The sequence below is a fragment of the Lissotriton helveticus genome, chromosome 1_1, assembly GCF_964261635.1.
Source record: "Lissotriton helveticus chromosome 1_1, aLisHel1.1, whole genome shotgun sequence".
Lineage (NCBI taxonomy): Eukaryota > Metazoa > Chordata > Amphibia > Caudata > Salamandridae > Lissotriton > Lissotriton helveticus.
The window spans coordinates 146,751,057-147,904,489 of record NC_136057.1 but is presented as its reverse complement, the minus strand read 5'-3'; the positions used below and the strand labels follow the sequence as shown (position 1 = coordinate 147,904,489).

Sequence of the window (1,153,433 nt, the reverse complement as noted above, 5' to 3'; positions counted from 1 at the left end):
TGTCCCACTTTCAGGCAATCTGGGACGGTTCCGGTTTTTAGGGAGCTGTTAATGATCCTGCACCAAAGTGGGGCTAGGGAGAGTTTCAGTTTTTTGACTAGACGAGCAGGAAGGGGGTCATGGGCATGAGATGAAAGTTTCGCGGTGAAGATAAGTATGACTATTTCCTCTTCTAGAATGGGATGGAAGAGTGACCATGGTTTAGTATTGGGAGGTGGAGCGCAACCAAGCATCCCCCCCAAGCTTCTATGGGGTCGGGGAGAGCAGATGATGACCAGTGAGCGCTCAATCTTGGAGACCTTGTCCTTGAAGAAGTTAGCGAAGTTGTTACAACGTTCTTTGGAGGCCTGTCCAAGCGAGGAGTCCGGTTTGGAAGTTTGTTGTTTAATAATACTGAAGAGCTCCTTGGGTCTGTTTATGCGTTGTCGAGAGCAGATCTGAAATACATGGATTTCTTGTTCTTAATATGGTTGTTGTACTTCTTTCGGATGGATCTCAGTTTGTCTCGGTGGGAGATAGTAGGCCCACTTCTCCATTGTCTTTCTGCAGCTCTTAATTGTCTCCTTTCTTCATTAGTGTCCGAGTCGAACCAGGATCTGGACGGAATGGTTCGGTTTTTTCTTTGTTTCAATGGTGCTAGATGGTCAAGGAGGTTTAGCATATTGATGTTATAGGCTGAGGTAAGATCGGTTGTGGATACATTTTTATCCTTTGGGAGGAGCGACTTTAGCCTATCTTCCATGACTTCCAGGGTAATCTGGGAGAAATTTCTCAACCATTTGGGGGATCCTGCACAGGAGGCAGGGATAGGGCTCTTTGGTTAATGTGGAATAAGATCATGTGGTGATCTGACCAGTCCACTGGAAGGATGTTGTCGATTGTAATTGTGTCTTGTTGAGCAATGATGGCATCCAGGGTTGCTCCTTTGTTATGAGTTTCTTCAGAGCAATGTTGGAAAAGGTTATTGTCACAAAGGAGAGTATTAAGCAATTGGATTAGGGCGTTATTGGATTCATTCCAACGTAGGTTGAGATCCCCCAAAATTATGTGGTTAATGTCTTTGAGTGCGCAATGGGCAATCAGGTCAGAGAGGTGTTCCCCAAAAATAGTGTTGTTGCCGGGGGGGTGGTAGAGAAGGTGACCTACTAAAGGGCTGTTGTCCTTAAGCTTAACAGAGACCGATAAGCACTCAAAGGAGCTATATTCGCAAGGGTCCATTACAGTGATGTCAATATCCTCTTTATGGATGATGGCTATCCCTCCACCGCGTTGATCTATTCTGTCTTTATTGATGAGTTTGAAACACGGGGGCACTAACATGTCAAAGCAAGGTGGGGAACATTCCTTTAGCCAAGTCTCCGTGATGAACGCAATGTCTAAGTCCTGAGAGAGGATGGCTTCGGCAAGTTCCGTTGCATGCTTGTCGGCAGATCTACAGTTAATGAGCATGCAGTTGGTAGGAATATTGTGATTGGTCGGCTGCTTTTCTAAAGGGTCCCTTGGTATGAAGGTTAGGGCGGGTGGAGGTCTGGTAAGCGTCACAGGTGTGATATCTCTTCCGAAGCCCGTGATCACTTGAATCTTGGCGTTGGTGGCAATTAGGGGATGGGAACCATAGGTGGAGGCTAGTTCCATAGCTTCTTCATCTGACATTGCTGCAGCAGATCTGAGAGGTCTAATAAATTGGGTCTCCACATCTTTACTAGTGTATGTCTGATCTTCAGATGCGCGTGCTAAGGTTCTTGAGGGAGAAAGAAGTGGGATCCCCGCGTCAGTTCTGGGGGGCCTAGGTGGTCGTTTCTCAGGTGTATGTAAGTTTCCAGAACAGACATTGAGAGTAGGAGTGTTATTCGAATCAGCGGCCCTGTGTTGGACATGTCGGGGCTTACGGGTCTTATCAAGATTAGAAAGGATGTCATCCAGACCACTGCATATCATTTCAAGCTGACTCTCTAGTAGGGACAATCGGTGAGTCATATTTTCCAGGGCTGGTGATGAGCAGTTATGGGTGGGGGCATCTCGAGGGAAGGGGGGCCAGATCCCCATTGGGGGTTTAGTGCTGGGAAGGTCAGCTGGGCTGTTGGTATGAGAAGCCCTCGGTCGGGGGTTCGGTCTTGAGCTCTTCCTCTGTAGGTCGGTTGAGGTGATGCAGCGGTCTGTAGACCGGGCTCTAGGGAGGGTGTTATGCTGTTGGCGCGGGTAAGATTGCTGGGGCGGTGGAGCTTGGCCTTCTCTGGTAGGATGCTGGGGGTCAGTGGGCTGATCTCGTGGGATGCTAGAGTGATGACGAGGAGGATAAGATAGCGGGGGGAGCGGGCGTTGGTCTTCTTTAGAGACCTGAAGGTGTGGTTCACAGGGACAGCGAGTTGAGGGGGGTTTCTGAGGGGGGGACTGGGGTGTCTCGTCTGGAGGGGGAGGAAGATATTTCCAACTCCTGCAGGGGGAGGTAGCTCGGGGCATTAGGATGGGGTGGATAAGGACGTCGTGGCTGTAGGTGTGCTGAGCAAAGGGTGGGGAAGAGGGAGTCGAAGGCCTCTAGGTTCTCATTATTGGCCTGTACCAAAATTGTGCCATTTGAGTCAATGGTTACTGAGGTATTCCCTTTTCTATTAGCCTGGTTAGGTAGGGAGGTTGTCAATTTGCAGCTGTGTGAGGTGTCCACGTTTTGGATATGTGCAGTTGTCTTCTCAATACGGAGTTCCAGCTTTCTGGACTATCTGTGTGGAAGATGAGGTCCATCTTAAACTGTCCTTTGGAGGAGCAGTGGTATGTGTCGGCAAATAGAGTTTCTGGGTGTTGTCTGATTATATTGTGCTTGTGGTTTCTTCTCGCTTTAGGAGAGAGGTGAGGGGGGAAGCTAATCACGAAGGCGTTCACGCAGTGAGGTTTCATGTGGGGTAAGGTAGGAGATACGACGGAGGGTGACGTGCCTGGTGGCATTGTTGCGGGCTGATGGGGGAGGGTAAGCTGAGCAAGGGGACAATAGGTCTAGCCTAGGAAAGGGGGGCCGTGATTGAGGAGGTACCGAGTAGACAGGTGTAAGGTTGTAGGTGTTGTGAAGGGGTAGTGGAGGGACAGGGCGTAGGCTGAGGTATGAGAGTGGATATTACAGGAGGGTGAGGGCGTTGTGCATATGATTGATACCTTAGAGCTTTCCTTAAGATGTTAACCTCAATGTGGTAGGTGGAGGGTAGACCTTATTGATTACCATCAATAAACCATCACTACCATCAATAAGCTCCTGTTGTTTCAGCGTCTTAGGAGGCAACCATCTCATGGCCAGTCGTTTTCCATCAGTCTAGGCCTAGCTCCATAGTGTTCTTGAATTAATAGGCCGGGGGAGCCCGCCGTGGACAGCAGGTAGGGGGAGCCTTTCTTCAGCCCGCACCACAGTCTGGCAATGCTGGGGGGCAGTCACTCCATCTTCCCTATGTCACTTTCTGTCTAGAGTGGCGGACATCTTGAGGTCAGGCACCGTTAATCAGGCAATTTCTACTCACTGGAATGATGAATTTGGCCCTGAGGGGCCCATCCTGTCCGAAGGAGGGGGGGCTTGTCTAAACTCGTTTCGTGCATCAGTCAGGTGCAGGCAGCTTCTACGATCTATTCTTCGGATGGTGTATGTCCTGGGCGGCGGCCATCTTAGGGCCAGGCGTCTCCAGATCGGTGTATTCCCCGGTTGTAGCGGTGAGGGGAGAGGCTCGGTCCCACCATGGAGCGCGGGGGTGGGGGGGGGGGCCTTACCCCTGTGTGTTAAGACTTCTGTTGTGGAAGGGGGCAGCCGCACCGATCTTCGGCGGCCGCAGAGGACACGACATGAGATCGCTCGTCTCCGGTGGGGGCCCCGGGAGTCTCTCCACTCCGGTCTTCACTGCTGCCAGGGCTCTTCCACGGCAGAGCGGCTATCGGACGAACAGTATGCACAAGTTGAGTCCCACCGGTGGCGCGAGATCAGCCCGACCAGCCTAGGTGACACAGAAGCAGCTTCTTGTTCCCTGGCGAGCCAGAAGATCAGATGTGCAGCCCAGCACCAGCGCGGTAAGTCGGGACCGGGGGGTTAGATGTACTGCGACGAGGTGAAACGGGGAGGACGGGCTGGGTGGGATTTACACAAAAGTGATCCCAAACCCGAGAGCCCGTTTTCCCGATGCTACCTCTGCGGCCATCTTGCTAACTGAAGTGTGTTGAAGAGGGTACCTCAAGGGTGGACAAAAAATGTGGTAAAAAAAATTATACTTCACACTTTAAAAGATGTGATGGATGAGGTAGTGGACAAAGATCAATTTGTGTTGAATATTAAGAGCGATGCAGAAGAGATTAAAAAGAAACCCATCTGCAATACGCCGATTGGTTGGGGTCCCTGTACAAATGTATGTGGATTCTGGTTCTCCTTACTCCATTGGGCGCGAGGCGGTGTGGAATTCAAAATTCCTAAAGAGATTAGGGAATAAGTTACTTGCACCAGACATCACGCCTGAAGGGTACTCAGGTGAAAAAATAGATTTGATAGGTGTTAGATCTTTGATTTTCAGATTCAAGAACAGAGAGTCTGTTGGGAAGTTATGGATGGCTAAATAGGGTCCTTCTGTTTTAGGATGGAGAGATCAAGGTGAGTTAAACATTATTCTTAATCCCAATAGTTCAGATCCTGTTTTAGTTATAGATGATGGCGGATCTGTGAATACTGAAATGTTGAATGCGTTTGCTAAAGTTTTCAGTAGAAAGGTTTGAGTTTTTAAAGGATTTGAGCACTGCATAATTGTGAAGACAGATGCTCATCCTAAAATTCACAGAGCAAGGGACATTCCCATACTAATCCGAAATGAAGTGGAAAAAGAATTGGATAAATTACTGAGTGAAGACATCATTGAACCTATTGAATCCTCAGAATGATTTCTCCCGTCATGGTAGCCAGATGTTCCAATGGGAAACTTCGGTTATGTATTGACGTGCGTCATTTAAATAGCAACATAGTGGTAGATGAATTCCTGCTTCCAGAAATCTCAGAGATGCTGATGCTTACTAAAGATGCCGGAGTGGTTTTTCACGATAGACTTCTCCGCAGCATACCACCAGATTTTGTTGAATGAGGAGAACAAACAGTATACTGCTTTCATCACTCCTGTGGCCTGTTTTCAATATGAAAGGATGCATTTTGGCTTCGTATCTGCGGTGGTTATCTTTCAGAGACTGATGTATCAGTTATTTGGTAAACACTTTAAGGTGAGATGCTTCCAGGATGATATCTTGGTTTTTGGTACAGACAAACCTTAACATGACAGGTTTTGGGTGTTTTAGAAGAGAAAGGTTTGACGGTGGAGCACTCTAAATGTGAATTCGGAGTGCAATCAGTGATATATTTGGGTCATGTTTTATGTGGCAAGGGTGTTGCCACCAAACCACAGTTAGTTGATGCGATTAAAAATGCTCAGCATCCAGTCAACAAGGATGAAGTATGATCCTTTTTAAGCTTGGTAGAATTCTATGGCAAGTTTATTGAAGTATTTTCAATTAAATTATATAATATTAGACAACTGCTGATAGACAAAGTAAAGATTTATTGGTCTGATCCTTGCAGGAAGGAATTTGAAAGCATCAAGAATGCCTTAGTGCATGCACCCGTTCTGAGTTGTTTTGGTGTTAATGGTATGAGTGTGGTCACCGTAGATGCAAGCAGCAAAGGTTAATGAACATGGCAAAGAATGCATTATTGCTTATGCAGCTAGAGCAATATCTGCAGCTGAGGAAAAATTCATTGAGAAAGAGACTCCAGCCTGTGTTTGGGCTGAGGAGAACTTTCATAGTTTTATTTGGGCAAGAGAATTCAGAGCTAGGAGTGATAGGAAACCCTTAGTCAACTTGCTCACTACTGAACTCCTTTACAAGGCTTTGGCTAGAATTGCAAGGATTTTGATGCGTCTTTAAGACTTTATCTATAAAGTAGTCTATGTACCTGAGAAAAGCAAAGTTTTGGCGGATTTACTTTCCCGCATGCCTTTAGACTTGCAAGAATGTAAGGAGAATAAATGAGATACACTGCAAATTGCTTTAATCCATGATGAAGGTACCTCTTGTGTGGAAAGACGAATATTTAAAGGATGAGGATTGGCAATCACTCCTTGCATGCGTGGTTCATGGTTGGCCTGATAAATACAAGTGTCATTGAAGTTGAAACAATTTTAGGAGATAAAACATGAGTTATCTAAAAATTAAGGTAGCATTTTTAGAGGGGTAAGAGCCATTCCTCCAGCATCTTTAAGAGAACTCATTATGAAGATGAGCCATGAGGATCCATGTGGAATAGTCAAAACCAAGCAAAGAGTTAAAAGATGGTTTTGGTGTGTCGTGTAGTTCCTCTAAATCCATTTAGAATCTGCACGTTTAGACAACATAAACTGTGGGATTGGTGTCTAGACTGATTCCAGAGACCCCCACCGGATATGTTTGCTTGTATAACATCTAGCTCATTGTGCCACTATATACTCCTCTTACCAAGGAGAGAATAGTTCCTAGCGACTATCGAACATGACAACTCTGTGCCGTCAGGGATCGTGCTCACTTTGTCTTGGAGAGATACACAGAATAGACGGTGGGGACGTTTTCAATAAGTATTTATTCAGCCAGTGTCATTCTAGTGTAAAATAGATGTGCTGACACAACCATAAGACAGGATCAGATATAAATGATTATAAGCACAGAGTAAATGAATGGTAGATTTCTACCATAGTGCTAAAACAATGAATGGATGTAAGCATATAAATACAGGAAAGTAATAATGCATACTCTTATGATGCAACGCTAACTAGATGTATCTAAGTGTACCTAGCATGTATGTGGGTGTAGAGCCAAGAATCCCCCTAGGAAAGAGCGAACCCCATTATTACCTGGTGTGAGAGAATGAAGGACCCCACCCCGTCTTGGTCTCGAGATGGACAACCCGCAAGGGATGTCAGACCACTGCGTGCTGGAGTGTCTTCGTGCAGGAACCTCAGCGTCTCGCGTCAGTGAGTCAGCATGGAAGTCTTTCTCCTCTGCTTACCCCGGCAAACATGGAGGGCCCGATTCACAGAATGAACTTAAGACTCAATCCTTAACTTACTACTATTTTGGTATTCACAGAATGCCCTTACTACTTTTGGCATTCACAGAATGAACTTACTACTTTTGGTATTCACAGAAGTTAGGATTTTGTCTTAAGTTTGTCTTAAGACAGACTTAAGACAGACTTAAGACAAAATCCTAACTTCTGTGAATACCAAAAGTAGTAAGTTCATTCTGTGAATGCCAAAAGTAGTCAGTGCATTCTGTGAATACCAAAAGAGTAGTAAGTTTAGGATTGAGTCTTAAGTTTATTCTGTGAATCTGGCCCGTTGTGTATATATACCCAAAAGGTACCCTGAGGGGATTCTACCTTGCTGTGTCATGTTGGTCGATGATGACGGAAGGGATGACCCTTATGCATTGTTATTATGCAAAAGATGGTAATTGTGCTGTGATTCTGAAAATCCTAATGCAAAATTAATTAGGCTTGTTTTCGGGGAAAACCACATGACATTTATGCAGTGCTTAACTAGGTAAAAGGTCAGTACCAAAAGCCGTTATGTAGTATAATGGAACGGTAAATGTAGGTGAAGGGTCAGGTGACTACTCAAGCCTATTTTGGGGTACTCTACGAAACATAACAGGTGGCCAGGCATGGATGTGGATGTGGAAAGAAATGTAGGGGATTGTGTGGTGTGTGCCAATTTTGATAATTCTTTGAGGACTTTAAAAACCCCTTCGACGTTCATGACGAGCTCAGCTCGTCATGGAGTTGCCATTGATTTCAATGGAAATTACATGACAAGGATGGAAAAGGCCTTAGCATCCAAGTGGTTAAGGCTGCCTGATATGTGTGAACCAATTATTCCAGAAGGGCCGTGACACACAGTGGCCATAGATATTATGGGTCCCATTGGTACTCCACCTAAGTACATCATTTCTATTATCAATGTGTTTTCCATGTGGCCAGTCATTAAGGGGGTGGATACAATGAATTCTGGCATGGCGTTAAAGTTTATTGACAGAGTTTTCATGGCATATGAATTACCAGTTCAGATTATAAGCGACAGTGGTGTACAATTTATGTCCAAATTGGCCAAGAATTATTTTGAGTGGTTTGAGGTGAAACATAGAACCACATCGTTCTATAATACCAGCGGAAATGGAATGCTCACAAGATTTAACAGAGTTTTGAAAAATCCCATTTAAATTGCTGTTGTGAAAGGTGAAGAGTGGGAATTACAGGTTTATAAAACCGTTTGGATATATAGAACTAATATATAGGAAACTTTGGAAATGTCTCCTTTTGAGATTACGAGTGGACAGAGAGCTTAAAATAAGTGCAATCCTGAATGGTTAATGAAAAGTGCTGGCATAGACATTTCCATGGAAAAGGTTAGGAAAAGCATCCTGGAAAAAACATTTACAGTATAAACAAGCTTTTGATTGTAAGAAGGGATCAATGAATGTAGATATCAGAGTAGGCATGTGGGTGAAAGTTAAAAAACCATGGATGTTCAGGAAAGGTGAAAGTCAATATTCGGAACCTTTCTGGGTGACTAAGTTGTTACGCAATGCTGTTCTTTTGAGTGATGGCAAGGTTTGGAACCTTAGAAGAATTGCCATCCTCAAAGGTAACTGAGATTTGATGAGAAGGATTCCGAAATGTTGGATGAAGAGTCTTTATTTGTTCCTGTTTCCATTCATCAAGATGTGAGAAGAGATATTGAGGAAGTGGTGGATGATCGTAATGGTAGTTCTGTGTTGTGTGGTAGCTGTGAGTTGATATATATGCAAGGTAGGGAGGATTCAGTCGAGAAGAATGGCTCAGAAGAGGAACCGGCGGTAGAAGATCTTGGTGAAGACATCAACTCAGCTGTAGGTGGAGTGCGCGGAACAAAAGAGTGAGTGTTAATCCCAAGTGGATGGCAGATTTTGTGTGCAACATAATTGAGTAGTATTTAAACTTATTGTACATTTTCCTATTCTATTTTTCTTGTATACATGTATACTTTATTGTTTTTAGTTTTGTTAATTTCACGAGGGAAGATAGGTTACGTTCATGGTTACATTGAACATAGATTGTTTATCTTTGAACCTGTATTCAGGCTCTTCTCAGCGCATGCATCCTTGGTTCCAAAACCTCGCTCTGGAGTTTTGTAGGCAGTTGCTGACTGGAGGTGACCCTGTCAAGACGTTCCTGTATGCTGTGCTGGTGTTTCAACTAATAAAGTTATACCCAACTAATGTGGAGTTCGCAACATTACAACCTGTTTCCACCACAAAAAGGAACAAGCATTTGCAATGCAATAGGTCTCGCATTTACAAGAGTTTGAACTATTGCCATTGCAAATGACGATGCCTTTTATTTATGTTTTGGTTTTTAAAACATAAATAAAAGGTCTTTACTTTTACAATGCCAATAGCTTAAACTTGCATAAATGCGAGATCTATTGCATTACAAATGCTTGTTTTTAACTGCAGCGGATGCAATGCATTATAGGGCCTTTCAAAGCCCTTCGCCTCGGTGCCACTGCACCGGCTGCACACTGACAGCTACTCTGTTGGATTCACATTCGGAAGTTAGAGACCGCAGCACACAGTGTTCACTATACAATACGAAAGGCCTCTTGGCGCTGCTAGCCGCGGTTTCGAAAGACAAATAATTGAAAGTTTTGTAAAAAAAAAAAAAAGTAGTTTTGAGAAGGTGAAAATGTCTGTAGCTTCATAAATATCCATATGAACATGTCACTATATGTGAAACTAGACAGCTAGGGGTGCCGGTCTGTATCGTAGACAGCTTCTATGCAAGTGGTGAATCTACTTATACAATGTTGGCTAGAATTCAGAGACATTCTACATAGAGGTTCTCCATATAAGGCAGTTATCAAATGTACATCAATCTTTGATCAAAAACACATAATTTCATTATTGCTTAAAAGGTTTACCAATACAACATTGCTCTTTTCTTAGGGTTCACTTTGGGACTTCTACACCTGTCTGTATTTCTGTGCTTTGCAAGCGGACATTGCACAGTTGTGGACGGGGTCGGTCTAGTTCTGTGACTGGTGTTATCATTCGGGTGTGCATTCCTTTGTGAAAGTGGTGAGTTGTGCCCCCTGGTCTACACTGCTTCCCTTTCTGGTTGGTCGCTCTGTTACATCTATCCTGTGTTGTAAAGTTTAGGTCACGGATGTATGTCATTACGACGCAGTGTTTACACTGCGCTACCATTACAACGCAGTAATCACAACGCAAGTTGTTACAACGACTTGCGTTGGGGAGCGCTGGATTGTGGGTTATTTTAATTTTCTATTCCAACTCCAGCCAATGTAACAGTAGGGAAGGTGTTGGAATAGAAAATTAAACTATTCCTTGAGCAAGAGCGCCATCCAGCGCAAGTCGAAGTAATGACTTGCATTGTGATGGCTGCGTCGTAAAGGCCCCGCTGTGTAAACACTGCGTTGTAAAGGATGTTTCCCCCCTAAACTGGGTATCTAACCCTGGACAACATATTCAAGGGCAGTCCCAACCACTTGATGGCTCAGCCAGTGCACTTGTATTTCTTCTAAATGGACTAGCGCCTAAAAGCAATAAAGTTTGGATTATGCACTAATATAAGTAAAATAAACTCATTCACTGGACACTGTAAGCTGCCCGTAAGGGGTTATCATGCAAGTGAAGGAATTAAGATAAGACCGGAAAGGTCCCAGGCCTGCAGGAAGCACAGAAAATAAACTAATGCTTGTCTAGCTGTGAGTGGGCCTGGGGGGCAGAGGCATTCTTGGGGAGGCCTGCTTTGCCTACGTGTTCTAATGTCACCTTAGCCCTATCCTTCATCGTGATTTCCTAACACTTTTTTTAATAATTCTCCCACACTAGACAGCAATTTCTGGGTGATAACTGCCTTTTTGTTTCCAGCCTCATCCTATTGCGCACAGATGAATGAAGGGTTGATTAACTCAGCCAAATTCGAATCTGTGATTCGGGGTTGTGGAAAGATCTCTGCCGGCGGCGCATGACCCACTGAGCAATGCATGCTAAGCTATGCACACGATCTGCAACAATGCGCCTGCGAAAGATTTCGTTTAGAGGCTGCATTTAAAGTCCTCATCCAGTATTGAAGCATTCTTCCTAGCCGCATCCACAGCTGGTAGCGCAGCGCACGAGTCATACTCATAGGTGCCGCCAAAATCTTTGTGACGATTTTCTTCGGCTCAACAAGAATTATTGCAGCTTCTAACATACTGACGTTCAATGAGGCACTGTGGGAAGGTAGGGTAGCACTACAATAGAGGTGTTTATGAATTTTCTGTGGGTCCAACCTCACCTTCTAAAAACATTACTAAGCAGATCTGGGCTACGGCCCCATCCCATTCTGTGTAAAAACAATAGGTCTTAAACTGTAGGCACTACTTCATGGGGAGCCACGTGAGCGTTTTCCTTAGGCCTATGCTCCATTGCTGATTTAGCAAAGTGAATTTCCAGGTAGAAAAGAGTTCAAAGGAAGAGATGAAATATTGTTCTTTCTTAATCTGTTTAACCAGCAGTTGTAATTATTCTCAAACACCTGCCAACCTTGCTCTGGCAGAGACACTGTGATGCTGCCCCTCAACTCTACACTAGGATAGGAATGTAGTTTTCTTACTAGAGGTAAGTAGTGACATCACAACTAGGCTTTAGAAAGGGAATGGGATACAGATTTATCAAGTATTGGGGTATCTTTCATAGATTCACATGCCTGAATCATTCCCCGTCGCCGAGGCGGGAGTCCCATGGTAAATACAAAAGTAGTGCCAAAGGTAAATAACAGTAGCAGGCCCCAAAGAAAAAGGCTTGAGGCCTAGATCTTAGTAGCCTATCTACATCATTATGCTAAAAGAACCAAAAAATTGGTCCTAACCAATCAGCTATCAGCACCCTCTAGAACACTCTCAGCAGAGCCAGTTCTCCTCAGATTTTCACCACACGTCACGTGGAAGGGGGTGTCCCTGAATGGCACTCAGTTTTTTCTTCATGATGTCTGACAAGAAGGCCTTGTTCAAGCCCTGCAGAACCTGCGACAAGAAGAGAGTCCATGTTGACGACCAACATAAGGACTGCATCTACTGCCTCTACTCTAAACAGGAGGCAAAATTTGCCGCACCTTCCCTCCTAAAACACTCAGGGATAGGGAGGCAAGAGTTCTTTTGTGGTTTAAATCTCCTTCGGCTGCAGATGATGATAAACTTCCAGCAAGAGAGCTAGATCACAGGACAGTTCTTCAAGTGAGGGGAGCAAACATCTTAACTCCTCCCACTCTACTTCTGGCCCTTCACAGAGGTCTCCCTTAACCTCCTCTGGCTCTGTGCAGTCTCCTCAGACTTCTGCTCTCAAGGACTCTAAGAAACCATCTACTAAAACAGTGAGTAAAAGCCTCTCAAAATCTCTGGCTTTCCCTCCATCGTCGACGATTTCTGTCACTTCTTCTGCTCCTTCGTCGATGGAGACTATCTCTACTACATCTATCACATCTCCTATACTGTCGACGAAGATTACTATCTTGTCAAATAAGACCGTCGTCGAAGAATCGTTGACGAAGGCTACATCGATGAAGTCATCAGAAGCATATGTCAACTAAAGTACCGTCGACGAAGCCTCCACCGTCACCGAGAGATGTATCGTCGATGAAGACGCAGTTGCCTACTACACCATCGATGACTCTCCCATCGACGACTGTCCCGTCGACGACTGTCTCGTCGACAAAGATCCCAAGTCCATCGACGATGAACCCATCGACGTCAAGCCCGTCGACGATGATCCCGTCGACGACGACCCTGTCGACGATGATCCCGTCGACGACGACCCTGTCGATGACACTAGCAAAGAGCCGGTCGATAAGAAGTCCATCGACGGAGAGCCCGTCGATGACCAAAACATCAACAGTGGTTTTACCTGTTCCATCTAAGGCTTTGTTTGTGGTTCCATCTCATTCAAAGCCTGTTCCTTCTAGGAGCTTTCAACTCAAAACATTTTAAAGACATGAGTATTGCAATATTTCACCTCTTACTCCGTCGCATCTCCTGGAAACATATGCGCAGGAAGTGGATGCTGATTATGACGATGAGGAAGAAGAAGGACCATTTGGTATAGCTCATCATCCTTCTGAGCTGCACATCAAATGTCAAGATGAGGAGGAGGAGGAGGAGGATTACAACAAACAATATTATCAAGAGGACTTTGTCGTCGTGCATCATACAGTATATCATAGGCAAGCTTGTCAGTCTGAGACCAGCCATCTGCCTCCAAATCTTATTCAGGACTTGCAAGCCATGCTTGCAGATTATGGACAGCGGTTTACCTCACAGCAGGTTATTCCACAAACCCCACCTCCTCCTGTGACGGTTCCGGATCCTTTACCTCTACCTGAGGCTCCGGTCCCAACGCCTTAATTTACAGAACCTCCTCAGGAACAACAGCCCCCAGACCCTCATCAGGGTCAAGACACATCCTCTGATGAGGAAGTTGAAGAAGGTGAATTGCCAGAGAACCCTCATGTTGATCCTTGGGATTCTTACATTATCCCTATGCCTTCCCCACCGACTCCTCTGCCATCTGATTCTCTACCAGAGGATATAGGAGGATTTCACAATCTCATGCAGCGAGCTGCTGCTAGATTTCAACTACAGGTCACTGTTGAACAAACAGAATGTTTCCGTCACGATTTTAAAGAGGAATCCAGAAAAATTACCAGGGCCGTTCCTATAATTGATTATATATGGAATGGACGTATCAAGGTCATGAAAACTCCTGCATCTGTGCCTGCAGTGCTTCCACGTACAGATAATAAGTATCGTGCTCCGGCCAATAGTCCATCCTGTCTCATTGGACACCCTCGGCCAGATTCCGTCATCTCCCAGGCTGCCCAACAAAGATCTAAGAACCCGGCAACACCCATTACTACACCGCCGGATAAGGATGGGCGCCGTCTTGATCTGATTGGGAAGAAGTTTTCATCTATGGCAGCTGCTTCCATCAGGGCAGCTAACTTGCTAGCGATCATAGGGCGTTATGACCGCCAAATGTGGTCACACATGGCTGGGCTCATTGACCTCATTCCTGAGGACAGAAGACAGGAAGCACAGAAAATCTTCCTAGAGGGACAACGTATGGTATCTGAAACAATAGACATTGTTTTTTTTGTTTTGTTTTTTTTTAAATTTTTGTTTATTGGCATTTCAAAGAGAAAAAAAACAAGATTACAATCAGTTTACAAAGACATAAAAATCAGTTTCAGCAGAATAGCACTAATACATTTCGACATGTGCGCAATAATTACCTCAACATCAATGTCTGCATTACGGCAACTACTACCTTTCCCCACGTGACGCATCTCTACTGCTATAGCATCACCATGACATGTAATCGGAAACCAGCCTAGTGTCTCACCTGCGTAGGATAATTGTTGCAGATAAAGGTTGACATAAAACGCACACTGTCAGTATGGAGGAATAATCAAAGTGGGACACAAATGCTATCTCCCCAAAGTGGACTATGGTGTATGTGCCGTCTCCAGGTCCGACCCTGTGTCTCCAGTGTCTCTGTCATCCGCCACAGATCTCCTCTCCATATATAGTGACCAGTAATTCTTTGGCCTGTTACGGGGGGGGGGGGCAAGAGCTCGCTGTATAGCCCCGTCTGTGTACAGCAGTACAACATATCTCGAGACCATCTAGACAACGTCGGAGTTGGGCCTCTCATCCACATGAGCGCTACGCAGCGCTTGGCCACTTAAAAAGCTTTGTCCACCAATCTGCGGTTATCAGGCGCAATATCCTTCGAGTACCCCAGCAACGCTAGCAGTCGAGAGGTGGATAGCGATAAATCAGTGACCCTGTTCACCTCAGCAAACACCTCACGCCAGACTCCGCGATCCGAGGGCAAAGCCAGGCTAGGTGTAAAAAATCCGCCATTGGCGCCGAGCACCTTTCACAATGAGGAGACTCCCGCAAACCGTATCTGCACAGACGCTCAGGGGAATAGTATACCCTATTGAGAAATTTAAAATGCAATAGCCGATGTCGGCCATTAAGGGATATCCTCTTGATGGTGGCGCAACAATATCTCCATTTATCTTCGGGGAGATTGGTCTCCAAATCTGCCTGCCACGCCAATCTGGGCTTGGCATAATGCGTTGTCTTTTCTGCCAGTGTGTCATGATAAAGTAGCGATATTAGACGTGCCGAAAATGTAGCAGTAACTACATAGTCGTATAACGACACCGTAGGGGGCTTAGACATGTCCTCGCCCAGTAAATCTATGAGAGCAAGTCTCACCCTGTGGAACTGAAAGCGAGCCAGGGGGGAGCACCTGGTCCGTCCCCTGTGTCAACCTCATCCTATTGGCGAGCTGTGCCGTTAAGGAACAGATCCCCTATTGTACGTAAATACAGTTTAGTAAAGGCCAACAGAACCCCACGATCTCTGCATGGGCCCAGCCACGAACATCACTCCAACTTGGCCTCTAGGGCATACAGCAGCAAGCAGGCCTGTGCATCCATAAGGTGGTGCCAGGCGTGTGTAACAGCATTTAGCAAATCCAATAGACCCGTTCGTCTGTCTCGGGGACGGGCCAGTAATGCCGGCAACAGTGTGGGGTCGGCCACTATCTGTTCAATACGTATGTGCGGAGCGGTGATCGGGCCGTGCATCCAGCCATAAGCGCGAGCGCCCTGGGCGGCACGGTAATATAACTCCAGATCAGGAGCCTGCAGGTCCCCGTTCTCGTAGGGACGGATGAGGATATCCCAAGCTACTCTAGGTTGCTTACCGGCCCAAACCAGCCGCAGTACTAATGAATGTAGTTAGATAATACCATCGAAATATTACTGAACAAAAATAAAAAACGGGGGAGCACAACCATTTTCAGCAAAGATTTACGGCCCATGAGGGAGAGGGGGAGGCCAATCCATTTTTCTACATAGTCCTTCAGTTTGGAGACAGCCACACCATAATTTTCCCTAAGAACCACCTCCGCGTCCGTGTGAAGTCGAATACCTAGGTAGCGAACTGAGTCTGTGGTCCATTGAATGGGGTAGTCTGATTCAACTCTGGACGTGGCCGGTGTGAGCAGGAACATCTTGCCCCAGTTGACATGGATACCAGAGAGGGAGCTGAACAGAACCACCTATCTCAGTACTCTCGAGAGATTAGTCTCAGGGTCACACATGTAGAGCAAGGTGTCGTCCACATACGTGGACACTATCAAGTTATAAGCGGGAAAACGGATACCGCGATGCCCATGATACTCCCGCAATGCGCAGGTGAGGGGTTCTGCGACTGGGGCATACAGCAAGGGAGAGAGGGGACAGCCCTCTCTGGTGCCGCGTCCTATGGAGAAGGGTTCAGTTGTCAGTGCTCCTAGGCGAACCCTAGCCGTAGGAGATGCATAAAGCGTATTTAGTAACTGAAAAAAGAGTTCTCCAACTCCCATATGCCACAATACCGCACCGAGGAATGGCCATTCGACTGAATCGAACGCCTTTTCCATATCCCGAAAGACCGCCACTGCCGGAACTTCATGTCTGGTGTGTTGAAAAGCTGCGAATACCGTGCGCAAATTGTAGGTCAACGTACGGTTAGGGACGAGCCCCGCCTGTTCTTGGGCTACAAGTGTTGGAATTAAGGGGCTGATACTAAGTATGGGCAAAATTTGCATAATTTGCAGTCCACGAATTCGTGCGAAATTGCAAAAAAAGTCCGCGAGTTCGCAAATTTTCCTGCGAACTCGCGGATTTTTGTGCCATTTGCACAAATATGTGACCACCTATGCCTGTAACTTTGCCAGCGTGCCAAAAGGTGCCGAGGTCCCTTGAGTGGCCATAATAGTGGGGACCGGCGGGAAGACGTTTCATACCGCTAGTGTGTGGTGGACGGGCCAAACGGGCGGGGCTTCTATGCACGTTCACATGCATCTTGTTTATAAAGGGTCAGAGACCGAGCAGAGCAGCAGATGAGGAGAAAGCAGCCTCCTGGTCACAGGAGCTACACGGGGATGGCGCTCGGGAAACTCATGGATGAAAAAATACGTTTGGCACAGGAGCCCAGAATCCTTCAGATGTCCAAGATAGCTCTGCTGCGTGTGTTGGTACAAAGCCATTCTGATCCTGCTCAGTGGATTTAGGCGCATGCAGCTGCTGCTGCTGGACAATGTCCCATCTCATACTAAACTGCCCTATACAGGCATATGCTGGCGCAAGGCAGTAGGGTGCAGTGGCATGCGGGTGCTCCACGCCTGGTACATGCGCATACCGGTGCAAGAGGGGGCACGTGTTTATTGGTGCTGTGTAGCAAGTTATGACTTTACATTTTAACTGCACCAGATGGTGGTACCATCTACACGGATCAGGAGCATCCAGGCACCAGACGTCATGATGCAAGAGCATAATGGTGCTGTGCGGTATGGGTATATATGTACTGGGGGCAGGGGGGTACTTAGCACAATGTGTGCTCACACCCAGAGGGCTCCCAGGCAATTGAGCACGAATTATTTTCACACTGAGAGGGCTCCGGGGCAGTTCAGCAGCACGGGGGCTCACACCCACTGGGCCCCGGGGCAGTTCAGTAGCGCGTGGGCTCACAACCCCTGGGCAGCTCAGCAGCGAGGGGCTCACACCCACAGGGCTCCCGGGCAGTTTAGCAGCGCCACCCTCTGGTTCATCACTGCCACCCTCTGGTTCATCACTGCCCCCCTCTGGTTCACCACTGCCACCCTCTGGGTCATCACTGCCACCCTCTGGTTCACCACTGCCACCCTCTGGTTCACCACTATCACCCTCTGGTTCATCACTGCCACCCTCTGGTTCATCACAGCACCCTCTGGTTCACCACTGCCACCCTCTGGTTCATCACTGTCACCCTCTGGTTCATCACTGCTACCCTCTGGTTCATCACAGCACCCTCTGGTTCACCACTGTCACCCTCTGGTTCATCATTGCCACCCTCCGGTTCATCACTGTCACCCTCTGGTTCATCACTGTCACTCTCTGGTTAATCACTGCCACCCTCTGGTTCATCAGTCAGCCTCTGGTTCATCACTGCCCCCCTCTGGTTCATCACAGCAGCCTCTGGTTCACCACTACCACCGTCTGGTTCATCGCTGCCACCCTCTGGTTCATCACTGCCACCCTCTGGTTTGCCACTGCCACCCTCTGGATCATCACTGCCACCCTCTGGTTCATCACTGCCACCCTCTGGTTCACCACTGCCACCCTCTGGATCATCACTGTCACCCTCTGGTTCATCACTGCCACCCTCTGGTTCATCACAGCACCCTCTGGTTCACCAGTGCCACCATCTGGTTCATCACTGCCACCCTCTGGTTCACCACTGCCACCCTCTGGTTGATCACTGCCATCCTCTGGTTCATCACAGCACCCTCTGGTTCACCACTGCCACCCTCTGGTTCATCACTGCCACCCTCTGGTTCATTACAGCTCCCTCTGGTTCACCACTGCCACCCTCTGGTTCATCACTGCCACCCTCTGGTTCATCAGTCAGCCTCTGGTTCATCACTGCCCCCCTCTGGTTCATCACAGCAGCCTCTGGTTCACCACTGCCACCGTCTGGTTCATCGCTGCCACCCTCTGGTTCATCACTGCCACCCTCTGGTTTGCCACTGCCACCCTCTGGATCATCACTGCCACCCTCTGGTTCATCACTGCCACCCTCTGGTTCACCACTGCCACCCTCTGGATCATCACTGTCACCCTCTGGTTCATCACTGCCACCCTCTGGTTCATCACAGCACCCTCTGGTTCACCAGTGCCACCATCTGGTTCATCACTGCCACCCTCTGGTTCATCACTGCCACCCTCTGGTTCACCACTGCCACCCTCTGGTTGATCACTGCCATCCTCTGGTTCATCACAGCACCCTCTGGTTCACCACTGCCACCCTCTGGTTCATCACTGCCACCCTCTGGTTCATCACAGCTCCCTCTGGTTCACCACTGCCACCCTCTGGTTCATCACTGCCACCCTCTGGTTCTCCACTGCCACCCTCTGGTTCACCACTGCCACCCTTTGGTTCATCACTGCCACCCTCTGGTTCATCACAGCAACATCTGGTCCACCCCTGCCACCCTCTGGTTCATCACTGCCACCCTCTGGTTCATCACTGCCACCCTCTGGATCACCACTGCCACCCTCTCGTTCACCACTGCCACCCTCTGGTTCATCACAGCACCCTCTGGTTCACCACTGCCACCCTCCGGTGCACCACCGCCACCCTCTGGTTTACCCCTGCCACCATCTGGTTTCACCACTGTCACCCTCTGGTTCACCACTGTCACCCACTGGTTCACCACTGTCACCCACTGGTTTATCACTGCCACCCTCTGGTTCACCACTGCCACCCTCTGGTTCATCACAGCACCCTCTGGTTCACCACTGCCACCCTCTGGTTCACCCCTGCCACCATCTGGTTCATCACTGCCACCATCTGGTTCATCACTGCCACCCTCTGGTTCACCACTGCCACCCTCTGGTTCATCACTGCCACCCTCTGGTTCATCACTGTCACCCTCTGGTTCACCACTGCCACCCTCTGGTTCACCACTGCCACCCTCTGGTTCATCACTGTCTCCCTCTGGTTCATCACTGCCACCCTATGGTTCATCGCAGCCCCCTCTGGTTCACCACTGCCACCCTCTGGTTCACCACTGACACGCTCTGGTTCACCACTGCCCCTCTGGTTCATCATTCCACCCTCCGGTTCACCACTGCCACCCTCTGGTTCATCACTGCCATCCTCTGGTTCATCACAGCACCCTCTGGTTCACCACTACCACCCTCTGGTTCATAACCGCCACCCTCTGGTTCATCACTGCCACCCTCTGGTTCATCACAGCTCCCTCTGGTTCACCACTGCCACCCTCTGGTTCATCACTGCCACCCTCTGGTTCTCCCCTGCCACCCTCTGGTTCACCACTGCCACCCTTTGGTTCATCACTGCCACCCTCTGGTTCATCACAGCACCCTCTGGTTCACCCCTGCCACCCTCTGGTTCATCACTGCCACCCTCTGGTTCATCACTGCCACCCTCTGGATCACCACTGCCACCCTTTGGTTCACCACTGCCACCCTCTGGTTCATCACAGCACCCTCTGGTTCACCACTGCCACCCTCTGGTACATCACTACCACCCTCTGGTTTACCCCTGCCACCATCTGGTTCATCACAGCACCCTCTGGTTCACCACTGTCACCCTCTGGTTCACCACTGTCACCCACTGGTTTATCACTGCCACCCTCTGGCTCATCACTGCCACACTCTGGTTCACCATTGCCACCTTCAGGCTCATACCTGCCACCCTCTGGTTCATCACTGCCACCCTCTGGTTCATCACTGCCACCCTCTGGCTTGCACTGTCACCCTCTGGTTCATCACTGTCACCCTCTGGTTCATCACTGCCACCCTCTGGTTCATCACAGCACCCTCTGGTTCACCACTGCCACTGTCTGGTTCACCACTGCCAACCTCTGGTTCATCACAGCACCCTCTGGTTCACCTCTGCCGCCCTCTGGTTCACCCCTGCCACCATCTGGTTCATCACTGCCACCCTCTGGTTCATCACTGCCACCCTCTGGTTCACCACTGCCACCCTCTGGTTCATCGCTGCCACCCTCTGATTCATCACTGCCACCCTCTGGTTCACCACTGCCACCCTCTGGTTCATCACTGTCTCCCTCTGGTTCATCACTGCCACCCTCTGGTTCATCGCAGCCCCCTCTGGTTCACCACTGCCACCCTCTGGTTCACCACTGACACGCTCTGGTTCACCACTGCCCCTCTGGTTCATCATTCCACCCTCTGGTTCACCATTGCAACCCTCTGGTTCATCACTGCCACCCTCTGGTTCATCACTGCCACCCTCTGGTTCATCACTGCCACCCTCTGGTTCATCACAGCACCCTCTGGTTCACCACTGCCACCCTCTGGTTCATCACTGCCACCCTCTGGTTTACCCCTGCCACCATATGGTTCATCACAGCACCCTCTGGTTCAGCACTGTCACCCTCTGGTTCACCACTGTCACCCACTGGTTTATCACTGCCACCCTCTGGTTCATCACTGCCACCCACTGGTTCACCACTGCCACCTTCTGGTTTATCCCTGCCACCCTCTGGTTCATCACTGCCACCCTCTGGTTCATCACTGCCACCCTCTGGTTTGCCACTGCCACCCTCTGGTTCATCACTGTCACCCTCTGGTTCATCACTGCCACCCTCTGGTTCATCACAGCACCCTCTGGTTCACCACTGCCACCGTCTGGTTCACCACTGCCACCCTCTGGTTCATCACAGCACCCTCTGGTTCACCCCTGCCACCATCTGGTTCATCACTGCCACCCTCTGGTTCACCACTGCCACCCTCTGGTTCATCACTGCCACCCTCTGGTTCATCACTGCCACCCTCTGGTTCATCGCTGCCACCCTCTGATTCATCACTGCCACCCTCTGGTTCACCACTGCCACCCTCTGGTTCATCACTGTCTCCCTCTGGTTCATCACTGCCACCCTCTGGTTCATCGCAGCCCCCTCTGGTTCACCACTGCCACCCTCTGGTTCACCACTGACACGCTCTGGTTCACCACTGCCCCTCTGGTTCATCATTCCACCCTCTGGTTCACCATTGCAACCCTCTGGTTCATCACTGCCATCCTCTGGTTCATCACTGCCACCCTCTGGTTCATCACTGCCACCCTCTGGTTCATCACTGCCACCCTCTGGTTCATCACAGCACCCTCTGGTTCACCACTGCCACCCTCTGGTTCATCACTGCCACCCTCTGGTTTACCCCTGCCACCATATGGTTCATCACAGCACCCTCTGGTTCAGCACTGTCACCCTCTGGTTCACCACTGTCACCCACTGGTTTATCACTGCCACCCTCTGGTTCATCACTGCCACCCACTGGTTCACCACTGCCACCTTCTGGTTTATCCCTGCCACCCTCTGGTTCATCACTGCCACCCTCTGGTTCATCACTGCCACCCTCTGGTTTGCCACTGCCACCCTCTGGTTCATCACTGTCACCCTCTGGTTCATCACTGCCACCCTCTGGTTCATCACAGCACCCTCTGGTTCACCACTGCCACCGTCTGGTTCACCACTGCCACCCTCTGGTTCATCACAGCACCCTCTGGTTCACCCCTGCCACCATCTGGTTCATCACTGCCACCCTCTGGTTCACCACTGCCACCCTCTGGTTCATCACTGCCACCCTCTGGTTCATCACTGCCACCCTCTGGTTAATCACTGCCACCCGCTGGTTCACCACTGCCACCTTCTGGTTCATCCCTGCCACCCTCTGGTTCATCACTGCCACCCTCTGGTTCATCACTGCCACCCTCTGGTTTGCCACCGCCGCCATCTGGTTCATCACTGTCACCCTCTGGTTCACCACTGCCACCCTCTGGTTCATCACTGCCACCCTTTGTTTCACCACTGCCACCCTCTGGTTCATCACTGTCACCCTCTGGTTCATCATTGCCACCCTCTGGTTCATCACAGCCCCCTCTGGTTCATCACTGCCACCCTCTGGTTCACCACTGACACGCTCTGGTTCACCACTGCCCCTCTGGTTCATCATTCCACCCTCTGGTTCACCACTGCCACCCTCTGGTTCATCACTGCCACCCTCTGGTTCATTACTGCCACCCTCTGGTTCATCACTGCCACCCTCTGGTTCACCACTGCCACCCTCTGTTTCATCAGTCAGCCTCTGGTTCATCACTGCCACCCTCTGGTTCATCACAGCCCCCTCTGGTTCATCACTGCCACACTCTGGTTCACCACTGACACGCTCTGGTTCACCACTGCCCCTCTGGTTCATCATTCCAACCTCTGGTTCACCACTGCCACCCTCTGGTTCATCACTGCCACCCTCTGGTTCATCACTGCCACCCTCTGGTTCATCACAGCCCCCTCTGGTTCATCACTGCCACCCTCTGGTTCACCACTGACACGTTCTGGTTCACCACTGCCCCTCTGGTTCATCATTCCACCCTCTGGTTCACCACTGCCACCCTCTGGTTCATCACTGCCACCCTCTGGTTCATCACTGCCACCCTCTGGTTTGCCACTGCCACCCTCTGGTTCATCACTGCCCCCTCTGGTTCACCACTGCCACCCTCTGGTTCATCACTGCCACCCTCTGGTTCACCACTGCTACCCTCTGGTTCATCACTGTCACCCTCTGGTTCACCACTGCCACCATCTGGTTCACCACTGCCACCCTCTGGTTCATCACAGCACCCTCTGGTTCACCCCTGCCACCATCTGGTTTGCCACTGCCACCCTCTGGTTCATCACTGCCACCCTCTGGTTCACCACTGCCACCCTCTGGTTCATCACTGTCGCCCTCTGGTTCACCACTGCCACCCTCTGGTTCATCACTGCCACCCTTTGGTTCACCACTGTCACCCTCTGGTTCATCACTGTCACCCTCTGGTTCATCACTGCCACCCTCTGGTTCATCACAGCCCCCTCTGGTTCATCACTGCCACCCTCTGGTTCACCACTGACACGCTCTGGTTCACCACTGCCCCTCTGGTTCATCATTCCACCCTCTGGTTCACCACTGCCACCCTCTGGTTCATCACTGCCACCCTCTGGTTCATCACTGCCACCCTCTGGTTCATCACTGCCACCCTCTGGTTCATCACAGTACCCTCTGGTTCACAACTACACCTTCTGGTTCATCACAGCACCCTCTGGTTCACCACTGTAGATTATGGGGAGAAAGCACACCTGCCCAGCCTCAACGGGGGGCTGGTTAATGTGTTACTGAATTTGAGCTTCAAGTCCGGCACCTGCTTCCTTATCTGTAAGTGCTTCCTGTTGTGGTTTAATTTTTGTGACAGCCTGGAGAATTGTGCCATACTTGTAGCTATTCTCTGACCCTGCTTCGAGGGTCAGAGCAGGGTCAGAGAATAGTTGCAAGTAGGCAACAACTCTGGAGGCGCCGCTCAGGAAGCACTTACAGAGTTACAACAGGTGCCCAAGTTGAAGTTAATTTCTTTGTAACTATTTTGTAAATGGTTACAAAGAAATTAGCTTCAACTTGGCCACCTGCTGTAACCCTGTAAGTGCTTCATGTACTTTAGTTTTTGAAAATCCGCCCCGCATGCGATTTCTCTGATTTTTCTGCAATTTCGCGAGATTTGCGGACCGCGAAATTGCGGAAAATCCGCAAATTCCACGGACGGAACGGATTTTAAGCCCGTGCTTAGCTGATACGATTAGCGATAATCTTTGCGAAGATCTTTGCATCAACGTTGAGGAGCGACAGCGGGCGGTAAGAAGCACAGTCCTCGGGAGGCTTCCCTGGCTTCAATAAGGTCACAATAATTGCTTCCCGCATCGTGGGAGGCATTTCTCCACTTTCCGCCATCTGTTCGACAAGCATCAATAACTTAGGGATCAGTAACTCCGAAAACACTTTGTAAAAAGAGGCTGGAAACCCGTCACTGCCTGGGGCGCTACCTAGCTTCATGGATGACAATGCCCAGACAATCTCTTCCCTTTCAAACGGCCTCACAAGGAACTCCCGGTGCATGTTCGTTAGCCAAGGAAGTTGGATATACATAAGATAAAAAGAGGAGTATCCCCTTGAGGTTCGTTACAACCTCTGTTTTATAAGGTGCATAGATTATACCCCAGATTTGGGACAACCTTTGTCCTTAGAAGACCCCTCACTCACCAACCTAGTTGGTGACATGCTTCATCATCGGGGTCCCACCCAGACAGCCGAGTTCCATCTGGGTGTGCTGCGACACCTGACTACAGTGGAGCTGGTTTTGTAGTTTTTTATATGTGCAATTAGACTTAAAACAAGTGTGGTTAAAAGTTGGCCAATGCTACTTACTCAAGGTTATTTATTCTGGAGTGATTGGGCAACGTTAAAATAAAGTATGGGATGCCCGTGCCTGATTAGGTAGGCTTTTGGTGTCAATAAAGTTGTGTATTAAGATGAAAACTTTTTTTAAATGGTCTACATGTTTCAACCTATGTGTTATTATGAGGTTTTCGTCAGGACCATAGTGCAGTACACACGCTAAGGTGTACCCATCCCTAGATTTTGTGGTGTATAAATCACAAACTTGTGATTTAATAAAAAATAAAAAAAAAGTGTTCTTCTCCTTGAATCCAGGACAATCGACGACAACACACTCCTTGTCAGTTTCGATATAGAAAGTTTGTATACAAGCATCCCCCAAGATGACACACTAAAAATCCTGGAGACAGCACTGAATAAGGAAGAATGGACACACAGGACACCGAGGAGCCTTATCTTGGAATGTGCCAGATTGGCCCTAAAAAAGAATTATTTTGAGTTCGAAAACACCATATATCTTCAAACTGGGGTGACCTCGATGGGCATTCCTTTTGCCCCCAGTATTGCTGGATTATACGTCTTTGATTTTGAGGAGAGACACATCCTCAACGACCAGAATCCTTTCGGACCCCAGATTTTATTTTGGAAACGTTATATTGATGACGTGTTAACAATATGGCAAGGATCTGAAACTACTCTCATCTCTTGCTTTGAATGGATCAATACACGAGATGCCAACTTAAAATTCACATACACCAAAGATCCGACAATAATGGTGTTCCTGGACCTCATCATCACAAAGGAAGAGGGACGTCTGATCACGAAAACACACTACAAACCAACTGTAAAAAATAATCTACTAAGATTCGAAAGCTTTCATCCCAGACATCTGAGGGAAAATCTCCTGTACGGACAATACCTTAGGATCCGTCGCAACTGTAGTAAAACCAGTGACTACAGGGAACAAGCTAAAGAACTCACAGCGAAACTACAAACAAAAGGATATCCAAACAATATCCTCAACAAATGCCAAAAACGGGCCTGTAACCAACCTCGAGAAGCATTACTAGAGGATGTAATAAAAGACGATGCCAATATTCCACTCACCTGTGTTGCAACGTACAATACAGCATCCAATTATGTAACGAAATCAATTAACAAACACAGGCAAACGCTGAATACTGGGAACCTGAAATGGGAAAAACCTATTTTCTCCTTCAAAAGAGCGAGGAGTATAAAAGACAACGTAGTTAGTACTAGACCCAAACAAACAAACAATAAAACAACAACAGTCTTGAATGCGTGGGGTCTGCCTAATATCACAGGCCATTACAGTTGTGGACACTGTAGCGTATGTCCCCTCACAGAGAATACAAAGGTCTTGTCCCTCCAACCAGGAAAAACATGGACAATCCGTGCCCACACTAACTGTAACAGCAAAAATGTTTGGTACCTAATCACATGCCCTTGCAATCTTTGATACATTGGGATGACGACTAGAGCAATCAAACAACGTATCTGTGAACATAGGAGCACAATAAGATGTAAGAAATCCATGACAAAACTCACAGAACATTATCTTACATTAAACCATGCCACAAATGACGTGCAATGGACAATTATAGAGCAAATCAGTGCAGGCGAAAGACTACAACAAAGATTGTTCGAAAAAGAACAACGATGAATATACAGACTTTCCACGCACAAAAATGGGCTCAACGACAATATTCCGTGGAGCTCTGTTCTCTCCAAATAGCATTCCGTGGTATCATTTGACCTTCCCCAAATAGGATTTCAACCCTAAAATGCCCTTCTCTTGGCATTCTGTGCCAGATGAACAACACTGTCGAATCCAGTACCCATAGGCCTGGTTGCCTATAATAATCGCTAAGAGTTAGTGGAACTTGGGGGGGCGCTAGAGGGCGCACAAGCAGAATGGCTGCTTAGGCTAGTAGCTCCCGCGCCTTGGCAAGCTATCCTTCAATTATCCTTCGCCACAGGGCGACGACTCGCCATATCAACCCGTCAAATGATATAGGACGGAGACATCTGCACTCGTCCCAAGTTTGGACCCGCTGTGAGGAGCAGAGCCGAAGTTATCGCCGGCTCTAAAATCACCGGGAATCGATCTGGAGCCCGAGAGTGGACGGCCCCGGCGCCCTACGCGACACCGAGGTCAGCCACGAGGAACTAGGCCACGATTTCGGACGGCCGCTCGGAACTGAGACGGATCCTGCGTGGGGGCCTGCTTCTGGGGGTGCAGTGCAGATACCCCGTTAGCTGCACTGGCCTTCCCCCCCTCCTGCTGTTGCGGATTCCCGGAGCCTGACCTGCAGGTGAGCTGCCTATCCCGCCCGGAGGGGCGCCGGGTGGTGGGGCGCTCCCCCGAGCGACTGGCGAAACCAACAACGTGCCGGACCTCTCGGCAGGGACTGACCCGGTCTTGCGGCGGTGATCGTACCTTGGACTCCTGGAGCGGGAGGGACTGCTGCGCTCGGCTGGACGGGGAGACGCCTAGACCTCGCCCGCTATACCGCATGGGCTGCTGAGCGATTGGGCTCTCTCTGGCCCCATCTAGAGCGAGGCTGGGCTCCTCGAACTGACTGTCCTCCCTGTTTGCTCACTGGAGAGTTGCGCAAGTGGCCCCTGCTCACCGCCGTATACCGGCGTTCTTCATCCTGAACAGAGTCCTTCCCTGTCCTGGGTGCCGGCGGCCTGCATACCGGATATTGGCCTGCTGCAGGGACCCGCTAGGTTCACAGGGGAGCCGAAGCTGACTCGTCGCTGCCCCCCCTGGGTGTGGTGCCCCATCACCGTTGGCATACCTGGGAGCTCGGGGGCCGCCTGGACACTGTGCCCTTCCCCTGACGACTGCTGCCTCACACCGTCACTGCTTTTCCCAGAGGCTGCCACGTTGACAGCTGCCAGTGCGTGTCCGGCTCGCTCACTGCCACAATATCTGCTTGCTTGACCGCTGTCCGCACAACGCCGGCGCAGTACGCGGCAACTGGACGTTGGGGTCCGCCGCCACAATGGGGCGTCTGGATAACCGCCAAGCGAAGCTGAGTTTTGATGGCGCCAAAAAAGGCGCGAAGACGATGCCTGCGGGCCCTGGACCCAGTGAGGCAACCTTGAAGGCCGTTGCACCCCCCACAGCGGACCTGGACCTACACAGCCTGTTTCAGGAGATGAGACAGGGGTTTGCTACGGTTGTCGAAAAGGTCGACGGCGTCACTGCACGACTGGACGCCCTGGTCCATAAGGTGGATCGACACGAGGAGCGACTTACGGCCACGGAGCAACGAGTCTCTGATAACGAAGATACCGCCGCGACTCACACGACGCAGCTAGCTCGGATGGATAATCTGCTCAGAATCATAGCGGCTAAAAACGAGGACTTGGAAGCCCGCAGCCGCCGGAACAACATACGCGTTACGAATGTGCCGGAATCTACAGACACTGGGCAGGATGGAACTCTATAGCGAAAAGCTGCTTAAGGGATCTATCGGTAAAGACGCTTTTTCTCCTCAATTCATTGTTGAGCGTGCACATCGTTCCTTAGCACCTGTGCCCAAACCCGGATTGCCGCCTAGACCCATCATTGCCAAATTATTGAACTATCGCGATAGTGACACTGCATTGAGGGCGGCCCGAACTCAACAGACTCTGCATTACAATGGTATCACGTTTTCCATATACCCAGACTTCACCCCGCTGGTGCAGGAAGAACGACGCAAATTTCTCCCAGTAAAGAAGAAGCTGCGGGAAGCCCAAGTGGACTATGCTCTCCTATACCCGGCGAAGCTGCGGATCACATATCAGGGTAAACAACGCTTCTTCACGAATCCGCAGAAGGTGGAGGATTTCCTGAAATCGCTCCGGAGAGCACGCAGGGAGGAACGTGATGCTGCAGCGGAACTAGCGGACGAGGGCCCGCCGCCGGCACCGGACGATCAATGAATGCCTATGCCGACTGCGTGGGGTGCCTCTCCTACATTGGTTGAATATCACCCATCGCACTGAATGCGGACACTGAGATGTCTACCAGCGCTGAATCTGCACGGACTCGACATGCCTGTGGTAACGTAAACCAAGGACCACTCTCTTGGCCCTAGGCTCCACCGAGGGCGGTACAGACTGGGGCTATGGACCGAGAGGTGGCTGTGCGTGCTCTATGCCTTACCCCTACAGGGTGTTCCCCTTAAGACTACTACTGTTCTTGATGTTGTTGCATGGGTCAGAAGGGGTGGGGTGTGGGAAGTTGGGAGGGGATCATTGGCTACTGGCATGATTGGGATGCCGGGGTGGGAGGGGGATTGGGTTGTTCTAAAAAGAGGATATTATTACTTGGAATATGTATGCAGATTTTACGAAGGTATGTGCACCTATGTTGGTGGGGTGGTGCAGGACCTAACTCATTGACTTGGCTGGCACTGTCATTTCTGCTGTTGACCTCCTCATGGCTGCTATGAATACTAACTCACAATTGACTTGCTTGTCATGGAATGTTCGTGGTCTGAACAATGCTAGGAAATGTCGCAGTGTCATTGCCTATCTTGATAGACATCATGTACAGGTGGCCATGTTGCAGGAAACCCATCTGCCGCCACGTGCTAGGACTACCTTTGTGAGCAAATGGGCTCGGGACCGCATTTTTTCCTCATACTCCACGTATGCGAGGGGGGTGGCTATCCTTATAGCCCGCACTGTACCGTTTCACAGATATGGGGAGCTGGTTGATGGGGAGGGACGCTATGCATTGCTGTGGGGGAGGCTGGGCCGAGACACATTCACATTTGTTGTCGCATATGCGCCGAATGTGGACACACCTGCTTTTTTCACCTCTCTATAGGGCAAGATCATTGCCGTGGACTCGCGTCACGCCCTTTGGGGAGGTGATTTCAATCTAGCGTTGGTACCTCACTTAGATAGGGCAGACGGAGTATGGAGGGGGTGCTTGCAGAGGGCAACCTGCTAGATGCCTGGAGACACATGCACCCATTCGGGAGGGAAGGCACACACTTTACCTCTCACACGGGCACATGGGCACGGTTGGACTATTTTCTAGTCACTAAAGAGGTCGCCACAGAGTTGGTAGGGGTGGAACACTTGCCGAGGACATACTCGGATCATAGTCCCGTCATGCTTCACCTCCGCATACCTGGGTGGGATAGCCTGAGGCCACACTGCAGACTCCGCCCTGACATCTTGTTGGATACTGTGTTTCGAACAGAACTAGGGGAAGAGATAGCTGCTTTTTTCCCCCAGAAATAAGGGATCGGTGGACTCGGTTGAACACATATGGGAGGCTTTCAAGGTAACCGTCAGGGGCTATTGCATCTCCAAGAGCAGTGGGGTTTTGCGTGACATCCTTCGTACTATTAGCACACTGGAGAAGGAACTGGGTGCTCTAGAACGTCGCATGGTGGATGAGTCTGGCTCTGACCTACAAGCTGCTTTCAGGGAGACACTGTCCAGATATGAGGAAGAAGCTACTAGGGAAACCAAGTTCCGGGGTAAGCACTGGCAAGCCCGAAAATACTGCGAGGGGGATAGGCCTGGGAAGGTGCTCGCCGCGCTCACGCAAACTCCCAGGGACCGCAATGTCATATTTGAACTCACTGATATACACGGTACCACATTTAGGAACTCAGATGAGATTCTTACCTCATTCACAGCACACTATCACTCGCTTTACACCTCCAACACGAGGTCCGAAACATCATATGCGGATTACCTAAAAGATGTAGCCCTATGCTGGCTCAGCGATGGGGATAGGGAATTCCTGGCGGCACCTTTCGAGCTCGACTAGATCCGCGATGCCATCATGTCCCTTCAGAATGGTAAAGCCCCGGGCCTGGATGGCATTCCTGCCGAGTTTTATAAAACTTACATTGATATCATGGCTCCTGTCCTACGCGAGGTCTACTCGGAATCCCTTAGCGATGGCGTCCTACCTGGCTCCATGCGTGAAGTGGTCATGACTTCTCTCCTAAAACCTAACAAAGATCCCTGCTCCTGCGACTCTTACCGCCCACTCTCCCTCCTAAACTGCGATGTAAAAATACTTGCTAAGGTTCTGGCTACCCGGCTCTCACTGCTGATGACTAAAATCGTGCTGTCCGATCAATCTGGATTCGTGGCTGGCCGGTCTACTTCACACAACCTCCGTACCCTGTTCTCTCTCCTGCGCACGGTTCATCCCGACATACCTGTTGCTGCCGTTTTTCTTGATGCGACCAAGGCCTTCGACTCAGTTGAATGGCCTTACCTGTTCTCTGTACTAGCTAGCATGGGTTTCCCGCCCTTGTTTATATCTTGGGTTCGTCTGCTTTATACTCGGCCCACGGCAAGAGTTTTGGTCAACAATTGCCTATCGCAACCTATAGACATCACCAGAGGCACGCGTCAGGGCTGCCCACTCTCTCCCTTATTGTTTTCCATAGCAGTTGAACCTCTTGCCTGCCGCCTGCGCCAGCTACATCGGGACGGGGCGGTACAGTGCCTACAGCGACAAATAGATGTGTCCCTTTATGCAGACGATATTACACTCTATGTTAAGCACCCCGAGACTCACCTCAATCCCCTACTTAGGGAGTTCATTGTCTTCGGCGGGATGTCAGGTGTACATATCAATTGGTCCAAGTCCCAACTCTTCCCTTTGACGGATGCGGTGGATGACTTTCCCCTTGACTATCCATTGGAGTGGTGCCGGACGGACCTCCGATACCTGGGGATCCGTATATCCCGGGATAGGGAGGAAACACTGCGATCCAATTATGGAGTGGCAATCACCAAACTGACTGCCTCTGTGGATCGCTGGATCACCCTACCGCTTTCCATGGCCGGAAGGGCGTCCCTTATCAAAATGGTTATTCTTCCCCGATTTCTTTATTTATTTCTTAACATTCCCTATTTCCCAGGCGCCTTTTTCTTTAAGACCCTGAAGATGGAGCTGCGCAGGCTTTTCTGGGGAGGCAAGAGCCCACGGGTCCAATGGTCCACGCTTACCCTACCCTACGACAAAGGTGGCTTCGACGTCCCTGACTTCGAGGAGTATTATCAGTGCGCACAGGCACATTTCGCCTACCACTGGATGGCTCCTACGCCTTTTATGCCACATATTGCGGTGGAAGATTGGATAGTGCATCCCCTTCCGCTAAGTGGATTACTTCACTGTCCGGAATCTTCCATCTCCACGCCGAATACTTCGGTCTCGTGCACAATGGATGCATGGCGCCGTATAGCTAAAAGCTTGTCATGTCACCTGCCCTACTCACCAAGGCTGCCGCTTACATATCATCCTAATCTCACCCTACTTTGGGAGCAGGGATTCCGTAACCTCTGTGCGAGGATACATATTTCCTGCTGGGGTGACTTGTTTGTTAACGGTCAGTTTAAAACGGCAGACCTTTTCTTTGCGGCACACGACCACACCCCTCTAGAGCTTTTTTATTACATACGCTTGCGCGCGGGGATGAGAGACATCCTACCCAACTTCTCTGACGAGCCTGAGGTCCTACCTCCGCTTCATTTCCTATTATGCTCACAGGATGGGACTCATCTGGTCTCCGGCCTTTACCGCCAACTCCGGGGTGCGACCCCGATACCGGAATCTAGTGATCGGTCACGTTGGGCCACTGAGCTGGCCACTGACATCACTGACGACCAATGGCTGTACTGCTGTGCGCTCACCTCCCGCATATCTGCCAGTAGCAGATTGAAAATTATGCATTACAAATTTCTACAGCGGCTGTACTATACGCCGGTGAGAAAACATAGATTGGGCCTGGCGGAGGATGACTGTTGCGTGCGCTGCCGTGCCGAACATGCGGATATGCTGCATTTGGCGTGGGAGTGCCCGCAGGTGGCGCTTTACTGGCGGCAGGTGATGGGTGCCCTCGAGGGCATGTCGAGAGCCACTGTGCCCGTGGACCCCTTGGTGATGCTTCTTGGATATACTCTGCAGATCCCTAGCTCCTGCCGAAAATTCGTTGATACTGCGCTCCTTTTGGCCAAGAGGCACGTAGCCTGTCGGTGGGGCCGAGGAAGGGCGCCTAAATTTAAGGACTGGCTAGCGGACTTGACCTATTGACAGGACCAATATACCACATTCGCCGAACTATTACCCACATCCAGTCGGCCCAGAGACATATGGGGCCCCCTGGTGTGTTATCTTCTAACACGTTCCGATGATGCAGACACACCTGCCGAAAGCCCTGTTGTAATTTAAGGCCATGCCTTATAGCCCTGACGCAGGCCATTAATCCTGGTTCTTCTTTCACATCTCATTGTAGACAGTGCTAGTCGAGGCCTGTTGTCCTTGGAGCCGGGATGAGTCGGCCCACCTCCCGGGCCTCACATAGTCCCCGACGCTGAGAGCCCTGCTCCTGATGATGGCTGTCACCCCCCCCCCGCCCCATGTTTTGACCGAGATCCCCTACACCACAATTGACACGTCCTCACATTTCATCACTATCGCATCACATCACATTTCATGCCACCGCGCACATCACTATCGACGGCCTTGATGGTTGACTGTTGAGGGTGCTGTGATGCGGCTACTGGGGCCTGCACGGCGCTACCTATCTGGGTTGCCTTACCGACTCGATACCTTTCTTTTCTCCACGAATTGCCTCTTGGGTTTTTTTTTTTTTTTTCGCAGTTAGGGAAGTTCTCTTTTACTTTTTTCTCACTGTTATGGTTCTGAATGTCACCTTTAAAAACGTTGTTCTGCTGCTGCTCATCCTTCAAGTGCCCCGCAACACCGGCTGTGTTATCTCTCTTGATCACAAATGTGCTACGCCACCGGGCCTCAGGGATACCGGTTACAAGGCTGTGTTATAATTGCTGCAATACGCTGCCGGCCTCCGGGTTGTGGGCGCGGGAAGCTGTGTACTTTTTTCTCGTCATGTGTAATAAAGCAGTGTTGAACTCAAAAAAATTAAAATAAAAGAGTTAGTGGAACTACATACAGGTCTTTTTCTAATAGTATGAATCAAATGATAATGAAGATTGACTCTGTATGTATGCACGTATTAGTCGGGCAACTAACATCCCTTTCTGAGAAGAACTCCATCATAGTAGTTATTAAAAACACAACTTGCCAATGTCCTCTCAGTGACGTGTTTTTGCAACCGTAACATTCCTAATATGAAACTTGCACCACTACTCAGAGGTACTATTCCTCTGAGTATGCAAGAATAGGTGCCTTATTATATACTACTTTGTGGCTTTTACAGCAACCCGATAAAGTTGCATGAAGTAAAAATTTAAAAACCGTGAGGCGGGTCCGATCGCGCCATGATGCGCCTGGACTCAAACAGTGGTTTCCTCAGCAACCGCCCCACGTGATTTCACCATGCCCCCCGCAAAACCCGGAAGTCTTTGACTTCCTTCATTACCCCGATGCGAACGATCAGTCCGCACCCACGGGGCTTCTATCTGGATGTAACTACAGGTTCCCTGCCAAGGAGATTTTGACCACAAGCAAGTGCACACACGCCGACCCACCTGACGGACCGGCCATACTTTAGCACCATTACGGGCACCATTACGGGTACTCCACACAGATACTCCGGTGCTCCCTACTTGTGAAATCTCCTACTTCCACCTCTCACTTCTCGTAGATCGTGGATCCTTCCCACGGCAGTCCCAGAGAAGCCCATGAAGCCCGAAATTTGAGCGCTTCGTGTAAGAACAATATCCATTTCACGCTGCGTTGTATGTGTACCTTTGTCGAGTAATTCGTGGGCTCTGTATGTCTGTTCGTAATGTGTGCTATGTTTTAATAGGGTTTTAACTTTAACTATTTCTTTCTGGCGTGACGTGTGGATTGACAATTCCCCCCGCCAAAACATCCTCTCTCCTCCCTCCTGTATTTAAGCGCTTGGACACCCACATTCCTACCAACCATGTCTCAAAACAACGATGTTTGTTTGGATATATACAGTTCACAACCACTAATGCAATTCTTTTTTTTTAAAAAGCACGGTTGACTGTGAAAACTATGAGTTATACAAAGAACAGCACGTTTGCCTGTGGATAGTTATGACCCATGGTTTATACTGTGTGAACTTTTCCGTGAGATGGAATACGTCATGTGAAATTTTGCTATGAGGTGCAGCAGAACCAATTTATGTACTCCATATTGGCTTCCCCCAATTCGTTTTTCTTTCCCACTGTTTTTTCACAGGTTTTTGTCCTTGAATCAAGGAGAAGAACACTTTTTTTTTTCTTTATTAAATCACAAGTTTGTGATTTATACACCACGAAATCTAGGGATCGGTACACCTTAGCGTGTGTACACCACCCAGTTTTCTGCACTCTGGTCCTGACGAAAACCTCATAATAACACATAGGTTGAAACATGTAGACCATTTTAACATTTTTTTCATCTTAATACACGACTTTATTGACACCAAAAGCCTACCTAATCAGGCAAGTGCGTCCCATACTTTATTTTAACGTTGCCCAATCACTCCAGAATAAATAACCTTGAGTGAGTAGCATTGGCCAACTTTTAACCACACTTGTTTTAAGTCTAATTGGACACATAAAAAACTACAAAACCAGCTCCACTGTAGTCAGGTGTCGCAGCACACCCAGATGGCACTCGGCTGTCTGGGTGGGACCCCGATGATGAGGCATGTCACCAACTAGGTTGGTGAGTGAGGGGTCTTCTAAGGACAAAGGTTGTCCCAAATCTGGGGTATAATCTATGCACCTTATAAAACAGAGGTTGTAACAAACCTCAAGGGGATACTCCTCCTTTTGTTGTGTTATATCTAGGTCAGGGGACTAGGAGTTCCTTCCACACCTACAAGGTGAAATACCCTTTCTCTCTCCTTTGTTGATTTATATACATAAGATAATCCATGATACGTTCCTCCGACACCGGCCCTCTAGAAGCGTAGAGAGTGGCATAATAGGCTCGAAAACGATCCGCAACTTGAGCGTCAGTTAACTCAACTCCTGTGAGTGGCGAGCGCATAGCGGGAATGGGCATGGTTTGCCGGCGTTGCTTAGCCATTCTAGCTAATACTGAACCTGGGTGCTCCCCTTCCCCATATGATAGGGCAATGGCGTACTTCCCGAGATGTTTAACCTCAGCGTCCGCCTCTTCGTGATATTCCCTGAGCGTCTGCACCAGTTCCTGCGTCAGATCCTTGCCCCGATTCTGTATTAGGCGCACCTCGATACTCTTCAACCTATTCTCTAGTAGCGTCAAACGATCCCGGATAGATCTGAGGACTCCTGCATGTTTAGAAATAATAACACCACACATATACGCTTTAAAGGACTCCCATACCGTAAAGAAGGAGTCCACCGTGCCCTCATTCCTAATAAAAAAGTCTTCTATAGCAGTAGCTAGTTCTTCGCGAAAAGCATCCAGTAACGCGTAAGGAGGCAGTCGCCAAGAGAAAGGGGGGGGGGCGACGCGCCAGGGCGCGCAAAGTAATCAGTACCGGGGAATGGTCAGAGTAAGTGCGCGGAAGGGTCGCGCATACCCACACACTGGAGAGGAGATGCGAGGACAGGAGCCAATAATCAATGCGAGTGTGTATGTCATATTGTGAGGAGTAGTGTGTGTACCCACCTTGTGTCGGGTGTTTAGTCCTCCAAACATCCTGCAGGCTCAATCGGGTCATCTCCGCGTCAAGAACACGAGATGCAGCCGAGGGGCATCTGCAAGGTCCGTCTGAGCGATCTAATGTTGGTTGTAATGTCAAATTGAACTCACCTCCTCACAGAACATGTCCCTCCCCCAAATCCCTGATCTTTTTGGCAAGTGTCACATAGAACGAGGGGCAGTCAAAGTTAGGGCCATATGCATTGATCACATGAAATGTCATCCCCTTCCCGGCACATCTAGTAATGGCATATCGTCCTTCCGTGTCTGTGTCAATCGGCGTGAATATCAAAGAGGATCGCGGGTTCACCCATGTTACCACCCCTCTGGCTCTTGAAGTAAAGCCGGCCGCGTGTACACAACCATGAAGACCTCTGTAACGTAGTGTCGAGCTGTCCGGTCTAAGATGGGTTTCTTGCAATAACGCTATGTCTACCGCATGGCGTGAGAGGTATTGAAGTATGCGTCTAACTTTTCTGTGGTCATTTAAACCTCTGACATTCCAGGTCATAAGTGTGAGAGTGTCCTTGTCCCGTGATTGTTGCGTCAGGGGAGAAGAAGCAGTGTATGTAGGGGATGCGTCACTGCTTCGTGAGTGTAGAGTCATTGCAGAGGTACCGTACCATGGCTCCAGCTAGAGTATCCTCAGTTGACAATAAGCAACGAGCACATCTGCCAACTGTCATGCCATCAGGAGTTACTAACTCAGTGTTGAGTAATATGCATTCTGCCATACGCTGAAACAACAACAAATAAATCAGAAGCCAAACTCCCTCCCACAAAAACATTAAGCATGAAAAAACATCGTACTGCATTCCAACCCCCACCCACGCTTTCCCTACCCCAACTAGGCCGCGCCCCCTCCTTTTCCCCCTCTACCTCCCTCCCCCCCTCCATTGACCCTCAGCCGCCCCCCCCACTCCCCCTGCCCCCATCCCCAGCTCCCAGAACTATATGAATAAAGCAAAGCAATACATAACAAAAACAAGTCCCCCAGTAGGGAGAGTAGGGTAAAGAAATGTGGTTCACACTCTGTCGCCACAGTGCCTCGCCCCCCTGCCTCCACATGGAAGAAGGTAGCTTAATGTCAATTCCACTATCCATACTGGGCCGTGGACCCTAGCAAAGCCCGTAACAGTCTCTAAACAACGGATAGTCACAACGTGTAAATTGATACTTGTATAGCGCACTACTCACCCTCAAGGTTAATATTATTATGTGTTTTTTTGTGTTAACCAGACACTGTTCATGTACAGGGCAAGAGTCTTCTAGAGGGGGCCTTGCAATAATGCTCAATGTAAATGTAAAATGTAAATTGATACTTGTATAGCGCACTACTCACCCGCAAGGGTCTCAAGGCGCTTGTACGAATACCGCTGTGGAACCCATCCTGGCTTTCCCTGTGAGGTGTCCACTCCTGGGCACCCCCAAGGTGGAGGCCAGGCATCCTTAGCGTTGTGGGGGCCGTTGTGGAGATTAAGCAAGCTATTGCCCAGAGTTGCAGAGTGGGATTCCATGATTGGAATAGGCACCGAGGCGAGAAATATCAGGTCCGTGGAGTTTTTAAGCCCAAGACCCGCCGAGGCGGGGAATTGAACCCTGGTCCCGGGCTAGACCTCTGCATCAGGGTCTGCCGCTCTAACCATTGAGCCACACTTCTTCAACGTGTCTTACCAGCCCTCCAGGACATCCCCCACCTGGGTCGTTCACACACATAAAGGCAGCGTACCTGTCCGGAGGCTACTCAGAAAGTAATCGCAGAAGCATCAATACTGCGCACATTCCAATAGGACAAAATTCTGCAAATACTCAGGTCTAATAAAAGCAGGGATCCCCAGATCATACGAGGCACTGGCAGGGAAGCACCTCGTCATAGTGTCACCATGCAGAGTACAGCTGCGCCCCATCAGGACCAGCAGCAGCGTCAGCGAGCAAGTCCAACAGACATTAGGGGCCTTCCTCAACCAACAGCCACCAGTGACAATTCCAAACAATCCTGCAGTGGAGCAGGCCCCAAAAAACAGGCACCTCACCAGATAGTCGGCAGCGGACTCATTCCAGCACGTCCCATGGCCTTCCGGCCTCCTCCTCCGTTTCGTCATCTCGCAGTGGTCGTTGGTTATTATCCTAATGCCAGTTCCACATGGCCTTCTGCAGCGCCTTCGGATCTGTAAAAATAGTAGAGCGACCCTGTCTGTTGACCCTTAATTTGGGGGGTTAAAGCAATGCATAGTCTATGCCAAGTTCGCGTAGTTGACGCTTCATGGGTACAAACTGGCGTCTAGCCTCCTGCACCCGGGCTGTAAAATCAGGGAAAAGGGATAGCGTGCTGCCCTCGTAGTGCAGCGGCTGCTTCTCTCTTGCCAGTCTCAAAGCGGTGTCTCGGTCCCTGTAATTGAGAAGTTTGGCCACTATATGCCGCGGCGGGGCTCCTGGCTTGGGTCTCGGACCAAGGGTGCGATGGGCACGTTCTATCACGAACATGTTTGAGAAGGCAGTGTCACCCAACAGCTTTTTCAGTAGCGACTCGACAAAGAGCTCCATATTGCCCGTTTGGGTATTCTCTGGAAGGCCCGTGATGCGTATGTTGCATCTGCGTGACCGCGCCTCCAAATCTTCAGCCTTGTCTTGCAGCAGCTGAATCACTTTGATCAACTGCTTGTGATCCGAGTCCAGTGTCGTCTGTGACTCCTCCGCCTCCACTATTCTGCGTTCCGCCATATCCAAGCGCTTCGCATGCTTATCCAACCGCTCCGCCATCCGGTCAATGTGGTATGTGATAGCGTCCATTTTGGCGCCTAGGGAGGTGAGGCCACCCTGCAGGTTCTTTTCCATCGCCAAGAGGATGCTGCGAATATCTGGCTCCGTCGAATCGCCATCACCCGAACCTCCCGCTCCATCGCTCGTGTCGCAAGATGGCGGATCTGGGGCCTTAGTCTTCCTGCTCTGCTCAAAGTTGAGTTTGGGCTGCGAGCGGTCAGGGAGACCCTTGGCGTCCTAGTAGGGCGGTGCCTCAAAGTGTAGAGCGTACCAGCACCCCCAATAGTCCCACAACGCAAAAACTTGGCCAAACAGTGGTTAAACTGGTCTCTTAAGACCGTGCGCCAAGAAGAATGGTGGTAGGTAGGATACGTTCAGGCTCCTAAATGTGTCCCTGTCACCCCAGGAGGCTGGCGCGCAAGCCAGCCAAGCAATAGACAAGGGAGGTAGGTCCCAGCACACTTCTATAGGGACGCAATAAGCGGGGCAGGCCACAAACAGGACTCCACAGGGCGCATGCAAAGCTGACAGTCAGAGATCTAAATCAGCCTGGAGGTGGGGGTTTCACAGTAGGGAGGCCTCAAGGACAATGAGACGCTCAAGGCAGTATAGGGAGACCACCACCGTGTCGCCTTCTCCCTCAACCGGACTCACCGCAGCCTCATGGTAGTCCGCATCGCTCGCTGTCCCGGCTGCCCACCGCCAGCCAGCCGCTGGCGCTACAGCCTGCCCCCAACACCTCCACCCAGCACGGTGGCAGGGGCCCCTCCACAGCGGAAAGCAGCAGGCAGTGTAGCGGGCGCTGCCGGGGATCCGCAGTTGTGATCTCGGTGAAAGGCCTGCAGGCCCAGCAGGAGCCCGGTGCTCGCGTGAATCCACTCCCCCGCCTCGGGTCACCAGCACCGGGTGGTTTCCTCCGGCGGGGCACGCACCCTCCAGTCTCCGCCGGGGCTCCGAGGCAGCAGCCCACCTCACCGCCGCCGCAATCAGGGCACACTCTTCAGCCGTCCTGCCCGCTCTCCAGGCGGGGGTACGCCACGCACGGGTCGCGCGCCTGCTCCGGCCCAGTACAGGTTGCGCTGCCTCACGGGTCGGCTCTCTGCGGGCCAGGGAGGATAAAGGCACTTCAAGGTGTCAGCGGCGCCTGTAACTCGTGTCGAGTGTTCCTCCTCTGCTGCGGAGCTTATGGCTGGCTCTGCGGGACCAAAAGTGCACCGCTACCCTCAGGATAATTGCAAGGATCGTTGTCGTGGCGGAGGAGCCGATGGCTTAGGCGGCCATCTTTGTCGCAGGCTAGCTCCGTCCCCCCACTGGACATTGTTAATACGAATTTCAGACAACTAGCTGGGGCGGCAGTACTCAGACGCCAGGGTTGGCTTAAAGCCACCACTTTCAGACCGGAAGTCCAGACAAAAATATTGGACATGGCCTACGATGGAGAATCGTTGTTCGGAAAACACATCGATGAAGCCCTCCAGACAATAAAAATCGATACGGATACTGCAAGATCCTTGGGCTCGTTGCAATACAAACATGGAACCTTCAGAGGCGCTAGGGGGCGTGGTTTTTCCTCTAGAGGAAGATACCAAACCCAGCAGAACAGACAATACCAGCCCCAATATTGACAGAATTACCAATCTTCATCCCGGCAATCCAATACGGCAGTTTTTTCTCACCAGAGAGGTCGGAAACGATTGCAAAATCAAGGGCGAGACGCTAACAGAAAACAGTGATCTCCGCACGGCGCCAATCACACCTCTTCCCATTCCTGTGGGCATGGAAATTTCAACATTTGTGGACAAGTGGCGAGAAATTACCTCTAATCAATGGGTTCTAGACCTGGTGAACAACGGACATACCCTAGAATTTGTCACCAAGCCACCTACCACTCCACCCAAGGGACACACTCCCCCTCGTCTTCACTTATTATTCAAGGAAGCTTTAACAATACTCCTCAAGAATGCTATAGAGAAGGTCCCAGCACATCCTGATTGCACCCCGGTGGCCAAGTCAGTACTGGTTCCAAGAACTGCTGTTACTATCCCAGGACCAGCCGATCCGTCTTCTTCCAACACCCACAATGTTGTCGAGGAACAAGGGGCAGGTGGTTCACCCGGACCCTCAGTCTCTAAATTTACAGGCATGGCTCCTGATTTCCTAGAATTCAAGGACCTTGACATCCCTCAGGACTGTTGTGACATCTTAACTAAATCACGAGCTCAGAGCACAAGACTTACCGTCTAAAATGGAAGAGGTTTTGCTTTTGGTGTAAAGCAAACAAGGTTCACCCGATAGAAGCTCCTGCGGAACAAACTCTCCCTTATTTGCTACATCTGGCTAGGTCTGGACTCTGACTTTTTCATCAGTTGAAGTCCATTTACCCGCACTTTCCAGATTCAGAAAAGGTGCTAAGCTTCCCTCTTTATGTTCATCCTCATTAATCAAACAATTCATGAGAGGTCTTTTCTGAGCATTTCCTCCAGTGCGGCCTTCTCCACTTGAGTGGGAACTTAACACTGTCCTCACACAGTTAATGAAATATCCATTCGAGCCCATCCACAAGGCCGAGCTCAGGTTTCTCACATGGAAATTTGCTTTACTTCTAGCTCTAACATGTGCTAGAAGAGCAGGCTTTAACTATAAAGGAACCATTTTTTCACTTCTCTCAGGATTATGTGACCCTCCGGACTAATCCTACATTCATACCTAAAGTGCCGTTGCAGTTTCACCTCAATAAACCGGTGAGATTACGGACTTTCTTTCCAAATCCGTCTACACCAGCAGGAAGAACTTTACATTCTCTTAACATCAAAAGATGTTTAAAGTTCTATCTACAAAGAATAAAAAACTTTAGGAAATCTGTCCAGTTGTTTGTGGCTTACGGACAAGCTACTCTGGGAACTGCAGTCACAAAAGCCACATTTGCCAGATGGATAGCATCTACAATCCATTTCTATCATGACAAGACTAACAGGCTATTGCTAAGGAAAGTCAAAGCCCACTCCACAAGAACTGTGGCAGCATCTACAGCGTTGTTTGCTGGAGTGACTCTAGAAAATATCTGTCGTGCTGCGACATGGAAAAATGTCCATACTTTCACGAGACATTACTGCCTTCAATCTACATATCAAGAGTTTGCGGCAGTTGGACAGGATGTCATGCACCATCTTTTTCTTTGAGACCAGTTTTCAGCTACCTTTTGGTCTTTTAAATACTATCTATGATTGTCATTGTTCATGATACACACATATTTCCGCGATTATAACATGTTCATTGTATATAATATGTGCATAATGCTTACAGATCCATAGAGTGATATTACTATGCATGCTTCTTTTCCTATTTATAGGTCATGTTTTTAACTTTGAAGGTTTGGTTTATTATACCTTTTTTTAACAATTTCTGGATGCAATTGAGAGTTTATCAGCACACGTCTCCCACCATCCGCAACTGACTGTATACTTGGTATACTGCTTGCTACTCTGATTCAGGCATGCGAATCTATGAAAGATACCACAACACTGGTTAAGAAAAAAGTTACTTACCTGTAACTACAGTTATCCAGTATTGGTATCTTTCATAGATTCACATGAACCCACCTTCTTCCCCGGAGAGTCAGTTCTCTATGTTTTGGGATACTTATTTCCCCTTGTGCTAACGAAAATATGAGAACTGGCTCTGCTGTTCTAGAGAGTGCTGATAGCTGATTGGTTGGGACCAATTTTTTGGTTCTTTTAGCATAATGATGTAGATAGGCTACTAAAATCTAGGGCTCAGGCCTTTTTCTTTGGGGTCTCCTAATGTTATTTACCTTTGGCACTCCTTTTGTATTTACCGTGGGATTCCCGCCTCGGCAACGGGGAATGATTCAGGCATGTGACTCTATGAAAGACAATACTGGACAACTGTAGTTACAGGTAAGTAACATGTTTTCTTCTATGTCCTGTATGTGGAACTCACAATCAGGGTCCATATTAGCAAAAGAGAACTTACTGTACACACTGTATATTCTCTTTCAGAGACTGATGTATCAGTTATTTGGTAAACACTTTAAGGTGAGATGCTTCCAGGATGATATCTTGGTTTTTAGTACAGACAAACCTTAACATGACAGGTTTTGGGTGTTTTAGAAGAGAAAGATTTGACGGTGGAGCACTCTAAATGTGAATTCTGAGTGTAATCAATGACATATTTGGGTCATGTTTTATGTGGCGAGGGAGTTGCCACCAAACCACAGTTAGTTGATGCGATTAAAAAGGCTCGGCATCCAGTCAACAAGGATAAAGTATGATCCTTTTTAAGCTTGGTAGAATTCTATGGCAAGTTTGTTGAAGGATTTTCAATTACATTATATAATATTAGACAACTGCGGATAGACAAAGTAAAGATTTATTGGTCTGGTCCTTGCAGGAAGGAATTTGAAAGCATCAAGAATGCCTTAGTGCATGCACCCGTTCTGAGTTGTTTTGGTGTTAATGGTATGAGTGTGGTCACCGTAGATGCAAGCAGCAAAGGTTAATGAACATGGCAAAGAATGCATTATTGCTTGTGCAGCTAGAGCAATATCTGCAGCTGAGGAAAAATTCATTGTGAAAGAGACTCCAGCCTGTGTTTGGGCTGAGGAGAACTTTCATAGTTTTATTTGGGGAAGAGAATGCAGAGCTAGGAGTGATAGCAAACCCTTAGTCAAATTGCTCATTACTGAACTCCTTTACAAGGCTTTGGCTAGAATTGCAAGAATGTTGATGCGTCTTTAAGACTTTATCTATAAAGTAGTCTATGTACCTGAGAAAAGCAAAGTTTTGGCGGATTTACTTTCCCGCATGCCTTTAGACTTGCAAGAATGTAAGGAGAATAAATGGGATACATTGCACATTGCTTTAATCCATGATGAAGGTACCTCTTGTGTGGAAAGACGAATATTTAAAGGATGAGGATTGGCAATCACTCCTTGCATGCGTGGTTCGTTGTTGGTCTGAGAAATATAAGTGTCATTGAAGTTGAAACAATTTTAGGAGATAAAACATGAGTTATCTAAAAATCAAGGTACCATTTTTAGAGGGGTAAGAGCCATTCCTCCAGCATCTTTAAGAGATTTAATTATGAAGATGAGTCATGAGGATCATTGTGGAATAGTCAAAACCAAGCAAAGAGTTAAAAGATGGTTTTGGTGTGTCGTGTAGTTCCTATAAATCCATATAGGATCTGCATGTTTAGACAACATAAACTGTGGGATTGGTGTCTAGACTGATTCCAGAGACCCCCACCAGATATGTTTGCTTGTATACCATCTAGCGCATTGTGCCACTATATACTCCTCTTACCAAGGAGAGAATAGTTCCTAGCGACTATCGAACATGACAACTCTGTACCGTCAGGGATCGTGCTCACTTTGTCTTGGAGAGATACACAGAATAGACGGTGGGGACGTTTTCAATAAGTATTTATTCAGCCAGTGTCATTCTAGTGTAAAATAGATGTGCTGAAACAACCATAAGACAGGATCAGATATAAATGATTATAAGCACAAACAGAGTAAATGAATGGTAGATTTCTACCATAGTGCTAAAACAATGAATGGATGTAAGCATATAAATACAGGAAAGTAATAATGCATACTCCTATGATGCAACGCTAACTAGATGTATCTAAGTGTACCTAGCATGTATGTGGGTGTAGAGCCAAGAATCCCCCTAGGAAAGGGCAAACCCCATTATTACCTAGTGTGAGAGAATAAAGGACCCCGTCTTGGTCTCAAGATGGACAACCCGCAAGGGATTTCAGACCACTGCGTGCTGGAGTGTCTTCATGCAGGAACCTCAGCTTCTCGCGTCAGTGAGTCAGCATGTAAGTCTTTCTCCTCTGCTTACCCCGGCAAACATGTTGTGTATATATACCCAAAAGGTACCCTCAGGGGATTCTACCTTGCTGTGTCATGTTGGTCGATGATGACGGAAGGGATGACCCTTATGAATTGTTATTATGCAAAAGATGGTAATTATGCTGTGATTCTGAAAATCCTAATGCAAAATTAATTAGGCTAGTTTTCGGGGAAAACCACATGACATTTATGCAGTGCTTAACTAGGTAAAAGGTCAGTACCAAAAGCCGTTATGTAGTATAATGGAACGGTAAATGTAGGTGAAGGGTCAGGTGACTACTCAAGCCTATATTGGGGTACTCTACGAAACATAACAGGTGGCCAGGCATGGATGTGGATGTGGATGTGGAAAGAAATTTAGGGGATTGTGTGGTGTGTGCCAATTTTGATAATTCTTTGAGGACTTTAAGGCCTGATATGTGTGAACCAATTATTCCAGAAGGGCCGTGGCACACAGCGGGCATAGATATTATGGGTCCCATTGGTACTCCCCCTAACTACATAATTTCTATTATCAATGTGTTTTCCATGTGGCCAGTCACTAAGGGGGTGGAGACAATGAATTCTGGCATGGCGTTAAAGTTTATTGACAGAGTTTTCATGGCATATGAATTTCCAGTTAAGATTATAAGCGACAGTGGTGTACAATTTATGTCCAAATTGGCCAAGAATTATTTTGAGTGGTTTGGGGTGAATCATAGAACCACATCGTTCTATAATACCAGCGGAAATGGAATGCTCGCGAGATTTAACAGAGTTTTGAAAAATGCCATTTAAATTGCTGTTGTGAAAGGTGAAGAGTGGGAATTACAGGTTTATAAAACCATTTGGATATATAGAACTAATATACATGAAACTTTGGAAATGTCTCCTTTTGAGATTACGAGGGGACAGAGAGCTTAAAATAAGTGCAATCCTGAATGGTTAATGAAAAGTGCTGGCATAGATATTTCTATGGAAAAGGTTAGGAAAAGCATCCTGGAAAAACATTTACAGTATAAAAAAGCTTTCGATTGTAAGAAGGGTTCAGTGAATGTAGATATCAGAGTGGGCATGTGGGTGAAAGTTAAAAAACCATGGATGTTCTGGAAAGGTGAAAGTCAATATTCTGAACATTTCTTGGTGACTAAGTTGTTACGCAATGCTGTTCTTTTGAGTGATGGCAAGGTTTGGAACCTTAGAAGAATTGCCATCCTCAAAGGTAACTGAGATTTGATGAGAAAGATTCCGAAATGTTAGATGAAGAGTCTATATTTGTTCCTATTTCCATTCATCAAGATGTGAGAAGAGATGATGAGGAAGTGGTGGATGATCGTAATGGTAGTTCTATGTTGTGTGGTAGCTGTGAGTTGATATATATGGAAGGTAGGGAGGATTCAGTTGAGAAGAATGGTTCAGAAGAGGAACCGGTGATGGAAGATATTGGTGAAGACATCAACTCAGCTGTAGGTGGAGTGCGCGGAACAAAAGAGTGAAGGCCTGATTCACAGAATGAACTTAAGACTAAATCCTAAATTTACTGCTATTTGGTATTCACAGAATGCACTTACTACTTTTGGGATTCACAGAGTGAACTTACTACTTTCGGGATTCACAGAATGAACTTACTACTTTCGGGATTCACAGAATAGATTTAAGACTACTAACTTTACGTCCGCACTAGGGCCGGAAATTCCGGCCCAGAGGCGGAGTTTCTGGCCCGGAGGTGGGGTTTTAGGCCCGAAAGCAGAGCTTGCGGCCCGGAGGCAGTGCTTGCGGCTTGGAGGCAGAGCTTCCGGCTCGGAGGTGGGGATTTAGCCATGGCTGAAATCTCCACCTCTGGCCCGCAAGCTCCGCCTCTGGGCCGGAAACTCTGCCTCCGGGCTGGAATTTCCGGGCCAGGTGCGGACGTAAAGTTAGTAGTCTTAAATCTATTCTGTGAATACCGAAAGTAGTAAGTTCATTCTGTGAATCCTGAAAGTAGTAAGTTCTCTCTGTGAATCCCGAAAGTAGTAAGTGTATTCTGTGAATAACAAATAGGAGTAAGTTTAGGATTTAGTCTTAAATTTCTTCTGTGAATCGGGCCCTGAGTGTTAAGCCCAAGTGGATGGCAGATTTTGTGTTCAACATAATTGAGTAGTATTTAAACTTATTGCACATTTTCCTATTCTATTTTTCTTGTATACGTGTATACTTTATTGTTTTTAGTTTTGTTAATTTCACGAGGGAAGATAGGTTACGTTCATGGTTACATTGAACATAGATTGTTTATCTTTGAACCTGTATTCAGGCTCTTCTCAGCGCATGCATCCTTGGTTCCAAAACCTCGCTCTGGAGTTTTGTAGGCAGTTGCTGACTGGAGGTGACCCTGTCAAGACGTTCCTGTATGCTGTGCTGGTGTTTCAACTAATAAAGTTATACCCAACTAATGTGGAGTTCGCAACATTACAACCTGTTTCCACCACAAAAAGGAACAAGCATTTGCAATGCAATAGGTCTCGCATTTACAAGAGTTTGAACTATTGCCATTGCAAATGACGATGCCTTTTATTTATGTTTTGGTTTTTAAAACATAAATAAAAGGTCTTTACTTTTACAATGCCAATAGCTTAAACTTGCGTAAATGCGAGAACTATTGCATTACAAATGCTTTTTTTAACTGCAGCGGATGCAATGCATCATAGGGCCTTTCAAAGCCCTTCGCCTCGGTGCCACTGCACCGGCTGCACACTGACATCTACACTGTTGGATTCACATTCGGAAGTTAGAGACCCCAGCACACAGTGTTCACTATACAATACGAAAGGCCTCTTGGCGCTGCTAGCCGCGGTTTCGGAAGACAAATAATTGAAAGTATTGTACAAAAAAAAAGTAGTTTTGAGAAGGTGAAAATGTCTGTAGCTTCATAAATATCCATATGAACATGTCACTATATGTGAAACTAGACAGCTAGGGGTGCCGGTCTGTATCGTAGACTGCTTCTAAGCAAGTGGTGAATCTACTTATACAATGTTGGCTAGAATTCAGAGACATTCTACATAGAGGTTCTCCATATAAGGCAGTTATCAAATGTACATCAATCTTTGATCACAAACACATAATCTCATTATTGCTTAAAAGATTTTCTAACACAACATTGATGTTTTCTTAGGGTTCACTTTGGGACTTCTACACCTGTCTGTATTTCTGTGCTTTGCAAGCGGACATTGCACAGTTGTGGACGGGGTCGGTCTAGTTCTGTGACTGGTGTTATCATTCGGGTGTGCATTCCTTTGTTAAAGTGGTGAGTTGTGCCCCCTGGTCTACACTGCTTCCCTTTCTGGTTGGTCGCTCTGTTACGTCTATCCTGTGTTGTAAAGTTTAGGTCAAAGTGTAATTTATCCTGATGCTATTATGCCTTGAATGGTACCTTTCTTTTCAACTGACTTACCTCAGTACCCTAAACTGGGTATCTAACCCTGGACAACGTATTCAAGGGCAGTCCAAACCACTTGATGGCGCAGCCAGTGCCGTTGTATTTCTTCTCAATGCCTTAGTGCCTAAAAGCAATAAAGTTTGGATTATGCACTAATATAAGTAAAATAAACTCATTCACTGGACACTGTAAGCTGCCCGTAAGGGGTTATCATGCAAGTGAAGGAATTAAGATAAGACCGGAAAGGTCCCAGGCCTGCAGGAAGCACAGAAAATAAACTAATGCTTGTCTAGCTGTGAGTGGGCCTGGGGGGCAGAGGCATTCTTGGGGAGGCCTGCTTTGCCTACGTGTTCTAATGTCACCTTAGCCCTATCCTTCATCGTGATTTCCTAACACTTTTTTTTAATAATTCTCCCACACTAGACAGCAATTTCTGGGTGATAACTGCCTTTTTGTGGCCAGCCTCATCCTATTGCCCTCAGATGGATAAAGGGTTGATTAACACCAAATTCGAATCTGTGATTCGGGGTTGTGGAAAGATCTCTGCCGGCGGCGCATGACCCGCTGAGCAATGCATGCTAAGCTATGCACACGATCTGCAACAATGCGCCTGCAGGAGATTGCATTTAAAGTCCTCATCCAGTATTAAAGCATTCTTCCTAGCCGCATCCACAGCTGGTAGCGCAGCGCACGAGTCATACTCATAGGTGCCGCCAAAATCTTTGTGACGATTTTCTTCGGCTCAACAAGAATTATTGCAGCTTCTAACATACTGACGTTCAATGAGGCACTGTGGGAAGGTAGGGTAGCACTACAATAGAGGTGTTTATGAATTTTCTGTGCGTCCAACCTCACCTGGTCCCTCGATTCTGAACATCCTCTAAGGGTGATGCCTTCTAAAAACATTACTAAGCAGATCTGGGCTACGGCCCCATCCCATTCTGTGTAAAAACAAAAGGTCTTAAACTCTAGGCACTACATCATGGGGAGCCACGTGAGCGTTTTCCTTAGGCCTATGCTCCATTGCTGGTTTAGCAAAGTGAATTTCCAGGTAGAAAAGAGTTCAAAGGAAGAGATGAAATATTGTTCTTTCTTAATCTGTTTAACCAGCAGTTGTAATTATTCTCAAATTCTTGCCAACCATGCTCTGGCAGAGACCCCTCAAGTCTACACTAGGATAGGAATGTATGGCCATATTATCAAGCAAGGCGATACATTATCGCCGCTTTTAACAGGAGGAAACTGCCGCTAAAACTGCGATAATGGGCTTGATAATATGCCCTTGTGAATTCCCATAGAAGCCCATGTTAACACCACAACATGGGCTTCTATGGGAATTCTCAAGGGCATATTATCAAGCCCATTATCGCCGCTTTAGCGGCAGTTTCCTGCCAATAAAAGCGGCGATAATATTTCACCCTTGCTTGATAATATGGCCCGTAGTTTTCTTACTAGAGGTAAGTAGTGACATCACAACTAGGCTTTAGAAAGGGAATGGGATACAGATGTATCCAGTATTGGGGTATCTTTCATAGATTCACATGCCTGAATCATTCCCCGTCAAATGTCGGAATTTGTAAAGCGCACAGCTACCTCCACCGGAGGTGTCCCGGCGCTGTCCGTATACCGCTTAGGAACCCTTCCTGGCTTTCCTGGGAAATGTCCACTCCTGGGCACCCCCCAGGTGCAGCCAGGCATCCCAGTGCTTTTGGGGCCGTTGTGGAGACTAAGCAAGCTATTGCCCAGAGTTGCAGCGTGGGACCCATGATCAGACTGAGGCGAGAATATCCAGTCAGGGGAATTAATGAGCCGGAGACCCGCCGAGGCGGGAATCGAACCCTGGTCCCTGGCCAGAGCTCTGCATCAAGGTCTGCCTGCTCTAAACATTGAGCCACACTTCTCCACGAAGCGGGAGTAGCACAGTAAATACAAAAGTAGTGCCAAAGGTAAATAACAGTAGTAGGCCCCAAAGAAAAAGGCCTGAGGCCTAGATCTTAGTAGCCTATCTACATCATTATGCTAAAAGAACCAAAAAAATAGTCCCAACCAATCAGCTATCAGCACCCTCCAGAAAGCTCTCAGCAGAGCCAGTTCTCGGCAGATTTTCACTGCACGTCGTGTGGAAAGGAGTGTCCCTGAGTGGCACTCAGTTTTCTCTTCATGATGTCTGACAAGAAGGCCTTGTTCAAGCCGTGCAGAACCTACGACAAGAAGAGAGTCCATGTAGACGACCAACATAAGGACTGCATCTACTGCCTCTACCTGAAACATGAGTCAAAAGATTGCAAAACTTGCCATGCCTTCCCTCCTAAAACACTCAGGGATAGGGAGGCAAGAGTCCTGTTGTGGCTTAAATCTTCTTCGGCTGAAGATGATGATAGAGCCTCAACTTCCAGCAAGAGAGCTAGATCACAAGACAGTTCTTCAAGTGAGGGGAGAAAACATCTTAAATCCTCCCACTCTACTCAGGGCCCTTCTCAGAGGTCTCCCTTAACCTCCTCTGGGTCTGCACAGTCACCTCAGACTTCTGCTCTCAAGGACTCTAAGAAACCGTCTATTAAAACAGTGAGTAAATGTCTCGCAAAATCTCTGGCTTTCCCTCCTTCGTCGACGATTTCTGTCACTTCTTCTGCTCCTTCGTTGACAGAGACCATCTCTACTACATCTATCACATCTCCTATACTGTCGACGAGGATTATTATCTTGTCAAAAAAGACCGTCATCGAAGAATCATTCACGAAGGCTTCATCGACGAAGTCATCATCGAAGCACACGTCGACAAAAGTACCGTCGACGAGGCCTCCACCGTCGACGAGAGCTGTATTGTCGACAAAGACGCAGTTGCCTACTACACCGTCGATGACTGTCCCATCGACGACTGTCCCGTCGACGTCTGTCCCGTCGACGTTGAGCCTGACGACGATGAACACGTCGACGTTGAATCCGTCGACGATGATCCCGTCAACGACGACCCCGTCGACGATGATCCCGTCGATGACGAGTCCTTCGACGACACTAGCAAAGAGCCGTCGACAAGAAGTCCATCAACGGAGAGCCCGTCGATGACCAAAACATCAACAGTGGTTTTACCTGTTCCATCTAAGGCTTTGGTTGTGGTTCCATCTCATTTAACGCCTGTTCCTTCTAGGAGCTTTCAACTCATTTCAAAGACATGAGTATTGCAATATTTCACCTCCTACTCTGTCGCATCTCCTGAAAACATATGCGCAGGAAGAGGATGATGATTATAATGATGAGGAAGAAGAAGGACCATATGGTATAGCTCACCATCCTTCTGAGCTGCACATCAAATGTGAAGATGAGGAGAAGGAGGAGTAGTATTACAACAAACAATATTATCAAGAGGACATTGTCGTCCCGCATCATACAGTATATCATAGGCAAGCTCGTCAGTCTGAGACCAGCCATCTGCCTCCAAATCTAATTCAGGACTTGTAAGCCATGCTTGCTGATTATAGACAGCGGTTTCCCTCACAGCATGTTATCCCACAAACCCCACCTCCTCCTGTGACGGTTCCGGATCCTTTGCCTCCACCTGAGGCTCCGGTCCCAACGCCTCAATTTGCAGAACCTCCTCAGGAACAACAGCCCCGAGACCCTCATCAGGGTCAAGACACATCCTCTGATGAGGAAGTTGAAGAAGGTGAATTGCCAGAGAACTCTCATGTTGATCCTTGGTATTCTTACATTATCCCTATGCCTTCACCACCGACTCCTCTGCCATCTGATTCACCACCAGAGGATATAGGAGTATTTCACAATCTCATGCAGCGAGCTGCTGCTAAATTTAAACTACCGGTCACTGTTGAATAAACAGAATGTTTCCTTCACGATTTTAAAGAGGAATCCAGAAAAATTACCAGATCCATTCCTAGAATTGATTATATATGGAACAAAGGTATCAAGATCATGAAAACTCTTGCATCTGTGCCTGCAGTGCTTCCACGGATAGATAAGAAGTATCGTGCTCTAGCCAATAGTCCATCCTATCTCACTGGACACCCTTCGCCAGATTCCGTCATCTCCCACGCTGCCCAACAAAGATCTAGGAACCCGGCAACACCCATTACTATACGATCTGATTGGGAAGTAGTTTTCAACTATGGCAGCTGCTTCCATCAGGGCAGCTAACTCCCTAGCGATCATAGGGTGTTATGACCGCCAAATGTGGTCACATATGGCTTTGCTCATTGACCTCATTCCTGAGGAAAGAAGACAGGAAGCACGGAAAATCTTACTAGAGGGAGAACGTGTGGCATCTGAAACAATAGATTGCGCAGTGGACATTGTTAATTCGAATTTCAGACAAGTAGCTGGGGCGGCAGTATCAGACACCAGGGTTGGCTTAAAGCCACCACTTTGAGACCGGAAGTCCAGACAAAAATATTGGACATGGCCTATGATGACGAATCGTTATTCAGAGAACACATCGATGAAGCCCTCCAGGCAATAAAAACCGATACGGATACTGCAAGATCCTTGGGCTCGTTGTAATACAAACGTGGAACCTTCAGAGGCGCTAGGGGACGTGTTTTTTCCTCTAGAGGAGGATACCAAACCCAGCAAAACAGACAATACCAGCCCCAATATTGACAGAATTACCAATCTTCATACCAGCAATCCAATACGGCTGGTTTCTCTCGCCAGGGAGGTCGGAAACGATTGCAAAATCAAGGGCGAGACGCTAACAGAAAACTGTGATCTCCGCAGGGCACCAATCAAACACCTTCCCATTCCTGTATACGCGGACATTTAAAAATTTGTGGACTAGTGCCGAGAACTTACCTCCAATCAATGGGTTCTAGACCTGGTAAACAACGGACATACCCTAGAATTTGTCACCAAGCCACCTACCACTCCGCCCAAGGGACCCTCTCCCCCTCGTCTTCACTTATTATTCAAGGAAGCTTTAACAATGCTCCTCAAGAATGCTATAGAGAAGGTCCCAGCACATCAGAACTGGACAGGTTTCTATTCCCGTTTTTTTCTGATCAAAAAGAAATCAGGGGAATGGCGGCGGATCCTAGACATTCACAACCTGAACAGATTTCCTCAAAAAACAAGGATTTTGCATGGTCACACTTCCAGAGATCCTAGGTTGCCTAAACGAGGGAGATTTTATGGCTTCTCTGGAAATGGAAGACGCTTACTTTCACATCCCAATCCATCCTAAACATCGCAAATATCTCCGCTTCACTGTGGCTGGCGCCAATTATCAGTTCAAAGTGCTCCCGTTTGGACTAAAATCAGCTCCAAGGACCTTCACAAAGTGCCTAGCTCCTGTAGCAGCACCATTAAGATCTGGGGGAATCCAGGTATTCCCGTATTTGGACGATTGGTTAATCAAAGGTCCTTCGAAGCAAGCAGTCAAGATTGCCACTGCAACGTCTCTTCATCTTTTCAACTCTCTGGGACTAACTGTGAACAAAAGCAAATCCCAGTTACGTCCAATGCAAGTCCTTCCATTTCATGGAGCCCTTCTGGACACAGTCCAGTGCAAGGCATTCTTATCTCACGAACGACAGGTTCGTCTTCAAAAGCTAGCAATTCTGATTTCAAGAAGAAAGTCAGTTTCTGTTTGCATGTTCGCTTCGCTCCTGGGGATGTGCTTTTCGGCAATAAATCTCATCCCGCTGGCACGACTCAGAATGAGACCTTTACAGGAATACCTGCACCTTCAGTGGCAGCAAGCCGTGTGTTCCTTCAACGACAACATAAAGTCACACCACGCATGGTAAACGCTCTACATTGGGGGTCACAGATAGCCAATCTAGCAGAAGGACTCACTTTCATACAGGATGTCCCAGATTTTGTTCTGACAACAGATGCCTCCATGGAAGGAGGGGGAAGTCATCTCCAGGATTTACAGATGCAAGGCAAGTGGTCTCAAGAGTACAGACAACAACATATCAACAGCCTGGAATTAGGAGCGATTTTTCTGTCCCTGCAAGCTTTCCTTCCAAGGATTGCGGGTTCCTACTGGTTCGAACCGACAATACCACCAGCATGTTTTACGTGAACAAGCAAGGAGGGACAAGATCGGCAACTTTGTCAAAAGAGGCTCAAGAATTGTGGGAATGTGTTACACTTCACAACATAACCCGCAAAGCAGAACATGTCAGAGGCCTCCACAATACCCTGGCAGACACGCTCAGCAGGTTCCTATCAGACTGTCACGAGTGCGAGCTAGAGCACACTCAAGTGAACAGAGTGTTCCAAACTTGGGGCAAGCCGACATTGGATTTGTTTGCAATGAAGCACAACAAGAAATGACGATATTACGCCAGCAGATATCCTCAACAGGGATTTATTTATTCATTTTTGAGATTTATAAAGCGCTGAAATACCCGAGGGTGTCTCGGCGCTAAAGGGATCAAGGGGGAAAGCCCTGTCCATGCGATGGTCAGGGATTTGTGCTTACGCTTTTCCCCCAATACCTCTGATCCCGAGGGTGTTACACAAGATGAAATCGGAGGGCTGCCGTCTCATCCTGATTGCACCCCGGTGGCCATGTCAGTACTGGTTCCAAGAACTGCTGTTACTATCCCAGGACCAGCCGATCTGTCTTTTGTGGATGTATTCTCTTACATTTAGCTACTTAAAGCCTCATTCCCCACTCCCTTAATAAGCCAAAGCCCTTTTGTTCTGCACTGAATCTATATTACAGCACATAAGCTTATGTCAATGATATTACAACGTGGAGATTGGACTCATCTGACCCCAATACATCCCAGAGGCCAGGCTCACTTCAGATAAATAATATCACAAGGATCCAGCCCACCTCCTCTTTACTGGATCAAAGAGAACGGTTTACCACATCTTAGCTACAGTCACATACTACTGGAAAACTATGATGGCAATGTTGTCCTGCAAAAGTATTGCGGCTAAAATATCGACTGCCAAGATATCAGGTAACAAACTAACTTTAGGCTTACTATATTTAACTCATTCATGTAACTTGATGATATATGTATCTTATACTTACCGTCATGATATTTTGGTTCACACTATTTAGCAATGATATTTTTGTAGGACGACCTTTTTGTCCTCGACTTTCAGACATATAGCACAGAGGTGGGCTGCTAAATAATATGTTAGTACAAATATCAAAGCCACCAGCCGCCTCTACTGTCTTGCAGCCTTGAGGCCTAAGGTGCTTCAGGGGCTGTTGCAAACAGGGAAAGTTCCTCCATTACAGTGGAGACCATGGATTGAGCTCAGCTTTACTGCAGCATGTACCCAGCTGTTAGAGTATATTTATCTCACTATCGTCCTTTGTATTACTACACACAAATTCGACTCACTTGTGCTCCATCACAGCCGAATGATCTGAATCATTTCACCTATGAAAGAAATTCATGTGTAGATGAATATAGCGCTGCTTACCACCAGTGAGGGCCTCCAGACGCTGTCCACGGGGCGATTAAGTGATATACCCAGAATCACAGGATGCTTTGTCGACGCCAAGACTCAAACCCGGACCCCCACCTTCCGATTCGGTAGCTCTGGCTGCTGAGTGCCCTAAACTTTATTGCAGGGCCAAAACCTTTATGCACCTCATGCTCTGAGGGTGCTGCTCAAGGCAAAAAACAAACAAATTAAAACAAAAAATCAACGAGAAATGCCTAACCCTGAGGGCTTGCACATATATCGATCAAGATAGGTCTATGTTAGCCGGAAACGATTTCTGGTGCAGTTAATATGTGACCCGCGAGTTATTTATGCAGGTTTACCTATGGTACTAAACTTGTCATCTGAAAATGCTTAACGCGGTACACTTTCACCGTGGGTGGGTTATGGGAGTGCACATCATCTCGAAATGTACCCATCACCCGGAAATGATTTATGAAGGGGCACCCAGGACCTGGCTATGGTTTGAGGGTGTTCCTATGTGACTGTGGAGGTGGTTTAAGGCAGCACACCTGGGACATGGAAATGATTTACTGTTGAAAAACTGTTTCCTCAAAGTAATTAGGGTTATCACATCTGCAAACACCATGAGATGGGTAGACTCGTAGGGCCCGATTCACAGAATGAACTTAAGACTCAATCCTAAACTTACTACTATTTTGGTATTCACAGAATGCACTTACTACTTTTGGTATTCACAGAATGAACTTACTACTTTTGGTATTCACAAAAGTTAGGATTTTGTCTTAAGTTTGTCTTAAGACAAACTTAAGACAGAAGACAGACTTAAGACAAACTTAAGACAGACTTAAGACAGACTTAAGTTAGGATTTTGTTGTCAGGTTAGTCACCAAGTTTCCACGGGAGCGAAGACTGATCGGAACAGTAAGCCAAGCAAAGGCTACGTTCTGCCGTGCCTCTTTTCACTGTTAAGGGAGCGTCTGAAAAGTACTAGCTGTTTGGTCTTAGGGACCTGGGTAAAAGACCACAGCTCAGCAACCTCGCATGTCAATGTGATTAATTCCTAACATTTGTCTTAAGTCTGTCTTAAGTCTGTGTTAAGTTTGTCTTAAGTCTGTCCTACGTCTGTCTTAAGTCTGTCTTAAGTTTGTCTTAAGACAAACTTAGGACAAAATCCTAACTTCTGTGAATACCAAAAGTAGTAAGTTCATTCTGTGAATGCCAAAAAGTAGTAAGTACATTCTGTGAATACCAAAATAGTAGTAAGTTTAGGATTGAGTCTTAAATTCATTCTGTGAATCGGGCCCGTACACCTTAAAATTAGTTATGGTAGTATTTTTGTGTAATGTAAACTTAGATTCGTGTGGTGGAGCTATGAACAGAAATTGGAATGGAAGGGACACCTTTGACTTAGAAACAATACAGTGACAGAGAGAAAGTGAAGGTTAGCAAACCTGCGAACCTTACACGTTAAAGGATTAAAGGATTTTCCATCTGAAAATGCAAAGGTTCGTCATCTGTAAATGCATACCGTCATACAAACATTTTCTGAAATTTGAACACAGTGTGTCTTTACTTCTAAACCTCACACTTGGAGACAAAAGAGTTTGAGGGTGAAGACCAGATGACTCTATGTCAGTGGACCACATGGAGCCCATCTTAAATTTAATTTTATGAAACACAGCTTTTTAGGTTTTTTAGATAAACCGATTCAATTTAAGAGAATAGAAAGATCTCTGCCGGCGGCGCATGACCCTCTGAGCAATCCATGTTAAGCTATGCACACCATCTGCATACAATGCGCCTGCGGGGGATTTTGTTTCGAGGCTGCATTTAAAGTCCTCATCCAGGGGCAGATTTACAAGCCCCTTGCCCACTTTTGCGTCACTTTTAACATGGGAAAAGTGACGCAAAAGTGGTGCAAGGGGCTTGTAAATAAGCCCCACAGTATTTAAGCATTCATCCTAGCCGCATCCGCAGCCGTTAGCGCATCCACACACGAGTCATAGGTGCTGCCAAAATCTTTGTGACGATTTTCTTCGGCTCAACAAGAATTATTGCAGCCTCTAACATACTGAATGTGCCCTGGGGCCACTACAACAGCACTGTGTGCTCTAGCGATAAGAAGGTTTGCAGTAGAACCAGGACATTAAAGTAAGAGTCCATGCTTCTTCATACACGGACACTGTTTGATCCAGGGTAAATTAGATATCTTGATACAGCAGGCGGAACCGAACACTTATTGTGTCCAGACTGAACAGGTGCACGATCAAGTCTGAAAAGTGAGCAAACCCATCGCCAAAGAAACAAGCTCCTTGTCTGTTAGCTGGCAATGGCGGTCGCTTGTTTGTATTAAACACCTGAAAGTCCAGAAGAGAGGCATCTTACTACAACAAGACTTTGCCTGATGCAATTTTATAGGGATAAAAGCTTAAACGCTTGTACTTTTTTGAACAGCACTTTTCCCATTTTTTTAAAAACTACATTTTGCTATACTTAAGGCTATTTTCTCAGTTTCCTCTAGGTGAATTCACAAACCCTGGGTACCTTCAGAATCCCCTATATGTGGGAATAAATTATGCACATCTGGCCTGGATACCTTTTGGGGAAACAGTTATGAAGACTTAAGTGTGAGGTGCCAAAGATATCAAGAAAAGGAGTCAGCACTTTAGGGGGGAATCCTCAGCAGGTAAGGGGTTAAAGGCATGGCCTAGCCCACTATACATCTCTCCGTTGGTAACACTAGAACACACTACCCTCTCCAAACCGTGCTCTCACACATGCATACACTTACTCACCCACACATAGCAAAACGACTATGACACATCTCTTCACACAGAGACATCCTCTTCAGATTTCATAAACACCAGTCAGTCATGGAAGCCACACATGCAACTTCTCCAGTCCCCAATGAGCTCTGCATACCTGCAGAATCCTGTTTTTAGGAGATTCAGTCTGCTCGCCATTCCCTTGTCTCCAACATTCACTTATGAAATCATATTTCACATATTTCACTTAGGTCTTTTTTTTTGTTTCTTGTCGAAATGTACAAAACTGTTTTCTGCATTCTCGTCTCATTCAAGATAAGCGCGCCTTGAAGATAGTCTCCCATCGCCTTAGAATCTCAGAAGGAATCAGTCCCACTGTGACAGGTGGAGTCATCCTATATGTGTACACTTCACAACTACCTTTACTGCCAGCTCACCATCTTGTGGCATGACTACACTCCTCGTGTGTGTTCACCTAAATCTCTCCACACCCCACTGCTCTGTGTCCATAGATCCGATCCGGTGCCATTGTGCCTAAGATAATCCCCATCTCACTTGAGATGAATTGCACATCGTTGTTTGTCAAAGAGCATCAGGGGTCCTTTCACTAACAAAACATTATTCAGTAAAATCAATAATTGTCTGTGTTTTATCTCATGTGTCATCAAAGCCACTTACATTAATTAATGTAATAATAATCATTTTATTCAGTAGTCATTCATCCAAAAAGTTCATACATACATAAACAGTATTTTAGAATCCGTATTATTCTTCCCATAAAATACATTCAGACACAAAGATGGAGCATTCTAGCTGTCTCCAGTCTCACATCGGCACCTAACACACAGATTAAGTCATTTCTTCTAGTTGCTTTGTAGAACCCGAGATCTCCACATTGCCCTGACCTGTGCAGTCCACCACAAAGTGCTAATTGCTAGATGTATGCATTGTACAAGCCATACATACATGTACTTTAATAAAAGTCTTTCTGCATCAGTCCACACATTCACAGTTTTCACACCACAGGCACAACAAGGTATCTGCTCTGGCACCAGCATCCCAGATCACAGTGTCTTAATCCATCACTGTACCTGTATCCTCGACCCCACCGGTTCTGGCAACTTGTCTCCAGCAGTGGACCCCGGGTGTGTTTATAAATGCCGCTCAAGCTGGGAAGAGGTTTGTTCAAATATTTGAATTTGTCACAACAATATTAATATTTGAATTTGTCACAATAATATTCATAGGATTGCTCGGTAAATACTTTCTTAATGTACATTTGCTGTATTCTCCAACCTTGTTGACTTTACTGTAAAGCATGACAAGTCCTCTGAGCAAGTGTCATCTCAGGTGAGCAATGAGTAGTAAACAAAATAAGCAAGACATTCTCCAGCTTTTCCTCTACACCCAAACTGTAATCACAACCTAATTTAAGATGCCTGGTGATATCCAATCTGTGTTCTCTATGTTTTAGGACTAAGATATGTAGGGCGAGAGATGTTACCATTCTCCTAATTAACTGAGAGCCTGATGTAGGTGCATATGGTTGGCTTTCAAAGGCTTTTCAGTTGCTTGTGTGTAGCATAAAATATTAGGTGCATGCAGTATTTCAACCCAGAGTTTTCTAACTTTTTTGCAATTATCTTGAAATCCTGGATTGTATTCCTACATACCAATTGATACATTTCAAAGGTTGGCCACCTTGTCTGCCTGTCACAGGACAATTCCAGGAAAACTTGCATGCAAGGGTGATCTTCATTTCAGGCAAAACTTTCAGGAGAATAGGTCCAGATGCAGGGTCCAATAACGTTTGATAAAAGTTTGAAATTGGAATTGTCTTAGCTTGTGCTCCAGCTGAGACCACTTCTGTTTCTAGTTCAAGAAAATGTATTTGGTTAAAGTCTGCTTGGACTAAACTCAAAGGCAGGAAGCAGTAGAGTGTGGTGTTTATCTTACTAGGAGGAATTCCTGAACAATTAATGAACTTTAGAACACCCATCACTGAAAAAGATTCTAACTTATGGCACACAGCTCTTTCCAATAGCAGGTCTGACATGTTTGAACACATCATTGGAGAAACACTGTGTTTATGTGACATGCTACTTCTATGACACAGAATGCACTCTTCCACACCCTTTCCTTTGCTGTGTTGTTTATACTATACTAACAATAATTTCCTCTGATATCTTGCTTCTTTTTTGATTTTTAGATCCCTTGTGTGCAAGAGAAATCAGTTTATTCTGCCCTCCTTCAAGTAGAATATTCCTATCACCTCCCATTATCTCTGCTTGCCTAATGGACTTCCATCCGCCAAATTTAGAAATGCCCACTAGCCCAGTGATGTTGGACCCGGCATAGTTTGGCGTGTTTTCCCTGTCTTTTTGCTTTCTGACCTCCCGGTTTTGACTCTGTTTTTGCTGGTTTACTGGATCTGTGCACTTTCTCACTGCTGTTCAGTGTTAAGGTGCAAGTGCACCTATTGAAAACTGTATTATTGATTGGTGTTTCCCTGATTGGCATATTTGATTTACTGGTAAGTCCCTAGTAAAGTGCACTGAGAGTTCCAGGGCCTATAAATCAATTGTTTCTAGTAGGCCTGCAGCACTGATTGTGCAACCCACACAAGCAGCCTTTCAAAGGGTTCTCAGACCTGCCACTGCAGTGTCTGAGAGCTGTTTTTACTGCCATGTCGACTTGGCAAGTGCACCCACTTCCTAACCTACCTACTTAAGGTAGGCCCAAAATACCCCTCTGGGAAGCGTGCATTGTATATAAAAGGTAAGACATGTCCTGCTGTGTGTGACATGTCCTGATAGTGAACTACAGTGTTGTCATGATTCACGCACCGGTAACGCTGACCTCTTTCTTCCGATCTCCTGACGAGTTCTAGGGCCCTAGAACTACACTTCCCATCATGCCCGGGACGTAAGTTACGTGGTACACAAACCGCGTACAAACAGGAAATAATGAGTATCGCACTGAAGCCGGCGCTGCCGATTATTCCTGCCGAAGATCCCTGCTGAGCGGTGAGTCTACAGAATCGGGGTAAGTGCTCCGAATGACTAGCACTGACTCCTACGTACCCCGTCTTGGGTTGGGTACACTGGTCTTGGCCCGGCTGGAGAAAACGCATTGCGAGCGTTTTTCTTCATGTTTGCTTATCCTGCTTGCCTGATTTTGATTATTGCTCCCGAGGACGGGAGAGCCTCTGTTGTGTTGTTTGGTACGGTACTGGCGTTCTGTTAACTGGTATCTGCCATCTACCAGTTCCGTATTCAAGAATCTTGTTGGACCAAAACAGAATCTTGGGTGGTTTGTACGAGACATTAGTGGTTCAGTACTTTGTTGCTTTCTGGTTTGGGGCCCAAGCTAGGATCAGCCTTTTCCACCGGATTCCGAGAAGTATTGTTCAGCCATTTAGTAGCTGAAAGTATTCCCGGAGAGAAGGACTTTGCCGGGGTGCAGATACGTTAAGAGGAATTAACCGAATCTGTTGTCCCTACCTGCTTTCTTTCTCCGCAACCTTTTCATTTTGTCTCTGGCACAGAAGAGAGATTAACAGGGGATTATCTCGGGATTGACAGACCAAAGAACAATACATGATACGTGTTGGTATGTTAATAAGCTACTTATCTAATGTTATATTGCCACAGCTTCAGTGTTTCCAATATGTCCTTTGTCTCTTTCCAGTTGGCCTAAATCCCTGGTATCTCCTTAATCTCTTCTTGCACTTGAGGCTACCGTATTTTCCTTTTCAGGTAGGAATGTGTTCATACTGTTGCTAAAAGGTTGGTCTACATGCAATCTCTTAATGTGTTTACTTAGTATACTTATTGTTATTGCAGGTCTCCCACCCCGCTGTCCCCTTCCTTTCCCTCCCTCGCTTGACTATCCTGGTGGTCTGTATATTCAAACTCCAGACACCGGGGACGTCGAGAGGTGGAACCCTTTATCATCAGCACAATCCCGAAGACATCGGAAGACCAAGCCTGACAGAATAATTGGTCCACGATTTCTTTTTCTTTTTGGTTGTGCTGGGATACACACATGGCTACCCTTGATGATGTCATGGCAGCCCTGGCATTGGTACAAACAGAGTTGGCTGCATCTAGACAAGAAGTAGCCAACTCGAGAGCAGAAACTGCACAACTTCAAGCCCTCGTAGACAGGTTACAGGGGAATCCCTTTAGTGCAAGTGGGAGCCAGGCCCCTCCAGCCTCAGTGGTCATTGAAATGCCTGTTCAAATTCCCTTGGCTCCTCCGGAGCGCTTTTCTGGGGACAACAAGAAAGTGCAGGTTTTCATGACTCAGGTGTTGCTTCACTTCATGTGCAAACCTAAAATGTTTTCCACCAACCAAGCCAGGGTAGCATTCGTGATCTCTTACCTAGGGGGTGATGCTGCGCAGTGGGCAGTACCTATAGTGAAGCGTGAGGATCCGCTGCTTTATGATTGGGATGAATTCCGTAGAGAATTCGAGAAGACATTTGATAGACGAGCAGAAACGTTTTCTGCTGACCGAGACCTCCTGGAATTGAAGCGAGGCACTTCTGATTTGTTAACGTATCTCAACCACTACCGTCGGTTGGTAGCGGAAACAGACTGGCCTGAGTCCAAGCAATCGGCTGTTTTTTATCAGGGGCTTAACGACGAGTTAGAGGACATTTTAGCCCACATCGATCCGCAACCCGTACATGTACTGCACTCATAGAACTCACCCTGCGTCTTGACCATAGGATGAGAGAGAGAAAAGGAGACCACAAGAAAAAAGAACGTCCATTGCGACCCTATGAACAAGGGTTGTGCCTTTATTGCGGAAAAAAGGGGCACTATCTACGTGATTGTCCGGTAAAGCCAAAAACCGGAAGACTCAGACCTGGACAAACCGCGGCTGGAATCACCGAGAAGGGGGCGGAAAACTCCAAAGCTTGAAGGTGGAAGAAGGGGAACCCTCGAGCATTAACATCATCCCTTCGTTGACTGCGGGTAACGCACAGGAAAGTAACCACGTGTTTCTCACTATGACTGTGGTTATAAATGCAGAAGAGAAAGACATAAGCGCTATGGTGGATTCGGGAGCCACAGGATGTTTTATGGACTACGATGTGGCACAACGGTTGGGAGCGCTCCTCGTAACCAAGAGCATACCTGAAATGGTGTATGCGGTGGATGGGAAGGAGCTGGAAGCTGGACCCATTAGGTATCACACTCCTGGTTATGTTCTTACATATGATGATTATCATCAAGAGACCATGTCCCTTAACATCATCAGAGCCCCCCAGTATGGCGTTATCTTGGGCCTTCCATGGCTACAGAAACACGAACCATCAATACATTGGTCCTCCAAATCCGTGCCGTTCGACTCCGACTATTGCATAACTCATTGTACACTGAAGTCGGGCAACCCCTCAAGAGAACTAGCTTCCTTAAAACATATTGCCACCGCAGCTGAGAAGGATGTGGTTCTACCTACTGTTTACCAAGCCTATGAAGAGGTCTTTAGTGACACCCAGGCCGAGGTCCTCCCACCACACAGGGAATACGACTGTAGGATCGATCTTCTCCCTGGAGCTGTGGTTCCTAGCGGAAGAATATATGCCCTCACTCTACCTGAAAATGAACTTCTCCGTAGCTATTTGGATAAATATCTGGTGGGAGGGCTCATACGGCCTTCAAGATCCCCTGCTGCATCCCCTCTGTTTTTTATTCCGAAGGCGAACGGGGAGAAAAGGTGCTGCATCGATTATAGAGCTCTCAATTCCATAACGGTGAGGAATCAGTATCCGTTACCATTGATCCCTGTTTTACTGGAACAAGTGAGACAGGCCAAAATCTACACCAAACTTGACTTGAGGGGAGCTTATCACCTCATTCGTATTAAACAGGGGGACGAATGGACGACGGCATTCAAGACGCTGTATGGGCTCTACGAATACCTAGTGATGCCCTTTGGGCTTTGTAACGCCCCGGCGGCGTTCCAATTCTTCTTGAACGAAGTATTGAGGGAACATCTGGACCGATACGTTGTTGTCTACATAGACGACATTCTGATCTACTCTGACACTACTGAGGAACACGTGGAACACGTGAAAAGAACTCTACACGCATTGCAGGAAAACCATCTATATTGTAAAATCACCAAGTGTGAGTTCCACGTCACTACGGTGGAGTTCTTGGGAGTAATGCTTACTCCATCCGGTCAAGTCATGGCCGAAAGGAAAGTCCAAGCAGTGAAAGACTGGCCTCGCCCGGAAAATGTCAAGGATATACAGAGCCTGTTAGGCTTCACCATTTTTTATCGGCGATTCATCCGGGGGTTTTCCGAGATGGTGTCGCCGTTAACCCGTCTTACCAGGAAGAACACTCCTTTTGTGTGGAACGAAAACACCCAAGACGCTTTTAACCAGTTGAAGATTGCGTTTTCTTCTGCACCCGTCCTCACACATGCCAACCCAGACTTGCCCTTTTTGGTGGAGGCTGACGCATCCGAAGTTGCGTTGGGAGCTGTTCTGTTCCAGAGAAACGAAACTACCGGACAGCTGCACCCCATAGCGTTCATGTCCAGGAAACTGAAACCTGCTGAGATGAATTATACGATAGCAGAGAAGGAGCTCCTGGCTATCCGGGACGCCTTCTTGGAATGGAGGCAATGGCTCATGGGTGCACACCATCAAGTGACTGTTTACACAGATCATCGCAATCTGCAGTTCATGCGAGCCGCTCGTCACCTTACTCCCCGGCAAATACGTTGGATGCTATTTTTTGAAGAATATCACTTCACGTTAACCTACAGGCTGGGGGTGAACAACAAGAAGGCGGATGCATTAACACGTCAGGAAAACCCAGTGATGCACACCATAACACCAGAGAGGGCCATTATAGAACCCTCTAAGGTTCTGTGTACGACGCATACCGAAGATTTCCTGTTGAACGTTAAAACCGGGGTACAGACCTGTGCATGGAGGACATGGCTCAGACACCATAAAGAGTGGAAGTTGAAACAAGGCATACCCATGAAAGGGCCACAAGTATTGATCCCTACTGCAGCATTACGAAAGATCGTTTTTTCATGGTGCCATGACTCTCCTTGTGCTGGACATGCTGGATATGCCAAGATGTTGGAGAAGGCTTTGCGACAGTTCTGGTGGCCTTCAATACATCCTGATCTGCAACGGTGGGGGAAAGAATGTGCAAGATGCGCCCTGATGAAATCTGATAGACAACAACCTCAAGGATTGTTACACCCTATGCCCACTCCTGAATTGCCTTGGGAAAGGTTCTCTGTGGATTTCATAGTAGGCCTCCTTAAAGATCAGGGTAAAACGGCCATTGTAGTAGTCATTGATTACCTCACCAAAATGGGGCATTTCATTGCCTGTAACCGGGTTCCCACAGCAGGACAGTTGGCACACATCCTTTTGGTACGTGTTGTGAGACTACATGGACTCCCCAGGGTTATAGTTTCTGACAGGGGGGGGCGCAATTTACAGCTCGTTTTTGGAGGACCTGGTGTACAGAATTACAGATCCCCTCATCCCTCTCTACCAGTTTCCACCCCCAAACCGACGGTCAAACAGAGAGGCTGAACCAAACGCTCAAACAATTCTTGCGTTGTTAGGTTCACGATAACACCGAGGCCTGGGTGGATTGGTTGTGGGTGGCAGAGATCGCATACAACAGCACACAACATTCCTCCACGCTTCACACCCCCTTTTTTAGTTCCTACGGCCACCATCCTAGGTTCAACCCTCTGTTGCTTCCAAGTACCAACGCTAGGCTACCGGACGTCAGGGACAGATTGTTGCGTGTCTGCAAGATACTACTTGCCACACGTTCGTATCTTATACGTGCCAAGAGTAGGTATAAGAATCAGGCGGACAGACGTCGTAGGCCTTGCCCTCTGTACAAAAAAGGGGATCGGGTGTGGTTATCCACCAAACACATAAAGTTCAAGAAACACAGTGTATTCAACCCTAGGTTTATTGGTCCGTATCGTGTGGTAAAGCACATCAACCCTGTGGCAGTGAAACTGTGCTTACCGGCACATTTCAGGATTCACCCTGTTTCCCGGGTCTCTCCTGTCCTGTCCTCTCCTGTCACACTGTCCGGTACGGCGTGCCCCTTTGCCTGTTTGGGTGCTCCAGGACCGTGAGTACGAGGTCCAGGGGGTGCTGGATTCTAAGCTGCTGAGGGGACGGGTGCATTATCTGATTTCCTGGAAAGGGTACGGACCAGAGGAGAACTCTTGGGAGCCTGCTGGGGTGGTCCATTCTCCTAGATTGGTGGAGAAGTTTCACTGTTTGTGTCCGGATAAACCGGGTGCTGGTCAGCGTCCCTCGTGAAGGGTTATGTACTGTCATGATTCACGCACCGGTAACGCTGACCTCTTTCTTCCGATCTCCTGACGAGTTCTATGGCCCTAGAACTACACTTCCCATCATGCCCGGGACGTAAGTTACGTGGTACGCAAACCGCGTACAAACAGGAAATAAAGAGTATCGCACTGAAGCCGGCGCTGCAGATTATTCCTGCCGAAGATCCCTGGTGAGCGGTGAGTCTACAGAAACGGGGTAAGTCCTCCGAATGACTAGCACTGACTCCTACGTACCCCGTCTTGGGTTGGGTACACTGGTCTTGGCCCGGCTGGAGAAAACGCATTGTTTGCGTTTTTCTTCGTGTTTGCTTATCCTGCTTGCCTGATTTTGATTATTGCTCCTGAGGACGGGAGACCCTCTGTTGTGTTGTTTGGTACGGTACTGGCGTTCTGTTAACTGGTATCTGCCATCTACCAGTTCCGTATTCAAGAACCTTGTTGGACCAAAACAGAATCTTGGGTGGTTTGTACGAGACATTAGTGGTTCAGTACTCTGTTGATTTCTGGTTTGGGGTCCAAGCTAGGATCAGCCTTTTCCACCGGATTCTGAGAAGTATTGTTCAGCCATTTAGTAGCTGAAAGTATTCCCGGAGAGAAGGACTTTGCTGGGGTGCAGATACGTTAAAAGGAATTAACCGAATCTGTTGTCCCTACCTGCTTTCTTTCTCCGCAACCTTTTCATTTTGTCTCTGTCACAGAAGAGAGATAAACAGGGGATTATCTCGAGATTGACAGACCAAAGAACAGTACATGATACGTGTTGGTATGTTAATAAGCTACTTGTCTAATGTTATATTGCCACATCTTCAGTGTTTCTAATATGTCCTTTGTCTCTTTCCAATTGGCCTAAATCCCTGGTATCTCCTTAATCTCTTCTTGCACTTGAGGCTACCGTATTTTCCTTTTCAGGTAGGAATGTGTTCATACTGTTGCTAAAAGGTAAAGGAAAGAAACTCAGTTGGTCTACATGCAATCTCTTAATGTGTATAATTAGTATACTTATTGTTATTGCAGATCTCCCTCCCCGCTGTCCCCTTCCTTTCCCTCCCTCGCTTGACTATTCTGGTGGTCTGTATATTCAAACTCCAGACACCGGGGACGTCGAGAGGTGGAACCCTTTATCATCAGCACAATCCCAAAGACATCGGAAGACCAAGCCTGACAAGTGTAATTCATTTTTCAATGTTGAAAGGCTATCTGTCCCATGGGATAGAACGGGGAATACCTGGTAACACTTTACAAGTATATCATCCCATTGTGACAAGATGAAGAAATGGGGTTTAGTATGCCTGTACTCAGAATGTAGAAACGCAACTTTTAGTAAAGATGATTTTTATATTCTGAGTTTGAAAATACCACTTTTAGAAAGTGGGTATTATTCTTGCATAGCCATCCTGTGTGCCTCTGCTGGGTTGTGGATTGACTGTCTGGCTTTGGAGTGACAGGGGCAGGGGATGCGCATTCTCTTCAGACAGCCACTGGAGTGGTTGTGGTGTGTCCTGCCTTTCCAGGATGGGTCATTTAGAGTGGTGGGGAGACATTTCCTTGCACCTGAATGGGCGTGGCCATGGAGCTGGGGAGCTGGGCCAGAGAGGGCGTGGCCATGGAGCTGGGGAGCTGGGCCAGAGAGGACCAAACTGGTATGGGCTGGGCGCAGACACTCTCTGCTTCAGAAAACAAAGAGGAATGCAATATACATATTGGGACCCAGACCCCAGAATTTTAGAACTTGCTGGAATCAAGGAATCTTCCATGAAGAAGAGCTTGAAGAGCTGCCAGGAAGAGTTCTGTGCCTTTGCTGTTTTGTTGCTTTGTTGGATTGGCCTGCAGTTGCTGCTTCTGCCTTGGGCAGCAAAAGGACTGGACTGAACTTTCTCCACTTGAAATAGTGCTGCCTCCTGTTCACAAAGTCTCAGGGACAGCAAAGACTTCACTGACCTCTGGGTACCGCCACTGGAATTGTGGGTTTTTATTGCCACTGAGGGGGAAAGCAGCTGCAACCGCCACCGCTGCTGGTACCGTGTCCTGAAGGCACTGCAGAGGGCACCGCTGCACTTTGCACCACAATTCTGGTCTCACCAAGGATGATGAACTGACCGCTGCCACCACCAAGCTGCTGCTGTGGGCAGAACTCCGCACCGCTTCACTTCACTCCGCCGCGCTGGTCTCACCAACAATGTTGCTGCTCGCTGACCTTACACCTGTGACTGCATCATAGTTTGGGGTTACCGCTCGTAAGTCACACAACAAACCAACCCGTCCCAGACAGCAGTGCTGGCCGACCAACACAAGCTCCCATGAACCAGCTTTGTCGCTTGCACCATGACTTGTCACCACTGCAACAAGCATCACCTCACTCCGCACCGCAGCCCTGGTCACATCCGATGCCACTGGATGTCCGTCACCGAGCCATTGCCTGCGCTGCAACTTGAGGGCAGCGCACGCTGCACCACTACCCTACGCTTCACATCGCGACCGCAATGTTTGCCACTACACGCCTGCACTGACGCAGTCGGTTTGAACCAAAAGGTACTGTTTACGAGTCTTCTGACTCTAATGCCATCCAGCATGGACGCGGTCAGCCGCAACTGGTTGATTCTGTTGTTTTCAGCTCCGCAGTAGCACCGGACAGAGCTACCTGCCTTTTAGCAACTGCATTTTAAAGTCATACTTGCAAAGTGCCTATTTTTGATTACTGTATGTTGTTCTTTTTAGGTTTTTGTCTTCTTTGCACAGATAAATATATATTTTTTCTAAAACTGCTGTGGTGTCCTTTTGTAGTGTTTTCACTGTGTTACTGTTGGTTATGTACAAATGCTTTACACACTGCCACTAAAATAAGCCTGACTGCTCGTGCCAAGTTACCAAGTAGGTGATCAGGGGTTATTTTTGGAGTGTATCCTCCTTATCCTGACTAGACTATTTGGACAAAGGTGCAAACCATTGCCAACTACAGACCCCCATTTCTAACACGTGGTGATCTCTGTATCATGATAGCAAACACTGTCATGGCTGATCCTGTCAAGGTACAAAACATTTGGCGGATGACCATCATTGGTTTTGAGGGACGTCCACCAAACTTCAATTAAATTTTTGCTTTTCAAAACCAAAATAACAGAGCAGAAGTTTGCTATTAAAAACAAAAAAACAAATGAACCCCACACTCAGAAAAGTTTTCCCCTTGGTGTGGGGTCCTATGTATGACTTTTAATGCATAATACAAAAATATAAATATGCTTTGATTTTTTCTTTTTTTTATTTATATTGTAAATTATTTCAAATCATTTTATTTCAATTACCATTATTTCCTACGGGGTTTACATTTAAGTCCCTTCCTGCATTATATTCTACTGAGAGGTGTTGTAAAACCAGTGGTTGACTGTGTGTGGTGTTAAACTTACTACAGTTTTTTTTATTAGTAATTTACACTTGTAAGTTAGGCACCTCCGAACATGGGTTGAGAAATGAAACTCTACACTTTTGAGTAACTTTACACTCAAATTTTGTGAATAGCCAAAAGTAGTAAAGTTACTGAAATGTGTAAAAGTAAATTTCCATGTTTAAATTACTCACAAGTGTAACTTACCTTTGTAGCCCCTAGTCTAGACTTGACACAAGCTGTCTTTAAAAATCCCAGAGCCTGAGAGAGAAACTATAGCTGATGATGGCTTTACCGGTTGTTAAAGGCCATGTACCTGAAATTTTAGGCTGAAACCCTATAACCAAAATAATAGGCCAGAGACGCAGGCGCTGGCCTATAACAAGGAGAGGGTCTTTGACAACCGGTAATACCCGAGGCAGAAGGCTTATAAGGCTAATAGACATTCCCTCACTAAGGGTAGAATGTTCTAAATTAAAAAGAGAGCATTGAATGGTAGTCTTCAAGGCTTGTACCAGCCATTATAAGCCCAAAGCTATTTCATTGTCTTCAGTGGAGCTCTCAACATTCCAATGTTCAAATAAGTGTTTTGTCCTTGTTGTAATTGTCAATGGTCCAATGTCACTTTGTACAGGCCTTGTTGTGGAGCACGCAGAACTAGAGAAGTTGCTCTGCCTTAAGTGGCTTTGTGGAACCTTTTTTGCATCATGGTTGCTGGGCTATCGAAGGGAATTACATGCAATGTGTTGATGGATATCCATTGTTACTTGTTGTAGTTATAAAGAAATCTTCAGTATTTGGGCTATTGCACAGAGGTACTATGTGCTATATGATTGTGTGTGTAATTCACCTAGACAGTTCAAATATCTTTGTCTTTGTATTCTAGGAGAGTCTCATCTCCATGCTGGCTTTGTCAGGCACTAACCAGGAGGTATTTTAAATTATGATGAAATGAAGACAGGGAGGCCTGTAGGTCTTCCTGATGGATTTGTGCATGTAAATAATGTTTTTTGTGGAAAAGGGCAGGGTGCCATGCCCGTATTTGCTCATCATGAATGCTTTTTTATTGGTGAGAGGGAAATATGAAGTGTCACATGATAGCAGTGAACCAATGAGTAGCCTTGGAGAGGTCTCATGACTGAATTGCTATAGGATTCTGATTGTCTCTACAACGTATCTCAGTAGAGACCAAATGACATGCTCCTGAGGAGCCCAATTCCCCCATCGACCCTGATGCAATCATGTTGATGTCAGTAGTGTGCTCCCCACTCCCACAGACATAGGTATATGCATTGGGGACAGCACAACGCCATTCATGAGCGCGGTGGCCCTTACGTATTGCCCTTGCTAGATGCCCCAAGGACAGTTGTTCTTTGCGTCGTGCCCTGGGGGGTGATATCCCTGGGCAGTGGCAGATCTTGCTGAGCGAACCCAGCCATGCCTTCACCCCATTAAAAATAAATTAATAAAGCTTCACAGACTTCACAGACTTCGGTGGGTGGCCTTCCCTGGGAGAATATTACAAAATTCTGGCAGAGCACAACGCCCTTGGTTCCCCTTCCACTTTCCCTGGGAGACTGAGTGTCTTGTTTTCCCATCCCCGGATGGGTCAATTGTCTGAAGAAAAATTGTGTTTTGCTCCTGTTGGCAAGCTCTATCTGCTAGGAGCATTTTGGCTTGGACTCCTGGCATCTAAATAGTACTTTTGTTGAGCAGCTTGGTTTGCTGCTCCCTTGCCAGACCAGAGTTCTGTCTGGGCTCTTGAAGCTCTTTTCCTGCATGGGGGGCTTTTTCACAGCCCCTCCTCGGCAAGTAAGCCAAACATTCTCCAATCATCACTCCTTGGGTCCCACGGCCTCCAGACTACTTAAAGGGCAACTGTGGGTCAGCAGAGTCCAGGGATAGCTGGTTGATCCCTTCCAACCAAAACTTTAAAGGGGAACCCTGTTATGTTCCCTAACCTAGACCCATGTAGCAAAATGACCTTTTACCTACGTTTGTCATACCTTGCTCTGCATAACGGTTCTGGCACTGACCGTTTACCCAGTTATGTGCTGAATAAATGTCGATTGGTCTCCCTGAAACTAGCCTCATTTGTTATGCCTGAGGATTCTTTGTAAAATCCCCTGAACATGACGTACCTAACAGGATTAACATACTTTGTAGAAAAGTCATCGCTATCTTTCATCCTAGGGAGACCAGGCTACTTTGCATAATTACAATTATTGATTTAGGCTCATTTGCATAACCATACTCACAACATATTGATTATGGTGGAGCCCCTGAGGCTACCATTTTGGTATAAAAGAACCACACCTTCACTAGTTAGTTGGAGGAGATGCTTCCACGTTGACTCAAGACACTGCGGTCATGGCATACCAAAGCTTCAACACGCAGAGTTCTGACAACCCTTGCAGGAGTCCAACTTGTGACCAAGACAGGGTCCTTCGTTCTCTTCCATCAGATAATGGGTTTGGCTTTTTCCTAGGGGATTCTTTGCCTTACGAAGAAAAACCAAAGGTGGTGATGGACGGAGCGTTGACAATACAAACACTCACCCCCAGTCAACTGATCTGGGTTTAATCCATCACCGTTCTTTAGCTCACTCCGCCACCCCAGTACAGACATGGCCACATGCAAATCAGTCTGACCCTGTGCCTCATGGGAACAGTCCAGCCCGAACTGCCAAGCCATATCTTCCCTGGACCGGAATCAAGCTTCCCAAGACCAGTTTCTGGCATTACAGCCGTCTTCAGCCGGGCTTGCTTGACTCCAGTGGCAAAGTGAGCAAGGGACTCAAGTCTGAGCATACCCTGCCAACTTAGGGCGAACAAAGAAAAACCAAAGGTGGTGATGGACGGAGCGTTGACAATACAAACACTCACCCCCAGTCAACTGATCTGGGTTTAATCCATCACCGTTCTTTAGCTCACTCCGCCACCCCAGTTCAGACATGGCCATATGCAAATCAGTCTGACCATGTGCCTCATGGGAACAGTGCAGCCCGAACTGCCAACCCATGTCTTCCCTGGACCGGAATCAAGCTTCCCAGGACCGGTTTCTGGCATTACAGACGTCTTCAGCTGGGCTTGCTTGAATCCAGTGGCAAAGTGAGCAAGGGACTCACGTCTGAGCATACCCTGCCAACTTAGGGCGAACAAAGAAAAACCAAAGGTGGTGATGGACGGAGCGTTGGCAGTACAAACACTCACCCCCAGTCAACTGATCTGGGTTTAATCCATCACCGTTCTTTAGCTCACTCCGCCACCCCAGTTCAAACATGGCCATATGCAAATCAGTCTGACCCTGTGCCTCATGGGAACAGTCCAGCCCGAACTGCCAAGCCATGTCTTCCCTGGACCGGAATCAAGCTTCCCAGGACCAGTTTCTGGCATTAGAGCCGTCTTCAGACGGGCTTGCTTGACTCCAGTGGCAAAGTGAGCAAGGGACTCACGTCTGAGCATACCCTGCCAACTTAGGGCGAACAAAGAAAAACCAAAGGGGGTGATGGACGGAGCGTTGACAGTACAAACACTCACCCCCAGTCAACTGATCTGGGTTTAATCCATCACCGTTCTTTAGCTCACTCTGCCACCCCAGTTCAGACATGTTCGGGCTGGACTATTCCCATGAGGCACATGGTCAGACTGATTTGCATATGGCCATGTCTGAACTGGGGTGGCAGAGTGGGCTAAAGAATGCTGATGGATTAAACCCAGACCAGTTGACTGGGGGTGAGTGCTTGTATTGTCAACGCTCCGTCCATCATTTCCTTTGGTTTTTCTTTGTTCGCCATAAGTTGGCAGGGTATGCTCAGACGTGAGTCCCTTGCTCACTTTGCCACTGGATTCAAGCAAGCCGGGCTGAAGAAGGCTGAAATGCCAGAAACCGGTCCTCGGTAGCTTGTTTCGGTCCACGGAAGGCTTGGCTTGGCAGTTCGGGCTGTACTGTTCCCATGAGGCACAGGATCAGACTGATTTTCATATGCCCATGTCTGAACTGGGGTGGCAGAGTGGGCTAAAGAATGGTGATGGATTAAACCCAGATCAGTTGACTGGGGGTGAGTGCTTGTATTGTCAACGCTCCGTCCATCATTTCCTTTTGTTTTTCTTTGTTCGCCATAAGTTGGCAGGGTATGCTCAGACGTGAGTCCCTTGCTCACTTTGCCACTGGATTCACGCAAGCCGGGCTGAAGAAGGCTGAAATGCCAGAAACCGGTCCTCGGTAGCTTGTCTCCGGTCCAGGGAAGGCATGGCTTGGCAGTTCGGGCTGGACTGTTCCCATGAGGCACAGGGTCAGACTGATTTTCATATGGCCATGTCTGAACTGGGGTGGCAGAGTGAGCTAAAGAATGGTGATGGATTAAACCCAGATCAGTTGACTGGGGGTGAGTGCTTGTATTGTCAACGCTCCGTCCATCATTTCCTTTGGTTTTTTTTTGTTCGCCATAAGTTGGCAGGGTATGCTCAGACGTGAGTCCCTTGCTCACTTTGCCACTGGATTCAAGCAAGCCGGGCTGAAGAAGGCTGAAATGCCAGAAACCGGTCCTCGGTAGCTTGTTTCCGGTCCAGGGAAGGCATGGCTTGGCAGTTCGGGCTGGAATGTTCCCATGAGGCACAGGGTCAGACTGATTTGCATATGGCCATGTCTGAACTGGGGTGGCAGAGTGGGCTAAAGAATGGTGATGAATTAAACCCAGATCAGTTGACTGGGGGTGAGTGCTTGTATTGTCAGTCAACGCTCCGTCCATCATTTCCTTTGGTTTTTCTTTGTTCGCCATAAGTTGGCAGGGTATGCTCAGACGTGAATCCCTTGCTCACTTTGTCACTGGATTCAAGCAAGCCGGGCTGAAGAAGGCTGAAATGCCAGAAACCGGTCCTTGGTAGCTTGTTTACGGTCCAGGGAAGGCATGGCTTGGCAGTTCAGGCTGGACTGTTCCCCTGAGGCACAGGCTCAGACTGATTTGCATATGGCCATGTCTGAACTGGGGTGGCAGAGTGGGCTAAAGAATGGTGATGGATTAATCCCAGATCAGTTGACTGGGGGTGAGTGCTTGTAATGTCAACGCTCCGTCCATCATTTCCTTTGGTTTTCCTTGATTCTTTGCCTTTCACCCACACACATGCTAGGTACACTTTTGTACACTTAGGTAGGGTTTGCATCGTTGGAGTACGCTTGATTATTGTCATGTTTATATGCCTGCATATGTTCACTGTTTTAGCACCATGGTAGAATTCCACCTTCTATTTACTCTGTTGGTGCTTGTAATCTCTTACGTAAGCATCTGTCTATTGATTGTTGCAGCAAATATGTTTTATACTATAATGACGCTGGTTCAATAAATGCTTATTAAAAACGTCCCCAGCGTTTGTTCTGTGTATCTCTCTGAAGACTTAATGAGCATGGTTGACCGAGCGAAAAGTACTGTACTGTTTCCACGATTCCTGGAGGGTCAAGGGTGGTCATGTTCGATGGTTGCCAGAAACTATTCACTCATTGGTAAGGTTAGAGGGTTATAGTGGCACTGTCAGCTAGCATGTCTATAGACCGACATATCCTGCGAGGGTGTCTGGAATCAGTCTTGACACCAATCCCTTAGTTTATGTTGTCCAACAAATGCACAGACTCTATATATATTTTAGGAACTACACTTCAACCCCACTAGTTTTGGTTCTAGAGATCTGGACATCCTTCTTTGTTTCTGTGGGGTTGGGCTTGCTCAGTCAAGGTGCACTTTCCTCAGCAAAGGTACACAGTAAAGGAAGAAAGCACCTGGAAACAGGTCTCCACCCTCATGAAGTCTGATGTTTTATAAGTGCAACACTCTCTAACATAAAGACTTTCCCAGATGTCTAATTGGGGTAAAACACAAGCAGCTAATATTGGTAAAACACATGTGACTAATAAATATGCACAAGTGAAACGCAAGGGAGCAAAACTTAAGCAGATAATAATAATGGAACATTCATAAGCGAAATGCAAAGAAGCAAAACCTAGGCAAATAATAAATGTATTGGAGAATACCTGTATGTTCATAAATATATAGGGCCCGATTCACAGAATGAACTTAAGACTCAATCTTAAACTTACTACTATTTTGGTATTCACAGAATGCACTTACTACTTTTAGCATTCACAGAATGAACTTACTACTTTTGGTATTCACAGAAGTTAGGATTCTGTCTTAAGTCTGTCTTAAGTCTGTCTTAAGTTTGTCTTAAGACAAACTCAAGACAAAATCCTAACTTCTGTGAATACCAAAAGTAGTAAGTTCATTCTGTGAATGCCAAAAGTAGTAAGTGCTAATCCTCTCCCTCACCAGAGATCCCGCCACCGCCAGAACCAGCCTACACGAAGGGATGAAAGACGTCGCCGAGTGGATGAAGAACAGCCGCCTGAAACTGAACTCGGACAAGATGGAAGTCCTCATCCTGGGACCATCGCCCTCCGCCTGGGACAACTCATGGTGGCCCCCTGCCCTGGGCACCACCCCAAGGCAACAGACCACGCACGCAACCTGGGCTTCATCCTGGACTACTCCCTCTCGATGACCAGACAAGTCAACGCAGTCTCCTCATCATGCTTCAACACCCTACGCATGCTCCGCAAGATCTTCCGATGGATCCTGACTGAAACCAGGAAGACTGTCACCCAGGCACTCGTCACCAGCCGACTGGACTACGGAAACACCCTCTACGCCGGAACCACAGCCAAGCTACAGAAAAGACTCCAACGCATCCAGAACGCCTCCGCCCGACTCATCCTGGACATCCCCCGTCGCAGCCACATCTCCGGCCACCTGAGGGACCTGCACTAGCTCCCCGTCAGCAAGAGGATCACGTTCAGGCTCCTCACCCACGCACACAGGTCTCTCCACGACCTGGGCCCCAAGTACCTCAACGACCGCCTGACCTTCTACACGCCCACCCTCCAGCTACATTCTACAAGCCTCGCCCTCGCCACCGTACCACGCATCCGAAGAGCCACCGCCGGAGGAAGATCCTTCTCCTACCTGGCGGCCAAGACATGGAAATCCCTCCCCATCCACCTTCGGCTGACCCAGGACCATCTCGCCTTCAGGAGACAACTCAAGACCTGGCTGTTCGAGCAGTAGCGGACCCCTTCCCCCAAGCGCCTTGAGACCCTTCCGGGTGAGTAGCGCGCTATACAAATGTTATGATTGATTGATTGATTGATTAAGTGTATTCTGTGAATACCAAAATAGTAGTAAGTTTAGGATTGAGTCTTAAGTTTATTCTGTGAATCGGGCCCATAGTTAAGAACAGCAATACTTCACAGGCTGGTCACCCAGCACAGAGCCAATAACAAATGTAGAAATAACTATATAGCTATACATATATCTCAATATCAATGATCTGAGAAAATACCTCACCGGCCGCAATATCTTCATCTTAGCCCACACAAGACCGGGTAATCCCAAATTACAGTACCTGGGGTCAAGCTCTAGACTCCAGTTTTTTTTATATTCTCAATGCACGAGAAGACACCCTCTACGTCAAGGAAACTTACTGGTGCTGTCCAAGCTCCTGCAAGCATTCCAATGCAAAGGATTCCTCATGCATTCCCATTGTGCTCCCACACTACATGTTCCAGCCCCTTATCTTAGTGAATCCTGTGAAAGTGAACACAAATAACCTGAATAATCATGAGTAACCTGGGGGCCTGTGATGGAGCAGGGGAAGCAACAAAATTTTTTGTACTCCTTGGAAGTTAATGACCCCATAACTTTAATGACACTAACTGTTTGAACGCATGTATGAATCAACAAATGCACTTTTATTAAACAGTACATTTGGGCAACTTGCTGGAATGCAATTCTAATTTATTTACAAATGTAAAGCAAATAACATTAGAAATGTGATGTGCATAGTCTTTTGTCGGATAACCAACATTTTTCACACAGTTTTGGCATTTTTCTGGCCTATTTTTGCTATATTTAGTGCTTACAACCTCCTTCCAGTTAATGGTAAAAATGAGTATGAAAGCAATAATGGATCTTGGAAAGCTATACATTTTAGAAAAGTAGACAAAATTCTCAAATTCAGAAAGGGGTCATTTGTCTAAATCTATTAAGGTTTCTTTATAGAAACTAACAGTTAAATTAAGGAAAAATTGAAAAATATTTGAAAAACCAGCCTTTTGTGTCAACGTTTTCACCTGTAACTTCTTGTAATTATGACTGCTCTTTGAAATCAATATACCGTTACATCCGCTGGACCTTCCTGGTTGTGGGGATATTTAGAACTTGTAGGTTTACCAAGAACCCGACGAACACAGAGTCAAAAACTGTGCAGCAACTTGCAATGGTATTTTATTATGTAGCGGGTATAGTGCAATTATTCTTGGAAAATGTATACATGGAAAAATCGGTATGAAAGACACCTATGTATTTCTGAAATGGGTACAAATTATAGAGTTTAGAAACAGTACATAGGTGCACATTTTCAAAATTGGGAGTACTCATACTAGCATGAGAATTATTGGTCATTTTTCAAAATGACCTCTTTTTTACACAATGTCTTTAATTTAGAAGGGAGAACTGCATGAAATGAGGTAATAACAGTTGATTTACAAATCTGAATTACCCTAAGTCTCCCGATAAAAACGGTCTCTCACTTGTGTGGCTCGGCCTTGTGCCCGCGAGAGGAAACGGCGCAAAATACAACGTGGTCACACCTCAATCTCGCAGTGAAAAATTACCCTTTTTTAGCAGATTGCATAGCTGTAGTTTTTGTACCCTAGCTTTGCCGGCACCTAAGGAAACCTAGCACATCTATACATTTTTGAAAAGTAGACACCCTGGGGAATCCAGGATGGGGTAACTGGACTGCCTCCCATCAGGTTCTGTTACCCAGAATCCCTTGCAAACCTAAAAAAATGTCCAGAAAAACACAGTTTTCCTACATTTCTGTGGTGGAAAGTTCTGGAATCTGCGTGGATCCACAAATTTCCACCCATCCTGCGTTTCTCAAAGTCTTATGAGAAAAATGGTACCTCACTTGTGTGGGTTGGCCTACTCCCTGCAACAGAAAATGGCACAAAACGCAACGTGGTCACACCTCAATTTCGCAGTGAAAAATGACCCTTTTTTGGCAAAGTGCCTAGCTGTAGTTTTTTAACCCTAGCTCTACCGGCACCTAGGGAAACCTAGCAAACCTAAACATTTTTGAAAACTAGACACTCAGAAAAATCCAGAATGGGGTGACTTGACTGCCTCCCACCAGGTTATGTTACCCAAAATCCCTTGCAAACCTAAATAATTGACAAAAAACACCTTTTCTCCACATTTCTGTGGTGGAAAGTTCTGGAGTCTGCGTGGATTCACAAATTTCCTTCTACCCTACATTCCCCAAAGTCTTCTGAGGAAAATGGTGCCCCACTTGTGTGGATCGGCCTAGTGCCTGCAACAGGAAACGGCGCAAAACGCAACGTGTTCACACCTCAATTTCGCAGTGAAAAATTACCCTTTTTTGGCAAAGTGCCTAGCTTTAGTTTTTTAACCCTAGCTCTGCATGCACCTAGGGAAACCTAGCAAACCTATACTTTTTTGAAAGGTAGACACCCAGGGGAATCTAGGATGGGGTGACTTGGCTGCCTCCCTCCAGGTTCTGTTACCCAGAAACCCTTGCAAACCTAAAAAATGGACTAAAAAAACAAATTTTCAACACATGTCTGTGGTGGAAAGTTCTGGAATCTGTGTGGATCCACAAATTTCCTTCCACCCTGCGTTCCCCAAAGTTTTCTGAGAAAAATGGTGCCCCACTTGTGTGGGTCGGCCTAGTGCCTGCAACAGGAAACGGCGCAAAACGCAACGTGGTTACACCTCAATTTCACAGTGAAAAATTACCCTTTTTTGGCAAAGTGCCTAGCTTTAGTTTTTTAACCCTAGCTCTGCCAGCACCTAGGAAAACCTACCAAACCCACACATTTCTAGAAAGTAGACACCCCGGGGCTTCCAAGGAGGTATGGCTTGCGTTGATCTCCCAATGTCCCCTTACCCAGAATCCCTTGCAAACCTCAATTTCAGCTACAAAAATTCATTTTTCACACATTTTTGTGTGGGAAAGTGTGGCATCACCGGGCTCACACAAATTTCCTACCACCCAGCATTTCCCCAAGTCTCCCGATAAAAATGGTGCCTCACTTGTGTGGGACTGCGGTGGTGGGTGAGCAAAAAAACAATGGATATATGCCCAGATCTCTGTACTGGGGTGAATGTATGACATTGCTCTGCATTCTGTCCATCAACTGTTGTTTTTGCATTTGACACCCCGAGTGGGACGGGTATGCTCAGACGTAATTTGCATATGGCCATGTCTGAACTGGGGTGGTGTGGTGAGCATAAAAACGATGGATATATGCCCAGAACTCTGTACTGGGGTGAATGTATGACATTGCTCTGCATTCTGTCCATCAACTGTTGTTTTTGCATTTGTCACCCCGAGTGGGACGGGTATGCTCAGATGTGAGTACCGTGCTCTCCACGCCACTGGAGTCAATCTATCCTGGCTAAAGACGGCCAATAGCCAAAAACCGGTCCTAGGATGCTTGATTCCGGTCCAGGGAAAACATGGCTTGGCAGTTCGGGCTGGACTGTTCCCATGAGGCACAGGGTGAAGGCTGATTTGCATATGGTCATGTCTGAACTGGGGTGGTGTGGTGAGCAATAAAACGATGGATATATGCCCAGATCTCTGTACTGGGGTGAATGTATGACATTGCTCTGCATTCTGTCCATCAACTGTTGTTTTTGCATTTGTCACCCCGAGTGGGACGGGTATGCTCAGACGTGAGACCTGTGCTCTCCACGCCACTGGAGTCAAGCTATCCTGGCTGAAGACGGCTGATAGCCAGAAACCGGTCCTAGGATGCTCGATTCCGGCCCAGGGAAAACATGGCTTGGCAGTTCGGGCTGGACTATTCCCATGAGGCACAGGGTCAAGGCTGATTTGCATATGGCCATGTCTCAACTGGGGTGGCGTGGTGAGCAAAAAAACGATGGATATATGCCCAGATCTCTGTACTGGGGTGAATGTATGACATTGCTCTGCATTCTGTCCATCAACTGTTGTTTTTGCATTTGTCACCCCGAGTGGGACGGGTATGCTCAGACGTGAGTCCCGTGCCCTCCACGCCACTGGAGTCAAGCTATCCTGGCTGAAGACTGCTGATAGCCAGAAACCGGTCCTAGGATGCTTGATTCCGGTCCAGGGAAAACATGGCTTGGCAGTTCGGGCTGGACTGTTCCCATGAGGCACAGGGTGAAGGCTGATTTGCATATGGCCATGTCTGAACTGGGGTGGTGTGGTGAGCAAAAAAACAATGGATATATGCCAAGATCTCTGTACTGGGGTGAATGTATGACATTGCTCTGCATTCTGTCCATCAACTGTTGTTTTTGCATTTGTCACTTGTGTGGGAGGCGCAAGTACCCGCGACAGGCAAGGGCCCAAAACGAAGTGTGGTGACATCAAAATAGCCTATCTCAAAACCACCTGCTTTTGCAAGGGGGTCACCTGGGTTTTTGGACGCATGCTCAACAGGCATCAAGGGAAACCTACCAAACCCACACATTTCTGAAAAGTAGACATCCGGGGGCTTCCAAGAAGGTATGGCTTGCGTGGATCCTCCAACGTCCCCTTACCCAGAATCCCTTGCAAACCTCCATTTTAGCTGAAAAAATCAGTTTTTTCCACACATTTTAGTGTGGGAAAGGGTGGCATCACTGGTCTCACACAAATTTCCTACCACCCAGCGTTCCCCCAGGTCTCCTGATAAAAATGGTGCCTCACTTGTGTGGGAGGCGCAAGTACCCGTGACAGGCAAGGGCCCAAAACGAATTGCGGCAACATCAAAATAGCCTATCTCAAAACCACCTACTTTTGCAAGGGATCACCTGGGTTTTTGGCCGCGCGCTCGACGGGCATCTAGGGAAACCTACCAAACTCACACATTTCTGAAAAGTAGACACCCGGGGGCTTCCAAGGAGGTATGGCTTGCGTGGATCCCCCAACGTCCCCTTACCCAGAATCCCTTGCAAACCTCAATTTTACTTGAAAAAATCAGTTTTTTCACACATTTTTGTGTGTGGGAAAAGTGTGGCATCACCGGACTCACACAAATTTCCTACCACCCAGCGTTCCCCCAGGTCTCCTGATAAAAATGGTGCCTCACTTGTGTGGGAGGCGCTAGTACCCGCGACAGGCAAGGGCCCAAACGAATTGCGGCGATATCAAAATAGCCTATTTCAAAACCACCTGCTTTTGCAAGGGGGTCACCTGGGTTTTTGGCCGCATGCTCGACGGGCATCTAGGGAAACCTACAAAACCCAGATGCCTCTTGTCTCACTATACCAACGGGAAGTCTTGCAGCCCCAGGCTGCAGCCCTGATGCCTCTTGTCTCTCTATACCAACGGGAAGTCTAGCAGCCCCAGGCTGCAGCCCAGATGCCTCTTGCCGCACTATCGGCACAGCAATGTCCTCCTCTAACACAGGCACTTCATCCACACCAAAAGTAGCTTCATCAGCGCTCAGAGTATCTTCATCATCAGATGATGCCATGTGGAGAGAAAACTCACTACCTGAATTTTCCCCTCCCACCTCTGCCTCAGAACCGAAGTCAGTCTCTGGACCATGGTCAGAGGAAGAATCAAAAAGCATTCCAACAACTTGCTGAGCAGTAATCCGGCGGCTACCCATTATCCTTACTAAGAAAGGAGACTGCACAAACAAGTCAACAACCAACACTGTGCAAACTAAGTAAAAAATGGTGTGCCTTTATCACAAAGATCTACATATTGAAAAACTATACAATTCACTTACAAGGGTCAGCTACACTCACCAGCACCTACTCTGCAAAGACACAGCAAATAGTAAACGCTATCCCACTAGAAAGAAGAAAAAAAACATAAATCTACAGAAAACAAAATACACATCAAGCACATATGCAAAACATTTTTTTACACTCACAAAAAACAGAAACCAAACATACTGGTATTATTACACACTTTTCAAAAAAACACATTTACATTGAAATTGTACAAAAAAGTTCTCTTACCAAACACATGCAACTACACAAACAGCAGAACCACTAGTAACGAAACCGCAACCTGCAACAGTCTAAAGAGCAAAATCCTTGAACTAGAAAAAAAAAGGGGGAAATAAAACATTACATTTCACAAGAAATAAAAACAATACACATTATAACAGGCTATGCCACAGGCTATGTCACTACACAAATGGGGGCAGAAAGGGCTGAATACACATAAACAAATATATGTCCCCTGGAAGCAAGCACATTATTTATTTTTACATCCCTGGCACTAGTGGGCTTTTCTGTTCCCCCCCCCGGCCAGAATTGCCAAAAATATAGGTAATCTATCCCCAAGTGGGGGCAGAAAAGTCTAACAAATTAATTAGGCCCATAAGGAAGTGATCCTTGCCCAAGGTGTCGTATTCAAATTTAGAACACTCCCTGGTGTTGTCTGCCCTCCCCTGGGGGCAGAAAGGCCAAATTAAAAAAACGATCTGCCAAAGGGGCAGAGTATATATTTTTTTAAATGTGGGCCCAAGGAAGCGACGCTTTGGATTTTACTAAAAACCTTTCCCTGGTTCTAGTGGGCTTTTCTGACCACACCCCTCCCCCCGGGCCGGAAACACCAGAAAAATCAGTCTGTCTGTCCCCAGGGGGGGCAGAATATAATGTTTTTTTTAATTTGGCCCCCAGGAAATGACCCTTGCCCAAGGGGTCGCTTCCATTTAAAAAAAAAAAAGAGTTCCCTGGTATCTAGTGGGGTTTTCTGCCCCCCTGGGGGCAGAAAGGCCCCATTAAAAAAACGATCTGCCCCCAGAGGGGTCAAAATATATATATTTTTTAATTTTTAAATGTGGGCCCAAGGAAGCAACTTTGCCCAAGGGGTCGCTTCCGATTTTACTAAAAACAAATTCCCTGGCTCTAGTGGGCTTTTCTACTCCCCCCCCCCCCCGGGTCCGGAATCGGCCTAAAATGGCCGATCTGTCCCCAGGGGTGGCAGAAAAGTCTGAAAATAAATTTGCCCCCTTAGGAAGCGACCCTTGCCCAAGGGGTCGCTTCCTGTGCACAATTTAAAACAAAAAAAACTAGTGGGGCATTCCTGGTGCACGATCGCGATGCTGTGCGCGATCGTGCACCAGGAATGCCCTGCATTGGGACATCAGGGGAGAGGAAACACTGTTTCCTCCCCCCCGATGCCTCAAGGCCCCCACAAAATGCCCCCCCCGCCCCACCGGAGGCCCAAACTCACCTCCTCCTCCGTGGACGTGCTTCCTGATGATATCGGTGCGCGCTGTGTATGCTGACGTCCTCAGGAAGCGTGGGGGGTCTGGGGGTGGCAGCGGAAACTCTTCCGCTGCCATCCCTGTTTCAATGCCCACGATCGATGCCCCAGTAGGGGAGCGGCTCCGTCATTAGCACAGCCCAACCAATGCTGATGACGGAACCGCTCCGTCATCAGCATCGAAGGGGTTAAGGGAAGAATCCAAAAGGTTCCAAAATGGAGGAGTCCATTAAGATGAATTATCTAAAACGAATGGAAAAAAAGTAAGTGAAAATAAAGAAGTACTTTAAAATATAATAACAAGGCACATATTAAATATAATAACGAGGCATAGCATAGCATAAAAAACAACAATCAGAATGATAAAATCACAATCAATACTATGCAAAGAAAAAATCGTCCAAGGGAGAGACGGGAGGGATAATGTTAGCCTCCTTGTGTTTAATGAAATCCAGATTCTCTGGTCATGTTAATAGGAGAATGGCAATTTCATTACAACACCGGAGGCTACATTATGCATGTTGGTAGCCGTGAAGGACAACATCAGACATGTGCTCGATAGGTTTACAGTAATGTCGAGCAAATGTGGATGCGATGGACGAATCTGCAGCTTTGAGAGTATCGTCCAATTTAGCACCAGACCAGAAGGATTTACTGGCCATAGCGCATCTAATAAAGTGTGCTTGAAATTTTGATAAGTTAACACCAGCTAGGTTCATAGCACACTTAACCCATCTTGCAATAGAAGAAGAAGAAATGGGCTTGAAAGCTTGAACAAAAGAAATAAGTAGTTGGTTAGCGCCAGGAGAGCGAAGGTCTTTCATTCTATTATCGTATTCTTGCATACAGTTCAAAACATAAAGCTTTTTACACATATCAAAGCGAGGATAGAAAATAAAATCTGACATAGTATTGGTTCTTCTAACAATTTCGAATTTAACACCAAACATATCATAAGAGCTTTAAGAAATATCAAGACATTTGATATCAGAAACTTTGGATTGAGAATAGTATAATTTACTATTCTAACACCAGTCCCCTTGGACACTAGGGAAGGTGTTGGAATAGTAAATATACTATTCTTAATCCTCTAGCGCCCTCCAGCGCAAGTCGTGGTTACGACTTGCGTTGTAACGGACGCGTTGTGAAAGCATTGCGGAGTAAAATCCGCGTTGTAAAGGATGTTCCCCGGAATTATCCAGCCAGGAAATAAGATCAAGAATAGATTTAACATCCCATATGGACTGGTATTTAGGCCTAGGTGGTCTCTTAAGTCTAATGCTTTTCATGACTGTACAAATAATAACATTTTTTCCTACCGTCTTACCGTTGACAAGGGAGTGACCGGCAGAGATCGCTGATCTATAACAATTAATAGATCTATAAGAAAGCCCATTATCAAATTGTTCAACAAGAAAATTAACTATATGTATGACAGGAGTCTCCACGGGATCCAAGTCCCTCTCCAGACACCGACAAAGCCATTTTCTTCAAATGTTGTTGTACCTATATTGTGTTCCTGGTGCCCATGATTCTCAGAGGAGAGTTGCAGCTGATGACGAAAGGCCAGACAATTCATTGGATCTCCTGACACTTTCCAAGCAAGAGGGTTCAAATTTCCTGAAAGAATTAGATGGTGATCTTCCCCGTCTGCGTTTGTAACCAGGCCTTGGACCACAGGAATTCAAAAGGGGATTTGGCCGGCCAGTTCCAGAGCTGTTGGGAACCAGGCTTGGGAAGGCCAAAATGGAGTTTTCAGAACCAGTGAGGATTGGTCTTGTCTGACTTTCTGAAGAAATCTCTGGATCATTGCGAAGGGGGGAAAGGCGTAACCCCAAAGGTCTGACCAGGATTGGTGGAAGGCGTTCACTGCAAGAGTGCCCGGATCCGGCATCCAGCTGAAGTATTTCTCTAACTGGAAGGTGAAAGCGCCCGGATCCGGCATCTAGCTGAAGTATTTCTCTAACTGGAAGGTTAATCTGCTGGCAAAAAAATCCACATCTTGAATTGAAAGGAAATTTAGGGTGTTGACAACAAGAGGATCGAGTTTCCAATAGCTGAAATCTAAAAGAAATCTTGAGTTCCAATCTGCAGAAACATTTGACTTTCCCGGAAGATACTCCGCTTTCAGGGAGATCTTGTGTTCCAGGCAAAACATCCAAAGCTTTTTGGCTAAATTGGAGAGGTCTGCTGATTTTGTACCGCCAAGGCGATTGATGTAAGAGATGGCAGAGATGTTGTCCATCTTGAGGATAACAGATCTCCCTTGAAGAGAGTGTCTGAAGCTCGTTAGAGCGCGTAGAGGCCTGCTGTGAGTTCTAGATAGTTTAAATGATAAGAAGTGTTCTGGTTGAGAAAACGTGCGCCCCAACCATGAAGACTCGCATCCGATTCCAGAACGAATTCTGGAGTAGAGCCAAAGATTGCTCTCCCATTCCAGGCGTCCAAATTCTCCAGCCACCAGGATAGTTCTGACCTCGCTTTGTGATCTAAAGTTACGAAATCTCCGTACCAAAGGCCAGATCTGAGGGCTTTCCCTTTTATCCTCTGAAGAGCTTGGTAATTGAGAGGACCAGGGAAAATGGCTTGAATAGAGGAAGAGAGTAGGCCTAAGATTCTGGCTAACTCTCTCAGGGCAAGAGAATCTTGTTTTAAGACAAATCTTATCTCCTTTCGAATTTTTGAAATTTTCTTCAGGGGAAGTAAAAGAAGACATTTTGAGGTGTCTACGGTAAAGCCAAGGAATTCCAGGGATCTGGAGGGGTAAGGATAGATTTCTCGCGATTTATAATAAAGCCTAGACTTTCTATGAGGTCCATTGAGGTCTTCAGATCCAACAAGATCTGTGAATGATGTTGAGACATAATGATGATGTCGTTGAGGTATACGATTAGGCGAATACCTCTTTCTCCCAGAAAAATATTATGGGTAGTGAGCTTGTCACTAAGATCGCACTGATCAAAGAAGAGGCGTCTTTTAGAGGACATAACCTCTTTAAGAGTGTCTATCATAACAGGCCTCATCTCCTTCTGAATAAAATTTTTAAAAGATTCTTTAGGAATATTGGGGGAGCTTTGAGCAGCGTCATCAGAATCAAAATCTGACATGACTGTTGAAGAGGAAAGTAATAATATACCCAGAAGAGGATTAAATAATTTTGAAGGGCTGAAAAAATGGAGATTAGTTTGGTAAAAAAAAGTGCCTAGCCTAAAAAAAAAGAGTATAAGGGCTGTTATATGATAGGTTGAGGTAAATAGATAATTTTTTCTCCTTGTTTTGAAATTTTTTTTATGTAGTGACAACATTTCCTAAAATCAATTAGTGTGTGGCAAAAACGAAGAGATCGGTAAAATTACAGCGTCAGTCAGAGCTGAGTAACTGACTCGAGAGCTTGAGAAGCTGAAGCTGTGTTCAAAGTGCTACCCTTATCAAAAGGAAACAGTATTCTTGTAAGTTTGAATAAACTATCTCTTATGTTTAGGGAAACGGACAATGGTAATGTGTTTTATGTTGTAAATAATCTATTTAGTTCAACAGGCAAGTTCAGAAATAGTGCCGATAATTTTTGTAAAGGAGGGGTCAGCAGAAGCAGGAGTAGAGCTGATGTCAACAAGAACTGTGCTGGTATTGGCCAGTTGTGGAAGAACAAAGAGCTTTCTGATTGGTGTGTTAGTGTGAGACGCGCTGGAATAGGTCAGTGTGAGAGTGACATAGAGCGTTCTGATTCTTAGTGACATCTTTATTGATGTCTTATGTCCAACCTTACGTCAAACCCAGGCACCTTTCAGGTATAAATATACCAACGTTGCCTTAAGCAAACACACGGTGGTGATTCTGGAGCAGCTATCTACTTCCGAGAGCCCAGCTGATGCGAGAGCCCACGGACGCTGCCCCTCCCTTTTGACGCGCTGAGAAAGACGCTGTCTTTTCTCCTGCCGAGAAAATCCAGCTCCGGCGTTTCCAGCCTACCCTTGCGGGTGACTGGGATATCGAGTCCTGAGAGAGAGATACCAGACCTCCTGCCTTTTATTACCCAGGTACTGAGCTGACTAAACCCTTACAGAGAATTCTTGAGTCAGATTCTTGGCAAAACAAACTTAACTTAAACTGCTACTTACTTACTCCTTCCCACGTATTAGGCTTAGGTCAGGTACACCAGGGTAGACGTATTTAGAAGCACCAGTTGAGTACGATTAGTCAATGTATATATGTATGTATATATTTTATCTATTTTAAAGTATCATATGGCTAAGAAAACATATCAATGCTTTTACAGTATTATTTTATAATCCTGATTTTACTGTACGCATTTACTTTACTATAAGTATTGCAATTGTAGCAATTCATTTCTCTTGCATGAGGAAGGAGACTGCTCAATAAAGAATACCTTTTATTGAAAACGCCCGTCTCTCTTTTCTCTGCAATCTGGTGAAACTAAGTACGCACCTTTGACTGAGTGAAATAGCTGTCTTTTGTTTTCACACGACTCTAGAGATATACTCTTAATCAGGGAGAGCACAGTTGTCATGTTGTACGGTTGTCAGAAGCTAATCCCTTCTTGTCTATCCAGGGAGGTTAAACTCCTCCTCGCTTATTCGAGAAAGTTTCTAGTGACCTCTAAGCTAGCTAGCAAAAACTTAAGTCTAATATAGTCAGTATACCCATTGCCACTGCAGGATTCCTTGTGTGCGGACGGCCTTCGTTGTGTTTCTGGCCCTCAGCGCCCTTCATCTGTGCCGTCTTTATACTGAGCCTGCACCCGCAACCTCTCAAAAATGCTAGCTCTATCGTTTTATGCTTAAACAAGCTATTAACCTCCCCGCACTGGTCCAAATAGAACAATGGTACTAACTAGAGGAAGTAAATCCAAGGTATTAGGGGACGGGGGCAAACAATTAGGACCCATGTATGATTTTATTACCAAGGCTAACTTATTTATTGATCAAAGTATCACATTGATGGAAGGTAGGGGGTGTCCTTGGACCTAGAACACGCTAAGAGATCTTCCATGGGTCATCTAGCGAATGCAAGATCCCTGTAATACACAGTAATCTTGGGGAAGGGATTCTCTGTGAGGGTAGGCGTAGTCTACCAAACAATGTGGATTTGTCGGTCTCCCAGCTGTCAGTCTCCCAGATAAGCTCCGATATAGAAAGGACCCCAGAGCTTCCTCCCCAAATTACACCGGATGACATAAGGCAAGCAAGAGGGAGGAGGGAGGGTGCCATAAGCAAAAGAAAAAATGAGCAGAAAAGTTCCAACACTATAGAGACCGGAGATATGGCTAGCATGATAGAGAACGCACTTCTCAGTTCGGATCAGATACCAGTCATTGCGACCATAAACCACTCTGTACATGACTCTTCCAATCTTATCAGCCTAGAATCCCCCATCCCTATACCCTGTAGTAACGAAACGACTGCTAGTAATAACTCACAGCTTCTAAGTAACATCAAGGACATATTGAAATCTTTACTTGAGCCAGTAGAAGCAAGACTGGTGCACATAGAGAACCAGTTATCCAACCTTGCGAAATACATAAAACCAATGCAAGTCCGGGGAGAACAAAAAACGGGGGGAAATAAAGCCAAAAAACAGACTCTTCCCAGTCACCCAGCTCCACAAAATAAGGTACCCTTATTGCCAAATTTAACACCTAAACCAACAGCTCCCGAAATAACAAATAACAACAGAGCAGCGAAACTCCCCACTAATGCTGTCATAACTCTCTCACAGGGCAATTCACCTGTAGTATAAGTACCGGCGCCCAAAACACCGGCACCTAAGACATTGGCACCCAAAAAATCGGTGCCAAAAACTATGGCGCCTAAAACCCCGGCAACTAAAACTCCGGCTTGTAAAACCCAAGCTCAAAAAAACCTGGCCCCAGTATCAAACAGAGGTGGCCCGAGAGGACCTCCTGAAGGTAGACTCCCTGTTGAGATGCCACCGGAAGCATCTCCCTTTTTGGTAGTAATGGCAGGGGTCCCGGAGTTGGAGGATTATAACACAGAACCTACGTGGTCATTGCAAAACAAGGCCCAACATTGGCTAAATACCAATCACCCTATTCCATCAACCTGGCCTTCCAGGATTTTGATGGTACGTAGGACTACCAGGGTGGGAAATGGTAGAAAAACAATTCGGGGAGATTGCATTGTCATTACATTCGAAGACCCCCGAGTAGTAGATTATATTTGCTCTTGGGAGTACTCGACTGTAAATGGAGGTATAAGCACTAAACCACTTTCCTTTTTTTATCCAGCAAGGCAATGCAATGGTCCCTTTAACGATCACGAAACTCCCTGGGAAATAACAGCCCCCCGGCTTTTTGAACATGGCAACACAAGACAAACTGTGCCCCCTTATCACCATGACTATGATAGCTCCTGGCACACAGTAGGATCACGCTATAGGAGAGGGGGTTGGGACGATTGGGGTCCATATATGCAGAGAACGACACATAGAGAGCCGCCTCGCTGGGACACCTGGTTTAACATTCCGACGAGGAACAGATTTAGTGGCCTCGAAATGGTCGATTGACCATTAACGGTGACTGAATCAAGTAATTCCATCTCACCTCAAGTAACCCCAAAAATAAATACACCGTCCCCAGCAAACGAAAAAGAAGCGGTCAATACTGTACAACCGCCTGTACCCATCCTCTTTTGGAATGTGGCGGGTCTCCGCCCTAAAATTGAGGACGGGACGGCTTTGTACTTTTTGGAACAGGGGAAAATTATCTGTCTACAGGAGACCTGGTCCACAACGGAACTCCACCTTCTAGGTTATAAAACTTATTCTATTCCAGCTCTGACCTGCAACGCAGGCAGATCAAAGGGAGGGTTGACTACCTATATCGCAAATACTGCAAATCATCTAAAAGTAACGACAGTTGGGTCAGACCCAAATTTTCAAATACTCTCCCTGGCCTTTAAGAACAAGGATCTCATTCTTCTAATTAATCTTTATAATAATCTAGAAGAGGGACAATTTTTGACCCTTCTTTCTAACATTGAGGAGAAAATAATCCAGTTTCACCAATCTAGGACAGGAAAAGGGGCAACCCATCTTCTCTGGGGAGGGGATTTTAACTTGCACTCATGCTCACACGTTGCGAAAAATCAATGTGGGATAGTCGACGAACATGACGTCCCATTAATGCATTTTGTCCATACTAAGGTGGGGATTGCCATGAACAACATGCTATCGGATTTAGATCTCGTAATAGCCAACAGGTCAAGCCCAGTTACAAACTTCTTGCAACCAACTTATCTGGGAAGGGGGTGCCAGATGACAGTTGATTACATTCTTTTGTCGTCTGGACTGGCACATGCGGCTAGATCATTCGAGGTCCTGGATAACACTTTAAGTGATCATTCCGCCCTGAGGCTGGATCTCCACTTGTACAAGTCCAAACCCCGAATGACAATTATAGAAAAAACCCTCGCCCAGAACAAACTGGAGATAGGCAAACAAAATGGATACACACTAAAATGGGAGAAGCTAAATCCGGCTGAAATTACCGGTAAACTGGTAAAAGCGGCCTACCCAAACATAATTAAATGTTTGGATTTGCAAGAAACGGATGAGGCTGTTATAAATAATTTCATCCAAATACTGGAGAAAATTAAGGGACTTCTCACAGCAAATCCCAGAAGCTGGAAAACAACCACCAAAGGATGGTTTAACCAGAGCTGTACAGTGGCCCTAACCAATTTAAAATTGGCTCTAAAAAAACACCTAGAGACTCGGTTCAGATTCAAATCTGTAGACAACAATATGGAAGGGCACGTAAATTAAGAATACAAGAATTAAAACAGAAGCTATGGGATGATCTCCACACTAGTGCTCTCTATAAAAACAGCGAGGTATTCTGGCGAACAGTCAGGTCCCCTTATCTAACAGACGATAATAGTCCCAAGATAGACGTGGCCATAGGAGAAGACATATGGGTGTCTCACTTTTCAAAAATCTTCCGAAATATAGTAACATCAGGAGGGACAGAAAACACACTTCCAATGGTTGAGTACCCAATATCCCTGCAGTTTAACATCTCCGAGGTATTAGTTGCACTAGAAGCAAGCAAAAATGGGAAAGCGCCGGGCCCAGATGGGGTCCCCGTGGATCTCTTTAAATATAATTTAGATCTCTGGGCCCCCATTCTCACTAGAGTATGTAGCGCAGCAGCAAAAGTGGGACTGATAGAATCTTGGACCAATTCTATCATGGTCCCAATCTTCAAGAAGGGGGATCGCCAGGATGTTACATGCTATCGCCCCATCTCACTGCTGGACTCGCTGGGCAAAGTCGTGGGCAGGGTAGTCCTCGAGCGACTCCAGCAGTGGGCTGAGGAGAAAGGCATTATCTCCGATCTCCAGTTTGGATTTCGAGAGGGATTTGGTACGGTGGAGCAGGCCCTCAATCTTAGTTTGATAGTGGGCAAATACACCCAAGCAAAGAAGGACATGGTCTATATGGTGTATGTAGACCTGTCCCCTGCTTTTGATTGTGTCTCGCACGCTAAACTCTGGATAGTTCTGAGACAAATGGGAGTGGACCCTCCGCTCTTAGACTTCCTGAGAGAACTATATTCTAAAGCCTCTGCGAGGGTGCGTTTTGGCGAAAAGGGGGAGTTGACAGCATCGTTTGGTGTGGAACGTGGAGTCAGGCAGGGGTGTGTCCTGGCCCCCTTCCTATTCTCATTGTATACCAACGGCCTCGAGGAAGAGATGTTGAGGGGGGCCCAGGACCTGCCACAGGTAAAAAAGCGCCTGATTCCCGCTCTGCTCTATGCAGACGATGCTGCCATACTAGCGCGCACTCCGTGCGAACTACAGAAGTCACTGAATAGGTACAAGGACTATATGGGCGAGCTGGACCTACATGTGAACGTCAAAAAAACGTTTGTCATGGTAGCAGGCAGTGGGAAAAAACATGTGAAGAGCATCTATCTCAAAGATCAAAAACTTGAGGTAACTGCCCAGTATCCGTACCTAGGTATCATGATTGATAAAAAGCTGAACTGGAGGCCTGCAGTAGAGGCAAGATGTCATCTTTTTAAAAGAGCTACAGCGGCACTGATGAGCTTCTCTTAGAGACTGGGGAGAAGGGCCCCAGTAGAGCTATTAAAATTCTATAGTGCAAAGTGTCAGGCGATTGCACTATATGGGGCGGGCGTCTGGGGTCATGTAAATGCTAGCCCCCTTCAAGTGGCAGAAAATTCCTTCTTTAGATTTCTCCTAGCAACACCGAAATGCACTTCTATCTATGCTTCTCATTTGGAACTTGGTGTCCCCTATATAGAAGATCTCATAAAGATTCAGCCACTATTGCTTTGGCGGCGCATCTGGACCTCTGATATAAACTCACTGACACAGACAATTGTAGCAGATACAATGACTCTTGATCACACTATAAAAATAACATGGCTTCGGTACATCAGAAATTTCCTTAGAGACCTAGGCCTGGAGAAGTACTACATCCAACCCGAAGGCATTATTGATCTACCAAAGAGAGTGCTGAAACAATTGGCACTGAGCCATCTAGAGTCTCTGAGGCTGACCTCTGAGTCTACAAAACCCTCGGTCCTCCACGCTAATATGATCCAGGCTACATACTTTGTCCAGCCCTATCTAACATTGCAGATTAGTACCTATGAAAGGATGTTACTGACAAGATTCAGGCTAGACTTCTTTTTCAGACTAGTAGCCTTCAATGATGGAAACAGGTGGGATGTAACTCTCCCTGCCTGCCCTTGTGATGAGGAATCAAAACAGACTAACCTACACACAATACTGTTTTGCAAATTCCACCTTCCGCATCGGAAAATTTGGCTAATACCTTTGTTAAGGCATTGGGGACTCAGACAATGTCGTCCTGCAATGCTCCGTCTCCAACTGCTAGAATCTGAATCCGTTTGATTTCATGTCCTGAATTTTTTAAAATGCATTATGAAGCATAGGAAAAATCTGTAAAATGTATCTTGGATGTGGTTTTAGATGATGTAATGAAACAACACGATCCTTCATTCTGAATGTATTAACTTGGTTTTGTTTGAATTTTAGTCTGTAACACGTTTACCTTTTTATTTCTTAAAACATGAAATTGTATTATCAAAATGTTGCTTTTATGGTTTTCCTATGTGCAAAGCCGAATAAAGAAAATTTATATATTATATAGTCAGTAGAGACCTAGTTAACCTCAGTCCTACGTCTACACTGCTGAATATATTATTCCAATGCGCAGAGCCTATTGGGACTATAGGAACTACACTACATGGCGCCCAACGTTTCGTAAGGCGATAAATCTAACGCAAGACGTTAGAGTAACTCAGTCGTGCTTTTTCACACAGACCCTTTTTCCCGTAAATACTCCAAAAGACGTCTGGAGTGGGTAAAAGGTTAAAAATCCGCCGGAACTTAGTAGGAAGAGATTTCTATGTATAGTTTTTGGTTTATTCAACGTTGAAGGATACAGTGTTCCAAAATATTGTGCACCTAATCTTTGTTTCCTTGACCCTTGATCTGCAACAAAAACCTTTCTGCCAGTAAAATGGGGGAAAGTGAAGAAGAAAGGGAGGCAGCTAGAATAGCAGCTCGACTCCTAGAGGATGACAATAGTCTCCTGCAGACCGACCCGAATGCTATACTCATTCCGGTCAACATAAGAAAAACTATAACTCTCAAACTTATAGAAAATGGACTGACATCGAGAGGTGGTACAGTCATATTCGTAATTGAGGCACATGAATATCGGCAGACAGAGGTATTCTATTCATGGATAAACTTTCCAGCAGCAAACGCTGTCACACATGAATTCCACTATTACAAAATAGAGGAACCTCCGGATGAGTACACCCCTTTCGAGGAGGTGGAAATCCCATTAAAATACCAAGAGCACCTGCTCTGGTTTAAAGGCGCCCTAAAACATAATAATCACATCACCAGGCTCGGTCCACTAGGTAGACCAGGAGCAACGTGGCCGGTTCTAGCCAGCTACACACCACATCCAGACATTGATAAAATGTCAAGCGAAGAACTCTTAGTTAAAATAAAAGAATTAACAAAGGCATATAGAGAGTTGGTTCAATTGGCCACGGAGGATATAAATTTCCTCCAGAAATTGAAAGAAACAGATATAGCAAAACAACCATTTGAACTTGCCAGAATCAAAATCCTATGAATAACTAGGAAGAGATAGTTTGGGTGGGAAACCAGTAAAACCCCAACAAACTGAAAATCCTGAAAAGATATTTATTAAAAATAATCTAAACACTCCAAAAAAGAGCTGGGATGGAAATAAACAAATGAACTCCCAAAGAAAAAAGATTCCAGTCCAGAGGAAGGTCTCCTCGGCGGAGAGAAAGATCTCCGGACCAAGGACACAAGTCTCCCCAGAGGGAGCCCTCTGAGAAAAGATACAACCTTAGAAATAGGGATAATTTGAAGAAACCTGATAGATATCAAGATATTGATACACGTCCATCTCGATCTTTTCAGACTTCCTCGCAGAAATCGGAAAGAAGAGGACGGTCAGAACACAGGGAAGAGCACGTCAAGTCCAAAGACAAGGAACCTGCTCATAAAAGTAAAAAATTACAATTTCCAAAAAAGAAGGTAGCCAGCATTAAAGTAATCAAACATGCCGAGGATACTGAGGACACAGCTGAAAAACGGAGAGTGGGCTCAGACAATGCTAGACAGCGCAGCAGAAGTGAGCATAGCTCGCAAGATTCTGATGAATCATCTGGAGACAGTGGACACGAATGAATGCATTCAGGTGGAAACTGCAGATACCAGAGTTAGCAAACATCATAAAATATACAAAATAACATTACGTATAGAGGGAGATAAGACTAGGAAAATAAGGGGTCTATTTTGGGATAACCTTTCCAAAGGCTATGACATCCTTTTAGCTGAAAAAGACTGGCCACCAGAGTTTGTCAGGGAGTGCCCTCATGGCAAAGAAATTATTATGCCTGCCTTCTCAAATCACATTCCAATTCATAAAAAATATACACTTGCAAGAAAGTGGGCAGTAGCCCAATCTCCTGCATTATATAAAAATCATGTAGGATGGGATGAGGACTCTCTTCCTCACAAAATCCAATTAAAATGTCAACCAACTGCGCAAAGGCAGTACCCAACTAAGCAAGAAGCTAAAAAACAGGTCAGGGAGATCTTAGATCAACTTGAATACCAGGGGGTGATTGAAACTTGCACCTGACAAATGAACAATCCTTTGTTTCCTGTCTCCAAGCCAGACGATTCATATCGACTAGTTTTGGATTACAGACACCTTAACTCATGTTGCAAGACCTTTGCAGTACAAAACTCACACAGTGCAGCACTAATGAATAACATCGTGCGCAAAAAATACAAAACAACATTAGACATCTCTAATGGATTCTTTTGTCAAAACATTGCACCTGAAAGCAGGTATTTGACCGCTTTCTCAATAATGGGCTCGCAGAAAAAATGTTGTCGACTCCCACAGTGGTTCAAGAACAGCCCAGGATTATTCTCAGCAAGAGTAACAGAGTTACTACAAATATATGATGATGAGGCATTATCTTATGTCGATGACATCTATCTAACAGATGATGACTTAGATACTCACTTGAAAAGAGTGAACACCATAATACTTGGGTTCGCAGCAGAGGGTTACAAATTCAACTTTAAAAAGTCACGAATTGCCCATCTAACAGTCCTGTTTTTAGGATATGAATTATCAAGTGAAGGCAAAAGCCTGGCAGACAATTTCTTAGAGAAATGCGCTGTAATCCAAGCACCAAAAACGCTGAAAAACTTACAATCAATTCTAGGTTTCCTGAATTTCGGAAGAACTTACATTCTAAATTATGCAGTGAGGATTAAACCTCTCTACGAACTAATAAAACCAGATTTTAAACCAATCAATTGGACTCAAAAACACACAGAAATTTTGAGATCATTGCAAAGAGACATGTTAACAAAAACAAAATTGCAAACTCGCGATAATACACACAACCTTGTAATCCGAGTCATCCCAGGAAGATGCGGATTTACGTACCTAACCTGTAATGAGGGAGAAACGGTACCAATAGCATACAAATCACACTTGTACTCACAAGCTGAAAAAACATTCAGTCTCGCGAAAATTGTTGTAAATGCGGTTCAAACAGCTGTAGCAAAAGAAAGAGCCCAGGCCCAAGGCAGAAGGATTACTGTTTTAACAGCAGAATCAGCCTTCGAGGCATTAACAAGCCCATGTAATTTAACTACCGTGGCATTAGATCCAAAATGGATACAATGGGAAAATTCTCTTTCTACAGACAAAGTGAAATACTATTTTGACCCGGAAATGAAAAAATTGAAATATCTAACATATGAAAAAGAATATCCTCTGCCTAACGACATTCTGCCCATACAACTTTACGCCTGCGTAATATACACAAACAGTTATGCAGAACCCTCAGTTTGGGGAAAACAAGCCTATAACGCTTCGTGCGAGGTTGTTAAATGCCGGTGGCGCGGAGGTAAATTGATGCCACTGGTAACAATATCACAATCTGTAAAAGACAATTCAGGTCAACAAACTGAATTAATAGCTTTAAAAATGGCGCTCGACATTGCAGATCGCGAATTCCCAACACTAATAGTGTGCAATTCGCATTCCTGCGTCAAATCATACAATAATGACTTGCAGAAATGGGTTCAAAACGGTTATAAAGATGACACAGGTGCCACAATCAAGCAAAAATCGCTTATGGAACAAATAGTTCTTTTACAGCAAGAACTACAAAAGACTCACGTGATACATACACTGAGTCATCAGCGTGATGGCGTTCACGCTGCAGGGAATTCATTGGCTGAGACAGCCACAGCGGAAGCAACTAATCCGGCTTCCGTAGCCACAAAAAAGCGTTCAGAAAAATACATAGACGGGGAAACCATGCTGGCGGTAAAAACGTCTTCAAAAGGCGACTGTGCAGCATTACCCATGAACTATCCACTCAATTATACATACATAATCGATGCAAACTCCGTTCCTTTTGCTCGAATCCCTGGAGTGGGGGATAGAGTGATTCCAAACACGAACAGGAGAATCTTCTTAATACAAGAAGCACATATGGGATTAGGTCTAAGGCATCAGATGATCAAAGAATCTCTGACAGAATTACAATCAGAATACTGGTGGCCGGGAATGAGCGTGGATAATCACAAATTTGCAAAAAATTGTGAAAACTGCAACAGAGATCGCAGTGGCGAACCGGCCGAAGTATTGCCAGGACCCTTCTTTTAGATAGTATAAGACTATCAATACGAAATACCCAGAAAAAATGCGTCCCATTAATATTATTTAAGACTAGATTCACTTAAAATGTAGACCCCCAGCTCTCGGCTGACGCCAGAACTGTTCTAAAAGATTTGCGAGTCTATATCGGCACATACGCAATTGGCATGCTACATTCTGACCAGGGTCCCGCTTTTAGCTTTCGAGCTTATAAGTGGGCCATGACCAGCATGGGCATTGCGTTGCGGTAATCTTGTCACTTCCTTCCTGAGGGAAACGGGATTGTGGAAAGAAAAAACCGAGACATAAAGCAATCTATAACGGCAAAGGTATTAGGTTCGGGGGATGGGTGGGTCAAACATTTAACAAGTGTCCAACGTAGTCTTAACAATCTGCCAAGAAATTCTCTAAAAGGTTTCAGTCCGTACGAACTATTGTTCGGGACTAGAATGCATATCCAGGACCTTGATAGTCAGACTTCAGTGGTAGAAGGAAAATTCTTTGATATCAAAGATCGTTTGGCTATTTTACAGGACTTAAATGAAACAAGAAAAGACCTGAGCAACATAAAGTTAAAACAGCAGCCAACAACCACTGAAGAGAAACCACCTGTCCCAGCAAGGCCTGTCTGGATTCCAAAGATTAGGGATCTGGTCAGAGAGAAAATCGCGGTGAAGAAGTAATTTGGGCCTTCTTACAGAAAAACAGTACTTGTCTTAGCTGTCAACGGAACAAGATCAGTTGTACTACCGCCCCTTGCTGGTAAAAAGGAGAACCGAGCGGTATCCATCGACCTGGTAAAACCACAATCATGTGGCCAATAATAAGTAGTAGGCCAAGTGGACTCCCAAGAAATAGCAGAACGCCAAAGTTTGCTACAATACAAGAGGTTCAAACTGAGAGACTAATCACATTTGATAAACCTGCAGTGAATCAACAAGGACTATGCAATAAAGCCATGGAACTTATGCCTCTTAAAACTCAAATTGCAACAGCTCGTCAAGAAACACCTGTCTACAACAATGTAGCCTCAGACTATGCTAATGAAACAAAGAAAATTGCAAAAGCAAATGAAAATCCGGAAGCAATTCCAACAATTGTCAGAACTGCATCAGGCTACTTCATCAATTTCAATGACTTTTCTGAGGATCCAAGCGAACCTGAAGAACAGCCAACTACAAAGACTTTTAAAGACAAAGCAAAAGAACTCTTTCATCAACTCAAAGAAACCTATCTGATTTCTCCATGGATTGAATTTTGGTTTGTACTAGGTGTACCTTTCCTCCTGCTTTGGCTCATCATGGTACTGTGCTTGGGACATTTCATTGAGGGAAAATATAGTACAATGGACACAGCAAGTCAGAACATCAACCTGGTCCTAAAGCCACACAAGTCATCCCACATCGAGAAAAGAGAACTATCATCAGTAAATTTCACAGCAAATCCAATAGCCGGTGGGGTAGCTTGGGACAAAACAGATTACGAAATGTATGGCCCGGTCGAGCTCTTGAAGTATCCACATCAATTCAAGGTTTCATTAAGTGACTTTGTAAAACCGAGCACATTCTCTGATGATTGGGACTTTGAAAGTATTAATGATATGATGTCAGATTTGGTTATGTCAGCAAAATTTACAGAACATGATTATTTACAGGGTTCATCAAATTATGAACAGATGTACCAATACAATCACTATGCTAACCATTATTTGCATAAATCTGCTCAACCTAGAAATGTTTTTAATTATAATCAATGGGAACATTGTGCAACTCCACCAAAAGGCAGTTCAAAAACATTTTATGACAAATTCCCATACTTCTCAGGGTTTAACACAAGTGATGCAGAAACATTTTATTTCAAACTGTTAAATAGGACAGGAATGAAAACCATGCTGACAAACACTAAATTAATCTATTCAGAAACATTTTTTGAAAAAATGAATACATTTGGTTTTGATTTTTGGAAAAATAACATTGAAACAAAAACCATCTGGGGTACCAGAGATTGGCAGTTCCAAGGTATAGAATCATTATTTAGGGCCTGTATGATCCCAGAACAAATTATATTCTTGAATGACACAATTCAACAGACAACCTGTCTTGGCCTAGCCAAAATTAAAGACTTAAACAAACCGTCTATTCCAAAGCCAACACCTGACAGTAATAGCACTACAGATGTTGAGATAGACGTATCCCATATTCTTAACCAAAACAGAACACATCCTGATTGGAAAAAATGGTTGATCTGGCCCAAGGACACAAATCACTGTCAAGATAGATTCCTGAACAAAATACAGGGGTTCAAATTGACCAGGCCAGACCCTAGATACTCCCAGAGACAACATCCAGGGATAGTTACAACATACAGTGTAGGAAAACTCTGCCTCGAATGGCTACAGACATCCACACTGGCAGACATTAAGCAACACTTGACTTTACTTAAAGAAGGTGCTGATTTGCGTGATTTCATAATGGGACCACGCAAACAGCGTCAAAAACGTTTCATAGCGGCCAGTATATATGCGGCATACAACGAAGCTTGGAAAGAAACACAAATTGAAACAGCAGAAAAAATACGAGAAATTGACCGTATTAATTTGGAAAAATCACTTTCTGTTGTGGACAATGGGTTAATGACTCTGTCTTCCAGAATATATTCACTGGACAGTATTGTATCATCTGCAATTGATATAATAGAACAGGACTTAGTAATGTTACAACACGGTCAGTCCCAATTACGTTCTATTGTACAACTTGGCTGGACGTTACAAAATCTGCGCTCAGGCTACGTGCCCTGGCGTTTAATCAACACAACGTCATTATTCTCTATCTTTAACCTTACTGATACACAAATCAGCTTGGCACAAAAAGGAGCGGCATATACAATTCTGAGCATTGAAAAACTTGAGAGATTACCATTGACAATGTCAGAACGACCTGTCAATGAATGGATAATACACGGAATCATAACTATTCCAATAACAACTTTCTCATTTAAATACTGCCAAGAGTATATACGATCAGGCCAGTATGAAAGGTTGGGTACAGAATACATTAAGTCATCATGGAAATTACCTTACACACACACATGTTATAGTGAAAAAGGACAGAATGTATTTCTTAGTGGTGATTATTGTAAAAGGTCACTAAGTGGTATACTTCTGTGTCAGGGTATAAACCTACATGGGGCCTGTGAGGGGACTTCAAATAACTTTTCATGCCACCAGCATGGCACACCTGCAACTCGAAAAGAGCCATTCTTTAGACGGCTTTCAAACGGGAGCTACATTCTAATAGTGGACCACAGATGTTGTGGCTTGGTGCCAGGAAAAGCTTATCTAGTTAGCGTTTCTTCCATGGTCACTTGCTGTATGCAAGTATTGTTTCCAAACAGCACTCCGGACAGGGAGGCAAAAATGTGGCCCATTTTGAATATCTCTTCTAATCGAATTGATACTTTAAGCAGAATGAAGTCTGTCCTTTTGCAGACAACTGTGCCCTTGACATCATCAAAAGAAACGTATGATCTGCAAGTCGCAAGGACAACGGCAGAGATACATAGCCTTTTATCAGCAAATTGCCCCCTACATTTCGCAGAATTTTTTAGCCAAATCCTAAATATGTCCGATACTGGCGGTATCCCACGTATATTTAAGACAATTTTTTCGGGACTGTTAACACCCTTCACAACAGTTCTGGGCATTTTTCCTAATTTTGTCCATTCTGTCTTTGGTGGCCTACCACTCCTGTTGGGACTCGTAGCAGGCATTTTATTTTTGATTCTCCTGCTTCGTTATGGCAAGCCAAAACGCAGACAAGACTCCTGCAACGATGGAAGAAACGATCCTAGCTATACGCTATCGGGACCGCATAACTAAAGTCCTTGGATTAGCCCGGCTAAGAGATCTGAATATGACCTGGTTTCTTTCATTCAGACCCATCTGGCAGAATTGTATCTTACCTGTGTTAAGATGTATGCTGTGCGGAGAAGAGTGCGTGTTAAACGTCTGTCTCACACTACAATCAGAAGTACCATTGGATACAGATACTTTGCTAAGTCCTGTAACGGCTCATGCATCGTGTTGTCCCCAGCGGTTACCTATCCTGATGACGGCATTCGTGGAAACTTCTCCACTGCGATTAAAGGGTAGTGAAGTGCAAGATGAGAGCAGCATCAACCAGGTACGACCTTCTGTGAGCAATGCTGATCAATACATCGATGATAGCAATCATTCTCACGACTGCATAGTTGCGGCATTTTCCAACTTGGTCGAACTTTCACCTGAAGCGGTAAACTGCTTATTTGAAAGTCTGTCTTAAATGATGTTCTCCCCTGAACAGAAAGAATAACTTTAAAGCAAACAAGCACACAGCGTTCCATGAACTCTGAATTCGGCCTTCAGCTTTGAAAAACAAAAGCTACTGAAAATATTTGGAACTATTTTTTCTTCTTCCCCTGAAAAACGATTTTTTTTTTCCTGATTCCAAAATATTTACTTTTTTATGGCACTTGTACTCTGCTTAAAGTAGAACTATTCTTAGAGAACAGAGCTTCTATTTTTAGGAACTCTAGAGACAAATATATTACCTCAGCCTCTAGCATATTTACAAATGACTGTATTTATATGTGATGGAATGGTCTCGCACCTTTTTTCTGTATTAAGAGCCATTTCATGTGTAAATTTCGCAAATCCTTCATGCCGATATATATATATATATGCATCCTTTTTAATGAATGATTACACTGCTTGAAACGCGTACAGTACCTATAATCATTTTCATGTATTTCGCACACACCATTTCAAATGCAAAAAATGTATTTTGGGGTGGGTTGGTATACACGTGCACCTTTTATGTTTACTATTGCTTAAGTTTTTAGTAATGATGGACATTAATTTGTGGATTGGGTGTAGTGTGTTATCTCGGGAACCTGAATCGATATTCCTATTTTATGCCCTTGTCCGGCTATAATCAATAATATCCATACAACGGCATAATAATCATATCCATAATTCAGTCGTAGCACATGCTGTCACATTAAGCAAGGCTACTTCTCTGGCCCCCTAGTAAGCACACCGAGTTCTCTAAACAAAACCAAGCCTCCAGCAACCTGGGAAATCCCCCTTGCTATTGTTTTGATTTCGTCCTAGAACTCCAGTAAAGCACTGTAAGAATGGCCAGTTCTTAGTGACATCTTTATTGACATCTTATGTCCAACCTTACGTCAAACCCAGGCACCTTTCAGGTATAAATATACCAACGTTGCCTTAAGCAAACACACTGTGGTGATTCTGGAGCAGCTATCTACTTCCGAGAGCCCAGCTGATGCGAGAGCCCACAGACGCTGCCCCTCCCTTTTGACACGCTGAAAAAGACGCTGTCTTTTCTCCTGCCGAGAAAATCCAGCTCCGGCGTTTCCAGCCTACCCTTGCGGGTGACTGGGATATCGAGTCCTGAGAGAGAGATACCAGACCTCCTGCCTTCTATTACCCAGGTACTGAGCTGACTAAACCCTACAGAGAATTCTTGAGTCAGATTCTTGGCAACACAAACTTAACCTAAACTGCTACTTACTTACTCCTTCCCACGTATTAGGCTTAGGTCAGGTACACCGGGGTAGACGTATTTAGAAGCACCAGTTGAGTACGATTAGTCAATGTATCTATGTATGTATATATTTTATCTATTTTAAAGTATCATATGGCTAAGAAACCATATCAATGCTTTTACAGTATCATTTTATAATCCTGCTTTTACTGTACGCACTTTACTTTACTATAAGTATTGCAATTGTAGCAATTCATTTCTCTTGCAGGAGGAAGGAGACTGCTCAATAAATAATACCTTTTATTGAAAACGCCTGTCTCTCTTTTCTCTGCAATCTGGTGAAACTAAGTACGCACCTTTGACTGAGTGAAATAGCTGTCTTTTGTTTTCACACGACTCTAGAGATATACTCTTAATCAGGGAGAGCAAAGTTGTCATGTTGTACGGTTGTCAGAAGCTAATCCCTTCTTGTCTATCCAGGGAGGTTAAACTCCTCCTCGCTTATTCAAGAAAGTTTCTAGTGACCGCTGAGCTAGCTGGCAAAAACTTAAGTCTAATATAGTCAGTAGAGACCTAGTTAACCTCAGTCCTACGTCTACACTGCTGAATATATTATTCCAATGCGCAGAGCCTATTGGGACTATAGGAACTACACTACAGTTGGTGTGAGACGCGCTGGGATAGGTCAGAATTGTTGAACAGTAGAAAGAACCGATTGGAGGAGAAGTGTGTGAATTTGCTTCGGCACAGGATTTGAATTTTTTTTATTGTCTACGGGTGCTCGTGGAAGACAATTTCGATGGACTGGAATCTAGAGAATGCTAAAGTGAATCTGGTATTTTACTGACCTCTGCTGGTCGTTTTCTATCAAAAAAGTTAAATAGAGGCAGTTGCAAGAAAAATTTAAAAAAAAGAAAGTTCCTCAGCAGAACGTAATTCTGGTATTTTACTAACCTCTGCTGGTTGTTTTCTATCAACGGTACAGAAGGGGCTGGTGATGGACCGAGCATCCGAACCAATCAAACACTCACACCCAGTCAAAAGATCTGGGTTTGACCCATCACCGTTCTTTAGCCCACTCTGCCACCCCAGTTCAGACATGGCTATATGCAAATCAGTCTGACCCTGTGCCTCATGGGAACAGTCCAGCCCGAACTGCCAAGCCATGCCTTCCCTGGACCGGAAACAAGCTTCCGAGGACCGGTTTCTGGCATTACAGCCGTCTTCAGCCCGGCTTGCTTGAATCCAGTGACAAAGTGAGCAAGGAACTCATGTCTGAGCATACCAGGCCACACTTATGGTGGCCAAAAGCGGTACAAAAGGGGGTAATGATGGACAGAGCATCCGAACCAATCAAACACTCACACCCAGTCAAAAGATCTGGGTTTGACCCTTCACAGTTTTTTAGCCCATTCTGCCACCCCAGTTCAGACATGGCTATATGCAAATCAGTCTGACCCTGGGCCTCATGGGAACAGTCCAGCCCGAACTGCCAAGCCATGCCTTCCGTGGACCGGAAACAAGCTTCCGAGGACCGGTTTCTGGCATTACAGCCGTCTTCAGCCCGGCTTGCTTGAATCCATGTGGCAGTGAGCAAGGGACTCACGTCTGAGCATACCCGGCCACACTTATGGTGGCCAAAAGCGGTACAAAAGGGGGTGGTGATGGACGGAGCATCCGAACCAATCAAACACTCACACCCAGTCAAAAAATCTGGGTTTGACCCATCACCGTTCTTTAGCCCACTCTGCCACCCCAGTTCAGACATGGCTATATGCAAATCAGTCTGACCCTGTGCCTCATGGGAACAGTCCAGCCCGAACTGCCAAGCCATGCCTTCCCTGGACCGGATACAAGCTTCCGAGGACCGGTTTCTGGCATTACAGCCGTCTTCAGCACGGCTGCTTGAATCCAGTGGCAAAGTGAGCAAGGAACTCATGTCTGAGCATACCCTGCCACACTTATGGTGGCCAAAAGCGGTACAAAAGGGGGTGGTGATGGACGGAGCATCCGAACCAATCAAACACTCACACCACTCACATCAACTTCCACCTGGAGAACAACAACGATCGCAACACCACCACCCTGCTTGACAACCTCGCCAACCTCGGACTCAAGCAGCTGGTGACCACCCCCACCCACCTCGCCGGACACACACTCGACGCTGTCTTCTCATCCAGCAAGGACATCGTCTTCAGCCACGCCACCGGACTCCAATGGACGGACCACAGCTGCGTCCACTTCACTTTCAGAAGATCCACGATCCACCACCACCAGCAACAAGAAACTGGAACAAGATCACAGCAGACCAGCTCGCAGCTTCCCTGAGCCAGCACCCTCCCGCCAGCTCAGCGAACCCCAGCCAGGCCGCCGACAACCTCACAAAGTGGATCAGCAACTGCGCAGACGACCTCGCCCCACTGAGGACCCTGCCTAGCAGACCCAGCAGCACGAAGGCCCCATGGTTCACCGACGAACTCAAGAGCTCCAAGAAGAACTGCCGAGCCCTCGAGAAAGCCTGGAGAAGGGAGCCAACACCGGACAACATGACCACCCTCAAGCTCGCCACCCGGAAGCACCATCAACTGATCCGCGCCACCAAGAAAACAGCATTCAAGGACCGGCTGGACAACAACGCACACGACTACAAGGAACTTTTCAATATCGTGAAAGAGCTCTCCAACCCCAACGCCGGAAACAACAACATCACCCCGTCGCAAGACCTCTGCAACTCCCTCGCCTCCTACTTCCACAACAAGATCGCGGACATACACAACAGCTTCAGCCCACAAACAACGCTCCCAACGACCGCACCAACGCCCCCCACCACCACCCTCAGCGCCTGGACCCAGATCAACACAGAAGACACCATCTGCACGATGAACTCGATCCACTCCGGATCCCCGACCGACCCGTGCCCCCACCACGTCTTCAACAAGGCCGACGCTGTCATCGCACCCCACCTGCGGGACATCATCAACTCCTCCTTCGACACCGCCACCTTCCCGGAGAGCTGGAAGCACGCCGAACTCAGCGCTCTACTAAAGAAACCAACAGCGGACCCCACCGAACTCAAGAATTACTGCTCCATCTCGCTCCTCCCGTTCCCAGCCAAAGTCATCGAGAAGACCGTCAACAAGCAGCTGGCCGCCTTCCTCGAGACGAATGGATCCCTCGACCCCTCACAGTCTGGCTTCCGAGCCAACCACAGCACCGAGACCGCCCTCATCGCTGCCACCGATGACATCCGAGCCATGCTGGACAACGGTGAAACAGCGGCCCTCATCCTCCTAGACCTCTCCGCGGCGTTCAACACTGTCTGCCACCGCACCCTAGTGCAGCGCCTCAGCAACATCGGAATCCAGGAGAAGGCACTGGAGTGGATCATCTCCTTCCTCGCTGGAAGGACACAGAGAGTCCGCCTACCACCGTTCAAATCTGCAGACACGGAAGTCATCTGCGGCGTTCCTCAGGGCTCCTCGCTCAGCCCCACCCTCTTCAACATCTACATGAGCCCCCTTGCGGCCATCGCACGCCAACACAACCTCAACATCATCTCCTACGCCGACGACACCCAGCTGATCCTCTCCCTGACCAACGACCCCGCCGTCGCCAGAACCAACCTCCACGAAGGGATGAAAGACGTAGCCGAGTGGATGACGACTAGCCGCCTGAAACTGAACTCAGACAAGACGGAAGTCCTCATCCTGGGCTCCTCGCCCTACACCTGGGACGACTCCTGGTGGCCCCCCGCCCTGGGCACCGCACCCAAACCGACAGACCACGCACGCAACCTGGGCTTCATCCAGGACTCCTCCCTCTCCATGACCAGACAAGTCAACGCCGTCTCCGCGTCCTGTTTTAACATCCTGCGCATGCTACGGAAGATCTTCCGGTGGATCCCCACCGAGACCAGGATGACGGTCACCCAGGCCCTCGTCACCAGCCGACTGGACTACGGCAACGCCCTCTACGCCGGAACCACCGCCAAGCTCCAGAAGAGACTCCAGCGGATCCAGAACGCCTCGGCCAGACTCATCCTCGACATCCCCCGGAGCAGCCACATCTCCGGACATCTGAGAGACCTGCACTGGCTCCCCGTCAACAAGAGAGTCACCTTCCGTCTCCTCACCCACGCACACAAAGCTCTACACGACCAAGGCCCGAGCTACCTCAACAACCGCCTCAACTTCTACGCTCCCAAACGCCACCTCCGATCAACCAACCACGCCCTCGCCGCCGTCCCCCGCATCCGAAGAGCGACAACAGGAGGAAGGTCCTTCTCCTACCTGGCCGCCAAGACCTGGAACACCCTCCCGACTGACCTTTGTCTGACCCAAGACCACCTCTCCTTCAGGAAGAAACTCAAGACCTGGCTGTTCGAGCAGTAGCGGCACCCCCCCCCCCCAAGCGCCTTGAGACCCTCCGGGTAAGTAGTGCGCTCTATAAATGCCTTGATTGATTGATTGATTGATTGATTGATTGACCCTGTCAAAAGATCTGGGTTTGACCCATCACTGTTCTTTAGCCCACTCTGCCACCCCAGTTTAGACATGGCTATATGCAAATCGGTGATGGATTAAACCCAGATAATATTTTGACTGAGTGTGAGTGTTTGATTGATTCAGATGCTCCGTCCATCACCACCCCCTTTTGTACCGCTTTTGGCCGCCATAAGTGTGGCAGGGTATGCTCAGACGTGAGTCCCTTGCTCACTTTGCCACTGGATTCAAGCAAGCCGGGCTGAAGATGGCTGGAATGCCAGAAGCCGGTCCTCGGAAGCTTGTTTCCGGTCCAGGGAAGGCATGGCTTGGCAGTTCGGGCTGGACTGTTCCCATGAGGCACAGGGTCAGACTGATTTGCATATAGCAATGTCTGAACTGGGGTGGCAGAGTGGGCTAAAGAACGGTGATGGATTAAACCCAGATCTTTTGACTGTGTGTGAGTGTTTGATTGATTCAGATGCTCCGTCCATCACCACCCCCTTTTGTACCGCTTTTGGCCACCATAAGTGTGGCAGGGTATCCTCAGACGTGAGTCACTTGCTCACTTTGCCACTGGATTCAAGCAAGCCGGGCTGAAGACGGCTGGAATGCCAGAAACCGGTCCTCGGAAGCTTGTTTCCAGTCCATGGAAGGCATGGCTTGGCAGTTCGGGCTGGACTGTTCCCATGAGGCACAGGGTCAGACTGATTTGCATATAGCCATGTCTGAACTGGGGTGGCAGAGTGGGATAAAGAACGGTGATGGTTTAAACCCAGATCTTTTAACTGGGTGTGAGTGTTTGATTAATTCAGATGCTCCATCCATCACCACCGCCTTTTGTACCGCTTTTGGCCGCCATAAGTGTGGCAGGGTATGCTCAGACGTGAGTCCCTTGCTCACTTTGCCACTGGATTCAAGTAAGCCGGGCTGAAGACGGCTGGAATGCCAGAAACCGGTCCTCGGAAGCGTGTTTCCGGTCCAGGGAAGGCATGGCTTGGCAGTTCGGGCTGGACTGTTCCCACAAGGCACAGGGTCAGACTGATTTGCCAATAGCCATGTCTGAACTGGGTTGGCAGAGTGGCTAAAGAACGGTGATGGATTAAACCCAGATATTTTGACTGGGTGTGAGTGTTAGATTGATTCAGATGCTCCGTCCATCACCACCCCCTTTTGTACCGCTTTTGGCCGCCATAAGTGTGGCAGGGTATGCTCAGACGTGAGTCCCTTGCTCACTTTGCCACTGGATTCAAGCAAGCCGGGCTGAAACAGCTGGAATGCCAGAAACCGGTCTTCGGAAGTTGTTTCCGTTCCAGGGAAGGCATGGCTTGGCAGTTCGGGTTGGACTGTTCCCATGAGGCACAGGGTCAGACTGATTTGCATATAGCCATTTCTGAACTGGGGTGGCAGAGTGGGCAAAAGAACGCTGATGGATTAAACCCAGATCTTTTGACTGGGTGTGAGTGTTTCATTGATTCAGATGCTCCGTCCATCACCACCCCCTTTTGTACTGCTTTTGGCCGCCATAAATGTGGCAGGGTATGCTCAGATGTTAGTCCCTTGCTCACTTTGCCACTGGATTCAAGCAAGCCGGGCTGAAGATGGCTGGAATGCCAGAAACCGGTCCTCGGAAGCTTGTTTCCAGTCCAGGGAAGGCATGGCTTGGCAGTTTGGGCTGGACTGTTCCCATGAGGCACAGGGTCAGACTAATTTGCATATAGCCCTGTCTGAACTGGGGTGGCAGAGTGGGCTAAAGAACGGTGATGGATTAAACTCAGATATTTTGTCTGGGTGTGAGTGTTTGATTGATTCAGATGCTCCGTCCATCACCACCCCCTTTCGTACCGCTTTTGGCCGCCATAAGTGTGGCAGGGTATGCTCAGACGTGAGTCCCTTGCTCACTTTGCCACTGGATTCAAGCAAGCCGGGCTGAAGACGGCTGGAATGCCAGAAACCGGTCCTCGGAAGCTTGTTTCCGGTCCAGGGAAGGCATGGCTTGCCTGTTCGGGCTGGACTGTTCCCATGAGGCACAGGGTCAGACTGATTTGCATATAGCCATGTCTGAACTGGGGTGGCAGAGTGGGCTAAAGAACGGTGATGGATTAAACCCAGATCTTTTGACTGGGTGTGAGTGTTTGATTGATTCAGATGCCTCGTCCATCACCACCCCCTTTTGTACCTCTTTTGGCCGCCATAAGTGTGGCAGGGTATGCTCAGACGTGAGTCCCTTGCTCACTTTGCCACTGGATTCAAGCAAGCCAGGCTAAACACGGCTGGAATGCCAGAAACCGGTCCTCGGAAGCTTGTTTCCGGTCCAGGGAAGGCATGGCTTGGCAGTTCGGGCTGGACTGTTCCCATAAGGCACAAGGTCATACTGATTTGCACATAGCCATGTCTGAACTGGGGTGGCAGAGTGGGCTAAAGAACGGTGATGGATTAAACCCAGATCTTTTGACTGGGTGTGAGTGTTTGATTGATTCACATGCTCCGTCCATCACCACCCCCTTTTGTATCGCTTTTGCCCGCCATAAGTGTGGCAGGGTATGCTCAGACGTGAGTCCCTTGCTCACTTTGCCACTGGATTCAAGCAAGCCGGGCTGAAGACGGCTGGAATGCCAGAAACCGGTCCTCGGAAGTTGTTTCCGGTCCAGGGAAGGCATGGCTTGGCAGTTCGGGATGGACTGTTCCCATGAGGAACAGGGTCAGACTGATTTGCATATAGCCATGTCTGAACTGGGGTGGCAGAGTGGTCTAAAGAACGGTGATGGATTAAACCCAGAACTTTTGACTGGGTGTGAGTGTTTGATTGATTCAGATGCTCCGTTCATCACCACCCCCTTTTGTACCGCTTTTGGCCGCCATAAGTGTGGCAGGGTATGCTCAGACGTGAGTCCCTTGCTCACTTTGCCACTGGATTCAAGCAAGCCGGGCTGAACACGGCTGGAATGCCAGAAACCGGTCCTCGGAAGCTTGTTTCCGGTCCAGGGAAGGCCTGGCTTGGCAGTTCGGGCTGGACTGTTCCCATAAGGCACAAGGTCAGACTGATTTGCATATAGCCATGTCTGAACTGGGGTGGCAGAGTGGGCTAAAGAATAGTGATGGATTAAACCCAGATATTTTGACTGGGTGTGAGTGTTTGATTGATTCAGATGCACCGTCCATCACCACCCCCTTTTGTACCGCTTTTGGCCGCCATAAGTGTGCCAGGGTATGCTCAGATGTTAGTCCCTTGCTCACTTTGCCACTGGATTCAAGCAAGCCGGGCTGAAGATGGCTGGAATGCCAGAAACCGGTCCTCGGAAGCTTGTTTCCGGTCCAGGGAAGGCATGGCTTGGCAGTTCGGGCTGGACTGTTCCCATGAGGCACAGGGTCAGACTAATTTGCATATAGCCATGTCTGAACTGGGGTGGCAGAGTGGGCTAAAGAACGGTGATGGATTAAACCCAGATCTTTTGACTGGGTGTGAGTGTTTGATAGATTCAGATGCTCCGTCCATCACCACCCCCTTTTGTACCGCTTTTGGCCGCCATAAGTGTGGCAGGGTATGCTCAGACGTGAGTCCCTTGCTCACTTTGCCACTGGATTCAAGCAAGCCGGGCTGAACACGGCTGGAATTCCAGAAACGGGTCCTCGGAAGCTTGTTTCCAGTCCAGGGAAGGCATGGCTTGGCAGTTCGGGCTGGACTGTTCCCATAAGGCACAAGGTCAGACTGATTTGCATATAGCCATGTCTGAACTGGGGTGGCAGAGTGGGCTAAAGAATGGTGATGGATTAAACCCAGATCTTTTGACTGGGTGTGAGTGTTTGATTAATTCACATGCTCCGTCCATCACCACCCCCTTTTGTACCACTTTTGCCCGCCATAAGTGTGGCAGGGTATGCTCAGACGTGAGTCCCTTGCTCACTTTGCCACTGGATTCAAGCAAGCCGGGCTGAAGACGGCTGGAATGCCAGAAACCGGTCCTCGGAAGTTGTTTCCGGTCCAGGGAAGGCATGGCTTGGCAGTTCCGGTTGGACTGTTCCCATGAGGCACAGGGTCAGACTGATTTGCATATAGCCATGTCTGAACTGGGGTGGCAGAGTGGGCTAAAGAACGGTGATGGATTAAACCCAGATCTTTTGACTGGGTGTGAGTGTTTGATTGATTCAGATGCTCCGTCCATCACCACCCCCTTTTGTACCGCTTTTGGCCGCCATAAGTGTGGCAGGGTATGCTCAGACGTTAGTCCCTTGCTCACTTTGCCACTGGATTCAAGCAAGCCGGGCTGAAGATGGCTGGAATGCCAGAAACCGGTCCTCGGAAGCTTGTTTCCGGTCCAGGGAAGGCATGGCTTGGCAGTTCGGGCTGGACTGTTCCCATGAGGCACAGGGTCAGACTAATTTGCATATAGCCATGTCTGAACTAGGGTGGCAGAGTGGGCTAAAGAACGGTGATGGATTAAACCCAGATCTTTTGACTGGGTGTGAGTGTTTGATTGATTCAGATGCTCCGTCCATCACCACCCCCTTTTGTACCGCTTTTGCCCGCCATAAGTGTGGCAGGGTATGCTCAGACGTGAGTCCCTTGCTCACTTTGCCACTGGATTCAAGCAAGCCGGGCTGAAGACGGCTGGAATGCCAGAAACCGGTCCTCGGAAGTTGTTTCCGGTCCAGGGAAGGCATGGTTTGACAGTTCCGGTTGGACTGTTCCCATGAGGCACAGGGTCAGACTGATTTGCATATAGCTATGTCTGAACTGGGGTGGCAGAGTGGGCTAAAGAACGGTGATGGATTAAACCCAGATCTTTTGACTGGGTGTGAGTGTTTGATTGATTCAGATGCTCCGTCCATCACCACCCCCTTTTGTACCGCTTTTGGCCGCCATAAGTGTGGCAGGGTATGCTCAGACGTTAGTCCCTTGCTCACAAGGGCTTGGCGTTACAGTGGTTGGAATCCTTCCTTACAGGTAGGACCCAAAGGATACAACTGGGGGACGAAATATCTGAGGTAGGGGTTTTAGAGTGTGGAGTACCGCAGGGGTCGGCCCTGTCTCCACTTCTATTTAACCTATACCTGCAACCACTGATCGCTGCGCTGGCTGCGATGGACTGTAAAGTCTTCAACTATGCGGACGATACGCAGTTGCTGCTAAGTATAAATGACACCACGGCTGCACAACTCCAATCCCAGAACATCTTGAGGTTCACGGTACGATGGATGACTGATAACCTTTTAAAAGTCAATCCCGACAAAACTGAGATCCTGGTTATACCATCCACCCTCTCACCTTGGAGTGACCTCTACTGGCCCATGGAGTTGGGCCCGGCCCCAAAACCAAGCCTGGTTGTAAAAAGCTTGGGGATTCGGCTGGATGCTGACCTATCGATGGCGCCTCAGATCGCGTCGGTAGTAGGCAGCTGTACTAATATCATCCGGCAACTGCGGAAGTTATCCCCTATCCTTTCAGAGCCCATGATGCGTTCAATAGTAACTGCCACTATCATTTCCAGAATCGATTATGGGAATGCCCTCTATCTTGGCCTACCGAAAACCCTTACTAATAGGCTTCAGGTTCTGATGAATGATGCTGCCCGATTGATCTTTAGACTCCCTAGGAGGTCTAGAGCCACTCCTCTACTACAAAACCTACATTGGCTTCCAATTAAAGAGAGAGTGGAATTTAAGAGTCTGTGTACAGCCCATAAGGCCATCTATGGTAAGGCTCCGGCCTATATCAAGGAGCGTCTACAACTATACTGCCCGACGAGATCACTTCGGTCCTCGGACTTGCAATTGTTGAGTTGCTCTCGGTACAGGCTAGTGACGAAGGGAGGCAGAGCCTTCTCGGTATTGGTTCCCCAGCTATGGAACAATTTGCCTGGAGGGCTACGTGAGGAAGGAAACCTCCTAAAATTTCGAAAGAGTCTGAAAACGCTACTGTTCAGGAGAAGCCTGAGCATGGCTTAATCCAATGCGATCTTTTGTTCTGACCCTGTTATGTTATTGTCCTGTACCATCTTTCCGGGCGCTTAGAGACCTGCAGGTGATTAGGCGCGGTATAAAATTAAAATAACAATAACAATAACTTTGCCACTGGATTCAAGCAAGCCGGGCTGAAGATGGCTGGAATGCCAGAAACCGGTCCTCGGAAGCTTGTTTACGGTCCAGGGAAGGCATGGCTTGGCAGTTCGGGCTGGACTGTTCCCATGAGGCACAGGGTCAGACTAATTTGCATATAGCCATGTCTGAACTGGGGTGGCAGAGTGGGCTAAAGAACGGTGATGGATTAAACCCAGATCTTTTAACTGGGTGTGAGTGTTTGATTGATTCAGATGCTCCGTCCATCACCACCCCCTTTTGTACTGCTTTTGGCCGCCATAAGTGTGGCAGGGTATGCTCAGACGTGAGTCCCTTGCTCACTTTGCCACTGGATTCAAGCAAGCCGGGCTGAAGACGGCTGGAATGCCAGAAACCGGTCCTCGGAAGCTTGTTTCCAGTCCAGGGAAGGCATGGCTTGGCTGTTCGGGCCGGACTGTTCCCATGAGGCACAGGGTAAGACTGATTTGCATATAGCCATGTCTGAACTGGGGTGGCAGAGTGGGCTAAAGAATGGTGATGGATTAAACCCAGATTTTTTGACTGGGTGTGAGTGTTTGATTGATTCAGATACTCCGTCCATCACCACCCCCTTTTGTACCGCTTTTGGCCGCCATAAGTGTGGCAGGGTATGCTCAGACGTGAGTCCCTTGCTCACTTTGCCACTGGATTCAAGCAAGCCGGGCTGAACACGGCTGGAATGCCAGAAACGGGTCCTCTGAAGCTTGTTTAAAGTCCAGGGAAGGCATGGCTTGGCAGTTCGGGCTGGACTGTTCCCATAAGGCACAAGGTCAGACTGATTTGCATATAGCCATGTCTGAACTGGGGTGGCAGAGTGGGCTAAAGAACGGTGATAGATTAAACCCAGATCTTTTCACTGGGTGTGAGTGTTTGATTGATTCACATGCTCCGTCCATCACCACCCCCTTTTGTACCGCTTTTGCCCGCCATAAGTGTGGCAGGGTATGCTCAGACGTGAGTCCCTTGCTCACTTTGCCACTGGATTCAAGCAAGCCGGGCTGAAGACGGCTGGAATGCCAGAAACCGGTCCTCGGAAGTTGTTTCCGGTCCTGGGAAGGCATGGCTTGGCAGTTTGGGTTGGACTGTTCCCATGAGGCACCGGGTCAGACTGATTTGCATATAGCCATGTCTGAACTGGGGTGGCAGAGTGGGCTAAAGAACGGTGATGGATTAAACCCAGATCTTTTTTCTGGGTGTGAGTGTTTGATTGATTCAGATGCTCCGTCCATCACCACCCCCTTTTGTACCACTTTTGGCCGCCATAAGTGTGGCAGGGTATGCTCAGACGTGAGTCCCTTGCTCACTTTGCCACTGGATTCAAGCAAGCCGGGCTGAAGATGGCTGGAATGCCAGAAACCGGTCCTCGGAAGCTTGTTTCCGGTCCAGGGAAGGCATGGCTTGGCTGTTCGGGCTGGACTGTTCCCATGAGGCACAGGGTCAGACTGATTTGCATATAGCCATGTCTGAACTGGGGTGGCAGAGTGGGCTAAAGAACGGTGATGGATTAAACCCAGATCTTTTGACTGGGTGTGAGTGTGTGATTGATTCAGATGCTCCGTCCATCACCACCCCCTTTTGTACTGCTTTTGGCTGCCATAAGTGTGGCAGGGTATGCTCAGACGTGAGTCCCTTGCTCACTTTGCCACTGGATTCAAGCAAGCCGGGCTGAAGACGGCTGGAAGGCCTGAAACCGGTCCTCGGAAGCTTGTTTCCGGTCCAGGGAAGGCATGGCTTGGCAGTTCGGGCTGGACTGTTCCCATGAGGCACAGGGTCAGACTGATTTGCATATAGCCATGTCTGAACTGGGGTGGCAGAGTGGGCTAAAGAACGGTGATGGATTAAACCCAGATCTTTTGACTGGGTGTGAGTGTTTGATTGATTCAGATGCTCCCTCCATCACCACCCCCTTTCGTACCGCTTTTGGCCGCCATAAGTGTGGCAGGGTATGCTCAGACGTGAGTCCCTTGCTCACTTTGCGACTGGATTCAAGCAAGCCGGGCTGAAGACGGCTGGAATGCCAGAAACCGGTCCTCGGAAGCTTGTTTCCGGTCCAGCGAAGGCATGGCCTGGCAGTTCGGGCTGGGCTTTTCCTATGAGGCACAGGGTCAAACTGATTTGCATTTAGCCATGTCTGAACTGGGGTGGCAGAGTGGGCTATAGAATGGTGATGGATTAAACCCAGATCTTTTGACTGGGTGTAAGTGTTTGATTCAGATGCTCCGTCCATCACCACCCCCTTTTGTACCGCTTTTGGCCACCATAAGTGTGGCAGGGTATGCTCAGACGTGAGTCCCTTGCTCACTTTGCCACTGGATTCAAGCAAGCCGGGCTGAACACGGCTAGAATGCCAGAAACCGGTCCTCGGAAGCTTGTTTCCTGTCCAGGGAAGGCATGGCCTGGCAGTTCGGGCTGGACTGTTCCCATGAGGCACAAGGTCAGACTGATTTGCATATAGCCATGTCTGAACTGGGGTGGTAGAGTGGGCTAAAGAACGGTGATGGATTAAACCCAGATCTTTTGACTGGGTGTGAGTGTTTGATTGATTCAGATGCTCCGTCCATCACCACCCCCTTTTGTACCGCTTTGGCCACCATAAGTTTGGCAGGGTATGCTCAGACGTGAGTCCCTTGCTCACTTTGCCACTGGATTGAAGCAAGCCGGGCTGAAGACGGCTGGAATGCCAGAAACCAGTCCTCGGAAGCTTGTTTCCGGTCCAGGGAAGGCATGGCTTGGCAGTTCGGGCTGTACTGTTCCCATGAGGCACAGGGTTAGACTGATTTGCATATAGCCATGTCTGAACTGGGGTGGCAGAGTGGGCTAAAGAACGGTGATGGATTAAACCCAGATCTTTTGACTGGGTGTGAGTGTTTGATTGATTCAGATGCTCCGTCCATCACCATCCCCTTTTGTACCGCTTTTGGCCGCCATAAGTGTGGCAGGGTATGGTCAGACGTGAGTCCCTTGCTCACTTTGCCACTGGATTCAAGCAAGCCGGGCTGAAGACGGCTGGAATGCCAGAAACCGGTCCTCAGAAGCTTGTTTCCGGTTCAGGGAAGGCATGGCTTGGCAGTTCGGGCTGGACTGTTCCCATGAGGCACAGGGTCAGACTGATTTGCATATAGCCATGTCTGAACTGGGGTGGCAGAGTGGGCTAAAGAACGGTGATGGATTAAACCCAGATCGTTTGACTCTGTGTGAGTGTTTGATTGATTCAGATGCTCCGTCCATCACCACCCCCTTTTGTACCGCTTTTGGCCGCCATAAGTGTGGCAGGGTATGCTCAGACGTGAGTCCCTTGCTCACTTTGCCACTGGATTCAAGCAAGCCGGGCTGAAGACGGCTGGAATGCAGAAACCGGTCCTCAGAAGCTTGTTTCCCGTCCAGGGAAGGCATGGCTTGGCAATTCGGGCTGGACTGTTCCCATGAGGCACAGGGTCAGACTGATTTGCATATAGCCATGTCTGAACTGGGGTGGCAGAGTGGGCTAAAGAACGGTGATGGATTAAACCCAGATCTTTTGACTGGGTGTGAGTGTTTGATTGATTCAGATGCTCCGTCCATCACCACCCCCTTTTGTACCGCTTTTGGCCGCCATAAGTGTGGCAGGGTATGCTCAGACGTTAGTCCCTTGCTCACTTTGCCACTGGATTCAAGCAAGCCGGGCTGAAGATGGCTGGAATGCCAGAAACCGGTCCTCGGAAGCTTGTTTCTGGTCCAGGGAATGCATAGCTTGGCAGTTTGGGCTGGACTGTTCCCATGAGGCACAGGGTCAGACTAATTTGCATATAGCCATGTCTGAACTGGGGTGGCAGAGTGGGCTAAAGAACGGTGATGGATTAAACCCAGATCTTTTGACTGGGTGTGAGTGTTTGATTGATTCAGATGCTCCGTCCATCACCACCCCCTTTTGTACCGCTTTTGCCCGCCATAAGTGTGGCAGGGTATGCTCAGACGTGAGTCCCTTGCTCACTTTGCCACTGGATTCAAGCAAGCCGGGCTGAAGACGGCTGGAATGCCAGAAACCGGTCCTCGGAAGTTGTTTCCGGTCCAGGGAAGGCATGGTTTGACAGTTCCGGTTGGACTGTTCCCATGAGGCACAGGGTCAGACTGATTTGCATATAGCCATGTCTGAACTGGGGTGGCAGAGTGGGCTAAAGAACGGTGATGGATTAAACCCAGATCTTTTGACTGGGTGTGAGTGTTTGATTGATTCAGATGCTCCGTCCATCACCACCCCCTTTTGTACCGCTTTTGGCCGCCATAAGTGTGGCAGGGTATGCTCAGACGTTAGTCCCTTGCTCACTTTGCCACTGGATTCAAGCAAGCCGGGCTGAAGATGGCTGGAATGCCAGAAACCGGTCCTCGGAAGCTTGTTTACGGTCCAGGGAAGGCATGGCTTGGCAGTTCGGGCTGGACTGTTCCCATGAGGCACAGGGTCAGACTAATTTGCATATAGCCATGTCTGAACTGGGGTGGCAGAGTGGGCTAAAGAAGGGTGATGGATTAAACCCAGATCTTTTAACTGGGTGTGAGTGTTTGATTGATTCAGATGCTCCGTCCATCACCACCCCCTTTTGTACCGCTTTTGGCCGCCATAAGTGTGGCAGGGTATGCTCAGACGTGAGTCCCTTGCTCACTTTGCCACTGGATTCAAGCAAGCCGGGCTGAAGACGGCTGGAATGCCAGAAACCGGTCCTCGGAAGCTTGTTTCCAGTCCAGGGAAGGCATGGCTTGGCTGTTCGGGCCGGACTGTTCCCATGAGGCACAGGGTCAGACTGATTTGCATATAGCCATGTCTGAACTGGGGTGGCAGAGTGGGCTAAAGAATGGTGATGGATTAAACCCAGATTTTTTGACTGGGTGTGAGTGTTTGATTGATTCAGATGCTCCGTCCATCACCACCCCCTTTTGTACCGCTTTTGGCCGCCATAAGTGTGGCAGGGTATGCTCAGACGTGAGTCCCTTGCTCACTTTGCCACTGGATTCAAGCAAGCCGGGCTGAACACGGCTGGAATGCCAGAAACGAGTCCTCTGAAGCTTGTTTCCAGTCCAGGGAAGGCATGGCTTGGCAGTTCGGGCTGGACTGTTCCCATAAGGCACAAGGTCAGACTGATTTGCATATAGCCATGTCTGAACTGGGGTGGCAGAGTGGGCTAAAGAACGGTGATAGATTAAACCCAGATCTTTTGTCTGGGTGTGAGTGTTTGATTGATTCAGATGCTCCGTCCATCACCACCCCCTTTTGTACCACTTTTGGCCGCCATAAGTGTGGCAGGGTATGCTCAGACGTGAGTCCCTTGCTCACTTTGCCACTGGATTCAAGCAAGCCGGGCTGAAGATGGCTGGAATGCCAGAAACCGGTCCTCGGAAGCTTGTTTCCGGTCCAGGGAAGGCATGGCTTGGCTGTTCGGGCTGGACTGTTCCCATGAGGCACAGGGTCAGACTGATTTGCATATAGCCATGTCTGAACTGGGGTGGCAGAGTGGGCTAAAGAACGGTGATGGATTAAACCCAGATCTTTTGACTGGGTGTGAGTGTGTGATTGATTCAGATGCTCCTTCCATTACCACCCCCTTTTGTACTGCTTTTGGCTGCCATAAGTGTGGCAGGGTATGCTCAGACGTGAGTCCCTTGCTCACTTTGCCACTGGATTCAAGCAAGCCGGGCTGAAGACGGCTGGAATGCCTGAAACCGGTCCTCGGAAGCTTGTTTCCGGTCCAGGGAAGGCATGGCTTGGCAGTTCGGGCTGGACTGTTCCCATGAGGCACAGGGTCAGACTGATTTGCATATAGCCATGTCTGAACTGGGGTGGCAGAGTGGGCTAAAGAACGGTGATGGATTAAACCCAGATCTTTTGACTGGGTGTGAGTGTTTGATTGATTCAGATGCTCCCTCCATCACCACCCCCACCCCCTTTCGTACCGCTTTTGGCCGCCATAAGTGTGGCAGGGTATGCTCAGACGTGAGTCCCTTGCTCACTTTGCCACTGGATTCAAGCAAGCCGGGCTGAAGACGGCTGGAATGCCAGAAACCGGTCCTCGGAAGCTTGTTTCCGGTCCAGCGAAGGCATGGCCTGGCAGTTCGGGCTGGGCTTTTCCTGTGAGGCACAGGGTCAGACTGATTTGCATATAGCCATGTCTGAACTGGGGTGGCAGAGTGGGCTATAGAATGGTGATGGATTTAACCCAGATCTTTTGACTGGGTTTAAGTGTTTGATTCAGATGCTCCGTCCATCACCACCCCCTTTTGTACCGCTTTTGGCCACCATAAGTGTGGCAGGGTATGCTCAGACGTGAGTCCCTTGCTCACTTTGCCACTGGATTCAAGCAAGCCGGGCTGAACACGGCTAGAATGCCAGAAACCGGTCCTCGGAAGCTTGTTTCCTGTCCAGGGAAGGCATGGCTTGGCAGTTCGGGCTGGACTGTTCCCATGAGGCACAAGGTCAGACTGATTTGCATATAGCCATGTCTGAACTGGGGTGGTAGAGTGGGCTAAAGAACGGTGATGGATTAAACCCAGATCTTTTGACTGGGTGTGAGTGTTTGATTGATTCAGATGCTCCGTCCATCACCACCCCCTTTTGTACCGCTTTGGCCACCATAAGTTTGGCAGGGTATGCTCAGACGTGAGTCCCTTGCTCACTTTGCCACTGGATTGAAGCAAGCCGGGCTGAAGACGGCTGGAATGCCAGAAACCAGTCCTCGGAAGCTTGTTTCCGGTCCAGGGAAGGCATGGCTTGGCAGTTCGGGCTGGACTGTTCCCATGAGGCACAGGGTTAGACTGATTTGCATATAGCCATGTCTGAACTGGGGTGGCAGAGTGGGCTAAAGAACGGTGATGGATTAAACCCAGATCTTTTGACTGGGTGTGAGTGTTTGATTGATTCAGATGCTCCGTCCATCACCATCCCCTTTTGTACCGCTTTTGGCCGCCATAAGTGTGGCAGGGTATGGTCAGACGTGAGTCCCTTGCTCACTTTGCCACTGGATTCAAGCAAGCCGGGCTGAAGACGGCTGGAATGCCAGAAACCGGTCCTCAGAAGCTTGTTTCCGGTTCAGGGAAGGCATGGCTTGGCAGTTCGGGCTGGACTGTTCCCATGAGGCACAGGGTCAGACTGATTTGCATATAGCCATGTCTGAACTGGGGTGGCAGAGTGGGCTAAAGAACGGTGATGGATTAAACCCAGATCTTTTGACTCTGTGTGAGTGTTTGATTGATTCAGATGCTCCGTCCATCACCACCCCCTTTTGTACCGCTTTTGGCCGCCATAAGTGTGGCAGGGTATGCTCAGACGTGAGTCCCTTGCTCACTTAGCCACTGGATTCAAGCAAGCCGGGCTGAAGACGGCTGGAATGCAGAAACCGGTCCTCAGAAGCTTGTTTCCGGTCCAGGGAAGGCATGGCCTGGCAGTTCGGGCTGGGCTTTTCCTATGAGGCACAGGGTCAGACTGATTTGCATATAGCCATGTCTGAACTGGGGTGGCAGAGTGGGCTATAGAATGGTGATGGATTAAACCCAGATCTTTTTACTGGGTGTAAGTGTTTGATTCAGATGCTCCGTCCATCACCACCCCCTTTTGTACCGCTTTTGGCCACCATAAGTGTGGCAGGGTATGCTCAGACGTGAGTCCCTTGCTCACTTTGCTACTGGATTCAAGCAAGCCGGGCTGAACACGGCTAGAATGCCAGAAACCGGTCCTCGGAATCTTGTTTCCTGTCCAGGGAAGGCATGGCTTGGCAGTTCGGGCTGGACTGTTCCCATGAGGCACAAGGTCAGACTGATTTGCATATAGCCATGTCTGAACTGGGGTGGTAGAGTGGGCTAAAGAACGGTGATGGATTAAACCCAGATCTTTTGACTGGGTGTGAGTGTTTGATTGATTCAGATGCTCCGTCCATCACCACCCCCTTTTGTACCGCTTTGGCCACCATAAGTTTGGCAGGGTATGCTCAGACGTGAGTCCCTTGCTCACTTTGCCACTGGATTGAAGCAAGCCGGGCTGAAGACGGCTGGAATGCCAGAAACCAGTCCTCGGAAGCTTGTTTCCGGTCCAGGGAAGGCATGGCTTGGCAGTTCGGGCTGGACTGTTCCCATGAGGCACAGGGTTAGACTGATTTGCATATAGCCATGTCTGAACTGGGGTGGCAGAGTGGGCTAAAGAACGGTGATGGATTAAACCCAGATCTTTTGACTGGGTGTGAGTGTTTGATTGATTCAGATGCTCCGTCCATCACCATCCCCTTTTGTACCGCTTTTGGCCGCCATAAGTGTGGCAGGGTATGGTCAGACGTGAGTCCCTTGCTCACTTTGCCACTGGATTCAAGCAAGCCGGGCTGAAGACGGCTGGAATGCCAGAAACCGGTCCTCAGAAGCTTGTTTCCGGTTCAGGGAAGGCATGGCTTGGCAGTTCGGGCTGGACTGTTCCCATGAGGCACAGGGTCAGACTGATTTGCATATAGCCATGTCTGAACTTGGGTGGCAGAGTGGGCTAAAGAACGGTGATGGATTAAACCCAGATCTTTTGACTCTGTGTGAGTGTTTGATTGATTCAGATGCTCCGTCCATCACCACCCCCTTTTGTACCGCTTTTGGCCGCCATAAGTGTGGCAGGGTATGCTCAGACGTGAGTTCCTTGCTCACTTTGCCACTGGATTCAAGCAAGCCGGGCTGAAGACGGCTGGAATGCAGAAACCGGTCCTCAGAAGCTTGTTTCCGGTCCAGGGAAGGCATGGCTTGGCAGTTCGGGCTGGACTGTTCCCATGAGGCACAGGGTCAGACTGATTTGCATATAGCCATGTCTGAACTGGGGTGGCAGAGTGGGCTAAAGAACGGTGATGGAATAAACCCAGATCTTTTGACTCTGTGTGAGTGTTTGATTGATTCAGATGCTCCGTCCATCACCACCCCCTTTTGTACCGCTTTTGGCCGCCATAAGTGTGGCAGGGTATGCTCAGACGTGAGTCCCTTGCTCACTTTGCCACTGGATCCAAGCAAGCCGGGCTGAAGACGGCTGGGATGCCCGAAACCTGTCCTCGGAAGCTTGTTTCCAGTCCAGGGAAGGCATGGCTTGGCAGTTTGGGCTGGACTGATCCCATGAGGCACAGGGTCAGACTGATTTGCATATAGCCATGTCTGAACTGGGGTGGCAGAGTGGGCTGAAGAACGGTGATGGATTAAACCCAGATCTTTTGACTGGGTGTGAGTGTTTGATTGATTCAGATGCTCCGTCCATCACCATCCCCTTTTGTACCGCTTTTGGCCGCCATAAGTGTGGCAGGGTATGGTCAGACGTGAGTCCCTTGCTCACTTTGCCACTGGATTCAAGCAAGCCGGCTGAAGATTGCTGGAATGCCAGAAACCGGTCCTCGGAAGCTTGTTTCCGGTCCAGGGAAGGCATGGCTTGGCAGTTCGGGCTGGACTGTTCCCATGAGGCACAGGGTCAGACTCATTTGCATATAGCCATGTCTGAACTGGGGTGGCAGAGTGGGCTAAAGAACGGTGATGGATTAAACCCAGATCTTTTGACTGGGTGTGAGTGTTTGATTGATTCAGATGCTCCGTCCATCACCACCCCCTTTTGTACCGCTTTTGGCCGCCATAAGTGTGGCAGGGTATGCTCAGACGTGAGTCCCTTGCTCACTTTGCCACTGGATTGAAGCAAGCCGGGCTGAAGACGGCTGGAATGCAGAAACCGGTCCTCAGAAGCTTGTTTCCGGTCCAGGGAAGGCATGCCCTGGCAGTTCGGGCTGGGCTTTTCCTATGAGGCACAGGGTCAGACTGATTTGCATATAGCCATGTCTGAACTGGGGTGGCAGAGTGGGCTATAGAATGGTGATGGATTAAACCCAGATCTTTTGACTGGGTGTAAGTGTTTGATTCAGATGCTCCGTCCATCACCACCCCCTTTTGTACCGCTTTTGGCCACCATAAGTGTGGCAGGGTATGCTCAGACGTGAGTCCCTTGCTCACTTTGCCACTGGATTCAAGCAAGCCGGGCTGAACACGGCTAGAATGCCAGAAACCGGTCCTCGGAAGCTTGTTTCCTGTCCAGGGAAGGCATGGCTTGGCAGTTCGGGCTGGACTGTTCCCATGAGGCACAAGGTCAGACTGATTTGCATATAGCCATGTCTGAACTGGGGTGGTAGAGTGGGCTAAAGAACGGTGATGGATTAAACCCAGATCTTTTGACTGGGTGTGAGTGTTTGATTGATTCAGATGCTCCGTCCATCACCACCCCCTTTTGTACCGCTTTGGCCACCATAAGTTTGGCAGGGTATGCTCAGACGTGAGTCCCTTGCTCACTTTGCCACTGGATTGAAGCAAGCCGGGCTGAAGACGGCTGGAATGCCAGAAACCAGTCCTCGGAAGCTTGTTTCCGGTCCAGGGAAGGCATGGCTTGGCAGTTCGGGCTGGACTGTTCCCATGAGGCACAGGGTTAGACTGATTTGCATATAGCCATGTCTGAACTGGGGTGGCAGAGTGGGCTAAAGAACGGTGATGGATTAAACCCAGATCTTTTGACTGGGTGTGAGTGTTTGATTGATTCAGATGCTCCATCCATCACCATCCCCTTTTGTACCGCTTTTGGCCGCCATAAGTGTGGCAGGGTATGGTCAGACGTGAGTCCCTTGCTCACTTTGCCACTGGATTCAAGCAAGCCGGGCTGAAGACGGCTGGAATGCCAGAAACCGGTCCTCAGAAGCTTGTTTCCGGTTCAGGGAAGGCATGGCTTGGCAGTTCGGGCTGGACTGTTCCCATGAGGCACAGGGTCAGACTGATTTGCATATAGCCATGTCTGAACTGGGGTGGCAGAGTGGGCTAAAGAACGGTGATGGAATAAACCCAGATCTTTTGACTCTGTGTGAGTGTTTGATTGATTCAGATGCTCCGTCCATCACCACCCCCTTTTGTACCGCTTTTGGCCGCCATAAGTGTGGCAGGGTATGCTCAGACGTGAGTACCTTGCTCACTTTGCCACTGGATTCAAGCAAGCCGGGCTGAAGACGGCTGGAATGCAGAAACCGGTCCTCAGAAGCTTGTTTCCGGTCCAGGGAAGGCATGGCTTGGCAGTTCGGGCTGGACTGTTCCCATGAGGCACAGGGTTAGACTGATTTGCATATAGCCATGTCTGAACTGGGGTGGCAGAGTGGGCTAAAGAACGGTGATGGATTAAACCCAGATCTTTTGACTGGGTGTGAGTGTTTGATTGATTCAGATGCTCCATCCATCACCATCCCCTTTTGTACCGCTTTTGGCCGCCATAAGTGTGGCAGGGTATGGTCAGACGTGAGTCCCTTGCTCACTTTGCCACTGGATTCAAGCAAGCCGGGCTGAAGACGGCTGGAATGCCAGAAACCGGTCCTCAGAAGCTTGTTTCCAGTCCAGGGAAGGCATGGCTTGGCAGTTTGGGCTTGACTGTTCCCATGAGGCACAGGGTCAGACTGATTTGCATATAGACATGTCTGAACTGGGGTGGCAGAGTGGGCTGAAGAACGGTGATGGATTAAACCCAGATCTTTTGACTGGGTGTGAGTGTTTGATTGATTCAGATGCTCCGTCCATCACCACCCCCTTTTGGACCGCTTTTGGCCGCCATAAGTGTGGCAGGGAATGCTCAGACGTGAGTCCCTTGCTCACTTTGCCACTGGATTCAAGCAAGCCGGGCTGTAGACGGCTGGAATGCCAGAAACCTGTCTTCGGAAGCTTGTTTCCAGTCCAGGGAAGGCATGGCTTGGCAGTTCGGGCTGGACTGTTCCCATGAGGCACAGGGTCAGACTGATTTGCATATAGCCATGTCTGAACTGGGGTGGTAGAGTGGGCTAAAGAACGGTGATGGATTAAACCCAGATCTTTTGACTGGGTGTGAGTGTTTGATTGATTCAGATGCTCCGTCCATCACCACCCCCTTTTGTACCGCTTTGGCCACCATAAGTTTGGCAGGGTATGCTCAGACGTGAGTCCCTTGCTCACTTTGCCACTGGATTGAAGCAAGCCGGGCTGAAGACGGCTGGAATGCCAGAAACCAGTCCTCGGAAGCTTGTTTCCGGTCCAGGGAAGGCATGGCTTGGCAGTTCGGGCTGGACTGTTCCCATGAGGCACAGGGTTAGACTGATTTGCATATAGCCATGTCTGAACTGGGGTGGCAGAGTGGGCTAAAGAACGGTGATGGATTAAACCCAGATCTTTTGACTGGGTGTGAGTGTTTGATTGATTCAGATGCTCGGTCCATCACCATCCCCTTTTGTACCGCTTTTGGCCGCCATAAGTGTGGCAGAATATGGTCAGACGTGAGTCCCTTGCTCACTTTGCCACTGGATTCAAGCAAGCCGGGCTGAAGACGGCTGGAATGCCAGAAACCGGTCCTCAGAAGCTTGTTTCCGGTCCAGGGAAGGCCTGGCTTGGCAGTTCGGGCTGGACTGTTCCCATAAGGCACAAGGTCAGACTGATTTGCATATAGCCATGTCTGAACTGGGGTGGCAGAGTGGGCTAAAGAACGGTGATGGATTAAACCCAGATCTTTTGACTGGGTGTGAGTGTTTGATTGATTCAGATGCTCCGTCCATCACCACCCCCTTTTGTACCGCTTTTGGCCGCCATAAGTGTGGCAGGGTATGCTCAGACGTGAGTCCCTTGCTCACTTTGCCACTGGATTCAAGCAAGCCGGGCTGAAGACGGCTGGAATGCTGAAACCGGTCCTCAGAAGCTTGTTTCCGGTCCAGGGAAGGCATGGCCTGGCAGTTCGGGCTGGGCTTTTCCTATGAGGCACAGGGTCAGACTGATTTGCATATAGCCATGTCTGAACTGGGGTGGCAGAGTTGGCTATAGAATGGTGATGGATTAAACCCAGATCTTTTGACTGGGTGTAAGTGTTTGATTCAGATGCTCCGTCCATCACCACCCCCTTTTGTACCGCTTTTGGCCACCATAAGTGTGGCAGGGTATGCTCAGACGTGAGTCCCTTGCTCACTTTGCCACTGGATTCAAGCAAGCCGGGCTGAACACGGCTAGAATGCCAGAAACCGGTCCTCGGAAGCTTGTTTCCTGTCCAGGGAAGGCATGGCTTGGCAGTTCGGGCTGGACTGTTCCCATGAGGCACAAGGTCAGACTGATTTGCATATAGCCATGTCTGAACTGGGGTGGTAGAGTGGGCTAAAGAACGGTGATGGATTAAACCCAGATCTTTTGACTGGGTGTGAGTGTTTGATTGATTCAGATGCTCCGTCCATCACCACCCCCTTTTGTACCGCTTTGGCCACCATAAATTTGGCAGGGTATGCTCAGACGTGAGTCCCTTGCTCACTTTGCCACTGGATTGAAGCAAGCCGGGCTGAAGACGGCTGGAATGCCAGAAACCAGTCCTCGGAAGCTTGTTTCCGGTCCAGGGAAGGCATGGCTTGGCAGTTCGGGCTGGACTGTTCCCATGAGGCACAGGGTTAGACTGATTTGCATATAGCCATGTCTGAACTGGGGTGGCAGAGTGGGCTAAAGAACGGTGATGGATTAAACCCAGATCTTTTGACTGGGTGTGAGTGTTTGATTGATTCAGATGCTCCATCCATCACCATCCCCTTTTGTACCGCTTTTGGCCGCCATAAGTGTGGCAGGGTATGGTCAGACGTGAGTCCCTTGCTCACTTTGCCACTGGATTCAAGCAAGCCGGGCTGAAGACGGCTGGAATGCCAGAAACCGGTCCTCAGAAGCTTGTTTCCGGTTCAGGGAAGGCATGGCTTGGCAGTTCGGGCTGGACTGTTCCCATGAGGCACAGGGTCAGACTGATTTGCATATAGCCATGTCTGAACTGGGGTGGCAGAGTGGGCTAAAGAACGGTGATGGATTAAACCCAGATCTTTTGACTCTGTGTGAGTGTTTGATTGATTCAGATGCTCCGTCCATCACCACCCCCTTTTGTACCGCTTTTGGCCGCCATAAGTGTGGCAGGGTATGCTCAGACGTGAGTACCTTGCTCACTTTGCCACTGGATTCAAGCAAGCCGGGCTGAAGACGGCTGGAATGCAGAAACCGGTCCTCAGAAGCTTGTTTCCGGTCCAGGGAAGGCATGGCTTGGCAGTTCGGGCTGGACTGTTCCCATGAGGCACAGGGTCAGACTGATTTGCATATAGCCATGTCTGAACTGGGGTGGCAGAGTGGGCTAAAGAACGGTGATGGAATAAACCCAGATCTTTTGACTCTGTGTGAGTGTTTGATTGATTCAGATGCTCCGTCCATCACCACCCCCTTTTGTACCGCTTTTGGCCGCCATAAGTGTGGCAGGGTATGCTCAGACGTGAGTCCCTTGCTCACTTTGCCACTGGATCCAAGCAAGCCGGGCTGAAGACGGCTGGGATGCCCGAAACCTGTCCTCGGAAGCTTGTTTCCAGTCCAGGGAAGGCATGGCTTGGCAGTTTGGGCTGGACTGTTCCCATGAGGCACAGGGTCAGACTGATTTGCATATAGACATGTCTGAACTGGGGTGGCAGAGTGGGCTGAAGAACGGTGATGGATTAAACCCAGATCTTTTGACTGGGTGTGAGTGTTTGATTGATTCAGATGCTCCGTCCATCACCACCCCCTTTTGGACCGCTTTTGGCCGCCATAAGTGTGGCAGGGTATGCTCAGACGTGAGTCCCTTGCTCACTTTGCCACTGGATTCAAGCAAGCCAGGCTGTAGACGGCTGGAATGCCAGAAACCTGTCTTCGGAAGCTTGTTTCCAGTCCAGGGAAGGCATGGCTTGGCAGTTCGGGCTGGACTGTTCCCATGAGGCACAGGGTCAGACTGATTTGCATATAGCCATGTCTGAACTGGGGTGGTAGAGTGGGCTAAAGAACGGTGATGGATTAAACCCAGATCTTTTGACTGGGTGTGAGTGTTTGATTGATTCAGATGCTCCGTCCATCACCACCCCCTTTTGTACCGCTTTGGCCACCATAAGTTTGGCAGGGTATGCTCAGACGTGAGTCCCTTGCTCACTTTGCCACTGGATTGAAGCAAGCCGGGCTGAAGACGGCTGGAATGCCAGAAACCAGTCCTCGGAAGCTTGTTTCCGGTCCAGGGAAGGCATGGCTTGGCAGTTCGGGCTGGACTGTTCCCATGAGGCACAGGGTTAGACTGATTTGCATATAGCCATGTCTGAACTGGGGTGGCAGAGTGGGCTAAAGAACGGTGATGGATTAAACCCAGATCTTTTGACTGGGTGTGAGTGTTTGATTGATTCAGATGCTCCGTCCATCACCATCCCCTTTTGTACCGCTTTTGGCCGCCATAAGTGTGGCAGAGTATGGTCAGACGTGAGTCCCTTGCTCACTTTGCCACTGGATTCAAGCAAGCCGGGCTGAAGACGGCTGGAATGCCAGAAACCGGTCCTCAGAAGCTTGTTTCCGGTCCAGGGAAGGCCTGGCTTGGCAGTTCGGGCTGGACTGTTCCCAAAAGGCACAAGGTCAGACTGATTTGCATATAGCCATGTCTGAACTGGGGTGGCAGAGTGGGCTAAAGAACGGTGATGGATTAAACCCAGATCTTTTGACTGGGTGTGAGTGTTTGATTGATTCAGATGCTCCGTCCATCACCACCCCCTTTTGTACCGCTTTTGGCCGCCATAAGTGTGGCAGGGTATGCTCAGACGTGAGTCCCTTGCTCACTTTGCCACTGGATTCAAGCAAGCCGGGCTGAAGACGGCTGGAATGCAGAAACCGGTCCTCAGAAGCTTGTTTCCGGTCCAGGGAAGGCATGGCCTGGCAGTTCGGGCTGGGCTTTTCCTATGAGGCACAGGGTCAGACTGATTTGCATATAGCCATGTCTGAACTGGGGTGGCAGAGTTGGCTATAGAATGGTGATGGATTAAACCCAGATCTTTTGACTGGGTGTAAGTGTTTGATTCAGATGCTCCGTCCATCACCACCCCCTTTTGTACCGCTTTTGGCCACCATAAGTGTGGCAGGGTATGCTCAGACGTGAGTCCCTTGCTCACTTTGCCACTGGATTCAAGCAAGCCGGGCTGAACACGGCTAGAATGCCAGAAACCGGTCCTCGGAAGCTTGTTTCCTGTCCAGGGAAGGCATGGCTTGGCAGTTCGGGCTGGACTGTTCCCATGAGGCACAAGGTCAGACTGATTTGCATATAGCCATGTCTGAACTGGGGTGGTAGAGTGGGCTAAAGAACGGTGATGGATTAAACCCAGATCTTTTGACTGGGTGTGAGTGTTTGATTGATTCAGATGCTCCGTCCATCACCACCCCCTTTTGTACCGCTTTGGCCACCATAAATTTGGCAGGGTATGCTCAGACGTGAGTCCCTTGCTCACTTTGCCACTGGATTGAAGCAAGCCGGGCTGAAGACGGCTGGAATGCCAGAAACCAGTCCTCGGAAGCTTGTTTCCGGTCCAGGGAAGGCATGGCTTGGCAGTTCGGGCTGGACTGTTCCCATGAGGCACAGGGTTAGACTGATTTGCATATAGCCATGTCTGAACTGGGGTGGCAGAGTGGGCTAAAGAACGGTGATGGATTAAACCCAGATCTTTTGACTGGGTGTGAGTGTTTGATTGATTCAGATGCTCCATCCATCACCATCCCCTTTTGTACCGCTTTTGGCCGCCATAAGTGTGGCAGGGTATGGTCAGACGTGAGTCCCTTGCTCACTTTGCCACTGGATTCAAGCAAGCCGGGCTGAAGACGGCTGGAATGCCAGAAACCGGTCCTCAGAAGCTTGTTTCCGGTTCAGGGAAGGCATGGCTTGGCAGTTCGGGCTGGACTGTTCCCATGAGGCACAGGGTCAGACTGATTTGCATATAGCCATGTCTGAACTGGGGTGGCAGAGTGGGCTAAAGAACGGTGATGGATTAAACCCAGATCTTTTGACTCTGTGTGAGTGTTTGATTGATTCAGATGCTCCGTCCATCACCACCCCCTTTTGTACCGCTTTTGGCCGCCATAAGTGTGGCAGGGTATGCTCAGACGTGAGTACCTTGCTCACTTTGCCACTGGATTCAAGCAAGCCGGGCTGAAGACGGCTGGAATGCAGAAACCGGTCCTCAGAAGCTTGTTTTCGGTCCAGGGAAGGCATGGCTTGGCAGTTCGGGCTGGACTGTTCCCATGAGGCACAGGGTCAGACTGATTTGCATATAGCCATGTCTGAACTGGGGTGGCAGAGTGGGCTAAAGAATGGTGATGGAATAAACCCAGATCTTTTGACTCTGTGTGAGTGTATGATTGATTCAGATGCTCCGTCCATCACCACCCCCTTTTGTACCGCTTTTGGCCGCCATAAGTGTGGCAGGGTATGCTCAGACATGAGTCCCTTGCTCACTTTGCCACTGGATCCAAGCAAGCCGGGCTGAAGACGGCTGGGATGCCCGAAACCTGTCCTCGGAAGCTTGTTTCCAGTCCAGGGAAGGCATGGCTTGGAAGTTTGGGCTGGACTGTTCCCATGAGGCACAGGGTCAGACTGATTTGCATATAGCCATGTCTGAACTGGGGTGGCAGAGTGGGCTGAAGAACGGTGATGGATTAAAACCAGATCTTTTGACTGGGTGTGAGTGTTTGATTGATTCAGATGCTCCGTCCATCACCACCCCCTTTTGGACCGCTTTTGGCCGCCATAAGTGTGGCAGGGTATGCTCAGACGTGAGTCCCTTGCTCACTTTGCCACTGGATTCAAGCAAGCCGGGCTGTAGACGGCTGGAATGCTAGAAACCTGTCTTCGGAAGCTTGTTTCCAGTCCAGGGAAGGCATGGCTTGGCAGTTCGGGCTGGACTGTTCCCATGAGGCACAGGGTCAGACTGATTTGCATATAGCCATGTCTGAACTGGGGTGGTAGAGTGGGCTAAAAAACGGTGATGGATTAAACCCAGATCTTTTGACTGGGTGTGAGTGTTTGATTGATTCAGATGCTCCGTCCATCACCACCCCCTTTTGTACCGCTTTGGCCACCATAAGTTTGGCAGGGTATGCTCAGACGTGAGTCCCTTGCTCACTTTGCCACTGGATTGAAGCAAGCCGGGCTGAAGACGGCTGGAATGCCAGAAACCAGTCCTCCGAAGCTTGTTTCCGGTCCAGGGAAGGCATGGCTTGGCAGTTCGGGCTGGACTGTTCCCATGAGGCACAGGGTTAGACTGATTTGCATATAGCCATGTCTGAACTGGGGTGGCAGAGTGGGCTAAAGAACGGTGATGGATTAAACCCAGATCTTTTGACTGGGTGTGAGTGTTTGATTGATTCAGATGCTCCGTCCATCACCATCCCCTTTTGTACCGCTTTTGGTCGCCATAAGTGTGGCAGGGTATGGTCAGACGTGAGTCCCTTGCTCACTTTGCCACTGGATTCAAGCAAGCCGGGCTGAAGACGGCTGGAATGCCAGAAACCGGTCCTCAGAAGCTTGTTTCCGGTCCAGGGAAGGCCTGGCTTGGCAGTTCGGGCTGGACTGTTCCCATAAGGCACAAGGTCAGACTGATTTGCATATAGCCATGTCTGAACTGGGGTGGCAGAGTGGGCTAAAGAATGGTGATGGATTAAACCCAGATCTTTTGACTGGGTGTGAGTGTTTGATTGATTCACATGCTCCGTCCATCACCACCCCCTTTTGTACCGCTTTTGCCCGCCATAAGTGTGGCAGGGTATGCTCAGACGTGAGTCCCTTGCTCACTTTGCCACTGGATTCAAGCAAGCCGGGCTGAAGACGGCTGGAATGCCAGAAACCGGTCCTCGGAAGTTGTTTCCGGTCCAGGGAAGGCATGGCTTGGCAGTTCCGGTTGGACTGTTCCCATGAGGCACAGGTTCAGACTGATTTGCATATAGCCATGTCTGAACTGGGGTGGCAGAGTGGGCTAAAGAACGGTGATGGATTAAACCCAGATCTTTTGACTGGGTGTGAGTGTTTGATTGATTCAGATGCTCTGTCCATCACCACCCCCTTTTGTACCGCTTTTGGCCGCCATAAGTGTGCCAGGGTATGCTCAGACGTTAGTCCCTTGCTCACTATGCCACTGGATTCAAGCAAGCCGGGCTGAAGATGGCTGGAATGCCAGAAACCGGTCCTCGGAAGCTTATTTCCGGTCCAGGGAAGGCATGGCTTGGCAGTTCGAGCTGGACTGTTCCCATGAGGCACAGGGTCAGACTAATTTGCATATAGCCATGTCTGAACTGGGGTGGCAGAGTGGGCTAAAGAACGGTGATGGATTAAACCCAGATCTTTTGACTGGGTGTGAGTGTTTGATTGATTCAGATGCTCCGTCCATCACCACCCCCTTTTGTACCGCTTTTGGCCGCCATAAGTGTGGCAGGGTATGCTCAGACGTGAGTCCCTTGCTCACTTTGCCACTGGATTCAAGCAAGCCGGGCTGAAGACTGCTGGAATGCCAGAAACCGGTCCTCAGAAGCTTGTTTCCGGTCCAGGGAAGGCATGGCTTGGCAGTTCGAGCTGGACTGTTCCCATGAGGCACAGGGTCAGACTGATTTGCATATAGCCATGTCTGAACTGGGGTGGCAGAGTGGGCTAAAGAACGGTGATGGATTAAACCCAGATCTTTTGACTCTGTGTGAGTGTTTGATTGATTCATATGCTCCGTCCATCACCACCCCCTTTTGTACAGCTTTTGGCCGCCATAAGTGTGGCAGGGTATGCTCAGACGTGAGTCCCTTGCTCACTTTGCCACTGGATTCAAGCAAGCCGGGCTGAAGACGGCTGGGATGCCAGAAACCTGTCCTCGGAAGCTTGTTTCCAGTCCAGGGAAGGCATGGCTTGGCAGTTTGGGCTGGACTGTTCCCATGAGGCACAGGGTCAGATGGATTTGCATATAGCCATGTCTGAACTGGGGTGGCAGAGTGGGCTGAAGAACGGTGATGGATTAAACCCAGATCTTTTGACTGGGTGTGAGTGCTTGATTGATTCAGATGCTCCGTCCATCACCACACCCTTTTGTACCGCTTTTGGCCGCCATAAGTGTGGCAGGGTATGCTCAGACGTGAGTCCCTTGCTCACTTTGCCACTGGATTCAAGCAAGCCGGGCTGTAGACGGCTGGAATGCCAGAAACCTGTCTTCGGAAGCTTGTTTCCAGTCCAGGGAAGGCATGGCTTGGCAGTTCGGGCTGGACTGTTCCCATGAGGCACAGGGTCAGACTGATTTGCATATAGCCATGTCTGAACTGGGGTGGTAGAGTGGGCTAAAGAACGGTGATGGATTAAACCCAGATCTTTTGACTGGGTGTGAGTGTTTGATTGATTCAGATGCTCCTTCCATCACCACCCCCTTTTGTACCGCTTTGGCCACCATAAGTTTGGCAGGGTATGCTCAGACGTGAGTCCCTTGCTCACTTTGCCACTGGATTGAAGCAAGCCGGGCTGAAGACGGCTGGAATGCCAGAAACCAGTCCTCGGAAGCTTGTTTCCGGTCCAGGGAAGGCATGGCTTGGCAGTTCGGGCTGGACTGTTCCCATGAGGCACAGGGTTAGACTGATTTGCATATAGCCATGTCTGAACTGGGGTGGCAGAGTGGGCTAAAGAATGGTGATGGATTAAACCCAGATCTTTTGACTGGGTGTGAGTGTTTGATTGATTCACATGCTCCGTCCATCACCATCCCCTTTTGTACAGCTTTTGGCCGCCATAAGTGTGGCAGGGTATGGTCAGACGTGAGTCCCTTGCTCACTTTGCCACTGGATTCAAGCAAGCCAGGCTGAAGACGGCTGGAATGCCAGAAACCGGTCCTCAGAAGCTAGTTTCCGGTCCAGGGAAGGCCTGGCTTGGCAGTTCGGGCTGGACTGTTCCCATAAGGCACAAGGTCAGACTGATTTGCATATAGCCATGTCTGAACTGGGGTGGCAGAGTGGGCTAAAGAATGGTGATGGATTAAACCCAGATCTTTTGACTGGGTGTGAGTGTTTGATTGATTCACATGCTCCGTCCATTACCACCCCCTTTTGTACCGCTTTTGCCCGCCATAAGTGTGGCAGGGTATGCTCAGACGTGAGTCCCTTGCTCACTTTGCCACTGGATTCAAGCAAGCCGGGCTGAAGACGGCTGGGATGCCAGAAACCTGTCCTCGGAAGCTTGTTTCCAGTCCAGGGAAGGCATGGCTTGGCAGTTTGGGCTGGACTGTTCCCATGAGGCACAGGGTCAGACGGATTTGCATATAGCCATGTCTGAACTGGGGTGGCAGAGTGGGCTGAAGAACGGTGATGGATTAAACCCAGATCTTTTGACTGGGTGTGAGTGCTTGATTGATTCAGATGCTCCGTCCATCACCACCCCCTTTTGTACCGCTTTTGGCCGCCATAAGTGTGGCAGGGTATGCTCAGACGTGAGTCCCTTGCTCACTTTGCCACTGGATTCAAGCAAGCCAGGCTGTAGACGGCTGGAATGCCAGAAACCTGTCTTCGGAAGCTTGTTTCCAGTCCAGGGAAGGCATGGCTTGGCAGTTCGGGCTGGACTGTTCCCATGAGGCACAGGGTCAGACTGATTTGCATATAGCCATGTCTGAACTGGGGTGGTAGAGTGGGCTAAAGAACGGTGATGGATTAAACCCAGATCTTTTGACTGGGTGTGAGTGTTTGATTGATTCAGATGCTCCGTCCATCACCACCCCCTTTTGTACCGCATTGGCCACCATAAGTTTGGCAGGGTATGCTCAGACGTGAGTCCCTTGCTCACTTTGCCACTGGATTGAAGCAAGCCGGGCTGAAGACGGCTGGAATGCCAGAAACCAGTCCTTGGAAGCTTGTTTCCGGTCCAGGGAAGGCATGGCTTGGCAGTTCGGGCTGGACTGTTCCCATGAGGCACAGGGTTAGACTGATTTGCATATAGCCATGTCTGAACTGGGGTGGCAGAGTGGGCTAAAGAACGGTGATGGATTAAACCCAGATCTTTTGACTGGGTGTGAGTGTTTGATTGATTCAGATGCTCCGTCCATCCCCATCCCCTTTTGTACCGCTTTTGGCCGCCATAAGTGTGGCAGGGTATGGTCAGACGTGAGTCCCTTGCTCACTTTGCCACTGGATTCAAGCAAGCCGGGCTGAAGACGGCTGGAATGCCAGAAACCGGTCCTCAGAAGCTAGTTTCCGGTCCAGGGAAGGCCTGGCTTGGCAGTTCGGGCTGGACTGTTCCCATAAGGCACAAGGTCAGACTGATTTGCATATAGCCATGTCTGAACTGGGGTGGCAGAGTGGGCTAAAGAATGGTGATGGATTAAACCCAGATCTTTTGACTGGGTGTGAGTGTTTGATTGATTCACATGCTCCGTCCATTACCACCCCCTTTTGTACCGCTTTTGCCCGCCATAAGTATGGCAGGGTATGCTCAGACGTGAGTCCCTTGCTCACTTTGCCACTGGATTCAAGCAAGCCGGGCTGAAGACGGCTGGAATGCCAGAAACCGGTCCTCGGAAGTTGTTTCCGGTCCAGGGAAGGCATGGCTTGGCAGTTCAGGCTGGACTGTTCCCATGAGGCACAGGGTCAGACTGATTTGCATATAGCCATGTCTGAACTGGGGTGGCAGAGTGGGCTAAAGAACGGTGATGGATTAAACCCAGATCTTTTGACTGGGTGTGAGTGTTTGATTGATTCAGAAGCTCCGTCCATCACCACCCCCTTTTGTACCGCTTTTGGCCGCCATAAGTGTGCCAGGGTATGCTCAGACGTTAGTCCCTTGCTCACTTTGCCACTGGATTCAAGCAAGCCGGGCTGAAGATGGCTGGAATGCCAGAAACCGGTCCTCGGAAGCTTGTTTCCGGTCCAGGGAAGGCATGGCTTGGCAGTTCGGGCTGGACTGTTCCCATGAGGCACAGGGTCAGACTAATTTGCATATAGCCATGTCTGAACTGGGGTGGCAGAGTGGGCTAAAGAACGGTGATGGATTAAACCCAGATCTTTTGACTGGGTGTGAGTGTTTGATTGATTCAGATGCTCCGTCCATCACCATCCCCTTTTGTACCGCTTTTGGCCGCCATAAGTGTGGCAGGGTATGGTCAGACGTGAGTCCCTTGCTCACTTTGCCACTGGATTCAAGCAAGCCGGGCTGAAGACGGCTGGAATGCCAGAAACCGGTCCTCAGAAGCTAGTTTCCGGTCCAGGGAAGGCCTGGCTTGGCAGTTCGGGCTGGACTGTTCCCATAAGGCACAAGGTCAGACTGATTTGCATATAGCCATGTCTGAACTGGGGTGGCAGAGTGGGCTAAAGAATGGTGATGGATTAAACCCAGATCTTTTGACTGGGTGTGAGTGTTTGATTGATTCACATGCTCCGTCCATTACCACTCCCTTTTGTACCGATTTTGCCTGCCATAAGTGTGGCAGGGTATGCTCAGACGTGAGTCCCTTGCTCACTTTGCCACTGGATTCAAGCAAGCCGGGCTGAAGACGGCTGGAATGCCAGAAACCGGTCCTCGGAAGTTGTTTCCGGTCCAGGGAAGGCATGGCTTGGCAGTTCCGGTTGGACTGTTCCCATGAGGCACAGGGTCAGACTGATTTGCATATAGCCATGTCTGAACTGGGGTGGCAGAGTGGGCTAAAGAACGGTGATGGATTAAACCCAGATCTTTTGACTGGGTGTGAGTGTTTGATTGATTCAGAAGCTCCGTCCATCACCACCCCCTTTTGTACCGCTTTTGGCCGCCATAAGTGTGCCAGGGTATGCTCAGACGTTAGTCCCTTGCTCACTTTGCCACTGGATTCAAGCAAGCCGGGCTGAAGATGGCTGGAATGCCAGAAACCGGTCCTCGGAAGCTTGTTTCCGGTCCAGGGAAGGCATGGCTTGGCAGTTCGGGCTGGACTGTTCCCATGAGGCACAGGGTCAGACTTATTTGCATATAGCCATGTCTGAACTGGGGTGGCAGAGTGGGCTAAAGAACGGTGATGGATTAAACCCAGATCTTTTGACTGGGTGTGAGTGTTTGATTGATTCAGATGCTCCGTCCATCACCACCCCCTTTTGTACCGCTTTTGGCCGCCATAAGTGTGGCAGGGTATGCTCAGACGTTAGTCCCTTGCTCACTTTGCCACTGGATTCAAGCAAGCCGGGCTGAAGACGGCTGGAATGCCAGAAACCGGTCCTCAGAAGCTTGTTTCCGGTCCAGGGAAGGCATGGCTTGGCAGTTCGGGCTGGATTGTTCCCATGAGGCACAGGGTCAGACTGATTTGCATATAGCCATGTCTGAACTGGGGTGGCAGAGTGGGCTAAAGAACGGTGATGGATTAAACCCAGATCTTTTGACTCTGTGTGAGTGTTTGATTGATTCAGATGCTCTGTCCATCACCACCCCCTTTTGTACCGCTTTTGGCCGCCATAAGTGTGGCAGGGTATGCTCAGACGTGAGTCCCTTGCTCACTTTGCCACTGGATTCAAGCAAGCCGGGCTGTAGACGGCTGGAATGCCAGAAACCTGTCTTCGGAAGCTTGTTTCCAGTCCAGGGAAGGCATGGCTTGGCAGTTCGGGCTGGACTGTTCCCATGAGGCACAGGGTCAGACTGATTTGCATATAGCCATGTCTGAACTGGGGTGGAAGAGTGGGCTAAAGAACGGTGATGGATTAAACCCAGATCTTTTGACTGGGTGTGAGTGTTTGATTGATTCAGATGCTCCGTCCATCACCACCCCCTTTTGTACCGCATTGGCCACCATAAGTTTGGCAGGGTATGCTCAGACGTGAGTCCCTTGCTCACTTTGCCACTGGATTGAAGCAAGCCGGGCTGAAGACGGCTGGAATGCCAGAAACCAGTCCTCGGAAGCTTGTTTCCGGTCCAGGGAAGGCATGGCTTGGCAGTTCAGGCTGGACTGTTCCCATGAGGCACAGGGTTAGACTGATTTGCATATAGCCATGTCTGAACTGGGGTGGCAGAGTGGGCTAAAGAACGGTGATGGATTAAACCCAGATCTTTTTACTGGGTGTGAGTGTTTGATTGATTCAGATGCTCCGTCCATCACCATCCCCTTTTGTACCGCTTTTGGCCGCCATAAGTGTGGCAGGGTATGGTCAGACGTGAGTCCCTTGCTCACTTTGCCACTGGATTCAAGCAAGCCGGGCTGAAGACGGCTGGAATGCCAGAAACCGGTCCTCAGAAGCTAGTTTCCGGTCCAGGGAAGGCCTGGCTTGGCAGTTCGGGCTGGACTGTTCCCATAAGGCACAAGGTCAGACTGATTTGCATATAGCCATGTCTGAACTGGGGTGGCAGAGTGGGCTAAAGAATGGTGATGGATTAAACCCAGATCTTTTGACTGGGTGTGAGTGTTTGATTGATTCACATGCTCCGTCCATTACCACCCCCTTTTGTACCGATTTTGCCCGCCATAAGTGTGGCAGGGTATGCTCAGACGTGAGTCCCTTGCTCACTTTGCCACTGGATTCAAGCAAGCCGGGCTGAAGACGGCTGGAATGCCAGAAACCGGTCCTCGGAAGTTGTTTCCGGTCCAGGGAAGGCATGGCTTGGCAGTTCCGGTTGGACTGTTCCCATGAGGCACAGGGTCAGACTGATTTGCATATAGCCATGTCTGAACTGGGGTGGCAGAGTGGGCTAAAGAACGGTGATGGATTAAACCCAGATCTTTTGACTGGGTGTGAGTGTTTGATTGATTCAGAAGCTCCGTCCATCACCACCCCCTTTTGTACCGCTTTTGGCCGCCATAAGTGTGCCAGGGTATGCTCAGACGTTAGTCCCTTGCTCACTTTGCCACTGGATTCAAGCAAGCCGGGCTGAAGATGGCTGGAATGCCAGAAACCGGTCCTCGGAAGCTTGTTTCCGGTCCAGGGAAGGCATGGCTTGGCAGTTCGGGCTGGACTGTTCCCATGAGGCACAGGGTCAGACTAATTTGCATATAGCCATGTCTGAACTGGGGTGGCAGAGTGAGCTAAAGAACGGTGATGGATTAAACCCAGATCTTTTGACTGGGTGTGAGTGTTTGATTGATTCAGATGCTCCGTCCATCACCACCCCCTTTTGTACCGCTTTTGGCCGCCATAAGTGTGGCAGGGTATGCTCAGACGTTAGTCCCTTGCTCACTTTGCCACCGGATTCAAGCAAGCCGGGCTGAAGACGGCTGGAATGCCAGAAACCGGTCCTCAGAAGCTTGTTTCCGGTCCAGGGAAGGCATGGCTTGGCAGTTCGGGCTGGACTGTTCCCATGAGGCACAGGGTCAGACTGATTTGCATATAGCCATGTCTGAACTGGGGTGGCAGAGTGGGCTAAAGAACGGTGATGGATTAAACCCAGATCTTTTGACTCTGTGTGAGTGTTTGATTGATTCAGATGCTCTGTCCATCACCACCCCCTTTTGTACCGCTTTTGGCCGCCATAATTGTGGCAGGGTATGCTCAGACGTGAGTCCCTTGCTCACTTTGCCACTGGATTCAAGCAAGCCGGGCTGTAGACGGCTGGAATGCCAGAAACCTGTCTTCGGAAGCTTGTTTCCAGTCCAGGGAAGGCATGGCTTGGCAGTTCGGGCTGGACTGTTCCCATGAGGCACAGGGTCAGACTGATTTGCATATAGCCATGTCTGAACTGGGGTGGAAGAGTGGGCTAAAGAACGGTGATGGATTAAACCCAGATCTTTTGACTGGGTGTGAGTGTTTGATTGATTCAGATGCTCCGTCCATCACCACCCCCTTTTGTACCGCATTGGCCACCATAAGTTTGGCAGGGTATGCTCAGACGTGAGTCCCTTGCTCACTTTGCCACTGGATTAAAGCAAGCCGGGCTGAAGACGGCTGGAATGCCAGAAACCAGTCCTCGGAAGCTTGTTTCCGGTCCAGGGAAGGCATGGCTTGGCAGTTCAGGCTGGACTGTTCCCATGAGGCACAGGGTTAGACTGATTTGCATATAGCCATGTCTGAACTGGGGTGGCAAAGTGGGCTAAAGAACGGTGATGGATTAAACCCAGATCTTTTTACTGGGTGTGAGTGTTTGATTGATTCAGATGCTCCGTCCATCACCATCCCCTTTTGTACCGCTTTTGGCCGCCATAAGTGTGGCAGGGTATAGTCAGACGTGAGTCCCTTGCTCACTTTGCCACTGGATTCAAGCAAGCCGGGCTGAAGACGGCTGGAATGCCAGAAACCGGTCCTCAGAAGCTTGTTTCCGGTCCAGGGAAGGCCTGGCTTGGCAGTTCGGGCTGGACTGTTCCCATAAGGCACAAGGTCAGACTGATTTGCATATAGCCATGTCTGAACTGGGGTGGCAGAGTGGGCTAAAGAATGGTGATGGATTAAACCCAGATCTTTTGACTGGGTGTGAGTGTTTGATTGATTCACATGCTCCGTCCATCACCACCCCCTTTTGTACCGCTTTTGCCCGCCATAAGTGTGGCAGGGTATGCTCAGACGTGAGTCCCTGGCTCACTTTGCCACTGGATTCAAGCAAGCCGGGCTGAAGACGGCTGGAATGCCAGAAACCGGTCCTCGGAAGTTGTTTCCGGTCCAGGGAAGGCATGGCTTGGCAGTTCCGGTTGGACTGTTCCCATGAGGCACAGGGTCAGACTGATTTGCATATAGCCATGTCTGAACTGGGGTGGCAGAGTGGGCTAAAGAACGGTGATGGATTAAACCCAGATCTTTTCACTGGATGTGAGTGTTTGATTGATTCAGATGCTCCGTCCATCACCACCCCCTTTTGTACCGCTTTTGGCCGCCATAAGTGTGCCAGGGTATGCTCAGACGTTAGTCCCTTGCTCACTTTGCCACTGGATTCAAGCAAGCCGGGCTGAAGATTACTGGAATGCCAGAAACCGGTCCTCGGAAGCTTGTTTCCGGTCCAGGGAAGGCCTGGCTTGGCAGTTCGGGCTGGACTGTTCCCATAAGGCACAAGGTCAGACTGATTTGCATATAGCCATGTCTGAACTGGGGTGGCAGAGTGGGCTAAAGAATGGTGATGGATTAAACCCAGATCCTTTGACTGGGTGTGAGTGTTTGATTGATTCACATGCTCCGTCCATCACCACCCCCTTTTGTACCGCTTTTGCCCGCCATAAGTGTGGCAGGGTATGCTCAGACGTGAGTCCCTTGCTCACTTTGCCACTGGATTCAAGCAAGCCGGGCTGAAGACGGCTGGAATGCCAGAAACCGGTCCTCGGAAGTTGTTTCCGGTCCAGGGAAGGCATGGCTTGGCAGTTCCGGTTGGACTGTTCCCATGAGGCACAGGGTCAGACTGATTTGCATATAGCCATGTCTGAACTGGGGTGGCATAGTGGGCTAAAGAACGGTGATGGATTAAACCCTGATCTTTTGACTGGGTGTGAGTGTTTGATTGATTCAGATGCTCCGTCCATCACCACCCCCTTTTGTACCGCTTTTGGCCGCCATAAGTGTGCCAGGGTATGCTCAGACGTTAGTCCCTTGCTCACTTTGCCACTGGATTCAAGCAAGCCGGGCTGAAGATTGCTGGAATGCCAGAAACCGGTCCTCGGAAGCTTGTTTCCGGTCCAGGGAAGGCATGGCTTGGCAGTTCGAGCTGGACTGTTCCCATGAGGCACAGGGTCAGACTAATTTGCATATAGCCATGTCTGAACTGGGGTGGCAGAGTGGGCTAAAGAACGGTGATGGATTAAACCCAGATCTTTTGACTGGGTGTGAGTGTTTGATTGATTCAGATGCTCCGTCCATCACCACCCCCTTTTGTACCGCTTTTGGCCGCCATAAGTGTGGCAGGGTATGCTCAGACGTGAGTCCCTTGCTCACTTTGCCACTGGATTCAAGCAAGCCGGGCTGAAGACGGCTGGAATGCCAGAAACCGGTCCTCAGAAGCTTGTTTCCGGTCCAGGGAAGGCATGGCTTGGCAGTTCGGGCTGGACTGTTCCCATGAGGCACAGGGTCAGACTGATTTGCATATAGCCATGTCTGAACTGGGGTGGCAGAGTGGGCTAAAGAACGGTGATGGATTAAACCCAGATCTTTTGACTCTGTGTGAGTGTTTGATTGATTCAGATGCTCCGTCCATCACCACCCCCTTTTGTACTGCTTTTGGCCGCCATAAGTGTGGCAGGGTATGCTCAGACGTGAGTCCCTTGCTCACTTTGCCACTGGATTCAAGCAAGCCGGGCTGAAGACGGCTGGGATGCCAGAAACCTGTCCTCGGAAGCTTGTTTCCAGTCCAGGGAAGGCATGGCTTGGCAGTTTGGGCTGGACTGTTCCCATGAGGCACAGGGTCAGACTGATTTGCATATAGCCATGTCTGAACTGGGGTGGCAGAGTGGGCTGAAGAACGGTGATGGATTAAACCCAGATCTTTTGACTGGGTGTGAGTGTTTGATTGATTCAGATGCTCCGTCCATCACCACCCCCTTTTGTACCGCTTTTGGCCGCCATAAGTGTGCCAGGGTATGCTCAGACGTTAGTCCCTTGCTCACTTTGCCACTGGATTCAAGCAAGCCGGGCTGAAGATGGCTGGAATGCCAGAAACCGGTCCTCGGAAGCTTGTTTCCGGTCCAGGGAAGGCATGGCTTGGCAGTTCGGGCTGGACTGTTCCCATGAGGCACAGGGTCAGACTAATTTGCATATAGCCATGTCTGAACTGGGGTGGCAGAGTGGGCTAAAGAACGGTGATGGATTAAACCCAGATCTTTTGACTGGGTGTGAGTGTTTGATTGATTCAGATGCTCCGTCCATCACCACCCCCTTTTGTACCGCTTTTGGCCGCCATAAGTGTGGCAGGGTATGCTCAGACGTGAGTCCCTTGCTCACTTTGCCACTGGATTCAAGCAAGCCGGGCTGAAGACGGCTGGAATGCCAGAAACCGGTCCTCAGAAGCTTGTTTCCGGTCCAGGGAAGGCATGGCTTGGCAGTTCGGGCTGGACTGTTCCCATGAGGCACAGGGTCAGACTGATTTGCATATAGCCATGTCTGAACTGGGGTGGCAGAGTGGGCTAAAGAACGGTGATGGATTAAACCCAGATCTTTTGACTCTGTGTGAGTGTTTGATTGATTCAGATGCTCCGTCCATCACCACCCCCTTTTGTACCGCTTTTGGCCGCCATATGTGTGGCAGGGTATGCTCAGACGTGAGTCCCTTGCTCACTTTGCCACTGGATTCAAGCAAGCCGGGCTGAAGACGGCTGGGATGCCAGAAACCTGTCCTCGGAAGCTTGTTTCCAGTCCAGGGAAGGCATGGCTTGGCAGTTTGGGCTGGACTGTTCCCATGAGGCACAGGGTCAGACTGATTTGCATATAGCCATGTCTGAACTGGGGTGGCAGAGTGGGCTGAAGAACGGTGATGGATTAAACCCAGATCTTTTGACTGGGTGTGAGTGTTTGATTGATTCAGATGCTCCGTCCATCACCACCCCCTTTTGTACCGCTTTTGCCCGCCTTAAGTGTGGCAGGGTATGCTCAGACGTGAGTCCCTTGCTCACTTTGCCACTGGATTCAAGCAAGCCGGGCTGTAGACGGCTGGAATGCCAGAAACCTGTCTTCGGAAGCTTGTTTTCAGTCCAGGGAAGGCATGGCTTGGCAGTTCGGGCTGGACTGTTCCCATGAGGCACAGGGTCAGACTGATTTGCATATAGCCATGTCTGAACTAGGGGGGAAGAGTGGGCTAAAGAACGGTGATGGATTAAACCCAGATCTTTTGACTGGGTGTGAGTGTTTGATTGATTCAGATGCTCCGTCCATCACCACCCCCTTTTGTACCGCTTTGGCCACCATAAGTTTGGCAGGGTATGCTCAGACGTGAGTCCCTTGCTCACTTTGCCACTGGATTGAAGCACGCCGGGCTGAAGACGGCTGGAATGCCAGAAACCAGTCCTCGGAAGCTTGTTTCGGGTCCAGGGAAGGCATGGCTTGGCAGTTCGGGCTGGACTGTTCCCATGAGGCACAGGGTTAGACTGATTTGCATATAGCCATGTCTGAATTGGGGTGGCAGAGTGGGCTAAAGAACGGTGATGGATTAAACCCAGATCTTTTGACTGGGTGTGAGTGTTTGATTGATTCAGATGCTCCGTCCATCACCATCCCCTTTTGTACCGCTTTTGGCCGCCATAAGTTTGGCAGGGTATGGTCAGACGTGAGTCCCTTGCTCACTTTGCCACTGGATTCAAGCAAGCCGGGCTGAAGACGGCTGGAATGCCAGAAACCGGTCCTCAGAAGCTTGTTTCCGGTCCAGGGAAGGCCTGGCTTGGCAGTTCTTGCTGGACTGTTCCCATAAGGCACAAGGTCAGACTGATTTGCATATAGCCATGTCTGAACTGGGGTGGCAGAGTGGGCTAAAGAATGGTGATGGATTAAACCCAGATCTTTTGACTGGGTGTGAGTGTTTGATTGATTCACATGCTCCGTCCATCACCACCCCCTTTTGTACCGCTTTTGCCCGCCATAAGTGTGGCAGGGTATGCTCAGACGTGAGTCCCTTGCTCACTTTGCCACTGGATTCAAGCAAGCCGGGCTGAAGACGGCTGGAATGCCAGAAACCGGTCCTCGGAAGTTGTTTCCGGTCCAGGGAAGGCATGGCTTGGCAGTTCCGGTTGGACTGTTCCCATGAGGCACAGGGTCAGACTGATTTCCATATAGCCATGTCTGAACTGGGGTGGCAGAGTGGGCTAAAGAACGGTGATGGATTAAACCCAGATCTTTTCACTGGGTGTGAGTGTTTGATTGATTCAGATGCTCCGTCCATCACCACCCCCTTTTGTACCGCTTTTGGCCGCCATAAGTGTGCCAGGGTATGCTCAGACGTTAGTCCCTTGCTCACTTTGCCACTGGATTCAAGCAAGCCGGGCTGAAGATGGCTGGAATGCCAGAAACCGGTCCTCGGAAGCTTGTTTCCGGTCCAGGGAAGGCATGGCTTGGCAGTTCAGGCTGGACTGTTCCCATGAGGCACAGGGTCAGACTAATTTGCATATAGCCATGTCTGAACTGGGGTGGCAGAGTGGGCTAAAGAACGGTGATGGATTAAACCCAGATCTTTTGACTGGGTGCGAGTGTTTGATTGATTCAGATGCTCCGTCCATCACCACCCCCTTTTGTACCGCTTTTGGCCGCCATAAGTGTGGCAGGGTATGCTCAGACGTGACTCCCTTGCTCACTTTGCCACTGGATTCAAGCAAGCCGGGCTGAAGACGGCTGGAATGCCAGAAACCGGTCCTCGGAAGCTTGTTTCCGGTCCAGGGAAGGCATGGCTTGGCTGTTAGGCCGGACTGTTCCCATGAGGCACAGGGTCAGACTGATTTGCATATAGCCATGTCTGAACTGGGGTGGCAGAGTGGGCTAAAGAACGGTGATGGATTAAACCCAGATCTTTTGACTGGGTGTGAGTGTTTGATTGATTCAGATGCTCCGTCCATCACCACCCCCTTTTGTACCGCTTTTGGCCGCCATAAGTGTGGCAGGGTATGCTCAGACGTTAGTCCCTTGCTCACTTTGCCACTGGATTCAAGCAAGCCGGGCTGAAGATGGCTGGAATGCCAGAAACCGGTCCTCGGAAGCTTGTTTCCGGTCCAGGGAAGGCATGGCTTGGCTGTTCGGGCCGGACTGTTCCCATGAGGCACAGGGTCAGACTGATTTGCATATAGCTATGTCTGAACTGGGGTGGCAGAGTGGGCTAAAGAACGGTGATGGATTAAACCCAGATCTTTTGACTGGGTGTGAGTGTTTGATTGATTCAGATGCTCCGTCCATCACCACCCCCTTTTGTACCGCTTTTGGCCGCCATAAGTGTGGCAGGGTATGCTCAGACGTGAGTCCCTTGCTCACTTTGCCACTAGATTCAAGCAAGCCGGGCTGAACACGGCTGGAATGCCAGAAATGGGTCCTCTGAAGCTTGTTTCCAGTCCAGGGAAGGCATGGCTTGGCAGTTCGGGCTGGACTGTTCCCATAAGGCACAAGGTCAGACTGATTTGCATATAGCCATGTCTGAACTGGGGTGGCAGAGTGGGCTAAAGAACGGTGATAGATTAAACCCAGATCTTTTGACTGGGTGTGAGTGTTTGATTGATTCACATGCTCCGTCCATCACCACCCTCTTTTGTACCACTTTTGCCCGCCATAAGTGTGGCAGGGTATGCTCAGACGTGAGTCCCTTGCTCACTTTGCCACTGGATTCAAGCAAGCCGGGCTGAAGACGGCTGGAATGCCAGAAACCGGTCCTCTGAAGTTGTTTCCGGTCCTGGGAAGGTATGGCTTGGCAGTTTGGGTTGGACTGTTCCCATGAGGCACAGGGTCAGACTGATTTGCATATAGCCATGTCTGAACTGGGGTGGCAGAGTGGGCTAAAGAACGGTGATGGATTAAACCCATATCTTTTGTCTGGGTGTGAGTGTTTGATTGATTCAGATGCTCCGTCCATCACCACCCCCTTTTGTACTGCTTTTGGCTGCCATAAGTGTGGCAGGGTATGCTCAGACGTGAGTCCCTTGCTCACTTTGCCACTGGATTCAAGCAAGCCGGGCTGAAGACGGCTGGAATGCCTGAAACCGGTCTTCGGAAGCTTGTTTCCGGTCCAGGGAAGGCATGGGTTGGCAGTTCGGGCTGGACTGTTCCCATGAGGCACAGGGTCAGACTGATTTGCATATAGCCATGTCTGAACTGGGGTGGCAGAGTGGGCTAAAGAACGGTGATGGATTAAACCCAGATCTTTTGACTGGGTGTGAGTGTTTGATTGATTCAGATGCTCCCTCCATCACCACCCCCTTTCGTACCGCTTTTGGCCGCCATAAGTGTGGCAGGGTATGCTCAGACGTGAGTCCCTTGCTCACTTTGCCACTGGATTCAAGCAAGCCGGGCTGAAGACGGCTGGAATGCCAGAAACCGGTCCTCGGAAGCTTGTTTCCGGTCCAGCGAAGGCATGGCCTGGCAGTTCGGGCTGAGCTGTTCCTATGAGGCACAGGGTCAGACTGATTTGCATATAGCCATGTCTGAACTGGGGTGGCAGAGTGGGCTATAGAATGGTGATGGATTAAACCCAGATCTTTTGACTGGGTGTAAGTGTTTGATTCAGATGCTCCGTCCATCACCACCCCCTTTTGTACCGCTTTTGGCCACCATAAGTGTGGCAGGGTATGCTCAGACGTGAGTCCCTTGCTCACTTTGCCACTGGATTCAAGCAAGCCGGGCTGAACACCGCTGGAATGCCAGAAACCGGTCCTCGGAAGCTTGTTTCCTGTTCAGGGAAGGCATGGCTTGGCAGTTCGGGCTGGACTGTTCCCATGAGGCACAAGGTCAGACTGATTTGCATATAGCCATGTCTGAACTGGGGTGGTAGAGTGGGCTAAAGAACGGTGATGGATTAAACCCAGATCTTTTGACTGGGTGTGAGTGTTTGATTGATTCAGATGCTCCGTCCATCACCACCCCCTTTTGTACCGCTTTGGCCACCATAAGTTTGGCAGGATATGCTCAGACGTGAGTCCCTTGCTCACTTTGCCACTGGATTAAAGCAAGCCAGGCTGAAGACGGCTGGAATGCCAGAAACCAGTCCTCGGAAGCTTGTTTCCGGTCCAGGGAAGGCATGGCTTGGCAGTTCGGGCTGGACTGTTCCCATGAGGCACAGGGTTAGACTGATTTGCATATAGCCATGTCTGAACTGGGGTGGCAGAGTGGGCTAAAGAACGGTGATGGATTAAACCCAGATCTTTTGACTGGGTGTGAGTGTTTGATTGATTCAGATGCTCCGTCCATCACCATCCCCTTTTGTACCGCTTTTGGCCGCCATAAGTGTGGCAGGGTATGCTCAGACGTGAGTCCCTTGCTCACTTTGCCACTGGATTCAAGCAAGCCGGGCTGAAGACGGCTGGAATGCCAGAAACCGGTCCTCAGAAGCTTGTTTCCGGTCCAGGGAAGGCATGGCTTGGCAGTTCGGGCTGGACTGTTCCCATGAGGCACAGGGTCAGACTGATTTGCATATAGCATGTCTGAACTGGGGTGGCAGAGTGGGCTAAAGAACGGTGATGGATTAAACCCAGATCTTTTGACTCTGTGTGAGTGTTTGATTGATTCAGATGCTCCGTCCATCACCACCCCCTTTTGTACCGCTTTTGGCCGCCATAAGTGTGGCAGGGTATGCTCAGACGTGAGTCCCTTGCTCACTTTGCCACTGGATTCAAGCAAGCCGGGCTGAAGACGGCTGGGATGCCAGAAACCTGTCCTCGGAAGCTTGTTTCCAGTCCAGGGAAGTCATGGCTTGGCAGTTTGGGCTGGACTGTTCCTATGAGGCACAGGGTCAGACTGATTTGCATATAGCCATGTCTGAACTGGGGTGGCAGAGTGGGCTGAAGAACGGTGATGGATTAAACCCAGATCTTTTGACTGGGTGTGAGTGTTTGATTGATTCAAATGCTCCGTCCATCACCACCCCCTTTTGTACCGCTTTTGGCCGCCATAAGTGTGGCAGGGTATGCTCAGACGTGAGTCCCTTGCTCACTTTGCCACTGGATTCAAGCAAGCCGGGCTGTAGACGGCTGGAATGCCAGAAACCTGTCTTCGGAAGCTTGTTTCCAGTCCAGGGAAGGCATGGCTTGGCAGTTCGGGCTGGACTGTTCCCATGAGGCACAGGGTCAGACTGATTTGCATATAGCCATGTCTGAACTGGGGTGGCAGAGTGGGCTAAAGAACGGTGATGGATTAAACCCAGATCTTTTGACTCTGTGTGAGTGTTTGATTGATTCAGATGCTCCGTCCATCACCACCCCCTTTTGTACCGCTTTTGGCCGCCATAAGTGTGGCAGGGTATGCTCAGACGTGAGTCCATTGCTCACTTTGCCACTGGATTCAAGCAAGCCGGGCTGTAGACGGCTGGAATGCCAGAAACCTGTCTTCGGAAGCTTGTTTCCAGTCCAGGGAAGTGTGGTATATAAATAAATAATACCGGATCTAGGTTTTACTGGACATAGCAATAACAGATAGCTCAATAAATAAGAGTCAAGATTCGAGGTAGTAGGAGTTTGCAGGTTTAATACAGCATAAAGGACAGGAACAGGACAACCTGCACAGGAATAGGATGGCAGAGCCCGGCACGGGGGCAGGATTGGACTGGCGTGGCCCGGCAGCTGCCGGGGCTGGATCTGGGATGAGCGCGCTAACATTTAATAACAGTACACAAGCATATATACTAAAACAGTTGCATTACAATGAATACAGTAGGCGGAGCAGTGGGTGTGGTCAATAGCAGTCGCGAAAGATAAGGGTGAAAGTGGGTGTAACAGGAGGCGTATACATAGACATGTGATGTAGACGTAACAGAATATGTCATAAATGGGGCGGAAACATGGAGGGGGCTACCTAAGGAGCCGGGACCTCTAACCTAGTGGTGCGCGCAAACTGACAATGACGTGTTACTAGGAGAAGCTGGGGGCTATGAACTCTGTGCTAGGAGCAGAGACTGGAGTCTGGAGAGTCAGGGCGACATGTACCTAAACCCTATCTAGTATCTAATGTTTAGAGAACATGTTGATATAAACTAAGAGTCAGGAGGGGAGAGGCTAACAGACTCTAAGACTGGAGCATGCATTATTCTACATGTAGTGCGTGATGAAGAATATTAAATGACCATTAAATGCAGTATTTCTCTTACATGGAGACGTAAAGGCTAGATGATGACGGAAACTATTGATGCGATTCAGTAGCTTAGGAATGCAGAGAAGGAGGGCTGGACTGATAACTAGAATCATAACATACTCTTGGCAGACTCGTAGGCAGAGCCAGGCTGAGCCGGGCACTGTGAGGCAGGAAGTAAGTGAAGGGTCGAGGATACAGGTGGGGGCTGTATCGCTCCTCAGCGAGGGTTCAGGAGACAGAAGCTGAATCTGGTGTCCGGGCCCTTTTGAGGCCTAGAAACGGGGACTTTTCAATGAAATAACGTGTACACCGAGAAACGTGGCAACGTAGCTTTACATAGGCCTAATACTCGTAGCTTTCACGAGAACTGGAAACTGGCATACTAGAGATGGACACAACTGTAATTGCGTCTTTAATCGATCATGGGGAATACATATGCATATTAATCATACACACATAACATAAGATGGGGGACACGTAGGGACACAGAACATGGCAAAATTTACTTTTCCACATTCCCTCCTTGTCACTACGTTTCCATCAGGAAACATCAATATTCATGATACCATCTATTATTTCATACAGTATCATTTGCTTGTCTCGAATTTTCTTGGAACGGGATTTAGAACGGGACTTGGGACTAGGAATACAAGAGGTAGCACAAATGCCACAAATCGCAGGGCCACATTGTATACATAGGCAGCAACTGAATATGATCGCTACTGCAATACCTAAAAAGGACAATACTTTCCATCCCCAGGCGGAAATTATATTCCAGAACCAACCGGACCATGTCCAGGTGCCTGGATCTTGGTGTAACATATGGGCAATTTTATGGAGTCTGGTTATAGCTGAATAAACAGACGGCGCGTTATTTGGAATGAAAATGCAGCAACTAGATCCGATGACTCTACATGCCCCGCCCCTATCGGCCAGTATGACGTCAAGGACGAGACGATTCTGGAGCACGACAATTCTCATAAAGGATTGCTCTTCGGTTAAGTTACTTAGAGCAGAAGTAGTCTCAATCACTACTGCTTCAAGGGTTCTCGTTAATCTACGTATCAGTTTACTATTCACAACAGTACCCAAATAGGGGAAGACACCTTTATTGATATCTATGTATTGTTCTAGAGCAGTTTCAGTATAATCGACAATCGGGAGGTCTCTCTTGTGTCTAGTATGTACTAGGTGGGAATTCCTATGATAGTCAGGTGGGGCTAGAAAAACTGGTGGCAGTAGGAAGGCAATGTAACAGGTTCCCTCCCAATCGAGGGGCAGACGAACATATGCGGTCTGGCCACAAACAAAATAAGAATGACGTGAAGCTTTGAAAATAGATTTCCCACTGTCACTATACTTGACGATAGTAGTACAATCACTATGTCCTACATGTACGGAACCATTCTTTCGGACACATAATTCACCTTTGACTGGTAATACTGACATAGCAGGTAAGTCTGGAGTAGTATCAGACTGAACATTCAGGACCATGAAATTCGAAGAATAATTACCTAGATTATAAACTTCATTTTCTAGATCTAACCCTGTTCTGTGGGGAAGACCTTGCTTGTCTGGGAAACATGTACTGTTAAGAAAAGACATATCTGTTGAGGATGACGTTAACGTGGACCATGCTCCACACGAACCATTATGTGAAAATGGATAAGGAAAGAGTGGCAGAACTCCCTTCGGTGTCTGGAAAGGGGGGAGTCGACCACACACCCAACAATTAGTGGCATTGCTGGTCTGGTGTGAGTAATGTAACATGTGGATAAAGGAATTATTACGCATAGCAAGACGATAAGAGAGTTCATGAGGAGGTAGATCACTAAACGTGTGCTCTACTGTAGCAATAGAAGACTTATTTACATGAGAAACTGGAAAATACAAATAAAATGCATAACATGTGCAGGTAGTCATAAGGCTGAGAAACAATACGAAACTTAGAAAAACAATGCATCGGTTTGAGTTTTGACTAACTCTCTCACTATGGGGGTCTATTTTATACATGTCAGAAACCGGTCTAACCGTTTCACCTAGGGGAGGACTTAGACAATCAAACTGGCTGACTTATTTTACTAGACCTTAATTTTTTCTTATACTCCTGTTGCGGAGTTTTCTCTAACAGGGAGGGTTCAGTATCATTGTCTTTTGCGGGACAGTCCTTGAGAATAGTACTTTGGCAGTCCTTCAAATCCTCGGAAATGTTCTTAGAAACAGGCTTCAATCCATAAAATTTCTTCACATGTGACAGGTGGACCCAGCCCTTCCTGCCTTCCAGCTTGACGGCAGTACGGGTGGCCAGGAGGACCTGTCGGGGTTCCTTCCAGCGAGGCTCCAGCGGACTTGAACAATCAAAATTCCGGACAAGAACCATGCATCCGGGAACGATTTCATGCGGTGCCACCTCGGTATTGTCTGGAAATGCGGCGGCAACCTGTGAACGACAAGAGTGTAGGGCAGACATCAAGGAAGCTAGGTAATCTGTCAGCATATTACTTGAAACATCGGTAATACTTCGAGGTCTAGGTGTACCCCACATATTAGGGGGGCGGCCAAATACGACCTCATACGGGGACAGACCTGATCTGGAATGTGCGACCATGCGCATATAAAACAAAGCGACTGGCAGAGCTACTAGCCAGTCCACACCTTTCTCTTTACAAATCTTGGCAATACGGATTTTCAGGGTCTGATTATGTCTCTCTACGAGACCGGCTGCTTCAGGATGGCGTACACAATGGAACTTCCACTGGTACCCTAACAACAGGGAAATGTGTTTCATGAGCTCAGATGAGAATGGCTGGCCGTTATCAGAATATACGACTCTAGGGAGTCCATAACGGGGGAAGAATTCACGAACCAACTGTTTGGCAGTGGTCGTGGCTGTGTAATCTGGAACTGGGTATGCCTCTGTCCATCTGGACAAAGCGCATACAACTACAAGGACATACTTGAAACCTCGACATCGCTCCATCTGAATATAATCCATCTGGAGGACTTCAAAAGGGTGGTCAGGGGGCTGGAATCCACCTTGTTCCACCGGGACACTTTTACCTGGATTAAACTGGCAACATATCATACAGGTACGGACTTTCTGCTTGGCTGCAGCTCGTAAATGCTTGTTGAACCAAATGTTCTGGATACTGTCTAACATAGCTTTTTCTCCTAAATGTGCTGGACTATGTGCGGTATTGATAATGACTTGAACCATAGAGTCGGGGAGAAACCATGTGGCTCTACCCTTCGTTACCCATCCCTGATCTGTCTGGACCCCTCCTTGTTCGGACCATTTCTTGATTTCATCGGGAGTAGCATGTAACTGGATATCTATGACATCTTGAGTAGGGTCCTTAACTGTCATACAGGTAGTCGGATCTGGAATATGTGTCTGTGTCGGATTAACTGGAATGTCTGGAGTCTGTGCTGTAAGCTTGGCTGTGCGATCTGCTAGATCATTACCTTGGGAAATAGTGTCAGTAACTTTCGTATGTGCTTTGCACTTCATGATAGCAATAGATGTCGGTAAATGTATGGCATCTAACAGAGCTTGAATAAGGAGACCATGCTGAATCTTGGTTCCATGAGAAGTCATGAAACCTCTCTCCTGCCAGAGCACTCCGAAGTCGTGTACAACTCCGAATGCGTAGCGTGAATCTGTATAAACATTAACTTTCAGGTTCTTAGCGTGTATGCAGGCTTGTGTCAGAGCAACTAGCTCTGCTGCTTGAGCAGACAGGGTGTCAATACGGTGTGTTTCTATAACTTCAGTGTCAGTAGTCACTGCATACGCGGCTACTAGTTCTCCTGTACTTGTTCTCATACATGAACCATCCACATAAAGTGTCAGGTCGGGATCTGGTAATGGAATATCTGTCAGATCTTGTCTTGGCTTTGTCATAGTGTTAACTACTTCCACACAGTCGTGTGTGGCAGGATTCGAATTAACTGACGGTAATAGTGTAGCAGGATTTAGAACGTTGCAGCGTCTGATTTCTATGTGTGGCTGGAACAGTGTCAATTCATAACCTGTTAAACGTGCAATTGTCAAGTGCTGAGTCTGGGTTCGGTTTAAAAGAACTTCCACGGAGTGTGGAACTTGTACTGTCAAGGAATGTCCTAATACTATGGAATCACTTTGTCTGATAGCTAGTGCTGTGGCTGCAACTGACTTGAGGCACGCAGGCAAAGCCTGGGCTACAGGATCTAGTGTGCTCGAAAAATAAGCACAGGGCTTGTATTGTCCTGCTTGATCTTGTGTGAGAACAGATAATGCTGTACCTTCACGTTCAGTGACGAAAAGTGTAAAAGGCTTACTGTAGTTCGGTGTAGCTAGAACTGGAGCTTGGCATAAAGCTTTCTTTAACTCATTGAAACTAAGTGTATGTTCAGATGTCCAAGGGAGGACAGTCGATAGGGCTGCCTTCTGTGTCGTTAACTGTATCAGTGGTTTAGCTAGAAATGCATACTGAGGAATCCATTGTCTGCAATAAGAAGTAAGGCCGATAAAAGCACGTACCTCCTTCTGTGTCTTGGGCTGAGGAAGACTCGCTATTAACTGGATACGGTCTGGTGTCAACTGCCTACCCCACTTGGACAGTAAGTGGCCTAAGTAGATCACTTGCTGTACACAGAATTGAAGCTTCGAAGGGGACACCTTGTGCCCCATCTCGGCTAGGAAATACAAGACTGTAAGTGATGCTCGCTCGCAAGCACGTTCAGAACGGGCTGTGATCAGTAGATCATCGACATACTGGAGCAGGGCAGTGTCAGTTGGCATGTGAATATTGTCTAGTTGTCTCTTAAGCGCTTGACTGTAAATACTAGGACTTTCTGTGAAACCTTGAGGAGCTCGTGTGAACATATAGCTCCTTCCATTTAAACAAAATCCGAAAAGAAACTGGCTGTCTGGATGAATGGGGACACTGAAAAACGCGTTCTTGAGGTCTATGACTGTAAAAAATGAGGCTTCGGAATCAATGGCTGTCAATAGGGAAGAGATATCTGGGACAACTGGATACTGGGGAATAATACATTTATTAAGTTCTCGTAGGTCAATCACTAATCGATATACTGGGGGTGCATTTGGATCAGTACGTTTCATGACTGGAATGATCGGAGAATTACATACATTGGAGTCAGTTTCTACAACTACTCCTTGAGCCATGAGCTCGTCAATGATTTTGGATAAGGCTGCTACAGCCTCAGGTGGCAATCTGTACTGTCTGATTCGTGGTAACACTACACCTGGCTTGAGAGTCACACGATGGGGTGTGATTTGCATATAACCTACATCAGTTGGACCTTGCGCCCATAGATGCTGCGGAACATCAGACAATCTCGGATCAAAATCTCGTAATACATAGTGACCCTTGAAGTCACGTAGAAACAGGCGTATTCCCTCTGGGGAGCAGCAAATAACTGCACCTAATTCTTTCAGTGTTTTAATACCTAACAGATTTTCTGGACATGACTTCGTAAGTAACAGATCAGTAGTGCGGGACAATGGACCTACTTCTAGAGTAACTGGCTTAGATATCTCGTTTACAATAGGCTTTCCTGAAAATCCAAGGGAAACATTTCTAGAGCCTGAGAGCGGAGTCCCTGGAACTTCGGCGTGACTGATGGTCGTCCTACTTGCCCCTGTATCAATCAGAAACTTTCTGTCTTTCCCTAGTACTTGACTATGAACATAGGGACCTTCTTGATCTACAGGAATCTCGATGAGAGGCAAGTCTACCTCCCTCTCTAGGCTGTTTCATGAATATGGCTGATACTCTGGATACTCAGACTGTGCATACTGGTACATCTGCTGTGTAACATGCTGTGTTGCAGCAATAGGCTGCGGTGCTGGAACTGTCTGTTGTGCATTCTGTGGCTGAGAAGTCTGTGAAACTTGTTCTTGTCTAGGCGGACGTGGTCTTTCTTTAGTTTTACCAGTAGCTATATTGTGTTTCAGAACTGCACACTCGTTTATGAAATGACCTGGCTGTTTACAATAATTACAGGTCCCTTTAACGGGAACTGTAGGATGACTGGCTTGATTCGTACCCCTCTTCTGACTGTCTTGAGGAACAGATTGTGCAACTAGTACTTTCATTTTCGTGTCTTTCATACGTTTTCTTTCGTGATCTTGCTCTTCTCTGATTCTATTCTGGTGATACTGAAGCATCTGTAACATCTGGGACGGGGTACTAGCTTGCCATGTACTTTCGACTTTCAAAACTCGATTCTTAACTTGTGGACTTGAATTCTCGACTAATTTAGTAACAAAGAGATGAGGGTATGACTCACTACTTGTCTTGAGGCCACTGTTTATAATAAAACATTTTTCAAATCTAGAATAAAAATTACTAGTGTCTTCATCTTGTTTCTGTTTACAGGCTGAGATTGCATCCCAGTCTTCCTTTTTAGTTGCTAATAATCTGGGCAAAACTTGTATTAACAATTCTGGTAATTCTTTACATTTCTCTCCAAGACCGGTACCTGGTACTCGTATCTTATCTTCAGCTTCTAGAACTGCCCAATCGATCTTTTTCTCTCCCACCTCCCATTCTTTTTCCTTGAGTTTCTCGTATACCCCTGCGGGCAATAGGACCTTTAACATTTTAATTATATCTGGATACGTGTATTCTCCCATACGGAGCATGTCCTTTAATTCTCGGTGGAACCCTGCTGGATCTTTGTCGTGACAGGGAATTAATTTCTTCATCTCTAAGAGTTCCATCTTTGTAATCGGGGTGTAAACAAATACTCTTTGCATTTCACCATCTGTTGTCCTGACTGGGTGTACTTCTCGTAACGGGTTCTGTCTGTCTATGTAAAATGGTTTACTTTCTGGAGGTGAGACATGAACACAATGCGGGTTCAAAAACGTTCTATATTTGTGGCGCTGTTCTAGAATGACACTAATTAAATCGGTACCTAAACCTTTCCATCTATACTGGAGTAACTCGTTCAGGACATCGTGTAACGGACCTGGATCAGAATGTTGACCCTCATACAGAGTAATGAGGTGCTGGATCATATACATACCCACCAGTCGTTGCTCGGCTGGGGGCAGTTTCGGAAACATTTGTGCCACTATTTCATCTGGAAAAGTGGTAGAATCGGTAATCCATCGGACTGCTGATCGGACTAGTTCTTGTTCATGCATAGTACTTAACTCACTATAACCGATTCGTGATTTCAGAATATGATCGGTAGCTTGAAATACTTGTTCTAGAGAACCTTGTTCTGGTGCTGGATGAGGAAAAACTGACTTGTGTTCTAGGCGTAAATGGCGGTCTGGAAATCTAGATTTTCCTACATACGCTATTCTGGCGGGATTCTCGTCCTCTACCTCTTCAGTAGAAGAGTCATTCTCCTTCTCGCTTACTTGTGCTGCTTTACGTTGTTCATGTAACTTTATTATTTCTTTACGAATTCTCTTGTACATACTCTCTATACTACTGACGGTTCTGTGTTTACCCTCGGCTATATTATCACTCCACCTTGTCAGGATTCTCATTTCGGCCGGATCTTTGGTCGGATAATCTTGTTCCCTTATTAAACAATTAATCAGAAACTTTAATAGCATGAGCTGGATCTCAGCTTTCCTTTGAGACATGGCTTCACCAATACTTTCTGGATCATCCCCTGTACGGATGAAACGATATATTCTGTCTAGATCTTCTTTCATATCTGGTAGGGTGTCCAAATACCCGGTCACCCGTCTTACACGGATGGAATATATAACTGTACTATCATCACCTGCGACTGGATCATAGCGGCATTCAGTAAGGGCTCGTCGGATATCTGCAACGGACTTATATTTGGGCGTACGCTGTAACGCACATTCATGTAACTCGACTAACGTTAAACGTTGGTGTGGTGGCGGGGTACCAGGAGGACCTCCTCCTGCGGCCCCTAAACTGGTATCATCGACTGATACTCTTCGTGCTGGCAGAGTGGGAAATTGTAATGTAGGCTGGACCGGGGGTACCGTAGCAGGTACTCCGGTGTCTGGAGGAGCAGGATTTACATTATTTACAGGGACTGGCGGAACAGGATTTGCATATTCTGGAACCGTGTCGTCCAAGTAGGACGAAATAAAAATATCAGCTGCGGTCGGTTTGTGACGTAGCTTGGTCGGAACTAATGGTGGCGGAAAATTACTGGATGCCTCCGGGGTTGCTTTTGGCAAGCCCTCGGCAAGAAGAGGATACATACCCTTAATGAGGGCATTCCTCTGTCTGTCTGACTGTTCGGTTCTGACTCGTTCACCTATCTCGATTAATTCCCTTTCGTGGGCTCGTTCTAAGGATTCTCTACTTAATTCTGACTTTCTGATTTCTTTTTCGGTTCTTTTATGAGATTCTTTGCGCCATAACTCGATGGCATCTTTCTGTGACTGTCTGGCTTTCTTTTTCCATAATGCTTCTTCTACTCGCATGATGCACTCGGCATCCCATGTACCCGATACGGGCCATCTATACTTTTCTTCTAACTGTTTGGTATACTCTACCCATAAATCTAGATATAATATGGCACTTATGCCATGCTTCTGATACATAAAATGACCTGGACTGTCCCTAAGCGGGACAGGAACTGCTTCTTCTAGCAGACCTTTTCTGGTTTTTAACTGACGTAGTTTAGAAAATAAGGGCATGACTGAACTGTAACCTAGACACAATACGTAATTACAATACACAATGAACACGATAATTACTCCACATTCATACCACGACATTAAAATACATGAAGAACATTTAAAAATAACAGTTCGAACAGAATACATGAATTTTCTCGAGAACAGAACTGACTAGAACAGAAACTAGATGTACTGCTAAAACAGTACGAAACTCACCGGTCTCATAAAGAGACACGTCAGGACCCGCATCCACCGAAGTGGACACTTCGTTTTGGGATCTGTGTACCACCAAACCCCACGGACCAGAGACAATTAGATTGACCCTGTCTAGATACTCCCCAGCAACGGTACTCACCGGGCAGCAAGAACGGAAGGCCTCGGACTGGACTGGACTGCTTCGACGCCGGACGGATGAACTTCGGACTTCAGTTACGGGTGGGCCTCCGGATACCTCGGACCTTGGACTCTCGGCTTGGGCTCTGGTCGGGACTCGCCGCGTTCCTCCACCGCCTCGTCTGGATGCTGGACCGCCACCTCCGTCTCCTCCGTGGGCCTGAGGGATACTTGAAGCAGAAATATCTGCACGTGCACGGTATGGTTCCGTCACGGCTGCAGAGGGTCAGGGGGCCGGCGTGGCTTCACCGGCGCGTGGGGAAAGGGCAAGTCCCTATTCGGGCGCCATTATGTGGTATATAAATAAATAATACCGGATCTAGGTTTTACTGGACATAGCAATAACAGATAGCTCAATAAATAAGAGTCAAGATTCGAGGTAGTAGGAGTTTGCAGGTTTAATACAGCATAAAGGACAGGAACAGGACAACCTGCACAGGAATAGGATGGCAGAGCCCGGCACGGGGGCAGGATTGGACTGGCGTGGCCCGGCAGCTGCCGGGGCTGGATCTGGGATGAGCGCGCTAACATTTAATAACAGTACACAAGCATATATACTAAAACAGTTGCATTACAATGAATACAGTAGGCGGAGCAGTGGGTGTCGTCAATAGCAGTCGCGAAAGATAAGGGTGAAAGTGGGTGTAACAGGAGGCGTATACATAGACATGTGATGTAGACGTAACAGAATATGTCATAAATGGGGCGGAAACATGGAGGGGGCTACCTAAGGAGCCGGGACCTCTAACCTAGTGGTGCGCGCAAACTGACAATGACGTGTTACTAGGAGAAGCTGGGGGCTATGAACTCTGTGCTAGGAGCAGAGACTGGAGTCTGGAGAGTCAGGGCGACATGTACCTAAACCCTATCTAGTATCTAATGTTTAGAGAACATGTTGATATAAACTAAGAGTCAGGAGGGGAGAGGCTAACAGACTCTAAGACTGGAGCATGCATTATTCTACATGTAGTGCGTGATGAAGAATATTAAATGACCATTAAATGCAGTATTTCTCTTACATGGAGACGTAAAGGCTAGATGATGACGGAAACTATTGATGCGATTCAGTAGCTTAGGAATGCAGAGAAGGAGGGCTGGACTGATAACTAGAATCATAACATACTCTTGGCAGACTCGTAGGCAGAGCCAGGCTGAGCCGGGCACTGTGAGGCAGGAAGTAAGTGAAGGGTCGAGGATACAGGTGGGGGCTGTATCGCTCCTCAGCGAGGGTTCAGGAGACAGAAGCTGAATCTGGTGTCCGGGCCCTTTTGAGGCCTAGAAACGGGGACTTTTCAATGAAATAACGTGTACACCGAGAAACGTGGCAACGTAGCTTTACATAGGCCTAATACTCGTAGCTTTCACGAGAACTGGAAACTGGCATACTAGAGATGGACACAACTGTAATTGCGTCTTTAATCGATCATGGGGAATACATATGCATATTAATCATACACACATAACATAAGATGGGGGACACGTAGGGACACAGAACATGGCAAAATTTACTTTTCCACAGAAGGCATGGCTTGGCAGTTCGGGCTGGACTGTTCCCATGAGGCACAGGGTCAGACTGATTTGCATATAGCCATGTCTGAACTGGGGTGGAAGAGTGGGCTAAAGAACGGTGATGGATTAAACCCAGATCTTTTGACTGGGTGTGAGTGTTTGATTGATTCAGATGCTCCGTCCATCACCACCCCCTTTTGTACCGCTTTGGCCACCATAAGTTTGGCAGGGTATGCTCAGACGTGAGTCCCTTGCTCACTTTGCCACTGGATTGAAGCAAGCCGGGCTGAAGACGGCTGGAATGCCAGAAACCAGTCCTCGGAAGCTTGTTTCCGGTCCAGGGAAGGCATGGCTTGGCAGTTCGGGCTGGACTGTTCCCATGAGGCACAGGGTTAGACTGATTTGCATATAGCCATGTCTGAACTGGGGTGGCAGACTGGGCTAAAGAACGGTGATGGATTAAACCCAGATCTTTTGACTGGGTGTGAGTGTTTGATTGATTCAGATGCTCCGTCCATCACCACCCCCTTTTGTACCGCTTTTGGCCGCCATAAGTGTGCCAGGGTATGCTCAGACGTTAGTCCCTTGCTCACTTTGCCACTGGATTCAAGCAAGCCGGGCTGAAGATGGCTGGAATGCCAGAAACCGGTCCTCGGAAGCTTGTTTCCGGTCCAGGGAAGGCATGGCTTGGCAGTTCGGGCTGGACTGTTCCCATGAGGCACAGGGTCAGACTGATTTGCATATAGCCATGTCTGAACTGGGGTGGCAGAGTTGGCTGAAGAACGGTGATGGATTAAACCCAGATCTTTTGACTGGGTGTGAGTGTTTGATTGATTCAAATGCTCCGTCCATCACCACCCCCTTTTGTACCGCTTTGGCCACCATAAGTTTGGCAGGGTATGCTCAGACGTGAGTCCCTTGCTCACTTTGCCACTGGATTAAAGCAAGCCGGGCTGTAGACGGCTGGAATGCCAGAAACCAGTCCTCGGAAGCTTGTTTCCGGTCCAGGGAAGGCATGGCTTGGCAGTTCGGGCTGGACTGTTCCCATGAGGCACAGGGTTAGACTGATTTGCATATAGCCATGTCTGAACTGGGGTGGCAGAGTGGGCTAAAGAACGGTGATGGATTAAACCCAGATCTTTTGACTGGGTGTGAGTGTTTGATTGATTCAGATGCTCCGTCCATCACCATCCCCTTTTGTACCGCTTTTGGCCGCCATAAGTGTGGCAGGGTACGCTCAGACGTGAGTCCCTTGCTCACTTTGCCACTGGATTCAAGCAAGCCGGGCTGAAGACGGCTGGAATGCCAGAAACCGGTCCTCAGAAGCTTGTTTCCGGTCCAGGGAAGGCATGGCTTGGCAGTTCGGGCTGGACTGTTCCCATGAGGCACAGGGTCAGACTGATTTGCATATAGCCATGTCTGAACTGGGGTGGCAGAGTGGGCTAAAGAACGGTGATGGATTAAACCCAGATCTTTTGACTCTGTGTGAGTGTTTGATTGATTCAGATGCTCCGTCCATCACCACCCCCTTTTGTACCGCTTTTGGCCGCCATAAGTGTGGCAGGGTATGCTCAGACGTGAGTCCCTTGCTCACTTTGCCACTGGATTCAAGCAAGCCGGGCTGAAGACGGCTGGGATGCCAGAAACCTGTCCTCGGAAGCTTGTTTCCAGTCCAGGGAAGTCATGGCTTGGCAGTTTGGGCTGGACTGTTCCTATGAGGCACAGGGTCAGACTGATTTGCATATAGCCATGTCTGAACTGGGGTGGCAGAGTGGGCTGAAGAACGGTGATGGATTAAACCCAGATCTTTTGACTGGGTGTGAGTGTTTGATTGATTCAAATGCTCCGTCCATTACCACCCCCTTTTGTACCGCTTTTGGCCGCCATAAGTGTGGCAGGGTATGCTCAGACGTGAGTCCCTTGCTCACTTTGCCACTGGGTTCAAGCAAGCCGGGCTGTAGACGGCTGGAATGCCAGAAACCTGTCTTCGGAAGCTTGTTTCCAGTCCAGGGAAGGCATGGCTTGGCAGTTCGGGCTGGACTGTTCCCATGAGGCACAGGGTCAGACTGATTTGCATATAGCCATGTCTGAACTGGGGTGGCAGAGTTGGCTGAAGAACGGTGATGGATTAAACCCAGATCTTTTGACTGGGTGTGAGTGTTTGATTGATTCAAATGCTCCGTCCATCACCACCCCCTTTTGTACCGCTTTGGCCACCATAAGTTTGGCAGGGTATGCTCAGACGTGAGTCCCTTGCTCACTTTGCCACTGGATTAAAGCAAGCCGGGCTGTAGACGGCTGGAATGCCAGAAACCAGTCCTCGGAAGCTTGTTTCCGGTCCAGGGAAGGCATGGCTTGGCAGTTCGGGCTGGACTGTTCCCATGAGGCACAGGGTTAGACTGATTTGCATATAGCCATGTCTGAACTGGGGTGGCAGAGTGGGCTAAAGAACGGTGATGGATTAAACCCAGATCTTTTGACTGGGTGTGAGTGTTTGATTGATTCAGATGCTCCGTCCATCACCATCCCCTTTTGTACCGCTTTTGGCCGCCATAAGTGTGGCAGGGTACGCTCAGACGTGAGTCCCTTGCTCACTTTGCCACTGGATTCAAGCAAGCCGGGCTGAAGACGGCTGGAATGCCAGAAACCGGTCCTCAGAAGCTTGTTTCCGGTCCAGGGAAGGCATGGCTTGGCAGTTCGGGCTGGACTGTTCCCATGAGGCACAGGGTCAGACTGATTTGCATATAGCCATGTCTGAACTGGGGTGGCAGAGTGGGCTAAAGAACGGTGATGGATTAAACCCAGATCTTTTGACTCTGTGTGAGTGTTTGATTGATTCAGATGCTCCGTCCATCACCACCCCCTTTTGTACCGCTTTTGGCCGCCATAAGTGTGGCAGGGTATGCTCAGACGTGAGTCCCTTGCTCACTTTGCCACTGGATTCAAGCAAGCCGGGCTGAAGACGGCTGGGATGCCAGAAACCTGTCCTCGGAAGCTTGTTTCCAGTCCAGGGAAGTCATGGCTTGGCAGTTTGGGCTGGACTGTTCCTATGAGGCACAGGGTCAGACTGATTTGCATATAGCCATGTCTGAACTGGGGTGGCAGAGTGGGCTGAAGAACGGTGATGGATTAAACCCAGATCTTTTGACTGGGTGTGAGTGTTTGATTGATTCAAATGCTCCGTCCATTACCACCCCCTTTTGTACCGCTTTTGGCCGCCATAAGTGTGGCAGGGTATGCTCAGACGTGAGTCCCTTGCTCACTTTGCCACTGGGTTCAAGCAAGCCGGGCTGTAGACGGCTGGAATGCCAGAAACCTGTCTTCGGAAGCTTGTTTCCAGTCCAGGGAAGGCATGGCTTGGCAGTTCGGGCTGGACTGTTCCCATGAGGCACAGGGTCAGACTGATTTGCATATAGCCATGTCTGAACTGGGGTGGCAGAGTGGGCTAAAGAACGGTGATGGATTAAACCCAGATCTTTTGACTCTGTGTGAGTGTTTGATTGATTCAGATGCTCCGTCCATCACCACCCCCTTTTGTACCGCTTTTGGCCGCCATAAGTGTGGCAGGGTATGCTCAGACGTGAGTCCCTTGCTCACTTTGCCACTGGATTCAAGCAAGCCGGGCTGAAGACGGCTGGGATGCCAGAAACCTGTCCTCGGAAGCTTGTTTCCAGTCCAGGGAAGTCATGGCTTGGCAGTTTGGGCTGGACTGTTCCTATGAGGCACAGGGTCAGACTGATTTGCATATAGCCATGTCTGAACTGGGGTGGCAGAGTGGGCTGAAGAACGGTGATGGATTAAACCCAGATCTTTTGACTGGGTGTGAGTGTTTGATTGATTCAAATGCTCCGTCCATCACCACCCCCTTTTGTACCGCTTTTGGCCGCCATAAGTGTGGCAGGGTATGCTCAGACGTGAGTCCCTTGCTCACTTTGCCACTGGATTCAAGCAAGCCGGGCTGTAGACGGCTGGAATGCCAGAAACCTGTCTTCGGAAGCTTGTTTCCAGTCCAGGGAAGGCATGGCTTGGCAGTTCGGGCTGGACTGTTCCCATGAGGCACAGGGTCAGACTGATTTGCATATAGCCATGTCTGAACTGGGGTGGTAGAGTGGGCTAAAGAACGGTGATGGATTAAACCCAGATCTTTTGACTGGGTGTGAGTGTTTGATTGATTCAGATGCTCCGTCCATCACCACCCCCTTTTGTACCACTTTGGCCACCATAAGTTTGGCAGGGTATGCTCAGACGTGAGTCCCTTGCTCACTTTGCCACTGGATTGAAGCAAGCCGGGCTGAAGACGGCTGGAATGCCAGAAACCAGTCCTCGGAAGCTTGTTTCCGGTCCAGGGAAGGCATGGCTTGGCAGTTCGGGCTGGACTGTTCCCATGAGGCACAGGGTTAGACTGATTTGCATATAGCCATGTCTGAACTGGGGTGGCAGACTGGGCTAAAGAACGGTGATGGATTAAACCCAGATCTTTTGACTGGGTGTGAGTGTTTGATTGATTCAGATGCTCCGTCCATCACCACCCCCTTTTGTACCGCTTTTGGCCGCCATAAGTGTGCCAGGGTATGCTCAGACGTTAGTCCCTTGCTCACTTTGCCACTGGATTCAAGCAAGCCGGGCTGAAGATGGCTGGAATGCCAGAAACCGGTCCTCGGAAGCTTGTTTCCGGTCCAGGGAAGGCATGGCTTGGCAGTTCGGGCTGGACTGTTCCCATGAGGCACAGGGTCAGACTAATTTGCATATAGCCATGTCTGAACTGGGGTGGCAGAGTGGGCTAAAGAACGGTGATGGATTAAACCCAGATCTTTTGACTGGGTGTGAGTGTTTGATTGATTCAGATGCTCCGTCCATCACCACCCCCTTTTGTACCGCTTTTGGCCGCCATAAGTGTGGCAGGGTATGCTCAGACGTGACTCCCTTGCTCACTTTGCCACTGGATTCAAGCAAGCCGGGCTGAAGACTGCTGGAATGCCAGAAACCGGTCCTCGGAAGCTTGTTTCCGGTCCAGGGAAGGCATGGCTTGGCTGTTCGGCCGGACTGTTCCCATGAGGCACAGGGTCAGACTGATTTGCATATAGCCATGTCTGAACTGGGGTGGCAGAGTGGGCTAAAGAACGGTGATGGATTAAACCCAGATCTTTTGACTGGGTGTGAGTGTTTGATTGATTCAGATGCTCCGTCCATCACCACCCCCTTTTGTACCGCTTTTGGCCGCCATAAGTGTGGCAGGGTATGCTCAGACGTGAGTCCCTTGCTCACTTTGCCACTGGATTCAAGCAAGCCGGGCTGAACACGGCTGGAATGCCAGAAACGGGTCCTCGGAAGCTTGTTTCCAGTCCAGGGAAGGCATGGCTTGGCAGTTCGGGCTGGACTGTTCCCATAAGGCACAAGGTCAGACTGATTTGCATATAGCCATGTCTGAACTGGGGTGGCAGAGTGGGCTAAAGAATGGTGATGGATTAAACCCAGATCTTTTGACTGGGTGTGAGTGTTTGATTGATTCACATGCTCCGTCCATCACCACCCCCTTTTGTACCGCTTTTGGCCGCCATAAGTGTGCCAGGGTATGCTCAGACGTTAGTCCCTTGCTCACTTTGCCACTGGATTCAAGCAAGCCGGGCTGAAGATGGCTGGAATGCCAGAAACCGGTCCTCGGAAGCTTGTTTCCGGTCCAGGGAAGGCATGGCTTGGCAGTTCGGGCTGGACTGTTCCCATGAGGCACAGGGTCAGACTGATTTGCATATAGCCATGTCTGAACTGGGGTGGCAGAGTGGGCTGAAGAACGGTGATGGATTAAACCCAGATCTTTTGACTGGGTGTGAGTGTTTGATTGATTCAAATGCTCCGTCCATCACCACCCCCTTTTGTACCGCTTTGGCCACCATAAGTTTGGCAGGGTATGCTCAGACGTGAGTCCCTTGCTCACTTTGCCACTGGATTAAAGCAAGCCGGGCTGTAGACGGCTGGAATGCCAGAAACCAGTCCTCGGAAGCTTGTTTCCGGTCCAGGGAAGGCATGGCTTGGCAGTTCGGGCTGGACTGTTCCCATGAGGCACAGGGTTAGACTGATTTGCATATAGCCATGTCTGAACTGGGGTGGCAGAGTGGGCTAAAGAACGGTGATGGATTAAACCCAGATCTTTTGACTGGGTGTGAGTGTTTGATTGATTCAGATGCTCCGTCCATCACCATCCCCTTTTGTACCGCTTTTGGCCGCCATAAGTGTGGCAGGGTATGCTCAGACGTGAGTCCCTTGCTCACTTTGCCACTGGATTCAAGCAAGCCGGGCTGAAGACGGCTGGAATGCCAGAAACCGGTCCTCAGAAGCTTGTTTCCGGTCCAGGGAAGGCATGGCTTGGCAGTTCGGGCTGGACTGTTCCCATGAGGCACAGGGTCAGACTGATTTGCATATAGCCATGTCTGAACTGGGGTGGCAGAGTGGGCTAAAGAACGGTGATGGATTAAACCCAGATCTTTTGACTCTGTGTGAGTGTTTGATTGATTCAGATGCTCCGTCCATCACCACCCCCTTTTGTACCGCTTTTGGCCGCCATAAGTGTGGCAGGGTATGCTCAGACGTGAGTCCCTTGCTCACTTTGCCACTGGATTCAAGCAAGCCGGGCTGAAGACGGCTGGGATGCCAGAAACCTGTCCTCGGAAGCTTGTTTCCAGTCCAGGGAAGTCATGGCTTGGCAGTTTGGGCTGGACTGTTCCTATGAGGCACAGGGTCAGACTGATTTGCATATAGCCATGTCTGAACTGGGGTGGCAGAGTGGGCTGAAGAACGGTGATGGATTAAACCCAGATCTTTTGACTGGGTGTGAGTGTTTGATTGATTCAAATGCTCCGTCCATTACCACCCCCTTTTGTACCGCTTTTGGCCGCCATAAGTGTGGCAGGGTATGCTCAGACGTGAGTCCCTTGCTCACTTTGCCACTGGATTCAAGCAAGCCGGGCTGTAGACGGCTGGAATGCCAGAAACCTGTCTTCGGAAGCTTGTTTCCAGTCCAGGGAAGGCATGCCTTGGCAGTTCGGGCTGGACTGTTCCCATGAGGCACAGGGTCAGACTGATTTGCATATAGCCATGTCTGAACTGGGGTGGCAGAGTGGGCTAAAGAACGGTGATGGATTAAACCCAGATCTTTTGACTCTGTGTGAGTGTTTGATTGATTCAGATGCTCCGTCCATCACCACCCCCTTTTGTACCGCTTTTGGCCGCCATAAGTGTGGCAGGGTATGCTCAGACGTGAGTCCCTTGCTCACTTTGCCACTGGATTCAAGCAAGCCGGGCTGAAGACGGCTGGGATGCCAGAAACCTGTCCTCGGAAGCTTGTTTCCAGTCCAGGGAAGTCATGGCTTGGCAGTTTGGGCTGGACTGTTCCTATGAGGCACAGGGTCAGACTGATTTGCATATAGCCATGTCTGAACTGGGGTGGCAGAGTGGGCTGAAGAACGGTGATGGATTAAACCCAGATCTTTTGACTGGGTGTGAGTGTTTGATTGATCCAAATGCTCCGTCCATCACCACCCCCTTTTGTACCGCTTTTGGCCGCCATAAGTGTGGCAGGGTATGCTCAGACGTGAGTCCCTTGCTCACTTTGCCACTGGATTCAAGCAAGCCGGGCTGTAGACGGCTGGAATGCCAGAAACCTGTCTTCGGAAGCTTGTTTCCAGTCCAGGGAAGGCATGGCTTGGCAGTTCGGGCTGGACTGTTCCCATGAGGCACAGGGTCAGACTGATTTGCATATAGCCATGTCTGAACTGGGGTGGTAGAGTGGGCTAAAGAACGGTGATGGATTAAACCCAGATCTTTTGACTGGGTGTGAGTGTTTGATTGATTCAGATGCTCCGTCCATCACCACCCCCTTTTGTACCACTTTGGCCACCATAAGTTTGGCAGGGTATGCTCAGACGTGAGTCCCTTGCTCACTTTGCCACTGGATTGAAGCAAGCCGGGCTGAAGACGGCTGGAATGCCAGAAACCAGTCCTCGGAAGCTTGTTTCCGGTCCAGGGAAGGCATGGCTTGGCAGTTCGGGCTGGACTGTTCCCATGAGGCACAGGGTTAGACTGATTTGCATATAGCCATGTCTGAACTGGGGTGGCAGACTGGGGTAAAGAACGGTGATGGATTAAACCCAGATCTTTTGACTGGGTGTGAGTGTTTGATTGATTCAGATGCTCCGTCCATCACCACCCCCTTTTGTACCGCTTTTGGCCGCCATAAGTGTGCCAGGGTATGCTCAGACGTTAGTCCCTTGCTCACTTTGCCACTGGATTCAAGCAAGCCGGGCTGAAGATGGCTGGAATGCCAGAAACCGGTCCTCAGAAGCTTGTTTCCGGTCCAGGGAAGGCATGGCTTGGCAGTTCGGGCTGGACTGTTCCCATGAGGCACAGGGTCAGACTAATTTGCATATAGCCATGTCTGAACTGGGGTGGCAGAGTGGGCTAAAGAACGGTGATGGATTAAACCCAGATCTTTTGACTGGGTGTGAGTGTTTGATTGATTCAGATGCTCCGTCCATCACCACCCCCTTTTGTACCGCTTTTGGCCGCCATAAGTGTGGCAGGGTATGCTCAGACGTGACTCCCTTGCTCACTTTGCCACTGGATTCAAGCAAGCCGGGCTGAAGACTGCTGGAATGCCAGAAACCGGTCCTCGGAAGCTTGTTTCCGGTCCAGGGAAGGCATGGCTTGGCTGTTCGGCCGGACTGTTCCCATGAGGCACAGGGTCAGACTGATTTGCATATAGCCATGTCTGAACTGGGGTGGCAGAGTGTGCTAAAGAACGGTGATGGATTAAACCCAGATCTTTTGACTGGGTGTGAGTGTTTGATTGATTCAGATGCTCCGTCCATCACCACCCCCTTTTGTACCGCTTTTGGCCGCCATAAGTGTGGCAGGGTATGCTCAGACGTGAGTCCCTTGCTCACTTTGCCACTGGATTCAAGCAAGCCGGGCTGAACACGGCTGGAATGCCAGAAACGGGTCCTCAGAAGCTTGTTTCCAGTCCAGGGAAGGCATGGCTTGGCAGTTCGGGCTGGACTGTTCCCATAAGGCACAAGGTCAGACTGATTTGCATATAGCCATGTCTGAACTGGGGTGGTAGAGTGGGCTAAAGAATGGTGATGGATTAAACCCAGATCTTTTGACTGGGTGTGAGTGTTTGATTGATTCACATGCTCCGTCCATCACCACCCCCTTTTGTACCGCTTTTGCCCGCCATAAGTGTGGCAGGGTATGCTCAGACGTGAGTCCCTTGCTCACTTTGCCACTGGATTCAAGCAAGCCGCGCTGAAGACGGCTGGAATGCCAGAAACCGGTCCTCGGAAGTTGTTTCCGGTCCAGGGAAGGCATGGCTTGGCAGTTCCGGTTGGACTGTTCCCATGAGGCACAGGGTCAGACTGATTTGCATATAGCCATGTCTGAACTGGGGTGGCAGAGTGGGCTAAAGAACGGTGATGGATTAAACCCAGATCTTTTGACTGGGTGTGAGTGTTTGATTGATTCAGATGCTCCGTCCATCACCACCCCCTTTTGTACCGCTTTTGGCCGCCATAAGTGTGGCAGGGTATGCTCAGACGTTAGTCCCTTGCTCACTTTGCCACTGGATTCAAGCAAGCCGGGCTGAAGATGGCTGGAATGCCAGAAACCGGTCCTCGGAAGTTGTTTCCGGTCCTGGGAAGGCATGGCTTGGCAGTTTGGGTTGGACTGTTCCCATGAGGCACAGGGTCAGACTGATTTGCATATAGCCATGTCTGAACTGGGGTGGCAGAGTGGGCTAAAGAACGGTGATGGATTAAACCCAGATCTTTTGTCTGGGTGTGAGTGTTTGATTGATTCAGATGCTCCGACCATCACCACCCCCTTTTGTACCGCTTTTGGCCGCCATAAGTGTGGCAGGGTATGCTCAGACGTGAGTCCCTTGCTCACTTTGCCACTGGATTCAATCAAGCCGGGCTGAAGATGGCTGGAATGCCAGAAACCGGTCCTCGGAAGCTTGTTTCCGGTCCAGGGAAGGCATGGCTTGGCTGTTCGGGCTGGACTGTTCGCATGAGGCACAGGGTCAGACTGATTTGCATATAGCCATGTCTGAACTGGGGTGGCAGAGTGGGCTAAAGAACGGTGATGGATTAAACCCAGATCTTTTGACTGGGTGTGAGTGTTTGATTGATTCAGATGCTCCGTCCATCACCACCCCCTTTTGTACTGCTTTTGGCTGCCATAAGTGTGGCAGGGTATGCTCAGACGTGAGTCCCTTGCTCACTTTGCCACTGGTTTCAAGCAAGCCGGGCTGAAGACGGCTGGAATGCCTGAAACCGGTCTTCGGAAGCTTGTTTCCGGTCCAGGGAAGGCATGGCTTGGCAGTTCGGGCTGGACTGTTCCCATGAGGCACAGGGTCAGACTGATTTGCATATAGCCATGTCTGAACTGGGGTGGCAGAGTGGGCTAAAGAACGGTGATGGATTAAACCCAGATCTTTTGACTGGGTGTGAGTGTTTGATTGATTCAGATGTTCCCTCCATCACCACCCCCTTTCGTACCGCTTTTCGCCGCCATAAGTGTGGCAGGGTATGCTCAGACGTGAGTCCCTTGCTCACTTTGCCACTGGATTCAAGCAAGCCGGGCTGAAGACGGCTGGAATGCCAGAAACCGGTCCTCGGAAGCTTGTTTCCGGTCCAGCGAAGGCATGGCCTGGCAGTTCGGGCTGGGCTGTTCCTATGAGGCACAGGGTCAGACTGATTTGCATATAGCCATGTCTGAACTGGGGTGGAAGAGTGGGCTATAGAATGGTGATGGATTAAACCCAGATCTTTTGACTGGGTGTAAGTGTTTGATTCAGATGCTCCGTCCATCACCACCCCCTTTTGTACCGCTTTTGGCCACCATAAGTGTGGCAGGGTATGCTCAGACGTGAGTCCCTTGCTCACTTTGCCACTGGATTCAAGCAAGCCGGGCTGAACACGGCTGGAATGCCAGAAACCGGTCCTCGGAAGCTTGTTTCCTGTCCAGGGAAGGCATGGCTTGGCAGTTCGGGATGGACTGTTCCCATGAGGCACAAGGTCAGACTGATTTGCATATAGCCATGTCTGAACTGGGGTGGTAGAGTGGGCTAAAGAACGGTGATGGATTAAACCCAGATCTTTTGACTGGGTGTGAGTGTTTGATTGATTCAGATGCTCCGTCCATCACCACCCCCTTTGTACCGCTTTGGCCACCATAAGTTTGGCAGGGTATTCTCAGACGTGAGTCCCTTGCTCACTTTGCCACTGGATTAAAGCAAGCCGGGCTGAAGACGACTGGAATGCCAGAAACCAGTCCTCGGAAGCTTGTTTCCGGTCCAGGGAAGGCATGGCTTGGCAGTTCGGGCTGGACTGTTCCCATGAGGCACAGGGTTAGACTGATTTGCATATAGCCATGTCTGAACTGGGGTGGCAGAGTGGGCTAAAGAACGGTGATGGATTAAACCCAGATCTTTTGACTGGGTGTGAGTGTTTGATTGATTCAAATGCTCCGTCCATCACCACCCCCTTTTGTACCGCTTTGGCCACCATAAGTTTGGCAGGGTATGCTCAGACGTGAGTCCCTTGCTCACTTTGCCACTGGATTAAAGCAAGCCGGGCTGTAGACGGCTGGAATGCCAGAAACCAGTCCTCGGAAGCTTGTTTCCGGTCCAGGGAAGGCATGGCTTGGCAGTTCGGGCTGGACTGTTCCCATGAGGCACAGGGTTAGACTGATTTGCATATAGCCATGTCTGAACTGGGGTGGCAGAGTGGGCTAAAGAACGGTGATGGATTAAACCCAGATCTTTTGACTGGGTGTGAGTGTTTGATTGATTCAGATGCTCCGTCCATCACCATCCCCTTTTGTACCGCTTTTGGCCGCCATAAGTGTGGCAGGGTATGCTCAGACGTGAGTCCCTTGCTCACTTTGCCACTGGATTCAAGCAAGCCGGGCTGAAGACGGCTGGAATGCCAGAAACCGGTCCTCAGAAGCTTGTTTCCGGTCCAGGGAAGGCATGGCTTGGCAGTTCGGGCTGGACTGTTCCCATGAGGCACAGGGTCAGACTGATTTGCATATAGCCATGTCTGAACTGGGGTGGCAGAGTGGGCTAAAGAACGGTGATGGATTAAACCCAGATCTTTTGACTCTGTGTGAGTGTTTGATTGATTCAGATGCTCCGTCCATCACCACCCCCTTTTGTACCGCTTTTGGCCGCCATAAGTGTGGCAGGGTATGCTCAGACGTGAGTCCCTTGCTCACTTTGCCACTGGATTCAAGCAAGCCGGGCTGAAGACGGCTGGGATGCCAGAAACCTGTCCTCGGAAGCTTGTTTCCAGTCCAGGGAAGTCATGGCTTGGCAGTTTGGGCTGGACTGTTCCTATGAGGCACAGGGTCAGACTGATTTGCATATAGCCATGTCTGAACTGGGGTGGCAGAGTGGGCTGAAGAACGGTGATGGATTAAACCCAGATCTTTTGACTGGGTGTGAGTGTTTGATTGATTCAAATGCTCCGTCCATTACCACCCCCTTTTGTACCGCTTTTGGCCGCCATAAGTGTGGCAGGGTATGCTCAGACGTGAGTCCCTTGCTCACTTTGCCACTGGATTCAAGCAAGCCGGGCTGTAGACGGCTGGAATGCCAGAAACCTGTCTTCGGAAGCTTGTTTCCAGTCCAGGGAAGGCATGCCTTGGCAGTTCGGGCTGGACTGTTCCCATGAGGCACAGGGTCAGACTGATTTGCATATAGCCATGTCTGAACTGGGGTGGCAGAGTGGGCTAAAGAACGGTGATGGATTAAACCCAGATCTTTTGACTCTGTGTGAGTGTTTGATTGATTCAGATGCTCCGTCCATCACCACCCCCTTTTGTACCGCTTTTGGCCGCCATAAGTGTGGCAGGGTATGCTCAGACGTGAGTCCCTTGCTCACTTTGCCACTGGATTCAAGCAAGCCGGGCTGAAGACGGCTGGGATGCCAGAAACCTGTCCTCGGAAGCTTGTTTCCAGTCCAGGGAAGTCATGGCTTGGCAGTTTGGGCTGGACTGTTCCTATGAGGCACAGGGTCAGACTGATTTGCATATAGCCATGTCTGAACTGGGGTGGCAGAGTGGGCTGAAGAACGGTGATGGATTAAACCCAGATCTTTTGACTGGGTGTGAGTGTTTGATTGATCCAAATGCTCCGTCCATCACCACCCCCTTTTGTACCGCTTTTGGCCGCCATAAGTGTGGCAGGGTATGCTCAGACGTGAGTCCCTTGCTCACTTTGCCACTGGATTCAAGCAAGCCGGGCTGTAGACGGCTGGAATGCCAGAAACCTGTCTTCGGAAGCTTGTTTCCAGTCCAGGGAAGGCATGGCTTGGCAGTTCGGGCTGGACTGTTCCCATGAGGCACAGGGTCAGACTGATTTGCATATAGCCATGTCTGAACTGGGGTGGTAGAGTGGGCTAAAGAACGGTGATGGATTAAACCCAGATCTTTTGACTGGGTGTGAGTGTTTGATTGATTCAGATGCTCCGTCCATCACCACCCCCTTTTGTACCACTTTGGCCACCATAAGTTTGGCAGGGTATGCTCAGACGTGAGTCCCTTGCTCACTTTGCCACTGGATTGAAGCAAGCCGGGCTGAAGACGGCTGGAATGCCAGAAACCAGTCCTCGGAAGCTTGTTTCCGGTCCAGGGAAGGCATGGCTTGGCAGTTCGGGCTGGACTGTTCCCATGAGGCACAGGGTTAGACTGATTTGCATATAGCCATGTCTGAACTGGGGTGGCAGACTGGGGTAAAGAACGGTGATGGATTAAACCCAGATCTTTTGACTGGGTGTGAGTGTTTGATTGATTCAGATGCTCCGTCCATCACCACCCCCTTTTGTACCGCTTTTGGCCGCCATAAGTGTGCCAGGGTATGCTCAGACGTTAGTCCCTTGCTCACTTTGCCACTGGATTCAAGCAAGCCGGGCTGAAGATGGCTGGAATGCCAGAAACCGGTCCTCAGAAGCTTGTTTCCGGTCCAGGGAAGGCATGGCTTGGCAGTTCGGGCTGGACTGTTCCCATGAGGCACAGGGTCAGACTAATTTGCATATAGCCATGTCTGAACTGGGGTGGCAGAGTGGGCTAAAGAACGGTGATGGATTAAACCCAGATCTTTTGACTGGGTGTGAGTGTTTGATTGATTCAGATGCTCCGTCCATCACCACCCCCTTTTGTACCGCTTTTGGCCGCCATAAGTGTGGCAGGGTATGCTCAGACGTGACTCCCTTGCTCACTTTGCCACTGGATTCAAGCAAGCCGGGCTGAAGACTGCTGGAATGCCAGAAACCGGTCCTCGGAAGCTTGTTTCCGGTCCAGGGAAGGCATGGCTTGGCTGTTCGGCCGGACTGTTCCCATGAGGCACAGGGTCAGACTGATTTGCATATAGCCATGTCTGAACTGGGGTGGCAGAGTGTGCTAAAGAACGGTGATGGATTAAACCCAGATCTTTTGACTGGGTGTGAGTGTTTGATTGATTCAGATGCTCCGTCCATCACCACCCCCTTTTGTACCGCTTTTGGCCGCCATAAGTGTGGCAGGGTATGCTCAGACGTGAGTCCCTTGCTCACTTTGCCACTGGATTCAAGCAAGCCGGGCTGAACACGGCTGGAATGCCAGAAACGGGTCCTCAGAAGCTTGTTTCCAGTCCAGGGAAGGCATGGCTTGGCAGTTCGGGCTGGACTGTTCCCATAAGGCACAAGGTCAGACTGATTTGCATATAGCCATGTCTGAACTGGGGTGGCAGAGTGGGCTAAAGAATGGTGATGGATTAAACCCAGATCTTTTGACTGGGTGTGAGTGTTTGATTGATTCACATGCTCCGTCCATCACCACCCCCTTTTGTACCGCTTTTGCCCGCCATAAGTGTGGCAGGGTATGCTCAGACGTGAGTCCCTTGCTCACTTTGCCACTGGATTCAAGCAAGCCGCGCTGAAGACGGCTGGAATGCCAGAAACCGGTCCTCGGAAGTTGTTTCCGGTCCAGGGAAGGCATGGCTTGGCAGTTCCGGTTGGACTGTTCCCATGAGGCACAGGGTCAGACTGATTTGCATATAGCCATGTCTGAACTGGGGTGGCAGAGTGGGCTAAAGAACGGTGATGGATTAAACCCAGATCTTTTGACTGGGTGTGAGTGTTTGATTGATTCAGATGCTCCGTCCATCACCACCCCCTTTTGTACCGCTTTTGGCCGCCATAAGTGTGCCAGGGTATGCTCAGACGTTAGTCCCTTGCTCACTTTGCCACTGGATTCAAGCAAGCCGGGCTGAAGATGGCTGGAATGCCAGAAACCGGTCCTCAGAAGCTTGTTTCCGGTCCAGGGAAGGCATGGCTTGGCAGTTCGGGCTGGACTGTTCCCATGAGGCACAGGGTCAGACTAATTTGCATATAGCCATGTCTGAACTGGGGTGGCAGAGTGGGCTAAAGAACGGTGATGGATTAAACCCAGATCTTTTGACTGGGTGTGAGTGTTTGATTGATTCAGATGCTCCGTCCATCACCACCCCCTTTTGTACCGCTTTTGGCCGCCATAAGTGTGGCAGGGTATGCTCAGACGTGACTCCCTTGCTCACTTTGCCACTGGATTCAAGCAAGCCGGGCTGAAGACTGCTGGAATGCCAGAAACCGGTCCTCGGAAGCTTGTTTCCGGTCCAGGGAAGGCATGGCTTGGCTGTTCGGCCGGACTGTTCCCATGAGGCACAGGGTCAGACTGATTTGCATATAGCCATGTCTGAACTGGGGTGGCAGAGTGTGCTAAAGAACGGTGATGGATTAAACCCAGATCTTTTGACTGGGTGTGAGTGTTTGATTGATTCAGATGCTCCGTCCATCACCACCCCCTTTTGTACCGCTTTTGGCCGCCATAAGTGTGGCAGGGTATGCTCAGACGTGAGTCCCTTGCTCACTTTGCCACTGGATTCAAGCAAGCCGGGCTGAACACGGCTGGAATGCCAGAAACGGGTCCTCAGAAGCTTGTTTCCAGTCCAGGGAAGGCATGGCTTGGCAGTTCGGGCTGGACTGTTCCCATAAGGCACAAGGTCAGACTGATTTGCATATAGCCATGTCTGAACTGGGGTGGCAGAGTGGGCTAAAGAATGGTGATGGATTAAACCCAGATCTTTTGACTGGGTGTGAGTGTTTGATTGATTCACATGCTCCGTCCATCACCACCCCCTTTTGTACCGCTTTTGCCCGCCATAAGTGTGGCAGGGTATGCTCAGACGTGAGTCCCTTGCTCACTTTGCCACTGGATTCAAGCAAGCCGCGCTGAAGACGGCTGGAATGCCAGAAACCGGTCCTCGGAAGTTGTTTCCGGTCCAGGGAAGGCATGGCTTGGCAGTTCCGGTTGGACTGTTCCCATGAGGCACAGGGTCAGACTGATTTGCATATAGCCATGTCTGAACTGGGGTGGCAGAGTGGGCTAAAGAACGGTGATGGATTAAACCCAGATCTTTTGACTGGGTGTGAGTGTTTGATTGATTCAGATGCTCCGTCCATCACCACCCCCTTTTGTACCGCTTTTGGCCGCCATAAGTGTGGCAGGGTATGCTCAGACGTTAGTCCCTTGCTCACTTTGCCACTGGATTCAAGCAAGCCGGGCTGAAGATGGCTGGAATGCCAGAAACCGGTCCTCGGAAGTTGTTTCCGGTCCTGGGAAGGCATGGCTTGGCAGTTTGGGTTGGACTGTTCCCATGAGGCACAGGGTCAGACTGATTTGCATATAGCCATGTCTGAACTGGGGTGGCAGAGTGGGCTAAAGAACGGTGATGGATTAAACCCAGATCTTTTGTCTGGGTGTGAGTGTTTGATTGATTCAGATGCTCCGACCATCACCACCCCCTTTTGTACCGCTTTTGGCCGCCATAAGTGTGGCAGGGTATGCTCAGACGTGAGTCCCTTGCTCACTTTGCCACTGGATTCAATCAAGCCGGGCTGAAGATGGCTGGAATGCCAGAAACCGGTCCTCGGAAGCTTGTTTCCGGTCCAGGGAAGGCATGGCTTGGCTGTTCGGGCTGGACTGTTCGCATGAGGCACAGGGTCAGACTGATTTGCATATAGCCATGTCTGAACTGGGGTGGCAGAGTGGGCTAAAGAACGGTGATGGATTAAACCCAGATCTTTTGACTGGGTGTGAGTGTTTGATTGATTCAGATGCTCCGTCCATCACCACCCCCTTTTGTACTGCTTTTGGCTGCCATAAGTGTGGCAGGGTATGCTCAGACGTGAGTCCCTTGCTCACTTTGCCACTGGTTTCAAGCAAGCCGGGCTGAAGACGGCTGGAATGCCTGAAACCGGTCTTCGGAAGCTTGTTTCCGGTCCAGGGAAGGCATGGCTTGGCAGTTCGGGCTGGACTGTTCCCATGAGGCACAGGGTCAGACTGATTTGCATATAGCCATGTCTGAACTGGGGTGGCAGAGTGGGCTAAAGAACGGTGATGGATTAAACCCAGATCTTTTGACTGGGTGTGAGTGTTTGATTGATTCAGATGTTCCCTCCATCACCACCCCCTTTCGTACCGCTTTTCGCCGCCATAAGTGTGGCAGGGTATGCTCAGACGTGAGTCCCTTGCTCACTTTGCCACTGGATTCAAGCAAGCCGGGCTGAAGACGGCTGGAATGCCAGAAACCGGTCCTCGGAAGCTTGTTTCCGGTCCAGCGAAGGCATGGCCTGGCAGTTCGGGCTGGGCTGTTCCTATGAGGCACAGGGTCAGACTGATTTGCATATAGCCATGTCTGAACTGGGGTGGAAGAGTGGGCTATAGAATGGTGATGGATTAAACCCAGATCTTTTGACTGGGTGTAAGTGTTTGATTCAGATGCTCCGTCCATCACCACCCCCTTTTGTACCGCTTTTGGCCACCATAAGTGTGGCAGGGTATGCTCAGACGTGAGTCCCTTGCTCACTTTGCCACTGGATTCAAGCAAGCCGGGCTGAACACGGCTGGAATGCCAGAAACCGGTCCTCGGAAGCTTGTTTCCTGTCCAGGGAAGGCATGGCTTGGCAGTTCGGGATGGACTGTTCCCATGAGGCACAAGGTCAGACTGATTTGCATATAGCCATGTCTGAACTGGGGTGGTAGAGTGGGCTAAAGAACGGTGATGGATTAAACCCAGATCTTTTGACTGGGTGTGAGTGTTTGATTGATTCAGATGCTCCGTCCATCACCACCCCCTTTGTACCGCTTTGGCCACCATAAGTTTGGCAGGGTATTCTCAGACGTGAGTCCCTTGCTCACTTTGCCACTGGATTAAAGCAAGCCGGGCTGAAGACGACTGGAATGCCAGAAACCAGTCCTCGGAAGCTTGTTTCCGGTCCAGGGAAGGCATGGCTTGGCAGTTCGGGCTGGACTGTTCCCATGAGGCACAGGGTTAGACTGATTTGCATATAGCCATGTCTGAACTGGGGTGGCAGAGTGGGCTAAAGAACGGTGATGGATTAAACCCAGATCTTTTGACTGGGTGTGAGTGTTTGATTGATTCAGATGCTCCGTCCATCACCATCCCCTTTTGTACCGCTTTTGGCCGCCATAAGTGTGGCAGGGTATGGTCAGACGTGAGTCCCTTGCTCACTTTGCCACTGGATTCAAGCAAGCCGGGCTGAAGACGGCTGGAATGCCAGAAACCGGTCCTCAGAAGCTTGTTTCCGGTCCAGGGAAGGCATGGCTTGGCAGTTCGGGCTGGACTGTTCCCATGAGGCACAGGGTCAGACTGATTTGCATATAGCCATGTCTGAACTGGGGTGGCAGAGTGGGCTAAAGAACGGTGATGGATTAAACCCAGATCTTTTGACTCTGTGTGAGTGTTTGATTGATTCAGATGCTCCGTCCATCACCACCGCCTTTTGTACCGCTTTTGGCCACCATAAGTGTGGCAGGGTATGCTCAGACGTGAGTCCCTTGCTCACTTTGCCACTGGATTCAAGCAAGCCGGGCTGAAGACGGTTGGAATGCCAGAAACCGGTCCTCAGAAGCTTGTTTCCGGTCCAGGGAAGGCATGGCGTGGCAGTTCGGGTGGACTGTTCCCATGAGGCACAGGGTCAGACTGATTTGCATATAGCCATGTCTGAACTGGGGTGGCAGAGTGGGCTAAAGAACGGTGATGGATTAAACCCAGATCTTTTGACTCTGTGTGAGTGTTTGATTGATTCAGATGCTCCGTCCATCACCACCCCCTTTTGTACCGCTTTTGGCCGCCATAAGTGTGGCAGGGTATGCTCAGACGTGAGTCCCTTGCTCACTTTGCCACTGGATTCAAGCAAGCCGGGCTGTAGACGGCTGGAATGCCGGAAACCTGTCTTCGGAAGCTTGTTTCCAGTCCAGGGAAGGCATGGCTTGGCAGTTCGGGCTGGACTGTTCCCATGAGGCACAGGGTTAGACTGATTTGCATATAGCCATGTCTGAACTGGGGTGGTAGAGTGGGCTAAAGAACGGTGATGGATTAAACCCAGATCTTTTGACTGGGTGTGAGTGTTTGATTGATTCAGATGCTCCGTCCATCACCACCCCCTTTTGTACCGCTTTGGCCACCATAAGTTTGGCAGGGTATGCTCAGACGTGAGTCCCTTGCTCACTTTGCCACTGGATTGAAGCAAGCCGGGCTGAAGACGGCTGGAATGCCAGAAACCAGTCCTCGGAAGCTTGTTTCCGGTCCAGGGAAGGCATGGCTTGGCAGTTCGGGCTGGACTGTTCCCATGAGGCACAGGGTTAGACTGATTTGCATATAGCCATGTCTGAACTGGGGTGGCAGAGTGGGCTAAAGAACGGTGATGGATTAAACCCAGATCTTTTGACTGGGTGTGAGTGTTTGATTGATTCAGATGCTCCGTCCATCACCACCCCCTTTTGTACCGCTTTTGGCCGCCATAAGTGTGCCAGGGTATGCTCAGACGTTAGTCCCTTGCTCACTTTGCCACTGGATTCAAGCAAGCCGGGCTGAAGATGGCTGGAATGCCAGAAACCGGTCCTCGGAAGCTTGTTTCCGGTCCAGGGAAGGCATGGCTTGGCAGTTCGGGCTGGACTGTTCCCATGAGGCAAAGGGTCAGACTAATTTGCATATAGCCATGTCTGAACTGGGGTGGCAGAGTGGGCTAAAGAACGGTGATGGATTAAACCCAGATCTTTTGACTGGGTGTGAGTGTTTGAGTGATTCAGATGCTCCGTCCATCACCACCCCCTTTTGTACCGCTTTTGGCCGCCATAAGTGTGGCAGGGTATGCTCAGACGTGACTCCCTTGCTCACTTTGCCACTGGATTCAAGCAAGCCGGGCTGAAGACGGCTGGAATGCCAGAAACCGGTCCTCGGAAGCTTGTTTCCGGTCCAGGGAAGGCATGGCTTGGCTGTTCGGCCGGACTGTTCCCATGAGGCACAGGGTCAGACTGATTTGCATATAGCCATGTCTGAACTGGGTTGGCAGAGTGGGCTAAAGAACGGTGATGGATTAAACCCAGATCTTTTGACTGGGTGTGAGTGTTTGATTGATTCAGATGCTCCGTCCATCACCACCCCCTTTTGTACAGCTTTTGGCCGCCATAAGTGTGGCAGGGTATGCTCAGACGTGAGTACCTTGCTCACTTTGCCACTGGATTCAAGCAAGCCGGGCTGAACACGGCTGGAATGCCAGAAACGGGTCCTCGGAAGCTTGTTTCCAGTCCAGGGAAGGCATGGCTTGGCAGTTCGGGCTGGACTGTTCCCATGAGGCACAGGGTCAGACTGATTTGCATGTAGCCATGTCTGAACTGGGGTGGCAGAGTGGGCTAAAGAACGGTGATGGATTAAACCCAGATCTTTTGACTGGGTGTGAGTGTTTGATTGATTCAGATGCTCCGTCCATCACCACCCCCTTTTGTACCGCTTTTGGCCGCCATAAGTGTGGCAGGGTATGCTCAGACGTTAGTCCCTTGCTCACTTTGCCACTGGATTCAAGCAAGCCGGGCTGAAGACGGCTGGAATGCCAGAAACCGGTCCTCGGAAGCTTGTTTCCAGTCCAGGGAAGGCATGGCTTGGCTGTTCGGGCCGGACTGTTCCCATGAGGCACAGGGTCAGACTGATTTGCATATAGCCATGTCTGAACTGGGGTGGCAGAGTGGGCTAAAGAACGGTGATGGATTAAACCCAGATCTTTTGACTGGGTGTGAGTGTTTGATTGATTCAGATGCTCCGTCCATCACCACCCCCTTTTGTACCGCTTTTGGCCGCCATAAGTGTGGCAGGGTATGCTCAGACGTGAGTCCCTTGCTCACTTTGCCACTGGATTCAAGCAAGCCGGGCTGAACACGGCTGGAATGCCAGAAACGGGTCCTCTGAAGCTTGTTTCCAGTCCAGGGAAGGCATGGCTTGGCAATTCGGGCTGGACTGTTCCCATAAGGCACAAGGTCAGACTGATTTGCATATAGCCATGTCTGAACTGGGGTGGCAGAGTGGGCTAAAGAACGGTGATAGAATAAACCCAGATATTTTGACTGGGTGTGAGTGTTTGATTGATTCACATGCTCCGTCCATCACCACCCCCTTTTGTACCGCTTTTGCCCGCCATAAGTGTGGCAGGGTATGCTCAGACGTGAGTCCCTTGCTCACTTTGCCACTGGATTCAAGCAAGCCGGGCTGAAGACGGCTGGAATGCCAGAAACCGGTCCTCGGAAGTTGTTTCCGGTCCTGGGAAGGCATGGCTTGGCAGTTTGGGTTGGACTGTTCCCATGAGGCACAGGGTCAGACTGATTTGCATATAGCCATGTCTGAACTGGGGTGGAAGAGTGGGCTAAAGAACGGTGATGGATTAAACCCAGATCTTTTGTCTGGGTGTGAGTGTTTGATTGATTCAGATGCTCCGTCCATCACCACCCCCTTTTGTACCGCTTTTGGCCGCCATAAGTGTGGCAGGGTATGCTCAGACGTGAGTCCCTTGCTCACTTTGCCACTGGATTCAAGCAAGCCGGGCTGAATATGGCTGGAATGCCAGAAACCGGTCCTCGGAAGCTTGTTTCCGGTCCAGGGAAGGCATGGCTTGGCTGTTCGGGCTGGACTGTTCCCATGAGGCACAGGGTCAGACTGATTTGCATATAGCCATGTCTGAACTGGGGTGGCAGAGTGGGCTAAAGAACGGTGATGGATTAAACCCAGATCTTTTGACTGGGTGTGAGTGTTTGATTGATTCAGATGCTCCGTCCATCACCACCCCCTTTTGTACTGCTTTTGGCTGCCATAAGTGTGGCAGGGTATGCTCAGACGTGAGTCCCTTGCTCACTTTGCCACTGGATTCAAGCAAGCCGGGCTGAAGACGGCTGGAATGCCTGAAACCGGTCCTCGGAAGCTTGTTTCCGGTCCAGGGAAGGCATGGCTTGGCAGTTTGGGCTGGACTGTTCCCATGAGGCACAGGGTCAGACTGATTTGCATATAGCCATGTCTGAACTGGGGTGGCAGAGTGGGCTAAAGAACGGTGATGAATTAAACCCAGATCTTCTGACTGGGTGTGAGTGTTTGATTGATTCAGATGCTCCCTCCATCACCACCCCCTTTCGTACCGCTTTTGGCCGCCATAAGTGTGGCAGGGTATGCTCAGACGTGAGTCCCTTGCTCACTTTGCCACTGGATTCAAGCAAGCCGGGCTGAAGACGGCTGGAATGCCAGAAACCGGTCCTCGGAAGCTTGTTTCCGGTCCAGCGAAGGCATGGCCTGGCAGTTCGGGCTGGGCTGTTCCTATGAGGCACAGGGTCAGACTGATTTGCATATAGCCATGTCTGAACTGGGGTGGCAGAGTGGGCTATAGAATGGTGATGGATTAAACCCAGATCTTTTGACTGGGTGTAAGTGTTTGATTCAGATGCTCCGTCCTTCACCACCCCCTTTTGTACCGCTTTTGGCCACCATAAGTGTGGCAGGGTATGCTCAGACGTGAGTCCCTTGCTCACTTTGCCACTGGATTCAAGCAAGCCGGGCTGAACACGGCTGGAATGCCAGAAACCGGTCCTCGGAAGCTTGTTTCCTGTCCAGGGAAGGCATGGCTTGGCAGTTCGGGCTGGACTGTTCCCATGAGGCACAATTTCAGACTGATTTGCATATAGCCATGTCTGAACTGGGGTGGTAGAGTGGGCTAAAGAACGGTGATGGATTAAACCCAGATCTTTTGACAGGGTGTGAGTGTTTGACTGATTCAGATGCTCCGTCCATCACCACCCCCTTTTGTACCGCTTTGGCCACCATAAGTTTGGCAGGGTATGCTCAGACGTGAGTCCCTTGCTCACTTTGCCACTGGATTGAAGCAAGCCAGGCTGAAGACGGCTGGAATGCCAGAAACCAGTCCTCGGAAGCTTGTTTCCGGTCCAGGGAAGGCATGGCTTGGCAGTTCAGGCTAGACTGTTCCCATGAGGCACAGGGTTAGACTGATTTGCATATAGCCATGTCTGAACTGGGGTGGCAGAGTGGGCTAAAGAACGGTGATGGATTTAACCCAGATCTTTTGACTGGGTGTGAGTGTTTGATTGATTTAGATGCTCCGTCCATCACCATCCCCTTTTGTACAGCTTTTGGCCGCCATAAGTGTGGCAGGGTATGGTCAGACGTGAGTCCCTTGCTCACTTTGCCACTGGATTCAAGCAAGCCGGGCTGAAGACGGCTGGAATGCCAGAAACCGGTCCTCAGAAGCTTGTTTCCGGTCCAGGGAAGGCATGGCTTGGCAGTTCGGGCTGGACTGTTCCCATGAGGCACAGGGTCAGACTGATTTGCATATAGCCATGTCTGAACTGGGGTGGCAGAGTGGGCTAAAGAACGGTGATGGATTAAACCCAGATCTTTTGACTCTGTGTGAGTGTTTGATTGATTCAGATGCTCCGTCCATCACCACCCCCTTTTGTACCGCTTTTGGCCGCCATAAGTGTGGCAGGGTATGCTCAGACGTGAGTCCCTTGCTCACTTTGCCACTGGATTCAAGCAAGCCGGGCTGAAGACGGCTGGAATGCCAGAAACCGGTCCTCAGAAGCTTGTGTCCGGTCCAGGGAAGGCATGGCTTGGCAGTTCGGGCTGGACTGTTCCCATGAGGCACAGGGTCAGACTGATTTGCATGTAGCCATGTCTGAACTGGGGTGGCAGAGTGGGCTGAAGAACGGTGATGGATTAAACCCAGATCTTTTGACTCTGTGTGAGTGTTTGATTGATTCAGATGCTCCGTCCATCACCACCCCCTTTTGTACCGCTTTTGGCCGCCATAAGTGTGGCAGGGTATGCTCAGACGTGAGTCCCTTGCTCACTTTGCCACTGGATTCAAGCAAGCCGGGCTGTAGACGGCTGGAATGCCAGAAACCTGTCTTCGGAAGCTTGTTTCCAGTCCAGGGAAGGCATGGCTTGGCAGTTCGGGCTGGACTGTTCCCATGAGGCACAGGGTCAGACTGATTTGCATATAGCCATGTCTGAACTGGGGTGGCAGAGTGGGCTAAAGAACGGTGATGGATTAAACCCAGATCTTTTGACTGGGTGTGAGTTTTTGATTGATTCAGATGCTCCTTCCATCACCACCCCCTTTTGTACTGTTTTCTATCAAGACAGTTAAATAGAAGCAGGCGAACAGATAAAAAGCCCCTAAACGGAAGCAGACAATTCCTAGGGCTGATCTCTAGAGCCCACAAAGTACATACACATATAAGTATATACTAAAGTATATACAAGAGGTCTCGAATGCTTGACCTAAAAAGTGGTGAACTAGATGCAACTATAATCCTGTTACCTGGCTATTGTTATTTTAGACCCAGGATATTGTACACTGGTTTTTTTTTGTTTGTTTTTAACTTGTGCATATTTTTAATAATTTTAACAGTAATAATATGTCTGTCAGGCTCACCAGACTTGTATGTAAATTGCAGGAGTACAATTTCATTGTTAAACATATTTATGGCAACAAGAACTTTTGTACGGACTGCTTGTGATTCATGGCTCTTTATGTTGAAGACGAAGATGTCTTGCCAGATGATATGGAGTGCATAGAGTTGGTAGATGCAGTAGAGGAGTACTTAGCTGTTATGAGTGAGCAAGATTTCTTTTTTAAAAACATTTTTATTGAAAACAATATAGGACCATCGGCAATCAATAGAGACAAACATTGAGTGCAGAAAATTGATCATCACATTCGACACGTACACTGTTAAACTCGAAATCAGAAGAAAAGCTGCTATCATGTCTTCTCCCAACGCTTCTAAGGACCCAAACGCCTTGTTGAAGAAGCTCCGGCAGAAGAAGATGTGTGAGAAGTGCCAACAGGAGTATCTCAAATCCAATATTGCTCACCATTGACTGTCCCTGTGGCCCAAGGATTAAGCTAAGAAAATAGATGAGGTCCTAAGAGAGGATTTTAAGCTCCCAGACCTATTGAGCATTATTGCAAGGCCCCCTCTAAAAGACGCTTGCCCTGTACATGAACAGTGTCTGGTTAACACAAAAAACCCACATGATAATTATAACCTCGCCTAAATTAACACATTTGCATCTTAAAGTGACAAACGCATAAAGATTATTTGCTTTTTAATTTGTAATAAAAGAAAAAAACAACTACTTTTAATCTATAGGAACAAAAAATTAGATCAACCAATTTCGAGATAAAAACAGTGTGTAGCTTTAGGTGGGAAAGTTACCATGTCAGCTTGAGGGTCATTTTAACATCTCGTCGTCCTGTTTCAACACCCTGCGCATGCTCCGAAAGATCTTCTGATGGATCCCCACCGAAACCAGGAAGACGGTCACCCAGGCCCTCGTCACCAGCCGACTGGACTACAGGAACACCCTCTACGCTGGAACCACAGCCAAACTACATAAAAGACTCCAGCGCATACAGAACGCCTCTGCACGACTTATCCTGGACATCCCCCACCACAACCACATCTCCACCCACTTGAGAGACCTGCACTGGCTCCCCGTCAGCAGGAGAATCACGTTCAGACTCCTCACCCACGCACACAAGGCTCTCCATGACCTGGGCCCCAAGTACCTCAACGGCCGCCTCACGTTCTACATGCCCACCCGCCAGCGGCGATCGACCAGCCTCGCCCTCGCCAGCGTCCCACGCATTCGCAGAGCCACGGCCGGAGGAAGATCCTTCTCCTACCTGGCGGCCAAGACATGGAACTCCCTCCCCATCCACCTGCGGCTGACCCAGGACCATCTCTCCTTCAGGAAGCAAATCAAGACCTGGCTTTTCGAGCAGTACGGACCCCTCCCCCCCAGCGCCTTGAGACCCTAGCGGCTGAGTAGCGCGCTTTATAAATCTGTTGATTTGATTTGATTTGAACTGTTTAAGGATCATTACTTGCTAACAGCTGAGTACAGTGAACACCGAGCCGTGAACCTGGGGCTACATACATGTGCTGTACCACTCAGCTACATCCACCCATGAGCCTGTCAGCCGCATGAGCCATTGAAACCCATTAATACAATTGATTGCTGTGCCAATACATTTCTTCTTATACAAAACGTACTGCTTATGAATATACATATCCAAGATCTCCAGGCTGCCTTAGTGCATTTTTGGTCTTAGGCAAGCAGCGACTAGTAGCTAAATCCAATGTAAGGTTCGATGCTGATAATTCTGGATTTATTGGCTCCATACTCGTCAATGGAGGAAAACAATGAGTCATACTTGTCTGCACTGAGTATCCAAATAAACATTGAGGTCTCCTCAGGTCATTGAGACAAGCCCTATATGTTGTCATTCTTGCTGGATTGTCCACATGAACTTCAGCAAGGTTGTAGCAGGAGCAATAACTATCTTGATCGCCTCTCAAAGAACATTCTGAAGCACAAGGAAGAAAGCATCTAAGATGGACGCCACCATTGCTCATGAAATTTTCGAGGTGGTCATTTACATGTACTTTATGTTGCACTTTCAGTAATTTAAGCGGTGCAAACGCCAAGCCTCACACCAAGCGACCCCCATGCCCCCCATGCCCCCCATGCACTGCTGAATTTCTCTACAGTGGAAAACTGAAACACCTCTGAAGTTTACGCGTCTGTCCAGCATACACAGGTGAGCACAAAACGCGGCTCATGACAAAATCTTGAGATTTTCATTGTGCATTTTGTGACCTTTCCTGTCACCAACACAAGTGTGGTAACCCATTATCAGGAGAAATATAGGACCATTGGGCGAAAGGCGTTTTGTAGATCTTTGCAGACTGAAACTTTCCATCATGGAAATGTAAGTCTATTCTGTGATTTTACCAATGTTTTACATTAGCGGGGCATTCTTGGAATTAAAAAACAGATTGGTTGGTAAGTCTCCCAGTGTGCTGACCAAATCTGTTCCAAAGTACAGGAGCTACTCATATCTCTTGAACGATTTTAATTCAAAGGAAAAATGTTGATGTTTCCACAGTGCATTGTGAAGCCTTTCTTGTTCTTGGCGATGAACCCACCACATAATATGCAGGGACCATATTTATTGGGAGAAGTATGGAAATTCTGAGTGGAAAGACATTTCTATTCATTGTAGAAACCAGAATTTTCCCTCGCAAAAATTTGATTTTTGCCAAAGTGTAATCTTTGCAAGGTATTGGTATCCATTCAAGTTACATTAACCAGGACTCCCATGGATGCCTAATTTTCAGCAATGTTAAGGCTTGGTAGGTTTCCCTGGATGCCAGCTGAGCCCAAGCCCAAATATCGCAGCTATCGCTATCCAAAGAATGATTGTAATCAAAACAAAAATCTTTATGCTTGCCCAGTACCTTTTAGAGCCTTTCGTTTCTCAACCAATAGGCTCACATACGCAAGACGGGTACTATTTTTTTAGGAGACCTGTGGTAATGCTGAATGGTAAGACTTCAATCGATGCAGATACCACAACTTTTGTACACAGAAATCTGAGAATATTCTGCGGTGTATCCCAAACTTTGATGTTTGCATCACTCTCAGAGTTTGAAAACATCGTGGGATCTATGCAAACCAAACCACCCTGCACTCCTGGGCCTTTAGGTTTCAGAAATATATTTGATATCCTTGGAGGCCAGCTGACTCTGAGCCCAAAATGCTGCAGACAACCATCCTCACAAATATCTAATCATTTCCTCTTTTCACTTGACCATGGTTTTGGCCCTTTCCTATTCCTGCAGTAAGCTAGGAAATATGGTAGGATATTTATTATTGTCTGTTAAATATCTGTATATTTGCTGCCTATCCTAAGTCTCTGTGGACAACAAAAAATATTTGGGGGAAACACCTGTAGAATAAGTAACTCAAGTCATAATCCAAACACCAGTTTTGGGGTTTAATTTGATTGCTTTTTATTTTCAAAAGTCAGTTGATTAGTACCCCTAAAGTAATTCCCTCCTGACTGGTAAAGATTCATTTTGTCAGGCGCTTGTCTGCATTTGTATTTCCCTTCACAGGTTAAACCATCTTCTGACCAGAGACTCTCGGGTTGAAAGAAGTGGTTTACAGGTACGTCACTAGTTTCTTACTTCTAGAACTTCTTCCTTTAACTTTCCCTATGTTACTCACCATAGGATTTCTTTTCTCTGTCTCTTCTCTGGCCAGTCTCTCCCTTGCTCTTTGACTACTCCTAGGATACTATCTCTCCTTTTCTTTCTCTGATTCTTTCAGATATAATTTATTTTCTCTTAAATATCCTTTTCTACCAAAATATACTACAGTAGATCTTCCTTATTAGGCATGGGTTTTGATTTCTTCTCGCAAGGCTTTCATATCAATGGGCTTGGTAGTAAACTACAGATAGACACAACAAAACAGGCCTTGTAAGTGCATACTGAATTTTGCATGCAAAGTTCAATGTGATCCACGATTATTATTCTCCCATCATACAAAGCACTAATTTTACACACAAATGTTGCCCTGGTAAATACATCCACACAAAGTACAAAAAAACATCAGTGAGGAATAAAAAGTTTCTGCTTTCTGGTTCGTGTTACACTTTTCACCGGCTTCTCATTCACGAGGGCATAGACCCGTACTGGCATCTCTCAAAGAGGTCTTAGACGTCTCGCATCCCTTCTGAATCTCTGCTACCCCACCTTCATCTGCAAGGAGGGTCCTTACCAAAACTGTAGGGGTCTTTTTATGGAGGGCGCCCTGCTTGTTCCACAGGTCCTGGCACCTTCCCTGCACTATAATAAATTCTGATTAGTGCCTGTTCTGGGTGGCACAGGGCTCTTCCCACCCCCCAGTCTGTCTGTGCTGTCTCCTTCTCATACTGTCCCTCAGCCTGATGATGGCATACTAGGGAACATAATTAGTTTGAGTACATCTAAAAAACCTCCAGTGTCAATCAGTCAGTCAATAAGACCATAAATATACAATTAGAAGCATATCATTCGATTAAAAAGCAAAAACAAATCAGTATCATAAAAAGTGTAGCACATCTTCTTCATGCCTAAATAACGCATATCCTTTAAAATAAGAGGCAAATATCATCCTAAAATTGGTCAAATCGAATAATTCATACATGTGCATCAAGTCCTTCCGGTATATCACCTACAGTACTGTTGTCCTTTAATTGCACAATCTTGTATTATCCTAAGGGAACAACTTACAATATTTACTCTGTACATTTGAGGAACACTTAAACTTTATTCATACATTTTCCCATGGCACAGGCTATATCTAAATTCATCATTCCCACTAAGAGGTTAACAGCTTGCGTCCTATTCTTAACCCTGTATTTTTCAAAAATCGAGCATTGAAACTCACTTCGTATATCTAAAATCTTCATACAATCTAATAAAATATGTAAAATATCACAGGGGGAACCTAAAATGCAAGTGCATTTACCATTGGTTTCTATCATTATATTTTTAACCCCATTATTCGCATAGCAGGGGTTTATCCCAATTCGCACTTTTAACACTTCACGCCTTAAACGGTAGCTAGGTAATCTATCTACATAAGGATAATGTAGGTCGTTTTTCCAGGCCACGGTCATATGGGACACTGAGGTTTTTCGCGAGAGGTACTCCTGGTCATGTAAATGAGACATTTCAAATCCCAAACACCTAAGTTCTTTCTTATCTATTACTAAATGGAGTGAATGAGGGCATAGCTTTAATCTAAGCACTCTATACGCTTCGCTTATTGAGGCTCTTGTCTCTTTTGCCCAGGACAGCTCACTGGTGGCAATTTCACCTTTACACCACTGGGAGATTTTTTGGGCCTCACCTGACCCTAGACGCTGCCAGAAGCGTATTAGGGCCATGCAGGCTGTTATGGCCCAAGAGGTAATTCCCAGTTCAAGTCTTACTGCTTGTACCATAGATGATCTTGGCAACGAGAACAGGCTTTTTAGGATGCTTACCTCCTCTTTATCCCAACAGTTGTAGCCACTTAAATAAAGTACCTCTGCCCCATACAGGAATTGTGGAGGAACCATTGATAGGTAGGCCTTTATAACCGGCCCATCCGACATTTCTGCATATACACTGTTAAATCTTTTTAGGCCCTTCACAGAAGCCGATGCCCTCATTTTTAAACCTTCCAGGTGGGTATACTATTTCAGGTTACTCGCAAACCACATTCCCAGGTATTTATATTCTGTTACCTTCTCGAGCAGTTCTGTGCCAAGATACCAGGAGAACTTTATTTTGCTCCTACCGAAACATAGGATTTTGGTCTTCTCCATGTTCACTACTAATATTTTATTTAAACAGTATTCTTTAAACATGTTTAATTTTCTTTGACGACCTATCTCCGTCTGGTCCATAATTATCAGGTCATCTGCATATAATAAGCAGGATATATGATTTCCTCCTAGTTTCGGGCTAGCACCTCTAACCTCTCTTAATTTTAAGGGCAGGTCAGCTAAGAACAGGGAAAAAAGCAAGGGGGCAAGTATGCACCCCTGCCTCAGGCCATTACCAATCTGGATCCTCCTAGACAATCCCAGTTTTCAGTATGTAGGGCTTGGATCAGGGCCAATAAATCGCCATGTATTTCGTACCCCACCAGGGTTGACCTCAGCTGCTCCCTGCCCACAAGATTGAATGCCGCGCAGAAGTCCACAAAACAGCAGAATAAATTACCCCTCTGTTCAATCGACTTCCGTGAGATAGACCAGAGAGCAAAACATTGGTTGACTGTTGAGTGTCCTTCTTTAAACCCACCCTGTTCTGGGGGTACTGTCTGTTTATCATCTGCCCAATCCTTGAGTGGACCCAAGATTACTTTGGAGAAAACTTTTTCGCCTATGTCCAAGAGATTTATTAAGCGATAGTTTTCAGGGGAGTTAACATCGCCTTTTTGTGTATTGGTCTTACAATAGCCCCTTTCCAACTATCTGGCATAGTTCCGGTATTTAATATCCCCTGGAACATATTCGAGAAGAACTCTGCCCACCACTCTGGATTCGTTTTTATAATGACAGCAGGTAAATTATCTGGGCCGGCAGCTCGTGTTAAATTTAGCCTAGCTATTATGCTCTTAATATGACCTGGGGAGAAATGCTCTTTTACTTCTTCCCTGACTCCTGGCCAGCTATTGGGTATTATTTCCACCATCCTTGGCCATTTACCATGAATTTCCTCAAGATAAACCACCCACTTATCCTCTGGTACAGAGCACTGCAGTGTCCCTACAACTTTCCCCATACATTCTTGTATCAATTTACAAAAGCCTTTCACATTTATTTCTTCAATTGCCTCAAGTAAATTCATCCAGCATTTCTCCTTATAGGCTCTTTTTTATCTCTAATAATTGCCTTATATTTTATCCTTAATTTCTTAAGTTCAAGTAATAAGACTTCATTGTATCTGCCTCTAAGGCTTCTTTCATGTTGCCTAATGCCAGCCTTTACTTTACGGCAGTCGTCAACAAACCATGGCTTATTATTGGAATATAGTTTAGCCTTACTTACTAACTCGTGATTACCACATTTGATTTTTATCCTGAGGCATTCTACCAGTTGCCTTAATATATATTCATACCAGGATATATCCTCACCTGGTAGTAGATTTTCTAATGCAAATGTTAACTGGAGTACACTCAGTTTTTTTATATATTCTTCTGTAATCCGAGTTGTAAGTCACTTGGGGTATTCAACTTGTACTTGTAGCACTTTTTGTCTCTGCGGGACCTTGTTTACATGTAATTCTATCAGCAATGGGTAGTGGTCACTACCTTCCACCCTAAGTATTTCAAAGTGTTTAATTAAATGAAAGCTCCATGCCTGGAAAAATACATAATCTATGGGACACATTTGCTGTCCTATTTTAAAGGTGCGCTTTGCGGGCCGATCCGCTACCTTTCTTCCATTAGCACAGACCAGGTCCATAGTCCCCAGCAGCTGTCTGAGCTCCTTGACTTGGGTTGAGATATCACAACTGGGAAACTTTGCAAACTCTATGTTATAGACTCTTAACAGATCACTCTGCCAAGAGTCAATTTTGGGGGGATATAGGGGCATATGTAGGTGGGCGTTTGCAAATCGCAAACGGCATTTTGGTATGTAGGTGCCACTTAGCAAAATAAGGAATCGCAAAAATTACGATTCCTTATTTTGCTCAAGCATTTGAGGAATCACAATTTTGTGATTCCTTAAATGCTATGTAGGGGTGCCTTTAAAATTGCGATTTTGGCTTAAGGAATCGCAAAATACCACCTACTTCAAGAAGAAGGTATTTTGCGATTTCCTGTCAAAATGCATTTTTTTTAAAAATTCAAGTACATGTTCAAGTACATGTGTACATGTTCAAGCACATACCTGCCCTTAGGGCATGTATGTGCGGCACATGTACTTACAGGCACATTCCAGGGGTGCAACAGGTGTCATTTGGACACCCTGGCACCCTGGGAATTGCGATTCTCAAATTGCGATGTTGCATAGAAAATCGTAATTGGAGAATGTATCCATAGGAATGAATGGGACACTCATTCCTTAATTGTGATTCGCAATTTGCTAATCGCATTTAAGGAATTTTAGAGATTCGCAAAAATATTGCGATTTTTACCTACATTCCATTTTGCAATTCTCAAATAGCGATTCCTAAAAAATTGCTATTTGAGAATCGCAAAATGTGAATTACCTACATAAGCCCCATAGTTTGCGATTAAAATCACCCAGTATCAAAAACACATCTCTAGGATAAGTATCACATTAGTCCTCCAGGTCTTTTTTTAAACGTTCCAGGTCCTTTCCTTTCTGTATGTACACATTTACAATGCATAAACCTTCACCACCTGAGTTAATATTTAATGTCAACACTCTACTGCCTAATGGCCAATTACACTTGAGTTCAAGGGGTTCTATAACTCTAGCTATCCTTGTTGAAACCAACGTCATCTGACCACCTGATGGCCTACCTACTATATTCTTTCTTGCAGGCTTTACATGATGAGTAAAACCTTCAGTAACGGGGGTTTTGTCGCACAGCCAGGTCTCCTGTAAACAGACAATGTCGGCCTTCCTGAGGATGTTTTTAAAGCTTTCCTGTAAAAATATTCTTTTATAGCCATTAACATTCAAAAACAAAATGGATTGGCTTTGCGACTACCCTAGTTCCTAGTCAATATCGCTCAAGTACCCATCTTCCTCGCAGTCCATGTATGCCAATTCTCTATATCTGTTCCCGGCCAGGACCTCATCATCGTCCCACCCTAGGGTTTTAGGAGTTATTGTAATTTCAAGATCTTCCAGTAAGAGAAAAAGTTCCCTCCTAGGCCTCAGTTATTCCAGATCTGTATTTATCAAATTCTTCATATAAAAGTGACAGAATTGCACCAACCACATTTTATTCTCATTTTTTTCAAAAATATATATCATTTATTATCTTTATACTTTGAAGTATTAGCATTGCTTTCACAGATACGATACAAAATTCATTATTTGGAAACACCAGATGAAGCTAAATCACAAAATCCATATAGCAAAAGTAAATTATTAACACAATATATACAACAAGAAAAAGGAATCACTATTTACAACAACATTATACAAAAGACGGAAAGAATTATTTTCGTTAAAAAGGAAGAAAAAACAATTCATGTGTCCCAAAATGTACTCACCCACACAAACAACTAACACACTCATGCATACACATTCACAAAAGCTCCAATTGTGAAAAGGTAGCTGGGTACTAGTAGACAGGGAGCCCCCTGTCACTAGGACAGTCTCAACCAAATTTTTGAGACCCGCACTCTGGTAGTCGACGCGCGTTTCGGCGGCTCTAGGCCACCTTCCTCAGGACCTTTCCCCAGATGAACAGCAACCCAGTGAGACCCAAGGGGACACCGTAAGATCTTGGTGTGTGTTCAAGTCTTGATGTATATTCAAATGAGTGGCTGTATCACAGGTATAAGGGTTTTCTTTCTATTCATTCCCTCATTATCCAAACATGGGTGTCTCTCCAAGAATGCCCAATTGATAAGTACCCGATGTCACACAATTGTGTCGCTTGATCCGTGGATTTATTGAGATGGACTATAGTTAATAAGCATAATTGCTTACATGTTGTGCCAGGAAATTCCTTAATTTATAAGACAAGAGCGTGTCTTTCCGTTTCCGACCTGAATGCCCACAGTGGAGGATTCTCGCAAATGTGCACAAAGTGCACCGTCAAACAGGAACACCACGGTCAACGGCGACATCGGACCGATGAATCCTCCACTGTGGGCATTCAGGTCGGAAACGGAAAGACACGCTCTTGTCTTATAAATTAAGGAATTTCCTGGCACAACATGTAAGCAATTATGCTTATTAACTATAGTCCATCTCAATAAATCCACGGATCAAGCGACATAATTGTGTGACATCGGGTACTTATCAATTGGGCATTCTTGGAGAGACACCCATGTTTGGATAATGAGGGAATGAATAGAAAGAAAACCCTTATACCTGTGATACAGCCACTCATTTGAATATACATCAAGACTTGAACACACACCAAGATCTTACGGTGTCCCCTTGGGTCTCACTGGGTTGCTGTTCATCTGGGGAAAGGTCCTGAGGAAGGTGGCCTAGAGCCGCCGAAACGCGCGTCGACTACCAGAGTGCGGGTCTCAAAAATTTGGTTGAGACTGTCCTAGTGACAGGGGGCTCCCTGTCTACTAGTACCCAGCTACCTTTTCACAATTGGAGCTTTTGTGAATGTGTATGCATGAGTGTGTTAGTTGTTTGTGTGGGTGAGTACATTTTGGGACACATGAATTGTTTTTTCTTCCTTTTTAACGAAAATAATTCTTTCCGTCTTTTGTATAATGTTGTTGTAAATAGTGATTCCTTTTTCTTGTTGTATATATTGTGTTAATAATTTACTTTTGCTATATGGATTTTGTGATTTAGCTTCATCTGGTGTTTCCAAATAATAAATTTTGTATCGTATCTGTGAAAGCAATGCTAATACTTCAAAGTATAAAGATAATAAATGATATATATTTTTGAAAAAAATGAGAAAAAAATATGGTTGGTGCAATTCTGTCACTTTTATATGAAGAATTTGATAAATACAGATCTGGAATAACTGAGGCCTAGGAGGGAACTTTTTCTCTTACTGTTTGTTTTTCCCCTCTGTTCCCTGGCCTATACTTAACCTTTTTGAGGGGGTCCCATCATTTTCGCTTCCTTCATTTCAAGATCTTCCTTCTTTCCCCATCCCGAACTGATCATTTTTATTTGCCGTTCTCCCAACCCAGCGTGGTTCCTGAGAAATGGTTTCCCTTGTTTATCCATCAGCGCTTCCTCCCTTTTTAATATTCTAATTCCTTCACTTAGCATCTCAGCTTCTGCCTTTTCCATTGCAACTTTTATTAGTGCAGAGTGGAGTAGAACCTTTGTTAGTTCTTCCCCTGTGATGTTAACCAGGAACCCCACTTATTTTATGTCTTCTGTACTAACGTATCTTAAACTAGGACATTTTGCAAACAAAGAAAGGAGCTGGGAACGATTATGGGGATTTAGTTTCTTAACTCTTTTTCCACCTTTTCCCTGGCCTATTGGTTCTACAAAGAGCCAGGTATCTGCAGGCCTATCTAGCTGTAAATCTTGTGGGTGTCCAACTAACATCTCATCCCTTCGCTGCCTACTTACTTCTTCTCTACCTCTCATCCTGAGGCCCTTCCCAGGGTTTGGGTTACTAGGCCCTGCACCTAAGGACGTATCCATCCCCCATTCTGAAGCTACATCCTCCTTTTCACCGGAGTGTTTCCTCAAGGTATCATTGGTACTCTTTACTGAACTTTTTCCCGTTTTCCACCTAGGTTGTCTCTCAGGTCTACGGGTGGATGCTCCTGTGTCTGCAAAGCTTATCTTTTTTGTTTCCGGCACACTTCCTTATCAACTGGCCTTTGTTCTGAGGTTACCCCTTTTCCGTTCTCCTGTCACTTTACGGGTTGGCATTTAGATGGGACCTTTTTCCCCTTCCTTAGCTGAGGGGTATTTTGTTTTTTAAACCTCCTTTCCCCACATCTTTTTATAATCATAGGGCAGCGGGATATATATAGTGTTGGTTCGTCCTCCTGGGGTCTGCTCACCCTTACCACTTCTTCCCCCCTATCCGCTTTAATTTCCTCCTGGGCTTCTACTGGTCTTACTAGTGAGGGTATTAGGCTTTTAATCCGTGTCAACTCCCCAATTATGTTCTTAAACTGGTTACCTTGTGTTTTTAGAATTTCATTATTTAAGACTGAGACCTCTAAAACGCCCTGCAAGGTTTTCTGCAGCATCAGCATAACCTCAAGCATAGATACATTGGAGGAACCCGTCACCTATGCATATGGAGGCCTGATAGGTCATTTCGGGCAGCATAGGAATTTTCCAATCTTTCTTTCACATTTGGGCTAAATTCCCTCTTGGCGGAGTCTTCCTCACCCAAGGATTTCCTTGGGTTTGCTCTTTCTTCCTCCATTACCTCTACTTCTATATCCTGGATAAAAAGCGACTGAATTAACCTTGGCGAGGAAGACAGGCGTGTTTCCATTGGGATCTCAGCAATAATAAAATTAGTCTGGTTCAAAGATTCCACGCTTATAGCTGCATGGTCCTCTATAATTAGCGGGGTATCTAGCACACTCAGTTCCTTATCAGGCGTCTCCTTCGCTTGAAACTGTTTGCCTAAAAAGTCCTTAATAGATTTTGATACTGCCGATCCGCCTTTTGTGCCTGCTGTCTTTGAAGTCGTCATCACTATCTGTTGGGGTTAGTTCAATGAGGGGGTGGTCCCCTTTCCTGCTGTTTTACTTCCGGTGGGTGCCGCCATATCATTATTTACATCATTCGAACCTTTCAGTGTTTCAGTCGAGTCCTCAATCCCGGGATTTTATTTCCTGATTTCTTGAGATTTTTGGGGGCTTTACAGGGTTTAGATTTCCCTAGGGCCATTGCCTTTGCTTCCCTTAACTCCTTCCTTCCGGAGTACGTGATGTTAGAATGTTCTTCTCCTTCACTTTCTTTGGCTTCCTACAGATCTTTGGGTACACTACAGCCCCTGCTGCCGTGCACTTTGTATATTTCCCCTTATTATTAAAAAAGGGAGACATTATATTTCCCACTTACCTCTGTTTTGTGGGCCCGCACTCTCACTTCCACCACTTTTCGGTTACAACCACACTGTTCCCTTATCCAGTTCAACTCCAGGCAGTTACTCAGCCACTTCACCACCTGAGTCTTGCTGCAGTTTTAGTTTTCCACGGGGTCTTCTGTGCCTGCAATTACCCCCTCGCAACTACTTATCTTTCTGCCTCCTGAGTACAGGTCCTTATTTGCGTTCGCTCAGCTCAGCTCCTGCCGCGTGTGTTTTCCAAAGCTCCGTCCCTACATGGAAGGCCACTGCAAACAAGCTGCCACCCGCGGCTGGCGCCTCCCGTGCCTCCTGCTGCCGGGCTCGCGATTCGCGGCGCGCCTCCTGCTTTTGTAGTTCCCCTGGCGGCAATGGAAAATGCAAGTTCCGCGTCTGACACACGCCATACTCTCTGCAGCGATTGCCGAAGGCGGCTGCCGATGGTGGCGTCGTTTGCGGGGTCGAGGGGAAGCCGGAAGTCGGAGGTGGAAGTGGGAGATGCTCCGCAAGAGCGCGTCCGTAGCACAGCACAGAACAGGGTGAGAACCTCCAGTGACGTTTCAGTTCTGGGGAAATTCTTCTTTCACTGCAGTTCCTCCCAGATGGTATGTTTCAGTAGATCTTCACCACTGTGAGTCCTGAGCTTTTGTTGGACAATTTATGTGCCCATATGCATCAACAGCAATAAACTAATTCACTCAAAGTGAAACTCTAAAACTTTAAATACACTGAACCCATACCGAAACCTGCAGTTACCGGAGGCAAAAACCTCTTGTAGATTGGAACAAGCCAGGAGTAAAATCACGGAAAATTATACACAGTTTGCATGATGAAGGAAAACTAGGACATGCACTGTTATATGGTTGCTACGAATTTAGTAGGACTGTGTACTGGATCAACAAAACATCATAATATTGGGATCAAGTCTTGTTATAACATCATTAAATGTTAGTTCGGGTAGCTCACATTACTGCATTTAAACTCATAAACCTCCAGTGTAATAGATGCTGTTGGCAACAGCGAACACAACCACTCTTATTCCCAAGGAATTCATAGAAACAGATCTGTTTGTCACTTTTGCATGCCCATAGTTTCACAAAGCGATGAGGCAATAATACATTTTTAAATGTTGATTGAAAAGATCTAATTGTTGTAAGTACAACAACTGCGATAGTTAGACAGATGAGCTACATCATTGTTAAAAGCATACAAAACACAAACAATTCAACCATGTTAATTGTGTCAAATATTACTCCTATCTATCACTAATATCCCTACTCTTGCGAGAGCATGATGGGACTACCCTTCTGCCAGACCCACTTGGAATCATCTAACCCCCTTCCTTGGTGCTATGTCTCAGGTAGCTGGCTTCAGTGCATTAACAAATATACTCCGTCTCAGTGTGCAGGCCTGCACACATCTCTGTTTTCGCAGCTATCTTCCTTCTTAGGATGAATGTCGGGCCTGTAGATCTGCATCTCAGTCACAGCTCTCTGCAGCATTCATGATAACTTCGGTATGCAGTGCCTTTCACCAAATTTAAAACAGACACTGTTTGAATAATAAAATGCTGGCATTATCGCATTCTGATAGAGACACAGAAAAACATCTTTATTTAGTCTGGGAAAAAGAGATGTCTCCTACGAGCACATAATAAAGCAAGGACATTCTTACACTGCATGCTCATCTCGTACATACAGGGATTAAGCAAAACCAAAAACCTGCCTACAAATGATAGTGTCTCTTAAGAAGCTGTGTAGTGGCACCGTGAGAAACCTGTACTGCCTTCTTCCTCAGGGCTCATGCTTATGCCCAGCCCAAGACACTCTAGGCTACTGAGTCTACAATACGTACCAAACATGAGTCCCATGATCTACAGAAACACAAGCAAATACTCATAACACATACACAATGAAGTAACGCATGTGAAATGTAAACAGGGGCTGTCTTCAGGGAATGGATTGCTGTAGGGTTTTTTAAATCACTGTTGAGAAATCAGTGAATGCTCTTGCCTTTAAAGTTAAGGAAATTAATATAGGGACCCGCTTCCAAGTCAGTGTTAGGGCCAATCTCTCTTAGGGCCCTGGTGGGGTGATATGTCTAAAGGAGCTGCACACACTCACGAGATTGCCCAGGTCTACGGTGACAGCACTAATGGAGTGGGATGGAACAGCAGGGCTTATAACAGTATCAGGGGGAGAGGGTATTTCTAAAGGTTTTGGCAAAAGGGGTCTTTTTCCTTTCTGCTCCAATAGCCTTGCATTCATTTGGACCCAAATAAAACCATCTGCTTCTTTAGTCTAGTCTTTTCTGTAACTTAAAGGCAATGACATAGGTCATGAATGCCTTTTAGTGCCAGATTATTTGGACATATTGATGGACTTTGGAGTGGCAGTCAGAGTAGGTGAGTGTATCTTTTCTGATCTCTTCAGTGCATTCTAACTGGAGGGGTGTGGCTCTATCATCTTATTGCAGTAACCTTGCAACTCTCAGACTGGACATTGCTAGTCTTTTGAGTTTTTGCACTGTTGCTTCTCATTTATGCACACTTGTTTTGCACGAAAACTATTTTTCAAATTGTCTGATGCAGTCTTTATTTTTACAGTTGCACTTTAAGTTGGTTCAAGCGTTATTTTGGCCCAAGGCCATATAAGCACAAGAATAAGCAATGATACAACATGAATAATCATAGTGCAATAAATACATGGTCTAAAAGAAAATGTACCTGAAAACAAAATTAAAACTGTCTTGTGAACAGAGAATAAGGATTCAAAGTAACTACATTAAAAATGCGCTTTTTATGTGTGAACGCTCATTAATAGAATAACAGCAGATATTTAGCCATTTAAAGCACTATATTTGGCCCTTGTTATCCACATAGCCAACAAGTAGCGGGAAAGTACGAAAATCAATAGTTTACTACAGTCACTTTTTGATATCCTTAGGGCAGACATATTCTCGAATCCTCAAATTCCGGCAGACTGGTAGGATCCAACGACGCCTACTAGTTGAGTAGGTTGAGCAGAACAACATTACATGTTCTAGATACTCCTTAGAGGCCCCACAACCTAGGCACAGCTGCTCATCCGCCAGGGGGATATGACCCATTTGGTAGTGAATGAATGGAGAGGCAGGATCCCTTACTGAAATAGCAGGAATAAGCATCTTGCTTGAGGGGTTTGATCTCATTCATGAAATCTTCTCTAGTGAATGAGTCTTTAATTGAGAGGAAGGCATCAATCTGAGAGCTGTGCCGGGTATTTGAGTGTATTAAGGACTCTCGATGCTGCCAATATGCTAATTTAATATTGCTCTTAGAGACCTACCTAGCCTCTCTTGGGGCACTCCACAACGATGGTAGCCCGACTCCCCCAAAGTGGCTGTACTATGCTTAATCCAATGTGTATTACTTGAACCCACCAACCTTGCTATTTCTTCTAATCTATCTTGGTATGGGCAAAGCTCTTGAGTAGCTTAAGTCCTCCTCCAGAATAGAATGGGACGGAAATCAATTTTATCTGAAAAGGGTCTCAACCCCAAGACAAGCCAGAGTAGAAATAAAGGCGTTCTTATAGGGACACCCACTAATGTTTTCATGAATTGTTTCCCCACCAATTCTAGCGAAGAGCCTTCTAGATGGCCCCACAGTTCCGCACCATGATTGGCCATCCCCAGGGCGTGATGGTAATAGACCTGTAGTGTCGGCTACAGGTCTACATTCTTGTATCAATTTACAAAAGCCTTTCACATTTATTTCTTCAATTGCCTCAAGTAAATTCATCCAGCATTTCTCCTTATAGGCTCTTTTTTATCTCTAATAATTGCCTTATATTTTATCCTTAATTTCAAGTAATAAGACTTCATTGTATCTGCCTCTAAAGCTTCTTTCATGTTGCCTAATGCCAGCCTTTACTTTACGGTACTTGTCATCAAACCATGGCTTACTATTGGAATATAGTTTAGCCTTACTTACTAACTCGTGATTACCACATTTGATTTTTATCCTGAGGCATTCTACCAGTTGCCTTAATATATATTCATACCAGGATATATCCTCACCTGGTAGTAGATTTTCTAATGCAAATGTTAACTGGAGTACAATCAGTTTTTTTTATATATTCTTCTGTAATCCGAGTTGTAAGTCGCTTGGGGTATTCAACTTGTACTTGTAGCACTTTTTGTGTCTGCGGGACCTTGTTTACATGTAATTCTATCAGCAGTGGGTAGTGGTCACTACCTTCCACCCTAAGTATTTCAAAGTGTTTAATTAAATGAAAGCTCCATGCCTGGAAAAATACATAATCTATGGGACACATTTGCTGTCCTTTTTTAAAGGTGCGCTTTGCGGGCCGATCCGCTACCTTTCTTCCATTAGCACAGACCAGGTCCATAGATCCCAGCAGCTGTCTGAGCTCCTTGACTTGGGTTGAGATATCGCAACTGGGAAACTTTGCAAACTCTATGTTATAGACTCTTAACAGATCACTCTGCCAAGAGTCAATTTTGGGGGGATATAGGGGCATATGTAGGTAGGCGTTTGCGAATCGCAAACGGCCTTTTGGTATGTAGGTGCCACTTAGCAAAATAAGGAATCGCAAAAATTACGATTCCTTATTTTGCTCAAGCATTTGAGGAATCACAATTTTGTGATTCCTTAAATGCTATGTAGGGGTGCCTTTAAAATTGCGATTTTGGCTTAAGGAATCGCAAAATACCACCTACTTCAAGAAGAAGGTATTTTGCGATTTCCTGTCAAAATACATTTTTTTTTTAAATTCAAGTACATGTTCAAGTACATGTGTACATGTTCAAGCAAATACCTGCCCTTAGGGCATGTATGTGCGGCACATGTACTTACAGGCACATTCCAGGGGTGCATCAGGTGTCATTTGGACACCCAGGCACCCTGGGAATTGCGATTCTCAAATTGCGATGTTCCGTAGAAAATCGCAATTTGAGAATGTATCCCCATTCATTCCTATGGGCCTCTTGGCCCATAGATGAATGGGACACTCATTCCTTAATTGCGATTCGCAATTTGCTAATCGCATTTAAGGAATTTTAGAGATTCGCAAAAATATTGCGATGTTTACCTACATTCCATTTTGCAATTCTCAAATAGCGATTCCTTAAAAATTGCTATTTGAGAATCGCAAAATGTGAATTACCTACATAAGCCCCATAGTCTGCGGTGAAAATCACCCAGTATCAAAAACACATCTCTAGGATAAGTATCACATTAGTCCTCCAGGTCTTTTTTTAAACGTTCCAGGTCCTTTCCTTTCTGTATGTACACACTTACAATGCATAAACCTTCACCACCTGAGTTAATATTTAATGTCAACACTCTACTGCCTAGTGCCCAATTACATTTGAGTTCAAGGGGTTCTATAACTCTAGCTATCCTTGTTGAAACCAACGTCATCTGACCACCTGATGGCCTACCTAGTTATTCTTTCTTGCAGGCTTTACATGATGAGTAAAACCTTCAGTAACGGGGGTTTCGTCGCACAGCCAGGTCTCCTGTAAACAGACAATGTCGGCCTTCCTGAGGATGTTTTTAAAGCTTTCCTGTAAAAATATTCTTTTATAGCCATTAACATTCCAAAACAAAATGGATTGGCTTCGCGACTACCCTAGTTCCTAGTCAATATCGCTCAAGTACCCATCTTCCTCGCAGTCCATGTATGCCAATTCTCTATATCTGTTCCCGGCCAGGACATCATCATCATCTCACCCTAGGGTTTTAGGAGTTATTGTAATTTCAAGATCTCCCTTCTTTCCCCATCCCGAATTGATCATTTTTATTTGCCATTCTCCCAACCCAGCGTGGTTCCTGAGAAATGGTTTCCCTTGTTTATCCATCAGCGCTTGCTCCCTTTTTAATATTCTAATTCCTTCACTTAGCATCTCAGCTTCTGCCTTTTCCATTGCAACTTTTATTAGTGCAGAGTGGAGTAGAACCTTTGTTAGTTCTTCCCCTTTGATGTTAACCAGGAACCCCACTTATTTTATGTCTTCTGTACTAACGTATCTCAAACTAGGACCTTTTGCAAACGAAAAAAGGAGCTGGGAACAATTTAGGGGATTTCGTTTCTTAACTCTTTTTCCACCTTTTCCCTTTCCTATTGGTTCTACAAAGAGCCAGGTATCTGCAGGCCTTTCTATCTGTAAATCTTGTGGGTGTCCAACTAACATCTCATCCCTTCGCTGCCTACTTACTTCTTCTCTACCTCTCATCCTGAGGCCCTTCCCAGGGTTTGGGTTACTAGGCCCTGCACCTAAGGACGTATCCATCCCCCATTCTGAAGCTACATCCTCCTTTTCACCGGAGTGTTTCCTCAAGGTATCATTGGTACTCTTTACTGAACTTTTTCCCGTTTTCCACCTAGGTTGTCTCTCAGGTCTACGGGTGGATGCTCCTGTGTCTGCAAAGCTTATCTTTTTTGTTTCCGGCACACTTCCTTATCAACTGGCCTTTGTTCTGAGGTTACCCCTTTTCCGTTCTCCTGTCACTTTACGGGTTGGCATTTAGATGGGACCTTTTTCCCCTTCCTTAGCAGAGGGGTATTTTGTTTTTTAAACCTCCTTTCCCCACATCTTTTTATAATCATAGGGCAGCGGGATATATATAGTGTTGGTTCGTCCTCCTGGGGTCTGCTCACCCTTACCACTTCTTCCCCCCTATCCGCTTTAATTTCCTCCTGGGCTTCTACTGGTCTTACTAGTGAGGGTATTAGGCTTTTAATCCGTGTCAACTCCCCAATTATGTTCTTAAACTGGTTACCTTGTGTTTTTAGAATTTCATTATTTAAGACTGAGACCTCTAAAACGCCCTGCAAGGTTTTCTGCAGCATCAGCATAACCTCAAGCATAGATACATTGGAGGAACCCGTCACCTATGCATATGGAGGCCTGATAGGTCATTTCGGGCAGCATAGGAATTTTCCAATCTTTCTTTCACATTTGGGCTAAATTCCCTCTTGGCGGAGTCTTCCTCACCCAAGGATTTCCTTGGGTTTGCTCTTTCTTCCTCCATTACCTCTACTTCTATATCCTGGATAAAAAGCGACTGAAATAACCTTGGCGAGGAAGACAGGCGTGTTTCCATTGGGATCTCAGCAATAATAAAATTAGTCTGGTTCAAAGATTCCACGCTTATAGCTGCATGGTCCTCTATAATTAGCGGGGTATCTAGCACACTCAGTTCCTTATCAGGCGTCTCCTTCGCTTGAAACTGTTTGCCTAAAAAGTCCTTAATAGATTTTGATACTGCCGATCCGCCTTTTGTGCCTGCTGTCTTTGAAGTCGTCATCACTATCTGTTGGGGTTAGTTCAATGAGGGGGTGGTCCCCTTTCCTGCTGTTTTACTTCCGGTGGGTGCCGCCATATCATTATTTACATCATTCGAACCTTTCAGTGTTTCAGTCGAGTCCTCAATCCCGGGATTTTATTTCCTGATTTCTTGAGATTTTTGGGGGCTTTACAGGGTTTAGATTTCCCTAGGGCCATTGCCTTTGCTTCCCTTAACTCCTTCCTTCCGGAGTACGTGATGTTAGAATGTTCTTCTCCTTCACTTTCTTTGGCTTCCTACAGATCTTTGGGTACACTACAGCCCCTGCTGCCGTGCACTTTGTATATTTCCCCTTATTATTAAAAAAGGGAGACATTATATTTCCCACTTACCTCTGTTTTGTGGGCCCGCACTCTCACTTCCACCACTTTTCGGTTACAACCACACTGTTCCCTTATCCAGTTCAACTCCAGGCAGTTACTCAGCCACTTCACCACCTGAGTCTTGCTGCAGTTTTAGTTTTCCACGGGGTCTTCTGTGCCTGCAATTACCCCCTCGCAACTACTTATCTTTCTGCCTCCTGAGTACAGGTCCTTATTTGCGTTCGCTCAGCTCAGCTCCTGCCGCGTGTGTTTTCCAAAGCTCCGTCCCTACATGGAAGGCCACTGCAAACAAGCTGCCACCCGCGGCTGGCGCCTCCCGTGCCTCCTGCTGCCGGGCTCGCGATTCGCGGCGCGCCTCCTGCTTTCGTAGTTCCCCTGGCGGCAATGGAAAATGCAAGTTCCGCGTCTGACACACGCCATACTCTCTGCAGCGATTGCCGAAGGCGGCTGCCGATGGTGTCGTCGTTTGCGGGGTCGAGGCGAAGCCGGAAGTCGGTGGTGGAAGTGGGAGGAGCTCCGCAAGAGCGCGTCCGTAGCACAGCACAGAAAAGGGTGAGAACCTCCAGTGACGTTTCAGTTCTGGGGAAATTCTTCTTTCACTGCAGTTCCTCCCAGATGGTATGTTTCAGTAGATCTTCACCACTGTGAGTCCTGAGCTTTTGTTGGACAATTTATGTGCCCATATGCATCAACAGCAATAAACTAATTCACTCAAAGTGAAACTCTAAAACTTTAAATACACTGAACCCATACCGAAACCTGCAGTTACCGGAGGCAAAAACCTCTTGTAGATTGGAACAAGCCAGGAGTAAAATCACGGACAATTATACACAGTTTGCATGATGAAGGAAAACTAGGACATGCACTGTTATATGGTTGCTACGAATTTAGTAGGACTGTGTACTAGATCAACAAAACATCATAATATTGGGATCAAGTCTTGTTATAACATCATTAAATGTTAGTTCGGGTAGCTCACATTACTGCATTTAAACTCATAAACCTCCAGTGTAATAGATGCTGTTGGCAACAGCGAACACAACCACTCTTATTCCCAAGGAATTCATAGAAACAGATCTGTTTGTCACTTTTGCATGCCCAAAGTTTCACAAAGCGATGAGGCAATAATACATTTTTAAATGTTGATTGAAAAGATCTAATTGTTGTAAGTACAACAACTGCGATAGTTAGACAGATGAGCTACATCATTGTTAAAAGCATAAAAAACACAAACAATTCAACCATGTTAATTGTGTCAAATATTACTCCTATCTATCACTAATATCCCTACTCTTGCGAGAGCATGATGGGACTACCCTTCTGCCAGACCCACTTGGAATGATCTAACCCCCTTCCTTGGTGCTATGTCTCAGGTAGCCGGCTTCAGTGCATTAACAAATATACTCCGTCTCAGTGTGCAGGCCTGCACACATCTCTGTTTTCGCAGCTATCTTCCTTCTTAGGATGAATGTCGGGCCTGTAGAGCTGCATCTCAGTCACAGCTCTCTGCAGCATTCATGATAACTTCGGTATGCAGTGCCTTTCACCAAATTTAAAACAGACACTGTTTGAATAATAAAATGCTGGCATTATCGCATTCTGATAGAGACACAGAAAAACATCTTTATTTAGTCTGGGAAAAAGAGATGTTTCCTACGAGCACATAATAAAGCAAGGACATTCTTACACTGCATGCTCATCTCGTACATACAGGGATTAAGCAAAACCAAAAACCTGCCTACAAATGATAGTGTCTCTTAAGAAGCTGTGTAGTGGCACCGTGAGAAACCTGTACTGCCTTCTTCCTCAGGGCTCATGCTTATGCCCAGCCCAAGACACTCTAGGCTACTGAGTCTACAATACGTACCAAACATGAGTCCCATGATCTACAGAAACACAAGCAAATACTCATAACACATACACAATGAAGTAACGCATGTGAAATGTAAACAGGGGCTGTCTTCAGGGAATGGATTGCTGTAGGGTTTTTTAAATCACTGTTGAGAAATCAGTGAATGCTCTTGCCTTTAAAGTTAAGGAAATTAATATAGGGACCCGCTTCCAAGTCAGTGTTAGGGCCAATCTCTCTTAGGGCCCTGGTGGGGTGATATGTCTAAAGGAGCTGCACACACTCACGAGATTGCCCAGGTCTACGGTGACAGCACTAATGGAGTGGGATGGAACAGCAGGGCTTATAACAGTATCAGGGGGAGAGGGTATTTCTAAAGGTTTTGGCAAAAGGGGTCTTTTTCCTTTCTGCTCCAATAGCCTTGCATTCATTTGGACCCAAATAAAACCATCTGCTTCTTTAGTCTAGTCTTTTCTGTAACTTAAAGGCAATGACATAGGTCATGAATGCCTTTTAGTGCCAGATTATTTGGACATATTGATGGACTTTGGAGTGGCAGTCAGAGTAGGTGAGTGTATCTTTTCTGGTCTCTTCAGTGCATTCTAACTGGAGGGGTGTGGCTCTATCATCTTATTGCAGTAACCTTGCAACTCTCAGACTGGACATTGCTAGTCTTTTGAGTTTTTGCACTGTTGCTTCTCATTTATGCACACTTGTTTTGCACGAAAACTATTTTTCAAATTGTCTGATGCAGTCTTTATTTTTACAGTTGCACTTTAAGTTGGTTCAAGCGTTATTTTGGCCCAAGGCCATATAAGCACAAGAATAAGCAATGATACAACATGAATAATCATAGTGCAATAAATACATGGTCTAAAAGAAAATGTACCTGAAAACAAAATTAAAACTGTCTTGTGAACAGAGAATAAGGATTCAAAGTAACTACATTAAAAATGCGCTTTTTATGTGTGAACGCTCATTAATAGAATAACAGCAGATATTTAGCCATTTAAAGCACTATATTTGGCCCTTGTTATCCACATAGCCAACAAGTAGCGGGAAAGTACGAAAATCAATAGTTTACTACAGTCACTTTTTGATATCCTTAGGGCAGACATATTCTCGAATCCTCAAATTCCGGCAGACTGGTAGGATCCAACGACGCCTACTAGTTGAGTAGGTTGAGCAGAACAACATTACATGTTCTAGATACTCCTTAGAGGCCCCACAACCTAGGCACAGCTGCTCATCCGCCAGGGGGATATGACCCATTTGGTAGTGAATGAATGGAGAGGCAGGATCCCTTACTGAAATAGCAGGAATAAGCATCTTGCTTGAGGGGTTTGATCTCATTCATGAAATCTTCTCTAGTGAATGAGTCTTTAATTGAGAGGAAGGCATCAATCTGAGAGCTGTGCCGGGTATTTGAGTGTATTAAGGACTCTCGATGCTGCCAATATGCTAATTTAATATTGCTCTTAGAGACCTACCTAGCCTCTCTTGGGGCACTCCACAACGATGGTAGCCCGACTCCCCCAAAGTGGCTGTACTATGCTTAATCCAATGTGTATTACTTGAACCCACCAACCTTGCTATTTCTTCTAATCTATCTTGGTATGGGCAAAGCTCTTGAGTAGCTTAAGTCCTCCTCCAGAATAGAATGGGACGGAAATCAATTTTATCTGAAAAGGGTCTCAACCCCAAGACAAGCCAGAGTAGAAATGAAGGCGTTCTTATAGGGACACCCACTAATGTTTTCATGAATTGTTTCCCCACCAATTCTAGCGAAGAGCCTTCTAGATGGCCCCACAGTTCCGCACCATGATTGGCCATCCCCAGGGCGTGATGGTAATAGACCTGTAGTGTCGGCTACAGGTCTACATTCTTGTATCAATTTACAAAAGCCTTTCACATTTATTTCTTCAATTGCCTCAAGTAAATTCATCCAGCATTTCTCCTTATAGGCTCTTTTTTATCTCTAATAATTGCCTTATATTTTATCCTTAATTTCTTAAGTTCAAGTAATAAGACTTCATTGTATCTGCCTCTAAAGCTTCTTTCATGTTGCCTAATGCCAGCCTTTACTTTACGGTACTTGTCATCAAACCATGGCTTACTATTGGAATATAGTTTAGCCTTACTTACTAACTCGTGATTACCACATTTGATTTTTATCCTGAGGCATTCTACCAGTTGCCTTAATATATATTCATACCAGGATATATCCTCACCTGGTAGTAGATTTTCTAATGCAAATGTTAACTGGAGTACAATCAGTTTTTTTTATATATTCTTCTGTAATCCGAGTTGTAAGTCGCTTGGGGTATTCAACTTGTACTTGTAGCACTTTTTGTGTCTGCGGGACCTTGTTTACATGTAATTCTATCAGCAGTGGGTAGTGGTCACTACCTTCCACCCTAAGTATTTCAAAGTGTTTAATTAAATGAAAGCTCCATGCCTGGAAAAATACATAATCTATGGGACACATTTGCTGTCCTTTTTTAAAGGTGCGCTTTGCGGGCCGATCCGCTACCTTTCTTCCATTAGCACAGACCAGGTCCATAGATCCCAGCAGCTGTCTGAGCTCCTTGACTTGGGTTGAGATATCGCAACTGGGAAACTTTGCAAACTCTATGTTATAGACTCTTAACAGATCACTCTGCCAAGAGTCAATTTTGGGGGGATATAGGGGCATATGTAGGTAGGCGTTTGCGAATCGCAAACGGCCTTTTGGTATGTAGGTGCCACTTAGCAAAATAAGGAATCGCAAAAATTACGATTCCTTATTTTGCTCAAGCATTTGAGGAATCACAATTTTGTGATTCCTTAAATGCTATGTAGGGGTGCCTTTAAAATTGCGATTTTGGCTTAAGGAATCGCAAAATACCACCTACTTCAAGAAGAAGGTATTTTGCGATTTCCTGTCAAAATACATTTTTTTTTAAAATTCAAGTACATGTTCAAGTACATGTGTACATGTTCAAGCAAATACCTGCCCTTAGGGCATGTATGTGCGGCACATGTACTTACAGGCACATTCCAGGGGTGCAACAGGTGTCATTTGGACACCCAGGCACCCTGGGAATTGCGATTCTCAAATTGCGATGTTCCGTAGAAAATCGCAATTTGAGAATGTATCCCCATTCATTCCTATGGGCCTCTTGGCCCATAGATGAATGGGACACTCATTCCTTAATTGCGATTCGCAATTTGCTAATCGCATTTAAGGAATTTTAGAGATTCGCAAAAATATTGCGATGTTTACCTACATTCCATTTTGCAATTCTCAAATAGCGATTCCTTAAAAATTGCTATTTGAGAATCGCAAAATGTGAATTACCTACATAAGCCCCATAGTCTGCGGTGAAAATCACCCAGTATCAAAAACACATCTCTAGGATAAGTATCACATTAGTCCTCCAGGTCTTTTTTTAAACGTTCCAGGTCCTTTCCTTTCTGTATGTACACACTTACAATGCATAAACCTTCACCACCTGAGTTAATATTTAATGTCAACACTCTACTGCCTAGTGCCCAATTACATTTGAGTTCAAGGGGTTCTATAACTCTAGCTATCCTTGTTGAAACCAACGTCATCTGACCACCTGATGGCCTACCTAGTTATTCTTTCTTGCAGGCTTTACATGATGAGTAAAACCTTCAGTAACGGGGGTTTCGTCGCACAGCCAGGTCTCCTGTAAACAGACAATGTCGGCCTTCCTGAGGATGTTTTTAAAGCTTTCCTGTAAAAATATTCTTTTATAGCCATTAACATTCCAAAACAAAATGGATTGGCTTCGCGACTACCCTAGTTCCTAGTCAATATCGCTCAAGTACCCATCTTCCTCGCAGTCCATGTATGCCAATTCTCTATATCTGTTCCCGGCCAGAACATCATCATCATCTCACCCTAGGGTTTTAGGAGTTATTGTAATTTCAAGATCTCCCTTCTTTCCCCATCCCGAATTGATCATTTTTATTTGCCATTCTCCCAACCCAGCGTGGTTCCTGAGAAATGGTTTCCCTTGTTTATCCATCAGCGCTTGCTCCCTTTTTAATATTCTAATTCCTTCACTTAGCATCTCAGCTTCTGCCTTTTCCATTGCAACTTTTATTAGTGCAGAGTGGAGTAGAACCTTTGTTAGTTCTTCCCCTTTGATGTTAACCAGGAACCCCACTTATTTTATGTCTTCTGTACTAACGTATCTCAAACTAGGACCTTTTGCAAACGAAAAAAGGAGCTGGGAACAATTTAGGGGATTTCGTTTCTTAACTCTTTTTCCACCTTTTCCCTTTCCTATTGGTTCTACAAAGAGCCAGGTATCTGCAGGCCTTTCTAGCTGTAAATCTTGTGTGTGTCCAACTAACATCTCATCCCTTCGCTGCCTACTTCGTTCTTCTCTACCTCTCATCCTAAGGCCCTTCCCTGGGTTTGGGTTACTAGGCCCTGCACCTAAGGACGTATCCATCCCCCATTCTGAAGCTACATCCTCCTTTTCACCGGAGTGTTTCCTCAAGGTATCATTGGTACTCTTTACTGAACTTTTTCCCGTTTTCCACCTAGGTTGTCTCTCAGGTCTACGGCTGGATGCTCCTGTGTCTGCAAAGCTTATCTTTTTTGTTTCCGGCACACTACCTTATCAACTGGCCTTTGTTCTGAGGTTACCCCTTTCCCGTTCTCCTGTCACTTTACGGGTTGGCATTTAGATGGGACCTTTTTCCCCTTCCTTAGCTGAGGGGTATTTTGTTTTTTAAACCTCCTTTCCCCACATCTTTTTATAATCATAGGGCAGCGGGATATATATACTGTTGGTTCGTCCTCCTGGGGTCTGCTCACCCTTACCACTTCTTCCCCCCTATCCGCTTTAATTTCCTCCTGGGCTTTTCTACTGGTCTTACTAGTGAGGGCATTAGGCTTTTAATCCGTGTCAACTCCCCAATTATGTTCTTAAACTGGTTACCTTGTGTTTTTAGAATTTCATTATTTAAGACTGAGACCTCTAAAACGCCCTGGAAGGTTTTCTGCAGCATCAGCATAACCTCAAGCATAGATACATTGGAGGAACCCGTCACCTCTAGTCTATGCATATGGAGGCCTGATAGGTCATTTCGGGCAGCATAGGAATTTTCCAATCTTTCTTTCACATTTGGGCTAAATTCCCTCTTGGCGGAGTCTTCCTCACCCAAGGATTTCCTTGGGTTTGCTCTTTCTTCTCCATCACCTCTACTTCTATGTTCTGGATAAATAGCGACTGAAATAACCTTGGCGAGGAAGACAGGCGTGGTTCCATTGGGATCTCAGCAATAATAAAGTTAGTCTGGTTCAGAGATTCCACGCTTATAGCTGCATGGTCCTCTATAATTAGCGGGGTATCTAGCACACTCAGCTCCTTATCAGGCGTCTCCTTCGCTTTAAACTGTTTGCCTAAAAAGTCCTTAATAGATTTTGATACTGCCGATCCTCCTTTTGCGCCTGCTGTCTTTGAAGTCATCATCCATATCTGTTGGGTTGAGTTCAATGAGGTGGTGGTCCCCTTTCCTGCTGTTTTACTTCCGGTGGGTGCCGCCATATCATCATTTACATCATTCGAACCTTTCGGTGTTTCAGTCGAGTCCTCCATCCCGGGCTTTTATTTCCTGATTTCTTGAGATTTTTGGGGCTTTACAGGGTTTAGATTTCCCAAGGGCCATTGCCTTTGCTTCCCTTAACTCCTTCCTTCCGGAGTACGTGATGTTAGAATGTTCTTCTCCTTCACTTTCTTTGGCTTCCTACAGATCTTTGGGTACACTACAGCCCCTGCTGCCCGTGCACTTTGTATATTTCCCCTTATTATTAAAAAAGGGAGACATTATATTTCCCACTTACCTCTGTTTTGTGGGCCCGCACTCTCACTTCCACCACTTTTCGGTTACAACCACACTGTTCCCATATCCAGTTCAACTCCAGGCAGTTACTCGGCCACTTCACCACCTGAGTCTTGCTGCAGTTTTAGTTTTCCACGGGGTCTTCTGTGCCTGCAATTACCCCCTCGCAACTACTTATCTTTCTGCCTCCTGAGTACAGGTCCTTATTTGCCTTCGCTCAGCTCAGCTCCTGCCGCGTGTGTTTTCCAAAGCTCTGTCCCTACATGGAAGGCCACTGCAAACAAGCTGCCACCCGCGGCTGGCGCCTCCCGCGCCTCCTGCTAGCGGGCTCGCGGTTAGCGGCGCGCCTCCTGCTTCCGTAGTTCCCCTGGCGGCAATGGAAAATGCAAGTTCCGCCTCTGACACACGCCATACTCTCTGCAGCGATTGCCGAAGGCGGCTGCCGATGGTGTCGTCGTTTGCGGGGTCGAGGCGAAGCTCGAAGTCGGAGGTGGAAGTGGGAGGAGCTCGGCAAGAGCGCGTCCGTAGCACAGCACAGAAAAGGGTGAGAACCTCCAGTGACGTTTCAGTTCTGGGGAAATTCTTCTTTCACTGCAGTTCCTCCCAGATGGTATGTTTCAGTAGATCTTCACCACTGTGAGTCCTGAGCTTTTGTTGGACAATTTATGTGCCCATATGCATCAACAGCAATAAACTAATTCACTCAAAGTGAAACTCTAAAACTTTAAATACACTGAACCCATACCGAAACCTGCAGTTACCGGAGGCAAAAACCTCTTGTAGATTGGAACAAGCCAGGAGTAAAATCACGGACAATTATACACAGTTTGCATGATGAAGGAAAACTAGGACATGCACTGTTATATGGTTGCTATGAATTTAGTAGGACTGTGTACTGGATCAACAAAACATCATAATATTGGGATCAAGTCTTGTTATAACATCATTAAATGTTGGTTTGGGTAGCTCACATTACTGCATTTAAACTCATAAACCTCCAGTGTAATAGATGCTGTTGGCAACAGCGAACACAACCACTCTTATTCCCAAGGAATTCATTGAAACAGATCTGTTTGTCACTTTTGCATGCCCAAAGTTTCACAAAGCGATGAGGCAATAATACATTTTTAAATGTTGATTGAAAAGATCTAATTGTTGTAAGTACAACAACTGCGATAGTTAGACAGATGAGCTACATCATTGTTAAAAGCATAAAAAACACAAACAATTCAACCATGTTAATTGTTCCAAATATTACTCCTATCTATCACTAATATCTCTACTCTAGCGAGAGCATGATGGGACTACCCTTCTGCCAGACCCACTTGGAATGATCTAACCCCCTTCCTCGGTGCTATGTCTCAGGTAGCTGGCTTCAGTGCATTAACAAATATACTCCGTCTCAGTGTGCAGACCTGCACACTTCTCTGTTTTCGCAACTATCTTCCTTCTTAGGATGAATGTCGGGCCTGTAGAGCTGCATCTCAGTCACAGCTCTCTGCAGCATTCATGATAACTTCGGTATGCAGTGCCTTTCACCAAATTTAAAACAGACACTGTTAGAATAATAAAATGCTGGCATTATCGCATTCTGATAGAGACACAGAAAAACATCTTTATTTAGTCTGGGAAAAAGAGATGTTTCCTACGAGCACATAATAAAGCAAGGACATTCTTACACTGCATGCTCATCTCGTACATACAGGGATTGAGCAAAACCAAAAACCTGCCTACAAATGATAGTGTCTCTTAAGAAGCTGTGTAGTGGCACCGTGAGAAACCTGTACTGCCTTCTTCCTCAGGGCTCATGCTTATGCCCAGCCCAAGACCCTCTAGGCTACTGAGTCTACAATACGTACCATACATGAGTCCCATGATCTACAGAAACACAAGCAAATACTCAAAACACATACACAATGAAGTAACGCATGTGAAATGTAAACAGGGGCTGTCTTCAGGGAATGGATTGCTGTAGGGTTTTTTAAATCACTGTTGAGAAATCAGTGAATGCTCTTGCCTTTAAAGTTAGGGAAATTAATACAGGGACCCGCTTCCAAGTCAGTGTTAGGGCCAATCTCTCTTAGGGCCCTGGTGGGGTGATATGTCTAAAGGAGCTGCACACACTCACGAGATTGCCCAGGTCTACGGTGACAGCACTAATGGAGTGGGATGGAACAGCAGGGCTTATAACAGTATCAGGGGGAGAGGGTATTTCTAAAGGTTTTGGCAAAAGGGGTCTTTTTCCTTTCTGCTCCAATAGCCTTGCATTCATTTGGACCCAAATAAAACCATCTGCTTCTTTAGTCTAGTCTTTTCTGTAACTTAAAGGCAATGACATAGGTCATGAATGCCTTTTAGTGCCAGATTATTTGGACATATTGATGGACTTTGGAGTGGCAGTCAGAGTAGGTGAGTGTATCTTTTCTGGTCTCTTCAGTGCATTCTAACTGGAGGGGTGTGGCTCTATCATCTTATTGCAGTAACCTTGCAACTCTCAGACTGGACATTGCTAGTCTTTTGAGTTTTTGCACTGTTGCTTCTCATTTATGCACACTTGTTTTGCACGAAAACTATTTTTCAAATTGTCTGATGCAGTCTTTATTTTTACAGTTGCACTTTAAGTTGGTTCAAGCGTTATTTTGGCCCAAGGCCATATAAGCACAAGAATAAGCAATGATACAACATGAATAATCATAGTGCAATAAATACATGGTCTAAAAGAAAATGTACCTGAAAACAAAATTAAAACTGTCTTGTGAACAGAGAATAAGGATTCAAAGTAACTACATTAAAAATGCGCTTTTTATGTGTGAACGCTCATTAATAGAATAACAGCAGATATTTAGCCATTTAAAGCACTATATTTGGCCCTTGTTATCCACATAGCCAACAAGTAGCGGGAAAGTACGAAAATCAATAGTTTACTACAGTCACTTTTTGATATCCTTAGGGCAGACATATTCTCGAATCCTCAAATTCCGGCAGACTGGTAGGATCCAACGACGCCTACTAGTTGAGTAGGTTGAGCAGAACAACATTACATGTTCTAGATACTCCTTAGAGGCCCCACAACCTAGGCACAGCTGCTCATCCGCCAGGGGGATATGACCCATTTGGTAGTGAATGAATGGAGAGGCAGGATCCCTTACTGAAATAGCAGGAATAAGCATCTTGCTTGAGGGGTTTGATCTCATTCATGAAATCTTCTCTAGTGAATGAGTCTTTAATTGAGAGGAAGGCATCAATCTGAGAGCTGTGCCGGGTATTTGAGTGTATTAAGGACTCTCGATGCTGCCAATATGCTAATTTAATATTGCTCTTAGAGACCTACCTAGCCTCTCTTGGGGCACTCCACAACGATGGTAGCCCGACTCCCCCAAAGTGGCTGTACTATGCTTAATCCAATGTGTATTACTTGAACCCACCAACCTTGCTATTTCTTCTAATCTATCTTGGTATGGGCAAAGCTCTTGAGTAGCTTAAGTCCTCCTCCAGAATAGAATGGGACGGAAATCAATTTTATCTGAAAAGGGTCTCAACCCCAAGACAAGCCAGAGTAGAAATGAAGGCGTTCTTATAGGGACACCCACTAATGTTTTCATGAATTGTTTCCCCACCAATTCTAGCGAAGAGCCTTCTAGATGGCCCCACAGTTCCGCACCATGATTGGCCATCCCCAGGGCGTGATGGTAATAGACCTGTAGTGTCGGCTACAGGTCTACATTCTTGTATCAATTTACAAAAGCCTTTCACATTTATTTCTTTAATTGCCTCAAGTAAATTCATCCAGCATTTCTCCTTATAGGCTCTTTTTTATCTCTAATAATTGCCTTATATTTTATCCTTAATTTCTTAAGTTCAAGTAATAAGACTTCATTGTATCTGCCTCTAAAGCTTCTTTCATGTTGCCTAATGCCAGCCTTTACTTTACGGTACTTGTCATCAAACCATGGCTTACTATTGGAATATAGTTTAGCCTTACTTACTAACTCGTGATTACCACATTTGATTTTTATCCTGAGGCATTCTACCAGTTGCCTTAATATATATTCATACCAGGATATATCCTCACCTGGTAGTAGATTTTCTAATGCAAATGTTAACTGGAGTACAATCAGTTTTTTTTATATATTCTTCTGTAATCCGAGTTGTAAGTCGCTTGGGGTATTCAACTTGTACTTGTAGCACTTTTTGTGTCTGCGGGACCTTGTTTACATGTAATTCTATCAGCAGTGGGTAGTGGTCACTACCTTCCACCCTAAGTATTTCAAAGTGTTTAATTAAATGAAAGCTCCATGCCTGGAAAAATACATAATCTATGGGACACATTTGCTGTCCTTTTTTAAAGGTGCGCTTTGCGGGCCGATCCGCTACCTTTCTTCCATTAGCACAGACCAGGTCCATAGATCCCAGCAGCTGTCTGAGCTCCTTGACTTGGGTTGAGATATCGCAACTGGGAAACTTTGCAAACTCTATGTTATAGACTCTTAACAGATCACTCTGCCAAGAGTCAATTTTGGGGGGATATAGGGGCATATGTAGGTAGGCGTTTGCGAATCGCAAACGGCCTTTTGGTATGTAGGTGCCACTTAGCAAAATAAGGAATCGCAAAAATTACGATTCCTTATTTTGCTCAAGCATTTGAGGAATCACAATTTTGTGATTCCTTAAATGCTATGTAGGGGTGCCTTTAAAATTGCGATTTTGGCTTAAGGAATCGCAAAATACCACCTACTTCAAGAAGAAGGTATTTTGCGATTTCCTGTCAAAATACATTTTTTTTTTAAATTCAAGTACATGTTCAAGTACATGTGTACATGTTCAAGCAAATACCTGCCCTTAGGGCACGTATGTGCGGCACATGTACTTACAGGCACATTCCAGGGGTGCAACAGGTGTCATTTGGACACCCAGGCACCCTGGGAATTGCGATTCTCAAATTGCGATGTTCCGTAGAAAATCGCAATTTGAGAATGTATCCCCATTCATTCCTATGGGCCTCTTGGCCCATAGATGAATGGGACACTCATTCCTTAATTGCGATTCGCAATTTGCTAATCGCATTTAAGGAATTTTAGAGATTCGCAAAAATATTGCGATGTTTACCTACATTCCATTTTGCAATTCTCAAATAGCGATTCCTTAAAAATTGCTATTTGAGAATCGCAAAATGTGAATTACCTACATAAGCCCCATAGTCTGCGGTGAAACTCACCCAGTATCAAAAACACATCTCTAGGATAAGTATCACATTAGTCCTCCAGGTCTTTTTTTAAACGTTCCAGGTCCTTTCCTTTCTGTATGTACACACTTACAATGCATAAACCTTCACCACCTGAGTTAATATTTAATGTCAACACTCTACTGCCTAGTGCCCAATTACATTTGAGTTCAAGGGGTTCTATAACTCTAGCTATCCTTGTTGAAACCAACGTCATCTGACCACCTGATGGCCTACCTAGTTATTCTTTCTTGCAGGCTTTACATGATGAGTAAAACCTTCAGTAACGGGGGTTTCGTCGCACAGCCAGGTCTCCTGTAAACAGACAATGTCGGCCTTCCTGAGGATGTTTTTAAAGCTTTCCTGTAAAAATATTCTTTTATAGCCATTAACATTCCAAAACAAAATGGATTGGCTTCGCGACTACCCTAGTTCCTAGTCAATATCGCTCAAGTACCCATCTTCCTCGCAGTCCATGTATGCCAATTCTCTATATCTGTTCCCGGCCAGGACATCATCATCATCTCACCCTAGGGTTTTAGGAGTTATTGTAATTTCAAGATCTCCCTTCTTTCCCCATCCCGAATTGATCATTTTTATTTGCCATTCTCCCAACCCAGCGTGGTTCCTGAGAAATGGTTTTCCTTGTTTATCCATCAGCGCTTGCTCCCTTTTTAATATTCTAATTCCTTCACTTAGCATCTCAGCTTCTGCCTTTTCCATTGCAACTTTTATTAGTGCAGAGTGGAGTAGAACCTTTGTTAGTTCTTCCCCTTTGATGTTAACCAGGAACCCCACTTATTTTATGTCTTCTGTACTAACGTATCTCAAACTAGGACCTTTTGCAAACGAAAAAAGGAGCTGGGAACAATTTAGGGGATTTCGTTTCTTAACTCTTTTTCCACCTTTTCCCTTTCCTATTGGTTCTACAAAGAGCCAGGTATCTGCAGGCCTTTCTAGCTGTAAATCTTGTGGGTGTCCAACTAACATCTCATCCCTTCGCTGCCTACTTACTTCTTCTCTACCTCTCATCCTGAGGCCCTTCCCTGGGTTTGGGTTACTAGGCCCTGCACCTAAGGACGTATCCATCCCCCATTCTGAAGCTACATCCTCCTTTTCACCGGAGTGTTTCCTCAAGGTATCATTGGTACTCTTTACTGAACTTTTTCCCGTTTTCCACCTAGGTTGTCTCTCAGGTCTACGGGTGGATGCTCCTGTGTCTGCAAAGCTTATCTTTTTTGTTTCCGGCACACTACCTTATCAACTGGCCTTTGTTCTGAGGTTACCCCTTTCCCGTTCTCCTGTCACTTTACGGGTTGGCATTTAGATGGGACCTTTTTCCCCTTCCTTAGCTGAGGGGTATTTTGTTTTTTAAACCTCCTTTCCCCACATCTTTTTATAATCATAGGGCAGCGGGATATATATACTGTTGGTTCGTCCTCCTGGGGTCTGCTCACCCTTACCACTTCTTCCCCCCTATCCGCTTTAATTTCCTCCTGGGCTTCTACTGGTCTTACTAGTGAGGGCATTAGGCTTTTAATCCGTGTCAACTCCCCAATTATGTTCTTAAACTGGTTACCTTGTGTTTTTAGAATTTCATTATTTAAGACTGAGACCTCTAAAACGCCCTGGAAGGTTTTCTGCAGCATCAGCATAACCTCAAGCATAGATACATTGGAGGAACCCGTCACCTCTAGTCTATGCATATGGAGGCCTGATAGGTCATTTCGGGCAGCATAGGAATTTTCCAATCTTTCTTTCACATTTGGGCTAAATTCCCTCTTGGCGGAGTCTTCCTCACCCAAGGATTTCCTTGGGTTTGCTCTTTCTTCTCCATCACCTCTACTTCTATGTTCTGGATAAATAGCGACTGAAATAACCTTGGCGAGGACGACAGGCGTGGTTCCATTGGGATCTCAGCAATAATAAAGTTAGTCTGGTTCAGAGATTCCACGCTTATAGCTGCATGGTCCTCTATAATTAGCGGGGTATCTAGCACACTCAGCTCCTTATCAGGCGTCTCCTTCGCTTTAAACTGTTTGCCTAAAAAGTCCTTAATAGATTTTGATACTGCCGATCCTCCTTTTGCGCCTGCTGTCTTTGAAGTCATCATCCATATCTGTTGGGTTGAGTTCAATGAGGTGGTGGTCCCCTTTCCTGCTGTTTTACTTCCGGTGGGTGCCGCCATATCATCATTTACATCATTCGAACCTTTCGGTGTTTCAGTCGAGTCCTCCATCCCGGGCTTTTATTTCCTGATTTCTTGAGATTTTTGGGGCTTTACAGGGTTTAGATTTCCCAAGGGCCATTGCCTTTGCTTCCCTTAACTCCTTCCTTCCGGAGTACGTGATGTTAGAATGTTCTTCTCCTTCACTTTCTTTGGCTTCCTACAGATCTTTGGGTACACTACAGCCCCTGCTGCCCGTGCACTTTGTATATTTCCCCTTATTATTAAAAAAGGGAGACATTATATTTCCCACTTACCTCTGTTTTGTGGGCCCGCACTCTCACTTCCACCACTTTTCGGTTACAACCACACTGTTCCCATATCCAGTTCAACTCCAGGCAGTTACTCGGCCACTTCACCACCTGAGTCTTGCTGCAGTTTTAGTTTTCCACGGGGTCTTCTGTGCCTGCAATTACCCCCTCGCAACTACTTACCTTTCTGCCTCCTGAGTACAGGTCCTTATTTGCCTTCGCTCAGCTCAGCTCCTGCCGCGTGTGTTTTCCAAAGCTCTGTCCCTACATGGAAGGCCACTGCAAACAAGCTGCCACCCGCGGCTGGCGCCTCCCGCGCCTCCTGCTAGCGGGCTCGCGGTTAGCGGCGCGCCTCCTGCTTCCGTAGTTCCCCTGGCGGCAATGGAAAATGCAAGTTCCGCCTCTGACACACGCCATACTCTCTGCAGCGATTGCCGAAGGCGGCTGCCGATGGTGTCGTGGTTTGCGGGGTCGAGGCGAAGCTCGAAGTCGGAGGTGGAAGTGGGAGGAGCTCGGCAAGAGCGCGTCCGTAGCACAGCACAGAAAAGGGTGAGAACCTCCAGTGACGTTTCAGTTCTGGGGAAATTCTTCTTTCACTGCAGTTCCTCCCAGATGGTATGTTTCAGTAGATCTTCACCACTGTGAGTCCTGAGCTTTTGTTGGACAATTTATGTGCCCATATGCATCAACAGCAATAAACTAATTCACTCAAAGTGAAACTCTAAAACTTTAAATACACTGAACCCATACCGAAACCTGCAGTTACCGGAGGCAAAAACCTCTTGTAGATTGGAACAAGCCAGGAGTAAAATCACGGACAATTATACACAGTTTGCATGATGAAGGAAAACTAGGACATGCACTGTTATATGGTTGCTATGAATTTAGTAGGACTGTGTACTAGATCAACAAAACATCATAATATTGGGATCAAGTCTTGTTATAACATCATTAAATGTTAGTTCGGGTAGCTCACATTACTGCATTTAAACTCATAAACCTCCAGTGTAATAGATGCTGTTGGCAACAGCGAACACAACCACTCTTATTCCCAAGGAATTCATTGAAACAGATCTGTTTGTCACTTTTGCATGCCCAAAGTTTCACAAAGCGATGAGGCAATAATACATTTTTAAATGTTGATTGAAAAGATCTAATTGTTGTAAGTACAACAACTGCGATAGTTAGACAGATGAGCTACATCATTGTTAAAAGCATAAAAAACACAAACAATTCAACCATGTTAATTGTTCCAAATATTACTCCTATCTATCACTAATATCTCTACTCTAGCGAGAGCATGATGGGACTACCCTTCTGCCAGACCCACTTGGAATGATCTAACCCCCTTCCTCGGTGCTATGTCTCAGGTAGCCGGCTTCAGTGCATTAACAAATATACTCCGTCTCAGTGTGCAGACCTGCACACTTCTCTGTTTTCGCAGCTATCTTCCTTCTTAGGATGAATGTCGGGCCTGTAGAGCTGCATCTCAGTCACAGCTCACTGCAGCATTCATGATAACTTCGGTATGAAGTGCCTTTCACCAAATTTAAAACAGACACTGTTTGAATAATAAAATGCTGGCATTATCGCATTCTGATAGAGACACAGAAAAACATCTTTATTTAGTCTGGGAAAAAGAGATGTTTCCTACGAGCACATAATAAAGCAAGGACATTCTTACACTGCATGCTCATCTCGTACATACAGGGATTGAGCAAAACCAAAAACCTGCCTACAAATGATAGTGTCTCTTAAGAAGCTGTGTAGTGGCACCGTGAGAAACCTGTACTGCCTTCTTCCTCAGGGCTCATGCTTATGCCCAGCCCAAGACACTCTAGGCTACTGAGTCTACAATACGTACCATACATGAGTCCCATGATCTACAGAAACACAAGCAAATACTCAAAACACATACACAATGAAGTAACGCATGTGAAATGTAAACAGGGGCTGTCTTCAGGGAATGGATTGCTGTAGGGTTTTTTAAATCACTGTTGAGAAATCAGTGAATGCTCTTGCCTTTAAAGTTAAGGAAATTAATATAGGGACCCGCTTCCAAGTCAGTGTTAGGGCCAATCTCTCTTAGGGCCCTGGTGGGGTGATATGTCTAAAGGAGCTGCACACACTCATGAGATTGCCCAGGTCTACGGTGACAGCACTAATGGAGTGGGATGGAACAGCAGGGCTTATAACAGTATCAGGGGGAGAGGGTATTTCTAAAGGTTTTGGCAAAAGGGGTCTTTTTCCTTTCTGCTCCAATAGCCTTGCATTCATTTGGACCCAAATAAAACCATCTGCTTCTTTAGTCTAGTCTTTTCTGTAACTTAAAGGCAATGACATAGGTCATGCATGCCTTTTAGTGCCAGATTATGTGGCCATATTGATGGACTTTGGAGTGGCAGTCAGAGTAGGTGAGTGTATCTTTTCTGATCTCTTCAGTGCATTCTAACTGGAGGGGTGTGGCTCTATCATCTTATTGCAGTAACCTGGCAACTCTCAGACTGGACATTGCTAGTCTTTTGAATTTTTGCACTGTTGCTTCTCATTTATGCACCCTTGTTTTGCACGAAAACTATTTTTCAAATTGTTTGATGCAGTCTTTATTTTTACAGTTGCACTTTAAGTTGGTTCAAGCGTTATTTTGGCCCAAGGCTATAAAAGCACAAGAATAAGCAATGATACAACATGAATAATCATAGTGCAATAAATACATGGTCTAAAAGAAAATGTACCTGAAAACAATATTAAAACTGTCTTGTGAACAGAGAATAAGGATTCAAAGTAACTACATTAAAAATGCGCTTTTTATGTGTGAACGCTCATTAATAGAATAACAGCAGATATTTAGCCATTTAAAGCACTATATTTGGCCCTTGTTATCCACATAGCCAACAAGTAGCGGGAAAGTACGAAAATCAATGGTTTACTACAGTCACTTTTTGATATCCTTAGGGCAGACATATTCTCGAATCCTCAAATTCCGGCAGACTGGTAGGATCCAACGACGCCTACTAGTTGAGTAGGTTGAGCAGAACAACATTACATGTTCTAGATACTCCTTAGAGGCCCCACAACCTAGGCACAGCTGCTCATCCGCCAGGGGGATATGACCCATTTGGTAGTGAATGAATGGAGAGGCAGGATCCCTTACTGAAATAGCAGGAATAAGCATCTTGCTTGAGGGGTTTGATCTCATTCATGAAATCTTCTCTAGTGAATGAGTCTTTAATTGAGAGGAAGGCATCAATCTGAGAGCTGTGCCGGGTATTTGAGTGTATTAAGGACTCTCGATGCTGCCAATATGCTAATTTAATATTGCTCTTAGAGACCTACCTAGCCTCTCTTGGGGCACTCCACAACGATGGTAGCCCGACTCCCCCAAAGTGGCTGTACTATGCTTAATCCAATGTGTATTACTTGAACCCACCAACCTTGCTATTTCTTCTAATCTATCTTGGTATGGGCAAAGCTCTTGAGTAGCTTAAGTCCTCCTCCAGAATAGAATGGGACGGAGATCAATTTTATCTGAAAAGGGTCTCAACCCCAAGACAAGCCAGAGTAGAAATGAAGGCGTTCTTATAGGGACACCCACTAATGTTTTCATGAATTGTTTCCCCACCAATTCTAGCGAAGAGCCTTCTAGATGGCCCCACAGTTCCGCACCATGATTGGCCATCCCCAGGGCGTGATGGTAATAGACCTGTAGTGTCGGCTACAGGTCTACATTCTTGTATCAATTTACAAAAGCCTTTCACATTTATTTCTTCAATTGCCTCAAGTAAATTCATCCAGCATTTCTCCTTATAGGCTCTTTTTTATCTCTAATAATTGCCTTATATTTTATCCTTAATTTCTTAAGTTCAAGTAATAAGACTTCATTGTATCTGCCTCTAAAGCTTCTTTCATGTTGCCTAATGCCAGCCTTTACTTTACGGTACTTGTCATCAAACCATGGCTTACTATTGGAATATAGTTTAGCCTTACTTACTAACTCGTGATTACCACATTTGATTTTTATCCTGAGGCATTCTACCAGTTGCCTTAATATATATTCATACCAGGATATATCCTCACCTGGTAGTAGATTTTCTAATGCAAATGTTAACTGGAGTACAATCAGTTTTTTTTATATATTCTTCTGTAATCCGAGTTGTAAGTCGCTTGGGGTATTCAACTTGTACTTGTAGCACTTTTTGTGTCTGCGGGACCTTGTTTACATGTAATTCTATCAGCAGTGGGTAGTGGTCACTACCTTCCACCCTAAGTATTTCAAAGTGTTTAATTAAATGAAAGCTCCATGCCTGGAAAAATACATAATCTATGGGACACATTTGCTGTCCTTTTTTAAAGGTGCGCTTTGCGGGCCGATCCGCTACCTTTCTTCCATTAGCACAGACCAGGTCCATAGATCCCAGCAGCTGTCTGAGCTCCTTGACTTGGGTTGAGATATCGCAACTGGGAAACTTTGCAAACTCTATGTTATAGACTCTTAACAGATCACTCTGCCAAGAGTCAATTTTGGGGGGATATAGGGGCATATGTAGGTAGGCATTTGCGAATCGCAAACGGCCTTTTGGTATGTAGGTGCCACTTAGCAAAATAAGGAATCGCAAAAATTACGATTCCTTATTTTGCTCAAGCATTTGAGGAATCACAATTTTGTGATTCCTTAAATGCTATGTAGGGGTGCCTTTAAAATTGCGATTTTGGCTTAAGGAATCGCAAAATACCACCTACTTCAAGAAGAAGGTATTTTGCGATTTCCTGTCAAAATGCATTTTTTTTTAAAATTCAAGTACATGTTCAAGTACATGTGTACATGTTCAAGCAAATACCTGCCCTTAGGGCATGTATGTGCGGCACATGTACTTACAGGCACATTCCAGGGGTGCAACAGGTGTCATTTGGACACCCAGGCACCCTGGGAATTGCGATTCTCAAATTGCGATGTTCCGTAGAAAATCGCAATTTGAGAATGTATCCCCATTCATTCCTATGGGCCTCTTGGCCCATAGATGAATGGGACACTCATTCCTTAATTGCGATTCGCAATTTGCTAATCGCATTTAAGGAATTTTAGAGATTCGCAAAAATATTGCGATGTTTACCTACATTCCATTTTGCAATTCTCAGATAGCGATTCCTTAAAAATTGCTATTTGAGAATCGCAAAATGTGAATTACCTACATAAGCCCCATAGTCTGCGGTGAAAATCACCCAGTATCAAAAACACATCTCTAGGATAAGTATCACATTAGTCCTCCAGGTCTTTTTTTAAAAGGTTCCAGGTCCTTTCCTTTCTGTATGTACACACTTACAATGCATAAACCTTCACCACCTGAGTTAATATTTAATGTCAACACTCTACTGCCTAGTGCCCAATTACATTTGAGTTCAAGGGGTTCTATAACTCTAGCTATCCTTGTTGAAACCAACGTCATCTGACCACCTGATGGCCTACCTACTATATTCTTTCTTGCAGGCTTTACATGATGAGTAAAACCTTCAGTAACGGGGGTTTCGTCGCACAGCCAGGTCTCCTGTAAACAGACAATGTCGGCCTTCCTGAGGATGTTTTTAAATCTTTCCTGTAAAAATATTCTTTTATAGCCATTAACATTCGAAAACAAAATGGATTGGCTTCGCGACTACCCTAGTTCCTAGTCAATATCGCTCAAGTACCCATCTTCCTCGCAGTCCATGTATGCCAATTCTCTATATCTGTTCCCGGCCAGGACATCATCATCATCTCACCCTAGGGTTTTAGGAGTTATTGTAATTTCAAGATCTCCCTTCTTTCCCCATCCCGAATTGATCATTTTTATTTGCCATTCTCCCAACCCAGCGTGGTTCCTGAGAAATGGTTTCCCTTGTTTATCCATCAGCGCTTGCTCCCTTTTTAATATTCTAATTCCTTCACTTAGCATCTCAGCTTCTGCCTTTTCCATTGCAACTTTTATTAGTGCAGAGTGGAGTAGAACCTTTGTTAGTTCTTCCCCTTTGATGTTAACCAGGAACCCCACTTATTTTATGTCTTCTGTACTAACGTATCTCAAACTAGGACCTTTTGCAAACGAAAAAAGGAGCTGGGAACAATTTAGGGGATTTCGTTTCTTAACTCTGTTTCCACCTTTTCCCTTTCCTATTGGTTCTACAAAGAGCCAGGTATCTGCAGGCCTTTCTAGCTGTAAATCTTGTGGGTGTCCAACTAACATCTCATCCCTTCGCTGCCTACTTACTTCTTCTCTACCTCTCATCCTAAGGCCCTTCCCTGGGTTTGGGTTACTAGGCCCTGCACCTAAGGACGTATCCATCCCCCATTCTGAAGCTACATCCTCCTTTTCACCGGAGTGTTTCCTCAAGGTATCATTGGTACTCTTTACTGAACTTTTTCCCGTTTTCCACCTAGGTTGTCTCTCAGGTCTACGGGTGGATGCTCCTGTGTCTGCAAAGCTTATCTTTTTTGTTTCCGGCACACTACCTTATCAACTGGCCTTTGTTCTGAGGTTACCCCTTTCCCGTTCTCCTGTCACTTTACGGGTTGGCATTTAGATGGGACCTTTTTCCCCTTCCTTAGCTGAGGGGTATTTTGTTTTTTAAACCTCCTTTCCCCACATCTTTTTATAATCATAGGGCAGCGGGATATATATACTGTTGGTTCGTCCTCCTGGGGTCTGCTCACCCTTACCACTTCTTCCCCCCTATCCGCTTTAATTTCCTCCTGGGCTTCTACTGGTCTTACTAGTGAGGGCATTAGGCTTTTAATCCGTGTCAACTCCCCAATTATGTTCTTAAACTGGTTACCTTGTGTTTTTAGAATTTCATTATTTAAGACTGAGACCTCTAAAACGCCCTGGAAGGTTTTCTGCAGCATCAGCATAACCTCAAGCATAGATACATTGGAGGAACCCGTCACCTCTAGTCTATGCATATGGAGGCCTGATAGGTCATTTCGGGCAGCATAGGAATTTTCCAATCTTTCTTTCACATTTGGGCTAAATTCCCTCTTGGCGGAGTCTTCCTCACCCAAGGATTTCCTTGGGTTTGCTCTTTCTTCTCCATCACCTCTACTTCTATGTTCTGGATAAATAGCGACTGAAATAACCTTGGCGAGGAAGACAGGCGTGGTTCCATTGGGATCTCAGCAATAATAAAATTAGTCTGGTTCAGAGATTCCACGCTAATAGCTGCATGGTCCTCTATAATTAGCGGGGTATCTAGCACACTCAGCTCCTTATCAGGCGTCTCCTTCGCTTTAAACTGTTTGCCTAAAAAGTCCTTAATAGATTTTGATACTGCCGATCCTCCTTTTGCGCCTTCTGTCTTTGAAGTCATCATCCATATCTGTTGGGTTGAGTTCAATGAGGTGGTGGTCCCCTTTCCTGCTGTTTTACTTCCGGTGGGTGCCGCCATATCATCATTTACATCATTCGAACCTTTCGGTGTTTCAGTCGAGTCCTCCATCCCGGGCTTTTATTTCCTGATTTCTTGAGATTTTTGGGGCTTTACAGGGTTTAGATTTCCCAAGGGCCATTGCCTTTGCTTCCCTTAACTCCTTCCTTCCGGAGTACGTGATGTTAGAATGTTCTTCTCCTTCACTTTCTTTGGCTTCCTACAGATCTTTGGGTACACTACAGCCCCTGCTGCCCGTGCACTTTGTATATTTCCCCTTATTATTAAAAAAGGGAGACATTATATTTCCCACTTACCTCTGTTTTGTGGGCCCGCACTCTCACTTCCACCACTTTTCGGTTACAACCACACTGTTCCCTTATCCAGTTCAACTCCAGGCAGTTACTCGGCCACTTCACCACCTGAGTCTTGCTGCAGTTTTAGTTTTCCACGGGGTCTTCTGTGCCTGCAATTACCCCCTCGCAACTACTTATCTTTCTGCCTCCTGAGTACAGGTCCTTATTTGCCTTCGCTCAGCTCAGCTCCTGCCGCGTGTGTTTTCCAAAGCTCCGTCCCTACATGGAAGGCCACTGCAAACAAGCTGCCACCCGCGGCTGGCGCCTCCCGCGCCTCCTGCTAGCGGGCTCGCGGTTAGCGGCGCGCCTCCTGCTTCCGTAGTTCCCCTGGCAGCAATGGAAAATGCAAGTTCCGCCTCTGACACACGCCATACTCTCTGCAGCGATTGCCGAAGGCGGCTGCCGATGGTGTCGTCGTTTGCGGGGTCGAGGCAAAGCTCGAAGTCGGAGGTGGAAGTGGGAGGAGCTCCGCAAGAGCGCGTCCGTAGCACAGCACAGAACAGGGTGAGAACCTCCAGTGACGTTTCAGTTCTGGGGAAATTCTTCTTTCACTGCATTTCCTCCCAGATGGTATGTTTCAGTAGATCTTCACCACTGTGAGTCCTGAGCTTTTGTTGGACAATTTATGTGCCCATATGCATCAACAGCAATAAACTAATTCACTCAAAGTGAAACTCTAAAACTTTAAATACACTGAACCCATACCGAAACCTGCAGTTACCGGAGGCAAAAACCTCTTGTAGATTGGAACAAGCCAGGAGTAAAATCACGGAAAATTATACACAGTTTGCATGATGAAGGAAAACTAGGACATGCACTGTTATATGGTTGCTATGAATTTAGTAGGACTGTGTACTAGATCAACAAAACATCATAATATTGGGATCAAGTCTTGTTATAACATCATTAAATGTTAGTTCGGGTAGCTCACATTACTGCATTTAAACTCATAAACCTCCAGTGTAATAGATGCTGTTGGCAACAGCGAACACAACCACTCTTATTCCCAAGGAATTCATTGAAACAGATCTGTTTGTCACTTTTGCATGCCCAAAGTTTCACAAAGCGATGAGGCAATAATACATTTTTAAATGTTGATTGAAAAGATCTCATTGTTGTAAGTACAACAACTGCGATAGTTAGACAGATGAGCTACATCATTGTTAAAAGCATAAAAAACACAAACAATTCAACCATGTTAATTGTGTCAAATATTACTCCTATCTATCACTAATATCCCTACTCTTGCGAGAGCATGATGGGACTACCCTTCTGCCAGAACCACTTGGAATCATCTAACCCCCTTCCTTGGTGCTATGTCTCAGGTAGCCGGCTTCAGTGCATTAACAAATATACTCCGTCTCAGTGTGCAGACCTGCACACTTCTCTGTTTTCGCAGCTATCTTCCTTCTTAGGATGAATATCGGGCCTGTAGAGCTGCATCTCAGTCACAGCTCACTGCAGCATTCATGATAACTTCGGTATGAAGTGCCTTTCACCAAATTTAAAACAGACACTGTTTGAATAATAAAATGCTGGCATTATCGCATTCTGATAGAGACACAGAAAAACATCTTTATTTAGTCTGGGAAAAAGAGATGTCTCCTACGAGCACATAATAAAGCAAGGACATTCTTACACTGCATGCTCATCTCGTACATACAGGGATTAAGCAAAACCAAAAACCTGCCTACAAATGATAGTGTCTCTTAAGAAGCTGTGTAGTGGCACCGTGAGAAACCTGTACTGCCTTCTTCCTCAGGGCTCATGCTTATGCCCAGCCCAAGACACTCTAGGCTACTGAGTCTACAATACGTACCATACATGAGTCCCATGATCTACAGAAACACAAGCAAATACTCATAACACATACACAATGAAGTAACGCATGTGAAATGTAAACAGGGGCTGTCTTCAGGGAATGGATTGCTGTAGGGTTTTTTAAATCACTGTTGAGAAATCAGTGAATGCTCTTGCCTTTAAAGTTAAGGAAATTAATATAGGGACCCGCTTCCAAGTCAGTGTTAGGGCCAATCTCTCTTAGGGCCCTGGTGGGGTGATATGTCTAAAGGAGCTGCACACACTCATGAGATTGCCCAGGTCTACGGTGACAGCACTAATGGAGTGGGATGGAACAGCAGGGCTTATAACAGTATCAGGGGGAGAGGGTATTTCTAAAGGTTTTGGCAAAAGGGGTCTTTTTCCTTTCTGCTCCAATAGCCTTGCATTCATTTGGACCCAAATAAAACCATCTGCTTCTTTAGTCTAGTCTTTTCTGTAACTTAAAGGCAATGACATAGGTCATGCATGCCTTTTAGTGCCAGATTATGTGGCCATATTGATGGACTTTGGAGTGGCAGTCAGAGTAGGTGAGTGTATCTTTTCTGATCTCTTCAGTGCATTCTAACTGGAGGGGTGTGGCTCTATCATCTTATTGCAGTAACCTTGCAACTCTCAGACTGGACATTGCTAGTCTTTTGAATGTTTGCACTGTTGCTTCTCATTTATGCACACTTGTTTTGCACGAAAACTATTTTTCAAATTGTCTGATGCAGTCTTTATTTTTACAGTTGCACTTTAAGTTGGTTCAAGCGTTATTTTGGCCCAAGGCTATAAAAGCACAAGAATAAGCAATGATACAACATGAATAATCATAGTGCAATAAATACATGGTCTAAAAGAAAATGTACCTGAAAACAATATTAAAACTGTCTTGTGAACAGAGAATAAGGATTCAAAGTAACTACATTCAAAATGCGCTTTTTATGTGTGAACGCTCATTAATAGAATAACAGCAGATATTTAGCCATTTAAAGCACTATTTGGCCCTTGTTATCCACATAGCCAACAAGTAGCGGGAAAGTACGAAAATCAATGGTTTACTACAGTCCCTTTTTGATATCCTTAGGGCAGACATATTCTCCAATCCCCAAATTCCGGCAGACTGGTAGGATCCAACGACGCCTACTAGTTGAGTAGGCTGAGCAGAACAACAAAACATGTTCTAGATACTCCTAGAGGCCCCACAACCTAGGCACAACTGCTCATCCGCCAGGGGGATATGACCCATTTGGTAGTGAATGAATGGAGAGGCAGGATCCCTTACTGAAATAGCAGGAATAAGCGACTCGCTTGGGGGGTTCGATCTCATTCATGAAATCTTCTCTAGTGAATGAGTCTTTAATTGAGAGGAAGGCATCAATCTGAGAGCTGTGCCGGAAATTTGAGTGTATTAAGGACTCTCGATGCTGCAAATATGCTAATTTAATATTGCTCTTAGAGACCTGCCTAGCCTCTCTTGGGGCACTCCACAACGATGGTATCCCGACTCCCCCAAAGTGGCTGTACTATGCTTAATCCAATGTATGTATATTACTTGAACCCACCAACCTTGCTATTTCTTCTAATCTATCTTGGTATGGGCAACGCTCTGGAGTAGCTTATATCCTCCTCCAGAAGAGAATGGGACGGGAGATCAATTTTATCTGAAAAGGGTCTCAACCCGAAGTCAAGCCAGATTGGCAATGAAGGCGTTCTTATAGGGACACCCACTAATGTTTTCATGAATCGTTTCCCCACCAATTCTAGGGAAAAGACTTCTAGATTGCCCCACAGTTCCGCACCATGATTGGCCATCCCCAGGGCTTGATGGTAATAGACCTGTAGTGCCGGCTGTGCAGGTCGGAATGCAGAGTTATGGGTTAGCTTTGTAATACTTCCTGCTACTTTCGCTAGTCTTAATCTGCACTGCATAATGTGTTCCTGCCACCCATCCTCAGCTGTTAATATAATGCTCAGATAAGTAAATGTCTGCACTCTCTCCAGGGGTTTTCCTGCCAGTCGGATTTGCCCTAGATATGCGACGCAGGTTTATTACCATAAATTTGGTTTTGCCCACATTTATTTCAAGGCCCGATGCTATGCAAAAATGTTCAAGGTGGTCCAGTAATGTCTGTAGGCCCATGTGTGAGTTGGAAATGAGGAGGGTATCGTCGGCAAATATGAGGGAAGGAATCCTCATGTGTGGCAGTTGAGGGGTGTCATTATCACCCTGGTCTAGGTGCTTTATAAGGCCGTTGATGTAGAGTGAGAATAACGTGGAGGCAAGTACGTACCCCTGCCTAATCACCCTATTGACTGAAAATGGCTGTGTAAGCGGACCTGCCTACCCACCTCTGACCTCTGCGTAGTTATTGTCGTGCAGCCTCACTTTAATATATTGTAGATAATTTAGCACCCCCAGCCCGGGCAGCACCCGCCATAAAGTTGACCTAGGGGCTAAATCAAAACCGGAGCAGAGGTCCACAAATTCGATGTACAGGTGACCTCCTCCCAGGGTTGACTGTTTTCCAGATTAACATTAGGAGTCAGAAAACTTGGTCACCGTGCTTGTGGCCTTCCTAAATCCCACCTGCAATGGGGAGAAGATGTTATTATCTGTCATCCAATCCTGTAGCCTGCCAAGTATGATGCTGGAAAATACCTTTTGAGAGCTAACAAGCAGACTACTAGGTCTGTAGTTGACTGGGAGTACACAAGGTCCCTTTTTATAAATGGGGACAATTTCTGCCCCTGCCCCAGTCGGGGGCAAAGGTGCCCCTTGCAGACATGCTGTGAACAATGGTGAAAAGTAGCCTCCACAAATATCAACCCTACCCCAGAACAAGTCCCCCAGAATGTTTTTGCAATACTGGCGCTTTGTTGGGAACGATGTCCTTGATGGCGCAACACTTTTCCACCACAGATATTTCAAAAAGGCTACTGTAATTCCCAATTACATAGATTGTAGCTGACGTCCCCCCAATACTATCATCTATCTCCCCTTGACTTTCAAATGTCTGTTTTACAAGTCCGATGCTCAATGTTTTGGCTGGGTAGATGACAGTTTCACCCAGCTGTACATGCAGGTCAGAGAAGTGTGCTACCCAGTCGCTCCTTCCAATCTTAGTCGCTATAGTACAGTGCCCCTCCCTGGAACCAAAGGACATTAAGTTCTGATCTTTTTCATTGGCACCGGATAAGAGGCTCTCCCACTTTCCTCATTCCACTCTTTTTTAGCTACATTGAGAGCCTGTTTATGGGCACCCTGTGCTGCCTGAAGTAGGGTCCTGTCTTGGTTGCTTATGGCTAGGGCTAAATTATAGTTTGCCACTCTACATTGTTTGTTGTTCCAGGATGGAGGTTGATTTCTCTCTGTTGCTTGCCTGGCCTCAATATAAAACAAACTTTTTAGTTTTTCAAATGTCCCTTGGTGGATTTCCGCGATTCTCCCCAAAGATGAGCTGTGTTGCCCTGTTTGGGAGGGTTAGCAACACCACTCGCTCCATCCCATCAGCCACCACTCTATAGATCTGGCCCAAAGTGTTTTGTGATTTCTCCACATTTTTCCATTTGAAACTGCCCTTGTTAATGGAAACTCCCAATCTTCTGTCCAGCGGCACTCTAGAGCTATTGATTGAACTTTTTACATTTAATCTTAACTTGAGAGACAGGGCATTGTGGTCACTGTCCTGCTGGGGTGAAACCACCATATCCTGCAAACAGGGCCATATTTGAGATCCAGCAAAAAATAATCTATTAGGCTAATTGATGTGCTGTGATTTCAGATATGTGACCCTGCCTTGTCAGAATTGGATCTGCCATTGCAGGCTCGCAGCCCCTGGTTTAAGACAAATATGTTGATTTTCTATTGCAGTGGCCGTCCATTTGCTAATTGGCTCAATATCCAAAACTGGGATAGACCACGGTTCATCCTCATCAGTCAAAGGTCATGAGGACCCTATACTCAGTGCATCAAATTGACAATTAAAATCACCCCGTACAATTTTTCTGGCACTAGCGGGCAATGAGGCTAAATGAGCATTTAAGTGTTCCAGATTTGTTGTTATTCGCGGCAGACCTACAATAGATATTACAGAACTAAAGAGGCAGATTTACAAGGCCTTGGGCATCTCTGCAAATCAGCAGGGATGCGTCAGAAAACTTGCAAACTGCGCCACCACTGATGCGCCGTATTTACAATGCGGCGCGCCGTGGTGCACGGATAGGCAGATGCCTGTCGCATTCCTTGGCGTAAGGGTGGCGCATTGCTGGAGTCATGTCACAAGCGCGACGCGGCTCCAGCAATTCTCAGGGGCGCTCTATGCCTAACATGCTACATAACTCCATACGCCTGCTTCAAGCAGGCGCAGGGTTTTGATGCAGCATGGACGTAAAAGTGACTCCGGGAAATCTTTTAGATTTCACTGCATCACTTTTACGAGGCGTTCCTGGAATGAAACGCCCAGCCTGCGCTGGAACGCCCACATGAAAGCTAACTCAGGTTTCATGTGGAGCAGGGCTTTATAACATGATGCATCTGCCTAGATGTGTCACGTTGTAAATAAGGCGCAACTTGGCACATGGTTTACGCCTCTGCTGTGTCACAGAAGTGACGCAACGGTGGCGTAAATGTGTCGCACGGGGATTGTAAATCTGCTTTAAAGAGTTTCGCAAAGTGGAGTTGAAAGACAAACACACCTTGACCTCTCTTAACACTCCCTCTACTGCAGTCCTCACCCAGGTTGTAAGTCCCTCTGAGGGTCTTCCCTTCCCCGAAGGTGAAACAGCTGCCTTAGTAAAATTGACAAAGCCTGTGTTGTAAAGGTGTTGCAGGGACCAGGTCTCTTGAAAGAGGCAAAAATCAAACTGCTCAATAAACTCATACCTCTCAGGTGATCATGTTTTGGTGCCAAGCCTGCCACATTCAAAGAAATAAGATTAGTCTGGGTTCCTGTGGTTACCGTTAAAGTACCCCCTCGATGCTAATCTTTTGCTTTTGCATGATCTCTCGGAGTGCCATCTCTATTCTTGATGAGTTTTCTGATCCAGGGATGGTATTGCTGCCTCTCGTGGGATTTGGGCCGCATGTTCTAATAATGCTGCCAACTGTAGCAGTAGGCAGACTCTCCTTTTGGCCCAAGTGCTGTTCTCTCAAGACAGAGTATACATGTCGGCAGCCTCCCTCTCCAATTTCGGTATAAGCTTTCTTGGTATTCCTTATAAGGTCAATCCTGCTGAATTTGACTCTAGGGGCAGCGTTTTCCCTTTCAAAACCAGACAATCCTCTAGGGGTAAAAGAGACACTTACGTTCGGGTCAAGTATGAGTGAGTTGTCTTGTGGACCTTGCCCAATGGGCAAAGGTTAATCAAGGTATCGGGTGGGTATGGGATTTTGAGTGGAAAGGGACTTTTTAGGGTTTAGGGGGTATCGTTTTTTGGATGGCAAGGAAACTCAGAGGAATTTGGTTGGGTATTGGTTTTTACGTGGTAAGGGAATTTTTCGCGTTTAGGGTGATGATAGGTTTTTGGGTGATAAGGGATTTTTTAGGGTTTAGGGTGTTTATGGGTATATGGGTGATCAGGGATTTTTTAGGAATTAGGGTGGACATAGGTTTTGGGTGGCAAGGGGACCTTTAGGGTTTAGGATGGGCATGGAGGTTTGAGTGGTAATTAATCTTGTAGGGTTTTGTGTTTGTGTGGGTTTTTGATGGCAAGATTTTTTTTAGGGTGGGTATGGGTTTTTGAGTGGCAAGGGAATTTCTAGGGTTTAGGGTGAATATAGGTTTTTGAATGGTAAGGGATATTTTACGGTATAGGGTGGATATGAGTTTTTTGATGGCTATTGAATTTTTAGGGTTTAGGATGGGTGTAGGTTTTTGAGTGTTAAGTGATTTTTTAGGGTTTAGGATAGGTATAGGTTTATTGTGTGGCAGGGGTATTTTGTGTGGGATTTTTGGTGACAAGGTATTTGGTAGGTTTTACAGTTTGTATTGGTTTTTGGGTGGCAAGAGAATTTTTACGGTTCAGGGTGGGTGGGGTTTTTTGGGTGGCAAGGGAATTTCTAGGGTTTAGGGTGGGTATAGGTTTTTTCAGTGATAAGGAATTTTTAGGGTTTATGGTGGTTATGGGTTTTTGGGTTTTGAGGCTTGTCTTATGTTTTAGGCTGGGTATGGGTTTTGGGTGGCAAGGGAACATTTAGGGTTTAGGGTGGGTATGGGTTTTTGGGTGGTAATGAATCTTTGGGGTGGCAAGGAAATTTTTTAGGGTGGGTATTGATTTTCTGAATGGCAAGAGATATTTTAGGGTTTAGGGTGGGTATTTGTTTTTGGGTGGCAGTTGTATTTTTTGGGTTTAGGATGGGTGTAGGTCTTTGAGTGTTAAGGGATTTTTTTATTTTTTTTAAAAAAATTTTATTAAGAGAAACATAAATACAAATAAACAATCAAACTTCACAAGGCAAGGACATAATAATACATTGACATGGTTCCGTGTGGGCGGAGCTCAAAGGTTAGACTAATATAGTACAGTCGGATAAAATGGGGGTAGGGGCGGACAAGGAAACAAGCAACCACAATACAATAGATGACGAGTGAATGCCAATTAGGGGGACAGAGACATGTCAATGGTCACATCATGTGGGGGAGTACATATATTACCACGGTAAGCATTCCACTGGGACCAAATTCTACGCCATTTCTTGGGCCGTCCCCGGGAAAGGTACACAGTCTTCTCCCGGAACATGCACCAGTCCATGTTGTCTTTCCACGCGGACAGGGTAGGTGGTCTATGCGAACCCCAGAGCTGGGCAATGTCCCTCTTCGCAACCATATTTCCAAGGGTAGCCCATGTAATCTGAGCTGAGCTGTAGTCATTAGGCTCCCAAATATTCAACAGACAACGCCTGGCCTCGGGCAGCAGGGACACACCCGTGACACTTTTCATGACATCGTGCACTCGAGACCAGAACTTGACCACCTCCGGGCATTCCCACAATATGTGGAGAAAAGAACCAGACATCCCACAGCCACGCTTACATAACCCTTCCAAAGAAAAACCCATTCGAACCAGGCTAGGCCCAATGACATACACTCGGTGAAATATCTTTAGTTGGACGAACCGCAATCGAGCAGGAATGGCGACCTCCTTGGGAGAGGAAAGGACTTAACAGTACCCTTCGACCACAAGTCGCCCACTCTGCTAATACCGATCATATCCCATTTATCAAAGCCTTTCATTCTCCACAGATGGCCCAAGCATTCCGAATCATACAAAGGGGTGGCCTGAGTAAACCTGCCCCTCCAGCCCAAAGCCACATTTGCATCATGCCACACTCTCACAGCAATCTTGGTGGGACCGGTCAGTGCTCCGCGGAGACCACCAGAGTACAACGCTCTGCTAAAGGTCCCCCCTGGCAAAATAAATCTATCCATGGAGAATGCCGGGGCAGGGCCCGGTGCGTAGGTCGCATGGTTAATTGCACTCAGCTGAGATGCCCAATAGTAACGCCTGATGTCCGGGAGGGCTAGACCGCCATCGTACCATGGAAGAGTGAGTTTAGAAAGGGCGATACGGGCACGCCCATCCCAGACCAGTTGTCTCTGCAGGCTCTCCACTTCACAAAAATAGCCCGAAGCAATCGGGTCAAAAGAATTCTGAAGTGCATACAAAAATTGGGGCAGAGACATCATTTTGAAAAGCGCCGCTCTACCGAGGGGCGACAGTGGCAACCTACGCCAGCGAGCCACATCAAGCTTGAGCCGCTGAAGGGGGGGCAATAAATTGAGCTCATAACGCCTGGAGGGGTCCAAGGAAACATAAATCCCCAAGTACTTGAAACCAGTCTCCGTCACTTGAATCGGAAATCTACGCGGCAGTGGAGGGATATCTCCAGCCAAAACGTAGACGCAGGATTTAGCCCAATTAATAACAAGACCGGAGTTCCTACCGAAGGAAGTAAGAACATCAAAAAGCACATTAAGGGACTTTTTAGGGGAGGTGAGATATAGGAGGATGTCGTACGCATATAGCGAGACTCGATTCTCAAAATCGGGGGACCACCGGATGCCCCGCATAGAAGGTTCCCAGCGGAGCCACTCCGCCAATGGTTCGAGAGCGAGAGCAAAAAGCAAAGGGGACAGCGGATAGCCCTGTCGGGTGCCCCGTCCAAGCGCAAAAATGCAAGACACTCGTCCGTTAACGACTACCTGGGCCAGGGTACTTTCATAAAGAAGTTGCACCCAGGCTATGAAGCCCGGCCCAAACCCGAATTTCGAGAGGGCCGCCCAAAGGTAGGGCCACTCGATAGTATCGAAGGCCATGGTAGCGTCAAGAGAAGCCAAAATGGCCGGTTCAGTAAGCGTCTCAGCTCTCGCGAGAACCCCGTGGAGTCTGCGCAGATTCAAAGCTGTGTTGCGGTGCGGAAAAAAAACGGATTGATCTGGATGGATCAGGTCCCCGATCACAGCTACTAAGCGATTAGCTAGTAATTTAGCCAAAATTTTGGGCTCGGCGTTGAGCAAAGAGATTGGTCTATACGAAGTACAACGATCCCGAGGCTTACCCTCCTTGGGAATGACAACAATGGTAGCAAGTCGTTGGTCAAGGAGGAGGGAGCCAGATTCCAGGGCCTCGAGAAACATGTCTCGTAATTATGGCGCCATTTTGTCGGGTCGCAGCTTGTACAATTCAATGGGCAAACCATTGGGGCCCAGCGCCTTGCCCGAACGAAGGGAACGGATAGCCACCGCAATTTCATCGATTGTAAGCGGAGCATCCATGAGGTCTCTGTCAGCGTCAGAGAGGCAAGGCAAAGCAATATCCCGCAACAGTAAACGGGAGTCTTCCTCATCCCTGTCACAAACAGAGGAGTACACTGTCTCGAAGTGATCCGCAAAACACTGAACGATTCCAACCGGGTCAGTGACACACTCACCATCAAGCTTCTCAATCACGGGGACCACACGATTCACTCTCTCCTTCTTATCCAACCACGCTAACAATTTACCCGCCTTATCACCCACATCATACAGTCGTCCCTGCTGCTCCCTGTACATCACTTTCGCAGCATCCGTCACAAGAGCCTTGTAGTCAGTTTGTTTCAAAGCAAGGGAGTGCAACTTAGTACTGGATACGCCCAGCCGGAGATCGTCCTCCAGAACGGATATCTCAGATTCCAAGCGCGCAACCTCCACATTTGCAGCCTTTTTAGCAGCGACAATCAGGGACAAGGACTGACCACGTACAACAGTTTTAAATGCTTCCCACAACGAAACAGCAGAAGAAACAGACCCCACATTATCATCAAAATAATGCTCGATGGCTTTAACGAGGTCAGAGCGGGTCCTGGGGTTCTGAAAGTACCACGGGTTAATAGGAGCTATCCTACCCTCATCGCCCGCCCCTACTACATACCGGAGCCACAAGGGGAAGTGATCGGAAATACCCCTGGGGAGCTAACGAATTTCTCTGATGGAGGAGGACTGGACCGCCGGCATTAAGAAATAGTCCAATCTAGAAAGACTACCATGTGCCCCAGAGTGAAAGGTGTACTGCAACTGTGTAGGATGGAGCAGCCTCCAGGCGTCGACAAGCCCGAAGGTCTCCAACAAATCGCTCAACCACCTTTGCGCCCTAGGTAGATCTCTGGGAGGATGACGATCAGAGGTGCCGGAGACAACCGAATTAAGATCACCACCCAAGATCAGAAGCCCCTCAGGAAGATCCAATAGAAGTCTACACAGATCAGCATAGGTTGAAGCCTGCAGGCCCGGGGGGACATAGACTGAAAGTATGGACACGGTCTTCCCCACCCACCGACCAGTGAGTACCGCATAGCGCCCCCTGTCGTCAAGTCGCACCTCGTCAACTGTGAAAGGGAGAGAGGACCGAACAAGAATACCAGCCCCCCTAGACCCAGAAGTAAACCCCGCGTGGGCCACCAACCGATACCCGCGCCTATTCATCTCCGGACAAGCGTTGCCTATTAAATGCGTCTCTTGTAGGAAGACGATATCGGGGGAATGACGCCTAAGGAACCGCAAAACAATACTACGCTTAATCCTGTCTCCTAATCCATTGACATTCCAGGATAACAGTCTCAACTCGCCGCCCCCCATCCCGGAAAGGTAGAAAGAGCAGGACCCACATAGAACACCACGATAAGTACAAAAAAGAAAAATACGATGCCTCGTGAATTAACAAAAACACACACACACACACCCCCACCCCCCAACTTGACCATGTTACTCCCCCACCCTGCACCCCTGCGTAAGACTAATAAGCCACCCCAACTTGCAGTGTGCCTGTCGCCCCATTACTAAACTAGCTACGCAAAGAACCCAGGAGGAGGAAGAGTCCCCATTCACCCCCCGCCACCCCCAGGCTGATCTAGGCCTAACAAAGACCCAAGTCCAGACTCAGCTGATACAGCAAGAAAGTGCAGACGCTGGGATCCACAGGTGAAGTCCTCATTCAGCCACACCTCCGTCGGCTCCTCCAGGGTGCCCAGTATGTTCATTTCTCATAGGCAGGGAGTCGAGCCAGTCACTGACATTGTCAGGGCGATCAAAAAAGAAAACACGTTCCCGATATTCAATTCGAAGCTTGGTAGGGAACAACAAGGAGTACTTAAGACCCAAGTCTCGCAATCGCTTCTTAACTCCCTGAAATCCAAGTCTTTGCTTCTGGACAAGCGGCAAAAAGTCAGGATAAAAGGAGACGGAGGCATTTTCAAAGTTAACTGGGCCCTTGTCCCGTGAGGCCTGTAAAACAGCGTCCCGGTCTCTAAAATGAAACAACCTGGCAACAATGGGCCTCGGGGGGGGCACCCGGCTTAGCCTTCCCGCCGGGAACACGATGAGCGCGCTCAACCGCAAAGAACTTACTGAGTCCAGCGGGAGACAGATGGTTAGCAATCAAGTCCTCAACCAAGAGGTCGACCCCCATAGCCTCTGAATTCTCCGGGACACCAATAAGGCGCACATTGTTGCAACGGGCCCTTTTTTCGTAGTCCTCGAGACGACGAGCCAGTAGGTCATGCGAGGAACGCAGATTGCCGATCTCAGTCTGGGCCTCTGTGACATCCGCAGTAAGACTAGAAGTCTTCAGGCCCAATGACTCAACCCTTTCATTAGTCTTCGACAGATCCGCTCTAATCAGCGTAATGTCGACGGCCACAGTGTCAATCTTAGAGGCCAAGGCCTCGTATTGCTGTCCCATAGAGGCCTTCATATTGGCTATGGCTCCCATGATGTCCTGCAATGATGGGTCCGAGGACGCCGGAAAGAGGGTCTTGGGGGTATCCGAGGCACAGCCAGAAGCGCCGGGCGACCCCTTGACTTGCGAGTAGTGGTCCATGATATTAGTCTGGCTTTGGCCACCACGGAGAGGTGCCTTAGTCTTGCGTTTCTCAAGGGGCTGCCCGGTGGCCATTTTGGAAAAGGGACCCCGAAGGGGCCCTCGCGACCTGGTGAAAATGGCCGGGCGCAAAGTGTCCAGACAGTCAACAAGACCAAATCCGAGTGTTGTAGGTACGAAAGGGCCGAGTCGTGGGCAAAAAATCGGGCCAGCACCAGATGAGGATGAGACAGCATGTCCGCCGAAGGTGGTGAGAGGCTGCAACCCTGCCAATCACAACTTGCAGTGTGCCTGTCGCCCCATTACTAAACTAGCTACGCAAAGAACCCAGGAGGAGGAAGAGTCCCCATTCACCCCCCGCCACCCCCAGGCTGATCTAGGCCTAACAAAGACCCAAGTCCAGACTCAGCTGATACAGCAAGAAAGTGCAGACGCTGGGATCCACAGGTGAAGTCCTCATTCAGCCACACCTCCGTCGGCTCCTCCAGGGTGCCCAGTATGTTCATTTCTCATAGGCAGGGAGTCGAGCCAGTCACTGACATTGTCAGGGCGATCAAAAAAGAAAACACGTTCCCGATATTCAATTCGAAGCTTGGTAGGGAACAACAAGGAGTACTTAAGACCCAAGTCTCGCAATCGCTTCTTAACTCCCTGAAATCCAAGTCTTTGCTTCTGGACAAGCGGCAAAAAGTCAGGATAAAAGGAGACGGAGGCATTTTCAAAGTTAACTGGGCCCTTGTCCCGTGAGGCCTGTAAAACAGCGTCCCGGTCTCTAAAATGAAACAACCTGGCAACAATGGGCCTCGGGGGGGGGCACCCGGCTTAGCCTTCCCGCCGGGAACACGATGAGCGCGCTCAACCGCAAAGAACTTACTGAGTCCAGCGGGAGACAGATGGTTAGCAATCAAGTCCTCAACCAAGAGGTCGACCCCCATAGCCTCTGAATTCTCCGGGACACCAATAAGGCGCACATTGTTGCAACGGGCCCTTTTTTCGTAGTCCTCGAGACGACGAGCCAGTAGGTCATGCGAGGAACGCAGATTGCCGATCTCAGTCTGGGCCTCTGTGACATCCGCAGTAAGACTACAAGTCTTCAGGCCCAATGACTCAACCCTTTCATTAGTCTTCGACAGATCCGCTCTAATCAGCGTAATGTTGACGGCCACAGTGTCAATCTTAGAGGCCAAGGCCTCGTATTGCTGTCCCATAGAGGCCTTCATATTGGCTATGGCTCCCATGATGTCCTGCAATGATGGGTCCGAGGACGCCGGAAAGAGGGTCTTGGGGGTTCCGAGGCACAGCCAGAAGCGCCGGGCGACCCCTTGACTTGCGAGTAGTGGTCCATGATATTAGTCTGGCTTTGGCCACCACGGAGAGGTGCCTTAGTCTTGCGTTTCTCAAGGGGCTGCCCGGTGGCCATTTTGGAAAAGGGACCCCGAAGGGGCCCTCGCGACCTGGTGAAAATGGCCGGGCGCAAAGTGTCCAGACAGTCAACAAGACCAAATCCGAGTGTTGTAGGTACGAAAGGGCCGAGTCGTGGGCAAAAAATCGGGCCAGCACCAGATGAGGATGAGACAGCATGTCCGCCGAAGGTGGTGAGAGGCTGCAACCCTGCCAATCACAGCCGGGAGCAGAAACCGAAACCGAAAGTTAAGAGGGGTCGACCAGAAGGGGACCCTAGCAGCCGTTGTTGATCAACTACTCCATGGCCTATGCAGCAACCGAGCCCCAGGTCCGCCTCGGGGTGGGCCTCAAAAAGTGGAGACGATGCAAAAGTGGATCCCAGTGTCCAAATTCGATTTTTAAAGTGTTCGAAGATCAGCAAGGATATGCGAACAAAAGCCCGTCCTCGAAATCAGGATGTTGCCAGGATAATCGTGAGGGGCGGCGTGGGTCCGGGGAGCTCTGTGCTCACGCGACCATCTTGGATGCCCGCGAAGCTCCTCCCCGTTAAGGGATTTTTTAGGGTTTAGGGTGGGTATGTGTTTTATGAGCGGCAAGGGAAGTTTTATCTTTTAAGATGGGGTTTATGGTCTTGGGTGGGTGTGGGTTTTTGAAGGGGAAGGGCAATTTTAGGATTTAGGGTGAGCATGTGTTTTTGGGTGGCAAGGGAATTTTTAGGTTTTATGGTCGGTATGGGTTTTTAGTAACCCTGGGCATAATACTACACGGAACGTGCAAAGTTTGTACTAATTCGCACTTCGCAAATTGCTCGTAGCACAGTACCAAAACTGTGCTTAATCACGTAGCGTAGCAGCTAAATCAACAACATCCTCTGATGCTTTGAAATTTTACTTGCTTAAAAGCATATAACCAATTCACAAAAGTGAACTTTTACAATGAAAACATTAGGCAGTGAGAGAGCTGATGATTTTGGGGTCCCCTCTAACCTAGGGGGAGGACCAAGCAGATGCCTTGAACACAAAGAGCATAAACAAAAACCACATTTTGTTGAACTTCAGTGGTGGTCCCATCCTCTTAGGATCACCCCAAGCACAGTTATTGGCAAAAAAACAATCCCAACCAAAAGCTCAGCAAAGCATTATGGGACGAGATTAGCAGTGGGCAGTGAATATTATAGTATCGAATATCAAAATAATTCAACAAAGAGCTGCATTTCACCTAGTTGTTACAAGATGTCCCTCACGAGTGCCAATAACTGTGCTTGGGGTGGTCCTAAGAGGATGGGACCACCACCAAATCGTTCAATAAGATGTGCTTTTTTGTTTTCAAGGCATCTGTTTGGTACTCCCCCCTAGGTTAGGGAGGATCCCAAAACCATCACCTCTCTCACTGCTTGCTAAATTTTCAGTTTCACTTTTTTGAAAGTGCATATGCACTTTAGCATATAAAGATAGAGATACCTATTTTATCATAACTGGCATTGTGCATGATGCCATTTGCAATTATTTTTCAATTTTTTCACAGTGCAGACAAGTACACAGTGTCATCAGCTACGCTTCGCAGACTACGTGAACTTCAAAGTATACTACGTGAAGCTACGTGTAGTGCTGCCATGCAAACTACGCCCAGGGTTAGTTTTTAGGTGATATGGGATTTTTTTATGTTTTAGGGTGCGTATGGGTTTTTTGGTGGCAAGGGAATTTCTACGGTTTTGGATGGTTGTAGGTCTTTGAGTTTTAAGGGATTTTTTGGGGTTTATGGTGGGTATGTGTTTTATCGGCGGCAAGGGAATTTTTATCTTTTAAGATGGTGTGGGGTTTTTGGTGGCAAGGAATTTTGTAGGATTTACGGTGGGTATGGGGTTTATGGTCTTGGGTGGGTGTGGGTTTTTGTGGGGCAAGGGCAATTTTAGGATTTAGGGTGGGCATGTGTTTTTGGGTGGCAAGGGAATTTTTAGGGTTTAGGGTAAGGTATTTTTAGGTCGAATTGGCACTTAAAAATTGTTCGCAGGCTGCAATGGCAAGCCTGGCACATGTTTTAAGGGGCTACCTAAGCGGGTGGCACAACAAATGCTGCAGGCCCATTAGAAGCATTTAATTTACAGGCCCTGGGTACATATAGTACTACTTTACTAAGGATAGACAAGCAAAATAAATGTGCCAATTGGGTGTAAGCCAATTTTACCGTGTTTAAGGGAATGAGCGCAAGCATTTTAGCACTGGTTAGGGAAACACAGGAGATTCTCAGCCAGCTGGAACATTCTACACCAGTAAAATTTAATACAAACTTGCATTGGCATGTTTGTCTCCAAAGGAGGGACTTTTCTCTGTGAATAAACCATTATGCCTGCATCATCATTAAATATAGCTCAAGTTCAAGTTCAGCATTTGTATAGCGCACTACTCACCCAGAGGGTCTCAAGGCGCTTGAGGGAGGGTGAGAGAATTACTTATCGAATAGCCAGGTTTTCAGCTGCTTTCTGAAGGAGAGGTGGTTCTGTGTAAGGCGGAGGTGAGTGGGGAGAGAATTCCAGGTTTTGGCTTCTAAGTAGGAGAAGGACCTTCCTCCCATGGTGGATCTGTGGATGCGCGGAATTGCGGCGAGGGCTTGATTGGATGATCGAAGTTGGCGAGTGGGAGTGTAGAAGGACATTAGTGTGTTGAGGCATTCGGGTCCTATGTGGTAGAGGGCTTTGTGTGCGTGGGTGAGGAGACGGAACGTTATTCTCTTGTTGACGGGGAGCCAGTGGAGGTCTTTCAGGTGACTGGAAATGTGGGCTTGGCGGGGGATGTCCAGTATGAGTCTGGCTGAGGCGTTTTGGATGCGTTGGAGTTTTTTCTGTAGTTTGGCTGTGGTTCCGGCGTAGAGGGTATTTCCATAATCCAGTCGGCTAGTGACCAGTGCGTGGGTGACTGTCTTTCTTGTTTCGGTGGGGATCCAACGGAAGATTTTTTTAGCATGCGAAGGATGTTGAAGCATGAGGATGAGACGGCGTTGACTTGTCTGGTCATCGAGAGGGAGGAGTCCAGGATGAAGCCCAGGTTACGTGCGTGATCTGTGGGTATGGGTGCTGTACCCAGGGCCGCTGGCCACCATGAGTCGTCCCAGGCAGAGGGGGATGATCCTAGGATGAGGACTTCCGTTTTTTCCGAGTTTAGTTTTAAGCGGCTGTTCTTCATCCATTCGGCTACTTCTTTCATTCCTTCGTGTAGATTGGTTTTGGCGGTGTTTGGGTCTTTGGTGAGGGAGAGGATCAGCTGGGTGTCGTCTGCATAGGAGATGATGTTGAGGTTGTGTTGTCGTGCGATGGATGCGAGGGGGCTCATGTAAACGTTGAAGAGGGTGGGACTGAGTGAAGATCCTTGTGGTACGCCGCAGATGACTTCGGTGGCTTCTGATTTGAATGGGTGGAGGCGGACTCTCTGGGTTCTCCCGGCGAGGAACGAGATGATCCAGTCCAGAGATTTTCCCTGTATTCCGACGTTGCTGAGGCGTTGTATGAGTGTTCTATGGCAGACTGTGTCGAAGGCGGCGGAGAGGTCAAGTAGGATGAGGGCTACTGTTTCTCAGTTGTCCAGTAGCATTCGGATGTCGTCTGTAGCTGCGATGAGGGCGGTTTCGGTGCTGTGTTTGGCCCGGAAGCCGGTCTGTGAGGGGTCGAGGGAATTGTTGGATTCAAGGAAGGCGGCGAGCTGACTGTTGACGGCTTTCTCAATGACTTTGGCAGGGAATGGGAGGAGCGAGATGGGGCGGTAGTTCTTAAGTTCGGTGGGGTCTGCTGTGGGTTTCTTCAGAAGGGCGCTGAGTTCGGCATGTTTCCAGATTTCTGGGAAGGTAGCGGAGTTGAAGGAACAGTTGATGGTATCGCGGAGATGGGGTGCGATGATGGAGTCTGCTTTGTTGAAAATTTGGTGGGGACATGGGTCGGTAGGCGGTCCTGAATGGATGGAGTTCATCAGGCGGATGGTGTCTTCAGTGGTGATTGGGTTCCAGGCGCAAAGGTTGTGAGGGTGCTGTTTAGGTTCGGAAGTGGGTGGAGTGGATTGTTCTTCGGACTTGTTTTCAAAGCTGTTGTGTATGTCGGCGATTTTGTTGTGGAAGAAAGAGGATAAAGAGTCGCAGAGTTCTTGGGAGGGAGTGATGTCGTTGGTGCCGGCGGTGGGATTGGTAAATTCTTTGACGATGTTGAATAGTTCTTTGCTGTTGTGGGCGTTGTTGTCGAGTTGATCCTTGAATGCCGATTTCTTAGTGGATCGGATCAATTGGTGGTGTTTGCGAGTGGCGTCCTTGAGGGTGGTCAGGTTGTCAGTGGTTGGGTTTTTTCTCCAGGTTTTCTCGAGGGTGCGACATAACTTCTTGGATTTCTTGAGGTCATCGTTGAACCAGGGGGCCTTTTTGCTATTTTGTTTGTTCTGGTGGTTTTTCAAGGGTGCTAGTTCGTCAGCGCTGTGGGTGATCCATTGTGTGAGTTTGGTGGCAGCTTGGTTTGGGTCCGAAGGTATGGCAGGAGGGTTTTGGTTAAGCGATGTGGAAAGTTGGTCGGTGGTGATTTTATTCCAGTTTCTTCGAGGAATGGGTTGTGGGGGGTTGTGGGTCGAGGTCTTTTTGTAGCTGAAGTGAACGCAGCTGTGGTCCGTCCAATTGAGAGCTGTGGTGTGATCGAAGGAGATGTGTTTACTGGAGGTGAAGATAGGGTCGAGCGTGTGTCCGGCAAGGTGGGTGGGGGTGTCAACAAGTTGTTTGAGTCCGAGATTGGCAAGGTTGTCCAGAAGGGTGGTGGTGTTGCTGTCGTTGTTCTTTTCCAGGTGGAAGTTGAGGTCTCCCAGTAGGATGTAGTTCTCGGAGGTGAGGGCATGTGGGCTGACGAAGTCAGTGATATCTTCGTTGAATTGTGTGCGGGTTCCTGGTGGTCTGTAGATGAGGGTACCTCTAAGTGTGGTCCTGGGGTCGGTGTGGATCTGGAAGTGAAGGTGTTCAGCGGTAGCGAGGTTATCATCGGAGCTGGTCGTGATTTGGATGGTGTTCTTATGGACGATGGCGATGCCTCCTCCTGTTTGGTTGGTGCGGTCTTTACGGATGATTTTGTAAGTGTCCGGGATGGCTATGGCGATGTCGGGAGCTGATGAGGTGTTCATCCATGTTTCTGTTAGGAAGGCGACGTCCGGCAATGCAGTGTTGAGTAGGTCCCAGAGTTCAGTGGCGTGTCTGTGGACTGAGCGGGTGTTCAGTAGGATGCACTTCAGGTGGTTAGAGTCGGGGCTGTATTTGGAGTTAGTGGGTTTGGTGTGGGTCCTGGTGCAGGCGAATTTGTAGGAGTGGCAGGCGAAGGGTCCATGGGTGTGACCTGGTGTGGCTTGGTAGCAGTTAGGGAGTTGGACTGGGGTTAAGGGCTGAGAGGGTTGCGGCGTCATAGGTAGTGCGGGCGGAGTGGGAAATGCGTGGGCCAGGGAGTCTGGCGCTGGGCGCTGTCCAGGCGCGGACGGGCGCAGACGGGCTTACCTTTGGCGCACCTTCGGCGCGCATGGGGCGCGACCGCTGCGCGTTTTCGCTTCGCGCGGGAACATCTGTCATATGAGGATAGAGGAAGGGGAGGGGTGAGGGAGGAGCAGCTGGGAGGCGGGGGTTGCCTGGTGGAGGGGATGGGCTCTGAGTCACAACAACAACAAAATGGCTGCAAAAGCGAAACTACTACAGGTTGGGGCACACACAGGGTTACGCTGTGGGCAGGGGCACTGGCGCAATCAGGCTACGCAATCGTTCCGTCACCAGCATGCGGCCGCCCCGCCCCCTTAGCGCTGCGGCGGAATAGTCGCCCGCAGCGATGCGGTTAACAAGAAGCTAAAGAGACAGTTAATTTTAAATCAAACCGTGTGCACATCTAAGAAATAAAATAATGAAATAATAAATGTTTTAGGAAAAGTCCAATAAGCACTAAGCAATAAGCAGACTGCAAAGTTCACATTATAGTCAAATGCCGCTCAAATATACACATTGGCATTAGATTCTGAAAGATAAAATAAAGCGAGCACAAATGCATTTGTGGGGCATATTATCAAGGGGGTTTATCTCCGCTTTTTTGGCTTTAAAAGCCAAGAAAGCAGAGATAAAATTATCTCCCTATTACCTAGCTGTCGCTAACACCAGTTAGCGACAGCTAGTAGGAGATAGCGACCATCTTGGGCCCCACTTTGCATGTCAGTGATATTTATCACTAATGACATGCAAAGTGGGCGTGCCAAGATGTTAGCGACTGGAAACAGTCGCTAACATCGCTATCTCCTATTACCAACTTTTGGAGATATTCGCGCTAAGCGCGAATATCTCCAAAAACTAACACCTGCCCTGAGCAGTTCTTAGCCATGTTATCCAATGGGAGGTGGATAACACGGCTAAGAGCATTAGCTCGGTAATGCATGAATATCGCTGACTTTTCAGCGATATTCATGCATTGCGGCCGTTTTTTATCGCATTTGCGATAAACCTTGATAATAGCAAGGTTTATCTGCGATAATTTCTGACGATGCTTAGCGTTAAATAATTCGTTGCTAAGCATCGTTAGCGATAAATATCGCTTAACGTTGGTAATATGCCCCACAGTATTGTTTTGAATTCGGAGGTCTGGCGTTAGATATGTTAGCATTTCTTTTTTAAATATATGATGGAATATTCTGCTTAAGATTTAGCTTTTCTGAGTGAGGTGCAAACTAAACTGGGCTCAGTAAATATTTTTTCGAATTGAAAAAAAAGGATACATTCATAATATATATGTCTAATATTTGCTATTTCTGTGCTTTGCAGTCGAAGTAATTATCTGGTGGTACAGGTTTCAGAGATTTACTTTTTTATTTCAATACGATAGGAAGGAATCATGAATTTTTGTATAATGTAACATTTCCAGAACTGTACCAATTCGTAAGTGTAATTTAAATTTAACCCAGACCTATTTGAAAGTTTGCAGACTGAAGCGATATGCAATTTGCTTTAGAAAGAAATAGTCCACATAATTCACCTACCAGCTACAGTGTTTCCTGATGGTATTTTTTGATGAAGGCCTTTTGTACGAAGGAGGGGTAAGAAACATTACAGGCATCTATATTGTGTAGTAAACGGCCTCCTAACAGGTTAAGGTAAGCAAAAAAAGAACCCCAAGAGTTTCAGTTAGGAAGGCCTCAATTTCTATCATTGAACTCTAACTCCGATAATCTGCAGACTGCATCGAAAGAGTACACTACATAATTATAAAGTGACTTCAGGATGGTGCTATATTATCTTGAATTCGAAAATGATGCATTTTGCATTTTCATTGCATGGGTGAAATCAGCTGCAGATTTTGTTTGTGCACCTGACGCCCTTCTTGGCTGCTGTCAGTCCCACGCTGAACTTCCTCTCTGTTGAAAGGTGTGTTGGCAGCAGCATCCACCCCCACTCGGAGAGACTAATCAACTCCAAGGGCTTTCAGCACCCTGATCTGCAGTCCTGTGTTTTTTGGCATGCACAAGTGTGTATTTACTTGTCTGCGGCTGCCCATTCTAAAGTTCTGTCCAGAGTTTTCTCTCAGGGCAAATTCAGACATCTTCAGCTGATGCACTGCAACAAGGCATTTTCTTTCCTTGCAGCAAAACACATTGCAGCAAATTCAAAGTTGATTCAAACAGGGTGCTGCGTGACTTCATATTTTGGTGCAAAATAGTTTTATCTTTCTGCGCTTTCATGTTTATGTCACATGCACTACCTGCAAAGCAGGGGCTGTTTAAAATACACTGTTGTAAACACAGACATTATTTCAATAGGGTGCTCATAATTAGATGAATCCTAACGTCTCACATATACTTTTAAGAAATGATGAGTTCAATGCCAAAATATATATTAAAAGGGAATACTGGTTAAGGATTAAAGAGAACGACCATACTATACCACTTTCTTGGACATAGATATGCCTTTTCCTAAATATTTGTATTGTTGCCACATCCATGAGTACTGATAAGACAATGAGGTGCGTTATTTCTTAAATAGGGATTCGGTCATGTGTTGGAAATGTAAAACAACAGCATTCAATTAAATGTGCATTTCTTAACTTTTCAAAGAAAATATCTACAAAAAATAAAAGTGCAAAGTCAGTAACCTAATTTGATTAATGTGTTTCTTCTTAAAAAGAAGGTTACGTAACATTAAAAAGGACATTGCATTCAGGTATTATGTTTTCTGAAGGGTTTGCTCCTTCAAAATCTCTATCCTCTGTTGCTAGATGGGATTCAATTGTGTTTAATATGTTGTGTGTTTACGGCTGCAGTACCACCGCCTGTCTACAGGGGCAGAGCGAGCAAAAAACATAAACACACATGGTGAAACACAGGTGCCCCAATGCAATTTTTTTTTAAAGTTGTAAAAATTGGCACATATGTTTCTGAAGTCATTTCTAACCATTTAGAAGACTTTACCTTGTGGGGACTTGGGTTCAGGTCCCCACAGTGCAATGTGCAGTGCAGTGTTTAGTGACCCCACGCTCCCCCATCTCTCGCATTGCTTGCACCATAATTGGAATTAAAAGCACATCTCACCATTTCGGTGATTCCCTCGCCGCCTCACGCCCGCCTGCCATCTTGGGTGGGGGCTAGAGACGCTGACACCACGCTTTGGGGGTTAGCGGGCTAGTCTTTGCGAGTGCCTTCAGCCATACACCATAAATATCCACTAGTATGCAGGCGCGCAGCGATCGCGCGCAGCATGGCGCAGCATCGCGCCGGAGGAGCGCCAGGGGAAAGCCCGTCTGTGCCCATCCGGGCCAGGACGGGCCTAGGGGCCACAAACTCTGGTCCAACCCGTACTTATTCGCCTGACGCCCTATGGGCACTAAAGACAGACTCCATCGGCTTAGACAAAGTCACATTGGCCAACCTGCAAGCTGAAGCCCTGGCGCAGACTACAGGTATAGGATCAAAGTTTCTCCCCACATTGACTTCCCGGCAGTCACATGGCCTAAGAATAGCGACACTTAACACGCGCTCGTTGCAAAAGCATCACCTAGAGGTCTTCTCCCTATTGCTCGATAGAGAAATTGGTATTCTTGCCCTCGCAGAGACATGGCTCGGTTCCGCCTCAACGCCAGACATCTTGGCTGCCGTACCCCCAGAGTATGATGCAATTTGGCATAATCGCCCAAATGACTGCAAAGGGGGGGGGTGTGGCCTTTTTGTTTAAAAAATGTCTCGTAGTGAAACAGATTATAGCTGAAAACTGTGCCTGCGCGGAGCTGTTGGGGATTAAAGTCTCGCTTAAATCTTCATGCATAGTGATATTGGTAGTATATCGCCCGCCGCAAAGCTCATCGGATTTCAATGACATCCTTTTTGAACTTTTGACGGATTTGGCCACCAGATATAAGTCTCTTCTGGTGGTCGGCGACTTCAACTACCACTGGGACAAAGTACCCAGAGACCCTAAGGAGACTGAGTTTGAAGCCAATCTCTCGGCGCTCAACCTACAGCAGTTAGTGGTGGGCCCGACTCATGTGAAAGGCCACACATTGGACCTTGTTTGGTCCTCCTTGCCTAATGTTGAAATAACGGAGGTTAGTCCCTGCATTTGGTCGGACCACTTCTTGATAAAGTGCTGGGTTCCGGGTGACCCTGAGCGGGCTGCCCCAAATAAATCACGGAGGAAAACTCGACCTTGGAACAAGGTGGAGGCCGACTTGCTAATCGCGGCCCTGCTCTCCTCCATCCCCCCTAAAATGAGTGGTACAGATTTGGACCATGACGCTAAGATGCTAAAGACCTGGATGCTCGCCGCTCTGGATAAACTGGTCCCTGAGCAGATGGAGAGGACTAGAACTAAAGGGAAGGGAGCACCATGTTTTGACGCCTCTTTGAAAGAGAAGAAGCAAGCCCTTCGTAAGGCAAAGAGAAGGTGGAGACTTCATTACTGTCAAATAGAGGCTGAAATCTTTAAAACCCTACTTTCAAAATATAAGGCAGAGATCCTGGAGAGAAAGTCGGCTTTCTATGAGGGAAGAATTAGGGAGGCGATAAACATACAGCGAGAGACCTTTATGATACTAAAGGAACTCACACAACGAGAAGGGAAAAATTCTCCGTGCGAACAACCAGACTGTGACTCCTTTCAAACTTTCTTTCTTCGGAAGGTACAGGATATCATTTCTGACATCAAGGCATGGCCAGTCACAACCATGCCGGCCAGTCTGATCGCTCAGTTGCCTTCTACGACTTTGAACAGTTTCCCTCCCATTGACGACAAGTGCCTAGCGGAACTTGCCGGACAGATCAAGTCAGGCTCAAATATAGATCCTTGCCCCCCCAAAATTTTTAAAATGGCTTTGCCAGGCATCCAGCCCCAGGTGCCGAGTCTACTAAACAACTCACTGAAAACAGGTTATCTGCCAACTCAGATGAAAGAAGCTAGGGTCTCCCCACTTTTAAAGAAAGCAGGAACGGATACGAAAGCCTTAAAAAACTATAGGCCCATCTCGCGGTTACCATTTCTGAGCAAGATCCTAGAAAAGCACGTCCTCAGCACTTTAGCCGGTCACCTGGAGAAATACCATCTCCTTCATGCCAGGCAGGCTGGGTTTCGGCCCCAACATAGCACAGAATTAGTCATGGCCTCAGTCGCCGATGAGCTGAGAGTCAGGGCAGACAATAAACAGCCATGCGCCCTGATTCTCCTAGACTTATCGGCGGCTTTTGATACGGTCAGCCACACCATCTTGCTGGACCGTATCGCGAAGCTGGGGATCTCAGGCCAGGTGCTAAAGTGGCTGGAATCCTTCCTGTCAGGTCGAACTCAGAGAGTGCAGTTGGGAGACTAGTTGTCTGGGGATCAGTGATGTGACTTGGTGGGTGCCCCAGGGGTCGGCCCTATCCCCCCTGCTTTTCAATATCTATTTAGAACCATTGGTGGAGGAGCTCATGAGTATGAACTGCGAAATTTTCAACTACGCAGATGACACCCAGCTATTGGTCCCGCTGCATGATATCAAAGAGGCCCAGGAATCAGTGAGGAATTTGCTCAGCTTCACGGTCAACTGGATGACTAACAATCTGTTGAAAGTGAATGCTGACAAAATGGAGGTGCTGGTGATCAGCAACCGAGAGAATCCCTGGAGTGACCTGTATTGGCCCCCACAGTTAGGAGCCACCCCTTCTCCTGGTTCAGTGGTAAAAAGCCTGGGACTGAGAATCGATGCGGACCTCTCAATGGCCCCTCAAGTTTCTGCTGTGGTCGGATCTTGCATAGGTGTGTTGAGGCAATTACGAAAGCTAGACCCCATCTTATCTGCCTCCACCCTGCAATCGATCGTATCTGCCACTGTTATTTCGAGACTTGATTATGGCAACGCCTTATATCTTGGCCTGCCACAGAAGCTGTTGAAGAAGCTGCAGGTAGTACAGAACGATGCAGCTAGGCTCATCCACTCCCTGCCCAGAAACTCGCACGCAACCTCCCTGCTTCAGAAGTTGCACTGGCTTCCAGTGAAATTTCGAGTCCAGTTTAAATGTCTCTGTGTGGCCCATAAGGCACTCTTTGGGATAGCCCCAGAGTACATCAAGCAACATCTGAAGAGGTATGTTCCTGGGAGACCCTTGCGTTCAGGAACAACTTCCAATCTGTTTCAACCCAGGTTCAAACTAAAAACTAGAGGAGGCAGGGCCCTGTCTGTGCTTCTCCCGCAACTGTGGAATGAGCTCCCGGCCACTCTGAAGGAAGAATCACAGCTACTACCCTTCAGAAAAAAACTGAAAACCCATCTATTCAGAAAGGCATTGATGACAGTTTAGGCGGTGTATCAGCCGAGGGCTCTATGGGTACCAGTGTGTTATGTTTTTTTTTCTTTTTCTGTTAAGCGCTTAGAGACCGGCGGTGATAGGCGCTATATAAATATTCCATAACATAACATAACATAACATAACATAACATAACTTAACAAGTCCCCACAGCATGAGTGTGTTATCACACCCAAGTCCCCACAAGGATAGTAACACAAACCCACACACACACACATTTGTTTTAAATGTAGTGTCCTAACAATGTATACACCCAGCCCTGGGAAAAAAGTGGCCAGGGGGCACATATCCCTGAGAAAAGAGATTAAGTCACACACAGGAGAACTAGAGTGAATATTGATATCCTCTAAGATAATTGTGTTGAAATACCCTTTACTTCAACCACTACCTCAAAGGGTCATATGATACATATGGGATCAACTGATCAATTGTTTGAGGGAGCATAATATATACCCAAATTTATTTTGTGTGAATTGTTTATTTGGACATGTGTGTTTTAGTGTTATGGCTGAATAGGGACTATATATATCTATATATATATATATATATATATATATATATATATCACCACACTCCTTCTCTTTTGGAAAAGAATTCGGGCGCACTCCCTTGGAATTTCCACTCATTTCCAGCTCATGATCGTGAGCAAGACGCTTGCAGCGTCGAAACGCGTAGATCGACTGCTTTTTCATGCTTAAACGGAGTAAATAAATTAACTTGTGGACATTCCAAGGGAGTGCGCCCGAATTCTTTTCCAAAAGAGAAGGAGTGTGGTGATAAGTAACGGCGTGGTTCTGCCGTAGTTGTACGCACCCGCTGTGAGTGCCCGATGGTCGGGGACCCGAGAACCGGCGTGTGAGGATATATATATATATATATATATATATATATATATATATATATATATATATATGTCAATGTCAATGTCAAATACTCTTATATAGCGCACTTATCACCAAGAAGGTCTCAAGGCGCTTATATATATATATATATATATATATATATATATATATATATAATTGACATGTTGAAGTATTTTGTCTGAATTGTACTACATGTGTAATGTATAAATTATTTTTTGTGATTCTGTAGATGCCTTTTTAGGATAAGGGATACACACATGTATAACACCCAAAATTAAAGAATACGTTAATGAGAGGAGTGGCATGGATCCCACTCAGAAAGAGATCAGTGGCCTTGATTGACCGATGGTACGTGTAAAGGATATGTGTTTACTGAAGTAAAATACCTATGTATGGTGTAAGGGGTACTTTTACTAGGATTAAAGCAGCACAAGCATGGTGGTGGCAGCATACCGTGTAGTGAACACTAGGAATTAACAGGTCCTTTTTACCTGTGGCACAGGAGTGAGGCCTACAAGACACACTCATTAAACGTTCAGCTGCTCTCAGCTTAACTCACCTACATTGCTTTGGTGTGGTGTACTGCGCAGTGCATGTGTGGTACACATGTGCTGAGTGTATGTGTACCTGTGAGTGGTACAATACAGGGATAATTCAGCGCTGTGTTGTGCATAGCATGTATATTAAACACATGTGCTGTGTGTAAGTGAGAATGTGAAATGTACAATACATGGAAAATTCTGGGTTCTATTTTGGGAGACCTAGATCTGATTGGAGGATCATGAGGAGAGGAGGTAGCTTAATACCCCAGACAGATTTGTGGATTTAAGGATACATTTATACATGTAGATTTCCTCACATGCAAATTTATCTTTGTGAACAGGCCCCTAAATTGCTACAGTTAGCTGGATTTGTGAGAGCAACACAAGTCCAGCAAACAGAGTCTAGTGTGGATGATTGGTAGCCTCAAATGCAGCTCTGATATGCACATGCAAACACATTCATGTATTAAGAGCAAAAAAGACAAAGGGTTTGATTATGAATTTGGCCGTGTGGGAACTAGGTGGCATGCCACCGCCCGCTCCCACACAGCTAAACTCCACCGCCCTCCGTCCGCCGGATTACAACTTGTAATCCGGGCGGGTAGCGCTGCGGCGGCTGGCCCATAGCACTTCCTTTCTAAGGCCCAAAGGAGGGCTGTAAAAAGGCAGCACCGTGGAACAAATACAGCGTGTTCCAGCATGGCATGGACTGGAAATTCCATTCCGTTGCTGAAACAGGGGGAGCATGCAGACAGGGGGCACACCATGTGCCCCCTCTTGCATTCATCTCCAGCACTTGAGACAACAGGGGGCCTTTATTTCCTCACCCCACACTTTTCATGGCAGGCTTACCACCATAAAAAAATACTTGCGGTAAAGAAACTCCTAATATGCTTGGTGGTGCTGCAGGGGCACCGCCAGCATGTTGCGAGCCTCTGATCGCTGCGCCACTGCCAGGGATCATAGATTCCTGGTGGTTGTGGCAACCCTATGGTGGTCCAACCACCGTAATCGTAATATAGCGGTCGAACCACTGGTGCAGCAGTTGCTGCACAGCCACCATGGGTTTGTCGGGTCATCGGACTGCCAAACTCATAATCAGTCCATAGTGATTTGCTAGAGTCGATTGTATCACATTGTCTTTTATAATGAAACAAAAAATTGGAAAGATCAACCTTCACATTAAAAATAAACGTAAGGTTTTTGCATAATTATTGTTTTGTTGATGATTTAAATAAAGCATTTTGTAGTTTGTGTAGTGTATATGGCTTAGGCAGGGGTTCCGACATGACAGTGCACAAGTGTGACACTGGAAAGTCTGCTGAGCCCTGAGAGAAATGGCAGTGGGCACGACAAACACAGTGGCTCAGCTATTATCAAACACTCCCCTAACAAAAAGCTAGAATTATTGGCTTTCCCAGCCAGAGCTTGTTAATTAAGGATGCATGATAAGTATTTATGTGTTCACTGACATCTTTATAATCAGGGAAAGTTTCTAAACAAAGCAGCCAAAGCATACTTTGGAACATAAACCACAGACCACGTTTGATACAATGGAAATACACAACTAACTGATTGATTGAAATGATGGAATATGCAGTTCTTTACTCTGTGTACTTTCTCCCAAGGAAAGGTGGGGATGGAGTGGTTGGTTGGTGTGGGACAAGAAATGCTGTGTGTGTGCATGTGTGCTGTCTGCCTGTTTGCTGCTCTGTCTGATGTTTGCTAGTGGTAGTCTTGTGAGAATATGGCGCCCTCAAGGAATAATACTACATACCATATTCATGTCTATTAAATCTCAAATATGAGTTCCCTGGTACTGCAGGCATGTTTAAATGCTACTTGAATTCAGAGATGAAGTAGGGCACTGGATATTCCATGGTGTCAATGCCCAGAACACGACAAATACTTATCAGTTGCAGGCATGCCTTATCCCGAGTCTCGCCGACACAGGCCACACAGCAATACAGCTCTGCAAAATCAACTGCCACGTTTCCATCAAACAAAATGGTCATCCGGATCACACCACGCTCATGTAAGGCCTGCAGAGTCTTCAGGCTGGTTCTCAGAACTTGTTGGTGCAAAGGATGCACACACAAGATACCCACGAGGTGAGTGCATGGACGGGCACGACGTACTGGCATTAGGGGTGGCACACTGCAGGCCACCATAAGATTGGCCAGCATGATGTCTTCACCGTAGATCTCCAGGATCCAGTGACGGAGAAAATATCCTGCAATCCGGGGATTGATCTCAATGAGCTTCGGCCCTGTAGGCATCATCTTAAACTCTACATTAAAGACTCCATCAACCAGCCCACAACTAAGACAGCATTGGTAGGCAGCCATCACAAGCTGGGCCTCCTTGTCTGCTGGGAGAAATGTAGGCATGCAGGCAGCTGTCTCATTGAAATCGGGTACCCTGGTGGGCCCATTATCAGAGACAAATGCTCCCATAAGCTGACCATCATAGATGATGATGTCAACATCGTGTTCTGAACCAGAGACATATTCCACAAGCACCATGGCATTTCCATAGCTCAGCCCAATGCCGGGGCAGTCTCTTTCTTCTTTCATTTTGCTTGAGATGTTCTTGTAGTGCTGGTGACACTGCTCTTTATTCTCCACCATATGAACTCCTATGCCTCCGCTCCCAAATTCTAATTTCATCACACAAGGGTAGGCAACGCAGCTAGAAACCTTCTCAATATTAGTGTGACTTTTCACTTGGTAGGAAGGCAAGGCATAGGAAGCAATGGTAGTCGAGAAAGCACTGTCTTTGCAGTTAAGCAGGCTGAGGTGGGTGCGACTCTTCTTATTAGATAGGAGTATGGCTGACACTGAGTTGGAGCGGAGGCCTAGCTGCTCACATACTAAGGCAGCAAGGATAGTGCAGTCATGCCAGAAAGCGACACATCCATCCAGATGCATTTTACAGTCACGTACCATCTTCAAGATCCACTGGGCATGAGCCTCATCCTGCTTGTGGTCAGTCATGTCATAGTGAATGAAGTTGTGCACAATGCTTGCAGCAAAGTGATTTGGGTCTGATTCAATCAGGTGAATCTAGAAACAGAATAAGAGACACAATGTTATTATCTAACCCAGTGCTTAATCTAACCAGGTAGTTATTTCAACCAGCCAATTGTTTTAAGGTGCATCGGTAGGCACTACCACCCACAAAGTATCCATCCACTTACATTTACCTTCCATTGTTTCTCTCATTGAGTTATCTATCCATCTCTGCATTCGTTGACCTATCCATATAGCTTTCCATAGAACGATTGTCCCACAGATATTCCATAAATATGCCATATTGTTACCTGCCCTCTCTAACTCACCCATCTGCCTAAACCTTATTTCACCTGCAATACACAATGCAAACAATAATGCTACAACTGCAATCTGCATGGACATTACATTCCACTGAGCCTTACATTTTTGGTCCAAATAGACCCTGTATTCTAACCTTGCGTCCTCAAGTTGCTTCCGCAACCTTGGCTGATTATCAGGGGGCCAGATTCTAGCTTTGAGCAGACTGCCCTCCAATAAGCCTATTGTATCCTCCAAGATGTGTAGGCTTGAACGTTCAGCCCTTTTTTTAGCAGAAGACAAGCTTTTCAGTTTCACTCTGAGAAAGGCCTTAAACGTCCATGTATATTTTTGAATATGGGGAAAAAGCTGGTGCCCTACTAGCCTGGAGGACAGACAGGTCTTGAAATTTTATTGAAAAGTTGGTCTTAAACGATAGAGGGGACATCTCAGGGAAGCAGAGAGATATGCAGGCCTGTTTAATGTCTCTCTTTTGTAGCCTACATGGGGAAGAAATCTCTCCTGATTTGGGGTGGATTAAGTCATGGTTGAGGAAGCTACAGCTCCCCAACTTAATAGATAAGGGAAGTGAGGCTCTTGATGCTCCAATTACTAAGGAGGAGATCCATTTGAGTATATCTAAGGGTAGGAAAGGTAAAGACGTAGGTACTGATGCCTTACCAAATAAAGTATATACAGGTAGATGCATCAAGCAATTTTTGCGAGTGCAAACGGTGCGAATCACAAAATTCGGCCGTTTGCGCCCGCAAAAATGGCATTTGAGATGCATCAAGGGTTCATGCACTCGCAATTTAAGAATTCGCAATTAATTGCGAGTTCTCAAATTGCGATTGCATTTAAGGAATCGCAATTTGCGATTCCTTAAATACAATGCGTGAACCATTCCAAGATTGCGAATTCACAATCTGGGGTCGCTATTTACCGCGAATTCAAACTACGTGGTAAATAGCAAAAACTTAGAAATATGCACTTTAGTGCATTTTTGTAAGTTGTATATTACACACACACACATGTCCTTGGGACATGTGTGTGCGCAACACCAGTGAACATTACCATTTCAGGGGTGCAACAGGGTGTTCTTTGGACACCCTGGCACCCTTGAAATTGCGACACATTTGCGATTCGCTAATTGCGAATCGCAAAAAAAGGGATGACTCCCCATTAAAGGCCCATAGGAATGAATGAAAAAGCCATTCCTTATTTGGGATTAGCAATTAGCGAATCGCAAATAAGGAATCAGTAGGAATCGCAAATAACATTGCGATTCCTACATGAATCCCGTTTTGCGAGTCTTTAATAGCGAATCCTTAAAATTCGCTATTAAGGACTCGCAAAACATAACTTTGATGCATCTGGGTGAATAGTCTTCTAATTGAGGAACTGATGTAATTCCTGGAAGCTCTGTTTAACTCTATATTTAATTTATAGGTATGGTGGCCAGGTCCTAAATCTTGCAAAGAGGCCTCCATAGTTCTCATTTTGAAACCTTCGAAAGACCCTACTAGGGCAGACTCTTAAACGGCAAATCTCTCTGCTTAATGCGGGTGATAAGATCTTTATTAGTATTTTAGCAGGGAAAATGGCTAAGCTCGCTCCTCAGCTCATCCACTTACATCAGAAGGGCTTTATTCCTAAAAGATATATACAAGAACAGACACAACAGTTAATTGGCATGATTGCTCTTGCCATAGAACGGTCTGCCCCTTTGGCCATATTAGTGTAAGATACCGTCAAGGCATTTGACAGTGTATGCTGGGTCATCCTCTGGGAGGTATTGAGTTCAGTGGGATTCAGCCCTAAATTTATTAGCACACTTAAGCCGATCTACGCGGGAGCTTTGGCCAGGATCTTTTTTAATGGCTTATAATCCCCTAGTTTTAAGATAATAAGAGAGACACAACAGGGTTGCCCTTTATCTCCTCTTCTTTTTGATATTTATATAGAGCCTCTCACCCAACAGCTGATATTGGATGCCTTAGTTGTCCCATTCAGTTCCTCACCATATAGCTGTAAAGTCGCACTTTAAGCCAATGACTTATTAATCTATATGGCTGACCCCTTAACTTCAATCCCGAGAGTGGAACAACTCTTGGCGGAATTTGGCTCTTTTTCAGGTTTTTTGGTTAATACAGCCAAAACTGAGGTTATGTGTTGAAATATTGCGAATTGGGAGGGGAAAGTAAGTTCTAAGTTTAGATATCTGTGTCAGTGGCGGCTGGTCCATAGGGGCAGCTGGGCAGCGCCCCACTAAGCAATAACAAAGAGAAACTGCTCACTGAATCGGGCAAGAATGCAAGCAGACTATCGTCTGTTTACATTTCCGACCTGTGCTGGCAGCAGCTTCACAAGTGAAAGTGCGCATGAGTCAACAGACGCACAGCGCACGCAGGTGAGAGCAGCAGGAGTCCAGAACTGGACTCCGACTGCGCATCTGCGAGAAGGGCGCTTTCGTTTTTCAGCTCCCCACTCCATTGCCATTACATTAAGTATGCTGCGCATGCCTAGTGTAGTGGTGGAGTCTGAGGATAGGAACCTGCTCGGGCGGTGACGTAGGGTCGCCCTATGCCCTGTCCCATGCCAGGATACAGCCGAGTAGCCGCCCCCATTCTTCTGATTTGCCAGTCCACTTCAAAGAAAAGAGCGGGGAGAAGTTAATTCCACCGACATCTTGTGGGTGACGATACGCGGGACCGGAGCGGGAGATGCCTTGTAAGTTTATGTATTTGTTTTTATGTAATCATTCAATGAAACGCCTTCCCTATCCCCCCCCCCACCTTCCCCAACCGCCTAGGTCATCCAGTTAGACGTCACTTTGAAATCTGGTACTTGTAGTTTAAGTTTTGTAGCAAGACCTCCCTCCTGCACCACAGAGCAGCTGAACGCCCGGCACTGCCTTCCAAGAAACCCTCGAATGTGGCAGCGGCACGTCGGCTCTGAGTCTGAAGGAGGGAAGATAGTAAGGGATGCCGAGGTGAGGGCGTGTGGCAGGAGCAAAGAGAGAGAGTGTGTGTACGAGCAACACGGCCAATCATTATGCAATCATTATGCACAATGCTCCAGCTGACACCAGGCATTCTCTCTTATTATCTCCCGGTCTGCGAAATTGAGCTATCTGTCCTCGTACTTTGTGCTTGAAATGTAAAGAATAGGTAAGGAGTTCCAGCCTCACTGGAATATACCATTGTTGAACGGACTGCCCAGCGAAACATAGCCTAATCTAAACCGGCGGCAACGCAGATCTCTACTGGCTACATTAGACAGGGAGGGTGTGGGGGCTAATGAAAAGAGCGGAGTTGTGGACTAGAGAGCGCAAAATAATCAAAGCATTTAAAATTATTAAAAAATAAAGTACTTTAAAGAAACGCTGTGCCTTATAGTCCATAAACATGGCGTATTATCATACCATTGTCTAACCAGTTTATCAATCGTACTAATGCCTCATTTTACAGTGATAGAGGCATTTCATGTGCTGTAAATTGGCAAAGCTTCAAATCGCTCCTAATTGATGTGAACATTATTTCAGCAGGATACTCGTGTTAGCCTTTTTAGTGTCCAAAAGTTGTAAGTATGCTACGCCAAGTTTCGGAAAAAAACCCTAGGGGTGAACATATTTCACTGGTGCATGTGCGCCAATCCACGAATACGGTCTCAGACAGACTGCAGATTTCAAGAGCAGCATGAAAAATACATTCTTGCGATAAGTTGGAAGAGGAGGAGGGAGATAGACTGAGGAGGGCAGAGGCTTGAGGGTGGAGAGGGGAGAGACTGAGAGGGTGCGGGGCCTCGGAGGAGGAAGAGAGAGAGAGGCTGAGACTTGAAGATGGAGAGAGAGAGAGACTGGAGGGAGAGTGGAGCAGGCGCGGTGCGTCCATTGGGGCGAATTAATGAATGATGGATGGATGGATGCAAGATGGATGCAGGATGGATGGATGGATGGATGCATGAATGAATGATGTATGGATGCAGGGTGGGTGGATGGATGGGTGGATGGATGGATGGGTGGATGCATGAATGAATGATGGATGCAGGATGGATGGGTGGATGCCTGAATGAATGATGTATGGATGCAGGATGGGTGGGTGGGTGGGTGGATGGATGGGTGGATGCATGAATGAATGATGGATGCAGGATGGATGAATGCATGAATGAATGATGGATGCAGGATGGATGCAGGATGGGTGGATGGATGGGTGGATGCATGAATGAATGATGGATGCAGGATGGATGGGTGGATGCATGAATGAATGATGGATGGATGCAGGATGGATGCATGAATGAATGATGGATGCAGGATGGATGGATGGATGGGTGGATGCATGAATGAATGATGGATGCAGGATGGATGCAGAATGGATGGGTGGATGGATGGGTGGATGCATGAATGAATGATGTATGGATGCAGGATGGGTGGGTGGGTGGATGGATGGGTGGATGCATGAATGATGTATGGATGGATGCAAGGTGGTTTGGGCTCGCTCGCTGCGCTCGCTCGCTGTGGTGCAATATGCAAATTAGTTTACGCCCCACCACTTTCAAATGTCACCAGCCGCCCCTGATCTGTGTATCACAGTAGTAAGCAATATAGAAAGAATACCACATCTTAATCTGTCAAGGGTTACTAAAGAGACTTAATGCCTATTAAGTAGGTGGAAACATCTCCCGTTGACAACCTATGGATGAGTCAATCTGATAAAAATGGTTATCCTTCATAAACTAACCTATCTTTTTAATGCTATTCCACTTGGGTTTCCCCGTCAGGGTATTGATAAAATTCAGAGGAAGGTGGCGAGTTTTATTTGGACCCATAATGGAGCTAGACTATCCTGGAACAAACTTGGGCACAAGCTGAATAAAGAGGATTGGCTCTTCCTGATTTAAACTGGCATTGTGTTGCTTTTCCATTTAAAAATATCCCGATGTTTCTGGTAAAAGCAAATGGTTCCACTTGGGGAAACTTTTGGGGTAGATGGTAAGGCACCGGAGTGTGGAGGGCTTTCTATATAAATTTGGTGCTCCCAGGCTCTTTAAGAAGGTTCGATTAAAGGTACTGAGATCTGCCTTGGATATCTGGTATAGAGTTAGGAGGAGGTGGGGCATTGGATACTATTCATATTTTGCTCCAATTTGGGACTCCCCAGAACACCAGAATGTTTAAAGGATGCTTTAAGTCTTCCAATCAGAAGGGGGGGGGTTACAACTTGGTCTGATTTGGTATCATCGGAAGGAAGGAGTGCACCCTTGGGAAGTATTGAATGCTAAAACCAGCAATTAGTTGTCTAGATTTAAGTTTATCCATCTATCCTGCTGGTTTGTGGCATCAAAAAAGGAGATTTGGGGTTATTATGATTTGGTGCTGTCTCTCAAGGACATCAGGCTTAAGAATAAAGAGGTAGCAAGGTGGTATGAGGTATTCTTGGTGGCAGAGGAGGAAACGTTGTCATGTCCTTGTACAGGAATTTATATAGCACAAATCACCGAGCGGTTTCTAAGCGCTTGCTTAGGGAACCCGTCCTGGTATTCCTCTGTGAGATAACCCCGGCAGGGTATCCGCAAGGTGAAAGCCAGGCATCCCGCCACGAGAGGCCGCTGCGGAGATTAAGCAAGCTATTGCCCAGAGTCGCAGAGTGTGAACCCATGAATCGAGTAGGCACCGGAGCGAGAATTGTCGAGTCCATGGACATTTTAGGACTCAAGACCCCGCCGAGCCGGGAATTGAACCCTGGTCCCGGGCTGACCTCTGCTTCCAGGTCTGCCTCCTCTAACCAGTGAGCCACACTTCTCCTTATGTTGTATGGAGAAGGACTCTTTCAGAGGAGGTCAAGTCAGCTTGGTATAGTTCATTCAAGACTTTGTACTCAACTCTTCGACCTGCTAACTTGAAGCGAAACCACTTTTTCACAACTAATCATCTCTATTGGACTCCGCACAAAATATCCAAGATTGCCCCTCAACCTCACCCTAAGTGTGTGAAGTGTGGCTGCTTAGGAGCCAATGATGACCATATTTTCATTGAATACCCGTGTCTGAGACATTTCGGGGACGGTATAGAATTAGCACTAAAAGGTATCATCGATCGGGAGATTAAATTTAATGCAACACTTATCCTCCTAGGAAATGATGGTGCGATAACTTTACTGTTGAGGCGGTCCCACAGAAGGTTGCTCTTTTATTTGATTCTTATCGCCTGCAGGGAAATTTGCTTGAAATGGAGAGATCCCATGCCCCCGACAGCGGAAGACTAAGTCAGGATCGGCTGCCTTGATCAGAGAACAGCTAAGAGTCCTGACCTGTCTATATGTTCGGACTTTCAAATTTGGTGTGGCTCCTTTGGTGTTGGCTACCCGTCCTTCTGATTACACCGATTCACTGGCAAGGTGAGGGTCCAGGTGGAAACGAACCAGGGCGATTGCAGTGACTGCTCGGCGGATAGTTAGACGATGCAGTTTTTCTTGCTTTACAGACGCTCTTTGGTGATGTGAGAGAAACAAGTAAAAAAAAGAATAATGCTTCAACAGCATCCATGCATCCATACATTCTACACCTGATTTCTATCAACACATCCATCAACCTACCAATCCATTCATCTACAGGTCTTCTAATTCAGTAACACTCCCATTCAAGGCAGGCCTCCACTCTATTTCCTTATTACTATTGTGGAGTCCAATCACAATATACCCATCTTGATATCTTTAAACTAGCTGTGGATTGAAGCAAGACGTATTCTGAAACTGTTCCGCATTATTCGCAAAGTTCTTCACACAAAGTCCACGATCTATCTCTCAGAATTGGTCATTTCTGGAGGTCAATTTCTCCTTCGTGGCTCCAAAACCTTCTACTCAAACTTTCCTCTTGCCAGAGAAAAATAACCCTCAAGTGTATTCAGGGTGTGCTCCCAGTGACAGCCCTCACTAACAAAGGGTGGGGTGGTGGGTGTAAGGAGTGAGGGGGGTTGTGTGAGTAAGGGCACGATGAGGGGGGACAGACAGGTTAAGAATAATAATTCAAAAACACTTACCTGACGCCGCCGGCTGTCTCTTCTGTCGTGTCGCTCCTGCTGGCCTCTTCTGGGTCCCAGCAGCCCCTAAGACAGACTCCCAGCCTATCCCTGTGCTGCAGAACAGCACAGGGATTGGCCTGAGTGAGCAGCAAAGACACTCTACTCAGGTCATGGAATCCATGGGATTTCTCCATCCCGGCTGCTGAATGCAGCCGGGCTGGAGAAACCTAAGTGTGCATGTGTGTTTTGGTCAGCCTGATACGGCCAGCCAAACACACATGTGCACTTAGGGAGTGCACAAGCACTTCTCCTACACCCTCCAATGCCACGCTCATCCATGCACAAGCTGGCTCAGAGCCAGCAAATAAAAAATAAAACAATGCTGGAGCATCGTTTTATTTTTCGTTTGCTGGCTCTGCATCAGGCAGTGGGGTAATGCTCCTATGTCATTGCAGAGGAGCCGCCACTGTGTGTTCTTGTGTTGTGGGGGGACATTCTCCCACCAATTAAATCAAACACTTCTTTTAAGGTCTTCAGAGGGGATATGAAAACTTGGCTTCTCCAACAATTCCTCCTAGATGGCCCCATCATCTACACATTACAGTTCACTTTCAGAAAAACCTTAGAAGCTTATCTGGACATTCTCTACTGTAGTACGCACTAGGGGTGGGTGTAGTTGGCGGAGTAATACTATGCAGAATTCCACAAAGCTGAACAAAAACTCAGTGAATTCAGATTAGTAACTTCAATATGGGACTCACAATGAATATAACAGAAACCTCATATACCTTTGATAAAATAACAAGTGTTTCTGTCTTTACATGCTAAAATGTATATAGTCATTTAACAAACGTGAAAATGACAATTTAGCAAGCAGTGATAGAGGTGATGATTTCGGGATCCTTCCTAACCTAGGAAGAGAACCAAGTAGATGCCTTGAAAACAAAGAGCACATCTTGCTGAATGATTCAGTGGTGGTCCAATCCTCTTAGGACCACCCCAAGCACAGTTATGGGCAAAAATACAATCCCAACCAAAGGCCCTACAAAGCATTATGGGATTAGATTAGCAGTGGGACGTGAATATTATAGTATCCAATATCAAAATAATTCTACAAAGAGCTGCACTTCAACTAGTCGTTACTAGGTGTCCCTCAAAAGTCAAATGCAAAAGCATTGAAATTATTACATCAAGCTGCAGTTCCACTAGCCGTTAGTAGGTGTCTCTCACAAGTCAAATGCAGAAGCATTGAAACCCTTTCATGAAGCTGCAGTTCCACTAGTCGTTACTAGGTGTCCCTAATGAGCACAATGGAAAAGCATTGATCTACAGCTTGATATAATAATTTCCAAATTTCATTTTTGTGAATTGGTTATGTGCGTTTTAGCATGTAAAGTTGCTTTTTCAAAGCATTTGTGGGTACAGTTAAGTAGCTGATTCTGCTACGTGGAGGAACAGAGTACATGCGTAGTTAACAAAACTCCTGTAGCAGAGTGGAGTTCATTACCCAGGGTTAGTACTCACCCATTACTTGGGTTTTATTTAAAAACAATGCAAGCATATTCCACCTTTCACTTATTTCGTGATGCTTCCTCCTTAAAGATTTTGTCATAATATGTGCATGTTTCTTTATTGGTTGTAGGCTCTTCTCTCTTTGGGTCCCCAGGGCTCCTTCCTGAGCCTAACCTTTTTAATATTTACATGGCCCCTCTCGCTAAGATAGCCTTCCTTTTTAGCTGCTAAGATTCTGCCCTACACTCCAGTGAGACTCCTTAGCTCCAGTGACAAAGCTCTCCTTACAGTCCCCAGGTTTAAGAAGGCTAGGACTGGCTGTAGATCTTTCTCGTTCATTGCCCCTCATCCTTGGAATAACTTGCCCACACAACTTTGTCTCTGTGAAAACCCTTTTCTTTTTAGGAAGGCACTTAAGACTCATTTATTCTAGTCAACCCCAACCTGTTTTATGGGGGACTTGGGCGACCATAAAACCACAAAGATCTACCAAACGTTAGTGACGAATCTTTCCACGACTTTAGATCCCCCCCAGGATAAATGGCAGACAGACTTGAGTCCTTTAGACAGCCATGACTGGATAGAGGCCTTGGAGTCCCCGAGGGCTGCTGCAATTGCATCCCATCTTAGGCTAATCCAATTTAGGTATTTACACCGCACTTATTTCACTAGATATAGACTGTGGAGGGCAGGGCTGATGGACTTCCCTATGTGCCTACGATGTGGTAGCGAGGAAGGTACATTACTGCATACAATTCGGAGGTGTGATGCGCTGGGCCGGTTTTGGAGGGGTGTTACTCGCTGCTTATTTGAAGTGTTAGGTTGGGTCCTACCTCTCTCTCCCAGGCTCGTTCTTCTGCACATCACAGATGAAATTGGGGTAACATCTTTAAAATACATGTACTGTCCTTGGGTCTTACCCTAGGTAAAAGGGATATTGCAAGGGCATGGAAGGATCCGGCTAAACCTAAACTGAGTGCTTGGAAGAAAGGTTTCAACTGGTGTATGGTTCAGGGGCAGCCCATCTTTAAAGCGCGAGGGTGCCCTCAGAAACGCTTTAAAATATGGAAACGATGGGCGGATTTTAGGGGCCTCTCATTAGAACCGCCTCCTCCACAACCTGCGGAAGTTGAAACCATATAGAGAGACAGCACAGGGCAGTGACGTTGTTCAATTAGGTATGATGTACATAAATAGGCTTGATGGGCATGACCTGGTTTTGTTCTGTGGTATGCGACACAGCTGTTAAAAATGTTTGGTACTGTTGTTTACAGGCCCGAATGGTTTACTTTCTTGTTCTACAATGCTATATAATAGTCACCTGCCTAGAAATCAGTATATTGACAACTGTATGTTTTCATTACTTTGTAATGCTTGCAATTACTATATCTGCTGATTCAATAAAATGAGTTTTGAAGAAAAAAATAATAATAACATAACATAACATTCCTGATTTATTTCGATTCACATACTTGACCATTTTATTGAAGGCCGTACATCAATGTACATCATGTGTTTTATTTATCTACCGTACTGTGTACATAAGCTCTTTATCTTTGGTTGTTACTTTTGTCTACTCTGTACGGTAACACTCTAAAGCCTCTTGGGATCAAGACAGTGCTAAATAAAACCCTCTAACAATAAATAAATAAATAAACAATATTCCTACTAACCATCCCCATCCAATTATTCTGCTGCGCTGCAAAACACATGCCAGCTGACAGAAAAATCCTTTGCTGACGCCATGCTCACAGTTTATTTATTATTGACAAAATTAAACAATGTTTAATATAAAAACTAAAAATTGCTGAATCTTAAAAGTTGTTTAAGCTTATTTATTCATATGCTTTCCATGGGTCTCGAGGATCATATTCACTTCAATTGAATTTAAGGCATATTGTCCCTTTATACAGGAGATATGTCCCCATTTATTTCAAACCAGTAGAAAACAGAAATTCAGAAACCTAATCATATGAGTTCATTGTGAGGCGTGTAACATTTTAAATCACTCATAACATTTCATAGCAAGCATCAGAAAGGACTATATATATATATATGTAGGAAAGTAGGATCTGCTTTCATCGTCACCCATACTTTTTGCTAGTGTCATTCTGTTTTCTGACTTGTCTGACTGGGATCCTGCTAATCAGGACCCCAGTCACTGTGATCTCTCCCTAAATTGGAGTTTGGTAAGTACGTTGGTACCTTCCCAATAGGCTACTGGTGTACACTCCTAAGTTCCTACTATATGGTACTAAGGTGCCCAGGGCATAGGTACACCAGGGGCTCCCGTGGGCTACAGCATGTATTATGCCACCCATGAGAGACCACTCAAACTGTGAATACAGGCCTGCCATTGCAACCCATGTGAGCTGGTGCTAGCACCACGCACAACAGATATACGTTTCCTTATATCTGAGGTCACTGTACTTAAAACTTAAAAGTCACCCCTAAGGTAGGCACTTCAATCCTAAAGCCAGAGTGTTTAGTTATAAGTGTGAGGTGCCCTGCATGAGCAGGACACCCCCTACAAACCTAGCAGTCAATTGTCTCGGTGTGGTATTTGCGGTCAGCCATATTTGAGATATAGTGGACATCAAGTCAATTAGGAGATGGCTAACTATTTATTGGCTGCACTGAAACTGGTCATGTTTGGTATCAAACATGTTGAAATCTTATCCCTACACTGATTCCAGTGTTGTATATAGGATTCCATGTACTGGGGGCTCCCCTGTACCAACCTTTCAGGGTCGAACAGCAAGCTAGTTCTGCTGCCGACCACAGACACGGTTCTGCCATCCTGCTGCGGAGCCAGGCTCAAGAAGGAGAAGGCAGAACAATAGGTTTCCTGTCACAGGGATGTGTGACCACCTCCCAGACATGATTTAGTGTATTGGGTTGGGGTGGGGGTACTTGCCAGCTTAACCAGACTGCTATGAAGGGCACATTTGGTGCCCTCCTTGCATACTCCAGTTGGAACCAGTTCAGATGCCATTAGCTCCCACTCTGGCGTGAAACTGGACAAAGGACATTGGAGTACCTCCCCTCTGTCCAGTCCCTCCTCTGGGAGGGACCCCTGAAGCGTCCCAACCCTTTCCTTTAGGTGCTTAAGGGCTTACCTGTGGGTGGCTCTTCAGATTCATCATGGGACAAGATTCAAATCTGAAACCACTTCATCTTCAACCATCTGGGCACTTTGAACATCTCTGGATTTCTCTTTGGGAACCAAGACTGAATCTGTAAGACTCTTACTACTCCTGGTCTTGTCGTCCTGCCAGTCTTCTGTGTCATTTGTGCCTGTGCTCCATAAAGGTTCTTCTCCAGGTCTGTGCACATCCAAGACACCTGTAGAAATCTCCAGTGGAGTGAAGGAGTCACTCCCCTGCATCTGCAGGCACCACAACTAAGCTTCCTGGTCTGCTGCTCCTGATGTCCCACGGACTCAAAGAGGCTCAGCAACAGAGGTTGTGGTTCTGCAACTCCCTCGAGGCCTGCACGGTCTTCTTACCGAGTTTGAGGCCAGTATCCCTCATCCGAACGACTGGAACATCACCCCTGCACACTTCCGCGCACCTCCGCAACTTGCTGTTGTCAAGGCTTATTGCCTCTCTTCTCCAGAAATGTTTGTACTCCAAGAAGCTCTAGCTCATAGCATCTCTTGGTACCATCCTGCTGCTGAGCCAGGCTCAAGAAGGGGAAGGCCCTGGTCCTCCTGGACCTCAGCGCGGCATTTGACACTGTAGCACATGTCACTCTGCTGCAGTGTCTGAAAGAAGGTGGGATTTCAGGTGCCGGCCTGAAATGGATTCAGTCATTCCTGGTAGACAGGAGGTTTCAGGTCCGGCTGGGGGACTGTTACTCTAGAGACATTAACTTGGGTCAGGGCGTACCTCAGGGTTCGTCCCTGAGTCCTACGTTATTTAATCTATATGTCTCCCCAGTGGCAGCCATAGTTGAGGCCCATGGGCTGCGCATAGTGTCCTATGCCGATGACAGGCAGCTGGTCATCTCCCTATCGTGCGCGCCCGGTCTTGCTGCTGACAGGTTCAGAGCATGCATGCAGGAGCTGGCATCCTGGATGTCGACCAACTGCCTGAGGCTGAATGGCAGCAAAACAGAGGTGCTCGTGGTGGGTGGGGGGCCCGTCGGTGTGGTCATCGGCATGGTGGCCGTCCTGTCTGGGGTCGATTCCTACTCCATGTCAGGAAGCCAAAAACCTGGGCATCAGGCTCGATGCGGAGCTAACATTTGCGCCACAGATTAGTCGCGTGGTGGGGGCATGCTTTGGCGTTCTGAAAGGCCTGCGGAAGACTCTCGAGCTTCTCCCCACGGAGGCCCGTAAGACGCTGGTGCATGCCTTGGTCACTGCAAGGTTGGATTATGGCAATCTTCTTTACTTGGGTGCCACGGGAAAGAGCCTTGATCGCCTTCAGGTGCTACAAAACGCAGCGGCTCACTTGGTCCTGAGGCTACCCAAAAGATCTGCCTCCAAGTCAGCGTTGCAGGCACTCCATTGGCTTCCAGTCAGGAGCAGAATTGAGTTTAAGGCTCTATGCACGTGCCACCTTATTATATGCGGCAAGGCACCGAAGCCATTACAGAACCTCATTACTCCCTATGAGCCTGCCCGAACCTTGAGATCTTCGGGCTCGGGGTTACTAAAAATTCCTAAAGTAAAAAAGGCACGTACGGGGGGAAGGTCCTTCCGGTTTCTAGCAGCGAGAAGCTGGAACAGGCTCCCGCTAGAACTCCACCTTGAATCATCAGAGTCCAGATTCAGGGGGAAACTCAAAACTCATCTGTTTATCCATTAGTCTAGCTGTCGAGCTCCGTTTCTTTGTTGTGACCCTATCACTCCCACTCACCATAGCGCCTGGACACGCCGGTGTGCGTAACCAGGCGCTTTATAAACCTCCCTATTATTATTATTATTATTTAGGCAGGACAATAGGTTTCCTGTCACAGGGATATGTGACCACCTCCCAGACAGGGTTTAGTGTATTGGGTTGGGGTGGGGGTACTTGCTAGCTTCACCAGACTGCTATGAAGGGCACATTTGGTGCCCTCCTTGCATACTCCAGTTGGAACCAGTTCAGGGAGCCATTAGCTCCCACTCTGGCGTGAAACTGGACAAAGGACATTGGAGTACCTCCCCTCTGTCCAGTCCCTCCTCTGGGAGGGACCCCTGAAGCGTCCCAACCCTTTCCTTTAGGTGCTTAAGGGCTTACCTGTGGGTGGCTCCTCAGATTCATCATGGGACAAGATTCAAATCTGAAACCACTTCATCTTCAACCATCTGGGCAATTTGAACATCTCTGGATGTCTCTTTGGGAATCAAGATTGAATCTGTAAGACGCCTACTACTCCTGGTCTTGTTGTCCTGCCAGTCTTCTGTGTCATTTGTGCCTGTGCTCCATAAAGGTTCTTCTCCAGGCCTGTGCACATCCAAGACACCTGTAGAAATCTCCAGTGGAGTGAAGGAGTCACTCCCCTGCATCTGCAGGCACCAAAACTAAGCTGACTGGTCTGCTGCTCCTGATGTCCCACGGACTCAAAGAGGCTCAGCAACAGAGGTTGTGGTTCTGCAACTCCCTCGAGGCCTGCACGGTCTTCTTACCGAGTTTGAGGCCAGTATCCCTCAGCCGAACGACTGGAACAGCACCCCTGCGCACTTCCGCACACCTCCGCAACTTGCTGTTGTCAAGGCTTATTGACTCTCTTCTCCAGAAATGTTTGTACTCCAAGAAGCTATAGCTCATAGCATCTCTTGGTACCAAGATCTTCATAATCACTGCATTCTCTGTACTGTGGGTCTGCATCATTGGTTAGCTGCTCGAGGTCCTCTTGCGACTCCTCTGCCCCTGGCCCGTGGGTCCTCTTAACGGTATTCTTTGGCTCCAGTGGGCTCCCCTGCTTGCTTGGGGCCTGCTCCGACTCTGCTGCACTTGGTGAGTCCCTTGGACCTTGCTGGTCCAGACACTGCACCTTCTTTGCTTAACTCATCTGTTTCTGCTGCCAAGGCTTGTTGGTGCTCCTGATGGACATCGACCTCCTGGTTCTTGACTTCTGACGTGGGACAGCTTGTGAATGGCTCCGGGTCATCCACAGCATTGCCTGGTCCTCACAGCTGTTGCGACATTCATCTCCGTTCATCGTTGGTCATTCTAATATATATATATATATATATATATATATATATATATATATATATATATATATATATATATAGTAGGACCAAAGTTACCATAGGAAAAGGGTTTTTTTGTTTGCCAATACCATTGGCACTGCTTGACGAATCTTCACGAAATTTCCACAAAACTTCCTTTTTTTTGGTTCAGCTGCTGTGTTGAAAGTTTCGAGGTGATTTGTCAAGTGGGGGCTGAGAGAAAAAGGGGGTCCCAAAACACGTTTTCCCCATGTTATGTCAATGGGGATTTTATATTCTTTTAACACCACTACAGCCCAAACCACTGAAGGTGAAGGAAGGAGAGGCACTATTTTTTTTTAAACTTTATTTTGCATTTGTACTGCAGAATTATACATTTGTTTGCATGAATCAAGTCATCAACTCATAACAGTTTTCTCCATTAACATTTAGGGAATATACCAGCGAGTTCTCCATTGTCTGAGTGAGGCAGTGTCAGTTACAGTCCATTGTATAAATAACGATCACTTTCCCGGCTCCCCCGCCAACACATCCTCCCACTGCAGTACAATTGTACCACCCGGGTTCCAGACCCAAACATTTGAACATCTTATACAACGCTAAATACGGAAAGCAGCTAGTACAGCTTGTTCTGGCGGTACACATGGAGTAATGTCGATACCTTCTTCCTTCCCCTAGCATCCCTGCACAAACCATTCTAGGTATGTTTTACCAGCATATCTTATTCTCATGGACTATGCTCGTGGACCGTTGACAGCTGCGGCGGGTCGCAAATGTGTCCCCGGGATTCATTCCATTTCTCCCAAACTTTAGACCAATTCTTGGGACATCCCCTGTGTGTATAGACCGCCCTTTCGGCCACCATCGCTACATCCATGTCGTTTTCCCACTGTGTCTGTGTGGGCACTGTTCCGGAACCCCAGTTTTTCGCAATGTTCCTCTTTGCGATGGCTAATCCGAGCGTAGCCCAGGTTTGGAGTCCCAGGCTAAGGTCTGTGGGGGGCCAAATATTTAAAAGACACCACCCGTGGTCTAGTTGGACATCTGCCTCACCCTCCAGTGCTATTTCCGCCAGCCTGTGTTCCCAGTATGTTTGTATTCTAGGGCATTCCCATATGGTGTGAAAGAATGTTCCCGCCATCCCACAGCCTCTTAGAGCGGGTCCGGTGCCCGTCCCAGCTTTTGGAGTAGGGTGCGTGAGTAGTATACTCGATGTAGCACTTTTAAGTTGTATTAATTTCAGCTGTGATGGGATAGCCGTCTCTCTAGCCGATGCCAGTACATCCATCTACCCTGTGTCGTCTATGTCCCCCAGCTCCACCTCCCACTTACTGCGTAAAACAACCATAGGGTCTGCGAGATTGTTGACAAGTTTACGATATGTTTGTGAGATAGCTTTTTTGTCCAAATGGTCAGTAAGTAGTCTGTCTTCAAGGGGGGACGAGTCAGCTAGCTTAGTACCTGTTGGGATTGCACTCTGGAGCGAGTGTCAGACTTGATGTATCTATATAGTTCCGTGTCTGCCATCCCATATTTCTCTTGTATGGCAGCAAATGATAGGACCTCTTCCTTAATCCACAGGTCTCCTATTTTTGTTATACCGATGAGGTCCCATTGCCTGAAGCCCTTGGTGTTAGCCATAGTACCTAGGCGGCTTGTTTCCCAAAGGGGGGTAGCCAACGTGAGCACTCCCTCCCAGCCCTGGGCCCTCTGTGCCATATGCCAAATTTTGATTGTGTGTTCTGTTGGGCCTGTAAGTGTATGTCGTTTTTTGTTCATATAAAGGGCCTTCATCAAGTGTTCCACGGGAAGTGTACTTCTATCCAGTCTATATGCAGGGTCGTGGTGTGGGGCGTGCAACCATTGATTAACAACCATCAGTTGCGCCGCCCAGTAATAAAGTTTAACATTCGGTAAGGCTATGCCTCCGTCGTACCAGCTGCGCACCAGTTTGGCCTGGGCAATCCGGGCTGGTTTTCCATCCCACATCAAGGAGGACACTTCCGCGTCAATAGCCCTGAAATAGGAAAGAGGGACCAGGAACGGGGTATTGTGGAGCGCATAGAGGAATCTGGGGAGTGCGAGCATTTTGAAAAGAGCGGCCCTTCCCAAGAGCGTCAGCGGGAGAGCTCTCCAATGTATGACATCTGATTTGAGTCTCTGGAGGGGTTTCGTTAGATTTTCCTCTATGAATACGGAGTGTCCTGGGGTGACATAGATGCCCAAGTATTTGAACCCTCTAGTCAGTGTTTGTAATGTGCAGTTGGGGGGGTAGTGTCGGTAGTTGGCCTCGTAATACATACAGTAGTGATTTTGCCCAGTTAATGGTGTACCCCGAGACCTCCCCATATGCAGCGAGGACGTCCATTAGTGCCTGTAAGGACTCCGTGGGGGACATCAAATAGATCAATACGTCATCGGCATAGAGTGATATGCGGTCTTCCCAGCCCTGCTCCCATGTAATTCCGCGGATGCGTGGTTAGTTCCGAATTTTGGTCGCCAATGGTTCTAATATGAGTGCGAAAAGGAGCGGGGACAACGGGCACCCTTGTCGTGTACTGCGCCCCAGTGCGAACTCCCCTGAAATATGCCCATTAGCCACAACTTGGGACAGAGGTGCCGTGTATAATAACTTGATCCAGCCGCATAATTTAGGGCCGAACCCCATCTTTTGAAGTACAGCATATAGGAAAGGCCATTCAACCAGGTCAAATGCCCTTGTGGCATCTAAGGAAAGAATGGCCGCGTCTTCCCGCAGCTGTTGAATGCGGTGCAGTACCCCATTAAGGCGTCTTAAATTGAGAGAGGTATTGCGCCCAGGCATAAAGCCTGACGGGAAACATCACTTACAACGCAACTTTTACCACGCAATGCTTTTACATCGCAACTTTTACAACGCAAACCATTACAACGCATTGCGCTGGGGGGCGCTCTAGGATAGGGAATAGATTTAATTTACTATCCAACACCTTCCCTACTATCCACGGGGACTGGAGTTGGAATAGTAAATTAAACTATTCACTATCCAGCACCCCAAAGCGCTATGCGTTGTAAAGGCATGCGTTGTAAAACTTGCGATGTAAAAGCATGCGTGGTAAAAGCATGCGTTGTAATGTCATACATCCAGCCTGACTGGTCTGGGTGGACTAGGGTTGTGAGATGCGGTTGTAGCCGGAGTGCTAGTAATTTTGCTAAAATTTTGGCCTCTGCATTTATTAACGATATTGGACGGTAGGAGGATGTCTGTTCCGGAGGTTTTCCAGGTTTGTGGATGGCCACGATAGTCGCCAGTCTCTGATCTCCAGGGAGTGTACCGTGTGACAGGCACTCACTGTACATGGAAAGGAGATGAGGGGTAACTCTTTGCGAGAGTCTTTTATAGAGTTCTATCGGGAGGCCATTTGGCCCCAACGCCTTGCCAGTGTGGAGTGCCGCCAGCGCCTTTCCTACCTCTTCCAGTGCTATATCTTCTTCTAGTGCTTGCGTATCTTCTGGTGAGAGTGTGGTCAGTGGTATGTTATTTAAAAATCCCCTGCAATCCTCATCGGTCATCGTGCCCCGTGGGGTATATATCTTTTCATAGTGGGTGGCCAGTTCTTCTACTATGAGCCGGGGGTCAGTGGTTGTTGAGCCTTCTGCTAGAGTGAGTTGGGCTATCCATCTGTCTGCTTTTTCCCTCGGTTCTAACCACGCGAGCATTCTTCCCGTTTTATCTCCTAGTTCGAATATACTCTGTGTACAGTGTCAATATATCTAGTTTTTGCCATGTCCTCTGCGTATGCTTTGTATTCTTGGGACGCCATTGCTAGGGTGTGGGTGGTTACCGCGGTCGGGTCCAATGCATGTGCCGTTTCGGCTCTCTGCACCGCTACCTCCAATAGATCAAGGTTTTCTCTTTGCTCCCTTTTATGCCTAGTGATCGTGGCTTTGTACGCCTCCCAGAGGATGGAGGGTGAACTAACTGATGTCAGGTTCTCCGCAAAATAGAGGTCGGTGGCGGTTGCTAATGCTTTCGCTATTTTGTGATTTTTGAAATAACCTGGATAAATAGGTTAGAGTCTCTGTCTTCTGGGGAGGTGGGTCGTATAAGTGAGCTGGACCGGAGAGTGATCCGAGATCCCTCTCGGTAGGTGTTCTATCGATGTCACTTTTTCGGGGGGGGCCGCCAATGTTAGCATGTAGTCTATGCGGGAAAGACTGTTGTGTGCACCAGAGTGGAACGTGTATTGGAGCTCTGTGGGGTGCTTAAGTCTCCATATGTCCGTTAGTCCCATCGCATCTAGAAATTCTTTTAAAGGCCTGATTAGGTCTAGTAGGGTCTTGGGGAGGATTGCGATCGACGGAGGCGTCTATTACCGTATTAAAATCCCCTCCTATAATGAGTTCCCCCTCTGGGAGACCGAGCAGGAATTTACCGAGGTCTCTGAATGCACTCTGGTGCAATGCCGGGGGAATGTATACCAACAGTATGTTATAATTGAGCCCCTCCCATTGACAGGCAATGGCCGCGAAGCGTCCCTGGTCATCCGTACAAGTGTCTTTTATTATCAGTGGGTAGCTTTTGTGTATTAGTATACAATCCCCGCGTGACCCCGAGGAGAACTCTGCATGCACGACCATTTTAAAGCCCCAACGATTCAGCGCTTTGCAGGCTGATCCCATCAAGTGCGTCTCCTGGAGTATAGATACCACCGGGTCCCTCCGTTTTAGGTACTGCAGGACCAGTCCTCTTTTTTTTTTGTGCCCTAGTCCATTTACGTTCCAAGAGATGATTTTCAGGGGGGGAGACGCTATCGTGACCGGTTGGGAACCGTGTTCCGCCACTCAGTTATTCGCCATCGAGTATGAATGTACTGTGTGAATATATAATGTTGTACCTGCACTGCAACGACAATGATATCAATTATCAATTATCTCCCCACCCCCCATTAAAGTTAGTCCGTCCTGCGCGGACTGCAATGATTGACTCCAGTGAGGAATAGGTCAGTCCCTTGGTGTCCTCACAGGCTGGATAGAGACCTTCAAGTCAGTTCCTGTCAGAGGTCCTCTGGTGATCGTTGGGTGCTTTCATCTGGTGCCACTCGGGGTGCTCCTCTGTTTTTCGGACCTCTTGCCGGTCGCCAGCCCTCCAGCCATTCCCTCCCCTCTTCTGGGGATTCGAAGAACCAAGCCTTTCCCTCTGATTCAACTCTGAGCCGCGCTGGGAAGATCATGGAGTATTTGAGTTCTCTTTTCCGTAGCTCCTGCTTGACTTCCACATAGTTCTGTCGTTGTTGTGCCACCGCTGCTGTATAGTCTGGATAGAAGGCGACTTCAGAGTTGTCGATCCGGATCGGAGGGGTTATTCGTGCCGCTTGCAAGATGGCGTCCCGGTCGTGGAAATTGAAAATGCGCGCCAAGATGGGCCGAGGCGGTTTCCCTGGTCGCGCCTTCCCTCCAGGTACTCGGTGGGCCCGTTCCACTGAGAAATATTTCGATAAGCCGCGTGGCTTCAGTTGGTTTTGTATGAGGTCTTCTACGAAGAGGACGAGGGCCGGGTCCCCTGCCGTCTCCGGTACACCAACCAAGCGTACATTGTTGCGTCTGGATCTGCCTTCCTGGTCGTCCAGCTTCGCTTTAAGCATTGTGTTGTCTTGTTCCAATTTGTGCAGTCTGTTCTGGAGATCCACTGTACCCGCCAAAAGTTCCGCTGTCGTTTTCTCCACTTCCCCCAGGCGGTCTGTCACCTTAGCGAGATCTGCACGCATGAAGGAGATATCAGTAGATATTGTGCCCATCCAGGTCTGCATTACTTGCAGCGTCGCCATGACATCTTTCAAAGTGATTTCCCCAGGGTCTCCCCGGGGGGTGTTGACTGTGTGGAAGATTGCGATGTCGCCCCTTTCGCTGCGTCACCCCCCTCTTTATGATAGGCATATTTGTCCAATCTTGGGGCCTGTGAGTGACCCTTCAATCCTCTACCACTCATGATGGTCCTTCCGCGGGGCCAAAGCCTGGTGTCAACTTGTGTCCTCTCTGGGCGCTCCCCGCTGGGCACCACTGGTTGCTTATGATTGTCCCTCGTCCCCGCTGGGCCGGGGGGGTGCCGTGGGGAGGTTGTGGGTGCGCGCCCCCGGGATCCCATATTCACTGTTCGCGCACCAGTATGGCACTGAGCCCCTGTGTCAGCACTCGCTTTTTGCCCTTCTGGAGGGGGGCCCCGTAGAGTGTTTGGTTGAACCCGGTACCCAGAAGACCGGTCACAGTCCACTGCCCTCCGCCCACGTTATATTAGGGGTTACCTTCAGTCCCCTGATGCCACAGTTAATGCCCTGGAGATATTTGCCTCAGTGACAGGATGCTCCGTCGTGCCGTACCAGTAGTCGTGTCGCCGTGGGTCTCGCTCTTGGCCGCGTCTTAATCCGGGCCCAGTGGGCGTTTGAGTGGCAAGTCCGGGCCTGCCCTGGATCGGCCGCAGATCATTTCTCGCTGCCTGCGGCGTTAATGGGGGCCCAACCAGTGCAGATGGTCCGTGGGCAAGGTCCCGCTGTTTGCCTTGTCTTGATGCGGGCAGCGAGGGCAAGCCTATCAATAGTGGTGCGGCTCCCGGGTCCCGGAGCTACTCGAGTCCCCGGCTTCGGCTGAACGAGTAGGCCGCTGAACTCTGCACGGCGTATCTCCGGCCAAGGTGGGTCGCGGAGAACGCTGGTCAGTGCCGCTTGGTCCGGACGTGTTCCGGTAAGAGAATATGCGCAGGAAGTGCTTCTAATGGGCAGGATTATCTGGATGCGGTCAGGGAGGGCGAGCCCAACAACAGTGGTGCGGGCTTTCGGGTCCTGGAGCTACTCAAGTCCCCGGCTTCGGCTGGACGAGCAGGCCGCAGAATTGTTCACGGCGTATCTCCGCCTGAGGTGGGTCGCGGAGAACGCCGGTCAGTGCTGCTTGGTCCGGACATTTTCCGGTGAGAGAATATGTGCAGTAAGCGCTTAAAATGGGCAGGATAACTGGTCGAATTTTGGCGTGGGATCTCGAGGGCCTCGGAGCTCACCTAAGCTGCGGCCATCTTGCCCAGTCGCAAGCCACGCCCCCAGGAGAGGCACTATTAACGAAGAAGCTGGTGGTCCTGAAATTGAAAGAGTCGGGCTGTGTTACTCAAGGGGTGGACTTTGTTTGTGAAGGAGATAGGTTGTGTTGACACCCCTACAGGGTGATGTTTCTGTCAGTGAAGGAGAGTGCACTTCTCATTGAATTAAGTGTGGCTTGGTTATTGAAGTGTGGTCTCTGTCACTGGAGGACAAGGGCCTGACGGAAATAGGTGACCGGTATGTCACTGGAGATGGGTGATTGCTTCGGTAACTGGATAAGGTGTTTGGCCTCTGTTGGATGGCAAGTTGTGATTCCTGCTGGAATGCTGAGAGCCCGTGCATAGCAAAAGAAACAGTAAGATAATTCTGGTGGTTAAGAATTTGGCCAGCGAGAGCTTTGTTTTCTCTAGTCACAGTTATGCCTCATTATAAAATAGCTCAGATGGTCAATGTGACTGCTGTAAAGCATCACTTGCTAACCTTCCCGGGAAAAAATATTGACACATTTTCACGTTTGAAGATTCTGTAAAGGCTTGGACATGATAGTTAAATAAATCTTTAAATAAAATTATCACCCTGTATTTTCAGCATGGCTTTTTGTCTTTGTTTATTCTAATTATCAGTCAGGTATCCTTAAGGCAGCTCTAGAACACATTTTAAAGTGCGTTCATGTTATAGTTATGGTTTAAAGTATGTACTGAAGAGGGGAAAATACTAGCTTTTGGCGATTTTGGTACCTTTTCCATTGACTGAGCCCATAAATTACTGGTAATGCTGAAGCAAATCCACAGGTGGAAACTCTATGTGTAACATGCAGATCCTAGATTTGTATTGTATACAGATCGCTCAGTGGTTTACTGCATTTTGTCACATAGATCCTATAGTCACTAGCAGTTAATACGTTAAACTCCTTTTAACATAACAGTGAACATAGAACGGGCTTCAAGGAGCTGCATACAAACTGAAAGGCATAGCTTTAGATCCCCCCCCCCCTCAACGTTTGTTATTTCAACATTGCTAAAAAGGGCTCATTTGGATAATAATAAAGTCTTATCAGCACAAGCAACCACTGCATTATGTTGTAAATCCCGGCTTTGAGTTTCTTCAGATCAAGTACTCTTACATTAATGCCTACCAGTATGGATGATATGTAGGCTTTCCTATTTTCAGTTTCTATTTTTGGTAAATTCTGGTGGGGGGTTTCAGTGTTTTCAAGTCATTTCAATACCTTAAAAAAAAGTTGTTATCAGTTGCTACACATTTTCACGGCAATAAAAACAACAGAAAAAGTATATGGAATGTTTTGGTTTTATTATTACTTGCTTTCTGCACTGATAGAACATGGTATATAGACAGTGTACGTATAGTGTATATGAGGTCCAAATAGATTTTTGCAAATTAAACTTATTGTAGTACACCATACAATACTTCTTCAGTGAGTCTTTGGTCATGTGCGCTCGGTCTTTCCTTCCCATGTAAACTTCTGTGAAAAGGTCCTCTCAACATTGGCACTTGAGACGGGCAATGCCAAACAGCCAGTACTCAATTTTTTAACTCTGGCCACTGACATAGCTTACCATGCCAATACTAGTGCACTTGAAGATTGTGATTCTCAGGGCAGGTTCTGCAACATTTGCATTGAGTCGGGCGCGTATCACTGAAATTACAAACAATATCATTCCAATCTTTGTTGAACTTGGAAAGAACCTTTTTTGCAAAGCATTCCAAGTGACACTGCGTTCCAAGTTTTCCAAAAGTCTAGTGTCATGTTTTCACCACTATCCCAGATGCTTGGTGATAACGCTCTTTATACATATACCTGTCACTATACCTTGCTTTGAATGTTTAAAGCCTGAGGTGTTGGTAATTCCCCTACTATCAATACTGACCACCTAGAAACTGTGGGCTGATATGTTAAGGGATTTTATCTATTCTCTGTGGGTAAATGTGATGACACATATTAGGAAAGATTCTTATGAAACCAGCCATTGTGCCTATCAGTGAAAGAATCAAATGCAGCCAAAATATCAAATATGATTTTGATATTTCCTGATTCTTTACAGTCTATAATATATTTAAACAAGACCTAAAACATGCTTCTAAACCCTGCATCTTTAGACCAAAAAAAACACAAAACTGAAAAAAAACAAAAGGAAGAAGAAACAATATTTTAGCAGCATCCCTAAACAACAAAACTCAAGCAGAATAATGTTAGCCCAGTCTTTCTTAATGCTAGCTTGTATAACAAAGTTACATTGTATTGGCCCCTTCAGGAACAACAAAAATGACAATTTCACTCTCTTTTTCCTTTATTTGAAAGGCATTTAGTTTGTAATTAGGCAGGTGTTTTTTCAGTGTTTATATGTTTTCACTGGTGAGGGCTATTTCTCTTTCAGTGGGGTTTTATCAGTTATTATAGGTTTAAACCTAAAACCCCACAGCCTAATGATATGTGACACCTACACTTCGCAGAACATGATTGCCTTATGTAAAAATCCCATGTATACTGTTTTACACGCTTGTATGTCTCATTGTTTCTGTATAACATGTTTGTGTGCTGAACAGCACTCCGACACCATACATTAGAATTAATACTCCATAAAAGAAATTGAATACAAAACTAAATTAGTAAGTGGTATTTATATAATTAGCCTTATTATTCATACCAACATACATCCGACATTCATACAGTGTATGCATATCTCATACAGGTGATGAACAAAGTCACAAAAGTGCCTCCAAATCATAGTGTTGATTAAGAGCTAATGAAGTGATACCAAGCTGAGTGTCTTTATTTCCCTCCATGACATAGATATCTTGTTGTTAGGCTCCAGATAGCCCTCAGCCAGGACGGGACTCCACAAACAGGTTGTCTGAAGGCCCCTTAACTGAGGACCTTGTTTTGGGCCCAGATCGAAATGAGAATAGGAAACCTACTACAAGTTGCTTCTCTGAAAGTAAATAGTTCCTAGAATATACTATAATTTAGCCATATGTTGCATGAAAGTAAAACAACAGAAGCGTAACATCTAGAAAAACAAGCATTTACAATGCAATGGTCTCGGCATTATTAAAGGTAGAGCTATTGGCATTGCTCATGACAATTTGTTTTTTTTAAAATCATAAATAAATAGCATTGTCATTTACATTGCCAATAGCTTAATCGTTAAATAAATGGCATTGTCATTTACAATTCCAATAGCTTAATCGCTCGCATATGCATGACCTATTGCATTTACACCCACACAGAGCCACACACACACACAGAGCCACCCACACACACACAGAGCCCCACACACAGAGCCACCCACACACACAGAGCCACCTACAAAGAGCCACCCTCACACAGAGAGAGCCACCCACACATAGAGCCACCTACAAAAAAAGCTATCCACACAGAGCCCCCCACACACAGAGCCCCCCCCCCCACACACACAGCCCCACACACACACACAGAGCCCCACACACATACACAGAGCCCCACACACAGCCCCACCCCCACACAGCCCCACCCACACACACACACACAGAGCCCCACACACACACACGGAGCTCCACACACAGTGCCACAAACACAGAGCCACACACACACATAGCCAGACACACACAGACAGAGCCACACACACACAGACAGAGCCACACACACAGAGCCACACAGACCGAGCCACACAGACAGAGCGGAGTAAAATACAACAGTCTGTCTTCTGTGGTGAAAGACTGCAAATCGCAAATGAGCCCACCAGGAGCTCCTGGCAGTTGATATGTAAAGACAGTTCTTCCTGGGACCAACGACCACCTGTGGAGATCTGTCCGCAATGGGTTCCCCAACCCCAACGGCTGGCATCCGACTCGATCACTACTTCACACCAAAAATGGCCTCCATGTGATCCAACCACCACATCTCCAACCTTGCTTCCTCTGAGAGGAGAATCTTTTCTGCAGAACCCAGGCCTTTCCGGAGATGCTGAATTCTAAGTCTCTGAAGCACCCGATACTGAAGGGGACTTGGAACAATTACTTGTACCGAAGCGGACAGTAGACCCATCACTCAGGCTACTCATCTCAACGATACAGTCTGCCTGTTCAGAATGAATCTCAACTCTATCTTGATCGATCTGACTTTCTGTGCTGGAAGGAGTAACTGGCATTGAAGGGAATCGATCTGGAATCCTATAAACTCTATCGATTGTGTGGGTGTCAGGATTGATTTCTGTGAGTTCAGAATGAACCCCAAGCTCTGCAGGAGCTTGATCGACCATTCGAGATGGGTTACCATTAATGTTCCCTCTAATTTTATTCCTCTGTGTGCGGTAGCGTAAGGTCTATGTGCCCTGCAACCAAGGCTATGTGGGCCAGTAACCAGACCGCGCATGTGAGTGCTGCGCCAAATATCACTCCAAACGTTTGGTTAAAAAAGTGAAAAGACGGTGCATTTCCTCACATACAGATCCACATGAACGGTGTTAAAGCAGGTTTGAAACTGCCCCACATAGCAATTTGAAACCTTGGCAGCTATGTTGCTGCATTTCTTTTCTTAATAGAGCTGGGCTGCGGGATGATTGTGTGTATTTGTTGAAGTTTTCATGTTAATTTCAACTCATGATGGGTGCTGCGATTAACATGAATACTTTAACAAATGTAGGAAAAATAAAATCATAATAAAGTTGTTATTATAATTTTACTGTTTGCAGTTTCAGGGCTGGATTAGGGTAGGGCCACATCAGGCTTTCGACTAACGCATTTTAATGCTAGTGTCTGCATCACAACATTAAAATGCATTAGTCACGATTTCTAGCGCCCCTCTGACAATACTGCAATTGATGCACTCTGCCAATGAGGCAGCACCAGCACGCTAAAATTGTCTAACATATATGAGCATGCAAATACACCTTCAAATTTAAAATGCTATGCGTCAGAGATAGAATATTCATGAACAGTGCTGAGCAGGCAGGCCAGAATTTAACAGATCAATTAGGCGTGCACAAATCAGCCTTCCTGTGAGTCTATTCTGGGGGTATCAGCCATCACGTGGGTGATCCATGGAGCGGGTTTTGCAGCTACTTTCACACAATCACACCGCCCTTTTGGTGACCAGAAGCGCACACATGCTTCGAAGATTGGACACACCAGGAGGGTGGTAGCTTTGTTTTACCTTCCCGCCCCCCCAGCAGAGGAATCACATTACCTGAGCTTCTTGCGCAGGATGTTGTGGTTTTACAGCCTGCTGGGCCCATTCCCTCCTAAGCCCCTGCATCAGCCTGGACAGAGATTGTTGGCAAAACAGGCAACTTCTCAGCCCCTGCCATGCCCTCTGAACATGTGTACTTTCATGAACTGGAGGCACAGTATTGGTCTTGTCACTTGATTCAGGGACTTGATTGTCATCAGAGCGGCACACAAGTGTTTAAGTGCGACCGGCAGAAGTAGGAGGCGTTTTTAAAAACCAGCTTATAATACATATTTTCAGACGAATCACTCACAGAACATCAACGTCGAAAATATCGACGTCAAAGATATCGGAGGTGGAATATCCACATCAAATTACATCAAATCTACATTAGGGTAAGTACAAAAATATTGAAAAAAAATATTGTTATAAAAAATATTGTTTTTTTAATGTTTAAAACTAATATCAAATTAAATAAATAATACATACAATTAAAATAAACATAGTTAAAAATATATTTAAAATTATAAGTAATACATATAATGTAAAACATTTAACATATATATCAAATATAATGTATATACTTACTTGATAATATTTACAATTAATTACTCTAATAACTTATACATTAGATTTTTTTTATAAATTATAAATACATATATACACCAACAACAATATTTTAAATAAAATTATCAAAACGATATATAACAAATTTTAAAAAGTAATTTTTTTTATGTTGTAAATAAATTAGAAACTACATTAACTAAAACAATAAATATTGGATAGCGTAGGGATACAAATTACTATTCCAACTCTAGAGGGTGCAACAGTAGGGAAAGTTTTGGTTAGTGTAGGGGTTACAATTAGTATTCCAACTCCAGATGGTGCAATAGTAGGGAAAGTGTAGTATGGTTTATGGGCCCTTTTTGCATGCATGTTAAATTAGCATGGCTTATTAGAATTTTAAACACCATTTTACCTTTTGCTGCTTTTTGCACACAACACTGCTTAGTTGTTTTTGCAAAGTTAGCTTTCACAAAGGTCTATACATGAGAAAAGGTTTGTTTTTCGACATCTCTAGACATACATCATGCCCCCAGTCTGTCTATTGAGTGCTGAGCCGTAAAGGTTATCATAACATGTGAGCCTGTTTATCGGTGTGTCCGTGTAACACATTCTAGACACAACATTTTGGCAGCTGCAGCCCGAGTAGGATTCTGGCACCTTTATCATAGCACACTTGCCATAATTTCACACACTTGGAAGATTCTAGGGATGCAGAGAGACTTGCTGATCCAGATGTAATTTACACTTACTGAGCGGACAGGTAATGGGGTCCCCCAAAACAAGCTCAAGAGACCTTCTATAGTTTTATAATACATAGTTCCTATATAGGGAGGGTGTTAAAACTAGGCGCTATTTCACCTATTTGCACTATTATTGTAATATGATTCCTCCTTTTGTATTTTATGGAGTTGTAACCATGCTGACCATATTATTTTTAATCATTTGTCTGCTTATCTTGACTAAAACAATGAGCATGAGATCACGTCAATAAAATAAATAGTTTAACCTTACCGTGTATCTTTTATACTCCTGTTGTGAACTGGTATGAGAGTATAACAAAAAAGTGTTCTCACTTCCCACTATTCCTGAGATGGTCCTAAGTCGCATGTTCTAGGTTGTGTAATCATTGGTTACTTTGCTACAGGACGAAGAGCTAATGTGACACTGATGCTAGCTGGTTGGCGTTTTCTAGGTACTAAGGTGAGTTTCTGGTACACCACAATTCACTAATGACCTAGGTCTCTGTGCACAGTTCTGTGTATGAGTAGAAATCCTTGCAACAAAGGTGTTAGATAGCGTAGGGGTAAAAATTACTATTCCTACTCCAGAGGGTGCAACAGTAGGGAAAGTGTTGGATAGCGTAGGGATTAAGATTACTATTGCAACTCCAGAGGGTGCAACAGTAGGGAAAGTGTTGGATAGCTTAGGGGTAAAAATTACTATTGCAACTCCAGAGGGTGCAACAATAGGGAAAGTGTTGGATACCGTAGGGGTTAAAATTACTATTCCAACTCCAGAGAGTGCAACAGTATGGAAAGTGTTGGATAGCGTAGGGGTAAAACTTACTATTCCTACTACAAAGGGTGCAACAGTAGTGAAAGTGTTGGACAGAGTAGGGGTAAAAATTACTATTCCAACTCCTGAGGGTGCAACAGTAGAGAAAGTGTGGATAGCATAGGGGTCAAAACAACTAGCTAATAATTAAAATAGTATTTAAAAAAAGTATACCAGTTTAATTATTTAATTACAACAAATTAATTAACAATACCAATAACTAATTATTTAGAAATAAATACCAATTAATAATGATTTAACAATTAAAATAAATACAATTAAATAATAACTATTAAAAATGTCTTTACAAATTATAAAGATAAAAAAAGACAAAAATGAAATACAAAAAAAACAATATTTATTTAAAAACATTTAGCAATTAATACTTGATTAACAATAAATTATTGATAAATACCAAAAAATTATAAAACATAAAATGTATTTGCCAATTAATAATTAATAAACAATTATTAAAACATTTTTTGTTGTAAAAATGTATTACCAACTAATAATTGATTAACAACAATTTAATCATCAATACTCAACACTAAAAAAATATTTACTTTATTACAATTAAATTAGATACCACCCGCCAGCACAACCTGAACATCATCTCCTACGCCGACGACACCCGCACCAAGGACCAGCACACCGTCAAAACCAACCTCCACTAGGGAATGAGGCCGTCGCCGAGTGGATGAAGACCAGCCGTCTGAAGCTGAACTCGGACAAAACGGAGGTCCTCATCCTCGGCCCCACACCCTCTGCCTGGGACAACTCCTGGTGGCCGACCTCACTGGGAACAGCACCGACACCTACGGACCATGCACGCAACCTAGGATTCATCCTCAACTCCTCCCTCTCCATGTCGAAGCAGGTCAACACCATCTCCTCCTCCTGCTACAACACCCTCCGTTGCTCCGCAGAATCTAGAAGTGGACCTCGTCCGATACCAGAAGAACAGTGACCCAAGCCCTCATCAGCAGTAGGAGGCTGGATTACGGCAACTCTCTCTAGGCAGGAATCCCGACCAAACACCTACGACGACTGGAATGGATCCAAAACGCCTCCACCCGTCTGATCCTCAACATCCCTTGATGCAGCCACATCACCCCCCACCTGAAAGACCTACACTGGCTCCCCGTCAACAAGAGGATCACCTTCAAGCTCCTCACCCACGCACACAAAGCACTATACAACAACGGACCAGCCTACCTGAACAGCAGACTCACCTTCTACACCCCCAACCGCCAGCTCCACTCCGCCAACCTCGCCCTCGCCGCCGTCCCCTGCATCCAACGAACAACCTCAGGTGACAGATCCTTCTCCTTCCTCGCTGCCAAGACCTGGAACACCCTCCCTACCCACCTGCAACAGACTTAAGACCTGCTCACCTTCAGAAGACTCCTCAAGACCTGGCTCTTCGAGCAGTAGCAGCACCCCATCCCCTCAGCGCCTTGAGACCCTCACGGGTAAGTAGTGCGCTTTACTAATGATATGATATATGATATGATACCCTATTACCCTATAACCTCACAACACACTTCAATAATAAATTAATACCCTTAATATAATTACAGATTAATCAATTAATAAAAATGAATTACCAATTAATAACAATTAATTACCAATTAATAATTAACATACAAATATTTATCAGAAGCAATAAATACAATTTACATATTTACTTGATTACAATTAAATTACTTCTTACCCTATTCCCCTATAAACCCACAACTCGCTACAGAACTAAAACGCAAAATGTATTAACAAATATTTAATAATTCCTAAAAAATATTTTATTAATTTACTATAATTAAATTACTTTCTACCCTATTCCCCTATAAACCCACAACCCGCTACGGTACTACAACGCATAATTTACATGAATAAATTATTACTAACTTAAAAAATTGAATACATTTATTTTAAAACGAGTACAATAATTAACAAAAATTATAAAAATAAACGTATAAAATAAAATACATAACACTTACACTAATATAGATATTAGTAACATCCATATTTTTGCTATCGATATTATTAACCTCGATATTAACAAAAACGATATTTCTTACCTTCAGGTCGATATTCTGGTCGTCGTTATTCTTGATTTTGATATTATGTCCCTCCGAAATTTTGGACTCGATATTATTGCCTGGCGAAATAAAAAACTCAATATTTAGACTGTTTACCTTTCAGACATTCTGTTTGTATGATCTGGTTTTAAAGCAATAATCGCTTAATAAAGTAGTAAAGAAATGAGAATCATAATCGGAGCCTCCGGTCCTGACATAAAATGTATTCCCTTGTGTTATACTGCCGCACCCCACTGTGTTCTATAAAACAACTAGAGCGCTAACAGTGTAACTTATGACAAAAGTATGGCACACCTGAAGCCATGTTGATTGAATCTAACTGGTAAAACTTAAAGCATTTTATTTAGAAAGGAATAAAATGAGGGGGTTCAGTTTGTCATAGAAATTATAGTTAGTGCTGTAGAAAGAAAAATGTTGACACATTTTAAGTGAGTCCTTAAATATCTTCCTCTTCCATTTCATTAAAAGACCATTGAGGGCAGAAGGAGGAGGCAGTGGCAGTACAACCATACATGCCCACAGACCCGATCAGGCAGGAGGACGCCTGATGTTTTTAAGGCCAAAAGGTCTCTATTTTATCTGCCTGCTGCCTAAAAGATCCTCTTTTTCAATGTAAATCAATGGGGAAAATCAATTCCTCAGGTTTTTTTCAAAACCTCCCTCTTACCAAGTTCAAAATGTTGGCAGGAAAAGCCCTGATAGCAGCCCACTGAGCTCGGAGAGTAGAAACAGACAAACGCTTCTCGAACCCATCCCAAAGGAACTGGAGAACATCCGGCAGGGGCAACATCGGAGAGGACCGTAACGGAGACGGAGGGAAGGGGAAGAACCACGGACCCCGAACAGCCAACAGCATCAGCATGGGAAACCAAGACCTGCGGGGCCAGAAAGGCACCACCACCAGCACCTCCCGATCCTCCAGCAACAGCCGGGACAGGAAGCGAGAGATCAGAACCAGAGGAGGAAAGGCGTACAGCAGGCGGGGAGGCCAAGGAAGGGACAGGGCATCCACTCCCCAAGACCCCTCCTGAGGAACCCAGGAGAAGAAACGGGGAAGCTGCGCATTGTGCCGGGAAGCAAAGAGGTCCAGAAAGGGAAGACCAAACCTCACGCACACCAGACGAAAGGCCACCGGAGTCAAGGCCAACTCCAGGGAGGCAGGAAAAAAACGACTGAGGGCATCCGCCACCCCATTGTCCACCCCCCAGACATGTACAGCCACCAGGGACAACAAATGGCACTCCGCCCAGCAAAACACTGGGGACACCACCGCGTTCAGGGACCGAGAACGGATACCGCCCTGGTGATTCAAGTATGCCACCGTTACCGAGTTGTCCGACTGAACCAACACATGCTGGCCCACCAGAAGGAGCCGAAGCCCCCGGACAGCCCGACACACAGCAGACAACTCCCGCCAGTTCGAAGACCGACGACTCTCCAGAAGGGACCACCGACCCTGAAGGCACTCCGACCCCAAAGTCGCCCCCCAGCCCAGAGCGCTGGCGTCCGTCATAAGGACCACCGGAGGAGGAGACTGCAGAGGCAAGCCCTTGTCCAGATTGGACGACAGAGACCACCAACGCAGGGCAGGAAGGATCGTCAGGGACACAGGAACCAAAAGGGACAAGTCCCCCGACAAGGGATCCCATCGAGTCAGCAGGTAGGACCACAGAGGACGAAGATGGAAACGCGTCCAAGGCACCGTGAACACCGTGGCCTCCATCAGGCCCAGAAGGCGCAACCAAAGACGGACCTGGAAGGACCGACCCACCAGAAACCGACGCGCCAGGGAACACAGGGTCACAGCACGATCCACCGGCAGGAACACCCGATTCAAATCCGTGCGGAAACGGGCCCCGATGAAATGCAAGTCCTGAGACGAGGGAAGCCGGCATTTGGGGAGATTCAACAGGAACCCATGGTCCCGCAAGGCCGCACACACCAAACTCTGATCCATCAACAACTGCTCCGCGGAGGGAGCATGCAGGAGCCAGTCATCCAGATACGGATAAACCATCATCCCCTGGAGGTGCAAGAAAGCCACCAAGGGAGCCACCACCTTGGTAAACACCCTGGGAGCCGGCCTCAGGCCGAAAGGAAGAACAACAAACTGGTAATGGACCCCCAGAAGACAAAAGCGAAGGAAGGGACTGGAGAGAGGATGGACAGGCACCTGATAATAGGCAACCTGAATGTCCAGAGTGCACATGTAATGACCCTGGAGAACCAGGGGAATCACCCTCTGAAGAGTCTCCATCTTGAATGGAATCCGCATGACAAACTTGTTCAGGGCCTTGAGATCCAGAACAAGACGAAACCCTCCAGTCACCTTGGGCACCAGAAAAATGATGGAGTAAAACCCCCGACCCAGCTCTCTCGGAGGAACCACCTGAACAGCCCCCTTGTCCAACAGAGACTGAACACCCAGAGACAGTTCCGCATGTCTGGACGGGCAGGACGGCCAAGGAGTCGGACGGACCCCCGAGTCCGGAGGCAGGCTGGAGAACTCCACACGGTACCCCAAACGGATCACGTCCAGGACCCATAAGTCTGAACAGGAGGACATCCAGGCCGGAAGAAACAACCGAAGCTGACCACCTACCAAGGATCCGACCTCGGACCCCAGATAGTCAGGAACGAGGCTTTGCAGGAGGGGACTTCGCCTTCTTGTCCCGACCTCGACCAGGCTGAAAACGACCACGACCCCTGGAAAACTGCCTGTGAGAAGAGGGGCGAAAGAAAGGCTTTGGCTTAGAAAACGCCGGAGCAGCCGAGGGCAGCTTGAAAGAGGAGGAATGTTTCTTCTCCTTGAAAAGCCGATGAAGCTTGCCCTCCAACTCAGCACCAAACAACATGGAACCCTGAAAGGGCAACCTCAGCGCAGGCGACTTCTGGGCCGAATCAGTCTTCCAGTCTTTGAGGACCACGTTCCGACGAGCAGCAATACAAGCACCCCCCGACAGAGCAGAGGTACCTACCACGTCGAAGGACACGTCAGAGAGAACCACCACCTGACGCTCAATGTGAGCCAGAACGTCAGAACAGTCAGTGGCATTATCCATGGAACCATACAAAGTCTTCAAGTCAGAAAGCAAAGACTGTGCCACATAAGTCCCGTAAATGCCAGCCCGCAGCGCCAGATGGGAACCAGAATACACTTTACGAAGGGACGCATCCACCCTCTTATCCACAGGATCACGTACAACCGCATCCTCGGCCAAAGAGGTGCGCCCCACCAGACTCGCCACAAATGAATCCACAGGAACAGAGTCCGGCAAATCCTTAGCCATATCCTGAAGAGGATACAGCTTGGCCATGAAGCGAGGAAGCAGGATGCGATCCGGATCCTTCCACTCCCGATCCAAAACCTCCTTCACACACGGATGAACAGGCATCACCACCGGTGCAGAGTACTGGAACTGGCGAAGCAAGGAACCCCCAGAAGTACCAGGGACATCATCCGCAGGGAACCCCATATTAGCCTTAACATGGCTCAACAAGTCCGGCAACATATCCTTATCGACATATTTGCCTTTAACAGGATCAGCGTTCAAACCCCCCTCCTCTGAGTCAGAAGCAGGAGAAGGAGAAGAAGAAGACGGAGGCGGAACACATCTGGACCGCAACTTGGACCTGGCCGAGGATCCCTTGGAACCGGGACCCCCCATCTCCAAAAGAGTCTCCTTAATAAGAGCTTTCAATCTGGCATCACCACCCCTGGAACGATGCCTAGAACGGGCAGGAGAAGGAGAAGAGGACGAAGAGTTACCACCTGTAACGTCGGTCTTGCATGCAGCCTGCCCTTTTCTGGAGATAAACAATAGATTTTCTGCATTATCTGGGTTAGAGGAGTGTGATTGACTAGGTAATACTAGGTCAGATAACATAGAGCTTGTTGCTCAGAAGCAGTCTTCATTTGAGGTAGCCGAGGTGAGGCAAATGGTATCAGCTATTACATTTTTGTCCTGGAATATTGCAGGGTTGGCCAACAAATTCCAGGACCCACTATGGTTGAACTTTGTGAAGCAATTCCAGGTGATCAACCTGCAAGAGACATGGTTGGTAGTCTGTGATCTATTCCTGGAGGGTTATAAGGCCTTCTATGTCCCAACCATTCCTACGACCAGTGGAAGACCCAAGGGTGGCTTAGTCACATATATCTCCCTGGTCATTGACTGTCATATTCAGGTTGTTCCATCTTCTTGCCCGGGTATATTTGCATTAATGGTATAAAAAGGGAGACACTAGATGGGGTCTATTTAATTTAATTTTTACAATTCTGTACCTTATTCTCCTGGTGCCTGTAATATCACCTCTTTGGGGTCAGTTATAAGCAAGTCTTTTGACCCGTTTTTATATGACCTCATGGTATTCGGGGATTTTAATATCCATCCTTGGGACAACCCAATGGTATCTTGTACTTCTGAAATGCAGTGCCCACGCATGAAGGGGTTATACTTTGAACATCTTGTGCAGGGAGAACTGTTAAACAATCTGTTAAATGAATTTGACATAACAACCCTGATGTCCCTAACTGCCCTGCACACCATTTTTCCTGTCCTCACTTTTAAAGAGAGAGGTAGAGGGTCTTTTATTGATTTTATTCTAACTTCCTCTTCTTTTCAATCAGCATTTTGTTCTTTTAAAATTGTGGAAAGTATATTTAGTGATCATAACCCCCTTTGCGTTTCCATGAGGGGGGTATATGGTCAGCACGAAGTAGAGATATAGTATCGAGGGGTACCCTTAGACCTTCGGATGGAAGACGTCTGAAATGGACCCAGATTTCCTCAGATAAAGTCTATCAGGCAGTTAGAGAATCCTGTGCCCATGAGCTAGCACAGTGTACCGCGGTTGGTTCCTCCCCAGGCGAGGTTTTCAGTGCCAATGAATCTCTGGTCCACAAAGTCGGGGAACTTTTAAGCATCCGTCCAGGCAGGACAGTCAGTCCTAAGCCCAGATGGTTTCACGCGTCCTGTTCTCGGGCAGCGAAAAACCTAAGGAAAGCCCTGGCCGCTAAACCTAGAAATCAAACTCAGGTGTGTACTTACCGGAAAGAATATACATTATCCCTGGCTAGACGAAAGGGTGTACTCAAAAAGGAGGTTTGGTGGGAGTTGATAGATTCAAGTACCCACAGTAATAGCTCCAGGTTCTGGAGTATCGTTAACAGCCCTCTTTTTGATCAGCAAATCGGGGAGGCCTAGATGCACATATAACAGAGGAGAAATGGGTGTTGCATTTTAAATCAATGTTTGCAAGCCCAATGGACCACCCCTGTCCCTGTAAAGAAACTCGGGATTCAAATGCCCCAGTTATAATTTTTGATTAAGGTGAGGTGCAGATGGGCATCCCAGGACTCTCTACCAACAAAGCACGGGGCCCAGATGGCATACCCCCGGATTTGTACTAGCCTGACCCTTCCTTCTGAGCTCTTGTGCTTGTGGCTGTGTTTAACCCAGCCGCAAGGAACGGTTGTCCCCAGTCCTGGGCCACTTCTACTTTAGTTCCTGTCTTCAAAAGGGTGATAGGAATAGCACTCACTGCTATAGACCCATCTCCCTTCTTGACTCCGTGGTCAAGGTTATAGGTTTTATTCTCCTGGAGAGACTATCTACTTGGGCTGAGGAGCATAAGGTTCTGTCGGATATCCAGTTTGGATTCCGACAAGGGAGGTCAACAGTTGCCCAGTGCCTCAACCTTTCTATGTTATTGAGTAAATACACAGTTGCCCGCCCCAGCACTGTTTACCTTGCCTTGACGGACTCTTCAGCTTTTGATTGTGTCAACAGGGTCAAACTGTGGTAGTCCATGAGGGCAATGGGAACAATAGTGTTGTTAACTTCTTGGAGGACCTGCATAGGTCCACAATGGCAAATGTTAGGTTTTCTAAGGATTTTGGGGTTACCAGGGATCTAGAGATTAAGAGGGGAGTTCGTCAAGGCTGTATTTTGGCCCCTTTTTTACATTTGTATATCATTGATCTGGACAGTGCACCTAGAGCCACCGAGTAGACTTCCCATATGTAGGGAGGCGCGGCGTCCTAGTTTTACTTTATGCTGACGATGCCGTTCTTTTATCCAGGACCGCATTAGGATTGCAATCTTTACTAAATGCATTCTCCAAATTTATGACGGTTCGTAATCTGGCAGTAAATAACACTAAATCTTGTATAATGCAAGTGGGGCTGCGACCTACAAAGAGTTATCAATTTAGCATTGGCCCTGCAAGACTACCTTGCACAAATGTATTTTCTTATTTTGGGGTACTATTGGATGACCAGCTAAATTGGGGGCTGCTTATTGTGAAGAAAAAGGGGGACCTGTCTCGGGTAAAAGCTGCAATTTTTAGCTCTGCTTCCAAAGTAGGGGGGAAACCTATTGGAGCCATGTTAAGAGTTTATCATTCCAAAAAGTGGCTGTAGCTAGCTACCTGTGAATCCCCTTCAGGTGATTGAGAATAAATTCCTGAAGCGGTTGTTGTGTGTTCCGTATGGTTTATCCAATTTAGCGGCCCATGAGGAGCTGGGAGTCCCCTTTCTAAGCGACACTCTGGCTCTTGGCCCTCTTGTGTTTTGAGTGAAGTTTTGGATGAACGAGGAGTTAACTTTAAACCATTTGATCTTACGGGAGTGTATGTCTCTTGATAAGGCAATGTAAATTCCTTGATGCAGTAACATTAGAAGTTTGGAAGGATTAGGACGAGCTGATTTATTTTTTAAACCTGAAACTATTGTTAAGAAAAATGTGGAATCAATTAGTTTAGCTTTTTTAACCCTTAAGAAAATGCAAAGGGATAAACAGGAGGTGCAGAAACCAAGTGTTAGAAAGATTTAATGCTTAAAACAACCCCGCTAACGGAGCCCTACCTGTTAGGGTCCTTATCTATACATGAGAGGTTTTTATTAGCAAGGTTTTGGATGAATCTTTTGCACATCCTGTTAGCAAGGCCTAAGGGTTGCAGTAGTGGACAAGTGCTTGCATCCTGTGGCTGCGACCGCCAGTCTCCACAGGATTTGCTGCACTTTGGGGCCGATTAGGATCGCGGTGAATCCGCATCCTCCGGGCCGGCGGAAGCCACCATCGGCCCGGAGGATGCGGAATCACCGCTACGGAGGCTCCGAAGACCCACCGCCAGATTAGGATGGCTGGTGGGTCAGGAAGACCGTCTGCCGCTTTTCCGCCGCGGTCGCATTCCGACCGCGGCGGAAAAGCTCTGATATGGTGGCGGCGTCTGTCAGACACCGCCAGCCATATTAGGATGGGGCAGAAGACATGCTTTTCCGCTACGGCTTTTCCGCCGTGGAAAGGAATGTGGTCTTTCATTTTTGGGGGCTCGTTGCGAGCCCCCAGGGTGGTGGGGGGTGCACATGGGGGGTACCTATGGTACCCCCTGCATATGCATGCACAAAGCGGCAGGCACCGCGCGGTGCCTGCCGCTCTCAGTCTCGCCCTGCCCTTTTCTATTTGCAGTTGTTGAAAGAGAATTGTCTATATTTTATTGTGGGATACTTGAAATCTATTGTAAAAATCAGGGTTTGTTTGGACGCGTAGTTAGTGCCAGGATAATTAGGTTCTTGACAAATTGTGAAGTTTTAGCCCACATCATAAGGACACATATGTAGAGGGAGAAATGTCCTACTCGGCACGTTGTACTTTATAACTGCATGTTAAGTTTTATACGTATTGTATGTGATCTTTTTTCTTAACCTGTGCCTTTTATATACTTGGCTCTATACATTAAATTGTGGGGGTTCCACTACTGGATTGTTATTTTACATCTATCTTTTTATTGTAACTGGGTTTTATGTCTCTGTATGTTTGGATTTTATGGCTTTCTTCTATGAATCCGAACAAAGTTTATTTGATTTGATTTGCACCTGGGAGCTAGTAACTTTTCATTTGCACTCAGCACCAGATAAGTTAAGTGCTGAATTCTTTTGATAAATTCAAAAGTGCATCTGTATTATACTTTCCCTGCTTACTGTGATCCTGATTTTCTGGCAGGGAACTCACAGTCCCCCAACCACTGTCCAAGAATGTGCTACCAGAATTGGCCCAGATCTAACCTGGCGCCACTAAGGGCCTCTCCTAACTCTGCTGGTAGGCTCATTACAGGATCTGAAAGAAACAATCACATCATTCCTCATTTGGCTCCAATATGAGGCAGGGATTCATTTGAAAATTGTCTGCATGACCCATAAAGCCCTACAATTCCACGCTACAAAATATCTTGCACACAAATTGGAGCAATCGGTGGCAGTGGAGCATCTAGTGGCACTAGTTCCCTATTGTTAAAACCACTGAACTTCTATAAAAAGAAACATATAACCAAGCCTTCTCAGGTATTGCCCTGAGAATCTGGAACGCCGTACTCCCTGAACCCCTCAACTGCTTCATTCAAGAAAGAAGTTAAAGTGATACTGATGAACACATTTCTGCTGTAGAACTCATGAACTATACTGCAGGACATGATTTGTCTCTTTGTCTGCACGGGTATTTAGATAAAATATTGAGTTGGAAATGTCGACATACACAAATATCGAGTTGTAAATATCGTAACACAGAAATTTCGACAGCAAGAATATCATGGTAAAGAATATCAAATTTAAAGGTAAGAAATATTGTTGTAAAAAATATAGAAGTCTTTATTATCGTTTGCAAAAATATAGTTTAAAACATCAATTTTTTAAATCACTGTTATGTATTTTTGTATATATTTTAAATGTATGTGATGTATTTTTTGTATAAGTATTGAGTGTTTTTTAATATATGTGTTACATTTGTAGTAGTTATCAATTTTATTTGAATAAATTTAGCTTTTTTTTAGTTCCGTAGCGGGTTGTAGGTTTATAGGAGAATAGAGTTAGAAGTATTTTAATTATAATAAATTAATGATTCTTTTTTTATTATTATTTATTTAATTGAGATTTTATAGTGTTAATTGTGTTTTTTTTGGTACAATTTATGTGTGGGTTGTGGGGTTTAAAGTGGTATTAGGTGGGAAGTAATTTATTTTTAATTAGTTATTCATTGGTTGTTAATTAATATTAATTAATTAACTGGTAATTAATTATGGTAAATGTGTAGTTTGTTTAGGTGTGGGATGTGCGGTTTATAGGGGTAAAGTGTGGGAAGTAATTTTAATTGATCATTAATGTTGGTAATTGTTTAATTATATTTTTGGGGAGTGGGTTTTGGGGTTATAAAGGTAAAAGGTGGGAAGTTTTAATTAATTATTAATTAGTTATTAATTAATATTTATTAAATATTTGAAAACTAAATATGGAAATTGTGTATTTAATTTTAGGTGTGGGTTGTGGGGTTATAGGGGTAAAGGGTGGAAAGTAATTTATTTTTAATTACCTAATAATTAGTTGATAATTAATATGAATTAATTGATAATTAATTAGGGTAATTGTGTATTTTGGGTTTTTGTGCAAGGGTTTTGCTTTTTTATAGGTAAAGGATGGGGAGTAATTTCATTTTACTTACTTAATATTTAGCTGCTCAATGCTACTAGTTTTTTAATTGAAAAACAATTTTAATTATGCAATTAATTTTTTTACAGTTTAATTTTAGGTGTGGGTTGTGTGGATTCTAGGGGTAAAGGGTGGGAAGTTAATTAATTTTTATGTGTTTTATTTTGTTTTTTAATTGAAAGATAATTATGTTTATTATGGAAGTACATTTGTTTTAAATATAAATTTGGGTTGTGGATTGTTTGGTGTTATAGGGTAGAAAGTAAATAAACTACATTTATGCAATAATGAATGTTTTTGTCCATAAATAATTTCCCTGGTACTCTCCCTCATTCCCCCTTCGCCTGGCTAAATCACTACCATCGGGGGGAGCGCCCAGGGGAGTGTTGCCTACAGCCCCCTCTGGTTACTTCAGGCCTTTGACCGCCTGTTGTGTACTGCCCCCTCTCCCCTCCCTCTGCCCCGTATTCTTGGGGTGTGGCTCCGGTGGGCGGGCCTAGGGGTTCATGGAGGACCGGCACACTCTTGGGGGCGCTAAACTGGCACTGAACTGGCCCATTGAGCTGCCTGGAGTAACGTGTCAAGTGTAACAACCTGCTAGGGGCTTGCAGTACCCCCTCACTGGCTGTGGCCCCCTGCGCACATCTGGACTGCATGAGACTGGTGGGGAAAGTGCCATTGACAATTGCAGGCGTTTTCATCGGCCTCCATAGTGGTGACTGCCGGCCTGCCAGGACCTTTGGACCGCGCTAGCCCCATTCACCGCAATAGGCCGCCCCAGAGCCAAGGGGATGGACACTTGTGCTCCTGAAAGCCAGCAGATCAACGACTCTTTCCTGCCTCGCAACCGCCCGCTGGCGACCTGCCCTCTGACCTGGAGACTACCCCGGACAAGCTGGACCTTATTCTAAGGGAGGTGCGCGGCTCGCAGCAGGCCATTGAGGCCATTGAGAAAAAGCTTGGGTCTCTGACATCTGGGCTCACCCTCCTAAAAGCTGATCATGACAAACTTGCTGCAGTGGTTAAAGAAAACAAACTTACCCTGTCGGAGATGGCGCCACAGCACAAAAAACATGGTGCACAGATTGCGCTGTTCCAAAAACAGGTTGTGGGTCTACAGATGAGGGCGGACGATGCGGAAGGACGCGCTCGGTGCAAAAACATCTGCGTCATAGGATTGCCGGAAGGTTGCGAGGGGTATAACGCTACCGGATTTATGGAGAGGTGGTTCAGGGAGCATGTGGCTCCAGAGGGCTTTTTGGATCTCTCTGCGTGGAAAGAGCGCACAGGGTGCCGACGGGGAGGCCAGTGGTGGGGACCCGCCCTCGGCCCCTCATTGTCAGGGTGCTAAACTTCAGAGACCGGGACGTCCTTCTGCAAAAGGCTAGAGAGCTTTGCCATATACAATATGAGAACCAGCGGATTTCCCTATACTCGGACTACACCGCCCTGGTCCAGCGCCAACTTTCCAACTACTAAGACGTGAAGGCCAAGCTCAGGACAACTGAAGGTGGTCCATGATCATAAGACACAATTCTTTGAGTCTCCGGATGAAGTGTCAGAATGGATTGAAATTATGTTGCCCCCTGGCGGATCTGGGCCTTCCTCACGGCCGGCCCCTGGCTCTTCGAGGCCATGGCGAGTACGCAAATCACAACGCCTCCGGATGGGGCTGGCGGCTAATCCTTGGACTCCCGCTCCATAGAAACCTTTGCGGGACCAAGCAGAGGTACTTGAAGCAGCCATCCAGTTCAGGGATAAAGACCATCCAATCCTGTCGGACTCCTCTGATGAGGCATCGCACCACTTGGACTCAGGATCCAGTATTAATTTGTTCAGTAACATTACACACCAGACTGTGATGGGTACTTGGGGGGATGGTGACTCCCCTACTCTGTGGTGGTGAGATAACTGTTGACCCGGCCACTACTGTCTTGTACCTGGCTGCAGGATGCCATACCTCTTCTACCGGAATGGCGACATGTGAAGGTAACAGCGGTCCGGGCTACGTGAAGCTTGTGACGCTTTAGCTCAGCTGACCTGGCTATAGTTATGTACCCATGGCGAAAGCAACATGCACAATGTTTTTAGTTTGCACCGTTGTGCATTGGGTTTGGGTCAGCAAGGTTCCGGTAGCTGGCCCGAGTATTGTAGGCGGGAGTTCTGTCACTTTTAGATTCTGGCCCACCACTTGCGCTTGCCAATATACGGCTGCTCCCACTGCGCTGCGCAGGCAATACATGGTTACACAACTGAGCTCTCAATGCAGGGTAGCCTCAACGTGATCACCTAGAATGTCAGGGGACTGGGGTCGGTCCAAAAACGGCACAAGCGGAGGCATTATGCTTCTGGGCGGAGGGATGGAATTTGGGTGATGTGTGGTGTTCAAAAAACCCCAGCAGTAGGGAATATTCATTCTTTTCCCATCCGCACCAACTTCATACCCACATAGATAGGATCCTCTGCTCCAACTACATCGCAACTCAGATGACACATGCAACATATTTAGGTAAAACTCTTTCTGACCATAACCCACTGGAAGTTTCTCTTAGCTGGGGTAGGATCCCAACTCCAGTTCCTACCTGGAAACTATGGCCCCTGATGCTTGAAGACCGAGTGTTCCGGGAGGCACTGGTGACTGGCATAGATAATTACTTCGTGGAGAACGCTGGTACCGCACCCACAACCCAGGTGGAGTGGGATGCATTCAAGACGGAGCTATGGGGGTTTTGCTATCAGTACCACGACAGGAGCACAGCAGGAAATACATAATAACTTGAAAGAGGTAAAAAATTCACTTAATAGTCTCGAACAGGCTGCAGCGACCGATCCCATGAAGGGAACGCTTCTACAAGACTCCCGAATACGACATGAAGGGTTGTTAGACACGCTTAGACACAAAGATTATACGGCTTATATGCACGCAAAAGACACAGATGAGGACACACCAGGCCCGCTATTAGCATGCATACTCAGTGATGATCCCCCACATTCCCCGATTCACAGGATTATCACTAGCGATGGGTCTGTAATAAACACGCACAGGACATTAATGAGGCCTTCTGTGACTACTATCAGGCCCTATACCGGGCAACCCCCCATCATTGATGGAAGAGGCGCTAGACGCCTTTTTGGCTGAGGTACAGATCCCACAATTGGATAAACTGGCACAGGACGCTCTCTCTGGCCCTATTACAAAGACCGAAATTAGGGCAGCCATCAGGGTCCTGCGCCGTTATAAGGCCCCAGGATTAGATGGCCTCCCGGATGAATTCTTTGCCACTTTCTCAGACACTCTGGTGCCACACCTAAGGAGCTTGTATAAAGCTGCGCTGTCCTCAGGGTCCCTTCCCCACTCTACTAGACAGGCTCTAGTGGTATCTATTCCCAAACCAGGACGCCCGTCGACAGACTTGTCCGGATATAGACCACTGTCCTTACTCACCACCGAGTATAAAATACTGAGTAAGGTACTAGCTAGCTGCCTGCTCCCATATGTGCCAAAGCTCATACACCCGGATCAGTGCGGGTTTGTGCCAGCACGGTGCACCTCACTCAATATCAGGAGACTGTATCATGTCATGGCAGCCACCCCAGAGGAGAGGGCTAACGCTGAATGTGTCACCCTAGATCTGAGACAGGCATTTGACACGCTCCGATGGGATTACATGTTCTGAGCGCTAGAATGCTTTGGAATCCTCCGGGACTACCTGAAGTGGGTGAGACTTTTATATACGTACCCCACAGCGCGGGCCCGTACGGGACGGCACATCTCAAAGGAACATACGGTGGGTAAGGATACCTGCCATGGATGCCCCTTGTCCCCCCTGCTCTTTGTCCTAGCTCTGGTGCCTTTGGCCCTGAGGGTGTTTCTGTCGTTGATGCCACGAGGGATCCACCTGGGAAAGACGACTCATATAATTTCCACATATGTGGATGACATTATTCTGTATGCTGACGACCTCACCTCTCTTGCACCTATCCCGAGCATTTTTTAATCTTTTACGCGGCTGTCAGGCCTTGCAATCAATGACCGGAGACGGTCCAGTTCGGCCCCCACTCCCTGACTGTTGCAGCGCATACATTTAGGTATTTAGGTTTACAGATTTATCGATCGGCACCCAACCTCATTGAGGGTAATCTGTTCCCAGGTCATTTTCTGGTCCTCCTTACCACTCTCGGTGATGGGCCGAGTAGCGATTTCGAAAATGGTAGTCCTACCCAGGCTTTTATATTTTTTTACTAATGTATCGGTCGTGATCCCGACCTCGATGCTCAACTCCCTGAACACCACTCTTTCTGTTTTGATCTGGGGTACTGGCCACCGCAGAGTAGGGCTGACCAAGTTACAACTAGATACTGATAAGGGCGGGTTGGGGGGCCCAGATTTTCGAGCATACTGTTCTGCGAGCCAACTGCAAGGGCTGTCTTACTGGCTGTCCATGCGTAACTTATAGGAAATTGACTATTCTTCTGCTGATGTAGACCAAGGGCGGCTCCACACACTGCTGCTTCCGCAGGCTAGGATCCTGGCGAATGCCCCATAGCTCTTGCACACTGCAGTCACTTATTGGAAAATGCAACTCACTACATGCGCAGCTGCCTTCCCTATTCCGACACTACACCACTTCTCGGGATCCCTACCCCAACTGGTCTGCTTACTAAATGATGATTGCTTCCCTGGGCGGAGGGTGGAGTGACTATGGTGGGTGACTTCTTTGATGATGGCATGCTGATGGATCTTGGCAATTTTGCGCGGCACCGGGGTGACATGAGACACTGTACCTCTTACATGCTGCACTTGTACAGTATGTGAAGAAGCATTGGGCCCGACACAGGAAGGAACCATCACACCATGAAATGGTCTTTATGACCTACCTGATGGGAGACGGCCGTCACCTTACTAAATGGCTTTATAAGGACATTACTACCCACACTAGAACCCCACTAACTGACCTACGCAACAAATGGTCCGCAGCTCTGTGGATGGAACTGACAGACATGGACTGGGACGGAGGCTTGGCGTACCCCTAGGAAAATTCCACGGAACGCCACGTTTAAATTCATCCACTATATGGTTTTACACAGAGCGTATTCTACCCCGCACTGCCTGCAGCGGATGTTTCTGACTACACAACACTGCTGACCTAGATGCAAACTGGAGGATGCTGACTTGCGACTCATGCTGTGGCAGTGCCCTGTTCTTACCCCTTATTGGCAGAGGTACTGTCCTTGCTCACAGCTGCGGTTAAGATCCCAGTCCCAGGCACGCCTGCAGTTTGACTCTTAGGATTGATAAGACGCCCTAAAGCGCAGAAAGTACAACTTTGCTTTGTAGACTTTGTTGCTCCTGGCTAAACGCTCCATCACTATGTGATGGAAATCAACTACGCCCCCCCAGCTTTACGGATGGCATGAGGAAGTGGTGAGATGGGGTGAGATGGGGTGGGGCGGAGAGGGCTGCCATTCGCAGGAAGGAAGCCCGGGGACTGCGCAAAAGAGTTATCTCTTTAGATTGGGACATTAACCTAGAAGCATTCAAGGCCGCGGCCCCGCAACATGTGTCAATGGCTCGGTCGTAACACTTGTAGCATCACCGAGCCCCTGCTTTCTAGTTTCTATGTTTAAGGATTTCCACTGCTCGCGACTCCTGTGCTATAGGGCGCACACATACCCTTTAACTGCTTATGTACAGCCGGATGCGCTATAGATGGTTGGTGCCAGAGGAAGTTGGGGGAGGGAGGGATGGTTGGGATAGTTGCATTCCTAAAAATGTACACTTACTGTTGATGATAATGTTTGTACACTATGCGTTGATCTCAAAGTACTACAAAATGGTGTCTAACTGCTATATGTTGCAATTGAAGGGTTAAAAACTGGAAAAATCTAATAAAATCTGTAAAAAAAACTGCAACTGACAAATCAATAAAATTGTTTATGAAAAACAAAAGATGACATTATTTAAAATGTGATCACAGACATGATTGTCTACTCACCCATCAGCAATAATCCTTGTGATGTCATCTGCTGTAATCTCAATGTATAATAGTTTGCCCCTCCTCCCCGATCTTCTTTAGAATGTTGGTATGTTCTATCTTTTGATAGTTGACTGGAGCTTGACTTAGAATGTTGACAAGGCTCAGCTGAGGCAGACTGCTATGGACATGTGGAGTAGTGGAGACGTGTAATAAAAGCCTTTCAAAGAACCTACTTTTCAAACCTTCTTACTAACAACACTGGCGACGACTGGCTTCTAAAAAGGGGCCTGAACCGTCTCCTCTCCTTATGGTTCTCCACAACTGAAGTCTACTTGAGTTTTCCTCCATCCTCTTCAATGAACCCTGAGAAGTTATGTGCTGGTACTGACATTACTTGTTTACTCCTCTCCGAGCTAAGCCCTCTGAAGCACTCTTTCTTGTGTATTTCTCACATCGAGTACGGATCTTTGCTGTCTATATAGTCTGGTGCAGCACTATTCTGTGACTGAGGGAGTCCCCTATGAAGCAAAGACTCTTTATTTTGGTGTTGCTGTGCGGAGAGCCTTGTCTTTGTGGTGTGGTGCATATATTTTTCTGCCACGACTCAAGTCCTCGCTGTGAGTTATTCACTGGTCTTCGCTTCCCTCTCTAGCCTCACAGAGACTCTCTTCTCCGTCTTGATTGTCACATGCCACACCTTGCCTGTGGCGTCGGCTGCTGCTTAGAGAGCATGACGAAGTGCCTAGGTCATCCCGCTATCACACATGGCTCTCCTCAACGTTTTGACACGGCGAGCCACGCCTTATTCTACCGTTGACTGCTGATCTTCCTCGAGGCTTCCTGACTTCCTGAGCAATGTAGCTTCGTACACACACCCCTCTCCCAGACTCAGCCTCTCTGTCCTGGCATGCCGGACCTATGACCTGACGGCTTCCGGCATTGCGCCACTTATCCCCGGTGATGCGCTCACCTTCCTAGGACACAAAGGGGTTTCTTTCCTAAAGCCAATAAGGAGGAACATTAACAGAGATTCTGGAGTGCGTTTCCTTATCTACGGTGATGCGCACACCATACAGAAGGTACCTTTCATCAATTGGTAAGTCAATTATTATTCTATTATTATTATTCCATGTACAAATTGAAAGAGTTGGAGCTTCTGTATGCTACTTATTTCTCGGTGATGCACACACCTTCCTGGAGTAATTAAAGATTTTTATGGAAAGAAAATAATAGATATATATGTAATTTGTTCTCCATTTACAAGTTCTTGCCATACATTTGCAACTTAAGTCCAACTGTGTCTGGGTTTTGTTTTTACTATATATACCTTTAAATGTGATGTCTTACCATCTTATTGCAGCAACTGCTGTATGTCATATTTAACAATTTTAATATATATGTACCTTCAAATGGAAATCTTACTTTCGTGTTGCACCTACTGCTTTATCTTATGTGCTTTACACTTACTCTTACCAATGGCAGCTTCAAGTCTGTCTCAACATTCCATTCTTGAATGAAATAGGGGAACCAAATGTCCCATGGAAGGAATGGAGTAACGTTTTTTAATCTTATTTAACTGCTATAGGTGGGGAAAAATTCTCTCCTGTCAGGAAGCAACATGTTTCACTCCACAGTTTGGGAATGCACTGCAAAAAAATGTATGAATCTCTTCCTGAACCTGACAGAGATGACGAAGATGACGGGGATGAGCAAGATGTTTACAAAAACACCTTCACGAAACTTGAAAAGCATTTTGGTGAAAAAATCAATATAGTTCTGGAACGACATACGTTTTTCTGCCAGACACAAGGTAAAGATGAAAGTATCACAAATTACGTAGCTGCTCCTAGAGGTTTGAGTAGCTAGTGCAATTTTGGGGATTTAAATGATTTCCTCATTAGGAACCAAATTGTATGCTTTACAAACAATCTCAGAATTCAAGAAAAACTTCTGCAGAAGCAACCTGATCTACATGAAGCATTAAAAATAGCTAGATCAATTGAACATACCGCCTTTTTTTAAAAAGAAATCCGATCCAGTACTTCTTCTGAACAAGTATCAAAAGTTTATAGTGACACTGTGGATGTGTGATGTGTACAAAATTAAGCATTTGAGTAACCAAAAAATCAAAGCTGAGGGAGAGATTAGCAAATTTAGGTATTACCGATGTGGTAGCTTTAATCATTTAGCCAACTCACCTGATTGGCAAGCAAGGACAGCCACCTGCAAGAAATGCAACAAGAGAGGACACTTTGCAAGGGTATGCAGAGACACAGAGAAAACTGATAAATGAGGAGATGACAAAAATTTGATGAAAATTTCCAAACAGTAAAAGAAATAGTTTTGCAGGTGAATGAAGGTGAGATGATTGGTTCTATCAATTACCTTGAATGTGACATTCTTCTTGATGGGAATCCTATAAAGGTTTTTGCAGGTTCCTGTTCTCCATTTACCTTCAGAAATGTACTAACTTCAACAAGTTGGCAACTGTAAATAAAGTGGTGTTACAAGTTCCTGACTATGCCCCCAGCAGATACAACAAAGACCCTATTCCCCTTGAGGGTATGTTCACTTCCCGCATAACATTAAAAAATGGTCTACAGTGGGAAAAGGGTATGTGGTTAAACAGGGATCAAATGTACTTGTTCTGCAACAGCAGAAAGAACTTGGGATAGAGCTGGACCCTAATAACCCTGAACAAGTCTTAGTGGTTAACCATCTCCTCAATGGTGAGTGGGTTAGCGAGGAATTCCCAGAAATCTTGAGTGACAAGCTAGGGTTATTAAAGGATTTTCAACACAAGATAAAATTAAGAATGGGATCCACAACTTCTGTATGTAAAAGCAGACCTATACCACACCTCATGAAAGGTCCCTTGGAAAAAGAGCTTAATAGATTGGAGACTCTAGGTATTATTCAGCCCATAGAGAGCTAAGAAAGGTTGGTCCCCATTGTTATCGATAAGAAGAACCAAAATAATGAAATTAGGATATGTGTGGACTTACGTAACCTCAATAAGTGCATCTGGGTGGAAAGACACCCCTTACCCCGGATTCATGAAATGCTAAGCACTATGGGGGAAGCCGCATGCTTTTCTGTCTTAGACATCTCTAATGCGTACTACCAGGTTGAGTTACATCCCGAATCCAGGTGGTTAACGGCACTTACTACTCCCATGGGCACTTATATGTACTGCAGGTTGCCATTTGGGTTGGCGTCGGTTGCTGCTATCTTTCAAAAAATTATGCAGCACCTTTTAATGGGTACCTCCAAAACCCTCTGTTTCCAGGATGCCGTTGTGGTATATGGATCCAATAAAGAGGAACATGATAAATATCTCAGAATTGTCTTTAACAAACTCAGAGAAGCGGGCCTCACACTTAAAAAAGACAAGTGCCAAATAGGTGTAGATGTTGTTGAATACCTAGGACACACCATTTCCAAAGATGGCTTTAAGCCCAAATTATGTTTACTACAGGCAGTTAAAAAGTGCTCCAAGTAAGGAGGATGAGTTAAGGTCTTTTTTAGATTTATCGGAGTTCATGGCAAAATATGTTAAAGATTTTGCTGAGCTTCCCTATATCCTATCCTAAAAGATTTGATGAAGAGCCATGTTCACTTTAAATCGTTATAGAACCATCAAAAGTGTTTTGAGGAATTGAAACTCGCCATTTTGCCAGCCCCTTATTTAGGTAACTTTGACCAGAACAGGAAAACTAATCTTGTAACAGATGACAGCAACAAAGGTCTTGGGGCACTCTTTCCCAGTTTATTGATGGTAAAGAAAGAATTGTAGTGTTCACTTCCAGAGTCCTTAGCAAATCAGAGGCCGACTACTTGGTTGTAGAAAGAGGCTTTGGCATGTTTTTGGGCTGTCAACCATTTTAAATGTTATCTGTTTGGCATTCAATTGGATATCCGCACTGACCACAAACTCCTGACTTACATGTTCTCACCTAAAAGTTCCTACAACAGCACTCCATGGATTGCTATAAGGATTCTAGGGTATGAAAGTTTCTGCTACAAACTTGAATATGTCCCGGGCAAGCAGAATAAAGCAGCTGACTTTTTATCCAGAGTGTCATTTGACATAGCGGAGGAATTTGATATTGCATCATTTCCTATGCTGGTTGACAATTCCTACTCTATAGCCAATGATGAATGGATGTTGGCCAGCTCTAATGACACTAATTTAGCTATACTCAAGTCATATGCTCTACTCGGTTGGCCCAATTACAAGAGTGCGTTTGATGATGACATAAAAGGTTTTTGGGACGTTCATAACGAAATCAATGAGTGGAACGACTTGGTTCTACGAAATGATAAGATCATACCTCTCATGAGCCTTCAAGACAAGATTATAGACTTAGCCCATGAAGCCCATCTGGGCAGAAGTCTCACCAAAGCTCGTGTGAGAGAATTTGATTGGTTTCCAAACATGGATTCACAAACTGAATCCAAGGTAAAGGACTGCAGTTTTTGCTCCAACAGTGATTAGTCCAAAATAGTTTACAATGCCCCGTTATCCCCGGTAATTGTTCCAGAAAAACCGTGGGGAAAAACTAGCTCTAGATATAATTGGTCCAATTAATCGTTGGGGGGGGAGGGGGTAACAAAATGATTTGCATTCGTTTTAGTCAACTATCATTCCAGTTGAGTAGTCACCAAAATGGTCCACCATGTGACCACTGTTTCACTTATTGCTTTTCTCAAGGATGTTTTCTCTTCGGAAGGCATACCTGCCACTCTGGTGACAGACAATGGAGTGCAATTGACTTCACATACCATGTCTGAATTTCTGTCACATCTCAACATCAAAAACTTCAGGTCATCTCCATATTGTCCAAGGGCCAATGGCCTAGTAGAGAGGATCAATCGCATAATCAAGGAATGTATCCAGTTAGCCAGTATCAATCAATTAAAGGTGGAAGATGCCTTAAAGACATGTTATGGGCATACCATACTATTCCTAACTGTGCCACAGAAATTTCACCTTTTTCTGCTTTAAAGCACAGGAAACCTAGCAGCAAGCTATTTCCTTGTTGGTTGGGAGGAGGTGTCAAATCGGAACACAACCCTACTGTGTGCATCAAATCAGGTATAAGAAGTATTATGATGTAAAACAGGGTGCAAAGCATCAAGTATTGAAAGCTGGTGACTGGATAAGAGTCAAAAAGCTAGTTAACAGAGAAGGTATGGATTCTAAGTATTTTGAACCTATGCGCATTTCCATTGTAAAAAGAATGTTGTTATAATGGAAAATGGTCAATGTTGGAGCATAGATAAACTTGTGAAATCATTGACTCTGCAAAATCCTTGGGAGTCACCATAGACAAACACCTGAACATGCAGGTGCATATTACTATTGCCACTAAGGGAGCTAGTTACCAGTTGAGTATACTAAGGAAACTTAAACCCTTCCTCCCTCAGACCAACTTAAAAATGGCAGTACAAGCCCTTGTGCTTCCAAGACTAGACTATGGATGCACCACTCTATGCGGTCTCCCCAAATACAAGATGGCCCTGTTGAGGGCATCACTTAATGCTGCGGCCAGACTGGTATCAGGAACTAAAAGAAATAACCACATTTCTCCGACCTTGAAAGCTCTGAACTGGCTGCCCTACAAGGTAAGAATCCACCTAAAGATCGCTTGCATGACCCATAATGCACTGTATAGCAATACCCCCAGTTACTTAGCTTTAAAGCTAGAGCGATTGGGAGGATGCAGACAATTGCGAAGTGTGAGTTCACTACTACTGAAACCAAAATCCTTCCATAAAAAGAGAACGGGTTGCAGAGCATTCTCAGGGATTGCACTGAAGATTTACCCCCTTCAAAAAATAAGTAAAAATGCTTCTAATGAACAAATTCACATCCTAAGACTTTAACTCTATGTTGACATCTAGTCACCTATGTGATCCACATATTACTGCCTACCTCCTTTGTATTGAAAGCGATTATCGAATGTATGTTTACTACTACAATCACTTAATATTTGATAACTGCGTATTATGAAGCGTACTGATTCCCTCATGGATCATTCTTTGTTGACTACTAGTCACCTATGCTATTCATGTACTATTATCGACCTCCTTTGTACTGAATGGCGAATACCGAATGTATGTATACTACCTCAACCATCTAAGGTTAAATAATTGTATATTGTAAAGTGCTCCGGTACCCTCGTGGGTCAGGTTTGCGCTATATTAAACTTTATAAATACATAAATAAATAAATGTTAATAATGTGTCCTCAGGTGTTAACTTCTCTAGTTCCAGTGGAAATAGCACCCCACGGATGTATTTTTTCAATTTTCTTCCTTAGTTACATCTATTTACTATTACCCTGACTTCATACGTTCTCTCTCTCTCTCTCTCTCTCACTTTATCTCTTTTTGCTTTTTTTCAACCTCTTCTCTTTTGCCTTATTTTCTACTCACACGTATCTATTGTATACTTCAACCCTCGTTTCCTAAAAAACATTTGGAGGGAAGATGTGCTGTAATCTAAATATATAATAGTTTGCCCCTCCTACCCTATCTTCTTTAGAATGTTGGTATGCTCTATCTTCTGACAGTTGCCTGGAGGTTACCTTAGAATGTTGACCAGACTCAGCTGAGGCAGCCTGCTAAGGACATGTGGAGTAATGGAGACATGTAATAAAAGCCTTTCAAAGAACCTACTTTTCACACGTTCTTAAATACAACAGCATCCAGTTGTAGTGAGTCTCAATTTACATCCTACCTCATGAATAGCCTTTAAATAGGTTGGATTGCTACGCACTACATTTTTGATTTTTTTTAAACCAACCCATTAGTACTTTGGCCAGTTTGCAAAATTCCTTTTTAGGTCTCGCCAACGAGACCTATTGTTGTTGATTTGCCTCCCAAGGGAGACAGTCCGGTGCACGAGCCGCTTAGGGTCTGTGGACGCACTTCGCACGCACACAGGCACGCACACACACACATACACACACAGACAGATGCACACACACACACACGCGCACACACACACGCACACACACAGACACACATACACACACACCGCCGCCGCCCCCCCACGTGCACACACACACACACACACAAACACACAGACGCACACAAACACATACACCGACGCCCCAGGCCCCCCCCACAACTAAGCCCCACTTACCGCATCAGCGGCCTCAGCCACCACTCCTGACTTCTGCTACCACCGCTGGGCTCTCCCTCAGGCGTGGGAGCCCCGCGTCACCACTGCTCCTGGGCCATCCACTCCGTGGGCGCTGGCTTCTCGCAGAAGATGGAAGTCCCGCCCCACGTGCAGGCTCATGGCTTGTTAAACTTGAGCTCCACTTCTTGCGTCCCAATTCACAATCAACAGTCGGCGGCGACAGGGTTTGACCGATGTGTTCTTGCTCAAAGGCAGCGTAAGCGGCGTCAAAGCTTTTTCATGAAGGCAGGAGGATATGTATCCTTATTGTAGCCCTGTTATTTGTACTGTAGCTAGTGGCTAGCCACTAATGTGTGTGTATTAACAAAAGAATCTGCGTTCGTTTTTGAGGAAAGATTATTGTAGGTAGCGTCGATTGATAAAAAACGGTAAGCACAGCCGCACCTTTCCGTGGGCTTCACCTGGGATCATGTTTTTCTTGTTTAAATCCTTTCTTGTACACTTTTATTCATGCTGAAGCCTTTACTGAAAGAAGTGTGCATTTTCATATCTTCCACACCATACGCCTCTAACGATCTGATCCTCTGGCGTTGTTTTCAGGGCGCCCTTCTTATGTTCATAATGTGTAACTGTGAGGTTGGGATAAACGTAGCTGAGCCAGTCATTTGTTTAGTACAGACACACTGGACAGGGTGCGGCGGGTCATGGGACCTGTGATGAACGCGGAAGGAAGGTTGAGGAGAGCTAACCTGTGATGTAGCTGCAAGCGATCTTAAGTCATACTTGCCACCTTCTCTTAGCTTTTTAACCAACAGTTATGTATTCTGGGACTAGAAGTTTAATATTTAGCATTGTAAGCATTGGCTCAAAAATTCAAACATGCTAAGGGATACTGGCTAAAAAACCATGACTGCCTGAAAGTGGCGAAAATTGGTGAATATTTATGCATTTTCTTGTTTTTCTAGCGGGGGTGTTTGTATATGCACGGGGCGGGGGATCTGTGCAGGGATCTGTATGACTTGTCGAGTTTTATATAGTGCAAATTTGATCCAGAGGCATCAGAGCACTCCTGTCGGTGCCCAGATTTCGTGGTGCCTACACGCACAACGGCGTCGAGTTTTTATGTAGCAGCGGATGTTTATTTATGCACCAGGTGATGTTTGACGTATATGTGCAGTCATTTCTCGGTGCCCAGATTTGTGGGTACCTGTAGAGGGTCTCATGTTTTTATTTACCACCTGTTGTGTATTTATACACGCGGTGATGTTAAGTGCATCATGTGTGCAGTGATTTGTCGGGGTGCACTATTTGTGGTGGGTACGTGTAAAAGGTGTCGCATTTTTATGTGGCTTTGGACATTTATGCACGTGGGGGTGTTTGGCGTTTCTGTGCAGTTATCTGTCAGTGGTCAGATTTCGCTGTGTAAATAGTGCCCTGTTTTATCTAGTACTAGTTTTCATATTGAGGTGAATGAAACTTAAAATAGTGCGAGACAAAAGATTTAAAAAGCCATTTTTTTTAATGAAAGCAGTTCTGCACGCCGGATTGACACTAGGCATAATTTACCATCACGGATAATGTAAATACAACCTGGAGCCTTCCCAGATTCTCATTGGGCAGCCGTGGTTGTTCTCATGACATGTATAACAACAAAGGAGTGGCTACTATTTTCTTGTGAAACACGAGGGAGTCAGTGTCAATACCAAGAAAACAGAAAAGAAGAAAGAAACTGTTGGGTGTGTACCAAAGTGCAAAAAAACCAAAACATTTAAAAAAAAAAAAAACCTCAGTCACCCACCTAGTGAGTGACATGCTTCATCATCGGGTTCCACCGGGCAGGCCGAATGCCAACCCGGTGTGCTGAATCACCCGCAATTGTAGTGGAGCTGGTTATTTGTGTGTCAGAGAAGTGAATTGGTGACAAAAAGTGATGTTTAAAAAAGGGCAAACTTTAGCCAAAAATATTTTAATCTAGGCAAAGTGAGCACTTATTAAAACCAGTAATAGACAATAACATTTGGCTTTTAATTTGAGCCAATGGTATCCAATTAGTGTTTAGAAGGTCGACATGTTATGTTTCTGCTCGATGTAGCCAATTAGGCTGAGCTTTCATCAGAACCAGTATCAGTAGTGCAAAGAAATGCCACTGGGCGGTGTACACGCGCTAAGGCGTACCCTGACCACAGTGATCTGTGTGAAATTTTTTTTTTAAAACTCACAATTTTTAATCCGGACTTCCCTGGTATTTCCAGGTGTCCGAACGTGAAAACACTTTCGGCCTCACTTATGGTAACGGTGGCGGGGCTATCTTCACGTCAGAGAAAATTCACTCCAGACGACTCCCCGCATGAGACCTGCCTTGATTGCCTACACCGCCCCAATAGAGTGTTCTCGTGACATCCCATCTCCCTTCGGAGGTTCTCGACACATTTATGGTTCCTCCTGTTGACATCTGGCCTGGTCTGGGCCCTGCACTTGCATCAGGTTTGCTGCCTGGCCATGATTCTAAGTCGTGGCTGGTATTCCTGGGCCAAGACCACTTAATCCGAATTAGAAAATGAGTAAAAGTTTCTATTTTCCCCTTTGAAACATACATTTATAATAGCGAATAGAAGAAGAAATTACAATTTTTAACAACTTTCTAACCTATCCCTACCTGATGATAAAAGCAAATTAAGTGAGAATTGGAATGTTCAGAGGAGTTGACATTCTTTTAATTCCAGTGTTGGGTCTGGACTAACTAGAATCTCAAAACCAGTCCATGCAGAAAATTATTTTCTGTGATAAAGTGAGCCATGCAGTGAGTTAACATCTGGCTGTGCAGACTTGGATGAGTGCGCCTAGAGGCTGGGCTTGTCACAAGCGGCGCTGGAGTGTAGTAACTGAGGCCAGCTTCTCCCCAGGGTAGGGCGAGGCCAGATGGACGTGGGCAGTGCAGGGCACGGCAGTGCCGAACTCGACACTTCTAAGCCCATTTCTAAAATGTTCGTAGTCATAACTTTACAGGTTGTAAACACTAGTATACAGGCTAGTGCAGGTGTAGAGCCTTAAGGAGTAATGGCATAGGGTGCTTTGGGAGTCACGTGAGGCTGGGCACACTGAACACAACTGCATAGGATGTAAAGACTGCATTTACAGCAGGACACAACCCTGTCGCCTCCAGCCTGGCCGCCTCATGCAGGATGCCTGCATGTGCAACCAGCGGACTGGGTTTGTTGGCCTCCTGAGGGCACCAGAAAGAGCTTTTGCGAATTGTCAGTGGCAGGCAGCACGTGTGGTGAGTGTGGCTGCAGCAGTGCACTTGCCCTTCTCACTTGTTAGTGGAGGGGTGGTCTTGCCCCGCTGCCTGTAGATACACTGACCCGGGCCTGTCTTCCATCGGGCACACCGGGTCTTTGCTGTGTCTCAGTGGGTGTTTGTGTCTGCAGGGCTGAGCTTGGTCTCACTGTGGTAGCTTCAAGGTGTAGTATTTGTGACTCGGAATTGCCCCACCCTCTGGGGGCCTCTATGCACCCTAAGTTCTGTGCATGTGGGGGGAAGGGGTTCACCACGTTCTGCATTGGGCCCTGTCTCTGTACGTTATGTCATTGGGTGTTGGGTCCCCAGAGGTGTTGTGTATTATTTGATGTGTGCTAGTCGTCTATTCTTCCATTAGTTAAATGCCATTTCGTTAAACAGCACTGAAACCTGTCCATACTTCCAAAAATAAATAATTGGAACGGGAAAGTCGTGTATTCTTCCATTAGTTAAATGCCATTTCGTTAAACAGCACTGAAACCTGTCCATACTTCCAAAAATAAATAATTGGAACGGGCATGGTCGTAGTTTGGGAGGCTACTTATCACACAATTGCTCCACATATGGCCTCTACATCCGGGTTATCATCACACAGGCGTCCAGCTACTATGGGGTTATAAGGGGGTGATCTGTGTTGCTCATCGGGTGAGTGAGTGCGCCTTCCCTGCCTGACAGATGTTGCACAGCCCGCAGGTAGACTCACGAGAGGGGTTGTTGCTCCCTTCGGCGTGTTACTGCTTTTGGTTTGGAGTAACTTTACTGAACTCTCCTAGAGAATATTTCTACAAAACTTTCAGATCGGTGAAATTAAAAAACACAATGCACAAACTGAATAAAACATGATTATATGTATCTCAAACCACTCAATTTGTTCTTTCACCACATGCCGCAGATCAACTCTTGACCCGTCTATTCCCTTGCATCCATAATCCCCCACCCCAGTTATTAATCAATCATTCATTCATTTATTCATTCTTCTACCCACACCCCAAAATCCAGTCATCCGCTCTGCATCTATTCTCACATCTGCCATTCACTCATTCATCACAGCTATTTGGCATGTCAAAAGATTTTAGCAAAGAAAATAATACCCAAATGAGGCTTTATTTATCATTGACTGGGGCATTATATTCTTGTTTCCTTTTTTCCTTTGTAACACCATTACGCTGCATCCTGTAACCAGTGCACCTTAGCACTGGGATATGTTGCGTTTATATCTTTTCAGTAGTTAATATTACTTACAACTTACTATAGCGTTGCCGGGTAAGTGCCCCGAGGACTGCGAGAGAGAGAAGGGTGACAGTGTATCAAGCTTCTCCTGGTTTCAGTGCTTTGCATGTCTGAATTTTAGATGGGAAGAGAGTGTGCCAAGTTTTGCTTGCTTAAGATTGATGATGGACTTCGTTTGACCATCCCCCGCACTCACCTTGTTGGGAGTGCGGGGATGGTCTCTCTCTACACCCCCCTCTCTACACCCTCTCTCTCTACACCCCTCTCTCTCTACACCCCTCTCTCTACACCCCTTTCTTTCTATACCCCTCTCGCTCTACACCCCTCACTCTACACCCCTCTCCCTGCCCCCCTCTCTCTACAACCCTCTCTCTCTACACCCCTCTCTCTACACCCCTCTCTCTACACCCCTCTCTCTACACCCCTCTCTCTACACCCCTCTCTCTCTGCACTCCTCTCTCTCTTCACCCCTATCTCTGCACCCCTCTCTCTGCACCCCTCTCTCTGCACCCCTCTCTCTGCACCCCTCTCTCTACACCCCTCTCTCTGCACCCCTCTCTCTGCACCCCTTCTCTCTACACCCCTTCTCTCTACACCTCTCTCTCTCTACACCCCTCTCTCTAAAACCCTTTCTCTATACACCCCTCTCGCTCTCTACACCCCACTCTCTACACCCCGCTCTCTACACCCCGCTCTCTACACCCCTTTCTCTCTACACCCGTCTCTCTCTACACCCCTCTCTCTACAACCCTTTCTCTCTATACCCCTCTCGCTCTACACCCCTCACTCTACACCCCTCTCCCTGCCCCCCTCTCTCTACAACCCTCTCTCTCTACACCCCGCTCTCTACACCCCCCTCTCTACACCCTCTCTCTCTACACCCCTCTCTCTCTACACCCCTCTCTCTACACCCCTTTCTCTCTATACCCCTCTCGCTCTACACCCCTCACTCTACACCCCTCTCCCTGCCCCCCTCTCTCTACAACCCTCTCTCTCTACACCCCTCTCTCTACACCCCTCTCTCTACACCCCTCTCTCTACACCCCTCTCTCTACACCCCTCTCTCTCTGCACTCCTCTCTCTCTTCACCCCTCTCTCTGCACCCCTCTCTCTGCACCCCTCTCTCTGCACCCCTCTCTCTGCACCCCTCTCTCTACACCCCTCTCTCTTCACCCCTCTCTCTGCACCCCTCTCTCTACACCCCTCTCTCTACACCCCTTCTCTCTACACCTCTCTCTCTCTACACCCCTCTCTCTAAAACCCTTTCTCTATACACCCCTCTCTCTCTCTACACCCCGCTCTCTACACCCCGCTCTCTACACCCCTCTCTCTACACCCCTTTCTCTCTACACCCGTCTCTCTCTACACCCCTATCTCTACACCCCTCTCTCTGCCCCCTCTCTCTACACCCCCTTCTCTCTACACCCCTCTATCTACACCCCTCTCTCTCTGCACCCCTCTCTCTACACCCCTCTCTCTGCCCCCCTCTCTCTACACCCCCTTCTCTCCACACCCCTCTCTCTCTCCCTCTCTCTCTACACCCCTCTGGCTCAACACCCCTCTCTCTACACCCCTCTCTCTGCCCCCTCTCTCTACACCCCCTTCTCTCTACACTCCTTTCTCTCTACACCCATCTCTCTCTACACCCATCTCTCTCTACACCCCTCTCTCTACACCCCTCTCTCTCTACACCCCTCTCTCTGCACTCCTCTCTCTGCACCCCTCTCTCTGCACCCCTATCTATGTACCCTCTCTCTGCACCCCTCTCTCTGCACCCCTCTCTCTGCACCCCTCTCTCTGCACCCCTCTCTGCACCCCTCTCTCTGCACCCCTCTCTCTGCACCCCTCTCTCTCAGCACCCCTCTCTCTCAGCACCCCTCTCTGCACCCCACTCTCTCTGCACACCACTCTCTCAACACCCCTCTCTCTCTACACCCCTCTCTCGCTACACCCCTCTCTCTCTATCGCCCTCACTCTATCTATCTATCTCCCTCACTCTGTCTATCTATCTGTCTATCTATCTATCTATCTATCTATCGCCCTCTATCTATCTATCGCCCTCACTCAATCTATTGCCCTCTATCTATCTATCGCCCTCACTCAATCTATCACCCTCAATCTATCGCCCTCTATCTATCGCCCTCACTCAATCTATCGCCCTCTATCTATCTATCGCCCTCTATATATCTATCGCCCTCTATCTATCTATAGCCCTCTATCTATCTATCGCCTTCTATCTATCCCCTCTATCTATCTATCGCCCTCACTCTATCTATCGCCCTCACTCTATCTATCTATCTCCCTCACTCTATCCATCGCCCAGTTCGGGGTATATAAAAACTTTATAAATAAATTAAATATCTATCTAGCGCCCTCACTCTATCTATCTATCGCCCTCACTCTATCTGTCTATCTATCGCGCTCACTCTATCTGTCTATCTATCGCCCTCACTCTATCTATCACCCTCACTCTATCTATCGCCCTCACTCTATCGCCCTCTATCTATCTAGCTATCTATCTATCTATCGCCCTCAACCTATCTATCTGTCTATCTATCTATCGCCCTCACTCTATCTATCACCCTCACTCTATCACCCTCACTCTATCCATCGCCCAGTTCGCGCTATATAAAACTTTATAAATAAATAAAATATCTATCGCCCACACTCACTCTATCACCCTCCCTCACTCTATCGCTCCCCCTCTATCTATCCCCCTCCCTCTATTGCCCTACCTCCCTTTATCTATAGCCCTCCCTCTATCTATCTATCGCACTCACTCTATCTATCGCATCACCACAGCATCACTCAGCACCACCACAGCATCACTCAGGGGCACCGCAACATCACTATGCGCTACCACAGCATCACTGAACGCCACAGCATCATTCGTTGCCACCACAACATTACTCAGCGCCACCACAGCATCAATCTGTGCAACCATTTAACAACTGGTTCAAATATGTTCTCTCAATGTTTCAAGCTGTATTACAAATGTCACAAAAAGATGTTAATATTTCACTTCTGTTCTTGGATTTTCGCCACAATAAAATACACTGAACATAATCTTCACAAAAGTTATTTAAAAAAGTTTAAGCTATTGCCATTATAAATTACAATAACTTTTAAGTATTAATTATTTAAAAAGCCATTGTTATTTGTAATATAAATACATCTAAGTCACGTAAATACAACACATATTTATTTATTATTTATTATTATTATTATTTAAAACATTTATAGAGCGCGGCTGACACCTTGCAGGTTTCCTGGCGCTGGTGAAAACTCTTAAACTGAGGAGACTGAAGGCGAGAAGCAAGTGAAATTAGGATTTAAGGGAATAACCAGGTTTTGATGCGTTTCCTAAAGGGGAGGAGTTGTGAGATTTGGCGGATTTCAGGAGGCAGACTGTTCCACAATTTAGCCGCTGCGACTCTGAAGGATCTACCCCCCGTCCTGACTTTGTTGTATCTAGGTACAATTACCAAACAGGCAGAGGCTGAGCGAAGGGTTCTGGCAGGGGTGTACCAGGTAAACATGGCCTGCAGAGGTTTGGGCCCAGCTCCGTGCAGTGCTTTAAAGACGAGGCAGAGAGTCTTGAAAGCCACTCGTTGCTTAAGTGGGAGCCAGTGTAACTCGGCTAAGGCCGCAGTGGCTGAGGACCTCCTGGTCCAGCCAAGAACTAGCTTGGCTGCGGCCGACTGAACTCTTTGGAGACGATCCAGTAGAACAGCTGGGGACTCAAGTAACAACGTGTTACAATAGTCCAGGCGACTAAGAATAGTACACCTGACTATCAGCTCCCGTGCTTGTGCAGGGAGGAGTGGCATAATTTTGCGCAGGGAGCGCAGAAGAGCCGAGCAGGTACCCACAGTTTTTGCGACCTGGGTTTCTGTGCTCAACCTATTGTTCAGCGTGGCCCCTAGGTTGCGGACCGACGTGACTGGCAGAGGTTTATCTGGTGTTTCCAGAGGCCAAAAATCGCTGGGGAACTGGCGTGATATTCGGCTTCCCGCACAATACAAAACCTCCGTTTTAGAGGAATTGAATTGCAGGGAATTTTTATGTAACCACCCAGCCGTCTCCCTTAGGCAGTCATGAAATGCTGCAAGGGGGGTAGAGTCTTCTCCTTCCCAAGAGAGGATGAGCTGGGTGTTGTCCGCATAGTTGATCGTTTTTAACCTGTAGGCCTTTATTAACGTGATCAGGGGTTTAAGGTACACGTTAAAAAGGATGGGGCTGATGGATGAACCCTGGGGGACCCCGTGGGAAACAGAGGCAAAGGTGGATTGAAAAGGGGGGAGAGACACATCCTGCCTCCTGTCCCGTAGGTAAGAATGGAACCATAACAGGGCTGTGCCGTCCACCCCAGCCTCACAGAGTCTCTCCAACAGGATCCCATGGTTAACCGTATCAAATGCGGCAGACAGGTCCAGCAGGATCAAGGCTACTGCCTGGCCCCTGTCTGCCCGCATACGAAGGTCCTCCATGGCTGTCAGGACAGCTGTTTCGGTCCCATGGGCTGGGCGAAAGCCAAATTGGAAGTCATCCAGGATCTGATTTTGCTCCAAATGAGCGGAAAGACAGGCGCTTACCCAACGTTCGGCAATCTTTGCCGGGAATGGCAAGAGGGAGATAGGCCGATAGTTAGACAAACATTCGGGGTTCAAGGAAGGTTTTTTTCAATAGCGGGGTGATTAGAGCCTGCTTCCAAGGGGTTGGCACAAATCCGCAATGCAAGGATTGATTGCAGATCCTACGCAGGGTGTCAAAGAGGTCGGTACCAAAACTTTTCCAAATTTTTGGAGGCAGCGGGTCAAGAGGGGAGCCCGAGGTGATCCCGAGCGCCAGTCTTTCAAATTCAGTTTCTGGGATGGGGGGGAACTTTCGCAGCTTTTCCATAGGGGGGTGACCTAAGTGCACCGAGACCGAGTCAATGGTACCGGCCCCTGATTTGTTGGAACCGCATGATGGAGGGGAGGAATTCAGGTTGTGAATAATGGTTTCAATTTTATTTTTAAAAAATAACGCAAGGTTGTCACAGAGTGCTTGTGTGGGTAGAGTAGTTTTTAAGGCACATTCAGGGTGGGTGAGGTTTTTGAGAATCTGAAAAATGCTTTTTGAGCTGTTAGTGGCATTGCTGATAGTGGCACAGAAGTAGTTGGCTTTACTTTGAGCAATAGCGGTTTTATATGCCTGGAGATGGTTTTTCCAGAGTGCTTTATTAGTGTCGGAGTAGCCTTGCCTCCATTTCCTCTCTGATTGTCTGCAGGCTAGTTTGAGGGTTTTCAGAGAGTCGTTAAACCAGGGGGCTGGGGCTCTGCTCTTTGCTTTGCATTTCTTCTGTGGTGCGAGGGAGTCCGTGGTAGAGGAAATTATTGAACAGAAGGCCTTAAAATTGTCCTCCACCGAGTTAATTGGGGAGAAACTGTTTTCCACATTAAATACAGAGCCCGCCGGTCTTAGTTTATCCAGGGCTTTCCAATCTCTGTACAGAAAATCGGAGGTGGTGCTACGTGGAGGCCTTCTAGCTCTGTCACAAGTAATGTGAAATTTAATAAGTGCATGGTCGGTCCAGCACATGGGCAGGATGTCGCTCAAGTGTACTAACTGAGGGGAGGCAAAGATTAAATCCAATTGGTGCCCAGCTGTGTGGGTGGGTTTGTTAACCAATTGTGAAAGTCCTGCGCCATCCCAGGAAAGTACTAGGTTGTGTAATGCACTGTCCAGGCTACCATTGGGCCAGAGATTAAAATCTCCTAGAATAATCAGCTTGTTGTGGGAAGTGGCCATATTGGTGAAGGTGGTGAGTAGCGATTGTTGCTGAGGGGCATTGAAGGCTCCCGGGGGGCGGTAACAGATAATGGCCGTGACGGTAGCTCCATATTGCATTACAAATGCTATAGGTGTCACATTTGCGAAAGCTAAAACTTTTGGCATTGTAAATGACAAAGCTATTAATTTCGCTATTTTCAAAACCAACACATAAATACAAAAGTTGTCATTTACAATACCAATAGCTCAAACATTCCTAATGCGAGACCGATTGCATTGCAAAAGCTTGTTATTTGTGAAATGTTAATGCGCATATTGCAACCAGTTTTTGCAAATGGAAATGTCATGCATTAGGCCCCATATTATTAGTTCTTTTATGTGTGGTTCCTTCTTGTATGCTTTCCAGTCTTTACTAACTGAGGGATTTCATCATCAATGTTTTGGTGTAAAGTAGTTGTGTTGCTTCCTTTTCACTCAGTAGTAGGCAGCCAGGTAATTCTATGTCTACTCTGTATTCATCTCCAAACCAAGCAGCCACCTACTGGATTTGTGCTGCCTGATAACATGCTTCAGTATCTGGTACCCATTGCCATCTTCTTTATACATGCATATCACTGTTTCAATTTTTACTCTGAATCTCTTTTTCCTTCCAGATTAAGGGGCCGATTAGGATAGCGGACGGACTTGCGTCCGTCCGCCACCCCAGAGGTGGAGGGACCGTCCGCAGGGGCAGCGGCGGTCCCTCCGTGCAAATTAGGATGTGACCGCCACCCTGGCGGTCACAACCTGGATATTTAACATTGCGGCGGGTGCTGCTTCAAGCAGCACCCGCCGCAATGTTAAAAGTGCATGTGTAACATTTACATGCACAAAGCGGCAGGCACCGCGCGGTGCCTGCCGCTTTGTGCATGTAAATACTAGGGGGTACCATAGGTACCCCCCATGTGCACCCCCCACCCGCCTACACCCTGGGGGCCCGCAACGGGCCCCCACAATCAAAAGTACACATGCTTTTCCACGGCGGAAAAACCGCCGCGGAAAAGCATGTTTACAAATGCTTCCTAATTTGGCTGGCGGTGTCTGATAGACACTGCCAGCCAAATGAGAGCTTTTCCGCCGCGGTTGTAAGCCGACCGCGGCGGAAAAGCAGCGGACAGAAACCAAGACCCACCAGCCATCGTAATGCGGCGGTGGGTCTTTGGTGACTCTGCAGAGGATTTTCCGCCTCCTCCGGGCCGGAGGTGGCTTCCGCCGGCCCGGAGGAGGCGGAAAATCCTCTATCATAATGAGGCCCTTAGTGTTTTCTTGGTTCTGGGAACATGAAGCACTGAAATACATACAGACATCTTGACAGCACTATCATTTTAATGATCACAATTCTACCTGCTATTGACAGTGGGAGTGACACCCTAACATATATTGAATTATTAAAGCCAACATCTTTGTTCATTCCTGCCACCTATTTTCTGAATGCGTCACCATAGAGCCCAAGCATCTGTTCTTGTTAAGGCTTCTCTTGGGAGCCCCATGGGTGTTCCCAGTGGAAAATGTACAGACTTTTTGTTTACTTATGTGCAATCCCAACTGCTAACCAAAGTGTTTTAAGATTTCCTTGACGAATGTCACAGGCAGCGTCCTCAGACAAAACCATAGGGCGACTGCATATAGCAATACTGTTACCCTGCTATTTCTTACATCAATTCCCCAATCTTTTAATGAGTATCTTAAATGGAGCGGCCATGGTTTTACTGCTAACACAAACAATAACGTCGTAAGCTGTCACCCCGGTCTGAAACCCCTTTCCAATTCTCATTCCTCAAAAATGATGTCATTAGTCTAGTCCCTCCACATTCTTCTAATTTTATGATGATAAAGTCCTCGCTTCCTGTTGATCATCAGATCCTTACTCTATTTTGTAGTCTGAGGTCCAGGTAGGACATTGCCACCTTCTCTGCATCCTTCTAAACTGCAGGTTATTTGTGGTAGCCTGTATCTCCATCGGAATAACCCTGGACGGCAACTTGAACATGCGGGACCACATCAATTTGATGGCTAAATCTGCCAGATTCCACCTGAGCTATCTAAGGAAACTGAAACCCTTCCTTGACACTCCCGATTTGAAAGTGGATGTTTAGGCATTATTCATCTCAAGACTGGAATATGGCTGCTCTACCCTCTCGGGTTTATCCACGATCTTGCTGGCACCTTTAAAAGCCTGCATCAACGCAGACAGAAGGCTTCTAACAGGCTCAAGGGAGTACAACCATATTTTACCAGATTTGAAAGCGCTGAACTGGCTCCCTCTACAGGCCAGAATTGAGCTCAAAATGGCATGTATCACACACAAGGGGTTATACACAAACTCCCCTGCATATCTTGCCCAGAAACTTGTGCTATTGGGAGGGACTAGAAACTCACGGTCCTCCAGAGACCTCTTGCTCCAACCTACATGTTTTAGGAAAAAGAAAACTTACAACCGGGCCTTCTCTGGAGCAGCCCCAAGAATATGGAACTCACTCCTGCCCGGCAACAAGAATCCCGACACTGGCGCGCTTAAAAAAATGCCAAAACCTTCCTAATGGGCAAATTCCTTGCCTAAACTATGCCTGCTATTATTATTATTATTATTTAAATTTTTTATAAAGCGCGTAGTCACCCGTAGGTATCCCAGCGCTCAGATCCATGCACCTGCGGGTCAGAGGGGGCAAGAGGGGGGGGGGGAGGTCAGAATTAAGGGAAGAGATGGGTTTTCAACCACTTCCTGAATCGTAAATAATTTGATTTTGTTCTCAGGTCGCGGGGAAGTGCGTTCCAGAGGCGTGCGGTGTGGACCGAGAAGCGCCTTCCACCCGAACGTGCCTTCTTGACTCTGGGGATAATAATAAGCTATCTCATCCAGAGATGAAATCTTGCCCAAAGTCCTTGCTATGCATCCCCAGGAGTGCACTGGTGCTTTCCTCCCGGCTCCTCTGGGCTTCCCACCATTGACTTTGAACCCTTGTTTCCCTGTGAACTGTAAATTTAATTGTTACTTCGTCCCCTTTTTTTCTCCTTTGTTCCCAGCCCCCCAAACCCCCTCGCCAAGTCCTTGTATACTGCTGCCAATTCCTGTAAAGCACTCTAATACCCTAACAGTTCAAGTTTGCTTTCTATAAAACTCAAAAATAAATAAATAAAGCTTTGCCGGGAATTAATTCAATAGTTTGGTAGTCTGGATGGAGAATGATACACCAGCAACAATTTCCTACTTCTGTGGCACAACAAGTTATAGGGCAAATCTGTACTGCAGCGTCCTTTTCTGACAGTATTTCTTGAGTTTCATCTGTACAAATATTGGTATTTTTCTGTTTATTGCATTGTGCATTATGTACAGTAGTTTGAAGATAGATCGTCGCAGGCAGTAATTGCAGAGTCGGGAGAGTGGCTGAGATGTGGCTGCAGAGTTAATTTGCTGCTGCAGTTTTAATTCTTTGGATTAGTCACATTGGATGTTGATACTCCATGGTATAGTCCATTGGAATAGTCTGGAAAGGTGAGGTGGCTGCCTGGACTTTCTTCAGGAATTGAAAATGAAGGCAGATGCTTCAGAGTCTCCTCGGTTTGTGGAATATGGATTTGGTTGATTCTTTGACGTGTGGGATCATGGGGCACCTGCCTTAATGGGTTGTTGTCTTTCCATTACCCTATTTTATGATTTCTGTTTTTGAGGTGACTGTCCATAATGTATTGGTCAGTGGCTAATTTGGACCATTGGTTGCTGTCAGTTGTCTTATTTTGAAGGATGAAGGTAGTTTGGTTTACCCAGTTTGAAGATCAGCATAGTTGTAGCATGTGTCGGTGAAAGAACGGAAGACAACTCCTGTCTCAATGCCGGATTGTACGGAGAACAGGAGCTAAAGAGGATATATGACCTATCTTCTAGGAGTCAATCCAGTAACTATATTTCCTTTGAAAACCTTCTCATTTAAGGCCTGATTTGGTGGACAGATTACTCTGTCACAAATGTGATGAATGTCACATCTACTTTATTAAAAGTGCAATAGGGTATAATGCACTTGTAAAAAGGCAGGCGGGATAGCCGTCATGTTTGTGACAGAGTAACCCATCTGAAGAACTCTACATCAGACCTAAAGTCTGCTCAGTAACACTTCATGGTGTACTGTCTTAAATACTGCTGATAGGTCTCAGAGCATGAGTACTGACGCTCACTCTCTATCCACTAGAGATTTCAGACAGTCCCAAATGAGGACCAGGGCTGATTGAATGCCTTTTCCCCTCCAGAAGTTTATGTGGCTTATTATCCCCCACTTCTGTTACAGAGGAAGGTGTAGGACGTCAGAAACAACCTGCGTCTGTAGCATTAGCTCAGGAAGGACCAATCATTGACCATTTCAGCTATGAGTGACAGCAAAATGGGTCACCTGCTTTTGCAAAGTCTCCATTTACACAATCCTTTATACTTCACTTACAAAATTGTAAACAAGTGTTCTTTAGACTGTACATTCCATATTTACAGATGAAGGTTGTAGGCGATGAAAACCTATTGTGCGATTCTCATAGAAAACTCACAGGGATTTAAAGTTAGCATGTTAATACGCACAACCTGGCCTTCTCTTTACATTTAAGGATGATATAACTGATCCTGTCCCAACTCCCCTGTTACCCTTAGTTTGGCACAGGCCCAGGTAGAAGCGCATGCTAATCACTGAAGGTTTAATCAGTTTTAAGCCTTCAGTGATTCCCTGCTCTTTCATCTCATTGAAAAGCTAGACAGATGCATGGATGCTCCATTGGTCTTGCCACGTCTCTCCATACAGCTCTCATAGTGATGTGTGCAGTCTCCTTGTTGTATCTAAGTGGGCTTCTTACCACGGGTCTGGTTAAGTCTAGCTAGCAACAACTGCGACTATTGTCATTACTTTGTAAAACGAGGATTCAGTGGAGTATTTCTCTCTCACCACATGCTAGTGGTGGCTGCTTAGGTGTAAATGTTTGCCTTGGGTGCCTCAATGCATGAGGTATAGGCGGAGACTCGTTTACATTTCAAAACTACAGTAAAATATCACATAATTGCACTCTCATTGCACTGAGATTATCAACTCCTGTGACATTCTAGTCTAGCTCTGCACTACCACCCTGTGCACATACTGCCACTCAACACTACCAGCCCATCACCAGCATAATACTACCCAAAACTACTGCACTACTTCCGCTTGGCCTACTCACCCCACCCCCAACAGCACCACTCCACCACTTCACTACCATTTCCAGTCACTAAGAAAATACTTCACACATCAGCACTCAGCACCCTTACACACACCACTGCTCTACCACTATGCTGCCACCTGTAAGTACCCCACTAACACACACCTCCATCATCACATTATCACTGCCACTTCACAATACCACACATTCACCTCAGTACCACTCTACTCCCAAAGCACTGCACTACCACCTCATACCACAGAATGACCATAGCACACAACCATAAGATCATACACAGGATGTCATAGTTCACCTAAGAACATCTGACCACAACAACCATCACAGGCGCCAATATCTCTACAGCACCAGCTACCAACACAACCATGAAATTACTAATCCCACCACTGACCTACGTCACAACCCCATGAGTTTACTCATCTCCACAGCACTACCACACTCTGTATTACAACCTAATAAAATCACAGCACTATCTCCATCATCACACTAACAAATGCCACCAACATGCTACTACTTCCAACCCCTGCACGTCAATTCCTATCAAGGCACTATGGCCTAACAGCACTAAGTTATCAATACTCATCCACCAACTGCATCCACCAAGACTGTGCTACCATACTTCATCGGCGCTTTATCAAGTTGTAACAGCAAATATCCTCTACCACTAAATTAGTTTAGTAATCGAGTGGTAAATACAACGAACGACATATGAAGATTTAAAAAGAAGAGTTCAGAAATCTCACTTTGATCCCATAATCTCTGGCTGACTCCCAGATGTACTTCTTGCTGATGCCTGCGGCTCCTATGACGAGCACCTCCTTCCCCTCCATGATGTAGCACTGAGACCTCTTCACCATGGTCTGGATCAGCAAACTGGAAGCTGACTCCGCCCCTGCACATGCTGCTGACACATTGAGGCAGTTCATTGTGTCGAACACCCCACAGGACCTCAGACAGAGGTGGGAGTTCACCCCTAAGGCAACAGGGGTAATGGCCTGGTCCACACAAGTCAATACAAAGTCAACACCTAGGAGAGAAGGAACACACACACAGGTTAGAAGCAAGAACTTCAGCCAGATATTCCTAAATCTGAATTGTGCTCTATCCTGGAACAAGTAAAAAGAGTGGAATCCTATTTAATATTGTAAAGTACTTTTAAAAACCAGGGACCCTATTACATATCAGGTGCCCATTCACCTTCTGTGCTACAACTCACCTTTAATTGCGTTATGCCTGATGGTGAGAAGGAAAGTGCACCCAGTTACAAAAAATGCTCTGTTCCCGGTGCAGGTGCAAACTCTACCCTAGAGAGTGAACATCGCTTTAGAGAAAGATAAACTTGTTTAAACCTTTAGTCCTCCTTTTACTGCATTTGGTGACTGAGCTTCAGTTTCAAGAGGGATCGGTGTTGGATTGCCGACACTTGAACTCATGTCTGTAGTACAACACCTGTTCTACGGTGTGATCCACGTTAGGGAAGAGATTCCACCAGTATCTGCGACCCCGTCTGTAATATGACAGAGCCTCACACGCCCATAAAGAATATGGCTCCGACCCTCCAATAAGGATGCAGGTCTAGTAATGTAGACAAGTAGATAAGTGGATGGTTCCAAAGATGTAGATGTATTATGTTTCAATTCCAAATCAAGTAGATAGTAGATAGTTTGATAAGATGGTAAAAGAGTAGCCCCACCAGGAGCGTCTTCTTATATGCTCAGCCATCCATCTCCAACTGACTCTCTCTTAGATCATCAAGCACACCAACATTTCATGACGGAAACATACAATCTGCTTACATACAGGTTGAGCAATAGAAAAGGTGGGAATGAAAGGAAGAAGAAGCAATACACTATACTACAGTAAGCAACGCAAATACGAACTCTAAGTAAAATCACACAAGAAAGGTGGTAAAATGTAAGTTCTTTTTAGAAAGGGACGTACAAATCTGACTTCGAATTTGTTTTTCTGATTCATGTAGTTTAGGTAGAAATTGTAGGGCTATGGGTGTGCAACCTTTTATTAGATTAGCTCCTCCTATCACTCTTCAAAGCCCTACACCTCACAGACCTTCCCTCACTGGTCATTGGCATCTCCCTCCCAAGGTGAAGCTCCCTACCCAGTGTATGAGGGCAGTGTACTTCTGGCTGTGCTCTTTGTTGATGCCTGGCTATCTGCTCCCAAGTCCTTTCCAAACCAGTGCAATGGAGAGGGATTGAGCATACCCTAACCTTGAATCTAGTGCTTACACTGCCCCTCACTGAGGGCCTCATTTATGAAACGTGACGCATCGCTGGGTGAAAACATCGATGCTTCACTTTTCATTGTGCCCTCCTTGCGACATTCTGGATGCGTCATATTTACAGTATGACACATCATGTCGCAAGGAGTTACAGATACCTCACTATTTCTGACGTATCTGTCGGCGCAAAAATTACGCTTTGCTGGAGTGTATCACGAAAGTGACGCAACTTCAGCAATGGGTCATTACTCATGGGCAAGTCCCATGTGAAATGTGCCTGCGTCAGTCTTACGCCTGTCTTAAGGCAGGCGTAAGATATTGATGCATTTGCGTCCTAGAAGTGGCGCAGTGAAATCTCATAGATTTCACTGCATCACTTCTACGTGGCTTACTTGTGTCAGAACGCCCACCCTGCATACATTATACCTGGGGCAGGTATAATGTGGCGCAGGTGTTTACAAATTGATGTATCTACCTAGATGCGTCACTTTGTAAATATGACACAACATGGCTCGTTTATTACCCTGCTGGTTCTCACAAAAAGTGACGCACCGGCGGCGCAAAAGTGACGCAAGGGCTCATAAATAAGCCCCTATGAACGTAGGCATAATGGTCTTCTACCATTCGTTCACAAAGTCATGTGACACAGTGACGATGTTATGCATTAATAGTGGTACAAGACCGTACAGACTGAGGAAGAGCAGGGTATCAAAGCACAATGAGAAAATAATCAATTACTCATATAGTGGGTGTGGAGGATTGTGTCCTACTCAGGCCTCTTGCTTGTGAGTTCACTGTTGACATGAGGTATTTGTTTTATTTTACCCTAGTTGATTTTAATTCCACATAGATTGTCTGTGGTTTTGTACATAACTCTTGGTTTCCTCAGCAAACTGGCAAATGCTCTGCTATTGAACATCTACTTAGACAGCATTCTTGAAAATCATTCTCCATGACATTTGGAGGCTGAATTGTTGAGATCCTTTTTTGAAACAAAATACAGATCTTTCACCACCCCTCATGACAAACAGGTACAGCTTTCTTGACATCATGATTCCTTTTTCCCTAAATATTTTACCGTATCAATATTATAACATACTCAAAAAAGCCAGGCACATTTTCTGAATTGGCAGCGCATTCTCTTTGGGAAACTACAGATTACTTGGTTATTGAATGTAGAGAGCAAAAAGCAGTCTTACTGATGATGTGAGAGTTGTCTTCTAAACCACATTCAGGTGTTAACCTGTGAATGTGTAAATGTACTGATCAATGTAACCTTTACTGAGATTATGACGACTTATTGAGAAACTACGTTATTCCTTCTTGAATGTGTTTTCTCGCTGACTTAGTTGATTTGACATTTTGCTCTGTATTGAATATAATGCTTAACAGTTGTGATCCCAGTGGGTGCTGTGATTCCATGGCTGTGACTATCTTCTTTTGTACTCGTTGGGATATTACGTGTGAAGCTGTACTCTTGCACTGTACGTTTTTCTGTTAGTGGCGGCTCCTCTGCTATGGCGGAGGAGCGTCGCCCCCCGGCTAGACCCAAAACCTGAAAAATAAAATGATAATAAAACAGGTTTATTATTGTTTTATTTTCCAAGTTCTAGTCTAGGGCCATTTTGGGGGAAGTCATAGAGGGGAGTGGTGGGCACTGCTATTAGTGCGCATGTTGGTTTAGCCGGCCGGCTCAGGCCGGCCAAACAGACATGCACACTGAGCTGTCTCCAACCCATCTCAATTGCTGGGTTGGAGACAGCAAAGCGCAGACTCCCAGTCTCTCAATGAGCAGAAATTCACAGCGCTCGGGTCAATCCTGACACTGCTTTCAAACATGAGAGCAGCTTCAGGATTCACCGCAGGGGAGCCTGTGCTGCAGAGAGGAACTCAAGCAGAAGAGCGGCGGTCCTGCATCAACTAAGTTTTATTTTAATTTTTTTTGTCCATTGTCCCGCTCCTCCCTTTCCGCCACACCACTCCACCCACACAGCAGATGCTTCTGTTTATTTTCAGAAACTAATAAAACACAGTTTTAAAAAAAAGAATACATGTGAATGTGTTTCTGCCGATCTGTTAAATTGTGGTTGCTGTGGGGGGTTCTTTCATGTTGTTTACTCTCCTTTCCTAAAAACAGGGCCATTGTCTTTGAACTCATTTTAAATCCATTGTTGGTAACAGTGACTAATGGGAAGCCTTCTCTCACCAAAACACCTGTCAAGACACCAATGACAACTTAGGTGTCAGGCTCTGCAACCAATCTCATGTCTCCCCATTAGATGAAGGAGTCACCCAAGACTACAAAATGCCACTTTATACGGTCCTAAATGTCTCCAGTCAGTTTAGTCCAAACTCTTTCTGGTACTTACATTAGAGAAGGTGTCACTCACTGCACCAGCCTGCAAGGGGATCTCTAATCCTCCTTAATTGTGCAGACAGGTTGCTGCCTGCACAGTGGAACACGGAGTGGATGCTTAAAAGCCGCACGGTTTTTCACTAGAATGCGTAACCCAGGGTGTTGGACCTGGTCTTCTCCTAAGCCTGCCTCTATATTGGTCGGCGTCAATTTATTTTATTACTATCTTCTTTTTGTTCCGTAATTCTATATTTTCGTGGCATTTTAGCAACATGGAAGGTAAAGCTGGTCCAATTAATATTAATAAGCATTAACAGGCAGTATCATCTCTGCCAGTTAAATAAAAAAAATTAGATTCTGCAGAACCTTCATTGGCCACTCTATTGAAACAACAGCAAGCTGTTCATTCTAACATATAATATTGTCGCAGAATTCGTAATGATATGGCAGTTTCATCTTTGAAGGTTTCTGATATGGCTATTGAAGCATTACTTTCAGCCATCAGATGTTCTAAAGATATTCAAGTTATTACTATTAACAATCTACCAATTAAAACTTCTGCATATGTAAACAATGTTGTTTTATATATAGGTAATCTGGAGTCCTCTACTCACTCTCTTCAATACCTATTCCCAGGCGTCAGGATACACATCACATTTAAAGAAAACAAACATTTGTTTTTCCTTTACATTTCCTCTGCACCCTGGATATGCTCACATATTTGATGTTATTTGGCAAACAGAGAAATTAAATATTTATGTATTCGATTCTCACACTCTATTTCATTGAATGTTATACAACATTAAAGATACATTTAATAAATGATCTTCTTTACATCTCTCATGGTGGGGAAAAATTGAGTTTGCCAAAATCTTTTATTTTTTTTATCTATGATTCAAATTCAGTTACCTCTTCAGTTTTATAAAAACAAATAGATTAAGCTTCAAAAAATCACAAATGGCAACAGTTGATGGTGGTTTTGGCTTACCATATTTTCTTAAATATCACAAAGCTTTCATTTTAAAATAAGTTTCTCTATGGTTCAGACTAATGGAATCAAATATTTCACCCACATTGCTTTTTATTGAACACGGATTAGTTTAGCCCTTCCCTTTACCTGCAATATTATCCATGGTAAAATCCTCTGCCATTCTCAAATCTACCAAATTAATTGGGCATAATTTTAATACATTGTTTTAAGCTCCGATTTCAAATACCTTGAAAATAGCTTTATGGTATAATCTCTAAATAATGTTCAATCATACCATCAACATCTGGTATTCCTGGATCTCAGCAGGTACTTTTTATTCAAATGACATATGTCATAATGATACCTTTTTAGGTTTTCTCAATTGCAACACACATTTTCTTTGCTGGCAAATGATATTAATAAATATGAAATGTTATGCAGTTCTGTTCTTAATGATTTTCCTAACACATTGCCTGCTACAATCCTATCTGTTTCAGAAATTTGATTTATTTTTGAGAAGGGTTAACAAATACCCTGAGGCATCTTGACGCTAAGTAACAAGTTAGAAAATACCACATTTCAAAGACCACAGATACTATTTACTAAAAAGCAATGTTTTTAAAGTCTTCTTGAAACACAGAAGAGAATAAGCAGTTTTAGTTTCCAACGAAGCAAGTTCGAGTTCCGAGTGGCACAAACTACAAAGCTCTTGCCATCCCAGGAGGAGAGTTTATGCGATGGCATTATCAGATTTCAGACCGAACTGGACCGAAGAGTCCTTTTAGGAACATAACGTCTGAGTTTGTCTCTTAGAAAAAGGGGACCTAGTCCCTGAAGCACCTTATATGTGATACAAAGCACTTTAAACAATATCCTCTTGTGGACGGGAAGCTAGTGTATAGACTTACTAAGGCTTGAGCAGCAGAATGGCATCCTGGGATATTCATCAGCATCCTTGTTGCTGAGTTTTGAAGAATCTGAAGGTTTTTCAGAGGATCCTTTGGCAGGTTTAGATATAGTCCATTACAATAGTCCACTCTGGGCATTTCAAGGTCCAGAACAACTGTTTTCATCAGATTAGAAGGAAGGAGGAAACTAAGCTATTTTCCTAATCAAATGAAGCAAAAAAAGGGGTGGAAATAACCTTATTTATTTGATCCCTATAAGTGAGCCTCACATCGATCGGTACGCTCAGATTTTTCACCTTTTTTACTGGCACTGGAAGCAGGCCTAATTCATCTGGGCCCCCTGAGGAGTTCCAGAAGGAGATGTTATTTCCAAATAAGATGATCTCTGTTTTAGAGGAGTTCAACTTGAGTCAGTTGTTATCCATCCATAAGCCAACCTCCCTCATACAATGATGGAATATATCACTCAGAACCGGCCCTTTCCTAGAAATGGAGACAACAATCTGGGTGTCATCAGCATATGATACTAGCGACAATCCAAAAGATTTCACCTGGGCCACTAATTGTGTTTTATAAATATTGAAGAGGGTTATACTTAACAATGAGCCCTGGGAAACACCACACAGCAAAGGGAAAGATTGGGAAGTAAATTCCCCCAGGGCCACCGTTTGAACTCTCTCCGTCAAGAAGGATGTCAGTAGAGACAGAGCCATACTACCGAATCCGGGGCCTTCCAATCGGTCAATAAGCAGATCATGGTTGACCGTGTTGAAGGCCCAGTCAAATCGTGTAAAATGAGGGCAGCATTGTAAACTGCATCCACTGTAGCCCTGATCATCTCAGTGGCCACAATAAGGGCTGATTCCGTAGCATATCCTTTATGGAACCCAATTTGGGAATCATCAAACAGAAGATTATTATCCAAAAAAGCTGATACTGGATATTTAATTTTCTTCTCAATCAGGTAAGCTGGAAACGGCAGCCTAGAAATTGGTCTGCAGCTGTTCGAATCTAGGATGCTCAGGTTGGATTTATTAAAAAATGGAGGATTGATACAGATTTTCAAACGTTAGGGAAACTGTCACATCTAAACATGGCATTACAGATATTTGTCAGTTGAGAGGCCACTAAATTGGGGCTGAGCTGCAAACTTTTGGGTGGGCAAGGATCCAAAGGGGAGCTATATTTGGTGGTGAGGACAAGCTGTTTGACGTGATCCTCAGAAAAGGGTCTGAATTTAAAAAAAAAATGCATTCAAGTGTTGGCACATTTTGCACCCACTACATCCAAGCTTTACAAATAATTTAATAATTCACAGGCTGACAGAATACCTTTTCTTAGTAAGTTTTGGAATAATAAATTGTCCAAACATATTTCTCTGGTTGCATGAAGAAAAACATGACTGTTAAACATTTCTGGTTGACTTCATGTTGCATTATATCAAACAAACTCCTTTATCCTATTTAACCCTTTGTGTGCGTCGGACGGCCAGGAGCCATCTGAAACCAATGTTTGACTTCATATTATATTATATAAAACAAACTCCTTTATCCTATTTCACCCTTTGTGTGCATTGGACAGCCAGGAGCCATCCGACGCCACAGTGCTCATGGAAGTAGGACGGCTCCCGGCCGTCCTCGCATATGGCACAGGAAACCCTCTGGTGCAAGCACCCGAGGGATTTCCTTTCACCCCAAATAGCCTCAGGAGCTGGGGAAGCTCGTTCTCGAGGCTGTTTGGACTCTTTCACTGAAATGACGATCGGCGCGCATGTTGCGTTGACATCATTTCACTGAAACAGAAACTCAGTTTCAGTTTCACTGCCTCGGTGCTGTGGGGGCTATATCAGCCCCTGAGCATAGAGGCAGACGGCAGAGTTATCATTGGAAAGGGGAGAACATCCCCTTTCCAATGGTACCCCTCTCTAGTGTATCCCTTCTTGGGGATCACCTCAGGAGGGCGATCCCCAAGCAGGGATCTACCCACTAGTCACCATGGAGGGGGGAGCAGCCCCTCAGGAGGCACATGGTTCCAATAACCCATGATTTGACCTGGGGTTTGGGGGGCAGAAAGCACACTAGGCACAGGGGATTTTTATTTGTCTATAGGGGTGGGGCTGCTCAAAATGGGCATGCCAATGCCCCCCCCAAAAAATTACACTGTTTTTCTGTCCCCCTGGGAGGCAGATGGGGCTTACAGCCTCCGAGCACACTAGGCACCAGGGATGTATATCGGGGCTGCCCAAAATGGGCATGCCAATTCTCCCACCACCCAAAAAATCCACAGTCGACCTGCCACTATAAACCAAGGAGAGTTTGTGAATGTGTGTGAACTTAGATTTGGCTGACGTTCTGCGTGTACTGATCTCTGATTGGCATTTTGCTGGCAGTGTGTGTGGATTTGCACTTGGTGAATGGTGTATGTGGACTCGCGCTTGATGACTGTGTGTGTAGATTGCCACTTGCCAGGTGGTGTGCATGGAGTGCTGATTGGCTGGCGGTGTACATGGACTGGCACTTGGCTGACTGTGTGCATGAATGGTGCTTGGCTGGTGGTGTGCGGGGGTGGCACTTAGTTGGCAGAGTGCGTGGGTGGCGCTTGGCTGGCAGTGTGAGTGGATGGTGTTTGGCTGACTGTGTGCATGGATGGCGCTTGGCTGGATGTGTACGTGGATAGCGCTTGGCTAGCGTGTGCATGGATGGCACTTGGCTGGTGTTGTGCGTAGATGGTGGTGTGCATGAACTGACTCTTTGCTGGCGGTGTGGTTGGCATGGATCCCTAAGCGTTTTCTTGCCTAGAATCCCCCGCAAACCTTCAATTTCCTTACAAAGTTACATTTTCCGCACATTTCTGTGTTGTTAAGTTGTAGGATCACCGCATAGGCACAAATTTCCTAGCACCCAGCGTTCCCCATGGTATCCCGAGAAAAAGAATTCCTCACATTTATGGGTGCCCAAAGTATCGTCAGACTAAAAACGTATAAACAAACTGCCCTTTTGGACCTGCTTTGGGCCCACCTCAATCTCTACATGTTTTTGGCCCTTCCATGTCATAGGCACAAGCCCATCCACACAAGTACGGTGTCATTTTTATCAGGCGACTGAGGGGAATGCTGAGTAGTAGGACATTTGTACTGTGCAGTTATCCCTCAACTTTTCCACTCAGATATTACAGGAAAATGTGACTTTTTAGATGAATTTGAGGTTTGCAGCAGATTCTGGGAAGGAAAGTGTTGAGGGATCAACGCAAGCCACACCTCCCTGAACTCCCCTGAGTGTCTAGTTTTCAGAAATATCTGGGTTTTTAAGTTTCCCTAAATGTCTGCAAGCATGGGACAAAAAACACAGGTGCCCACTCATCTATCATAAAACAACCTGTTTTTTCAAGGGGGGTCATCTGCGTTTTTGTTCCCGGGCTCAGTGACCATCTGGGAAAACCTAGCAAACCTAGACATTTCTGAAAACTAGACACCTAGGGGAGTCCAGAAAGGTGCAGCTTGCATGGATCTCCCATCATTTTCCTACCCAGAATCCCTTGCAAACCTCAAATTTCCTCCCACTCAGTGTTTTCCCAGGTCTCCTGATAAAAATTGTTCCTCACTTTTGTGGGTAGGCCAAATGGCCCAAAATGTACTGTGGAGACTTCAAAATAATCGTATGCAAAACTACCTGGTTTTGCGATGGAGTCACCTCCGTTTCTGGTCCCAGGCTCAGCGGCTATCTAGGAAAACCCCACAAACCCAGACATTGCTAAAAACTAAACGCCAAGGGGATTCCAGGGTGGTGCTGCTTGTGTGGATCTTCCCAAAATCCCCTGCAAACCTCAAATTTAGCTATACACATCACGTTTTCCTCACTTTTCTGCGAGGGAAATTTAAAGGACAATCGGGCTGACACAAATTTTCTTCCACCCAGCATTCCCCTAGGTCTCCCGATAAAAATGGTACCTCCCTTGTGTGGGTTGGCCAAGCACCCACAACAGGGAAGGGCCCAATACATATTGTAGGGACATCATAATTATCTATCTCAAAACAACCTGGTTTTGCAGGGGTGTCTCCTGCGTTTTTTGTCCCGGGCTTGGCGGCCATCTAGGAAAACCTACCAAATCCAGATAGTTCTGAAAACTAGACACCTTGGGGAGTCCATGGAGGTTTGGTCAGCATAGACCCCCCAGAATCTCCTGCAAACCTCAAATTTATCTAAAAAAAATCAAATTGTTCTGACATTTCTGTGTGGGAATAACGCACAGGCACAACTTTCCTACCACCCAGCATTCCCCTCAGTCTGCCGAGTAAAATTATACCTTACTTGTGTGGGCCTGGGACCAAAACCGCAGGTGACTCCCTCACAAAACGATGTAGTTTTGCGATCGATAATTTTGAAATCTCCACAGTACATTTTGGGGTGTTTTCTGTAATGGGCACTATGCCTACCCACACAAGTGAGGTACATTTTCATTGGAAGACCTGGGGGAACGCTAGGTGGTGAACAATTTGTGGTGTCCCAGTGATCCTACAACTTTCCTCCACAGAGAAGTGAGGAAAACATCATTTTTTAGCTAAATTTGAGGTTTGCAGCAGATTCTGGGTAGCAACATGTTGGGAGATCCACGCAAGCCGTACCTCCCTGGACTCACCTAGGTATCTATTTTTCAGAAATGTTTTGGATTTGGTAGGTTTCCCAATATGGCCGCTCAGTCCAGGATCGAAAACGCAGGTGACTCCCTTGCAAAACCAGTTAGTTTTGCGATCGATAATTTTGAAGTCTCCACAGTACGTTTTGGGGTATTTCCGGTCACGGGCACTAGGCCTACAAACAAACGTGAGGTACTATTTTTATTTGGAGACTTGGGGGAATGCTGGGTGGTTGAAAGTTGTTGGCTCCACACAGATTCCAGGACTTTCCATCACAGAAAAGTGAGAAAAATGTTTTTTTTTTTACAAAGTTTGAGGTTTGCTAGGGATTCTGGGTAACAGAACCATGTCACCCCATCCTGGATTCCCCTGGGTGTTTAGTTTAAACAAATGTATAGGTTTGGTAAGTTTCTTCAGGTGCCGGCTGAGGGACGATCCAAAATCCATAGCTTGGCACATTGCAAAAAATGGTCAGTTTTCACTGGAAAAATGTGAAAAATGTGATGGCCCACGTTGCGTTTTGGGCCGTTTCCTGTCACGGGCACTTGGCCTACCCACACAAGTGAGGTACCGTTTTTATTGGGAGACTTTGGGAAATGCTGGGTGGGTAGAACTTTGTGTCTTCCCGCAGATTCCACAACTTTCCAACACAACTTTCCAACACAAAGTTTGAAGTTTGCAAGGAATTTTAGGTAACAGAACTTGATGAGAGCCACTCAAGTCACCCCATCCTGGATTCCACTGGGTGTCTAGCTTTAAAAAATGTGTAGGTTTGCTAGGTTTCCCTAGATGCCGGCTAAGCGAGGGTTCAAAATCCATAGCTAGGCACATTGCGAAAAAAGGGTATTTTTTCACTGGAAATATTTGATGTGCCCACGTTGTGTTTTGGGCCATTTCCTGTTGCAGGCGCTAGGCCTACCCACACAAGTGAGGGACCATTTTTATCAGGAGATTTGGGGGACTGCTCTGTGGGTGGGCGTTTATGGCTCCTCACAATTTTTAGAACTTTCCTTCACGAAAATGTGCTTTTTTTTTTACAAAGTTTAAGGTTTGCAAGCGATTCTAGCTAACACACCCTAGTTAGAGCCACACAAATCACCCCATCCTGGATCCCGAGGATGTCTAGTTTTAAAAAATGTCAGGTTTTATAGGTTCCCCCATGTGCCAGATGAGCGAGGGTCTAAAATCCACAGCTAGGCACATTGTGAAAAAAGGTTAGTTTTCACTAGAAACATGTGATATGTCCATGTTGCGTTTAGGGCCATTTCCTGTTGCAGACACTAGGCCTTCCCACACAAGTGAGGCACCATTTTATTGGGAAGAATAAAAGCTTTAGGTTTAAATCAACCACACCTCACAACCTGGACCATGTTGGTGAGTAAGGAATGGCAAAGACTAGGGGCTTCCTATCTGATGAAGAGGTTGTACCAGGCACGTGGGTGAGATGGTTTCAAAGTCTGCTGACAGATTCTGCAGCACCAAGACAGCCACCCCACCCTGATCCACCTGGCACCTGTACTAACTGTGGCGGTCACCAGTGCCGTTCTGTGCTATGGCTTCTTCTGGAAGCCGTTCTGTGAAGGGTCCAGTATATCGCATGGCACAATGAGCTTCACCAATTCCTGATTAAGGTATTTCTCCAGGATGTTGGCCAGTGTAGGCAGAAGTAAGATAGAACAAACGTTTTTCATATCATCCAGATCAGTGTTCGGCTTTTTTTTGAAGATGGATTACAGTAGCCTCCTTCCATGTTTGGGAGAAAGTCTTAGAATCAATGGCATGACTGAGTACATGCTGTAGAGTTTTGGTAAGGCAATCAGGTGCCAGCTGCAGAATTGTAGGTGGACAGCGGTCCACTGGGGACCCTGGTTTCAGGCTCATGAGACGCGCCTTGGCTTTCTGCTCAGAGATGGGAGGAAAAACTTAGAGCTTGGAGGGCTCAGTGGAAATGGCTTATGAATCCATCAGCAAACTGGGTTCAACAGAAGGGAGGAATTCAGGGTATATCTTAAGAATTCCGTCTCTGAAGTGGGTGGCCACTCTATCGCAAAAATCTTGTGAGGGCTCTATAAAGACGGGATAAGAAGGCTGATACAAGTGTTTAACAACTCTAAAGAGTTCTTTAGAGGATTTTCTTGCCCCTCTAATATTGTCGGTGAAATATGTGGATTTAGCATGGTCGATAGCTCATTTATATTGAAGATTAAGAACTCTATGGCTTATTTTATCAGTAGGGGCGCAATTCAGTTTCCATTTCTGTTCTTGTCTCCGACAAGTTTGCTGCAGCTTTTTTAGATTGTCAGTAAACCAGGGCCCAGAAGTCTTCAATCTCGTGCGACACCTTCTTGTCAGAGGGGCAACAATGTCAAGGAAGACTGCTATCCAGTTTTGAAATCCCTCAGCCGAGAGATCACTCAGCTGAGCGGTATGGCTTCATTAAATGTCAGCACAGGAGAATTTAAAAAGATAACATCTAAAGTGTGCCCCGCAGAGTGAGTGGGGGCTTTCACCTCATGAATAAAACCAAAATTCTTCATATATTCTATTAAGGATGAGGAGTTCTTGTTGGATAGATCTTCTAAAGGAAAGCTGAAATCGCCAAGTGCAGCAAATTCTGATGGACTAGTAGGGCTTCTAGCTCTTGAAGCCAGGCTTAAAGAAAATCAGTTCCGGGCCTAAGCAAAATGAGTATTGCAGACCCATGTTGAGTAAATGCTTCAAGAGTGTTTGCTTGTCCGCCACTTCTGAAACCAAGAGGATCTTGCTAAGATATAGTATAGCAGGGGGAATAGCGGCTACCAAATGAGGGCATGAGGGCTCCGAAGCCCCGGTTTCCATAAAAGCAGGCAGTCAAGATGGCGGGAAGTAATGAGCTCACAAATTTCAATACTGTGTTTCCACAAAGAGCGTGCATTAAGTATGCACAGCTAATTTGGGGATAGATGATATGTTTACTATCCCTCTCTTTGGTGCCTGCCCCACAACAGGGCTGAGTAGGGATACCTACAGGTAGGTTAAATCTAAAGTTACAGCTGGGGCAGCTCGACATTATGTCCTGAATTCAGTCAGCCCTCATGCATTTAATAACCTTCTTTTGGGGCAGAACGGCATGAGCTGTATCCAAGAATAAAACACTAAAGCAATTTTGAGATAATCTGAGTGGGAACTGACAGTATCCCCGGCCTCTGGTATCATCCAGGCACTGAGGGGCACAGACAAGCATCTGCTGTGCGTCCACAGTGGCATGTGTCCTAAATAATTTAGGATGGCCAGGAAACTAGCCCGCCAACCTCGCAAGATGGCGCCCAGAACGGAGCAGCCAAGTGTGGAAAGCAGAGGGCCCTTTCCTTGCAATCAGTCGAAGGCTGCGGTGGACCAAAGGGCAAAGCAAACAGCAAGAAAAGCAGAACAACAAAAAGGTAAGGCCACCCCCCAACCCAAGCCCCTTCAATAAAATGCAGCGCTAGTTAAAATGGATAACTTACGCCCCACAGTACACTGCTTATGACCTCACATATTGCATCACTCATCACATGGTCAGTGACATCACTGGTGACATCACTGATGACATCTCAAATTACATCACTGCGATCACATTATCCAGTGATTACGAGTGTTTTCTAAAGGTTTTTGTGTGTTCAGCGTATATACTACGGTACCACAAAAGTTACATTAGTGTACTTTGTGTACTACTAATGAGTGATTCCATTTTTAGGTCGGGCCTGATGCAGCGTGCCAGCTCTGCTCTGGCGATGATGTGTTGTAGTTCAGTGCGGGAGATAAGCCCCGCCCACTCCCCCACCCATATTTTTCGTTTTGCTTGTGTCTTTGTCCTTCATAAATGCTGTCTTCTGATTCCTAAATAAGCTAGTTAGTCCCTTCTTAGTACGGCCATGTTGCTGGCCTCTTTACTTAGTTGTTACACAGTATGTGTACTATTTTATTTATTGAGATTCTCCTGTATTAGGAATGACAAAGTGCTTTGCTTACATTCAGTGGACCTCGCCCTCTTTCACTTTCAAAGCAGCCGGGACAATGGCGACCACTTCGTTGCAAATAGCATTGCAAATATTTTCTCAGATTGGAAACTTGTTGTTTTTCATCTCCTTTGTGCTCTCTCTCGCTCAGTGCTACGCCCCCATGGTTCTGGTGCTGATAGCGGGCCTGACTCGTCGGTTCGGTCCCAAGGATCTCAGTTCAGGCACTGGGGGGAAGATTTATGAGGCACTTGCGCCACGTTTACGCCGCTGTTGCGTCACGCAAGGCGGCGTAAACGTGGCGCATCCCTACGAACGATTTACAACGTGACGCATCTAGGCAGATGCGTCACGTTGTAAAGCCCTGCGCCGCTTGTGGGCGTTCCGGCGCAGGGTGGGCGTTCCGGGGCAGGTGCGCCTCGCAAAAGTGGCTGAGTGAAATCTATAAGATTTCACTCAGTCACTTTCAGGCCAATGCTGCGTCAAAAGCCTGCGCCTGCTTGAAGCAGGCGTAGGTCTTGACGCAACATTGTGGAGATGGGGCACCCCCCGAGCCTTGCTGGAGCTGCGTCGCGCTTGCGACGCAACACCAGCAATGCGTCACTTTTACGGCACAGATGCGTCACGCATCTGTGCCGTTTTTGCCCCATGGTGCGCCGCATCATAAATGCGGCGCACCAAGGGTGGCGGAGTTGTGGCGCACTGTGGCGCATGTTAACTGGCGCATCCCTGGGGATGCGCCAGTTAACATAAATCTGCCCCTGGGTGTCGAAGACCATGGACCCTCCCAGCGCCGCAGAATGCGGGACAGTTGGATCTTTCCGCACCCTTGAATCCTCCTCACCCTTGATAATCAAAATAAATATATTCTTTGGAATGTTGAGAGCGGAGCTGCCTTACCCATCATTCAGCGCGTAACCCCTATCTCCAGGTGCCAGACAGCTTCCGCAGTGCAGAGTTCCTGTCTGTCCAATTGCTGTTAAGTAACAGTTTCAAATAAAGCATGTCCTACTTTTGTGGGCCTTTAGAAACATGCCTTGAAAATCAGCTTACTTAATTTTAGGAAATACATTTAGATTATTTTCAATTTAACAGCTATTGCAAGAATAATTAATCGTATTAACATATCAGAGCGCTGTTTAATGGCAACATTCCTCGTGCTGTGTGTGTGAAATGTCACTTTCCTGGCAGTCAAGTGTGTTTAGAGTGTGCTATTACAGGTATTGGGAGTATGTGCAGCGAGGGCCAAAACACGCCAACAGCTGCTTCCCTTACACTGAGCAGAGCCCGCTAAAGGCAATATATCACTCAACATTTTCACAATGACACCAGCTAATAATCTTATTAAGAAGAGGAGTCCTGTGTGGGATTTACTTCTTGGATAAGTTAATAACAACTACCACTGTAGGCCCCTAGCAACAAGTGCCTCCCGCACCCTTGGATAATTCCGGGAAACCAGTGGATCACCCCGATCAGGCCTTAGATTTCCCGAAGAGTCGGATCCGACAGGCGGGTGGGATCAGTGAGCCTTGATGGTGCTGCAGCTGCCATAGCGTGAGATGGAGAAGTCTCAGCATGTTAGGGTGAGGGTCCGACCCCATGCCCCAGAGCTACCATTATCATCATTTACCTCTAGCTCAGAGGTCTTCAAACTTTTGGGTGCTTAGACCCCACCGTCAACATTTTCAGTTGTAAGGAACCCCTCCTGACAAACATTTCTACACCTGTAGGCAGGGCTACGGCAGGTGAGGACCAAATTAGATGACAGGCTTGACTAAATTGTGTTGGAAGAAAATTTAAATAATGTTATGTGATGCCGTGTTTTTTGGGATAGAATTGCTTCATTATTTTGACATTTTTTGTACATGGTAACAGTGAGGAAAGATTTCACCCCATCAGTACCAGTTTATAACCAAAATACAGCAATTAACATCAGAAAGATGTCTAGTCAACCGGAATACCTGCTGCCACATTAGAAGCTCACCTGGCCGGGAGCAGCAGTGGTTCCTTCAAACCCTGGCGGTCTTGTGCAGAGTTAAGCAATTTACCCATGCTGCTTTACTCTCACCTCTCCCTTCCATTCCTCTCTCCTCTCATCTCCCAATCCTGAATCCCTCTCTCATTTTTTCAGGCTTGTTTTTTGCACCCTTTTTTACAACTTCTGAACTCTCCCCATTCAACTTCTCACTTCATCCTTAATCACCTCTTGCCATTTTGTTATTTCACTGCCCTCATCTCTTACAGTCTCTCGCATTTATCTCATGGCCTCTCTGTCCCCGTCACCTCCCGTGCCCATCTGCACTTCTCATTCACCTCAAGTCTCTCCATTCAAATTGTTGTCTGTTTGTATCTTACACCTCTCCAGTCCCCCATTCATCTCTCCTTTGTTCTTCCACACCTTCATTAACGAATGTCCCTCTCCCCTGTTACCTCCAAACCAGTGCTTCATTTGAGCAGATGGTTTCCGGTGCTCCGCACTGGCACTTGATTGTGCACACTGGCACCATGACCGTCTGCCACATGGTGGATCTGTCTGTGTAATTTAGAGATGAGCAGAACAGCTGTTTATTAATTCAATATACATTAAAAACGATTAACTCCTAACATCCATGCCATTCTTATAGCTTTGAGGGCTTGAAATAGTCACACCTGTACAAGTGTTATGGTTGGTAGTTGCATAGGTATTGTCTTTGGCCGCACAGGTGAGGTCCCTGGCACATCAATCAATCAATCAATCATGCCATTTGTATAGCGCCTACTCACCCGGGAGGGTCTCAAGGCGCTTGGGGAAGGGGTAAGCTACTGCTCGAACAGCCAGGTCTTGAGTTGTTTCCTGAAGGCGAGATGGTCCTGGGTCAGCCGAAGGTGGATGGGGAGGGAGTTCCATGTCTTGGCAGCCAGGTAAGAGAAGGATCTTCCTCCGGCGGTGGCTCTTCGGATGCGTGGTACGGCTGCGAGGGCGAGGCTGGTGGACCGTAGCTGGCGGGTGGGCGTGTAGAAGGTCAGGCGGTCGTTGAGGTACTTGGGGCCCAGGTCGTGGAGAGACTTGTGTGCGTGGGTGAGGAGCTGGAACGTGATCCTCTTGTCGACGGGGAGCCATTGCAGGTTCCTCAGGTGGCTGGAGATGTGGCTGCGTCGGGGGACATCCAGGATGAGTCGGGCGGAGGCGTTCTGGATGCGCTGGAGTCTTTTCTGTAGCGTGGCTGTGGTTCCGGCGTAGAGGGCGTTTCCGTAGTCCAGTCGGCTGGTGACGAGTGCTTGGGCGACAGTCTTCCTGGTCTCGGTCGGGATCCAGCGGAAGATCTTGCGAAGCATACGCAGGGTGTTGAAGCACGATGAGGAGACGGCGTTGACTTGTCTGGTCATCGAGAGGGAGGAGTCCAGGGTGAAGCCCAGGTTGCGTGCGTGGTCGGTTGGCTTGGGTGTGGTGCCCAGGGCTGGGGGCCACCAGGAGTCGTCCCAGGCGGAGGGCGGAGATCCCAGGATGAGGACTTCCGTCTTGTCCGAGTTCAGTTTCAGACGGCTGTCCTTCATCCACTCGGCGACGTCTTTCATCCCTTCGTGTAGGCAGGTTCTGGCGGTGTCGGGGTCTCTGGTGAGGGAGAGGATCAGCTGGGTGTCGTCGGTGTAAGAGATGATGTTGAGGTTGTGCTGGCGTGCGATGGCTGCAAGAGGTCTCATGTAGACATTGAAGAGGGTGGGGCTGAGTGAGGATCCTTGCGGGACGCCGCAGATGACTTCGGTGGCCTCGGAGCGAAACGGGAGGAGGCGGACTCTTTGTGTTCTTCCGGCGAGGAACGAGAGGATCCACTCCAGTGCCTTCTCTTGGATACCGATGTTGCTGAGGCGCTGGACTAGGGTGCGGTGGCAGACAGTGTCGAACGCAGCGGAGAGGTCCAGGAGGATGAGGGCCACTGTTTCCCCCTTGTCGAGCAGGGTCCGGATGTCGTCGGTGGCTGCGATGAGGGCGGTCTCGGTGCTGTGGTTGGCTCTAAAGCCGGACTGCGAGGGGTCGAGGGATCCGTTCGTCTCGAAGAAGGCGGTCAGCTGTCTGTTGACGATGTTCTCGATGACTTTAGCAGGAAAAGGGAGGAGCGAGATGGGGCGGAAGTTTTTGAGGTCGGTGGGGTCCGCTGTAGGTTTCTTCAGGAGGGCGCTGAGCTCGGCGTGCTTCCAGCTCTCCGGGAAGGTGGCGGTGTTGAAGGAGGTGTTGATGATGTTCCGGAGTTGGGGTGCGATGGTGGAGTCGGCCTTGTTGAAGACGTGGTGTGGGCAGGGGTTGGTCGGTGATCCGGAGTGGATGGTGTTCATCGTGCGGGCTGTGTCTTCGGTGGTCACCGTGGTCCAGGTGCAAAGGGTGGCGGTGGGGGGCGTTGGTTCGACGGTTGGGTGCGTGGGTGGTGCGCCGAAGCTGTTGTGGATGTCGGCGATCTTGCGGTGGAAGAACGAGGTGAGGGAGTCGCAGAGGTCTTGTGACGGAGTGATGTCGTTGGTGCCAGCGCTGGGGTTGGAGAACTCCTTGACGATGCTGAAGAGTTCCTTGCTGTCGTGGGTATTGTTGTCCAGTCGTTCCTTCAGGGATTTCTTCTTGGTGGTGCGGATGAGCTGGTGGTGCTTGCGGGTGGCTTGTTTGAGGGCGGTCATGTTGTCAGTGGTCCGGTCGAGGAGCCAGGCTTTCTCGAGGGTGCGGCAGGTCTTCTTGGAGTCCTTGAGTTCGTCGGTGAACCAGGATGCCTTCTTGCTTCTGGGTCTGCTGGGAGGGTTCTTCAGTGGTGGGAGGTCGTCGGCGCAGGCGGTCAGCCCCTGCGTGAAGTTCCGGGCTGCTTCGTTGGGGTCCGTTGCGCTGGCGGGTGGGTTCTGGCTGAGGGAGGTGGTGAGCTGCTCGGTAGTGATCTTACTCCAGCTTCTGTGGGGAATCTGAAGCGGGTGGTGGTGGGTCGTGGTTCTTCTGAAGCTGAAGTGGACGCAGCTGTGGTCGGTCCAGTGGAGTCCGGTGGAGTGGCTGAAGGTGATGTGCTTGCTGGATGAGAAGACGGGATCAAGCGTGTGGCCGGCGTAGTGGGTGGGGGTGTTGACCAGTTGCTTGAGTCCGAGGTTGGCGAGGTTTTCCAGCAGGGCGGTGGTGTTGCGGTCCTTGTTGTTCTCCAGGTGAAAGTTGAGGTCTCCAAGGAGGATGTAGTCAGCGGAGTGGAGGGCGTGCGGGCTGATGAAGTCTGTGATGTCTTCGCTGAATTTTGTGCGTGGTCCCGGGGGTCTGTAGACGAGGGTGCCTCTGAGGGTCGTCTTTGGGTCGGTGTGAATCTGGAAGTGGAGATGTTCGGCTGCGGCGAAGGAGTCGTTGGCGTCGGTCGTGATGCGGATGGTGTCCTTGTGGACAATGGCGATGCCTCCTCCGGTCTGGTTGACGCGGTCCCTCCTGATGATCTTGTACCCGTCCGGGATGGCGATGGCGATGTCGGGTGCAGAGGAGGCGTTCATCCAGGTTTCCATGAGGAAGGCGACGTCCGGTGATGTAGCGTCGAGGAGGTTCCAGAGTTCCACGGCGTGTCTGTGGACGGAGCGGGTGTTGAGCAGGATGCACTTGAGGTGGTTGCTGCTGGTGCTTGGCTTGGCGGGTGCGGGGGAGGGTCGGAGGCAGGTGAACTTGCAGGTACAGCAGGTGAAGGGTCCATGGGTGCGTCTGGGGGTGGCTCTGTAGCAGGCGTGGGTCCGGCCGGCATTGAGTGCCTTGAGAGTGGCGGCGTCGTAGGTCAGTCGTGTGGGCTGGCATCGTCGGGGGCCAGGGGTCCTGGCACTGGGCGCAGTCCAGGCGCGGACGGGCGCAGACGGGCTTACCTTTGGCGCTCAATCGGTGCTCCCGCTGCGCGCTTCCGCTGCGCGGTCGCTCTGGGGGCATCATAAGTAAGGAGCTGGGAGGCGGGTCAGCTGGGTGGCGGGAGCGGGGCGGCGAATGGGCTGGTGGTGGGCGGGGACGCAGGGAGGCAGCGGCGGGAAATCTGTGCAGGCAGGCGGGCGGCTCAGCGGCGGCTGGGTCGCTCGGGGTCAGCTACAGGCAGGAATCGGCGTCAGGAGCAGGAGGGGTGACCCGGCCTTGTTACAGGCACAGTGGTCCTCATCCTCATCCTCATCCTCACTCTCTCATTCACCTGAGGCGGAAGCCGGGTGTGGGCGAGTTGAAAACTATCGCGCTGACTACTAGCTGTTTTAAACATTTGTACAACCTTTTTAATCGTGTATTGTTCGGATAAAATGTATGTATTTTAAAAGCTGACTACTAGCTTTGTTTTTTCTCTGCGGCTGGCATTTGCACATTGCACTTTCTATTTCCTTTAGGCACCTGAGGCGTAAAGCCGGGTGACCCTAGGCCCCTCAATACTTATTTTTCTTACCTTTCCTATCCTTGTTTGTGCCGCGCTGCTCTGCCTGAAGTGCTTCTACCCTCCCAGCCGGTACATCGAGGTGCTGGGGGATACTTGTCAGGCGCGCATTTCGGTGACGGCCATCTTGGGGGTAGGTAGGCTCAGGGCGGCAGTCTAGTGGTGCTGACTCGCACCGGACGGCCAGCGACGCCTTTAAACTAGGAGCACTCCTCTCCGCGCAGCGGACGCGCGCTGCTGAGGCACCTAAGGAGCGCCAAAGGAAAGCCCGTCTGCGCCCGTCAGCGTCCCGGAGGCGCACGAGTGCAAGGCAGGTGGGCTCTTAGACACTGGGATGCCCAGGTATACCCATGGTGAGATTCTTGCTCTCAAAGACTTCAGAACCAACTGCTGTAAGGTCTTTCCCACACCTCCCAAGGGTAACAGATGCTGCCCAGAGTGTGGATGGTTACCTTACCTGGCAATAGAGGCATCTCACTCCCCAAACTCCCCTCCACCAAAAGTAATTGTCTGCTACTTAACACTAGATCCCTGGGAAAGCATGCCCTGGATGTACACGACTTACTTTGCGACAAATCCCCCACATGTCTTTTCCTGACTGAAACAAGGCTCGGAGATAGCTCTGGTCCAGACATTGCCACCGCGATTCCCGCCAGTCATGTGATCTACAGGAAAGATAGAGTTAGTGGGCGGGGGGGGGGGCTGGGTCGCGATGGTGGTTGATAAGCGAACGGATTGTTCTATTATACCCACAGATGACATTCAGGGCTGGGAAACCCTGGGCTTCTTGCTTACCCTGACACCCAATCAATCATGTACAGGGCTTTTGGTATACAGACCCCCTGGCCCCTTGGGTCTCTTCTTTGAAGAACTCCACTCGGTTATCTCCACGCTCTGTCTTAGGTCCAATCACTGTCTACTACTAGGAGACTTCAATATCCATATGGCTATAGAAGATGCTACAGATAGCATTAAGCTGTTGGAAATCACCTCCTCTCTCTGCCTTATCCGTATCTTTCGGCTGCCACTCATTGTAAAGGTCACACACTTGACCAGGTATTCTCCACGACTCCGATTGAATTATCTTCCCTCGAACCAGTCCTTTGGTCCGACCATTATTTAGTGGACTTTCAGATTTCACACTCCAAGAAAGCGCCGCCCAGTGGGCCTGCCCACCTAGCGCAGGGTTTTAGGGCCTTTCACAGGGTTTCCTCCGAAATGCTGGCGCAGGCCTTATGTACTCACCCTTGCCAGATGACAGGAATCCTCGAGACTGATCTGGAGCTTCTCCAGTCCTGGCTCACCCAACAATTAGATGAACTTGCTCCTATCCAAGTCCCTAAGACCAATCAGTCTAGAGCGTCTGCGCCTTGGTTTTCTTCTGCGTTGGCGGAGAAACGGCGGCAATGCAAAACAGCTGAAAGAGCATGGCGTACAGAAACCTATAGAGCTCTGCTGAGGGTCTATCACCAGGACATTAACGCTGGTAAGAAGTCATACTATGCCTCAAGAATTGAAGCTGCCTCCAACTCTTGTAAAGAGATTTTTAGAATAGTCAAGGATTTCACCTCCCCCTCCTGGTGTACCCCCAGAAATACTCACTCTGAGCTTTGGATCGCTGAGCTAGCCAACTTCTTTGCGAATAAAAGCCAGCTTATTCTAGCCTCCTTCGCTGCATCTGCCGCTCCGGCTATCAGCGATTTGCCTGTGTCTCCTCTCTCTCCTAACCAGATGAGCCCCTCTCTTAGGGTTTTTCCACCTATTACTCACCAAGTCTCCTTTAATTTACTGTCCAATCTTAAATCTGGCTCCCCCCTAGATCCCTGCCCGGCAAAATTGATTGCACAAGTGGCACATGTGCTCAACCCCCTAATTAACCCTGTGCTTAACCTCTCCTTGAGCACAGGAACGGTCCCTCTGCGGTGGAAACAAGCCCTGATATTACCTCTTTTAAAAAAAAAATCTCAATCCTAAAGTACACACAAATTACAGACCTATTTCGCTTCTGCCCGCCCTAGCGAAAGTAGTTGAGAAGCATGTGCATCTCACTCTGGCCAATTTTCTTGAATCCAACAATATCCTGCATCCATCACAGTCCGGGTTTCGATCCAATATGAGCACCGAGACTGCGCTACTTGAAGTCACTGAGGTCATAAGAGAAACTCTGGACGCTGGGGGAAGAGCCATGTTGGTGATGCTTGATCTATCGGCGGCCTTCGACACCGTCCCCCACGACCGTCTCCTTCTTAGACTCTGGGAGATCGGTTTAAGGGGGTCGGTGTTCGGTTGTTTTAAATCTTTCCTTGCCGATCGCCAACAAACGGTCTGGGCTCCCCCTTTCTCTGCCATGATACCGCCTTTGGAAGTGGGAGTACCTCAGGGCTCTATATTAAGCCCCACGCTTTTTAACATCTATATGTCCCCGCTGGCGGCTCTGGCAGAGACCTTCGGAGCTCAGATCGTGTCGTACGCTGATGATACTCAGCTTCTTTTCACGTGCGACAAAGGCACCGACTTCAATGGTAAGAACATCAGAGATTGCCTTGAGGCAGTTTTCGGCTGGTTTCAGTTGAACTGCCTCAAGTGCAACTCTGCCAAGTCGGAAATACTTTTTTTTTGGCGGCCCCCCTGATCCCAGTTGGTAGGCCTGGTGGCCTTCCGCCATGTTCCCTCCGGCGAGTGATTCGGTCGTCGCCAAAAATCTCGGGATTCATATTGATAATTGCCTTTCGTTCAAACCCCAGATATCAGGCTTGGTGGGCAAATGTTATGCTATCTTAAAGATGCTTCGGAAATTTTTGCCCCTTCTCTCAGTTGACCATAGAAGAGTTACGGTACAGGCATTGATTGGTGCTCGCCTAGACTATGCTAATGTACTTTACCTGGGACTCCCTGACTTCCTCCTATCTCGCCTCCAAGTTGTTCAAAACTCGGCAGCACGTGCCATCTTTTGTCTGACTAGGAGGGCCTGTGCCAGTGCTCTTCTCACCACTCTTCACTGGCTTCCGATAAAAAAACGGATCATCTTTAAAACAATGACGTTGGCTTTCAAGGCATTGCACGGCCTGGGAGCCTTCTATCTCCGGAAACGGGTAAACTTTTACCTGCCTTCCAGATCACTCAGATCGGCCTCCCTGGCCTTGGCCTTGGTTCCTACTACAAGGCGGGCCAGGTGTGGCGGTCGCTCTTTTAAACTCCTCGCTCCTCAGATATGGAATACTCTTCCTGTGTCCTACAGAACCACGGGTAGTCTGCTCACTTTCAGGAAGTGTTTAAAGACCTGGTTGTTCACCCAATAAAGTTATCCGGCCCTCCCACACCGCTGTCTAGTGATGGATCTTAAGCGCCGGGACACTCTTCGGAGTAGCCGAGCGCTATAGAAAACCCCCCACATAACATAACATAACATAACATGTTTTATTACAAACTAATCACTGCTCAGCACCCACCCTAGTACTCCCTCTCTTCCACTATCGCTGCTGTCCCTCACCCGTGTCGCATCAAATTACTTTTTAGGTCACAGATCATCTCTCAGCTATCTTCTCACAGTTTGACAGTAGCCCTCCTCTGTGCCCTCAACTTTCCCTCACACTCACTTCTTGTGTGTCCGCACTTCCCTTCGGCACTTCACATTTCTCCTCATCCCTGACCTCTTCAATCAAATTCTCTCACTCCCTTGCTGTCCTTTCTCATCCTCTCATCTCTCCTCACCGAACATATGGGTTGGACCCGTATGCTTCTGCTTATTGTTCCTTAATTCAGGAAGGCACACATTGTCTGTCTTGCTGTATTGATGCAGGCCACACAGTTATGGAATGTGCACCCTTCTTTGCTTCACTCCACCAATAATCTATTATCCTTTAGGAAGATATACAAACCTGGCTCTGGGCTTTGTAGGTCACCCCATTTGGCTGGTTCTCCTTCCCCTTCTGTGTGTTTCTCATTTGCCTTTAGGCAGCAGATGGTTATTAGCCCCAGGGTACCTTTTGGTAACAGTAGCACACTCAGTTCTGTGATCTGCATAGTACATGTTCTTTGTAACAGTCACATTAACCCCCTGCACTCTATTGATGACAAGAGTGCCCATGTGAGTGCACAGTGAGCGATGCAACAGTGTGAGAATAGGGAAAGAGGAGTGACTGCAGGGTGAGGGAGGTGACCATATGAATTTGGGTGCGGATGTAAATGCAGAGTGGGACGAATGAATGCATGGTTAATGATGGGCTTGTTTGAGTGAGTTGCATATTGAACAGTGAGGGGGCAGGTGAATGAGGTGTCACATGAGTGCAGGATGAGTGCAGATGAGTAGTGTGACTGCAGGGTGAGGTACAGGGTGAACAACACAAGTGCATTGTGAGTACAGAGTGATCACTGTGAGTGCAGGGTGAGAGGGTGAATGATGTAAGTACATGGTGATCAGTGTGAGTGCATTGTGATAGCTGTGATTGCAGGGTGAGCGTGAAAGTGAAGTGCAAGAATGAGAAGTGAGTTCTCTGAATGCAGGGTGCATTCCCAGACACTTGAAGTAACTCAGCATATTATTGACGGGGGCGTAAGGTTTAAGATATAAGTTAAACTATTGCTATTATGACATTAATCAGGGATCGAAGGTGGAGGAAATAAATAATGATCCTGCAACACACTTCCAGTCCTATGGTTACGTTTACCTGCTCATTATTTTGATGCCCCAGATGGTACAAAAATAAGCAGTCACCTAAAGCTGTATACTTCAGCACTCATCTGTGCGTACTTGGAACAGCAAATATAAATAGAAAGCACTTTTAATTGTGTTCTAGGGCTGCCTCAATGATCCATGACTGATAAATAAAGGGAACAAAGACAGAAAAGTCACATTACGAATGAATGCATATGATTTTATTTACAATCCTATTTAGTTTCAAGAGTAGGCCTTTGCAGGCTCTTTAAACATCAAATGGCTGGTATTTTTCTTCTGGCAACCCTACTTTATATTTATTTTCATGAAATGCATTCTCACACTACTGCAGTAAATATAAAATACAAATGTAAGAAATGGGCATAGTGTGGGCCTAGGGGGTACTGGAACTAGAAAAAAAACTAAGCCTCAGGAACCAGTTTACAAAAGGTATGTAAATATGAAAATGGTCTTTAACGACCTGTGAAAAAGCCAGGCGTGCCAGGCTGTGCTGGAGATAAGACTGCATACACAGCCCAGCGGAGCCCACAGCAGCTCGAGCTGAGACACACTACGGGGGAGGAGGGGGACTGAATTCCTTGTAGTCCTATGGGCCTGGGCAGAAGTGTGACCTAGAATGCCTACCCCTTTCCATCACTCCACTGCCCCCCTGGGGGTCGTTCCCCACACTTTGAAGACTCCTGCTATAGCTGAACAAAGACCCCCACCAAAGAATCATCCCCTTCTACCTCCCCCCATTGCATGCACGTGCCCCCTCCCTTAGCCCCCATCACGCATCACTTCCACTCTTGATATCTGCGGCTGCCCGAGGCCACCAGGAGGGCGGGCCTCTTAGTCCCAGAGGTCTTCCCCCGCCCCCAGCCTATGGTCCTCCACTCCTCCCCCGGGCAGGGGGAGCCTAGTAGGCTGTGACGCGCGTCCGGGGCGGCAGGCAAGGCGAGGGGGTATATATCTCCCCCTCGCCATTTTAGTTGCCTCTTTGCCGCTCCGGACGCGCGTGTCGTGCATCGGGACACTCTTTTGTCCTCGTCCTTTCTGGCCTAGGTGGTCTTGCCGAGGAGCTGCCGCGATTGTAAGACGTCGGGTCCCTGGTCTGTCTCGTGTACGTGGTGAGTGGCGGGGCATCTCCAGCTTCCTCCCGTCGTCCGCCATACCTTGGGGACATGGGGGGAGCGGCCCGGTATTGTACGGTCTTTGTGGTTGAATGTGGGCCGAGTTTCGCTACATTGGCAATGGGGGCAGTTGGGTGCCCGGCCTGATCTCCGGTGCTGTGGATCAATAGAGAATGTTTTGGCAGAGGGAACGGAGCGGTTTGGAAGGGGCACTAGTGGCCTGGGCGGTTGCAGCAAGACTGGCAGATTAAAATTGTTGAAATGGCCTATACGACGGTAGTGGCGGAGCGCGCACTTCCGGTGTTCGCTAGTTTGAAATATAGAGGTGTGTTTCGGCGTCCATTCCGTGATTTCGAGCGGATCGCTTGTTCACATGGGGTCAAGTAAGGCTAGTTCTGGAGCTGCTACCGTTGCTTACGTAATCTTGATACTTGCAGTCGGGAGAAGTTAGAGAATACAGCACACTGTGTGGTATGTATGCGACCTAGTGCCTGACCAGAGATAGTATTTACGGATGAACGTTGTCGAGGCACCCGGCTGTTATTATGTAATATATGATATGTTTACAGCGGATCAGTGGGTATTGCTCTTGCTTTTCAGTATTGCCCGCTTTGCACACAGCTCAAAAAACGGACCTCTGAGGCTTGCATCGCCACGTGAAAATTTTGGAAGGGACGATTGGGCGAGTGGGGTGTAGAGTACCTGTAGAGGCCTTTTCTACGTCCTAGAGCAGTGACCATCCGGGCGCTTTCAGCCAGTGCCGCGAAAGGGATGCCCACATTTATAATTGTATGTGGTAAGCATTGGCATTTTTCCACATTGCCACAAGTGTTTTAATTTTATGCTTGTGTCCCCATATCGAGCACGGTATGTGGACTCAGCACGTGAGCCTCTTGTCAACAGGCTTTGAATGTGAATAACTGTGCATGGGATTAGGAGTGCATTGAAGCAAATGCTCTTTTGCCACAAAACGGGTGTCTTATTCAATTTTAACAAGTGGCAATGCATTTTCAGCAGGATGGATAAGCCTATTCCGTGCGCAATTGTGTTGATGGGGCCCGTATTTACAAAGGGTGTATATTATCATTGGGCCTTGGTATTTCGACGCCCAATCGTGTGACTCATTCATTTTAACACGTGGCATTACATATTTTGGCGCGAGGGGTAAGCCTATTATGTGCGCGAATTTGTTGATTGTGACCGTATTTACAAATGGTGTGTAGTATTATTGGGCCATAGTGCCTCGAGGCCCAATCGTGTGACTTAATATATTTTAACACATGGCATGGCATTTTCATCGCGATGGGTAGGCCTATTCCGTGCGCAATTAAGTTGATGGTGTCCGTATTTACAAAGGCTGTATAATATCATTGGGCCATAGTATCTCTAGGCCCAATCGAGTGACTGGTTCATTTTAACACGTGAAAAAACACACTCTATTGCAGGGCTAGAGGGATGTTTAAAGACCAAGCCTAAGTATTATCCCCCATAGGAAACAACTAATCAACAACAAACTTAGGGGTCTAGTTAGGAATCCAAGAGTGATCCTGTACTCATAGCTTTGTCAGTAATACAAGGGTACAATGATAGTAAAACTAACGAACCAGATCACAAGATGTGAAGAACCAGTAAACGTAAGTCACCCCTGGTTGAGGATTCCCATCAAAGGTCTTGTATGAATCAATATTATCATTTGGTAATCCTTATCGGGTATTGTGTCTCTTGATCATTGAGACCAGCATACCCAGATAGCCAGTTCGGGGTAGCGAACCACAATCACTCGGTACTACCACATGATGTTGATGTGATGGGAAGTGCAGTGCAAATAAAGATAAGTGGTGATCTAAAAAAAGGATAGGGAGCTTAACCAGGAATAATTTTAATAAATGTTAGCCCCTTCCCTATTAAAAACAAGAACAGTGTAGTATCGTCATCGCAGTCCACACAAATAGCTGCGAGGAGACCAACATGTTTCAGCCACCATAGGTTAACTCCTCAGGCTTTCGTCAGGGTCTCTGTTCTATAAATATACTACTGCTTATAAGTGAATAAGGTGTGAAAAAATTATACAAAAAAACACACAAGTGAAAACCAGTAAAGGATATAGTGTTCCTTCAACTGTATCAACTCCTCTCTTCGGCACCTGGTTGGATAAATACCAGAGTGTCCGGGGAGTGGACCTCACCTCTTCCTGGACCTGGCTCAGGATATGTGAGACCCCGCTCTGTCCGTCGTTGTCTCAGGCAGTGACTGAGTCAGGGGGAGATCACCACTTATCTTTATTTGCACTGCACTTCCCATCACATCAACATCATGTGGTAGTACCGAGTGATTGTGGGTCGCTACCCCGAACTGGCTATCTGGGTATGCTGGTCTCAATGATCAAGAGACACAATACCCGATAAGGATTACCAAATGATAATATTGATTCATACAAGACCTTTGATGGGAATCCTCAACCAGGGGTGACTTACGTTTACTGGTTCTTCACATCTTGTGATCTGGTTCGTTAGTTTTACTATCATTGTACCCTTGTATTACTGACAAAGCTACTATGAGTACAGGATCACTCTTGGATTCCTAACTAGACCCCTAAGTTTGTTGTTGATTAGTCATTTTAACACGTGGCATTGCTCAGTTCAGCGCGATCGGTAAGCCCATTACGTGCGCAAATTTGTTGATTGTGTCCGTATTTACAAATGGTGTATAGTATCATTGGGCCATATTACCTCGAGGCCCAATCGAGTGACGTATTCATGTTTACACGTGGCATTGCATTTTCAGCGCGATGGGTTAGCCAACTCCGTGCGCAATTTTGTTGATGGTGTCCGTATTCACAAATGGTTTATAGTATCATTGGGCCATAGTATCTCGAGGCCCAATCGAGTGACTTGTTTCATTTTAACACGGGGCACCGCATATTTCAGCGGGATGGGTAAGCCATTACGTGTGCACATTTGTTGATTGTGTCCGTATCTTCAAATGGTGTATAGTATCATGGGGCCATAGTAGCTCGAGGCCCAATCGAGTGATTTATTCATTTTACACGTGGCATTGCATATTCCAGCGCGAAGGGTAAGCCGATCACGTGCGCAATTTGGTTACTGGCGTCCTTATTTAACTATGGTGAGGAGTATCATTAGGCCATAGTATCTCGAGGCCCGTGGCGTGGTATTGATTGGGCAACTACGCAATCACTTTCAGGTCCTCGGGCAGATCTGTGTTGAGGTGCGTTCTGCGTCGAAGATTGATCCCTTGCTATCTCAGCAGGTCTGCTGAGACTATGCGCTAGACATCAAGACAGGAACAATCCTTGTAGCTACAATTATTCAATGATATGCGTTTACGTGTAGGGAGGGGTGTATTGCTAAGTGATGATTGCTTACGGCTCAGATCTGTAAGGAATAACAGATGTTGCGATTGTAAAAAATTTATCACTTGTCCGGTTTCACGAGGGCGAAGTTATGTAGAATGAGTTATAGCTCTACATAAAAATTTTAGGTTGCCTCGGTTACCGTAATGCAGGGTTCATCTGCGCAGTTACATGTCGCATGGACAGGAGTCCGTAATGCGAGGTTCAACTGCGCATTTACAGGTTCGTTGGACACGGGTTCTTTCCAGTTGTGGCGTTCCACATCGACTGGCAGTTTACACTGTGGCACTTCGTGGGCGATGTGCGTCCTTGGCGTCTGTCCCTCCTTGCATTCGAGACACAAGGCCTGCTTGCACAGGCGTTGCCTGGCGTTGGTTCAGTCTAATTGCAGTTGCTGGGTGAGTGCGGGAAGCGAGACATTGCCTGTGGACCCCCCCCCTTTCGGGTCGGTTTTAGGCCACACGGTACCCGCGATATCACAACGTGAGGCCACCTCCCACGCTGAAATATAGGCTGTCCTACTTGGGAGTTCTTTGCATGGCCAGTTTCTTTATTTCCATGCTATTTCATTGCGCCGACTGACACAGAGGTTTCAGAGCGCTTCACGACGGGTACAGTAATGACACACGTGGAGGGGAAATAAGTGAAGTGAGCAAGTTACAAAGCAAACCCTAAATGACACGCGGCAACGTGACAGTAGATAGCGTCCGAGTATCAAGAGAGAGCAAACGTACATTGCAGAGGGTATAGTGAGACGTGTACAGGTTACAAAAGCGTACACTGTTCATGTAGTGGTATAATACGGGCTAGGGCGCTCAACCTGGGGACCTGGGTCGAGTCTACGTAGAGGTCGCGATACATGTGTGCCCGGTGTTAAATTTTCCTTTCCTCGGGCCCATGGAGCTGGCAGGATCACATGAATCATTGTGGGACTGGATGCGGCAACCCCTGTTTGTAATTAGGGGACTCACCTTTAGGGAAGCTGTGAATCTATGTCTCAGCTTTCCTTTTCAGTTCGCTAGGTGTTCATGGGTAGGGATACTCATTTGCATGCCTTGCCCCATTCATTTGGGGGTTGAGTTCTCGCGGGTCGTGTAGTGGTTTCTTGCTGCTAGGCCGCGTCTCTGGCACGGATTTCTGGCCTAACCACTGCATAGCATGGAGTGCAGGCGTGGTAACTTAGGGGGCGGCTGGAATAGGTTTTTTTTTTCTTTTTTCTTTTTTTTTTCATAAACTTTATTTTTGGCATTTTCAGGTACATTACAGTGTAAAAAAGGCATGTACATTCACACAGGTACAATCCACAGAGCATGTAGATATCAGTTGATCCATATCCTAGAACGATTGGAAAGAAAAAACAACCATCTGAAGAATAGCAATTAGTCAGCAGTATATGCAATAGTCGCTCATAATATATTCCAGCGTTACATAGTAAGCACTAAATGCTCCCAGTGGGGACTTAACAGCAGTGAACAGATCTGAGGAGTGATGTCTGTTGGATTCCCCCCCAGGTCACACGCCCCAGTATAACAGCGAGAACAGCATCTGTCTCTGCGGTATGCAGTTGTATTTGCCTGGGGAAAAGGTATTACGGGGGCACAAGCAATCAATAAGACTCACAAGGTCAAATCCTACCTACTCCTCAGCTCACCAGTGGAAAGTTTCAAGTTGTTGTCGCAACCAAGGCATCATCATGCACCTGAGCTAAGTAGCACTGCAGTGGGGCCCATATGTCCCTGGGCCGCGAGGCAGGCGGTAGTAGTTCAGAATATACATGAAGTTTTTCCTGGCAATATGTAAGATCGTGAAGCCAATTCTTGAACTTAGGTGCCCTGCCTCCGCCCCATCGACAGGCCACTCTGCGTTTGGCCATCAAGAGGGCTAGGGCAATGAATTTGCGGTACGTGGCCTGCAGGGGCTCCACATATCCCAACAAAGCTAATACAGGGGAGGGGTCCAGTTCAACATGAATCATTTCAGATAAGACTGCGAATACTTGATCCCAGTACTGCCGTACCTCCCCCCATGCTAAATGCAGAAAATCAGCCCCTGGGGCATTGCATCTGTCACAGGTGTCAGTAGTACGAAGTTGGAATCTATGCATTCTAACCGGAGTGTAGTATAGTCGGTGTATGTATTTATAATGGAGAATCCTAAACCTGCTGCTGGCAGAAATGCGCTCCGTCTGCAGGAGACAGAATCCCCATTGTTCGTCTGTTAGCGGAGTGTCTAGTTCTTGATCCCATCTCAGCCTAGCAGCCAAGGTCGGGTATTCTATATGTGCGTGTACCGATCTATAGAGCATAGACACAAGTTTAAAAGGGGCATCATTTTGCAATAAGAGTTGTAGTGGAGGAAGTGTCGGGGGCTCATTTGGGAAGTCAGGCGTGAGTGCTTTTAGACCTTGACGCAGTCTGATATATAGGAAGACATCTAGCGGGGTCGGTTGAATGCTTCCATAGAGATGATCCATAGATCGGAACTCGCCATTATGATACAGGTCCCCCCATGTTGTGACGTGTATTTTAGATAGCAATTTGCGAAAACCCAGTTCCTGTAACAGGGGCAAGTTTGGGTGGTAAACCAAAAGGTAGCAGAGGTGCATAGAGCATCGCCGCCTCCATCCTAGCAGCAAGGCGAGACCATGCTGTGACTGTGCTCATTACGGTCGTAGGTGTCTTATCTCTACCTGGTACAAGGGCATAGAGTGTTCCTTCTATGGGAATAGGATGGGCCAGCCAATGTTCCACAGCTAGTTGGGGCATATAACGAGGTTGGTGTATCCAGAAATAGGCATAATGGGCTTGAGCTGCTTGGTAATACAATTCGAAATCTGGTACGCCAAACCCACCCTGAGCATAGGGCCTAATCAAGGTTTCTCACTTCAGGCGGGGCGACTTCCCTCCCCACACAAGCCTAATGAGTTCTGTCCGAAGTTGCTGGAAGAAATATCTGCCAGGGTAGAATGGGATATTCAAAAAGAGGTACAATAATTGGGGGAGAATCACCATTTTAATTAAGGACGTCCTACCGGCCAAAGAAAGGGGCAACGTAATCCATCTTGTTATGTTATCAGTGATGCGCATCATAGCTGTGCCATAGTTGGCTCTAAGTAATTCGTCCCTATTCTTCTCGACGCTGATGCCCAGATATTTAAAGTCTCCTTCGCACCAAGCTATAGGGTAGTCCAGCCCGAACTTAACCGTGGACGCCGTGAGTGGGAATATGCATGACTTACCCCAATTAATTTGAATACCGGAGAGTCTACCGAATCTTACAAACTCTCTGAGGATAGGGTTTAAATTGTCGCACGGATTACGTACATACAAAGTAATATCGTCTGCATACATGGATATCAGCAGCTGACGCTGAAAACAACGCAGGCCCTTGTCTTTGTGATGTTGTCGCAATTTTGCAGCTAGAGGCTCTGTCGCCATGGCAAAAAGAAGCGGCGACAGAGGGCATCCTTGTCTAGTGCCCCTGGTAACCGGGAATTCCGAAGAGAGCCTGCCATTAATAAGAACTCTAGCTACTGGTCGTTCATACAGGAGCTGGATCCAGGAGATAAATATCGCCGGAAAACCCATCCTTTCAAGCACACGGAATACATAGTCCCATTCCAGGGAATCGAAGGCCTTAGTGGCGTCAAGAAATATGGCAGCCATAGGCAGGTCTTCATGGACCGAATCAAGGACAGAAAAAAAAGTACGCAAATTATGCGAAGTGGCTCTGCCAGGAACAAAACCACATTGGTCAGGCAAGATTAGGGCTGGGAGCAAAAGGCTGATGCGAGTCGCTATTAGTTTTGCAAGAATCTTCACATCACAGTTCAGAAGGGAGAGGGGTCGATAAGAGTCACATTTAGTTGACGCCTTCCCAGGTTTGAGCAGTGACGTGATAAGCGCCACATGCATGGAAGGCGGCAAGTGGCCAACCTCAAGAGCGTCCTCGTATACCTCCTTCAATACAGGGGCCATAAAGTCTATGTAAGTCTTGTAAAACTCTATCGGGATACCGTCCAGTCCCGTAGCTTTCCCGGACTGCATGCTCATGATAGCATCTCGTACTTCATCCACCTCGAAAGGGGCACTTAAAAATGCTCTTTGTGCATCACTAAGCCACCCAAGGGATACGTCAGCCAGATATTCTTGCAAGCATAGGCTACCAGCTCTAGTGGAGGTATATAACGAGCTATAATGCTCTACAAAAATATTGAGGATCAGAGCAGTGTCCAAATACACTTCTCCGGTAGGGTCCTCGAGTTCCAGTATTATATTAGGTGTTTTAGCCAATTTCATCGTCGCAGCCAAGGCTTTACCTGGCCTCTCGCCCTCTCCATAGCGTCTAGCAGCCCAGTACTTGCCTCTAAATGTTGTTTCTCTGGCAGCTTTGTCGGTATATTCAGAGACCTTTTCACGGATAGCCAAGAGGGTAGTATTGTCAGCGTCCCTGGCCAAGGACGCCTCGAGGCGTGTAAGATCTGCCTCCAGCGACCTCAATCGTGTCAAAATGCTCCTTAAAACTCCGGAGCCCTTGGCAATGCATAGTCCTCGCAAAGTTACTTTAAACGAGTCCCAAATGGTCTCAACGTCAGCGACCGAGTTTTTATTTCTCTGAAAAAACTCAAGACATTCACAGCGTAATTCTTCCTGGAACACCGCGTCAAGCAGCATCGTAGGCTGCATCCGCCATGCCGTAGTGTGGGGGCTTAGATCAGCTGAACGTAATGTGAGTTTGGCAGGCGAGTGGTCAGAGTACGTCCTGGGGAGGTGTAGTGCCTTAGTAAGTGAAGTAGAGAGCTGCGGGGTTAAAAATATATAGTCAAGTCGCGCCCAAGAGCGTGCCTGTGCTGTGAAGTGTGTACCTTCCCTGGAGCCAGCATGTAAATGCCTCCAAGCGTCCACAAAACGATAGTCAGTGAGCACCGATCGTAGTGTCTCCCTTGCTTTAGTGTAATGGTGCGGAGAAGGAAGAGACCTATCTACCGTAGGGTCTAAAGTAGTGTTAAAGTCGCCGCCCCAAATAATGTGTTGAGGGCCTGTCCCCACTACTGTTGCCCAAAGCTCTGTGCAAAAGTGTGGATCATCAATGTTTGGGCCATAGCAGCAGACCAGAGTCACAGCAATGTGTCCCAACCTGCCCCACATTATACAATATCGCCCCTGGCTATCCACCTTCACACCAATCATGGCAAAGGGCGTACCTCTTCTCACAAGTATCGCCGTGCCCCTAGCATAGGTAGAGTAGGATGAGAACACCGTGTGTACTGCCCATCTGGAAGCAAACGTGTGGGATGTTTGTGCCCTGAGGTGGGTTTCCTGGAGAAGGTCGATGTGCACTGAATGGCGATCTAAGTATGATAGTATTTGACGCCGCTTCCTAGGGTCTCCCAATCCCCGCACATTCCACGTTAAAACATTCAAATCAGCGTCACCCATGGAGAGACAATGGTTCAACAGTTGGCAATCGAGGCGCTAGGAGCCAATGGATCAGCAGTGCAGGTCGTGAATAAAAATATATACCAATAGAGGCCTGTGGAACAATGCCTGTGCGTACACAATGCCCTGCGGGAGAACAGTCCCGCCGATAATCTGCATAACATCTTGTCAGAATTAAATGCAAGAACACTTTTAAAGTTTGGTCAGATAACAACATACCCCAACTTGAAAACCCTCCACCCCACCCGCTCCACCCAGAGAATGCCATCAGCATGCTAAAGTCAACCATGTCAAGCAGTTGAATATAAACAACACGGAGGCTATAGAATTGCCCCTCGTTCCCATTGATCCCCACCTCCCCCACCTCCCACTGAAGCAACCCAAACTTGCCAGAAATCTCATCCCACCCACCACCCACCACCCACACCAATGAGTAACCATCCCAACAGCTGCAAGGCAGCGAACACATTCCAGGGGGTACTCCCTACGGGGGTCATCAAGGGAGGCACAGAGCCACTCCCCACAACCGCGCCCTGCGTCCTATACGGCCCGGGGCTGGCGCGGTTAAGGAGGGGGGTGGTGCCTGAATCATAGTACCACCAGCATACCAACGCCCACCCACTGTGCACCAGGTCGATGGCAGTGTAAATTGTAACATTAAGCAGTTCACCAGGCCGAGGATGGCAGTGGCGTATCAGCAAGGCACCAAGGCTATCAAATCCGTCTATTATCCATCAGCATGTAGCGATTGGGCATCCTCCTGCGGCATACTTTCAGCACCCCTGCGATTGGAGCGCGCATGGCGCAGAGTTTTCAGAAAGTCGGTCACTTGTTGTGGATTCGTAAAAAAATGTTGCTTGGCCTGGTGAGTAACTCGTAGCTTGGCTGGGTAAAGCAATGCATAATCAATTTGCAGGTCTCGTAGCTTCCGTTTTACATCAAGAAACTTGCGACGTTGTTCTTGCACCACAGGCGTGAAATCTGGGTAGATAGAGAAGTTGACCCCTTCATATGATAAGGTGCGGTTGGTGCGTGCCGCCTTCAGTGCTGTATCCCGATCTCGGTAGTTGAGAAGGCGCGCAATAATTGGCCGAGGAGGAGCTCCAGGTTGGGGCTGCGGGCCCAATGAACGATGCGCTCTTTCTACAATAAATTGCTTGGAGAATGCGTCAGTCCCCACAGCCGCCAGAAGCAACCTCTCCACGTACTCCTCCATGCGTCCCGTGTTGGTGGACTCCGGCATGCCCACCACGCGAATGTTATTGCGACGGCTTCGGGCTTCCAATTCTTCATTCTTAGCCGCATTAACTCTAAGGACATTGTCCATTCTAGAGAGTTGCGCCGTGTGAGAGGCTGTGGTGTCATCAGTAGTGGAGATACGCCTCTCCGCTTCCGTGATGCGCTCTTCATGAATATCTATTTTCTGCGCGATGGCGTCCATCCTAGAAGAGATCCGGTCTACTTTATCCACTATGGTGGCAAACCCTTGGCGCATTTCCTGCATCAGTTGTTGCATATCTGCTGGTGTCGAAACGGAACCCGCACCAGGTGACGGAGCGCCGTGAAGCTCTCCCGAATCCGACGTAGTTTTCAGTCCTTTCTTGGGGGCTGTAGAGTCGAAGGATAACTTCGATTGTCTGTTATCTGGCTTTCCCATGGTTGTTGTAGTACAATTACTTCTGGTAGCGGTGACAGATAAGCACGTCCTAACACAGCTCCAAGCAACAGGGTCTCTGTTCAAGCAATGTGAAGGGGAGCTGCAGGCCAGATACAGTCAACGCCTCAGCAGAGAGAGGGGAAGCCGCATACACACACGTAGGAAGGCTCCGATACTGACAGCTATATGAGGTGCAAAACGATAGCAGAAGTCAGAAGAAACCAGTGGAACCAAAGGAACGTTGTGTTTCGGAGAAGCAGGCAGTCCTGGGGTCCCCAGTAGGGCAGCGCAGGCTCCGGAGGATGGGCAGGGCAAACCCGGCGGGCATTCGCAGTAGCCGTGTATCATGCACAGAAGTATGAGGGGCATGCAGAGCGCGCACCTCAGGCCATGGGGGAAAGCCTCCAGCAGTCAGTTCCACGTTCAATAATAGGGACTAGGTCCAAATCGCCGTCAATATAGCAAAAACGAGTGAGCACTGGTAAAGAGCACCAGGTCCCAGGCGAGTTGCTCCTGGCTGCTAGGTCAGGCTTGATATGTCGGTCCGGCGCGCAGCTTAATGAGGACGTGGAGGGTCCAGGGATGGGACCCACTCGGCCCGCAGCAAAGTAGGAGGATCAGCCCAGGTCGTCTACACCAGTAAAAGTCAGCAGATAATCAGCATGCAAAGGGGCCAGGCAAGGGCCTTTTCAGGGACAGGATGTGGTAGTTACGACCCCTCTGCCAATAGTACGGGGGCGCACAATCAGCCCCCTCTCCTTACCGCCCAGGTGTGTAGCAGCGGTCCGTCTCCGATGCACATACGGCAGCCGCCATCTCGAGGAGAAGCTCCCGCCGGCAGGGCCGAGATCGCGGGCAGGCGAGACAGGCCGATCCTGAAGAATTCATCAGATGTTGCCCAACATTGCGCGAATTCAGTAGGTGGGGGGGGGGAGGGGCGGGCGGGGGCCCTCCCGCCGACAGGCCGCCGATCCTCAGACAGAGAGCAGCCCCCTATGAGCTAACGGTCAGCTGCCCCTCCCCCACAGATATGGCGCCCACTGTCCACAGCGCTCACCAGCAGGCAGAGCGGACTCCCAGCCCGTCATCAAGCGCCTCCAGCAATAAAAGTATGGCACAGGGCCGGCCAGGAGTCAAATCAAGTCGCTGGGCCAGGGGGCGATACATAGAAAGGCCCACCGCCGCTCGCCGTCTGGTGGGGCCCACACGCCTCGTTGGCAGCCGCGGCCTCTCGTAATCACAGGGTCCGGGCAGCTCAAGTCGACACGCTCCAGCCCCGCTCCCGGCGCAGTCTCACCACAGCCGTAACTTCAAGCCGGTGCCTCCGAGCGCCGTCAAAGTTTCACCGAGTCTGCTCCACAATATTCATCACAAGGTGCTAGCAGTGGGGAGAAGCTCGGCGCTGGTGAAAAGAGGATCAATGAAGGATTAAGCAGTCAGGCGGCAGGAGCCTCACTACAGAGCGGCCATTCTGCTCGTGCGCCCTCTAGCGCCCCGCGGCTGGAATAGGGTTTCCTTGTCTTGCATCGCATTCACATGCTGTGAGGTTGGTCAATTCAATTAAGTTGGGCTGAGTTTGCGCGGTTTAATTATGGTTTCCTGTCTTAAGATCGCGTCACATGTATGCTATCGGTCAAATCGGTTAGTTTGCGCGGCTTCGCGCTGCTTAATTATGCTTGCTTCGCAGGATCGCGTCACGCTGTGATTGCGGTCATGTCAGTTATCTGTGCTGAGTTTTGCGCTGCTTTATCAGATATTGTCGCGGGATCGAGTTCTCATGCTGTGACTTCGGTCACCCCCCTACCTTGCATGTGCCTTTGATTGATAATGAATTCTGCGCATACGCGCTCCTTCTTCTGGGCCGAGCTCGCACTTCCGACGCGGGGGCTAGAACCAGGTTTCGAGCCTAGGGTCGCGTCCAATTAGGTGATCCTGGACTAAGCGCGTTCACATGCATGGGTTTTTGGGCAAATAAGTTCGTTTGTGCTGAGTGGCGCTGCTGTAATAGTGGTCTTTGGCCAAATCACGTACCTTGCAGGTACCTGAATTGGTATAGAATTACTGCTCATTTTAGCGCTCGTTATTTCTGGGCCGAGCGCGCGCTCCCGGCGTGTGCTAGGACATGGTTTCGGGCCCAAGGGTCGCGGCCAATTAGATGATTCCGGACAGAGCGCGTAACGCGCATGTGCCGGAAGGTATAATGTATAACCTGAGCACCTGTCCCTTCGAACAGAGTGCACCGCTGTTTACTTTGGCTCTGTCATAACACAGGGTTGGTCCTTCCTTGCCCATGTAAATAGTGGCATGTGACAGAGTGCAGCGCTTATCCTGGGCCACGCATCCACGTGCTACCGGGCAGGCACTCATTAAGGGCTACACCCTTAATTGCAATTTCCTGGGTAAAGACCTGTCCTTGCAAACGCCTTCTCGGAGCCATGTCTGTAGAAGAGCGCTTGAAGATTACACGTTACATCTAGAGGCAAGCACATAGTTCCCACCTTCACTGAGTAGGGGGAGAGCACAAAAGGTTCAAACACGAGCTGTCCGAGCTAGGTGCCTGACTCCCGTTTAACCATAGGAAATGGTATTAGCATGGTCATGAATCCATTCACCAAGGGGCCAAAAATACAGGCTGGTATTGAACACATACATGTCGAAGGGATGCCGGTTCTGGCATCGTTCGCCTATCCAACACAACATTCACCTGCGAGTCAGATTCTACCCAATTGTTCCATAGGAAAGTGTTTAAAATTGCTTCTGCTTCACCTACCTCCTCACCTGTCACAATTCTGAGCCCCAGGCATGCCGTCTGGTGCGGCCCTGTTGTATGGCATTAATTCCCATTCTCACATGACGCAAGCCCCCGAGGGATGAATGGGTGTCATGTGAGTCAGCTCACAGCTAGTCGAAGGTCACCCTCCTGGGCCTTGTCGGCAGCCAGTGCTCCTCATGCCCATTAAGCGCAGACTTGACCCGGAGGTGGCTCTTGCATAGTACCAGAAGTAAACACGATCCTAGAGGATGATACTGCATCAAATGGCGGACTCGCTAACCACATGAACACTTGGGTAAGACACTTCCAGGGTCAGGGAGAATAGAACCTGTATAATATATAGGCCTTCTGCTAATAACGGAGAGGGCTGCAATTGTAATTGTAAGTGCCCTTATAGGAGGGGAACTGGAAGTTCAGTCGGGAGGCCCGGGATGAGGTAGGTTCCTGGGTAGAGTGGTAAGGGGTGGAGTTAGGAGGTGATACCAAATGAAACACACCAAAGGGCTTTGCTCATTATCTGGCTTAAGCATCTCTATTTGGACGCAGCGGCAAGTCATGATACTACGCCACCCCCTGCCAGTTCAGGACACTGCTAGTATTATTCTTCTGCCTCACCTTTCTGGTGCATCAGCGGCCACGCAGCCAAGTATACCTCACGGGGCGCTGCCCATACTCAATGGTGGCCATGTTCACACAATGCACAGAATGTAGTGCGGTGTCCGTCATATGGGCCTACCCCGAGGTAGCGGAGTGGACAGCTGATAACTGGTCGCTTTAGTTCGGATATATCCACCCGCGCTTTAGCCAGGCAGCAGGCGGGGGGAGTTAGTTGCATCTAACAAGTGTATTGAGCACAGACAGTGGGGTCACAAGTGCTTGAGCCAATGGCGTCAGGGTCCGTTGACCCTGACATTCCCTCTTCCGTACCCTGGAAAAGGGCACACAGAGCAGTATGCTCTTTACTCTGGGCCTGATGTACCAGGGAGCCGTTCTGCAATGGCGGGAGTCGAGCTGATCACACTGCAGTTTTGTGGGGCAACCTCCCTCTGACATGCACTAAGGGTAGTGATGCATACAAGCGGCTAATTACCCCAGGCACATATTCCAGCAGGCGACGCCTTACATCCTCCTATTGGAGGCAGTACAGCGTCACGTGCAGTGTGTAGTTTGTGTATATAAGCTATTGGAATTGCCTTTTCAGCTATTGTGGCACTCTTCAATTGCTGTGCAAAAATTCTCCTGGGCACCTCAACTTATACAAGGTACAGATTTGCTGTCTGGGCTCACTCCTGTGGCGCTCAAGGGGGAGGGGCCCACACTATTTTCCCCACTTAGTTTTCGGGGGTTCTCACTGATCTATCTGGTGACCCAACCCTCCTTTCCCCAATGTGAGAAGTTGGCCTGATGATGATGTCTCCAACTCTCGGGGCACCTTGTAGCAGTCAAAGCAATCCCTTAGGGTGGTGGTTGTATGTCAACCTTATAGTCAAGCTATCCTATTGGTAGCATGGACTAAACAGCCTCGAGGCCAACTCATGAGGGCATTGTGAAGCCAGTGTCCTACCACTGCAATCCTGTGACATCACATGTGGGGACTTCACACTTAGTTATCTATTATAAAATATATGTAATTTTCACTAGAATGATCCCCTGTACTCTTTGAGTATGGAAGCTCAAGCGTTTAATCAGTAGTACTTTTTACTGATTATTCGGGGGACCGCGTTACGGCAGTAGTTGAAACTTACCGGGGTGTAGTCTGCTGACGCTTTGTGTAGGTGTGGGTTGGGTCTCAGTGGAGTGTGCTGGATCTCCTATTGTACAGATTACAGGAAGCACTATCAGCAATGGTGGCCCCTCCTCAGCGCTTGGTCCTTCACCGGGGGGTTTGACCCCATGTACCTGGGACGGTCTACTCCAATGCTGTAAAGGGCATACAGACCCGGGGGGTATCTGCAGATTAGTGACAGAGGGTCTTTGGTTCGTCAGGCATGTGTTGATTCAGGACAGGATCAGGTCACTTTGAAGTGGAAGGGGTCCAACTCTCTCCTGTCGGTTTGACTTGTTCCTATTGACTGACGAGAAGCTCTGCAGAGCAAGGGTTGCAGGTTTCCCTCAGTAGCAAAGTGGTGGGGGGCCCGGGCGGCGACGGTGGCCGCCGGCCAGGCTGTGGCGGAGTTACAGGGAGATCCGGAAACAGAGAGGTGCAACATTGTACTTCAGCGGGCACACAGGGGTGCCAGAGCCTAACCTCGAACCTCATGGGAGGTCCGGGAACCCGTGTCGGCACCCCAGTAGTCCTTCGGGCGGTTGTAGGCCTGTGCAACCGGGGGTTTGCCTAGATACGCCCCGCAAGGGGCGTGAGTAGAGTGATTACCATAATGGCGCAGCAGATGGGTGGTTCGCCACTGTGCTGCTTGGCTCGTCAGGCGGGCAGGTGGCGAGAATGCGGCCTGCCCTTGGATCGTCCGTAAGATAACCCACCGTGATTACATAACGTTGTATGTAATAAACCTGCAGCAACTTTTTCCCAATCTAACACTGGTGTCTGTGTGTTATTTACAGGATGTTGGGTATGTTGGGGGCGGGGGTTGTGTTGACCTGATGGGACTATGCGGTTGCCCGAGGCCACCCGGTGGCCATCAGGAGGGCGGGCCTCTTAGTCCCAGAGGTCTTCCCCTGCCCCCAGCCTGTGGTCCTCCACTCCTCCCCCGGGCAGGGGGAGCCTAGTAGGCTGTGACGCGCATCCGGGGCGGCAGGCAAGGCGAGGGGGTATATATCTCCCCCTCACCATTTTAGTTGCCTCTTTGCCGCTCCGGACGCGCGTGTCGTGCATCGGGACACTCTTTTCCCTCCCTACCTCTTACCCTGAGTGTCTGCTTGGGTGGGTGGGCACCTGGGGGAGCTTTGATGTGTTCTTTTTCGTTGCAGGCAGAGTTACAGGGCGATCCGGAAACAGAGAGGTGCAACATTGTACTTCAGCGGGCACACGGGGTGCCAGAGCCTAACCTCGAACCTCATGGGAGGTCTGGGAACCCGTGTCGGCACCCCATTAGTCCTTCGGGCGGTTGTGGGCCTGTGCAACCAGAGGTTTGCCTAGATACGCCCCGCAAGGGGCGTGAGTAGAGTGATTACCATAATGGAGCAGCAGATGGGTGGTTCGCCACTGTGCTGCTTGGCTCGTCAGGTGGGCAGGTGACGAGAATGCGGCCTGCCCTTGGATCGTCCGTAAGATAACCCACCGTGATTACATAACGTTGTATGTAATAAACCTGCAGCAACCTTTTCCCAATCTAACACTGGTGTCTGTGTGTTATTTACGGGATGTTGGGTATGTTGGGGGCGGGGGGTTCTGTTGACCTGATGGGACTATGCAATGGAGGTTTCTCCTATTTACCCATCAATTCCTCGCCTCTTTACTGCGAGTGGACCCCATGAAGAGCCTATGACCGTGCATCATGTCATAGAAACTCCCCCCACGCCATACATCACAGGCGCTGGAGCTGTGTTCATACTGTGGGCTGAGATGTCATGATTTCTTACACCTCGAATAGTAACCTGGTAATTTCTGCTCTCAGAAATCCTAAACACGAGGGTGCTTGGGCACCCTTTGCTGGAGCTCCTCCTTTTAGCAAAGATTAAAGGAGAGTTCTGCAGTCGTTGGTGTCTGTGGTTTGAAGGGGGCGGCCTGTGTGTTGTAAGGCAGGGGTGGGTCGTACAGTGGGGTGAAAGGAACAGGAGCAGCGGGCCCGTGGGAGTAGAAATTTTACCAGCAGCTGGAAATGATTACATGCAGTGCTTTAAGGGGAGCTCCTGGGGTCGAGGAGCTGTATGCATTGGTTAGGTTGTTGGTCTTCCTCCATGTACTCACTAACGCTATTTTCCCCGGACTGGCCTTTCCTGTGACTTCCTGATGCATTCTGGGTGCTGTAGGCTTGGTTTACTTACATTGATTTTTCAACAACTATACTTCCTGTAGGAATGAACTGGAAGTAAAAGGCACGCACCAGACGCAGGGGTCTGTGATGAACATGGCGTGAGTTAGGTGGTCATCCAAGGTGAGGGGCTGTGATGGTACCAGGTGGGTGTAAAGTGGGTTGGCAATCTGCAGATTATGTCGGTGAAGATTATTAAGAGAGCTGCTCTTGTAGGAGAACCAAAGGAAGCTGTTTTTTCTTTGCCATTCCTTATTAAATGGGTTGTTCTTGTGGATGAACATTACTGATACAGGTAGAGTGAAGTTAATTTTATAATGTGTTCTGGTTGTACTGTATAGGTGCATTGTTTTCATCTGGGAACGCTCAACAGGGGAGCAGCTCCTTCGGTTGAATTCCATTGATGCAAGCGTTCCTAAAGACAGGATACATTGAGTGAACTGTTCTAGTAGGGTGCAAGTTGTTAAGGCAGATTTAAAGCTCATTTACAGAAGCATGCTTTTGGCTGTATCATATTGGTGCCGGTTATCTTATAGGGAAAGCTAATTTAAAACGGCTAATATTTTTGTTTATCTATATTCATGCAGGTTTTCGTAAGGATAAAACTTAAAAAGTAAGATCTTTTTGTGGGTGAACCCCACTGATGCTTTTTTAGGTAGAGCCTGAGCCACACATTCGCTGCTCTGAGAGGCATACTGTGTTCAGGTATAGACTTGAAGCTCTGTCCACTCTCCGCCCATATATTTCATTGGCATGTATCACTGTCCACTGTAAACTGTGTCTGTTCATTAGTAAATAGCATAGTAGTCCCTCCTTAGTACAGCCTTAGCTCATTTTGTAACCTCCCATGGCGACACCCCCTGTTAAGTCTGCTGTTAATCAGTAGGCTTTAATTACCGCTTTTGAGCACTATTTTCTCAAATAGCTTCGTTCTGCCTGCTCTTACACGCTCTCTTCTAACTCTTTTACATTTTATTTACAGCACAAACAAAAGCCCTTTTATTTATCTGTTTTAAAAACACATAAATAAAAGTCATTGTCATTTACAATGCCAATAGCTCAAACTCTCATAAATGCGAGGCCTATTGTACTTTAAATGCTTTTTTAACATAGTTTATGTGAGCCGCTGTGTGACTGTATATATCAGTGTGTGAGAAGGTGCTTGAGTAACTGTACAGGGGTGTGATTGGGTGTGCGAGTGGCTGTGTGAGTAGCTGTGTGGGTGACTTAGTGGCTGTGTGAGTGGCTGCATTGGTGAGAGAGTGGGTGTGTCTGTATGGGTGGATGAGTGAGTGGCTTAGTGAGTGGTTGTATAGGTTGGGCAGTGGGTGTGTCACTAACTGTATCGGTGAGTGCTTGGATAACAGAATGGCTATGAGTGAGGGACTGGGTGTTTAAGTGGCTGTATGGGTGAGTGGCTATTTGAGTGAGTTTCTGGTTAAGTAAGTTGGTGTGTGAGCGACTGTATGAAAGAGTGAATAAATGTGGGACTGGCCGTACAGATGTGTGAATGGGTATGTAAGTGGTTGTGTGGGTGTGTGAGAGAATGTGTGGTTGGTTGTTTGGGTGAGTGAGTGGTTATGTTGAGAGGCTGTATTGTTGAGTGAGTGGGTGTATGAGTGGTTGTATAGGTGAATAACCGGGTGTGTCAGTAGCTGTATGGATGAGTGTGTGGCTGTATGAGTGAGCGGCTGGTTGTAGACCAGGCTCTATGAGTGAGGGAGTAGGTGTGTGGCCCTATGGATAAGTGAGTGGTTGTGTAAGTACTTGTGTGGGTCTGTGAATGGCTATGTGAGTGGTTTTGTGGGTATGTGAGTGAGTGTATACGAGGTTATAGGAGGGTGTGAGTGACTCTATAGATGATGTCATCAGTGATGCCATCAGTGGTGTGATTTGAGATGTCATCAGTGATGTAATATGTGAGGTCATTAGCAGTGCATTGTAGGACGTAAGTTATAGTTAGGCCAGGTAACTATAACTGCTGAATTTCACTGGTTTTGTATGAGTGAAATCTGAGCATAACTATGACGTCCTTGTAACCTTTCGTTTTTGTCAATCAGTCAACCAATCCGGGTTTGTAAAGCATGGCTACTCACGCGTGTGGGTCTCTAGTCACTGTGGATGGGGGCACAGCTGATCAGATTAAGTGCTGAGTTAATTCGAAGAGCCAGGTCTTGAGGTCCTTCCTGAATTGCGTCAGCACGGTGGTTTCCTGAGGCGGATTGGCAGGGTGTTTCATGTCTTAGCAGTGAGGTAGGAGAAGGACATTCCTAGTGTTCTGGTCTTGTGGATTCGTGGGACGGTAGCCAGGGAAACTGGGCAGAGCCGATGTGTCTGTTGGGTACGTGGAATGTGAGGTGATGATTGAGGCATTGTGAAGGGCCTTGTGTGCATGGGTGAGGAGTTTGAAGGTTATTCTTCTGTCAACTGGAAGCCAGTGGAGGTCGCAGAGGTGTTGAGTGATGTGGCTGCAACGGGGGTGTTGAGGATTAGTCTTGCTGTGGCATTCGGGACATTCTGAAGTCTTCGGAGGAGTTTCTGGGTGACACCGGCGTAGACTGCATTACCGTAATCGAGTTTGCTGCTGATGAGGGCATGGGTGACCGTCTTCCTGGATTCGATGGGGATCCATCTGAAGGTATTTCAAAGCAGGCAGAGTGTGTTGAAGCAAGCTGGGGAGACGGTGTATATCTGGCAGTGCATTGTGAGCGAGGAGTCCAGTACAAGGCTGAGGTTTTGTGCGTGCTTCATGGGGGGAGGGGACTTCCTAGAGCAGGGGGGCCAAGAAGTCATTCTAAGCGGAGGGGGAGGCTCCCAGGATGTGGACTACTGCCTTGTCCAAGTTGAGCTTTAGGCAGCTGTCCGTCATCCAAGTGGCAACAGCTTTCATTCCTTCGTGGAAGTTGTTCCTGGCAACAGTGGGTTCTTTGGTGAGGGAGAGGATCAGCTGGGTGTCATCGGTGTAGGAGACGCTGTTGATCCTGCCGATGGCTGCGAGGGGGGCCGATGTATACGTTAATGAGGGTGGGGCTGAGGAAGCAGCCCTGGGGTACTCCGCAGCTGATCTCTGTCAGTTTCAAGAGGTATGGAGGGAGTCTAATCTGTTGTGTTCTCCCAGTGAGGAAGGAGCGGATCTTGTTGAGGGCCTTGTCTCGGATACCAGCATCGTGAAGTCTTGTGGCTAGGGTATGGTGAGAGATGGTGTCAAAGGCCGTCGAGAGGTCCAGTAGCACAAGGGCCTGGTCGAGGAGGGAGCAGATGTTGTTGTTGGCGGTGAGGAGGGCGGTCTTGGTGCTGTGATTGCTTTGGAATCCAGATTGGGAGATGTCCAGGATGTGGATAGTGTTGATAAAGTTGGCGAGCTGGAAGTTGATGGCTTTGTTCGATTGCCTTTGGCTGGTAAGGAAAGTAGGGATATGAGGTCTTGACGTACTTCGCACCGCTGAGTGTTTCTTCAGGAGGGGGTTGATCTCTGCGTGTTTCCAGTCATTAGGGAAAGTGGCGGTCTTGAGGGAGCAGTTGATGGTTTGGCATAGTTTGGATGCAATGGAAGAGGAGCCTCTATGTAAGATGTGGTATGTGCGGGGGTCTGAAGGTGCTCCGGAGTGGATGCTTTCCATGATCTTTATGGTGTCGTCCGTGGTGAGTGGGAACCAGCTGTGCAGTCGGTCGGGAAGGGTTTGGCGTCCGGTGTGGTGGTTGCTGACCTGGTGGAGTGGTTCTGTCATAGATAGTCTTGATCTTATGGTAGAAGAAGGTGTCAAGTCTGTTGCAGAGGTCTTTGGAGGGTGAGACGTCTGTGGCCTCGCTGTTGGTTTTGGCAAACTCCTTGAGGATGCTGAAGAGTCATTTGTGTGCGTTGTTTCTTGTAGTTTTGATGAGGTGGTGGTGTGCAGTGGTGGCTGCTTTGAAGGTGGTGTGGGCTTCCTGGGTTTTTTCTTTGTCTTCTTGAGCCGTCTACAGGTGCATCTGGACTTTTGAAGAGCGGCGGTGAACCAACTTGCTTTCTTGATGTGTTGTTTGCCAGTGTCTTTCTTGAGGGGGGCAAGGGTGTTGCACAGTTTGTAATACATTGTTGGAGGTTGTGTGCTGTGGTGTTGATGTCTGAGGATGTCAGTGGTGATGTGTTGTTGAGGAAGGTGGTGAGTTGACCTTCTGTGACTCTGTCCCAGCTTCTGTGGGGTAAAGGTTGGGCGTGCTGGTGTGCGGTGGGTTTGCTGAAAGAGAAGTGGGAGCAGTGGGTGTCAGTCCAGAGGAGTTTGGCGGTGTGACTGTAGGAGATGCTGTTTCCTGCAGCGTATATGGGTCGATCGTGTGTCCTGCTAAGTGCGTGGGAGAGGTGACTAGCTGTTTTAGTCATATATTGGTGATGTTTTCAAGGAGGGAGGAGGTGTAGGGATTATTTTGGTTGTCCATGTGGAAGTTGAGATCTCTGAGAAGGATGTAGTCGGTGGATGCGAGGGCCTGGGGTGCGATGAGGTCGACGATGGCATCAGTGAATGAGGTGCTGGACCGGGTGGTCTGTAGATGTGGGTGCCATGGAGGTGGTTTTCAGGTTGGTCTAGATCTGGAAGTGGAGGTCTTCCATGTGGGTCATTGATTTGTCTGGCTGGCTGGTTAAGCGGAGGGAGCTCTTGTGGACGATGGCGATGCCTCCTCCTTGCGGATGATCTTGTAGCCTTTGGGGATGGTGGTGGCGATGTCTGCGCTGAGCTAGAGTTCATCCAGGTTTCCGTCGAGAAGGCAATGGCGAGTGTGGCGGCAATGAGGAGGTCCCAGATCTCAGTGGCGTGTTTGTGGAGCGCTCTTACATTGAGGAGGATGCACTTGAGAGGGTTGGTTGCGATGGGAGTTAGTAGGTTGTGTGAGGGAGCCTGGGTATGGAGGTGGGTGAAGGTGAGGTGGTAGTGAAGGCAGGACAGCGGGCTGTGGGTGTTGGTCAACATAAAGAGCTGGTAGCTGTTGTTACATCTGGGGTTGAGATCATGGAGGATGCTGGTGTCATAGCTGTGGAGGGATGGAGGACCAAGGTCCCTGACGCTAGGCACGGAAGGTTCGTGAACAGGAGCAGGCAGGCTTGACTTTGGCTGGCATTAAGATGTGTGAGGGGGAGGGCTGGTCAGCTGGGAGGTGAGAAGCAGGGTGTGGGAAAAACGAGATGCTGGATGCAAAAGGGAAGGGGCCACAGGGGTCAACAGCAGTGGGAAAACGGAGGGCAAGAAAAAGAAGCAACAAGAGTAATGAAGCAAAAGTAAAAAACTGAGAAAATGGCAAGAGAAAAAAGGCATAAAGAGTAGGAGGAAAGGAAAAGAGAGAGCAAAGAAAAGACATAGGCAGCAGAGGGACAGGGGGTAGAAGAGCAGAATGTACTACTGGACCACCAGGGAAGAGGTGCAGGCAGGAGCCTGTGGGTGGAGGAGGACCTTGAACACCAGACCCCTGAAGGGTCAGAGCAAACTCAGGGGGGCAGCTACTTAGTGGTGGAGCTGAGCGGGGAGGAGCAGGGACACTGACGAGGTCAGTGGGCTTGTCAATGAATTTCCATTTTTTTTAAATCTATTCCCTAACTATAAGATCTCTGTAACCTTTGTTTTATTCAGTGAATTTCTACATTTTTTTAGATGCTTTTTCATAACTATAATATTCCTGTAACCTTTGGTTTTTTTAAGTGATTTTGTAAGGTGTTTTTAATTAATTTCCTAATTGTAACCACAAACCTTTGACACTGAGTGTGTGAGTGCATGGGTGTCTCAGTGGGTGTATGAGTATCTGAGTAGGTTTGTAAGTAGGTGTGAAAGTGTATGAGTTGGGGTGTAAGTGGGTATATGAGTGTCTGACCGGGTGTGTGAGTGGGTGTAGGAGTCTCTTAGAGGGTTTGTGAGTGAGAGCATGAGACTCTTGAGTAGATCTGTGAGTCGGTGAGAGAGTATGATTGATTCTGTGAGTGTGTGCATGAGTCTCTGACTTTGTCTGTGATTGGGTGTATGTGTCTGAGTTTATCTGAGAGTGGGTGCATGAGTGCCTAAGTGGGTTCTGCTTGTTTGCTGTAGGCTCCCGCGGGTCCGTCTGGGAGCCCTAGCGGGCCGGTGGCTCCAGCCCCGGCGCCGTCGGGTGCTTCGGCCCTGGCGGCGTCGGGTGCTTCAGCCCTGGCGCCTTTGTCGACTCCGGTCCCGACGCTGCAGGGACCCACAGGATCCAGGCCTGGATCCGAGTCGTCGCCAGTCGACCTTACGACTCCTCCACTGGCGCAGACCCCGAGGGTGTTGCCCCAGGCTCCGTCCCCGGATGGAGTCGTCCCCAGTCCCAGCCCCAGCCCGGTTCTGGCGTCGGAGCGGCACCGCCCGGCGCCATCTCCGGCGTCGGTGGGTGAGCAATTCACCTACGACCCGGCTCCATAATTTTTCCCTGACTATCAGGAGATGGATGACGAGGAGGACTGGGAGGGGTCTGAGGACCCTCTGACACTGCAGTGCCAGTTGAGCCAGGACTGGGCAGACGAGCTAGGGGAGGCCAGTGGTCTGGACACTTCGCCCGACACTAGATTCATCTCTCCTCCCTCCGTGGCTTCGGAGGAGGGGGCTGCTTACAGCGTGGTGTTGAACAGGGCGGCCAAAGCCATGGCTCTTGAGCTCCCTGTCGCGGCTGTGAGGACTAACCTCCTTACTGAGGTGCTCAAACTGCAGGCAAGCTCCTCGGAGCCTCTACTGCCGTTCAACGAAGCCCTCACCGATGTTCTATTGGGCACCTGGTCCAAGCCCTCCACAGGCCTCCCTGTGGATCGGAACGTGGCCCGATGCCACCGCCCGGCTCCGGGCGATCTTAGCTTCCTGTCCGTTCACCCCACCCCCGAGAACCTGGTGATCCAGGCCTCTAGGTCCCAAACCGCATTCCTGACCGCTCCTCCGGATCGGGAATCCAAAAGGTACGATCAGTTTGGGAAGAAACTGTTCTCCTCTCTGAGTTTGGGGCTGCAGCCTGTCAACACCGCCTGCCTTTTGAGCCATTATACCCACTCTCTGTGGGATATGGTTGTGGAGGTGCTGCCACAGTGCCCGGAGGAGGCCCGGGCTCGGCTCGCCCAAGCCCTGGCGGAAGGGCGCGATGCAGCACGCTATTCAATCAGGTGTGGACTTGACACCACGGACTCGCTGGGTAGGGCGATTGCAATGATGGTGGCTGTTCGCCGCCATGCCTGGCTAAGATCTGCCAACTTTTTGGGGGATGTCCAGGCTACCCTCATGGACATGCCCTTCGATGGCCGTTGCCTCTTTGGCAACAAAGCGGATAGTGCGCTGGTACGTTTCAAGGATTCCAGGGCTACGGCCAAATCCTTGGGCCTAGGCCAACACCAGCAAACCTCCGCTTTTTGCCCCTTTCGTGGCCAAGGAAGGGGCGCCCCCACACGTCTAGCCAGCCACAGGCCGCAGGCCCAGTCTCAACGCAGTCGTGGACGTGGTTACCACCATGGCGGTACCGGGGACAACGGCAGGGTCAGTCCACACCCGCCTCCGCAGCATCTGCATCTAAGCCTTCCTAGTCCGGAATATCAGGCCCATTCGACGCCAGAGGGGAGCAGGTTCCGCCATCACCTCCCCCACTGGCGTACCATCACTTCGGACAGGTGGGTGGTTCAAATCGTCCTACATGCATGGATATTGAGCGGCGACAGTTGAGGCCATTTGACTTGCCTCCTGAAGTCTGTGATGTGATTCTGACAGCCAGGTGTCCCTTCACAAAAACGGTATGCGCCTGCAGGTGAAACAAATTTGTGGCATGGTGCACAGCAAAGGCTGTGGATCCGCACTCTCTGCCCCCCTTTCAGAGGTTCTCCTCTTCCTTCTGTCTCTTACCCAGCAGGGCTCTGCTCTGGGCACTCTCAAGGGCTACCTCGCGGCCATTTCAGCCTTCTTAAGGCTTTCTGATCAGTCCTTTCTTTTCAAGTCCCCTGTTGTAAATAGATTCTTGAAAGGCATCACACACATGTTTCCTCCTGTTCCCTTTGTGATGCCTCAGTGGGACTTGAATCTTGTTCTAACATATCTGATGTTCCCTCCCTTTGAGCCACTTCATAACTGTCCTCTTCATCTTCTGACTCTTAAAACATCATTCCTGGTTGCCATCACCTCTGCCAGGAGAGTGAGTGAGCTCCAGGCTCTGTCTTCAAAACCTCCTCTCCTCTCTGTCCATCCGGACAAAGTTGTTCTGAGGATTCGTCCTTCTTTCCTGCCCAAGGTAGTCCCAGCCTTTCACATTGGGCAGTCCATCACCTTGCCCACTTTCTTTACGCCTCCGCATCCTTCGAAGGAGGAAGAGAGGCTCCACCGTCTGGACCCAAAATGTGTGCTCTCCTTTTACCTGGATCGCACACGCCAGTTCCGGGTTTCCTGCCCAAGGTAGTCACAACCTTTCACATCGGGCAGTCCATCACCTTGCCCACCTTCTTTCCGCCTCTGCATCCTTCGAAGGAGGAAGAGAGGCTCCAATGTCTGGACCCAAAACGTGCGCTCTCAGTCTACCTGGAACGCACACACCAGTTCCGGGTGGACGACCAGCTCTTTATTGGTCACGTGGGCGCTAGGAAGGGACGGGCGGTGCACAAGCGGACCATCTCTTGGTGGGTCGTCTTGTGCATCAAGGTTTTGCAAAAAAGGAGCCTCCTGTTGGGCTGCACGCCCATTCCACTCGGGCCACGGCGGCTACTACTGCCCTGGGTCGGGGAGTCCCCTTGCAGGACATCTGTCAGGCAGCTATGTGGGCCTCGATGCACACGTTTGCTGGACACTACTGCCTGGACAGCCAAGTCTGGAGAGATGGCTTTTTCGGCCGTTCTGTTCTCTAGGACTTTCTGGTGTGATCTTGGTTCACAGACCCACCGCCGGTGTTGGTATTGCTGGGGTATCTATTCTAAGGTAAGGAATCTAACACTAACGTGTTTCTTTCAGATGCACAAGTTACTTACCTTCGGTAACAATATATCTGTAAGAAACATTAGTTAGTGTTAGATTCCTTACCGCCCCACCCATCCTCCCCATTCTGCAAACTGATATCTAGGTTTAAGGACATCCCCTTTTAGGGCCCTAGTTTCATGGCACCAGTGTCGGTTTCTATCATGGCTCTGCGTTACTGGTGCAGAAAGCTATGTACAGAACTGACGTCAGCGCGTGAGGGTGGAGTCTAAGTACTCCGACGATGTCATCCCGGCGATCACGACACCGATGACGGACGCGGAGCCGCAGACGACGCCTAGCGACGCGCAGGGGTACTGCTGACGAAAACTTTCCGGATCCAGTCTGACGTCTGGGGATATTCTAAGGTAAGGAATTTAACACTAACTAATGTTTCTTACAGATATATTGTTACAGAAGTTAAGTAACTTGTGCATTTGGGCCTGTCGCCCCATCTCATCTGCCCTAAGCTATGACATTGGATATCTGTACTTCAGAATATTGTAAATTGTTGACCACTTGTCATGGTGCTTCTTGATTTATTAAAGGTCATAACTGTTTTATGCACTTGGTTGAGCATTGTTAATCCCTTTAATTCTGTAGATGCTATAAACTCTGCTGAGGTTTCTAATATCAATTGCATTATTGAGGTTTGGGCCTTGGTCTGCGAATAGTTCGATGTTTCCTGCGCCACTGTTTTTTCCTCCGTGTTGTTGAGAAGGTGATGGTTATATGGTGTATCCATGCAGTCTCCGTGACGCAGGTTGTATTTATGACTTTTGAAGATCTTACAAGCGAATTGAATTGTTCCCAAAAGCCCCTTGCATTTGATCGTTTAGCGTTATGTAGAAGTTTGGCCCAAAAGTTATCCAGTTTCGATCTGTTGTCCACCCAATTTAGTTTTTTTGTATTGCTTTTTGAGTAATTGTATATGTGCCCATGTCATTTTGGTGAATGTGGTCCTCTTGTGGATCTGATCCTACATTTTTTCCTCAAGTTACTGGCTGTTCTGCTCAGGTTACTGCTTTGGTCGTCCTTCGTACTTTGGTGCGAGTTTGATAATGGGGCCTTCTGTAATAAGTTTGTTAAGAAGGTGACCCAGGATTCTACCACCAAACCTTTCTGAAATTCATATGTTGTTATCATTTCCTTGGCCCTTGATGCAATTTGGGGAAGTGTACTACTTGACCATCTTAAGCGTTTTAGATTTGTCGATGTTATTGACCCTATCTCTGTTGGTGCTATCATAAGCCTTGGAAAGGAAGTTAAGAATCCAAGACATTGGCATGAATCGTCACTATCGGTGGTATAAATGATCGAAAACTATTTTGTTTGGGTGAGCAGCGCAGGGAGACAATTGTGTAATCTATAGTTGAACGTGGGTTGGGACCGTGATACGTACAAGCCGGAGGTCTATCCTGTGCGGCTCTGCTGTTTTTTTGTTTTTTTTAACATTATTAGCGTTTTGTGAAACATAAAGCAGAGCACTGAGTTCAAATGTGTGATACATATGGTACAATCTTAACATAGCAGTTATGGCATTATCCTCAAGGCACAATAGTTCAAGATTTGTGCGGCTCTGCTGTTTAGTACTCTCGTCCCAAGGTTTTCAAGATCTGTCACTAGCTTCTGCACCCCTTGGTCAGATCGTTTAAACGTTGAGTGGGTTTGAGTTTGCTCTGACCAGACTACATTTGCTGCAATTATGTTATTGTCTTCCTTCAGGGTGTATACCAGATTTGAGTTAAAATCGCCCGTTAATATTATTTGCCACGTTAGATGTTCGAACCGAAGTTCTGCTATAGTTGCAATCAGTAATTTAAATAGAGCTTTTTTAGTCTCATGTTATTCTCATGTTTCAGGTATACATTTACGTTAATAAGAATGATAGTGCTTACTACTTTATTAGGACCTAAATCTATTTTTATTATTTGCATGTCCGTTGTTGTAGAGGGCAGTTGGGCTGATGTAATGTTTAGTGTTGTGGAAATATATACGACAAGGCCGCCCTTTGGTCCGCGCCGTGCCGCTTGGCTCTTACGGCTTTTTACGTGATGAAGAATGCGCCTTGGAAAACGTACAGGGGCTATTAGCCATGATTATGCTTTGCACCTGCTAGGTTCCATGACAAGATGTTAATTGGTGGGAGCTTGGATATAGTAGATGTTATTACGGGTCATTCTCTTCGATTGTCGGGCCTTAATCTGCCATGTTCTCTGTGAATTGAATCTTGTATGTTCAGAGTTGATGCCTTATCTACCTCGTTGCCTCTCGCACTATGTAGTACTGAATAAACAGGCTTATTACTGGGATGATTGAGCTTAGTGTTGAGTGAGGGTAGCAGAGGAGTGGGGTAACATTGCGTTATAGGTTTAGACAGAGATATAACCCAGCTATCGAACAGGGGTGCAGCTTTTAGTATTACTAGAGCCATTTCATCGTTCTTCCACGTTGAGTTTTTTCCATGCCATTACCATTCACCTGTTCAATGAACTTGATTGCTATTAGGTCTGATGGGGAGAGGTGTTTCAATGTTGGAATAGCTGCCATTAGACTTAGGACATTTCCTCTATTTAAGTAATCTTGTGGTTCTTGTGATATGTAATGTAGAGTAAATAGAATCTGGGGCCGTATTATCCAGAAAGGGCGATACATTATCGCTGCTTTTATCAGCAGGAAATTGCCGCTAAAGCGGCGATAATGTGCTTGATAATATGCCCTTGTGAATTCCCATAGAAGCTCAGGTTCTGGTGTTAACCTGGGCTTCTATTGGAATAAAAGCGGCGATAATGTATCGCCCTTTCTTGATAATATGGCCCATGGTTGTTTAAAGTTTTTGCTGGCTCAACAATTCATATCAAAGCTTGGGTGAGGGTTTGAGTTTCGCACTGTAGAGTCGGATCTTGCCCTCTCCGCTTGTTGTGATGCAGATTTACTTTTATCTGAAGTTGTTCTCTGCTTGGGAGGTTGTATCTCTTTTATGTAATTTCTCAACCACCTTAATATTTTCACTAGTAGAAAGTAGGTCATCCCCTGAGATTTTATATGTTGATTGCACCTCATTTGTAAGTTTTATGATGTGTTGTTGAAGGTTTGTTGATCCTTTGCTTTCTTTATTGATTATGTCTTCCAATCGGTATGCATTGCTCACTGTAGGCAGTTTTGGACCATCTGTGCAGGTCATTATTGCAGCTTGAGTTGTATTTGGCCACGACCCTCTGTTCAAGTTCTTCTCATTTATTTGTTTGGGTCAAGTTGGACCTTCGGTTCACCAGAAAATGTGGCAGAATCTCCAATCATGCTGATTGGTCATTACGATGCTCCTTCCCTTCTTTCTTATGATCTCCATTTCTTGTGATGGGTGTTGAACTCTGATTTTCAGTTTCTACTGGTATAGGAAATCTCCATATGGGATCAATAGTGTGCCCAGAGCAAATCCAAGTTCACACCAAGCCTGTTTTAGTCTCTAGAGGGGAGGGAGGGTTAGCCACTTTGGCTGTCTGTCCCCCTAATTTAAAGAAAATACATAGTAAATGGGACAAACATAGAAGCCCTGGGGGATACAAGTGTCAGTGTCACTATGGTGAGAGATACACTGGTTTCCCCGGAGCAATGCCTAACTGGAAAAACCTATCCAGTTACCAACGCTGACAGTATCACCACTAACCATACCATTGCTATGATGACATTAGACGGGGTTGGCTGGCCTGAAATAGATAGTGGTCTCTCCAAAGCTTCTAGCCGCCTATCTGCTTTGCTTATAAATTATCTGGAAACCTCAGCATGGGCTGAGATAGAAAGAAAGACACATGCAGCCATGCTGCAAATCCATCCCTGAGATTGTTGTGGGGATTCTGTGTAGGCACAGAACTGTGCGCAGGAAACCAGGACCTCGGTGACTTGTGGTGTACCAGAAACTCACCTCAGTACCTAAAACCCCTATCCAACTAGCATCAGTGTCTCGTTAACTCTCCTTTTTACAGCGAAGCCACCAATGATTCGACAACCCAGAACATGTGACTGATGGTACTCTCAGGAATGGTGGGAATCAAGAACACTTTTTCATTTGTATTCTCATACCAGTCCACAATGTGAGTAATCAGAGACACAGAAAAGTTGAAAACATTCATTTTAAAGACGTGCTGTAAGATGCAGTATTTTGGCTAACATAAGCAGGCATATGATTAGAAATAATACGAACAGCATTGTTACAATTCCATAAAACACAAAGGGAGTAATCATGTTATAATGATAGGGGAAACAGGTCATATAGTGCTGTGTGAACCACCCTCCCCTGCTAGAAATTAGGTTTTATATTGATAGAATGTCTCTTAGGCTTGAATGGGGAACCCCATACCTCCAAGATCAGCAGAGGTGAATCACATCTCAGGATCATCAAAGCTCTCTGTGTCTGGAAAAGGTTATCTTCCAAGTGCCCACATCATGCATGCAGTGCAATATTAAAGGCACTAGAATTTCAGTTGGCTGTAGCTGTGTTCGTGTTGTGTCTAGAGCGTGGGCCGATCAACCTGAATAACAGCCTACATTGTTATTTTGACCTTGAAGGCTTCTGTACGCAGTGTACAGACTAAGGTCGCGATGTAAGGCTAGGGATGTGCAAAACAGGCCGTTCTCATGCGAGGAAAATGAAGCAGTTCAACTTACAACAACAGTTACATGTAGTGTTGTGTGCAAAAGCTGCAAAGTGACAAAATGGCTTTTAACTTCTAATAAGCCTATGCTAGCATAGAAATGGGTGGCAGCAGGGCCCTGCCTTTACTACACCCTCCCCTGATCAAACCACGGACAAGAAGGGAAACAAATAAGGAACACAGAGAACATGTTCAAGTGAGACAGAACCAAGTCCATAATTTGCCAAACGTGATATTTGGAAGTGAGAAGGAAAAGTAAACAAGCATTTACAATGTAATGGTCTCGGCATTATTAAAGGTAGAGCTATTGGCATTACTCATGACATTTTTTTTTAAATCATAAATAAATAGCATTGTCATTTACATTGCCAATAGCTTAATCGTTAAATAAATGGCATTGTCATTTACAATGCCAATAGTTTAATCGCTTGCATATGCATGAGCTATTGCAATTACACCCACACAGAGCCACACACACACACAGAGCCACCCACACAGAGTCATTCACATAGAGCCACCCTCACACACAGAGCCACCTACACAGAGCCACCCTCACACAGACAGAGCCACCCACACATAGAGCCACCTACAAAAAAAGCTATCCACACAGAGCCCCACACACACAGACACACAGAGCCCCCCACGCACACACACAGAGCCCCACACACACCCACACATAGAGAGCCCCACACACAGAGAGCCCCACACACAGAGTGCCCCACACACAGAGAGCCCCACACAAAGAGAGCCCCACTCACAGAGAGCCGGGCCCCACACACAGAGAGCCCCACACACAGAGAGCCCCACACACAGAGCCCCACTCACAGAGCCACACACACAGAGCCACACACACAGAGCCACACACACAGAGCCACACACACAGAGCCACACACACAGAGCCACACACACACAGACAGAGCCACACACACACAGTTAGAGCCAAACACACACGGACAGAGCCACACGAACAGAGCCACACACACATGGACAGAGACACACACACGGACAGAGCCACACGCACACAGACAGAGCCACACACACACAGACAGAGCCACACACACAGACAGAGCCACACACACAGACAGAGCCACACACACAGACAGAGCCACACACACACAGACAGAGCCACACACACACAGAGCCACACACACACAGAGCCACACACACACAGAGCCACACACACACAGACAGAGCCACACACACACACACACAGACAGAGCCAGAGAAGTGTGGCTCAATGGTTAGAGCGGCAGACCCTGATGCAGAGGTCTAATCCGGGACCAGGGTTCAATTCCTCGCCTCGGCGGCTCTTGGGCTAAAATTCCACGGACCTGATAATTCTCGCCTCGGTGCCTATTCCAATCATGGAGTCCCACTCTGCAACTCTGGGCAATAGCTTGCTTAATCTCCACAACGGCCCCCACAACGCTAAGGATGCCTGGCCTCCACCTTGAGGGTGTCCAGGAGTGGACACCTCACAGGGAAAGCCAGGATGGGTTCCACAGCGGTATTCGTACAAGCGGCTTGAGACCCTTGCGGGTGAGTAGTGCGCTATACAAGTACCAGAACAGTCCATGAGCTTCTAAGGGACTCATCAGTCGATCATAATCCGGGTCAGAAGACACCGCAGTCACAAACCCAGAACAATCCAGGCAATGGAAAACAGGTTGCACGCATGTAAAGTAGGAGAACCGGAAGGACAATCCAAATGCGACACTCAAGGTGGCCAGGGGTAGCATCCCGTAGTAATCAAGCATCCGGTTGAGAAGGTGGTGCAGCCGGAGCAGGCGGTCTTGTGACGCAGACTGTGCAGTCATTTCTGAGCAAGCAAATCAACAGTAGCACACCAGCAGCCAAGGCAAGAATTAATGGTACCCCGCCGAAGATGCTGGAAAAAATAGAGTGAAAAAATGCCGGCATCGCACCAAATATATTTTGGAATGAAATGCAAGGCCAGAGCTTACTACTTTAAAAAAATGAGCCAAGCCACTTGTTGACGAGATATTGAATATTGTGTGAATCAAAGTACCGAAATGAAGTGGGTGATCAGTATTTAGAAGCCCATGCATCTCAGTGCAGGTGTTAGCCACATGAAGGACAAATGTTTCAGGGGTAGAAGTATGTGCGACTTCGTTCTGGCCGGACAATAAAGCTCATATTCTGCTCATCTTATTGAACACTGCTTTCAAGGTCGGAGGCGAAGGCCAGATGGACACATCGAGTCTCCCAGGAGGGAAAAGCACATTTTTACAGCAAACCACACGTTGGGAGACGGTCACAATGTACAGAATCCCTGCCAACATATTGCAGCAATCTTCATTCATTAAAAGTAAATAGCAACTGTTAGCTAGCAGCGTGAAAATAGGTGTTATTGCTGGCACTGGATTTCCTTTTAAAATGCAGGCTAAATTCGGCGCCTGCATGTTACACGAGCCGTGCAATTGTATGTTCTTACAAACAAGTGAGTGATCAGGTGTAGAAGTGCAATCATCACCTTTTAAATAAACTTCTTTACCCTCCCTTAGGCACTTATATGTGAAAGGTAGAGACTAAACTTCATGGAGATAGGCGCTTCCCAATGGTTCATATCTGCCTATGGCATAGTGTTCGTGGACTTAAACTGTTGTTTTTCAGTTAGATTAAACTGCAAAAATAGAGAAGAGGTATTCATGTGGCCTCAAGGCACTTTCCCAGATTTTAAAGTTTGTAAAGTCCAAGCAAACTGCATTATGATGAAACAATATTATCTAAACTGTAAATCCTGGAAGAAAGAGAATTAATGCTATTGTCGATGACAGCAAACACTTTTTCTAAATTAGCTTGATCAATTGCCCTTTATCTAGAAGCGGTATAAAAGTGGGTGGTGATGGACGGAGCATCAGAACCAATCAAACACTCACACCCAGTCAAAAGATCTGGGTTTGATCCATCACCGTTCTTTAGCCCACTCTGCCACCCCAGTTCAGACATGGCTATATGCAAATCAGTCTGACCCTGTGCCTCATGGGAACAGTCCAGCCCGAACTGCCAAGCCATGCCTTCACTGGACCGGAAACAAGCTTCCGAGGACCGGTTTCTGGCATTTCAGCCGTCTTCAACCCGGCTTGCTTGAATCCAGCGGCAAAGTGAGCAAGGGACTCACGTCTGAGCATACCCTGCCACACTTATGGCGGCCAAAAGCGGTACAAAAGGGGGTGGTGATGGACGGAGCATCAGAACCAATCAAACACTCACACCCAGTCAAAAGATCTGGGTTTGATCCATTACCGTTCTTTAGCCCACTCTGTGGTCCCAGGATGCTTGTTTCCGGGCCATGGAAGACATGGCTTGGCAGTTCGGGCTGGACTGTTCCCATGAGGCACAGGGTCAGACTGATTTGCATATAGCCATGTCTGAAATGGGGTGGCTGAGTGGGCTAAAGAATGGTGATGGATTAAACCCAGATCAGTTGACTGGGGGTGAGTGTTTGATTTGCTCAAACGCTCCGTCCATCATCCCCTTTTGTATCGCTTTATCTAGAAGCAGCTTCAATTTGGGACAATTTCCAGACTTCATTGTAAACAGCATATACACATCTTTTGGACCTGCCTCCTACAGGGCCTTTAACAAAGTCGTTCAATTCAACATCGTCAGTCAATTTGGGCAAATTAAGTTTAACTGACGCTAAAGTGGAATGTTTAAGCCAGTTCTGACATAATTTGCCTACTGAATAGGTAGTAACCGAATGGACATTATCAAAACAGGGATCCACCCTAACCCGTCTATAGCCAGGAGCCAGACCCAGAAATGAAGTGCAAGGCCAGAGCTTACTACTTTAAAAAAATGAGCCAAGCCACTTGTTGACGAGACATTGAATATTGTGTGAATCAAAGTACCGAAATGAAGTGGGTGATCAGTATTTAGAAGCCCATGCACCTCAGTGCAGGTGTTAGCCACATGAAGGACAAATGTTTCAGGGGTAGAAGTATGGGCGACTTCTTTCTGGGACAATAAAGCTCATATTCTGCTCATCTTATTGAACACTGCTTTTGCCTTTGGCTACTTGGCAACACAGAGAAGCTCTGCTAGATTGTAGAGCGTAGCGTGCTCACAAGGAGCATTACAGCATATTTTAAAACCCCCGTTTTGTCTGTTCATTTGGAATTGATTCTTTTACATTGTACTTTGTTTTTAAAATTTATCATTCACCTGCCGCATACCTGCACATAATTCTGTGAGAGCACCGCGTTTGGAGCGGATCCCTTTCCCCTTCGAAATTGCACTACACCGCCAGAACGGCGGACATCTTGTGTGAGGGCTAAGGATTGGAGCGGTCTAGTCGTCACAAGGACGCTAGACCGGTACTTAAGGCAGGCAAATTAGGCGCCGAATTCTTGGAAACTGCCTTTGGCTACTTGGCAACACAGAGAAGCTCTGCTAGATTGTAGAGCGTAGCGTGCTCACAAGGAGCATTACAGCATATTTTAAAACCCCCGTTTTGTCTGTTCAGTTGGAATTGATTCTTTTACATTGTACCTTGTTTTTAAAATTTATCATTCACAGCGGTCTAGTCGTCACAAGGACGCCGGAGCATCACCGGAGTTACGCCAGAGTCCAGCCCGTCTGCGCCCGTCCGCGCACGGACGGGCCCGGGGGCAGGGATCTCTGGCCAGCGGCGCACCTACTCCTCGGAGGAGTTGCGTAATTTGGATAAAGGGGAGGTACGCTTGGATCATGTAAGCCTGCTGAAACTCAGGAAGTACGCGCTATCTCTCCCCCATAATGTGACCCCCTCAGGGTTGCACTCCTCACTGAAAATAGCTAGCTTAAATACCCGCTCGCTCCACTGCCACCACGTGGAAATCTATAATTTACTGCAGGACAATGAGATAGATATATTGACCCTATCAGAGACTTGGATGGGCGATAATTCGATGCCGGACATCATTGCCGCTCTTCCTAGCGGCTATGATGCTATATGGCATAACCGCCCAGGAAATGTACGGGGGGAGGGGTAGCGGTCCTTTTTAAAAAAGCTCTGTTAGTGGAAAGACTGCTGTCAGAGACAGTCGATCTAGCTGATTTGCTTGGGGTAAAAGTTACTGTGAATAACTCATGTTGGGTGGTGCTAGCTGTCTATCGCCCACCCAATGCAACCCCACTGTTCTATGATTCTTTTGGTCCCATTATGTCGGACCTACGTACCCGATATACAAAAATCGTAGTAACAGGAGATTTTAACCTGCATTGGTATGAGCCCCATTGGGACCTGCCTACGCGCCAATTGGACACCATGATGTCAGCTCTAAGTTTCAAACAACTTGTGGAGGTTCCCACACACATTAAAGGTCATGTTCTTGATCTTGTGTGGACCACTGATCCAAATGTGGCCCTTAAAGATGTTGCCCCATGTATATGGTCTGACCATCATTTAGTATCCTGTGAGGTACACATTAACGGCCCTATAAATAACTTACCACCGGAAGTTAGGAGAATCCGTAAATGGGCAGAGGTTGATTTGATAACCCTGACCAAGGTGCTCCTGCCAATGGACCGGTCTCTGAGCCCAGGTCGTAGTCTGGACCAGGAATACGCGGATTTAACGCGGAGCTTGATTCAGGCTATTGACCAGTTAGCACCTAAAAGAACAAAGCTAATAAAAGGACCTGGTAAAGGGGCTCCATGGTTTACGCCATCATTGAGGGACCATAAAAGGAAACTTAGAGCATTGGAAAGAGAATGGAGGAAAACCAAACAGGACTCAGCTAGGAACCTCTACCGAAACTCTCTTAACCTATACAAAAAGTCTATTGCTCTAGCTAAAGCTGAATATTATGAGTCCCGCCTAAGTAAGGCAGTTAATGTACAGAAAGAGACTTTTAAGATCTTGTCGGAGCTGAGTAAAAAATCTGAAAGCTCTCAGTCTCCCATAAATTGCAATGCCTTCCAGGGATACTTCTTGGAGAAAGTGAGAACCATTATCCAGGAGATAAAAAGTGGCATGGCAAATGGGATGGCTATGCCCACAGTCCCTCATAAGCCGGTTGACTGTACCATCGCACTGTTTCCAGAGATTGATACACTGAGTCTGGGGCAGTTGATGGGCAGAATCAAATCTGGATCTCCAGCAGATCCGTGTCCTCCCAGGGTCTTTCAGGTAGCTCGCCCCTTATTGGAGGAACGTATCATCTCCCTCCTTAACAGATCCTTGGAGACAGGGTATATACCAGCTGAACTTAAGGAAGCACGTGTAAGACCCTTATTGAAGAAACCAGGCGCAGACCCCGCTGTGTTAAAGAACTACAGGCCTATCTCTCAGCTGCCATTTTTCTCAAAAATACTGGAACAACATATATTAAAATCTCTGTCCATGTACCTGGAGTCTCACCACCTACTTCATGAGCGACAGGCAGGGTTCCGAGCTCATCACAGCACCGAGTTGGTGATGCTCTCGGTGCTGGATGAATTGAGAGGCTTGGCTGACGGTAAGAAATCGAGCGCCCTGATTTTGTTAGACCTTTCAGCGGCGTTCGATACCGTCAGCCATGCCCTGCTTCTGGAGAGACTGAGTGACTTCGGGATCAAAGGCCTGGCCCTCAGATGGTTGCAATCCTTCCTCTTGGGAAGGACCCAAAGGATACAACTTGGGGATGAAATCTCTGAGGTGGGGACTTCTGAATGTGGGGTGCCTCAGGGCTCGGCCCTGTCCCCACTCCTATTTAATCTCTACCTGCAACCTCTGATTGCTTCCCTGGCGTGCATGGGCTGTACAGTATTCAACTATGCGGACGACACCCAGCTGTTGCTGAGTGTCGATAACACCAGCGCCGCACAACTCCAAGCCCAGAACATCTTGAGGTACACTGTTCAATGGATGACGGAAAATCTTTTGAAAATTAACCCAGATAAGACCGAGGTATTGGTGATTCCATCTGCCACCTCACCATGGTGTGACCTCTATTGGCCTGCGGAGTTAGGCCCGGCCCCAAAACCTAGCCTGAATGTAAAGAGCCTGGGGATCAAGCTGGACTGCGATTTATCAATGGTTAGTCAGATCTCTTCTGTGGTGGGAAGCTGCACCAACATCATCCGACAGCTACGGAAGCTAGCCCCCGTTCTCTCCCAATCCATGATGCGCTCAATCGTAGCGGCCACCGTGATCTCGAGGATAGATTACGGGAATGCCCTCTATCTCGGCCTGCCGAAAACTCTAACAAATAGGCTACAGGTCGTCATGAACGATGCTGCACGTCTCATCTTCAGGCTACCAAGACGATCCAAAGCATCCCCACTGTTAAAGAGCCTGCACTGGCTCCCTATCAAAGAGTGAGTGGAATTTAAGACTCTGTGCACAGCTCATAAGGCAATCTACGGTCTGGCACCCGCCTACATTAAAGATCGCTTGGTGGTGTACAGTCCAATGAGAACTCTTAGATCTTCAGACTCTCAGCTATTGGTCTGTCCCCGGTACAAACTTGTAACCAAGGGAGGGAGAGCCTTCTCTGTGTTAGTTCCTCAGTTATGGAACACACTACCTGAGACGCTGCGCAGGGAAGGGAATCTCCTACGGTTTAGAAAGGTGCTAAAAACACTGCTGTTTAGAAGATCCATGAGTGCTATATAGGCTAGTGGATGCCTCTTTGTGATTGCTAAGTTATTGTTCCTACCATCGATTTCCGAGCGCCTAGAGACCTGCAGGTGAGTGGGCGCGATACAAATCAAAAATAACAATAACAATAACAATAACAAGGTCGGAGGCGAAGGCCAGATGGACACATCGAGTCTCCCAGGAGGGAAAAGCACATTTTTACAGCAAACCACACGTTGGGAGACGGTCACAATGTACAGAATCCCTGCCAACATATTGCAGCAATCTTCATTCATTAAAAGTAAATAGCAACTGTTAGCTAGCAGCGTGAAAATAGGTGTTATTGCTGGCACTGGATTTCCTTTTAAAATGCAGGCTTTAGAGGTGAATGCTGGACCCTGGTCAGAATGGAGGGTGCCACATGAAAAAATTCTCACAAAGACACGCAAATCTCTTATGACAGTTCGAGCATCAGTGCTGCGTTGTGGCCAGACCCATAAGAAGTGTGTGCACGAATCCACTGAAACTAAGATGTACTTATACGCAGTATCAGAGGAGAAAGGACCACAGTGATCTAAATACACACACCCAAGCGGTTTATTAGATGTGTTTGTGGTGGACGCGCAGCAGTTGAAGGTTTAATCTGCTGGCAAATATCACAATTAAGGACAAAATCACGCGTATGTTTGTACAATCCGTGCCACCAGTAACGCTGCTGTAAGATAGAGACAGTCGCTGAAACGCCGGCATGAGCCAAAGCCATGCCCTCGTAAGCAGCTGTTATCAAGGTTTGTCTACGGTCTGCGTTGGGAATCAATCTGTCACCAACGTCGTTAATTCTCACATAGGGAACTTTATTAGGACTTAAATGATAAGAGTATTTAGAAGGGAAACCTCTAGGGTAATTACCTCCCGTTGCAGCAATGGCTGCCAAGATGTCATCATCAATCTTACTTTTGGAACGTGTAACTGCTGCTACTACATATGATGCCACTTCATCAGCAAGACTATTACCAACAGCATGTACTCCTACGCGATGGTGACCAAGAGTATGAATTATATTCACGAGAGGCAGGCGTTCTTTAAATTCTGCGCCTCGAACCCAAAGCATTTTGTGTTTGATTGTGCTACCTTTGGAATCTGATACTCATTCTGAGTCCCAAAAAATAAATTGTCATTGAAAGACAGTACACAGTAGTAAGAGTTACTTACAATTTGAGCAGTCATACGAGAATCAGCAAACTCTAGTCCAAGCACCAGAGCACGTAGCTCTGCCAACTGGGCGGTACAGTCCCCCAATGACTGGGTGTGCACGACATCGGACTTGAATTGGGCATTCACCATGGTACCCACCACTATTGCGCAGGCAGCTGAATAAGCATGCTTAGATTCTGTCGCTGGTTGCGCTGAACCATCAGTGTATATGATACAATGGTAATCCACAAGCGGGCGCAAAGACAAAGGAGCAGGATGAACAAATTCATACTGTAAGTACTTCTGAGTTTGCAATGAGGAATCCAAGATAAACGTGACATCCGGAGACATCAAGGAAGTGGTCCATTGTATCCAACAAGGATGCAAAGCTTTTGAATTAGGTACCCTGGCTTTTGTCACTGCCTCTAGGGCAGGATACGGTGTTACAACCAACATGCGTTTCCCTTGCGACAGCGCTCTTTCTTTTAGAATCGCCATCTGCACTGCAGTCAAAACTTTTTCGACAGTGGAAAATCGCATTTCAGCTGAAATGTACAAGTGTGGCTTGTAAGCAGTAAGGACTGTGTCTCCTTCATTAAACGTCAAGTATGTGAAACCACTGCACCTGGCACAATTCCTATTACCAGGTTTGTGTGGTTGTCACGAGTCAGTAGGTATTTAGATTCAAGAAGATCAGACTGCAAAGATTGCAGTATAGATGAATGTTCTGACACCCAGCAAGATTTGGTAAAAGTAGGTTGTATCAAGGCATATAGCGGCTTGATACACTGGGCATAATCGGGAATATAAGTACGCCCAAAATTTTAAAAACCCAGTAAAGATTGTAGTTTTTTCAGAGTTTTTGGAACGCACAACGGTGTGCATTTCTCCAGAAAGTAAGGTGCTAAACCTCAACTTTCATTGTTGAGCTCATAGCCCAGGAACAACACTGTGTACTCTGCAATGTGAGATTTTGCAAAGTTAAATTTGTAACCGAAGTCAGCAAACATAACAATGATGCGGTCAACGCGACACAGATGTGGCCATAATTTGTCATCTGTGAGATAAATATCATGAACATACAAGTACACATGAGGGTTGATGCTCTCTATCAGAGAGACTACCCGAGCGGCAAAGACGCCTGGACTGTTTTTATACCCCACGGCTAATCTTTTGAACTGTTTTTGTTTGCCACCAGAAGTAAAGGCTGTCCATTGACTTCTAATAGAGGACAGGCTATGGCTAAAAAAGCCATTGGATATGTCAATGCTGGTCTTTTTAAACCTTTTTCTCACGAGACTATCAACCAGGGCAGAACTGTGAGTATTCTGTACCGCGCAGGTCCGACAATGAGAGTTTAAATGCTGGTAATCCAATACTAGGCGGTACGACCCATCAGGTTTGGTTACAGTGAACAGAGGATTATCCATGGATGCCACACATGTTTGAATCACACCTTGATATTTCAATTGATCAAGGATTTCTGCAACAGGAGCTTTCGCTTCTCATCGCATGGGATATTGGGGTTGAGGCTGTGGCATGGACCGCAGTGGAATCTCATGTTTGGGCGAATGCGTGTCCCATCCACATTGAGTATGGTACAAAGCTGGTGCAAGCACCAGAGCCCACTCTTCTGCAAAATTCTGTGCCTGATACTTCGGCACAGTGTGTGCAAAACTAGGGAGGATTACTTCCTCCCCCCTCGGAGCGGCAAAAATGAAAGGTGGGAGCCAGTCTGCCTGCGCTAACAAAATAGACAAGATGATGGACAGAATGTGTCACAATGGCAATACATTCACCCCCAGTCACAGATCTGGGTTTAATTCATCGTTATTTTGCTCACCAAGCCACCCCAGTTCAGACATGGCCATATGCAAATCAGTCTTGACCCTGTACCTCATGGGAACAGTCCAGACGGAACTGCCAAGCCATGTCTTCCCTGGACTGGAATCAGGCTTCCTAGGACCAGTTTCTGGCTATCAGCCTTCATCAGCCAGGATAGCTTGACTCCAGTGGCTAAGTGAGCACGGGACCCACGTCTGGCCATACCCTTCCCACATAGGGTGAACAGCAAAACACACAAGATGATGTACGGAATGTTGCACAATGGCAATACATTCAACCCAGGTCACAGATCTGGGTTTAATCCATTGTTATTTTGCTCACCAACCCACCCCAGTTCAGACATGGCCGTATGCAAATCAGTCTTGACCCTGTGCCTCATGGGAACAGTCCAGACTGAACTGCCAAGCCATGTCTTTCCTGGACCGGAGTCAAGCATCCTAGAACCGGTTTCTGGCTATCAGCCTTCATCAGCCAGGATAGATTGACTCCAGTGGCTTAGTGAGCACGGGATCACGTCTCGGCATACCCTTTGAAATCTTTACCTTGCCGCTTTGCCGTTTTTTCTGACTCCTGTTTGGACGGGGACGCTTGCTGGAGGCGCAGCTCCACCCTGGTGGGACTCTCGATCCCAGGGTGCACAGCTCTGTTGGTTCTGCCCTGCCCTGCCCGAGTGCTCACAGCTGCTGAAGGGGGAGGCGCTGTCATCGTGCAATAAAGCGCCGCCTTCCCCCACGCAGCGCGGGGCCCTTTGAAATCTTTACCCTGCCGCTTTGCCGTTTTCGCTGACTCCTTGGTGGAAGGGGACGCTTGCTGGAGGCGCAGCTCTACCCTGGTGGGACTCTCAATCCCAGGGTGCACCGCTCTGTTGGTTCTGCCCTGCCCTGCCCGAGTGCTCACAGCTGCTGAAGGGGGAGGCGCTGTCATCGTGCTATAAAGCGCCGCCTTCCCCCACGCAACGCGGGCGGCGCCGGGAGAAGCCCGGGACAAGGGCGGGACCGTCTTAGGCTGTCGTAGGCTGGAGAAGGCTGGGCTGGGCCACCCCCCTTATATTAATTTGCAGTCGTTTGAAGCAATAAGCTAACAAAGGACTTGGTTAGTGACTTTAAATTAAATTTATATCTTTTTGTGGTTCCAATGGCAACTAAGCGGAAAATTGGGCAAAGGGTGGGAGGTGGTGTGTTTGGAACCCTGGATGCTTTCTTAAACAGGGCTGAATCTGTTTTGCAGCACAAAATAACCCGAACGGAAAAAAGACTATCCTTGGGTATGTCTATGGGGCATAAAAGGTCATCATTGGGGGCTATTAGCAAGTCAAAATCTCCAGTAGCTGTCTTACAACCCATAGACTATGCCAGCATCGAACAACAGGATCTAGGGTCGGGCTACATTGATATTACTGACTCAAACCCAGAGGCCATCATAGCTGAAGAATCTAATTTGGGTGACTCTAGTGACCAGGTTGCTGGCCAGCCATCAAAACTAATAGATACTTTGTATATAATTCCATTAAGTCAAACAATAATAACTTCAAACGCCTTACGGCTATCTAACACTCCTACTTTCCTTCCTCTAGACATGCATGAGGATGCCGATTGCGCAAATAGCCCTGCTTTACCATCAAGGTTGCGCAAACAAAGGCCAGTATTGGGGAACAAGGGTCAAGATTATCGGTCAAAAAAGAAAGCCAACCCCCCACCACGGAATTCTAAGTCTACGAAAATGGGGGGGGGGGGGCAGTGCAAACGAATAAACCCAATAGTGAGACGGTGTCCAAAATAGTGTTAAGAAAATCAGTAAGCACACAAACTGAGGCTGACTATGCACCACACATTCCCTGGTTAGAGGAAATAATTGGGAATTTAGAGAATAAGATAAATCTTTCCTTGGGAACCGCGATCATAGATACAATGGATAAAGTAGAAGATCACATGAGAGAAAGTCTTTGCCAGTTCGATAACAAGATCGAGCAATTGTGCAAATCAATGGGGAATGCTGGAAGGGGTAATGCTCCCACTTGCTCAACCGCCCATGTGGGCGGTGGTCATGTACAACCCCAAATAAAATCATATGGGGATACTGGGATTCTCCCTGACAAAAACACAAGGGAAAGAGTAGATAACGTGCAGAGAGGTGTCTGTTTGACAAGATCAAATAATATTACACAGCACACTGAGGGACATATCGAGGATAGGCACCAGGTTTCTCATGATACCCAGGGGAGTTTTGTAAGAAGACCACAAACACAAATAGCTCCCGAAAACTCAAGCTCACACCCAGATAGGACAGCAATACACAGCTCAAAAGGAACTGACTTAATCCCAAACACTGACGTCCTGCAGCTACCACCGGCATCCTCCCCATATGTGGTAGTGTTAACTGGAGTCCCGACCCTAAAAAGAGAACAAAAAAAAACTTGGTCTAATTTACAAAATAAAACAGTGGATTGGCTTACAAAATTCAAACGATTCCATCCAGCAAATACTGGTGATATTTTGATGGTTCGTAGAGTAGGGTAGTTGGGTGATTCTCCAAAGAATGTTAGAGGAGACTGTGTAGTGATAAATTTTAGACGCCCACAGTTAGCTAGGAGAATACTAGAGCTTCAGGAGGAGACCCTCCCCCAGAGTACATAAATTAACACCCTTCCACTGGGTTATTTCTACAAACCAGTTGCCGGAAGTAATAGTAGTAGTCGGGTCTCTTATGTTCTACTAGCAAATAGATTCAATGGTTTATCGTCATTTGATGACCTACACTGACTAGGTAGTACAAGTGCTTCTACAACTTCTATTGTAAATCACTGTAAGGTACCATGCAATTCCCAAAATGTGCAGATAACATATATTGCACAGGGGATAAATGAGCCAGCTTGAGGGTGGGGACTAGAAGCTGCCCCGCCCCTCCAAATATTTAGTCCAGAATCACACCCAGGATGTATGGAAGATATCAATGTATCAATAAATTTGGATGTGCATATGGATTCCGAATTAACGGGACCAAGTAGGAATCTGGAAGTGAAGATCACCTCATGGAATATAGCAGGTCTCAATAAGAATTTATTGGATATGATATGGATTATATAGACTAGAGTGATATAATCCTCCTGCAGGAGACCTGGTCACTGGAAACCCCTCACAGATTGGGTTTCAAAACATTCAGTGTGAATGCTAGCCCCTCTGTTAGAGGGAGACCATCAGGGGGTCTGGTAATCTGGATAGGGATTAGCCTTGAAATTGATATTATTCCATTGTATATTCAGTCCCAGGATTTGGTGGCTCTAAGAATTGTCACACGAGACAACAAGGATCTATATTTAATCAATATTTATAATAGACCAAGTGCACCCAATAAAGAATCACTGGTAATAGAGCAACTCGATTTCCTTTTAGACACAATTGGACCCATGTCACAGATAATAGTTGGCGGTGACCTTAACTGCAAATTTGAACCGATATTGGGTTTCGATAATCTCTTTGCAGAGCAAGATAAGGCGAATAACATTCTAGCCATAGATAGCAGTAGGGAGGTTAAGTGTATTGTCGCAGCGGCACAAATCCTAAAGCTTACTGCAGAACATGACCTAAGGCATGTAATGGGCGTCTGCCGTCAGATACGCCTATGGCATTTACATTTCGCAGAGGAAGCTCACGGAGCCAGATAGACTATATACTGGTTTCAATAAGTTTGTGGCATTATACCACTGATTTTAAAATTGATCCCAGAACGGAGAGCGATCATTACCCCTTACAACTTATATTAGATTCCCAACTTTTCAAGGCCATCACAGCCGGGATTGAAGGGAATGATTCAACTGCCTGTGAGCGCATCACAAGCAATAATAGACGAGCCCTTAAATGGCCCTACATTCTAGCTAAAGAGGCGGTGATGACAAATATTTATAATTCCTTTGTTGACGTCGTTACACCACTCCAAGACTCCTCAGCTGGGGATTGCCCTGTACTGGATATGCATAATAAATTGGTAGATGCACTGACCCCGCTCTTAAGTAACATTTATAAAGAGGAAAATGGAGGAAGGTACAACAAAAGTGAGGCAGGAAATCCCTGGTACAACAAAGATTGCAGACTAGCTAAGACTACCCTGATTCAGGCAATTAAAAGTAAGAACATACTAGAAATAAGAGAGAGAAGGCATAACTATAATAGAACGCTTGTAGAAACAAAAAAAGCGTGGGATGATGACATTTGGACTGACCTAATCATTGCAGCAAAGTCCAAAGATCAGGCCGCCTTCTGGAGTTTAATAGCGAGAGGAAATAAGTCAGGAAGGACTGGCAAAGACTTTTTTGCTAGATGAAAATACTTCTCTCGTCTGTACTTTGATAATATCGGGGAACCGGATATAATTGAAAAATAATTGGAAACTCCAGCAAAGGTTGTTGATATGCACTTTATTTAGAAGAGACCATAATAGAAATACAGGCCATTAAAGCAGGGAAAGCTCCTGGACCTGACAAAATTCCAGGAGACTTACTGAAGCATGATATGGAAGTCTGGGGTCCATATATACATTTTTTATGTAGTTCAATAGTTGCAGGTACGCCAATCCCTGAGACATGGAAAGGGGCAGAGATTGTGACAAGGGTAATCGGTATGATCCGGAAAATTATCACCCAATAAGTTTAATCGATATTTTACAGAAAGTTTTCGCTAGGCATATTTTAAATAGACTATTAGAATGGATGGATGAGACAGATATATTATCAAAGTACCAAGCGGGGTTCAGAATTAAAACGAGCACCATTGACCAAGTGTTTAGATTCACATGTATTTGTTGGAAGTATATCATTTTAAGGAAGGGCAGTTTATAGGTTGCCTTTGTTGATCTGAGGGCAGCCTTCGATCTGGTTCCCTGGGTCCTTTTGTGGGACTCGTTAAAACATAGCGGGGTGCCAGAAAAACTACTTATACAAATAATTAGGCTCCATGAAGGAAACTACGCAAGAGTAAGATGGGGGCCGAGGGGGGAATTATCTAAGGCAATACCAGTGAGACGGGGTGTGCGACAGGGGTGCGTGTTGGCACCCACACTCTTCTCACTGTTTGTAAATGATATTCCCAAATACCTCGAAAGTTGCAAACATGACTCTCCACAACTTTGGGGCGAAGCTATCCAGCATTATTATTTGCTGATGATACAATTTTAATTTCGCAAACTCCCAAGGGATTGCAATGTCTAGTGGATTCTTTTAATACTTATTGCATTATGAAGGGCCTTGAAATCAATTCAAGTAAAACCAAATACATGTCAATAAACCCACATAAATTATTCAAGAAGAATCTAGTTTTAAATAATCAAAAATTGGAATATGTGGAAAGCTTTAACAATTCAGGAATTACCCTGGATAGTAAACTGTCTTGGAAGGGGCAATTAGAAAAGAATAGGATAATGTTGTTTCAAAATTCACAGCCAATATTGAAAAAAACATGGGGCTAGCTCTTCCAAGGCTGTTTCTCCTGCTTTGGAGCTTTTTAAGTTCAAAGCTCAATCAGTCGCGCTCTATGGGGCAGAGATTTGGGGGCCATATTGTAAAAAGAATTTCGAAAGGGAAGAAAATGATTTCTTACGGAAATTATTAAAACTCCCAATTAGAACGTCCTTAACTCCAGTACTTATGGACCTTAACATTAAACACACAGATTATCATGCAGTGTTGAGACCACTATTATTTTGGGTCTGGATCTGGTTGACTCCTGAACTTTCTCACTATAGAGAAGGCCTGGAGGAGATCCTGAAGATAGATCGAAGTAAGGATATTCCCTGCCTAAAGCATGTTATATTGTGGATGAAGAACTTAGGCTTACCCCATTATTGGGAAGATCCAATACAGCTGACGCCATCATCCAAGCAACACCTAAAGTCTTTCTTTTGGACTACATGAATAATAACATTTTACATAGTTCATCTGTCGGGTCCTTAACATTGAAATTCTTAGCTTTTAAAGATGTCACCCAATTTGAACCTTTTTTGGATGAGATAGGACCCCCGCCTGCGAAATCCTTATTTCTGCAGTTTAGATATGGGGTTCTACAAACAATGCAAATACATCTAGATGGGGTAAAGCTAAGGTGGACAATAGACAGGATTTATGTTCCTTATGTACAAAAGAGGCTAAAGAAAATGATGTGCACATACTCTTTTTCTGTCCTGTATCTAAATTAGCCAAGGTATGATGTATTAAGTCTCTCTGTAGGAACCCGGGCGTTAGAAGTTGCAGGGAGGCCGAACGTATACTGAAGACTGACACCTCACAATTAGTTGTATTCTGTGTAAGCAGGTTCTTATTCAATGTATACCTGATAAGGAAGAGTATTTTGTAAATGTCTTCTTCTTTATTCAAAATATTTTTCTGTAAGCAAGGGCACAGCCAACGCGTTTCGTTCCCTTTGTGCCATGGTAACTTCGTCACTGCAACAGTATTTATCACGAAGCGGCGACAGTCATAAGGCCGATAGGAATTGAAGGACCAGTAGTAAACGTCCCTTAGCTTAAGTAAAAGTGGCAACTCGTTTAAGTATACTATGGGCTCCACACTGTAAAGTAGTCGCTTGTAGTCCAGGTACGGATATTTGGTGAGAGAGGGATTCTTAGTAAAATCCTGAGACGCTCCTTGAGCTTCTTGAGCTTCAATGTGGACTAAAAAGGGGAGACCTATTCAAATCGTCAAGATCCAAAAATGAAGAAACTAAATTAAAGTAGGCCAATAAGTCCCCGTCAATGTATCTCGCTAAATATGGCGATGGTGTGATGCCTTTCCTGACAGGGATTTCTGATGCTGGCGCCTTATCACAGGTGCAGCAGTCGTGGTTCTTGTTTGGCTTAGGTCGTAATTGGACCTACGTTGACCACCGGGGATACAGATGGGCTATTACTGGTCACACCATCGCCGTATTCCTCTCTCACCAAATATCCGTACCTGGACGTTTACTACTGGTCCTTCAATTCCTATCAGCCTTATGACTGTCGCCGCTTTGTGATAAATACTGTCACCCTGTCGAAGTTCCCATGGCACAAAGGGAACGAAACGCGGTGGCTGTGCCCTTGCTTACAGAAAACTATTCTGAATAAAGAAGAAGACATTTACAAAATACTTTTCTCTATTGACTTCATTCGAGTGCACCTTCCCTTTTGGTTTTTCATGTTGTTGTAACGTATACATCCTGAAGCAGCGGATGTTGGAAGTGGCTGCACCATCTAATATTGTGAATACTTGGAAGCATTGTGCTTGACCTTTGTCTGATGCTATATGCCTTTTTGTTTCACTGATAAGGAAGAGAATTGGGCTAAAATTCTAGAGCCAAAGTTTATATTTCTATCGAAAAGTCAAAGTAAAAAAGGTATTGCACTAGCACTTTACAAATTGGCCACGCTTATTGTGATTAATGTCTCATCTCCTTCTGGGAGATTTTTATTTATTTTTTTTAAAAAGGGGGGGGAATGTTGATTGTATACATTTTAACATGCAATAGAATGCCTAGTTTTAATCATTTTTTAAAATTTATTTATGGAAGTAGATAGGTTTTATGGCGTATTGGACCGGATCATATAAATTGTATATCAATTGTTGCCCTTTTCTTCCCTGTACCCTGAACTTTTGGATTAATTGGTATAAAACAAAATTGTATTTTAAAGTATCTTTTATGGTTATAACTGACCGAAATAAAGATTAAATGAACTGACAACGCAGGAAACAGATGCTCTTCTCATAATCTCTTCAGTGAAGTGCACCATGGAATGTTGAAGCGCACTTCACCAGGTGTTCTGAATCCTAAAAGACTAGACTGCTAACAGCAGTGTGCTGTTGCAGTATGTGCATGTTGGCAGACATATTGGAGTTCCATCGGTGCCAACAAGCAATCCAGCTTGAGGGATGAACTGACTTTTGATAATTTAGTGGGGGGGAGATGGTAGCCAGCGATGTGTTAAAAGGAGAAACCTCCTGTGAGTCCTGACAGTGTCGTGGACTGTTACAAACACTATTCAAGATTCTCCAAAATAAGACCAAATGTTGGGTGCGCCATGTTACAGGGATTCTGTGTAGGCACAGAATTGTGCGCAGGAAACCAGGACCTCAGTGACTTGTGGTGTACCAGAAACCCACCTCAGTACCTAGAACCCCTATCCAACTAGCATCAGTGTCTTATTAGCTCTCTGTCTTACAGCGAAGCCACCAATGATTAGATAACCCAGAACATGCGACTTAGGATACCCTCAGTAATGGTGGGAATCAAGAACACTCTTTCGTTTTTATTCTCATACCAGTCCACAACGTGAGTAATCAGAGACACAAAAACGTTTAAAACATTTATTTTAACGGCGTGCTCTAAGATGCAGTATTTTGGCTAACATAAGCAGGCATTTGACTAAAAATAATACGATCAGCATTGTTACAGTTCCATAAAACACAAAGGGAAAAATCATGTTATGATGATAGTGGAAACAGGTCATATAGTGCCTTGTGAACCACCCTCCCCTGCTAGGAACTTGGGGCCTCATTTATGAAAAGTGACACATCGCTGCGTGAAAACAGCGATGCGTCACTTTTCACTGCGCACTCCTTGCGACAATCCTGATGCGTCATATTTAATGTATGACACATCATGCTTCCTGGCAGGATCACCTGGTCCACCTGGGGATGTTTTCACTGGCCTTGCAGTGGCAGGCCTAACTATCAAGGCATCAACGTGCCAGATAGGACAGGGAACTGTTGTGTACTTGGGCTACCTTGTAGGTGGAGGCCAAGTCCAAGCCCTCCAACCCAAAATCCAGACCATCCTGGATTGGGAAGCTCCAACCACCCAGACCCAAGTCAAGGCCATTCCATGTTTGAATGGGTACTATAGGAGGCTTGTAAAGGGATATGGGTCCAGTGTGACTCCCCTCACAGAACTTACCTCCAACAAGATGCTCGAGAAAGTGAAATGGACAGTTGACTGCCAAAAAGCTGTTGACACCCTAAAATAGGCAATGTCCTCAGCACCTATTCTCAAAGCTCCAGATTACTCCAAGCAGTTCATAGTGCAGAGCTGGGGATAGGAGCTGTCCTATCTCAGACAAATTATGATGGACAAGACCAACCTGTTGCTTTCTAATGCAGAAGGCTGCTCCCCAGAGAGCAGCATTGAAGTGTGATCTAGAGGGAGGCCTTTGCTGTGGTTTGGTCCCTGAAGAAGCTGAGACCATATCTGATTGGTACTCATTTCCTAGTCCAAACCGACCACAGACCTCTCAGATGGCTAACGCAGATGGAGGGAGAAAAAACAATAATTTGGAGGTGGTTCATATCTGTACAGGAATAGACTTTACAGTGGACCATAGACCTGGGACTGCCCATGCCAATACAGTTGGCCTTTCTAGATGTTTCCACTTAGACAATGAAGATTCTCTTGGCAAAGGTTAGTCTCATCCTCTTTCGTTTGGGGGTGTGGTTCTGTTGCAAAGTGCCTCTTTTTGCATGGTTACCCCCAACCTTTTGCCTGACATCTGATGTAACCTGACTTGATGTGCCCGGGAACCTGTCAATCAGGTTCCAAGGTCCTGTATTCTTTCCCAAGACTGGACCTTTGAATCCACAATTGGCACATCCCTGGCCACAGGCAAACCCCTTGTAAAAGGTACCATGGGTACCAAGGGCACTGTGGCCAAGAAAGGACACTAAGTCCTGCACCACAACTGTGCCACCCTCAGAGGCCCTGCACCTTAACCCACACACTCGGCAGGCTGTGTGTTTGGGTGCAGAGAAAAGTGAAGCGTCGACATGGCACACATCCCTGTGTGCTGTGCTGGCATCCTACTGACTGAGGCCTAGGTAAGTCACCCCTCTAGCAGAGTGCACTAGCCCTCAGGTGAGGGTACAGTGGCATGAGCCCTGTAGCCCTACAGTGTCTAAGGCCATTCTTAGACATTGTAAGTGCAATGAGGCCTTAAAGAGTATATGGTCTAGGAGCTGGTCATCACAACTCCACAGCTCCATAAAGGCTTTACTAACAACTTCATAGCACGTTAAACCCATGCTGATGCCATTGTGGTATTTTTTTTTATTTGTTTATTGATTTTCAACAGAGTACACAAATGAAACAAAGGCGCAATGCGTGAACCGTTAGCCAGTCACAGCAGGTGTACAACACTCAATTTAGATTTAAATACATTGTCTATCTGTCTCAGTACAGCAGCATATTCTATAATACATATTTGCTTCATATCAGATCTTGGACACATTATGTTGCCTTTACAATTCGTAACATCACGGGAATAGAAATCAATGCAGCATTTTCTTCATAATGGCGCATGCTCGACCTCTTAGTACAGCTACATATCAGCAGATACATCACCCATTTTATTTACCCACGGTCCTCCACTCTCGCCATGCATTGACAATAATATCATTATTCCAATTCAGCTCCCCTCCACCTCATGTACTCCAGAGCTTTCATCCTGTGTAGCCTGGCTATCTGTCAATCGTGTCCAATCTAAAAAAGGCCCCCATATATCAATAGGACGGGATGTGGAGGGCAACTGATCCCAAAACAATTCTAATTGTGTATGCCCATAGGTCAAATCCGTTAACCAACTTTTACAATCTGGAACACGCCTCCTGCCCCAGCGAAGAGCAATCTGTCTGCGGGCATATAGCAACAGGAGTGCGTGTAACTTACGCCGTTTGGGAATCGTATCACGCACATATCCCAGAAGACCCAGCAGAGGCGAGGGTGTATCTTTTCTCCCAATTATTTGATTGACTGCATTGAAAATCTCGCCCCAAAACAACTGTAAATGCGGACATTCCCATGCCACATGCAGGAAGGTGGCCTGATCGTATCCACATCTCCAACAATGCGCATCCTCTCGTAAGCGCATGCGGTGCAGGCTAATCGGCGTTCGGTAATATCTATGTATGAATTTGAAGTGTATCAGCCTTAAACGATAGTTCGGTGGCAAAACAGCGAGCTGACCACAGCAATATTCCCATTGTTCGTCCATCATCTGTGGGACTAGTTCCCTGTTCCAGAGCTCCATCGATTTGGGCTTCAGAATCGGGCACTCAGATTGCATAGTCGTGTAGAGCCTAGTGACTAGTTTCCTAGACGACTTTAGTTTGAGAACATTTTAAAGAGCTAGCATAGTTGGCTAGGCCTCAGGAAATCTCCGATACAGCGCGCGGCACGCCGTGCGCATCTGATGGCATAAAAACTTTTCAGCAAATGGTGTCACATGACCCTCTTCCTCTAAAGAAGGGAGCTGGAAATTGCCGTCTGGGTAGAGGTCAGCAAACGTGTTTAACTTCATTGCGGTGAGCAGCGCCTTGCTAACACCTTTCTCCATGCAAGGCAGTAAAGGGTTATGCTCCAAAATCATTGATGGTGCATATAGCGTCTGAACACCCGCCCTTCTCTGCAATTCACACCACACCCATCACAGTGTGCCCGCAGTGTCCACGTCCGTTCCCGGGCGACTCGCACTCAGATACAAAGCAACATCAAGTTGAAGCAGAGACACCGCATCTCGCTCAACTGCGACATGGGGTTGGAACGGGGTCTCGTGTACCCAGATATGCAGAAATTGAGCCTGCGCACATAGGGCGTACAAGTGCATATCAGGGGCTCCCAGTCCACCCTGCTTAAGGGGGAGGGTCAAAAGGTTCCATGATACTCTGGCTTGTCCATTTGCCCATACCTGGGCTAGCAGTTGCGATCGTACCAGCCCAAAGAAATGCTTAGTAAGAGGAATTGGCACGTTCACAAATAAATAAAGAAATTTGGGCAATATAATCATCTTTGTCAATGCCACCCTACCCTCCACTGACAGAGGCAACTTGGACCATATAGCGACCTTACTCTCCAGCCGTGAATAAGCCCGGCCAAAATTCAGGTTCCATATGTCCTGCAGGTTTCTACTCAGCCACACCCCCAAGTATTTAACCTCTGTGGCTTCCCATCGCAGTGGGAATTCAGAGCAAACTTCTTTCGTGCCATCAGTCAGTGGGAAAATCACTTATTTGGTCCAGTTTATGGATATTCCCGCAAAGCCCCCAAGTCTTATAAACTCCTGCAACACTGGAGCAAGATTCACCTCTGGGTCAATTATATACAGGGTGACGTCGTCTGCATATAACGATATCAAGAGGCTACACGTCCTAAACCCTATGGGGCAGATTTACGTTAACTGGCGCATCCCCAGGGTTGGGCCAGTTAATGTGCGCCACAGTGGGCCACAGCTCCGCCACCCATGGTGCGCCGCATTTACAATGCGGCGCACCATGGTGCAAGACAGGGAAGATGCGTGACGCATCTTTCGGCGTACGGGCGGCGCATTGCTGGAGTCATGTCGCAAGTGCGAAATGACTCCTGCAATGCACAGGGGCCACCCCTATATTGCATGGTGCATCACCCTTACGCCTGCTTCAAGCAGGCGTAAGGAATTGACGTAGAAAGTGACTCAGTGAAATCTTGTAGATTTCACTGAGTCACTTTCCAGGGTCGTTCCTGCGACGGAACGCCCACCCCTGCACCGTAACGCCTACATGAAACCTGACGCAGGTTTCATGCGGCACAGGGCCTTACACCATGACGCATCTCCATAGATGCGTCACGTTGTAAATGCCTCGTAGGGATGCGCCACGTTTACGCCGCCTTGCGTGACGCAACAGCGGCGTAAACGTGGTGCAAGGGCCTCATAAATCTGCCCCTTAGCCTCTGGCAGTGTGGTGTTGTCTAATTCTAGCCGCCAGCGGTTCCATAGCTCTGGCAAATAAGAGTGGCAACAGTGGACACCCCTGTCTCGTACCCCTCAAGATCACGAAAGAGTCTGACACCATGCCATCTGGACGCCACTAAGGCGTTCGATTCCTTGGAGTGGCCATACTTGTTCTTGGTATTGCAATGTATGGTGTTCAGACCTTTATTTGTGAAGAGAATAAAAATGCTATATGAGGCTCCAAAGGCCCGTGTTAGGGTGACTAACACGGGCCTTTGGAGCCTCATATAGCATTTTTATTCTCTTCACAAATAAAGGGCTGAACACCATACATTGCAATACCAAGAACAAGTATGGCCACTCCAAGAAATCGAACGCCTTAGTGGCGTCTAGAAAGATTGCCGCTTCCTATACACTCGGGTGCAGATAATGTACAACTGAAAACAATGTGTGCAAATTATGTGATGTCGACCTCCCTGGGATAAATCCCGATTGATCAGGGAGCGCAATCATAGGTAACATTGGCTGTAGACAATTCGCCAACAATTTCGCTTAGATTTTGACATCAGCATTTATCAGAGACAACGGTCTATAAGAGTCTAGTTCTAGTTCTGGCTTATCTGGCTTCAGCAGTGTAATGATCATAGCTTCTCTCATGGAGTGGGGCAATATCTCCATCTCCAAAGCCTCCTCATACACTGCAAGTAGGCGAGGCGACAGCTCCTCAGCATATGCCTTGTAAAAGGCCGTCGTGAGGCCATCTGGACCTGGTGACTTATTCAACGGAAGGCTTTTAATTACTTGTACCACATCCTCTTTGGTGATAGGCAGGTCCATATATACTCTGTGATTGTCATTAAACCACGCAAGTGCAATAGAGGCCAGAAATTCTGACATGTTGTCAGCGTCAGAAATCTCAGCCGTTCTATACAAATTAGAATAAAAGTCCCTAAATGCAGTCAGCACCCCTTCCTGGACCCTGACAACCTCACCCTTCATATCATTTATCTCGTGTACAAATGCCATATCTCTGGTAGGCCTAATCATGTTTGCTAGTGTGCGTCCCAGGCTGTCACCTTCACCAGACCTCCTGGCCTCCGCATAATTACCTAAGAATTTCACCTCCCTATTAGCCTGCTGTCTCAGGTTTCGTGTGTGAGTATAGCTGACTCTCCAGGATTTTAATGTCTTGCTCCAATCCTGCCAGTGTCCCTGTGATGGCCTTTAGCCCCCCTGCCTGCCTAGCAATACATTGTCCCCTTATAACTACCTTGAAAGCATCCCAGAAAGTGGCCTCAGAATCTATTAAACCAGCGTTCGTGTCAAAGACAAAGTAAGCCACAATATCTGATCTTATCTCCTCTTTGAACGCTTCATCCAGCAGTACATGCTGGGGCAGTCTCCAGCTGAAAGCACGTGGCGGGGTCCCAGGTAAAGCCATTCGGAGAACACAGGGTGCGTGAACCGACAGCGATCTTGCCATATGGGATACCTCCACCGTCCAAGTTGCCACCTCCCGCGATATCAGCCAGAAGTCTAACTTCGACCAGGCCTGGTGATGGGTCGACACACACGTACTCTCTCTTAATGTGCGAGTTCCGTTCCCTCCAGATGTCTAGAAGGTCCCCATCCACCATTACATCTTGCAGAGCCGTGCGTGCTTGTGGGTGTAGTGTTCTAGCAGTCCCCTGTCTATCCGCAGTGTCTGAGAGTACCGCTTTGAAGTCCCCACCCTAGAGTACAGTACGGCATCCTATTGCTTTAATCTTAGACCACAATTGCCTAAAAAAGTCAGGGGAGTCCGTGTTTGGCCCATATACAGCAGCTAGTGTCACCTCCCTACCGCACAATCTCCCATTCAGTACCACAAAACGTCCTTCTGGGGCCACAAGGGAGTAAACACATTTCCAATCAGATCCTCTCCGTATCAGCACAGCAACTCCCCTAGCATAATTAGAGTATATTGCCGAATATATCTCCCCCCATCTGCTATGCTTGAGCTTTTGTGACGGCGTTACATTTATGTGGGTTTCCTGCAGGAAACAAATATCTATAGCGTGCCTTACTAAATACGCATGTACAAGTCTCGCCTTGCGTCCATCATTTAATCTCCTGACGTTCCAAGTTGCAACATTCAGAGTAGCAGAGTGTGGCATTCCCAAGTCAGACAAAATATACTGAACCATCCAATCCGGATAAAGTATTGAACCGACCAATTTACTGTGCTGCCCTCCTGACTGTGACTTACTGGCTTACAACTAGAAACAAACCTCCCCTGTCCCCACCTCCCACCCACACCAACCCCCCAGGTTGTAGCGTATCCCACCCAAGAACAACATCTGCAAACATCAAACTGATTCTAGGGAACCTTCCCTGGGGGGCGAGGTTTGACCGGCATACACTCCCACTTTCGCAGGGTGGCCGGGGTTACTACTTCATATGTTCCACAGATAGTACGGGGTCAGTGTAAGAGTTACATCTTTTCTCAATCAGGGGACCCCTCCGGGATCTATCAGAACCCCATCAATGTGTCGCATTTGCCTACTACAAGATAGTGCATTACATTAACCATCATATTGTTTCGTAACATGCAAACTAGTTGAAACACATCAAGTTAATCGTTATCGCTTAGCCAGTCCGCCGATCGCTCGGATCCATCACTCCTTTTCTTAGGCACTTTACCTGCCACATGTTTGGCAAATTTCAGTGCCGATTTTGCATCTGTAAAGTAGTGCGCTGTTCCGTCATGAGACACCTTTAACTTGGCCGGATATAAAAAGGAGTATGGTATCTGTTGCTGCAGCAGTAGCCTCTTAGCTGGTAGGAATTCTCTCCGAGCAGCCTGCACCAGCGGTGTGAAATCTGGGTAGAAAGATATGGAGTTTCCCTGATGTGTGATCTGACCTTTTTCCCTTGCCAGTTTCAGTATGGTGTCTCTGTCCTGGTAGTTCAATAATTTAATAAAAATAGGCCGCGGTGTACCACCCACTGGTGGTTTTGGGCCCAATGTTCTGTGCGCCCTTTCCACAGTAAACACCTTCGAGAGGTGTGGGTCAAACAGTGCGTGTAGGAGATCTGCCATATAGTCCTCCATTTTGGACATTGCTGTCGTCTCCGGTATGCCCGGACACGGAGGTTACTTCTGCGAGACCTTGCCTCTAAGTCATCGTTCTTCGTCCTTATTACTCCTAAAAGCTTGTCCATATGCAAGAGCTGTTCCTTTGTCTCCGTTTGGAATTCATGGAACTCTGTCTGCCTGTTTTCCAGACTGTCTAGTCGTGTTTCATGCACAGAGAACTGGGTTTTCACACTGTCTAGCTGTTGAGTCAGTGTGTCCAACTTGGCGTCAATACTTTTTAGGCTTGTGCGCATTTCCAGCAGTAGAGTCTTAACATCTTCGTCTCCCACTCCAGATGGTACATCCATGTCTGATCCACCCTGCGCTCCCGCCTCCGTGTCGGCCTGCATGGTCGGACGTTGTGCATCAAAAGTTATCTTCGATTGTTTAGGGTCTTGCTTCCCCATATCTGCACAAAACCAGGTTTTCTGTGTCAGGCATAGCATCTAGAGGGTAAGTTCATATACTTGCACAGTAGGGCCCTAATGAGCCTCCAACGTCTCCCACTTCAACAGCTTTCTCAGCAGTGCCCCTCGACGCAGGCTTCATGCAGTTACTAACAGAAACTTGAGGGAATGTCATAGCTCCGGCATAGCCCACTGTCGGTAGTCTCCCCAGTACACTCCTCTCTCCACCAAATTGTGTCCAGGCTCTGTGAGTGACCCCCCAGCTGTATATCCCGCACTATTCACCTCCAGCACTCACTCTTCCGTTCGATGACCAATGTTTTCTGCTACACCACCAGACGCTTTCAAGTAGAATTGCGCCACTGCGCCTAACAGCTACATGTCACCTCAGCGGCAGGGCTTCCGGGGGGGGGGGGCCTCCAAGTTCAGTCGGATATGTCACGGTGAATCTGCAGGTCCACCTCTAGATGGGTCACATCTCAATACTTAAAATGGCGGCGTCGCGCTCATCCACTAAAGCTCACCGCAGTCGGGTCTCGCCTCGGGGTATATTATGTTGTTGCCCACAGATTATCCACCCAAACCCTCAGAGCACTGCGCAGCCCAAATGTAGGCAAATGTCACTCTCCACTGCAAACGGCTAGGATCTCCAACGCAGGCTGATGCAGGATAGCGTTTTGCCGTGTAGACCAGACTTGCAGCGCCAGGATCCACCAACTCCTCACTCCCGCGCCACAGCTCGACAGTAGATACGCTTCGGAGCTGGACGGCCTATCCCCATGCGTTTTATTCACAGGGCGCCATCATGTCGCCAAACCATCCACCACAGAAGCACGTCCTCTGCACCTCTGTATTTTCAATGCGGCATGCTTATCTATCGAGTACTTGCCGGAGGGGGGGTCCCGCAATTCGCCCGATCTTGTCTTCCCGCCGCGTATCTTCCCACCATCTCCTTTCCTTACTTGTGAGTCAGCGGCCTGTACACAGGACATCCGCCGCGGGCACCAGTTTGTAGGCAGTCCAGCAGCAATCGGGTCAGCGCTCGGACCTCGTTTTCTCTTTGCCTCTCCTCGCAGCTTTACAGTTAACACACCGCAGACGCAGACCATCTCACGGGCTCACATCCATGCGCGAGATCCTCAGGGTGCAGCCATGTTCTCACCCTCCACTTCACTTTCACGCCTCTCGCTCGTCAGTGTTCTCCGGCTCAGCAGGGCATATTTTCGATAAGCCTGGGCGTAGTTTGCGTAGCAGCACTACACATAACTTCACGTAGTATACTTTAAACTTTGCGTAGTACACATAGTCTGCGTAGCTTTGCTGAAGACACTGTGTACTTGTCTGTACTGTGCAAAAATTGCAAAATAAATGCAGAAAGCTTCCTGTACATGACCAAATATGATAAAATATGTATTTCTATCTTTATATACTATAATACATATTGTACTTTCACAATGGTGAAACTGTAAAATTAGCAAGCAGTGGGCGATGTGATGATTTTGGGATCCTCCCTAACCTAGGGCGAGTACCAAACAGATGCCTTGAAAACAAAAAAGCACATCTTATTGAACGATTTAGTTGTGGTCCCATCCTCTTAGGACAAACCCAAACACAGTTATTGGCAAAAAAACATTCCCAACCAAAGGCCCTGCAAAGCATTATGGGATGAGATTAGCAGTGGGCAGTGAATATTATATAGAATACAATATCAAAAGACTTCTACAAAGAGCTGCAGTTCAACTGGTGGTTACTAGATGTCCCTCACGAGTCAAATGCAAATGCTTGATGAAAGGGTTTCAATGGTATTGCATTTGACTCGTGAGGGACATATAGGGACGACCAGTGGAACTGCAGCTTGATGTAAGAATAATTTCAATGCTTTGCATTTGACTCGTGAGGGACATCTAGGGACGACCAGTGGAACTGCAGCTTGATGTAAGAATAATTTTAATGCTTTGCATTTGACTCGTGAGGGACATCTAGTAACAACTAGGTGAACTGCAGCTCTTTGTAGAATTATTTTGATATTGGATACTATAATATTCACTGCCACTGCTAATCTCGTCCCATAATGCTTTGCTGGGCCTTTGGTTGGGATTGTTTTTTTGCCAATAACTGTGCTTGGGGTGGTCCTAAAATGATGGGATCACCAATGAAGTTCAACAAAATGTGTGCATTGTTTATGCTCTTTGTTTTCAAGGCATCTGCCCCAAAATCATCAGCTCTCTCATTACCTAAGTTTTCATTGTATAAGTTCATTTTGTGAATAAGTTATATGCTGTAAAGCATATAAAATTGCTTTTACAAAGCATCTGAGAATATTGTTGATTTAGATGCTACGCACAGTTTTGGTACTGTACTATGTGCAATTTGCAAAGTGCAAATTAGTACAAACTTTGCATGCTCCGTCAGCGTAACGTAGTTTTAAGCCCAGGGTTAATTTTTGAGCACTCGCCAGGAGGGAGGTCCGTAGCATGCCTGGTCACGGCCCCTTAACGCAGTCTCACCCGCCAGCTTCGCTCCATGTTTCCGGATTTACAGCCCGCAGGCAGGGCCTCCGCCTCGGGCTCTAGTTGATATTGAATCCGGCTGCAGTTGGGTCAGCGCTTGGGCCTCGGTCCCCCTTATCCCCACTCCGCCTCAGATCTTCCTTCCCGCTGCAGCGCCACCGCCCGTTCCAGGCTTGTCGTGTACAGCGACATCTCCCCACTAGCTCACAGCTTGTAGCACTGTTTCAAAAGTCCTTGGAACAGGATAAAAGATAGGATTATTCCGCCGGCAGGCGGAGCTCGCTCAGAAAGCGGCCATCTCGCAGCTCGGCTAGCCACGCCCCACGCCATTGTGGTATTTATTGTTGAATGCACTAACGAGGGCATCTTAGAGATATCCCCTGAAAGTCGACCAGTCCTGGTGTGGTTCCTGAATGGTTGCCTGCCATTTGCCACCACCAGAGAGGTTTCTGGACCCCTGGGTAAAGGACCTCACCTCTCTGGGTTCAGAAACAAAGCCATCCAGGGCAGAGATGTCATGACTCCTCCCCCAGCCTGGACCATGTACAAAAAAGGGGAAACTTCAAATGTCTTCCACCTTTGCCCCCTGTCCCTGCCTTTTGCTGCCCTCAGGAACTGGCTCCCACAGGTTCTGGCCACCACTTTGGGCAGGAGAATCAGTTGGAAATCCAACCTAGGAAAAGAGGTGCGCCCACCTTTGCCAATTCCACCCCTCAGGTAGGGGAGGCGAGCTGAAGCAAACATCTCAGTCCCCTCCGTCTTGACGTTGAGGGGATTCAGCCAGTTAGGAAGAGGATCATGCCCTCTCCAACTTGAGCGGGGCATAATAAAGGGTGTACCCACCCCAAGGAAGTGACCTATTGGTCCCAACCTGCACACCCCTTTAAATCCCCTAAATTTAGTATTTAGGCGTGACCCTGAACTTTGACTCCTCAGATTCGAGGAAGAAAGTTGTGCTGACCCAAGAAGAAGAGGACACCAATTGCTTTGGCCCCAGCCCTAATGGCCTGTCCTGTCAACGACCTGCCAACAGCAAAAGCAAGCAGCCTGTCCAAGCAGCAGCAACCCCCCAGAGTCCAGAGGTCCTGCCCTACACTCAACTGACAAACTCTGCCTCCTGTGAGTACCAGATTTGCTCAAACCAAGATTAACCTTCAGAATCCGGATTCCATCAACTCTGCTATTCTTCACCACTCTGCACCCGGCCGCCACGGTTTGAGTTCGAGTGGCTCAACACCACAAGTAGGTCTCCCCACCCATCCTAGCCTGGGGTCTGGTGACCTCTGACCTCCAACATGCTTTGTAACAACACCTGCAGGACCCCCCTACTGCAACTGAAAGCGTTAAGACGAACTCGTCCTTGACTGAAGTGGTCCAGGAAGTCCGTCTATGAGCGACCACAGTCTGAATAATTCAACGCCAGAAGACACCCCTGCACCGATGCCCCATGGACTTGGGTGGCCCAACCGCAGATTTCCAGGCATCCCATCAAGATCCCAACTTGCCTCCCCAGTCATTGGTCACCTTCAAAAAGTCTCATTGACCGAGTGTGCCGTATCTTTCCAAAACCGGTGGTCTCCATTGGGAAACACAGAGTCCCCAACGTCTGCTTCGCACCCTGCACCCGTCCGACCCGGCGCCGCTGGTGGTGCAGCTCCTGTATTGATCATTGGTCCCTGCAGTGCTGACCTAAACTCTAGGGGCCTTATTTATGAAGGCCTTGCGCTACCGGTGCGTCACTTTTAAAATGGGAAAAAATGACGCACCGGTAGCGCAAGGCCTTCATAAATAAGGCCCTAGGAGCTTTGCTCCCACACCCGAACGGTCTGCTTACCAGCAGTCCCTAACCAAAGGCCCCCTTTGCCCCGCTGGCTAAAGTTGGGCCCCTGTACTCTGCACCCTGCTGCCCCAGTGCAGCTGGCGGTGCAACTTGAGTGCCCATCTGGACCATGGGGAACCTTGATCCTAACCTTCAAACCTCACCCTCATAAGTCGAATACTTACTTATAAATCAGATAACCACTTTTTCTCCCATTGGGATCCATGTTCTTAGATTTTGGGCCTAAAGTTGTGGAACTGCTAATGTATGGGAAAAAGTGAACAATACTGCAAAGTACAAAAATGCGTACTTACTTTGTAATTCAGAATCTTAAGGTGTGGTATCGAGACATACTGGTGAACAACCTTTATAATGCAACTTTTACCACGCAGTGCCTTTACAACGCGGTATTTACAACGCAAACCATTACAACGCATTGCGCTGGGGGGCGCTCTAGGATAGGGAATAAGTTTAATTTACTATCCAACACCTTCCCTAGTGTCCACGGGGACTGGAGTTGGAATAGTAAATGAAACTTTTCACTATCCAGCACCCCAAAGCGCTATGCGTTGTAAAGGTTTGCGATGTAAAAACCGCGTTGTAAAGGCATGCGTGGTAAAAGCATGCGTTGTAATGTCATACATCCAGACATACCACCCCCAGTATTCAAGTAATCCAAAGTGGTCCAAAAGTAATTACTGTGTAATTCAACCTGCATTTCAAAGTGATACAAACCTGTAACTGTTACAATTACAAGTAAAACAGCATTTCCTTGAACAGTTGTGCATTTGTAAGTATCTATTACCTACTTGTGCCAAGTCCTGCTTGGTTCTAAAAATAAATCATAAGCATACTTTTTTTTATACTTACCTAATTGGTCTGGATTTAGTCTCCGAGTGCGTGCCATCAGTCTTCATTGAGTGAATACAATGCATGCTTAACACAGCCTCTGGTTAAGCCTACCTGCTCGCCCACACTACCACAAAGAGAGATGTTAGTACTTTCCTAATTTAGCACCTGCTATACCTCTGGGGCCTCTCTGGACTCTGTGCACACTATACCTTACATTGGTATAGTATATACACAGAACCAGCTTCCTACTCAAGGCCATATGGCATCTTAAAAGTCTAATACAATAAGAAGCTAAAATATGATCTTTCAAATGCTGGTGTCAGCAGTATTAGAAGTATACCAACAGTGCAGCTTATATAGTGCCGCAAAGATGTGCTTCAATCTGGAGAATTCCAATAGAAGTTCATGTTCTGGTGTGAACATGGGCTTCTTTTGGAATTCTCCAGGGCATATTATCAAGCCCATTATTGCCGCTTTAGCAGCAGTTTTCTGCCGCTAAACCAGTGATAATTTTAACGCCGTCCTTGATAATATGCCCACAAGATATTAGCAGAACTTCTAATGTCTCTATACTAAAATCACATGGCCTGATTCAGAAATCGGCAGACGGGTTACTCCATCACAAATGTCCCATCTGCAATATTACAAGTGCATTATAACCAATTGCACTTGTAATACGGTGGATAAGGTGTATATGCCATTTGTGATTGAGTAATCCGTCCACCGCACTTTGGTCTTGAAGAGATTCATATCTTTTTTGCTGACAACACAATAATTTTGAAGTTCCATAATGTTTCTCTGTAGACTTAAAGTCTTCATATCCAATAAAACAAGATAATCCTCAAATAAAAGGCAGTAAAAGTGAAAAAAACATTTGTTTTTGGGGGGGGGAAAAGAATTATTGCTATTTGCATTTGGGAAACCAGAAATAAAAATATTAACTAATAAGGATACTAAGACATGAATTTAGACTATTATTAGTACCACCTTTATTAGTAAAGAGCCCACCTAAGATAATTCTGACCCCACCCAAGTTTCACTATTTACCAGTTGGATAACAGATAGTAGCACAAACGGAATCTTTTAAGACCATTAGTCTGTCTAAAGTGATCAGAAAGTGGCAAGTGGTAGCAACATTATCCAGGAGGGGAAATGAGATAAGGTGCACTGAAATACTTCAGAAATGCAGCCAGGAGCTGCAACTTAGAGGGCTGTCTTGCATAAAGCAAGCACTACAAGTTGGACCGGGCTTCTCCAACAAATAGCTCGTGAGCTATTGGTAACTCAGTTACCTTTAAGTAGCTCTCTTGTGTCTAGTCCAGCCTACTAAACTGGAAGCTTTTTGCTTGATTCAATTAATGATGTATACCAAAATTGGAATGTAAGTATTGACGATGAAAATGTGTGTATTTTATATACCCATTATTTCTGCTCTATATTCAAAGCTGATATTGGAATGATAAATCATGCAGCATTGGGAGAATTATGACTTACATTATTACCTTGCTATTATTACCTTGGTGCCAGGTGCATTGCAGCTGTGGCTATTATATATTACCCATGTAGAGTCATTAAACATTTAAAACGCTTTTTTTAAATTATTGCTGGTAATCCTTGTAGGAAAGTAGGATCTGCTTTCATGGTTACCCCCACGTTTTGCTTTTGTCATTCTGTTTACTGATTCGTTTAACTTAGATCCTGCTAATCAGCACCCCAGTCACTGTGCTCTCTTCCTAAATTGAACTATGGTAAGTACTTCAGTACCTCCATAATTGAATGCTGGTGTATACCCTTCTAAGTCCCTAGCATATGGTACTAAGGTACCCAAGGTATTGGTACACCTGGGGTCTCCCATGGGCTGCAACAGGTATTATGCCACCCATGAGGGACCACTCAAACTGTGACTACAGGCCTGCCATGGCAGCCTGTGTGAGTTAGTGCTAGCATCACTCACAACAAATATGAGTTTCCATATAGCTGAGGTAACTGCACTTATAACCTATAAGTCACTCCTAAAGTAGGCCTTTCAATCATGAAGGCAGGGGGCTAGGTTATAAGTGTGAGGGTACCCTGCAGGACATCCCCTACAAACCCAGGAGACAATTCTACCAACTAAGTAAGTGCGGTCAGCCATTTTATACATATAGCGGACATCAAATCAATTACAAGATGTCTAACTATATATTGGCTGCACCGAACCGGTCATGTTTGGTATGAAACATGTCGGAATCCTACCCAAACACCGATTCCAGTGTTGGGTGTAGGATCCCATGTACTGGGGGGCTCCCCTAGGGTGCCCCCCAGTATTCCCGGTACCAGCCTTTCAGTGTCTAACAGCAAGCTAGTGCTGCTACTGAGCACAGACACAGTGCTAACTCTCTTCTTCAGAAATCTTTGGGCTCCAAGAAGCTCCAGCCTCCAGCACCTTATCCTGCCAAGATTTTTGTCATCACCATATCCTCTGCACCGTGGGCCTGCATCTTTGCTGAGCTGTTCAAGGTCCTCTTGTGACTCCTGTGCCTTTGGCTGTGGGTCCTCTTGAGGATCTTCTTTGGTTCCAGTGGGCTCCCCTGCTTGCTCGGGGCCTGCTCTGACTCTCCTGAATTTGGTGAGTCCCTTGGACCTCCCGACACTGCACCTTCTGTGTTTTTCACATCTGTTGCTGCTGCCAAAGCTTGTTGGTGCTCCTGCCGGACACTGACCCCCCTAGTTCTTAACTTCTAACGTGGGACAGCTCGTGAAAATCCCCTGGTATTCCACAGCATTGCCTGGTCCTCACACCTGGAGCGACAAGGTCACTGTCAACTCCTGCGTTTCCGTCTTTAGTGGTCCTTGGTCTTCCGTGCCTCCTGGTCACTCCTGAGTGGTATAGACTCTGTTCGCTCTGCTTGCAGGCGCTCCTATTCAAAAATCCACCTGTGGATTCGACTGGACTCTTACACCTTCTTTGCCAGCTGCATTTTCACTGAAGTCCTCCATTGTGGTCAACGGCGGTTTCCGACTTGTAAATGTAAATGTAAATGTGGGTGTACTTGTAAAGCGCACTACGACTCCAAGGAGTATCTAGGTGCTGAAGACCGCTGGGGAACCCGTCCTGGTTTTCCCTGTGAGATGGTCCCTTTCTGGGTATCTCCAGGGTGAAACCAGGCATCCCCGGCGTCTGTGGGGGGCCGTTGTAGAGATGAGGCAAGCTTAATGCCCAGAGTTACCGAGTGTGTTCCCTGGTTAGAGTAGGCACCGAGGCGAGAATTATCGAGTCCGTTTTGACCCTGGTCCACAACCCTGCCGCGTCGGGAATTGAACCCTGGTCCCGGGCCGTTCTCTGCTTACGGGTCTGCCGCCTCTAACCAGTGAGCCACACCACTCCACTTCACTTCACTTCGCACCTATGCACCCGGCTTCCCAGGTGTAGGTATACTGGTTCCTGGGGTATCCACGGGTGGGGTGACTCTCCAACCTTCTATCATCCGCTGGGAAGGGTCCTTTTTCTTGAATCTGCTTCTATGTTTCCAATCTGTACATGGCTTCCATGGGGTCATGGGTACTTACCTTGGGTGGTTCCTTGGGTCCCCAGCTCTTCTTAGTCTTCTGGGTCCAATCTCCACTTCGGTCGCAGTTCGAATTCCACTTTATCAGTATATGATTTGGTCTTCCTCTGGAGACCACTGCGTATTTGTGCTACTTACCTATTTTCCTTTTGAAGTATTGTATGTATTGTGTTTATATCTCCAGGCAGGAGATATACCCATGAGTTAGTGAGTGTGTATAATAAATATTACTATTTTTATAACTACACTGTGTGGTTCTTTTTCGTTTAACCTACAGTACATGATTAGTACTGGTAAAACAAGCTGCTTAACACTCGTTCTGAACTAAACCTGAATGCTGCTCTCCACAGCTACCACTTAGAGAGTTTTCTATGGTTGTCTAAGGCCACTAAAGTCAGCATAGGAGTTGCCTGGATTAGTGCATGGTGCTTCATTTAAATAAGTGTACACTATATACTAAGCCAGCCTCCTACAATGCTGCACTGAGGTGATCATGGCTGGTAATCCTGCATAGGGTGGCCACTAATACAACCTTTTTTATGTGTATGTCACTAATATTGTTAGTAGCTCTGGATGATTTTACTTGAACATAAGTAGCTCTTATTACGGAAAAGGTTGGAAACCCCTGTTTTGGACTGACTAGTGTATTAACAAGATGAAGAGCTGGAGCAGCACTATTTACCACTTCAGGCAGTGGTAAATGGTTGCTTGTCACAAGAACTGTATAGGCATGCACTGCTTTTGGCTGGAAGTGTAGCACGATTTGTTTACATATCTAAAGTAAGTGACGGAAACTAACACTATACATACACAAAGTAACATAACAGCAAATATAAAACAGTATACAACAAAGTAGTAAAATCTGAACCAAACTTCGCAGCCTCAGTGGAAAGCCACAATATCACACTGAAATAATACTGATCAAAACACAGCAGTACAAAAAGGAACAGAACAGATCACCACCATATCAAAATGCGCCACATAATTATTGTCAGACATCTCTAGAAACATCTTTAACTTAAAACGAGAACATTAAATAGCACCAGTTCAAAAAATGTTGTGATCTGGCCCATCGTGAATATGGTATGGCAGGATCAATGGTGGTTCAATAATCCTCATATGTCACCAATTGCTTCATGATGATTAAAAGAAAAAAGATAGGTTATGAGTACCACAACTTTACCAAGCAAAGAACCATGTAGTCCTCATAGAAAAGCACAAATGTAGTTGGCACTACATTAATGGCCACCATAAGGTATTAACAGAGTTGAGGGATTCACAGAGATTGCTTCGAGACGAGGCATCTAAAAAAACTAAAGCAGAGATGGGAACACACAAGAACCAAGCACAGAGGCATTAGGATCCACATTTATAAGGAGGGAACCTTGCAGACACTAAAGGTCTCAGCAAAGCTTTGCTAGCAGCTTCCACTTCGACACAAGGACCTCATAACAACAACTGACTTTACACAGACCCTCATCTAATCATCAGGATCACAACATTCCAGATTAAAAGAAAACCTACATTTTATCTTGTCATGTTATGTTATGTGTATTTGTAAATTATGCTAAACCCTTGTGAGGGTGTATAGGCTCTATGCAGGCAGAGGGCAGCTGTCTCCTGGTGAGGTTAATCGAACAGCCAGATCTTCAGCTTCTTGCAGAACTTGAGAAGCAAGGAGGAGTCTCTGATTTGGTGAGGGAGGTTGTTCCAAATTTTGGGGGAGAGATATGAGAAAGTGCGGCCTTCGGCTTAGCAGATGTGGTGTATATGTGCCAGTGAGAGTTCGGCTTTTCCTGGGAGGTGGGTAGAAGTGTAAGCGGTTGTTAAGATAGGCAGGGACGGTGTTCCGTAGTGCTTTGTATATGTGTGTGAGCATTATGAATTGGATGCGTTTGTGGATTGGGAGCCAGTGCAGTTCTGTGAGATGTGGGGCGACATGAGTGCAATGAGGTAGGTTGATTATGAGTCTTGCTGCAGCATTATAAATGGCCCTCAACCAGTTCTGGAGTTTCTTAGTGATTCTTGGGTAGAGTGTATTGTCGTAGTTAAGTCTGCTGTTGGTATAGGCCAGTACAATTGTTTTCTAGGTGTTCTTGGGAAGCAATTTAAAAATCTTTCATAGTGGAAAGGCAAGATGGCGTCGGCGCGAGTACACTCGTAAGCTGACCGCTCCTGCCTCAACCTGCAAGTTATAGCGTTGCAAGGACGGAGAATGGACGGGAATTAAACGGTGGCAGGGTGTTTTAAGGCGGCGAAGTGCTGTCAGTGTTTAAGCCCTGAGCGCGTGCAGAGTCATACCTGGTTGAATTTCTTAATATCGGCAGAAACGGCAGGAGAAGCGGCGGAACCGGCTGATGCATGTAGCTCTGTTAGCCTTCGTGGCAGGACTCCACAGGCAGCGGCGCAGTAGCTGGGCGGTCTCCCTTGGTAGTGTCTTGATTGCTCACACATGTGGCTGCTCTTGGAATCACACTGTAGGATACGAGTGCTCTGGAGAGATGCTCCGAAAGGGGTACGAGGAAGACCGCGAGCCCAGGAAGAACAATGCTGAAGCGGTGAGACTGAGGAGAGCAACATGAATCCTGCCAACCCGCTTAGAAATGCAAAAAACGTTAAAAATTATTTGGAAGGTACAAAAGCTAAGGCGGGTGGCGCTGACAAAAGAACTAATCCCGCAATTTCCTCGACAACGAAAGATAAATCCGAGGGGAAAAAGGTGCAGCCTACTGCTGAAAAATGGACTACAAGTACCAGAAGTAGTAGAACTACCGGCAATAGAAGCAGCTGCAGGGGATACATTGAATAATGGAGCAACGACGATGGTTAGCTAAAGCTCACTGATTCAGTTAGATATAAATCCTCATATCTCTGCAACCAATGAAGCAGGTATTCACGGTTCAAAGCAGGACAGTAATCATGGTGACATCCTCCACCTTGGTATACCTCCAGGAGACGTTCAAGCTCAAACACAGGATGCAGAATCAGGGGACTTTTTTTCTTTATCAGAACAATCTTCATCATCATCTTGTGAAGATTTAGCTTTACAGTATGCCAAACAAATGAACATGACCGGTGGCAGTGCTCACAGTAGTATTTGTTTGGATGATTCGGTCGATTTGGCTGATGGTAGCCCTCATACAGTGCTCAAAAAACATGAAATGACAACTGATAATGGGGGTGAGCAAACTCTTCATCACCAAACTGTGTATGAATCTACGGAACACTCAGAAGAGGAAATATCTTTATCATTGATATATCAGTCAATCATGTCTTTACGCGAGGAAAAAAGGGAGGAGAGTCAAAGAGTCCAGAATTTGTGTCGCAAACTGCAGAACTCTGTGCGCAGGTTAGCCAAATCTCAAGCTGACTTTACGTCAAGGTTTAATGATGCAGAGACTCGGATATCAAATTTAGAGGATGAACTCGCGCAACAGAAGGCTACAAACTTGTCACTGTAGGCCTGATTTTTGTAGGTACACAGGGGAGAATCGCTGGCAGCTACGTCAGCTAATCACTCAGTTTCAGGCCAAATGGGCACAGTCATACTTAATGAATCTTGCTAAATTGAAGATTATTTTTCAAGAACGCACACGCTTTTTTACCAGGGAGGGTCCTGCCAAAGAGTACTTGAATATTATTTAGAGATAGTAGTGCTAAGGAGGTACAATGTGTGTATGTACTTCAGGGTTTTTTTTCCAGCATTCTCCTAATTAATTATGTAGTAACTATTCCCATTCCTTCCTTCCTTACTAAGGGCCCTATTAGGATGGTCGACGGACCTGCGTCCGTCCGCCATCCCCGAGGAAGAGGGACCGTCCGCATGGCAATTAGGATGTGACTGCCACCCTGGCGGTCACATCTCCTACATTTAACATTGCGGCGGACGCTGCTTCAAGCAGCACCCGCCGCATGGTTAAAAAATGCATGTTGACCTTTGCATGCACGAAGCGGCAGGCACCGTGTGGTGCCTCCCGCTTCGTGCACGCAAAGGCAGGGGGGTACCATAGGTACCCCCCATGTGCAACCCCTACCCCCCTTCACCCCTGGGGGCCCGCAACGGGCCCCCAAACAAAAGACCGTATGCCTTTCCACGGCGGAAATGCCGCTGTGGAAAGGCATAGAACCGCAGCCATCCTAATATGCCTGGCAGTGTCTGATAGACACCGCCAGCCATGTTAGAGCTTTTCCGCCACAGTCGGAAGTCGACCACGCCGGAAAAGCTGCGGACAGAAAAAATATCCCCCCGCCATCCTAATCTGACGGGGGGTATTTCTGCAGTCTGCAGCCTGATAATTCGCATCCTCCGGCCCGGCGGTGGCTTCCGCCGGCCCGGAGGATGCAGATTATCCGCAATCATAATCGGCCCCTTGGTAAGCAGTAATGTGTAAATTGTTTTCCTACCACTCTGGGCGGAGAGAAGGCTTTCATCTGTCACCAATGGAGGAACTTGTAGGCAAGGGCAGGAAATTACGGTAGCTGACATCTGCAGGACCATAAGTCCTAAAGCCTTGTTAAAGGGGGGAGTTGGGTGGGGGAGGAGGATGAAGAGTCGTGGGGGGTTTGGGAGGGTTGCAGGTTCACGGTGGTGGGGTAAAAAGGGGGAACAATCCACAGTTTCAGCGAGGGAGAAATGCAAAAGAATAGAAAATGCAGCAAAGAGTTCGGTGTTTATCCTATTTTATGAAAAAGTTATTATGTTATTTACTATCGAATTTGATTTGGCTTTCTGATGGGATTAACATTTGCTCTTTAAATGTCTCTGGCCTCAACAATATCAATATAAGGAGGAGGATAGCTGTTGAGCTACGCAATATTCAGCCGGATTTTGTATGTCTTCAAGAGACACATTTGCCTTGGAGCAAGGGTCATCTTTTAACCGATTTAGGATTTTCAGTATTTGTCACTTCTCAGCAATCAGTAATGATTCGGGGGGGTTGCGATTTTAGCTAAACCTAACGCTTATACAGTTAGTCGCTGCTTGGCAGATAAACTTGGCCGATGGGCCATGGCTGAATGTAGAGGGGGAAATCGTAATTTCGCTTTATGTACTAATTACGGGTCTAATTTAGATGAGGCTACAATTCTAGAGGATCTAAATTTAGAGTTAGCGACTTGGGCAACCCCGCTGATTATTTGTGGAGATATAAACATTATTTTAACCAATCAGGATCTCATTGGTTGTTCCCAAAGCTATACAGGGCATAAACCTGGGGTCTTTAGGGCCCTGTATAACTTACTAAAGGATCATGGTTTGACAGATGCATGTCCAACGGATCCAGGATATACGTTTTATTCTTTCCCCCATAAAAAAGGGTGAGATTGGACTACTTTTTTTAAACTACTGCTTCTTTGGTGGGGGCGGGAATGCAGATATTCCCTAGGATTTCGTCGGATCATGCCCCTATTCTATTGGCAATGCCAGGCTTGGGAGATGTGGTTAGACGCAAAAAAAAATCCTGTGTGTGAATGACCATTTTAGAGAACATATCTCCAGTTGGCTTATGGAATTTTTTGACAACAAAAGACATTCAGCTCGAATAGACATCGTATGGGATACGTTTAAGGCTTGTTTTAGGGGTGAAGTACTGAGTTATGGTTTATTCCATCAAAAGAAACTCAAAGTGGAGATGCTGGGTTTATACTCTGCTATGAAAAGTGCAGAGGAGAAACTGTCTCAGGGTATAGCACTTCAGGGTAACATTCAGGATTTAGAGGATGATGTGGCCAGTTTGGTTCAAGGAGCATGCGAGAAAATTTCGTACTCAAAGAAAGCAATGCCACGAGTATGGGGAAGCAGTTGGGAGATGCCTCGCACTTAAATTACCTATGAATGAAGCTACCTGGCGTATTACAGCATTAAAGGATTTTATGATCTGACCCGCAAGGGATTTTGGCCATTTTCCATCAGTTTTACACTAACCTTTATACACAGCAGAGAGGGGTGGCAGAAGGTGTAAATTTATTGCAGATGCCGGCCTCTCCAGAATTGGATTCAGAGGCAGCAGCCCAGCTTGATATCCCAATCATTATGGAAGAGTTAGAAAATGCAGTCAAGACCTTAGCGATGGGGAAAGCTTCAGTCCCTGATAATATTCCGGGAGAGATATAAAAGCTTTTTTTTGAACATTTGAAGGAAATGATGTTGGCTATGTTTAGGGCAGCTCAAATGGAGTTGGCTCCTAAATCTTGGGATGAAGCCACAATAGTTGTCTTCAGTATGAAGGGCAAAGATCCAGAGCTACCCGGTTCATATCACCCTATTTCGTTACTGAACTGCGATGGCAAAATATATTGGAATGGAATGGAATGGAATGAGTCTTATCATGCGCAACTAAGCCCGGAGGCATCAAGGCGCCTAAGGAAAAAAGATCAATATAAGCAGATAACAAGCACTACGGATACGCCTTGGAGAATAGCCACGTTTTTAGGGCTTTCCGAAAATTCTGGACTGAAGTCTGGGTTTTGATTCCAAGCGGCAGGCTATTCCACAATTTGGGAGCTACTGTTGAAAACGCCCTCCCACCCCATTTGGTTCTGCGAACGCGAGGGACCACCAACAGACTCTTAGTTGAGGATCGAAGAGCTCTCTCCGGGGTGTAAGGATACAACAGTTTCCTCACACCCTCAGCCCCCTTACCAGTAAGCGCCCCAAAAGTCATACAGAGGGTCTTAAAGACAATCCTAGACTCAATAGGGAGCCAGTGTAAGGTTTTCCTGGCCGCCGTGGCGGAAGATAGTCTAGGAGCGTCTAGAACAAATTTGGCTGCCGCATTCTGTACTGTCTGGAGGCGCTGCAAAAGACCTTTGTTGGCCCCAGCATAAAGAGCATTACAATAATCAAGTCGCGAGCCCACCAAATCAACGACGACCTGCTTGCGAGCCTGCGGGGACAAAAAGCGCTTGATTTTACGAAGAATTCTAATAATGCCCCAACAGGTAGCTACTGTTCTATTGACCTGCTGTGCCATAGTGAGATCAAGGTCCATGATTACCCCCAAGTTCTTATCAGAATCTGTGGGAGTAGGACAAGTTCCCAATGAGGGAGGCCACCATTCGTCTGTCCAGATGTTAACATTGCCACCAAAGACCAGAACTTCGGTCTTCTCCCCGTTCAGTTTGAGTGAGTTGTTAATCATCCACTCAGCAACCGCCTCCATACAGCTTCTAAAGTTACAAATGGGAGCATGCACCGAGCGAGGGAGGGACACCAAGATCTGTATGTCATCAGCGTATGAGACTATCTCCATCCCATACGATCTCACCAACCTAGCAAGTGGGGCCACATAGATGTTGAACAGGGTCGGACTTAATGCCGACCCCTGAGGGACCCCACATTGCACAGGAGTGGGAGGAGATAGAAAGTCTCCCAGCTTAACCCTTTGCTCCCTCTGATTAAAAAAAGAGGCCAACAAACTCAAGGCCACGCCATCTACCCCTATCTCCCTCAAACGAGATGTTAGCACAGAGGGAGACAGGGTATCAAAGGCGGCCGTTAGATCTAAAAGAATCAGCAGGGAGGTATGGCCCTGATCGACCTCAGTGCGGATGTTATCAAGCACAATCTACAGGGCCGTCTCAGTGCTGTGAGCCCTCCTGAAGCCGTGTTGGGACTGATCTAACTGACCCGAGTTGTCCAAGAACGCCGCCAGATGCTTATTTAGATGGGACTCCAGCATCTTGGCGGGGGCAGGCAGCAAGGAAATAGGGCGGAAGTTCTTGAGCACATCAGGGTCTAGAGTGGGCTTCTTAAGTAGGGGCTTAACTACAGCACTCTTCCATTGGTCCGGAAAAATACCGTCCCTCATTGCTCTATTCATGATGTCTAAGAGCGGGGGCAATAGGGAATCTCTGCAGTCCTTCAGAACTTTAAGAGGACAGGGATCTAAAGGAGACCCTGACCTCAGCTTGCTTAAAAGCGAGTCAAGATCCTGAAGAGAAAGCGAAGGAAACATGGATAGGCTCACAGTGGTGACAGGGGCATTGATTTCAAAAGGGGAGAGAGCAGCCCCAAGAGAAGAAGGAGGTGTTAAGTCCTTTTGTGATTCAAGGGCCGAGTAGATGTCTACTATTTTCGTATGAAAAAATCCTGCGATTTGATCACAGAGGGCTTGTGAACATACTGTAGGATCAGGCATCTGCAATGTACAAAGAGAGTCAACGATCTTAAAAAGATCTCTCGGGGAGGTAAGAGTAGTCGTGAGATGGGCAAAATATTCCTGTTTCACCCTAATGACCTCCGCCTTGTACTCCTTGAGGAGAGATTTAAGTTTCTCCCTCTCTAGGGGATTCCATCTCACCCGCCACAGCCTTTCCTGCCTCCTGTACCCCTGCCTCAGGAGTCTTAACGGCTCCGAAAACCACTGAGCAGAAGGTCTCTGCCGAGCAGAGTAACGCAAGGTTACAGGGGCCAGCACATCCACTGCTGTCGTGACAGCACTCGTCAATTCAGCAGTGGCTATGTTAACATCTTTGGCTGAGCTAATGGCTGATATCGGAATCAGAGGGGCAAGAGAGGCATTAGTGACCTTCCTAAAATCTCTTCTAGGTACAAACTTACTAGGGCCTGTCTGCTTAAGATTGCAAGGAGCAGCCTGACCTACCAGAGGGACAGCCAACTGGTCCGACCAGCGCAGTGGAATAGGAAGACCTATTGATAACCCCGGATCGTTCGAAAAAACCCCATCCAGGATGTGACCCGCCTGGTGAGTGGAAGATTTAACCAGCTGCTGGAGACCATAGGCGGATAAGGCGTCCAGAAGAGTAGAAGAATCTCTGGAGGAAGCATTATCCAAGTGGAAATTTAGATCACCCAGGATCGTTAGTTGGGCGCAACCAAAATATGGTTCCAAGATATTAAGCAGAGACTGGCTAAAATCACTTCTAGGACCAGGGGGCCTATAAATCAATATACCCACAAAAGGGGTGGCCCTAGGGGGACCAATTGAGAAGTGAAGGGCTTGGAAGAGGTCAGAAGGCCCAGACAGTTCCAAAATGCGACAGGAATGGGAAGTCTTATAAAGAATTCCTAGTCCACCTCCTCTACGCCCAACTCTGTCCAGCCTAGCCAAAGCGTATCCCTCCGGAGTCGCATCCACCAGATTAGGGCCAGAGTGGTCAGAGGCCCACGTTTCCGTTATAAACACCCAGGTGGGCCCTCTTGCCGAAACAAAATCATTGAAAGCAATATTGTTTCTCACCAAAGATCTTGCGTTGATGAGAAAACCACTTTTCTTCATGGGATTGATGGTACAAGGGAGACGAACAGGGAGTAAAGATCTATGGGGGTCGTCAATCAGTGACCTTCCCCGGCTGAGAAAACATATTCGAAAATATTGGCCAACCGTCCTTCTAAGGTTATTACTTCGTTAGTTTCACATAATCAGCATGGATTTATTCCTGGTAGGGGTACGTGTCACATATCAACAAAGTGGTTACCCTTTCTGATATTGCTCATGTTGAGAAGCGACAACTAGGGTTAATTTTATAAGACACAAAAAAAGCATTTGATCGCGTGGAGTGGGATTATTTGTGGAGATTAATGAAAAATGTGGGTTTTCGGAAGGTTTTTATGACTGCTCTACAGGTCTTGTATGCTTCGCCCGTTGCCAGAATAGCGGCAGTGGGAATGACTTCAGAGGTAGTAAAAGTTACTAGAGGGACGAGGCAGGGATGTCCTTGTTCCCCTTTACTTTTTGCTTTATATATCAACCCATTTGTTGATATGCTATGCAAGAGTCAGTTCATTAGGCCTTTTGTTGTACATGATGTCCCCCATTCTGTATTTGCATATGCAGATGACATAGCTGTGACTTCTGAGGACCCGGCTACTGCACTTTTAGATATTGAGGGGTAAGCACTTGAATTTGGCCAGATGTCTGGTTATAAATTGCATGTCACTAAAATGCAACTTGTATGCACTGATAATATTGTATTACAAGATCCCAGAGTGGTTGGTGAAGCCACATACTTGGGCGTAAAATTAGGACATCAATGACAGAATTAGTAGATGCTAATTGCACAATATTAGTGACTCTTTGGAGAGATGGGGACGGTTACATTTTACTTTAATAGGTAGAGTTAATATTGTGAAGATGAATATCCTTCCCAGGGTATTATATTTATTTAGATCTATTCCACTAGAAATATCGGCAACTCAATTGCAAAACTTACAGTCACTCTGTTCTAAATTTCTCTGGGCCCACGTGAAACCTCAGCGTGCCAGCCGATTAATGACTCTTCCAATTGCAAGGGGTGGCTTAGCGATACCCGATTTTCTTTTATATTATTATGTTTGTTTTTTGCAGAAAATATCTGTATTATTGACCGGTGAGGATGTGGGCAATACAGCAGAGGCCCTTTCGATTTTTCAGTTACTTTTAGGGTCAGAGGCAAAACAATGTTTATTTAAAGAAATTGATGGGAGCTATTATAAAAGCACCATGTTCAAAATTTTGAAAGCAGCTTTTAAAGTCTGGAGGAAAATACGCAAACTAATTGATTTTGAAGGACTAACCGCTATATGTATCAACAAACCATTTTGCATTTCCTAAATAGCGAATTTTAAGGAATCGCTATTTAGGAAATGCAAAACGGTATGTATGTACAAAATCGCTTTCCAATAGCGATTCCTTAGCATTCCTTAATTTGAGATTAGCAAATTGTCAATCGCAAATTACCCCTTCATTTCCATGGGCCAGGAGGCCCATAGGAATGAAAGTGCAATTTGCAATTAGCACTTTGCTGATCGCAAATTAGGGATGTTTCCAAGGGTGCAGGGGTGTCTCAAGAACACCCTGCTGCACCCCTGAAAAAGACATTTGGGGGCATATGGCGCACATACATGCCCTAAGGGCATGTATGGGCGTCATATGGCACCTTTGGTTTTTATCAAAAAAGATTTTTGATAAGAATTCGCAAATTACCACCAACTAGAAGTTGGTGGTAATTTGCTACTCCTTAATGGCATTTTTTGCATTTTATTTGTTTGATACATTGCATTTAAGGAATCGCAAAATTTGCAATTCCTTAAGTGCAATCGCAAAATAAGGATTAGCAAATTTTGCTAATCCTTATTTTGCATCAAACTTGTTTGATACATTCCATTTGTCTATTTAGCATTCGCAAAGGCCGAAATTCGCAGAATTTCGGCCTTTGCGAATGCTAAATAGCTTGATACATATAGCGGTAACATACTATACACCTATGAATGCGCTAAAGCTGCTCCCAATAATATTTTGGGATAGGGTGGCCATAGGCTGGAGACATAAGGGTATTTACCAGATTGGAGATCTATATGTGGATTGGGGACTTATTACGCTGTATGAAGATCTTGCAAGACAATATAATTTGCCTCACTCACAATTTTTTTAATTCCTCCAAATGTGGGATTTCCTCAGTCGTAGAAACCTAAAATTGAATCCAAACCCACTTATTGAGGCTGTAAGGTATCAGGGGAAAATAGGGGTGTTATATAAAATATTATCTTCATTTAGAATGGATGATTTGGGGAAACATAACGCGCAATGGGCTGCCACATTGGGAGAATCTGATATATCAATAGAAGACGCAATTACTAGATCTAATTAAGTTTTTTATCTGCAAATTTAAAAGTACAATTCTTTAAAACTGTATTTCATTTATATTACACTCCTGCACGCATGTATAAGTAGGGAGATCGCTATGATGGCAAATGTTTTCGTTATGGGGGAGATAATGCAGACAGTATCCATATATTTTTTGGTTGTGCTAAACTGAGTAACTATCTGAAGGATATCGAAAACATTTTATCTAACATTCTTGAGTATCCACTTAACATCACAACAGCCTTAATGCTTTTAGGATTTGGGCAGGTTGTTAATAAGGGGATTTTTTTTAGAAACATCATTATTTTTTATTTGTGGCAATGACTGTAGCACGATTATGTATCGCCTCTGATTGGTTATGTCCTGACCCTCAAATGTTTGAGTGTTGGTGGGCCAAAATTTATAACTTAGCCAATTTAGAACTAAGTCTGTGATCTATAAAGGGGACAAGGAAACGAAAATTAGGATTGTATATATGGGGGGCTTTTTCTGCTCATATGAATGCATGATTAATGGCTTTTTTCGTTATTTTGTTATTGCTTATATATTTTTACTATGGCTGTATGGCTTATTTTTGCTGTTTTTCTTGTTGCTGGACTGTGGAAATAAAAAAAAATATATATATATATATATCGTTCATAGCATCCTGAGGATGTAGAAGCAGGTGGAGGTCACTGCGTTTACTTGGGTTGTCATGTTGAGCTTGTGATACAGGATGATTCCAAGATTTCTTACCTGGGTGGAGGGTGTGGGTGAGGGTCCAATGTTAGTTGTCCACTAGGTGGAGTCCCAGGCAGATGCTTTCCTTCTAAAGATGACAACTTCATTTTTGCCTATGTTCTGTTTGAGGCAGTTTGGATTTTCATCTATGTGTTTAATACAAATATGCATTGTAAAGTTATTTTTTATAGTTGGGGTTTTGTCCGATACGGAGAGTATTAGGTGGGTATTGCAGCATAGGAGAGCAGGTTGATGTTTTAGGATCTGATGAGGTTGGCTAGCTGAGTCACGTATATGTTAATTAGCGTTGGGCTTAGAGATGATCCTTGGAAGACTCCAACTATGAGGTTCATGACCTTTGCAGTGCGAATATATAATGTTACAATGCATGCAAGTACAACGCATGCTTTTACAACACAGTCTTTATATCACAACTACCATTACATTGCATGACTTTACAACGCATGCCATTACAACACATTTTTTTAAACTACCATTACGACGTATACCATTACAACGCATAATACTTTTAGGGCAACAGTAGGGTAAGTGTTGGATAGCGTAGGGGTAACAATTACTATTACCACTCCAGTAAGTGCAACAATAGGGTAAGTGTTGGATAGTGTAGGGGTAAAAATTACTAAGTGTTGGATAGTGTAGGGGTAAAAATTACTATTCCCAATCCAGTGAGTGCAACAGTAGGGAGAGTGTTGGATAGTGTAGGGATAAAAATGACTATTCCCATGTACCCCAAAAACTATACCCACCATAATCCTAAAACTATCTCCATTACTGATCTTATAGTGTGTTGTAATGGCATGTGTTGTAACGGTATGCGTTGCAATGGCCAATGGCATGCATTGTAGTGAAATACATTGTAATGGCATGCATTGTAATGGCATGCGATGTAACAGCAGTTGCGTTGTAAAGGTAGGTCATTGTGATGACTGCATTGTAATGGATGTTTCCCTTGAAGTGTGGCAGGTTGACTCTTTGTGTTCTATCCATGAGGAAGGGACAAATCCAGTTGAGGGCAGGTCCTTGTATGCCTGTCTTGTGCAGTCTATTGATCAGGGTGAAGTTGGAGACAGTGTCGAAGGCTGCAGAGAGCTCAAGTAGTATAAGGTCTGCTTTGGTTCAGCCTGAAACCTGATTGTGTGTTGTCCAGGAGTTGGTGTGTGCTGAGGTAGTGGGAGATTTGTTTGTTTATGGCTTTTTCCATTGCTTTGGCAGGATGGAGTAGAAGGGAGCTCAGGTGGTAATTTGCTAGTTGCTAGGGGTTTGTCAAGGGATTTTTTAACAGTGCGTTGACCATTGCGTGTTTCCAGGATCAGGTAATATCTCGGAGGTGATGGAAGGGTTCATGATGCAGATGAAGCCTTCTCTGATGGGGCGGCTTCCATTTTGCGGATGTGGTGGGTGCAGGGGCCTGTCAGTGCCCCAAAGTGGATGGGTCTCATGATGCTGGCTGTGAAAGTTTCCCAGGCTGTCTGGGTATTTTTGTATGTTAGAAGGTAAGCTGGAGAAAAGGGTGTAGGGGTTCATTGCCAGTCAAAATTGTTGTATAAGACCTTGATTTTGTTGCTGAGGACTTCTGAAAGGTTGTCACATAATTCTTGCGGGGGGTGATACAGTTGGTGGTGGTGGCTTGTGAAATGAAGTCTTTGATGATTGTGAGGATTTCCTTTCCACTGTTGGGACTCTGCTAGGGAGTTCTCCTATGTTTCTTTGATTTGTGGTGATGGTGTCTCAGGGCTGTCTTGTACGTCATTTTGTCATTTTCTAGGTGGTGTGCTCTCCATTTTCTTTCCTGTTGTTTGCTGTTTTTCTGTTGTTCTGTTGCACAGAGTTCCTCAGTGTACCAGGTGGCCTGCTTCCATTGCTTCCCTGTTCTTCTCTGCTCATTGTGTTTACTGGGTGCAAGGGAATCTGTGCATTTTGTGATTCTATCGTCCAGGTGCTCAAATCCTGGAAGCAGCTCTAACATTGTTTGGCTACATTTGTGGTAATGGACTTTGTTGCACCAATGAGAAACTGGATGATGACAAGTTTGATTCAGGTGTGTGGTGCTGTTGTTTAGATTTCAATGTTGTTGAAGGGGTAAAATTGGGTTAAGTGTGTGTTCAGCAGAGTGTGTGGATCTATTGATGTTTTGTGTGAGTCATGTTCTCTAGGCTCTCGAGGAGTCCGGTAGTGTTGGGGTGCCTCATGTCTTCCAGGTGAAAGTTAAAATCTCTTTATAGGATGTGGTTACTGGAGTCAATGGCAAAAGGTGTGATGAAGTCACCGATGTTGTCTGTGAAGGTGGCTCTGGGTCCTGGTATTCAGTAAATGAGGGTCCCACTTAAAGTTTACGTTGCTGAAGTCTGTAGCTTGAAGTGCATGTGGTCCATGTAAGCGGTTGCGGCTTCTGTTGTTGTAGTGCAGTTGAAGGAGTCTGTGAATATGGTTGTAATTCCTCCTCCTTATCTGTGCTGGCGTTCATGGTGTGCAAGTTTGTATTCTGCTGGGATAGTCGCAGTGATGTTGTGTGCCGATTCGGAGGCCAGCCATGTTTCCATGTGGAAGAGCAGAGCTGGACCGTCATCCTGTAGGGGGTCCCAGATTTTGATGTTGTGTTGGCTCAGAAAGCGGGTGTTGACAAGTGTGCATGATAGCTTGTCTTGGGGTGCATGTTTGTTGGTAGCTGCAGAAGGAACGCTGTTGGTGAGTAAAGTGCGTGTGGTGTGTGCTGTATTATAAGTGAGTGCAGGTGAAAGCTCCTCCCATTTAGCATGGCGCAGCACATCGATGTGGACACCCCGGGTTCAGAGACCAGAGGAGGTATATGGAGTAGAGTAGGGGGTACAAGAACCAGGGTCTGTGGATCTGGGTGCGGTGCAGCTGCAGACGGGCACAAAGGACTTGCCTTTGGCACACCAACAGCACACCCTCTGCACTTCTCCACACGTAGTCCCTGGAGGGAGGAGGTGCTCAGTGGGCAGTGGATGGGGCTAGTGTGGTGCATAGGAAGGAGCAGTGGCACAAGAGTGTCAGGGGAGGAGGGAGGGTGTGTGGGGGTGCAGAAAATGGAGTGTGAGGGTACAGCGATGCAACAGAAGCGTGGGAAAAACAGAAAGGCGCAAAAGGGTGTTAATATTAAGAAAGTCAATGTCAATATGAATAACGATATATTCATGTAAACAAACAAAATCACATCTTTATCAACAAATTCGCCCATTGTGAAATCCACGTCAACCCCAACTCCAACTCAGAAATGTTCAAGCAGCAAAACAGCACTGAAAGGCAACAGAAGGGCAATTGCGGCTCCTCAGCTAAGGTTAGGAGATTTGCTCACTGCTTTTTAGCAGTGTAAATAAAGGAAACATAAAATGATAATAACTTGATGTCATCAGCATTTTGTATTTCCCTGCTGTGGCAGCTTTGTGGGTGGGGTGGGGTTGTTCTGCTCTCGGGACAGGGCAGGGGAGGAGAGGTTTGCCCACTCCAAAAACACATGAAAGCATGGTCGGCTGTCTTGGGGCGGACATACATTCATGGGTACTTGCATGTTCTCCACTGCATTACAGCCAGGGTGGAGAACATGCCCATGCCCCCAGTCTATGGCTAAGCACCAAACCACGGCGCTCATACTAATGACAGTGCTGCATTGCAGCATTGTGATTGGCTATGGGGAGCCTGAGAGCTGGGTGCTTCTTGCTTCCCTGTTCCGGCCTGAAGAGACGATGAAGGAAAGAAGAGGAGGAACGTGCCAATCAGATATGTTTTTTTTTTTAAAACCCCCAAACTCCCCTGCTGCCAATCCATGCTAGCCGCCACTGCAGAAAGGTGAGAAAGAACGCAAATGATCAGAAGTGCAAAACAGACAGGTAAGAAAGAGGGAGAGAGAAGAGCAAAAAGCAATAGAAGGGTGAGAAAGAATGTGAGAAAATTGCAAAAGGCAGCTAGAAAGGCAAAAATCAAATGGCAAAAAAGGCCAAAGACTGAAGTCCAAGAATGGCGAAGTCGATGAGAGAGGAGGTAAAGACATGATAGAGAGTGTGCGCAGGAGAGGAGTTGGGATCATCATAGCGTTGGAGCTGGGTCTGTGATGGCCTTGACCAGCCAGAGGACTGGTCTGTGTAAGTCAGGGAGTAATCTAGTCTCCTGCCTTATCCACATAAGAGGAGGACACAACCCATACCACCAGAAAGAGGTCCATCAAGCCCACAATAGCTGGCATGGCTTGAGTGGGGACCATATGGCACAAATCCCCCTTGCGAGCCACCACAGAGTGCCAACCCACTCAACATTTGACATCCACATGGGTTAAGGTAGAAGGTTCAAGACCCAGTCACCCAAGGAGCACCTCTATATGGATATCCTCACCAATCCAAATCACTTGTTGAAACCAAACATAGATAAATGGTGGAAATTTCACAGTGGAAGATCACTGCCTGGAAGGACTAGTAACGCTCACTGAAGTCTGAACGAAAGCTCCAGGATGCCAAGTGATTAGCTAAGACTGAACTCAGCAAATATCCAGAGATACAACATGACGCAATTCAGTTCCTCTGCTCTCCACTGACAGGGATTGATTATGGGGTTTGTAAAGAGTCTATAATATGCCTATTTAAATTAATAGCCCATGAGTTTGTATTTCTTCGCATTCTTTTATTAGAGGAGTTCAAATGTTGTGGATGAGCTTACATTGATGGCACCAATGTGAGTCCTCAACTCACCATTCTTTCTTATTAAAAGGGTTGAATTGGTAGTCCTACATTATTTCTCACCAATAACATCTGTCTGTGCTCTCCTGCCTCCACGCTGCTCCAGTGACAGGCTCTTTTCCATCTCAATAACAGCTCTCAGAGCGTCCTCAGCCTTGTCTACCACCTTTTGGTGAATAGCCTTGACCTGTGTCTCATCGGTGATCCCCCATAGCTGCAGAGTTGTTTCTAGTGTCTGGGGGACGGATGTCTCATGGACCAGCGGTTTATCGGCTCGCCCGGCTGAACAAATGACCTGTGGTGAGAACAGACAAAAATGGGAAAGTTAACCTGAGATGAGAGAAGAATCAATATCTCAGGTTTATAAAATCTGAGACGATATGAGACTTCAGAATTATTCAATCAAACCCATCTCTGATTCTGGCAAGTGCCAACCATTAGGATTTTGTACACTCAAAACACCATGACAGTCAACCAGATACCAGTGGACCATTATCAAATCTTCAACTGCATCAGACCTTGCTCGTCCTAGACCCAAAGCTCTCATTTACAACTCTACAGCCAATCACATCAAGCTGTTAAGCCAACAGACACCTATTTTCTTTTCATTGTTTCCCTTTTTATTTAATGTTGTTTCTATGTCCTAGTAGGATGGAAGAAATGGTCAGCAATCTTTATCATCCAAAACAGCATGGTGTTTAAAATAACTAGGAGTGTTCGCTAGCAAAATTTTGAGAAAGAGACCACATTTCCAGCATTATACATTTGCAAATTGTGTCCCTTTAACAAAATGTCAGCTAAGAGTGAACTTTTTTAACAAGACATTTTTTGTGGAGGACTTTCATTGAAAAACCTTGTGGGAATTCTTTCACAAAATATGGGTTTTGCAGGTTGCATCCTTCTCCCAAAAAATCTTCTTGCTTAGAGATTCAAGAGATTACAAAGTTAAATGTGGTAAAAAAGCAAACTTTTTAATTTTGATACTCCAAATTATTTTGCAATAATTTGGTTTTGCTATAGTTTCCAAGCAATATAGGGTATATTCACAGAGAAAGGTGTAGTTGATGAACACAGAAATGTATGTATATATGTATTTATGTGTGTATGTATGTATATGGTATTTCTAGAGAATTGACTGAAGGCAGCAGAGAGCTGTACAGGTTCAAAGACAAGCATAATGTCAACAAGTAATTGGGGAGGTAGCTGAGTTGTGGATGTTTAATGCATTCTGAAGTAGTGTTCTTTAAAGAGGTGAGTCTTCCACTCTTTCCAAAATTGAAGTAGCTTTACGATGGTCCTGATGGATATGGAGATGTTGTTCCAGATCCTGGGCACTTAGATGAAGTAGGTGTGCTGCGATCAGATTTACATAACTGGTATATGTGTTGCGGTCCGGTGCGATGGGCTAAGACTATTACATTCTTGTAACATATACCATGTATTGCGGGCTAATGTTAGCAGTCCTGTCCTACGTCTCCATACACGATTAATATACAGAGGGCCGGCAGATCCCAGCATATATCTCTATTAGTTAAAAGGATATAACTCATAAAGCAGTGTGCTCAACTTTAGAAGAGTGTTCTGACCCGGTGGGGGAGGCCGAGTCATGTCGGTCGCAAAACGTAAGAGGTAAAAAGCTCACATATATCTCTAGGGTGGAATCTTTGCGGCATAAGCTTCCAGAACACAGTAAGTGGTTACTGACATAATAATATGTCAGTGACCCCTGCTTGGATTGTTGGGGCACTCAACCTGCAGCAGTGCAGTCCAACCCTACGTTTAGCTAAAAGGAGCATTTTAGCTGCTAGTCTGCAAGAAGCAAGTGGTACCTTTTTCACATATCCAAGCAGCCCAGTTACTGGAGATAAGGGGATGGGTGTATCAATGACTTCCCTCAGTGTGAAGAAGACCTCCGTCCAGAAAATTGCGACCTCGAGGCAGTTCCATGCTAGATGGATTAAGTCAGCGTGGGGTATGCGGCAGCGGCGGCAGCAAGAGACAGGGACGAGTCCCTTCTGCAGCAATTGTGTGGGTGTACGGTATAGATTCTTTGGGAATTTGAAATGTATGAGGCGGAGCCGATAGTTTGGGGATAGTTTGGGGATAACATTTCAAGTTGGCTGCAGCAGAAGGTCCACTGAGCATCAGTCAACGGAGTATCAAAATCAGGATTTCAGGCTTTGCGAGCCTTTGGGACAAGTGCTGGAAAAGACTGCTGCTTGTGGAGGTAGAGGTGTGTTATTAACTAACGCTGTGATGTGTTGGTATAGACATGCTCTAGCACTGCGAGCATTTGAGGCAGAACGGGGAAGGTGTTGTGAATCGTGCAACAAATGGCTTGCAGCTGAAAATATAGTAGAGTGTCTAGCAGCGTGGGGCCAAGTGAAAATGTAGCTGCGGGGGGGGCAGTGGTCATCAGGGTAAAGATCTGCAAAGGTATGGATACTAAGTCTGTCAACATGACCTATTAGCCCTTTGCCGTGCAGTGGAGGAAGTAAAGGGTGGTTGGCTACAGGGACAGTGGGAGCATGTAGCATTGGGGCACCAAAATGCCTTTGGAGTCCGTCCCATGCCAATCGCAAGCACCAAGTGGTGTCAATCTTAGACCTAGGGACCTTGTAGGACAGGAATAGAGCTGTGTGGTGAGTGGCCAAGGGGAAGTCCTGTCTAGTTTAATTGCCGCATGCGGTTGGAACGGTGTGGGGTGAATCCAACAGTGCAAATATTGAGCCTTTGTGCATATGACGTACAGGTGTATATCCAGGGCACCCATGCTCCCCTGTGACTGTGGCATTGTGAGTAGTTCATACAGGGCCCAGGGTTATCGTCCAGCCCATATCAATGTAATTCGGTTGGACCATAGTCGGTGATGGGTATTGGTGTCAGAGCCACTTTTAATCTTGCGCAGGAACAGAGATGCCTTTTCCCGATGCCACCTCCAAGGAATCACCAACACATCTTTTTAGAAATAATGTGCCAAATAATTCCAATGGGGGGGCAGTGGGAGTTTATAAAATAACAAAGAGAGAAAAGACTGCTGCTGGTATCTGCTTCCTTTTCTATCTGCATACAGTACTTCTTACTTCAGATAGGAATTTTGTAGGCCAAATACAATGACATGTAAGAACTTATTCTCATTAGATTTTCTTACTCACTAAACTACACTTATTATGCTCTATGCTCAACCCACCAGCATAAACCTTCAGCTTAGCCTCTCTTCTATTGCTTTTCTAATTGTTGAGGTTGTCTAGGTAGATTTTTCTCCTGTCAGAAAAAACATCAATAACATTTATTTGAGAAATGAGTATCTTTCCTTCATTCACTATATTTTCTAAGTGTGAATATTATCATACCTTATACGTTTCTGTATTTCGGTTTTAGTTGATATTTCCTTTCATTTTCCCTTGTAGGTACTGACTTGAATCTTAACTCACGTAAGTAGTACTTGTACTTATTTATTTACACACTCTAATTCACTTTGACCAGCAAGAAACCACTTAGCTTCAATGACTTTCTTGAGAATCGTCTTTTTGGTCTCAGTTCGTCTTCACTCCAAAGTTCTCTCTCTAACCGGGGAGATCCTGTGTCAGCAACTCTATTAAAATTGCCGTGTAGCGGTCTTGTTGTTTCTTGTGGCATTAGCTGTGGAGACGAACACCGAAGCGTCAAAAAGGGGAACAAACCTGACTAATTAACTAGGGACAGGAATTCAGCACATCTGAACGGGTTGAGAATCCAGGTGAAGTGCGCCAATGTTCTAAGTTGAGCGCTGCACATGGAATTCCAAAAATGGGTAAAAGAGTGACTGCAGAGTGAGAGTGACTGCAGAGTGAGAGTGACAGCATGAATGAGAGTGACAGTAGATTGAGAGTGACAGCAGAGTGAGAGTGACAGCAGCGTGAGAGTGACTGCAGAGTGAGAGTGACAGGAGAGTGAGTGTGACTGCAGAGTAAGAGTGACTGCAGAGTGAGAGGGACTGCATGAGTGAGAGAGACTGCATGAGTGCGAGTGTCAGAAGAGTGAGTGACAGCACAGTGAGAGTGACAGCATGAGTGACAACAGAGTGAGAGTGACAGCATGAGTGAGAGTAACAGCATGAGTGACAGCAGAGTGAGCGTGGCAGCATGAGTGACAGCAGAGTGAGAGTGACAGCATGAGTGACAGCAGAGTGAGAGTGACTGCATGAGTGAGAGTGACTGCAGAGTGAGAGTGACAGCATGAGTGACTGCAAAGTGAGAGTGACAACATGAGTGCCAGCAGAGTGAGAGTGACAGCATGAGTGAGAGCGAAGTGAGAGTGAGAGCAAAGTGAGAGTGACAGCAGAGTTAGAGTGACAGCAGAAGGAGAGTGACAGCATGAGTGACAGCAGAGTGAGAGTGACGGCAGAGTGAGAGTGACTGCAGAGTGAGAGTGACTGCAGAGTGAGAGTGACTGCAGAGTGAAAGTGACTGCAGAGTGAGAGTGACTGCAGAGTGAGAGTGACAGCAGAGTGAGAGTGACAGCATAAGTGACAGCAGAGTGAGAGTGACAGCATGAGTGACAGCAGAGTGAGAGTGACAGCAGAGTGAGAGTGACAGCAGAGTGAGAGTGACAGCATGAGTGACAGCAAAGTGAGAGTGACAGCAGAGTGAGAGTGACTGCATGAGTAAGAGTGACTGCAGAGTGAGAGTGACTGCAGAGTGAGAGTGACAGCAGAGTGAGAGTGACAGCAGAGTGAGAGTGACTGCAGAGTGAGAGTGACAGCAGAGTGAGAGTGACAGCATAAGTGACAGCAGAGTGAGAGTGACAGCATGCGTGACAGCAGAGTGAGAGTGACAGCATGAGTGACAGCAGAGTGAGAGTGACAGCATGAGTGACAGCAGAGTGAGAGTGACAGCATGAGTGACAGCAAAGTGAGAGTGACAGCAGAGTGAGAGTGGCAGCAGAGTGAGAGTGACAGAGTGAGAGTGACAGCAGAGTGAGAGTGACTGCATGAGTGAGAGTGACTGCAGAGTGAGAGTGACTGCAGAGTGAGAGTGACTGCAGAGTGAGAGTGACAGCAGAGTGAGAGTGACAGCAGAGTGAGAGTGACTGCAGAGTGAGAGTGACTGCAGAGTGAGAGTGACAACAGAGTGAGAGTGACAGCATAAGTGACAGCAGAGTGAGAGTGACAGCATGCGTGACAGCAGAGTGAGAGTGACAGCAGAGTGAGAGTGACAGCATGAGTGACAGCAGAGTGAGAGTGACAGCATGAGTGACAGCAGAGTGAGAGTGACAGCATGAGTGACAGCAAAGTGAGAGTGACAGCAGAGTGAGAGTGGCAGCAGAGTGAGAGTGACAGAGTGAGAGTGACAGCAGAGTGAGAGTGACAGCAGAGTGAGAGTGACTGCATGAGAGAGAGTGACTGCAGAGTGAGAGTGACAGCAGAGTGAGAGTGACAGAGTGAGAGTGACAGCAGAGTGAGAGTAACAGCATGAGTGACAGCAAAGTGAGAGTGACAGCAGAGTGAGAGTGGCAGCAGAGTGAGAGTGACAGAGTGAGAGTGACAGCAGAGTGAGAGTGACTGCATGAGTGAGAGTGACTGCAGAGTGAGAGTGACTGCAGAGTGAGAGTGACAGCAGAGTGAGAGTGACAGCAGAGTGAGAGTGACTGCAGAGTGAGAGTGACTGCAGAGTGAGAGTGACAACAGAGTGAGAGTGACAGCATAAGTGACAGCAGAGTGAGAGTGACAGCATGCGTGACAGCAGAGTGAGAGTGACAGCAGAGTGAGAGTGACAGCATGAGTGACAGCAGAGTGAGAGTGACAGCATGAGTGACAGCAGAGTGAGAGTGACAGCATGAGTGACAGCAAAGTGAGAGTGACAGCAGAGTGAGAGTGGCAGCAGAGTGAGAGTGACAGAGTGAGAGTGACAGCAGAGTGAGAGTGACAGCAGAGTGAGAGTGACAGCATGAGTGACAGCAGAGTGAGAGTGACAGCATGAGTGACAGCACAGTGAGAGTGACAGCATGAGTGACAGCAAAGTGAGAGTGACAGCAGAGTGAGAGTGGCAGCAGAGTGAGAGTGACAGAGTGAGAGTGACAGCAGAGTGAGAGTGACAGCAGAGTGAGAGTGACTGCATGAGTGAGAGTGACTGCAGAGTGAGAGTGACTGCATGAGTGAGAGTGACTGCAGAGTGAGAGTGACAGCAGAGTGAGAGTGACAGAGTGAGAGTGACAGCAGAGTGAGAGTGACAGCATGAGTGACAGCAAAGTGAGAGTGACAGCAGAGTGAGAGTGGCAGCAGAGTGAGAGTGACAGAGTGAGAGTGACAGCAGAGTGAGAGTGACTGCAGAGTGAGAGTGACAACAGAGTGAGAGTGACAGCATAAGTGACAGCAGAGTGAGAGTGACAGCATGCGTGACAGCAGAGTGAGAGTGACAGCAGAGTGAGAGTGACAGCATGAGTGACAGCAGAGTGAGAGTGACAGCATGAGTGACAGCAGAGTGAGAGTGACAGCATGAGTGACAGCAAAGTGAGAGTGACAGCAGAGTGAGAGTGGCAGCAGAGTGAGAGTGACAGAGTGAGAGTGACAGCAGAGTGAGAGTGACTGCATGAGTGAGAGTGACTGCAGAGTGAGAGTGACTGCAGAGTGAGAGTGACAGCAGAGTGAGAGTGACAGCAGAGTGAGAGTGACTGCAGAGTGAGAGTGACTGCAGAGTGAGAGTGACAACAGAGTGAGAGTGACAGCATAAGTGACAGCAGAGTGAGAGTGACAGCATGCGTGACAGCAGAGTGAGAGTGACAGCAGAGTGAGAGTGACAGCATGAGTGACAGCAGAGTGAGAGTGACAGCATGAGTGACAGCAGAGTGAGAGTGACAGCATGAGTGACAGCAAAGTGAGAGTGACAGCAGAGTGAGAGTGGCAGCAGAGTGAGAGTGACAGAGTGAGAGTGACAGCAGAGTGAGAGTGACAGCAGAGTGAGAGTGACTGCATGAGTGAGAGTGACTGCAGAGTGAGAGTGACTGCAGAGTGAGAGTGACAGCAGAGTGAGAGTGACAGCAGAGTGAGAGTGACTGCAGAGTGAGAGTGACAGCAGAGTGAGAGTGACAGCATAAGTGACAGCAGAGTGAGAGTGACAGCATGCGTGACAGCAGAGTGAGAGTGACAGCAGAGTGAGAGTGACAGCATGAGTGACAGCAGAGTGAGAGTGACAGCATGAGTGACAGCAGAGTGAGAGTGACAGCATGAGTGACAGCAAAGTGAGAGTGACAGCAGAGTGAGAGTGGCAGCAGAGTGAGAGTGACAGAGTGAGAGTGACAGCAGAGTGAGAGTGACTGCATGAGTGAGAGTGACTGCAGAGTGAGAGTGACTGCAGAGTGAGAGTGACTGCAGAGTGAGAGTGACTGCAGAGTGAGAGTGACAGCAGAGTGAGAGTGACTGCAGAGTGAGAGTGACTGCAGAGTGAGAGTGACAACAGAGTGAGAGTGACAGCATAAGTGACAGCAGAGTGAGAGTGACAGCATGCGTGATAGCAGAGTGAGAGTGACAGCAGAGTGAGAGTGACAGCATGAGTGACAGCAGAGTGAGAGTGACAGCATGAGTGACAGCAGAGTGAGAGTGACAGCATGAGTGACAGCAAAGTGAGAGTGACAGCAGAGTAAGAGTGGCAGCAGAGTGAGAGTGACAGCGTGAGAGTGACAGCAGAGTGAGAGTGACTGCATGAGTGAGAGTGACTGCAGAGTGAGAGTGACAGCAGAGTGAGAGTGACAGAGTGAGAGTGACAGCAGAGTGAGAGTAACAGCATGAGTGACAGCAAAGTGAGAGTGACAGCAGAGTGAGAGTGGCAGCAGAGTGAGAGTGACTGAGTGAGAGTGACAGCAGAGTGAGAGTGACTGCATGAGTGAGAGTGACTGCAGAGTGAGAGTGACTGCAGAGTGAGAGTGACTGCAGAGTGAGAGTGACAGCAGAGTGAGAGTGACAGCAGAGTGAGAGTGAATGCAGAGTGAGAGTGACTGCAGAGTGAGAGTGACAACAGAGTGAGAGTGACAGCATAAGTGACAGCAGAGTGAGAGTGACAGCATGCGTGACAGCAGAGTGAGAGTGACAGCAGAGTGAGAGTGACAGCATGAGTGACAGCAGAGTGAGAGTGACAGCATGAGTGACAGCAGAGTGAGAGTGACAGCATGAGTGACAGCAAAGTGAGAGTGACAGCAGAGTGAGAGTGGCAGCAGAGTGAGAGTGACAGAGTGAGAGTGACAGCAGAGTGAGAGTGACAGCAGAGTGAGAGTGACAGCATGAGTGACAGCAGAGTGAGAGTGACAGCATGAGTGACAGCAGAGTGAGAGTGACAGCATGAGTGACAGCAAAGTGAGAGTGACAGCAGAGTGAGAGTGGCAGCAGAGTGAGAGTGACAGAGTGAGAGTGACAGCAGAGTGAGAGTGACAGCAGAGTGAGAGTGACTGCATGAGTGAGAGTGACTGCAGAGTGAGAGTGACTGCATGAGTGAGAGTGACTGCAGAGTGAGAGTGACAGCAGAGTGAGAGTGACAGAGTGAGTGACAGCAAAGTGAGAGTGACAGCAGAGTGAGAGTGGCAGCAGAGTGAGAGTGACAGAGTGAGAGTGACAGCAGAGTGAGAGTGACAGCAGAGTGAGAGTGACTGCAGAGTGAGAGTGACAACAGAGTGAGAGTGACAGCATAAGTGACAGCAGAGTGAGAGTGACAGCATGCGTGACAGCAGAGTGAGAGTGACAGCAGAGTGAGAGTGACAGCATGAGTGACAGCAGAGTGAGAGTGACAGCATGAGTGAAAGCAGAGTGAGAGTGACAGCATGAGTGACAGCAAAGTGAGAGTGACAGCAGAGTGAGAGTGGCAGCAGAGTGAGAGTGACAGAGTGAGAGTGACAGCAGAGTGAGAGTGACAGCAGAGTGAGAGTGACTGCATGAGTGAGAGTGACTGCAGAGTGAGAGTGACAGCAGAGTGAGAGTGACAGAGTGAGAGTGACAGCAGAGTGAGAGTAACAGCATGAGTGACAGCAAAGTGAGAGTGACAGCAGAGTGAGAGTGGCAGCAGAGTGAGAGTGACAGAGTGAGAGTGACAGCAGAGTGAGAGTGACTGCATGAGTGAGAGTGACTGCAGAGTGAGAGTGACAGCAGAGTGAGAGTGACAGCAGAGTGAGAGTGACAGCAGAGTGAGAGTGACTGCAGAGTGAGAGTGACTGCAGAGTGAGAGTGACAACAGAGTGAGAGTGACAGCATAAGTGACAGCAGAGTGAGAGTGACAGCATGCGTGACAGCAGAGTGAGAGTGACAGCAGAGTGAGAGTGACAGCATGAGTGACAGCAGAGTGAGAGTGACAGCAGAGTGAGAGTGACAGCATGAGTGACAGCAAAGTGAGAGTGACAGCAGAGTGAGAGTGGCAGCAGAGTGAGAGTGACAGAGTGAGAGTGACAGCAGAGTGAGAGTGACAGCAGAGTGAGAGTGACAGCATGAGTGACAGCAGAGTGAGAGTGACAGCATGAGTGACAGCAGAGTGAGAGTGACAGCATGAGTGACAGCAAAGTGAGAGTGACAGCAGAGTGAGAGTGGCAGCAGAGTGAGAGTGACAGAGTGAGAGTGACAGCAGAGTGAGAGTGACAGCAGAGTGAGAGTGACTGCATGAGTGAGAGTGACTGCAGAGTGAGAGTGACTGCATGAGTGAGAGTGACTGCAGAGTGAGAGTGACAGCAGAGTGAGAGTGACAGCATGAGTGACAGCAGAGTGAGAGTGACAGCATGAGTGACAGCAGAGTGAGAGTGACAGCATGAGTGACAGCAAAGTGAGAGTGACAGCAGAGTGAGAGTGGCAGCAGAGTGAGAGTGACAGCGTGAGAGTGACAGCAGAGTGAGAGTGACTGCATGAGTGAGAGTGACTGCAGAGTGAGAGTGACAGCAGAGTGAGAGTGACAGAGTGAGAGTGACAGCAGAGTGAGAGTAACAGCATGAGTGACAGCAAAGTGAGAGTGACAGCAGAGTGAGAGTGGCAGCAGAGTGAGAGTGACTGAGTGAGAGTGACAGCAGAGTGAGAGTGACTGCATGAGTGAGAGTGACTGCAGAGTGAGAGTGACTGCAGAGTGAGAGTGACAGCAGAGTGAGAGTGACAGCAGAGTGAGAGTGAATGCAGAGTGAGAGTGACTGCAGAGTGAGAGTGACAACAGAGTGAGAGTGACAGCATAAGTGACAGCAGAGTGAGAGTGACAGCATGCGTGACAGCAGAGTGAGAGTGACAGCAGAGTGAGAGTGACAGCATGAGTGACAGCAGAGTGAGAGTGACAGCATGAGTGACAGCAGAGTGAGAGTGACAGCATGAGTGACAGCAAAGTGAGAGTGACAGCAGAGTGAGAGTGGCAGCAGAGTGAGAGTGACAGAGTGAGAGTGACAGCAGAGTGAGAGTGACAGCAGAGTGAGAGTGACAGCATGAGTGACAGCAGAGTGAGAGTGACAGCATGAGTGACAGCAGAGTGAGAGTGACAGCATGAGTGACAGCAAAGTGAGAGTGACAGCAGAGTGAGAGTGGCAGCAGAGTGAGAGTGGCAGCAGAGTGAGAGTGACAGAGTGAGAGTGACAGCAGAGTGAGAGTGACAGCAGAGTGAGAGTGACTGCATGAGTGAGAGTGACTGCAGAGTGAGAGTGACAGCAGAGTGAGAGTGACAGAGTGAGTGACAGCAAAGTGAGAGTGACAGCAGAGTGAGAGTGGCAGCAGAGTGAGAGTGACAGAGTGAGAGTGACAGCAGAGTGAGAGTGACAGCAGAGTGAGAGTGACTGCAGAGTGAGAGTGACAACAGAGTGAGAGTGACAGCATAAGTGACAGCAGAGTGAGAGTGACAGCATGCGTGACAGCAGAGTGAGAGTGACAGCAGAGTGAGAGTGACAGCATGAGTGACAGCAGAGTGAGAGTGACAGCATGAGTGAAAGCAGAGTGAGAGTGACAGCATGAGTGACAGCAAAGTGAGAGTGACAGCAGAGTGAGAGTGGCAGCAGAGTGAGAGTGACAGAGTGAGAGTGACAGCAGAGTGAGAGTGACAGCAGAGTGAGAGTGACAGCAGAGTGAGAGTGACTGCATGAGTGAGAGTGACTGCATGAGTGAGAGTGACTGCAGAGTGAGAGTGACAGCAGAGTGAGAGTGACAGAGTGAGAGTGACAGCAGAGTGAGAGTAACAGCATGAGTGACAGCAAAGTGAGAGTGACAGCAGAGTGAGAGTGGCAGCAGAGTGAGAGTGACAGAGTGAGAGTGACAGCAGAGTGAGAGTGACTGCATGAGTGAGAGTGACTGCAGAGTGAGAGTGACTGCAGAGTGAGAGTGACAGCAGAGTGAGAGTGACAGCAGAGTGAGAGTGACTGCAGAGTGAGAGTGACTGCAGAGTGAGAGTGACAACAGAGTGAGAGTGACAGCATAAGTGACAGCAGAGTGAGAGTGACAGCATGCGTGACAGCAGAGTGAGAGTGACAGCAGAGTGAGAGTGACAGCATGAGTGACAGCAGAGTGAGAGTGACAGCAGAGTGAGAGTGACAGCATGAGTGACAGCAAAGTGAGAGTGACAGCAGAGTGAGAGTGGCAGCAGAGTGAGAGTGACAGAGTGAGAGTGACAGCAGAGTGAGAGTGACAGCAGAGTGAGAGTGACAGCATGAGTGACAGCAGAGTGAGAGTGACAGCATGAGTGACAGCAGAGTGAGAGTGACAGCATGAGTGACAGCAAAGTGAGAGTGACAGCAGAGTGAGAGTGGCAGCAGAGTGAGAGTGACAGAGTGAGAGTGACAGCAGAGTGAGAGTGACAGCAGAGTGAGAGTGACTGCATGAGTGAGAGTGACTGCAGAGTGAGAGTGACTGCATGAGTGAGAGTGACTGCAGAGTGAGAGTGACAGCAGAGTGAGAGTGACAGAGTGAGAGTGACAGCAGAGTGAGAGTGACAGCATGAGTGACAGCAAAGTGAGAGTGACAGCAGAGTGAGAGTGGCAGCAGAGTGAGAGTGACAGAGTGAGAGTGACAGCAGAGTGAGAGTGACAGCAGAGTGAGAGTGACTGCAGAGTGAGAGTGACAACAGAGTGAGAGTGACAGCATAAGTGACAGCAGAGTGAGAGTGACAGCATGCGTGACAGCAGAGTGAGAGTGACAGCAGAGTGAGAGTGACAGCATGAGTGACAGCAGAGTGAGAGTGACAGCATGAGTGACAGCAGAGTGAGAGTGACAGCATGAGTGACAGCAAAGTGAGAGTGACAGCAGAGTGAGAGTGGCAGCAGAGTGAGAGTGACAGAGTGAGAGTGACAGCAGAGTGAGAGTGACTGCATGAGTGAGAGTGACTGCAGAGTGAGAGTGACTGCAGAGTGAGAGTGACAGCAGAGTGAGAGTGACAGCAGAGTGAGAGTGACTGCAGAGTGAGAGTGACTGCAGAGTGAGAGTGACAACAGAGTGAGAGTGACAGCATAAGTGACAGCAGAGTGAGAGTGACAGCATGCGTGACAGCAGAGTGAGAGTGACAGCAGAGTGAGAGTGACAGCATGAGTGACAGCAGAGTGAGAGTGACAGCATGAGTGACAGCAGAGTGAGAGTGACAGCATGAGTGACAGCAAAGTGAGAGTGACAGCAGAGTGAGAGTGGCAGCAGAGTGAGAGTGACAGAGTGAGAGTGACAGCAGAGTGAGAGTGACAGCAGAGTGAGAGTGACTGCAGAGTGAGAGTGACAACAGAGTGAGAGTGACAGCATAAGTGACAGCAGAGTGAGAGTGACAGCATGCGTGACAGCAGAGTGAGAGTGACAGCAGAGTGAGAGTGACAGCATGAGTGACAGCAGAGTGAGAGTGACAGCATGAGTGACAGCAGAGTGAGAGTGACAGCATGAGTGACAGCAAAGTGAGAGTGACAGCAGAGTGAGAGTGGCAGCAGAGTGAGAGTGACAGAGTGAGAGTGACAGCAGAGTGAGAGTGACTGCATGAGTGAGAGTGACTGCAGAGTGAGAGTGACTGCAGAGTGAGAGCGACAGCAGAGTGAGAGTGACAGCAGAGTGAGAGTGACTGCAGAGTGAGAGTGACTGCAGAGTGAGAGTGACAACAGAGTGAGAGTGACAGCATAAGTGACAGCAGAGTGAGAGTGACAGCATGCGTGACAGCAGAGTGAGAGTGACAGCAGAGTGAGAGTGACAGCATGAGTGACAGCAGAGTGAGAGTGACAGCATGAGTGACAGCAGAGTGAGAGTGACAGCATGAGTGACAGCAAAGTGAGAGTGACAGCAGAGTGAGAGTGGCAGCAGAGTGAGAGTGACAGAGTGAGAGTGACAGCAGAGTGAGAGTGACAGCAGAGTGAGAGTGACTGCATGAGTGAGAGTGACAGCAGACTGAGAGTGACTGCAGAGTGAGAGTGACTGCAGAGTGAGAGTGACTGCAGAGTGAGAGTGACTGCAGAGTGAGAGTGACAGCAGAGTGAGAGTGACAGCAGAGTGAGAGTGACTGCATGAGTGAGAGTGACAGCATGAGTGACAGCAGAGTGAGAGTGACTGCAGAGTTAGTGACTGCAGAGTGAGAGTGACTGCAGAGTGAGAGTGACTGCAGAGTGAGAGTGACAGCAGAGTGAGAGTGACAGCAGAGTGAGAGTGACTGCATGAATGAGAGTGATAGTATGAGTGACAGCAGAGTGAGAGTGACTGCAGAGTTAGTGACTGCAGAGTGAGAGTGACTGCAGAGTGAGAGTGACTGCAGAGTGAGAGTGACAGCATGAGTGAGAGTGATAGCAGAGTGAGAATGACAGCAGAGTGAGAATGACAGCAGAGTGAGAGTGACAGCAGACTGAGAGTGACAGCAGAGTGAGAGTGACAGCAGAGTGAGAGTGACAGCAGAGTGAGAGTGACAGCAGAGTGAGAGTGACAGAGTGAGAGTGACAGAGTGAGAGTGACAGCAGAGTGAGAGTGACAACAGAGTGAGAGTGACAGCATAAGTGACAGCAGAGTGAGAGTGACAGCATGCGTGACAGCAGAGTGAGAGTGACAGCAGAGTGAGAGTGACAGCATGAGTGACAGCAGAGTGAGAGTGACAGCATGAGTGACAGCAGAGTGAGAGTGACAGCATGAGTGACAGCAAAGTGAGAGTGACAGCAGAGTGAGAGTGGCAGCAGAGTGAGAGTGACAGAGTGAGAGTGACAGCAGAGTGAGAGTGACTGCATGAGTGAGAGTGACTGCAGAGTGAGAGTGACTGCAGAGTGAGAGTGACTGCAGAGTGAGAGTGACTGCAGAGTGAGAGTGACTGCAGAGTGAGAGTGACTGCAGAGTGAGAGTGACTGCAGAGTGAGAGTGACAGCAGAGTGACAGAGTGAGAGTGACAGAGTGAGAGTGACAGAGTGAGAGTGACAGAGTGAGAGTGACTGCAGAGTGAGAGTGACTGCAGAGTGAGAGTGACTGCAGAGTGAGAGTGACTGCAGAGTGAGAGTGACTGCAGAGTGAGCAGAGTGAGGGTGACAACAGAGTTAGAGTGACAACACAGTGAGAGGGACAGTAGAGTGAGAGTGGCATGAGAGTGAGAGTGACAACATGAGTGACAGCAGAGGGAGAGTGACTGCATGAGTGAGAGTGACTGCAGAGTGAGAGTGACAACAGAGTGAGAGTGACTGCAGAGTGAGAGTGAGTGCAGAGTGAGAGTGACAGCAGAGTGAGAGTGACTACAGAGTAAGAGTGACTGCAGAGTGAGAGTGACTGCAGAGTGAGCAGAGTGAGAGTGACAGCAGAGTGAGAGTGACAACAGAATGAGAGTGACAACAGAGTGAGAGTGACAACAGAGTGAGAGTGACAGCAGAGTGAGAGTGACAGCAGAGTGAGAGTGACAGCATGAGTGAGTGACTGCAGAGTGAGAGTGACAACATGAGTGACAGTAGCGTGAGAGTGACAGCATGAGTGACATCAGAATGAGAGTGACAACAGAGTAGAGTGACAGCAGAGTGAGAGTGACAGCAGAGTGAGAGTGACAGCAGAGTGAGAGTGACAGCAGAGTGAGAGTGAATGCATGAGTGAGAGTGACTGCATGAATGAGAGTGACTGCATGAGTGAGAGTGACAGCAGAGTGAGTGACAGCATGAGTGAGAGTGACAGCATGAGTGACAGCAGAGTGAGACTGACAGCATTAGTGACATATGTTAGAAATGGGATTTCCGGTTGGTTACGGCTTGCGCCAAAGCCAGGCAGAAACCACCACTCTAGTCAGGGCAAGGGAGTTGCACGCCAAAGATAACCCCTGCTCACCCTCTAGGTAACGTGACGCGAGCAGTAAGGCTTATCCCGGAGGCAATGTAGGTTAAGTGTTTGCGCGCGCACCCAGCAACAACACCCAAGGCCCACCACAAAGGAAACTCCACACAAGGTTATATATAAAAATAGCCTTTGTATTATACCAAAACACATTAGATAATGAACACACACTTTACAATGTGCCAACAGGCACAGGCGGAATGTACAGGGGATTATGTACATGGGACAGGGCCACATGGACCACTGTCAGGAATAGGCACTTTTAGAACTAGCATTTGGTAGAATTAGCACTTTGTAGAAGTAGCACTTAGAACATAGAACACTTGTAGCACAAAATAGCAAATGTAGCACACAACCAGTAACCACTGGTGAGAGGTAAGTACCACCTACACAACCCTAACCACCTTAGGAAAATATCACACAGGGAACCACGACCTCACTAGCAACACCTGTACTAGGAAGAACAACCCTCTAAGCATCACAATAAATTTAGGGGTATAGGCATAAAACATTACACATGATGCATCACAACACATTCAGAGGTGTAGGGAAAAACACATGATGCATAAACATACATTCAGCGGTGTAGGGAAAGGAGAATTGCGCAGGAATCACATCGGCCAAAACATATAGCTGTCCCCAGGCCAACTGTACTCTCTGGGGCTGAAGACGCCCTGCGTCCCAAAACGTCAGGGCGGCTTAACCGCTTCCGTGCGGCGCCGATTCCGCCCCTGTGCTGGACATTCCAGAACAGGGTGCGGTCGTGACGGAACCGTTCCGTCATCAGCACAGCTCAGCCGTGACTGATGACGGAACGGTTCCGTCACAAGCATCGAAGGGGCTAAATGGAGCAGCTGCCCACTAAGTGCTGGGCAGCTGTGGAGACAATGGGACCAACACGGTGGAGCCTCGGGGCTCTGGACCCAAACTGCCCCCTTGGAGCCTCGTGGGCTCAAGAAACAAAGGCTACCACTGGGGGGAGCGGCCTGCTGCCAACCGGGGCCGTTCTACCACTAAGGAAAATGCCCCCTTGGAGCCTCACGGGGCTCGTCAACGAAAATATGCCACCTTGAACCTCGCGTGGGCTCTCCACAATGTGGCTTCGCTAGGGGAGCGGCCCGCTGCCTGCCGGGGTCGCTCTACCCTCCCAGCGCCCCACAAGCAAGTCGGCACCACTGGAGGGGGGGCGAGCACCGGCAATGTGCCCCGACGGCCCCCTCTCCCTTCAATCTGCACACTCATCTCAGACTCTGCGGCTGCCCTCCGCTTCTCCTGCCAGAGGGTGGACTTTGCTGGTGCCATGGGCAGGGCTCCTCTTCGTCGGGGCCTCGCTGGCAGCCGTTCCTCTTCTGGGGCACTCCGGGCAGTGCAGGAGCGCCGGGTAGGCTCCCGGTGCCTCCTGCTCGTCACCTCTGCTTCCGGGTCGCTGGGGCACTACCGGGTCGTCACGGGCAGCGCGGCAGCCCGGAGGGTGGGAGAGAAGCGGATTCCGCAGCAATCCGGGGTGGGCACCCAGTAGGTGCAGGGATGAAACGGGGTGAGCTCCATTATTTTTAGCACCACAAAGAACAACAAAGGATCAGGGGGCAAGAAGCGGCAGGCAAAGCGGGGTGGGCACCCGCGGCGCAAATTACACCACGGAGGGGTGATCACCACGCCGGGGGAATCCCCTGAGGCAGGCTGGGAATCCCACAGAGCTGCCTGTAGTGCGCCCCCAGGCGCTACAAAAATAAGGAGGTTAGGGCACAGCGCTCCCCATCGCTAGGATGCCACAGAGTCCAGCAACAAGTCCTTCAGGAGGTGGAAGGGCAAGGCTGGGCCCAAGGCCAGCTCACAGGGTCCTCCTAGGCAGGGAGGCAACCCCCAGTGGCGGTCCTCCTGCCGCCCAGCAGCAGCAGGCCCCCCCTCCAAAATAAGATCAGCAATAGAACCATTTGTAAGGGGACACAGCCCCTTCTTATACTAAGAAACCCTTTTTTCTTAGCTGCAAGGTGGGGGGAAAACCAGTCGCAGCTGGTTTTGGAGCACTTTGTTGTGCTCAGCCACCCTTTCCATTCACTGGCCAGGCTAGGGATATTAGACGCACCACAGGGGGCAGAGCCAGCATTGTGTGGGGAAAGCCCAGCCCTATTTAGGTCCCAGGTGCACTCCTCCCCAGCCATCAACATGCAGATCTCCCATTCACCACAACACCACAAGGGCAGACCCATCCTGACTCCTGGAGCCTGGCACCCCAGCCAGCTCCAGCCAATCACAAGCCAGCACATTCACTGCACAGGCACACCAACTTCTAAAAGTGGCACTTCCACACTAGACACAATCATGCCGCACACATCATCGTGCAGCATTTAATCACACGAGTCCGCACATTCCAAACTCGAGTCTGGACACCCCACTCATCAGGAACTACCAGGGACACATACATTCCCTAATGCATTCCTATGGGAGGGCAGGCCAACCTCACAACACGCACGCACTTTACCCTGGGACACAGGGGTAAAGTGCGCAGAAACCAAAAATCACTACCACCAATTCCTCTTAATAAGCAAAAAGTTTAGGGGCGAACCTGCCAGCAGGGCCAAGTCCAACACAACCCTCTTCCAGCCAAAACGCAGGGTAGACCAATCACCACCATGATGGGCTTCCCTGCTTGGGGCGATAGAACACGAACGCAGGCCCGCAACTGCAGGGTACCCTCCTGTTCTACGCCACGGTGAACCCATCAGGTTCCTTCTAAAACCACTGTCTGGCACAACTGGGCTACCCACTGGTACTCCCAAGCTGTCCGCGGCCAGGACCAGGCCCTAGGCCACCCAGGTGCCACTGGTCCTTGCCTATTCACAGAGTGGGGGGTAGGAACCCCTAGTACATAGTAGCCATTCTCCACTCCTCCTGTCTGTAAGACAGGGCTAGACTGCCACTGGTTCTCCAGCCTAGGGTCTACACCCTCAGGCGGACCAGGAGTCTCAGGGAAGGCTCTCCTCCCCCTACCTCTCCGTCTAGGGTTCCTCCTCCTGCGAGGGAAAGGGATGGGGTGCTGCACCAGACACTGGACCCAGCAAGGGACTCCCTATCTATGGGGTCTTCACTATCTGCTGGCGCCCATGCACTGTCATCTTATTCCTCTTCTTCAGATTCTTCAGGGCTCCCCACAGACCCACCACCCTCATGGCGTGCGGCCCGAGCCCTATCTACCTCACTGCGCTCACGTTCTCAGTCATCTTTATGCCATAGAATCAGATTGTCCCTCAGTTTGGACGGGGTGTCTGACCCATTCAGTGCTATATCTCTTTCTTCACAGAACTCTACCAACGCATCCATACTGTATCTAAGCAGACCACAGTAATTAAAAGCCGACTCCATCTTGGCCGGACTCTCCGGGACACGTGCAACACAGGGGACCTAACAGTCTGAGCTGAAGCAAGAGTACACAATTCACAAAGTATTCAGCAAGCTCTCTATCCCAGATAACTCACACTCACTTGTCTAGTGCCACACACCATTTATCCACACACAACCCCCCCCTCGGACTGGTAAGACATTTTCTACCGCCCCTGATTTCTCAACCTGACCACGCATGACACAGGTACCAAACTCTGAGAGCAGGGCGGGAACAAAGGTACTGGACACAATTACGCTGCTAACACTGGATCCCACCCTCTGGTGAATCCAGAAAATTCAAATTGCACTTGGGGGATAATCTACCCTCCTGAGCTAGTGACACCTAACTCGCAGTGCACAAGAAACACATTTCCCAAGAAATGACTCTTAGCATAAACTTAAAAATAATAATCCCCAAAATGTGATTATCTAAAAGGTAGAGTTTTGTGGTGCAGCCAGTTGCCACTGCGGTACAACGCAAACACAAATCCGGATCCCTTCCGCTGCCTACCAATGTTAGAAATGGGATTTCCGGTTGGCTAAGGCTTGCGCCAAAGCCAGGCAGAAACCACCACTCTAGTCAGGGCAAGGGAGTTACATGCCACCCTTTCCATTCACTGGCCAGGCTAGGGATATTAGACGCACCACAGGGGGCAGAGCCAGCATTGTGTGGGGAAAGCCCAGCCCTATTTAGGTCCCAGGTGCACTCCTCCCCAGCCATCAACATGCAGATCTCCCATTCACCACAACACCACAAGGGCAGACCCATCCTGACTCCTGGAGCCTGGCACCCCAGCCAGCTCCAGCCAATCACAAGCCAGCACATTCACTGCACAGGCACACCAACTTCTAAAAGTGGCACTTCCACACTAGACACAATCATGCCGCACACATCATCGTGCAGCATTTAATCACACGAGTCCGCACATTCCAAACTCGAGTCTGGACACCCCACTCATCAGGAACTACCAGGGACACATACATTCCCTAATGCATTCCTATGGGAGGGCAGGCCAACCTCACAACACGCACGCACTTTACCCTGGGACACAGGGGTAAAGTGCGCAGAAACCAAAAATCACTACCACCAATTCCTCTTAATAAGCAAAAAGTTTAGGGGCGAACCTGCCAGCAGGGCCAAGTCCAACACAACCCTCTTCCAGCCAAAACGCAGGGTAGACCAATCACCACCATGATGGGCTTCCCTGCTTGGGGCGATAGAACACGAACGCAGGCCCGCAACTGCAGGGTACCCTCCTGTTCTACGCCACGGTGAACCCATCAGGTTCCTTCTAAAACCACTGTCTGGCACAACTGGGCTACCCACTGGTACTCCCAAGCTGTCCGCGGCCAGGACCAGGCCCTAGGCCACCCAGGTGCCACTGGTCCTTGCCTATTCACAGAGTGGGGGGTAGGAACCCCTAGTACATAGTAGCCATTCTCCACTCCTCCTGTCTGTAAGACAGGGCTAGACTGCCACTGGTTCTCCAGCCTAGGGTCTACACCCTCAGGCGGACCAGGAGTCTCAGGGAAGGCTCTCCTCCCCCTACCTCTCCGTCTAGGGTTCCTCCTCCTGCGAGGGAAAGGGATGGGGTGCTGCACCAGACACTGGACCCAGCAAGGGACTCCCTATCTATGGGGTCTTCACTATCTGCTGGCGCCCATGCACTGTCATCTTATTCCTCTTCTTCAGATTCTTCAGGGCTCCCCACAGACCCACCACCCTCATGGCGTGCGGCCCGAGCCCTATCTACCTCACTGCGCTCACGTTCTCAGTCATCTTTATGCCATAGAATCAGATTGTCCCTCAGTTTGGACGGGGTGTCTGACCCATTCAGTGCTATATCTCTTTCTTCACAGAACTCTACCAACGCATCCATACTGTATCTAAGCAGACCACAGTAATTAAAAGCCGACTCCATCTTGGCCGGACTCTCCGGGACACGTGCAACACAGGGGACCTAACAGTCTGAGCTGAAGCAAGAGTACACAATTCACAAAGTATTCAGCAAGCTCTCTATCCCAGATAACTCACACTCACTTGTCTAGTGCCACACACCATTTATCCACACACAACCCCCCCCTCGGACTGGTAAGACATTTTCTACCGCCCCTGATTTCTCAACCTGACCACGCATGACACAGGTACCAAACTCTGAGAGCAGGGCGGGAACAAAGGTACTGGACACAATTACGCTGCTAACACTGGATCCCACCCTCTGGTGAATCCAGAAAATTCAAATTGCACTTGGGGGATAATCTACCCTCCTGAGCTAGTGACACCTAACTCGCAGTGCACAAGAAACACATTTCCCAAGAAATGACTCTTAGCATAAACTTAAAAATAATAATCCCCAAAATGTGATTATCTAAAAGGTAGAGTTTTGTGGTGCAGCCAGTTGCCACTGCGGTACAACGCAAACACAAATCCGGATCCCTTCCGCTGCCTACCAATGTTAGAAATGGGATTTCCGGTTGGCTAAGGCTTGCGCCAAAGCCAGGCAGAAACCACCACTCTAGTCAGGGCAAGGGAGTTACATGCCAAAGATAACCCCTGCTCACCCTCTAGGTAACGTGACGCGAGCAGTAAGGCTTATCCCGGAGGCAATGTAGGTTAAGTGTTTGCGCGCGCACCCAGCAACAACACCCAAGGCCCACCACAAAGGAAACTCCACACAAGGTTATACATAAAAATAGCCTTTGTATTATACCAAAACACATTAGATAATGAACACACACTTTACAATGTGCCAACAGGCACGGGCGGAATTTACAGGGGATTATGTACATGGGACAGGGCCACATGGACCACTGTCAAGAATAGGCACTTTTAGAACTAGCACTTGGTAGAATTAGCACTTTGTAGAAGTAGCACTTAGAACATAGAACACTTGTAGCACAAAATAGCAAATGTAGCACACAACCAGTAACCACTGGTGAGAGGTAAGTCTGGGCGTAGTTTGCGTAGCAGCACTACGTAGCTTCACGTAGTTTACTTTAAATTTTGCGTAGTACACGTAGTCTGCATAGCGTAGCTGATGACACTGTGTACTTGTCTGTACTGTGCAAAAATTGCAAAATAATTGCAAAAAGCTTCCTGTACAAAACCAGATATGATAAAATAAGTATGTCTATCTTTATATGCTAAAGTGCATATAGTACTTTCACAATGGTGAAACTGAAAAATTAGCAAGCAGTGGGAGATGTGATGATTTTGGGATCCTCCCTACCCTAGGGAGAGTACTAAACAGATGCCTTGAAAACAAAAAAGCACATCTTATTGAACGATTTAGTTGTGGTCCCATCCTCTTAGGACAAACCCAAACACAGTTATTGGCAAAAAAACATTCCCAACCAAAGGCCCTGTAAAGCATTATGGGATGAGATTAGCAGTGGGCAGTGAATATTATATACTATACAATATCAAAAGAATTCTACAAAGAGCTGCAGTTCAACTGGTGGTTACTAGATATCCCTCACGAGTCAAATGCAAATGCTTGATGAAAGGGTTTCAATGGTTTTGCATTTGACTCGTGAGGGACATCTAGGGACGACCAGTGGAACTGCAGCTTGATGTAAGAATAATTTCAATGCTTTGCATTTGACTCGTGAGGGACATCTAGTAACAACTAGGGGCCGGATGTAGGTAAATCTGATTTACCTACTCTTAAATACCGAATTTTACCGATTCGGTATTTAAGAGTAGGTAAATTAGAAAGGGTCAGATTTAGGTAATTCAAATTTCTGAATTACCGAATCTGTAAAATTCGGTATTTACCGATTCGGTAAATACCAAATCGGTAATGCCCATTGATTCCTATGGGCATTGAAGCCCATAGGAATCAATGGGCATTACCGATTCGGTATTTACCGAATCGGTAAATACCGAATCCTGCAAGGGTGCAGAGGGTGTCACTTTGACACCCTCTAGCACCCCAAAAATAGGCATGTGCGCCATGTGGCACACAGACATGCCCTAAGGGCATGTCTGTGTGTCACATGGCACAGGTGTGCATGCACACATGTGCATGCACACCTGTATTCGGTATTTTACCACCCAATTGTATTGGGTGGTAAAATACCGATTCTTAAAGCCCTGTGGCACTCTGACATGTGCCAGCTACATCTGCATTTACAGATTTGGTATTTTACCGAGTCTGTATTTACCGAATCGGTAATTTTACCGAATCGGTAAATACAGAATCTGTAAAATACCGATTCTGTAAATGCATGCCCTACATCTGAAAACCCTAATACCGGTCTGAAACAGCCAAAATCGGCCGTTTCTGACCGGTATTAGGGCTCCTACATCTGGCCCTAGGTGAACTGCAGCTCTTTGTAGAATTATTTTGATATTGGATACTATAAAATTCACTGCCCACTGCTAATTTCGTCCCATAATGCTTTGCAGGGTCTTTGGTTGGGATTGTTTTTTTGCCAATAACTGTGCTTGGGGTGGTCCTAAAATGATGGGATCACCACTGAAGTTCAACAAAATGTGCTTTTTGTTTATGGTCTTTGTGTTCAAGGCATCTGCTTGGTGCTCCCCCTAGGTTAGGGGGGACCCCAAAATCATCAGCTCTCTCATTACCTAATGTTTTCATTGTAAAAGTTCATCTTTGTGAATTGTTTATATGCTGTTAAGCATGTAAAATTGCTTTTCAAAGCATCTGAGAATATTGGTGATTTAGATACTACGCTGTGCAAATTTGCATAGAGCGAATTAGTACAAACTTTGCAGGGTTATAAAAGACTAGAACGTTGATTCTGCTGAAGTGTCGGCAATCTTGGAATTCTTGTTCTTCCAGGCCTTGCTACAAGTCATCGTTTTCATGCATTTTTTCCTGACCAGGGGTTTTCTAGTACTTATTGTGCAAAGAGATAGTTCATATTTTCAGAGGTTCCTGACAATTGGAATGTTCATGAATAGACAGAGGAATTTGGGGAGAATTACCATTTTGGCCAAGGCAATTCGGCTGGCCATAGACAATGGTAAACTGGACCACAGTGGAATGTGGTTTTCTAACCAGTCCATCGCCCACCCATAGTTAGCCTGCCACAGTTCTTCAGGGTCCCTCCTGATCCAGATGACCAAATATTTGGTCGAAGCCAGAAACCCATTTAAACAGGTATGCTGTGGGAAATGGCAGGGTCATCTCTGTCAAAGGAAAGAGGAAAGATTTGGCCCAGTTCACCTGTTTGCCAGAAGAGCATCTGAACGTCACCACCCATTACTTCAAGGGGGCCAAGTTGGTCTGCAGGTCCAGCACATAAAGGGCAACGTCATCCACATAGAGCAATACAACCAGGCCTTGGGATGCAAAGCCTATGCCTCTGTCCGCATGGTGTTGGTGGAGACACGCAGCTATGGGCTCCATGGCCACAGTGAACAGTAAGGGGGAGAGTAGACACCCCTGCCTCGTTCTGTAAGGGACCTAGAATGGTTCAGAGATGATGCCGGTGAGCCATATGTGGGCCGTGGGAAGGGAAATTGAACCTGTGCAATGAACGGGGCACCAAGTCCCACCCTCCACAAAAGTGAGAAGATGTATGTCCATTCCAAGGAATCAAACGCTTTTGTAGCATCCAGTAGTGCGGCAGTACCGGTGACATGCGGGTGTAGGTGATTCATTACTGCAAAAAGGATTGAAGATTATGGGAGGTTGACTTCCCCGGAATAAAGCCAGATTGGAGCAGCAACAGCAGCCGGTTTGCCGAAACCTTTGTAAAGATTTTATTGTCAGTAATGATGAGGGACTGGGTCCTATATGAGTCACATTGATCTGCTGGTTTGTCCGGTTTGAGTAGTGTGACTATGACAGCAAAGGGACCATGCTCCTATGGCATCCCAGTACATATTGAGAAGCCTGGGGGCTAGAAGCTGAGAATATTCTTTGTAAAAGGCTGCAGTGAATCTGTTGAGCCCAGGGGCCTTGTCTGCGGGTAGACTTGGTATCAATTGGGTTATTTCCTCCACGGTGATAGGGGAGTTCAGAAATTCCTGTTGGGTATTAGATAGCCAGACCAGCTGTATGGTGTCTAAATAAGGTTGGCGGTCCGCGGGGCCTGCCACGAGAGTGGCATACTGTAAGTGGTTGTAAAAGGTAGCCCTGATGTGTAGGAGGTCAGATGGAAAAAACAGAGCTGTCCCTCCCGATCACAGAGCTCTAGTACTTAATCGGAAGCATGTGGCTTCTGGAGCAATCCAGCCAAAGTTCTGCCGTCCCCACATCCATAGCATCGGGCTCGAGTAACTTTGCCTAGATGATCTGTTTTGCGTGTCACTTCCATTTGGTGTTCAGTCATCTTGTCGGCCAAGTGTGTTGATTTTAAAAACTCACGGTACTGAAACTCAGTCTCCTGACTACTCCCACACAGCGGATCATAGCGCTGCCGAGGGAACTCCTACAAACAACTCTGGCCGCCATTACCCGCGCACCCTAGGGCCACGCCCCTTTTCAGAGGCCACCCCCGTCGCCCTGACTACAAAAGACGCTAAAGCCCAGCGTCAGTCAGAAGATAACATCTCCTGAGGCGGAAGCCGGGAGCCTAACTAAGCGAGCACTTGCATTTTAAACATTTGAGAGTCACAAATTAAGTGTGTTGATTTTAAAAATTGAGAGTCACGATTGAAGTGTGTTGATTTTAAAAACTCACCGTACTGAAACTCAGTCTCCTGACTACTCCCACGCAGCGGATCATAGCGCTGCCGAGGGAACTCCTACAAACAACTCTGGCTGCCATTACCCGCGCACCCTAGGGCCACACCCCTTTTCAGAGGCCACGCCCCTCCTTCCCGACGCCTACTCCCTATAAATCATGTGCATATTTCAAACGTGCAGCGGGCGAGCGCAGCGGGCGCGACGAATGTGCGCGGAAGGCGCGCCTAAGGCAAGCCCGTCTGCGCCCGTCCGCGCCAGCTCCGTGCCTAGGGCCAGCCATGCTGTTAACCCTCAACCTACGCAGAGATTAACATGGACCAGGTCACAGCTCCTAGACCTTGGTAAGAGATCATGCACTCCCACTACTATATGCAACCTCCCTCTACCTAGCCCACCCCTGTACAAATGTCATAACTGCCAGTTCACTCTGTGCCCCTACTGGACTTGCCCCCAGGGCTCCACAACTAGCCGACCCTCTCCCATCAAAATTCACTCTATGGGATTGGTGAACTGTCGCTCCTTACCTTGTAACGCCAGTGATATTTGGTTACTACTATCCTCCACCTCCTGGGATGTTTTATTTCTAACTGAGACTTGGATTAAAGACTCCTCCAACCCAGACATCTCTCTAGCAGTACCCACCGGCTACCGCTTCACTGGGTTATGCCGTGAAGGCTCCAAAACAGGAGGAGGTATCGCAGTAATTTTAAAGAACCACCTGAAAATCACTTCTAGGAAAATCACGAATATAAAGCCCATTGAAGCATTATACTTCTCGGTCACGGACTCTACGACTGCCATTGCCTCAGGGATTTTGGTATACATACCTCCGAACACTCCCCAATCTGCCATCTCTGAACTATTGGCAATTACCGCAGATCTCTCTATCAAACATCCCCACTTCATGGTACTGGGAGACTTCAACCTCCACGTTGATATAAGCAGCTGCAACCGTGCCTCCTATTTTCTTGAATCCATGGAAAACCTAAATCTGACACAAAGAGTTAAGGGCCCCACTCATACTGCAGGACACACCCTTGACCTTATCTTTTCAAATCAAGAAAAACTAAAAACCCTCCAAACCCTACCTCTGACATGGTCTGACCATTTTCTAATCCCATTTGAGGTATCCTCAACTCAAATTGTCAAAAAGGAGCCTGCCATCAGAACACAAGGCAGAAAATGGCACAAGATATCATGTTCTACCCTAGAACAACAATATCATAACAGCCTAAACCCTCTCCCTGACAATCTCAACGAAGCGGTTCTCATATTTGGCAATGATCTCACGACCGCTATCGAGAAATTAGCCCCGTTACAAACCCTCACCTCCCGCAGACAAAAACCGTCAGCCCCTTGGTTCACTCAGGAACTAAGGGAACATAGAAGTAAGTGTAAAAAGTTAGAACGACTGTGGCGGCAGGCCTATGACCCAGAAGCCAAAGCTCACTACAGGCAAGTCCTCAAGGAGTTTCGCAAACTTAAACGCAAATCCATGAGCGCCTACTTCGCCGATACCATTGCTAAGGCAAAAAACTCTTCCAAAACCCTTTTCAATATTGTTAAAGACTTTACCAATCCCAGTGCTATGACCTCCTCAGTCCCCCCCTCCCAAGCACTGAGTGAAAATTTATCAGACTTCTTCGGAATTTTTTTTTCCAACATTGCGGAAACCATTCTTCTGAACGCTACCAATACCATCAAGGACCCTGTCGTTATCAGCAAGCATGCATTTACCGGTTTCCATCCTCTTACTAAGGAGCATGCCCTGAACCTATTCGTGAAATGTAAATCAGGCTCTCCATTGGATCCAGTCCCGGCCTTAATTATGAACGAAATTGCCCCCCTAATTATTGACCCCCTCCTCGAAATATGGAACTCTTCCCTACTCTCAGGTATGGTCCCTTCCGCTTGGAAACACGCTATGCTTATCCCAATCCAAAAAAAAGCAGGCATCGACCCCTCCTGCTTAAGCAATAACCGGCCAATCTCACTCCTGCCCAAGCCAGCTAAAGTACTTGAGAAAGCAGTCCAAGAGCAACTATCCTACTACCTTGAATCCAACTCGTTGTTCCATGATTGCCAATCTGGATTCAGACCGGACTTCAGTACAGAGTCAGCTCTTCTTGAGGTATCCAAGTCGATTCGAGAATGCACGGACAGGGGAGAGGAGGCCATGTTGGTTCTCCTCGACCTATCCGCAGCATTCGATACCATCTCCCATGACACACTACTCGCTCGCTTGCAAGAGGTAGGTGTCAGCGGAACTCCCCTCACCTGGATTAAATCTTTCCTTACGAACAGATTCCAACAGGTGATGCTGGGCTCCTTCCTCTCTTCCAAGAAACCATTGATCTGGGTTCTGCTCTCAGTCCGCTATTATTCAATGTGTATTTAAAACCACTAGCAACAGTGATTGAATCATGGGGCATCAAAGTAACCTTTTACGCCGACGACACCCAACTAGTGTTCTCCTTCAAAAGACCACTCCGAAAAATCATTTCACAACTTTCGCCACTGCATGATGAACATTGCCTCTTGGATGTCGGCTAATAACTTAAAGCTTAATACGGACAAGACTGAGGTCCTATTTTTTTATCAGAAATCCCCCACACCTACCACCATCTGGTGGCCGACTGAGCTCAACCCTCCCCCGGACCCAGTTCAAGCTGCCCGTAACTTAGGCTTCCAATTTGACACTACCCTCTCCTGCAAGACTCAAATTAATAAAGTCACCTCATCTTGCTTTGGAAAGCTTCACATGATAAAAAAAATCATCCCATACCTGCCAATTGACTCTCGAAAAACAGTTGTCCATTCTCTCATCACAGCTCACGTGGACTACGCTAATAGTCTGTATGTAGGTGCCCCGGCGTACCTCATAAACCAACTACAGAGAGTCCAGAATGCGGCGGCCAGGCTGATCTGCAACATCCCTTACCGCCACTCTATTTCACCCCATCTGATCAAACTTCATTGGCTCACAGTGAGACTCCGCATTCAATTTAAAGCTTTAATCCTGGCTTTTAGAGCTATTAATGATCGAGGTCCTTTTTACCTGCGCCATAGAATTAAACTTTCACAAGCCTCCTGTAACCTTAGATCTAACCATCTCCGCCTTATGATCTGCCCCCGTTTCCGCCTGGCCGGCACGGGAGGAAGAGGCTTTGCAGTGGCCACCTCCAAACTGTGGAACCAGCTTCCTACAGAGTTAAGATTTTTGACGTCAGAACCCCTATTCCGAAAAAAACTCAAGACCTGGCTCTTTTCCCTCATCTAGTTTAGCTACTCCCTACATCCTCCCACTGACCCTTTGTGAGGTAATATCTTCAGCGCCGGGACACCTCCGTTGGAGGTAGCTGAGCGCTCTACAAACTACTAAATAAATAATAATAATAATAGTGGCGGGATTGTTAGAGTGAAATAGGTCTGATTCTAGGGAACCAATATCGGCTTCCAGTTTGGTGAGTGACCTGCGTATAGCCCTGAGAATGCAATTTTGCTTAACAATGTATACGCCCCTTATTATCACTTTGATGGACTTCCATAAGACAGAGGGAGAGTCAACGGAGCCAGTGTTTTGATTGGAATATTCAATAATGGCCACCCAGATTTCCTCTTTAAAGGCTGCATCCTGCAGTGCAACAGTTGGAAGATGCCAAGTGAATGCACAGGGTAGGGATTAGGGTATTTGTACGGCAACCAACACAGGGGCATGGTCAGAAAGAGTATGTGGCAGACGAGTAATTGCAGTTTTCCATTGCCGCATATAATTAGAGGTCAACCAGAAGTCAGTTCTGGACCAAGCATTGTGGTATATAGAAAGTTAGGTACCCTCACGTGCATTTTGATGTACAGTACACCAGATATCTATAAGGTGATTGTCTGAGAAAAGCATGTGCAAAGTTTTGGCTGCTGAGGGGGCAAGGGCGCCGGGGACTGCCGAACCGGTCCTGGGTGTCGCAGGACAGACATATTGTCCGGGGACCGATTTCAGTGATTGGGTGCCATATTTTCGTAAGAAACCCTGGGTCATCAGTGTTGGGCCTGTATACGGCAGCCAGTGTTATAGGATGTCGGTAGAGGGTGCGGGCTAGTATGACGACCTGTCCATCTGTGTCACTGACGCAGTGGGGTGTCTGCCATGATAGACCCATTTTAATTAGGATGGTGAACCCCGAGGCGTAATTGGAGAAATTAGAGGAATGCCAAAGATTGGAGTGTTAGCTAGATGGGTTTCCTGTAGGAAACAAAGGTTGATTTTGTGTCCAATAAGGTAGGCATGCACCAGTCGAGCCTTTCGTCATCATTGCGCCTACGTGCATTCCATGTTAGATAGGACAAACATCCTATCTGGGGCTTGTAAGTGAGTAAACAGTCATGTGCCAGGCCAAGTGTAATCTGATTGGACCCGTTGCATTTCAATGATCTTGTGTATGATAGTATCCCACTGTGGAGTAACTGAGTGTGACTGAAAGCCTACAATTTTCCAAAACCCATAAACCCCCTAAAATCCCCCTCTTAACTTTAAAAAACATTCCCTTGCCTACCCACTGCCCACACCAACCCCCCAAACAGGTTGCGAAACCCAAACCCATTAAACTCAACAAATTGGAATTCTCCCTTGAGGGCTGGAGGGCGGTTGGCCGAGCGACAAAACCATGGGACCGCCTAGCTAGAAATAGGCATATTAATATGTGTGCAAAAATAGGGAATTGTGACATTGCAGAGCAATACAGTGTAAACACCCCTGGTAGGTAAGTGCACATTAATAATGAGGCGCTTCCAAGCCCCCCATCCAGCCAGCGAGACGTTTGCTACACGTGTTCCCTGAGAAATCAGTCTTTATCACTAAACTGTGCCCTGGTGGCGGAATGAGGCAAGGCCGCCGGGGAGCGACTAAGTTTGTCTTTCTGTTTGGCAAATTTCAAGGCCTGCTTAGCATCAGTTGCAGGAAAGTGGCCCTTTTTGCATGTTTACCCCCCACTTTTTGCCTGACATCTGATGCAACCTGACTTGATGTGCCCTGGGTCTTTGCCAATCAGGCTCCTAGGGCCTGTGTTATCCAGTATTGGGGTATATTTCAAAGATTCACATGCCTGAATCATTCCCCGCCGACGTACTAGAAGTTCCACGTTACATAAATAACAAAGTAGTAGGTAAAAATGAGTACCTTTCCATAGGCTATTATGGTAGTAACCATATATTATATAGCCTATTAGTCTACTTTTACAAAAAGGACCAAAGTAAAAACTCAGCCAATCAGCAACCAGCACCCTCTAGAACATTCCCCAGAGAGGCTGAGTCCCTCAGATTTTTCACCGCACTTCGTTGTGTATGGGAGTCTCCCTGAGCTGTGCTCAGTTTTCTTCACTTTTCAGATAAGTTACTTTCAGCTTTCTTTACTAAGAATGTCTGATAAAATTGGATTATTTATAGTCTGTAAATCCTGTGGGAAGAAGAGAGTGCATGTGGATAATGCACATAAGGACTGTCTCTATTGTATCTCTTTCAGCCATGAGACAAAACAATGCAAGATCTGCCGCACCTTCTCTACTAAAACCCTGAGGGATAGAGAAGGAAGACTTCTAATCTGGCTAAAGAAGAAGCAGTCTGTTGCCTCTAATGTGAATAGCGACACATCCTCTTTGTCAACCAAGAGGCCCAGGTCGCCTGAGGGTCAGACTGAAGAATGAAGGAAACAATCGGAAGTCTCTCAAATGGCCAAATAATCTCAAAAAAAGGAGAAACAGCCAAAGGTCTCCTCAACAATTGGTACCCCTCAGTCCTCAGGAGTACCAGTGGAAAAACCAGGATCTTCTGGACTTGCCAAAGATAAATTAGGCCAAAAATCTTCTTCAGCATCAAGTTCACCGTTGACGCCTGTTTCCACGTCGACGATGACTACTGTGACCCTCTCGTCGTCGAAATTGTTGACGGCGTTAACCACGTCAACGGCAAGTATTAAGGTTCCCTTACCGTCGATGCTGCCTTTATCGAGAGCAAAGTCTTCATCGTCGGCAAGCCTGTCAACAACACTATGGTCGACAAAGATATCGACGATGACACCACCGACGACGAAGTCATCGTCGTCAATGACGAAACTAATGATGAAAATCCCGTCGTCGACGAGAATGCCACCGTCGACGACGCCAACATCGACGACTGAAGATGTCCCAACGACAGCAATCTCACTGGCTGTGACTGTACCGTCGGCTGTCACTACTTTACCGTCGACGACAAAAATTTCTCTTAATGTGAAATATCAGGAGGAGGATGACGAATATGAGAATGAGGAGCAGTTTTACCATCATTATCAGGCCCCTTTTGTTCAGTACTAACAATAGTTTCAGCAGCCTAGACAGTAGCCTTCACAATTTCCTCCGGCATTAATTTTAGACTGCCAGAATATGTTGGCCGACTATAAAAGAAGATTTCCTCCTCAGGAGGACATTGTTACGCCTTCTCTAACTCCGCAGGTGCCTCCACAAGCACCACAGCCTCCACCTCCGACCACTCCTGCTATGGCACCATGTCCTATTACTCCTCTGCCTCCCAGAGATGACCCTACTACATCAGAGGACGAGCAGGAAGAAGGAGAAATTCCAGACCCCACTCCACCAGCGGATGAGTGGGATGACTATATAGCACCAACGCCATTCCCTCCACCTCATCATCCCTCGGACTCACCTCCAGAGGATATCGGAGGGTTTCACAACATTATGGATAGGGCCACTAGTAGATTTCATCTTCCTACAGTGGTGCACCAGTTGGACTGTTTCCTCTATGATTTTAAGGACCAGGCAAGAAAAACTATCAGATCAATACCTATCATTGATCATATTTGTGAAGAAGGAATCAAGGTCATGAAGACTCCAGCTTCTGTGGTTCCTGTGCTTCCAAGATTGGACAAAAAATATAGAGCACCAGAGGGTTCTCCTGCATGCCTTATAAGTCACCCTAAACTAGACTTGGTGATCTTGCGGGCGGCTCAGACAAGGTAAATAAATCCATCTATGCCTATAATTTCTCTACCAGACAAAGACGGTCGGGTCGACACCATAATTCAATTGGAAAAAAGTTTTCCTCAGTGGCGGCAGTCTCAGATCAGGCGGCTAATGCTTTGGCCATTTTAGCCCGTTATGATAGACAAATGTGGTCTGACATAGGTTCACTGAAAGAAGTCATCCCTGAAGATAGCAAGGAGGAGTTTCCCAAAATTCTCACTGAAGGAGAGAGAGCAGCATTGGAAATTATTGACATTGCCATAAACATTGCAAAAAAAGGTTTCAGGCAATTATCTGGCATTGCCGTTTTATGACGTCAAGAGTGGTTGAAGGCAACAAATTTCCGCCCTGAAGTTCAGACAAAAATTTTGGATATGGCCCATGATGGGGACAGTCTGTTTGGCAGCCATATTGATGAGGCATTGACCTCCATCAAAAAAGATATGGACACTGCTAAAGCGCTTGGAACCCTACAATACCACAAAGCTCCCTTTCGGGGAACCCGAGGCAGGGGCTTTTCCAATTATAGAAGGAATTATCAATGTTCCCAATCCTATCAAATCTATCAACCGCAATACCGTCAAGGTTACCAGCAGCAATCTTGCCGCCAGGAAAATACAGCTGGTTTCTCCAGACAGGGCTCTAAACAAAAGCCAGGATCCCTAGGCCGTGACACCAGCCCCAAGCAGTGATTTCAAACAGGGTGTCAGCTGCTTCCCTTTCCTTCCAGACTGGTGCGACAATCTCAGAACACATCGATCAGTGGCAAGACATACTTCGGACAAGTGGGTCTTTGATCTCATCTCTGATGGCCACACATTGGAATTCATTAAAAAAAGCCCACTTACTCCAGAAAGAAGCACGGTCCATGCTTCAAAAAGGGGCTGTAGAAAAGGTCCCCTTTTCCCAAAGGAGGAAAGGCTTTTACTCCCGCTTCTTTCTCATTCACAAAAAGTCGGGAGAGTGGAGGCCTATCCTAGACCTCAGAAAATTGAACAAATTCCTAAAGAGCCAGACTTTCAGAATGGCACTCTTTCGGACATCCTACAACGCCTCAACAAGGGCAATTTTATGACTTCCTTGGATCTCGAGGATGCATACTTTCATGTCCCTATTCACCCAAAACACAGAAAATTCCTAAGGTTCAAAATGTCTGGTTCCCACTATCAATTAATTCTTCTTCTATTTGGCTTCAAATCGGACGTTCACAAAATTCCTCGCTCCAGTGGCAGCAGTCTTGCGAGGCAAAGGTCATCAGGTATTCCCTTACCTCCACGACTGGCTGCTAAACGCGTCGTCTTCTCGCCTAATGTAAAGTGCAACAAAAGATTGCCTATCTCTTTTCCACAATCTGGGTCTCTCAGTCAACTATCAGAAATCTTCAATCTTCCCAAACCAGATAACAACATTTCTGGGAGCCAAACTGAACATCATCCAGAACAAAACTTTCCTTTCCGAAGAAAGAGAGCACAGATTATGGGCTTTAGCACTCAAGCTGTGCAGGAAAAAGTGCGTTTCTGTGAGAGTGTTTAAATCTCTACTGGGAATGATCTCTTCCACAATAGATCTTGTGCCACTAACTTGTTTGCACATGAGACCCCTTCAAGAGGAACTGCAACGTCAATGGATTTGGACTTCAGGCTCCTTCGACGACATAATCATCGTCACTTCTTGGATAAAGGAGGCCCTGAGATGGTGGACACGGACTTCACATCTGTCCCAATGTCAGTTTTTTCTTCCAGTCATCCCAGATTATGTAGTAACAATGGATGCTTCTATGGAAGGTTGGGGGGACACTTGCAGGACCTACAGGTTCAAGGGAAGTGGTCCTTGGCCCAACGGCAGATGCACATAAACAGACTGGAGCTGAAAGCCATTTTTCTATCTCTTCGGGCTTTCCCTTCCTCAAATACAAGGTCCTTTGGTGTTGATCCGGACGGACAACACCACAAGCATGTTTTATATCAACAAGCAAGGAGGCACAAAATCTCTCACTCTGTCACAAGACGCACAGCAGTTGTGGAACTGGCAGACGCTCCATCACATCTCACTGACAGCAGAGCATGTCCCGGGTCTCCGGAATACCTTAGTGGATACCTTGAGCAGGACGAGCAACAGTTGTCACAAATGTGAGCTGGAACAAGCACAGCTGGACATGATATTTTCAATCTGGGGGAAACTGGAGCTGGATCTATTTGCGACCCACCAAATGCCCACTCAACTCCAAATGCCGATTCTATGCAAGCAGATTCCCTCTCCTAAACTCTCGAGGAAATGCCGTTTTGATGAGATGGTCAGGGATTTATGCACACACTTTCCCCCCATTCCTCTAATACCCAGGATCCTCACGAAGATGAAAGGGGAGCGGTGCCGCATCATTCTGATAGCCCCCAAGTGGCCCAGGCAACACTGGTACACGGAACTCCTCCTTCTCTCAGAATGAAAGCCTATCCGTCTGCTTCCAACGCCAACGCTGTTGACACAGAACGAGGGCCAAGTGTGTCATCCGGAGCCAGCTTCTCTGCAGCTGCATGCGTGGCTCCTGAGTTCTTGGAATTTAGAGTCTTGAACCTTGACCAAGACTGCAAAGACATTGGCAAATCTAGAGCTGAAAGTACCAACAAGACTTACATGCTAAAGTGGAAGCGCTTCTGTATATGGTGCAAATGTACGGAGATAGATCCATTTCTCTTTGCTTCGGAATACATCCTGCCTCACTTGCTTTCTCTAGCAAGATCAGGCCTCTCTCACTCGTCAGTGAGAGTTCACCTGGCGGCCATTTCATGATGCAGACGATCACCACTTTACAGTCTTCAAGAGTGGTAAAACAATTCATGAAGGGGCTATTTAGAGCTTTTCCGCCCATCAAAGCTCCACCTCCGGAATGGCAGCTTAACCCGTATATCATGGCGGCAATTCCGCCGCTGTGCAGGCGTTCGAATGTGCGGGCGGGGCCGCATCGGCCAATGGACGTGCGCAGCACTACCAAGGTAGTGCTCGCGACAGCCGTTGGCCAACGCATGCACGCAAGGATTTAATGTAGTATTGTTTCAGTTGCCAAAACAACCATTTGAGCCCATTCACAAGGCAGAATTGAAGTATTTGACCTGGAAAGTCACCCTTCTACTAGCTCTGACTTCAACAAGGAGGGTTAGTGAGATACAGGCCTTCACTATTTCTCATCCATTTCTGCGATTCACTGATCAGATGGTCATTCTAAGAACAAACCCCAAGTTCATTCCTAAGGTCCCTACTCACTTCCATTTGAATGAACGAGACATTCTAATGACGTTCTTCCCTAACCCATCCATGCGTGCTGACAGATCACTACACACGTTAGACCTCAAGAGATGTCTTAAATTTTATTTGCAAAGGACTAAGGACATAAGGAAATCGAATCACCTATTTATAGCTTATGGTCAAACCTGTCAAGGAGCTGCAATCTCTAAAGTTACCATAGCCAGGTGGATAGCGAATGCTATTCAATTTGTCATGACAAGGCTGGCAAGCCTTTATCATGGACTGTGAGAGCGCACTCCACTAGATCAGTTTAAGCATCAACTGCTCTTGTTGCCAGGATGCCACTTGAAAAAACCTGCAAAGCTGCTATGTGGCAGACGACGCACACGTTTGCAAAACATTACTGCCTGGAATGATCACAGCGTGTTGATGCATCAGTGGGACAGGCAGTGTTAAGAAACCTGGGGGCATATTATCTAGGACCGGTGTTAAAATTATCGCCATTTTATTGGCAGGAAACTGCAGATAAAACGGCGATAATGGGCTTGATAATACGCCGTTGTTAATTCCCATAGAAGCCCATGTTCTTGGGATAACATGGGCTTCTATGGGAATTAACAAGGGCACTGTGCAGGATGCCATTTGCAATTATTTTGTAATTTTTTCACCGTACAAACAAGTACACAGTGTCATCAGCTACGCTACGCAGACTACGGGTTCTACGTGAAGTTCAAAGTATACTACGTGAAGCTACGTGTAGTGCTGCTATGCAAACTACGCCCAGGCTTAGTTTTTACTTTGGTCCTTTTTGTAAAAGGAGACTAATAGGCTATATAATATATGGTTACTGCCATAATAGCCTATGGAAAGGTAATCATTTTTACCTACTGTTAAAGATTGCAGGGATCGCTGTTAGCATGAGCTGAAAGCCATTTTGTACTTGGCAGCCATCTTAGTTAGCCATGTGCTTGCCATGTGCTTTCTCCCTCTTCCAGAGCTGTGCACATGCTCAGAGGGGCCTAGCTATTAGAATGCACCTGCTCTTATGTTATAACTGTCAGGCTATTCTTGCTGATGTAAGGAGAAATATCTCTCCTCCCACTTTCTTGAGCAAGCACATTTTGTACAACCATATTAGTCCGTAAGCATGCTATTATGAGCCAGCACCTCCCTTTGGCTTTATGCTGACTATGTAAAACTATGCATATATAAGGCATCTGTTCTCTGTACTCCTTAGAATGCCTCCTACAGTTGCCTGAGGGTACTGTGTGACGTAGTCTCCCTCATGTGAGGTAAATAAATATGTTTTCTTTAAATTACAGCTTCTGTGCCAATCTCCGCTTTGTTGGTTTAAAGAACCAGGTGTATCTGTGAACCCCTGAGGAGGTTTATATTTCTTCAAATGGCGCTCAATGTGGACCTCATCAGAGCAGTGGCTATCCAAGGGAGTGGTCTTGACAGGAGACAGGAATCTACTGAGGAGGACAGGACAGGAATCTACTAAGGAGGTACCCTGTGCACAGAGATTATCTGTCTCTGCAGCCCAGTATATTTCTGGTCTTCCTGATTTTGATCCTCCAAACGTTTACCGCTCCTGACCGAGAATCTTTTTGGCGTGAGTATTCTAAAATGATCGTTAGGTCACTCAGAACTTGGCAGTGAGAGGTTGGAGATTTTGTGCTTGGTAAGGTGGTTTGATACGACAATATGTATATGGAAATTGGCCATATATGGAAATGTATGGAAATATATGAATTGCAATATGTATAGGCAGGTAATGAGGAGAATTTTCTCTAACTTTTGAATAATATATAACGGCACATTTTGTGTTAAGTGCCAATGCTGTATTATATTGGATATTCTGCAATATTTTTGGCATGCCTGTTTCAAGCGCACATCGAAGAATGTGTTGCTTTTTGGAAGTACCATTTGGAATTTAAACAGAATCAGCCGGCTCCCCTAGAGGGGATACCTAAATAGGTTTAGGTATAAAAACATATTTCTTCCTTGGTGACTACGTACCCCACGGAATTAAAATATGTACATAAAAAAGGATCCTACTCTGTGCACCTAGTAATGATGCAGAGCTCTTTTTGAGTGTTCTTCCAGCCAAAACTAGCTCATTTGGTGTAGTTTGGTTTCTTGGAAATGGAACAGTCTTTGGGCTGTTTTTTGTGCAGTATTTTGGGCTACTTTTGAGAAACTTGTCTTGTAAATATGACTTACAACTAGTATTTACAAATGGTTTGGTTTAAGTACAGTCTGTGGGCTGTCTTTTGTTTCTGTCCTAAGTGTTGATTTGTGGGTTAAATGTGTGTTTAAATGTCTATGTGGTATGTGGTTTGACATCAGTGGTACTTGTGTGAGTAATAGCGATTGAGCTCTTTGTGTAAGAATGGCTAGCCTTAAGCATGCTGTATTGCGTGTTCTGAGTGTATGACCCACTTCTGTAAATGTCTGTAATGAGTTCAATGTGTTTGTTTATATTTTTTTGCTTTCATCATTCTGTTATGCAAAATGTCAATTAGTTACTTATATATTAAATAAAAATCCAGAAATGAATTATATAACATCTGTTAAATAGCTGCATTTTACTAATACATTGACAGAGTAAGAAACTATACATATGTACAAACTGCCATAATGCTAAAGATAAAATTAGAATTCACATTCAATATGAATAAAATAGGGCTCAAAAACAAAATTGTGTACTTTGTAATAATTATGACTAACATACAAAATGTTACAGCATTTTCCTTAAGATACATTGTATTAGATATTAAAAGGCATTCACACAATCTGAGTAAATTGGTTGTTGCTGAACTAAACACGACATAATAGAACGATAGATTTTGACCACCTTGAAATGCCTCAGTTTTTTAAATCGACTGTTACTGTGCTTACATTTCAACACTAGAAAAAAAAGCTTCCCAACAGCTGTGTTTAAACTGTCTCACTGAGAAGCAGCTGTATGACACATCCAATGGAGATTACACTCTATTACAAATACAGAAAAATATTTTTTTTCTCCTGAGAAAGGCGTGAGAATTCGGCGCCTTCTGGTCAAGCAACAGCTGCAAAAATAGCACATGGTTATTTCAGACTGCAGGTCACAGAAAGAAAGGAATGCTGAGTCAACAAGATTTTAAGTCAGTGTAAGCCTGGTATAGAGGCTTGCATGCTTTTAAAAAGTTACAAAATACAATGTCATTATTTTGGATAACAGAGAACAGATTAAAAGTAGGCATTTTCCTTTCTTAATGCCTTTTTACTAATGTAAAATAATAACTGTCCTTTAAAAAGTGGCGCAGATTTTTTTCATGTTTCAAGTAAGGTTTTGGTGCTTAGGGTTGTAAATGAATGCGTTTAAATATGATAGGGGAGGAATGAAGCTTGCTTTTCATATGTGGAACCATCAAAATGATTGGTGTTAATATTTTTAAAAAAATTGGGATTATATGAAAAAAAAAGTTAATAAAAATAAGTGCATTAAATTAGTTTTTTAATCTTTATAAAACCTAATTATCATATTGTGAACTCCTAGCATTAAAATTGAATTTAATCAGCATTTTATCACAATGGGGGGACACTTACATGTGAGATGTCACTTTACCCAGTTGTACAAAACTCATTTTTATAAGGTTGTTCCTTATTTATTTCTGATCCCCCATCTCTGGAATATGTAGGTAACATTCTGGGGATGACTAATATGCCAAAACATTGTAGGTAATTCATTTTTAAGTTCCCCAAACACCAAAGTTGAAATTGGGCAACATTCACCGTTTAAAAGCAGTTCTGCCACTCAGAGCAGCTTTTAAATGGCTCTCAGGCTTCAGTAAATGCACACATTTAAGTATAACACAAATAGCTGACCTCTATACTGCTAGAAAAGTGCACCGCACACAGCTTACAAATGTAAATAAATATAAAAACCCAGCAGAAGTTATTCTCTTACCTCTAAATCACTGGCAAATAGGAATGGAATAGGACTGCTTTTCAGCTATCAGTCTCCATGGTCACTTTGAATTGGCCAAGCCGAATGGAAAGCCTTGCACACAAATTTGGACAGCTGGTAAAGGGTTAAAGGTCGGGTTCTACATTTAGAAGCTGTAACGGGGTGAGGCTGTGAATCCTCTCCCAACTCACTACACCTGGTCCCCCGGTGCATATACTCCCCGCGGACAACTGAACTAACGGCCCCTTTCTGTTGGTCTCCTCTTTCCCTGGGTCACCGGAGCCAAGACGACGGCTAACAACCACAACCGTGACCAGACCTCGGAGAGGAAGAGACACCCAGCTTAGAAGGAAGAACACCCGAACGTCACAACGGAACCCAGTCAGTTCGCGAGGGAGAGACTTACGTTCAGAACCAGGAGAACTCTTATGTTAAAAACCCAACGTGGAATACCAATAAAGCCCTCGTTGACCCCAAGAGTTAGTGTCCTGCCTGTTCCTACACCACCACCCGATACCGCCACAACCCCTGGTACACAGGTCCAGTCCACAGAAGCCTAGCAGGGCTCGGAGCAAAGTTTGCTTTGACACTTCGACTTCTGAATCTGTTTTTAAAGAGAACATGGCAGCCCAGGGAGAGAAAGAGAAGTTTTGCTTACTTTTTTTGGCAAAAGCAAGTTTTTGTGCACTCATATGAAGGCAACATAATGGTATATGTGAGCTCTGATACAGAGGATAGCTCTGCCATCTGTATAGCACTAATGCTTTTAGGGCTAAGATAAGGAGGCAATGGGATTTAGTTTGAATTCATGTGCCCTCATGTTACAACTAGTATACTTGCTAAAGGAATTGGTGGTTGGCTATTAATGTTTCTAGCTAGCTACATGTGCTATTACCTCCTACAAATGTATTTGTGCCCAGCTGCAACCGATAGAAGTGGATCGTGTCGACAGAAGTAAAACCTGTTTCAGATTTTCCTACTGTCAAAATGGGGAAAGGAGGCTAGCTCCTCTACAATCTCTTTTGTGCCTGTCTAAGCTGTCTGTGAAACAGCCATGATACATTTAATTGGCTATTTAGTAATACTGTTTTAAACATTGTTAGCATTACTAAAACAAATATAAATATGCTATGTTACTGACCATCCTGTCTGATGTTTTTATGAAAGGATGAGTAGTCTAGATTGTTGTTCCCTTATTTGATCTTTAAGGGGAACTAGATGTGGGTAGTTTTTGTTTAAAATTCTCAGGTGATAATACCATTATTATTAGCTAGTCTATGTAAATAAACTGACAGTCCTTATTAGAGCTGATGTTGCATAGTTGGGTCATGAAAAATAGAATGCAGGAAAGACGCCAATGTGATCCTTAGCAAACATTTTTGATGAAAATATTGTTCTATAGGAGTTTGTTGGTCACAACATGTTCTGCTGGAGAAAATGTACCCACTATGTTGAAGTTTTTTTAAATTCTTTATGTAATAAGAATCCCTGTTAAATTAGCAGTTTTAGATTTTCCTGCAGCACCTATAACATGAAAGCATGGTCCTAAGCTTACAATATAGGTGCTTTTATTAAGAGAAATCATTTTAGAAGTGTCTGCAGTCCTGTACAAGTATCATAAAGTCTATGAGTAAAAGTGTAGAACATTTCCTTTTTTCTTGAGGGTCTTCAGATTAGTAATATAGGAACACACATATGTAAGGATTTAGAGTACGTCTGTATTGTTTTTCTCTTTTCCTCAGAATTTAGTAAATGAACACAGACTTCCTTAGCTGCTTCAAATAGAGTAATGGCTCCATGTTTTTTTTTACTCTCAGATAGATGAAGTGGTTCGTGGGTGGCTTGCTAATATATGGGACGTCCCAAGATTAGGAAGTATTCTGAGACTATCCTCTCTGTTGATAGATTATTTCTGTGCCTTGTCTAAAGACCTTTTGTCCTGTCCACCAATCGATATTTGCTGCCTTACAACCATTGCCAGAGGGGCCTGGACATCAGATCCCACCAGTCAGCAACAGTCCAGATTAAAGCCACGGTGAAGGTAACCAGCACAGGTGTTGCTGGCAACTGGGACCTCAGTGAAGGCAGAAGCCCTGGAATGTGAAGTGTGTACACCTGCCACTGTCTTGGGTGAAAGACGGGGTCACAAATCAGAAAGGAGAATCAAGTTTTTGAATCCCAGCTGAGAGAGTCGCAGACTGACCAGACCGGCGACAAGGCTTTGCTTGAGGTGACCCCTTTTGAAACAAGGGTTGCTTCAGAGATCCCAGCATCAGGCCTCTGAATCCTGGTCCCAAAGTGAATGCAAGTTTGCACCTTTGTTTGTTGATCAAGAGATGACTGGGCACACCGGATGCAATGTGTGACCCCAACAAATGAGCAATGCGCCAGCAGAGTAATACAGGAGTTAGGGAAGAACTTGAGTTTAGGGTACAGGTGCTGTGTCTCTGGCGCCTGTTAGATTGAACTGAAGAAAACTGGTGCACTGCCTGAGACACTGGACAGGATCGCTCAGGGCATTTGCCCTGGGGGGTGATTGCCCTATCCTGAAAGAAGAAACTTTTCCCTTGAAACTGGGCCTTGATTCTTGAGTTGCGAGTTGTGCAGCTCCACCGTGGGAACAACAAGAGCCTGCCTGTGAGGGTCAAACGGTCACAGGGAGAAGACTCCCCTCTGGATGATTGTACAGCGGCTTCAATTTCCCAAAGGCTTCTTTTTGTTAGCAATGTGACTTTGCCCTTCCCTTGAATATTACATTGATATTCTAGCCCTCATAAAAGGAACACTGGAAAAGTCTATTGAAAATGTTTTTTATTAGATATGTGCTGTTGGATATTCAGAGATTGAAATGGATGGTTACTGAAATGCATAGGAGCCCTGAACATGTTTTTATTAGATGGTGCTAGGATTTGCTTTTTGCTTGGGGCTGGAAAGTTGATACTTCTATTTGTGATAATAGTCATTACTCTCTCCTGCTCTCTGCATGACCCAATGCTCTGTTCCCTTAGTACTCCTACTTATACCCTATATATATCCGCTTAATGAAATGTTTAGAATGAAAAATACCCACCTAGCAATGAATTAGGATATTGATAAATGTATGAAAATAAATGTGCAAAATATATTCTAAGTTCCCACTAGATCATAGGAATGTCTTTAGCTCATGCTAAAAGGACTATCTGTTAAAGATTGCAGGGATCGCTGTTAGCATGAGCTGAAAGCCATTTTGTACTTGGCAGCCATCTTATTTACACAAAAAACCAAAGGGGGAAGCATAGAGGTAGAGATAGAATCACCCTCCTGAACGATTCATGTAAACATAGAGATTCTATCAATGTGTAGAGGTGCCGAATATTTTATGATTTTTTGTTTAGTGAAATAATAGGCTCTCTCTTAACAGTGGAAAAGATGAGAGCACGTGTGCTTTGTTAAAATACCCCTCACACACTAAAAAAATCCGTTAGTGTCATGCTTCATCATAGGGGTCTTCCCGTCCCTATAACAGGGCGGGGCGTGCTATGACCAAACTGACTACGCGGGAGCACTGTATATGTGACAGGGCTATGTGTAGGTGCAGTGGTGTCAGTGAAGTGTAGGGATCTATCTAGTGAATGCACAAAAAATACAAAAATTAAAAATTCCCTGGCTAGTAGAACAAATATATTTTATTGGTTTCTCTAGCTGGAAATATTAAAAAGGGGATAAAAGGTAGAGCAATTGCTGACTACCGAGTCGACATGTTTCATAGGCAGTCCCCAACTGCCTACTCATCAGGACCTTTCAGTGATCCCTACTGGGAATAGCTCAGTTCTACAGTGGTAAGCCTACTGTCCTACAAATATACCAGCAAAAATAAGCTGAATATTTGTGCTTCGGGGCCTGAGCTGGCCCAAGTGAAGCAAGGCACCAATAATCAGTGCCAAAAAAGAGTGACCAGTGGTCTCTGTAAATGAAGAGGAGAAAAAGGGAGAGAAAGCACAAACATATTCGTATTTTCACTTCTGATCATTCATTGTATCTTAATATTTCGAAGTTATATTTATAAACTGCTAATTCTGCAAAATCTCGCTTGGTTCAGTGGCATTCATTTTGCCACGTTTGTTGTGTATTAATCTGTATACACCTCTTATTGATGGGCTGTATGCCCGACGTTTTCATCCAGAACCATCCAAGTGGAAGAGGTTCATAATTAACTCATCACCCATACAGTCGTGACTCAACACATCCACACCTCCAATCACCCAAGTAGGATAAAAGAGACCCAAATATCATATATTTTCAAAATCGATATTCTACAAATCGGTATTGGTAATGATGGTAATCAATACACTGTAAAGCGGTATTGGTAAAGGTGCTAGTCAATACATCCGTTTTATACATACTTTTCCGTTAGTTTGGCAGTGCCCCATGAGCTTGCAGGCGGAGGAAGTTTTGCTCGGTCTACTGTAGAAATAAATAAATATTACCGCCCTTATTATTAGATGTGGTACGTTCGGGTTTTTTTGGCGAAAAAGTGACCCTGAGACCCATTTATTAGAGACTCGAGGTCCGAGTCTATTACTTACGTTACCGGCATGGCAATTCGCCTCTCATCCCTACCGTGCAGCTCCGAGGACGTGTGGTCACTCGTCTGCCGGGTAGATATACTACTGGTAAATCCTTCCGTGTTGCTTCTTGCTTGACGGGAACGCCCAGGAAGGAAAAACTAGAAAGCTCAGTTCTAAAATGGCCGCCGCTTTTCGGCACCATGTGAGGACGTTTGCGGAAGTCTTTCTTCGCTTTCTCTGGGTGACACGAGGAAAACGAAGAGTACTACACAATTTGTGCCGATAGTGTAGTGGTAGAATTCGAAAATAGATATTATATTTATTTTAGTTAAGCTCATTGGTTAGAGCATGAATTCGTAGTATTTATAAAAAAATGTTCGTGTAAATTATGCTCAAGGGTCTGTCTAGTCATTCGCCATGAGGTTCCCTCAGCAGGGTACAGTGCCATATCTATATTATTGTAAAGGTTTGAGCATGGTATGGTAGTATTGCCAGAAAAGGGATTCGGTAGAATCAAGCTCATGGGTCAGTAGAGTCAATCGCCCAGGGGTGCCCTCAATAAAGTACAGTGTCATATCCTTTTTGTTGAAAGGGTACAACCCAGGGGTTATCAAGATTCACTAAAAAAATGGACAAAGAGTGGTTGATGTCATTATATATATATTGCGTGAACGTCATCATTTGATCTTCACGCAATATATATATAATGACATCAACCACTCTTTGTCCATTTTTTGAGTGAATCTTGATAACCCCTGGGTTGTACCCTTTCAACAAAAAGGATATGACACTGTACTTTATTGAGGGCACCCCTGGGCGATTGACTCTACTGACCCATGAGCTTGATTCTACCGATTCCCTTTTCTGGCAATACTACCATACCATGCTCAAACCTTTACAATAATATAGATATGGCACTGTACCCTGCTGAGGGAACCTCATGGCGAATGACTAGACAGACCCTTGAGCATAATTTACACGAACATTTTTTTATAAATACTACGAATCCATGCTCTAACCAATGAGCTTAACTAAAATAATTATAATATCTATTTTCGAATTCTACCACTACACTATCGCCACAAATTGTGTAGTACTCTTCGTTTTCCTCGTGTCACCCAGAGAAAGCGAAGAAAGACTTCCGCAAACGTCCTCACATGGTGCCGAAAAGCGGCGGCCATTTTAGAACTGAGCTTTCTAGTTTTTCCTTCCTGGGCGTTCCCGTCAAGCAAGAAGCAACACGGAAGGATTTACCAGTAGTATATCTACCCGGCAGACGAGTGACCACACGTCCTCGGAGCTGCACGGTAGGGATGAGAGGCGAATTGCCATGCCGGTAACGTAAGTAATAGACTCGGACCTCGAGTCTCTAATAAATGGGTCTCAGGGTCACTTTTTCGCCAAAAAAACCCGAACGTACCACATCTAATAATAAGGGCGGTAATATTTATTTATTTCTACAGTAGACCGAGCAAAACTTCCTCCGCCTGCAAGCTCATGGGGCACTGCCAAACTAACGGAAAAGTATGTATAAAACGGATGTATTGACTAGCACCTTTACCAATACCGCTTTACAGTGTATTGATTACCATCATTACCAATACCGATTTGTAGAATATCGATTTTGAAAATATATGATATTTGGCTCTCTTTTATCCTACTTGGGTGATTGGAGGTGTGGATGTGTTGAGTCACGACTGTATGGGTGATGAGTTAATTATGAACCTCTTCCACTTGGATGGTTCTGGATGAAAACGTCGGGCATACAGCCCATCAATAAGAGGTGTATACAGATTAATACACAACAAACGTGGCAAAATGAATGCCACTGAACCAAGCGAGATTTTGCAGAATTAGCAGTTTATAAATATAACTTCGAAATATTAAGATACAATGAATGATCAGAAGTGAAAATACGAATATGTTTGTGCTTTCTCTCCCTTTTTCTCCTCTTCATTTACAGAGACCACTGGTCACTCTTTTTTGGCACTGATTATTGGTGCCTTGCTTCACTTGGGCCAGCTCATGCCCCGAAGCACAAATATTCAGCTTATTTTTGCTGGTATATTTGTAGGACAGTAGGCTTACCACTGTAGCACTGAGCTATTCCCAGTAGGGATCACTGAAAGGTCCTGATGAGTAGGCAGTTGGGGACTGCCTATGAAACATGTCGACTCGGTAGTCAGCAATTGCTCTACCTTTTATCCCCTTTTTAATATTTCCAGCTAGAGAAACCAATAAAATATATTTGTTCTACTAGCCAGGGAATTTTTAATTTTTGTATTTTTTGTGCATTCACTAGATAGATCCCTACACTTCACTGACACCACTGCACCTACACATAGCCCTGTCACATCTACAGTGCTCCCGCGTAGTCCGTTTGGTCGTAGCACGCCCCGCCCCGTTATAGGGACGGGAAGACCCCTATGATGAAGCATGACACTAACGGATTTTTTTAGTGTGTGAGGGGTATTTTAACAAAGCACACGTGCTCTCATCTTTTCCACTGTTAAGAGAGAGCCTATTATTTCACTAAACAAAAAATCATAAAATATTCGGCACCTCTACACATTGATAGAATCTCTATGTTTACATGAGCCATCTTATTTAGCCATGTGCTTGCCATGTGCTTTCTGCCTCTTCCAGAGCCTTGCACATGCTCAGAGGGGCTTAGCTATTAGAATGCACCTGCTCTTATGTTATAACTGTCAGGCTATTCTTGCTGATGTAAGGAGAAATATCTCTCCTCCCACTTTGTTGAGCAAGCACATTTTGTATAACCATATTAGTCAGTAAGCATGCTGTTATGAGCCAGAACCTACACTTGGTTTTATGCTGACTATGTAAATCTATGCATATATAAGGTCTCTGTTCTCTGTACTCATTAGAATGCCTCCTACAGTTGCCTGAGGGTACTGTGTGACGTAGTCTCCCTCATGTGAGGTCAATAAATATGTTTTCTATATATTACAGCTTCTGTGCCAATCTCTTCTTTGTTGGTTTAAAGAACCAAGTGTATCTGTGAACCCCTTAGGAGGTTTATATTTCTTCACTACTACTTTGTTATTTATATACCGTGGGACTCCCCCTAAGACGATGGGGAATGATTCAGGCATGTGAATCTATGCAAGATACCAATACTGGATAACTGTAGTTACAGGTAAGTAATTTGTTTCTTCTTTCCCAAGACTGTACCTTTGTACCTACAATTGGCACATCTCTGAACACAAGTAAGTCCCTTGTAAAAGGTATCATGGGTATACCAAGGGAACTTTGACCAGGGAAGGCCTCTAAAAGCTCCAGCACCTATTGTGACCCTTAGAGGCCCTGTACCTTAACATCCACACACTGTCATTGAAGGCTGCATGTTTTGGTGCAGAGAAAATTGAAGGGTCAACATGGCATACATCCCTGTTTGCCATGCCTGCAACCCACTGCCTGTGGACTAGGGAAGTCACCCCTCTAGCAGGGTGCACTAGCACTAAGGTTAGGGTACGGTGGCATGGCCCTAGTACCCCTTCAGTGTCTAAGTCCATTCTTAGACATTGTAAGTGTAGTAAAGCCATGGAGAGTATATGGTCTGGGAGTTAGTCACTACGAACCCCACAGCTCCATAATGACTTTACTAAAACACTGGGAAGTTTGGTAGTCCACTTCTCTTCTACATTAAACCCACACTGATGCCAGTGTTGGATTTAATGTAAAATGAACTGAGAGACGTCCCATGAAAATCGACTAACCCTGGTTTGGTTCCTGAATGGTTGCCTGCCATTTGCGACCACCAGACAAGTTTCTGGACCCCTGGGCCAGCTCTCTGGGTCCAGAAACAAAAGTCCATCCTGGGCAGAGGTGCCCTGCCCACTTCCCCAGGATGGGCTGGGTCCATGAAAGAGGAAGTTGCAAAGGCATATCGCCTTTGGCCGTGGACCCTGCCTTTTGCCTCCCCCAGCAACTGGCTCCTACCGGTTATGGCCCCCACTTTGGGATTGAGAACTGGCAAGAAAACCAAGCTAGGAAGAGAGGTGTGCCCACCTTTGCCAACCCCTCCCCTCAGGTAAGGGAGACGAGGTGATGCACACATCTCAGTCCCCTCCATCCTGAAGGTGAGGAGACTCAGCCAATTAGGAAGAAATTCATGCCCTTTCCCTGTGGATGGTGGCATAGTAGGGGTGTACCCACCCCAAGCAAAGGGCCTATTGGCCCTGACCTGCACACCCCTTTAACGCCCCTCAATGTAGTATTTAGGGGCCGTACTAAACCTTGCCTCCCCAGATTTAAGGAAGAAAGAAGAAGGACCGGTGAGCTGTGCTGACCCAGGAAAAAGAAGAGGACACCAACAGCTTTGGCCCCGACCCTAACGGCCTGTCCTGTCTAGGACCTGCTTACAGTAAAGAAACCAGTGTGTCCAGCAGTAGCAGACCCCCAGAGTATGGGGGTCCTGCCCAGAACTCAACTGACAAACTGTCTCCCGTGAGCACCCGATTTGCTCAAGCAAAGACTCATCTCCAGAATCTGGACTCCAGTGACTCCACGATTCTGCACCACTCTGCACCCGGCCATCACGGCCCGAGTTTGAGTGGCCCAACACTACAAGAAGGTCTCCCCAGCAATCCTGGCCTAGGATCTGGTGAACCCCGACCTCCCCCAAGCTTCAAGACAACCCCTGCAGATTTAATATGAAGAATACCCCTGCAGATTTAATATGAAGAATGCCCTCGACCCTGACCAGAGGCGGTAAGAAGACCCTGATCTTAACCAAAGCAGTCCAGGAAGCCCGACCACGATGGACAGCCGTCTATCATGTAGTTCCACTAATCCGTAGGATCTGCATATTGTTTGGAAAACATAAACTAAGAACTTGGTGCCTAGACTGGTTCCAAACACTCCCACGGGATATGTTGGTCTATAGACCAGCTAGCTCACAGTGCCACTGATAGAGCAAGATTTCGCATCGCGACTTGCTCGATTCATGAACCTCGGATCTGTTGTAACCTCATAATAATTTGTACGTTGTACTAATATCTTTTATTTTTGGTATACATGTGTCGTAGCGAAGCTTGCCTATGTGTTCTACTAATACAAGTAACTCTTGTCTATAACATGGCCGCCGTTTCTTAAATTTGCTTCTGCGCATGCGTTAGTCACACGCACGTGACTCTACGTAGATTTAGTTGGAGGGAAAGGGTGCGCATGCGTAATAACCACAAGATGGTAGCTCGCTGCTATAACGTGCTGAAGGTCGTGCTGTTGCTCTCGTGTTGTTGTATATTGCACTAATATCTAATCGCATAGTATATTTTTATGATGATAAATCTGAAGTACGAAATCATGACATGTAATACATTCAATTATTTCTGTGTTTTAATTTGTTTTCGCTTACTTTTCATGTATCGCGGGAAATGGGGATCTGAATGGGTTGTGAGCCATCTTGAAGGTCCCTTCTACGCATGCTCGAGATGCGAGGCACGAAATTCAGCCTTGAACAGTGGAACTCAGCCAGCTGGCAGCCACAGTCAAGATCCTCCTGAGAGTGTTACCTTTGACCCAGGAGGATGGAGCCAGTGTCCCTCAGTCGATACAAATGTAGTCGTTCTATTGTATTTGGTGCAACTTTCTCATGAGAACCCCAAACTTGCTAGGCGGCACCTTAGGATGCAAAATAGGGCTTGCTATAGTCTGTTCTGATTGGTGTGTTAACCAAAGCCTACCTTAGGACCAATCGAAATTGGGGATTCTGACACTTTGCAACATCTGGGGGGTGGTACACTGTCCCAAAACAGTATATCTAGCCTAGGTTCACCTAGGGAATTTGTCCGACTTGTCTGAATAGCTGACCTGTCACTGACCCAACGTACTCAATAGGTGACTTGATACAGAGGTGCTGCGGAGCTCTCTGTCCGAAATTTGACCATAGACTCTGAAGGTTTTACTGAACCTTAAGTGCTGGCGGAGCACTTTCCTGGGAATTCGCTGACCCAATCGGGGTCCTGACTGATAGCTGCAGAGAGGGTGGAGCGCTGGCAATGCTTCCAAACTGCGGGTGCTGGTCATATCCTGGTGGTCCTGTCCTGATCCTAATCTGGTTTTCCTGTCCTGTCCTGGGGTGTCCATTCTGCACCTGAGGGTTATCCTTCCTTGAGGGTTGTCCTGTCCTTAACTGACCCGTGGCCAGGGTTGGTTTTCACACCAGTCTAGGTAAATATCGCTCTGAGTTCTTAAAACTGCACCTTTCTATTTTTCTGTCTTTGCTTCAATAAAGACATACCTTTGCATATGATAATTTTCCATGCTTTTCTCACGCAACCATTGCATCTCATTTAAGTCATTTGCCTTTAATTTCATGACATGTTCCTATGTTACCCTGCCTTTTTAAAATATAAATCTCTCCATACTGTTATGAATTAAATGTGATTTACAATTTTCTCCTAAATACTGAATTGAAGTAATATTATAGTGTGTTGCACTTTTTTCCCTTTCTATAGAGGTATAGGTTTTTCCCTAGTGTCTTACTCTCGAAATATGTCCCACTGATAAAATCCTAAAACGTGCATAATAATTCCTAGCATTAAGTACACTTCCTTGAATTTCATTTCCGCTATTTCTGAATTCCCTCATTATAGGGTTAGATGGTTGCCTGTATACTCTTCCTATATGGTTATGTGCTCTTCGTTATTCTGATTATAGATTGCCTTATTGCTATAAACTGTATGATTGCAGAATCTGAATTCTAAGATAAACTTTTAAAACTTCCCAGTTGTCCGTGGTCATTTCATGAAAAGTAAAGTTTAAAAGTTGGGTTTGTATTTTTCCTGCCTTTCCTTTTACAGCTAGCTCCCTGACCCATCGTGGTCATAGGTACCCGTATCTGTGGATGGTAAGTCGGGTACACTAGGAAATAGTAGAAAAGGGACTCACAATTATTGGTAGTAGATTGTAAGGTCATCTGATCAATGTGGATGGTGAACTAAAATATATGGGCCCGAGACCGAAGTTGGTGAAAATATTGGTCGGGTGACCTACGATCTCTATCAGTAATTTTCTGGTAGCAGAGGAAATGGTTAGGGACTAGTTAAAGTTAGGTAGGACTAGTTAAGCTAGATAAAGTTGGATGCTGCTAGGTCAAATGTTAATGCTGCTAGAAGGGTAAAACATTTCACGCGAATTGATCACTCACGTGGAAATGTTTACTTTGAAAAATTATGAAATGTTTTATACTGTTTTTCTTATTATTATATTGATATATGTATTAACACACTTGTGAGTTTTGTTAGATGTTGTTGGGAATCCCCGGGGAAATTGAACAGCGAATGGTGAATAGAATCCATTCGTGTTGAGGTCACTTGCTCGAAGGAAAGTTAGTGCAGGTTAGGTAGAACTGGAAGCACTAACTAGGGTTTTCTGAATGTATGATTGAATAAATGTTAGCAACGAGGTTCATTGCCAAAATTCCTATTGTGGCATAACCTAGTAAGGGTCGCATCGGAAAAGTAGCGGGTTCACCGAAGCTTGACTGACAGCAAAGGGGTTCGCGGGTGAAACTTTAGACTTAGCAAATATCCCAGAAAGTGGATGAGTCTGAGGAAATAACAGGTTCCCCAATGCTAGAGTGAAGGATAGGCGGAAGAGATCTATCCGTAGCGTGTGAAAAGTAAATGGAAGTAGTTTACTTGCAGTGAAATTCTTTCTGTCTAGACACTTGAGCACAGTGGCGAATGTGTATTCGTTGTGAAATAACCAAGCACTAAGCACTTTGGAAAGAAAGAAAGTTTCCGTTACCTTGTGAAGGAGGGAGTCAGTCGCGAAGCTGCTCTGACGTCACTCTGTGCCGCGCTGGGATTGGTAGACACAGCGGGCTGGTAGCGGAGCTGGAATTGTAAAGGAGGGGTGAGTGCCGGAGCGTGAGAACTGAAAAGGCCGCGCACCAATTGGTCGAGATTATTTGAATTCGTGCATTTCATTGGCTGCACGAAAATAAGAAACGCATTTAGATTGGAAGTGACTTTGTAAACAGAGGTCACTTGTAGGAGTCGTATGTGGCACTCGTATAGACCACATACTCGACCTGATCCACGGTATATGGGATTTGAAAACGATCAGTGGAAAGGTGTAAAAAACGACATTATGTACGGAAATAAGAGAAAGTTGTCCCTTGTGAACAAGGTAAAGAATTATTTCAAAAAGGACAAACCGATTAGGACCCGAGAAGGTGTTGTCATTCCACCGCCAAATACTCCCGCATCTTTCATGTTGTTTGACAAAGGGTACCACACCTGCGTATGGTTGGAGAATTGGGTGGAGTACACCAAGGATGACGGAGTATTGGCTTTTCCGGTAGACGGTACATTTAATGGCAGGATTTTATTTAATTTGAGAACCAGAATGAATGACTTACATCCCAGACCTAGATTAACGCAGTATGAAGCACTAGAATTATGGGAGATTGAAGCTTTTGAAAGGGACAAACCACGAATGGATAAAGGATTAACAAAATTTTATCCTAAACTAAAACAAGAAATCGGAGACAAAAAGATGAAACAGTGGAGACAGAATATGATGGTTGAGGGATTGTTTCCAATGATGCCTGCGGGTGGCCCTCCAGGGGGTGAGAATAGGAGAGATAAATTTAAATTTTGGGTGTCTTTGGGTGAGTTGGATGATGAGTTGTTAGATGACATGTGTATGAGAAGTCCGCCTCCTTATAATGAAGAGCACCGACCTTCCAGTGCAGGAGATCTTTCCCGAAGACTTCCTCCCCAGGAGGAAGCCAGGTCCGCGAGTATGGGAGGGGGTTACCGAATACCTCCCGAGACCGAGAGTCTAGGACCAGTAGACATTTACCCCAGAATGCCAGCTAGGGGGGAGACAAGATACTCACGAGAAAGGGGGTCTTGTGCTAGACTTCCCTATGAAGGCGAGGAAAGACCACTAACTTCCAGAATGCCGATTTTAAATCCTCTTTATGAGGAAGAACCAAGATCCCGAGGCATGAGGAGTTTGTTTCCAAAACCTAATTATGGTGAAGGACCGAGAGAGACACATCCCACTGCCCCTAGTTATGCTCCAATTTTAACTCCTCAGATAGTACATGACAATTCAGTCGAAAGGATATTAGAGGCCAGGGAGCGAGAGGCCCTAGCAAAACAGAGAGCTGAGATAATTCAGAAAATCTCCCAATTAAATACAGGCCCTGAAGCCTTGACCATCCCAGTAACTATTGGACCGGTGGTTCCGTTATATGGGGACCATCAAGGGAGCCCGAAAACTCCAGTCATTACTCCAGTTATAGCACCACCTAGACCAGAACCCTTAATTGTAGACGACCAGACTAGTGAATGTGAGTCTGAGGTCTCATTAATGGACCTACCCATTAGAAATACAGGGAAAAGAATGCAGAAAAGACATAACCCTTTCAACACAAAAGAAATTCAGATGGAATCGACTTCGGGTACGAGGAGTGTCACAGTGGTGACTCCCGAAGAAATCGAGAAATCGAGTCAAGAATTAGAGAAACAGGTTCCTCAGTCAAAACCTTTAGATCTCTGCAAACTGAGAATAGAGATAGAAGAACTATTGGCCGGAAGTGTAGGATTAGACAGGCTAAATACTTACTCTGAAGAAGAGTTGCTGTTCATCTGCAAAAATCTCACCCGAAATGTCCGAATATTTCATGAAAAATTGACCGACACCGCTGCTAGTATGGGAATAGATATCTCAAAATCGAAACCTTTGCAGAAACCATACAGAGCAGATTTTTCAGACAAGGATTTAGAAAACTTGAATGTGTCAGGAAAAAAGGCACAGGTCAAAGAACTATTGTCAGTATTACAGAAATGGGGGGATGTCGATAGATGGAAGGCTAGATGGGCTAAGAAAAGAGATGAGGCCAGGTCTAAGCAGGTAACTCCCGAATTCGCTCTAAGAGAAGCTGAAAAGCCGGAACAACTATGCCCCATGCGCGAAGTACCAGGTGGAAAATATGTACATGTTCCATGGTCCAGACAGGATATTGTATCCTTTACTAATGATTTCCCAAAATTACGAGAGAAGCCTGTGGACTGGTACAGGCAAGTGGAAAGATTTGTAAAGGTTCAAAAATGCCTGTGGAAGGATTTGGATGGGTTCTTTGACATTGTGGTCCCGGTGGATCTGTGGACCGAGTGTAAAATAGCCATAGCTTGGCCTAGTGAGGAGTACCCAAGGGAATCGGCAACAGGAGAACAATCTATAGAAGTGATGAGAAAATATGAGCAAGTAATTCAACATTTAAAACAAAAGGTGCTAGCAAAGGAAACTGATTGGACCAAGATAGATAGAACCACACAGGAAAGGGACGAGACAGTGCACTCTTTTTATGAAAGGCTGTTGCAAGTGTTCAAAACATACAGTGGTATAGATAACATCGAGATGAAGGACATGACCCACTTCATTTACAGGTTTATAAACGGTTTAAGACCCGAAATTTGTGAGTGGATAAAAGATAATAAAATCTGTTGGCATACTAAAAAGATGGATGAGGTCCTAAGATACGCAAAGTATTGTGAGGACGAGATGGCAGAAAAGAAAAAGGCCCTAAAGGAAAAAGTGATGTGGGCACAAGTAAAGCTGGCAGAACAACAAGAAAAGCAACTGAGTAAATTAAACAAAATTACTCAGAACCAAGGTCCTGGGGGAGGGAATGGAGGAAAGCCATGACCTAAAATGAGTAGAGAGGAAGCGAAAAAGAAATTTCCCTGTCATCAGTGCAGAGAAATTGGACATTGGCGAGACGAGTGTCCGCCAAAACCTATTTTTAAGGGGAAATCACCACAGGGTGATGACGTAGAAATCTGGGGAGGGGATGAGAACAGAAACACAGCAACTTCGCAGTATCTATTGAGTGACACCTTTTTCTGTGATGACCAGTACTGACGGGGCCTGAGAGGGGAGGACAAAGAGTGCGTACTTGGCGCCTCCTTGCCGGTAGACCAGTCAGGGCCATACATTGAAGGAAAAGTTGACGGAAACGATGTCACTTTCCTGTTGGACACTGGTGCTACCCGTTCTACTGTGAGAACAGCAGACGTTCCAAACCTACCCCTCTCGGGAGAAGCAATCCAAGTAGTGGGTGTATCTAATCAACTGATTAGTACACCTGTTACCGAGCCCATGGAGATCTCAATAGGGAACTTTAAAGAAATGCACAGATTTGTCGTTTGCGATACCAGTCCAGTGAACTTACTGGGACGTGATTTGCTGTGCAAAATGAACTGCACTATCTTTTGCACACCAAAGGGCGTCTAAATTCAGACACCAGATGAAGATGGTATCTACAAGTTAATGTTAGTAAGACCTGACTCAGAAATAAAGCGAATGACTATACAGGATTTACCTGAAGAGCTTCAACAGACAGTGAAAGAAGACGTGTGGGACTTTACTGGAAAGGATGTAGGATTGATGAAAAATGTAGATCCCATACAGATAACAATGAAAGAAAATGCAGTTTACCCTAACACTAAGCCTTACAAAATGAGTGCCGAAGTGAGAGCAGGTGTTGCCATTGAAGTACAGAAATTGCTAGAAGCAAACATCATACAGGAAGTAATGAGTAGCCCGTGTAATTCACCCATTATGGGCATTAAAAAGCCTAGTGGCAAGTACAGAGTAGTGCAGGACCTGAGAAAGGTAAACAAAATTGTGGTTCCTTGCTGTCCCATTGTCCCAAACTCAGCAGTCATCTTGTATCAGATTCCCTGGGACGCTGATTGGTTCACTGTCATAGACCTATGTCACGCATTCTTTTCGATCCCATTGCATCCAGACAGCAAATTTCTTTTCTCATTTGCTTTCAACAGTCACGTGTATGTTTGGAATAGGGTCAACCAAGGGGTACACAGAAAGCCCCTCTATCTTTAATCAGATCTTGAAAAAATGTCTTGAATCTTTAGTCTTACCTGGAAAGTCTGTTTTGGTGCAGTACATTGACGACCTATTGGTGGCGTCCAAAAGTCATAGGGATTGTGTAATTGACACCATTGCCCTACTGAATCACCTAAGTGAAAAGGGACATAAAGTGGCCCCTGAGAAATTGCAATTCTGTTCAAAATCAGTAAAGTATCTGGGGCACCAGATAGAAAAAGGCATCAGAAAAGTGACATCCGAGAGAGTCAGAATAATTCAAAATATACAGTTACCCCGTACACAGAAAGAAATCAGAATGTTCCTCGGAGTTGTAGGTTACTGCAGGCAATGGATTGTGGGATTTGGAGTATTGGCAAAGCCTTTGATAAGCATGACAAAGAAAGGAGCAAAAGACCAAGTGGAATGGAATGATGAAAGCTTAACAGCCTTCACACAATTGTGAAATTGTCTGTGTACAGCCCCTGCTCTAGGGATGCCTGACTATTCCAAGGAATTTGGCCTATTCTGTGACACTCGTGATAACTGTGCATTGTCAGTCCTGACTCAGGAGCATGGTTTGAACAGAAGGCCCGTGGCATATTTCTCTGCCACTTTGGATCCAGTGGCTGCTGGATTACCTGGGTGTCTGAAGGCAGTAGCTGCAACTTGCACAAGTTTAGAGCAAAGTGAGTCCATTATTATGGGACATCCTGTCACTGTGTATGTTCCCCATGCGGTAGTGATCCTATTAACCCGCACGAAAACTCAGTACCTCACCCCTAGTCGGCTGACTAAATATGAGAGAATTCTCAAGGGTGCTGCAAATATAGTCATCACCCGGTGTAATATCTTGAACCCAGCAACCCTACTCCCTGATTCAATGATAATGGAAGATATGGGAGAGAATGAGCATGACTGCATTGACCTAACAGAATTCAGTACTAAACCCCGCCCAGATATTAAAAAAACACCTTTGCCCGTACATGATGATGAATGGTTTGTGGATGGCTCATGCATGAGACACGAGCATGTAGGCCTAAGTGCTGCATATGCTGTAGTCACATCAAACAAAATTGAAGAAGCATCCTGTTTATTTGGAGTAAAGTCTGCACAAGTAGCCGAATTGATTGCTCTAATAAGAGCTTGCAAATTGGGAAAAGACAGAAAAATAACAGTGTATACTGACAGTCAGTACTGTTATGGGGTTGTGCATGACTTTGGCCAATTATGGCTACAAAGAGAATTCCTGACTTCATCAGGTACCCCCATTCGAAATGGAAAGGTTGTACAAGACCTTCTAGAGGCAATCCAATTACCAAAAGAATTGGCAGTGGTCAAATGTGTTGCTCATAAAAAAGGCCTTGACCATGTGTCTTTGGGAAATGATTTTGCTGATCGAGTGGCAGAACAATGTGCTATGGATCGCATGTCAATAAATATCAAACTGGGAGGGACTGGAAACAGCTGCCAACTTATGGTGTTTGAAGAAGTGCCTACTTGGGATGAAGTGAGAGAATGGCAGCATGCTGTGCCATGGGAAGAGAAAGAGAAGTGGAAGGAACTTGGTTGTCGACCAAGACGTGAGGATGGTGTCATTGTGGGCCCAGATGGTATGCCTGTGTTACCCAGACACCTGCTTGCCCCTATGGCCAGATTAATACATGAAGGATCACACATTGGTAGGGATGCCATGGTTCTTGTATTTCAACAGACCTGGTACAACAAGAAGTTCAGGAAGGTAGCAGAATCCCTTTGCCAGAGGTGCTTAACATGTCAGCAGTTCAACGCTGGCAAAAGAACAGTAGTTGAACTAGGGAAAATTGGGAAATCAGGGGGTCCCTGCGTGAGAGTACAGATTGACTTCATCACTATGCCCCGTTGTGAAGGAAAAAGATATGTCCTTGTCATTGTTTGCCTATTTTCAAAATGGGTGGAAGCTTACCCTACCCCACAGAATGATGCCATGACTGTAGCCAAACTACTGCTAAAGGAGTTGATACCTAGGTTCGGGGTTCCAGTCACTATTGAATCAGATAGAGGCAAACATTTTCAGAATGAAGTAATTGATTAGCTCTGTAAAGCATTTGGAATCACACAAAAGCTGCACTGTGCATATCGTCCAGAGGCTTCTGGAGTTGTAGAGCAAGTAAATGGCACCATTAAAAACAGATTGGCAAAGATGTGTGACTCTACTGGCATAAACTGGGTAAATGCCTTACCTCTCGTTCTGATGGGACTCAGAAGCATTCCAGATCGAAAAACAGGCCTGAGTCCCCATGAGATCTTGATGGGAAGAGTGATGAGACAAGCATGGGTACCAGGATACAAACTGTTAAGCATTTCTCATGATTTAGTACTTGAGTACTGCAAGCAACTGGGTGACCAAGTGCGTTCTATCTCTCGCCAGATTGGGGCAGACGCCGTCGCCAACCCGACAACTCCAGTTCACAAATTGGTTCCAGGTGATTGGGTTAAAATAAAGAAACACACTCGTTCGAGTTGCCTTGAACCGAGGTGGGGGCAAAAACGGCAAGTAATCCTGGTCACAACGACAGCAGTGAAGTGTGCAGGCGTTCCCAAGTGGATCCATGCCAGCCATACCCAGAAGGTGACACCAGACGAGGAGCCTGGAGCGGAAGGTTGTCCAGCTGAGGGGTCTGCAGATGTTGGTCCTGAAGTAGCTGATGACGTACAGCCGAGCACCAGTCCAGGTGAAGGTCCTGTAGACGTTGGTCCGGAAGTAGCTGATGACGAGCAACCGAGTACCAGCCAAGACGATTGGATACCCTTAATCGATCTCATCGAAGATCCAATCAGAACAAGAGAGCGACTGATTGAAGATAGAGAATGGAATAGAGAGGTCGAGTCAGGCGAAGGCGAAGACCCTCAGATTATTGAGATTCACATCAAATCTGAGGACGAAGAGGAAGGTCAGATAGGGACAGAACAAGTGATTGACACTCCTCCACTGACTCCCGAAATCGAAAAGGGACAGACTAGAACTAGTGTAAAGGTTCGAGCAGAAGAAAATCAAGGGATCGAAGTGCTCAAACAGGATCAGATAGAATTAGAAGAACGTGTTCAGGACACAGAAACAGAGACATTTGAAAGCCAAAATAAAAATTCACCTGAACAAGGCCAGTTTAGTAACCAGGCAGAAGAAATAGATACAAGACCTGGGACTAGTCAGACAGGAAGGGAAGAAATAGAAGTGCCACAAACAAATGAAAATAAAAGAGCATTAGAAGAAAACAAAATAACAGTGCCAGCTAAAAGGCTCAAGAAAAAGAAGCATATTGAGCCCAGATATATTAAGAGACTGAGACTAAGGATAAAGACAGTTCAAGAGAAACTTTCAGACAAAAGAAGAAGTCCACGAATTGCAGAGCAGCCTGGAGAAAGCTCCAAATGAAGAAGTGATCGAATAAAAAGACTGAACGAAAAATACCAGGATCCTGAGTGGACCTACTTAATCTTGGAAAACTTTGAGGATCTTGATATAACTGACGAAAGTGACGAAGAACAGATTGCTGATTTGTCTACTGAAGAAGACGAGCTCACCTGAATTTCACAGAGTAAGATACCTGTGTAAAGTTACAAAGAGGGGTTGCAAAACTTCTTCTGAGCCAAAATGTCTGATTCAAGAGTGAATGGAAGGCCTAGTCGCAGTTCTTGCAAAACATGCTGCAAAGTGTGTATATGTAGTATAGTTATAGTTATATTAGTTTGGATAGGATTAATAGTTTTTATTCCTTTTATGGTTAGCAAAAATACTAATATCGACCCTACACAGACTACTGACACTGAAGAACTTACAACACGAAGTGTAGAAAGACGTGAGAAAGTACTCAGACAGACAAAACGAGACTTAGAAGCATCAGATGAGGAAGGACTACATTACCATGGAGTTAAGAACCAGACTAATTTAAACGTTTTCGCAAACTTATTAGTGCATTACGTAGAAACTATGGAGATAGAAGATTGCTATGTCTGCATGAAGCTACCTACTTCTGTAGCTGAAGGCGTGACTTACCATCACCTGCCCCTGATATATGGAATTTCCTGTAGCATTTTTGCCAGCTTATTTTACAAAAGAGGACCGTTACAGTACTACTACTCTAACAATGACGTGATCTTTTCTGAACTTCCCATACGTGGAAATCAAAATCCTGTACATACCAAGAGTGACGTTACACGTTATATGGGAGAATACTTCCTGACTATAGGTACTATAGACTTAAATGAAGCACACAGAGATAACTTGACCTGTTCATTACATGAACAAGAAAAGATATTTTTAAACATGGCAGAGAAAAGAAGGGAGAGTTTCCAAAGAAAGGCTAATGACAAGAAACAGAAAACTCCGAAATGGGCTGAGAACATGGAGAGCACCTCAAGTAGTGGGGCGGGTCCTGCCTTGTTGCTGGATTTTGAAAGGAAAGGGAAACTCTGTCTTCACCGCGAAAGAACTAGTTATTATAATAACATTTTCATTGGTTCCAGTCAATGTGAGCACAATTACAAGGTAATTGGAGGTTGGGGATTCAAAAATGGGTCAGAGCCTGTGTTTCCTGGAATTTATTATATATGTGGAGATAAGGCTTATTTCAAATTGCCGGATCACTGGTATGGAAGCTGCTATTTTGGCATTGTCTTCCCGAAAATATACCATGTGAATGAAATTGCTGGAAGCAATGAAAATACTAATGGCTTAGTGCGTAGTAAAAGAGAAAGCGTAGGTGAAATAATGGGTAGTATTTTTAGTGCACTGATACCTGGGTGGGAGTGGTTCTGATCACTCACAGAATTTGCAAATTGTCCACTATAGTGGATGTGCTGTCTACTGACACAGCTCATGGATTTCTGTTGGTCAATACCGAAATGGTTGCGATCAGATCAATGGTTTTGCAGAACAGACTTGCTCTTGACACCTTATTAGCAAAAGAGGGCGGAGTCTGCCGGATGTTGAAGGCGCAACATTGTTGCACTTACATTCCGGACAAAAGTGTACAGCTCAAAAGATATGTGAAAAACATTACTAATTTGGAAAAGGAAGTCAAACCACTCGAAGTTGACAGTGCCTGGAAGAGACTGGTTGATGGTCTCTCCAATGTAGGTCATTGGTTTGCTAGCTTAGGTAAAAGCTTATTGTTTAAGGTACTGATGCCAATTGGAGTGATAGGGCTCATCATATTTCTCATATTCATCGGTTGCAAATGTCGAAAACACACAAAAAAGTACCAAGTGAATGCGAGAAGTGTGAAAAGAGGTGCGGATGAACTTGAATTGGAAGAATTTAATAATGAGATTTATAAAAAGGTGAAAAATTCTCACCCTACCAAAAACGAGAAAGAGAAACTGAATCGCCTGTTGGAGGAGATTGAGATGTACAAGGTGTGAAAGAAAGTTGGCATCTGTTTCCATTTTTAGTGATGATAGTAAATATCATCAAAGAGGGGATTGATAGAGCAAGATTTCGCATCGCGACTTGCTCGATTCATGAACCTCGGATCTGTTGTAACCTCATAATAATTTGTACGTTGTACTAATATCTTTTATTTTTGGTATACATGTGTCGTAGCGAAGCTTGCCTATGTGTTCTACTAATACAAGTAACTCTTGTCTATAACATGGCCGCCGTTTCTTAAATTTGCTTCTGCGCATGCGTTAGTCACACGCACGTGACTCAACGTAGATTTAGTTGGAGGGAAAGGGTGCGCATGCGTAATAACCACAAGATGGTAGCTCGCTGCTATAACGTGCTGAAGGTCGTGCTGTTGCTCTCGTGTTGTTGTATATTGCACTAATATCTAATCGCATAGTATATTTTTATGATGATAAATCTGAAGTACGAAATCATGACATGTAATACATTCAATTATTTCTGTGTTTTAATTTGTTTTCGCTTACTTTTCATGTATCGCGGGAAATGGGGATCTGAATGGGTTGTGAGCCATCTTGAAGGTCCCTTCTACGCATGTTCGAGATGCGAGGAACAAAATTCAGCCTTGAACAGTGGAACTCAGCCAGCTGGCAGCCACAGTCAAGATCCTCCTGAGAGTGTTACCTTTGACCCAGGAGGATGGAGCCAGTGTCCCTCAGTCGATACAAATGTAGTCGTTCTATTGTATTTGGTGCAACTTTCTCATGAGAACCCCAAACTTGCTAGGCGGCACCTTAGGATGCAAAATAGGGCTAGCTATAGTCTGTTCTGATTGGTGTGTTAACCAAAGCCTACCTTAGGACCAATCGAAATTGGGGATTCTGACACTTTGCAACATCTGGGGGGTGGTACACTGTCCCAAAATAGTATATCTAGCCTAGGTTCACCTAGGGAATTTGTCCGACTTGTCTGAATAGCTGACCTGTCACTGACCCAACGTACTCAATAGGTGACTTGATACAGAGGTGCTGCGGAGCTCTCTGTCCGAAATTTGACCATAGACTCTGAAGGTTTTACTGAACCTTAAGTGCTGGCGGAGCACTTTCCTGGGAATTCGCTGACCCAATCGGGGTCCTGACTGATAGCTGCAGAGAGGGTGGAGCGCTGGCGTTGCTTCCAAACTGCGGGTGCTGGTCGTATCCTGGTGGTCCTGTCCTGATCCTAATCTGGTTTTCCTGTCCTGTCCTGGGGTGTCCATTCTGCACCTGCTGTCCCACTGAGGGTTATCCTTCCTTGAGGGTTGTCCTGTCCTTAACTGACCCGTGGCCAGGGTTGGTTTTCACACCAGTCTAGGTAAATATCGCTCTGAGTTCTTAAAACTGCACCTTTCTATTTTTCTGTCTTTGCTTCAATAAAGACATACCTTTGCATATGATAATTTTCCATGCTTTTCTCACGCAACCATTGCATCTCATTTAAGTCATTTGCCTTTCATTTCATGACATGTTCCTATGTTACCCTGCCTTTTTAAAATATAAATCTCTCCATACTGTTATGAATTAAATGTGATTTACAATTTTCTCCTAAATACTGAATTGAAGTAATATTATAGCGTGTTGCACTTTTTTCCCTTTCTATAGAGGTATAGGTTTTTCCCAAGTGTCTTACTCTCGAAATATGTCCCACTGATAAAATCCTAAAACGTGCATAATAATTCCTAGCATTAAGTACACTTCCTTGAATTTCATTTCCGCTATTTCTGAATTCCCTCATTATAGGGTTAGATGGTTGCCTGTATACTCTTCCTATATGGTTATGTGCTCTTCGTTATTCTGATTATAGATTGCCTTATTGCTATAAACTGTATGATTGCAGAATCTGAATTCTAAGATAAACTTTTAAAACTTCCCAGTTGTCCGTGGTCATTTCATGAAAAGTAAAGTTTAAAAGTTGGGTTTGTATTTTTCCTGCCTTTCCTTTTACAGCTAGCTCCCTGACCCATCGTGGTCATAGGTACCCGTATCTGTGGATGTAAGTCGGGTACACTAGGAAATAGTAGAAAAGGGACTCACAATTATTGGTAGTAGATTGTAAGGTCATCTGATCAATGTGGATGGTGAACTAAAATATATGGGCCCGAGACCGAAGTTGGTGAAAATATTGGTCGGGTGACCTGCGATCTCTATCACCACCATAAGCCCCCCTAACCTTACCAGGCATCGAATGGAGTCTGGAAACCACTAAATATGACAACCCTGATCACTCAGGAATGATGGAAACACACTGAATCTTTCACTCAGTCACTCCTGCCTACTTGCTCTCAGAGAAGTATACAGAGAATGCACAATGGGACGTTTTCAATATATTTATTAAACCAATATTATTCTTGTATTAAATACATCCGCTGCAATGATTAGGAGACAGAAGCAAGTAAATGAGATTACAAGCACCAAAAACAGTGAAAAGTAGATTTATTTCTACCATGGTGCTAAAGCAATGAATAAATGCAGGCATATATGCAAAATTGTAATCTATTGTACTCCTACGATGCGGACCCTACTCTAGGTAGACCTAGAGTGTGTGTAGGTGTAAAGCCAAGAATACCCTCAAGGGACGATCCAACCCCATTACCTGATGGGAGAGATTGAAGGACCTTGCCTTGGTTTCAAGTTGGACATCCCTCACAGAATGACAGACCGGTGCGAGGTGATTTCTCAGCATGCAAGGACCTTCGTGCCAGCAGAAGTGTCTCCTCTACCAATCTATCAGGATGCCTATTATTTATAATAAAATCAGCCTCATGACGTGCGCTTTAGATTAGTGAATTTATGAATATGTAGATATCGCTGTCGCCTTGTGGATGAAGATAGGACGAGTTTTGTACTCAGTGCGTAGAGAGGCCTAGTACATGATGTTCAAGGCATTGTGATAATGTTGTGCGAAGCTGGATGTGTAAACCATGAAGTTTCAGAGAAACTAATCCAACATTATCGTGCATGCTAAAGTGTGCAAAAGTTCACAGCTGGAATGTTATTTCCTAGGACAATGTAAGAAATAAGCTGCTTCGCCACAAGGGCCTAACTCAGGAATATAACATGCACTCCTCATTCTAAGGGTCGATATATAAAAGCTATCTAAAAACCAAGCATACAATAATGGAATAAAACAAATCTTTAAAAGTTAAGAACAAGTCTTAAAATCATCTAAAAGCAAGCTCCCCTTTAAAATATTCATAAAAGCCTTGAAGTGATAATACCATTTGAAAACCTAAGCACTCTGAAAGCCATGGGGCCTTATTTATGAGAAATGACGCATCGCTGCGTGAAAGCAGCGATGCATCACTTCTCAGTGCGCACTCCTTGCGACATACCTGATGCGTCATATTTAATGTATGACGCATCATGTCGCAAGGAGTTACAGATACGTTAGTATTTCTGACGTATCTGTAAGTGCAAAAGTGACGCATTGCTGGAGTGTGTCACAAAAGTGACGCAACTCCAGCAATGCGTCCTTTCACATGGGGAAAGCCCCATGTGAAAGGGTTTGCGTCAGTCTTACGCCTGCTGTGAGGCAGGCGCAAGATTTTGACGCAACAGCGTCCTAAAAGTGACGCCGTGAAATCTCATAGATTTCACTGCGTCACTATTACGAGGCTTTTTGCGGGAGAACGCCCCCCTGCATACATTATACCTGACGCAGGTATAATGTAGCGCAGGGGTTTACAAAGAGACACATCTGCTTAGATGCGTCACTTTGTAAATAGTGCGCAACAGGAGGCATGTTTTACGCCGCCGATGCGTCACTAAAAGTGACGCATCGGAAGCGCAAAACTGACGCAAGGCCTCATAAATGAGGCCCCTGGTGCCTAGATTAATAAAACAAAACTCTTTTGGATTCATTTGTTTTTAAAAACAAGCCGAATTGTTCCCACATGAAAAGGCCAATTATTTTATGCGTTCCGAGTGGAAGATGCAACATTGCAGTTGCTCATAACTGCAGACGATGATCTCAGAGGCACACCTCGAAGCAGATTTATGGAGCAATGGGGATTCCATCCATTACACACAGCAGCCACTGAGGGAGGAACTGCATCGTAGAGCCGATGTCCAAGTCACTAAGAGCCGAAGCATCCTGGGTGGCTCAAGAAATGCATTCCTCAGCAATAAAATACACTGGAGACAACAATACCCATGGGCCATTAAAGGGTCCATCAGTACAAAATGTCCTGCGGCACAACTAATTGTGATCCTAGGTATAGATTCAATACATATTTGGGGCGGCAAAGTAGGCAGCAGAATACAGGTTGTATGCAGTGAAGCCAGACAGACCTGAAGGACAAGAACCAGATTTGTCTAGTTGTCAAAGTCAAAGTGTGCCAAAGCTGTGCACCATGTGCCTACAGCATTGCAGCACAAGCAGTGCTGACTCCATTCCGAATGTATCTGGGATGTCCATTGCGAAGCAGAAAAATTAAAATCAGTATCTCTCCAAAAGTAGCAGGACAAGCGGGAGCTCTCCAAAAATGCTTCCCAGAACAGAGTGTATGAACGATGGAATTGTCTGAAAAGTGCTAACCAGTCCACTGCTGATACATTAAAAAAGTACACTATTCCCTTATGAATCAGAAATTATAAAGGTATGATGGACCAGTTCCCCAAAATGCAGTGGGAAGTTTGTGTCGAGTAGTGCCTGTATCTCAGACGAGGACCTTGCATCCTAGAGATCCTGGCCGATGTTAAGGCCACATCCTTTTGAAAAAGCATGGCCTTCAGTCTGCTAAGGGAATCTAACCGTATGTTGGAAACATTTATTGAAGCATTACCTCCCTAAATTTTTGGCAGGTGGAAACAGTACAACAAGTGACTAAGGAATTGACAATCACCAGATAAGCGATGCCCCAGTTCCATTCCACAGCAAACTTGATCATTCAGTATCAAATAGCTTCCATTCAAGAGCAGTTTTATGACCCTTCAGATAACAGGACAAGTTTGCAATAGAAGCATTGCCGGCCTCATGAGGAGAAATGTCTTTTCAAATTAAGGATCCGCTTAAAAAATCCTCTGTGTTGGTACCACTAAGGAAAAAGTCTGTGTCCTTTTTCCTGCAGCTAAACCTGAATGGTAATTCCCAGTATTCATACATATAACCGTCCTCTAGCAGTTCGTATCTGCCTACCTGTTGGTATTGGCGACAATATTGGAATAGGAAAGTCGTGATTGGTAGGGTGATATAACCATGGATAGTCCAGTCTGTGGATGGTTTCTCCGCCACACTAAAAGGTAATTGGCCTTTTTTTCAATGTGCAGCCGGAGTATCTTGCATCTCTGAGTGCCATGGTTTTCTGCCTTTCTGTCAGATCATATTCAGAAAACAGACTGGTAGTGTTGATGTAATGCCACGGCACATGGCCAGAGCGTAGTGTTTGTAACGTCCAGCTCAGTATTATAATTGATAGTAAATGTGACTCTTCATGTTGTAAAATAGACAAATCCTGCTGAATTATGTTGATTGCAGAAGACACAATGTTGCCGAATGAATAAATTCTAGATGATAATGTGGTCATACCATTGTCAACCACAGCCAAACCCTTTCCCATATTAATCCAGTCGATCTCGCGCATTCTTTCTGCAACTTCCTGCTGAGAAATGTTCCATAGCTTGTTGTATATTCCATACAAGAAGGGTTTTTGACGTGGATTTTTGGGACCTAATAGAGAATCCCTGTGATCCAGGTCATCAGAAAGAAGGGTCAAATGTGTTTCACCCTTGCAAGTGTTGAGGTTTACAGTCAATCTAGGCATAACTTCCCAACACTATATGATTTCACCACGCTTGCGTGTTCTGATTGTACATAGCATAGGTCAGACCTGTTGATCTTAAACCCCCCTGTGCTACCCAGGAATCTAGACTGTCATTCATTTGTATCTATGGTCCAAACTAGCCAACTCTGCTGATCGGGGTCTGATTTATTGTATAATCCATTGCGGAGCATGGCATCTAGCGTATCCTCACTGTGTTTTGTGTATTGTTATCATTGTTCAAAATGTGCAAATATGGGAATGCAAGGTGTGTTCAAATCTTTTGCCTTAGCTACACCTAGACAGGAAGTATATTGCACTGTTTTCTTCAGGAAAATCATTTGATGTGGTATGAGGCATGCTCTGACTTAGTCCTCTTGTTCCAGAACCTGCCAATCTCTTGTTCCTCAGACAGATTTTGTGTGTATTTTGTCTTTCCAAAAGTGGATACCCTGTATAGACAGTTGGGCAATAAGGCAGCAGAGTAAACCAGCTTGATGTTTGTGAGCATATTCTTCGCAGGTGTAGGTGCAAGCTTATAGATATTAGAGGCTGGGTCTGATGTGCCAAACCCAGAAAAATATGCAAACTTCTCTGCAAATGTTTTTGAATTACCTTTCGGTGGTGTTGAGCCGTGTTCCCATTGGGTGTAATTATAAACAACACATGGGATACTAGCCTTGTGTAGAAAATGGTGACCATAATGTTGATAACATAACATGTCGCCAAAAGTAGATGTACCATCATACAATTAATGATTACAAAATACAGCTTTTTGCTCTAGATCTGAAAGCAAATTATGCACAGTTTGTACTAGTGGTGATGATTTTTAAACAAATATGAAATTTGCAAAGGTTCAGTTGGACCATGCACATCATACAATGCCCTGCCCCATACTATTCCTTCAGGAACTCAAAGTGCTGTAATGTTCACCAGGGACAGGTCCCTCAGTTCACGGTGCAATGATGCATGTGGTTTTAGTACCAAATTCACATGTTGGACAGCAGAGCATTCAGGGAGATAATGTCCTTTCAGAAGTAGAAAAAAAACAGCTACCAAACCAATCCATAGTACCAGGAAAAGTAATTTAATTGTAACCCAGAGATGTATCCAGGGAGCAACTAAGGCATGTCATTTTCTTTTTTTTTTTTATAATTATTTTTATTGCAGATGCTCAGATGGAAGAAGATCCACATTAACATACATGTTTCAAAATAAACAGTAGTACACTTTAGAATAAAGCCATGGAGCCCTCCGACCCTCTCCAAAAACGTACAATAAAAACACATACCTACAATGTAATAGAGGAGGCACTCGTGTGAACCATCTAGGCAACTGCATTTTCTGTTAACTTCCCCCCTCCCGCCCCTAGAACAAACATCATAGTATGCATGAAAAATCATCTTAACAACTCTTGTTCAGAACTTAACTGCGCAGTCATAACAGTGGCACCATACATTTTCTTCAGTCCCCGACCCCCACCCCACCCGGTAGACATTTAGGATAGAAAGACTCGTCCATCAATGCGTTCCTGTTACATCAGGTTCCACTCATGTCGTCCACCACGGCCCCTTCTCAACCCCCCCCTACAGCAGCAGTCATGATCATGGGCCCCCCACTCCCAGCCCTCCATCCAACCCGTGGTAGTGTCTCCATTTTGACCAGACCTTTTTAAACTTATTCGGACAACCTCTTGCTTTATACGTCACCCGTTCCGCTGCCATGTATAGGTCCAGCCCTCTCCTCCACTCTTCCACAGTAGGGACGTTCCCTGCCCCCCAATACTTTGCAATATCACGTTTTGCCACTACCAGCGCCAAGGTCAAGAACACCAGCAGAGGTCGGGGGAGATCAACATCATTAGTCATTCCCAGGACGGCCAGCTTGGGCTCCTGCTCAAGCGGCACAGACAAGACATCTTTAAGTTCAGTGAATATGAGGGTCCAGTAGGATTGTATTTTAGCACACGTCCACAGTATATGAAAGAAATCCCCTCCCTCACACTGACATCTTAGACATTCGGCATTCAAGGTTCTCCCCATTTTAAACAGTCTCACCCTGTCTAGATTCTGTTCTGTGTAGCACATTGTATTGAATTAGACGGAGCCGGGATTTAATAGCCACCTCCCTGGGGTGCATTAAAACTGTGTCCCAATCGATATCCTCAAGTGTGCCTACATCTTTCTCCCAGGTGTTTCTAAGACTCGACAGGTCCCCCAGCATGTTGGTGGTAAGTGTTTTGTATGTGAGCGATACGGCCTTATTCGATATCTGTTCCTGTAGTAGTCTACCTTCCAGCGGGGCATACTCGGGAAGGCCTTCTAAGGTCAAGGCTTGTGCCCTCCACGCATGTCGTAATTGGGTGTATTTATAAAACTGTGTTCGGTGCAGACCATATTCTACCTGTAAGGTCGCAAAGGGTTTCAATTCACCTCTAGCGATTACATCTCCTATCGTGGATATCCCGATATCATCCCATCTCTTAAATCCGGTAAGTTTATACAGCTCAGGGAGCCACTTGCAGTGCCAGAGTGGAGTCTGCCTGGTAGGCCGTCTATCCCATCCTGTGCGTCTCGTGGCCATTCTCCAGGCTCGGAGCGTGACATTCGTGGCCGGGAGCAGCGACTTCGTCGCTGACCTGCCATATAAATATGTTAGCAGAGCGTGCGAGGATAGTTTGGCCCGCTCCAGTGTATATGTGGGGTGGTCCGCCGGGGCATGGAGCCAGTCGTTAATGGGGGATACATGTTCCGCCCAGTAATAGGCTTCAAGATTGGGGAGCGAGATTCCACCACTATACTGATGGCGCTGGAGGGTATTCAACGCTATTCTCGGCTGTTTGTCCAACCATATAAAAGCTCGAAGGTCTGCATGGACCTTACGTAGTACGCTATCTGGGAGCAGATAATATTCATTCTGTAGGGCGTAAAGGTATTTGGGTAGTATTATCATTTTATACATCGCGGCTCTGCCTAGAAGTGTCAGGGGGAGCTGTCGCCAGCGATCCATATCCGATGCGGAGTTCACGAGTATTCTCTCTACATTTTTGCGGCGCGACAGTTGCCTGTCTAGCGTGATGTACACTCCTAAGTATTGAAAGCCTTCCTCAGATACTACTAGCCTATCTGGAAGCGCCTCCCCACGTGCAACTCCTCTGGGGTCGAAGAGGACAGATTTGTGCCAGTTGATGGCATAACCGGAGTAGCTGCCATAGCGTTCCAGTTCTCTGAACAATTCGGGCACTGTGGTCTCCGGGTCAGTGATATATAAAAGAACATCGTCCTCATATAGGGATAGTTTTTCCTGTGTGTCGTCCGTGTCAGTGACCCGGAAGCCTGAAACCCCGTGGTTTTGCCTAATCCTGGCCGCCAGCACTTCAATCGTTAATGTGAAAAGAAGCGGCGATAGAGGGCAACCCTGTCGGGTGCCTCTGTGGATATTAATTTCGCGAGAGAGCTTACCATTGACCCTCACCCTGGCACGTGGGCTGGTATATAGAAGTCGTATCCACGCACGGAATTTTGGACCAAGGCCGAATCTTCCCAGCACGGCCTCTAGGAACGGCCAATGCACCGAGTCAAAGGCCTTCTTGGCATCTAAGGAAAGGAACCAGTGTGGCGGTCCTCTATCTCTCACCTCCTGCAGCCAGTTATGCGTGAGCCTGAGGTTAAGTTTCGTGGCCCGGTCTGGCAAGAAACCAGTTTGGTCCAGGTGTATCAGGTCAGGTATTACTGTCCTTAGCCGTCGCGCCAAGACCGTCGCGAGGATCTTCACCTCCGTATTTAACAGGGAAATGGGTCGGTATGAGGCGCAATGCTCGCGTGGCTTGCCCTCCTTATGGGATAATGATTGCCATGGCGAGGTCAGCCGGCAGGCCTCCTTCCCGGTAAGCCTCAGTAAAGAGATTCTTCAGGTGGGGGGATAGTATATCAGCCGTAACCTTAAAGAATTCCGGGGGAAAGCCATTCGGTCCTGGAACCTTTCCCGACTTCAGTCCCGAGATGGCGGCTTTCACCTCCTCCAAGGAGATGTCGGCCTCCAGTGCCTGAAGGGCCGCCGCGTCCACCTCAGGCAGGGCAACCTGTGATAGGTAGAGAAGAGCGTCTTCGCACGTGCCCAATGGTCTGGCTTCATAGAAGCGTTCATAGTAAGTCGCGTACGCGTCAGCAATATGGGGGTCTGAGCATACCATCCGTCCCCTGTCGTCCATGACTCCATCCACCCATCTCGCCGCACTCTCTTTACGGCTAAGCCACGCCAAAAGTTTGCCCGACTTATCCCCTACGTCATACAGCCGATGGAGTGTTGCCAGGTTTTGCGTTCGTGCCTCCTCTGAGACTAATTCCCTATACCGCCTCTGGGTGTCTAGAAGTTTGCGCAGTGTTGTGGTGTTTTTAGTACGAAGGTGTTCTCTCCCCAGCTCCACTATATTTTCGCTCAACATTCCCCACCTCCTCCCGCTGTTTTCTCTTCTCCTCCCCTAATCTTCCGTTTATTCTGTCCCTCATTACTGGCTTCAGTGCTTCCCATAGGGTCACGGCTGAATCTACCGAACCGTCATTGTCGGCCAAGTAAACCCGGACGTCAGCTCTAATGCCTTTAAGTACTGTTTTATTTGTGAGGTCCCAGGCGGCAAGGCACCACGAGGTCTCTCCTCTACACCCAGAGCGGCCCACCGAGGCTAAGAGCGGCGAGTGATCAGAGAGACCCCTTGCCAGGTATTCTGCTGTGTCGTCCATGGTTAGTTCCTGTCTGTGTATGAATACATAATCCAGGCTAGAGAACACCTTGTGTGCAGCTGAGTAAAAGGAGTATGCAGTAGCGTCTGGGTGTAGCAGTCGCCAGACATCAGTCAAGCCTATTTCAGACATTGTGTGAGCGAGAGGGGTCCGCAGGCCACTGATGTTGGGCGTCCCTGATCTATCCAAGCCCTTATCCATCACATCATTAAAATCCCCACCCACTAACTGGATAGAGTCCGAGGTGTCTAGGAGTATGGTCGCTAGTTTCTTCAACGCCGTTGCCTGCAACTTCAGAGGCGCATACACTGAGACAAGAGTGTAGGTGCGTCTACGCCAGGTCCCCTGTACCCCCACACATGTTCCCAGTGGGTCCCCCCATGTACGGGTGATGAGAAATGGGGAGGTATTCTTAACAATGATCGCTACCCCCCTAGAGCCAGTCGTGTACCCCGCATGTCACCTCCGATAATGTCCCATTGTCCAATTCTCCCTCGTCAGTGGAGCGCAAAGAAGTTTGACCTCCGGTTCTTGTCTCTTGACTTCCCGTGATAACGGAGGGAGCAACGCAGTCCACCATTCCTCTGCCAGTCGAACGGGGGTTCATATAGGGTGACGATTGTGAGCCTCGCCGCATTCGCGGAATCTGGGATCTCTGTGGTTTCGGTGAGTTCCTCCGAAAGTTAGCCGCCGCGAGCTCCGTTCGGATCCTGCGGCCCTCCTCCTCAGCTTCTCGAAGTAGGGGTCTCTCTTCCAGCCATTGCCAGGCCTCTTCCGGGCGGCTGAAGAAATGCGACTTGCCTTTGAACATCACCTTTAGCTTTGCCGGGAACAGCAGCATATACGAGATATGTAGGTCTCGGAGTTTCGCCTTGACCGAATCATACGACCTTCTCAGCTTCTGGACATCCTGACTATAGTCCGGGAAAATCATGATGTGCGAGTTTTCGAAGTTCAGCTCACCCGCCTTCCTGGCTTCACGGAGAATGAGGTCTCTGTCTGCTTAATTCAGAAAGCGCGCGATGATCGGCCGCGGCCTCGCCCCCTCCGGCGGTCTCGCCAACAGTGCCCTATGTGCTCTTTCGATAACAAAACAGTTGGAGAACTGGGCATGTGGGAAGGTGGTACGCAGCCAATATTGAAGGAAGGCAGCCGTGTCAGTCCGTTCAATGCCCTCCCTAAAGCCCACGAAGCGGAGGTTATTCCGTCGTGCCCTTTTTTCGGCGGCATCCACCCTCCACAGCAGTTGCCTGTGTGACGCATGTAGTTCCGCCATTTCTTTGCGGAGGGTGGTGACAGAGTCTTCTGTTTCACTGATTCTGGATTCCGCTGTAGTTACCCTCTCAGTGAGGTTGCGAAAGTCCTGGCGCAACAGCAGCACTTCGGATCCCACTTCGCCTATTTTAGTTTCCAGCGCTGCTCTGGAGTCTTTGATATCAATTCTAGAGGCCTGAATCGCCTCTAGGAGCGTGTTTTTCCGGGGGATTCTGGGGCAGCTCTTTCTGCGGTTTCGCCAAGGTGTAGGTCTCAATGGATTCCTGCAGGGTAGCTCGTCCCTTTTCCCCATGGCTTCCCACGTGCCAAATACAAATGTTCAGAAGGGTATAATTCACAGCAGGTGGGGGGGCCAGTCCCAGAGACTCCCTCAGAGCGCGCCCGTCCCGCACGCAATGTTCGAAAATCAGACACCACCTGGTAGCACACAGGGGAAATCAGGGGTCAGATCCCCACGCAGTATGAGCTTATCTGGTAGCTCCTATGTCGTAGCGCGGGGGGCCCCCGGTCGGTCAAGCCCACTCCGGTATCCAGAAGCCGTCCGCGGCGTCGCAGGGTCCAAGGTAGTTCCGCTCTGGCAGGGGCCGTTGTAGAAGCAAGCCCTCCTCACCCCCACCGCGGCGAGTCCTCTGTCGTGCACCAGGCCGCCTCACCGACAATAATCACTGGAGGGGGGGGAGAGGGGGCCAGGAGATGCGCCGCTGCCGCGCGGCCTTCTCGGTGACACTACCGAGCCCAGATCCGGGCTTCCCCTCTCCGGGGCCTCCGACGGGCTGATCCTCCACACCACGCAGGCAGGCACTCACCGGGTGCGGAAGCGCCAAGCGGGCGCCCGACTCTCTTCTCTCCGGGTCTATCCGCCTCTCGACTCCGCCCGCCGGCGAGCTCTCGGGCCGACGCGCCGCGGCGTAGCTCGGATCAGGGCTGGGCCGGCCGTTTCCCCACAGGCGCCATCTTGCCTCCACAGCGCCGCTCCAGCCTCCGCTCCTTTTTAGGCAGATTTCGGGCTCCGATCGGCAGAATAGCCGGCTTAGTCGCGGTCAGTACATCCGCAAGGCTTCCGGTTAACTTTTTGCAGGTTTTATATGTGGTTTGGGATAGAAATGATCGCCGGATTTAAGCAGCGGGCCGGGAGCCGAGCCGAGGCACGTCTCACTCCTTCATGCCGCTGGCCACGCCCCCCAGGCATGTCATTTTCAACCAAAGATAGAGAGAATAAACTTGTAGCTTGAAAGGGAGTGGTGGTGTTGGCAATTCAAGTTCACTTGGATCCGATGAAAAGTCATCATAATGCATAAAGTAGCCAGATGCCGTTCAGTCTGTTTTTGGCAGCTCAGCAGGTTGTGTAGACTCAGGAAATGACTCGATCTGTTGAGTATTCAAATAGATGTTGTCAATTTGTTGAATTGAAATTTCTGTACTAGTTGATCGTACAGTTGTGGTTGTTTCAATAGGGAGAAGTATCATTTCACTGTTTACTTCTTCTCTTTGGAAAGTTAAGTCCTCATTAAGGCTTCCAGCTGAACTTCCTCTACGGTAGCCAGAGGAGATCAGCAGCTACCAAGGATCCAAAGCGGCCTATTGTCGAGAATCGGTCACATAATGTGGTTTTATCTGATTGATGGAGACAAACCTTTTGTCTCAGTGGCTGGCAAGAGGCGGAAGTAGTACAGTTCTGGTACCTTCAACAGCCAGGATAGGTACAGGTGCTCTGTAAGATGGTTCAAATTCATTGTTGTCCACTATTTGTTCTCTGACAGGACCCCAATCTTCAGATCCCAGGCAAGTCTTGGTGATACTGCTTACACTTCTCCAGTGAAGGTGCGTTTTACTTGGAAGTTGCCTCTAGAAGTTGCAAATTCATTTAGGTCCTGTAAAACATCTAAACAAACATTGATGTCAAGTGGAGTTTCAGCCGCCACTGCTCTGACACCATCTAGGTCTGGTACCCACATTCTCACCCAAACAAGAGTTTCTTAAGGTGTACAACCCTCCCAGGGATTTTCCTGGCATGTTATAGAGTGCCCTCTGGACTTCATATAGGTGATTGAACCAACTGCCAACTGAACTTAGAACCCTAGCTATTAAGGATTGCTTTAAGTCCTTGTACTTCCTCTCAACGACCAAATTTCCCTTGGGATGGTAGAGGGAGGAGTACCACAAGGCCATACCTAAACTACCCACGGCTACTTTCTAAGCCCAAGAGATAAAGGCAGGATGATCGTCACAATGTAGTGTGCCAATTGCGTATGTCCTGATAAAGACTCGCAAATCCTCTATAACAGTTCGAACGTCAGCCGAGTGGTGAGGCCAAACCTATAGGAATCTAGAGCATGAATCCACTGCCACCAAGATGTACTTGTAAGCCCCGTCTGAGTGTAAGGAACGACAGTGGTCCAAATAGGCACATGCGAGAGGTTTGTCTGAGATCAATAAAGTTGTTTGTGGTCGTCGTACTATGGTGCCGCCTTTCATCTGTTGGCAGATGTCGCATTGTAGGACAAAGTCCTTGTTCTGTTTAGTGAGACCTGGCCACCAAGAGCTCTGCTTAAGTAGTGAAACTGTAGCAGTAATCCCTGCGTGTGCTGAACCCAGACCCTTGTGTGCAGCTAGTATCAATCCCAGTCCCCGAATAATGCTTAGTATTACTCTATCCACCCTTCTGGAATCCGACCATACAGAATATTTTGTGCATCTAACTTTTAGGAGTACTTGAATGGAAAGCCTTTTGGCAGTGCTGAACTGTTGCACATGGCATTGACAGCCAACATAGTGGTTCCACCTATCCCCGTACCAGAAAGAGTGATTGCAACAATGGCAGCTGTACAAACTGTTGCCTTGGTGGCTTCATCTGCCATAGAATTCCATCCAACATAAACGCTAACACACTGATGACTCAATGTGCTAAACAAATGAGCCCATGGCAGGCCTTCTTTCAGCTTTGCCACTTGTTCCCAAAGCAACTTGTGCTTGATTGTACAACCCTTGGAATCTCGAAACCCTTTTTGGCCCTAATAGTGAAGGTATTAATTATAAGACTGCACACAGTAAAAAGAATCACACATTATAAGTGTGGAGAATTCATGATCCGTATTTTGTAGTGCCAGTATTTGGGCTTTAAGTTCTGCCAGCTGCGCTTTACAGTCCCGTAGGTACACAGTTTGTGTTCTTTCAGGAATTAACTTTCCATCAAGCATGCACCCCTTTACTATTATGCATGCCACGGAATATTGCTGTTTCGTTCCTATGGCTGGCTGGGCAGATCCATTGATATAAATAATACATTCATATCTCTCTAGAGGTATAATTTAATTAGGCAGAGGATTCTTGTTCGTAGTGTAGGAACGCTTCTGTTTGTAATGTAGCGTCAAATCTATAATATACATCTGTTGCAGTCAGAGAGTTGGCCCATTGAATCCTTCTTGGATGTAAAACTTTAGCTTTTGGAATGCTTCCTTTAACAACGGCATCTAAGGTCGGTACTGGGGTAACGACAATTATTCGCTTACCCTGAGCCAATGATATCTCTCTCAATACGATTCAGAAAAGGGGGTGGTGATGAACAGAGTGTCTGAATTAAGCAGACCACTCTTACCCAGTCCAAAGATCAGGGCTTGATCGATCACCGTTATTTAGCTCACTGCCCCATCCCAGCTCAGAACCTGGCTATATGCAAATTAGTCTGTCCCTGGCCCAGTGCATCATGGGAACAGGGCAGACCAAACTACCGAGCCAATTCTTCACCAGAAAGGAGACAAGCTTCCGGGGACCGGTTTCTGGCATTTCAGCCGTCGTCGGCCCGGCTTGCTTGAATCCTGATGGAGCAGTGAGCAAGGGACTCATGTCTGAGTATACCCTGCCACACCTATAGTGGCCAAAAACGATTCAGAAAAGGGGGTGGTGATGAACAGAGTGTCTGAATTAAGCAGACCACTCTTACCCAGTCCAAAGATCAGGGCTTGATCCATCACCGTTATTTAGCTCACTGCCCCATCCCAGCTCAGAACCTGGCTATATGCAAATTAGTCTGTCCCTGGCCCAGTGCATCATGGGAACAGGGCAGACCAAACTACCAAGCCAATTCTTCACCAGAAAGGAGACAAGCTTCCGGGGACCGGTTTCTGGCATTTCAGCCGTCGTCGGCCCGGCTTGCTTGAATCCTGATGGAGCAGTGAGCAAGGGACTCATGTCTGAGTATACCCTGCCACACCTATAGTGGCCAAAAAGGATTCAGAAAAGGGGGTGGTGATGAACAGAGTGTCTGAATTAAGCAGACCACTCTTACCCAGTCCAAAGATCAGGGCTTGATCCATCACCGTTATTTAGCTCACTGCCCCATCCCAGCTCAGAACCTGGCTATATGCAAATTAGTCTGTCCCTGGCCCAGTGCATCATGGGAACAGGGCAGACCAAACTACCAAGCCAATTCTTCACCAGAAAGGAGACAAGCTTCCGGGGACCGGTTCCTGGCATTTCAGCCGTCGTCGGCCTGGCTTGCTTGAATCCTGATGGAGCAGTGAGCAAGGGACTCATGTCTGAGTATACCCTGCCACACCTATAGTGGCCAAAAACGATTCAGAAAAGGGGGTGGTGATGAACAGAGTGTCTGAATTAAGCAGACCCCTCTTACCCAGTCCAAAGATCAGGGCTTGATCCATCACCGTTATTTAGCTCACTGCCCCATCCCAGCTCAGAACCTGGCTATATGCAAATTAGTCTGTCCCTGGCCCAGTGCATCATGGGAACAGGGCAGACCAAACTACCAAGCCAATTCTTCACCAGAAAGGAGACAAGCTTCCGGGGACCGGTTTCTGGCATTTCAGCCGTCGTCGGCCCGGCTTGCTTGAATCCTGATGGAGCAGTGAGCAAGGGACTCATGTCTGAGTATACCCTGCCACACCTATAGTGGCCAAAAACGATTCAGAAAACGGGGTGGTGATGAACAGAGTGTCTGAATTAAGCATACCACTCTTACCCAGTCCAAAGATCAGGGCTTGATCCATCACCGTTATTTAGCTCACTGCCCCATCCCAGCTCAGAACCTGGCTATATGCAAATTAGTCTGTCCCTGGCCCAGTGCATCATGGGAACAGGGCAGACCAAACTACCAAGCCAATTCTTCACCAGAAAGGAGACAAGCTTCCGGGGACCAGTTTCTGGCATTTCAGCCGTCGTCGGCCCGGCTTGCTTGAATCCTGATGGAGCAGTGAGCAAGGGACTCATGTCTGAGTATACCCTGCCACACCTATAGTGGCCAAAAACGATTCAGAAAAGGGGGTGGTGATGAACAGAGTGTCTGAATTAAGCAGACCACTCTTACCCAGTCCAAAGATCAGGGCTTGATCCATCACCGTTATTTAGCTCACTGCCCCATCCCAGCTCAGAACCTGGCTATATGCAAATTAGTCTGTCCCTGGCCCAGTGCATCATGGGAACAGGGCAGACCAAACTACCAAGCCAATTTTTCACCAGAAAGGAGACAAGCTTCCGGGGACCGGTTTCTGGCATTTCAGCCGTCGTCGGCCCGGCTTGCTTGAATCCTGATGGAGCAGTGAGCAAGGGACTCATGTCTGAGTATACCCTGCCACACCTATAGTGGCCAAAAACGATTCAGAAAAGGGGGTGGTGATGAACAGAGTGTCTGAATTAAGCAGACCACTCTTACCCAGTCCAAAGATCAGGGCTTGATCCATCACCGTTATTTAGCTCACTGCCCCATCCCAGCTCAGAACCTGGCTATATGCAAATTAGTCTGTCCCTGGCCCAGTGCATCATGGGAACAGGGCAGACCAAACTACCAAGCCAATTTTTCACCAGAAAGGAGACAAGCTTCCGGGGACCGGTTTCTGGCATTTCAGCCGTCGTCGGCCCGGCTTGCTTGAATCCTGATGGAGCAGTGAGCAAGGGACTCATGTCTGAGTATACCCTGCCACACCTATCGTGGCCAAAAACGATTCAGAAAAGGGGGTGGTGATGAACAGAGTGTCTGAATTAAGCAGACCACTCTTACCCAGTCCAAAGATCAGGGCTTGATCCATCACAGTTATTTAGCTCACTTCCCCATCCCAGCTCAGAACCTGGCTATATGCAAATTAGTCTGTCCCTGGCCCAGTGCATCATGGGAACAGGGCAGACCAAACTACCAAGCCAATTCTTCACCAGAAAGGAGACAAGCTTCCGGGGACCGGTTTCTGGCATTTCAGCCGTCGTCGGCCCGGCTTGCTTGAATCCTGATGGAGCAGTGAGCAAGGGACTCATGTCTGAGTATACCCTGCCACACCTATAGTGGCCAAAAACGATTCAGAAAAGGGGGTGGTGATGAACAGAGTGTCTGAATTAAGCAGACCACTCTTACCCAGTCCAAAGATCAGGGCTTGATCTATCACCGTTATTTAGCTCACTGCCCCATCCCAGCTCAGAACCTGGCTATATGCAAATGAGTCTGTCCCTGGCCCAGTGCATCATGGGAACAGGGCAGACCAAACTACCAAGCCAATTCTTCACCAGAAAGGAGACAAGCTTCCGGGGACCGGTTTCTGGCATTTCAGCCGTCGTCGGCCCGGCTTGCTTGAATCCTGATGGAGCAGTGAGCAAGGGACTCATGTCTGAGTATACCCTGCCACACCTATAGTGGCCAAAAACGATTCAGAAAAGGGGGTGGTGATGAACAGAGTGTCTGAATTAAGCAGACCACTCTTACCCAGTCCAAAGATCAGGGCTTGATCCATCACCGTTATTTAGCTCACTGCCCCATCCCAGCTCAGAACCTGGCTATATAGCAAATTAGTCTGTCCCTGGCCCAGTGCATCATGGGATGGTGCAGTGAGCTAAAAAACGGTGTTGGATCTAGCCCTGATCTCTTGACTGGGTGAGAGTATTCTGCTTAATTCAGAAATTCTGTCCATCACCACCCCTTGTTGTTAAATATCTCTCTCAATACAGCAGTCTGTACCACTGTGTGAATTTTCTCAGTGGGTGCAAAACGCTTTTCACATTTTGTGTGCAAGTGTGATTTGTATGGTAAAGGTACTGTTTCACCCTCATTATAAGTGATACAAGTGTACCCAGTTGGTCCAGCAACTAGGTGGGTCACCAGGTTAGTTGTGTTGACACGTGTGCAAATGTTTGGAAGCTATCATATCAGCTTGTACAGAACATAAAATATCAGTGTGTTCCTGTGTCCAATGATGCACTGAAAAATCAGGTCTAATTAAGTCGTAGAATGGTTTTACTCTTTCTGCCTAATCCAAAATGTATGTTCTGCCAGAATGAAAAAAATCCTACAATGGATTGTAGTGTTTTCAAGATTGTTCTAGGCTGGAGCAATGCCCATTTTTCTGAAAAAGATGTTGCCAGGCTTCTGCCCTTACTTGATAACTTGTATCATAGAAACAGGACCTTGAGGTGGACTATTTTCAAGTTCTTGAAATTACATTTGTAGCCCAGGTAAGCAAACCCCACTATTATGTTGTTCGCTCTAGCCAAAATGTTCCGTTCATTTTTCGTCCGTCAGATAAATATCATTTACGTAGGACAATGCCTCCTCCTCAAATCTTTGAAGTAACTCTGTTACTCTGGCTAAAAACAGCCCAGAGCTATTCTTATACCCCAGGGGCAAACAACAAAATTGCAGCTGAGACCCTAGCGCTGAGAATGCGGTCAAATATCTACTTCCAGGTGCTATATTCAGGCAGAAAAAACATTTGAGATGTCAAGTGTTGTTTTGTATTTCTTCTGCACAATGTTATTCATCAATGCGGCATTATGTGCGTTCTGTACTGCCAATGTGCCTGTGGAAGAGTTTAAATGTCTGTAATCTAATACTAGACGATGTGAAGTGTTGGGTTTCATTACGAGAAACAAAGGATTATTTATAAAGGAGGTGATTACACCCTGGTATTCAAGTTGATCTAAGACCTCCCTGACTTTCTTCTTTCCTTCATGTTTTATTGGGTACTGTCTCTGCAGTTGAGGGATCGTTTTTAATTGGATCTCGTGATGAGGAGACTCATCATCCTACCCAACATGATTGCGGTATAGAGCAGGAGCTAATGCTGATGCCCACTACTGTGTGTATACCGTATACATATTTAACTGATTCTGGTACGAGGTCAGAGAAAGCAGGTGAAATGACTTCTTCCCCCACTGGGCAATCCATCACAAACTCAGGAGGCTAATTTTTTTCATCCAAGAGAATGTCGTAGCCGTATGTCCCCTTCTATTTGGAGTGTTATGTCATATGAATTATGTGGGACACTTACTCTTGTATCAGGTGTTTCCAACAAGATATACTCTCTCAGCCTACTACCCCCAAAAAAAATCCATCATGTTCTGGCGAGGTATTGTGACTGCTGCCATGCTGGCCAGCATCATCACTGCCCATTCCTCTTTCAGAAGCAGTGTCCTCAGCAACCTGGGCATTTCTAATCTTGATCCCAGCTACCTTTTTCTTTTTGAATTGAGGTTTTTCGGATTTATGTTTATCTTCTTGTTTGATGATGTCTGAAGTGCAATGTGTCTCACTTTTCGGCTTGATTCGCTCTTCTGATCTTTGTTATGACCGCCGCCTCTCTCCAAGCATTTATCAAATTAATCCTGAAAGGAACAAGAGAATCGTGTATCGGTATCCTGATAGTGGACATGCTTTCTAATATTATCATGGTTCCTGAGATTGTATCTTTTTTCGGATTTCAGCAGGATGCACTCCGGTCGTGGCGTCAGCGGCCCGGGGCCGCGAAGCGCACCAGCCTGATGCTGCATGCGACCAGGCTGAAACCAGCCAGACGTCAGCCGTACAGCAGGTAGGCTTCACGTCCCTCGCACAGAGCATTGCTCTCACAAGAGGGCGGGGGGGGGGGCATCCAGCCGTCAGATGCCATGAGTTGCAGACAGTAATCGTTTCACTGCACTAGTGCTTGCAGGAGCTCCCAGTAGGCACGGATTATGGCGGATTTTGCCTCGGACGGCAAAGCTCACTCACAGAGCGGCCATCTTGCTGCACAGCGAGATCATTCCTCCCTAGTAGAGAATTTTAAAAGCATAATGTTCGCCTCCGTGTCCTTAAGAGAATTTAAAATTGATTGCAAAAACTAGAACATTGTACATTTTTAAACTATCTTTTTAATGCATATAATTAATGGGGAAATATGTAATGAATATCATCAGCCTTTTTAGAATCTTTGTTATCATGTTCTGGTAATTTATATTATTCACTTCAATAACCCCTTACTATTAAAAGTCTTTAAGTAATTGTTGGACTTGGCCCTTTTTGCTGGGTCATGCCTGAACTTTTTGCCTTCCTCCTATATTTTTTCTGACCTGTTGTTGGCTATTTTATGACTCTGGGCACTTTACCACTGCCTATCAGTGCTAAAGTGCATATGCTCTCCCTACTGTAAAATGAATGTATTAATTAGTGATTCCATGATTGACTATTTGGTTTACCTGCCAGATCTTAGTACAGTGCACCGAGTGTGCCCAGGGTGTGTAAATACAAATGCTGCTAGTGGGCTTGCAGCACTGGTTGGGCCACCCACAGAGGCTGCCTTTTAAAACGTGTCTAAGGACAGGGTGCATTGTAAGTATAAGGTAGGACAAGCCCTGATGTATGTGGCATGTCCTAATAGTGAATTACAGCCATTCTCGTTTTTCACTATTGCAAGGCTACCTGTTCTACATATGCCAAAATGGGCTGTTAGGATTATTACAGTTTATAATCCTAACAGACTCAGAGAACATGGTAGAAATACGAGTTTAGTATGCTTGGACTTAGAATAATAAAATACTTCTTTCAGTGAAGTTTATTTTAATATTCTGTGTTTGCAAATACCACTTTTAGAAAGTAGGTATTTGCTTGCCTAACCATTTAAGCCTGCATCTGCTAGGTTGTGGATTCCTTGTCTGGAGTTTGAGTGACAGGGCTGGGGGATTCCAGGAGACAGAATGAGTCAGCCCAGTGGTGAATAGAGAGATCTGCATCTAGATGGGAGGTAGGAGTTGCACCTGGGACCTGAATAGGACTGTGCCCCCCCTCCCCAGTGCTGGCTCCACCCCCTGTGGTGCGTCTGGTGTCTCTGCCATGCACACCGAAAGAAGGGAAGGAAGACTGTCAACAAAGTGCTCCAGGGCTGTACTTGCCGTCCACAATGCTGGCTCCACCTCCTGTGGGGAGTCTGATGTTCCTGCCCTGCACTGTGAAAGGAAAGGAGAAGTCTGGTAAACAAGAGTGCTTCAGAACTGGCTTGAACTGGGCACAGGCCCCTCTCCCCTCAGAGAACAAAGGATTTTGGGGTATAAATATTGGGACCCTGATCCCAAGAAATTAGATCACTTCTGGACTTACAAGACGAAACCTCTGCTGAGGAGAGGAACCTGAAGAAACTGAGGAGAGACTATTCCCAAACTGAAGTGCTGCTTGGGGGATTGACCTGCAGTGGTTGCAGTGGTTGCCTGACTGCCAAAGAGAGGAGAAAGAACTTTGTGGACTTTACTTTCAACTTGTGCAAAAGATCTCCAAGGGCTTGGAAGAGAGCTTGCCCCCTGACCAAAGTCCCAGAAAAAGTGGACTTCACCAGCCTTTGTGAATTGCTGCTGGAACCGCTATGTCAGTGGCTACAGAGGCAGGGAGCTGTGACTGACTCTCACGATCGGCCTGGTGTCCTGTAGGCACCTCATCAAGCAACGTCTGTCTCGAACAACTCAAGCTCTGAGCTCACCGACTCCGTCCTGATGCCGTCACCGAGCCGTTGACTGGTGGACACCACAACGTTCAACACCTCGCTACACCGACTCGTACTGGTCTGACCGACGCGGTCACTGCTGCTGACTCCAAGTCCTGTGACTGATCGGAGTTGGGCAACGCCTCGCACGCCTTGCGACGCACCGCCCATCTCGCACCGCTGTCCGGACTGATCGACGCCAGCTCCCGAACTCTGGCTCTGTCGACACACCGCAAGCTGCAAGCACCGCATCGAAGCACCGTCTCGCCCTGCAACGCACGCCTTGGATCCACCGACTCTGTCAACGGGCCGCTGCCTGCACCGCATCGAGGGACTACACATCCTGCAACGCTTCCTTTCTGCACCGCAACGGATACCGGAACCGGCTCTCACATCCGTGTCGGCCGCCTCAAGTAAAAGGTACTGTGACTGAGTCTGTCGACATTTGAGTGGGCCCGTACCGACGCGGTCCGCTGGATTTGCTAGACTCTGTGTTATTTCAAACAATGTTGTAGCCAGACCGGGCTACCGACTCGCACAGAACCTTGAATTAAGCCTTTTAACCAGAACTCTTGAAATCTAATAGTACTGGGGATTATTTTTGTTGTTTATTGGTCTTGTGGTAACTCTACATAACATATACTTATATAAAACATTGTGTGGAGTCCATTTGTAGTGTTGTCGCTGGGTTACTGTATGTGGTCACAAATGCTTAACTTACAACGCCTCTGAGATAAAGCCTTGCTGCTCGTGCCAAGCTACCAAGGGGGTGAGCAGGGGTTATTTTAGGAGTGTACTCCCCTTACCCTGACTAGAGGAGAGGGTCCCTATTTGTCACAAGTACCTACCTGTACCAACTAGAGACACCCAATTCTAACAGTAATTTATTCATATTTTATTGTAATACCGCATCCTTAACCTTGTAATCTATGTATTTGTTTTACTTACTTACAATGATAAGCTAACATTTATCATTAAATATATTTTATTTTATTTACTTATTCTTAATGGCATTTAATACATTTGTCCTAACATATATACTTTCTTATTCCTATTTTTTATTCAATAAATGAATGTGTAATTATAAATAATATATCTTGGGGAAAGGGATACAGGCATTCAACCGAACACCCCGACTTCATTGAGAATGTTATGTAGTTAATTATATTTGTAAGTAAGTTAATGGGATTTTTGTTGGTATCCCTGCCATCCAAAATAATACAATTAATCTAAAGTTAATTTAATCTAATTTTTATTAATAGCATAGATCCAGAAATAGATTGCTTAACATACCTCTGTGATGTAGTTGTCAGGGATGTGAGGACCCACAATGTAGTTGTCGTGTCAATATATATTGGGGCAACATAATGGTCAATTTAATGGTCAAGCAATACAGATGGGGTATACCCAGATGTTCAAAAAGTAGATGACTCACACTCAAATTAATTCATAGCATGTCTGATCTCCACAGGAACCTGCTCTGCTCTGAGATGTTTTTACATTCCATGGAACTCGTGTTGAAATAGCTCATGATTGAATATGTAAGAATAAAATTAATGTCTGATACGGAGCTCCAAACCAGGGCAAACAAGTGACAGTAAAAAGTAGATGGGACCAAGCTAAAATGGAATCAGAGCTCTACTCTATATCAGGACCTGTATGGGCCATTTTTCTTCAGGAAACTACTGAAGACAGCTTTGTTTCTGAGCTGGTCACGCTATGCTGATTGGCTGCCTGGTTGCACTGAGATACCCCTTTGGGAATTCGTGTGCGTTATAAATGGCTTTAACCTTAACAGAGTTAGTGGACATAAAAAGCACTGTCTACAACATAAGTTCAGGCTTTTAAGCAACAGTGTGGGTTCATTAAACGCTTATGGAATTTACAGTCAAGTATTGAGCCCTTTGCTATTAGCAGATCAAATTAACCTGTTCCAGGACTCAAAATCCCTCTGCCCACGACAATCCTGGGCCAGTTCTGACTATTTGTGCAAACATTTCTAGAGTTCCAATTAAAGCCCCAAATAACTAACATTTGAGACTTTTCTTTGCTTACTAACAAAAACATTTACCCAACAAAATGCAAGGGGTAGCGGATGTAACATCAAGCACCCTTTGACCACCAGTGACATCACAGAGTTAAAATCATGCCTCTTGCTCAGCCGCTAAAATGTCTTACAATTACTTCTCAGGATTGAGGAGAAAGGAGTGAAAACACTAGATTAAACATGGTCCTTACAGTCTTCTTTACTTTATGTTCCCTGCCCTCCTTTCACTGTCTTGAGATTGGGAAAGCGGAGGCGTGCCAGTGGTACCAGAGGGCAAGGCATGGATAGCAGCTGATCAATATGGTAACCCTAATTGATACCCATGAATAGTGATTCCAACTATGCAATTAAGATCCATCTTCACAGCATGGCAGAGGTACATGCACTTACCTTGCTAAGCTGAGGCCGATCGCCCTGGGATCTGCAGACGACAGCGCAGATCCAAACCGCCAAGTCAAGTTTTGGAGATAAACTTCCTGGAAAAATGAAAAAGATGAAAAACATGTAATGGCAAAAAATAAAGAAGGACAGTGAGAGAGAGAGAGAAGGGAGGAGAGAGGAAATATAGGTCACAAAATAGTTGTAGGGCCTGATTAGCAAGTAAAGGCTGGTGAACCAGAGTGTTGAAGTCCACCACATCACAGAAAGCCAGGCAGGAGTCTACGGCGCACTGGATACTTGAAATCTAGCACCCTTTAGCTGTGGGTACACTTCCAGCACCCAAAAGGATGGTGGGATTGTCCGCCAGAATATTCCCATTGAGGCAGCTTCCACCCTGTTGATGGAAGCCACCACGTCCACCTAGCGTGATTAGTGTACAAGCACTGAGTTATGCTTTCTATAATCAATTGTTACTAATCATTTTTTAAAGTTTTTAGTCTGTAAGTTGGTGGGGTGTTATATTTTGACTATTTAAAACGCTCACTTTTGCTCAGTCGGCACTTTGGCTCCTCCTCCCTCTGATGGAGCAAGGACTTGTTTAAAAGAGACTTGCTCGGACGCAATCCTCTCATATAAATCCATAACGAAGTACTAACAATGTATTTGCCTTGAGGTTTTGTTGCTTTCTGCCCTGTGACCCTGTTTCCAGCTACAGGAGTAGCATAGCTGACCTGTCTGACCCGCACCGCAGCTACAGAGGAGAAGACCAATCGAGTGGCGGCAGAGGAGGTGAGAGGCGCGGCCCCGGGACTGCGAGGCCCAGCATTCACCATCTCCAGCTGGGTCCTCTTCCCGCGTGAGCCGCGCCCCCTCCCAGTGCCCGCCTCCACCCTCCTAAACAGAACTTAATTGAGCCTCACAACGCGCATCGCGGGACGCGCGCGGGTCGCAGCCCGGGGCGAAGACCGGGCAAAGAGCGGGCCGTTTTAGGCCGTTCGAGGACGTAAGAGACTGGACTGGGCCAATCTCCCTGGCCCTATTCTACTATAATATCCGCACTGCTAGCTGAACACACTGACCAGGCACTATGTCAACACGAGAGTATAGAGACAGGGCTGCCAAGACCAAATTGAAAAACGGTACACTAGACGACTTCATCACCAGGACTCATACAGCCATTGACTCGGAGATTGCCAAAATGCAACACAGAGTGTCCATCGAACTAGACGCTGCAAGAAGGCTATCACAGGAGCTAGCAGCGACTAAAAAATCCTCCTTAGGGTCCATAGCTTTCGCCAAAACACCTGATCGCCCATTTGGCCCTGCTCGTACCCTGATCGTAACCCAGGCAGATATCCATCAGCCACTAGTACTCACGACATTTACATCTAAGGGGGGGTCCCCACTTGCATCTACTAATTCCTTAAGATCTTCACTGGGTGGGGCAGTTGGGCAGGAGAAGGAGGGTGAGGGGGGTCCCTTGAAAACGGCGCAAATCACAAAAAATATGGAATTGGGCGGGGGGAATTCGTGCACCCCACAAAAAGGGTTATATAATAAAAGGAAGCGTAATAACACATCAGCATACTCAAGGAAAAAAGCCAAGATAGCGAAGGCTCAGCTACTCACTAAGGCACCATTCCTCCCACTCTCAGATCCCTTACCTGGGAGTAATACACAGCAATCTGAATTAAGATCAGAACCCAACCTCGAACAACCGGTGGCTACACATGAAAATGACAATCTTGTAATGGAAAGCGAAACTAGTGGGGCTCCACTTTGCATTATAAAAGGGAAAGATGTGGATTTTTTAACCATTGTGTGGGAAACACTGAAAAAACTGTTAACTCCCCTTGAAGTGAGACTATCATGCATTGAAACCCAGCTCCTGGAGACGGAAAAAAGTGTTTTGAACTTAGCAACCATTAGCATGCAGGACAAAAAACCAACCTGTACACAGGAATCCAACAATATCACACCAACACTTGTTGTTGAAACACCAGTTGCTGCTATCCCCTTGGGTGCCACGAAAGCCAAATACCCGGGAAGTACCAATATCACATCGATACCTGCTGCTATAACGCAGGTTGCTGCTACCGCCACTACTGTCCCGAAGGTTAAACCAATTCCAAAACCTCGGCACAAGGTTACTACACATGCACTCACCTCTGCCAATAGGGCAACGGTGGCCATAAACCAACCGGTGGTTGCCAATTTACCACCTTTGACAGCCGCGGCTGGTCAACCTGTACCACCCTCGACAGAATCTGTCATCCCGAGTGTTATTGCCAACAACAACAACTGTCCTACTACCCAGATATTAAATACTAACTTTAACCGTCACAGGGGTTATGTCGATCTTCCCCCTGAGGTAAGACGCTATGTAGTTGTGCTGACAGAGGTAACGGAACTGACCAACCACCAGCGGGAAGACTTTGTTTCATTAAAGAACAAAGTAACCCACTGGCTTAATATCAACAGGCCAATACCAAACCATTTGAGGAGTAAAATCCTCATGGTGCGCAGGGTTCCGTGGGTGGGCACCTCACATAAGTCCACTTGTGGCGATTGCGTAATTGTCTCATTTGAGAATCCCAACACTGCGCATGCCATATACTCCTGGAATTACAACAGTGCAAATTCACCCATAGCATCTAGACCCCTTACATATTTTTATCCACCTCATTCACATCCGAACTCGGGAGGGAACTGGAGCTGGATCCCGGAGAGAAAAGGTGGCCGGGGATGGCTACCTAATCACTGGTCGATACACATGGTGGGTGGACCGGGGCACCGACCTTAAATAGATATGGGTGCCTCGAGTAAGTGGACTGACTTCTAGACAGAACCACCACCACTCCACCAGTACCTAACCTAACCAGTCGTTTTATCCATCCCATGGGCCAACCAGCTCCTACTACACCAAAATCCCAACCGGGTCGATTTGTTTTTCCCCCACCAGAAAGTCAGCTGGGGTATCACAATCAAACTGCTGAGGAAGGCAGGCACAAGGGTAGGGCATCCATAACACTCAAGCCTACCTATGATACAACCAACAACTCTGTTAAGTTCAAATCAGAACTGAGTAATAAGGATAGCCCCTTTTCCGAGGTTTGCCCGAAAACAATGTTAGTGCCAACAGTCATACCCCCCCTACTAAGCAAGGCGAATCCGGCCCACGCAAGCGCTCTCTGATATTAGCCACCACTCATTCGCCGGAGGCTCCTGGAGTAGTGTCCATACTCTCCTGGAATGTCGCCGGGCTGGCTAATAAATTAGATTCACCTGAATGGGGGGAACTCATTGAAGGGCACGATATATGCCTTTTTCAAGAAACGTGGGCAAGAGAAAAATACCCTCGCATAGGATATGCTACCTTTGAGATCCAGGCAAAATGGGGTGGAAAGGGTCGACCATCAGGGGGCCTTCTGATCTGGGTGGGCTCCCATCTAGGTTGCAGGGCTACACATCTGGAAACTAATTCAGCATATTTCCAGTGTGTATCTCTGGATTGGTCGTGTGGTGCAAAAGTAACACTGATTAATGTCTATTCGAGAGCAGTTGGGATAGGAGCCACCTCGGGAACAATTGAGGATCTAGCACTGTTCCTTGACTCCACCACTCTTTGCTCTCCTGTAATTGTTGCTGGAGACTTTAATACTCAGTACGAACCTCTCCCGGTCCATTTGGCAGGTATAACAAGCGAAGAGGACGAACTTTGGAATATCCCCACTCTGATGGGTTCCCCGATAAAGGCTTGGACACCACTTGCCACCCAAATAACGTCTTTCTCGCTCTGTCACTCGTTGAGGGCTTGCAATGGGCGAACTGAAGGGGATATCCCACCAAAATATACCTTTAATAGACCTGGATATGAGTCACGTATTGATTATATCATGATCTCAGTAAGGGATTGGGATAAAGTGAAGGACTTTGGAATAATTTCCAGGTCAGACAGTGACCACAATCTGCTCTCACTTAGATTTGAGATCCAGGGGTCACATACGGCCCAGGCAGAAGAAAATTTAGCAAATCAGGTAGATTTAGCAATATCCAGTAATAGGCGCAGAATTAAATGGGCAAAACTGCAGGAAAATCCGTCCAACATCCAAAGGCTATATGCGCGAGTCGTCCCAGCCCTAGAAAAGGTTGAGGTTTGCTTGCACCATCTAGCCAATGACATGGACCCTTCCGCTCTGGAACAGGCCGAGGTACCTATGCCATTGTCACCTAATCCCGCACAGCTTTATACGCTTGGTGCTATACACTCTGATCTATGTACCAACTTGGCAGAAGTGTTGAACCCTGTGGCCAGGCCGAAGAAGCCTAAGCAGAAAAGAGCAACATGGTTCAACGCTTCCTGCAGGAGAGCGAAAGCCATATTACTAGAATCCCTTAAAAATCGAGACACCCCAAGTAAGATAAGGGAAAAGCGATTGGCTTATAAGTCAATCCTTCGCAGTGCTAAAGTGGAATGGGATGAGGGAAACTGGACAGAAATGTCAGCCGCCCTAGCATCACGAGACGCCCGAACTTTTTGGCAAATTGTCAAGCATGGTTCAGTTGAACCCCTTGCTGCAGTAGAGGCTAACATAGCACCCTCTGTATGGGAGGAACATTTTAAAGATCTATACAAAGTATATAACAGTGACCAACTGGTGAGCCCATCAGAAGATATAATGCACCAACCCATCGAAAGTGTAGCTCCCATGGATGGATTTACCGTAGTGGAAGTCACTGCGGCGATCAAGTCCCTGGTTGCTGGAAAGGCGCCAGGCCTTGATGGGCTGCCTGGGGACCTTTACAGACAAGAACCAAAAATCTGGGCACCGTACTTCAGGGTGCTCTTTAACTCAATCCTGAAGGGCATGCCAATCCCTCCAACTTGGCTGGGGGCAGAGATAGTCCCAATCTATAAGAAGGGATGACCTCTGCTCCCAGTCAATTACAGGCCAATAAGCCTGATAGACGTGTCACAAAAACTTTTTGCCAGGCTGTTGCTGAACCGCCTGCTGGATTGGACGAGGGAATGTAATATCCTGAGCCCTTTCCAAGCTGGCTTTAGGGAGAAGGTTTCAACCACAGACCAGGTCTTCCGGCTCGTCCTCATTGTCTGGAAAACGGTGCAGCTGGAGGGTGGCAGCCTCTACACTGTATTCGTGGACCTGAGGGCGGCCTTCGACCTGGTACCCCGGAAAAAGCTTTGGGAGGTGCTGGCCAAATTGGGTGTCCCTGAGGGTCTGTTGAAGATGATTGTTTGTCTCCACAGTGCCAATTTTGCACAGGTGAGGTGTGGCAAGATGGGGGCACTGTCTAGTAGGTTCCCCGTTGGCAGGGGGGTAAGACAGGGTTGTGTGCTCGCACCGACCCTGTTCTGCCTCTATGTCAACGGGGTTATCTCTCACCTAAATGGGGTTGTTGACTCTGACGCTCCTAAATTGGCTGGTGTAAGGGTGCCGGCTGTTATGTTCGCCGATGACACCCTGCTGCTCTCAAAGTCTGCAACGGGTATACAACGGGTCCTTGATGGTTTTGCGGACTTTTGTGAGGACCATGGTCTAGAAATTAACATCTTAAAAACCAAATTCATGGTCTTTAATCCTCCACCGAAACTCCACTTCAGCCCCAAAATTGGACAAAGTAGGCTTGAGAGGGTGAAAACTTTTGAGTATCTTGGCGTCATGTTAAATGACAGACTGTCCTGGAATACGCATCAGGAGAAAGCTCTCCTTAAATTGACCCAATATTCGGGGGGCATCATGAATCTTCTGGCGAATAACAAATCATTGATCAGGCCAATAGGTCCTCCGATACAGATCTATAAGATACAGGCAAGGGGGGCTGCCATGTACGGGTGTGAACTCTGGGGCCATGTAGGTACACTAGAGCTACAGAAAGAGGAGAACAAATTTATCCGAAAGGTTGTAGGACTCCCTCCTAGTACGCCCCTTGTCCCTCTCAGGCTGGATCTGGGGTTACGACCGCTAGATGAAGAACTGGCTTTTCGCCCTCTGGCTTATTGGCGCAGGCTGTGGGCAACCCCAGAACTGGCCACTTACAGACAGGGATTACAGGAGGTGCTCGCCATGCCCAATGCGGGGAAAATCCAGTGGATAACATTTGTTAAATCCGAACTGGAGAGTCTGGGACTTTCGAAGATGTGGTCTGATCCTCTGGCTACTTGTCCACTTATCCCCAAAAAGGAATTGGCTAAGGCATATCACGACAGTAAATTAATGGATCTTTTTAACCACCAAAAAGCTGGTTCATTGACTGATTCGTTCGTATGCTTTAAGGACACTTACAACTTCGAACCAACTCTAGATAAATTGCACCCTCCTTCGCTCAGGAAATTATATTTGCAGTGGAGACATGGGTCTCTCCCCATTCGATCATTAACTAGCAAATGGAGTGAACATTCAACCAGTATTTGCCCAGCATGTAGAACGTCTGATGAATCTGAACTTCACATACTCTTTTTCTGCCCGGTTTACCGAGAGGTTCGCAAGAAATGGATAGTTCCCCTATGCAGAAATCTGGGATTTGTGGAGTGTTTGGTTGCTTATAGAGTACTGAAATCCAATCTGTCTGACCATATTGTGTTTGCAGTGGCCAAATATCTGGGTGCTATCTGGTGTTTGAGAAGGAAATGCATTAGGGCTGGCAACTGACCCTAATGCACTAAGGACTTGACAGTGTAACATGGAACCTTGCTTTTAAACGACAATGCTTGACTTCATATTGTATAAATTTCTATTTTTAAACAAAGTTTTAATGGATGTTTTACGTCTTTTATGGTAAAAATTTCTACCGAAATAAAGATTTTTTTTAATTGAATTGATACTAATATGCACCACATTCCATATATCTCTAAATAGAGGAAACTTGCCTATGTGTTTTACTAACAAGTAACCCGAGTGTGATTAAAGATGGCTATAACACGCAAAACTGTATTACGTCTTTACTCTTGGAGGGAAAATTGTGCTTCTGCGCAATAGCATCTATAATGGCCGCTTGGAAACTCATGTGCTAAGCATCTGCTTTGCTGACAACTAAAATGAGTTGTATACTAAATGCTAATGCATGAAGAGTCTTTATAAGTAAATCAGATTAGAGTAGAGATAGGTGGTATACAATGAAATCATTTTATTTTGAAAAAAATACTTTTTCTTTTGACTTCTCAGTTAGTTCGAATTTGGGCCTCTGAACAGTGCTAAAGTCCGCAACCCACGTGGTTACTCCCGCATGTGCATAGATGACAAGTGCGAAACAGTGACGACACGTCTTGAAACTCGTCCAAGGACAGTCTCAGTACATGTCCTGGGTACTAGCTGAACATACTGAAGATTCAATGCATAACTGTGAAATGTGTACATTGTTGTTGATAACATTTGCAAATACCGAGGGAAATAAAGCACGGGAGAGCAAAATTATTGGACGGGAACTTCAAACAATAAACTAAAGAAAATTATTAAAAGTTTGCATGGTGTGATGATCATTCCCTCAGGTCGTCCAATCAAAAATAGGAGTTTCATGAAGTTGAAACATTTAGGGGTGGTACATGCCATTAGGAAAGTATAATTGGGGTAGTTAGTTAGATTAGTTACTGCAGTCGCAGCCAGAATGCTGAGAGACCGAGATGCTGTCCGAATGCTGATCGAATACTCGAAGAAGCAGACTTAGAATTTCAGAGCAAAATAGAATTAGAAGAAGATCGTGCAAGAATCGAGGAGGTAAGATAATTAGGAGACGATTGCGGAAGAATCGAGAGGGAAATTAGTGTCAGAGAGGGGAGAGAAGTAGGCGTGGAATCCAGAGAGGTCATCTATACAGTCCTCAACCTGTCCTGAAGTCCTTGTTACCTGAACGTATAAGAGACCCATTAACTCTTTGCCAGAGGGGTCTGATTATCACACTATCCTAGGTGAAAACAGTCTGTGTTTGTGTCAATTCAGTTTTCCCTCTTTATCCCCTCCTTTCCTGAGGTACTTGTTGTTGTGAAATCTCTTTTAATAGAATACTAAAAAAGAATATAATGATCTTACTTCCTCGGATTAAGATGGAGTTGACACTGTAATTTGTTTTGCTCAGATGATTAGTTAGATAAACATTTTAAAACTTTCCAGAGTCTGTAATTATTTAAATAGGATAAAGGGTAAATGAACCTATGTCATATCACCAATTACTTCTCAACTAAAATAGATCCATTAAGTAAAGAAAGTGCTTTGGGTCAGTGATAGATTAGAGATATGATAAGGACACGATCTGTTTAAAGCCCTTATAAAAATTGACTCCAAGCGGTGTTGACCAGCCTATATGAGTGCGGGTGTTTATGGGCCCTTATGATTATATAGTGATTGTTTAGCGCAGGTTGGTAACCCGCTGGATCACCTCGCCTGTTCTGTCGGGATGCTGCCTTAATAGGAGTTAATACTCTAGTGGTTGGGCTAGTCTCCGGCCCAGCCTCCACCTAATGCTACTGAATCTGCACCTGTGCACCCTCCAGGGTGTACAAACAAGGGGTTACGAATCCTAAAATTGCTGCTAATCCTTTGTAATTGGTTTACTGTATGTTGGTGTTTTATAACACGGTACTCACTTTGCTCAGCTTGCACTATTGCCACTTTGCACTTTGACTCTTTGCTTGCTTGTGCCACAGGAAAGCTGTCACTTTGGAAGTTAGCGCTCTAGTGATTGGACAAGTCCCCATCACAGCCTCTTCCTAATGCAATCAAACGTGGGACAGTGTAGCAGGCGCGTCACGGGGCACCAAAGGTGAGCCAAAGGCAAGCCCATCTGAGAACATCCACACCCGAATGGCGCCTGGCAGCAAGACATGCCTCCAGCTGCGGATGTCTCTTTCTCCTACTATTTATTCTCAATAGTGGCCTTCATTCTCATAACCCACTTCCTGTTTCTAGCCTACACAAAAGCTGTAGAAATAAATATCCTGGCAGATTTCATTCACCATGCAGCTAGAGCAGTAAAAGCTCTTAAGTCTTCGGCTAGAGGACTGATCCTCGGCCTCTCCCCATCCAACTATGTGTCCTACCTTCCATAACTATTTAGTTGGTACTCTTATTGATGCTCATTCTGCCGTCCGGGCACTGATTTGAGGGGGAGGACGCAGGAGGTAGGGGGCGGGAAGGGTGAGAACACGGGGAAGCAGGAATAACAAAAAAAATAAAGACTTAACTTCTCACCGCTTCCTCACCTCCGTAGTCCTCTGTGATGTATTCCTATAGGTTCTGAATCGATCCCCCTATTCCTGACCCTATTCTGGTTAAACAAACCAACAAGTTAACTAACAGTCAGCCCATGAGGCAGAAAACCCCCATGATGCAGATACCGTTATCTGACGCAGTCACACTACGGCACAGGAACGTGTTATCTGATTAGGTCATAACGCTTGCGATCTAATTAGACAAGCGATATTCCTCCAGCCCCTGATAAGGCATACGGAGTTCTCATAACAAATCAAACCTATGACAACCTGGGCAAAACCCTGCGGCCATTGTTTTGATTTCACCGAGAACTTCAGCAAAAGAATGTGCTAACGAGCAAGTCGTATGACATCCTTATTGACGTATCTATGTCCATCCTTACGTCAATCTCGGCACCTTAAAGGTATAAATATTACCGATATTGCCCTATGCAAACACACGCGGTGGTGACGAGACGGAGCAGCCATACTTGCCGAAGCCCAGAGCAGAGCAGACCCCGCTGGCACAGCCCCGCCTTCCTGACGCGCTGAGAACGAGACGCGCTGATTTCTCCTGCCGAGAGATCCAGCACCGGCGCTTCCGGGTAGCCCTCGCAGGCAGCCTGGAATATCGAGACCAGAGAGAGAGATACCATCCCTCATTCAACCTAGATTCCAGGTACAGAACTGAATAACCCCTCACAGAGAATTCTTTAGTTATTTACTTGGCAAAAACAAACTTAACTTAAACTGTAACTTTCTATTCCCGCCCACGTATTAGGCTTAGGTCAGGTACACGGGGTAGGCGTATTTAGAAACACCAGTTGAGTACGTTTAGTCAAATGTATATGTGTATGTAATATATTTTATTCATTTTAAAACATCTTATGGCTTAGAAACCATATCAATTTTTTTACAGTATTATTTTATACTATTGCTTTTAATGTATGCACTTTACTTAGCTATAAGTATTGCAATAATATCGATCCATTTCTCTTGTATGAGAAAAGAGACTGATCAATAAATAACACCTTTTTATTGAACACGCCCGTCTCTTCCTTTTCTCTACAATCTGATGAGACTAAGAATGCACGTACTGACTGAGTAAAATAAATTGCCTTTTGTTCACACGACTCTCGAGATATACTCTTAATTAGGGGAGAGCAAAGTTGTCATGTTCTATGGTTGTCAGAAACTAAATCCCTTTGTAGAATCTAACGTCAGGGGACAATCGATATTTGCCCGGCGGTATCGCCTCTTAGACCCATGAAATATTAATCAATGAAGAGGCAGGCGCTGGAGGCGGGAAGGCAGGAAACAAGGTTTATTCTCTCCGGAGGAGAACACAACAGTTAGACAGCAGGTATCGTTCTGAGGTGCTCTAACCGCATCTCTGAGGCCTGGCCTCTTATATACAGGTTTTATTGCTTTATTATAGATTACATGTTCATGGCAATGCTTTGATGTACGGAAAGACATTCCCGGAATCTCCCCTTCGGGCCCGTTCCCATACACATTTACAGTAGAAGTCCCCACCCCGGTCACAACAGGTGATGATTATCGCGCAGCTGGATATTCCGCCGATTCATGGAATGTGGGGGGTTCGATCGGATCTCATGGGGTGGGGGCTTTGATCAACTCGGGGGTCCTTTGATGAGGGAAGCTTTCTACTGTACGGGGAGGGGCGAGGAATAGTACCGGCAGAGCTGGGTGTCGGCCTGGGAACGAGGAAGACAAACGGGCACACACAGGAAAAAGGGGGTTGGCATCAAAGGGCCTGGGACCATGAAAAGGAATGAAGGGAGGTGTCGCGCTGGGAACAGGATGGGGTTCTGAGGCAGAACTGCGCTGAAGAGGGGTTTATGACTCAAAGCAGGTGCGAGCAGGGGGGGTTGGTCAGCGTGCAGGCTTGGTGAGGGCGAAGGGCTACGTCGGGGGCCAGTGGCATGCAAAAGGGCTATTCTGATCGAGGCACCTAAAATGGCGGGCGCGCACGACAAAAAGTGTGGCATCAGGGGGAAAGGCAAGATGGCGCAGATAATGTTTACCAAAATCGTACTAATTTTCCACAGTCCTCCCTTTAACATATTCAAGACATCTTGCTGGTCTATTTCCTATTCATGTCTATTGTGGTAGTCATAGGTAAAAAGTAGGAACTCAGGTGAAGGAGCTATAAACATTACATTTCAAAATCGCTCATCTTAGGAGGCGGGTCCATCGAAAAAAAACTCGTTTGCAGGAAAGTTATAGTAATGCAGACAAAACATTTCATAGCTACTTATAGTCGGTAGGAGTGTAAACTGATAGGTTATTACATATCCGAGTTCTGTTCATTGTTGGTTGCTGCATAATCAATGCATTGGTGGCTGGGAGAGAAATGAAAGTGTAAACAATTCCCAACAGGTATCAATAGGAAGACAGTTCAAAGGGTGTATGCAATATGCATTACAATGAAAAGAAAAAGGAGTCACTGTAAATTTGAGACCAAACGGGTATTATTCACCATTTAGAAAGCTAGGCAGGTCTTTTGCAAAATCATACAGTTAAACAGCACTGTATACAATAAATGGGGTGACAACCCGGTGGCACTTGGTGCAAGTGATATATACATGAATATGTACAGTGAATAGTGACGGTGGTGCAAGTGCAGGGGTGAAAACAGCGTGGTCGGCGCGAAGTGACAGTGAAAAATACACAGAGTAATGGCTCCAGGGATTTAAGTAATAATCACTTAAAACAAGATTCAATTCCAGGAGTACAAAACAGGTAGGGCGCCATAAAATTAGGCTGTGTGGTCGACGGCGTTTCGATCCTCATCAATCGGGATCATCATCAGGACGGGGTTGTCGGGGAAAGAACACAGTGCTGTGGGGTAAGAGAGGACGAGTCAGGGAAGAACCTAAGGACTGACGGACGCGCGAGTGGCTAGCAGTAGGTAAGCTGCTGACTGGGATACGGCTAGGATTGCAGGTGGGCAACTAGGGCCGCTGTGGGAGATGCCAGGGTTCTAAGTAGGTTTATGGGTGGGCTGGAGCAGTGCGGCACGCGGCTGGCGACAGGACCTAGGAGTGGCGCTAAGGGAGACGCTGCAATTGAAGGGAATAATGGGAGACGCTGCAGGTACAGGGATTCTGAGCAAGCTGTCTGGGGTCTCTGGTGGGTAGCAGAGGGCTAGCGTTAAATTCCGGGTTGGCGCTGCGGAGGGAGACTGAAAGATAAGCGCGGGCGCTAAACCAGCAAACTTCCTGGGGTCTCTGATGGGTGGCAGAGGGCTAGCGTTAAACCCGGGACTGGCGCTGCAGAGGAGGTCTAGAAGGTAAACGCGGGAGCTGTGCGGGAGGCAAAGAAGCAATAGCTTAATGCATGGCTCTTTTGTGGATGAACGGTAAACTTACAGATCCGCTGCTGTCAAAGTCGTGCAGTTGGAGGGGCTGGAAGCTAGGATCCGGAGCTGCACAAAAAGGTGTTTTGGTATTACAGAAGGCGGTAGATTGAGGAAAAATAAGTCCAGCCCACCCATAAACCTACTTAGAACCCTGGCATCTCCCACAGCGGCCCTAGTTGCCCACCTGCAATCCTAGCCGTATCCCAGTCAGCAGCTTACCTACTGCTAGCCACTCGCGCGTCCGTCAGTCCTTAGGTTCTTCCCTGACTCGTCCTCTCTTACCCCACAGCACTGTGTTCTTTCCCCGACAACCCCGTCCTGATGATGATCCCGATTGATGAGGATCGAAACGCCGTCGACCACACAGCCTAATTTTATGGCGCCCTACCTGTTTTGTACTCCTGGAATTGAATCTTGTTTTAAGTGATTATTACTTAAATCCCTGGAGCCATTACTCTGTGTATTTTTCACTGTCACTTCGCGCCGACCACGCTGTTTTCACCCCTGCACTTGCACCACCGTCACTATTCACTGTACATATTCATGTATATATCACTTGCACCAAGTGCCACCGGGTTGTCACCCCATTTATTGTATACAGTGCTGTTTAACTGTATGATTTTGCAAAAGACCTGCCTAGCTTTCTAAATGGTGAATAATACCCGTTTGGTCTCAAATTTACAGTGACTCCTTTTTCTTTTCATTGTAATGCATATTGCATACACCCTTTGAACTGTCTTCCTATTGATACCTGTTGGGAATTGTTTACACTTACAGTCTACACCCATCCCAACTTGGTTTATGGGTTCCCTCCTGTTTATCCTATACATGGGAGAGAAATGAGACATAGTAGAAACGATAAATAAGGAATGTTCAAAGTTAGCAAGTTCTCAGCATTTTGGTTTCCGTCTTCCGTTGGCACTGTGGAGCACCGGCGGTGGAGCTTATGGGTCCAGCTCTGATCTAGATTCCGCGTTGCAGGGCATGACCTTTTTCTTGCTTTCCCGGTCAAAAAGGTCCTTTTCGCCCTGTGTCCTTTGGAGTCGGCAGTCAAAGAGTTCAGGTGGAAGAAGAGTGTGTAAGTAGTCCATAGGGTAGGTCGGAAAAAAAGGGGGGGGATGGAGCAGGGCCAGATCGGGAACAGACCAGGGGGCGGAGAATTCCAGGTAGGCGGGCTCATGACTGAGTTCAGAGAGCGGGGACTTTTTCGGCACACATTTTGAACATTGAGCAGGGACATCAGGTCAGCCCTTTCCTCTCATTTTGTCGGAAATAGTGCCTTGTCCTGCAGCTCCTTTCTGCCGCGGTCTCGCCTTGGCCAATGTCGCAGATGTTCCATAGTCTGTAGTCAGGCCACGTGCTCCCACATCCGGTCCTTCTTTCCTCCGACGGTCGTACCCTTAAAATGAGTTTGAAAAGACAGTCTTTAGAGAATTGGTAGAGGAAGGTAATCACATAAGTCCATTTCTCTCCCAGCTCCAGGCACAAAAATGAAAACGTCCGTTATATTAGGGTTCACAACTAACATATAAATGACCGATGATGGGCCTGTTGGATTTACTATGACTTTCCTTCACAACTATTTATTACAGTTTACGACAGTTCATCTGATGGAGACCCCCCCTTCGTAATACGAGCCTGACAAAGCTATACCGTTCTCTAGGGCTTTTAGATTTATAAAGGGTGCTGTGAGCTATCAATATGGTACTAATAGGTATCTAGCTGAGGGACGAACATAGGAAAAACATTTTTTTCTTTTCATTCTATCAATGCATCTTGCCTTTCAATTAAAAATTTTTCGCTTTCAACGGTGTTCATTGCAATGATTTTCTTCGCTTCGGTCTAATCCTTTAACTTTGTAAAACATCATTCTGGTTCCTATGTGGCCTCTTATGGCCTGATTACTAAATTAGAAAAGACAGGGGTCTTATGGGAAACAACTAGGGACATAGAAAACTGAGGTAAGGGCGTAAGTAGACCCATCTCTTATGACCGGGGGTGAGGGACAGTTTTATAACTCTCGTCTGGGGCAGCTGATACGAAACAGGGGGTGTTCCTGGAATATGAGGATGTTCCGATCATTTTTACTGGTTTGGGTATTGCGACAATTCGGGACGGGGAAGGTCGCGCCTTCTGAGGCATTTTATTTTATCATAGGAGCCGCTGACATGTAGTTCCCTTATTACGGGTCAGATTAGGGAACCTCAGTCGTCTTACCTGTCCTTTCCCTCATCGCCAACTCTCGGTTTCGTTAATTTAGCAGAAAGGAGAGGCAATGACACGGTCTCAGGGTGATTGTATTAAAGACAAGTTTTGTGCAAATACTGGCGGTATTTGAAGCCAATTGGGTGGTGTGCTAGGGGTGGCGGTCTGCCAATTTGGGTGCTAGTCGTTCGGAAGAGTGAGAGTGTGGAGGAGAGAGAGAGAGAGAGAGAGAGAGAGAGAGAGAGAGAGAGAGAGAGAGAGAGAGAGAGATGTGCAACAATAGGCTAGATAGTACACGTGCAACATAGGGAGCGGCCGTGTATTTAAGATAGATTATTCAGCGCATTACTTGATACAAGACATCGCAGGTCTGTGTTAGTATTTTGAAAGCATGCGGTTCAGGACGGACGAGCATTAGATCGGGTACGGGGGACATGCATTGTGAAAAAGAAAAAAGGGCACCATTGTGTCGTACTCCTTACATTCTTGGTCCTTTGACCAGTTGAGTCGACGCTTCAGTCACACACAAACATTCTTTCATAGTTTCAGACATACGTGGCATGTGTCTGCTCGCGCAACCGGGATTAAGGGTGATCATTTCTCAACAAGTCACACTATTGATTGGCTCGTTTGTTACATGAGCAGTTGGTGGGAGTGCTTAGGTGCCACCTTGCGGCGCTAGTCTGCTTCACGTATCAGACATGGCAAGGCTTCAGATCTTCGCCACACCTCGGTTGTGATCTCCGATGTAACCTGCAGAGGGAGGGAAAAGAGGGGAAGGGAGGGGGACAACATTCGCGCGTATCCAATACATGGATTCAAGAGTCCTTTACTTACCTCATACCCGTCTTATCTCCTCGGGATAGAATCCCTGAGGTTGTGGTTTCTGGAGTCAGGGGGGGGGGGGGCAGTGTGTCCTTATAGGCTGTGAGTAGGAAAACGCTAGGGAATCAGAAGTACTTAGCGCGGAGTTTCTAGTTGGTAGGTGTATTTAACTATCGGGGTCCTTAAATCTCTTTCAACGCAGTGGTGTTCTAAGGTTTACTAGTTCTTCGATCAACTCTGTTCTCTAGTACCTTTGAGCGTTGTATTTTATAACATTTACATCGTTTCATTTTACCCATCTTTTATATTCCATCATTTATACCGTTTCGTTTTACCCATCCTCAGAAGTCGAGGTCTTCCTCCATGCGCGAGTTCATGGGTCAGTCGTGTGTCCGAAGGCAGAGTATCGTGTCTTAGATCCGATCCTTCATTCGAGGCTGGGCAACCACCTTCTAATAACCTTAAAGAGAGAACAAAGTAGGGTGCACAAAAACTCTCCCGCCGATCCCACATTTTAAATAAAGCATGCAATACCCATTCATAGTTTCGAAAACCTTTATTTTTGCAAAATCATTTCAGTACGTAGATTATGAGGGTGGAGTCGTATTTGGCCGGACACGGCAATGGCGAAAGTGCGTACAGTGGGGGTGTTGTTTTGCAGCAATAAAAAACATTTAGAAACGTTTATTCAGTCATTCGTAGGTAACTAAAACGTCCATCAATTGGTTGGGGGGATCGGGGGCATTTATTTCATAATTTTAGAAGCATAGTCAGACTAGCTGCAATCAGATTTCCTATACGCATACCGTGTGCGTGCGTCATAAGCGAGGTTATACATCAATTATAAATAAAAATATAATACATCGTACATTTTGTAACCAACATTTTTAACGGGATCCTTTTACATGTTCGCCGAGTGAGCTCTCCTTCTTTCTTGTTAAGTGTACAAAAGGATCATATATATATATTGGAACATCAAGTTTGTATTAGTGCGAAGGAACACCACGAGGTGTTCGTAAGTTCCTATTGATACCGGCGCCATTTTGGGCGGGGCCGGGTTAGTCCGGAAGTAGCATCAGAGAAGGAAATGTTTCCTACAACTGGCAGTTGGACCAGAGTCCTTTTCGGCAGTTCAAGAATTCATGCTAACAGAAGGAGCGGCTATGCCATGCTTATTTCGTTTAGCGATCAAGGCAGTTGTCCCTTACCGGAAGCCTGCAGGGGCCGAGGGCTCCGGGGACTTTCGTAGAATCTTCAAGGCTGTGGAGATGCTGTCGGAGGTGGGGGCTCGTGCTCCGGTGGGCGAGCGACCGAGTTATATTGCTGTTCAAAGTTACTGTAGCGGCCGAGAGCCGCCTTCCAGCGGGCCCAGACGCCAATTTGAGGCCCTGCAGCAGTCCCCTCTCGTCGAGTCTGCAAGAGTGGAAGAGACCTTTTGGAATGAACCCATGTCCAGTGTTGCGGAAGTATGGCCACCTGCGGTGCATGTTCGGTGCTGTGCAAGTATCGGCACCGTTGCATGTTCGGTGCTGCGCAAGTATCGGGGCGCCACCATGGTATGTTCGGTGCTACGCAGGTATTGGCACCACCGCCTGGCTGGAGGAGTTCGGCGCTGGGCCGGGGGCTGGGAAACCTCCTATCCGTGGGGGTGGGAGAGGCTCGTCCGCGTCGCCTCTCCCTCCCAGCCCGACCAGGACTGGAGGTATGTACAAGACATCTTGCCGCCCAGAGTTGTCGCGGCCATTGTTCATGACAGAAGTGGCGCCGGGCGTGCTGCTGCGGCCATTACGGAGGGGAAAAGAAAGAAGTGTCCTGTCCTTCTCTGGAGCGGGCTTCCGGCGGATGTCGGCCGGACGCCCCTTGCTCTGGCCCCATGAACGGGTTCTTTGGCTCATCGGCTGCAGCCGGATCCCGTTGGCCCCGGTCCCTGGCCCTTGGTGGCCGGACAGGGGGGACATGTGGCGGGACTGCCTGCAACTATCCAGGGCCGCTGTGGCCGGACTCCGCTGGCCCCTGCCTCTCCTTCGGCTCCCCCATACGTTAAGATTTCCTGACCGAGTGTTGGCAGCATGGCCCGCCTTATATGGGTTGCCGCCGGCTGGGCGTAACCGTAACCCTGCCCTACTTTGGAAGGTTCCAGAATGGGGGGGGCGAATGCTCTGTTGACTTTCATTTTCTAGTTTTACCGTTCTTGTTTCAAACGTTTTCTGTTGTTAGGGCATTATTAAGTGTTATTATTACATATTGTTATTTGTTTCTTGTTCGTTATGTTAAATAAAAGTTCAAGTTCATAAGTGGCCTATGGATTTCGTTTTCTCACTCCTTTCTTTCCAGGTTGTTCCATACTAAAGCTTCTGTTAAAAAATTTAAGTACCAAAGTAACACAGGCAGAGGGATGACGCAGATTCATGCATTACGTACACACAAACTCAGACGGGGAGACAGTACAAATATTATATAAAAAGACCCAAGACAAACATAAAACAGTTATTGGCCATAATCATCTTTTTCCGTCTGTTAATTTAGAGCTAGACTGGGTTCCCGTCTTAACGTTGTTCGATCTATGAAAACTCGAACATGTCGCTGAAATCAGTCTGGCGAAATCTGTGCCATCGGGCATAATCGAACGTGGTGGTTCTATCTGGCCTGACCATGTCAGTCTGATTCTTCTTTGTCTCGCGCTTTTTCCCTTTCTTCCGGGCTGCTATTCCTGTCGGTCCTCTGTTCCTACTCTCGCTCAGTAAAGTCGGACATTGGGCTTTCCAGTGTCCGATGCATTTACAAAAAGCACATTGGTCTTGCCCTAAGTCTGGCCGTCCTGTGCGTAGTGTCGGGGGATAACTTTCGGGTCGTGGTGTCCAGGGGTTGTCCTGCTGATATATTCCTCTACCTGCTCTGTCCTCGTCTCTTCTCTTTCGTTGTATTGCCTCTTTTCGCCACATACCGAGACTGTCGAGCATAATAGGCGTTGTCTTATTATTACGAAGGGCTATTTCTAACGTTTCTATTTTATCAAGATCGAAGGATCCTACCAGTGGCCACTGTTTGTCCTGACTTTCTTTGGTATACCTGTGCCATAATTTATTATAGGCTATGGTAACTAATCCATAGTTTATGAACATGTCTTTATTAGGGGTGCCTTCCAGTGGAGCTAGATGATCCACCTCTAATAAACGGTCCGGGCTGAACCAGCTATCAACCAGTGGGGAGAAGACAGACATGACGGCTCGCAGCGAGGGACAAAAAGTCAGCACTGCCTATCTTATCACTGTGCGCAAAGACTAGACAGAATATTTCTATTCTACGTTGTTTGCAGGCAGTGAATACCTCATGAACCAATAACAAAGAACAACCAATAAAAAATAAAATTAAAAAATAAAATGAAATCAGTGGGGAGAATAAGTAGGGGCGCAAAAGTCTGCGTCCTCTACCCTTTCACTATCCGTAAAGAGGAATCTGTTATTTCTTGTTTGCAGACAGAGAATCTCCAGAATACAATCCGCGAACAGTAGTTCGGGGTCAAAGAACCCAGTTAATCAGTGTGGGAGAGGGAATCTCCCAAAAACCGTTAATAAATAATAGAATCAGTGGGGGAGAAAAATAGGCACGACGGCTGCGTTACCTATCCTTCACTGTTTGCAAAAGGGAAAGAGCCTACTGTTTCTCCGTGTGCAGACAGTGAATCTCCAAATAAGTCAAATAAAGAGTAATACTAGTATTTTCTGAACAACCAATACAATTATTTTGCGGTTTGTCGTGTTTACACGACCTTACCCGGACCGTATGGACAGTTTCTTGTCTTCCGAATCCAGCGCCCGATCGTCCTCTTTTTTTGTATTCCTCGCAGCACTCCTAATGGTTCCCAGTCAGGACCGTAGATCACTCGAGAGAGGTCTGTTCGGAACTAGTGAAGTTCGGATGATCGGCTGCCAGACGAGGGTCCATTGGGCAAGAGCTCTCCCGATCGTTGCAGTCGTTCACTCTGTCGTCAGGACCTCTCCCACTGGATCCACGAGTCGCTGATGGGCCCCACGCTTGGGACGCCAATTGTAGAATCTAACGTCAGGGGACAATCGATATTTGCCCGGCGGTATCGCCTCTTAGACCCATGAAATATTAATCAATGAAGAGGCAGGCGCTGGAGGCGGGAAGGCAGGAAACAAGGTTTATTCTCTCCGGAGGAGAACACAACAGTTAGACAGCAGGTATCGTTCTGAGGTGCTCTAACCGCATCTCTGAGGCCTGGCCTCTTATATACAGGTTTTATTGCTTTATTATAGATTACATGTTCATGGCAATGCTTTGATGTACGGAAAGACATTCCCGGAATCTCCCCTTCGGGCCCGTTCCCATATACATTTACAGTAGAAGTCCCCACCCCGGTCACAACAGGTGATGATTATCGCGCAGCTGGATATTCCGCCGATTCATGGAATGTGGGGGGTTCGATCGGATCTCATGGGGTGGGGGCTTTGATCAACTCGGGGGTCCTTTGATGAGGGAAGCTTTCTACTGTACGGGGAGGGGCGAGGAATAGTACCGGCAGAGCTGGGTGTCGGCCTGGGAACGAGGAAGACAAACGGGCACACACAGGAAAAAGGGGGTTGGCATCAAAGGGCCTGGGACCATGAAAAGGAATGAAGGGAGGTGTCGCGCTGGGAACAGGATGGGGTTCTGAGGCAGAACTGCGCTGAAGAGGGGTTTATGACTCAAAGCAGGTGCGAGCAGGGGGGGTTGGTCAGCGTGCAGGCTTGGTGAGGGCGAAGGGCTACGTCGGGGGCCAGTGGCATGCAAAAGGGCTATTCTGATCGAGGCACCTAAAATGGCGGGCGCGCACGACAAAAAGTGTGGCATCAGGGGGAAAGGCAAGATGGCGCAGATAATGTTTACCAAAATCGTACTAATTTTCCACACCTTCTTGTCTAATCAGGGAAGTTAAGTCCTTCCTGAACATTCGAGAAAGTTTCTAGTGAACTCTGAGCTAGCTGGCAAAACCCAAAACTTTAAGTCTAGTATCGACAGTAGTAGACCTAGTTAACGTCTGGCCTAGGCCTTTACTGCTGTAGGTATTATTCCAATGCGCAGAGTCTATTTGGGATGATAGGAACTACACTACATGGCGCCCAGCGCGTTTGGAAAGGGCGATAAAACTAACGTAAGACATTTAGAGTAACTCAGTCGTGCTTTCTCACTCAGACCCCTTTTCCCATAATACTCCAAAGACGTCTGGAGTGGGTGAAAGGTTATATCCGCCAGACCTCGCAGGAGGGAACTCCTATGTATGGTTCTTGGTATAAGTCAACGTTGAAGGATACACTGTTCCAAAATATTGTGCATCTAATCTTTGTTTCTATAAGAAACCTGATCTGCAAACAAACAAAAAAATAACCATCCTGTCAGTAAAATGGGAGACAGTGATGAAGAAAGAGAGGCAGTTAGATTAGCAACTGAACTCGCAGCAGCTGATGCTACCATGCAAGACGCAGACCCGGATATAATACTCATTCCGGTCATCAAAAGGAAATCTATAACCATAAAAATTATAGAAAATGGACTGACACCTAGAGGTGGTACAGTCATATTCGTAATTGAGGCACACGAATATCGGCAGACAGAGGTATACTATTCATGGATAAATTTTCCAGCAGCAAATCCTGTAACAAAGTACTTCCACTATTACAAAATAGAGGAACCTCCTGAAAATTACACTCCTTTCGAGGAGGTGGAAGTACCACTCAAATTTCAAGAGCATTTGATCTTATTTGATGGCGCCCTAAAACATAATAATCACATCACCAGGCTCGGTCCTTTAGGTAGACCAGGAGCAACGTGGCCGGTCCTAGCCGGATACACACCACATCCAGACATCGACGGGATGTCTGCAGCTAACTTGCTAACACAGCTAAAACAATTAATAAAAATACATAGACAATTAGTCCAGTATGTGATGCGGACTTCAACAATTCAACCAGCGATTAAACTCCCACAGCTGACCCCTCACCAGGGGAACACAAATAAAATTACACCACAGAACATCCAGTCCTGCCTAGGTAAAGTACCGGCTAAACGGGAACAAATACCATTCTGGCTAGCGCAGAAAATAACCCAAATAGAGGCGGTGTTTCCAGACACTTCCCCGCTAGAAAAGCACAGGATTCTGACTATCTGTCTTCCAATGGGAATCGCACCACACATTGAGGACTGTGACACTTGGGGTACAGTCTTTGCTTCCATCTACACAAAAACGCACGGTGTTCCATCCATTTCGGTAATACCAGATGTGCTAAAACAAATTCAAGATGAATATGGTCCAGAACCCGCTTTAACTCTTGGTATGAAATTACTGAAAGACTTCAAGCAGGTCTCGGCTATATTATTAGCCAACATAAAAGGTGAAGCAGCAAACGTGGCGATCCGCCAGAGGTTAAAAGAGACAGATATAGCAGACCAACCAGCTGAAATTGCCAGAATCATAGAAAAATCCTATGAGGAACTAGGTAGAGATAGTTTAGGTGGAATACCAGTAAAACCGCAACTAATTGAAAGTCCTGAAAAAATATTTTTTAATAATAATTCTACATCACCAAAAAAGAACTGGGATGGAAACAAACAATCCAATCCTAAAGAAAAGAAATTCCAGTCCAGAGGAAGGTCTCCTAGGCGAAGAGAAAAATCTCCGAACCAAAGACACAGGTCACCTCAGAGTGACCCCTCTGGGAAAAGATATAACCTTAGGAATAGGGATAATATAAAAAAGCCTGATAGATATCAAGACATTGATACACGTCCCTCTCAATCTTTTCAGACTTCCTCGCAGAAATCGGAAAGAAGAGGACGATCAGAACAAAGAGAAGAGCACGCCAAGTCCAAAGACAAGGAACCTGCTCAGCTAAAAAAGAAATTACAATTTCCAAAAAAGAAGGTAGCCAGCATTAAAATAGTTAACAATGCCGAGAATACTGAGGACACAACTGAAAAACGGAGAATGGGCTCAGACAATGCTAGACAGCGCAGCAGAAGTGAGCATAGCTCGCAAAGTCCTTATGAATCATCTGGAGACAGTGGACACGAATGAATATCTTCAAGTGGAAACTGCGGACACCAGAGTTAGCAAACCTCACAAAATATCCTAAATAACATTGCGTATAGAGGGGGATAAGACTAGAAAAATAAGGGGACTATTTTGGGATAATCTCTCCAAGGGCTATGATATCCTTCTAGCTGAAAAAGACTGGCCACCAGAGTTTGTCAGGGAGTGCCCTCATGGCGAAGAAATAATTATGCCTGCCTTCTCAAATCAAATTCCTATTCATAAAAAATACACACTTGCTAGAAAGTGGGCAGTGGCTCTAGCTCCTGCTTTATATAAAAATCACGTGGGATGGGATGAGGACTCCCCTCCTCACAAAATCCAGTTAAAATCACAACCAACTGCACAAAGGCAGTACCCAATTAAGCAAGAAGCTAAAAAACAGGTAAATGAAATACTAGATCAGCTAGAATACCAGGGGGTGATTGAAACTTGCACCTCACAAATGAACAACCCTTTGTTTCCGGTCTCCAAACCAGACAATTCATACCGTCTAGTTTTGGATTACCGACACCTTAACACATGTTGCAAAACCTTTGCAGTGCAAAACTCACATAGTGCTGCACTAATGAATAACATAGTGCGCAAAAAATACAAAACAACATTAGACATCTCTAATGGATTCTTTTGTCAAAACATAGCACCAGAGAGCAGATATTTAACTGCATTCTCAATAAATGGCACTCAAAAACAATTCTGTCGGTTAGCCCAGGGGTACAAGAACAGCCCGGGGGTATTCTCAGCAAGAGTAACAGAATTACTACAACTATATGATGATGAAGCATTATCTTATGTCGATGACATATACTTAACAGATGATGACTTGGAGACTCACTTGAAAAGAGTGAACACCATAATACTTGGGTTCGCAGCAGAGGGTTACAAATTCAACTTTAAAAAATCCAGAATTGCCCATCTGACAGTCCTGTTCTTAGGATATGAATTATCAAGTATAGCCTGGCTGACAATTTTCTAGAATATTGTGCCATACTCCAAGAACTAGAAGAATTAAAAATTCTAGAATATGAAAGAACATTCCCTCTGCCAATCGACATTCTGCCTTTACGACATTACGCCTGTGTAATTTATACAGACGGACATGCCCAACCCCCCGTTTGGGGAGAACAGGCATACAACCCCACATGTGGGATTACAAAAGAAGTGCGGCGCGGAGGTAAACTAAAACCTCTATTAACAAAAACACACTCAGTAGAAACTAATTCAGAACAACAAACTGAAATACTAGCATTGAAAATGGCGCTAGATAATGCGGATCGCGAATTCCCGACACTTATAGTGTCAGATTCCTATTACTGCGTCAAATCATATAACAATGATTTGCAGACATGGATTCAAAACGACTACAAAGATGACACAGATGCACCAATAAAGCAGAAACTGCTCTGGGAACAAATAGCTCTTTTACAAAAAGAGCTACCAAAGACTCACGTGACACACTCACTGAGTCATCAGCGTGATGGCGTTCACGTTGCAGGGAATTCATTGGCTGAGACAGCCACAGCGGCAGCCACTAAATCGGCTCCCGTAGTTCGAAAAAAGTGTACATTAAAATACATTGACGGTGAAACAGTACTGGCAGTGAAAACGTCATCAAAAGGCGACTGCTCAGCGTTACCGATCAACTATCCACTCATTTATACATACATAATCGATGCAAACTCTGTCCCTTTTGCTCGAATCCCTGGAGTGGGGGATAGGGTGATTCCAAACATGGACAGGAGAAACTTGTTAATCGCAGACGCACATATGGGCGAGGGTCTCAGACACCTAACACTAAAAAATTCTCTGGAAGAATTACAATCACGGTACTGGTGGCCAGGCATGAGCCTGCGTCACACCATGTTTGTAAGAAACTGCCCAAACTGCAACAGAGATCGCAGTGGGGAGAGAAACAGTTTAATACCTCGTCGGTTTACTCCAGAAAAGATCAAGAGTAAAAAAGAAGGCTTGCGATTAACATATACAGGCTAGTTTACACTTATAATGTAGATCACCAGCACTCGGCTGACGTCTGGACTGTTATACAAAGATTTGCGAGTCTAAATGGCATATACGCTAAGAGCATGCTACGTTTGACCATTGTTTTCACTCTAGCCCTCCAGCCTGATGGGAAACATGGCCAAATGAGCATAGCACAGCGGGAATCTTCTCACTTCCTTCCTGAGGGATACGGGATGGTGTAAAGAAAAAACCAAGGCATAAAGCAATCTATAACGGAAAGGATATTAGGTTCGGGAGCTGGGTGGGTCAAACATCTAATAAGTGTCCAACGTAGTCTAAATAACTTGCCAAGAAATTCTCTGAAGGGATTCAGTGCGTACGAATTATTATTTGGAACTAGGATGTTGATCTCTGACATTGATAGTCAGACTTCAGTGGTGAAAGAAAAAAGCTTTGATATCAAAGACCGTTTGGCTATTTTGCAGGACTTAAACAAAACAAGAAAAGACCTGAGCAACATAAAATTGAAACAACAGCCAACAACCACTGAAGAACCACCACCTGTCCCAGCAAGACCTGTCTGGATTCCAAAAGTCGGGGATCTAGTCAGGGAAAAGATCGCGGTAAAGAAGGAATTTGGGCCTTCTTACAGAAAAGCAGTTCCTGTCTTGTCTGTCAACGGGACAAGATCAGTTGTACTACCGCCACTTGCTGGAAAAAAGGAGAACCGAGTTGTATCCATCGACCTGGTAAAACCACAACATGTGGCCGATAACAAACAGTAGGCCAAGTGGACTCCCAATAAGTAGCAGAACACCAAGGTTTGCTACCAGTACAGAGGTCCTAACGAAGAGGCTCATCACATTCGAAACGCCTACAGAAAAACAACAAGGACTATGCAACAATGCAATAGAACTCAGACCTCTGAAAACCCAAATAAAAACATTTAGCAGAGACACACCAATCTATAATGAAGTACCAAGTGAAAATGCAAGAAACAGAAATCCTGAACCAATTGGAACAATTGACAGAACTGCATCCGGCTACTTCATAAACTTCGATGATTCCTCTGAAGGGTTCAGTGAATCAAAGACACAGCCATCATCAAAAACCTTTAAAGATAAAGCTAAAGAACTTTTGAAACAATTGAAAGAAACATATCTGATTTCTCCATGGATTGAATTTTGGGTGGGTTTTGGTGCATTTATCCTCATACTTTGGCTCATCATGATACTAACTTTGGGATGCTTCATTGAGGGAAAATATGCAAAAATGGACACAGCAAGTCAGAAAATCAACTTGATCCTCAAACCACACCCATCTTCACACATCGAGAAAAGAGAACTTTCTTCAGTCAACTTCACAGCCAATCCGATACCTGGTGGGGTAGCCTGGGACAACACTGACTATGAAATTTATGGTCCGGTCGAAATCCTGAAATATCCACACCAAATTAAGATCTCATTGAGTGACTTTGCAAAACCAAGCTCATTTGCTGATGATTGGGACTTCGAAAGCATTAATAATATGATGTCTGACTTAGTAATGTCTGCTAAATTTACCAAACATGATTATTTGCAGGGTTCTACAAATTATGATAGTATGTACTGTTATAACCACTATGGTAACCATTTTTTACATAGATCTGCACAAACTAGAAATGTTTTAAATTATAATCAATGGGAACATTGTGCAACCCCTCCAAAAGGAAGCTCAAGGACCTTCTATGACAAATATTCATACTTTTCAGGTTTTAACACAAGTAATGCTGAAGCATTCTATTTTAAATTGTCAAACAAGACAGGGACAAAGACCATGATAACCAACACAAAATTGATATATTCAGACTCATTCTTTGAAAAAATGAATACTTTTGGTTTTGATTATTGGGACAAGAATGTTGAATTGAAAAGTGTTTGGGGTACAAAAGAATGGCAAGTACAGGGTATAGAATCTATGTTTAGAGCCTGCATGATCCCAGAACAAATGATATTTTTAAATGACACTGTTCAACAATCCACCTGTCTTGGCCTAGCCAAAATCAAAGACTTAAATAAACCGTCTATTCCAAAGCCAACAATGTTCAGCAATAGCTCTACAGATGAAGAGATAGACTTAAATTATGTATTAAACCAAAACAGAACACATCCTGATTGGAAACAGTGGTTGATCTGGCCCACAGATACAAATAACTGTCAAGATAGATTCCTGAACAAAACACAGGGGTTCAAAATGACCAGGCCAGACCCTAGATATCCCCAAAGACATCACCCAGGGATAATAACCACCTACAGTGTGGGCAAATTATGCCTTCAATGGCTACAAACTTCCACACTGGCAGAAATTAAACAACACCTAACTTTACTTACTGATGGTGCTGACTTGCGTGATTTCATTATGGGACCGCGCAAACAGCGTCAAAAACGTTTCATAGCAGCCTCTGTATATGCAGCATACAATGAGGCCTGGAAGGTTACTCAAATTGAAACAGCAGAGAGAATACGGGAAATGGACCGTATTAATTTGGAAAAATCACTTTCTGTAGTGGACAATGGGTTAATGACTCTGTCCTCCAGAATTTTTTCTTTGGACAGCATTGTGTCTTCAGCAATCGACATATTGTCGCAAGACTTACTGTTATTACAACACGGTCAGTCACAATTGCGCTCTATTGTACAGCTTGGCTGGACGTTACAAAATCTGCGTTCAGGCTATGTGCCTTGGCGTTTAATCAACACAACGTCAATATTCCAAATCTTTAACCTTACTGATAGACAAATCAGTATGGCACAAAAGGGTGCTGATTATACAATCTTGAGCATTGAAAAACTCGAAAGATTACCAGTGATAATGTCAGAACGACCTGTCAGTGAATGGATAATACATGGGATAATAAATATTCCAATCTCAACCTTCAGGTTTCAATACTGCCAAAAATATATACAGGCTGGCATGTACGAGAAATTGGGAAAGGGGTACATTAAAACATCATGGAACCTGCCCTATTCACATGCATGTGTCAGTAATAAAGGACAGAAAGTGTTTCTAAGTGGCAATAATTGTGCGATGTCACTAAGCGGCACGCTTCTGTGTAACGGAATTAGTTTGCATGGAGCCTGTGAAGGGAATTCATACAACCTTTCATGTCACCAGCAAGGCGCACCTGCAACAGAAATAGAACCATTCTTTCAAAGACTCTATAATGGGAGTTACATTCTAATTGTAGACCGCAGATGTTGTAGTCTTATGCCCGGGACTCCTTATCTAGTAACTACGACTGCGAAGGTCAAGTGCTGTGGACGCTCATTGTTCCCCAGCTCCTTTCCAGACAGGGAGGCAAGGGCATGGCCCAATTTGAAAATTACTTCTATTCGAATAGATACTTTAAGCAGAATGAAAACAGTGCTTCTTCAGACGCCTACAAGGCTCACGTCATCAAAAGAAACGTATGATCTACAAGTCGCAAGGACGACTGCAGAGATACATTCATTGTTATCAACTAATTCCCCCATACATTTCACAGAAATACTAAACGAAATCTTAAATATTTCTGATACCAATGGGGTCTCAAAGGTATTTAAGACAGTATTTTCGATGGCATTAACACCATTCAAAGCCATACTGGGTATTTTTCCAGATTTCGTCCATTCGATTTTTGGCAGACTTCCCCTGATCTTGGGACTAATTGCAGGAATCCTATTCTTGGTCCTTATTTTTCGGTATGGCAACCCATGTCACAGACAAAACTCTTGCGACAAGGGAAGAAACAATCCTAGCCATTGGATACCGGGACCGGATATCAAAAATCCTGGGACTCTCCCGGCTTAGAGACCTGAACATGACTTGGTTTCTATCATTTCGACCAATGTGGCAAAGATGTGTTTTACCTGTATTAAGGTGTCTGCTATGCGGAGAAGAATGCGTGCTAGACACCTGTCTGACGCTACAATCGGATGCGCCAATGGATGCAGAAACATTGTTGAGCCCGATCAAGGTTCATGCTTTGTGCTGCCCTCAAAGGCTACCAATCCTGATGACGGCATTCGTGGAAGCTTCACCACTACGATTGATGGGTAGTGAAGTTCAAGATGAAAGCAGCATCGATCAGGTACGACCTTCTGTCAGCAATGCAAATCAGAATGTCAATGGAAACAATCATGCGCACGAATGCATGATTACACCTATTTCCGAGTTAGTGGAACTTTCCCAGGAAGCTGTTGACAGTTTTTTCGAAAGCCTAAATGATATGATGTTCTCACCAGAGCAGAAATAGAGACTTTTGAACAAGCTCGCACACGGCGTTCCCTGAATTCGGCCTTCAACTTTAAAAATAAAGTCACATGAGAATTTTCCCTCCAGTTCACGGACAGCAATTTTTCAGCAGCCCCAAATTATTTTTTCATATTTTTCGGGACACTATCTTCTGCTTAAAGTAAGAACTATTCTTAAAGAACTAAGGTTTCTAAATTTTAGATAGCTTATAGACATAGCTTATAGACATTAGCTGCCCGCTGGTATGTTCATAAATATTTTAAATATTTTATTCTGTGATGGAATGGTCTCGAACTTTTTTCTGTATTAAGAGCCATTTCATGTGTATATTCTCATATACCAAATAAGCAATAATGTATACAAATGCGTGATTACCTTAGCATTATTATACAGCTTGAGTGCATACAATACATATGATTGCAACTTTTCAGTATATTTGAAAATTTCAAAATGCATTTATGTATTTTGGGGTGGTAAGGTATACACAATACTCTATAGTATGTTGTACTATGTTTTACTATGCATAGATTAGTAAATATGACCATAGTTAGCGTGGAGTGGGTGTGATGTATTCCTATAGGTTCTGAATCGATCCCCCTATTCCTGACCCTATTCTGGTTAAACAAACCAACAAGTTAACTAACAGTCAGCCCATGAGGCAGAAAACCCCCATGATGCAGATACCGTTATCTGACGCAGTCACACTACGGCACAGGAACGTGTTATCTGATTAGGTCATAACGCTTGCGATCTAATTAGACAAGCGATATTCCTCCAGCCCCTGATAAGGCATACGGAGTTCTCCTAACAAATCAAACCTATGACAACCTGGGCAAAACCCTGCGGCCATTGTTTTGATTTCACCGAAAACTTCAGCAAAAGAATGTACTAACGAGCAAGTCGTATGACATCCTTATTGACGTATCTATGTCCATCCTTACGTCAATCTCGGCACCTTAAAGATATAAATATTACCGATATTGCCCTATGCAAACACACGCGGTGGTGACGAGACGGAGCAGCCATAATTGCCGAAGCCCAGAGCAGAGCAGACCCCGCTGGCACAGCCCCGCCTTCCTGACGCGCTGAGAACGAGACGCGCTGATTTCTCCTGCCGAGAGATCCAGCACCGGCGCTTCCGGGTAGCCCTCGCAGGCAGCCTGGAATATCGAGACCAGAGAGAGAGATACCATCCCTCATTCAACCTAGATTCCAGGTACAGAACTGAATAACCCCTCACAGAGAATTCTTTAGTTATTTACTTGGCAAAAACAAACTTAACTTAAACTGTAACTTTCTATTCCCGCCCACGTATTAGGCTTAGGTCAGGTACACGGGGTAGGCGTATTTAGAAACACCAGTTGAGTACGTTTAGTCAAATGTATATGTGTATGTAATATATTTTATTCATTTTAAAACATCTTATGGCTTAGAAACCATATCAATGTTTTTACAGTATTATTTTATACTATTGCTTTTAATGTATGCACTTTACTTAGCTATAAGTATTGCAATAATATCGATCCATTTCTCTTGTATGAGAAAAGAGACTGATCAATAAATAACACCTTTTTATTGAACACGCCCGTCTCTTCCTTTTCTCTACAATCTGATGAGACTAAGAATGCACGTACTGACTGAGTAAAATAAATTGCCTTTTGTTCACAAGACTCTCGAGATATACTCTTGATTAGGGGAGAGCAAAGTTGTCATGTTCTATGGTTGTCAGAAACTAAATCCCTTCTTGTCTAATCAGGGAAGTTAAGTCCTTCCTGAACATTCGAGAAAGTTTCTAGTGAACTCTGAGCTAGCTGGCAAAACCCAAAACTTTAAGTCTAGTATCGACAGTAGTAGACCTAGTTAACGTCTGGCCTAGGCCTTTACTGCTGTAGGAATTATTCCAATGCGCAGAGCCTATTGGGATAATAGGAACTACACTACACCTCCCCTGCTTTGCCTTACCGGAAGCACAACCAGGCAACTAGTCAGCCAGTCACAAACCCGCCCTAGCTGTAATGCAGCCTGCATGGAGAACCTGCGAAGTGTGCAAAACTGTTTTGGGCAGCCCGAGTGGGCCGGCCAAGCTGTGACTGCGCATTTTTGGAGGGTGCTTCCACTGCTCCCCTGTCCCAGTCCCCTAACCCCAAACTGGCAAACATAGGAGAAAATACCATTATAATAACGCAAGTTATTATCATTTTATTTTCCATTTGTATCACTGCAAAAAAGCAGTGGGTGACGCTCCTCCACCTTGGTGGAGGAGCCGCCACTGGATCTGTGTTGTAATGTACCTTTACTTAATACACCCTCCCTATAATTAACTTGCTTTCCTTTTGTTTGTGATCTTTATGAAATGGAGATGGGTGTAATATTTGAATTCTCATGCATCTTCCTTTGTCCTCATATGTATGTTTACCAACTTTCATACAATTGTTATTGTGATCATTTTTAGCATGGGGATGATATGTAATTTTTCTTATTATCACATCCTTTTCTGTAAGAACATGTATTTTATCATCTTCACATGTGTTATTTGTTTTCTATTGTTATGAAAGGGGGATGTGTTATAATGTACCTCTACTTAATACATCCTCCCTGCAGAAGTTCTCTCCCTCCTGCTCAACCACTGATGATGTCAAATGGAATGTTGATAGTGTTTGGTTTAGAAGAGTATGTCAGTTAGTGTGGAAGAGCTGAGCTATGGAGAGCCTGCTCCTGGTGGGGCTTTACAATGGATCTGACTAACATCTAATAAAGCTATGATCCTATTCTAAAAAAAAAAAGAAATTAACTAATGAAATGCTGCCTGCAAGCCTGGTCTGGGTTTATCATTTTTAAGTTGTAGAGATAAATTCATCCTGTGGGTTGGGGTAGAGCTTACTCATTTTTTTATTTTTTTTTTAGCCAATTTTGACTTAGTCTAAGTATTTTGCTATTCTATTGTGGTTGTACTGTTATGATGTTCTTTGGGTATGAGAAGTGGTGTTGTGAATTATCCTGGGGAATGTTTGGGTTTAAGAATACCCATAGTATGTGTGAGTGTGTTTTGGGATTTAAGGATACCCTAGATTGTCATTGGGTTATGGGATACCTATATTATGTTTATTTTGGATTTTTAGTTCCCAAAGGAAATTTTGACTGTATTTTGGGTTAAGGGATACTCTGGTTTGATTTATGTTTTGGACTGTGCGTTATTGTTACGCACGTAGAGTGTTTTTCGGATTGTGTGTTATGGGTGCACACGTGGGAAGTTTACCTTTTGTGTAGCTTCTCCTATTTGGTTTTGCTGTTACCCTGTATGTGGTTAATGCCGCTAGTAGGTGTTTGGACTGTGCTATTTGGTTGTGCACATTGAGTTTGGTGATTCATTTGCTTTGGGTTTAAGCTGACCATAATAATGGTTGCTTTGGGTTAAAGGATACCCATATTGGTTCCTTGGTTTGTACAGTTGGGGGTTGTAGATCCCTCTTCTGCCACTGTTTTGTGCCTTAGTTTGTGGTGCATTTGGCTACTCATGATTGTGCCCATAGTTTGGGACGTGAGTTTTGTGGATAGTTTCCACTGGTTTTGAAGTATGTTTTAATTAACTTGCCTTCTTTTTGTTTGTGATCTTTATGAAAGGGAGATGGGTGTAGTATTTGAGTTCTCATCCATCTTCGTTTGTCCTCATTTGTATGTTTGGCAACTTTCATGCATTTGTTGTTATGATCACTTTAGCATGGGGATGATGTATAATTTTTCTTATTATTGCATCCTCTTTTGTCGGAACGTGTGTTTTATCATCTTCACATGTGTTGTTTGTTTCCTATCATTATAAAGCGGGAGATGTGTTGTAATGTACCTTTACTTAATACACCCTCCCTACTGAGGTTCTCTCCCTGCTGCTCAGCCAGTGATGACATCAGATGGAATGTTGATTGTGTTGGTTTGGATGAGTATGTCAGTTGGTGTGGATGGGCTGAGCAGTGGAGAGCCTGCTCCTGGTGGGGCATTCTTATGGATCTAACTACTTAATCTGCCTCTCTGTCTTTCTTAAATCATGGGCGGCCGAGCCATTACAGGGGCAGCAGCCAGGCTCTGAGTTGCCATTACAGACTGTGTCAGTCCGCCCTTCTGAGGTTTAGGAAAGTCATGGAAACCTGGCTCTTTCATATCTGTAAAGACAACCTCTGGGTCTATGGAGTGTTTGTACACTTTACGCTTTCATCCTGCGCCGAGGTACCCATGTGGATGTTGTGCTTTAGAAATATAAAATTAAATGAAGGTGTTTCTGTCCCCCCACCACCCTGCCTCACCCCCTCCACAGACGACACTTCCACACCTAAAACTCCAAATGAGTCTGAAGGTGATGGCAAGAGAGACCCGCAAGCAGGGCCGGACTGAGAACCAAAACCGGCCCTGGCAAAGTGCTCGGCCGGCCCCCTGGGGGTGCGACCGAGTTCTTTGCCGGGGCCGGTTTTCGGCCGATTTTGTTACAGGGCCAATTTTGCAGCTATGCTGCAAAAACGGCCCTGTAACAAAAACGGCCCCCAGAGCCCAAAACCGGCCCCCACCCTTGCGGCGCACCGGGGGATTGCCCGGTGCCCGCAACGGCCAGTCAGGGCCTGCCCGCAAGCGATAGAAAAGAAGAGCGGCTAGAGACAGAGAGGAGAGGTGAGATAGAGGGTCTGGGAAAGGAAGTGGAGAAGAGACTTGAAATGGAATAAGCATCCAGGAAGAGGCAAAGGTAAAAACAAGATGAAGGAGAAGTCAGGGAACCATGAGGTTAATACATACATAATGGCATAAATGAAAATTGTAGCCCCAAAAACCTTTTTATGAAAACGTATCACTCAGCAAAGTTAGACAAACTTTTTAAACTCTGCACACAGTTTAAAGTGTGCAAATTTGCTCAAATTCGAAGGCGAACTTTGAAACTTTTCTAACCCTTGTCAATAATTACTTCGCTTTGCAGCCTAGGAAAGCCCCGTGGAGACTGACTGGTAAATGAGTGACCACATTGAATGGAAGCATAGTAAGCAGCATGGCTCTCGATCATGAACATGACTGGTAAATAATTTCTGCCATCTTAAGTTGTAGACAGCAAAAATGGGGAATAACTTGTGGTAACAGTCAGACCCTTTTATTTTCCCAGTTGGCTGTGCCTGTCCTTCGGGTGCTTGCAGACATGTAAGATCGTAGCTTGGGGCCAGGTGGCACACAACATCCCACATCAGCAAAAACAAACAAGTATTGTTAAATGCATTAGGTTTCGTGAATAATAATAATATGCTGTTTTTTGTAAGTTGTAGCTTGCTGAGTAGTTGTACAATACAAGTTACACGAAGTCTGTTAAGGTGTTATGGCTTGTTTATTTATAAAAAGGCAATATATTGTGCTGTTACTAGTGGTATAGTGCAGTTAAGTAATAGCAACATATTGAAAAATGAAATGAAAGAGGGAAATAATAGAATGTATTTATGTAATAGCAATATTACACCCTTCAAATCAAGCCTCTTTTAACTGCAAGGTAACTGCAATTATGACTGACTATTTAATAGTCAAATATAGCAATATTATGTGCTGAGAGGAGTTCTGACAACTTTTGGGCCCGGTGCCATTGCAGTTGCTGCACCATTTAAATCAAGACCCTTGTGCCGTAACTTAGCTACACCTGTGACTGCCTGTTTAGTAATTAAATATTGCAATATTTGGTATTTAGAGGGGTTCATAGAGCTGTGGGCCCCGGGGTCACTGCACCTCCTGAGCCATTGAAATCAGTACCATAATGCCTTCAAGGTAACTGCACTTGTGACTGCGTATTTAGTAGTTAAATATAGCAATATTTAGTGTTTAGAGGAGTTCGGACAACTTTTGGCCCTTGTGCCACTGCACCTACAGCACCATTGAAATCATTGCCTTAGTGCCTGCTAGATAATTGCACTAGTGACTGCCTCTTTAGCAGTACAATTTTGCAATATTCTGCATTTAGGGGTTTCCCTAGAGCTGTTGGCCCCGGTGCTACTGCACCTGCTGAACCCTTCACATCAGGACCCTTTTAACTGCCGGATAACTGTCTCCCTGTAAAATATTGCAATAATAGGCGTTTAGAGGAGTTCTGACAACCTTTGGGCCCAGTGCCACAGCACCATTCAAATCATAACCCTGTTGTCTACAAGGTAACTGTACTTGTGACTGCCTGTATACTAGTAAAATATAGAAATATTAGATGTTAAGTGGGGTGCCTAGAGCTTTTGGTCCCGGTGCTACTGCACCTGTTGCACCATTCAAATCATGACCCTATTGCCAAACCAGATGAATGCCTTTGTGACTGTCTTGTTTAGAAGTAAAATTGTATCTATAATCTGGGTTTAGTGGGATCCCTAGAGCTTTTAGCCCAGAGCCACTGCACCTGTTGAACCATTCAAATCAAGTCCCTATTAACTACAAGGTAACTGCAATTGTGACTGCCTGTTTAGTAGCCAAATATAGCAATTGTATGTGTTTACAGAAGATCTGGCAACTTTTAGGCCCGCTGCTACTGCACCTGCTGCACCATTAAAATCATGACCCTGTTTTCTGCAAGGTAGCTGCACATGTGACTGCCTGTTTAGTAGTAAAATATAGCAATTTTAGGTGTTTAGTGTGGTACCTAAAGCTTTTGGTACTGATGTCACAGTACCTGCTGCACCATTGAAATCATGACCCTGATGTCTGCAAGGTAAATGCACATGTGTTTATCGTCCTCCTGGCCCCATAAAAGGAGCCTCTAGACAACTAGTGGAAGCACTTGCTCCTTATGTAGACGCAGACAAGGACTTTTTACTGCTCGGTGATTTTAATATTCACAGCGAGATGAAGAATAACATAGAGGCTCAGTCTTTTTTGACTGATTTATCTCTATTAGGACTGAAACAGTGCAATAGTGGGCCTACGCATCTGGCGGGTCACACTTTAGACCTGATTCTTTCCAATTTTTCTGGTATTAAATGCTATATGCCTAAACAGACTAATTGGACAGATCATTTTGTTCTTGAGTTTTCGATGCCGAAGATTGGTACATGTTCCAATTACTCTTCACAAATTCCGGTTCAGCGAAGACAATGGCATAAAATAACTGACGTAAATTTCAAAAAGGTTTATGTTGCCCCACTTATTTTAGCTACTGATGATATTAATACTGCCCTTTTTAAATTTGATTCGGCTACTCATATTGCAGTGGAGCAGATTGCCCCGCTAAAAATATTTAAAAAGCGTCCTGCTAGGAAACAGGAAGTTTGGTTTTCTGATGATCTGCAGAGCCTTAAGCGCACTGCCAGGAAAACCGAGAAGGTATGGAGAAAATTGCACTTGGAGGAAGACAAAATCAATCATCAGATGGCGATAAACATCTATCATAAAGCCATCTGATCTGCACGTAAGAACTATGTTACCTCGCAATTGGAGGCAGCAGGCAATGATTCGAAAGTACTCTTCCAGATTGTAAATGCCTTTTTCAAACCAGTGGCATGCGAAAGTGCGGATATGGCATCCCAACATCTCTGTGACAACATCTCGAGTTTCTTTACCGAGAAAATTGATGCTATCTATGAGAAGATAGAGGCACTTATTCCATCCATAGTTATCAGGATGTCCATACAACGGTGCAAGTAGTTGTCACCAATCCCAATACCTTTTGCAATTTTCCTGAGATCTCTTTGCCAGAGGTTGAGATGTTGATCAATAACATCAAAAGTGGGAGCCCGTCTGATTTACTACCAGCCAGATTAATGGGAACGTTGGGGAGAACATTTGGTCCTGATATTCAGAGCCTGGTGAATCTCTCACTAACAACGGGATGTGTCCCACGGGAATGGAAAAAGGCCCTAGTTAGACGATTAGGAAGAACACCTCTTCCCCTTGGACCAACATGTCCAATCTCAGGCCAATCTCCCTGTTGCCCTTTCTGGGGAAAATCATTGAAAAGCACACAAATAAGCATCTGTCCAACTTCCTGGAACAATCGGGAAGCCTTGATCCTTCACAGTCAGGTTTCAGGCCGAAATATAGCACTGAAACGGCCTTGCTGTCGATAACGGATGATCTCCGCAGGTACCAGGACAGTGGTTATTCCGTTGTCCTGGTGCTGCTGGACTTATCGGCAGCGTTCGATACCATCTCGCATAACATCCTGATCGAACGACTGACTGTGAATGGACTCGGTGGCAAGGCACTGGACTGGATAAAGAGCTTTCTCTCCGACCGCACCCAATGTGTCACCATGGGTGACTTTAGGTTGGATGAGGTTAAGATCACCAAGGGGGTTCCACAGGGCTCGTGTCTGAGCCCAACTCTTTTTAACACCTATGTGGCCCCCTTGGCAGATATAACAAGAGCCTTTGGTTTCTGTCCAGTGTCCTATGCTGACGACACTCAGCTGCTTTTTCCCTTTAAATTACTAACTCCGGAGGTTATACAATCTTTCTCCGAGGGGATGAAAGCAGTATCCCAGTGGATGTCTTCCAACTTTCTTCAGTGTAATGTTGGTAAGACTGAGGTGATGCTTTTCGGTGAGGCTAAGGTCCAATGGTCCCCTGACTGGTGGCCGCTGGACTTAGGTCCAGTTCCCGAACCTAAACAAATAATCAAGAACCTGGGGGTACGGTTGGAGCCGGAGTTGACTATGAAACTACATGGTAACATCACGGTGGGATCTTGCTTTCACATGATAGGTCTCCTCCGTAGGATATTCCCATTCCTACCAGACTCCATCAGAAGAACGTTGGTTCAGGCTCTAGTGATCAGCCGCCTTGATTATTGTAATGGTCTTCTGGTAGGTGCAAATGAAGAGGTGCTAGACCGACTGCAGGTGGTGCAGAACACAGCAGCCAGGCTGGTCCTCAATGCCCCCCCCCAGATCTCCATCTAAACCACTGCTGGATAAACTTCACTGGTTGTCCATACGTCAAAGAGTGAAGTTTAAGACCTGCTGTACTATACATAAAGGTATACATGATTTGGGACCGGCCTATTTGGCTAATAAATTTGTACCATACGTCCCTACACGCACACTCAGGTCAAGTGAGCAGCTGCTGCTGAGGGCACCCAAGATCAGCAGGACTAGACTGGGTGGTAAGGCTCTGTCAGTGGTGGGTCCCATCCTGTGGAACGCTCTTCCACTCTTATTGAGACAATGTTCCGACCATCTCCTTTTTAGAAAACATCTGAAAACTTTTCTGTTCAAACAAAATTAGCTGAACCTTTGCCCTTTTAAGTTAAAAATATGTAACTGATTCATATGTTCTTAGAATATCAGTGTTATTGTCCGGATATTTGCTTTCCTGCTGTCTTGAGCGCGGAGATACTCCTTCGGGAGTCTATTCCTAGCGCTATACAAACCCGCAAATAAATAAATAAATAAATTGTGACTGCCTGTTTAGTTTAAAATTGTTGCAATAATCTGGATTTAGTGGGATCCCTAGAGCTTTTACCACCAGTGCCACTGCACCTGTTGCACCATTCAAATCAAGCCCCTTTCAACTACAAGGTAACTGCAATTGTGACTGCCTGTTTAGTAGTCAAATATAGCAATATTATGTGTTTAGAGGAGTTCTGACAACTTTTGGCCCCAGTGCTACTGCACCTGCTGTACCATTCAAATCATGATACTGTTGTCTACAATTTAACTGCACTTGTAGCTGGCTGTTTAGTGGTAAAATATAGCATTGCACTTTATTTTTAACAAGCAATGTTTGAATTTGGTCATAATGACCAAACAGATTAAGTTGAAAAAATCTATCTGATAATGCCTACAAAGTGCAAAGAAAGATACTGAGGCATGAATGGGAAGTGGCACAAAACATTTAAGGCTAAAACATCTGCTTTAAACAAGTAAGTAATGAAAAGAAAGCATTCCTTAATATTGTTAGAAGCTGTCTGCCTTTTCCTGTGGGAATAGATCATATCTTGACAGTGAATGGGGCTTAAACTGTGAGGGACATCTAGTAACGACTAGTGGAACTGCAGCTTGATTCAATGCTTTTGCATTTAACTCGTGAGGGACACCTAGTAACGACGAGTTGAACTGCATCTCTTTGTAGAATTATTTTGATATTGGATACTATAAGATTCACTGCCCACTGCTAATCTCGTCCCATAATGCTTTGCAGGGCCTTTGGTTGGGATTGTATTTTTGCCCATAATAACTGTGCTTGGGGTGGTCCTAAGAGGATGGGATCACCACCACCACTTAATCGTTCAGCATGAAATGCTCTTTATGTTCAAGGCATCTGCTTGGTCCTCCCCCTAGGTTAGGAGGGACCCCAAAATCATCACCTCTCTCATTGCCTGATATTTCTTCACTTTCAAAGTTCACTTTTGTGAATTGCGTATATGCCTTATAATCTGTAAAGTTGCTTTGTCAAAGCATTTGTGGGTGCAGTTTAAAAACTGACTGCTATGTGGAGGAGTGGATTTTTCTTGCCTATGTGTTTTTCATGGTATGCGTAAAATAAACTTATTAGAGCGGATTAATTGAAAATGCGAATGAACTCGGTAATTTGGCAGAGCTCCTTTTTAGATATATTAAATACGAGAGATTTTGCTGTGCAAGAGAAACCTTTAAAATAAACTGGTTAACTTTTACAAAACTCGAGGATATTGACTCAGTACAAGTACTTTCTAAGCCTATGTGAATGTTGAGTGTTGCACTTAAGTTTGTCTCTTCCCTGACCCCATTATGACTCCTGCCTTATGAGAGGGGTCCTGTTGCTGGCATCACTGCCCATCGCTCTTCACTCTTGAAGGAATGGTGGTGAGAGCTGCTGATAGGAGTCCAGGGAAGGGTGTTGGATCTTCATACCCTTCCCACTTAAATGTTTCTGTGGCCTCCTCAAGTGCTAGAAGGAGTTACTCTTTTACACAATGACATATCCCTGGTCATAGTTTTGTTGCATCATCGGACAATCACCATTGAGCACACCTTGCCTTGTGTGTGACACTGGTCACTAGGTGTGGGTCTGCAGGTGTGGTGTTCGAAAATGCTGCAGAGACATGTGCTGCCCCTTGCATTGTCCCCTCTTCCAGTGGCTTCAATCATCCCAAGCATGATGGAAGCGTCCACGTCTGGTTCTTCCTTTATTGACTTGGCTAACACAGACTCTGTGCATTTAGCTCTTACATTAGACAGTTCATGTGATCTTCCTTGCATTAGGGCTCCTCTGGGGTTCTTCTCCACCAGTCTGGTATGCCTTAGGGACAGATCTTCCTGCTTGCCACTATCCTACCCTTGGTTGCCTCCTGTGGCTTCTCCTCAAAATATAATCACTGTCACATATGATGGTTAGTGGATGGATATAACAGTAGGAACCCAATGTACTGGATTCAGAGACCTAGCTTGTGTGTTGGTCACTGATCAGATTTTGTCAGAATAGACCAATGAGAAAGAAAAATTTCTTTCTAGTGTCCCCCCACTCACCGGGGTTTCCCCACGGTGACAGGCTTCATCATTGGGCCCATCCCAGTTCTCTACGAAAAGGGGCGTGCTACGACTTGCGAATTACGTAGGAGCACTTGGTTGTGAAAGACTATGGGGCTCATTAGGATTGCGGTTTTCCCGCATCCTCCGGGCCGGCGGAATCCACCGCCGGCCCGGAGGATGCGGGAAAACCGCCGGGGAGGCACAAAAGACCCCCTGCCAAATTAGGATGGCGGTGGGTCTCAGAATCGGTCCGCAGCTTTTCCGCCGCGGTCGCCTTCCGACCGCGGCGGAAAAGCTCTAACATGGCTGGCGGTGTCTATCAGACACCGCCAGCCATATTAGGATGGCGGAAAACTGATGCCTTTCCGCGGCGGCTTCTCCGCCGTAGAAAGGCATACGGAGATTTCTTTGGAGGCCCGTTGCGGGCCCCCAGGGTGACAGGGGGGTGGGGGGTGCACATGGGGGGTACCTATGGTACCCCCCTGCATTTGCGTGCACGGAGCGGCAGGCACCGCGCGGTGCTTGCCGCTTTGTGCATGCAAATGCGAAGCATGCATATTTAACCTTGCGGCGGGTGCTGCTTCAAGCAGCATCCGCCGCAATGTTAAATATTGAGGATGTGACCGCCAGGCTGGCGGTCACATCCTAATTGCACTGGAGGGACCGCCGCTGCCCCTGCGGACGGTCCCTCCTCCTCTAGGGTGGCGGACGGACGCAAGTCCGTCTGCCATCCTAATGAGCCCCTATGTGTGGTGTGAGTGAGATGGAGGTGGAGTGGGTGTGAGTGATTAAAAATACCGTGCTAGTGGGCCTCAACAAATTTATTAAGTGAAAAGATCTATAACGCTGTCTATTCTAAAACATGCGTTTCGTACATACGTTTGTACTGTTTTGTTGGTTATGTATGGGTGCCTAATAGCACAGCATGGTCGCTGGTAGGGGGCAGGATCGCCTTATGGAAACATTGTTCCTTCACGGAGAACCCGCATTGAAATACCTAGTCGTTACCCCTCCGGACCGCATCTTTCACTGAATAAATTTGCACACCCCTAGTAGGGGATCATAGGAGTGGTGAATATAGGGCTGGTCCCTATATGGTCCTGATGAAAAGCCTTGGGGAGCTTGAAACATGTCGATCGAACACTGATTTAATCCTCATTACAGGTTAAATTGCAGTGTCAAACCCCATTTTAATATACCAACCTAGGAGCTTAATAAATTTGTTGAGGCCCACTAGCACGGTATTTTTAATCACTCACACCCACTCCACCACCATCTCACTCACACCACACATAGTCTTTCACAACCAAGTGCTCCTACGTAATTCGCAAGTCGTAGCACGCCCCTTTTCGTACAGAACTAGGATGGCCCCAATGATGAAGCATGTCACCGTGGGGAAACCCTGGTGAGTGAGGGGACACTAGAAAGAAATTTTTCTTTCTCGTTGGTCTATTCTGACAAAATCTGATCAGTGACCAACACACAAGCTAGGTCTCTGAATCCAGTACGTTGGGTTCCTACTGTTATGTTACTTTGTTAGGAGGCGGACCTAGCCTTTGGTTTCCTCCTTCTCCCTCCCCCCTTTTTTGGGTTAGTGGATGGAGTCAGTGACATTTGCTTTTTGGAGATTGACCCACAGAGGCAGTGATTCCAGTTGAGTGGCTCCTCTTTGAATCTCTGATCTGATTGGTGGTATTCTCCCGCTTATTTGTGGGCACTAATTGGCCTGTGCTATGTTGTCCAGCCACGGAATACAGTCCGTGATGCACTATCCTTTTCTCCCCCCTGGTTGTAGCTGCTGTCTTTCTCACGTGAACTGCTACTTCTTGTCGGTTACGGAGTTCTGCGCCTCCGAGTAGCCGGCCATGACCCGTGATCCAAGGACCCGCCCCCAGGAATGGCGGAATTGGCGCGGACAGTGCTAGACGCGAGGCTGAGCCGCGTCTTCTCTTGCTGAATTTTTTCCCGCAAATGAATGCAGATAGACCCGGTGGGAGCACCATGGCCGTTGGAGCGCTCTGAAGTGGATTGCAGCGCCGAGGTTTCACGCAGTTGAGGGCGATTCTCTCGACTTAGTCCCTGCCGCACTTTGCCTCTTTTTCTCTGCCCCTGGAGTGGAGGCATGTTTGTGTAGTTGCAATGCGGATGAGCCGCATTTTCCCCGGCGCTGATTTTCGTGTATAGCCTGGTTTGCCATGGACGAGACCTGGATCTTCGACCTGGCGAGGGGCTGTAGAAGATTGACTGCTGGGGTTGGTCCGGTGCTCCAAATCGCTGGGGGCAGTGAGGAGCTGCCTTTTCAACTGCTTTCTGTGCCTGCATTGTCAATACAGTTGCTGGCACTGTTGAGTTGCTCTGTTTGGTTAACAACATTGGTGACAGTCCCAGCTTTTTATCATCATCGAGACTCTACAGCAGGATATATTTGTGAGTTGTTTAACAACAAGGGGTGGTGATGGACAGAGTTTCTGAATTAAGCAGAATACTCTCACCCAGTCAAGAGATCAGGGCTAGATCCAACACCGTTTTTTAGCTCACTGCACCATCCCAGTTCAGAACCTGGCTATATGCAAATTAGTCTGTTCCTGTCCCAGTGCATGATGGGAACAGGGCAAACCAAACTGCCAAGCCAATTCTTACACTGGGAAGGAAACAAGCTTCCGGGGACCGGTTTCTGCCATTTCAGGCGTCGTCGGCCCGGCTTGCTTGAATCCTGATGGTGCAATGAGCAAGGGACTCACATTTGAGTATACCCTTCCACGCTTAGTTTGGTCTGCCCTGTTCCCATGATGCACTGGGCCAGGGACAGACTAATTTGCATATAGCCAGGTTCTGAGCTGGGATGGGGCAGTGAGCTAAATAACGGTGATGGATCAAGCCCTGATCTTTGGACTGGGTAAGAGTGGTCTGCTTAATTCAGACACTCTGTTCATCACCACCCCCTTTTCTGAATCATATTTGTGAGTTGGACTTTAATATATTTATTTTCTGGCTCGTCTAATCCTGTTGGGAAAGTATAGAAGTTTTCAGGTGCACAGGGGGAAGAGAGCAGTTATAAAAAAAAAAGGGGGGCCATAATGGGCAAACCGCAGAAGGAGGGGGAGGAGCCTTCAAAACTGAATAAATTAGAATTGGCTCCTCGTCTGAATACAAAAACACGCCTCGCCCTAGCTAGGAAAGCTGCTCAAAAAGCAGCCAAAAATAAAGATAAAGACAGAAATAAAGAGAAAAATAAAGAAGAAAATTCGGCAGAAGATACTCTTCCTGAATCTTCCGATGACGATGGGCATCTTTCATCCTCCTCGTTAAATGGCACAGAGGCTAAGAAAATAGCCACGGGCACCTCAGATAAATCTCTAACCCCCAAGTCAACATCACCATTGGTTACCTCTCCTCTTTTAGTCTCAGAGTCTGCATCTCCCGACTTAGAAGGGAAGAAAACAAACGGATCTGGCGGTATGGGAAGTTAGGAAAAGAAGGATTACCCTCTTTTCGCAAAAAAAACAACTCCAAAATCATCCATCCATCAGGCTCTGATGGCTCCAGTCTCCCAGGAGGAGCCTGCTTCAAGTGCGTCATTTAAGGACGCTGGCTCATCTGTATTATCTTTTACGCGGCCCCTTGACCAGAGTCCGGAGTCTTTACTCACATCCCCAGTACAATCCTCGCAAACTGTATCAGATGAGTTGATAGATAATGGGATATCTGGCCAAATCTCCTCTCAAAACCTGAGAATGCAAGAGGGTGCACAGATACCAACAGAAGAGGAAGCTCAGCTGAACATCAACAAAAACTCAAGAGCTATGAATTTAGATTCTGAGGTGGATGAAACAAATTTATCTGGGACTGAAGTTAGATACCAAATGGATATCCGTGAGATGCTGAATCTGATTCTGGACGAAATACGCAAGATAAAGCATAACCAACAAGTAGAGATAGCTACTCTCCATTCCAGAATGGATAAATTCGAGGAATAGATGTTGGCATTTCTCAATAGGCTGCAGGAGGCGGAGACTATGATTTCAGTCCTCGAAGATAAGGTGAATTTGGTTATGGAGGAAACTAGGGAATCAGCCAAGAAGAAGGTCGCGCTGGAGCACAAACTTGAAGAACTTGAAAACCACTCGAGAAGGTTGAATCTAAGAATAGTAGGGGTTCCGGAGGGAGTGGAAGGCTCCGATACTATCCAGTGGGTCTCCTCCTTTATTCATCAAAAAGTTCTTCCTGAGTTTGAGGGAGATTTGACAATTACAAGGGCTCATCGGGTTCCAGCGCAACACTTCGCAAATTCCCCATTTCCTAGAACGATACTCCTAAACTTTGCTGATTTTAGGATCAAAGAAAAGATTTTGTCCAAGGCCTATCAATAACGGCAGTTCCCAGTGTCAGAAACAATAAAATGTAGGATTTTCCCAGATATGACTGCGGTGGCTGCCAAAAGGCGCAAAGAGTTTGTTAAGATCCTTCATTTATTTAAGGCCAATGGCACCTAAACTTCGATTGCTCAGCAATCAAAATTGAAGGTTTTGGTCAAAGGGAAGTTCTATATGTTTTCTGACATTGAAGATGCTCATTCTCTCCTTAAAGAGATCTCTTCTGGTTCTAATGTTTGAAAATGGAAAGAATGTTTTTTTCTAATAGGTATGCTTGATCAAACTAAATAACTAGAATAAAGGGGGCGGTTCAGGGTTAACGGGTCGCATCAGGGTGTAGCAAGAAGACACCCAAAGAAGAAAGAAGAGGGTGGAATGTTGGCTGCGTGGAAGGGGAGGGGGGCTCCACATTCAGAGAGGGGGCAAGGGTGGGGGGGTAATCGCAGTAAAAAGGAACAAGTGCAGCAGGTTGTGTAGTGTGATTTCTATTTCTATTATTGGTTGGTACGGAATATGTAGAAGAATTTATAAGCTTCTAGATGAAATATAATTCAAGCGTTATCCTGTCCATAAATGCGAATGGTTTGCTTAATAAGCAGAAATATGGAGCTTTACTGAAATGGGTAATAACTTTTAATTTGCAGGTGGTCTTTTTCCAGGAGACGCATCTGAAGACAAATACCCCGAAGTTGTTTTTGCCAAGATATTTTTCTCATGGGTTTTCTCCTCAGCAGGGATTGCCCAAAGGGGAGTTGTTGTGTATTTTGCAAGAAACCTTCCCTGGGAAATCCTTCAGGTTCAGAGAGATTCTAGAGGCAGATGGCTTTGGGTTGCTGCAAAGCTGATGGGAATTTTTTTTTACTTTGTGAATTACTATGGCCCCATCCTTGATGATATTTCGGGCTTGTTGGAAATTAGTGAGATTTTAAGGGGCACCCCAGGGCAAATCATAGTAGGAGGAGACTTCAATTATATCCAGGATTTGAGGAGAGACACTTCTAACAAGAACAAAAAGCAATTAAAACCTAAGACAAAATGTATATTTGAAGCACTTCTGTCAGAATACCAATTGCGGGATTCTTGGCGCTCTTGGAATCTAGATAGGGAGGCATATACTTGCTATTCAAACAGGTTTCAATCAGCATCCAGAATAGATTTTATTTTGACTTCCAGATCACTTCAAATCACTAGAACTTTGATAGGATGTAACCCTTTTTCAGATCATGGGAAGGTCGAAGTTGAGTTTATGATAGGAGGAACGGAAGGGAGGCGCCCCAGGTGGCAGCTGGATCGCACCCTTCTTCAGAATAAGGATTGGGTTTCAGGGTTCAAAGAGTGGATGATCGAATTTTTCTCAGTGAACAAAAATTCAGCTGAACCTTTTTCTGTATGGGGTGCATTTAAAGCAGCCGCCAGGGGGCAGATCATTGCGTTTTCCAGCAACAAGGCAAATGATTGCAAGCGTGAAATATCCGCTCTTCAGAGTGCTGCCGAGAGGGAATATGCTCTAAAACTTAATCAGCAGCCAAATCAATGGGAACAGGCTAAAGCTCTTTTAAGGGATTTTTTTACCTTGGAAGAGATAAATAGTTCAAAGGCCTTTCAGCAAAGGGTCTACGAAGAGAGTCAATTGGCGGAGAAGCTTTTGGCTAATTCTGTTAGAAAGAAACAAGAGTCATCCTTCATTTTAAAAATTCGAGATCCTCAAGGTGGAGTAGAAACACAGAGTGAAGGAATTGGCAAAATATTTCTGGATCATTATGAGAGAATTTACTCCACGGAATACCAGGTGGAGGATACAATGATTCAGGAATATTTTGCTAACATAGAAATTCCCAAAATCTCTGATTCACGAAGTAATCAAATCAGGGGTGAAATAAGCACTATTGAAATTCACGACAGCATAAGGGCAACATCTGGAGCAAAGGCTTCCGGTCAGGATGGGTTCCCTATCGAATTCTATAAGGTGTTTACTAAGGAACTTGAAGAACCTCTTAAAAATGTATTTAATCACATCAGATTAGGTGGAAAGATCCCCCCAGAATTCAAAGAATCTACAATTATTAGCTTCGTTAAAAAGGAAAAATATCCAGAAAATGTGAACTCCTATAGACCGATCAGCTTACTGAATTCTGATTACAAGTTATTGATGAAAATATGGGCGCAAAGATTTGTTTTAGTAGCTCAGGAGGTAATCCATCACGATCAGACGGGTTTTATTGCGGGTCGTATATGGCAGCTAATACAGAATTTCTGATACAGGCTCTAGATTATTTTAATATAAATTCAACAGCTGCGTGTATTTTAATGATTGATGCAGAAAAGGCATTCGATCTAGTTAATTGGTCTGCACTTTTTTTCTCTGTCGGTCAATTTGGATTCCCTGTTTCAATTATACAAATGGTAAATAATATCTATGAAGGGGCATCAGCCAAGATAATAATCAATGCTAAATATGCTGGAAAGATTAAAATAAATCGGGGAACAAGGCAAGGATGCCCATTGTCTTCGTTGCTTTTTACTTTTTTTATTGAACCTTTAGTAACAAGAATAAGGAATAATATTGCTATTTTACCCCCCATCGTCGGGATGTCTAAATTAAAATTGTTCGCCGACGATATTATCCTTTATCTGGCTCCTGAAAAAGAAAACATCATAAGTTTCAAGACATATTATGAAGCAGCCTTTTTTGATATTGTGGCAGGATTATTAAGGATTAGACAGACAAGAGATAATTTTGGGGTATATTACCAACAACTAGCGATAATTTTTGTCTCTAACTTGTTTAGAGACAAAAATTATCGCCGCACATCGGCGATTTTTATCTCAGATAAACCTTGCTATTAGCAAGGTTTATCGCAAATGCGATAAAAAACGGCCGCAATGCATGAATATCGCTGAAATGTCAGCGATATTCATGCATTATCGAGCTAATGCTCTTAGCCATGTTATCCACCTCCCATTGGATAACATGGCTAGGAACTGCTCAGGGCAGGTGTTAGCTTTTGGAGATATTCGCGCTTAGCGCGAATATCTCCAAAAGTTGGTAATAGGAGATAGCGATGTTAGCGACTGTTTCCAGTCGCTAACATCTTGGCACGCCCACTTTGCATGTCATTAGTGATAAATATCACTGACATGCAAAGCGGGGCCCAAGATGGTCGCTATCTCCTATTAGCTGTCGCTAACTGGTGTTAGAGACAGCTTGGTAATAGGGAGATAATTTTATCTCCGCTTTCTTGGCTTTTTAAGCCAAAAAGCGGAGATAAACCCCCTTGATAATATGCCCCTTTGTTTTTAGAAAAAATGATACAGGAAGCAGGTTCTCAAATTCCTATCTTTTTAAAAACTGCTAAGCTCCCTAAGAAATCAAGATATAAGACGCTAAAAGTGTATACAGCAAGAATACTGCTCCTTTTTAAAAAACATGGCTCTGATGGCTCCAATTATTTGAGTTTGTCTGAATGTGCCAAAATGGGTCTTAAGATATCCTCGAATCATCTGAAAGATTGGGAACTTTCCGGGTTTAGGGAATTAAGACATCTATCTGTACAAAATAAGGTAATTAGCTGGCACGAGATTTTAAAGAGAATGAATAATTCCAGGCGACTTATGTTTTTAGAGTATTTACAATTGGTTTATTTTATTACAAAAGAGATAGTTGGCCTGTTCATCTCTCCCACTGCGTTCATATCAGCTTTGTACGGGGATAAAAATAAAGGTATAGGATTTTGGTATAAAAAGCTCTACTTTGCCAGTTCTTCTCCTGTAATAGATAGACATCAAGAGAAAATAAGCCTCTCGACACAATGTGCTCTTACAGATAAGGATGGGGAGCTATTGTGCCACCTGGGCAATAAAGCACTACGGGTGGCTAATTACAAAAGAATGTCTTTTTTATCACGTTGGCTCGCGTATTACACCCCGGAGGCCCTGGAGAGAATGTTCCCGGAAGTTGTGAATAAGTGTTTTAGATGTAAAGCTAGGGGGCAGGGAGGATGGTGCCATATCTTCTTTTCCTGTCCGAAGTTGGACTCTTTTTGGAAGGGGATATTCGAAGATATGGAGTTAGCAACTGGGAAAGTATTTCTGCCGGAAGCAGAAGTGGCCCTGTTTGGCATATGTAAAGAGAGGAGCAGGTTTGATAAAACAGAAGAAGTATTTATTTTCATTTCTTGTGTAGTTGCACAGTCTTTAATCCTTCAAAACTGGAAATCCGTGGTGATTCCATCACAGCTACAATGGTTAATAATAATAATAATAATAATCCACATTTGTATAGCCCACAATCACCCGTTAGGGTCTCTAGGCGCTGGGGGCCGTCGGGAAGATTAAGCAAGCTATTGCCCAGAGTCGCATGGTGCTGGGCTAACCTGCCGCCGGAGCCGGGGATCGAACCCTGATCCCCAGATTCCAGCGTCAGTCGCCCTGGCCGCGGCGCCACACCTCTCCCCTTCTATAAAATGAGAAGAACATGTAATTTTGAAAGAGCTTATGCAGGTAGGGTAGGAGCCATTGCAAGATTTGAAAGAAATTGGAAATATTTTGAGAATCTGGAATTGCTGAAGGGAAGATGATAAGGAGGGAGAGGGGAATGTGAACTTTTTGCACTTTTTTTTAAATTATTGCTGCTTTATAATAGCTGTTTTTGCACTTTAATGCACTAATGCACTTTATAATTGCACTTTACTGGATTATATCTCTTTCGGCAGTAGCACTTTATTGCAGTTTTTGCACTTTTTTGCAGTGATATTGTATAAGGACTTTGCAAGGTTTTATAATGGTCTCTTTCCCTTTTAATTCTGTCTTTTTATTCCAGTTTTATCTCTTGTAAACTGTCTGGAAATTGTCTGATTGTTGAAAAATTTCGATGTGAATAATGTCTTTGTTTTTTAATTCTGTACCAATGATTTTATGATTTCCTACTGCCTTGTTCAATAAAAAAAATAATTAAAAAAAAGTGAACTGCTACGTCTGTCTCTGTTCTGCAATGGGTAGCCGGCTTATGTGGGACGCATGTTGGCAATGGTCTGCATGTACTAGGGGCTTGCCTTTTGCCATGTCCTTGTTTCCCAGGGTTTTGTGTCCTGGTGCACCACAGGTCGGTGCTGTTGGGCTCGACAACTGTTACTTATCAGATATGTGACTCTTGAAGCATGAGAGCTGAGAACTCTGCAGGCTCCATTGGGCGGGCTTCCTGGTTGCAGCCAGGATGCTGCCGCCTGCACGATCTTACTCCACACTTTAGTTTTTCTGAGCTGATTACCATCAGGGTGTGTTGGATCTTTATTGCAGCTACTGGTCTCCCTAAATGCGTTGTCAGTGATTGAAGGGGCCGGCCGGGTGCAGGCCATGAGCAGGTGGCTAGCTGCCTCGTCGCCAGTGTAGTGAGGGTGAAGCAAGGACCCACTGCTGCTTAGGATGCAGGTATTACAGACACACGCCAGCCTAGTGTATTTTCCAGACTGAACTAACAGTTATGCACAGTCACTCCCTCTGACAGTGCACGACCTTCGGGTGTGGGCAGCCACCTTGCATCACGGTGTAGTGCAGGAGGTGGCACACTGCAGATGCACGCCAATGGGTTGCTGATGACTGAGTTTAATTCATGTTTTCTTTACTTTACTTACTCTTAGCTATAGAGTACTTTGCATCACTAAAACCAATGGTTTTTGCTACATAATGATGCATTATTTACAATTAAAAAGAAGTCATACCGAAACATTACTGACAGTTAAAGATATAGAATACATTTGTAATTGCTTGTGTCACACAATTTCATGGATGGTAGATGCTTAAATATTGGGTCCCTAATCCCACTGCCCACATGTTCTGCATTGCTCTTACTCTGGAAGGCAGCCGGGGTCTCCATAGCGGGTGCCCGCACTACTGGAAGGGGTGAACAGACTGCCTCTAACAGGATACTCTCTCCTTTCTCCAGCTTCTGCAGCAGGGCCTTGACTGCTAGGAGGATCCCAGGGAAGTCACAGCTGGGGTGATAGGTTGCTGTACATCTCTCGCTCCATCGTGGGCTTGTGGCCTCCACTGCCACCTGGAGAGAAGACACACATAAGCTTCAGCAAACAATTGTTGAAGGGCTACGATCTGTTTGTGGAGCTTACATAACATGTGATGTAAAGGCCTCTAAGCACTAAAAGAGGCTGAGGGTTCTAAGTCCTATTAGAGCATTAGAATGTTGAGTGCTCCATTGAAAACAATGGAGAGCTCCAGGCTTTAATATAGCCTTATAGCCCGCCGTAGAGGGCTATACCGGCTATTAAAGGCCCTCTCCAGCGTTAAAGGCCCCGAGCCGAAGGCGAGGGCCTTTAACAAGGGAGAGGGACTTTAATAGCGGTATAGCCCATCTACGAAGGGCTATAAGGCTATTAGAACATTCTGTCACTAGAGGGTAGAATGTTCTAACAAAAAAAACAAAGCCTTTTGGGAGCGTGAGGGGATTGGAATCCCCTCAGGTTCCCTGAAGCCTTGGTTCACTGCCAGAGCTGTGAACAAAGAAACATTGGAATGCTGGTGCTCCAGGCTTATACCAGCCATTATAAGCCCAGAGCACTCCATTGTTTTGAATGGAGCTCCCAACATTCCAATGTTCTAATAGTCGGCAGAATCCCGGAGCATCAACATTCCAATGTTTGTTCACACCAATAGCTGTGAAGAGAAGGCCTCACGGAGCCAGAGGGAATTTCAACCCCCTCGGGCTCAGTGAGGTCTTTGCTTTGCAAATAAGTACATTCTGCCCTCTAGGGGCAGACGTTGGTATTAGCCTTAAAGCCCACCGGAGTGGACGCTACCGCCCATTAAAGGCCCGCTTCATTGTTAAAGGCCCTCACCTTCAGCTCAGGCCTTTAACACTGGACCAGGCCTTTAATGGCAAGTAGAGCCTGCTAAGGCTATAATATAGCCTTATAGCCCGCCGTAGAGGGCTATACCAGCTATTAAAGGCCCTCTCCAGCGTTAAAGGCCCCGAGCCGAAGGCGAGGGCCTTTAACAAGGGAGAGGGAATTTAATAGCGGTATAGCCCATCTACGAAGGGCTATAAGGCTATTAGAACATTCTGTCACTAGAGGACAGAATGTTCTAACAAAAAAAACAAAGCCTTTTGGAAGCGTGAGGGGATTGGAATCCCCTCAGGTTCCCTGAAGCCTTTGTTCACAGCCAGAGCTGTGAACAAAGAAACATTGGAATGTTGGTGCTCCAGGCTTATACCAGCCATTATAAGCCCAGAGCTCTCCATTGTTTTCAATGGAGCTGCCAACATTCCAATGTTCTAATATGGAGTACAAATGCGCTGTAAATTATTACAGAAACCAAATACTGCAAACATTACAACTGCATCAAAAAAAAGGCCACATTTTGCTCTTCCCCACATGCTGCTTACTCCAGCACAAGTCTTGTTTTTCACCTACAGCACACCCATACTTGTATTTACATGTATGTCTGCAATGTTTCTGATGATGTTGAAATTCCCTTGATTATCTACGTTGGGCGCGACTAAGACCTGGAGAATTGAATGACTTATAAAGCTCAACTGTTTAGAATTTTGAAACTAGGTCACTGTGCACTTTTCTCTCTATGCAGATTCAGAAAGCATACTTTTAATTATGTTCTATTATTTTGACCGCATAAAATTTCTTTGACTTGTTTTGACTTGACTTCGTTCAGGAAGAGATAGTGACTTGTTGTTGGTAAAGGCTCCATTGACGTAAATGCCATAAAATATAATCCAAAGTCCCACCCGAGCAACAACTAAACCTCCCCATAAATTGCATATTTGCAGAGAAGGCCACAGGCTTATAACTGTTCCCTGAAGGTCCTGTCCAAGTTGCACAATCCCTGAGGCATTGCCAGTGCATGTGTACATTAGGGGAGTGCACTAGTGGGGACAATCGCAGGAAAGAGCACCTGGGAACCAGCATGAACTGCAAATCTGTGCTGTAATTATAAGGAGACCGCAGCATCCAGATCCCATCATGGTTTGTACTGGCAGGTACCACAGAAGCTCAGTTCTTTCGGCGAGGCTCTAGCGCCCATATCCTGTACATCCTGTAGGACCTGGGGAAGAAGGATTCGGAGAGGTGGGAGGGTCGCTTATGACTTCAGTGAAGACACCACCAGTGCCATAAGAAACGATTCCTTATACATTGCAGGGTCTTTATGGGTAGTCAAAGTCATGGAATACATGGGCATGGGCATCCCGTGTTACTGACGTCCTTTCTACTGAAGAAAAACCAGATATCGCACAACTAACCTGCAAAGAAGAAATGTCACTAGAAACGTTCTTTAGAGCTGCTTGACCTACTACAGTACCTACCCTGGCGCCTAAATTTAGATGATAATATCTGGTGAATGTATACAAAGGTTTCCAGGCAGCTCTATGTTTATGTCTACAGAGGGCATTCCTCAATAAAGCAGCTGTGGGGCTGTTCCTCATGTACAATGTACAAGGGTTTACCAAGCAGTGGTGCTTTGGCAACTTCATAACCAAGCATAGCGCCTGAGACTATCCATTTGGACAGTGACTCTTATGGTGTGGCTATCTCTGTGTGAGATGGGGCCATACCTGACAGAGAGTTGGCAGGATTTCCTAAAGGATTTTGGGGCATATTATCAAGGGGGTTTATCTCCGCTTTTTTGGCTTTAAAAGCCAAGAAAGCGGAGATAAAATTATCTCCCTATTACCAAGCTGTCGCTAACACCAGTTAGCGACAGCTAGTAGGAGATAGCAACCATCTTGGGCCCCACTTTGCATGTCAGTGATATTTATCACTAATGACATGCAAAGTGGGCGTGCCAAGATGTTAGCGACTGGAAACAGTCGCTAACATCGCTATCTCCTATTACCAACTTTTGGAGATATTCGCGCTAAGCGCGAATATCTCCAAAAGCTAACACCTGCCCTGAGCAGTTCTTAGCCATGTTATCCAATGGGAGGTGGATAACATGGCTAAGAGCATTAGCTCGGTAATGCATGAATATCGCTGACTTTTCAGCGATATTCATGCATTTCGGCCGATTTTTATCGCTTAGGAGATAAACCTTGATAATAGCAAGGTTCCTAAGCGATAAAAATAGGCGATGCTTAGCGATACTTAGCGATAAAAAAATTGTCTCTAACCCTACTTAGCGATAAATATCGCTATTTGTTGATAATATGCCCCTTTGTTTTGTCCAGACAAACAGTGAAACCCTCCAACAGCTCATGAATGCAATGACCTCTCTGTTAGAGGCCGGTAGAGAGATGGACTGGTTGATTGGAAAGATTAAAGCTAATTTTTGGTAACAAAGTGGACGAGCTCTGATATCCACCTTGTTGGAGTGAAAAACCAAGTAAGGTTCAGAAGAAGTGCGACCTGAATTTCACGCACCCTTCTATCAGTCTGCGGGCCACTAGAAAAGCTGTCTTGCAAGGGAGGTAAGACAATGAGGCCCTAGGTATGGGTTTGAAAGGAGGAGCAATTAACATGGAAAGAACAAAGTAAACTCCCAAGGACGAGAAGGTTTCTGTGGACATGTAAATGTTTCTTTAAACCCTACACATACACTTTGACAACTGGAATTCTTAAAAAGGACTTTTGAGTTGGGCTTTCTTGGTCTGCCACAATCACCGCTAAGTGTACTTTGATTGGTATGTACTGCAGTTTGACCCAGCTAGAGCAAGAAGTGTTGTAATATAACTTCTTGACAGGGGAGTCGATTGAAGTAATGACACTGGTACCATGGGTAGACTTGTTTCCATTTAAAGCATAGGATGTTCTGGTGGATATTTTCATTATATGTCTAGTTAGAGCTCCTCATATGCTTTGTTATTCATAGAGGTTTTAGGCCATATAAGTTGTTATTCATTTACAATAGCTGATGCATTTCTATTTTTTATTGTGCGTTACATTTAGGATATCTGTTGATATGTGCTTTTAGTTTGTAAATGTATTTGAAAAGTTGATGCTAAGGGGAAATCATTAAAGCTTTAGGCTTTAACACTAGTGCAAGAGAATTCCCACGTTAATCTTCTCATCTGAAATCATGATTAGGAGTATGAGGAAACGCCTCTTTTATGCCCTATCACCCTCAAGGTTTTGGACTGATGCAGATGGATTCGTCAACTCTGAAGGATCACGGAGTCCTGGCAAACAGTCCTCAGTGCCAGTACTCTGACACTAAAAAAGAATGTCTGATTGGTTCACTCACAATTGGCATACGTTGTTACTGTTAAGTCTCTAGTCTATGGTACGAGAGGAATCCACGGCCTACAAAGTAAAATGTCTTTAGTGAACTGCAGAAGCACTTATTATGCCGCCAGGAGTGAGACAAAGCACAGTATGACTCCCAGACAGCCATAGCTGGCCGATAGTGCGCTTTACAACTGCTTACTCAACTTTGCCATTTAAAGTAAGGCAAGGCCAAACCTTCCTTAAATATTTATAAGTCACCCATAAGGCAGGCCTACTGAGCCCTATAGGCAGGGTGTATTACATTAAAAAGTTGGACTTGTGTTTCTGTACTACCATGACAGAGCAGACCTGGCCATGCTGACATATGGAGGGGAACAAGAGGAAAGTGAACCTCTCACTGACCTGCTGTCAAGCAACGCCAAAGATGTCTCAGTGGATGGAGAAGCCCTCTCCTCAACTTTGACAGGACAACAACAAACAGACTGTTACAGCTTGTTAAAACAGTCTGCTGGCCTGTTCTCCTTGACCCCAAGTCAGACAACTTGATGTGTCCTTTATGTGGAAACAGGTGGCAGCTTGCCTGTCAAAAGTAAAATTAATAGCTTTACAGACCAGGTCAAAGCTAGCCTTAAGGTTGAGGTTGCTAAGCTGCTGGAGTTTGGGGTTTCTTGAGCCCTATAACAGCCCATGGGCCTGCCCAGTGGTACTGGTTCCATACCAAGTCCAAAAGGTGGAAAACCTGACATGAGATTCTGGTCTGACTACAGAGGCCTAAATGCAGTCACCAAGACTAGTAAGTGACCAGAGAGCAGTGTTGGAGTGCCATTGAGAGGTAAGCCTTTGCTGTGGTTTGGTCCCTAAAGAAGTTGTAAGACCCTACATGTTTGAGACTTACTTCAGAGTTCAAACTAACCACAGATCTCTGAGGTAGCTTAAGCAGATAAGAGGACAGAACCCCAAACTGTTGAGGGGATCCTTTTAGGTACAGGGTATGAACTTTACAGTGAAGCACAGACCTGGTACTGACCATGCTAATGCAGATGGCATTTCCAGGTTCTTCCACTTGCATTATGAGAACGGCCAGGGTTTAAGTTAGTTGCTTTTCACATTTTATTTCGAGGGGTCCATGTAAGGAAATGCCTCTTTTTGCATGCTCACCGCCAAGGTTGTGGACTGATGCTTCAGGGCTTGTCGACTCTGAAGGGTCACTGAGTCCTGCCAAACAGGCTTAGTGCCACTGCTCTGACCCATAAAAAGTATATGTCTGATTGGTTCACCGATAGTTGGCTAAGTTAATTTAGTATAAGTCCTTACTCAACATGTGATGTAAAGTCCACTAAGCACTAAAAGAGGCTGGGGGTTCTAAGTGTTAATATGAAGCAAAAATACATTGTAAATTATTACAGAAACAAAATACCTCAAACATTACAACCGCATCAAAAAAGAGGTCACATTTTGCTTTTCTCCACATGCTGCGAATTCCAGCACAAGGCTTGTATTTCACTTACAGCACACCCAAACTGTTGCTGATGATATTAAGATTCCCTTGATTAGGTTAGTTGGGGGCTACTAACACTGGGAGGAATGACTGACTTGTATAGCTCAACTGTAAAGATCTTTAAAACTAGGTCACTGTGCACCTTTCTCTCTATGCAGTGGACCTGGTCTTTGCTCAGGTGATGAGATGGCAGAAGCTGAGAATCTGTTTTTATCTAGATATATGGTACCTGGGGGTCATTCAGAGATCACTTAGTGCTTGGTCTAGTCCTGCGGTTCTAGTACCAAATGAAAGGTCTACTTAGTTGCAGTTCTGTGTGGATTATTGAGCCCTTAATGGGGTAACCGAGACCAATGCCCATCCGATTCTAAGAGTGGAGGAGCTTGTTAATCGGTTAGGTGCTGCATAGTACTTGAGCACTTTGGATTTGACCAGTGAATATTAGCAGATACCTTTGGCACTGAACACCAAAGAGAAGACAGCATTTTCCACGCCAGGTAATGTCCTTTGTGTTGTAGAATGCCCCTGCCAATTTTCAGTGCCTTGTGAACCATGTTTTTGCAGGGTTGGAAGAGTTCTGTGTGGTCTACCTGGGTGATCTTGCGGTGTTCAGCAATTTATGGAAAGACCACCTGAGGCACCTTGAGCAGATGTTGACTGGAATGAATGAGGCTAGCCAGCAACCATTTCAGCGGCTCATTATCTGTTCGCACCACAAACTTAGTGCCAAAAAAATTTGGGTGGAACTTAAGCAAAACCCATACTGTGGCAAAGCACTCCTTCTCAGTAGTTGCCCAGTTCTGTCCTCTCCTTCTAATAAAGGCTACTGGGAGCTCTCTACTTTTGTCAACCAGTCGAGATGACACTGCTCCAATTCCTTTGTCCAAGTCATCCACCTATACAATGAAGGCTGACTGTAGTAAGATGCATTCAGTACCAGTGCAGTGCATAGTGCCTTCGTCAGTTCCTCAAATGATTTCTGACACACTTCAGTCCATATTACCTTCCCGATATCTTCTCCTAAGAGTAAAAATGTCTGCTGGGTCAGTTGCTAGCCCCAAACTTAAACAGTTAATTCACCAATGATTTTTCAAAGAAGAATCTGTTTGTCACTAAATGAATTTGAAGTCTGTGTAGTCAGGATAAATAAGTGTAAAGACCTGGTTGTAGAGTCTAGTATACAATTAAACCTATCAGGCACAAATAAACGGAGAAGACTAGGGACATTTGTTCTATGGTGTAGGAGACCTGATGAGCTCTAAATTTCTGCACAAAGTCATCTGCAAAAGGTTGTGTCCTGTGGCAGACACAGGCCACCACCGTTTGTGGATGACTTCTAGATCCCCTAGCTGGGAAACGTGCTGCCTGGGAACATGATGTATGTGAAGGAGATGAGGATGAGTGCTGGGATGCTAAACTCGCGCTTAGAGTAGTAAAAATCCCTCAAATCTGCAAAAGATCCAATTCAGTTACCTCCATATAACTTAATACAGTCCAAAAGTCTGGAAGATGGGCCGAGGTCTGTTGATTGTTGATAATGCCTTTTCTCCATGTTTGGTTACTGTTTTGATCCACAAATGTAAAGTAGCTGTTGGCTGAACAAGGGACTCTATGTCATTTGCTACGTACAGTTGTATGTTGGAATAATAACATATTTAAAATAATATAAAGATTTATAAAAAAACAAACTTTCAACCAGATTTTGCAGAAATTATTTAATTGTGGTAGGTCTCTTTTAGAAACTGTTCTCTAAATACGGATTCTAAATCAGCCCCTTACAAACACTATCAGGTAGATTCATCAATGCCTCAATCTGCGATTTCTAAATTGCGATTAAAAGCGAATCGCAATTTAGAAATCGCAGAACGGCATTCATGAATTTTAGCGAGAAAAAAATGCGATTCGCAAGCGGCCGCAATCGGCGATTGCAAGTCCCAAAAAATCGGTAAATAATCGCAGAATCCGCCGATTCCCGTGTTGAAATTGCGATCTCGCAATTACCGAAATCGCAAATTGCGATCTCGCTAACTGCGAGATCGCAAAAACGGGAAGTCGCATCCTGAGCACAGTGATGACATCACAACCAGGAAGTAGGCAGGTTACACCCTTATTCTGCAGTGAGAGGCTGAAGTACAGGCAGCAGTGTCAGAGCTCCCCTCCAGTGTTTTCCACATGAGTACAGCAGGAGACACCACAGTGGCAAGCATGTCACAGGATGCAGCAGGAGCTTCCACCAGTGGGAGAAAGCGGAAAATCAAGTTTTCTGAGCAGGAGCTCGAATACCTCATAGAAGGAGTAGCAAAGGACCACAACAGGCTATTTTGCAGTGATTCCCGAAGGGTGCCTGAGGCTGACAAAAGGCGCATATGGCAGCGCATCCGCGCCAAAATGAACGCAGTAGGGGTGACCCAGCGCTCGGTGGACGAGCTGAAGAAGCGCTGGTACGACCTAAGAGGGCGAGCAAAGGAAAAGATTGCGGAGAGGCTGGGGGAGCATGTGGCGACAGGTGGAGGGGAGCCCACTGTCCCACAGAACACACCACTGGAGGACCGCGTGGAGGAGAGCATCAATCCACAGGCCTGTGTGGGTGTGACCCATCTGGACTCCTCCCGACCCACCAAAGACACAACAGGTAAGTGCCATGCGACAGCGACCCCCTGTCCCCTAACAATGTCCATGACTCCAGTGCATCCCATAGCAAACCCCAATCATGCTGCCAAAGCACACCACTATAGCGCTATTGCATTGTGGGACATGTAGTCTGACCACAATTACCATCCTGTACCATTAAGCCTGACATGCCCAGTGTGAGTCAGTCCTGCAGCGAGTCAGGGAATGGTAGTCTGCATGCATGTAGCAAGCCTAACCGTGTACGGAACATGTCACTAATCAACGTCCACCTTAAATCACAGGTGGCGCTGATGTCCCCAGCACGGACAGCGAGGCCCTGGTGATTGATGACAACTTGGAGGACAAGTAGGGAGACACACAACATACCCCACAGCCCGGACCATCAGGGCAAGCTGCTGCGCCAGCGGTCATCCCACCACCTGCCCCTGTGGCCCCTACCACCCCTGTGCCAACAGGCGCTGCTGTACCACCGCGCCGCACTCAACCATCAGTGGGGCCTGCAACACCAGCAGCAGGTCGCCAACCAACCCGCCGCCCTGCGGCTGTGAGGAGCCAGACTAGTGGACTGACGAGAGAGCAGCGCACCAACACCCCCAGCGCTGGCAGGGTCAGAAACGTGCGTGCAGGTGGGCTCTCCATCGAGCGCAGGATGTTACATGTGCACCAAACTCAGGCCCGTCACCTAGCCGCCATCCATCTACAACTTGACAAGACCGCACGTAATGTGGATAGGATGACTGCAGCTCTTGAGGCCAATACACAGGCCATGTCCAGACAGCGCGATCTCAATCGCCGCAGGCACCGACAACTGATGACCCGCCTGTCGGCGTACACGCGCTCAAACTATGTTATGGGCAACGCCCCCTCCCAGCTCTCGCGACGCTCCCTGGCCATGCATGTCCAAATGGCCCAGTGCTGCCAGGACGTTGCGACAGCCCTGGAGCATATTTCAACAGCCATGCAGGGCATGCAGGCTACCGGCCATGGCCAGGCGGGGGGGGGGAGCAGACGACACCAGCGAGGCTACATCAAGCCACAGTAGCCAGTCCCTTCCACCGGTTGTAGCACCCCGCCGCAGCAGCAGGACCTCTGCTGCCTCATGGCAGACTCAGGAGGAGGACGTTGAGAGGAGGTCAGGGGCAACTACCCGGAGAAGCCACTGAACTGTTGAACATTCACATGAGGGTACATGCTGACGCCACAAGCATGCCCTACAGACATACAGACATATGACGCAATATGTCAGTCTTGTTGAAGTTAACAGAATGACCATTTTATTGTGCAGTAACATATAAAAAAAGTCTGAGTAACTTAATCTGACTCATGTCATTATTAATGTTGTCATGCATGAGTTGAGTAATGGGTGTGGGGAGTGGGTGCACTAGAAATAGTTCATGCTGATTTGGTTGCGGCGCCTCTGTCCTTCAGCAGGATTCTCTCCGCGTGCGTGGCGCACATGTGCAGGTGGGCGGTTGTCCCCTTCCGACTCACTGCCAGAGATGTCAACAGGGATCCTGCGCTTGGTAGCAATGTTATGAAGGATCGCACACACGGCCACGATGCGGCAGCAGACCTCAGGATCGTATTTCATGGCCCCACCTGTCTTGTGCAGTATGCGGAACCTGCTTTTCAACAGGCCAAATGTCCTCTCAATACAGTTCCTTGTGTGAATGTGTGATGCATTAAATCGCCGTTGTTGTGGAGTTGCAGGGTTGAGGTATGGGGTGAGGAGGTACTCACGGAGAGCATAGCCGCTGTCACCTGTATGTAAGGAGCAGAGAGTGAGTGCCTGTTCTGCGCAGCTACATGATCACAACTTACACATTTGGGGCATGTGTACTTACCTAGTAGGTGTCCTTCCCCAAAGTCTCCCCTGGCCAGTCGTGTGTGGATGCCGCTGTGCCTGAAGATGAAGGAGTCATGTGTGCTCCCCGGGAACTGTGCCACAATGTCCGTAATTATTGTTTTGGCATTGCACACCATCTGGATGTTGAGGGAGTGGTAGCTTTTCCGGTTGCGGTACATGTACTCCGTCTCAGCAGGTGGGCAAATATGGACGTTAGTACAGTCAATACATTCAATGACGTGTGGGAATTGAGCTACATTGTAAAATTGCAGCTTTGTATCATTGAGGTCCTGTTGGCTGGTGGGGAATGATATATAGTGGTGTAGCTGGGTCAGCATTTCCTCCAGGAAACTCCTCAGGCAGCGGGACATGGTGGGCTGGGAACCCCCCCTGCAACTGCGACCATCCCCTGGAAGCTTCCGGAAGCCAGGAGGTGCAGGCAGCACAATACCTGCACATGTGTGGGCACGGCATTGGTCCTCCATAGGGTGCTGCATCAGGGGGTCTAGGTCCCGAATGAGCTTGATTATCATGGCCCCACTCAGGCGGTACTTGGCATAGATTTGCTCCCTGGTTTGGCCCAGAAGGGTGACCCGCTGGCGGAATATCCGCTCCTGTATCCTCCCTCTGTTGCGTGCAGCTCGCTGCAGCCTACTCCGCCTCACCAGCATATAAAGTCGAGGCATTGTGGGAATCACCAGGCTCCAGCTGCATGTCCTTAAATGTGTTTGATCAGCCCTGCACCTGCTGGGTGTGACCTAACTGTTTTTTGTAAAAAAAAAAAATCTGTACTGGTTACCACCTGATTTGAGTTCTTCTTAATTTGCGCGTCGCAAACAGCGATTTTCTCGTTTTTTGCTTTTAGCGATTTTTCATGAATGGCAATTGCGACTTTTTTGAGAATTCGCTATTAAATTCGCGGAATCTATGGCTTCTCGCTATTTCCGATTCGCAAATGCCCATCCTGCAATATGCGAATTTAATAGCGATTTCGCTATTTTTAAATTGCGAATTCGCTATTTTGGTTGTTTGGGTTTCTTGAATTCCTTCCCTTCAAATTGCGAGCGCAATTGCGAATTCGCAGCTATTGCGAGCGCAATTTCCTTTCATGAATCTAGCTGTATATCCTTCGTCTGAGAATGTTCATGTTGTAGTCCTCTCAGATTCCCACACATAAAGCCTCTCTAATTGCTATTTCCTCCTTTGCACCAAATTCTTGGATTATTAATTAGCCTTTTCCCCCTACGGTGACTCTCGGGACAAACCTCATTCTATCGGTTGTCTATGGTTGATTATCATCCAAGGGCTTAGCTAATTAATTGATCATTTGAGCCCACTTAGCCAGGTTATCCGCTGCTTCCGTGTCTGTTCTTACCCCTCTCATACTCAATTATTTATCCAGGGAACTATCCATCATGTGTATTTCATGAACTGACTTGACAGTGCAGCTGTCACCAGACAAATATATGAGAATCACTAGGAGAAGGGCTTTGGCTCTGCCCACATGTTGGGAACCGAGATTACATGATTTGATAAAGAAGTTGTCTTTTTCCACCTAAAGTTCCTGCCCTCCACACAGCAGTGATCATTTATCAAGCAGCCTGATCTCCAACTCTTAGGGGCTCACACAAGACATTGTAATCCTATGAAAGCATCTTAGATAACTAGATAAATTATGGTGTTTTTCCCTGGCAGCAGACTATATGGAAGGAAGTCATGTAACTATCCTACACTTACCCTACTATTGCACTGACTGGAGTGGGAATAGTAATTTTTAACCCTACACTATCCAACACTTACTCTACTGTTACCCTAAAAGTATAATGTGTTGTAATGGTATGCATTGTAATGGTGTGCGTTGTAATGGTATGCGTTGTAATGGAATGTGTTGTAATGGTAGTTTTGAAAATGCGTTTTAATGGCATGTGTTGTAAAATTATGCAATGATTCTTCAAATAAATATCTCAGCTTTGTATTTGAAACAATGTTAAAGGGGATCAATGTATGAGAACCAAAGGCAATTCTCTCTCAATGTAAATAACAATACTCTGGGTAGTTTTAATTATGTATACAAAAAGTGATAAATGGAGAGCTTGAATTCATCTCAGCCACTGGTACTTCTCAGGTCTGCCTCCTAGTTCATTGTTACTTTTGCACAAAATGTCACCTTACTTTGGCCAAAACTATAGGCAAATCAGTCTTGACCCTTCTCCAATGGGAACAGTTGAACCCAAACTGCCAAACAAGGTTCCACCCTGGAGCGGAATGGAAGCAACCCTGTACCAGTTTCGCCCTTGTTTTGGGTAGTTTAGTATGTCATCATAAGTGGGGCGGTTATGCCCAGATGTAGAACCTGTGCTCACTATCCCACTGGAATCAAGCTATACCTGGCTGATGAGCGCATAATAAGGGTGTAACCAGTCCTGGGTTGCCTTTGTTCCCCATCCTTGAGCCTTTAAAGGCCCTGAACACCCCGCCTGTGGCCAATATATTTGCCATAAATTTGCAAAGGATCCAAGAATCGGAATCAAAACTATTTTTTTTAAAACTTCTTTTGATAACCGCCCCTCCTCCTCCCCAACTCCCTCTGGGTGAATCAAGCCCAAAGGGCTACGATAGGTTTTTATATTGGTTGAGTGTGTGCTCTGGGGCCACAGTAGTAAAAGAAAAGAGGGAGCGCATGGGCCCCCTCCTAGAGCCTAATTAGGCTCCAGGCACACCATCACCGGGGCCTAAATATGAATTAGAACATTGGAATGTTGGGAGCTCCATTGAAAACAATGGAGTGCTCCAGGCTTATAATGGCTGGTGTAAGCCTGGAGCTCCAACATTCCAATGTTTCTTTGTTCACAGCTCTGGCTATGAACAAAGGCTTCAGGGAGCCTGAGGGGATTCCAATCCCCTCACGCTCCCATAAGGCTTTGTTCTTTTTTGTTAAAACATTCTGCCCTCTTGTGGCAGAATGTGGAGAAGTGTGGCTCAGGGGTTAGAGGCAGCAGACCCGGAAGCTGAGATCGGTCCTGGACCAGGGTTCAATTCCCCGCCTCGGCGGAGTCTTGGGCTAAAAATTCCACGGACTCGATAATTCTCGCCCCGGTGCCTCCTCGACTCACGGGTTCACACTCTGCGACTCTGGGCAATAGCTTGCTTAATCTCCACAACGGCCCCTCGCGGCGGGATGCCTGACTTTCACCTTGTGGATACCCTGCTATCTCACAGGGGAATACCAGGAAGGGTTCCCTAAGCAAGCGCCAGGAAACCCACTGCGGGTAGCTGTGTGCTATATAAGCTCAACTACATTTACATTTAATAGCCTTATAGCCCTTTGTAGCTGGGCTATACCGGCTATTAAAGTCCCTCTCCCTTCCTTTAACGCTGGAGAGGGCCTTTAATAGCCGGTATAGCCCTCTACGGCGGGCTATAAGGCTATAATAATAGGCCAGGGGGGCACCCCATTGTTAAGCCTAAACAAGACCTGGGGACACCATCTCCGGGGCCGAAATGTATAATAAAAGGGCAGGGGAGCCAGCCACCGCCGAGCCTTAAAAAGGCTCCCCATGGCCAATTGACAATAAAATAAAATAGGGAGACAGCACAGCTCCCTTCCTTGAGCCATATTAGTCCCTAGAAACCCCATTCCCTTGAGTCGCATGTCAATATGAAAAGGAGGGGTGACACAAGCCCTCCTCCCCCCAGCTTATTAGGCCCCAGGGACCCCATCCCACACGGCCACATTAATTTATTTTTCAATTCGGAGTGAAAAAAACCGAATACAAAACAACCAGAAAACAGAATAATCAAAGAGTAGCGGTACCTCCCCTCCCCCCCCCACATAAAGAATATGCATACAGAAGGCCGTTTCAGGGAACGCAAGACAGTAATGTGATCCTAAATTAACACAGGTATTCCGTATAGCAATACATCAAAATCAAACAAAAAAAGGTCCTTTTTTAAATTGTTTTTAAACAAAGGTAATTTTGACCTACAGCAGCATTAGCTTTAAGAAAGGAAGAGAAACTTGTTTTAACAAACGTAGCAGCATTCAATAAAGTGACCCGTGCAACAGAGCCATAGTAAAAAGGAACTTGGAGTATACAATTATACAAAGAACGATAGTTTAGTCCCACTGTTAGCCTTGATGGCTTAGCCAGTAAGAAAGTAGACCCCAGATTGCTAGTCCCCATTTTTTAGCTCTAAGTCCCTTGTTCGCATATATTGCCTTCTGTACTGTGTGAATTGAGTAAAGGCGAACTAACCAGTGTGCAAAAGCTGGAGGGTCGGGTTCCGGCCAGGAACAAGCAATGCCATAGCGATGAAAATCTGTGCTCTTCCTTTTCGTCGTGCAACCGAGTTAGCTATACCCAGCATTATCGTAGAGGGGGCTGGCACCACGTTACAAGATAGCCGCTGACCCAGAAAATGTTGAATTTTATTTAATAAAGGTTCTAATTTAATGCATATGGCAAACATGTGGATAGAATCAGCTTTGAACTTGAAGCAACGAGGGCCGTATGTTCCTTTGCCTGAGACCCATTTTGCAATCTTACTAGGAGTATAGTATACAAAAAATATGTCTTGTAGAACTGTGCCTGAAGGTTAGAGGATAGCAGATTGCTTTGTGCGGATTCAAGTGCAAGTAGAAAAGTATTATCAGTGATGTTCAGTTTCATTTGCCACTTGGAGGATGTTAAAAGCAGATCATTAGGCATCAAGATATTCAATATATTATAAATAACTCCAATACGTGGTGTCGAATCCCCACAAAGCTTCTCTATCAGGTTGCATTTAGTGAAACCCGACGGTTCCCCAGTTTTTCGTGTGAAGAAAGAATTCACAGCAACATACTACAGAGAATCCCTCTTATCTAGATTGAATGATATCTGAAGGTTTTCAAACGCCAAGATCTTGCCAGCTGAGCAGAAGTCTCCTAGTTTAGATACACCTTTTTCTAACCAATTTTGGAAATAGAATGAACTCAAAATATCCAGGAGGTTAGTGTTATTTCTAATAGGGGTATAAAAATTTAGTCTACCTATTCCAAGAAATTTACATACGGCTGAAAAGACTTTAAATGACCCCAAGAGAGACTTAAATTTCACCCTTTTGTAGTAACCCAGTTCTAGGTGCCGCCACAAGCATCCTTGGGCCTCAGGTCCTAGCGAAAGTTCGAAAAGTAAGGGCAAGCCTACAGTGGGCAAGGAGGGGAGATCTTGTAATAGTATGAGGCACGTTTGCAGCACTGTGGCCCAATAATAAAGTTTTAAATTGGAAACGGCCCACCCCCCTTTGTCCCGAGGTAAAGACAGAAATTTAAATGTTCTTCTGGGCTGAGAGTATGCCCATACAAATTGAGAAAACAGCCTTTCAGTTTCAGCCTTTGCAAGAGTCAGCTTGTTAAATTCTAAGGGTATCGCCCTAAACAGATATAATCATTTTGGGAAAAAATCATTTTTAACAGATTACATCGCCCAACGGTGGAAAGATGTAAGTTATTAAGTCAATTCAGGGCTTTCCTTGAATTAGCAATAAGAGGGTCAATGTTATGATTTACTATGAGGTCAGTATTGGCTAATATGTTAAGCTCAAATATTTGGCTTTGACCACTGCCCTTTCGTCGTCCCAGCTGACCTTGCTATTGATTATTATTTGAGGTTTTCCCTTATTTAGTTTATACCCTATAAAGAACCAAATAAATGGGCCTCTGATTCAATTCCTGGGATGGCATTCTTTGGATCCAGTGTAACAAAAGACAGATCGTCGGCATAGGCCATAATTTGGGTTTCTATGCCGAATCTACTTATAGATGGTATAGCCTGATTAATTTCTAGTGTTTTGATAAATGGGTCGATATAGATGGCGAAGAGCAGTGGGGAGCAGGGGCAACCTTGGCAGGTCCCCCGCTTGATGTAAATCGGCTCCATTAGCCCCCCGTGGATGGATACCCTGGCCGTGGGGGTAATGTATAAAGCCTTAATAGCTTGTATGGTTTTGGACCCAAAATTCATTCTCTGCATGATAGTTCCAGGAGACCCGATCGAATGCTTTTTCAGCATCTAAAAAGATTGCTGCCATTGGGTCCCCTGAAACCTGTGAGGCATCAGGCAGTGTAATGAGCCTGCAAGTCTGTTCAGTGGTACCCTTCGCGGGGATTAAATCATGTTGCCAGCTGGAAACTAGCCCTTCAATTCTAGCTGAAAGCCGCGTGGCAAGAATTTTAGAGTATGCTTTGGAATCATCATTAATTAGGGTGATCGGCCGGTACGAGCACATCTCTATTGGTGGTTTATCTTTTTTGGGGAACACTATGATCTTGACGTTAGACCAGGACTGGGTAGGGGGAACACCCTGAAAGTTTTGCTACTAGCGGTAATTTGCAGTGGAATCATCCCCAAAACTCACCCACTGGCAAGGAGGGATGTGAAGCAGCGGCGGCTGCGGTCCGGGCGGCTTTTACCGAACGCGGGAGGCTGATATGCGTTGGATTGTGTTCCGAGGCTGAGCCAGGGACAAAATGGCGGTGCCCGGTGCGCTGCAATTGGCGGCAAGCGGAGGTCACCCCGAGGAAGATCCGACCCTCTGAAGGTGCTGCCAGTGAGCTCAGGGGTGCAGGTGGCTTCTCTGATGCATTTGCGGGCAACGCGCGGTGATGCGAGGTTTCACGTATAATAATAATTTTTTTAAACCATCGCGCCACCCTGATTGATGGGTTTGTACTTTATGTATCAAAACTAATACCGACGCCTTCATTCAGCTGAGCACAGGCGCGAGGGTATAGTGTTCTCTTTGAACACTACCGCGCATGCGTCTCCTGATTAGTGCCAGTACTGCATAATTGTGTTTAGCTCGGTTCCTAATTAACTCACTGCTGACTACCGGAGTCGGGGTTTTTCCTACAATGTACTGAGACAGACTTGATCTGTGATCTTGCGATCTTATGGCCTCTATGCCTGCTTTAATTGGCGGACGAGTGGAACAGCCCTTATATAAAAACGTGTCCGTCGGACCCTTCGGCGCCTCCCCTTCCGCTCGGATCGGAGCATGGGGTACCGACGGATAGGTAAGTTTAATGAGAGCGTATACAGATTAACTTGCAGCGCGCTTGTCTTTGAGATGAGTAGTACCGATAGTGAGTGTTTTTCAGTTTTAGTTGTAGTGAAGGTTTTGCAGTAATGTTTTCAGACTGTGTTTTGGGTCCGTCTGGTACTCTTTAGACTTGGGCCGGTTTCTGTTACACAACGTAGCAGTTTGTGCTACATACAGCATTGGTCACTAGGCAACATATGTGAGCCAACGGCATTAATAATAATAATTATTGTAGTTTTCCCACCTGGGGTTCTTATCCATCACAGGTACCCAGGACTATTTATTATATTAGCATATCACTACATATTACATTAGCAATGGTCATACTTTTTTGTTTTCCCAGGCCTCTTATGTGAGGCTTTACTTTTCCATCAATTGTGGCAATTAAGTGACAGTGGGAGTTCCCTGGCGGGTTGGATAGTAGTCTATCTCCGTTCAACTGGGTTTAGTGTGTGTAGAGCGATTCGGCTGGACACAGCAGGATGGTGCACTAACTGTGTCCTTTTCTTTACACATCAGAGCGGGGCCTCAATTTCCCGAGCAGTTGCCGGGCGAGGTGAGGTCTTCACCCACACAAAGCTGGGTGAGTATCACTATTAGGAAATGCCTCTTAGTGGTCAAGCTAATATGCTTTATGGTTGTGCAGAACGCAAATTGTTCCTGCAGGTGTTTACTGTTTTGGTGGGGTGCGTGGTGTTATGCGGATACATGTGCGTAAATCGATATATGGTATTTTTGTTTTTTGACAGGAAGAAGACTTTTTCCCGTGATCAGTGGACACTGGGGTTCCAAGGTTTGAGGGGCAGATATGATTTGTTTAAGTATATCACATGATATTGATTCAATTCATTCCCTCTTACGTATGTATATACCCCCCACTTTGTTTTGCAGTAGCTTATTATGTTTTATAAGGTCCTGAGGAAAGCTGGAGCAATACTCCTTCTAGCTGAAACTAGTCGACCACTTTGCACAGCGCCATAATGTAGTCTTACTCACCCACTACCAGGCGTGTTTTTAATCTTGACACCTAGACTAATAGCTGTTTTTCAATCTAGGTAGTCAATTTTAGCAAGCACTTCTTCACCAGCACTGCACTTTTTTCAACTTTTTTTCATCTAATTTTCAGAGCACTACTGTGGCTGAAATTGCCGCCCTCCATGTATGCAACGCCACTTGAAAGTGTAGGCGTTGTTTGGAGCAACCACTAATTCCCATATGATGATATGCCGCCAAATGGGTGGTCTGATGGTTTTTTTTCAGCCCAGCAGGACTCAATATTCTTTTTTCGCATTTCTGTATTCATGTTACTCTCGCACGCCTTTCCAATCAGTACACCACTTGTGACCTGGTCTTCTCTCTTTGTTGTTTCACGATGCGAATTTTCATGCCTGACTTACAAATGGCGGCCGCTGGGACACCACGAGGTGCGGAGAGGCCTTCGGTTCTGCACGCCCGGGCTTTGGAGCTGGCCTGATCCTCCCATGCGCCGACCTGGTTCTGGCCACGGCTCTCCTGCTCCCCTCCAGACTGAGCAACGCCCACGCATCTGGCAAGGCGCTTTTTGGTTCCCCGCTGGCGCCGATCAAGCATCCGGCGCGGTTTCCTGCCATACAGGGCTGCGTGGCATGGGCCTCTACCCCATAAGTAACCGGACCCACGGTAGTGTGAGATGTGACGGCGGACCTGGGGACATTGCTCCTGCTTCGGAGACGCCGCCATGACCAGCGATTAACGGTGCTACCTGCCCGCGGTGAGACACGTGGCCCTACCCGGTGAGTCCACGTCGGGGGCAGACATACTCCAGGCTACTAACCAGGTGCCCCACAAGGCCTCAGTGCGAATTCGGGATCCTTTGCCGCCAAAACCAACGACCAGCCTGGGACAGTGCCGCTGTGGACCTTGGGGGCCCTCTCCATATGCCGCCGAAGAAGGGTACAAGCAAGGGGACCAGCAAAGAGTCAGACTTCTTCAACACAACTGACAAGCGTCCAGCTCTCCGAGGGGATAACGACAAGGCGAACATGGCCCTCTCGAAAGCGGACTTAACGTCCATGCTCTGACTTCAAGACTGAACTGCGTACTGAATTGAGCCTCGATATTCAATCTTCCATTGATCGATTGCGAACCGCCTCAACTGAGTGATTGACCTCTATCCAACAAGACATGGACTCTGTAGGCACCAGGGTCCTGGACTTGGAGGCGCAGTGCCAGGAGCATAAGTAAATAGCTGGAGAATGTCGGGTTGACATCCAAGCCCTGAAGGAGCAACTGCAACAGACGCAACTCAAGGCCGAAGATTTGGAAAATCGTGCACGGAGGGAGAATATACGGATTAGAGACCTTGAGGAGGGCGCAGAGGGGCCCGACATAGTGGCCTTTGTGGAAGGACTGTTTTCAGAAATTCTGAGTCCCCAGAAACTCAAGATCAAACTCGACAGAGTACATCGAGTAGGCCTCTCACCGAATGGTGATCGCAGAAGGCCCCGGGATGTACTAGCAAAGTTCCACTCCTACAGGGTTAAAGAAGCGGTGCTACAAGCGGCCAGGGCGAAAGACTCAATTTCCTTCCAGAACTTTTCATGCTCGATTTATCAAGATGTCACCCCCTCCACGTTGGCGCGCAGGCAGACGCTGCGGCCTATCACCGCCAAACTCCAGACAGAGGGCATTAGATACCGTTGGACATATCCCTTTGGCCTAAGCTTAGATTACCGCAACAAGTGGAGGCACATCACCGACCTAAAGGAAGGGCAGCACCTTCTGGGCCTGCCATCGGATGAGGCGGGTCCCCCTCCGGAGACGTCTGGAGCCTCCTCGCAGGGAGCACCGTCCACATCACCCTGGGAGCCGGCATCGAGGAGAGGGAGACGCTGACGGCGCATCCATGGGAGCTTCGCAGGTGGGAGCCGTGCTGGATCTACGGAGGGGACTTGATCTGCCGTGAACCATCGCATCCAGGGTAAGACGGTTCCGAGGGAGCCGGTCGTCAACGAGGGTGGACTACATATGCCTCCTGACCTGACTCTGTTTGACTCTAATGCGTAAAGATGGGGCTCTTTGCTGGGCCGCCCGGGTGGGTGGTCACCCTGGCCCATTTTCCTGGGTCCCGTTGCTAAATCTTGCCTTTGAGGGATGGGCGGGGGGGCCTCTGCTCCAGGAGGGCCAAAATGCATGGTGGCTGCCCTGCACTTTGACTAAGCCCCTCGGGTCTGGTAGGGGTTCCCTTTTCAGCCAGGATGAGTCTTTCATGAGAGCCCGCTGTGGTGGGGCGTGGACTGGGTCCCAGGACCCTTTGTCCCCCCTGGTCCGTGTGGGGGCGTATTCGCCCAGACATGCGACCGAGCTTTGCTGTTTGGTTTCTGAGTTGGGTTGTTCTTGTTTGGAGATTGGGAGGTGATAGAGGGTGGGTTTGGGTGGGTAGTGGTGGCGGCCTTTCTCTGTTGTTTTACACGGGGCGAATGATTTGGTGGTCCATACTATTGCTGCGAGAACAGGTAGAAAGAGCAGAGGGCAGGGAGGGTGGCCTCTTCAAGTGGGGGGGCGACGAGATCTATGGGAGTGCGCAAGGGCAAGTAGGAGGCTCCACAAGAGGTGAAGCTATTGTGGATAGCTATGCACGGGCCACTGGTAAGGGGGGCTCCTTACGGCGCAGCATCTTGACCTATTGTTCTGATGCCGATTTCAATTGGGACGTGGAACGTTAAGGGGCTCAACTCTCCCCAGAAACGTCAAAAGCTTTGGAAATATGTTATAGACCACCAGCTAGACATCGTAGCCCTCCAAGAGACCCATTTAGTTAGGTCGTAGTCGTAGTCGTGATCAGGTCGCCACTTGAACTGCTGGAGTTTTCACCTCTCCTCTATTTTGGGACTGCTGTTGCTGATTCAAGAGCCTGCCTTTACCCGGCCCCTTTAAATTGCTGCTGGACTCGGGACTCGGGGGTGCGGGACTGTGCGGACCACAGGTCTTTGCGCTTTTGCCATCACGCGCACCTGGTGCCTCTTCTCGCCCCTCCTCTTCTTCCTACTTAAGGAACACCCCATGCGCCACCACGGGACGCGCGCGGGACGGAGCGCGGGGCGAAGCCCGGGCAAAGGGCGGGCCGTCTAAGGTCGTCCAAGGACGACCAAGGCCGGGCTGGGCCCTCCCCCCTTTCATCCTTGGCTTTCGTGTCTGGTAATGGTAGACATTTACGTGTATCAAAGATATTGAAGGATTATTGCTACGAGTGTGTGATTGCCACTTGCCAGTTAGGTCTGAAGACACTCGCCTCAAGCACAGACAATTTCCACTCATCTACCGGTCCTCCGCTTCTACGAAACAGAAAAGGGTGGCCCTCATGTTCCACCCCTCCTTACAATTTCAACCTTTGGGGGTCCAAAACGACAAGGAGGGGCGCTGGGTTATGGTTAAGGGGCGTCTGAGGGGGAAGCTCTGTACTTTTGCAGTGGTATACGCTCCCAACACAGGTCAGACTGGGTTCCTCCTCACACTACTGGGGAAGATTACTGATTTTGCGGAGGGGTCCCTGTTCCTCATGGGGGACTTTAATCTGGTGTGGCAGAAAGATCTAGACATCACTCATCCGCAGCGGTCAGACATGGGCACGTTTTTGCTTGACATGCAACAAAGGTTACGGGACTTGGGGCTTTTGGACACTTGGCGGATCCTATATCCACACACCCGAGACTACACTTTCTTCTCTCATGTCCACCGGTCCTACTCCCGCTTGGACTATATATTTCTTAGCCAGACACTCCTGGGTGACTAACAAGAGGCCAAGATCTTTCCGTTGTCAGTTTCTGATCATAGTCTGTATGCGGTTTGTCTTCATTGGGGGGGGGGAGTAGAAAAACCTATCCCAGGTGGTATTTTCCGGCCTCGCTGGTTCGGGATAAAACTTCATGCGACAAACTGAGGGGGGCCATCACTGACTTCTTTTTACATAACGACCCGGAGGACACATCAGTATACAACACATGGGACGCCTTCAAGGCGTTTTTTAGGGGACAGTGTGTGGCCCTCAATGCTGCTCTCAACAAGCAACGGAGAAAAGAGAGGGAGATGCTGGGGGACGAGTTATCGGTATTAGAGAAGGCTCATAAAGCGAATCCTACAAGGCAGACGCAACGGAACCTGATGGCTGTCCGGGGTAAACTCCAGGCACTCTACAATAATAGGGCGGAATTGACCCTGCTGAAGCTGAGGCAGCTATCCTACTCGCAGGGCAATAAAGTGGGCAAACATCTGGCCAGGCAATTACGGGACAAAAGAGAACGGGAATATATAGGTGGGATTCGAGACCCCTCAGGTGACATCACACATTAAGACGAAGAGAAGGCCGAGCTCTTTGGAACGTTTTACAGAGACCTGTACTCTGGGGACTCTTTAGATCATGCCCAGCAAGGGGACTATTTAGTGTCCCTGCCTCTGCCCCGGGTATCTGCTGAATGGAACGAAACCCTATCAGCTCCTATCACTAGGGAGGAAGTGATCTCAGCCATTAAGGCGCTAAAGCGCCACAAAGCTCCGGGAACAGACGGCTATACGGCGATATTCTACAAAACGTTTTCCTCTGAACTTAGTCCACATCTAGTTCGCTTATTTAACCAAATGGCCGAGGATGGTGAGACCTCTGGGTCTATGGCGGAGGCCTTGATATCGGTTATACCCAAGTCGGGGAAGGATCCTAGTAGATGTGCCTCTTACAGACCAATCGCGCTCCTCAACCTAGATGCGAAAATGTACACCTCCATAATCGCGAATAGGCTTAACGACTTGATGCCGGCCCTCATCCATCCGGATCAGTCTGGGTTTATCAAGGGGCACCAGACACACGACAACACCCGACGTATAGTTCATCTAATCGAGAAGGCCAATAAATTTAAAATTCCGTCGGTATTAGTGGGGCTCGATGCCGAAAAGGCATTTGATAGGGTGGGCTGGGCCTTTCTGTTCTGGACACTTACTTCGTTCGGCTTCTCCACCAAATTCCTCACCATGATTCGGGCTAACTATGTGTCCCCTCGGTTCAAGGTCGCGATAAATGAGTGCCATTCCTCTTCCTTTAACCACTGAGGGGTACTCGGCAGGGATGCCCCCTTTCACCCCTGCTTTTTGCCTTAAGCATCGAACCCCTGGCGATAGCGATCAGGAATAACGTAGACGTCCGGGGTCTTCCTTTTACGGGGGAATAGCACAAAATCACCCTCTTCGCAGATGACATTTTCTTATCCCTTTCCGAAACGGCCCTCTCCCTTCCAGCTGTGCAGGTAGAACTAGAGCGCTTTGAATCGGTGGCAGGATTTAAAGTTAACCTGAGCAAGTCGTACATACTCAACCTCACTCTTCCCCCCTCTGTGGTTCTCAGGCTGCGCACACTCACACCTCTCCCATGGGCAGAGGCGTCTATCCAATATCTAGTGATCTGGTTGACGCCCACGCTGGAGAAACTGTACTCGCCTAACTTCCCTCCTCTCCTGACGCAGATCCAGGCTGACCTGGCTCGATGGAAGCCCTTGTTCATTTCTTGGTTGGGCAGGATTCATGCAATCAAGATGTCCCACCTCCCTAAGCTGCTCTACCTGTTCCAGGCCCTTCCAATTGAGCTTGATGGGGACTTTTTTGAGAAAGTGAAGTCCATGATTCTTTGCTTTATTTGGCAGGGGGGGCGAGCGTGCTTTTCCTTCTCCATACTTCGTCGTCCGCGGACAAAGGGAGGGGTAGGCCTCCCAGATGTCCAGCTATATTATAAGGCTGCACAGCTTCGAGTTTTAGTGGAGTGGACGCAGCTCAAATCGGAAAAGCACTGGTTACATATGGATCGTAGTGTTGCGGGGAGAACCATCTGGGATTTAATCTGGAAACCCAAATATGATAGACTCAAAAACGTATACATCAGCACACCTACCCGTACGACTCTGAGAGTGTGGGACTCTGTATTCGGGGATGACAGGTGGACGTCCTTTCCCTCTCCATTTACTCCTATTCATTTTAACCCTGCTTTTCACCCAGCGCTATCTGAAGGCCCTTTCGCAGCGTGGATGGAGGGTGGCTGTCTTGCTCTAACTCATCTTTTCCACAACTTTGATCCTCTCTCATTTGACAACTGTAAGCGAGACTATGGGGTGGGAGACACGGAGAGGTACCATCATACACAACTGCTACACTGGGCACTCACTCCTCAGGTGCGGGATGCAGCCACACGCCCCCCTACGAAATTCGAGGCCTACCTTGCCAATGCCTCCTCGATGAGGGGAGTTATTTCCTTTCTGTATGGGTTCTTACTGTCCACAGCACTTACACCCCGGCCAAGGTACATGTCAATGTGGGAAGGGATCTTACAACAGAATGTCACTGATGAGGACTGGGCGCACTTATGGTCTGACATTGCGAAATGTAATCACTCTTTGGAGCTTAGAGAGGCACATATGAAGACCATGATGGACTGGTACCTTCACCCGTCTAAACTCCGACAGATCTTCCCTGGTACTTTTGATAGATGCTGGCGGGGTTGTGGGCTACTAGGGGATTTTCAGCATATCTGGTGGGACTGTCCCACTATTCGGCCCTTTTGGGAAGAGATTTTGGCCCATATTAACGACATCTTAGGTTACCCTGTTCCCACTTCCATGGCTGCTAGACTTTTGGGCCTCCGTGACCCTGCTTTGGAACATCAGACTAAAGCAGACAAAAATATTATGTGGTTGTGCATCGAGTTCTTATTTGGACCTAACCGCTGCACCACAGGAGGGGGGGTAGAGGGGGGTATGCTCTGGGGTTCTTTCTTTTTCTTTTTTTTTTTTTTTTTTTTCTTACGACAATCCCTGTAGGTATGAATATATAGGGAGCCGTTCAACTCTGCATTTTAGGCTGGGACAGATGTTACTTACGGCAGGAGTGAGGCAGGTCACTCAACGTGCCAACCAGAGACTGACTGCCATGTGTATTTTCATTTGCTCCTACCAGTGGACGACTGATATGCAAACCCCATTACTATTAGAAAATGTACCCCTTAGATTGCTGTGCAACTAGCCGGGGGCCTTCCTTCTTATGATCTTTTGCTCCGTCCTCCTCTATTATGCGTGGCATGCTATAACTGCTCCCCCCCTGCGTGGGATGATATGCGGGATTGTCGTATGTTTTCTTGTTAAACTAATAAACATATTTTTGACAAAAAAAATTCCACTGGGATGCAGTCTGGCCCGGCAGCTTTACCATCTGGCAGGCTACCCAAAATTTTGGAAATCTCATCCCAAGATGGAGCAAGTTCAAAAAGCTCACGCTCATCACTGCTCAGTGTCACTAGAGAGATTGATTCTAGGTAGGTATCTAAATGGCAGCTAAGAGCTGATTGATCGTCCACATTCTCGGAGTACAGTCTTGAAATAATTTAGAGAACGCTGCACAAATTTCTACAGGGTCATTAGTAATAGTTCCTGTGGGTGTTTTAATTCTATGAATTTCGCAAGCAGAAACATGTAACCTAGTTCTCATAGCCAGTTGGTGGCTGATTCTTTCGCTACATCCGTATGTTGTCTCGCGGGCCGCAGGCCATTTGGAAGTAGCTTTGTCAGCCAGTAATGAGCAGATCTCAGCCCTAGCTGCCGCGACCGACTGCTGTGCAGGATCAATCTCACCATTACAACACAAATTCCTATGCACACAACATATCAATTCAATCGTATTTTGAACAGTCATCAAATAGATTTAGTCCTAGAAAATAATATTTAGCTTCTTCTGTTTGAGCAATTGTTGTTATTTATTGCCCAAAAGACCTTACGCCAGCCGACACGTGTTTCGTCAGAGTACAGATTGCTCTGACTCTTCAGGGCTTTCTTGAAATGATGGCGTATATTGTAAAACCACTTGACCGGTGATACTTCCAACCCGGTAAGGGTATCTTGCACGTTCAATAGATGTGTCTTATTCAGTGTTTCTTCAGTGACTAGAAAAAGGGTTTGTGTTAATCAGAAGGTGGCCGTATCTAAGGCGCGTAGGTAAAATACAGTTGATCAGTACAATCCGATCCTCAGTATTTATAGATAAGTGCTCCAAAGTTGGTGAGAAAGTTTAACTGGAAAATAATATTTATCGTGTCCCGATAAAAAGTCCGTATGTCCCTGGACCTTAATGTGCGTCCAGCCGCAAATCCGGCGTTCTACCTTCACGAGTTACAACGAAGTATGCGGAGGAGGACGTTGTCTCTAACCTAATAAGCTGTCAGAAACTTATGTAGAGCGCAAGTAGTCCCTGTCCATAAAAAACCCATTGCCTTTGAGAATATCAATCTCACCATTAGACTGAATGGCTGAGATAAGGTTTTTCTCCGTTTTAGCTAATTTTGTTTGTAGATCCGTCAATTTGGCTTTCTCATATTGTTTTTCTTAAGTGAATATTGTAAAGTTTCCCCACTGACACAAGCTATTAAAGTGTCCCAAACTATCATAGAAGGGGCTGTACCAAGATTGATGTCAAGAAATGTTTTAATCCAATGTTTCATATGGGACTGATAGCCTTCGTGCTGTAGGAGTGCCCTTATAAAGCTCCGGGAAGAGGTTTCCTAGCGTGTGATCAGCCCACGGATGTTAAGACTTAAGGAATTATGATCAGAAAGAATGCGGGGAAGTAGGTCAATTGCGCTGCAATGAATTAGGGATGAGGAAACCAAAAGAAAGTCCAGCCGTGCAAAAGATTGATGGGGAGCAGAAAAAAATGTGTAACCAGGTATGTTAGGGTACAAAAAGGATCAGATATCAACCAGTCCATGAGTATGCAAGAGATTCTTGAAAGCCAAAAGCATTTTAGGTTTACGAGAGGTCTGAGGGAATTGCAGGTTATTTCCCCAGTTCGCTGATAGATTAATATTGAGATCCCCACATACGATGATAGGCAGGGGCCAATGAGCCAGTTCAGTGGAGATTTGATTAAGCACCGTAGGGTCATCTAGAACACTCCCATAGATGGAACATAAGGTAAACAAGAAAGTAGAAGTAATACGGAATTTGATGAGCATCCATCTCCCTTGAGTGTCTAATTTAGTTCTAATAGTTTGGGGGAGATAGTTATACCGGGCTAGAATAGCTTTACCCCTGGTGCGGGTCCCTTGTATAGTTCCCCCAATAACCTTGTGTTCCAAACTATTTAAGAGATATAGTTGTGATCCTTCTATGTGTGTCTCTTGGAGACAAACTAGGTTAGCCCCTGACAGTCGTAAGCTTTGGGCAACTTTATGCCTTTTCCGGGTATCATTAGGCCCACAGATGTTCATGGATAGAATTTTAAGATTTGTGGTACTCATCAGAAAGTAAAGACATTAAGCCGTAGATCGGAAATTCCTGCGAATAGAAAAAATAGAAAACTTTTCGACAACCCTCAGTAAGTGAATCTTTGGGAATCAGAGGTCTCAATGTTGAAATATAGATCAGTACATAAAATATTACCAGTTATCGCGGAATCAGCCTTCCATTCATAAGAAACCAACCCCCATCCCAACCCTAGTAACCCGCCGACCCCAAACACATGAGCAATCAGGAGCTGCCTGAATGATGAGCCCTGACCTAACAACCCGCGGCCACAACCCAACATAGGGAACAACCTTAAAAGATATAGGAGAAATATGCAGCATATGGAGAGTCGGCCATGAAGGACAGAGAGAGAGGAAATAAAAAAGAAGAAGAGAACGAAAGACATATATATTCCTATACTAGGCTGGGTGTACTATAGAAGTTCAATTGGCCCGGTCACATTATCAATTGTAGTTATTTTAACACTTTTTTTGCTTTAAGTTCCGACAAATATTCTTGCGCTTTAATCTCTGACATGAAAAATCGTGAAGTCCCATTAAAAATGATCTTCAGTTTAGCGGGGTTCATAAGGAAAACCTGCGCCCCCCCAGCTGCTGGAAGGGGGTGCTCAGCTCACAGAGTTGCCACCTTCGCACCACGGTGAAGTGACAAAAATATGGTTTGGCGAAGAAGGAAACCCCGTCGAAAGATTTCTGGGAGTGTTGCCTTTCTTGATCAAAAATTAACTGTCTTAAGAGGAAATTCCCCCAAAAAACAGGAAGGCCACGTGCTCAGTAGAGATGCCAGATTGCTTTTTCATTGAAAGGGAAAAGCGATGAGCTTGTTGAATTTCATGTTCCCAACACCACTCAGATCCAGGAATGCCCCCTTTAGGGTCTTGATGATGTAGCGCCGGGGGTCTTCCCCCTCAACCCCTTCAGGGATCCCAAGAAGGCGAATGTTATTTCTTCGTTGTCTATTTTCTTGATCTTCCAGTTTCCATAACACGTCTGACAGTTATTCGTTCTGGGAGGAGCATTGACTCTCAAGCAGCGCAGCGTCTGTTTCGAGACTTTCAGTTCGAGCTTCTACCATCGCCATTCTCTTGCAGACATCTGTGCAGGTCTTATTAAGCTTTTGAATGCTCCCCTGCAACTTTTTAGCGGCACTCTTTGCTTAATAATTATCAGCTCAGGCTTCCTCCTGGAATTGTCTAATGGATGCTAAGATAGCGGCTAAGGTTGGTTCTACACAGTGCTCGATTACAGCTTGTGAGACAGAGTTCGACTTCCTGGAATCATCAGTCTGGGAGAATGTAGAGCTGAGTCCCAGATTAATTCCACTTGAGATGATCCCTTTTCTTGAGTCTCTTTTCTTTACCCTTTGATGCCTGGCATTTTGTGTTTCCGAACTGTGTTTCTCCGTCCTTTTGAAGCAGTGCTATAGTTAGATTCAGAGATATCGCTATTGCTGGCAGATGCAGAGCTTGCTTCTACAGAAGAGTTTGACCTATCTGAAACCGAGAAAAAATGCTATCCCTATCGGGGGAGCCAGGATTTGTGTGCCATTGTGAATTTAGATTTCTTAAGTTTGTCTAGATCGGTGGGCACAGTGAGCACAGGACCCCAGATATTTTGATCCTGGATAGTTCTAACAGTGCGAGTCAGTTTGATGTCACGCTGAGAGGAAGAGATTAGGGCTTCAAAATTCGTTTTGGAAGTAGATTTATCCAATAGAGTGTGGGTCCGGGGGCCCTGTCTGACCAGTCCGGCGTTTAGGAGCGAAGGCAAGTGAGGCAAGCCAGTCGTATAAAAGACCAAACAATGCGGCAAAGCCGGGCAAGCAAAGCCTGGGATCACGGACTTTAAAGAACACGCCCCAGATATTCCGAAATGCAGTTTTCAGCTAGCTCGGAGCGGGCACTTTCACACGAGGCTTCCGCAGCGTTCGAGGTTCTTTAATCCTGAAAGAAAGAAAGCCACCGGAGCGCCGGTAGTAGCAGGTAATGGTCAGTGATGGCGCCGGCCAGGACTGGACTCTCTGTGTGGTCACGAGGTCAGGCTGCATAGCGGATGGCCGAGAGGTCCCGAGGCGTGGGCGGCGTAGCAGGGAATTACTCAGGGATCATATTGCTCTCGCCCTCTCCTGACATTTGTTATTCAATAATTCTAGGGCCACATTTATTTATAAAGAGGATGGGTCTGCGTGGCCCATCTCACTGAGCTTTATTAGGCCCCAAGGACTCCATCCCTGGGACTTGAATTTATAATAAAAAGGGAGGGGGTCTATGAGTCCCCCTCCCCAAGCCTTAAAAAGGCCCTGGGAACCCCATTCCCTGGGGCCACATGGCATTATTAGGCCTTGGGGACTCCATTCCCCGGGACCACAGGTCATTTTAAAGGGGAGGGGGTCACAAGTACTCCCTCCATTGCCTTATTAGGCCCTGTGGAACCCATCCCAAGGGCCAAAATCCATACTTAAAGATGGAGGGGCCATTTGACCCCCCTCCATAAGCCTTATTAGACCCTGGAACCCATTCTCCCAAGGCCACATTCAATTATAAAGAGGACGGGGACTGCATGGCCCCCCTCCCTGAGCTTTAGTAGGCCATAATTTATGCGGCGGTGGTGTGCGGCCTTCCTCCCGACGCTTTTGGGCCCTTTTGGGTCCTTTTGGGCCCCATCCACAGTGAAAAAGTTGGGTGTCCTGGTGCTCACCCAGTGCACCCGAAAACCTAAAACCTAAAGTTGGGGGATGCGTGGGGGAAGCGGCAGGGCCACCGTCTCCCAATCCGTCTCTCCGCATAGTGAGGGAGCTGGCATTGATCTGGTCTGGGGAAAGCAGCTATTTATACTTGCTTCCTCTAGACAGGAGCAAAATCTCTTCTGTTTCCCTTTGGAAACTGAAGTCTGCTCCCACCAAATTGGAGCATTTTTAAATCTCCCGCTGGCTTTGAGATAGACATGCCTTCCCCTCCTATACTACTGCAGGCAGGGAAGATATATTTGCTCCTACCTGGCGGGAGATTTCAAAATCCTCTCTCGAGATGGGATCAGTGTGGGCAGGGAAACTACTCTGTCCTGCGGTGGACACCCTGTGACACAGTAAAAGTGCCAGCCCCCAGGCATGGGGTCTCTGAGGTCTTGTAAGGCTTGGGGTGGGGGGTATGCACACCCCTCTTAGTGCATTTTGACCCCAAGGAATGGGGTCCCCAGCACCTCTTAGAGGCTCTGGGAGGAGGGCAGCATGGCCCCCATCCCTTTCATTCAAATATGTTTCCTGGGGCCCCTTATAAACTTGTGGAGGGGTCCATGGACCCTCGCCCCAAAAATCATCTGTGTGTTGCCCCAATGGGCCCTGAATTTTTACCGTAGCATAGACTGCATTTTAAATATAATGTTACTGCAGATTCTCATCCTCTGTGAATTTGCACCTAATTTACCTACCCTGAGACTTTATGTCTTTTTTTAACCCTTTTTTGTAGGATTCGGGACCACAGCAATTCCATCCTGTTAGTAGCCCCTAAAGCACGATTGTTTCAACATCTGCATTTACTTTGTGGAATACAAAAATAATCAGTCATGCATGACGGAAATAATCTTCACTGGCTCACAAACCATAACCTTTGCTCACAGAACTATCTATACTAAGTGCACTGACTTTATGGCTAAATAATTCTCCTGGTAAATGTTACCATGGTTATGATCTTAAAAACGTTTTTAATTGCAGATCTCTAAAGTTCGGAACAAAACATTTGGGGATATTTTTTTCTATCCCCATTACTTCTTTTCCGAAATGTAATTGCATCTTTTTATGACCTACTGATCATCTCAATAACGCAAGCTCGTAACTCAATAATCATTAATCATTAATCTTATTAACAGTTAGTTTATTAATGTGGAGCACCATGAAACCAATATTCGTTTGTGTGCGCTTCACAAATACCATAACCAGTGCTTCTACTGTGGGTCTGAAGTCATCTGGTGGAATGGAATTATTTTAGGTCTCGGCCTACGTAGCGCGCATGCGCTGCATAGGAAAGGGACCTTATGTCATGGGCACAGCTTTCCCTGCAAAAACGTGCACGCGTTGCATTGCTTCCAATGGCAATGCGTACATGTCTGGCTATTTTCTTGCGGGAGCCAGCAGCTGGTGCCATATGGAAGCAATTATCGCGCCTTGCCCCTCGCTCCCACGAGGGAATCGCGCAGACCCCTCCTCTCGCCCCTCCTCCTGCTGCCGGCAGCCTGCCATATCCTCCGAATGTGTGTGGGGTGGCGCGCCTTTAAGGGAAAAACAGCTTCAAAGGAAAACATTACTGTGGTATAAACGTTAAAGTTCCTTAATTTAACTTAAGCTATCACCTACAACTCCCGTATGTTTATTAAATGTGCTCACTGTTCGAGAATAACCTTAAGATTTAAAATGTACACACCCACGTCTGTAGCTTTTTAAACGTCCCCAGAATCTTTTCGGCTAGACAATCATCCGACCGGTGCCTGGGCGCAGACAAAACACATCCGTGCAACACCTGAGCCACACAAACCCACACACATACAGACACAAGTAGTAAACAAAGAGGAGCCATGCATTCTGGATAGAGTCGCCAAGCAATGGAAAGACATCGGGGTCCATCTGCGGAGGCAGCGACCTGTATAATTGTCACCTTTTCACCAATAACAATACATATTTTTTTTGTATGTCTTCACAGTTCCACGCTACTTTTCATGATCTGAGTCCAAGGCCCTGACAGCACATAATGAAGCCCTGTTTGTCTACAATGTGTGGCAGAGTGAAGAGAGCAGTTGACATCCTAATGTTTCTTCACTCTGGCTCATTAAAGAGATGGTAGGAGGTATTTAAGTGCTGTTACCCATGCCTCCTAATAGTGACAGAGTGCCAAGGCCTGAGAAACTATTGATGCCCGCAGCCGGTAGCAGCTCCAAACACCTCTCAGACACAGTCTTTAAATGTAACAGATTCATGACTTTTCATGAAACGGAGAGAACAAAAAATGCCGTTTCCACAGCACCAAGAGGTAAAGGACTCAGGTTTAATTTCCTTTACTTTGCTCTTCAGCCCATGAAAAACGGGTTTTAAAGTATGGAGATCGCAGGGCCCAGTCTGCAGCACTAGTGAACCATGTAGTGAGCCATGTGGGAAACCAACCGTGATTAGGGTAGTGTTTCTTTCCAGCTTCAAAGGAGAACCTGTACGTGATACCGAGCGTCCAAGAGCTCCCCTGGTGGCTAATTATTTAATTGGGCCATTTTTTGAAGTTTTTATTTTGCCTTCCACCGTAACACGAAAAGGACTATTATGTTATTTTACAGTTTAATCCAGGGCGCAGGTTCTCATGACCTCTTCCGAATGTAGGTTCTCAGTCACAACTAGTTCTTCTTTGATGCTGGACCTCTAAAATGGTGTTAAATCCTTTTATTTAGTAACTTTAGCACTAAAGTTCAGTTTCTTCATAACAGGAATTCTGTAACTCGCAGACAATTTCAAATCGTCAAGCACCACCATTTGTCTAATGTATTCATCTCTGCATGCGCCGAAGAAATTTTAAATCTCACCCCGTGTAAATTCACAGCTGAAGACTATTATCAAATGTTGCAAACCCTGGAGCTACAAAGCTGTCAATAGGTGCTTCTCACGGAGTCCATACCCCAAATTCACGTCACTGTATGTGGCAACAAACCACCATCTCAGGCCAACACCTCACCCCCTGAGCACTCTGTTTGTTCTCCAGTCAGCTCACCAAGCTTGTGCACGTTTGGCGTTTCCCTTGCGGGAGCAGCAGCGGCGCCATTTGTTAGCAATTATCGGGCTTGCTCCCGCAAGGTACAAGCTGCGTGTTGCTGCCCTCACCCGCCGTAGTCACGGACACGCCTTCCAGATTGCTAATCTGCCTGCTCCAGTCGCTGCTCTTGGCCGCACTCCCCCCACCCCTCACACTTGTTTATTTCGTGCCGTCACAGACACGCATTCCACATTGCCATTTTTTCTGCTTTTGTGTCTGTCTTTGAATGTAACCTTGTTAGTTACGTTTACTGTTCAAAGACTTGCTCAACATCCTAAAGAAATGTATTGTGCAAACATTAAATCGCAGATGCAGAGAATGTGTTTTTGCACCCTAGGTAGGAAATATTACATTAAGAAAAAAGATTTGACTAAGTAAAAAAATATATTTTTAGAGTAAATCTTGTCAAAATATTTTCTCATCTTTGCATATAGCCAATGTTTATTTGTTTACTAGTATAGTAATTGTGTGACGCTGAGGCACAGTTTACCAGAGACTAATACAACTACACTTCACTTGCACCATTTGAAGTTCCTGGGACAAACGCTGTGGCATGAAGTAAAACACCCACTTACCTTCAAACTACCGTCCCCACCTCCTTCAGTATCGGAATTTGTGGTAAATTAAAATATAATTCCAAATAACAGAATTTTAGATGGGTGATAACACAGTGTATTTCAATGAGGCACCCAGAGTGAGGTACACAACAAGAGCAATATTTGAGTTGTCTGACTCTCTGCCTAGATGGAAGTTAATACAATGCTTGTAATTAAATGTTATGTTATGTTAACAGTTTTATAAAGTGCACAGCTGCCCCAGCGAAGGGGCGCCCCGGCGCTGGCCACGAAGAGGGCACAGACAGCAAATACCAGACTGAACAGTAACGATAGAACCTATAACCGACTATAATAAAGGGAAGCGAAAGGTCTTGATAGCTTTCCTAAAAACAAGTAGGCAGTCAATAGCACGAATATGTGCGGGCAGGGAATTCCAAAGCTTAGGCGCGAGGTAGCCAAAAGAACGTCCACCCGCCCGGGAAAACCTAACTCTAGGCACAACCGCCAGATGTTGCTCGGCAGAGCGGAGTGGATGAGATGGAACGTAGAGGTTAAGCATGTTGCCCAACAGGGTAGGGCTCGAGGATTTCAAGATCTTAAAAGATAGACAAAGAGTCTTAAAGTGAATACGCATCTCAGCGGGAAGCCAATGCAGTCTCCGGATAGTGCTAGTGGCAGAGCAAAAATGCGGAAGAACCAACAGAGCTCTGGCCGCCGCATTTTGGACACGCTGCATTCTGAGTATTTCCGCCTTCATTGCCCCCAGAAGAAGGGAGCTCGCATAGTCCAGGCGAGATAGGATAGTAGCCTGAACGATCAGTTGTCGTATTGGTGGATCAAAGTACTTCAAAATGGGTCAAAGGTCTCGCAGAATGCCAAAGCACATGGCGGCGAGTTGCTTTGTATGAGCTTGAAAAGTGAGAAACGAGTCCATCAGGACTCTGAGATTTTTTACCACTCTCTTGGGCGTTGGTATTGCCCCCAGGGCAGTAGGCCACCACTGCTCGTTCCACAATTTGACGTTTTTCCCCACCAACGGAATCTCTGTTTTTCCAGCATTTAATTGCAGGCAGTTGGCCGCCATCCATTCTGCTACCGCAGTCATACTTTCTTTAAATCTAGAAGCAGAAGGGGAGGAACCTTCAGCCAAGGTGATAACAAGCTGCGTGTCGTCAGCGTAGGAGACTATAGTAAGGTCCCATTGCTTGGCCACCGCAGCCAGAGGCTGGACGTAAAGATTGAAGAGCGATGGGCTCAAGGCCGAACCCTGGGGAACCCCCTGATCGATAAAGTGGATCTGGGAGGAAAAAGGGGGACCAGAACCTCGAAAAGATCTATTGGCCAAGAAGGAACGTAACCATTCCAGGGCCAGGCCCCCTATCCCTGCCTCCTTAAGCCGCTGAAGTAGTATACCGTGGGATACCGTGTCAAAGGCGGCGCGGAGGTCTAACAAGAACAGCGCCGCACTTTGACCAGCATCCATGATAGACCGCAGATGCTCAGTTGTGGCCAGAAGGGCCGTTTCCGTGCTATGGCCCGGACGGAACCCATTCTGAGAGGGATCCAAAATGTTATTGGAATTCACAAACTGAGTTAGCACGTTGTTAACATGTGCGATTTTGGCTACCCAAGGAAGGAGGGATATAGGTCTGAAATTCTCTGGTTTGGTGGGATCCAGTGCCGGTTTTTTCAGGATAAGGGAGACCCATGCCTGTTTCCAGGAGGCCGGAACAGTCCCAGTTGAGAAAGAAGAGTTGATTATTCTGCAGAGCGGATCCATAAAAATGTCGTCTATTCTTCCATTAGTTAAATGCCATTTCGTTAAACAGCACTGAAACCTGCCCATACTTATATTTAAATTTTTGTGAACTGCAGCTTTTCAGTTGTTAATTGTGTGATATATTTGTATTACTTGATGTTGATCTTGTTTGCCTTTATTAATTAAATTTTTTCATTCGAAGTTTCTTGATGATTTTTTTGGTTCATTTGAACATGGCATTGCTTTGCTGTGTATTGCTGGTATCAATTTCATTCAGGGGATATACGCTTTCATCGTAGGCATGGTCATTGGTTTTTGGAGCTGAACGCTCCTAGGGGGTTTTACTTAAGAACTATTATGATGTTGCAGCAGTGCAAATCTTGTATTTTTTTAGAAGCGAGTTCGCTTTTCACCGAGGTATTCAAATAGACATTGTGGACAACAAGAGCTATATGTGCGTGGCTGTGGTGTCATCGGCTGAAAACGCTTCAGTACCAATAAGTACACAAACTCCAACTTTATGAAGGCTGTGAACACTATGTAAGTTGAGCTCATTCATTACCAGTGCAAGGCAAGCTATGGCGAGAGGAGTCCTGGAGTGCAATGCAAAAATTCCCATATTTGCTGTATTGCACCGCCCAAAGTCCTCCCTACCAATTCCAATGTTTAAGCAAAGAATAGAAGTGTGGTTTTTTAGCTGAAAGGAGGGTATGATCTGCACTTGCAGAGGAGCTGTTGTCGCTGTGGAGTATGGAAAAAAGCCGGCTCTCTGAAATACTTCTGCATGTATAGGTGGCAGGCAGGATACCCTGTGCTTGGAGGCACCACGTCATCAAGGAGAAGTCCTGAGGGAGTTGGTGATGTGTCACCTGCCATTCCTTCACCTCCCTTGAGGCTCCACGAGGTGGGACAGACCTTTGAAGCGGACGCTGACTCACACTGCGGAATCGGGTGTTGTTGCTAATGATTCAGCCGAACCCATTCACTACAGTGTGGATTAGGCAAGTAGAAATCCCCTTCTCTGTAGTGATCCACACTCCGAAACCGCCAAGCTAAAAATCATACTTGCTCGCATGCTTCTGACACCTTCTTTGAAAACACAAGGTTGTTTCGTATGCTTGTAACCGCGGCAGGGAAACGAGCTATCCGAAATAGCAAAAACAAGCATTGGCATTGCTAATAGGTCTCACCTTTGGGACCTTATAAGTGTTTAGCCATGTAACAGTTAATGTTGTTGCACCAAGGATATTGTGCTGCATAACTAAATACTTATAAGGCCCCAAAGGCGAGACCTATTGGCTATGCCAATGCTTGTTTACGAAGGTGCAAATGGTGCACTGCCACTTTTGTTAGATTTTTTTGGTGACTGGTGACGTTTAGAGAGCTGTCAAGTGAGAACCCAAGAGATCTGGCTAGGAAAGAGTGATTGATATACTTAAGGAGTCTAGTTCATTCAAGTATCTTTACATTTATGAGTGAGCACTGTGTGACTGTATGAGTTTTATCTTGGTTGTATGTTCATTGATCATCTGTTGAGGACAGTTATTTAGGCTGCTGATTTTTGAGGGTTTACATATCCAAAGATTGAGTTCACCAGCAATATTTCTAACAGGGGCTCCTTCACCTTTGGTGTTATTTGCCCTTTCTGGTTTCCTTCTCGAGTTATTGTAGATATATATTTTGTTTGTCCTACTGTTCTTCTGTTGCAGTGATTGAGGCTTCAGGTATTTGGCTCTCTCTGGATTCAGGGTGGTAAACCGGTCAATGTCTGTTCTTGTTGCTACCAATAGGGCCCTCGATCAGCATAAGCTACTCTAGATGCCAATGAGTAACTCCTCTCTGCACCAACTCATGGTCAGTAAAACTTGTACATTAACCTGTTGGCTTACTCCTTTATTCATTTAGAACCCCCCCACTCTCTGCATGAGATCACAGCTTGACATCAGACCTCTAACAGTTTATGCCAGGTATTCCTAACAGTGCATCACCACAGCAAGTGCTCCTGTGACTTCTCTTTTCCTTCCCTGTTTCCCCAACTTGCTTTGGTAAGGTAGTCAAGTTCTCAATTCCTTCAGAGAGACTCAGGATGGTGGGGATACTCGAAGGATCTACATCCTCAGCCACAGCTTGACACTGGTCTCAGATTAAAAAAACATTCAAGATCTTTGTTCTACTTCCTTAGCAATTGTGTTACTTGTCCTGATTTAAGCACATTTGGGAAGGTGCTTCCCCCTCAGTGACATATTTACTGTCTTGAGTAGAAGAGCTTGATAGTTCTGCCAATGCCTTGATTCATTAGTCAATAGAAGGGGTATAATGGTGGTTTTCCATACTTAAAGGTTGGAGGAAGGAAGACCAATTGCTTACATGTATTTTGAATATGGAGGGGAGGAGGAGTCTTTGGCCTAATTCTGTATGTATGTTCTGGATTTTCATTGTGAAGAATTTTACTATCTCCTCAGATTTGTCTTTTGACATATAATCAATGGTTAATTTGGTTAGTGCTTAATTTAATGGTTTGGAAAAGGGATTTGGGCATAGGCAAGTTTCTTATGTTGAAATCCTCCTATTTATATTATCTTCTTGATTTCTCTCCTACTGACATTTAGTTCATTGTTTTCCCAGGGTTTAAGCTGTCTTTCAGTTCTTTTTAGATCTTGGCTGTATCTCGAAAGAGACATGTTGTATATAATTTGTGGGCTTCAGCTCGCCCATAGGCATTTCATTTCCTGGCTACATCATCAATCTTCTATTCTTTCTCCACATTTCTCCATGGAATGCATACGTCATGCCTCTTCCTGTGTTTAGCCCTCCCCAAAATCATGGACCAATTCCTACCATCCATCCACTGCTCCCATTTAATTACCCTTTTAGGAACGTCTTTTTTCTTTGTTTAAGAGCGCTTGTCAGGAGTGCCCATGTTTTCACTTGCTCCGAGCGCTGTTGTAAACATCGCTTTAAATCATGTTCTTATTGTCACATTTGCTGAGCATTCAAAGACTGAGATTAAATGTCAGCCGCTGTTTTCAGTAAGTGCCTGTTCTGTGCCCAAACTCCCCATTGCTACTTGACCAGTCTACCCCCCACCCTTTTGTCCCCTCCGTCCATCATTGTGGTGACCCAGTGCCTGCTGTGCTGCCGTACTTTGAAAAGGGAAATGTAAGCTTTAGAGTTGGACTGCTCACTGTCCTCATGTCCACTCACACTGTGCACGTGCTTGGCGCAAACACGCGGTCCAGTCTTAACTTTTTGGGTTTTTTTGGCATGACATTATAGCTCTTTACATGAGTACCCGATTAAATTACATGAAATCAGATGAATTTTTGTAGGCATGGGCCGATTAACTGATGTGCCAATAATCACAGGATGTTGAGTTAACCAGTGGCTCAAATCTGGTTCTTCAGTTCCAGAATCGGTTGATTTGGCATTAGGTCACATCTCCTTTGTGACCGGACCACTGTAAACTCGGTGAATTGGGTCTCTGTTGGCATGCTGAATTTTCACAGGGCAGACTTAATCTGACCAGACTCGTTCCCACAGCAAGTTCCGAAGGGTAGTTTACCAGTGCCAGTCACCCAGGCCATACATCCTTGTGTGGTGTGCCACTTTCTGCAGTCCCTAAGCTTCCTTTCCTGTCCCTGTGTTCGAGGACCTCAGGTATTTGTACAGCAGAGCCAGCAGTTGTTACTTGCTGCCTTTACTGAGTTCACCTTGTGTGTGCAGTGCTCAACCTCCTGAACTGATGACTGGACAAACAGATCTCTACTATTCTAACCTCCAATCCTGCTTCTCTGCCACCACCTGGGGCTACGAAAACAGTGAATGACTAACCTGAACTCAGGGACTGTCTTCAGGCCTCCGCACCACATCGCATATCCTCCAAACAACATGAGATTTAGCGTGGCTGCTATCCCTAAAGGCATCTCAGAAGGTTGGGCAAAGCCTTCCAGTTAATACAGCTAAATAGACGCACATGGCTAAAAGACAATAACATTGACAACCCCAATACGGCTTGCATTGCCAGACCTATTGGCTTTGCCAATGCTTGTTTTTGAGAGTAAGTGGAGCTAGTTTATTGTTGATGTTGGTAGTGGATAGTGAGTACATCAGTTTTTGTAATCACTTTTGCTTCCTTTGTGATCACTTGCAGCCTTTCTGTCAAGATACTTAAGTGAATGTTTTTTAAGTGTCTTTTCCACGTCTTGATGGAATGTGGTTGAGTTTTTAATAGAAGGATTGTTGTGGATGTTGAGAATAAAATGGTCTGGTAATTCGCCTAATGGATAATGAGATAATCAAGGACTTTGTTGAATTTGTTTGATTTCACCTGTGCAAAGATCAGGCATTATTCTCTTTTGCATTAGGAAGTTAAATAACTGTGCGAAGTTATCACGAACTTACAGTTTCCTGGCAAGATTGTCATTTTCAGTTTTTTCAGGCATCGTATTGTATTGTAATTACATTTATATAGCATTTACTACACCTGATAAGGCGTCAAAGCGCTTTTTCGGCGAGTAGCACCCTACTCCAGAACCCATAAAGGATTAGTGGTGAATTATTACAATGAAAATATGAAAGTAATTTGAGTGGTGGATATGTTAGTCAGTTATTTGGATTGAGAAGGATAGTGGAAGGATAGAGAAGGGAAAAGGTTTGCATTTATGTAGCTCTTGCTACCCCTGATTGGGTGTTGAAGTGCTTTTTCGGCAAGTAGCACGCTACTCTGGAACCCATACCGTGTTGGAGGTAAATTAGTATAGTGAAATAGTAAAGTAATGGTGAAATTGCTTAAATAAATGTGATTGGCATAGTGTGAGGGCATATTTAAGATGAAATATTCAAGATGGTCCGAGAAAATCGGTTGTATCTTGGGCGGTATATGATGTGGAAACACTAGATCATATTGTGGTTTGGGTAGAAAGAGATCAATAGAAGTTTGGAAGAGGAAAATTGGAATGAGGCTGATTCCAAACAAAACCAAAGCTTTTGTGAATTATGGTTAAACCTGCTCTATTGTTAATCAATCTATCTTTCTGGATAATGGAGTAATCGTCTGGTGATGGGATGTCTTGAGGTGAGTTGGATGTAGGAGCGAACTATGACTCTGTGATAATATGTTATTTATTATCTTGTATACTATATTCTGTGATGTATTGTTATCTTTTGTTTTTGTATTGTGTGTGTTTTGGTGTTGTTTTGAACTGTGTTATGTTGTAGTTTGTGTTCATTGTGCTGTTTAATTGTATTGTTAACTTGTATTGTTGTTATGTTTTTGTATTAGTTTGAAGTTGTGTTGTTTGTTCTGTGTCGTAAACAGAATTAACTGTGGTTCTGTATTATTGTTATAGGAAGAGTGGCCAATATGGCAGAGTTTATATTCAAGAAAAAAAAACTTTCAGTTGTTGGTCCTCCCTTTAATTGCATGTAGGATGGTAGCACACCACATCCTCTCCATCATTGGCCTGTATGTCTTTAAGAATTCCTTTATAAAGTGCATTCTCTGTGTTATATACCTTCGAAGTAAGTGCTCATTAACGGAATGCTGGGCATGTCATCTGTTGATTTTTTGGGGTGGGGTGTATTTATCTAGTATAAACCCTTTACATAGCACAATCGGCAACCTCTGGGTTTAAAAGTGCAAATGCTTTGAGTATGTCAAGAGTGCAGATCCTAGGGAAGGGATGTAGTGAGGTACAGAGAAAAGAAAATGCATAATAATTTACACAGTGGATTGTGGTTAGTCCGGAATCTAGACCTTAAACTACATAAAGAACATATAGAAATACAATTCTTCACATTCACGCGTGTGAGGGTAAAATAAATGGGATGGAAAGGACAGTCTGATGAAAAGACTGACAGAGAGAGAAAAAAAACATATTTAGCAAATGAGACACCCAGAGAAACGCAAAGCTTTGTGAACTTTGTGACTTACCTGCCGGACACTGTGCATGCCTTGAGACTGCAGAAAGTTCTGGATCTCCTCCTGAAGCAGGTTCTCCTCCCCCTCCTTCTGGCTGACCTCCACCGTGAACACGTGGCTGCTTGCTGTATGTGCTTGTTTGTATGTAAAGGCCAGTGTGGGTGGCACCACAACACCGACATTGTCCAGGAGCAGGCGTGTCACAAGTTTGTTGTGCAGGAGCTGAGACAGTGATTCAGATCCACCTGTAGGACATTCCAGGTCAGACATCAGTGCCACCAGCCCTGGCAGGCACTCCTCATGGGAAGACCACGAGGTGGTATAAAAATAGGTGACGCGGCGTGGCGGATCAAAGTTGTCCAAGTAACTTCGTCCCCCGAGGTCAAACATTACAGCTTTTTGTAGAAGGAGAGTGTTTTCACCTGGTTTCATCTTTGATGGAATTTTATAAAGCCAGCTGGGGGAGAGACACAGCAGGATACTACCTAGGAAAGGAAACAGAAGGAGAGAAGGGAGCAATGGATGGGTGGGGCGAAGGTTAAGAGACAGATATGGACTGGAGATGGGCGGAACGAAAAAACAGAAGAGATAGGCAAATGGTGAATATTAGAGTTGGAAAGAAGAGAAGAATTTGATACAGGAACAAGAGAGGAAAATGTGTTGTCAATGGGTAGGAGGTGGGGCTATTTTGAGGCAAGAATCTTTTGGTGAGATGGGGTAGGAGTGAATGAAGAAATTGAGTGAGAATGAATGTTGCAAAACGTGGGGAGATGGCGCAGAGAAGGGAGGAAGAAAGGATAGAAAGGAGAGGAAGAGATGCCGTAAGAAGAGGTAGGTTGGTGGGAGGATAGACAACACTGGAAGAGCAAGGATAGGAAAATCTAAGGGACAGAAAAGAAGAGATTAAAGAAGAAGTAAAGGGCAGTTATTGAGGAACGATTAGTGATTAAAAGATGATTACAGTTTCTAGATGAGAGTATGTTGCCTTTTTGTAAATAGCTAGAACATTGTTCCCTGTCACTGCTTTCCTAGGTTAACTCTACAAACGGTGGGGAAGGGGACTGTGAAATGCTCCCCTGTAGAGATGGCAGTAGATTGTTTTTTCTTACTTCCAGTATTGCCTCAATACCTTTCTGCTAACCCATTTATAATAAGCTAGGTTAAGAAATTGTGTTGAGGGGTGTAAATCTACAGACAACTCAAGAGGTTCTGGCAATATATATCTTAGCTCAACACAGTCCTCACCTTCCAGGCTGATGTTGATTTAAGGTAGTCAGTGGAAGAATTAACTTTTTAGACGCTGTTCCTCAAGGATACTTTGAGTGTGATTGTTGTTACGTTTTGTATAATTCTCCAGTATTGGACCATTCATAGAGTGGCATTCTTGAATCATCCCTGCCGTCAAGCCAGGAGTCTTAATGTGATATTTGAAAGTACGTGGTTCAAAAGAAACCAAACTTCAACCAGTCAGGATATGTGAACCAGCACCCCTTGCCTCCAGGGCCACCATACCTCAGCTTTCTTACCAAACATTTTGTGAATGTAGTATACTTGAGCTCTGCTCAGTTTTTCTCCTCTGAGCAAGTTTTGTCTTCAATGTTTAGTCTATATGATGACTACGTGTAGCAATTCAACCTTCCCCACCTGTTGATGATTTTGTGTGACAGAAAATACGACAGATGCTCCAAAAAAGGTTACTTCAGTTCCTCTGGTTCCTGTAGGAAATGAATACTACAATCTGAAGATCCCCACAAAGGTTGTGTTTGCTTTCTTCATCCCAGACACAAGACCACTTTTTCAAATTTTATTATTGCAAGGAGAACATCTTCATTGAGTTTACATAGTATAACAAATACAAACAAGCTAAACAAATATATACTAACAAAAATTATATCTGAGACAGAGGAATAAAACCTTATAGAGTTTCAAAAGTATACGTTTAGAAGATATGAACAAAAATATAAGCTGGTTTCTTCTAACATTTATATCCGAGATTTTCACAGTTCAAAGAAAGTACCCAAATGTTTTCCTTTTTTATCAAAGCCTTGGGACCTCTAAGTCTTGCTAACGAGAGTTCCATTACATTTATTTCGTTTATCAAAATCCACCATTCAATCACTTTCGGAGAATCCCTTGATATCCAGGATCTAGCTATGACTAGCCTAGCACAGGCATATACTATAGTTATTAAATCTTTATATTGGCTATGAACATCTTGAATCTTAAGATCAAATGTGCCGAAAGTGATGGAGTAATAATTTGTTTCCTAGTTAAAACATCCGTTACTCCCTTCCAAAATAGAGTTAGCTCTGGGCATGAGAAAAACATATGTTCAATGCCTGCTGCTTCCATATTACATTTCGGGCATTTTGTTCGATCATTTGATTGATTTCCTAATGTCCAGCTTGATATTCTTTGAGGAGTGTAGTACAGCTGAGTAATTCTATATAACTGTAGCCTCAGATTGGACTACCTGGTTTTTTTGACATAGCGAAGATGATATCTGTATGGGGTTTATATTTATTCCCAGTCTAGATGACCATTTGGCCGCTATTTTCCCACTATCATCTGTTTTACCTGAGCTCAGATATCCACACAAGACCAAGGAACGTAAGTTCTCTCACACTTTCTCTGCAAAGACTCTGCAAAGACTCTGAAAGACGGGAAAGGTATATTACTTCCGTGGCTTCTAAAGAAAGATCAAGGCCAAGAAGGTACCATCATCAGGAGAAGAATGAGAAAGTATGGCAAAAACCCCTAAAAAAGGCCCACAAAAGAGGCCGTTCTGCAGAACGTTCTTCTAAATATTCCACACAAGGGGAATTTTCTGGTAAACCTAACTGAAAAAGGCATAAGGCCACAGGCGTGACACCACCTAGATAGCATGGTTCTGCATCAGATGTCCTGGAATTTCCTGAAGGAAACAATCTTCTTCATTCCTACTAAGATTGCAATCTGAACCACCCACTCCATCTCTGAAGGCTCGCTCTCTCGACTCATCCAAGTAAAAATTAAAATTACCATTGACGGATCTTTTGTTGGCAACACCGTTGACGAAAAATTAGTCGGCAAGACACACTGACGACAGCAGATTGACAATGGTCCTTATACCCACCACCTCGATGATGGGAGCACCATCAATGGAAATCCCAACATCAATCTTCAAATCAGCAACAATAACAAAGCCTTTATCAACAACATCATTAACAAACTCTTCAATGAGGCCACCCAAAGTACTCTTATTATCTGAAAAGAGCATTCCTGTACCAGAATACATCCTCAGCTCACTCAGTAATCAATCATCGAGGCTTGTATAGTGTGGCTTGTAACCCAGGAGCGTCTGCTGGTGCTGTGGGGTTTAGCGATCCCCAGTCGGAGAGAGGTGGAGGTCGAAGAGCCAGGTTTTTAGCCGCTTCCTAAATTCCCTCAGGGGGGGGCGTGCATAGGAAGAAGGGGAGGCCATTTCAGTATATGACAGGAAGGAAGGAGAAGGAGCGGCCCCTGCTTCAGCTCCGACAGAGGGTCGGGACCAGGGCTAAGGCGAGGGAGGAGGAGCAGAGCTCTTTTGTTGGATGGTGGGAAGTCAGGCAGTTGTTGAGGTAGGTGGGTCAAGTTTCATTGCGGGCTTTGTAGGTGTGAGTGTGGAGCTTGAAGAGGTATCGTTCCTGAACGGGGAGTGAGTGGAGAGCCCTGAGGTGAGGGGTGATGCTGAATATTTTGGAAAGGTCAAGGATGAGTCTTGCTGCTGAATTCTGGATGGTTTGGATGCGGTTGAGGAGTTGTTTGGTAGTTTCGGTGTAGCGACTGTTTCCGTAGTTGAGTCAGTTGAAGAGTAGGGCCAGGGTTACTATTTTTATGATTGAAATGGGGATCCAGTGGAAAATCTTGTGGAGCATGCGGAGGTTGTGAAAGCAGGCGGCGGAGATGGAGTTGATCTGTTGTTTCATGGTGAGGTGCGCATCCAAGATGATTCCGAGGTTGCGGTGTGGTCAGACAGAGTGGGTGCTGGGCTGAGTGTGGAGGGCCACCAGGTGTCGTCCCAAGGGGAGGGCTTGTTTCCAAAGATGATGACCTCCGTCTTGTCTGAGTTGAGTTTAAGGCAGTCGACTTTCATCCAAGTTGTGATGCTAGTCATGGTGGTTTGGAAGTTGAGTCTTGTGGTGTCTGGGTCTCCTGAGAAGGATACGACAAGCTGGGTGTTATCGGCGTAGGAGATGATGTTGAGTGCGTGGGTGCAGGTGATGTTGGCCAGAGGAGTCATGTAGGTGTTGAAGAGGGTGGGGCTGAGGGAAGAGCCTGGAGGGATGCTGAAGATGATGTTTTTGGATGCGGAGGCAAAGGGTGGAAAGTGGATATTTTGAGTTCACCCGGAGAGGAAGGAGGTGATCCAGTCGAGAGCCTTGCCTTTGATGCCAGTGTGGTGGGGTCTGGTGATGAGGGTGTAGTGGGAAACCATGTCGAAGGCTGTCGAGAGGTCAAGGAGGATGAGGGTGGCCAAGCTGCCCTGGTTGAGGAGGTATCTGATGTCATTGACAGCTGCGATCATGGCAGTCTCTGTGCTGTGGTATGATCATAATGCTGACTGGGAGCAGTTGTTCTCCTCGATACAATTTGTGAGCTGGTGGTTGATGGTCTTCTCCAAGACATTGATGGGGAAGGGGACAAGCGAGCTGGATCAGTAATTCTTGAGTTTGTTGGGGTGGGCTGAGGGTTTTTTGAGGAGGGGTTTGACCTCAGGGTGCTTCCAGGTGTTGGGTACAGTGGCTGTGGTGATGGAGGAGTTTAGGAATCCAGTAAAGGTGTATCCAATGGCTTTGCTTCCTAAGTTGTAGATGTGGTGTGGGCAGGGGTCAGAGGGGGATCCGGAGTGGATGTTGTTCATGATGGAGATGGTGTCTTCCGATGAGAGTTGCTTCCATTCGCTGTTTAGGCGGAGGGTGTCAATGCTAGAGACACGGGGATGGGAGACGTGTGCGGGCTGTGGGTTGAAGCTGCTGTAGATGAGAATGATCTTGTGGAGAAAAGTTTTCTAGTGTGTCCCAAAGGGCTTGAGAGGGAGGGAGGGTGTTCTCAGTGGCAGAGGGACAAGCGCACTCTCGAACGATGTTGAAGAGCTTTTTGGTGTGGTTGGTGCTAGCTTCTTGGCAGGTGGTGAGGGCTTGTTTCTTGGTTTCCATTAGCCGGTGGTGGTAACTGTTGAGGGCAGCCTTGAAGATGTCGCAATTTGCAGGGGTCTTGTTGGAGTGCCTGAGTCTTTCCAGCTTCATGCAGTAGTGTGTGAGGGTCATTATTTCAAGGGTGAACCATCTGGCTTGCTTTGTGGTACTTCCACTGGGAGTGTTCTTCTGCGGGCGATGTTGTCGGTGGTAGAGATGATCCAGTTGGAGAATTTCAGGACGTCAAATTTGAGAGAGTCGGTGGGGGTGGTCTGGTTTCGTTCACAGCAGCAGTCCAGATGGGTTTGGTGACTTTGCTCCAGGAGCATCCAGGAGGAACGGTGTATCTCATGGGGGCTTCTCATGGGCCATCAATGGAGAAATGAGCGATGCTGTGATCTATCCAGGTCAGCTCGCTGGTGTGGGAGAACATGGCGTGGTCGCTGGTGGAGAATAGGGGTCCAAGGCGTGTCCTGCACTGTACGTGGCGACCAGTTGAGTGAGGCCAATGAAGCTCAAGTTTTCAAGAAGAGAGGTGGTGTTGGAGTCAGCGGGGCCTTTTAGGTGGAAGTTGAAGTCTCCCAAGAATATGTAGTGGTCCGAGTCTATTGATTGTGGGGCGATGAAGTACGGGATAGCGTTGTACTGGGCCTTGAGGTCTGTAAGTGAGGGTTCCTCTGATGGTAGTTTTAGCATTGGGTTGGATCTGGAAGTTGAAGTGTTCCATGATCGGTGTAGTGTTGTCATCAAGGGTGATTCATTTGAGGGAGTCTTTGTGGATGATGGCAACGCCTCCTCCGGGTCTGTTGGGGCAGTCGTGATGAAACATCTTGTATCTGGGAGGAGGGGGCGTAGCGGTTGTGAAGTGGAGTATGGACGAGGGGTTTGGGAGCCAGTAAAGTCTCGCCATTTCCACTGTGACATTTAATGGACACAGAATACTTGGGTGATAGATCAATTTTGCCTTGCTTACAGTTCCATCCAGCTTTACATCAAATATCAGCAGGACGATGATCAATATCTTGAGAATGAATACTCTTTTCCTGAGCAACTTGCGTCCCAGCCTGGAATGCTTAAACCAAAAAAGATAGAATCCTTGCAAGAACAATATGATTGAGTACTTTGAAGTGAGTTTCATTACCCAAAGTAGTATATGATTGCAAGTATCCAGGACTGTAGTTAAAACCTGGGTGTAATGATTGCAGACTACTATAAAGGATTCACAGAGTAATCTACTCACAAAAGTTCACCAAGGTCTCAGCCTTCAACTCATCCATTTACAGCTTTAACCCCAAAAACAATAAATTCTCTGGGCAGATCTCTGCTCAGGAAACATTTCCGGATCCAGTCTGACTCCTGGGGATAAGTCTATGGTAAGGAATCTGCGGCTAGAATTCTCTATCCGATTAGGATGAATATGTGGCACTATTATCTACTCTGCACACAACAAATTCTCCTCATGATGACATAGGAGAATTTAATGCTTTGCTTGAGAGAGCATCGAAGAGATTTTACCCTACTTCTACCCATGAAACCATCAGATACTTCCTATATCACATGAAAGAACCAGCTCAGAAGTCGGTACAATCTATCTCGAATATTGATTATATCTGGATGGAAGGCTTAAAAATAATCAAAGGGGGCGTGGCCAAGATGGCGTCGGAGTAGGACGCTTCTCCTAACCTCTCCGGCGCCGATCCAGCAAAGCTCCTTATAGCACGGCGCTGGGTGAGCGGACTGGCCCCAGAACGGTGGCGGAGGTCTCCGACACGCAGCGGAGTGACCCGGAGCCATCAGCGAGGCGAGGCGACGCCTGTGGCGGCTACAGGAGCGGCGGCGCTTTGGGGCCTGTGAATCCCCGGCCTGGAGTAGGTGGGGGCCGGCTCGCTAGATCGCGGAGCCCGACGAGGAGGAGGAGAGCTCTGACCGCGCCCCGCCCGTGAGTCACCCTGCGCCGGCTACCGGAGTTGGAGCGCGCTTTGCCGGAGCCGGTGAGGGGGCGGACACGATTATCGGTGAGCCCCGGGGGTGCCTGAATGTAACGGTCCGAGGAGCGGAGGAGGCCCAGAGTCGGCGGAGCACGGAGGCGCCGCAGTGCACATCCGGGGGACGGAGGAGACGCCTGAGGGGCAGCGGAGGCTGAGCATTACGAGGGCAATTAGGAGACCTGGTTCCGGGGAGTGGGCCCCCACCCTGGTCGGGAGAGGAGTCGGGTGGAGCCAGGCCTGCGGACAGGGCCCACCGAGAGAACTGCAGGGAGCGCTGACTGCCCACAGCGTGGAGGCGGCCTGGTGACTGCTGTGGGGTATTGCCCCTGACCTCACCCTTCTGATCAACGCAGTGCCACCCACGCATTGGGGGGGTGCAGACACGTGGCGGCTGGACATCAATAGTGCCCTGTGGGTCGCTTGAGCGGATCGGTCAAGCCACGCAGCCCACCGTGCGGCTTGGAAAGTGCGACGGACGGTCGCTGGGGCCGCAGATCCCGACGTTGGACCGGTGGTCGGCGCCAAGTGTCCTGGGTGCGTTACTGGGCAGAGAACGCCGCGGGGCCATTTCATCTGGCTTCTCCTATGGGATTGAGTTGCGCTCTGCGTCCCTGACCTGCGGATCCCGAGAAACACTGCACTGCTTGTCATCGAAGCACCGCCTGGCGGGAAGCTCCATCGACGCCATCTTGACAGGGTGATTGCTGCCTGCGTCGTACCTCAGCTGGGGCGGACGGACTGAGCGGGCCTCTTACTGCTCCGGGGATCCCATAGTGGTGTCCGCCTCTGGTTCCTGGAGTAGGGAAATCGCCTTGACCCGCGCCTCTCTAAGAACCCTGAAGATGTCCAACGCTCTGCGTAAGGGGAAACCAGGGAAGGATGGCGCCTCTAAATCCTCCCAGCAGCCAGCCTCACCTGGGGCGAGTGGATCGTCTCGGCAATCGGATGATGAGGCGCCCGCCACCAAGGCCTTTATGACTGAGTTGTTTGCCGCTATCAAGGAGGACATCTCGGAACTTCGTGCTCAGTTAGCGTCGGACCTACGTGAGGTGAGGAGAGATGTGGATGGAATTGGCGAACGAGTGGCGACGCTGGAAGACCATGATCTGAATGTTGCGAACGACGTGCACCAGCTTCAGCAGGACATCATCCGCCTCACTGAACAGAATCTGGATCTGCAGGCCCACTCAGAGGACTTGGAAAACCGATCTAGGAGGAACAATATCCGAATTCGTGCGGTCCCTTGGGAGGGTGAGGATGGGGATCTACGTGGCTATGTGCAGGCCCTGTTCTTACAGATCTTGGACGAGGAGGATGTGCAGGAAATAAGAATGGATAGGGTCCATAGAGTCGGTTTACCTAGGAGAGGAGGGGGTCCTCCTCCGGACATCCTCGTCTGCGTGCACGACTTCCAGGTGAAGGAACGCATCCTGCGGAAAGCCAGAGCCATCTCCTCCTTGCAATTTAGGGACCACCGTCCACAGCTCTACCAGGACCTGGCGGCGTCGACGCTTCAGAAGAGGAGGGAATTCCGCCCAGTGACTGCCTTTCTACGGGACCGCAACATCCCCTACTCGTGGGGGCACCCCTTCCGTATCATATTCCGCTGGCAGAACCGGCTGGAGCAAATTCGCTCTCTTCAGGTGGCTAAGGACCTGCTGGGCCTGGATGACGTTCCTCCTTCTCAAGAGGCACGTACCTCTGCATCGCGGAGACGGCATCGATCGTCCTCCTGGCAAAGAGTTGGTGCATCCCCGAACCGGCGGCGGCCGGACAGCGCTGCCAGCTTGCAGGAACGAGGAGATGCGGTGGCATCGGTGGCCTCCGCCACGTTGGCTGATTCTCAGCAAGGCTCAGGTGCAGCGTGATCCTGGATCTATAGCAGATTGGCGCCGGAGGGGATCTGGCCTAAGGTCCCGGAGGTGCGTTTGTACTTTTGGAGAAGACACCCCGGAACGTGGCCCTGGGGGTCACCGAGTTGGTACCCTCTCCCCGTTCCCGTTCCAGAGGGGTTCTTGTGCCCTGTGACCTTCTGGAACTGTTGAGGACATTGTTCAGGTTCAGTGCCTTCTGTTATTTTCTATTGTTGTTCTGTTTGCGGGTGTGGGTTGGGGGGTGGAGGGTCCTGGGGGCGAGGGGTGTGGGGGGGGTGTTGGGAATTGGGGGGGGGGATGGGATGGTGGTGGCACCCCGAAGCTGTGTGTGCGAGGTGCTGTTTGCATTCGAGGTGTTCCTCTCTAGCGCCTGTTGCAGGGGGCCTCTCCCTGGAGCACTCTCTGCCTCATGCATAATTGCGAGTTATGTCATTGTAGCTGGCTGCTTGATGGTGAGAGGCATGGAGTTCTTGGTTGGGCGTTGTGCTGTTTCCCGGGGAGGGACATGGGCCTGGTCACTAGTAGTGGTGTTTCTATCCAATTGTCCTCAATACGGGTTGCCTTGCGGGATGCCATGTGTGCCTGGCTTTGGGAGATCTGGAGGTGCGGCTTTGGTGACGAATGGGGGGTGGAGAGGGGGCTGGCAGGGGTTACTCGGAGTTGGGCCTAGCCCGGGTGCATGTGAAGTAGAGGTAACACTGGTCGGGGAGTGGGAGGGGACCATGCTGCTGGGCTTCCAGTGCAGAAAATCCCTATGTCACTATGCCTATTAGTATAGGAACCTGGAATGTGAAGGGTCTCAACTCCCCGCAAAAGCGCCAAAAGCTCTGGAAGTACCTGTCGGATCACCATCTTGATGTGGTGGCCCTCCAGGAAACCCACCTAGCCAGGAAGGATGAACTTCGACTTCGGCACCGACAATTTCCCCTCATTTATAGGGCGTCAGCGTCCACTAAACATAAGGGGGTGGCCCTCATGTTCAAGGCGTCCCTTCACTTTCAACCTCTGGGGGTGAGCGGTGATAAGGAAGGTCGATGGCTAATGGTAAAGGGGTCCTTGTATGGCCGACAATGTACCTTTGTGGTTGTATGTGCCCCTAATGCTGGACAGAATGGGTTTCTACAGGAGTTGCTGGACAGGGTGGGAAACTTCGTGGAGGGGCACTTGTTCCTCTTGGGGGACTTTAACATGGTGTGGGACAAAGGCATGGACAGTTCGGGAACGCGCCGAGCGGACTCGGGTTTTTTTTCGGTTGAAACGCAACGACAAATGGAGGCTTTGGGATTGGTGGACAGCTGGCGATTCTTACATCCACAGACTAGGGACTATACATTCTTTTCCTCTGTACATCGTTCTTACTCCCGTATAGATCATGTTTTTATTAGTCAGGCCCTCAGGGGGGATACCCGATTCTCCAGTGTCTTTCCGATCTCGATATCTGATCATAGTCTGGTGGTTCTTGGCTTGCAGTGGCATGTTGGCGGGGACGGTTGGCGAAAGTGGTATTTTCCGGCGGCGTTGACTCGAGATGAGGTGTCTTGTAAAGAGCTGCGGAAGGCTATAGGAGTCTTCATGGCGCTTAACCCGCCCTCTGATACCTCAGTGTATGTCACTTGGGATGCGTGCAAGGCCTCCCTGCGGGGCACCTGCCTCGTCCTTAACGCCAACCTCAATAAACTTAGGAGAAAGGAAAGGGAGGCCCTGGAAGCAGAGCTTGCTCTTTTGGAACAAGCACACAAATCCAACCCGTCTAGGGTGACTCTCCGTCCGTTGACGGCGGTGAGAGGGAAATTGAGGGCCCACTATAATAACCGGGCTGAGTTCACCCTCCTCCGCCTCCGCCGCATCTCCTACTCTCAAGGGAACAAGGTGGGGCGGCACTTGGCACGGCAACTTCGCGATAAACGCGAGAAGGACTACATTGGGGGAATAAGGGACCAAGCGGGCTCTGTACAGCACAGTGACGCAGTCAAAGCGGATCTTTTTGGCCGCTTTTACGCTGATCTCTATGTAAATGTACAGGAAATGTACAGGAATTTATATAGCGCAAATCACCAAGCGGTTTATAAGCGCTTGCTTAGGGAACCCGTCCTGGTATTTCCCTGTGAGATAACCCCGGCAGGGTATCCGCAAGGTGAAAGCCAGGCATCCCGCCGCGAGGGGCCGTTGTGGAGATTAAGCAAGCTATTGCCCAGAGTCGCAGAGTGTGAGCCCGTGAATCGAGTAGGCACCGGAGCGAGAATTGTCGTGTCCATGGACATTTTAGGACTCAAGACCCCGCCGAGCCGGGAATTGAACCCTGGTCCCGGGCTGACCTCTGCTTCCAGGTCTGCCTCCTCTAACCAGTGAGCCACACTTCTCCACTCCACTCTCTATTCGGGTGACGCCCTTGACCCAGAGGCTCAAACTGCGTTTCTGAATGGTCTCCCGATACCGCAGGTCTCCAGAGAATGGAACGACTTGCTGGGTTCCCCCATCACTAGAGAAGAGGTTCTAAACGCCATCAAGGCTTTAAAACTTCACAAAGCACCAGGCCCGGACGGCTACACTGCCCTGTTTTACAAGACGTTTGCGTCGGACCTCTGCGATTACCTGGTCTCCCTCTTTAATACCATGGCAACGGAGGGCAGAACTTCTGAGACTATGGCCGAAGCTTTGATCACCGTTCTCCCCAAACCGGGGAAAGATCATGCCGAGTGCGCTTCTTACCGGCCGATAGCACTCCTCAACCTGGACGCTAAGTTGTACTCGTCTATAATCGCGGGGAGGCTGCAGGACTTGATGCCGGCTCTGGTGCACCCGGACCAGTCCGGATTTATAAAAGGACGGCAAACTCATGACAACTTGAGACGAGTGGCCCACCTGATCGAGAAGGCTACTAGAGTTCGTATCCCGGCGGTTTTAGTAGGACTCGACGCGGAGAAAGCCTTTGACCGCGTCGATTGGGGCTTTTTACATCGTACCCTGGAGGCCTTTGGGTTTTCACCCCGCTTCATAAGAATGATCGAGGCTAATTACAGCAACCCTCTGTCGAGAGTGATGGTTAATGGCCACAGATCCGGGCGCTTCCGTCACTCGCGTGGAACACGTCAGGGATGTCCTCTCTCCCCACTCCTCTTCGCTTTAAGTATTGAGCCGCTGGCGCTTGCAATTCGGGAGGACAACAATATCTTGGGCCTCCCCTTCTCCGGTGAACAGCATAAGATTTCGCTGTTTGCGGACGACGTGCTGCTCTCGCTTAGAGATCCGGAGCTATCGTTGCCATACGTTCATACGGTGCTCTCTGACTTTGAGAAGGCGGCGGGTTTTAGGGTCAACCTTGACAAATCGTATATCTTGAACTTGACTCTTTCCCCTGAGGAGGTGCTCCGATTGCGAGCGCTCACCCCCTTATCGTGGTCGACTTCATCTTTGTTGTATCTGGGAGTGCATTTGACACCTACTCTAGGCACCTTATTTTCGGCCAACTTTACACCAATGTTGACGACGATACGCGCTGAACTTGAGAGGTGGAAACCGAGGTATATTTCTTGGTTGGGTAGGATTCACGCACTCAAGATGGTCCTCCTCCCGAAACTTCTGTATCTCTTCCAGGCGTTGCCCATACCGGTGGACTTAGACTATTTCCGTCGACTTAAAACGCTGATGTTGAAGTATGTGTGGCAAGGTGGCAGGGCACGACTTTCATATGCAGTGCTTCGCCGTCCGCGAACGGAGGGGGGAGTGGGGTTCCCGGACATGCACATGTATTATAAAGCGGCGCAATTGAGAATACTAGTTGAATGGTCGCAACAACTTTCAGAAAAGCATTGGCTCCATATGGATCGGTGTGTGGCCGGAAGATCCATTTGGGATCTGGCCTGGAAACCCAAGGCTGACCGACCCAGGAATGCATATATTAGCACTCCAACCAGCACGGTGTTGAAGGTTTGGGACACACTTAGTGGTGACGACCGATGGACTACCTTCCCATCTCCATTTACCCCTATTCATTTTAACCCGGCTTTTCCTCCAGCATTGACTGACGGATCCTTTGACGTTTGGAGGGAGGGTGGTTGCCGAGCTCTTACCCACCTGTTTCATGGGGCGACACCTCTCACCTTTCATAACTGTATGCGAGATTATGGGGTTCCGCCCACTGAACGTTTTCGTCACCTTCAACTCTTACACTGGGCGACATCGACTGCAGTGGGGGACGCCGCTACTAGACCACTGACAAAGTTTGAGGCTTTTATCCTTCGCACGTCTACGATGAAGGGAACGATTTCCTTCATATATGGGATGTTACTGGATACCGCGGTTTCCCCCCGCCCTCGTTATATGGACCACTGGGAGGCTACCCTCGGTAGGGACATTTCTGACAGCGAGTGGAGGAGCCTTTGGCGGGATGTGGCGGCACATAACCACTCCACAGATCTTAGAGAGGCTCACTTGAAACTCTTGTTTGACTGGTATTTATACCCCTCTAAGTTGCATCGGATCTTTTCGACTACCTCAGATAGGTGTTGGCGGGGCTGCGGTATGTTGGGGGATTTCCGCCACATTTGGTGGGATTGTCCCACCATCCGACCCTTTTGGTCCGAGATCCTGTCCCATATTAAAGATGTACTGGGCTATCCGATTCCGAATTCAATAGAATATGTGCTTCTGGGACTTAGGGACCCGTTGTTAGAACATCAGACTAGAGCTGATAAGCGCATGGTATGGCTGTGTTTGGGGGCGGCCAAGTTGACATTAGCAGCTGCCTGGAAAAACCCATCTGCACCGGCCATCTCGTTATGGCACGCGCGGCTGTGGCGACTCTTGAGTATGTAGAGAATGTCTGATATATTTTTGGGGAATTTTAAAAACTTCATGTTTACATGGGGTCCCTTGGTGAGATTCCTATCCCGAGGTCTACCTTCTGCGGTCTGCCCCCCAGCGCTTCGTGCATTACACCTCTTTCAAATTTAACCATTTACATATATGATGTTGTGCTGCATGGATGTTGGTCGCCACCACCAGGGGAAGGGTGGGGGGTGGGGGGCTGGGGGGCTTGAGGGGTGTTGGGGTGGGATTGCAGTTTACTCTTTGTTGCGACATACCTTGCATGTGGAAGTGACCTGAGTGGCATTCCTGAATAAATGTGCTTCTGGTTGGGGACGCCTTCTCTTGTAACCCTTTGGACATTTGCTACGGACTTGCCGCACCCTCCAAATCGGTGCAAGTTGGCGAACACGAACATAGACATGGGCGGCGACCAGCACAGTGTACCTTATATGACTTGGGGTTCTATAGCAATATTATCAGCACCCCCTGTGTGGGGATATGTGGCGGTTTTTCGCCTGTTCCTTTATTCTTCTCCTCCTTTTCTTCTTCTTCTTACTCTTCTTCGCTTTCTATTTCAATCTTGCATGAATAACAAATACAAAATTTATAAAAAAAAAAAAATAATCAAAAACCCAGCAATGGTAGCCACCATTGTCACTCGTCTGGACAAGAAATACAACTCTCCTGTATGCCTCATAGGGCACTCTAGACTGGACTCCGTTTTGACGCAAGCAGCATAAAGGAGGTCAATGATGCTGTACTCCATCTGTCAGGGAGGGTAGGAGGTTGGATAACGTAAGAAAATGTATTTTGGCAATGCCTGCTACCAGTGTCATAGATTCCAATTCCTTAGCTATTCTGGGAGGAAACAACAGACAAGTGTGGCCTGACTTAAATTCAATACTTGTATTCCTCCCAGAAGACAAAGGAAGTCACTGGAAGTCTATTCTACAAGAGTGTAGGAAGCTGGCATTTTATGTAGTTTATTTATTTATTTAGAAAGTTTTTAGCGCTTACAATTTGAAGGAAAGGCAGGTAACAGTTCAGTACATGAGTCAAATGGGGAATCTACATAGACATTGAATCAAATCGAGCTCACATAACAGGCCTGGGGTCAGCAAAGAATGGGCTAGTCGCTGATACATATCGACATAGAAGGGGAGCAAACGAGACAACAAGAGAGGAAGGAGAGGAAAAAACCCAATAATAATATAGAAGATTAACAACAATTCTGGAGTATGTCCAATGCAATTAGAGCAAACAGTCGCACATCTTATTAAGGTAAGAACTTATTCATGAAAAATGGTTTTACTTCCAGATTGAGATCAACCTTGAAGGAGATTCTACAAATTTCCGGTGGAAGAGAGTTCCAGATTTTTGGTGCAGAACCGGAGAAGGCTCGTTGCTATGTTCTCTTTTTGTGAAAGATCTGAGGTTTCAGAAGGAGAGTATTAGCACTCCTCGACGGTGTACCCCCTCCGGATAGTTCTAGCTTTTGCGCTAGATAGTTGGGGGTTTTGAAGTGGAGGGCTTTGTGAGATAGGCAGGCAATCTTTAGCTGAATTTTAGCTTTATAGGGCAGCCAATTTAGAGATTTTAAGACAGGGGAGATGTGGGCATTTCGCTTGGTGCCCGTAACCAATCTGGCCACCACGTTCAATGATGCCTTAGTGGGGCCAAGGTATATTAGGGGAGGCCACAGAGCGTAACACTGCCATAGTCAAGCCTCGGCAAAACAAGCGTTTGGACCACTTGCTTGAAATCTGCTTGAGGTAGGAAAGGTTTGAGATTCCTGAGTGTCCTCAGAAGGTGGTTAGCTCCCTTGCATACATTGCTGATATGAGTCTTCATATTCAGGCACTTGTCCAGGGTGATTCCTAGAGATTTAGCTAAGTCAATAATGCGGGGGGAGCAGTTGAAGGCAGTGAGTAGGTTCATCCAGAGGTCGATTTTAGGAGTGTGTTTCGGAGGGGAAATGAGGAGCAATTCTGTTTTGGATGTGTTTATTAAGAGGTAGTTTTCAGTTAACCAGTTTTGAGTGGTCAGTAGGGTGGAGTTGAGTGAAGTGATGTTATTCGGGGAGGAGATTTTCAGATAGAGTCCAATGTCGTCTGCATACATATGGAAGAGGATGTCCATGGATTTTAGTTCATTAGCTAACGGTTCCAGGAACAGATTGAAGAGAATGGGAGATAAACAGGACCCTTGGGGAACCCCCATGGTGACTGGTGTTGACTGGGAGAGAGAGGGGTTCGCCTTAACTCTTTGGGATCTGTTCTGGAGGAAGGACGAGAACCATAGCAGCACCTGACCAGAGAGGCCCATCCTATTCTCCAGAATAACTAGGAGGTTGTCGTGATTGACAGTGTCAAATGCAGAGGAAAGGTCAAGTAGGATAAGGCGGCAGGATTTATTTCGGTCAAGTATTATTAGAATGTCATCCATCACGTGAGTGAGAGCCGATTCAGTGCTGTGCCCACTACGAAAGCCAGATTGGTGGTGGTCCAGGAGATGAACATTTTCAATGTGCGCACATAGTTGTGACTGGACGCATTTTTCAAGACGTTTGGCTAGTGTGGGAATGCTGGAGATAGGGTGGAAGTTGTTAAGATCAGCACTGTCTGCTGTAGTTTTATTTAATATAGGTGTTACCTGTGCAGCTTTTAGGCCTTCTGGGATCGTGCCTTGTGGCAAAGATGCATTGACAATCTTTGTCCTGATGGGAGAGATGGCATCCTTAATTACTTTGAAGATGGAGGGTGGTAACGGATCACTGAAGTGATTAGATGGGTTGATACTCCGAAGAACCTTTTTGATATCACTTTCATTGGGGGGGGGTAAAGGTGTCCCAGGATGCATTGTTCTTGATACCCCGGCTACTCGGTTCAAACTTGTCTAGTAAGGTCGGGGGGGTGCAGACCCATTGGGTAGCAGTAGAGCCCGTTTGGTTTCCAGATCAATGTTAATGTGTCTAGTTTTCTCTGTAAAGAAGGCAGCCAGATCATCACATGAGGGAGGGCTGAGTTCAGAAACAGATCGGGTAGGGGCTTCCACCGATTGTTGTTTAACCAGTTCAAAAAGTTTCTTGGGGCGATTTGCAGCTTGGTTAAGTTGGGATCTGAAATATTCCCCCTTACCTGTCTTGATTTGTTTGTTATAAGAGCTTCTTGCTGATCTAACGATTTTTAGCTGGTCCGCGGATGGAGTGGATCTCCAGGAACGTTCGATAGCCCTTACATTGCGACAATCTGAGTTTAGGTTGCCGTTGAACCAAGGTTTGGATATTTTTGTAGGTGCATTTTTTTGTTGGAGTGTAGCCATGGAATCCATGATGCTAGAAATAGAAGAGTTGTAGAAGTCTGTGAGTGCATGGACCTCGTACATATCCACTTGGGAAGAGAGGGCACATTTAGAGTGGGTTGCTAGGTCAGCTGTATTGATATCTCTGAGGTCCCTTTTCTAAATCTTTGGTTTTGTTTTTTGAGCCTTACTCGGAGACACCTCAGAGTTGATATGGAAGGAAATGATGTGATAGTCCGACCAATCACAAAGTATGATGAAATCAATTGTGATAGTGTGTCCTTTGGTGATAATGAGGTCTAGTGTTTCCCCTTTAATCCCTCCCACGCTCATGACGAGCTCATCTCGTCATGAGCCACGGTTCTCGTGTGCTCAGCTCGTCATGACCTTTGGAACGCTCACACGCGGGGCTAATTCCCTTGCTGTGCTGGGCGTTCTAAGGAACGGGCGTGGTCATAACGAGCTCAGCTCGTCGTAAGCACATGAGAAACGTGGCTCATGACGAGCTGAGCTCGTCATGAGCACCGGTGCGGGGTGCGCAACCCCTCTCCCCCCAGCACAGCGGGGGAATCTGCCCCGCAGCGAATGGGTTAATATGGATAGGTTGGTCACAATGTTGAATCAATTTGTGATCATTCAAGAAAGAATTGAGGCATGATACTGCTTGGTCATTAGGGTTCGACCAGTGAAAGTTGAAGTCCCAAAGGTAGATGTGGGACTGCGCGGAATCCACATTGCCAGAGATGATTTCCATTAATTGTTCGATGAAGGGGAGGTTGTCCCTTGGGGGGTGATAGAATGTGTGTATTTTGCAAACCAGATGATTTTTACTAGAAATGTTGAGACGCAGGTATCCACAAGTTACTGGCGAAGAGGACTCTGAGAGGGAGACCGCGAGTGTGCTCCGATGTATACAAGCTAAGCCACCTCCCAGCTTCTTAACTCTGTCTAGACGAAATATGTCATGGGTGGGGGACACCAGGAGGTCTAGAATAGGAGTGGACGAGAGATTGAGCCAAGTTTCTGTGAGGATAATGATGTCTATCTCATTGTGTTGTATGAGGTCGAAGATATCGGAGGCATGTTTGTTGGCTGACCTGCAATTGGGTAGTACGCATTTGAGTGGTGCAGGTGTATGGGGGAGGAGTCTGGAAGATGTTCACTCTCATGAGGTTGTTGTTGTTTATGACTCTAAGGTTGTGATGGGGTTCTCTGTTCGGGTTGGGGTGAATGGCTTGAATTATTCCTTTTGGAATCATGTTGATGTCTGTGCTGGACGTGTAAGACTTGAGAAGGCTGTCATTTTCTTTCAAGTGAGAGGGCTTTCAAATCGTGGAGTTCAAGGGAGAGAAGGTGCAGCTGGAGGGAAATATCGTCCAGGCGTACCACCAAGTCTGGGATTTGGGAAAGGGGAGGAAGTTGTATGGAGATCTGGAGGGGAGGAGGGTATCGATGTGTGTTAGAGGGGTCAGAGGCGGTACTGGGAGGTTCAAGGGGAGGGGGTTGGTCCCTGAATATTAGCGGTGTTCCCGGAAGTGTTGATAAGGAGGTTGGTAAAGGTGATAGGGTTAATGGGCGCGAAATGTGTGGTTTGATCAGTTCAGAACCCGGCAGGGGCAAGGGAAGGGTGGTGGGTAAGGAGGGAGGTGTATCTGAGGAGGAAATGGGAGCATCGCTTTGCAAGGTCCTTGCGGTGACTAGTGCTAGATCTTGTCGCACATGGGCTGAATTGTTAGCTACAGAGCTTTTAATATTCAAAAAGAGTTTGTCGAACTGCTCTAGGTTTTGGTTGGAAGCTTGAGTGAGAACGATCCCATTGTTGTAGATAAATAATGGTGAGATCTACTTTGAGGATAGGAGAGGAAGTAACAGAAAGACTAAATCCATGAGGTGTTTTCCTTATCTGTTTGACCTGGAAAAATGATATGAGGGTTTTCTCCATTGGGCTCTTCTGTTCTTGAAGAAGATCAGGTCGTACATGATGTTGCCATTAGACATACAGTAATAAGTATCTGATATAAGTGTTTCCGGGTGTCTTTTGATTATGTTGTGTTTGAATTTTTTTGATGCATTCTTAGTGAGGTTAGGGGGATAAGTAATCTTAAAAGCACTGAGGCCCACTTGAGAGAGTGAGCCTTCAGTCGGGATGATGGTAGAGGCAGCCATGGTTGGGGGAGGGCACAAACCAAGGAGACGGTGCAGTCAAGGGACAATTCAGGCCACTCACACATTTGCTAGGGCGAGCGATTGATAAGTAATTCCCTGTACTAATCCCGAGCCATCAGGTCTTTCATTGGACACTATAAATGGAAAAAGCCTTTCCAAGATGGCCGCCAATAGGTCGAGACTGGCTCCTCTCGTAGTTGTAGTCCTTTTTTGTTTTCAATGCTAAACCCTCAGCAGAGTCCTATTTCCATGGAGAGTTCTAAGGGCAAGGTTTTGATATCCTGGGCACTCCCTGGGTGGTCTTCCCCTCAGGGCTGCAAGTTAGGTTGCAAGGTAGTGGTTTTGGGCGAACAAAGCAAACACACGGAGATGTTGGACAGAGCGCTGAAACTTTTCAGACACTCACCCCCAGTCACAGATCAGGGCTGAATCCATCACCATTCTTTAGCTCACTTCGCCACCCCATTTCTGGCTGATGAGGGCTGTTAGCCCAAAGCCGGGCCAGGATGCTTGTTTCCAGGTCCAGGGAAGACATGGCTTGGCAATTCGGGCTGGGCTGTTCCCATGAGGCACAGGGTCAAGACTGATTTGCATATATCTGTGTCTGAATTGGGGTGGCGAAGTCAACTAAAGAACAATGATGGATTCAGCCCAGATCTGTGACTGGGGGTAAGTGTCTGAAAAGGTTCAGCTCTCCATCCATCATCTCCTTGTGTTTATTTATTTTATGGGGTGCAAGTGTAAGGGCACAACATGCAAAAAGTCCAGATGACCCTTATTGGTTTACAGGGCTTACTTTAATAATCCCAAGTGCTCTATTTGTGGTAGTGTGGTCGAGCAGCTCAGGCTTATCAGAGAGGAGTGTTACGCATTTGTTTTACACACACATTCAATAAATGGTTCACATACTCAATAAGAAAACTGAGACCTATTTATAAAAGTAAAGCAGATTTTTATAAGAATTCAGGTACCAAATTCTTTAGAATCACTTCTACAAGTACAAACGGAGATATCGTTTTTATAGAAGGTTAGAAAAGTCGTTCAAATAATAATTTTGAGGCATTAGCCTCGAACGCTACAATGTCATCCTATGAGAGAGAACACACATATAGCAAACAGAACCTTGCAATCGGAGTTCAGAGGTGCCCTTTGGGACTTAAGGTGCTGGGGGGGCCAAGATCCAAAGTACCACCAGCAGTTTCACTTTACATGCCATGGGGTGTCCGGGTGCAGAGTTGGTGGTCGGGATGGTAGCCTAAAGCTATGGTCATCGGGTTTTGAAACAAGGGCTGCAAGGAGGGACATGGGAGCAAGTCCAGAGGAACCCAAAGGGGGGCTCAGGTCATGGGGACCCCTAAGCCAAGGGGATGCACTCAGAAGTCATGGACCCAGGCTGTGGAGATGGGTGCACAGGGTCTTGGCTGACTGGCCACAGAGGTTCGAGGCTCTCAGGGTTCTCAAGGTTGTCTGTAGATCTACAGAGGGAAGGAAAACCGAACAGCAGGGCCACTCTGGTCATAGGTCTCATCTGTCTAGATGTCCCCCGATGTGCAGTAAGGCTTCCAAGGCAGTGTTATCCAGGCTCGGCACAAAACCAGCCTTGACTGGTGCAAGTGCCCCAGCACCAAATGTATTGGTGTAGGAGAGCTCCCGAAGGGTCTAACCTATTGAAACTCAGCTTAGAGATGGGGCTGACCTCCTGGAGCCACAAAGACCTACTCCTGGTGTGATGCTTCCTCCGTGGGCCCGATGGCCTGCATTACGGTGAACTGGACAGATGCGGTCGGTGCCTGCGGATGCAGTGGGATGGCTCCACCACTCCAAGGGAGATGAAAGCTGGTTGAGGAAGTGCTAGACAGTCCTCCAAGTGTTGAGGAGGATGAACAGCTGCAGGACGAATTGGGTGCATGGCAGGGGTTGGCCAGTTTCTGTACAGGTACTTGGATCTTGCGGTGTCATCTCTTTGTTGTCCTCTTCAGTTCCCAGGAAGTCGAATCTGTGGACCTGGTGTAGAAGGGACCCCCAAATACTCAATTTAGAGGCATTTAGGAGGATACGCGGTAGTAGCCAATGGGCTACCTACTACTAGTGGGTATACAACCTTTACGACTAAACTTTTACAACGAACTACCATTACAACGCAACGTTTACAATGCAAACTATTACAACGCATAGCGCTGGGGGGCGCTCTAGGATAGGGAATAGGTTTAATGTACTATCCAACACCTTCCCTACTATCCACGGGGACTGGAGTTGGAATAGTAAATTAAACTATTCACTATCAAGCGCCCAAAAGCATTATGCGTTGTAATGGTATGCGTTGTAAAACTCGCGAAGTAAAGGTAGGAGTTGTAAAAGTATGCGTTGTAACGTCATACATCCCCACTAGTGTGACTACACTGCCTATATGACCACTTTCTGTGAGGAGTGGGCATAACGCTCACCCAGAAGTCCCTATTTACCAAAAACAAGTTGGTGAAACACTTCTCTGGCTGCTCACTTCAGGTAGCCCACCTTAGAGGTGTGCGTAGCCAGTGGGTGCAACGCACTTCCTGAATAACTAATTTCCCGCCTGCTCTGGTGCCAAATTGGCCCCTGAGTGGGGGCTGGTGCTCCCTGGGTCTGGGGGGAAGTGGAGTTTGCATGTCAAAGGCAGAAGAGGCTTTGAATCCTCTGGCCTTAATGTGCTAAATTGCTAGCCATCCTACTGGAGGAGGTGAGAACATCTTCTGTCGAGCAAGCATTTTTCCTGGCCTCCGAGAGAGTGCCTCTTCCTCGCAGTGGGCCAGGAATCCCTCTGTGGTGGCAGGCTAGAATATGCTAGTCAGCCAACACACTAAAAGACTAGTAGGGTTCAGGGGGCACCTCTGAGTACAGGTTCCAATAAATCTGATACTGGCATCAGTACAGATTTAATAAGACTAGGCGTTTGATACCAAACACCCTTACTCTCAGCGAAACCATTATACAGCAGGATAACTCGTAATGAACAGTGCCAAATACATGTCCTCAAAATTTCTTCCTGAAGACTTGCAATGTCTAGCAATGAAACAAGGCATCACAGGGGCATACCGGCTCATGCAGATGTGCCCTCACATGTGATATAATGCACCCTGCATGAAGGCTCCAAAGGCCTACTGTAGGGGTGACCTACATATAGTAAATGCAGTATACATGGGTATTGCACACAAGGAGTGTGCAATGTCGTGTTTTCAAAATGGCTTGCACCATTTCATGTATTCTGGCTGCATTTGAAGTCTGCATGTAGATTTTGTGGGGGGTCCCTTTGGGTGGCATAATACATGCTGCACCTCATAGGGATCATTTTAATACCCATACCATGGGTACCAGGGGAACCTTTTCCCAAGGTCTTACGAGGATGCTAAACCCCTTGCCAATTGTGTTACAATTAACATGTTTGTAGTTTTTAGGGAATAAGCACTAGCACTAGAGCTAGGTTAGCAGGGACCCAGTATACTTCCAATCAAAAACTTCAGTACCAGTGGGCAAAACGTGGGGGCACACCATCAAACGAAAAGGGATGAGACTAACCTTTCCCAAAGGAATCTTCATTACTAAGTGAAAAAACCTGGAAAGGCCATCTATATTGGCGTGGTCAGTTGCCGGTTTGTGTATCATTATAAAGTCTATTCCCTGTTGGGCGCTGTACCACCTCAACAGTTTGAGGTTTTCACCTTTCTTCTGCATTAAACATATGAGTGGTCAGTTTGAAGGAAGTCAGTGCGAAAGAGATATGTTTCAGCTTCTTAAGTGACAAGACCTTACCAAAGGTTTCCCTCGCTATTGCACTCCAGCGCTTCTCTGGGGAGTAACCTCCTGCTAATAAAAGCTAGAGGCAGTGCTGGCCTTCATCATTGGTCTGGGATAGTACTAACCCTATCTCATGCACAGAGGCATCAGTCCGCACAATTAACTGCTTAGAGTAGTCTGGGGCTTTGATTATGGGTGCTGAGCACCTTGGTACTTTCACAGTGTCAAAAGACTTTTGACTGTCCAGTGCTCACTTCTTTTGTTTCCTCGTGTAGGTCAGCTCTCTGAGGGGTGCCACAATAGTACCATACCACTTCACAAACCTCCTGTAAAACCGCGTCAAGCCAAATAATGACCAGACTTGGGTCTAGGTTGTTGGAGTCCATAATAGTCTACATCTTGGGTTGTAAAAGTTGAACTTAGCCTCCACCTACAAGGTGGCCAAAGTATACAACTGATCCCTGCCCTATATTGCACTTACTTACTGGCCATGATAGTGTGATCTGCCTTCTTCAGAACCTCAAGGACCTTCCCAAGACATCACAGTAAACTGGTAATGCCCATCTGGGGTCGAGAATGAATACTTTTCTTTGGCTTGAGGGTTGAGTCCAATTTGCCAGTACCCTGATGTTAAGTCAAAGGTACTGAGAATTGCAGCACCCAGTTTGTCAAAACCTCAGCTCTGGTTTACTTCCCTTGAAATTAGGGTTGAGGACTACGACCACTGGTCTGGCCCAGGAACTTTCAGAAGGTCAGTTACCCCTAACTCCAGCATCTTGCTGACCTCAGATCTGATGATTTCTAACTTGGTCAGACTGTCTGTAAAATTTATTTTGGCTGCCACCCATGTCCACATCATGAATGTATCGGGTTGACTGACTAAGGGCTAGGGAAAAGAGCTCAGCATATTGCCTCTTGCCTGCACTCAGTTTACCGTTGGGCAGTGACGGTGTCTGACAAGACAACTCCCTCCACAGACGCATCTTTAGAGTTGTTAGAGAGGACGTCAGAGAGAGGTTCACTCTCTTTGTCCTACCCCTCATCAGTGACCATTAGCATAATCACATCAGCCTTGTCATAAAAGGGTTTCAGGCGATTAACATGGATGACCCTCTGGGTGCTCCTGGGAGTGCCAAGGTCCACCAGGTTGGTGACCTCCCCTTTTCTTTCAAGGATAGGTTAGGGTTCAGTCCATTTGTCTTTGGGAGCCCACTGTGCCAGAGGATCCAATGCCCATACCCTTTGCCCTGGTTGAAATTCAACCAGTTCAGCCTTTTGGTCAAACCATTGGTTCTGGAGCTATTGGCTGGCCTAAAGGTTGTTGGCTTTTTCCATGTACTCAGCAATCCTTGAATGAAGGCCAAGTACATAATCTACAATGTCCAGTTTAGGCTCTTTTAAGAGACTTTTCCCAGCCTTCTCTCAGCAGACTCAGAGGACCCCAACAGGATTGCCAAACAGAAGCTCAAAGGGACTAAAGACCACTCCTTTCTGTAGTACTTCTATAGGCAAAAAGCAGGCATGGTAACAGGACATCCCATCTCCTTCTGAGCTCCTCAGGGAGCCCCATAATCACACCTTTCATGGTCTCCTTAAACCTTTCAATAAGGCCATTTGTTTGTGGATGATATGGTGTGGTAAACTTGTAAGTCACCCCACCTCCTTAGAGAAATCTATTCTAGTGAAGTTACTTAAGAAGGCCCTTGCAACTGCAAGGGCAGTGACAGTACTAAGGGAATAGCCTCCGGATACCTGATGGCATTATCCATTACCATCAGAACAAACCATTTGCCTGAAGCACTTTGAGGGTCAAGTGGACCAACAATGTCGATCCCCTCTGTACATTTGAGGCACTACCATTCTCCTAGTGTCACCAGGTTTGGAATCTCTGGCCTCTGTGTACAGGGGTCCTTCCTCCTAATAGGTCCTGTAGGAACCAATGACATCTCTTTCCTGTGTAGCCGCTTGCCGTCTTAGGCTCTCAACAGTGGGTTATGTTTTTTGTCCCTGGCATAGATCTTCCCTAGAGGTTCTCCCTGGACCTAGGAGCTTTACCGTGTAAGGCCCAAGTTCCTCAGGTTCAGTTCCCTCAGGGCTAACAGGTCTACTCCATGGGGAGAGGGGAACCTGAGCGTCTGCTTGTGTGGAAGTTGGTTTCCCTGCCTTCCTGCCTTTTCTCTTGGAGGCTTCTTGGGCCATTATTCCAGGCTCCAATGCCTCTTTTTCACCCCAAGCTTTGCTCTTGATTTTACACAACCCTACTCAGATATTCCCAGCATGACTGCATGGCTTCTCATCTCTACCTCCGCCCATGCTGTGGTCTCCAGATCATTCCCTGGCAGACATTCGACTGGCATGACAGAAGACACAACTGCCTTTTTCCGACCAGTGACCCCTCCCCATTCCATGGCTACCATGGAGTGAACCTTGATGACATTGTCAGTATTTATAACTGGTTTGTCTGTCCTGTTAAGTACTGTTCTGAAAATATTTGTTTTTGTGTCACCCTGGTGACACTTGCACCTGGATCTCTCTGTGCTTCCACCTCAATCCCATTAGTAAGTGGCTTCTGTCAATATTTCTCCAGGTTACTGGGCCAGACATCTAGTGTAGCCATATCCACTCCACCCTCTGAGACTTAGGTAGCTTCAGTGTGCTTCTGACTTGGTCAGGGCACTCCAGGGATCCTATCTGGAGAGTAGCAACCTCTAAGGTGCTTTACAAGGGGTAACCCTTTTGTGACAGGTATAGTCCCCAGTTTGTTGTCCATTCTGCTTACAGAGATGCCAGCAAGTCTTTTTGGTATCCCAGTGTATACCCTGATACCCACCGTTAGATTGGGAACAGTCTCGGGCCCACCCTTTTGAACAGGTTTCTGTGGACCTTTAGAAGACTACTTATATTTTCCCCCCTTTGTGTCCCACCTCTTTACAGAAAGGGGACAGTAACCCCTTTCTTTTGGTAACCCCTTTCTTTTGGTCGCCATAGGCCTTTCTGGACACCCTTGTTTTGACCCAATGGTCAGCCCTCTTCCCTAACTCTTGCGGAGAGACTAAGCCTAAGTCCATTAGGTGCCGATGTAGTTTCTAAGATTTACAACTACTCAACAGATTCTCCTCCATCAACAAATTGTTGAGACCTTCATATTCTTGACCTTACTGCCCTTCAACCAGCCACTTAGTGTTTTTGTATGTTTAGAAATGCTTTATTAAAGAGAATAAAGAACAAAAAGCATTTACAACAAATGAAAAGAATCATCCTTACGTCAATCCAAGCAAATATTGAAAAATAAAGTCAAATGGAATAATACATCAGGCTAATAAATGGAAGGTAGAAAATCAACGTAAAAAAAACATTTGAAGTAAACATAGTATATAATAATAAACGATGAACCTAAGAACTTGAATTGAAATATATAAACATAATGCTAAACAAATTCATTTTAATCATTTTTATGAGGAAAGAGAGAAGCAAGCAATAAGGAAAGAAAGGAAAAGGAAGAACGGAAGGAGAAGAAAAGGGGAAAGAAGAGAAAGAAGAAAAGAAGCAACCTACAGCCTGATTCATCAAGCTAAATTGCACTTGCAAAGGGCAAGATTCTCAGAATCTTGCCTTTTGCGAGTGCAATTTTTGCATTTGGGATTCATCATCCCAAATGCAAAATTCACTTTTAAAGAATTCGCACATTTGCGAAGAATTGCATTTAAGGAATCTCTATTTGAGATTCCTTAAATGCAATTCATGAATCATTTTAAAATTGCGAAATTGCAATTTTGGGCTGCTATTTACCGAGAGGTCAGACCTCGTGGTAAATAGCAAAAACTTTGAAAAATGCATTTAAATGCATTTTTCTAAGTTGCATGTTACACACACACACATGTCCTTTGGACATGTGTGTGCGCAACACCAATGTAGATTACATTTCAGGGGTGCTACAGGGTGTCCTTTGGACACCCATGGCACCCTTGAAATCGCATCCTTATTTGCGATTAGCAAATTGCTAATCGCAAATAAGGAATAACTCCCCATTCATTCCTAAGGGCCTGTGGCCCATAGGAATGAATGGGGAGTTATTCCTTATTTGCGATTAGCAATTTGCTAATCGCAAATAAGGAAGATGTAGGAATCGCAATATTTATTGCAATTCCTACATGAATCCCGTTTTGCAAATCCTTAATAGCGATTCCTTATGAATCGCTATTAGGGGCTCGCAAAACGGGAGAATGATGAATCAGGCTGTTAGTGTTTTGACTGAGAAGTCCACAAAGTTGACCTAAGATTGACTCAAATTTTTGTGAGTCTACCTGAAATTGACCCTGTAGTCTTGAGGTCAGAGGACTCAGCTTCTTCCTCAAGTGTCAGGAGTCTGTGCTTTCCTGAGAACAATTCCCACAATATAGTACCCCAGTGTCTCTGGTGTAATTTCCTCTTCTTACAAGCCCTCTCAAAGGCTGTAAACCATTTTGTGATGGCATCACCGCGGTGACGGCTGGTGACATTTGAAGGTGGTGGGGTGTAAAAGTTGCGAGCGAGCCTAACTATCATAAAGCAGGGTCGGGGGAATCTTTTTTTTTTTTTTTTTTTTTTTTTTTTTTTTTTATAAACCTTTATTTGAGTATGCAATAAAATACAAGGATGGGCCTACAACCACACGGGCCAGCCGCTAAAGAGGAGAAAATACACAATATACACTTCCGTAGCGGTAACGATCAATCGTCAATGCAATACTCCATATAATATACAGAACAAAAACAGATTTTGTTTTATAGAAATTAACAGACACACAAAAAAGGCGAAAGTGTATTACTGAAGGTCAGCCCAAAGGACGGGAGGGGACAGAAACAAAAATGGAATCAAAGCTATAAGCTCCAAAGAGCCCGGATGGGGGGGAGGGACGGGGCACGAAGGAGAAAAAGAAGGGGGGGGGGGGGCCGGAAAACCAGCACAACCCCTATATGCAAGGTTCCAAGAACGCTCGCCTAAGGAGACCGGGAAAGCTCAATGTCATCCACAAGGGGAGGAGTACAGATGGCACCACGATATTCATTCCATTGACCCCACACCCTAGTCCATGCCCTGGGTCTGCCCCTAGCCACGTAGACAGTCTTCTCACGGAACATAGACCAATCCATGTTGTCTTCCCATTTCGATAGTTCAGGGGGCTTGGAGGCCCCCCAAAGTTGAGCAATATCTCGCTTCGCAACCATATAACCCAGGGTGGCCCACCTAGTCTGGGCCACCGAGCAGTCAGTGGGCTCCCAAACATTCAAAAGACAACGACGAGGTTCCGGACACAAGGACACCCCTGTCACCACAGCCATAACCTCAAGCACAGCCGTCCAGTAAGCAACCACCATCGGGCATTCCCAAAGAATATGTAGGAAAGTCGCACTCAAACCACATCCACGCTTACACAACCCGTCGGAAGAAAAACCCATCATAAGCAAACGAGGTCCCGTAACATACACCCGATGAAGGATCTTCAATTGGACCAAACGGAGACGAGCCGGGATAGCCACCTCTTTAGGAGAAGAGAGGGCAGACTGCCAATCCTCGTCATCAAGCTCCAAACCATCACGAACCCACGCCTCCCGAAGTCGGACCAACAGATCAGTCCGATTATTAATCAGTTTCTTATAAATCAGGGAGATAGTGCTGTCTGGAAGATGTCCGTCAAGGACACGGTCTTCAAGGGGGGAAGAATCAGGCGGAATCTCACCAGGAGCAAATACAGCGGTCAAGGCGTGCCTAACCTGTAGGTATCGAAAGAATTCCCGACCACTCAAGCCATATTCAGCCTGGAGGGCCTGAAATGTTCGCACAGAGCCCTTGGAATACACATCTCCCACTTTAGAAATTCCAATCATGTCCCAGCGATCGAAACCCTTGGTAGACCAAAAACCGCCCAGACGTTCGGAAGCATAAAGAGGCGTGGCTAACGTCAAGCGATCCTCCCAGCCCAGGCTCCGAGTCGCGGCCCGCCACACCGCTAAAGCAATCGACGTAGGACCCACAAGATGGCGCCCAGCAGGGCGAGAGTAAAGCACTCTGTTAAAGTCACCTCCCGGAAGCTGAAGTCTATCCATCTCAAACGCCGGATTAGTACCCGGCGAGAACATGATGTGGTTGATAGCGGACAAGTGTGAGGCCCAATAATACCTCTTAATATCGGGGAGTGCAATGCCACCGTCATACCAAGGAATGGAAAGCTTAGCAAGAGCAATACGCGGGCGTCCATCCCAGACAAGTTGTCTCTGAAGGGCCTCAATCTCCCGAAAATAGGACTGAGGGACAGGATCATAATAATTCTGGAGAGCGTAAAGAAACCGCGGTAATGACATCATCTTAAACAGGGCTGCCCGACCAAGGGGAGACAAGGGAAGCCTGCGCCAACGAGCAACGTCCAAACGCAGTCGAAGCAACGGAGGAAGGAGATTACGATCAAAGCGAAGAGACGAGTCCAGAGTAACAAAAACTCCCAAGTATTTGAAACCATCCCGGGCCACCTGAAGAGGGAGCCTGCTCGGTAATGGAGGCAAGACACCAGACAAAACATACACACAGGACTTGGTCCAATTGATTACGAGGCCCGAGTTAGCACCAAAGGACACAAGAACGTCAAATAAAACAGATAAAGACTTACGAGGGGAGGTAAGATACAAGAGGATATCGTCCGCATAGAGCGAGACTCGGTCCTCGAAGTCCGGGGCCCAGCGGATCCCTTTAAGGGACGGTTCCCAGCGGAGCCAGGCCGCCAACGGCTCAAGGGCAAGCGCAAACAGTAGCGGGGACAAGGGGCAACCCTGGCGGGTGCCCCTGCCCAGGGGGAAGGGGGCAGACACCCTACCATTCACAACAACCTGCGCCAAAGGTTCCGCATACAATAACTTAATCCAGCTAATAAACTCGCACCCGAAACCGAATTTCTCAAGAGTCGCCCATAAATAAGGCCACTCCACAGTATCAAAGGCCATGGAGGCATCCAAGGACGCCAAAATGGCCGGTTCAGTCAGTAGCCCCGCCCTCGCTATCACGCCGTGAAGACGACGTAGATTCAAAGCAGTGTTGCGATGCGGGATAAAACCAGATTGATCCGGATGAACTAAGTCCCCAAGAACCGATAGGAGTCGGGTCGCCAAAAGTTTCGCCAGAACCTTGGGTTCAACATTTAACAGGGAGATGGGTCTATATGAGGAACAAAGATCTCGAGGTTTACCGTCTTTAGGGATGACGACTATCGTCGCCAAACGCTGATCATAGGGAAGGAGGTTACGTTCACGTGATTCCAAAAACATATCGCGGAGATATGGCGCCATTTTATCGGGTCGCAACTTATACAACTCAATAGGCAAACCATTTGGACCCAACGCCTTGCCCGAACGGAGCGAACGAATGGCAGTAGCTATTTCATCAACCGTAAAAGGGGAGTCCAAAGCGATACGGTCCAAATCAGAGACACAGGGCAATGCAATATCACGCAAAAGGAGGCGAGAGTCAGCCACATCCCTCACAGACACAGGAGCATACACAACACGGAAATGTTCCGCAAAACGATCCACAATGGCGATCGGATCAATCACATTCTCACCACTCGCAGACTGAATCACAGGCACCACACGATTAGCTCTTTCTTTCTTGTCCAACCACGCCAGGAGTTTACCAGCCTTATCACCAACATCATACAATCTGCCTCGTTGCTCACGAAACATCACTTTTGCAGCGTCAGTAACTAGGGATTTATATGCAAACTGTTTTAGACCCAGGGCATGAAGTTTCTCAGGCGTGACACCAGATCCCAACTCGTCCTCCAAGGCAGAAATTTCCCCCTCGAGGTCCACTACCTCCCTCTTCCCGGCTTTCTTAGCTTCAACAATCAAAGAAAGGGCCTGTCCACGAATCACAGTTTTGAAGGCTTCCCACAGGGACACCGCCGAAGGGACCGACCCCTCGTTTTCCAGGAAATAAGCATCTATGGACTTGAGCAAGAGGGCACGAGTCTCAGGGGAGGAGAGATACCATGGGTTAATGGGAGCCACTCGGCCCACTGCCTCTATCCCAACCTCAAAACGAAGCCAGAGCGGCGAGTGGTCAGAGATGCCCCTTGGCAAATGTATAATCTCATGGACCGCCGACGACTGGGCAGCGGGCATCAGGAAATAATCTAGCCGAGATAGGCTACCATGGGCACCAGAGTGAAAAGTGTATTGAAGCTGAGTAGGATGTAACAATCGCCAGCAGTCCACAAGGCCAAACGTATCCAAAAACCCACCCAACCAACGCTGGGCATGCGGGGTATCCCTGGGGGGATGGCGATCGTGAAGGCCAGAAAGCACTGCATTAAAGTCACCGGCAAGAAAGAGTACACTATCAGGAAGGTCCAACAAGACACGGCCTAAATCAGTGAAAGTAGCAGTTTGCAAGCCTGGGGGGACATAAACATTAAAGAGGGACAGGGTGCGGCCCTCATATCTACCCACCAGAACAATATATCTCCCACGATCATCCCGAATCACCTCATCTATCGCCAGAGGGAGGGAGTTACGAACAAGGATACCCACACCCCTGGATCCTGAAGTAAACCCCGAGTGTGCAACAAGGCTGTAGCCCCATCTATTCATTGCATTACATACATTCCCAATCAAATGGGTCTCTTGCAGGAAAACAATGTCCGGTGACAAACGTCTTATATATTTCAACACCACACTGCGCTTGATGCGATCTCCCAGGCCATTAACGTTCCAGGAAATAAATTTCAACCCCCTACCCCCCATCCCACCCACCCGAGCCAGGACCCCCCATCCAAGAGCTAGACATCAGAAACATCAGTAAAGACAGAAGCAATTCGCCTTGAAAACAACACACAAAAAAATAAGAACTTCCCATCCCCCCACCCCCAAGCCGAAAGGAAACACCCCCCACCCTGCACCCCTGCAAAAAGCTAAAGAGCCACCCCAACCTGCAGTGTGCCTGTCGCCCCATAACCCCTAGTCTACACAAAGACCCCGGAGGAGGAAAGGTCTCCGTTCCACCCGCCCCCAGACTACAGTAAGAGCAAGAATCAACACACAAAAAATAAATAATCACATTGCAGAGGTACGCCGGCCACCACTCCTGGGAACGTATTCAAAACGAGACATCAGAGTCAAACAATCAGATCTCCACACCACCTTCGGCACCACCAGGGTGAGCGGCAGACTCAGTCTCAGGAGGACGGTCAGGCAAGGAGTCCAGCCAGTCATTAACAGCATCCGGTCTATCAAAGAACAGAGTACGCTCATTATACTCGACACGAAGTCTGGTGGGGAAAAGCATAGCATAGCGTAGACCCCGATCTCGAAGACGTTTCTTAGCACCACAAAACTCCATCCGTTGTCTTTGAACCTGTTGGGAGAAGTCCGGGTAGAAGTTCACTGTGGCATTCTCGAAGGCCACCGGGCCCTTCACCCGTGAGGCCTGCAGGATAGCGTCCCGATCCCTATAATGAAACAGTTTAGCCACAATAGGCCTTGGTGGAGCACCCGGCTTAACTTTGCCCCCCGGGACACGATGTGCGCGTTCAACCGTGAAAAATTTGGTAAGCCCGGAGGGGGCAAGATGGTTTAAAATCAGACCCTCAACCAGGAGATCAACAGAGTGGGGTTCAGGGTTTTCCGGTACACCAACCAGGCGAACATTGCAGCGACGTGCCCTGTTTTCAAAATCCTCCAGGCGTCGGGTCATGAAGTCGTTCACCCGACGAAGATTCCCAACCTCTGTCTGGAGCTCCGAGACGTCTTTCGTGAGGCTAGATGATTTAATATCCAATGACTGCACCCTCTCATTCGTCTTGCCGAGATCAGCACGAATCAGATTCACCTCAATGGCCACGGTGTCAAGTTTGTGGGCCAAGGCCTCGTACTGAAGGCCGGTGGATTCCCTCACTCCCGAGATGGCGCCCATGATATCCTGTAGGGAAGGCTCCGCCGACTCTTCCAAAATTCGTTCAGACGCCGTACTGTGGCCAGGTAGGGCAGCTCCGGGGGACCCCTTAGATTGAGTATAACGGTCCATGACGTTCGTCTGAACCGGCGCTCCGCGCAGAGGTGTTTTCGTCTTGCGCGTTTCTCTGTCCCCTCTGCCCGCCATTTTGAAGATGCGTCACGGGACAAGCCACCAGGGTCGACGGGCCAAACACCCAAAACTCAGGATCAAAAGTACACCAAAAAGAAGGGCTCAACTCGGGAGGAGGCCACCAAACCAGCAAATAGACAAGAGGAAAGCCCCGTGTCCGAACTGTCTCCAAGTCTCAGCCAAGCGCGATACGCACACTCGCGGCACAGGTCGAGACAGAATCGAAACCGAAACTCAGGAAGGGGGTCTCACAAGGCCAGATCTCCTGCCGTTGTTGTTCAATTCCAGGACGGCCACAGATCTGCACCCCGTCCCGGGCGCACCTCAAGGGCGGAGCCCAAAAGTTCAGACCACCGTAGCTCAGGAGTACGAGATCCAAAGCAAATTCCGAAAAGTGCCAGGGTAATCAGCCAAACGTCCTCTACTTGAATTCTTACAAGAAATCAGGATCTAGTCAGGATAAATCGCCGGGAGCGGCGAGGGTCCGGAGAGCGCTGTGCTCAAGCGGCCATCACGGATGCCCGCCAAGCTCCTCCCCCCGGGGGAATCTTTTTTGAAAAAAAGAGTGGGCAAATCATTGCTTTATATTAGCAATAGAACTGCATGAATTGAAAATGTGGTGGCCATTTGAATGGAAATGTGCTATCTGTGAATAACATGACAGTGCGCTACTGCACTTTCCTTTAGTAATATATTTGCGAGAGTGTGCCCGAAAATGCACCACCAACAGTTTCATATTAAACCCATACCAAGTTCCTGATCAATGGAAGTATCTCATTTGTGACACTGTGCTTTGTACTACTTTTGCATTTTCACATGCCTTGTGAGGTCAGTGATGGAAAACTGATGGCAACACCCCCACTCCGAAAACTGCTCCAGCACCACTGCAGCGTTTAACTTTGGCACACCAGATCCATAGTGTCGAGTATGTGCCAAGATTCCACAGGAGCGAAGATGAGAGCGCCCTTCGCCTATCCCCAACACATAGACCTTGACCCGATGCATAGTGTGAAAATGTAAAATATTTCTGAGTTTGTTAGCAGCTGAGTGCCTCTCCCTGCGATGTGGTCTATGCTGCATACACGTACGTCTTTTTTTTGGAGCATTCTGTCAATAGGCTGCGGTAGCAACACTCTACTGCTCCCTACTGCTCCAATGGAACTCACTGCTGTTACAAACAAAAACAAGGGCTGCAAGAAAAAGTGTGTTTTTACACTGTGTTAATTAGCTTATCTAGCTCATCATTCTCTGTTAATGAAGTAGTGATCTCGGGAGTAGAGTGATTTGCGCATTTTGATGAAGTTATTTTCCACGCCGCAAGAAAGCAGGGTTTTTTGCACCTTATGAGGCACCAATCAATAACAACTGTTGGTCCAATCACTGTCCTTCTGTTGACGCCTGAATGCTTTCGATGTTATATCTATTCAACATGTAGGCACTGCAGCAGTGGCAGCTGGTGACATTTGAAAGTGATGAGGCCTAAAATTCTTGCCGTACTGCACTACCGCGAGTGAGCATGGCATGGCGCCGAGCCCGAACAACCTATTAGTAAGCCTGAGCGTAGTTTGCGTAGCAGCACTACATGTAGCTTCACGTAGTATACTTTAAACTTTGCGTAGTACACGTATAGCTGAAGACACTGTGTACTTGTCTGTACTGTGCACAAAATGCAAAATAGTTGCAATGAGCTTCCTGTACATGACCAGATATGACAAAATAAGTGGGCCCGATTCACAGAATGAACTTAAGACTCAATCCTAAACTTACTACTATTTTGGTATTCACAGAATGCACTTACTACTTTTGGTATTCACAGAAGTTAGGATTTTGTCTTAAGTTTGTCTTAAAACAAATTTAAGACAGATTTAAGACAAAATCCTAACTTCTGTGAATACCAAAAGTAGTAAATTCATTCTGTGAATGCCAAAAGTAGTAAGTGCATTCTGTGAATACCAAAACAGTAGTAAGTTTAGGATTGAGTCTTAAATTCATTCTGTGAATCAGGCCCAGTGTTTCCATCTTTGTATGCTAAAGTGCATATAGTACTTTCACAATGATGAAACTGAAAAGTTAGCAAGCAGTGGGAGATGTGATGATTTTGGGATCCTCCCTAACCTAGGGAGAGTACTAAACAGATGCCTTGAAAACAAAAAAGCACATCTTATTGAATGATTTAGTTGTGGTCCCATCCTCTTAGGACAAACCCAAACACAGTTATTGGCAAAAAAACATTCCTAACCAAAGGCCCTGCAAAGCATTATGGGATGAGATTAGCAGTGGGCAGTGAATATTATATAGTATACAATATCAAAAGAATTCTACAAAGAGCTGCAGTTCAACTGGTGGTTACTAGATGTCCCTCACGAGTCAAATGCAAATGCTTGATGAAAGGGTTTCAATGGTTTTGTATTTGATTCGTGAGGGACATATAGGGACGACCAGTGGAACTGCAGCTTGATGTAAGAATAATTTCAATGCTTTGCATTTGACTCGTGAGGGACTTCTAGGGGCGACCAGTGGAACTGCAGCTTGATGTAAGAATAATTTCAATGCTTTGCATTTGACTCGTGAGGGACATCTAGTAACAACTAGGTGAACTGCAGCTCTTTGTAGAATTATTTTGATATTGGATACTATAATATTCACTGCCCACTGCTAATCTCATCCCATAATGCTTTGCAGGGCCTTTGGTTGGGATTGTTTTTTTGCCAATAACTGTGCTTGGGGTGGTCCTAAAACGATGGGATCACCACTGAAGTTCAACAAAATGTGCTTTTTGTCTATGCTCTTTGTGTTCAAGGCATCTGCTTGGTGCTCCCCAAAGGTTAGGGGGGGGACCCCAAAATCATCAGCTCTCTCATTACCTAATGTTTTCATTGTAAAAGTTCATTTTTGTGAATTGGTTATATGTTGTTAAGCATGTAAAATTGCTTTTTCAAAGCATCTGCTAATATTGTTGATAAAGATGCTACGCTACGTATAGTAAATGCAATTTTGCAAAGTGTGAATTAGTACAAGCTTTGCTTGCTCCGTCAACGAGGGCAATCATTGCGTATGCTAATGTTATCTTTTGCCCATATTAAGTTTTGAACAAACTGATACACTTGTAATGGTTTTAACTATACAATAAATACATTCATTGGCTGTGCAGTGCTGTACGTCAACAAGCAGCGGCACCCTGATTGGAGGGCCACGCTGTTTTCAAACTATCTCCTGTCATTAACGCTTTGTGAGGCTCATGCACATTCTTCTTGTGGAATGTTGTTTTAATCTTTGTCTTATGTATATTTATTTTGCGCAACACGTACTATTTGACTTTTAAAGCTCCTATCGCACTTGCTCACTTTCTGATTCGCCTTAGACCCCGGTCCGTCACGGCTTGTGCCACTTGTACGGAGGGTCGGCCCAGGCATTACCATACTTCCAGTTGCACTAGCGGAAGCAGTAGCAGCGTTCTAGACTGCCTTCACCCTCTCCCTATTTAATCGGGAGGAAGGTGCGGACGCGCGCAGCGGCACCCTGATTGGAGGGCCTCGCTGTTTTCAAACTATATCCTGTCATTAACGCTTTGTGAGGCTCATGTACATTCTTCTTTTGGAATGCTGTTTTAATCTTTGTGTTATGTATATTTACTTTGCGCAACACGTACTATTTGACTTTTAAAGATCCTATCGCACTTGCTCACCTTCTGCTTCACCTTAGACACCGGTCCGTCACGGCTTGGCCCGCTTGTACGGAGCGTCGGCCCAGGCATTACCATACTTCCGGTTGCACTAGCGGAAGCAGTAGCAGCGTTCTAGACTGCCTTCGCCCTCTCCCTATTTAATCGGGAGGAAGGCGCGGATGCGCGCAGTGGCGCGCCAAAGGAAAGCCCATCTGCGCCTGTCCGCGCCAGAACGCTGCCAATCGCCAGGACATTATCGTCTTCTCCAGGTACCTCCACCTTTATCCTAAGTCTTTTTCAAAACCAATATCAATATGTCCATCCTTAGGTATACCAGCAAAGAATTGAAAGACTTAAATTCCCCCCATATTACACTTTCCGATGCACTATCGGCTGAAATCGATAGGTCTCCATATATCTCTTGCCTAGCCCTTTCTTTTGACCAGATTGCATCTACGGCCTCCTCCTGTCCTATCCCGCTTAGTGGGGTTTCTAACGAACTCACTGCCATCTATTTTAATGCTCGTTCTATCTCCAAACACACATTGGAAATATGGAGTCTTCTTGAATCAGAAGCCCCTGACATCTGTTTCGTGTCTGAGACTTGGCTACACGAGAACGCGGCCACTGATCTCAATATAGCCTTTCCCTCAGAGTATAACATAATACGACATGATAGGAAGGACTCCAGAGGAGGTGGACTACTAATCGCAGCCACCGATAACATTAACATTAGCTGCGTGGTAAGCCTTGTGTTTGACCGCACCAAAATTGTTGTGTTTAAAATAAGCGGTCCCTTAAATGAGGTTTGGAAGGGGGCTCTACTTTACCGTCCCCCCGGTACTAAGGGAGAGTTTGCTAACTCACTGCTAGAGATCATCGCCCCTCATGTACTGACCTCGGACAAATTCTTGTTGATTGGCGATTTTAATTATCATGCAGAAGAGCAATTAGACGCTGACACTGAGATACTAATCTCTAATATGTGTACCCTTAACCTCACTCAGAAGATTGCCGGCCCGACCCATCAGGCCGGCCACACTCTGGATCTTCTGTTCTCTAACTTCCCTGACGTTAGGGCTGGCTCTCCCATCCCATTGCTCTGGACCGATCACTATTTAGTGAAGTTTACCATCCCCATTCCCACAATAGAATCTGCCTCCAAAGAGGAATTTATATCTCGCAGACCCCTGAAAATAATTACGTTATCCTCTTTTACTAAGCATTTCCAGTCCGAACCCATAATTTCCATCAGCAGCGTCAGTGCAGCTGCACAGCACTTTGATGTAACTATCGAAGGAGTACTGGACAAATTTGCCCACCGGCGCACGGTTAAGTGTAAGACTAGGATTGCCCCCAAGGTTCACTAAACAGTTAAAAATCACCAAATCTCTAACAAGGGCTGCAGAGAAAAAATGGCGGAATAATAAAGATCTAGCGAACCGTAATGCATATAAAACTCTGCATACCAGCTATATGCGGGATATAAGGCTGGCTAAGCGAGCGTATTTAATTGAACGCATAAATAAAGCCGAAAATTCCCCAAAAGAATTGTACCAAATTTTAAGAGAATTTACTACCCCTAATAATCCATCATCAGCCCCCAACTCCAGAGAATGGACCGAAGCTCTCTCTGGATTCTTTGAAGATAAAATAACTTCTATACATGTATTCTTTTCCCCCTGTCAAATCCCAAGGCAGCTGGAAGGACCGATATCCACTCCAGATGACCTATTGTACACCTGGAATTAATTTGAAATGATTGATAAGGATAAGACCTTGTCAGTTGGATCAAAAATCAAGTCTGATTCCCCCACTGATCAGGTCTCTCCAAAACTGTTTACTATACTGGCCCCGGCCCTGGTAGAAAGCCTAACCAGTCTCCTCAATAAATCTCTTCTGGAGGCAGACTTTCCCATAATATGGAAGGCAGCCAGAATCAGGCCAATATTGAAGAAGCCCTCAGCTGACCCTAATGTTCTCCTAAACTACCAACCGATTTCTCTGTTGCCATATTTCGGGAAGATATTGTAATCTTTTGTCAATGGACAGATGGTAAGCCAGCTTGAAAATCAGGGGCTTTTAGATCCTTCCTAGTCGGGTTTCCTTGCCGCCCATAGCACAGAGACAGCACTGGTTGAGGTTGCATATAATATCAGGCTGGCTCTAGATAAACATCAATCTACGATCCTTGTCCTGCTTGATTTGTCTGCGGCCTTTGACACCATCTCCCACCGCCTTCTTATCCAACGCCTGTGGGAGATTGGTGTCAGAGGTAAAGTCCTAAAATGGTTTATCAGCTATCTATCCGACCGTACAACAACTGTCCAAATTGGCAACAACATAGCAAACACATGACCGGTCAAGATGGGTGTTCCGCAGGGCTCCATTTTGAGCCCTACGCTTTTTAATGTCTACATGACACCCTTGGCCAGAGTGATTAGAGCATTCGGCTTTGAGGTCTTATCCTACGCCAACGATACCCAAATTCTAGTCACTATTGGCCCTGACCTTAATGAGACAAAACTTCGCTTTAAAAACTGCATGATCGAGGTCAAAAACTGTATGGGCACTAACCATCTGCAGTTTAACGGCAATAAAACTGAGATCATGCTTTTTGGCAAAGCCGCTGAACATTGGGCCTATGATTGGTGGCCAGTACAGCTTGGCGACTGTCCTACCCCCAAGGAATCTGTGGGGAATTTGGGTTTTTACATGGATAACAAACTATCAATGAAAACCCAAACTAGCCACATTGTAAGAACCTGTTTCGGACTTATGCGCAGTCTGCGCAAAGTTTTCAAGTGGATTCCAGCAGAAGCACGAAAACCCTTAGTACAGGGTCTAATCATAAACAGGTTAGACTGCGGGAATTCGCTCCTACTAGCGATAAATGAGCACCAACTGAAAAGATTACAGGTTCTTCAGAACACTGCAGCGCGGCTGGTTTTAAACCTTCCCCGGAGATCGCCGTCCGCCCCATGCCTTAGAAGCCTCCATTGTCTTCCGGTTAAAAAGCGAATCATGTTTAAAACGCTATGTTTGGTCCGCAAACACATGTACGGTAATGGCCTAAAATATTGGTCCCATAAGCTCACATGGTACGCACCCATAAGGCAACTCAGATCTAGCGCTGTGTCACTGCTCACCCCTCTGAGAATACAAACCTTCGAAATGGAGGTCGTGCCTTTTCCTTTCTTGCCCCCTCCTTCTGGAATAAAATGCCCCTGAACCTACGCACTACCTCAGAACACATCTGCTTTCGTAAAAAGCTGAAGACATGGCTGTTTGCAAACTAAGCTGTCCTCTTCTCATCAGAGCCGTCTGCAAGCGCCATGAGACTCTTTGGATGTGATATGTGCGTGTTACAAATACCTCTGACTTGACTTGACTTGACAAGATGACACTGTTTCCTTAAATTAATTTCCTGTTTTCATGCAAGAAACTCCATATAAAAAAAGTGCAATGGTGACTTCACTACAACATTCTGAATCTGTTTTAGGTGACACCGTTGCATAGCAGGAAGTCCACAATACAGACCGTGACTATAGTGAAAGCACAATTAAATGTTAGGATTGGTTACAAGTGATCTTCCAATCAGGAAGTGTCAGTTCCACTTCACCACCCAAACTCCTAAATTAATTACTTAAGGAGCAGGCTGAACTATCACTGACTTGCCAACCTCCCCTATGAGGGGAGCCTTGCAGCACAGGAAATGTCCTAAACTAAATATTCTAAAATGGCCGCAAGGGGACAGGTATAGTTAATATACAAAGTTGTTAAGTAAATACATTTTATCAGGCACATAAAAAAATGCTGAATGCATTGGAAAGATTTACAGTGGAAGAACAATGTACCTACCAAAGAAAACATCCAGTAAATATGTAAAAGTAGATCCTTCGCTATATAGACCTGTATGGGACTGAGGACTATGGAGGTCAGGTAGAGGTTTTACCACCAAACATCAATAACTCTGTCTTAGGTGTGTCTAGTTGTAGACTCCCACAAATGGCTCTACGAAGGCAGGAAGCATGACGCCTACCACAGAGCCAAGAGTAAGAAGGAAAAGAGACTAAGAAATAAAGCTTCTGAGCACAACAACCCAGTAGAATTCTGCTCATAGGTTTATCATTTTGGATTGTGCTGTTTTTGAGAGGGTTGGGAGTGGGGTAGGACACACAAGCACATGACCATGCAGATCTCTTATGATGTTGCATATTCTCTGGTTATCTAACAAACTGGCAAAACTTGGGGAAATAACCATTGCTAGTATTCAATCAAGGTGGTGACAAACTCTGTTCCGTACTGCAACTGGTTTGCCATCCCTTATCATTTGATATAATACTCTGCCCCGTTTCATTGCCAATCGCTGCTGTCTGCTTTGTCACTTTGTATCCCATCTCATAGTCACTCCGCTGATTTCTTCCATTCTGTCCTCTCTGCCATGCCACTCAGTTTCTCTCTTTCAACTGCATTATTTTGCTCATGCCCTTCAACACCCTGCTTTCTCTTCCATGTCATGCCCTTTGGCGTTAACACTCACCCACTACGGTTGATTACTTCTCTGCCCTCTTTGACGACTAAAATTAAAAAATGTTCCTCAGAAATACCTGCAGCTGAAACGATGAGAGGAATGATAGGAAATTGGGCCAAACTTGGCTAGTCGGCTTCAAAGGATTAAATTCATTCATAAGTCAGGGTTTAAGATACCAGCATGCAAAGATTAAGAGCCATGGACAGGGCTGTCAAGTTTCACAGACCAATCTGTGAGGAGATAGTCCAGTTCGGTTTGTTTGCAGTCTAGGACTTGTAGTCCTCATTTTAAAAATTAGACAAACAGGACAAAAACTCCCACAATACACTGAAAAATACAATACTGGTAGATCTGCTGAAACACAGATCAATGTGTCCCTAGAGCTCTGCAGGCGCGAATGATGGTGAAGAACGCTCGTGTGTGAGTAACTCATCCAGTCTATCACATTTTGGGAGCTGTAGTCCTGTTTTGTCTCATTACAAAACCAGGACTGCAAAACCCAGAATGCAAAGAAAAACAACAGGGAATGCATTAGATATTCGGGCATTCAACTTGGAAGCTCGACAGAACGGGGTGGTGTGGCACATGACATGGGGCTGCTTGCCAGCTATGAACAAGCAAGGCACTTCCCTCTTTCGCTAAGTAACTAGAACCCCCCTCTCCACCATGGGCTGCAGGCACCTGGCTTCCTTAGCGATCTCCCCTTCAATAACCTGTTTCCTGTGCATTAACTGGCTAGTGTCACTGAAGGAGGAGTGCGACTGCGGTTTGATTATCTAGTACTGAATACGAGGCACAAGCTGGATGTCAGACCAGACAAAAGTCCCAAATTACAGCAGATGAAAAAAAAAGAATGCGCTTTATTTTTGTGGAATGTGTTGGTGCCTTTGGATTTCAGAAAGTCAGGCATTTTATGGTTCCACAGATACAAACAATGCTGGTTCACATCATGCAAGGCTCATTCACACTTACTCCCTACATCACACAGAAAAGTAGAATTTATACCATCTATATTCTTAAATGGACTCTTGCAAAGGAGTCCACAACAGACAAATAACAGGGCCTCATCGCCAAATGGACCACAATCAACACATATATTATTGTGATAATAAGACCAGTGTTATGTTGATAAGGAATCAATGCAGTAGAAACAATGCCTGGATAGAACACAAATAGTGTCCCTGGGTAAATTTTACTCCAAACCATTCTTTCTGCCTTGTGGAGTGCTGCTGGAGTCATCCCTTAGCCCGACTCTTTTTAATGTGTATATAGAGACCCTAGCTCCCCGGATTAGATCCTTTGGCTTTAGTCTTACCTCAGACGCGGATGATACACATACTATTGTGTCGCTGTTGCCAGGACAAGAATCAAGGAAGAGCAAATAATTGCCATGACTACATGGAAGCAGTTAAAACTTGGATGACACAGAAATATCTGAAACTTAACTCAGGCAAAACTGAGATCCTCATGTTTGGAAATAAGGCCAACTTCTGGACACCGGAATGGTGGCCGGCAGAACTGGGCACTCTCCCTAAACCCACACGAAAGGATAAAACCCTGGGAGTTATAGTGAAACCTTGAGAAAGGTAAAAAAACCTCATCTTATAATGTAGGCAAATGGACTTTGTAGATATGTAGAGTAATACAACTATAATTATTTTGGGGTTGAAGTAGCGGTGGCCAACAGGACGAAGCAGGGGGCCACACACCACTCCATAGATAAGGATAGACGAGCAAACTTTGTAAAACTTGTGTGAAAATGTATATATAAGTGTACAGATTGCGTTCAGAAGGCCAAAGATCCGAACGAATTTGATGTGTATTACTTTTTGACACTGGGAATCACCAATTCATAATTTCAAGACACTAATGTATTGGGAATTCTATGCTTGCTTTTCACCTAGGTGGTGTTAGATTATTTAATGTTAATATTTTCCAAATACTAAAGCTGAAGTATACAAGATTTTTATTTTATTTTATATATTCATTTGGTTTGCAGCCCTGATGAAGTTGTTTTAAACAACGAAACACGTGTCGGCTGACCTGCTTGTAAGGCTGATCTGACCACAGAAAATATTGAAACTGATGAATTAAATCAGAGAAATAAATATGGACTAATCTACACTGGATTCTGGTGTCTCACTAGTGAATGTATTTAATGGACAATATAAGAATATTGTGACGAAGAACATTGAGAGTGTTGTTATTCAACATAAAAAATATAAAAAATTTTTGCTCGGCAGAAAAACCTTTTGAATTATTTAATACCTGGGATCAGTGTATTTGTAAGGGAGACAGGTAACCTCCCTTTTCTGCCTAGTAGCAAGAGGAGTTACACGCCAATTGAAAATCGCCTAAATCATTAGCTGTGCGCCCTATCGCCTGTTGCCTTTCTTTATTTACTGTTTATTAGGTTGGGCTGCCGCCAGAGGCGTTTAAGAATTATGAACCGTGAGCAGGAAGCACTTGATCTATTTAAAAACCTAAGTACAGGCTCTTCTATTAATGTAGCAGTAGCCACGACAACACACACCAAACAAGAGGGTCTTAGAGCCAAATTTGTCAAATTGGAAAGATTGAAAATCACAGAACTTAATAAATGGTGGGATGCTGCAACACTTAAGCAGTACCTAACCACTAACAGAATCCCTAGAGGATTAAGGTCAACTATTTTGCCAGCATATGAAGATCTGGAACCAGACCTACTTGATAAATGGGAGCACGAATTAACTACTAGCTCTTGCAATTTGATTAGAATTCTCATCGATAATGCGGAACGTAAAATAGCGAAACTATTGGTTGAAATTCAAACTGTTGAGGATGAAATCAAACAATTAAATCTACCAGAGGCAACTATAAAAAATTATAATAAACTAGATGAGATATTGGCGAATTTACAAGCAGATATCAAGAGAAGGAAAGCTCGTAAGATCAAGAGGGATGAGCAAGACTACTTAACGGGGAGGGTATTCACCTTTGCCCGCAAATTTGACTATCTTTTCCCAAAAGGATCAGGTAAAGCTAGAACCCCCACCCCTCTTAGCTCAGCTGTAAATACATCTACAAGTAGCTTATCTACAAACGAAGATAATACAGAAACTCCCGCTGCTCCCACTGGAGATAATAGTACCTCAAACATAAATTTTTTAGTGGAGGTCAGACGAATCAGAAAAAGCAATCGGAATATAGGGGAGAGATTTGGCAACAACCAAACAGGAAGACAAGAAGGGGGAGACGTGGCAAACGCAGGAGAAGTAGCCCCAGGGATGAGAGAGAGACTGAGATCATGGAGGAAGTAACTTCAGGAACCAGTGAAATTGAGGTAATCAACCTTTCTTCTGTTAAGCTGTCTGAAAGTATGACTAGTGTTTTAAGAAAAGGATTTGGATTCTGTCCCACCAAAAATATTGATTGGTACACCACCAAGATTGACCTGTATAAATTTGTACGGTTGTTGAAGCTAAAAAAAATTTTTTCGACTAAGGAGGATGTAGCTGTGAAAACTCTAAATAAACCAGTCTTGAGTGAATTAACTATCCAAGAATTGTATGATACCAGATTACTGCTCTCACTAACGGAATCTGAAGAGGATCCAGTAACTATGAATTCTCTTTTACACGACCTAGAAATAAACCCAAGCCTCTCAAGTAAGAGTGGCTTAAAAGAAAAATCTAAATGGACACCTCAGCTGTCCACGGGTAATGTGGTTGATGCTTTTTATAAATCGGTTAATTTTGAGATTGACAACCAGATTAAAAAAGAGCGCCATCATAAAAGAACTTTTTTAGACAACTTAAGAACGGAAGAAAGGGAAGCATTACGCAAACTTACAGACCACCCAAAACTAATAATACGTAGAGCTGACAAAGGTGGCAACATTGTTGTTATGAATCGTGATGACTATAATGGTGAAGTATTGTCACAACTGAGGGATAGCAGATATTATGAGAAGATTAAATCTAATCCCCTTGAAATGGTCAAGACTAATATAAACACTAAACTGAAGGTCTGGTATGAAACAAGTCTATTAGACCATGATGAATACTTATTTCTTAAAATAGACTCCCCAAAAGCACCCTGTATGTATTGTCTGCCCAAGATACATAAAAACAAAGAGAAACCGCCTGGGAGACCAATAATCTCGGGCATTGGGGGGCCTACTGAGAAAATGTCTGAATTTATAGATTCATACCTAAGACCTTATGTGCAAAATTTACCGTCCCATATTGAGGACACGAAACATGTTCTCAATATAATGAATGATGTGACATGGGAGAATGACATGATCCTAGCGACTTTGGATGTAGTATCTCTTTACTCTAACATCGATCACGATAAAGGAATACAAGCTATTGAAACTTTCTTAAATGGCATACCGATAGAATATCTGAACCATACATCTATGCTACTGGAAATGACCAAAATTGTACTGGAAAATAATTATTTCCTATTTGAATCTGCCTGGTACAGACAAAAGATTGGGACAGCGATGGGCTCCAAGTTTGCTCCGTCCTTCGCGAACCTCTTTATGGGGAGATTGGAGGCGGAGCTTATTTGGGGCCCAAAAGGCTGTCAATGGATCGACCATATTTACTACTGGGGTAGATTTATAGATGATTGCTTACTATTCTGGAGAGGTACACCTGAGGAATTAGAGAGTTTCTTTCAATATTTAAACACAAATGATATGAACATGTCATTCACCACCCATTTTAGTAAAGATAAACTGACCTTTTTAGACATTGAACTTTTTGTGGAGAATAACAAACTGGGCAGCCGTATGTTTCGCAAAGAAACCAGCTGCAATGCACTACTTAGAGCAGACAGTTGCCACCCGACTAGCCAAATAACATCAATCCCATATGGGGAAATGATACGAGCAAGAAGAAACTGCTCTAAAGATGAAGATTTTCAACGAAATGGAATAGACATGACAAAGAGATTTGTTAATAGAGGATACTCAGATATTGTAATTAGTAAAGCGGTTCGCAGAGCCAATAGGTTAAAGAGAGATGAAACCTTGAAATCTAAAAACAAACCTGAGGTCCAGTCCCATGACCAGAAATTAAGAATGATTACCAATTTTGGTAAAGGTAGTCATAAACTTTTTAATATCATGAATAAATATTGGCAAATGCTTACTTCAGACAAAGACCTAAAACCTTTTTTAACAGAACGTGCAAGTATAACATACAGAAAGGGAATGTCACTTGCCAATATAGTGAGTCCAAGCTACCCTAAACCAGTTACATCAACAAGTCAAAGTGACTGGCTTCGGACATGTCCAAAGGGATTTTATCACTGTGGAAACTGCAGCTCATGCAGATGGGCAATGAGAAAAGTACAGACTTTTGAATATAATAATACTGGGACATTCCGTATTGAATCTTTCATTAATTGTGAAACATCATATGTTGTATACGTAATTGCATGCCTATGTGGAAAAATATATGTAGGCAGCACTGTGAGGAAATTGAAAGACCGTATGATTGAACATTATAGGGCACTGAAGAATGGTGACACCAGGTACCCAATTTCCTCACATTTGATCCAGAATAATAATGATTCTGTAAGACATAGGTTCTCATACCATGGAATTGAACAAGTGACATTAGACAAACGAGGAGGGAATAGACTTCTGCACTTAAGACGTAGAGAGGCAAGATGGATTATGGTCCTTAGAGCAGTTGAAGATGGTCTTAATATTGATTCTGAGCTTCAATATTACTTAGGAGACCATTAAGAATATGATAAAATGTTTGTATAGAGAATCTATTTATCATTACTGTAACCACGATATAATCAGATATAATTATGAAATGTGATTACACTTCTGCCTATGCCTTTAATCCCCCACAGGATGTTATGTTTAATATTTTGAAAGAGAGATTGTAATGTAGTGGTGTGCGATGCCAACAGCTTGGATACTGGGGGTCGCCGCTGTGCCAACCCCATTAGATTTATTTTCACTTTCTTACTAGTGAAATACACTGATAAATAACCACTTTAATATGATGTGGAATTAGAAATACATGTAAGCTGGCTGTGCTCCCTATTGTCATATAGATAACACAACATTACTATATAGGTCTTTCCTGCCAGTAAATAGGATAACATCATTATATAACCATTAGGGATTATGGCCAATCGAAAAGAATAATTTATTCTAGAACAGAGAGGGTCAGACCATTCACAAATAAAAATAATTTTTATGAATTCAAGATTTCTGTAAACTGTCCTAAAATTAAATTAACAATTATTGCGATTATTTTAAAATAATTACAATACGGATTTCAGTACTTTGGATAGTACTATATATGTAACACGTTAAACTATGCTAAGCCACACATAATATGGCTGCTAAAATTCATTGAACAATAAAATCTAGTCTAAAGTATCTTATGTTCAATTTATATACAGGAGCACATTAGTTTGTGCAATTTACACGAGTAAATTATAAAGAAAGGTTCTAGGCGGCTTTAAATTGTTTGATTTCAGAGTTAAATATGTAGCACTCGCAATCACGCGATTACTTACATAAGATGGCCGCACTAAACCTCAATATGCGGTTCACACTGGTAAAATAGCTACTACGCCGGTACGCGAATACCTACACAAGATGGCCGCGCTAAAACTTCAACACGCGGTTCACACTGGGAAGATAGTTACTTAAACAAGATGGCGCTCACAACAAACGCCGGTACGCGAGGAGAAGGGATGAAGTAAGAGGAGATAGATACTCTTACTAGGTAAGTGCAAGTAACTTCGCCGTTTGTGGTTTAAACGGAGATACCCTGAAGTTTAAATCGTATTTTAGATATTAACGCTGTTTAAAATGTTTTCTCATAGATACTGAGAACTGGATAATAATATTTGATACTATTAGACGACTATGAAGTGGATAACAAAACTATAGTCACAGATTATGTTATAGGTAAGGACGACTGTTTGAAATATTTACTTAAAACTGCTGCGATTTAAATCGGATAGAGGGGTAAATTGTGATTTATTTTACCCCCTTATAGCTCAAATAAGGTTACCAGTACCGCGCATTTAGGAGAAATAAGCGAACTTTGGATATTTAACTGGTAAGAACTCTCTCCAGCTATGATCAACACTTATTTTGAGCAAACTGAGGATATATATACATAGGCTTGCCCCTCTCTTTATAGAACCTGCAAAATAAAATCGGAAAATCTAACTTTAAAGAAACGAACGGATACTTTTGAACTGAGAACTGAAACCTTGAGAAAGGTAAAAAAACCTCATCTTATAATGTAGGCAAATGGACTTTGTAGATATGTAGAGTAATACAACTATAATTATTTTGGGGTTGAAGTAGCGGTGGCCAACAGGACGAAGCAGGGGGCCACACACCACTCCATAGATAAGGATAGACGAGCAAACTTTGTAAAACTTGTGTGAAAATGTATATATAAGTGTACAGATTGCGTTCAGAAGGCCAAAGATCCGAACAAATTTGATGTGTATTACTTTTTGACACTGGGAATCACCAATTCATAATTTCAAGACACTAATGTATTGGGAATTCTATGCTTGCTTTTCACCTAGGTGGTGTTAGATTATTTAATGTTAATATTTTCCAAATACTAAAGCTGAAGTATACAAGATTTTTATTTTATTTTATATATTCATTTGGTTTGCAGCCCTGATGAAGTTGTTTTAAACAACGAAACACGTGTCGGCTGACCTGCTTGTAAGGCTGATCTGACCACAGAAAATATTGAAACTGATGAATTAAATCAGAGAAATAAATATGGACTAATCTACACTGGATTCTGGTGTCTCACTAGTGAATGTATTTAATGGACAATATAAGAATATTGTGACGAAGAACATTGAGAGTGTTGTTATTCAACATAAAAAATATAAAAAATTTTTGCTCGGCAGAAAAACCTTTTGAATTATTTAATACCTGGGATCAGTGTATTTGTAAGGGAGACAGGTAACCTCCCTTTTCTGCCTAGTAGCAAGAGGAGTTACACGCCAATTGAAAATCGCCTAAATCATTAGCTGTGCGCCCTATCGCCTGTTGCCTTTCTTTATTTACGAGTTATAGTGGATGACAGATTTAATTTTGGGGAGCAGATAAACTGTACTGCCTCAGCCACTATTCACTCTCTTAAACTGATCAAAAAGATAAAACTGTTCCTGCTGGAATACAGTCAACATACTGTTGTTACACCTCTCATTTTATCATGGCTGGATTACTGCAACGGGCTTTATTTGAATATTCAAGAGCGTTATTTAAATACACTTAAGATCATGCAAAACGCGGCAGCAAGACTTCTGACAGGTACTTCAAAGTTTGTATCAGTCTCCAAGGAAATGAAAAGAGTACACTGGTTGCCAATCTGGAAACGGATGCATTTTAAATCCTTATGCACAGTTTTCAAGGCTTTACATGGCCTGGGTAATCCAGGTCCACCCATGCCCACACATCATCCGACAAAGCTGCGCACTCAGGCTGATTATATAAATCCAATATTTATTGGTGCTACTCAAACCAAACTGATAATCGTGTTTCAGCCTCCTGGCCTTCGTCAATGTCATATTCACTAATTACTGTTCCTGTATAAAAATATGGTAGTCAACCTATTATGGTTGAGAGCCAGTGCCAATGTGGTCTCCAAATAAAGGTTAGGTTGGGTCTAGGTGAAGGTGGGGGAATTCCTCCTTTTGGAATTAGTGCCCACACACACCCTTGCGAGTATCATTCTTTATCATCTGGCTTCCTCTTGGGGGTGGTGCTGCTATCCCCCAGGGGCTCCGCAAGAGGGCTCTTTGTCAGAGTTCTTTTGAAGGAGTTGCCGCCGTTGTGCATGCAGGTGTGTGGGCTTTTAAAAAGTGTGTGTGAGTGGATAAAATTACCTTCCGGTAACCGAAAACAATTCTAATTCAAGGGTCCAGAAGGTAAGGTTAAAAAAGCTATGGATAGGAGCCTCTCCTTAGAGCAAATGTTGCCAAGGGACAAGTATGTTCCCGCTGCTCTCAATCCGTGGAAGTGATAAGAAAGTGCAATTTGGTCAACATGTTTTGCACATCGGGAGGGACCCTAGTGGATCCCAGTGCGCATCATCAGGACTGTGAAAAGAGAAAAGAACTGTGGGAAACAGGGAAAGTCACCCTATAATCCCATCCTACCTACAATGAGGTCAAGTGCGTCTTAGCGCTGGAAGGAACGTAAAGGTCATATTCCTTAATCCCAACCCCTTTAATTGTAAGGTTTGGCCTCACCGGCGAATACTGCGGTCGCGAAGAGAGAAAAAGTGTCCCTCTCTTTTGACAGTGCGATTCTGATTGGCAGGGCAGGTAACGGGCTGTCAACAGAGAGCCCAAAGGGCTATTTTGTCCACCCAGAATTCTTTGTTTCCTGCCCATGCTACTTGCTTCTCCAACCATCCTACAAAAAGGTTTGCATAGCTGGGGTGAAGCACGTGCCCATGGCAGTCCCCTGCGTCTGTAGATACAGTGGACTTGCTAGTAGGAAAATATTATTGTTGAGGCAGAATTCGACAATTTGTAGCACCATTCTACTATGTTCCTGAAATTTCAGTGGTAGGGTTTTCAAGATTGATTCTAACGCCAACAGGCCCTTCAAATGTAAAATGCAGGTATATAGGCTCTTAATATTAAAGGTGAGCAGCAGGAGGTACCAGAGAAGAGTACTGCAGGGAGCTGCAGAAAAGGTACATTTTAAAGAGGGGCTGGAGCTACTGACACGCAAACCTGTACGCAGCACAGGCACTGATGTTGATGAAACATTGAATGTCTGGTTGATACTTAGCTTCTTGGCCGAGTCCCAAAGGATCAGGGATCTGGTCCAGAAGAATTGGGGTATATTACAGACAGATGGTGTGATTAGGAGATTGCTTCCTAATAGACCCAACATAACCTACAGAAAGAGTGCATCATTGAAGCATATTTTAGTGCAGAGACACTTTTTTGAAAAAACCCTAACTAGAACCATGAGCACAGGTTTCCTTCCTTGCACTGCCTGGAAGGCGTGTAAAACCGGCACAAAGGTAAAGGATTATCAGGTCCCAGGGAAGAAGAAAGACGGCGTATGAATAGGTTTTTAAACTGTAACAGCTTTGTGGTATATTGTTTGGTGTGTCCGTGTGGTCTCCAATATATTGAAAGTACAATACATCCAGCAAACAAATTGTATATTGGAACACACATGGGCGATTACCAACCGTAACAATTCATACCCTGTGGCAAGACATTTTGCCGAAACTCACAATGCCAGAAGTAATGAATTGCGTTACTTCAAATTGGATCAGGTACCCCCAAAGAGAGAGGAGGGGATCGAGTGAGGCCCCTTAGGCAGCTGGAGGCGAGATACATAGTTGATCTTAAAACCCGTACCCCATGGGGTCAGAACAGCGAGGAAGAACTGTGGTATTACATTGGTTGAGATAATAGTCATCCATCCAACAAGCGACTCATGTATGATTGATACTTGGGAAAACAAAGTAGAACAAGGGGCCCATTTAGGGCGAGATAAGTAATTAGGCTCTCTAAATGTAAAGTAAAGAGTCAGATAATAGGAAGAATGAACAAATTATTCATAAATGAATTTAGAATTGATTGAAAATTATTTCTGGAATGTAATGGATTACTGATATGATACTCGTCTGTCATTTAATCAACTACAGTATTTTTTGCTTATTGTTTTTAGTATTTGGGATCTGTGTATCCTAACAGATACACTTGATAGTATGCACTGTTCAAACTATCACTGTGATGTTTAAAGATGTCCAACAACCTTCAATTATTTTTGTCACATTGATTAGGCCCATACGGGGCGAGATACGAATTTGGATATGAAATTAGTTTAGTAAAGGAGCGAAGGATTACCATGTTATTTAACATCAGACATCCAGGATGAATTGAGGAATGTGAAAATGATCTCGGAAGCAATTGCATGTCAATCTGGGAATGTAACAGATAACCGACTCATGTATAGTCTGTTTTAGATGTTTTAATCAGTATTAGTTCCTTTACTTATGTGTGGGAGAATTAGTGATCGGTGATTCGTAATGTATTAAGGTAAGCCATACCTTTGGAACTGCCACAGTGATGTTCAAAGATGGCCGACATTTTACATAATTTATGCCAGCCGTTTTTATGATCCATCAACTATTTTCATTATTGAGCTGCTATCTAATGAATTCATGGTATGTAAAAAGGTGTGATTTCATAAGTAATGACTGACATTGACGAAGGCCAGGAGGCTGAAATGCGCAGATTTGTCTTCGGACAATCGGTGAGTGATATATATATATAGCCCAACGGCAGCAATACCAATAAATGCAATGTCAACGTATGCCATAACCTGTGCCCGCATTACATTGTCAATACCCATAAATGCAATATCATTCTATGCCCTCACAACAGTGTCGATACCGGCAGTAACAATGTTAATGTATGCCGTAATCCATGCACGCATAACAATGTTGTTACCAGTAGAAACAATGTTGATGTATGCCATGATCTTAGCATTTACAACTAAGTCAATATCAGTAAAGACAATGTTGATGTACGCTATGACAACTGAACGCACAATGTCGAGAATGTCAATAAGAAATATAATAATGACTGCTATATTATATTCAGAAGTTTCAATGAACACGTATCATTGCTGTCGGATTCACCCAAGGTGTCCTCCCCATTAACTCAGAGATAATGAGTCAGAGATATGTTGTCAAAGTTGTCCTGTGACCCCCAACCCATGCCCATCGAGTGACTGGTCACAGGTGGGGTCTCACTTAAATCAAAGACAAATGCACACACAGTGAAAACCTTGATTGATTCCACAGAGAGAGATAGTTGCACCACAAATAGGTCGGCGTTCTGCAAAATTAGGGGGATCACTGTTCCTGCGACAGATAGAAAGTGAAGGGTCTAGACTGTAGGTAAGATTGTGCTGGACAGTCAAGAAGACTGTTACTTGTTGCCCTGACACATCCCAAGGGATGTCATGCTTCATCATCGGGCGGATGCTCCTCGTCAAATTAAGGCTGCAATGCCCTATAGGTCCCCAGAAGTGTCACTTTAACGGAGATCTTTTGGTTTTCTCGCCACATGATGCGTGTGAGAGAGTGCTCATAAGGAAGTGGGTGAATATGAAATTGACATGAGGATATTGGTACTATGTTATTTTAATGGGTGGATTCCCCTGTCAGATTAAAAAAAACAGGTGGTTTGGTGCTGCTTAGTGGGTTATAATGTCCCTAAGTAGTCAGGTGTGAATGTAAGTAAAACAATTTAATGGATCAACATGTTCCGTGCCTGTATTGCTCTCAGACAGAGATCATTGGAGCTTCTTCAGGACCAGAAAAATTGAGTTTAATAAATGCTGACTGGAGGGGGAGTGTCCCACTCCCAGTATGGTTGAGTGGGGAGTTGTCCTCCTTCAGTTGGGTGGTACCAACTACTGGATCCTATCTCTGGTTATCTAACCTGGATCACACAAAGAAGAAAACAAGCAGAAAGAGAAAACACATCAGTGTTACAATGTTTCTGGCGTAAATGCTTCTTATCAGCCAGAAGGTCCCATTGAGTGGACCACTGTTTGTGTCTGGCGCTGGACTGGACACCAGATATTAAACAATAAAAATAGCGAGTGATCAATGATGTTAACAAATATGTGGGATTTGTATGACACAAATATTCTCTGTAAGGTCTCTTATTTGGACCTTGAAGTATGTTTATTTCGTCACCGGCAGTCTATTTGAAAACAGATCTCAAAACAATTAAAACCATGAAAAACATCTTAATTATCATAGTGGCTATGGTATCTCAATGAGGAAGACTATCAACTTTGTATTGTGTATTACATGATTTGTGGTCGTTAGTCGCATCTCACAGATTAAATTGAGACACAGCAGCACCATGCCAACATGCCCAGTGAATCATTATTGGAAGTATAATGTTATAATAGTTTGTGCCATATACTCGTGCATTTTCCTTTTCTCTTTGGTTTAGGGATTATGCTACATGGATCAGATCGAAAGGGTTCACACCATCCCATACTGGGGTAGAAATGAAAAATAAATCTAGAGGCAAATTCACTCCAGCTTTTCCCGGTTACACAGTGGCGTATGCATATGATCGTTGCTCACGTTTTTTGCCAAATGCTCTGTGTGGCCTTCTGCCCGAATGCTCGCAGTACAGGTACCCTGGGTGGAATATCTAGGTGATTGACGGCATGTTATCGAGCGATGTGACTTACTGGAAGATACCGGAAGAGGCATGACACACATGAATGGCCGCCATCTTGGAGCAGTAAAAGTGGTGCAAATGTGCTTGTATTGCTATTAGAGTGGGTTGGCTGCTGTCAACAGATGTCTAAACCACTTGATAAGGTTAGAGTTGTATGTGGTGTGAGTGCCCAGCCAAGGATACCGTCCAGATGATGGAGTATCATGCGAAAGCACTTAGTTTCTGTGTGTGTTATAAATCTGAAGTACTCATACATGTGACACGTGGGTTCCCGGTACATGAGATATATCACTAGGGTGATGCTAATAGAGATGTCAAGATACGTTGATCCAAATGTCCGGGTCATAAATGTGTTTATTATGGTTATAGACCATATATAGTTAGGAATTAGCATTTACAAAACCTTGAAAATTCACTGAAAAAACCATAGGTTATAGACCATATATAGTTAGGAATTAGCATTTACAAAACCTTATTTTACTCACACAAAACCATTGAAATTCGCATATATAGTTAGTTGCACTAACTATATATCGCGCACCCGCAATCCACTGCTGATCATGTCACATATTACATCATTCATGACATGGTCAGTGACATCACTGATGACATCACTGATGACATCTCAAATGACATCACTGATGACATCACTGATGACATCTCAAATGACATCACTGATGACATCACTGATGACATCTCATTTGACATTACTGATCACATCACTGATGACATCATTCATGTGATAATACGATGAACCTCTTCAGACTCTAATATAACCTTAGATACACTCAGTGTAAACAGACACTCACAGACTGTCACTCATCCATGGAGTTACTCACACACCTAGTCAGTCATGCAAAGAATCAATCACACCTCCATTTCCTCAACTATACAGTTATACACACCTTACTTATTCAAACATATACTAACACATATTTACTCTCTTATACAATCCCTGATACAAGTTCACAATGATCCATACAGCCACTCACACATTCACTGGCTCTTATGCACAGTTATTTATATATGTCAACTCTCACATGTACTGTGTTTTACATATGTACTTACTTTGACATGTAGCACTGAGATATCCATTCACTCACCAATACACTCATGCACACAGTCAACCGCCCATACAGCTGTTTCCACATGCACTTTTGAACCCATACATCTAGTGAATCAACTGCTCACACATCTATGCACAGAGTCATACACCTCCCAGCCACCCATACACACTCTCAGTCTCCCATACAAATACTTGGGCAACCAATCCATAACCCATATAGTTAATCATATAGCTAATGATCAACTGTGACGGGGTGGGTCCGGGGAGGCCTGGCTTACCTGTCTCCCCTCTCTTTGAACAGCATGCCGGCGCCTGGAGGAACGCGGAGGACACAGACGGTCCGGACCCCGAGGAGGCTGGAGAGTCCTGCTACTTTAATTGGGCGGAGCTGGACAGGGAATACGTCGCTGAACACGCCCCCTATGTGCAGGTAAAAGCCGCCCATGACTCCGCACAGGTGTGTTACACACCCGGAGGTGAAGAAGGAGAGACGGACGGTTGGCGAGGAGAGGACGAAGGCGAGAGGAGTACGGAGGAGAGCCGAGAGCTGAGGAGCGAGGGAGACAGAGGAGCGGAGTGGAGCCGGGAAACAAAGGAACATCGGAGGCCAGAGGCAGAGGCAAGAGCGGGAGAACGGCGAAGAAGCGAGGAGGCGGTCCCAGACGAGGAGAGTGAAAAAAGCACGGAGAGTCGACAGCGGAAGGGAGAAACCAACAAGCCAGGAGGCCACCAGGAAGGCGCTTCGCCCAGCCACACTTCATCGAGGGAAGTGTGGCTACCGGAGGTACGTTCCCGGCTTCCAGGCTGGGTGGGCTTTAAGTGGATTAGACCACGAAAGTAGTTTGGCACTCACACCCTAATGCACTACCCCTCCCTCACCTACCACTACCGTAGTCCATAGAAGGAGTTGTGCACGTGTGAACCCTCACTCCCTTACCCGTGATTCGGATTCAAACAGTCAGCTGAAACGCTGTTCTTTTTTCTCCCCTGCACGGCGGACGGCTCGACATCGTGGAGGAGAGCTCCAGGACCCCCAGTCCCAGAACCCACCGGGACATGCGAAGAGCAGAGCGGGAGAAACGCCTACAAAGACTCTCAGAAGAGGCGGAGACAGCCTTACCATACTACAGAAAGACAGTACCCCGTAAAGAACGTTTAAAGCAATAAAACCTGCGTTACCCCGACTACCGGTCTCTGTCAGTCTGTTTGAAGGGACTGTAGTCCCGACCCCTGCCCCGCTAGCCGTACATAGCGACCCCGAGGCGCCACAAGTGGTGGAGAATGCGGGCACACCGATAGCCATCTGGGATCCAAAGATGGAAGAGCTGCTACAACGTCTAGTGAAAGGACAGGAGCAGTTGGGCTGGGCCGTGGAACAGCAGTTAGTCACCGCCCAGGCCGACAGGGTTGCACTCAGAGAAAGTGTGGTAAAGACGATTGAGGAACTGCAACCGCTAAGGACCGATCCCGCCGGTAACCCAGTGAGAGAAGTAGTAAGACAACACACCCCCACCCCATCCGGCATCTCATTACAAAAATATGTGGCTGGGGACGATCCGGATGCCTTCCTGATAAACTTTGAAAGAGTTGCCCTGGCGTGTGGGTGGCCATTGGAGAAGTGGCCGTTCTTTCTGGCCCCGCTATTGACAGGAGAAGCCCAGGCCGCATATCAAGTGGCCAACGGAAATGGACAGACCCCGTACGCGCAGATAAAGACTATCATCCTTGATCACTTAGGGCTGGATGCGGAAGCCTATCGCGCCCGCTTCCGCAAGGAGAGAGGAACCCCGGGCGAAAACCCTAAAACACTGTTTTTCCGGCTGAAAGCGGCGGCTGACAAGTGGTTGACCCCAGCCCTGAGTACAAAGGAGGCCATAATGGACAAGATCTACCTAGAGCAATATCTGGAGGCTCTGCCGTTTGGGACCCAGCGCTGGTTACGACAGCACTCCAACCTGACCACAGCTCAAGCGATGGAGATGGCCTCCACCTATTCACGGGCCCAACCCAGGCTACACCCGACGGAACCTGAAAAACCCACAAGACCACCGGTTCGAGTAGACCGGAAACCCCGACCTCCTCCCGGGCTTCCTTCACCCAGACCTCTGAACCCAGATGCGTCTCCTGCGAGAGGCCCTCAATGTTTCGATTGCGGCACATGGGGCCACATAGCCCGGTTTTGCCCAAAGAAGAGAATACAAGAAGAACCCATGGAGGTTGGCTACTTACCTCGTGCTGTTCTGTTTTCAGCGGAGCTTGGAGGCGCTTATCACGTGAGTGTCCTAGTAAATGGCAGGATGGTAAAAGCCCTGTTGGACTCTGGGTGCAAACAATCAGTGATACAGGGTAGGTTTGTGTGTGACTCCCAGGTAATGCCCGACTCCCTGGTACATATCAAGTGCGTGCATGGAGACGTAAAGAGCTACCAGGTCGCCAGCGTACCTATAGAGATGGAGGGGGGGCGGCAGGTGGTTGTAAAGGTGGGGATAATGGACAACCTTCCAGAGGAGCTCCTACTGGGGACTGATAACCCCCACTTCCTAGACCTGTTTGCTGAGAAGCTGAACAGAGGGAGGGTGGGCCCAAAATCAGTGCTCATAGCCCCTGACCCGTGGGAGGGCGACCGGAGCTTCCAATTTGCGCAAGCCAACGACTCAACGTTGTTCAATGCCTGGGAACAGGCCCATGCAGAGCAGGACAACCCGAGCCCCCGATACCCTCGGTTTTTGATACAGGAGGACCTGTTATACAGACAGGCAAAGGAAAACGACCCAAAACAACTTCTGGTCCCGGTATGTTTTAGGGATCAGATTCTGTTCTACGCCCACACCCATCTCCTAGCAGGACACATCGGGAGCGAGAAAACCACCCAGAACATCCTGAGGAATTTCTACTGGCCAGGAGTCTACCAAGACATCAAGACCCACTGCCAGGTCTGTGACGTATGTCAGCGCAAAAACGTACACAGACCCCCAGCAGCCCCCTACAGCCGCTACCGATCATCGGGACCCCCTTCGAGAGGGTGGCAATGGATCTCATCGGCCCGCTCCCAAAAACGACTAGGGGAAACCAATACTCCCTGGTCATTGTGGACTACGCCACCAGATATCCCGAGGCCTTTCCCCTGAAGTCCCCCACCTCCAAAAATATAGCCGAGAAGTTCCTGGAACTATTTTCCCGAGTCGGTTTCCCGAAGGAGGTGCTTACCGACCAAGACACCCCCTTCATGTCAGGAGTCATGAAAGAGGTGTGCCACCTGTTTAACATGCATCAGATCAAGACATCAATATATCACCCACAGACGGACGGTCTTGTGGAGCGATATAACGGGACCCTCAAGACCATCCTAAAGAAAATGCTGACAGCAAACCACAAGGACTGGGACCGGCTACTTCCTCTTGCTCTCTATGTCATTAGAGGCCAAACCCAGAGCAGCCTAGGATGTTCTTCCTTTGAAATGCTGTACGGAAGACAGCCACGGAGTCTGTTAGACATGACAAAGGAGTATTGGGAGGCTGAGCCTACAAGAGACACGAAAACGCTCCTTGAGTATAGCCAAACCCTGAAAAACCAAATAGGGAAAATACGGGAGCTGGCTTATTCACAACTGGAGAAGAGTCAAACCAAACAAAAACACCACTACGACAAAGGAAAGAAATGGAGAAAGCTGGAAGCAAACGATTGGGCACTAGTGTTGTTACCCTCCACCACGAAGAGGTTCCAAACGGAGTGGCAGGGACCTTATCAGGTCATCGAAAGCATTGGCAACACAACCTACCGGCTACGGCTATCGGGGAGGAGAAGCCAGGTTTTCCATATCAACGTCCTGAAGAAATGGCTAGGAGCCCCTCCCGTCATAGCCTATTCTCACCCCGCTAAAGACACCAAGAAGGAAAACACCGTACAACATCTTGTTATCAATGAAGAGCTATTCCCTGAGCAGCGAGAAGGGCTACAAAGTGTTCTTACGTGTCGGGAGACCATTTTTTCCGACCTCCCGGGATCCACGAACCTGGCCGAACACAGAATCGACACACCAAGGGGGACCATTGTCAAGCAGCGTCCTTATAGAATACCGGCCGCCAAAAGAGAAGCCATAAGCAAAGAGGTGAAGGAAATGCTCCGCCTGGGAGTCATCCGCCCCTCGAGAAGTGAGTGGTCATCCCCGATCGTGATGGTACCCAAACCGGATGGGAGTAGCAGGTTCTGCATGGACTTCCGGGCCCTCAATGCTGTGTCTTCTTTTGACGCCTACCCAATCCCAAGGATAGACGAATTAATCGAAAAGTTGGGCGAGGCCAGATACATCAGCACCCTAGATCTCACCAAGGGATACTGGCAGGTGCCACTACGGGAAGAAGACCGCAAGAAAACAGCGTTCTCAACCCCGGACGGTTTATATGAGTTTACTGTCCTCCCGTTCGGGTTACATGGAGCGCCCGCAACATTCCAGCGGTTAATGAATGAGGTACTACGAGAACACCAGGCATACAGTTCAGCTTACTTGGATGACATCATCATCTTCAGCCCGGACTGGGAAACACACCTCCGACACCTAGAAACCGTCCTGCTGCAGTTAACCAAAGCCGGGCTCCACATCAACGCAAAGAAATCGAGGATCGGATTCCAGAAGGTGAAATACCTGGGCTACGTGTTGGGACGGGGGCTCATCGAACCCCAAAACGAAAAAGTGCGGGCCATCGCAGACACCCCCTTTCCCACCAACCTCCGCGAGATGAGGGCCTTCCTGGGGTTGGTGGGATACTACCGGAGATTCATACCCGCCTTTTCGAACATTGCAGCCCCCCTCACAGACACCCTGAAGAAAACCCCGAAGTCGGACTTCCGGAATCCCACCCTGGAGATGAGAAAAGCATTTTTTACCCTCAAAAAGACAATCACTTCACACCCAGTTCTCATATCCCCTGATTTCACCAGACCCTTCGTTCTGCACACGGACGCCTCCGATTTTGGGATCGGGGCTGTCCTGTCACAAATAACAGAGGAAGGACTCGAGCACCCCATCCTCTTTATCAGCAGGAAACTGTTCCCCAGGGAGGTGAGGTACCCCACCATCGAGAAACAGTGTCTGGCGATAAAATGGGCAGTAGACAAGCTGAGGTATAACCTGGAGGGTCACACATTCAAACTGTACACAGATCACGCCCCGCTCCAATGGATGAGCCGCAACGCCTCCAACAACCCGAGAGTCATGAGGTGGTTCCTATCGTTGCAACCTTTTTCCTTCCAAGTACTGCACCGTAAGGGGAAAGACAATGCCAATGCGGACTTTCTATCCCGGTTTCCTCTCCCCGATCGGGAGAATCTAAGGGGGGAGGGGTGTGACGGGGTGGGTCCGGGGAGGCCTGGCTTACCTGTCTCCCCTCTCTTTGAACAGCATGCCGGCGCCTGGAGGAACGCGGAGGACACAGACGGTCCGGACCCCGAGGAGGCTGGAGAGTCCTGCTACTTTAATTGGGCGGAGCTGGACAGGGAATACGTCGCTGAACACGCCCCCTATGTGCAGGTAAAAGCCGCCCATGACTCCGCACAGGTGTGTTACACACCCGGAGGTGAAGAAGGAGAGACGGACGGTTGGCGAGGAGAGGACGAAGGCGAGAGGAGTACGGAGGAGAGCCGAGAGCTGAGGAGCGAGGGAGACAGAGGAGCGGAGTGGAGCCGGGAAACGAAGGAACATCGGAGGCCAGAGGCAGAGGCAAGAGCGGGAGAACGGCGAAGAAGCGAGGAGGCGGTCCCAGACGAGGAGAGTGAAAAAAGCACGGAGAGTCGACAGCGGAAGGGAGAAACCGACAAGCCAGGAGGCCACCAGGAAGGCGCTTCGCCCAGCCACACTTCATCGAGGGAAGTGTGGCTACCGGAGGTACGTTCACGGCTTCCAGGCTGGGTGGGCTTTAAGTGGATTAGACCACGAAAGTAGTTTGGCACTCACACCCTAATGCACTACCCCTCCCTCACCTACCACTACCGTAGTCCATAGAAGGAGTTGTGCACGTGTGAACCCTCACTCCCTTACCCGTGATTCGGATTCAAACAGTCAGCTGAAACGCTGTTCTTTTTTCTCCCCTGCACGGCGGACGGCTCGACATCGTGGAGGAGAGCTCCAGGACCCCCAGACCCAGAACCCACCGGGACGTGCGAAGAGCAGAGCGGGAGAAACGCCTACAAAGACTCTCAGAAGAGGCGGAGACAGCCTTACCATACTACCGAAAGACAGTACCCCGTAAAAGAACGTTTAAAGCAATAAAACCTGCGTTACCCCGACTACCGGTCTCTGTCAGTCTGTTTGAAGGGACTGTAGTCCCGACCCCTGCCCCGCTAGCCGTACATAGCGACCCCGAGGCGCCACATCAACACATGCAGCAGTTTACAGAACAACAGACATAATGATGCACAAATTGAGACAGTTTAGTCACTAACCCATGCACTCAGTGAGACACATTTAATCACTCACTCATACAGTCAGTCATGCACCTACTAAATCCTTCATCCAGACACTTATACATCCACTCATTCTTCAATATGTTAGACATATTTTAACTTTACAGAAACATACAGTCACTGGATGTTGTCATCAGTGATGTCATCAGTGATGTCATTTGAGATGTCATCAGTGATGTCATCAGTGATGTCACTGACCATGTCATGAATGATGTAATATGTGACATGATCAGCAGTGGATTGCGGGTGCGCGATATATAGTTAGTGCAACTAACTATATATGCGAATTTCAATGGTTTTGTGTGAGTAAAATAAGGTTTTGTAAATGCTAATTCCTAACTATATATGGTCTATAACCTATGGTTTTTTCAGTGAATTTTCAAGGTTTTGTAAATGCTAATTCCTAACTATATATGGTCTATAACCTATGGTTTTTTCAGTGAATTTCAATGGTTTTTTAATAGCAAATATCAAAAGCTGTAAAATGTATTCTTCTTTTAAAGGAAAAATATATTTTATATGTATTTAATATCATTTTTTTATGTATATAAATTTTTTGAGGGAACAAATTTATCAACTATCATGCTGAAGAAGAGTGTGGGGAAAAAAAAACAAAGAGGAGGACTAAGAGGAAAGAACAATCAGTTCAAAAATACAATTGCTTTAAAGCATGAAGTGCTTTTCCACACATTTACATTTAAATAACCCATATTAGAACATACAAAATATCTACAGAGGAGACGGTGTACATTGAATTTTAGACTCTTCATTGGTACCTACATGTTGGTACTTACATCACCCACACAACACAACAGCTCTATTCAGAGCTACCCTACCTCAAAGCACTCTAAAATATTATTTTACTATTTCCCTTGGTTTTCCCCTTGTTACGCTTTCCGGAACGCTACCCGGTGCGCGGTCCGGGCGCTAACCGTGCGAAAATATGAAAAAAAAGGGTTTTTTTTAAACATATATGGGCCTCCTCTGCCACCCTCAGAAAACCTAGGGGGTCAGGATATGTCTCCCGTGCCCCCTTATAAACATTCCCAACATTGTTTATCCTCCATCTTGTGACTAAATTCGTCCGAAACACAATATGGCGGACTCCCGTTCCGCTACCGGTGAGCTACCTGGTTCGCGTACCGGGTAGCGCTTCCACCGCGAAAAATCGAAAAAAAATGTATTTTATTCTTTTGCCCCGCGGGGCCCTTTAATAGCCCCCACATCAATCCTAGGGAGTCAGGAGGGGTCTACCTTGCCCCTTTCATTCATTTCCCCCTTCGTTTATTTCCACCTCTTGTCTCTCGATCCTACCGAGAGACAAGATGGCGGCCGCTCCGGACTGTTTAGAATGTTGAGAGTCACCGGAGAGCCAATCTGCTTCTCCTCGCGAAGTTCCGTTACGCGTCTGGTACGCGAACCGGGGCGCTAACCGGGACCCTGTCACAGATATATATATTTTTTTGAACGTTAATTTCTCAAAATCCACTGGAGCACATATCTTGAGACCTAGCAAAGGCACATCTGGCAAACAGTCTCTACAATTTTGCCAAGTTTCATAGAAATCCATTCAGCCGTTCGAGCTAAAAGTGAGTCCAACCGCCCTATGGAAAACTCAATGTTAAAAACACGTTTTGGGACCCCCCTTTTTTCTCGGCCCCCGCTTGACAAAACCCCCCCAAACTTTCAGGGGACGCTCAGAAACAAAATGTGACATTTTCCTGAAAATTTCAGCCAATTCTGTCCACAAACGCCAAAGTTATTAGACATAGAATTTTCAGAAATCCCATAGAGAAAAAATCCTAACTATATATACCTACTGGCTATCGCCAGTAGGTAATATATATATATATATATATATATAACATCTCTATGGCAAAATGAAACCCCTCATTTTGTTCCTTTGCAAATTAAATGTTTTAAGTGTTAACACTTTATTCCAATCAAGATGACTTCAGGTGTGCCATACTTTTGTCATAAGTAAGACTGTTAGCGCTCTAGTTGTTCTTTAGAACACTCTGGGACATTCTGTCACTGGGCTATAGTTGGGCTACATCTGGCTGATATTTGGGCTACATTTGGGCTCTTTTGTCTCTGGTGGCCATCTTTGGGCTACATTGGGCTACATTGGGCTACATTGGGCTCCAACATATATATAGCCCAATGTAGCCCAATATATATTTTTCAAAGTTAATTTTCCTAAAAACCACTGGAGCATATATCTTGAGACATAGCAAAGGCACATCGGGCTACCAGTCCCTACAATTTTGCCAAGTCTTGTGGAAATCCATTCAGCCGTTCGAGCTAAAAGTGAGTCCAACCGCCCTATGGAAAACTCAATGTTAAAAACACGTTTTGGGACCCCACTGTTTTCTCGGCCCCCGCTTGACGAAACCCCCCCATATTTTCAGGGACTGCTCAGAAACAAAATGTGCCATTTTCCTGAAAATTTCAGCCAATTCCGTCGACAAACGCCAAAGTTATTAGACATAGAATTTTCAGAAATCCCATAGAGAAAAAATCCTAACTATATATACCTACTGGCTATCGCCAGTAGGTAATATATATAACATTTCTATGGCAAAATGAAACCCCTCGTTTTGTTCCTTTGCAAATTAAATGTTTTAAGTGTTAACACTTTATTCCAATCAAGATGACTTCAGGTGTGCCATACTTTTGTCATAAGTAAGACTGTTAGCGCTCTAGTTGTTCTTTAGAACACTCTGGGACATTCTGTCACTGGGCTATAGTTGGGCTACATCTGGCTGATATTTGGGCTACATTTGGGCTCTTTTGTCTCTGGTGGCCATCTTTGGGCTACATTGGGCTACATTGGGCTACATTGGGCTACATTGGGCTCCAACATATATATAGCCCAATGTAGCCCAATATATATTTTTCAAAGTTAATTTTCGTAAAAACCACTGGAGCATATATCTTGAGACATAGCAAAGGCACATCGGGCTACCAGTCCCTACAATTTTGCCAAGTTTTGTGGAAATCCATTCAGCCGTTCGAGCTAAAAGTGAGTCCAACCGCCCTATGGAAAACTCAATGTTAAAAACACGTTTTGGGACCCCCTTTTTTCTCGCCCCCGCTTGACGAAACCCCCCCAAATTTTCAGGGGCTGCTCAGAAACAAAATGTGCCATTTTCCTGACAATTTCAGCCAATTCCGTCAACAAACGCCAAGGTTATTAGACATAGAATTTTCAGAAATCCCATAGAGAAAAAATCCTAACTATATATACCTACTGGCTATCGCCAGTAGGTAATATATATATATATATATATATATATATTTATATATATATATATTATCTACTGGCGGTCGCCAGTAGGTATATATAGTTAGGATTTTTTCTCTATGGGATTTTTGAAAATTCTATGTCTAATAACTTTGGCGTTTGTGGACGGAATTGGCTGAAATTTTCAGGAAAATGGCACATTTTGTTTCTGAGCAGCCCTTGAAAATTTGGGGGGGGGTTCGTCAAGGGGGGGCCGAGAAAAAAGGGGGGTCCCAAAACGTGTTTTTAACATTGAGTTTTCCATAGGGCGGTTGGCCTCACTTTTAGCCCGAACGGCTGAATGGATTTGCATGAAACTTGGCAAAATTGTAGGGACTGGTAGCCCGATGTGCCTTTTGTAGGTCTCAATATATGTGCTACAGTGGATTTTGAGAAATTAACGTTTAAAAAAAGATATATATCTGTAACAGCGGACCGGGCAGCGCTCCAGGACGCGTACTTTTCGCGCAACGGAGCTTTGTGAAGCGAAGCTGATTGGTTCTCCGGCGTCTGTCAACATTCCAAACAGTCCGTAGCGGCCGCCATCTTGTCTCTCGGTAGGATCGAGAGACAAGAGGAGGCGAAAGCGAAGGGGCAAATGACCATAAGGGGGAATAGTAGATCCTCGCTGACCCCCTAGGTTTGATGTGGAGGTTTTAAAAGGGCCCCGCGGGGCAAAAAAAAAAATAATAATAATAATAATCGAACGGCTGAATGGATTTGCACGAAACTTCGTAAAATATTAGGGACTGGTAGCCCGATGTGCCTTTGCTAGGTCTCAATATATGTGCTCCAGTGGATTTTGAGAAATTAACGTTCAAAAAAAGATATATATCTGTAACAGCGCTCCGCTTCGCGTAACGGAGGTTTGCGACGCTGATTGGTCATTCTGTCACTGGGCTATAGTTGGGCTACATCTGGCTGATATTTGGGCTACATTTGTTTTTTTTCGTCTCTGGCGGCCATCTTTGGGCTACATTGGGCTACATTGGGCTTCATTGGGCTTCATTGGGCTACATTGGGCTACATTTGGGTTCCAACATATATATAGGCCAATGTAGCCCAATATATATTTTTCAAAGTTAATTTTCGTAAAAACCACTGGAGCATATATCTTGAGACATAGCAAAGGCACATCGGGCTACCAGTCCCTACAATTTTGCCAAGTTTCGTGCAAATCCATTCAGCCGTTCGAGCTAAAAGTGAGTCCAACCGCCCTATGGAAATGAAGGAAATGAATGGGTAATTTGTAATTAGCAAATAGCTCATCGCAAACTAGGAATGGTAAAGAATCGCTATTTATTCCTTAAAGTTCGCTATTTAGGAAATGCAAAAAACTTTGATGATACATATGGCGGTTCATCTCTAACAAGATAAGAAGCAAAGGGATAGATTTATGATGACTGGTGCATCACCAGGGATGTGTTAGTCATTCTGTGCCGCTGTTCCGTCACATATGGTGTGCTGCATTTACAATGCGGCGCATCATGGGGCAAAAACAGCACAGATGCGTGATGTATCTGTGCCGTAAAGGTGGCGCATTGCTGGAGTTGTATCGCAAGTGTGATAAAGCTCCAGCAAGGGTCGGGGGTGCCCCTGTCGCAGGGTTTCTGTTCTCACACAGAACTGTGGACAGAGGATTGGAACCTCGGCGAATTAGGGTGTCCCAAAACTCACCTTAGTAATCAAAAACCCCTTAGCAAGCTAGGTACAGTGTCACATTGGATATAACAAACTCTCAATGTTTAGACAATCCAGAATATGAACTTATAGTACCTCAGGATACGTGGAACTCATGAACAGTCGGTCGTTATATATTTCTTAGAAACCAGAACATGGAGTTAAGAAGAACACATGTGTATTTGAAATGTTTATTTACTAATGCCGTCTTCTCAGGCGTAGTATCTTAGATAATACAAGTACACATATTATCAGTAGCAAAATTACCAGCATAGTTACTAGTACATAAAAAGCGAATGGTGACAGTATGTTAACATGCTGTAAATGAATAAGAGTTAGCAACACTTATAAGCAGCCGCGGGCCGTGGAGGGAGTTACGGTGGGGCAGGGAGGCGGGGAGGGGGAGGGGCAGGGTGGAGAGGGCTCCACCCTGCTTCTCCCCCTCCCCGCCTCCCTGCCTCACCGTAACTCCCTCCACGGCCCGCGGCTGCTTATATCTCACCCTCCCTAATACACATATTATATTATTTGCTAAGAAGGTCTCTTTGTGTTGGTTTAGGGCGTGCCCATACTTTAGTGTCTTAGATTTGAAGGAATCACATCAGCATACACCAGCTCTCTCTTCATGTGAACCGCATCAAGTGTTGTGTATGTGTGTTCGGCAAAGCAATATAAAACCCGCCTCATGCCCAGAATTGGCAGAAGTTGCACTTATGTTATGAGTATGAAGTCGTGGAGATCAGACCTCATAACAATTCTGTATCGTGTTGTTCTTGAAACTTTAGCACTCGCTGTACAGATATAGTTTAACAAGCAAAGCAGATAGTAGAGCAATAACATATTATTCTCATGTAAACCACGATGAACTACTAGGTTGAAAGCTAAAGCAACAACTAAGTGTCGTGTGCAGAAGTTGCAAAAAAGGAAAAATGGCGTTTAAACCGGTAATGAGCCCATGCTAACTTAACACGGTGTAAAGATATCCAGGACGTAGATGACACCTCCCCATGATCCGGAAACGAACTGAATAAGATAATAGAAGTGCCATCTCATGAGAGCAGATTGCAAGTTTATATGTGGACGGTCCGCAAGGTAAAGCATTAAAAACTAGGAAAATTTAATGCTAAAGAAAAATAAAACAGCCAAGTACTTTATCGAGTCTTAAGCCAATAGGCAAGGTAAATAATAAAAACTTGACAAATAAGTCAATGAATTGTCAATGAAATGCTAGTACTCAGCATATCAAACATGAAAAAGGTCTATGACATAACTGTGTATGCAAAATAAGCTGCAACAGCCTCCAATAGGAAGTCACCGTCTTCATCCGAAAACAGTTCAGCCATCCAATTTAAAAGCGGAAAAGAACATACGTGCTCTCCCAGCACCGGATCCTCTATCACCATCAGAGGACAGCTCGGTGGGTTTTCAAGAAAGCTCTGTTCCAAGAAAGGCTGTGTTGCCGCCAGTAAATTCCAGGGACCAATTAGTCCATGCATCAATGCCACAGCCATAATCCTTTCGCCAGGACAAACCAACTCGTGAGTAATGATAGGAGTCATCAGCTGATTAAAGTCGACGTCAGGAGAAACCGGTCCGCAGAGACACAAATCAATGGCCCAATCGAAATCACAGGTCAGGCAGTGAAATACAGGCTGGACACAGGTGAAGTAGGAGAATCGAAAAGATAATCCATATGCCGTGCTTAATATCGCCAACGGCATTGTGCCATAATATTCTAGCATGCGATTGCGGAACAGTGTCAGCAGTTGCAGGGGGGGAGGTTGCATAGGAGGGACATCCATATTTAAAAATGTAAAAAAGCACAAGAGCGTCCGCTGGTAATGCAAGTAAAAATGGCAATCCACGAAGCAGAGTGGAAAAAATACAATGAAAGAAAGCAGGGATGACTCCAAAGATTTTCTCAAATGAAGTCACGAGACCACTGGTAACAACTTTAAAAAAGTACGCCAGGGCCTTTGTGGAGGATGCGTTAGAGATAGTCCGAACCATCTTGCTGAAATGGAAAGGCAAATCTGAATTGAAAAGGGTCTGCACCTCTGTACGGGTGTTCGCTATGCGAAGCACGAAAGTTTCACGGGCCGAACTCAAGGCCACCTCTCTCTGAGACAAAAGAGCTCTTATTCTTGCCATGCCGTTGAAATCTGCTCCCAAGGTTGGTATTTGTGGCGAGATTGAAAACTCCCTATGTTCATGTGTGGGAGGAAATAGAACATTTCTGCAGCAAATAACCCGTTCACTTACTGTTACGATAAAAGGAATACTTTTAATTAACCCAGAACAATCTTCATTATTGAGCATCAAATAACTACCATTTTCCAACAACTTGAACGTGGGGATGATAGCAGGAACTGGCGTGCCTTGCAACACGCAAGCCATATTTGGTCGGTGTTTGTTGCATGAACCGTGTAACTGTATGTGCCTACACATTAGTGAATGATCTGGCGTCTCAGTGCATTCCTCTCCATTCAGATAAACTTCTTGATCATCTTTGAAACATCTGTATGTGTATGGAAGCGACCAGACCTCATGAAGAAAAGCACTACCTAAAGGTTCATAACGACCTATTGGTATATATTTCATACAATTTGAAAACTTATATAAAGCAAAAGGCAGCGTTATTAAACCGTGGATAAGGCACGTTGCCAAAAAACCCGCAATCCTCTGCTGATGATGTCACTGAGCATGTCATGAATGATGTAATATGTGACATCATCAGCAGTGGATTACGGGTAATAGTATCTCTAGTTTACTCCCCTATAGCTGTCTTTCTTTTAACATAAGTGTCTGTTTCCTTCCCTTATACTTACTGTTTTTGGTTCGCTTCCGGTTCGCGTACCGGCGAGCGAACTGGGAAGCGAACTAAGAGAAATAGAGGTTGGCACAGTTCCAAATATTGTACCAATTTTTTAATAACGGGGAGGTAGTTCTGAAAAGAACTTTTTTTTTTATTGTTTTTGTTGTTTTATATTTTTTTTATTATTTTTCGGAACATTTTTTTACTTTTTTTGAATTTTTCTGAACAGTTTTATATTTTTTTGGGTTTTTCTTGGAGGGGGCAATGAAAACGATTCATTGTAAAGGGCTCAACAGGAGCAACAAAACAAAAAAAGAAGTATTTATTATTTTGGGCGTTTCGTACAAACTTGCATATGATAGTCAATAGCTCTGTTGATCAGAGTGATGCTTCTTTCTCCGTAGGAAATGAATCCATCGCAAAATACGCAGATGTGTTTTACTTCACCAAATTTCATTTGTATATTTGGCACCATCTCCCTGACCTCTGGTCCCGTTACTTCCGGTACAACAGATCTTCTGGCCATAATAGGGAGATTATCTAGGTCGTTCCGAAACTGTGCAGCACTGTAGTTGTTAGGATGCCACCTAGTCATATGGCGATGCATTGTGTAGTTTCCGAAACTGTATTTTTTCTCGGTTCCTCTGGACAGTCTATCTTGACATATAAGGCAAGTTACGTATCTTGCATTTACTTTTTTCTGACCTTTGGGAATTTTAAAAAATTGCCAAATTAAGTTTTCTTTCCGGTGAGACGTCCTGGGCTGCTCAGGCAAAAACTGCCTCTCTTCGTGCTCTTCGTCCTGTTCCTCTTCTTCCTCTTCTTGTTGAATTATAACTTGAGCAGGTGGTCCACTCTTCCTTGGATGTGGTGGAGGTGGTGGGGAAGCACCAGCTGAAGCTACTAAAGAAGCCATTGCTCAGTGATCACAAAGGGTCTTTCTCTCACAATGATGAAAGTCAGAGTGAGGAAAGAAGGAGGGATTTTCATCATTTGGGAAAAACAAGAGTTCTCAACCAATGAAAAGTGTTCATTTTAGATTATATGACCTAGTCTTACATCATTAGGAAACCAAAAGTGAAATGAACCCATGAAAAGTGTTATTACCAAGTCACATGACCTGCTGTGTTTACGTTAAGCGCTTTGCAGGGCCTCCCGGTTTGCTTCCAGAAACCTGCGCTTTGCGACTCGCTTCGCGTACCAGTTCGCTAACGTAGCACGTCATATGACGTATCACGCGACAACGCGAAACGTCATGCGGACGGGAGGCGTCACGATGTTGTTTTCTAACGCGGCAGTTGCGGTAAAGAAACGTTTACCGGCTCGCGGTCTATTTCGCGGCATCAAGGTCAGCTAACGGGAAGCTTCCCGATTCGCGAAGCGGGAACGAAGAAAAAAAAATATTTAAAAAAAAAATTATTCATAAACATATAAAATATATTTTTGGATTTAAAGAAGAATACATTTTACAGCTACAGATATTAGCTGTTAAAAAACCAATGAAATTCACTGAAAAAACCATAGGTTATAGACCATATATAGTTAGGAATTAGCATTTACAAAACCTTGAAAATTCACTGAAAAAACCATAGGTTATAGACCATATATAGTTAGGAATTAGCATTTACAAAACCTTATTTTACTCACACAAAACCATTGAAATTCCATATATAGTTAGTTGCACTAACTATATATCGCGCACCCGCAATCCACTGCTGATGATGTCACATATTACATCATTCATGACATGGTCAGTGACATCACTGATGACATCACTGATGACATCTCAAATGACATCACTGATGACATCACTGATGATATCTCATTTGACATCAATGACCACATAACTGATGATATCATTCATGTGACAATACAATGCATCTCCTCACATTTTAATATAACCTCTGTTTCACCCAGTGTTAAATACAGAGTATAATTTTTGAAACCATTGACACACCAATACTAGTTACTACATACGCACTCACTGATTCCTACGTCTACACACACCTTCACTCATTCACCCATACAATCATTCATACATACAATCACTCATCTTTACAACACTATCATATGCACTCATACACCTATACAGACAGTCACAGTCTGCCACTCATCCATGGAGTTACTCACTCACCTAGTCAGTCATGTAAAGAATCAATGACACTTCCATTTTCTTGTCTATACAGTTAAACATAGAGCACCTTACATTTTCAAACATATACTAACACATACGTACCTTCTTATACAATCATTGATACAAGTACACATTGATCTGCACAGAGTCACACACCTCCCAGCCAGCCACACACACACTCAGTCTCCCATACAAATACTTGGGCAATCAATCAATAACCCATATAGTTACTCATACAGCTACTGATCAACACATGCAGCAGTTTACAGAACAACAGACATAATGATGCACAAATTAAGACAGTTTAGTCACTAACCCATGCACTCAGTGAGACACATTTAATCACTCACTCATACAGTTAGTCATGCACCTACTAAATCCTTCGTCCAGACACTTACACATCCACTCAATCTTCAATATGTAAGACATATTTAAACTTTACAGAAACAAAAAATCACTGGATGTTGTTATCAGTCATGTCATCAGTGATGTCATTTGAGATGTCATCAGTGATGTCATCAGTGATGTCACTGACCATGTCATGAATGATGTAATATGTGACATCATCAGCAGTGGATTGCGGGTGCGCGATATATAGTTAGTGCAACTAACTATATATGGAATTTCAATGGTTTTGTGTGAGTAAAATAAGGTTTTGTAAATGCTAATTCCTAACTATATATGGTCTATAACCTATGGTTTTTTCAGTGAATATATATATATATATATATAACATCTCTATGGCAAAATGAAACCCCTCATTTTGTTCCTTTGCAAATTAAATGTTTTAAGTGTTAACACTTTATTCCAATGAAGATGACTTCAGGTGTGCCATACTTTTGTCATAAGTAAGACTGTTAGCGCTCTAGTTGTTCTTTAGAACACTCTGGGACATTCTGTCACTGGGCTATAGTTGGGCTACATCTGGCTGATATTTGGGCTACATTTGGGCTCTTTTGTCTCTGGTGGCCATCTTTGGGCTACATTGGGCTACATTGGGCTACATTGGGCTACATTGGGCTCCAACATATATATAGCCCAATGTAGCCCAATATATATTTTTCAAAGTTAATTTTCGTAAAAACCACTGGAGCATATATCTTGAGACATAGCAAAGGCACATCGGGCTACCAGTCCCTACAATTTTGCCAAGTTTTGTGGAAATCCATTCAGCCGTTCGAGCTAAAAGTGAGTCCAACCGCCCTATGGAAAACTCAATGTTAAAAACACGTTTTGGGACCCCCCTGTTTTCTCGGCCCCCGCTTGACGAAACCCCCCCCAAATTTTCAGGGGCTGCTCAGAAACAAAATGTGCCATTTTCCTGAAAATTTCAGCCAATTCCGTCAACAAACGCCAAAGTTATTGGACATAGAATTTTCAGAAATCCCATAGAGAAAAAATCCTAACTATATATACCTACTGGCTATCGCCAGTAGGTAATATATATAACATTTCTATGGCAAAATGAAACCCCTCGTTTTGTTCCTTTGCAAATTAAATGTTTTAAGTGTTAACACTTTATTCCAATCAAGATGACTTCAGGTGTGCCATACTTTTGTCATAAGTAAGACTGTTAGCACTCTAGTTGTTCTTTAGAACACTCTGGGACATTCTGTCACTGGGCTATAGTTGGGCTACATCTGGCTGATATTTGGGCTACATTTGGGCTCTTTTGTCTCTGGTGGCCATCTTTGGGCTACATTGGGCTACATTGGGCTACATTAGGCTACATTGGGCTCCAACATATATATAGCCCAATGTAGCCCAATATATATTTTTCAAAGTTAATTTTCGTAAAAACCACTGGAGCATATATCTTGAGACATAGCAAAGGCACATCGGGCTACCAGTCCCTACAATTTTGCCAAGTTTTGTGGAAATCCATTCAGCCGTTCGAGCTAAAAGTGAGTCCAACCGCCCTATGGAAAACTCAATGTTAAAAACACGTTTTGGGACCCCCTTTTTTCTCGGCCCCCGCTTGACGAAACCCCCCCAAATTTTCAGGGGCTGCTCAGAAACAAAATGTGCCATTTTCCTGACAATTTCAGCCAATTCCGTCCACAAACGCCAAAGTTATTAGACATAGAATTTTCAGAAATCCCATAGAGAAAAAATCCTAACTATATATACCTACTGGCTATCGCCAGTAGGTAATATATATATATATATATATATATATATATATATATATATATATATATATATATATATATATATATATATATATATATATATATATATATTTTTATATATATATATATATATATATATATATATATAACATCTCTATGGCAAAATGAAACCCCTCATTTTGTTCCTTCGCAAATTAAATGTTTTAAGTGTTAACACTTTATTCCAATGAAGATGACTTCAGGTGTGCCATACTTTTGTCATAAGTAAGACTGTTAGCGCTCTAGTTGTTCTTTAGAACACTCTGGGACATTCTGTCACTGGGCTATAGTTGGGCTACATCTGGCTGATATTTGGGCTACATTTGGGCTCTTTTGTCTCTGGTGGCCATCTTTGGGCTACATTGGGCTACATTCGGCTACATTGGGCTCCAACATATATATAGCCCAATGTAGCCCAATATATATTTTTCAAAGTTAATTTTCGTAAAAACCACTGGAGCATATATCTTGAGACATAGCAAAGGCACATCGGGCTACCAGTCCCTACAATTTTGCCAAGTTTTGTGGAAATCCATTCAGCCGTTCGAGCTAAAAGTGAGTCCAACCGCCCTATGGAAAACTCAATGTTAAAAACACGTTTTGGGACCCCCCTGTTTTCTCGGCCCCCGCTTGACGAAACCCCCCCCAAATTTTCAGGGGCTGCTCAGAAACAAAATGTGCCATTTTCCTGACAATTTCAGCCAATTCCGTCAACAAACGCCAAAGTTATTGGACATAGAATTTTCAGAAATCCCATAGAGAAAAAATCCTAACTATATATACCTACTGGCTATCGCCAGTAGGTAATATATATAACATTTCTATGGCAAAATGAAACCCCTCGTTTTGTTCCTTTGCAAATTAAATGTTTTAAGTGTTAACACTTTATTCCAATCAAGATGACTTCAGGTGTGCCATACTTTTGTCATAAGTAAGACTGTTAGCGCTCTAGTTGTTCTTTAGAACACTCTGGGACATTCTGTCACTGGGCTATAGTTGGGCTACATCTGGCTGATATTTGGGCTACATTTGGGCTCTTTTGTCTCTGGTGGCCATCTTTGGGCTACATTGGGCTACATTCGGCTACATTGGGCTCCAACATATATATAGCCCAATGTAGCCCAATATATATTTTTCAAAGTTAATTTTCGTAAAAACCACTGGAGCATATATCTTGAGACATAGCAAAGGCACATCGGGCTACCAGTCCCTACAATTTTGCCAAGTTTTGTGGAAATCCATTCAGCCGTTCGAGCTAAAAGTGAGTCCAACCGCCCTATGGAAAACTCAATGTTAAAAACACGTTTTGGGACCCCCCTGTTTTCTCGGCCCCCGCTTGACGAAACCCCCCCCAAATTTTCAGGGGCTGCTCAGAAACAAAATGTGCCATTTTCCTGACAATTTCAGCCAATTCCGTCAACAAACGCCAAAGTTATTGGACATAGAATTTTCAGAAATCCCATAGAGAAAAAATCCTAACTATATATACCTACTGGCTATCGCCAGTAGGTAATATATATAACATTTCTATGGCAAAATGAAACCCCTCGTTTTGTTCCTTTGCAAATTAAATGTTTTAAGTGTTAACACTTTATTCCAATCAAGATGACTTCAGGTGTGCCATACTTTTGTCATAAGTAAGACTGTTAGCGCTCTAGTTGTTCTTTAGAACACTCTGGGACATTCTGTCACTGGGCTATAGTTGGGCTACATCTGGCTGATATTTGGGCTACATTTGGGCTCTTTTGTCTCTGGTGGCCATCTTTGGGCTACATTGGGCTACATTGGGCTACATTGGGCTCCAACATATATATAGCCCAATGTAGCCCAATATATATTTTTCAAAGTTAATTTTCGTAAAAACCACTGGAGCATATATCTTGAGACATAGCAAAGGCACATCGGGCTACCAGTCCCTACAATTTTGCCAAGTTTTGTGGAAATCCATTCAGCCGTTCGAGCTAAAAGTGAGTCCAACCGCCCTATGGAAAACTCAATGTTAAAAACACGTTTTGGGACCCCCCTGTTTTCTCGGCCCCCGCTTGACGAAACCCCCCCAAATTTTCAGGGGCTGCTCAGAAACAAAATGTGCCATTTTCCTGAAAATTTCAGCCAATTCCGTCGACAAACGCCAAAGTAATTAGACATAGAATTTTCAGAAATCCCATAGAGAAAAAATCCTAACTATATATACCTACTGGCTATCGCCAGTAGGTAATATTCACTGAAAAAACCATAGGTTATAGACCATATATAGTTAGGAATTAGCATTTAAAAAACCTTATTTTACTCACACAAAACCATTGAAATTCCATATATAGTTAGTTGCACTAACTATATATCGCGCACCCGCAATCCACTGCTGATCATGTCACATATTACATCATTCATGACATGGTCAGTGACATCACTGATGACATCACTGATGACATCTCAAATGACATCACTGATGACATCACTGATGACAACATCCAGTGACTGTATGTTTCTGTAAAGTTAAAATATGTCTTACATATTGAAGAATGAGTGGATGTATAAGTGTCTGGATGAAGGATTTAGTAGGTGCGTGACTGACTGTATGAGTGAGTGATTAAATGTGTCTCACTGAATGCATGGGTTAGTGACTAAACTGTCTTAATTTGTGCATCATTATGTCTGTTGTGATGTAAACTGCTGCATGTGTTGATCATTAGCTATACGAGAGGCTATATGTGTTATTAATTGGTTGCCCAAGTATTTCTATGGGAGATTGAGTTTGTGTGGGGGTGGCTGGAAGGTGTGTGACTCTATGCATAGATGTGTGAGCAGTTTATTCACTAGGTGTATGAGTTCAAGAGTGCATGTGGAAACAGCTACATGGGCAGTTGACTGTGTGCATGAGTGTATTGATGAGTGAATGGATATCTCAATGCTACATGTCATTGTAAGTACATATGTAAAACACAGTACATGTGAGAGTTGGCATATATAAATAACTGTGCATGAGAGCCACTGAATGAGTGAGTGGTTGTATCGATCATTGTGAACTTGTATCAGGGATTGTATAAGAGAGTAAATATGTGTTAGTATTTGTGAATGAATGAATGAATGAATACTTTCTTTTATAGCGCATGGCTACTCTTGAGCATCCCAGCGCTGTAAGACAAAGGAAAGTAAAGACACTATTGGAAAAGGTGCGTCTTTAAGCGCTTCCTGAAAGCAAGATGGTTTGACTCATGCCTGATGGCGTCTGGGAGTGCGTTCCATTCTTTAGCTGCATGCACCGAGAGTCGGCGGCCACCCATCCGGGCCAGCTTCATCCTGGGAACTACCAGCAAATTCCGCTGGTTGGATCTCAGAGATCTCACTGATTGGTGGCGACGAAAAAGGGGATCCAGGATAGGCGGGCCAGCCCCATGGATGGATTTATGCGCCATGCACATGGTCTTAAAAGTTATCCTTCCCTTGATGGATAGCCAGTGCAAAGATTGAAGTGCGGCTTTTGCTGAACATCTTTTCGGGACTTTCATGAGTAGTCGGGCAGCACAATTTTGTACCGATTGCAGAATTTTTATGGTCCCGACCGGGGCCCCCATGTAGACAGCGTTTGCATAATCCAGCCGTGACATAATCAATGACTGGACTAGCAATCTTCTTGCTTCAAATGGCAGAAGGTCTAGCACTTTTTTTAAGACTCTCAGCAGCCCATAGCAGGTTCCGGCTACCTTTTTTGCTTGGTGTTGAAATCCTAAAGAGGAGTCTAGCCAGATCCCTAGGCTCTTTATATGAGTCTTGGGTGCTGGGGGAGGTCCTAGGCAGTGAGGCCACCAAGGATCAAGGTTAATTGGGGCCTTGTAACCTAGGAGCATGATGTCTGTTTTGGCCCCATTTAACTTTAAGAAGGAGGAAGTCATCCACTCCAGAACCTTGGTGAGACATGGGGTCAGGTTGTTGATCCCCGGGTTTAAAACATCGTTCCTCACCAGGGAGACCACCAGCTGCGTGTCATCGGCGTAGGTAACAAGTTGGATTCCCCAGGGAAGCACCACCTCAGCCAGTGGTCTCATATAGATATTAAACAGAGTTGGGCTGAGGGAAGAGCCCTGGGGAACGCCGTGATTCAATTGCAGCTGGCTGGATGACACCTCTCCCTCAAAGACAGAGAAGCTTCTGTCAGATAGAAAGGAATGGAGCCATTTAATGGCCAATCCTGAGACTCCTGTAAGATGCAGCCGATGCAGCAGAAGAGAGTGGTTTACTGTATCGAAGGCTGCGCTGAGGTCCAACAGGACCACCGCAGCGCAGCCTCCTGCATCCACTATACCTCTGACTGCCTCCACTACTGCCACCAGGGCTGTCTCCGTTCCCTGTTTTGCTCTAAACCCGGTCTGGGTGGGGTGCAAACCTTCCGTGGATTCAATGAAGGAAGAAAGGACCCGATTCACAAATTTTTCAGCTATTTTGCTGATAGTTGGTAATAGTGAAATAGGCCTGTAGTTGGCCAGATCTTCAGGGTCTAAGCTAGGTTTCTTAAGCAAAGCTCTGACCTTGGCCTTCTTCCATTTGGGGGGCACTACACCGGAGGCCAGTGATGCGTTAATGACCTGCGTTATCACAGGGCATACTGTCCCTGATACCTGTTTAAGAACTGCCGGGGGAGCAGCATCTAATGGGGAGCCAGATTTAAGCTTACCTAGGAGACTATCCACCTCATCCAAATCCAATAAAGGAAAGGCTTTAAGATCTACTGATGGGTTAGAGTCCATGTCCAGGTCCTCCTTTTTTTCTCTCTTCCAATCATCTGGGATGTCTGTCACAGATGCAAAGCCGGAGTAGATGTTAGAAACCTTAGATGCAAAAAAGGTAGCCAACTCATCACAGTGTTTCTGTGGATTCTGAATAGGACTAATGGTCCTGGGTGTAGTTGCCAGGGATTGAAAGATTTTAAAAATTTCCCTGGGGGCGTTAGCGGCTTCCATAATTTTGCTCTGATAATATGCAGCTTGTGTGGTTTGTATTAAAGTTTTGTAGGATCTCAGGGTTGACCTATATTCATTTTTCGCAGAAACTGCATAGTTCTTTCTCCACTTCCTTTCCGCACGTTTACACACTTGTTTGTGTTCCTTGAGTTCCCTGGAGTACCAGGGTTGCTTATTAGAACCCTCTCTATGCCGTAGCTCTTTTTTTGGGAGAATAGGATCTAGTGTGGTGTTGATCCACTGATCAAAAGCTTCATTAGCTGCAACCGGGTCCTCAAGGGGAACGGGCGAGCAGCTTTTGAGGGCTGCCTCCCATTTTTCAGTGGGTAATCTAGACCATACTCGGCTAACCTTTTTTTGAATAGAGGCCTTGTGGATCTGTGTTGCTGGGGACCACAAGAAGGACAGTAGTGCATGGTCTGACCATGGTACAAAAGTGGGCTGAGTGCATGCTATATTTCCAAGATTGGTGAATATGTGATCTAATAAGTGTCCACCTGTATGAGTAGGACTGTCCACAATTTGTTCCAGATGCACCACTCTCATGGTCTCCACCAGGCATTGTGATGGCCTGGCATTGACTTCATCAAGGTGAACATTAAGGTCGCCCAAGATGGTAAAATTGGGGGTGCTACTGATAGGGAGAGAGATCTTATCTAAAAGATTGTTACAAAAGTCATGGGAGTCGCCTGGGGGTCTATAGACCAGGATCCCAGAAAAAGTGCAGGTGGGAGAAAAGGATATAGAGAAACCAATACTTTCACAGTCCGTAAGTGGACTCTCCGAGGTTCTACATCTGAAGTTATTTTTATAAATAATCGCCACCCCTCCTCCTCTGCCGGGCATACGGTCCTGTCTCGCAATGGAATACTTCGGTGGTAACGCTTGCACTAAGTATGGGTCTGAGTCATCAGTTAGCCATGTTTCTGTTAAGAATAAAATATCAAAGTCACGTTCATCCAGGAGCAAGTTTATTTCAGTAGCATGCCTTGGAAGAGAGCGACAATTAATCAGGGCGAGGGAAAAACTATCTGAGTTGCAGCTCCTGGGATTGGGGGACTTACAGTGGGAACATGGGACCGCTACCTCCTCAAGGAAAATATCCCCAGGGCAACTATCCCTGGCCCTTCCTCTAAGTGACCTGAGGAAATCGCCACTGTACCTTCCGCTGGTATGGATGATAGGATCCATGGGTATAGGTCCTAGCCCTGTCCTAGCCCGTCCTGGCACGGACGGGCACAGACGGGCTCTCCTTAGGCGCGGTATGGCGCGTCCACAACGCGTACGCTAACGCGTAGGGTGACTGTATCAATTTATGCGCTTCAGCGCCGCGTGAACTAGCCCTGCCTCGCAACCACTAGCGCGGCAAGCTATTCCTCACCCAAGATGGCCGCTAAGTTGAATCGGCCCCTGTGGGTCCCGTGATTCGAATACCCAACTCGGCTAAGTGGGAGCTGAGGGTCCCTGAGCAAGCGAGGCGCAAGGTGGGTAAATACCAAAGCCTCAGAAATGGGTCTGAGTGTCAGGTGGAAATTAAAACTAAAATGTGCAGATTTTAAAACACGTCAATACAATGCAGTACAATGTCATTAAAAACAGCAATTCGCAACTAGCTCCCGGCTTCCGCCTCAGGAGCGCTAATATCCCTAGGTCTATGTTTCAATAAGTAAGGTGTGTTTAACTGTATAGTTGAAGAAATGGAGGTGAGATTGTTTCTTTGCATGACTGACTGGGTGTGTGAGTAACTCCATGGATGAGTGGCAGTGTGTGAGTGTCTGTATACACTGAGTGTATCTAAGGTTATATTAGAGTCTGAAGAGGTTTATCGTATTAGCACAAGAATGATGTCAAATGAGATGTCATCAGTGATGTCATTTGAGATGTCATCAGTGATGTCATCAGTGATGTCACTGACCATGTCATGAATGATGTAATATGTGACATGATCAGCAGTGGATTGCGGGTGCGCGATATATAGTTAGTGCAACTAACTATATATGGAATTTCAATGGTTTTCTGTGAGTAAAATAAGGTTTTTTAAATGCTAATTCCTAACTATATATGGTCTATAACCTATGTTTTTTTCAGTGAATTTCAATGGTTTTTAATAGCAAATATCATAAGCTGTCGAATGTCAAGTACGTGGTAAGTAAAAACATTTTCGTGTTTATGCACACTGATCTGCTTTGAATGCTGCCCCCCACCCCTCATTTCTATTAGGAGTACTCTCTCTTTGCAGATAGTGAAGGGTAGTTAACGCAGGCCTTTGCCCCCGTTGTAATCCGTCGTGCCTGCTTCTCTCTCCATTTGATTGATTATTCTCTTTGGTTCATTCTCTATTTACAAACAAGCACAGAGTCGCAATACTCTGTTTAGTCTTTGCAGATAGCGAAAAATCGTGTAAAAAAACAAAAGGAATCGAGCAAAATCAGTAGGCCACTAATGGGATCTCTTTTTGACCTCCCTAAAATAGAAACATTAGGAACAACCTGTTGATAATACCAATGTGTATGTACATAAGCGGCGTTCATTTGTGTTCACAGTACCCCTTGTTGATTGTTTGAATCGAGCATTGAATTGTTCGAAGTTGGTTCTCTTAAGAATCTTCTCTGCCTGCAAACGAGGAAGAATAGGAATATTCTCTCTCCCTTTGCAGATAGTGAAGGGTAGGTAACGCAAACCTTTAACACGTCGTGCCTATTTCGTTCCTCATTGATTGATTGTTTCCCCAAACATTGACTGTTTGGGAATTGGTTCTTTTTGGAGGTATTCCCTGTTTGCAAATATACGTAGGAAAATCTTTGCAAATAGTGAAAGGGTACGTAATGCGGACCTTTCTCCCCCGTTGTAATCTGTCATGCCTATCTACTCCCCACTGATTGATGCACCTGTTTCACCCGGACCATTTACTAGAGATACGTCATCTGGCCCGACCAGAGAGCACCCCTAGTGAAAAGGACATATGCAATAATAACGAAGTGATCACTGTATCCTGTTAACAGAAACTTTAGCATGAAACAACCTGGAAAGAAAAGAATAGGAAAACGAAAATCAGTAGGCCACTGATGAACATGAACTTTTATTAAACAACGAACAAAGAAACGATAACATAACGTAATCATAAAACCTATTAATGTCCTAGAAACAAGAAAACGTTAAAATATGCCAGTGGTGAGAGACCAGAAAAACAGTAAGAGAAACCAAATCACCCCTCGCTGTCCCACCGCCTGCCACGCCAAAAAAATCGATAGACTAGGGAAAATGCAAGTCAGTAGAACATCCGCCCCCACTCTGGAAACTTCCAAGGTGGGGCAGGGTTGCGGCTACGCCCAGCCGGGAGCAGCCCATATAAGGCGGGTCCTGCTGCCACGCCTCGGCCAGGAGATCCTAACGTAGGGTGTAGCCGGAGGAGAGGCCGAGGCCAGCGGGACCCGGCCAGGGGATTGCCTTTACAACGCTGAAGAGTTGCAGGGGGGGAATATCTCCTCGACCCTCCCCTCTCTCCCCCAGTCCGGCCGCGGTGGCCCTTGACAGTTTCAGGTAGTCCCGCCACATGCTCTTCCGGTCCCGCCACCAACGGTCGGGGGTCCGAGGCCAACGGGATCCGGCTGCAGCCGATAAACCAAGGAACCCGTTCATGGGGCGAGAGCCAGGGGCGTCCGGCCGACATCCACCGGAAGCCCGGCCCGAAGACGGACGGGACACTTCTTCTTTCTTGAATAATGGCTGCGACAACACTGGGGGGGGATGTCTTGCACATGCTCCGACCCCCCCCCCCCTCGTCCTCATCGCCTGGTCCGGCCATAACAAATCTCAAGCGAGACGCCGTGGGGTGCACTGGGAGGGAGAGACGGTGCGAACAGGCCTCTCCCGCCTCCCCAGGTGGAGGCTTCCCAGCTGCACCCTCAGCGCTCCAGGCGCCCGGAAAAGGGTTCTTCCACTGTGGCCATGCTGCAACGTCTCGCCCGGCAGGGTGGAGCCCGTCCGCTCATTTGACCCCGCGATCACCAGTAGCTACCGAACTCTCAAAATGGCGGTCGACCTGGCAAGAGCGGGCCCAGCATAAAGAAATGGCCCGGTCACTGGTTGACTCCACCACCGTAGTCCTCCACGACCTTGAAGATTCTAGAGGAGCCGCGGGAGTCTCCGACCCCCGATGGGGAATGACTGCCATGATCGCCCGTGGAGTGACGAAACTGTATCCGCGGGACGTCGGCGCTCCCATGCTGGCGCCAGCCTCACTTTGAATTACTAGAATCCTGCAGACCTCAGTTCCGGTGAAAGCACAGTGTGACCCGGTAGGAAAAATTGTTGCACCCCCTCCCCTTTTTGACTGATAGTTCAAACCACCGATCCTTTCCTTTGCCCTTTTAACGGAACTTTGGACTGCCTCCCCCTCTTTTACATTTTCTAGAGAAAACAAAACATTAACCACTACATTAGCATAGCAGTTGACACCAGAACTGTTTTCAAATTGAAAACCAACAACATCTTCAACAGAATCCTTTTTGTTTCTGCTGTGACCCTGCTACAGCACAGGCATTGTCCCCAGCAGTAATTCTGCAATGCCGGTAAGAATAGCTGTGGTGCCTACTGGACTCACTCACCCCCGCGGCGCCCCACGCCGTTATTTGCTGGGCGGCAACTTACTAGACATCACTTTCGTGCCATCTAGATTTCAGCGCGTTCTGCTGCCTTGGAACTATTCGCACAACAGACTGCTACTGACGACCCACCCCCAGGCAACATCTTCTGAATTTTCAAAATTTGAAAGAACTAGTAACATGTCCTCATCAGGAATTCAAAAGAAATTGCCACGGTCTCTTCGTTGTTTAAATGTTTTTACTGTTTTTGTTTTGTTGTATATATTTATATGTTATTAAAGTTTTATATTCCTACTACTTTGTTGGAGTGCTATATATTTTTAATGTGACACATAATTGTAAAAACTTTGATGTACAAAGAGTCATTCCTGGAATCTTCCGCTTCAGGCTCGGTCCCCTCCCCAATCACAATACAGGATGGTTTTCAGATAGTAGGAACACGTGTGGTGTGACGGATCTCATCGGGTGTGGGCCTTGATCTACTATAACTCCTTTGAAGAGGGGTGATTCTTTACAGCTGGAGCCATAAACTACATCTGCAGGGCTAGCTGATAGCCTGGACAATCGGACACAGAGGAAGAGGAGTGTCAGAGGGTGCGGTAGTGAATAGGGCGAAAGGGAGGTGTCGGGCGGGCACAGAGTGTGATTCTCAGGGAAGAGCAGCGCAGATGGGGGGAGGTTTATTGCCCATGCATAAGACAGAGAGCGGGGGTGACCAGTGCCTGGGGAAGATGCTTGCGAGGGTGGGGAGCCATGCTACGAATCGACAGCGTGCAGAGAGTGGGTCTGGTCAAGGCATCTAAAATGGCTGCCGTGCACGACAAAAGTGTGGCATTTCAAAAAAGGCAAGATGGCGCAAACAATGTTTTTCAACACTTCCTCATTTCCTTCGAATCGAACGTTAACAGACGTTGGTGCATATTACCAAAGTTAAGCGATATTTATCGCTAACGATGCTTACCAACGAATTTTTTACCGCTAAGCATCGTCAGAAATTATCGAAGATAAACCTTGCTATTATCAAGGTTTATCGCAAATGTGATAATAAACGGCCGCAATGCATGAATATCGCTAAAAAGTCAGCGATATTCATGCATTACCGAGCTAATGCTCTTAGCCATGTTATCCACCTCCCATTGGATAACATGGCTAAGAACTGCTCAGGGCAGGTGTTACTTTTTGGAGATATTCGCGCTTAGCGCGAATATCTCCAAAAGTTGGTAATAGGAGATAGATATCTTGCATGTTGTAATGCAAATTATTGTGGTATATGGAACTCATACCATAATCTCTCAGGAAAGCAGAAACTGATCCTTTTGGGACCGCCTGAAAAGGCCTAGTGGGTGAGGGGTACTCTACTTTGCCCCCTTTTCACGTTCCGAACTATTTTATTTTACTCTCTTCTGTAATTACACAAAATAGCAGCGATAAGATGCATCGGAGACACACAGTGAGAGAAAGGAGGCCGGAGATGAAGAAGAGATGTCAAATACACATTGGAGATAATATAGTGGCAGAAGGGAAGTAAATATGAGTAAACTTACCATGTAACATAAAAATGTTGCACTCTATACTATAAGTCTCATTTTATACTACAATCACTTCGCTACAACCTCATAAATTAAAAATAAAAATGAATAATGTCTCAAACAATTTTTGATTTCTAAATATAAATTTATTCTTCAGAATTTTCTAAATTTGAAAGAACTAGTAACATGTCCTCATCAGCAATTTCCTCATGAAAAGTCTGCAATGATGATTCTTGTAACTCTATGGTCTCCAAACATTCGATAAATTCGCCATCAACAGATTGATCAAAAAAATCATTCAAGTCATCTCCTCCTTGTGACAATATTTCATTATTGGTGCTGTCAATTTCAATCAATGTAGTGGAATCATTCAAGTCATCTCCTCCTTGTGACAATATTTCATTATTGGTGCTGTCAATTTCAATCAATGTAGTGGAATCATTCAAGTCATCTCCTCCTGACAATATTTCATTATTGGTGCTCTCAATTTCAATCAATGTAGTGGAATCATTCAAGTCATCTCCTCCTTGTGACAATATTTCATTATTGGTGCTGTCCATTTCAATCAATCTAATGGAATCATACAAGTCATCTCCTCCTTGTGACAATATTTCATTATTGGTGCTCTCAATTTCAATCAATGTAGTGGAATCATTCAAGTCATCTCCTCCTTGTGACAATATTTAATTATTGGTGCTGTCCATTTCAATCAATCTAATGGAATCATACAAGTCATCTCCTCCTTGTGACAATATTTCATTATTGGTGCTCTCAATTTCAATCAATGTAGTGGACAATTCAAAAGAAATTGCCACGGTCTCTTCATTGTGAGCCATTTTATTTTGAAATTGCTTGCTGTAAATTGCAGAAAAAAATAATCACTTTCATTTATCGTTTTTAGTAATACATAATATAAAACTAACTTTATCAAGTATTTAGTATAACAGAAGGACTGCAAATAAATAACAGAAAACATTTTTCAAATTATCTTCAAGTGTACAACATAGTTCCCCTTACAAATTAACAACTCACCTTTTTAAAAGTAGAAGTGTTAGTACTGTGTAAATCAAACACCAGAAATTCACCACCAAAAATTCCTCACAAATGTACCTCAGACAGTAGTATCACAAAATGGCTGTGGTTTCCTCTCATTTGACATATATACATAACCAATTAACTTTCATCACACACAAATACAAAACCAAAGTAACATTTTAATTGGTTCTAAATTTCAACACTTTCAAATGTGTTTTCCCCATGCAATTTTCCATAGGACATTTACATACGTCTACAGCCTGAATGGCTGAACGGAATTACACCAAACTTGGCAAAATGGTACATCAAACCTAAGAGGTCAGGAAGGATCTACTATGCCCCCTTATGGTCATTTCCCCCTTCGCTTTGGCCTCCTCTTGTCTCTCGATCCTACCGAGAGACAAGATGGCGGCCGCTACGGACTGTTTGGAATGTTGACAGACGCCGGAGAACCAATCAGCTTCGCAAAGCTCCGTAACGCGAAAACTACGCGAGGCGGAGCGCTGTTACAGATATATATCTTTTTTTGAACGTTAATTTCTCAAAATCCACTGGAGCACATATATTGAGACCTAGCAAAGGCACATCGGGCTACCAGTCCCTAATATTTTGCCAAGTTTCGTGCAAATCCATTCAGCCGTTCGATTATTGACATTTAGATACGTCTACAGCCTGAATGGCTGAACGGAATTACACCAAACTTGGCAAAATGGTACATCAAACCTAAGAGGTCAGGGAGGATCTACTATGCCCCCTTATCGTCATTTGCCCCTTCCCTTTCGCCTCCTCTTGTCTCTCGATCCTACCGAGAGACAAGATGGCGGCCGCTACGGACTGTTTGGAATGTTGACAGACGCCGGAGAACCAATCAGCTTCGCTTCACAAAGCTCCGTTGCGCGAAAAGTACGCGAACTGGAGCGCTGCCCGGTCCGTTGTTACAGATATATATCTTTTTTTAAACGTTAATTTCTCAAAATCCACTGGAGCACATATATTGAGACCTACAAAAGGCACATCGGGCTACCAGTCCCTACAATTTTGCCAAGTTTCGTGCAAATCCATTCAGCCGTTCGGGCTAAAAGTGAGGCCAACCGCCCTATGGAAAACTCAAGGTTAAAAACACGTTTTGGGACCCCCCTTTTTTCTCGACCCCCCCTTGGACGAACCCCCCCCCAATTTTCAGGGGCTGCTCAGAAACAAAATGTGCCATTTTCCTGAAAATTTCAGCCAATTCCGTCCACAAACGCCAAAGTTATTAGACATAGAATTTTCAAAAAACCCATAGAGAAAAAATCCTAACTATATATACCTACTGGCGACCGCCAGTAGGTAATATATATAACATTTCTATGGCAAAATGAAACCCCTCGTTTTGTTCCTTTGCAAATTAAATGTTTTAAGTGTTAACACTTTATTCCAATCAAGATGACTTCAGGTGTGCCATACTTTTGTCATAAGTAAGACTGTTAGCGCTCTAGTTGTTCTTTAGAACACTCTGGGACATTCTGTCACTGGGCTATAGTTGGCTGATATTTGGGCTACATTTGGGCTCTTTTGTCTCTGGTGGCCATCTTTGGGCTACATTGGGCTACATTGGGCTACATTGGGCTCCAACATATATATAGCCCAATGTAGCCCAATATATATTTTTCAAAGTTAATTTTCGTAAAAACCACTGGAGCATATATCTTGAGACATAGCAAAGGCACATCGGGCTACCAGTCCCTACAATTTTGCCAAGTTTTGTGGAAATCCATTCAGCCGTTCGAGCTAAAAGTGAGTCCAACCGCCCTATGGAAAACTCAATGTTAAAAACACGTTTTGGGACCCCCCTGTTTTCTCGGCCCCCCCAAATTTTCAGGGGCTGCTCAGAAACGAAATGTGCCATTTTCCTGAAAATTTCAGCCAATTCCGTTGACAAACGCCAAAGTTATTAGACATAGAATTTTCAGAAATCCCATAGAGAAAAAATCCTAACTATATATACCTACTGGCTATCGCCAGTAGGTAATATGTGTATGTATGTATGTATGTATGTATATATATATATATATATATATATATATAAAATGTATAGGGACGTTATTAAATGAAACATCCAAGTATGTTATGCGTTACAGATCTACCATCGGAAATGAATGGATTTCAGTGCAATTGTATCCAAGGGATATCATCATCGAATCCGTGGATGTGCATTTGGAGGCGGAAAACCCATTGTTGTTCCCTTCTAAGTAGTGTAGTAGCATTCCATGATGGGTTTGCTTCCAGAATAGTCCATGAAATGCCATCTCGTGAGTGCTTCGATTCGATTAAGTCATTGCACATCTTAGTGGCGCTGCATCCGCAGCGTATAGTGCTATTGTGCTCTCCTATCCTGACCTTAATAAGTCTAGTTGTCATTCCTATGTAGTTGATTTTGCATGGACATGTAATCAGGTATATGCAATTCCTTTTGTTGCAATTGGTGTGTTGTTTTTTTGTCCATGTGAAGTTGCCTAAAGGTTTTTGGATGCTGAGTAGAGGCACAAGTGTTACATCCGCCACATGAATAGTGTCCTGTCACCGCAAGAAGGTTCCATAGTGTTGTTTGTTTGGGAATTGTATTTGGTCGTGTTCTAGTATGGACCAGTAGATCCCTAAGATTCTGTGTTCTCTTGAAGGCAACGCTTGGGCGTGCCAAGTCTAGATTGCCTTTGTTTACAATTTTCCAATGTTTCATGACAATGTTCCGGATTTTATTTTCTGCAGGAACACCATGCAAAGGCAAGAGGTCCCAACCTCCACCGGTCACTTTCTAACCCAATAAAGTCAAAGCAACAAAAGTAGACCAGGGGAAGAAGGGAAAAAAACAAGGAAGGAAGAGGATGTCCCACAATGCCCCCACTCTAGTCCAGGACACGGACCAGGAGAAGTTTCTGTTGAAGAACAAAACAAGAACTGTAAGCCTGTAGGGAATATACTGACTCTAAGGGGAATAAGAGAAAAAAGTGTGTAACTCTAAGATACCAGAACAGTTCCTTTCATCCGCTAGTGTTGCTCAGCAGTATAGATGGAGAGGGGTCTAATTCCTAGTCTGTATTAGGTGAAAGGAAAAGGTGTAAACAGGAGTGCAGTAACTATGAAAGAAAAAGAATAAAAGAGAGAACACACAAAAACCCACCTAAGGACTTAAAGTGGAGAACCCCAAAGACTGGTCATCCAAATTCTTTAGACCAAATGCCTGAGATATGGAACTTAAGATGCTTCCACCTTAATGGCAGGTAGAATAAACTAAAACTCCTTTCACTTTCAGGAATGTAACTTTATAAATAAAGGAAAAAAACAACAGATAAAAACACATCTCCAAGGACAAGGAAACAAAAATACGTAAGTATTTACAGTGTTAATTTATTATTCATACTCTGCTCAGCGCTAAAAGCGCTGTTACCGTAGTGTAGGGGTTAATGGTGGTTCATTTATGGGGGCGTGGCTAGCGAGCCAACATGGTGGACGCAAGCTGTTAACGCATCGTTTGTGATCCCTTCATTATCCTGAACATCATCATCCAGGGCAGCCATCCACACCTGATTTACGTGGATTCCGTGGTGCGCGGCGTTGCAGTTGCAGAAAAACTACAGCAGTGACCCAGAGACCGCACACATCTTACATCACCGCCGCGTAGACATTTGCGACCTATGGGCCTGACAGCCATGAGACGGATGAGTGAGCAGTGGGAGCTGCTTGAGGTGAGCCGCTATGAGTGCCCGCTGCCTGCGAACTACGGGACGGAGGAGACGACCAAACACACGTCTGGCGACCACGATACACCCTGGGTGGTTGGCGCGGAGTGGCTCAGACCGGACTCGGAGTCTCTTGCCGGAGCTGTTGCCGGGGTGTGCCGCAACCGGGAACAAAATTGATTGTCGTTGCACTCTAAACAGTGTGTACAGTGTTAAGTAACACAAGTAAAACCAAGCAAATAACAAAAGTGACAGAATTATCAAAACAAAGAACTCTCAATGCGTAGATCTTGGAGTCTTTAATGTTGCGAACAGCCAGCCGACACGTGTTTCATCGCATTCGCGATTCCTCAGGGCTAATTGGCTGCGATCCAGTCAGAAGATCGCTCAGCTGGTGATACTTCCAACCCAGCCGGGCCCTTGACCGTGGATACTGCGATCTAGTATCCAATGTGTGGACAATTTTCTTCAAAAACGCCAATACAAATCAGAGTGACGCTCTCAAGTATTTGGGGGTTTCTTACTAGATGGCCCACGACGAGTCCGGTCATGCTCTTTTAGTATATGGAATACTTGGTAGTCGTGGGAGCAATCAGTGTAAACCGCGCTTCCAAACAGGAACACGGCCGTCGGATCCGGACGGTTTACACGCCGCAGCTTCGCGTGATATAGCTTGAAGCGCGGTTTACACTGATTGCTCCCACGACTACCAAGTATTCCATATACTAAAAGAGCATGACCGGACTCGTCGTGGGCCATCTAGTAAGAAACCCCCAAATACTTGAGAGCGTCACTCTGATTTGTATTGGCGTTTTTGAAGAAAATTGTCCACACATTGGATACTAGATCGCAGTATCCACGGTCAAGGGCCCGGCTGGGTTGGAAGTATCACCAGCTGAGCGATCTTCTGACTGGATCGCAGCCAATTAGCCCTGAGGAATCGCGAATGCGATGAAACACGTGTCGGCTGGCTGTTCGCAACATTAAAGACTCCAAGATCTACGCATTGAGAGTTCTTTGTTTTGATAATTCTGTCACTTTTGTTATTTGCTTGGTTTTACTTGTGTTACTTAACACTGTACACACTGTTTAGAGTGCAACGACAATCAATTTTGTTCACATAGGGGTAGTTTTCTTTCTACTCCATTGAGTGGTTCAAGGTCTTTCCACTCGCCGTTTTGCACCGGATTAATCAGCAGGTTCTAACTGATGTGCGTTTATACAGGCTGTGCACCCATCTCTCTTACTGATTAAAAGCCTTTTTTTTTGTCAGTGCCGCAACCGGGGAAGCCGGGCGGTGAGTGAGCTCAGCAAGCGCTACCTGCGGTGAGGAGTGGGCAGATCTGGGAGTGAAGGCGGGTCTGGCGGCCCTAACTAAGAGCCTAGGACCTACACCTGAGAGACTGGCTGCCGCCCTCGGGGGCGAGACGATGGTGTTAGGTTGATACCACCAGTGGCACCTGTTCTATGGATAAGGTAGGGTGCTGAAAGTCGCCAACACGGAGCACACCCTGCTGTGGCTCCATTGGGAGGAGAATCTCTGGAGGCCAATACTGCGGCCCTTGGAACCTGCGCGCCATCACAGACAGACAGCACCCACGCTCAGTCTGGGGGCAACGCACATCAAAGGGGCATGTGACTACAGGGGACAATGGTAGTAGGAAACCTCCTCAGCTTGCAGCACTGAACCCCATACATGGAACTCCCCGTATCAGTGAAGAGACACCTGCACACCTGTGAAAAGCCTTGACGTCCTAAAAGGGAGTGGTAATTACATTACGACATGCAGTTGGAGGTCGAGCATCTGTGGTGATTGTAATGATACTACCTGGCTGTGCCATGAAGGGCCCCAGGAATTGAGAACCCCGATAAGCTCCGGTGCCGGGAGGGAGGATACTCATTTCAAGACACAGCTTTCGATCACCATACGTGCTGCCCTGAAATTCGCTGGGAGGTCGAGCACAACTGTGTCAGCTGCCCACTTGTCAATTGATCTGTCAAAGGAGACGGACACCCCGATTGTAAGTGCTGCGTCACGCCGGGCCAAGCGCCCAGAAGTACTGGGGATACCCTCCCCCACGGCCTCTGTACGTCCGTCGACTGAGTGAGAGAGTCCCTGTGCAGTTACCTGAATCAACACAGAGTCCGGTGTGCAAGACCTCGAGTTGGAATGACTTCGGGTGACTCTGACCGTGAGCGCAGTGCTGAGGAAACAGACGAGGTGCAGCGCAACAAATTATGAGGCAAAACGTCGCTAGGTGCTATCACATGCAGCAGGAGTCACCTGCCCATATAGTGACAAGAGTGTGTTGTAACCAAAGTACAACAGGATTGTAGCGCCAAAACAGAGGACACTGATCAATTCCAGTTTGGGCCCTGTAGTGACTTCAATAAGATGTGGAAACAGGAAACAGAGAGTAGTTGTAGGCAAGAACAAATATTTAATCAAGAGAGAGAAGAAATGCATGTAGCTCCAGTAAAGGTACATCAAGAATGACACAAGATCCACCAGTTACTGTTGCCCAGCACCCAAACATTCCAATTACATATATAACATTCTAATCAAAGGAACATGCCATTACTACACATCCTCCTTCTTAACAAAAGAAACAAAAGGAACATAAAAAACAAAATAAAAATTAACATAAAAATCATTGACAAACTATAATGAATTCATAACACTCTGAACCCAACAATTTGCATACTGAAATTAATTTAGTAAATTCCGCATTTTCCTAAGCATGTAGCTCCAGTAAAGGTACATCAAGAATGACACAAGATCCACCAGTTACTGTTGCCCAGCACCCAAACATTCCAATTACATAAATAACATTCTAATCAAAGGAACATGCCATTACTACAGGCCCCACTGTTAGCTAAGCTCGAAACTGACTTGCGGACATTTGGAAAGGACTCGCTAACGCCCCACAGGGCAGACCTGACACCTGGTAGCAACTGGACTGGGATGCGCTGGGCTGACCAGCACCCCTGATTGTGCTACATTATCGACCATAGAGGAGTGACATCATCACCTGCTATCCATGAATGCCTTCTGCACAGCAACTAGCGATGGGCAGACTACGCAATAACACACAGCAGGGGGCCACATGCACAGGTACCTTGGCACCACCATGCGCAGGAGGAGAAAACCCTGCAGAACTATCAAACATGGCTTTGGTGGCTAAACTCAACTCTTGTGTTGGCGGCAGTGGAGAAGATTGGCAATGCGCTGGAACAAACCCGAACATCCTTAGAGTCCAGAATTGATAAGGTCACCTCGGATTTCACTCTCCTGCACGCAGACCACCATGAACTGGCTGAGAAGGTCAGTCTACACAGTGAGTCGCTTACGGAACTGAAACCCCTCACCTAACGTCTTACTGCTGCATTACAAGATATCCTAGATCGTATGCACACATTGGAGGACAGAGTGGAAGACCCGGAGGGACGCTACCGCCACAACAACGTCTGCGTTCTTGGCCTTCCAGAAAGGGAAGAAGGGCGAACACCGGAATACTATATTGAGCTTTCCGTTTAAGGAAATATTGCCCCCAGGAACGTTGTCACCGCACTTTGTAGTTGAAAGGGCGCACCGAGTTCCAACACAGAGGCCGCCTCCGGGAGCCAGGCTATGACCGTTCCTCTTGAAGCTCCTCAACTACAGAGACAGAGATGCAATATTACGGGAGACCCAAAAGCTTCCAGATCTCATGGGGGGAGGAAATCAGGTTATGCTCTTCCCAGATGATACCAAAGGGAATGATGGCCAGAGCGTTTGAGCAAATCAAGCACTCCCCCAGTCAACTGATCTGGATTAAATCCTTCACTATTCTTTAGTTCACTCCACCACCCCAGTTCAGACATGGCCATATGCAATCAGTCTGACCCTGTGCCTCATGGGAACACTCCAGCCCGAACTGCCAAGCCATGTCTTCCCTGGACTGGAAACACGCATCCTGGGACCGGTTTCGGATTCATAATCCTCATCAGCCAGGCTATCTTGAATCCAGTGGTAGAGTGATCAAGGGACCCACGTCTGGGCATACTCTGCCAAACTCAGGGCGAACAAAGAAATACCAAAGGGGATGATGTATGGAGCATTTGAGCACACTCACCCCCAGTCAACTGATCTGGGCTTAATCCATCACCATTCTTTAGCTCACTCCACCACCCCAGTTCAGACATTGCCATATGCAAATCAGTCTGACCTTGTGCCTCATGGGAACAGTCCAGCCCGAACTGCCAAGCCATGTCTTCCCTGGACCGGAAACAAGCATCCTGGGACCGGTTTCGGATTCATAATCCTCATCAGCCAGGCTAACTTGAATCCAGTGGTAGAGTGAGCAAGGGACCCACATCTGGGCATACCCTGCCAAACTTAGGGCGAACAAAGCGATACCAAAGGGGATGATTGACGGAGCGTTTGAGCAAATCAAACACTCACCCCCAGTCAACAGATCTGGGTTTAATCCATCACCATTCTTTAGCTCACTCCACCACCCCAGTTCAGACATGCCCATATGCAAATCAGTCTGACCCTGTGCCTCATGGGAACAGATGATACAGCACTGGTACAGAGGCGCAGAAGCACTTAAGCGGCAGTGAAGCGTCAACTCTGCGAACTGGAACTTCCCTATTCCTTACTGTTCCCTGCCAGATTGAGAGTGGTGACAAAAGGAGGTATACGTTTCTTCGAATCGCCTGCCGAAGTCTGGAACTGGTTGGAAGAGTCAGGCTTGTGGTCGGGCACTTGCCCTCTGGATGCTACTCAGGTTCAGACTCCTGGTAGAAGAACCTGACAATGGGGGTACACAGGAAACAAGGACGTATGAATCAGTGACTGTGGCGCCGAGCCCAGAGAGGAGCAGGATGGAACGCCAAGACACCTTAGCCATTGTTTCAGGGCTAGGAGCCGCGCAGTATCGGGAGCACCAGGAAGCATGCTCCACTGATTCAGCAACGGCCAGTGGCTCCTCGTCTCTTGTCCCGGACGATCTGGATGATCCGGATGATGCGGGCACCACTATTGGGTCAGTTGACACGATGTATACTCTGCATGTTAATAATCTCCTTCACCTGACGTCAGTAATTCACGTTGTACACATGTCGACCTACCAGCAGATGGTACGCCCTGCCTATTTCCTCTAAATATGAAGGGGATGGTAAAATAGTAGTTAAGCGCACACTACTCGTACTGCAATAGTTTATTTATTGTTATTGTTAGGTATAATGTTTGGACGGACACCTTTGGTGAGTTCGCCCCCAGTCGTTATGATGTTAAAGGCTGAACCAATGTTTAGATGCCGCTTGACCTGCCTGCACTTGTATATCTGTGCTGCTAACTCGACTCGACAACACACTGCTTGCTCCTGATCCCATTGCTGATTGCACACAATTGCCATGATGCGCGTTAGTATACTGACATGGAATATATGTGGAATGCATACACTCGGCGCTACTCGGTATTTGCTTACCTACAGAGACATTTGACTGGCATTGCACTGCTACAGGAGACTAACATGTCCCAAATGGAACAAGGAAGGTTGCATGGGCGCTAGAGAGGACAGGTATTCAGTCCCACATGCACAGCTCATGGAGGGGCACACTGATCTGGGTGAGGGCAGGGGTCCCATTCAAACACGAGGAAACTGTGGATGATGACGAGGGTCAAACACCTTTGTACATGGGTGTTTTAACTGGCAGGGAATACTTCTAGGCTCCATACACGCTCCGAATGTAGACCAACCCTCCTTCCTAACACGGCTCTCGACACAATTGGCTCCCTGGGCTGGTATTATCTGAATAATAGGTGGGGACTTTAACTCGGTGCTCAATATTGACATGGATCGATCATTTCCCCCCCCTGAACAGAACATCCGCAGCATCTAACGCCCAGGCGCTTACGGACTGGGTGACACACTGGATGATTATAGACATATAATGTTGAACTATACATCCCGCAGAGTGTATCTACTCCTATTACTCAGCAGTCCATGGTTTGCATGCACAGCTGGATAGGCTGGTTGTCTCCCTGCTCCCCTTAATTAAGAAAATAGAATATCTAGGCCGGACACACTCCGATCATAACCCCCAATGGATGCAACTTAGTTGGGAAGCTGAACGGCCTCCAATACCAACACGGCGTCTCCAGCCCAGTGCAGTGGAGGACCCAGAGTTCTGGTCATCATTAGAAGTGGCTATCCTTGCCTATTTCGAATTCAATGAGGGCACAGCGAGCAATATACTAATAGAATGGGAGGCTTTTAAAACAACAATCAGGGGACACTGCTTGGGGGCCACATGGAATATCCGCAAACAACTGACCTTCTCACTTGCACAGATAGAAACCCAATTACTACGACATGAGCAGGAAGGCGAGGGAAGGGATAAAGGTACACGATGCCTGGAAGAATTACGTGCAGACTATGCTGAATTACTAGAACGTTTAAGATGCCATAATTATGCTGCACCCGCAGCCCACACACATGCGTCCGCCGACAGAGTGGGTCGATTGCTGGCCTGGCTCATACGTCAGGACAATACCCGGGCTCCGATTGGAGCTATATGTACACCCACAGTCACCCAGCTGTACACCCAACATAAAATACACAAGGTTATGATGGAACACTATGCCCAGTTATATCAATCTAGGAGACATTGCACTGATCAGGCACTAGAGAGGTTCCTGGGATCCATACAATTGCCCACAATTTCAGAGGAGCACCAGACAATGCTTGATGCTCTGCTCACATTGGAGGAGATCGGAGACGCCATTGGGGCCATTGCCTCTGGAAAAACACCTGCCGGCAGAATACTACAAGGCTTATCGAGAGTCTCTCACACGGCAGCTTCACACATTGATTGCCGATGCCTTGGAAAAACAAGAATTACCCTCCACGATGCGAGAGGCATACTTAGTATTCCTATTGAAGCCGGATAAAGATCCCACGGCCCTTGGTTCCTACGGACCCTTGGCTTTACTTAATACTGACTATGAAATACTTGCTAAGGTAATAGCTGACAGGTTAGCACCAGTAGTCCCCACACTGGTCCACATCGACCAAAATGGCTTTGTACCCGCGGGGAGCACCTCTCTTAACTTAAGAAGTTTCTTTAGAGTGGCGACGGATGCTATACATGAAAGGTCTAGGGCAGGGTGTCTGATCCTACATCTGGAAAAGGCCTTCAATTCCCTAGAATGGGGATACCTAAAATCAACCTTGCTAAAGTATGATCTGGGCCTAGGGTTCCTTCAGCTGGTGAACCTATTATACAAGAACCCAACGGCCACCACACAACCACCGTACTCCCTAACACAAAAAGCCAGGTTTTTCCATCCTGCTGTTAAGTCAAAGACTCCAAAGCCATTGCTGTTAGCGGTGGCACACAAATGCTTTCGCAGATCCATCTACATCACCAGAAGCATCGTTCCCTATGCGCCAGCAATACCTCTGGAGGGGTCTCCGAGCGGGCTCACAGTACTCACATCACAGTTGATCGCGGAACGGTTAGAGAGAGATATTCAGACACTAGCGGATCTGTACCGCGACAGAACACTCATATCATATACGACCCTGGTAGATGATGACGGGCAACCGCCGGGCCAATTCCTTACACACCGCTCGCTGCTGCCCTGGTGACTAGATGGGGAGACGTGACTACTGAGCCGCACTCCCTCCTTACCATGCAATATCTTCATGTCATGGGGCGTGGCAGACACCTTATACGATGATTTGCCACCTCTCTCAGGACGCATGCAGCGATAAATCTTGACCCTCTTTGCCGCAAATGGGAGCCAGACCTGGGGCGACAACTAGTGGATCAAGAGTGGACTCAGATACTTAAGAGCCCGAGACAAATACCCCAGAATATGAGGTTTAGGCAAATTCAACTGTACATCATTCATAGGGCCTCCATCACACCTGCCATGATCAATGGATATTTTAACCGCACAGACGCGGCATGTCAGAGATGTGCTTCACCAGGAGTTGAACTAGTGCACATGTTATGGAGCTGCCCCCAGATAGGAGTGTACTGGAACACGATCACTAGAATATTACACACATGCACAGGCCGAGAGCTACCATTTGAATGGTCCGTATACCTATTACATCAATTCCGGAGGTAGTCTGCCACCAAAGTAGCGGCTAGGTTCCTAGACCTGGGGATGATATTAGCTAAAAGGCTTCTGACTAGACGGTGGAAGGCAGCAGACCCACCACATGCACAGGCGTGGCAACACTCATTGTTAGCATGGGCTATCAAACATGAAGAAACGTTAGGATTACGTAGTGAACCTATAGCAGCTAGTTGGGACACCCTCTTAAACAAACTACAGCATATGCAGGAGGGAGACCCTGAGGTTCCGCCTGACCGAGACGTGGGTGAATAGGAGCAGTGAGTTATGCACAACGCTATTGGGCGCGCCATGATATTCCATGGGTTTACATAGACCACTTAAAAATGTGAATAACCATGGGCACTACACATAGGTGACGTTGAGTAGCACACTAACAACGATGCGCTACACAAACATGTGCGATAGTGGGAAAATTAAGATATTGTGGGTAGGTCATTGTTTTTGTTGTTCTTGTTTATTTTTGATTCATCTGTTCACAGGCCCAATGTTTTAGAACTGGAAGGACTCTTCCAAAGCTCTGCATTTGTTTAATTTCTAACCCATCATACATTGCTGTAGCTTTGCATAGTGCCTGGAAACAACTTTAAGTCAGGAAACGTATATGCTTCCTTTCCTCGAAAAAAACAACTCTCAGAGCTTACTAGGCATTCATGTTGCGAAAGGCATAGATAATGTCTGATGTTATACCACAGAGATGTACACTAAATTTATCAGAGCGGTTTCGGGAACCTTAATTGTAAGAGAAAAGTGTTACAAATGATTGCTTCTTTATATACTGCTGCATAAAATCAATAAAACAGATTTGAACAAAAAATGATGGTACATTTATTCTCTTTCCCTTTGTGTAGAGTCAGCGGGTAACCTGAGGGTGCTGCTGTGATGCAGTAGCTGAGAAGAAGTGCAGTGGGAGCCAAGAACAGCCAGAAAACTGCCAGGACTGAGCAAAAGACACCAGGGAGAGGCACGTAGAGCTGGTACCGTGGAGAAGAAAGAACGTCGGTAACTCGACGATGGGCCGGAGGATGCCGAAGCAACATGACCCGGAAGCTCAAGGGAGTGAACCAGAAGGAACAGGACCGAAACCCCAAAGCTGGAACGTGAAGCGCCTAAGTACGGGGACAGGGGGGCTTTACGCTCCTCTGTCAGGCTTTCGCATGTGCAGCAGCAAAGTAGGTAGATATCGAGAATCGCTGGTACCCCATTGTGGTACAGGCCCGAGAGCGGGACCGGCAATCTTGACACTCGTCTTCTGGTGTGGTCCAGCAAGGCTGCCCGATGGTTATTTCGCGCTCTTTTGTTTGCTTGTCTGATCACTCTTGTCGGATAATATCTTTCCGTCAGATCTCTGCTTAAGGTATCTGCTTGTATGTCATAATCTTTTAGCTTACTGCAGTTCCTTCCAAGTCGTAAGAATTGTCCGTAATGTAAATCTTCACAGAGAGCCTTAGGGTGGTGACTGTCAAAGGGAAGAAAACTGTTGCGGTCGATATTTTTCTTGTAGGTCTTGGTTTGAAGTTGACCTTGATCGATGGATATTAGAAGGTCCAAGAATGGAATTCCTTTGTCTGAGAGTGACATGGGAAAGTTTAAGTAGGGGTCCAGAGAGTTAATCCATTTGTTGAACCCCTGACAGTTGTCCTCCGTACCTTTCCATAGGATGAGAATGTAACATTTCCATGAGATGACTTCTATTCTGTAAGGGTTAGAGGATGAAAATACATGTAGGGATTCAAAGTGGGCCAAGTACAGACAGGCCAAACTCAGCACAAAGGTACTGGGAAGTACCCTGTATCTGATAGTATCATTGTGTCTTGTACAAGAAGAAGTTGGTTTTCATGGCTAGTATGACGCACTCGATCATGAAATCTACAGGTGTGGTTGTTTGAAGAATAGTTGTCCTCAGAAGTGTGTCTATCACTTCGATTGTGGCATCGTGAGGGATATTCGTATGAAGCGTCTCTACATTGAGGATTATCAGGAAGGTGAATGTCTGTGGGATGGTCATATTGTTGATAATGTTAAAGACATCCTTAGTACCCTTGAGGAAAGATGGTGTTTCCTGGGCCAGTGGCTGTAAATAGTGGTCACAGAGCTGACTCAAGGGTCCCAGAAGTGATCAAGAGGAATTCAGCCTTGTGTTTGGAGATCCAGCCGTGGATTGCAGCATCGTTCACCATAATTTTGGCACTTGTCATCAGGGAATTACTGGTGTCCAGTTCACATTTTTTAAAGTGTCGAGTATTTGATAGTTGTTGTTGGCATTCTTTATCGTAGTCGTTTGAGTTCATAATGACCATAGTACCCCCTTTATTTGCTGGTTTTATCTCAATGTTGGGGTCTTCTGTTAATTTCAACAATGCTTCCCTCTACCTCAGTGGTAAATTGTTGTACGACTTGGGAGTTTGAGAATAGGTTGAGATCGTTTCGGCCCCAAGACCTCTAATCATTCGGTCTTAGTCTGTCAATATCTTTTAGGACTGCTTTTTCAAAAGTGAATATCTCACTCGACATCATGGCTGAGGTCAGGGTGAATTTAGAAGGGTTTCTCAATCCTGAGTCTTGGTGAGTAGGTGTTTCTTTATCTTGAAAGAAAGACCATAATCTGATGTTTCCGATCAGAGGAAATTGGCCCCAGTATAACACGTTTCGCCAAAGGCTTGTGTTCCTCAAGAATACCACAAAGTTAGATACCACATGTAAATAGGAACACTCAGCCAATCAAGAAACAACAAGCACACCACATGTAGTGATCAAGCGCTCCGCACACCAGACATTTGGACACATACACACTGGCCCACACTAGCTCTTCATGAGGTTGAGAGCCAACAGTGTTCTTATCAGATGCCAAAACTTGTTAATTTACGGCTGAGATGTTTTTTCAAGATTGCAGAATAGTTTTATTGTACCTCATGTTCTGTCGAGACTCTCCCAGCCGCTGAGATTAATTAAATCAACTTGTTCCTGTTTTGCCAAACGCCGCTTTTCTTTTCATTTGTTTAAGATATATTCACATCCAAGCAACATTTTTGTGAGCTAGCCAGGAGCGATTGGGTTATCGAGCCTGAAAGCTATCAAAGGAAGGACCCCATCCTGAACAGATTCACATTTGAATAAACAAGATAGGTGAGCAGATGGCATAATTTATTCAACGTTCTGCTGAATTCACGGGAGGTAGGTCCAGCTGGATACAGCCATCAGAGGGTGAGAGATTACATCTGATCCTTTGTCTTAATAGGTGGCTTGGGGCGAACTAGGTCGAGTGCATAGATCCCTTTTGCTTTTTCCTTCAGTCAGCACACAAGAGAGGGCGAGGGGGGCTACTACTGTTTGGGACCACTGTGGGGGGAACAGTGGTACGCTTGTCTCTAGGTTTCAGATGCGGACTGCTTGGACCCCTGGGTGTGATACAGAGGTAAGCATAGACCCTTTGTGTAATATAGAGCCAGCATCTCAATATTATTTTTTTGTCTCAAGTAGTTGCGCGGAGGGGATTTGTTTTTTACTGGTAGTATCCAAAAGAAGTGAGCGGTGTTATTCTCTTGGACCACTCGGCATTGGACAGTTGGTTCACACTACCCTCAGGTGTGATATAGGGTGTAATTCGGACGTTATAGAAAAAAATTCGGACTTTGGTGAATAAGGTGTAGCTTGTGTCTGGCCACGGAGGGCCAATAGTTGTCAGGTTATTCCTTTTTCTCCACAAAAAGCGTTGCTATCTTTGTCCTCTGCACCAATAGTAACAGACTATCAGGTTTACTTAGCTCTGCTAATTTCAAGGAACATCCCCTCTTCTCGGGCTGTAGGTGCTAGTAGAGGGCTCAGGTTTTTTGGGACAAAGTAATAATTTTTTCTGTCAACCTTTTTCTCTTTTAGTCCCTTTTAGATTTTTCAAATTTATGCTTTTATTCATGTTGTGGTGCTGTTAAATATTCAATATGCTACATCTTTAACCCAATTACAACAATGAGGTTTGTGATATCCGCCTTCGGTATCCACATAAAATCAGAGAGAGCCTGACAAACAAAAGGGTGGGAGAAGAATCATTTGCAGCTGGCAAATCATTCAAAAGTCTGATTTGTTTGTGAAACCCATACACGTCACTTTAACCGCATGCGCGCTGCGGCTATTTTCGCGCTGCGCTGCTTTTTTCCAAAAGCCGCGTTACATGACGAGCTCAGCTCATCATCAGCGTGAAAGTGGCGCAACTGATGACGAGCTGAGCTCGTCATCAGCGCCGAAGGGGTTAACAGGCCTCATGAGTCATGACCTAAAACTGTACTCTGTGTTCCTGAAGCAAGGTACCAAGACAAGGGCACAGACGTACGGGCTCCCACAAGTGGCCCATCTATGCCTATTCCTCTTCTCCACCACCCTCTGGATTTCACTGACCCCACCCACTGCCATCCTATAGTCATCACTGACAGTACACCAGCAGGTCAGTAAATGATTGAGATGAAGAGGGCATATAGCCTCGTGACAGGTGCCGCTGCTGCCATGGGGTACATGCCGACGCTGAAGGGCCCACGAGAAATGGCCAACCCCGGCTCTCCCTCCTCTTCACACCAGTGCACCTGAGAGTCAACAAGATTGGGACACACCCAAAAGGTATGCAGGTGGTCTAAGGGTGAGGGGAAGGAGAGCATGAAGGTAAAAGCTGGGAGAGGGAGAGGAGGAGAGAAAAGGGAAAGGTAGAGAGGGGTGCATGCTGGAACACCCAGACTGTAACCTGATAGAGCATCTATGCCTCTTAATGTCATTACAACAATTTACAGGCAATGGGTAAAGTATAAAGGGTAATAAGTATAAAGGGTAATGGGTATTATTAAATCAAAGAGCTTGCAGGAATATTCACAAGAGTACAACGTTTTAAGGTAACTCACGCAACCAAGTTGTGCAACTCGTTCAGGTCGTTGCAGCTCTTTGTGTTGGTCTGGAAGTCACTTTTCTTCCTAGGCCCAGTGGGCTGTAGTGGGGGCTGCAGGCCCAGCAATGGCTGATCCTGGCACAGCTACCCCCGAGGCAGCTCCTGTGGTGCTGCCCATCCAGTCCTGGGGTCTGCAGGCCCCGGCTGCTCCATCTTCCTCACCTCAGGTGGGGCTCTGGGTTGCTGCATTGTGTCCCAGAGAGGGCGAGTCACCTCTTCCCACCCGGGGCAGAGGGCAAAAACCAAGATCTGGCTGGAGAAGATGCATTGTTAAAGCACGACGGGGGAGCACCCTGGGTCCATCACTGGTGGCCTAATAGCGGCAGCTGCATGGCATTGGTGCCATGCCTCGGGTTCCCCTCGCAGACTCACTGCTTCCACTGGCCACTCACAGGGATGCTCGGTCTCGCAGATGGGCAGCCAGGTGGACGGTCAAGCAAGATGGCATTCGCTCTACTGCCACAGACAAAAGCAATGACAACTACAGTAATTAAGCTGCGCTCTTTAACCTACACAACTCTTTCACCTAGAATGTTTGTTGTTGACAGTTCCAATAAAGGGGCCCGATTCACAGAATGAACTTAAGACTCAATCCTAAACTTACTACTATTTTGATATTCACAGAATGCACTTACTACTTTTGGCATTCACAGAATGAATGTACTACTTTTGGTATTCACAGAAGTTAGGATTTTGTTCTAAGTTTGTCTTAAGACAAATTTAAGAGTGACTTAAGACAAACTTAAGACAGACTTAAGACAAAATCCTAACTTCTGTGAATACCAAAAGTAGTAAGTTCATTCTGTGAATGCCAAAAGTAGTAAGTGCATTTTGTGAATACCAAAATAGTAGTAAGTTTAGGATTGAGTCTTAAGTTCATTCTGTGAATCGGGCCCAAGGACATTATTATGTTGCAATCAATGTGCACTGCCAACATCAATAGATCGAGTGTACAATTACTAACAGCCAATTCAGTCATTTCCTGCAGGCTGCTCACTAGCAATTCCTAGGCATTACACTACTTCTAATCAAGCAACTTGGCGTCCATGCCTTCCTTATTTAATTGCCATTACAAGATTGAACATTCTAGTCTTTTGTGACCAGTCCATGGTAGCGACGTTGGGCTTCTTGTAGCCCATTGTAGTTTAAATATTATGTCATGTTAGTGAGTCTAAGGCTAATGAAATAGTAACCATTTTGTCCAGATCAAAATTTTATGTTTGCTAGTTTACTGCTACAAATCAATTAGTACTGCTCTGCACTAACAATTGCATTTTGTTACAGATTGTTACTTTTTCATTATGTTCATCTTTGTTTTTGTTTAATGTGGTTTTTCCTGATACATACATTTTTTAGAGCTGGAAACCAGTAGATTGTTTTCGGTACCACCCCATGTACATTGTTCCCCAAGATTAAAATAGAATTTGTCATTATTTAAAGAATCTTGAGACAATCCAAAAACTTACAAAATCCTTAAAACAGGTTCTCCAGTCCATCATGAAGACTCCATGAAGCCACTTGCAAGCGAGGTTACCCAGCCAGGCTAGGAAACTGGAGAAACACTGCAACGAGTGAGGTGCCCATACCAAAGAATATGCATTTCCCTGGCCTGAGGGGAGAACATTCAATACTAACATCATAGAACACACAATGAATCACATACAGACCATGTATGCAGAACAGAAAAGGGCTAAGAGAGAGGCCTTAAAAGATCTATGGTCCATCTTCAAGGTGGCCACATACTACAAAACTATCCCAGAGTCGGTAAGTAAGGCATCTGCACCTCTTTTACCATACACTGGCAGGGACGTGCTTTTGCTGATGCCGGCCATCCCAGCCACCCCTGCGCCTGGTTACACGAATCTTCCGATCGAGGGGGCTGGTGGTCCTCCCCAGGGGCAGCAAGCCACTAGACCCAGAGGGGAGGGATCAACCAGTCCAGATGCAGTCAGGCCCGGCTCAGTCCAGTGCCAAGCTCCTTCAGGCTTCGATTCTTCACCCATTTGTCGCAGCCTATCAGGTCCGAACCGAACGGGGAGCACCTGCTCCTGACCGCCCCACAGGGTGCCCTAAGATCAGAGGGAGGTTTGTGGCACTCATGCAAGGGGATTCTACCAGTAGAGGGGAGGGCAGGGACCCCAGTCCTCAAAATCTGACTCCGAAGGGCGAACCGCTGGCTGTATTCCCCCAAGGCATGCCTATAGAGCGAAAGAAGCTTCAAGTATTGAATTTGAGGCCAAAACAGTGCCTAGAAGAACAGCACGCAGCACTGAGTGAAGTAGACAACCCAGGTGGGACATAGAGGAAAGGTGTGAGTTAAGGATAGAGAGGGAGAGAGTGAGAGAGTGCTCTCACCTGCGAAGCCTAGCAGGGAGAAGGAACCACTCCCCCTCCCCCAGAGGGAACCGGGGCTAGGCCCCAAGCTCCACATAGAGATGAGCACAGGGATGAGTCAGGAGGAAGGTTCCCAACAGAAACACACACACCACCTGGCCGTCAGTATAAGAGAGGACCTGACCAAGAAATAACTAGTCAGGAGAGCCTGACTGAAACACAATTGAGACACAAAAGGAGCAGCATGGCACTTTTGCACGCATGTCTGCCTCTCCCTCCGAACATGCTGGACAGGCAGACCACCCCCTAGAGAGATAGTATTCAGAGAAGAGTGTGAGGTCTCTTTGTCATCTACTGGCCTGCTGGACCAAAAGGAAGGGCCACCAGTATGGCCAGAGGAGAGATCCTTTGAACCCGAGGATATGGCCGACGGACAACCTCACGAGAATTGCGCATGCGCGGGCCGCGCTTGCGCATTTGTCAGGAAGACGTGGTGAGAAATTAGGAAGAGGGAGCCCCGGGACGCCGCCTGTGAGGTAAGTCGTTTTAATTTATTTAACATTGTTTTAAATCATTGCCAGGACATTTACAAGAGGGCGGGAGGGAGGCGGGTGGCAGGCTACTTCGCTCTGCCATGGCGTGTGCGTAGTGTTGCCTACTTCGCCTACTTTGCGAATCGCGAAGTAGGCAACAAAACGCACACTCCGTGGACGGAGCGAAGTCCTACGCCCACCCTTAAATTTCCTGAACACCATGGCCGAAGTCCGGTGGAGCTGTTGGTTCAGCTATTGAAGAGATCGGCTCGGGCTGGACATCGGGCACAGCGATCGTCTTTACCGCGCTGGTTTATTTTTTGTTCCCTTGCCTTCAGGCAAGCTCCCATGGGTCTGCCGGTTGCCTCCCCACCGCGTCGCTGCTGATACCTGGCCTTGCTGCCCTGGTGTCCCTGATGTTTGACGCTTACTTTACTGATCTTCGCTGCTATTTAATGTCTGCCTGCAGCGCCTCTCTGGGAAGTATAGCAGCCCACCTTCCTCATAGCGAGGTTGCCTGCCATCCCGCAGCTCAGCAGACAATAACAGCAAGACTGCAGCGGGGAGATCCTGCCTTTGCCAGCGTGCTGGTTCCTGGGCCATTGCTGCCTGTAGTCCTGCTGGCACCTTTCCAGGGCTTTGTCGGAGATGCGTGGGTCTTATTTTCCCCAACTGAGCCGGCTTCAAGAGTGCCCGACGCGGCTGCCCTGGTCTCCCTCACCTGCACCAACCCCCCCCCCCCCCCTCCCCTGACCCCGTGGCTGCCTTCCCTTCCGACGCTGCTGCCTGACTTCCCTGTTTTTCTTAAATTCCTTAATTCCGATGTGCCGTGGATCATTGAAGACCTTGACTTCCTCCATACCTGATCTGGTATCTGCCCCCACTCAGCCCTGCTCGTGGGGTAGGTTTTCCTTTTTGGAATTGTTTTTTACCTGATTTTTATTTGCTCGCAATGCCGCCATTTTCGGTTGTGAGGTACCTTGGGTCCGGGAGTCTCAAACTGCCATCTTATGGTCTAGTCATTCCCCTGACTGACTCATTCATTTGATCAGCGCCTTGTTCCACTTTACTGACTTTCAGCTGTTATCTGATCTGTATTCACTACCCTTTTTTCTCTTCACCTTCTACGCTCCCTTTTTATCGTTTTTCTATGCTATGTAACGATCTAGTAACTGATGTTAACTTGTAAAAGATGTATTCTGTGTAACAATTTGTAAACTGTCATGTAAAGCGCTCTGATACCTCCGGGTCTAGCCAGCGCTATATAAAACTCATCAAATAAATAAATAAAATAAAAATAATTGCGGAGGAATGCAATCAGCATTGGTTGGGGAAGATCCAAAATGGAACTACCTATTCAAACAGGAATGTCTGAGACGATGGGAGCACTATGTCGCAGAGAAACCAAAAGAATCAGGATTTGTCTGCTACTGCAGAATGGTGCAGCAGGAATCATCTACATGCCTTGAGCTCAGATGGACAAAGAAGGACTCAGGAGTAAACTGCCCCCATTGATGGATGGAGCATGAAAATGGATCTCATGCTTTGAAAAGAACACTGCGGATATAAACTTAGCTATTGGTGACAACAAAAGTCTGCTCAGCAGCCTCATTGGAGAGCAGACTGACATGGTGTTCTCCCGAGCCCGCATCTTCACAGTCACGTTTATCAACACCAAGCATGATGGGGCTGCATTTAACTCATTCAGACACCAGGGGGCATATTATCAAGGAGGTTTATCTCCGCTTTTTTGGCTTTAAAAGCCAAGAAAGCGGAGATAAAATTATCTCCCTATTACCAAGCTGTCGCTAACACCAGTTAGCAACAGCTAATAGGAGATAGCGACCATCTTGGGCCCCGCTTTGCATGTCAGGGATATTTATCACTAATGACATGCAAAGTGGGCGTGCCAAGATGTTAGCGACTGGAAACAGTCGCTAACATCGCTATCTCCTATTACCAACTTTTGGAGATATTCGCGCTAAGCGCGAATATCTCCAAAAGCTAACACCTGCCCTGAGCAGTTCTTAGCCATGTTAACCAATGGGAGGTGGATAACATGGCTAAGAGCATTTGCTCGATAATGCATGAATATCGCTGACTTTTCAGCGATATTCATGCATTGCGGCCGTTTTTTATCGCATTTGCGATAAACCTTGCTAATAGCAAGGTTTATCTGCGATAAAAATCGGCGATGTGCGGCGATAATTTTTGTCTCTAAACAAGTTAGAGACAAAAATTATCTCTATTGGTTGGTAATATGCCCCCAGATCTTTAGGGCCCTGAGGGAGATATTCTCTGACCTCCCAGATGTAGGAGGACTGATGGCAGAGAGCATGAAGCCTAGGGCGACCGTGACTGAATTCCTAGACAGAATGACATAGCTTTGGGACAGGAGGCAGGACAGCCCTGGACCAACATTGGTCCCCAAGTTACATTCTCCTACAACATCCTCAAGAGGAGATTACCCACTGAGATCCACACTGGAATAGATAGCGAACAAGGCTAAAAAAAATCACTCGTCGGCTCACATTTGCAAGCCAGATTTAATTAGTGCAAGCTATTTTTAATTCCTACTCTCTGGCGCTTTCTGGCGAGTAGGAAGACAAACTGGCTTTTGACCTCTATCTCTGAAAGCAGAGCAAATGTGACAAGATAGCAAGATTTAAAGGTATTTTTATTGCTCACAAGTAAATGAGCAGTAAAAATGCCTTTAAATCTTGTGTGTTTGTCACATTTGCTCACAGAGATCAAGTGCATTACAGTTTGATCAAGTAGATTTTTTAAGTTACTAAACCTGTAGGTCTGGTAACAATTTTTCGTTTTTTTTAGCCCTGGTAAAGTAGGGCTAGACACCAAACTTTGGCACGAAATATAGGCCCAAATACCACACTAATACTGGAAGAGACAGGAGAAGGACGGGGAGAAACAGGAGCAGGCTCAGAGTGACACCGCCAAACTGATCCAACATAAGTTGAAAATGACCACCCTTGAGGGGGCTATGTTAGCCACGAACAACCAGAGGGCACCTGCCTCAAGCTTAGCTGTGCTTATGTACCCCAGAGAATATCCACCCAGTCCTAGTGGCTGCGGTTATGGAAGCTGGATTCAACTAGCATCTTAAAGTGCCACTGTTATCACAGAATGGTCCACATGGCTAACCAGTGCCATCTAAAAATGTATCCCGATCAGAATAGAATAGTATCAGGTCAGCACCTGCAGATCATCAACCCCTAAAACCAAGCTCAGAACAATGCCCATGCATCACACACCCAGCTTCAAGGAAATCAGGTTGCAGCCACTCCCCCTCAACATGAGCTGGGTGGTTGGCCGAGCACAGGGCATTCGCTGCAATAGACAGGGAGCTCAGTCCAGCAGGGACCGGGCTCACATCCATGGCAAGGAGGGCACTGTCTGGAGTGGTAATGCCCTAGCGCGGTTACAGGGTATAAGCACACCATAAGTCCAAAACCATCCCCCAAAACAACCTATACCTTTCATACCACTCCCAATCATATTTCATCACCCGCCTTCACAGTCAGCCTTCACGATGGCCATGCTATGTCGACTGGAATGCCCTTGTACTGAGCCCAGCGAAAATAATCAGCAGTTGTTGGACAGACCTTCTACAGGGATGACCAGTGTTGGAGTGTCTATGGTCATGAGGGTGCAGAGGTCCTGCCATCCAGGTACGAGCTGGGTATAGGTCAAGTTACGTAATTAATTATCAATTAAAAAATTATTAATATTTACAAATGAATGATTAATTAATTATAATTAAATCACTTTCCACCCTATACCTCTACAAACTCCACAACCCGCACCTAAAACATAGCTTAATTTAAAAAATGAATTACAAAACTATTGATTAATATTATTTAAATCTTAATTAATTATAATGAATTTACTTACCACCTTGTACCCCTATAAGCACCAAAACGCCCTATGGCACTAAATATAACAATAAAGGATTAAAGTAATTTAGAAATAACTAAAATTTCACAAACTATTTTAAAAAAACATTAACAATAATTATACAAACAGTTTAAAACACATACAATTAAAATATATACTAAAATACATAAAAAATAATTTAAAACAATATTATTAACAATATTTTTGCAAATGATATTAACAACATAGATATATTTAACATCAATATTAACAACATAGATATTTTTAACATCAATGTTACTTACCTTAAAATCGATATTCTTGTCAATGATATTCTCAAACACGATATTTGGGCATCACAATATTTATAATTTGATATTTCTGCACATCGATATTTAATTTCTCGATATTTTGGTCAAATACCTGTGCATTGGCAGTCTACATGTAGTTTCATGTTGGTCCCTTTGGGTGGCGTAATAGATGCTGCAGCCCTTAGCGACTGGACTCTCTTTAGTACCCATGCCCTGGGTACCAAGGGTACCTTCTAGCAGGGTCTTACGAGGGTGGTAAAGTCCTTGCCAATTAGATAACAATAAACATGTGTGTAGTTTTTAGGGAATGAGCACTGGCACTGGGGCTTGCTTTGAAGCGACCCAGTGTACTTCCAATCAAAAGCTTCAGAACCAGTGGGCAAAAAGTGGGGGCTACCATGTCTAAAAGAGACATTTTCCTACAAAGAAGAAGAAAGAACATCCTCCGCAATTATTGTCAAAGCCATAGATATAGCCTCTAGAGGATTCCCGCAACATGCAGGCGCAGCTGTACTCAGGAGACAAGGTTGGCTCTAAGCAGAGTTATTTTGGCGTGAAGTAAAAACAAAGATTCACAACATGTCTTACGATGGTGAAACTTTGTTCATAAAGTACGTTGATATGCTTTAAGATCCATAAAGGTAAATACTCATACTGACATTCGAGGCCAGCTCCGGGGTTGAACCGACCCTTACAAAACTACATGAGTTTTATGAGGCCATTTTCTCATATTTGAGCGGCCTGATCCCACTTATATGGCTTTGGTCCCCAAGGGGTTCGGGAAGGGCTCCTACTGAATTAACGCTGATGGCTCTGGCACCAGTTGGGCCCCTTGGATCCACGGATGAATCCAGATCAGCGCCGGTCATACCACCTCCAAAGCTGGTCCCCATTCTTATCCCCAACTCTGACATGGAGCCAGATGGATGCTGCCTGATGTTGATACCAGCACCAACTAGAGTCCTGGCTTCCAGGCCAGAGCCTGAGCCCTGTTCTTATGGGCTAGGACACAGGAAGGATTGAGAGGGGTCTCTGAAACTCGAAGAATATCCACCCTTTGCCCCATACGTGGACTGGTGTGAGGATTTGGTGCAATCAGTCAATCCACTCCACCTACCAGTGCACATGGGTACAGCTTCTAGATCAAGTCTGACACCTGGGGATAATGCTATGGTAATGATTTTGCGGCTAGGAAGAGTTTTACCAGCTAAGATATTACCAAAGGTAAGTACCTTGTTCTTTAAAAACTTTGGTGAAATGGAAGTTTAAAACTGTACTACAGGCTGTAGTGGCACAACGAGTGATGCAGCCCACTAGTAGCATTTAATTTACAGGCCCTGGGTATGTGTAGTGCCATATACTAGGGAACTACAACTAAATTAAGTGTGCCAATCAGGTGTAGGCCAAATATACCATGTTTTGGAAGAGAGATCACACGCCCTTTACCACTGGTTAGCAGGGAAAAAGTGAAGAGGCCTAGTGCCAACAAAATCAGGTGCAGCATGTGAGAAGCTGGGTTTCTGTTGCAGCAACCCCCCAACTTTTTGCCAGAACTACTGATGCACTTTGACTTAATGTGCCCTGGGTCCCTGCCAATCAGGTTCCCAGGGCCTGTGTTGTTTCCCCAAAACTGTACCAAACCCAATTGGCACCCTGCTACAGGTCAGCCCCTGGTAAATGGTACCCCAAGTACCCAGGGCACTGTGACCTGCGAGGGCCTCTAAGGGCTGCAACACTTATTGTGCCACCCTTAGAGGCCCTGTACCATTACTGGACACACTGATTTGCAGGCTGCTTGTTTTGGTGTAGAACAAAGTGAAGAGTTGACATGGCACACATCCCTGTGTGCCATGCCTATCATCCACTGCCCTGGCATAGATCAGCCATCCCTCTTGCTGGGTGCACTATCACAGTGGTGAGGGTACAGGTGCATGTGCCCTGTACCCCTGCAGTGTCTAAGTCTATTCTTAGACAGTGTAATGGCAGTGCTGTCATTAAGAATATATGGTGCTGGGAGGTTGTCATTACGACCTCCACAGCACCATAATGGCTACACTGAAAACTGAGACGTTTGGTATCAAACGTCTCAGCACATTAAACCCACACTGATGCCAGTGTGGGATTTAATGAAAAATGCTCTGAGAGGGCATCTTAGAGATGCCCCCTGAAAAAAGACTAGCCTTTGGTGGGTTCCCTGACTGGCACAGAACAGCCTGCCACCACGAGACATGTTTATGAACCCTTGGGGTGGGAGCCTTTGCTCCCTGAGACCAGAAACAAAGCCTTTCCTGGGCGTAGATGTTCACACCTCCGCCCAGGCCAGGGAGAGCCATCCATGGCAGGGGAGCTTCAAAGGCTTTGCAGCTTTTTTAATGCGACCCCCAGCCTCTCCTGCTATCAGGAGCAGGCCCCTTCCTGTCTCCCCTCCTTTTCGGTGGGAAGACAGGTGGGAAAAATCAGAGCAGTCCAGAAGGCGTGCCCACCTCTGCCAGTTCCACACCTCAGGTGGGGGAGGCAGAGTGAAGCTCACTCTTTAGTGCCCACCATCTTGCAGATGGTAGGCACTCCCCAATCAGAATCAGGGATTGTGCTCACCCTGTTCCTATATCCCTGATAGGCTCAGCGCATTGGAATAATATACACTATAGTTTTGACATAGGATTGAGGTCAGTATGTCTCTATCAAGTACATCAAACTTAATTACTTGTGGGTGCCAGCTAACTCAGAGGTCACTAGAAGCGTCTCGAATGAACAAGAAGGGATTAGTTTCTGCCAACCGTATAAACATGACATTTTTGTTTCCCTTAGAGACGGAACAATATCTTCAGAGTCTTGGAAACAATAGCTAACCGTTTCACTCAGTCAATCGTGCATGCTTCGTCTCTACCGAGTTGCAGAGAAATAGTGAGACGGACATTTCAATAAAAAGGGTTTATTGAACAGTCTTATTTCTTATGCAAGAGATATGAACTGCTACAATCGTAAGACAGAATGCAAAGTATAATACATACAGCGTGAGCAGTAGGAGTAAATAATACTGCAATAGCATGGTGTGTAGCTAGGACATATATTCATAAAAATACATACATAAATAACACAGGCTAAAATACTCATCTGGTGCTTCTAAAATAATCCTACCCCAGTGTGCCTAATCTAAGTGTAGTACGAGGGAAGAAGTAGGTGCTATTTAGCTATAGTAGTACGTGGTAAGAAGTAGGTGCTATATTTAGCTATAGTCTGGTTTAGCTATAGTTGTCAAGATTTTCCAAAAGTTTCTCTAAGTTCTAAGCAGCTCCATACCTTAGAATGAGAGAGGTTGGTATCTCTTTCTGGGACTCGATCTCTAACACCCCGCAAGGGGAGTCAGAAACACAGGAGTTGGTTTCTCTGCGAGGAGGATGGCAGCATCTGGTCAGTGTGTCTGTTGGGGATTTGACTTCCTTCCAAACTTGCCGCGGCAAGCCGCGTCCGAACCGAATTGTAGTTTTTCATGGCAAGTGAAGGTATTGGCTACTGACCTCAAAACCCCTTAAACGCCCCCTAAAAACAGCATTTAGGAGACTGCCAAGAAGACAGAACAGACAAGACAAGAAGAAACAAGAAGAAAAGAAGAAGGACCGAACAGCCATGCCAAAGATAACAAGAGGAAGACTTGGCCCCAGCCCTACCGGCCTGTCTCCACCTCGAACCTGCTCCTGCAAAATTCAGGTGTGTCCTGCAGCCAGCAACCTCAAAAACCCCGGAGGACCTGCCTGCCTTCAAGCACAAAGACTGTGTCTCCCGTGAACACCGGATTTGTTCATCTCCAACCTCTGGCTTGGGGTGTAAACCGCCAATCTGCCCCACTCTGCAGCCGAGCTCGAGCAGGCAAACACCACGAGGAGGTCTCCCCAGTGATCCTGACTCAAGATCCGGCGACCCCTGACCTGCCTCAAGCCTCCAGCCGGCTCCTGCAGCCTCAATCTCCAGAAGGTCCCCCCCAACCACGACCAGGAGCTGGTTAGAAGATCCGAACCTAAAAGGCACCCCTGCACCCGATGCCCCACAGTCTTGGGTAGCCCAACCGACGGTGCTTAACCAACCTCCAACATCCCAACTTGCCTCTCGAAGTGGTGGTCACACCCAGAAGACCTTCGTCCCTGAGTCTGCAGTGCCTTTGCAAACCGGAGCTTCCCCATTGCAAAAAATAGGGCTTCTGATGCCAAAACTGCACTCTGCTACTCAGCCGCCCCAGTGCTGCTGAGGGTTCAGCTTTTGTGCTGACCTAAACCCCCATTTGCCCTGAGCTTAAGTCCAGGAGCTTTGCTCCCGCAACCAAGTGGCCTGCTCATCAGCAGCCACCAACCAGAGGTCCTCTATCCCCCATCGGATAACACTGAGCCTCAACACTCAGCACCCGGACGCCCTAGTGTTGCTGAGGGTGTAACCAGAGTACATCCTTGACCCTGGTGGAACCCTTGTTCTAACTCCAGAAGCTCAACCTCAAAGACCAATTACTTACCTGGTAACCGGTAACTTAATTTCTTTTCATAGGAACCTATTGACTGGTTTCTCTGAAAAATGTTGTGTGGAGTTGATTTGTATGGAACCCTGTAAAATAACAATTGTGCAAAACTGATTTTACTCACCTTTTCCCTAGGAAATGTCCCAGTGTGATATCTAGGCATATCACACTGAGTAGAAAAAGTAATCAAAAAAATAATCTGGAAAGTAATGCAATAGTAATCAGTACAGTAATTTCAATACCTTGCCTTGACTTGTGACCTGTATTTCGAACAACTGCATTTGCACTTGCATTCACTTGTAATACCTGTAAATTTACTGCAAAGTATTAATCACTTACCTGTGCCAGGCTTGCATGGTTCTAGGAAATAAAATAACTGAAAGAATATTTTTATACAAAACCAATCAGTCTGAAGTTCAGCCTTTAGTGTGTGAAATCAATTGCTGATTCAGTGTGTACAACAAGTGTTTAACACTGTCCTTCGATACAGCCTTACTGCTCGACCACACTAGCACAAATAGAGAGTAAGTTGCTATCTACTTTTACCTCTGCCTACCTTGGGGGTTCCACTGGACTCTGTGTACACTATACCTTACTGTGGTATAGTATATACAGAGCCAGCTTCCGACACAGCAACAGAAGGCACAAATCTGAGGGTTGATTCTGCTGAATGGACCAGTTCCAACATGACCCCCATTCAGCCAAAAGCTAGGGTAGACTAATGAATACCTCATAGGACTTCCCTGGTTAGGCGATAGAAGGTGGACAAAGGCCCTCTTTTGTAATGGCTTGTCGGTTCTACACCCACCCAGGGCTAATGGTATAGCTGTACTCCTCTGCCGTTTTCCCCTTGGGTCACTACAATAGCCCATGGGGAACCCTTCTCCTCATTTGTGTACCCCATCTGTGAATTTCCTGACCTTAGCTTGCTCACAGATACATGGTCAACAAAGTGATGTGGCTTATTCCGCCGCTTGGGCCAGACTAGTCCCGAACCCAGGGAAAACTCTTCCCATTAAGACAACAAACAACAGATGCCACTAACATCTGTCAGTGTCAAGAGCGAGGCCCTTGGGTAAGCCTCATTTCCAACCTTGGGGCAGGCAAGGGTTGTTCTATGTGCTCCTGAGGTTTTCCTGACCTCTGCAGTTTCTCAGAGTTGAGGAGGCACACGCCCCAGGTGTTAGGCACCCTACTTCCAGTCTCTGTCCCACCAGTTCATGGGAGATGCCTGGTAAGCCAGGACTTGCAGGGGGAACCACCACCCCCATCAAAGGTGACATACTCTGTGTCATTAAGGGATCGGCCTGGTGCAGGTCTCCTGTCCTCTGTGAAAGCACAGGCATTACCTCCAGGTCAGAGGAAGCCTCACCAGGGTCAGTCTTGAAGAGCTCTTCTGTCAGAGCTGGCAACCCCTGATCCACTGGTCCTCCAGCTGTGGACTGTCTCCACCTCCTGCCCCTCCATCTGGGTCTCCATACCCTCTGTTTGGGAGTAGTACCCCAGAAACCTGAGCTTTCAGGACACCCTGTGCAGCTGCTCCTCCCAGCTCTTCTAACACAGATGGTAACTCATTTCTCAGAATGAAGTCAATGGGTATGTGGGGACTTACTATGACATTCCTATGGATCACTTCCCCACCCCTCTCTAGGGACATCAGACCCATAGGTGGAAGAAATACTGCTCAGGGGTCTGAGTTACCCTCTAAACCTGCCAGATATACTGCTCAGGGGAAACCAGTCTTTCCACCACCATGGTGTGACTGAAGTAGGTCTCCCTTAGGGCAGGGACAAGTTTCCCATTAAGTGTGACCTGATGGAAGTGATGACTCCCACCCTCAGAGATCACAAGTTTACCCTTGGAGTCCACCTCCCAGCTAAGGGACACCACAGCATGTTCTACCCTCTGCTCCTGTGGACTTCCTTCCCCTAAGGCTATACTAGCCACCCCTGTGAAGCTCCCACCAGTGGATGGTCTCTTCAAACAGACCAGAGTATCCAGCTTACTCCCCAGCTTGCAGAAATAAAAGCACCAGGGTTAAAAATGAAGTGCCCAAGGACAATCACCCCCATGGGAACTCTTTCCCCACCTTACTCTGAGACCTGTTGGTGCCCTTTTGGACCCCTCCCCCCTCACTTTGGGGAGAACCTGAGCCAACCTGTTGAGAAATTGGCTAGTTAGTTGAGGGGGTGTGAGCCCTTCTGAAGCAACAGCCACAATTAAGTTCAGGGTGAACCACAAAACTACACTAAATTAACCTGTGCTTAACCCTCCGGTAACTTACCACAAAAGCAGTCAGGCTTAACTTAGAGAAAATGTGTAAAGTATTTATGCAGCACTTAAACAGTAATAAAGTGAAAACACAACACAACTTCCCCCCACCAATAAATCCTACATCAATCTGGAAAATTAGAGTACATTTTAATTATAAGTTTGACACCAAGTAACAAAAATCTAATCAGTAGAGCCAGACTTATGAATTTTGAACGTTTTATGTGGAAATAGCTCCTAAAATATCAAAGCGCCCCTAAAGGATATTTAGTCATGAAAGACTTTGCAAAGTTGAAAGTTCTGCCCGCTACATGAAGTAGATTGGGCCTAGTTTTCACTTACCTTCCGAAATTTTGAAAAAAAATTCTGAAAATATAAAGTTCAGCTGCATAAGGCAGTCATGGTGTCTCAGGAGGAGGCGCGGTTGTCGGGCAGCATGCTGGACAAGGTTGCGGTGAAGATTTCTTCCTTGAGACTAAGTCTGTTTATGGATGTCGAAGATCTCCAGTGGGACAGGGCTGTAGCGGACCAGGGCTCCACGAGGCAGGATACCCCTTCTGCGAGGAGCCACTGAGCAGGATGTGCTGCTGCAGAGAAGAACGTAGTGGAAGCTACCGATGCTGACCGGCGATGCACCTTGTGCGGATCATCCCGGACGGCTCAAGATCACCCGAAAGGACCGCGTCAACCAAACCGGAGGTGGAATCGCCATCATCTACAGGAACACCATCGGCGTCACAACCAATTCCGAAGAGACCCTCACCACGGCCTAACACCTACACTTCCTGATCCACACCGACCCCAAGACCACCCTCAGAGGAACCCTCATCTACAGACCCCCGGGCCCACGCACACAATTCAATGAAGCCATCGCCGACTTCATCAGCCCACATGCCCTCGCCTCATCAGACTACATCCTCCTAGGGGACCTGAACTTCCACCTGGAGAACAACAATGACAACAACACCACCACCCTGCTCAACAACCTCGCCAACCTCGGACTCAAGCAACTGGTGAACACCCCACCTACTACGCCTGCCACACGCTCTACCCCATCTTCTCCGCCAGCAGCCACGTTGCCTTCAGCCACTCCACCGGACTACACTGGACCGACCACAGCTGCATCCACTTCACCTTTAAGAAGACCACATCCCACCACTGCCCGCAACAGATCCCCCGTAGATGCTGGAGCAAAGTCACCACAGACCAGCTAACCTCATCTCTGCGCCAGAACCCACCAACCAACACTACGGACACCAACGACGCAGCCCGCAACCTCACACAGTGGATAGTCAACAGCGCCGACGCCCTTGCACCTCTGAAGAACCCTCCAGGCAAGCCCGGCAACCAGAAAACAACATGGTTCACCGACGACCTCAAAGAATCGAAGAAATCCTGCCGAACCCTCGAGAAAACCTGGTGCCGCGAACAGACGACAGCAAACATGACAGCCCTCAAGAACGCCACCCGCAAACATCACCAGCTGATCCGCACCACCAAAAAGACATCGTTCAAAGAACGGCTGGACAACAACACACACAATAGCAAGGAACTCTTCAGCATCGTAAAAGAGCTCTCCAATCCCAGCGCCAGAAGCAATGACATCACACCATCGCAAGACCTCTGCGACTCCCTCGCCACGTTCTTTCACCACAAGATCGCCAATATCCACGACAGCTTTGGTGGCCAGACCCCACCCCCAGCCACCGAACCAACGCCCCCTACAACCACCCTCAGCGCTTGGACTCCCATCAGCACTGAAGACACTGCCCACGCTATGAACACCATCCACTCCGGCTCTCCCTCCGACCCATGCCCTCACCACATCTTCAACAAAGCTGACACCAGCATGGCTCCCCACCTACGGAACGTCATAAACAACTCGCTCGTGTCCGCCACCTTCCCAGAGAGCTGGAAGCACGCGGAGATCAACGCCCTACTGAAGAAACCCACAGCGGACCCTAAAGACCTCAAGAACATCCGCCCCATCTCACTTCTTCCTTTCCCTGTAAAAGTTATCGAGAAGATCGTCAATAAACAGCTGACCACATTCCTCGAGGCCAATGGATCCCTCGACCCATCCCAGTCTGGATTTCAAGCCAACCACAGCACAGAGACCGCCCTCATCGCAGCCACCGACGACATCAGGACCCTACTTGACAACGGGGAAACAACCGCCGTCATCCTCCTAGACCTCTCAGCCGCCTTTGATACAGTCTGCCATCGTACCCTAATATCCCGCCTCCACAACGCCGGAATCAAAGATAAAGCCCTGGACTGGATCACCTCGTTCCTCCCCGACAGAACTCAGAGAATCCGCCTCCCTGCATTCCACTCCGCGGCCACCAAGATGATCTGCGGCGTACCCCAAGGCTCGTAGCTCAGCCCAACCCTCTTCAATATCTACATGAGCCCCCTCGCCACCATCGCAAGCAAACACAACCTCAACATCATCTCATAAGCCGACGACACCCAGCTGATACTCTCCCTCACCAAAGACCCAGTCACCGCCAAACTAAACCTCCAGGAAGGAATGAAAAACGTCGCTGAATGGATGAAACTCAGCCGTCTGAAACTGAAATCAGACAAGACGGAGGTCCTCATCCTCGGACCATCCCCATCCACTTGGGACGAATCCTGGTGGTCCGCAGCACTGGGCACCACACCGACACCCACTGACCACGCACGCAACCTGGGATTCATCCTGGACTCCTCTCTCACGATGAGCAAGCAAGTCAACGCCATCTCATCCACATGCTGCAACACCCTGCGCATGCTCCGCAAGATCTTCCAGTGGATCCGTACCGGAACTAGAAAGATGGTCACACAGGCCCTCGTCACCAGCCGACTAGACTACGGAAACGCCCTATACGCAGGAACCACAGTCAAACTTCAGAAAAGACTCCAACGCATACAGAACGCACGACTCAGCCACATATCAGCCCACCTGAGAGACCTGCACTGGCTCCCCATCAACAAAGGATCACGTTCAGGCTCCTCACCCACGCACACAAAGCGCTCCACGACATTGGTCCCGAATACCTCAACAACCGCCTCATGTTCTACACTCCAACAAGCAAACTCCGCTCCGCCAGCCTCGCCCTCGCCACCGTCCCACGGATCCGCAGAACCACCGCTGGAGGAAGATCATTCTCCTACCTGGCGTCCAAGACATGGAACTCCCTCCCTGCCCTCCTACGACTGACCCAGGACCACCTCACTTTCAGGAAATACCTCAAGACCTGGCTCTTCGAGCAGTAGCGGCTCTCCCCCCCTCCCCAGCACCTTGAGACCCATACGGGTGAGTAACGCGCTCTACAAATGTCTTGATTGATTGATTGATTGATTGATCAAGGAGCAGGCAGGCCCTGGTCTCCTCTCAGTTCTAACAGAACTTTGTGGTCCAAACTTTTCTAAGTCCAAAGTTTGGATTTTGGCTATCTGGGCACCTTTAGTACCACTTATAAGGGCCTATGACTGAAGGGGCACCACTTGGAGGGTCAGAACTCACTCAGGCTAGGTCTAGGTGCAGCCTCAAGATGGTTGGAGCCTTTTCTGTCCCTGAGTCTCTGACAAGGAGGCCAGCCAAATAGCTTTTGTAGTCACTCAAGCAGCAGGGCAGGTTTTGGGTAGCAGGGCAGTCCTCTTGTGCAGCACAACAGTCCTCTGAAGTACACAGCAGGGCACATGTAGCAGAGCAGTACTCTACGAGTCCTTCTGCAGGTCCAGAAGTGAAGTGAAGTGTGGGTCTGAGAGCCCTATTTTTACACTTTGTCAGCTTTGAAATGAGAGAAGCTTCTGAAGTTTTTTCTTCACAAAAATGTCCGGAATTTCTTGCCTCCCTGCCTTGGTCATAGCCTGTCTGGAGTCACAATAGGCTAGTGTGAAGTTCTTTATGTGTTAGCTGAAGCAGTATCTTTGAAATGCAAGTGTGGCTGTACACAGCTCCACCCCCATTATCCTGCCTTGTATGGCCCATCTTGCCAACACCGAGTTCCTCTATTGTGTGGCTTTCTGAGAGGAATACACAAAGCCAACTACACCTAGTCCCGTGACCCAGGAAACATGCTGCAGGCACCAAATGGCTAGGACAGTAAAATGATAACTCTCAAAGTGGCATTGTCAGAATTGTGACTTAACACCCAACTTTACCATTAAAGAGGATTTTAAATTGCAGTTCCCTAGACAGCAAACAGTAGGTTTCTACCTGCTCCCAAACAAATGGTATCACTTATTCATTGTAATAAGTTAACCCAATGTTATCCTATGGGAGAGGTAGGCCTCACAGTATTGATAAACTAATTTCTGTAATTAAAACTTAAATGCACTGTGCTCTTTGGGCTGTTTAGGGCCTACCTTAGGGATGCCTTATATGTATTAAAAAGGTAGTTTTAGAACTGGCAGGAGATCTATTTTGCTACGTCGACTTGACAGTTTAAAACTGCATACAGGCTGCAACGGCCGGCTTGAGACATGTTCTAAGGGGCTACTTGAGTGGGTGGCACAATTAATGCTACAGGCCTATTAGTAGCATTTAATTTACCTGCCCTGGGTATTTGCTTTACCACTTTACTAGGGACTGAAAGTAAATTAAATATGCTACTTAGGTGTAAGTTAATTTTAACAAGTTTTCAAGAGTGAGCATAAGCACTTTAGCAGTGGTTAGCATTGAGAAAGTGCACAGAGCCCTAATCCTAACAAAAACAAATTCAGCAAAACAAGAGGAGTGAAGGCAAAAGGTTAGGGGGAAGACCGTCCTAAGGCTGACAGGTCTAACAACCCTCCTCAGTGTCACCCCAATGTCCCTTCTTGTGAAACTTGGTGCTGATACAGCAGTCTACTTCCTTTGTCAGAGAGCTTGGTATCTATCAGATGTTAGAAAAATAACAGGGCACCCTGTATTCTCTACAACAAGTGTAATAAAATTACAAAAAACAAGTGTCCAACAAGGAAATATTTTTTAAAGCGTTTTGAAAAAAGAGGTTCAGTCATGGGTTTCTACATCAAACATTTTTTTAATAACTGAAAAAACACGTACAACCAATGATGCAGATATTTCAGCTCTGTAGTTTGAAGCATTGGATTCAAGAGACTGATCATCATGCTGTACTCAAACAAAAGGTGTTCAAGCAGGGGCAGCTCCTCCGCTATGGCAGAGGAGCATCATCCCACTGCCCACAGAGGCAAACAAAGAATAAAATGATCTAAGTGCAGATCATTTTATTTTTTGTCCTGCGGCAGTCTTCGGGGCGGGGCCACAGCACAGCAGTAGTACGAGGAGGAGTGGTGGGCCCTGCTGTCAGTGTAGATGACGGTTTGATCAGCTGTTTGGGGCTGACCAAACCTGGCATCTTTCCAACCCAGCTGCATTGCTGGGTGGAGAGATCAGCAGGCACAGGGTCCCATGTCCTTATGGAGCGTTAAACCTGTGGCGCAGTGAGAGGTGAAAATCAGCCAGCCTTAACAAATAATGGAAAAAATATAAGGTGCATGTAGGCAGGTGTTCCTTAGGGCACGAGGTTGGGGTTCTGTGGACACAGCGAGGCCTCCTATGAATACCACAGGGCTCTTGTGGGACCCCTGTACCACAGTAAAGTGGGGAAAAACCGAAAGATAATGTGAGGTAGGTGTCTCTGGTGGTTTGTGTGACTATGGGGAAAGTTGGCTAGCAATGTGGCATTATCCGGTCGTGGGGGGTTGGGCACCGATCCAGCCGCAGACCAGGCTCTGCGGCCAACCCTGTACTGCGCCTGATCAAAAGGTATGCTCAGTGAGGAATTTGGGTGAATATGATAAAAACAAATCACTGGAAAAAAGGCAAATGTTAAAGTGACATTATAGTTAGTTATGGTAATAAAAATGTACTTCACTTTACAAAAAAAACCTTTGAAGTTCACTGAAAAAAACAAAGATTAAAACTCTGTTGGACGGTGGCACAATAGTTTTTTGATCTTGTCAGTGATGTCATCAATGATGTCATTTACAATGTCATATCAGTTCATAGGCAGTGCATGGAGGAGGGACAAGCTGCAGTTACCTCAGTATATTAGAACTGGTGAATTTTCATGTTTTTTTTATTTAACAACTCAACGAAAAAACAAAAGGCTAAAGTGACATTAAAAGAAAAGGAGTGCAATAATAAAAAAAACTAGAGCTTAAAGCATGCTTACAATCACCAGTTATACTTTACTGAGCTAACTATGACTTGCGTCCCACCATGCACTGCCTATGACCTCACATATTACATAACTGCAGGGACACTCTGCATTTTAGAACTTGAAAGAACTAGTTACATTCTCACCCACCAAATTAGAGACCTATTTACTTGAAGGGGCTAACAAGCCGGATACTATGTTAGGGCATACATTTCATGATTAGCAAGCTTGCAGACTTAATGGTCATATTAGTGATAATGGCTCCATATATACCAATAAGGAAGGTAAGCTTCAGGCCTTCTATTCCTTTTAGCAATCTCTATATATAGCCCACTCGACACCATGGGGGCTACAAAACACATACCAGCAATCAACCAAATAAAGCCATACAAAGCTCCGGGTCCTGACTTGTTTGCCCCAACTCTTCTACTGTGCGCCGGTAAAACTGCATCATCTGCATATAAAAGTGTTAGTAAAGAGGAGCCATTGATTAGAGAAACGTCTGGGGTCATGTTAATGTTAAACGGGTGAAGGTTATTAATCCATAATATGAATAGAAGTGATGCCAGTATGTAACCTTGCCTCACTCCATGTGAAACATTTATTGGAGATGAAACCCTCTGTGGTGATTCTAACTATGATTTTAACCTTGCCCTTCATATCTGTGTGCCCCAGTGCGTCATCTAGTCCTGCACCAAAAGTTTAGTTCAAAGTTTAGACCGATTTAAACAGTCTAAAGCTTGGGATAGATCCATGAATGCAAACACACTGGTGACGTACGCGCAATTGTATATTTTCCTATTGTCAGTGTCAAGTTTAAGCATTGTTCGACCGTGCCAACATTTGTCCTAAACTCATAATGACAGGGACATAAAACTGTCGTTGCTTCTACCCAGTCCTTAATACAGTTGCATAAGATTCTCTCTAGGGGCCCGATTCACAGTACTAACTTAAGACAAAATCCTAAACGTACTACTTTTGGTATTCACAGAAATTAGGATTTTGTTTTAAGTTTGTCTTAAGACAGAGTTAAGACAGAGTTAAGACAGACTTAAGACAGACTTAAGTTAGGATTTTGTCTTAAGTCTGTCTTAAGTCTGTCTTAAGACATACTTAAGACAAAATCCTAACTTCTGTGAATACCAAAAGTAGTACGTTTAGGATTTTGTCTTAAGTTAGTTCTGTGAATCGGACCCTAGAATCTTAGCTGTGGTGTTGATAAGGGAGATTGGTCTATAGCAACTAGATTGAGTGTGATCTTCCCTTTCGTAAATCAGCACAATGATAGACATTGCCCAAGATTCAGGTAGCGGGGAGTGAGTCAAACCATTAAAAACATTCACCAACAGAGGTGCCCAGAACTCAGTGGAATATTTAATAAGACCCATCAGGTCAGGGAGCCTTCCCACCCAGACTTTGAGCAATTACTTCCTCCACTTCATCTATAGAGACAGAAAAACCAATACAATAGGTTGTGTTTAATCTGTGAGCTTTAGCCCGCACACAGGCATCCCATTTGCACACTCCATCATCTGTCTCATATTCTTTGTTACCAATAGTCCATGGCATGCATTCTTCTTGTGTTTAGCCTCCCCCAGAACATGGACCAAGTACTTGTAAACATTCACTGCTCCCTGTTTTAGGTCCATTTTAGGACCTACTTTTTTCTTTGCTTTTCTGTACACTACATAGTGCTTGTGCTTTTTACCAGCTGCGTCTCCTCCCACCCACCCTCACCCCCAAAAATACAGTTCCAACTGTATGTGCACTTTACTGCTCCCTTGACTTGCTTGCTTTATTTACAGTTGAGCAAGTCACAGGAATATTGCTTCCATGATATCCGGTTTTTCGCTTCAACGTTCTGTGAGAAAGTGGCTCTATATTTACTGGACCAGAATAAGGTACAGTGTGTATAGAGTCCACAAACCCCAGAGGTATAACAGCGGTTAAAGCCAGGTGTGACCTTACTCTCTAAAGTGGTAGCTTGGTCGAGCAGTAAGGCAGCACCAGAGGACAGTGTAAAGCATTTGTTGTACCCACTCAGTCAGTTAAAGGTTTCACACACTCAAAGACTGAACTCCAGGGCAATTGTTTTTATATCAAAGATATAGTTGTTTTTATTTTTAGAACCAACAGGTATCAAAATATACTGTTCTCAATATGAGAGGTCTCAGATGAGTACTTTGCAGAAAGACAATAAGCTTTGTAAATACAATAGGTACAGGGGTTGCAGTAGGCAACACAATTCTACACACAATTTAGCATTGAGCTCAATGGGTTTTCCTATATAAACACAGTTGATTAATTTGTAGATTACGTTGGTAATCCCAGGACTGGATCCTAGATTCAGTCCTGGGGTCTAAGCTAAAAACAACTTAGTAAAAATGAAAAACCAAAAGGGAAGGTGCACTCGAATGAAGTCAATAGAGAAATGTATTTTGTAAATGTCTTCTTCTTTATTCAGAATATTTTTCTGTAAGCAAGGGCACAGCCAACGCGTTTCGTTCCCTTTGTGCCATGGGAACTTCGTCAGGGCAACAGTATTTATCACTAAGCGGCGACAGTCATAAGGCCGATAGGAATTGAAGGACCAGTAGTAAACGTCCCTTAGCTTAAGTAAAAGTGGCAACCCGTTTAAGTATACTATGGGCTCCACACTGTAAAGTAGTCGCTTGTAGTCCAGGTACGGATATTTGGTGAGAGAGGGATTCTTAGTAAAATCCTGAGACGCTCCTTGAGCTTCTTGAGCTTCAATATGGGCTAAAAAGGGGAGAAAATTCAGGTTGCGATCTTGTTACTTTTGTAATCCAGTACTGGGCTCCTAGGTCCAGCACTGGGGTCTCAACTTAAAACAGGTAAGTAATTGCGTTTCAGTATTTCGTATGATTTTTAAAGAATATTTCAAGTTTTCAAAAGTAGACACTTAGAAGAAATTTCATAGAAAAGCAGACAATGCATTCCTATGGAGAAATTTCAGGTTACTAGTAAACCCGGTAGAGATTACTTTTGCGGTTCAGTAATGGCCTGCAAGGTCCAGTACTGGCTTCTCCCCTGATCAAAGGTGAGTACTTCGAAATTCGGAATTCGGTTGATTTTATATGAATATTTTAAGTTTCCAAAACTTCACACTTAGAAGATTTTTCGAGTCAAGCCAGTCAATGTTATCTAATGGCAGGTAAGTGAGTTATCGGTTTCCAGGTGAGTACTCGACTGGTGAAGTTAAGGTTCTGGGCATGGACTCAGGGGTCCCCCAGGGTCAGGTAGGTACAGTTGGTTCACCCTCAGCGGCACAGGGGCGGCCAGGTGCAGAGGTAGTTAGGCCCAATGTTGTCCAATGTGGGGCAGCGGGCCTCCGGTTGGTGGCTGCTGGCTAGCACGGATAGGGCAAAGGTGGCACGGCCAGTGGCACTCGGGCGGCTGGGTGCTTTTGAGCCGTCTGACCCTCAATGTTATTCAATGGGAAAAACAAACGAACAAAGGCTGCAGGCTCGGGGACGGAGACTCTTCAGGGGCGACTACCACTTCGAGAGGTAAGTTGGGATCTTGGAGCACAGGTGTGTACCCCAAAGGAAGGCACAGGGGGCTGTAGGGCGACGGGTGCAGGGGTGTTGTATAGCATTTTAGGATCCTAGTGTAATTTTCCTGATTCATGTCCTTATATAGGTATAAATCACCATATCCTTATATAGGCATAAAAAGCATACCCATATTTAGACATAGCTCATGCAGTCAAACTACGGCATGACTACTTCCACTAGTTCCGAAAATCCAAAATGATTTCTTGGAAAACTCGGCTTCAGCAGTTAGGGACTTCCCCTTGCTTGAATATTGATTTGTCCAAGAACTCATGGAGTTTTCAAAGAACTGAGACTCTTTGATGACGTTATTATGTCCACCTTTACGTCAAACTTGGCACCTTCAAGGTATAAATATGCCCTCACTTGCCCCAGCAAACACACGGTGGTTTGGAGCAGTTCGACTATCTACCTGACGCATCTCGCTACAGCAAGCGCCGAAGGAAGCCGACCCTCCAGCAGACGCACTAAGAGAGATGCTGTCTTTTCTCTTGCCGAGAAATCCAGCTCCAGTGTTGCCAAGCTCCCCTTGCGGGGTGTTGGTGAAATCGAGTCCCGAGACTGACCTCCTTCATTCTAAACCAAGGTACGGAGCTGATTAGACCCTAAGCGAAATCTTGGATAGATTCTTGGCAAAAAGAATACTAAACTTATGCTACACCACACTTACTTCTTCCCTCGTACTAGACGTAGGTTAGGTATATTGGTGTAGGCGTATTTTAGAAGCACCAGTTGAGTACTTTTAGTCTTTATTTTATTTATGTATGTATATTATGGCATTGAGAAACCATACCATGCTTTTACAGTATTAATTTATAATACTCTTCTTTCTGTATGCATTATACTTTACAGCCAATATTACGATTGTAGCAGTTCATTTCTTCTGCATGAGAAAGAAGACTGTTCTATAAATAATTTTATTGAAAACGCTCGTCTCTCTATTTCTCTGCACCTCTGGTGAAACGAAGCATGCACGAATGACTGATTAAAATATCTATCTATTGTTTCTACGACTCTGAAGATACGTTTTATCTTGGGGAAAAAATGTTGTCAAGTTTATGCGGTTGTCAGAAACTAATCCCTTCTTGTGAACTCGAGAAAGTTTCTAGTGACCTCTGAGCTAGCTGCCACTCACAATTAAGTTTAATATATTCGATAGCGACCTAGTAGACATAAGTCCTACGTCACATCTATAGGATATATCATTCCAATGCGCAGAGCCTATTGGGAATATAGGAACTGCACTACATTGCGCCCAACGTTTGGTACGGCACTAATTTAACGCTTGATACTAGAGTAACTCAGTCGTGCTTTTCACAGAGACCCCTTTTTCCCGTAAAATACTCCAATAGACGTCTGGAGTGGGTCAAAGGATAAAATATCCGCCATAACTGAGTAGGACGAAAAATCCTATGTATTAGTTTTTGGTTTTGTTCAACGTTGAAGGATACAGTGTTCCAAATAGATTGTGCACCTTATCTGTGTCTCCTTGAAACTTGCTCTGCAAAAGTTTCAACAAAATGGCCGACAAGGACAATTCCGGGGCCAGTGGAACTGTAACGTCTACAGCCCGACCGGGTTTAGACGCTACAGGTTTCCAACAAAATGACGCAGATGCTATAATCATCCCGGAAAACCTAAGGAAAACAATAGACATAAAGCTAATAAAAAATGGCCTTTCATCAAGAGATGGTAGGATTATATTTGTCATAGAGGCACATGAATATGAGCAGACAGAGGTATTTTATTCATGGATTATCTTCCCAGAAGCAAATCCAACAAAACATGTATTCCACATCTACAAGATAAAGGAACCTCCAGCGGAATACGTTCCTTTCGAGGACATTGAAATTCCACTAACTTACCAAGAGCATCAGCTCTGGTTTAAAGGCGCCCTACATCATCAAAATCACATTACCAGGCTTGGTCCACTAGGTAGACCAGGAGCAACATGGCTAGTACTAGCCAGCTATACACCACATCCTGACATTGAAAGAATGACAGATGTTGAACTATTGGCTCAGCTAAAACAATTAATTAAAATCCATAGACAATTGGTACAATATGTCATGCGGACTCTAACAGTCCAACCTGCTATAAGAATTCCACAGCACACCCCTCATCAGGGGAACACAAACAAAATAACACCACAGACCATACAATCAGTCATCAGTAAATTACCCACAAAAAGGGAATAAATTCCATTCTGGTTAGCTAAAAAATTACTCAAATCGAGGCAATATTTCCTGATAGTACACCTCATGAGAAACACAGGATTCTAACAATCTGTTTCCCCAATGGGGATCGCACCACACCTGGAGGACTGTGACACTTGGGGTACACAAAAACTCATGGTGTACCATCTATGGCAGTGATACAAGACGTCCTGAAACAGATTCAAAATGAATACGGGGCAGAGCCTTCTTTAAATCTCGGTATGAAGTTACTGAAGGATTTCAAACAGGTCTCAGCTATAATATTAGCTAATATTAAAGGTGAAGTAGCATCCGTGGCAATCCGCCAAAAAACTAAAAGAACTTGATGTAACTGAGCAACCATATGAACTGGCCAGAATAATAGAAAAATCTTATGAAGAACTAGGTAGAGATAGTTTGGGAAGGAAACCAGTAAAGCCTGAACTGACAGAAAATCCTGAAAAAGTTTTTATCAAAAGCACACTCACTACTCCTAAAAAGAAGTGGGAAAATACTAGACAGACACTTCCTAAATAGAAGCGTTCCCAATCCAGAGGTAGGTCTCCTCAAAAGGAGCACTCTGAAAAGAGATATAACCTTAGAAATAGGGATAATTTGAGAAAACCTGATAGATATCAAGATACTGATACACGTTCCTTTTGTACCTTTCAGACTTCCTCTCAGAAATCTGAAAGAAGAGGACGATCAGAACACAAGGAAGAATGCGTGAAGTCCGAAGACGATCAACACGTTCCAAAAAATAAGAAAACTCAATTCACCAAAAAGAAGGTAGCAATTCTAAAAATCAGACATGCCGAGGATCTTGAGGACACAACTCAAGAACGGGGAGTGGGCCCAGACAATGCTGGACAGGGCAGCAGGAGTTACCATAGCTCGCAAGATCCTGAAGGTTCATCTGGAGACAGTGGACCTGAATGAATGCATTCAGGTTGAAACTGCCGATACCAGGGTTAGTGTACCCCATAAGTCATATGAAGTAACACTCCGGATAGAGGGGGACATTACTAAAAAACATAAAAGCACTCTTTTGGAAAAAACTATCTAAGGGTTATGACATCCTTCTGGCTGAAAATGACTGGCCACCTGAATTTGAGAGGGAGTGCCCACATGGCGAAGAGATCATTATGCCAGCCTTCTCAAATCATATTCCTATTGATAAAACATATACCTATGCCAGAAAATGGGCTGTAGCCCAGGCTCCAGCATTATATAAAAATCATGTGGGATGGGATGAGGATTCTCCTCACCATAAAATCCAGTTAAAAAATCAACCTACTGCTCAGAGGCAGTATCCAGTTAAGCAAGAAGCTAAAAACAGGTCAGGGAGATCTTAGATCAACTTGAATACCAAAAGGTGATTGAAACATGCACCTCGTGCATGAACAATCCTTTGTTTCCTGTCTCCAAATCAGACAATACATATCGTCTAGTTTTGGACTACAGCCATTTAAATTCTTGTTGCAAAACCTTTGCAGTACAAAATGCTCACAGTGCAGCACTGATGAATAACATTGTGTGCAAAAAATATAAAACCACATTAGATATTTCAAACGGTTTCTTCTGTCAAAATATCGCACCTGAAAGCAGGTATTTGACCGCTTTCTCAATTATGGGGACACAGCGTCACTTCTGTCGTCTCCCCCAGGGATTCAAGAATAGTCCAGGGTTATTTTCAGCCAGAGTAACAGAGTTACTGCAAACGTATGATGATGAGGCATTATCTTATGTCAATGACATCTATCTTGCAGACGATGACTTGGACAGGCACTTGAACAGGGTGAACACCATAATACTTGGCTTCGCCTCTGAAGGGTACAAATTCAATTGTAAGAAATCAAGAATTGCCCACCTCAACATCCTATTCTTGGGATACGAACTTTCAAGTGAAGGCAAAAGCCCGTCAGCAAACTTTTTAGAAAAATGTGCGCTGCTCCAACCTCCAAAAATGCTGAAAAACTTACAGTCAATTCTAGGATTCCTGAATTTCGGAAGAACGTACATGCTGAACTACGCAGAAAGGGTTAAACCTCTCTACGAATTAATCACACCAGATTTCAAACAAACTAATTGGACTCAAAAACGTACAGAAATTTTGCGTTCAGTGCAAAAAGACATGTTAGCAACAACCCATTTACAGACACGCGTAAACGAACGCAACCTTGTAATCCGAATCATCCCAGGGAGATGCGGATTCACATACCTAACCTTTAATGAAGGTGAAAAGGTATCAATAGCTTACAAATCACACTTGTACACACAAGCTGAAATGAAATTCACTTCAACAGAAAAAATCTGACAGCAGTTTAAACTGCAGTAGCAAAAGAGAGAGCCCTCGCGCAGGGAAAACCCATAAAGGTTGTTACTCCTGTACCTGCCTTAGAGGCAGTGACAAAGGCAAGCATTCCGAATGCAAAAGCTTTACATCCGAGATGGATACAATGGTTTAATTCTCTTGCTGCAACAGACGTTGAATACGTTTTTGACCCCTACTTGAAGACTCAAGAATTTCTACAGTACGAACAAAAATGTCCTCTGCCCACTGAGATTCTGCCTCTAGAACATTACGGTTGTGTAATTTATACAGACGGATTAGCACAGCCCACAATTGGGCGAAAACAAGCTTATAGTGCTGCGTGCGCGATTGTTAAAGGTCGCTGGCGCGATGGTAAATTCAGACCTATGGTCACAAAAACTCAATCTCTCGTAGACTGTACAGCTCAGCGAGTTGAACTACAGGCTTTCAAGATGGCGCTTGAAAATACAGATCGCGAATTCCCCACACTTATAGTGTGCGATCTGTATTACTGCGTCCCATCTTATAATGAATACTTGCAGACCTGGGTTTAAAACGATTTCAAAGAATCAAAAGGTGGCACAATTAAGCATAAATTACTTTGGGAACAAGTAGTTCTGTTACAGAAAGAACTACAAAAGAGTCAGGTGATCCATACACTGAGTCGTCCGCGTGATGGCGTTCACATTGCAGGGAATTCATTGGTTGACGAAGAGGCGAAGGCAGCTGTGCAAACGGCTTCCTTAGCTGCCATCACTCGTTCAAAAACACAAATAGACGGTGAAACAATGCTAGCTGTCAATGCCACAAGCAAAGGCTGCGGTGCAGCGTTACCACTAAACTATCCACTCGAATATTCATACATAATTGATGCAAACTCCGTCCCGTTTGCTCGAATCCCTGGAGTGGGGGATAGGGTAATTCCAAACAGGAGTCAGAGAGGTGCTTTGATTCGAGAAGCACATATGGGAGAGGGTCTGATACATCAAGGGATCTCAAAATCTCTACTAGAATTAAAAGAGTTGTACTGGTGGCCAGGGATGAATGTCCACGTTTAGGAATTCGGAATTAATTGCGATGTCTGTTACAGGGATCACAGCTTAGGGCGCCGCCAGATTCCTGACTACAGTGTAGCCAGCCCAGTACAGACACCATTGTTAGATAGCATTAGACTATCCATGCTCAGACGTCCATATGGACAAAAGCGACCCCACAAACTATTAGGACAAGATTCATTTGGATGTGGCCTCAGTGCTCGGCTGACGCCGAACTGTTATAAAACATTTGCGACTCTTTATCGGCCATATGCAATAGGCACGCTACATTCTAACCAGGGTCCTGAATTTAGCTCTCGAGCTTACAAGGAGGCCATGGCCAGCTTGGACGTTGCATTGCGGTACTCTAGTCCATTCCATCCTGAGGGAAATTCGGTTATGGAAAGAAAAAACCGTGACATAAAGCATTCTATAACGGCTAGGGTATTAGGCCCGGGTGATGGGTTGGTCAAACATCTAATAAGTGTCCAACGTAGTCTTAACAACCTGCCAAGAAATTCTCTGGGTGGAATCACTCCATATGAAATCCTTTTTGGTACTAGAATGATGGTCGAAGTCCTCGATCATCATACTTCAGTGGTAGAACAAAAACCCTATGATATCAAAGACCGTTTGGCTGTTTTTCAGGACTTAAATGAAATAAGAAGAAGTCTAAGCAACACCATAAAGAAGCCAACGACCACTGAAGAAAAGCCACCTTTCCCAGCAAGACCTGTCTGGATTCCAAAAATTGGGGATCGGGTCAGAGAGAAAATAGCAGATAAGAAGGAATTTGGGCCTTCTTACAGAAAACCAGTACCTGTCTTAACAATCCACGGATCAAGAACAGTGTTACTGCCGAATCTTGCTGGAAGAAAGGAGAACCGGTTTGTATCAATTGACCTGGTAAAAACCACACCATGTGGCCGATAATAAGTAGTAGGCCCAATGAACTCCAAAGGTGTAGCAGACGACCAAATCTTGCTACTATCCAAGAGGTTCAAACTGAAAGACTCATCACCTTTGAAGAATCTGCAGTAAGAAAAGAAGGACTATGCAACAAAGCCATGGAAATTGTGCCTCTTGAGACCCAAATAACAGTTTGTCAAGAAACTCTCGTCTACAATGATGTAGCATCTGACTATACTAATATGTCAAGGGACCAAGCAGCTCCAGCGATTTCAAATAATCCAGATGCAATACCTACTATTGACAGAACTGCTTCTGGCTATTTCATCAACTTTGATACCTTTTCTGAGGATCCCAGTGACCCTGAAACAACGCCCACAAATAAAACTTTCAAGGAACAAGTAACAGAACTTTGTCACCAGCTTGCAAATACATATCTGGTTTCACCATGGGTTAAATTTTGGATTATGTTGGGTGTACTTTTTCTCCTACTATGGCTCATTCTTGCTTTAAGTTTGGGAAAGCTGATAGATGGAAAATATAGTAAAATAGACACAGCAAGTAAGAACATCAACTGGCTCCTGAAGCCACACAAATCATCTCATCGTGAGCAAAGAGACCTGTCGTCAGTAACCATCACAGCCGTTCCCCTACCAGGTGGTATAGAATGGGACAGAACTGATTATGACATTTATGGTCCTGTCGAGCTGCTGAAGATTCCTCACCAATTTAAGGTTTCCTTGAGTGATTTTGTTTCACCCAGTACATTTTCTGATGATTGGGACTTTGAGACTGTTAATAACATGATGGCAGGCTTAGAAATGTCAGCAAAATTTGCAAAACATGAATACTTAGAAGGTTCTTCACATCATGAACAAATGTCATTGTTATTTGCAGAAATCTGCAAACCCTAGAAATGTTTTAACTTATAATCAATGTGAACATTGTACGACACCACCAAAGGGTAGCTCAAAAACATTTTATGAAAAATGTCCATACTTCTCAGGTTTTAATGTCACAAATCCAGAAACATTTTACTTTAAAAATGTTAATAAGACAGGAATGAAAAGTATGTTGACTAATGGAGGCAGGCGACCCCGGTGGCAGAGGGTTCGCGTCTGCAGTCAGGAGCGGCATAAATCTACTGTGTGTGACTGTTGCACCCTGTTGATTGAGAGCAGTGGCGCTTCATTTTATTTGCTATTATTCTGTGTTTAACCCCTGTTCAAAGTTAGCAGGAGACTAATTTTACTTACTCTTTTAGGTCTCGGTGGTGTGCGGGCGCCATCTTCCATTGGGCTGGTCAGGCGACCTAGCTCGGCGCCACACCCCCCGCGCTCCGCCCCTACTTAAGAGTGGCTTCTCATTGCTCGCTGTTGTAGGCAGGCGACCCCGGTGGCAGAGGGTTCGCGTCTGCAGTCAGGAGCGGCATAAATCTACTGTGTGTGACTGTTGCACCCTGTTGATTGAGAGCAGTGGCGCTTCATTTTATTTGCTATTATTCTGTGTTTAAACCCTGTTCAAAGTTAGCAGGAGACTAATTTTACTTACTCTTTTAGGGCTCGGTGGTGTGCGGGCGCCATCTTCCATTGGGCTGATCAGGCGACCTAGCTCGGCACCGCACCCCCGCGCTCCGCCCATACTTAAGAGTGGCTTCTCATTGCTCGCTGTTGGAGGCAGGCGACCCCCGGTGGCAGAGGGTTCGCTTCTGCAGTCAGGAGCGTCATAAATCTACTGTGTGTGACTGTTGCACCCTGATGATTGAGAGCAGTGGCGCTTTATTTTATTTGCTATTATTCTGTGTTTAACCCCTGTTCAAAGTTAGCAGGAGACTAATTTTACTTACTCTTTTAGGGCTCGGTGGTGTGCGGGCGCCATCTTCCATTGGGCTGGTCAGGCGACCTAGCTCGGCGCCACACCCCCGCGCTCCGCCCCTATTTAAACGCCCCCAATGAGGAAGCGCAGCGGGCGCGTCGAAGGCGTGCCGAAGTGGCGCCTAAGTCAAGCCCGTCTGCGCCCGTCCGCGGCCGGGCGGGGCTAGGGGCGCTTCCTCATGCCCTTCTCATCTCTTATTCATCTGAGGATTTAACAGCCATACAGGGCCATTGGTCGTTCCCCGATTCCATCATTAGCCGCATCTCCTCTCTTGGCCTTGCTCCTCCATCCCCCCATTTCCCTTCCTCTCATCTGACCCCCTCGACGCAGTTCTTTCCTGCTTCTGGCTCCCTATCTTCCTCCCCTCCTATGTCTATCATCCTGCTCAATACCAGGTCAGCGGTCAGACACCATCAGGAGCTGTTTGTGCTGCTCGACTCTTACAAGCCTGACATGCTATTTTTAACCGAAACCTGGTTCTGTGAGTCCTCTCTGCCCTCTCTTTTGGCTGCTCTCCCCCCCTCCTATGTGGCTCTCCGTGCAGACCGCCCGGCGGGCAAGACAGGGGGTGGCGTGGCTCTTATTGCCCGGTCAGAGTATAATTTTCAACTTCTTCCCTCCCCTCTTATTACTCCCACTGAGCATCTTGTGGTCCGCTCTCTTACTTTTTCTCCCCCGCTCACTTGTTTATTAATGTACTGTCCGCCCCAGTTCTCACACCTGTTCATGCCAGCCCTTCAGGACTTATTGGCCACCTTGGCGGTCAATTATGCCTCAGTCCTAGTGTTAGGGGACTTTAATTATTGGCCCACGGACCCCTTGAGTGTATTTCCTCAAAGCAGTTTACAGAATCACTTCAATCCCTGAATTTTGTTTCTCACATACAAGTCCCCACGCACATACACGGACATGTACTAGACCAGGTTTGGTCTCTTAATATTTCCGTTTCTTCTATGTCCGTGTCCCCATGTCCCTGGTCAGATCACGCTCTAATCTCCTTCTCCCTCCACCTTAACCCTGTAGCAAAGGTCTCGCTTGCCAAAAACACCTGGGCGCGGAATTGGAACCGTGTCGACCTCCCTCTGTTATCATCTTCCCTTCTGAACTCTTCACCTAACCTGGTGGGCTTATCTTCCTCATCTCAAGCCACCTCCATTAACACCTGGCTTGCTGGAGGCTGTGACTCGGTAGCCCCCTTACGTCGGATCTCAACTAGACGGCCTAAGGAATCTAATCGGTGGTTCAGTGAAGATCTGAAGGAAAAAAAGCTGACCCTTCGGCAGGCTGAGAGGCAATGGAGAAGGGACTATTGTCCTTTACTGAAAACCCACTATACCACACTCTTAGGTGACTATAAAAGAGCCATACTAGGCGCCAAAACTGCCTACTTCTCAGCAAAAATTTTGGTGGCGGAGAATAAACCCAGGGAGATTTTCACAATTATTCACGACCTAGCCTTCTCTGACAGGGCTACACTTAAACCTCCCCCTACCCAGTCCTTGTGTAACTCTTTGAATTCTTATTTTCTGGAAAAAATTATTAACATCAAAGCCAATATTCCACTCCCCTCCCTTGCTTTTGTTGAACCCCTTCCCCCGACTGCCCAGTGCTGCCTTTCTTCGATCCCCCCTCTCACCGAAGAAGTGTTCTTGGCAATACTCCCTAAAGTAAAGTCAGGCTCCCCGGCGGATATCTGCCCGGCCCGTATTCTTCAACAGATTTACTCTGTCTGCACTAAGCCCCCGATTACTTTTCTCAACAGTTCCCTTGCCCAGGGGGTTGTGATCCCAGCACTTAAATCTGCCACAATAGTGCCTATCCTGAAGAAGCCTGGTGCGGATCCTTCCGCCCCAGTTAATTATCGCCCTATTTCACTGTTGCCCTATTTGGGCAAGGTTCTTGAGCGCCACGTAACATCGGTACTCAGCGCCCATGTAGAAGTGAATGGGGGCCTAGCGTCTCGCCAGGCAGGCTTCCGGTCTAGGCACTCCACCGAGTCCGTTGTGGTGTCGGTCCTGGACAACCTCAGGGAGGGCATGGACCAAAACAAACACCAGGCCCTGGTGCTCCTCGATCTCTCCGCCGCTTTTGACACGGTGGACCATTCCATCTTGCTTTCACGTGTCAGAGCGGCGGGAATCGGGGGCTCGGCCTTGGTCTGGCTATCGTCCTTCATGAGGGACCGCACCCAGGCGGTCCGAAGGTGGATTTCTCGGCCACCCCACTTAAGGTCACATGTGGTGTTCCCCAGGGTTCTTCTCTCTCTCCTCTTTTGTTTAATCTTTATATCTATCCTTTAATCTTCGCGCTCCAGCAGCTGGAGGTCACCGTCTATAATTATGCGGATGACCTCCAGCTCATCTTTAACCTATCTTCTTCTTCCCATTCTATTTCCAACTTTCAGACTATTATGATTTTTATTAGGAACTGGATGAACCACAACCATCTGAAGTTGAGCCCGGATAAAACTGAGTTGGTTCTCACGGGTGGTTCTTCCAGTCCCTGGAACTCTTTATTTTGGCCTTCTTCCTTCGGTCCCCCTCCCACTCCCACTCCCTCTCCCTCAGTTAAGACTTTAGGCATCCAAATTAACAATCATCTTACCCTCCACTCACAAATTAGCTCTGTTGTTTCTTCCTGTTTTCTTACTCTTCGCACTATTCGTGCTGTTTCTCGTTTTTTCTCTCCCCTGGCACTTAAACTGATCATGTCCGCCTTGGTGATCTCCCGGCTGGATTACGCTAACGCCCTGTACAACGGCATTCCGGCATACAGCCTACGGAAGCTCCAACTGGTCCAAAACCAGGCGGCCCGATTAGTGTACGGCCTTCCCCGCTCTCACCACTCAACCCCTTTATTGAAGGCGCTCCACTGGCTGCCTGTCAGGGAGCGATCCCTTTTCAAAACAGGTTGTATGGTCTTCCAGGTGCGCCAGGGCTCAGTTCCCGCCTTTATTGCCTCTTTGATAAGGGAGTATATCCCCGCTAGAGAGCTTCGCTCATCATCTCAATCACTTCTGCAGGTACCTCGCTATAAGTGCAAAAAGTGGGGAGGAGCCAACTTTTCATTTTTGGCACCCTCTTTTTGGAACTCCCTCCCCGACCACCTACGGTTGGCCAAGCACTATCCTATTTTCCGTAAAGACCTCAAAACTTTCCTATTCAATCAGGCTTTTCCTCTGTAAATTGTCCTCATATTTTTCCTTCTTTGTACCAGCTCCTACTGCCTCTCCTCTGCTATTTTAGCCTCCATAGCGCCAAGAAACCGCATGGTGAATGTAGCGCTTTACAAGTATTTTAAATTCAAATTCAAATTCATACTAAGCAAATGTATTCTGCTGCCTTTTATGCTCAATTGTCCACATTAGGTTTTGACTTTTGTAAAGACAACATTGAGACAAAAACTGTCTGGGGCACAAAAGACTGGCAGGTACAAGGTTTAGAAGCCTTATTTAGAGCCTGCATCATCCCAGAACAAATAATGTTTTAAATGAAACTGTTCAACAGGCATCTTGTCTTGGCCTGGCTAAGATAAAAGACTTAAACAAACCGTCCATACCATAGCCCACACCTGATAGTAATACAGTTGAGGAGGTAGACGTAAATTATATTTTACAACAAAACAGAACTAATACTAATTGGAAAAAATGGTTAATCTGGCCCACAGACACGAATAACTGTCAAGATAGATTCCTGAACAAGACAGAAGAGTTTACAGTAACTAGGCCAGATCCAAGATATATCCAGAGACAAGATCCAGGGATAATAACAACTTACAGTGTAGGAAAACTGTGCCTTGAGTGGCTACAAAATTCTGCACCCCCAGATATAAAACAACACTTAACTTTACTTAAAGATGCCATTGATTTGAGAGAATTCTTACTAGGACCTCGCAAACAATGTCATAAATGTTTCATATACGCCGGTATTTGCGCTGCTTATAATGAAGCATGGAAAGTCACGCAAATGGAAACTGCAGAACGGATATGAGAAATTGATTGTATTAATTTAGAGAAAGCTCTCTCTCTAGTTGACAATGGGTTAACAACTCTATCATCCAGAATTTATTCTTTGGCAGCATTGTATCCTCTGCCATAGACATAATGGAACAAGACTTGCTCATGTTACAACATGGACAGTCTCAATTGCGTTCTATATTGCTGCTAGGCTAGACGTTACAAAACCTTCGTTCAGGCTATGTGCCTTAGCGTCTAATCAACACCACGTCCTTATTCACTGGATTTAACCTTACAGATAAACAAATCTCATTGGCACAGAGGGGAGCAGACTATACGGTGCTGAGCTTAGAAAAACTGGAGAGATTACCATTAACCGTTTCTGAGAAACCAGCCGTTGAATGGAGAATACATGGCACCATCACGATACCACTGACGATTTTCCAGTTTCAGTATTGCTTAAAACACATACCAGCAGGCCTGTATGAAAGGTTGGATAAAGAATACATAAAGTCGACCTGGGATTTACCATACACACACAAATGTTGGAGTGGAGAAAAGGAGGTATTTCTTAGTGGTAAAAATTGCAAAACTACACTGAGCAGTACACTTCTATGTCAGGGCATTAATTTACATGGAGCTTGTGATGATTCTTCAAACAACTTATCATGCCACCTGCAGGGTTCCCCGGCAGCAGTGATAGATCCAATTTTTAGGCAGCTTTCCAATGGGAGATACATAATGTTGAATGATCACAGCTGGTGTGGAATGATGCCAGGAATAGCCTATCTCGTTAGTGTGTCTGCCAGGGTTACTTGCTGTATGCGAGTATTGTTTCCAAAAACTAAGACAGACGGGGAGTCGCCTCTATGGCCTTCACTGAACATCTCTTCTATACGAATTGATACTTTAAGCTGAAGAAAGCCATTCTTTTACAAAAAACTGTGCCACTGACCTTGTCCAGAGAAATGTATGATCCGCAAGTTGCAAGGTCCTCTGCGGAGATGCATGCCTTCTTATCAACAAACTGCCCCATACATTTCACAGAAATGTTAGGTCGTATCTTAAACATGTCTGATACCAGTGGTATTGTACATGTATTTAAGACGATTTTTTCGGGACTGTTGGCACCCTTTGAAGCAGTCCTAAGCATTTTTCAAAACTTCATGCACTCTGTGTTCGGCGGCCTGGCTCTTGTTTTGGGACTCGTAGCAGGGATACTATTTTTTTCCGCCTGCTCTGTTATGGCAAGTCCAGTCTCCAGCGATTCCCAGATTACAATGGAGAACACTCTTCTGGGAATGCAGTATCGTGAGCGCATAACACAGATTCTTGGCGTGGCTCGTTTGAGAGATCTAAATACCACGTGGTTCCTGTCATTCAGACCAATCTGGCAAGATTGCAATTACCTGTTCTACGATGCCTGCTTTGTGGAGCGGAATGCGTGTTAGATATTGGTCTGACACTTCCATCAGCACTGCCAACGGATGTTGACGCTTTCCTTGGTTCGGTAACGGCTCATGCATTGTGTTGCCCCCAATGGCTACCAATCCTGATGACGGCATTCATTGAGGTCTCACCGGCAATTCCAGCTGAGGGTGAGATACGTTGACAAACAGGCACACAGGTAACATCTACTGCAAACATTGCGAATGCGGGTGATGCTGACGGCGATGCTTCTCATCTGTGTACGATTGATCTACTTAATGAAGTGGTTCAACTTTCACCTACTGTGGTAGATGATTTTTTTGCCAGCTTAGAAGATTTAATGTTTTCTCCTGACACCGAGAATAACTTTTGAAATTAGCACACAGCGTTCTATCAACTTTGAATTTGACCTTCGTTTTTCAAAACAAAATCTTCTAACTTTGGAACTCTATTTTTCTACGATTCGATTTGACTTTTTTCCAAAACTGAACTTTGGCACAAAGTAATCTGCTTAAAGTAGAACTATACTTAGGGAACAAGAATTCTTTGAATACTTCCTAGAAACAATATAGACCTTATCCACGAACCAAAACAGTTTATATATTCTGCTATGGAATAGTCTCAAACTTTTTCTTCTGTATTTAGAGCCATTTCATAAATGTAATGTTTATGATTTATTCAGTTAGCATTGCCAATGTCATTTATATGCTTACAGTGAGAACATTGCTTTTATATGCGTACAGTATTAATGCTTATTTACGTGTGCAACCATTTCAAATGCATTTTTATGTATTTTTGGGTGGGATTGCAAACACCTGCTTTAGAATATGTTTTAGTGCTTGAATTTAGTAATGCTGAACATAATAAACTGGAGTGAGTGTTGTATAGCATTTTAGGACCCTAGTGTAATTTTCCTGATTCATGGCCTTATTTAGGTATAAATCACCATATCCTTATATAGGCAGAGAAATCATACCCATATTTAGACATAGCTCATGCAGTCCAAATACGGCATGACTACTTCCACTAGTTCCGAAAATCCACAACGATTTCTTGGACAACTCGGCTTCAGCAGTTAGGGACTTCCCCTTGCTTGAATATTGATTTGTCCAAGAACTCATGGAGTTTTCAAAGAACTGAGACTCTTTGATGACGTTATTATGTCCACCTTTATGTCAAACTCGGCACCTCAAGGTATAAATATGCCCACACTTACCCTAGCAAACACACGGTGGTTTGGAGCAGTTCGACTATCTACTTGCCCGACGCATCTCACTACAGCAAGTGCCGAAGGAAGCCGATCCTGCAGCAGACGCACTGAGAGAGACGCTGTCTTTTCTCTTGCCGAGAAATCCAGCTCCAGTGTTTCCATGAGACTGACCTCCTTCATTCTAAACCAAGGTACGGAGCTGATTAGACCCTAAGAGAAATCTTGGATAGATTCTTGGCAAAAAGAATACTAAACTTATGCTACACCACACTTACTTCTTCCCTCGTACTAGACTTAGGTTAGATATATCGGGGTAGGCATATTTTAGAAGCACCAGTTGAGTACTTTTAGTCTTTATTTTATTTATGTATGTATTTTACGGCTTAGAAACCATACCATGTTTTTACAGTGTTATTTTATAATACTCTTCTTGCTGTATGCATTATACTTTTTAGCCAGTATTACGATTGTAGCAGTTAATTTCTTCTGCATGAGAAAGAAGACTGTTCAATAAATACTTTTATTGAAAACGCCCATCTCTCTATTTCTCTTCACCTCTGATGAAACGATGCATGCACGAATGACTGAATAAAATATCTATCTATTGTTTCCACGACTCTGAAGATACGTTTTATCTTGGGTAAACAAAGTTGTCATGTTTATGTGGTTGTCAAGCAAGCCCGGCTGAAGACGGCTGTAATGCCAGAAACCGGTCCTGGGAAGCTTGATTCCGGTCCAGGGAAGACATGGCTTGGCAGTTCGGGCTGGACTGTTCCCATGAGGCACAGGGTCAGACTGATTTGCATATGGCCATGTCTGAACTGGGGTGGCGGAGTGAGCTAAAGAACGGTGATGGATTAAACCCAGATCAGTTGACGGGGGGTGAGTGGTTGTATTGTCAACGCTCCGTCCATCATCACCTTTGGTTTTTCTTTGTTCGCCCTAAGTTGGCAGGGTATGCTCAGACGTGAGTCCCTTGCCCACTTTGCCACTGGAGTCAAGCAAGCCCGGCTGAAGACGGCTGTAATGCCAGAAACCGGTCCTGGGAAGCTTGATTCCGGTCCAGGGAAGACATGGCTTGCCAGTTCGGGCTGGACTGTTCCCATGAGGCGCAGGGTCAGACAGATTTGCATATGGCCATGTCTGAACTGGGGTGGCGGAGTGAGCTAAAGAACGGTGATGGATTAAACCCAGATCAGTTGACTGGGGGTGAGTGTTTGTATTGTCAATGCTCCGTCCATCATCACCTTTGGTTTTTCTTTGTCAGAAACGAATCCCTTCTTGTGAACTCCAGAAAGTTTCTAGTGACCTCTGAGCTAGCTGGCACTCACAATTAAGTTTAATATATTCGATAGCGACCTAGTAGACATAAGTCCTTTGTCACATCTATAGGATATATTATTCCAATGCGCAGAGCCTATTGGGAATATAGGAACTACACTATAGGGGTGTCTTGAGGTGTCGGGAAAGCTTACCCTCAGCTGGTTGCGGTTGGAGGGGCCCCTGGTCCTGAGTCTGCAGGCATCGTCTGGTTCGTTGAGGAGGGTCTTTGGGCACTGGACTTCGGGTCCCAGTTGCCGGGGGGACGTCCTCGTGGTCTTGGATCACTTGGGCACGGGCCAGGCTCGGCGGGTGCAGAGGGGGCTGGTCCGGGGCTTCCTGACTGGCACCAGGGGTGTAGTTGCAGCAGAGCCTCTGCTGATGGGAGTCCCAGTCTTTAAGAGGGTCAAGGCAGGCAGGTCCTCTGGGTGTCCCAAGGTTGCTGTCTGCTGGAGTCGCCGGGGTTTAGGCAGGAGCAGGTTCCAGGATCGACAGGCCAGTAGGGCTGGGGCCAAGTCAGTTGTGGTCGTCCTGTTTTTAGCAGCTGCACGGCAGGTATTCTCTTCTCTTCTCTTGATCTTCTTTCGTATCGGGATCTGAGGAAAAAAGGTTCAGGGTGCCCCTAAATACAAAATTTAGGGGTGTTACAGGTAGGGCAGGGGCAGGGACCAATAGGTCCCTGTCCTGGGGTGGGTACACCCCCTAGCCTGCTTCTCTCCTGTGGGAGGGGGCAGGAGCCTAGCTGTGATTGGACAGGGCTCCCCATCTTCAAGATGGCAGGAGCCCGGGGTCGTGCTTCACCTCGCCTCTCCCACCTGAGGCGTGGGGTTGGCACAGGCTGGCACACCCCCCTGATGTAGGGTTTCCTGCCAGAGTGGGGGTTGGATCTGGTGGGGGCCAGTTGCTGAGTACAGCAAATGGTCTGGAGAAGCTCACGGAGGCAGCATGCCTTTGAAGCCTCCCCCTGCCCATCCTGGGGGAGGAGACCTAGCACCTCACCCAGGATGTGCATTGTTGCAGGCCCAGGAGAGCGGGGGCTCTCCACCCAGGGGTCCAGCAACATGTCTGCTGTGTGGCAGCCTCTGCAGCCACTCAGACCAGACGTGGATTGTAGGTTAGGTTTTCAGGGGGCATCTCTAAGATGCCCTCTGGTGCATTTGGCATTAAGCCCCACACTGGCATCAGTGCGGGTTTAATGTGCTGAGAAGTTTGGTACGAAACTTGTCCGTCTTCGGTGTAGCGATTATGGTGCTGTGGAGTTCGTAATGACAACCTCCCAGCACCATATACTCTTAATGGGATCACTGCACTTACAGTGCCTAGGAATGGCTCGGGGTACTGTAGGGGCACAGGGCTCATGCACCTGTGCCCACACTACTGGCATAAAGCACCCAGCTAGAGGGGTGACTGAAGTATGTCAGGGCAGTGGGTTCTGTGGGCATGGCACACAGGGATGAGTGCCATGTCGACTCTCTGTTTAGTTATGTACTTAGACACTCAACTTGCAAAGTCAGTGTGTTGGTGTCAGGGTATAGGGCCCCTAAGGGTGGCACAATAAGTGCTGCAGCCCTTAGGGGTCTTCTCTGGTCACCAGGCCCTGGGCACCTAGGGTACCATTTACTAGGGGCTGATAGGTGGCCAGAGATGCCAATTGGGTTTTGTTTCAATACAGCTTTAGGGAAGGAACACATTCCTTGGGTACCTGGTTATATTATAGAAAATTGGGTTAGACCCATATAGTCAGAGGGACCTGGGTAAGTAATTATTATAAGCATAGGGGTCCCAGACTGGACGAAGGATTATTTACATAAAATTTACAAATATTGAGAATGAACGAATAGAGACATTAATTCAAAGAAGGTACAGTGTTTTTATTTTCACTGCACTTTTGCCGTTTAATGGTTAATTGATATGAATCAAAACATTTGTGTCACATTATTCAATACGCCCACAAGGGAAGGGGAAAAGGGGAAGTGAGAAAACAGTTTAAGATAGTTGAGTCACTAGTCTAAACGGTTACTGACATGCATATAAATTCATGAATATAAACAATACGTGCTAAATGGTCCTCACGAGGGCGGCCACACCACAAAATACGCATAAGTCAGAACATTCTTGAAACAAACATATTCCTAAACAGCTGCACATATCACGCTATTGTTAGGACTTGACATTGTAGATAGCAGTCTACGTTTCGACCCAGAAGTTGTAGGATAGTAGATCCTTACTGCGCGGGTCTTCGTCAGGACATGTGGGAAGGGGTGGGAAGAGGGCTGACTCCTGGCGTATTGGCGGGGCGGGAGATGTCCAATTCTGCCAAAAAAGTTCCGTGGACAATCTGTAGGGGTGGAGAAACGATTGAAAATATTCAATCAGTTGTCCGTATCCAGTAGTTCTGGATTACGGCAGTAATGTAAAAAGATCAGGGCACGAGTCCCTCAACCGACCCGGGGGCTGTGAAGAATAACCGAGGCGAGATGAGCATTCAAGGCTCAGTGCGGAAAGATCCGCTGACGAAGTCCGACAGACCCGAGCTTATCGGAGAGTTCAGGGCGGCGTCTGAGCGCGTCTCCTGTAACCAGGAAGTGCTGCAGTGGTTACACGGAGCAGCATTCGAAGGCTCGGGAGTAAAAAGTGAAAAAATACTCTTTTTTTCCCCCAATATTTGTACATTTCATGTAAATAATCCTTCGTCCAGTCTGGGACCCCTATGCTTATAATAATTGGGCACCTGGTTGGCAGGAGCCCAGGGCACACTTGGTCAAAACACATCAGCAAAAAGTGGGGGCATACCATTGCAAGAAAGATGGCACTTTCTCACACGTTCCAACAGTACAGCACCCTCTACTGCCCTCTTGATCAACCAGGCCGAATCCATAACTAGCCCCGTATACATGTGGTTTATAGACTACTAATCTGCCTTTGACAGAGTCTACAGAAGGAAGCTGTGGCAGAAACTTTCCTTGCTGAACATTCCTAACAGCCTACTTAGGGCTTTGCAGCTTTTGCACCATGACACCTGGGTCAGGATTAAAAGATCGGGACGGCTCATGACTGTCTTATCTTATCTTATCTTATTAAAATATTTCTAGAGCGCACTGTCACCGATTGGTTGCTTGGCGCTCGACCCATGGCAACAATGCAAGGCCTCAAGGAAGGCTGTGTCCTTGCTCCTACGCTCTTTAACCTATTTTTTCACTACCTCTCTGCAGTCCTTGACTCAGTCAATTCACATTCACCCAAACTGGGTAGCCTTTGTTTATCCAACCTACTTTAAGTCGACGATCTGGTTCTTCTTAGCTACACAAAATTTGGCTTACAACGTCTCCTGGATGTGACTGCCATATATTCCAACAGGAATGGGTTACAGATAAACAAAATGAAAACCAAAATCCTTGCGGTCTGAACATCTGGGACCAAAAATCCAGTATGGCTCCTAGACCAGGAAAGAATAGAAGCAACCAGATGGCACAAGTACCTAGGCGTCCTCTTCAACAACAATAGCGGGTGTGTGAATCAGCTGGCAGAACTAAAAAAGAAAGGTACAGCGCTGTCTTTCACAATTAGATCCATCTACAAAAAACAAAATGGTCGAACATTTGCTCCAATCCTTCGGGTGACCCAGGCAAAGGTTCTCCCAAGCCTAACATATGGGTGTGACGTTCTATAAGGGCGGGACAGCGGGCAATTAGGCAAAATAGTTGCAAACATTTATAGAACGATCTTCCAGCTTCCCCCTTACACGTCGCCAGCACAAATCAAACTGGAATTCGGTATCTGCAGACGGGCACTGGCCCACATGGTGGCCTTCTTATTAAGCTGCCACAAGCTCAGGGCGTCCAAGGAAGACAGCCTGGCCCACTACCTATGGATTCAGTTGAACACAAGCCGATGGTCGTCGGGGTATCGCTACATGTCCTGCGGCCTCAGTTCTCTAGGCTTGACTATCCTTTGTGACTTACAAGTTAGCCAACACGAATTCAAGAGGTTAGCAAAATTCAGTGCAAATCAACTTTCTTCATTAGAAGACAGGGCCAGCCTCTCCAAACGGAACCACGGTTGGATGACTCTATGCACTTACCCACAGCTGAAACCCCAGAGCTATCTAACAATCACCCAGTGGTGGCTGGTATTAACAGGCGAAGGGGGCGTTGCCCTCCCAGCTTCCGAGCAGCAGAGACAAAAGGGAGACAATAAAATCAACACCATTTAAATGACGTGCTCATTTCTCACTGCTTAGTGCTCCACTTCTAATCTACCCTAATAAACATTTTAATATATTGTAGTTTTTTTGTGAGGTCGCCAGGTTGGACCCTCGGACGAGAGTCCCCTCCTCTAAGCATGTGCTGAACTGGGCGAGGAATTATCCTCGCCCTCGAGGCACAAGCGAGGAGAGTGACATCAGCCCGATGGGAGTGGCTGCACCAAGCAACAGTAAATAGGCTTCAAATGGGGTGCTTCTGACGTGGCCCAGGATGCGGTCAGCAGAGCCTCATTCACATTAAGGGGAAGGGGTGGGGCTGACCGAGAAGCAACACAGTTCAGTGGGTGGCAACGATTGTCGCCATCGCACTTTTTCATTGGCTAATGTAAACTGGCGTCGTGGGTTATGAGTGAGTTCAGCCCTTCAGCTCTTCTTCCTAATTCTGGAATTATCAGCACGTGACGTGTATGTGAGTTGCCTTGTTATGGCGCGCTGCACAACGGACACCATCAAGCTGCTCCAGCCCCGACCTAAAGAGACACGACTACACGCTACAGGCACCAGTTGGAAAAAGAAAGGCTGCGCCTACAGCCACAGTAAACGAGCGCACAGCACGAGGGAATTTTAGGATACACTGGTAAGAGATCAACAACATCGCAGTATCAAGTGAAACGTGATGCCAATTAATCATTTATACATCCTTCTCGTACAGTTTTAAATAAACATAAAAATACTTAACTACGGCTGTCGTTCTGTAGCTGAAGCTGAGCCCTTGTTTGTTGCGTTACAGGTCCAACAGAGTACAGTTGGTAGCCCAGGCATTATCTCTTTAAGCTGTGCAGTCTAACAGCTTTGTGGTGTTCACTCAGGAGAGTTTGTCGTTTTGCAAAATCGACCCAAAGGTTTTGGTGGGTATTACCTGTGCGCCCTGGCTACATTACACCAGCTCAGAGGTTTGTAAGCACCACAAGGCGAAGTTATTTGCCCAGAATCTATTAGAGCCGGCGCGAGACTCGAACAGCACTTAGGGCCCGATGTAGGTAGGCAAATACCGGTCGGAAACGGCCGAAAATACTGATTTTCAGCCGTTTCCGACCGGTATGTGGATATTGAGATGTAGGGGCATCTAAAATTACAGAATCTGTATTTTTACCGATTCTGTAGTTTTACCGATTCGGTAAAATACCGAATTGGTAAAATTACCGAATCTGTAATTTCAGATGTAGGTAGCACTGTTTTCAGTGCTACAAGGGTTTAAGAATTCTTAATTTACCACCAACTAGTAGTTGGTGGTAAATTAAGAAAACCATTGAAAAAGCATTTCTTTTGCTGTTTAAACAGTGCCATTTAGGGCATGTATGTCAGCAACATGTGCACCCACGCACAATTGAGGGGTGCAACAGGGTGTCAAAGTGACACCCTGCCACCCTTCAATGTTTCCCCCAATTACTGAATCGGTATTTACCGATTCGGTAATTGACATTGATTCCTATGGGCCTCAAGGCCCATAGGAATTAATGGCAGTTACGGAAACGGTAAATACTGATTCATTAATTACCGAATCATACCGATTCGGTAATTAATTCGGTAAATATACCTACATCCCGATTGCCAGTTCTTAAATACCGAATCGGTATGATTCGGTATTTAAGAATTGGTAATCGGGGATTACCTACATCTGGCCCTTAGTGCGTTATTGACTTTTTTCACGGACCTCCAGTTAGCCTTGTGTGCTACATGTATACATATTTTCACTGTATGGAGCTATAGTCTATACATAAATATGTATACATGTAGCGCACGATACAATGTGAAATGGAGGTTCAAGAAAAAGCACTAAGTGCTGTTCGAGTCTCAGCACCGGCTCTAATAGTGAGCGCTTTTTGAGTCTCGGCCTCGCTCTCTGTTGATTAAGATAATTGAAAGGCTTACTTACAAAACGTTATTGAGCTGGCAACGTCTTTATTTCACATTTTTCATAACAATTTGGAAGGAATGTAGACGTCACTGGAATTCAATAGCAATCTCTCGAAGCTCGAACACTGTTTCTTCAGTGCCTGGACTGTGTGTATGTGACAGGACTGCACCATCTTCTGCGCATGATAAAAGAGCTCTGCATATGGCGTGTGAACAGCATAAATATTGAAGGCTGCAGTCTTGGAAAGCTAAGAAATTTCATTGTATGAAAGCTTGTGAAGGTGCTTGGCATTTGTCCAAACCGGTGAACCCTTGATTCTCGCAACCCAAAACTCTGTAAATTGCTGGTTTTATTGTTGGGAAGTCAAATTGTGAGCTGGATGTGTTCCTCCCTGGTGATTACAGCCTGCTGGAGTGTGTAGAGTGAAAATAAAGAAGGGAAAGGCGAAAGGTGGTCTGCGGTGACATTCACATTTGGAGTAATTAAGTTGCTTTTTGTGAGCTTTTAAGCCTTTTAATTGGTGATCTGACAGTCAAAGTGTTTATTTACAGCTGCCAAGTCTTCAGATTGCTTACGTGTGACAGTTCCAGAGTTTTGGTGTACTTATGTCCTCTTGTACAAGTGGCTCACTCCAGAAACTGTTGAATGTTTTAATGTAGTAAGGTATGGGGCAGTTCTGATATGTTTAAATATTTTAACACCACACATTCACAATTGCTATATAAACTTTCTTCCATTCTCAAATTTGCTTTCAAATGTACCATTTGCCACTGTTTTCTTCAAACTTTTTCTGGGGAAAAGCCCCCAAAAATCCTTTCTGTTAGTTGGACTTCTGCGCTTCGCATGCTTGTGACATAACACTCATACCCAGCTTTTACGCCACACCACTTTCAAATGTCACCAGCCGCCACTGCAATCACCTTTAACGAATGTACTAAGCTCCAGTTCTTAAGGCTGAGAATGGGGTTTATTCCCCTGACCTGTCACCTCCCAAAATGGAAAAGAGACTGGGCCCGATTCACAGAATGAACTTAAGACTCAATCCTAAACTTACTACTATTTTGGTATTCACAGAATGCACTTACTACTTTTGGCATTCACAGAATGCACCTACTACTTTTGGTATTCACAGAAGTTAGGATTTTGCCTTAAGTCTGTCTTAAGTTTGTCTTGAGACAAACTTAAGACAAAATCCTAACTTCTGTGAATACCAAAAGTAGTAAGTTCATTCTGTGAATGCCAAAAGTAGTAAGTGCATTCTGTGAATACCAAAATAGTAGTAAGTTTAGGATTGAGTTTTAAGTTCATTCTGTGAGTCGGGCCCACTGTGCCCAGGAAACGTGTTGGCTCCGTGACCAACACAGGGAAGACATAATACACTTGATATGCTTATGCCAAAATCTCTTAGGAGACAGAAGGATCCTACTATGAAGGGGTTGGATTGCAAAGGACATACGATCTTGCTGGGGAGTGGTGCTGGCTTGCCTTGACCCCTTGAGCACTCCCCTTAACTGTGCCTTGGTCAGATATATGGATCGTTTCACTAAGAAGCTAGAGGAGGCGAGATGTGCTCACAATGGTCGAGCAGGCAACCTGACTCCTTGTCTCACTAGGATTACCGTCCCCGGTCACTGATCTACAGACATGTTTTAGACCCATCATTAAGGCATGGCATAAGCAGAGGAATCTATATGTCCATACCGTTTTCTTATACAACCTCCCCCCCCCCAACTAGGAAGACGCCAAACCCTCCTCCCTAACTGAACACAATCCTCAGTGTGTCATAGAATGTGCATCAAGCAATAGAGCTTTTTTATGTCACAACGACTCTCTTTTTATTAACTCTCAACTGTTTAAATTGGACCTCAGTGTCTTTTTAGATTAGGCTTTCACAATGTTTTTAAATTTTATATCAAAGCTAAGCACCTAGCAATGAATCTCTGTTATTGTATATCATTGCAAGGGTTTTTAACAATTCACGCAATAAAGCAGTTTTCTACAGTTCCAACTGTACATGCACTTTACTGCTCCCTTGACTTGTTTGCTTTATTTACAATTGATCAGGTCACTGGGATATTGCTTCCGTGATATCCGGTTGTTCTCTTTATCGTTTCAACTGTACAGCGCCCTTTACTGCTCCCTTGACTTGCTCACCCTCCTTGATACCAGCACCACATGTGAACGGACCATGATGGCGCTGCGCCCCTGAAACATGAGTCAGATTTCAATGTATGGTCTTTAAGTCTGATTTATGACCAACGACGATTGCATCAACAATTTAAACTTCCACCGAGGATTACAAAACTGCACGTTTTGTTGATGTGATTTTTTATTAGTGTGTAGTGGAAAAGCTTGATTCCTAGATTGATATAAGCTTTCCTTTTTACTGTGCCTCTATGCTTCATTTTATAAGCACTAGGACAGGGTGTGGCATAACTGCTTGATTGGCCGACTTTGAAGCGGAGGGACTGGGGGGCATATTAGCAAGCCTGTGCGATAAAATTATCGCCGCTTTATCGGCCGAAAATGTCCGATACTTGATAATATGCTCTATGAATTCCCATCGAAGCCCATGTTAGATGTCTTCACATCTAACATGGGCTTCGATTGGAATTCCTTAGAGCATATTATCAAGCCCATTATCGCCGCTTTATCGGCCGTTTTCGGCCGATAAAGCGGCGATAATTTTATCGCACAGGCTTGATAATATGCCCCCGGGTTCGGTTCTTGGCACCAGGCTGAACATCCTATGATTCTGGGCAAATCCTGTCTCATTTTGTACTTGCAATGTTTGCTGCTGTTCACCGTATGCAGTGGCAAAGCTTACCTTCTAATTTGTTAAAAGCTTTCTTACTGAATACTCTGGAATACCTTTTTAGGTTTCGTAACCTGGCGAGGGGCAAAGCCCCTCCCAGATCGAAATCTGTTGTTTTTAATAGTGAGGTTAGGACAGCCTCTGTTTCCAATTGGCTAGCTCCATAAATGGAGGCTAGCCATTGGGAGGCAGAGGCTGTCAATCGCGCTTTCTCACGAAAACGCGATTCGGGGGCGTTTCTGGTGCTTTTTTTAAGCCCCGCCCCTTTGTCCTGGGCCGCGCTGTCATTGGCTGCCGGCCCGGGACACCCCGTGACGTCATTCCCCGGGCCGCGCTGTGATTGGCTGGCCGGCCCGGGACCTGACTTGTTTCTTTGTGTTTTGACTGAGTCTCGGCACGTCCTAGGTGAGGCACTTGTTCCAGCGTGTTGCGTAGTCCGAAGACATCGCACGTGCGTCGGTCCGAGTCTCTGTTAGGCTGACTGAAGATGCGGTGTCTGGTTAGCGAGGCTCTGAGGGAGCGAGTTGCAGAAGAGTGGACGGTCGTCCTCGGAAGAAGTAACGCGAGGCGCTTTCAGCACCGCGAGACACCGAGCGGCGCTCAGCTGGCACCTCGACGGTGGAGCGAGAGCGAAGGACCGAGGCTGTGGATCAGTGTTTTCTGACTTAACGTTTTGGACTCGATTCATTCAGGTGGGATGCTCGTCTCCTGGCAGGGCTGACGCAGCCTTTCTTCCTTCCAGGATCAGACCGCGATCGCAATTGAGAGTGAAACTCGAGTATGTTTATCAGGCGCATGTGGACTAACTGGTTGGTGTGCTGGTTACGGAATTGGTAATTCTGAGAATCGATCCTTTTGTTGAACTTAATGTGTATGCATTTCTTCGTGCTTCCAACTTGCTCCCTCTGTCGGAAGACCCAACGACCATGAGCATGCGAACGGGCTTTACTACGCCAAAATTGTACAGTTTATAGGATGTCGGCGAGTAGAATTTAGAAGCCCAGTCGGGTCCATAATAAGTCCTTCACCAACCATATCATTTCACACAGAGTGGCGCGAGTAAAGAAGCCGGGAGAGATATGTGTTATTGGACAGAAACACTGGATCACTAAAACAATGTTCGGGTTTTTATCTGAAGCGCGGGTCGCGGAGTTTGTTTTACGGCTCTGCTCTGGAAAATGTGCCATGGTAGAGATAGCTTGGTGAACTGCGCTTATCCCTGCGTTCGTCTTCCAACTACAAGTTCTCAGCCTAAATGTCCTCCTCATGTTTCTTCTCACTAGTATGGGTGCGCGGTGACTCCCTCCGGCTGGAGGTGTTCCTAGTTGCTGGGGAGAAGGAATGACCCCCTGGTGACCACTTTGCTGTTGCTTTTCGCTCCTGCATCTCCTTGGGAGATATGAAGTCACAACCTATGCAGGGGACACAAAACCCTCCCCCCGCACAACACTTCTTCCCACCCACAAAGACCGCACACGTCGAGAAGAGGTGGTCCGCAGACCCCATCACTGCTTGTGAATTGGAGAAGACTGGAGTTTGAAGCTGAATTTTTTTTTTTTTAAAACACTGTGATCCTGTGCAATTCACTTATTTCCCTGCGCCGCTGCTCGTGTGTTCACCAACATAATCTTTTAAACACAGCCTGTACACCAGGATTAGGCGCTATGCAACACACACCCAGACCCTTTCCAATTACCTCCAGTCAGCAGACATTTCGTAAAAACGCTTTCCTTTTTACCCCCTCCCAAAACTGAAACGTTGCGATGTCCGGTATTTCAACAAATATTCGCTCCACATTTCATTAAAAACAAACATAGTTTATATTTAACTACAAGGTGTGTGCTCCATATCGCCCAGACATTTAATATCAAGTGCCTTCAACGCTGACAACATGCTGCAGTCGGAATCTATGCACTTTAACACCAGTTACCCCTTCCCGAATTCTAACATCATAGATGCAAATAACCCCCCCCCCCCCCTCGGCTGGAGGGTCCCCCGTTCACCCCACGTGTCCAGTACAAATATACACCTTTACATACGGGACTCGACACCTACATCAATTATAACAATTTCAAGAGAAAATGAAGTTTAGACCCGACGTCTAATGGGAAGTGAACTTGATCACAGCGGTGAAAAGTTGAAATACGAGCACTTTGGAGGTATGAGCACTTTGTTGCTGTACCCACAGATTAGTTCTCACCTGCAGCCCTCCCCCACCCCCTTGCACACGTGCTTGTACACAGGGTATGCTTGGCACTGCACGTAGCGCAAGAGGCAGCAATAACTTCAAGCTGTCACAAGATCACACAGCGCGCAGAGGGGACGCGGGGACTGGCGGCGCCGTCTCTTACCTGCAGCAGGCACATGGACGGAGGCAACAGAGCGCTTTACAGGAGTACAGGTACCAAACTATGATAGCAGGCGCATGGCCCGGAGGCATCAGGGTGCTTTACAGGAGTACAGGTACCAAACAATTATAACAGGCACATGGACGGAAGCATCAGAGCGCTTTACAGGAGTACAGGCACCAAACTATGATAACAGGCACATGGACGGAGGCAACAGAGCGCTTTACGGGAGTACAGGTGCCAAACTATGATAGCAGGCGCATGGACGGAGGCAACAGAGCGCTTTACAGGAGTACAGGTACCAAACTATGATAGCAGGCGCATGGACGGAGGCAACAGAGCGCTTTACAGGAGTACAGGTACCAAACTATGATAGCAGGCGCATGGACGGAGGCAACAGAGCGCTTTACAGGAGTACAGGTACCAAACTATGATAGCAGGCGCATGGACGGAGGCATCAGGACGCTTTACAGGAGTACAGGTACCAAACTATGCTTGGCAAGTGCAGTGACAAGAAGTTGAGGACCCCGTGGGTGGCACGGCACCTGCAGAAGTGGTGTCCAATTGTATTTGTGTAGCGCTTGCAAGCAGCCAGGATCTTTCACTCATTGGTGCAGGCGCTTGTCTGTGGTTCAGCGTCACCTTCAGGACTGGTGCTTAGGTCCTGCCTTGGGGATCTAAGCGCTCTTCCCATGGTTTCAGATATCAGCATTTTCATGGTATGGCTTCTTGGGTGCGCCTGTGGTGTTTTATGGTACATGCTTTCCGATCCCAATCGGGTCGTTTGTTCTGGTTCGCTGGTGTTCGGCTTCCGGCTTCACTTATGTTTCTGTAATGTCATGTGTCTTCCTTTCTGAGTGCCTGTGGGCAGTGGCAGAAAGGTCCATTATCCATGACTGATGTTCGGTTTGTTATGGCATTGTTAGGGCCTGATGTAGCTGGTCTTATCCTCTCATTCTGTGGTTTGCGCGGTTGACCCCAATGTATGCTCTACTAGCACTGGTAGCCTCTTCTGACCCTACTTCTTGTTTCTAGGCTCGAATTGCGCCCTCATTTTCTATTGTTGTCTGTTGCGACATGTGTGCTGTGTTTTTGGCCTTCTAATGTTCCGGTTGCATTCTGGCACTTTTGGCCGGTATTTGTGATCATACTCCATCGCTTTAGGTGGCGTCTATGCCTTTCAGGAGGCTGTCTTTTCTGCTGTCCTTTCCACTGGTGTCACTCAGAGACTTCTTGGCACTATTCGCTCTTCATCGATTCGCTCGGTCTGACTTTGTTTCTTCTGGGTTGCTGCAATATAGGTGCTGTGGGCCCTTTGCCCGCAGTGTCAAAGCTGCCCTGTGCACAGTCCTCCGCCACCCATTGGGAGCTGTCCATGTTTAGAAAACTGCAATTTAATGAATGAATTGGTATCACAGACTATGAGGTAGTCTGCACGCTCACAAGGACACCATTTCCAAAAAACACAAGATTATCACCATCTTTTTGACAAAAAGCACAATATACTTAATTCCACTTTATTTGCCCAACCCTATTAATTACTGAATCAATAACCTAAGATTCGGGCATATTGCTTAAATTTGCATTTTATTTTATAAACAATCACTGCTATACTATTCGTCTGAGGTTGTATCAGTCCTCTGTGGCATTTTAAGCATTCTTTCATTCAAAGGCACTATCCGGTGTCTTTAGACCTCCCTGCAGCCAAGTCTCAATGAGGATATCTCTTCATTCTCCTGTTTTTTCCATCCTAGATAATCCCTGTTTCCACACTGAAGCTTTTCAGGATTAGTAACACAAAGGGGATTATCTTCAACATGATATCACTTTACCACGGCGGCTACATGCAACGTGGAGCCCGAGTAAAAGGAACGTACTGGGTGACCAGTTGAAGCCCATGTCTGTCTGTTTCACTTCCTGTCGAGCAGTCTAGAATACCCTGTGATGAGCCATCAGGCCCAGTACCGTATAGTGGGGCACCTCCTTTAATCCTATATCCAAGGAAGTGATGTGGTAGAACTGATTTTCCCACATGCGAAGATGTCTGTCTCCCGAGGTGGTACAGAAGGTGAGTGACTGCAGAGTGCTAGGGAGTGCAGAGTGACTGCAGAGTGCTAGGGAGTGCAGAGTGACTGCAGAGTGACTAGGGAGTGCAGAGTGACTGCAAAGTGACTGCAGAGTGACTAGGGAGTGCAGAGTTACTAGGGAGTGCAGAGTTACTAGGGAGTGCAGAGTTACTAGGGAGTGCAGAGTTACTAGGGAGTGCAGAGTGCTAGGGAGTGCAGAGTGCTAGGGAGTGCAGAGTGCTAGGGAGTGCAGAGTGCTAGGGAGTGCAGAGTGCTAGGGAGTGCAGAGTGCTAGGGAGTGCAGAGTGCTAGGGAGTGCAGAGTGACTAGGGAGTGCTAGGGAGTGCAGAGTGACTAGGGAGTGCTAGGGAGTGCAGAGTGCTAGGGAGTGCAGAGTGACTAGGGAGTGCAGAGTGACTAGGGAGTGCAGAGTGACTAGGGAGTGCAGAGTGACTAGGGAGTGCAGAGTGACTAGGGAGTGCAGAGTGACTAGGGAGTGCAGAGTGACTAGGGAGGGCTAGGGAGTGCAGAGTGACTAGGGAGTGCTATGGAGGGCTAGGGACTACAGAGTGACTGCAGAGATTAAGCTAATGGCAATGTAAATGACAATGCCATTTATTGATCTGTTTTCAAAACCAACACATAAATACAAATTTTGTAATTTACAATGCCAATAGGTCTAACTTTTCCAAAGGCGAAACCATTGCATTGTAAATGCTTGTTAAACTAGGCTTGATCTTTTTACTTGTAACGATTTTGCAATTAAAATATTATTACATGCCCAGTTAAGTCACACACTCACACCTACAGCCATTCGACACGTCTACTGGCTCAGGCTTCATTCTTTTTTACTTCGCTTTCAGCCATGATAAACCGCAGACTTGCTGCTATTAAGCACGGCTAAAAGGCATTAAGATTGGACATGTCGATAGCTTCGGATTACCGAGACCTATTGGCGTGGCCAATGCTCGATTAGTAAACTAAGGAGTCCCGTTCTAGCACATTTGGATGAGGGATGCAGGTGCAAGACATCTCTGAGAGCACTGGGACTGATCGACCCACCTTGCTTCCTCGAGTTGGATCATTTGTCATTCTAGAAAATGATGTATAATGAATCTGCATATGTAATGTGTGGGTGCTTCGGTGTAGGGGATAGGGATGGGGCTTTGGGAGGAGGACTGGGAGTTTAATGCTGGAGATTGTATTCACTGAAAGATGTTCTGATTAACTCTTATAAATTGCAAAATTAATCGAATGAAAACCATCGAAAAGTTATTACTACATAGGTCTCTGCATACATTTAAATGATGCACTATTTTATCCGGAAATTAGTTCAAAGACAGATCTGAACTGGTCTGTGCACACAGAGCAGACTGGTGGATGGTGTGTAGGTCAGCTCCTCTCACCTGGACACAAGTTCGCTCCTCCCAGCAGGATGGAAAGACATGTTGATGGGCTTCCCAAGATACAAACCGTGACGTCAGACAATGTGAATCCTAAAAATAGAAGACATCAGTTATTTCACAGTCATGAACACGTTTAAGTCTCCTTTACTGTAATAGCTTGAGAAAGCATAAACATCCTTGGGGAAAACCAGCTTCAGAACATGAACTGTCGGAATGTCCATACACCTACCTGCAAAGCTCTCCACCTGCATCTAACATTCTAACCCTCTATCAAGCACTCGTCCTCAGATAAGCTAGGAAGGGCGAAAAGTAACTAGCCCAGTAATTATATAGGACGTGATTTTGACTGTATTAAGTAATTTTATTTCCGAAGAAAATGTTTGGAAGGAGATATTTATGTGTTGTCCATGTCTTTGTAGGCCCTGTGTTGCTGTACATTGTGCTGTGGCACCAGAAGGTGCTACATTGTTGGGGATGGAGATGGTCGGTGGCCATGGAGGGAAGGGGTGCTGATTGCCGCGCACCCATGGTGTGAGTTAGTGGGTACTGTACTGCTGAATGTGCTCCCTTTGCTGGGGGGTTAAGGGGTTCTGGTTGGCTCTGAATGATCATTCTTTTTGTGGGTGCTGCGTTGGTGCAGGGCTCATGTTCAGTGCTGCTGAACCTGTTGTCCATGGTCATAGGAAGAACTGTGCCGCTGAAGGTGCTAACAGTGGAGGTGGACAGTGCTCTGCTGCTGTGGGGCTTTGGCAATAGGGATGCTTTGGTTATATCCGTTATGTAAGGGGTGCTGTGCTGCACAAGGTGTGGTGCTGAGCTGTCGAGATGCTGTTGATGATGTTAGTGGTCTGCATTGCTGGAGGTTCTGTCCAAGGTGTTAGTGGTGCCTTGCAGCACAAGGGGCTGTCCAAGGTGTTAGTGGTTCCGTGCGACAAGAGTTGTTGGCTATGGTCTAAGTAGTTGCTGCTAGATGTGCTCCCTACGCTGTTAGGGGTGTAGTGCTGCTAGAGGTGCTTGCATAATCAACTTCCAGGTATATGTGGCAGCGTAAGTGGTTGAGAGACACCTTATCACACACCTCCAGTGCTGAGCATTTACAACCGGATTTACGACGGTACAACGCGTGATATTACCATGAGTACTGTTACAACGCGTCTTTTACAACGCAAGTTGTTACAACGACTTGCGCTGTAGGGGTGCGGACTTAGGAATAGTTTAATTTACTATTCCAACACCAGCCTATGTACAGTAGGGAAGGTGTTGGAATAGTAAATCTACTATTCCTTATCTTAGAGCGCCCTCCAGCGCAAGTCGTGGTTAAGACTTGCGTTGTAAGACGCGTCGTAACAGTACTGCGGGGTAACATCCGCGTCGTAAAGGATGTTCCCCCTCACAACCTGCTGAAGCTTCTTCATTAGTCTTGTGACATGTATATAAATGTATATAAATGCCGTACTCACTCAGAAACAATGTGTAAACTTTCTCTTTAATAGAAACTTTATTGCATTTTCCTCGAAATTAGGCATTACAGGACAATGACTTTTCAATAATCAAGTTAGTGCAGTCAAATCAAAACAATAGGATATATATACAGTGCCTCGGGTGTGTCATTTAATCTCAGTCTCAGTCATGTCAAGCAGGGAAAAACATTACGATCATATTATATAACCAACCCCCTACCCAGATCCCAAAACAATCTAAAAACCTGATGTGTCTCTAAGGAGCTGTTCTATCCAGTGTAAGTGGGGAGGAGCAGGGTTGTGTGTGCGGTAAAGTCTGGATACGGACCTGGTGCATCCGCTGGTGCTGGAACCTCTCCAGCATACAGTTACCAAAGGATGCAATTAGTGCTCAACCCAGCTTTGCCATTGCATCACATTAGGGATCTGAGCCTTGTGCTTTTAAGCCCCAATATCTTATCCCATTCCATGGAGATGGATGTTTTTTGCAGCCCCCTGTATTCCTTCCACCTGAAGGCTCCACGTTCTGCAAGACCCCAATGATGCACCTCCTCTCACTAGTCCTCCACCCTTGTGGCCGACGGGGGCGTCCAGCATTTAGTTGAACCGGCGTTTCGCTAGTAGTAATGCTGGATTCATGAATCACGCTCCTACCTTGGATCCTCTGAGTCTCATGGGCAGCCCAAGTATACACTGTTCTAAGTTATCCTAACTTGCCTGCCCCATGACCTCTCCTAATGCTCTTGCTGTTTTCGCCCAATAGCTTGAGAGTTCGGACAAGCCCACAGCATATAAATCAAGTCTGCCCCGAGTGATTGGCAACTGGGACACACCGAGGACACCAAGGGGGTACTTCTGGTTGATTTTGTGTGGCATTAAATATGGTCTATGTAGTATGGAAAATTGAATGAATTTGGATCCCGAGTTGCGAGATACTTTTTTGGGGTATTCTAGTAAGCACTCCCACTCCTTTTCAGAGAGTTCCCTAGCGACATCTGTCTCCAACCTACATTTCTAGGAACCAAGTGTACAGCCATCACACCAAGTGCCGACCATGCCCTATAATGTGCAGTGCTCAGAGGAGTTGATGGGTGAAGAACTCCAGTCCATTTGCCGCTCCATATTTATGCACATATTGAAGGATACTTGCATGAGTGAGCAATAGAGAGTCAGGGAGACTATGAGCCTGTAAAAAATCCTTGTGGGGCATTAGAGAGCCATTCGCAAATAACCCTCCCGCCATATTGACCCACCTTGCTCAAAGGGTACTAATCCATGTCTCATTAGGGTGCCCATGGTAGTAGGGAGGCCTCACAGGTGGATATTAGGTTCATAAGGCATCCCGACCGACGTATATTTCATTGCTAGTTTCCAGTACGTCAGGGCAGTGCGCAATAGTAATGTATGTGTCGGAAGCGACGGAACATAAAGGCATAGTAATCTGTGCAACTGGCCACACTCTAGCTGAGCCTTCGTAAGGTTCTATTTCAGTCATGACCAGCTAGCAAGTATACCAAATACTGCAGTTGCCCAGCTATGCAGTAGGCAACAGAAAGGGGTAAGGTTACCCAGAAGGCCACCTGAGAGTTCAGTGCGTGATCATACGAGTGAGATTACCTTCCTATAAATCAGGGCAATCTCTGTATACTTGAACCCCAAGATACCAAAAGATGCAAGGGGCCACTGGAATCATAGAATCACTTAACTGGAATTTGGGCTCAGCATATGTGCTGGTGAAGGAGTAAGCACACGATTTGTCTCCATTTATGCAGAGGTCCTAGAGATTTCCAAAGGTGAATAATTGGGCCATCTCTACCTGTGCCTCTTGAATATCTTTGAACTACAAGATCATATCATCATCAGTAATATAGTATGTACTGCATTGCCTTTGGGGATCCCCAGTCCACAATAAATAATAATGTATGTGTGGGCAGCAAAGGGGATATCAAGGAATAGTGTAGTGTAGTTCCTATATTTCCAATAGGCCCTGCGCATTGGAATAATATATCCTATAGATTTGACATAGGACTGAGGTCGACTAGGTCTCTATCGAATATATTAGACTTACTTGTGTGTGCCAGCTCACTCGGAGGTCATTAGAAACGGTAAACGTCGTTTACAACGCGGTGTTTACACTGCACAACCTTAACCATGCTGCGATTACAACGCAAGTCGTGGCGCTGTTGGTTAAGGAATATTGTAATTTTCTATTCCAACACCTTCCCTACTGTTATGTGGGCTGGTGTTCGAATAGAAAATTATAATAATACTCAATTCGCGCCCTCCAACGCAAGCCGTTGTAACGACTTGCGTTGTAAAATCCGCGATGTAAAGTACCGCAATCAAAAAGATCTCGTTGTACTATCATACATCCCTAGAAACGTTCTCGAATAAACAAGAAGGGATTAGTTTCTGACAACCGCATAAACATGACAACTTTGTTTCCCCAAGAATAAACGTATCTTCAGAGTCGTGGAAACAATAGATAGATATTTTACTCAGTCTATCGTGCATGCTTCGTTTCATCAGTGGTGTAGAGAAATAGAGAGACGGGGATTTGTCAATAAAAAGATTTATTGAGCAGTCTTCTTTCTCATGCAGGTAAAATGCACTGCTACATTCAAAATACTAGTTGCAAAGTATAATGCTTACAGTAAGAAGAGTATTATAAAATAATACTGTAAAAGCATTGTATGGTTTCTAAACCATAGATAAATACATACATAAATAACAAAGGCTAAAACGTACTCAACTGGTGCTTCTAAAATACGCCTACCCCGATGTACCTAACCTAAGTCTAGTAGGAGGGAAGAAGTAAGTGAGGTGTAGCATAGGTTTAGTTTTTCTTTGCCAAAAATCTAATCCAGATTTCTCTTGGGGTCTAATCAGTTCCGTACCTTGGTTTTAGAATGAAGGAGGTCTGGTATCTCCATCTCGGAACTCGATTTCCCAACACCCCACGAGGTGTTAGGAAATTGAGGGGAGCTTGGAAACACTGGAGCTGGATTCTCAGCGAGAGAAAGGACAGCTTCTCGATCAGTGCATCAGCTGGGGGGTCGGCTTCCTTCGGCGCTTGCTGTAGCGAGCTGCGTCGAGCAAGTAGATAGTCGAGCAGCTCCGAACCACTGTGTGTTTGCTAGGGCAAGTGTAGGCATATTTATACCTTGTAGGTGCCTAGTTTGACGTAAAGGCGGACATAATAACGTCACCAAAGAACCCCAAGGGAATGGTAGTTCTTTGAAAATTCCATGATTTCTAGGACAAATCAATATTCAAGCAAGGGGATGTCCCTGACTGCTGTTTTCCAAGAAATCGTTGTTGCTTTTTGGAACAAGTGGAAGTAGCCATGCCTGTATTTGGACGGGATGAGTTGTCTAAATATGGGTATGATTTCTATGTCTATATAAGGGCAATGTGAATTATACCTATGTAAGGGCATGAATTGGTAAATTACACTTGGATTCTAAAATGCTACACAACACTCACTCCACTTTATTATGTTCGATATTACTAAATTCTAAGCATTTTAAACATATCTAAAGCATGATGTGTAAAAATCCCTCCCAAAATACATAAAATGCATTCGAAATGGTTGTACACGAAAGATGAGCATTTGTGCTGTAAGCATTTTAAAAACAATGTTGTCATTCAAAGCATGTAGTGTGGCATTGGAAGATGCTTATCAGAATGAGTCATGAAATAACATTTATGAAATGGCTCTGAAATACAGAAGAAAAGTCGAGACCATTCGATGACAGAATATATATAATGTTTTTTGTGGACAAGGTCAAATATTGTCACTTAGAAGTGTTTAGAAGAATTCTTGTTCTCTAAGAATAGTTCTACTTTAAGCAGATTACTTTGTGCCAAACAAAAAAATTCAATTTTGGAAAAAGTCAAATCGCAGACAAACAGAGTTCTTAAAGTTGGAAGTTTTGTTTTGGAAAGTGAAGGTCGAATACAGAGTCCCATAGAATGCTGTGTGTTAACTACAAAAGTCACTCTCGTTGTTTGAAGAAAACATCAAATCTTCTAAGCTGGCAAAGAAATCGTCTACCTCAGTAGGTGAAAGTTAGACCACTTCATTAAGTAAGCCGATAGCACAAAAATGTGAAGCATCGCCGTCGGTGTTAGCCGTATTAGCAATGTTCGTCGGGGATGGAGACGGTACCTGGGTGCCTGTCAATCCACGTATCTCACCGTCAGCAGATTGCGTCTGTGAGATCTCAATGAATGCTGTCATCAGGATTGGTAGCCGCTGGGGGCAACACGATGCATGGGCCGTAGCTGAACCAAGCAAGGTGTCAACATCCGTTGGCAGGGCTGATGGAAGTGTTAGACAGATGTCCAACACGCATTCTTCTCCACATAGCAGGCATCGTAGAACAGGTAAGATGCGATCTTGCCAGATTGGTCTGAATGATAGAAACCACGCGGTATTCAGGTCTCTTAAATGTGCCATGCCCAGAATCTGTATCATGCGCTCACGACACTTCATTGCCAGGAGAGTGTTCTCAATGGTAATCTGGGTGTCGCTGCTGAGCGGACTTGCCATATCGGAGCAGAAGGAACAAGAATAGTATTCCTGCTACGAGTCCCAAAATGAGAGGCAGGCCGCCAAACACAGAGTGCACGAAGTTTTGAAAAATGCTGAGGACTGCTTCAAAGGGTGCTAGCAGTCCTGAAAAAACTGTCTTAAATACATGTACAATACCACTGGTATCAGACATGTTTAAGATACAACTTAACATTTCTACGAAATGTACGGGGCAGTTTGTGGATAAAAGGGCATGTATCTCTGCAGAGGACCTTGCAACTTGTAGTTCATACGTCTCTTTGGACAAGGTCAGTGGCATTGTTTTTTGTAAAAGAATGGCTTTCATTCTACTTAAAGTATCAATTCGAATAGAAGAGATGTTCAGTGAAGGCCATAACGGCAACTCCCCATCTGTCTTAGCTCTAGGAAACAATATTTGCATACAACAAGTGACCCTGGCTCACACAGTTATGAGATAGGCTATTCCTGGCAACATGCCATAACAGATGTGATCATTCAACATTATATAGCTCCCGTTAGAAAGCTGCCTAAAAATTGGATCTATCACTGCTGCTGCAGAACCTTGCAAGTGGCAGGATAAATTAGTCAAAGAACCATCACAGGCTCCATGTAAATTAATACCCTGACATAAAAGTGTACCGCTTAGTGCGCTTTTACATTGTGTACCACTGAGAAATACTTCTTTTCCCCCACTCCAACATCTGTGTGTGTATGGTAATTCCCAGGTTGGCTTTATGTATTCCTTACCCAACCTTTCATACACGGCAACTGGTATATGTTTCAAACAGTATTGAAAATTGAAAATTGTGACAGGCAGAGTGATTATCCCGTGTATTAGCCATTCTGTTGCAGGTTTCTACGAAACAGTTAATGGTAATCTTTCCAGTTTTTCAATGCTCAGCACCGTATAGTCTGCTCCTCTTTGTGCCAGAGTGATTTGTTTATCTGTAAGGTTAAATACAGAAAACAATGACGTGGTGTTGATTAGACGCCATGGCACATATCCTGAATGAAGATTTTGCAACGTCCAGCCTAAAAGCATTATTGAACGTTATTGCGACTGTCCATGCTGTAGCATGAGCAAGTCCTGTTCCATTATGTCTATGGCAGAGGATACTATGCTGTCCAAAGAATAAATTCTGGATGACAGGGTCGTTAACCCATTGTCAACTACAGAGTGTGTTCACTAAATTAATACGATCAATTTCTCGTATCCTTTCTGCAGTCTCTGCCTGTGTCGCTTTCCAAGCTTCATAATAAATGACGTATATAACTCCGTATATGAAACGTTTATGACGTAGTTTCGTAGGACCATGTAAGAAGTCCCTAAATCAACGCCATCTTTAAGTAAAGATAAGTGTTGTTTAACCTCTGTAAGTGTAGATTTGTGTAGCCACTCAAGGCACAGTTTTCCTACACTGTAAGTTGTTACTATCCCTGAATGCTGTCTCTGGACATATCTTGGATCTGGCCCAGTTACTGTGAAACCCTTGTGTCTTGTTCAAGAATCTATCTTGACAGTTATTCGTGTCTGTGTGCCAGATTAACCATTTCTTCAAATTGGTTCTTTTTTTAAGAAAAAACCCCTCCCTCTGAAGTGTTTTGACTATCAAGCGTAGGTGTAGGTATGGACGGTTTGTTCAAATCTTTTATCTTGGCTAGGCCAAGGCAGGATGTCTGTTGCACAGTGTCATTCAAAAACATTATTTGTTCAGGGATAATGCAGGCTGCTCGAAATAAAGCTTCTATTCCCTGTACTTGCCAGTCTTTTGAGCTCCAGACAGTTTTGGTTTCTATGTTGTCACTCCAAAAGTCGAAATCTAATGAGGACAGCTGGGCATAAAAGGCTGCAGAATAAATTTGCTTTGTATTAGCCAACATAATTTTCATTCCTGTCTTATTAACATGTTTTAAGTAAAATGTTTCCGGATTTGTGGTATTGAAACCTGAGAAGTATGGACATTTTTCATAGATTGTATCTGAAAGAAACAGGTTAGTATTAGATTCCTTACCTTAGAATATCCCCAGGCGTCAGTCTGGATCCGGAAACTTTTGCGTAGCAGTACCCCTGCGCGTCGGTAGGCGTCGTCTGCAGGCGTCCCCTGCGGCTCCGCGTCGTCGGCGTCGTGCGCCGTGATGACGTCGCTGGAGTATATAGACGCCGCCTCCGCGCGCTGACGTCAGTTCTTCTTTTTTCCGCGCCAGTTAGCGCAGATCCGAAGAGCAGTACTCCGGTCTTTTGACCAAGTTTTTGTTACATCTAACTCTATCTGCAGGTGCCGGTAGGATGCCCGGTTTTAAAAGTTGCGACGGGTGCGACCGCCTGATGTCGGTCACCGACCACCATCGACTCTGCCTCCGGTGTCTGGGCGCGGACCACGACGTGGAGTCCTGCGTCGACTGCCGGGCCTTGACAAGTAAAGCTAGGCGGGAGCGGTCCCGCAAGCTGCTCGAGCTCCGGGTGTCGGCCCCGCGTCGAGAGCGGTCCCGGTCCGGTCGGAGGTCGAGGGGGCGGTCGAGAGAACGATCGCGGAGCCGCCATGAGCGCTCCGGGAGTCGCCACCATTCCTCCGGTTCCTCAGGTAAGCGCAAGAAGTCGGGGCGTCGTCATCGTACCCCCGACTCCCCCCGACGCCCGCGTGATGCGGCCGGGGGTTCGGGTGGCCGCGGCCCCGCGTGGGTCGCCGACGCCGTCTGCCCCATACCCGTCGGTCCCTGGGGAAGGCGCGTCGCGCGAGGAGATTGAGGAGTTCCTCATGGCTATGAGGGCGATGTCTCCTCCGGCGGGGCCTACGGCGCCTGCGGGCCCGTCGGTCCCGTCTGGGGGCCCGAGCGGTTCAGGTGCACCTGCCCCGACGCCGCCGGGTGCTCCGGCCCCGACGCCGCCGGCGGCTCCGGCGCCGCTGGGCCCTTCAGGGTCGTCGCCGGCTGGTCATCCGGCCTCTCCGGCGCCGATTCCATCGGGGCAACCCGTGGTGCCGCCTCCGCGCGGCGCCGTGACTCCGCCGTCGGTTCCGGCCGGCGTCGGGGCTCCGGCGCCGGCGCCGCGCGGCGCCACCCCCATTCCCTCTCTGACTCCTGACGTGGAGTCGGACCGGCATCGTCCGACGCCGAGTCCGGCGCCGTTGGGGCCCCTTGGCTCCGAGGAGCCGGTCTATATCGTTGACTCGAACTATGGCGATGAGGACGATTATGGAGAGGGTTGGGAGGGGTCTGAGGACCCTTTGTCACGAGCATGCCAGTACGACGTGGACTGGGTAGGTGACTTAGGTGAGGCCAGTGGTCTGGACGAGTCGCCTAACCCTGGGTTTGTCTCGCCTCCCACTGTGGCGTCGGAGGCTGGGGCTGCCTATTCGGTGGTACTGATGAGGGCTGCCAAGGCCTTGAGCCTTGAGCTCCCCGTCGCTAAGGTGAAGCCTAACATCCTCACCGAGGTATTTAAACCGCAGTCATGCCCACAGGAGCCTCTGCTGCCGTTTAATGACGCCCTGACGGATGTCCTTTTGGGCACCTGGTCCAGGCCCGCTTCCGGTTCACCTGTTGACCGAAACGTTGCCAGGCGTCACCGTCCGTGTTCGGACGACCCTGCCTTCCTCTCCACCCATCCCTCCCCGGAGAGTCTGGTGATCCAAGCCTCCACTTCCCAGTCCGCATTCCCGACGGCCCCGCCCGATCGGGAATCTAAGCGTTATGACCAATTTGGCAAGAAGGTCTTTTCGTCTTTGAGTGCAGGACTGCGGTCTTGCAATACCGCATGCCTCTTAGGCCGCTACACCCACTCTCTGTGGGATACGGTCGCGGAGTGTATGCCGCAATGCCCGCAGGAGGTGCGGGACAAGCTCAACCAGGCCTTGATTGAAGGCCGGGACGCGGCGAGATATTCCATACGGTGTGGTCTTGACACGACCGACTCGCTGGGACGGGCTATGTCCACGACGGTGGCGATTCGTCGCCATGCTTGGCTGAGATCCGCCAACTTCTCGCCGGATGTCCAGAATGCCCTCATGGACATGCCTTTCGATGGCAGTCGCCTGTTCGGTGACAAAGCGGACAACGCGCTTGAGCGCTTCAAGGACTCCAGGGTCACGGCCAAGTTCTTGGGTCTTTCGACCCAGCGCCAGCAGACGGGTTCGTTTCGCTCCTTTCGTGGCCACGGAAGGGGCGGTCCCACACGTGCTGCCAGCCACGCACCGCAGAACGCTCCTCAGCGCGGTGGCGGCCGTGGATTCCGCCGGGGTGGCGGTAGGGGACAGCGGCGAGGTCAGTCCACACCTCCCCCCGCAGCAGCCTCCAAATCTTCCTAGTCCGAGCTTTCGGGCCCATGTGACGCCAGTGGGTGGCAGGGTTCGCCATCACCACTCCCGCTGGCGCACGATTACGTCGGACAGGTGGGTGCTGCAGCTCGTCCGAAGGGGCTACTCCCTCCCCTTCGAGTCCACTCCTCCAGCCATGCCACCGCAGAACCACCGTGTGTCGGGGGACCACTTGACACTTCTGCAGGAGGAAGTTACGGCCCTCTTGGCCAAGGGGGCCATCGAGCGCGTTCCTGGGCCAGAAGTAGGGTGTGGTTGCTACTCCCACTACTTTCTGGTACCCAAGAAGGACAAAGGGGGCCTACGTCCTATCTTGGACCTACGGAACGTCAACGGCTTCCTCCGGAAGGAGAAGTTCAAGATGTTGACTTTGGCTCAGGTCTTGGCTGCTCTAGACCCACAAGACTGGATGGTGGCGTTGGACTTGCAGGATGCGTATTTTCACATCCCCGTCCTGCCGGCCCACCGGCGTTACCTGCGGTTCACGGTAGGCCACGAGCACTTTCAGTTTATCGTGCTCCCATTCGGCCTTACCAGCGCCCCACGGGTGTTCACGAAAGTGATGGCGGTGGTCGCAGCTCATCTGCGCCGGTTAGGGGTTTCAGTCTTCCCCTACCTCGACGACTGGTTGTTGAAGGCGGGCTCGCCCCAGACAGTCGTCCACCACCTTCAGATGACGGCAGACCTCCTGCACGAGCTGGGGTTTTCCATCAATGTGCCGAAATCACACCTGTGTCCCTCTCAAAAGCTCCTTTTCATCGGAGCGGTTCTCGACTCGGCGCAGTTTCGGGTTTATCCTCCGGAACGGCGGGTCCAGGATATTCAGGCTCTGATTCCCATCTTTCAGCTGTTGTCCCGGGTTTCGGTCAGGTTGACGCTGCGGCTTCTGGGGCTGATGGCCTCCTGCATCCTTCTGGTGCATCACGCCAGATGGCGGATGCGGGCTCTGCAGTGGGACCTGAAGTTTCAGTGGGCCCAGCATCAGGGCAACCTCTCCGACCATGTCCTGATCTCGGAGGGCACTGCGAGACAGTTGCAGTGGTGGCTTACGGACCGCGATTGGGTCAGGGGCAGATCCCTCTCCCTTCCCCAACCGGAGCACGTAGTTGTGACGGACGCGTCCCTCCAGGGCTGGGGAGGCCACTTGGGAGAGGCGGAGATCAGAGGCATCTGGTCTCCGGCGGAGTCCCGGCTCCATATCAACATGTTGGAGCTGCGGGCGATTCGCCTAGCACTGAAGGCATTCCTCCCCTTTGTCAACGGGAGTGTAGTGCAGGTGTTCACGGACAACACCACCGCCATGTGGTACTGCAACAAACAGGGCGGTGTGGGGTCGTGGACCCTTTGCCAGGAGGCTCTGCGCCTCTGGCAATGGCTGGAACGTCAGAGCGTGACTCTGACGGTTCAACACCTGGCAGGTTCTCTGAACGCCAGGGCGGACGAACTCAGCCGTCGGTGCTCAGTGGATCACGAATGGCGTCTGAACTCGGACGTGGCGAACGGCCTCTTTCAGCAATGGGGAGAGCCTTGGTTAGATCTATTCGCCACAGAAGAGAACGCGCAATGTCATCAGTTCTGCGCGTTGGAGTTTCCAAGACGGCACTCGCTCGGCGACGCCTTTCGGCGCGAGTGGAGTTGCGGTCTGTTGTACGCCTTTCCGCCTATACCACTTCTGCCCAGAGTGCTGAAGAAGATCAGGCGCGACCGGGCCCATGTTATCCTTGTGGCTCCGGACTGGGCTCGAAGATACTGGTATCCCGAGCTACTCAGCATGTCAGTCGGTCCCTCGATCCGCCTGCCCCTTCAGGAGGACCTTCTGTCGCAGCAGCAGGGGACGGTCCTCCACCCGAACCTGTCCAGCCTCCACCTCCATGCGTGGAGATTGAGCGGCGACAGTTGAGGCCATTCGACTTGCCTCCTGAAGTCTGTGATGTGATTCTGGCAGCCAGGCGTCCCTCCACAAAGTCGGTATACGCCTGCCGGTGGAACAGATTTGTGGCATGGTGCACAGCAAAGGCTGTGGATCCCCTTTCTGCCCCTCTTTCCGAGGTTCTCCTCTTCCTTCTTTCTCTTGCCCAGCAGGGCTCTGCTCTGGGCACTATCAAGGGCTACCTTTCTGCCCTTTCCGCCTTCTTAAGGCTACCTGATCAGCCATCTTTATTCAAGTCCCCTATTGTACTGAGATTCTTGAAAGGCATCACGCACATGTATCCACCTGTTCCGTTCGTGATGCCTCAGTGGGACTTGAACCTGGTTCTGACATTCTTGATGTGTGCTCCCTTTGAGACGCTTCATTCCTGTCCTCTCCGTCTTCTCACTTTAAAGACGGCCTTCCTGGTTGCCATCACCTCTGCCAGGAGAGTGAGTGAGCTCCAGGCTCTTTCTGTTAAACCTCCTTTCTTGTCCGTCCATCCTGACAAGGTGGTTCTTAGGACTAGGCCTTCTTTCCTGCCCAAAGTAGTTTCTGCTTTTCACATCGGGCAGTCCATCACCTTACCCTCCTTCTTCCCGCCTCCGCATCCTTCAAAAGATGAAGAGCGGCTCCATCGTCTGGACCCAAAATGTGCGCTTTCATTTTATATGGATCGCACACGCCAGTTCCGGGTGGATGACCAACTGTTTGTTGGCTACGTGGGTGAGAAGAAGGGAAGGGCGGTACAGAAACGAACCATCTCTCGGTGGGTCGTCCTGTGCATCAAAGCATGCTACTCTTTGGCTCGGAAGGAGCCTCCTGTTGGGCTGAGGGCCCATTCCACTCGGGCCACGGCGGCTACTACTGCCCTGGGCCGGGGAGTCCCTTTGCAGGACATTTGCCAGGCGGCTACGTGGGCCTCGCTGCACACCTTTGCGAGGCATTACTGCCTGGACAGTCAAGTCCGGAGGGACGGCTTCTTTGGCCGTTCGGTCCTCCAGGATTTTCTGGTGTAGGATTGTATTGGTTCGCAGACCCACCACCGGGGTTGGTATTGCTGGGGTATCTATTCTAAGGTAAGGAATCTAATACTAACCTGTTTCTTTCAGATGAACAAGTTACTTACCTTCGGTAATGATATATCTGTAAGAAACAGTAGTTAGTATTAGATTCCTTACCGCCCCACCCGTCCTCCCCGTTCTGCGAACTGATACCTAGGGTTAAGGACATCCCTTTCAGGGCCCTAGTTTCAAATGGCACCAGTGTTAGTTCTCACATGGCTCTGCGTGTTCTGGCGCGGAAAAGCTGTGTGCAAAGAACTGACGTCAGCGCGCGGAGGCGGCGTCTATATACTCCAGCGACGTCATCACGGCGCACGACGCCGACGACGCGGAGCCGCAGGGGACGCCTGCAGACGACGCCTACCGACGCGCAGGGGTACTGCTACGCAAAAGTTTCCGGATCCAGACTGACGCCTGGGGATATTCTAAGGTAAGGAATCTAATACTAACTACTGTTTCCTACAGATATATCGTTACCGAAGGTAAGTAACTTGTTCTTTTGAGCTACCCTTTAATGGCGTTGGACAATGTTCCCATTGATTAAACGTATAAACATTCCTAGGGTTTGCAGATTTGTGCAAGTAATGATGAACATAGTAATTATAACAATACATGTGTGCATAATTTGATGAACCTTTCCAAGTATTCATGTTTTGTAAATTTTGCAGACATCTCTAAGTCTGACATCATATTATTAACAGTCTCAAAGTCCCAATTATCAGAAAATGTGCTGGGTGACACAAAGTCACTCAAGGAAACCTTGAATTGATGTGGAATCTTCAACAGCTCTGCAGGGCCAAAGATGTCATAATCAGTTCTGTCCCACGCTATACCCCCAGGTATAGGAATGGCTGTGATGTTCACTGATGTCAAGTCTCTTTGTTCACGATGCGATGATTAGTGTGGCTTCAGGAGCATGTTGATGTTCTTACTTGCTGTGTCCATTTTACTATATTTTCCATTTATCAGCATCCCCAAAGTTAATACCAGGATTAGCCAAAGTAGGAGTAAAAGTACGCCTAGCACAATCCAAAATTCAACCCATGGTGAAATCAGATATGTTTTTTCAAGTTTCTGAAAAAGTTCTGTCACTTGATCTTTAAATGTTTTATTTGCTGGCGTCGTTTCAGGCTCACTGGGATCCTCAGAAAACGTATCAAAGTTAATGAAATAGCTAGAGGCAGTTCTGTCAATTGTAGGAATTGCATCAGGATTTTTTAAATCACTGGGGCTACCGGATCCTTTGTCATATTAGTATAGTCAGATGCTACATCATTGTAGACAGGAGTGTCTTGACGAACTGTTATTTGGGTCTCAAGAGGCACAAGTTCCATAGCTTTATTGCTTAGTCCTTTGTTATGTGCTGCAGAGTCTTCAAATGTTATCAGTCTCTCAGTCTGAACCTCTTGGATAGTAGCAAGATTTGGTCTTCTGCTACATCTTTGGAGTCCACTGGGCCTACTACTTATTATCGGCCACATGATGTGGTTTGACCAGGTCGATGGATGCGAATCTGTTCTCTTTTCTTCCAGCAAGGGGCGGCAGTAACACTTTCTTGATCCGTAGATTGCTAGCACAGGTACTGGTTTTCTGTAAGAAGGCCGAAATTCCTTCTTATCCGCGATCTTTTCTCTGGCTAGATCCCCAATCTTTGGAATCCAGACAGTCCTTGCTGGGATGGGTGGTTCTCCTTCAGTGGTCGTTGGCTTCTGTATTGTGTTGCTTTGACTTCTCCTTTTCTCATTTAAGTCCTGCAAAACAGCCAAACGGTCTTTGATATCAAAGGGTTTTTGTTCCACCACTGAAGTGTGACGATCAAGGTCCTGGACAAGCATTCTAGTACCAAAAAGGATTTCAGATGGAGTGATTCCACCCAGAGAATTTCTTGGCAGATTATTATTTTAACTACGTTGGACACTTATTAGATGTTTTACCCACCCGTCACCCAAGCCTAATACCCTAGCTGTTATAGATTGCTTTATGTCCCGTTTTTTTCTTTCCACTGCAGAATTTCTCTCCGGATTGAATGGACTTGAATACCGCAAGGCAACTCCCAGATTGGCCATGGCCTCCTTGTAAGCTTTGGAGCTAAACGCAGGACACTGGTCAGAATGTAGCGTGCCGACTGCGTACTCACAAATCTTTTTTAACAGTTCGGGTGTCAGCCGAGCGCTGAGGCCACATCCAAATGAATCTGTCCTAATAGTTGTGGGACTGAATTCGTCCATAGTGACGTCTGCGTGTAGAAAGCCTAATGCTGTCTAACAATGGTGTCTGTACAGGGCTAGCTGCACTGTAGTCAGGTATCTGGCGTCTTTCTCTGCTGCAAACTCTGTTGCAGTCAGGTAATTAATTGCAAACTCGTGAATGTGGGCATTCATCCCCGGCCACCAGTACATCTCTTTTAATTCCAGACTGGATTTAGAGATCCCTAGATGTATCAGACCCTCTCCCATATGTGCTTCTTGTATCAAAGCTCCTTTACGTCTCCTGTTTGGGATTACTCTATCCCCCACTCCAGGGATTCAAGCAAAAGGGATGGATTTGGCATCAATTATGTATGAATATTCAAGTGGATAGTTTAGAGGTAGCGCCGCTTTGCTGCCTTTGCATGTGGCATTGACAGCTAGCATTGTATCACCGTCTTTTTTTGTTTTTGAACGAGTGATTGCAGCTACGGAAGCCATTTGCACAGCTGCCTTCGCAGCTTCATCAGCCAATGAATTCCCTTCAACGTGAACGCTATCACGCTGATGACTCAGTGTATGGATCATATGAGTCTTTTGTAGTTCTTTCTGTAATTGAACAACTTGTTCCGAAAGCATCTTATGCTTTATTGTGCCACCTTTTGCATCTTTGAAACCGTTTTGAACCCAGTTCGGCAAGTATTCATTGTAAGATTGGACGCAGTAATACGAATCGCACACTGTGAGTGTGGGGAATTCGCAATCTGTATTTTCAAGCGCCGTCTTGAATGCCTGTAGTTCAGCTCGCTGACCTGTACAGTCTCCGAAAGATTGATTTTTTCGTGACCATAGGTTGGAATTTACCATTGCACCAGCGACCTTTAACAATCGCGCACGCAGCACTATAAGCTTGTTTACCCCCAATTGCGGGTTGTGCTGATCCGTCTGTGTAAATTATACATTCGTACTGTTCTAGAGGCAGAATCTCAGTGGGCAGAGGATATTCATGTTTGTATTGTAGAAATTCTTGAGTTTTCAAGTAGAGGTCAAACACATATTCAACGTCTGTTGCAGCAAGAGAGTTAACCCATTGTATCCATCTTGTATGTAAAGCCTTTGCATTCGGAATGCTTGCTTTTGTCACTGCTTCTAAAGCAGGTACAGGAGTAACGACCATTCTTTGTTTACCCTGTGTGAGAGTTCTCTCTTTTTTGAACCGCTGTCAGAACTTTTTGTGTTGAAGTGAATTTCATTTCAGCTTGTGTGTACAAGTGTGATTTGTAAGCAATTGGTGCGTTTTTACCTTCATTAAAAGTTAAGTACGTAAATCTGCATCTTCCTGGGATTATTCTGATTACAAGATTGCGTACGTTTACGCGTGTCTGTAAATGTGTTGTTGCTAACATGTCTGCTTGCACTGAACGCAAAATTTCTGTGTAATTTGGAGTCCAATTTGTTGTTTTAAAATCAGGTTTGATTAATTCGTAGAGAGGTTTAACCTTTTCTGCGTAGTTTAGAATGTAAGTTCTTCCGAAATTCAGGAAACCTGACTGTAAGTTTTTCAGCGTTTTTGGAGGTTGGAGCAGCGCACACTTTTCTAAAAAGTTGGCTGCCAGGCTGTTGCCTTCACTTGATAACTCGTATCCCAGAAAAAGGACGTTGAGGTGGGCAATTCTTGATTTGTTAAAGTTGAATTTGTACCCTTCAGAGGCGAATCCAAGTATGATGGTATTCACTCTGTTCAAGTGCTTGTCCAAGTCATCGTCTGTTAGATAGATGTCATTGACATTTGATAAAGCCTCATCATCATACGTTTGTAGTAACTCCGTTACTCTGGCTGAAAATAAACCTGGACTGTTCTTGAATCCCTGGGGAAGACGACAGAAGTGATGATGTGTCCCCGTAATTGAGAAACCAGTCAGGTTCCTGCTTTCAGGTGCAATGTTTTGACAGAAGAAACTATTAGAAATATCTAATGTAGTTTTATATTTTGTACGCACAACGTTATTCATTAGTGCTGCACTGTGTGCTTTTTGTACTCCAAAGGTTTTGCAACAGGAGTTTAAATGTCTGTAGTCCAGAACTAGACGATATGTATTGTCTGGTTTGGAAACAGGAAAAAAAGGATTGTTCATTGACGAGGTACATGTTTCAATCACCCCTTGATATTCAAGTTGATCTAATATCTCCCTGACCTGTTTTTTAGCCTCTTGCTTAACTGTATACTGCCTCTGTGCAGTTGGTTGTGATTTTAACTGGATTTTGTGGTGAGGGTAATCCTTATCCCATCCTACATGATTTTTATATAATGCTGGAGCCTGGGCTACAGCCCATTTTCTGCCATAGGTATATTTTAAGTGCATTGGAATATGATTGGAGAAGGCTGGCATAATTATGTCTTCGCTGTGTGGGCACTCCCTGACAATTTTGGGTGGCCAGTCTTTTTCAGCTAGAAGAATGTCATAACCCTTAGTGAGCTTTTCCCAAAAGAGTGCTCTTATTTTCCTAGTTAGGTCCCCTCCATCCGGAGTGTTACTTCATGTAACTTATGGGGTACACTAATACTGGTATCAGCTGTTTCAACTTGAATGTACTCATTCAAGTCCACTGTCTCCGGGGGGACGCTAGGTGGCGCACGAGCGGAATGGCCGCTGCTGACTGAGGCTCCCGTAGTCCGGTACTAAATACTGCCTTTATCCTTGCTACATGACCCCACCGGCGCTTCACAACGTCCGGTAACGCTGGCTGAGCACCGCGACCGGAAAAAAAAGCAGCAGTGATACCGAAAATGCTGCAACTTAAGCTGCGGATTTCCCGACTCGCTGTGCCTGCGAGCCAGACGGCTGAACACTGCGGAACCTATGAGCGGTGCCGGAGATCATGAGAGGGCCGTGGATCCCACGAGGTGTGCGGGCCGCCCGCCCGCTGCAGGCTGAGCAGATGGAGATATTCTTCGACTGATGTGCGGAGCTCAGCAAGGGAAGCGATCTTCTCCGTAGCTGTCCCGGACATCTTCAAAGCGGCTCCCTATCCGCACCCGAGTAAGGTTTAAATAATACATTATCAGAGGTGGGCCGTGGAGGCAAAATGGCGGTGATGTATGGGACTGATGCATAGTGACCTTAATGAGGGCAGTGACATCGCCTCAGTGTCGCGAGATAAATGCGCCTTAGGATTATCCTACACAGATCTCCTGACCTGGGGCTAAATACATTGACTAATGTGGCTGCCATAAGCAGATGCTAATAGGATGCTGCCATAACTGATTGGACACTGGATTGTGCAGGTTCCCATCTCCTGATTGCTGGCGCGGCAATTCACAACGCTGGTGGCTATCATCGTAGATGGATAGTGGTGGCTCCGCGGGTATTAATCAACACAATACTATATGGTTGAGCTCGTATGGCCAAAAGCCCAATGCAAGATGGCGGCTACTGCTGCACTACTTTGAAGTAGCTGTGAGACCCACTGCGAGGGAGCATCGAGATAAATAAGTTGCGCCACTGTTCACTGCACAGACCCCCTTCATCCTGACCTGGTGATTGCTAGTGCAAATTCCTGCTGGGGTTGCAGTGCGTCTGCGCGCTATCTGAGGTGGGGAGGACCTTGTTCTCTCGCCACGCCGATTCCTACTGGTGCAGCTGTCCTCGTACTTTTGTCCTCACCTGGCGGGGGCTGGAGCCTGGTGTACCTGCCCTGTGTGCCACCACATATATCCTCTGCAGACGAGTGGGTGACTTACTGGGCCTATCCTGAGCTGCGAACCCTACCTATTGCAAGGCCCTTTTACTGTTAACATCTCCTCCATTGGCATCCGCACTTACTAGCTGCACTGTATAGGGCAGGTGCAGGGGTTGACAAAGTGCTGTGAGGCTGCAGCTGCTCATTGCTCGTGGCGACATGGGGAGACCAGATCCCAGACAACCGCGCATCACCTTTGATGCTAAGAAAACGGCCAAGAAACCATCAGAGGGTGAAAAGGAGCGGCCCGACGAGACGGCGGGCGCATCGGCTCCAGGCCTGGATCCTGATCTGCATACCATCCTCATAGAAATGCGTCAGGGCGTTACCACAATAGCGGACAAGGTCGACACCCTACAAACGCGTATGGACAGTATTGTGCATAAGCTGGATACTCATGACCGTCGACTCAAAAAAGCGGAACAATGAATCTCCGACACTGAAGATGTCTCCGATCAATTGAAAAAGGCAGTCACCCAAATGGACAAGTTGATGCGTATTATCGACGACATAAACGAGGACATCGAAGCCCACAGTCGCCGAAATATAGTTTGCATTTTGGGATTTCCAGAGAGCAGCAACACAGGCCGCCTAGAGCAATACGTTGAAAATCTACTAATGGCGATAAAGGATGATGGTGCCCTCTCCGCTCAATTCATAGTCGAACGGGCCCATCGCTCACTGCGCAGGAAACCCAAGAGACCCCGAGACTCATCATAGCACGCCTGCTCAATTACCGTGCCCGTGATGTGGTTCTTAGAAAGGCTCGAGAGAAGAAACAACTAAATTATGAAGGCGTCTCATTCACCATCTTTACAGCGAGGTTGCGTATCACCTACCAGGGGACACAAACCTTCCACACAACGCCGCAATCGGTGGACAAGTTCCTGAAATCATTGAAAAAACGCAAGCATTGGCAGGCTGCTACAGATGAAATCGACGAGGAATCTTTGTCCGGGTTGGAGTGAATATATACTGGTACTGCACTGTGATCCGCCTTTTCCAACGATGGGTTGTCGCTCCCACTGCGATGGTGCCGACTGGAAGACTCAGGGATACTCCAAGACTGTAATGTATATTTGTTATGTTGATGTTCAATATCTGCCAACGATGTTTTACTTTACTACAGACTATAAGTCCGTGGGGACACATGGCTTGCGTACTGTTTAACTTCCGGACACCCCTGTTGTCATTGGAGATTGTTATGATCTGTGGTTTCCTTTGTACTGACAGGGTGAACGTGTGCCATCTAGATGACTACCCCAATGGGAATACCCCTTAGAAATGTTGGGTACTTTCGTTCATGGGGGGAAGGCGGGGGGGGAGAATTTGGCACTGGCATGATTGGGAAATATAGTAGGAAAGAGTACTCCCGGTTGATTTGAGGTCCAGAGGGGGGAGAAAACAAAACAAGCAAAAAATACAAAAACCTCAGGTTGGACCTATATTCCTTTTAACATTGAATAAATCTCCAAACTACTTAGAAGCGGATGCCAAAGAGAAAAACTTCACAATATTATCAAAACATATATATTTATTAGATTTTTTAGAAGGTTATTTCTTTAAAAAGAACATAAATACATCTGTGCATATCAAGTCATTTTATCGTCAATAAGAAATTCATAACTTTTACAAACATAATTTGTTCTCAAAATCTGTGAGGTGTGGTACTAAAAATGTGCCCTCTAATAACAACTATTCTTACCAATCATACATGCATACTTATATGTCAGTCATACCAATCCTATCTGTGAAAAGACAACCTATCAACATAGGCACAAAGACTAAATATAACAAAACATAAAACTAACATGCATGGCAGCTCTAAGGTGTACTCAGTGGGAAACTCAGAGAGACTGGATGATAACGTTCTGCTGGTTTAGGTGGAGTGAACCAGTTTATATCCACAACAGGTAGATGTTAGGCCGACGTACGTTTCGGTGAATGTCACCTTCCTCAGGGCCAAGGACAACGTGTGCAAAAATATTACATACATACAATATTTAAAAGAATTGGGAGGGCATAATACAATATTCTATGGTATGGGTGCTACTAGTATGAGTAGAAATGAAGGGCAGATGTTGGACGTTCCTCTAGAGTGTAAACTCTGTTTCAAGGTTAGACATGCTTATGAAGCTATTAGGTAAAGGTCCTATCGGACGTGAGATACAGGAGACTGCTGCGTATCGGAGGTGATTTCTTAATCGTTTGTTTGTTTGGGGGGTTATACACTATGATATTGTTGTTCCGCCAGCTTGTTTCTCTGTTTCCAAAAGTGCTGGCGCCACGTCTATGCGTTCCGGAATTTCAGCCCCACGCAAAGATTCTTAAGAGCGATGCCGATGTTTAAAAAGTGCCTGATTCTCACTACGCTGTAATCGCGACCGGGGGTTCTAGGGACGTAGCCCAAAAGCTTTTGGGCTACGTCCCTAGAACCCCCGCGTAGTGAGAATCAGGCACTTTTTAAACATCGGCATCGCTCTTAAGAATCTTTGCGTGGGGCTGAAATTCCGGAACCCATAGACGCGGCGCCAGCACTTTTGGAAACAGAGAAACAAGCTGGCGGAACAACAATATCATAGTGTATAACCGGAAGGAGCCTCCTGTTGGGCTGAGGGCCCATTCCACTCGGGCCACGGCGGCTACTACTGCCCTGGGCCGGGGAGTCCCTTTGCAGGACATTTGCCAGGCGGCTACGTGGGCCTCGCTGCACACCTCTGCGAGGCATTACTGCCTGGACAGTCAAGTCCGGAGGGACGGCTTCTTTGGCCGTTCGGTCCTCCAGGATTTTCTGGTGTAGGATTGTATTGGTTCGCAGACCCACCACCGGGGTTGGTATTGCTGGGGTATCTATTCTAAGGTAAGGAATCTATTACTAACCTGTTTCTTTCAGATGAACAAGTTACTTACCTTCGGTAATGATATATCTGTAAGAAACAGTAGTTAGTATTAGATTCCTTACCGCCCCACCCGTCCTCCCCGTTCTGCGAACTGATACCTAGGGTTAAGGACATCCCTTTCAGGGCCCTAGTTTCAAATGGCACCAGTGTTAGTTCTCACATGGCTCTGCGTGTTCTGGCGCGGAAAAGCTGTGTGCAAAGAACTGACGTCAGCGCGCGGAGGCGGCGTCTATATACTCCAGCGACGTCATCACGGCGCACGACGCCGACGACGCGGAGCCGCAGGGGACGCCTGCAGACGACGCCTACCGACGCGCAGGGGTACTGCTATGCAAAAGTTTCCGGATCCAGACTGACGCCTGGGGATATTCTAAGGTAAGGAATCTAATACTAACTACTGTTTCTTACAGATATATCGTTACCGAAGGTAAGTAACTTGTTCTTTTGAGCTACCCTTTAATGGCGTTGGACAATGTTCCCATTGATTAAACGTATAAACATTCCTAGGGTTTGCAGATTTGTGCAAGTAATGATGAACATAGTAATTATAACAATACATGTGTGCATAATTTGATGAACCTTTCCAAGTATTCTTTTTTTGTAAATTTTGCAGACATCTCTAAGTCTGACATCATATTATTAACAGTCTCAAAGTCCCAATTATCAGAAAATGTGCTGGGTGACACAAAGTCACTCAAGGAAACCTTGAATTGATGTGGAATCTTCAACAGCTCTGCAGGGCCAAAGATGTCATAATCAGTTCTGTCCCACGCTATACCCCCAGGTATAGGAATGGCTGTGATGTTCACTGATGTCAAGTCTCTTTGTTCACGATGCGATGATTAGTGTGGCTTCAGGAGCATGTTGATGTTCTTACTTGCTGTGTCCATTTTACTATATTTTCCATTTATCAGCATCCCCAAAGTTAATACCAGGATTAGCCAAAGTAGGAGTAAAAGTACGCCTAGCACAATCCAAAATTCAACCCATGGTGAAATCAGATATGTTTTTTCAAGTTTCTGAAAAAGTTCTGTCACTTGATCTTTAAATGTTTTATTTGCTGGCGTCGTTTCAGGCTCACTGGGATCCTCAGAAAACGTATCAAAGTTAATGAAATAGCTAGAGGCAGTTCTGTCAATTGTAGGAATTGCATCAGGATTTTTTAAATCACTGGGGCTACCGGATCCTTTGTCATATTAGTATAGTCAGATGCTACATCATTGTAGACAGGAGTGTCTTGACGAACTGTTATTTGGGTCTCAAGAGGCACAAGTTCCATAGCTTTATTGCTTAGTCCTTTGTTATGTGCTGCAGAGTCTTCAAATGTTATCAGTCTCTCAGTCTGAACCTCTTGGATAGTAGCAAGATTTGGTCTTCTGCTACATCTTTGGAGTCCACTGGGCCTACTACTTATTATCGGCCACATGATGTGGTTTGACCAGGTCGATGGATGCGAATCTGTTCTCTTTTCTTCCAGCAAGGGGCGGCAGTAACACTTTCTTGATCCGTAGATTGCTAGCACAGGTACTGGTTTTCTGTAAGAAGGCCGAAATTCCTTCTTATCCGCGATCTTTTCTCTGGCTAGATCCCCAATCTTTGACAGTCCTTGCTGGGATGGGTGGTTCTCCTTCAGTGGTCGTTGGCTTCTGTATTGTGTTGCTTTGACTTCTCCTTTTCTCATTTAAGTCCTGCAAAACAGCCAAACGGTCTTTGATATCAAAGGGTTTTTGTTCCACCACTGAAGTGTGACGATCAAGGTCCTGGACAAGCATTCTAGTACCAAAAAGGATTTCAGATGGAGTGATTCCACCCAGAGAATTTCTTGGCAGAATATTTTAACTACGTTGGACACTTATTAGATGTTTTACCCACCCGTCACCCGAGCCTAATACCCTAGCTGTTATAGATTGCTTTATGTCCCGTTTTTTTCTTTCCACTGCAGAATTTCTCTCCGGATTGAATGGACTTGAATACCGCAAGGCAACTCCCAGATTGGCCATGGCCTCCTTGTAAGCTTTGGAGCTAAACGCAGGACACTGGTCAGAATGTAGCGTGCCGACTGCGTACTCACAAATCTTTTTTAACAGTTCGGGTGTCAGCCGAGCGCTGAGGCCACATCCAAATGAATCTGTCCTAATAGTTGTGGGACTGAATTCGTCCATAGTGACGTCTGCGTGTAGAAAGCCTAATGCTGTCTAACAATGGTGTCTGTACAGGGCTAGCTGCACTGTAGTCAGGTATCTGGCGTCTTTCTCTGCTGCAAACTCTGTTGCAGTCAGGTAATTAATTGCAAACTCGTGAATGTGGGCATTCATCCCCGGCCACCAGTACATCTCTTTTAATTCCAGACTGGATTTAGAGATCCCTAGATGTATCAGACCCTCTCCCATATGTGCTTCTTGTATCAAAGCTCCTTTACGTCTCCTGTTTGGGATTACTCTATCCCCCACTCCAGGGATTCAAGTAAAAGGGATGGATTTGGCATCAATTATGTATGAATATTCAAGTGGATAGTTTAGAGGTAGCGCCGCTTTGCTGCCTTTGCATGTGGCATTGACAGCTAGCATTGTATCACCGTCTTTTTTTGTTTTTGAACGAGTGATTGCAGCTATGGAAGCCATTTGCACAGCTGCCTTCGCAGCTTCATCAGCCAATGAATTCCCTTCAACGTGAACGCTATCACGCTGATGACTCAGTGTATGGATCATATGAGTCTTTTGTAGTTCTTTCTGTAATTGAACAACTTGTTCCGAAAGCATCTTATGCTTTATTGTGCCACCTTTTGCATCTTTGAAACCGTTTTGAACCCAGTTCGGCAAGTATTCATTGTAAGATTGGACGCAGTAATACGAATCGCACACTGTGAGTGTGGGGAATTCGCAATCTGTATTTTCAAGCGCCGTCTTGAATGCCTGTAGTTCAGCTCGCTGACCTGTACAGTCTCCGAGAGATTGATTTTTTCGTGACCATAGGTCGGAATTTACCATTGCACCAGCGACCTTTAACAATCGCGCACGCAGCACTATAAGCTTGTTTACCCCCAATTGCGGGTTGTGCTGATCCGTCTGTGTAAATTATACATTCGTACTGTTCTAGAGGCAGAATCTCAGTGGGCAGAGGATATTCATGTTTGTATTGTAGAAATTCTTGAGTTTTCAAGTAGAGGTCAAACACATATTCAACGTCTGTTGCAGCAAGAGAGTTAACCCATTGTATCCATCTTGGATGTAAAGCCTTTGCATTCGGAATGCTTGCTTTTGTCACTGCTTCTAAAGCAGGTACAGGAGTAACGACCATTCTTTGTTTACCCTGTGTGAGAGTTCTCTCTTTTTTGAACCGCTGTCAGAACTTTTTGTGTTGAAGTGAATTTCACTTCAGCTTGTGTGTACAAGTGTGATTTGTAAGCAATTGGTGCGTTTTTACCTTCATTAAAAGTTAAGTACGTAAATCTGCATCTTCCTGGGATTATTCTGATTACAAGATTGCGTACGTTTACGCGTGTCTGTAAATGTGTTGTTGCTAACATGTCTGCTTGCACTGAACGCAAAATTTCTGTGTAATTTGGAGTCCAATTTGTTGTTTTAAAATCAGGTTTGATTAATTCGTAGAGAGGTTTAACCTTTTCTGCGTAGTTTAGAATGTAAGTTCTTCCGAAATTCAGGAAACCTGACTGTAAGTTTTTCAGCGTTTTTGGAGGTTGGAGCAGCGCACACTTTTCTAAAAAGTTGGCTGCCAGGCTGTTGCCTTCACTTGATAACTCGTATCCCAGAAAAAGGACGTTGAGGTGGGCAATTCTTGATTTGTTAAAGTTGAATTTGTACCCTTCAGAGGCGAATCCAAGTATGATGGTATTCACTCTGTTCAAGTGCTTGTCCAAGTCATCGTCTGTTAGATAGATGTCATTGACATTTGATAAAGCCTCATCATCATACGTTTGTAGTAACTCCGTTACTCTGGCTGAAAATAAACCTGGACTGTTCTTGAATCCCTGGGGAAGACGACAGAAGTGATGATGTGTCCCCGTAATTGAGAAACCAGTCAGGTTCCTGCTTTCAGGTGCAATGTTTTGACAGAAGAAACTATTAGAAATATCTAATGTAGTTTTATATTTTGTACGCACAACGTTATTCATTAGTGCTGCACTGTGTGCTTTTTGTACTCCAAAGGTTTTGCAACAGGAGTTTAAATGTCTGTAGTCCAGAACTAGACGATATGTATTGTCTGGTTTGGAAACAGGAAAAAAAGGATTGTTCATTGACGAGGTACATGTTTCAATCACCCCTTGATATTCAAGTTGATCTAATATCTCCCTGACCTGTTTTTTAGCCTCTTGCTTAACTGTATACTGCCTCTGTGCAGTTGGTTGTGATTTTAACTGGATTTTGTGGTGAGGGTAATCCTTATCCCATCCTACATGATTTTTATATAATGCTGGAGCCTGGGCTACAGCCCATTTTCTGCCATAGGTATATTTTAAGTGCATTGGAATATGATTGGAGAAGGCTGGCATAATTATGTCTTCGCTGTGTGGGCACTCCCTGACAATTTTGGGTGGCCAGTCTTTTTCAGCTAGAAGAATGTCATAACCCTTAGTGAGCTTTTCCCAAAAGAGTGCTCTTATTTTCCTAGTTAGGTCCCCTCCATCCGGAGGGTTACTTCATGTAACTTATGGGGTACACTAATACTGGTATCAGCTGTTTCAACTTGAATGTACTCATTCAAGTCCACTGTCTCCGGGGGGGCGCTAGGTGGCGCACGAGCGGAATGGCCGCTGCTGACTGAGGCTCCCGTAGTCCGGTACTAAATACTGCCTTTATCCTTGCTAAATGACCCCACCGGCGCTTCACAACGTCCGGTAACGCTGGCTGAGCACCGCGACTGGAAAAAAAAGCAGCAGTGATACCGAAAATGCTGCAACTTAAGCTGCGGATTTCCCGACTCGCTGTGCCTGCGAGCCAGACGGCTGAACACTGCGGAACCTATGAGCGGTGCCGGAGATCATGAGAGGGCCGTGGATCCCACGAGGTGTGCGGGCCGCCCGCCCGCTGCAGGCTGAGCAGATGGAGATATTCTTCGACTGATGTGCGGAGCTCAGCAAGGGAAGCGATCTTCTCCGTAGCTGTCCCGGACATCTTCAAAGCGGCTCCCTATCCGCACCCGAGTAAGGTTTAAATAATACATTATCAGAGGTGAGCCGTGGAGGCAAAATGGCGGTGATGTATGGGACTGATGCATAGTGACCTTAATGAGGGCAGTGACATCGCCTCAGTGTCGCGAGATAAATGCGCCTTAGGATTATCCTACACAGATCTCCTGACCTGGGGCTAAATACATTGACTAATGTGGCTGCCATAAGCAGATGCTAATAGGATGCTGCCATAACTGATTGGACACTGGATTGTGCAGGTTCCCATCTCCTGATTGCTGGCGCGGCAATTCACAACGCTGGTGGCTATCATCGTAGATGGATAGTGGTGGCTCCGCGGGTATTAATCAACACAATACTATATGGTTGAGCTCGTATGGCCAAAAGCCCAATGCAAGATGGCGGCTACTGCTGCACTACTTTGAAGTAGCTGTGAGACCCACTGCGAGGGAGCATCGAGATCAATAAGTCGCGCCACTGTTCACTGCACAGACCCCCTTCATCCTGACCTGGTGATTGCTAGTGCAAATTCCTGCTGGGGTTGCAGTGCGTCTGCGTGCTATCTGAGGTGGGGAGGACCTTGTTCTCTCGCCACGCCGATTCCTACTGGTGCAGCTGTCCTCGTACTTTTGTCCTCACCTGGCGGGGGCTGGAGCCTGGTGTACCTGCCCTGTGTGCCACCACATATATCCTCTGCAGATGAGTGGGTGACTTACTGGGCCTATCCTGAGCTGCCGAACCCTACCTATTGCAAGGCCCTTTTACTGTTAACATCTCCTCCATTGGCATCCGCACTTACTAGCTGCACTGTATAGGGCAGGTGCAGGGGTTGACAAAGTGCTGTGAGGCTGCAGCTGCTCATTGCTCGTGGCGACATGGGGAGACCGGATCCCAGACAACCGCGCATCACCTTTGATGCTAAGAAAACGGCCAAGAAACCATCAGAGGGTGAAAAGGAGCGGCCCGACGAGACGGCGGGCGCATCGGCTCCAGGCCTGGATCCTGATCTGCATACCATCCTCATAGAAATGCGTCAGGGCTTTACCACAATAGCGGACAAGGTCGACATCCTACAAACGCGTATGGACAGTATTGTGCATAAGCTGGATACTCATGACCGTCGACTCAAAAAAGCGGAACAATGAATCTCCGACACTGAAGATGTCTCCGATCAATTGAAAAAGGCAGTCACCCAAATGGACAAGTTGATGCGTATTATCGACGACATAAACGAGGACATCGAAGCCCACAGTCGCCGAAATATAGTTCGCATTTTGGGATTTCCAGAGAGCAGCAACACAGGCCGCCTAGAGCAATACGTTGAAAATCTACTAATGGCGATAAAGGATGATGGTGCCCTCTCCGCTCAATTCATAGTCGAACGGGCCCATTGCTCACTGCGCAGGAAACCCAAGAGACCCCGAGACTCATCATAGCACGCCTGCTCAATTACCGTGCCCGTGATGTGGTTCTTAGAAAGGCTCGAGAGAAGAAACAACTAAATTATGAAGGCGTCTCATTCACCATCTTTACAGCGAGGTTGCGTATCACCTACCAGGGGACACAAACCTTCCACACAACGCCGCAATCGGTGGACAAGTTCCTGAAATCATTGAAAAAACGCAAGCATTGGCAGGCTGCTACAGATGAAATCGACGAGGAATCTTTGTCCGGGTTGGAGTGAATATATACTGGTACTGCACTGTGATCCGCCTTTTCCAACGATGGGTTGTCGCTCCCACTGCGATGGTGCCGACTGGAAGACTCAGGGATACTCCAAGACTGTAATGTATATTTGTTATGTTGATGTTCAATATCTGCCAACGATGTTTTACTTTACTACAGACTATAAGTCCGTGGGGACACATGGCTTACGTACTGTTTAACTTCCGGACACCCCTGTTGTCATTGGAGATTGTTATGATCTGTGGTTTCCTTTGTACTGACAGGGTGAACGTGTGCCATCTAGATGACTACCCCAATGGGAATACCCCTTAGAAATGTTGGGTACTTTCGTTCATGGGGGGAAGGCGGGGGGGGAGAATTTGGCACTGGCATGATTGGGAAATATAGTAGGAAAGAGTACTCCCGGTTGATTTGAGGTCCAGAGGGGGGAGAAAACAAAACAAGCAAAAAATACAAAAACCTCAGGTTGGACCTATATTCCTTTTAACATTGAATAAATCTCCAAACTACTTAGAAGCGGATGCCAAAGAGAAAAACTTCACAATATTATCAAAACATATATATTTATTAGATTTTTTTAGAAGGTTATTTCTTTAAAAAGAACATAAATACATCTGTGCATATCAAGTCATTTTATCGTCAATAAGAAATTCATAACTTTTACAAACATAATTTGTTCTCAAAATCTGTGAGGTGTGGTACTAAAAATGTGCCCTCTAATAACAACTATTCTTACCAATCATACATGCATACTTATATGTCAGTCATACCAATCCTATCTGTGAAAAGACAACCTATCAACATAGGCCCTTCATTTCTACTCATACTAGTATCACCCATACCATAGAATATTGTATTATGCCCTCCCAATTCTTTTAAATATTGTATGTATGTAATATTTTTGCACACGTTGTCCTTGGCCCTGAGGAAGGTGACATTCACCGAAACGTACGTCGGCCTAACATCTACCTGTTGTGGATATAAACTGGTTCACTCCACCTACACCAGCAGAACGTTATCATCCAGTCTCTCTGAGTTTCCCACTGAGTACACCTTAGAGCTGCCATGCATGTTAGTTTTATGTTTTGTTATATTTAGTCTTTGTGCCTATGTTGATAGGTTGTCTTTTCACAGATAGGATTGGTATGACTGACATATAAGTATGCATGTATGATAGGTAAGAATAGTTGTTATTAGAGGGCACATTTTTAGTACCACACCTCACAGATTTTGAGAACAAATTATGTTTGTAAAAGTTATGAATTTCTTATTGACGATAAAATGACTTGATATGCACAGATGTATTTATGTTCTTTTTAAAGAAATAACCTTCTAAAAAATCTAATAAATATATATGTTTTGATAATATTGTGAAGTTTTTCTCTTTGGCATCCGCTTCTAAGTAGTTTGGAGATTTATTCAATGTTAAAAGGAATATAGGTCCAACCTGAGGTTTTTGTATTTTTTACTGGCATGATTGGGATGCAGCAGTGGGAGGTGGGTGGGGTACTACTAACGGGTGTTTCTTCTTTACAGAGGGGGTGGGGGAGATGTGTGTTTCAGGGGCGGGACTGATGGATACATGGAAGGGTGAACATGGCGTTCTATGCACAACATCCTACAGCATTATGCAAACAAGGGCGGAATGGCAGAGGCAGGGAAGGCATCGCCGCTGAGATTTATTTCCTGGAATATTAGAGGTCTTAATGACGCCCGTAAGGGCTGTAATGTTATTGCATACCTGGAACGACATCAGGAGACGCACCATGCTCCACACTCCCGCACGCAGTTAGCCAGTAAATGGGCGGCTACTCGCTCATTTTCCTCTTACTCCACATACGCCAGGGGCACTGCCATCTTGATAAAGCGGTCAGTACCGTTCCTACTGTTTGGGGAGGTCCTTGACCCAGCTGGGAGATATGTTATTCTCTTGGGACGGCTGAGGAAAGACACGATCACCCTGTTAAACACTTATGGCCCCAATGTTGATACACCGACATTCTTCACGACAGTTTGGGGCAAGGTCATAGACATAGGGTCCCAACACATAATGTGGGGGGGGACTTCAATGTGGCGCTTAGGCCTTCACAAGACAGGGCAGATGGGGTTGCACAATATAAGATTAGATCTAGGGAAACACTGCTGGGAATAATGGAGGAAGGTGACCTGATGGATGGTTGGAGATATCTTTATCCTCACCGACAGGAAGGTACCCACTTTACATTGTCTACAGGTACTTGGGCACGGTTAGATTATTTCTTGTTGTCAAGGGGACTCACTGTGGGCTTGGTAACGGTAACTCATTTGCCCAGGACAAATTCTGACCATTGCCCAGTCCTGATCCATTTGCATATGCCCGGATGGGATAGCCCCAGGCCACAATGGAGGTTACAACCTACGGCCTTATCAGACGAAGTCTTCAAAACGGAGCTCGGTGAAGAAATTGCTGACTTCTTTCCTCGAAACAAAGGATCTGTCGATACTGTCGGGGTCATATGGGAGGCCTTAAAGGTGACGATCTGCGGATATTGCATATCCAAAAGCTTTGGGGTCCTACGGGACATACAACGGACAATACACACCCTAGACCGCGAAATGAAAGAGCTGGAGAGGCAGATGCTGAGGGATACAGTGACACAGACGCATGCCGACTTTCGTACTAAGTTAACACAGTATGAAGAGGAGGCTGAGAGGGAAGCCAAGTTTAGGAGTAAACATTGGGTGGCCGGAAATATTGTGAGGGTGACAGACCTGGAAAAGCACTAGCAGTCCTAACTCGTAATCCACATCTTACTAACACTGTACTGGAAATTAACAACTCGGAGGGGACAACGGTTAGAGACACTGAGGGTATATTAAGTGTGTTTATTGCCCACTATAGCACGTTATACACCACCAACAACACTGAAGATGTTCAATATGATCCCTTCCTTGCGGAAGTTGCCCTCTGTTGGCTCAGCGATGTCCATAGAACATTTCTTAGTGCGCCGTTTGAATTGGACGAAATTAGAGAAGCTATAATGTCCCTGAAGAACGGCAAAGCCCCGGGGCTGGATGGGCTCCCAGCGGAGTTCTATAAGACCTATATCGATGTTATGGTCCCTGTTCTTCGGGAAGTATTTGAGGTAGCACTAGAGGAAGGAACTCTGCCGCGTTCGATGTGTGAAGTTATGATCACATCCCTCCTCAAACCTGGTAAAGATCCCGAAACTTGTGATGCGTATAGACCGCTCTCTTTAATAAATTGCGATGTAAAGATTCTTGCCAAGGTCCTGGCTACTCGACTGTCCCTGTTGATGACAAAAATTATATTGCCGGATCAATCTGGCTTTGTCCCGGGAGGATCCACCACTCATAACTTACGGACTTTGTTTTCATTGATCCGAACAGTCGCCCGTGATTTCCCTGTAGCGGCAATATTCCTTGACGCCTCCAAGGCGTTCAAATCGGTTGAATGGCCATACCTCTTTGAGGTGTTACGCCGCATGGGATTCCCCGCACTGTTTATTTCATGGGTTCAGTTGCTTTACACCCAGCCGACTGCGAGAATACTTATTAATGATCACTTGTCTCCCCCGATTGCCATTCCACGTGGTACCCGGCAGGGATGCCCACTTTCCCCCCTCCTGTTTGCCATCGCTATCGAGCCACTTGCATGTCGGATCCGGAAGTTGCACCACAGTGGTGCATTTCGCTGCTTTCAGCGTCAACTAGCAGTGTCACTGTACGCGGATGACATGACACTATTTGTCACTGATCCTCTTAACAACTTAAACCCATTGTTACGTGAATATGTTGTCTTTGGCAGACTGTCAGGGGTACAGATTAATTGGAAAAAATCCCAGCTCTACCCACTCACGGATGCTGTAGTGGAGTTCTCATTAGATTTTCCACTGCAATGGTGCCATACAGATCTCAGATACCTTGGCATACAAATTTCCAGAGACAGAGAAGAGACACTACGGCTTAATTATGGTGTAGCTATCACCAAATTGTCTGCTACGATTTATAGGTGGATCTCCCTCCCACTATCGATGGCGGGAAGGGCCTCCCTCATTAAAATGGTAGTGTTGCCCCGATTTTTATATCTCTTTTCAAATATTCCTTATTACCCTGGTGCTTTTTTTTCCAAAACTTTGCAAACTGAACTGATCCGGCTGTTCTGGGGGGGCAAACAACCGAGGCTACGGTGGACGGTATTGACGCAAGCATATGACAAAGGGGGGTTTGACCTCCCTGATTTCGAGGCTTACTATGCTAGAGCCCAGGCACATTATGCCAACTTCTGGATGAGGCCCACACCTTTCATGCCACAACTGGCAGCGGAAGACTGGGTGGCTAATCCTCTCCCGTTGACTGTCCTCATACAGGCTCCTGCTGCGGCCATCGAGACACCCTGCATGACAGTTACATGCACAATTGATGCCTGGCGGTGTATAGCCAAACCATTATGCTCCCCCATACTCTATTCGGCACGGATGCCCTTGACTTATCATCCTAAATTGGCGCTGCTGCAGGAGAAGGGGTTACAACTATTATGCCAGCGACTCACAGTGACTACCTGGGGTGATCTCTTTACTGATGGTCAATTTAGTACGTTGGACCAATTCTTTCGAAATTACAGACCTATCCCACTTGATACTTTAGATTAGGGCAGGGGATGAAGGAGATTCTCCCGGAATACCCGCAGGAGCCTGTTAATTTAGCTCCGCTACATTTTATGCTAGGTTCACAAGATGGCTCAAACCTGGTTTCGGGCATATACAGTCAGATTAGGGCACAACGGCGGGAGATGCCGGGTCCGCTCGATTACATTGGGGGGAGGATATGGAAACTGAAATCACCGATGACAGTGGTAATATTGTTGTGCCAAAAAAAAAAGTCCACTGTCTCCAGATGATCCTTCAAGATCTTGCGAGCTGTTGTGACTTCTGCTGCGCTGTCCAGCATTGTCTGGGCCCACTCCTCGTTCTTGAGTTGTGTCCTCAAGATCCTCGGCATTGAACATTGAACATTCTTAAAAATCAAACTTTTTAAATCGTTTATACAATTTCTGTAATTACGACTCCTCGGCATGTCTGATTTTTAGACCTGCTACCTTCTTTTTGGTGAATTGGGTTTTCCTATTTTTTGAAACGTGTTGATCGTCTTTGGACTTCACGCGTTCTTCCTTATGTTCTGACCGTCCTCTTCTTTCTGATTTCTGTGAGGAAGTCTGAAAGGTACGAGAGGAACGTGTATCAGTATATTGATATCGATCAGGTTTTCTCAAATTATCCCTGTTCCTGAGGTTATACCTCTTTTCAGAGGGCTCCTTTTGAGGAGGCCTTCTTCGGGACTGAGAACGCTTCTCATTAGAAGTTTGTTTAGTATTTTCCCACTTCTTTTTAGGAGTAGTGACAGGGTTTTTAATAAAGACCTTTTCAGGACTTTGTGTTAGTTGGGGCTTTACTGGTTTCCCACCCAAACTATCTCTACCTAGTTCTTCATAGGATGTTTCAATTATTCTGGCCAGTTCATATGGTTGCTCAGTTATATCAATTTCTCTTTTCTTTTTGCGGATCGCCACGAATGCTGATTCACCTTCAATATTAGCTAATATTATCGCTGAGACCTGTTTGAAATCTTTCAGTAATTTCATACCCAGATTTAAAGCAGGTTCTTCCCCGTATTCATTTTGAATCTGTTTCAGGACGCCTGGTATTATCGCCATAGACATAACACCATGTGTTTTTGTGTAGATTGCAGCAAGGACTGTACCCCAAGTGTCGCAGTCCTTCAGATGTGGTGCGATCCCCATTGTCAAACAGATTGGTAAAATTCTGTGTTTCTCATGAGGTGTACTGTCAGGAAATACTGCCTTGATTTGAGTAAATTTTCGAGCTATCCAGAATGGAATTTGTTCCCTTTTTGCGGGTAATTTACCAATGCCTGATTGTATAGTCTGTGGTGTAATTTTATTTGTGGTCCTCTGGTGGGGGGGGGGGGGGGTTGTTGTGGAATCCTTATAGGAGGTTGGACTGTTAGAGTCCGCATGACATATTGAACCAATTGTGTATGTATTTTTATTAGTTGTTTTAGTTGAACTAATAGTTCTTCACCTGTCATTTCTTCAATGGCAGGATGTGGTGTATAGCTAGCAAGTACCGGCCATGTTGCTCCTGGTCTAGTGGACCGAGCCTGGTAATGTGATTTTGATGTTGTAGGGTGCGTTTAAACCAGAGCTGATGCTCTTGGTAAATTAGTGTAATTTCAATGTCCTCGAAAGGAACGTATTCTGTTGGATTATCCTCTACTTTGTAGAAGTGAAACGAATACGATACAGCATTTGCTTCAGGGAAGATTATCCATGAATAGAATACCTCTGTCTGACGATATCCGTGTGCCTCCTTGACGAAAATTACCCTACCACCTCTAGGTGATAGGCCATTTGTTATAAGATTTATAGTGATGGCTTTCCTTAAGTTTTCCGGGATGATTATAGCATCCGGGTCATTTTCTTGGAAATCTGTAACGTCTAAACCTGGTTGGGCTGCAGCTGCAGCTCCACCGGTTGCGTAATGGCTGTCGTTATTCGACATTGTTTAATGAAAGTTTGCAGAGCAAGTTTCAAGGAAACAGAGATAAGGTGCACAATATTTTAGAAAAATGTATCCTTCAACGTTGAATCAAACCAAAAACTAATACATAGGATTTTCGTCCCACTCAGTTATGGCGGATATTTTATCCTTTTAACCACTCCAGACGTCTATTGGACTATTTTACGGGAAAAAGGGGTCTCTGTGAAAAGCACGACTGAGTTACTCTAGTATCTAGCGTTAAATTAGTGTCTTACCAAACGTTGGGCGCCATGTAGTGTAGTTCCTATATTCCCAATAGGTTCTGCGCATTGCAACAATGTATCCTAAAGATTTGACGTAGGACTTAGGTCAACTAGGTCTCTATCGGATACATTAGACTTAATTGTGAGTTCCAGCTAGCTCAGAGGTCACTAGAAACTTTCTTGAATAAACAAGAAGGGTTTAGTTTCTGACAACCGCATAAACATGACAACTTTGTTTCCCCAAGAATAAACGTATCATCAGAGTCGTGGAAACAATAGATAGATATTTTACTCAGTCAATCATGCATGCTTTGTTTCATCAGAGGTGCAGAGATATTTTACTCAGTCAATCGTGCATGCTTCGTATCATCAGAGGTGCAGAGAAATAGAGAGACGGGTGTTTGTCAATAAAAAGATTTATTGAGCAGTCTTCTTTCTCAGGCAGGTAAAATTAACTTCTACAATCGTAATACTGGTTGCAAAGTATAATGCGTACAGTAAGAAGAGTATTATACAATAATACTGTAAAAGCATTGTATGGTTTCTAAACCATAGATAAATACATACATAAATAACAAAGGCAAAAATTTACTCAACTGGTGCTTCTAAATACGCCTACCCCGATGTACCTAACCTAAGTCTAGTACGAGGGAAGAAGTAAGTGAGGTGTAGCATAGGTTTATTTTTTCTTTGCCAAGAATCTAACCAAGATTTCTCTAAGGGTCTAATTGGCTCCGTACCTTGGTTTTAGAATGAAGGAGGTCTGGTATCTCTGTCTCAGGACTCGATTTCCCAACACCCCGCGATGGGAGCTTGGAAACACTGGAGCTGGATTCTCAGCGAGAGAAAGGACAGCTTATCGATCAGTGTGTCAGCTGGAGGGTCGGCTTCCTTCAGCACTTGCTGTAGCGAGCTGCATCGGGCAAGTAGATAGTCGAGCTGCTCCGAACCACTGTGTGTTTGCTAGGGCAAGTGTAGGCATATTTATACCTTGAAGGTGCCTAGTTTGACGTAAAGTCGGACATAATAACGTCACCAAAGAATCCCAAGGGAATGGCAGTTCTTTGAACACTCCATGATAGCACAAATCAATATTCAAGCAAGGGGATGTCCCTGACTGCTGAAGCCGAGTTTTCCAAGAAATCGTTGTTGCTTTTTGAAACAAGTGGAAGTAGCCATGCCTGTTTAGGTCTCGTCCTTTACCATTGCGAAGCAATGGGAAATGGGGGAGAATTCAAGTGCTCAAACGGATTGTCAAACCACCGCTTTTTTCCGTGGCGTTTTCTTCGAGTGCACGTACAGGCACGCGCATTTGGCCCATACACTTTCATGGCCATCTGTTCCTGTTCCTAATGGCCCTCCCCCCTCCCCCAGCACAGAGCGCGAATCGCGGCCGCACAGCACATCAAAGGGCTTCTCCCAGCGTGTGCTGTGCGGCTTCTCCTCCCCTTATTATGTGGCCGGCCGTACTTGTGTTTCCTGGCCGCTTCCCGGCCGCTCTTGTATTTAATTAGCAGCAGCAGCATTTCTCCTGCGCCAGGCCACATCAAAGGCTCTGTGCCATTAAAACTTAACTTATCTGCGAGGTAAAAGACTGCGAAGTACTGAAATCCTAACCTGGAAGTAAAACTCCTGATGTACTCACTTGCAATGTAACATCCCACGATGGAAAACCTATGATGCAATGGTGACGTACATACACCCACACCCTACTGCCCTGCATATCTGTGAATCCCAAAGCCGAGTCCAAGTGATCTTACACTCAGGTCTTGCATCAATCATCATTCCGTGTAAGGTGCATGTTTATTTCCCGCCATGCCGCACGCTGAATCACAGTCTTCAAAACTTGACAGATTTATAAACCTTGTGTAAAAGTTCCGCAGTGTCAGCAGGAGCAGCCCGTAATACCATGGTTACACATTTTACAGATTAAATTCATTTTCATGCCCTGAATTGCGCATTTGTTCTGGACAGTAATCCTTCAAGAAAGAGCTGAAACCTGTATTGCGCTTATCTTTCTCCATACTCTTCCAGCAAGAAGTGTATCCTAAAGGAAGCCAGACACACACAAAGGTCTCAGTAGCCTCGGGGGACCGGATGTGTTAGGGATGCCACTCATACATTATTGGCTCGAGAGCATCCTTCTTAGACAGACTGCAGCAATGAAGAGGCTCACACAGAGAGAGAACAGAATGTAAATCTCCAGAATATGATTGCAGAAGCACTGACTAATGCTCTGGCGGGTCCGTCGCTTTGATAATTTGTGCACACCCGGTGGAAACATAAAATATTAAGACATACGCGGTTCTTGTGCTATTCGCCGTTTTACTGTTCTTCCCGGTAATTGAATACGGGTTGGCTTGCCCAGGCGGTTTCAGCTCCCTTCCCTCCTTGTCTTCAAGGACAAGCCTGGTACATTTTACAGGACAAGCCTGGTTATTCCTTGCATAACTACTTAAGATATGAGGTTAATACACATTTTATCTTGTTTTATTTTGATAGATGTCTTTTTTGTTTAGTTTCTTTATAATTTCAACTGACATTTAATCCAGATTTGGATTCGGGATTCTGAGTTCTGCAACAAAATACAGACACCTTCTATATTTTCCTTTCACATTTCAGGAGGAAACACTGGGTGAAATGTCACATCAAAGGCTCTGTGCCACTTTCACCCACACAGCAACACTTACAGACACGCAACGCCACTCACACCCACGCAAGCCCACTATCATCCACGCAATACCACACTCACCCACGCAACGCCACTCACCCAAGCAACACCACTCACACACGCAACGCCACTGACACGCGCAACGCCACTGACACGCGCAATGCCACTGACACGCGCAACGCCACTGACACGCGCAACGCCACTGACACGTGCAACGCCACTGACACGCGCAACGCCACTGACACGCGCAACGCCACTCACACGCGCAACGCCACTCACACGCGCAACGCCACTCACACGCGCAACGCCACTCACACGCGCAACGCCACTCACACGCGCAATGCCACACGCAACGCCACTCGCACACGCAACGCCACTCGCACACGCAACACCACTCGCACACGCAACGCCACTCGCACACGCAACGCCACTCGCACACGCAATGCCACTCGCACACGCAACGCCACTCACACACGCAACGCCACTCACACACGCAACGCCACTCACACACGCAACGCCACTCACACACGCAACGCCACTCACACACGGGTGCAGATTGTGGGTGCAGATTCAGAGAAAACTCAGCAGCACCACCACCATTGCAATGCAATAGGTCTCGTTTTAACGCAAATTTAAGCTATAGGCCTTGTAAATGGCAAAGCCTTTTATTTATGTTCCAAAAACCAGAACGCAAAAATAAAGGGCATAATCATTTACAATGCTAATAGTTCAGACTCGCGTTATTGCGAGACCTATTGCATTTTCAATGCTTGTTTTGGACTGGATGGGTTATGTCTAAATATGGGTATGATTTCTATGTCTATGTAAGGGCAATGTGAATTATACCTATATAAGGGCATGAATCGGTAAATTACGCTTGGATTCTAAAATGCTACACAACAATAGTAATCTGTGTAACTGGCCATGGTCTAGAAGAACCTCGGTATGGTTCTATTTCAGTTATGACCAGCTAGCCCGTATGCCAACCATTGCAGTTGCCCAGCTGCGCAGTAGGCTTTGAAGGCTGGCGCCCCCATTCCTCCACTTTCTGTTTGCAGTTGTAGTTTCACTAGGCTGACTCTGCGGCCCCAGCCCCCACACCAGGTCAATCAGTATAGTATTCAATAGCTTAAACACTTCGTCCGGCACTACAAAAGATACGTTCATGAAGTGGTACAACAGGCGTGGTAGCATCATCATTTTCACAAGGGCCAGCCGTCCGGCAACAGTAAGGGGTAAGGTAACCCAGAAGGCCACCTGAGATTTGAGTGCAATAATCGTACAAATGAGGTTACCTTCCAATAAATCACAGCCGCCTCTGTATACTTGAACCCCAAGATACCTAAAGGTGCAAGGCGCCACTGGAATCATAGAATCACCGACTGGAACGTGGGCTCTGCGTATGTGCCGGCAAGGAGTAAGCAAACAATTTGTCTGCATTTATGCAGAGGCTAGAGAGAGTTCCAAAGGTGGACAACAATTGGGACATCTCTACCTCTGCCTCCCGAATATCTTGGAGATACAAGATCATATCATCATCATGGAGCAATATAGTTTGTACTGCATTGCCTGTGGGGATCCCCCGATGACCTGCCTCCTGTTGAATCCTTTGAGCTATGGGTTTAATTATCGAGGAACAAAAGGACCCTTTATACAATTTAAGGACAAATTAACAGACATAGAGGGACAATAACTTCTATGCCAAAAACTTTTCAGAAATGTATAATGCGAGTATTTAGTCTGTTATATACAATAAAGAGAAAACAAGAATAAGGGGGTTAGTGGGGAAAAACAAGGAACAACTGAAAAAGCTCAGACATAAATGCAGTGACCACACATTCAATGAACAGTTTTAGTCACAATTGATTTCAGTAGCAAAACTACCAAATGAATAGGAGCAAAGCATTTCTGATAGTTATGGTACTGTGTGTCGACGGCCTTTCCATCCCACTTATAAATATGGGAATCATCATCAGGACATAATTGGTGCCTGAAGATTTTCTGAGGACAAGGTTTGCTTTCCCACCTACCGGTGATGCAGTTTATTGTAGTCCCACAGAACCCCACTCAATACATAGCTGAAGTGAGGTAATCGCTTTTAAGTTACTAACAATCCCTGGAATGGGATAAGGGTACCACTGTACCACTGTAACCGTAAATCTATTTCCTGCTTGACAGTATCATACACATAGCACTAAGAAGAACAGACACTTTTATCTACAAGCATTTATTATAACAGGGCTAACCTGTTTCTTAGTACCTCTAAAATACTCACACAGGATATCATAAAAACAGCAAGCAGCCATGTTGTAAACAACGAAAACAAAATGAAAGTTTCTAAAATGATTAAAATGCCATCTAAAAGCCTAGTACCATATAACCTACTTCTATACGATACCCTAGGAGAACATGTGGTTGAGAGTAACTTGCAGTCTAGAGGTTTTTTTGCAGAAGCAGCACACTGCATACCTTGTTGACAGCTCAAGTTGTCGTTATTGAAGAGCGGTGGAGGAATTGTTTCCTAAGAATGGCTAACATGCGTTGTGGTAGTGTAGCATCTTCGCTGAGTGCCGGCAATAACCAAGATCATCTCAGACGATATCTTGCAGGATAATCTTTGGCAATGGACCTCTGTACCTAAGGGGACGAGTAGTGGTTCTTAAATACTAAATATTTGCTGACATAATTACAGGAATGTGGTACTTGGATTACGGACGCCAAGAGAAAGGGTCTTGAACATATCTTTAAGAAGATGGGAGACGAGAGACGTCAATTCAGACTACACCTCTTTGATTAATTATTCAAGGATGTTGCTAGATGGCCCTGGCATATTGCCTAAGAACATCTATTCCAGACTGGGTGTCAGTTCTAAGAATGATAAGGGCGGACAGCATTCATGTTATTATTGTTTATAACAGATATGACGGTGAGTTGGCAGAATTAGGAAAAAGTGTCATCCGAGATGGAGTTGGGAGCCTGGCCAGAATGGAGTCGGACCTAGGGAATTTTATGTCAGTGAGCCTTTTTTTTTCTTCGAACCATAGATTTAGTTGTGAACAAGTACTGGATGTTGACATTCCCTAGAGAATGTGTAAATGTCACAATGCAGAATTATTTACAGTGTAAAAGAAGAGCTAGTCTGAACTGCTGCTGTTTGTAATAACAGCTCAAATAACAAGAGGTTCTTTGCTCAAGTTTGTTTCTCAGTTACAGTCCATGATTGCTGCGATGCTCTACATGCCTTAATCAGGTCTTGGTTTAATGTTTTAGTAACGGAGGGCCCGATTCTTAGAATGAACTTAAGACTCAATCCTAAACGTACTACTATTTTGGTATTCACAGAATGCACTTACTTCTTTTGGCATTCACAGAATGAACTTACTACTTTTGGTATTCACAGAAGTTAGGATTTTGTCTTAAGTTTGTCTTAAGACAGACTTAAGACAAATTTAAGACAAAATCCTAACTTCTGTGAATACCAAAAGTAGTAAGTTCATTCTGTGAATGGCAAAAGTAGTAAGTGCATTCTGTGAATACCAAAATAGTAGTACGTTTAGGATTGAGTCTTAAGTTCATTCTGTGAATCGGGCCCATAGAGTTAAATCTCAGCTATGTCCGCAGGAACAACCACACTCTATGGAACGGCCAAAAAATATTCATCTCACTGGATTATTCGAAATATATGATGGAGACCAGAAAAGGCTTCCTAGCCCTGTGACCTAGATTGAAAAACTCCAACATACAGTTCTTGTTCATTGCTCCAGCTAAATTAAAAACTCTGGTGGATGGAAGACACCCTATCTTCAGTGACCACAGAGACCTACACTCTTTTCTGAATGAATGTGAGGTGAGAGTGGAGGTTCTGTAATGGACACACACCCGACTCCGTCGACCCAGCACCACTGACCAGCCCAAGTATTGAATCAAATGGTCTTCATTGTGTTCATCCATATCCTTTTATTCAGGAGGAGTTAATTACATGACTCTGGGACCATGCTTGGTGCATTGCTGCGCTTTGCTATGTGCTGTATTGCGCCTATCTGTGTCACCAATTGTAATATTGGTGACACAGATAGGCTTGTTAGCCACTACGGATCAATTACTGTTCTTTGCTTGGCGCTATATAGCGCTCTGTTCTGTTAAGCTGCTGTTTACCTCTGTTCTTGGTTATGTACTATTTAGCACGGGTCTAGTTGAGTATAGAGCGCTACTCCAAACATTGTGCGAGATATAGACATGTATGCATGCTCAACATCAGGCCTCTAGCTAGAATCTCTTCCTGGAGTGTTAGAAAAGCCTGTGAAATAGTACTTAGAGTCGGATCCTTTTTGTTATTACATAAATAGTAGTCCGGCTGTACACCACAGGGCTCACAGACATGTTCTGGGGTGGGTGGGGCGGGGAGGAGAGGGAGTGGGTTTGGGATGGGTTTATTATTTTTTATCCTAGTTTACATTTGTATTTGTTTTTGCCTGTTACATCATGTGACTTCTTGATTCTACACCTCATGTTTTCCTCTGGTTCACGTCCATTTCTCCAGACGAGCATTACCTGTTTTCCGTTGCTCCTCTGGTCAGTCCTCCTTCATTAACTTCTGGGTTCTATGGTTTGAGATGCCCTCAGTTCCACAGGAGCTCCTTACTGGGCCTTTTCTCATTCTCATACATGATGACTTACTCCAATAGTATATTTCCATGGGTAGACATCTTCATTATGAGTTTCCACATACAATGATATGAGTCTGAAAATCGCCTCTCTCAATGTTAGGTGTCTTAACGATCCGGTCAAGCTGAAGAAAATTGAAAAATACCTGTACAAACTCAAAGCAGATGTGCTCCTCCTTCAGGAAACAAAGGTATCCAACAGGGAAGTGACCTCATTTGGGAATAGCTGGCTCTCTGAGATCCTTTGCTCCCCGGCCATCAATAAGAGGGGTGGGGTAATTACTTTAATCGCAAAAAAATCTGGCCTCTTAGTCGCCTCTCACACCACAGATGACAAGGATTGATGGTCCTTAAAAAACTGTCTAGGAACAACGAGTGTTTTCACATTATAAATGTGTACGGTCCTAATAACGATGACCCACATTTCTGGGACTCCCTAACCCCGCTTTTACACCTAATCCCCTCCAAGTCTCTTATCCTCTTAGGTGGTGATCTCAATCACCCAATGGACTTAACAGACCGGCAGTCCAACTCAGTACTGCACTCTTCTAGGTCGCATAAACCATTTCTTAAACTTTGTGACAGATTCAACCTCCTTGACTCATGGGGGCATATTACGAAGCAATAGCGATAATTATCGCTATTGCTTGGTTAGAGACAAAAATTTACCGCTGAGCTGCGGCGATTTTTATCGCAAATAAACCTTGGTATTACCAAGGTTTATCGCAAATGCGATAAAAATCAGCGATCTTCATGCATTATCGAGCTAATGCTCTTAGCCATGTTATCCACCTCCCATTGGATGACATGGCGAAGAACTGCTCAGGGCAGGTGTTAGCTTTTGGAGATATTCGCGCCTAGCGCGAATATCTCCATAAGTTGGTAATAGGAGATAGCGATGTTAGCGACTGTTTCCAGTCGCTAACATCTTGGCACGCCCACTTTGCATGTCATTAGTGATAAATATCACTGACAAGCAAAGTGGGGCCAAAGATGGTCGCTATCTCCTACTACCTGTCGCTAACTGGTGTTAGCGACATCTAGGTAATAGAGAGATAATTTTATCTCCGCTTTCTTGTCTTTTAAAGCCAAAAAAGCGGAGATAAACCCCCATTGATAATATGCCCCATGGAGATTACAACATCCAGACACTAGAGACTATACTTTGTACTCCAACCCCCATAAATCTCACTCCAGGATTGACTACCTGTTGATCTCTAATTCACACACGCACCTTCAGGACCAGACAGACATTACTTTCAGATCACTCGACCATCACCTTGTCCCTCTCGGGTACCAAGGCAAGAGTTTCTAAAATTCAATGATGAATCTCAGAGACACAGCTTCCAGAGCTACTATTGAAACAGTGATAAAGAACTACCTGAAGGAAAACTTGAGGTCGGAGACTTCCCCTGCTACACATTGGGATACACTTAAAGCCACGATAAGGGGCTCTTTAATCGAAATCCAGGCTAAATTAAATAAATCCCACTCTAAAGAGTTAGACTCTCTAGAAAATGAGATTAAAGCACTAGAAGCTGTCCACATCTCTGGCTAGGATGCACATACACTTCCCACTCTAACAAACACAAAGTACGAATACAATAGATTATTGAGCAAAAGAGCAGGGGTCTGGATCAACAAATACAAATCATTAAAACTGTGTGAGGCCAACAAGGCAGGGAGAATTCTGGCCTCTTACCTAAAACACAAACAGAATCGTAAGGGTATTAACGCACTCAAAGACCACTCACTCATGCCAACCCTGATAAAATAATTGAAATCCTTAAAAATGTCTACATATCTCTTCACAAAGAAGACTCTGTCTTCCCGACAGAAGAAGGTAGATCTTACCTTGAGGAATCAGTCCTTCCATCTACCTCTGACTAAGAAAAATTCTTACAGAGCGCACCAATAACGGCGGAGAAGGAGAATAGTGCTATTGGCTCACTTAAACTTAACAAAGCGCCAGGTCCAAATGGTTTCAATGCTAAGGGGTATATTACCAACAACTAGCGATAATTTTTGTCTCTAACTTGTTTAGAGACAAAAATTATCGCCGCACATCGGCGATTTTTATCGCAGATAAACCTTGCTATTAGCAAGGTTTATCGCAAATGCGATAAAAAACGGCCGCAATGCATGAATATCGCTGAAAAGTCAGCGATATTCATGCATTATCGAGCAAATGCTCTTAGCCATGTTATCCACCTCCCATTGGATAACATGGTGAAGAACTGCTCAGGGCAGGTGTTAGCTTTTGGAGATATTCGCGCTTAGCGCGAATATCTCCAAAAGTTGGTAATAGGAGATAGCGATGTTAGCGACTGTTTCCAGTCGCTAACATCTTGGCACGCCCACTTTGCATGTCATTAGTGATAAATATCACTGACATGCAAAGCGGGGCCCAAGATGGTCGCTATCTCCTATTAGCTGTCACTAACTGGTGTTAGCGACAGCTTGGTAATAGGGAGATAATTTTATCTCCGCTTTCTTGGCTTTTAAAGCCAAAAAAGCGGAGATAAACCCCTTGATAATATACCCCTAAGTTTTTAAAAACATCGTGGGCATCGAAAGGGATCCACTTCCCAAGACATCTGGGCTCCTTAAGTGCCCCTCTCTCCTTCAGAGAATTTAAACAGCACTACATCCTCTCAGACATTGACTTTTCTGACTTTCTTAAACTCAAAGCATGCCTGTCAAATTAAACCCTCCTGATAAAGATCCCTCCATCATCAAGACATTAATGACATTTACCAAATCATGGCGCCAAGCCTCTAAGTTTTATCACCTCTTATTACATAAATCCACATCCTCCATGAAAGGTGTATTAGGAAAATGGAATAGACATGGAACTATCCCCCCGGATAACTGGGAACCTATTTGGAACTCAGGGGCATATTATCAAGGGATTCATCTCCGCTTTTTTGGCTTTAAAAGCCAAGAAAGCGGAGATAAAATTATCTCCCTATTACCTAGCTGTCGCTAACACCAGTTAGCGACAGCTAGTAGGAGATAGCGACCATCTTGGGCCCCGCTTTGCATGTCAGAGAAATTTATCACTAATGACATGTAAAGTGGGCGTGCCAAGATGTTAGCGACTGGAAACAGTCGCTAACATCGCTATCTCCTATTACCAACTTTTGGAGAGATTCGCGCTTAGCGCAAATATCTCCAAAAGCTAACACCTGCCCCTGAGCAGTTCTTAGCCATGTTATCCAATGATAGGTGGATAACATGGCTAAGAGCCTTCGCTCGGTAATGCATGAATATCGCTGACTTTACAGCGATATTCATGCATTTCGGCCGATTTTTATCGTTTCAGAGATAAACCTTGCTAATAGCAAGGTTTATCTGCGATAAAAATCGTCGCAGCTCGGCGATAAATTTTTCTCGCTAACCAAGCAATAGCGATAATTATCGCTATTGCTTGGTAATATGCCCCTCAGTTTTTTTCCACAAGACCTCCCCTGCGCTCTCCCAAACTAGTATTGGCTTCTGCAAAGATCTTTTCGGACTCCGTCATGGCTTCACAAAATGTCTTTTAAAAATAGCCCTCTTTGTTGGAACTGTAATACTGCTACAGGGGACCTCTGTCATGTTATATTCTACTGCAATAAGGTTTCCTCCTTTGGGGACAGTGTGTTTGACTTTATCTACACTATATGTGGGGTCTCCCTTAACAAGGATTTTCTATCACTAATTCAAGGATTTCTAGATCCTCAAATCCAAACACAGAAGGATAGATTCCTAGTTTACATATTACTGACGTCGGCATGTAAGTTGATACTAGCCAACTGGAAAAACACAGCCGCCTCCTCCTTTAAGGCCTGGCTCAACTGAATCTCTTTCTTAAGAGATGCAGATAATATCTCTTGTCAGAATTCCCAGTGGAAACGTCAAAATAACACGGTATGGTCATCTCTGGACACTTATTTCTCTATGACAACACCTCCCTGAACCCCTCACATTCCCATTAGCTGTTTGTCCACTTTATATGATTGTACCCTTATGTTCTTCAAAGATGGGTCAGTCAAGCACCTACACATGCTTGACACTGGTAAATGTGTTATGCTCTGGTTGTAATCCCCCTATACTTGACTGTTGGAAACTGTTCCTAATATTGGACGGCATGAGGTCCTTCAGTCAACAACTTAATAATTTCCTTCTTGTTTCTTATGTATATTTGCAGTAATTTGTATATTCTATATTGGTTTTGCCTTGCATTCTGTTTGTTTCCTTTTCATGAGTGAATTTATAGAGGGTTATCAGACTCTGCTCATGTCTGTGCACTAGATTTCTGGCTACAATTTACCTAATAACATATGTTATTTTAGGACATGCTTCTCAGTTTTTTTAATGAGAGTTTGATTTTGTAATTCAGACTGCTTTATATGTGATGGTCTCTACAGAAGAGCCTCTGTATATTTCATAGCTAGCATTGTGAGTGACATCTAGTAACGACCAGCATTTGACTCGTGAGGGACACCTAGTAACGACGAGTTGAACTGCAGCTCTTTGTAAAATTATTTTGATAATGGATACTATATTATTCACTGCCCACTGCTAATCTTGTCCCATATTGCTTTGCAGGGCCTTTGGTTGGGATTGTATTTTTGCCCATAATAACTGTTCTTGGGGTGGTCCTAAGAGGATGGGAGCATCACTGAATCGTTCAGCAAGATGTGCTCTTTGTTTTCAAGGCTTCTGCTTGGTTCTCTCCCTAGGTTAGGGAGGATCCCAAATTCATCACCTCTCTCACTACTTGCTAAATTATCACTTTCACTTTTCTGAAATGACTATATGCAATTTAGCATGTAAAGACAGAGATACTTGTTGTTTTACTAAAAATATATGAGGTCTCTGTTGGTGGAGCGCTTAATCAATACTAGTCATTCCTAGGAAATTGTTGGAACACACTTTTTTTTGTTACTTGTCTCTGTAGATGTTTTCCAAGTTGAATATAAAAAATAAGGATGCTTAGTGCTCAAAAGAAATTCCGTCAGTACAAATGATTTCTTACAATGAAACATGACTCAAGTTTATTTTCCCTGTGGCGCCCAGCTAGATTTCATGGATTCCCCAGTTTGCTGTTTCCAGTTCAGAGCAGGCACTTTGCCAGCCCAGCAAATGATATCTCATCACTTGTGCAGGTGCCTGCATGCACCCACACTAGCCATCATAGCCTATTTACAGTCCATGGCTGCTGCTTGATACTCATTCACAGTGGGAGTTTTCATTCTATCAATAGTGATGATAGGTTATGTTATATTCTGATCTTCTCTTTCCCTGCTGCTCAGCCTGTGTGTGTGATGTCATTAGAATGTTCGTGTATGCATGGTTTGAATGTGTGGTCAGTTTGAGTGAGTGGGGCTGAGCAGCTGGATGCTGCTCCCGGTGGTGCCTTCCTTACTACCAACTTATAACTAATAAACCTACTTAAGAACATCTAAGGCTATTGGATCTACTTATCTTACAAAGTACTTTTTCAATGTAACAGGTTAGTATTCACTATTGGTATATAAAGAGACAGAGAGCAAGCAGGGCAGAACTCTGACGCCCTAAAAGTCGATCCGCTACTTCTTTCTGGGAGGGCTGCCATTCTTTCACTATAAATGATGGGAGGAGCAGAACTAGGTTAGATAACAGCTGTCTGGAGGCGTGGCTTGGATAGCACGGCACATGGCAGCCTAATTGTGCGGTTCCGTCACCGCAGTCCTTTGCAGCAGGCTTACTCATCCAAATGTCAAGTCCTGCGAAATCCGCTCCAGGCTCTGGTTCCGGAACATAGACTGTTCTGATCTGTGTGCAGGGTCACATCTTCCAGGCTCAGTGAAGCTCTTTTCATGGAATTCGATCGCTGCAGGCCCTCTCTTGCTAAAATGGCGGCCGGACCCTCGCATCTGTGCATCGGCAACATCATCAAACAAGGCCCCCGGAGACCTCCACATTCCACCCGAGGCACACTTTACAACGCTCCTTCTCTTTCTTTGAAGGTTTGTTTGGATGACTCGGCTCTCACAGGAGGCTTCGCTGTGAATCGGCTTGCCTTGCCTGACCTGAAAATGTCAGCTGTATTCGAATAAAATAAATCTATATGGCATACATGGTCAACAACTGCTCCTCTGTGCACATCGGTAAATTCACCTAAGGAGTCCTCTAATTGATAGGGTTTGAAGATTCACTGAAGTTGTGCTGAAGCCTCGCAGGGCTCCGCGACCTCAAAACGGCATCCACGCACAAAATAGTGGGATCTGAGCTCCTGGCCTAGTTAGATCTTCTCAGTCTTGCTTGTTGGACTTGCTGGTTACTATTACATACCTACTGATCACCTGGTTGCCACAACAATCTAGGGCAACATCTGCTGTGTGCTGCGCTGCTTGAGTTGCTGGATCCTATTATGTTCTATCAGGTCCTATCCAATCTCTCCTGTGCCACCTGGTTGCCTGGTTGCCTTGTTGCCATAACAATCTAACACAATATCTCCACAATATCTGCTGTGTGCTGCTTTGCACTAAAGGGTGCGCAGTAACTCTAATCCCAACCCTATTCCTAACGCAGACTCTCCCTAAAACTGGCATCTACCCAGCGACGCGTTAGCAGTCTTCCTGCTACAAAAACCATGGCAGAATAAGGGCAGAATAAGAGCCGAAACCGAACAACAAGCACACCACACCTGCACCACCATTGCCTGACTCACCGATTAAAGGGAAATCAGAGTTCAATAATACCATAGACATGATCCTTAAAAAAGTTAGAGGAGGTACATGACCCCGCCAAATCCACCAAAATCAACATGGATGCGATGCAACTGGAACTGTCCACAATCAGATCTGACATAACTAGCATCAATGCTAGAACATCAGAGGCAGAATCTCGCATCAGCACCCTGTAATCAATCAATCAAGGCATTTATAGAGCGCACTACTCACCCGGAGGGTCTCAAGGCGCTTGGGGGGGGGGGGGTGGGGTGCCGCTACTGCTCGAACAGCCAGGTCTTGAGCTTCTTCCTGAAGGAGAGGTGGTCTTGGGTCAGGCGAAGGTCGGGAGGGAGGGTGTTCCAGGTCTTGGCGGCCAGGTAGGAGAAGGACCTTCCTCCTGTTGTCGCTCTTCGGATGCGGGGGACAGCGGCGAGGGCGTGGTTGGTCGATCGGAGGTGGCGTTTGAGAGCGTAGAAGTTGAGGCGGTTGTTGAGGTAGCTCGGGCCATGGTCGTGTAGGGCTTTGTGTGCGTGGGTGAGGAGACGGAAGGTGATTCTCTTGTTGACGGGGAGCCAGTGCAGGTCTCTCAGATGTCCGGAGATGTGGCTGCGTCGGGGGATGTCGAGGATGAGTCTGGCTGAGGCGTTCTGGATCCGCTGGAGTCTCTTCTGGAGCTTGGCGGTGGTTCCGGCGTAGAGGGCGTTGCCGTAGTCCAGTCGGCTGGTGACGAGGGCCTTGGTGACCGTCTTCCTGGTCTCGGTGGGGATCCACCGGAAGATCTTCCGTAGCATGCGCAGGATGTTGAAACAGGACGCGGAGACGGCGTTGACTTGTCTGGTCATGGAGAGGGAGGAGTCCAGGATGAAGCCCAGGTTGCGTGCGTGGTCTGTCGGTTTGGGTGCGGTGCCCAGGGCGGGGGGCCACCAGGAGTCGTCCCAGGCGGAGGGCGAGGAGCCTAGGATGAGGACTTCCGTCTTGTCTGAGTTCAGTTTCAGGCGGCTGGTCGTCATCCACTCGGCTACGTCTTTCATCCCTTCGTGGAGGTTGGTTCCGGCGGCGGCGGGGTCGTTGGTCAGGGAGAGGATCAGCTGGGTGTCGTCGGCGTAGGAGATGATGTTGAGGTTGTGTTGGCGTGCGATGGCCGCAAGGGGGCTCATGTAGACGTTGAAGAGGGTGGGGCTGAGCGAGGAGCCCTGAGGAACGCCGCAGATGACTTCCGTGGCTGCAGATCTGAACGGTGGCAGGCGTACTCTCTGTGTCCTTCCAGCGAGGAAGGAGATGATCCACTCCAGAGCCTTTTCCTGGATTCCGATGTTGCTGAGGCGCTGCACTAGGGTGCGGTGGCAAACAGTGTCGAACGCCGCGGAGAGGTCTAGGAGGATGAGGGCTGCTGTTTCGCCGTTGTCCAGCAGGGCTCGGATGTCATCGGTGGCAGCGATGAGGGCGGTCTCGGTGCTGTGGTTGGCTCGGAAGCCAGACTGTGAGGGGTCGAGGGATCCATTCGTCTCGAGGAAGGCGGCCAGCTGCTTGTTGACGGTCTTCTCGATGACTCTGGCTCGAAACGGGAGGAGCGAGATGGGGCGGTAATTCTTGAATTCGGTGGGGTCCGCTGTTGGTTTCTTTAGTAGAGCGCTGATTTCGGCGTGCTTCCAGCTCTCAGGGAAGGTGGCGGTGTCGAAGGAGGTGTTGATGATGTCCCGTAGGTGGGGTGCGATGATAGCGTCGGCCTTGTTGAAGACGTGGTGAGGGCAGGGGTCTGTCGGAGATCCGGAGTGGATAGAGTTCATCGTGCAGATGGTGTCTTCTGTGTTGATCTGGGTCCAGGCGCTGAGGGTGGTGGTGGGGGGCGTTGGTGCGGTCGTGGGGAGCGTTGTTTGTGGCCTGAAGCTGTTGTGTATGTCAGCGATCTTGTTGTGGAAGTAGGAGGCGAGGGAGTTGCAGAGGTCTTGCGGCGGGGTGATGTCGTTGATTCCGGCGTTGGGGTTGGAGAGCTCTTTCACGATGTTGAAGAGTTCCTTGCAGTTGTGTGCGTTGTTGTCCAGCCGGTCCTTGAATGCTGATTTCTTGGTGGCGTGGATCAGTTGATGGTGCTTCCGAGTGGCGAGCTTGAGGGTGGTCATGTTGTCCGGTGTTGGCTCCCTTCTCCAGGCTTTCTCGAGGGCTCGGCAGTTCTTCTTGGAGCTCTTGAGTTCGTCGGTGAACCATGGGGCCTTCTTGCTGCCGGGTCTGCTAGGCGGGGTCCTCAGTGGGGCGAGGTCGTCTGCGCAGTTGCTGATCCACTTCGTGAGGTTGTCGGCGGCCTGGCTGGGGTTCGCTGAGCTGGCGGGAGGGTGTTGGCTCAAGGAATTGGCGAGCTGGTTTGCTGTGATCTTGTTCCAGTTTCTTCGAGCAACCTGTTGCTGGTGGTGGTGGATCGTGGATCTTCTGAAGGTGAAGTGGACGCAGCTGTGGTCCGTCCAGTGGAGTCCGGTGGCGTGGCTGAAGACGATGTCCTTGCTGGAAGAGAAGACAGCGTCGAGTGTGTGTCCGGCTAGGTGGGTGGGGGTGGTCACCAGTTGCTTGAGTCCGAGGATGGCGAGGTTGTCAAGCAGGGTGGTGGTGTTGCGGTCGTTGTTGTTCTCCAGGTGGAAGTTGATGTCCCCCAGGAGGATGAAGTCAGCGGAGGGGAGGGCGTGCGGGCTGATGAAGTCGGCGATGTCTTCGCTGAATTGTGTGCGTGGTCCCGGGGGTCGGCAGATGAGGGTGCCTCTGAGGGTGGTTTTGGGGTCCGTGTGGATCTGGAAGTGCAGGTGTTTGGCGGTTGTCAGGGTGTCGTCGGTGTTGGTCGCGATGCGGATGGTGTCTCTGTAGATGATGGCGATGCCTCCTCCAGTCTGGTTGCCGCGGTCTCTTCGGGTGATCTTGTAGCCCTCTGGGATGGCGATGGCGATGTCGGGCGCTGAGGAGTCGTTCATCCAGGTTTCCGTGAGGAAGGCGACGTCGGGAGCTGTGGTGTCGAGGAGGTTCCAGAGTTCGATGGCGTGTCTGTGGACGGAGCGGGTGTTGAGTAGGATGCACTTGAGGTGGTTGCTGCTGGTGTTCGGCTTGGCGGGCGCTGGTGCGGGGCAGGTCCGGATGCCGGTGAACTTGCAGGCGTGGCAGCTGAAGGGTCCGTGGGTTCGTCTCGGGGTGGCTCGGTAGCATCCCGGGATTCGGCCGGTGTTGAGTGCGTTGAGGGTGGCGGCGTCGTACGTCCGGCGGGGGCCAGGGGTCTTGGCCCTGGGCGCGGTCCAGGCGCGGACGGGCGCAGACGGGCTTACCTTTGGCGCACCTCCGGCGCTCATTCGGTGCTCCCGCTGCGCGCGTCCGCTGCGCGGTCGCTCTGGGGGCGTCATAAAAAGGGAGCCGGTCGGGAGGGTCTGCGGGAGGGCGGGAGCGGGAGCCAATCGGCTGGCGGGGGGCGGGGCCGCGGGCTAGGGCGGCGGGAAAATCTGGCGTGGCCTCGGCGGGCCTCGGGTGGCTGGGGTGGCGGGAAAATCTGGCGCGGCCTCGGCGGGCCTTGGGTGGCGGGAGGCTGGTGGGCTCGGCGGCCCTCGGGTAAGACAACTCTATTGCTTCATCCAGAGCCGTAAGCAATCTTTTGTCCACCACTAAATCCCTTCAAAGAGAAGATTCTGATCTTGAGGGCAGGACTCACAAAGGGAACCAGCACTTCTTTAAGCTACCGGAAGGTTCAGAGGACTCAGCAGACTCTTGTATTAGCTTCTTGGAGAAGTTGATCCCGCAAACGACAGGAATCTCTTTTTAAAAGGAGTTCGAGCTGGAAATAGCACACTGTGTTCCCTCCTTCGAGCCTGCAAATAGAAACCAAATCTGCCAGATTGTCTGCCACCCACTAAGTTATCAACATATAGGGCCCGATTCACAGAATGAACTTAAGACTCAATCCTAAACTTACTACTATTTTGGTATTCACAGAATGAACTTACTACTTTTGGTATTCACAGAAGTTAGGATTTTGTCTTCTTAAGTCTGTCTTAAGTTTGTCTTAGGACAAATTTAAGACAAAATCCTAACTTCTGTGAATACCAAAAGTAGTAAGTTCATTCTGTGAATGGCAAAAGTAGTAAGTGCATAAGTTTAGGATTGAGTCTTAAGTTCATTCTGTGAATCGGGCCCAATATGTGGGGTCTGCCTTAACAAGGATTTTCTATCACTAATTCAAGGATTTCTAGAACCTCAAATCCAAACACAGAAGGATTTGCCTTGCATTCTGTTTGTTTCCTTTTCATGAGTGAATTTATAGAGGGTTATCAGACTCTGCTCATGTCTGTGCACTAGATTTCTGGCTACAATTTTGTATGGCAATTGTTTTCTCTTGTTTTGTTTTTTAAAAACCTAATAAACACAATTGGAACATAAAAAAGATAACAGCTGTGTGGCTCTCTCGCCCTAGGTATGAAGTTATGAAGAAAGGCATTGGAGTCTATAGCTAGACTCCAGCCCAATTATAGTCATAGATGAGTGTAAAGGATCTGTCTGGCTTGAGGGGGCGCTCCCATTTCTGACAGTCTGATGGCTTCTAAATAGTACTTTAAAATACATCTTACAATGCAGGACATTATCAGCAAAAAACAGAGCGTGCAGAATTTGGGTCAAGTTTAAGGGCCACTCACATTGCTTAAAATTAAAGTGACACAAGATTTCATGCAAAGTAGTTCAGCGTAGTCTGATAAATAGAAACATACTTCCTTTAAAGAAAAACTTGTGGCTTGTAGACAAATTTAACAAACAACCCCTTCTGAGGGGTAAGCACATTGGAACTCAGCCCAAAGGGTTGGCAATATTACTGAATGAGTTAGAAACGTAATTGCTCAATGAATACTCTGGAAGGGAAATAACAAGAAAAGTGATGGTTCACATGAAGTACATCAACAGAATACCGCAATTGATAGCCGTGCTGTCCACAACGAGAGAACGGAACCAGCACTGGTTGAGATTGGAAAGGATCTCCTCTTCCAGTATGAGTTTGAAAGCACAATGCAGAATTCCCCCCTAAGCATCCTTCTCTTGGATGTGACAGAGCTCAAGTGGAAGTGGCTGCCTTGTATGGAGCACAGCAGTGGGGGCAAGTCATTGCCTACCTTGGCCATCATTGGAAGTGCATTCAGCAAGCACTTTCTGCACTTGCTTGGGGTTCAGCCTACATTCCCTTTGCCTGGGTTTGTGCTATCGAGCACAAATAGGAACCATATCAACTTGCAGAGATGCGCTTCATAAATACACTCCCAGCACTGGCCTTCCTTTCACAGAGGCACATATCCTCTCCCGCGTGAAGCATGGTTTGACGAGGGGTATTGGGCCTACCCTCATTCTGACAAGACCGCAAAGGAGATCGTGTTGGTTATGATATCCAACTGGTTAACGAAGAGGGGTACTGGACCTAGATCTAATGTGCTTGGTATGTCTCAGTTCCATACAAGTATCTCCATTACAGAGTCCTCTGTGGTCCAGAACGGGTGAGACAGGGGGCTTCTATGATAAGGGACTTATGCGTTGAGAAGTTCACAAAGTCAATAATTATGCCATAGCACATCCTACTGTTCTCCTTTGTGCAAGATCACACTTTGCTCATTTCAGAACTTGAATTTGACACGATTTTTTCACATTTGAGGGCCCATGAAACATTTTCAGTGATGTTTGCTGAATGTAACTAATTGAGACCTATTGCACCCCGCATGGTCAGAATCTTTTCGAGGACGGAAAAGAAGCGTGGTTTGGATTGGAAAGAGGCCTGAGCCACTTAAAAGGATCTCTGAGATAAAAAGTTGGCAGACCAGAGTACAGCTTGTGCTTTGAAGGCAAGTTTAGAAAGCTGGCTCAAAATTACAACTTGATTGTCAGTATCAAAAGCTGCTGTTAAAATCCAGTTGGCTCAATGGAGTAAAGAACATGCGCAGCACATCATAAATCGTCCAGAACTGAGACAGTGATGATGTACTGTGGTCTGCACAAAATACCACTTGTGAGCAGTGTAGGAGTCCATGGATGGCCACAAAGCTCAAAGGTTGTTGGTTGACCACATTTGTCAATAGCTTACTGCGCAAAGTCCCATCTCTGTGTTTATTGCAAACGGCACATACACACGTCCCTGTGTTTGCGAAGTAAGGAAAGGCACCTACTCTCGTAGGGGATCTCTATTGATCATAAGCGTTTTAATAGTCCTGTCCACGTGCGGGGATGCTTGAGCACTTCTTCATAGAAAATCTTTGTTATATTCACCCTGCTCGCTCTGTGTCTCAGCCTATGTCGCGCGCTGAGCTCGTGCTTCCTGACTCTGTGACATGTCCAGTGTTCTGTCCAACGGCGGTTAGTTGCCCGTTTGGTCCCGTTCTTGATGGTTGGGTTTTCTACGTCTCTGCTTAATAAAAGACCCTAACCTACACGACGCTGGTGTGCCGCCTGTCATCATTTATAACATTTTGGCGACAATCGAAGGCGGAGGCTAACGTGAGAAGGCAAAGACAGAGTTTAACGAAAAGACGACGCAAGAAAGAAAACCCGACCAAGGGAGATACCCACAGTCCAGTAAAGGTGGATCGAAATTAAAACAAGTAACGTAAGCCTCAAGAGAAGGTATGTTGAGAAATATCTCACCGTGAAGGGAACTGTCTTCGTATGAGGCGTGACGGAGTCTTAACTGTTGATCTTCAGCCCGTCAACGCAGGCAACAGCGCCCCCATGGTGCAATTGCTCTTAAAGGGGAAACGATTATAAAACGGAAAGGCAGTACCAGTGAGCCCCACCACTAGGGGGGAACAACTTGAAAAGGGAAACGCACTCAAACAAAGGAGGTGCATTTAAAACAGACACGAGCGTAATTCAAGCTACAGTGACACACTCACTTTAAAACAATTTCGTCACCGTGTGTCACGCAATCACAAGGGAACTGTACTTTAAATAAACACGATCGTCACAGGGGTGTGGAAATTTTTCAAAAATCTACTTGGCCAAGGGACAAAATGTTACACAAATCTACTTGTCCTGGGAAGGTCACTGCTTGCCCCGCCTATTCCATAAATTACTAAGGGAGGTCTACACGAAGAGAACCTGCAATGCAATCAGTGCAACATATTATGCAATATATATTTCAAGTGCAAGTCCAATGATGCAATGCATGGTCATGCACTCTTAAATGCAATGTTGTAGTGGGTGGTTGTACAGCATGCGTGCAGATGTGTCAGTGTGTACTTCACCCAATTATCAACTAATTTGCATGTAACACATTTTCATATGAAGAGAAGTAGTACTTAAAGGCAGTGTGCAGACTTATAATTGACTACATTTCTTGAAGTTTTTTGGGCACAGACAAGACTTTGTCGAAAAATGAACCTGTAGGATAGAAGGGTGTTCTCCATCATAGGGCGAACTCCTAGCTGTCCAGCTTCAAAAATACTCGGATGTGATGCCCTGATAAACTTGTGAATGGGAATAGCTGCACTTCTTGGCAGAGTTTATGAACAGTTCATGGGGCAGCAAAATCGCATAGCAGATGTGCTGTGGCTCACTGCGGCAGTATACGCAAGTACAAATACACAAGAGGCAGTAATAGGCAGTTAAATCAATCTATCCTTTTATACGTCTGGTCAGGTGATGTGTGTGTATATTATTGTGCACTGACCTGTACATCTCTACATTCTTCTCCCACACAAAGAGCATATGCAGCACTGGCAGTAGCAGTACAGGGTTCTCTCTTGCATAGAGTAATGGCAGCAGCTGAATAAGCTACCCTAACATGAAAAAGTGCAGCTCACCACTTGATGTTCAAGTTTGTCTCTCTTAGATATGTAGGACATGTAGCACCAGTGAAATCATTATACTCACACAGCTGGAAAGCAAACGTTAGTCTCATAGCGAAGGGAAGGAGTGTTACTTTGAAAAGACAGTAAATCAAGAAGTGCAGAGTGTAACTGGGGAGTTGGGAGCTGGGTAGGTATCTGTGTGTGAAGGGCATAAGGATGGTGGTTGGTAAAATGGTGGGGCAGCCCCACTCTCTTTAAAATAAGGGGACTCTTTGCTCCCTTCACTCAGTCTGGAGTCTATGACAGGAGGCCCTCCACCTACCTCTTCTCCTGCCCTGCTCTCCAAACCCCATGGCAGCAAGTCCTGAATACTGTATTCAGAGGGCAGTGTGAGTGCAACAGTGGTAGCAGGCACAGCCTGCGACCTGTCTGCTCAGTAGTTGAAGTGCATAAAAAAAAACATGGGAACTGTGATGCTACATGAAACTGAGGAGGCAGGGTTAGCGAGTCTGGGGCGGGGTCAAGGTAGTGGCTAAAAAAACAAATATTTTCTAACTTTTTGTGGTCTTTGACCTTCAGGTAACTACATGTATAATAATGGACAGCTTTAGTTGAAATTAAAGTTATGTTAATCAGTGTGATTTTTGTTTATTTTACAGAGTTTTATACAGCGTGAACTTGACCCGAATTGGGTATCAGGGCGCTTTACATAGCACCAGTTGCGTTACATGAGGACACATTAATTTTTGTCAGGCACGGGGAGATTGAGTGCTTTGCCCAGAATCACAGGATGTTCAGCGTCATTGCAGAGACTTGAACCCAGATCCCCAGATTCGAGGTCGACCGCCCTGGCCGTTAGGCCAACTCCTCTCCCCAAATATTAAGAAACCTCTATTAGTTCATGCACTGACCAACCCATTAACATTTAGCAGAGCAGGCAAGAATCTCTGACAGACCGTCCTAGGCACTGGCACCCACATGTGCAGACTGCACATGCATCCCTGTGCAACGGTGACTGTGCAGGTTTTGCTGCAGAGTTCTGATGCTAGCCACAAGCATCCATCTTGCAGGACACTCAACTCCACCAGAGACAAACTGTCAAAAGAGCCGGACCAGCCCTTGATTAATTGGGGTAGAGGTGGAGGCTGTGAGATGCATGTACACAGGGTCTCTGCTGAAGGAGTTTCTGGTCACCGCATGTGAAAGGGGAAATGAAACAGCTCTTTATCCGCAGGGGCCTGTCCTGGAGGCTTTGATGCCACCTAGTAGTGACACTGAACTAGTGACAATGTGGGGTTATGACCCGGAGATCCCCTGAAAAACATTTCTGTAGTCAGAATAAAAAAAAGAATGTGGCTGGGCGAGTGCAAGCATCGAGAGTGATTTTGTGCTGGGCATGAGGTTCAGGGGCAGCAAGCAATAGGGGGACGGAGGACAACAGTCTAAACATTCGTAATGTACCTCTAACGTACCCAAGCATTCAGGGCTCTTTGCCTAAAGATAGCTTGAGAAAATCTGATTGCATCAAAGGCAAACTGTGACACTTTCTGATAACAGCCTCCATTCCCGATAGGAGGGCAGCTAAGGAGGTTGAGAGTCTGCTGCAGTGATTGGTTTATAACCTACGTGCCATAGATATATATGAATATGGTAATTTGGTGGGCTTTTGAACCTGCTGTCACATACAAGGTAAAGAGACACCTGCAGGTCCCACATGCTCTGACCCCAGTGGGTTAGATCATCAGGGTCGGTGTTTTCTTCAGTGATCTGTTTGCAATGTGCCTGCCTCAGGCTCCAAAGCAAGTACGCTAGTTTGAAGAGTTGATGCACCTGCTGGAGAGGGAGAAGGGGAGGGGGAGAATGTGAGCAATACGACTGCATGTGAGCCTGTATTAGTGCAAGGAACTGTGGAGTGGTTGGTATCTTTATTGCATGTTTTGTAGTTGATTTAGTCTAACTCCCTGGGTCAACAGGAGGGATTAGAGAACATTTATATAACATCAGAAACACCCTACGTTGAGGTGCTTTAGCAAGAACCGAATTGTGTGCATGGAGTCTGTGAAAACGGTGCAGGGACTAGTAGTTAGTGGGGTATTACTGGGTTGTGCACTCATGCACAGTACATTTTTAATTTTTTTTATGACGCACACAGTCCGAGACCAGGGAGAGAGTCGTTTTAGAGCAGAATTGCACCTGCTAAAACCAGAATATAACTAAGGTTTGCGGGTTCCAAGACTGAAAGCAGTACATTTCACTATGCTACTCCAGAGTACTATCTTCACATTCAATAATCTTGCACATTCTGCATGCCTTCTGTGCGGCCCACAGAAAGAACATTCTGTGTCAGGTGAGTGTTAGGGGAACTTGCCCGATTTTCAATGCAATAACATGAATTACACCAATTCCGTCTTAGCTCGTAAATACACACAATTATCACAAATGACTTTAGGGCACTAGTTGGAAACTTTTTGTAGCCTCCTGGAAGAAAGCAGACAATGTGTTCCCTACGAACACTCAACACGTAATGTGCACAAGGGGGAGGGGTGCCAGGCGTCCTCTGATCGGACTGAAGTGGTTTGAACAATACAAGTCAAACTGTTAAACTGCTAGTAATGAGGTGTGAGGAACAGTTTAGGAGGGGGATTTGGGGCGGAAGAGACAGGGCCGATGTGCTTGCAGCATGTGGCTGCAGGCAGCACTTTCGATCCTCACGAACCAAGCATTTATTTTAAAATGAAGTTGAACAGACACATGTTCTGAAAAATAGCAGGAAAGAGAGAATGAAACCTCGGCCCGTGAGAGAAAAATAAGGCGAGGGAGTGTGAATGCGACTGATAGTGTTAACTCATGTCACAGAGTGTGCAATGTGAGGCGCACACTCTATTAGCCCACCAATTAATGAGTTTCTGAGATATGGGACTGATTCATAACACTAGAATTTCAACAGCTTTTCATCTTTACATATATTATGTAACAGCATACAGCGGTTCACTGTTCACCACCTCAATTCTCATCCAGACAAAAAGTAGCAGACTTCGATCAGGCACTTTACAGGTAACAGATAGCAGCTTCAGTCCCTAAAGGAAATGAATATAAATCACCCATCTGCCCTTTCACTTTTAAAATCCACCAGCTGTTACGGGCAGTACGAGATAAAACAAACATCTTGCTCATTTGCTTTAAAGCTATGTGTGGTGTAGCTGAGATACTGATCACGGGAATTTGAAATGTTTACAACCCGGTACAATTCTTTAACACCACATTTAGTATAAATGAGCCGTTGCATAGCAGAGCTCCACTTGCAGAACAGTCCGCTCCAAAACCCAAGTTAGCGCGCTCTATTTTCTCTCGTGCAATCTGAACTGAGCAGTAGCATAATGCATTATTTTAACTGCAATCTGTTGAGCTCTGAGGAGAATCTTTGCATTTGTTCTTTCCTTCGCGAGCAGAGAGGAAAAAGTTAACTGTACTCCTACGCCCCGCGCATGGTGCCGCAAGCTCACTTGGCAAGTGATAACATTAATGCCACCCTTTCTCCTCACCTCTGTCTCGGGTCGTGCCACCAGCACCGAGATATTTCTGCTACCCTCGTGTGTTAAAATTGAGACCGCTTCCTCGTGGTTCTGCACGTCCACCCCATTGAGCCTGAGAAAGCGAGACACCCGATTGCCGAGACTACCGCTTTCTGCGACTGACGACTGACGTTTTGGTCCCCCATCCAATCACTGGCTAGAGCCTAGTCATGGGCTGCTAGCCAATCACAGGCCTCAAAATCGTCTCGGCTCTCTGGCAGCCTTTCTGATTGGCTGCGAGTCCCAGAGTGCCCGCAGCCTGTATTATGTATGCGGTTTAATGTCTAGTTGTCCATTGGACAAAATTGACATTAAATCTTCTTGCCCGTGGTCAAAATCAACATGGCTCGGGCGTCGGGCGATATGATTCCCCCACCCCTGCGTCATTAAAAACGGCCGCTTTTGGAGATAAGCCCAATCTACGGTGACACACTCACTTTAAAGCTAACTTCATCACAGTGTGTCACGCATCTACAACATAAACAACAGTGACACACACACTTTAAATTGGGGTATAACGAACCTTACGTCTTTCAGTGATCTGTGTTGAGTAAACTTTTTCACATTATTGTAAGTGTTACTCCGGGGTTTTCACTATGAATGTGAGTAATACCATCCAAGCCCCTGTCCCCTTCCTAAGTGCTCCTGGTGAACCATCCATGGAATGGGATGATTGGTGTGAGGCGTTTGAGAATTACATCATAGCCTTGGATGGTACAAAATTTTCTGCTATCAGAAAGAAGGCTTTGTTACTGGGTGCTTTAGGGAAGGAGGGACAAAGAATATTTAAATACTTGCCGAATCCGCCTTTAGACATTGATGATGTGTATAAAGATGCGCTATTTAGACTGTATACTAGGTTTGCTAAACAGGAGAATGTAGTAATGCGCAGACATAAATTTTACACTGCTCCTCAAAGGGAAAATGAAACAATAGATGAATTTGTCTCTAGACTAAGAGAACTTTCTGTGAAATGCCAGTTTGGGAACATACAGGATGAGATGATTCGGGATCAATTAATTGTGCAATGTTTTAGCAAAAAAACACAAGAAAAGTTGTGGGCAGCCAAAAACCCCACTCTCACTGAGGCCATTACTATCGCTAAAGTTGCTGAGGAAAGCGATAGGTGCATGAAGGAACTTAAAAGGATACAACTGGGACACACAAGTAGTCAAGAAGTTGCAATTTTACAGGCAGATGCTTTAGAAAGCGTAGGTTTAATACAAGGAAGACAAACAAATAAAGGGGGGAAACCCACAACCTCTTTTAATAGAAGTGGGACAACAAGCAAGTTTAAACAGACCACTCGGTCTTGTAACAGATGTGGAAGCCCTTTTCACTTAGCTGATTCCAAGAATTGTACGGCTTTGTCTAGGGATTGCTTAAAATGTGGGAAGAAAGGGCATTATGCACGCATGTGTAGAACAAATAGTGCAAAAAAGGTTGCTATGGTTGAGAGTGAAGCTACTGATGATGAAGCGGAAGTAATAATGATTACGTCCGCTGGCAGCCAGGAGTTAGCAGAGGGTGTTGTCCTATCTCGGCCTAGAGCAGATTTTGAGCTGAATGGGAATGTTGTGAACTTAATGGTGGATACTGGGTCACTTTATACAATCATCCCAAAGAAATTGTATAACTCATCTTGCACCGAGTCTGTTCTGGTAAAGTCTGACATCACTTTAAGAGGTTATCAAGGGGTGAGCATTGGTGTCCTTGGGTTCTTTGAGGCCAATATTAAGTTTAAAGGGAGAACTACTCAGGGAAAGGTTTATGTATCCCCACATGGCCCTGCAATTTTGGGATGGTTACACCAATATGAGCTAAATATAAGAGTGAACCCGAGAGCTGATCCACCTGTAATGTGTGTGGAAGGAGAAAATGTTTGCAATATAGTTCACGATAACTTAGAAGCCATTCTTAAAAAACATGAAAACATCTTCAATGAGAAATTGGGGGAGGCTGTTGGTTACCAACATGTTATTAAAACCAAAAAGAGTGTAGCACCTGTGAAACACACCGCAAGGAAGATACCCCTATCTGCAAGAGATGAGGTCAGAAAGATTATCAAGCAGCTATTGGAGGATGACATAATTGAACCTGTGGAGGCCACACAGTGGTTGAGTCCAGTAGTGATCACACAGAAACCGGACAAGTCCTTGCGCTTCTGTGTGGACATGCGAAGCCTTAATAAAGCTGTGATAATGGATAACTTTCCACTTCCAAACATAAACGAAATTGTCCTGAGTTTGGATGGAGGAAAGATCTTTTCAAAATTGGACCTCCGCAGCGCATATCACCAGGTAAAGCTTCATCCGGACTCGAGGCAACTCACATCTTTCATCACTCCGGAGGGTACATACCAATTTAAAAGACTTCCCTTTGGCCTCTGTTCGGCTGCAAGTGCGTTCCAAAGAATCATCACAGATGTCCTCAAAGACATTGAAAGGGTAGTATTCTTTCAGGACGACATCCTGATTCATGGTTTGAACATTGATGACCATAATGTTATTCTTGACAAGGTTCTCACTGCTCTTTCAAGGGCTGGTTTGACATTGCGAAGAGAAAAATGTGTACTTGCTGTTGAGGAAGTAGATTACCTGGGGTACCACGTGTCTGGCATTGGGATACAACAAAAAAAAAACCTTGTAAGCGCAATATGTAATGTGTCTGAACCTGATGACAAAGACAAACTAAGGTCTTTTATGGGCATGGTTGAGTACTATGCGAAGTTCGTTAAAAATTTTGCAGAAAAGGTAGAACCCTTGCGAATCATCATGCGGAAAGGGAAAGGTTTCACTTGGGGTGCAGATCAAAGAAATGCCTTTTTATTGATCAAACAAAACATTTTAGATGCTAATATTCTCTTGAGTTTTGTACAGTCGTATTTCACCATCCTCACTGTAGATGCCAGCTCTGTTGGTATTGGAGCGGTCCTGACACAAAAAGGGGGTGGTAAAGAAAACACTGTTGCATTCGCTTCGCGTTCTCTGACTGAGACCGAAAGGAATTACTCGGTCATAGAGCGTGAAGCATTGGCGGCTGCATGGGCAACCCGGTATTTTCGAGTGTATTTATGGGGAATCACATTCACGCTCAGAACGGACCACAAGCCTCTGTTGAAGGTTCTAGCCCCTGGGGGAATTAGAAATTGCTCAGGGAGGTTAGCAAGACTTGCTGTCAGTGTCCAAGAGTTCACATGCAATGTGGAATACTTACCTGGTTGGTGTAACAGTGTTGCGGACTGTTTATCTAGATTGCCCGACACTAAAGAGCTGCCTAAAGAGTTGGTGACTGAGAATGTGGTCGCATTTTTAAATGACTTAGAAAGTGATTTACCCAGTTCTATATCTAGGCGGGAATGGATGGAGGAAATGAGAAAAGATCTTGTCATGGTTGGTTTAATTAAGATGTGCAAGGAAGGGGTGTCAAGGCAGAGTACGGTCTCACCTGCTCTTAGGCCTTATGTTCAGCTACAGGATGAGATTTCTTTACAGGGCGAGTATATTCTAGTGCGGGGCGAAAAATATATACCTCCGGTATCCCTTAGACCCCGTATCATTGCTTTGGCGCATGAGGGCCATCTAGGCCAAACCCTTACTGGCAAACGCATCAAAGCTGACTTCTGGTGGCCGGGGGTAGATGCACAGGTAAAGAGTTGGGTTGAACAATGCCAATTATGCAAGGAGTCTGAAAAGAGGTTGCAGGTTCGTGCAAGTAAGGATGGCATGGGAAAGATTGTTTCTGACGATGGTGTGTGGCAGAAGGTCTGCGTTGACTTCATAGGTCCTTTTCATGACCTATTAGATTCTGAGAAATTCTTTGGTATTGGTGGATTCAACTTCCAGATGGGTGGAGGTTGCCTTTATGAAAAGTATCACTGCAGAGTCCACTGTCAAGGTACTTGATGAGGTTTTTAGGCGTGAAGGGATTCCCTCCATGGTTTTGACAGATAATGGCACACAGCTTACCTCTGCCATTATGGAGGATTATTTTGTATTTCTGGGCTTAAAGCATTTGCGTACTTCGCTCTACAACCCCCAAGGGAATGGACTTTGTGAGAGGGTAAATAGACTTGTTAAGGGCACTATGCAGCTTGCTTTAGCCTCAGGCCGATCGGTACAGAAGGAAATTAAAGAAATGCTGTGGGCATACCGCACTACAGTCCATAGCAACATGTCCGTGACACCCTTTGAGCTCATGAGGGGGAGGGCGGCAGGTACGAAACTAATTCCTACCTGGCTACATGAGAAATAAAAAAAGGTGGGAGGAAACATCCCGGGAAAATGCGTCTCTACTAAAATAGCTGAAGGGGACCTGGTAAAAGTGAAACCTGGCGGCAATCAGAGGATGTTCAACAAATTTAGAGGGCCCTACCAAGTAAGGTCGGTAGTTGGCAGCTACGTTAAGTTGCAGAATGGACAAACGTGGAACCTCCGCAGGGTGGCACTTTACCAGAAAAAGGTTAAGCCTGATTGTTCAGTGCCAATCACTAAGAATATTGTTGCTGAAGGGGTTTGCAGACCTCGCCGTAGGGTTGCTCCTGCCTATTTAAAAGACTACGTTTAATTTTGATTGTTTAAGGGGGGGTGTGGGGTTACATGGCCTGTATTACCTGGCCCTGCATTCTCAAGAGTATGAAGTGTATTCAATGCTGTATTGTTTTGTAAATGTAAATGTGTTGTATTTGTATAGCGCGAACAGTAACCCGGAGGCATCCCGGCGCTTGTACTCCTACCACAAGGGAACCCCTCCTGGCTTTTCCTTGTGAGGTGTCCACTCCTGGGCATCCCATGGTGAAACCAGGCATCCCTTGTGCATTGGGGGCCGTTGTGGAGACTAAGCAGGCTATTGCCCAGAGTTGCAGCGTGGGGCCCATGCTTAGATTCGGCACTGAGGCGAGAATATCCAGTCAGAGGAATTTAAGCCCGATCCCGCCGAGGCGGGAATCGAACCCTGGTCCCTGGCCAGCGTTCTGCATCAAGGTCTGCCGCTCTAACCATTGAGCCACACTTCTCACCTGTTCTCTTGCAAAAGGTTGCTATAAGCTTTTGTCCAATTTGTTCTGTTGCACCTTTTTCCATTCTCTGTTTAAGGGAAAGAGATGTGTTATATTCACCCTGCTCGCTCTGTGTCTCAGCCTATGTCGCGCGCTGAGCTCGTGCTTCCTGACTCTGTGACATGTCCAGTGTTCTGTCCAACGGCGGTTAGTTGCCCGTTTGGTCCCGTTCTTGATGGTTGGGTTTTCTACGTCTCTGCTTAATAAAAGACCCTAACCTACACGACGCTGGTGTGCCGCCTGTCATCATTTATAACAATCTTCTTAAGTGTAGACATTCGCCTTTCTTAAGGAAGGCCTGCAGAAACACTTTTATTTTTAAATAAAATCTTTATTTATCATTCTGTATCCAATCATACATTATATCTTCTAATAGCATCAATTACATTTTAAATATAAAGCAAACATTTCCACGTGGTGGAAAAGTACATATCCAGTCAGTGAAAACCTAAAGCGAGAAGCAAGCGGAGATATATTTGGAGCTACAAAATTAATCACCTCGTATATATCCAGCAGTCTTAACAAATACTTTGCATTTGGCATTATACAACTTTCCCAATCGTGTAACTGATCAAGAGGGGTAGACCTTTCCATTTAATTGGATATTCAGCAAAATGTCTTTGTCTGGGGTCAACCGAACCCCTCAATCATTGCTCAGGTTACCTTCGCCTTGCAGGTGATCCATTTCTTGCTGACCATTATCTGTGTCTACAGTGTCTGCCTTACTAAGCAAGTGCACTTGGTATGGCTCCCATATGTCACTTGGCCTGCTGCGGACCGGCATCAGAGCATTGAAGTTGTCCGCTTGAGTGTTACAATAGGTCATGTCTGTATGTCATTCTGATAATGTTGGCAACGGCACCTTCTTCCAGCACATGGCAATTGTTCTTCTTGCCAATAAAAAGCCTAAAGCCACCAGGCGCCTGTATTGTTTGGGTATTTCACAATCAAAACCTAGTAAGGCTGCTATTGGCGATTCTGGATGAGACAGCCCCACTAACTCCTGGAGTGCATTCATCACTGTTGCTCAGAATCCATGAATCCCAAGGTAGGACCAAGTCAGATGGCTAAATTCAGCACCCTCGGTGCCCCATCTCGAGCGTCAATCATCGCTCCGTAGACTATATTCAAATAATCGTGTTGGAGTGTAATATACCCGGTTAAGGTATTTAAAATGCATCAATTGGTGCCTACCATTTTGTGATATGTTTTTAGTGATTGACCAGCAGTGTGTCCATTGTTTATCAGTTATGCCCAGGTCAGAATGCCATTCCTGTCATGCCTTTGTGTTTAACGGGGTAGTTGTTTGCCTCATAAATTTGGATAGTGATGAAATCCCACAGCGGGGCAGTTCGTCTGAAGTAGGTACGTCAGTGGAGCTATTTCCTGCGTTTCTGACATATCAGACCTTACTAGTGTGCGCAGTGGTTGCCATGCCCTATGGTAGTTATATCTGGTGACTGATGTTATAACATAGATTATAGGATTGCGGCCTGGGTGGCATGGTGCTTAAGTGGTTCTCCTCCTTTTTGGAGGATAGATACCAAGAGGTCTGGTCCCCTCCTTTCGCCGCTCCTATTCTCCCTATGAAGGTGGGTGTCCCTCAGGGTTCCATTTTGAGCCTGACACTTTTCAACCTCTACATGTCCCCCCTTGCTCCCCTGGCTGAAGCTTGCGGTGCAACAATAATCTCTGATGTGGACAACATGCAGCTTCTGTTTAAATGTGATAAGGGCGAGGACTTTGTAGGGCAGAAGATCAACAAATGCCTGGAGGAGGTTTTTACATGGCTCAGAGAGAATCAACCTAAATGTAATCCAGAGAAATCGTAGATAATCTTGTTCGACTCTCCTTCTCGGGACGAGTGGAAATAATGGTGGCCATCAGACATGTCACCTCCCCTCAGTTAACACGGTCAAGAGCTAGGTGTTGAGTTGGAGACACCCTGTCCATGAAAGCCCAAATCCAGTCAGTCACAGGAACTTGCTTTGGCCTCCTGCGGATGATCAAGAAATGTCTCCCCCTATTGCCTCTCACCCACAGGAAGACTGTGTTCCAAGCCCTCATTGTCTCAAGGTTGGACTATGGAAATGTTCTATACCTAGGCCTCCCGGAGTACCTACTGATTAGACTTCAGGTGGACTAGAATGCGGCCGCCAGGGCGGTCCTCAAGCTTGGACCGAGAGGTCGGATCTCACCTCAACTGAAGGCTTTGCAATGCCTTCCCTTCCGAAAAAGAATCTGCTTTAAAGCTTTGGTTTTGGCTTTTAAGGCTTTACAAGGTACGGGCACACACTATCTGAGAAGGAGAACCCTGAGGTCATCTTCTGGGCATCAGGCGGTTGTTCCTAAATGTTCTCGCAGAGGTACTGGTGGCCGCTCTTTCCAAGTTCAGGCTGCCCGAGTCTGGAACCTCCTGTCAGCAACACTTAGACAGGCATTGGATCTACTTACCTTTAGGAAGCTTCTGAAAACCTGGTTGTTCCAGCAACAAACTCAGGTTTCCCCCCCCTTCAGGGACAGCAACAGTCCAGCTCCGAGGTTCATAAGTGCCGGGACACTCTTCCTGAGTGACTGTGCATTTTACAAATACCTTTTAACATAACAAAACAGGTATTGAAGCTTGGTTCCGCTCCCAGGTGTTAAGAGCCCCCTCTACAAAGAAGTCTCCCATGTTATGAATTTCCAATGTGTGTAGTATCTGTAATACTGCCTTATCTGCACCACTCGAATGGCAGCCTCGGAAACTAGAGTAGTTTAGTCTGCATTTCGTCTGCTGTTTCCCTAAAAAGGTATCTTGTAGTGCCTATTGGATCAATTGCGTGAAATTTGCATTGGGCGGAACTTAGCAGGTATCACAGGAGAGTGAAGGGTTCAGCATCCTCTCTCTCCAAGTATAGGTGAGGGCGGTCTGGTGGACCATGAATCCAGTGGTACACATATATAGCTTGCGCTGCTCTATGGTATATCTCGAGATCAAGTGTGGCAAGTCCACCAGTTGTGTAGGGTAGGGTCAGTATGGTCAACCCAACACGCGATTGTTTCTCAGCCCAGGCCTAGCGAGTCAATAAGGTGCGTATATTGCAAAACATTGTTTTTGGCAGTAATATTGGTATATCAGCAAACAAGAATAGGAATCGTGGGAGGATAAACATTTTAATACGTGCTATACAGCCTATCAATGAGAGGGGCAGCCAAATCCATCTCTCTATAGCTTCTGTTAAGTGTTGCACTGCTCTCCCGTACTTTTCATGTATTGTCACTTCAAGGTCAGTGTGTATCTGAATCCCTAGGTATCGTACAGGTTTGGTGGTCCATGCCAACAGGAACTCTAGTTGAGTGGGCGTGGTCTGTGCTGTAAGTGGGAATATAAGCGATTCTTTCCAATTTATACAATCTCCAGTGGCTGCCAAAATGTAACCACCTCGCGTAGCACCTGGGACAAATTTTATTCAGGGTCACGTACATCCAACAACATATCATCTGTATATCCAGAGATTATCAAGTTATAGTTGGGGAATCTAATTTCCTGATGTGCATGGTATTCACGCAAAGCACAAGTTAATGGTTCTGTGACTAGGGTATATAGAAGCGGCGAGAGTGGGCATCCTTGCCTCATGCCTCTTGTAATTAGTATAGGGGCAGATAGTATCCCATTGATGTGGACCCGAGCCCGTAGTTTTGAGAATAGGACCTGGATTCGCTTTATGTATATGTTGCCCACGCCCACTTGCTGCAGCACCGCCAGCATGAAGGGCCATTCGACTGAATTAAACAGTTTTTCATCGCCTACAAATACTGCAACGTCGCGGACTCTGTGGTCTATTCAAGGAATCATGCTTAAGAGAGTGCAAAGATTGCTGGTTAGTGTGCACCCAGGGACAAACCCAGGCTGTTCAGGTCTTATAATTCTGGGGAGTTGAGGGGGTGGGGGGGCAACCTGTTTGCTAATCTTTTGGCAAACACTTTTGTGTCTGTGTTCAACAGAGACAGAGGTCTGTAAGATGAGCACTGCTCAGGGGGATTGCTTTGCCTTAGTATTACTATTAGCTGTGCTTTCCACATAGTTGGAGGCATACTGCCCTCTTGGGCCATGTCTTAGAATAGCCCAATCAGGTAGGTCATAAGCTTGTCCTGAAATAGGCCACAGTGAGACCATCTGATCAAGGTGCCTTCTCGCTGGACGTCTTTAAGTTCGACCTCTATCTCTGTTGGGCGAAGTGGGGCCATCAGTCTTTCCCTGTGGGCGTTAGTGAGCCACTTCATGGCAATATGAGCTAAATATTCAGAGGTAGCATTGTCTTCTTGTGTACAGTGCGATGTGTATGATTCAGTGTAGTATGTGCGAAATCTATCTACTAATTAGGCGGTCCCTCAAATGGGCTCAACCCTCTTGTCATATATCAATGACACCTCTTTCTTTTCACTGTTAGGTCGGATCAGGGTTGCTAGTGTGGGGCCATGTATTCTGGCCGTAGCATACTTCCCTAAGTGCGTCAAATCATTGTGGACTAATTCATTATATTCTTCTAACTTAACCTAAGTCTGCGCTAGGATCTGCGGGCTGAGTCCAGTAAGGGATGTCTGTTCTAGTTCCCTCTGTTCATTTTCTAGTTTTTGTAGTCGATTCCAGATAGACCGTAAGGATCACTGAAATAATATCGAGGGACAGAATATCGACCATCAAAAATATCTTTGACAAAATATCGACAGTCAAAATATCGAGTATCTATCTACAAACAGGTAAGTACATAAATATCGAGTTAAAAATATCGTTTACAAAAATATAGTTGTAAAAAATATCGTATTTACTAAAAACAGTGTTAAATTAAATTAATATTAATAATTAATTACTAAAATATACTTAAAATTACTTACATTCACTTATAATAAATAAATAATTAATGAAAGTTAAATAAATATTTTTTTATTTCATATTTATTAAAACATATATATATAGTAACAAAATATAATAAAATAATAGCGTACTTTTACAACGCATACCTTTACAACGAAACTTTTACAACGCTAATACCATTACAACGCATGTATTTACAACGAATGTATTTACAACGCAAATACCTTTACAACGCATACCATTACAACATAAGTATTGGAAAGTATATAATATTTTTATTAATGTAAATTAATTGAAAATAATTTAATTTAAATTAATTTAATTTAAGTAATTTAATGTAAATTTAGGTTATTTTTACCCTGTACCCCTGTACCCCAAAACCCAAAACTGACCCTGAACCTTAAAAATACCCCTTTACCCAAAAACCCAAAACTGACCCTGAACCCTAAAAATACCCCTTTACCCAAAAACTGAAAACTGACCCAGAACCCTAAAAATACCCCTTTACCCAAAAACTGAAAACTGACCCTGAACCCTAAAAATACCCCTTTACCCAAAAACTGAAAACTGACCCTGAACCCTAAAAATACCCCTTTGCCCAAAAACTGAAAACTGACCCAGAACCCTAAAAATACCCCTTTACCCAAAAACTGAAAACTGACCCTGAACCCTAAAAATACCCCTTTACCCAAAAACTGAAAACTGACCCTGAACCCTAAAAATACCCCTTTACCCAAAAACTGAAAACTGACCCTGAACCCTAAAAATACCCCTTTACCCAAAAACTGAAAACTGACCCTGAACCCTAAAAATACCCCTTTACCCAAAAACCAAAACCTATAACATTTTAAATATAATTATATACTTTAAATATAATTATATACTTACCAATACTTACGTTGTAATGGTATGAGTTGTAAAAGTACCTGCGTTGTAAAAACATTTATTGTAAATACATGCGTTGTAATGGTATTTGCGTTGTAAAAGTTTCGTTATAATGGTAGTGCATTGTAAAAGTTGCGTGGTAAACGTTGTATACCTAAAATAAATATTATTATTTCATTATTTATTATTAAATTACTTCCCACTCTATTCCCCTATAAACCCACAACCCGCTACAGTAAATATATAATTTAATTTAACATAATTAGCAATTAATCAATTAAATTAAATTAATTACCAATTAAATTTTAAATAATCAACAAATATTTTTAAATAACAATTAATTACATTTTACTACCAATTAATAAATTTACATATTTAATTAATTATAATTAAATTACTTCCCACCCTATTCCCCTATAAACCCACAACCCGCTACATGACAAACATTATTTAAAGTAACATAATTAGCAATTAATCAATTAAATTAAAATAATTACCAATTAAATTTTATATAATTAACAAATATTATTTAATTAACAATTAATTAAATATTGCTACCAATTAATAAATTTACATATTTAATTAATTATAATTAAATTACTTCCCACCCTATTCCCCTATAAACCCACAACCCGCTACATGACATAAATTATTTAAATTAACATAATTAGCAATTAATCAATTAAATTAAATTAATTACCAATTAAATTTTATATAATTAACACATATTATTTAATTAACAATTAATTAAATATTACTACCAATTAATAAATTTACATATTTAATTAATTATAATTAAATTACTTCCCACCCTATTCCCCTATAAACCCACAACCCGCTACAGAATTAAATTACACAATAATTAAAAAAAAAAATTCATTAATTAAACCTAATTATAACATAAAATGACACTTTTCACACATATTATAACATGAAAAAACACTATAAATAATTAAATATTATTTAAAAAACGATTTTTTTACTATCTATATTATATACTTACATATTTTCACTTTCTATATTATTTACAGTCGATATTACTTCACTTACCTTAAAAACGATATTTTGGCTGTCTATATTCTGTCCTGTCGATATTTTGTCCAAACGATATTTTTGACTCGATATTCTGTCCAAACGATATTTTGGAGTCGATATTATGTCTGTGCATTTTCTCCCCCCAACCGTAATACATCAGCATGTTTGGAAATTGTGATACCTTGAATGTTGGTTTTAAAGGCCTCTAAAAGAGTGGTGATTTTGGGGACACTGCCTGTCTTAATGCTGAAATATTCGTTGATAGCCTGCGCAAGTTCCTTGTGAAATACTTCATCTAAGATCAAATACTGTGGTAAGAGCCATGTGAAGCCTTTTGGCTGCATATCACTTACCCTCAAGCTAAGTTTCACAGGGGAATGATCTGAGTAAGTCCGGGGAAAGTGTTCACAGTGGTCCATGTAAGGCAGTAAGCTGCGGGATATTAGCCAGTAATCTATACATGTATGAATGTTGTGCACAGAGGAGTAGGGCATGTATTCCCTACCCTGTGGGCTGCTATATCGCCAGGCGTCTACCATTTCACTGGTGTCAGCTATTGCGATGATAGTGCAGCCAGATGCTGTGGGTTCCCTCATTGATCCTCTAGATCGGTCTAGTTTGGGGAATAGCACACAGTTAAAATCCCGACCCAAATTTGTGGTATGTGGCTATACTGTGCAATTCTGTTATTTCAGTTAATTCAGGTTATCAAAGTTAGGACCATAAATGTCTAATAATATTGTCTCAAAGTGTCCCCTTGCTGCAGTGGGCAATCACATATCTCCGCTCCTTGTCCAAGTGGACAAATGGATCTCCCATAGTCTGATGCCAGAGCCAAGACAATCCCACACCAAAACCCCATGAGAGTGTGAAGTGAACCCTACTGTGAGATATTCTCCCCTCATCCTGCAGTGGGAAAGTAGTCCTGCTCGAGGGGCCAAGTATGTTTCCTGCAGTATAGCTACATCTTTTTGATGTTGTTGTAAGTATAGTACCATCTTACGTATTTTACAATGATCATTTAGTCCCATGACATTCCAGGTAAAAAACCTTAATGTAGCCCCATGTGTGGATGTAGGAATAGGGGTTCCCTTTTCATCCCCCATCTCTTGCATCATACTTATGTAAGTCATAGCGTGCAATCAACTGCCGCAATTCCTGTAGTACTCCTGTTGCCCTTAACCGATTACAGTTTCTTGAGTGTTTGTTGAAGACTTTTGGGGTCAGTAAAGATTTTAAGTTTCCCATTCACCAGTTCTCGCAATCGTGCAGGGTAGAGCATTGCATATTCCAAGTAAAGCTTGCGGAGTTTCCGTTTCGCAGGCAAAAATTGCCTCCTTGCTTCTTTAAACTGTGGTGTGAAGTCCGGGTACGAGGAGAGTTCGGAACCCTCGTAGTGGCGTAATTTAAGCTCTCTGGTGCAGCACAGGGCCGCATCTCTGTCTCAGTACTTGAGCAGATGCGCTATGATGGGGTGAGGCGGCACACCTGGAACCCAGCAAGGAGATAATGATTGGTGGGTGTGTTCAGCCATAAAAACTGTTGGAAAGGTATGTCAGCCAAGCAAGGTTGTGGATTCCGCCAGGCCCACTATGTGCAAATTGTTCCTTCGCGAACAGTCTTCCAAATCTTTCTAGTGATGTTAGTAGTGTATCAGTTTTCTGGTTCGCCTCAGATCTTTTGGTTTATAGATCTTCTGCTTCAGAGGCTCGTCTTTCAACCATATCTCTCTGAGTACTTGTCAATTCCTTCTGACATGCGGTCCATACGGTAGGAGAGAGAGTCAATCTTGCCATCAATGGTGGACAAACTCTGCTGCATACTCACCAGCATTTGCTGTATATCATCTCAAAGTTCCAGTCCTGTTGCGCCATATTCATGCTTCTGCAATGGTGTGTCTTCATCTCATACCCTCATGGATTTGCGCTGCTCAAAGTTCAGCTTGGACTGGCTTTTGTCTGCCTTCCCCATCACAGCAGGAGATTGCGTGTATTCTCAGCCCTGTGTACGTTTTGTTAATGCACCCAACTAGGCTGGTATCCAATGTTTATATGCCTTTCACAGCGCTTACATCCACCTCCTAACTCAGTTAAGTCCATGCAGTGATCTCGTAGCGCTGCCCTGGTTTTTGAGAGTGTAATGTTGGTAAGTGTTCGAGGTCATTGGCAGTGCTCCCACTTTATTTTGAAGTTCTGTGCTGAAGTTAGCCCCAAGGTGTGCTCAGGATTTCAGGATGCAGATGCTGCAGAGCATTCAGTAGCACCACACAGTTTCTGCGGCTGAGGAAGCAGCAGCCGTCGCACACTGGGACCAGCTCACCTCCTGCAAGATTCAGGAGTTCTCCATAGCATCCTGAAGCACCTCCACATTCATAGCCTATACAAATCAGTATTGGGTGACGGGAGCCATGTCTATTTGTACGGCCATCAGGTGGTGGCAATTCTTGAGCAGCATGCGCAATCCATTGCGAGTCTGCACGCACCAGTTCAGCAGCAGATGGCGCAGCGGCTCCCCTCAGCACAAATCGCTGTGGCACCAGCGGGTCCAGCACGAATAATTCAGCAGCCTGCGTTTAGTGGTTGGTGTGGCACATGTCAGCAGGTAGGTGAAGAGTGACTGTGTGGCCCGCGGCGCCGTCCTCAGTGGGTGGCTAGGCCACATCAGACGATCTTTCTGTTGTGGGTGCAGTGGAGCATAGGGTGATCTTCAGTGGCCGGTGTGGGCTTTGTCGGATGCTCTAAGTTGTTACAACGCCTTGCCAGATGAAGATGGCATTGATCAGTAGTGATGCCAGAGGATTATTGTTGTTTTTAGGAACGGCACCGGGAGCTCGCCTAAAGTGGGCCATCTTAAGGCCAGGCAAGCTCCACCCCCCAGGCCTGCAAAAATACTTAAGAAATAACAGAATGTGCAGGCTACAAAAAAGGCTACAGTGGAGAAATACTTCCGATTGATTTTACAAAAGGGTTAAAATACCTCTGAGTATGAATAGTTTAGAGGTGAAAATTTCATAAACAGCTTAAATCTCTTTCACAAACCCTTTTTTGTAAAGGTAGAAGATGAAGGATATAAGGACAGTGTAACCCCATAGGCTGCCATTATGTGAGTTTTAAAATGGTACCTGCTCCTTTAAGGGCTCAGAGATCACCAGAATCCCATCATGCCTAGCAGATGGCAGTTGCCACAGTTTTGTTTTCCGGCACCCGGTGATATGATCCTGGAGCATTGCACACAACCTTCTGTTCTACAAAATTCACTAGTGGAGTTTTGTTTTCTTTGTTTCATTCTACATCTTTCATCATCCTCTCTAGGTTTTAAGCCTGCCAAAATTTGGAGGCATTTTCTTCAGAATTATGCCTACTCCGGTTGATAAGTGCCCTGCCTGTGGGAGAAAGAAGGCCACATCAGACACTCACAAAGTCTGCATTCTCGGCCTTCCACCTACACATGTTTTATCACTATACCCTGAGGGAGAGAGAGAAAAGCTGCCTTTATGGCACGGAAGAATGGCGCAGGCAGCAAGTCCAGTCTCAAGGTGAGACCTCAGAATGGGGAGGTGGATCCCAAGTATGCCCACGCATTAAGAAATAAAACTTAGTGACACCAGTGCATGTATGATTGCTGCTCCCATGACACTGGATTCCAAGTCGCAGCAAAATGGGAGAATGGCGGGATGACCCAGGCTTCAATCTGCTGTCCTTGATGAGACTTTGAACCTCAAGGCGCTGAGGTTAGGGTGGCCACCACACTCCAGGTCATTATGGATGCTGCATGTATGTTTATCTAACTAGTTCAATGGAAGCAAAACTACAACAGCCAGAATGTATAAGACTATCACAATTAAAGTCCAGCACTGGAAAAAGTGTCTGTAATGACCTAAAGGGAGGTGGTCACCATGGCTGAGGGGCCTGATTTAAGGTTAGGCACAAGGAAAAACCGGGTATCCTGACGGCGTGGGTGCTCTTTAAAGGCCCCTCAGAGTGTAATCGAGGTAAGCAAAAAATGACTTGTTTGGACTACATTTTGACGTGCCAACTTTAAGAAACCTAAGTCCGTCCTCCCTCTGTAATAGAGGCAACAAGTCTGTACTTACAGTAACACATAATTCTCTAATTTGTGATTAAGTTTTGTGTGCTCCTTTAAGATGTGTTAAATGTGGGTGTTTTGGAGAAAAATTGTATACATAGCCTTATCAAACAACATGTACATCAAGGCTTCCCTTCTGGGGAGTTGATGTTCTGGGTGGTTCTATCCATATGCAAATGATGCTTTACAGATCCTGGTGTCAAGGAGGGTGACAAAGTATTGCATGGACCAAGTTACTGGTACCCTGCAAAGATTGAGGCTATTGACTCATACATTTACCTGTTCTCGGTTCCTTTGTCCTGTCCATGGTCAGTGGGAGGCCCGCTAGCCTCAGACTGGCCTGTAATTGGCTGTACCAACGCTCTGTCCAAGGGGAATCTTTAATATCCTTTGGAGTCTTGATGTTATCCAGGCAGGTCTCTTTATCACATGGAGACTTCATCGAGTTGTGGGGCCTGAGGTCAAGGCTCTGTGCATTACGTTGATCCATGTCCTTGGACACCAAAGGCGACTGATGGGGAATCTGATCCTGAGGCATCTGTGGGAAAGAAAGTGAAGTGTCAGACCTTACCTGCTCTCAGTGCAGAAGGCATGTACCAAGACTGGTGCCTGGTTGCGACCACTGAGGCCGCTGTGAAGTGGCCGCAACTGCTACATGCAATCGCAAATAATGCTATACATTTAGAAATGAGGGTGTGGAGAGTCAGGCTGGGCTGCTTTAGAGATTCAAAAGCACAATGTTAATTTCTCTAGTTTATGACATTCACCTTTTTTAAAATTATTTCTACCATCCATACATCAATGGCCAACATGCACAGAGACTTCCTTTGGAAGCAGTGTACTAAAAAAGTTCATGTTAACCTGCATTTTGCAGAGTCTGGCAGGTTTCCCTCAACCGAGCACAGTTTCCACTTCAAGGATGGACAAACCTTCTCACTCTACATGGTAAGTGGGTGTATGTGTATGTGGGGGAAGAGTGGTTTGGAGCAGGCAGCTCTTTGAAAGTTAGTTTGATTAACTACAGAGCTGGCACTAGCTTGGGCACTTGTAATGCTCGTTTGTGTCTGGTGAGCTGTGGTTTTGACCATGAGCTGCACTCACAAAGACGCCTTAGTGGCTGCCCACCTCCATGTCCACCATTTTGCTTTTTCTTTTCTTCTCTGTTGTGCTTGTGTGGTCACATACTTTGGGGCCTGCAGTCCGGTCCCTAACCTCCTTCTGTCATCCCATAGCTGATTGTTGACAGAGCGTTGTACTGGTATTAAATGTGAAAGAGGGGCCCCCTTTCTTGTAACATGCAATAAAATGATTAGTCCATACGCACAAGTACTGCTTTAACTAGTAACTGGAAATTCAGCTCGGATGAGTACCTTCTGGCCTCGGGCTTCACACATGTGTACCTCAGTCTTGTGCAGAGAATTCATGTTTGTATGAGGTAGTCAGATTATATTGGAAGCCCTGTTGGATGTCCCAGGGACCAAATACGTTTAATGTGAGGCAAAGGCAATGAGTGAGGACTGAAGACAGAGGGAAAAGAAGGAAGTAGGAGGTAGAAAGAAGGTAAACAAGCATTTGCAATGCAATAGGTCTCGCATTAGGAAAGTTTGAGCTATTGGTATTATAAATGACACATTTTTCATTTTTGTGTTGGTTTTGAAATTAATAGCTTTGTCATTTACAATGCCAATAGTTTTAACTTTCGCAAATGTGACACCTATAGCATTTGTAATGCAATATGCGTTGTATTTACGTGACTTAGATGTATTGATATTACAAATAACAATGTCTTTTATTTTTTTTAATATTTAATAAAAGTGATTGTAATTTATAATGTCAATAGCTTAAACTTTTGTAAATAACTTTTGTGAAGATTATGTTCAGTGTATTTTATTGTGACGAAAATCCAAGAACAGAAGTGAAATATTAACCTTTTTTTGTGACATTTGTAATAAAGCTTGAAACATTGAGAGAACATATTTGAACCAGTTGTTGTTGAATTGTTGCACAGATTGATGCAGTGGTGGCGCTGAGTGATGTTGTGGCGGCGACGAGTGATGCTGTGGAGTTCAGTGATGCTGCAGTAGCGCATAGTGATGTTGTGGTGCCCCTGAGTGATGCTGTAGTGGTGCGTTTTTGTTGTGTGTGAGGCGAATCGAAGTAAGGACAAAGGAGTAAGAGCAATTAATTGTTCTAACATGCACTTTTTTGGATGTGTGTTAAAAAAAAGGTTTTAATTTCTCATGAACATTGCGCCATGTTATTTCTATGTGCACAAATTTGCACACAACAGTAAACGCGACATAATTGTGTGCTTATTTAAAGCTGTGTTAGCGGTAAGAGGGCTAACAGGGCAGCCAAGCTGAGGGGTGAGCATATTTATCGGTAGTTTTAGTATGAAGTTATTTTTTTTCTTTCTAAAAACACGCTTAAGCACACAGTTGCTTTATTATTAAATACTTATTGTATGTATTAAAAACAGGCACAGAGGCATATTAATTTAACTGCGAAAGAACATGCAAGGCTTGTAAGTGCTCTAATGGTGCCATCGGGTGTGAGAACGCAAAGTAAATGTAGGCAGTGGGCAGGTGGAAGCGTTTTCTTTTGTGTGTGAGGCGAATAGAAGTAAGGACAGGGGAGTAAGAACAAATAATTTTTCGAACAAGCACTTGTGTTGATTTGTACTACAATAAAAATCTGAAATTATTTATGGACATTGCGCTATTTTATTTGTATGTGCACAAATGTGCACACAACAGTAAATGCTACATGGGGGGCGTGGCCAGCAGCATGGCCGACTAGACGTGCCTGCTTAGAGCTCCGGTCGAGCCTGCACTTGATCCGACATACAATCCCTCCCAAGTCCCAGGAACGACGTCCAACGGTGCGGTACTGGAGCCCACTTACCTGGTGCGAGCTGCGGTGGTCCTGAAACGGGGTCTGCCTCGTCTGGCTCCGGTGTGTGGAGCGGGCTCCTCTGTTTCCCGGCGACCGAGATGGCGGACTAGGCACCTGGGGAGAACGGCGCGAGCCAAGAGCCGATGATCCAGCGGATTCGGCTCGCGGGCCGGTGGAGGCTTGACCGGGTGACCATCAGCCGGGCGGACGGCCGCTCGCTGTCTCCGCCGGACAGCGGGAGCAGGACAGGAGGACCGCAGAACACCTACCCAAGATGGCGGCCACCTTGGCGAAAATGTGCTGACTGAGGCGTGTTCCCCAAGTTGATCCCATCACCGTGCAGTGGCTGCGGCCGGGTGCGGGGACAGAGCGGCGGCGAGCTGGTTTCAGAGGTGAGGAGTTCCGCCTGTGTCTGGCACCTGACCCGGGGACTGATCAAAGAAGCGGCGCCCGCCTTCACCAATATGGCGGCCGCGCGCTGAAGGACTAAGGCGGGACGGCTCTCCAGCCGCCTGGAGGGGATAGACTTGCTTGTGCTGCCCCGGACACCCTGAGACCCATCCCAGATCGGGAGTGCCTGGACGGCGCCGCGACCCCCAACACTGAGGCGGTGAGAGTCCGGGGGGGGGCCGAACACGGGGCGCAGGCTGCGGAGTGCCTCCCTGGCATCCCAGGACGAGAGAGTGGAGGCGACGGGGCCCCCTACGGCATCCACCCCAGCCCCGAAGGTGAGCCCAGATCAGCCTAACACCGGGAGAGAGGATCCACACCGGAGGTGATACACCAGCGTGGGGACCACACAGTGAGACACGCCGAGGGGACAGGCAATCGCTTTGTACAGGAACTCGGGGGCCCTCTGGGAATTAGTAGATCGGGCCCTGTAGCCCTGAGGCCTGCGACTCCGTGCGAGATAGGGGAGCGGCTGACCGGCACCTTCATTCCCCCAGCCACAGGGCTCTGTTGCCGGTGCCTGTGCCCCGGGCGAGGGGGCAGAGAAGGCTCCTCAAGAGCCACGCTGAGGGGACCACTGCCCGGCTACCGCACCCGAGACGAGAGGTGTGCGTGGATATAGAGTCTCTGGGGAGGCTGCCCACGGGAACTGACCGGTCGGGGCGCCCTGTGGCCCTGCCTCGGCCTCGGGCGCAGGACCGACCTCAGGGGTAGCACTGCGCAGCGGGGATCTGACCCAGAGGCGTCCGGCCTCCAGAAGATACAGATATGGGCAAGAGGGAGACAGTGCCCAAACCGGCGAGCAAGGGCCCAATGGATAATTTCGCGGCAACGCGACCTACGGCGGACCCACAACCTACGCACTCTGGCGCACGCACTGACACGAACATGCTATTGGAGGCCATACAGGCGTCGAGGACGGACATCCAAGCCTCACGAGCGGCCCTGGAAACCAAGATAGGGGAGGTAGGGTCCGAGGTGACACTGCTGCGACAGGACTTTCGAAACTTGACAGACAGGGTCACTGTGGCCGAGTCGAGGTTGACAGACACTGAGAAGTCGGTCTCCGAACTAAAGAAGGACATGGCGGAGCTCCAGGCCTCCCATCGCCAACTCCTCTGGAAGGTGGACGACGCTGAAAATAGATCAAGGCGGAACAACCTACGCTTTGTGGGCTTTAGAGAAGGGATTGAGGAAAGGAGCATGTCCGCCTTCCTCCTCGACTGGCTCAAAAAGACCTTTCCGACGGCACGATTCTCCTCGTGCTTTGTCATAGAGAGGGCGCACAGGGCGCTTCTGGCCAAACCTCCGGAGGGCGCGAGGCCACGACCGGTCATAGCGCGATTCCTGAACTTTGCAGATCGGGATCTGATTTTACGAGAAGCCAGGGTAATGGGCGAGATTCGTTTCGAGAATACCAACATTATGATTTTCCCGGACTACAGTCAGGAGGTCTTGAAACAGCGCCGCTGCTTCGACGCCGTAAAAGCAAAACTGAGATCCCTCAGCATTCAGTATATGCTCCTCTTCCCGGCCAAGCTCAAAGTCATTTATCAGGGCAAAGCCATCTTCTTCACTCACCCAGACGACGCGTGGCAGTGGCTTGAGGAGCGCCCTATCCTGACCAGTAGAGAGGCGGCGGGCCGGGCGGCGCTAGACCGATCACTGCGGGAACGACCGGTGTGGGAGAGGCCGAAGCCGCAGCGTCGAAGACTGAGGAAGACGCAGAACATGTCGCAGGGAACTCCATACAGGCCGAGGAACTTACAGAACGAGAGAAGAGGCAGATCGGCGTCGCCGGGTAACGATTCAGTGGCGGGCTCGAGAATGAGTGGCCTACGAAATGGAATCCGCTCGGAAGAAGAAGATGTGGAGGAATCGGAAGGCCGAGCGTCCGGGGGGGAAGAGGAAGATGCAAGGAGTGACTCGTTGCACCCTCTGGCTAAAGAAATCCAGCAGCTGGAACAAAACTCTACAGGCCGTGAGGGACAAGTGGACTCACAAGACTCACATTCGTGAACTGTGGTATACTGGGAATGGGAAAATGATGGCGGCTCGGCGACGCGGAGCAAGCAAGTTGGCACACCCCCACTACTGTTTTTTGTGCTCTTAACACTGGTTGCGGTTGTTTGAGGGTGGGATGTGTGGGAGGGCGACAGGCCTTCTCCCACGGATAGTTGAGACCCGGATTGGGATGCAACTGGACGGGGAGGGAGGTGGGGAGGGGAGGGCGGGAAGGGGTTGGGTTACAGTTTACCTCATGTTGGGGTGTTGGGGTGTTGGGAAGGGAGGGAGACATGTGTGCATGCAGCAGCAACTTCGGGAAAGTTTACCCTTGATACCATCCCGGCCCTGGGGCCCGGTACTGGACAGTCCTCAGGTGATACACTGGCAAGTACACTAGCTACACCACACGATGAAGGCGCCGGGGTTAAGGCGCTAACCTGGAACGTAAACGGTCTGGGGTCCAAAATTAAGAGGAGCCTGGTTACTGCATATATTAAGCGGGTAGCACCTGACATCGTTTTCCTGCAGGAAACACATTTGAGGGGGAACCGCTGTGCCTTTTTAGCGCGCGGGCACTACATAGTTCTGGCACACGCGGGGTACACCATGGACTCACGGGGCACGGCAATACTAGTTAGAAAAACAGCACCTTTCACAGTCACTCGTACATGGTTGGACCCACAGGGCTCGTTTGCAGGGGTGCAGGGGACATGGAGGAGGCGCAGGTACACTCTGTTGTCGGTCTATGCTCCACCCAAATTACAAACACGAACAATGCAGGAGATCACGACCATTCTACTAGACACGGCGGATACGATACAGATTGTGGGAGGGGATTTCAACGACGTGATGTGCACAATGCGCGATCGCTCTGGGAACCCCCACACAGCGGCTGCAGAGACGGCTCTGGCGCGTAGAATGGACACGATCGGTCTCACCGACGTTTGGCGGTGGCTTCATCCTACCCACGCAGCTTACTCATTTTACTCTGGGGCCCACAAGGTCTTCTCTAGGCTAGATTACATTTTCACATCGAGACAGGAACTTTCGGCGGGAGATGAGGCAGACTACAGGGCGAGGGGTATCTCGGACCATTCCCCGTTGTTCGTACACATAGGTCGGGGAAGGGGGAGTGGCCAGGCGCAGTGGCATATGTCGCCATGGGATTTACAGACTCCTGAAATTCTAAGGGGCATAAGAGCGGATATCAAAGTTTTTTTGGCGGAAAACGAGGGATCGGTACAGTCTGGGGTGACACTATGGGAAGCCATGAAAACGGTGTTGAGGGACCGCTTCCAATCCAGGGTGGGGGAGGCCAGAAGGAAACGTACGGAAGCCGTAGCGGAGGCGGAGGCAAACATCTTGACCCGAGAGGCTGACTATCACAGAACGAAGGAGGAGGTAGATCTAAGAATTCTGCTAGACGCCCAAAGGCTGTATAGAGAGCTAAGCACGGACGAGGCGCGTACACAGGCGCTGGCCACCCTACATCGCTTGTACGATGTCGGAGACAAATCTGGTAAACTCATGGCATGGCTGAGCAGGCGCGAGCAAGCTGCCAGGTGGGTGGATTGGGTTGAGCTCCCCAGTACGGCGCGGGCGTCCACGGACGACACTATAGCAGAGGCATTTGCGACCTATTTCGAAGACTTCTACAGGGCGAGGGACCTAGGGGACTACGAGGCGGTGCAGTCGTTCCTGAGTAGCGTGGAAGTTCCGCAGTTGACCCCCGAGGATAGTGAGGCTTTGGAAGCCGACCTGTCCCTAGATGAAATCGCAGAGGCGATGGCTGCCCTGAAACCGGGGAAGGCTCCGGGTCCGAATGGTTTCCCGGCGGAGTTCTTTAAACGAACGGGGGACCTCCTTTCGCGTCACTTGAAGTCGCTATATGCGGGCGCTTTCGCCTCGGGAGGCCTACCGCCAGAACTGGCCTTAGCTACCATAATCCCGATCCACAAAGAAGGCAAGCCCCGTGGCGACTGCTCCTCCTATCGCCCGATCTCGCTGCTAAATATTGAGACTAAAATCCTAGCCACTGTGCTGGCACGGCGCTTACGACAGGTAATAACGGGCCTGGTCCACCCAGACCAGTCCGGGTTCCTGCCGGACAGGGCCACCAAACTCAACCTGCGGCGCACCCACAACTGGCTCCAAGAAGTCGGTGACAGGAGTGAGCCACATTGGTTCCTCTCCTTGGACGCAGAGAAAGCGTTCGATGCGGTCCACTGGCCTTTCCTAATGGGGACCCTTGAACGGTTGGGGTTTGGGCCCACCTTCCAGCGCTGGGTGAAACTTCTATACTCAAAACCTAGGGCTAGAGTGCGAATAAATGGGCGAATGTCGAGAGAGTTCGCGATAGAGCGGGGGACGCGCCAGGGGTGCCCGCTGTCCCCACTCCTCTTTACCCTCACGATCGAGATCCTTGCGATCCGTATCCGGCTTAACCGAGATGTGACTGGCTTCCATTGGGGGGAATCGGCTACTGAACAGGAGAAGATCTCCCTATACGCCGATGATGTACTATTGTACGTGACAGACCCGGCTACGACGTTACCGGCCATATTCAGGGTACTAGAAGACTTTGGGGCGGTAGCCGGACATGCTATAAACTGGCATAAGTCGGTCCTTTACGACCCACAAGGTGCCCCGCGAGGGGAGGAGCTGCCTGAGTTGCTCATCCACACCACGGCAGGCTTCCGGTACTTGGGGGTCTTTATCACCCGAGATAAGCGGCGCTCCTACACGGACAATGTCGACCGAGTTTTGGTGGCGGCAAAGGCGGAGATGGATAGATGGAGGACGCTCCCGCTCACCATGTTGGGCAGGGCTGCTCTATATAAAATGATCCTACTCCCGAAGTTTTTATACGCCCTGCAAAATGAGTATTATCCCCTTCCGGCTCTGACACTGCGGAAAATTCATACCGATCTCCGCTCCTTTTTGTGGCTGGGGAAGCAGTCCCGGGTGGCACTCACGACTATGCAGCGTCACCAATATAGTGGGGGTCTCTCATTGCCTAATCTGGAGGCCTATTATTGGGCGGAAAAACCTCACCCCGATCAACGATTGGATACACGCCCCGGCTGACCACCCCACCTATGCACTAGAGAGGTCTAAGTGGGGCAATAAGACGGTGCTTCACTTCTTATATGGGGGGAGGAGGGAGCGCCACCTTCTCCCTGCAACTAAGATTACCCTGTCGGCGTGGCGCAGAGCGTCGGTACGAATGGGCTGGCATGAAAGACTCACCCGCCAAACACCCTTATGGTCATGTAGGTGGCTGACTGAACTAAACAAGCTGCGTGGGTTTCAAAGGTGGGATGACATTGGCATCTCCACAGTTGGGGATGTCATAGCTAAGGGGGAACTTAAAACCTTCCAGGCACTGCAGCAGGAATTTGGACTCCAGGGAACCCAATACTACAAATACATACAGCTACGACATGCATGGGGTGCCCAAAACATATCTCTCACTGACATTCCCCAGTTTGCACCACTTGAGGGCCGTCTACTGCAAGAACAGATACAGAGGGGGGCGGTATCCCTGACTTACAAAACACTGACAAATAACATGTTGGGTGATTTACAGGCCCTCAGGGAGAGATGGGAGGCAGACGTGGGTACGCTGGAGGACCTGGACTGGGAACTCATACTCATGCACCCTCGAGAAGTGGCCATAAAATCGAGGCTTCGCCTCATCCAGTTTAAGGTCCTTCATCGGGCGTACTTTGACAGAGTGAGGCTTTTCCGGATGGGGAGGGTTACCAACACCACCTGTCTACGATGCCAGCACCTCACAGGCGACTTCTTCCACATCATTTGGGGATGCACAGTGATACAGGAATATTGGGACGAGGTTTTCAATGAATTGAGTGCGGTACTGGAGATAGAGATACCTAAGGACCCCAAACTGGCGCTCTTGGGAATGTCCACAGAGGTGGATATCACGCGATACTTACTCATTTTTCTGCTGCTGGCCCTGGTGGTCGCAAAAAGAGACATTGCAAGACTGTGGGGGGCGCCTGGGAAACCAGATCTCGAGGAATGGAGAAGAGGTCTAGATATGTATATGGCAGCTGAACGAGTTACCTATAAGGCTAGAGGGTGCCCCCGCAAATTTAGAAAAATATGGGCCAAGTGGAGGCACTACCATGGGTTGGAGTAGAAGGATGGGACCGGTAGGGGAAGAGGACGGGTGGTAGGATCATTCACAGAGAAGGTGCATAGGTCGCTGATTCCAGCATTTGGTACCATTGAAGGTTTTCGGGACGTGGGAATTGCCTATGCTCAATGTCACACAACTTAGGGGGACCGAGAGCCGCGAGGGTCGGGGGGAGGAGAGGTTGAGGAGGGTGACATGCTGCTTGGGGGGGGGGGGAGGACGGGAAGGGGGACTTCGAGGAGAGGTCTCTCAGTTATTGCCTTTACTTATAGTTGATGGGGGGGGGAGGGGGAGTTCGGGGTGAAAATAAAAAATAAGTTCGTTATGATGAATGCAATGTAACTGTCTACTTCAAAAGTTGCGAAAAGGCGGGTGGAGCGGAATGTTGATGCCCCCCCCGCGCTGTCTTGTTACTAGTAATTATGATTCGCCTGCTGCAACAATAAAAAGAATTAAAAAAAAAAAAAAACAGTAAATGCTACATAATTGTGTGCTTATTTAAAGCTGTGTTAGGGGGAGGAGGGCTAACATAGCGACCAGGCTGAGAGGAGGCTAAGGGTGTAACAGAGCCCTGTTTACACAAAGTAGGTTGAGGTGTTTTGTAAATAGCTATAATGCTTCATAAGACACAACATTAACATATAAAAGCACATTATATGGATACAAAAAATTCCGCAAACAATACAAACTAATATAGTATCCTTGAAAAAGTACAGACTTTTGTTTAATCCAAAGCATTAGAATTCAGCGTAAAATAATTAATCTTAGATGACAAACTTAAATTAAAGCAGATGTCTGTGTGTCTCTTTTTTTTTTCTCTCGTGCCTTGGGTTTGTTTCCTTTAAACACGTGAATTCCCCTAAACATTCATTAAGCAGGATGGCTCTGTCTAGATTGCCCCTGTGGCGCCGGCTGTCTGTTTCCAGCGGAGAGGAAGGAGCTAAAGAAGCAGGATGCACGCGCTGTTTCAGAAAATGAGGTGTTACTGAAAGAGGAGGGCCCGGTTGGCCTGGTGGCACATTGGCGCCTGTTGTCTGTTCTCAGCTAACAGTTGCTAATTAAGCATTGTAGCTGTGGAACTAAAACACTGACACCTAAATGTGCATTAAAAGAGTGTAAAACATTTATTTTAAAAAGGTACCCTAAACACACAATTTCTTTAACATTGGAAGCGTGCTCTAGGTAGAAAGCAGATACAAGTAAGGACGGGACAAACTGTGATTCATTTTTTTAACAGTAGTTATAGACATTGCATCATGTATTTTATTGGACAGATAGAAGGTAGTACTTTTGTTTTTGCTGTAAGCTACAAGCGCACTAGTTTACAATGCATCTTTTTGTTATTGTACGTGCTGCAGAGATGCCTCAGTGTGTTCTGGGAAATGTGCGATTGTATCGTTTTTACCCTGAATAATAAACTTACAAGTAATTGAATGTGAAGCGTAGGAACGGACCAGAGTAGACACATTTTAATGTTTATGCTGTAGTTTGTCGAGCTCATGTGTCTAAAGCTTAGCAACATGATTTAAAAGTAAGTGAATGAGAATTTTTCAACAAAGCGTTTAACTGCAGTCATAATCGGCGCATGCATCTGTATTTTAACAGTTTGCGTTAGAGTTGATTCATAGAATGAATGAAGGTGTAAAGAGGGGTATATCGTAAGAGCTGTTTTGTGTTCGTTTTGTGTGACGAGAGCATTTGTATAAAAGTAATAACAAGTTTGCCTTTATAACAGGTAAGTGTCCGAGACTAAAGGAGGACTATGAAAACAGCGTAGGAGCGTTAAAATAGCAAACATTACGTTAAATACGAAGTCGGAAGGAAGACAGTGTAACAGCAGCTAGGCTAATAATAAAGAAAGTGAAACTAAATTCGAACTACGAAGTTAAGCTAAATGCGAAGAAATACAGTGAAGACAGCGGGCAGGCAAACGGGCGGGGGAGCGAGGGGGAGCGTAGGAAGAAAACAAATAGCAGTTGGTAGCTGTGCACATCACGCGCGCTATGGTGGCCAAAGTAGCCAGTTTTCTAAGTAGTTACTTAATGTCTCACCAGAGCTGTGCATGCGCTGGCTCAGGCGAGACCTAAAAATGGGATTAGTTTATGGAGAGTGAGGACACAATATGGGCAGACAGCAGTAAATCAGAATCGTACCCTTCTCCAGGAGTGAAGATCACTGTGAAAAGGTAAATACAGGGCTATGATCTGAAACTGTTCCGAAGTACAAGCAATCCAGGTTAATGACAGTTATGATTGTACACACTCAGTGGAGCCACAATGGAAGTGGTGAACCCACCTTCGGAGTAGGAGATATAAAGAGTACCAACAGACACCCTATACAGAATAAACAACACAGAGCATTACACCTTTTCCCAATTTCGAAAGTATCCACATTGACAGAATCTGTAATGGTGAACGGGAGGGAACTAACATTACCAATCATGGGGTGCCCTTAAACAACCTTGGCTCAGAGAAACTGAAATGTGCTCTGAAAACATATATTCAGTCATCACAACAAGATAGGCACTCTTTACAACAAGCACTTCAGGTTCATTTGGAACAGATAAGTCAAATAACTGTTTCTCAAGATACAATCCTGGTCAAACTAGCCAATGTACTGTCCCAACAGAGAGGCAGTTTGAATGTTCCATCTGTGATATTACAAAAATATATCCTACAAGAAGACACAAATCCTTTTCACCATTTGTGATAGGATTCCCTAGAGTACTTCTTTCCAATAGAATGGAGCAGACATTATGTAGCACTCCTATTAGGGGGAGAACTCCAAACAGCTAACTACGCTGCCTATCCATGGCTGAATATTCCATACGCTGAAATTTAAAAAAGAACATGCTTGAGAGACCAGACATTGACTTAGAACATATTTCTTGTGTTTTAGAAATGAGAAATGCTTTAAGGGTGATACTCAATGGCTACATATTATAGAATTACAGATAAAGAGGTTAAGGGTCTCAGGCCTAAACTTTTGACTAAAGAAGTAATTGTGGGAAAAATGTATATTGTACAGTTTTTAAATAACTTAACCCCTGATATCCAGAGATAGGTTAGACAACAAAACAAATGTACTTTACCCACTGCAAGAGAGATAACGTACCTTTTCATGAGATCAGGACTGGATAAGTAGACTGATATTATAATGCCTGAGAAGAAGGCACCTCCATCAAAGAGGTTAGAAAAACAGTTCAATCAAAACATTCGGACACCTAACAACCACACACCAGGTGGTCCTACTGCTCTATCTGAACAGCTGCTTTGTTAAGATTGTGATTGTGATGACTGGGGTCATGTAGCTAGGGTTTCCTCTAAAAACAGAGAAGAGGAACTAACCCATGGAGAATGGGATAATAGATAGAGATATGTATTTTATCGAAGAACAATTCACATATGTATTTTGTCCAGTGAAAGTTAATGGAGAAGGAGTAATGGACTTAATAGATATCAGTTATTGAAAGTCAGTTTGGGAACTCAAAACAAATTATTCCTGAGGAGAAAATAAAAAAATGTGTACATGGGTATGAAAAGAATGATCCTTTAGCACAAAAGCAACTAGAATGGGAAATGTCGAAGCATGAGTGGGAATAATACCAAATGTCACTGAACCAGGAAACTATTCAACAGGAGGACCGTTGGCTGCGAGAAGCTCCTTTTTCCCCATGAAGTTATAATATTGTATACAATATTGTACATATTGTGATTATTGTAAACAATGTCCAGATTGTGACACAATAAACCTGTATATTCCTCCGAAAGCAGCTTTACAAAATATGCCTATTACTGATTTTCCCTTTCATCAAATAGGTATAGACCTACTAGGATCTCTGATGCCCTCCTTTAAGGGACATAGGTGTATATTGATAATATTAAAGTATGCCATGCTACATCAAGAGACTATACCCCTGAAACAGATTGGTACCTTACAAATGCTACGGCAATGAAACAAGTCTTCTCTCAGACTGGATTTCCTAAAAAATCTATTTGATCAAGGATCCTCTTTTTTAACCAAATTGATGGCTCAGATTTGTGACTTCGGTATCAACAACTCCAGACTTTTATCCACCACCCACAGACAGACTGGTTAGTGGAGGGATATAGTGCTACTTTATTTATTTTTTATTTTTATTGAAAATTTTGATACAATTTTTACCCCCCTCCCCCACAGGACATTTCCATTTCTTTATGGACAAGAGCAAACCTTGTAAACATCCCATTAAACTACAAATCAATTAGAGTAACACTTCAAAGAGAAAATAAATATAACAAAATCAAGTAATAAGATGAAAAAAGTACTATAAAGACCAGAAGAGAAGCGGTGAGGAGTGAAAACACATAAGAATAAAGCATACGGACTCTGCCTAAAAACAGAGGTTTTCTAACCCACCCCTTCCCTCCATTTATTAATTGGAGCCCATATTTGCTGCCCTTTTGCTCTCCCCTTTTTCCCCCGCCTGGCATAAATTGCGTTTTCTAAGTTACAACAATGCAGCAGCCTGGCTACCCATTGCTGCATCGATGGTGGTGTTCTATCTTTCCAGGCTGACGCTATGCACAGGCGGAAGACTGCCATTGCTACGAATAAAAAATATTCCTGGCTACGGCAAGGAGTCTCATTTGAGACCCCTAACATAACTAGCTCTGGGGTTAGCTTAACTTGCAGTTTTAGTGCCCTATCCAGGAATACCTCCATAGCTTCTAGTAGGGGCCGCAGATCTGGACAGGTAGCAAACATATGCATTATATCGCCCTCATTACTGTCACACATGGGGCAGGTAATTCCCTGCCTTCCCCCCCATTGAGCTATTTTGGCAGGGGTATAGTACAATGTATACAGAGTTTTATAGTGCTGTGCTTGCAGAGCTGAGGAACAAAGAATTTCAAATCCATACTTTAGTGATTTCTCAAACGTCCCCTGCTCTGTCCCCAATCTGTTTATCCATTTCAACTCTACCTTTTCTAGGTCATCATCTCTATTCTTAATTATTTCTGCATATAATCTGCCAATTGTACAGCCTTGCCCCTCCTCAATAATCTGCAATATTAGATTATTTTCAAAACCTCTAGCTCCACCTGTCTTACTTGACAAAAAACTTCTTGTCTGTAAATATTTAAAAAAACTTCTTGAACTTAACCCAAATACCACTTGAAGTACCGAGAATTGAGGCATACCCTCAGGGCCGATGAGATCCCCCACCTTCTTAATCCCAAGCCTTTCCCACTCCCCAAAAATTACATCCCCAAATATATCCTGTGGCAGTGTGGGGTTCTTCGCCAATCTAGTATGGGCGTTGAATCTACCCAGGCCAAAGCTCTTCTTAAACGCCCTCCAAATCTTATATGCCGCCTCCACTGTTTTGGATTTGTTTTTTTTAAAGAAACTCGGCTCTGTTTGTTTCAGAAGCACATTCTCTGCCTCCTCTCCTAAAACCAAGCCATAGATCTCCATGGACCCTGTATGTTGTACTGCTTCCATTTCAGCCCCTCCCAGAAGACTTGACATTTGTTGTAACGCTGCTGCCCAATAATACAGCTTTAGATCGGGCATGGCCCATCCCCCTCGTTCCCGTGGCAGCGACATGAAACTCAGCGCCCTCCTGGTTTTGCCATGGGCCCAGATAAAACGGTTAAACATTTGCTCAAATAATCTAAACCAACCAACATTAAAGAATAAGGGAATTGACCTAAACAAGTACAAAAACTTTGGGAGGAGGTTCATTTTTATGAAGTTCACACGACCTACTATTGACATATGGATATTGTGTACCCTGTCCAAATCTCTTTTAGCCTTACTTAGTATTGGGCTGATATTTATTTCAACCAACTGGTCTAGGTTTGCAGTGATAGACACTCCCAGATACACCCCCTCTGTCACCACCCGGGTTCTTATATTATGTATAATTTGTGTCTTGGCTTTGTTTAAAGCGTACCCCGCCACCCGTCCGAACTTATCCGCCTCAATTTCTATTTCCCTAATAGCCTCTGTTGGCGTCGGTGTGATAACTGCTAAGTCGTCCGCGTACGCTAATACTTTACAGGGACCCATCTTTGTTACCAGCGATTGTATCAGTTCATTATGTTCTAGCTTAGCTATTAGTGGGTCAATGTACAACGCGAACAACAAGGGAGAACACGGACACCCCTGCCTAGTGCCATGCGAGATTTCAATAGAGCTTGACCGTTCCGTTTTCACCCTTATGCATGCCGTTGGATTCTTGTACAATGATTGTATCGATTTCAAAAACCTTTCCCCGCATCCTGCTTTCTTCATTACTGCCCACAAGAACTCCCATGCCACGCGGTCGAAAGCCTTCTCAGCGTCTAATAAGAGGACTGCCATGGGTCCCCCTGCCCCCCTTGTGCTATCCCCTAAGCATCAAATAAAGTAATTACTTTCCTGATGTGTTGTGTCGTCCCTCTGTTTGGGATAAACCCATGCTGGTTCTTACTAACTAGTCCTCCAATTACCCCTGATAACCTGATAGCTAGTGACTTTGAAAAAATTCTTAACGTCCGAATTAATTAAAGTTACAGGACGGTATGACCCAGGATCAGTCGGTGATTTGCCCTTTTTAAGAATTATAATTATGTCAGCCCCCGCCCAGCTTGCAGGAATTGATACTCCTTCCTGAGCCGCAGCTATCGTATTCATTAGATCTGTTTTAAGTTTCCTAAAAAAAACCTTGTAAAACTCTCCTGGAATCATATCCGGCCCGGCAGCTTTACCAGAAGGCAGGCTGAGCTTAGCCTCCAAAATGTCTTCCTCCCCCAATGGGGCCCCCAACGCCTCCTTATCATCCTCTACTAATACTCTACTTGGTATATCCTCTAAATACCCACATATGTCCTCCGGTATCCTAACCTGTTCCTCTGTATACAGTTTGTGGTAAAATTGCCTAAAACTGAGCTAACAACCTCCAAAATCTCTTTCTCTTCCGTGACTATACTACCTCCTGTATCCCTTACTTCCCTAATTTTCCCTCTTGCAACTCTCTGCCTTGTTCTAACTGCTAGGGTATGGCCCACTTTTTCATTGTCTTCGTAGCAGTTTTCCCTTTTTGTATTAAAGATCTTGGCGGCCTTCTTCGACAAGCTCTCTTCCGCTGCCGCCTTGACTATCATAACCTTTAGAACCTGCTGTTCAGTATCTTTTCTGTCCATAATGGCCTGCACCAGTTCCTGCTCTGCTTCTGACACTGCTCGATTTAGTTGATCTGAAATTTCCTTTACTTTTTTCTGTTTCGCCAGGCTGTAACTCAGCGTCTCGCCGCGAATCCCTGCTTTAAAAGCATCCCATGCATTCCCTATAGCAGTACTGCTGCTATTGATGTCCCAAAAATCTTTAATCCATGCATGCATGCGTTCTACATAAACTGGATCTACCAGGAGCTCTCTTTCAAACGACCAAGCCCTTGTTTTTCTCCTAAAGCTATCTCCGCAAACTGTCAGGATAAGAGGGTTGTGGTCAGATACTATGCGTGGTAGTCTCTCAATGTGCAGGTTAGGGTGAGAAAAGCTGGATGAAAAATAATAATCTAATCTGACACAGATCTTATGTGGTGCTGAATAATAGGTATATCCAGGTTTCGAAGGATTTAACTGTCCCATACATCGCATAATGAATTATTGCCAGCCATCCTATGAATTGCCCGGGAAACTCTTTTTTTCCTACCTGCATAATGACCATTTATGCCCAAGTCTAGCCCATCAGCGCCATTTATATTAAAGTCACCGGCTAAGATTATTTTCGGTGCCCAAGTTGCCAACTCTATATCCAAGAAGTCGAATACCTCCGGGTCATCCTGAGTGGAGCCATATACTGAGCCTAATGTGACCCACTCCTCCCCAATACAACATTCTATCAGAGCCCACCTGCCCCACTGGTCTTCTAGTTTTTTCCTTGTCTGTGTCTCAAACCTCTTTGTAAGAATGGCAACCCCCCTTTTCTTAACTCCCTGTTTGGAGTAAGCTAGCACACGAAACCCTAATTGCTCCAGCAGAAACACCTTGTTCCCCTCTTTATGGGTCTCCTGCAAAAAGATCAAATCTGCCCTTGTCTCTTTAAGCATCACAGCAACTTTTTGCCTTTTGCATTTATCGTTGAGACCACACACCTTAAGTGTGACTAACTTGATATCCTTGTTGTTTTTAGTGTTAGTACCCATTGCGGCAGGAGATATTCACACCAATCCTACTTTTCCTTGCGACTCCTATTGCATTCTTAATTGCTCTCTTAGATTCTCCCATGCCCCCTTGGTGTGTGCACCTGCCCCTGCCCTTGTTCCAGATGAATCCTACCCCTGTCCCATGTCCTGTGTGCCCCTGCCCCCGCCCCCCCTTACAGGCAAATAGGTCAGTGCTGACCTATGCATGGCTGCTTCCTAGCCCGTCAAAGTGTTGCAACCCCCTCCCTCCCATTTCCCGTAACCTTACTAATTTCCTTGAAGTGTGCTTTTATTATCTAATGAAACTCCCGTTAACCGCATACCAAAAAAAAAAGAAAAGAGAAGAAAAGAAAACCCCCCTCCCAATTACTACATCACAACAACAACAAAAAAACACCGCCCCTTTTATGTCCAGAGAAAGTGTCCAAATTCCAATGTCTTATATCTTCAATGTATTCAGGGGACTTGACTACCCGTCTGGGACCCCCCCCCCCGGTCTGTTTTTCTCTTTGAGTTCGTCCAGGAAGGCTTGAGCCTTGATCTCCGAGAAGAACATCCTTGTCCGCCCTTCCACAATTATTTTAAGTCTAGCCGGAAAAAGCAGATAAGCCTCACACCCTTGCTTCTGAAAAGGATCGATCATCTGGCGTAACCTTCATCTCCTTTCCACTGTGATGTGGCAGAAGTCTGGTCGTGCGAAGAAGGTTACCCCCTTAAACATGCAACGATCCTGTGGGGATGAATGACATTACAACACATGCTTTTACCACGCATGCCTTTACAAAGCGGTATTTACAACGCATGCCTTTACAATGCATAGCGCTTTGGGGTACTGGATAGTGAATAGTTTAATTTACTATTCCAACTCCAGTCCCCGTGGATAGTAGGGAAGGTGTTGGATAGTAAATTAAATCTATTCCCTATCCTAGAGCGCCCCCCAGCGCAATGCGTTATAATGGTTTGCGTTGTAAAAGTTGAGTCGTAAAGGCACTGCGTGGTAAAAGTTGAGTTGTAAAGGATGTTTCCCATCCTGTGGCCTAGCCCTGTCCATGATATCCTGCCTGGCCAAGAAATTCCCCATGAATACCAACATAGCTCTTGGCTTGTCTTTCTGCGAGCCGTAGTAAGACTTCTTTTGCATTAAGGGGAATCTATGTTCCCTCTGCACCTCCACATCCCAATCCCATTTCACCATCTCTGGAAATGCCTCCTTGAAGAGTGTGACTACGAAGGCCCTCGGGTCCTGCACTTCCGCTCCCTCCGGTATCTCCAAAAGCATGATGTTGTTTCGCCTTTGGCTATATAGTGCTACTTTAAAGTTAACTTTAAAAATGATACTTGATATGGACGGCAGAAATTGGGACAAAACGCTACCTAAAGCCCTTTATGTTATCAGGTGTCAAATTCACGCAAGGACTGACTTTTTATCTTTTGAACTATTGTTTGGTAAAATCAAACACATACGTTATCAGAAATGGTGAAGAGGCTTGGGAAGAGCAGCCAATTCCTAGTAAACCCTTTAGTTAAATATCTTACCCAATAGAGAAACACTGTAGTGAAAGTGAGAGAATGGGTTAGGAAACGTTTGAGCAGCTCAACATCATGAATAACATAATTTCGTTTTCAAATAAGAGAAAAGTGTTACTCTTACTACAATCTAGTGAAAGCAAGATGCTTGCCAAATGTTAATATCCTTCTACGGGTTTCAAAAAGTTTGGCAATGTCCTTGATCAGGTAACATTGACGGAAAAAAAGAAATTCAAATCTTTCATGGCAGTCTGCAAGAAAAAAGGGAAGGCTCCATACTATGTTAATTGGTTCATCTAGTTGACTAGGTCCCTGTAGAAACATAAGAGGTAGCATTTGGGGCTAATGCTAAAGATTAAGAAAAAAAGGAATCAAAACTTAATAGGAACTTTTCTGTGGAACCCGGAAAAACACATCTGATGCTACACCACACATATATTTTATTTTTTTTTTATTTATTTTTTTTGGTTAAAAAAAGTTTTTATTGAGCAATCACATAAAAATACAAAGATGGGCCCACAACCACACGGGCTGGCCGCTAATTCACATAGCACGACACATGAAATAAACAATCATTTCCGAGGCCAGGCCAAATCATAGAATAAAATTGCTCCAGACATAGGACAGGATACAACAACTTTCTATATAAAACATGAAAATAACAAACACAAAGACAAGGCGAATACAGTAATCAAGTCAGCCCAAATAGCAGAGGGGGAGGTCACTAAACAGGAGAACAGACATAAATCAATGAGCTTCGGTAAGGCCGTGAGGGGGGGGGAGCAGGGAGGACAGGAAAATCCTAGAACAGAGTGAAAAATTTCGGGAACGTCGGCCTAAGGAGACAGGGTAATATCGGAGGTGGCAACCATGGGAGGGGTACAAATATCTCCACGGTATGCATTCCATTGACCCCAGATTTTCGTCCACGCCCCTGGCCTGCCCCTAGCCACGTAGACCGTCTTCTCTCGGAACATGGACCAGTCCATGTTGTCCTCCCACACCGAAACGTCAGGAGGTCGGGATACGCCCCAGAGTTGCGCAATGTCGCGCTTCGCGACCATGTAACCCAGGGTCGCCCATCTGGTCTGGGCCACAGAGTAATCAGAGGGTTCCCACACATTCAGCAGGCATCGTCGGGCCTCAGGCCGCAGGGCAACACCCGTCACTACAGTCATTATCGCAAGCACATCCACCCAATAGGCCGCCACCACAGGACACTCCCAAAGTATGTGCAGAAAGGTAGCGCTCATCCCACAGCCACGCTTACACAAGCCATCCGGGGAAAAACCCATCACGACCAGACGCGGACCAGTCACATACACCCGGTGGAGGATCTTAAGTTGCACCAAACGAAGACGGGCGGGAATGGCGACCTCCTTTGGGGAGGAGAGTGCCGACTGCCAGTCCTCGTCATCCAGTTCCAATCCATCACCGACCCACATCGCCCGGAGTCGGACCAACAAATCTGCACGATTATGAATCAGTTTCTTATAGATGAGCGAGATAGTACTGTCGGGCAAGTGTCCATCTAGTATACGGTCTTCAAGGGGGGAAGACTCGGGTAGGGTCACATCAGGAGTCAGAACCGAGGCCAAGGCATGTCGGACTTGCAGATACCGGAAAAACTCTCTATCACTCAAGTCGTATTCCGCCTTAAGGGCCTGGAATGACTTCACGCGACCATTCACACAAACATCACCCACCTTACAAATCCCAATCATATCCCAGCGTTCAAAACCCTTAGTAGACCAGAGACATCCCAAACGTTCAGAAGCATAAAGCGGAGTCGCCAGCGTCAGTCGATTCTCCCACCCCAAACTCACATTCGCAGCACGCCACACTTTGACCGCAGCCCTTGACGGGCCCACAAGATGGCTCCCGGCCGATCTAGAATATAGCGCTCTATTAAAGTCCCCTCCCGGCAACTGGAGCCTATCCATCTCAAAAGCCGGATCGCGACCCGGCGAGTACATCGCGTGGTTAATGGCCGCGAGCTGGGCAGCCCAGTAGTATCTCTTGATGTCGGGGAGCGCCATACCCCCGTCGTACCAAGGGATAGTAAGTTTCGCGAGGGCTATACGTGGGCGCCCGTCCCAAATCAATTGTCTTTGCAGACTCTCGATTTCTCTGAAATAAGTAGCGGGAATGTCGTCGAAGGAGTTCTGAAGGGCGTAGAGGAACCGCGGCAAGGACATCATTTTAAATAGAGCCGCCCTACCCAGAGGAGACAGGGGTAGCTTACGCCAACGGGCCACATCCAGTCGTAATCTAAGAAGCGGGGGGAGGAGATTGCGCTCAAACCGGAGGGAGGGGTCCAGGGTAATAAAAATCCCCAAATACTTGAAGCCAGACTGGACCACCTGGATAGGGAACCTGGCCGGCAAAGAGGGCAAAACACCTGAGAGAACATACACGCAGGACTTAGCCCAATTAATAACAAGGCCCTAGTTAGCTCCGAACGAAGTAAGAACATCAAATAAGACGTTCAAGGATTTACGCGGGGATGTAAGATATAGAAGAATGTCGTCCGCGTAAAGAGAGACACGGTCTTCAAAATCCGGCGACCAACGGATCCCTTTGAGTGAAGGTTCCCATCGAAGCCACGCAGCTAACGGTTCCAGGGCCAGCGCAAAAAGCAATGGAGATAAGGGGCAACCCTGCCGGGTCCCTCTACCAAGGCTGAAGGGGACAGAAACTCTACCGTTCACCACCACTTGCGCCAAGGGTTCCACATACAACAACTTCACCCATCCAATAAATTCAGGTCCAAAACCAAATTTTTCGAGAGCTGCCCAAAGATAGGGCCACTCGACCGTGTCAAAAGCCATCGAGGCATCCAACGAGGCCAAAATGGCCGGCTCCGTCAGACGCCCCGCCCTCGCAACAGCACCATGGAGACGACGTAGGTTAAGAGCCGTGTTGCGATGTGGGATAAATCCGGACTGATCCGGATGAACCAAGTCGCTAATGACCGTTAGTAGGCGGGTCGCCAAGAGCTTAGCCAGGACCTTAGGCTCAACATTTAACAGGGAAATGGGCCTATAAGACGAACAAAGGTCCCGTGGTTTCCCGTCCTTGGGAATTACGACTATCGTAGCAAGACGCTGGTCATACGGGAGAATACCCCGTTCCCGGGACTCCAAAAACATGGCACGAAGATGGGGCGCCACCTTGTCAGGGCGTAGCTTGTACAGCTCAATTGGCAATCCGTTCGGGCCCAAGGCCTTGCCCGAACGGAGCGAACGAATGGCAGTCGCTATTTCATCCGTAGTAAAAGGGGACTCCAACGAGACACGGTCTAGATCGGAAACACTGGGCAAAGCTATATCGCGCAACAAAAGGCGAGAGTCAGCCACATCCCGTCCTGACACAGGGGTATAAACCACACGAAAATATTCTGCAAAACATTCCACTATTCCAACCGGGTCTGTCACTTCGACACCATTCGACGACTGAATCACAGGCACCACACGATTCGCTCTCTCTTTCTTATCCAACCACGCCAGCAATTTACCCGCTTTGTCCCCCACATCATATAGACGACCCTGCTGTTCCCGAAACATCAGTCTAGCTGCATCCGTGACCAAGGATTTATAAGCAAATTGTTTCAGACCCAGGGCGTGGAGTTTATCAGAGGTGACCTCAGACTCTAAGTCGGCCTCCCTCTCCGCAATCTCCGTCTCAAGGTCCACCACCTCCCGATTCCTAGCCTTCTTGGATTGAGCAATAAGGGAAAGGGCCTGCCCACGTTTCACTGTTTTAAAGGCCTCCCACAGTGACACGGCCGAGGAAACCGACCCCTCGTTGTCCAAAAAATAGGCATCTAAAGACTTAGTCAAAAGGTTTCGGGTCTCAGGGGAGGCAATATACCAGGGGTTGATAGGAGCCACTCAGCCCGCCGCTTCCACCCCAAATTCAAAACAAAGCCAGAGCGGGGAATGATCGGAGATGCCCCGGGGGAGGTGTCTGATCTCACGCACCGCCGGCGTCTGCGCCGCTGGCATCAGGAAATAATCCAGTCTAGACAGACTCCCATGGGCCCCCGAATGGAAGGTGTATTGGAGCTGGGTAGGATGCATAAGCCTCCAGCAATCCACCAAACCAAACGTGTCCAAAAACCCACCTAGCCATTGTTGGGCCGAAGGAGTATCCCTAGGGGGGTAGCGATCATGTAGACCGGAGATCACAGAATTAAAATCGCCTGCAAGAAAAAGAGTACTGTCAGGAAGGTCCAGCAACACACGGCCCAAATCGGAAAAGGTGGAAGTCTGTAGGCCGGGGGGCACATAAACAGTAAACAAGGAGAGGGTACGACCCTCATAGCGACCCACGAGGACAGCATAACGCCCCCGATCATCAAGGATCACATCATCAATGGCTAGGGGGAGGGAAGCCCGAACAAGGATACCCACCCCCCTGGAACCAGTGGTAAACCCCGAATGTGCAGCAAGGCGATATCCCCACCTATTCATCGCACGACAAGAATTGCCCACCAAATGAGTTTCCTGCAAAAAAACAATATCCGGAGATAAACGGCGTAGACATTTTAACACCACGCTCCGCTTAATGCGATCTCCCAGACCATTAACATTCCACGAAACCAGCCTCAACCCGCTACCCCCCATCCCACACAGCAACGCCGAAACCCCCCCCGTGATGAGCATGACATAACAAATATCAGAAGCAAGAGTGATGCGCCTTGAAAACATAACACATAAACATCGAACATCCCAATCACCCATCCCCCAACAATTAGGAAAACACCCCCCACCCTGCACCCCTGCAAAATGCTAAATAGCCACCCCAACATGCAGTGTGCCTGTCGCCCAAGAACCCCTATTCTACAAAAAGAACCCCGGAGGAGGAAAGGCTCTGGCCCACCCGCCACCCCGAGTAGGACAGATAATGAGGAAAACACACAAACAGTAGAGGCACTGAGGCATTAAATCCCTGAAGAGTTTACTCTATGCGAGGGCCCAGGCGTAGGCGGATTGTTCAGCTCTCCACGCCACCCTCAGCACCACCCGGGTGGGCGGCGGACTCAGTCTCAGGAGGTCGGTCAGGCAGAGAGTCCATCCAGTCATTTACAGAATCAGGCCGATCAAAGAAGAAGGTTCGGTCGTTGTACTCGACGCGCAGCCTGGTCGGAAAAAGCATGGCGTAGCGGAGCCCCATGTTTCGGAGATGTTTCTTGACATCACGGAAGCCCATACGCTGTCTCTGGACCTGTTGAGAAAAGTCCGGATAGAAGTTCACCGTGGCGTTCTCAAAGGCCACCGGGCCCTTCACACGCGATGCTTGCAGGATAGCGTCCCGATCCCTATAATGGAAGAGTTTCGCAACAATAGGCCTCGGCGGGGCACCCGGCTTACCCTTGCCCCCCGGAACACGATGGGCACGTTCCACTGCGAAAAACTTAGTCAAACCAGACGGGGAGAGGTGGTTCTGGATCAAGTCCTCAACAAGGAGATCAACCGAGTGGGGTTCTGGATTTTCCGGAACGCCGACCACGCGCACGTTACAACGGCGGGCCCTGTTCTCAAAGTCCTCCAAGCGCCGGGTCATGAAGTCGTTCACCTTACGAAGGTTGCCGATCTCCGTCTGTATCTCCGAAACGTCTTCCATGAGACTGGATGACTTGAGATCCAACTACTTCACCTTCTCATTGGTTTTCGACAGGTCAGCACGAATCAAGTTCACATCAATGGCCACGGTGTCAATTTTGTGGGCCAAAGCTTCATATTGTTGGCCTATCGTCTCCTTCATGGCAGAAATGGCGCCCATGACGTCCTGCAAGGACGGCTCCGTCGACGCATCCACAGTGTGATCAGCGTTACTTGATCCGGGCAGGGCGGCTCCGGGGGACCCCTTGGAATGGGTGTAGCGGTTCATAACGTTGGACTGGACCGGGCCCCCACGCAGGGGCGTCTTGGTCTTCCGAGTCTCTCGGTCCCCCCTGCCAGCCATGATAGAACTGCGTCACCAGGAGATCAACCAGGCTCGATAGAATGGCCACAGGAAAGCAGGGCCTCGGGACCAAAGAACCGCAGCAAGGGTACTACTATTGGGAGGGTCAACAGACAGGAGAATAAACCAGCCAAAGACCCGACAGCCGGTCCGTGCCCCAACTTCAGCCCAGGCCAGGCTCCACTGCCAGATGTCTCAGTCTGAGGCAGAAACGAAACCGAAACTTAAGAGGGGGACCCACAAGTCGAATCCCCCTGCCGTTGTTGTTCAACTGCAAGACGGCCACTGAGCCTCACCCAGTCCCGGGCGTACCTCGAGGGCGGAGCCCAAAAGTCCGAATCGATGTAACTCCGGCACCCTGGGTCCAAATCAAATTTCAAAAAGTTCAGGGCAATCAGCCCAGTGTCCTCTACACAAATCCTCGTTAAAAGTCAGGATTAGTTCAGGATATCATGCCGGGAGTGGCGGGGGTCCGGGGAGCGCTAAGCTCACGCGGCCATCTCGGATGCCCGCCAAGCTCCTCCTCCTACACCACACATATATAACTTGAACAGATTGTATGATAAGTTCCATGCTAAATTCCTTAACCTAGAAGGTTAGCTATAATAGAAGCGATAACAAATGTTATAGCAGAGTGTGATAAAGGCATTACTAGTAATCAGAATTCACCTGTTGTCCCAATTCCCAAATCCAATGGATCTACTTCATCAATTTTAGGTTGGTCGATCAGATTTCTAAATTGGACACACACCTCTTACAACAAATAGATGAAGTAGTAAAACAACTAGGTGACACTCAATATATAGCCACATTTGATCTTATAATCTGCTATTGTTAGATCCCATTAAACCAGGAAGACAAAGAGAAAACAGATTTCTCCACTCTTGACTGGCTATACCAGTTCACAGTTTTACCCTTTGGGGTACATGTTGCTCAGGCCACCTTTTAGAGGTTAATACACTTCTGTTGCAACCCCTTTAAAATTACGCTTCAGTCTACTTAGATATTACAATATATAGTAAATCCAGGGATCAACAACTAGCGAATTAAAAATCTTTCTACTCTACATCAAATGAGGCTGGGTTACACATTAACCTGAAACAAGCTAACTAACTGATAAACAAGTTAAATACTTGGGATAATTGCTAGGAGAAGTATATATAAAGCTACATGAGGATAAAGTAACACCTGTAAAATAAGTCACTTTTCATAAAACTAAAAAAAGTTTAAGACCCACTCTGGGACTTGTAGGCTATTACAGGAGATTCATATTCAACTTCTCACACATAGCTGCCACTTTGACAGGTTTGCTAAAGAAAGCTTAAACAAGCCTCAGAGAAATATAGAAAAGACAGCTGGGTTAGCCTTCGAACAGTCAAAAGTTTGTTCTCAACCCACATTTTAATCCCAGATTACTCTAAAGGTTTTAACTATAGAGCGGTGTGGGGAGCAGTCTTGTTGCAGGAAAACTCAAAATGTAAAGAGAAACAAAACCTCTATATTAGCAGGAAATTGTCTTCCAGAGAAAATAATTGCTGTGCTGTAGAAAATTAATGCAGTGCAATAAATTAGGCTTTTGGGAGATTAAGTTATTATCTGTAAGGTACACGGTTTATACTGTATTCTGACCACACACCTTGAATCTGGCTTTCACAAAGTAATGTAATGTTATTTGGATACTTTCAGGGAGAGACTGGTAGCGGGATGTCAGAACGGATTTTAATGCCTTGTCCTTAACATTTAATCAAAGTAAGAAAAATGAGCAACTCTAGCCACAGCAAAATATATTTTAAAGGATCACAAAATATACTAACAATAACCAGGGAGAGAGATATTTAGATACTTGAACTCTAAGAAAGCAACATAGAGGAGAGAGGCAGAAAGAGAACTGTTACAAAAGGAAATAATGAAAAAGGGAGGCAAGAAGGAAAAGAATGCTTCGCAGGACAGTACGACCTACTGAAAGAAAATAAGGAAAAGGAGAAGCAAGAAAGAAAAAGGAAGCTTCAGAGGACAGTGTGGCCTGATGAAACTTTTTATACTCTTTTATGTTTATTTTCCTCTTTACTAATTTCTAATATTTTACCTGGTTGTTAGAACGATGCTCTGCTAGTGGGAGGAGAGAGAGGAGCTGATGAGAATCTTCACTGTCCTCTGGATCCTGAGGGGCAGGCACAGATCATTTTTAAGAGAATTGCTTTCTGCAGTTGGGCAAAAACTGTAGTGTAGTTCCTATCATCCCAATAGGCTCTGCGCATTGGAATAATACCTACAGCAGTAAAGGCCTAGACAAGACGTTAACTAGGTCTACTACTGTCGATACTAGACTTAAAGTTTTGGGTTTGCCAGCTTAGCTCAGAGTTCACTAGAAACTTTCTCGAATGTTCAAGGAGGACTTAACTTCCCTGATTAGACAAGAAGGGATTTAGTTTCTGACAACCATAGAACATGACAACTTTGCTCTCCCCTAATCAAGAGTATATCTCGAGGGTCGTGTGAACAAAAGGCAATTTATTTTACTCAGTCAGTACGTGCATTCTTAGTCTCATCAGATTGTAGAGAAAAGGAAGAGACGGGCGTGTTCAATAAAAAGGTGTTATTTATTGATCAGTCTCTTTTCTCATACAAGAGAAATGGATCGATATTATTGCAATACTTATAGTTAAGTAAAGTGCATACATTAAAAGCAATAGTATAAAATAATACTGTAAAAACATTGATATGGTTTCTAAGCCATAATATGTTTAAAATGAATAAAATATATTACATACACATATACATTTGACTAAACGTACTCAACTGGTGTTTCTAAATACGCCTACCCCGTGTACCTGACCTAAGTCTAATACGTGGGCGGGAATAGAAAGTTACAGTTTAAGTTAAGTTTGTTTTTGCCAAGTGAATAACTAAAGAATTCTCTGTGAGGGGTTATTCAGTTCTGTACCTGGAATCTAGGTTGAATGAGGGATGGTATCTCTCTCTCTGGTCTCGATATTCCAGGCTGCCTGCGAGGGCTACCCGGAAGCGCCGGTGCTGGATCTCTCGGCAGGAGAAATCAGCGCGTCTCGTTCTCAGCGCGTCAGGAAGGCGGGGCTGCGCCAGCGGGGTCTGCTCTGCTCTTCGCTTCGGCAAGTATGGCTGCTCCGTCTCGTCACCACGCGTGTGTTTGCTTAGGGCAATATCGGTAATATTTATACCTTTAAGGTGCCGAGATTGACGTAAGGATGGACATAGATACGTCAATAAGGATGTCATACGACTTGCTCGTTAGCACATTCTTTTACTGAAGTTCTCGGTGAAATCAAAACAATGGCCGCAGGGTTTTGCCCAGGTTGTCATAGGTTTGATTTGTTATGAGAACTCCGTATGCCTTATCAGGGGCTGGAGGAATATCGCTTGTCTAATTAGATCGCAAGCGTTATGACCTAATCAGATAACACGTTCCTGTGCCGTAGTGTGACTGCGTCAGATAACGGTATCTGCATCATGGGGGTTTTCTGCCTCATGGGCTGACTGTTAGTTAACTTGTTGGTTTGTTTAACCAGAATAGGGTCAGGAATAGGGGGATCGATTCAGAACCTATAGGAATACATCACACCCACTCCACGCTAACTATGGTCATATTTACTAATCTATGCATAGTATAACATAGTACAACATACTATAGAGTATAGTGTATACCTTACCACCCCAAAATACATAAATGCATTTTGAAATTTTCAAATATACGGAAAAATTGCAGTCATATGTATTGTATGCACTCAAGCTGTAGAAAAATGCCAAAGTAATCGCATTTGTATACATTATTGCTATTTCGTATATGAGAATTACACATGAAATGGCTCTTAATACAGAAAAAAAGTTCGAGACCATTCCATCACAGAATAAAATATTTATGAACATACCAGCGGGCAGCTAATGTCTATAAGCTATGTCTATAAGCTATCTAAAATTTAGAAACCTTAGTTCTTTAAGAATAGTTCTTACTTTAAGCAGAAGATAGTGTCCGGAAAAATATGCAAAAATATTTTGGGGCTGCTGAAAAATTGCTGTCCGTGAACTGGAGGGAAAATTGTTCATGTGACTTTATTTTTAAAGTTGAAGGCCGAATTCAGGGAACGCCGTGTGCGAGCTTGTTCAAAAGTCTCTATTTCTGTTCTGGCGAGAACATCATATCATTTAGGCTTTCGAAAAAACTGTCAACAGCTTCCTGGGAAAGTTCCACTAACTCGGAAATAGGTGTAATCATGCATTCGTGCGCATGATTGTCTCCATTGACATTCTGATTCGCATTGCTGACAGAAGGTCGTACCTGATCGATGCTGCTTTCATCTTGAACTTCACTACCCATCAATCGTAGTGGTGAAGCTTCCACGAATGCCGTCATCAGGATTGGTAGCCTTTGAGGGCAGCACAAAGCATGAACCTTGATCGGGCTCAACAATGTTTCTGCATCCATTGGCGCATCCGATTGTAGCGTCAGACAGGTGTCTAACACGCATTCTTCTCCGCATAGCAGACACCTTAATACAGGTAAAACACATCTTTGCCACATTGGTCGAAATGATAGAAACCAAGTCATGTTCAGGTCTCTAAGCCGGGAGAGTCCCAGGATTTTTGATATCCGGTCCCGGTATCCAATGGCTAGGATTGTTTCTTCCCTTGTCGCAAGAGTTTTGTCTGTGACATGGGTTGCCATAACGAAAAATAAGGACTAAGAATAGGATTCCTGCAATTAGTCCCAAGATCAGGGGAAGTCCGCCAAAAATCGAATGGACGAAATCTGGAAAAATACCCAGTATGGCTTTGAATGGTGTTAATGCCATCGAAAATACTGTCTTAAATACCTTTGAGACCCCATTGGTATCAGAAATATTTAAGATTTCGTTCAGAATTTCTGCGAAATGTATGGGGGAATTAGTTGATAACAATGAATGTATCTCTGCAGTCGTCCTTGCGACTTGTAGATCATATGTTTCTTTTGATGACGTGAGCCTTGTAGGCGTCTGAAGAAGCACTGTTTTCATTCTGCTTAAAGTATCTATTCGAATAGAAGTAATTTTCAAATTGGGCCATGCCCTTGCCTCCCTGTCTGGAAAGGAGCTGGGGAACAATGAGCGTCCACAGCACTTGACCTTCGCAGTCGTAGTTACTAGATAAGGAGTCCCGGGCATAAGACTACAACATCTGCGATCTACAATTAGAATGTAACTCCCATTATAGAGTCTTTGAAAGAATGGTTCTATTTCTGTTGCAGGTGTGCCTTGCTGGTGACATGAAAGGTTGTATGAATTCCCTTCACAGGCTCCATGCAAACTAATTCCGTTACACAGAAGTGTGCCACTTAGTGACATCGCACAATTGTTGCCACTAAGAAACACTTTCTGTCCTTTATTACTGACACATGCATGTGAATAGGGCAGGTTCCATGTTGTTTTAAGGTACCCCTTTCCCAATTTCTCGTACATGCCAGCCTGTATATATTTTTGGCAGTATTGAAACCTGAAGGTTGAGATTGGAATATTTATTATCCCATGTATTATCCATTCACTGACAGGTCGTTCTGACATTGTCACTGGTAATCTTTCGAGTTTTTCAATGCTCAAGATTGTATAATCAGCACCCTTTTGCGCCATACTGATTTGTCTATCAGTAAGGTGAAAGATTTGGAATAGTGACGTTGTGTGTATTAAACGCCAAGGCACATAGCCTGAACGTAGATTTTGTAACGTCCAGCCAAGCTGTACAATAGAGCGCAATTGTGACTGACCGTGTTGTAATAACAGTAAGTCTTGCGACAATATGTCGATTGCTGAAGACACAATGCTGTCCAAAGAAAAAATTCTGGAGGACAGAGTCATTAACCCATTGTCCACTACAGAAAGTGATTTTTCCAAATTAATACGGTCAATTTCCCGTATTCTCTCTGCTGTTTCAATTTGAGTAACCTTCCAGGCCTCATTGTATGCTGCATATACAGAGGCTGCTATGAAACGTTTTTGACGCTGTTTGCGCGGTCCCATAATGAAATCACGCAAGTCAGCACCATCAGTAAGTAAAGTTAGGTGTTGTTTAATTTCTGCCAGTGTGGAAGTTTGTAGCCATTGAAGGCATAATTTGCCCACACTGTAGGTTGTTATTATCCCTGGGTGATGTCTTTGGGGATATCTAGGGTCTGGCCTGGTCATTTTGAACCCCTGTGTTTTGTTCAGGAATCTGTCTTGACAGTTATTAGTATCTGTGGGCCAGATCAACCATTGTTTCCAATCAGGATGTGTTCTGTTTTGGTTTAATACATAATTTACGTCTATCTCTTCATCTGTAGAGCTATTGCTGAGCATTGTTGGCTTTGGAATAGACGGTTTATTTAAGTCTTTGATTTTGGCTAGGCCAAGACAGGTGGTTTGTTGAACAGTGTCATTTAAAAATATCATTTGTTCTGGGATCATGCAGGCTCTAAACAAAGATTCTATACCCTGCACTTGCCATTCTTTTGTACCCCAACACTTTTTTGTCCCAATAATCAAAACCAAAAGTATTCATTTGTTCAAAAAATGAGTCTGAATATATCAATTTTGTGTTGGTTATCATGGTCTTTGTCCCTGTCTTGTTTGACAATTTAAAATAGAATGCTTCAGCATTACTTGTGTTAAAACCTGAAAAGTATGAATATTTGTCATAGAAGGTCCTTGAGCTTCCTTTTGGAGGGGTTGCACAATGTTCCCATTGATTATAATTTAAAACATTTCTAGGTTGTGCAGATCTATGTAAAAAATGGTTACCATAGTGGTTATAACAGTACATACTATCATAATTTGTAGAACCCTGGAAATAATCATGTTTGGTAAATTTAGCAGACATTACTAAGTCAGACATCATATTATTAATGCTTTCGAAGTCCCAATCATCAGCAAATGAGCTTGGTTTTGCAAAGTCACTCAAGGAGATCTTAATTTGGTGTGGATATTTCAGGATTTCGACCGGACCATAAATTTCATAGTCAGTGTTGTCCCAGGCTACCGCACCCGGTATCGGATTGGCTGTGAAGTTGACTGAAGAAAGTTCTCTTTTCTCGATGTGTGAAGATGTGTGTGGTTTGAGGATCAAGTTGATTTTCTGACTTGCTGTGTCCATTTTTGCATATTTTCCCTCAATGAAGCGTCCCAAAGTTAGTATCATGATGAGCCAAAGTATGAGGATAAATGCACCAAAACCCACCCAAAATTCAATCCATGGGGAAATCAGATATGTTTCTTTCAGTTGTTTCAAAAGTTCTTTAGCTTTATCTTTAAAGGTTTTTGATGATGGCTGTGTCTTTGATTCACTGAAGCCTTCAGAGGAATCATCGAAGTTTATGAAGTAACCAGATGCTGTTCTGTCAATTGTTCCAATTGCTTCAGGATTACTGTTTCTTGCATTTTCACTTGGTACTTCATTATAGATTGGTGTGTCTCTGCTAAATGTTTTTATTTGGGTTTTCAGAGGTCTGAGTTCTATTGCATTGTTGCATAGTCCTTGTTGTTCTTCTGTAGGCGTTTCGAATGTGATGAGCCTCTTCGTTAGGACCTCTGTACTGGTAGCAAACCTTGGTGTTCTGCTACTTATTGGGAGTCCACTTGGCCTACTGTTTGTTATCGGCCACATGTTGTGGTTTTACCAGGTCGATGGATACAACTCGGTTCTCCTTTTTTCCAGCAAGTGGCGGTAGTATAACTGATCTTGTCCCGTTGACAGACAAGACAGGAACTGCTTTTCTGTAAGAAGGCCCAAATTCCTTCTTTACCGCGATCTTTTCCCTGACTAGATCCCCGACTTTTGGAATCCAGACAGGTCTTGCTGGGACAGGTGGTGGTTCTTCAGTGGTTGTTGGCTGTTGTTTCAACTTTATGTTGCTCAGGTCTTTTCTTGTTTTGTTTAAGTCCTGCAAAATAGCCAAACGGTCTTTGATATCAAAGCTTTTTTCTTTCACCACTGAAGTCTGACTATCAATGTCAGAGATCAACATCCTAGTTCCAAATAATAATTTGTACGCACTGAATCCCTTCAGAGAATTTCTTGGCAAGTTATTTAGACTACGTTGGACACTTATTAGATGTTTGACCCACCCAGCTCCCGAACCTAATATCCTTTCCGCTATAGATTGCTTTATGCCTTGGTTTTTTCTTTACACCATCCCGTACCCTCAGGAAGGAAGTGAGAAGATTCCCGCTGGGCTATGCTCATTTGGTCATGTTTCCCCTCAGGCTGTTGGGCTAGAGTGAAGACAATGGTCAAACGTAGCATGCTCTTAGCGTATATGCCATTTAGACTCGCAAATCTTTGTATAACAGTCCAGACGTCAGCCGAGTGCTGGTGATCTACATTATAAGTGGAACTAGCCTGTATATGTTAATCGCAACCCTTCCTTTTTACTCCTGATTTTTCCTGGAGTAAACCGACGAGGTATTAAACTGTTTTTCTCCCCACTGCGATCTTTGTTGCAGTTTGGGCAGTTTTTTACAAACATGGTGTGACGCAGGCTCATGCCTGGCCACCAGTACCGTGATTGTAATTCTTCCAGAGAATCTTTTAGTTTGAGGTGTCTGAGACCCTCGCCCATATGTGCGTCTGCGATTAACAAGTTTCTCCTGTCCATGTTTGGAATCACCCTATCCCCCACTCCAGGGATTCGAGCAAAAGGGACGGAGTTTGCATCGATTATGTATGTATAATTGAGTGGATAGTTGATCGGTAACGCTGAGCAGTCGCCTTTTGATGACGTTTTTACTGCCAGCACTGTTTCACCGTCAATGTATTTTAATGTACGCTTTTTTCGAACTACGGGAGCCGATTTAGTGGCTGCCGCTGTGGCTGTTTCAGCCAATGAATTCCCTGCAGCGTGAACGCCATCACGCTGATGACTCAGTGAGTGTGTCACGTGAGTCTTTGGTAGTTCTTTTTGTAAAAGAGCTATTTGTTCCCAGAGCAGTTTCTGCTTTATTGGTGCATCTGTGTCATCTTTGTAACCGTTTCGAATCCATGTCTGCAAATCCTTGTTATATGATTTGACGCAGTAATATGAATCTGACACTATAAGTGTCGGGAATTCGCGATCCGCATTATCTAGCACCATTTTCAAAGCTAATATTTCAGTTTGTTGTTCTGAATTAGTTTCTACTGAGTGTGTTTTTGTTAATAGAGGTTTTAGTTTACCCCCGCGCCACACTTCTTTTGTAATCCCACATGTGGGGTTGTATGCCTGTTCGCCCCAAACGGGGGGTTGAGCATGTCCGTCTGTATAAATTACACCGGCGTAATGTCGTAAAGGCAGAATGTCGATTGGCAGAGGATATGTTTTTTCATATTCTAGATTTTTTAATTCTTCTAGTTCTGGATCAAAGTAGTAGTACACTTTGTCCGTTGTGATTGAATTCACCCATTGTATCCATTCCGGATTCAATGTTGTTGTTGGTAAATTACACGGTGTTGTTAGTGCCTCAAAGGCTGATTCTGCTGTTCTGACTGTGATATGTCTTCCGTCAGCTTGATCTTTTTCTCTAGCTATTGCGGTTTGAACTGCATGAACAATTTTTTCTTTGTTGCTGAATTTCTGTTCAGCTTCTGTGTACAAGTGTGATTTGAATGCAATTGGTACCTTTTTTCCCTCATTAGAGGTCAGGTATGTGAATCCGCATCTCCCTGGGATGACTCGAATCACAAGATTGCGTGTGTTATCACGTGTTTCTAATTTTGTTTTAATTAGCATGTCTGTTTGTAGGGATCTCAAAATTTCTGTGTGTATTTGAGTCCAATTGGATCTTTTAAAATCTGGTTTTATCAGATCATAAAGGGGTTTGACCCTTTCTGCGTAATTTGCAATGTATGTTCTTCCGAAATTTAGGAAGCCTAGAATTGACTGTAAGTTTTTTAGTGTTCTAGGTGCTTGGATTACGGCACATTTCTCTAGGAAATTGTCAGCCAGGCTTTTGCCTTCACTTGATAATTCATATCCTAAGAACAGGACTGTCAGATGGGTGATTCTGGATTTTTTAAAGTTGAATTTGTAACCCTCTGCAGCGAATCCAAGTATTATGGTGTTCACTCTTTTCAAGTGAGTCTCCAAGTCATCATCTGTTAAGTAAATGTCATCGACATAAGATAATGCTTCATCATCATATAGTTGTAGTAATTCTGTTACTCTCGCTGAGAATACTCCCGGGCTGTTCTTGTACCCCTGGGCTAACCGACAGAATTGTTTTTGAGTGCCATTTATTGAAAATGCAGTTAAATATCTGCTCTCTGGTGCTATGTTTTGACAAAAGAATCCATTAGAGATGTCTAATGTTGTTTTGTATTTTTTGCGCACTATGTTATTCATTAGTGCAGCACTATGTGAGTTTTGCACTGCAAAAGTTTTGCAACATGTGTTAAGGTGTCGGTAATCCAAAACTAGACGATATGAATTGTCTGGTTTGGAGACCGGAAACAAAGGGTTGTTCATTTGTGAGGTGCAAGTTTCAATCACCCCCTGGTATTCTAGCTGATCTAGTATTTCATTTACCTGTTTTTTAGCTTCTTGCTTAATTGGGTACTGCCTTTGTGCAGTAGGTTGTGATTTTAACTGGATTTTGTGAGGAGGAGAGTCCTCATCCCATCCCACGTGATTTTTATATAAAGCAGGAGCTAGAGCTACTGCCCACTTTCTGGCAAGTGTGTATTTTTTATGAATTGGGATATGATTTGAGAAGGCAGGCATAATTACTTCTTCGCCATGAGGGCACTCCCTGACAAACTCTGGTGGCCAGTCTTTTTCAGCTAGAAGGATATCATAGCCCTTGGAGAGATTATCCCAAAATAGTCCCCTTATTTTCCTAGTCTTATCTCCCTCTATACGCAATGTTATTTCGTATATTTTGTGAGGTTTGCTAATTCTGGTGTCCGCAGTTTCCACTTGAAGATATTCATTCGTGTCCACTGTCTCCAGATGATTCATAAGGACTTTGCGAGCTATGCTCACTTCTGCTGCGCTGTCTAGCATTGTCTGAGCCCATTCTCCGTTTTTCAGTTGAGTCCTCAGTATTCTCGGCATTGTTAACTACCTTGATACTGGCTACCTTCTTTTTTGGAAATTGTAATTTCTTTTTTAGCTGAGCAGGTTCCTTGTCTTTGGACTTGGTGTGCTCTTCTCTTTGTTCTGATCGTCCTCTTCTTTCCGATTTCTGCGAGGAAGTCTGAAAAGATTGAGAGGGACGTGTATCAATGTCTTGATATCTATCAGGCTTTTTAATATTATCCCTATTCTAAGGTTATATCTTTTCCCAGAGGGGTCACTCTGAGGTGACCTGTGTCTTTGGTTCGGAGATTTTTCTCTTCGCCTAGGAGACCTTCCTCGGGACTGGAATTTCTTTTCTTTAGGATTGGATTGTTTGTTTCCATCCCAGTTCTTTTTTGGTGATGTAGAATTATTATTAAAAAATATTTTTTCAGGACTTTCAATTAGTTGCGGTTTTACTGGTATTCCACCTAAACTATCTCTACCTAGTTCCTCATAGGATTTTTCTATGATTCTGGCAATTTCAGCTGGTTGGTCTGCTATATCTGTCTCTTTTAACCTCTGGCGGATCGCCACGTTTGCTGCTTCTCCTTTTATGTTGGCTAATAGTATAGCCGAGACCTGCTTGAAGTCTTTTAGTAATTTCATACCAAGAGTTAAAGCGGGTTCAGGACCATATTCATCTTGAATTTGTTTTAGCACATCTGGTATTACTGAAATGGATGGAACACTGTGCGTTTTTGTGTAGATGGAAGCAAAGACTGTATCCCAAGTGTCACAGTCCTCAATGTGTGGTGCGATTCCCATTGGAAGACAGATAGTCAGAATCCTGTGCTTTTCTAGCGGGGTGGTGTCTGGAAACACCGCCTCTATTTGGGTGATTTTCTGCGCTAGCCAGAATGGTATTTGTTCCCGTTTAGCCGGTACTTTACCTAGGCAGGACTGGATGTTCTGTGGTGTAATTTTATTTGTGTTCCCCTGGTGAGGGGTCAGCTGTGGGAGTTTAATCGCTGGCTGAATTGTTGAAGTCCGCATCACATATTGGACTAATTGTCTGTGTATTTTTATTAGTTGTTTTAGCTGTGTTAACAGCTCTGCTGCAGACATCCCATTGATGTCTGGATGTGGTGTGTATCCGGCTAGGACCGGCCACGTTGCTCCTGGTCTACCTAAAGGACCGAGCCTGGTGATGTGATTGTTATGTTTTAGGGCGCCATCAAATAAGAGCAAATGCTCTTGAAATTTGAGTGGTACTTCCACCTCCTCGAAAGGAGTGTAATTTTCAGGAGGTTCCTCTATTTTGTAATAGTGGAAGTACTTTGTTACAGGATTTATCCATGAATAGTATACCTCTGTCTGCTGATATTCGTGTGCCTCAATTACGAATATGACTGTACCACCTCTAGGTGTCAGTCCATTTTCTATAAGTTTTATGGTTATAGATTTCCTTTTGATGACCGGGATGAGTATTATATCCGGGTCTGCATCTTGCATGGTAGCATCAGCTGCTGCGAGTTCAGTTGCTAATCTAACTGCCTCTCTTTCATCCTCATTGTCTGACATTTTACTGTCCAAAAGGTTATTTTGTTTGTTTGCAGATCAGGTTTCTTATGGAAACAAAGATTAGATGCACAATATTTTGGAACCGTGTATCCTTCAACGTTGACTTGTACCAAGAACCATACATAGGAGTTCCCTCCTGCGAGGTCTGGCGGATATAACCTTTCACCCACTCCAGACGTCTTTGGAGTATTTGGGAAAAGGGGTCTGAATGAGAAAGCACGACTGAGTTACTCTAAATGTCTTACGTTAGTTTTATCGCCCTTTCCAAACGCGTTGGGCGCCATGTAGTGTAGTTCCTATCATCCCAATAGGCTCTGCGCATTGGAATAATACCTACAGCAGTAAAGGCCTAGACAAGACGTTAACTAGGTCTACTACTGTCGATACTAGACTTAAAGTTTTGGGTTTGCCAGCTTAGCTCAGAGTTCACTAGAAACTTTCTCGAATGTTCAAGGAGGACTTAACTTCCCTGATTAGACAAGAAGGGATTTAGTTTCTGACAACCATAGAACATGACAACTTTGCTCTCCCCTAATCAAGAGTATATCTTGAGGGTCGTGTGAACAAAAGGCAATTTATTTTACTCAGTCAGTACGTGCATTCTTAGTCTCATCAGATTGTAGAGAAAAGGAAGAGACGGGCGTGTTCAATAAAAAGGTGTTATTTATTGATCAGTCTCTTTTCTCATACAAGAGAAATGGATCGATATTATTGCAATACTTATAGTTAAGTAAAGTGCATACATTAAAAGCAATAGTATAAAATAATACTGTAAAAACATTGATATGGTTTCTAAGCCATAAGATGTTTAAAATGAATAAAATATATTACATACACATATACATTTGACTAAACGTACTCAACTGGTGTTTCTAAATACGCCTACCCCGTGTACCTGACCTAAGTCTAATACGTGGGCGGGAATAGAAAGTTACAGTTTAAGTTAAGTTTGTTTTTGCCAAGTGAATAACTAAAGAATTCTCTGTGAGGGGTTATTCAGTTCTGTACCTGGAATCTAGGTTGAATGAGGGATGGTATCTCTCTCTCTGGTCTCGATATTCCAGGCTGCCTGCGAGGGCTACCCGGAAGCGCCGGTGCTGGATCTCTCGGCAGGAGAAATCAGCGCGTCTCGTTCTCAGCGCGTCAGGAAGGCGGGGCTGCGCCAGCGGGGTCTGCTCTGCTCTTCGCTTCGGCAAGTATGGCTGCTCCGTCTCGTCACCACGCGTGTGTTTGCCTAGGGCAATATCGGTAATATTTATACCTTTAAGGTGCCGAGATTGACGTAAGGATGGACATAGATACGTCAATAAGGATGTCATACGACTTGCTCGTTAGCACATTCTTTTACTGAAGTTCTCGGTGAAATCAAAACAATGGCCGCAGGGTTTTGCCCAGGTTGTCATAGGTTTGATTTGTTATGAGAACTCCGTATGCCTTATCAGGGGCTGGAGGAATATCGCTTGTCTAATTAGATCGCAAGCGTTATGACCTAATCAGATAACACGTTCCTGTGCCGTAGTGTGACTGCGTCAGATAACGGTATCTGCATCATGGGGGTTTTCTGCCTCATGGGCTGACTGTTAGTTAACTTGTTGGTTTGTTTAACCAGAATAGGGTCAGGAATAGGGGGATCGATTCAGAACCTATAGGAATACATCACAAAACTATTTAGGTAGCATCGTAAAATAATAAAAGGCTTGACTACGGATGCTGTCTATTATGCCTGCCGTCTTTTAACCATAAATCTTGTGTTAATACATGCAGTAACTGTGTAACAATACCTCCCTTCCCAAAGACAACCAACTATGTATCAAAATTGCAAGTGCTCTTTATTCAGGGGTTTATAGGATATTGGCCTGAGTTACTACCACAGAGGTACAGAACTCTTGATTGAACCTTATTCACAAGGATATGGCCCATCATGACATGGCCAAGTTGGAATGCTTGGCACTTCCAGAGCCCTCGACCCAGCCACGCGTTTTTTCTCAAAGGCTCTCTAGGCTATCCTGCCTTTCTAGGAGGACCAACCTGCTACAGGCCATTGCAAACAGCCTCTTGAGGGGGGCAGCATATGTTTATGGGGATCGTCCAGCATGGAAGACAGGCTGGACTGAACAATGTCATAGTCAGGGTTTGAGACCCTAAAGGTAGCATGCATGCTTTGCCTACTATATAGCATGGTGTGTGCTGCAAGCCAGGGCCATGGGCCTTCTGTCCTGTAGAATTGTAAAGTGAATCAGATCACTACAGGAGCTCCCCGGCTAGGCACTACGGCGGGGCGATATCCACCAGTCACTCCACCCTAAGGCAGCCATGTGCAGCACTGCCACTTACGGTGACTATAGCAGCGTGCACCCAATCCACTTTCACCCTACTGAAAATGAGGTGCATGACAAGAATTCAACTGCAAAACATTGATATATATCATATTTTAACAAATTGCTATTTGCAAGCGACATCTTAAATACACCTCTTCCAAATAGCGATTAGTTATGGGTTTTTAAACCCTTTTCGTGATTCAGTAACCTGTTACCAAATCACAAAATGGATTTAGTATATAACAAAAAGTCATTTTGCAATTGCAAATCCTTGGCTTTTCCAAATCACAGGCTTTGCGACCTAAAAATTACTTTGTATGGGGGCGCCAGAGTGTCGGCAAAGAAGATGGCTGCCTGATAAGAGAGCGCCCAACGCCTGTTTCTGCCTGTACCATCCTGGGGGAGGCTTCTACACCCTTGTGTGTGTGGCGGAGATCCCCAGGCACTGACCCTGGGCTGCCTCACCCCACTACCTTTGCCTCTGGGAGCATCATGGTGCGGCCTACTGCAGCGTTGTTCAGGGCCTGGCTGCTTCTTCTGCCTTAGCGTCGCTTAGGCCCCCATCGCACTAAGCGCAGCACTGACAGCGGCGGTCACCTCTCTGGCCATGGTCTGCCATCACACTACCTTCACGCACCAGCTTGGGGGCCGTGACCCAGCATGGTCCGGCGCCACGGTCAAACCCTTCTTTTCCTCTATGGAATCTTCTGACTGCAGCCTCACCGCGCTGAGCAGTCGGAGCCTGGGTCTAGTCATCGCTCGCTCTCCAGTGTCAGGCTGGACTAGATCTCCAAATGTTAGCGGGAGCAGCTACTGTTAAGTGCTTAGCCAATGTGGTGGTACTGTCTTTCATGCTGAACCTGGCTGCAACCTGTATGAGCCTTTTCTTGTCTGTCTGCAGCTTACCATTGTCCTAACTTGTGGCCCACACTTCCTATCCTTTGATCCAACTGGTGCCCACTAATAGGTTTGCATTTGACAGCTCGGCCTGGTACCATGATCGACGGCCAGTGCCTCCCCCCATTTGCTCTAGGATGTGTGTGTCCCTCAGCATGATCATCTGCCTCTCGCTTTCTCATATGGGCCACTCCCACTGTGGGCAGTGCGATCTGCGTGGCCATATGCTGGGTCGTTGTAGTAATTAGGTTTTAATGTGTGTGGAATGTAGTATGTAGAACGTATGTATGTCATGTAGAATTTGTATTTAAATTGGAATGTAGAACCTGTAGGATCATTCTGCCTTTACTCTTCTTGATGCTGCAAGCACCCTTGTTATGCTGTTCGAAGTTGTCTGAATAAAGAAGATGTACTTTAATCTACGAACTCCAGTGTCATGACTACTACAATTTTGGCGACGGGACGGGTCATCGCCATCATCGTTTCTACGGAACTACTCAGGAGACAACAAGATTCTATGGCAGGACCGGAGGTTTCTGATTATGTTTTCTCATTTCTTTACTGCACAAACAGCAGCCAATGAAAATGAAACTACAAATGTAAAAAACAACATTTCCCATGAGGCTTTGAACCACGCCTCCAATACAACAACCAATCACAGTGGTAATAAGCATACAAAGTATAGAGACACTAATCTGGCCTCCTCTTTCTTTGCTGCTCCGCTCTTTACGTTATATGCTTATTCTGCTTCTAGGCAGGCCTCATATTGTGTATATCGCCCATGGCGTTTATTTGCTGACATAGCGATTTATATTGTGTGTATTGCACTGTTGAACCTTTGTTTGCAGGTTTTCGTAGGTACTCTGAATCCTACTTGTACGCCGCTACCGGTTTCCTTTCCCCTTCCGACTTCGGAGCGGAGCTCTTCTGGCCCGCTCCATGTCGGCTAGCTTCCGTTTGGAGCGTGTGTTGCGCTGGTAGGCCCCCCCCCCCGGTTGCTGCTTCTCCAGCGCGCCCGCGTCGCTCGCGGTCCGCGATTAAGAGGGACTTAGCCCCCCCTCGGGGATGAAAGCGCACGTCGGAGCACGCCTGACTCGCGCGCGTCAGTGTGCGTGCGCAGCCCGACTCTAGTGCCTGCAAGACGCTCTGCCCCCGGCTGAAGTGGGGAATCACGCAGTTTGGCCAGGAGCCGAGGGGCCGTTTTAACATCAATTAAGCAGCGTTTTCCACCACAATTTGCATCGGAGCTAGACAGCATTAACCCCTTGCTTCCCAGTGAGTGTGGAAGTGGGACAATTTTTGGCAACCCTTTTTCTAAGCCAGATAAGGGTTGTTTTTCCCTCCATTAGTCCTTACAATTCCTTATGGATATGGCAGATACAGAATACCGCGATGAGGAGGGTGCTGCGTGTGACTACCAGGGCAATGATGAATATTACGAGGAGTCTATGGAGGATATGATTGATAATAAACTGGACGCTAAACTTGATAAAGCCCTTTCTTCAGCCCTGCTTCCCTTAACCAAGAAACTGGAGCTTTTAGTCCCTGGTAAGCCGTTTCCCCTCCCTAATCAGGACCATTCCCGCCCTCCCCCCCCCTAAGAAGGTGGTTATTGACCCGGCCTGGCCCCAAGCCTAGTCTATGATAAACTATATAAATCCAAAGAATCTTCCGCTCGTGACAAGGCCTTACCGTCCCGTTCCCCCCCTCCCCCCCGAAGGATACCACTACTGACACCGACACTGATACGGACTCCTCCGATGCTGCTCCTCGCAAGCTCACCAAGAAACGTAGACATGCCTCCCCGCCTGTCACCCCTTCCCCCTTCTCCTTTGACCCATCGAATATTGTGCACCCTAGGTCCTCTGATTGGGTCCCCCCCCCGGCTGTAGCGGAATACCTGGAAACCCACCTCCGCAAAGGTTTTGACAAAGAGGTGAGAGTGCGCCTTAAGTCCGAGTGTCCCCGTCCCGATTTGGCCCACAAAGTGGCCGTCACACCGACATTGACACTTCCATGACTACTTTTCTTAAGAAATATAAGAAAGACCCTAAAAAAGGGGTTGATCGCGCGCTCAGAGCGTGCCAAGATAAGGTCCTTGACCTTTCAGGGCCGTTGGCCAAGAGCCTGGAACTGGCCCTTCAAGCTCAGGAGACAGGGGATGCCATTCATCCTGAAGTCCTAGCGGGTTGGGCGCAACATGCCATTTGCATGCTGGGGCACGCCAACTGCGCTTTAGCTTCTGAAAGGCGGAAGTCAGTATTGCTCCAGATTGACCCTCAGTTGGTAGAGTTAGCTTCGTCAGAACTGGGTCCTTTGGCGGAAGGACAGTTGTTTGGGGACAACTTTGTGAAAGACATTGCAAAATTTGTTAATACCTTTGAGTCCCTTGATAAATCTCAAGCTTCCTTGAAGAGGGTGTTGCACCACTCAATCAATCAATCAAAGCATTTATATAGCGCACTACTCACCCGGAGGGTCTCAAGGCGCTGGGGGGGGGGGGTCCGCTACTGCTCGAACAGCCAGGTCTTGAGCTGCTTCCTGAAGTCGAGGTGGTCCTGGGTCAGGCGGAGGTGGGACGGGAGGGAGTTCCAAGTCTTGGCGGCGAGGTAGGAGAAGGACCTTCCCCCTGAGGTGGCTCTACGGATGCGGGGGACGGCGGCGAAGGGCGTGGCCGGTCGATCGAAGCTGGCATTTGGGAGCGTAGAAGTTGAGGCGGCTGTTGAGGTATTCTGGGCCTTGGTTGTGCAGGGCTTTGTGTGCGTGGGTGAGGAGACGGAAGGTGATTCTCTTATTGACCGGGAGCCAGTGCAGGTCTCTTAGGTATCCGGAGATGTGGTTGCGGCGGGGGATGTCCAGGATGAGTCATGGTGAGGCGTTCTGGATCCGCTGGAGTCTCTTCTGGAGTTTGGCGGTGGTTCCGGCGTAGAGGGAGTTGCCGTAGTCCAGACGACTGGTGACGAGGGCCTGGGTGACCGTCTTCCTAGTCTCGGTGGGGATCCACCGGAAGATCTTCCGTAGCATGCGCAGGATGTGGAAGCACGACGAGGAGACGGCGTTGACTTGTCTGGTCATGGAAAGGGAGGAGTCCAGGATGAAGCCCAGGTTGCGTGCGTGGTCTGATGGTTTGGGTGCGCTGCCTAAGGCGGGGGGCCACCAGGAGTCATCCCAGGCAGAGGGTGAAGATCCTAGGATGAGGATTTCCGTCTTGTCTGAGTTCAGTTTCAGGCGGCTGTTCTTCATCCATTCGGCTACCTCTTTCATCCCTTCGTGTAGGTTGGCTCTGGCGGTGGCGGGGTCGTTGGTGAGGGAGAGGATCAGCTGGGTGTTGTCGGCGTAGGAGATGATGTTGAGGTTGTGCTGGCGTGCGATGGCTGCGAGGGGGCTCATGTAGACGTTGAAGAGGGTTGGGCTGAGCGAGGATCCTTGAGGAACGCCGCAGATGACTTCGGTGGCTTCTGATCTGAACGGGGGGAGGCGGACTCTCTGTGTCCTTCTGGCGAGGAAGGAGAAGATCCAGTCCAGTGCCTTCTCCTTGATTCCGACGTTGCTGAGGCGCTGCACTAGGGTGCGGTGGCAGACAGTGTCGAAGGCCGCGGAGAAGTCCAGGAGGATGAGGGCCGCTGTTTCTCCGTTGTCGAGCAGGGCTCGGATGTCATCGGTTGCTGCGATCAGGGCGGTCTCGGTGCTGTGGTTGGCCCGGAAGCCAGACTGCGAGAGGTCGAGGGATCCGCTCGTCTCGAGAAAGGCGGCCAGCTGTTTGTTGACGGTCTTCTCGATGACTTTTACCGGAAACGGGAGCAGCGAGATGGGGCGGTAGTTCTTGAGGTCGGTGGGGTCGGCTGATGGTTTCTTTAGTAGAGCGCTGAGTTCGGCGTGCTTCCAGCTCTCCGGGAAGGTGGCGGTGTCGAAGGAGGTGTTGATGATGTCCCGCAGGTGGGGTGCGATGACAGCGTCGGCCTTGTTGAAGACGTGGTGAGGGCAGGGGTCGATCGGAGATCCGGAATGGATGGAGTTCATCGTGCGGACGGTGTCTTCGGTGCTGATCGGGGTCCACGCGTGGAGGGTGGTGGTGGGGGGCGGTAGTTCGGTCCTGGTGTGCGTCGGTTGAGTGCTGAAGCTGTTGTGTATTTCCGCGATCTTGTTGTGGAAGTAGGAGGCGAGGGAGTTGCAGAGGTCTTGCGAAGGGGTGATGTCGTTGTTTCCGGCGTTGGGGTTGGAGAGCTCTTTAACGATGTTGAAGAGTTCCTTGCTATTGTGGGCGTTGTTGTCCAGTCGTTCCTTGAATGCAGTTTTCTTGGTGGCGTGGATCAGTTAGTGGTGTTTCCGGGTGGCGAGCTTGAGGGCAGTCATGTTGTCCGGTGTTGGGTCTCTGCGCCAGGCTTTCTCGAGGGCTCTGCAGTTCTTCTTGGAGCTCTTGAGTTCGTTGGTAAACCATGGGGCTTTCTTGCTGCCGGGTCTGTTGGGCGGGGTCTTCAGAGGGGCGAGGTCGTCTGCGCAGTCGCTGATCCACTTCGTGAGGTTGGTGGCCGCTTGGCTGGGGTTCGTTGCGCTGGTGGGTGGGTTCTTGCTCAGGGAAGTCGCGAGCTGGTCGGCTGTGATCTTGTTCCAGCTTCTGCGTGCGCCCTGTTGCTGGTGGTGGTGGATCGTGGTCCTTCTGAAGCTGAAGTGGACGCAGCTGTGGTCCGTCCAGTGGAGTACGGTGGCGTGGCTGAAGGTGATGTCCTTGCTGGATGAGAACACGGGGTCGAGTGTATGTCCGGCACCAGGTCTCTAATATGGCCGGGCGTGGTAGAGGACGCTCGACCGGCCGCTATTCAAATACCAGTCCTCAAAGGGGCTACGCTCCTAGACGGGGCAGAGGATAAACACAAGAACCGGACCAGGCTGGTTTCTACCCGTCAAGATCCCGCGGCTTCAGAGGCCGCTATAATCAAGGTGTCAACAGAGGTTACAAGAACTTCGACAATCAGTCCTCTGGTAAGTCAGGTGTGCTTGGCTCCGTTAGGGGGCAGGTTGCGTCACTTTGTGGTGAATTGGACAAGCCTCACTTCAGATGTTTGGGTCCTCCAGACCGTCCTGGGTTACCAGATAGAGATGTTGGAATGTCCCTTTCAGGCATCTCCCCCTCCACCTCTCCTTTTTTCCCTTCTAGAACAGAGTTTTATCGACTCCAAACTAGAAGAGTTGTTAGCCAAGGAGGCTATTGCTGTGGGACCCTTCATCCTCGGAGGCTTCTGCAGCAACGTCTTCCTAGTACAGAAGAAAGGAGGCGGTCAACGCCTAGTTTTAAATTTGAGAGACTTCAATCCATATGTCACGTATCGACACTTCAAGATGGAGGGTATCCATCTGTTACGAGACCTTCTGTTGCAAAACGACTAAATGGTCCGTTTGGACCTAAAATATGCATATCTGACGGTCCCCATCTGCCCCTCTCATCAAACGTTCTTACAATTCCCTTGGAAAGGGCAGTGGTACCGGTACAGGGTGCTCCCCTTTGGTCTGTCCTCAGCCCCTTGGGTATTCACCAAGCTTCTCAAACCGGTGATCTCTCGCCTCCGAGAGATGGGAGTGCGTCTCATTGTTTACCTGGATGACATGCTCATTCTGGCCCAAGATCGGTCCCTTCTTCTCACCCACTTAGAGTGGACGACGTCCCTACTGCAGAATCTGGGGTTCGGCATCAATACCAAGAAATCGGTGATGATTCCGAACCAGCAGATGGAATTCCTAGGTTTTCTGATAGACTCAGTCTCAGCTCAACTCCTCCTTCCTCTTCACAAGATCAGGTCCATCAAGAGAGAAATAACATCCACATTGACCAAGGAGATGATCTCCTTGCGGGTTCTGGCAAGGATTGTGGGCCTCCTGGCCTTGTCAATTCAGGCCATTTTTCCGGGCCCCCTACATTACAGGGCCCTTCAGAGACTGAAAATCTTTTATTTACAGAGGAGGTTTCATAACGATCATCTCATTCCTCTTTCCCCCGAGGCCCGAGAGGAGCTACTTTGGTGGCTGGAACACATGTCGGCCTGGAACGGTCGAGCCATATTTGGCGCAGCCCCAGATGTGATAATCGAGTCAGACGCCAGCCAGTGGGGCTGGGGCGCTCGCTGTGGAGACTTTACCACAGGCGGACGGTGGTCAGCAGACGAACTCACACTACACATAAACTGTCTAGAGTTGTTGGCAGGGTCCTTTGCCATCAGGTCTGTCTCACCGATGAAGAGCAATTGTTGTATTCTCCTTCGAATAGACAATGCCTCAGCGGTGAGATACATCAATCGTTTAGGGGGGACGAAGTCCCGCATGCTGGTGCGCATTGCGAAGGAATTTTGGCACTATTGCCTGGATCGCAAGATCTCTGTGGTGGCAAAATACCTTCCGGGGAAGTTCAATCAAGTGGCGGATTGGAATTCCCGGTTTCTCCGAGACTTCAGCGATTGGAGACTTCATCCATCGCTGTTTGCTCGGATCATGACTATACGAGGCCCCTGTCAGATAGATTTGTTTGCCTCTCGCCACAATGCCCATCTTCCCCTGTTTTACAGCTGGAGACCGGATCCGATGGCGAAGGGAACGGACGCGTTCCTACACCATTGGGGGCAACGGAGGAATTATGCCTTTCCCCCGTTTGCCCTGATCCCGAGAGTGGCGGCCTTTGTGCGCTGGCAGAGGGCGACGATAGTGTTGGTGACCCCGTTCTGGTCGACTCAGTCGTGGTTTCCCACACTGTTGGAGTTATCTGTGGACCTTCCCTTCCAGCTCCCAGTTTTTCCGACGCTTCTGCAGGATCCAGTGGGTGCTTGCCACCCCTTAATCCTGCAGAATCAGTTGACTTTGATGGTGTGGACGCTCTCCGGAGACATGAATGCATTGCAGGCCTTTCAGAGGAGGCTTCCAGCTTTATGCATCAGGCGTGGGATCCTTCCACCCGGAAACGATACTCTGCATCTTGGAAGAAATGGGTGGGTTGGTGCCTTCCAAAACAGGCGGATCCCGTGGGATCAAATGTAACTGATGTTCTGAATTTTCTGTCTGAATGTGCAGCTTCGGGCCTGGCTTACAGGTCGGTGAATAATTTCAGGTCTGCTATTTCTGCTGGACCCGATCACATCAATGGTAAGCCTGTGGGGATGCATCCCTTGGTGTGTAAATTGCTTAAAGGGGTTCGGGTGGCCAACCCTCCTCGGCCCAGGTATTCCACGCTTTGGGATGTTACAAAAGTTCTTAACTTGTTGGAAACCTGGCCCGATAATGGTGATTTATCTTTAAAACAGCTTTCTGCCAAGCTTACTATGCTTCTGTGTCTCATTTCATGTCGCAGAGTTTCAGATGTTAGAGATTTAGACTTGGCTGGTAGGATGTTTTCTCCACAGGGTGTTTCTTTTGTTATTTCACGACAAACTAAGACTATGTCACGCTCAGTGGAGTATCCCGCTTTTCCACATAATAGCAAGTTATGTGGTTTGCAGTGTCTGAAATGCTATGAGGAGCGTACTATTACACACAGGTCTGATCCCTTAGGCCAGTTGCTAATCTCTGTTCAGAAACCCTTCAAACCAGTCGCAGCGGCTACTTTAGCCAGATGGGTTCGTTGGATTATGTCAGAGGCTGGCATTGACATTTCACTTTATGGTGCTCACTAGCCAGAGGTGCTATGGCTTCTAAAGCCTATTTGTTGGGTTCCCGTTTGGAGGACATCCTCAAGGCGGCTGATTGGTCTTCGGACTCAATGTTTAAAGTTTTTTATTATAAACCTATTCCTCATGTTTCTGATGCTGTGTTTGGTGAGCTTTGAACCAGCATAATCAGAAGCCTCCAGTCCTGCCATAGAATACAAAATGTTCTAGCTATCGCAACAAGAATTTTAGATTCTATTAAGGACACGGAGGCGAGGATTATCCCACCCGTTGGGACAGTTATGTAACTGTAGAGTTATTGAAGTTATGTTGTTTAACATCTTTATACCCACCCAGTGAGAAATGTAGTGGTGGGCTCCTTTTCTCAAACTTCTTTTTCTATTTTAGGAAATTATTCCAACAAGAGTTGAGTGCCTTCGTTGGATGGTGTTGCTGTACCTTCCTGGTGGAAGATGATTCCTTTGTGATTCTGGATTGTTCTCCGTTGAGAACTCCTAAAGGAACTGTTTTTTCTCTCCGTTGAGAGTTCAGGACTTGATTATTATTACGAGACTGTTTGCGCAAAGAAAGAGGAGGCCAGATTAGTGTCTCTATACTTTGTATGCTTATTACCACTGTGAATGGTTGTTGTATTGGAGGCGTGGTTCAAAGCCTCATGGGAAATGTTGTTTTTTACATTTGTAGTTTCATTTACATTGGCTGCTGTTTGTGCAGTAAAGAAATGAGAAAGCATAATCCTCGCCTCCGTGTCCTTAATAGAATCTAAAATTCTTGTCGCGATAGCTAGAAAATTTTGTATTCGCCGGTTGTGAGACAGAGACGTTGAGCTGCGAGGAGTTGGACTCAGAAATCTACATTTCAGTAAGTGCAACGCCGTGCTGGCAGGCCATATGGTTACCCCAACTGCTCTGAGGGAGGTTTCAAATCCCACAGACATTGCGCTCCACGATTCGATCTCCATGATCCCGCTTGGTGTGTAGGCTCTGCTTTCCTCCAGTCTGCCTTTGTTCTGTCACCATGGTTCTGCTTCTGACGCGCCTCACCTGCCTAGTCATCTCATCATGCGAGTCTGGGGTCATCCACGGCAGCCATTTTAAGTGAGTTCTTCTCAGTGCATCGGCACCTGACTCACCACCGGATTCTTTGATTCTTCTGGAACTCCACAAACTGTGTTTTCAAGATTAAGGGTACTTTTCTCATATTTTTACACATTTTCAAATGTGCTATTCAGCGCGTGGTATTTTCAGTGTGGCAATATTTAAGCTATAACTTTTCGAAGGTACAGTGACTTCTGGTGGGCACAATTTATTCTTCGTTTGTTTGATTATTTCTTTTACTGGTGCCTTACCACCTGATATTAATTTACGGTGTAAGTCAGCTGTTTTATCCCTAAATCACAGGGAAGTGTTCTGCACATCCCAAGTACTTTCCAGGGTGAGCATGTCTACAGACATGAGTGTTGCCATGTCTACTGAGGTAGGCACAGCTGCTGGGGATTGTATTGCATCGGCCATACACATTAACACTCCAAATGAATTTTTAACCAATCCAGAGAACCACTTGTACCATGGAGTGACTGAAAGGAGTACTTTCTTAGTCATATTGCTAATCTAGAGGGTGTTAGTGGAAGCTTTTCCCCTGAAAGGAAAAAAATGATCCTTGTGTATTCTTTGGTCCAGAAGGTTTACGTTAATACAATGAAATACAAAAACATGGGAGAGTTGGGGGAGTCATTGAAGTATTTAAAGCCGCAATTTTAGACACTGATTATCATTTTTCTCCCAATGTGTTCATAGCTGTTACGAGACATGCTTTCTTTCAGAGAAAACATTAAAAGCAAGAAAACATTGAGGAATCCGTTTCTGTGTTAAAGAAATTGGCAAGCAAGTGTAAATTTGCTCAATTACATGATACATTTGTCAGAGATCAAGTGGTCATGTACACCAAAAATAAGACCATGCAGGACAGATTATGGGTTGAAGGTGATGGTAGTCAAGGATATAATAGCCATGGTGAAAATATCTGAATTGTCTGAACGTTGTGCAAAAGCCACATTGTCACATGACAAAAAATATAATGATGTAGTTGGTAAAATCTTAGAAGGTAAAGCAAGTCACAAAGGTAACCGTGATTTCTAAATTGTAAACAAGAAAAAAGGAATTTTTAACCTAGAAAAGTAGGTAACCTTATCTGTTACAGGTGCGGAATTCATTTTTATTCAGCTAATTTCGACAAATGTCCTGCCAAAATTTCCAAATGTATTGAGTATGGAATTATCGGGCATTTTGCCAGAGTTTGCAATAGAAACTCTAAAAAGAAACCCAGAAGCAAAGTAGCATGTGTACAAGATGGTGAGTTTGATACACATTCTAGTTCCAGCGATGAAGAGGTTCAAATCCAATTTATTCAAAAGAAGAATGTTGTACTAAATACTTCTGACACATCCCCTTCTAAACCGATATGTCAGGTTTCTTTAGGGGGGTCTCTACCTAACTTGCTGCTGATTTAGACTCTCCATACATTATTATTTACCAAGAGATGTGGGAGAGGCATTTCATTTCCAACATTGGTAGTTGGTTAGAACCCAATGATATATCTCCTGAAAGTTACATAGGAGAAAAGATTGATCTCTTGGGTTTCAGAATTCTGGTCTTTCGTTTCAAGGGTAGACATTCTACCTGAAAATTGTACGTTGCCAAAGAAGGACCATTTGATCTTGGATGGAAATATCAGAAAGATCTGAATATTATCCTTGACTCTAGCAGCAAGGATCAAGTTCTAATTTCATGTGAAAAGTAAAATACTAAGAAATGGGTTTTGGAAGAGTTTCCTTAAGTTTTCTCTGGTAATATGGGCAAACTAAAGCGGTTTACTCTTACCAGATACGACTAAAGGAAGGAGCTATTCCTAAAATACATAAGGCACATAATATCGCTTTCATTGTCAGGGATGAGGTGAAGACTGAATTAGATAAGTTATTGGATGCTAATGTGATTGAACCAGTGGAAACTTCAGAGTGGATTTCTCCATTGGTCGTTGCCCGTACATCTAATGGTAAGGCCCGTTTATGCATGGACTTAGCTACTTGAACAACAACATCTTATTTGATCAATTTCCTCTTCCTAGAATTGACGAGATGTTGTCTCTTACACGGCATGCCGAGTGGTTTTCCACTTTGGATCTCTCAGCAGCGTACCATCAAGTGGTTTTAGACACAGATAGCGGCCATTTCACTACATTTTGCACTGCTTTTGGATGCTTTAGATTCAAACGTATGCCATTCGGATTAGCAGTCTTTCAAGTGTTTATGTCAAAACTTTTCAGTCACATCCCTGAATTCGTCTTCTTTTAGGATGACATCTTGGTTATGGGAAAGAACAAAACGCAGCACAATGCCTCGCTTAGCCCATGTTCTTGCTGAACCTGGCTGCAACCTGTTTGGGACTTTTCTTGTATGTCTGCCGCCTACCATCATCGTGCCTTGTGGCCCCCACTTCCTATCCTTTGATCTGACTGGGGCCCATTAATAAGGTTGCATTTGATAGCCGGAGCCTGGTACCATGGTCGAAGGCAGGTGCCTCCCCCCATTTGCTCCAGGATGTGTGTGTCCCTCGGCCTGATCATCTGCCTCTCGCTTTTTCATATGGGCCACTCCCACTGCGGGGAGTGCGATCCATGTGGCCATAGGCTGAGTCATCTACCTTTGAATCACTCCAGTTGATTCTCAGTGGCCCTCAAGCGACACTAGGTGACAGTATCTCTTTTCTGCCTATATACCTATCTTCTTGGTTCTGCATGTTATTAGTGTTTTTTTCTAGATCCATGCAAACACTCACATATGTTCGTACGCACACTTTTTGCTGTGCTTCGTACATCTGCCTCATCGGGATACAGTCTTTACTTTGTACAGGAGGTTTCCACCCATCTCCCATGTAGATGTCTAACTTCCTGACATGGAATGTGCTTGGAATTAATAGCCCCTTTAAGGTTAGGCAGGCGTTGGCGTATCTGGATCGACACAAAATGTGTATAGCCTTACTTCAGAAGGCCCATTGTTCTCCTCTTGGCACTCCAGCGAATGCTTCTTCCTGGGGTGGGCCAGCTACTTTTCTTCCTATTTCACCAGTGGTCGAAGTGGAGGAGAAAAAGTAGGAGAACTGTGGGTGAAGAATCAGAGGGCGGGACTAACCAGAGGATTGGGTCAGTGGGCGGAGGCAGAGGTGTGGCCAGGAAGAGCACATTATTCAATATTGTAATATTTGCTTGATATTTCACTACCCAATTATAGCCTATTACATTATTTAATTCAACCAATGATTACACGTTTATTTGAGGTATGAGTTATTGACATTAAAATACATTCACAAAGTGGGATTTGTTTCCAATCACAGAATGTCCCAAATACGCTTAAAAGTAGAAGCAGAAGTCGTTTTTCTCTGAGCCATGGAGTTTCTGTCATCAGCACTTCTCCTCCCTTTTCCACAAGAGCAGTTCAAACGTGAATGGCAAAATATCCTAGTTTGCTAATGTTTTCTATATAATTATGGCTCTGCAATATTTGCCACATGATGCATCATCTGCTGCATAAATTGATGATTTTAACTAATAAATTGTTTGCAGCTCAAATGGATCAAAAGTTACAAAAAAATGTGACTTGGGTTTCTGCGAAGTGGACAGCCCTTTGCAAAGGTTGACTGATCACCTTTCTCACTGGTGCATTTGTTTGTTACACTGGTACTAATAAGGCTACATCTTTGCACAGATTATTAGCATGGGTGAAAATGTCAAAATAATAAAGTATCAGAAAAGAAGCTGCATTACGCTTCAGCCTTGCTTTTTTGCTGCATAGTTATGGCCAACACTTTCGCATCATTTTATCCTGCATTGCTGAATAATTCCAGTGGCCCCAAAGCAGACAGCCTATTTTAAAAGTGCCTGTGCATAAAGCAGAAGGACCATGAGGTTTGTGAACTTAGTTTGGTGTGCGTGCAAATCCTGCATTGCCGACCACTGGTGAGTTACAGCTACTACTGCTGAAACAAGGCCAATCGAGGTAACAATGTGTGAGGCAGACTGGCCTCAAGGGAAGAGGCGGCTTTAGCGCTGGTGGAACCCTTTGCAACAATGTATTTGGTTGCCCCCAATGACTCCCTCCACCATGGATTACCACACTCTTGCTCTGATACATTTAATATGATTTGCAGTGCCACTGAAACCAGTGTAGGGTGTCAGAGCACTTTACATCACACATTACACAGAGATAATCATATGTGTGTAAATCACTGTGAAGGATATGTTACATAAGACAAAGGACTACAAGGTGTAGGAGTCACACAACTACCATACTAGTAGGCAGTATAGTTTCATAGTGATTGGTCTGGAGAAACATAAACTCTGAATTAAGAACGCTATACCATGGTTGGGGGTTCTCTTCAATATTCAGGATTGATTTCTATCCAAATGAACCATTTTTGTAACATAAGGATAATCAAAGACCGGTGAAAAAAACATTATGCTCTAATTTATACCTTGCAGTTTGCATGCAGCTTTTAGATGACAGTCATTAGCTCACTGTTCTATGTAAGGATTTTGACTTATAAACTGCAAGTAGAAAAAGGCTCTCACTGACAAAAGCAGTAACCATTGACCCATTTACATTATGTGCACTTTGTGATCTGCATGGTACATGTGCTTTGCAGCAGGCACATTAACCCTCTGTGCTACCTTTCCACGAGTCAAAACTTCCACTTGATAAAACTCCATCTCTCTCTATGAAGAACATTATTCACTGGAGTTATCATGACATTTTTATTGTTGCCGAAAATTACTGGAGGCCAGGAAGAAGGCAGCAAGTGCTTTTAAAAACATAATATACTTGCAAATATGATGCCTCCAACCAAAGTCAGTGCCTGGTGCGGTCACACCGGTTGCACCGTTGTAGTGCCGCCCTGTTCAAGTGTTCTGTGACCTCAGTGACAAAGTCACTGTCGCTCTAGGGTGTGCTGCTTCATAGGCTGTTTTGTGGCGATTTAGATTCCGTATGCATTTTCCCGATTCATGCCCTTATATGTTGAACGATTTGGTGGTGGTCCAATCCTCTTAGGACCACCCCAAGCACAGTTATTGGCAAATAAACAATCCCAACCAAAGGCCCTCCAAAGCATTATGGGACGTGATTAGCAGTGGGCAGTGAATATTATAGTATCCAATATCAAAATAATTTTACAAAGAGCTGCAGTTCAACTAGTCATTACTAGATGTCCCTCACAAGTCAAATGTAAAAGCTTCATGAAAGGGTTTCAATGCTTTTGCATTTGACTCGTGAGGGACATCTAGTAACGACTAGTGGAACTGCAGTTTGATGTAAGAATAATTTCAATGCTTTTGCATTTGACTCGTGAGGGACATCTAGTAACGACTAGTTCAAGTTCAAGATTTCATTAAGTGACTTTGTTTCATCTAGTATCTTTTCTGATGATTGGGACTTAGAGACTGTTAATAATATGATAACAGACTTAGAAATGTCTGCAGTGTTCACTAATCATGAATATTCAGAAGGTTCATCAGACTATGAACAAATGTACTGTTATATTCACCATGGTCTTCATTTCTTGCACAAAGCTGCGAATCCTAGAAAAGTATTAATGTATAACCAATGGGAACATTGTCCAACACCAGCAAAGGGTAGCTCAAAAATATTTGCAAGAAAATTTCCGTACTTTTCAGGGTCCAATGTATCCAATGCTGAATCATTTTACTTTAGAAATGTAAACAAAACAGGCATGAAAAGTATGTTGACCAATACAAAACAGATTTATTTTGCAGCCTTTTATGTTCAACTGTCTAAACAAGGTTTCGACTTTTGGAAAGACAACATTGAGGCGAAAAATATCTGGGGCACAAAAGATTGGCAGGTACAGGAGATATAAGCTATGTTTAGAGCCTATATCATCCCTGAGCAAATTATGTTTTTGAATGACACTGTACAACAGACGTCTTGCATTGGGTTAGTCAAGATAAAAGACCTGAACAATCCGTCCATACCTACACCTACACCTGATAGGAATAACACTTCAGAGGGGGAGGTACCTTCTATTTTGCTTCACAACAGAACAGATCCAGATTGGAATAAATGATTAATCTGGCCCACAGACACGAACAACTGTCAAGATAGATTCCTGAACAAAACACAGGGGTTCACATTCACTAGGCCAGACCCAAGATATGTTCAAAGACAGCATCCTGGAATAGTAACAATATACATTGTAGGGAAGCTCTGCCTTGATTGGCTACATAGATCTATACTTAAGGATATAAAGCAACACTTAATCTTTACTTAAAGATGGCGCTGATCTTAGGGAATCCTTGCTAGGACCAAGAACACCGCATCATAAACGTTTTATATATGCCGGTATCTATGTTGCTTATAATGAAGCATGGAAGATTACACAAGCAAAGACTGCAGAAAGAATACGAGAAATTGATCATATTAACTTAGAGAAAACTCTCTCTGTGGTTGACAATGGGTTAACGACTCTGTCGTCCAGAATATATTCTTTGGACAGCATATTGTCTTCTGCCATATACATAATGGAACAGGACTTGGTCATGTTGCAACATGGTCAGTCGCAATTACGTTCTATCATGCTATTAGGCTGGACGTTACAAAACCTACATTCAGGCTATGTGCCTTGACGTTTAATCAATACTACGTCACTGTTTTCAGAATTCAATCTCACTGATAAACAGATCAAATTGGCACAAAGCGGAGCGGACTATACGGTGCTGGGCATTGAAAAAATGGAAAGATTGCCATTTACGGTAGCAGAAATGTCAGCTACTGAATGGATAATACATGGAACAATCACTCTGCCTGTTACAATTTTCCATTTTCAATATTGCCTAAAACATATACCAGCAGGCACATATGAAAGGTTGGGTAAACAATACATCAAGACATCCTGGGCATTAACGTACACACATAGATGTTGGAGTGGGGGACGTGAAGTGTTTCTTAGTGAAAATAACTATGAAAACACACTAAGCGGTTCTCTCCTTTGTCAGGGAATTAATTTACACGGGGTCTGCAATGGTTCCTCTAACCAATTATCCTGCCACCTGCAATGTTCACCGGCTGCAGTTATTGATCCAATTTTTGGACAACTTTCAAATGGAAGTTACCTCATGTTGAATGATCACAGCTGTTGTGGCATGTTGCCAGGTATACCATATCTAGTAACTGTATCAGCCAGGGTCACTTGCTGCATGCAAGTATTGTTTCCTAAAACTAAGACAGACAGGGAGTCGCCTTTATGGCCTTCAATGAACATCTCTTCTATACAAATTGATACTTTAAGCAGAATGAAAGCCATTCTTTTACAAAAAACTGTGCCACTGACCTTGGCCAAAGAAACCTATGATCTGCAAGTCGCAAGGACTTCTGCCGAGATACATGCCCTCTTAACTACAAACTGCCCTGTACATTTCTCAGAAATGTTAAGTCGTATCTTAAACATGTCTGATACGAGCGGTATTGTACAACACACAAGATGATGGACAGAATGTTGCACATTGGGAAAACATTCACCCCCAGTCACAGATCTGGGATTAATCCATCGTTATTTTGCTCACCACGCCACCCCAGTTCAGACATGGCCATATGCAAATCAGTCTTGACCCTGTGCCTCATGGCAACAGTCCAGCCCGAACTGCCAAGCCATGTCTTCCCTGGACCGGAATCAAGCATCCTAGGACCGGTTTCTGGCTATCAGCAGTCATCAGCCAGGATAGCTTGACTCCAGTGGCGTAGTGAGCACAGGACCCACGTCTGGGCATACCCTTCCCACATAGGGTGAACAGCAAAACACACAAGATGATGGACGGAATTTTGCACATTGGCAAAACATTCACCCCCAGTCACAGATCTGGGTTTAATCCATCGTTATTTTGCTCACGATACGAGCGGTATTGTACATGTATTTAAGACCGTATTTTCTGGACTGTTAGCACCTTTTGAAGCAGTCCTAGGAATATTTCCAAACTTCGTGCACTCTATGTTTGGCGGACTGCCCCTCATTTTGGGATTCGCTGCAGGGATACTATTTTTGCTCCTACTGCTGCGATATAGCAAGCCAATTCACCAGCGACACCCAGTTCTCCATGGAGACAACTCTACTAGCGATGAAGTATCGTGAGCGCATTGTCCACATTTTGGGACTACTTCGTCTACCAATCTAGCAAGATTGCATATTACCTGTTCTATGCTGCCTGCTATGTGGAGAAGAATGCGTGTTGGACTCATGTCTCACACTCCCATCAGTCATGTCAATGGATGTTGATACTTTGCTTGAACCAGTAATGGCCCATGCACTGTGTTGTCTCCAGCGGCTTCCAATTCTGATGACGGCATTCATTGAGATCTCACAGGCGCAAATTGCTGACGCTGAGGTACGAGAGGGAACAGGCGCGCAGGTACCATCCATTCCAAACATTGCTAATGCGACCAATGCTAATGGCGATGCTTCACATCTATGTGCGGTTAATCTTCTAAACGAGGTAATCCAACTTTCACCTACAATGGTAGACGACTTCTTTACAGACTTATAAGATTTTCTGTTTTTCCAACCACTAACACTGACTTTTGATTTGGCATACAGTGTCCTGAGAGACTTTGAATTCGACCTTCATTTTTCACAACAAAGTTCTAACTTTGGGACTCTTTTTCCTATGATAAAACATTTTTTCAAAATGTTTACCTTTTCCTTTTTGGCACAAGTAATCTGCTTATAGTAGAACTATTCATAGAGGACAAGAATTCTTTGAAAAAACTTCCAGAGACAATATTTGACCTTGTCCACATACACAAACATTTTTATGTATTCTGACATGAAATGATTTTGGCCTTTTTTTCTGTATTTATGAGTCATTTCATAAATGTATATTTTCTTAATTCATTCAGAGAGCATTTTCAAATGTCAACTATATGCTTAGAATGAAACATTGCTTTAAATGCGTACAGCACCAATGCTCTTTTGTGTACAACCAGTACCATTGCATTTTTATGTATTTTGGGTGGGTTTTAACATTTCATGTTTAGATATGTTTAACGTGTTTAGAACTTAGTAATGTCATACATAAGAAAGTGGAGTGGGTGTTGTGTGGCCATTTAGATTCCGTATGCATTTTCCCAATTCATGGCCTTATATAGATACAATTCACATTGCCCTTATATAGGCATAGAAATCCAGGCATGGCTACTTCCATCCTTTCATCAACGTTACAACGATTTCTTGGAAAACCAGACTCTTAAGCAGGAGGGACTTCCCCTAGCCTGAATATTGATTTCTCCAAGAAACTCATTATTATGCATGAACAACTGTTCCTTAGGGGTTCATCCATGACGCTCATATGCCCGACTTTACGTCAACGCTGGCATTCCTAAACACCTTCAAGGTGTAAATATACCTTCACTTGCTATGGCAAAGCACCGAGAAGCTGTCCTTTCTCTCAATGAGAATCCAGATCCAGTGTTTCCAAGCTTCCCTCGCGGGGTGTTGGGAAACCGAGTCCCGAGACAGAGATACCAGACTTCCTTCATTCTTAAACCAAGGTACGGAGCTGATTAGACCCTAAGAGAAATCTTGGTTAGATTCTTGGCAAAGAAAAACTAAACCTATGCTACACCTCACTTACTTCTTCCCTCGTACTAGACTTAGGTTAGGTACATCGGGGTAGGCGTATTTTAGAAGCACCAGTTGAGTACTTTTTAGCCTTTGTTATTTATTTATGTATTTATGGTTTAGAAACCATACAATGCTTTTACAGTATTATTTTATAATACTCTTCTTACTGTAAGCATTATTCTTTGCAACCAGTATTATTACTGTAGCAGTTTATTTCACCTGCCTGAGAAAGAAGATTGCTCAATAAATCTTTTTATTGACAAACGCCCGTCTCTCTATTTCTCTGCACCTCTGATGAAACAAAGCATGCACGATTGACTGAGTGAAATATCTATCTATTGTTTCCACGAATCTGAAGATACGTTTATTCTTGGGGAAACAACGTTGTCATGTTTATGCGGTTGTCAGAAACTAACCCCTACTTGTGTATTTGAGAAAGTTTCTAGTGACCTCTGAGCTACCTGGCTCTCACAATTAAGTTTAGTATATTCGATAGAGAGATACTGAGCTCAGTCCTATGTCACATCTATAGGATATATTATTCCAATGCGCAGAGCCTATTAGGAATATATGAACTACTCACAACACTGGAGGTGAACATCAGCATGTATTGTGGAGAACAGGCCTTGAAGATTAACCCACACTTACCACTGCTAGGGCCCACCTGCTGGTGCTAAGACACCAAGGCTTCTAAGGTCTTGCAGGGCCTTCTAAGGTCCAGCACAGGAAGTGTCCCTTCAGGAGAGTGGTCTGGTGGACTGGTCATGAAGGCTGAACCTGGTTTCTCAGGGCCCGATTCACAGAATGAACTTAAGACTCAATCCTAAACTTACTACTAATTTGGTATTCACAGAATGCACTTACTACGTTTGGCATTCACAGAATGAACTTACTACTTTTGGTATTCTCAGAAGTTAGGATTTTGTCTTAAGTTTGTCTTAAGACAAACTTAAGACAAACTTAAGACAGACTTAAGACAGACTTAAGACAGTCTTAAGACAAAATCCTAACTTCTGTGAATACCAAAAGTAGTAAGTTTATTCTGTGAATACCAAAAGTAGTAAGTGCATTCTGTGAATACCAAAATAGTAGTAAGTTTAGGGTTGAGTCTTAAGTTCATTCTGTGAATCGGGCCCTCAGTTCCAAATGTGGCAGCTCTGACCACTGAACATCATACTGCCCCACTGAGAGAAACTCACACTGCCTTCAACTACAACCCAATTGTGCCCTGCTATAGAAACCTAGATGTGACTCAATTCAAATTACGCACTGTATAAGAGTAATATACTGCCTTAAAAAAAGTAACAACATTCTGGAAAAAGCTCTCAAGGGAATACAAGATTAAGTAAAGCATGTGAAATGTAACAAGGAACAACATGGTTACCTTAACACTTTTATACTAATTATTCATAATTCAATGAGTATTTTTGCCTGAAAAAGTTAAGGCCATGACTACAGGGCCCACAAGGGACCCATTTCAATGGCCTTTGCCTATATCCTTACAAAACGTAAGCAACATGGTTTTAAAAGACCCCATTCCTGAACACAGAGTACACAATTTTTTTCCAATCTATCCATCAAGCATGTATTGCCCAGTACCTCCAGGAATGGTGCACTTCCCCACCAGGGGAAAACAATGTTGTTCAAAAAAAGACGAGAAAACAAAAGTAGCGCTTCACCTGCAAACTCTTTAAAGTGGCACTAATGTGCTTGGGTGTGAATACAACCAATCTGGCCACTTTGCAATCACTCTATCTTGTTTTATTTAGTTATTTTTCACATTTGAATAGAAAAATATCTGAAAAAAAAGACATTTCCAGCAAAAGTGTTTTTTCTTTTTGCATCCATTTCACAAGGAGCTAATAAACGAAAGGAGAGGAAAGAGGGAGTAATTAACGTTTCTTGAAGTCACGGTTTTCAGTAAGTGAGGAGGTGCAAGACAGAAAGAGAGGGAAGAAGAGAAAGAAAGAGAGGGGGGAGGCAGCTGCTAGCGTCAGAGCATGGGAAGTGGACACAGTCCTTGTCTTTTCTGGGCAAGAAGGAAAAGACAGAGTCTTTTTTCTTCTCTGCCCACCTGCCCATCCCTGAACAGCCATGAACGCTGACTCTTATCTGTTGGCCTTGGCCATTTCTGCCATCCGGGGACGCAGGTTTAAAATATAAAAAGTTGGGGACCAGAATCTATTAAATTAAACAATTAGGGGCACGCCGTGCCCTGCTGATCCCACCCTCTTTGACCACTGTATTTCACTTACTCCAGAGGGATAGCAATACTGATTCTGAAATCTGAAAATTTCTCATTGTTGGAAAAGATCAAAGAATCTGCCCGTCAACTGGTTGCTACACTGGCATATTGGGCGGTAATCGTGTCTTGCTGATTAACGTATATGGCCCGAACATCAATGACCCTCTGTTCTTTGACAAGTTTATGCAGTTATGCTTGAGTGGCCCATTGTTTGGGGTGGCGACTCCAGTCTAAGCTTCCTCGCGATGTATGATAAGTCACCAGGTGTCACTCACCCATCTTCACCCGCCAGCCTGGCTCTCACTCAAATTATGCCTTGAGAGATGCCTGGAAGACACTTCATCCAAGGGTAGCGGAGTGCACCTTTCACTCTGGTGCATGAAACTTCATCTCGCTTGAACATGTGGTTTCTTTCTGCAGATTTAATGTGTAGGGTGAGTATTATTGAGAATTTAAGGTATTGGATCACTCACCAGTTAAACTGTCTCTCTCCCGAATCAACCCAGCTTCTCAGTTTCACACTTGGCGGCTCCACAGTACTGAGTTGCAGGATGCAATCTCTCAAGACAAAGTCAGTACTTCCATTGCTGAGTATTTTGAAATGAATAAATAGACTGTTGGGGATACTGCCATGCTCCGCAAGGCCTTTAAGGCTTGTCATACATGTGTCAGCGGACAGGGCGGTTGCTGAAAAATTCTATGACTGCTTGAGAGCATTGGGTAAGTGGACGGCCAACAATTGCCTTAAATTGAACGCCTCAAAAATAGAGGTGATGGTGTTTGGAGCCCAGCTTTCATTCTGGATACCCGATTAGTGGCCTGTCGAGCTTGCCCCACCCCAACTCCTGTTACGTGCGTTAGGAGTTATACTGAATTACAAACTTAGTTATACTGACCAGGTAAATGCCATTGCTTGAGCTGCTTTTTCCACTGTAAAATGATATGAAAAATCAAATTTTTTTATACCTGTCCGTCTCCAAAAAACAGTGGTCACCTCCTTAGTCATTTAAAAAATTGACTATTGAAACAGTCTTTATCTTAATTTAATGCCCACAATCAGGTCCTGAACAAATTGCAAACACTTCAGAACGCAGCAGCCCGACTGCTCTGTAAAATCCCTAAATGCCAATCAGTGTCCCACTTCATCGCCAAGGTCCATTAACTGCTGGTGAAGCAGAGGTTAGCGTTCAAAGCCTTATGTACTGTATAAAAGGCTCTGCCTGGAACTGGTCCTGACTTTAAAACAAAAATGCTTTACTTTCAACTCGCCTTCTCACTCCCTCAGATCTGCATCAGCCAAACTTTTCCTAGTCTCTAGATTTAAACTTGCCAACTGGGGAGGCAGAAGTTTTGTGCTAGGAGCCTCTAAGGCTTGGAACAATCTCCTTTGGCATATTAAAGTCTAGCTTAGTCTTTTGGCCTTCAGGAATGCCCTTAAAACTTGGCTTTTTGTTTCCCTTTAATTTATCTGGTCGATTCATTCTTCACACTCAGGTAGCGCCAAGATGCCCTAGGGGGCGTATGAGCGCTCTACAAAAACATTTATCATAACATATATTCAAGGCATCTGTATTTCCAAGAGTTTTGGAGTTCCAAAGTCAATCTGCGCTCGTCTGTCGCATCTGGATTCCCAGCTCAAGTGCTTGGAAACTGACTACTTTGCCACAAAAGATAGGTCCCTACTGGCGCAGCGGTACAAGACACTTTCAGAATATAGTGATGAGATGGAGTGGGATATAGTAGCACCCGTGTTGAGGCCTTCGCTGAGGGTGAGAGGAGGAGAAGGACTCTTGCCTGAACTACCGGATGCAAGTGCAGGCACAGGGGTATTCCCACTATCAAATGCACTGATGGCGGTGTATTTACTGACCCCCCTCTCTGTATTGAATGAGTTTCAGTCATTTTGTGCATGTCTTTATACCTGTAGACCTTGCAGAGCTCACTCAGAAACGTTGGCATATCTCTATCAGATAGCATTGGCCTGGTGTGATGTTGTAGCTAGGGAACTCCGGAAATCTCCTATAATGCTTGGAGATGTCACAAGCGATGTTACTGCTCTACCTTGTGGCAAGGTCCCTGGTGCCAATGGCATTCCAGTAGATTACTATAAAACTTTCAGTACCGCTCTTGCCCCCAGACTCCCAGACATGTACAACAAGGTGATCGTCAGGTGATCCCTCCCTACTTCGACTATAGAGGCCATTTTTACGGTTCTTTTAAAGCCTAAGAAAGACCCTACTGAGGTGACATTGTACAGGTCTTTATCATTGAATGCAGGCAACAAGACCTTTGCCAAGATTCTGGCTCAAAGGCTCCAGCCTTTAATGCATTTCCTGGTATTGCCGGATCAGACAGGCTTTAACCCACAGCGTTCCACCTCCTTTAATCTTTGCACATTGATGACTGCTATCCATTGGGTCGATCCGTAGCTCCCATCTGCTGCCATCCTGCTCGATGCTGAGAAAGCTTTCAACTGTTTGGATTGGGTTTATGTTCAAAGTACCCCATACACTTGGAATTGGTCAATATTTCTCGTTGCTTATAAATCTTCTATGTACTGCCCTCAAGACTAAGGTGTGCATAAATGGCTTTCATTCTGCCATCTTTGACATTGGAAGAGGCAATACCCATGGGTGCTCCCCTCCTTCAATTTGTCCATTAGATGTGGAGCCCCTGACCTGCTATATTTGGGAGCTATACTGACATTATGAGCATGTTTAGACAGTCACAATCTCAGATTTTCACTGTACGATGATGATATTGTTCTCCACTAGGTGATCCGTTTTGGCAGATATTCTGGATTACTGATCAACTGGTCCGAATCGGAGATTTGTTCCCTTAGTGATGATTGCCCCTTCGCTTGAGTATCCTCTGCACTGCAGCCCTGCTGATACTTTATATCTTGGGATCTAGGTCTCTCGTGACCATGATCAGTTCATTTGAAGTAATTTTGGCACCGCCCTGGATGAATTGAATGAATTTATTTATCTTTGGATACGGTTGCCACTATCACTTGTGGGTAGAATATCATTGATCAAGATGGTAGTGCTTCCTAAGTTTCTATACCTGTTTTCTAATGTTCCTGTTCTTCTCCCACAGCACCTTTTTTGCTTAGTTGAAGCAGACCCTGCCTCATTTAATTTGGGGCGGTGGTCAGCCCAGAATCCATTGGGAGATCCTTACACGTCCGCTACAGGCTAGCAGCCTTGCTTTGCCAGATTTCCCCACTTACTCCTTTGGGCACAAGCTCATTAATTATAATACAGGGTCAATGCACAGACCACAGTAATGCATGTCCAAGAAGAGTTGGTTGTTGCTCGGATATACTTGCTGTTAGGTTGCGTCTGTGTATCGCAACGTATTGCGGAACAGTATGTTCATGTTCTCGCCTCCACTTGCCATGCCTGGTGGGACATTGCACATGGCTTGCAACATTTGCTTTTGTACTCCTCCTTCTTACAGATAACCCTATTACCCCTGCCTCTCACTTGTGAGAGGGCTGTCAAGAGTGTCATCTCTTTATACCTGTACACCCTGTCACGAACCCTGTTAGAAATTAGGTTACTGGTAACTGGGGTATAAGCCTTGGTCAAGCAGCAACCACAAGCCTAGTCAGGGTAAGAGGAAGGCAACCCCTAAACTATCCTGTGCTCACCCTCTGGTAGCTTGGTACAGACTAAACTTGGAGGCAGTGTGTAAAGTGTTTGTGCAACAATTCAAATAGTAAAAACATTGAAAACAGCACACAAAAAGATCCCACACCAGGTTTAGAAAAATAGAGGATAATTTAATAAATAAACACACAACCAAAATTACAAAATCCAATGAGGTAAAACATAGATATTGAATTTCAAAGTTTTAGTTTAGTTTAAAAACACACCAAAAGCATCGAGCCCCAACAAGGCATATGTGGTCGCACCAGACCAGGACAAAGTCACAAGTTCAGGCCAACCTCAATGGAGCACGGGTCAGCTATGTTACCAGGTTAGGTTAGATAGAGTAGCTTAAATTTTGGTTGCAGAGGGCAGCATGGATCAGAGGTGAAGAAGCATCTCACAACCGAAGTGATGCGTCAGTTCCGAGATGCAGGGAGGCTGCTGTATGAGGTCCTGAGAATTGATGTTGAGGAGTCTGGCAACAGGGCTAACGATGTGAAGTCCAGGCGCCGAGGATGTGATGAACAGCTGAGATGATGCATCAGTTCCTAAGAGCTGCAATGTCAACACCGGCTTCGTTGTGAAGCTGCCGTCAATGAAAGATGTGTGAACCTGAATCATATATGCGCCGCACCATTGGTGATCCGTTGGTTCTAAAGACTGCAAGCATAATGCAGTCCTTCTGCCCTGGACCCAATCCACGCTGCAGTGGAATTGCATTTGTTCTGCTCGAGGATGCGCTGCTCAGCCAAGGAGAGGGATAGGTTTGGCTCAAGGATGCACTGCTCAGCAGAGAAGATGCGGCGGTTCCTCAGTGGTTCCTCTGGTACGCACCTTAGGCTCACTTCAATGGTCCAGGACTGGGATGGCACCACTTGGCAGAGTAAACTCGCAGTTTGCAAGGTCCAGGTGCAGATGCAAGGTGGTTGTAAGCCTGACATGTCCCTGATGCCTCCGATCAGGAGGCTAGTTAACTGGCCCTTGGAATCAATCTGGGTTCAGAAGATGATTGTCCAGTCCTTCTCACCCAGGCAAGAAGGCCAGCAGGTCAGCACAGGAAGGCAGCAGTTCAGCCAGAGCATCATTCCAGCAGAATGGCATTCCTTCAGGAGAACAGTAGACCTTCTTCCTGGCATACTATCCACAGGTAAGACGTGCACTAAAGTGGTGGTGTCTGAGATCCAGTACTTATACTCACAAGGAGCTGTTGAAGTGGGGGAGACTTCAAAGACAAACCTTTGAAGTTCTCAGAAACCCTGCCCTTCGTGCCTTAGTTCCATACTCCCAACAGGGGGCATGCAGTCATTTATTTGGAGACAGGAAACTGCCTATTGAGGTGTAAGTGAGGCTGAGTCCCATCCTGCTAGGATGGCCCATCAAGTCACACCTAAGCTCCCATTGTGTGTTGCTGTCTAGGGAGAATACAGAAAGCCCAGCTGTCACCCACCCCAGACATTCGATAAGAGACAGGCTTAAGGCACTAAATGGCTAAGGCAAGATAATGCACACTTTCTAAAAGTGACATTTTCAGAATTGTAATTTAAAATCCGACTTCATCATATGTTAGGATTTTAAATTAGGATTCCAGAGACACCAAACATTAACCAGGTATATCTTCCAATTTGTATATTACATCTATAAAATGTAATATGGTAATCCATATGTTATCCTATGAGAGATTTTAGGCCTTGCAGTAGTGAAAAACGAATTTTGGAGTTTTTTACTACCAGTTCATGAAACACTTAAAAGTACATGTCTTGCTGTTAAAATACATTGCACCCTGCCATCTTGGCTATACAGTGCCTACCCTAAGGGGCTGATTTAAATGCATTTAAAAGGAAGCTTTGGGCCTAGCTAGAGGTTTAACTTGGCATAAAGCTTATTTCTGCTTCCAAAAATTTATGATTAGGCGTTAGTTTTGGGCATTTCTGGATGGCCATTGCTTCAAAGTAGATAAACACCAACAAACTCATTCATTTGTGGGCATTCACAAACCACTTACAGCTAATTTCTCACCTAGAGATACATTCAATGTTTCTTTTGATAAAGGCAGTTAAAGGCTGTTTTCAGAAAAGGCAGCTTGAAAAGCCTTCCCATTCTTAATGGTTGTATCAGGTAAAGTGGTTTATGCACAGACAAATGCAAATAAAAGACAAATACAAATTTACATTTGTATTCATTTAGAATGCATCATCATTTCCTGTATTTTATAAAGCACGAAAAATACATTTCCAACCTAGTATTAAAAATAAATTACAAATTGAAAGACAAACAAATGACTTTGAACATTACTCCCCCGTTCCTGTGAATGATGCTCAAATCCATTAGAATTTGCATGATGGGGGTGTATTCTGCACCTTACAATGATGAGGGGTTGTAAGTAGAGGCCCTTGAAGCTAATAACTTGTGATTGATCCTTTGCGGATAATTATTTGAAGAGAAATGTACAAAAAGGGGCAGTGCAGTTCTCAGTCTGAATTAAATTTCAAATACATGTACAAGACTCTTGAAAAGCCACTCCCTGGATTAAATAGGTGCCTCCACTAACTGGTAGCAGGAGAAACACGCTAAATTGGCAAAGAGTTAGAAAGTATAAAACTCAATTCTCTTTGGAGTTATTTAAAGCGTATTGTTGAATCGAGTTGTTGTGGCTAAACTGTTAAACCATAATTCCTGCTAAATCCTAATTCTTTGTGAACTGGGGTGTATGGGTTTGAATCTCTGCCGCTTTATGGCTCTTGCTTCGTTAGATGTAATTCACGATTCTCCTGGCTGGTTGTCAAGTGACCAAGGGCACATCCCATATTCTTGTATGTCACACAATCCTCAGTCACTCCTGTTTACAGATAGAACTGTGGGGACCTAGCATGCAGTCATGATGGATCACTGAAATAATATGAAGTTCAAAAATATAGACTTACAGAAATATCGAGGATAAAATATTGAATACAAAAATATTGAATTCTATCTACAAACAGGTAAGTACGAAAATATCGAATCAAAAATATTGTTAAAAAAATATAGTTAGTCAAAATATCGTATTATTGTAAATGTCTTAAAAGTAATTTAAAATAAATGAAATATTAAAAATAATTAACTAAAACATACTTACAAATACTTAACCTTAAAATTATAAAATAATTAATTTAAGCTATAAAAAAATTCAATTTAATTTTTTTAACATTTATATATATTAACATAATATTAATAAAAAAACATACAATATTTTTACCGTAGGATAGCAGGAGGGTAACATTTACTATTACCACTCCAGTGAGTGCAACAGTAGGGAAAACGTTGGATAGGGTTGGGGTAAAAATTACTATTCCCACTCCAGTGAGTGCAACAGTAGTAAAAACGTTGGATAGCGTAGGGGTAAAAATTACTATTCCCACTCCAATGAGTGAAACAGTAGGGAAAGCGTTGGATAGCGTAGGGGTAAAAATTACTATTCCCACTCCAGAGAGTGCAACAGTAGGGAAAGCGTTGGATAGTGTAGGGGTAAAGATTACTATTCCACTCCAGTGAGTGCAACAGTAGGGAAAGTGTTGGATAGCGGAGGGGTAAAAATTACTATTCCCACTCCAGAGAGTGCAACAGTAGGGAAAACATTGGATAGCGTAGGGGTAAAAATTACTATTCCCACTCCAGTGAATGCAACAGTAGCTAAAGCATTGAATAGCGTAGGGGTAAAAATTGCCATTCCCACTCCAGTGAGTGCAACAGTAGGGAAAGCGTTGGATAGCATAGGGGTAAAAATTACCATTCCCACTCCAGAGAATGCAACAGTAGAGAAAGCGTTGGATAGCATAGGGGTAAAAATTACTATTCCCACTCCAGTGAGTGCAATAGTAGGGAAAGCATTGGATAACATAGGGGTATAAATTACTATTCCCACTCCAGAGAGTGCAACAGTAGGGAAAGCATTGGATAGCGCAAGGGGTAAAAATAACTAGTCCCACTCCAGAGAGTGCAACAGTAGGGAAAGCGTTTGATAGCGTAGGGGTAATAATTACTATTCCCACTCCAGTGAGTGCAACAGTAGGGAAAGCGTTGGATAGCGGGAGGGTAAAAATTACTATTCCCACTCCAGTGAGTGCAACAGTAGGGAAAGAGTTGGATAGCGTACAGGTAAAAATTTCTATTCCCACTCCAGAGAGTGCAACAGTAGGGAAAGCGTTGGATAGTGTAGGGGTAAAAATTACTATTCCACTCCAGTGAGTGCAACAGTAGGGAAAGCGTTTGATAGCGTAGGGGTAAAAATTACTATTCCCACTCCAGAGAGTGCAACAGTAGGGAAAACGTTGGATAGCGTAGGGGTAAAAATTACTATTCCCACTCCAGTGAGTGCAACAGTAGCTAAAGCATTGAATAGCGTAGGGGGAAAAATTACCATTCCCACTCCAGTGAGTGCAACAGTAGGGAAAGCGTTGAATAGCGTAGGGGTAAAAATTACCATTCCCACTCCAGAGAGTACAACAGTAGGGAAAGCATTGGATAGCATAGGGGTAAAAATTACTATTCCCACTCCAGTGAGTGCAACAGTAGGGAAAGCGTTGGATAGCATAGGGGTAAAAATTACTATTCCCACTCCAGTGAGTGCAATAGTAGGGAAAGCATTGGATAACGTAGGGGTAAAAATTACTATTCCCACTCCAGAGAGTGCAACAGTAGGGAAAGCGTTGGATAGCGTAAGGGGTAAAAATTACTATTCCCACTCCAGAGAGTGCAACAGTAGGGAAAGCGTTTGATAGCGTAGGGGTAATAATTACTATTCCCACTCCAGTAAGTGCAACAGTAGGGAAAGCGTTGGATAGCGGGAGGATAAAAATTACTATTCCCACTCCAGTGAGTGCAACAGTAGGGAAAAAGTTGGATAGCGTAGAGGTAAAAATTACTATTCCCACTTCAGAGAGTGCAACAGTAGGGAAAGCGTTGGATAGCGTAGGGTAAAAATTACTATTCCCACTCCAGTGAGCTTAACAGTAGGAAAAGTAAATATTTAATATATTAATACAAATCAATTAAATATCAATACCAATAAAACATTTATTAAAAGTAATAAAATATAATAATTAATCAATGTAAAAAACAAATACATATTAATTATTAAAATTCATTAACTATTAATACAAATTAATTACCAATTTACAATTCAATTAATTAATTACCAATTAAAAATTAATTACCAATTAATTCAAAATAAATACCAATAAATCAATTAAAATATTTAATTAATTACAATTAACTTCCCACCCTATTCCCCTATAAACCCACAACCCGCTACGAAAAATAAATTAATAAAATCCACATAATTATCAATTAATCAATTAATGAAAATTAATTACCAATTAAAAATTAACTAATTACCAATTAAAAATTAATTAACAATTTATTCAAAATAAATACCAATAAATAAATTAAAATATGTAATTAATTACAATTAAAATACTTCCCACCCTATTCTCCTATAAACCCACAACTCACTACATAACTAAAACACAAATTTAAATTAAAAATAATTAATAATTTCTAAAAATTAATATTTTATTTAATATAATTAAATTACTTCCCACCCTATTCCCCTATAAACCCACAACCCGCTACAGAATTAAAGTACGCAAAAATTAAATAACATAAAATTCACATTACTTAAAATAAATTACAAAAAAATACACTTTTCACACATATACTAACATACAAAATTCGATATTATTAAAAATTCGATATATTTTAATAACCTATATTATATACTTCGTTATTTTGACTTTCTATATTTATAAAAATCGATATTACATTACTTACCTTAAATTCGATATTTTTGTTGGCTATATTCTGTCCATTCGATATTGTGTCCCTTCTATATTTTGAAGTCGATATTTATGTAAGTCGATATTTTTAACTCGATAATTTGTGTAGTTACCGTCATGATAAAGCAGTAGCTTGAATACTAAACTGGTCAGAGAATGTAGTATGGAAACCAGCAAGGATACAGCTGCACCAATGATATTGATTGGTTAAGCACTCATTTTACAGAGACTGTTATGGAAAGCATGAAGGACAGATTTTGTGTGCTCAGCCTTTTGCCGCAGATCATTTCCAAAAGCCGGAAGAGCTAGAGCAACAGGGACAGAAAACATACCACCATATTTTACTGTAAGATTGAATTATCTACCTACTTCACATTTCCAAAACAAATGTATCTTTTCACACACCCTGATTTTATGACTCCGCAAACATCTAAGGCCCTGATATCTACCTCAACACTTGTGTCATTTTCTTAAAACAGCAAATCCTTTCCCCTGTGTGCACAACAGTGAAGGGAGGCATAATGCTGTGTACATTATGTGTAACCTATTTAGGGTTCAGAGGTGCAATTGTTTGTCACTGTGTTCTGGGGCCACAATAATGTTGTAATTCATATGATTTATTAGGGACTCCAAATTAGCACTTGGCTTTAGATCACACGATCTAGAACTGACCTATTGTATAAAAATTCAAAAACTAAGATTAGATTCAAATACTAATGCTCCTAGTTAGTTGTTCCACACAATAGCTTTTTAAAGTTTATAAAGAGCTGATCTCTCCAATATATCATAATATGTTCTTTCGAGCTAGTATCTTCTAGAGAACCTCTAGAAACTGTGGCAGTCCAACAACTTCTGAATTATTTGAAGACAAATGATTACTCTTCCAATTTTCAATCTGGGTTCAGTCCTCAAAGTGGTATGGAGACAGCTATTTTATATGTGAAGGAACTACTGTTTCCCTGCAAGATAAGGGCCATCCATGGCCACTGATACTCCTTAAAGTGTCCGCTGCATTTGATACTGCAGATCATGAGATGTTATGTTGAGATATATGCAAGTTAACGCGTGTCATATGGGTCATCACCGTGGGCGGTTCAGAGACTATTTGTCAGTTGTACACAGTCCAATCAGCTGGGACAATATAAATCATTGTCTAGGGTCCGAACTGCCCTGTTGCCCTCGTTATTTAACATCTATATGATCACCTTGTCCATCTCACTGAGGTTGATGGTCTTGGGGACCAGCTATACATAGACAATACTCAAATTGTTGTGGATTCTCATGGTCATTCAAGAGACCTGAAGCAGAATCTTATTTTTTTTTAAGTAAAGGTCTGTGTGATGACCCCAGTCCCCTAGCTGAATCAGATGGTATCGTTAGCAGCTTATACAGGGGAAGCAGTGTACATTTATCACATTGTGAACACTTGCATTGTCATCATGACAAGAATTTAAATTTAAAAACAACTGCCGAAGAACACTTCCATTCCCACAATGAAACAGAGGCAAATGCCAATGATTTGTGTTTAACCAATCCTGGCTCTCCTTTGAATTTGCTGTGTCCAATGAAAATCAAGCTATCAATTTAAATGCACCAAAATGATAGTGCTGTCTGTTTTAAATGCAAGCAAGAAGAAGGCGTAATGCCGAAACGTGTCCTTGCCATTAAAATTATTTGAAGGGGCCCGCGAGTGCGGGATGGTTTTCTATGAAACAGGAGCCTTTATATTCAAATGGACCCACCTCCATGTTTGTTGGCACCCGTCATCAAGAGTGCAACAGTCGTCTTGAGGTGGACAATGAGCAGCTTATACAATACAAGGTGCTTTGTACCACCACAGAGGCATTTTGGCACCACCGTTGATGCATACCGACAGTCATTCAGACTATAGGAGATATGGTAATTTGACCAATTCTTGCTCTGTGTGCCGTAAAGCCTCTTGATTTGACGAGGCGCCCCAGACAAAAGAACCATCATAACAGCAGAATGAGGTACTAGAATGAGATGGTATCGTGAGCAGCTTATACAGGGGAAGCAGTGTATATTTTTTGAATTGTGAACTCTGGGAGTGCCCATGTAGAGGTTCAATATGGAACACTTGTATGTGTCATCATGACAAGAATTGAAATATAAAAACAACTCCCAAAGAACACTTTCATTACCGTAATGAAACGTAGGAAAATGTCAATGATTTGGGTTTAACCAATCTGGCTCTCCTTTGAATTTGGTGTGTCCAATGAAAAAAATCAACCTATCAATTTAAAAGCACCAAAATGTTAGTGCAGTCTGTTTTAAATGCAAGCAAGAAGAAGGCGTAATGCTGAAACGCATCCTTGCCATTAAAATTATTTGAAAGGGCCCACGAGTGCAGCATGTTTTTCTATAAAACAGGAGCCTTTATATTCAAATGGACCCACCTCCATGTTTGTTTGCACCCATCATCAAGAGTGCAGCAGTCGCCTTATATCCGCTCCGTAGTCTTTCAAGTGCAAATGACTGCTCGGACACCTTCCTTTGCAGATAGAAAAATAGATTTAATGGCAAAAACAACGCGTTTCGGCAATTACGCCTTGATCACGCTTGTTGACATACACACACAGAAGACATTTAAACCAATAGTCATAAAAATAAACATAGGACTATTTCCAGGTTACTTCTCAATGGATGTAAACAAAGAGGCCATTTCTCAGTGGTATATACAATAACATGATACAGTACATAGTAGTAATCATACCAAAGCAAAAAACAAATTACAAAGCTTTGACGCGACATAATATTGGACTGTAAAACATATTAGGTCATATTCTGCAACAATAATAATAATAATAATAATCCACATTTGTATCGCGCACAATCACCCGTTAGGGTCTCTAGGCGCTGGGGGCCGTCGGGAAGATTAAGCAAGCTATTGCCCAGAGTCGCATGGTGCTGGGCTAACCTGCCGCCGGAGCCGGGGATCGAACCGTGATCCCCAGATTCCAGCGTCAGTCGCCCTGGCCGCGGCGCCACACCTCTCCCTACAATGGTGGCAAACATTTCCATCTGAATACACAATCTATTACATTAGCCACTGCGCACGCAAAGTAATGGCCTCAGTGCTATCTGGCTCATAGAAATCTAGACCTAGTGGGCTTGCCGGTATTACTTAGAAAATAACATGGGGTCCAATAGAACACGCCCACTCCACCAACCAAACGTGCATACAGGATATAATTTATTTTTTATTTATTTACAGGCTTATATAGCGCTGGCCTCGACTCCCGGAGGAGTATCTCCGCGCTTTGTATGAAATAATGTGGACACATCCCGCCCAAGTGGCCTATTGATCACCACATATTCAAGCATTAGTTCCAACCCACAAACGGCAGAACCCACCATCAAAGCTAGGCTTTAACAAACAGTAGTCAATTAGTTCATAGATATGAGCATTCGTTGAGGTATGATTTAAATACTGCTATGAACAAAAGAATAAGTCGAAAAGGGGAACCTGGAAAAAATAAAAATAAAAAGTTAAAATTACTCAGAAGCAGATGCGGTACTGGATTTTGCAAGAAAGTTCATGTATCATAAAAGGGAACAGCCAGAAGGAAGTCAGGCCAGTCCGTCCAAGTGGGACGGCAGAAATAGAGAAAAGTGTACGTCACCACAATCTCTTTACCAATGACTGACCACCGTTTAGCCTAAACGGTGACGCCGGCCAATGGGAAAGAGGGGCGGGGCTTAAAGCCTGTTACTGATACCTCCTGCAAACACTAAATCTTGTCAGCGAGACTGCGCATGTGCGCAGCTTTAGGCTTCGACCTAAACAATAAAAAGCTGAATTTTTAGCCATTTCTTGACTCTAGACTCCAACTTTAGGGGGGGCTAATACTTTGATTAATGGCAGCATTACCATTTTCAGAGCCTGGATCACAATGGCTAGTTGAGGCTCCCTTTACTAATGTGGTTTGCTACATAAGCTGGACAGCATCGTGACACACAGATTGTTGAAGCTGTGTTTAGTAGTGCTACATGGTAACCCTCAATTCTAGCTTCCAGTGTGTATTCATGCTTTGGATATTCTTGGCATGTACCACAGCCTCATGACAACAGCATTTGGAAAGTTTGTGCTAACAGCGCATGACAAAGCACAGAAACTAAGCTTAAAGTATGATTATCCATGATGCATCTACCACACAAAGATTAGAATTATCCAACGGTATCAGCTGCTATAGCTATCTGGACATTTGTTATCCCTGGTAGTGTCTTTGGAATTGCTGCTTTTGGAGTTCAAGGCAGTTGCTGGATCAGAAATTAAACATGGCTCTGCAAGTCCTGCACTGATCAATTAAAGGAGGTCTGAGATGGCCTAAGGTGCGTCCGATGATCAACTATGTATTGCCATTCATGGTTAAAGGGCATGAAATGGCAGGTTCTTTTTTAGTGCTTTCATTGTTTGAAGTCCATGACAGCACAGGACCAACACCCAGTCATGCATTGCATATATGTACATTAGTAGAAGGGGAGTAATAAATAATAGTGATTTCTAAAAATAGTAACAGTGCAAGAATTGTAAATTCTACAGCCTGAAGTCTGTTGAATTTCAACTCAATGCTTTCTTTCTCTCTCTCTCTAGATGTTTGATGCTCTCATGGATCGCTCTTTCTAGGAACTATTTCAGTCTTTCTCTTTCCCATTCTCTTGTTTTCTTTCACCCAGCTAATCCTTCTAAGTTCCTCCTATGCTCATCATCCTGCAACCACATATAACTTCCTCTCCCTTTTCAATCCCAACTTATCCCCAGGCCTATTCTGTCTTCTTTCTTTAGATCCACCAAAGAGTCTTTCCTCCTCCAACTCTTCTCATCTCATTACTATCAACATCCTTAGCAACTTTTTCACTTTCCCTTCCTCCACCACAGTCCCTTGTACTCATCTCCCCTCTTACTTTTCTCCACCACGCTTCCCCATTGCAACATTATTTTGCTCTCTTCATCAAATTCTCCCTCAGACTTCCACCACATTGGCCTATTGGGTCTTTGACAAAAAATCCTAGGAGAAGGTTTCTCCCAGGTGAGTTGCAAGTGATATTTGCTTAGAACAGACATCTCACAAAGGTAGAATGACAGGCCAATTTAAGTGGATGCATGTTGCCTGATGGCCACCATGCCCCCTGTCAGCAGTTGGGTCGAAAATCAGAAGTAGTAGTACAGCCACAATATTATGTGTTTCATTACCCCACTCCACCTTCCAAACATTAAATGTTACTTCAAAGGCAATTGCAGCATTGCACCTTCCAAAAGACACACTAAATAGGCAGAGTATAAGAACCAATTTAAGCATGTTTTTCTCCCACACAAAACATATACATCATTGGTAATAGCAATATACGCTTTACTCAAAGACAGAACAGGTACAGCATGGGCAGCAGAAAGGGGAACACAGGCCCCTGCTGACACCAACATTGTATGAAGGCTGGTGAGAGGGGCAGGGGTATGGCATGAGGATCATCCCTGCATTAAAGTCTGCATTTGAAGATAGGTTAGTGCAGAAGTCTGCTGTTGAAGATAGGGTTAGTGCAGAAGTCTGCTTCGAGGTCCCCAGCAATATATGCCGAAGGGTAGTGTAGGGGTGGATGCCAGCTCAGAGTGGCAGGTCATTGGTCTCCTGCTGATGCCTCTGCCATCTCTCAGACCTCCTCTGTCTTCCCTAAGTGTTGATCTGCAAACCACCCAGCCCACTACATTATATTTTTTGGGACACTAGGAGACCATCAGTCACCTGGGAGGTGTGATGGTAAATCCCATCAGAGGAAAACAAAAGAAGGCTGTAGGATGGCAGATAGTCAAGCTGGTAAAGGCAGTCAGGTGTGAAGGTTACCAGGCCCAGAGAAAGCAACAATGTAGGAGCTAAAAACACCCAGCCCATAGCAGATGGTAAATACTCTACAATCAACACAGATTTCCCACTGTGTGTTAGGAGTGGAACAGAGGCCAGAATATGTAAAAGGCCAGGATGTCACGATAGTCCCACATGCACCATGAAGGCCAGGGTACAAACTCCAGCAAAATCCATGAAACCCTTCTTTGTCATTTAACAAATATAATGTTGTGTTCTACGTACTGATTGCTACAGCAGATCTTGCAAAAAGTAGATAAGTACTGTGTGGAAGATTTGGGTTAATCTCATCCAGTGGTAATTATTGAGGATCCCATTCCAGTGCATGATTGTTTTTCCTACCATGCCACCCCAGACAGAAACGAGCAAATTAGCCTTGGCCCTGGTTCAATAGGAATAGTCCTGCTGAGACTGAGAGCCAGAACCCTCAGAACAAGAGCACAAGCAGCCCTAAACCTGTTTAGACCCGTTTGCCCTGGTCAGTCAGGTGATTGTGTCCTATGATGGAGTGAGCACAGGACTCAAGTCTAGGCTCTTACAGCGTGGCGCTGAAGAAGGCACATAAGGAATGGGTGAAAAGCCTGAATTACTCTCTACCACGGGTAACAGCTTGAGGCTGCATTCCAGTCCATAATTTTTTTGCTTGCCATGCCATCTCTGACAGGAACCAGACATGCTCCAATTTTTTGCATCACTGTGAATAACATGTTATAACCTTAACTCAGTGATATCCACTTTATCACCCTGTGAAAGGTTGGACGTCCCTCCTTGAATTCCAAATCTCTTCTGATTGCTCATAGATATCTGTAGATGGCACAAAAATGGCATATATACCTACCTCCATACACCCAGCTATATATAATGAGCAGTAAGCAGGTTTATATATAGAAGGTTCATTTTTTTATTTGATGTCAAAACATGATCTTTTTTTGTGCATTTTACTTCTAATAGTGCTGCGCAATATCACTGGCTTAATAGCACCAAGAAATAAATAAAACTCTATAAAGATAAACATTCTAATTCAATACACAAGTCTAAATGTATGGACTTTTCTGTGGAAAGCAAATTTAATTTGGCTCTAAACCGTCATTGTAGGGAACACTTTAGATGTAACTGAAGGTCAAGCCAGTAGCCTCAGCCCTGACAGCCCTGACAGCCCAGGCCACAGAACTTGAGGGGCTGGGAGGGAGGGGGGGTTTGATTGCCCGCCTGTCTAGGACCTCAAACTCACACTCTCTGACCCTGCTCCATGTCACTTGGAATTACTGTTCTGGCCCGTTTTTTAGGTCGAAGCCCAGAGCTGGCGAGATTTAGTGTTATCAGGAGGATTCAGTGACGTACTTTAAGCCCCGCCCCTCTTTCCCATTGGCCGACGTCACCGTTTATGCTAAACGGTGGCCAGCCATTGGGAAAGAGCTCTATCTGACGTATTCTTTTCTCTCTTTGAGCCGTCCCACTTGGACGGGCTCACTTTAATTACTCCCGTTGCAAAAGGATTCTTATCTTTATGGGGCCATGTGTTTCAAACAAATGGCCCCATAAAGATAAGCTCCGCGGTGATCCTCTTTTTAGGTTTCGCCTGGCGTCCGCTGCGCAGCAGTGTTCGCACAAGCGAAATCTGTTGATCTACAGTATTGAGCTTTGTCCCGCCTCTGTCTTCCATTGGCTAGCTCCATAAAAGGAGGCTAACCATTGGAAGAGATGGTTGTCAATCACTCTTTCCCCCTCAAAATGCGATTCAGGGACGTTTCCGTGTCTTTTTTTAAGTCCCGCCCTCTCCTCTTCCCATAGGCTGGAATTTTACCTTCCAGCCAATGGGAAGGGGAGAGCACGAAAAACACGCCCCCCCGAATCCCAAAATGACCTTGTGTTTGTATTCCTTTCCATGCACTTCGTTGCTTGTTTCATTCCGTGCTGTCAGTACCAACCCCGACCCTTACAGATGCATCACCCTTCCTCGCTCAATCAGAGCCTGGAAACAGGCCCCGACTGTAGCATCCACCGCCCAATCAGGCGGTTCCAGGGGCTCAGCTGCTCACCGGAGGAGGAGGAAGGCATCAGCCCCTCAGACTGGATGCTCACTTATTTTCCATAATAGGATCATTTCTGGATTAGGGGCTCACCCAAGTTATTCCTTAAACCGTGATTAGCTGATCCCTGAGGCCGCTGCGCTCTTTGGTGCACCTTTGATTGATGCACGGTCCGTGGTGTACACCCCCTGCTTCCTCCCGGCCGATGCTCCCGCCCTGCCGGGTTTCCGGTTTTGCCCCAGGCTCCCTCTGGACTCTGGTGCAAGAAGATTTCGGGAGGAGGACAGTTTAGCCGGGAGGACTCGAGTCGGATTTTGGGGATCTTATTAAACCAGCGAGGTCTCTTCCCCCGGCGGCTCTGGGAGGAGTCCTGACCCGGTCTCGCCATCTCCGACGTGTGTCCGGCCGTGGGGATTGACCTGTTCCGGCTCATCGGTCCGGCCACCCTTACCACAGCGCATAGAAACCAGTCTGGGCGCTCAAGAAGTCGATTTCCTCTTTAGGCAACCTATAGGGTGGACAGTGTGACTTTTCGGTAGAAGGGGGCGTTTGGCCGCTTTGGTTAGTCTATGAAGAAGAGCTGCTCCAAAAACGTTTTGCAGTCCGAGTTGGCGGCGCCGGTGGCAGGGGTCTCCACGTAAAGCAGACATGAAGCTGAGGTGGGCGGCCCTACTGCCCCTATGGGGCTTGCTCCTAATCCAGGTGCGCTTCTATATGTCGATATGCATTATGTTATGAGGGTGTGCTTGTTTCATGTGAGCGTTTTGTTTGTAGTCGTGCCTGGAAGGCTTATTGTTGCTCAGACTTTTACACATGCTTTATGGCCCATAGTCTTGGGGTTTCTACTTTTTTTTCTACGTTTTTGATTCTTTTTTTTGTTGTACTTTTTTAGGTCTCGCCTCTCAATGCGCATGCGCATTGAGCAGAGCGAGACTATAGGGGCTTAAATAAGCTTTACCTAGACTGGCGATTGACTGGCGATTTGATGCTGTGCCCGTGCGCTTTTAGGTCAATGCGCAAGCGCATTGACCTAAAATGCGTGTGCACATCATCAAATCGCCAGTCAATCACCAGCAGCACTCCTCCCACACCTTTGAAGTGAAGCTTAGCTTCACTTCAAAGGCCCCTGCTGCTTCACACCCTCATCGCCGCTCTCCCCGCTCCGCCCCTCCCCTGCCCGCCGTGTCGCATTTCTCCTCCCCCCTCCCCTGCTCTACCTTCCCTCCGTCTTGTTTTTTTACCCGCTCCCCCCCTCCCCTGCCCGCCGTGTCGCATTTCTCCTCCCCCCTCCCCTTCTCTGCCTTCCCTCCGTCTTGTTTTTTAAACGCAGCGCTTACAAACATAGACAGCATACACAAAAGCTTTCTCAAAATACAGCATGAGAGAATTCTTCACACACACACACACGCACGCACTCACACACAGACACACACACATGCACTTGCAAACAGACTCACATGCATGCACTCACATACACACACTCACATGCACACTCAGACACACACACACACACACACATGCACACACACTCACATGAATACACCCACTCAGACACAACTAGCACAACTAGCGGCATCCAAGGAGTGTTATGTTTTCCCATCACAAGGAAAGCATGTGCAGCACATTTTCTGCCACATACGAGAAATATCACAAACTCTTGCGTAGGATGTCTTTTTATGTAATTTTGTATGCTAAAGTACTCAGAGAATAGAAGAGTAATTAAATACTTAGTTCCCCTAGAGCTTTGACAAGGACATTCTCTGCCTTTTCCAGGAGCAGTTAAATGTGTTTCTTCTTTGCCGCTATGCAACTACACAAATGGCCAAATAGCTGATGCCGATTCTCTCCTGCCAGCCGTGTCGCATTTCTCCTCCCCCTCCCCTTCTCTGCCTTCCCTCCGTCTTGTTTTTTAAACGCAGCGCTTACAAACATAGACAGCATACACAAAAGCTTTCTCAAAATACAGCATGAGAGAATTCTTCACACACAGACACACACGCACGCACTCACACACAGACACACACACACATGCAAACAGACTCACACATACACTCACATACACACACCCACATGCACACTCAGACACACACACACACACACATGCACACACACTCACACTCACATGAATACTCCCACTCAGACACACACGCACACAACTAGCACAACTAGCGGCATCCAAGGAGTGTTATGTTTTCCCATCACAAGGAAAGCATGTGCAGCACATTTTCTGCCACATACGAGAAATATCACAAACTCTTGCGTAGGATGTATTTTTATGTAATTTTGTATGCTAAAGTACTCAGAGAATAGAAGAGTAATTAAATACTTAGTTCCCCTAGAGCTTTGACAAGGACATTCTCTGCCTTTTCCAGGAGCAGTTAAATGTGTTTCTTCTTTGCCGCTATGCAACCACACAAATGGCCAAATAGCTGATGCCGATTCACAATTATTTTGAAATAAAAACGTCTCCGTATGTCAGGAGACAGGCAGGAAAGGCTACAAAAAGAAGGTAGCAAGCCTCACCTGGCAGCAGTGTATTAAGGGGAGCTATTGTTGGTTCATTATAATGAGCGATCACGCACTAGTGGCCCGTGACCAGTTCTTTGCCTGGATAACCTTGATCCAGCTTTTGCCCATGACCAAGATTATGATGCATCAACCGTCTTGTTATTTTGCCACTAACTTTACCAAGAAGTGGACTACACTATGGTAACATCACTCTGTGCTTTATGTTATCTTAGATGTCAGAGAAACGACAGCCTTCCCCCTTTTAAACCAGCTGGCTTCATTGCCAAGCTTGTTTCCTTAGTATTGTGACAGCGGAGGTTCCTAAGTATTGAGGACTCCGCAAGGCTTTATGCAGCTCGGTTTCATGTAAGATGAGCGAGTGAGTGAATACTCCCACTCAGACTCAGACACACACGCACACAACTAGCACAACTAGCGGCAGGCTGAAACACTAAGTAAATAATAAATAAAAAACAACATGTAATCTTTGACAGGGATTACACTGCCACTGACAAAGGTAAACAAAAGTTAGCTCAGGATCTGCAACACTGCATGTTCTTCTCTTCGCTCAAGTTTGACTTGCAACTGTGGGGAGGGGGCGGTGTATTCGCCAGAGCACTTCCACCTCATAATCTGGAAGCATAAATCACCCTGCCCTCCCTCTCCCCATTGTTCGGCTCCCCTTTCCTGTAAAGTTCAATTCACAGTTTCTGTATTTTGTGGTCGCCTTTACATAGTGCATTACACAGTGAGTTACAGCCCTCAGTTCACGATAGGCGACACTGTTTCAAGCTGTTTTCAAGCTTTCAAGCTTTATTATAAATCACAAAAAAGATGTTAATATTTCACTTCTGTTCTTGGATTTTCGTCACAATAAAAAACACTGAATATAATCTTCACAAAAGTTATTTACAAAAGTTTAAGCTATTGCCATTACAAATTAAATAAATTATTTAACAATTAATTAAACAAAAAAAATAAAAGCCATTGTTATTTGTAATATTAATACATCTAAGTCACGTAAATAAAAAACATGTTGCATTACAAATGCTATAGGTGTGACATTTGCGAAAGTTATAACTATTGGCATTGTAAATGACAGAGCTATTAATTTAGCTATTTTAACAAACACATAAATAAATAAAAAATTAATTTATAAGACCAATAGCTCAAACTTTCCTAATGCGTCTGAGACCTATTGCATTTCCAATGCTTGTTTGTTTTACTAAGTATTACCTTTGACATCCTTAGTCACATCGATGTGCGTGCGTTTGATCAAAAGTACATATCTAAAGACGTATTTACATTTTAAACCTGTCTTAAGTGTGATGGTTATTTTGACCTACCGCAAGTGGGAATAGAGGTGAAATAGCTCAGTGGGTTTGGAATCTGCTTTAACGGTCTGTGGAACCCGGAGTGCACAGTTGTAATGCCAGCAGGGTTGACTGAACCTTTCTACCTTCAGGGGAATGGGAAGTTTAAACAACCGAGACAGGTAATACAGGGTGTTGCAGCAGTTAGAGGTTGTTCACTTTTGTGGTGTGCACTATATACGTGGTCTATTATCACTTAAAACCGAAATGAGTACAGTATATCATAACACAATGTATGTGCTGACGTCAGTGTGGGTCTATGCTTGCCAAAACCACCAGGAAAGCAGGAAGGGTGTTTATGTTCACAGGTATAATGCGGGGGGCTGTTACACTGTGCACAATATTAAGCAACATTCCAGAGAATCATGTTTTCAGGGCCACATGTGTGCTGTTCTGGCGAGTTCTAGGTGGAGTATTGGGTCTAGCTCTGTCAAGCGGCGTGTTGACTATTGTGCCCAGCCCCCTGTTGAACATCTGGATGCAGTGCCTGGTTAGGTGGTGGTGCACAATGACAGTGTTTTGCCCATTTTGGAGCACATTGTCGTTTTCTCAGTCCTCCTCTTTAGTATTGCGCCCAGATGTGGAGGCCACCTAAAGTATTCGGCCGAGTTATGGAGTGCACATCTGTAGTTGTATCCACTCCCAAGGGGCACATCGAGTTGTGGTGTGTCCAGTTCCAAAGAGCTTCTCCGGAGAGTCACGTCCAGTCCTAAAATGCACATCTGGAGTGTCGTGTCCAGTTTGAAGATGCACATCTGGAGTGATGTGTCCAGCTCTGATGTGGATATCTGGAGTATTGTGTCCAGTTGTGGATGTCTTTCGGCTGTAATGTGCAGCCCAAAGGTGCGCATCTGGGGACTAAGTCTACTTTCAAGATGTACATCAGGCGTCAAGTGTGCAATCGCCAGAGGCGAAATAATGTTAGACTCCTTGGGCTTGAGGAAGGTGTGGAAGGGCAAGACCCAAGAGGGTTTGTCATCAAGCTGCTAAAGGGGGTCTTTCCAGATGTGCCATGGCAATGGGAGCTGGAAGTCCAGAGGGCCCACAGGTTTCCACTGACTAGGAAGAAAAGACAGGACGGGGGCACAGATACACTCCCAAGGGCCATGCTGGTGTTTTATGGGAACTTTCTAGCAAGACAAGAGCTGATGGAGAAAGCCAGGCCAGATTCCAAGAAATCTTTTGAAGGAGTAACATTCTTTGCCAGACCTGACTTCTGTCATGTGACAGTGGAGAGGCGATGGCGACTCAGACAACGAATTGCAGCATTCCAGAGACAAGGGGCAGAGGCTTATTTAATGTTCCCAGCGAAGCTAAAAGTTATCTCTGCAGGACGTACAAGAATGTTTTTTTCTGAAATAAAGGCGGGAGAATTTTTGGCAGAATTAACAGAACAAGGGAGAGCTAGGAATAAGGAATAGATAAAAGGGAAGGAATAGGGGGAAGGAAGAAGATGGATAGGGAGGGTTGTGGCGGGCTTTTCTAGCCTGAGTCATGGCGGGCTCCAGTATTGAGGGAAGAAGAAGGGGGGGCGACTCTGCAACGCACAGTGATCACGCATAGGTCATCTCTGACCTATTTGCCTGTGCTAGGGGGGTGGGCCAGCGGAGGGTGGGGGGACGGAGGGGGGTAAAGGGGGAGGGAGGTGATGGGAAGGGTGTTGGTGTAGGGGGTGTGAGACATACAGTACAGACTTATAAATTACACAATGGAGAGAGGCAACTGTCGGTTAATTTCATAGGAGTAATGGGAAAGTTGGTAAAGCTAAGCACGAATAAATGGCAGTTAAGATAATTACGCTCAATATTTGTGGGTTAAATAATGCAGAGAAAAGGCAAAAACTAGCTGCGGCACTTTGATTCTGGAGAACTGATATAGCTTGTTTACAGGAGACGCATGTGGCTAGCAAAGATAAATACATGCTGGAGCAAATGGGATTTGAGGTGCTCGGCTATACAGGACAGGAAGTTAGAAAGAAGGGGGTGGCGATATTAGCTAGGAAAGGTGCTGCAAAAATTAAAAGGAAGAAAGAGGACCAAGATGGGAGATGGGTCTTGTTGGATGTGGAAACCTTGGCCGGGAGATTTACACTTATCTCATTATATGGGTCAACTGAAGATGAACCTGAGCTGCTTGAATTTTTGGATGGGGAATTAGCACTGTGGCCAGAGCCCGTAGTATGCTGCGGAGATTTTAATATTAATGGTCTGGATGGTCTAATCGAGAGGGATGGGGGCAGATATCGGGGTAGGAAGAGAAGGTCATACAAAGCAGTACAGAATCTAATACGACACAACGCCTTGGTGGATATGTGGGCGGAGAAAAACCCAATAGGCACAGGCAGCACCTACTTTTCAGCTCCTCATAGAGCGGTTGCTAGATTGGACTACTTTTTCATCTCTAGTTCATTGGTGGGTGGAGCCGCAATAGAACGACTCCCTAGGATAGTGTCGGATCATAATCCGCTGGTTCTAAGTTTGACACTGGCTAAAAAAAGGGACAGGACGTTTAATGAATGGACTTTTGAACGGGGGCTGCTGAAGGAGGAGGAGTATGTGAAAAGGATGCAGGAATGGATTACACAATTTTGGGACATGAATAGGTACTCGGCCTCAGCGGATATGGTATGGGACGCTTTCAAAGCTGGAGTGAGGGGAGAGACACTAAGTTATACTACGTTAAGAAATAAGAAAGAAAAGGAGAGGATGGAAGAGAGGGTTAGAAGCCTGGCGAGTTTAGAGGAGGGGTTAGTGGCTGCACTAAGTAGACAAGAACCTATTGAACAGATTTTACTGGATCTAGAGATACAGAAGGCGGAGACAGGAGTAAGGCTGGCGCAAAAGGCAGCAGGGAACTTTCTAGCAAAAAAAGAAAAATGCTATGAATTTAATGAGAGGGTGGGCCATTTGTTGGCAATTAGGACTATGCAATCAGAGAAAAGGGTGCCTCTCCACAACTCAGTTACACCCATATTTATGGAACATTGAAAACGCAAGCTGTCGTTTCCAACCAGGTACTTTTATTTATACCACTTCATTGGACAGTTATACTTCATTTGTCATACAAAACATATTATAAGCAGACAAGACCTATGTGTAGCATAAGATCAAACCAAAGTAAGACTTTTAAATACACCACAGTGTCAAAACTGAATATGAGCAAAACTCAATATACTCATTAACTAAACAAACAGTATATGGAAGACAGACAATAACATTTAAACATACATTACAATCAATGGTAAATACATTTAGGCATTTGATTAAAGCAAAAAGAAAAATAAATATAGAAAAAGGAAAATTAGAAAAGAGACGCGAAGTGAATTCGAGAATCTTGTGTCACCAGTGGTAGCTGGTGTGTGAATTATCCTTTCCTAATTAGCCGACGCGTTTCGAATCCAGAGAATTACTTTCCAGATTCTCATCAGGGCATCGTTATTCTGTCTGTAAGTTTGCCAAAGAGAAGGAAAAATTGTATAAGCATCATGAAAAAGAGACAGTCTCCCTATATTGTGACACTCAGCTTGGGAAACCTACCGCTTTTAGAGGAACCTCTGTGCAGTTTCTATGGTATGGACCATGAGGTCCCTGCTGCACTTTGTATTAATAAAACTAAAACCTTTTTTATATTCTGCGTCGTCCACGAAAATCACAGGGACATTTTTAACCTGTAAGCCCCAGGGGATTGTTCCCCCTTTCAGGTGCCTTAGGAGAAAATGTCCATGTAGTTCCGTGCGTACATGCTTCTTTTGTAATCGTATTAATCGATCTGATTCATTCTGCTGTTTCGCGGTAGAGCTGAGTGTCACATTTGAAAAAGGAGAATTGTCAATCAAATTCTGAATGTGGTTTTCGCTAAAAGATAGCGTGTCTTTATCTGCCATAGCGTAGGGAATGGAAATTCCCAAAGGGAATGTATCACACGTAAAAAACAACCGACAAAAGTGTCCGTAGGCTCTCGCGGGCAAAAACCCGCACTAAACAGGAGTACAAGGGGAGCTTGGCCCGCTCCCGTTTTTACCAATACTATTGTTCTTGCATAGAGTGCCATAAGCTGCTCTACGTTTGAAAAAGATGTGCCGATGAGCCTGCATTCATCATAAAAACTCCGCCAATACTTATCTGGGAACAATTGACGGTATGTGCATTTTCAAACAAATTATTTTGCACTTTCTAGTCACCAACCTTTTAATCGGTCTAATGCCAACTCACTTTGGTTTTAGGTAGTTTCAATTCTTGGACCCTTTCTTCAATCTGCACTGCCATACTTCCAATGAATTAGCTTCCTCTAAAAGCGGTAGGTTTCCCAAGCTGAGTGTCACAATATAGGGAGACTGTCTCTTTTTCATGATGCTTATACAATTTTTCCTTCTCTTTGGCAAACTTACAGACAGAATAACGATGCCCTGATGAGAATCTGGAAAGTAATTCTCTGGATTCGAAACGCGTCGGCTAATTAGGAAAGGATAATTCACACACCAGCTACCACTGGTGACACAGGATTCTCGAATTCACTTCGCGTCTCTTTTCTAATTTTCCTTTTTCTATATTTATTTTTCTTTTTGCTTTAATCAAATGCCTAAATGTATTTACCATTGATTGTAATGTATGTTTAAATGTTATTGTCTGTCTTCCATATACTGTTTGTTTAGTTAATGAGTATATTGAGTTTTGCTCATATTCAGTTTTGACACTGTGGTGTATTTAAAAGTCTTACTTTGGTTTGATCTTATGCTACACATAGGTCTTGTCTGCTTATAATATGTTTTGTATGACAAATGAAGTATAACTGTCCAATGAAGTGGTATAAATAAAAGTACCTGGTTGGAAACGACAGCTTGCGTTTTCAATGTTCCATAAATATGGGTGTAACTGAGTTGTGGAGAGGCACCCTTTTCTCTGATTGCATATACTAGGCCCGGCCTCCCCACTTGTCCACTAGGGCCAAGCTCCCCTTGTATTCCGGCAATTAGGACTAGGCAAACATTAGCTGCAAGGGAAATAAAAGAAATCAAGGACAGCACAGGGGCTATAGTTAATAAGGTGGAGGAGGTACAGGAAGTCTTCAGGAGATTTTATGAAACACTATACAAGCAGGACTCAAGTAATGCTGAGTTAGGGATTACAGGATACCTGTCACAGATATCGCATGGAGGGTTAAGTATGGAAGAGAGGGGAAAACTGGACCTCCAGTTAACGATACAGGAGGTAAGAGAAGCGACATTTAGTCTCCCCTCCGGCAAAGCAACAGGCCAAGATCAAATTCCAGTAGAATTTTATAGGACTTTTTGGGATGTGTTGGGGACAGACATCTGGGCAATCTGCTGCATGGCACAGGGGGGAAGGGTTGTTCCGCAGTCCTGGGCCGTGGCGGACATAATCGTGATACTAAAAAAGGACAAGCCTCCAACAGAGCCAGGCTCATATAGGCCAATTACGCTGCTGAATGCCGACGCAAAAATATTTTCTAAAACATTAGCGAAAAGGCTGAGTAGGGTTATCGAGGGGTTGGTGTCCCCGGCACAGCATGGCTTTATTCCAGGCAAAGGGACTACCCAACATACAAGACAGATGATCACCATCCTGGATGCAGCCGAGGTGGCAGGAGACCCTGTCGCGGCTATTTATTTGGACGCTGAAAAGGCCTTTGACAGGGTCTCCTGGGCCTATCTGTGGAAAGCCCTGGAATGGGCTGGGATAGGTAAAGGCTACATAAAGGCAGTTCAGGCACTATATAAACACCCGTCGGCTAGGATAAGAATCAATAAATCATATACGAAGGCAGTACAGATCAGGCGAGGGACCAGGCAGGGGTGCCCAGCTTCACCTTTACTGTTTGCTTTATACCTGGACCCGCTGTTAAGGAGGCTTGCGCGCAATCACAGGATCCCCCCAGTCCGGCTACACGAACAGGAATATAAATTATTCGCTTATGCGGACGATGTAGCAATCACAACATCAGCACCGGGGGGGCTTTGGTCGAAATAGAGCAAGAGGCAAGGGACTTCGGGGCATTCTCGGGGTATCTTATAAATAGATGAAAGACGCAGATAGTGCAGAATAAGTTTACTATATTCCAGGATACGAGAGTAGTTCCAGAAGCAATGTATTTGGGGATTAGGGTGTCAGCGGAATTGGATAGAGTAGTAGAGATTAATATGGAGCCACTCCTAGGGAAGGTTAAAAGAAACTTAGAGAGAGTCAACAATTTACATTTGACGTTAATGGGGCGCATTAATATGATAAAAATGGTTACGTTTCCAAAATTTCTATATATTCTCAGAGCGATTCCCTTATACTTTGATTGCATACGGTTTAATAGAATAGAAGCAATTTTGAATAGGTTAATATGGGCACAGGGGAAGACACGTAGAGCGTATCGTTTCTTGACACTACCGAGGGAGAAAGGGGGTTGGGGGGCACCTGACTTTAGACTGTACTATTGGGAAGTAGCTCTTCAATACTCACAAGGGTTATTAGGAGGTAGTAGCCAGAATGGCGAGAGCTTGGGCTGTGTGAATGTTTATGAGGCGGTTCTGGGCAAGGAGACAGGGAACGCCTTGGTAAACACAGTGGATTATGCCTATTTTAAACATACTAGGTTCAAGACAATAAGTGCAATTTATAAAATCTGGAAGGCTGTTGGGAAAAAGTTAGGAATTGGGAGGTATAACAGATATCTTAGGCTGTATACAAATAATGCTTTTCCCGCAGAGATCTTCAGGGACACAGTTATGAAGGAGTGGGATGGCAAGGGGATTAAAAAATTAGGGGACTTGCTGGATGCAAAAGGGGTGTTTTTATTATTTCAGGATATCCAAACTAAGTTCAAGATTCCAGGAAGTAATTTCTTTAAATACCTACAAGTCAGGAGTTACTTTTATAAGAAACAGGGTGGGCCAGTAGGGTTGTCTCATTGTAGGATAATGGACTGCTTGGAGCGTAGCACACGGGCAATGATTAGGCAACTCTATGCAGAATTCTATGCATTAAAAACAGATGATAGAGAGAAATATGCCAAGAAATGGGTGGAACAAGTAGGGGCGCACCCCGATGGATTACAAGCCTCATTAGATCTAGGCCGGTCTGTTTTGTGCTCGGCTACGCTACAAACTCAGCACTATAAGACGATCTATTCTCTCTATCATACTCCTGCTAGAATTGCCCAGTGGGGGGGGTAGCACTGGAATAACTTGTCCACGATGTAATTCAAGTACTGCCAATATTATACATATGTTTGCACAATGCCCACAACTTTATACATTAATATTGGCAATTGAAGAGTTTCTGGAGGGCTCTCTGGGGATGAAGACTAAATTGTCGGATGAATTGATAATGTTAGGGGTGAATATAGGAGATAATAACGAATACCCAGAATTTTTGTTTATGGTTACGGCAGTTTTTAGGATTATTATTGCAAGGGCCTGGCTCGATAAGACGGCACCTACATTTCAGACATGGATAGCAAGGCTCCTTTCCACATACAATCTGGAGAAGGCCATCTATGATAGGAAAGGCAGAAGAGCAAGGACATTGGGGGGTAGGATATGGTTACCCATTGAGCAATGGAAGAATAGGGGTCAATAGAGGTTAAATATATGAATTTTGTTTGTTTTTTAACTCTGTGAAATGTCGCTTTTTGTTTTTTCTTCTCTTTTTTTATCAATACGAAATATCTGTACTGTAAAAATGCATTGGATTTATTGGAAAAATGAGGGGGGGGGAAATTCAATAAAAATGTTTAAAAAAGGCGTCAAGTGTGCAGTTCCGAAGTTCACATCTGGAGTATCGTGTGAGGTGAGTTCTTAGGTCAGTGGCAACCTCCAAGCAGACAGGGGGCAGAAAGCAGAGAATTCACTCACACCCCATCAGGACAGACGCAGGCAGGAAGTGCCTCCGGGTACACAAGGGTAAAGCTGTAAAGCCTGGCAGGGCAGCGGCCTCCCGGACGGCCCAGTGGCCCCTGGAGCTCAGCAAGGAGCGTGTTCGAGCAGCTCAGCCACTGAGAAGCCCTGGGTTCAAGCGTTTGACAACAGCCACAGTTTACAACCAGCTATCTAGGCTGTGAGAGAGTGGGCTAATTGGTAGCGGGTGGGGGCAATATGGTGGCGATTACAGGCAATGGGAGGGGCACAAACAGACACAGGCAGAGGCTTTGAAGTTCGGAATTAGGAGGGGGGTGGTGCGATCCAGCAGACTAGGAGAAGGAAGAAACAGGAGGACACTGGAGAGTTTAATGTCATTCATAATATTCGCAGGTGTTGTGGCCTCTTAGGGTCCTTAACCCCCCACCGCCTCCCCCAATGCTGCTAGAGGACATTCGTTTCCACTGGAGGCACTGCATTCCAAGCTACGAGCTTCTTCGAGTCTCGGCTCCACCCTCTGGTTGTTTGATCCTGTGCACGTCGTGTTTTCTCCCTGGCTTGCTTCAACGGCCCTCGCCTGCACAAAGTTCCAATACTTATTTGAATGTTTCCATTTAATAAATGCATTGATCTGGCCTGTGTGTCTCTTTCACACAAGAGGACAGGACAGACAACATACTGGTCAAAGAACATGTGTTACTGGTTCCCCCAGGCGTGTATAAGCGACACGAAAACAACAAAATGTGAACAGAACATTTCACTCCAGCGCGTGCTTTACTGTCACACTTAATTATTGTAGTCCGTAAAATGCCAGTCACCGGCCTGTTTGAGTTCTTTTTCCTGCGCTGTGCACGTCCACGAGCACCACAGGATCGAGGAACATGTCTGCACGCATGCCCTCGAGACACACAGGTCGCTCTTTACCGAGGCCCGCTCACTGTCTCCCTGGTGTACAACTTTAAGAAAGAAAATGCCCGTCTCTGGCCTCGACAGCTCTGTTCCAGACTGTGTCTAATCTGCTTTACTCCTTCTAAAGAAGCGGGACAGAGTGCTCCAGATGTGAGCTCAAGGCATGACCGCACAAGTCCATATGTGGCTCGAGGAGCTCTCATGGTATCTAGCCATGCTCCCTATAAGTGGCACCATACTCCAGATGTGCATTGAAAGCTGGGCCCCGTGCTCCTGAATGTTAGGACAGGGCACCATACTCCCGATGTTGCCTACAATACCGGACACCATGATCCAGGTGTGGCAGCTGCAACTGTTGGTCCTATGCCAGATGTGCAATTAAAGTTCGGGCGCCATACATACCCCAGAACGTTAGAAAACAACACAATACTGCCCCGCGGAACTACGTACAGATTCAGACGTGGCACCCATGACTGGCCACCATATGCTAGATGTGCGCCATACGGGACACAGTGATCCAGGTGTGGCGCCATGACTGGCCGCCATATTCTAATCAAGAGAGTTTGCTTACAGTTGGGAGCCATACTCCACCTATATAATGTTTGAGCAGGGCACTATACTACCGGTAAGGCCTGCGGGGCTGCACACGGTCCATTATCTCCCCACGATTTCTTGCAAAATAAAGGCCAGCTTTAGCGAGCTCCACAGAGCATGCGCAGAAGGGAGTCTGTTTAGAGCGCGAGGGTCTGCGTGAGTAAAGTTCCCCAGTTCGTTTTTAGGTTTCGCCTGGCGATCCGCTGCGCAGCAGCGTTTGCGCAGGCGAAATCTTTTGAGAACAGTATGTGGCTTTGTCCCGCCTCTCTTTTCCATTGGCTAGCTCCATAAATGGAGGCTAGCCATTGGAAGAGAGAGGCATCCGTCATTGTCCGAGGCGATTCATGGGCGTTCCGGCGATTTTTTTTCCCTCTCCGCCCATTTGTGAACGTCATTGCGGCGGTGGGCGTTTTTTTTTTTTTTTTGCCAAGGTTTGCTTTGTTTCATTCCTCCGAAGATGGTGCCGGGGCCCGTCGACTTCTCGCATCTACTGGTACGTTGCAGAGCGTTCGGTCCATCAGAGCGGCTTGTTGTCTTTGCGTGTATCTGTCTGTATCTTTCTCTGTACTTTTCTGTTACCCCGTGTCTGCCTGCGTGTTTGTGTTTTGTGAATGCATAGCTGTTTGTTTCTGTGCATGTATCTGTCTGTATCTTTCTCTGTCCGTTTCTGTTACCCTGCCTGCCAGTGTGTGTCTGTATTTTTGGAGTGCATAGCTGTTATCCTGCCTGCCAGTGTGTCTTGTGAGTGCATAGCTGTTTGTTTCTGTGCGTGTATCTGACTGTATCTTTTTCTGTACGTTTCTGTTACCCCGTGCCTGCCCGCCTCTGTGTTTGTTTTTATTGCATGGCTGTTTGTTTCTTGCGTGTATCTGTATCTCTCACTGTACGTTTCTGTTATCTCGCCTGCCTGTGTGTGTCTGTGTTTTGTTAGTGCATATCTGTCTGTCTGTATCTCTCTTGGTACGTTTCTGTTACTTCGTGCGTGCCTGCCTGTATCTCCCGCTTTTATTGGTCTTTTTGGCGATCACATTGGCCTCCGCGGTATCAGGGCACAGAGTTAAGCATAGAGTGACTGGGGATGGGCAGGGGGCATAGAGGCGTTATGGGCTGCATGGCAATGTTCTGTACCATTACCTCACCGGGACCGGTGCAGTGTAAGGAGTGGTTCGGGCAGGGCCCGTGTCTCCCTGCTGCACCCTCTCGTCTCGGCATCACGCCGTGTCTTTCCTTCATGCTGACGCCCTTGTCTTCCAAGAGAAACCTTTGAAGACGCACATGTTCTCGGCCTTCAGGGGAATTATCTCCAAGAAGTGACAGCGCCTTCCTGGCTGGCTTCGGCGGTTCCTGGGCGAGCAGAGCACGAGAAGGTAAGAGAGAGGAACCGACAAGCATTGGTAAAGCGTGAGGGGTGTGTGTAGAGATGGCTGGTCTTCACTCGGGCCCAGCAGTGTGATGGGGGAGGTTGTGTTTATGTGTGGGATGCCTGATTCCGTGTGCGCGCTCTGGTGAGCGTCTGTTTTATTTCTGCTTAAGTGCTGTGATTTGGCACCGGATGTTTCAGCAGAGAGCTCTCTGCCACTCTGGGTCTCAGGGCGCCAGTGTTGCATATCGAGATTTCCTGAATTCAGAAAGTCATGCAGTTCTACAGAGGGGTTAACATATTCACATAACAACGCATTTAAGCACTTTACAAAATAAATCAAGCGCTGCCATATGGACCTATCTTTTCTTGGACTCCGGATATTCTTAAATCGCCCCTGTGCCCTATTTGGTGGCTGGTCGAGGCTCTCGGGTGAAGTTATGCTGACGCTTCGGGAAGCTATATACCAAACATGCAGCGTTGTTTTAGCCCGAGAGTGTTAAGGGTAACAGCCCTTAACTTTAGGTAGAATGGACTACCCAAAGAGGCACAGACAGGGTGGACACATTGGTCCATTTGGTTTGGACTCCGCGGGCCTGATTCACAGAATTAACTAAAGACAAAATCCTAAACTTACTACTTTTGGTATTCACAGAAGTTAGGATTTTGTCTTAAGACAGACTTAAGACAGACTTAAGACAGACTTAAGTTAGGATTCTGTCTTAAGTCTGTCTTAAGACAAAATCCTAACTTCTGTGAATACCGAAAGTAGTAAGTTTAGGATTTTGTCTTAAGTTAGTTCTGTGAATCAGCCCCCGCGTTCTCAGCCCTTACAAGTAATTTCACAACCTCAGTCTTGTGGGAGTTGAGCTCATCATAGTCTAAGTCTATTAGATTTCAACACCTGATCACTTGTTTCCGGAAAAGCCCAGACCTAAAAACATGTATTTTGGTGACATGAGCAGAGATGGCGACCTTGTGTTTGGTAACCAACATTTCCTCCCTGTTACTTTATTAGCTCCTATTATCACTCGTTGAGATGGGCCCATTTCTCGAGACCGGTGCCCTGTTGCCACCTTAAAGTGACCGAAATGCTAATTGCTCAGCTAAATTCTCGATTTTCATAGCACACAAAATATGTGAAGGTTAAAGAAAAGTCAGACGAGATATAGGCAGCAAGATACAGGCAGACCACATTGCGTTCTGCAGGCGTAATTGCTCGTACACTATGGCAGTCTCTCGGTGTGTGTGGCTCTGGGTGTGTGTGTGGCTCTGTGTGTGTGTGGCTCTGGGTGTGTGTGTGTGTGTGTGTGTGTGGCTCTGGGTGTGTGTGTGTGTGGCTCTGGGTGTGTGTGTGTGTGGCTCTGGGTGTGTGTGTGTGTGGCTCTGGGTGTGTGTGTGTTAGTAATTGCTGTCTGCTGAGCTCGTCCGTAGGATACAATAGGTCTCACATTTGCGAGAGATTAAGCTAATGGCAATGTAAATGACAATGCCATTTATTTATCTGTTTTCAAAACCAACACATAAATACAGATTTTGTCATTTACAATGCCAATAGCTCTAACTTTTCCAAAGGCGCAACCATTGCATTGTAAATGCTTGTTTTGTTTTGTTTTTGGGACGCGATTGTTTGCTCTATGCTGTGGTTCCTTTGTGGCAGAGGTGAGGTTTCATTCCTTTGTGTCGAGGAGCACACATGGTAATCGGTGGGGCATGTCTTTAGAGACACAGATACACCATTGGTGTGCGTCACGACCTTCTCAGGGGCCACAAATGACATTAAGAAAATTGTCCGTAAAAACTGGAACACAGTTAAAGGCCTAAAACCACTGGAACAACTGCCCATCTTTGCACTCAAAAAGAATGGTAATATAAAAAACATGTTGGTCAGAGCTGACACCCATATTCCAAAGGATGAGACGTCACTAAGATCCATGTTGAGTTTACCACCAATCAAAGGCCATAGAAAATGCGGGAACTGCGTTTCGTGCGAAAGCACCATAGAAGGCACGAGGTTCACCTATGGAAACAAATATATACAGCACGACGAGTTTACTAACTGTAATACAAACTACGTCATATACTGCATAATATGCCCATGCGAGATGGCATACATAGGTAAAACGAGTCAACCAGTCAAAACCAGGATCTCTCAGCATCGCTCAAGAATCCGATGCAAAACCCTGAATGCACCCATGGTGACACACTGTGAAGAAAACGGACACAGACCAGAGGAAATGCGTTGGACGGTCCTAAGACATATAAAAGGCAAAAACAGGGACAACATCCTGTCAAAGTTGGAAGCAAAGACAATCCTGTACCTGGGCACCACTAATAACGGATTAAACGAGATGTCAGAAGTGACCAATGTGTAACAAAAAGCATGCACACCCTAGAAATTATTCGAATAAATTAAACAGTCGGCTCGAACTAATGAACACTGAACTTTCCTCATTAATTGAAAACCATCACTAGAAAGCGTGGTGAGCACATGTAATAATCCACACGTAACAATTTACACTGAGTAAGACTAGACTTTCATAAAAACGAAGCGTACACGAGTTGCTAAGCAACCGTATGGAAGCAAACCCCACGTGACAACGAAGGCGATCCTCGACCAATAGGAATAAAGCTAAGTTAATCCTATCACTGACGACCTACGTTTCGAGAGAGACACTCCAGACACTGCCTGCTACAGCCGCAAGAGCAAGGACGAAGAACCCACGGGATTCAGTCGAACAATACCAGGTATGGAGGGAGATTCCCCGCGTCAATCACCCTGCACTAACCCGAGCGTTCTAAAGCGTAAAGACAGTAGAAACATGGCGAAGAGTGCTCCCGGAAAAGAAACAATCGTAATCAGGCTTCGCGTGCCTAACCAAGCGAACCCTCTTAACCTCTAGCCCCGCCGAGAACAGCACACTAAAATAATCAAAACAGGAATCCATAACATGCTAATCCGCGCTTCCCTCGAAACCAGCGCCTTGAGAATAAATGCTCCGCTGAAAGCACTAATGCAGAATGTGTCATGACAAAAGAACAGACTAGAATAAACCAATAACGCCATGTTTCTCTCCACAGAGAAAATAAAGACCCCGATTCTAGACATTTCTAGAACCAAGAAAAAGAAACAACAGCACCCCAACACATGGACTGTAAAGACCAAGGGTACGTGATCACAACCCCCCAAAACACTCATGTCCATAATACCTGTACACGAATACTGACTTGGTATCATTACCTCCTACAGGTGATGCCCTACAACCCAACCTTAGCCCTGATGAAGACCGCACTACACTAGTAGTTCTAGTCCCAACAACAAGACGGTCGAAACGCGTTGGCATTATCTAGTGGATTGGAGACCTTTATGCTCAACTACCAAACTCACATGTATAAAAAAGAAAAAAGACTTATACCTTGAAGAGCATAATTTCGGACAGTAACATTCTCCTACACTATCTGGGACTACTGATTCTACCAAAAATCTGAGGGATACACCTCTACCCCAGATTCAAAGTTGGTTTAAGTATAGTAGATGATGAAATGACCACAATATAATGAAGTGTACAGTCTAACCCTTTTCTTTTGATCGTTTTGCGAATGTATATATGTTTTGTTGTGTAAAGTTATATATGTTTTTTGTGATATTCAGTCGTGGCAACAACCACTATAATTTTTCTGTGTAAAAAAGGAGAGCCTTTGAAAAGAATGCGGATACCAATGTTAAATAATATAAAGAGAATCAAATGAACAATAACGCAGAGTCAATAAAAGGGACTTCTGTGTGAAAAAACTGAGTTTGTATCTATGGTGTCAGAGGTACTATTGTTGGTAAATATTGTTAGAGATTCCACCTCTGATCCCCTTAACTGAATCAACCCCCCCGTACTTCTAAAACTTTGTGTAGACTCCAGTCTACGAGGGTATCACTGTAATTTATTTCAGACAGCAATAGAGATTTATTCATCTCTACCAGCGGGAGACTAACCCTCCCTCTGTGTGTTAAACAAACAACATTGGTACTGCCTCTTTAGAAAAAGTCTAGCTACTATACACACATAATCGCCTCCTTATGATCACGTACCGAGAAACATCGATAAAAATTGGTCAACTTCCTAAATGAACCCACAAATGGGTGAACCAAAAACACTAAGCATCCGAGAAGAGGACATTGAAGCGCTACTCAGAAGACCATCGACACTAAACCCAGGAAACACAGCAATTAACTCGAGTCAGACAACCGAGCTAGAAAAAATTACTCGCCTTAAGAAAAAACAAATCCGTACCTCACTGCATGGCGAAGTTCTACTAGAACACCTGAGGGCGGGAACAACACCAGTGGGCCTCCAAGTTAAAAACGTGCCCGTGATATTCACCGACGACCCAGAATACTTACAAGGATTTAGCCATATCGGAACAAAGTGTTCCAGAGATTGGATGTTTCACTCCATCAAGACAGCAGAAAGGTTAGGCCTGAAAGAACAAGAACTGATCAAAGAATTGGAAGCAGCTTTCCGGAACAACCAGGCAGTAGAAAACGCACAAGCACTTTTGGCTAAACTAGAAAAAGAAAATCAAACCTTTCAAAAAACAACTGAAGACATAAAGAGACAAAAATTACAAAGAGACATTCTGAACTATTCTGAAAAGAAAACATATCCATACCTTGAAAAAGATTTTTACAATCAACCACAAAACACCGGGTACTTAAGAACCTACGGCGGAAGAAGCCGAAGACAGTTCCTTACTTTCTCAGACGCCTCATCATCTTCCGAAACATTAAGCGACTCAGAGCTTCCTACAAACAGCAGAAATAATCAACAACGTCAATACTACCCTCAGGAGCCTTTTTTAGACAGAGGTACAGGCCGAGCAAGGGGCCGACCAAGGGGAAACAGATGGTTCAATCGAAGACCCAACCAATTCCAGGGAGAAATAACGACGAGACGCAACACCTACAGGTGGTAACAAGAAGTGAAGGAGCAATCTTCAACCTCTCAAATTATATACTATCACCCCATGAAATCAATGCCCTTAACAAAGGACTATCCTTCGTGCCAACGGTCAAACCAGACCTATGCCAATCTAAATTGGAGATGATACAACTATTCCGCAAAATGCGTCTGAAAATATTCTTTCAAAGTCAGGAGAACACGAGCCCTCGGAACTACTCGGGGTTAAAAAACACCTCGACATTCTTCCCACAAACAAGCTTGATGCCCATAGAACTTCTAACATTTGAAAAAAATGTACTACGAGATATGGACTTTCTAGACACCAAAAAAAAGTACTTCACGAAATGGAATCTACATAAGGAAGAGAAGCAGGCTTTGGATAATCTAAAAGAAAATAAAAACCTTATAATCAAACCAGCCGACAAGGGCGGAGGTGTCGTGATACTGCCACGAGAGATGTATGAAACCGAAGTCCTAAGACAACTATCTGATGAAAGGTATTACCGAAAAACAGAAGAAGATTGGAACAAAAACATTGCAATCAAATTGACTACACTGAAAAACTATGGACAAAAGGAAGGGTGGCTATCTAAAAAAGAAGGGGAGTATTTAATCAATCAAGCACCAAGAACACCGCGTCTATATATTCTCCCTAAAGTCCATAAAGACCTTAGAAACCCTCCAGGACGCCCCATTATTTCGGGAGTAAACTCAATACTAGAGAGACCAGCAAAATATGTAGATACCTTCCTGAAGCCCTTGGTCAGCTCCACCCTAAGCTACATCAAAGATACCATGCAAGCCATAAACTTCCTAGAACAACAAACATTTGATGAGGACCATGAAATATTGGTGACTATGGACATAGTCAGCCTCTACTCTAATATTCCTCAAGAAGAAGGCTTGGAGGCCATAGAATTCTTTCTAGAAAACAGAGAGAGACCACACAATGTACCATCCGAGTTTTTGCTGCAATTAGCCGAAATTTGCCTAAAATATAATTTCTTCTATTTCAACAATGTACAGTACCTACAAACAATGGGGACGGCGATGGGTTGTCCCTTTGCGCCAGAGATGGCCATTATGTACATGGCGCTCTATGAAGAGAAATGGATCTACAATAATAATCCATACGACGGCCATATTAAAACATGGCGTCGTTATATAGATGATGTTTTTATGTTATGGAGAGGAAATGAGGAACAACTGCAAGAATTTGCCACTTGGCTAAACAACAGGAATCAGAACATCAAGTTCACATTGACCCATAACAAAAAAGAAATCAATTTCCTAGATCTGATGATAAAACATGAAGAAGGAAAAATCTACACATCTCTATATACCAAGGAAACAGACAGGAACACCTTCCTGCACTTCAAGAGCTTTCACCAACGAAACCTGAGAGAAAACCTACCTCTAAGCCAGTTCTACAGACTCAGAAGAAATTGTTCGAAAAAAGAAGATTACTTCTCCAACGCAAAAGAACTCTCAAAAAAACTAGAAGAAAGGATGTACCCAAGAAAATTGCTGAAAAGAGCTATGAAAAGAGCCTGGTTTTACCCCCGTGAGGCTCTCCTCACACCAAGAGAAAGAGACACAGATACACCATTGGTGTGCGTCACGACCTTCTCAGGGGCCACAAATGACATTAAGAAAATTGTCCGTAATAAACTGGAACACAGTTAAAGGCCTAAAACCACTGGAACAACTGCCCATCTTTGCACTCAAAAAGAATGGTAATATAAAAAACATGTTGGTCAGAGCTGACACCCATATTCCAAAGGATGAGACGTCACTAAGATCCATGTTGAGTTTACCACCAATCAAAGGCCATAGAAAATGCGGGAACTGCGTTTCGTGCGAAAGCACCATAGAAGGCACGAGGTTCACCTATGGAAACAAATATATACAGCACGACGAGTTTACTAACTGTAATACAAACTACGTCATATACTGCATAATATGCCCATGCGAGATGGCATACATAGGTAAAACGAGTCAACCAGTCAAAACCAGGATCTCTCAGCATCGCTCAAGAATCCGATGCAAAACCCTGAATGCACCCATGGTGACACACTGTGAAGAAAACGGACACAGACCAGAGGAAATGCGTTGGACGGTCCTAAGACATATAAAAGGCAAAAACAGGGACAACATCCTGTCAAAGTTGGAAGCAAAGACAATCCTGTACCTGGGCACCACTAATAACGGATTAAACGAGATGTCAGAAGTGACCAATGTGTAACAAAAAGCATGCACACCCTAGAAATTATTCGAATAAATTAAACAGTCGGCTCGAACTAATGAACACTGAACTTTCCTCATTAATTGAAAACCATCACTAGAAAGCGTGGTGAGCACATGTAATAATCCACACGTAACAATTTACACTGAGTAAGACTAGACTTTCATAAAAACGAAGCGTACACGAGTTGCTAAGCAACCGTATGGAAGCAAACCCCACGTGACAACGAAGGCGATCCTCGACCAATAGGAATAAAGCTAAGTTAATCCTATCACTGACGACCTACGTTTCGAGAGAGACACTCCAGACACTGCCTGCTACAGCCGCAAGAGCAAGGACGAAGAACCCACGGGATTCAGTCGAACAATACCAGGTATGGAGGGAGATTCCCCGCGTCAATCACCCTGCACTAACCCGAGCGTTCTAAAGCGTAAAGACAGTAGAAACATGGCGAAGAGTGCTCCCGGAAAAGAAACAATCGTAATCAGGCTTCGCGTGCCTAACCAAGCGAACCCTCTTAACCTCTAGCCCCGCCGAGAACAGCACACTAAAATAATCAAAACAGGAATCCATAACATGCTAATCCGCGCTTCCCTCGAAACCAGCGCCTTGAGAATAAATGCTCCGCTGAAAGCACTAATGCAGAATGTGTCATGACAAAAGAACAGACTAGAATAAACCAATAACGCCATGTTTCTCTCCACAGAGAAAATAAAGACCCCGATTCTAGACATTTCTAGAACCAAGAAAAAGAAACAACAGCACCCCAACACATGGACTGTAAAGACCAAGGGTACGTGATCACAACCCCCCAAAACACTCATGTCCATAATACCTGTACACGAATACTGACTTGGTATCATTACCTCCTACAGGTGATGCCCTACAACCCAACCTTAGCCCTGATGAAGACCGCACTACACTAGTAGTTCTAGTCCCAACAACAAGACGGTCGAAACGCGTTGGCATTATCTAGTGGATTGGAGACCTTTATGCTCAACTACCAAACTCACATGTATAAAAAAGAAAAAAGACTTATACCTTGAAGAGCATAATTTCGGACAGTAACATTCTCCTACACTATCTGGGACTACTGATTCTACCAAAAATCTGAGGGATACACCTCTACCCCAGATTCAAAGTTGGTTTAAGTATAGTAGATGATGAAATGACCACAATATAATGAAGTGTACAGTCTAACCCTTTTCTTTTGATCGTTTTGCGAATGTATATATGTTTTGTTGTGTAAAGTTATATATGTTTTTTGTGATATTCAGTCGTGGCAACAACCACTATAATTTTTCTGTGTAAAAAAGGAGAGCCTTTGAAAAGAATGCGGATACCAATGTTAAATAATATAAAGAGAATCAAATGAACAATAACGCAGAGTCAATAAAAGGGACTTCTGTGTGAAAAAACTGAGTTTGTATCTATGGTGTCAGAGGTACTATTGTTGGTAAATAATGTCTTTAGAGACAGCTCTTAAGCATAACCTAAACAACTCACTGCGCCCATCAATAATTCACACCCACTCTTGCTGATGCAGTCTGTTGTGTTCAAGAAGAGGAGGAGACGAGCAGGGACATGGCTGAGGTGTGAGGCACTGAATGGAGAACGCAGAGTCTGCCCAAGGTCACCCATGACAAAAGGAAGAGGGATGAGCGTGCGCTGTTTGCCATAGTCAGCACTTCTATCTCATCTTAACGTCACAGCTCCTGCACACCCCACAAGAAGCTCTCCCCACCCACCCATAGCCAGCAGCACCCTTACACCATCACAGAGTGCCGTGCGCAGCACCCTCTTTCACAGCTGGCGCCCTACAGCACCCGCCACTGTCACCGCCCCTCCACACCCCACAGCAACACCTCATCACCCGCCACTCTCACCACCCCACAGCAAGTCCCGCCATCACCCGCAGCACTCTCACATCTTTACCCGAGTGTAGAGCCCAACACTGTAGCGCTGACAGCCCCGTGCCCTCACGGCATGCCTTACTTGCTGGCACCCTGTTGTGTTCAAGAGGAGGAGGCGAGCAGGGACATGGCTGAGGTGTGAGGCACTTAATGGAGAACGCAGGGTCTGCCCAAGGTCACACATGACAAAAGGAAGAGGGATGAGCTTGCGCCATTTGCCATAGTCAGCACTTCTATCTAATCCCCGCAGCACTCTCACACCGTCATTCGAGTGTAGCGCCCAACACTGTAGCGCTGACAGCCCCGTGACACGCTGACATGCTGGCACCCTGTTGTGTTCAAGAGGAGGAGGATGCGAGCAGGTACATGGCTGAGATGTGAGGCACTGAATGGAGAACGCAGGATCTGCCCAAGGTCACACATGACAAAAGGAAGAGGGATTTCAAATTTCCAAGATCTTGCCAGCAAATAAAGTGCCTTTGAGCAAAGCTAAATTAGCTGACTCGCCAGTCCCTTACCTTTCAGAAACTGCCGAAGCACAGTTCATAGCTATAAAGTATGAAGAGAGAAGGAACTGTTCCCTAAATACAACACATTTTTCATATGATACTTCAAGTCAAGTCAAAGATAGCTTTAGTCGATTTTTGGTATAAAAAACCCATAAAAGCACATTTAAAATACAATTTAAAAGGTATATCCTTACATTTATGCGTTATACATACACTTAAAGTTAAAAATTTGTATAATTCAGTAATCCAAACAATAATATACATAATATATGTTAAGTTAAAATGTTCAGACCATCGAGGCTCTACATTTTACTGCGTACTTCAGGAACTTGGATACTGCTACCACAGTGACTTCATCTTGTAGCATATACAATTTAATCAGTGCTGGTCTACATTGTCTCAGTCCCCACATTTTTAACAATGGTGCCAGATATCTCTTTCTTCCCCATTCAAAATATTTACAGAAAAGAATCGAGTGAATATTTGACTGATTTGCGATATCGTCACAGGGACAATTAATTAATTTAGCAGACCAATCGTTGACAGTAGAAAAAGTTATCAACCTGAAAAAGCAGTCAGTTCTCATCCTAGTTAGTAGTAATCTCGTGTAACTAGTATGGTGTGGGGAAAGATATGGTTGTAAACCTAGTCCATGCAACAGTAGGCGATGATGGGAAATACTTAGCTAATTACCCTCTAAGTATGATCGCCTATCTTCCAGCAAATCTAGGCAACATATCTTCAAAGCTTTTTTTGAGATCAAGGAACAGGATGTGGGATTGTCAAACAATTCTGGGTGGCCTATAGAAGTTTAAAATTTACCAACATAGGAGAGCCACGTGATATTTCTGGCGGCTGCCTGGTTCATGCAGTCTCTGATAACGTCCCTATTGAACATTGTTTCGTTGGAGGTCCATATCTTGTGCCAAAGCATTATTGGACTTATCTTAATCACATCAGTGATATGGGCCCGAGCAAGTTCCCTGTGGCATATGGTGGTGGAGATGGATCTAGGCACTGGTGATAAATATCTAAGGAATGCATTCTCATTAATTTGAATCTCTCGGCAGTCTGCCATTCCCCAAATTCCTGCACCGTAGGTCGCAGTGGAAACACATTTAGCTACATAGATGTTAAGCAAAATTTGAACCGGCTTCCCGCCCAGTTTCTTCGCAAATTTCGTTAACGCACCTATTTCTCGAGAGGAAGCCAAGTTGCATGTACTAATGGCTGTGCTCCATGTTCCCCTGCTATTAAAAATAATACCCAAGTAGGCAAAAGTCTTTGTTAAGCTTATCTTTGTTTGGTTTAAAAAAGTATTACAGTTTACTTTGTTTTTCGGCGTGCAGCACATAGTAAATGTTTTTCCCACGTTTATCCGAAGTCCTCTTGAGCCCATAAACGTGGAAAAACCAGTCAAAGCTTTCTGCAGACCTAGCTGGGTTCTTGACATTATGACAGCATCGTCTGCATAGAGCAGGAGGGGTACTGGCATACCATTAATTTTGGGAAAATCTACATCCAGTTTAATCAAAAAGTCTGCCACTCCATTTATGTATAAATTAAAAAGAAATGGTGCAAGAATGCATCCTTGACGGACGCCTTTTTTTATTGGAAATTTCTTAGTACATTTTCCGTTTTTCCCATAACGGACCATTTCCCCCGCCCCTCTATATAGTTCTTTTATAAAGTCAAGTATGTTTGGGTCAATTCCCAGTTCTGTCAGGGTGCTCCATAACACGTTGTGGCTTAGGCAATCGAATGCTGAGCTTAGATCAACAAAAATCATGTATAAATTGCCTTTTTTTGCCACCGTGTATTTACTTGTAATCAAAGCCAGGTTAAGACATTGTTCTACTGTACCTAGTCCCGCTATAAATCCATATTGAAATTTGGAGAGGATCCCCTTTTCTTTTGCCCGGGTTTGGAGTTTGTTCAACAAAACTCTTCCAGCTACCTTCATCATTGAATCAAGTAAGGAGATTGGCCTGTAACATTTTGGGTCTGTTCTGTTTCCCTTTTTAAATATAGGAATTACAATCGCTTCCTGCCATGTTGTTGGAAAACCTTCTAGACTGTAACAGTTGAGAACATTTGTGAGGAGTGGGGCCCACAAAGAGATATTATCTTTAAATATATCAATCAGGATGCCATCCGGCCCAGGGGCTTTACAATTTGCACTTTCTTGTATGGCCTGTTCTACTTCTAGAAGTGAAAAAACTATCTGTAGTGGAAATATGTCTACAGAAGTTCTTTGCACGTCAGTCTCACTTAGCAGGCCAAGATCAAGATCATTTGGATCATCCAAATCATCTTTTTTATATAGATCTGTAAAGTGACTAACCCAGACATCCTCTGTTATAGCAACCTCTAAAAGGTCTGTCTTCCTCTCTATAAAAAAGGGTGCATTCACTTCCCTCCAGAAGGCCGTATTATCCCGCAAGGTGCTGGCTTTTAATAACGCCTCCCAGGCAGCATCTTTCAATTCCCTTTTTCGCTGCTTAATTGAGTGTTTATATGCCGCTCGGGCTGATCTAATTTCTGTTAGGTCTTTGGGTACCTTTTTTAGTGTATCCTTAAGGAAGTTATGGGCTTTGGAGCATTCGGAGTTAAACCAACCCCGCGTCTTATCCCTATCCTCATCTCTTTGTTTTATTGTCAGATTTTTCTTAATTGAGGATGCTATTTTTCCAAAGGCCATTTTTACTAGATATGGATTAAGAGGTTCTTCAAGGCATATCATAAATTGGTTAAGATCCTCCATAATAAATTCTTTCAAAAAAATTTCTGGGTTTACCTTGGACCACTTTATGGAGTATCCATTGGTACGTGCCAGGGAAATCGAATGACAGTATGAAGTTTCCTTCAAATCCGTTTTCTGGCTGTCCCTAGGGCCTGCATCAAAACTTGCGCTGATCGGGTAATGATCGCTCATAGCGATGTCCTCAGTTTTAAAAGCCAGAACACTACGGTAGTGGCTATTGGACATCAACATAAAGTCGATTAGGGAGCTAGTCCCCCGTCCATGATAGGTGGGTTGGAAACTAACCATTGGCTCACAAAGCTCGTTTACAAAGCCTAGATCCCAATCATGCATTAATTTGTTCATTAGATTTCCAAAGTGAGTGTGTTCAAAATGTGTGCTTGGTTCGCCTGTAAGGCTGGTTATACCACACACGTCCGATCCGCTGTGGGGGCATAGATGGCAATTAAAATCGCCCACCAGTATAGCACATCTTTCCACTTTGTCATTACCTACTCCCCAGCTCAGGGCACGTGATAACACATCCATATATTCTATTTGATCCTCCCTCACAATATTATTATATAAATTAATCAGCAGAAAACTCTGTGTCCCTATCCCTTTCACAGAGAATGCCTGGATTGAATGTCTGATTTTATTATTTTTAAGCTTATCCCCTCAGGATCTAATCTCTCTATTGTCAAATTTATCATATTTGAGACGTACAAGCACAGGCCACCTGAGCCCCTATCTCTACTAGTCTGTAGGGCCGGGGTAAAGTTGGCACTAAAACTGTCTAAATGGGTGGCCTCCTGATCCCAACACTCTTGAAGGCATATCAAATCAAAGTTATTGACAAAAGTCAGGAATGTTGGATCTGCAACTTTTTTTGAGAGTCCCGCGATGTTCCAGGTTACAATGTCCAGACTAGCCCTTGAATCTATTTGGTTTGGCTTAATTCTAGGCATAGTTACGCTCCCGTCAGTTCCTGCCCTCACCCCCAAGACTGCAGAATTGTGAAGGTTATCATCCAGTGTGGCTTGGTCATTTCCTCTGTCCAAAGTTAGAACTTCGGGCCTCCCGGGTGTGACGCTTAATACTAGTGGGGGAAAGCTGGGGGGTACCAGATCAATGTGCAAATCAATGGTGTTATTTGCTAGTGTATAATCAGATAACTGGGGGATCTTCTCATTGATATACCTATGGGTTCCCCCTTTGGCTGCAAGAGTTCTGATAATTGTAGCACCTACATCACCTGATTCTAAATTTGGTAATGGTCAGTCCACCATTTCTAGGCAGTTAAATCGATTACTGGTTGGTATGCCTCTCTATCCCTCCATGTAGTGTTGGTCATTTCGTGAGTTCCATGGCCGGGCCTCCGAATCCCTTCTCCTATTCCAATAGTCTACTTGGCTCCAATTCCGATCAGGGCCTTGGTTCCAATTATAACTGTGTCCCTGGTCATGAGCATATTTCGGGGGATAAAAGAAGGATAGGCGATTTGCGTCAATTCCCTCTTTTTTTGCCAAAATTGGCCACGAGCAGATGTAATCAACTATAGCTGGGTCATCAAAATTTATGATAACACAATCCCCCTGTATTCTTTTCTTTTCTTCACCAATCCAGGGTACCCTTCGCACCATAGAGATTCTACAGGTGCGATGGGGCGGAGACGGTCTATTTATACTTAGCCACTGCTGTACTTTATTTTTCAGAGACCTAGTGGATTCTTTCGCATTTTCAGGAAGCTCTGGGACCCCGGTAAAAATCACGGTGTATGGAGTTGCTTCCGGTGGAAGATCAATAGTACGTCTAAACCTCCCAACCTTTTTTTTATCAGCATCGAGTTGCGGTGCTGGCGACTTGGGTAACATGGGCTTCTGTTTTACTACCTGAATAGGGCCTTTCGAAGTATCAGGTGCTATCTGGTTATTATCTTGAACAACAATAGACTTTTCTTGCGCGTTGATACTTATTTAGCAGCATTCAATTCTAAGTGCAAAACTGCCAAAAAAAGACAAATTAGCAGCCATCTCTCAAACAAGCATTTAAAATGCAATAGGAATCTCATTTTAGAAAGTTTGACCTGTTGGTATTGTAAATAACAATGCCGTTTATTAATGCAGGTTTTTAAAACACAAATAAAAGGCATTGCCATTTACAATGTCAATAGCTCAAAATCTTGCAATTGCGAGACCTATTGCATTGCAAATGCTTGTTATGGGCTTTAACAGCTGCATGTAAATGAAGACAACCTAGAAAGGCGCCTTTTGCGCTTCCAAGTTGTCTTCATTTACATGTAATTGCAGACCCATTTGCACCCCCCTGGGAACACTTCCACGGCCCCCAGGGGCCGCGCCCCACAGTTTGAATACCTTTGCCTTAAGTGAATACATAAGCGTCTCGCAGCGAAACACATGCGCAAGCACATTCACTCGCAGGCTTAGCCCTAAAAATGGACTACTGCTTGGGAAAATTAGTTTGTTTTAAACTCCGGAATGTCCAGAAGAGAGTAATCTTAGTACAACAAGCCTTTTTCTGATGCAATTATATAGGGATAAAAGCTTAAACGCTTACACTTTTTTGGACAGCACGTTTTCCCATTTTTCAAAAAACTCCAGTGCATATTAACAACCGGCAGCTATAATTATCGCTGACCGCTGTTAGCGTGAGGAAATCTATCGCCGGCTATCGCTGGCGATAATCTCCATGTTAGCGTTGTATTAACAACACTTAACGCCATGGAGATTAAAATCCCAGTGATAGCGGGGATTAGCGCCGTTTTCAGTGGAATATTGCTGGTTTGCCATAACCTTGTTGATAGGGCCTATGGTTTCAGCCACAAAATCCACCACTAACGCTGATGGAGCCTCATTGTTAATATCGCAAAGCCCCATTAGCAATAGATTTCCCTGAGGTATTCACAGATAACCTACCACACGCTTACCTTGCATCTCATTAACGATGCGAGGCTAGGTGATAATAAATCCGGTCGCTAAGCGCTGAAAACCAACGCTAAGTGGCCTTGTTGATACAGGGATAAAATTATCCCCATTTACGAACGTAAGTAGCGATAATGTATTTATCGCAGTCTTGTTATTATGCCCCTAAATGTTTATATATCTATGGCTATTTTCTCAGTTTCCTCTAGGTGAATTCACAAACCATGGGTACCTTCAGAATCCCCTAGATGTGGGAATAAATTATGCACATCTGGCCTGGATACCTTTGGGGGAAACAGTTATGAAGACTTAAGTGCGAGGTGCCAAAGATTTCTAGAAAAGGAGTCAGCACTTTGGGGGAGAATCCTCAGCAGGAAAGGGATTAAAGGCATGGCCTAGCTACTATACATCTCTGCGTTTCTAACACTAGAACACAATACCCTCTCTAAACCTTACTCTTACACATGCATACACTTACTCACCCACACATAGCAAAACTACTATTCACACAGAGACATCCTTTTCAGATTTCATAAACACCAGTCAGTCATGGAAACTACACATGCAACTTCTCCAGTCCCTTGTGAGCTCTGCATACTTGCAGAATCCTTTGTTTATGAGATTCAGTCTGCTCGTCATTCCCTTGTCTCCAACATTCACTTATAAACTCATATTTCACTTAGGTCTTATCTTGATTCTTGGTGAAATGTACAAAACGTTTTCTACATTCGCGTCTCATTCAAGATAAGCGCGCCTTGAAGATAGTCTCCCATCGCGTGAGAATCTCAGAAGGAATCAGTCCCACTGTGGGCGGTGGTCAGACTATATGTGTACACTTCATAACCATCTTTACTGCCAGCTCACCATCTTGTATATTTACAACAAGGGGTGGTGATGGACAGAGTCTCTGAATTAAGCAGAATACTCTCACCCAGTCAAGAGATCAGGGCTAAATCCAACACCGTTTTTTAGCTCATTGCACCATCCCAGTTTCAGAACCTGGCTGTATGCAAATTAGTCTGTCCCTGGCCCAGTGCATCATGGGAACAGGGCAGACCAGACTACAAAAGCCAATTCTTACACTGGGAAGGAAACAAGCTTCCGGGGACCGGTTTCTGGCATTTCAGCCGTCTTCGGCCCAGCTTGCTTGAATCCTGATGGTGCAATGAGCAAGGGACTCACATCTGAGTATACCCTTCCACGCTTAGGGTGGACAAAAATATTTACAACAAGGGGTGGTGATGGACAGAGTCTCTGAATTAAGCAGAATACTCTCACCCAGTCAAGAGATCAGGGCTAAATCCAGCACCTTAGGTCTTATCTTGATTCTTGGTGAAATGTACAAAACGTTTTCTACATTCGCGTCTCATTCAAGATAAGCGCGCCTTGAAGATAGTCTCCCATCACCTGAGAATCTCAGAAGGAATCAGTCCCACTGTGGGCGGTGGTCAGCCTATATGTGTACACTTCATAACCATCTTTACTGCCAGCTCACCATCTTGTGGCATCACTAGACTCTTGTTTGTTCACCTAAATCTCTCCACACCACACTGGTCTGTGTTCCATAGATCCGATCCGGTGCCATTGTGCCTAAAATAATCCCCCAGCTCACTTGAGATGAATTGAATATCACTGTCTGTCAAAGAGCATCAGGGGTCCTTTCACTAACAAAAAATTATTCAGTAAACCCGATAATTGTCTTTGTTTTATCTCATGTGTCATCTAGCCCCAACACTCATCCATGTACAAATAATCATTTTAGTCAGTATACTATTCATTCATCCAAAAAGTATTACATACATGCATATACAGTATTTTAGAATCCGTATTATTCTTCCCATAAAATACATTCAGACACAACTATGGAACATTCTAGCTGTCTCCAGTCTCACATCAGCACCAAATACACAGATGAAGTAATTTCTTCTAGTTGCTTTGTAGCAGCCGAGATCTCCACATTGCCCTGGCCTGTGCAGTCCACCACAAAGGGCTAATTGCTAGATGTATGCATTGTACAAGCCATACATACATCTACTTGTATAAAAGTCTTTCTGCATCAGTCCACCATATTCCCAATTACAGTGTCTTAATCCATCACTGTACCTGTATCCTCGACCCCACCGGTTCTGGCACCTTGTCTCCAGCAGTGGACCCCGGTGGGTTAATAAATGCCTCTCAAGCTGGGAAGACGTTTGTTCAAATATTTGAATTTGTCACAATGTAAATTAATATTTGAATTTGTCACAATACTATTCATAGGATTGCTCGGTAAATACTTTCTTAATGTACATTTGCTGTATTCTCCAACCTTGTTGACTTGACTGTAAAGCATGACAAGTCCTCTCTGAGCAAGTGTCATCTCAGGTGAGCAACGAGTAGTAAACAAAATAAGCAAGACATACTCCAGCTTTTCCTCTACACCCAAACTGTAATCACAAGATGATTTAAGATGCCTGGTGATATCCAATCTGTGTTTCCTACGTTTTAAGACTAAGATATGTAGGGCGAGAGATGTTACCATTCTCCTAATTAACTGAGCGCCTGAAGTAGGTGCATATGGTTTGCTTTTAATGGCTTTTCAGTTGCTTGTGTGTAGCATGAAATATTAGGTGCATGCAGTATTTCAACCCAGAATTTTCTAACTTTGGCAATTATCTTGAAATCCTGGATTGTATTCCTACATACCAATTGACACATTCCAAAGGTTGGCCACCTTGTCTGTCACAGGACAATTCCAGGAAAGCTTGCATGCAAGGGTGATCTTCATTTCAGGCAACACTTTCAGGACATTAGGTCCAGATGCAGGGTCCAATAACTTTTGATAAAAGTTTGAAATTGGAATTGTCTTAGCTGGTGCTCCAGCTGAGACCACTTCTGTTTCTAGTTTCAGAAAATGTATTTGGTTAAAGTCTGCTTGGACTAAACTCAAAGGCAGGAAGCAGTAGAGTGTGGTGTTTATCTTACTAGGAGGAGTTTCTGAACAATTAATGAACTTTAGAACACCCATCACTGAAAAAGATTCTAACTTATCGCACACAGCTCTTTCCAATAGCAGATCTGACATGTTTGACCACATCATTGGAGAAACACTGTGTTTATGCGACATGCTACTTCTGTGACACAGAAAGTACTCTTCCATACCCTTTCCTTTGCTGTGTTGCTCATACTATACTAACAATAATTTCCTCTGATATCTTGCTTCTTTTTTTGAGTCTTAGATCCCTTGTGTGCAAGAGAAATCAGTTTGTTCTGCCCTCCTTCAAGTAGAATATTCCTATCACCTCCCATTATCTTTGCTTGCCTAATGGACTTCCATCCGCCAAATTTAGAAATGCCCTCCAGCCCAGTGGTGTTGGACCTGGCATCGTTTGGCGTGTTTCCCCAGTCTTTTTGTTTTCTGACCTCCCGGTTTTTACTCTGTTTTTGCTGGTTTACTGTCTCTGTGCACTCTCTCACTGCTGTTACAATGCAAGTGCCCCTTTTGAAAACTGTATTATGGATTGGTGTTTCCATGATTGCATATTTGATTTACTGGTAAGTCCCTAGTAAAGTGCACTGAGAGTTCCAGGGCCTGTAAATCAATTGTTTCTAGTAGGCCTTCAGCACTGATTGTGCAACCCACACAAGCAGCCTTTCAAAGGGTTCTCAGACCTGCCACTGCAGTGTCTGAGAGCTGTTTTTACTGCCATGTCGACTTGGCAAGTGCACCCACTTACTAACCTTCCCTTTTATTACATGTGAGTCATTCCTTAAGGTAGGCCCAAAATACCCCTCTGGGCAGCGTTCCTTGTATATAAAAGGTAAGACATGCCCTGGTGTGTGTGACATGTCCTGATAGTGAACTACAGTGTAATTCATTTTTCAATGTTGAAAGGCTATCTGTCCCATAGGATAGAACGGGGAATACCTGGTAACATTTTACAAGTATATCTTCCCATTGTGACAAGATGAAGAAATGGGATTTAGTATGCCTGAACTCAGAATGTAGAAACACAACTTTTAGTAAAGATGAATTTATATTCTGGGTTTGAAAATACCACTTTTAGAAAGTGGGTATTTTTCTTGCCTAGCCATCCTATGTGCCTCTGCTGGGTTGTGGATTGACTGTCTGGCTTTGGAGTGACAGGGGCTGGGGATGCGCATTCTCTTCAGACAGCCACTGGAGTGGTCGTGGTGTGTCCTGCCTTTCCAGGATGGGTCATTTAGAGTGGTGGGGGGACATTTCCTTGCACCTGAATGGGCGTGGCCTGCCATGGACAATGCTGTCTCTACCTCCTGCTGGGAAGCTGGGCCAGAGAGGACCAAACTGGTATGGGCTGGGCGCAGACACTCTATGCTTCAGAAAACAAAGAGGATTGCAATATACATATTGGGACTCAGACCCCAGAATTTTAGAACTTGCTGGAATCAAGGAATCTGCCAAGAAGAAGAGCTTGAAGAGCTGCCAGGAGGAGTTCTGTCCCTTTGCTGTTTTGTTGCTTTGTTGGGTTGGCCTGCAGTTGCTGCTTCTGCCTTGGGAAGTGAAAGGACTGGACTGAACTTTCTACACTTGAAATAGTGCTGCCTCCTGTTCACAAAGTCTCAGGGACAGCAAAGTCTTCACTGACCTCTGGGTACTGCCACTGAAATTGGGGTTTTTTGTTGCCACTGAGGGGGAAAGCAGCTGCAACCGCCACCACTGCTGGTACCGTGTCCTGAAGGCACTGCAGAGGGCACCGCTGCACTTTGCACCACAACTCTGGTCTCACCAAGGATGATGAACTGACCGCTTCCACCAGCAAGCTGCTTCTTGCACCCCGAGCTGTGGGCCGCACTCCGCACCGTTTCACTTCACACCGCCGCCCTGGTCTCACCGACGATGTTGCTGCTCGCTGACCTTACACCTGTGACCATATCATGGTTTGGGGTTACCGCTCGTAAGTCACATGACAAACCAACCTGTCCCAGACAGCAGTGATGGCCGACCAACGCAAGCTCCTATGAACCAGCTTTGTCGCTTGTACCATGACCTGTCACCACTGCAACGAGCATCACCTCACTCTGCACCGCAGCCCTGGTCATACCGATGCCGCTGGATGTCCATCACCGAGCCGTTGCCTGCGCTGCAACTTGAGGGCAGTGCACGCTGCACCACTACCCTACACTTGACATCACAACCGCAATGTTTGCCATGACCGGCCCGCACTGACGCAGTCGGATAGAACTAAAAGGTACTGTTTACTAGTCTTCTGACTCTAATGCCGTCCAGCATGGACGCGGTCAGCCGGAATTGGTTGATTCTGTTGTTTTCAGCTCCGCAGTAGCACCGGACAGAGCTACCTGCCTTTTAGCAACTGCATTTTAAAGTCATACTTGCAAAGTGCCTATTTTTGATTACTGTATGTTGGTCTGTTTAGGTTTTTGTCTTCTTTGCACAGATAAATATATATTTTTTTCTAAAACTACTGTGGTGTCTTTTTTTTAGTGTTTTCACTGTGTTACTGTTGGTTATGTACAAATGCTTTACACACTGCCACTAAAATAATCCTAACTGTTCGTGCCAAGTTACTAAGGGGGTGATCAGGGGTTATTTTTGGAGTGTATCCTCCTTATCCTGACTAGACTATTTGGACAAAGGTGCAATTCATTGCCAACTACAGACCCCAATTTCTAACATGTGGTGATCTCTGAATCTTGATAGGAAACACTGTCATGGCTGATCCTGTCAAGGTACAAAACGTTTGGCGGATGACCATCATTGTTTGGAGGGACTTCCACCAAACTTCAATTCACTTTATGCTTTTCAAAACCAAAATAACAGAGCAGAAGTTTGCTATTAAAAACAAAAAAAACTAATGAACCCCACACGAAGAAAAGTTTTCCCCTTGGTGCGGGGTCATATGTATGACTTATTAATGCAAAATACAAAAATACAAATATACTTTGATTTTTTCTTTTTTTTTAAATATTGTAAATTATTTAAAATAATTTTATTTCAATTACCATTATTTCCTAAGGGGTTTACATTTAAGTCCCTTCCTGCATTATATTTTATGGAGAGGTGTTGTAAAACCAGTGGTTGACTGTGTGTGGTGTTAAACTTACTACAGTTTTTTTTATTAATAATTTACACTTGTAAGTTAGGCACCTCCGAACATGGGTGGAGAAATGTAACTCTACACTTTTGAGTAACTTTACACTCACATTTTGTGAATAGCCAAAAGTAGTAAAGTTACTGAAATGTGTAAGAGTAAATTTCCATGTTTTAATTACTCACACGTGTAACTTACCTTTGTGGCCCCTAGTCTAGACTTGAAACAAGCTGTCTTTAAAAATCCCAGAGTCTGAGGGAGAAACTATAGCTGATGATGGCTTTACCTGTTATTAAAGGCCATGTACCTGAAATTTTAGGCCGAAACCCTATAACCGAAATGATAGGCCAGAGACGCAGGCGATGGCCTATAACAAGGAGAGGGTCTTTAGCAACCGGTGTAACCCGAGGCAGAAGACTTATAAGGCTAATAGAACATTCCCTCACTAAGGGTAGAATGTTGTAAATTAAAAAGAGAACATTGAATGGTTGTCTTCTAGGCTTGTACCAGCCATTATAAGCCCAAAGCTATTTCATCGTCTTCAGTGGAGCTCTCAACATTCCAATGTTCAAATAAGTGTTTTGTCCTTGTTGTAATTGTCCATGGTCCAATGTCACTTTGTACAGGCCATGTTGTGGAGCAAGCAGAACTAGAGAAGTTGCTCTGCCTTACGTGGCTTTGTTGTACCTTTTCTGTATCATGGTTGCTGGGCTATCGAAGGGAATTGCTTGCAATGCGTTGATGAATATCCATTGTTACTTGTTGTAGTTAGAAAGAAATCTTCAGTATTTGGACTGTGTGTGTAATTCACCTAGACAGTTCAAATATCTTTGTCTTTGAATTCTAGGAGAGTCTCATCTCCATGCTGGCTTTATCAGGCACTAACCAGGAGGTATTTTGAATTATGATGATATGAAGACAGGGAGGCCTGTAGGTCTTCCTGGTGGATTTTTGCATCTAAATAATGTTTTTTGTGAAAAGGGCAAGGTGCCATGCCCATATTTGCTCATCATAAATGTTTTTTTATTGGTGAGAGGGAAATATGGAGCGTCACATGATAGCGGTGATCCAATGAGTAGCCTTGGAAAGGTCGCATGACTGAATTGCTATAGGATTCTGATTGTCTCTACAACATATCTCAATAGAGACCAAATGCCATGCTCCTGAGGAGCCCAATGCCCCCGTGGCCCCTGATACAATCATGTTGATGTCAGTAGTGTGCTCCCCACTCCCACAGACATGGGTATATGCAGTGGTGCTGGCACAACGCCATTCATGAGCGCGGTGGAGCCTGCGTATTGCCCTTGCTAGATGACCCAAGGACAGTTGTTCTTTGCGTCGTGCCCAGGGGGGTGATGTCCCGGGGCAGTGGCAGATCTTGCTGAGGGGGCCCAGGCATGCCTTCACCCCATTAAAAATAAATTAGTAAAGCTTCACAGACTTCGGTGGGTGGCCTTCCCTGTGGGAATATTACAAAATTCTGGCAGAGCACAATGCTCTTGGTTCCCCTTCCACCTCCCCTGGGAGACTGAGTGTCTCATTTTCCGATCCCCGAAGGGTCAATTGTCTCAAGACTAATGTTGTTTTGCTCCTGTTGGCAAGCTCTATCTGCCAGGAGAGTTTTGGTTTGGACTCCTGGCATCTAAATGGTACTTTTGTTGAGCAGCTTTGGTTTGCTGCTCCCTTGCCAGTCTTCTGTCTGGGCTCTTGAAGCTCTTTTCCTGCATGGGGGGCTTTTTCACAGCCCCTCCTCAGCTAGCAAGCCAAGCATTCTCCATTCATCCCTCCTTGGGTCCCACGTAAAGGGCAACTGTGGGTCAGCAGAGTCCAGGGATAGCTTCCTGATCCATTCCAACCAAAACTTCAAAGGGGAACCCTGTTATGTTCCCTAACCTAGACCCATGTAGCAAAGTGACCTTTTACCTACGTTTGTCATACCTTGCTCTGCATAACGGTTCTGGCACTGACCGTTTACCCAGTTATGTGCTGAATAAATGCTGATTGGTTTCCCTGAAACTAGCCTAATTTGTTTTGCATGAGGATTCTTAGTTAAATCCCCTGAACATGACGTACCTAACAGGATTAACATACTTTGTAGAAAAGTCATCGCTATCTTTCATCTTAGGGAGACCAGGCTACTTTTACAATTATTGATTTAGGCTCATTTGCATAATCATACTCACAACATATCGATTATGGTAGAGTCCCTGAGGCTACCATTTTGGTATAAAAGAACCACACATTCACTAGTTAGTGGGAGGAGATGCTTCCACTTTGACACAAGACACTGAGGTCCTGGCATAACAAAGCTTCAACACGCAGCGGTCTGACAGCCATTGCAGTAGTCCAACCTGTGACCAAGACATGGCCCTTCATTCTCTTCCATCAAATATTGGGTTTGGCACTTTCCTAGGGGATTCTTGGCCTTACACCCACACACATGCTGGGTACACTTAGGTAGGGTTTGCAGCGTTGGAGTGCGCTTGACCATTGTCATGTTTATATGCCTACATATATTCACTGTTTTATCACCATGGTAGAATTCTACCCACTATTTACTCTGTTGGTGCTTGTAATCTCTTACGTAAGCCTCTGTCTATTGATTGTTGCAGCAAATATGTTTTATACTATAATGGCGCTAGTTCAATAAATGCTTATTGAAAACGTCCCCAGAGTTTGTTCTGTGTATCTTTCTGAAGACTGAATGAGCATGATTGACTGAGCGAAAAGTACTGTACTGTTTCCGCGCTTCCTGAAGGGTCAAGGGTGGTCATGTTTGATGGTTGCCAGAAACTATTCACTCATTGGTAAGGTTAGGAGGTTATAGTGGCACTGTCAGCTAGAATGTCTATAGGCCGACATATCCTGCGCAGGTGTCTGGAATCTGTCTTGAGATCAATCCCATAGTTTATGTTGTCCATCAAGTGCACAGACACTATATATATTTTTAGGAACTACACTTAAACCCCACTTGTGTTGGCTCTAGAGATCTGGCCATCCTTTGTTTCTGTGGGGTTGGGCTTGCTCATTCAAGGTGCACTGTCCTCAGCAAAGGTACTCAGTAAAGGAAGAAAGCACCTGGAAACGGGTCTCCTCCCTCATGAAGTGTGATGTTTTATAAGTGCAACACTCTCTAACATAAAGACTTTCCCAGATGTCAAATTGCGATAAAACACAAGCAGCTAATATTGGTAAAACACATGTGACTAATAGATATGCACAAGTGAAATGCAAAGGAGCAAAACTTAAGCAGATAATAATAATGGAGCATTCATAAGCGAAATGCAAGGGAGCAAAACCTAGGCAAATAATAAATGTATAGGAGAATAACTGTATGTGCATGTTAAGAAGAGCAATACTTCACAGGCTGGTCACCCAGCACAGAGCCAATAACAAATGTAGAAATAACTATATAGCTATACATATATCTCAATATCAATGATCTGAGAAAATACCTCACCGGCCGCAATATCTTCATCTTAGCCCACACAAGACCGGGTGTTCCCAAATTACAGTACCTGGGGTCAAGTTCTAGTCTCCAGTTTTTATAATATTCTCAATGCATGAGAAGACACCCTCTACGTCAAGGAAACTTACTGGTGCTAGCCAAGCTCCTGCAAGCATTCCAAGGTAAAGGATTCCTCATGCATTTTCGCTGTACTCCCACACTACATGTTCCAGCCCCTTATCTTAGTGAATCCTGTGAAAGTGAACACAAATAACCTGAATAATCATGAGTAATGTGGGCCTGTGATGGAGCAGGGGAAGTAAAAAAATTGTTTTGGGGTTTTTCTTTATAATTCATGACAATTACTCATAGTTTTATTGTTGGATCCTTTGGGCGAGTTGCTCTGACGTATGATTATTTTATAAGACGACACGAGTTTTGAATCAACACTTCTAAGTACTATTTTATTCTTTGGACATGCCGAAGCCCACCTTTGCTTCTTATCATTATTGCAACCAAGAGTAGTTCCACACATGAGACTGGGCAACCTTGATCGTTTAGTATTACGTTAGGTATTAACCGAACCTGTTTGATACACACTTGGTTTTCGGAAATGACATTTATTTTTGCCGTCTTTTTATATATTTAAATACTCATTGGTCTCATATCGTGTTTAGCAAACCCGACACGGACTTGATATGTTATAGCTGATGCAGAGATTCTTTCTACCGTTTCTATGATGATGATCACGCTCCCCTCTTGGCCGGAACTTGGATCGCGGCCAATTGAGTCTGTTTTTTATGAAACCCGTCAGTTCCCTCGATTTGGCGGGAGCTAGCTGTTATTTAAGAGGCCACACTCAGGTGTTTCTGTTTACGCTGTGAGGAAACCTGAGACCCGACACTTTGCCTCGAGGTAAGCGCACATCAACAAGCAGGAGTAGGGCTGTGCCATAGTCGTTGTCATGGCTAGCATACCACCCCTTTGTCGTCCACATGTGTACTAACGCGTGTTAACTAAATGTGTAGAGAGGGATTTGCCATGTGTAATTTTTATTATTTCCCTGTCTTTCTGTTACGATGCGATAGTTTCATATAACACAGTGCTCGTTGTAATTGGCAGATTGTGGAGACGTCGGCATCCCTTCTGTGTTTGTCTTTCGAGCTTACCACGTGTGCACCATTTCTTACGGAAGCTATATTAGAATAGCTACTATTGTTTATGATTGAGTGACCTAATAGCCTGTTTACTAGCATAGGTTAAAGTTTTTCATTCATGCACGTGACGGGTTCTTTCCTGCATCTAATTTGAAATCATTCAGCAGGATTTATGATCTTGATACACTGAGTGATTCCCTGTTATTTTTGTTACGATACGATGGCCCACCTTTTCTTAACGCAACGCTCGTTGTTAGTGGCATATTATATGGACATCGGCCTCGCCTCCCTGTCCGTTTGAACGAGCTTCCTTCGTGCGCACTATGTGTCACGGAAGTCACATCTTAATATCTCTACTCGCTAATGAGTCAGCACTTAACAGTAGACTATCAACATAGGTGTAACACCCCCATTTTTATACATGCGGTGGGTCCCTCCCTGCATTAATTTGAAATTGTTTAGCAGAATTTATGCTCTTGGTACATTGTGTGATATCTTATGGCTACACTTTTGGTTGTTTTTCTGATCTTTATTTAGCTTACTGTGGCCCTTATCATGGAGGCTACAACATCCGCTGTATAACTGGATGGATTACGAGATCTGATGACTGTTTGTAATACTGTGATATACCGTGCTTCTAAATTTCTTGGTAGGTACACTTGAACTACAAATTGTTTTATTATTTGAAGCAATTCGCTGGCATGTCTTATACTCAAGAAACTTACGATTGAGTGTCCTAATTCAATTAATTCTGTGCAATCTTTTCTACACTTGGGGCGAGTCGTCCAATTGTGTTCTTTTAAAATGTGGCTGTTTGAAACTTGTGCTTTCAGAATCAATGTTTTTACAATTGATACACGGTTTGTGTGTTCTGTTTTTCTTTTCCGGTTTTTGCGAACACTGTTTTATCTAAATGGCTTGCATTGTCAGAATGTCAACAGTATCTCATTGTCTCCCACCATCATTGTGTTAGCTGTTATTATTGCACAATATATGGCCTCATAACTTGGTGTTTTTCTGATAAAATGCCATTGCCGAAACCGCCATCTACACCGGCTGGTGTTTCACGAGCTCGGGACAGTTTTATGTTCTGATTTTCATCTGCAATAAGTGTTTTAGTAATATTCACTACCACAAGTATGTGGAGTTGTACTTACTATATGTATCATGTGAGCGTGTACCAACTGTTATCTTTTCTAATTCAGGTAACAATTCTGTCACAGTTTAAATGAGTATAGACACTTCGCTCTTGCTTATAGGTGTTCAGTTTCTTAGGTCTTGTATGTATTTATATGTTAGGGATATTTGTTGTGTATTCACTGATGTGTTTCTTTATATGTATATGTTTGCATTTTGTGTATATTTGGTATTTATGTATGTTATTTATATTCTCACTTTCAGCCCTGACGAAGTTCACGCCTAGAACGAAACACGTTGGCTGAGGCTCTATGTTCATATGAAATTTTGATGAACTTCAATAAAAATCATTTCTTAAAGGAAGAAAAGTGACTGTGCTTCCTAATTGAACATTATTGACCTACGGTAGTGCACCACTCCACCTAGTTTCGAAGCAAAAAAATGTTTTGTACACCTTGGAAGTTAATGACCCCATAACTTTAATGATACTAACTGTTTGAACGCATGTATTAATCAACAAATGCAACAGTACACATGGGCAACTTGCTGGAATGCAAATTCTAATTCATTTACAAATGTAAAGCAAATAACATTAGAAATTTTATTTGCGTAGTAAATAGAGTAAATTGCATGATTTGTGTTGCCTAGGAAATTGTACTGTGGAAAAGAATGCAGATGGTCAGTAAAATGGCTTTAAATGTTGCTTCTGCTAGGTAATACCTAACACAGGTCTTTAGAATGGAGGGTGGTATACAGAAAGGCTTATTTTCTATGTCTAATATTGTTGTGTTCTTATATTAGTTTCATTTGGGCCTTCTAGGCCGTGCTTTGAAAATGGCCGTCAGAAATGGATACGGTTGCATGTGCTGAATAAAATGGAGCGAATGCTCCAGTCATGTGTATGCGGCCTGTGTCTGGAGTGAGAGATGTGAAGGCCAGCCTGACCTGCAACAAGAGTCGTGCCAAGAATTCAGCATGTGTGCCTGAGAACGGATGGTAGAATCGAGCTACAGAGGATGAACTAATGTGTGACCATCAGACTTTGTTACAAAATACATTAACAAGTTGAATTACCTTTGGACATTGCGGATCATGAGAACTACTTTATGCATTTTTGTCTGCAAACCGGTTCGAACAAGGAGGGTGATGAGGTGACCATCACCACCCCTCCAATGGACCAATTAGCATGATTTCTGCCCCCAAAGATTGTAACTTTGAGTGTAGTGAGCCATAGAATAGGGTATAAGAGAAACTGCTCACACATTGTGTAGTGTTGCTCGTTCTATCCTGATGCTGCGAGAGACTCTGTCATTCTGGACTTTTTGAACTTTGACTGGGGAAGGAACAAGATTGTTGCGGGAGTTGCCCCGGGAGGAGATAGCGTCCAAGGAGGTTAGATGGACAGTCAGTCAGTTTTGGGAGTCCTATCTTGTGACCTGTATTCATCTTTCTTTCCTGGTGAACCATTCTTGTAATCGCCCTTTGGCCAAGGGTAATGAATATTTTCAGTTTCTATTCTCAAAATTTTACTTAAATGCTGATTGAGTTTTTTAAATGTATTTTGCCTAATAAATAACTTTACTTATTTGCTCAAAGATAACATTATATGCTAACTCAAAATGAGTCTGTGATTCTTTAAGTTAAAATTGTGATTAATAAATGTTAAAGGTTTTAATTGTGATTGAGCTGGACTAAATCGCCATCAACTGATTCTACTAGTTGGTCCATCGACCGAATAGCGGATTACTTTGATGTTTAGAACCGACAGGATCCTAAGTTAATGTATATAATGTGCAAGTTATAATTCTGTCATTTTAATAAGGTACCCCGTTTGTCCAGCAGCTCATTTCCTTAGTGTTTGATCCAGAAAATTGAGTGAATGTATGTATGCGGTGTTATGGGCCCCACCGACATAGGGTTTAATATGATTACGGTTGTGTAGATGTTTTCTGGATTAGTGTCATAAGGAAAGATTTATTTTAGCCGCGCTGGATCAGATTTCTTGGTAGTATAGTTATGGTTTCTATAGATTAATTTGGTGATTATTGATTTGTTATGTCTAATACTCTATGTTGAGTTTGCATTACGTTATATGTAGTCAGAATTTTGAAGCTTCCGGGAAGTAGGAAGTGGACACGTGTGGCAAGAGAAGTCACATAGAATTGTACATTGTCTGATTCAATTTGGTGATAACACTGGACTGTGCTATGTTAGGGAAATTCATGTATGAATTGCATTGAGTAAAATTGCAATAGGTTTTCTTGTAAAACTTTGGCCTTAATTCTCAGGAGCAGTGTAGTCTCCATATGTGTTTTATCCCCAGAGAAACGGTTTACCTCTTGCTTGAGAGAACGGTAAGGTAGAGAGAAGTGCTACCCTCATCAAAAGGAAAAGGTATTCTTGTAAGTTTGAATAAACCATCTCTTTTGTTTAGAGAAACAGACAATGGTAATGTGTTTTACGTTGTAACTAATCGATTAGTCCAACAGACAAGTTAAGAAATAGTGCCGATAATTTTTGTAAAGGAGGTGTCGGCTGAAGTAGGAGTAGAGCTGACGCCAACAAGGACTGCGCTGGTATTGGCCAGTTGTGGAAAAACAAAGAGCTTTCTGATTGGTGTGTTGGTGTGAGACGCGCTGGAATAGGTCAGTGTGAGAGTGACATAGAGCGTTCTGATTGGTTAGTTGGTGTGAGACGCGCTAGGATAGGTCAGAATAGTCGAACAGTAGAAAGAAAAGATCGGAGGAGAATTGTGTGAATTTGCTTCGGCACAGGATTTGAAAAAAATATTATTGTCTACGGGTGCTCGTGATCTAGAGAACGCTAAAGTGATTCTGGTATTTTACTGACCTCTGCTGGTCGTTTTCTATCAAAAAAGTTAAATAGAGGCAGTTGCCAGAAAAATTTAAAAAAAGAAAGTCCCTCAGCAGAAAGCAATTCCGGTATTTTACTGACCTCTGTTGCTTGTTTTCTATCAAGACACTCAAATAGAGGCAGGCAAACAGAAAAAAAGCTCTGAAGCGGAAGCAGACAATTTTTAGGGCTGATCTCCAGAGCCCATGAAGTACATACACATATAAGTATATACTAAAGTATATAAGTATATACTAAAGTATATACAAGAGGTCTCGAATGCTCAACCTAAAAAGTGGTGAACTAGACGTACCTATCATCCTGTTACCTGGCTATTGTTATTTTCTAAAGACCCAGGATATTGTACACTGTTAAACTCAAAATCAGAAGAAAATCTGCTATCATGTCTTCTCCCAACGCTTCTAAGGACCCAAACGCCTTGTTGAGGGCGCTCCGGCAGAAGAAGATGTGTGAGAAGAAGTGCCCTACAGGAGTATCTGAAATCCATCATTGCTCACCATTGACTGTCCCTGTGGCACAAGGATTAAGCTAAGAAAATAGATGAGGTCCTAAGAGAGGATTTTAAGCTCCCAGACCTATTGAGCATTATTGCAAGGCCCCCTCTAGAAGACTATTGCCCTGTACATGAACAGTGTCTGGTTAACACAAAAAACCCACATAATAATATTAACCTCGCCTAAATTAACACATTTGCATCTTAAAGTGACAAACTCATAAAGATTATTCGCTTTTTAATTTGTAATAAAAGGAAAAAAACTACTTTTTTCTATAGGAACCAAAAATTAGATCAACTAGTTTCGAGATAAAAACAGTGTGTAGCTTTAGGTGGGAAAGTTACCCTGTAAGCTTGAGGGTCATTCTAACTGTTGAAGGATCATTACTTGCTAACAGCTGAGTACAGTGAACACCGAGCAGTGAACCTGGGGCTACATACATGTGCTGTACCACTGATAAAGCAAGGTTACATGCGTAAAGTGACTTGCTTGTATTCAACCCTCTCGAAAATAATATTAATGTACTAACTAACATATTTAGTTATATTAATATTGCATTACACAACATTTCTAGTATCTAGGGGAAGCTTGTCAATGTGCTTTTACTAACCATAATCCGCTTGCATTAAAATGGCTGCTGCTGCGCGGGATTTTCTACTGCGCATGTGTCTGTCACACTCACGTGACATGACGTGGTATTTCGCTTGGTTGGAAACTTTTGCTTCTGCACACTAGAACTAAGATGGCTGTTCTGTGTCCTAACGTGCAAGAAGCTTGCATTGCTGCTTTGCTAAGCTGTTTGTTCTGCCTAATATTTAATGCAATAGTTAAAATAAAATAATGGGAATAGAATAGAGATAAGTGGTACACAGTGCATTCATTTATCCTGTATCTTTAAAACTGTTTCTCTTCTATTTTTGCATGTATCGTATTTGGGCCTGAAATGGACCTCTAAACTCCATCTTTGGAGAGACTGCGCCTGTGCGAAAGACTCCCAAGTTGTTTAAGATGTGGCATTGAACCAGTGCCAAATCTGACATGGATTGAACAACTATGAGACGAAGTGACCTCTTCACCCTGTCAGAGGAAGCTGAATTGAATAATTTGTTAAAATATTACATGTTATTGTTACATTCACTGCCTGGTGGAATAAAAGTACATGGGAAGATAAAGTCATGGGAGGGAACATTTAAATACATGATTGACAAGCTACCTCATATCAATATGGTGTGATGACTTCTCGTCTTTTGTCCAATAAAATTGTGGGATTCACACATTTGTAACATTGGGGGGTGGTACATTGACTTGAAAAATAGTATAACTAGGGTAGGTTTAGTTAGTTAGATTGCCCGACTTGTCCGAATAGCTGACAGGTCACTGACCCAACGCACTCAATAGGTGATTGAGAGCAGAGGTGCTGGCGGAGCACTCTGTCAGAAGATTCAAAAACCCAGTCGGGGTTCTGGAGAGGAGATCGATCACCCAATCGGGGTTCGACTGTTAACTGCAGAGAGGGTTTGCAACGCTGGCGTTTGAACTTTAGCTGTGGTGCCGGTCTTAGTCTATGGTGGTCCTGTCCTGATCCAATTTGGTCCGTAACCTGTCCTGATTCTGGTCTGCACCTATTCTTTCCCGCTGGCACTTGCACTTTGGGATTCTTATACTTTGTCTCAGCCCATGGCCAGGGTTTGGTTCTTCACACCATTCTAGGTAACTATAAAGTGTGGGTACGTCATTCTACTGTTTTCCCCTTCTCTACCCACCCTTTGTCTAAATGCTTAATGATATTTTCTTTCCAAATGATTGCATATGTTGTTTTAATCTTCATCATTCTAATAGAACAAGAAATTATTGATTTCATGGTTTCAACATTTTAAAGATTTACTTAGATAAAAGAACTCAAACCTTTCCCGAGTTTGTGGTTATTTATGAAATCCTGAAGTGTTATTTTACTACCTATTTTCTTGCTAACTCCCCTGATCCTCTAGGACTTTAGGAATCGGTGACTTAGATTGGTAAGACAAATGGTATGGGTCCTGAATGGTAAAAATCAAAATTGATTGAGTGCAGGTTTACCTGTTTAGTACATACGTAGTTTTATGGGCCCAGATGAGTATGTTGAGCAGGTGGGCTTGCGCTCTAGCAGTTAATTTGGTAGCAGCGTGATGGTTAGGGTTTAGTTAAGATAGGTAGTTAGTTGTTGTTAGTTGGTTAAATAAAATTGCAAACCGATAAAAACCAGACAAGGGATTATTATTCCACCACCGAATACGCCTGCATCATACATGATGATTGTAAGGGGCTATCACACTTGCAACTGGATAGAGTATACAAAAGATGATGGAATTTTGGCATATCCAGAAAATGGTACTTTCAATGGTAGAGTTTTGTACAATTTATGAGCACGCATGAATGAATTAGATCCTAGACCTAGATTAACCCAATACGAAGCATTAGAGGAATGGGAAACAGAGGCTTTTGAGCGAGATAGATCTAGAAGTGACAAGAATTTTAATACATTTTATCCAAAATGTCCTCAAGAGACGAGAGATAAACAGATGAAACAATGGAGGCAGTCCATGTTAGTGGAAGGATTATATCCTGTTCGAGTTTTAGAAGAACAAACAGGGAGTAAAGGTACCGAGAAAACCAAAAATCTAATGACAAATGCTGATCCAGAAGATGATTACTTGGAGGATTTACTAATGAAAAATCCGCCACCTTATAATGAGGAACAAAATCAAGTTAATCCTAATGCTCCTTTCTTAAAGCCACCTTTAGTTCCGCAAGTAATACATGAGGCATCATCAGAAAAAGTGTTACAGTAAAAGGAACGGGAAGCAATAATTAAACAAAGGAATGAGTTAATTCAGAAAATTACACAGTTAAATATAAGTCCTGAAGCTTTACTGATTCCAGTAACTATAGGTCCTGTTGTTCCTTTATATAGAGACAAGCAGCCCGTCCCGACGTTGTCCGGGTATGAAATAGAATGGGTGCATGAAAGCCTGTTATTTACAGTGAGTACACAAAAGTAAATCGTCACGTATGCATTTCATTTAATTTCATTAATCTTTATTTCGGCAATTTGCCATAAAAGATAAGCATAGAATTAATACAAGCAAAAGTCAGACATCAGTGTTACATCAATAGCGGGATAGCACACGGATAAAAAAAAAAGAGAGAATGCCCCAATACACATCAACCTATACTATAAAAACAATCAAATAGACCAGTACTGATTAATTAAAACAATCTATGATATTGCAATTTAAAAATGAAGGCGAATTAACAGTATAGCTAAAATCTTACATAAAAGACCTGATACAAGAAGTTTATACATTAACTAGTACATAAACTGAATCAGGGATGAAGTACCCTAGGAATTAAAAACAATCTCTTGTGCCATGCTGCTTCGAGAAATTTGGCCATTGCAAAAACAGTTACTTTAGAAAGGTCAGTTTTAAGAATTCTAAAGGCCTCAGAGCATTTAGCAAACCCTAGATTTTTACATAAGGGAATTATCCAGAACCTTCTAGCCGCAATGTAGGCAAGGCAAAAGAAGACTAAATGTAATTCATCTTCAAGCCTACAATTGCAGCCAGGGCAGTTTTCCAGGGAGTGCTGCTTCCATTTACTGGTAAATGCTCTTAGCGGGAGAGTACCATACCGCCATTGCATATATAATTTCCTGGCCAGATTCGGAAAGATGTCATCAAGAACTGACTCAAACTTGTAAGAATCTTTCACCCCAAGAAAAGTGTTAGCCAAAGAATCTGGGCGGGTTCCCTGTGTGTGGGATGCAAGATTAGATGCATGAAAAGTTGCTTGCCACCAGATGTTTGCGGGACAATCCCTGACAGGCCACTTCAGGATCACTCCACAGGGTCGAAAGGCCCAGCTGGGCAAACTCAGTTTTTAGATATTTAAACCACGGGATGTTCTCTATAGCAGGAAGAGCAAGAATTTCCTGCAGTTCCTGCCTATAGTTGTCAGGATGGGCTTCGCAGGATTCAGCTGCAGTAGAATAAAGGACCATCTCCTGACATCCCCAAGTACCCTGACATGGGGTTCCCCCCCAGGGTCTTCGAGTTATCAAGCGAGGGGCACCAGGTAGGGGAGGGGTCAGCAGGGACAAAGGCTCTGAAAAGACATAAACACAACCATGAGATACTAGAACACAAACTACTCTCATCAATTCTCGCTAGAACACATGATATCAATAATACCTGCGCATCCACTGCATTTGCCTCTAATAAAACATCAAAGACCCCCTGTACACCATCTGATGAGGAAAGCAGAGTACAGTATCAATATAATGTCCATCATTTGCATATGCCCAAATATCACTGCTTATATCAAAATCCCCTACCCTGCTTGTGTATCCTCTGACCCTTACAGGACGCATGCATCAACAGGAACAATGGAAAAGGAAGACAGCAAACCACGGTAGGAAAACACCCTGCCGGAAAGCTTCCCAATCGTATTTCTTGTCCCCCCCTGGCTAATGAAATGAAATGAATGTTCAGTCTCAAAAGAAGCAAAAGAAAAGTACTGTTACTATCACAGCTAACTGAAGTAGGTCGGAATCCAAAGGAATCTCCTTTAATGACGGTAGCCTGCAGTTGCGACCACCGCCTGGCTCCGCCTCAAAGTACAAACAGAATAAGATCCAAAAATACAGACGGTGTTACGCTGCAGCCGCACGCAGTAACCCGCTGTAATGTCCTCTAATAAATAAGTCCCCAGAGATATAATCAGGCGGCGTTACGCTGTCTCCTTGACCCGCAGTAACCCGCTGAAAAGTCAATAACAATAAGGTAAAGTTCCTTACACAAATACGGCGTTACGCGGCTGACTGCTCGCAGTAACCCGCTGTGTATACAAAGAACGAAACTGCCATCCGTAGTCGGCATGCCAAACAGTAAGGAGGAAGCAGGGGGGGGTGGAGCACTCCAAACGAGCACCACACCGTTACTCACGGTGAACCAGCTTCTCTCGATCTCTGCCTCCTACGCTCCCAGCTCACTCTCCTTGGACTCCAGGGAAACCTCGCCAACCCGACGAGGAAAACAAACAGAATGAATTATGCGCAACCTCGCGCGTGCTCTGACCTGTTTTAAGAACTTCCTGTCAGTGCACCGGCATCATGGGATATGTAGTTCCCTGCCGTCTCGCGCTGACCAGGGACTGAAATCCTGACAATAGTTGGCTAACTCAGGAGTGGATCATAGTCTTCTCCAAAAGGTTAGGGGCTTTACACCCACTACTTCGTCCAAAGGTTTCAGACCCAGATCCAACCTGAAGGGCAGAAGGGGGGTACTAGCTGGTAACTTTAAGAGTTGTCTAAGAAACTTGTTCTCTACAGTGACCAACTCTTTTTTGCAGGCATGTCCCCAAAGTTCACTGCCATAATGAATCGCACCTCTGGCCTGGAGTCTATAAATCTCCAACGGCGGGGCTAACGGTCTAACAGATGATTTATTAGAGTTGACTAGCCTAATTATTCCCCCTGCTATTTGAGCCAATCTGAGCTGGGATTTAACTTGATGATCGCCCCATTCCAATTTATCATTCATGGTCACACCCAGATACTCAAACGTAAAGACTCTTTCTAGCCTGTTCAGGCCTATAGAGGGGTTGGGGCGTGTTTTTTTGGGGGGATTAAAAATCATGTACTTGGTCTTCAGGGAATTTATTTCGAGACCATGCTCTCCACAGAATGCCTCAAAACCCTCCAGAATACGCTGAATCCCCATTGGGGATTTCGACAGCAGCAGGGTGTCGTCCGCAAACATAATTGTGGGCACCCTGCTGCCGGCGAGCCTAGGTGCATCTGTGTTAGGGACATTATTTAGGCAATCGATTACCCTGTTGACAAAGAGGCAAAACAGGGTCGGTGCAAGGACACAACCCTGCCTTACCCCTCTGTCAATGGGAAATCTTTTTGAGAGGCTACCCATCCTACCGCACCGCACCTGTGCATAATCGTCACGTATGCAGCATTAGGTAAGTATCACGAAAGCTAAGATGAGTCAGATGCCTTCTTTAACAATGACCTTGCACGTCGTCTTTTACCTGTTCAGTTTAGTTGTGCATATAGGGTAACGGTACTTGTCCATTGCTGTGCAACATGGGCGTCCGCTTATGCAGCCAGTGTGAGGAACCGGCCTTGTGAGATGTGCCTCAGCAGCGGTAACGTTTGCAGCATGTGGGTGCTGTGGAGTCCGTTGGTGTGACAGTCCCCGACAGCGTCCTGGTCGATGTTGTTTGCCTGGTGTTAAGTCCTTTATGCTGAGAGTTCAGTGCGTGACAGCGTGCACACGACGCTGGGCGTGTGTGAAAGAGCAGTCTGTTGAATTTTTTGTATCCCCGCTGGTACGCAGACTCGCCTCAACCCCCGTCTGAGCACTGGAGCAATATGTTAAGGTGTGTGGCGGCTCCAGCCGCGAGCGTGTTTGTCCGCTGTAGTTGAGGCCACTAAAAAATTCGAAGTGTGTGAGCCAGGAACGTGGCGTCAACGGTGAATGCACCGCAAATTGCCAAAAGCACCGCCCAGTGGTATTGTAACGGTAGTCGCCCCCAGAACGCTTGCCGCAAGCAGTGAAATACAGCTTGGTTTGAGGCGTGCCCATCGCTGTATGCACACGCCCCCAGCACAACGCACACGCCCACAACGGAGTACTGTGAACGCTTATTTTACACACCCCCAGCTCAACGCACACACCCACAACGGAGTTCTGTGAATGCTTTGTTTTTCGGAATGCCGCTCCCATCTCTGTGTATGCATACCGCGCATATCGCTGTATGCACATGCCCCCAGCACAACGCCCCGAGCAGAACACCCACGCCCACAAGGGACTACTTTGCCCCCGGGTTCTTTTACCCTTCTAATGTATATGGTGGGCAGCTGTATAGCCTATGTCCATCTGCTGAAACTGTCCTTTCCAATGCTGTATTGGTTGTTGTGATTGGCGCTGTGGTTCCTGAGATTACCCGCCTCAAAGGTTTGGGCTCTCTCTTTATAATATTAGTATGGATAAGCAAACCAGTCCTAGACCTCCTGTTCTAACTACATCTGTAGTGCAGCCAAGAAAAGAAACATTAATAGTGGATGACCAAGCAAGTGAATGTGAGTCAGAAATTTCACAAATGGATTTACCTATAAGAGAACCAGTAAGTAGCTCAGCTAGGAAAACTACACCTGTAAATTCAAGAGAGGTAAAAATGGAAACTTCCTCAGGTACGAGAAGTGCTACTGTAGTTACCCCAGAAGAAATTGAAAGATGTTCTCGAGAAATAGAAAAACCAAAATCGCAGCCAAAGACATTGGATATTTTTAATTTAAGAATTGAATTGGAAGAACTGCTTTCTGGAAATGTGGGATTAGACCATTTAAATGCATTAAATGAAGATGAACTGTTGTTTATATGTCTAAGTATCACTCGAAATACAAAAACGTTTCATGAAAAGTTAACGAGTTTGGCAAATGAAATGAGAAGTGATATTGTAAGTCTAAAGTATTACAAAAACCATATCGAGCTGAATTTTCTGACAAGGATTTAGAAAACATGAATGTGTCAGGTCGTAAATTGCAGATCAAAGAATTGTTATCGTTGTTGCAAAAATGGGGAGATTTAGATAGATGGAAAGCTAGATGGATAAAGAACAAGGAAGAAGCTCAAGTGAAAAGCACTGAATCAAAGTATATGTTGAAAGAAACAGAGAAAGTCGAAAGGTTGTGTCCAATGAGAGAAGTGCCAGGTGGAGGTTATGTACATGTCCCATGGTCCCGACAAGACATTTTGGGCCTCATTTAGAGAAGCGACGCATCGCTGCGTGAAAGCAGCGATGCGTCACTTCTCAGTGCACCCTCCTTGCGACACCAATGATGCGTCATATTTACTGTATGACGCATCTTGTCGCAAGGAGTTAGAGATACGTCAGTATTTCTGATGTATCTGCAGGTGCAAAAGTGACGCATTGCTGGAGTGTGTCACAAAAGTGACGCAACTCCAGCAATGTGTCCTTTCACATGGGCAAGCCCCATGTGAATAGGCCTGCGTCAGTCTTACGCCTGCTGTAAGATTTTGACAAAACGGCGTCCTAAAAGTGACGCAGTGAAAGCTCGTAGATTTCACTGCATCACTTCTACGAGGCTCACTTGCGTCAGAACGCCCCCTGCATACATTATACCTGGCGCAGATATAATGTAGCGCAGGGGTTTACAAAGTGATGCATCTGCTTAGATGCGTCACTTCGTAAATAGGGTGCAACAGGAGGCCTGTTTTACACCGCCGATGCGTCACAAAAAGTGACGCAACGGAAGCGTAAAACTGTCGCAAGGCCTCATAAATAAGGCCCTTTGTCATTTACAAATGATTTCCCTAAATTACGAGAAAAACCTGTAGAGTGGTACAGACAAGTAGAAAGATTTGTAAAAGTTTCAAAAGTGTTGTTAAAAGATCTAGATGGGTTATTTCATATCGTTGTTCCTGTCGATTTATGGACAGAATGTAAAATCACAGTATACTGGTCAAGTGATGAGTATCCCAGAGACTCAAAAACAGGAGCCCCATCAGATGACGTCATGAAAAAATATAGTCAGGTAATATTTGTGAGAAGTTAGCCTGGTATATGATGTTCACTATTCTAGTGGGCACCGTGCACCAGTCTAAACGACCCTTGTGGGGGTGGTTGTAAAGTCAACCTTATAGACAAGCTATCCTAGTGGTAGCATGGACCAGCAGTCTTAGGCTAAAACATCAGAGAGCATGTGAAGCCAGTTTTTTTACCATATATAATCCCTTGAATACAAAATGAAAGGACACCACACAAGGAATATATCAAATATATATGTATTTATTACTAACACAACCCCTCTGAACTCTTTATGAGGTCAGAGATCAAAATACATTACAAGTTACTCATTTAGTATACTTCAAGTTGCACAAATACAATTCTGCCTTAAGGGCCTCACAAACCATATACTAAGTAAGTGGTATAAAAACCACTTCAAGAATAGTGACTAGGCCTAGGGCCTAGGGAATTGCTGGGGCTACACTACAGAACCAAAGGTTAGGAAGTAGGAGACCCACGGATGGCGTCTGCAGTGTCTAAACACAGGCACGGGTTCTCGTTGACTTTCAATGGAGAACGAAGAAGTCACAAAGTTACTGATTACGGGCACTTCTGAGTGGACTACATCAAAACCCCTTTAAACTAGGAAACTTGGATAGTCAATACCCACGGTAGCACCAGAGTACTCGAGTTACCTCACCCAAGGGAGCCGGGTGCATTGGTTTCTTTTTGTGTCGGGTTTCATCGATGCTTTCAATGGAGACCTGCAAAAGAAGTGCTGCAGGCGGCCGAAGGAAGAGTGTCCGGGTGGATCCAAGGCTGGATCAAAGAAGTGAAGAACCTGAAAGCAGAGGGGACAGAGTCTGGGTCACTAGCCAGTGACCAGGATGGAACCAGGACGGAACCAGGTGATGTCGCGATGCAAACAGGTGGAGATGTGAAGCTTGTCTCTGCAGCCACGAGGATCAGGAGGCGTCGACGATGACCAGGAGCTGGATTCGAGCTGTCCCACAAAGGATCTAGTTGACTGCGGTGTCGGTATCTGATTTGGACCCAACAAGCCTTGGTAACCGCAACCCACGCAGGAAGTGAAGATTCGCTTCAGGTCAGACCAGCAAGGTCTGAGGCGCTTCTCTTTTGGAAGGAAGCGGGAGCAAGCCCAGAGCAACCAGACAAGCATTGAAAATGTAAAGGATCTTCTTCAGAGGGCTCACTATCCAATGGGCTAGCAACCTGGAAGACGCGCTGAGCTGAAATGCAGGAGCGGGCCCCATGCAGCACTCGTGGAGTGAGGAGGGCTGAGCTCTGGTGCATGTGATGCTCGGGTCTGGGGCTTCTCTTACCCCAATGCACAACTGTGAGGGTGCCTCGGTCATTGCACAATTAGCAAAGTGCAGGAGGTTCAGGATAACCGGTCCCACGTCTCTCGTGTCCGCCACGGGTCTCAGCTTTGCTGTGGGCGTGGATCGAAGTTGGAGAAGTCTGGAAGTCCAGTCGCTGAGTTGTCGGGTTCCCGCTGGAGCGTCGACAAAGCAAACCGGCAAGTTACTGGTGGTGCCTGTTTGAACAGGGTGGTCACTCCTTGACCACAAGGGAGATATTCTTCAGTCTTCTAGTCAGCATAGAATGTCGAAGTCCAAGAGTTCTGTTTCGTAGTTTCTTTCCAGAATATCTAATGTCTATAGACACAGCTCCTAACTTTATACTAAACTAAGGGGCTGGATTACCTGCTAGGTCCCTCCTATGGGTGGACCTGAGGAAGGGGATGGTTACACCCCTTTCCCTTTGTCAAGTTTCGCACCAGAGCTGGGGCTGGAGTGCCCTAGCAACTGGTTTGAACCGGGCTATGCATGAAGCGCCTTGTGTGCCCCAGGCAGTGTCTGGAAAAGCATCTTTCCATTCAACCCACCCTGCCCCAATACACTACTGGCTGTCTGGGAAGGTACCATAGGAGTGACTTATAGGTGCATATGTGTCTATATATAAGGTTAGATATAGGAATACTATATCTAAGTAAGGGGTGATTATACCACCTTACCCAAGCTGAGTGATCAGCCTGTGGTGTCAGTTTGGATGGCCAGCCGGGGTTGGCATAATACATGCTGCAGCCCCTGGTAGGCCTTGGATGCACCTATGCCCTGGGTACCTATGGTACAGTATAAAGGGGCTCACAGAGGTGACCCAATACCCAATCAGGTATGTACCTAAAGTACATGGTACCAATTTAGAGAGAGAACAGCTGTGCTGTGGGCCTGATTAGCAGGCCCACAGCCACACTAAAGTCGAAAAACCAGTAAATCACAGCAAAAAGTGGGGGTGACCATAGGAAGCAGACCCTACTCTCCTACACAATTGTACTTGAAAGGGAAGGTACCTCCAAAAGAGACTGACTGGACTAGGATAGACAGAACTACACAGAAAAGCTGAATCTATGCATGCATATTATGAACGCCTCTTACAAGTTTTTAAACAGTATAGTGGGTTAGAAAACATTGATACCAAAGACATGACGCATTTCATCTATCGGTTTGTGTCTGGGCTAAAACCAGAAATTTCGCAATGGATTAGATCATAAGATCTGTTGGCAGGCCAAACCTATTGATTAAATACTCAAATATGCAGAAAATTGTGAAGATGAATTGGACAATAAGTGAAAGAATTTAGAATAACAGGTAATGTGGGCACAAGTAAAATTAGCACAGCAACAAGAACTCCAAATGAAAAATATTCAGATCCAAGGAGATGGAAATGGGGTAAACTTAGGGGAAAGTATAACCGAGTTGAAGCTAAAAAGAAGTTTCCTTGTCATGGGTGCGGCAAGTTGGGGCATTGAAAAAACAAGTGTAAGGCTGTAGTAAATAATAATATGAAAACTAACAATATGAATTCACAGACACAGAATGAGGTATCGATAAGGCAGCAACAACAGGTAATACAAAATCAGTTACCATTGGCACCTATGCCAACCCCTGTGAGTCAGCCCACATACAATGTAGATACCACAAGTTGGGAAGGAAGTGGTAAAAGGGATACAGTGACACCCCAATTTCTTTTAGGTGACTCATATTCTGATGAAGACTGTTTCTGACGGTGCCTGAGAGGGGAGGACAAGGAGTGCGTACTTGGCGCATCCTTGCAGGTAGATCAGTCAGGTCCATACATTGAGGGAAAGGTTGAAAGAAATTATGTTACCTTTCTGTTGGATACTGGCGCTACCTGTTCTACTGTAAGAACAGTAGGCGTTCCAAACCTACCCCTCTCGGGAGAAGCGATCCAAGTAGTGGGCGTTTCTAATAAATAAATTAGTACCCCAGTTACAGAACCAATGGAAGTCAAAATAGGTAATTTTAAAGAAATGCATACGTTTGTTGTATGTGACTCCAGTCCAGTAAATCTGTTAGGTAGGGATTTGCTGTGCAAAATGAATTGCACTATCTTTTGTACACCAAATGGTGTTGAAATTCAAACCCCAGATGAAGATGGAATTTATAAAATTATGTTAGCAAAACAAGGAACTGAAAATAAAAAGTTTACCTTAGAAGATTTGCCAAAAGAATTACAACATACGGTAGATCCTAAAGTGTGGGATTTCACAGGAAAAGATGTAGGATTGATGGCGGCTGTTGACCCAGTAAAAGTGACAGTAAAAGAGGTGCAGTTTGCCCAAATATTCGACAATACAAAATGAGCCCAGAAATAAAAGCAGGAGTTGGACTAGAAATAAAACATCTAGTTGAAGCAGAAATTTTCCAGGAGATAATGAGCAGTCCATGTAATTCACCCATAATTGGCATAAAGAAACCGAGCAGAAAGTACAGGGTCGTACAAGACCTCCGCAAAATTAATAAAATTGTTGTCCCATGTTGTCCAGTTGTGCCAAACCCTGCTGTGATTTTATATCAAATACCGTGGGCAGCAGGTTGGTTTACTGTAATAGATCTATGCCATGCATTTTTTCCATACCATTACATCCAGATAGCAAGTATCTTTTCTCATTCAAGTTCGATGACCATATCTACGTTTGGAATCGTGTCCCTCAGGGGTACACGGAAAGTCCATCAATTTTTAATCAGGTCTTGCAAAAGTGCCTAGAATCTCTGATATTGCCTGGACAGCCAGTCGTGGTGCAGTATATAGATGACCTACTGGTGGCGTCTAAAAATCGAAATGACTGTGTTACTGATACCATTGCTTTACTGAATCATTTAGGAAAAGGAGGACAAAAGTATCACCTGAGAAACTGCAATTGTGCACTACATCAGTGAAATATCTGGGGCACCAGATAGAGAGAGGTGTCAGAAGGGTTACTTCTGAAAGAATCAGAATAATTCAAAGCATGAATCTACCTCAAACACAGAAAGAAATCAGAATGTTTCTTGGAGTTGTAGGTTACTGCAGGTAATGGATTGTGGGATTTGCAGTCCTAGCAAAACCATTGACACAAATGACAAAGAAAAGAGCAAAAGACCCAGTTGAATGGGATGATGAAAGCATCTTTTCTAAAATTACGAGATTGTCTGTGTTCAGCTCCAGCATTAGGGATGCCTGACTATTCAAAAGATTTTGCATTGTTTTGTGATACACAAGACAAATGTGCACTTTCAGTACTGACTCAGACCCATGGTCTGATGAGACGTCCTGTTGCATATTTTTCCTCTACATTATATCCAGTGGCAGCTGCATTGCCAGGTTGTCTGAAAGCAGTAGCAGCAACTTGCATGAGTCTTGAGCAAAGTGAGTCCATTATTATGGGACATCCAGTAACCGTATATGTCCCACATGTAGTTGTAATTTTGTTAACCAGGACTAAAACTCAGTACTTAACACCTAGTCGGCTGACTAAGTATGAACGAATTCTTGTAGGTGCAGAAAACTTGACCATTGCTAGGTGTAATATTCTGAACCCAGCAACATTGTTGCCTGATTCCCACTTTGCAGAAGTTAAAAATGTAGTCGAACACAATTGCATTGATCTTACAGAATACTGTACTAAACCTCGACCAGATATAAGAGAAGAGCCACTAATAAACTCAGAACATGAGCTATTTGTAGATGGTTCATGCATGCGACATGAGGAAGGAGGTTTGAGTGCTGCTTATGCTGTTTATACTCGATGGGGTCCAGTTGAAGCATCATATTTACCTGGAGTCAAATCTGCACAAGTAGCTGAATTAATTGCATTGACAAAGGCTTGTAAAATTGGTAAAAATTTAAAAGGGACTATTTATACTGATAGCCAATATGGCTATGGAGTTGTGCATGATTTTGGCCAACTCTGGATGTAGAGGGAGTTTCTGACTTCATCAGGCACTCCCATTAAAAATGGAAATTTTGTGAAAGATTTGGTGAAAGCAATCCAATTACCAGAAACAGTAGCTGTGGTCAAGTGTGCTGCTCACCAATCTGGCAATGACAGTGACAGCAGGTAACCGATATGCTGACCAATTAGCTCAATATTGTGCCAAAAATAAAATGGCAATAAACAAGAAAATTGAAACAAATGGAAACCGCTGCCAACTTATGTTACTTGAAAGAGTGAAAACGTGGGAAGAAGTGAGAGACTGATGCAGAACAAAAAGAAAAGGAAGAATGGGAAAAATAGGTTGTCAGCAAAGGGCTGGAGATGGTGTCATTGTTTACCTTGATGGAAGGCCTGTGTTGACAGACTGTATGCTTGCTCCTATGTCTAGGATGTACCATGGTGATTCTCATCTAGGACGGGACGCCATGATTAGATTGTTCAGACAAACTTGGTTCAATGCAAAGTTCAGGAAAGTTGCAGAGAGTCTTTGCGATAGGTGCTTAATTTGTCAACAAATGAATCCTGGAAAGAAAACTGTAGTGTTACCAGGAAAAATTGGGAAAGCAGAAGGTCCTGTTGTCCATCTTCAGATTGATTTTATTCAATTACCCCCTTGTAGAGGAATGAAGTATGTTCTTGTTATTGTCTGCCTATTTTCAAAATGGGTAGAAGCTTACCCTACACGCAGGAATGATAGCATCACAGTCGCAAAACTACTACTCAGAGAGCTTATACCACGTTTCAGTTTTCCAGTAACAATTGAATCAGACCGAGGAAGTCATAAAGTAATGAAATGATTGTTCTAATCTGTGAAGCATTCAAAATTGAGCAAAGACTGCACTGTGCATATCACCCAGAGGCTTCTGGAGTGGTAGAACAACTGAATGGCTCAATCAAGTCAAGATTGGGAAAGATATATGAATCTACTCGGTTAGCTTGGCCAGATGCTTTACCTCTTGTTTTGATGGGACTCAGAAGTATTCCAGACAGAAATACAGGCTTGAGTCCTCATGAAATACTCATGGGAAGAGCAATGAGGCAAGCATGGGTGCCAGGACACAAGCTGATAAATATATCTGATGACTTAGTACTAGAATACTGCAAAGAACTGGCTGACCAAGTGCATTCTATCTCTTATCAGGTTGGAGAAGACGCTATCACCAGACAATCAACTCCAGCACATGATCTGATTCCAGGTGACTGGGTTGTGATAAAGAGACATACACGAGAATCTTGCCTAGCTCCAAGATGGGGAAGGCCAAAACAAGTGATATTGGTCACCACTACAGCTGTAAAATGCAAGGGAGTTCTGAACTGGATCTATGCAAGTCACACTATAAGAGTGGCTGAACCAGATGAAACTGAAGCTTAAGGTTGTGCAGCTGAGGAGAAGTAGTTGATGATGAACAACCAAGCACCCGTCAGGATGAATGGATTCCAGTGATTGATATTCCTGCAGATGTTGTGAGAGCAAGAAGTCAGACCTATTAAGATAGACAGAGTGATAGTGAGGATGATCCAGGAATAGAAGAACGTACTCAGATTACAGAAATCAAAGCCAATGGTAATTCTGAGGAGGAACAGATAAGGAAAGATCAATATACTCAGACAGTCCAGATACCTGTCACAGTTCCAGAGTCTGAGGAGGGACAGACAGGTAATAGGGCGAAGGCTCAGGAAGAAGAAAAACAAGAGATCGAGATACCTGAGCAGGATCAGATAGATGTAGAGAAAAGTGTTCAGGAAGAAGAAAACAAACAAAATCAAAGTCAATTACAGTATACTCCTGAACGAGGCCAGATTAGCATCCAGGCAGAAGAAACAGAAGCAAGACCTGGACTAAGTCAGATAGAGAGGGATACAGACAACAAAAATGTACAAATTGTACCACAACTGAATGAGAATAAAAGAGCAATTGAAGAAAACCAAAGCACAGTGCCAGCTAAAAGACTCAGAAAAGGAGATAAGTGGCCTGGTTTTGTCAAAACATTGAAATTTCGCCTTAAAACTATAAATGAAGAACCAGAGCAAGTAAACGAGATATCAAGTCAAACTGGGCTTTCCACAGAACAATCAAGAAGGAGGAGTCCACGGCTGAAAAGACTGAACAATAAGTAAGAGTGATGAAAGTGATGACAAATTAATTGATGATCCTATTGACGAAGAAGTGAGACCAACCTGAAATTTTACAGGTTAAAATTCTGTGAAAAGTCTCAAAGAGGGGCTAAATCTCATTAATCGAAAAATGGCTGATCATACTGTTAATGGTAAACCGAAAAGAAACTGCTGAAAAACATGCTGTAGAATATGCACATGTAGTTTAGTAATAATACTCATAGTATGGTTAGTACTGACGATAGCTATTCCTTATCTAATGAGTAAAAGTGAGAAGAATAACACTAACGGTCATGAGAAAGTAGATGCACCTGAAAAGTTAAATATACATGGAAGAATATATAATTTTAGACAGCAAAGAAAAGAATTAGAAGCACCAGATGAGGATGGATTACATTATAATAAAGTTAGAAATAGAACACACTTAAACGTATTTGCAAATCTGTTAGTACATTATGTAGAGGCAATCGAAATAAGTGATTGCTATGTTTGTATGAAGCTACCATTATCTGTAGCTGAAGGTGTCACTTACCACTATTTGCCCCTGACCTATGGTATTTCATGTAGTATTTTAGCTAGGTTATTTTTATAAAAAAACACCATTGCAATATTATTATTCTAATTCAGACTTAATTTTTTCTGAACTTCCTATTCATAGTAACCTAAATCCTGTACACACTAAGGGTGACATAACTCGTTATATGGGTGAATATTTTCTAACTATAGGTACAATAGATATAGCTGAAGCACACAAGAATAATTTAACATGCATTTTACATGAAGAAGAAAATATATTTTTGAATTTAGTTGAGAAAAGGAGAGAGGATTTCCAGAGAAAAGCTACAGAACAGAAACAAAAAATTCCTAAATGGGCAGAAAATAAAGAATACACCTTGAATGGCAAAACTCATTCTGCTATTGTTGCTGGATTTTGAAAAGAAAGGGAACCTCTGTCTCCACAGGGAGAGAACGAGGTATTATAACAATATATTCATTGGTTCTAGTGAATGTGAACACAATTATAAGGTAATTGGGGGTTGGGGTTTCAAAGATGGATCTGAGCCAGTATTTCCTGGAATTTATTATGTATGGGGGAACAAAGCATACTACAAATTGCCTGATCATTGGTATGGGAGTTGCTATTTTGGAATAGTATTCCCAAAAAGTATATCATGTAAACATAATCACTGGAAACTGTGAAAAAATTTATGGATTAACGCGCAGTAAAAGAGCTAGTTTCGCATGAATTGTAGGTGATATATTTAGTGTAGTGGGAGTAGTTCTGAATACTCAAAGAATTTGCAAATTGTCAACAGTGGTGGATCGTTTATCGACTGACACTGCTGGAGGATTCTTAATGATCAATACTGAACTAGTTGCGCTAAGTTCAATGGTTTTACAAAATCGTCTTGCTCTTGATACATTGTTAACAAAAGAGGGCGGAGTCTGCAGAATGCTGAAAGCGCAACATTGTTGCACTTACATACCTGACGAAAGTGTAGAACTTAAGGCGTATGTAAGGAATATTACACATTTAGAAAGAGAACTCAAACCACTGGAGGTTGATAGTGCATGGAAGAGACTTACAGATGGTCTCTCCTCTATAGGTAGTTGGTTATCTAACGTAGGGAAAAGTTTTGTAGGTAGAATACTGATGCCAATGATGGGAATAGCCCTACTGATTAATAACTTGTTGCAAATGTCGCTAGCATAAAAAGTCATATACAGTGAATAAGAGAGGAAAGAAAAGAAATATTAATAAAATTGAATTAGAAGAGCATAATGGACATTTGTACAAGAAAGTGAAAGATCTTAATATGAAAAATGAAAAGAATTTTAACAGAAAGTTTGAAGAAATTGAGTTCGGTGAAATGTACAAGTTGGCATCTGTTTCATTAATTAGTATTGATATAAAATATCATCATAGAGGGGATTGATGGAGCAATGTTACATGCGTAAAGTGACTTGTTGTATTCAAACCTCTGGAAAATAATATTAATGTATTAACTAACATATTTTGTTATATTAATATTGCATTACACAACATTTCTAGTATCTAAAGGAAGCTCGTCAATGTGCTTTTACTAACTATAATCCGCTTGCATTAAAATAGCTGCTGCTACGCAGGATTTTCTACTGCCCATGCGTCTGTCACACTCACATAACATGACGTGGTATCTCGCTTGGTGGGAAACTTTTGCTTCTGTGCACTAGAATTAAGATGGCTGTTCTGTGTCCTAACGTGCAAGAAGCTTGCATCAATGCTTTGCTAAGCTGTTTGTTCTGCCTAATCTTTGATGCAATAGTTAAAATAAAATAATGGGAATAGAATAGAGATAAGTGGTATACAGTGCATTCAGGTCATGGGAGGGAACATTTAAATACATGATTGACAAGTAACCTCATATCAATATGGTGTGATGACTTCTCCTCATCTTTTGTCCAATAAAATTGTGGGATTCACACATTTGCAACATTGAGGGGTGGTACATTGACTTGGAAAATAGTATAACTAGGGTAGGTTTAGTTAGTTAGATTGTCCGACTTGTCCGAATAGCTGACCTGTCACTGACCCAACGCACTCAATAGGTGATCGAGAGCAGAGGTACTGGCGGAGCACTCTGTCAGAAGATTCGAAAACCCAATCGTGGTTCTGGAGAGGAGATAGATGACCCAATCGGGGTTCGACTGTTAGCATCAGAGAGGGTTTGCAATGCTGGCGTTTGAACTTTAGCTGTGGTGCTGGTCTTAGTCTATGGTGGTCCTGTACTGATCCAATTTGGTCCGTAACCTGTCCTGATTCTGGTCTGCATCTGTTCTTTCCCGCTGGCACTTGCACTTTGGGATTCTTATCCTTTGTCTCAGCCTGTTCCGAGGGTTGGTCTTCACATCATTCTAGGTAACTATAAAGTGTGGGTTTGGCATTGTACTGTTTTCCCCTTCTTTACCCACCCTTTGTCTAAATGCTTAATGATATTTTCTTTCAAAATTATTGTATATGTTGTTTTAATCTTCATCATTCTAATAGAACAAGAAATTATTGATTTCATGGTTTCAAACTTTTAAAGATTTACTTAGATAAAAGAACTTATACCTTTCCCGAGTTTGTGGATATTTATGAAATGCTAAGTGTTATTTTACTCCCTTTTTTCTTGCTAACTCCTTTGATCCTCTAGGACTTTAGGAATCGGTGACTTGGATTGGTAAGACAAACGGTATAGATCCTGAATGGTAAAAAACTAAATTGATTGAGTGCAGGTTTACCTGTTTAGTATATACGTAGTTTTATGGGCCCAGGTGAGTATGTTGAGCAGGTGGGCTTGCGCTCTATCACCACTCTGCTACATCCACCCATGAGCCTGTGAGCCACATGAGCCATTGAAACCCATTAATACAATTGATTGCAGTGCTAATAAATTTCATCTTATACAAAATGTACTGCTTATGAATATACATATCCAAGATCTCCAGGCTGCCTTAGTGCATTTTTGGTCTTAGGCATGCAGCAACTAGTAGCTAAATCCAATGTAAGGTTCCATGCAGATAATTCGGGATTTATTGGCTCCATATTCGTAAATGGAGGAAAACAATGAGTCATACTTGTCAGCACTGAGTATCCAAATAAACATTGAGGTCTCCTCAGGTCATTGAGACAAGCCCCATATGTTGTCATTCTTGCTCGATTGTCCACATGAACTTGAGCAAGGTTCTAGCAGGAGCAAGAACTATTTTGATCGCCTGGCAAAGAACATTCTGAAGCAAAAGGAAGAAAGCATCTAAGATGGATGCCACCATTGCTCATGAGATTTTCGAGGTGGTCATGTAAATGGACTTTATGTTGCACTTTCAGTCATTTAAGCGGTGCAAACGCCAAGCCTCACACCAAGAGACACCCATGCTCCCCATGCACGGGAAACATCCTTTACGACGCAACTTTTACAACGCAAACCATTACAACGCATTGCGCTGGGGGGCGCTCTAGGATAGGGAATAGGTTTAATTTACTATCCAACACCTTCCCTATTATCCATGGGGACTGGAGTTGGAATAGTAAATTAAACTATTCACTATCCAGCGCCCCAAAGCACTATGCGTTATAAAGGCATGCGTTGTAAAAACAGCGTTGTAAAGGCATGAATGGTAAAAGCATGCGTTGTAATGTCATACATCCCCCATGCACTGCTGAATTTCTCTACAATGGAAAACTGGAACGCCTATGAAGTTTACGCGTCTGTCCAGCATACAAAGGTGTGCACAAAAGACGGATCATGACAAAATCTTGAGATTTTCAAGGTGCATTTTTTGAACTTTCCTGTCACCAACACAAGTGTGGTAACCCATTATCAGGAGCAATATAGGACCATTGGGCGAAAAGCGTTTTGTAGATCTTTGCAGACTGAAACTTTCCATCATGGAAATGTAAGTCTATTCTGTGATTTTACCAATGTTTTACATTAGCGGGGCATTCTTGGAATTAAAAAACAGATTGGTTGGTAAGTCTCCCAGTGTGCTGACCAAATCTGTTCCAAAATACAGGAGCTACTCATATCTCTTGAACGATTTTAATTCAAAGGAAAAATTTAGATATTTCCACAGTACCTTGTGAAGCCTTTCCTGTTCTGGGTGAGGAACCCACCACGTAATGCCGGGACCATATTTATTGGGAGAAGTATTGAAATTCTGAGTGGAAAGACATTTCTATTCATTGTAGAAACCAGAATTTTCCCTCGCAAAAATTTGATTTTTGCCAAAGTGTAATCTTTGCATGGCATTGCAAATAAGAAAACGTATTGGTATCCATTCAAGTTACATTACCCAGGACTCCCATCAATGCCTAATTTTCAGCAATGTTAAGGGTTGGTAGGTTTCCCTGGATGCCGGCTGAGCCCAGGCCCAAATATCACAGCTATCGATATCCAAATAATGATTGTAAATCAAAACAAAATTCTATATGCTTGCTCAGTACCTTTTAGAGCCTTTAGTTTCTCAACAAATAGGCTCACATACGCAAGACAGGTACTATTTTTTCAGGAGACCTTTGGTAATACTGAATGGTAAGACTTCAATTGATGCAGATACCATAAGTTTAGTACACAGAAATCTGAGAATATTCTGTGGTGTATCCCAAACTTTGATGTTTGCAAACATTGCGGGATCTGTGCAAACCAAACCACCCTGCACTCCTGGGCCTTTAGGTTTCAGAAATATCTAGAATTGGTAGATATCCTTGGAGGCCAGCTGACTCTGAGCCCAAATGCTGCAGACAACCATCCTCACAAATGTCTAATCATTTCCTCTTTTCACGTGGTCATGGTTTTGGCCCTTTCCTATCATGTGCAGTAAGCTAGGAAATATGGTAGGATATGTATTATTGTCTGTTAAATGTCTCTATATTTGCTGCCTATCATAAGTCTCTGTGGACAAAAAACGATATTTGGGGAAACACCTGTAGAATAAGTAACTCAAGACACAATCCAAACACCAGTTTTGGGGTTTAATTTGATTGCTTTTTATTCTCAAGAGTCAGTTGATTAGTACCCCTTAATTTATTCCCTCCTGACTGGTAAAGATTAATTTTGTCAGGCTCTTACCTGCGTTTGTATTTCCCTTCACAGGTTAAAGCATCTTCTGATGAGAGACCCTCGGGTTGAAAGAAGTGGTTTACAGGTATGTTGCCAGTTCCTTACTTCTAGAACTTCTTCCTTTAACTTTCCCTATGTTACTCACCATAGGATTCCCTTTCTCTGTCTCTTCTCTGGCCAGTCTCTTCCTTGCTCTTTGACTACTCCTAGGATACTATCTCTCCTTTTCTTTCTCTGATTCTTTCAGGCATAATTTCTTGTCTCTTAAATATCCTTTTCTACCAAAATAAACTACAGTAGATCTTCCCTATTAGGCATGGGTTTAGATTTCTTCTCCCAAGGCTTTCCTATCATTGGGCTTGATAGTATCCTTTCCTTGTTCTTACTTCCAGGTTAGTAGAACCAGAGAGGAAAATTACAGATTGACCCATCGAAACAGACCTTGTAAGTGCATACTGAATTTTGCCTGCAAAGTTCAATGTGATCCACGTGTATTCTTCTCCCATCATACACAAGCATTAATTTTACACACAAATGTTGCCCTGGTAAATACATCCACACAAAGTACAAAAAACATCAGTGAGGAATAAAAAGTTTCTGCTTTCTAGTTCGCGTTACACTTTTCACCGGCTTCTCATTCAGGAGGGCATAGACCCGTACTGGCATCTCTCAAAGAGGCCTTAGACATCTCTCATCCCTTCTGAATCTCTGCTACCCCACCTTCATCTGAAAGGAGGGTGCTTACCAAAACTGTATGGGTCTTTTTATGGAGGGTGCCCTGCTTGTTCTACTGGTCCTGGCACCTCCCCAGCACTGATTAGTTGCTGTTCTGTGTGGCACAGGGCTCTTCCCATCCCTCAGTCTGTCTGTGCTGCCTCCTTCTCATACTGACCCTCAGCTGATGATGGCATACTAGGGAACATAATTAGTTTGAGCACATCTAAAAAACCTCCAGTGACGTTTCAGTTCTGGAGTAGATCTTCACCAAAATTCTTCTTTCACTGCAGTTCCTCCCAGATGGTATGTTTCAGTAGATCTTCACCACTGTGAGTCCTGAGCTTTTGTTGGACGATTTGTGTGCCCATATGCATCAACAGCAATCAACTAATTCACTCAAAGTGAAACTCTAAAACTTTAAATACACTGAACCCAAACCGAAACCCGCAGTTACCTGAGGCAAAAACCTCTTGTTGATTGGAACAAGGCAGGAGTAAAATCACAGACAATTATACACAGTTTGCATGATGAGGGAAAACTAGGACATGCACTGTTATATGGTTCCTACGAATTTAGTAGAACTGTGTACTAGATCAATAAAACATCATAATATTGGGACCAAGTCTTGTTATAACATCATTAAATGTTGGTTTGGGTAGCTCACATTACTGCATCTAAACTCATAAATGTCCAGTGTAATAGATGTTGTTGGCAACAGCGAACACGACCACTCCTATTCTCAAGGAATTCATAGAAACAGATCTAAACCCTTTGTTTGTTACTTTTGCATGCCCAAAGTTTCACAAAGTGATGAGGCAATAATACATTTTTAAATGTTTATTGAAAAGATCTAATTGCTGTAAGTACAAAAACTGCGATAGTTAGACAGATGAGCTACATCATTGTTAAAAGCATGAAAAACTCAAACAATTCAACCATGTTAATTGTTCCAAATGTTACTCCTATCTATCTCTAATGTCCCTCCTTTAGCGAGAGCATGATGGGACTACCCTTCTGCCAGACCCACTTGGAATGATCTAACCCCCTTCCTTGGTGCTATGTCTCAGGTAGCCGGCTTCAGTACATTAACAAATATACTCCGTCTCAGTGTGCAGGCCTGCACACATCTCTGTTTTCGCAGCTATCTTCCTTCTTAGGGTGAATGTCGGGCCTGTAGAGCTGCATCTCAGTCATAACTCTCTGCAGCATTCATGATTACTTTGGTGTGAAGTGCCTTTCACCAAATTTAAAACAGACACTGTTTGAATAATAAAATGCTGGCATTATCGCATTCTGATAGAGACATAGAAAAACATCTTTACTTAGTCTGGGAAAAAGAGATGTCTCCTACGAGCACATAGTAAAGCAAGGACATTGCCTTCTAGTATCTGTGACCCTGAAACTAACAGTGCAGACTACAGAACAACAATGTCTACCAAAAATACAGGTGAGCATGGTACTTCCTCGTGTTAGTGAAAAACAAGTTCAAATCCCCATCTTAAAAAGATGCTACGTTAAAAAGGAAAACTAGAATGAGGAATAATTGTAATCGTTATAACAGCTCACAGTCAAGAAATAAAAGTTACATTGATCTAGTTTTCAGGAGTGAAAACCCCACTAATATCTCTAAAAGACCTTCATTATATTAGCGGAGTTTCAGCCTGATATATTCCCTGACTTCGGAACTTTGCGATCTTCTAATTTAGACACAGGGGCATATTACCAACGATTAGCGATATTTAACGCTAACGAGGCTTAGCAACGAATTTTTTAACGCTAAGCATCGCCGGAAATTATCGCAGAGATAACTTGCTATTAGCAAGGTTTATCTCAGAGGTGATAAAAATCCTCACGCTAACTGCCAAATGAGAGATTATCACTGGAAAACCAACGATAATCTCTCGAAGTTTGGAGTTAGCATGATGATAGGGGCTCACAAACTTAGCGATGATATCCACCTTCCATAGGATATCATGGCTAAGTCAGGAAAATAGCAGGTGTAAAAAAAGCAGTGCTAACCGCGGTTAGCACTGCTTTTTTTTATCACTAACCGGGTTAGCGAAATCCTTGATAATTGGAGAAATGTCGCTTAACAACATTTCTCCTATTATTTTTCTCTGGAACGCCCCCTTTGCATCTCATTAGAGATGCAAGGGGAAGCAAAGAGAAAAAGGGTGCTAACATGCGAATTTGCGTGTTAGCACCCTGTTGCTGATAAGGAGATAATTTTATCTCCCCTTTCTTGGATTTTAAAGCCAAAAAAGCGGAGATAAATCCCTTGATAATATGCCCCTCAGGGGCATATTATCAAGGGGGTTTATCTCCGCTTTTTTGGCTTTAAAAGCCAAGAAAGCGGAGATAAAATGATCTCCCTATTACCAAGCTGTCGCTAACACCAGTTAGCGACAACTAATAGGAGATAGCGACCATCTTGGGCCCCGCTTTGCATGTCAGTGATATTTATCACTAATGACATGCAAAGTGGGCGTGCCAAGATGTTAGCAACTGGAAACAGTCGCTAACATCGCTATCTCGTATTACCAACTTTTGGAGATATTCGCGCTAAGCGCGAATATCTCCAAAAGCTAACACCTGCCCAGGAGCAGTTCTTAGCCATGTTATCCAATGGGAGGTGGATAACATGGCTAAGAGCATTTGCTCGATAATGCATGAATATCGCTGACTTTTCAGCGATATTCATGCATTGCGGCCGTTTTTTATCGCATTTGCGATAAACCTTGCTAATAGCAACGTTTATCTGTGATAAAAATCGCCGATTTGCGGCGATAATTTTTGTCTCTAAACAAGTTAGAGACAAAAATTATCGGTAGTTGTTGGTAATATACCCCTCAGTTTTTAATTCTAAGGTCAAACAGCTGTCTCGGGTATGATTTCTCCTCTTGGTGATGCAGATCAAACTCAAGGAGCCTTTGCTGGCATTGAGTCATTTCAGTCTGAGTGATGGGCTGCTTCATATTAGTCGCATTTTCCGTTTACACCATGACATTTGATGGTCAAAATAATGCTGGGAGAGTTCACTTCTTCTGTAATGCATACTTTACCCATCTGTGCCAAGTGCACCCAGTTAAGTGACGGACCAGTACAGTGCACCCATGTATAATAATGTCACTCTGGTCAGACAGCACTTTGTAACCCTCATGGCTTTGTGAAACATTCCCTGCACAATATTTACATGCTGGCTTGCGTCAGTGTCTGTATGTAATATGGTTGTGTGATGTAAAGTCCTCTGAGACTCTAAATTAGGGTGTATAGCAATATAAAAGAAATTAAATAGATACATTTGTAAGTACTATTTACACCATTATTAGTTTAATTACTTATACAGACAGATGTATCTGACATTCTTACAGTGCATGCACATCTCGTGCATACAGGGATTGAGCAAAACCAAAAACCTGCCAACAAATGATAGTGTCTCTTAAGAAGCTGTGAAGTGGCACCGTGAGAAACTTGGACTGCCTTCCTCCTCAGGGCTCATGCTCATGCCCAGACAAAGACACTCTAGGCTACTGAGTCTACAATACGTACCATACATGAGTCCCATGATCTACAGAAACACAAGCAAATACTCATAACACATACACAATCAAGTAAAGCATGTGAAATGTAAACAGGGACTGTCTTCAGGGAATGGATTGCTGTAGGGTTTTTAAAGTCATTGTTGAGAAATCAGCGAATGCTCTTGCCTTTAAAGTTAAGGAAATGAATGCAGGGACCTGCTTCCAAGTCAGTTTTAGGGCCAGTCCCTCTTAGGGCCCTGGTGGGGTGATAGGTCTAAAGGAGCTGCACAGACTCACGTGATTGCCTGGGTCTACGATGACAGCACTAATGGATGGGATGGAACTCCAGGACTGATAACTGTATCAGCAAAGTTGAGAGAGTATGTGTGTTGAAATATTGGGGGAGAGGGTATCTCTAAAGGTTTTGGCAAAAGGGGTCTTTTTCCTTTCTGCTCCAATAGCCTTGCATTCATTTGGACCCAAATAAAACCATCTGCTTCTTGCCAAGAATGTGAATTTTAGTCTAGTCCTTTCTGTAACTTAAAAGCAATGACATAGGTCATGAATACCTTTTAGTGCCAGATTATGTGGCCACAGTGATGGACTTTGGAGTGGAAGTCAGAGTAGGTGAATGTATCTTTTCTGGTCTCTTCAGTGCATTCTAACTGGAGGGGTGTGGGTCTCTCATCTTATTGCAGTAACCTGGCAACTCTCAGACGGGACATTGCTAGTCTTTTGAGTTTTTGCACTGTTGCTTCTCATTTATGCACACTTGTTTTGCACAAAAACTATTTTTCTAATTTTCTGATGCAGTCTTTAATTTTACAGTTGCACTTTAAGTTGGTTCAAGCTTTATTTTGGCCCAATGCCATAAAAGCCTATAAATAAGCAATGATAAAACATGAATAAACATATTGCAATAAATACATGGTCTAAAAGTAAATGTACCTGAAAACAATATTAAAACTGTCTTGTGAACAGAGAATAAGGATTCAAAGTAACTACAATAAAAATGCGCTTTTTATGTGTGAACGCTCATTAATAGAATAACACCAGATATTTAGCCATTTAAAGCACTATATTTGGCCCTTGTTATCCACACAGCCAACAAGTAGCGGGAAAGTACGAAAACCAATGGTTTACTACAGTCACTTTTTGATATCCTTGGGCAGACTTATATTCTCGAATCCCCGAATTCCGGCAGACTGGTAGGATCCAACGATGCCTACTAGTTGAGTAGACTGAGCAGAACAACATTACATGTTCTAGATACTCCTTAGAGGCCCCACAACCTAGGCACAGCTGCTCATCCACCAGGGGGATATGACCCATTTGGTAGTGAATGAATAGAGAGGCAAGATCCCTTAATGAAATAGCAGGAATAAGCGACTCGCTTGGGGGGTTTGATCTCATCCAAGAAATATTCTCTAGTGAATGAGTCTTTAATTGAGAGGAAGGCATCAATCTGAGAGCCGTGCCGGGTATTTGAATGCTGCCAATATGCTAATTTAATATTGCTCTTAGAGACCTGCCTAGCCTCTCTTGGGGAACTCCACAATTATGGTAGCCCTATCTCCCCCAGAGTGGCTGTACTATGGTAAATCCAAGGTATATTACTTGAACCCACCAGCCTAGTTATTTCTGCTAACCCATCTTGGTATGGGCAAAGCTCTGGAGTACCTTAAATCCTCCTCCAGAAGAGAATGGGACGGAGATCAATTTTATCTGAAAAGGTTCTCAACCCCAATTCAAGCCAGAGTGCAATGAAGGCGTTCTTATAGGGACACCGACTAATGTTTTCATGAATCGTTTCCCCACCAATTCTAGCGAAGAGACTTCTAGATGGCCCAACAATTCCGCACCATGATTGGCCATCCCCAGGGCTTGATGGTAATAGACCTGTAGTGCCGGCTGTGCGGAATGAAGAGTTATGGGTTAGCTTTGTAATACTTCCTGCTACTTGCTCTAGTTTTAATCTGCACTGCATAATGTGTTCCTGCCACCCATCCTGCACTGTTAATGTAATGCTCAAATAAGTAAATATCTGCACTCTCTCCAGGGGTTTTCTTGCCAAAGTCGGATTTGCCCTAGATGTGCGACGCAGGTTTATTACCATAAATTGGGTTTTGGCCACATTTATTTCAAGGCCCCATGTCCAAAGTGGTCCAGTAATGTTTGTAGGCCCTTTGGTGATTTGGAAATGAGGATGGTATCGTCTGCAAACATGAGGGAAGGAATCCTCATGTCTGCCAGTTTAGGGGCATCATTATCACCCTGGTCTAGGTGCTTTATAAGGCCGTTGATGTAGAGTGAGAATAACGTGGAGGAAAGTACGCACCCCTGCCTAACCACCCTAATGACTAAAAATGGCTGTGTAAGCTGACCTGCCTTCCCACATCTGACCTCTGCATAGTTATTGTTGTGCGGCCTCACTTTAATATATTGTAGATAATTTGGCACCCCCAGCCCCTGCAGCACCTGCCATAAAGTTGACCTAGGGACTGAATCAAAGCTGGAGCAGAGGCCCACAAATTCGAAGTACAGGTGACCTCCTCCCAGGGTTGATTGTTTTCCAGATTAACATCAGGACTCGGAAAACGTGGTCGACCGTGCTTGTGGCCTTCCTAAATCCCACCTGCAATGGGGAGAAGATGTTATTTGTCATCCAATCCTGTAGCCTGCCAAGTATGATGCTGGAAAATACCTTTTGAGAGCTAACAAGCAGACTAATAGGGCTGTAGTTGACTGGGAGTACACAAGGTCCCTTTTTATAAATGGGGACAATTTCTGCCCCTGCCGATGTCGGGGGCAAAGGTGCCCCTTGCAGAAATGCTGTGAACAATGATGAAAGTAGGCTCCTCAAACAAATATCAGCCTCACCCCAGAACAAGTCCCCCCGGAATGTTTTTGCAATCCTGGCGCTTTGTTAGGAGCGATGCCTTTGATGGCTGCACAAATTCCCACCACAGATATTTCAAAAAGGTTATGGTAATTCCCAATTACAGAGATTGTGGCAGATGTCCCCCCAATACTATCATCTACCTCCCCTTGACTTCCAAATGTCTGTTTTACGAGTCCTATGCTCAATGTTTTGGATGGGTAGGTGACAGTTTCACACAGCTGTACATACAGGTCAGAGAAGTGTGCTACCCAGTCGCTCGCTGCAATATTAGTCGCTACGGTACAGTGCCCCTGCCAGTAACCAAAGGACATTAAGTTCCAAAAGGCACATTGATCTTTTTGATTGGCAGCGGATAAGAGGCTCTCCCACCTTCCTCGTTCCCACTCTTTTTTAGCTACTTTGAGAGCCTGTTTATGGGCACCCTGTGCTGCCTGAAGTAGGGTCCTGCCTTGGTTGCTTATGGCTAGGGCTAAATTATATTTTGCCACTCTACATTGTTTGTTGTACCAGGATGGAGGTTGCTTTCTCTCTGTCCCTTTCCTGGCCTCAATATAAAACAAACTTTTAGTTTTTCAAATGTCCCTTGGTGAATTTCCGCGATTCTCCCCAAAGATGAGCTGTATTCCCCTGTTTGGGAGGGTTAGCAACACCACTCGCTCCATCCCATCAGACACCACTCTATAGATCTGGCCAAAGGTATTTTGTGATTTCTCCACATTTTTCCATTTGACACTGCCCGTGTTACTGGAAACTCCCAATCTTCTGTCCAGCGGCTCTCTGGAGCTATTGATTGAACTTTTAACATTTAATCTTAACTTGAGAGACAGGGCATTGTGGTCACTGTCCTGCTGGGGTAAAACCACCATATCCTGCAAACAGGGCCATATTTGAGATCCAGCAACAAATAATCTATTAGGCTAATTGATGTGGTGTGATTTAAGGTATGTGACCCTGCCTTGTCAGAATTGGATCTGCCATTGCAGGCTCGCAGCCCCTGGTTTAAGACCAATATGTTGATTTTCTATTTCAGTGGCCGTCCCTTTTCTAATCGGCTCAATATCCAAAACTGGGATAGACCACAGTTCATCCTCATCAGTCAAAGGGCATGAGGACCCTATACTTAGTGCATCAGATTGACAATTAAAATCACCCCCTACAATTTTCCTGGCACTAGCGGTCATTGAGGCTAAATGAGCATTTAAGTGTTCCAGAACAATCGATTTGTTGTTATTCGCGGCAGACCTACAATAGATATTACAGAACTAAAGAGGCAGATTTACAAGTTGCTCTGAATGCTAATATGACTGAATTCTTATTACTCTCCTCCTCAGACAATTATTGTTTTCAAAATGGCTGATCTCCCTTTCTGATTTAATTGTGAAAACCACTAAATCTCTGGGTTTCATCTTTGACAATCTCCTTAATCTTGATCAAATAAAAGGTAGGGGGCATTCTCCCACTATTAAGCCCTTCATCTCATAGAACATCCTTCATTATCCTTTAAACTTGTAACCCTCAGCAAGATTGATTGAGGAAATAAGTTATGGTATTTGTTATATGTATTTGTAAAGCTTGCTACACAAGGGTATCCCGGCGCTGAGTCGGTCTGTGTGCCTAGCCTTGCCTGTGGTTGATTTGTTATTTGAAATGACAGTTCTTCAGCTTGTTACGGACTACAAGAAGATCAGAGAAGGCTCGGTTGTGAAGTGGGACGAGGTTTTACATTTTTTAAGGAATGTGAGAGATTGCCCGTCCTCCTGATCTTGTTCTGTGTATGCGTTGGACCTGTGTGCGTAAGAGCTGTGTGAGTGATTAGTGGAATGACATGCAACTTTTCAGGTAGGTGGGATCTGAGTTGTGTAGTGCCTTGAACGTACATTTGAGGAGTTTGAATCGAGAGCATTTGTGTATCAGGAGCCAGTGTAGCTACCTAAGATTTTGTGAGATGTGAGTTCTGGGTGGTAGTCTCATGATGAGTCTGGCTGTTGAGTTCCAGATTATTTACAGTCTTATAGTGAGGAGTTTCTTGTTGTTCTAGGCATACAGGGTGTTCCAGTAGTCCAACTTGCCGGTGACTAGGGTGTGATGGTGATAGTGTTGCTCGGGAGCCATTTGAAGCTCTTCCTTAGCATCTTCAGGGTGTGGATGCAGGATGAAGTGGCATCGCTGTCTTGTGCTGGTATGTCTGGTTTGCTGTTTACTATTCTGAAGTTTCTGGTGTGGGTGCAAGATCGGCTGGGCACCAGTTGGAGTCTTATGGTCAAAGATCACTACTTCTGTCTTCTTGGTGTTGAGCTTGAGACAACTGGCTTACGTCCAGTAAGAGAATTCGGTCATGCAGGCAGTGAACTTTTTTCCTGTGTTGAGGGTCTTTTCCGAGAAGGAGAGTATGATTTGCATGCCGTTGGTGAGAATGTTGATGTCATGGCCGTATATTACATTGTCCAGCGGGATCATGCATGTGTCGAAGAGGTCTGAGCGATGAACCTTGAGGCACTCCGCAGATTAGTTTGCTGGCTTCCAAGGAGTAAGGTGCCAGGCTGACAGCTTGTGTTCTACATTCACAATTGGTTGGACCAAAATAAGTTTGCCACCACTAAAGCAGTCCGATATACAGGTCAATGGCTGGTGGCCAGGACACACAGCAAGAACATATTACACTGATGCTCAGTGATCTGGAATGGCTCCATCCTTCATACAGTCAAATGCAACTTGCATGTATAACCTACAAATCAATGCACCTAAACACATTCCCTAACTTAGCAAGGAGGCTCAAAATCTTAAGAGGTAAAGGATGCACTGACTTGAAGAGCTGTCTATGCCTAGAAATCCCAAAACCCTAGAGAGACAGCCCTAAATAATCATTTTCTGGAGCAGTCACAAACGATGGAACTACCTGCCACTGGCCAGCAGGAACGCTTCTTCTCTGAATACTTTTGGGAAGGAACTCAAATCTTTCTAGTAACCTAGATAGAGAAGAAATGCTATTTTACCTGCAATATGACATCTCTCTCATACAGCCTAAGCAAAGTTCGTAGTTGAAGGTTATTTGACACTGTACATTAAATGTACTTCTTGTATGTTTGCCTTGTCTGGAAAGTGAATCATATTCTTCTGTGTTTTCAAAGACAGCCTAAACATTGCATTCCTAACAGCTGTGTAGTAGGGTGCCATGGGCCCTAATGAAGGAAAAGAAAATGGAGCCACTGCACGGATCTTCAGAAAATGACATCCATATTTGGGGTACATAGTGCCCCTCACAACACTTGACTTAGGTGTCTCTGCACCCTCTGCACTAATGGCATCTAAAGGTGCCCTAGTTTCTTATGCTACATATCTTTCCCCCTCTCCTTGCTATCTCCATCCTGCTCTCAACTCTGTCTCCTTCCATCTTCTTCCCTCCTTATCCTTCTCTTCTTCTAACTTGTTCTTATTGCATTATTATCACAGCATTCCCCTTAAACCCATTTCTCTTTCCTCTCTCCCGCAGTTTTCATGTATGCTCTCTTCCGTATCAACCTTACCCTTCTCTTTCTCTCTGCAACCACTTAGGTTACCTATTCTCTCCAACTCCTTCCATCATTTCTCTCATATCTATATCAATAACTTGTCCTTGCTCCTTTCTCTGGCTTCAATGTCCATCTTCCCCTTCTTTCACCAACATCCTTTTTCTGGCCCCTTTCTCTTCCCGACCCCTTTGTGCTTGACCTTATCTCTTTTTCCATTTCTGTCACATTCTCCTAAATATTGATCACAAAAATATCGACTTCCTATAGAAAACTAGTAAAAGAACAAATATCAAGAACAAAAATATCGTTAGGATTTTTCTCAGTTAAGTAGTAGTAAAGTTGAGAAAAATCCTAATATTAAGACTTTTGGTATTCACAGTAGGCATTTAGGAGTCCTAAAGTTAGGAGTCCTAACTTTACTACTAGTAAATTGAGAAAAATCCTAACTTTAAGACTTTTGGTATTCACAGTAGGCATTTAGGAGTCCTAAAGTTAGGACTCCTAACTTCTGTGAATACCGAAATGAGTAAGTGCCTTCTGTGAATACCAAAATGAGTAAGTGCCTTCTGTGAATACCAAATGGTAGTAAGTTTAGGATTTTGTCTTAAGTGTCACAATGTCAATGGCCACTTACATGGAACCACTAACCTCTGAGAGATGTCAGCAGGAACGATGGATAGAAGTAATCCCCCCTTCTTCTCGAGGACGCACAACACACAGAGTGACGGAAACACCGCTATGTATCTATGCCCCCTCTGGGACATGTAGTTCCGCTTACGCCAGGCTCCCTCTGGTGGATGTTTGCGGCTATGACCCCACTTCAAAGAAAGATAGCAGGCTTTCTTTCCCCTGCCCTGCCGTCCACCCATCGTGATCGCTACAGAACCCCCTCTCGAGGACCGACGTCCCGGCGGTCGTCCAGGCTTACCAGGATGTGCAGCATGAAACAGGTCCAGCAACAGAGGACAATGCAGGTTGGCAGAGGGTTCCCATGTCCTGTCCTCCACCCCAAAACCTTTCCATGCCACCAGGTAGTGCAGCCTCCCTCTAACCATACGGGAGTCCAGAATCTTCTCCACCTCATATTCCTCCTCACCATCAACCTCATTGGGACCAGGTCTGGAGGGCAGTCGCATACCCACCAGACAGGGCCGAAGCAGAGACACATGAAACCCAGGGTGGACACACCAAGAAAGGGGGAGGGACAAATGGACAGCCACAGGGTTCACAATCCCCTCAATCCCATAGGGCCCTATGTATTTGGGAGCTAATTTACCCACCCCTCTCAAGTGCAGGTTTTTTGTGGACAATCACACCTTGTCCCCCACCTTGTACTCGGGTTCAGGCGCCCGCTTTCTATCCGCTCACCTTTTTTGAGCTGCTTGGGATAGAGCCAATTGGTGTCTAGCGTCTAGCAAAACGGCTCGCAGGTGAGCGTGATGTTCCTGAGTAGAAGGGTGTGAGGAGGTGACAGGCCACTCAAATGGTAGCTTTTCAGGCTGGAAGCAATACAGACAAAAGAAGGGCAAACACCCTAACGTGGAGTGTTCCGCATTATTGTAGACAAATTCAGCCATCCATACAAGAGGGTACCAGTCTGCTGAGTTCTGTAGTGCAAAGAATCGAAAGTATTGCTCTAGAGTTTGGTTGAGCCGCTCCGTTTTTCCATCGGTCTGGGGATGGAAACTGGTGGACAACCGAGCCTCCATATGTAGTGCCTGACAGAGAGCTTTCCAAAAGCGGGAGGTGAATTGGGATCCCCGGTCAGTGATAAGGACCCTGGGTATACCATGTGCTCTCACCACATGTTGGAGAAATACCACTGCCAGTTCAGAGGAGGTGGGTAATTTTTTCAGAGGAATGAAATGTCCCATCTTCGTCAAATGATCGATCAGTACTAGAATAGTGGTATAGCCTTCACATAGGGGCATTTCAACAATGAAATCCATTGAAACGGTGTGCCATGGAGAAGGAGGAATTGGTATTGGACGTAGCAAACCCACAGGTTTGGAATGGCTGGCTTTACTTTGAGCACAGATGGCACATTTCTTCACATAGTCTTTGACATAATTTCTTAATGTGGGCCACCAAAAGGATCTTTCAATGCCGGCAATTGTTTTATATTCTCCTAGATGGCCTCCCAACGTAGAATCATGAACCCAGGTCATGACTTGTTCCTAAAGTGCGCTAAGAGGAATGTATAGGGCCTGAAAATGGTACAGCAGTTCTTCCTTGGTACTTCTATGATCGGGATCTTCTTGGATCCAGGAGTGGCTATCGATACCAGATACTGCTACCTTCACATCCTCAATAAAGTCCTGTGTCACCACAAATGCGATTGTCGTTTCCGGAAATGCTGAGGGAGGAAAGATGGTTGGAGGGTCTGTATTGGTTTCAAGGGAAAGTTCAGCTAGGTCGACCCTGCGTGATAAGGCATCCGCTTTGCCGTTTTGGGGTCCTGGTCTGTATTTTATGATGAAGTCATAATCCAAGAAAAAGAGTGACCATCTTAGTTGCCTCGGAGTTAATGCTCTTGCTGTCTTTAGGAATAAGAGATTCCTATGATCTGTGTACATCTCTACCATATGGAGAGCCCCCAATAGATGATGCCTCCATTCTTCACATGCTCGCTTTATGGCCAGCAGTTCCTTATCTGTGATAGAATAGTTCACCTCACATGGCGTGAGCTTCCTGGAATAGAATGCTACCGGATGTAGTTGTCCAGTGTCTGGATGACGTTGAGAAAATACCCCACCCAACGCAAACTGTGAGGCGTCTGTTTCCACCACGAAAGGTAAACGGGGATCAGGATGGCGTAGGATGGGAGCTTGGGTGAAACAAGCTTTTAATGTTTCAAAGGCTTGGTTAGCTTCATGGGTCCATTCAACGGTACGTTTTTTCTCAGTAGTTTGGAAATGGAGAAAAGTCTTTGATGAAGCGCCTATAATAATTAGCAAACCCCAAAAAGCTCTGCACGGATTTGACATGACAGGGTGCTTTCCACTGAGTTAAGGCCTCTACCTTGCTCATGTCCATTTGGAATCCTTGGGCATTAATGACATATCCCATAAAGGCTACTTCTCCAAAATGAAACAGGCATTTGTCCAGTTTAGCAAAAAGAGAATGTACACGGAGTCGATCCAGGACCGTCTTGACATGGCAAACGTGTTCTTGTGGGTTGCTGGAATATACCAGAATGTCATTGATATATACAATACAGATGGTTTCTAGAAGACCTCTTAGTACTTCATCCATAAAGTAACCCTGGGCATAGTTTGCGAAGCTACATATAGCTTACTTTGCGCAGTACACGTAGTCTGCGTAGCATAGCTCAAGCCACTGTGTTTTTGTCTGTACTGTGTTGAAAATGCAAAATAATTGCAAAAAGCTTCCCGTACATGACCAGATATGATAAAATAAGCTTTTCTATATTTATATGCTAAAGTGCATATAGTACTTGCACAATAGTGAAACTAAACAATTGGCAAGCAGTGGGAGATGTGATGATTTTGGGATCCTCTCTAACCTAGGGAGAGTACCAAACAGATGCCTTGAAAACAAAAAAGCACATCTTATTGAACGATTTAGTTGTGGTCCCATCCTGTTAGGACAAACCCAAATACAGTTATTGGCAAAAAAAACATTCCCAACCAAAGGCCCTGCAAAGCATTATGGGATGAAATTAGCAGTGGGCAGTGAATATTATATAGTACACAATATTAAAAGAATTCTACAAAGAGCTGCAGTTCCACTGGTCGTCCCTAGATGTCCCTCACGAGTCAAATGCAAATGCTTGATGAAAGGGTTTCAATGGTTTTGCATTTGACTCGTGAGGGACATCTAGGGACGACCAGTGGAATAATTTCAATGCTTTGCATTTGACTTGTGAGGGACATCTAGGGACGACCAGTGGAACTGCAGCTCTTTGTAGAATTATTTTGATATTGGATACAATGGGTCAGATTTATGTTAACTGGCGCATCCCCAGGGATGCGCCAGTTAATGTGCGCCACAGTGCGCCACAGCTCCGCCACCCATGGTGCGCCGCATTTACAATGCGGCGCACCATGGGGCAAAAACGGCACAGATGCGTGACGCATCTGTGCCGTAAAGGCGGCGTATTGCTGGAGTTGCGTCGCAAGCGCGATGCAGCTCCAGCAAGGCTCGGGGGTGCCCTATCTGACCAATGCTGCATCAAGAAAGACCTACGCCTGCTTCAAGCAGGCGCAGGCTTTTGACGCAGCATTGGCCTGAAAGTGACTGAGTGAAATCTTATAGATTTCACTCAGCCACTTTTGCGAGGCGCAACTGCCCCGTAACGCCCACCTCGCGCCGGAACGCCCACAAGCGGCGCAGGGCTTTACAACGTGACGCATCTGCCTAGATGCGTCGCGTTGTAAATCGTTCGTAGGGATGCGCCACGTTTACGCTGCCTTGCGTGACGCAACAGCGGCGTAAACGTGGCGCAAGGGCCTCATAAATCTGCCCCTATAATATTCACTGCCACTGCTAATCTTGTCCCATAATGCTTTGCAGGGACTTTGGTTGGGATTGTTTTTTGCCAATAACTGTGCTTGGGGTGGTCCTAAAATGATGGGATCACCACTGAAGTTCAACAAAATGTGCTTTTTGTTTATGCTCTTTGTGTTCAAGGCATCTGCTTGGTGCTCCCCCTAGGTTAGGGGGGACCCCAAAATCATCAGCTCTCCCATTACCTAATGTTTTCATTGCAAAAGTTCATTTTTCTGGAATTGGTTATATGCTGTTAAGCATGTAAAATTGCTTTTTCAAAGCATCTGAGAATATTGTTCTTTTAGATACTACGCACTACGCTTGATTAAGCACAGTTTTGATACTGTACTGTACTATGTGCAATTTTAAGCCCAGGGTTACCATAAAGTACTGGAAGGCTGTAGAGGCAGCATTACCTGGTATTCGTATAAACTGAACTTTTCGTGCTGGTGGCGGTTTTCCACTCATCACCTGGTTTCACCCGTACCGTTCGGGAGGCGGTTTTCCACTCATCACCTGGTTTCACCCGTACCAGGTGATAGGCTCCACGGAGGTCCAATTTGGTGAAGAAACTAGCCCCACGCAGCTGATCCAACAGTACCGGTATGAGGAGCAAGGGGTATCTGTTTTTTATAGTCACCTTATTTATAGACCGGTAATCAATACACAACCGGAGTTCATCACAAACCTTCTGATATAAAGAAGAGTGGAGAGGAAGCAAGGGATGTGGAATGATGAATGAACCCTGAGGCAAGATTTTCCTCCAAGTACTTTTTCAGGTAACGTGTTTCGGGCTCTGTGAGGGCATACACTCGGCTGCATGGGATGCCAGCCCCTGGAACAAGATCGATACAGCAATCGTAGGTTCGATGTGGTGGAAGCTGAGTCGCTTTTCGTTTATCAAAGACATCCAGATACTCAGAGTAGACTCCCGGAAAAACAGTGGCACAGCAGTAACTTTCTGCGGTACTTCCCTGGGCTAGAAGAGTTGCCTGGGTTTCAAGGGTTGTTTCCTCGCTTGAGGATATGTTGTTGCAATGTTCTTTACAAAAGGCTGACATTAGAGATACAGTAGGTTCTGTCCATTTGATGGCAGGATCATGCAATGTTAACCACGGCATTCCAAGGATTAGGCGAAACTGGGGAGCATCAATAATATCAAATTGAATAGTCTCACAATGATTCTCGCCTACATACATGGTTAGATGTACAGTGTGAAATCTAACAGGACCAGACGTCAGCGCCTTTCCGTCCACTGTTTTCACCATTTCGGGAATCTTTTTTCTCTCAAAAGGAACACCGATGTTCCAGGCATACTGTTGATCTATGAAATTCCCCGTGGCACCGGAGTCTAGTAAGGCAGACACAGTGAGGGAATTAACAGTAGTGATCCACAGAGAGACGTTAATAGTCATATGGGCCACTGAAGATTGAAGTGTGTTGGCTAGGTGAAAAGGGATCCTTTCTTCTTCTGAACCCAAGAAGGAGACCCCGTCCGTACTTGGGCCCTTTAGTTTTCCGACTCTTGTGTTACTGCGACTTGTCTTCTGGGGCCCATACTAGGGTTAGTCGTTTTGCCCCAGGCTCGACATTCCCTGATGAAGTGGCCGCTTTTCCCGCAGTAATGACATAGCTTTTGTTGGCGTCTTTTCTCTCTTTCTTCAGAGGCAAGAGGACCCCGATCTCCACCAATTTGCATGGGCTCGGACCCATTCCCAGTCTTGGATGACTCCTCAGGAGGGGGACGAGGCCTTGGGAAGTAGGAACGCATTTCTCCTCGATTCTTGTCTCCTTTTCTTTCCTGTACTCTATGATCAAGTTGGACAGCAAGGTCAATCAATTCCTCACATGTCTTGGGGAGCTGAACCACTTGAGAGAGGACATCCTTCAACTCCCCATGAAGACCTTGGTAAAAGAGGGTAGTACGCTTCTCTTGAGGCCATTCCGTCTCCACGACCAGGCGATTGAAGGTGGTGATGTACATCAATAAGTCTTGCGACCCTTGACGACGAGTGATGAGTTCACGGTCTAATTACAGCATGTGTGTTTTCTGGTCAAACAAAGCAAAATCAGCAAAATCAGCAAGGGAAATCATAAAAAGCAAAATCAGCAAGGTAAGACAAAGGACACGTCCTTCCGTGTTTGCTGCGCTACCAGAAGGTCAAGGAACTTTGCAGCGTGCACCGGTACTTGTATATTCAAGGAAAGTATCCGGTTTAAGTATAAAGTAGAGTGCAAAATAATACAGCCCCAAAAATACTCATGTGACGGAGAACAGCAAACGCGCTCCTGCGCGGTTCTCACAAACGTCACATAGTTTCGGAACCACCCGCCTTATAGTATTGCGGGTAACGAGACATAGACTGGGAGAGGTCGTCACAACCTCTAAATGCGGCTCCTTGAACGCCACCAAGGAAGTAGCTGCTGGGACGGAGGATCAGGCAGCGCTTCAGCGCGACTTCTCTGATCCCCGCTGAGGAAATACCTGGTGATGCTCGAAGGTATCCACGATGGCTTCCGCACACAAACTCTGGGAATCTGGATTGACAAGCCCCGTTCCGTGGCCTCGGAAGGGCTTTCTAGGCATGGGCTCTTCTGGTGGATGTTTGCGGCTATTTCCCTTACACAGCTGGTGGTAAAAGAGGTACTGGGGTTCGAGCTCATGGGCTTTTCCATCACGACCCATGGCGGCTCTCTGGTAACGGGTCTTCCATGTTATAGACCGCCCTCTTCAACCACCACGGCCCTTCAGTCATTGGTTGATCTGATTTATGATCTTTCAAATTCCCATACTAGATTTCTAGTGTTAGGTGATTTCAACCTTTGGCCATCTGGCCCTCAAGATCTGGCCTACAGAGAACTCTGCCAAGCATGTAGTAATATACAACTTGCACAGCTGGTTATGTCACCTACTCATGCTAAAGGACATACTTTAGATCTTGTATTCGCCGATAAGGATTTAGTTACAGTTGGAGAGGTCGTGGATCAATGCTGGACTGACCATGCACTGGTCCTAATGTCTGTCTCTTTGCCCGGTTCGCTAAGGATAGGTGACCCAGGAGGTACCAAGATTAGTAGGCAATGGTCTCGCCTTCTAAAGCAACCGAACATACCCACATTATTGCCGAGAGCTTTTATGGTGGAGGATAGTGTAGACAAAAGCTAGGCTGTCCTTTGCCAGCAGATTTCGACAACTCTGGATGAACTGGCTCCACTAAGGAAGGTGAGGGACAGACCTAGAGGAACTAACGCTTGGTTCACCGATGACCTTAGACAGCATAAACTCCGCTGTAAACAGGCGGAACGATTCTGGAGGAGAGAATATAAGGAGTCGGATAAGGCAGCATATAAAGTGGCCTTGCAGGAATACAAGGTCCAGCTGAAGAAGGCCAAAGCTCAATTTCTGGCAGATACGCTGGCCAAGGCCCCTAACAAGTCGCAGACTTTGTTTAAATTGGTCGACAATCTAGCCAACCCGTCTTGTACTGCACCAGCTATTCCCGTCTCCCAGGAATTGTGCGATTCTTTAGCCTCTGCGTTTGAGGAGAAGATTAAGACAATTTTGAATGGACTGCGGATTCCTGGCCAGCCCGCGTTGTCCTTATCTTCCCCCGCAGAATCCCCCCTTCTTGCGGGCCTTAAGAAGGATCTTAATTGGGAAGAGTTCCCTCAGCTGTCTTGCTTTCCTACTCCCTCTTTGGAGGAGTTCTGCGTCTTGGCCAATGGCGTGTCCTCAGGATCACCACTTGACCCTATGCCACATAAGATCTGGAAGGCATTTCAAGATGAGCTGTTCCCTCCGCTTCACTCCATCTGTTGCCAGTCATTGAGTACAGCAGTAGTTCCAGACAGTTGGAAGTTGGCGATAGTCACACCATTGCTAAAGAAGGTTTCTTTGGATCCTTCAAGTCCGGCCAACTACAGGCCCATTTCGCTCTTACCATTTGCGATAAAAATTATCGAGAAATGGGTCACAAGAGCACTATCCAGCTTTCTGGAAAATAACTCCTGCCTGGATACATCACAATTCGGCTTTAGGCCGGCTCATGGCACTGAGACTGCATTGGTCACTGTGTTGGACGATCTACGAACGCGTGTCGACAGTGGCAAGTCAGCATTTTTAGTGCTGCTTGACATGTCGGGCGCGTTCGACACGGTGGACCATGCAGTACTACTGAGCCGCCTTCAGAGCATAGGAGTAACTGGCTTGGCCTTGAGATGGTTAACATCGTATCTCAGCAACAGACAGCAAGCAGTGGCGTTACCACCTTTTCGATCTGCCATACGACAAGTGAATCAGGGTGTCCCCCAGGGGTCAGCGATCAGTCCGATCCTTTTCAATCTTTATCTTCGACCCCTGGTAGACCTGATAAAGTCATTCGGCATATCTGTCATCAATTATGCCGATGACACTCAATTGATTTTCTCATTTGAGGGAACAAAGACAGTATCGAGGGACACTTTCCACTGCTGTATGTCGGCAACAGCAGAGTGGTTGCGAGTCAACTCGCTTCAATTTAATGGGTCCAATACTGAGGTTCTTCACTGCTCCCTAGATCGTATCCCTCATCCGCTTCCGAACGACTTTTGGCCTACTTCTATCTTAGGTACGGTAGAGGCTGCTGAATCGGCCCGTAATTTGGGAGTCCTGTTTGAACCTAATTTGCAGCTTGACGCCTCTGTGAACAGGACCACCGCGACATGTATGGGCTTACTTCGTGCCCTGGGCAAGATCTTACCGCTCCTCCCCATAGAGGCTAGAGCAGAGGTAGTGCGTAGTTCTATTCTCAGTAGATTAGACTACTGCAACGCACTACTTCTGGGAGCCTCAAAAATTTTGATCTCAAAGCTGCAGAGGATTCAAAACATGGCTGCCAAATTGGCTCTATCCCGCCCACGCTCTGCCTCCTCTTCTGCAGCACTGGCTGATCTTCACTGGCTACCTGTCCAACAGAGAATCACCTTTAAGACCTTATGCCTTGTCTTTAGAGCTCTGTATGGACAAGGACCGATACCGCTCCAAAATCTTTTTTCTTGGTATCAAGCTGCTAGACCTTTGAGATCCTCCTCCGCATTTCTAGTGATGGTCCCTAGGATCAATAGAGTGAGGATGGGCGGCCGTGCTTTTAGTTTCACAGCCGCCACGCTTTGGAATACCCTCCCGCTGGCGCTGAGGAGTAGACAAGATCTCACTTCTTTTAAAAAGGATCTCAGGACCTTCCTGTTTCCTAGAGCAATGTAACTTGGTTTATCCGTAAGAATGATGTGGTCTCAGCGCCAGGATACCCTTTGGGTGGCAGCCGCGCTTAACAAGCAATAAATACATACATACATACTATGGGTCATATTACCAAGCAATAGTGATAATTATCGCTATTGCTTGGTCAGAGACAAAATTTTACCGCTGAGCTGCGGCGATTTTTATCGCAGATAAACCTTGGTATTACCAAGGTTTATCGCAAATGCGATAAAAAACGGCCGCAATGCATGAATATCGCTGAAAAGTCAGCGATATTCATGCATTACCGAGCTAATGCTCTTAGCCATGTTATCCACCTCCCATTGGATAACATGGCTAAGAACTGCTCAAGGCAGGTGTTAGCTTTTGGAGATATTCGCGCTTAGCGCGAATATCTCCATAAGTTGGTAATAGGAGATAGCGATGTTAGCGACTGTTTCCAGTCGCTAACATCTTGGCACGCCCACTTTGCATGTCATTAGTGATAAATATCACTGACATGCAAAGTGGGGCCCAAGATGGTCGCTATCTCCTACTAGCTGTCGCTAAATGGTGTTAGCGACAGCTAGGTAATAGGGAGATAATTTTATCTCCGCTTTCTTGGCTTTTAAAGCCAAAAAAGCGGAGATAAATCCCTTGATAATATGCCCCTATGACCCTGCTTCAAAGAAAGATAGCAGGCTTTCTTTCCCCTGCCCTGCCGTCCACCCATCGTGTTCGCTACATTAAGTTAGTTCTGTGAATGGGGCCCATACATTTCAACAACTACTTAACCAAGTAAGGAAAACTTATATTTACACTAAAACGTCATTATTATTAAACTTAAAAATCCTAAATAGCAAATGATTAATAAAATACAGTCCAATTTTGAACTTTTTAATGGACTTCCTAAAAGAAAAATTCACACCTGGAAACCGTGATAAACTCCCTGAAAATAACAGCTCTCAAAAAACATCAAAAAGATGTACGAAAGTAAATATACATGAATTAATACAAAAGTACAAACTCACCCAAAAAGCAAGCAAAAATAACGACTCCAACGCCTAAAAACTAACAACAAATGAACATTTGAAGTGAAATGTACAATTTTTTTCATCTATCAGAAAACAAAGCACAGCTGCACATAAGAATACCCCAACACAAAAGTGGCACAGTATGCAAGAAACATCTATACAAAACATACATGTAAGTATACAAAATAGAAGGGATTGTTTATTTATTATTTACATTTAAAAATATGCAAACGATTATAATATACTACATATTTCTAATATTACACTACTTTCAGATACAATGACAGAAGCTGCAAAGTATATCACTTCGCAGAAGGATAAGCAGTTGTTACTTAATGAAATGGGCTACACCCAGAGCCAAGAAACTGATTCAACAGTGCAGGAAAGTGAAGTATTATGTGGTGTGAGGGTTAGTCCTCACCATGTAATACTAGCATGATGCCCTAATGATGGTCCTTGGATTCACATTATTAAATCCATAGCTTAGTTCTGGTAAAGTGGCAAAGAGCAGTCGGGTTTTACTTGAGGAACATGTGTTAAGAATTTCAGAGTACCAACATGGATGATAAGTCATTGAAACGATTAGAGAGAATTCCGACACCAATTTATAAAAAATAAAGTGTATTTTTATTTTAATTTAGACTAAAAACCTAAAGGAATTGCATGAATACAACCAGAGTTATACATTTTAGAAGTAATAGAAAATCAATGCTAAATAATACAGTGAAAATCTTACATTGCGGTCAACTGGAAACACCGCTGGTGACAATCGGTCACTTTAAGGTCAAGTTGCCTTGTACCCTTGCAGGATAAACATGATGTGGGTCCCAGGCCCAACCCACAACTGTCAGTTCAATATTAACTGACCTGTGGAACCTGGGTGCAGAGTTGTCCTGGCTGTCCCTGGTGCTGTATAGGAGCCACCGGAGAGCTGATTTTACCGCTTTACACAGTACTGATGTAAACAAGATGCAAACACACAGAAGTGGGGTCCTTGCTGACATTGATCACATGTATTGTGGAATGCCCTCTTGATGCAGCTTTGGGGGTGAGTTACCGGACTGGTTACCAACAAGCCTTGGCAGCTGTAAGCTGAACTGAGAGCTTCTGCGACATCTTGAGGTCCAGGTGAGTGTGGTAGTGGCCTGAAACTTCACGGAAAGCCAGACTTCAGATTCCACAATACACTAGTCCATCTGGATTAGGCTGATTCCTCAGAGGGCACGATGGCCAGTTATTCTTCGGTTACTGAGATTCGGTTTTCCTGCAGTTAGCAGGGTGCTCGTCCCACTAGTCCAAGAGAGTCTGAGTTTACTTCTGGCACTATTAGGGGTACTTCAGTCTGGGGGAAGCAACCTTTAGCCTAGGACAGTTCCAAGAAGTATTTCCACAGGTTCAGAGCATCCTTCTCTTTGTGCAGGTTTCCTGTTGTGGATGACACAGGCCCCTTCTGTGTCCCATTTGATGAAATTTGAATCAGAACTGAGGTTCTGGTGTCAAGGGGGTCCCTTATCAATCAATCATTCAATCAGCATATTGTAGAGCACTGTCACTCTTATAGGTATTTAAGTGTCTTGGGTGCAACATCTCCATCGAAAAGTTATATCTTGAGTCCACAAGGGAGGTGGCTGTTCGAAGATGGAGAGGCAGGTCATTCCAGGTATTGGCGGTGATGTAGAAGAAGGAGCGGCTGTGGCTGTGACAGATGTGGTAGGGGTGCACACAGGCCAATGAGGAGGAGCGCAAGTGTCTTGCAAGTAGATGTAAGTTCAGTCAGTAGTAATGTAGGCCAGTTCTTGATCGTATACAGCTTTGTAGGCATGCTGGAGGCCCTTGAACTGGCATTTCTTCTGGATGGGTAGCCAGTGGAGGTTTCTGAGGAGATGGGTGGAGATACAGGCATGGAGAGCATAGCCTTAGTAAAGGCGACTGGTGAGGAGGTTCTGCAGAGAATGCGACGGGTGTGGAAGCAGGAGAAAGTGATTGCGTTGACTTGTGGTTTCATTATAAATTTGCTGTCACGGATGCTGCCTAGGTTGGCACATGGTCTGTTGGTGTGGGTGTTAGTCCGAGTTCTGCTGGCCCCCAGTTGTGGTCATATATGAAAATGTTCTTCCCAAAGATTAGTACTTCTGCCTTGTCGGAGTAGAGTTTAGGGCAGTTGTTTGTCCTCCAGTTTGCTACATTGGTCATGGCATTGCAGAAGTTCTGATGGTGTAGGGTTTTTCAGTAAGCGAGAAGATACGTTGAGTGTTGTCTGCTTAGGATATTATGTTGAGGTAGTGGGATCTGACGATGTCTTTGAGGTGGGTTATGTAGATATTGAACAAGATGGGGCTGAGGGATGATTCTTGGGTAGCCCGCATATGATAATCCTTGGGTTTGGCAGTAAAGGGAGGCAGCCGGATGCTCTGTGTACATCCTGTAATGAAGTAGGTTTACACTTAAGGGCACTTTGCTCTATGCGCATGTTGTAGAGTCTGTTGATGAAGGTGTGGTATCGAACACAGCAGAGAAGTCCAGGACAATCAGGGCCACAGTCGCTCTGTGATGAAGGAGGATTCTGATGTCGTCTGTGGCAGCAATCAGAGCGGTCTCAGTGCTGTGGTTGGCACGTAATCTTGATTGGGAGGTGTCAAGTAGGTGATTTTGTTCCAGGTATTTGTTGAGCTGTTCGTTGATGGCCTTCTTGATGACTTTGGCAGGATAAAGGAGAAAGAAGATTGGTTGATCATCGTTAAGTTCGCTGGGGTCGGCAGAGGATTTCTTAAGTAACTTTCTGACCTCTGTGGGCCCGATTCACAGAATGAACTTAAGACTCAATCCTAAACTTACTACTATTTTGGCATTCACAGAATGAACTTACTACTTTTGGTATTCACAGAAGTTAGGATTTTGTCTTAAGTCTGTCTTAAGACAAACTTAAGACAAAATCCTAACTTCTGTGAATACCAAAAGTAGTAAGTTCATTCTGTGAATGCCAAAAGTAGTAAGTGCATTCTGTGAATACCAAAATAGTAGTACATTTAGGATTGAGTCTTAAGTTCATTCTGTGAATCGGGCCCTATGTGTTTCCATCTTTCTGGGAAGCTGCTGTGGTGATGGAGGTGTTGGTGATGCTGGTGAGTTCCATGCTGATTGGGTTGGCTCCAAAGTTGAAAAGACAGTAGGGGCAGGAGTCTGAGGGTGCCTTTGAGTGGATGTATGACATGAGGGGTATGGTGGTCTGGGTGGTGAGCAGAGAACAAGTACTGATCATTCAGCTGGTGTGTGCTGGTTGGTCGAGGCTGGTGAGGATGAGAGCAGTGGGTTGGCAGTCAAAGCTGGTGTAGATGGTGGCAATCTTGCTGTGGAAGTAGTTTGAAGGGGTGTTGCAGAGTTTTAGGAGGGGTGGATTGTGTTCTCTGTGGCTGCCGGGTTGGAGAATTCCTTGACTATTTTGAAGAGTTCTTTTGTGTGCTTGGCTACAATATTGATGCAACCTTTGATGGTGGCTCTCTTGGCTTCCTTGATACACAGGTGCTAGTTGCTGAGAGCTACTTTGAGAGCAGCTCTGCTGGAGGGGTTCTTTGTGGTGCACCATCTTTTCTTGAGACATTGGCAGCTGCGCCTGGTGGTTCTGAGCTTTAGGGTGTACCAGCTGGCTTGTTTTGAGTGTTTGTTGGTTTTTGCTGGCTTTATCAGGACAACACTGTTGGCGTATTTGGTGATCCATGAGGAGAAGTTTTTGGCGGCCTGCTCAAGGTCTGATAAAGCTTCAGGTTGGGTGATCCTGAGGGCCTGTGTCCACTGTGTCTCATTTACCTTATCCCAGCTGTGGAGGGAGGAGCTGTGATGCCTGGTGATCATATGCTGAGCTTCAGCGATAGTGAAGTGAACAATGGCATGGTCAGTCTAGCTGAGTTCTGTGACGTGGTTTAATTTGATTCTTTCACTGGAGGTGAAAATGGAGCTGAGTGTGTGTCTGGCTTTGTGTGCGGGTTCGGTGACCAGTTTGTTTAGGCAGATGTTCAGGTACTCAAGGAGGGTGGTGGAGTTGGGGACGTCAATGTACAAATTGAGGTTGATGAGTAGGATATAGTGGTAGGAGTCGATATCTAGGTGATGTTTCCTCCTTGACTAACTCCTTTCCCATGTATCTGGGTGCAAATGTGCCTGGAGGGGAGGGAGGGCTCTTTCCTCCACTGGAAACCAGCCATGATTCATATCATAGCACAAAAAGATTATCAGCCTGATTCATATACAGGCCGTTTTGCGTGGCCCTAATAGCGAATCATAGCGACTCGCTATTGAGGACACGCAAAACGGCATTCATGTAGGAATTGCTAATTAAATAGCGATTCCTACATGTTCTTTATTTGCGAGTAGCAATTTGCTACTCGCAAAAACTCCCCATTCATTCCTATGGGCCAAGAGGCCCATAGGAATGAATGGGGAGTATCCCTTAATTGCGAGTAGCAATTTGCTACTCGCAAATAAGATAGCGATTTTAAGGGTGCCAGGGGTGTCCAAAGGACACCCTGTAGCACCCCAAAAAGCACATTTGAACAGGTGTTGCGCACACACATGTCCAAAGGACATGTGTGTGTGCAACATGCAACTTAGAAAAATGCTTTTAAAAGCATTTCTCTGAGTTTTTGCTATTTACCGAGAGGTCTGACCTCTCGGTAAATAGCGGCCCCAAAAGTGCTAAATCGCAATTTCTTGATGTGTCATGAATAGCATTTGAGGAATCTCTAATAGAGATTCCTTAAATGCTATTCCTCGCATATTTGCTAATTCTTAAATAGCGATTTTTGCATTTGGGATCATGAATACCAAATGCAAAAATCGCACTCGCAAAGGGCCAGATTCTCAGAATCTGGCCCTTTTGCGAGCGCTATTGGCTACATGAATCAGGCTGTATGTCCCAGTGGAAATCAAATGAAACAGAAAAATCAATAAAGGGTATTGATCAATATAATCTAATCAAAGTCAAACACCACCATTAATTCCTTCCAAGCAATGGGTCTACTTTAATTGCATCAAAATGTTTGAATAAATCAATACATACAAAGGAAAATAAATCCTAAATGGATATATCCTTTAATAACAGGTGCACAGAGAAGTGAAGTGATAGGTTTATAGGAAGGATTGTGAAAAAAGACAGTGGTGCATACATATATACATCAATCAAATAATTGTAAACTATCCTGACAGTGTTACTTGCCAATCTTTAAATGTCAAGTCATAACATATTTACAGATAAACATTCTCTGTAAAATATGTCTGACATAAAAATACAGAAGTGTCGACGTTTCACACATTGTGGGCGGGGTCTTCATCGGGACAAAGGTGAGGGTGGGGAGGGGTTTTGGCACCAGTAGAGGCAGCTCTATTGCTTTGGGCTGTATTTGAGAAAGGCTGGGCTCGTAGGCTCTCTTACTTCTTAAAGATGATCGAGGTATTGAAAAAGTAAGGGCCCAGATTGATGAGTAACCAGTGGCTCCCGGCTGCAGGCAAGAACGGTGATCAGGTTAGCTAACCTGATCACCGTTCTTGCCAGGTTACTCATCAACCTGGGACCTTACTGATGAAGACCCCGCCCACAATGCGTGAAATTGGCTGTTCCGTTTAGGGGTCGAAATGTATCTGTAAATATGATATGCCGACATTTAAAGATTGGAAAAGTAACAAACTCTCAACCCCATCTTCGCAGTGGGAAACAGCGTCTTCTTTAGCCACACCATGCCATTACTCTGGACAGACCACTGCATCCATTTCTCCTTCAGAAAACCCATCTCACACAAGCTAATGTGACTCCGCCCGCACAGAAGCTGGAACAATGTCAATAAGGAACACCTCACCTCTGCCCTCACCAGTACTCCACCCCCAACGATGACTATTGCCAACACCGCGGCAAGCAACCTCTATCGATGTATCGCCAACTGCGCTGACACACTCACCCCCTCCAGAAGGCTACAGGACAAAACTATAAGAAAGCAAGCTGGTTCACCATGGCACTCCAAGAATCTAAGCTCTCCTGTAGATGAATTGAAAAGACATGCAGAAACAGTAAAACCCCTGAAGCCCGCGCCTCCTACAAAACGTCCACCACAGCACACCACCAACTCATCAAATCAAAAAAAAAAGAACTTCCTCCAAGACAGAATCCTCTCCAATGCCCACAACTCCAAGGAACTGTTCTCCATCATATAGGAATTTGCCAAAAGACACAGCGGAACAACAGTCGGCCCGCACTCGCAAGACTTCTGCAACTGACTCAGCTCCTTCTTTCACCTCACGATCAAGACACTTTATGACAACTTCAACGACTAAGACCTCTGCACCGCCTCAACTCCCACCTCCACCGACGCCACTCAACAGACCCCACTCACATGGATCCTGCTCATGACAGAAAACACCCTAAAGACTGTGAAGAAGTGGACTACGGCAAAGCCCTCTATGCCGGAGTTAACAAAAAACTCCACAAACTCCAGATCGTCCAGAACGCCGCAACCAGATGAATCCTCAACATCCCCCGGAACAACCTCATCACCCAATACCTCTGTGATCTCCACTTGCTCCCCGTTGAAAGAAGAATAACTTTCAAGTTGCTCACGTACTCATACAAGGCCCTCCACAACATCGGATAACAATACCTCAACAACCGTCTCTCCTTGCACGCCCGCCAAGAGAAATCTCCGTCCAGGCGACCTCTCCCTGGCCACCGTTCCATGCATCTACAGTAACACAGGGGGTGGAAAGTCCTTCTACCTCGCAGGCAAGACATGGAACAACCTCCGCCACTGGCAAAGCCCCACACTGCTCAGGTTCAGGAGATCCCAAGACCCGGCTATTCAGATGACCCCAAGGGACCTACACCGCCCCATAGCGCCTTAAGAACCTAACCGGTGAGTATTGCACTTTACAAACCCTTGATTGATTGATTGAAACCAGTTTCGACCTTTAATGGCAATAGCTCTAGCCGCACATTTGATTACATGCTGTGCTCATGAGACTTAGTACCTTTTTTTTTTTAACAACTAGGTTGCGATTAGCTGTATTAGTGATCATAACCCGCTCACATTATAGCTGTCAATTGATCTTGTCAACAAAGATACTCAGGTTTCCCATAAAGCTATTAAATATTCTAAGAACAGGGGAGTCGGAATCAAGTGGAATCAGGTGGACAGGGAAAAATTCATGCAGGTATTTAGTGGCAAACCATCATGAGTTAATTAACCACAGTTTACTGCAGGAGGGCACCCTTAAATATATTATCTAGGTCTTTACCTCCTTAATCGCCTATATTTCATTAATGCTAACCAATAGCAAAACCCCAGTTTACCCAAACCTAGTTGGTTCAATCATTTATGTTTTTCAAAGGTCACAACAGTCTGAACTTAGCTCTTGTGAAGTGCTCACGGGATAAGTCTGAAATAACATCAGCTTGGAAAGCCTATAAGGTCACCATCTTATCTAGGAAGGCAGAAATTAGGACAAAAGCATAGGGAGACCTGCGGGTAGCAAGTAACTTAAAGGACCCGCAGGCTTTTTAGAAAGTAATAATCACACTTTATTTTATAGTCGTGACAGACCACAGATAGATGTTGTTATACCGCTTATGACCTAAACCTGCTGTTCACTTGAGTCAATCAATTGAAGTTACATATGTCATCACGGCTACTGAAAGCAGTCCTTCGTCGAAGGTGCCTAGCCCAGATGGAATTACATCAAATTTATTTAAAGATCACATTTTATTTTTGGCCCCTTTGGTCACAAATGTTTTAAGAGTAGCCTTTGAAGGCCCATTGTTCCCAACCTGGCATGAGGCAGTAATTGTAACAACATTTTAAAAAAAGGGTTAAAAACTAAGAGCCCAATTCACAGTTTGAACTTAAGACACAATCCTAAACTTACTACTATTTTGGTATTCACAGAATGCACTTACTACTTTTGGCATTCACAGAATGAACGTACTACTTTTGGTATTCACAGAAGTTAGGATTTTGTCTTAACTTAAGACAAAATCCTAATTTCTGTGAATACCAAAAGTAGGGAGAGGTGTGGCGCCGCGGCCAGGGTGACTGATGCTGGAATCTGGGGATCAGGGTTCGATCCCCGGCTCCGGCGGCAGGTTAGCCCAGCACCATGTGACTCTGGGCAATAGCTTGCTTAATCTTCCCGACGGCCCCCAGCGCCTAGAGACCCTTACGGGTGATTGTGCGCTTTACAAATGTGGATTATTATTATTATTATTATAATGCCAAAAGTAGTAAGTGCATTCTGTGAATACCAAAATAGTAGTAAGTTTAGGATTGAGTCTTAAGTTCATTCTGTGAATTGGGCCCTAAAATTGCTGCTATTGCCCGATTTCATTTTTCGATAGTACCATCAAAATCCTGTGCAGGGTAATATTGTCCAAACTCGAAGATTAAGCCATTGAGAACTGAGTATTGTAAGCTAGGGTTTCACCCTAGTTTGGGTACAGTGGACTAGAGTCTTAACCTATATCTTATTACCCAGAAATATGTCAAGGTGAAGAAGAGATCCATACATCTGGCATTTATGTACCTCACATGTCCTTTCAATACTGTCCAATGGTCCAAACATAGGCACATCATAGATGGGGATAGTTAGGGCCTTAATTGATCTATTTCACTGGTTACAATTGCTAACCTCAGTCAAGATATGTTATAGCAGAGAGGGTGCTCTATCACCCAAAAATAATTCTACAGTAGTGGTAGGCCAGGGATGTTTATTGGCTCACCACCTCTTTTTGCTTTATATCAACTCCCTTGAAAAATTCCTTAGATCTAGGTCAGCTGTAGTCATGTACTGATACTGTTGTACATGGATGATGTGGTCCTCATAGCTAGAACTGCCAATAGGCTGCAGGCTCTTCTGGATGTCTTTGATATCCTTATGGATGATCTTGGGCTCAAGACAAACCTTTCCAAATCATTCATAATGAAGTGTGGACCCAAGTTTGCCAAATCTTGGAAATGTTGTCTTTCTGGGGAAGAGATTACCAAAGTCCAAAACTTTACATACTTAGGAATCTCATTCATTGTTGCATTCATTTCATTCATTCATTTCATTCATTTCAAAACTTTATTCGATTCAATGCAAAGAATCATAAAAGTAGAAGTACATTTACAAAACACAGTAAAAATCCATTATAAAAAACAGTTTTACAGTTTATGGCACTATAAAAATTCGTTGGCAGATAAAGTCACATAACCATATTATTACGTTCAGTTAATCATCTCTGGGTGGTACATAATTCATTGAGCAAGGGTATTTTTAAGAACAAATAAAATAAGTAGCAGAGAAAATCACGGTGCAGAAGTATAAAATGTACATTGTTGCATTCAATTGGACGTTTTTGTTCAAAATTAGAGTTTTATCATTTCAAAGTTCTGTCGGTTCTATTTTCCAATTCACCAAAAAGCTAGGGCATAAACCAGTGAAGGAACTAGTTCAATTTTAAAAAGTAAATGCTTATCTATGAGCACTATTGGGGCGGGAATGAAGGGATCAGTGGCGTAGCTAGACCTTTTGCCGCTCATGGCATCCCTGCACTCGCCACATGTAGGAGCAGGGGTCGGTGCAGGCGATTCCTATGTTTGCTGCCCCGCAATGGCCACAGGTAAGAGTGGGAAGAGAGAGGTGACCCACCCACTCTCCCTCTTGCTGCGTCACTAGTGGGGATACATCAAACCTGCCCCATACAAAAGGTAGAAAATAAGTTTATAGGTACACTTTTGGCTCTTCCCCAAGCTTCACCTACTACATTCTGTCACAGTGAGGTAGGCCTTGGTTTTGTGGAGGACTACATTTAACTACAACCTTGTTTATTATGGATACGAATCAGAGGAACCCAGAATTGCATCTTACTAGAGCCGTAATATTGGATTGCCTTGCTCTAGACAGCAGGTATGCCATGGCTTGTTTACGTTAAGAAAAGTTTCAGTGAGCTGGGAATTCCAGAGTTGTTGTTAAACCCGGAGATCTCTCCGATCTCTTCCCAACTGGCCTGTGGTTAGTGAAAGCTTTTTTTTTTTATAAGCAGTTTTACAGTGTATGCAGGATAGACCCATATGCAAGGGTTTAAAGTACATCTCCTTTGAGTGCCACTGTGAGATTGAACTCAGCACTTAACCTCCAAGTGGGACAGATTTCTGTTCATGAGGCTACATCTTAATTCACTTCACGTTTTGCTGGCCTTTTCTATACCAGGCTCATGGTTTGTATCACTCCCTACATATCCTTGTGATTGCAGCTCTATGTAAAGCACAATGCATAATATATTATTCTGCTCATTTTACACTACACAAGGGAAGCGTTTTCTTCTTCCAAATTTATGCAAATGCAGCATGAGATCCCACAAGATGGGCTGTGCCTTTGTGCAGCAGCTAGGGATCCCCATGGTATACTTTGCTTTGGCCACAGTCCCCAAAGAATGGAAACAAGCAGAAGTCAAGCCCCATCTCAAGAAACCATCTGCCTACAGCAACGAAGTTCGGAACTACCACTGCATCTCTCTGCGGCCCTTTCCTGCCAAAGTTTTCGAGAAGGCCAATAACCACGAATCACAGAACACCTGGAGAACAACAAACTTCTGGACACTTCTCAATCCAAATTCCGTGCCAACCATAGCCACAATGCTGCCCTGATTGCAGCCACAGACATCAGATCCCTCCCTGACCTATTAAAAGCAGCAGCTCGGATCCTCCTTGACATCTCAGCAGCATTCAACACAGTATTACACCACACTCTGATCAAAAGGCATCACAACATTGAATTCCAAGGAGAAACCCTCAAGTGACTTGTCTCCTTCCTCACAAAAAAGAACCCAGAGAATCCACCTCAAAGTCAAAGTCAAAGTCAAAAATGTATTTGTGTTGGTACTCGACAGAGGACCACAAAGTATACATTTTTACACAATCAAAAAATGTTCCAAATTTTTTTTTTAAATTCATTATTTTTCAATATAAAAGTAAAAAGAACTTTAGAAATTTATAAAAATTATAGCATACAAATTCATTCGGAGGCTGTTTACACAATTTCATTAGTTCTCTCACTGTTGTAATTCTGCAGGAACGATAGATCGGGTCTAGGAATCTTGCACGAGCTTTGGTTACATTGAGATTAGGACATACAAATAATAAATGCTCTACATTCTGAACACCCCCTTCGCATAGTGTACATTTTGGCGATTTTCCAGGTAACCATCTCGATGTGAATACTAATACAGGTAGGATGCCCAGTCGAAACATAGTAATCACCCTTCTCGCACCATGCGATAAGGTATACCCAGTGTACGGCTGGATTTGTTTATATTCCAGTAAGTCTGCAAAGGGTTTGTAAGTAGGTAGTTTGTTACAATGGTCAATGTCTAGCTCATAGCTCAGTTTCGGAGTACAACATTTTAAGAAAAGTTTCATTTGCGCTGGTGACCAGGTGAGGAGAATATCTGGACTGATTTTTGCCATTTGGAATGCAACAGTCATATTCTCTTGAAAAATTTGTTTTTTTGCTTCTAACCCAAAAGTCTCTTTTTTCAGCAACGATCTTAAAGTGTTCTCTTTAGCATGCAATAGATTGTAGGCCCACTTAATTACATTGGCCACAGCTGTGGCATAAGCACTTGTGATGGATAATTCCAGTCTCAGTGCTTGAACCGGTACAGAGACAGAGACCTTCATGATCCTTCTTAAAATTTTTCCTTCTTTGCGATCCATAAATCCCCATTGTTTTATTGGGATATACTCTGTCGCATAAGATAATACAGGCGGTATTTTTACTCTGTAAATTTTTAGCATTGAGGAAAAATGCCTGTTCCCAGTGGCACTGTAGAGTCTTGAAAGGGCTGTGGCATGTAATTCGGCTTTCCTTTGGAGATTTTTTATCTGAGTTGTATTTGTTAGATTCTTCGAAAGGATCCTGCCAAGGTAGTGATATTCGTTGACCTCTTCGATCATTACTCCTCCAAGCCTCCAGCGGTATTTTGCGCTACGTTTCCTCCCTGAAAAAGCTACAACTTTTGTTTTCTTCATATTTGGGATTAAAAAAATTTCTTTGGAATAATTATCCAAAATATCCAAGGATCTTTGTAGTCCGAAAGGTGTTAAGTCTAACAACACTATGTCATCAGCATAAAGCAATGCGTGTATGCTTTGTTTAGCGATTTTTGGGGGCAAGCTCGTGCCCTTTTGCAGTTGATGTGGCAAGTCACTTAGATATAGGGAGAATAGAATCGGGGCTAAAAGGCACCCTTGTTTTAGTCCGTTATCAGTTTTGATTGTTTTTGTTAGGCCCTTTTCTCCCCCCATTTGGACTTGACACCAAGTATTAGTGTGAAGGTTTACTATGGTTTGCAGCAATTGTTCTTGAATTCCAAACCTCCTTAGTTTTTTCCATAATGTTGGACGGTCAACACGGTCGAACGCCGTAGAATAATCAATAAATGCTGCATATACAACTTGGGTTTTTCGAGTTACATATTTATCTAGAGTTGCCTGAATAATCGCGATATTATCTGTAACAGAATGTTTCGGTCTGAAACCCGCTTGGAACATTGGTATCAGACCCAACGAAAAAGCCCAGTCTTTCAGGCGATCTAGTACTTCTGCTGCAAATATTTTTCCTGCGGCGTCCATAAGAGCTATTTGTCTGTAATTTCCTGCTAAGATCCTGCTTCCCTTTTTATGTATGGGGATAATGATACTCCCCTGCCATGATTTAGGTACTTGGCCGATGTTAAAGATATAGTTAAATAGGGGGCATAGCAACTGACTCCACTCCTTTGGGTCTGCTTGCAAAACCTTGATCGGGATCTGATCAGGGCCGGAGGCACCTGTGGTTCTTGCTTTGCGAATGTTAGTTTCCACGGATATTATTGTGGTTTTAATTATTGATCGATTATCTTTTTTCTTAATGTAGTCCTCATTATTTTCATCTAATTTTGATAGGTTCGCTTTATAAAGATCTAACAAGTAAGTTTCCCAGTCATTTGGTGGGACCGGAATGGATTGAATTATCTTTTTTGTTCCTGTTATTTTAGCGATTAAGGACCAATATTTACGCTAATTATATCTTTTAGCTGCAATTTGTATGTTAACCCAATTACGATCCTGCATTGCTTTTTTGTGGCTTTGGTTCTCTCGTCTCAATTGATTTTTTTAGTTTATTTATTTCCTTCTTTGTAGATAATGAGGAGTTCAAGTATTGAGCACGTATAAGTTTATTAAGCTTTTTCTTTATTACAGAGTTCTGAGTACTGTTCTTATTTTTATCTTTCCTCTCGTTTTTTCCTGTTGTTCCCTGATCTAGCACATTTAAAATAACATTTTTGATATCCTTGATGATAAGATCAAAGTTTTCTATTGGATTATCCGCGTATATTTTTGCTAGAAATTGAGAGTGATCAATCAGTGCAGAGATTTTATCCAGCGTCGAAGAGTTCCAGAATATACGTCTCTGTTCACTTTTTATCATTATAGTACTTTTATGAAAAATGATATAACGGGCTGGTGTAGATTTAGGTATCCAGTCTGTAGTTAGGTGCATTAGTGCATGATCACTCTCAAGAGTAAACTGGATATTCAAATTTGTAACTGTTTCCAGTAAATCCATACTACTAATGATATAGTCAATAATGGAGAGAGTTCCCTTGCCCCGTCTGGTGTAATTTGCCGGGATGTCTCCTTCCGTGTTGCCATTCAGTATTACCCCATTTAGATTTGGCAGTGATGATAATAACAATTTGCCTCTTTTGTCAGTTGATATTCCTTTTGGAAAGTTTGGAACCGTAAATTCCATTGATTCTTCTATATATAATTTTGCCCACTTGTTGATTTCACAGTTGGAGATTTTACCATTGAAATCTCCCACAATTAAGTAAGACAAATAGTGTTGGTCTTCTATGATCTTCATAATGTTTTCCATAATATTTAAAAATAAGATATCTAGTTTTTTGCCTGGGGGGGCATATACGTTGAAGAGCAAGATTGCCTTTTCTGCGACTCTACTATGTATTTTGAGCGAGATTTTAATGCACTGAAGATTATCTAGGTTTGTGTATACTATTTCCTGAGTCCACGAGTGTTCTTCCCTCAATAGAATGGCCAAACCACCTTTTGCGTGACCACGTTTGGTCGGTATTGCTGGAGTGTCATAGACATAGTAGCCTTTTTCGGAGAAGGGATCAGTCGCCCAGGTTTCTTGTAAAATCAGGATATCAGGCTGGTTAATCGAAACTTCAGACATTTTATTCATAGTTCTACCAGCGATATTCCAGGATATGATTTTTAATCCAGTGCTAAACAGGTTGTCGTAGGTTGGTCGTGACTTTGTTGCTATTCAAGGTCTCCGAGACCCAGGACCAAGATTTTATGCTGTTGTTATATTCGTTTTCTTTTGAGTCATAGCACCATACTGCCCTTTCTCCATTATCCACCTGAATTTTTAGGGTATCTTTCCCTAAACGTGTTGTTCCTGAATGCAGTATTCCTAGATCTTCTATAACGTTTCCGTTTCTATGGGATTTTTTGACGTGAGAGTTGGAGATTGATCGTATTTGGTCATTGTACCATATTGGATTTTTATTTACCATTAGGTCCTCTCTTTCAACTACGTCATATCCATGTTTGTGTAATATCTCCTTTTCGTTAAGTATGATCCCTGGTGTAACTGATGACCAGAATGTTACCATCACTAATTTGTTATTATCTTTTTTGGGAAAGATCACTAAGTCAAGCTCATTACTGGTCAATGATTGTAAAGACCTTATGTGTTGTAGAAGGTTAATAATCCTTCCTCTGTTAAGTGGAGCTGAGTCAGTAGGAAAAAGTTCCTCGAATTGTAGAGTTTTGGAGTGTGTCTCTTCACCTTTTTGTCTATACCTAATAATGTCTTCACTTGGTTTTATGTTTCTTTGGACTGATTGTACTGATGGTCTGAGTGGAGCGTACTCTTCAGCTCTTGGATCCAATGATTGCTTCTGTTCCTCAAGATTTCTATTTCTGTTTTCCTGTTTTTCAATGGTTTGTGACTTTATGTTATCATCAGAATGCTCCTCTTGAGGTTTATTAATAATGATAAGTTTTTGGAATTTTAGTTTGCGAATTTTCTTTTTTTGAATCCTTCTTGTTGGTTTTATCCTCTTTCTTTTTCCTCATTTTTGTTCATTTTCCATTTTTTTACTAACAGTTATTTCTCCCTTTTCTTTACTTGATGTATTATTGGTGCATGTATTCTGATCATTTAATACAGAGTCATTTTTTTGTTTATCTGTTATACCTATTTTTGAAAAGATTGGGTATTGATTTTTTTGTTGAGGTTTTTCTTTGAATAAATTTTTTATAGAATATATTGCTGAATCATTTTGATTGTCCAATTTTTGCTTTTGTTGAGATTGGATTTCAGACGTCTGAGTACCAAAATCACGTTTTGTTTCCTCCTTATCGGTGTTGTTTTTATTTAAAATAATCTGTTGAGCATGCTTAGTTTTTGGTATCGGGTTGTTTTTCTCTACTTCAGATAATCCACCTAACTCCCTTCACTTTGGAACCCAAAGTCCTAACTTTACTACTCCTAAACTGAGAAAAATCCTAACTTTAAGACTTTCGGTATTCACAGAAGGCATTTAGGAGTCCTAAATATAGGAATCCTAACTTTACTACTGCTAAAATGAGAAAAATCCTAACTTTAAGACTTTCGGTTTTCACAGAAGTCATTTAGGAGTTCTAAAGTTAGGAGTCCTAACTTCTGTGAATACCGAAATGAGTAAGTGCCTTCTGTGAATACCAAAATGAGTAAGTGCCTTCTGTGCATACCAAAATGGTAGTAAGTTTAGGATTTTGTCTTAAGTTAGTTCGGTGAATCGGGCCTGAAGTTTTTAAAGAAAGGAAACAAACCGTCAGTCACCCCTCCAAAATCTTAAATCAGTTCTTTTATTGTGATAAATACAATGGTGTTCTGTGAAAAAGGAATTACAAAACATTTACAACCAACCAAAATCGAGATCCATAAACATCACCCAGGAAGAAAGACAAGCTTTGACACAAATCGCTTCAAATACTGAAATCACCGTTTGTCAAGCAGACAAAGGCGGAGCTATGGTTATCTTGGATACCATTTACTACATGGATAAAGTTGAGGAACACGTGAGTGACACCAACACCTACACTCCGATTGATTTCGACCCTACACACGAGTTTTAAAGAATCCTAATGAACATCTTAGACCGGTATTTGGGCAATGGCAGTATTTCTATGGAGGACAAAGAGTATCTATTCAAAAAGAACCCCGCAGTTCCATACCTATACATGATCCCCAAAATTCACAAGCACGCCACCCAGCCTCCATTCTGACCAATAGTGTCCACAGTGAATTCTATCCACGAACCGGTAGGAATATATCTCAATAAACATCTGCAATTGCTAGTTCAGAACATGACAACTTACATCAAAGATACAACGAATTTTCTCAACAACACAAAAACACAAATTACTGATCGTACAATATTATGTACAATTGACGTAAAATCTTTGTACACTTCTATCCCTCATAATCTTGGCATCGCAGCAATGGAATCATTTTTGACTACCAGTGATAAAGACGATTCATTGAAAGTGTTTCTTATGGAACTGCTACATTTCACACTGTACCATTCCTATTTCAAGTGGGAAGACAAGTATTATATACAGGCATCGGGCACCTCGATGGGCAATTGTGCCGGCCCAACAAACACCAATTTGTTTTTGTATCCCTTTGAACTCAACAACATTTTGAATCAGGGAGTATGGAAAAAATATTTTATTACATATAAGAGATACGAGATCTTTGTTCTTTGGAAGGGACCAGAACACACACTATTGGAGGCAATAGAGGACCTCAACAAGGTTGATCAGAGAATGTAATTTAATGCATCAATCAGTACTCATCAGGTTACTTTTCTGGATACATGTGTCATGAATCACAATGGACAACTCAAAACTCAAGTACACACGAAACAACTGACCGGAACAACCTTTTACACTTTCACTCATTTCATCAACCATCACTGAAGAAACACCTGCCATATTCCCAACTACTCTGTCTTAAAAGAATATCATCCACCAAAGAAGAATACGCTAAGAGTACAGAAGTGTGCATCAATAAATTTAAGAACAGAGGATATCCTGAATCAATAGTACAGGAAGAAATGATGAAAGCAGATACTAAAACACAGGAAGAGTTATTGAGACCTACAAACATTGAAGATGACACCAACAGAATGGTGTTTGTATCTAAATTTTCAACTGAAAGTCATCGAATAAAGAAAATCATTCTGAAATTCTGGCCGATGTTAAGAACAGAGACAGACTTTAATGGGATTTTTGAGTCACCACCGAGATTTGCGTATCAAAGAACTCGAAATATAAAACAATTGCTAAAACCCCCTAATACATTCCAGTGAAGTACAACGGCACTTTACCTTGCTTAACTTGTGGGAACTGCAATGCTATCATAAAGGGAGACACCATCAGACATCCTCACACAGGGATTTCAATCAAATTGAAAGTTACAGCAACTTGCAATAGTGAAAACTTAATATACCTGCTAAAGTGTCCCTGCAGACTGGCGTATGTTGGCAAAACTGAATGAAAAATGAGGTTACGCATGAACAAACACAAAAGCAACATACGTACAGGAAATCAGAAATCACCCATTGCAGTTCCCTTTAAGAATTTCAAGCAGATATCAGATGGTGCTGGTGTGAGTGTTTCCTCTCCCGCGCACCACGCCACTCGCAACTCGAAGCTGACCTGAACGGCTGGACTCTGTAATCGGCTAGCTGCTGAATTCTCTAGGGTTCAAAACTATTGGGGCAACCTCTCAGGGTGCTAAGGTGAAGGGGTTGGGATGGATTTTGGCCCGGAAAACATTACTGTTAGCAGTGAATCAAGTTAAATCTGACACGCTAGGGAGATGGGTTATGGCAAGGTGCTCTTTATCTTCTAAATTCACATTTACGATCTGTTCTGTATATGCCAGCAATCTAGACGACCCAGGGATAATAAATCACGTAAATGAAGAGCTCGCTCACTGGCCCCTCCCGGTAATTTTATGTGCGGATTTGAATTTAAACTTGCCCAATACCTGGGAACCAGAAGGGTCGTGGACTTATCAAGGCAGGAAGGCCAAAGTTTTCCGAGCGTTGCTTAACTTAATAAATACTCATGGCTTAAAAGATGTTTGGGCTTTCTCGAAGCCTGATAAGAATGGCTTTACTTTTTTCTCCGCTCCTCATTTGTCATTAGCTAGACTTGATTACTTCTTTGTCTCGCCCGCTTTAAACCACGATTGCTCTATTGATGTAGCCCCTCGTCTATTGTCGGATCACAACCCCCTTATCTTAAATCTAGAAGACTGGGCTAATCAGGAGCCAACCTCGCATTGGACCTTTGAAAAGGCACTATTATATGATAATAGTTACTGAGAATATATGGCCGGGTGGATACAAGAATTTTTTAATATAAATACTGGGGCGGCATCTACTATGGTTGTATTGGACACTCTCAAAGCGGGTATAAGAGGAGAGACATTCCGTTTCTCTATCAGGAGGAACAGAAAAGAGAAGATACAAATTAACTTTCTGCAAGAACAGATGATAGAAGGCGAGAAAAAATGATTACAGGCGGTTCAGGTAGGAACTGGAGTAGAGGAGGCACAGCTAGCGGTCTCGGTGGCCAAATCAGAGATAGGTGCAGTGTTGGCAGAGAAACTAGCTACTAAATGGGCAGCATCAAGAGAGAAATGTTACGAGTTGGGGGAACTCATTGGCCATCAGCTTGCCATTGCTACTAGGCAGCAGGCAACTGCCAATACTATAACTGCAATTAATCTAGACACCGAAGGAATAACCACAGATCCTAGAAAAATAGAGGAAGCATTCAGGAAATTCTATGAGAAACTATACTTAGAAGAGATTGAAGGAACAAATGAAGACATAGAAAACCAAGATCAGGAAATACCTAGCGACAATACCTGCCGCAAAACTTAATGTGGATACACATGACATAATGGAAATCTCTCCATCATGGGACGAGATTTGAATTGCGCTAACTAGCCTTCCGGATGGTAAAGCCGCCGAGATGGATAGTATACCAGTTGAATTCTACAAAGTTTTTTCTCTGCAAATAAAAGATATTTTACTAAGGTAGTAAGATCTTTCTTTGAGGGGACTAAATCACCGGACTCTTGGTCATCAGCCAAAATAGTGATATTCCCGTAAAAGGATAAATCGCCTCTGGAAATGTCATCATATAGGCCCATAACATTAATTAACACTGACTCTAAAATTTTCTCTAAAATTATGGCCACCAGACTCTCCTCCAACATTGAGCAATTAGTCTTCAGATGGCACCATGGATTCATACCAAAAAAAAGCACTACAGAGCACGTCCGTCGGACTATCACCCTATTTGACGCCGCAGACGGGTCAGGAGACCCGATCTCACTAATCCTCCTAGATGCTGAAAAAGTGTTTGATAGGGTCTCCTGGCAACTTCTTTGGGTTATCATGCGGAGGATCGGCTTCGGACCAAGAATAGTTCAGGCGGTGCAGGCACTTTACCAAGATCCTACTGCCAAAATATTCATTAACAGCCATCTGTCAGAGCAAATTAAGATCTCGAGAGGAACGAGGCAGGGGTGCCCTTGTTCGCCGTTGCACTTTGCTCTCTACATTGACCCGCTGATAAAAAAAAACGAACTAAATTCCTCTATCTTGCCAGTGAGTAGGTTTGGCATTGATACAGAGATCATGGCTTATACCAATGACTTAGCTATAATAACCCCCGACCCCCAGTCGACCAGCAGGGCTCTGGAGCAAGAAGCTCAGGAATTCGGAGCGATCTCTGGCAATGCTCTAAACAAAACAAAAACGCAGATTGTTGTGAATGGAAAAATAAGCTGGGTTGACAGCAGAATAACCGAGAATGCGAAATATCTAGGAGTCAATATAGTCTCAGATTTAGATACGCTTGTGTCAGAAAACTTGACTCCTCTCGCTACAGGTATGGAGAAATCACTTCAGAAAATTGATAATTTACATTTAACTATTGTAGGAAGAAGTAACGTCTTAACATATTTTCCTAAGTTACTTTACTTTTTCTGGACAATTCCGCTTGCCGTCTTTGATCAAATCTTTTCGCGGTTTAACTGGGCCTATACGCAACCAAGAAGAACCTTTAATCTCCTTTCTCTACCTAGGGAAAGGGGAGGCTGGGCTCTCCCCAACTTAAAATTATATTACTGGGCTGTTGCTCTACAACACTGCTGTGAATTATTATACGAGGATTGTGTTCTAAGCCCATCGGGATTGCCCTCTCCTTACCTTTTACTTTTGGGGGAAAATGTAAGGGGCTGTCTCTGGCGTCAACTGGAGTTCAGCTACTACAAGCGAGTTCAATTTAAAACTATGATCAGTGCTTACCGTGTCTTCTGTAATGTTCGTAAGGTATTTGGAATAGCCAAGCTAAATTGCTACACCCCTATTAGATATAATGATAACCTTCCGTTGATATTCAAAAATGCATATTTCCATCAGTGGTATTTGGCTGGTATCCGTAGATTAGGGGATCTGTCCAACACTGGCCGCATCCAGTCATTTCAAGATCTGAAAACTTGTTATAAGCTGGGCAATAACCAGATTTTTCAATATCATACTATTACGAGCTGCTTAATAAATAAAACCGGGGGGTCCACAGGGTTCGCAGTTGTTGGCCTCATTGACAAATTACTCAGCCCTAACTTACCAAGGATAGGAAATATCTATTATATCCTGAATGAACAGCGGCCAGATGATATACGCAAAACTGACGCCAATTGGCAGCTTAAATTAAATACTCCTCCTAATGCTTTTTGCTCTGCTTTGGGCCTAGCGCAAACATATCTGCTATCTCCTAAATTGCAAGCAAATGTTTTTTTTGTATATAACTCCCAGTAGGGTCGCTAAATGGGCAACTGGTCTTGGAACTAACTGCCCACGCTGTTAGCAGCCGCGGCCCTTGGAGGGAGTTACGGTGGGGCAGGAAGGTGGGGAGGGGGAGGGGCAGGGTGGAGGGCGCTAAAAACCGGCATATGGATAATTGCAGGTAAGTAAACAATTTAATTAATAAAACGAATTTCGTAGCGGAGCTTGCATCGCAAAATACAATGCAGTGCGCGCTACGAAATTCGCTTTATTAATTAACTTGTTTACTTACCTGCAATTATCCATATGCCGGTTATTAGCACCCTCCACCCTGCCCCTCCCCCTCTCCGCCTTCTTGCCCCACCGTAACTCCCTCCACGGGCCGCGGCTGGCTGTAAGGAATATAGCACGGACGCAGTACACATGTTTGCTGAATGCCCTAAACTCAAGCCTTTACTGGTAGAGGTTCAACGATTTTTAAGCAGAATTCTTTCTTTAGATATTTATGACCAGATAGATCCGAAAGAAGGTGGGGCATTGATATTTGTTGCAATGACCATTTTGCGGATATGTATAGCTACATACTGGAAAGATCTGAATCCTCCTTTTTTTGGTTAATGGCAAGCAGTTCAGTTCAGTTCAGTAAAATCTTTATTTCGATGAAAAGTTCATAATAAAAAGTACATAATACAAATGATGCATTATCCAAAAAATATACATTCATTGTAAGACTGAACCATAATATTTAAAAACATATTGCACAGGGAGGTTGTTAAAAGTGTTAAAAAAGAGTATTTCAGAATTATCATTATTCAGTCACGGGTTTTCCAAAGTCTTACTGTTACTCTCAAAAAATTTATAATTGAGCACAAAGTACGGGTATCAACAGCCATTTGTAAAAAGTTCAGGGCGGTCTTGGCTTGGCGGATTTTAGCCTCCTTTAAAATATCAACCAGAAATCTCCGACGGGGCATTTGGTAAAAGGAACATAAAAGTACAAAATGAAGGGTGTCCTGCGGAGACCTATTGTCGCAGCCGCAGGCACCCTTCTGCTCAACCGTCATTGTAAAACCTGAGGGATAATTCGCTTTATTAATTAACTTGTTTACTTACCTGCAATTATCCATATGCCGGTTATTAGCACCCTCCACCCTGCCCCTCCCCCTCTCCGCCTTCTTGCCCCACCGTAACTCCCTCCACGGGCCGCGGCTGGCTGTAAGGAATATAGCACGGACGCAGTACACATGTTTGCTGAATGCCCTAAACTCAAGCCTTTACTGGTAGAGGTTCAACGATTTTTAAGCAGAATTCTTTCTTTAGATATTTATGTCCAGATAGATCCGAAAGAAGGTGGGGCATTGATATTTGTTGCAATGACCATTTTGCGGATATGTATAGCTACATACTGGAAAGATCTGAATCCTCCTTTTTTTGGTCAATGGCAAGCAGTTCAGTTCAGTTCAGTAAAATCTTTATTTCGATGAAAAGTTCATAATAAAAAGTACATAATACAAATGATGCATTATCCAAAAAATATACATTCATTGTAAGACTGAACCATAATATTTAAAAAACATATTGCACAGGGAGGTTGTTAAAAGTGTTAAAAAAGAGTATTTCAGAATTATCATTATTCAGTCACGGGTTTTCCAAAGTCTTACTGTTACTCTCAAAAAATTTATAATTGAGCACAAAGTACGGGTATCAACAGCCATTTGTAAAAAGTTCAGGGCGGTCTTGGCTTGGCGGATTTTAGCCTCCTTTAAAATATCAACCAGAAATCTCCGACGGGGCATTTGGTAAAAGGAACATAAAAGTACAAAATGAAGGGTGTCCTGCGGAGACCTATTGTCGCAGCCGCAGGCACCCTTCTGCTCAACCGTCATTGTAAAACCTGAGGGATAATTCGCTTTATTAATTAACTTGTTTACTTACCTGCAATTATCCATATGCCGGTTATTAGCACCCTCCACCCTGCCCCTCCCCCTCTCCGCCTTCTTGCCCCACCGTAACACCCTCCACGGGCCGCGGCTGGCTGTAAGGAATATAGCACGGACGCAGTACACATGTTTGCTGAATGCCCTAAACTCAAGCCTTTACTGGTAGAGGTTCAACGATTTTTAAGCAGAATTCTTTCTTTAGATATTTATGACCAGATAGATCCGAAAGAAGGTGGGGCATTGATATTTGTTGCAATGACCATTTTGCGGATATGTATAGCTACATACTGGAAAGATCTGAATCCTCCTTTTTTTGGTCAATGGCAAGCAGTTCAGTTCAGTTCAGTAAAATCTTTATTTCGATGAAAAGTTCATAATAAAAAGTACATAATACAAATGATGCATTATCCAAAAAATATACATTCATTGTAAGACTGAACCATAATATTTAAAAACATATTGCACAGGGAGGTTGTTAAAAGTGTTAAAAAAGAGTATTTCAGAATTATCATTATTCAGTCACGGGTTTTCCAAAGTCTTACTGTTACTCTCAAAAAATTTATAATTGAGCACAAAGTACGGGTATCAACAGCCATTTGTAAAAAGTTCAGGGCGGTCTTGGCTTGGCGGATTTGAGCCTCCTTTAAAATATCAATCAGAAATCTCCGACGGGGCATTTGGTAAAAGGAACATAAAAGTACAAAATGAAGGGTGTCCTGCGGAGACCTATTGTCGCAGCCGCAGGCACCCTTCTGCTCAACCGTCATTGTAAAACCTGAGGGATAAGCTAAAATATGATGTAACAAGTTAAGCCTAAAACGAATGGCAAGCAAGACTGTTCGCTACCTATAGGTTGGAAAGGTCAATCTATGCTAAAAAAGGTAGAAGGGCCAAAAAAAGGGGCTTGCTAGTTTGGGATCCTCTGACCGTATGGCTTGAAACTATGAATACTCAGGATGTATAATGCACTGGCCTCTGTATACAACTTTTCTCCCTTTCCCCCTTGGATTTTGACCCCATCTCTCCGCTCCTCCCCCCACAGCGCCCTGTTCACACCCTACAACTCACCCCCCTGCCCTCCCCCCCTGCCATCCATCTCTCATCTCCTACCTTCTATCATTTTCTATTCTTTATTGGTTCCACGTTTTTTTCTTTTAGACATGATATTTTCATGTTCATTTATTGAATCAGTATTTACTGTTTAGTTAATGTTAAAACATTTATATATCCGAAAAGACTAATTCTAGAGATTGTAATGCTGACAAGCCTTAAATAGCATGGTTTTTTTTCTTCTCTCTGTTTTTCGGACCCGGGGAGGGGGATGGGGGGATGCTGTTTGAAGATGTAATATTTGATTTTGTAAACTGCTGTTGAAACAAAAAAAACAACAAAAAAAAAGAATTTCAAGCGCAACATCAACCAACTACGGTTCTGTGTGTTAGAACAAGTAAAACCCATTCAGGGACAGGACATTACTAAGCATCTTTTACAGCATGAAACACACTGAAAGTGAAGCAAAAGCCTTCTTGACTGTTGCTGAAACCATCGAGGGCGCTGATGAAGGCTAGATGCCGAAATGCATTCGCTCGTTAAGATGTTTCTGAAATAAATTTCCTCCATGGTGTCTCCCACTGCTGGCCTCTGCCTTTTCTTTGAGAAGGTTACTTTGGATATTATGCACGAGTGCCAGAATCGTGCTACAGAGGCCCCCGCATGAAAAGTTGGCCTGGCGTTCTGGAGCTGCTTCGGCTGTTTTTTTTCACCAAGGTATTGGTTTTGTCCAGGCCCCTGTTCCGACTGGATGATGGAGAAGGCGGTGAGGGAGTTATTCGACTCCACGCCGGGCGGGTAGCACTGTCTCCTGCCCCCGCTGAGACTACACCAGCCCGGGATGGTATGCGGTCCGGGGGACCCGAGGAGGAAACTGCAAGCTACAAGTCATATGGAACATTCCTTGGCAGCGCTTCATACAATCCTGAAAACACCAACATTCACTTTTGCATTTCCCCTTGCACTTCTTACCTGGCTCCGGACATGGGATGCTGGGATTTGCAGTTCCTCGAGGCTTCGAGGAGTGCCACAGGTGTGCTGTACCATTACAGGGGGCGGGGCGGATACTGATCCAATCCGTGCGCAGCAGGACACTGAAAGTGAAGCAAAAGCCTTCTTGACTGTTGCTGAAACCATCGAGGGCGCTGATGAAGGCTAGATGCCGAAATGCATTCGCTCGTTAAGATGTTTCTGAAATAAATTTCCTCCATGGTGTCTCCCACTGCTCGCCTCTGCCTTTTCTTTGAGAAGGTTACTTTGGATATTATGCACGAGTGCCAGAATCGTGCTACAGAGGCCCCCGCATGAAAAGTTGGCCTGGCGTTCTGGAGCTGCTTCGGCTGTTTTTTTTCACCAAGGTATTGGTTTTGTCCAGGCCCCTGTTCCAACTGGATGATGGAGAAGGCGGTGAGGGAGTTATTCGACTCCACGCCGGGCGGGTAGCACTGTCTCCTGCCCCCGCTGAGACTACACCAGCCCGGGATGGTATGCGGTCCGGGGGACCCGAGGAGGAATCTGCAAGCTACAAGTCATATGGAACATTCCTTGGCAGCGCTTCATACAATCCTGAAAACACCAACATTCACTTTTGCATTTCCCCTTGCACTTCTTACCTGGCTCCGGACATGGGATGCTGGGATTTGCAGTTCCTCGAGGCTTCGAGGAGTGCCACAGGTGTGCTGTACCATTACAGGGGGCGGGGCGGATACTGATCCAATCCGTGCGCAGCAGGACACTGAAAGTGAAGCAAAAGCCTTCTTGACTGTTGCTGAAACCATCGAGGGCGCTGATGAAGGCTAGATGCCGAAATGCATTCGCTCGTTAAGATGTTTCTGAAATAAATTTCCTCTATGGTGTCTCCCACTGCTGGCCTCTGCCTTTTCTTTGAGAAGGTTACTTTGGATATTATGCACGAGTGCCAGAATCGTGCTACAGAGGCCCCCGCATGAAAAGTTGGCCTGGCGTTCTGGAGCTGCTTCGGCTGGTTTTTTTCACCAAGGTATTGGTTTTGTCCAGGCCCCTGTTCCGACTGGATGATGGAGAAGGCGGTGAGGGAGTTATTCGACTCCACGCCGGGCGGGTAGCACTGTCTCCTGCCCCCGCTGAGACTACACCAGCCCGGGATGGTATGCGGTCCGGGGGACCCGAGGAGGAATCTGCAAGCTACAAGTCATATGGAACATTCCTTGGCAGCGCTTCATACAATCCTGAAAACACCAACATTCACTTTTGCATTTCCCCTTGCACTTCTTACCTGGCTCCGGACATGGGATGCTGGGATTTGCAGTTCCTCGAGGCTTCGAGGAGTGCCACAGGTGTGCTGTACCATTACAGGGGGCGGGGCGGATACTGATCCAATCCGTGCGCAGCAGGACACTGAAAGTGAAGCAAAAGCCTTCTTGACTGTTGCTGAAACCATCGAGGGCGCTGATGAAGGCTAGATGCCGAAATGCATTCGCTCGTTAAGATGTTTCTGAAATAAATTTCCTCCATGGTGTCTCCCACTGCTGGCCTCTGCCTTTTCTTTGAGAAGGTTACTTTGGATATATATATATAAAAAAGAAGGAGAGAACTCTGGGTAGTTCTCAGTTTAGGTGGAAAGCAGCTCCTGTTAGAGCACTCTCAACACCAGCAACACTCTAGATCTGCTCACCTCAAATGCCTGTTTTTCGATCAAAGTTTTTAAGCATAGGATTAGCACAGTGCTATCCACGCCGAGATAGAAAGTGACAAAGTATTTTGCCATTTAAACAGCAAAGTCTTTAAGCATAGGACTAGTACAGTGCTGTCCTTGCCGAGCTGTTAGATAACAAAAGCCATTTATCACTCCAGGCACAATATTACAGCTTTGAATTGGTAAAATACCAACTCAAGCCAACCTGAAATGAGTAAAAGCAACCCCTGACACAGTGTTTCACTCTAATTAGAGCTCTTCAGAGAGGTATAGCTTTGTCCAGACACAAGGGAGAACCCAGTATTAAGTCAAAACAAAACCCTTTCAGGCATATAGTGAAGCATAAATTATGCAAAAAAGAAGGAGAGAACTCTGGGTAGTTCTCAGTTTAGTTGGAAAGCAGCTCCTGTTAGAGCACTCTCAACACCAGCGACACTCTAGATCTGCTCACCTCAAATGTCTGTTTTTCTATCAAAGTTTTTAAACATAGGATTAGCACAATGCTATCCACGCCGAGATAGAAAATGACAAAGGGGCATATTACCAAGCAATAGTGATAATTATCGCTATTGCTTGGTTAGAGACAAAATTTTAACGCTGAGCTGCAGCGATTTTTACCGCTGATAAACCTTGGTATTACCAAGGTTTATCGCAAATGCGATAAAAAACGGCCGCAATGCATGAATATCGCTGAAAAGTCAGCGATATTCATGCATTACCGAGCTAATGCTCTTAGCCATGTTATCCACCTCCCATTGGATAACATGGCTAAGAACTGCTCAGGGCAGGTGCTAGCTTTTGGAGATATTCGCGCTTAGCGCGAATATCTCCAAAAGTTGGTAATAGGAGATAGCGATGTTAGCGACTGTTTCCAGACGCTAACATCTTGGCACGCCCACTTTGCATGTCATTAGTGATAAATATCACTGACATGCAAAGTGGGGCCCAAGATGGTCGCTATCTCCTACTAGCTGTCGCTAACTGGTGTTAACGACAGCTAGGTAATAGGGAGATAATTTTATCTCCACTTTCTTGGCTTTTAAAGCCAAAAAAGCGGAGATAAACCCCCTTGATAATATGCCCCTAAGTCTTTTGCCATTTAAACAACAAAGGGGCATATTACCAACCAATAGAGATAATTTTTGTCTCTAACTTGTTTAGAGACAAAAATTATCGCCGCAAATCGGCTATTTTTATCGCAGATAAACCTTGCTATTAGCAAGGTTTATCGCAAATGCGATAAAAAACGGCCGCAATGCATGAATATCGCTGAAAAGTCAGCGATATTCATGCATTATCGAGCAAATGCTCTTAGCCATGTTATCCACCTCCCATTGGATAACATGGCTAAGAACTGATCAGGGCAGGTGTTAGCTTTTGGAGATATTCGCGCTTAGCGCGAATATCTCCAAAAGTTGGTAATAGGAGATAGCGATGTTAGCGACTGTTTCCAGTCGCTAACATCTTGGCACGCCCACTTTGCATGTCATTAGTGATAAATATCACTGACATGCAAAGCGGGGCCCAAGATGGTCGCTATCTCCTATTAGCTGTCGCTAACTGGTGTTAGCGACAGCTTGGTAATAGGGAGATAATTTTATCTCCGCTTTCTTGGCTTTTAAAGCCAAAAAAGCGGAGATAAACCCCCTTGATAATATGCCCCAAAGTCTTTAAGCATAGGACTAGTACAGTGCTGTCCTTGCTGAGCTGTTAAATAACAAAAGCCATTTATCACTCCAGGCACAATATTACAGCTTTGAATTGGTAAAATACCAACTCAAGCCAACCTGACATGAGTAAAAGCAACCCCTGACACAGTGTTTCGCTCTAATTAGAGCTCTTCAGAGAGGTATAGCTTTGTCCCGACACAAGGGATCACCCAGTATTAAGTCAAAACAAAACCATTTCAGGCATAGAGTGACGCATAAATTATGCAAAAAAGAAGGAGAGAACTCCCGGTAGTTCTCAGTTTAGGTAGAAAGCAGCTCCTGTTAGAGCACTCTCAACACCAGCGACACTCTAGATCTGCTCACCTCAAATGTCTGTTTTTCTATCAAAGTTTTTAAGCATAGGATTAACACAGTGCTATCCACGCCGAGATAGAAAATGACTAACCGCCTGATTCATCAAGCTAAATTGCACTCGCAAAGGGCAAGATTCTCAGAATCTTGCCTTTTGCGAGTGCAATTTTTGCATTTGGGATTCATCATCCCAAATGCAAAATTCGCTATTTAAGAATTCGCACATTTGCGAAGAATTGAATTTAAGGAATCTCTATTTGAGATTCCTTAAATGCAATTCATGAAGCATTTTAAAATTGCGAAATTGCAATTTTGGGCCGCTATTTACCGAGAGGTCAGACCTCTCGGTAAATAACAAAAACTTAGAAAAATGCATTTTAATGCATTTTTCTAAGTTGCATGTTACACACACACATGTCCTTTGGACATGTGTGTGTGCAACACCAATGTAGATTACATTTCAGGGGTGCTACAGGATGTCCTTTGGACACCCCTGCACCCTTGAAATCGCATCCTTATTTGCGATTAGCTAATTGCTAATCGCAAATAAGGAACATGTAGGAATCGCAATATTTATTGCAATTCCTACATGAATCCCGTTTTGCAAGTCCTTAATAGCGATTCCTTATGAATCGCTATTAGGGGCTCGCAAAACGGGAGAATGATGAATCAGGCTGTAAGTCTTTTGCCATTTAAACAGCAAAGTCTTTAAGCATAGGACTAGTACAGTGCTGTCCTTGCCGAGCTGTTAAATAACAAAAGCCATTTATCACTCCAGGCACAATATTACAGCTTTGAATTGGTAAAATACCAACTCAAGCCAACCTGAAATGAGTAAAAGCAACCCTGACACAGTGTTTCGCTCTAATTAGAGTTATTCAGAGAGGTATAGCTTTGTCCAGACACAAGGGAGCACCCAGTATTAAGTCAAAACAAAACCCTTTCAGGCATAGAGTGACGCATACATTATGCAAAAAAGAAGGAGAGAACTCTGGGTAGTTCTCAGTTTAGGTGGAAAGCAGCTCCTGTTAGAGCACTCTCAACACCAGCGACACTCTAGATCTGCTCACCTCAAATGTCTGTTTTTCTATCAAAGTTTTTAAGCATAGGATTAGCACAGTGCTAAACCCGCCGAGATAGAAAATGACAAAGTCTTTTGTCATTTAAACAGCAAAGACTTTAAACATAGGACTAGTACAGTGCTGTCCTTGCCGAGCTGTTAAATAATAAAAGCCATTTATCACTAACGGCACAATATTACAGCTTTGAATTGGTAAAATACCAACTCAAGCCAACCTGAAATTAGTAAAAGCAACGCCTGACACAGTGTTTTGTTCTAATTAGAGCTCTTCATGGAGGTATAGCTTTGTCCAGACACAATGGAGCACCCAGTATTAAGTCAAAACAAAACCCTTTCAGGCATAGAGTGACGCATTAATTATGCAAAAAAGAAGGAGAGAACTCTGGGTAGTTCTCAGTTTAGGTGGAAAGCAGCTCCTGTTAGAGCACTCTCAACACCAGCGACACTCTAGATCTGCTCACCTCAAATGCCTGTTTTTCTATCAAAGTTTTTAAGCATAGGATTAGCACAGTGCTATCCACGCCGAGATAGAAAGTGACAAAGGGGCATATTATCAAGGGATTTATCTCCGCTTTTTTGGCTTTAAAAGCCAAGAAAGCGGAGATAAAATTATCTCCCTATCAGCAACAGGGTGCTAACACGCAAATTTGCATGTTAGCACCCTTTTTCTCTTCGCTTCCCCTTGCATCTCTAATGAGATGCAAAGGGGGCGTTCCAAAGGAAAATAATAGGAGAAATGTTGTTAAGCGACATTTCTCCTATTATCAAGGATTTCGCTAACCCGGTTAGTGATAAAAAAGCAGTGCTAACCGTGGTTAGCACTGCTTTTTTTACACCTGCTATTTTCCTGACTTAGCCATGATATCCTATGGAAGGTGGATATCATGGCTAAGTTTGTGAGCCCCTATCATCAAGCTAACTCCAAACTTCGAGAGATTATCGTTGGTTTTCCAGTGATAATCTCTCATTTGGCAGTTAGCGTGAGGATTTTTATCACCTCTGAGATAAACCTTGCTAATAGCAAGTTATCTCTGCTATAATTTCTGGCGATTCTTAGCGTTAAAAAATTCGTTGCTAAGCCTCGTTAGTGTTAAATATCGCTAATAGTTGGTAATATGCCCCAAAGTATTTTGCCATTTAAACAGCATAGTCTTTAAGCATAGGACTAGTACAGTGCTGTCCTTGCCGAGCTGTTAAATAACAAAAGCCATTAATCACTCCAGGCACAATTTTACAGCTTTGAATTGGTAAAATACCAACTCAAGCCAACCTGAAATGAGTAAAAGCAACCCCTGACACAGTGTTTCGCTCTAATTAGAGCTCTTCAGAGAGGTATAGCTTTGTCCAGACACAATGGAGCATCCAGTATTAAGTCAAAACAAAACCCTTTCAGGCATAGAGTGACGCATTAATTATGCAAAAAAGAAGGAGAGAACTCTGGGTAGTTCTCAGTTCAGGTGGAAAGCAGCTTCTGTTAGAGCACTCTGAACACCAGCGACACTCTAGATCTGCTCACCTCAAATGCCTGTTTATCTATCAAAGTTTTTAAGCATAGGATTAGCACAGTGCTATCCACGCCGAGATAGAAAGTGACAAAGTATTTTGCCATTTAAACAGCAAAGTCTTTAAGCATAGGACTAGTACAGTGCTGTCCTTGCCGAGCTGTTAAATAACAAAAGCCATTTATCACTCCAGGCACAATATTACAGCTTTGAATTGGTAAAATACCAACTCAAGCCAACCTGAAATGAGTAAAAGCAACCCCTGACACAGTGTTTCGCTTTAATTAGAGCTCTTCAGAGAGGTATAGCTTTGTCCAGACACAAGGGAGAACCCAGTATTAAGTCAAAACAAAACCCTTTCAGGCATAGAGTGAGGCATAAATTATGCAAAAAAGAAGGAGAGAACTCTGGGTAGTTCTCAGTTCAGGTGGAAAGCAGCTCCTGTTAGAGCACTCTCAACACCAGCGACACTCTAGATCTGCTCACCTCAAATGTCTGTTTTTCTATCAAAGTTTTTAAGCATAGGATTAGCACAGTGCTAAACACGCCGAGATAGAAAATGACAAACAGCCTGATTCATCAATCTCCCGTTTTGCGAACCCCTAATAGCGATTCATAACGAATCGCTATTAAGGACTTGCAAAACGGGATTCATGTAAGAATTGCATAAAGAAATGCGATTCCTACACATTCCTTATATTGCTAATCGCAAATACTTTAAGCATAGGACTAGTACAGTGCTGTCCTTGCCGAGCTGTTAAATAATAAAAGCCATTTATCACTAACGGCACAATATTACAGCTTTGAATTGGTAAAATACCAACTCAAGCCAACCTGAAATTAGTAAAAGCAACCCCCGACACAGTGTTTTGTTCTAATTAGAGCTCTTCATGGAGGTATAGCTTTGTCCGGACACAATGGAGCACCCAGTATTAAGTCAAAACAAAACCTTTTCAGGCATAGAGTGACGCATTAATTATGCAAAAAAGAAGGAGAGAACTCTGGGTAGTTCTCAGTTTAGGTGGAAAGCAGCTCCTGTTAGAGCACTCTCAACACCAGCGACACTCTAGATCTGCTCACCTCAAATGCCTGTTTTTCTATCAAAGTTTTTAAGCATAGGATTAGCACAGTGCTATCCACGCCGAGATAGAAAGTGACAAAGTATTTTGCCATTTAAACAGCAAAGTCTTTAAGCATAGGACTAGTACAGTGCTGTCCTTGCCGAGCTGTTAAATAACAAAAGCCATTTATCACTCCAGGCACAATATTACAGCTTTGTATTGGTAAAATACCAACTCAAGCCAACCTGAAATGAGTAAAAGCAACCCCTGACACAGTGTTTCGCTTTAATTAGAGCTCTTCAGAGAGGTATAGCTTTGTCCAGACACAAGGGAGAACCCAGTATTAAGTCAAAACAAAACCCTTTCAGGCATAGAGTGACGCATAAATTATGCAAAAAAGAAGGAGAGAACTCTGGGTAGTTCTCAGTTTAGGTGGAAAGCAGCTCCTGTTAGAGCACTCTCAACATCAGCGACACTCTAGATCTGCTCACCTCAAATGCCTGTTTTTCTATCAACGTTTTTAAGCATAGGATTAGCACAGTGCTATCCACGCCGAGATAGAAAATGACAAAGTCTTTTGCCATTTAAACAGCAAAGTCTTTAAGCATAGGACTAGTACAGTGATGTCCTTGTCGAGCTGTTAAATAACAAAAGCCATGTATCACTCCAGGCACAATTTTCCAGCTTTGAATTGGTAAAATACCAACTCAAGCCAACCTGAAATGAGTAAAAGCAACCCCTGACACAGTGTTTCGCTCTAATTAGAGCTCTTCAGAGAGGTATAGCTTTGTCCAGACACAAGGGAGCACCCAGTATTAAGTCAAAACAAAACCCTTTCAGGCATAGAGTGACGCATAAATTATGCAAAAAAGAAGGAGCGAACTCTGGGTAGTTCTCAGTTCAGGTGGAAAGCAGCTCCTGTTAGAGCACTCTCAACATCAGCGACACTCTAGATCTGCTCACCTCAAATGCCTGTTTTTCTATCAAAGTTTTTAAGCATAGGATTAGCACAGTGCTATCCACGCCGAGATAGAAAGTGACAAAGTATTTTGCCATTTAAACAGCAAAGTCTTTAAGCATAGGACTAGTACAGTGCTGTCCTTGCCGAGCTGTTAAATAACAAAAGCCATTTATCACTCCAGGCACAATATTACAGCTTTGAATTGGTAAAATACCAACTCAAGCCAACCTGAAATGAGTAAAAGCAACCCCTGACACAGTGTTTCGCTTTAATTAGAGCTCTTCAGAGAGGTATAGCTTTGTCCAGACACAAGGGAGAACCCAGTATTAAGTCAAAACAAAACCCTTTCAGGCATAGAGTGAGGCATAAATTATGCAAAAAAGAAGGAGAGAACTCTGGGTAGTTCTCAGTTTAGGTGGAAAGCAGCTCCTGTTAGAGCACTCTCAACACCAGCGACACTCTAGATCTGCTCACCTCAAATGTCTGTTTTTCTATCAAAGTTTTTAAACATAGGATTAGCACAATGCTATCCACGCCGAGATAGAAAATGACAAAAGGCATATTACCAAGCAATAGCGATAATTATCGCTATTGCTTGGTTAGAGACAAAATTTTAACGCTGAGCTCAGGCGATTTTTACCGCTGATAAACCTTGGTATTAGCAAGGTTTATCGCAAATGCGATAAAAAACGGCCGCAATGCATGAATATCGCTGAAAAGTCAGCGATATTCATGCATTACCGAGCTAATGCTCTTAGCCATGTTATCCACCTCCCATTGGATAACATGGCTAAGAACTGCTCAGGGCAGGTGTTAGCTTTTGGAGATATTCACGCTTAGCGCGAATATCTCCAAAAGTTGGTAATAGGAGTCGCTAACATCTTGGCACACCCACTTTGCTTGTCATTAGTGATAAATATCACTGACATGCAAAGTGGGGCCCAAGATGGTCGCTATCTCCTACTAGCTGTCGCTAACTGGTGTTAGCGACAGCTAGGTAATAGGTAGATAATTTTATCTCCACTTTCTTGGCTTTTAAAGCCAAAAAAGCAGAGATAAACCCCCTTGATAATATGCCCCTAAGTCTTTTGCCATTTAAACAGCAAAGTCTTTAAGCATAGGACTAGTACAGTGCTGTCCTTGCCGAGCTGTTAAATAACAAAAGCCATTCATCACTCCAGGCACAATATTACAGCATTGAATTGGTAAAATACCAACTCAAGCCAACCTGAAATGAGTAAAATCAACTCCTGACTCAGTGTTTCGCTCTAATTAGAGCTCTTCAGAGAGGTATAGCTTTGTACAGACACAAGGGAGCACCCAGTATTAAGTCAAAACAAAACCCTTTCAGGCATAGAGTGACGCATAAATTATGCAAAAAAGAAGGAGAGAACTCTGGGTAGTTCTCAGTTTAGGTGGAAAGCAGCTCCTGTTAGAGCACTCTCAACACCAGCGACACTCTAGATCTGCTCACCTCAAATGCCTGTTTTTCTATCAAAGTTTTTAAGCATAGGATTAGCACAGTGCTATCCACGCCGAGATAGAAAATGACTAACAGCCTGATTCATCAAGCTAAATTGCACTTGCAAAGGGCAAGATTCTCAGAATCTTGCCTTTTGCAAGTGCAATTTTTGCATTTGGGATTCATCATCCCAAATGCAAAATTCGCTATTAAAGAATTCGCACATTTGCGAAGAATTGCATTTAAGGAATCTCTATTTGAGATTCCTTAAATGCAATTCATGAATCATTTTAAAATTGCGAAATTGCAAATTTGCAATTTTGGGCCACTATTGCCTGTTTTTCTATCAAAGTTTTTAAGCATAGAATTAGCACAGTGCTATCCACGCCGAGATAGAAAGTGACAAAGTATTTTGCCATTTAAACAGCAAAGTCTTTAAGCATAGGACTAGTACAGTGCTGTCCTTGCCGAGCTGTTAAATAACAAAAGCCGTTTATCACTCCAGGCACAATATCACAGCTTTGAATTGGTAAAATACCAACTCAAGCCAACCTGAAATGAGTAAAAGCAACCCTGACACAGTGTTTCGCTCTAATTAGAGTTCTTCAGAGAGGTATAGCTTTGTCCAGACACAAGGGAGCACCCAGTATTAAGTCAAAACAAAACCCTTTCAGGCATAGAGTGACGCATAAATTATGCAAAAAAGAAGGAGAGAACTCTGGGTAGTTCTCAGTTTAGGTGGAAAGCAGCTCGTGTTAGAGCACTCTCAACACCAGCGACACTCTAGATCTGCTCACCTCAAATGTCTGTTTTTCTATCAAAGTTTTTAAGCATAGGATTAGCACAGTGCTATCCACGCCGAGATAGAAAGTGACAAAGTATTTTGCCATTTAAACAGCAAAGTCTTTAAGCATAGGACTAGTACAGTGCTGTCCTTGCCGAGCTGTTAAATAACAAAAGCCATTTATCACTCCAGGCACAATATTACAGATTTGAATTGGTAAAATACCAAATCAAGCCAACCTGAAATGAGTAAAAGCAACCCCTGACACAGTGTTTTGCTCTAATTAGAGCTCTTCAGAGAGGTATAGCTTTGTCCAGACACAAGGGAGCACCCATTATTAGGTCAAAACAAAACCCTTTCAGGCATAGAGTGACGCATAAATTATGCAAAAAAGAAGGAGAGAACTCTGGGTAGTTCTCAGTTTAGGTGGAAAGCAGCTCCTGTTAGAGCACTCTCAACACCAGCGACACTCTAGATCTGCTCACCTCAAATGTCTCTTTTTCTATCAAAGTTTTAAGCATAGGATTAGCACAGTGCTATCCACGCATAGATAGAAAATGACAACGTCTTTTGGCATTTAAACAGCAAAGTCTTTAAGCATAGGACTAGTACAGTGCTGTCCTTGCCGAGCTGTTAAATAACAAAAGCCATTTATCACTCCAAGCACAATATTACAGCTTTGAATTGGTAAAATACCAACTCAAGAAATTAAATGAAATTAAATGAAAGCAAATTTATAACGCGCAGATCTCAGCCCAATGGGCATCAAGGCGCTTAAACATAATATTTGAAAATCCAGAGAGCTGGTTACTGGTAGGCTTTCTTGAAGCACCATGTTTTTAGGGCCTTTTTAAAGAGGGGCAGTGAGGATAAAGATTTGAGCTCCAGGGGGAGTGCATTCCAGAGATGAGGGGCAACTGTAGAGAAAGCTCTTCCTCCCCATCTGGTCTTCTTAGTCCGAGGAATTACCAAGAGATGCTGTTGTGATGAGCGTAGACTTCTGCTGGGAACATATCCAGAGAGAAGTGTTCCCAGCCCATCAGAAGATCCTGCTTTCAGAGCCCTATGTACTAGACAGATGATTTTAAAAGAGATACGATGCTCTACAGGAAGCCAGTGAAGAATCTTTCTGGCTAGAGTTGCAGAGGAAGAGCGGGGAATGTCTAGTACAAATCTTGCTGCCGCATTTTGTACTATTTGTAGACGCTGGATCAATCCCTTATTGATCTCTGCATACAGTGAGTTACAATAGTCTAGTCTAGAACTGACCAACGCAACCACTGTCTGTTTCCTAGCTTCCGGGGAGAGATAGTGCACTATTCTTCGAAGAATTTTAATAACCCCCCAGCAGGTGGCCACCGTTCTATTAACCTGATGGGTCATTGCCAGCGAGGTATCAAAAATGACTCCAAGGTTTCTAGCTGAGTGTGAGGGGATAGGGCAAGTTCCCAAGGATGGCGGCCACCATTCATTTGACCATACATCCTGGTCCTTTCCAAAGATCAGCACCTCGGTCTTATCACCGTTCAGCCTCAAGGAGTTGAGTACCATCCAGTCGGCGACTGACTGCATTTGGCTCCTGAAGCTGGACGCTGAGGTGCTAACCGAATGGGCCAACGACACCATGATCTGAGTGTCGTCTGCATACGACACTACTTCCATTCCCTGCGCTTTTACTAATCTCGCTAGGGGGGCCACGTAAATGTTAAATAGGGTCGGACTTAAGGCCGACCCCTGTGGAACCCCACATTGTAAGGATTTAGCAGGGGAGAGTGTTGTGTTTTTGGCAGCTCCTGAGTTAGCGTTTAGCACAGCTACACGGTCTTTTCTGTTAACTTGACCAAAACGAACGGGGGCCATTTTGAATCCCTCTGACTTCCGTTTCCTATGAACGCTGCCTCGTGGTCAGTGTGCCCTTTCGTCCTTTCTCGATACCCATGGTCACTAGTCTGCTCGGCAACAGGCTATTTTTAGTACTGGTCAAGCGCACATGCGCACTACGCACCAATTGGTCACTCTTTAGGAATGTTCACACTAACTGACCAGTGCTGTTGAAACTCCTCCCACATGTTGGCTGTGTTCCAAAAATGACCTTATATGTACCTAAAATGTGTAACTTGTACCCGCCTATCTTTACTATTGCTATTAAACTGTATAAAAGAGGTCGCGCATCGATGTTCGGTGTGCTACTTCTTACATTGCCGAAGGGTGCTGTAGGAATGTATCACCACCCCATGGGGTCTTAATAAACTTGTCTTTTACCTTTTCCAGTGTCCGTGCCAACTTCTATACTAAGGTGTTCGAGAGTTTAGCAGAGTATGTAGGCCTGATTTGAACCCTATACCACAATTGGCGACCACGAAGGGACTCATCGGCGACTCGGATGCCCGAAGGAGAGGTCGTGACGAAGGTCAGGAAACTCGCCATGGACGCGTACGCTGCCACTGAGTGACCCGAGTCTCGGCACCCACGGTGTGTTTTCCCGTCCTTCCGATCTGACCTTCCAGGTGGCGCCGGTCTTCGACTGAGATTCTGATCTTGGATTGTCGTGATGTGCCGTTTTGGCTGATTTGACCACAGAACTTGGCAGTTGGACTTTGGACGTTTGAAAAGAAAATTGGTAAGCTTTTGATTGGTGAGGTAGTCTACTGACACTTACTGTGGCTTTTTGAAACTTTGAATTTGAATTTGAATTTGTTAGCTAACGTTTTGAATCTTTGATTTTGAATTTGAATATGTGGAGTGCACCTCACATAGGCAGGCATGTAGGGATATTTCTCTGATTTATTTGATTTGAACAGTGCACCGTGTTAGGTGGCATTTTTGTAGTATCGCGTTTTCGTGGTACTCTTTTGAAACATGCCTGTTTTTAGCACACTCCGTAGGATGTGCTGTTCTGAAAATGGTACCAATTATCGATTAAGTGCAAAACAGCCGGCTCCCCCAGAGGGGACTCCAAATCGTGAAATGTATGTCAAATTCGGTATTCCACCAATAATGTATAGTACATTATGGCATAAGTATACTAAAACTGATCGTGAATTACAGTGGCCACTATATGGGTCGTTTGACCTTCGAAAGGTACAGTATGTAGAACAGTGTTTGTTTCAGCGAAGGTCTAGGCAAGATATGTTTGATTGTGTGCGTATGTGGGAGAAAGAGGTGCGTGAACGAGCGAAGCGTGAGGTAGCCTTGGCGGAGAAAGTGCAGCAGAAGGCTGCACATGACAAAGCTTTACAGCTGCAGGAGAAGGAATTACAGGAAAAGAAAGAGAGGGAGAGACGAGAACGAAATTTACAGGTTAATGGTCAATTCCCTATCAGGCGTCCTCTTTATCCGGTCCTTACTAATGAAATAGATGATTTTTCCTTACTAGATCGTTGTCCGCCTCCGTACGTCGTACCTACGGCTCCGAACGAGGACTCGGACGAGGATAGTGATCGAACACAGCGTACCAGGTTACATGCGGAACGAGCTGCGGAATTACGCTCATTTGCACGAAAGCTAAATATTAATACTGTTACTGTTTCTGATGTTACTAAACAAATGGAACAGTGGCCTGATAAGGAACGACTGTATTTTTTAGATCATTTTGGAGATGAAGTTGTTGAGCGGTATAGAAAATATTCTCTCGAGTTAGAACCAAAGGAGATATCCAAGAGTCGTGAGAATTTTCGTAAAGGTCTTTTTGTTCTTTCAGATGCGGACGACTTCTTCAAGCGTTTGATTGAACTACGTAATGAAGCGACACGACTACGGGAGGTGGAAAAGTCGAAGAATTCGTCTGCGTCCGGAGCGACGGGGATATCCAAAGAATGCCCTATCTTTGAAACAGATAAGATCGCTGCGATTAATGTTAGACCTATGCGAGAAGCTGCGCCTTTATATGTCCCTCATAAAGGGGATGGCACAGATGATGATAAAAGATCCAAAGACGCGAAAGGGTATTTTGTATATAATTGGGTTTATACGCCTTGGAATAGAGCAGATGTCATGGCGCTTAAGAATGCTTTACCTGATCCCCGTAAAAACCCTGCGGCTTTTTATGAAAATGTTGAAAGTGCAATTTCTTCGTGTATCATGACGTTAGTTGATATTGATCTATTTTTCGGGTTGATATTGCCCCCTGATATGTGGAGAGCGATTCGTAGGTTTGATGACCTCACGACTCTCGGGGCCACTTGGAAAGATCTTGTTCAGGCTGATTTAGATAGAGAACCAGCATGTAAGCCGTGTCAATTAATATTAGACCTTCCAGGGGCCATACTGACAAAACTAAAAACTCTTGCCCCCGCTAAAAAGATTGATTGGACTATATTAGCCTCTTGTAAGCAGAAAGCGGATGAATCAGTTTCCGATTTTTTCTCTCGCTTCGAGGAAGCGTTCCATGATTACAGTGGTCAATTATTGACAGAAGATACTGGCAGGCATCTATTCGTTGATAAGTATGTAGCTAATCTCCTACCGGAGATTGCGAAACGATTAAAAGCGAGTGAAAGTTCATGGACCACAGCAACCCCTGCTTCTTTATTGACTATGGCTCAATATTATGAAAGACAGGAATTGGAGGCGAAAGAAAGTAGTGAAAAGAAGGCGAAGGAATTGAAAACGAAGGTAATGTTAGCTCAGGTTCAGGCTACGAGAGGGAACAATAGAGGGGGGCGAGGATCGTACAGTAATGCTCCTCCCCCTCGTTCTGACATTTCTGTGAATCAATGTGCATACTGCAAACAGTTCGGGCATTGGATTGCAGACTGTCCGGTGTTTCGAGAGCAGCGTAATTTGAGGGGACGAGGAAGTGGAAGGTCTAGAAGTTATTATGGAGGGTCAAGAGGAGGTTATGGCACGAACGATCGTGGGGGATATGGAGCAAGGGGTCGTGGTCAGTCAGATTATAATACGTTTGATAATCGCAATCAATATCAGATAAATGAGGGTGGTCCTGCTGAACTACGGGATGAGCATTACGCATAGGATTGCGTAGGATGGGGTGTGGAATCGGTTGAGGTACCAGTTGATCAAAGGGGTCCATATATAGAAGCACATGTTCTGGGTTCCACTGATCAATTTCTGGTCGATACAGGAGCTACTCGTAGCGCTTTGTCCAAATACTTGGTTCCAAGGGCTCCCCTGTCTGGCGAGGTAATTACAGCAATAGGGTTCGATGGAACACCTACTTCTAGCCCACTGTCTCAACCAGTTACATTTCATGTTGATAAATTTGCTGCCCCTTGTCCCTTTTTGTTGTCTCCAAATACACCAGATAATATTATTGGACTCGATATGTTAAAACACTTTCGAGCTACTATTCGCTGTGCCCCAGAAGGAGTGCGAGTTGTGTTGAATGAGAATTACCCGGAATTAGAGCGAGTGTGTTTTCTCCATGAATCTGAAGTTCTGGCCTCCTTACCGAAAACGTTGTGGGCCACTTCCGATACGGATGTAGGGCAGATGATAATTCCTCCAGTGCGTATTACTGTAAAGGAGGGAGTATCTCTGCCACGTGTCCCACAATATAAGATTTCTAGAGAAGGTGAACTTGCTTTGATACACATTGTAGATGATTTAATTTCGGCAGGAGTAGTTGAGGAAGTCCCCTACAATGTTTGTAATAGCCCAATTTTACCAATCCTTAAAAGAGATACAGATGCTAAGGTTTACCGTTTCATTATTGATTTGAGGGAAATAAACAAGATAGTAGTGCCTCAGTATCCGGTGGTGTCTGACATCACCACATTGCTTACGTTGGTTCCACCGACGGCAACTACTTTTACAGTCATCGATTTGGAGAATGCCTTCTTTTCGATCCCTGTACATCCTGACAGTCGATATCTATTCGGCTTTACATTAAATAATAAATCGTACAGATTCTGTCGAGTTCCTCAAGGCTATACTGAAAGTCCTAGCATTTATAGTCAGGCATTAAAAAGACAGCTTGATTCCTTTGACTTGCAGGAGGGAGTGGTTCTCATTCAATATGTAGATGATATCTTACTTGCTGCAGACACGCCAGAACAATGTGAGAAGAGTACCTTTTCCTTGCTTTCCTTCCTGGCCAAACATAATCATAAAGTTTCGAAGAAAAAGCTGCAATATTGTAGACCAAAGGTGACCTACCTCGGTCATCTTTTGTCTAAGGAGGGCCGTGCATTGACACCAGATCGAATTCAAGCAATTCTAGATACTCCAGTCCCTCGCACTCAGAAGGATGTTCGCGCCTTTATAGGTTTGACGTCTTTTTGTAGGCAATGGATATTGGGTTTTTCACATATTGTTAAACCATTGTTAGCATTGTTGTCTAAAGATACACCGATTCCCATTGAATGGACGGATGAATGTCAGAATGCTTTTGAACAATTGAGACAAGCTCTTTGTTCTGCACCAGTGTTAGGTACACCTGATTACACGAAGGTTTTCACATTATATGTACACGAGAAGGATGGGTGCGCATTGTCAGTCTTAGTGCAGACACACGGAGACAAACAGAGGCCTTGTGCATACTTCTCGGCGGTACTCGACCCTGTGGCTCGAGGATTGCCTGGATGTTTTCGAGCAGTTGCAGCAACAGCAGTTGCGATACGACAAAGTGAGGGAATAGTTTTGTCGCACAAATTGTTGGTGCTAGTTCCCCATGCGGTAGATGCGTTACTGAATCAAACGAAAACGCAGCATCTAACCAGTGCCCGTCTCACAGGATATGAGCTAACGTTGTTGGCGCCTCACATCACACTAAAACGATGTGCAACACTAAATCCTGCTACTTTATTGCCGGACCCTGTTGCTGAGACCCAGAAGGAAGAACAACATGATTGTGTTTTTCTGACTGAGGAACAGACAAAGGGTCGTATCGACTTACAGGATACGCCATTTCCAGATGTAGATGGGGAACTGTGGGTTGATGGATCGTGCGTGAGGTTACCAGATGGTACGACTTCCGCAGCTTATGCGATCACGACACTTAAGACTGTGGTAGAAGCAGCACGGATACCCCAAAAATCGGCTCAAGCAGCTGAGTTGATAGCCTTAACGAAGGCATGTGAGTTAAGTGCTGGACTATGTGTGAACATTTACACGGATAGTCGTTACGCTTTTGGAGTAGTGCATGATTTTGGCCTACTTTGGAAGGAACGAGGATTCCTGACTTCACACGGAATACACATCATGCATGGAGAATTGGTACGCGATCTCCTTAATGCACTGTTATGCCCAGAGAAAGTTGCAATAGTCAAGTGCAGTGCACACAAAAAGGTGACGGACAAAATAGGACAAGGCAATGCTTTTGCAGACCGTATTGCAAGAGAGACCGCTATGCTGCAAAATAATTTCCCCATGTATGTGGTGAAGTCACAAGCTGAACGGTGGCATGATGCTAGAGAAGAAATATTAGATATACAGAAGTCAGCATCAGAGGCAGAACTTGTGAAATGGGCCACTGAAGGAGTATTGGATGATGAGGATTGCTGGCGTAGGAAAGATATGGAGAGATGGAAACTACCCATGGCCTATTTACAAACAATGGTGCAAATGACACACGGGCTGGCACACATTGGAGCTCTCGCAATTACTAAATTGCTTACACGAGTTTGGGAAAATGCTGACATTGCTAGCACGGCTAAGAGAGTAGTGCAGACCTGTCTGATATGTTTGCAGCACAATCCTGGACAAGGGACTCATACTCCTAAAGGTGGGTTTGTTCCACCTACTGCACCATTCGAAGTACTACAAATGGATTACATCCAGCTGGAGCGCTGTAATAATCTCAAGTATGTCCTAGTAGTGGTGTGTGCCTTCAGCAAATGGATTGAGGCTTACCCTACGAAAGACAATACAGCATTGACAACAGCTAAGGTGTTACTCAAGGAATACTTCCCGCGCTACGGAGTTTGTAAACTTATGTGGAGTGATAATGGCCCTCATTTCATTGGAAAAGTAGTGGAATATGTCCTGAAGGGATTGGGAATCAAGCAACGATTCCATGCTGTCTTTCATCCGCAATCAGCAGGTTTAGTAGAACGATACAATGCAACTCTGAAGCTGAAGTTAGCAAAGATAGTGGCATCGACATCTCTGAAATGGCCGGACGCTTTGCCTCTGGCATTGCTGTCCATTCGGTCAGTGCCACATTCTCGATCTGGCCTCACACCCTACGAAGTGGTGTTTGGAAGGCCTATGAATATTTGGGGGGTTCCAAAGCCTCGTTTGATACATGATATGCCTTGTATAATGATGAACGATTATCTGGCACGATTAACAAATGATTTGCTTTCTATTCATCAACAGGTTCGAGAGGCGCTCCCTGATAACTCCACTGGTGAGGCTCACGATCTCCGCCCTGGAGACCACGTGATGGTCAAAGTATTTGAGCGATCCAGCAGTTTGGAACCGAGATGGCATGGCCCTGAGCAAGTGCTGCTGGCTACGCGAACTGCTGTGAGAGTCACCAACAAGAAGCGGTGGATACATTCAACGCATTGCCGACGTGTCTCTCCGGATCTGGTGAGCCCTGTGGTGCTATCCGACTACAGAAAGATTTTGGATACAGAAAAGAGCCCAGCTGTCACGCCTGATGAATTGGAGGGAGCCTTCCCGGACCACGTTGTTTCAGATAAAGTGAAGTACAATCTACGCCCCAGGAAATAAGATTCCTTTTGTGTTTTTGAAACTGGTTGGTAACCGCTCTGAGGTTTGTGAAACGGAAGCCGGGAATATCAAGGGGGGGGGGATCAGTTCTGCCCAGTGTAGCGACACCCGTCTTGAATCCCGGAGAACAAATCAACGGCAGCCTCGGTTCAGAACCATCGTTTTATTTTTTCTCGCTTAGTGTTGCTTGTGAAGAGTATTGTTTTGTGAACTATGGCATCTCCTTCGACACAAAAAGGGAGAATTCTTGGTGCTGTTTTGTTTGTCTTGACCGTAGTGGTGATCGCAGTATTAGCCTGGACTATAGAACTATTGTTTCCTGTACGAGAACATTTGCTGCCCACCACTCCAAGTCCATCTGAACATTTTCATTTCACTCTGCCTTTTCACGAAGAAAGACATAGGCAGACTTATTTGAACAACAGTTTTATTAAGATTTTGCATCATACTCATAATATGACCAACACGTCCAATTGTTGGGTATGTGGAATGTTGCCCGGACACCAGAAGAAGGGAGGAACACCACTCATTCCTCTCCCGTTTTCTCATAATGGTTCTTGTCATGCTTGGTACACTCTTCTTTTTACTCTGCGATGGCCAACGAAAGGTGGATTACTTTTTCGGTTGAATAAAATATGCTATAACGATAAAGATGGCTATCCACACGCTGAAGGAACTAAATTCGAATGGGAAGAATATCGTCCGGACAATGTTTCTGCACCTCGTGTATATACGAATCAAAGACTTATAAATGTGACGGGCATGCATATAATAACCGTTATCGATACAAAAGCAGATTTGTGTATTAGAAATAAAGGTACAATCCCTGTAGGCCGCAGTGAATGTAATATTACACTTACCTTTGATACACCAACTGGAATTGCATTTGTAGCTTCACGTAACACATATTTCATTTGTGGAAATAAGGGATACCATCGTCTACCGTTGGGATGGTTAGGAACGTGTTATATAGCTTTTGTATTACCACCTGTATTTATTGCTCCTCCCATGTACCACAATGATTATGTTCTGTACCATGATTTCATACTGAACAGAGTAAAACGAACAATAGATCTTGATGAAATAGACCAGACTGATACCACATTACAACAATATGTAGATTTCAATTTGGGGTTATTTTCATTCGTAGGAGCTGCACTGAATAGCAGGAAGATAAGGCGGCTTACACGTGTGGTGGAAGCCGTCGCTAATGAAACTGCCTCTGCTTTAGGGAATATTACTGAAGAATTACAAATTACCAGAATTGTGGCGCTCCAGAATCGAATGGTTCTAGATGTGATACTAGCTGATAGGGGTGGAGCATGCCGCGTCATCGGAAGTAGTTGTTGCGTTTACGTACCAGATAACTCACCTTCTGTATATGATTCGATTACAAAATTACATAAGATAGCTGCTGAGATCCACCCAGAAAATGGAACATGGACCTTTTCTGGTTGGTTCTGGACCCTGCTTAGTACTTGGGGTTGGAAATTATTAACGATTCTCTGTGTTTTTATTGGAGTACTATTTTTCCTTTGTTTATGTATTCAATGTGGCCCTACATTATGTTCTGTATGTATCACAGCCTGTATTCCGTCCAAACGAGCTATTGTCAAGCAAGAGAAAATGATCAATGATGAAGTATTGAAAATAATGGCTATTGACATTGAGGATGAACATTCCGACTACGTTCACTATGAGGTAGCTTTTGCTAAACGCTAAAAGGGCCGTCTGTCGTGTTTTTGGCAGCTCCTGAGTTAGCGTTTAGCACAGCTACACGGTCTTTTCTGTTAACTTGACCAAAACGAACGGGGGCCATTTTGAATCCCTCTGACTTCCGTTTCCTATGAACGCTGCCTCGTGGTCAGTGTGCCCTTTCGTCCTTTCTCGATACCCATGGTCACTAGTCTGCTCGGCAACAGGCTATTTTTAGTACTGGTCAAGCGCACATGCGCACTACGCACCAATTGGTCACTCTTTAGGAATGTTCACACTAACTGACCAGTGCTGTTGAAACTCCTCCCACATGTTGGCTGTGTTCCAAAAATGACCTTATATGTACCTAAAATGTGTAACTTGTACCCGCCTATCTTTACTATTGCTATTAAACTGTATAAAAGAGGTCGCGCATCGATGTTCGGTGTGCTACTTCTTACATTGCCGAAGGGTGCTGTAGGAATGTATCACCACCCCATGGGGTCTTAATAAACTTGTCTTTTACCTTTTCCAGTGTCCGTGCCAACTTCTATACTAAGGTGTTCGAGAGTTTAGCAGAGTATGTAGGCCTGATTTGAACCCTATACCACAAGAGGTATTCTCCCAATTTGACCCTCTGTTCTCTGTGATCTAAAAATGAGGACAGAAGGCTCAATGCTGGCCCTTCTACTCCCATCTCCCGCAGCCGAGATGTTAAGATCGAGGGAGATAGGGTATCGAATGCTGCGGTCAGATCAAGTAAGACTAGCAGCGTTGTCTGTCCCTGGTCCACTTTCATTCTGATGTTATCTGTTACAATGGTAAGTGCGGACTCTGTACTATGGAATTTCCTGAACCCATCCTGGGTCTGATCTAAAAACCCAGACGAGTCCAGGAAGGCAGACAAATGCGAATTCAGATGGGCCTCAAGCATCTTAGCGGGGGCGGGAAGTAAGGAGATGGGCCTGAAATTCTTCAGGATTGTAGGGTCAAGGGAAGATTTTTTAAGAAGTGGCTTAACAATCGCTTTCTTCCAAACTGAGGGAAAAAACACCTGTGATAGGGCCCCATTCATTATCTCCAGTAGAGGAGGGAGTAGTGTGTCCCTACAATCCTTTAGCACTTTGAGGGGACAGGGGTCCAAAGGTGAGGAGGATTTGATCCTGTTCAGCAGCGAGTTAAGGTTGTCCAATGTGATCGGTGGGAAGTTGGAGAAAGTCTTAGTGGGATCTTTAGACCAGGCTTCTAGGTTTGTAAGGGCCTGGATTGTGTTGACCTCAAGTGATTTTTGCTGTGTTTCCAGATTAACGGAGATCTCGTCGATTTTAGTATAGAAAAAGGTTGAGATCTTATCACAGAGCTCCTGTGATCCTATCACTGGGTCAGGGATTTGTAGTGAGCAAAGGGAATCTACTACCTTAAACAGCTCCTTTGATGAGGTTAGAGAGGTTGTAATATCAGAGAAGAATTCTTGTTTTGTTTTGTTGACCATGGTCTTATATTCCACTAATGATCGTTTATAAGTCTCTCTGTCCATGGTATCCCATGTTTTCCTCCACTTTCTCTCCTGCCTCCTACATCCCTGTCTCATCAACCTAAGTGTTTCAGTGAACCAGGGGGCAGAGGGTCTACGCCTTGCTGAATATCGGCGGGTTGCTGGTGCTAGGGCATCTACTGCTCCAGTAATAGAGTTGACAAGTTTTTGTGCTGCCTGCTCTGTATCTAATGGCAGGGAGACGGAACTAATGAGAGGGGCTAGAGCGTCATTAGTGATGTTTTCATAATTCCTTTTGCCCTCTCCCTGAGCCTGTCCCTTCTTCGGAGTATCTAAATGAGAAAGGGTCAATTCTATTCGCACTGCCAGATGGTCTGTCCAAACCAGCGGTTCGGGGGCACCCGTCTTAACCCTAGGGTCATTGGAGAATACGCCATCCAGCGTGTGGCCTGCCCGGTGAGTTGAACCTTTCACCAGTTGAACAAAGCCACAAGCTTCAAGGGGCTCCACCAAGGACAAAGTGTCTTTAGAAGTGAGGTCATTTAGATGAAAATGTAGGTCCCCTAGGATAGTAAAATGGGGTCTGCCAACATATGGCTCCATGAGTCTGAGCAGGTCACTGCTGTAGTTTGATCTGGGCCCAGGGGGCCTGTATATAAGAAGACCTACGAAGGAAGCTGAAGGAGATAAGGAGATAAAGTAGTGCAGTACCTGGACAGGGTCAGATGGTGCCGACAGAGCATTAATACGGCAGGTAAGATGAGCCTGGTAGAGAATCGCCAATCCTCCACCCCTACGCTTAGCTCTGTCAAATCTGTGCAGTGCATAACCTTTTGGGATTGCCATTAAAAGGTCATGACCTGAGGTCTCCGTGGCCCAGGTTTCCGTGACAAAGACCCATGCAGGTTTTCTAGATGTCACAAAGTCATGGAAAGCTACATTATTTTTAATTAAGGACTGAACATTGATCAGGTATCCTTTCTCTAACCGAGAACCTTTAGACAAGGAGCAGATATTTTGAGAGGGATAGGTAATCAAGGGGGTATTATCAGAGTTCCGGATGTTCAGTGGGACCATGAGCTGTAGTTCCTCTGGGCTAAACCTATGTTGGCATGTGGCGTCCCTAGGTTTCATGTCCAACATTTCCTTCAAAGTATAAGAGAATACTATCTGAGGAGATAGCACAGGGGCCCCAGAGCTCAGCCCGCCCTGCAACCCGTCCTCAGACGGGCTTGCCTTTGGCGCGCCGTCGGTGCGCCCGCTGCGCGGACGGGATGACCAGTTGTTTTTATCCATATTAAGGAAAAAAGGGAGGATGCTGGGAGGGGGGAACAACTCGACCGGCAGCCTTACCCAACGCAAGATGGCGGCCAAAATCGATCGAGGAACTGCTTTCTAGTGCCTAACAACAGCAGCGCTGTGCCAGGGAAGTTTAAGAGCCGCCTCGGAGCGACGCTAATCTCGTTCCGAGGTGTAACAGGTAATTTAAAAATTGCAGTCTAAAATATGCCAACCTAAGTCTAAAAAAGCCAACCTGAAATGAGTAAAAGCAACCCCTGACACAGTGTTTCGCTCTAATTAGAGCTCTTCAGAGAGGTATAGCTTTGCCAAGACACAAGGGAGCACCCAGTATTAAGTCAAAACAAAACCCTTTCAGGCATAGAGTGACGCATAAATTATGCAAAAAAGAAGGAGAGAACTCTGGGTAGTTCTCAGTTTAGGTGAAAAGCAGCTCCTGTTAGAGCACTCTCAACACCAGCGACACTCTAGATATGCTCACCTCAAATGTCTGTTTTTCTATCAAAGTTTTTAAGCATAGGATTAGCACAGTGCTATCCACGCCGAGATAGAATATGACAAAGTCTTTTGCCATTTAAACAGCAAAGTGTTTAAGCATAGGACTAGTACAGTGCTGTCCTTGCCGAGCTGTTAAATAACAAAAGCCATTTATCACTCCAGGCACAATATTACAGCTTTGAATTGGTAAAATACCAACTCAAGCCAACCTGAAATGAGTAAAAGCAACCCCTGACACAGTGTTTCGCTCTAATTAGAGCTCTTCAGAGAGGTATAGCTTTGTCCGAACACAAGGGAGCACCCAGTATTAAGTCAAAACAAAACCCTTTCAGGCATAGAGTGACCCATAAATTATGCAAAAAAGAAGGAGAGAACCCTGGGTAGTTCTCAGTTTAGGTGGAAAGCAGCTCCTGTTAGAGCACTCTTAACACCAGCGACACTCTAGATCTGCTCACCTCAACTGTCTGTTTTTCTATCAAAGTTTTTAAGCATAGGATTAGCACAGTGCTATCCACGCCGAGATAGAATATGACAAAGTCTTTTGCCATTTAAACAGCAAAGTCTTTAAGCATAGGACTAGTACAGTGCTGTCCTTGCCGATATATATAACACTGTGAGCCCAAATGGACTGAATGAGAAACTGGAATTCAGCTGTTTTCTTTGAGATATTGGTAAAACATCTGACGCAATGTATTCTTATATTTTTGTCTCATCCCTTTTTTCATTTTTCAGAACATGACATATAATCACATTGTTTATTCAGAGCAGAAGAAGATCCATAATTTGTATATATATGTGTACCGTTTAGGTCATTCACGATTGTTGCTCAAGCTCAAGATTTATTTTATGACAGAATGTTTTTTTACAATCAATTATGTGAATGACTGACCCTCTTCTTTTCTAATGGGACGCAGACACAGGACACAGCTTACTTTTCTATATTGGATAACCGCGCCACTTTCGTATCTCATGTGATTTATTCAGACAGGGAAGTGTCCTGTATACGATTTGGGTATTAATTCTTTATTTTTCACACACTTAGTTACACTTGGTTTATAGAGTCTTTTATTCCGTGAATTTTACAAGATACCATCAATATGATGTTATTTGATATGGCATTGTTCAGGGTGGTGTAATTATCGCGATGTGGTCAAACTACACATTTTTCTACTTCTATGCATCAGGTGACACTTTGATGCATCACGTTACATATCATGGCGCCCTGTCGATCAGCGCCTAGCATCTCGCGATCTTGACACGATAACGTATCGGACCCCTTTGGTTGAGTCGACTTGCGTTCACGTTAGGTAAGCGGTGTCGATATTGTCATTGTATAGTTTTTTATTTACATGTAGTGCTACCAGAATACTACATTCAGTATTTGTATTTCTTTTTTAGAACAATACCACTGCGCGGGAAGGGCAGTACTAGTGAGAATCATTTTTCAAGTAAGCACCTCGTTTTTGGCTTGTCCATTACGCATCACTTTGCAGTTGTGACCTTATACTTAGCATGTGTTTAAACTTTTTAGGTTGATTCATGCGAAAGGCACATACCCATACCAACTTAGTAATAATTGGGTAAGTGGGAATTCACCAAATTTAGCTTACCACAATTGTTTTTTTACCGTAATGGCTTTCATGAATTGCACGCATGTTACGAATTAGCATTAATACCATTATGGCACACGATGCTAGTCTCATTAAAGATCTCAAGAGCATGCCTTTTCACGTTAGCAACTATTGTAGTGTAGTTCCTATATTCCCAATAGGCTCTGCGCATTGGAATAATATAAACAGCAGTGTAGACATAGGACTGAGGTCGACTAGGTCTCTACTGACTATATTAGAATTAATTAGTTTTGCCAGCTAGCTCAGAGGTCACTAGAAACTTTCTCGAATAAACAAGGAGGAGTTTAACTTCCCTGGATAGACAAGAAGGGATTAGCTTCTGACAACCATAAACATGACAACTTTGCTCCCTCAGAATAAGAGTGTATCTCTAGAGTCGTGTGAAAACAATAGGTAGCTATTTTACTCAGTCAATCGTACATACTTAGTTTCACCAGAGAGCAGAGAATAGAGAGACGGGCGTTTTCAATAAAAGGTGTTATTTATTGAGCAGTCTTCTTACTCATGCAAGAGAAATGAATTGCCACAATTGCAATACTTAGTATAAAGTAAAGTGCGTACAGTAAAAGGAGTATTATAAAATAATACTGTAAAAGCATTGATATGATTTCTTAGCCATATGATACTTTAAAATAGATAAAATATATACATACATAAATACATTGACTAACGTACTCAACTGGTGCTTCTAAATACGCCTACCCCGGTGTACCTGACCTAAGCCTAATACGTGGGAAGGAGTAAGTAAGTAGCAGTTTAAGTTAAGTTGGTTTTGCCAAGAATCTGAATCAAGAATTCTCTTTAAGGGTTTAGTCAGCTCCGTACCTGGGTAATAGAAAGCAGGAGGTCTGGTATCTCTTTCTCAGGACTCGATATCCCAGCAACCCGCAAGGGCAGCTGGAAACACCGGAGATGGATTTCTCGGCTGGAGAAAAGACAGCGTCTCTCTCAGTGCGTCAAAAGGGAGGGGCGGCGTCCGTGGGCTCTCGCATCAGCTGGGCTCTCGGGCAAGTAGATAGCCGCTCTGCTCCAAACCACCGTGTGTTTGCTTAAGGCAACGTTGGTATATTTATACCTGAAAGGTGCCGGGTTTGACGTAAGGTTGGACATAAGACGTCAATAAAGATGTCACTAAGAACTGGCCGTTCTTTCAGTGCTCACAGGAGTTCTAGGACAAATAAAAACAGAAGCATGGGGATTTCCCAGGTTGCTGAAGGTTTGCTTTGTTTAAAGAACGCGTTGTACTCTCTAGGAGTCTGGGGAAGTAGCCTTGCTTAATTTGGACTGCATGGGCTACGACTAAATATGGATATGATTCTTATGCCTTTATAAGGATATTATTTATTATAGCCACATGAGGGCATAAATTAGGAATATTGAATTAGGGTCCTAGATAGAAATACAACACCCACTCCACGATCTAATGTCCCTCATTTCTAAAACTAAGCAATAGTAAACATATAATGATGCATGTGTTTTCCAACCTACCCCAAAATACATAATTTGCATTTGAAATGGTATATGGTAAATACACGAAAATGAGTATTGGTACTGTACGCGTTTCAAGCAGTGGTATCATTCAGTTAAAAAATGCATATATATATCAGCTGAATGAATTTGCGAAAATTACACATGAAATGGCTCTGAATACAGAAGAGAAGGCCGAGACCATTCCATCACATATTAATACAAATGCTGTAGATGTGCTAGAGGCTGAGGTAAAATATTGTCCCTAGAGTTCCTAAAATAGAAGCGCTGTTCTCTAAGAATAGTTCTACTTTAAGCAGGGTACATGTGCCAGAAAAAGGTAAATATTTTGGAAGTGAAAAAAAAATAATTTCGCTTTCAGTGGAAAAAAATAGTTCCAAATGTTTTCAGTAGCTTTTGTTTATCAAAGCTGAAGGCTGAATTCAGAGTTCAGGGAACACTGTGTGCTTTTTGCTTAAAAAGTTATTCTTTCTGTTCAGGGGAGAACATCATTTCAGACAGACTCGCAAGAAATTGGTCTACGACATCAGGTGAAAGTGCTACCAAGTTTGAAAATGCTGTAACAGTGCATATGTGAGAATGATTGCCATCATCGATGTCAGGATCAGCAATGCTCACAGAAGGTTGTACCTGTGTGATGCTGCTCTCATCTCGTACTCCACTGCCACATACTCGTAGTGGTGAAGTCTCAACGAATGCCGTCATCAGAATGGGTAGCCGCCGGGGGCAACACGATGCATGAGCCGTTACAGGACCTAGCAAGGTATCTGTATCCATTGGTACTGCTGATGGTAGTGTAAGACAAACGTCCAACATGCATTCTTCTCCGCATAGCATACATCGAAGCACAGGTAATATGCAATTTTGCAAGATAGGTCTGAATGAAAGAAACCAGGTCATATTCAGATCTCTTAGCCGGGCTAATTCGAGGACTTTAGTTATGCGGTCCCGATAGCGTATAGCTAGGATTGTTTCTTCCATCATTGCTGGAGTCTTGTCTGCGACTTGGCTTGCCATATCGGAGCAGAAGGATCAAAAATAAAATTCCTGCCACGAGTCCCAAAAGTAGAGGTAGGCCGCCAAAGACAGAATGGACAAAATTGGGAAAAATGCCCAGAACTGTTTCGAAGTGTGTTAACAGTCCCGAAAAAATTGTCTTAAATACATGTGCGATGCCACTGGTATCTGACATGTTTAGGATTTGGCTGTCCTTACAAATAGGTGAACTCTCCCACCTCTTCGTTATTTCTATGGTTATCAGTAGTGGGTATATCTATCTCCTACTACCTGTTTTGTTATCTCTAATCACTCTTTGTATGAATACTCATATTTAAAATCAAACGTGTGTGTGTAACCTTGTTCCCTGTGCTGATCTGATGACCTTCTCTACCCTTCTCTAGTGGAAAAAAGGGGAGGGGGGGTTGGCAACGCCTCACGGGAGTAACCACCAGGAGGATGTGGCAAACTGGTACTCGCTTGACTCCCCACTATATCATCATCAGCAGTTGCCAACCCTGAAAATAAAGGGGATAAAACTGTGCACAAAAGAAAGAACTCTGTGTAGTTACGTGAGTGACCCTCTTAGCAATAGGACCTATCCTCCAAGATATGAGTTATAGGACCCACCCAATTAAAAAGAACTCGGCTCCACTAGCATTTCCCACTTTATTCTTTGCCGTGTGCCTGTTCTAATTAAAAACAACCAACATGTTTCATCGCCGCATTATACATGTTGGTTGTTTTTAATTAGAAAGTTATTCTTTCTGTTCAGGGGAGAACATCATTTCAGACAGTCTCGCAAGAAATTGGTCCAACATGTTTCATCGCCGCATTATACATGTTGGTTGTTTTTAATTAGAACAGGCACATGGCAAAGAATAAAGTGGGAAATGCTAGTGGAGCCGAGTTCTTTTTAATTGGGTGGGTCCTATAACTCATACCTTGGAGGATAGGTCCTATTGCTAAGAGGGTCACTCACGTAACTACACAGAGTTATTTCTTTTGTGCACAGTTTTATCCCCTTTATTTTCAGGGTTGGCAACTGCTGATGATGATATAGTGGGGAGTCAAGCGAGTACCAGTTTGACACATCCTCCTGGTGGTTACTCCCGTGAGGCGTTGCCAACCCCCCTCCCCTTTTTTCCACTAGAGAAGGGTAGAGAAGGTCATCAGATCAGCACAGGGAACTAGGTTACACACACACACATTTGATTTTAAATATGAGTATTCATACAAAGAGTGATTAGAGATAACAAAACAGGTAGTAGGAGATAGATATACCCACTACTGATAACCATAGAAATAACGAAGAGGTGGGAGAGTTGACCTATTTGTAAGGACAGGCATAGTGTTTTGTGGATTCTGGTGAGTGGGGGGCAGCCTGCATCCTTGTCCAAATCCCCCTGGGGCCCCTTGATGTTCGGAGATGTTTAGGATTTGGCTCAACATTTCTACGAAATGCATGGGGCATTTTGTTGATAAAAGGGAACGTATCTCTGCCGTTGTCCTTGCAACTTGCAGATCGTACGTTTCCTTGGACGAGGTCAAAGGCACAGTTGTCTGTAAAAGAATAGACTTAATTCGGCTTAAAGTATCAATTCGAATAGAAGAGATATTCAAATAAGGCCATATCGCCGCCTCCATGTCTGGAGTGCTGTTTGGATACAATACTTGCAGACAGCAAGTGACCATGGAAATAACGCTTACGAGATAGGCTTTCCCTGGCACCATGCCACAACAGCTGTGGTCATTTATTGGAATATAGCTCCCGTTAGAAAGCTGTTTAAAGAATGGCTCTATCTGTGTTGCAGGAGTGCCGTGCAGGTGACATGAAAGTTTATTCGAAGACCCTTCGCAGGCTCCATGCAAGTTAATACCTTGACACTGAAGTGTACCGCTTAGTGATCTTTTACAATTTTTACCACTAAGAACTACATCCTTTTTCTTTTCACTGTAACATGTGTGTGTATAAGGTAATTTCCATGTTGACTTGATGTACCCTTTACCCAACCTTTCATACTGGCCCGCTGGCATATACTCTTGGCAATATTTAAATTGGATAGTTGTTATCGGAATTGTAATTATTCCGTGTATTATCCATTCAATGACAGGTCTTTCTGACATTGTCAATGGTAATCTCTCAAGGTTTTCAATGCTCAGAATCGTATAGTCTGCTCCTTTTTGTGCCAAACTGAATTGTTTATCAGTAAGGTTAAAGATAGAGAATAATGACGTTGTGTTGATTAGACACCATGGTACGTAGCCTGAACGCAGATTTTGCAAAGTCCAGCCAAGCTGTACAATAGAACGTAATTGGGACTGACCATGTTGTAACATTAGTAAGTCCTGCTCTATTATATCAATAGCAGATGATACGATACTGTCCAGTGAATATATTCTGGAGGACAGAGTCGTTAACCCATTGTCCACAACAGAAAGTGATTTTTCCAAATTAATACGATCAATTTCTCGTATTTTTTCTGCTGTTTCAATTTGCATTACATTCCAAGCTTCGTTGTACGCAGCGTATATACCGGCCGCTATGAAATGTTTTTGACGCTGTTTGCGTGGTCCCAGAATGAAATCACGCAAGTCAGCACCGTCTTTAAGTAAAGTCAAGTGTTGCTTAATTTCCACCCGTGTGGATTTTTGTAGCCATTCGAGGCATAGTTTCCCTACACTGTATGTTGTAACTATCCCTGGATGTTGTTTCTGGGAGTATCTTGGGTCTGGCCTGGTCATTTTGAACCCCTGTATTTTGTTCAAGAATCTATCTTGACAGTTATTTGTGTCTGTGGGCCAGATCAACCATTTTTTCCAATCAGGATGTGTTCTGTTTTGGTATAAAATATGGGATACGTCTATCTCCATATCAGTAGTGCTATTACTATCAGGTATGGGCTTTGGAATAGACGGTTGGTTTAAGTCTTTAATCTTGGCTAGGCCAAGACAGGTAGTCTGTTGAATGGTGTCATTCAAGAATATTAATTGTTCTGGGATCATGCAGGCTCTAAATAATGCTTCTAAACCTTGGACCTGCCATTCTTTTGTACCCCAGATGGTTTTTGTTTCAATGTTGTTTTTCCAGAATTCAAAACCAAATGTAATCATTTTTTCATAAAATGTTTCAGAATAGATCAATTTAGTATTTGTCAGCATTGTTTTCTTTCCTGTCTTATTTAACATTTTAAAATAAAACGTTTCTGTATCACTTGTGTTAAACCCTGAGAAGTATGGGAATTTCTCATAAAATGTTTTTGATCTGCTTTTAGGTGGCGTTGCACAATGTTCCCATTGGTTATAAATAAAATAACAGTACATTTCTTCATAATTTGATGAACCCTGTAAGTAATCATGTTCTGTAAATTTTGCTGACATTACTAAATCTGACATCATATTATTAATATTTTCAAAGTCCCAATCATCAGAGAAAGTACTTGGTTTTACAAAGTCACTTAATGAAACCTTAAACTGGTGTGGATATTTCAAGATTTCAATCGGGCCAAAAATGTCAAATTCAGTTCTGTCCCATGCTACCCCACCGGGTATTTGTTTGGCTGTGACGTTCACTGATGATAGTACTCTTTTCTCGATGTGAGATGACTTGTGAGGCTTTAAGGCCAAGTTGATGTTCTGACTTGCTGTGTCCATTGTACTGTATTTTCCTTCAATGAATTTTCCCAAACAAAGAACCATGATCAGCCAAAGCAGGAGGAAAAGTACACCTAACACAATCCAAAATTCAATCCATGGAGAAATCAGATAGGTTTCTTTGAGTTGATGAAAGAGTTCAGTTACTTTGTCTTTGAAAGTTTTTGTTGCTGGCGTTTCTTCATGTTCACTTGGATCATCAGAAAAGTCATCGAAATTGATGAAGAAGCCAGATGCAGTTCTGTCAATTGTTGGAATTGCTTCCGAATTTTCATTTGCTTTTGGATTTTTCTTTGTTTCATTAGCATAGTCTGAGGCTACATCGTTGTAGACTGGTGTTTCTTGACGAACTGTTGCAATTTGGGTTTCAAGAGGCATAAGTTCCATGGCTTTGTTGCATAGTCCTTTTTTATTCACTGCAGATTTATCGAATGTGATTAGTCTCTCAGTTTGAACCTCTTGTATTGTAGCAAATTTTGGTGTTCTGCTATTTCTTGGGAGTCCACTGGGCCTACTACTTATTATTGGCCACATGATTGTGGTTTTACCAGGTCGATGGATACAACTCGGTTCTACTTTTTACCAGCAAGGGGCGGTAGTACAACTGATCTTGTTCCACTGATAGCTAAGACAGGTACTTCTTTTCTGTAAGAAGGCCCAAATTCCTTCTTCACCGCGATCTTCTCTCTGACCAGATCCCCAATCTTTAGAATCCAGACAGGTCTTGCTGGGACAAGTGATTTTTCATCAGTGGCTGTTGGCTGTTGCTTTAACTTTATGTTGCTCAGGTTTCGTCTTGTTTCATTTAAGTCCTGTAAAACAGCCAAACGGTCTTTGATATCAAAGCATTTTTCTTCTACCACTGAAGTGTGACTATCAAGGTCAAGGTCCTAAATGTGCATTCTAGTACCGAACCATAGTTTGTACGGACTGAGACCTTTTAGAGAATTTCTTGGCAGATTATTAAGACTACATTGGACACTTGTTAAATGTTGGACCCACCCATCACCCAAACCTAATACCCTCGCCGTTATAGATTGCTTTATGTCCCGGTTTTTTCTTTCCACTACCGCATTTCCCTCAGGATGGAATGAACAAGAGTACCGCAATGCAATGCCCATGCCGTTCATGGCCTCCTTGTAAGCCCTAGAGCTAAACGCCGGACCCTGGTCAGAATTTAGCATGCCAATTGCGTATGTGCCGATAAAGACTCGCAAATCTTTTATAACAGTTCTGGCGTCAGCCGAGCGCTGGTGTCTACATTTTAAGTGAATCTAGTCTTAAACATTAATGGGACGCATTTCTAGCCTTATGCTTTCTAAAAGAAGGGTCCTGGCAATACCCCGGTCGGTTCACGACTGCGATCTCTGTTGCAGTTTGGACAGCCCATTGCAAATTTGTTATGTTGCAGGCTCATCCCCGGCCACCAGTATTCTGATTGTAATTCTTTCAGAGATTCCTTGATCTCTTGGTGCCTTAGACCCAATCCCATGTGTGCGTCTGCTATTAAAAAGACTCTCCTGTTCGTGTTTGAAATTACTCTATCCCCCACTCCAGGGATTTGAGCAAAAGGAACGGAGTTTGCATCAATTATGTATGTATAATTGAGTGGATAGTTCACAGGTAATGCTGCACAGTCGCCTTTCAAAGACGCTTTTACCGCCAGCATTGTTTCCCCGTCTATGTATTTTTCTGAACGCTTTTTTGTGGCTACGGAAGCCGGTTGAGCTGCTTCCGCTGTGGCTCTGTGAGCCAATGAATTCCCTGCAACGCCATCACGTTGATGACTCAATGTATGTATCACGTGAGTCTTTTGTAGTTTTTTCTGCAAAAGAACTACCTGTTCCCAAAGCTTTTTATGCTTTATTGTGGCACCTGTGTCAACTTTGTAATCGTTTTGAACCCAGTTCTGCAAGTCATTATTGTAAGACCTGATGCAGTAATGGGAATCGCACACTATTAGTGTGGGGAATTCGTGATCGGCATTTTCAAGCGCCATCTTTAAAGATCTTATTTCAGCTCGCTGAGTTGAGCAGTTTCTGAGTGATTCAGTTTTTGTAATCATCCGTCTGAATTTACTTAAAAGCGCCAGCGACCTTTAACAATCGTGCACGCTGCGTTGTAGGATTTTTTCTCTACATCGTAGTGTTGTGCAAATCTGTCCATGTAGATTACACATGTGTACTGTTCGAGAGGCAGAATTTCGATTGGCAGAGAATATTCTTCTTCATATTTTAGATCTTTTCGTTTTTTCAGTTTCAGGTCAAAATAGTATTTCACGTCTTCTGCAGCAAGAGAATTTTCCCATTGTATCCATTTTGGATCTAATGCCACAGTAGTCAAATTGCGTGGGCTTGTTAATGCCTCAAGGGCTGATTCTGCTGTTAAAACAGTTATCCTTCTGCCTTGGGCTTGGGCTCTTTCTTTTGCTACAGCAGTTTGAACCGCTATTAGAATTTTTTCAGTAGAACTGAATTTCATTTCAGCTTTTGTGTACAAGTGAGATTTGTAAGCTATTGGTACCGTTTCTCCCTCATTAGGGGTCAGGTACGTGAATCCGCATCTTCCTGGGATGGGTTGCGTATGTTTTCGCGTGTTTGCAATTTTGTTTTAGCTAACATGTCTGTTTGCAATGATCTTAAAATTTCTGTGTGTTTCTGAGTCCGATTGATTGGTTTGAAATCAGGTTTTATTAATTCATAGAGAGGTTTAACCCTCTCTGCATAATTTAGAATGTATGTTCTTCTGAAATTCAGGAAACCTAGTATTGATTGTAAGTTCTTCAGCGTTTTAGGTGCTTGGAGTACAGCGCACTACTGTAAGAAGTTGTCTGCTAGGCTTTTGCCTTCACTTGATAATTCATATCCTAAAAATAGGACAGTTAGATGGGCAATTTTTGACTTTTTAAAGTTGAATTTGTAACCCTCAGCTGTGAACCCAAGTATTATGGTGTTCACTCTTTTCAAGTGAGTATCCAGGTCATCATCTGTGAGATAGATGTTATCGACATACGATAATGCTTCATCATCATATATTTGTAGTAACTCTGTTACCCTTGCTGAGAATAATCCTGGGCTATTCTTGAATCCCTGTGGGAGTCGACAGAAGTGTTTTTTGCGACCCCATTATTGAGAACGCAGTCAGATACCTGCTCTCAGGTGCATTGTTTTGACAAAAGAATCCATTAGAGATGTCTAATGTCGTTTTGTATTTTTTGTGCACTATGTTATTCATTAGTGCTGCACTGTGTGAGTTTTGTACTGCAAATGTTTTGCAACATGAGTTAAGGTGTCTGTAGTAAAAAACTAGACGATATGAATCGTCTGGTTTGGAGACAGGAAACAAAGGATTGTTCATTTGTGAGGTGCATGTTTCAATCACCCCTTGGTATTCAAGCTGATCTAAGATCTCCCTGACTTGCTTTTTAGCTTCTTGTTTAACTGGGTACTGCCTTTGTGCAGTGGGTTGACATTTTAACTGGATTTTGTGAGGAGGAGAGTCCTCATCCCATCCTACATGATTTTTATATAATGCAGGAGCTTGGGCTACTGCCCATTTTCTCGCATATGTATATTTTCTATGAATTGGAATATGATTTGAGAAGGCAGGCATAATCATTTCTTCGCCATGAGGGCACTCCCTGACAAACTCTGGTGGCCAGTCTTTCTCAGCTAAAAGGATGTCATAGCCTTTCGAAAGGTTGTCCCAAAAGAGATCCCTTACTTTCCTAGTCTTATCTCCCTCTATACGCAATGTTATTTCGTATATTTTATGAGGTTTGCTAAATCTGGTATCTGCAGTTTCCACCTGAATGTATTCATTCGTGTCCACTGTCTCCAGAAGATTCATCAAGATCTTGCGACCTATTGTCACTTCTGCTGCGCTGTCTAGCATTGTCTAGGCCCACTCTCCGTTTTTCAGTTGTGCCCTCAGTATCCTCGGCATGTTTAATTATTTTAATACTGGCTACCTTCTTTTTTGGAAATTGTAATTTTTACTTTGATGAGCAGGTTCCTTGTCTTTGGACTTGACGTGCTCCTCCCTGTGTTCTGACCGTCCTCTTCTTTCCGATTTCTGCGAGGAAGTCTGAAAAGATCGAGAGGGACGTGTATCAATATCTTGAAATCTATCAGGTTTTCTCAATTTATCCCTATCTCTAAGGTTGTATCTTTTCTCAGAGGGCTCCCTCTGGGTAGACTTGTTTCCTTGGTCCGGAGATCTATCTCTCCGTTGAGGAGACCTTCCTCTGGACTGGAATCGTTTTTCTTTGGAGTGGATTGTTTATTTCCATCCCAACTCTTTTTAGGAGTGTTTAGATTATTTTTAATAAATGTCTTTTCAGGATTTTCCAGTAGTTTGGGTTTTACTGGTTTACCTCCCAAACTATCTCTACCTAGTTCTTCATAGGATTTTTCTATGATTCTGGCAAGTTCAAATGGTTGGTCTGCTATATCTGTTTCTTTCAATCTCTGGCGGATCGCCACAGATGCTGCTTCTCCTTTTATGTTGCCTAATAATATAGCCGAGACCTGCTTGAAGTCTTTCAGTAATTTCATACCCAGAGTTAAAGCAGGTTCCGGACCGTATTCATTTTGAATCTGTACGAGTACGTCTGGTATAACCGCCATGGACGGAACACCATGTGTTTTGTGTAAATTGAAGCAAAGACTGTGCCCCAAGTGTCACAGTCCTCCACATGTGGTGCGATCCCCATTGGAAGACAGATAGTCAGAATTCTGTGTTTTTCAGTAGGTATAGTATCAGGAAATACTGCCTCTATTTGAGTGATTTTCTGAGCTAACCAGAATGGAATTTGTTCCCGTTTTGTAGGTACTTTGCCAATGGCTGATTGTATGTTTTGGGTGTGATTTTATTTGTGTTCCCCTGGTGAGGGGTGGTCTCTGGAATTTTTATTGCCGGTTGGACTGTTGAAGTCCTCATGACATGTTGGACTAATTGTCTGTGTATTTTAATTAACAGTTTTAGTTGAGCTAAGAGCTCTCGGTCTGACATTTTATCAATGTCTGGATGTGGTTTGTAGCTGGCTAGAACCGGCCACGTCGCTCCTGGTCTACCTAGTGGACCGAGCCTGGTGATGTGATTTTGATGTTTTAGGGCACCTTTAAACCAGAGCAGGTGCTCTTGGTAATTTAGTGGGATTTCAACATCCTCGAAAGGAGTGTATTCATCCGGAGATTCCTCTATTTTGTAATAGTGGAATTCTTTTGTTACAACGTTTGCTGCTGGAAAGTTTATCCATGAATAGAATACCTCTGTCTGCCCATATTCATGGGCCTCTACCACGAATATGACTGTACCACCTCGTGATGTCCATTTTCTACAAGTTTAATAGTTATAGTTCTTCTTATATTTGCCGGAATGAGTATAACATTCGGGTCATTTTCTTGGAGACTTGTGTCATCCGCTAGGAGTTGAGCTGCTATTCTAGCTGTATCCCTTTCGTCTTCACTTTCCATCATTTTTACTAACAGAAAGCTTATTGTTGCAGATCAAGTTTCAAGGAAACAAAGATTAGGCGCACAATATTTTGGAACACTGTATCCTTCAACGTTGACTAAACCAAAAACTATACATAGGAATCTTTTCCTACTAAGTTCCGCCGGATTTTAACCTTTTACCCACTCCAGACATCTTTTGGAGTTTTTACGGGAAAAGGGGGTCTGTGTGAAAAAGCACGACTGAGTTGCTCTAGTGTCTTGCGTTAGATTATCGCCTTACCAAACGCTGGGTGCCATGTAGTGTAGTTCCTATATTCCCAATAGGCTCTGTGCATTGGAATAATATAAACAGCAGTGTAGACGTCGGACTGAGGTCGACTAGCTCTCTACTGACTATACTAGACTTAATTAGTTTTGCCAGCTAGCTCAGAGGTCACTAGAAACCTTCTCGAATAAACAAGGAGGAGTTTAACTTCCCTGGATAGACAAGAAGGGATTAGCTTCTGACAATCATAAACATGACAACTTTGCTCCCTGAGAATAAGAGTGTATCTCTAGAGTCGTGTGAAAACAATAGACAGCTATTTTACTCAGTCAATCGTGCATACTTAGTTTCACCAGAGTGCAGAGAATAGAGAGACGGGCGTTTTCAATAAAAGGTGTTATTTATTGAGCCGTCTTCTTTCTCATGCAAAAGAAATGAATTGCCACAATTCCAATACCTAGTATAAAGTATAGTGCGTACTGTAAAAGGAGTATTATAAAATAATACTGTAAAAGCATTGATATGGTTTCTTAGCCATATGATACTTTAAAATAGATAAAATATATACATACATAAATACATTGACTAACGTACTCAACTGGTGCTTCTAAATACGCCTACCCCGGTGTAAATGACCTAAGCCTAATACGTGGGAAGGAGTAAGTAAGTAGCAGTTTAATTCAAGTTGGTTTGCCAAGAATCTGAATCAAGAATTCTCTTTAAGGGTTTAGTCAGCTCCGTACCTGGGTAATAGAAAGCAGGAGGTCTGGTATCTCTTTCTCAGGACTCGATATCCCAGCAACCGGCAAGGGCAGCTGGAAACACCGGAGCTGGATTTCTCGGCTGGAGAAAAGACAGCGTCTCTCTCAGTGCGTCAAAAGGGAGGGGCGGCGTCCGTGGGCTCTCGCATCAGCTGGGCTCTCAGGCAAGTAGATAGCCGCTCTGCTCCAAACCACTGTGTGTTTGCTTAAGGCAATGTTGGTATATTTATACCTGAAAGGTGCCGGGTTTGACTCTTAATGGACTCGACTGACTTCTTTTAATTCTACACACACACCCCCTTGCTCACTATTGCACTCCCTAGGTCCCTCACACACATACACCCGCTGGCTCGGAATAAAAGATCTCCATCAAAGTGCGGCCCTTCGGGCTGCCCGACGGGCATTGCACCGCCAGCCTGCCGTAGGAGCAGGATACCAATGATGACGCTGGACGGCCACCGATTGGGACAACAGGTGTTGGCCTGTCGGTGACTTGTGTGAGGTATCCTAAAATTCTGAAAAGGGTCTACACCATGCACTTGTCCCGCCACCTTAACTGAGAGAGACAATCGACTGAGCTATATCACTGGCTCCCACTGGGGAACTCTGTACAACACTCTTTTGCTTGCTGCTGCGTTGGACGAGTACATTGGACCCCACTAAATAATCGTCCTTTTTATTCCCCTTGTTTGATATCAATTTCAGCGTGCTGACCGCACGGGAACTCTCTATATATATCACAGGTTACCAGGGGCGAGACATCCTCGCTACCCTGGACCATACCGCAGAATATATATATATATTTATATGTGTATACATCTTACGCTCATTACACCCCAGTTTGACACTCTGCGCTGGTTCTGAGCAGTACAGGGCACCCTACCCATACCGCACCTGAAAATGGAGGATGTCCCGGGTCTCAGTTTCGACGAAGACACGATAGCAGAAACACTAAGGAACACACCGTCGTTACTCAATAATCCCCCGGCTGCCACATCAGGAGCCTCCTCTGATGAGTGGTCCACACTCAGCGATATGAAGAGAGAACTGATCAGAATAACGATCCACGGGATTATGATGACTGAGTATCTGCGAAGCAATATAGCGCCGCAGGGCCTAATTGTGAATATCATTCCCAGATTGTTTCTGGATGACAAACGCTTCAAAGTTGACTGGTGCCAGGTTTCCTGGAAATGTACTAAGGACTTGTTGTTTTTGATCTCCCAGACTGCGAAACGACTATCTGAAGCACTGCTAGAGAAAATTTCTGCCCTTGAAGCAACCATGAAGAACGCTACTACAAAGAACAACAAAACAGCATTCACCACCAAACTCTCTGAGATTAACCAAGAGATGCTCGACCACCATGACTTCTTGATGAAACAGAAAACCACGAAATTGGAGAAGGACATAGCCAAATTCTCAAAGGAGAAGGTGTATCCGTACCTTAAAGATGATTATAAAGCAAAGAAGAACACATACTCTTCGGACGAGAATTCAAGCACTGACACCAGACGGGGGTCCACAAGCAGTGACTCCAGCGGTGGCTACCAGGCGAGAAATACACGACCTACACGGCCCTGGCAACAGGGATACCACCAAGGTCCATTGTTCCATGGCCCACCCCATCTACCACCACCATGGCAATACCCCTTCTATCCACAAGCCCCCCCGCAATTCTACCCTCTTAATCAGCCTCCTTTTCAAGGCAGAGGTTGGGGCAGAGGAAGAGGGCGAAAGCGAGGAGGGAACAAAGGAGTACAGTGGCAGGACCAGACGCCGGAGCCGATCGGAGTGGAGACCAGGAGCGCGACAACCAGAGGGAGACGAGTCTAGTCGTGAATCTATCAAACAGAATTCTCTCGATCCCAGAGACGAGTGTTCTGGAAAAAGGCCTGGGTTTTGTCCCTACCCCAACCCCTGACTCCTTCCAGGAGATGATCGAGCTCAAACAGTTTTTCAGAAAGATACGCCTCCGAGCGTTTTTTGATAACCGACAAATACTCCCCAGCGACGACACAGGCCTGAGGAAACCTTCGACCTTTACCCCGTCTGACGGGATGGTGCCTCCAGAGGTCCTAACTTTTGAAAGAGCTGTTTTGAAAACCATGCAGAAGATACCTACAACCAAACCCTTCAACAATTTGTCCAATGCTGAGAGACAGGCAGCTACCACCCTCGGTAGGGACCCCTCAATTGTTATTAAGCAGGCTGACAAAGGGGGAGCGACGGTCATACAGAATCATGACGACTATGATCGGGAGTGTAGACGCCAACTAGCCAATACCACACACTATAGACTACTAACTGAGGATCCCACCAATCGACTAACTACTACCGTGATGTCTCTGGTTATTGAAGCAGAGACTAACGAATGGATCAGCAAGAATGAGGCAGAATTCCTGGTTACAACGGACCCGATAACACCGTATTTTTATACACTACCAAAAATACACAAGGGTACCAGTCCGGTCCCAGGGAGACCAATTGTGTCGGGCATCGGTTCTCTTTTAGAACCCCTTTCCCAGTTCTGTGATGCTTTTCTTCAGCCTCTGGTCAAATCGATCCCGTCTTATCTTCAAGACACCAGAGATGTGTTACGTCTCATTGACGATATGGATGGCAGAGAAGACATCGACTTCCTCCTTACCCTCGATGTGGAAGCATTATACACAAATATTCCACAACAGGCCACGCTGGAAGCAGTGGAGTCCCTACTCCGAAGAGAAGAGTGGCAGTCTCCCACCCCAATCTCCTTCATCATGGAGCTGGCACACATTGCACTAACTGAGAACTTCTTCAAATACGGGTCGAACCTATACCATCAGATCCGTGGAACATCGATGGGTTCGACCTTTGCGCCGAGCCTGGCATGCATTTATATGGCATTGTTTGAAGAGAAGTGCATCTACCCCCCTGAACAGAACCCGTATCGTGAAAACCTCACGTGTTGGCGCCGGTATATCGACGACATCCTGGTGTTCTGGAAGGGTGACCGCTCGACTTGTGAGGCCTTTTGCTCGTGGATAAACCAACAGAACCCTTTTTTAAAATTCACGGGCACGATCTCCAATCAATCCATACCTTTCCTGGACCTCTCTATATCACTGGAACCTACCACCATCAGTACCACTCTGTACAAAAAGGATACTGATAGGAACAGTTTATTATCTTACACCAGTCACCACACTAGATCCCTCAGGGACAATTTACCTTTCGGCCAATTTCTCCGCCTCCGGAGGAATTGTAGCTCAACTACTGATTACAAACAGCAAGCCCGATCCTTGCAGACCAAGCTCCAGGCTCGGGGCTATCCCACTCATCTCTTGAAAACCTCCACTAAGAGAGCCCTTAACAATAACAGGGAGGCCCTGCTCGAAATACACCCCAAGGAACAAGAGGACACGATTGTTTGTGTGACTTCCTTCACGAAACACTCCTCGTTCATCAAAAAAACGATCACCTCACATTGGGACCTTCTCAATTCTGTGGGGTTGGAACTTCCACGTCCTCGCTTTGCTTTTAAGAGGACGGCTAATTTGAAGGACACGCTGATCCACACCCGTCCTAAGAAGACCAACACCCAGATTGCCAATACTCTTTGGGACCTTCCCCCAGTAACTGGACACTATCGCTGTGGGTCCTGCGTTGTCTGCCCCCAAACCATCCAAGGCAAGACCATTGTACTCCCGGGCGACTTCACATGGACAATGAACAAGCATACCAACTGCAATAGTTCCAAGTGCATCTATGTGTTGATCTGCCCCTGCGACCTGGTATACATTGGGATGACCATGCGTCCGGTTAAACAACGTATAATGGAGCACAACAGCAACATTCGGTGCCAAAAATCACACACTAGACTGTATGAACACTGCAAAATTAATCATCATCGCCCAGAAAACATCAAGTGGGCAGTACTAGAGTGTGTACCTAACTTCAATCAACAAGCCCTCTTCCGACTTGAACAAAGATGGGTACACCGATTACAGTGCGAGGAACGGGGATTGAACGAGGGGGTGCCCTGGACTGCCCTCGCCAGATAGGCATGATTTTGGACTTCATTGTCCATTCCTTAATGAGTACTGAGATAACAAATCAGCTTCTATTGTACGTTCCAAGATGGCCCCCGCATTGAAGGGCGTTCTAGCTGCTGCCTCGAGCTAACCCCTTCTCACTTTCCACTCTTGCATTCCGGGGCGGAGCAACCAGAGGGACACGCCCCCCGCTTGGTGCGCGCCCGATGTCGATTTCCCTTTACCTACACTGTAGACTCCCGGGCTACCTAGCCGGCTGTCCTTGCTACTTGCGACCGTGGGACGGGTAGGTGCTGAGATGCCCGCCTTCAGCGACGCTTGAGGTAAGGTGTGGAGCTACTTTCAAAGACCGCGCGCTCTATGTTAGACGCCCGGCCAGCCATCCGCCAGCGGATCCCCTTCACGAGGGACGCTGCGTGATGGTGTTTACTATTTCCGTTAACCCCGCGGGTTGCCTTACTTTCCCCATAGGAACCTCTCACCCGCTGTTGGCCCCACATGGACAGCTTGTGAGGCACCCGGATCCACATTAGCGGGTAAGCGCATTGTCATCATTGTTGACATTGTTCGCGCTCACGCGCACACGCTAATCAGGGCACTGTCCTTGTTTTGGGCTTTTTTGACTGTGTGCCTGTGACCGCGATCACCACGCAAACACCGACCTTGAGCACATGACAGAGTGTCAGACTGGATATGAGCGTCCTGAATTTCTATATATATGAATTGTGTTTATATTTGCGGTTTCTTTTCCTTTTTTTATCTTTTGGACTGTTTGGCTGAACTATTCAGTCTGCATATATGTATATTTATAACTTTGTAATGAATACACGGGCCGCCCTTACCAACTTACTGGGTTGGGGCGTTACATCACTAATGGCCCGGCATATTGGGTTCACACAGGACTCGACAAGTCGCATAGTCGTTAGCCACGCCCTTTGCACTGAGATGCATGCTTTAAAACTTACAGCATGACTGCTCACATATAGAGCGTGTTCGACCGCGCGCACTGGTTTTATCAATCACGTCTCTCTCACAGTACCATGCAATTTGCTATGGCATAGCGTTTGTATTCACGGGACATGCACGGTCAAGTCACCTTGATACACAGGCACCTGCTGATGTAAACTGCTACCATCATACTCTAACATCATGTATGTCTGTTTATTCAAATTTTCAGTTTCCAGCAGGTTTCCCGCCTGGAACCATTTCAGTACGATACCATTCAGGTCGTATATGGGGGTCTTCGCAATCTAGCAGACACCCAGCAATTATATGAGCACTAAGGTCCTGATGAATTGCCCTTACGGCAAGAAACATGTTGACCATTTTCACATGAAGGGTTGAATAAGGATTGGTCTCATTGTCTATCACTCCTGAATACCCCTTAATTTTAACAAAGCAGCGAGCCTGATCATTAAAGTTACTCTTAATGGACTCGACTGACTTCTTTTAATTCTACACACACACCCCCTTGCTCACTATTGCACTCCCTAGGTCCCTCACACACATACACCCGCTGGCTCGGAATAAAAGATCTCCATCAAAGTGCGGCCCTTCGGGCTGCCCGACGGGCATTGCACCGCCAGCCTGCCGTAGGAGCAGGATACCAATGATGACGCTGGACGGCCACCGATTGGGACAACAGGTGTTGGCCTGTCGGTGACTTGTGTGAGGTATCCTAAAATTCTGAAAAGGGTCTACACCATGCACTTGTCCCGCCACCTTAACTGAGAGAGACAATCGACTGAGCTATATCACTGGCTCCCACTGGGGAACTCTGTACAACACTCTTTTGCTTGCTGTTGACTTAAGGTTGGACATAAGACGTCAATAAAGATGTCACTAAGAACTGGCCATTCTTTCAGTGCTCAGAGGAGTTCTAGGACAAATCAAAACAGAAGCATGGGGATTTCCCAGGTTGCTGGAGGTTTGCTTTGTTTAAAGAACGCGTTGTACTCTCTAGGAGTCTGGGGAAGTAGTCTTGCTTAATTTGAACTGCATGGGCTACGACTAAATATGGATATGATTCTTATGCCTTTATAAGGATATTATTTATTATACTCTAATCAGTGGGGGGAGGTGAAAAACTGATCCATTCAGTTTCCTTAGTTAATATGCTAATCAAGAGGGGAAGGATCACTGTTCCTGTACAACCTTAGGTATGCAGGAGGAACGTGGGGTGTCCCAGTTAAAAAGACCCTCATGCACGTGATGGGTATGGTGGTAACTTAGCGGTGTATCTTGGTTCTCCGCTATCTTTTCTCACGTGTGTGCATAATCATTAGGTCGATTCGGTTATGCAGCCTCCACCAGGAGGTTCTTACCCAAGGTTGATACAGTGTGAACCAGTGAGGACAATGAAGAAATCTTAAAAAGCCCGGAAAACCAGATACGAAGTTTTATTAAGTCTGGGTTCGGGTCTGGTAAGCTCTTGATTAGTGCATATCGTAGACTTATTAGGAGTAACAGATGCACTCAGAGTGAAAAGGACTGGGGTAGTGTGGGGGTTCTAAAATTGGTCGACATGTTTCTGCCTCGGCTGCCTGGAATAGGACTTACGGGCGTTCATCAGAACCACAGGGTGAATAGTGTGAAAAGATATATAGATAAATAGTGCTCCAAAAATAGTGGTGAGAAATAGGGAAATTATCAACCTGTTTCTTTTGCAGTGAAGGTCTCAATGTACCTATAGTGAAAAATAAACACATATGTATTTTACTCAACAAACAAGGGTTGGGGGTACAGTGGGACACAAGCTAAGCAGAATACTGCTAGATATTGTCTATTACATATCAAATCAGAAAATGACTATACTGTTAATCCAGCAAAGTTATATGGCAATGTCAACTCTCTCTTCTTCTCTCTTAATTCATACAATTAATTATCACATGCTGTGAAACAGTATAATATGTTTATTATGCATGCATAGGAAGTAATGTAAACATATCTTGAAACGTGAGTCGGTAGTTAGTGTTTATCTATTCGACACTCAGATCGAGGAAAAAACGCTATTTCAAGCTCACTAATCATTAAATCAGGCGTCTCGTAATCAGTTTTAGATGTGCAATAAGGAAAATCTTAGATTATTTTGGCCCCACAGATACCAGTGAAGTATTCTCCTGGGCTCATTTACTAGAGGCCAGTCGGACTAAGGACTCGTGAACAATGCATAAAACAAATATATATAGGAAGACTTATTTTTACCTTACGCGTGTTACTAACGCGCCCCAGTCGGGTGGCCGAGTATCAGGCGGACTAGAGGGAGAGAGAGCTTTTAGTTACATCGATGCGCAGCTCAATACTTGCGGTAGTTGCGTGCTCGTTTTTATAGCATCAATACCTTCTGTGTCCCTTCCTGGCGTCTTGTGTGTACGCGTTGTTCGTGCCGACCCGGAAACAGAAGGTTATGTTTCCGGGTCATTATAAAGGAAGGAGGTCTTTGTTGTCAACTAATCCCATTGGTTGCTACCCTCACGTGTGTTTCTAAAGTAACCCAATGTTTCCACATTAGCGTTTTATCGAACAGGAAATGACGGGCTAGTTCAAGTACCTTAATTAATTTATATCTATTCAATAAGGGCAAAAAAACGGCAAAAAACGGAGGCACCCAAATAAATCTAATGCACATCCTTGTATTTCATATTGGGAAATGTAACAGACATAGGGATGCACAGTGGGGAACTCGTGCTATTTTGCCTCTAGTATTATTTTTAACAGTGGCGTCTATGTGGTAACGACTGTACCCATTCCATATGAAACACGCAAATATGCAATTAGTAAGAGTTAATAAGAAAGGAACACGTCATTATGGGATTCGGGGAGCGTAATTTACATAATCCTTAGTGATTTCTCTGTGTCCTGCTAGAAAATTAATAGGAAAACGTGTGGAATTGGATGCTCGTAGTTGTTATCTTGGGCATTAGGTATAGGAGCCCTCATTAGAAAATCTGTACCCGGACAGTTGTAGACAGTATTTGTTATATAAGTATACTTATTATGTCTCTTAGTATCCTCTTGTGCCGTAATTCTGGGATATGTTATATACATTAGTTTCTGATGCTACTGAAATATTCTAGGTGTTTTTACTGTCTCACAAGGCTGAGCCATGGGATTTTGTCGTTCAGGCCTTCATTGTCCGTTCTCAGCCTATGCACCCACCTTTGCTCTTTTTCAAAGACAATCTTTTCCGCATTCCTGTCTTTGTTAGGTAGTGTCTCAAGGATGACCCAGTGTAGATCTTCCACAGTGTGGCCCACTTCTAGATAATGGGTCGCCATTCTGGTAGTACTCCTTTTTGCACTTCACATTACTGCGGGGTTTGCACACTCTTTGTTTAATCTTCCTGCATGTCATGCCGATGTATCTCAGGTTGCATGGACAGGTGATCATGTATACTACATGGCTAGTGTTGCAGTTTGTATGGGTTTTCAAGATCCACCTGAAATCTGGTAGTAACTGTAGTTCTTTAGTAGATCTTGTCAGACTGCATACGGAACACGAACCACATGGATAATGTCCTGTGACTTGGGGGTTACCCCATGGGTTGGTGATTCCTCTAGGTATTCTTGGGGCAGGTCTGGTGTGGACCAGAATATCCTTCAAATTGCGACTCCTTTTATTCGCGAACCTCGGTTTTGGCCAAGATAAGTTCCCAGATGTTAATATTTGCCACTTCTTGTGAATGATCTTTTTTACACTATTCGTTATTGGACTGTAAGTCGTCACACAGGTCAGGACATCCTCTGAGGGTGTTCTTTGTACAGTTTCTAGGAGTGCTTCTCTGTTTTGATTTCTAGCACGTTTTTTACATTTGTTGATCACTCTCCTAGGGTAGTCTCGTGCTTCCAGTTTTTTGCAAAGGTCATCAGCCTGTAGTTTGAACTCAATTGTGTTGCTGCAATTACGCCGCAATCTGAGGAACTGGCTGTATGGCAAATTCTCTCTCAGAGCGCGAGGATGGAAGCTCTTGTAGGAGAGGAAGCTGTTCTTAGCCGTCACTTTAAAAAAGGTCCGGGTTTGAAGGGTGCCGGCATCAGCATAAATGGTCACATCCAAAAAGTCAATACTCTTCTGGTCTGCACAGTAAGTAAATCTCAGGCAGTCATCTCTTAGATTAAGCCAGGTGTGGAAGTCACGTAGATCAGTGAGATTTCCTTTCCAAATTACAAAAATGTCATCAATATACCGTTTCCAGAACAGTATATGACGATGAAAGGGATTGTTGTTCTCATTCAGGATATGTTGGTCCTCGAAAGTGCTCACATAAAGTCCTGCCACACTTGGGGCAAATGTAATGCCCATAGATGTTCCGTGGCATTGCAGGTACAGAGTGTCTTGTTACTGGAAAAAGTTTTCCATTAATGTGATGCAACAGCATTCAAGTACAAAGTGTCTCGGGGTCTTGTAGGACCAAGTGGCGTTGAAAAGTATAGTTTCTAAGGTTTCCATTGTCTTCCCCTGTGGTAAGCTGGTGTACAAGCTTTCCACGTCAGATCCAACCAGGAGCATGGTGGTTGGAGAATACTCGATGTTCTGTAACTGGTTGAGAAGATCTCTGGTATCTTTTAAATACGTTGGGGTTTTTTGGACCAAAGGTCTGAGGTATTGGTCAGCGTACTGGGAGAGTGGCGATACCACTTTGAGAAATAACTCATCTTTCTGCCCACTTAACTCCCAAGCCCCTATTGAAATTCAAACTTTTGAACAGGCCATTTTCAAAGAAGTTGACAAACTTGCGGAGAATTCACAGAAACCCTTTCAAAACATCACCAAAGCCGAACAACGAGCACTGGATGCCCTAAAAGAAGATCGAAATATAGTTATAAAACCCACCGACAAAGGTGGTGGGATCGTGCTTCTTACGGCCAAAGGGTATGAGAAACAATGCATGGACCTACTCTCTGATGACAGATTTTATAAAGTCCTAACATCGGACCCCACACCTAGACTACAGAGGACTATTGCCATGATGATTGAAGAAGGAGAAACCAAAAACTGTATCTCTAAAAAAGAGGCTGATTATCTGGCAATTACATCACCCAGAACTCCTTACTTCTACTCCCTACCTAAAACACACAAAGGGCGTACACCACCACCTGGACGCCCTATTGTTTCAGGCATAGGATCAATCCTTGAGCCACTCTCCCAGTGAAATAGCGTTTTTTCCTCGATCTGAGTGTCGAATAGATAAACACTAACTACTGACTCACGTTTCAAGATATGTTTACATTACTTCCTATGCATGCATAATAAGCATATTATACTGTTTCACAGCATGTGATAATTAATTATATGAATTAAGAGAGAAGAAGAGAGAGTTGACATTGCCATATAACTTTGCTGGCTGACACAGTATGGTCATTTTCTGATTTGATATGTAATAGACAATATCTAGCAGTATTCTGCTTAGCTTGTGTCCCACTGTACCCCCAACCCTTGTTTGTTGAGTAAAATACATATGTGTTTATTTTTCACTATAGGTACATTGAGACCTTCACTGCAAAAGAAACAGGTTGATAATTTCCCTATTTCTCACCAATATTTCTAGAGCACTATTTATCTATATATCTTTACACACTATTCACCCTGTGGTCCTGATGAACGCCCGTAAGTCCTATTCCAGGCAGCCGAGGCAGAAACATGTCGACCAATTTTAGAACCCCAACACTACCCCAGACCAGTGCATCTGTTACTCCTAATAAGTCTACGATATGCACTAATCAAGAGCTTACCAGACCCGAACCCAGACTTAATAAAGCTTCCTATCTGGTTTTCCGGGCTTTTTAAGATTTATTCATTGTCCTCACTGGTTCACACTGTATCAACCTTGGGTAAGAACCTCCTGGTGGAGGCTGCATAACCGAATCGACCTAATGATTATGCACACACGTGAGAAAAGATAGCGGAGAACCAAGATACACCGCTAAGTTACCAACATACCCATCACGTGCATGAGGGTCTTTTTAACTGGGACACCCCACGTTCCTCCTGCATACCTAAGGTTGTGCAGGAACAGTGATCCTTCCCCTCTTGATTAGCATATTATTTATTATAGCCACATCAGGGCATAAATTAGGAATATTGAATTAGGGTCCTAGATAGAAATACAACACTATCAGTCACAGTGAGAAGATTAACAAGTCGGTTATGCAAATGTTGCATTTTACAGTCCCTTGTGGAAGTCACTCTTTTTTGGAAAAAAACATGTTTTTCACAGAACACCATTGTATTTATCACAGTAAAATAACTGATTTAAGGTTTTGGGGAGTGACTGATGGTTTCTTTCCTTTTTTTAAAAAGGTTATAGATATTTTGCCCGAGGAAGGGCTGTGGCCCGAAATGCATTGGGCAATCAGATGTATAATATATATTGGATTGAAAATGCATTTGTTCATCAAACAAAAGGAATCAATACAAAAGGAAATTTCAAATGAATTGCAATGAATAAAAGAAGAATAAAAAACTTTGATTTAAAGTAACACTGTTTGGAAAAAAATTTCACCCCTCTCTAGTGGAGGGCTGCGCATATCACTATTGTTATAATACTTCTACTCAAAAGGATTAACTCACCAGCACCACCTATTTTTTTCTTAAGGACAAACACAAAGACTACATTGGAGTGCATTCGACTATATCATTACATGTATTCTCCTCCTACTCTGACACCTACCACACAGCCATTGCTGACATTGTCGCCTGCATCTGCACTTCTTTTGTTTTTCCTGGGCATTGCATCCGTGGGTTTGGGAAGTTTTGGAACACCAGTGCAAGGGTCAGAGGGAGGGGATTGGGCGGCGGCATGGGAGTGAATTAGGAGGACATTGATTTGTGCCGATGTGGGTGAGGAAGAGAAGAAGATGGTTGCAAATCATGCAGCACAATGGATTCGGTATGCAATATATAATGTGGAAGATATATGGAGTGTGATGAAAGATTTTGATCCGTTTGTACAGCAGCATTCCCTTCAGCATACGTCGGCTACATTGATTGGTTTGTGGGAACAGTGTGTTGAAGGTACAGCTCCTCAGGTTATTTATTATATTCAAGAACATGTATATTCATTTGTTATGGCCCCTGCATACGTTTTTGGGAATACTGGGATGCTTCTCGGTTACGGAGAAAGATTGGATAATCGTACCCCAACTACAGTGTCTCAATTTCCGATGAGAGAGGTGCGCCCTGTTTTTTATCCTGAGATCCCAGAACAGCGTAACCAAAATGAAGATATAGTTCAGCAGCGGGTTGAGAATCATTTTCGAGAACAATGGGTCTATACCCCATGGAAGAGAAGTGAGGTGCTCACTCTTAAAAAGTCAGCTACCAGACCCTAGGAAAAATCCTACTGCATACTACAAAGAATTAACACAGGCCGTCTCATCGTCAGTTATGACTTTAGCAGACATTAAGATGTTTTTTGGGCTTTTGGTGCCAGTGGACATTTGGTGGCAGGTACATACACAGGATCATGTGGCGGAGCTGGGTGGCACTAGGAATGAAATTAGGGCATGGGATAAGGAGAGAAAGGCTGATGAGAAACCCAAAGCTGACATTTTGGCCTTGTCAAGCCGCATTATTACTTATATGCATTCTCTTATCCCACCTAGATGTGTCGATTGGGACAAGTTAACGGCATGTAGTCAGAAGAAAGAGGAAAGTGTGTCAGATTTTCTCACTCATTTTGAAGGGGTGTGTTTAGATTTTAGTGGGCAGGATTTGTCGGTTGAAGGTAGTGTTCGGTTATTTGTCAATAGGTTTGTTACAAATTTGTTTCCTGAAATTGCGGCTCGTCTGCAAGCTTCTGGGAGCACTAGGACTACTTCCTCCTCTTCAATGATATTGAGTATGGCTGCATATTATGAGCATCGAGAAAATGAGGACAAGGATAAAGTGAAGAAAAAGAGTAAGGATTTGAATATGACGGTGTTACTGCAGCAAGTTGCAAGGGGGTCTGGAAGGGACCTCGGCTCTGGTTCGGCTCAAAGGTCACGGGGTGCCGTTAGAGGAGGTGCACCCCTGGGGCTCAATCAGTGTGCGTATTGCAAAATGGAGGGACACTGGCGAAGCGAGTGTCCGAAGCTGTTACAGACACTTGCAGTACCCAGAGGGCGGGGTCCAGTTGGAAGGGCCGTGGACAGGTTGGTCGGGATGAAGATGAGGTTGGTATATCTTCAGGGGGTCGTTCAGACCAAAATTATTTCAATGACCCAGAGGAAGGCAGTATTATCATGATGATTATGATGTGGATGAAGTTACTGGGATGTCCTATAGCTAGGACAGCAAGGGACAGGGTGAGGGACCATTCCGAATTCCTGTAGATCAGCATGGTCCTTATGTCAAGGCAGATATTCCCCTAATACAACCACCATTTTCCCCATATCCTGGAGTGTTTTATTGGGCACCCGTGAGCCACGTAAATAGGTTGTTCCAGGAGATCTTGGATCCTGAGTAGGGCAAGTGAGAGGAGGCCTCAATCCGGTGGCCCAGTACAACCGAAAGTGTTTGTAAAATAATAAGCCGGTAGTGTTGAAAGATGGGGTATCCCCAGACCACGTGAAAGAAGTCTCCTGTATCATCCCTGTACCCAGTGCAACTGGGCTGTACACGCTTCCAGCCCTGCCATAACCTTTTGGGCGTGTAGTATATGCAGTGTAGGTGATGCACCTGAATAAGACGGAGCCAGGCCGATATCACTAAGTTCAAGGTGCCCTGCATGCCTCCCTTCATTCTCCCACCTCTAAGGGACTCAGCTAACCCTGCCATTCCATTTTCAGGCTAGAGAGAGTACATGGTAAATAATTGACTGGTGCCTTGTATATTTATGACAGTCCTCCTTTAAGTATTGGCCCTATGACGAGTCATATCTCTAGGCGGTGATAGTCTCGCGGCACGACAAGCACATACCGGTAACTCAATAGGGCATGTCCTAGCTGGAGGTATCAACAAAAATTGGGATGTATGTAGAGAGAATTCTGCTTAAAGAGTAAGGTGGGTGTCATATGGTCACCCTCCCACAAATCTCCTATCTTCAACACTTCTAATTTAGTTATTTTTTCTGATTTTTATAGTGTGCAAACTTGACCTGAATGTATCAGAGCGATTTACATGAGCACCAGTTGCGTTACACAAGGACACATTCATTTTTGTTAGGCACAGGGAGATTAAGTCATTTGCCCAGAATCCCAGGATGTTGAGCATCATTGCCGAGACTCGAACCTGGTTCCCCAGATTTGAGATCGACCACCCTAGCAGTTAGGCCACATCCTCTCCCCATCCCATAAAGCCCCCCAAGTTGTGACACCTGGTGCAGCCACCTGCCTTTCCAGAGAGGTATCTCTGAGGTCACCCTGTGATCCCTCTCGACCAGCGAAGTACCGCCTTCCAGACATGAAAAAAACCTCTGGTCGGTTCCGGGAGAGTCTACGGGTTTGGTGTCCCATATAGCATACCCATATGGTTGTGTAAGCCACCCAGTGGCACTTCCATTCTGAAAGCGGGGTCTGCCCATTCCCCATGCACCTAGTCATTCCCTACCAGGGTATAAACTGCCCAGTACAAAAGACAAATATCTGCCATTGCTAGCCTTCCATCAAATGTCGAGTGTACTACACATTTGTCAAAGGAGATGCGGGAGGGCTTACTGGCCCAGATGAATTTACTGGCTTTAGCAGTGATAGCTTTGAACCAATGATTCTGAATAGAGAATGGGAAAGTTTGTCGGGTGTATAATAAGCGCAGCATGACCATCATTTTATAGAAAGCCACTCTTTCTAACATATTAAGTGGCAATGTGGTCCGTTTAACCAGGTCCAAGATTAGGTGTCAAGCCAGGTTTGGCCCGCAGGTCATATGGATCCCTAGATATTAGAAACTAAGGTGTTGGATGATGTGCCAGGTTTCATCTCCTCTGTCCCCTTGCAGGAGGACCAGCAGTGACTCGGACCAGTTTGTCTACAGCTTCAACGCTGAGCCATAGGTGTCCAAAATGTAGAGGAGGTGGGATCCAGTTTCCGCTGGGCAGGCCTTAAACAGCAGAACGTCGTCTGCGTATAAAGCTTCTCTTGTCCTCCAAGGGTATTCCCCAGTCAAACCTATATCTGTGTTGTCAGTGGCTCAATTGCAGGGCAAAAAGAAGGGGGGACCGAGGGTAACCCTGTCTTGTACCCCATCTGATCAGAAATCTAGGCCATTTACTTGAAACTGCGCCTTTGGTTTGGCATACAAGATTTGGGCCAGAATATCTTAAGAGAGGCTTAGTCCAGGGAGTCGAAGGCCTTTTCTAAATCAAGAAGCATAAGTGCTGCAGTGCAGTGTAACATCTGAAAATTGGACAGGGCCAGGTGAACTGTCTGGAAACCTGGTGCTACGATGGGGAATTAATCCCCACTGATCAGGGTGGAGCAGGCAGCTCAGGAGTGAGGTGAGCCACCTCGCCAAGCTCTTTGCAAACAATTTAACTTCAGTATTTATAAAGGTGATGGGCCAGTAAGAGGCACACCTGTCGGGTGGCTTACCTGGTTTAAGCAAGACCACAGTAGAGGCCAGGATCAATTTTTATTTTGAGGGCAATAAAGATTGTTATGAAGATGACCCAGATAACCACTTTACAGATATGCTGGTTGAAATCCTGGACCCACTTAGTCCAACAATCAATGGAGAAAGTGCTAGCCAAAACTCGTTAACCCGTTCAAAGCCATCTGAAGAGCTATGCGCTGAGACATCGGGGAGAGACAACTAAGTCACCCAGAGGATCAGAGAAGGTTAACGGCAAATAGGAAACAGCAAGGGCGTCCAGGCTACTTATAAAATGGGAGCATACTGAAGCAATGGACAAGTTGGCTAAATCATATCAGAGGGGTCATAAGTATATTGCTGCTGGCAATTTCTATGAAGCGCCACTGACTAAACCAGTAGATACATTTACTCATATGGGTACTAATTTCTGTCAATCAGACTCCTCTAAAAACCTCTTTGGCTCTGGCAAAGGAAAATGTAAACACAAGTCTAATGCCCCTAAGGCTCCCTTAAAGATTCAACCTTCTGTGCTCACTTTTGCTCCAGATGACATTGTGCACCCACGGTCAGTGGAATGGACTCTGATAGGAGGGGTGGCTGTTGATGTGCAAGTATGTTTGCACAAATATTTTGAGAAGGAGATGTGTAACCGCTCATGAGAGGAATGTCCCATCCTGTGCTGGTTGGTAAAGTGGCAGATATGCCGGAAGTGGACCCGAATATGGCGACTTTTATTTAAAAACTTTGCAAAGGACCCTAAGATGGTCTTGACAGTCTGGGAAGGCATGCCAGGATAACCTATTGAATATGCTGATCCTTTAACCAAAATCTTGGATGTGGCTTATCAGGCCAAAGAGTCTGGTGAGCCAGTCGACCCAGATGTCCTCATGGGATGGGGGTAAGTAGCCAGATGCAACTTGGGTAATGCCATCTACATAATTTCTTCAGAACATCTCAAATCAATTCTTAGGAAGATCAATCCAAAGATGACGGTCTTAGCAATTATGAAAGAGGGTCCTGTGGCCAATGGCATCTTGTTCGGAGAACCTTTTGTTAGCGATCTAGAAAAGTTCTAATAAACATTTACAGCTTTGGACAAAGCACAAATGTCAATAAAAAAGGAATTTCAACCCGGCCCTGGCGCCATCGGGGACGCTGTCCTGGATGGTTATCTTTAGTCAGGTCCCCAAAGAGGATTTCAACCCCGATGCCATGGCGCTTCAGCTTGTGATGCCAGAGGAGAAACTATCTCCACTTCCCACTACCATAATTGCCAGGGCAGAGGTGGCTTTTGTAGTGGCCACAGAGGAGGTCAAACCAGTGATTCAGGCACCAACTTTACAGGTACAAGTCATTCATTTATCTCTAGTAATATTGGGGGGAGGCAGACTGAAACAATTTCTACGCAATTTAGCTCTATTGTCACAAGACACATGGGTGTTAGACACTGTTCAAGGCTACAAGTTGGAGTTTTAGAGAACCCCAATGCAAACATTCAGTCCACGTCCTCTCACTTTTTCCCAAGCAGTGTAGAGTTTTATAGATACTAAAATACAAGCGCTATTGGGAAATTGTTCTCTATGTCACTGGCCAGGTCATGAATGAGGAAATATGTGACGTCGTCAGCAGTGCATTGCGGGGTGCGACTTATAATTAGCTGAACTAACTATAACAGGGGAATTTCTGTGGTTTTGTACGAAAGAAATGTCCAACTAACTATAACATGTCTGAAACCTATGGTTTTTTTCAGTGAATTCCTAAGGTTTTTTAAATGCAAATTTTTAACAATAACATGCCTCAAACCTATAGTTTGTTCAGTGAATTTCTAATGTTTTTTAAATGCTAATTTCTAACTATAACGTGCTTGTAACCTATGGTTTTTTCAGTGAATTTTAAACGTTTTTTAAATGCTAATTTCTATCTATAATGTGCCTGAAACCTATGTTTTTTCAGCGAATTTCAATGTTTTTTTAAATGCAAACTTCTATTTATAATGTTCATTTAACCTATAGTTTTTTCAGACACCCAAGAAGGACTTAACACCCACAGCCATAACCCTCAGGACCTCCCCCCATATCACCCCTCTCCCTATTACCACCAAGGCAGTGCAGAACTGTACAGCGAACCCTCCAAAAACGGCATGGTCCCTTAGCCATATAATAGCTTAATGTTGGAAAATGTGGCAATCGTTTTTTCAGCAAATTTGAATTTTTTTTAAATACTAATTTCTAACTTTAATGTTCCTGAGACCTATTTTTTGGGGAGTAATTTCAAAGGTTATTTAAATACTAATTTCTAATTATAAAGTTTTAAAAAACAATGTTTTTCTCAGTAATTTAGAAAAACAAAATATATTTTGTAACATTAATATCCCAAAAATAGTTTTTGTAATTTTTTTTATTATTTAAACGATATAATGTCTTCTTGTTTTTAAAATATTAAAAAACTACATACAGTATGAAAGGGAGCCCAGCCCAGAGCCACATCTGAAGATCAACACATGTCATAGACCTACTGAGCAGCTCCAACACCCAAGAACGCCACAACACCCACCACCACCCCCAGTACCTCCCCTGCCTCTACCACCGAGGCAGCGCAGCAGAAGCCAGCGAACTTTCCGAACACACCATGGCCCCTTAACAACACAATAGCTGAATATTGGGACAGGTGTGAACAAACTATATGTGAAGGAAGCAATTCACCCTTGAAAAACAATGCACATAATGCAAAGTGTAGCGGTGATGTGCTGGACACATCTCAGTATGCACAACACACACCTCTCCATGTGCACAAATACTACTGGTGCTTGTAGTGTTGTGGACAGTGAACCAAACCATGTTACATCAAACACTAGGGAAGATCTCAGTCATGTAGCTGTGTCATCCCCCTGTAATTATAAGCGTAACCGGAGTGGGCTGGTCCCACGCACGCCACTTCAGCATAGGAGTGTGAATAAATAGGCCACAGCTCTGGGCGTGGTTCACTTGTGGGAAGGCCAAAGCATCTGCCAGGGCAATGCCCCTCACCCTACCATAAGGCTGCCAATGTGACCGCCAGCCTCCTCAGCCTATCGCTGGCTTCCGCCACACAGGCCCCCAGCGGCACGGCACCGCAGACTTATGTACAAACTACTGCCTTCGATATACACTGCGGACAGCAAGGCTCACAATTCCAATCGAGTCATGATTGCAGATGACGCAGTCCAGTAGGCCACAGACATTGCTCAAGTCAACAACACGTGGCTGTGGGCCCTTCCTCACCGCTGCCACTGCAGTGAGTAGGGCTCACAATTCAGATGGACTTGCAATTCAAGATGACGTAGTTCAGTAAGCAACAGACATTGCTTAAGTCAACACGATGTGCCTGTGTGCATCTTTCTGACCGCTGCCTCCAGCCTACACTGCGGTGAGTAGGGCTCACAATACAGATCGAGTCGCGATTGCAAATGACGCAGTCCAGTATGCAACAGACATTGCTCAAATCAATGCCACGTGCCTGTGGGCCATTCCTCACCTCTGCCTCCTGCCTCCACTGCGGTACGTAGGGCTCACATTTCAGAGCGACTCGCAATTGCAGATGACGCAGTCCAGTAGGCAACAGACATTCAGCCTTATTCATCAACGGGCCGTTTTGCGAGCCCCTAATAGTGATTCATAGCGAATCGCTATTAAGGACTCGCAAAACGGTATTCATGTAGGAATTGCTAAATAAATAGAGATTCCTACACATTCCTTATTTGCGAGTAGCAAATTGCTAATCGCAAATAAGGAAAAACTCCCCATTCATTCCTATGGGCCAAAAGGCCCATAGGAATGAATGGGGAGTATTCCTTATTTGCGATTAGCAATTAGCTAATCGCAAATAAGATAGCGATTTAAAGGGTGCCAGGGGTGTCCAAAGGACACCCTGTAGCACCCCTTAAATGCAAATTGAAACAGGTGTTGCGCACACACATGTCCAAAGGACATGTGTGTGTGCAACATGCAACTTAGAAAAATGCTTTTAAAAGCATTTTTCTAAGTTTTTGCTACTCTCGGTAAAAAGCGGCCCAAAATTGCATTTCGCAATTTAAAAATGGTTGATGAATGGCATTTAAGGAATCTCAAATAGAGATTCCTTAAATGTAATTTCTCGCAATTTAGCGAATTAGCAATTACCGATTTTTGCATTTGGGATGATGAATCCCAAATGCAAAAATTGCGCTTGCAAAGGGCCAGATTCTCAGAATCTGGCACTTTGCGAGCGCAATTCGGCTTGATGAATCAGGCTGATTGTTACCAGTACGGCCTGCCCGGACGACGCATCATCGGCACAGTAGGTCCCACATGTGCAACTGTGTCCTGAGTCCTGAATGGCAGTGACCCCAAGTCCGTGGCAGTGACCACCGCACCAGACTCCCTTCGATCAGTGAGGCATATTTCCATGTGCAAGGCAGGCGACACGTGGTACCACTAGCCCTGTACAACACAAGGCGCGACTCGTGGTACCACTAACCCAGTTCAACACAAGCCGGCGACACATGGTGCCACTAACCCTGTTCAACACAAGCCGATCCCACATGTGGATCTGTGTCCTGAGTCCTGAATGGTAGCGACCCCAACTTCGTGGCAGACTCCCTTCAGTTGTATTTGTTGTTTTTTTCTTTAAATACAATGTTTTATATGTAAATCTATACATGACTAAGATTCTTGTTTGTCCAACCGCACAGGGACACTTCCGGGGCCAAAAAGATTGTTGGGGGTATGTTGGTAATGTGGGAAGAGGGTGCGTTACCTGCTGATGTGGGGAGACTCAGCGTGGAAGGGGTATCTCTCACAGAAAGAACTCCGGTATGTTTTCAGAAATGCCTCAGACAGATGCAAGCTGACGGACTGAATCACAAAATGGCTTTTCAATGTTTATGTAGTGTGACTTATGAACAGTTCACACCCAGACTCGCAGAGGGACAACTGCGGCCCGTAAGCTCAACTCACAGTAGCAGTACTACGAGCCGTCTGCTCCCAAAGGAACAGCAGCGTAGTAGTTTGCAGAGGTACAGGCACAGCAGCGTACTAGCTCGCAAAGGTAGAGAGCTGCTAGCCGACGGACTGGCTTCTAACGGCATATCTGCGAAGTGGTGATGTTGGGCTGAGGGAGCGTGAAAGGGTTATCTTGCACAGACAGAGCTCCAGTATATTAAATTGCCCCCGGGACCTTTCTTTTATATTTTCACTCGATGCAAGGAAGCATGCTTTCTGGACCAAGACCTTTCTCCCTGCCAAATTTGGCGTAATTCTGTTCAGCAGTTTGACATGTAGCCTTGTCTAAAGTTTCCTACGGAAAATCCATTGAGAAAACACATTTTAACCCCGCCCATAGCTACCTGTCGCAGGCGTACTCGCTGTTGGTGTGCAGGTCAGTGCTCTAGTTGTCAACATGTCACGGCCACTCCCTGAGGGCAGATTTGCACACACACCACACCCATCCAGCACATACGTCACAGGCCATGTGACCACGCAAATATAATGGATCGACTACATCACATCTTTTATTGCCTGTGGTGACTGGATGGCGGACGCTCCACGGGTCTGAATAATAAACAGTCCATGAGAAGTTGCGCAGAGCATTAGTCGTACCCTGAGCTGTATGGCCATCACGGGCCTACTACCATGTGGCGTGGACTTGAGTTGCACAGGGTTAGTGCCACCCAAAGCTGATGTGGCTATCAGGGGCCTACCACCACTTGGCGCGGACTTGAGTTGCACAGGGTTAGTGCCACCCGAAGATGATGTGGCCGTCGGGGGCCTACTACCACGTGGCTCAGACTTGAGTTGCACAGTTAGTGCCACCCGAAGCTGAAGTGTCCGTCCGGGGCCTACCACCACATGGCGTGGACTTGAGTTGGACAGGGTTAGGCGCACCCTAAGTTCTATGGCCGTCAGCAGCCTACAAACCACGTGGCGCTGACTTGCATTGCACAGCGTTAGCAGCACCAAAAGCTGATGTGGTCTCTGCCATTGATGACTCAGGACTGTGGGATCTGCTGGGCCGCGGAGCGGGTCCACATAATGTGCACCAAGCCACAGTGACGGGGCTGGGCCCTGGAGCTTTCACGGGCACGTGGAGTGCTCACTGGTAGACACTGGTAGACACTTTGGTGGCAGCAGGTAATTATTTGATCATGGATGCGCAGTGTCTCTCTCTCTCTCTCTCTCACGTCCCTCTCTTCACACTCTCTCTCACTCTCTTCCTTCCTGTCCTTGTATCACTCTCACTCTCTCTCCCTTCTCCCTTTCTCACTTGCTTCCTTTACTTCCCTCTACTTTTTCTCTCTGTCTTTTTTTTCCTTCTTTCTTTCTCTGTGTCTCACTCCTTTGAAATGCACATTACACACATCCTTATTCTGTGCTTTATTTTCCGGCTGTGTCGTCGACATTCATGGTCCCAACAGGAGTCTTCCACCTTGTTGTTTTGAGTTGAGTTTATTAAATTTAGTTTATCCTCTATATGTACGTTAACGGAAAAAGAAAGTTTAAAAAAAAAGAAATAATTTTAATAAATGTTTTGGTTGTTACTTAAGTGCTGTGTGACTCTCGTTCTTATTACTGTTATTTGGTGGTGTCCACCATGGTGTTAAATTTTGGGGCAGTTATCACAGGAATACTGGTTATGTCTACATTTTGCCCCAGCTTCTGAATAGTGTGTTTGATTTATCTCAACTTTAGTTGCATTAAAGTGCTGATAATGAGATGCAGAGTAGGCGTACCCGTACAAAAAGCCATGAGGTGCACCTTTGCAATTTATTCTAAATACTAAAATCCTGTATGGAATTGCACTGTGGTAGTGAGTGCATTTACAGTGTACACACAAAATCAATGAAGAAATATCATTGTATTTATATTCATTGTGAATAGTGAGTCAGGTGCTGGATCTTGACGGGATACACTGCCCAGTACGTTTTTTTTTCTGTAAACGAAAACACCACATCACAACTTTCACAACGAAATGCAAAAACTGCGATGCGAAACAAATTCCGGCGATAAGCCGTGTTAGCACCAGGGATTTTACACCTGCTTTCTGCTGGTGTTAAGCAGGACGACTACCTCCAGCATGAAAGGAAACACAGCCAAGAGCCACACCGGAACACCTATAGCTGCCATAGAGTCAATGAGCATGAGACACAGATACCCATGAGGGCCACAACACTCATCGCAACAACCCCAGGACTGCCTATGCCCTCAGAACCTGCATCTGAGCAAGTGTGTCCATGTGGTCATTGTGTTAGCATGATGGGCACAAGCCCTGCAACATCACAGTGTGCTTTCGTCAGCGGACCTTACCATGTCACCTCAGCATTGGCAGTGAGCCTGGACATTTAGCTATGCACGCATCCTCTTGCATGCATAAGCGGCGTATGTTGGACCAGCGTACACAGGTCAGCACAGGGGTGTGCCTATCCGTCAAGGAGAAGGGGGTCTCTCGGACATATCCGTGTTCAGGAAGTGCGGTAAGTGTGTCTCTGTGTTCAGGTATGGCCACCACAAGGACCGCAACAGTCGATATTGTAAAGTGGCAGGCACCACCACCAAACGGCAGTGTCACGGTGTGGTTGGAATGCCGCAGGACATGCGCGAATAGGCATTACAATGGTGTGCCATAGGAGTGCACAGGATACAACAGCGCACCACACAAGAGTGTGGGGGCTCGTGGGAAGAAGGAGCAACTGATTGGCAGCGTAACACACAGTGAACCCGCCCATCTGCCACATGCTCGGCATCTCATCCATGATGACCAGGGTCCCAGACATCCCACAACATGCATGACTAGCCTTTGTACACATCCTGTATGAATGCAGCTGGAGAAGTTACTGTAGGGCTGAAAGATTCTTTGTCTGAGCTATCTGGCACTAGCACATCTGCTGCTCTGAGAAGGAACTTGCAAGTGGCCAGCCCCCCCTGACAGATACGATAATATTTGCATCCGTCTCCCGCAGTAGGCACAGCCCGATTTGAGAACAACAAGTACACATTCCACACTCAAAAGTCCTTCACCGGAGTTAGCGTGCGTGAAATGACCTTCACACATACTCCCACCACACCCCAGCCCTGCACCCATTGCGCAAAGACCCAGATCATTGCGCCAAGCTATGCCATTTCATCCACAAGACTGGCACACGGCAAGCCAGTGCAGCTACAAGCAGTTCCACTCACGCAATGGCAGGGCATCCCGAACACATGGTAGACTCCATTCACGTCCATCTACACCTTGCATGTCTGCTGCATGTCCAGTGTGCACTGCCTTTGGCAGTACTGCGGATCACTTACTGGCTGAGCTTGGGCATTGTGAACGTCACCTGCATTCAACCTGTATTGCAATGTCGCACGTGCCCATCCGAGTGGTGCATGGACTTGTGCCTCTCCAACTGGTGGGTAGCTCACATGGTTTACGACGGGTGTGTGCGCCCCCTGTTGGCCCACGACCAGGAGTGTCATGGTGATGCCCTTTAATGGCATGTGTGGATGATTGGCATGCATGCTGGGAACTGGGCCTGGGAGATTGCAGGTGTCGTAGTATGTAGTGAGCGAATAGACCCACTTCCCGATTCTGCTTTGGTGCACATTGGGTACAGTGGTTGGAGTCAGCCCATCTGTCCCGGTCAGTTGATAGATTACATCGACGACATGTCAAATATTGTGGCCAATTATGACTCATTAGAGATAGTGGCTTACGCAGGTGCACTCGCGTTCATGGACAAGTGACAAGGTACCTGCAACTACGACTCGATGTGTCACATTGCACGTGTCCCGCCACATCATTGCACGTTCTACATCTGGTCACATGTCCCAAGACAACAGTGGACATGGCTGCATTGGCGTCGACTCATGTCCGAGGTACAGGCAACCAACGCTGCTTGACACTGACGTGTGTTGGTGATGGACTACCCCGAGGTGAACATGGACATTTTCCTACGTTCCTTAGTCAGGCATGCGGCTGCATTTGTCTGCATATCGTGGCACTACTCTTGGCCGTACTGACACACACTTTTCTTTTTATAAAGTTTCCTAATTTTCACTTGTCTTCAAATGTGTTGTGTTTTCATTTGTATGCCAATGTGTGTGTCACGGACTCTCTGGCTGCCTGCCATATGTGAATTGCTACCCCATCCGGACTGTGGGTTTGTACTTATGTGTTCTCATGTGCCTGTTTTCTACTGACGCTTTTGGACGTTTATCCGCCACAGGCGATCGCATTTTTGTCCTGTGTTCGATTGTGCGAATGTTTGTGTTTGGACCACATTGTGTTGGATGTTGGTGTACTCTGCTTCCTATGTGTGTGTGCTGCATTGTGTGTGAGATGTCCCTTCATGTGAGATTTTGTTCACCCTTCTCCTTTTCAGGCAGTGTGGTTTTCACTTATTTGCTTGTTCAGTGGTGTGATGTTGGCAGGTTGTGTGACTTGTGCTCCTTGCTGGTGTGTTTCATTTTGGCCATGGTTTGTCTGTAGTTGTGCTGTACTTAATTGTGCTTGTGTGCCTGCTTGTTCCTCTTCCTGGTGCTGTTGTGTCTGTAATTATGTTTCTCCACACATTAATACATGTAAAGAACAAATTAGAATAGTTCCTTGATTCTTTTAGATTGCAAAACCTCTCTCTATTGGTTTCTTTCAATTTTCAAAATAAACAGTTTTTTAAATATTCGAGGACACATGGAAGTCAGAAGTGCAACGTATTCTATCAACACACTTTCTAGAACATTCTACAATACGTGCAGGTTAAAAGTTCATCAATGTTTTTAAACCTAACAATATTTTTTTACAACATTTTCTCGAACATTTAACTGCACGTGCAGGTTAAAAGTTCACGATTGTTTTACGTTCGAATAGTTTCCAAATGCAAGTAGCAGGTGTGGTTGAGTTGAGCAAATTTTATCCTATGATATGTACTCCACGTTTAAACTGCTTTTTCTTAACCATTCACAAAGATGCTTTTCCACAAATCGAATGTGCACCCTCCTTTTAAAAAACAATGCTTTTCATCTCCCAATCGGTTATCGTTTTGTATGGGAAAAAAAAATAGTTCCCCATCTTTAAACATATCTCTTATTCTACAAACGGACTGCATGAGCTACAGACATCTATCCATACCTTGCAGTCATACCTTCAAAATGCTAGTGTGGATCGTAGGACATAGCTATGTTTCCTGGTGCAAAAGGTATGCAGAACAGAGACGTATTGACTTAGACCTAGGTTTACAAAATGTGGACATTAAATGGTTTGGACAGAGAGGATTGAAGTGGCACCAATTGTTTCCTTTGGTTAAAACCTGTTTGTATCTCCAACACCCTGACCTCATGATTGTGCACTGTGGTGGAAACGACCTAGGCACATTGACTGGGGTAGGTTTGGAAATGATAATGAAGGACACCTTTAGACAATTGATGTTGATTTTGCCTCAAACTGTCTTTGTATATTCCAATATATGCCAAAGACAGAAGTGGAAATGGTCAAACCAATTTTGTCCTCAGAGTGAAAAATCGAGGAAGAATGTCAACTAAGCTGTGTCTGCATACCTCAGAGACCATAGAATGGGATCGATCTACAACAACAACATACGTTTTGATATGGCTTATATCTACAGAAGTGATGGAGTACACTTAACAGATCAGGGAAATCGAGTTTTGCTGAATAACCTGAAGCTGTGCATCCGCACTTATATGTAGCTCCAACTAATAAACAGAAGGGTTCCTATTAGAGCCGCCTTATATTCCCAATATCGGTTCGCAGAGTGACAGCTGCGATCCGGCTAGCACAGGGAGACCTGCGGGCCGTCGAGCTGGCTCGCAGACGTAGAGCTGCGGCCCATCGGCTGGGCTCGCACACTGTGAGCTACGGACCATCTGCTCGCAAACGTACACCTAGACCTTAATTTAAGATAGACTCAAACAAACTTATAATCCTAAATTCTTTTTCTTTTAGAGCTTCCGTATCAATCGCTCATGATATTTAAATATAAACATTTAGAATAGATACTGCGACAACCAAGAGCAAAACGTTTATTGGAAATCAAGAGAGTTTAATTTCCACAGTCTTTAAACAGTAAATTGTAAATTCTTTTACTTATAAACACATGTGGTACATAGGGGAGGTTACTCCTGAGAGCGCGCAGGAATGTGGTGATCAAGTGATGACAGAAGTGAGTAAAGAAGGCAAAGGTAGGTGTTTTAAAATAGACTGGTCAGCCGATCTCAGTAACTTTACAACTTGACCACATTAAGGGACCGATTCCGATTCGGTTAACCAATCGTACGACCAAATCCAATCCGAAGCCCTTTCCGTACAACTTGTACAATTCCGTCCGAATCGCGTAGTACGATTTGTTTGAAAAATATACGACCGAATCGTTGCGTACCGTACGAAAAGCAAATGTAAATGTAAATGTACAGGAATTTATATAGCGCAAATCACCGAGCGGTTTCTAAGCGCTTGCTTAGGGAACCCGTCCTGGTATTCCCCTGTGAGATAACCCCGGCAGGGTATCCGCAAGGTGAAAGCCAGGCATCCCGTCGCGATGGGCCGTTGTGGAGATTAAGCAAGCTATTGCCCAGAGTCGCAGAGTGTGAACCCGTGAATCGAGTAGGCACCAGAGCAAGAATTGTCGAGTCCATGGACATTTTTTTAGGACTCAAGGCCCCGCCGAGCCGGGAATTGAACCCTGGTCCCGGGCTGACCTCTGCTTCCAGGTCTGCCTCCTCTAACCAGTGAGCCACACTTCTCCACCAAGGGAATATCCGTACAACACGGACCCTCACAGTGAACCGTACGAATCGTAAACATGCTGTACGACCCGCCAAGTACGATCCGGACCGGGTAATGAGAATGCGATTCATACGAAAACGTCGTGTATGAGCGATTCATACGGAGAGCCACACAATCACATACGCACCATACCCCTGCAATCATGGGGTGTGCGCACGTACCCCTACGCATCGTACCCCTATGCACCATACACCTACGCACCGTGCCCCTGCAATCATGGGGTGTATGCACCGTACCCCTGCAATCATGGGGTGTACGCACCGTACCCGGGGGGGTCTATTTCATATGCGGTTCAAGTCGAAATCTGCTTTTCCAGACGTTTCGAGCTCCCGTAGAAAAAGAGTCGTACGGAGTGTTGACGAGACGAATCGTACTTGCTGAGTCGGAAAATGCTGCTTTGATCCATACGGATGTCACATACTGCGTGTTCAGAATGCGATTCGTACAGATTTTTAAGTCGTATGGTCTTTTGTACGATTCGAACGGAGATCTGCTTTGGGTCCGAATCGTACTTCATCGTACATATGGGGACGTTTAAGGGTACGATTCATACGGGAAATATGCTCCGTACGGCTATTTGTAAGGGATTTTACTGAATCGGAATCAGCCCCTAAGTATTCAAACAATATTTTTCATTTTTTCAAGGGCAAAAAAATACAAAATCAACTGTGGCACGTTTTCACAATGGGGGAGGTTGTGGTCCAAGTGTAGAATTTGAGGGGCTTCGATGTTTCGACCCGACTTAATGCTCTGGGGTAAGTGGGAACCTCAGGACGGGAGGGCAACCTAGTACCAAGGTTGTGTCTGATTCATGTGCCTAGGTATAAATGGTAGTGTGTTATGGTTCGGCAGAGGGTTAAAACCGCAATACCCAAAACTGTGCTAGTTCACCACAGTCTGGGACTTACCCATGTAAAAATCAGGATAAGGGTAATGGTCAATATTAGATGTCTACTGGAGGTGGTCTACTTTGCTCCAGCATTCAGGTGCTTAATTCCAGTGGGGGCGTCCTCATCTGTAGATAGAGGAGCTGACATTACTTACTGGGTAGCAGCAGTTGATTAGTTAATAATGCAGACAATTGGCATGCACTTACCCCCTCATCGGCATGCAGAGGCTTCTGTTTACCATCAATGGCCTCTTTTCAATAATAAATCAGAGACGGCGTCCTCTTCTGCGATAAGAGGAGCTGTAGTTAAAATCTATTAACCATGGATCATTCTTGTGTAATTACATATCTGGTGCTGGGCGGGTTGGGCTGTATGAACTTACCCTATTGTGAAGGTTAGCTTCTCCTTAGCCGTTGCTGTCACTACTAAAAAGGGGGAAGGAGACCTGGTTTAGAAGGGTGTCTAGTTATAAAGAGGCGGGCAGCTGTCATTAGTGGAGGCGCCTGGTGCTCTGTGAAAGCTCACCTCACGGACTGGCGTCTTCCGTATGCATTCAGAAACTGGCAGTGAAGGCGCCGGTTAGCGAGGACGTTAATAAACGTACCGCTTACGTGCACGGACGCCGGTCGGACGAGTGAAAAAAGACTTCACCGTGCGTGGAAAAGTTCTATTCTAAGACGTGGCATGCTTAGGGCGATACACACTGTTGGAAGTTGATAATGGTAGCACTGTTTATGCAACATTTTGAAAAACATTATTAACATAGTGATTTAGGATTTCGGGTATTGCAGTGGTGTTTGCATGGTGTAGGGGGTTCTGCTAGGGGTAGTGTTTTAGGGTTTACGACAATGCAGTGGTGTTTGGGTAGTGTAGGGGGTTGTGCTGGCAGTAGTAGTTTAGGGTTTAGGGTAGTGCAGTGGTGTTTGCGTAGTGTAGGGGGTTCTACAGAGGGTAGTATTTTAGAGTTTACGACAATGCAGTGGTGTTTGGGTAGTCTTTGGGTAGTGTAGAGGATCGTACCACCAGACAGACTCACAGAGCTCCGAGCCGACGGACGGGCTTCTAAAGGCATACCCGTAACCTGGTGATATGAGGAGAGGCAGCGTGAAAGGCATATCTCACACATACACAGATGCCAGTGTTGCCTCGCACAGGTAAAACTGCAGATCTGATGGCTTCTACACGGAGAGATGCGAGCTGACGGACTAAGTCACAAAATGCCTGCCAACACTTCCTGGTTTCATCAGTTCACTGTCAATGAGCCGCAAGCTTGTGTGCGTAACCCCTCAGCCAGTTGTCAGAATTCTCAAACATCGATATCTGAAAAATGTGATATTACTCAAAAACTACTGAACGGATTTAAACCATTTATACAAAAGTGTGCTTTCTGGAACATCACCTTTCTCCCTGCCAAATTTGGCGTAATTCTATTCAGCAGTTTCACCTGTAGTCTTCTGTAAGGAAATTACATGGAGAAAACATGTTTTAGGACCCTCTTTTTTTCACAGCCCCTCCTACACCATTCACTGCCAAACTTTAAATATAAGAGCTCCACAAAAAAAGAGAAACTTTTTGGATAATTTCATAAAGATTCGTCAAACGACGCCAAAGTTACAAGCACATAGAAGACTCCGGGGGGGGGGAGCGGAGGCGCGCAACTCCCGAATCATGCCCTTTTATAGGTATAACTCACAGTGCCCTTATTCAGGCATAGAATCCCAGTCCTTATTTAGGCATCATTCATGCTATCCAAAAACAGGCATGGTCACATACATCCGTCCATCCCACGTCACAATGAGTTCTTAGAAACCAGACCCTTAAGCCATTGAGACTTTCCCTGCTTGGATTATTGATTTCACCAAGAACTCCTTTATCATGCATGAACTACTGTTCCTTAGTAGTTCATTCATGACGTCTTCCTCTGCCCTCCTTTACATCAATGCTAACATTCCTAACCACCTACCAGGAATAAATATACCTTCCCTTACCAAGGCAAACCACGGCTTGACTCGACTCAGCTCGCAATTTCGGAAGAAACCACGACTCCAGGAGAAGTTGTATGCCAGCCTGACGCACTAACCAGACGCTGTTATCCCTGCTCACAGAGAAACCAGCTTCCAGTGTTTTGACTCCCTTCGCGGGGTGTTAGAGTTTGAGATCCGGAAAAAGAGTCCCACCTCTCTCATTCTAAGGTATGGAGCAGACTAGAACCTAGAGGGACTCTTGGCAATACAAAACTATAGCTTACCATACTATAGAGAATAGCACTACTTCTTACCTCGTACTACACTTAGGTTAGGTACACTGGAGTAGAACTATTTAGAAGCACCAGACGAGCATCCACATTTTAGTCTGTGTTATTTATGTCATTGCTAAAAGACAATGCTGAACAATATTGGGTGGTAGTGTTTCTCTACCACAGAGAAAACGTCCGCACATCCAGTAAATACAGCTCTCAAAATGTATCAACGTGTAATGTCAAGTGTAAAGATACAGTTGAAAAGAAGGTGCACTGTGTATCCTGTTATACACCCACCACCGGGGGTGTTAAATTAGCAAAGAATGCTAATATTAATACACTAAGAAAAAACCGGTTCCTCAGGCACTCTCCAAAATGTTATATACTGGAGGTTGAAGGTTGGTCATTGTATTTGACGAATTATAAGGGCATTCGATCAATTTGTTAATTGGAAGATAATAACAAAATTCTTTTATAGGTATAGTGTTCATTTCCAAAATGCAAAGTAAGGATCCAAAACTTGATGTTGTTCTTCAATTTCTTCATTATATACATATAAAAAGTTATTCCAGCTTACACCGCCGACACGTGTTTAGTCTCAACATGAGACTTTTTCAAGGCTATCAATGTCCGGTGGGCAGGTTATTAAACCCAAAACTGCTCACAAAGTGTGGGAAAAACGAAGAAATCTAGACGTGCACACTAGATATAACTCCGCGTTAGATTACTCGTAGTCCCTGAAATTCCCGGTCACTTAAGACACAATATTAATACAGCATGGATTAAGGTCCAATAACTTATCACACGTTGAGAAATAGTTCGTGATGAATGTGGGCAATATGCCGCGTGCAGAGGATATTCAATATTATAAAAATTTGAAGGGGACCATAATACGTCAAGGTTAAATGATGGCGAGTTGCATCGTGGAGGTCGAAGTCACTAGTGTAAAGATTTGTGGACGACCATGATACGTCGCTCCTATGTCGCGTAGTCGAACCCTGAACCTCCACTGCTGTCAGCTGACTAATGTACTTGATAGAGGCATACTGACCTCAGTACTATACCAAAACTATAGTTTATAAGGGAAATAGGAACTACACTACAGTAGGACATGTGAACGTGACAGGTCTGAGGTCGTTGAAGTAGGGGAGAGTAGATACATAGTTTCCCACTCAGGTAGAGAGCAAACATGGCATCTTAGGGCTTATGTTCATGACAACTTAGTGCTTTACATAGTAAGCACAACAGCAATAGCACGAGGTACATAGAGAGTAATTACAAATAAATTAAAATGGTAAAGAAAAAGAGTAAACAAAATACAGTGGGATATGTAAACAGAATAGCACCAAGGACCTGAGTTACATAAAGTGTAAATAAAAATACATAGCAACAATAAATCGAAGAAGAATACAATAGCGTCACAAAGGTTCTGAGGTAAATGTGGTGGAGCTCGGGTACGTAGAGTAGATGCACAGGTTTTGCTGCGGTATTGATGCATAAGGTTAAGTAAGGGGTGTAGTGTAACATAGCTCCAAGACACAGGCATGTTACGGTGTGCCAAGAGGCAGCGGACAAAAGTAGGTTGGGGTCTAGACAGGGAAGGGGGGCGTGGCCAAGACCTCAGTAAGAGAGGAATTTGTTGGATAGAAACTTTTTTACTTCTTTCCTGAAGAGGGATGTGGATGGGTTGCATCTGAACTCTGAAGGGAGAGAGTTCCAAATATTTGGGGTCATTCCCGAAGAGGATTGGTAGTAGGTTTTCTTTTTCTTGAATTTTTGTGGCTTGAGAAGTAAGGAGCTTATACTTCTGGAGGGTATGTTTCTACGTGAAAGAGTCAGTTTCTGGAACAAGTAGGACGGGGTATTATGGTGCAGTGCTTTATGAGTTATGCAAGCAATTTTGAATGCATCCTGGCCTCGAATGGTAGCAAAATCAGAATTTGAAGGTCAGGGGTGATGTGATCACTTTTTTAGATCTTGTGAGTAGCAAATGAGGTTTTCGGGAGGCTACAAGGGTAGCCCTACCCATTCCATTTTTGACAGCACAAGTGCATGAATCGCAGTTGTGAGGTCAGCCACAGCGAGGAAGAGACTTAGTTTCCTAAGAATATGCAGCGGATGATTTACTCCTCTAGTGATGGTGGTGGTGTGTTATATCCCACCTCCTTGCTTTCTTTGCTTTTCATTGGCTCCTGTGCTTCCTACTTACATTTCCTCCATTTCGTTTGGCTGTAGCATGCTGTTTCCTGCGCTTACCAATGTTTGTTCCTCATCTGTTTCTCATATCAGTTTCCCGTCATCAAAGTACTGTTTACATCCTGTTATTGGAACAATTTTCTCTATCATTCCCCTTCCTCTATCACTGGTTTTCCTTTCTCCCACTTATATTTCATTTGTTTTCAGCATGTTTTCGTTACGTACTTATTCGCTCCTTCAAGTGCGAGTGCCGGCTGTTTTTCAAGGATTGAAACGCATCCAGCTCCAAGCTGTGCTTTCAGCCCTGAAAAGACTCAGGGCCAGATGTAGGTAGCCCTTTACCGATCGGAATCGGCCGAAAATACCGATTTTCGGCCGTTTCCGATCGGTAAAGGGCTATGGAGATGTAGGGGCACATTTTCGGTAATTTTACCGATTCGTTATCATTACCGAATCGGTAAATTTACCGAGTCGGTAATATTTACCGATTCGGTAATGATAACGATTCTGTAAAATTACCGAAAATGCTATGTAGGTAGCCTATGTTCCATCAGCACATGGCTTACAGAATCGGTATTTTACCATGGAATACAAATCCATGGTAAAAAACCGATTCCTGTGTACATGCACATCTGTGCATGTACACATGTGCCATGTGACAGACAGACGTGCCACATTGCACACATGGCCGTTTTGGGGGTGCTAGAGGGTGTCAAAGTGACACCCCCTGCACCCTTGTGAATTCTATAATTACCGATTCGGTAAATACCGAATCGGTAATGCCTAATCATTCCTATGGGCTTCATAGGAAAGAATGGGCATTACCGATTCGGTATTTACCGAATCGGTAATTATAGAATTGTTAAGGATTCGGTAACGAATCCAGATGTTGGGACCTACATCCCATTTACCGATTTTAAAATACCGATTCGTTAAGATTCGGTATTTAAAAATCGGTAAATGGAATTTACCTACATCGGGCCCTCAGTCATTTGCCATTTTCGTTTGTTTTGAGTTTTAAATAGCCCAAACTTGACCCGAACTCAGTTATCAGAGCGCTTTGCAGGAGAATCAGTTGTTACAGACAGACATATGGGACATGACTCCAGGGGCCTCATTTATGAGGCCTTGTGTCAGTTTTGCGCTTCTGATGCGTCACTTTTTGTGACGGATCGGCAGCGTTAAACATGCATCCTGTTGGGCACTATTTACAAAGTGACGCATCCAAGCAGATGTGTCACTTTGTAAACCCCTGTGCTACATTATACCTTCGTCAGGTATAATGTATGCAGGGTGGGCGTTCCTCCCTCAAAAAGCCTCTTAGAAGTGACCAGTGAAATCTATGAGATTTTACTGCGTCACTTCTAGGACGCCATTGCGTCAATATCTTGCGCCTGCCTCACAGCAGGCGTAAGGCTGACGCAGGCCCTTTCACATGGGGCTTGCCCCATGTGAAAGGACACATTGCTGGAGTTGCATCACTTTTGTGACACACTCCAGCAATGCGTCACTTATCTGTAACTCCTTGCGAAATGATGCGTCATACATTAAATATGATGCATCCAATATGCGCGCACTGAGTAGTGACGCATTGCTGCTTTCACGCAGCAATGCGTCATTTCTCATAAATGAGGCCCCGCTTGTTTTTGTCAGGCAAGCTTTGCTTCACTGCCCCTTCTTTATTTCTGCTACATAGAGTGCTCACAGGATCAGTGTGAACATATTTCCCTTGTAGTTTAGCTTTGGCCCCCTAGGAAGCTATGGCTGGATCGGAAACAATGTTACTGTCTGCAGCATATACAATGCAAACAAATGTTTGATTTTACATGTTATCGGCAAAGTATTGTTTTACACGAGGCTTGGCACCCATCGGTCGCCAAGCCTCGCTTTCAACCCTGAGCCCCTCTTGGCTTGAAGAACGTAATGAGTGACTTCCGGTGTTTGTGCAATGTAAGCTTTGTTTCACTTCCCCTTCTTTATTTGTGCTATTCAGAGTGCTCACACGATCAATGTGAACATGTTTACCTTGTTGTTTATTATGTGCTACTTTTTAAGACGAGGTACACATCGCAGCTGTGTCTTCGATACCTGTTGTAATCAGTATGTGCGCATCAAGTCCATCCCCTTTCTTGAAATTGCTTTTCATTTGTCTATGTCTGTGTCCTTCAAAAATCCCTGCTTGCTAGTGGTCAGTCCTGCCTCCTTATCCCCCTTTCTCTCTTCTGTTGCTCCCACAGAGCAGGGACTTAGTACTGTCTCATTCCTCTATGGTTTTTAATCTGTTCTCTGTGGGACTATTTTTTTTGCTTGGATTCCTGCTTTGTTACTGTTTGTTTGTGTTCAAAAGCAGCTCCCCACCTGCTTACATTTAAATGTAGCTTTCTGACTCCCATCCCCTCTTTATGTCACAGACACATTATTAAAGCCTCCCCTGCCATACCTCCCGCTCTGTTACGTGTATTATTTTTAGGTTTATGTAGGCTATTAGCACTTTAATATGTTTGCGTTAGTTGGCCATTTTTGTGGTAGGATAGTTTGGTTTGGGCTTCATTTTAAGGTGGAATTGGGCTTATTTTTTGTTTTTTCCTGCAAGCCTCTGCTCACTTCTCATTTGCCAGTGCACTTAATTATTCCTGTGGTCTCCACCCCAATCCCCCCATCATAGTACTTGTGTGGGGCCCCCACCACCCTTCCAATACCCATGAATGCTTTTTATTTTATGTTTTTTTATATTTTACGGTGAACATTTGCCCACAATCATTCACAGGATGTCAAACCAACTCCGAGACTCAAACATGGTACCCCAGCTCTAACATCTGCCGCTCTGGCTGCTAAGCCATGCCTTCTCACTCCGGGGATCCCTGCTGGAGTCACTCTTTGTTCGCATTAGCAACAGCTCGCTCTTCGCTTTTTATTTCATTACACAGTGCTTTCCACAAGCACCAGTTACATTACACATTTTCAGTTCCATATTTTTAGTATTAACAACAAATTATACTGGAGGGTCTGAGAGAGAAGTACGCAAAGTGTATACATAAAAGGGGGAAAAACTGGAGGCAACCTGAAAATGTGTGTGTATCTCTGGCTCGGGTCATCCCCACAGCGATCAAGAGAGGATGCCCATCAGTCACCACACGGAACCGCCCTTCATCGGACGCCGAATCTAGGAGTACCGACGGATAGAGCTGTGCTCCCCTTCTCCTGAGCCGTGGCCAGGTGGGGTGAGGTGTTTACCTCTTACAAGTTCGTAACACTTGAGAGGAGGGACGAAGAACGATAGGAACACCTAGTTTATCAGGTGATCTCTGTATCTTTTGATTTTGTTTTCATTATCACTTTTTATATGCAGTAGCTATCAGTAAACACGGTCCTGAAGAAAGCAATGACAAATCAGTCTTCAATTGCTGAAACATGTCGACCACATAAAACATCCAGGCAGCCCATAATATATTGGCTGTTACTGACTACTTTTTAACCTTGGAAAAGTGGGTAACACCAGAATAAAGTCATTAGTACCCCCTTATCCTATTTTAGAATCACTTTAATTTTTCTTTACACCTTTTTGAGCACTGCAACATCAGTCACCCCCTTTTTCCAATATATGCTCCTCACAACTTGAGTAGCGAGACCTCTTTGTGACCTAACTGATCGGCGGATGGCTTCCTTCTACCATCTGGACCCCCGTCCGTGAAAGTTTGAAGGCTATCTTGATGGAGGTCTTGTGGGAAACCCAAATGATGAAGGGCGGTTCCGTGTGGTGACAGATGGGCATCCTCTCTTGATCGCTGTGGGGATGACCCGAGCCAGAGATACACACACATTTTCAGGTTGCCTCCAGTTTTTCCCCCTTTTATGTATACACTTTGCGTACTTCTCTCTCAGACCCTCCAGTATAATTTGTTGTTATAAGTATCTAGGGAACATATTGGAGCTAGGTCTTTAAATCTCCCTTAGGTCCTATTCACTGGTTTGTATTTGTTCATATTTTTAGTAGACATGAAAAGATTATTCAGCAGCTCCGGACATTACTTAAATGTCTATACCAGAGCTGCCAATGAATCTCCCTGTGCCTACAAAAAAATATGAAAATGTTACTAGTGCTCACGGAAAGCCCTACGAAAGTGAAACAAAAAGCCCGCAGAGCGAGTGAAGGCTTTCCTGTCAATGGACTAAATACATCAAGTAATGAGGAATTCACAGGACTGATGTGCATGGTGCTGATTGGGTAAGTACCACCGGGTGCTCATTGAGGGCCAAAACAGTCCTTCACGGTCACTACTGAATAGTACTAAACAATCATGAATGTAGCACACCTACAACAATTTATCAAAAATATATAAATGTATTACTTATTTTGTTCTGGTTTTCCTGTTTTTTAAGTTTGTTAGCACTTTGCACTAAAAGTACATATGAGCTGTCTCATGAAAGAACACAGACAATTAAATGGGTGACTGTGGTGACATATAGTGAAATGTCGGAGCTTTCAAATAAAAAAAAAAAAAAAAAAGAATATCATAGACAAAAATTCCCTGTCCTTTTCCGGTCTTTCACTCTAGTATACACTATTTCCATAAATTGTTAGCTATAGTGATCATGGACGTAGGGTCTTCTTCAGGACAAAAATGGACTAAAGACAGCCTATTAAAAAGGAAACGAATTTCCTATTAGTTTGTTGTGCCACATCTAAAGGCATCCTTATCGATCTTCTTAACGCCTCTATGCGGGAGGCCTTGGTATCCCCCGAGTGGAAGCGAGCCATGGTCATCCCTTTGTTGAAAAAGGCCGGAGCAGATCCTTCTGTACTATCTAACTTTAGACCTATATCTCTGCTTCCGGCTTTCTCCAAATTTTTGGAGAAACATATCAATACTCAACTGACACAACACATAGACAAAGTTGGCTTTCTTCATTATTCACAATCCGGGTTCAGAGCCAACTTTTCAACTGAAACCGCTCTGCTTGGGGTTCTGGGAAACTGCGCCAGCATTTAGATCAAGGAGAAACTGCGGCACTCATTCTATTAGATTTGAGTGCCGCATTTGACACTCTGTCTCATAACATCTTGCTTAACGCCCTTAGGTCTCTTGGGCGGGACGGCACTGCCCTATCCTGGTTTGCTTCATTCCTTGATGGTCGCACTTTTCAAGTCTTTTCTGCTAATGCATCATCTAATATCTGCGTATCAGCATATGAAGTCCCACAGGGATCCATTTTAAGCCCCCTGCTCTTCAACATCTATGTCGGACCTCTTGCAGAGATTGTGGATGATACGCAGATTGTCTTTTCGCTTTCCACCACTAAAGACGCTACGACATCTGCCCTTCAGTGCGGCCTACGGCAAGTGACAGAGTGGATGTGCCTTAACTTTTTGAAGTTAAATGGGGATAAGACTGAGGTCCTTATCCTGGGCAAGCACAAGGACCTATGGGGCCCTCACCACTGGTCTCAGGAAATGGGTTCCTTTCCCCTACCTTTCACCCATGTCCGTAATCTGGGCATCATTATTGATGATAGTCTCTCTATGAGACAACAGGTGGCGAGTGTTGCTGGCATCTGTTTCACGATCTTGAGGTGGCTTCGTAAGATCATTTGGGTGCTTCCTGCCTCAACCCAACGCACGGTACTCCAGGCACTCATCACCTCTAGCCTCGATTAGGGCAATGTTCTCTAACTCGGGAGCTGCCAAACGGTATTGAGAAAGCTACAGGTAGTCCAGAACTCTGCAGTACGCCTTCTTTGTCAAGTTCCTAGACAGTCTTCCATCTCGCCGTATTTACGTGACCTTCACTGGCTTCGAATTGATCAAAGAATTAAGTTTAAAACCCTGTGTTACATCTTTAAAATCAAACAAGGTGTGGCACCAGCGTATTTGCAAGAGCTCATCCATCCTTACATTCCTTCTCGTCCCCTGTGCTCTACAGCCCACGGAGACTTTGTGATTCCCAGATTTAAACTTGCAAGAATGGGAGGCCATTCCTTTTCTTGTCTAGGCCCCAAAATCTGGAATTCTCTTCCGGTGTCCTTGAAGAATGACCCGTCCTATCTAAGCTTTCGAAGAAATCTTAAAACTTGGCTCTTTTAGTAGCAAATGGTTCTTGACTGCTCTTTTTCTAGCAATTTGTGTGCTTGGCGTCGGGAAACCCTTTTTGGGTAGCTGCGTGCGTTACAAAAATAATTTAATAATAATAATAATTTGTGGGATAAAATCATGACAAGTATGTAAGCAGTCATGCTCTAGGGATAGTCACCCTTGTTCAGTTAGATTTCCAAATGAAAAAGACTCTTCCGAGCTCGGACAAAGCTTGTCAAAAAAAGTCTTTAAAAGACAGGGGTCTTCTGCAAAAATGTGAAGGGCCGATTACTAGGCCTGGGCGGTGACCTTTGCTTCGTTCGCGGAGTTTTCCTCACTCCGTGCAGAAAACTCAGCTTCGCGATGTGCAGTGGAGTTTTCCCCCGCTCCCGATCGCGAACGTTAAGTTTATGTTCACGAACAGCAAGTTCGCGAGCGCGAGCTGCCGCATCGGTAGAATTTCTACCCGAGCTGCAGGAATACCAGCTCAAACTGCAGTTCGCACTGCACTCTACCACTCGCTGAACTTCACAGAGTTTTTTGTAACTTCGCGGAGTTACAGGGTAGAAAAACTACACAAACTAGGCCCAGGCTTGCCGATTACAATCACAGGTCTCGATTCACAGAACTAACTTAAGACAAAATCCTAAACTTACTACTTTTGGTATTCACAGAAGTTAGGATTTTGTCTTAAGTTTGTCTTAAGACAAACTTAAGACAGACTTAAGACAAAATCCTAACTTAAGTCTGTCTTAAGTGTGTCTTAAGTCTGTCTTAAGACAAACTTAAGACAAAATCCTAACTTCTGTGAATACCAAAAGTAGTAAGTTTAGGATTTTGTCTTAAGTCAGTTCTGTGAATCGGGCCCACACAGTCTAGGGTTGGAGCTGTGTTTGTGAATAATACTATTGGCACTTACCAACGTGCCTTCATTATTGAGTCTGTAAATATCATCAGCTGTATTACAACTTGCAGCTATATACCTGTTTGGAAAATTAAGTTCTAAGTATACAGTTCCACATCACTCTTAACAGGGATAAATCACAATGCTGAATATGCGATAATCAGGCTAATGCCCCCTAGAGGTCTGAGCACAAGACTAGAGGGTTAAGTGCATTAGCCTGATTAATATCTGGCGATCTCCCATTGATCCACATGAAGAAGTCAATAAGACTCAACACATCACCAGTCCAAATCATGATGACATCATCGATAAAAAGTTTCCACACAGTACTGTGGTTCAGGAAACGATTATCATGATTGTGTATGTTGTGTGCACCTTCATAGTCATCCATAAAGAGGTTAGCTAGCCTTGGAGCAAACCCAGCTCCCACTTCTACTCCCTTGCACTGGATATAATATTGATTTTGAAAGAGAAAGTAGTTCTTTTTCATAGCCACACTTAAAAGTTCTATAAAAAATTCTGTAGGTGCCCTGTGTGGACGTTCCCTACCGTCAATTACCTTGCCGATTACTTGTAGAGCTTCCTCTTGGAGAATGCTTGCATATAGGGATGCAAGTGGTCGCTTATGCTCGCAACCACTTGCATTGAGATACTGCCTGTTCACGTTGAGAAAGTTGCTGCTCGAGTAAAAATCTACTCGAGCAGCAGAGAAATTAAGCTTGCGCTGTGCATGGTGCTGTTGGCAGTTATTGCACAGTGCGGACAAGCACCTGGCACTGTGCAATTAACGGGAACTGCATTTCTCTACCGTATCCGCCGCTTGCGGAGCTCTGCGTAGTGTGGCAGAGTTTTTTTGCACTTTGTGTAGCTTCCCGTAGTGCAACTCAGCAAACTCCACTCAGGGTTAGCTTACATACTTGTCATGATTTTATTTCACACCATACTACTAGGAACTTCATTTCCTTTAAGGCTGTCTTTAATCCACTTTTGTCCTGAAGAAGACCCTACGTGATGTAACTACAAACACACAAATACAGAGTCGAAACTATCTCATGTCCAGGCTCACTATAGCTAACAATCTATGGACATAGTGTATGCTAGAGTGAAAGACCCTTAAAAGTACAAAGAATTTATGTCTATGATATTGTTTTGTTTGTTTGTGAATTTTAAAGATCACCCATTTCACTTCATGTCACCACAGTCACCCATTTATTTGTCGGTGTATTTGTTTGGTTGTTTTTTAGTAAGACAGCTCATATGTCCTTTTAGTGCAAAGTACTAACAAAATAAAAAAAGCAGGTAAACCAGAGCAAAATAAGTAATAAATGTACACATTGTTGAAGGTGTGGTACATTCATGATTGTTTAGTACTATTCAATAGTGACTGTGAAGGAATTTTTTGGTTCTGAACGAGCACCCCATGGTGCTTACCCAATGGAAACAACTGTAGATTTATAATTTTACACACAGGTTTTGCAGAATACATGGTGACCCCTGTTAGATCTGGGGGTCTCTAGTTGGCAGAGGTAGGTACCACTGCCCAAATAGGGACCCTTGCTTCTAGTCAGGGCAAGGAGATAACCCTCTGAGATAACCCCTGCTCACCCTCTAGGTAGCTTGGCACGAGCAGTCTAGGCTAACCAGAGGCTATGCGTAAAGTATTTGTACCAACACTCACAGTAACACAGTGAAAACACCACAAACTGACTCCACAACAGTTTAGAAAAATAAAGGTATTTTTAATCTAAACTACACAAGACCAAAACGACAAAAATCCAACATACACAGTTCAAGAATATGGTTTCAAAAGAGTTCTTAAGGTTGCGTTAAAATTCTTTAAGTTGCGATAGAATTCTCTACGTTGCGATAGAATTCTCTACAGATGCGTGAAAAGTTCACAGTTGCGTCACGTTTACTCACAGTACCTTTTAGTTGCAACAAAGTTCCAAAAGCAGAAGCTGGTGCGGTGGAAAACAAGCGATGCCTTGCTCCTGAGACCCTGGGTAGGCGTTTGCGACAGCCCCGCTGCAGCAGCAGGGTGTTGCGACGAATCCGGTCTGTATGGGGAGGAAGGCCACTTGTATGGATTCCGGTGCGTAGGTTCCGTAGGAAGTCTATTCTCGCAAAGGCACGATGCGACGATCTCGTAGGGGCTGCGACCATCTCCGGGGCGACGATGCGCGGTCCAGCGGTGATCCTCTCTCTCGCAGTTCCTCGATGCGATGGTTCTGCGACGATGCTCGCAGCGACGTGATGCGGTCCGCAAGCAAGCGGTGCGGCGATTTCACCCATCGACGACAGGCTCTGCGACGATACTCGCAGCGATGTTCGATTCTCCCGCACCGGTCTGGTGCGTCCCGCAAGCGAAGGATGCGACGTCTCTGGCAGCGGCGTCAGGCGCTGCGACGATCTCGACCTCCGTAGCGGCGGGAAACTTCTCGCACTGTCGGGGATGCGCTCCGCAAGCGAGCGATGCGACACTTTTCAGTTTCAAAAGTCTCTCAAGCTTAGTTTCAAGCTTCCCAGCACAGGTACAACTTCCAGAGGCCCCACAACTGGATCAAGCACTCTAGGAAGGACAGAACTCTCTCAGCAGAGTTCAGAGAAGCTGGGGGTGAAGTCCTTTTGTTCCTGGGACTTCAAAACAGGGAGCCCTTGGAGATTCCTTCAAGCAAGGGGACACAGCACAAAGCAAAGTCCTTCCCCTCTCCTTGGCAGCAAAGCAACAGGTCAGTCCAGCAGAGCAACAGTAGGACAGTCTTCCTTCTTCAGTTTTAGCTTTCTCCTTGGCAGAGGTTCCTTCTTGATTTCCAGGATGATCTAATTTTCTGTTGTCAGGGGTCCTGTACTTATACCCCTAAAGTCTTTGTTCTCTTGGTGCATGTGGGCCCTGAGCCCGGTCTGAACCAGTTCTGGGTGGTTCCTGAGTACTTTGTTTTGCTGGCTGCATCTTTCCTTTCAGAGTGAGGGGCAGGGTCTTCAGCCGCCCAGCAGGGGGGCGGAGCCAGCATTGTGGAAGGAAGGCACAGCCCTATTCAGCCCAGGTGCTAACTCCTCCCACCACTCCAGTTGCAAATGCAGTCATTCAGCCTAGTGCTGACTCATCCAGCCTCCTGGGGAATCCCCAGCCCCTGTCACTCTCAAACCAGACAGTCAATACACAAACAGGCCCAGGCACACAGAAGGGTCAGACAAGAGAACAGCAACTTTCTAAAAGTGCTGTTCTCAAACACAGGATTTAAAAACAACCTTTCCTAAAAGATGTGTTATTAAATTCTGAGTTCGGGGATGCTAGATACTTATGTCCTATCTTGTTCCTATGGGAAGAAATGCTGTTAACCACTGTAGCCAGCATCCCCCATGTTAACCTATGGAGCAAGATAGCCTTACAGTAGTGAAAAACGAAAATGGCTGCCATTCACTACCAGAGCATGTCACCTGCACTAGTACATGCTCTACCTTTTACATACACTGCACCCTGCCCAGGGGGGTACCTTGGGCCTTCCATAGGGGTGACTGATGTGTACAAAAAGGGAAGGGTTAGGCCTGGTCAGTGGGGACACTGACCAGGAGGACATGGCAGTTCTAAACTGTACACAGGCACTGCAGTGTCAGGCCTGAGACATCATTTTAGGGCTACTCCTGTGGGTGGCACAATCAGTGCTGCAGGCCCACTAGTAGCATTTGTCATCACCGGCCCTGGCACACCCAGTGCACTTTACTAGGGACTTCATGGTGATACAAATATGCCAAACATGTATATTCAATCAGAATAACAATTTACACAGGGAGCACTTACACTCTGGCACTGATCAGCAGTGGCAGAGTGTCCAAAGCATCTAAACCAGCAAAAACGAAATCCAGCACAGCATCAAATATACAGGAGGTAGAGGCAAAAAGGTAGGGGAAACCACGCCAAAGATGCCAGGTCTAACACGTGTCCCCTCCAGCTGAAAGTGGGGAGAACTGCCCACCCTCTTGGGAGTTCTCTTCACTAAGGCAGAAAAACCTGGACAGACCATCAGCATTGGCGTGTTCTGTGCCAGGGCGGTGTTCCACCGTAAAGTCCATTCCCTGTAGGGAGATGGACCACCTCAACAGTTTTGGGTTCTCACCCCTCATTTGCATTAACCATCTGAGGGGCCTGTGGTCGGTCTGAACACGGAAGTGAGTCCCAAACAGGTTGGGCCTCAACTTTTTCAGAGCCCAGACCACAGCAAATGCTTCTCTCTCAATCGCACTCCACCGCCGTTCCCTGGGGAGTAGTCTCCTGCTAATGAAGGCTACCGGCTGGTCTCCTCCCTCCTCAGTGATTTGTGAGAGTACTGCTCCCACAACATGCTCTGAAGCGTCTGTCTGTACTATGAACTCACTGGAAAAGTCAGGTGCCTTGAGCACCGGTGCTGTGCACATAGCAGTTTTCAGGGTTTCAAAAGCAGTTTGGCAGGCGTCAGTCCAGTCAACTCTTTTGGGCAACTTCTTGGAAGTGAGTTCTGTCAAGGAGGCGACAATGGTGCCATATCCCTTGACAAAACGTCTGTAATACCCGGTGAGTCCTAAAAAGGCTCTCACCTCTGTCTGGGTCTTGGGGGGCTCCCAAGCCAGAATGGCATCAATCTTTGCCTGTAGGGGCGCCACCTGGCCGCTCCCCACCTGGTGTCCCAAATACACCACCGAACCCTGCCCTATCTGGCACTTGCTGGCCTTGATAGTGAGGCCTGCCCTTTGCAGAGCCTTCAACACTTCACAGAGGTGTTGCAAGTGTTCCTCCCACGTGGAGCTGAACACAGCAATGTCATCCAGGTATGCGGCGCTGAATTCCTCCAGCCCGGACAGTGCCTGGTTAACCAGTCTCTGGAACGTGGCAGGGGCATTCTTCAACCCAAAGGGCATGACTCAGAACTGGAAGTGCCCCTCCGGCGTTGAAAATGCTGACCTCTCTTTGGCCCCATCAGTTAAGGCAATCTGCCAGTACCCAGAAGTCAAATCAAATGTACTGAGGTACTGGGCAGCTCCCAACCGATCCACGAGCTCATCAGCTCTGGCGATGGGGTGTGCGTCAGTCTTCGTGACCGCATTGAGCCCACGATAGTCCACGCAAAACCGGAGTTCTGGAGGGCCACCGGGCGTAGCAGCTGTCTTGGGCACCAAGACCACTGGGCTAGCCCAGGGGCTGCTGGAGGGCTCAATCACCCCTAGCGCCAACATCTTGGAAACCTCTTCCTTGATGCTGGCCCTGACCTTGTCAGCTACCCTGTAAAATGTTTGTTTCACAGGCAGACTGTCTCCAGTGTCCACATCGTGGACGCACCAGTTGGTGACACCTGGGGTCAGGGAGAACAGGGAGGAGAACTGACCCAACATTTGGCGACAGTCGCTCTGCTGCTCTGGGGTCAGGGTGGACGAGAGGACCACACCATCCACTGACCCATCTTGCTCCTTAACTGCCAGGAGATCAGGGAGAGGATCACTATCCTCTTCCATCCCTGCATCTGTAGCCATGAGCATAGTCACTTCAGACCTCTCAAAGTGGGGCTTGAGGCGGTTCACATGCAAGACTCTCAGGGGCTGCCTGGGAGTCCTCAGGTTAAGCAGGTAGGTAACCTCACTCTTCCTTTCCACCACCTCATATGGCCCAGTCCACTTGTCATGGAGCGCACAAGGCTCCACTGGGGCCATCACCCACACTTTCTGCCCAGGTTGAAATTCGACCAGAGTGGTATTCTGGTCGTACCATCTTTTCATTTCTTCCTGGCTTGCTTCCAGGTTCGCCTGAGCGAGCTTCCTGAAGCGTTGTGTCTGGTTGCGGATGGCCAGCACATAGCTGAACACATCCTGGGGGGTTTACCCACTGGCATTTTCCCAACCCTCCTTCACCAGTGAGAGAGGTCCTCTAACAGGGTGGCCATACAGGAGTTCAAAGGGACTGAACCCTAAGGACTTCTGAGGTACCTCCCTGTAGGCAAACAACAGGCATGGTAACAAGACGTCCCACTTCTGTCTCATGGGCTCCGCTAGGCCCATAATCATACCTTTCAGGGTCCAGTTGAACGTTTCAACCAACCCATTTCCTTGAGGGTGGTAAGGAGTGGTGAACTTATAAGTTATCAAAAATCAAATGCAAGATGGACACTTGTAACTACGTTACACCTGGTTTTATTAAGCAACCCTCATAAACGTCATGTTTAAGTTGTTTGCGGTTTATTTTGTTTTTCCGCCCCACATGGACGTTGTGGCATTTATCATTGGGTTACCTAATGTGCTTTATGCCAGCCTCAAGCCTGAGGCAAACTCTGGTGCAGCGTGGCAGTGTCCAGAGATGTGCATAGATACCCCCACAGTGAGGATTTGGATAAAAAGCAAAAAGCATCCAAAATGAAAACACTTTAATAAAAATCAGGGTGCGATTTGCTGTTAAAAAATAATAATGGGTATGTACTGAGATCAAGTCACTGGATCCTTACATATCACTTTACTCCAGAGTCTCTACCGGGTGGCATGGTCCACCAAGACCAGGATGAACCTGTTGCCTAAGGCTGTCTTGAGATCCATGGGCCCTACAATGTCTATGCCAACCCGCTCGAAAGGGGTGCTCACCACTGGGAAGGGTTGAAGGGGTGCCTTCAACTTTGTTCCAGTCTTGCCACTGGCTTGACAGGTTTGGCAAGATCTGCAAAAGGAACCAACGTGCTTTCTCATCTGGGGCCAGTGGAAGTGGGTGACAAGCCGGTTTAGGGTCGTGTCTTGCCCCAGATGTCCTGCAAGAGGCACGTCATGAGCCAGACCCATTAGGAAGTTTCTGAAGCGCTCGGGTACCACCAGCACACGGGCTGCACCGGGCTCAGCAAACTTAGGCTCGCTATATAACAAGTCATCTTCCCAGTAGATAAAGTGATCTCTGGCTGCTCCACCTGCTGCCTGATCTACAGCCTGTTGCCGCAGACCAATGAGGGAAGGGCATTCTTTCTGCGCTTGGCAGAATTCCTCCCTGGAGGGACCACCTTCCTGCGGCCAATGGGTCAGCTCAGGTAGGTCTCCCAGTTCGGCCACCTGTTCCCCTGTAGGTTCCAGGGCATCCCCCTCAGGTTCTGCCTCCTCCTGGACCGTGGGAACGGCTGGGGCTGGTTCCCCGCGCCCCCTGTCTCTTCCTCTCCTGGCAGGTCTCTGGGCCACTGTTTCAGGCTCCAGTTCTGCTGAATCCCCCCTACTGGCTGTCATAGCATGTGTGGACACACAGATCCACGCAGGTAAACCCAACATCTCCAAGTGAGTTCTGTGTTCTACATCCTTCCATGGAGAACTCTCCAGGTCGTTACCTAACAGACAGTCTACAGGCAAGGCATCACTGACAACTACCTCCAAGAGACCAAAGACTCCTTCCCCATTCAAAGGGAACACGCGCCAGCTTGCTGAAGCGCACTGAACTGTCAGCGGCCACTACAGGGCGGAGTACACCAGGGATGATTTGCTCTTCAGACACCCACTGACACCTCACGGATGTCACGCTGGCTCCTGTGTCTCTCAGAGCCTCAATCTCCCTCCCATTGATGGTCACCTTCTGCCCATATTTCTTAGTGTTAGAGGGCAGTAAGGTTTCCTGGACCACCTCTTGGTCTCCTAGAGAGACAAGGGTCATAACCGCTAGCTCCCCCCAGTCACTAGAAACCAAATCCCCTCCCAAAGCTACACTAGCTAGCGCTGGGGCGGGGGCACCAGTGGGTGCTTGCTTCTTCTTGGGAAATTTTGGAGCAATGTGGCCCACCTCATTGCAGTGATAGCAGGTAGGGGGGCCTTGGTTATCCCTTCTATCTCTATTGTCCCGCCTGCCCTTAGAGGGCCATGGCTGTTTAGCTTTGGGGGGTTGGGATTCCTTTCCCTGGGAACTATTTTGGGGCCCTTCTGAGAACTCCTTTTGATTACCCTTGTCCCCCCCACTCTTCTGCTGGGGACCCTGCCCACCTTTGGCTGTGGTACCCACAATTCCTCTGTGGACCCTGGTACTGGTCCAGCGGTCCGCCTCCTTAGCAAGCTCAATGGGGTCCGTCAGCTTGCTGTCTAAAAGATGCTGGCGCAGCTCTGGAACACAAAGACTACTCAAGTGCTCCCAACTGATTAAATGAAACAACCCCTTAAAATCAGTTACTTTACTGCCCTTCATCCAACCTTCCAGTGCATGCGAGTACAAATTCACACACTCCATCCAAGTCTCAGACTCTCTCTTCTTGGAGTTCCTAAACTGCAGTCTGTACTGCTCTGCAGTAAGGCCATACCTGAGACATAAGGCCTCCTTCATATTGGGGTAGGTCATGGCACCTGCTAATTCTAAGGCTCTAGAGCACTCCTCCCAGAAGCCTCAAAATGTTTCCACAGGCCTGCCCCCCAATGCTGCTCAGGCACACCATTCATCTTCAACGCAATTTCATACGAAGTGAACCAGGCATAAATATCCTCACTCCTATGGTAATTCTGTACCTGGTCTTTGGGAATATATACCTTACCCCCATGCACTGGCTGCACTCTGCCACCATTAGAACTGGCATCCACTTCCTTGGCTTTAAGATCCAGTTCTCTCATGCTCAATTCATGAGCCAAAAGCAATTTCTTCTCTTCTAAGGCACGGGCATTTTTGCTCTCCTCCTGCGCCTTTTCTACTTCCAACTGCTTCATTTTCATTTTCATGATTTCCAACTCATACTCTCTTACTCTCTGATTTTCTTGTAACTCTTCTGGGGAGAGGCCCCTGCTGGAATGGTTGCTGCCAGCTCCTGCACCTACTTTGCCCACTGGCAAATCTGTGACTTGAAAACTGTTTTCTACATCCACATCATCATCTCCCTCTTGTGCCTCCCAATGGGCATTCAAGATTTTCTGCAGCTCCTCCTTTCTGTAGGCGCTCTTTATGGGGCACTCAAACTCAAGGCAGAATTTCCTAAGCAGCTCAACTTTGTATGAATACAAATCTCCAATGGCAAACTCCATCTCTACTTCTGCCCCCTCACTGAGTGCCTTTCCTTTCGCAGACATGATGCTTTGAAGAGTTACTCAAAAATAGAATCAAAAATCAAAAACCAGTAGTATGCGGTGGCGTAGTGGTCTGCACTCACTAGTGATGTACACCAATTACTGTGGGTCAAGTACAAATACAAGTTCAAATCCCACCGCCTGACCACCAATGTTAGATCTGGGGGTCTCTAGTTGGCAGAGGTAGGTACCACTGTCCAAATAGGGACCCTTGCTTCTAGTCAGGGCAAGGAGATAACCCTCAGAGATAACCCATGCTCACCCTCTAGGTAGCTTGGCACGAGCAGTCTAGGCTAACCAGAGGCTATGCGTAAAGTATTTGTACCAACACTCACAGTAACACAGTGAAAACACCACAAACTGACTCCACAACAGTTTAGAAAAAAATAAAGGTATTTTTAATCTAAACCACACGAGACCAAAATGACAAAAATCCAACATACACAGTTCAAGAATATGGTTTCAAAAGACTTCTTAAGGTCGCGTTAAAATTCTTTAAGTTGCAATAGAATTCTCTACGTTGCGATAGAATTCTCTACAGATGCGTGAAAAGTTCACAGTTGCGTCACGTTTACTCACAGTACCTTTTAGTTGCAACAAAGTTCCAAAAGCAGAAGCTGGTGCGGTGGAAAACAAGCGATGCGTTGCTCCTGAGACCCTGGGGAGGCGTTTGCGACAGCCCCGCTGCAGCAGCGGGTGTGTTGCGACGAATCCGGTCTGTATGGGGAGGAAGGCCACTTGTATGGATTCCGGTGCGTAGGTTCCGTAGGAAGTCTGTTCTCACAAAGGCACGATGCGACTATCTCGTAGGGGCTGCGACGATATCCGGGGCGACGATGCGCGGTCCAGCGGTGATCCTCTCTCTCGCAGTTCCTCGATGCGATGGTTCTGCGACGATGCTCACAGCGACGTGATGCGGTCCGCAAGCAAGCGGTGCGGCGATCTCACCCAGCGACGACAGGCTCTGCGACGATACTCGCAGCGATGTTCGATTCTCCCGCACCGGTCTGATGCGTCCCGCAAATGAAGGATGCGACGTCTCTGGCAGCGGCATCAGGCGCTGCGACGATCTCGACCTCCGTAGCGGCGGGAAACTTCTCGCACTGTCGGGGATGCGCTCCGCAAGCGAGCGATGTGACACTTTTCAGTTTCAAAAGTCTCTCACGCTTAGTTTCAAGCTTCCCAGCACAGGTACAACTTCCAGAGGCCCCACAACTGGATCAAGCACTCTAGGAAGGACAGAACTCTCTCAGCAGAGTTCAGGGAAGCTGGGGGTGAAGTCCTTTTGTTCCTGGGACTTCAAAACAGGGAGCCAGCTCTTCTCCGGCCCTTGGAGATTCCTTCAAGCAAGGGGATACAGCACAAATCAAAGTCCTTCCCCTCTCCTTGGCAGCAAACCAACAGGTCAGTCCAGCAGAGCAACAGCAGGACAGTCTTCCTTCTTCAGTTTCAGCTTTCTCCTTGGCAGAGGTTCCTTCTTGATTTCCAGGATGATCTGTTGTCAGGGGTCCTGTACTTATACCCCTAAAGTCTTTGTGCTCTTGGTGCATGTGGGCCCTGAGCCCGGTCTGAACCAGTTCTGGGTGGTTCCTGAGTACTTTGTTTTGCTGGCTGCATCTTTCCTTTCAGAGTGAGGTGCAGGGTCCTCAGCCGCCCAGCAGGGGGGCGGAGCCAGCATTGTGGAAGGCAGGCACAGCCCTATTTAGCCCAGGTGCTAAATCCTCCCACCACTCCAGTTGCAAATGCAGTCATTCAGCCTAGTGCTGACTCATCCAGCCTCCTGGGGAATCCCCAGCCCCTGTCACTCTCAAACCAGACAGTCAATACACAAACAGCCCCAGGCACACAGAAGGGTCAGACAAGGAACAGCAACTTTCTAAAAGTGCTGTTCTCAAACACAGGATTTAAAAACAACTTTTCCTAAAAGATGTGTTATTAAATTCTGAGTTCAGGGATACTAGATACTTATGTCCTATCTTGTTCCTATGGGAAGAAATGCTGTTAACCACTGTAGCCAGCATCCCCCATGTTAACCTATGGAGCAAGATTGCCTTACAGTAGTGAAAAAACGAAAATGGCTGCCATTCACTACCAGAGCATGTCACCTGCACTAGCACTAGTACATGCTCTACCTTTTACATACACTGCACCCTGCCCAGGGGGGTACCTTGGGCCTTCCATAGGGGTGACTGATGTGTACAAAAAGGGAAGGGTTAGGCCTGGTCAGTGGGGACACTGACCAGGAGGACATGGCAGTTCTAAACTGCACACAGGCACTGCAGTGTCAGGCCTGAGACATCATTTTAGGGCTACTCCTGTGGGTGGCACAATCAGTGCTGCAGGCCCACTAGTAGCATTTGTCATCACCGGCCCTGGCACACCCAGTGCACTTTACTAGGGACTTCATGGTGATACAAATATGCCAAACATGTATATTCAATCAGAATAACAATTTACACAGGGAGCACTTACACTCTGGCACTGATCAGCAGTGGCAGAGTGTCCAAAGCATCTAAACCAGCAAAAACGAAATCCAGCACAGCATCAAAAATACAGGAGGTAGAGGCAAAAAGGTAGGGGAAACCACGCCAAAGATGCCAGGTCTAACAACCCCATTGTTGTTAATGGTGCATGGTGGTGAAGCACTGACTCTTCATCTCTCCTGAAGTCCTGCTGAGAGTACCTACTCAGTCTCTCTCTTCTATGGTGGTATATTGTCTTGGTAACATAACTGATGCTTATGTAAAGAGCGCCAATACCTTCGGGTGAGTTTGCGCTATATAAATATGCAAAAAAAGAAAAAAACAGATTGGTGTCCATCTCCCCAGTGTAGTTTTATCGGGCCCTATGTATTTAGTGGAATTCTTCCTCAAAATCTGACAAATGCTGGGTTTTTTTTGTTGCACATTTATATAGTGCGAACTGACCTGAAGGTATTGGCGCTCTTTACATAAGCACCAGTTCCGTTACACCACGACACATTCATTTCTAGCTAGGAACGGGGATATTAAGGGCCCGATTCACAGAACTAACTTAAGACAAAATCCTAAATTTACTACCATTTTGGTATTCACAGAAGGCACTTACTCATTTTGGTATTCACAGAAAGCACTTACTCATTTCTGTATTCACAGACGTTAAGGAGTCCTAACTTTAGGACTCCTAAATACCTTCTGTGAATACAGAAAGACTTAAAGTAAGGATTTTTCTCAGTTTAGGAGTAGTAAAGTTAGGACTCCTAACTTTAGGTCTCCTAAACTGAGAAAAATCCTAACATTAAGACATTCGGTATTCACAGTAGGCATTTAGGAGTCCTAAAGTTAGGACTCCTAACTTCTGTGAATACCAAAATTAGTAAGTGCCTTCTGTGAATACCAAAATGAGTAAGTGCCTTCTGTGAATATCAAAATGGTAGTAAGTTTAGGATTTTGTCTTAAGTTAGTTCTGTGAATCGGGCCCTAAGTGATTTGTCCCAGGATCACAGGAAGCTGAGCTGACGCTGAGGCTTGAACCTGGTTTTCCAGCTCCAAAGTCGGCAGCTCTGGCGTAAGGCCACAACCTCTCTCCCTCTCCATGTTTTCTCTACATGTTTGTGCACAGTACCTAAAGAGTTCAAGCATAACAATTTTAATCGAATTTTTTTAAGCCACATTTAAGTAGAGGTTCGTCAGTGAACACAAACCTTCCTGTGAAGTATCTTCATACTTTTTGTTGTTATGAATGTTTCGAATCAATGCAACGCTGTTGTGAGGCAAGAGTGAGTCAGGAAAGTACCTGGGGGAAAACAGATTAATATCAAGATATAGCTACGAAACCCCCCAGTGCCTTGTGTGTGTGTTTGTTCTCCTTTTCCAGAGTTCTCATCTTTTGAAATGAGCCAAATTTATTTCAGAAACATGAGGGTTTTAAATGAATGTGACATGTTTTGTTTGCCTTTTTGGTTATCTGGTTTTCTTTTCTACTAGGGTGCTTTTTTTAACACTGGTTAGCCATAAGGCTGAAGACGTCCATTCCGTATCACTTAGGGGAACTGTAAATAACCCCAGTATGAACAGCTAAAAAGGTATGATTTCTTGCAGAAAAATATATTCACTTAACAAGTAAAAAGGGGTTTAAAGGGCTGCTTCATTCTAATTATTTTACTGTTTGCTTTGTTCACCAATCACTCTGATCCTCCTGGCGCGGGAGAGGGGGGACCCAGAGAACACACCTGCAAGTGACTGTAGATGCAGAGGCAATGAGTTCTGCTTTTCAGGCAAAGATAGAATGGTCTACAAAACAATGAAAAAACAGGGATGAAAGTACAGTGGGCCTCATTTATGAGTCCTTGCGTCAGTTTTGCGCTTCTGATGCGTCACTTTTTGTGACGCATAGGCGGCGTAAAACGTGCGCACTATTTACAAAGTGACGCATCTAAGCAGACATTATACATTACCCCTGCGCTACATTATACCTGCATCAGGTATAATGTATGCAGGGGGGGCGTTCCCCCGCAAAAAGCCTCGTAGAAGTGACGCAGTGAAATCTATGAGATTTCACTGCGTCACTTCTAGGACGCCGTTGCGTCAAAATCTTGGAGAAACGGGCCTTATGGGCCGAGCGGCGCAGGGTACACCTGAGATCTCCGGGTTCACCTGCCTTATCAGACAGAGACACGAGACACTCCGTTAGGCGTAGAAAATCAGATTTATTAGCTGCAGCTAAGCACAGTTGTCCAAGAAGTACACCAATGGTAGGTTCTCAGGAGACTGCCACTTCCTTCTGTGGTGAACAGTCTTTTATATCATACATATTTACAATACCCACTCCCAAAACATACAAAACTGACAAATGAGAAAAGTTCGAAAACAAGCTATCGAGTATCTCGTGTACGCCCTTCTTTCAGACCCCGTGTTCTCCCCTCCCCTCAAGTTAATCAATGCTAGTGCACGTAATTCAATTTGCAGGTGGCAGGACGTATTTGCGAGCCTCAAAGGACAGTTGTGTAACAAGAGAGTACACGGAGAGAATAGTGAAGGCCAGTCAAACAAGATAAAGTAAAGGAAGAATGGTGGGATCCAAACAGTAAACTAAGACAAAGATCAATCAGTCTAGACATGGATTAACTAACTCGGCCAGTCCCTGACACCAGTTTCATAAACAAGGACAAAGGGTTACTTTTTAACAGGAGAGGCGAGCAGCTGAAAAGGCAAAAACACTATGTTCGCCGTGTCGCCTGAGTGAGGGCAACACAAAATGACGGCTGTCACAAAATGGTGGCTGACTATGAAGCGAAGTCGAAAATCACGGAACCTCAATCTTGCGCCTGCCTCACAGCAGGCGTAAGACAGACGCAGGCCCTTTCACATGGGGCTTGCCCCATGTGAAAGGACGCATTGCTGGAGTTGGGTCACTTTTGTGACTCACTCCAGCAATGTGTCACTTTTGCGCTTACAGATACGTCAGAAATACTGACATATCTGTAACTCCTTGCGACATGATGCATCATACATTAAATATGACGCATCAGGTATGTCACAAGGAGTGAGCACTGAGAAGTGACGCATCGCTGCTTTCACGCAGCGATGCGTCATTCTCATAAATGAGGCCCAGTATCTTTAATCTGCACATATGTTGTAACTTTGTCAAGCTTGCATTGTGAGAAAAGACCCACTGTGATACTACAAAGATTTGGTAATTATGTGACACAAGACTCTGAAATGAGGTCACTGTACAGAGAGTGACCAAAGGCCTGACAGGAAAATAGACGGATTTATTCATAATTGGCAGAGAGGAATGCGGGTTTTATTACGACTGACGTAAGCATTGTTTCAGTGGGATAAGAGGTGTCATAATATCTTATTTGTTCCCGGGCAGAGCGAATCTTCAAACTTGGCAAAGAGGATGGGGTCAGGAACCGTACTCCCAAGAAGAGCGTGAAGGAAACCTTGGACTTCAGACATTACAGAAGGTACTTTCATATCAACGGTGCGTGCTATTTCCAGCTAAAATTGTATTTTACAGAGTGAACTTTCCAGTTATTAAGATCTATAAGGGTGTGTTCGGTCTATAATTTTCCTTTGTGGTAAAAAAAATTAAAGCTCCTTAAAACTGAATGTAAAGTTAGTGATTGTGGTTTCTTGAAACGGGTTGATGAGCAAAGCAGTCTCAAATGTAAATAAACCAAGGCATAGATGTTTAGGAATGAAGGTAAAATTGTAACCACTGCACCTTTCTTTACTGTTTTTTTTTTGCATAAAGGAAATTATGTTCAACTATTTGTGTATTACTTCATGTATGTCACAGGACTTTTTAACAATGTCTGCATTATCATGCTGCTCTATAGCAACAGAAAATAAATAATTGTAACGTAGGTGCATTTCTTATGGATGACCACAATGCTAAGACACACTAATATTGAACCTTTATGAATAAAAAGTTCTGTTAAATAGGTATTATACATGGGTTCAATAGGATCTAGGTATTCACCTGTACTGAAAATGTGTGTGGGTCTTTGAGGATTCATTTCTATGCTAGCATAATAATCTATGCAAAAACAACAGTTGACGGATAGAATGCAGAACAATGTCATACATTCACCCCAGTACAGAGATCTGGGCCTAAATCCATCGTTTTTTTGCACTCCACACCACCCCAGTTCAGACATGGTCATATGCAAATCAGCCTTGACCCTGTGCCTCATGGGAACAGTCCAGCCCGAACTGCCAAACCATGTCTTTCCTGGACCGGAATCAAGCATCCTAGGACCGGTTTCTGGCTATCAGACGTCTTCAGCCAGGATAGCTTGACTCCAGTGGTGTGGAGAGCATGGGACTCACGTCTGAGCATACCCATCCCACTCGGGGTGAAAAATGCAAAAACAACAGTTGATGGACAGAATGCAGAACAATGTCATACATTCACCCCAGTACAGAGATCTGGGCCTAAATCCATCGTTTTTTTGCACTCCACACCACCCCAGTTCTGACATGGTCATATGCAAATCAGCCTTGACCCTGTGCCTCATGGGAACAGTCCAGCCCGAACTGCCAAACCATGTCTTTCCTGGACCGGAATCAAGCATCCTAGGACCGGTTTCTGGCTATCAGCTGTCTTCAGCCAGGATAGCTTGACTCCAGTGGTGTGGAGAGCATGGGACTCACGTCTGAGCATACCCATCCCACTCGGGTGACAAATGCAAAAACAACAGTTGATGGACAGAATGCAGAACAATGTCATACATTCACCCCAGTACAGAGATCTGGGCCTAAATCCATCGGTTTTTTTGCACTCCACACCACCCCAGTTCAGACATGGTCATAGGCAAATCAGCCTTGACCCTGTGCCTCATGGGAACAGTCCAGCCCGAACTGCCAAACCATGTCTTTCCTGGACCGGAATTAAGCATCCTCGGACCGGTTTCTGGCTCTCAGCCGTCTTCAGCCAGGATAGCTTGACTCCAGTTGTGTGGAGAGCATGGGACTCACGTCTGAGCATACCCATCCCACTCGGGGTGAAACATGCAAAAACAACAGTTGATGGACAGAATGCAGAACAATGTCATACATTCACCCCAGTACAGAGATCTGGGCCTAAATCCATCGTTTTTTTGCACTCCACACCACCCCAGTTCTGACATGGTCATATGCAAATCAGCCTTGACCCTGTGCCTCATGGGAACAGTCCAGCCCGAACTGCCAAACCATGTCTTTCCTGGACCGGAATCAAGCATCCTAGGACCGGTTTCTGGCTATCAGCTGTCTTCAGCCAGGATAGCTTGACTCCAGTGGTGTGGAGAGCATGGGACTCACGTCTGAGCATACCCATCCCACTCGGGTGACAAATGCAAAAACAACAGTTGATGGACAGAATGCAGAACAATGTCATACATTCACCCCAGTACAGAGATCTGGGCCTAAATCCATCGTTTTTTTTGCACTCCACACCACCCCAGTTCAGACATGGTCATAGGCAAATCAGCCTTGACCCTGTGCCTCATGGGAACAGTCCAGCCCGAACTGCCAAACCATGTCTTTCCTGGACCGGAATTAAGCATCCTCGGACCGGTTTCTGGCTCTCAGCCGTCTTCAGCCAGGATAGCTTGACTCCAGTGGTGTGGAGAGCATGGGACTCACGTCTGAGCATACCCATCCCACTCGGGGTGACAAATGCAAAAACAACAGTTGATGGACAGAATGCAGAACAATGTCATACATTCACCCCAGTACAGAGATCTGGGCCTAAATCCATCGTTTTTTTGCACTCCACACCACCCCAGTTCAGACATGGTCATATGCAAATCAGCCTTGACCCTGTGCCTCATGGGAACAGTCCAGCCCGAACTGCCAAACCATGTCTTTCCTGGACCGGAATCAAGCATCCTAGGACGGGTTTCTGGCTATCAGCCGTCTTCAGCCAGGATAGCTTGACTCCATTGGTGTGGAGAGCATGGGACTCACGTCTGAGCATACCCATCCCTTTCGGGGTGACAAATGCAAAAACAACAGTTGATGGACAGAATGCAGAACAATGTCATACATTCACCCCAGTACAGAGATCTGGGCCTAAATCCATCGTTTTTTTGCACTCCACACCACCCCAGTTCAGACATGGGCATATGCAAATCAGCATTGACCCTGTGCCTCATGGGAACAGTCCAGCCCAAACTGCCAAACCATGTCTTTCCTGGACCGGAATCAAGCATCCTAGGACCGGTTTCTGGCTATCAGCCGTCTTCAACCAGGATAGCTTGACTCCAGTGGTATGGAGAGCATGGGACTCACGTCTGAGCATACCCATCCCACTCGGGGTGACAAATGCAAAAACAACAGTTGATGGACAGAATGCAGAACAATGTCATACATTCACCCCAGTACAGAGATCTGGGCCTAAATCCATCGTTTTTTTGCACTTCACACCACCCCAGTTCAGACATGGTCATATGCAAATCAGCCTTGACCCTGTGCCTCATGGGAACAGTCCAGCCCGAACTGCCAAACCATGTCTTTCCTGGACCGGAATCAAACATCCTAGGAACTTTTTCTGGCTATCAGCCGTCTTCAGCCAGAATAGCTTGACTCCAGTGGTGTGGAGAGCATGGGACTCACGTCTGAGCATACCCATCCCACTCGGGGTGACAAATGCAAAAACAACAGTTGATGGACAGAATGCAGAACAATGTCATACATTCACCCCAGTACAGAGATCTGGGCCTAAATCCCAGTACAGAGATCTGGGCCTAAATCCATAGTTTTTTTGCACTCCACACCACCCCAGTTCAGACATGGTCATATCCAAACCAGCCTTGACCCTGTGCCTCATGGGAACAGTCCAGCCCTAACTGCCAAACCATGTCTTTCCTGGACCGGAATCAAGCATCCTAGGACCGGTGTCTGGCTATCAGCCGTCATCAGCCAGGATAGCTTGACTCCAGTGGTGTGGAGAGCATGGGACTCACGTCTGAGCATACCCATCCCACTCGGGATGACAAATGCAAAAACAACAGTCGATGGTTAGGAGTTTTGTTTTCACGTCGATAGGTACGGAGGATAACCATATGTCCTTTGCTTTGAGGGATTCAAGGCATGATGTCAGATATTTACCTCAGGAGGTTTTGTGGTTACTGAAGACTGACCATAAACAGCTCTTTAAGGTGTAAGGGCTAGCATGCTTAGACTTTAGGCAATAGCTGATGTAGCGTGCGCTCATTATCCATCTCTGGGAGGACAGTAAAAATTCTTTCCGGATTTGGGCGTGGGCAGTTGAAGTTGGCAGTCGGAAGACCCTACGATAGCACGACGATTGAGCTCTGTCCAACCAATTATTCATTTTGTCCTTAAATGTTATTGCACCGAAGGAGATTATGGGAAGAAATTTTGCTGAAATCAGTTTTATTAATGGTACTAGGTCCTGGGAGTGCAGAGCGCTTTTCGTTCTTATAAAAGCCCCTTCCAGGGAGCGAGCAACAGCCTGCATTTCAGTTATATGCGCAGAGGTTCTCCCTTTGTGATCGATCCACACTCCCAGATACTTATAGGCGGAAACGGTTTCCAAACTCTTCCCTTCGACGAGCCACGTGATTTTTTTAGTTTTTCCGGAGGATATTGTCATTGCTTTGGTTTTTGACACATTTATCTCGAGCATGTTCGTGATGCAATACTGGACAAGGGAATCGAACAGTCTTTGAAGGCCCACCTGGGTTTGGTCTAGCAGGACTGGACTGTTCCCATGAGGCACAGGGTCAGAGCTGATTTGCATATAGCCAGTGTCTAACCCAGGGTGGTGTGGAGTGCAAAAAAAGAATGGATTTAAGCCCAGATCCTTGTACTGGGGTGAATGTATGACATTGCTCTACATTCTATCCATCAACTGTGTTTTTTGCAATTTTCACCCCGAGTGGGCTGGGTATGCTCAGACGTGAGTCCCAGGCTCTCCACACTACTGGAGTCAAGCTATCCAGGCGGATGAAGGCTGATAGCCAGAAACTGGTCCTTGGATGCTTGATTCCGGTCTGGGAAAGACATGGCTTGGTAGTTCGGACTGGACTGTTCCCATGAGGCATAGGGTCAGAGCTGATTTGCATATAGCCAGTGTCTAACCCAGGGTGGTGTGGAGTGCAAAAAAACGATGGATTTAGGCCCAGATCCTTGTACTGGGGTGAATGTATGACATTGTTCTACATTCTGTCCATCAACTGTGTTTTTAGCATAATAATCTATGTCATGATATCAGCCTTAGCTTCCTACCGTCTGCAAATATACCTTCTCCAAGAATTGTAAAGTTTCGTTTTTTCCAGTCCTTTAAACATTGTACATGTAATTTAAAGGTGTAATGTCCAAATGTAAGTGTTTTGTTTCTAGTACCTAATGGTCTCAGAGTCCTCAAAGTGTCCCGTGGAAATCATTCCTTTTTTTCTAATTAACAATAGTGCAAAGTAATTGCCTTTTTCCTGTTTGTGAGTTTTGTTTTAAAGTAATTTGTCACTTTTTTCTTTAAACTCACTTTTTTATTTGTAATACTATATCGCACATATATTGTGTTTGCTGATAATTTAGGGCTTTTCAGTGTGTCTAATCCTCTAGAGAAGGATGCCAAATAGCTGTTTGGATGTTCAGGTTCCAGGGATTTCTTTGAATGCACCTTTTGACCTTTCCCCATTTATTAGATCGAGCCTGGGCAGCGCATGCTCTGCGAGGCATGCTGTATTACGGTATGGACTTGAAGCCCCGCCCACTCTCCGCACATATTTGTCATTGGCTTGTGTCAGTGTCCTTTGTAAATGCTGGATTCTGATTCGTTAATAGGCTTGTTAGTCCCTCCTTACTACCGCCTTGTCTTCATTTGTCCCATGAGGACTGGCCCTCTTAATTCTGTTGTTACACAGTACAACTTACTTACTCTATAAGCACTATTTTCTTTAATGAGTTTCTCCTACTGCAGGCACGGCATGTTTTCCTGCAACATACAGTGAGCCACGCGTGCTTTCAATTTCCAAGCAGCCGGGGACAATGTTGGCTGCTTCTTTGAAATGTAATAGGTCTCGCATTTACAAAAGTTTGAGCTATAGACATTGTAAATGACAATGCCATTTATTTATGTGTTAATTATCAAAACAGATAAATAAAAGACATTGGGCCCGATGTAGGTAATCCCAGATTACCGATTCTTAAATACCGAATCATACCGATTCGGTATTTAAGAACAGGCAAATGGGATGTAGGTAATTTTTCTTAAATAATTACCGAATCGATAAGTTTGGGTAATTACCTAATCGGTATTTACCGATTCGGTAATTGCCATTCATTCCTATGGGCCTGGTGGCCCATAGGAATGAATGTCAATCGGTAAATGGGGGAAACATTGAAGGGTGGCAGGGTGTCATTTTGACACCCTGTTGCACCCCTCAAATGTGTATAGGTGCACGTTGCAGACATACATGCCATAAGGGCATGTATTTCTGCAACATGGCACTGTTGGAAAAGCAAAAAAAATGCTTTTTCTAAGGTTTTCATTATTTACCACCAACTTCTAGTTGGTAGTAAATAACGAATCCTAAAATGGGAAAAGCACTCATTTGAGTGCTCCCTACATTTCAGATTCGGTAATTTACTGATTCAGTATTTTTAAGAATCGGTAATATGCCGAATTCTTAAATACCGATTTGGTAAATTACCGAATCTGAAATGAAGCCACCTACATATAAAAAGCCTAATTCCGGTCGGTAACGGCCGAAATTCGGTAACTTCAGCCTTTACCGACCGGAATTACACTTCCTACATCTGGCCCTTAGTCATTTATAATGCCAAAGGTTAAACTCTCGCAAATGCGAGATCTATTGCATTGCAAATGCTTGTTTATGTTCCGTACAGCACCTGTGTTTTTATTTCGCTGACTCGATGACTTGACCAAGATCACACAGTTGGTCTATTGAATTGGCACTCACGTCTACTGGTTAGCAACTAACCACTATTGTTTCCTCAAAACTCGTTTAATTTACCATCATTGTCTTCTTTTTTTCTGTACTGTGGGGTCCCTAAATTACTTTAGGTGTATATGTAGCCTTTTATGTGGCACAAACAGTACGCTATCTCACAAGTAACATAAGCTCTGGAGCTCACAGAACTACTGTGAGAGCGGGCCACCCACCGAGGAAATTACGAGTAATAAATAATTGACGGTTTAACTCCTTAACACGGTGGCCACACCACATACCCCATCATGTTGCTTTATCGCCCCCTGCTGTCGCCGCCGGTCTTCCATTGATGCTGCGTGGTCTTGGGGCGTCCAAAAGAGGAGGGGATCTCTGTCGGCCTCTTAGCTTCTTATACTCCCTTGCTTGCAATTCTGACTGTACTGTTCAGCAGGAAACAGAGATCCATTTGGGGCATATTTTGTGTGTTATACCCCAGCAGAGTTTCACATCCTAAAAATATCCTTTTAAAATGAAAGTGTTGGTCATCAGAGCCAGTGTTTCCTGACAAACCCTGCATGTCCTGCGCGCTTTGAACCGAGCTGAGGAATACGTTCTCTCGCATTTAACAGAGGGTGGGTAATTAGTGTACATCAAAGGCTTCATCTCATGTAATGTAAATAAAAACAAGGTGATATATCATAGAGGTTTTGTCCATGTTTTACGTCCTACTCACATCACCATTCCCATCTGTCTCCTGAGCAGGGCAACCCTGTCTTACTTGTTGTCTTCAGTTTGGTGTACTTCAGGATTTCTCATGCGTAGTTTACAAAACGCTCTTGCCTTTACCATTGATTCTTATGACCTTCAGACATTTATTTCCTTTTTTTCTTTCTGCACTGTCCCAAAAAATATCTTTAACGATCTACTGCCAAAGCATGGTTGTCCTCTGACTTTTTCATCTAAATGTTCAAGATGGAAATGAGAGGCCTAGTGTATCGGAGATGGGCCCTGTGGCCTGACCCTTTTTAGGTCGAAGCCTACCAGACAGCACATCTTTCTTTTTTTTATGTTTGAAAGCTTTATTAAAAATCAACGATATATAATAACAACAAGGTGACATCAACAAAGGAAACAAATACAGAAGAAACAAAAGATCTCTGATGTCAACATTAAGAATCTAAGCATTTTCTAATTTTATGGGGGGGGAAGGGGAGGTAGGGGAAGGGAAGAGTAAGGGGAAATAAAAATCATATTATCATAAGTCACACTGGTATAGAAATTGGCGGCACATAAAACATATGCACAGTAATCGAAAAAGAATGAAGAGTATATAAAAATTTATAATACAACCAATAAACTGTGAATTCTAGAAAGCAATACTGCAGGCGAGAGTACAAGTCTTCAAGGGGGTTTAAAGTTGTCAGAGGAGAGGGAAGTATAACGTTGTGTGGCAGATTGATCTAAATATAGGGTAAGGGGTAACCAATATAATTCAACATTGCGGCAGGGCTTACAGGAGGAGGCAAAGGCAACATCAAGTCTATGGAAACTACATAGTGAATTCCACCAACAACGAGTGGAAAGTTTGGTGAGAGACTTCCAATTGGAGGCAATGTGTTGGAACGCAAGGGTCAACATAAGGTCAAAGAGACCGAGTGAATGTGGTGGGAGATTCAGAGTCCGAGAGACTCCCTAAAAACACCAGGGAGTTGGAATAAGGAACAGAAAGTGTAAACATGTGTGATATGTAAGAGCAAACCTGTTTCCAGAAAGCTGCTACAGAAGGGCAGAAAAAGAAAAGATGAAGAAGATCAGCATCAGGTGTGTTACATGTCCAGCAGTTAGAGTCGGAGGAGGGAAGGAAGCGAGAAAGAGAAAGGGGAGAAAGATAAAGTCTATGATAGAAGAAAAATATGGATTGAGCGAGGGAAGCAGAACGAGAAATCTTCAGGGTTTTAAACCATAGTTTATCCCAGAGAGGAATAGGCCATGAACAAGCAAAATCTGTTTCCCAAGAGAGTTCCAATTTAGTCTTGGGGCGTACCGGGTTGGGAGCCAAGAAGAAGCGATAGATAAGGGAAGCTTTAGGAAGAGTTGCAAGGATGGCAAGAAGAGGAGAGGGAGGGAGAAGTGACTCAGAGGAAGGGAGAGAATAGTAGCGGTCAACTATAATTTCCATAAGAATGTAATATTTCTGGGAGAATGAACGTGGACAGTTAAACTGCTCCTGAAATTGGGGGAAGAAGCAGGGCGACGAACCATCAAAGAGTTGATGGACCCAAATGATGTCTCTTGATCTCCAAGAAGACCAAGCAATCGGTCTATTCTTCAGGAGAATAAGCGAATTATACCAAATGGGCAAACGTAAAAAAGATTCGCGAGAAATGGTCGATGGGGAAAACAAAGGTTTCAATAGGGAAGAGGTATGTTTAAACAACGGAGGGGCAGTATAAGGGGATTTACAGGGAAAGCGAATGACATCTGGAAATGAAAAAGGCAATAATAAGGAACGCTCAATCTGAAGCCAGAGAGGGGAAAAGGGAGAGGGCTCTGACAACAGCCATCGAGAGGCTTGGCGTAGAGAGAAAGATTTGTGATAAAGAAGAAAATCTGGAAAGTTGACCCCACCATTCGATGTGGTCTTACGAAGAGCAGACAGAGAAATCCGAGCCCTTTTGTGTTTCCAAAGAAATTTAGATAGAACAGAATCAATGCGTTTAAAATAAAGAAATGGAATATGAACTGGAAGCATAAAGAGTAGATAAATCAAAATAGGAGCAATCATCATCTTCACAGAATCAAGATGACCCCACCAGGAGAGGAATAAAGGATTCCAGGAAGAAAACAGACGATCAATTCTGGAGAGAACTGCGGTCATGTTAAGTTTGACAGAGGATGAAATAGAATTAGAGAATAGAACACCCAAATATTTAATGTTAGTACTATTCCAGGCGAAACCTGTAGAAGTAAAAAAATGCGGCAAACAAAATTTAGTAAGCGGGAAAATTTCAGTTTTATCAGAATTAATTTTTCAGCCTAAGACAATGGAAAAGTTCTCAAATTCAGCCAATAAGGCAGGAACAGAGGACTCCGGATCTGAGATAAATAAAAGAATATCGTCAGCATACGCAGATAGCTTGAGCTGGCGATCTGCATATGGGAAACCAGAAATAGAAGAGTTGTTACGAATGGAGGAGAGAAAAGGCTCAAGAGCTAACACAAAAAGAAAGAGGGGATAGAGGACAACCCTGTCGGACTCCACGTTGGAGTGTAAAAGAGGAGGAGAGTTGACTATTCACCAGGACGGAGGCTTTGGGCATAGAATATATCAAAGAGATAAAAGAAATAAATTTGGGACCAAAACCATGCCATTTCAGGGAAGCAAGTAAAAATGACCAATCAACCCGATCGAAAGCCTTCTCAGCATCCACTGAGATAGCTGCTAAGGGGATAGAGAGAGAAGAGGCTTTATTTAGAACGTTAAGGAAAAGTCTAGAGTTATCCTTTAACAAAACCGCATTGCTCTTTCCCAATGAGATGTGGCATGAAGGGATCTAAACGTATTGCGAGTAATTTAGCAAATAGTTTATAATCCACATTGACTAAGGAGATTGGTCGGTAATTCTTACAAAACTTGGGGTCGCGACCCTCCTTGGGGATTAAACAAATAGTAGCATCTTGAAAAGAACCTTGAGCTTGACCAGAAGAGCAAAAAGATTGGAAAAGAGAAAGAAGTTTGGGTAAAAGAAGGTCAGAGAAATGCAAGTAAAATTCAACCGGAAAACCATCCGGACCTGGAGTCTTGCCCTTAGTGAGAGAGGACAATGCCGTAGAAAGTTCAAGGAGGGAAAAATCAGCTTCAATGTCTGAGAAGTGGAGTTGAGAAGTATCTGGTTTGGGTAAGTTATCAAAATAAGACTGGAGAAGTTCCGACGTGGGAGGAGCTTCCGGTGTATATAAAGATTTATAAAAGGACTGAAATTGGTCTAGAATGTCTTTATCAGCGTGTAGGAGAGTATTTGTGGGGGAGTAAATAGATTCGATGAAGGTTCGTTCTATACGGGACTTTAGATAGTTAGCAAGAAGTTTACCCGATTTATTACGACCGCCGTAATAACGCGCACTACTTCTAAGAAGAAAGGCAGAAGCCGAATCAGTGGTAAGTTTGTTGAAAGCGATCTTGGCCTGAAGAAGTTCAGGGGACATGTGGTTGGGGGACGAAGTATAAAACTGATGTTCCAATGTTTTGATGTGGGCTAAAGCAACCTTTCTTTTCTGGAGAAACTGTTTCTTTTTCTTGGAAACAAAGTCAATGATGAAACCTCGTGCAGTAGCTTTAAAGGAATCCCAAAGCACATGAGGGGAGATGTGAGGGTCAGAATTGAAGAGGAAAAATTAGGATCAGTTAGTAGGGAGGAGTTAAATCGCCACCTCGAAGATTTAGGAAGAGGGGGGAGCAGGTCAAAATCTGTAACAATAGGACCATGGTCTGAGATTACGATAGGTTCAATAGAGGAAGACAAAAGGTTTTGAGATAAGGAGGAAGAGAGAAAAATGTAGTCCAGACGAGAAAAAGAGGCTCAAGTTCAAGTTCAAATGATCTTTATTCGGAGTTTGGTACATCCATAAAAGAAACATACAATTTAAAACACATTAAAAACACTTTAAAAACATGCTTAAAAATATTAGATAAAACAGAACATCCCCAGTAGGTTTAAAGCAGCATATATAGCATAAAGTGCATGGTACATAATAAGAAAGCTCTTTGATCTACAGGTAAATCCAATCATAGGATTCAGTTTATCCTTTAATCATTCCATTTACATCCAAGCGAGCATACAATTAAATCTATGTGCAAAATATATCATAAAAGTGCAATGTGCATTTCAAGGCAAAAATACCGTAGTCCATCAGGCATGTTCCATGCTTGCCCTTGATCTCACACATGCTTTTAAAAAGCAGCTTACAGTGAATATTACCTCGCCTGTGGACAGAGTTTGTAAAATTCTCAATGCCACAATGAAATCCCTTTGATTTTGTTTACGGAGAATCGGCATTAGATATTGGCGGGTATACAATTTGTAATGACCACAAAAGAAAAAGTAGTGTAACAAGCTTTGTTTCCCACCTTCAGAGCAGGGACAGTCCAACTGTTCTAAATTTTTGTTATAGCCGAGAGGGAAGCTTAATAAGTTAACAATGCTTCCATCCCGAAGTCGGAACAGAAGACTCCGATTCCATCTTCCTATCGGGATTGACAGATATCTGCATCGCTTAATTAAGTTATCATTGTCTGAGTCGGCATAAGGCAAATATTTAATAACAGCAGTTTTGGCAAATTCAGATCTCATCCGTTCCTCCCTATAGAGGTCAAGCAATGCTCGTTTAACAATATTCTTATGAGCATGGACAATGGTATTAGGGGAGCTAAACAAAGAGCCCTGTCCCACACTCAACAGGCTTTTCTCAACGGCATTTAACCAAGGTACACGGTGGGATCTTTCACAAAGTAAACAATCAGATATTATGCTACGTGTTAGGGTAGCCGCTGGGTTCTGCCATATTTTTATCCAAAAAAGCGCAGGCCTGGATCTAATAAAATCCAGGATATATGGCAACCTAAGTTCACTGTGGCAGATAAATGTAGGCGCACATGGGACTCCCCCCAACACCTTCCTGCAAAATCTATTTTCCTCCAACTGGACAGATATGCTGTTGCAATAGCCCCACACTTCTGCACCATATGTCCCTGTTGGTTGACACTGGGTACGATAAATATTGAGGAGTGGAGTGATAATATCTGCCTGTTTAGGTTGTCGGAGAGATAAGATCGAATTGATTGATTTGGCAATTTTGTTTCTTGCATAGGCTGCATGAGGCTGCCATGAGCCTGTATTAGAAAATAATAATCCTAAATAAGGGAAAGTGCTAGTGCATTTTAAGATGTTATCTCCTGATTTGATTGAGGTAATATTATATTTTTTAGGTCCACAGTTCATAATAAATGATTTATTAAAATTAGTAAGTAAACCCAACTTGGACATAAAAGCAACAAACCCAGTGATTAAAATACGTAGAGCATTAGGTGTACGCCCCATTAAAACTGCGTCATCCGCATAGAGTAATACAGTAATGGGGGAACCATTTACAATAGGTACATCCTTGGTGATCTTGCCCAAAGTGCTGCTCAACTTGTTAATATATAAAATAAAAAGCAGTGGGGCGAGTACGCAGCCCTGCCTAACTCCCCTGCTAATAAAAATATCATCAGATAATTCGCCGTCATTATTAATACGTACTCTTGCTTTTAGATCCCTATGTAAATAAGAAAGGAAGTATACTAATGAGTCATCCAAACCATATTTAAGTAATAGTGACCACAAACTAGAGCGATTACCAAAATCAAACGCAGAACTTACATCCATAAATCCCAAATAAAGCGGTGACTTCTTTACAATAATATATTTGGCCATGATCAAATTCAAATTAAGACATTGTTCAATAGTGCCCACGTGACCCCTAAATCCTAATTGACTACAGTTTAAAACATTATTGTCCTCAGCCCAGTTTCTGATCCTTTTAAAAATTACCCTTCCAAGGACTTTTAACGTATTATCGATCAGTGAAATCGGCCGGTAACAGGCAGGGTCCATCCTGTCACCCTTTTTAAATATCGGTACGATGACACTATTCAACCATGATTCAGGAATTGAGCTGTCAGTTAAATTGTTAAATAAGTTGCATAATAAGGGGGCCCAAAAATTAATCTCAGATTTGATCTTATCGATTGAAAGACCATCAGGGCCGGGGGCTTTATTACCGGCACTCTCTGTTATGGCATCTTCGACCTCGGATAATAAAATATACAAAGATCCAGCAATATTAGGTAGGGGGACAGTATCTAGAGGTGTACCAGGTGTAGCATAAATTTTGGAAAAGTGCTCCACCCAAACATCGCCAGTTATATTACAATTGATTGGTCTGATGTTTGTACCAAGGGATCTAAGGGACTTAACTTCTTTCCAAAAGCCTGTCGTGCCTTTTAATGTAGCAGTACGACTGAGAGATTCCCAATGATCTA

General features: G+C 45.8%; 1 protein-coding gene across 1 annotated transcript; it reads right to left on the bottom strand.

Moving 5' to 3' along the window:
- Positions 1–260,141: 260,141 nt before the first annotated feature.
- LOC144768327 (carnosine synthase 1-like) lies at positions 260,142–855,439 on the bottom strand. Its single transcript, XM_078651907.1, has 8 exons — positions 855,183–855,439; positions 777,809–777,898; positions 620,104–620,576; positions 578,369–578,573; positions 527,780–527,865; positions 441,608–441,839; positions 331,683–331,966; positions 260,142–261,410 (listed from the first exon to the last, which is right to left on the bottom strand). The coding sequence occupies exons 1-8, from the start codon at positions 855,391–855,393 to the stop codon at positions 260,184–260,186; spliced, it is 2,808 nt and encodes a 935-aa protein (XP_078508033.1). The 5' UTR covers positions 855,394–855,439; the 3' UTR covers positions 260,142–260,183.
- Positions 855,440–1,153,433: the final 297,994 nt, after the last annotated feature.

Bases quoted from the DNA above. Each gene is read 5' to 3' on its own strand.
- LOC144768327 (XM_078651907.1), bottom strand. From the start codon at position 855,393: ATGGATCAACGTAATGCACAGAGCCTTGACCTCAGGCCCCACAACTCG. The intron at 578,574-620,103 runs GTAAGTCACAAA...TCTTCTCTCCAG, and splicing joins GCATGCACAGTGTCCGGCAG to GTGGCAGTGGAGGCCACAAG. The intron at 527,866-578,368 runs GTAAGAGCAATG...TCATTTTTCCAG, and splicing joins GACCCCGGCTGCCTTCCAGA to GAAGTTTATCTCCAAAACTT.